Source organism: Bacillus rossius, chromosome 12 (assembly GCF_032445375.1).
Source record: "Bacillus rossius redtenbacheri isolate Brsri chromosome 12, Brsri_v3, whole genome shotgun sequence".
Classification (NCBI taxonomy): Eukaryota; Metazoa; Arthropoda; class Insecta; order Phasmatodea; family Bacillidae; genus Bacillus; species Bacillus rossius.
In genome coordinates, this window is record NC_086339.1 from 12,846,863 (window position 1) to 13,824,312 (window position 977,450).

Below are 977,450 nucleotides of genomic sequence, written 5' to 3' on the forward strand. Positions count from 1 at the left end.
AGCGCTAGCAAATATCAACAGTTGAGCTTCGTGCAACGGAGCTTTGAGTCAAAGGCTGGGTTACACATGTGCTAAAAACCAACCTGTTGCTTTTTTCAGAGCGGTTAATTGAAAACTTTCGCAAACTCTACTTAGTTCATAGTTTCTCCCTTGCATTTATCTCTCATTTATTTGGCATTATTAACTTCCACATAGACATAATCAAATAATTGCTCTTATCTTCGCATCAATCAAGCATCACTGCAAAGAAAATATATAAATATATTATATTTGAGTTCTTACTTAAATAAACACACACAGTAAAAACAAATAATAAATTTAATCTAGCATGAATTTTTTGCATTATAGGCTTTTTATAATAAGAACACTTTTGATATAACTTACCGTTAAGTTTAAAAGTTTAGTAGGCCTATACCATGTCACGATGCAATGTTTAAATTTTTCAAAAAGGTGTTTGTGATGTGGGGGCCGACAGTTTAATAATGATGACGATCTAGCAGTTTCTGGAGAAACAATTAACCTATTTTAAGTTCCTAGACGTCAGAATGTTTAAAATGAAAAAACTCGTTTTGGGAAAATACATTTCATGGAGTTTTATAACATCAACATATATGAAAGTTAAAATTAATTATCTTACCTAATGCGCAGTTTTGTTTTAATAGCATTTGTATTGACATTTGGACAGCAAAGTTCTATAACATCTCGCAACTAAACAATGAGTTAAATGCGTAGGTACTTTTTATCGTGTGTTGTTGACAATTATTTTAGTAAACAAGCCTCTCAATACAACAACGGGACCAAAATTTGTTATCTGTGCTCTCTATTCCACACCAACACTTCGAATAATAATGATGACTCACACATTTGTCATTTCACGTTTCCTTTTTTTTTAAAAAAGGCTTACGTGACGCTATTATTTTTGTTGAATTATCAATCAAAGATCATTTTCACGTTCTTATTAATCTTAGTTTCCTTGCTTGTGGGGTAGTGGCTAGTGGCGCCTCCAGATCGGAATAACAAAGGGACAAGGATGATTTTTCTACATCTCCCCACAATCACTGCCCAAATCAAAATCATCAAAGAGAAAAAAATTGCAACAAAAAAAGGCAAAGTTGATAGCATAAATTATTATACAATACACCTTCTATAATAGTTCATACTTTATTTACTCTATGGTTCATATCTGGCATTTAAGTTGGTCGCATCAGAGATTAGGCTCTGGATTGCATCAATGCAGTTTTTATACTATTTTAAACAAATATCAAGCCTTCTGAGGTGCTATGTTATGTGGTGCGTTGAGCTATTTTCCTACATTAGCATTGCATTTTTTTAGTATGAGGCTGTGTACAATGTTCTTATACTCTACAAGGAGAAGATGAATCCATTCCCACACTTAGGTTTTTCTAAATTAAATAGGCTATATTTCTGTGTAATAACATTGCTCTCAACCATGATGTATGTATAATAAAGATTATTTTAGGTAGATTTGGAAGAAATACTACCTATTGTAGCCGTTACCATGGTGCGACTTCAGGAAAGTGTTTGTATAGTTTTTCGTTTCATGGTCCATACACCCCAAAACCATCGTCTAGTCAAAAGTTTGTGTGTGTGTAGGTATACACACACACACACACCATCCATCGAAAGTTAAAGCTTGGCAAGGTTTTGATGGACTGATGTCACGTGATCGACGGACGGACGGGTGACGGATGAGTCAGGCTTCTCGTTGGGTGAAGGTGGTGGGGTCGATTTCAACAGCGCTCTGTTGACACTCGTATTCACGAGCGCCCAGTCGGTCACCAAGTGGAGGTTCCGTCGTCCCCTTTGTGCATAGCTGTGCGACGTAAAACCCTATCATAAATAATACCTTGGCTTTTGGCGCTCCGTTTTGCGGCCCGTGGACATCCCGGACATACGTAACTCACGCCGACATTAAACACGGGGCAAAGGCCCGTCTACGACAGTCCGGACCTGTGAAGTCCATGTCCTTATCCTGATGTGAATGTCGTATGCCCTGTCTGCAGTTGAATGTCCGGCGTTCGACTCATGAGTGTTCTTCTTCTGCGCTAGCAAAGTACGCAGATTGGGACAAAAATTTCAAGTTGACTAATGTATTCGGACCAGGAAGATTAGGACCACCGCCCACACCACCCATGACATCAGAGAACGGCAAGAACGTAGAAAAAGAACAAAAAATTAGCGCCATCTTGTCTTCTCACAGCAGTGGTGGATCCAAGACACCAAGAGGAGCTTGAAGGGATTTCTCTTTCTGATCACAGCTAAAAAAAAAAAAATAACATAACGTTTTGGAAAACTGTTTCTGTACATAAAACTCTTCTTTTTTTTTTTTCATGATATTCTAGAATTCTAGATCTATCACTGGCTTTGTGGTATTTTCCACGCCAACCTTGAGATTCTAGAACCACGCAGAACACTTCACATTTCGCGTGGCATATTACCGGTGGACAAGGCTTCAAATAACTTTCTTATCTTTCAATTACTCTGTTGTGTGGTTGGCCTATCTTTAATTTGGCACGTCGCATTAACACTCTTGACTAAATGGAAAACATCCAGTGCTCTCGAGAGGCCGATTAATTGAGCCGATTCAAGATGGCAGCCACAAAGCTACAAACAGAACATTCAGCAAGTGTATTGGCAGAGACTGGAAGAATAAATTGCAGACTCTAATGGCCATTGGTGTGTTGAAGTAGAAAGTGGATGAAACGTGTTAAAACGATCCAGAAAAAACTGCTAATCAGTAATAAAAATGAAACTCTGTAGAAACCTGTTGAGAGCTAGTAAGCTATGTACTCGCTACCATGCGGTTTTTCTCAACGGCGTTTATCCAAAGATCTCGTCTGAAGTATAGTTGCCCCTTTGTCTACTTTCATTCTCCTCGCTCGTGGCCGCGACACTTGGTTTTATTTGACTTCGCCCGGGCTTAACTTCTAGTCGACAGCGAGGACATTAGAGACGGCAGACACTCTAAATATGAAAACGTTAAAATAAAAACCACTGTGAAAACACTAGAATTTCTCTGGAAAACTTTCGAAACTTTTGAATCTGAATCAGATTTAATTTTTTCAGTGCCATTTCACTACTTTTCAGTAGCCTTTACCATTTTTTAAGTGACATGTCACATTTTATCGGTAGCTTTAAGAGTTTTTCAGTGACATTCTACTGATTAGCGGGAGTTTTAAACGTTTTTAGGAGCTTTTAACTGATTCGTAGTATTTTTAACAGTTTTTAAGTGATATTGTTATGAGTCGCAGTAATTTTTAAAGTTTTTTTTAGTGAGATCCCACTGATTTCCCTATATTTAACATTATTCAGTAACATTATACTGATTTGTAGTAACAGCATTTCAGTGCCATTGCACTGACTCGCAGTAATTAAAACAGTTTTACAGAATCATTTCACTGATTTTCAGTAGGTTTAACAGTAATTCTGTGATATTCCATTGATTCTCAGGATCTTTATCAGTATTTCAGTGACGTTTCACTGATTTGAAATAGGTTTTACAGTTTTTCAGTGACATTTCCCCTGATTCGCAGTAATTTGTAAGTTTTTTTTCTCAGTAAAATTATGCTGATTCACAGTAGTTTTAACAGTATTTCAGTGACATTCCTCAGATTGGCAGTTAACTTAATGGTTGTTCAGTGACAGTACACTGATTCGCAAAAGTTTTAACAGTTTTTCAGTCATTTCCCCTGATTTTCAGTAATTAAAAAAAATTAGTGAAATTCTGCTGAATCGCAATAGTTTTAACAGTTTAATATTCATTTCGGGGTGGATAGAAACTCTTTGTCCACTGATCTCTTTAAAATTATTTCCTTTTGCTGGTGAGCAGGGGCGCAACAACAGGGAGGGGGGGGGAAGGGCATTTTGCTCCCCCTCTGAAACCTTGAAGTGGGGGCAAACGGGGGCAAAGAAAGTGCTGTGTAATCAATTTTTAGATGATAAAACTGCTTAAATAGCACCATTTTCCACCTTGAAATACAAATTTTTCCCGGGGGAGGACCCCCGGACCCCCCGCTTCAATAGGGGGGATTTATGATTCTTTATAAATATAAATATTGCCCCCCCCCCCCCTTCTGGAAATTTAGTTGTTGCGCCCCTGCTGTTGGGAATGATGTATTCGGTAGTATTTCGGACGGGTGCGTATCGCAGCAGCACTTGCCTGTGGCCACATCGCGGGGGGACTGCGGCGGTCGAACCAGGTCCGGCGACCCACGACGGCGCTGTCGTGGGGCGACACGGAACCGCCGAGTCGACCTCGAGGGGGCCTCGCCCCGGCGCGGCCACGCCCCTGTCCGCCTTGGCGCCTTCATTCCCCCGGCCCGGGGACAACTGGCACGGCGCGAGCCACGGGGCAGACTTCTCGCTCATTGTACGCATTACATAGTTAGTTCTCTTTGGCTCAGGTCGCCGATCTATGTACATGCAAGTATGAGAGAGCAAAATTATTGTATTGCGCAAGTATGCGAATGTGAATGTATACGAGTATGCTGGTAGTAGATTAACAAGTATGCAAGTATACTAGTGTACAAGTATTCAAGTGCGCAAGTATGTAACTGATGGGATGTCCGGAACATGTACTTGATCATGCCGGAAGAGTGGCTAGATAATTTCAAATATAGTACCCATATTATCATTAACGAACACCGGGCACATTGTCCACCATAACGGAAAAACTCTATATCTAAAAAAAATTATTACAATTTTTAAAATTTAGAGGCATTATGCCCCCCCCCCCCCTTTTTTTTTTTCTTCGCACATTTTCCACCATAACCCGACCTATTGGATCAGAAACACTCCAAACCAAAAAAAAAAAAGGAAAAAAATTTTTTTTAAATTTTCTAAATTTAGGTTTTTCAATTTATCCCCCCCCCCCTCCCCCGCAACCCACCAATTGGGGCACATTCGATCCCGGGAAATATTCCCACCATACCTCGACCTCATGGATACTCAAAACGTGTTTTTTTTTTTTTTTGACCCTATGACACCCCCACTAAGGTCTTAAGTTATAAAAATATTGTAATGTCAGAGGTTCTTTATGTGTTGTATGCAAAATTTCAACACATTCGAATTTTGAAAAGTGGGTAAAAATTGAATGGAAAGATTTTTATTGCATTGTCCATTCATTCATAGATACAGGTGAAGCAAATAAAAAAGGTGTCCTGAAATGAAATTAGACCACTCGCTGCCCACTAAGAAGATTCGGATTCGAGATTCCGGGCGAGTTCAGGCCCGGATTTCCTGCAAGTGGGAAACGTGGCGGACCTGGTCGCCGGCCTTTGGGGTTTCTCACCCATCCACAACCCGTCCTATAAACAAGGAAAGTGCTGTATGAACTTAAGCCATCCAGCTTTAACGCCGAAATACATTAACCCCGAAAAATTTCATTGCAGGACTGCAACAAAGGTTAGGTTAGGTAAGGTTAGCACACAAATTCATGCAGTTGTTTTTCATTTTGCTCCTGTGGGCCCCCTCCCCGCAGTAACATTTTTCGGCGTTACTGTATTTCGGCGTTGTGGTACAAAGCAGTTTTCTAGCTGTCGGCGTTGCGGTCAATTTGGCATTCGGCGTTATTGTACGTTCGGCGTTGTGGTATTTCGGCGTTGTGGTAACGACCCCGTCAAAACCATACAAATTACATTTGCTAACTTTATTTGAAAATGATGAAAGTTTACAACGTGACAGGGGCTTTATTTAGTATACGCTTAATTTGGTCATTTCCTTAATTTAATTTTTTTTTGGTTAAGACTGTATTCATAAATAATGAAAATTATACAAATCTAACTTAACATTATAGTGGTAGTTAATTGCTCAAAAGACAGAGCTCAGGATTGGAGGTAAATGCAACCTAACTTCTTGAGTTTTGAAGGCAAGTTACGGTCAAAAATGTAATACAGCATGACCATCGAAAAAAAAAAAAAAACTCATTGAAGCCTTGTTACCTTAAGGGGCCTCCCTAGTAGCATCAGAAGTTAGCGGAACACTATGTTTTTAAAATAATGATGGGACTTTATTAATCGACACTACGAATCTGAAAATTTTTCACCCACGAGAAGATAATACACGAATTGTCTGTATGATTTTACATTTTTGTTTTTTTCTATCAAAATATGAAATAAAAAATCACCAACTTGTCCAACTTTGGGGCCATTTTATACTGCTTAGGAGAATGACAGAAAAAAAGTACAAGTCTAGAAAAAAAGATAATTTTTTTCTGAAGAAATTCATGTATTTAAAACATATAGTCATCGCTTTGAATTCCGAGATATCTTTTCCACAATTTCCGCAAATCCTGAAAGTTTTCCACCGTCTCGTGCTGCCGCTCGGCGAAGCCAGCTCGCAGGCCACACAGCTCAGGTAGCCGGGTGGAGGAACACGTGGCCGGAGGGGAGGCAGGCTACCTGTGTGTGCGTGCGTGCGTGAGAGGGAGACAACCCACAACCGGCACCGGTAAAAGATAATCCCGTGACCGAAAGAAATTCTCAGAATTGCTTTTAATGTGCCTCGCCACAGTACCATGTGCTCGACTTACTCTGTGACTATATTCGTGTATCTCTAAAACATTGCTTTTGTTTAAACTACAAATATCCTAAAGCTTACCATACTAGATCATGTATTACGAAATAAAGTATTGAAACTAATCAATCAACACATTGAAAGTTGTCCTACAAACTATTTATTGGTGGCTTTACAGTCTCGCTAGCTAATTCGACAAAATTTATATTTAATTTTTAACATGAAAATACACTTCATTGTTTTTCCTTTTATTTTTAATAAAAATTCAAGAAACAATTATTATACCACCCAATATTTTTTTAAATTATTTTAGTTTTCCAAAATAATTTTACACATCTTACAATGCCGGGGAAAAATTTTATACTGGTATTAACCAAATTAATTATTTACAAAAGTTTTGATACTTAAAAATGTAGGTTTTATATAAAATGTATTTTAAATTAAAAGAAAAATCGTATTTTGAAAACTAAATGTCATTTTGCTATGCTTTATGGTTAGATAGATATCTGATTGCCTGCACTGTTTTAAAAATGTTCATGGGATGATATATAAAAAAATAAAAACTAGGGAAGTTCTATATTAAATAAGCTAGTCAGAATTATGTAAATGTTCCTCCTGGCGCAGGAATCACGAGGAGGATTGAAGATGAGGTCAGTGACCGATCGCTCACATATGTAGTTATGGATGGTACGTTATTAATTACAAAATTCAAAAACAATTTTGAAGTTAAAAAGTATAATTAGTGGCAATGTTTAATAAAGATGACGTAAATTTTCAGATAAACTTATTTCTACAGCTCAATTAATTAATAAGGGCAGGAAATAAATTTTTTACAGCAATTATACAAAATTATTAAAAAAATTTAAACCACAATTAATTTATCCAAAAACCAAAATTAAGTAAATATTGCCCACACATTACAACATCCACGAAAGAACCTTGCAAATTATTTTTGTTATATGCATTATTTTGCATTCAAGTTCTTTATTTTTTTATACTTCACCTACTTATAATTGTTACATATTTGGCACATGGTCCGTCACGCCCAATTAAAGGGCCTGAATAAGTAGAACGCGTTTCTGATCAAATTGCACGCCTGTTACTTTACCTGCAACCCGGAGCGGTGTGAAATAAATTATTGTACATTCGTGACGTTGGCAATCAACTTAAATATTTATGAGTTAAAACCAAACATAACTATAACGGATAATCAAAGAAATTTTGAAATTTTGAAAGCTTGTTATGTTTTTATATAGTACACAAAGCAGTTAAACCATAAATTATTTGTTGTTGAAAAAAAATAATCCTTAATCTTTCATGCTTTTTTCATTTATTTTTATTACCAGATATTTCCGTTTAAGTAATACTTATATATATAACAATATAGCAATCTAGAAAAAAATTAAGGTAGCCTTATTCCAAATATAGACGTTAGTTAACTAAGAATATAAATTCGCTTTACAACCACAGCTTGTACACAAGTAAAAAAAACATGGTTTTACTTACAGGCCGTATTGAACGTAGGGTAGGTTTATGACAAATACAACAGCAATAAACATATGGCTGAGTCTGCTTTCATGTACACTTTTTTTTTAAGTTATCACTTTTAAAGCGGGTAAAGGGTACCTATCAAGTAGCTTAGCATTACCCAAAGTGAATGTCGTGCTCCAGAAAATGTTCGAACTATGTAATATTTGTATCACTGTTGCGTTACAGACCTGCAACTTTTTTCAGTGCGCGATGTCACTCTCATGTAAAAATATGCCGTGTTTAGCGCAAACGTGTTCGAATGAATCCACATGGAGCTGCCAAAGAATACCTATCGATGTCGGCAACATACATAAGTATACAAACCAACGTTTACAAGTGTATTCATACGTAAGTATAAAACTGGCGGCGGGCCATGATGCAGTTGGTTCTTCGCGTACAGTCCACTGACGGGATTAGAAGCGTCAAAGATCTTATATGGCTATTCTGTAAACTTGTATGTCATTTCACTGCCTGCTTTAGACAAACAACATCCATTACTTTTAGCTTTGGCTTGAAAAGAATTACTCCGGCCTGCTTTCTTATATTACTTATTTCAGCTCCTCGTGCGACCAGTGTGTATACCTAATTTGTCCGCGGCCTTATCTTTGGGTGAAAGTTATTTGTAAGGGAAGTTGTATCGGTAATGTTCATGTATTACATAACAATTCGACTTAGATACGCACATGTGTTTTTAAAATATATGTTTAATAACTTGCAATACAAAGTATGTGTTGAATTTCATGTATTGAATTTTTTTTTACATTATGTACGAACATAATAATCACAATATTTCATGAGAAATTTTTAAAACATTTTACAAAGTAATCTCTAATTTCTTCCACACCTCATGGTTAACCTTACTATTTTATTTCATGTTTCAGTTGATTTAAACTGTTTGGAATCATAATATGACGGACAATGAAGAATATTAGTTTCAGTAAATTTTATGAGATGATTTACTTATTACATTAAATATACCTCAATTTTTACCTCAAAGGAAAATAGTTGCATATAATTAAATGATAAATATTTGTTTCCCATTAATATAGTTTATGAACATAACTTATTGTTATAATACCTACATTAGTTAAATTGTGTTTTTGTAATGCTCTCCTATTTCAGTAAAATTTTGGGCAAATTGAATAGCATATAGTCGATCTTTAACATAAGCTTTTGGAATACATAAATATAATAAATTATGTTCTCGTGATTTTAACAATTAAATATTTCTTCGCATGAAAAAATTAATTAACTAAAAAATATTTCAGTAATTTATACTTAAGGACTAAAAAAATTTATTTTTATAATATAATAATATTGTATGTATGTATACTTTTCTGAAAAAAGTAGATTCAAGAAAACAAATTTTCTTTTTTTTAATTTTGTTCTTGAACTTACTTGACAAGCGATATTGAACTTCAACTTTATACTTTCGGTATAGTACTTTTCGATTTATTTTCTCCAAACGGGAATTAAAAGTAAAGAATAAATAACATTTTCCTCTATAATTATTGCAGCCGTATACTGAAAAGTTTAACTTTCCTTTATTTGCATGACGCGGAGCTCCTAACTACACAAAATTTTTGTTATTTATTTTGAACGTTGTATTTATGTTTCCTTACAAACTTAAATGAACCTCTTAACATTTAATTTCATCAAAAGTTATACAATATAAGTATCAAGTTAAAATATTTTTAAGTGTAGTTGTGGCTATTTTGTTGTTGAAAATGACACTCTTAAGTTTGAATGAAAGTGAGATATGATAAAATTATATTTGTAGTTAAAAACAGATAATTCATTTCAAATTCAATCTTTTGTTACATGCATATTTCCAAATAAATTTGACAATATATTAAATTCTATGCATTTGAATCTATTCGTATATTCTGCAGCATTAATTCCTATAAGCAAATACTTATTACGTACAATGTACTTTTAGTCCTGTCGTATAGTTATGCAAAAAATTGTATCAAAAGTATTGTTTCTTCTATGCGGTTATGGTTTAAAAACAAAAAAAGTAATTTAATTTATTTTTAAATTCGGTTGTCAGTAAGAACACGTATTTAGTGTAATACGACATATATTATTCTGTTTATTAAAACATTACTATCGATAACTCCATTTTAGATTTATCTGTCTGTGTTATATTTCAAATTGATTCTTTTTCTTCGGCTTATGACAGCAGCAAATTTTGTTTTATCGCATATGTAATGTTTTTATGTTTTGCATATTATAATTAATGAGTTAGTATTGTTGGCGGGTGAGGCTTTTTCACAAATGGACGCGTTCTTGGCGGCTAGCAGGTAGGACGCGTGTATTACGCAGGCTGGATAGGGAAGTACGACTGCGGGCGAGCTCCATGATAGAAGCAACGGGAGTAGTATCACTCGGCTATTTGTATAGGTTGGGATAGCTGTGCGAATGGTAGAACAGACCACGGGACTATGGTGAGGAAAAAGGTCCCAAGCTCGACATCCCGACGATGAGACCGTTTACGAACTGTCGATGGATCATCAGGAAAGTTAACAACTTCTTCAGAAACTTGAGTCCCTCTTTCAAAATTCAGTTTAATACCTGGAGATGACTATATTCGGTGTTCTACCAAGCGAAGCATACTCTTAATTCATTACTAGTTGATGTTTAATATTTTGACGCAAAATAAAATTGTGAATCAGCTTACTTTGCTCATGCCAGGTTTTACAAGTTTTGTCAAAGTTAATTAAATGAATAAAAATTGTGTCCCTTTGTTACTGGCTACCCGCAAGAAATTATCATGGTGAATAATAATAATTTTAAGTCGACATGTAATATTTTGATTTTTATGGGATTGTGTTTTGGTAATGGTGTGTGTAACTGTCTTGTGTATTTTATTACATTCACTTCACGTAACGAATTGTCTGAACGTAATGTTATTGTTTGTTTGTTTTAATATTTCGTTTTATTGAACAAAGATACATAGTTTGCCACTTCGAGCGACTACAGAAATGACAATACAATTAGTTTACAGTGTTCCAAACATTTTAGTTTCCTCTACTGTACATGGGGGGAATATTTTTATGTTATGTTTACTGAAACCATTTTACGCGCTAAGTGAGATGTTGCGATTGAGTAGAAGGGAAAATATGTCATAAAACCCTGCGTAATGTTATGAATTCCATTCATTCGTTTACTCTGTGATCCGGAGGGTCTAATGTTAAGACTGAATACATGTGCACTTCCTCTATGTAGAGTGGCTTCATTGAGATGAAAGCAAAGCTCACGTTGATGAAATACTTATTAATTAAAAAATTAAAATGTTGTTTTATGCTTCAATTTCTGTTAGTGTCGTACACAGATTAAAAATGTAATGCAGAGTTCCTCAGTTTTATGTATATTGAAATTTGCTCATGTGTAGAGTAGTTATTAAAAGCATAAAAAACATATATGACGAATTGTTGTGTATTATTTCCATTAGGCGTGACCATGAAAATAGATAAGATTTTATCATTATGTGAAATCTACATTTTAAATGTTGGCGTTTAAATATTTATGAAAGCGTGTGATCTTAAAGCACTATTTATCTATTAAGGAAGTAGGTAGTTTCTTTGATTTTAGAAGGGTTTTTTAAACAAACAACTAAATTAATTCAAAAATTTGAACTACTGCAAGCAAAAAATACTTTATTCCATTTTTATTTTAAAATTAGCCATTGTATTCTACCTTGCTTACACTCTATTATCGAAAAATATATTTTTTTGACAGAGATGAATACCGTAAATTAATACACAAAACATACATGTTTTCGTATGATACAATAATAGATAGTGACAGTGACGAAACCAAAATTATTTTGATAGTTTGTATAGAAAATCCCCAACAGTAGTGGTGGTATATTTAGGGATTTATTTGTAGATGGGTAAGTACTATTCCACAATAAAAAGGAGTTATCGTCAATTATCAAAGCAGCCATATTTCGTATCTTCTTTGACAGCCTAAATACAGCACCAAATGACGTACTTGGCTAAAAATTAATTCCAGCTGCATGCGTAGATTCCGGGAGGAGGGGAGAATCTCAGGGTGGCCCGAACCTCCCTGAAATAAAAAAGTCCGTCTGAGGGGGCCCCGCTTGCATTTGCAAAATCTTCACGTTATCCCGTGGGCCTCATGGGAATCCTACAAATTTTCGCCCGTGATTCCAGCTATACATTTCACTGACACCTTGAGCACAACAGTCAGTGCACACTGAGTTCTTCCATACCACCCGCACTTGTCTTCGATAAAATCTGAACTCAGGTGGATTCAGCGTGACTGACTAAGCCTGCAGTCTGAATCCACCTGTAGGCCGCTGTTGCAACAGCTAAGAAATTAACACTGCTCGTAGTGAACAGTCTGTATGTAACTCGAAACGTGATTCCAGTTCATTCGTGTATACTTATTCATCATATTATGCAACGTTAAAGTCATTAAAAAAATATGCAAAAATAAAATAAAATGCTAAACGTGTAATAAGAGCCAGAAAATAATAATATGCAGTAATATTTAGTGTAACTAAATACGACGTGAACCCTAGAATACAAAGTTGACGATGTGTCGTTGGTGGGAACACTTGTTTGTTCCTGACATTTTTTTTCTTTACAGAATTTAAAAGTAAGTTTGACATGCACTTTTTATTCAGGAAGTAAGTTAAAAATTTATTTGTCGTTATTGCGATTTAAAAAGTTGATTTGTGTCTAAGATTAAAAATAATTAATATTATTTTCATCATTTTATTCCCAGTTTTATTACTCAATTATTAGTAGGACGTGATTTCTCGTCGCGGTGCGGAATACTTTTATGAATGAAAGCATAACTGTTCGTGCAAAACCATTCATCACACAAATGTCAGTTCGAAAGTATAATGTTGGAAATTTTTTTAATGATATAATTTTTGCATTTTTCCCCCCTGAAAACACAAGCTAACACATCGATTGTTGGTGACAGCATTTTTTGTAATGTATGTAAATCTCTTAATTATGTAGAACGTTAATTAAAATAAAAATACCTGTTTTAAACAGAATTGACGATTGTTTGCATTTCATGGATATGGACTGGATCGCAACACTAATTTAATGTTTCAAGTTAATAAACACTGTCAGGAAGCAAGCAAGGCAATATGAGAACATTATCTTTTGGTTGAATGTAGCGAAAGGGAAAAACAGTCATCTTTCTTGCCACGATCTTGTTCGCAGATAACGCAGGTATAAGTAGCAAATGGACTCCACACAATGACAACCCTCCCATTATTCCGCCCCCCCCCTCGCTGAAACGCCCTCTCCCCCCTCCACCTCGGCGCAGGCGACAGTCTCAGGTATATCGCCCCGCCCAACCACTGGCCGTAGCACGTGGCCAGTGGCCCACCGCGCTAAACATTTTTACTAGGGAGGTCCCTTAAAGGGTTGGTCGTGAAGGGTAGCATAATTCCCTCGAAACGAACTCTTTGGACACTATCGTACAAGAAAAATAATGGAATATAAATTACTAATGACTTATCGGAGAGCCTGTTTGACAAGAGAATTAATCACGAGTTATTCGGATGTTCAGGTAGGTGGCGCCAAAAGAGCGTCAGCAATACAGCGACAGACATTGTAACTAATTAAAAATAATTTAATATATTGAGTTCCTAAGCATGGATCTCTTTCGATTAGACGTGGAAGTCGTATTGGGTATTTAAATGTATGCTGTTACAAGGCAAATTTCATCACCCAACGGATTAACTGACGTTGATTGAATATTGTTATTATTTTACATCGTTTAGTTTCTAAAGATAAATAGCTGCTTCCTTTGTAGATACATTATTAAGAATAACACCAGTCTTTAAACGTTTCATTAAACCAAACATGTTCATAATGTCTTTGTCGTCAAATTTTAAATACTTATAAAAATAAATTGTAAAAATATTTATTCCTTCTTTAGATAAGTTCAAGAACGAAATCCACGGATTAAGTTGCACTTGATTGGTTGCGGACGGCCGTGACGGATGTTTTCCGCACGACCAGTAGCGCAGCTAAGCGATAAGATAGCGGGCGTCACCTTTTGCCCTCCCTGGACGCAGTGAGTGAGGATAATCAATGTCACCAGCTGTCACTGCTGAGACTGACACGACGTTTGCAGACCGCGTGGGTTTGATTTTCTATTAATTTCCCATCCTTATCTGCCAATGGAGTTGGGCCGTTGGCACATTTCATTCTAGCTTGGCAATCAAAACACTTCATGATAAAAACAATCTAGAAAAAAATCTGGACAAATAAATAAAATTAACGTGATTTTAAAAATATGACATGTGATATGTTTATTCCTGTTAGCAGATCTGACGATAAAATAATTTTAATAACTACTGTGTGTGTGCCAATAAACGTAAAGTAGGTACCATTTTACACAATATTTGTTTCAGTCAGTTAGTGATTAAAGGATTCCTCTGAACGGCTTGGGCTTGACGTAAAACCGAAATTTTGGTTTGTAGGCAAATTTTAATGTAACTCTAAAGTATATTAACTGACCATCTTTTTCATCTAAATAACTTGCATGCAAGGCCATATCCAGCTCAAAAGGGAAGAGATAGAGGGGGGTTGTCATTTTTTTCAACTCTAAATATTTCATTGGTCGTCATTCTAATGACAGATGACGCAGAGTCCAAATTAAGCACGATAAATCAAAATAAAGCCAAAAGTGTTATAAATAGTTAACTTTTCTGTAGCATTAAAACCAAATAAATAAAATGTTTATACAATAACTTCATGCTTGTAAGCACACACATATTTTAACTAAATACACTTTCTTAATATCTACAATTAATTAAAATAACTTTAACATCGTCAGTGCAAGCTCTTACATATATTTTTACTAGTCTATATTTCTATATAATTATAGTACAGCGGGATTGTAAGTTAGTTTGCAGGGAAAAAAAAAACTAAAAAATTGCCAGACTAGTTACACAAATTATGTCACTGTTATGAAATTACATAATTCATGCTGAACGAAAAACATAAGAACACATACATTTGTTCTTTACCGAGGTTAGATGTTACTGCACATGTTAATGACAAACGAAACTACAGTAAACTCGTGGAATAACATCATGTCCGTGTTAAGAAGACTGCAAGTATCCGCTCTACCACTCTGGTTCTGGGGTAGAGCGCCTGCCTTGTGACTTGTAGGACCCGGGTTCGCGCCCCGGCTCCTCCAAGGCGGATTGCCCAGACAAAATGGTGGCATTTTCTCTGGTACGAATACAATCCCTTGTAACAAGTCAGGCTACCAAAGAAACGGTGGGTGGAACAGAAAAAAACCTTCCAGGTGGCTTCCAAATGGGGAGCCCGTTTCTTTTCTTGGGCTCCCCATGCGGTGGCCATTCCGGGGGTTTCTCCGGGGGAACGGAGTTTTGCAAAAATATTTTTTGTAGTTTTGTAGTGTTTTAGTTTTTAGTAACTGTAGCATTATCATTCCAACATGTTACAAATAAAGCTCAAACATTAAAATTAAGTGGTTGTATACCAATGTTGAGTGTTCAATTATTTATCGGTATGTATTTTATTGAAGAATTATTGGCTTGTTATGTACTATTTTAGAAGTTTTCGACGAAAAAATATTTATACGCACATGAACTTTATTTCTGAAAAACTACATCGTTTTCAATCAGGAATATCGTCTTTAAAACACACACACACACACGTATATATATATAAATACATATATCATATTACTTGGCTGTCAAAATCGTAACAAATTTGAGAATTTTGGAATGCCAGGTAAAATTAATTAATATTTTCTGAAAGAAATTGAAACCATTTCTTGAAGTAGCCAGTGGCATTGCAGTTAAACCTGAAGAGTTTCAGTTTTGCAATAAATTTAATTCTCCTTATTTTTACAACCCAAAAACGTTAAAAATGTAACTTTGGCAGCTAATTGTGCAAAAAGTATGCGCAGTAAATATTTTTCATTTCGTGAAAGCTAAACAATTCAAAAAGTCTACAAGTTTATTTGTAATTAATGTAAATATAAAATCTTGACCTGAAATGGGAGGCACCCCCTTAATGAAATCGCAGTTTTCGTTTGCCTCTGCACATCACTGGGCAGGGACGTCGGAACGTTTTCATGAGTGGGGAGGCGAAAAGATGTATCACACTTACCTCAGCGGGGGGTCCGGAAAAATTTGGAATTTTAGATGCAAAATTGTGCTATTTAATGAGTTTCCGAACCAAAATATTAAATATACCATTCCAAGAATTTGATGACGTAGTATTTATTAAATACTACTCTGACAGTAGATGTAGTACAATTTAAATAAAATACCATCTAGGAATTTGCTATAATTTTATAGTATATTGATAATCATAAATTTGAGTTTTCTATTCAATGTGATCACCAATGCAACGTTTGTAACTACTGGTTGAGAAAAATACTACTAGGACCAAACATTTATTCTGGAAAAAGAAGGGGGGCGAAATGCTACTCTCGGCCCCCCCCCCCCCCCCCCAATTCATAACAGCACGGGGGCGACTCGCCCCTGCTGCCCCCCCCCCCCCCCCTGTTCGGACGTCCCTGTCACTGGGGCGTTTCGTTAGGAAACTCAACGGATGCTCCGTGGGAAATGATGTAACTTGAAAATACACATTCTTGTGACACGGTAGACGTTTCTTGATTCAAATATTAAAAAGAACCTTTGGATTTTTTTTTATAAATATTTGTCCACGTCAGTGGAGGTACTTGTGCGTGTTAACGAGTCGAGTGCTGTCACGAAGATTCAGTAAACAGCTGATAACATCGCGCTGATCGCAATTTCTGGGAATTCCAACCTTTCCTCAAGTCGCAGGAGGGACAGCTGATGTACGAGTATTATGTTTTGTCAACTGGGTTAAGTTTCAAAGAGTACGCACAGTTGTTGCAATTTTTACTGATGAGTCAAAAATAACGTAAGGGCAAAATCTCACTTTCGATCTTACCGCAAATTTTTTTTTACGTAATCTGTAAATTAAAATTTGGCAAAACAGTAGTTATTTAACTTCAAAAGCTTCTAAATTTGCAAGTGGATTCTGTCATGACAACATGACATATCCCTCCCTACATAAATATAATAAACGAGTTAGAAAGAAAGCTTAAATTTAATTTGTTTAGTATAAAATAAATAATAATTGATAATTTTCATCTCATTTTCTAATTTCAAACTTCATGTACAAAATTATTTGAAAATAAAGTTATCCTACATGATTAAGAGAAGTGTTTTTAAAACTTTCCTTTTCGTTGAACTATATGCAATTTTTTATTTTTTATTGTTACGAGTAGGAAATACAGGTCCGGAAGGGAGAGAGTTTTATTTATGAGCCAATATTTACACTAGTAGTTATATTATAACAATCTAAATGTCAATTTCCGTTGAGTCCACTTTTCACTCTCTCTCTCTCTGTATTGTTCGTCTCTTAACCGCAAACCTCTGTATCCAACATGCTCCCGTACAATACTCGCTCGTCTGCCCCGCCAAGACGCCGTCAAAAATGCTTCACCGATGATCCGACATTCGCACAGAAAGCCCGTCGCTTATCGCTCACCAAGGGGTCACTTCACTGCCCTCTCGATTCATCCTCCTATTTTATATGCCTAGTGGAGAGGGCTCAGTAGCCCTCCGAAGTGTTGCGTCATCAGAATCACTGACTCAACACTCGAAGCTGCAAGAACAATAACGTCCTAGTTACGCCAATCCACGCAGAGGTGGCTCTGGGAACGTGTCGAACACTCGCGAGAGGCGGAGAGCCACAGCTGCTAACCGAATTGGAGCAGCGGACGCTTCCTGCATCGCGCCCCTCGTTCTATCTGGCGCGCGGGCTGTCGGGCCCGCCTCGTCGCTAGCATCTTCGTAACAATATTTATTTAGGCTCACTAATGCTGACGTCATGTATTTTTAAATTTTTATTTAGATTTTTAATAGCAAAAATGAGGAATAAACAGGCGGGAAAAATAATATGCAAAGGATTACGTTCACCTCCTAATTTTTTTTTCAAGCGATCCTATAGTGGACTTTAAAATCAAAAACAAAATTCTTCGCAGATCTGCCATTAATGTTTGTTTCCTTAAGATTCATATTTCAACAATTTTGAGGTATCAAAGAGTTGAGTAAACTATTAAGAACTTTTTTTAAAAGCTATTTTTTGTTAAGGGAATGTCTTTTTTGAAACATAACCTAGAGGTTAAAAGAAAATCCATGAAATGATAAAAACCACGCGTATTGTTCGCGAGTAAAATAAAAGTCTTTCTTGGTATACTGTCATCTCGCATTTCGCTAAAGTATTATCTCAGGAAACTATAAACGTAAGCGAATAATAGCTACACCGAGTCCGGGAAATGGAAAATAACAAAACCTCTCTCGTATCTTATGTAACCGCAGATTTCTCGACACAGCGAATCGTGCAACAATATTTTTTTTAAAGGTATATTGTAAAAAAAAGACATTTAATGCCGATCTCTCCATTGTGGTATTCAGCGCAATGATTCTGTTATGCAAACGGGTAGTACCTTCTAGGAAGAAGCGGACAATAACACTACATTTGTTAACTAAGTTAATTGTTTGCTTAATAGTTCAGTTGTAGTCGTCTGTATTATCAGAGTGCATTGTAAGCTAGATATAGGATTCCAGTATCGTGACGTCATGCGACCTTTAACACGAGCATCGTTCAAAATAATAACTTAAATTGTGTACGTATACACATTATGTAATCAGGAAGGATGAGTTGTTAGTGGGGGGGGGGGGGGGGGGGGAGCTACTTAGAGTAATGCAGCTTATCGTCCCCAACTCTAAATTACAGTTTTGTGATAAAATTTACTCTCAGGGTAACATCAAAACGAATTTCAATAAATTTGTGTAATATAACATCTCCAATTCAGACGTAGATCCAGAAGGAAAGGGGAGGGTTTTCACAGGCATCATGACACCCTACTTCCTTCCCCCCGGGCAAAATCCGTCAGCATCCTGAAAACCTGAGTTCGTTGTCAATTTTGACGTGACAACGTCTAATAAATCGATGAACGCCGGCTGCACGCACGAAAATGTGTCCCGTTACACACATTGTCCCGTTATGCTGTGTCCCGTTACGTATATTGTACGCTTGCGCCGCACCGACAGAAGTGCAAACTTAAAACTTTGTTTATAAATGTGTAATATGAAATAATTTCTACGTCAAATGTACGTAAGAAAATGAATCTGATTACTAGTATAATTTCAAGTATTCATTCTTTTATTATTAAAAATGTTGCATCTGTCGGCGAGTGCAGTAAGAATAGGTTATGTTAGATATTTGATTACACTTTATTTATATGAAAACTTGTTCATAATTATATTTAAACTTTATAGCTAAACGCCAGTTTTTAAAATTAATTACAAGGCATCTACACGTGAACTGTTTCGTCGACTGTTTATAAAGTGAAGTGAAATTTAATGTGGTTTTCATTGCTTATTACAACAACAATTTCGGCAATAAAAGGTTAATTATTCTTGCATTTTAAAAATCTGATTACTAGTATAATTTCAAGTATTTATTATTTTATTATTAAAATAAAAATTATTCAATTGTATTCATGAAAGTATGCAATAATTTCATTAATGTTTTGTTATGACGTTGTCACGTTAAACTATCGTCCGTAAACCGACTTTACAGACAACCAATTTTTTCCTGGTATTTAGTTGTTTTAAATTTAAATTATATAAGTATGATCTGATATACTGCACTGATAATTTTTTTAGAACTATGATATTAGTAGCCTATTAAAAAAGTTATATCACAAATCCATAACCAAGCCAATGGAAAGTTAATGATACTATTAAATACAGAAGTTGCCCCCACCCCCACCACCTTTCCAAGACAAAAGTCTGATCCGCCCTTGCAGCTCCTGACGAATAAGGTATTCTCTGGAAATGCCGTCTCATTTGCCAGAAGTTTTTATTGTCTTTCTCAAGTTGAAACTCTTACTAACCAGGAAAAAAAAATCCTCTACAACCCGAACCAACTCGGTGTAAAAATAATACACCTCGCGCCGGAGAATGTTTGCGAACCATTTATAACGTTTTCGCGGGGAAATTACACTTCATGTACATGGACAGCGCTTGTGCCTTGTGGGAAATAGATAGGAAAGGAAAGACGTCATATTGGTTTCAACAATTTTTGGGCAATAAATTTTTTTTATAGTTTAATATTGCAAATTTGCCTTCCTTAAGGTAGAGATCTTTCGTCAGGATGTATCCAAATATTTTTACAGAGTGTCTAGTGCTAGTATTTCTATAGTTGTAATCATCCCCAAAAATTGAATCCTACTAATATTATAAAAGCGAAAGTTTGTAACTATGAATGGATGGATGTTTGTTACTCTTTCACGTAAAAACTACTGAATGGATTTGAATGAAATTTGGCCTACATCTAGCTTATAACCTGGATTAACACATAGACCCCATATTAATATGAAATTCCACCCCTAAGGGAGTGAAAAAGTGATAATTTCATTTTATAACAGAAAAAAATCATAGGTCATAGACATACAAATAGTGAGTGAGTGTCATTTCTCTATGTCTGACACACGATCATACACATAGTAAGGTCTGGCAAATTAATATTTTTCTCCTTGGTGAGACCAGTCCGCTTAGTGGAGCTCGCAGCGGCTAGCAAAATAAAGACGCTAATAACAGTTTTGTTCTTAACTTCGTCAATAGATTGAGTTGCCTTGAATTTTAAACGCACCATCGTTTGATTCGTTTGTCATGTCTTTAATTTTCGTTAGTTTGTCACTTATGCTTTCCTATACCATTCATCCGATTGCGATGAAATTTTAGTGATTTGTAATGCGCATGCCCATGAAGGTTACTGACACGGTATAACTATTTTTCAATAGTTTGAGCACATATCGTGTCAAAAAATGTGTTTATTTAATTTTATATAGCGACACTTCATCTGTTTTTGTTGTATAAGTGCGCACGCATGACACAATTTATTTAAATATAAAAGAGACAGAGATAGAGTGATATATATATATATATATATATATATATATATATATATATATAGAGAGAGAGAGAGAGAGAGAGAGAGGCAGAGACAGAGTGATAAGTTGAGATAGAGCGAGGTATAGAGAATGAAATGGGTTAGATACAGAGATATACCTATAGATGTATAGAGCTATATAGAGACTTATATAATGGAAGATATAGAGATAGTGTATATGTAGATATAAAGAGATAAATAGAGAGATACATAGATGTATATAGATGTAGATAGAGATAAATATATAGAGAGAGATGGATAGATGATTTGTATATGTGGAACTACTTCAAACATATTACAAAACAAAACTGAATGAGGCATTGCAATGCAGGCCGAGCATTAGCTAGATAATGGAATCTTTGCAATATTAGTAATCTCTTATTTTTCAGCTTTTTTCTATATTGCTTTATAAAATCTAAATTACATACAGACCAGGTAAATAACTATAAACTGGCAGAACAACGTCTGTCGGGATCTGAAAGTGATATAAATTAATTTTCACATTTGACATTCAAATTAAGAAGACAATTACTAACTACACCATGTGTTCAGCCCGGGCAACGCCGGGTATTGCAGCTAGTTTAATAATAAACGCCAATGTCTTCACAGAGAAAACTACTTGTAGCTATCAACTTCATACATTCTACTAAATTATATACTGTACTTTAACGAAGCCAAATTTTGACAATTAAACAATAGAAGGTAGTAATGACCTAAAAACTGTTGAAACCTATATGGCACTTTTCAGTTCCTCTCTCCCACTTATGATCTTTCTCAAAGTCCTTTACTCGGAATTCAGAGACCAGCTCACCTTCGTCCAAGTATGAAATTATATTTTTGGGCCTGATTCCGAAGCTGCACAAGACTGCAGGTAAACTTTGAGCATCCTGTTTTCAAGAGCATTGTTACACACCTACTCTGTTTCTGATGATTCCGTGTAATCAGCCCGATTTGTTTTTATCAAACAGAGCGTAAAGTGCGCATCTTATCTAACATAATCTCTGTTGTGTTGCAAGCTGACACTATCCAACAATCTCGTGTTTGACTGGCATCCAGCGGTGCTGAAAATCCGTATCGTATTTTTTGCACTCGGGGATTCCCATTCATGCAGGAAAAGGGGTATATTTTAAATGCTACCTTATTTTATTTAGTTTTCGAAAGTGAACTTATCTAACTTGATCAGTACTGTTTGTTTCCGACCGACGGAAACACACATTTTTGCGATGTGCTTAGAATTAATTTATTAGCATTTACTTTTGCATTAAAGAATAAATGATAATTATTGAACTCCCCTCAACTTTCAGAAGTTAAATGAATATGCAATAACTCAACTGCCTACTCATTTATAGTGCATGAAAACTGTAAGCAAAAATAATATATCGAATAACATCTTTTTTGGCTCTTTATATTTACTGCGCTCTGGTAACTACTTTAGGAAACATTAGATTCGGACATTGGACATCGCATTTCAAAAACTTTCCCGCCATTCCAGACTCTTTTTTTACTTGAAATTTAGGACGCCTTCAAGAAGGGATCATGAAGTAGGGTTCTTGCAGGGTAGTTAAGGGTACCTTTTTTGGTTTTCGACAGCGTAAAAGAAAAAGGGAGATATGTAACTTGTTTCGAATTAGAAAGTGCTCAAAAGAATTACCAGTGGTAGCCATTTCCCAACTGTAACTTTTGTAAAGGATCGCATGATGTTTTTTTACGAACACTGACAACCTCCTGAAGTCATTTACCAACAATGATGATAGGACATAACAAAGGTGGCAGAATTTTCGTAGACCATTGTTAATAATTTTTGAGAACTGCCGAATTTGATACAAGTTACGTGACGCAGTTACGGGTTTATTTTACATCAAACAATTTTCTAATACTTTTAAGTCGTGGAACTGCTTTTCTTGATCTGCTGCCAACTTGACAGGGTGTGGTGAGCGTAGCTACTCTCGCGGCGCTGACCCACGTGCAGCAACGAGCAGTATGAAATTTCTTACGCCCCGCAACACGTCACGAGTTCTCCAGCTCGTGTCGAGTGCAACTCGCACGTTTCTGGCCGCGGGTCGTGACGAAGTGGTTTACGTTTGTTCGCGTCCCCAGGTACGTTTGAGATTGCGCCATGCTCGTCAACTGCACGACCACCTCCCTTTTTCCTTTCCAATGTTGCACGCTTGGAGTAGGGAACTGTCAGGAGACGGCATGCTGTGGCGCAGTTCAAGTCACACCACGTTTTACATCACCATCACCATATTGTCCCGCCCAAAACATTTCCAAGTGGTATTTGACCATGTTTCATGATCGTCAGTAAGAATTGATAAGAATCTCCGTCGTAAAAATATAGTCACTACCATAAAGTACAGTCATTTAAAACTGTTTCCACAAAGCAAGCACTACAATTCAGCCAATGTTTTGGGCGTCTAAACATGGCGCAGACCATGAGCTACTGGTTTCCATGTAATCGTGCAGACGTGGCAACTCCTGATTGCACGACTAAAAGTTCTCCCCTTTTTCAGAGGGAGGGGGTGGCGCCTCGTTTCCAGTCACACACTTATTTAGCAATTTTTTTTTTTAAATTTTTGATATCAGTGCTTGTAAAATAGGAATGAACACAGCAGCTTATTACGTTGTCAGCACTCTAGAAACATTTCCACGAATTGCCATCTTGTGCAAAATTCTACGTTTTGATTGGGAGTCAACAATATTTAGTCATTTCTTTTCTGTTTAAGAACACATTTTTGAAACGAGAACACGTAACTGCAAAAGTCACGAGCTTTATTCTTCCATAATGCAACCAAAGGACATAGATTGTGATTATATGTATGTATGTTCAAGTTGACCAATATTTTCAAATCGGAGATTCGGACCACTGGTCACACCATCCATGACATCAGAGGGTAACGTGGTCCAACCAACGATCAGCGTCAGTTGGACAGAATAAGGGACATTGCTAGTATTCATTTATTTATTATCGTCTTTATTGGTTGTGAAGTTAAGGCGATACGCCTTTCCTTACATCTAACCACATTTTCTGTTATTACATCATACATTGAAATTATACAAAGAAGAAACTTAACATAAACATAATAGATAGTAAAGTAGGCAACAAGATAGAAAACAGAATTAACATTTAACTAAATGTTCAAAGATAAGAGGTAACCATCACAAATATTTAAACAAAAAGCTAATTTACAGATATCTAAAAATTAAGCACAGGCATACACGTGCTGGAAACTAATTAACACATAAAATCCGGTGTTGGCAAAACAAGAATATAAGTAGTAGATTTTAGATTAAAACCAGTCACCCACACGTTCACACACAGATTAAAGTAGTAGGTAAGCCGCTTTACTGTTATTTTTCCAATTGTGAAGGCGTAATTACAAAAGCCCGTCGCCTCCGTCCGTCAACGCCTCGCAACTAGCCAAGTGATTTACATGACTTCACCCGTTCGTAAAAATATTTTCCCAAGGTAAGTGCTGCCAAAAACCAGTGTTTTTCCCCTCAGATAATTATTTCGGTGTTCTTTACTATACATGTCGGGTTTTTGTACGTAAACTGTATTAGTATGTCCTAGGAAAAATTAAGAATCTTGATTAAAATGGTTTAGATATGAGTTAAGAACAGCAAAACATCTGAACGACCTAATACAAACACCACAGGCTTGTGTTCTGGTAACAATTGACTGCCCACCCGGGCACACACACGGTGCGCAGAGTTTCAGGAAAAACAACGCGATTTCAAAACTACTCAAGACATCCTTGTAGGGTCTGCTTACGAAACTGAGGGCCGAGAAGTACTTTTGATATCGGATTAAGTTTTTAAACTGTATTTTTAGAAGAGTTAAAATGGCTAAAAGGCGTGTTTTCAGAGTAATTGTTAGGCGTAAAACAACCAGTACAGATTCTTGGAAGCAATCAAGGGACTTGCATTACACCTTTATCTTCATTTCTCGGCCATATATTGTTACGGTCACCGCTCAAATGTCACAGTTAACCTGTGACGACGAGAAGACTGCGCGCCAGTCCAGAGTTGACACCGCGCTAGAAGCTCAGACTGTTTGCTTATCAGACAACACTGCGACACAGTGTGCCGCAAACTTTATCATCCCGCCTCACTGACACACATACACACCCCTGACGAGGCGGTCCAGCCGTCCGTCAAACGTGTGTTTGCCAGACTCTTGACAGGCCGACGGATGAAAGGTGCTGCAGGCAGGGGCGTAACCAGGGGGGGGGGGGGGGGGTTAGAGGTTCAACCCCCCCCCCCTAGCACCAAATCTTTAATTAATTTCTTATTCATCACTCAAACAAATTTCATATTAAAATTAATAAAATTTTTACCATCACAATATTTAAATTTAAGTACCGAAAACTGCTAAAATTTCAATATTTTACACCTTAAAATTCAAATTTTCCCGGGGGAGGACCCCCGGACCCCCCGCTTTAATACGGAGGGGGGGGGGCATGCTTCTTAACACCCCACATACACAAATCCTGGCTACGCCACTGGCTGCAGGTCACGTGACGGACGGAGGCGATGCCCAGCGCGACGCGTGGCTGTCGTGGCTTCCTTGCGGACGTGGACTACGTCGCCCGGGTGGGGGAAGGTCAGCGCGGGCACGCACAAACAAAGGGCATATCTCCCCGTGACGGCAGCGACCTTCGCCCCGCGATAACAGGTGGTGTCCTCCCGCCGCGCCGGGGGACAAATGGTTCTTGAAGTTGTGTAAGGTTGATTTACACTTCTTTAGGCGCGTTGTGGACAAAATGACAAGATGCGCGCGCACCATGCGACGAAGCATTCACAGAACGGGGGGAAAAAAACCTACTTCATGTACAAATAAAAATTATAGATGTGCTTTTAAACCTCATACTTTAGTGATAAATATTGAATACTGGTTAATATCATATATATATATATCTAATATATAAAATTCTCGTGTCACAGTTTTCGTTGCCATACTCCTCCGAAACGGCTTGACCGATTTTGATGAAATTTTTTGTGCTTATCCGGTATCTATGAGAATCGGACAACATCTATTTTTCATCCCCCTAAATGTTAGGGGTAGTCCACCCCTAATTTTTTTTTTATTTCCAGTTTTTGGTAGGAAATCACCATGGCAACGGCTGTTGCTTTGTTGATGCTTCATTCGTCTCTATGGCAACGGCTATTTCATTGTTAGTGCAGTCCTCATCACCGTTGAAATTTTGCAAGTACTTTAAATATCAAAAATTGCCCTTTTTTTTCAAGTATATATATTTTACAGACTTGAAACTTCACAGTAATGTTCCTTATGTTACGCAGGATGACATTTTCCGAAAATTAGATCCCATAGCATAGGTGGTTAAAACCAGGCAACAGTGGGTACTTTGTCTGCATGAGAACAGTATTTTTCATTGTTCATGCCTTCTGCGTCTCCATGGCAACAGGCATCGCGCGGCAGTGGCGTACCCACAACGAGGGGCATGTATAATGAGCGGCGCAAGAGTGATCTGCCTGTAGACTGCCGTAGCGAAGTACGGGTACATCAGTTTTATGTTGCGTGCACGAGTCGGGAAACCATCGGTACATTATACAGCATTGTAATAAATTTTCACGGAATTTTTTATTATTTACTATTACTGTAAATGGGAGATGTGGCATAATTCTTTTTCCATTAGTATAGCCGTGCGAAGCCGGGTCGGGCAGCTAGTATATATATATATATATATATATATATATATATATATATATATATATATAGTGAACATTAGTGATTGAAACTGTTTTTATAAACTTTGTCGAAGTGTATTTATAGAAGTGAGGTTAGGTTGTACTTTTTTTAGGCGCGTTATGAAAAAAAGGCGATGAGATGAATTTTTACGACGCCCGCGCAGAATGGAACAAAAATTGACAGGATCAAAAAAGGATACATGCGAATAAAAATTATATTTTAAACGATAGGTATACTTTAATTATTGATAATGAATAGTGGTCCATTAAGTTAATTTTTTTTGATTGTGAATATTAGTTACATAACTTGAGTTTATAAACTTTTTCAAGTGTATTTAAGTAAAGTTATATTCCCGTATGTATAATTTTAACCTCATAAATGATAAATTTTGACATTATTATTTAATAAATAATTAAACTCAATAAATTAGAAAAAAAAATATTCAGTACATTCAAGCCGAGAACAGTTGATGGCCAAGTAATCACGAAAATTTAAAAAAGTGTTGGAGTTTCAAAAAGGTTTTAAATCCCCATACGGTTCAAAATTTTTATATGATGTGACTAAAAATTCTTGCTACGCAATCATTAACAAGCCTACTATTGATAACAATTCAAAGTAAAATCTAACATGGGAAACTTGGGGAGGGGGGGGGGGAGAGAGAGAGAGAGAGAGAGAGAGAGAGAGAGAGAGAGAGAGAGAGAGAGAGAGAGAGAGATTTTTTGCACGATTTATGCAGCAACAATTTTAAATCGGGTAAATTTGACAGAAAAAATTTTTTTTTGCTTACTTAGCAAATTATTTGCTTTAATTAGCCATCTTTTCAAATAACTTGCCAAGTTAGCAAAATAATTTTTATATAGCATGATAAATAAAATTTACCGGATTTTTTTTTGGCCGCATAAGTGTTCCAAATAATTCTTTCCCCTTAAGTGTATAGCATGTTTGATGTTATTATCAATTGTTATCAACAATAGTGTTATTTATGATTGAATAAAAAAAATGTTAGGTCACAATATCTAATTATCTGGTACATGGCAGGTACTTAAAAAAAAAAAATCATAAATACCTTTAACTAGGGACAGGAAAAATTCGCGGGTTCAATGACCTGCAGTAGTTCTACGTACGCTCGGTCAAATGTCACCCACTCATTGCCTGCTGTCTTGTGAGACGTCCCAACGTAGCAGCCTGTGATTCGATAAAGCTTTGGTCGGGCGTTTCTCATTGGCCCAGAGTCATCTAGGTGAGTTGTGAGCCAATAGCAGAGGCAGCACTGAGGTATAACTATTTGTATTTTAGCCTATCGCGAAATGAATTCGCGAATTTTTCCGGTCTCAACCTATAACTCGAAAACTGCAACACGTTTTGAATTTAGGTTGTTTTTTTTTTTTTTTTTTGATTCAGAACGGTAAATGACTGGCCTAAGGTGTTCTGGGCTGGACGTCGGGTTACGGACAACTCCGTGCATCCTTGCAACGACACTTGCGTGGAGTCTTCCATCGCCCTAAAGTGCGGTCCTGGTGGGTGCAGGGATGGAAAGGGGAAGGGGGGGGAAGGAGGGACCGGTGCAGCCGCCGCGCCGGTGTGTTGTTGGCCAACTGCGCCGCACCGCCCACGACGCGGGGGGGAACTTTCACCGCTGGAATGGTCTCCCGCCACCCGCCGCCGTCGTGAACTTTACTTCGTCTTGAGGCCCCCCCCCCCCCCGGCCCGAAAGGACTGTTGCCCCAACCTACCCGTCCCGTCGGCGCGCACGTACGCCTGTCCGGGCCGACAGTCGCCGCCGCCCGTCAGACGTGCGCCGCGATGCGCGCGAGAAGATGCCTGACACCTCGGCGGCAGTGGCGTAGCCAGGATTTGTGTATGGGGGGTGTTATGAAGCATTGCCCCCCCCCCCCCCCCCCCGTATTAAAGCGGATGGTCCGGGGGTCCTCCCCCGGAAAAATTTGGATTTTAAGGTGTAAAATAGTGCTATTTTAGCAGTTTTCGGTACTTAAATTTAAATATTGTAATGGTAAAAATTTTATTAATTTTTAATATGAAATTTGTTTGAGTGATGAATAAGAAATTTAATGAAATATTTGGTGCTAAGGGTGGGGGTTTGAACCCCTAACCCCCCCTCCCCCCCCCCCCCCCTCATGGCTACGCCCCTGGCTCGGCGGCAGTTTGCGTTTGTTCTCGAGCGAGGAAGACAAACCAATCTCCAAAGCATTTCGAGAGCGAATATATTTGTATATTTGAAAAGTAAACAAACGCCTTTGCCCCGGACACACTGCGTTTAGCTGTATTAACATCCCTTACCAAGCATAAAAATATTCGATGTGTAAAACATCTTAGTTTTCGGGTGAAAATGGAATGGGAGTCGACGAAAGGAAATGTGCAAACAAGTACTCAAAAGCCCATCAGGTGCTTATGTAGGAGTGATGTTCTGAACTAACTTTGTCCAGCTAGTTTAGGTTGGATGAGAAAGGCCCCCGGAACACGTTCAGACTTTGCGCAACCGCGTGCGATAGTTGGACATGTGTACCTGGGGTAGTTCAGAGTGACGTGTGACATGCACCCTCAGCCGCTAGTGTGTTTGGCGGTGTAGTCGGAGCCCGACAATGGCGGCTTCAGGATGACTTTTCGGGAGGGGCTATCGCTCAAAGAAAGGTCGTAGTTTCAAAAAATGAAAGTGGTCAGATATTGGCCTTGGAACATTATTTACAAACTACAGGTTTCAAATACAGAACCTTAGTAGCTCCATGCAACTTTTGATGAGATAAAAGTTTAACATATGAAATTAATTATTTAAGTAAACATAAATATACACTAATCAATAGGGATAGGAAAAATTCGCGGGTTCATTTCGCGACAGGCTAAAATACAAATAGTTACACCTCGGTGCTGCCTCTGCTATTGGCTCACAACTCACCTGGATGACTCTGGGCCAATTAGAAACACCCGACCAAAGCTTTATCGTATCACAGCCTGCTACGTTGGGACGTCTCACAAGACGGCAGCCAATGGGTGGGTGGCATTTGACCGATTGTACGTAGAACTATGGAGTTCATCCTGCAGGTCATTGAACCCGCGAATTTTTCCTATCCCTACTAATCAATAAAATTGTTCTCGGGAGGGGCTATCACCCCCACCGCCCCCCTTCTGGAGCCCGACCGAGGCGACCGGCACTGGACGTCCAGGCGGTGGGAAGAGATCCTTCCAGGAACTCGCAGCTCCGACCCTTGGCGAGGCGTCGGTCGGACGGATCACACACTCCTCGGTAACACCTTCCCGGAAGAGCGCCTCGCACCATTCCCTGAGCACGACCCAGCTGAACACCTCCCGCTACACATCTGGGAACCTCTCCTGAGTTACAATAGTCCGTCCGTCGTCCGTCCGTCGCTCCCGTGACCCGCGGCGGGAACCACACATGACTTAGAAACACACAACTTAGAACAGTCATAACTTAGAAACCTCGAAAAAATCCACGTAACTTAGAACTGTCATAAGTTAGAACGATCATAACTTAGAAACACAATGTAGAAACACACTAGAAACTTTATAACTTAGAAAGTCATAACTTAGAACCATCAAAACTTAGAAACACACAACTTAGAAACACGTAACGCAGAACCACACAACTTAGAACAGGCTGCCAGAAGAGTTACATCCATCCGTCCGTCCGACAAAAGCTTGGTAACTTCATGCCTTTGGAAATTATAACCTCCAACTGACTGCAAGGGTTTTGCGTGTAAAATGTCATTATATCATAAGTTTTTTAAAGTTTGTTTGGTCTTCAGATGCTTACATAATTATTTATTTTATCATGGTTGAACACATTTTAAAGTTTGTGTTTTGAAACAAAAAACCCTCCAATTTAATGCAAATCTGTAATGAGCACACAACATTTATTCATAATATAGCATACACTGAGGACGGTGATGCTTATTGGACAGTAATTTTGTCGTTTCCTAGAATGATGACTTGGATTCTATGATGGTTCGCCCTCGAGACCAGTTCTGTAAACACAAAATATTAGAATAGAGGAATAGAGTTAGAAAAGGAAACAGCAATAGCAAGGGCCTTAACCAGTTTTTGTTATTTTTATTTTATTTTTAAAAGCAAGGTCCAGAACAGCAAGATTGATAGACGACACAACTCAGCGATCTCGCACTGTTGCGTGAACTCTTGTGTGCCTTGCCACACAAAAAAAAAAACATATACCAAACTGCTGGGCTAAACCACTCAAACTAAGCTGTTGCTATTAAAGGTAGTGTTATTCAGCAACGTAAGAACACAATGTCCGATAAAATTACCCCAATCTGAGTAAAATTTTAAATAATTATGCCCTGAAGGCTGCATCAATATATATATATATATATATATATATATATATATATATATATAATCGGAGGCCTGAATAATTGCAGAATACCCAGCAAAGAATAAATTGAAAATATGGGCTCTAATTAAAAAAAGAGAATACAAACAAGTGAGCGTCCAAAATGCGTCTGCCCAAACGAAAGTCCATTTAATAATAAATGTTTATATTGACATTCAAAGATTTACAAAGTTTGCTCAAAATGAAGGTGACAGCCAAAGTGCGGGGCACTCAACTCATGGGAAATGAGGTTTCTGGACACCTGGACGACGGCCGGAACATGCGGTGTCCGACCAAGTCCGTGCTCGCCGGTGTCCGACCAAGTCCGTGCTAGCCGGTGTCCGACCAAGTCCGTGCTCGCCGGTGTCCGACCAAGTCCGTGCTCGCCGGGGTCCGACCAAGTCCATGCTAGCCGGTGTCCGACCAAGTCCGTGCTCGCCGGGGTCCGACCAAGTCCGTGCTCGCCGGGGTCCGACCAAGTCCGTGCTCGCCGGTGTCCGACCAAGTCCGTGCTCGCCGGTGTCCGACCAAGTCCGTGCTCGCCGGGGTCCGACCAAGTCCGTGCTCGCCGGTGTCCGACCAAGTCCGTGCTAGCCGGTGTCCGACCAAGTCCGTGCTCGCCGGTGTCCGACCAAGTCCGTGCTAGCCGGGGTCCGACCAAGTCCGTGCTCGCCGGTGTCCGACCAAGTCCGTGCTCGCCGGGGTCCGACCAAGTCCGTGCTCGCCGGGGTCCGACCAAGTCCGTGCTAGTCGGTGTCCGACCAAGTCCGTGCTCGCCGGTGTCCGACCAAGTCCGTGCTAGCCGGTGTCCGACCAAGTCCGTGCTCGCCGGTGTCCGACCAAGTCCGTGCTCGCCGGGGTCCGACCAAGTCCGTGCTCGCCGGTGTCCGACCAAGTCCGTGCTCGCCGGGGTCCGACCAAGTCCGTGCTAGCCGGTGTCCGACCAAGTCCGTGCTCGCCGGTGTCCGACCAAGTCCGTGCTCGCCGGGGTCCGACCAAGTCCGTGCTAGCCGGTGTCCGACCAAGTCCGTGCTCGCCGGGGTCCGACCAAGTCCGTGCTCGCCGGGGTCCGACCAAGTCCGTGCTCGCCGGTGTCCGACCAAGTCCGTGCTCGCCGGTGTCCGACCAAGTCCGTGCTCGCCGGTGTCCGACCAAGTCCGTGCTCGCCGGGGTCCGACCAAGTCCGTGCTCGCCGGTGTCCGACCAAGTCCGTGCTAGCCGGTGTCCGACCAAGTCCGTGCTCGCCGGTGTCCGACCAAGTCCGTGCTAGCCGGGGTCCGACCAAGTCCGTGCTCGCCGGTGTCCGACCAAGTCCGTGCTCGCCGGGGTCCGACCAAGTCCGTGCTCGCCGGGGTCCGACCAAGTCCGTGCTAGTCGGTGTCCGACCAAGTCCGTGCTCGCCGGTGTCCGACCAAGTCCGTGCTAGCCGGTGTCCGACCAAGTCCGTGCTCGCCGGTGTCCGACCAAGTCCGTGCTCGCCGGTGTCCGACCAAGTCCGTGCTCGCCGGTGTCCGACCAAGTCCGTGCTCGCCGGTGTCCGACCAAGTCCGTGCTCGCCGGGGTCCGACCAAGTCCGTGCTCGCCGGTGTCCGACCAAGTCCGTGCTCGCCGGGGTCCGACCAAGTCCGTGCTCGCCGGGGTCCGACCAAGTCCGTGCTCGCCGGTGTCCGACCAAGTCCGTGCTCGCCGGGGTCCGACCAAGTCCGTGCTCGCCGGGGTCCGACCAAGTCCGTGCTCGCCGGTGTCCGACCAAGTCCGTGCTCGCCGGTGTCCGACCAAGTCCGTGCTCGCCGGTGTCCGACCAAGTCCGTGCTCGCCGGTGTCCGACCAAGTCCGTGCTCGCCGGGGTCCGACCAAGTCCGTGCTCGCCGGTGTCCGACCAAGTCCGTGCTCGCCGGTGTCCGACCAAGTCCGTGCTCGCCGGTGTCCGACCAAGTCCGTGCTCGCCGGGGTCCGACCAAGTCCGTGATCGCCGGGGTCCGACCAAGTCCGTGCTCGCCGGTGTCCGACCAAGTCCGTGCTCGCCGGGGTCCGACAAAGTCCGTGCTAGCCGGTGTCCGACCAAGTCCGTGCTCGCCGGTGTCCGACCAAGTCCGTGCTAGCCGGTGTCCGACCAAGTCCGTGCTCGCCGGGGTCCGACCAAGTCCGTGCTAGCCGGTGTCCGACCAAGTCCGTGCTCGCCGGTGTCCGACCAAGTCCGTGCTAGCCGGGGTCCGACCAAGTCCGTGCTCGCCGGGGTCCGACCAAGTCCGTGCTCGCCGGGGTCCGACCAAGTCCGTGCTAGTCGGTGTCCGACCAAGTCCGTGCTCGCCGGTGTCCGACCAAGTCCGTGCTCGCCGGGGTCCGACCAAGTCCGTGCTCGCCGGTGTCCGACCAAGTCCGTGCTCGCCGGGGTCCGACCAAGTCCGTGCTCGCCGGTGTCCGACCAAGTCCGTGCTCGCCGGGGTCCGACCAAGTCCGTGCTCGCCGGTGTCCGACCAAGTCCGTGCTCGCCGGGGTCCGACCAAGTCCGTGCTCGCCGGTGTCCGACCAAGTCCGTGCTCGCCGGGGTCCGACCAAGTCCGTGCTAGTCGGTGTCCGACCAAGTCCGTGCTCGCCGGGGTCCGACCAAGTCCGTGCTCGCCGGTGTCCGACCAAGTCCGTGCTCGCCGGGGTCCGACCAAGTCCGTGCTCGCCGGTGTCCGACCAAGTCCGTGCTCGCCGGTGTCCGACCAAGTCCGTGCTCGCCGGGGTCCGACCAAGTCCGTGCTCGCCGGTGTCCGACCAAGTCCGTGCTCGCCGGGGTCCGACCAAGTCCGTGCTAGTCGGTGTCCGACCAAGTCCGTGCTCGCCGGTGTCCGACCAAGTCCGTGCTCGCCGGGGTCCGACCAAGTCCGTGCTCGCCGGTGTCCGACCAAGTCCGTGCTCGCCGGGGTCCGACCAAGTCCGTGCTCGCCGGGGTCCGACCAAGTCCGTGCTCGCCGGTGTCCGACCATGTTCTCTTAGGAATCATGTTAGTCTGCGCTATCATTGTTGTGGTTTTCAAAATATCTGTTTTTTCACTCAACTTATGCTTACGGTGTTTGTCTGTGCTGTCATCACTGTTTCTTCACATAGCTGGGTTCACCTGTGCATCTCTGTATAACCGGTTTTTTTTTTTTTTTTTTAATATTTATCTGTTAAGTTTCATCGTTCATTTATTCTGTTTGCCGTTGTGCACCGTAAATTATCTTCGTAAAAGGAAAAGAAATATTCATGTAACCTTAAATTTGTTAATTTGTTCATTTACATGAAAATAACTGTATCACTACAAAATAGTGTTACCATTTATGCTTCGTGTTGCCCCAGTACCTCCAAAATTTAGTTATTTGAGAACAGTTGTTTGAATAGCTTTCCAGGGATTAAAACAAAATAAAGCCAAAAGTAATATAAATAGGGTAACATTTCTGTAGCTTTAAAACCAAATAAATAAAATGTTTATACAATAACTTATGCTTGTAAGAACTCGCATATTTTAACTAAACACACTCTTTTAATATCTAACATTTATTTCAAAATAACTTTACCCTCGACAGTGCAAGCTCTTACATATGTTTCTACTAGTCTATATTTCTATATAATTATAGTACAGCGGGATTGTAAGTTAGTTTGCAGGAAAAAAAAACTAAAAAATTGCCAGACTAGTTACATAAATTATATGCCACTGTTATGAAATTACATAATTCATGCTGAACGAAAAACATAAGAACACATCAATTTATTCGTTACCGAGGTTAGATGATACTGCACGTGTTAATGACAAACGAAACTACAGTAAACTCGTGGAATAACATAATGTCAGTGTTAAGAAGACTGCAAGTATCCGCTCTACCACTCTGGTTCTGGGGTAGAGCGCCTGCCTTGTGACTTGTAGGACCCGGTTTCGCGCCCCGGCTCCTCCAAGGCGGATTGCCCAGACAAAATGGTGGCATTTTCTCTGGTACGAATACAATCCCTTGTAACAAGTCAGGCTACCAAAGAAACGGTGGGTGGAACAGAAAAAAACCTACCAAGTGGCTTCCAAATGGGGAGCCCGTTTCTTTTCTTGGGCTCCCCATGCGGTGGCCATTACGGGGGTTTCTCCGGGGGAACGGAGTTTTGCAAAAATTATTTTGTAGTTTTGTAGCGTTTTAGTTTTTAGTAACTGTAGCAATATAATTCCACAATGTTGTAAATAAAGCTCCAACAAACATTTAAAACATTAAAAAAAATGCTTTTGTACAAAAATATTTTAATTAAGAGTGCATCAGTCAGTGAGTGGTTGTGTGTTCAACCATTTATCGGTACATATTTTCTTGAAGGATTATTGACGGTTAAATTCTAGTCTTGTTTTGTAGTATTTTAGCAATTTGTGACGACAAAATATTTATAGGTACATGAATTTATTCCTAAAAAATATTATTTTTAATTCACGCGTTATTTATATATATGTGTGTGTGTGTGTGTGTGTGTGTGTGTGTGTGTGTGTGTGTGTACCAGTATAATTCCAGATGCAAATAAAATATTATATATATTTCAACATGAGCAAAGCCTTTTATACTTTCCAACATAATCTTGTGATTAAAAAATTGTTAATTTTAGGCCTCGTCAAGCAATGCGTGGTATATATGTTTTAATTATCTTACAAATGAAATTTCATGGTACTAGGTGTTCCGCAAAGTAGTAGTTTATCTCAATTAATATTTAATCAATGATAGTCCAACTGTAATCAAAATTGATCAAGAAAAGATGCTGAAAAAAATTGGTTGTCTGTAAAGTCGGTTTACGGACGATAGTTTAACGTGACAACGTCATAACAAAACATTGATGAAATGATTGCATACTTTTATTAATAAAATTGAATCATTTTTATTGAATTATCACTATTTTGTATGGATACAAATAAGGAGTGAAATGAAATCTACAATTTAATTGATAAATGTACTTTTAATTGTACTCATTAATTCAAGTATGTTTATTACTTTAACGAAGAGATTATTTTAACTTTAACTTTTATAGATGTTTACTATTTAACTTCTTTCAATCTGTGTTATTCTGTTAAGGATAGGACGATGATAGGAAAAGTTGGAAACGAATGGGAGTGTTTCAAGTTTAATGTGCCTCGAAATGTCAAATCGATGGTTGTTCCAATCGAGTGGAAGAGAGATAGATGCGGCGCAAGCGTACAATGAGCGTAACGGGACACTTTTTCGTGCGTGCAGCCGGCGTTCATCGATTTATTAGACGTTGTCACGTCAAAAAATATAATTGGGAAATATGTTAGTGAAAACGATTCAACAAGATATTTCAGCTGTCCGGATATGATTTTCAAGTTAACAAATGTCTCTGAATTACGATAGCGTTTATTGTATAACCTTTAGTCAAAAAAACTAATTTAATCAATCAGAAGCTTTTTTTCACCAACATGTAGATAATACTATTAGCAAAACATGAAGATCTTTAGGTCTTATTAGATCTAAAACTTTCTTTGCATCAAAAGATTTTAATTAGAAAATAATTGAAAGTATGCAGAAAAATTTCTTAAATTAATGTTTAAAATTTTCAGTTATTTAAATTATTTTGAATTTGCTACATTCCTATATAACCTATTTGCATTTTCTATTTATTAGACGTGCGATCAGTGATGCACTTTTTATTATAAACATTTTATTACCTATCTTTTTTGTTAGGTTCAGACATAATGACTCGGCTTGGATTAAGATTTCCAACTTGCAATTACAGAATTAGTGACACTTTTAAAACCATTTTAACTATAAAATGTGTTAAAAATTATAACTCCTTTTGAATAATCTACAAATATTCATTGGTAAAACTTTTGTAATCTACATATCTAAGATTTTTGTGAAACCAAAGTAACCGATTGGTTAATTGAACTTTATCTATCTCTGTGTTGTGTTTTGTTGCATTGATGTGTATATATTGTGTTAATGTGTTTTTGTTGTTATTTTATGTCATAATTCGTTTATAGTTGCCGTAAGGCACAAAAACTGAATTTCAATTAGATCTTACAGTTTTAATGAAGTAGAATAATATGCTACCATAGTAATATTTTTTTTTCTAATATAATAAATACTTAAATTTCAGGAGAGTTTATTTTTGAAAGACTGCAAGCCTGTGCAAAACCCATCAACATTCGATGTACGAGCTTATGTCTCCCCTAGAGCGCCTACACCACACACAAATATTTCCCTCGCATTTCAGCATCTTAAAAAAACATTTTGTAGACTGTAAATAATTTATTATAGACATTAAAAACCTTAACATCTGAGTTTTTTGTGTTCAGTCACAGAAAACGTTACATAAGAAAATCCTTGAATATTTGTGTTGGATTTGCACTCATTAAATAATGATCTACTATTACTTCAATTATTCCAGTGTGCAAAAATGTAAATTCTATGAAGCTAGTTACATTACAATTTTTGCGAGTAAGGCCGTTTTCCTCATTCCGTAGAATGTATAAGAAATTTTGGCAGAATGGAATACTAGGTACCACATATATATCTTTTTAATCGTCGTAAGAAGAATACAGTGCTACCTATATAACATTTTTAGAAACATTTCTTTCTTCTCGTCCGCGATATGGATATGATTTGTTATTGCAACTATCACCGTCTGAAGCGCTATCTCTTCCATGGAGGGTGTAAGAAAATATGGCAGAATTCCGTCTCGTCCTTTTGACTTATGGCATATTTCCGTTATGGTACTTTTCCGCCTTTTTCGAAGAGGCCAGGCGGAATACTGTCATTATGGTAGTCTTCCGATATGGTAGTCTTCCGTCGCCCCGGAGAGGTTTGTGGCTACCACAAGAAAATATCTTTTTTTTCTAAGATATGTGTTTTTACGGCAGAAGAAATGATTTCACAGTTTCGATAAGTGACTTATTAATGACAGCAAAAATTTTTCGTCACTATAAAATGGTTTGTATTGAGATTACAAAAATTATTTGGTTGTCCCACAAAATGTCTGGTAGTGTGTACGTTGACAACATATTTTAAATATTTTGTGTGGTAGCTACAAACCGGTTAGTTTCTCCCAGTGCATTTCTCGTAAAAAAAAAGGCTTACATTTAAACTCTGTGTTGAAACGAATAGTTGATGAAGGGTGGTAATTAGTTTGTTGACTAAATATCAGGTTAAATCTATGTTTGGTTTTGCATCGTAAGGAATGTGTAATTAAGAGTCGAGTGGGGATTTCCTGTGACCCGAATCCTCGCTTTATGTTTATGACGATTTAAAGCTTCGGATGTGGAAACAGACATTATTGCCGAACACACAACGAAGATAACAGCTCTTCGCTTTTCTCATCCCATTTTAGATAACGAGCTTGAAGTATTCTGCGTCTTTGACTGCGCTGTAATAATAACAGATAGTTGTCATTCCCCCCACCCTCTGGGTTGTAGTCTGCATAGCTATAGATCGCAATCAGTAGCTAGCGGTTGTAACTGTAGCTAGCGGCACGAGTGAGAGGTTAGGGGAAGTCATAAATGCTACGCTCACTTGTGCACTGTGCATTTATTTTTGTAAACCGAACATAATTATTCACGTAAGATTCCAGATCTTTGTAAATTTGTACATTTACATAAAAATTGTGTTCACAGTAATACTGTATTCGGATTCTTACCCGGACATTTAATGCTTTGTGTAGTCCCAGTATCTCCAATAATTAAAGCTATTTGTAAACCGTTCCCTGAATAGTTTTCCAGTATTAACTGCACATAATAAAACATATTAAACGCTTAATTATTGAATATTCGATTATCTTTTCCATTGTTTAAAAAAATTATGCTTGAATGCCATGTGTTGTACAAATTGACTATATCTCTCTTGTAGATTTGCAAATTATTTCTTCGCAACTTGTTTTTCCAGAGGAATCTTTTTGTAAAAGTAAAGAATTTTTTTTCTGTGCAGAATTTCATTTCTTGGGGTTGTGGGTAGAACCACATTCCTTTCGTTGGTGGGAATAATAGATTTTTATAGAATTTTTTTTTAGGATTTCGCGGGGGGGGGGGGGCAAACCAGCCCATCCCTCCCCTACTCACCAATCCATACGTTCTCCTTTGTTTGACGACTAGTTATATTAATAATTAGAGGTCTGCGTACCCTCGTGAAAACATGTATAGTGTTCCTTTTTGTTTTAGTCATGTTGTGTATGCAGTCTCTGCAGTCTCTGAGCGGCCGCGACGCCAGCGCGCTTGGCGAACATGCCTCCAAGCACGACGCACGTGCGAGACAGCGCGCGCAGGTGCGAGGCAAAGTTGGCACACCTGTGTCCACGGGGCCCGCCTCCACAGCCTCTGCTACCGCCGTGGGCTGGCGGTGCGGCGCAGACAAGACGCCGACACCAGGCGCGTCGTTTGAAGAGACAGCTGTCAAAATCATCTGATGTAATCAGCCATGCACGCGTGCGAACCTATTCTATCATTAGAGCCACGATTATTTGGCGCGTTCATCGGGTAGAAAAGTAGACTCGGAAGCACACAGGCATCTGCTTGGCGTTGATTGGACCACAGCACTCTCGACACGTCATTGATGATCACGGGCCTTTTCTGATCCATTCACTTGTAACCCGCCAAAGTATGTGACCTCGTTATCGACCAATGAGCATTCTAAAATAGGCTTGATTGTGTATTTGCAAATTGATTCCATTCTGGAGCGAAAAGAATCCACGGAATAATCGTGGCTCTATCTGTAAATAGACGTCCCCATCATTTCGCGGTATATTTGATGACCAGGCTAGACTCAAACGGTAAAATGTTCTTTTGGCCGGAGCCACGAGGAATCCGCACGCCCGACGGCTACATGTTAACCATCGGCTAAAGGTCTTCTAAAACGAAACGTACAGGTTTTTTGAAAGGCCGGGTGGTGATACATGCCGCGGAACGGCAAGGTCTCCGGCTACTGCAGAAGAACTGTTTCCGCTCTCTTCTAACACCGCAGTCTCCACCAACACAGCTGAGACACGTGAAGCCAGCTGACAACCTTTGGCGCCTGGCTCACAGGGCGCAGGGCAGACAGCTTCCACTGGTCTCGAAGTGTCAACAATCACCTATGTTCTCCCGCCATGCTTTTGAAATCGCCTTCAGCGCAGTGCGGGTTTGAGTCCTCATTATCCAACTCACACACACACGCCTCAGGGTCACCAGATATCCGTTATTTACATCGCCATTAGAACCTAACGGTTGTCCTCACAAGCAGAGGCGGCGGCCGGCAATCCGCAGCGCAGTCGCAGCTCCTGCGGCAGTGTGGGAAGCCTACAACTCATGTAGTTTCGGTTCCCTGCAAGAATTTCCGAAGATTTCCGAAGTTTCGCGTTTTGGTATGAACGCCACTTCAGCCGCTAAATCAGAAGTTTCCAATGAAAACAAGCATGTTGTGACTGACTTAACCTAACCTAACCCTTCGATTTTTTTAATTTAAATTTCTGAGAGGAATCCGAAGTTGCACGAACGTGGTAGGGAACCGAAACTACATGAGTTGTAGGCTTCCCGCGGCAGTGTTGCCTGGTTGTGCCCAGTGCGAAGAAGACAGAGGGGGGAGAAGGGAACTGGCAACGGGGAGTGTCCTCAGCGCTCCCCGCGCGGTAAAGGTCAAGGCGAGTGGACAGGTCGCCGCGGCGGCGCGGGGCGTGGCGTGGCGGCGAGGCGCCCAAGGTCGGCCCCCGGGTTGCTCGCACCGTTACCCGGGGACCCGTCGCTGCAAAGGTCACCTTCAGGCGGGTCCTCCAAGGACTACCGCGAGCCGGCCCGGCTGAGAGGCCGCCACCCCCTGCACCCGTGGCAACAGCCGCCACCGCCAGGGACTGGTCCAACCACGTCCAACCACGTCCAACGCCAGTCTCTGGCCACACCAACACTACACAATAACAGACAGGCATTTGTATATTTACACGAAAACAACTGTATCACTACAAACTAGTATTCGCAGTGATACTGGGTTCGGATTCTTACCCGGGGAATTCATGCTTTGTGTTGTCCCAGTACCTACAATAAGTAAAGTTATTTGTAAACCTTTCCCTGGATAGCTTTGCAGTATTGACTGCGTACATTAATAAGCATAATAAAACAAAATAAAATCAACAAATTATGCTTGAATGAAACATGAATTAAAATATAAAATTACGCGCCAATTTTCGTAGGAAATGCTCAGTATTATAACGAAAAAAGTATTTAATATACGCAAAAATAATCACACCCATGTTTTGTATAAAGTTACAATTTCTTTCTTGTAGTATTACAAACTATTTCTTGGCAGCAGTTGTCCAAAGAAATCATTTTTAAAAAGTACGGCGAATTATATTTTATGTTTTATGTTTTAATACATGAGTCTATTGCACCTCGCATGATGGTGTTCCGTGTGCTTATATACCTCGAGCAAACTCAGCCTGTTATAGTCTAGAGTTAAAAGGGTGGTATCCTTAATCAATTTTTTTTAATGTTTTGTACATTATTTTTAATAAATTCATAATATAACTATATTTAAATGTTTATGAAATATTTTTCTTCTAATCAAGTCCTTTTTTTAAATGTATTTAAAGGCAATTCTTATGTCAGTCCTAGAATTGACTGAAAGTAGGAAATCATGTGGTATACATTTTGAATGAACCGTTCATATGTAGCATTCTTCTTCAAATAGTTTATTGTTAGAATATCGTACATTTACTCAATAATAATTCGTCTTCCCATAACCATAAAAACCTGAGTGTTTCAGGGTTTTGAAAAACTAAATTTTATTGGTTAATGAATCTTATACTAAAGAGAAAAAAAAACCGTGTTCGAAGGCGAAGGCTACATGATTTCATGTTTTCAGTACATGCTAGGACCTACATAAATATGCATTTGCCTTTAAATTCATAAGGAAGAACATTATATAAGGACATTTTAATAGAAAAAATCTTTCATAAACAACTAAACATGGTTATAATATGAATTCATTTAAAAATCATGCGCAAACACACCAAAATTTGCAAGCAAAATAATTAAAGATACTACCCCCTCCAGATAGAAGAGTTAGTCATGGCGTCAATCCTCACTGAGCACATGATGCATGCTAACCTTCCTGCATGGTTGAAGCCCTGCATGATTTAGGCGTATAGGCTTCGGCCTCAAACTCTGATCTCCGTCAATCCTTTACATTCAGTTTGAGTTGAGGTTCCAGGTGTGTAGAACACGAGCCAGATTTGAGCTTTCTATGGTAGGCCCTTACAAGCTCTTTGAGTAGTCCAGTTACGAGAGTTATGCGAACTCAACTGTTGTTTTTGAAGTCCAGCGTAAGTTATCCTAGCTCATGTAATAATAATAATAATAATAATAATAATAATAATAATAATAATATGTTTATTACACTTTGTTAACAATATTCACTTAATTAACCAGGAAATTTAGCACTCACGAAAGCAAGCTTGTATGCGAGTGCATCTAGTCACTTCAAATTACACACGGTAATTTGACGATTGTAAACATTTGTAAATGTATAATAACTGAGAAATAAATATATAAAATATAACCTAAGAAACTTTACATTATTTATATAAAGATGAAAGTTAAAAAGAGCAATTTATTAATATTCAATATTATGTATAAACAAAAAAACGTATAAATTATTATAAATTATAACACTGTTACATGACTAAATGAAAATATAATCAAATAAAAATTACAGGGCATAAACCGTATTTTTAGTCCGTGTAAATACTTGGAAAAATATAATCTTTCTGGTTTTTTTAAAAAAAAAAAAACACTTTACGCTATCTTAAAAATGCGCATGATTACGTATGCTAACTTATTTATTTTTTTCCGAACGTAACCTTGATCGTCGCTGGTGGAATATGGACTGATCGATATTGTAATTTTTTTTTTTGCTTGGAAGTAGAAGATAATGTGCACGCATAGCCACTCTGTTGTTGTTCAACGACTGTGACTGCGTTCCCTTTCCTGCCGACAGCTGTGTTCACTGACGAGCGATCCTCTGGATCTCGATGCTGGACTGGAGGCCACATCTCGTGCTGAAGCTACACTGTAATTTATACATTTACACGAAAACAACTAACTGTATCATTACATCACTACAAAATAGTATTCGCAGTAATACTGGGTTCGGATTCTTACCCGGGCATTTATGCTGTGTGTTGTCCCAGTACCTCCAATAGTTAAAAGTTATTTGTAAACCGTTACCTGAATAGATTTCCAGTTTTAACTGCGCACATCAATAAGCATTACACCATAAAATAAAGTCAAATTGTTGAATATTCGATTACCTATCTTTTTCCATGGCTTAAAAAAAATGCTTGAATGAAACTTTAATTAAAATATCACATTTGCTCCAATTTTCGTAATAAATATTCAGTATTTATTATCTCTAAAAACGTATAGCAATGTTCTGTACAAAGTTACAATATATTTATTGTAGTATTAAAAACTATTTCTTGGCAACTGGTTTTGAAAGCAATCTTTTGTAAAAGTACAGAATTTTTTTTTTCCTGAGTAGATTGTTAAGTCTACTACAAACGCATTCATCTTATTTCCATCCACACGAATTTTTACCGTGTTTACAACTGAACCCAGAACTCGGAAGTCCAAACCCAACATTGTTCCTGCGAAGATGTAGCTAGTTATTCGAAACTAAGGAGACACATTCGTTTCCGCGAATAATTCTGAAATTATTTGTGGTCGTAAAGGGTTAGAAATGGATTGGGGGGGGGGGGGGGGGGGGGGAGAGGAGCGGAAGGGTGTGTGTTTTGATAAATATCAGTGAAGGCAGAATTAGTTATTTTTGGGTAATGCAAGGTGAGCTGTTTCTGCGTCGCCTACAGCTGCTTCTGTACGCCCATATGTCAGTGTGCTAGTGTCAATGGTAATAATGTTCTCAGGCTTTTCACGGCCCTTGTCTGAAGTAGCTTGGCTTCTGGGTTGTAGCCGTGTCGCCAAGGACACGGCTACAACCCAGAAGCCAAGCTACTGTCAACTGTAATGTAATTTTTTTGAATAAACGTGTTCAAGTTTTAAATTTTTATACTTTTTTTTCAAACTCCTCCTCTCCCCTCCCCCTTCACAATCCTCTACCGCCACCACCCAACCATACCCATTTCGAAAAAATTCCTAGAACCCGTCGTTGACTGTAATTTATAACAGTTGGTGTTGCTGTGAATCGTAGTTCCCAGAAGGTTAGCACGGTCAGTAACCTCAGCGCTGCCAGCAGAAAAAGGAATGCGGCGCATGTAGTTGGCAGCAGCAGAATGTGCTTTCCCGTCGCGTGCGGTAGAATTTTTTTTTTTTTTACTGGCCGCGCCTCCGGCGAAAGTACACTCGAGTCTTCTGGCCACGCTTCGCCGTCAGCGGGAACACGGCTGTCGCGGAACAGCGTCAGCGCTAGCGCTGGAACAACAACAACACAGCGCAGTATCGCGTTACGTATTATTAACATGCGGCTCTCACCCGAGCGACGAACCAACAAAAAAAATTAAATATAAAAGCTTTCTTGCCATTACACACTCAACAAACATGCAATAGCGATCAAAGCTTCCAACGTTTTTTTTTTTTTATCGAAGTGTTTGAAATTTTAGTTAAAATTTACACATTAAAATGAAAAAAAAAATATCTTAATGTAAAACAATTACAGGAATAATAATCTTATTAACAATACACCAGTCAAACCAACGTTCGAACACCAAATTCTCATGCTCATTTCAGTAACATCACGCGCGTGACACGCTGGCAATAGAAGTTTAAAAAAAAAAAAAAAAAAAACTTATCGGGAAGTTTGTCGCATCAGCCATTTTTGACACGCTGACGTCCCAGATGTTGTCGAACGTGATCGGTCGTTTTAATTGCGTCGCGTCGCGCTGTCGCGATCCCAGCATCGCACCAGCGCGCACAGCCGCCGTTCCGTTCCCCGGGGAAAAACTGCAGCCCGCGCGAACGACCTCCCAAGCGTGCGTAACGCACGCGCCTGCCCCCGGTGTAAGTAGGGGGGGGGGGGGAGGGGGCAGTAGTTTTCCACGACGCGCCGCGTCGCAGCAAGGCGCGGCTTATCGCGTCGCGCGCGTCGGTTCTGGCGCCCGCACGCGCGCGAAATTCGCCTTATCGCGCTCCGTCAGCTGCGCGCTATCTCAAGTCTCTCCCGCGCCACGACCTCATTTCTGACGTAGCCCTTGCGCGACTCGCGTTTACTGATTCATTTACTATCCGTGTTTCATTATGCATGCCGCGCCTGAAATTAAAAAAACAAACTAAATTGAATTTTGAAACCTACCTATGAAACAAAATGTTCGTTAGAACTAATATAACTGGGAGGAAAAAAACAAACAAAGACGCCATTTTGGATTAAACAGTTTTCAAGGGCCTTCAAATTCGCATTTATTTAATCAACAATACCGTGTTAGTATGATGGCAAAGATGATTACAGAACTAATTGTATTAAGATCCGAAATTGAATGAGGCATCAACAATGCAGTAGCCATTGTCAGGAGACGGTGAAAGCACGTTTTATGTGCGATTTTTTCCATTAATGATTTTATGCTAAGTGAATATCTGTTGAAAGTATTTGTGACAGATCACCAAATGCAAGGGAGATATCGTGCTTAAATGTTAAGAAACAGCCCTTAAATAAAAGTAATTACGAAAAAAAAATTAACATGTAGTTTGAAACCAAACCTTAAAGCCTAATCCGTTCAAAATAATTTAAAAATTAACGGTTGTTTCGCGCTGCTATCTGCGCGTAATGGTGGCAAGCAACGTTTACGACTCAGTCAGAGAGTTCTAGCGGCGGACGCAGGAAGTACGTGCGTGATTCGCGTCCAGAAATTTCGGTATTTGAAAAATATATATATATATTTTTTTCTATCAGTATATTTATCACGTTCGGCATTATTTTAAATCATTTATACGTTGCATTTCGTGTCCGAGTTTGGTGTGATGAGTTTATTTGAAACGCGAGCAACGTGAGAACATGTTATTCCGCTCGACGTGCAACGGTCCGCGCAGCTCGCCGGCTCGGGATGGAGGCGGTACCGGAGCCGCAACAAGCCGCTGGTCGGCCTTCAGGAACGGTACCTCCGCTAGCGGCCTTGGCGTTCCGCGCCCCTGTGCCGTCAAGAACACCTAACCGTTCAGCGTGATTCACGCGCGCAGACAGTCCTGATCGCAGTGGCGACCCTCAGTTATTTAATTTTTGCGAGGCCCTAATATTTTGAAGAGCGTCTTTACCGATTGATCGGGTGGTAGGGAGTTCTAGGGTTTGGAATAGCTCCTTCCCACCAGGGGCATAAATCTGTAGGTTTCGCAAGGAAAAGGGGGAGGGGCGGTAATTTCCAGCGGGGCCCGCGCGACCCGAGAGTTTTGCACGTGGGTGATTAACCGACACGTCATCTCTGTCTGAATACGGTGCCTGTATGTTGTATACTGCCCATATTTTGGCCTACATGCAATAAGCATCAAGTTTTCCATAAGATACACCCTTTTCACAATCACGCCTTTTGCAAGTGCTGTCAACCCCCCCCCCCCCCCCCCTCGAGTGAGGGGCTTCTTAAATTCCAGGTGGCAGGACCCTTGTGCCCCCCCCCCCTTCCCCTGGGATTTACGGCCATGGCTCCCAGAGAGGTCTTCTGTTCGTCCTTCTGAGTGTCACTCGATTTGGACACACTTTCTTTGGTGTTCATGTGACTAGTTCAGGATCCTACGAGGCGTTAGGCGTGCCACAAGAGCTAATCACAAAATAAACAAAACAAACATAGGTGTTTCTGGTACTCTGTCAACAGTAAAGTATTCAAAGGTAAAAGAGTAATATTTGTTTATAATCCTTTTTTTGTTTAGTAATAATGGCTGCATTACGACAATCCACGAAACCGACTGAGACATGCTTCCGAATGGGTGAAATTCATCTCTGAGGCGAGGAAGAAAGTGATATAAAACGAGAAGACGACGAAAGAATCTAAAAAAAGTTTATCACTGACCATGAATCTGAATCAGAAAGTGATGCTGAAGACATACATAGGTGCAACGCAAACTAAGTAAGATACAAAAAATAATGTATTTCAATACATTGAAGAGACAGAAATCTGCATTCAGATGAAGAATAGGAAATAAATCTGGTACCACCTATAAAGAAAAGAAAAGAATGCATAGTAAAAAGTAAATTCAAATGATCAAAGAATTGGAAACGCAAAAATAACATTTTTATGCATCTTCTGGAATCATTGGGCAAGATAAACACTTTGGAGCCATGAACTCGCACAGTGTTTAGTGACGAGATGCTCAATGAAAAAATCTTACGCACAATTGGTATCTAATAATGCTACTTAAAAACAATTAACTTCCAATTTAGCAATTCCATCTCAATAGGGAGGACAAGAAAAATCGTTTATCCATTTTTTTTTTTTTTGTTGTTGTCAGGTGTAGATATTGAGACTGCCTCCTCTCACTTCTCGCAAAAGGTACACCAGCTTCAGTACACCAGCACAGGAGACAGAATTTAAGGTCACACGCCACTTGCCCCGTTATTGGCCGGCAGGTTCGGTGAAAGAGGGAATACTTTCTGGCAACCAAGGTGGCGGTAAAAAAAAAAAAACGGAACACTGCCACTCAGTGACGGTCATAGACTTTGCGGGGACCTGGACTACTTACCTTTATGGAGGTCCTTCCCCGGAACGTCTGAAAAATTAACTCTTCCAAACAAATGACCGCACCTAAATTAAATTCAACCAGACAGTCCCAAGTTCAGTTGGAATCGTTGGGGAAAAAAAATGGCTGACTGTGTAATTGAGCTCTTTTACTCTTTCACGCGTGGTTGTCAAGGAACAAGTTGGGGGAATCGAGCAGTTTTTTTTTTAAGTGAAACTTCTTTTCCGAGGGGGCTACAATTTCTAGCGTTACAAAAATTCCGATCGCTGGAAGGGAATAGTTATGTAGGTGGTGGGGGAACCGGTAGAGGAGGAGAGTGCGTCAGCGGCGACGCCACTCCCAACTCATGTACAAGCGGTCGGAGGGGAAGACGGCAAAAAAAAAAAAAGTGAGTGAATAGGTACGTAGCGTAGCATGCTATATGCTAGTTGTAACAGCCGGAAGGGAAGTCGGCAGGGGAGAGCGAGGTAGAAATGACGCGGCATCATGACGCTGCGTCATTCTTGTAACGCTGCCTGTGTTTGTTTGCTCAGTATTTTTTTCCAGCTGATATCATACCATACATCCTTACTATTTGTAATTATTATTTCTTGTTCAGTAACAAATACCAATACTTTATCTCTATCTATAGCTAATAAGCAAAAAGGTTTCGTTTCTGTTGCGCATGGACTCCATGCACACACTTAAAAAAAAAAGACTACAGCATTTTCGCTTTGCATGCAAGTGAGTAGGCCCACTGCAGTGTTAGTAAGCAGGGCTTCTAGAATTGTTCATTGTTTATAACGGTTGGAAATACGGTTTGCTGCGGAGGGGATGGCTGTGTCCAAGGTTAAACAGTCCCCGGCAAAAGTGACTGTCCTTCCCTGGCCACTCCCTCAAGGCGCCGCGGACAGTCCGCTAGTTGCAAAGGTAGCTTAGCGGAAGAAAACGCCTTTAAACTGGCAGCGGAATGGGGGCGACGGAAGACCACCATAATGACAGTATTCCGCCTGGCCTCTTCGAAAAAGGCGGACAAGTACCATAACGGAAATCTGCCACAAGTCCAAAGGACGAGGCGGAATTCTGCCATATTTTCTTACACCCTCCGTGGAATGAGTACAGCAGCATTGTCCTCGAAGTAGTGATTAGAATATTCGGTAGGTAGCGCTGTCAACCCTCTAGCTGTTTCTCAGGTGAACAGATAGCGCTTCAGACGGTGATAGTTGCAATAAATAATCATATACAGATCGCGGACGAGAAGAAAGAAATGGTATGTATGTAGCACTGTATTCTTATAACGATTTAAAAAAAAATACATGTGGTACCTAGTATTCCATTCTGCCAAAATTTCTTATACATTCTACGGAATGAGGAAAACGGCCTTACTCGAAAAATTGTAATGTTACTAGCTTCATAGAATTTACATTTTTGCACACTGGAATATTTAATGAGTGCAAATCCAACACAAATATTCAATGATTTTCTTATGTAACGTTTTCTGTGACTAAGCACAAAAAACTCAGATATTAAGGTTTTTAATGTCTATAATAAATTTTTTGAAGTCTACAAATTGTGTTTTTAAGATGCTGAAATGCGAGGGAAATATTATTGTGTATTGTAGGCGCTCTAGGGGATACATAGGCTCGTACATCGAATGTTGGTGGGCTTTGCACAGGCTTGCAGTCTTTCAAAAATAAACTCTCCTGAAATTTAAGTATATTTTATATTAGAAAAAAATATTACAATGCGTAGGTTATATTCCTGCTTCATTAAAACTGTCAAATCTAATTTAAATCCAGTTTTTGTGCTTTACGGCAACTATAAACGCATTATGACATAAAATAACAACAAAAACACAAGATATACACTGATACACATCAATGCAACAAAACACGAAACAATACAACACACAGATAGATTAAGGTTTTCACAAAAATTTTAAAAAGAAAATAAAACGGTCTATACAAAATAAATATGTAGATTACAAAAGTTTTACCAATGAATATTTGTAGATTATTGAAAAGGAGTTATAATTTTTACACATTTTATAGTTACTAATGGTTTTAAAAGTATTACTAATTCTGTAATTGCAAGTTGGAATTCTTAATCCAAACCGACCGAATCATTATGTCTGAACCAACAAAAATAGTAATAAAATGTTTATCACTGATCGAACGTCTAATAAATAGAAAATTCAAATATGTTATATAGGAATGTAGCATAATCAAAATAATTTAAATGCCTGAAATTATTAAAGATTAATTTAAGAACTTTTTCTGCATCCTTTAATTCTTTTCTAATTAAAATCTTTTGATGCAGAGAAAGTTTTAAATTTAATAAAGATCTTCATGTGTTGCTAATAGTATTACCTATGTACATGTTGGTGAAAAAAAGCTTGGCATCAATATAACTCGAAGGTCTTAAAAGAGGACACCTCGTTTAATGTCATTACTTACTATGTGATAATTCTGATTAATTAAAATAGTTTTTTTGACAATAAATGCTATCGTAATTCAAAGACGTTTGTTAACTTAAAATTCAGATCCTGACAGATTAAATATCTTGCTGAATAGTTTCACTAACATATTTCCCAATTATATTTTTTTCTTCATCAGCATGTTTTCTTTATCAATTCTGACTACAGTTGGAATATCATTGATTAAATAGTAATTGAGATAAACTACCTACTACTTTGCGGAACACCTAAAACGATGAAATTGCATTTGCAAATTTAATGCAAAACGTCTATTTGTAAGATAATTAAAACCTATATGCCACGCATTGCTTGACGAGGCCTAAAATTGACAATTTTTTAAATCATAAGATTATGTTGGAAAGTATCAAAGGCTTTGCTTATGTTGAAATAAATAACATATTTTATTTACATCTGGATTTATACTGGTGTGTGTGTAACTGTGTACCATATAAAATATATTTTATATGTGTGTATTATATAAAGCGTTTGTTAAAGACGTTATTCCTGATCGAAATCTATGTGGTTTTACAGAAATAATATTTTTAGGAATAAAATCATGTGCCAATAAATATTTTTTTCGTCAAAACTGCTAAAATACTACAAAACAAAGGTTTCCGACTAGAATTTAACCGTCAATAATACTTCAAGAAAATATATACCTATAAATAGTTGAACACACAACCATTCACTGACTGATGCACACTTAATTAAAATATTTTTGTACAAGCAATTTTTTTTTTAATTTTTGAAATGTTTGTTGGAGCTTTAATTATAACATTGTGCAATGATAATGCTACAGTTACTAAAACGCAACAAAAAAAAATTGCAAAACTCCGTTCCCCCGGAGAAACCCCCGGAATGGCCACCGCATGGGGAGCCCAAGAAAAGAAACGGGCTCCCCACTTGGAAGCCAACTGGAAGGTTTTTTTCTGTTCCACCCACCGTTTCTTTGGTAGCCTGACTTGTTACAAGGGATTGTATTCCTACCAGAGAAAATGCCACCATTTAAGCTGGGCAATCCGCCTTGGAGGAGCCGGGGCGCGAACCCGGGTCCTACAAGTCACAAGGCAGGCGCTCTACCCCAGAACCAGAGTGGTAGAGCGGACACTTGCAGTCTTCTTAACACTGACATTATGTTATTCCACGAGTTTACTGTAGTTTCGTTTGTCATTAACACGTGCAGTATCATCTAACCTCGGTAACGAACAAATTGATGTGTTCTTATGTTGTTCGTTCAGCATGAATTATATAATTTCATAACAGTGACATATAATTTGTGTAACTAGTCTCGCAATTTTTTAGTTACTTTCCTGCAAACAAACTTACAATCCCGCTGTAGAATTATTATATAGAAATATAGACTAGTAAAAACATATGTACAGTAAGAGCTGTCGATGGTAAAGTTATTTTGAAATAAATGTTGGATATTAAAAGAGTGTGTTTAGTTAAAATATGCTTGTGCTTACAAGCATGAAGTTATTGTATAAACATTTTATTTATTTGGTTTTAAAGCCACAGAAAAGTTACCCATTTTTATATTACTTTTGGATTTCTTTTGTTTTACCGTGATTAACATACACAGCTAATCCCTGGAAAGCTATTCAAACAACTGTTTGGAAATAACTAAATATTGGAGGTACTGGGGCAACACGAAGCATAAATGGTAACAAATTAACAAATAGTTAAAGTTACATGAATATTTCTGTTCCATTTACAAAGAAAATTTACGGTGCACAACGGCAAACAGTTTGTACGTCTTAGTAGAATTTTGGAGGATTTTCTTTTTTTTTTTACCCAAATGTATTGGAAGAGTCCAGATGAAGCCCGCAGTGTCAGCGAAAGTGAAACCAAAGTGGACTGTTGCCAGGCAAGGACCGGCGGATTATTCTCTTCCCAATATGGTCATAGGATGCATTCAATGCTTTCTTGTGGACAAAAAAAAGGCGCATATAGCTTCATCCTCCTCCCCTTGACTTGAACCCCCCCCCCCACCCTTCATTCTCTTTCCTCGTCATTAATTCGGTTTCATGCTCCTCCCGTGTTTTGGACCCAATTCAGACGAGGCGACTGGTTGATTCCGACGGGTGTCGAGGAGTGTAGCGAAGTAGCGAACCCCTTCAACTCGTAGTCAGCTCGTCCAATCTGGCTGGTGGCCAGTAGGCACCTATGCGTTTTTGTTCTCATCCCCACCTATAAGACTCAGCACAAGAGACAACTCGGCATTCGTCCATCACACTGGTCGCCTAGTCCGAGGTCGTTCCACCTGTCGGTTTCAATGTGGTAGTCCCGCGGTATGGGGATATGAGGCGTGAGGAACACCAGCGATACAATCAAAAGGAGTGGAGCCTGGAGGTAAGTGGCACGAAGATGCTATGCCGATCCTTTTTTGCTTCTCTTCTTGCAGGAGAGCAAACTCAAGAAGTGCTGCTGCTACCTCGGGTTCCAACATCGTGCTGAAGAGGAGTTGGTTCCGCAAGTAGCCTGGTGTGTCCACAAGGATCAGCCAAGTCGCCTCGTCTGGAAGGGGCCCGAACAGGGTGTCCACAAGGAAAAAAAATATTTCGTACCAATTTAGGCGAGAAAAAAAGTACTAGATTTGAAAAAAAAAAATTACTAAATTATAATTTGTTATGGTTTTAACAATTTAGGAATCTATTATGACATTGCAACGCTCTAACTTAAATATCACACCACACACACATACATTCCATGGTTTTTAAAAATAATCACGCTAAATAATAAAACATATTGGAGTTACCGTAATATTATTATATTACAGAAAAAAAAAGTACTAGATCTGAGCGTAAATGTACTAGACCACTAAAAAAACTTATAAAAGTACTAGATCTAGTACTAAAGTACTAACTGTGGACACCCTGGGCCCGAAGCCACGCGAGGCGGGCTCGGCGCTTGGCAACACCGGTCCGGGGTCCGGTGAGGGCGACCTTCGCGCGCGACTCGAACGCCAAGTGGCCGTGTGGCGGGCACCGTGCGTGAGTCACGTGCAGCCGCGCAGGAAGGAACACGTGCCCGACGTGCCCACCACACATGGCGCTCCAGAGTTTGCATCGGTTACAACTTCCTTTCAACAAGCGTATGGGCCTACATTTTCTTATCACGACAGCGAAGTACGATATTCCGAACTTACAAAAAAAAAATATCATGTTTAGAGCCACGCCTATTCAACATGCCTGTACAGGCTGTTCGGAAATTTCTAGCCATAAATTTGACGGGTGGCAGTGAATGTCGAAACCCGCAATTATTGTTAAAAAAAAAAAAAAATCTCCTGGGACGTTACGTAGCGCGCACATTTACTCCACTGGCATCGCCTGGACGTTCAAATAGTCCGCGGGCGGCAGGCGAAGAGCCTGGTCACACGCAGTAGCAACAGTTAGTTCCGTGTACAGCACAGCAGATGGTTGGTTGCGGTGTGTTTGCATTTTTTCGGACGATTAGAAGAGTGTTGAAGGTTTAGTGGGTGCGGTACTGCAGTTACAGATCCGACTCACATCAACGGTACGGCCGACTTTACATTCATAGAGACCGCCGATGCACGCATGGTGTACGGGGAGGCTGAAAGGAATCGCGTCATAAGCAGAGCGAATTTTCCAAGGACCTTTCCACAATATACGCGTACCAGTTAGGAAAACCTTCATACAGCTTAACCAGGAACTGCCACAAACCGACAGTTTCACACCACGAAGGTTGCAGCACACCAAACTACTGGCTGCTAGCATTGAGGCAGCTCCAAACGTATGCTCCCAGCTCCTCAACTGCCTCCCGCGGAGCGTTTGAATGTCACGGCGCTGCGATCGCGCGTCCTCTCAGCCATTGGAGTAGCGTTAAATGCGCGCCAAATTCAAATTTGCTCGCTACTGTTCGCGCCTGTAACTTTGCAGACGCTTGCGGACATTTGTTCTTTAACCAAAAAAAAAAAAAAAATCGTTTGTTTTGGTATTCTCTGCCACCCGTAGTTTCCAGTAGTTTCTGTTTATAGTCAAGCATTTTCCGAATGCGGATTGGTCGATAACAAGGTCACATCATTTGGCGGGTTACACAGGATTGGGTAACCTTTTCTCCTCCTCGTGTACAACTGGCTCATGTTCCTCCAGGGCGTTTCAAGAGCAATGCAGGCCCATCACCAACGTGAAGCAGATGTAGAAGGGTATCTAGTCGCTTTGCTACCAAACGAATCTGCGAAACTATCGCGGCTTTACTTACATCATGAATAGAGATCTGCCAAAAACTTTTTTTTTATTATTTTAATTTTATGGCGGTAATTCAATTTTGTTAAATTCACATCAAACTACAGGTAAGTTTCGCGCGAGACTCCTTACAGCGGAGGCGTTGTTATCATCTGTGTTCGGATCAAGCTCCATGGTTCGGATGGATGTTCTGCGCGGAAAGTCTGTGAGAAGGGAGAGGGGATGTTCGCTCGCATGCTGCAGCGGACGACGCACTGATTGAAGTCCTCACGCCACGCCAGTTAGTTACAAGAGATAATGAAACCGTGCAGTAAAGGGGTTTCTCTCGCTGGGGATGGTTGGAGGGGTGTGGGAGCCCTTCCCCACTCATCCTAGCAGTGGCTTGCTGCGCGCCATCCTAGGGCCTCGGGGAAGCGAACGAAACCTTACGCAGTCCGTCTTCTGACAGTTCCTCACTCCTCGGCATTGTTGGAACTGAATCGCTAGGAAGAATTTCAAATCGTATCTTAAAGAAACATTTTATAACGCATCGTAAATGAACTAATTTTAAACATCATTATATTCAAAAAAATTGTTTTGCTGTCAAGATTTGGAAGGGGGTTGGTGTTTGGTTCTCATTTTTTGACTTAAATGTTATTAACATGGCAAAGGTTGCACGCAACTACTTTCTAACGTCTTGAATCCATAAGACAAACTGATGGTGGCACTGATGGGTCCATAGTGCAGCGGAACCTAGTTTAGTTACAACCAATGATTTGATCCAGAAGTAAAGCTATTATTAGCAGTACATTGAAATTGGACCTAATATGTTCATATAAAATAAAACAACATTTAAGTTGTAAATGAATAAGCAGTTTCATTTTGTCTCATAAATTAATTTTTTGCTGTTACTATAACTCTTTTTCTTCTCATTGTCAAACATTGTTTTACTATAGAAGTAAATTTTATTTTAAACAAAATGTTAGTTATAGCATTACTTTTTTATAAATAGTTTCATGGTAAAATGTCGCCCTGAAAAGAATAAGGTGAAACTATCAGGTTTTATTGAGTAAATAGATTTAAGATTTTAAAAATATCGTGTTCCCTCTACTTACAAATAAGCAGGGTAGAGGGCAGCACCAACAGGGGATGATCTGAGAGTTGAGGATGTGTCAGCCGGAGATATATTTTGTTAGGCTGGCAACATTTGTTTGAAATCAAGCTCTATCCTTTGAATATCTATACCAAATATGTTTTCTTGTTTTAGACACTCCAATCTTGAAGACTTTTGAAGACTAGATAGTCTACTAAAATATTTTTTGCTGTCTCTCTACAAGAAAAACGATATTATACATTATAACATCTTTTTTTACGGAATGTATGAAATTTAATGTTTCATGCGAAGAAGTAGGCTAAGTTATATATATTCCTAATTAATTTTTAAGTCTTCCACGGCGATGCTTTGGTAAATGTGGTTGCATTTGAAATCAAGTGTTTTTTATATGAATATCACAATCTCCTTTGTTTCTGCCTGTCGATCACGCTTATCACCTGTCCCTGGGCTGATAACGCCTGCAGCTTATCGGATAAGGCGCTCCCCAGGTCCCATTCGCTCGTCGCATGTCGCCGAGCGTGATTGCGGATTCCCATTCTTCGGTTTTCCCTCTCCCACCAACTTGTTTCCCCTCCTTTTTCGTACGACGGAATATTTTTAAAATATGTGTAAATAAGTTATAAGTTTTATGCGTTACCCAGAAATAAAAATAAAAAAAAACACAGATGGCTAAAAGCCTTAGCTTGATCATAAAATCGGTAGTTATAAATGATCTTCTAGCGAGTTATCTTAGCGAAATAAATCAAACAATTGTTTATGATTGATGTGGTTGATTTTCCCTCAAAACGGCAGGTTGCGTGAAGCATAAAACTGTGAAAATATTTGACACAAAACCCATTATGCAATGAAACTGACAGATAGAGGGATAATACATTTTTAGCGTACACAATTCTTTGAAACACAATAGAATTATACGTCGAATATAAATCTTCATCCACTACTGTCCATGTCTTCAGTGGAATCTAAGAATTAAATAGTGGGGTTAAGAGACAATTATTTATCGTTTCCAGCGTAGCGAAAAACTCAGCACTGTAGCACACCTCACTAGCGCTTGTCCACCCAGCTCTGCCATCGAGCGCCCCACTCCTGAGTGTTGTACTTTTCGTTACGCCTTACTGTCTGTAGGACTGGCGCGCAGTCTTCTCGTCGTCACAGGATAACTGTGAAATTTGAGCGATGACCGTAACATTATATGGCCGAGAAATGAAGATAAAGATGTAATGCAAGTCCCTTAAGTGCTTTCAAGAATCTGCACTGGTTGTTTTACGCCTAAGTATTACTCTGAAAACACGCGTTTTAGCCATTTTAACTCTTATATAAATACAGTTTAAAAACTTAATCCGAAATCAAAAGTACTTTTCGGCCCACGACGAACTCTTAAATGCTTTTCGTAATCAGACCCCACTCGGATGTCTTGGGTAGTTTTGAAATCGCGTTTTTTTTTTTCCTGAAGCTCTGCACACCGCGTGTGTGCCCGGGTAGCTGGAGTCAATTGTTACCAGAACACAAGCCTGTGGTGTTTGTATTAGGTCGTTCAGATGTTTTGCATAACATTGCGGTTCTTAAAACTCCTTCACGCAAACACCACAAAGGACCGGCGAGGGCATGAATCTTATCTCGTCGATGCTGACAGGATGTCGCAGTCCGCGCACATGATAATGGCAAGCAGACTCGGCGCGTGATTGTGATAGCGTGGGTGCCTGTCCGCGCTGCAGAAACGTTACGTTTATTCCACTGGAACCTCCCCTCCTTTGTTATGGCGTCGACAGGGGATGTTGTTAGCACTCGTGTCGTGTTCAGGCGATAAAATAATGAAAATTGAAACATCATGATCGCACGAAAATTTATGATGGGCTGAAGCTGCACCAAAACTACCTTAAGGAACCCTCCTGGTGAAGGGTATATGTTTTAAGCGAGGTGGAGTGATAAGTGTGATTCTCGCTGGTGCTTCTAGGGCCGTATCGTTTCTTAGAGCAACACTGTGGACTGGCGTTCAGTCTTCCTCGTCGTGCATATGGAGATGAGATTTCAGCTGTGATCATAACATTATACGGCGTATGAACAAATATTAACGTGTATTGCTAGTTCCTGTTATTGAAATATCATGTATTCAATCAATTTTTTTTAAATGAAAATCAGATGTAGGCAGTAATTCTCTTCAAGTGTGCAAGATGTTATCAAGTTGTATCATTGCTATACTCTAAATGGTGGGAAAGGTAGAAGAGGGTGATTTTTCAAAATTTCATATCGATAATTTGATGTGGGTAAATTTTTAATTAAATGTAGACAGTTAATTTTATCTGAACTTGAACGTCGAGTTCGCAAAATTTCATCAAGAAGTTCCATAATACTGTTTAAGGGGAATTAGGGGTGTTTTAAGACATATCATGAAAACAGGAGATAAATAGGAGATTTTTTTAATCCTCTTAAATTTATATTTCTCTTAATTTTACCGCCAAGTGTGCCAAACTGCATAAATAAATACCAATATACTGTTTTAAGGGATGGGAAAGGGGTACGCTGTGGTTTCTGAAACCTCGTGTGGCCAGGAAGATGGGGTTGGCTATTTTGAAATTAGATAAACTAGTCAATTTCCTCTAATTTTTAAAATTAATTGTTTTTAGTTTTATTTATATGTACCTTTAAGGGATAAAAAAAATTTGAACGGGGTGGTTTTTCAATACCTTATGTAGGCAAGTGACCTTACACTTTTTTATAAATTATATAATGAACACTAATTTTCTTCTTATTTTGAATGTCATGTGTGCAACATCAGGAAGTACCAAATTCTGTTGGGAATGGGGGATGGGGGTAGTTTGTAGACATTCCCTTTTTTTATAAATCAGTTGAAGACAGTAATATCCCCCTTAATTTAAACGCAAAGCGTTCTGAATTTCATCAAAAAATATAAAAAAATTATGTTTTTAGGGGCCGGAAAGGCGGATTGTTTTTAATTTCATGTAGACAGTGACCTGCATCTTTTTATCACACTTTTATTAGCTTGACCTATATGTATGAATGAATGGGCTATGTAATAAAATCGTTCCATTCAATTTTCACCCACTTTTCGACGTCCGAGTGTTGAAATTTTGCATACATATAAAGAAACTCTGACAATAAAATATTTTGTTAAGGGGGTCAGAGGGTCGGAAAACCATTATTTACGAGCTATTTGTAACAAGGCTTTTCGTGTATCCATGAGGTCAGGGCATTATGGGAATTTGCCCCGGGGTCGACTGTTACTCTGGGGGTGGGGGTTAAAGACCCAAAATTTCGAACGTTTTAAAACTCAATGCTTTTTTTTTTATTTGGAGTGTTTCCGATTCAAAAGCACGGATTATGGTGGAAAATGTGCCCGGGTAAGAGGGGTGGGGCGTAATGCCCTAAATTATTTTTTTTTTTTGATTTAGAGTGTTTCCGAGGTCGGGTTATGATGGAAAATGTGTCCGGGGTTCGACTTTCTCCCTCTCGGTAAAAAAAAAAGGGGGGGGGGGGTAATGCCCCTAAGTTTCGAAAATTTCAAAAATATGCTATTTTTTATTTAGAGTGTTTCCGAGGTCGGGTTACGGTGGAAAATGTGCCCGGTGTTCGCTAATGGCAATATGGGTACTGTATCTGAAATTATCTGGCCACTCTTCCAGCGTGATCAATTGTATTATTTGGACATTCCATCAGTCCGTGTTGATTTCAGCACAGGAGGTGTACATATACCTAATTAAACCAATAGCCATTCAGTTTCCAGCTAAGTACGACTATGGTACTGCTGAAAGGCGAATGTTGCCATTAATAATGAGTTGGCCATCTACCGTGCATAAAATGCAAGGCTGCACTGTAGATTATGCAGTTGTTCATTTGGGATCGCGCCTCTTTGCTGCCGGACAGGCTTATGTAGCTCTTCGTCGCGTAAAGTCACTGGATGGTCTCCAAGTAGAATAACTTTATTACTCTAAGATAACAAGGAAAGTTCCATGTAATTTTGACACATTAGCTGAAATGACTAGATTACGTGAACATCAATGACTAATTTTATGTTCATTGTAAAAAATAAATACTTTAATCACTCTTATTTAGTATTTTTAATTTGTCTCAATTACTCAAATTCAATATTATTATTTTCTTTTGTGACTAAGAAGAATAAAATAAACGCATAGTTTAAAAAAACTAAAATAAAGCTCGCTTTTATCGTTGAATTAAATAAAAAAAAAAAACACATAAAATTCAAATTTAATTTTTTGGTCCAACAGCCAAATAATGCACCACAACTATGTATAACTAAAAGCGTGAGTTGCTCTTTTATTTTCGTAATGACAACATACTAAAATAAGTAATGGAAAATTTAAGAAAAATGATATCAAGCACCCTCTGGGCGTAGATCCGAGGAGGTAGGGGGGAAGGGGGGCCCGGCCTTTCCTGGAACTAAGAAGCCCTTCACTAAGGAGGGAAGGGGGGGGGGGGGGGGGGGGTTTCTGCCTGCACTTGCAAAAGCGTGGCTGTGAAACGTGATTGATTTCAAAACTATGTCTTATGGAAAACTTTCTGTATATTTTAAGTTTTTTTTCTTATTGCATACATGTAGGCCAAAATACGGGCAGTGTACAGCATACAGGCAGCGCATCCAGATATGACGTGTCGGTTAACCCCGCGTGCAAAATTCTCGGGCCGCGTGGCCACGCTCCCTGTAAATTTCCGCGGGCCCACCTTGGGAATCCTACAGATTTGCGCCCCTGAAGCACCCCATTACTAATTTTAATTTCATTTATTCATTTTCGTAATGACTATATCCTAAAATTATCGAAATGTCTATATCCTAATATTTTCGTATTGACTATATCCTAAAATTAGTGTTATTACTGATAGAAAGTTTAAGACAAATGACATCAAGCACTCCACTTTTTTAGTTACACCCAGTTGTTGTGCATTGTTTGGCTATTGGACAAAAAACTTAGATTTAAATTTTGTTTTAATTTTAAATTAATTTAACGATAAAAGCGTTTTTAATGTTTTTTCAACTATAAACTTATTTAGAAATAATTAATTATATACGTACAGTAATTTTCCCCTTATTTTGAATGTCAAGTGAACGAAATTTCATCGAGAATTATTGTCAAAGTTCTTTTTTAAGGAGTAGGAATGGGGATGGGGGTTGTTTTTCAAAATTCCATGGAGACAGTGACCTTTGTCGTGTTTCGGTTAGTGTGCAAGTTTTAACTCGCTCGGGCAAACGATGCGCGAACGCATACAATAGAAAACAAACAAACACACCAGACCACGCACACACATATAAAGATTATTATATGGCAGCATCGACTCTCGTCCCCCATGAAAGAAATTTATCTCCAAAATAATTTCCTCCTCCCGCTCTGAATTAAATAAAATAAAAGGTCCTTCCTTTTGTTTTAAGCTGAATAGGTACGCATTTGTAGTAAAACGATATACACATAATTCCTTGTGCTTTATTTGCTGTTCGCTATAACCTTGACTCTTAAATGCAGTCATGCCGTAAAAACTGCTATTATATTGGAAAATACGACTATGTATGCTAAGTTTTAAGACAAGCAAAAAACTATAGGCACCTACAACTTTTAATTTTTTGAAATATTCGCACTAGGCTTTTGCTATTTACGTCGCATTCTAACAAAAAAAAAATGTTCGTAACAAATCTATTTTATAAAAATATTTGTCAATTATAAATTATATTATTACATTTAAAAATAAAATTACAATGATAAATGGTTGCAACCCTATTAATATTAAAGAAAATGTGACAACAGAACACGGCCATTTGGACTGCACGTTCATTTTGACTATCGTAGTCACTATCGATTCATACATCGAGGAGGCCGTGTTCGAAGTGGAACACAGCGCTGCTCAGCGGACGTGGCGCGAACCAGCGGACAGGTTCTGTGTTGTTTACTATTGGCCTGAAAGTTGAAGTGACGGGCGAGGGGCGACGGCCAGAAGGTGGGAGGAGATCTGGTGTGATGTTGTTAAGTGTGGGAGCGGAGTGGGACGATAAACAGTGCACCTCAGACCTCGCTACGTGGCAGGAGCCCAGCGCACCTCGCGCACACGTAACTTTTCCCCTGACAGCGACATGTTGGACGCGGAGCTGCTGAAGAAGGAGCTGGCGCCTCACGGCCAGGAGCACCTGGTGCGCTTCTGGGGCGAGCTGTCCGAGGCGGAGCGCGAGCAGCTATGCGCCGACGTGCGCGCCGTCGACGTGGCGGAGGTGGTGGAGTACTTCCGGCGCACGCAGGAGACGTCGCGGACCGACCAGCAGAAGCTCGACGACCGCATGAAGCCCATCCCGCCGCACATCCACGGCTCGGCCGTGCGCAGCGGGCCCCGCGAGATCGCCGCCTACGAGGCGGAGGGGCTGCTGCAGGTGTCGCGCGGCAAGGTGGGCGTGCTGCTGATGGCCGGGGGCCAGGGCACGCGCCTGGGGGTCACCTACCCCAAAGGCATGTACGACGTGGGGTTGCCTTCGCACAAGACCCTGTACCAGCTGCAGGCTGAGCGCATCCTCCGACTGGAAGAGCTGGCCTACAGCCGCACGGGCCGGCGGGGGTCTGTAGCGTGGTACATCATGACCAGCGAGGCCACGATGGAGCCCACCCTCCGCTTCTTCGAGCAGCACGCCTACTTCGGTCTCGACCGCAGGAACGTCGTGGTGTTCGAGCAGGGGCTCCTGCCGTGCTTCACCTTTGACGGTAAGATAATCCTCGATGGCAAGAACAGGCTGTCTAAAGCCCCAGATGGCAACGGGGGACTCTACCGGGCTCTCCGGGAGGAGAAGGTTCTCGATGACATGGAGCGGAGGGGCATCGAGTACCTGCATGCACATGCCGTAGACAACATCTTGGTTAAAGTTGCGGACCCGGTGTTCATTGGCTATTGCATCAAGAAGGGGGCGGACTGTGGGGCGAAAGTAGTCGAGAAGACGAACCCCACAGAGGCTGTAGGGGTGGTGTGTGAGGTGGACGGGAGGTTTCAAGTGGTGGAGTACAGCGAAATCACTCCGATGACCGCAGAGCGATGCAACAACGATGGTCGCCTGACATTCAGCGCGGGCAGCATCTGCAACCACTTCTTCACGCGGCAGTTCCTCCGGCATGTCGCCGACCGTCACGAGAGGAAGCTGCGGCTGCACGTTGCCAAGAAGAAGATCCCGTACGTGGATGCGAGCGGCCATCGAGTCGTCCCGGATAAGCCCAATGGCATCAAGATGGAGAAGTTCGTATTTGATGTGTTCCCGTTCTCCGAGCGCTTCGTGACGTGGGAAGTGGACCGCACTGAGGAGTTCAGCCCGGTCAAGAATGCAGACTCCACAGGGAAGGATTGTCCGGCGACCGCTCGGAACGATCTGTTTGCCCTCCACCGACGGTACCTGGAGTTGGCCGGTGGGATGGTCACAGAAACGGAGGAAGACTTTGTGTGTGAGATTTCGCCGCTGGTGTCGTATGCCGGGGAGAATCTCGAAGGTAGTGTTGCAGATGCTAAGTTGCGGTCGCCGATCGTCATTTGGGCAGAAGGGGAAGTCCCAGCGAGCAACGGCACTGTGAACGGCACTGCTGGTTACATCAATGAAATTCACGCTTATGCTTGAATATTTTCGTCGAAAAGTTTCTGTGTGATTTTGGCAATCTTTGGAGAGCAGCTACTCAATCAGCTATTATAAAATTCCAGTGTTTTAAGACAGTTGGTTGCTGTATAAATTTTTAGTGTTATATACAGATGTGCTGGATTTATCGAAGGAACACTGCTGTTAGGTATGGCATTGTGGACCAACGAGTAGTGTAGAGTGGTTGGCCTCTGCATTATGCCTCCAAGGCTGTGCCGGCTGGGAAGTGAAAGCTGTGAGCCGCCGGCATCTCGTAATGGCACGGCATGCTGCCGACTCTTGCACAACCACGCCCGCCCGGCCCACACTTTTACTTTTATTCCCCATGCCCGACTGCCTTGGATCAGCGCTGACTTTGTTACCACATCCTCGCCATGTGGTCTGCAGACCACGCTCAACAAACAGTATTTCTTTCATTTCAGACATGAATATTTGCTGTCATTCTGGTGGGGGATGGGTTTGCTTTCTTCAATTGCATCTGTCTTTTAATTAATAAGCCTATAATGATATATTTATTTAGACAAATCATGTGGTGCAAGTGTACAGACCTTAAAATTTTATTTTTTTAACTGTCAGATAATTTTGATGTCATATTTTATATAATGGTTTATGTATGTACCTGCTTTTTATTATTGTTATGATTTTATAAAATATTGTTTCATTGTTTGCTGATAAATATTCATGATGTCCTTGTAGTTTATCAAATTGTAAACAAGTTTCTTGTTAAAGTGCTGTGATATCACTGGAAGAGAAACTACTTTCTAATGTGGTTAGAAAGTTTGGTCACCAACTGGAACACCATACTTTCTGTCTCTAAAGTCATAACATTTGGCCTTCAGAAAATTTTTGTTTTTATTTATTTTTTAAAAAGATTTATTAGACAAATTTACTAGTTAAAATGTTTTAGAATGCATAAGAATTATTAGATATTTGTTGATGCAATGTCATATTATATTACTGATACTAATTGTTTTTATCATTGATCTAGAATTTATTTGTTGTTGGCTTTGTACTTAAATTATTATGAATCATATTTAAATGTTATGTAAATAAATCCCAGTTTAGGTCCTTCTTGCCTGTACCCATTTCCTAGAGATTACCCCATATGTGTTATAGTATTGCCCTTGTGTCCATGTTTTAGGTACTATTATTAACTAGGGTTTTTATAATAAAGTTCATATCATTATTGCAAGTGTTTTAATGAATAGCAATCCTTGATTGGTAAAAAAAACTTAATGTCAGTGAACATTTTGACTCTGTATTTATTGCGCAATGGTTCACTGAACTATGAAATGATCTGTAACATGATCTGATAACACTTACAGTGGTTCATTTTTAATAAAAAAATATGTGATTTAAAGTGATATCAAAAATTTAAATTTCTGATCTTTTTAGATTCACAATATTTTTTTTTTAAATCCATCATATTCTGGTTTAAGATAATAGGTTAATTTGATATGAATTAATTTTAAAAATATATATATATTTATGTGAACATTTTTTTTATAAATTATATTTATTTAGTACCATTTTCCTGAAATAAAATTTGGAATTTTTAAAATGGATCAGGATGGTTCTTCAAATATTTCAAATGCATTGTTCTCAAAGTATTGATTTTTTATTAATTATATTTATTTAGTACCATTTTCCTGAAATAAAATTTGGGAATTTTAAAATGGATCAGGATGGTTCTTCAAATATTTCAAATGCATTGTTCTCAAAGTATTAATATTCTAGTATATGAAATTTTTTTCTTTATATACAACATACATAAACTTGTAACATATGTTTGCAGATTATTTTTTGTATAAAAATTTTTGTAACTTTTTTATATTGTAAAAAATGGTAAAATTTTAAATAAAAAGAAAATTTATTGTAAATGTATTGCATAACCATACGTGGATCAATATTGACAAGTTCTCTGCAAAACTTCTGTTGATGAAGGAAGTGTTGGTTCACATGTTCGAGAAGATAAAGCATGCGAGCATACATGGTGACTCTTGCACACACATTAGACGACTCTTCCTCTAAGTGCGAGGCAAAGAACTGGTCGCTGGCATTGTGCTTCTGCAAGTCTTTAAGAAGGAAACCTTTAATTATTATCAGGGAAGTAAAGATATACTGAATACCACTACAAAATTTTGGACATTTTGTGCAACAGGGCAACCCAGGACAAACAACAGATTGATTTTAAGTCGTGATCAAAGGTTCGCAACCATATTTACAAAAACTGGGTAGTTTATGTATATTAATGTTACTCGTAATATCTCGCCGTATTTGTAGAGCACATGCGAGCACATTCGCGTCACTTGGTGGCCAGCTAACGGTTCTATAGGTCCCACTCATTGTGGCTTCTAGCTTTTAGCCATGTAGCTGCTTAAGTGAAAACCAATAGCAGTTTATTAGTACTGTGAGTAAATAAATTGGTTATACAAGTTAATAAATATACTTTAGCTCACGGGGCCTTTGATAACCAGGTCCAGCACCCTCTGGCAATTATCTACCCCCCTCCCCCCCTTCTCAATTCACCACCTCAGTCCTCTGGGGAATTCACACACCTGAAAACAAAAGTGACAGTTTCATTATCAGCTATTTTTACAGTCGAAAAAATAATCTTCACAGCAGAAATAAAGTCGTACAGATGCGACAATTTCCTTAAATGATATTCACAACAAAAAAAAATATTTGGATGTTTATAAATGGCTCATACTTAGGATAGTTAGTAAAAGTATCTAACTTTGATTAAATTTGATTAAAGTTAGTGCCTGTTGAGCTAAACTTACAAAATTTAAAAGATAATTAATGCAAAAACTTAATAATTACTGTCACTGTCAGTGTTAAGGAGCCAGGTTTGATTCCTGGGATCAGTACTGGGTGGTGTGATATATAGTAATTGTTCCTTATTGCATATCAAGTTTATATTAAAGTTTTATAATTTTTTTTTTTTCACAATTAACTGTTCAGTTTATTTTAATATTTTACGTTAAAATGCAATTGGATACCTTACACAAAACAATTGCTTCCAGAGACAATGTTCGTTACAGTGTATTCAGTCTATATCAAAGCTGTATATTGTGTATCAAAATCAAAAATATTTTGGTAATATAACAAGTTAAAATTACAAAAACATTCAACTTCTTACTTAATTTCAATTTTTTTTACGTTGAAATACAATTGGATACATTAATATGTTATATAGAACAATTATTGCTCCTGGGAACAATACGTATTCCTCCAAATTTATTAATTTTTGGTAATATTACAGCTTTTTGCATTACAAACTTCTTTCTTTATTTTAATATTTTATTTTAAAATTCAACTGGATAGGTACACAATAGGGAAATATTACCCTCTTGCATATGAGAACATGTTGAAATATTTTTACGACCTATGTGGGGAGAACTGGGTTCGTAAGGGATAGCTCAATTAAGTTTTATTACAGTTTTATTTATTACTAATATTTACATTAAACACAAATCACTGGCACTTAAAAATGTTTATCTAGTCACTCAATGTCTGTCAAGTTCCGCAGTTCGCTCTACTCCCTCAAACTAGGCTCAACAGTGTCCACACACATAGTCTTGCGCCACTCAGTTGCACTCTCGATCCCGTCGCTCCGCGTCACCCACTCTCAGAGGGAGGTCTTTCACCCTCTTCGCCGATGCCACACTTCCCTTCACTCGGAATCCGCTTCGAACTCCGTGGAGGCTGGTGTTGCGGCTTAAGTACTCGGGCGCCCTTCTCGAACCAACGACAGCATTTGTGACGAGTCGCGTCATCCCGGGCCGACCTGACGCCGGAACAGTCGAGAAGGGTGGCGTCGCTTGCTCATGCGTCGGCCCGCGGAATTCTCTAGGCCGCTCAGCGATAGATAACGGCGCCGAGATAGGACAATGTGCGGGGAGCGGAGGGGGGAGGGGGGTAGTGACAACCCTTGTAATCCGGTCAGGCGCACGTGGCATGGCTTATGTCAGCGGGCCTCACGTGGCCGCCGTACAGGGCCACCAGCCAGCTACGAACTTCGCATCGCGGTCTGTCTCTCGCGTTCGTAACAATATGTTGAATTTTAAATAATTATTCAAACATTATGAGCCTGGGAATATGAATAAATGAATTGATGTCCTAACGTCTCTTCGACATTGTGGTTATTAGACAAGACAAGGAGTGAAGTGTTGATGGAGTGTGGATGCAATGTTGTGGAATACAGACCACCACGTAAAAACCCACAGGCTCACAGCAACTGCCGTCACGTTTCTCACCTGCAAAAATTGGTAGAGTATTGCTGGGAGGCAAATAATCTGACCATTCAGCCACTGTTTCTCACCTGATGGGAATCCACAATTAAAAGGGTTTGCTTCAAACAAACCTTTTAAAGGCAAGGCAGCACAAACTCCAGTGTTAAATCTCTTCACTTAGTATTCTAGTTAAGAAATTAAAAACAAAATAAAATCTGTTAATAATGTTAGCTATCTTCTGTGATCACTTATTCAATACAAATTTCCCAATTTGTATGTGCTAATTAAAACACATTTCAAAGGAAAGAGTGGTAGTGGTAACAATTTACAAGGGCAATTGGGATAAGACAACCCGGCGAACTATAGACCAGTCAGCCTGACATCGTGGGTAGGAAAAGTACCTAATGGAGAGGCTGGTGGGCAGTAGTTATATGGTGGGAGTAATGAATGACCTAGGTTGGGTGGACAAGAGACAGCAAGGATTCAGGAGAGTGTTTTCAAGTGAAACACAGATGGCAGGGTTGCTGGAGTTCTGGTGGAAGTGGTGGACAGGGGGAAGCATGCAATTTTCATAGACTTTGAAAAGGCATTTGATAGAGTACCTCGCAAGAGGCTAATGGAGAAGGTAGAGATGTTGGTGAATGATGAGAGGGTGGTTAGTTGGGTAGGAGACTTCCTGAGGAATAGAAGGCAAAGGGTGAGGGTGGGCGAGGAAATGTCTGAAGAGGGGGAAGTGACGTCAGGAGTTCCGTAAGGGAGTGTGTTGGGGCCCCTGCTGTTCATGATTATGATGAATGATATTGAAGAGGGAATAGAAGCCAAGATGAGAGTATTTGCGAATGATTGCGTAGTGTATGAGGTGGTGGGGGAAGGGGTTCATCTGCAAGGTGACTTGAGCAGACTGGAACAGAAGACGAAGCAGAATGGAATGTTGCTGAATGTTGAAAAGACGAAGGTGGTCAGATTCATGAGGAAGAGAAAGGTAACGAGGGAAGTATGTATGTGGAAGGGGCAGGAGACAAAGGAGGCCGAAGAGTATAAGTACCTGGGGGTGACCCTTCAAAATAACTTGGGATGGGCAAAACAAGTTCAGCAGGTGGTGAGTAAGGGTGGGAGGGCGTTGGGGCTGCTTGGCAGGACCCTGCAGGGAGTAGGGAGAAGGCATACTCCACATTGGTCAGGCCAGTGATGGAGTATGGGGCTGTGATCTGAGACCCCTACCTAACTAAGGTAATGGAGCTGGAGAAGGTGCAGCTTGGAGCAGCGAGGTGGGTGATTGGTATGTGGACGAGAAGGGAAGGGCAAGAGGGGGATATGCTTTATCCGACTGAGATTATTAAGGAGCTAGGGTGGGAAGCATGACAAGGAAGGAGAAGAGTGGAGAAGTTAGTCAGACTGTATAAGATGATAAAGGATGAAAAAAAGGGGGGGGGGGGGGCCCTTGGAGCAGCTGGGGACTAGGATACACAGGGGTGGTTATAAAGGGCGAAGAGATCACAGATGTAAGCTCCATAGGGACTGGAGGTGAACGGAAAGGGGAAGGAAAACATTTTTCTCGGCAGGACAGGAAGGAAGTGTAATGGGTTGGATGAAGACATGGTAGGGGTGCAAGCTGCAAAGGCTCTTGGGAGAATGCATAAAAGAGAGGAGGGGGGGGAAGTGAGTAAAAATAGAGGACTCATTGTGACCGGGTGAAAGCCCAATTGCAAGAATGATAATAATAGTTAGGATTGTTGATTTTTAATTTTTTCGTAACAAAAGCTAATTTCATATGGGTCCTACATTTTACACCCACACCCTAAATTTTCATTTAGCCGGCACAGCTAAACATGCATGTACATTTCTCTTACGCATTCACAGGAGCATGCAGTTATGTGGTGCAGAATAAGACCTTGAAATAGGTGAGAATTGACGGAAATTATGAATTTAATATTATGAACTATTTTTCATAGTGTAATATTTTTAGGTTATGCAGAGCAAAAAAATATATTAAAAAGTAAAGAAGTAAAATTAATTAAAATTTATAACATCTATGGGGAAATATAAATGTAACAAATTGAAATAGAAATAATTAAATTAGAAAACGATGTTAAATATTTACGTAATTTTTAAAATATAAGTTTTTTTAACTTAATTTTGAAATACATATATTTCATTATTAAAATGTTTCACATAAAATTACTTTACATCTCATTATTTAAAAAAATAAATATTTTAATTGTTAATAATACCCATGCATTCACATATTTCCCTCTTACAATACACCTATTTGTACTCGCATAAAATAAAAAGTGCAGACCGTAGGTGGATTGGATAATCTTCGGTGCAGACCATACGAACAATGGATGATTATATTTTGTGCGGTATTTTGGGATTCCGCATAACTTGTACGATAAACTAAAAAATCAGTATCCTTTTCCAAATATTTGTGTTTTTTCAATATTTGGACTACGCTAAAAAATAGCTTATTTGACAAGATAATTTCGTTAGCGAGCCCTGTGAGTAGTCGCCGAGTGTTGTTTTGACGTAACTATGTAGATGGTTATGAAAGTAGATCACGTTATTTACAGTTTTTACAGCCTCCCACCAACGTCTATAGAAAACTACATACATATTTTTATTTTTGAAAGCCTTTATGAATTAAATTGCACGTAGTAACACATGTTAATTACTTCCCCAAATTGGCTGTTAATAATTTTCTGTTTGTTTTTACATGAAAGATCACGTAAAAGAAGTATCATCTCTATGTTACACAAGTTTAAAGGATTTGTGACCATTAAAACTCTACAAGTTAGATGTATGAGAAGTTTTACATATTCTTGTAAATGAAAGAGGCTTGTGTATTTGGCTTAACTAAAGAAAGACAATTATAATAGCATTTTTAACTATATTGCAGATAAACCCTCTGCATTTGTATCATAGTTGACAAGATGTAACCTCCAAAAAGCAGTCTGTGATAGAAACAGATCCAGAGGTTGGAATAAAAAAAATAGAGGGAAGGGCAGTGGGATTGCCAGGGAGAACTTTGCAGGGAACAGGAAGGAAGGTGAAGAAAAGGCGTACTACATGTTGGTGATATCGATTTTGGAGTATGCGGCAGAAATTTGGGACCTGTATCTGGTAACGGACATTAAAGATCTGTAGAAGGTACAGTGCAGGGCAGTGATATGGTTACCTAATGAGTATGCGAAAGAGAAGGGAAGGGGAGGAATGGGAGACTCCTTAAGACTGTCAGTGGTGATCAAGGAGCTGGGGTGGGAAACACTACAAAGGAGGATGTGGGTAGAAAGGCTCCTAAGACTGTACAAGGAAATTGCTAAAAATTAATCCAAACACTTGTTATTGCTTGTCCTGAACACAATTTCTTATCTTGTACATAAATTCAAAAAATCAACATTATTATTTTTATTATTAAATTCAGTTTAATGGTGTGTAATGATGGTATATAGTATTTTTCACATCATCACATTTGCAGGTATACAGTGAAGACATTGAAGAAAGTGATCTTCTTGGCCCAGGATAATGGATGTGCAAGGAGAGAATCAGAAAGGTTGGAAGTTTTCAAAAATCTTTGTGCTGGCATTGTTGTTTTGGCATCTGATTTGGAGTTTTTTTGATTTTAAAAATTTATTTTAAAACATACATGTTCGTCTGGTTGATAATAATATATATATTTTTAAAGAAAAAGGTCATTGTTTATGGCAACTTCTAGTTCTTTATTTGTACTGAAACAATTTTAGGTATGGATTGAGATAGATTATGTTTTGATGGTAAATATCTTACTTCACGACTTTTCTGCAAAGTAAAAATAAAATTACGAAAATACCATTTTGCAACACTGGAGACTTTCCTGACCTGCCTATCTCATACTATGGTAAAACTATTGATAGAAATTACAAATTATAAATACTTGAATTATAAACTGTTGCCGAATAAATACTTAAATTATCTGTTGGGTAGAATCAAAGATGATAATAAAAATGAACGTAAGAAATAAGCCACTGAAGACAAATTGGAAGAGTTAATGAATTAAAAATAAATACTTAAAATACAGAAACAAATTTAATGAGCAACAAAATTTGCTTGGATACAGTATTAAAAAAAAAAGGTTCTGTGTATAGATTCAAAACATTGATTATTTTAAGCTTACAATAGTGTTTTTAGAAAATACATATTAACGTAGCACTGGCATAATGATGTGGCATGTGTTTGTGAATTTGTCTCGGTGGAAATATGAGATGCTCCAGTCCATTCCATTGCATCAGTGTAATCAAGTTTACTCATGGAGTGACAGCATTGCTCTCTGGAGTTGCTCACGTTAATTAATGCCTTGGTTCGACTAACCAGCCGTCGTGCGCGTGTTCCAGACGCTAAGCGCAGTGCCGATGATGCAGAGGTGTCCGAGCCCAAGAGGCAGCACACACTGTCTGCTGAGCTGCCCTCTGCCGACAGCAGCGAGGTCACGAAGAAGGCACAGCCTCATTCTCGCTGGGACGTGCCACCTGGCGAAGGTGGTGAAAAACCACCGCCCGAGAAGTCATTGATCGAGGAAACCGAGTATGGGAAGTTCTTGATCTTGGAATTATGGGGGGACAACCATAAAACCATCTTGAAGAGGTCGTTGCAGGTGTGCGACCTTCACTATGACATTATTGTAAAGCAATTGAATGAAGACTCAAAGTGGTAAGTTTTTCAAGAACGTTTTATTATTTTACTTTGATTGTTAATTTTTACAAAATTTCATGTAGTTCTGAACATTACTTTTGAACTTTTTGGGGGTCACGTAGGAAATCTGAGTCCTATTCCTCGAGTTTTTGCAAGTGCAAAATGATTGCAGTTAGCCAGTGGGTTACTCTGTACACCATCTTACAGTTTTACCCCTTTCCATCTCTAATTGATGTCATAGAAACATTAAACCATAATAATTAACCTATTAATTTGTTGGTGGTTTGGCTGGTAGCTCTGCCTCCTTACCGCAGAAACAATACCATGGACACGTGTCTTATCTGGAGCAGGGTCACCGTTAACACTGAGGCTGGTCTTACTTGTTCATTATAGTTTTCTTCTCAAATCTTTCTGTGTTATCTCCAACTCCAATAATGGATGTTCGTGTCTTAAAAAGTTCAGAAAATACACTGAAAATTGAAATGGATCCAAAATAACTACCTACATGTACTGACATGAAGTTGTGTTGATCTATACATTTATTAACCTACAAATATTAATAATTAAATCATTCATAAAATCATCCATAAACATTAGAACTGTCAAAATATTAACTGAAAGTTTTGACGTGGCATCGTCTAATAAATCGATGAACGCCGGCTGCACGCACGAAAAAGTGTCCCGTAACGCACATTGTCCCACTACGATGTGTCCCGTTACGCTTATTGTACGCTTGCGCCGCATCTATCTCTCTTCCACTCGATTGGAACAACCATAGATTTGACTCATGTTTTCGTCGTTTGAATTATTAATATTATTTAATTTAACGATCGTCCACCGATTTTCAGCACAATCGGTACGGTTATTTAAAAGTAATGTTGAATTTTCAAATACGTTTTTGTACGAACAATGGTGTTTTACAGTTACACATAATAATTCAAATTACACCGGGGATCTTTTGCACAATGTTTTAAAAAATATTGTAACACATTATAAATAAGTTTGGTGTATTTGGGATGCGTATTTGTTATAAAATCGTATTATAAAAACGAAATAATATTATTCCCCTACGGTGCTTCCATCTACGGTGACGGACGCAAACCGAATAAATTGCTTTATCTACCCGCTTCCACTGCAACCAGGCACTCGTTAATACATATTTTCCTTTGTTTATCGCAAGAGGCGTTATTATTAATGAATTATAAATAAAATTTCATGCCCGGGGCCTCAATTGCATATCATTTTGAGCATTGGAAGACATAAAAACGTAAAATATTCTCGACGAATTTTAATCTCTGCCCCAGCACACCACGAGCGTCTGGGTTGGTGATTAAAGCCGAAATTATTTCTTAAACTTACTAATACTTTTTTATTAACTGCAAGGACATTTTTATTAAATTCTACGTTTAATTTCACGACGAACAAACTTCGTCGTTAAATGTGTAATTGCGAAAAAGTGTAAAACATTCTCGACGATCTTGAAGTTAAATAGCAAACATGTATAAAAGTTATAGTTAAAATAATCTCTTCATTAAAGTAATAAACATATTTGAATTAATGAGTGCAAATAAAAGTAAATTTATCAATTAAATTGTATATTTCATTTCACTCCTTCTTTGTATCCATACAAAATAGTGATAATTCAATAAAAATGATTCAATTTTATTCATAAAAGTATGCAATCATTTCATCAATGTTTTGTTATGACGTCACGTTAAACTATCATCCGTAAACTGACTTTACAACCATTTTTTTTTATCATACATTAAAAACCCAATTTAACAACCTAAAAACAAATGTTTTCCAAACGTCACTATTAAAAATACAAGAAATTGTGTGGGTACCTATTTAAATCAGTAAACTAATTAATGAACTATTAGTGGTCTATAAAAAAAAGTAATGAATTATTATTTTTGTATTTTATCAAACTTTGTTGCTTTGGTAATGTGTAGTGTATGTGTGTGTCAAGGTGTTCATTTGGATCTTGGTTCGTAGAGAAACTTTAAAATGTTTTACTCACTCCAGGAAAGCTACGTTGTTTATCAAGGACAAACCAGTAGCACATGGTGAGGGTGTGAAGCCTAAGAAAGCTAAACAGGCAGCAATCATGAACGCAGTGGAGAAACTGAAGGAGACTTGCTACACTTTAAAGGTGTGTGACTGTACAAGCTGCTGTTTATGTAGTCTGTTTGCAGCCATTTTGTAGAAAGCTGTTGTCAGCATGACAGGTATACTAATGGAAGGTGTGCCATAAAAAAATAATTGGAATTAATGAATCACTAATTTAACTATGTATCTATTCCAACTATCATTTAAGCAGCATTTCGATGATAATGTAAAATATGACTGAGTAAAAGACAACCTCAAGTATATAATAGATTTCAATGTACGCCAACATAAGTTGGCAAAGTTTTCTAATGTTTTAGACATGCAGCAACTACAAATGCTTTGAGTTCAGTGTTTTCCATTATGGTATGCTAAATACCTTTGTGAAAAGTTTAAGTACCTTCTCTTAATTCCATGTACTTAGTAGTTATTATTAAACTTTCCCTGGTATACATCTAGTTAATGTTTAATTAAATATATAAATCATACTTTTTTTTGACACTTAATTTTGCACCAATAATTTTTGAGCACCATCAAAAATAAAAACTTATGATTGCAACCCTTTGCTGTCATGAGATGAACATTAATTAAACGAATATTACTGTCTAAAGGTAATATTTACTTGTTAATGAGCTGAAATATTTATACCTGAGCGTCTTTCAGTTCACATGGTCTGGGAATCAGCCAAATTACTCCTTTTAAGTTTGAGAATCTGCTTTGTTCATTCAAAAGTTGTGTTTTAAGCCATAGTTTTACTATATTTTGATTATACTGTGTATATAGTTCAGTGAATTTGGATTATAATGTGTAAAACCAGTTAAAATAAATTATAAACTATTTAGTTGGCAGAGTTTATTCATGGCAATAAGCAATAACTAAAAGGGCTGCATTTATTTTTTCTGTGAGAGTATCTTCACTAAGTGATGAGAAATAATTTTTAAGTAGTAGAGATGTCTTTCTTAAAAATTATGCAATTTAATTAAAATATAAATAATTTCCCCCCACCCCCCACCCAAATGGATACCATTAGAAATAGCCAATAGGGCTCTGAATACTAATGTTTATGCTGTTCTTAACTATTGTATTTGTAAATTTGTTTGTTTGCAAAACATAATGAGTAGTTTCAGTTTTGCAGTTTGGTTGGTAAAGTTTTTTCTACTGATAGTTTTTTTTTTTTTTTTTTTAAATTTCTTTTGATTCACATGCTGCAATGTTTGCGTGTTGATACAGATTGGAAACTTGCGGTGAGTAGCGCACGTGAGCGCCGGTGTGTTGTCGCAGGAGAGGCAGCGGGAGGTGACGGGGATCGTCGTGACCAAGGCCCTGCTGCAGGAGCTGGCTCAGCTGCCCCACGGAGACGCGGGCAGCGCCCTCGAGCGCCTGCTGGGGCGGCCGGACCTGCGGCAGTGCGACATGCAGGGGGCGGGGCCCGGCTCCAAGAGGGGCAAGCCCATCAAGGTCATGTCCACGATCGAGTTCCGCCAGGTGGCCGAGCGCCTGCTGCAGGAGTACATCGCCCTGGACACCTGGGACGACCTGGTGCTCAGCAACGAGTTCGTGGACGAAGAGAAGCAGATCCTGCGCGAGTGAGTAGTTCTCAGCACACATTACATACTTGTGATTATTAGTGAGTTTGCCAAGAATTTTTAAAATAATTTATTAAAAATAATCTAGTTACTATTCACAGTGACTTAAACTGTTTTAAATAAACAAGCAGCAGTTGAAAGAATAGGTACCGTGTTTTCTCGCATAATCGTCGCAGATTTTATTCTAAAATCATGTTTGAAAAGTAGGGGTGCGACCATTGTGCGGAAAAAATTTTTTTGTTAGGTAAAGTTATTCATAAAAACAAATCCCGTTCATGGAAAGTACGTTTAATTAAAAAAAGGCGGAGTATACAAGAGCAAGCCAAACAATCTATATTAATAATTCCTTAAACAAAAACCTTTCTTCAACTTAAAATAGAAAAACCAAAACTCTAACGCGAACGCGTGAACTAACGTGTCGTAGTGTACACACTTGCCACGAAAGAATGCGGGCTACCAAATGTAGTTAACTCGGCACCTGACAGAGAGCGTGCGCGCGCGTTGGATCCAATCGGCGAGATATCGATATTCGACTACGTGCGCGCGCTCTATACGGGAAGCAACATAACCAAACATGAATGATGCGCTGGCTACATTTTTATAAGCGGTACGCCGCGGTAACGCAGACAATCAGATAAAGGAAATACCGTTTAAAAACGTCTTTAAAAGAACATTTACACGTCAGACAACTTTGTATTTCCGTTAATTAAATAAATAAGTGGTAATGACCGAAATTAAATTTTATATTATACCTACACCGCGGCGACGCAGACGATCAGATAAAGGAAATAACTTTTAAAAACGTCTTTGTAAGAAAATTTACACGCCAAACAACGCCGTATTTTTCCGTTAATTTATTAAGTAGTGGTAATGAACGAATAAATATTAAATTTCTACTTTAAAATACATCGTTTTATATGGAAAAGATACCTACACAAAGCGTTCGGCATACACTAGCGGGACCAAAAACATCATGCGACGTTTACGCGAGAAGTTTTTTTATCCCAATTTTGACAGCCAAAAATATGGTTGCGACGATTACGCGCGTGTGACGATTCTGTGATAAAACACAGTATTTCGCTTGCAGTTCGAGCTCAAAAGCCGCCGTTCACAAGCGCACAGAAAATTCTCTAGTTATATTCGTACACTCGTCTAGCAGTACGTAACTTTCCGCTGATTCTACTAAAAAAAATTAATTACGCTTTTACACTTGCGTTGCTCTCTTAACTTAGGAAATAACTGCAGGAACATGTTTAAACAGAAGTTTACAAGTCCTGCCGGACAAGCAGATTTTCTACTTATAATATTTCTTCTGCCTCCATCTGTACGTACTAATTATGGAAAAAGATTTCACAAACCCACTCTCCAATTTCTTACCTCCATGATTTGATGTTATGCGAGGCTGCTGAATTGAGTGTGGTGGTGCCTGGCAGTGCAATGTATGAAACATCTCTCATACATACTTTCCAGACCTTTTTTGCATTATGTAAACTTTTTTTTGTGAACTCTGTAAGGCAGAATACGGAACTTGCACAAAATTAATATTGGTTTTTATAGAAATATTACATGTTTTGGTCAGAGAAAAATTCTGTAAAAATCCTGGTCAGGAAAAGACAGGGAATTATGTTTGTGGGTTTTGCTTGACAGTCTGTAGATATTGGCGATATGTCTCGTGTACTTCACCATAAATGACTTTTTTTTTTCCCCCAGGTATGCTGAGAAAATGGATTTGAAGAATAAAGTGTTCTACAGGTCCAAGAAGATCAAATACATGACTATTTTAAAGAAGGTGTCGTTTTGGAACAAGGCCAACAGGATCATGTCCGGGTGGGTGAGCTCGAGGTTCGAGTTGATCCCGCCTCACGTTGCGAACTAGTCGTGGCCAGCGGCTGCGGTTCTTGCTGCAGAGCCGGCCGTCTTCCTTGCCAGCCCGCAGACCGCGGTAGCGTGCAGAGTTTGCTGACCCCCCAGTCTGTCGAGACTACGGCTGGACAGCCATCTGGCTAGCCATTACAACAGTTTTCACAATTGCTCTGTGTATATGTGAGAGGGTTAGTGTGGTGCAAACTCTGCTTTTTTTTCCCTTGGGATTCATGAAACATTTTACATTTGACTCCCGAATTTACGACCCCGGGGAATAAATACCCTCTCGAAGTAAGGGATCGTCCATTAATCATAATCACGTGAGGCTCGAAAGGGGGGGGGGGGGGGGGGGGGTTTCCGGAAAAATCACGAAATATCACAAGGGGGGAGGAGGTTTGTAGAGAGATATCATGTGTATTTATTTTTTCACGCGATTTCTACTAAACCGAAAAGCGACGCGTGACCTTGACTTGCCGTAGCCCGGCAACAATATCCCCGCCCAGCTCGGCTTGCCAGTCGCCAGTAAGACTGTGATTTTGGCGCCGAATATACATGCTGTGCTTAATTTTCCAGAATTAAATTAGATTATACCTATATTTAAAGATAATATTCTGAAATTTTTAAAAATATTTTGTACCGAAAAATTACACGTGATTTATTGGGGGGGGGGGTTAGTCTAAAACATCACCACAAATCACTAGGGGGGAGGGGGGGTTAAAAATTTGCTAAAAAAACATCACGTGATTAATGGACGACCCCTAACAACCCATTTTTGCTAACGAATTCAAAAAATTTAAGGCAGAAAAATTAACTATGCTCATTTATTTTGGGCTGTATGCTTTGTGATTCTCTTCTTGAAAACTTTTTATTTCCCAGCTATGTGTGCATTGTGTACGAAGGTCATCATCATTCACTGTTCCTGTTATCACCCAAGAGATCCTGTAGCTCTTGCATCCTCATGTTGCCAACCTGACTTGGTTGTATGTCTGTGAGACTGGTAATAGCCCGGTCAAGCCAGACATGCAAGGTTACAAAAAATTGTCGTAGAGCTGAAATTTTGTACGAATGTTCGGAACACCATTGTAAATGAAATGTGAAACGTCCCCATCGATGCGACTAAGAATAGCACAGGACAAACTGCGTGCAAAGACGACACCGCACCACGACTCATAGTTAGAGGAACAAAGCCAGCACCAAACATACATGTTTAAATTTTTCAAGATTATATTTTATTCCACCAGCTAAAAATATTGCCTTTATTGTGTTGGGGAATAGTTTTACGCAGCATCGTTGTTATTCAAAGTGCATATATATTGGTAAACCTACAAAATTTTGCCGTTCGTAACTGTTTACTTCAATCTTTTGTGAATTACTGGCCCCAAAGCCTACGAGTGCTTGGTGCTGTTGTAACTTTCACTTTGCTGCATCCTAACGAAAAAGATCCCATCGTCGCAATAAAGCTGGACATGAAGAAGCTGCAATAAAATAAATCACGTGTGAGATACGTAATGTGTATGTGGTGAATTGCGATAAAAATGAAATAAACCGAAAAGCATCTCGAAAAACAGCATTACACAGAAATGAAATTTAATACGTATATGTACCATATAGCACCAAAATGAAGTATTATTTAACGTAAACTTAATTTAAATAAATAAAAAAAAGTAATTGTGTAATGTTTCAAATTCAAGTAATGTCCGTTCCAGACAGAATATTTTTACCAAAGTGCACATAAAAAAAATTAATTTTAATATTTTTATGGACTTAGGTGCATCTCTTATTGAATCACTTTCAAACTTCAAATGCTCACTAATTTATTTTTATTTCTCTGATTGCATAGGTTACCTATTATGAATTATTCTATAGTAACAATACAGCATTAATTTAGACCACTATTTTGGTGGAGTAACTATTACTAAACAGCTTTTATAAACACAGAAATCTTATGTTTTAAAAATGAAATTGGACTAATAATGAAACCATTAATTCTTGTCTCTAGTAACATGGCATGAAGAATGCACCACATATAAATACTGTATTTACCCGCATATGGGTAGCATATTTTGTTTTAAAATTGATCCTACCTTATAAAACATTGTATATGTGACCACTCTTTTTTATATTATTCTATAAATTTTTAAGCAATTTTCATGCAACATCTACAATCTGGGATGTGCATGTATTTTGATTTTTTTGGCAATAGACATCTGCTAGAGCATGAAACCCATGATGTGCAACAGTGAACTTCTGCATTGTCCCAAGGAACGTGCTGATTTTTATGTTAGAAAGTCATATTTTCAGAGATCATTTTCATTTTATTTCTTATGCAAGTATTTTCACTGTTATCTGCATCCCTTCAACAATGAACAAGAAACAATTTCATTATTTACGAAAAGACAATCAAAACTTTATTTTTCATTGTTGAAATTCAGAAATTTAACAAGGTCAATGGAAAGAAGCAGTAAAATTTTTGTTGGCATACATGCCACGTGTCACTAACGTGCTTGGTACTGACAGAGACAACTTTCCTTCTAAAAAAAAATCATTGAATAAAGATAAGTGCAACAAAAATGGCCAGTAACTAGTAACTTTTGTAGTAAAATTATTGAAGATAAGTATAATGTAAAAAATTAAAAAATATTGCCAAAGCCAAATTTAAATTACAGTAACTGAAACACTTTAGTAAGAGAGTAAACCATTTTTTTTTTGTAACTTATACATTTGACTCTAAATAGGTTGCATGTCCGTGTATTTATGTCTGTTAGCTATCCTTTAGGAAAATGTATCAAGAGGTACCTAGTTACTTATGGCAGAGACAATGATACCATCTGTTGTGGCTGTAGTTCTCAAACCCAGGGTTCAGGGTTCATGACCCAAATAAGTCACAGCTGGTTCTTGAGAACAAAATTTAACAAAATTTTAATCAATACTATATATTCTGCCACGTGCTTTTTTTTTTTTTTAAATTTAAATTTTTATTCTGTACGTGTGAGTGAAGAATTCTTGTAAAATGTTTGGAATAAGTGTTTGTACTTTCACACTTAACAAGTGCAAGAGTAAAGAGAGTACTCTGTTTTGCTAAAATTTCAAATAAACATTTTTCAGATGTACATATGTCCTTAAAACTTGATACATATATGATTTACAAAAATAACATTCAAATTTTTTTTTTTTTTGCTGACCAAAAATATGGAGCCTTAATTTTAATCCCAGCAGTTGAGTTAATTTAATGAATCAATGTTCTGAAAAATAGCCTGTTTCACTTGTAAAACATCCACTAAATAAATATATCTTTGATTATCAAATTAAGAATATAAATTAAAATATTTTTATCCTATTTTAATAAATATGTATCTAGACAATTATCGATAAATGAAGAAAACCTCTTATGTAAGATAATCTTGCAATTACATGTGTCATAAAATATTAATTTTAAAAGAATGTACAAATACTTCTTTAGTGCTATGAGATGGATTTACAATAAAATGACAAATTCTAAATTTTCTTTTTATTTTAATCCCTTTGACCTTCGACAAATGTGAGCTAAGGGTTCTTGCTGCTCTAATATAATAAAGCATGCAAGTACCTAGTGCTCAGCTACCCTCAATTCAAATGAATAAAACCTGAGACTTCCAAGAATCAATAGTTAAACAAATAGTAGAACTGACCAGATTTTTTTTTACCCTAAGCAAGGGAAATAGGTAGAATACAATCCTGTGTCTGGATGCAAAAGTTCTATCTTTTTAAACACAGTACATAAACACAAACAGGTAAACATTTTTGATACATCAGTTTTTTCTAAAAAAAAATCTTAATCATTACTATGATTAGCAAATATACATCAATTATAATTATATATTTATAAAATCATGTTCCCATAAGCTTGATGAGAAGTTGTACACCAAACTAAAGCTATTCTACATTAAACATGACCAAAGGCTTTTTTTTATTTTTATTTAGTGTGTGTGGGGGGGAGGGGGGAAGTAAAAATAGACAGTAGTATTGAATAAACTCTTACTTTGATCACTGTACACTTTTGGATTTTTTAAACATGTTTACTAAACCTGTTAACCTGAAGTAGTGTGGTGTTCCATGTTTCAAATTTGGAAATACAGAATAATGGCTGTCAGGCATTCTTAGTATTAAAGAATTGTACAGAACTGGAATAAGAACCACAGTGTATTCAAGAGTTTTTTTAATCTGAGCTGGCAAAAATCACAAAAAAAAACTATCACTGAGTGACAAATTTCAATGGAAAGTCTCTGTGAACAGCACAGCATGCCTGCTGACCAAGCAATTGAAAAAAAAAATACCTATGTATGTATTCAGCACTTCTGTAGGGCACTAATTCTCAATAGTAGACAACATAGTTAAACACTTGCAACACAAACTTAGTCTAATCACCAAGTAAATTCAAAAAGTCTTCCAGTCCCTATCAAAAACTAGAAGCTTTCAACAACAATAACCACCGTTGAATATACAATGCTGCTACCAGGGGCGCAACAACTAAATTTCTGAAGGGGGGGGCAATATACCTTTTTATAAAGAATCATCAATCCCCCCTATTGAAGCGGGGGGTCCGGGGGTCCTCCCCCGGGAAAATTTGTATTTCAAGGTGGAAAATGATGCTATTTAAGCAGTTTTATTATCTAAAAATTGATTACACAGCACTTTCTTTGCCCCCGTATGCCCCCACTTCAAGGTTTCAGAGGGGGGGCAAAATACCCTTCCCCCCCCCCCCCCCCTGTTGCGCCCCGGGCTGCTACAAGCGACAAAATAAATAACAGGATTGGTTTTAATCGCATTAGCTAGCAACTATTCTTATTTACATAAATCAATAATAATTTTAATGCAAACACACCAGAAATGTTGTGCTTTCACCTATTACACTCTTTTATCAAACCTTTATTTTCACTGTTTATTTTGAAGAATGACCAACATTGCATTTATAACCATGGCACCATTCATGGAAAATTTATACTTTGTAGACCCTTAAAACCATCATTAGACTATTATGAATCCAATTTTTTTTTTTTTTAATTTTATTGAATATCAAAAAATGTATAGATGTTTAATATTTTTCTAACCAAATTTATACATACAGTAAATCTTATTCCCCCAAAATTTCACAAGAATAATTAATGCAAAATACAGTAAAATGTATTTTCTTAAACCAGCACTGTTTTATTTAGAAAACAGTTTTGTTCATCCAACTGATTATAAATATAAGAATAGAGTATTTTTTAAATCACATTCCCATATTATTTGTTACAAATTAAATATGTGTATTAACTATGTTGCAGAAAATAAATCCAAATTAAAAATAAATTCTTGGCTTCATACATGTTATATTATTTTTATTAAAATTTTTTGTGATTGAGTTCCACTTGCTGTATATAGTAGTTAACGATAGATAAAAAAAAATTCAATTTGAAATGTTGAATTGAATATGAAATCACTCATGAATACCATTATCAAACTCCTAACCATCATGAAGTAATTATCATGGTAAAGAGAATGGTTTCTAGGTCCAGCATTTCCTACAGACAGAAAACTGCCCCTTTCTGCTCCACGTAAAGGTCAAGGACAGATATTCCTCTGATCCCCCCCCCCCCCCCCCCCCAAATCAACATTATTCCTTACAGAGTAGTGGCCTAGCTTGTGTAAGTTCAGTGCTGATAACATTCTAGAAGTTAGGAGACAATCTTCAAAAGATGTTATCAGGGATATGGCATGTTCTGCTGTCTCTGGTTACTTGCTAAAGAGTATCTCAGAGGGACTTCCGAATCATTACCAAAAGATGGGCCTGAACGAAGAATCCAGCAAACGTCCAAAACAAAGTACATTTCCAATGGCTCATTGTAAAAATTTAGAAGTCTTACAAAGAAAACATAAATTAAGTTTTTTAGTGACATGTCTTACATACAAAATTTCCCCAAAAATGGGAGTATATTACGCTTTATTATCAAAAAAAAAGTCTTCATTTTTGCCACTAAGTCAGTTTTTCATGGCTTCTTACAATAATTATCAAGAATATTTTACAGATGATATATATTTTTGTATAAGAAGATAGACCACTTGGGAAAAATGTTTTACCACAAAAGAGCAAACTAAAACATTACATACATATAAAAAATAAGCATAAACACCGAGCTGTGTCGAACCACCGTCAGCGTGCCTCAGTGTCGTTTCTTGCCTCTCTAATAACCTTGTGTGTGAGAAAGGAGAGACAAGTGAGACCAGCCAGTAAGACTGCCAACAGCCGGGTCTCTGTACTGGCACTGGGAGGAAAGGGTAGAGTGTAGAGCAAAGAAGTGCATTGTGCCGGAAGTCTGCTGCCTTCTGGACGAGTAGTTACGCCGTAGTTGTTCTACACAGCTGTGACTGCAGATTTTACATTGATGTTTATTTCCAATCCAATTTATGGGGTGTATAATTTAAGGGTAGCAACAATACAGCCATTATTAATTACGCTTTTTCAATTTGCCACTGTACATTATTTTTGTTATGACAGTAAAAGTGATAAAGAGTCAATGACCAAAATTACAAAAGAATTAATTACACAATTATTAATACCTTGATAGTACATTTTAAAAAAAATTTAGGAAAGATACCAAAACAAAATTAAATATGAGTATGGACAGTTTTGTTATTAATAAAAATAGATTACTTTCGTTCTCAGCACAAAACAATATTTTGAGCTACATTTGAAGATGAAACAAAACACTGCACACTTTTCTGACACATTGCAGGAGGGTGCAGGATCATTGCACAAAATACGAATTCTCCTATGACTTAGTATTGGACAAACTGTTAAAAGTAATGAAATCTGTATTTATTTATGTTTTGGTCACAAGTATTTCCATCAGCACGATGGAAACAAGAGTTGGGGCCCGCTGTAATGTGACCTCTCATTACAAGTCTGTGACCACCTGCCTCCCTCACTTCCAGTAGGATGACGTAGGCGTTGATGTCAAGCCACCTATGATGGAGTTTGTAGCAGCCGGTCGGGGCTAGAGCGAGACGACTGGCGGGATCAGCTCATACCTGTCGCTGGAGCCCCCGGACGCAAGCAACTTCTTCGCCTCGTCCCAGAACGATATCCTCTTCGACACTACCAAGTAACGATCTATATCCTTCTTGCCGATACTCTTGGTCTTCAACTTCATGTTATGAGCTAGACTGGACACAAGAGAACAGCAAAAGTTTCTTTAACTCTTGTAAAACCACAAGTTTGTCCTAATTAAGTCTTTAACATAAAAACATACCTACTCTGTTATTTAAAAAAAAACTACGTGAAAACCATTACAGAACAAAACCCTGGGCCCATTAACTACGTACTACTACCGTCAACCACCAACTTGAACAACATGAAACTTTCGTAAAACTGCTGATCTCTATTTGCACACAGCACTAAGAAAAGAAAAGAAAGCTGCTTTATTTAAACTAAAGTTGTAATCCAGTAGAGAGTTTAAGTGCTTGCATCAATTACATCATGAAAAAGTTCTTCTTACACCTGTTATAATTTGGCAAAGTTAAATAACAAACAAATTACTATCAAAGTTCACTTAATGAGTTATTAATTGGAACATTTGTACTAAAAATTAGGATCAACTTAAAATTCTCTAAAATTGAACATGTAGCAAAAAAAAATTTAATAAGTTCATGACAATTCACGATCGTGATACAAGCACACTGTTCTAGTCTGCCTGTCAGCACTTACATGCTATACAAGCAGCAACTCTACCAATAAGCGTTCACGCAAGACCACTCACGTGTGCAGGACCTTCCTCTCGTCGGTGGTGAACTCGCTGGTGAAGACCAGGTCGTGATCCGTGTCCCGATCGGCGTAGTCCCGCAGCAGGGCGCCGGCCTGCCTCCGGAAGTGGGGGGCGTCGAAGACGTTCCCCTGGGTCAGGCCCAGGCCGGCCCGCCCCACCCGCTCCTGCTGGGCGCTGATCGGCTCGGAGATGCCCTGGGCGCTGCGGCCCAGGCCTCCGCCCGACCACCCCATCAGGCGCAGCAGCTTGCTGCCCACGTTGTCGTCGGAGAGGGGCGTGTCCTCGCTCGCGGCCCTCGTCGCCGGTGGGCCTTCCAGCCCTTCTTTCAGCGACCTGTCCACCACCGAGTCTCCCCACACCTTGTGCTTTATCTGCAACACCAGTGGATCCAGCTCCTTACAACAGGCTGTGGCATTACACAACTGCCCTGCCCTTCCCGACTACGCAAGGACATGAGAACCTAGTGTTTCATTCGTATTCTATCGACATGAATATTTTTGTAACAATTTCTGATACAATTATTTTTATCTAGAAAAGCCATTTCATTATAATTTTAATGATTTTGACTTTGTTTGCCAGTTTAGTATTTGTTGAAATGCATTTTTCAGCATTTTTATTTACTGTCAATGTTGTTTTTATGCCTATATATTTCATTTGTTTTCATTTAGAAGCTATAATTATTGTTCCAAAACGTTGTGCAATGTTATGTGAAAAGGTAGGATGAAGAGACAGGTGCGTGGCATGGCGGTGCCAATTTTCTACACAGTATTAGACTTGGATGTATTCCTAGTACTATATCCGTCAAGACTTAAAATAAGCCAAGCCAAATTATATATGTCCTTCCTCCATAATGGTAGAAGAGCATTCCTTTTAATCTCTACCTCTTGGTTCACTATCACATATGTTTTAAAACAATTCCAGCCAATAACATGAGTTAACATACCACTTGAATCGTGCGCCTAACAAACTGACAACCAATCCGGTTGCTTAACTTAACTGGAGGCTAAAACGGTTTTCCATATCACAGCTGGCACAATATCATCACCAACATACAAATTACTGCAATTTTACACGTACCAAGATGGTGTAGCACGATTCTTTCAGCTTCTGCAAACCCAACTTGGCTGCGTTTTCTCTGGCCACTTTGGTATTCAAACCTTCTGCTTCACACACCAGCTCATTGTTGACATATAGCCGGACTCGCCTGGGGACAAGAGAAGGTGCACCAACATCAGAGAAGCTGCACGCAGCCAGCGCAAACAAGCGAGTGGTTACTCTGTTCAAGACACGGTGAGTCACTTTCGACAAGTGCCTCCAACCAACATGTAGTCTTTGGCAGCTCAATACTGGGACTAATAAATAAAACCAACACATTCACATAACACCAGACTAGCTGATCTTGTATCAACACAGTAGAATGCTGTTAATAATTTTCTGAAGGTACTGAGAAAACTTACGGGCAAAATTGTTGTGTTTGTATTTATAAGTGAAGTAAAATCTGCGGGAAATTTTATTAAGTACAATTTTTTAAAGAGGGTTTTACTGTATTTATTTTGGTAATTTTATAAGAATATTCTGCTGCCATAGTCTGCAAACCACTGAAGCACCTGTCAAATCAAAAAAGCCTTTTCATATCTCTTAGGAAAGCCTTTAGTTGGGCCCCAGCTCACCTATGTAAATGCTCCCAACCAACCTACACATACCACAGCCAGATTAAAGGTATCTAATATTTGTTACCATTCCTGTTCTTCAGGTACCAAAAAGTATAATTTTTTGATTTGATTTACAATTATATGAATATATACCAATGCTCAAGGTGAAAGTATTTTCAAGATTATAGAGGGCTCCATACACTTGGCTACTGCACCAACGGGGACCCAGCCATTACATGCGTGCGTACCTATGAACAACATTCCAGAAAAGAGTGTCGTGTGTTCGTATCAGTATGGCTAGTAAAACTTTCTTAGGTGACAATAGTGAACAAAGGTACAAAGTGTAACATTGCTAACACTACTGTCCAAAAACTGCCTGTCCAAAGCAAATTTAAATTTATTATTTACTTATTTCTATTAAATGTATACCACCAGAAAATTTATAAACTCTTTTTTATTTTTTTGGTTTTACTGCAAAAACAATCTGCAGGCAATAGCCTTCACGTAGTTCGACTTACAGAAGAGACTATCAAGAAGTTGATCAGCACGTAACCTGGCCTTACATCACCTCACTTCCTCCGGCGAGAAACATGTGGATGCTGCTCTGTTTACTAACACAGATTAAATGAGGTGGCACAACCCCAAAATTCAGGCCTCTCATTCAGGAGAAGTAATGTTCAAATCTTTGTTCAACCGCCCTACCCTAAATTTGGTTTCCGTGGTTTTCCAAAATAACTGCAAGCAATTATTACCAATTCCCCTAACTTGTTGCACACATGCCCGTTTCCAATGACCTCGTCGAAAAGACACAAAATAACAAATAATGAAATTGTTTACTTACATTTTCCCTTGTGCCAAGAACTTTTCCTCGAAGGAGAATTGGATATTACACACGTTCATGGACCGCTGGATAATATCGTAAGGACTCATTTCCTTGCTCTCCACCAGCACCAGTTTCCCAAAGCGACCTATCTTCAGCTCCAAGGGCTCCTTGGTGATGTGGTAGGTGCGCACGCCCCCATAGCGAGACGACAAAAGTGGGACTTTTTCCGACACGAGGCTGTGGATCTCCGGACCGTACAAGACCTGTGGCTTCCTCGGCGACGGGTCGTCCGTCAAGTCCACCAAGACCGGCGAGCTCTGCTCCATCGATGCCTTAGCTTGCTTCACAGGAACAGGAGAAGGTGTTGCTTCTGTTGAGGGGCGCTTCAAGCCTGCAATAATAAACTAAACACATTAGCTTTAAAATTTTGGTGTTGTACTGGAGGTGGCCATACCTGCTTCACTCAACACATGATTATACTTATTATCAAACACCCATGTTAAAGTCAAGCAGTTTAGTTTCTCTTATGTTCTTTACTCAAATGAAGCAGGAAAAAATTACCCTTAACTGGCTAACTGTACGGAAGATGAACTCTACAATACAGCTGTAACTAACTACAGATAGGCCCTAAATATATACCAAGTCCTTTTTGGTGACATGCCAACTGTTTTAAACAAGATAAATTACATCTGTTACTTATTGAACAAGCCTGACTGTGGCATTTGATAAAGCTAAGGACCAGCCTTTATGGGGAGTTAGGATCCTATTGTTACAACAATATTCTGTAGTTCATTATTTCATTTTTGAATATGTTAAGGCATCATATCACTAAAGACTTGAAGTGGAAAATGGTTGGCCATAAATAATTTTTTTCTTTGGGAAATCATTACAATATTACAATTAAAAAAATTATGATTCAATTTGAAGGATTACAAATCTACAAATAATTATCATTATCTCTCTTATACAGTGAGTTATATAAAATATAAATACATACATATATTAACTTTCTGCCACAATGGAGGCAGATATTAAATAACGAACAATAAAATATTTGCACAACCAAAAATTGCTGAACGACAGACTGACATATTTTGGTCTACAACACTCCCCTTCAAACTGCATTACTTTGAATGAAATTCACCTCCAGCTAGATGATTCACTTCACCATCGTAAAGAGTACAAACAGGCCGGACACAAGCCTTGGTACGAAAGCCACGATCACGAAATTCACTTGAAAATACCAAAATTTAGGAAAACATGTGTTTTTCCCCCGAGATGTAACTACTACCTTTCGCTTTGGCGCCCGCTGCGTCTGACGCTGCCACAAACGTCCTCTGCAGCCGGCCCTTCTGCTTCTCCCTGTACTCGTCCACGACCCCCTGGGCGAGCTGGGCCACCTTCTGCATCGTCTTCTCCGGGTACCTGCACGCACGTCAACACTGTCCGTCACACCTCCACACTGCCCACCACAGGTGCACTTCAATACACCTTAATAATCTCATAAATATCACCTGACTTTATGTTTCGGAAGTATTCGAGACTAGGCCCGTAAACTACACTTATTATTGTTGTGGAATAATTTTACCAAAACTTAGTTCCAACCACTCTAAAGGTTCCCTCACAGAATGAATGGCTGGGAAAAAACCAGAAATACAAAAAATTATGACACAATCCAGGTATATTTACAGAAAATAGTTCCATATGTAATTTAATGGGTCTTATCATGATAGAAACTTTAAAGACTAACTAATTATGGTTGAGTGTACATTTAACACAGCCGCTGTCAGTGCTTGTTATAGTGACGTAAATATATGTTGGGATTTAACAGCGCAGCCAAGACTGTTTTCCAGGAGAGATTCTGTTGTCACTGCCTTACTGTATGTGATCCTAGCTGGAACCTAGTCCTGTGGTTCTCAAGAGATATTTTGTAATACAGCGTAGCCCAGACTGTTTTCCACACTAATTGTGCCAAATTAGTACGGAAAACTAATTAGGGGTGGAAAAGTCTTGGCCCTGGACATTAAAGATTCCTGTCTTTTTGATAACAGTGTTGGATACGCTATATTCAAAGGAATTTCTGGAGAACCAAAGGATCATTTTACAGCTAGCAAAAAGTAAACAGCAGGGCAGTGACAGTAGGAATTGGGATATTTCTCGTGGAATACCAATTCGGCTGCGCACAACATAACGGCGGCTGCGTCACTGCATCGGATACACCTTTTCATCTATAACCAGAATTTCTCAAAATCCAGTATGAAGTTTCAAACACTGTTTTAGGGTTAAATATAAGTACGTCTATAGTGTTCGAAAACATAATTTTCGGAATTTTATTATTTTATTTAAGGAAAAGCCGCTACACTAGAATGTTAACTTAAAATTTTACTACGTTCACAAAATGTGAAAAATGCTGATTTGATCCCGCCGGGAATGTTGTGATCTCTCAACCACAAGTTCTCTCGCACGTACCTGCATCCTAAAAATTCTATGTTGGTAAAGGTCTGTGCCAAACAAACTAACTCATCTTCAGAAAATTTGTCACGATGGGCTATTAGGAATTTTCTTCTAAGTTCCCAGTGTTCGTCGCACTCAAACTCTGTCCTATATTTGTCAACATTCAATTTTGCACTTCTCATTTCAATCAAGCTCTTGTTAACAATGCGTATCAAAATTTCCTAACAAAACATTAGCATAGCAGTTCAAATAATAATTTGATATCACACTAAAATGCAAATACATAAAAAGTAAACAAATAAAAATATTGTGCATAGATATCTTTTCCGTGACTCCCAACATGAAGAGACGTAGGGATATTTCCATGGAGTTACAAAGCCTTCGCATGTATCGTCAGCTTAGTGAAACTCGCGGCGGCTAGCGAACTAACAAAGAAATAAGTAGTGGAACCCATTAATAACATCGTGTTAAATGGGAGTTTGTATTTAACAATATATTAGTCCTAATTCCGTATCAATTTTTTAAATTTTTTCCCTGAATATTAACTTTTCATATGTTTGGGTGTTTTAAATGCCTAATCTATAACAATGCCTTAAAATTGTTTTCAATTTGTCAGTTACGTTGAAGTGGTGAAAGAAAATACCTCGCTCTAGTATTGCGCCTGGTTTCAATTAAGGTTATGACCATGTGCCATTTTTTTTCTCACCATGCCGCAAATTAAAGTCTTTGTCTGGCCGCAGTCAGGAATGGACAAGGTCAATAGGACTCCCTCATCACTTTGACGCCGACCGCCAATGCTCCTCTATGTCGCATAGACCGCTATGCCTCATCAACGTCTCCTAGAAGCGTGTGCACCGAACGCGCCCGTGCGCGCAGCTAAGTGTAGTGCGTGCGTCGAGGCGATCGCCGTGCAACGAGTGCTGCGCCGGCGGAAGGATCCGGCCGGGTGTGGCATATCCATCCGCCGCACTACAACAAATTGTTATAATTATGTTTTTCCACAGGATTTTATTAAACATTATTTTTCATTAATTAATAATTCAGTCTTTGCAAAACCATGTTTCACCGTGCGATTTGTCCCGAACCTGGCCGGTTCAGTTTCCCGCGAAATTCACACGTTTCCGCGGGAGGGCTGGCGGGGGAGGGGGGTCGTGCGCGGCGACACCTGCAGTGTCCTTCGAGAGCTCAACCAGGCCGGCAGCCTGCGCGCAACGCGGAACCTTCAACCTTTGCATTCACCGACATGTAGTTTTCCATAGTGTAATTTCTTTTCAACCTTTTGTATAGTTCCGCGGTCGGCCTAAATTTACCATGAGGTACTTAACTTAATTCAATCAGTGCTCCGAGATGAGTGTTTTACGTCATACGTAAGTACTGTGGGGAGAGTATGTGTTTGTACGTCGGCGCTTCACGCCCAACCTAGCCTACAGGCTACTTAGTTTTGGCCCGCACGGGGCAGCCAGCAGGCAACACGTGCCATCCAACTTAATAACGATTCAGTCCCTGGGACACACCTAGTCACCACGTAGAGTCGCCGGAGACACGGGCCTACGTGTTGCTAGCCCAGTTTATCCAGAGCTAGGTATTAGTGTAGTGTATTGTGCTTCAAAATATCGTGTGCCATGTCAGTGTCTTTTGTAACTTTCGCGTCACGTATACGAGTCTGCCCCTCACGCGCATAAGAATCGTGAGCCGCCACTGAGGAAGTGAGCTGCACGTGTGACTAGTCGCGTCGGGCAAACCGTTACGGCCAGAACGGGCAGCACCATGTATTGGGCTGTGCCGTATTAAATTCACCAACTATCTGAAGAGGTTTTGTGTTATTATTCAGGCGTCCCGAGTGGCCTCAACAGCTCGGGGGGCCCTACTGCGTTGACCCCTACCTCTAGCCACAAGGCCGAACCTTCCCTGAGAACACGAACCTAACAAAATCACGTCTATATAATCTGAGGTAGCGGGGACGGCGTCAACGTACAGGGGAAGGACAGAGGTCATCGACCGAATCCAGACGATGCATAAGTATAATTAGCGTGACTAGTGCATGTAATGCGGACTCGAGTAAGCAGGTCTTAAAAGCTGTGTCTGCGCTAAAGGCCAAGGCTTTGTTAGATCAAAAGTAAGTAATGTTACCCATGACTCACTTCAAAAAGAAACTCTCTCATGACACAATATTCTCTCTCTTGGATCAGGTCGTACGATCCAAAGCCTGCCAGACAATTCCAGTGTCGTCATCCTAAGGCACATCAATAGTGACAATAACCCCGATGTCTGGAAACAAGCATGTCACTGTACCACCAACACTTCAAGACGAATAGACAAAAACCATGTCTTTTCTACAAGGCTTTCCACCTCAGGACTGCTCTTAGGCCATATGAAACCCTGCATATTATAAAATTACAGAAGATGCACACCTAATGCCATATCTCACAACCAAACGAAGATCTCTGGAGCAATCCAGGACACACCACCCTGGCATGACTACTATCACTTTGACGACAGTCGTCGTACCCTCCCAGATACAGAGGCCGTACCTGGCCACCGACGCGGGCCTGAGGGGGCCTATTTTCCCCCCCAGTGAACCCCAGTGTGTGCGACGGCCAGGGACGCACCCGCGTGCGCCCTAGCATGCCAACGAGTGTTTTTTCTATGTGACTTTATCTTTTATTTCAGTGTGTATATATTTGTAAACGATTAAGGGATTTGAATGTGTGTAATTAACTTATTTTATTTATTATTCATTGTGCAAGTTCGCTGTGTAATTAATGTCTCGTGTATGTCTTTGTAAATAATTCAATAACTTTTTCTGAAGTGTTTCGCCGTAGTATGTAATTGCAGCCTGGCGCGCCGCGGGACGGAGCTCTCTCCCACGCCGGCCGATTTTCCCCTCCCTCCCCGCCACCCGCGGGCGCCGGCCCGCGGGCGAGCGGGGAGAGGCAGTCGCGTCCTGGTCTCGAGCGGAGACAGACGTGTTCGTTGCTCCGCGAGCCGCGCACGTTGCGCTCGGGATTGAACGTTCGCTCAGTCCGCAGTCGGTCACGGCAGCTGAGCTGCCACCGCGAATCAGCTTAGCATTGTTAACTTACGAGTCATCGGGAGACGTGTCTAGCGGGCAGTTTCTACAACGCGAACGTGGTGCTACGAGTCTCTGAACTTTTCGCCGTCCACGGAACATTACGTAACGGGCCGCGTATGTACAGCGTTCCGTCTTCGGGCCCTTTCTCACTGGGTCAGCCTAGCATTAATAAACTTTACGATTCGCGCCGAAACGTATTTGAGAACCGCCCCGTCATCAGGGAGTCCGTGTCGCCGTGGTAGGGCACTTGTTCCGCGACGGTTCCGCCAGGCTGCGGCAGGACTTTATAAGCGTTAATAAAAGACGGCTCGTGAAATTCGTTAATGCCGTGTTCTGCTTGCGACAACCTACCAACATTCCTCGCAATCACTTCACTCTCCCTCCAGGTCCCGCCTTTCCCGGTCCCGGCCACGTTGGCCTGGACCCACACCTCTCCGACGAGGGCAGTACGGGCATAACAGGACATTTATTTCAACGGGAAAACGGGGACCTGAAGCCGAGGGACGTCATTTGGCGCCCAACGTGGGGCCGTAAGCATACGCAAGCGCACGCAAGCGCACGCAAGCGCACGCAAGCGCGCAGGTGCAGGACAGAACGGAAGCAGGTGCGGCTGCGCGGCGTGGGAGCGGCTCGAATTCGAGACGTCGCGCCGGCGCGCCGGCGGGAGATAACGCAGCGCGGGAACGGCGCGAACACGAGACGTTTCGGCGAGAGATAGCGCGTCGTGGGGGACAGAAATACAAGACGGCGGTGCAGCGGTATCCCGGACTGAAGATAACGCGCTGGGGAGGATCGTATTGTATTACTGGGGGAGATTGTGTTCACGATCCGCGGATCAGTAGCACAGGAGGACAGGATGGCGTGGAAACAGGCGGGACAAGAAAGATACGATCTAATCAGTTTCGAAACGGACTTGTGTGAGGAGGGAGACTCCGCGAAAATGGACGTAAAAAACGAGGTTTGCGGGTCCGGCGGCGCGGCCGAGGGCGCAAACAGCACGGACAGCACAGTTGAGGACAGTAAACGGGAACAGGGGGACAGGCACGCGGACGCAGATGGGCCGGTAGTGCGGTACGTGAGCACGCAGTTTGAGTTGCCAGAGTTTGCGGGGAAAGACAACGAGGACCCGCGGGAGTTTTTGCGGGAGTGTGAACACCTCCTAAAACTGTACGAAGTGCGACGGGCGGAGTGGACGCCGCGAGTGGCGGGACAGCTCCGCGGCGAGGCAAGGAACTGGTGGTCAATGGCCGGGAGTTTTGATACCGAGTGGGGACATTTTGTGCGCCAAGTCAAAACTAGGTTTGATAACGATCAGGCGCGGGCAATGTGTTTGCGGACATTTTATTGCCGAAACCAGGAGGAGGACGAGAGTGCAGAGCAGTTCATTTACGAGAAGTTACGCATGTTCCGCCGATTGGGGACAAGTGGGGACGTGAGTGCGGCGTTGCCAACCATTGTCGAACAATTGCTGCCAGAGTTTCGCCCCTTCATGAGGACGGCTGCTGGTCGTGACACGGAGGAGTTCGTGGCCCTCGCCCGCGTGATCGAACGTGACATGTCGCAGTGGAGGACGGCACTCAGGGGCGCGAGAGCTCCCCGTGCTCGCTCGGGGCCGCGAGGGGTCACCGTCACAGAGGTCACGGACAGTGACTTGACCGTGGTGAGCTACGCCGGCGGCGCGGGACCGCGCAGGACAACAGACCGCGGTGGCACCAGGGAACGCCCGGAACCAGCTGCGACAGGAGGAGGACGTCACGAGCGGACAGATACGAGAGAGAGGGACGAACGTCCGCCGCGATGCCGTTTTTGCCCGGACGCGTACCATTGGCATCGCCTCTGCCCCACCAGAGCCGCGTGGGAGGAGGCGCGCGAAGGCAACACGTCGCAGGCGGGAAACGCAGGACCGGGGGCGGAGGGACAACTGGGTGCCGCTCCCCGGCCCGCCAGCCACCGGCAGTCCCAGTAACTGACAGAACACGTCGACCACCACCGGCGCCTACCGCACTAACGTCCTGTATGCCGCCGGGAAGCAGGGGACAACGGGACTACTCCTCATCAGCTGTCCCCATGCCGAGGCAACTGCGGGGACAGCTGACTGCCGGCGCCACCACCGCGGCCCTGAGGCCGGGTATACCAGGGCCGGACCAGCCGCCTCGTCGACACGCCGTCGACGGGGTGGACAATCAGAGCATCAGCGCAGGCGTCCCGCCGGCCATCTCCGGGCAGGGACAGCTGACTGCCGGCGCCACCACCGCGGCCCTGAGGCCGGGTATACCAGGGCCGGACCAGCCGCCTCGTCGACACGCCGTCGACGGGGTGGACAACCAGAGCGTCAGCGCAGGCATCCCGCCGGCCATCTCCGTGCAGGGACAGCTGACTGCCGGCGCCACCACCGCGGCCCTGAGGCCGGTTATACCAGGGCCGGACCAGCCGCCTCGTCGACACGCCGTCGACGGGGTGGACAATCAGAGCATCAGCGCAGGCGTCCCGCCGGCCATCTCCGGGCAGGGACAGCTGACTGCCGGCGCCACCGCCGCGGCCCTGAGGCCGGTTATACCAGGGCCGGACCAGCCGCCTCGTCGACCTGTCGTCGACGAGGTGGACCACCGGAACGTCAACACGTCGGCGCCGGAGCGAGCCGCGGACCTCGCCGCGAGTTCCCCACGCCCGGACGGCCAGGTGGTCGGGGGCGGTGGGGGACAGACGACTGCACAGCTGGGGCAGGTCGGCCCCGAGGAGCCGGAGCTGCTGCGAATTCCTGTCCGCGCTAACGGGCGGGAGATGCTGGCCCTGGTGGACACCGCCGCCAGCCGAACCTACATCGCGGCCCACCTGGTGGGAGCGGAGGCAGTGACACCGCGGAGGGAGCTGGTGCAGCTGGCCACCAGGGATGCCGTCGTTGCAGCAGGGGGCATCACTCAGGTAACAATGAGCATCGTTGGTCACGTTAGCCACGTCGAGGCCTGGGTGGTCCCCGAGCTCCGCGAGGGGCTGATTCTGGGGGTCCCATGGCTGCACGAGGTCGACGCCACCGTGGAAGTACGAGCTGGCCGGATGCACTTCGGCACCCAGGGGCGCTGGACGGTGTACGGCGTGCACCAGGTTCCCCCCAGTCCCCCTCAGTCAGTCATTCGCCTAGAAGACCTTCAGCACGGTGTTCCAGAGGAGTACGTCGATGTCATCAACCATGTCCTCACCTCTCAGGCACAGGTATTTGCGGCCGCGGACCGGCTACGACGGACAAACGTGACGGAGCACCGGATACCGATGGTACCGCACCGCCCTCCCTTTGAGAAGGTATACGGATTTGGCATCCGGGAACGGGAGGCCATACAGACTCAAATTGACGAGATGTTACGTGACGGGGTAGTGGAACCCAGCACCTCCCCGTATAACTCACGGGTGGTGCTGGCCACCAAGAAAGACGGAAGTCTACGCTTTTGCGTAAACTTCAAGGCGATAAACAAACTGACCATTCCCGCCCCGCCCCCGCAGATCAATATCACAGACGCACTGGCAGGACTGGGGGACGCCACTATTTTCACGACACTAGACTTAAAATCAGGCTACTGGCAGGTGCCGGTATGTCTGGAGGACCGCCCTAAGACGGCATTTACGGCACCAGACGGTCGACGTTACCAGTTCTGCGCCATGCCGTTTGGTCTCATGGACGCCCCTGCCACGTTCCAGGCCCTGATGGTACGTGTTCTGGATGGGTACATTGGTGAGTTCGCCAGTGCCTATCTGGACGACGTTATCATCTGGTCCAGGACGTGGGAGGAACACGCGCACCATCTGGCATTGGTGCTAGAACGTATGGCCAGACACGGACTGACGTGCGCCCCAAAGAAATGCCACATTGGGGCCACGGAAATAGAGTTCCTAGGACACATAGTGACGGCGGAGGGGTGCCGCCCCCGACCTGAGCAGTTGGAGCTAATAGAGGGAAAGGGGGCACCGAAGACCAGGAAGCAGCTCCAGAAGCTGCTGGGGCTGCTCAACTGGCTGCGGTCCTTCGTCCCCGACTTCGCCACGGTGACGGCCCCGATGACGGACCTACTGTCGCCGAAGACTAAGTTCCGGTGGACCCCCGCCGCGGACGAGGCCTTGCGACAGGTGAAGCGCCGGTTCAGGAACTGTCACACGCTCTCACGCCTGGTGCCCAGCCGCCCCATCTTCATCCAGACGGATGCGAGTCAGGAGGGGATGGGGGCGGTGTTGTACCAGATGGATGACCGGGGCGAGAGGCGCGTGATCGAGTACGCCAGCGCCAAGTTTGGGCAGGCTGAGCGGAAGTATCACGTGAATGAGCAAGAGTGCCTTGCGGTGGTCTGGGCCCTACAGAGGTACCGTCACCACGTCGAGGGCCGCTCATTCACGCTGAGAACCGACAGCCAATGCCTCCGCTGGTTGGACTCCGCTCAGGGCCGGAAGTCTAAGTTCACTCGGTGGGCCATGCTGATCCAGGAATTCTCGTTCACGGTCGAGCACATTCCTGGACGTGAAAATCAGTTGGCCGACGAGTTGTCCCGGAATCCGGACCCTGAGAATGAGTTCCACGACGACCAGGGCTGGGAGGAAGTGCTCCTCCCTGAGCGTGAGCGCGGGGTAGAGGACTCGGTGCCGCGACCGCGCGCGTTGTACGCGCTGACAAGCCCCACTGCTCCTGCACCTGACGCGCGACCCGAGACTATGACTGACCTGCTGGCGTGGGTCCACGCGGCGCAACTCCGGGACCCCGACACCCGGACCCGACTGACAGAGTGTGGGGAGGGGGTGATACCGGGCTGCCGGAGCCTGAACGGGGTGCTCCAGACCAGGGGGGCTCACAGGTCGAGCGGGTGGCGGACCCACGTGCCGCCCGAGGCCAGGCGCTGGGTCCTGAGCTACCTGCATGACCACCCCCTGGCGGGACACCCGGGCGCGGAGCAGACGCTGCGTGAGGTCAGACGGACGTTCCGCTGGCCTGGCGACGCGGCAGAAGTAAGACGCTACGTGCGGGCCTGCCTGCGTTGCCAGGAGCGGAAGTCCAGGCGACCCGACGGCAGGGAGCAGCAGGTCCCACGACGGCCCCGGAATCCCTTCCACACTGTGGCGGTGGATATTATGGGGCCGTATCCTCGCACGTCCCGTGGTCGGCGATTCATTGTTGTGGTCACGGATGTCTTCACCCGCTGGGCGGAGGCGTTCGCAGTACCAAACGTGAAGGCCGGCACCGTGATTGCCCTGCTCGAGCGCGAGTTCTTCCCGCGATACGGGTACCCCGCGGTCCTGCTGACGGACAACGGGGTGCAGTTCACGGGGAGAAGCTGGCGAGTGTCCTGCGCGGGTTGGGGGGTGGAGCATCACACGACGCCCACCTACCATCCGCGCGCGAATCCGACCGAAAGGCGGAATCAGGACATTAAAACTCAGCTGCGCATCCGGTTGGACGAGGACCACACCAAGTGGGACCTGCACCTGCCGACGCTGCTGTTTTGCCTGCGCCGTCGGACGAACGCGGTCACGGGCCATTCCCCCGCTGAACTGGTGCAGGGCCGGAACCTCGCCCTGCCCGGGGAAGCGCGCGCAACCCCCGACTTGCACAACATGACCACGGACGATCTGCGCGAAGACGCCCGACGTCGCCAAGCTGACTACCTGACTAGACGTACGCCGCAGACGCACCAGCCCCCAGCACGACTAGAGCCTGGCCAGCAGGTGTTTGTTAAGTGTCATCACCTGTCGGCTGGCGAGCGGGGCTTTTGCGCCAGTCTGGCTCCTAAGTGGGCGGGGCCACAGGAGATCGTAGACAGACTGGGCACCACCTCGTACCTCGTGCGTCGCGCCGACGGACGGACAACTAAGGTGCACAGGGACGACATTCGACTGATAGGCGACCCGCACGACGAGTACGACCACGACGACAGCGGACCAGTGGACGGTGACGAGGCCGAGGATGACGTCACCGAAGGTGTACTGGCCGACCTCGGCGCCCCTGTGGTGGTACCGCCGGAGCCGGACCTGGGACGTCGACGGGGACACGCCCACCCCAGGTCACTGCGGGGGGTTGGCAGGGACGTTGACAGGGACGACGACACACGGGACGGGACCGATGACAACGTCGCAGTAGGAGTCCTGGTCGACCTCGATGACCCCGTGGTGACGCCACCGGAACCGGATCAGGGACGTCGACGGGGACACGCCTACCCCGGGTCACGGCGAGTGGCAGGCGAGAACGCTGACGGGGACGGTGACACACGGGACGGGACCGATGACAACGTCGCAGTAGGAGTCCTGGTCGACCTCGATGACCCCGTGGTGACGCCACCGGAACCGGATCAGGGACGTCGACGGGGACACGCCTACCCCGGGTCACGGCGAGTGGCAGGCGAGAACGCTGACGGGGACGGTGACACACGGGACAGGACCGATGACAACGTCGCAGTAGGAGTCCTGGTCGACCTCGGTGACCCCGGGGTGACGCCACCGGAGCCGGATCAGGGACGTCGACGAGGACACGCCCACCCCAAGTCACTGCGGGGGGTTGGCAGGAATGTTGACAGGGACGACGACACCTGGGGCACGACACATGGACGGGCCCCCACGACGACACCGACTCAGCCTCCTACGGGGGGACAGCAAAAGGGGAACGGTGGTTGGCAACTGGCAAGAGGGGGCGGGGAACGGACGCCCGTCAGAAGGGGCGGAAGGGGTCCGCGTGGCGCAAGCATGGCAGAGCTGGAGCGCTTTGTGGACCGGGTGCTCCCGCCTGATGACGTCAGCGCCTACGCCAACGACACTGATGGACCGCTCATCGAGGACGTAACACATGACAACACTGCTCAGGGCGACCTGGTCGACCTGAGTGAACCAGTGGTGACGTTGCCGGAGCCTACCCAGAGACGTGGACGGAGGTACGTCCACTCCTGGGAACGGCGGGTGACGGGGACGGACGTGAGCAAGGACGTGACAGACGGGGTAACGGTCCGGCTCCTCAGTGGGGAGGGCGATGTCGACAGGGCCCAGCAGGTGGTCCTGGACTTGCCTTCCGGGGAGCCGAGGATGACCGCTCACGCGGGGAGGGGACCGGCGTTGCGCCGGTCCACGCGTGAGAAGACGGCCCCCCACTACCTCCGGGACTACGAGTGGGGGAGTCAGCGCAAACCCCGCGACGTAAGACAAACGACCGACGGGGGGTTACGCTGCAGCGTGATGCAGCTCCTGCCCCAGTTTGCCCGACCCGGACGGAATGACGTGACGAGCTCCGACGACCAGACAAGTGGCCGGACGCGGACGCGGCTGCCGGTCTAGGTCGGCGTCGGGGGCCAGGACGGCCTCGGGAGAGGGGGGGCATATGACGACAGTCGTCGTACCCTCCCAGATACAGAGGCCGTACCTGGCCACCGACGCGGGCCTGAGGGGGCCTATTTTCCCCCCCAGTGAACCCCAGTGTGTGCGACGGCCAGGGACGCACCCGCGTGCGCCCTAGCATGCCAACGAGTGTTTTTTCTATGTGACTTTATCTTTTATTTCAGTGTGTATATATTTGTAAACGATTAAGGGATTTGAATGTGTGTAATTAACTTATTTTATTTATTATTCATTGTGCAAGTTCGCTGTGTAATTAATGTCTCGTGTATGTCTTTGTAAATAATTCAATAACTTTTTCTGAAGTGTTTCGCCGTAGTATGTAATTGCAGCCTGGCGCGCCGCGGGACGGAGCTCTCTCCCACGCCGGCCGATTTTCCCCTCCCTCCCCGCCACCCGCGGGCGCCGGCCCGCGGGCGAGCGGGGAGAGGCAGTCGCGTCCTGGTCTCGAGCGGAGACAGACGTGTTCGTTGCTCCGCGAGCCGCGCACGTTGCGCTCGGGATTGAACGTTCGCTCAGTCCGCAGTCGGTCACGGCAGCTGAGCTGCCACCGCGAATCAGCTTAGCATTGTTAACTTACGAGTCATCGGGAGACGTGTCTAGCGGGCAGTTTCTACAACGCGAACGTGGTGCTACGAGTCTCTGAACTTTTCGCCGTCCACGGAACATTACGTAACGGGCCGCGTATGTACAGCGTTCCGTCTTCGGGCCCTTTCTCACTGGGTCAGCCTAGCATTAATAAACTTTACGATTCGCGCCGAAACGTATTTGAGAACCGCCCCGTCATCAGGGAGTCCGTGTCGCCGTGGTAGGGCACTTGTTCCGCGACGGTTCCGCCAGGCTGCGGCAGGACTTTATAAGCGTTAATAAAAGACGGCTCGTGAAATTCGTTAATGCCGTGTTCTGCTTGCGACAACCTACCAACATTCCTCGCAATCACTTCACTCTCCCTCCAGGTCCCGCCTTTCCCGGTCCCGGCCACGTTGGCCTGGACCCACACCTCTCCGACGAGGGCAGTACGGGCATAACAGGACATTTATTTCAACGGGAAAACGGGGACCTGAAGCCGAGGGACGTCAACTTCATATCCAACACTGTCAAATCAACAGAAGTTGGCCCTTCCACCCAGACACCACCAGGACTTCCATCGTGAAATTTAGCGCCAGATATCCCTCGAACTGACACTAATCCCACCGATATTGGTCTTCCTGACATCGGGAATCACACAAGGGACGATGCCTTTTGGGCGGACAAATCCAGTCGTTTCTCGGGTAGCAGATACAACACACTCTACGACAATGACGACGGCGGTTCATTTATGGAATCTGCCTCAAAATGGGTTTCAGGTACTTCTAAACATATGCCTAGTTAAGAGACCCAAGGGCATTGAAGCAATAGGGAACAGACCAACTCTACGAAAAACCGCGCCCCGAAGACACTAATCACAAGCACACATCTTAGGCATATATGCTATCCAAGCAAAGCAATAACTTCCTGTTACCTCAACAAACCACTCCGAGAACAATACACTCCTCACAGAGAAACAGTACCATAAAATTTTCGCCAAAACATTAAAATTCCCTCAATCTACTGCAGGGGTAACATTAGCGAAAAGCCATAAGTGCCCTTGCAAAAACAGCAGGACCCATGAAGGTAATGCAACAGGGTAATGAAATTCGTTACGATCCATCCAGCCGGGAAGTTCACCAGAAAAATTGAAATACCCAATTGACAAAGACGTTCACAAAAAATATTTTAATTTCCAAAAGACTGCAATGCACTGCCGTCACCCGGCCTCTGTAAAAGGCCCGGGAAGTACATGAAGGGCCCTACGGACATCGCGGTGCTGTTATTTTCCGGATTTAGGGGAAGGGGGGGGGGGGGCCGCCCAGCTAGTGGGACACTAGGCCGTTAGTGATGAGTCGCGGGTACTCTGCCCCCGCATGCCCCGCCAGGTACGCGGCTGGGAATCTACCCTGAGACTCCCTCCTTGGCTGTGAGGCCACTCGGCCGTGTGGAAGACGGAATGGTACAGAATAATCGTAGACGACACAGTTTATATTAAATTGGCTTTTAATCCATAGACTTCACCGGTGGTATGCATGGGTACGCTGTACTCCCTACACATACACTACATGGTGGCAGAACCGCTACAAAAGCTATAATAATGCGCTAGGCGGTGTCTAAGCTGATGTACAATAACACTAACACACGCTGATTACAAAACAAAACACGAACCTAACATAACACAGTGAATTTGCCGCGGCAGTCTCGCGGGGACGTGATTACTGTTCGCCGGAGACGGCCAGTGCCGAAAGTTAATTGTCTTAGGAGGGCTCAATGAGTGTGACCCTAAATTCTAGTCTACACTTACGTGAAGTTGAAGCCGGCAGGCGTATGCGCGGCGGTCTTATCAAAAACGTGTTGGCTGGAGTCGGCCAGTGTTGCAAATTGCGTGGTCTGCTATGCGGTGCGGAATCTCAGAGGAAAAGGTCGAGATAAGCCTGGTCCGCGAAATACAAGCTGAGTCTACGTGAGCAGCAATGAAGTAAAAAGGTTTGGTTATTAAATCAAGTGTAAAGTGAACGATCGGTGGAACAAAGTTGAAGGCTGCTCACGGACACATGTCTTGACCTGGCGCGGAGTGGTTGGAGACTGCTGAACATGGCCGCTTCGCAAGGGAGGGAAACTTTCACCTCCTTTGTGAGTAAGTGCCAAAAACTTATATCAATCTAATTTGCTCTATTATAAGCTAAAAACACTTTCCAGGTGCTCAATTAAAAGGTAGCGCCTGGTAATTGGGTGCTTAAGGCTTAAAAACTGTTTTATAGTATTTAATTATTTGAATTGTGGCATCAAGTTGGCGACTGTAAATTTAGTAACATCTTATCTTACTGTGAACTGTTCTAGTTGGATTTCTCCTAATCTTACTCGATCATTGTCACTGGCATTTTAATTAAGGCCAGTGGCCGCGGTGACTGGTAATGAGGTTCGTTGTGTACTCCGTGCATGCGGTGCTCGCACCAAGTAGCTAAGATGCACTTGTTTAATGCCTGTGAATTAATAATTGTGTCCTAATGTCTTGTTCCATAATTGTTTTATGAGGTAGAGCCCCCGGGGTTTCGTGCCCTTAAGTTTATTTGAGTCTAGTGGGGTCCGCCTGAGGTGCTCACCTGACTCACCTGACTCATTCCCGCCGGGCTAGGGGTGCGCTCCGAAAATGGGATCTTGTAGTAGCGGTGCGGAGCACGGGCTTAGAGGCCATGGTTGGGACGACGTCAGCACTTAGTTTTTGATCAAACTTCCGTCTGATATCACTCCTGAAGAAATAGCTGAATATGATTAGAACTTATGGGATTAGCAGTGTCCTATTAATTTCTTGCAAGGAACATTTTTAACTACTGTATCGTGTTATTTTCAATATGGAAACCAATAATTCAAAATATCAGTACTGGCCACATATGTATAATGCTATGTGTTAGTAAAATATCTCATCATACAATTCCATTATCTTTTCTTTTTCAAGTTTTCCTACAATAAATTACACAGAAATCGGTGTAATATATAGTATAAGGATTGCAACATTATACATGTAACTTATATTTTTTTATTAATCTATTGTATGTCAACTTAAAAAGCAAGACTGTGGCTGACGACCTAGGACCACGTTTACTTTTATTGAATTTTTATATTCACTTAAAACTAAATATTATTTTATTTTGTTAATTGTTTTACCATAATGAAAATAGAACGCAAAAGAACATTATTACTATTAATATTTTTTTTAATTGTAAGACGTTAATTTTTATATTTCTATTATAATACATTTTATATGAACTAATTTCAATATGTCTGTATTCTAATATTGTTGACTAACGAAAATTAGTAAGTAAAGTATTGGTCGTCTTTAGAAATGGAACATTTAAAGGATATTTTTGTTTTTTATGTTGGTGTTTAGTTTTTGTAAATTACAATCAATTCAAATAAGTTTATGGCAACGACCATATACATTGGTAACGGTCAAATAAAAGTGTTGGTTAATTCGAGAAAATTTATAGAATTCTAATGTTTTATTACTGACATGTTGTGAAATATGATTTGTATACTCACGTTTCTTTATTGAGTGTGTAATACTGTATAACTGGAATTCAGAGTTGTAATATTTTGATACTTTGTTTTGATGCCGGGTTTGAAAAATTGTAATTGAATTCTGAATTTAAAGAGTGTTTTGTAGATGTGAGCCGTCTAGAAGATCTAGCAGAACAGAAAACCCTGTAGTTTTGATTACATTATGTTATGAGAAAATATTAAATCGACATCAGGTTCATATTATTTTAAGGTAGGTTTGTTTTTTGTGAAGTATTTTTTGCCAAAAAACTGATAAACTTCTTAAATTAAATATTTTAATAAATATTAAGCAAAATTGTATTTAAAGATAAATTACTTATGTCTTTTCTTTTTTATCATGATAATTTACTTGTCATTTTGATTAATTTGGCCTTTGGTTTCCTAGCATTTGTAAGTACAAGTTAGCATGCTGGGATTAGTCATTAATCAAACAACAATTTACTTCCTGAAATGTTTTCTAATCATGTTCTATAGTCTTGGCCACAATCAACATTATATTAACACTTAATACAATTTCTTGGACATAATGCTTTTACATTTTTTCCTTGATTGTCACGGGAAAAATTTACTAAAGCAAAATAATTAATAAACGTGAACATAAAACCACAGAAAACAAGTCTAAATCAGCTGGTGTCAAACAGATAAACCCAATGATGAATCTAAACAGGTATTATGGACAACATGATGACAGCACAGATGAACACATTCAAACTTAAATATCAGACAGCACAAGAATTCGGTGGATGAAATTTAGTCATGAAAAAAATGTAACAGCACTGACTAACACAGTGGTCTTACAATGGCAAGACTGTTTCGATAATAACTTAAAATTCATAGACAACAAAACCTGGACAATGCAGCAAATATACGAACACAGAGATGAAGATAAACATTTTATGGACAACACAATGACAACACTATAGCTTTCCTATGACAAAACAGCTCCAACATTTTGGGAACTGTCATCTGTTTCTATCAGGCATTAACAGACTGATTAGCCATTCTTACATAAAAAAATACCACATTACAAAACAGTCAAATTTTCTTCGAATGTCTGTAAATATCTGCTCCGAACAAATTGATGCTTTCACTTAGCAACAACACACCAAATTATGAGTGAAGAAGGAATTAAAAATTTTTCAGGACTTAAATATTTACCAAATCAGAATATTCTGGTGTGGGAAATGTGGCAAATTATTCTGGTGGCATTGAGTACTTTTTCTTAAGGGCTATTGTTTTTCCAACATGTGTATTTTGTTGCTGCTCTATTGAAGAGCTTCATTCTAGTCAGTATTGTGTGTAGATGATCATGGACCATGTGTACAACTCTGCTGCTTGGTGTGCAAGGTTTATCTTTTGGATGTGTCATCACTCTGGTGTGTTTGTCTTTCTTTGTAGATGAATGACAACAGCGCGTTCAACTTTAGCTCAAACATTTCTTACCTTTATCCGAGGGAGCCTAGTTTGCGGCCTGGCGAACGGCCCGGGCTCAGGCAGTGTTCCCGGCCTCAGAAGCTTCTGTTTCAGTTTGGCGAGGCCAACAAGGAGACTGAAGATGCCGTTAAAGTATACTTGAGGATCAAGCCTAGCGATGAAGGCATGGTATGTTTCCTTTTATTTGGCTACGTATGGTTCATAGTTTTTAGGAAACAGTTTATTGAACTGTAGTGGAATGTGTGAGTTGTAGAATTTCAGTGATTTACAATTGCACATTAAATTCTAGTAGGTTTTTATAGTATAGTAGTAAGGAAAGGCATGCAGCTATTGGGGTAAGGAATGTTTTTGATTTGACTCTTGCTACAAAGTCTGCATATTCTTAAATGCTTTTCTTAAATGGACCCCACTCTGATATCTTGAGCAATTTTAAAATTACATGTTTTTTTTTTCTGAATCTCTGCACATCTTACGTGTGCCAAGGTAGGCTGGCCCTTAACAATAAATCACTACGGAGACAATGAACATAATTTTTACAAACTGCCAGAGTGAAGTTTTGTTGATCTTTAAACTACACTGTCTGTGGATCTATATTTATTGGTATTGTGTTTTGTTCTTGCATGAAGTGGAAGCTAAAATGTGTAGTAATCTCATTCCGACATATTATTGCAGGGTAAGCTGTTCAGTGCAATTGATGACCGAAAGTTGTTTGTTGACCACTCGAGGGACTCCACCATATCTCATAAAAGTGACCAGGCCAGACGCCACAGTGAACAGTAAGTACTTTTTTTCTATAATTGCCAACTCTGGATTCTGTTATCTGTCTCATTTTCCTGGAAGAGGTTTTTTATTTTCCAGGGGTTATTAATTTAATTTGACGGAATTTGACACATCTAATACCCTATACTCGAAACTTGCATAAGTTAAAGCCTAGTTTTCTCTCGCACAAAAATTACATGCAGGTACAGTACTATTGTTATAGCAATTTATATTGGTAACAAGAAGTCTTTTTAAAAAGTAATAGAGTGGAAGTTCATGTAGGACCTTCCTGATGCAGCAAAAATCAAATGTTGCTAAGCATTGGTAGGCAACCTTAGGTATATGTATACTTGCTGTTTGCTGACAGGACAGTTTGACAAAGAGAATCACTATTAGAACATTAGAAGCAACTAAAATAAGCACTTTTCTGCTTTAGATTTGTAACATTTTAACAACAAAATGGTTAAAGTTAAAATAAAAGGTTCCTTACTTCAAAAGGATTGCTATTCCAAGATTTTCAGAAAATTAAATCACTGTTTTCCCTAGGTGGCTTTTAAGTTATTACTCTGGGGATTTAAAAAAATGTATATTTAGGTACATAGGAGATATACCTAGGTATTTTGTTGCTGTGCAGGTTTGTTTTCACGAAGATTCTGAGAGAGAGCATAGACCAGTCGCAGGTATTCAGGGAGTGTGCCCTGCAGCCCTTGAAGAACTTCATCCAGGGTGACAACTGCCTAGTGTTCGCGTATGGCACGACTAATGCAGGGAAGACTTTCACAATCCGAGGTGAGTGGGTGTATTTCTGTGGCTTAATAAAAACAAACATTTATTTATTTGTTTGTCTTTAGATAATATTAGACAGTCAATTTTTTTCATGATTTTTGGAAGCCATTGACAGGATGCATCAAGTGTAGACATACAGTAGACTCCAGACAATCAGGGTGTGAATTATCCAGTTTGTGGGTTAACCGTGGCATATTTCACTTCCATAAAACATAAAAACAATTTTTACTTTTTAATTTTTTATTTCCGTGCGCACATAATGGTAATGACATTTGTGTAACACATTAAATCCAGTGCAGTTAATTAGTAATGCAATGACTTAATAATGTGACGAAACATGAAACAAAATTTACTCTTTCCTCAATAGCTATTTGTTTCCTTCATTGCATATTTATTTCCGCTGACGTCTTGAGTTTCAGCCAACGTTTATATTCCGCCATCCCACATGTCAGGCATGTCAGCAGGGACTGGAGCGAGAAACTGGAAGCTTTTAGGGCTAGTTTACCTCGCACCTCCTAGGATGCGCTAGTTGAAAATCATGGCACAAACACATTTAGTAAATAACAGTGTTAGGAATTATCTTAACAGGTTAAATAATTTTTGTAATAATAGAAAATGTTAATTTTAAGCTTTTTAAAATCTTAATACAACTGATATATCTCCTATATCAAAAAAATTATTATTTATGTATTTTGTAACGTGGAAATATTGGTAGCACCTATATAGGAACGTTATGCCCAAGCCTTATTATGTAAACGATGCCGTACGTAAATTATTAAATAAATAAATTTTAAATGGTTTAATCTCAAAATGTTATTTAATATTTATTTAAATGTACAGATTTTGTATTTAGACTTATATTAGCACTGAATAATAATTTTAGCGGAAGTACTGTCTTCATTAAAATTGTAGTAAGCAAGCACACTAACCTGATTGGAAAATAAATTACTTTGATTAAAATACTCTCTTGCTGGAAAAAAAAAAAACGAATTTTATTTTCTTTTGACAACCTGCATTTGTTTTTTTGTCATTCCCACGGGAATAACTGAGGTTTATGATTAAACTATTAAAGGATATCACATAGTTTTTTCTTGTGAAAGATATTAATTGTTTTGTCTTGTGAAGAAATATTACTTCTTTTGTCTTGTGGAATCAATGTACATGGTACTACAGGTGTCTACAAGTCGCATAAGTCCCTAATGTCACAAAGAAGTCCCTAAACAAGAAGCTGCCAAAAGTTACGAAACTTTAATTTCTTGCATCCTTTTGGTAACTTAAATTTTGTTTTTTTGATGCCTCACTTCATTTTATAGTCGTGTGTTGTAATTATCTCTGAAAATGATTAAGCGTTTTTAGGTCTTAAAAATTCTGTACACGTCTGTGAGTTGTAGAAAATTTTTTGTATTGCATTTGCTCATGTTTTGGTTTTAGTTACGATTGTAAATTTAAAAAAATCGCCCTTTGATAAAAAAAATTGTAAAAAAAAATTTTTAAAAGATTTTTGAGACATTCCAAAGATTGGTTCACTAAGTATGTATTTGTGAGTGATAAAGTGGTGGTTGTCTTGCCGCAGGTGACGCCAGGAATCCCGGGATCATCCCGCGGGCCCTGGAGTACGTGTTCTCGAGCCTGGGGCCGCGGGTGCTGGACGAGCCGAGCCTCATGCTGGTGCACAGCTCCCACCTGGAGCAGCTCAGCGAGGCCGGCACCACCGTGCTGCTCAACTACAAGCGCCTCATGCTCGACACCTGCCTGGAGCAGTACAAGGTGCGTCCCGCTCTCCTCGAGAGACCGAGTGTGTGATAGGCATGTCATCACACACTGTTATCTTTCAAACACTTCCCAACGTAATCTCATGCTTAGATTTGCGCAGTTTCGTTTAAGTTCAGTTAATTTTTACATTATTACACTGCCCAAAAAAAATAAAACTTTTTTTTTTTTTCTGTATTTATGTTTCAAAACGCTGGAAACAAAACCATTTTGAAATGGTATACTGTACGTCAGAAATTTGTAATACAGCAGACAAACTATTAAAATAATATATTTTAATAGTTCATTTTTACATTTTTTTATACTACAGCAGCAATCTCACAAAAGTGTTACACAAATATAACTTTATCTTTGATTATTTAGTAAAATGGCTGACGTCTAATTTATATCAGTGGGTGGAGGTAATTGTTTTTGTTTACATCACGAGCTGTTACATATTTCACATGTACATAGTTAAATTCCATTTTTAAATAATTTGTGACTTGATGTTAGAAAGTACTATGTATTGCTTTATTGAAATTAGGACATTAGTTTCTAAACAGAAAATGGCAGAAGAAAAGGAAGCTACTACAGAGTTCTGTTTGTGTACATTTTTCGTTTTGGTAAGGTTATAATTTATGCACATTGAATGAAATTAAAAAAAAAAAACATGAGTAAATAGAAAATTTTTGAAGGAAAAAAAATGTTATTTTCTAATTTATACATACATTTCCAATTTTAATAAACTTGACATTTCATTTTATCATATTTTGATCATACTTTTAATTAACCTTTTGCCATTAGTCGTCAGTTATGCACTTATTGTCTTTCTAATTTTTATTCACTTTAGTTCTTTAATATTATATTTTTTGATATTCAACATAGGTACCTACTTAGTTTTATGTTCATATAAGTATTTTTGGTATTTAGAAATAAGCAATAACATCATCTGAGTATGTTCTGCCTGCTATTGTACAGACAATAGTAGTCCATACCTTCGCAGTGATTACTATGTATTTGTCCTTACGTGTTGTGCCCACCATTAAAAAGTCTTTTGACTTGGTGGGCATGTTACAAATTTAAAAATTAAAATAATAAAATGACAAAATTAAAAAATAATCATATTCAAGAAAAACAAGTTGCTAGATTATGCTTAAAATGGAAATTTTTTTGAAACCAACTTTTTTTAAAAAATGAACTTTATATTTAAGGGAGATAATCTTGAATAAAAGTCATAAATTTAAAATTACCATTTTTTATTACATAATCTTTGCACATTGTATGCTGAAATAAAGTTTTAAATGTAGGGGTGCATGCAACATATTGGGTACTACTGCTGTTAGGCTAGCCTTGAGAAACAAATAGTACCATCTTTCTTGTCAAACAGAATTATAGTTAGAATTTTAAAGGGAGGTGGGGGGGAATTATATATTTAAAATGCTTTGCACTTTTTTTAAAGAATTCAATGTTAAATTTCGTGCCAAAGTTCTGTACATGATAAGTTTATTATTTGCAACATGAGAAAACACACAAATTTCCTTACTGAGGTTAGATGAGTACAAATCACTGGTGAGTACTGAAAGATTAGTTCACAATTTTTTTTTACTTTTCACTAATGTTTTAGACTTTTAACACACCAAATTATGGTACTTATTGAAATTTTATTTTTTTACTTCTCTCTGTATTTGGATACTTATCAATTACCGTTACTCTGCACATAGGCTTCAAGTATTTTATGTACTCAGGAAATAAACTTGTGGCTAAAAGGTTGCAGATGCAATAAATCATGTTTTTAGGCTTGCTTGTCTGAATTGATGTTGTGACAGTAAAATTCCAACTGCTGATAAAATAATTCAAAACATCTGAAATAATGTGGCAAAATAATTAACTGTTTTCATGTAATAACTAATTATTGAAGCTGAAAGTACTAACTTTTTTTTCCAGCCTTCTGATCGCAAGTTGACCAGTACCTTGTCTCTGCATTCAGATACGTCTTCTGGTGAGTAATGAAAAGTTATTCTTTGTAATTGTGCTTAAGTATAGACCACCTGCTGTTTATTTTACATAATATTTATTCAAAACTATTTTATGGTATATTTTATTTTCTGTTTGACTTTTTGTTGTATTAGTTGGGAATTTGAGTTGATTTTGGTCACATACTTTATGTTTAGATGTGACAATTCCGTGCTCTACCTGTGTGTGCCTAATACTGGGGATGAAAAATATGTTTGAATTCCAGTTGACTGTGTTACACACTAGCAGTAAAGTTTTCAAAATTTAATTAGTATAAATCAAATTGTTAATAGCTTATGTTTATGATGATGTTGCTTGGCCATGCTGTTTTACCAAATTTTGTTCAATGTTAGGCTGAGTGAATTTACTGTGAAGCTGTGCTCTGACCTTAACTAGCAGCCATTAACAATGGAAAAGGTGTGAATAACTAGGTTTAAATATGTAACTATGAGCTCTTTTAATCTAAACTATGGCCATCCTAAATAGTTTAAAAATTAAATTTTGTTTTTTGATGACTTTTCAGTTTATAGTCTCACATTTAATGTAAATATTGGGAGACTTTAACTCTCACTATGAGGAAATTATCTCTGAAAACATATTAGCATTCCATCATAGAAATATTCATGATTGTGAAAATAGTTGTAGATGTATTACATATAATATTTTTTTTTTGCTTATTATATATCTATAAAAATAAATCTGTCTTGTAAAAATATTAATTTTTTTTTTTTGTAATATTTGAAATATGATCACATATTTGTAGACATCCTGACAGTGCAGTAATAATTACATGTAATGGTGTGTAAATGACTTGATGACACAGTAGTTTCTGTCACGGTTAGTCGTATTGTTGATGTGTTGTCGTGTTGTCTTAAAGTGTTGTCCGTGTGTGCCCAGACGTGTCGGCCATGTTCCAAGACATGGAGGCCCACATCCGGCAGGACCTGTTGTCGGACACGATCCCGTCGAAGCTGGACGAGGATGCGCAGTACCTCGTGTACGTGTCCTTCGCAGAGATCTACAACGAGAACATCTACGACCTTCTGCAGCTGTCGAACCCGCGCCAGGCCTACAGCTGGCGCCGGACGCCTCTGCAGCTGGGGCTGGACTCTTTTGGGAACACCTACATCAAAGGTACTCAGTGGTAAAATAACACGTACAATTAGGATTAGGCACATTGAAATCAAAAGCAATCAAATCTTTACTATTTGTAAGATTTGATTTTTGACAAAAGAGATTTGGAGGAAATGTTATTAATTTCTACAGGTTGGGGTAGGATGCAGTCCTTAGTTCGATAAATTAACTGGAGGGGTTCCAGATTAGGTAGAGGGGTGGGACAGGTGCCGTTAGGTTGGATGATAACATGTTTTAGTAGTCACCATGCGGTGGACAGGTAAACAGTGGGACTTTGTTTTGGATACCATTTTTAAGAACGAGGAAAGTGTAATGGCAATGCAGGAGCCCTTTCACAGGCTGTTCAATTTATATCATAACGACAGTGTTCCTGACACTAATTCGGAAATGGATCAGTAATGTAAGGACAACTGGATCTGCAGTTCCTTAAAAAAACCAGCTGGGCGACCTAAAATTGTGAACTCGTGAAAACATAGAGGCAGTTAGGGCGTCTACTTGAACTACCTCCAGTATTTTCTACATGGAAACACATCGCTGCTCTTGAAATATTGTCCAGAAAAATACGATGAATTTTACACACATACCTTTGGTTACATGCACAAACAAGGGTGGCGGAGGGAGGTTTTTTTTTTTTTACATGTACATAATACATACATGTACAATTACCTGTAGGTATCAGGGGTCTTCAACAATAAGGTGTAAATAAAATAAATTTGGTTTGAATGTCTAAAATTATTGTCAGATAACTTTCTGTGAAGGAGTTGGGGTTCCGCCAAAAGAAAGTCGATCATTTAGGGTTCCCTGGCCGAAACAAACTGGTAACCGCTGGGGTACACGGCTGCCAACATTAAACAACATGCTTTCTGCCGCCATGCTGGCGTTTGGCAAGAGGGAAAATCTATAAATAAACCAGCCAGTGAGTGAGAAAGTGGTGTGTGTGTGCATGCGTGGCCATGCAGCAGTGTTTATGGCTCTCTCTCCCTCTAAATGTCGGTGAACTGGCACCGTACACAATCACCACTTGTCTTTCCTCAAAAGGTTTTTGTAATGCGACTTGTGTCCAAACGTATTTTTTTTTTTTTAATTTGTGAGAAATAGTTTTGGTGTGGTGGTGTTCCCAGACCTGCAGCACTTCCAGGTAACTTCTGGATACGAGGCATACTGCATAATGCTGTTCGGGCAGCATAACCTTCGCATCGCTGGCACAGAGCTGAACAGCGTTTCCAGTCGGTCGCACTGCATCTTCGACGTAAAGCTTGTAAAGTGCACAGGCAACTTCAGTCGCCATAAGATTAGCACGTAAGTGTGCAACCTTTACTACAAACTAATGATATTTTATTTAAAGTTTTGTCTCTAACGCACAGGCGCTGAGGGTAACAGGTGACCACACAGCAGCTGTAAGACGTGCTTGTAAAAGGGGATGAGGGATGGTAGTCGGTCGCTGTGCACGTCACAAATCATGTTTTACAGTAGAAAATCATTTTTACGTACGTGGGATTTTCGAATTCCTGTGGTTAATGTATTTTTCCCCATAGTATTATTGCATTACTTTCTCGGTTTATACAAAAGCATTTTCCCCAATTTACGTTGCAACAGTATTGTATGTTATAGCAAACCATTAGAAAAATTTAGATGCAACAATAATAGCTGAAAGTGAATAGAATAAAGATGATTTATTTTATGTTACTGTGTGTACATGTGGTCACGACAGCTTCGTTTGCCGTTGTAAAACACCTACATTTTCTTTTGTGTCACGTGCCACGGTAAACCCTACGACCATGAACCAAAACTGGTGACATGAACACGAAAATTAAGTTCTGTTTGATATCTCTCTCCTTATAACTTTAATTTATTATGCATGAAAATAAAAGTTGTATATGTGGTTTGATATAAACAGTGGATTACTGTGCCTTTATTAAAGTAAGTTTTAAAACAACTTATGAAATTTGTGTAAATATGGCATATTTGTACATGTTTGGCGATGCCAATTTAACCACATTAGAATTATTTTGGAAAGTCGGTTGGCAGCACTAAATTTTCAAACATTGTAACGGAAACATTTTTAACTTTTTTGGTTCCTAAATGTAAACAATAATTTTGAAAGAAGCGTGTTCATTTAATAGAATTATTCCCTATAAAAAATCTACTTACTGTGAGAGTGGATGGAATTATTGTTTTCTCCATGTAAGATGAAAGTTTTAGTTATTTATAAAATCGTAACCATCCAACATTTTTTTTAGTGTGGTGTATACTTTTGTATTGTTTCTATTATAGTGAGACAGTAAAGAAAATTTTAATACTTCCCTACTACCCTCTTTTATCGTATAATGGTCGCACTCGTGTGATCGTCGCACCCATATTTTAGGACGTCAAAATTTGGATCAAAAAAACTTCTCGCGTAAGGGTTACATAATGTTTTTGGTCCTGCTATTAGATTCCGAGCGCTTTGTGTGGGTATTTTTTCAGTATAAAACAATGTTTTTTAAAATAGAAATCCAATATTTATTCAGACATTACCACTTATTTAATTAACGGAAATACAAAGTTGTCTGACGTGTAAATTATCTTTTAAAGACTTTTTAAACGTTTTAACCTTCATCTGTTTGTCAGCGTCGTCGCGGTGTACCGCGTACAAAACTGTAGCCAGCTCACGTTGCAATCATTAATGTGTTAATGTGTGGTTATGTTGCATTCCGTATAGCGCATGCACACATAGCAGAATATCGATATCTCGCCGAGTGCATGCAACGCATGCTCTCTATTTGGTTGTGTCGCTTCCTGTATAGTGCGCACACACGTAGCTGAATATCGATATCTCGCCGATTGCATACAACGCGTGCACTTTATCAGCTGCTGAGTTAACTACATTTGATAGCCCGCATTCTTTCGTGTTGTGTACTACGGTAGTTACGCGTTCATTCGGCTTACATTTGGATCACAGATGTTTTTCTATTTAAAGTTGAAGAAAGATTTTTGTTGTTATGACTTATTAATTTAAATTGTTTGGCGTGCTCTTTTATACTTCCCTTTTTAAATAAACTTACCAAAAAAAAATTTTCCCGCATAATCATCGCACCCCTACTTTTCAAACTTGATTTTAGAATAAAATTGGCGACGATTATTTGAGATAACACGGTACTTTTATGTTTTCCTGGTTTTTCATATTTTGGTCCTGGTCCCTTGAAATGTGTAAAAATGAGAATATGCTTTATATTCTTGAATATCAAATATTTGTTGGTTGTAATATTGTGTTAGACTCAACTACTTCTGCTACACAAAAATTAAACTGTGACAGTTTTCCACTGTGTACATTTTGCATGATTGGAATTAGTTATTAGATTTGCCTGTTATTTAGTTAGTTAGTTAGTTTTGGTGTTGTATTTTTTTTTATGAATTATTTATTTATGAAGATACAATTTTATAGATCAAATACAATAGTTGAATTTTTTTATGATACTTATGTTACCAAAACAGTGTTATTGTGCACTATTAGTAAATAATTATTTGTAATAAGCTTATCTAGGAGACAATTACTCAAAACATTAAAAATAAATCTTAAAGTATTTATTTGTTTGAAAAATATACCTACATTGTAATGTAAAAATTAGCAAGTTGTAAAATTTAATTTTTGACATGTTTTACAAAATTTGTCAATGATATTACTTGATTCCAGAAGTTATTTGTTCAGCTGTGAGTTTATTACTTGAAGGTGTATCATTTTGGAGATTCATTTTCTCTTTGCAGGTTTTCATTCTGCGATTTGGCAGGCAGCGAGCGTGCTAAAAAGACTCTTAACTGTGGAGAAAGAATGAAAGAGTCTCAAAACATTAACACATCTCTTTTGGTGCTTGGGAGATGTCTTACTAGTATAAGGTAAAGAAAACTTTGTTGAGGTACATATTTGTACATCTTGCCTTTCCATACCAACTCTGTCAAAACTGCCTTCTTATTGGCTAAAATTATTATTCTTACAACTATTCTGTGATTTCCCGGTCAAAGAGCTTTCCCATGGTTTTGGCTAACGCCTGTGTGTGTGTGTAACACTGGATGCATTAAAATATATTCAAACACTTTGACGCCACAGCGTCTGGCAATATACTAAGTTCTGTAAAGTAACAAAAATACTGTGATTTTAAATATAAAATGAACATTTAAATCAAATGAAACAAAACATTGAATATCACATTTACATTAACACTAACATAGCCAAAAAAGTTAAAAAGTTAAAAAATATTGTTGAAACGCTTTTGTAAATAAAATAATTGAATATCAAAATGAATTACAAGAATATTCGAAACATTTAATATAATTGCGAAACTAGGTCCTTACTCCTTGTGATCTTGAACTTAAATACATAACCAGATGATCTCTCTGAATGACAAATCATTCATCTAAAAAAATACTCATACTCAATGAAAAAATTAGTTACTAATAATAGTTGTAATATAAAAAAAACCAACACAATATTTATTCATCTAAAATATACATACTCATAAAAGCTGGTTATTGCAGGGTCTGGCAAAGTTAAAGCCTCTATCACTGTATAATGACTAGATTTGGGCCTATACAATAAATAGGACAACATTTTTCCTTTGAAATAATAGGTCTATATTTGAAATTTATTACGTCAAATAATTCCCAATCCCATCCAGTTTCCTGGTTATTTTTTTTCCTGCCTGAAAATTTCCTGAACCAAAATTCACTATCCTGTCCAGCTCTACCTGAAAGTGAAGCCATGCCCATTTTCTTATCAATGTAAACATCATGTATATTTACATGTAACAGAAATGCAAAACTTTTCTCATCATTCTGAAACAATCAATATGTCATTCACAGAAGAGGGCATAGCTTTTACTGTGTACACATTTAATTTTTATCTATGGCCATGGTTTCAAAGTTCCAAATAAACAATGCTTCAATAATGAAACAAGGGTGAAAATGACTGTCTTGCGAAAATTTGCTTGTTAGTGATATTATCGAGCCATGTCACCAATAAACCTTTTTATCACATTTATTCACAGCTATATCACGTAAACGATTTTCCATCATCTTTAATAATAATTTATTCTTTTTAATTTTTGTGTCTGTTATAAGCATTATTTAATTAATTTTCACCCTTCACAAACATTAAGTGAATGGTACAAAATTCTCATCAACCACACAAGATCTTGTGCACAGGGTTATGGATGTAGGAATAGGTAACCCTGCAACTGATGCGAAAATGTAATGGGTGTCCAGAGCCAACCAGCAGCTGAAAGAGAAGCTGCCAGTTCCGTTCAGGGACTCCAAACTGACCCGGCTGTTCAAAGAGCCACTTCAGAGGAAGGGCTGTGTGTCGATCATCGTCAACGTCAACTTGGACCCGTACCTGTATGACGAGACCATGAATGTCCTCAAGTTCTCTGCCATTGCAAGAGAGGTAATATACTGTATAAAAACATACCGTATTCACTCGCGTAATGTCCGCCCTCGCATAATGTCCGCACCCTTTATTTATATACCCTTAAAAGAAAAAATTAAAAATTCGCATAATGTCCGCACCAGTCGTCTACGGCGGGCAACACAACTTTGGCCACCCCTAAAGGACGCAGTACGAATGGAAAGTTGACGACTCTGTAAACAAAGTCGTGACCTTGAGCTGTCCTTTCTCTCCTGTTCTGAAAGGGTGGGGAAATTCGTTGAACTGAACAAAGCACGGTCAAAGGCCCCGCCCGTGTAAACATTTTTGAGAAAAATTTAAAAACGTGTTTATCTGAGGGCAGGGCAGCTTGGCATGCATCAAACAACAAGCCATGTATTGTGAGCGGCGGGAGGTGATTTTGTAAGTGTCCGTTCTCAGTAGGACCGTCGTGAGGCATGCCAGACGTAAGCAGTTAGTCCTATCTCAAACGACATAAAGATAAAGAAAGCTGAACTCGTGCGCTGCCGTGTTGATGTGGAGTGTTGTCGGCGAAGAAGAGGGGAAGTGAAGGAGGAAGGGAAGTGGGTCAAGGATTCTAAGGCCCGAATTCAGAGTTGACCTTCGAAAGCGCATCCAACTCTCATTCATCTGGCAGACTCCACCTCTCATACTTCAAAAACGCCTTTCGAATGACTGCCAGCTGACAGCTTGTTCCCATCCACTTTCAGTGAAGATCTGGCAACATGGCACAAAAATTTTCTTAGATCAAGTACTTGGAGTGTGTGTGGAAAAGCGCCCTATTTCATTTCGATTGTCTTTTGTTTCCTCTCCCGCTGAAAATAATATTTTGTTTGGATTGGACACGAGGTTAGGGTTACCAGACACTGATAATAAAAAAGGACGACATTCATCTCGCAAAAGGAGGACAATATATATATTTTTTAAAAAAGTCATGAATTAATTACAATGGAGTACGATATTTTACAATGTTTTGGCATTTAATACAGTTTCAGTATAAAGAATCAAACAAACTACGCATATACAGCATATTAAAAACACGTGCTTCTGCCTGTGCTGCTACCTGTCAAGCTGTCATAGTACTACTTACTAGTGGGATGACTCTGCGGACAGCGCGCGCTTTGCCCATAGTGTAACTGCAGGAATTATCTCACTTTATAAAAAAGCCGGAAATTTTGGAGCATTAAGGAAAATCCGGCCGGACGCAAAAAAATACGTAAAAAGGAGGACATGTCCTCCTTTTGCTGGACGTCTGGTAACCCTACACGAGGTTGAGAAATTTTCTTAAGATTGGATACGTTGCCTAAAATTATAGTGTTTTCTCCAGATGAAAAAGTGATTATTTTTGATCTCGTGAGAAAGCACAAAACCATAATCGAAAACAAAACAAAAAAAAACAGATGCAGTTTCTTACAGAGAAAAAAAATTGTGTTTCGAACTCTTGATCCCGACAAAAATCAAACGAATCTGCTAAATTTCTTATATACCTTCGCGGAACTGGATTTTCATTTTTAAGATCATCAAAAAATTCAAAAACCTCGTCAATGTGATTTGGAAATTCATCCAAATCTTCTGCCATCGCTACAAAACACGTGTCTGATGCACACTTTGCGGGCGAAACTATTTTTTTGAAAACGCATATTTAATTCCAAAATATATTTTACATATCTGCCATATGACAAAAATGTTTTAAACAATTACAAACATACATGAGAACACGTTTTTATGTGGGAATTATATATTAAAACCATCAACTGCTCCGCCGATTTTTCAACTGAACAGGCATTCGAATGAGCTTCAGACCACATTCACTTTCAAGTGGTTGGCTCTCCTTATCCAGCAGTCAACCAACCACTGAAAAACGTCTGCCGAGCAGCTTCAATGGAAAAGCCTTTCGGTGTGTGGATGACCGTCGAAATAGCTCTCTGAATTCGGCCCTAACACTCCTTTGTCTGGTTGGCTGGATAGCTGGCAGGATGGAGGTTAAGCCACGCCTCTGCCTCTCTCCGCTCCTGCCACAGCGCTGCCCCTGCCTCACCCCCCTGCGGAGTCGTTGCCCCTCTCTTCCTTCTGCCGCGTCGCTGCCTCCCCCGCCTTCATCATTAGAACAAAGATGCACGACTTGAATAGAACACAAAATTTTGTATTTTTGTATTTTTCCTCGCATAATGTCCGCACCCCATTTTTTTGGCCAAAAATGTGGTCAAATTACTGCGGACATTACGCGAGCGATTACGGTAAACAAGTTTCGGTTTTCTGCCTTTCAGTGGAATCAGTTCATACCATGTTCCTATTTGCAATGATAAACAGACAGAATAAAAAAAAATGTTACTGACACCTAAATACTAATACTTAGAGGCAAGATTTTATGGTTTATATTTGGGTAAATTTTGTTTTTAAAAAAGGAGATTTATTCATAAAGATAGCACCATTTTCAACAAAAGTGACACTTAATTGTTCAATGATACTTTCTTTACCAAAAAAGTGTCATTTTGACTGATACATGATGGACTTTTATTATATAATAATTTGTAATAAGTGTGTCAAAGAAAGTATATGTGCCTTGGAAAAATGTTCCACTGTCATAATGTAAAAAATAATTACTAATAACAGTTGCAATATAAAAAAAGTAAATTTTTTTCCAATATTTAGTACCCTACATACATTTTGGTACTAACTCTGTGCTAAATAATTTACATTCATTGAATTCAGTATAGGTATTAAAAGATTTAAATTTTTTAATCTTATTTGAGTTATGATTAAATATGATGATTAATTTAATGATTTTTTGTTGCATTTTGATGCTTTATGGTGAATTAACTTGCATTTCGTTGTTTGTTATATGGTGTTTTGACTTGATTTTCGGTGTTATTTCAGCTTTATCGCAATTAACAATATAATCTTGTCCCTACTAATATTAATACACTGTTCGGGGTTACCTAAGTGATCACCAATGTTTCACCAAGGTGATTTGAGCTTGATTTTGACTTTGGTCAAGTCCAGATTTTGCATTATTAGGGAGCATGATTAGATGTTGCTGTGAGGCAAGTTTTTAAGTTTGGTTGCATATTATGATAATGTAGTGTTCATGTGAACAGCACACGTCATGGCAAAACATGCCACAGAGTGGCAAGGGGAGTGATGAATAGACTTGTGGACTCAACAGAAAAAAAAAACTGCCAGAATCTCTCTATGTTTTGCTCAGGTGCACGGAGGCTTCCTTGAGGATTTACTCTTACAAAAGCAGCCTGGTTCTTGAAATTGCTTGTGCCTCTGTAGAATGCTGTGAGCGATAGGAGGTACACTATAGTGATGTCAACAAAAATCACTATGAACAATGTAACTGAAACACATTAGTTAAAGCTAAGAATGCAAAATGCTTTTTGTTAACGATGTGTTGAATCCTCGGCTTATACTGAACAAGCACGCTAGCAGTAACCAACTGTCGTGGCGTCAGGGCAACACCTCCAGAGCTTACCAACCAAACAGGTTGCACTCATCTGCCATAAAATTAGTACATGACTTTTTAAGAATTAATCATTGCTAAAATCTATTGTGTTATTTGAAGAATTTTTAAGTTTTTTTAATATATTATACATTATTTTTCCAGGTTGTACTTCCTCGGAAAAAGCCTAGAAAACGTATGACTTTGTTTGGCCAGCACTTGCAGAAACGCAAACAATGTAAGTATTGCACACTTTTTATGTCATTTTAGTTCTCTCTTTTTTCTTCTTTCTCCTCCCCTTTTATTCCGCTCTATTCCTCTTCCCCTTCCTTTTCCCTCCCCGTTTGTCCGTTACTAACATTCCCCCTCCACATACCTTCTGATTTGCATTCTCTGCCTTACTCTGAGTCTTCTCCTAAGCCCCTCCCTCTTTCTTTTTCCCATTATCTTTCTGTCCCTCCCACTCACTCTCCCTCTCCCTCTCTCCTCTCACCCTGTATCCTTCCCCCTCCCTCTTTCACTTCAACCATTTTCCTCTCACCATCTTTTCCCTGCTTGTTTCTTCCTACACTTAACCTCCCTTCTTCCTCCTTTATCCTTTTCTCTCCTTTCCACCCACTTATCAACCTTCTCTATTTGTTACTATTACTTCTTATCTTCTGCTCACCCTCTTCCCTTGTCTCTTCCCCTCTTACTTTGTCTCTTCCCCTCTTACTTTGTCTCTTCCCATTCTTCCTTTGTCGCTCCCCCTTACCACATCTTTCCCTCTTTATTCCTCCTCTCCCTCTCTCCCCCCCTTCACCATACTCATCCCCTCCTCCTTGACACTCTCCCCCTCTTCTTTCTCTGTGTGTGTTTGTATAGGTGTTTGTCTTGTGTTAGCTCTGAGGGTGCTTGTTACAGCGATGATGGTGGGCAGTACCGATGGTTCCGTTATCAGTGCTACAGACAGCAAGGACGCCTCTGCCTGTGGTGCCGAGGTGAGGAAAACGGTTTCGTCTTTCCACAAATAGAATGTAATTAAAAGGCAGTGTGAGACGTCTTACACAGTTCTGAAATCTCGGTTTACAATGCTACTTAATTGTTCCCTACTTGCGGCACGGCGGTCTGCAGAGCGACTGTAAAACTGCTAGACATTTGCTGTATGTTACCACTGGTGTATTCACGTTGTGGCGGCAGTGCTCTCGGAGTGACAGGGACGGTGTGTCTGCAGCCCCTCCTGAAGCTCATAGAGAAGCTGCAGGAAGAGCTGAGGCGGGAGCAGGCCGGCAGCGCGAAACTGGCGCAGCAGCTGCGCAGCAAGGAGCGCGAGTGCGCCGCGAAGGACCGCGACTTTGCCGTGCGCGAGGACCAGCTGCGCAGCGAGCTGGTGCACGACTTCCAAGACAGCCTCCAGCAGCTGGTCGCACGCGGCGAGTGAGTTGCGCACGTTCTCAATTGCAAGGGTGGTGTTAAAGCTGTGAAGGTGCTAGTTCGTGACTGTATCACAGTTTTAAACACAGGTTTTTTTTTTTTTGGCCTCTGAATACTACCGGTATCCATGAGAACTTTTACTAATAAGGATAGCTTCCAAAATGTGAATTGTGTAATGATTACAACGTACACACATACATTTTGGATTGCAAGGTAGTATTAAGCTTGTAAAGGTGCTAGTTTGTGATTGTATAACAGTTTTAAACATAGGGTTTTTTTTTTTGGCCTCTGACAACTACTGGTATCCATGAGAACTATTACTAATAAGGATAGCTTCCAAAATGTGAATTGTGTCGCGATTAACATGCTGATGAGCAGAAACAATCACAAATAAAACATGTTGGGAAGGAACCCTTGTGTGCTAAAGGACATAAAAAAAAAGGAACACATTACAGTGGTTCTATTCTTCCTTTCCCATTTCTTTTACAACCTACGCCACAGGAAGGACATCAAAGACTACTGCTCTGGCGTTAGTTTATCACAGCAGGATTAGTAACATTGTTTTGGCAGATTAGTCTTGTCAAACTGTCTAATTCAACTGATGATAAAATACTATAATTTATTAAGTTGTAAGAAATAAATTATGTTGGATGCAGGAGAAAATAAAAAAACTTAAGAGCATAAATTATATACTGCATTATGTACCGTATTTACTTGTGTATAGTGCGCACCACGATTTTTGCAACAAATTCCAAAAAAAAAAAATTTCCCCAAAAAATAAATTTTACTAACATTTTGTGGTACCTGTTAAGTAATTACTTATGAAACAAATGATTATTTACATTGATGTGTGGTGATGTGTCAGGAAAATACTTAAATTCAGTACTCTTCCACCTGACAGCAAAACTTTTGTGGCATACTGTACCATCTGAAACGACCGCGCAAGCTAAACTCTGCTGTGTAGACGGAAGATAATGAAGCGCTGTATCGTCACAACTGGTACAAGCACGAGAGGGAGGGAGGCAGGCAGGAACCTGACTATGCCATCAAGTAACCTTGACAGTTGACAGGGACTAAACACCACCACTCCCGTCACCGTTGCTAAGCTGGCGCGGAGGACTAGATGACTCACCTCGCACGTGTGTGTGTGTGTGTGTGTGAAAGAAAGAGAGGCCTTGTTGCTTGTGCGTATGTGTGGGGTCACCCATCACCCGGCAGTTAACGACTAACACTCCTCCTCCTCCCCCCCCCCCCCCCCCCCCCCAAAAATTTTTTTTTTTCGTGTATAGCGTGCATCCTTGATTTTTTTCCTTTACTTGAGGGAAAAAAGGGCGCGCTATACACAAGTATATACGGTATTAGCATTACATGTGACTAGAAAAAAGGATGAAAAAATTCTGGAAATGTCATGAAAGCATTATTAATGTAGTTAGTTTTTTTTTTTTAAGTTAAAAGTTATTTCCAGCTAGAGAGGTAGTCCAGTGATAACAGCATTTTACCTATTTTTGGGACAACCCTGACAGAGACATAACAATTTTAGTGTTCAATAGCATTATAACAAGGTATTGCTAAGTTGATTCCTTCTTAAAAGGCATAGCCAATTTTTTCTCCAATTCATCTTAGTATTAGTCATGTAAGTCTTAGTCACTGTATTAAAGAAATGAACAGAAAAGTTTTCTAATGAATTTTATCAGTTAATGTTTTCACAAATGTAGCGACTCTGTGTTCTAACATTAATCACGTAAAGTAGGAAAATATTTAAATGTAAAGTTTTTTTTTTTTTGTGATAAATCAAAACTAAACTAGAGATCTCAATGGCCACATACCTAAACTCTTGAACTTCAATAAAAAAAAGACATAGCCTTTTTCTAATTAGCTGTCAGGGTAACTGTCAAAGTTAATTTTCAATTAAATGTTCGTTCAATGGTACAGGAATTATTTTTTGTATTATTAAATTATTATTTTAGTTTATTGGAACTGAAAAATACTGAAATAATAGATTAAAAACTTTTATTCTATTTGCTATTTTGGGTTGTGGCTATGCTATATTTCAGAGCTACACGGGAATCTTTGGAGTACCGCATGGAAGAAATGGCTGATTTTCGCATACGACTGGCAGAAAAGAAATATGCTCAAAAGTTGAGCAAACTGCAAAGGCAACTGAAGAAACGAAAGATTCAGGATGTTGAAGATATAGAGGTACAAACATTTTTCTTATTAAATTATTGTAATTAGTTTTACTTTATTAACAGCTCTTTAATCTTTACCTCTAGGTGAGGTAGATTTGTATGTGGTTGTGGTCAGCTATAAACACATTTATTTGCAAAGGAATAAAGCTGTCAGTAGGGATCAACTGTGGATGATTGTGCCAATCATTTTTGCATTCGGTGGTGGTTTCCAGCCAGGACTTTTGATTTGCACTGTGTAATGAGCAGGGAGAGCATTAATTTTTTTGGCATCAATGTACTAGTGTTTTATTAGTACTAAATCAGATCAGATGGCTATGATGGTGACAATTTTATTTAAATTTTGATTAAAGTTATCATTCAGGTTTCACGTAAACTACTTGTATTATTGCCTTACTATCTGAAGATCTGAACAATTACCACCATGAGCCCATCTCATTCAATCCATGGGCTTACATGTCATTGAAAATAATGTATCATGTACTGCAGTCCACTAAGGTTTATCTGAACTCTTTTGTCATCAACCATTGAGAATAATTGCAGCCAGTAAACTGCTTGTGCTCTCGTATACATCCAATTATGCACGAAATTATAACTTAGTCCGGGCTCTCGAAAATCGTATGGTAGGTAAGAAACGTCTGCAAGTGGCAGAAATTTGAACAAGTAAATTTTCTGTCAAAACGACCAGAAAGGAATATGCTCTATAGTTCTTGACTGCTTTCAGATACAAAATACTAGGCACTGAACTATCTTTCGGAAGAACTGGGGAAAAATTCGTATTCGGTTCTCCAGATTTTGATTTTATTTGTTTCACATAACTCCAGGCAAGTGTTTTCTATTGCTTTTTTTCATTTATACGTAGGAATCCCAAAATTAAACATTTTCAGGTGGCGAAGGAGTAGACGTTCTCACTCTTAATGTTGTCATCATGAATCGTGAGACCATTTTACAAAAAATGTGGCAGTGTATCTTTAACCCTTAAATTGACAGTGTATCCTGTAAGATACACCTCAAATGAAAAAAATCATGTTCCTACAAGATGGCTTCCTTCGTCTTCCTTTATGCACTGTTGTGTGCCATTATGTGTGTAGTGTGGTTTCTGATTAGTGCTGCCATCTAGCGAGTGTTACTGTAACTTGAAAAGCCTGCAGTGTCAACATGGCCGCTAGGAGCTTTGTTGTTAGTGAAAATAAGGTAAGAAATCTAGCTGTTTTGTTATGAAAAAAAATTGTTGCATGTTTATATGCACAAAATTGGTTTTTGTAATGATTATGAGTTCGTTATCTGGTATTACGAATTAGAATAATTGTGCCAATGGTTTTATACGACTGTAAAATTTTTATGTATCTCAAAAGATACACTGCCAATACCCCTAAAAGAATAGATTTTTGGCATGTGTATCCTCTAAGATACAATGCCAAGTACTCACAAATTTGAATTTTCTTACATATGTATCTTACTAGACACAATGCCAATTTCTCTCAAATATGATTTCTCTGAATTTTCAGTTGTAACATGCAGTTGGTACAGAAGAAAGTGTCCCAGTCAACAACTTCACAATTACAGTAAATGTTCAGACACCAGTGCACTATTTTTTGTCTTTCTTCAGTGATGATTTGATAACTACTATAGTAGAAAATACCAATTCATATTCTACACAAGTCACCGGCAAAAGTGTCAACACAACTCACAATGAAATTAAAGATTTCTTAGCAATATTGCTAAGAATGGGTATTGTGGACATGCCTGCATACACAGACTACTGGTCTGAAGCTATGAGCTTTGAACATGTATCAAGTGTGATGCCCCTGAAACAATTTCAGGCTCTAAGACGATACCTGTATTTCGCAAACAATGAAGAAATGAACGACGATAGTTTCTATAAAGTGCAGCCTGTCTTGGAAATTATTCGTCAGAACTGTATCAGACTGGAAAGTGAGAAGAGGCACTCCATAGACGAAATGATGATACCCTACAAGGGTACCAAAGCTGGCTCCTGACGACAATACGTAAAAAACAAGCCCAAGAAATGGGGTTACAAGATGTTTGTTCGGTCAGGTGTTTCAGGAATTGTATATGATTTTTTGATGTATGGTGGGGAGGATACATTCCGTGGGTATTCATTTACCACAGAGGAAGAACAACTTGGAATGAGTGGGAAAGTGGTTGTAGCATTGTACAAATCAATTCGAAATCCACAGTGTCAAATAGTTTACTTTGATAACTTTTTCTGCTCACTTGAACTGATTCTGTGGCTCAGAGATGAGTATGGCATATTTAGTTTGGGTACTTTGCGGGCAAACCGTTTACGGGGGTACCCACTGAAAGCTGATAAACAGCTTGCTAAATCTGGCCGTGGTTCGTATGATCAGAAAGTAGAAGATGACAAGAAAATTGCTATTATCAGATGGTAAGACAACAGGGCAGTAGTCTTGGCAAGTTCATATGTGGCATCTGAGCCTGTAACCACAATCAAGCGGTACAGCAAAGCAGAGAAGAAGAGAGTAGATGTATGTTGTTCTGAAATCGTAAAACACTAAACACACATATGGGTGGCGTAGACTTATCAGATATGCTAGTAGCTCTATACAGGACTGGGATAAAAACACGTCGATGGTACATGGGAATCTTCTCCCAAATTTTAGACATCTGTGTAAATAATGCGTGGTTACTATATGGAAGAGAATGCACACTAAAGAACACTCCTTCAGATCTCACCCTGAAACAGTTTCGACTACGAGTAGCTGATGGATTACAACTTCATGGGAAACTTAGGCGAGGACGACCAAGCAGTCAAGAGTTAGGAGAACAGCAGCCTAAAAAAATTCGTAAACCTGTTACTATACGACCAGGAGAAGACATCAGATATGACATGGTTGGTCACTTTCCTGTGTTCACAAGTAAAGGGAGGTGCAAACTTTGCATGAAAGGCCAGACAAGTGTTATTTGTCATAAGTGCAATCAGAGACTATGTTTTGTCGAACATCGTAACTGCTTTCTGGAATTTCATTTTTAAAAAGTGAGTTTTTTTATCTCTATAAAACTTTACAACATTTGTGCTTTGGATGGATGACATTTTTCAGACTATTAAATTATGAACAGTTTTCAAGACAAGAAGTGATATGGTTTCGTTGCAGGTACATTACTTAGTACTTGAATGGATGTGACATTTTTGAGAATTGCATAAACAGTAGTTTCAGGATAATGAATCTGACATGTGTAAAATATCACAACATATTTTATTTGTACAACATGAATGGTTCATAGAATAAGGTGATTTGAAAAATATGGATGAGACATTATTGTGTCAAAAAAAGTTGTACCTGCATAAAAATAGTAATAGTATTGTGTTTCTTTGTTTTTTTTTCTGAATTTTTCTACATCAGGTAACATATACACTTCAGTAATAAATTACGTCCTGCAAGTTGTTACCTGTTATGTATGCTGATAATGTTTCCAGCAAGTTGGCATTGTTTCTTTGTGGATACAGCCCTTCAAAAACTTAAATTGTTAGCAAACTGGCAATGTATCTTGACAGATACAACTAAAATCCAATTACTCCTGAAGATCAATATTTTTTCTATTATTTTTTAACATCACCTGATGATAGTGTTCATCCATTAAAGTAGCAAAAAAATTTTTTTCATAACATTTTTTTCCTTGCCAATTTAAGGGTTAAAGACAAACAAAATTTAACCAGGGAACAAGACGAAGTTGAAAAATTGTTGGCTTGTTTCAGAAAGTTCATGTATCAAGTATATAATCTTTGGTTTTAACATTTAAGTTTTTTACATAGCTTGGTGAGTCCATTGGTACAAAGCTCGAACATTGTCAAGTGCTAAATTGAGATTTCCTGCTTATAACGTTTTCCTGCTTGTAATGTTTTTTTTCTTGTGCTCCCTTGAAAAATCATTATAACAGGGTTCTACTGTAGTTTTAATGTAAAGCGCTGCGCTTGCCGCCTGTTGCGAACAAGTCCCGGGAGATTTAGAGTCGGGTGTGCAGGAGGAGCCCGAGGACGCCCCCGAGGAGCGGCTGCGGGACTGCGAGAAGCGCCTGGCCGGGATGCAGCAGGAGGCCCTGAGCGTGCGGACTGAGCGGGACGCCCTGCGAGCCACCGTCGCGCTGCAGACCCAGCGGGCCAACGGCCTGCAGGAGCGCGTCAGCCGGCTGGAGCTGCAGCTCGAGGTGGCCACCGTCGCCACCGAGGTGAGGGTCCTCCCTGCTCCCCCGGGGGACACTGCGAGACAGCCCCGTTCTCGAGCAGTGATCAGTTTCATAACATCTCATGCAATTTTTGTTCCATGTAAAAAAATATGAAAGGTTCACCTTTCCTCAAGATGCACATGTGACTTAACTTTAACAGTGAACGTTGGGAAAAAAAGCTCACAAGCTATGTTATATAAAATATTCATAAGGAAATGAATACAGTGAAACCTCATTAATACAAACCTGAAGGGGAGTAAAATATTTCAGTTCGTAATAACGAGGTTCATATTAATGAGGTTCTTGAGCCAATAGGTAGAATAAGAACTCAATAAGAAATATTGAATTCCTACATGTCGGAGCAATAAAAATGTGGAATATTATTATTGTAATAGAAGCCAGATATTGACATGCACTCTAACAAAATACACTTAGAATGAATTTTAATAGTTTTAATAAAATATACTATAACAGACTGATAATTAGTATACATATACATATGTATGTATTCTTATTTAATATGTTTCCAAAGTTTTGACAAAAATGATTAACATTTACCGTACAGTTAATTGCCGTTGAGTGTATAGCAATTCTTATGCAAAGTATGCAAGATATATTTACATAGGTTTAAAAAAATCATTAATTTTTTTCTGGACACACTTATCTCTGTAAATATCATTTACAGCAGAACATATCTTCTCAAATCCTGCAATCAAGTCAATTGGCACATCACTTGCAGCAAGTACATTTTCCAGTGTACGCAAAGCACTGATTGTGTCACTTTTGCTTGGAAGTTTATGCACTACCTCACCATTGTCGTCATCACCATCATTATCCTGACTTGTACCACCCTCACAAAGTGACTGTACAGCGTCAGCCCTTGGTGTTTCCTGTAATCCTCGTGAACCAACAAGATCTTCTGCAGTTAATCTTGCACTGGTGTACACACTGTCATCAATATGAACAAACTCATTGAAGTCATTATCAATTTGCACATGTTCTTTTAACTCTTGCCAATCCTCTAAAGGTTGATCACAGTCAGGTTCTTCAACAGTTTGCTGGCCAAAACCACTTTTTGCAAAGCAATGCACAATTGTCTTTTGGCTGATGGCTATACTGTGGATAGCATCCAAAACTGACCATCTAGGAAGCTCAGTCTTTCCTTTTTCACACTGCCTGATAAGGTATTTCACCAAGCGCTGTCTGTAGTTTCTTTTGAAGCACTGTATTATACCTTGGTCGAGTGGTTGTGTCACACTTGTATTTGGTAGCAAGAAGAGTAAGGTAATGTTTTCCAACTTCATACCATGAGCAGTATGTGCAGCACAGTTGTCCAACAATAACAAAATTTTGCGATTTAGAGTCGCCATTTTCCTGTCCAATTTTAACAACCACAAGTGGAAAATTTTTGTGGTGACCCAAGCCTTACTGTTTGCCTCGTAATCTACTGGCAGGTTTTTTGCTGCAACATCTTTGAAACATCTTGGCTTGGCAGACTTGCCAATAACCAAGGGTCGAAGTTTAGTACTGCCATCTTGATTACAACATAGTAAAACTGTAAGACGAACTTTACTGTGTTTACCGCCATGGCAGTTTTCACCTTTTACAGTTAGAGTTTTATTGGGCAACAGATTGTAAAAAAGCCCTGTTTCATCCATATTAAACACATCTTGTGGTGCAAATTTACTTACGATGGTCTGTACTGACTGAAGCCAGTCACTCGTTGCTGTTTGGTCGACAGCTGCAGATTCGCCACAAATGGTTTTTGTGGCCAAATTATGCCTATCTTTGAAGCGTTGAAGCCATCCGTTGCTGCAATGGAAATCATCAATTCTGAGTCGCAGTGCCAGCTGATCAGCCTTTTCTTGGATAATAGGCCCGGAAATTGGAACACTGGCGGCGCGCATCTGATGAAACCACTCCAGCAGTTTGGCCTCTAATTCGGAATGTTTACCGACGCGCATCCTTTTCTTAGTTTGATTACTACCTTTCCTGACCGCTTCTTCTATTTTATCTGCTTGCTTTAGAATTGTACTTAAGGTTGATTTTGATATACCAAACTCTTCAGAAAGTTCTGTTTTCATTTTTTCACCCTGACAAACTGAATTTATCATCTTAATTTTCGTCTTCAATGCAATTTCCTTGCGTTTACGTTTTGCCTCCATTTTTATGTGTGTACGTACAAATTCTAAAGTTTAATAAAATTCTCACGAGATAATTCACTTAAACTTTCATTACAACGTACACAAATATTAAACGGGTTAGGCGTAATATATATTTTGATTTTATTGGTCCGGCACAGATTCATGTATACAAAGGAAGTAAAAATTGAACGTAAATACAATCCCACGTGAAGTTCGATATATCGAATATTGTACAAACGCGAGTGATTTCTGAACATTTTGAACACACGAACGAGTGATTTTGAAAACATAAGAGTTAAAAACACACTTCGGACACTCAGGTGGGGCCGTATCTTTGTGGTAATCTTTGGTTCGTATTAAACGGTAAACACGACTGTTTGTTTATACGGAAGGGAATTGTTATTGTTCGCTATACATAATAACGAGAATTTCGTATTAACCAAACAAATCTTCATTGTGTTTAATGGGCATATTTCACGGGGAAATAGTAATAGGTAATATTAACGAGTCGTTCGTAATAAGCGGGATAATATTAACGAGGTTTCACTGTATTTGTTATTTCAAGGTGTTAATATTCGAGGTGGGAGTGGGACATAGGTTAACCTCTCGTTACTAACCTTGGTTTTTGCGAACCCTTAAAATGTTTGACTGTAAGACACCATCTATTGTAATTCTTATTCTTATTTTCCAAAAAAAGTAACAGAAATTGTAGTTCTTAGAATTAAGAACATTCGTAATTGTGTCCTAGGATGGAGACGCCTCTGTGCATGCCACCATGGTGTCGTGTCTGCGAAAGCAGCTTGAGGAGGTTACCGCACAGAAATCAGCACTAGAGGAACAGATCAAGGTGAGCCTACGTGAAGCCTGCACTTCGAGCTCATTCTCTCGCACTTGTCATTTCGCTATTTTCACTTATGATTAATATTAACACAGGGGATGTATGCATATATGTCTGATTATGTCAGGCTTGTTAATATATTTTAACTGAGTACATGCATGTTTATATTGTTCAAAAATGACTCAATCTCAATGATGTTAGTTACACTTGGTTATATGCAACTTCAGTAGACTTTGAATACACTCAAATATTTATTTCAAAATGTAACTACAAGATACATATCTGAAGCCTTAGGGGATAGTGTAACAAAAACTTGCGGACAATGCTAATTTTAATGTATCAGATTTAACATTTTATTTATAAAAACAATTTAATTTTATGAAATAAGCATTAAGAAACTGTTAGGAGCTCTGTATTCTGCTGACCAGTTGCTGACCGCAACTATTGACTCTGCAACTGAAGATCACGAGGAAATATTGGAAGAAAAGAACGTCTTGGAGGAAAAATGCTACTCGCTGGAGAAGAGGTTAGCTGAGAAGGTTAGTGTTTATCTGAATAAATGGGATAAAAAAAAATGTGTTGCCTAGGAGTATGTAGCTTGTTCCTAGATAAGGTTTAAATAGTATAATACCACATGTCCATAAACAAAATCTATTTTTAGCTTTGTAGTACCTTCTTTTAATCTCCAAACCTTACTTTCAGTGGTATTCTATGTTTCTGTAAATTTTTAACTCATCTCAAGTAAAGCTGAAATTTTTGGGTTCCTGAGGGTTGAGAGACCAGTGGACCACATATTTTAAATCCACTACCTACTTCAGGGGAAGCGTTTGTGTGAAGCAATACGACACGTGCGTGCATTGTGTGAATTAAGTTTCTCTGTTTTTCAGGAACTGGAAAATGAAGACCTGAACAGTAGATTAGTAATCTACCAGAAGACCTTTGATAAACAAACTCAGACATTGGAACTTCTCAAGAAGCTCGCTGATGATCGGTTGGAAGCTCTCGAAGAGGTAAATGGTAACATAGATTATCTAAGCTTGTGTGTCGGGCTGCTTTTGTAAACGTACTGGAAATCATGACTGCATCAATATTTGTTGTCTCCTTTTTTTTCTTCTTTTTTTTTTAATTTTTGAATGTTTGTAAATATTTACAGCTCACTCAGCGCCTGAGTCAGTACACATATTTCTTTGTTTATTATTATTATTATGTTTGTACAGAACTTTTAATTCTGTTACGATTTACCGGGTTCGTAAAGGATAGCCCAATTAAAGATTTTATCACACTACACATTTTATTGATGGCCACTACATATGTCACTTACAAATAATCCTCTAAAATGGCAAATAATCAATTGCACTAAAAAAAAATGTTTCTTCCCCAGTCACTCGTTTCTTACAATCCACACACCTCGCTGGGTCGCACCTCTGGCGCAACTCTCGCCGTAGCACCCCACGTGGGTCTCCGCCGCGGGACTCCGTTGCCGCAGACGCACTTGCCTTCGCCGAGGATCCGCTCCATGCCTCGCTCGGGACTCCGCCGCGCCCGCGACACTATCGCCCAGAACTGAACTCTCTGCCCTGGAACCTTCGCCCAAGGACTTCGCCACTCTGGCGCACGCGCGGCACTATTGCCCCGGAAACTCCGCCGCGGGAGAACTCGCGACTGAACTCCTCTGAACTCTCATCCTCGGCTTTTATATGTCAGCCCGGGCGCTTTACAGAAATCACGAGTGTGGCTGGGGCCAGTCGCGTCATTTCGCGCCGACCTGATGGCAGAAATCTCTCAAAACACGCGTCGGCAGCTACCAGGTGGCGCGCGGGACTCCTTAGCTGTGAGGTGTCTTATCAGCGCCGCGCGGGGTGGGAGGGTAGGGGGGAAAGCGGCGCTCCTTGTAATCTACCGCGCGTCTCATGTTGCGGCGGCCACATGAGATGTTAGCCAGCTGTGCACTTGCACGTGTCGCGGCCTTACTCACGTTCGTAACAATACATTAAACAATATGGAAAGGGAATGAGTTAAAGCAAATAGTAGTTTGGAAGTTACTACACAATTAATTATTTTTTTAGTATTTATAAGTGTTGTGCATATACAGTAGAACCCTGTTATAACGAATCTGAAGGGAGTAGTTTATATGTTCACTATAGAGGGGAAACTTTATATCTGGGAAAACTTTTATATTGGCAATACATACTCAAAAGCAAAATCTTAACTACACATAGGCCTAAGCCATGAAAAGAATGAATGAAAATACTCAAAGCAACAGTTTTATGAGCAAATGCAGATAATATTTTTAATGAACTACACTTTCTATTACCTAATGGTTCTTGGAAATTGGCGTATTATCCGTTTTTTGGGCATTTAATACTCTGTGACGTTATCGCAGCTTGAGAAAGAAGATTGTTCAGCTTGTTTAATATTGTACTTAATGTGGATGTTGCAATTCCCAGTTCCTTTGCTATTAACACGTGCGGGACAGTGGGGTTGGAGTCTCCCTTTTCAATAATGTTCAGTTTATCTCGCACAGATAATGCCTTACGTTTTTTAACACGTTTTTCACCTTTTTTATGTACGTATTTCTTATTGAAGCACATTTGCAGCTTAATAACACGTAGGTAATTATTTTTACCGTCAAAAGTAAATAAACGAAAAATAACGAGTCTGGTGCATCAAAGATTACAACGTATCATTTAGTATCGCAGTTGCTAAAGCTGGAACGAAATTTTCTCACTTTCTATGGAAAAATTTTGTCCACAGAGTTCTATCTAGTGGTAGTCTTACGAACCTTACCTGATCAAAATGTCCGAAACGTGAACAATAAAATTGAGACGTAAAAATATTGAATTTGCTGCTATAATGTACATACGTATTTGTGTGGCGGTAATTTATTTATAATTTTGATAACATAATAAATGTACACGTGTTCGCCCATTCTTTAACTATGCAGGGAAAACTATTTTTTATTTTCACCAAACTGATCACCATTTTTGGCTACACGTAGCCTACCGAGGCCACTCGAATATGACTTGTTTATAATATGAACAGTGGACAATCGAGTAGCGTATTGCTGAGAAAAACTTCAATGTGATCCAGAAGAGACGTTTTATGAAAAAACTTTTAATTATATGAAAATATTTGAGATAAATGTGCATTATGTCGGCAAAATTTGTTCGTGGTACACGGGAAAACGTATCAACATTGACAAAAGTTTTGCGCTATATCCAATAAATTAATACATAACCTCAAATCATTTTGCCGGGACTGAGACGGAAATTTACAATAAACGGGAATTCATTATAGGCGGGTTCACTATAAACTGGTTCTACTGTACTTCGTATGTGAGGTTATGTTTGCATTACTTTCTAATACTTTTGTGAAAGGGGGGGGGGGGGGGAAATAGAGAGTTAGCCTGCAAGTCTTTGCTCAATGATGTGTGGTTATTATGCCCAACACTGATGGCAGCTACAGTGTATGATTTGATATACTTTCAAATGCTTCTGCGAACATTTGCATACTTTTGCAACTTGTAATTTGCAAATCTAAACTCTGTTTTATGTCTACCGACTAAGGTATTGAAAAATTGGTTTGTTCCAGAAAGCTGACTACATCCATAAACTGGAACTGAGGATTGAAAATCTCAGTTCGTCTGATGAGGTAAGTATGGAGAACAGACTTACTTCATAACTGTGATTTCATGATAATGTTGATGAATGTGCTGGGAATGGTAGGTATGATACATTCAAGAAATTGTACAAATTAAATATTTATTCGAACATTTAATTTGACCTCTTGCAATTTTTTAGAGGATTGTAATAGGTAAATACAGTTTTAAATATGAAATACCACAAAACAAATTATATTTTTTAAAATATGTATTACAAATATTTAGGTACAGAGTGTTAGGTCCAAAGTATGTTATTACTTTATATATTATTATATATTTATAATAGAGATTTTTTTTTTAGTTTGTGAAATAGTTGCAACTCTATGTTATACACAGTATAGTAATTTTTTTTTACAGAACTTATTATTACTTTGTTTCAAGCAAGCAAGATAGAAAACTTCTATATTTGCACAAATATGTAGCCTGACTTCATATAGGCATAGTGATCAAAGAAATTGTTATGTTTGCAGAAGATAGGAACAAATCAAGAGGTTGCTGACCTTATTGACTTGACGATTGAGGAATCCAACGAGATTGGAGAAAAAACTTTTTTTAAAGGTTTGTGTGGCATATGTTTGAAGATTTTCTATTGAATTTTTTACAAAAAAAATTTAATTGCCTATTTTTTGATATTTTTGTGTCGTTAGTAAAAATTAGTGATGTCTGTTCTACTTTTTTCCTGGCTCAGTTCTTAAAACTCTCCTCCTCCTCCTCCTCCTCCTCCTCCTCCTCCTCCTCCTCATCCTCCTCCTCCTCCTCCTCCTCCTCCTCCTCCTCCTCCTCCTCCTCCTCCTCCTCCTCCTCCTCCTCCTCCTCCTCCTCCTCCTCCTCCTCCTCCTCCTCCTCCTCCTCCTCCTCCTCCTCCTCCTCCTCCTCCTCCTCCTCCTCCTCCTCCTCCTCCTCCTCCTCCTCCTCCTCCTCCTCCTCCTCCTCCTCCTCCTCCTCCTCCTCCTCCTCCTCCTCCTCCTCCTCCTCCTCCTCCTCCTCCTCCTCCTCCTCCTCCTCCTCCTCCTCCTCCTCCTCCTCCTCCTCCTCCTCCTCCTCCTCCTCCTCCTCCTCCTCCTCCTCCTCCTCCTCCTCCTCCTCCTCCTCCTCCTCCTCCTCCTCCTCCTCCTCCTCCTCCTCCTCCTCCTCCTCCTCCTCCTCCTCCTCCTCCTCCTCCTCCTCCTCCTCCTCCTCCTCCTCCTCCTCCTCCTCCTCCTCCTCCTCCTCCTCCTCCTCCTCCTCCTCCTCCTCCTCCTCCTCCTCCTCCTCCTCCTCCTCCCCCCCCCCCCCCCCCCCGCCGAGCAGAGGGGGAGCATTGTCGGTGTTGCCTGCAATTTTCAAATATTTACGAACCATTCATTTGTCACATGGAGCTTGAAGGGACGCTGTTATGCTTTATGTAGTAACGGCTGGTACTGACATATTTATGGTTCTCAGTGCCGGTTAATTTGCTGAGAACCATAGGAACCGAGAACCGGGACCCACCCATCCCCAGTAATAAAATAGTATAAATTTATTTGAATGACTTGTTTGTAAATTTTGATTAGTGTGTTGGTTAATTGGTTACATGTATACAATTGCTTATTTACTGTTGAAGGAAGGGTCATTCATTCGGTCTTTAACTCTTTATTACTTATTACTATAGACTATGGATAAAAAAAATTGTAAACTTAGTTTGGAATTAAGACAATGTCTGTTCTACCAAAATAATGTTACTTAATTAGCACTTTAAACTCATCCACAGCTATTTTATTTTGACATATGTAATTATATGCCTAGGACTTATTAAGTTTTCTAATATATATATATTTTTTCCTTCCGTAGAAAATGAGTTGCTGGTGAAAATACAGTCTTTGGAGAAATCACTGGGTGAAAAAGATAAGGATTTGAAGAGTTTGCAACAGAACTTGGAAACTAAAAGTTCTGCAGAATGGTAAGGTTTTTTTAACTAAAAAATTGTGTTAAAAGTGTTTGGCAGTGATTTTAGTAACATTGGGTATCCTTGTTATAAAAAGATGTAGTAATTAGTTATGTGAATTATTAGGAAATACAAAGAAGAAGCCACAGAACTGAAAAAGAAGTTGGAAATATTAAACAAGCAATACTTGAATGAGATAGAATTCAAGCATTCAGAAATAAAGAAACGTTCAGATGAGCTACAGACAGAAAATGAAGAACTTAAAGCATCATTTGCACAGCAGGTAAGACTTTTGTTCTGAAAATTGGTTTTTCGTAATGAAGTTTCAATTATTATATTGGTGTAAGCAAAAAACATTAGGATCACGTACATTTGCATTGGTAAGGTAAATTCCATGGGTCAAATCATATACTTTTGGAGAGTTGAGAATTTCTTACTACACAATTTGCATTCATGACATGTTATTTCTTTCTTATGTTTAATGTTGATAATGACATAGCTATAACATAGATTGTACAGTGGCAATGGTGCCTATTAAAAAAAATTACCTTTTAAGTTATGGCTTGTGTTTGCGAGTGGGTTTCTGAGCGGTCATGCTGTACACCTTGCCCACTATTAACCAATTCCTCATTACAGAGTAGTTGACAATGATAAAATGTTGGACTTAAATTTCTGAAGGACGAGGGTTTGAATTTCAGTCCATCCTGATTTTTGTTTCAAGTGGTTTCCTGAAATCATTTCAGGTGAATGCAGGGGCAGATTCCTTCTCTAATCTCCCTGTCTCATATGCTATATGCACGTCTAATAATCCTTTTGTGACTAGAATTAAACTGAAATTAATTATAAATGAATAAGAACTAAATTATCAATGAAGGCTGGCTTTGACACCCTATTTTAAAATTATTTTAGTATTCCTCTAAACTGGTTGGCAGCTGGGCGTTACATTGCATGATCATCGCCTTTTTCAGTAGGTTCTTCACCACTGGCTGTAGTAGTGTCCGGTGAGTTTCGCATTCATATAGGTTTCTGTGAATTGGCTTTTAGATGGGACTAGCGGCTCCCAACGTGTGATCAATTATCAGTATTTATTATACCAGACAGAGGCTTGGTCATAGAGTTGTCTCCATACCTACACCAAATGAGCATTCTGAAAGTTCCTAGCACTTAAACTCAACACTTCCAAAAATGTTTGATTTATACTACAAGTGCACCATCCTTTATCCGAAATTCCAAAATCCGAACAGCTCTAAAATCCGAATTTTTTTCCGAAACTTCAACGTCCGCGCTATTGTTCGCAGTTGTGTGGCAAACTTAAGTCGCGATCGCGTGACTAGTGCGAGCGAGTGACTTGGCAGCACTGCGTCAGCAAGGCAGCATGCAATTTGGCAACGCCGAGGCACTGTGTTTACCGTTTGTCCGGCAAACTAGCGCCAGTTACAGCAAATACTGTAGAGGGAGAATACAGGACAGCTCGCTCGTTTTCGCGAGAAACCGACGGTGCTGCGCTCTCGCGGCTCGGCGTGATGACTACCCCTAGCTGCCGCGACCACGGCCGCGCCATACGAAAACCTCTGAAACTAAACTCGCTGAAGTACAAAGATTAACCGTCAGAATTGAAAGGAATTATTATTAAATATTTTTTTAAAAATTCTATTGCCTTATAGAATGTAAAAATTTTCTCCAAGTCAAAATATTTCTCTTAGAAAAACATACTATCGTGAGTTGTAATATTTCCCCCTTCCCGCATCTGTGAAGCGCACAAATAGAGAGAGGGAAATTTCTACTGAAAGAATAGAAAACCCTAAAAAGCCTATTCAGTTGTTGTCGACAAGAATATATGCGATTGTTGATGAATGTTTTGTGAATATTTTGAATATTTCTTGCAGGAATGTCAAATTAAAAACGATTAGATTGATTGAGAAACCCACTGAAATCGAAATGTGTGACGAATGCTTCAAAATTTTTGTTAACAAATATTTTAATGTCATAATCAATTGTTTTATAAAATATGTAAGCGATGAATGTGGGAGAACCCGGAGTAAAGAAAACAAAAAAGCAAAAAAAGTCATGCACATGTAAATTGTATGGAATATCTGGCATAGCAGTGGTTATAAGATATAAGGTATGATCGGGGAAAATAAACTTCTTGCTACCTATTTAGGTACAGCTGGATAAAATTTTACAAGCATATTTGTCTCTTGTATATTATTTGCCTTTTTCATTTACAATGGAAGTGAATCTTGTAAAACTTGTTCTAGCTCTGGTACCATTGTAATAATGCATTTATTTAAATATTATTATTTTTAAGTAACGAGGTATTAATACATATTTAATATTTATGGTAGCTTAAGATGGTGCAATTTTAAGTTCTAATTTAAGGATTATATTGTTTATTTACTTTGTGTCAATCGCTATGTACTTCTACATATTTATGTCATACCTACTGAAATTATGTATTTTTTCATCTCCCTTTAATTTTCAATATTATTTAAATGTCCATGTTATTTAATTTCATAATATCGTGCTCAAATCTCTGTTAACTGTACATATAATTATTATATACGTATTATACACTATATGAACAACTGTACTCATTATATTGCACATATTCATAAAAAAAGTTTTAACTAATAGGCTGTTGAACGATAGCAAATCAATAGTATTTAGTGGCTAAAAAATTTGGATAATTTAATTAATTCATTAGATAATTCCCTAAATGAACGATGATTAGCAATAGAATGCTTTGAAAATTTTTACTTCAATTTTCCTTGAAAATATGCTGTTCATTGTTAACTATTTTTTACATTGAAAGCAACTAACTTTTCAGCAAATAAATTTACATCTGCATGGCCGCAAAGAATACGAGGGTCAACACAATTTTTTTCAAAAGAATCTGTTGATTAGTCTAGGTGCAATGACGAGTTGAATTTAATACATTTTAGGCTTGGAATGCATGGCCGTGGGTGCTGTTATCACGCCGAGCCGCTAGGTAGCAGCGCTGACGCTCTTCGCCCGCGCGGCTGTGCTATTAGTATAGAGCTGTCCTGTATTCTCCCTCTACAGTATTTGGTTACAGCTTGTTGCTTGGCTACGATAGTAGTAGTTTTATCGCGTTTAGTAGTTAACCGTGTTGTTACGCGAACGTGTTGCCATATTTGAAGACGGCAATGGCAAAAAGGCATTCCGATATGAAGATGGGTGGTAGTGAAAAAAAACGAAAACACTTAACATTATCAATAACTCAGAAGGTGGAATTATTGCGGAAACTTGATCGCGGCGTGCCTGTACGACAACTAACAGAAGAATACGGTGTTGGAACTACAACTGTGTACGATTTGAAGAAACAAAAAGACAAATTGTTTACGTTTTTTAGTGAAAGTGACGACAGAAAAGCAATGGAATGTAGGAAAACAATGCATAGGGCACAAAATGAAGATGTTGACCGTGTGTTGATGGAATGGATTCGGCAACGGCGAAGTGAAGGCGTGCCATTGAATGGCCTAATGATAATGACGCAAGCGAAAAAATTTCACGAAGAACTAGAAATTCAAGGCGTGTGTCAGTACTCAGAAGGCTGGCTGCAAAAATTCAAGAAACGTCACAGCATCAAATATTTGAAAATATGTGGCGAAAAAGCTTCAGCAGACCACGAGGCAGCCGAAAATTACATAGATGAATTTGCCAGGATTGTTGCAGATGGAAACCTCAGCCCTGAACAGATCTACAATGCTGATGAAACGGCTTTGTACTGGCGCTATGTACCCAGGAAAACACTGGCGCCGGCTGATGAGAATGCGCCGTCTGGATATAAAGATGCTAAGGATAGATTAACTATTCTTGCTTGTGCTAATGCAGCAGGTACACACAAGGTGAAGTTGGCAGTTATAGGTAAAAGCCAGCATCCTAGGTGCTTAAAAGGTGTGCATAATTTACCAGTGAATTACTACGCGAACAAAAAAGCGTGGGTCACTCGTGAGTTGTTCACCGACTGGTTTAACAACCATTTTGTCCCATCAGCACGAGCTCATTGCGGTGAAGTAGGATTGGATGATAACTGTCCTGTTGTGTTGTTCCTAGACAACTGCTCTGCACATCCACCGGCAGAACTTCTAGTTAAAAACAATGTTTCTTGTGTGTACCTACCGCCCAATGTGACGTCTTTATTACAGCCTTGTGATCAAGGAATTTTGCGCTCCATGAAATGCAAGTATAAAAACAACTTCATGACGTGCATGCTAGCTGCTGTAAATAGAGGAGAGGGAATTATAGAATTCCTGAAGCATTTCAGTATCAAAGACGCGCTGTATGCTATCGCGAATGCGTGGAATCTAATCGAAAAATCAACATTAACAAATGCTTGGAATAGGCTTTGGCCTAAAACGGTTTTTGACTGCGAAGAAGACGATGACGATGACTTTGTTGGATTTTCAACCTGTACTGATGAGCGATTTATTGTGACAAGCCTCGTTTCCTATGCAAAAAACGTACCAGACAGTAGCATCAGTCAACTTGAGGCAGCAGACATTGAAGAAATGTTAAATGTTGACGAGGATGTACCTGTTGTGCATTCATTGAGCGACTCCGAAATTGCAGGAATGGTTTTAAACCCTGACAAGAATGCAGATGACAGTGACGACGACGTAGAAGAAAAATGTGAAAAGATCTCAACTGACGACATGGTTACACTGTGCGATAAGTTAATTGCAGGACTCGAGCAACGTTCATTTGTAAGTGCGCAAGAAGTAATGTCTGTGTATGCGATTAAAGAAAAATTGCTTAGTCAGAAGCCTAAACCAAAACAAGTGACACTTCAAGAGGCATTTAAAAATGCCATCATTCGTGCTGCTTCATCTCAGAAGGAAAATCCTGCTCCCGGCCGATCACGAGACGTACGAGTTGACGGCGACATCGGCGGCGATGACGACGCACCATAAACATTCTCCAGATGTTTTACAGTATCAGTATAAATTTTTAAAAACAAATTATTTTGGCGATTGTTTCAGGTATTTATTAATGCTGCAGTGTTTATTTACGTTATGTTCTTTGTTGTTTTTTGTACTATGTTGCTTGAAATCCTTAATACATCTGACATAACCTAACTTGGCTTTACTAGGCCTCCTGTATTAAAATTCCGAAATCCGAAAAATTCCGAAATTCGGAATGCTGCTGGTCCCGACCATTTCGGATAAAGGATTGTGCTCCTGTAAATGCTTTTTGTGGTTTTATTTTATTTTTTCACATTTTTTTCCCCATCAGATCTGTACTGTATTTTTTTCATTATACTAAGCTGCAGACCTTTTTCTATTTGTTTTATTTAACTGGTTTGTTTTGGGAGCAACATTACACATTTACGAATGTTTTGTTCTGTCAGATGCTCTGTTCCACAGGATCTGGATGTTAGAGAACTGACAAACAGGCTGGTGGATTACCAGACTGCTTACAGTGAACAATCTCAGGAGCTAGAACTTCTCCAGAAGCTTGCTGACGACCGCATGGAAGCTCTGAACGAGGTAAGTGTCTGAAACAAGCCCGAAATGCCAGCGCAACAGCGCACTACGTCCACCCAGAACTCCGGCCCAGCCATCACTGTCTGAACTGCCGCGGTCAGCCGCCACTGATGTCACACCCTCTAACGGCCACTGGCAAAATCAAAGTTCTAGGTCCAATTAATATCTTACAACATTCCTAAACTTTTAAGCCCTTATAAATATGTAGCACAAATTTACAAAATAAAAGTTACTACAAAAAACTAAAAATTATTTGCCAACATTTTATATATTACAAGCTTTTATTTGACTCAAATTTCTAGAAGTGGTGGCCTTCAGCCACAGCCTATCGGCCAACCAGGAATAAAAATTGTAATAAACCACATAAAAAAATTTAAATAGATACAACAGGACTTAAACTATTCTTTAACCAAAAAATCAAAACAAAAAAAATTATGATCGTCTTAAAAATATAGTGGAATCGTCACTCTCTCCCCCTCCCTATCTCCCTCTCCTATCTCAAACCTCTCTTCCTCACTCTCCCTTTCTCTCTCCTCCCTTTCTCTCTCCTCCCTTTCTCTCCTCCCTTTCTCTCTCCTCCCTTTCTCTCTCCTCCCTTTCTCTCTCCTCCCTTTCTCTCTCCTCCCTTTCTCTCCGAAACCTTCCTCCTGCTTTCTTCATTACTCCCTCTCCCATCCTTCTTCTTTCCCATATTTCTTCCCTCCCATCCTTCTTTCCTCTCATCCTTCTTCCCTCTCCCATCCTTCTTCCCTCTATCCCTCCCTCTCCCCCTCCTGCCCACCCTCTCCCCCTCCTGCCCACCCGCTACCCCTCCTGCCCACCCGCTCCCCCTCCTGCCCACCCGCTCCCCCTCCTGCCCACCCTCTCCCCCTCCTGCCCACCCTCTCCCCCCTGTCCTCCCTCTCCCCTCCTGTCCTCCCTCTCCCCTCCTGTCCTCCCTCTCCCCTCCTGTCCTCCCTCTCCCCTCCTGTCCTCTCCCTCCCGTCCTCTCCCTCCTATCCTCCCTCTCCCTCCTGTACTCCCTCTCCCCTCCTGTCCTCCCCTTCCTTTCCTCCTCCCCTTTTCCTCCTATCCCCCTCCCTTCACCATACTTCCCTTCCTCCCCTCCTTTCCTCCCTTCATACCCCTTCATTCACCTACTCCCCCTCCCTTCCTCTCCCCCTACCATCCTCCCTCTTCCTCTATCATCAGATCCCTCTCCATTTCCCCCTCCCTTCTTCCCCTATCATCATACCCCCTCCCTTCCTCCCTCTTCACCTATCTCCTCCTCCCTTTATCCCTCTTCATCTATATCATCCTCGCTTCGTCTCTCTCCCTATTATTCTCCCTTTCCCTCCTTCCTGCTTTCTCTTTTCACTGCAAATCAAAGTGTTACTCTGTGTCATCTATCACCATTGTTTAGTTTCTCAACTGAAATATCCACACAGCATTTGTCAAAAGTGGTGCAAGTAAATTAGTTCAAATGCAGAGTATATACAGTTTTTTCAACTAAACTGTTCCCATGCAGTTTAAATGTCTGGGAGTGGGTGTTAAGACTACAGGTGCACAATAGGTTTGATGTGTAGGTTGGTCAGTACAATTAAAATTGTTAGATAAACTAAAAATTTAGTACAGACATTTTTGTTCATTAGGAAATTTGTAAGAATTTTGTAATGTGTAATTTTTTTCTGTACAATGCACCATTTTGGATATATACCATGAAGTTTACACCTTTTGTGGAAGCATTGGGAATCTAATTGGGAACTTAATTTTTTTTTATAACCATTCAGTTTTTGCGAGCTCTTGTGCTCGTAGAAACAATAGCTTCTGCCATTACCAGTTGTGAGAGTTTCAAGGTTCCACTGTATTTAATGAAGTTTGAAAATATTAATGCCAAAAGTGTTAAAATAAAAATGTTGAAGAAAAATCTGTTTTCTGCCAGTTACACTCTAAAAATACAAAATAGTAAAACCAATCCTTTAAGCTTTAACTTTGAGTTAATAAATGAAATAGTTTGTAAATTAATATGACCCAGGCCTAACACCAGGTTGTGTACAGATTATGTTTAAGTCCCAAAATAATCAGTGTCTGTGTGCTGGAAGACAAGAATCTTTAATTCCCACTACCCTTTTGTTAGCTTGCATGTTGGTTTTCTTATGTTTCACTTCAGTTTGTACTTGCACATTAAACATAAATAGTTTGAAATTGTTTACTTGAATCATGTGGAAATTATTTCTGAAAAGGTTTTATTTTCGGGACATAAAAATTGTCACGTTTCTGCTAATATTAGATATGTTTTATCTATGCTTAGTTTTTCATAATATATACAAATGGCTCTGTGATGTAAGAATATCGTAAGAAGATTTTATTATAAGGTTTATGAAAAAATTCTGAAATTTGTTCACCACTGTGTTCCTGAACACAATCCACAATCACTTAGGCTTGGTCACTAAAATATAAATAATATAAAACTAATACCTTAATATTTAAACTAACTCAATAGGCTCTGGCCTAGCCTTAAAGACAAACATATCTGCCATTCACAGGGCTCTGTGCTGCACAAGGATGTTGTGTGATGATGTGTCTGGCTCTTGGAGTGAATTTGGCTCTCTGTTACAGATCTGGCAGTAAAAATTACATGCCCTTATGTCCAGACTCAAGGAAATAACTTTTCTACGTATGCTATAATTTATTTGTACGTACAGGTGTTGGTAGATAACGTCTGTACATACAAAATATGTAGTAACAATATGTAAGTGGGTATCCATTTAATCATGAACATTTTATGTTTCAGAAAGACAAGTATATTCATGAACTTGAATTGAGAATAGAAGAACTGAATGTGGGTCTAGAGGTAAGTACCAACAAACATGCTTTACATAAATAGTTTGGTTTTAAGTTTTAGATATACTGTAATACGCAATGGAGTTGGAAATACATTATTTGGCCAACCAGTATAAAAGTTCTTTAATTTGGTTTATTGTATAGTGTATAGTGTGCATGACAGTTTGTAGAGTTTTGCGAATATTAACGAAAGGAAACAATAGCTAGAGAACAGCCATTTAAATGAAACAGAAACTAACATTATTCAGTAAGGTTCACCTTTAAAAAAAAAATAATAATAATTTCCAGAAAAATTTTGTGAATTTTAAAAGTTGTTTTGAACATAAACGAAGTAATATGTAAGTATTTTTAAATTTAATTTAGATTTGCTACTTAATTAAAAAATTTAATATTAAATAGAAAATGAAATAGTATTTTTTAAATCAAATTCTATGACCAATAATTAAAATAATAAGCTAATAAAACAAAAGTGAAGTAAAAAGTATTCTTTCATGTAATGAGCTTGACTTAAGCAAAACTGCCTTACATTTTAATTACCTTTTTGTTAAGGTTATCTTACAGTCAAGTTAGCAATACATACTTTCTAATGTTTCCTGAAATTGAGGTCACGCCATGAAATTAATTCTTAACCTAAAATGTCCACACTCATGTGTGAATTTTATTTTTATGAAAAGAAGTTTTAAAACATAGAATGTTCAAAATTTATCTGCTATAATAAGTTTTTATTAAATTAATTTGTGTATTGTTTCGCCATTTCCCGTACATAATCTCTTGAAGTGTTTTTTTCCTCTCTCTTACAGAATGAGAAGTGCTTGCTTCAACAGCTGTCCGATGACAACAACGACAAGGCTGAGCAGCTGACCCGAGCTGACGAGCTCAGGACCGTTGAAGCAGAAAGCTTGCAAAAAGGTTTTTGTCTCATGTTTATTGTATCCCTGGCATAAATTAAATTATCACTCTCTACTCTTTGTGGGGATGTAAGCTGTGACGTATATCACACCATATATTGGGCATGGATCAGGACATGTAGTTTAGCTGATTTTGAACAATGACTCACTGTGTACAGAATCTCATGTTGTGCTAAGCTGGGGGGCTAGCCTGGTACAACTTTTGTCATAGTTAAATTAGTGATATTTTGATGACTATATTTGCACTGTCAAAAAAAAAGACCCTTTTTTTTACTTTGTGTTAGATTTTTGTCAATCATGGTACTAATTAATAGGTGGTGTGTATGCGACATCACATCTTACAATCACATTTAGATACACATACGACCATCTATTATTTTTTATGTAGTATTATTGTCTAATTAATTAATTTTGTTGAGGTAAAAATTTTCAAAAATGAAAATATTTGTTGCATTGCATCATCAATGATTGCATACTAGCTGTGTCTCAAATTTGTTTGCAAAAAATTGTGAAATTCCTTTGAATAGGTATAAGGCGATGTTTACTTGAACGAAGGTGTATGTTCTGTGGAAATAATGTAACTAGCATGTTAAAAATGTTCTATACAATTCATTGGACAGTTTTGGCATGATAGTGTAAGAAATATGGTTGTTACTGTGTATAAACTTATTAGTACAGTATGTGTTACTGTTTTGAAAATTGTATACGTATTTTGTATACAAACATGGCTCTGTTATAACTTTGTTATCTTTATGACTTATTATAATTTCTTATAGCAATAATTCTTTACCTATTATCATTTCGTTGAGTGAGTTTCTGTTTTTGTTTTATTTCTAGAAATCAAGATGTTGTTGCAGCGCATCTGTAAATTGGAGGAGTCTATAGGCGAGAAAGATGCTGATTTGGAAAGATTACAAAAGAATTTGAAAGCTGAAATATTAACTGAAGTGTATGTCTTTGAATATGTATTGTATTGTTTGTGTTTTTTCCTCAGCATTTTGTTTCTCAATTCTATCATTGCATTTTAAGACAAAATTATGTGACCGATTTGTGGACTGTTTACTTAAATATATTCAAATATGTAATTCAAAAATTTATTTTGAATAGGTCTACACTAACTTTAAAAAATTTGACTATTGATAGAATTGGAAGAAAGCTTTTATTTACACCATGATTACTTAATATTTGTATCTGTGTATTTTTTAAATCTGATTCTGCTTTATAATTTTAGAAAAAAATCACTTAATTTTTATTGATGGTACATGAGAGAAAGATTTCTGTAAAAAAAAATTTCCCGTAAGTAATTAGGTTCACGTTATAGATTTAGCTGTGCTTGTGAAATTTATTTGTGGTGTTAAATGCCAAAATTTCTTTTAAAAGCTTAGCAGTATTAAATTTCTTGCTGGATGCTTATTTAATATAATTACTGAGCTTGTTTTACTGCTAAGTGTTTTCTTAAAAGAGAAAAGTAAATTACAAGAATTTTTAAATTGTGTGGTTACTGATTGATTTGTGTGTGAATGTGCAGGGATTTAAAGAAAGAAATAGAAGCATTAACAGACCAAATTGGCAAGCAGAAGAGGGAATATCATCAGGATGTCACAGTTAAGGAAGCAGTTATGAAAGATAGAATTGAACAACTTCGTATCGAGAACGCCGAGCTAAGAAATTCACTTGAACAGCTTGTAAGTTCACTTTTATTAATTTTGTAGCTTTCCTGTTTAAGTCTTATTCTTTGTAGATTTCTTCACTTGCTGCTGTTCTGATTTAGCAGTTTACGTGCTCAAAGTGTGTTGTACTGTTTCTTAGGTACAGATGCTAGCTGAATCTATTCTTTTATTATTTATTTCAACTGCATAGAGATAAGGAACACATTTTCTTTAGTGTCATGTTTTGCAGTCTATTATCTGTGTGTTTTTTTAGCATCTGTGTGTCCATTGTTATAACAGGGTGTCTACAAGTCACGAAAGTCCCGAAGGTAACCAAAAAGTAACGAATTTTGATGCGAGGTCACAAAGTCACTAAAAAGTCACGGAATTCAATACAAGCTCACGAAAAAACTTTTCTATTGACGTATTTTCACGTGTATTTATTGGACACTAAGTGACTGTGTAATTGGCACAGTCGTATTTTTCTTTCTTTAGTATGTTTGGCCTGCTATAGAAGAACAAAGTGCTGAAATAAGATACCATGAAACGCAGTGGCGAAATTCAATGCTATGTCAAGCTGATTGTCGTGCTATGTTCGTTTTAATGTTTCGTTTTTTAGGACACAGGCCGTACGAGTCTAGCATTGCCTGACGTATGAAGTCTCGTATTTGTACGAGGATTCAGAGGTTTTCAAACCATAGATGTTACAGTATACTAGTATGTACAACTTGTTACTATAACAATGCTTTCCGCCTCCGCGTCCATATAAGTATAGTAAATACACAATCTCTCATTAGCAGAGCTGCCAACCATTACGGATTTAACACCGAATTACGGAACATCGCTGTTTTATTACGGAAACGAGACTTTGTGCTGCATGGTAACGGAGAAAATTCCGTTTCTGCTGTGCGTGTTTCGTGAACGCAGTTTGAATACATCGCTTGGTTGCGCAAATAACGGAACTAGTAAGTGTGTGCATGTACTGTCGAAATAAGTGGATTAATTCTCGTGTTTTGAAATAATAATGGCATGGCATTACGTCCGTTGTACGATACAACTAGTACATATTCTCAAACTTTTCGTTTGAAGGCTACTTACATCACGATAATTTTTTTACGGTACTTTGGCTAACCTGTGTTGTTTTAATTTATTGCTTGAAAGCCATTTTTTTCATCATAGTGTTTTTGTCGTGTATACAGACGTGAAATTTTTTTGTTTTTCGATAGTGTTGTGTTCTTCAGTGCCGGTTGTAGAAATGAATCGCGTGACAGAAAAATGTGTATCTGGGGGGGAAAAACACGCAATTCTTCAGAACTTTCGACTTAAATATTCAAAAGAATGGCCATGCTTGTTGTCTTCAAATGTTTGGAACGCCATGCGTTTTGTAATGTATGCACGTGTGACTTTTCGATTGCACATGGTAGAAGGGATGACTGTAGACGGCATATTGAATCAAAGAAACATGCGGGTCATTTTATAGCCATGATGAGCAATAAATCTATATCGTCCTTTTTTCGCTACATCTGAAGAAACGAAAGTAACGAACGCAGGGTTATTGTTTACAAGTCCTTGTGTTTGTCTTTTGTTGTTTGTTTAGATGACAGTTCTTATCCAATTAGGATAAAAGAAGCAAATAAGACAGTTTTTCTAAAGTTTGTCTTTGAATACTTTTAATTGAAGATTCAAAATTTCCAGTAAAATTGACATTTCTTACATATTCAGTTGGTATTGTTCAAAAAGTTTTTTTTTTATTCATTAATTTGCATTATATTCATATACATAGGCCTATATTTTTCTTTTTTCTTTTGCTTATTAAAGTCCTTGTTATATTTTGTGAGTGTGTCATAATGCCTCAGGAAAAATTTATTGTGCATGATTTACGTGTACTTTTTTCATATAATTGTAATTACTGATGGGTGTGATTTGAGGTAGGCAGCTCGGCATTAGGATAACATGTCCTTTTAAATTTTGGTGGTCATTGGTAGTTTTTAGGCTTAACTGTTAAGCCTAATGTGTATTTTTTTTTTGTAAAAGTGTCAATTAGTTTAGTCAGTAGTACAAAGTAAAAAAAAAAATCAGAAAAAAATATTGCCATTTAGGTCAGTAAAGGTCACTAAAAAGTCACTAAAATTGATTTTGTCACTTTTGTAGACATCCTGTATAATCAAAATTGCAGTCATCTGTATGTTAGAGATGATATTGTGCTAACTGTGAAATGGAAAACCTTTTAACCTCCAATCAAGTTAATCAACCAGATTGGTTTGGCAGCTTGTTTGGCACAGTATTCAAATGGTGTGTTAACTCATGTTATAGGCTGGCATTGTTTGAAACATTATATGATGTTGAACTATGAGGTAGAGTTTATAAAGAGACTCTTCTACCATGATGTAGGAAGGATGTTTATTATTTGGCTTGGCCTATTTTAAGTTCTAAAGGGTATACTAGGCGTATATCCAAGTTGAAGACTGATTAAGGTTAAAGCCAAATAAGCCGAAAAGTATTACTGATGTTAAGTTTGGGCGTCGGAATTATTTCTTGGAAGATATTGGAGTATAAGATCGGTGATTGAATTATGCAGATGAGAAAATACAGTAGATTCTTGACTAACCAAACTTCTATTAACCGAGTGACTGTATTATCAGGTCCAAACTAAATTGCAGTTTCTGACGAAAGACTGTTGAAACATATTCTGGAGGACCTTGAAGCCTACAAATAAATTAACCTTAAAGATATCCTTTACATACTGGTTTCCGAATTGTGGAGGGGCGTGAAAGAATATACTCTGAATAAAAGCCGGAAAAAACATCGCCCAAAAAAATTATACCACTGGGCCTACTGATGACCAAGAATGTTTTGTTACCCAACCCAACCCAACCCAATCCAATCCAACCTAACCCAATCCAACCTAATCCAATCCAACCTAATCCAATCCAACCTAACCCAAACCAACCTAACACAATCCAACCGAATCCAATCCAACCTAATCCAATCCAACCTAACCCAATCCAACCCATACCAATCCAACCTAACCTAACCCAGTCAAACCCAACCTAACCCTATCAACCCAATCCAACCTAACCCAATTCAACCCAATTCAATCCAACCCAACCCCATGAAATGCGGTGTTACCTGAGATGATGGGTGTAAGCGGGGCCCTGTGTGCAGGAGCTGGACATGGCGAAGCAGCGCAGCCAGCACGAGACCTTGTTCAAGTGGTACGAGGACCACCTGAAGCAGAAGGCCGAGGAGATGGAGCGGTACAAGCGGGACGCCCAGCACTGCCAGGAGCTCTTGTACAAGAACACCCCCACCCCCAACAAGGAGACGCAGGTGCCAAGGCTCTACGGTCATTCACTCTCTCTCCATTATTTTTATTCCAAGGGCTATTCCTGTTTACGAATATCAGTGTTGTTTGGTTGCACAATTTGTCACAAGGTACTAATTTCAGTATTAAACATTATTTGCAAGCTGTAAAATATCATGCAAGGGGAGGATGATCAAGATGATGATTGTGATAAAGAATATTGGGGCTTTTTACTACTGTTCAGTTACTCTAAGTACTGATGACAAAATTCGTAACAATTGCAAGAAAGCTGTTGCGATAAATTTTCCAGAAAGTCCTTAAATACATAGCAACTACAAAAAAAATGGAATGACAAAAATGACCTTCAGGGCCGTGCCTTAAGATGAAATTGAAATAAGGGATGTAATATATAAATTTCAATGAGAAGTAAGCGAACCCAGACCGGCCGGCTGCTAGGCAAGAGACTTACCAACTAGGCTAGGCTGACTCGCCTGGCGCGACGGAAAATGTACCGGTGTAAAACGTTCATGTAAATCTTTAAACACCATTTTCGCAAAAACTAAGGCGCATTGGACAAAACCCTTTTAGCTTAGTACTCTGGGAGCCTCCCTCCACAACATATATAAGACCCATTAAAATCAGTTTGTACCATACTTGGTGGTCCCATTGTTAGTTGGGAAAATGTCTTAAGCCATGTCATTTTAAACAGGTTTTAGTGTACTTAATTCCATGATATAACTTGCATTTCGGTGGTGCATAGTGTATAACATGCTTTTTTATGTTATTATTGTTTATTGCAATTCACCACATAATCTTGTCTCTAATAATGAGGTAATAATGTGTGACATGATGCATGTCTATGTTGGTTGCCCTTGTTGTGAACGTAAGACCTGAAAAAAATAAAACTAATATTTTTTTTCTTCTTCCAAGGAATTAATCAAAGGTCTGCGAAACGAGCTGCATAAAAAAGACACACAAATGGAGAAACTAGAACGCCAGGCAAGTAGCGAGTGAGATGTTTTCTTTCTTAGTGTGTAGTGCTTCTCTTCCTGCACTTGCATAGAACTAATTCGTAGCTTGTGTGTGCTTCTCATAGGTGGAACAAATGAAAATTCGCAATGTAGGGAACGAAGAAAAAAAGGTGAGAATTTTCACATAGCACGTTTCGCATGACAGAAATTGTATGACATGTTTTGGAGAAGATATTTTTATTGTGCGGAAGCCTTTATTTTGTGTTTTCCGCAACCTGGCTAAAATATAATTATGATAAAAATTGGCCAATGTTTTTTGTTTCTTTTAGCAATTTGTAAATCTAACACAGCCTATAATTATACTTTAACTAAACATATTCAAAATAAACATTACTTAATATTTACACTACTAGGGGTGTTTATAGCTTTGATAAAGTTGAATTTGGAGAAGTCTAATCGAAGCTTCGAGAAAGTCTGTTGAAATGAAATTTGTTGAATTTGACTTCAAGAATTTTCTTTGAAGTATGTAATCATTGATTTCTGAAATGATGCTGACTTTGATTGCTAATTAGGTCTAATTCTTAAGCTACGTTACTCAAAAATACATTTACTTATACTGTATTTACCAGAACTGCTGAACCCAAAAGTGAGGGTCACACTATAATCGCTAACTTGTATCTTGCCGGCTAGAAGATGTGAACAGCTCAGTTGAAAAACCGCCCACTCTACCTCATAACTGCATCACTGAAAGCCACTTTAGATACTCTTAATTACGTACTCCTGAACCTCTGCATAGTTGAAAAACCAGCTCAGTCTGCCTGTGAAACACGTCACTTTAGTCTGCTTTTGTTTACTGCTTTCTGAACCTGTAGCTTGGAAGTGGGGATATCAGCAGGCATGACAGATGAGACAAGATAACACTTTGAAATGCCTTGAAAGGAAGGGGGAGTCGGTTAATTGTGGCTGCCAGCCAGGACAAACCACCTGCCCCCCCTCCATCTCTGTCACCCTCCCAGAGGACCCATATATAACGCAGCAGCAATCTTTGCTTTCTGACACATGGCTTTTGAACTACAGCCACCATATTTTTTTTTTTTATTGCTGCTTGCTGTTTCAAAAAAGACAGTGCAAATCACTCTACTGACAGAAAGTGGCACCAGATAAGCTGTTAGTAAATATGTTATAAATACTAATTTAAATAATTTTTAATTTTTGTGTGTGTGAATTGTGATTTTCACCCCATAAAGTATTTCTCATAAACTCATAATCCAAAAGTTTGGGGTCCAATTATATTGAGAGTCTCATTAATACGATAATTGCTGCTGCAGTTTTCTGCTAACATAACTAGGCCTGTGCGAATATTTGAATTTTTGAAAATGGATGATGAACTTTGTATTTGATACAACCTCAAATTCTAACACTGGAATAAGGAATATTCGTTGGCTTACAACAACTTGACATAGCATGTTTTCATTGCATTTGTCTCTGACGCGCAAACATATTTATAGCCAATGCAATTAATCACACTTAAATGGCATGTAAGTTACTGCCCAGGAATGTGTGAGTTGGCAGCACTACGAAGGAATATCCTTGGCTGTTGGGTTTTCAATATGTATGTCCGATCTATTCACTACCCGAGACCTAAAATGCAAGGTAAAGTCCAAGTTCGTTGATCTGAAGCTTGTAAAGTGTTCCTGTTTCCTTTGCCAATACATTTCATTATTGCCTATGCATTATGGTCTCCTCATTAAGTCAAAATTATTGGCCATCTCAGTAGTGTGTGTTCATTTATCTGAAAAATTCAAATGTCTGCGAAAAATTTTAAATTTATGATTATTTAATTTATTGGTAAAATAAATATTAATATAATAAAATACTGGTACTGGACTGGTCCATCATAATTTAAACTTTATTTCATAAACCAAGAGGAAATTCTTAAAATTTAAAGTTCTTGATTCCAAGATTTTATGCAAAGGAAATTCGCCACCCCATGTTATTTTTTTTTTTTGCGTAGTTTAAATAAATTGAGTATTTAAGCTATTATACTCAAATAATTTTTATATTGCATCTTGCATGCGCTAAGGTATAATATTGTTATAATGGTGATTGTTTAAATAGCTGTGTGTGATTGCATGAGGTATATATTCTCACTTAGTTTTCTCATTGTTTACTGCATTTGACATTTCTTCAACAATTTGTTTGTAAAATCCTTTCAGGACATTTTTATTTAGACCTTAAATTACAAGTTGATAAATGAGTTACCTATGATTTTACGTACCTGAACCTGGAAAAACTGAAATTTTCGACTAATTAATTAATTGTATCCAAAATTAATGGTTGATACTTAAATAATACTAAAATTAAAAAAAAAAATGGCCAACAGTAATTAACCTCAGTAAACAAAACTAGCTCATTTAAAATAACACTATGACTAATTAAACAAAATTTGTCAGGACTTCTGAGGGAGCATACTAAATTTATCAGGAATAGTTGTGCAATATAAGTTAATCAAAGTTAAATTTAAATTACGGAATTTATACAAACTTTAACAGAAATCAATGATAATATGAACAATTTTGGATACAACTAACCTATTTCTCAATATTAATCTATTACTAACTAAACACGCATATACCTGAAGCAACAACACATCATCACCATACATATAATTTTAGAAATATCCAATCAATACCAAAACTTCAAAATATTAATTTCTGTAGACTTTCCTTACAGAAGTGTTAAATTCACATTCTTCAATCTTGATCCGTAGATATTCCTTTGAATTCAGTGTAGGACTTTAATTAATAAACTATACTATCACATTAAAAATGGCTGTCCTTTTCAGCCTTCTAAATTCAATATATGTTCCAAAACTCAATGTTCTTAATAATCACTTCCATTTCTTTTTCCCTGCTCTTGTTTTAAAACTAACATTTGATTACAAAGAGTATTTAAAATACAAGTTTCCACAGAGATTTTATGCACAAGCATAATTTATAATAAAAGAGTATAGCTTGTGTTATCAAAAAAAAATTACACTTTTTAAATTGTCTATTGACAAAATACAGTACAATTTCATTACACTGTGTTGTAGAAACTGCTCGAATGAATTGTATTTCATTTGCTGGGAAGATGACAAGTCATTAATTGTATTATTGCCCCAACATCCTTTGACTATCTGTCGTCCCACACACTGGAAAGGAAATGTAAACGTGAAAGGCAACAGATTATAGGCTGTCTGAGGCTCTGCATCTGAATATAAGAACTACACAAAAATGAAAATATCCTTTACGTTATTGAGAGTATTTATAATTCAGCAACTCGTGTTTTTTTTTTCCCCAATGTATAAATTTTTTCACATTACTATTAAATTATTTGTCATTTCAGTTTGGCTGGTTAGTGTGAAATTCTTAAAATATCCAAAAGATTAATCTCAAATAAACTAAACTTTTGTACTGCATCATTTTATTGTTACCTTTTTCTGCAACAATTGGTACAGGTGAATTAATTTCCTAGGAATCTGTTTGAATATTTAATGTTTTCACTTAATTCCTAAACTGTATAAAAATTAAAGTGACAATTTAGCTAGCCCTAAAGTTACGATTGTATTATATTTAATAAGGCAACTTAAGTGTACTTGCAAGGATGCTTGAGAAGTATGGATATTTGTTTACTAGCATACCTACCTGCTTCTTGCAATTGAAGTTTGGACACGCCTTATTATGTTGCTTCTGAAGACAAGTACAGTACATTTAAAATTCACTGTATAAAGTATTTACTTCAGAAGAATTCAGGCACTGCATCAGTAGTAAAGGTGTTTGTTCAGCCATGCTGCTGTGCATAACTACCCAATCCACTGTTTCCTAATGAGATTGTTTCCCATTGAGCGAGGAGGTGTATTTGTCAGACCAACGTTCATGATTTCAGAAGACCTGGGTTCCATTCCCTGATTTATTTTTACTATGGATTCCCAAAACCAGTCTGCAATGTCCCAGTTGTCAATAAGATGCTAAGCCCAAATAAAAAAAGGTTTCTCAGCATGAGACTTTTTTCTTTCTTTGTTTCTTTCCTGGCTGGATAACATTTCCTCAATCCTACCTTTCATTACTATCCACACTATTTTACAGAATTTATTCATCATGTTTACCTTTTTTTTTTATATATACTTTTAAAATTTTCTCAAACATTTTAAATTTTGTGCATGTATGTGTGTGAGCGGGATTATGCAGGTGTGCGTGCATGTGTGTGGATGTATACACTTGCAGATGTGGACATACCAAACTTTTTTGTATATTTATACAAAAGTTGCTTGTGGAGTTGGAGGGTTATTTTTATTCCTAGTATAATTTTGCAACCACTAACTGTGAGCTTCCTTTTCAGACTATGTCGCCTGAACATTTAGCACAAACTCCTTTCAAGGATCATTTTGAAGAGAACATACGACCTTCAAAATCAACTTCCAGGTATGTGTCTGGGTTTTTGCCCCCTCTGTGTTCCATGAGAACCTTTATTTTCATGGTTTTTTTAAACTATCGTCTAGCATTAACTGGTACACTAGTGACGTGCTTCAACTCAACTTGTGAGGGTTCAAACTCAGGATTTGTGTTGATGCACAAACTACCATTACCATTACTACTGTACTGTTAGTAGGCAGCATAGACCTCAACATTTTCTTATTTTTCATAGCTACAGCATATAAAATTTATTTACTTCATTTTTGTAAAGGTGAGACATATTTACAAGATGTTATGTATCATTATAATTTTCTTATTTTATTCCATTAAAATCATGTTAGCAACACAGCATAATTGTGTTATATTTAAGATATTTACAACCTTGCTTTAAATGAAATTGTCATTTTCATGTATTTTGTTGTCAGATATTCTTTTCAGTCAATAGCGGACAAATTATTTTTTCATTGTTAAATTTTCATCTATAGAACTTCCACAGTAATAGTCGATGACTATTTTTCTTAGCATTGCTTCTCCTTGGTTGAATAGCCATTTAAACATAGAATTTTACAATAACTAAGCTTTCTTGTTGGGGCATCACATTGATGATGAATGGGGCAGTCCAAAGGTCTGTGGGATCCTGCACAGGAGTTAAGAAAACTCGTTTGCTTGCGATATTAGTTGTTTAGATACAAATATAGTACAGTCAGGATTTCTGCCTTTAAGTAGTGCAGAACTAGGGAGTAACTAGGATAAGCTGTGTGAACTTCTGTATCGACTGAATATGTCTTTGTGTGAACTTGTAATAATAATTTATCATTGTGTTATGATAAGTATTAAATGCTTCATTTGTGCAAGAACCAAAATTTTCTTTTTGCTATTTTTTTTTACTTTATTCTGCATTTAATGTGTGATTGTTAATGATAAGTTTGTTCATTCATATCCTCTCATCATATTTATGTACTAACTTTTATATGTATAACTTCATTTTGTCACAGAAAATGAATACATTTCATTTATGTCAATTGTAGTATTAACAGTGTAGTGCCAAGTTGGGCCATAATATCACAACAGTTCACAGTAGTTTAATTGTTTTTATGAGTTATTGTAGTCTGATTTTCTTATTCTGTTTTAGGAAACAAGCTGCGAAAACTCCTAAAACTTCATCATCTAAAGGTAATTATGATAGAGATAGACTGTTCTAGGTGCCTTAAGTTTTCATTGTAGTACCAGTTGTTGGTTGGTGCATTCTGAGGATATACAGTTAGAGATTTGTTAAGTATTTTTATCCATTCAGTTATTAATTTAAGAATAAATAGGGTCCAGCCAACCAAAATTTGGTTAGCTGTGTGTTGCAAAACAAGTAGAGAAGCAAATACATTTGAGGGAGTTATTCAGTACTTGCCAGAGATGTGTAACATCTAACCTTGGTAATGAGCAAATTCATGTGTTCTCGTGTTGCAAATACACTTATGATATGAAACTCGAGACACAAAATTTTATGTAGAATTTTTTCAATAAATATAGAGTTTGAGAAATATATTCTACAGACATGCATGTGCTTAGCAATGGCGTATGTCCAAAAGCTTACAAGTCATGCACTCACATTGCACAAATCGTTCAAAGATAATAAATATATTTAAATTATGTTTACAACTACATTTCTGGATGCGAATCACGCCCACTGTTGTTTATCACATCATCGTAGCACATTTTATATTAAATTCAAGTTTGAAAAGTATAGGTGTGATTTTTATGCGGAAAAAAGCTTTTTTTGTTAGGTGAAGTTATTCATTAAAAAAAAACATATTCATGGAAAGTACGTAAATTTAACAAGTAGAGTATACAAAAGCATGCCAAAAACTTTAAATTGATAATTCATGCAACAAAAACATTTTGTACAACTTAAAATAGAAAAATGAAAATGGTGACCCGAACATGAGTCATAACTAACTGATAACTATCAACGCAGTACATACTTACCACAAATGATTGTTGGCTATCAAATGTAGTTAGCTCGGCACTAGATAGTGTGTGTGCGTTGCATGCAACTGGCAAATTATTGATATGTACTGATATTTGACTGTGTGCGCACTCTCTATACGGGAATCAACAACCAAACATGAATGATGCCAACTACCACTGCCTACATTTAATAAGCATTAGACCGGCGACAATGATGAACAGATAAGGTTATAACGTTTCAAAGCGTCTTTAAAAGGAAATTTACACATCGGACAATTTTGTGTTTTTGTTAATTAAATGAGTAAGCCGTAATATCCTAATGAACATTAGATTTAAACTAAAAAATGCATTGTTTTATACAGAAAAACTGTGGTAAATGATGGTACAGGTTCATAGTAATTTAGCGTAGGCATATTGCCTTTCAATAGCAAGTATTCAGTAACAGTTCAATTCTCAATTTTTCATTTTCACAAAAACATGCACATCGACTCACGTAATTGATTGTTAAAAAAACAGTTGCACACCAAAATGGCTGAAATTTCAGATATTACATTCCAAAGCATAAGCAAACACATTCCCCTATTTTTGTTGAGGAGTGCTGCCATCTTCATATTGAGGTCAGAAACTTTTCAGACAACCCTTGTAATTAATGTTTAATAATTTTTTTAGGCTTATGTTTGTTCACTGTAACTTCTAATTATTATTTTTACTTTGTTTACCTTTGCACTTATGAGCTAAAAATTTAACTGGAAACAAAAAAAAAACTTATTTTTATTTTTTTCCAGTACGAAGTACTTGTAAACCTATCAGTTTGGAATCTACAGCAGATTCACTTCTTGCTAAAGCAAAACAGAAGACAAAGAAACAACTGTTCAAAGTGGACAATGACAGCTTTGTTGATGTTGGTGAAGAAGCTTCTGCTTTGCTCTCAAAGGTGAGAGATATGCTTCAATCTTTATTAATTGTTAACAGGTGTTTAGTTTGGTGATGGTGGTGGTGCTGGGGTTGATCATAAATCTCTGTTTATGATAGAGATTGGCAGAGACTTGAAAACTTGAGCGGAGTTGAGGGAGTAGCTTCAGCTCATTTGGCTCAAAAGTCAAGTTCATTTTACTCTAAGAGATGAGACTTGGTAATATCTAATCTTAAATTTTGATAAATATTTGACATTTTAAAAATGAGTAAAATTGCAAGCCACTTTTTTACAAATACTTTACAGTAAAACCTCATTAGTAGTTATGTTATTATTATTGTTTACCTGCATTATACACAATTTTCTTGAAGTGTAATATATTTTACTTAAACTGCTCGGGGGGGGGGGGGAGATATGTGTGTGTGTGTGTGTATAGTACAATTATTATGTATTATACACACACACACACACACACACACACACACACATATATATATAGAGAGAGAGAGAGCAGGGGGAGGGAGAGGGAGGGATAGGAGGGGGGGGCACGCCATTTTAGAATGGTAGACCCACAGTATACCATATATTTGTAACACAGCAAAAAATCTTCAAAAAAGTTATATTTCAATGTCTCCACTGTAATTTTTTTCCCCTACTACAGTGTCAATTGAAGTGATGATTTTCAACACGAATGTAGCAAAACCGAAAGTAATTGTTTTTTTATAACTTTTATTGTGTTTTCAAAATGTAGGATGGCTTTATTAAAATAAATTTTAGAAATCAATGTAATAAAACATCTAACAACTAGCTGGTGAGAATTAGTATTGCATGAGAGAAAAGTTTTTATGTTCAAATATGCAAATTGCTTCCTAGGTTTTTATAGTTAATCCTCTGATCTTTATTTGTGTTCTCCAGCTTTATATATATATATATATATATATATATATATATTTTTTTTTCAGCTTATGTTTGGCCTAGACAGTTACTATTTTCATTCCCATACTTGATCAAATCTACCTAACCGTAACAATTTAACAATCACATTTTACTTTTGCTAAATGTGAACATGTATTTGGAGTAATTATTCTGGTTTTTTTGCAGGCAAAGGAAACAAAAAAGAAGATAAAGTCCCCAAACACAATACTGAAGAGAAGTCTTCGATCGAAGCCATAATGGTTCATGTGTCAACGTAGGTGGTATAGAACTAGACATCACATCTGCCCCAAGATGCTTGGATCTGTCTTAGTTATAAAATTTTCTACCTTTTTGTTTGTACTTTGTTTATTTAATGGTTTAGTGATTTATAGCTAATGTGAACTATTGATGTAAAAATGTCTCGTGACTTTCTGTGTCAGTCATCACTTGTGTACAGAAATAATAATTTTTTTACTGCCAATTATTTTTTTATTCAAGTTTTTAACTTCAATAAAATGTTAATATCTTATTGGTTTTTGATGTTTCTATCTACCTCACCCTTTTCAATCTGTTTTCCAAAACCCATGCAAATTAAAATTCAGGCACTCAACGTTTGTTAAAATTATTCCCAGATTCAGAAATCTTTGCAGTTCCGGTAATAGTCTTGTGAATTAACTTCACTTAGTTCATGCTGTGGAAATGCATATTTTTTAAGTAATTCACTTGTTGATTTATTTTAATTAGTAACATTGAATACATCAGATATAAGAACTGTAATATGGAAGATATATTGAACCTCGTTCACCATCAAAGGAAACATAAGCACCCAGCAAAACCTTCTTACCACTATACAAGCAGGCACCAAAAAGAGTGAAAGAAAGGATACATATTTGTTGTGGAAGCTGTTATAAGCCTAGATACCCTCAACTCTAGTTTTGTGGGTCATAAATCAATGATTTCCTGAGGAAAATATAGATTTACCAGTTATGCACAGAATCTGTATGGAGTATGGGTAATTAAATAATGTTATGTTAGTCAGAATAGTATTTTTTATATATTTTACATTTTACAACAGAAAAAAAAGTGTAAATAATCAGTATTTGCACACATTTTTGACAGCACCTCATTAGGTACAGCTGCAAATATTTTAGTAAAAATACAATAACAAACTTAATGTTAATGTTTCTTGTAAAACATATCAGTCTGAAATTGTAGCCAAAAAGTATTATGAATTGTGGAATTTTTTAAAATTGTTAGTGTTAACTGTTGTATGTTGATAGCAGTCTGCTAAAAACTTCTGCTAGCAGTTAAGCCTAGGTAAGACCAGTCATGGTGAAACGGTGGCTAGCAAGTTCAATTGAGTTTTCTGCCATAACATTTTAATTAATTTTGAAAATGTATGTAAACTTGACCAAATTGGCTCACTTAATATTTTACAATGCCAACAACTCGTAAATTAGCAATGTTGCACTGAAGTAAAACACAAAAACTTAGTATTTTTATTTCAAACAAAATATTGTTTGTGACGTAGTCAACTCAAAAGTACAGAACTCGAATTACAGACAAAAACTTTTAAAACCAGCAGAGAAAAGGAATTTTTTTTCTCTCCACATTCAATAATTGTAAATGGATCAAAATGGATGTAGGTATATCTGGAGTCAATTGAAGTGCATTTCAATCTCGAGATCGGTCTACTGTATTACGGATTTATGTGCATAGATGATGAAAACCCTAAAACATGTTTGCAATACTTTGTGTGAAAAACTATTTGAATTATGCAGAAAGAACATATCTAGTACTTGTAAAATAACAAAAAACAATCTATAAATACCATGTCTCAAAATTCTAAACACCGAAAATTTTCATAGTTCTCATGTTATGAGACAAAACGTAAAATCAATTCTCTTAAACACATAAATTTTATACGTTGGAAAGACACATGCGGTGCAATTTAAATTAAATGCAGTAAACTGCTTGTTAACCTTCAAACATTGTGCCCGGGTCTGAGAGACCCTAGCAATTCTTTTTTTGTAGTGCCACCTTTTTATTATTTCGAACTGCTGGCTTGCAACCCTGCTACCTTTATATTATTAGAGAGGGAGTGGGATAGTATAGAGCTGTCAGTCGATTGGAAAATTTCGTTCAGTAAACACTATTTTGGGTCTGTGAGTCCCAGGTCTGGTAAACTTGTCTGGCATTTATTCACACTATAGAAAATTTGTCTTGACTGCGGCAATAAGTATGTGTTAATAATTCTAACCTTGAAAAAACAGTTTCTCTGTAGTTGGAACAAATTGGTAGTAATGTCGGCAGTCTTTTAATGATTAGTTTTCTCAAGACTTCACAATTGAAAGTGTTCATCTGTTGTGGGAGCTAAGCGTCCCCCCAACGAAACGGTCCCACTTGAAGACGTGACTGAGGAGCGGTCACGTGACTGATCACATGACCTCCCTCCCCTTCAGTCGTCCAGACCGAAGTAGCAGTAACCACGAGGTTCTGATGGTCGAAGAACATAGAAAGGCGACCTGAGGGGTATATAAACCCCCGAATTCAGCGGTTAAAGTGCAGAACATAGGCGACCAGCGGAAGTGCTGCACTGCCGCCGCCATGCCTGGACCATCAAGAAGACCATCACTGCCTGAACAAACACCAAAGTCCGGTATTGGACTTAGCCTCTGCGAAGGGTAGGCTGGACTTAGTTATTTCTGTCGTCATTTAGACTTAGCTCAATTCGCAAGGAGCAATGCCGGAGCATGGAAAAATAGTCAGCAAATAAGTGCCAAAGGTATTCAACAACGAGTAGAGTGTTGACTGTGTGGCGACCAAAAGACTCGTTGGGAAAGTTTTTTTTTGGGGGGTTGGGGGGGGGGGGGGGGGGGGCTCTTTGTATCTGCGTGTCCGAGACAAAGTCGGACTATAACAGTGAGCAACAATACGGGCAAGTACATGTATGTGACAGTGTGGTCAGACAGAGAAACATTTGGCCGTAGCTTAATACACGTCTGTTCGAAACGTGGACAAATTTTACTGTATAAAATGTTTTGAATTTATGGGTCCCTCAGACCCATGGTCAGTAGAAATGTCAAAAAAATTAGTGGTTAATAAACCAACACAAACTATATAAAGTATGATTTATTTTCTGTGGACTATAAACCTAGCAAAAATATATCACTTAATTTTAATATACTTATGTCACATTGTTTTATATGCACATTTAAATGGTTCATCCAATTGATTGTTTAAAATTCACTTAAAATACCTGTATTTACATCTAAAAACATGATCGAAAATGTGCAAGCATTTACAAGTTTCAACAGCATGATTAGATCCATTATCTGATCATATTTGATTGGCAAAGGTTTTCGCATAATGCTTGCTGTAACTGCTTCAATATAGACACATTTTCACCGCTTTTCAAAACAATAATTAAAACATCTCAATGTCTCCAAAACATTTACGGTTTTTAAAAATAGGGGCACATTTTCACTTTACTCTGATAAAACTTCCATCTTATACGAAACCTTCCACAGAAATATAAATATGGTCGATTACAGAAACTTCCATCTTGTGACAAGGCCTTTATTGTCCATTGACCATGCTGCTAGCTAAACAAGCCATTTTAATGCAAGGAATGTAGGTGCCTGGTCTCATGCTCGGTTCCACCGACACCCTCATAGTTTATTATCAAGAAATGTCATAGAGAAAAAGCGAAGAATAGAGCTGGCAAGAGTCTGGTATGAAGCAAAGGAAGCTAGCTGAGCAGAGTAGTCTAAAATCAAGGAAAGACATCTTGCTGATCAGTATTATATAAATGTTTGGCGGATGAAGTCTGAATATGGTTCCGGAACCGATGTCTGTCATCTAGGATTGTGACGTCTAGGTGGCCATCTTGTGTGAATTTGACCTTGACCTTCAAAATTTGCAAATATTTGCCAAAATTTTCAGATTTTAGGGTTTGGGGGGCATATAAAAAAATTACTTTTTTGGAGTGATCCTGCAGAACGACTTGGGGTGGGGAAAGCAGGTCAAGAAGGTGGTGAAGAAGGGCAGAATGGGGTTAGAGCTGCTTAGCAGGACACTGAAAGGGACAGGTAAGAATGTAAAGGAAAAGGCGTACGCGACATTGGTACGGCCAGTGTTGGAGTATGCCGCGGCGGTGTGGGACCCCTATGTGGAGAAGGAAATTGAGGAGTTGGAGAGGGTGCAGCGCAAGGCAGTGAGATGGGTGACGAATACGTGGTGGAGAAGGGAAGACGAAGGCAGGATGGGAGGAATCTCACAGACCATCGGTGATGATGAAGGAGCTGGGGTGGGACACGCTGCAAGAAAGGAGGAAGGTGGAAAGGCTGGTGAGAATGAATAAGGTAATTCGTGGGGGGGGAGGGAGGCTGGGGAAAGCTGGGAGCTAGGTTGCACAGAGGGCTGTTTCGAGGAAGGAGGGATCATGAGTGGAAGATTCAGAGGGAATGGAGGCGGACAGAGAGAGGAAGACAGGTATTCCTTGTGAGGATGGGGCGAGAGTGGAACGAGCTTGAGGGGAGGACATTGGATCTGGGAGGAGGGAAGGACTTACGAAGGAGGCTCCAGAGGGGGGAGGAGTGATGGTAGTCGGGGGGTGGAAACTCCTTGCTACCGGGCGGAAGCCCAATTGCAGGTGTAAAAATTGTTATTGAAAAAATTATTATAATACCATACAAAAAGTCAAAAATTTTAATTTAGAAATTACAAAAATTATTTTTGTCTTTAAAAGAACGATAATTCCTCAAAGAGGCTTAAATTGCTCATCTACAAGCCTTCAAAAAGCTGTGGATGATATTTGATGTCTTTTTTTTTTAGACTGCAGAGGTCGCCATCTTGAATTATGACATCTGTCATCATGTTTTCGTCAGATGGAGGCAACCATTTTAATTATCAGTACTTATTACAAGGAGTGCTATGTCATGTAGTGCTCGCATTTATGCTAGAGAGTGCTGCTGCCATCTTATTTTCAGTACTTCTAAGAGTGCTAGTAAACACTTTGCCAAATTGCAATGCCACCATTTTGTTTGAATTTTTAATAACTAGAATGCAAGAGTATTTATTACCTTGACATTTACCAATTTTTCGCCCGACTTGGTCGTTATCTTAAAAATCTGTAATTATTTGGCTAAAAATTAAAGAAAAATCAAAAATTCATAAAAAAATCTCTCATTAATTTAATGATTTATTTGATCAATGCTAAAATAAAGTTTTTGGTTAAAAAAAAAAACACTTATTTATTAAAACATGGTGAAAATCCTAATAGCGGCTTAAATTCCTTATCTACCATCCTCTAGAAAGCACATGAAACATTAATCGCTATCTTAAAAATTTAAAATTATTGTGAAAAAAAATCTGAATAATTACAAAAATCATAAACAGAAACCCTTGACTAGATCGACTCCTGTCCTAGTTCCGATCTTTGATAAATGCAAAAAAGGTAGGTAACTTATGCTCTTAACTATTTATGTAATCGTTAATTGCCAGACATTTCGACCAAGTAATGTATAATTTTGGACTGATAGGCTAAGTTGCCGTCGTCCGCGGTCTCGTGTTCGAGTCCGGGCGCGAGTTCTAGCGGGGTGGCTGGTCTGACTAACGTTTTATGTTCCGGGAGGGCGCCAGGCTAGCTCGGTGTCTAACCAATGAGGGTTCGTGGTTCGTTGCCCCAGCGTGGTCCGCTAGAACCGTCGGCGGTCTTGCCTGGGAATTTACGTTAAAGAAGAATGCGTGGGATTGCCGTAGTAGCGACGTGCCTTTATTCAAGGGGTTGACGTCACACCATACAATTACTGAGTACAGACATGCCCCTGAGGGCTACTTGTCCGTTGCGGGGTGCAGGCCGATACATGTTCAATGTTTCGTGGCACTGGTTTCTCGGGTAACAGTATGCAGGCCAAGTACACTTGATGCAAGAGAGGCGCGCACAGATGACGTGGCGCAAAGTTACATTAACAAAGTACACTTAATGAAAATTAGGCGCGTACAAATGACGTGGCGCAAAGTTACGTTAACAAGTACACTTAATGAAAATTAGGCGCGCACAAATGACGTGGCGCAAAGTTACGTTAACAAAGTACACTTAATGAAAATTAGGCGCGCACAAATAACATGGCGCAAAGTTACGTTAACAAAGTACACTTAATGAAAATTAGGCGCGCACAATTGACGTGGCACACAGAGTTTGTGGGTGACTGGAGTCGGCCAGTCCCGTAAGCGATTGTTTCTACGCTGGTGCCGTGCCCACTGGGGTGGTACACGCACCGCCACTAAACTTGGCGAAGTTTTCCTTGCGGGTTTGTGGTCAGCGCGAAGGCGCGTGGCCTTAAGAAAAGTTCTGTGGTTTGCGGGAGACGGCCCGTGCCGTATGCTGAAGAGCGACCTTGCGCACCAGGTGTGGTGCGGGACGTCTTTACGTTTACGCGGTCGGATTAGGTCCTGAACCGTAAAAAACGGACCGGGCACGCACGGAGAGGTGAATAGAAAAAGGTTTGGTTTATGCTAAATGACTATATTTACCGGACGTTACTTGCGATGAAGACAATGGTTGTGGTCTCTCCGTGGGACGTAGGTCCGTCCCGGTCCGCGAGTCGAGTAGAACTGCGGAACTGGCATGGCGTCCGGTGGCGCGTCGGCCCCTGCCGCGCCAAGCTTGACCTCATTACGTTAAAAACTAAATGACTGCGTCTAGAAGAGACTTTAAGGTCGCAAAATTCATAATTAATTGTTTGAGGGGGAATGGGTGTGGTTCGTCTCTAGTCCACTCGGATTTAGTGTGCTTTATAATAATAATGTCTGGTTTGGCCGTTCGGCTCGGTGGCTCGCTCGACTCGGGTGGGCCACGGCCAGGGGTGCGTTCCGTTAGCGGGAGAGTATACTGGCGGGTGCAGGTCGGGCTTAGGGATGGTCGTCGGTCGGACGACGTCAAAGTTATGGCAGCAGTGATTTCAAAATTTGAGATGGCCAGCTCCAGCAGATGAAAAAATGATTACAGCTGTTTTGTCATAATCTAAGATGGCGGCCTTCTACAGACGAAAACAATATGGCGGACTTGACACCATGCTAGCTTCCATAGTATATTACTTAATATTAGTGGTGGGACGGTGGGAGGTTAGTCCCTCCCTCTCTTTTCTATGGTCTGCTGGTAGCCTGTGTGGAGGATTCATCTGTCATTTGTTTTTGCTCTTACCGGGTTGGAACCGAGGACCCCATGACGTAGGTGCAATTTTTATTAGAGTTTTGTTAAAATTGTTGACGTCGACCCAAGTGTCTCCTCGGCTCCTTCAGGCCGTTATGCCTCGTCAACGTCCTCCCTTGCGTTACGAGTGCACCATCTGTGTAGTGCGATGGGCAGGGACGCACGCGCGTGCGCCCTAGCATGCCAGTGGGCTCTTTTAGTGTTACAAATAATTCTGCTTTACGTATTTTTCAAATGGTCGCGAGCCTCAATAAGTGTGTAAATACTGTAATCGTAATTTATTAATTTTGTGTAAATTTGTTTTTGATTAATGTCTCGCAAAGTTGTGTAAATAATCTAACTTTTCTCAAATGTTTTGCAGTGCTAGTATGTAATCGCAGCCTGGTGCGTCGCGAGGTGGGGCCTCTTCCACGCCGGCCGATTTCTCCTCCCCTCCTCCGCGGCCCGCGGGCCTCGGCCCGCTGGCGGGCGGGGAAGGGCAGTGTTGCTCAGGGTTCGATCAGGGACAGACGTGCACGACGCTCCGCGCTGCTCGCGAGGCGCGTCTTCCGAGCTCGTGGTCCGACGACAGTGTAACTGCACGGGTTGTCGCGGCAGCTGAGCTGCATCCGCCGAGTCGCTCACCCTGTTGAGTTTACGAGTTACGAGTTACGTCACCAGTCGAACATCCTAGAACGCGTAATCGTAGTTACGAACCGCCGAACCTTCACCGTCATTACGAGACTTTTACGTAACGGACCGCGCACGTGTCACGCATCTTTGTGGAGCGACTTTAATCGGGGACATTTTTACGTGGGAGAATTTCCAGTTTGTGTCGGGTCGTGTTAATGGACGGGACGGTCTTCCGGGAGTCCGGGTCGTCGTGGGAAGGGCACTCGTTCTGCGACGGATCCGCCAGGCTGCGGCAGGCTCTCAAAACTACAATAAAAGTGGCTCGTGGAACTGTTAACATCGAGTTATCCTTGGAACCGCCTACCATTCTTCCTCCTCACCTCACTACCCTCCAGGTCCCGTATTTCCTGGTCCCGGCCACGTTGGCCTGGACCCACACCTCACCGACGAGAGCAGAACGGGCACAACAGGACAATTACGTAAACGGGGAATCAGGGACCAGAAGCCGAGGGACGTCATTGTATTAAATATATATATATTTTTCTATTTTTTAAACATGGTCTATTTAACTGTGGTGAGGGACAGCTCCCACGTGAGCCACATCCACAAAGTGCTAATAAATGTTTTAAGTAAAATTTAATGTCTAAACATATTACAATTTACTTAGTAAATTATCAACATGGGAAACTACTGACATAAGGTATCTTGATTCTTGCGGCCTTAATTTGAGGGTGTTTTCCGCCAGCGGGGATTGGTACTGACAGGGAGGAGATGGGCTTTACTATCATTGGTGGTACGACGTATTTGTCTGTGTGTAGTCTGAAACAATTTGATTTATATAACCAAGTACTTTGGGTTTCTATGCGGTGGCTTCAAAAGAAATATTTTATTTGACTTTATTTACTTTTAGTCTTAGGAATATTTAACTATCACTTTTTCATCCAATGTTTCCAATATACCTTAGGCGATTTTCATGTAATTCCTTGTGTTTTATCTATGGTGTAAATATTGAATTTGTTATCCATTAAATGATTTGTTTGTTTTTATTTAATAATAGGTGTATTTTTTTAGTATTGAGTCTAAACGTTGTTCTAAATGGAAGATGCTGATAGTGCAGAAGTTCCAAGAATCGAACAAGTTTGTTCAATATTTAAAGCAGCGATTAAACTCCTTGAGGGTGACACTGACGAGATAGAGGAAGATTTCGTGACAGATAATGCTGAATACTTGGGACAATCGGCCGGTTCCCTGTTGATGCAAGAATCCGTCGCTCAAGGTACAGTATTGTTCAGAGTTGTTTTGGAGTGAAAGGGCTTTCCTGAAAAAAGAAAAATATATATATATAGTTTCATTTTGAGGTTAAGTTATATTCGAATCAGAAATACCGACGCAACGGTAAATGAAAGCACTATATCTTCTAAGAGGATCACTAAGGCGAAAATTAATATTTGAGATTTTGAGCAACATTTAAAAATAATATCAATAAAAAAAGGATCATTAAACATGGCAGTCCTGAAACATTAATTTGGGTGATTATCATTAAGAAAGAGTATTAAATTAACTAGTGCTGTAACGGGAGATAGTTATAGTCAGTCGGCGGGTTGTCTTGCCCACCCAGGTGTGACCTTCAACTCTAGTCTCATATTTTTCCACAAACTTTCCAAGCCATCCTTTAGTGGCAGTGAAACTGATGTTACTGTCCAGATATTTACATTTTAATTTTTCAAAAATTTAAGTGATTATTTGTGTATCACTGCTTGGTTCACATCAATCCTGTCAGGCCCTTGATTTTTTTTCCTTGCACTATTTATTCAACAACCTTTTCCATGTGAATCATCTGTTCATTTCTGTTCTAGTATGTAAAGTCAAATATATTCCCGCTAGTACAACCAACAGCATAAGACATATATAAATGTTTATATGGTCTTTATTTTGTACATTCCCTTTATTTGGCATTGATTTGCGAAAAAGTGTGTCTCCCAGAAAACTAACATATTTTCCTACCATAAGATAAAACGACAGCTATCATTTTGCACAGAGAAGCTCTGAAACAATAGTTTCTTTGTAATAAAAATAAACATTAAATTGTTTAATAGACAATGTTTTGTGGAAGATTATAGGAGGGTAGGTAGATTTAATATAATTCAAATTTAATGCAGGTAGTCATATTGCTTGTCTCCACCAAAGTGATCTAGTCCTGAATGTTTCATAATTTAAATGTGGTAGACTTTGCCTTGAATCAGTGGGTTTTCTTTTATAACTGCAATTTCCTTGACCATTGCATTCAAGTGACCTGAACGTCAATATTGTGAGTTAATCGGCTCACATGGTCCACTCTATTTCTTGCATGTATGCATTTACTGACGTTGGTTTTTTATTTTATTGTACATAGTTTATTCTCACTTTTGTGCTCAGGAGAGATGCTCACGTGTAAGATATTTTGCAAATATTTGCATAATCTTTTGAGTTACAAGACTTAGTAATGTGTGTGTATTTGTTTGTCAGATTCCTGTAACTTTATCCAAAAGTTTGTGTGGCCGCATGAAGGCGTACTTCTGCTGTTGGAGGAGTACAGAAGGGTGGAGTATGAATTTAATTCGAGGAGAAAGCGACATGGCACAATCTGGGAAGAAATGGCTGCGGCCATCCGTGGGCGAAGCGACCTAAATGTGACGGGACTCCAGTGTCAACAGAAAATAAGCAGCTTGAAACGAACTTACGCAAACATAAAAGAGAATTTTTCGAGCTACGAGGCTGATGAATGGCCATATTTTGCAGTAAGTAACAGTCATCAATAAAAACTTAACTGCCTATATCTATTAGGCCTATAGCTTGTGTGTCATCCTTAGATAGCAGTGTGTGTTTCAATGGGCATTTACGCTCTTTGTCCAATGCAAATTTCGGTCGTTAGCACTGTCCTTGTTTTGGTGTACACTGTTGCCAGATGGACACCAGAGAACACAAACGTTTTAGATATGGCTTTGTAACGTAATGGAAATTTTTTTTTAGTGTATCTTAAACATATTTTGTAAAGTAAAATTTGAAAACAGAATTTTGGAAATATATTTTGTTGATGTATTTCATCAAGAGCATCATCTGATAATCAAGGCCATTCATTTTTTTGTGAAAAGATTTCCAGACCATCTGTGTTTTAAAAATTTCATAGCATTGTCTGTGTTTTATGATTGGCTGGGTTTATTTCAGGCATAGGTCTACTGTACAATGCGGAAGCAAATGTGTCCTAAACTGTACCTGGTGGTAGTTTGTATTAAAGTAGCAATGTTTTATTTGAACCGAGCCGTGTCTGACAAGTGATTGTTTGCCATGCAGGCAGTGGAGGAGCTATTTGGAAACAAAGATCGGGCAATACCTACAGTCGTCCCCCACTACACAGGCATCGAAGGACCGTACAGTGATGAGGATGGCAGTAACAATCCAGACACAGGTAGATATTATGTTGAATTTAGTTTTTTTTCTAACAAAATACAATAAAATTATGTACACACACTGCAATGTACAGGCCACATTGAAACATGTTCAAATATTTTTTTTTTGCACAAAAGTAAACTGTTTTAAAAAGGATTTGTGGTATTGGCGGTACTAACCAATATGCTTTTCGTTTGTGAAATCAGGCTGCTGTCATTATGTGTACTTGTGAGGTTTTACTATTTGGTTATTGTTATATTGTTGTGAATGAACGTAAAATAAGTTTGTGGACTTGCTACTATATTAAACCTAATAGCGCAAGATGCATGGCACCCAGACTAAGCAAAAATTATTTATTGAGACGTACTTCTGGACATTTTAAGAAAAAAAAATTTTTTTTGACATTAATACTGCTTGTTAACAATGTTTCTATAATATTCAGATGTATAAATTTCGAATGGCTTATTTAATAGTGTTTGCTTTACAAAATTTCATGATGAATGAATGGCCTTTTTCAGTTTGTCTATTGATAGTGCATTCAAAGTGTGGTTTTTCAAAAATGTCCTAGGATTATACTGTAAACTGATTATACCATTTAAATTTTTTTCATATGGTGTTTGCTGAACGTTGAAAGTAAAAACTTTGTGTAAATTTTTTTGTTGACTTAATTACTATCATTCTTGATTACAGGTGCAAGTGATGGGGATAAAAAACTTTTTTTCGTGTGGCCCCACGAAGGGGTTCTGTCCCTCTTGCAGCGCTATAAAGAGGTGGAATACGAGTTTTACGTGGGGAGGAAACGGCACAACAAAATCTGGGACGAGATTGCGGAAGCTATACACACTGATCACAGGCACATCAGGGTGACCGGCATCCAGTGTCAGCAGAAGATAAGTGGCATGAAGCGCACGTACTGGGGCATTAAAGAAACTCATCCTTGCCCCAGTCCTGAAACTGTCCCCTGGCCGTATTACTTCGTGAGTAAGCTATAACTACTTTGGAGCAGGATCATACGCTAAATTTTCCTTCATGTTCTTGGATCACTAAGCATGTTCTTGGATCGCTAAGGTTTCCAACAAATTGTTAGAGAAAATGATCATCAATTGCAAGTGGTTTGCATGCTACGCGCTGTAATCTCGAAGATACTGTCATGCTTTGTCATCATGTAAATAATTGTGCAATGTAAACCTTTTAATGAGTGATATAAATTTAATCATGTAGCTCTATTGATTTTTCCTATTTATTGTACTGCAACATGTTTGTTTTGACAGTTTAATTATTTATTATTATTTACGATTTATTTTATTTTTGTTTGCTCTATGTATAATATCATTTATTTTCAGAAACGGCAATATTTGGTTATGTATGTCTATGGAAAAGTGATTCTTTGGATTTTTACCGGACTATTTGAACGAGGTATTGTTGATACCCCTCTAAGGACTAATGGACTTGAAAACTGTAAACGGTAAAATTAACGCCGTAATTTTATTATGTAAATTATTAATTTTAATATTTATGTATTTGAATTTTAAGTGAAATTTTGTTATCCGCGCAATTGTTGCGTTCGGAGTTTACGTTTTCGGTAAGAAATTAGGTAACTGAAACGGTCCTTTTGGCCAATCACGGGCCACCATTTAAAAGTGAGTCTTACTGGTTATTTTGAGGAAACTAGTAAGAAAGAGAGTTCTACAATGGCCAGCTGAATGAGCGGCAACTTCGTGACGTCGGCGAATTTAAATCCTGAAAATTAGCTATCTAGCATCAGGCATCCCGGATAGTGGATGATAATTATGAACCATTAGGGAGTTCAGAACATTTAAATAGGATTTATCTAAAAAGATAAATATCATAGGAGTGATTAACGTGAGTAATAAAAGTGCCCAGATTTTTTGTGCCCTAATCTTATGCACGAATCACGAAACTCCCGTTTTTACGTCACATCGTCGCCGAAACTTATTATAAACATTGATTTCATGAATTAAATTGACTTTATAGAGGATTTAAATAATACTTGGACATAAATTTTACGAATTTACACATTAATTAACAGACTCAGTGGTCCTATAGATGAGAGGCTCTGAGCTCTGCCGATGATTTTGAACCTATCTAGCCGAGGTAAATTGATTTAAGTTCCCTAAAAAAAAAAAAACATTAATTAAAAACTGTGTAGTGTCAACGAACCCGAATTAAGACTTTTGAAAATATTTAAATGTGCGCAACATAACTCCTGGTAATTGAACTTTTATTGAATTACTATGATGTCACCGTTAAGTTAGGTTGTTGTTTTGGATATGAATAATAATTAAATATATTAATAAGATTGAAATCTTTTAAATCGTTTTTACATTGGAAATAAAATAATTCTATATTTAATATTCACAGTGTTGTGTTGTGTTATTTGTAATTCCACCTACTCCAGTGTGTATTTATGTATGTTCCATATCAATCAAATAACACCTAACTGTGACTTACCTTATGTCAACATTACCAGTGAAGAGTCACACAATTTAAGAAATCTAATTTATTACACAGTTTTATTCAGCCCAACGTTTAAGTGTGTGTGTGGAGCCTACTAAGCAGCACGAAAGTAGCTCTACATATTTAATTGGCTACCCTAGCGGGGCCTAAACAACTAAGAAGGTTCCCGCACATATTTATTTGGCACTCCAAGTGGGGCCTATACATATATCAACATAGCAAGTGTGTGCGTGAGGGAAAAGAGCTGCACATATTTATTTGGAGCCCATACGGTGGGGCCGATTTTGAGGTTAAGGGACACCTCAACAATTTTTTTGTGTAAATTCTGTACCATCCGAGTACTGTGTGCAAGTGCACTATTTGTGTAACGCATTATTTTTTTCAATTACTTCCTTGCACACCACTATGGCCGACGAACAAAACAAATACTTTCTTAGAGAAAGATCACGAAGTGTAGGGGAGGAGTATGCTACTGCACAAACCTCAAGCAGTGAGTCGAATCCTTCATCATCTGCAGGGAATTCGCCTGTAGTCACCTGTGAGGAAAGGTTAGGGCGGCTCACATCTCCCCTAATCATGGAGCAGGAAAACATAAATGACACTGTCCTACACACAATTGCACCCCAGGATAGCACTCCTACTCCACCACCAGTGACACTAGAGTCACTGATGCAGATCTTGCTGCAGACAAATGCTCAGATGAAGCAGAACGACTCTAAATTGGAAAAAAACAACACCGTTCTCACTGAAAAACTAGAGCAAAACAACACTGCTCTCACTGAAAAACTAGAGCAAAATAACATCAATCTCACGGCTGAGTTGAGGGCTGGATTGGAACAGACCAATGCTGCCATGGAACAGAACAATGCCAGCCTAAGGAATCTCGAGCACAGCATCGAGGTTAGACTCTTGCAACAACATGAGGAGATTCAGCAGATAGCCGAACAGGTCTCCCAATACAACAGCAGGGTAGATGGGTTGGAATCCCACGTCACGTCCCTGAGGAACATGATGGCCAACGAGCATCGAGGACAGGCCAACGCCAGGGAAGAGGTGCGTGAGCACATCCAGCACCTGGAGAGTAGGCTTGGTGACATCGAGGTGGCCACAGCTACGCTGAGGGACAGGTTTGAAAATCTATCTGTCCAACCGAGCCCTACAGCTGCATCAGCTGGTAGTATAGGCCAGGCCCAGGCAAGCGAGTGCCATGGACCTACTGTTCCAACACTGCCCACCACAAGCAAGCAACAGGGCGGCACCGAGTGCTACACTGAGCACCTGCCCCAGGAACCGTCACGTGTCACCCCCATCACTCATCGGCCAAGTAGCAGGACGTTTGTAAACACGTCGAGTATGGACCCTGCTACTCTGATCCACCACCCGGCCAAGCATTGGGCAGAGGCCATGCCCACGTTTTCAGGAAGGGTTACCGAGAACCCTATACGGTTCTTGAAGCGCTTTGAGGAATATGCGGCCACGTTCAATCTCAGCGAGGCTGAGGTACTAAAATGCCTCAACAGTGCGTTGAAAGGGCAGGCTTTCTACTGGTGGGAAATGCTGAGTGCAACCACCAGTAGCTACAATCACTTCCAGGCCATGTTCCGCCAGCAGTATTGGAGTCTGCGCATTCAGAGCAATCTGCGTGCCCAGCTCCATACTGAGAGGTATGACCCCAGGAAGGGCACAACGCTGGAAGCCCACCTCTCAACAATGTTTGAGAAAACTAGATACCTCGACTTGCCCATGACGGACGAGGAGTTCGTAGCGGCAATACTCACTCAGTTGCCGCTGCGCTACCAAAAGCAGTTGTCCGGCCTGACGTACCGAGACGTCACAGAGTTCAGAGAGAGGCTCCTGAACTACGACAAGCTGGAGAAAATGGACAGGACGCCAGCACCCAAGGAGGACCACGAGAGGGTACCCCAGCAGAACCGCCAGCCACCCCTGAATAACTATTGGCAAAACAGGGACAACAAGCCAAGGGACAACCGTCAGGCAGCTGTCCACACTATGACGTGGCAACCCAAGGGCAGAGAGCAAAGCTCATATGGCCGGTACGCTATGAGCCAACGCAAAGGCCCCTACAACAAGAGGAAGACCTGGTGGTCAAATACGAGGAACTATCATAGCGACGAAGAGATGTACCAGCGCAAGAGGAAGGACGACCGCAACGACAACCGCCGCCGCTCCTACTCGCCTGAAGTACGGCCTCCCAGGGAGTCCCGTGACCGACGCCCAAGATCCTCGTCTGAAGACGAGAGAGAGTACGCGAGGAAGTACCGCAAGACGGAGGAACCTCGATACCAGGGCCGGCACGAAGAAACCCGAATGCCACCCCACCATTATTCCCCCCAGACGACAGAGAATCATGGCGGCCAAGCCCATAATAGCCAGTTCTCTGGAAACAAGCAACGCTACCAGAACGCGACATTTCCACCACCATTCCAGGCGCAGCATCCAGGACATCAAGCTGCATACTACCAGAGAGGGGAAGTGAACCCGGTAGCAGCCGAGTTCAAGGCTGCAGTGTCCAGCGTCGCAGGACCAAGTAATTGGAACCACAAAGAACAACAACAACGTGTTCCAGGTGGACGTGCCAACCAGGGCACGTTAAACTAGAACGGGTTTCAGTTGGATCGCCCCGAACAGAAACCCACTATTCAGGCTCAGGGGTACATAACGACAAAACTCCAATTTACAGCTGCATCAGCTACGATAAATTTATATGCACTGTTATGCTAAGAGAAAGTGAAAGGGACTTTCTCTATAATGAAAATGATGAAAATAGGGTTCATCAAGTTTGTACAGTTTGTCCACATGTGACATTAAAAATTGAAGAATGCAACGTGGATGCATTAATTGACAGTGGCGCTGAAGTCACGTGTATCAGTGAGGAGTTGGTGAACTACCTCGAGCATCAGGGCATCATACTACCCAAGATACCAGTACCAGCACTCAAGATAATTGGAGTGACATCAAGGGCAAGCCCTATTGTAAACAGACAGGTACTGATAACAGTACACGGCCTAGGCAGACCGAAAGACATGACTGCACTAGTTGTGAAAGGCCTAGCAAAACCGCTAATAATAGGCACCGACTTTCTATCACAATTTGGTGTAGTGATAGATTTTAAACTATGTAAAATTCATTCAAATGACTGTGAAACTCCAGTCACACTCACAGGCAAGTGGCATGTGAGGGAAAGTTTTGTGGGAATATTGTACAGTGAACCTATACATAGGCACATATACAATGCACAGGCAAGTGTATTGGCCTAACATGTCACGCTATGTAAGTAAGGTCACAAGTGCCTGTGACCTATGTCAGAAGGTGAAACCATCTGGACAACACCTGCATGGAGAGTTGCAGCCCATCATTCCAACAGCACCATTGGAATTATTATCAGTTGATTTATTTGGCCCCCTACCACAGTCAAAGGGAGGTGTTAAGTATGTTTTTGTGATGCAAGATGTTTTCACAAAATTCACCAAATTATATGCAATTGTGAACCCAACTGCAAAAGCAGTTATGCAAAAATTAAAAACTTTCGTTGAAGAAATTGGTTTACCTAAAGTGGTATTGTCAGACAGAGGTACCCAGTTTACCAGTGATTTGTGGCAAACAGGAGTCAGGAAATTAGGTGCAATACCTACAACCATCAGTGTACGGCATCCACAAAGTAACCCTGTGGAAAGACTCATGAAGTCAATAGGGAGTCTGTTACGTACGCTATGCCATAACTCGCAGCAATCATGGCGAGATAAGTTGCCATATGTAGAGTGCATTATTAACCATACTGTACATGGGTCTATTGGAGTTACCCCTGGAGAAGCCATGAGCCTGAATAGATCGGCGGCGATCAACCCGAAGTATTTACCCCGATGTGAACAAACCCCTAATGAAGAAAAACTACCTACAGGAGAAGAGGTAGAAGCTCTAGTGAAGAGGAAGTTGACAGCAGAAGCTGACATCAGACGCAGGAGGAAACCAGCATCAAAATTGGCAAAATTTAAAATTGGAGACCAGGTACTGAAGAAAACAACTCCAGTAAGCAAGGCCTGGGAACATGTAACCAAGAAATTGTTTTTGTTATTTGAAGGTCCTTATGTCATCACAGACATAGTACAAGAGAATTGCTATGCACTAGCAGAGCCAGCAACAGGCCGACCAGTAGGCCGTTATAATATAACGCAGCTAAGGGAATACAAGAGCCCTACTACTATGTAAGCAGTACCGACCTAAGCTGCGAATGCCTCGTGATGGTACAAGGTGTAGTACCATAAACAGCTGAGAGCAGTCTAAGTGTAAGTTTCAGACCAAGGATCTGAACTGTACAGAGGAGTAAGTGTATGTCACTGTGATTATGTGATCTAGTACGCCATGTGAGGCGTAGTGCAGCCACTGTAATTTGTAATGTTAAGCGGAGGTGTAATTCCCGCTTGTTTCTGTGTAAAGGTGAAGTAAAATGCCACCTATGCAGATATTTACCCTGTGGTTATGCGGAAGTGTAATTCCCGCTATATTGCTGTATTTGAGGTGAAGTGAAATGCCACCCATACAGATGTTATTGTAGCCTGTGAAGCTACCTGTGTACAATGTGTATTGTATTTATGTATCAGTTGGCTTGCACAATTCCTCGTATGAGTATGAACTCAAATGTCACTAAGACATATATATACAACATTAGACTAGCCTATACCTATGTGAAGCTGTATGTACTGTGTACTAACAAACGAGAAGAAATTAAGCTTATTTAGTGTCGATGTAACTAGGTGGTATGATACCCCATCCTGCTGTGTAGACATATATAAACACTGGCATGCAAAGCATCTCTAAAAGCACATAACCCTTTGCAACTACAAGCAGAGTAATATTATGCAGGTTACCTTGATTTAATGATGATGCTGAGTAATCCAATAGGCGTCGTTATGTTGATGATGAAAAATAGAAAATCACTAAATTTTCTAATATTTATAGAAGAACTCACTAAGATTTTAAAACTTCACTATTTTATTACCATTTCTGGGATGAATTTAGGGAAAAGAATGATCTTTAGGATTGCATTCTACCCAGAATGCAGGTTAGAAAAGTATGCACTCATTTCGCATACAAATCCAATCAGATTTAGCTGAAATATTTAGTTTATTAAACTTTGGATGTCAAGGCATTGATATTTTATGAAATGAAAACACTGAAATTTGAAATCGATGATTTTTAAGAATTTATTGGGAGAAGCCCCTATACGAGAAAATTACGTCGTCTCAACACTATTCACTCGCATCACTGTCATAGTTGCTTGAATAGTATTCTTCGAATGATGTGAAGAATAGCGAAGAATGTGGATCTGAAAAACTCAGGATCTAAGCCCTTTGTCACGAGAAGTGAAGATACTCCGGCAAACAAGTGTCCACAAGCAACTTCGCCTAACAGAAGTTATAAAATTGAAGAAGCAAGAAAATTTTCTTAAAAAGAAATGAAAAAGATATTGAACATGTGATACCCTATGTTGAAAGCTATCCTGATACAGCATGTTTGTGAAACAGCTGATTTGTAAAAGGAACCTTAGCTACACTGAAGCCAGGAGCCTCAGTAGATTACAAGACTCATGTGTTACTGATAGTAACCAAGATGAGATGAAATGTGAACATTATTCAACCCAGCGAGACCGCTACGGGATGAAAACACAGTAATGGAAGATGAGAGGAGGAAGATAAAGCCTCTACAGCTGTTGAGCTGAGCACAGCAGACTGAAATTGAAAAAGTTACTAAGTTGGTAATTGTGTAAACCAACGACTTCTCTGTATAGGAGAAGATAATGTAAACAATGTGTAAAAATGCTATGAAATTTTGATTGTATAACTTGTAAACATAATGAAAGGTTAATGGTATGTTATGTAAATGTTATTATATATATATAGTTATATATAAATGTTATATTATATGATCAATTGCTAGTATGTACTATGTAAACATAACAATGAACTATTAATTGTCAGTATGTACATGATATGATATATATTCTTGGATGAAATGTTAACAAGTGTGATGAAATGCAAATGTAAATTGCAAGCTAAATATACTATAGTTAAATGCAAATATTTTTAATAATGAAATGTAAACATGTAAGTTACAAACATTGAGTAATGAATATAAATTATGTTAGCTATCAATATGTTATAATGAAAAGCAAAACATGTGATGTTTGATATTCAATAATGATACGCTATAATGAAATGTTGTGGTGAAATGTATGAAATCTCATGAAATGAGAACACAAACAAGCAAATGCACTGTGATGCATACTAATCAAGTACGAACTAACAATGTGATATGTTAGTAGCAAGCAAAGTGCTAATATTGAATTTAATGGATATTGATAACCAGGCATTGTTATGCAAGAATTGAGATTTAATAATTAATAGTATTTATTTTTTTTTTTTCTAACAATGATGTTAATAATGAGAATGTTATATGTTAAGCTAGGAATTTTAAGGTTAATTTAAGATTTTTTTGTTTTAACGGTGACGTCATAGTGTTCCGCGACAAGTACACAAGTTGTATTGCCTGCAGACACTTGTATTTGCAAGAGTACAAGTACGCACATAGTGATTAAGTTATTCGGTTAAGACCCGGACACCTATACTTAAGTCAGGTGCGAAGGTTACACCAGAGTGAGCTAGACATAGTGCGGTTCGCAACGATTGTGTACCTAACAGTGATGGGAATAGACGAGTGCTTCCTTGTGGGAAGTGGTGACCTCGCCCCACGCAATCAGCACCGCAGACGCCACGACGCCGTCTCGCGCGTAGTCGTGAGGCAGGGCGGCTGGATGCTGCCACATCAGCAGTTGATGACGTCAGCTGCAGTGCCAGATGCCGTGCTGTCTGGTACAGCATCATCGCCCCACGCCAGACCCCGTCGACGCGTGGTGAACCAGGCCAGGTTTGTTGGTCGTTTTGAGGACAGGCGCCGTCTCGACGCCGCTGTCCGCTGCAGGAAGGAGGAGTCGCAGCCAGGATGCAGTCATCACCGCAGGTGGACGTTGACCCACTGCCGTGACGTGACCTGGAGAACGTCCTATTGTTGACTCACGTGTACATTGCACCCCTTCGAATCCCTTTAGTGAATCATACTCACAGTAAGTAAGTCCTCCCGAGTCCTTCTCAACAGGAGCGGCTCAAGGCAGAAGCTGTCGGAGAGCAGCAGCAGTTCCAGCCTTCGAAGATTTTGCACTGCAAAATCCGTGAACTTCTTCGCGCAGGTCTGTTAGCAGCGACGACCCGATAAAAAGTGTTTAAAAAGGCGCGATTTTCAGGCGCGCAACGGTAAAAAACGAATCGAGGAGAGGTAGTCTCTCTCAAGTTGTTTTTTTTGTTTGTCGTTTGGCGCGCGCGTTGCTAGGCAACGAAGAGTGTTGTGTATTGTGCGACGGAGAAAGAGAAGTGCCAATCACATTGCACCGTTTTGAACAGGTCAAAGAGCACTGTTCAATGTAATTGACAAGGGCGGCAAAATCTGTACTGCAACATGTTTGTTTTGACAGTTTAATTATTTATTATTATTTACGATTTATTTTATTTTTGTTTGCTCTATGTATAATATCATTTATTTTCAGAAACGGCAATATTTGGTTATGTATGTCTATGGAAAAGTGATTCTTTGGATTTTTACCGGACTATTTGAACGAGGTATTGTTGATACCCCTCTAAGGACTAATGGACTTGAAAACTGTAAACGGTAAAATTAACGCCGTAATTTTATTATGTAAATTATTAATTTTAATATTTATGTATTTGAATTTTAAGTGAAATTTTGTTATCCGCGCAATTGTTGCGTTCGGAGTTTACGTTTTCGGTAAGAAATTAGGTAACTGAAACGGTCCTTTTGGCCAATCACGGGCCACCATTTAAAAGTGAGTCTTACTGGTTATTTTGAGGAAACTAGTAAGAAAGAGAGTTCTACAATGGCCAGCTGAATGAGCGGCAACTTCGTGACGTCGGCGAATTTAAATCCTGAAAATTAGCTATCTAGCATCAGGCATCCCGGATAGTGGATGATAATTATGAACCATTAGGGAGTTCAGAACATTTAAATAGGATTTATCTAAAAAGATAAATATCATAGGAGTGATTAACGTGAGTAATAAAAGTGCCCAGATTTTTTGTGCCCTAATCTTATGCACGAATCACGAAACTCCCGTTTTTACGTCACATCGTCGCCGAAACTTATTATAAACATTGATTTCATGAATTAAATTGACTTTATAGAGGATTTAAATAATACTTGGACATAAATTTTACGAATTTACACATTAATTAACAGACTCAGTGGTCCTATAGATGAGAGGCTCTGAGCTCTGCCGATGATTTTGAACCTATCTAGCCGAGGTAAATTGATTTAAGTTCCCTAAAAAAAAAAAAACATTAATTAAAAACTGTGTAGTGTCAACGAACCCGAATTAAGACTTTTGAAAATATTTAAATGTGCGCAACATAACTCCTGGTAATTGAACTTTTATTGAATTACTATGATGTCACCGTTAAGTTAGGTTGTTGTTTTGGATATGAATAATAATTAAATATATTAATAAGATTGAAATCTTTTAAATCGTTTTTACATTGGAAATAAAATAATTCTATATTTAATATTCACAGTGTTGTGTTGTGTTATTTGTAATTCCACCTACTCCAGTGTGTATTTATGTATGTTCCATATCAATCAAATAACACCTAACTGTGACTTACCTTATGTCAACATTACCAGTGAAGAGTCACACAATTTAAGAAATCTAATTTATTACACAGTTTTATTCAGCCCAACGTTTAAGTGTGTGTGTGGAGCCTACTAAGCAGCACGAAAGTAGCTCTACATATTTAATTGGCTACCCTAGCGGGGCCTAAACAACTAAGAAGGTTCCCGCACATATTTATTTGGCACTCCAAGTGGGGCCTATACATATATCAACATAGCAAGTGTGTGCGTGAGGGAAAAGAGCTGCACATTATTAAACCTGGTTTATGCTTGAGTAGTGAAATTGGTTAACCAAAATCTCAAATAATACAAACTTGTGTCCGCTGTATTAGAATCACACACTAAACAAAATATTTGCAAAGTAAATCATGGTCAATACCATGTAGACCTACTCAGCAGAGCGAAACTTCCCAATAATGGAAATCTCTGGTTGGTAAAAAAATATTTTAGTTGAGAAGTGTCTGCTATCAAAACTATATTCAAGCTCAGAATTCGACTTGTTCTACTATTTATGCCACCTATCTGTTATAAAGGCATTTGCATATATACACTGGCAAGCGCTCTTCCCAAATTGTTTCAATAATGGTTTCAATGGAATCTAGACATCTATGCTAGACGATAGACAGACACTTGCTACTGGATTTTAATGTGCTGAGAAGGGTAAGGTGGCTTAATTGCTGACAGTGATGTAGCCTGATTGCATTGCATCCCTGATTGGGAGGGATGATTTGTGTCTGTTATTTATAGTAAGTACGTGTTCATTTCTTAGAGTGTCTGTCGATGGGAGGTTATTTCCCCATTTGAGCCAATGTTATTCTGGCGGTAAATTAAAAAAAAAAGTGTCCAGAGAATTTCATGATTTAAGTTTAATAACGTAAAACAGTTTTTGTAAAATTTTGTTGTGCATATTTTTGTAGGCTTGTCATGATCATTAGTATATGTGTATGCTGATGCCTTCATTATCTCTCCTACCTTCTCGGTCATGGACACTTTTTTTTATTGGGAATAGTTGGTGGTGTCCAGAAACTGTTACAGTGTATGTATTAAATGGTTTATTTTGAGAGCATATCAGTGGGAGAACTTGTTTGCATGGAATTTTTCACGTGATGTAACAAACATTTCTTCTAGTTGGCATGCATTTAGAGTGGTCATCTGCTCCACTCAAGCAGTGTAACTGCCGTTGGTGTTCAGCATTGGGAATGAATGATTTAGTGGGGCTGGAAACAGAAGGGACTAACGTGTGATGGAGTTTTGTGCTTCGTAGGCTGCTGATGAAATATTCAACAGAAAAACACCCATCGTCATTCCGGCTGCCGTGCGAAGCCCGGGCCCCGCACCATTCAGGAAACAGAAAGAGACCAGTTCGTCTTCACCTCTGGGCATTGAGGTCAATTCAGGCATGTGTAAGTTGTTGCTCTTAATGTTTGCCATTTTCATGTGGAGTGAATTGCCAGCTTCTCAGTTTGTGGTATTACGCACCTCAAAGTTTATAGGTAACCTAAAAAATTATTACTACACATTCTACTTTCATTCATTTACAATGTCATGATTAATTGATTATTCTAGTATGTCTAGGTAATCTCTGGGCTTGATTTATGTTTATCTTGTTAGATTTTTAATGCATTATAACAGTATGAAAGATAATGTTAGGTAAGAATGAATAAAGACAATAGGGGTAATGAGATAAGAATGGTGCACAGACAGTACGTGGATGTGAGGTAATGGGAGTTCCCCGAGAAACCGACTGTCTCATTGCAATGTCCATCACATTGGCTCCACTATGATTCGAACCCAGGTCCCTTTGGTGGGAGACGAGAGATCTGACCACTCAACCACTGTGGCCTCCCGTATTCCTAACGTATTATATTTTTGACAGTGCTACTGTATGGTGTGTTGTAGTATATTATTATAGGAGGTAAGCAAAGAAATGATCAGTTAAGTACCAGTTTTGGGTGAATTTTATTCGGAAAGTGCTCCACGTAGTATAATGATGTTATAATCTGTTTGTGCCTGATGATGGGAAAAGATGCTAGTTCTTGAAACATCGCAAACGTTTTGTCATAGGAAACGTACTGTGTTCGTTGGTGGTGGTGTCGTTGTTTTGTCATAATATCTGTTTATCTTCATCGTTGTGTTCATATATTTTCTGTGTTGTCCAGGTTTTTGCATTTACTGTTATTGTTGAACCTGTCTTGTTGTTAGCCCACTGTGTTCGTTTGTGCTCTTATTATTTTCTTTTTGACTAAATTCCTTCCACAGAATTTTTTTTAGTCTGATATTTAAGTTTAAATGTGTTCGTGTATGCTGTTGTCCATAATACCTGTTTAGGCTCATCGTTGGATTTATCGGTTTATCGTTGGTTTATGTTTTCATTTTTATTTCATAATTTGCATTCTTGATTTTTTCCATGACAAACTGTACAAAACTGCAATTGTGTATGTCCAAGAAATTTTATAAATTAAAATTTCCCATTGCATGAACCATTTAAACTCTGTAGGTATCTTATAAGAATTATATACTTTTTTCCCCCCAATTTTAAGGTATAATCAAGTTTTCTTTTTATTGATAGATACAAATGAGCCAAACAAAAAAAATGTGTTTTCCTGGCCCTACGATGGAGTGTTCATCCTGCTGGAGCAGTACAGGCAGATGGAACATCAGTTCTACACAACGAAGAAACGGCACAACAAGATTTGGGACGAGATTGCGGAAGCGGTGCAAGCAGCCGATTGTAACCTGAGGCCGACCGGTCTGCAGTGCCAGCAGAAGATAAGTGGCTTGAAGCGGACGTACATGACCATCAAGGAGAACCACCCGTGCCCCAATGCGGAGACTGTGACCTGGCCGTACTATACAGTGAGTATGTCAGCTGTGCTCTGATTAGGAGGAGGCGGGGATGGGAATGGTTGTGTGGTTTCAAACCTTTTTGCTTCTCGACAAGGTGTTCTTGGGGGGATTTCGACTTAAGGTACTTTTGAGGTTGATGGGTTGAAATGTGTTAGCTTTTGTTATGATTTGGAGGTTTTTTATTTCTGGTTAATGATTTCCTCTCCACCTTTATTTTGATATTTAAAATTTAAACTCATTATTTAATATGCATCATTGTAAGCCGTACTTCTTTATTAGTCCAGTAAATTGAGGCCGAGAAGTGGGTCGACAGCCTACAAATTCATAACGAGGTACAGTTTTCAGGATTCGCTTCTAGATACGTGTGGAACGAATCCTGAAAAAAGTCTCCTAAATTTTGATGTAAGATTCTATCCATAATGGCAGATCAACAGTGGCTGCTAAATAATTGTGCCTTTTTTTTTGTTGTTTTCCCTCATGTTGCTGTCAAAAGTGAACATTTTTCACTTCTGGGAAGACAATGTACGCAGCAAGGATGCCTGTTTGGATTAGTTGTGTAGGTTTCCGTAAAGAAAAAATAATAAATGCTCAGTGAAGTGATTTATTTGATGTCAAAATGGAACATTTTCATTGTTGTTTGATCCTCCTGTCCTATGGGGTTTCTACCTGTATATTTTCTTTGTTGATTGGTTCCTCTTTAGAACAAAGAAGGCAGATAAGAATATTAATTAGAAGGGTCGCCCCTGGTATGAATCTATAATTTGGGTCATAAAAATCAACATTTGCTGCTCTTCAACAAGAATAAGCTCCATGCTGAAGGCTTGAAAATTAGGCAAATGTAAACAAGCGTGTGACAACCCAAGTGTCCTAGAGCAGCCGGGCTCAGGCTGAGAGTGGTGGGGATGGCCTTGAGTGGACAAACCGATGTGGCACCTCTCCCCGTCACCTCCAGACATTTATACAAACTTTCTGGACAATCACGCAAAATGTTGTATTTTCTTGAATAAGCCTCGCACTCCTAATATTGAGACCATAAACAAAAGTATGAGTTGTTAAAAATAAGCCTCTTACCAAAAAAATGTTTCAAAACAGATCTCATAAATTTTGTTTTAATTTTTTATTAAAGTTGTATTTGAAATTGTTCATTATTATCTTCAATGTTTTATAATAAAGATAGCATTTTTGTCTCGGTATTGACATCTGTCAACACATTTTCTTGCAACAAGAACACTGTGTACATATGTGTATATGAGTATTTCTAAATTTCTATTAATCATTATGTAAATGGATGTACCAGATCGCAGACTGTAAAAATTTTATTCATGGAAACATTGTGTGTGTTACCATTTAAGGCTAAAGTGCCGTGAATGTAAAGTGTCTGCGACTGCAGTTGTTTCATTTTCTGCAGCGTACACAGACTCAACCCTGTGCGGCACGTCCATCGTCCGATAAATAAGAAATAACACTTTCATCTTGGAGCTTACTGGAACTTGTAATATGCCTTGATGCCAAGTTTATTGTAGACTGCATACCATGCTTTTCCAGCACACGGATCATGAATAACTGTGCGTGGCTTATTTGGATGAATGCAGTATGTAATTAATTTGATATGTAGTATATAAGAGTTGCATGTGTGTGTTATGTGATTCTGCTTTGCAGGCCATTGATGAAATATTCGGCCACAATGCCCAAGACAGTGATGATGGTATCAGTCTGAGACCATGTAAGTATTTGCTTTAGCTGGTCATTGTCTTTTTTTTTTTTTTTTTTTTAATAAATTGTTTTGTAACCAAACTCAAGTGATTAAAAGATCTGTATATCTAGTAATAACGAACTAAGTATTATCTATTTAATTTAGTTGATGTTTAACAAACAGGAATTTTGGCTCACCATTCAGAAGCTGTAACTACGGAGTCAACAGTTTGGACTTTGTTGCTTAAGGTTACCCAATAGTTGAGTGAAGGTGGGTATAAAACGATTGTTCATTGTAATGTCAATGTCGACGCACTTGCTTGCCGGGCAGACACCAGCGCGACCTCGAGGAGAAGTGCGTTTGCGTGGCCCCACGAGGGGGTGCGCCTCCTCCTGCAGAAGTTCAAGGAGGCCCAGCCGGAGTTCTTCTCGGGGGAGAAACGGCACTGCAAGATCTGGAAGAGCATCGCAGCAGCGATCCAAGCCAGCAGCGCCCTGAAGCCGACTGGCATGCAGTGCCAGCAGAAGATCAACAGCTTGAAGAGGACCTACGTTGCCGTGAAAGAGAATCGTTCGGGCACTGATGTATCCTGGCCGTACTTTCCGGTAAGTAAGTAAGTGAATATTGCCGTTGAAATAATAAAAATTTATTCATTCTTCATCTACAGGTTAATTTATACATCCTACTCTTAAGTTTTACCACATAATTTTAGCCCTATCAAAAAATATACATATTGATCTCAATTTTTATAGACGTATTGAGACAATAGTATATGTATATGTATTGAATTTATGGCCAGTTAAAATTTTTAAATTCACATCTATACAATAACACCTTAATTCAAAACTTATTTATTGTTTATAGTGTTAAATGGCTAAACTTTATGCTGAATATTTGATAAAATGTAACTTTGTCGTTGGAGAAGATTGTTTTATTTCCCATGTATTTTTAACTTTATACTTAAATAAAATAGTTTTTTTTTTCATAATTATTATAAAAAATTGCTGAAATTAATGGTAAGAAAATAATGATTAGACAACTGTGTTTTTTTTTTTTTTATGTTAATATTAATCACACTGAATTATTCAGAAATATTGCAAGCTTTCATTGTGTAACATGAGTTTTACTATTACTTACCACTGGGCTTAGTAGTTAGGTTACTGATCTGCTTTTCAGATTTTGGATGAGATATTTGGTGGCAAGACCAGTATGCCCGTTCTGGCTACCATTGCTTGCAGTGCAGGTCCTGAACTGCATAATAAAAGACATAACCATTCATCATCCAGCGATGATGGGAATAATGCAGAGACTGGTATGTATTTGTTCACGAGTCGTTATGTTTACTTACTTTATTAATGACTTTTGAGAGGATTTTATATGTGGTGTGGAAACATTATCTCAGCTCGCCAGGAATCTCTTTACATTCGTTTGTTAGCTGTAATATAATTTTTTTTAAAAGTGTGAGTACTTATGTACATATGTTTAAAACTATATTTATTTTGATTAAATACATGGAACAATTTTAAAATTGTTACAAACATGTTGTGAAGATAGCAAGGATAATGGGACTCTTCGGTAAATAGCACAAAGACTTATTAACCTCACCATCTATGAAACAAGTGTGTGGATTTCGTTTACTTTTAAAGTTTATTTGTGTACAGCATGATTAGCGTGATTACTGGCCAGTAATGGTAATATTCTAATGCAGTTTTCTTATAACAATTTAAACTCATATTTGTTGGGTGAAAGTTCTAATTTAATAAAGATAATTTCAAAATTGTTTTTTCCTTTTTTAGAAAAAAATGATAAAACGTATTATCTGAAAAAAGTGCTGAAATTAGTGTTTATCTTATGCCAATGAGGCATTAAGGGCTCCGCCTACCCGGGCACACATACAGTGCGCAGAGCTTCAGGAAAAACGTGATTACAAAACTACTCGAGACATCAGAGCGGGGTCTGCTTACGAAAAGCATTTAAGAGTTCGCTGAGGGCCAAAAAGTACTTTTGATTTCGGATTAAGTTTTTAAACTGTATTTATAGAAGAGTGAAAATGTCTAAAACGTGTATTTTCAGAGTAATTTTTAGACGTAAAACAACCATTACAGATTCTTGAAAGCACTTAAGGGACTTGCATTACACATTTATCTTCATTTCTCCGCAATATAATGTTACAGTCACCGCTCAAATTCTATAGTTGTCTTATGCACGACGAGAAGACTGCGTGCCAGTCCAGAGGCGACACCGCGCCAGAAGCACTTGCGAGCGTCGCGCTTATCATCCCGCCTCACTAACACACACACACCCCTGACGAGGCGGGCCCCTTAAGCATTAATGTATTAATATTGTGTGCACAGGTGCAGAGGACATGTACGAACGGCCGGTGTTCTACTGGTCCCCGGAAGGGGTGCTGGAGCTGCTGAAGCAGTACAAGGAGGTGGAGCAGGAGTTCCTGGCCGGCAACAAGCTGCACACGAAGCTGTGGGACCACGTCGCCGCGGCCGTGCGCGCACGCACCAGCCTGACCACCGTCACGGGCGTGCAGTGCCTGCAGAAGCTGTGCCGGCTCAAGAGGATATACAAGACCGTGCAGGAGAACAACCCCTGCGCCAGCGTCGCGACGGTCAGCTGGCCGTACTTCGCCGTGAGTGAACCAGCGTCCGCGTGGGCTCGTCACGTTCCCCGGTACCGTCGACCAGGCCCCTCCAACTCGAATAGGGCAACGATTTCCTTACTGAATAATTCCGAGGATTCGGTCTAACATGCTGCAAACGTTGTAATATAAAAAAATGACCATTATTTTAATAAAAATGTACTACAAAAAGTAAGCAAATGGTGTAATATTAATTAAAACCTGTACAACTTTGTTTAATTATTGTATTTTAATATAATTTAATAAAAAAAAATATCATGATGGTGGCAGCGATGACAAATCAATTTTTATTTATTTAGTGTGTTTAGCAGTTGGCACAATTGGGGTCCGTACTTCGGGTATGTTCGGCAAACAAATGAGCTCGATAAGATTCGCTCGTAATAACATTGAGTTACAACTCTTATCCTTTATATACTCTTTGCTGTTAATCGACACATTGTATTCTGCTACTTTGTTGGACTGGTTCTTTGGAAAATTCATAAAAAGCTATAGTATCATCAAATATCAAATTAAATGTTTATTATGTAACTAAAAGTGTGCATTAAATGATAAAATTTGATAAAAAAAAATTAAAAATTATTATTTAAAGCTATTGTTTGTTAAACGTGTGTTTTTCCATGGTATAATGCGTTACCTTCTGATTGCTTTTTATGGTAACTGAGGAAAATGAAATTAGCAGGTGTAATTTAGTCCATTATTTAATGGGTGAACACATTTCAAGAGAGAAAGGACACATTATTACTTTATTACTGCTGCTTCAGATGACAAATTATGTGAAACAGCATACTGTTTCGTTGGATTATGCCTGATTTACATTTAAATAAAATAGTTAATCATGACTACTATAAGTTTAATATGTACTGTAATGATAGCATACGAGATGCAAATTTTGAATTTGTGTTGGGTAGGTTATGGAAGAAATGTTTGGTGCAAAGTCCGAGTCTGCGGTTCCAGCGTTGGCTTCGAGTTCGGGCCCTGAACTCCCACACAATCTTATAAACGTAAATTACTCTGACACTGATGTCATCAACAGTTTGGCAAATTGTAAGCTCCTTTAAACTGACATGAGAAGTGCATGATAATTGATTTTAATTTTTTATCTAAACTATATATACAACAGTTAAAACATAATTTATTTTCATTTTCATATGCTCATGATTGTAGCCATTATTTTTACATTTTTTACATCCTATGTAACTGCACATATAGCACATCCCAAAAGTAGTAAAGCCATTTTATTTCTCTAAAAGGTAAAACATAGGCAGTTACGCAGCTAATTTAAAAAGAAAAAAAAAAAGAAAAAGAAGATAGTAGTACAAATGCCAGTCTAGGTATTAGGTACTAGGCTGACATTTGTGGAAAGCTACACTCAGAATAATTATATAGTTTTGTTAAGTTCATTTCTAGTCCATAATTATCTTATAATAGTAGTCTTTGGCTTTTTTTCTTTTATGTGCTTTATCCTTAATTTGGTATTTCTCTATTTATTCATTAAAAAGAATTAATTTTTAGTATGTATTATTATTTTTATTGCAAATGATTTACCAAACACATATTTACAGAAGCAAGCAAGCCATTCCTAAGTCGTAGGCAGCTTAAGGTTGAATTTCCTTACATTTTATTGATTCAAAAGTTTTTCTTTAGGTTCTGACTGCGGATACTTGCAGAGCAAAAATTTTAAATGTTGAGAAGTTATCTTTTTAATTCAAACATTTTGTATTTCGTGTTTTTTTTTTTTAAATATAAAAATGTAAAACAAAATTTGCTAGAGCAGTTTTCATATAAATAATGAAAAGTGTTCGCAATGCAATATTAATAGTTTTTTTTTTGTTTAGGTTTTAAAGCTGCTCAAAAACATTTGAATGGTTGTGTTTATTAAGTGTGGGACCTTAACCACTTAACAATTGTTCTTACAAAAAAATTTAATAAGTTGTAGTTGCCAATGTCATGACAGAACGTTTCTGCAGGATTTATAATGAATGTAATTATAATTATTGCTTTTCAGCTCATGTGTTTCACGTACTTTGATTTTGAATGCTATTTATTTAATTGACAGGTGCCAGTATAGAAAAGAAGAAAAACTCGTTCTCCTGGCCGTACAAAGCCACACTCCTGCTGTTGAAGCAGTACAACAAAGTAAAACACGAGTTTGTGTTGGGGAGGAAGCGTCACAATCAGATATGGGACGAGGTTGCCGTGGCAATACGTGCCGCCAGCACCTACAAAGTTACTGGTGTTCAGTGCCAGACAAAGTTTTGTGGCTTGAAGCGGACCTACATGACCATCAAAGAAAATCGCACCAACTTCAGTGCAGAGTGTGTTCCCTGGCCGTTCTTCTCGGTACGTGAATCCTCATGTCTGTATTTTATTACCATTGTGTGAGGAAACTTTCAGTGCTCCGTAAGGTTCATACGTAGTGTTAGATGCGGTAGTCCGATGGACTGAGTGCGGGTGTATCTTGCAGAAACACATGTTTATTTATCAAAGCATACATTTTCAATACTGTAATTAATACAGCGGCACCATGATGTTGCAGGAAAACTTCTGCTGTGCAAGTTGCTTGAAAGTTTTTGTCTTTTTGACTAACACCTTTCTGTTATAACTTATAAGTTATAAGTAACTCAAATATTAAAATTGACCACGTCATATGCATTGTCATAATATATGCTGGAAACTACAGTAAATTGATCCAAACACAGAGCATAATATCTTAAGAGGCTAGTCAAGGTTTTATTAAAGTCAGGAAAACTCAAGTTTATTTCTATTATTTTTCTGAAATTTAGGTACATGTTTTTCGTTCAGAAAATGAATTTGAACTAAACTTTTAGGCTGCTAACTTTCTGGCAGTTAACTTGATGCAAGCCAAATTTACTTAACCACACATAGAAAAAAAGGTATTTATTTTTGTGTTGTCTGATTGTGTTTCTTTGCAGGCCATGGATGATATATTTGGCAGCAAAGTTCAGTCAGGAGAAACAGACTATTCACTCAAATCGGGTTATTCTCTGCTGAGGAAACGAAAAAATTTCAGTTCATCACCTTCTAGTAATGATGATGAAGACGACGACGTTGGAAGCAATCCACGAGAATGTAAAATTTTTTAAATTGAATTTGATTATAAGAATTTGATTATAATGTATTGGTAGTATTTTAAGACAGACTGTAATTACTGCATTGGCGTGCGGAGAGGAAACTTTTGTGCTACCCATTTGTAGATAGAAAGCGTAAAACCATTTATATTGAACATTTAATCATTTTGGCAGCTTGATTGCATTTGGCAACAGCTGTCAGAGTACACATGTTGTTTTTAATGACTGGCTCAATCTCAGGGTAGTCACTGATGAGGAAAGAGAAGTATGGAGAGGTGGTTTGCCCTCAGTGAGCATACACCTCATCCTTGAATTTTATTTTTATATTTTTATTTCATTACGCCTGCTATTTTGGTACTGGTACTGTTTTGTACAGTTTGTGTTGGGCGTGAGAAGTAACTTGCAAATACGTTAGCACAGGTATGAAATTCAAGATTAAATAACCATACATAAATTGTAACTGCCCACCTCCAAAATTTGACTTTAGAGCTGTTTATTTATTTTAAAATTTACACTTTTTACCAATTTACAAATCAGACAAATTATTAAATTGGTAATTAGAAAAAAGGAAATTGTTTTGTTACAATTAATATAAATTTTTAAACTGACATAATGTGTAAAATGCTTGCAGTTTCAGTATGGTAGTATTTTATGTGATTCCAATACCTACAACCTATTATTTATAAGCATATCAATGTTGGCTTCTGGATTCAGCTCATAGCCCAAATTTCTTTAATCTTATGTTCTAATGGTTGTGTCTAGTTTTCTAGACTTACATGATTTTAATCAACTTTATTTGCTAAGACTCCGATACTGCACTAGTTCATACATAAATTATTTTATTTATTATGTGCTGTAGTATTGCATCAGACAGTTGAAACCTTGTTTTGTCTTTGTGTAGTGTTGTAATGTTATCTTGTAAGCTTTCTTTATGAGCCTTATTGCTCAAATTTATTTATTCCTTTAGCGTTGGTTTGTTTTGCAGTTGACCTTAATAGAAACATACCATTTTTGTAAAAATATGCTATTATAGCATGATTACTTTAGCATTTATGATCCCAGTTATAATTTTTTCTATATGAATATGATACATTAGAATAATATAAAAAGGTTTTCGCATGTATGCTACCAATTTAATCTACTCACTCCTTTTTTTTTTTTTAATATTTCCAGCACTTACAAAGAAAATAAAGGTACGTTTGCAACACACTGCAAAGGAAGATACTCCAGAAAATATGGAGTTGTTGAGGCGGGAACAAGAGCGGAATCGGCAGAAAAGGGAAGAAAGGAAGCATGAAATGGAAAAGATGAAAATGAAGCAGATACGTGCAATGCACGAAGAAAAAATTAACTTGCAAAGAGCAGCATTAGACATTTTAAAAGAAATACTTTCGAAGCAATAAGATAATATTTCTTAATTATTGTTTGTATATAGTTTTTTTACTAATAAATTTTGTTTCTGTAAAGTAAAATTTTTAGTATTTACTCATTGTATTAACCCAGTTTATTTCCATGGTAATCTTAGTATGCTCTCTTATCAGGAAAAGCTGAGCTCTTAAACAAACGGAATTGCATTTTTATTTTGTTGAAAAAAGGGAGGTTATTTTATTTTTATGTGCACTTTTATTTGACAGTTTGTAATTTAAAAAAAAAAATTAAACCATAATCTAATGCTTGCAAATAATTTCACAGAAATTCTATTTCATAATTGTTTTATCTTATTACATTTAAAACTAAAGGTTCATAAACATTCAAACTGTAAGTGTTAAATTTAGTCATCAAAAGATCGCATAGGGTACTGTCTGTGATGACCAAGTTGTAGTGACCAAGTAACTGTTCACCGTCATGTTTGTTTGTAGGTGTACAAACAGCACACAGGACTGCTAGTGCAAACTGATCGTAATTTATTCTCAGATACTTTCAACATATCTATGAGCTTTTCTGTCTCGCAAATCAATTGCACATCATCTTTAAGGGCTTCTTAACCCTTGAAAAGTTTGGTGTGGGAATAATTTTCACTAGTGAAATAACATCTGACTTATTAAGAATGATGTTCTTTGGGTTGAAACACCTATTTTAAAGTCCTGAATGCTGATGCAGTATTTTTGCACTAGAATATTTTTGCCTGGTGTTAACATATTTTGTCACTTTTTACCTTCTTAGCTATGGGGTGGCATATATAGGCGAAAGAGAAGGGAGAAGTGGGCTGCCTTCATAGATTGAACAAAGAGAGGGTAGGAAGGGAGAAGGATCCTGCGACAACCCTATTAGCGGGCGCTCTCCCCCTTCCCCTTTCTAGGAAATTCTGAAGTGTTATCGCTAATCTGTCACAGGAGACATTTCAAAGGGAGTAAAATAAAAAAAGCTGTCAAAACAGATATACTAAACGCTGTTTAGATGCAGAGTGTGGAGTTTTTCAACTAAGCTTGTCCAGCCCTCAGCCAACATTTCATAAGCCATAAGAAAAATATCATCTGTCAAAACAAGCATAAGTAACGCAGTTTAGTTTCAGAGCGTCTAGCTCTGGACCTGATATGCGACTATGCTGTGATGGTTCTTGGTGTGTTGTAGAGATGAGGTACAAAAAAACAAGCATAGTAGGAAATTTAACGTTAGTGTGAAAAATACAGGAAAAATCAGAAAATCACTTTCAATTTCAAAGTTATTTTTCAGGTCCCTAGCCATAAGCTTAAGTGTTTAAAAAAAAGGATTCCTCAATTCCTTCCAAGTTTAGACCATATCCCAACATACCAAATAATATTCCAGTTCAAAGTTTTACATTGGCAATTAACCATTGTCGTTCACCACCTGTTCTAGGTACACACACTTGTCTTATTCTTCCGTTCATCTATCTATCTTTCTTGGGGAGGTGACTAAACATCGCACAAAGAGGAGAACAAAAACGAGCCCAGCAACGAGGGAAGTTCACACAATAACATACACTGATTCGGTTTTGCACTGTCGTAAACACGTCGCGCACTGAGTATGCGGAGTGGACGTTTAAGTGGTTTGAACAGTTACACTTGCAGTTTACATTTACACGATGCATATTGAATTACCCTACGAAATTACACTAAATTGACATGGGCGCTCTGACGCGCCGTCACTAATCTTAAACCCTCACGCCAGTCGAGATTGAGGGGGAGTCCGATTGGAGGCGGCCAATCCCGTAAATTGCAAAAGCGGCGATACCCTGGTCGACCACGGCTCGCAATTAAATTAATTACAAGTCTTATACGTCGTTGTTGCCGGTGTCTGTGCACTCGACGATTATCCAAAAGTCATTGGTGGCGGGAGTCGGCCCGTGCCGTATGCTGAACTGCCCCACGTAATGCTTTGTGCGGGGAGTTTATATTTAAGCGGCTGGGTTAGGCCCTACACCGTAAAAATGACCGGGTATGCGCGGGGAGTTAAGCAACGAAAAAGATTTGAATTAGTGACTATAGTTACCAGTAGTGAATTTTAGTGGAGACAAAGGATGAATACTCCCCGTGGGACGCACGTCCGCCCCGGTCCGCGAGTCGCTCGGTACTGGCGTTTGCCCTTGGCGCGAGGGATGGGCTCAGCGTTCTCTCGCGCCAAAGTTTCTTAAGTTCCGTTATTCGGAAATTATTTAGTTAACAAGAGATAGAAAGTGGCTCTAAATTTATACATTAAATAATATAGATTAACCTAATTTGCAGATACTCTCTAAGAATTAGATTTAACATGTTTAATTAAATTATGTTTAAATAATACGAGTCACACCAGAGACTGTTCATCACTTGTTGACTGCTCCAGTGGCGAGTTAAACACAAAAAATGGGGTCGTCATAATTACGTTACACAATACTCTAATTAATTTAGGCTGAAGGCCGCAAGGGGAGCACTCACAAATGTATTCACGTAATTTCACACGTGTGACCGGGGCACTCCTACGTCGCACGTTCCTTGGGCGGGGTCTAATAAAAAGTGGCGTTACTATTAATTTGTGTCTGATTTCTATTGAACTGGGGTCGAGGTGGCTGATTAATTAGGGCATGGTATTCTATCTGTTCCTCCGGTGCCCGCCTGACTCGGGTGGGCCATGGCTAGGGGATTGTTCCGTTAGCGGGGTCGGATACTGGTGGTTGCAGGTCGGGCTTTAGGGTGGCCTTCGGGCGGATAACGTCAGTACTATAAAGTAATATGGGCCTTTTAACAATGTTGACAGCATCATGTCCAAAACTGTTTCTTCAAACCAACCGTGCAGAAGGTTTTTTTTTGTTAATGCCATGATTGAAATCAGGAAACAGCCTGTGGCCTAACCAACTAGTGTTAATACAGTATGTCTTAAGATAACCCTAAATATATCTAAGAGCTCATTGACCTCTTATATATTCGTTTTAATTTTTCACCTACAATTTTATGCTGTTAGCACTCTTATGATGAAACCCCAAAAAAGTTTTAATAACAATGGCTGCTGAAGCAGTCATATTGCAGTTCTGTTACAATATTTGGTTCCATAATCAAGATGAACCAGAAATGCTACATCATGACTACCTTAAGGGCCTAGTTCACCATCTACATTGTCAGTTAGTGCTTACATAGGCTGCACTCCATTGAAGGGTTAAATTCATGCTCGGCCTATAGAGAATAGAAAAAGGGAAGACCTTTATGTTATAAATGTTATTCTTCAGAGTATTACATGTGCCAGGAATATTAAAAATACACAAAATCACACAAAAAAAATTTAAAAAAAAAACTACAGAAATTTAGGTCATTGCTGAGCGTCTTGAACGCATTCGATTATATGTACGGAAAAAAATTCGAAAGAAGTCATTATCGTTCCTGAACTAATATGTTTAGTTTTTTCTCTGAGTAATATTGTTTCTATTATTTTTCAAGTCAAAAGTTAACACTCGTTCTCATTCGAGTTCACAGGTGGACAGCCTAAGTTTCACCCCCATAGATCGACATGCCCTTCGGGCTGGTTCGTACATGTTCGGTTTTATTTTCTTTTTCTTTTTTTATCTGTACGTTCAAAACAAACATTGCAATATTGATCAAAAAATTGTTGACTAATGTTATTTTATATTTTTTTAAGAGTAAAACACATGTACACAAATATTTCCTTTTACTAATTATGAGATTTTCAGGTAAGTTATTGAGCTATTTCTGTTTGATTTGTTAGGAGATTAGTTTTGTCCGTTTACAAGTTAACATTGCTTGTGTTATTCTTGGCAAGTAATCATTTCTTATATAAATTTTTGTACACTATAGGCTTATCTTTTTAAATTTTAGGTAGCGTGTGGAGATTTCATCTTATGTTCATGAGCGCACAACGTATAAAATATAAAATCATAAGAAATGTTTTCTGGTGGTGTGTAGCAGTTAACCGCATTTAAGTAAAAATATTTTAAAATGATTGTTACCAGAGCTGAATTACATTGAGGTGAGTGCACTTAATATAATTTGGGGTATTGCAGGAAAAATTATAAATTCCTAAAGTGTTTTTTACTTCCTGACATGTTTAAAATTATTATTCTCTATGAGGGTTGTTTGATACTGCAAGTAGTTTATCATGTTTAACATGTGGATAGGTTAGGATTATTTATTACAAATCTGTAATATTGAGATACTGCCCTTGGGTTAGCTGGATTAAAAATACAGTGAAATTTGTTAGGTTAGTAACATTATACGTACAGTGATTCTAAGTACAGTGGAATTTACATTTGGTTAGCTTGGGATAGCACCAATTAAAAATTCTGTAAAATCAATTGAACGGTTGGATGTTACTAACCTAATCTAACCAACCAATATACATTTTACAGTGATTTTTTAGGTTATTATCTCACGTTGCTGCTTTTTGTATGCAAAATAAACTTTGGACACTTTTTTTTTAACTTTAAATATGTACCTGTATTTACTCTGAAAAAAGTTTTTTCTAAATTCAGACTGGTTTTTGAGAAATCACTGTTTATAGGTTACATTACATTACCTGTGCAGTAAAGGGCCTGTCACCATGTTGTTCTTTAATTGAGTTGCAGATCTTGTTGTTTTTCATACACAAATTGTCTATTTTTTATTTGGATATTGCAATGCAGTAACATAAATTAACACATTAAAAAAGTTATGTGACTCCTTATTGTGCATTCCAAACCCAAAGCATCAGTCCTTGAGAGCGATATTTTTTAGCAGTTTATAGGTGCAAAATTCTGATTTTTTACGTGAGACAACACATAACCTGACATATAAAATAAATTTTCATTTTGTAACAAATGATTCCTTTTATACGTCAGGTTACGTGCTATTGCAGGTAACTAATCTGCGCTTTGCGCCTCCATACTGCTATAAAAAATCCCTGTCAAGGGTTGGCGTTTTGGTTTGGATACACATTAGAGACTCGTAACTTTTTTTAAAACTATTATTTACGTTTCATTAGGTTATAATATTCAAATAAAAAATATATACATTCTTATATATATGGAAAACCACAGGATCTGCTATGCAATTAGAGGGGAAAATGGTAACAGCTGCTTCACTGCATAAGCTATCTAGCGTGACCTGCAAAATGTGATTTCTTGAAAACCAGTAGGAATTAAGAAAAGCTGTTTACAGTTTTAATAGATGAAGGTTTTTAGTGTCTGAAGCGGTATTTTCAAAATTTTATAATTTAATTTATGGATAAGCAGCAACAAAAGAAAATTACTTTTTTTAAATTTAGCTAACCAACCATTCACATGATTTTATAAATTTTGTATTGATTATACTTACCTACTTTAACATTAAACTACTGTTAAACAATTTATTTCAATTTTTTAAAAATATATTTGGGAATTAGCGCAGTATAATCGAAGACGTTTACTGTATTGATGATTGATTTACTTTATTGATGCACAATGAAGTTGTATAATTGTTGGATTGGTTAAGCAAATTCAAGCATCAAGGGTACTGATCAATGGTTTTTAACATTATATTTTCTTAATGAATCCATTGGTAAAACGTTAAAACACTGGAATGGCTAAATTTCCATCGACTGCTTATGTTTTTTTCCGCATGCTCACTTGAAAACAATTACAGGGTTATACTGTAGTTCACAGTTGCAATACTTGGTTAGGTTAGTTACATAAGTGCTGTTAAATCATGAAAATGGTTAGGGAAAGGTAACTTCTTCATAACTACTGTAAAATGGTGTAAGCAATTATTCTTTAGGTAAGTTTACCTAGACTTTAAAAATAATTTATTTGGCGAAGTACATAGTACTAAGAATTACTATTTATCAAATTTGGTTTGTGTGGAAAAGTTGTTACTCTAGGAAATTTCTGAATCCATCTTTGTAGGAATATAAACTAATATTATTAGAAACAAAAAAAGAACAATGTGTGGTATATTTTAATTTTCTAACACGCTCTGAACTCTGCAGTTATGCGATTACCGATAATATTGTAAATCATTGCAATATACATCCGACACATTTTGTAGTGATTTCACTACTGTACTATGAAGTAATGCCATCGACTGCTGCAAAATAACATGCTGACATCTATTCTTGTGTAGGCATTTTGTTGATACGACTAAAATATGAACATATAGGATATATATAGAATCTTACAAATTTTGGTAACCTACCTACTAATACTCTCCCCGAAGACTTTGGTTAGATACTTAAAAAAAAAAAAAAAAAAAAATTAACTGCTTATGTGACATGCATTACGTGAAATTAATTCAACTTGTAAACATTTTGCTTGAGTCAAAGCTTAGATTTGCTTAAGCTAATAACAAGCAATTACATCACTTGAGGCCCTGAGAATCAAACTTCTAAAATTGTGTAGTTACTTGGATTGTTAAATACCTAGTTTTTCTGCAATAATGGGCACAAGAGCAATAGAATTATGTTTTTCATATAATTTTTTTTCACATAAATGAGTTTTTGTCAAAAAGTATTTGGAAAAAATATATATTTGAAAGGACAAAGAAAAATGTTAATTGTAGTACATAAATGAGAATTTACCAAAATATTTAATGTATCAAATTTCTAACTAAAATGGTTTTGAAATTAATTTATCATTCTGGTATGCATAACTTTTTTCTTTGATACATTTATTTATCAGTTTCATTTCTCTTTAGTACAATATAAATCATTTAACTTTGATTTCTTTTTTGTTTCAGGCTTGTGGAGAACAGCTTTTTTTTAATCTACTCTTTGGCTGGCGAATGTAAATAAGCAATGATTTCGTGAATGCAGCGAGAGAGTTTATTTAATGTATTTTAAAATCACTGATAATATTTATTGATGTATTTTAAAATCACTGATAATATTTATTGATGTATTTTAAAATCACTGATAATATTTGTTTTGTGGCTGGAAGATGGTAACCATGGTGACTTGTGAATTTTTATGAAGATTAATAAAAAGCAGTAAAAATTATTAATGGTTGTCAGAAGGAATTTTTTTTTCAATAATCAATCAAACATCTACACTCTACAGTAACAATTTTCCTTAACTCAAATAATATTTCAATACATATCTTATAAAGTATTCATATATGTACAATACAGACCAATTTTGAGCTAGTCTGATATCAGTATATTAGTTATTATGAACATATACTATCAGAACTACCATTTGCATATAGTGCACATACATACATAACACTAGCCAACAACCATTAAAAAAAAAACACTACTATATACACTTACATAAAAAACAAACAAATCATAGACAAGTACAGATTACGTATTCACTATTATATTCTAGAGCCAATTCCAATAAGTGTATTATCAATAAAAGAAAATAATTTTTTTTAAATAACAATATTTCAATATGAAGGAAAATCTGTATTCTGAAGTTCTTGTATATGTTTGGTATCAATCAATGTAAATTAATCAATCTTTGATAAAAAAAAAATCCGAAAATGATTAATAAATTAAAAAAATTATTGCCTACCAGCTCTGGGTTTTGCATGAGGGTTCAACTTCTCTGACTTCTGAGATTACAGACAAGATTTTAATTAATAATACTATTGGCTTCATTACTAGATTATCTTTAAACCTATAATTTTTTATTTGAATCAGTTCATTGAACTGAAATATTTGCAGCAATTTCTTTAAATGTTTATGAACTTGGATTATTTAAAATACAAATGTAGGTAGGCTTACTAGACCTTTAATGCCATAAGATTGTAATCACATAGGCCTAATTTCACATTTACAACTTAAGTCTTGGAGCTGATTTACATTAATATTTGTGCTAGACTTTGTAATTCTTAAAATTTTATTTTCTGCAATGTTCCAAAGAGCATTGCTCTATTTTGGAACAAAACAATTTAATCTGACAGTTTGTTACAACACTATTCTTCATAAAACAATGCATGTTAGCCTGTATAATATGAATTAGATCTAACATAAGAACTACAAACTGCACATTTGCACTTAAAATATTCATCAAACAGTTAGGCAAAGAGATTAAACATAACATTTAACTCTTAAATCGTCATACTTCATTTTAGTTATCACACTTATGCCTGTATGTGAATGGGATCAGAAATTAGCACTGCAAATGCACTTTTAACACTAATAATTAATTATATGAAACACAAATGATATCAGTAACATCATACTTCATTTTTGGTGTTACAGTAAGCTTCCATAAATGTTTCTTTTTCTCAGAACATACATCAGAAAACTTTTCTTGAATTTAAAAATTACAATAAATTTTTAAATACCTAATGATTTGTTAGATAGCAAACCTTCAAAATATGATTTACTTCCAATTTTTGGATTAACGGCATTGAAGTTTTGTATTGTTTGCCATGGAAAACAATGGAAATAAATAATTAAAAATATAAAGACACAACTGAATCAGCTGTAGTTGAACATACAGAACCAGCGAGGAGAATAAAAATATAATAAAATATAATATGTTATTATGTTCACTAAAGGTATGCAATGGATGGAGGATGCCCTACATTAATAATAATTAGTAACAGAGAACAAAGCAAATTTGTAGAGAAGAGACTTTTAACAGTAGTAGAATAATAAAATTCCGAAAAGGGCTGTTTCAAAAATTGCAAACATTTCTACACATAAGAAGCCCTTAATCTCAAAGACTTCATTCAGTACACTGGTCATTACCTGCTGCTCACGATCTGTAAAGGTAAGGTAATTAAATTAATGGTGGAAAAGGTAATAAGCATTAGGTTTGTGGTCTTATAAATGTGGTCATTAGAGGCAAACATTAGGTCTCTGTGTTTAAGTGCTCTGGGTTTGATTCTCAGCAGGGTCATTAATGGATCTTTTGATAGTGGGGAACACAGCAAACATTGCAGTGGTTAGTTGGTTTTCTCAGAGTTCTTACGTTACCTCACCCACCCATTCTGTCATATCATTAGCATTTTATAGCCCTTCATTTTTTTGTAATGATCTAGAGGTCACCAAGCTGAAAGCTAAATTAATTTCCTTTATTGACAGATATAAGGGTTGAGGATTTGAAGCAAGCAAGATAAACATTTTAATGTTGCTTGCTTCGTCTTCTACAGAAAATTGAATCTAATATTTTGAATTGCTCCTGTGCTGCACTACTTCTGACTGAGAACGAGTAACCTGCACTTTTTAAGGCATCAAATAAATTGTTATAACCGATTTCACTGTCTACATATCCCGGAATAGTGTTATCTTTACCACTTTTGGTACAATTTTGCAATTTATCTCTTGCTAGATCAAAAAACGATATCATTGTTCACGTTCAAAAGCTGTAGCTATAGCCCGCGCTTTTCTACTACCGAAGTTACCCGATCGAGCGACGTACTTCGGAACTGTTCGTGCATGTCGATCTATGGGGGTGAAACTTAGGCTGTCCTTCACAGGTCGGTTATTTTTACTATGAATGGTAATATAACACTGGTTTTAAAAAGAACGATCGACTCACCAATCTCTATCGATGGATCGACCTGAAAGAAAAGGAAGGCAGCCACTATTTATTATTTTTCTATAGTAATACAAAAGAATGGCGGACAAACCGTCAAGGAAAGAATGGCATTATTTTTTTAATAACATGGTTGTGTTGATTCGAGCAATTGAAGGATTGTATACTGTTATTGACTTAAGAAATGAAGCTTGTGTTTCTGGTAAAATTGATCATGTGGACGGGTAAGCAATATTTATTTAGGGGTATCTGGTTAAGACCTGGACACAATCAACATTGTATTAACACATGGGCTGTATCCGAATACCTAGGGATGCATCCATTAAGTTTACGTCCCTACATCCCTAAACAAATGCACCCACAATTTAAAGGATTCATTTTAAAGTATGTACGATATCCGAATAGTAATACAGCTAGAACTGCCTGTTGGTTTGTCATTGTACTAATGTGGATTGGCCTTTTATATTCATGCCATCTAAAGGTGGTCAAGTGAAACGTAAATGAACATTCAAATTTTTAAACATTTTCGGATGATTTAAATTATTGTTAGGAATTGAAATATGGAAGAAAAATTGAATCGGGCACTTGTTGTTCCTACAAATCAAATTAATTTATTGTTTATGTGAATTATGTAAACATATACTTATAGTATAAGTATTTATAAATAGGCTACCATAGTTACATTTTACGTATTTATCTTTAAGTTCAAAATCCATTTTGATTAACTATCTCGTATGACACTCTTGTTTTTAAAGGGTTATGTTCACAACAAAGCTAAGGGATGTATGGACGTATCAGTGGATGTGAGAGTCGCGTCCCTTAAAATCTCGAACTAGTGGATGCATGAGAGGATGCATCGACGTCCCTTGTGAGAATTTGGATACAACTCAAAGATGGCCGCGTCCATTACGTTTCACTATCTATGGATCCCTTAGGCCACTATTCGGATACAGCTATGGATAATTATAGCGACAAGCACTTACACAACACAAAAACTAGAACAGTTCGGCTTGGCTAGTAACGGACATAAAAATAACCCCACTAAATTTGTTTACTTTTTCGTTTTAGCTGCAAAAAATGAATGCTGCTGTAATTGGTGGTGTTTAAGGTAAATATTTACTTGGGCGGTATTTCCGAAAAAAAATGTTAAAAATCAGAAAATACCTTTATTTTATGCTCTTCAACTTCCTCTTTTCATTAAAAGTGGCGGAGGTAAGAAATTCCAAATACTTTAGGAGATATCGAATTTTTAAATTTCATCATATGTAGTTGAGCGGTATTTCCGAAAATAAATGTTAAAAATCCGAAAATACCTGTATCATATGCTCTTCAACTTCCTCTTTTCATTAAAAGCGGCGGAGATAAGAAATTCCAAATACTTTAGGAGATATCGAATTTTTTAATTTTGCAATACAAGACCTGTGGAACCATTCCAGCGGCGCCATTTTTGTTATTTTGCCGTGTGTTCGTGAATACGTGAATCGTGAATGCGTAATTAATAAAATGGTTGATTAGGTCAGGTCAGTTACATTATTAATACTTTCAAACTAAGCCGACATTAAAAATTATTTTGTGAATTAATTTTAATGGCTGTTTAGTTTTAAAATATTTATAATGTAACTGACCTGACCTAACAAACCCGGACAGAGGGTGAACAGTAAACTAAAATGGTCGATTAGGTCAGGTCAGTTACATTATAAATACTTTCAAACTAAGGTGATATTAAAAATAATGTGAATTAATTTTAATTATTCTTTAGTTTTAAATTATTTATAATGTAACTGACCTTACCTAACAAACCCGTAACAAAGGATGTACAGTAACAACTCACGTAAATTTTTTTGTTACTTGTTACTTGCGCAACAATATCAAAATAACAAATAAGACTTTAAAATTAGAAACGTTAAAAACTCACCTAAGTTGGAGGCGGTAATTAAACACCGTTTTAAACAATAATTGAACTAAATAATCACGTATTAGTTCATTTGAATTCTGGCCTATCACGAACAATCACGTGACATCATTATCCAATAAAAAAAAATAGATACTCGTACGTAAACAAGAAACACTGGTGCACGCACGCCACAGGAATGCGCTTGTTTTGTGCTGAAATTTAAAAATTCGATATCTCCTAAAGTATTTGGAATTTCTAATATCCGCCGCTTTTAATGAAAAGAGGAATTTGAAGAGCATATATTAAAGGTATTTTCGGATTTTTAACATTTTTTTTCGCAAATACCGCTCAACTACATATGAAGAAATTTAAAAATTCGATATCTCCTAAAGTATTTGGAATTTCTAATCTCCGCCGATTTTAATGAAAAGAGGAAGTTGAAGAGCATAAAATAAAGGTATTTTCGGATTTTTAACATTTTTTTTCGGAAATACCGCCCAAGTAAATATTTACCGTGTTTAATTACAAGGCTAAAATTAATATTTGCATAATAAAATCCATAATAGCACAGAAATTACATAATTAAATGTAGAAATTAATCATTTTCTCCTTTGTAACTTAGGAAATTGGGCAGTGATGGTAGCTTAATTTGATTGTGTGAACATAATAAACAAAATTTATTTTTTGACACAATCGGTAAATATGTAGTTGGGCGGTATTTGCGAAAAAAAATGCTAAAAATCAGAAAATACTTTTATTCTATGCTCTTTCACTTCCTCTTTTCAAAACAACCAGCGGAGATAAGAAATTCCAAATACTTTAGGAGATATAGAATTTTTTAATTTTGCAATACAAGACCTGTGCAACCATTCGACCGTCGCAATTTTTGTTATTTTGCCTTGTGTTCGTGAATGCGTAATTAATGAAATGGTTGATTAGGTCTGGTCAGTTACATTATCAATACTTTCAAACTAAGCCGACACTAAAAATAATGTGAATTAATTTTAATGGCTGTTTAGTTTTAAAATATTTATAATGTAACTGACCTGACCAAACAAACCGGGACAGAGGATGAACAGTAAACTAAAATGGTCAATTAGGTCAGGTCAGTTACATTATAAATACTTTCAAACTAAGGTGATATTAAAAATAATGTGAATTAATTTTGATTATTCTTTAGTTTTAAATTATTTATAATGTAACTGACCTGACCTAACCAACCGGGACAAAGGATGGACAGTAGGAACTCACGTAATTTTTTTTTACTTATTACTTGCACAACAATATTCAAATAACAAATAAGACTTTAAAATTAGAAACGTTAAAAACTCACCTAAGTTGGAGGTGGTAATTAAACACTGTTTTAATCAATAAATTAACTAAATAATCACGTATTGGTTCATTTGAATTCTGGCCTATCACGAACAATCACGTGACATCATTATCCAATAAAAAAATAGATACTCGTACGTAATCAAGAAACAATGGTGATAGCCACATGAATGCACTGGTATTGTGATGAAATTTAAAAATTCGATATCTCCTAAAGTATTTGGAATTTCTTATCTCCGCCGCTTTTAATGAAAAGAGGAAGTTGAAGAGCATATAATAAAGGTATTTTCGGATTTTTAACATTTTTTTTTTTTTTGCAAATACCGCTGAACTACATATTTACCCACAATCTAGTTAATACACACATTTTCTTATTTAATAAATAAAGTTCTCAAATTATGATGTAGTTTATCTATAGTGTTTAATTGCTAAAAAACTTATAATTTTAATAATATTAAGCAAGATTTAAACCTTGATACTAATACCGGGCTTTTGTAAATGTTTGTCACAATGTACGATTCTGTCTTGTCAGATTGAATTACTTGGAGTTAAACGGTTATGTGCAATAATGTGTTTTCCTTGTAAAAATTGTATATTTATTGTGACCGGGTCATTAGGAAACTTTAAATCATCCTTTTTTTTTTGTGCATTGGTGGTTTTTAGTTATACGTATATTTATTTTATCAAAAATTTTTATTTTGTATAAATTTAGATCACCATAGATTATGTAAACAGATATATTAAGTATATAGATACTCAGAATTATTTTTAGCTTCACCAGGTACTAGCATTATTTTTAGCTTGACCTCATAAAACCAATTGGGTTCTACAAAATTATAGCTTAGCTGATTGCCATTCTCAAAATTAATTGTGTAAAGACACTTGGCTACTTTATTTCCATGAAAATTACATTGCTGTCCGCTGTTGTGATGTTACCATACTGCTGTTATTTCATGCAAATGGCAAAAATGGCCGCTTCAATCGCTATACTCGCACTTCGAGAAACAAAGTGTTGCAGATTTGTGATAATACTGTGAACATTTTGTTCCATGTAAAATGTCGTGATTAAATTCCATTCTTTTCATAGGTAGTGTTTTGTAGACAGGTATATTTATTGCATTTTAAGAATTTTTATGGAATTACTGACTGGGTTTTAGTTTATCAACCTTCATTCAATTTTCCTTGATTTTCATAGTCCTTCACCACTAGGTAGTGGGTTTTTTGTAATTCAGTAAAAATAAACTTTTCCAAAACTTTCATTAAATTAATAATGTGTTTAACGTGACTTAATAAAACTTTATGTTAAGCTGTGTGATTACTTACACATGATGTTATCTAGGCTTTGCATGAGAAACATGCAACTGGAAAGGGAAATAAAATATCACTAATACAAGGAGAACAAACACAAAGTAATCATAATTACAGAGACTATAAGTATATATAAATTATTATCAGCAAGCTTATGAAAACTACAATAAAAAACACAAATTGCATTTCCAGAAACCATATGATAATTTCCTTAATCATAAGCATTTGATTGAAATATTGACCTTGGGTAGAAAGGGAACAGTTAGTATTTACAGAGATTCTTTCACACGCTTGAATATTCTCAATAAAAACCCTCTAAGTTTTAGCAAAATAGGTTGGATTAAAATAGGAAAATAAAAATATGTGTGTGTGAAATTTTTGCACGAAATGACAATGCTTTAAATTTGATAATTTGTAGAAACAAGTATCATGAATTTCAGAATAGTAACTAAAATTCGTGCTAGCCAGATGGTAGCATGTGCACTTTGAACTCTGGTTCACATAGGGCAAAGATAACAACTATATGGTATTGTATGTAAAAATTAAGAATTCAAACAGGCATTAATATCTGAAATATATAAGTTTAGTGGTTAACACCTACATATTATATCACAACACCCTGAAGGAAAATGAAGAATTATCTGTAAATTCTGAAGAAAATAAATTCATTAATTCAAACTTTTTAAAGAGCCACTCAACCACAATATATAATGTAAAGAAGAAATAGCATCAATATGTAAGTTTTAATCAACTTGTATTATGAATTGTTTAAGGTTTTATCTCACGTGCAGAGTTTGATATTTCATTTTATTGTATTTATTATTAATCAAGGGATTTTCCTATAAATATTTCCTGATAGCTCTCTTCCATTTGATTTATGTTTTGCAAATTTTGTCACAGATATTTACAAAATGTTGTTTTTGAGCTCTAAAAGGTCAGGCAAGTGATTACAATCGTGATTTCTTATAGTGTAAAAAAAAACTGAGGTGAAAAATAAAATTAAAAGGAGCTATTGTGATGATTTTACAGGAAAATATTTTAATTAAAGTAATGAAAAATAAAATAAAATAACAGCATGATGGGTGAGACAGAGCCTTAAAGCTTCTTCAACATTTAGGTTAAACAAATAAATAAGTTACCAAAATTCTGAGAAAACTTACAAATTGGAACAGTTATGGAAATAATTATTTTCGTCACAAAAACCAGGAGGTGTTAAAATAGTAAATAAGTACAGAATGAATCGTTCATGAGACATACATATGACTATTGGCACTGGACTTGGATCCATACAACATGTCACGTACAGTTGTGGTGTGAGTGCTAGAGTGGCTAAGCTGGGGTCCACGGGGGGACCTTTCCTTCGTGTTGAGCAGTTGTGACGATGGAAACCTACAGCTGGTGGTTTATTTACTCACTACTGCCGTCGGGTATTGGACTTGCCTTCAACTAGAGTGGTGTCGTCGGTTTATTATTTTCTCTGAAGTGACTGCTTATCTCTTTTCACTCGAGAGTTATATCTACGACTGGCAGCGGAGCACTGTCACGCAGCTGTTTGTGCGGCAGTTGTGTTTGATAAGAATCCTCCGTTATTTGCCGTGGCGTGGTGGACGTTGAATCTGTGCCTTTTTTATCTCGTCAGATTCCATCCTGACCCCAGAATAGGCGGGTCATTTTTTGGGCAGATGTTGCAAGTGTGTAGCTACTTCATGACGCTCTTCTTTCAGAATGTTTTTGTGACTTACTTGTTTCAAGTCTTTTTATTCACTGTGCAAACAAGGAGTATATTGAGAGTGAGTTTGTGTATTTGTAGTCATGTTTGTTTTATTCTTTACATGTTCATGCAGCCATTTACATGTTATATTGTAGGTAAATGTTTTGTAGAAATTTTTTTATATCATCAAAAGAGAACTATAGTTTGCAGCTTGTTAGAAAATTAACAGTAGTCAGTTAACATTTTTGGAGCATAGATGCTAGTCACTAGGCACTCAACAGTGCTAATCTAGAAATTCAGCTTTGGAGGGGGGTGGGGGGATATAATGTTGGAGTGCCAGGAAATCTGTTTGCATCAAACTTCAGGTGACCAACTCAGAGAAATTGTTGGGTTGGAACCATAGCTAGGCTGATATCCTTAACTAACTTAACAACTTGCACTCTTGTGACTCAAGTTTAAAGTTAAACTTCTTGCACATTTTATACTCACTAATTATTGTCTTTAACTCACATAATAAAATTGTAGGATTTTTTTTTTGCTTTAAAAGGTTTTATATTTTTATTAGATATGGTTAAATTTTTATGTAGGTATATATTAATTAATATAATAATATTTAAATATAAGTAATATAATAATGATAGATTTGAGCCATTGAGTTCATTATTTCTGCATACAATTTTTAAGTTCCAGCCTCATATTTAGCTTTTGTTCAAATAACTTAAAACTTTTTTTGAAGTTGTGCAGAATGGGTTTATTTTAACTTTTACGATTTTTTTAAAAAAAATTTGTAATTGTAATCCTTATAAGGCAAATTATTGTTAATGAAAATCACATAGCATGCCGGTTTATTTGATCTAAAATAATGGAATAAAATGGCCAAAAAGGTTTGGTGGGAGGGGGGGGGGGGGGGAGTTAAAAAAAACATATGCATATAATTTGTATGTTAGTGTTAATATAATGTTCAAAATTTATTATTCTTGTAGTTGAATGTGTTATGCATCAGTTAGGAGCTAAACATGTTTTTACTTTGTAATTTGTAAAAATATAAAATATATATTAAGGGATTAAAAGAACACCTCTATCTTTCAGCAATATGATTAGAGACTTTAATGAGCTCTTAACTTATATTCACGTGTTGCACGTGTATAGTTCTGGTCAGGATGTTACTACGTCTTGTCGCCAGCTGCATCTCCCGGAGCTGGGTTGCGACACCCCAGTTCTATAAGTTGCAGCAAAATTTGCGTCTGAGATATCTGAGAACCAATGAAAATAATTTTTAATGGCTTCATCAGGATACAGGATAGTGCTGCTTAGTTGTTGTATACTTAAAGTTTACTTGATTGCAAGTATGTACTACATATTTACAAGCCATTATAGTGCTGCAATTAAAGTGCATGTATTAATTGTTTCATTGTAGATGCTGTTGATCCCAATGTTTATTTGTGTTAATCCTTTACTAACTTACCATAATTTTTCAGTAGTGGTACTTTGTATATCTGATATTTTATTTGTATGTTGAAATCACATTGCATCTAATGTTTGAATGGACAGAATACACTAAAGGCTAAAAAAAAATTGATTATTCAGTTTTTTTTTAGAAGTATCTATTTTGTTATGAATGATATTACAGATAACATTAAGATGCGTACATAGTATTAACTGACCTTGTTTTCTTAATATATTTTTTTAATTCTTTGAATAATGAATAAGTCTATTGCTGTGTTAAGTGTCTGTTGTCTGTTATATGGTTTTCATTCATATACATTAACTGTTTACTTTAATTATTATGATATGCTTTTGACATGGGTATTTTTTTTGTGCAGGTTCATGAATGTTAGCATGTCGGACGTGATATTCATGGACCCGAGAGGAGACGAACACGTGATGGATATGTTTTACATCCCAGGCCGCATGATCCGTTACGTTCACATCCCGGATGAGGTATGTGCTTATTGATTCCGCCAGTCTTGCAGTCACATATCAACTGAGTCTTCCTTGTCTGTCTCGCACGTCCGCTCCAGAGATGACGGAACCATCGGGCAAAGCTCGCGACGACTGCAGCATCTACCTTCAGCTGTGCTCGAGGCTGCACGACAGCAGCAGCGCGAAACTGCAGACGAAGGTGAACAGTTTCCTCGTGGAGAACACTCACGCAGCTGCCGTCTTCTTGGTGTTCCTCTTGCCGGAGAACGAGGAGGCCGTGGTGCAGGTCGTCGGGGGTCACGTCCTGGAGCAGGACATCAGGTTCCCCGCAAACGTCTCCATGTTCAGTCCAGACGGCCAGATCTCCCATCACTGTGCGGTGCAAGACCTGGCCCCTGACCTAGCAGCTGGAGTCAGAACCATTGCCGGGACCGATGTTGCTACTTTCGTCAGCGTACCCGTGTGTCGACCGGGCACCGAGCAGGTGGCCATGTTTGCCTGCCTGGTTGGTTGCCCTGAAGGCTGGGTCCTTTCGGCCTCTAGGATTGTCTACGAGTGTTTCTCGTACTGCTCTGGAACTTTGTTGAACACATTTGCATACGAGGAAGAAATGAGACTGAAGGTACAGTGTCAGTCTTTGCTCGCCGTTGCAAGGAACCTGTTTGCGCACCTGGGTGATGTGTCCAACTTGCTGCGTGAAATAATGATGGAGGCTCGCAAACTTACCAATGCAGAAAGGTGCTCCCTGTTCCTCTTCGACTCGAGCCACCAGGAGCTTGTTGCAAAGGTTTTCGATGGAGATTCCTCGAAGCGAGAGGTGCGGATAGCCAAGGACCAGGGCATCGCGGGACACGTCGCCATGTCCGGCAAACTATTGAACATCGAGGATGCCTACAAACACCCCTTATTCTTTAAAGGAATGGATGAGGTTACCGGCTTTCGAACCAGGAGCATTCTCTGCTTCCCCATCCGTGACGAAAATGGAATAATTGGCATTGCCCAGCTCTGCAATAAGAAGAACGGACACCGTTTTAATAAATTCGATGAGGAAGCAGCAATGGCCTTCAGTATTTACTGTGGCATCAGCATCATGCACAGCTTGGTGTACCAGAAGATCCGCGATGCTCAAGCGCGAAGTAAAATCTCGAACGAGCTGCTCATGTACCACATGAATGTTTGCGAGGACGACTTGAAGCGGTTGCTGCATTGTGAAGAGCTCGATGAGCCGAGGGACTACACCAGCTTCAGCTTCTCTCCGCGCTCCATCAGCAGCGAAGTCACGCCAAAGTTCATTTTCAAGATGTTCGACGATTTGGGCCTGATAAGAACCTTCCACATCAACCGCGAGACGCTCGCGAGGTTCATCCTGTTCGTTAAGAAAGGCTACCGTGACGTTCCGTATCACAACTGGATGCATGCCTTCTCCGTCGCTCATTTTGCGTACATCTCGATCAAGAACCTGGAGCTGATCGAGGACGGGTACCTGTCGCAGCTAGACGTACTGGCCTTCCTGGTGTCGTGCCTGTGCCACGATCTGGACCACCGGGGCACCACCAGCAGCTTCCAGATGAAGTCCGGCACGGCGCTGGCCTGTCTCTACAGCTCGGAGGGCTCCGTGATGGAGCGCCACCACCTGTCCCAGGCCATGTGCATCCTCAACACGGAGGGCTGCAACATCCTGGAGGGCCTCACCGAGGACGAGTACTCGCGGTGCCTGGACCTGGTGCGGGACATCATCCTGGCCACCGACCTGGCCAGCCACTTCCGCCTGTTCTCGGAGCAGCAGGCACTGGCCTCCGGGGGCCTGCCCCGCGGAGACCCTCGCCACAAGAACCTCCTGCTCTCCCTGCTGATGACGGCGAGCGACCTCAGCGACCAGACCAAGGACTGGCGCACCTCCAAGCACATTGCGGAGCTGGTGTACAAGGAGTTCTTCGCGCAGGGGGACTTGGAGAAGACCATGGGCGTGCTCCCGCTGCACATGATGGACCGCGAGAAGGCCTGCATCCCGGAGCTGCAGATCCAGTTCCTGTCGGACGTCGTCGTGCCGTTGTTTGACCTGCTGCGACGCGTGTTTCCCGAGGCCGCGTGCCTGTTGCGCGCCGCTGAGACCAACAGGGAGTGCTGGTTGAGGGCGAAGGAGTACTTTGCGCGACGTCTGCGTGAAGGTCGCTCCTCTAGCAGCATTCTGGGAGAGGCAGATCTGGAGTCCCTGGTGCTGTCGCTCTCACCCGCCAGTTGTGATTGACCTACCTTATCCGTGTGTGTTTGTTTTTGCAAATCACAGGCTGCGTGTTTAATGGTGCTTTATCAGTATTAATACCATTAATTTATAAAAAAAATGTTCCATTTTTTGTGGCAGTAGTAATAAAAATTTAGTGCTGGGCTACTTATTAAAGTACAAATTTTTGTAAAATTAGAATATATTTGTTATACACATATCAACCCAGTGTATACTAAATATTGTGTGATATGATATATTTTAACCTGAATGATAATTATATAGGCCTATATTTAGTAAAGAAATGTTATTAAGTGCTCTAATTATATTTTTTAAATGGGCATTGTTTTATTTGCAGCAGATGCTTGTATGTTAGCTGTTTATTATAAATTTATATAGTCCTAGTTAAAGTTTGTATGATTACCAGCAGCAATAAATCAGTGTATCAGTGTTTTATGCAATATACAAGTTAGTTACAAGTTATGTAATGCAGTATAAGCATGGCTTTGTAGTTGTCTGTGTTCCTACCGTACCTCCGTCAATAGGGCACATGAGAAAATGAACTTGCATAAAAGTAGTTACAGTGTATATAACTTTTGGTATATTTTAATCATAACTATACATACTATATGTTTAAACCAGCTCAACCAAGATGATTTTATTTATATATATTTTCCTTATAAATTAATTTATGTCAAAGTAAGCCTTAAGATGTAGTGTTTGTATTTGCAGGATTGTTTCTTGAGAAACCAGGAGGTGGAGGCGGGAGTTTGCTAGAGGGAAACACAATCACTAGAGGGGGCAATAAGTACAAATGAGAGAGCATTAAAGCGAGATAAGGAAGGAAATCATCGGGAAGGGGAAGTATAAGGTAAGATGAGAGAAATCTGAGTGTGTCAGAGGAAAGGGTATTAGATCAGGGGAGGAAGAAGTGAGAAAATGATAGAAGAAAATAAGTGGGGAAAGTAGAAAAGATATTACGTGAGAAAGAAATGAAATAGTGTGAGATGTAAATTAGGAATGGTGCAAATTTATTTGGATAAAAAAATAACCATTGTCAGTTGTCTATTTTTCAGAAACCCAGTGGGGAAAAACAACTGACAAAATGTTTACTGTGAATGTTATTTTTTCTCTGAAACATGTCAGTCATACTTTTGCATTAAAATCTTGCCAAGGTTCAAAAATTACATTAAAGTTAAATAATTAATCCCTTTGAAATGGGTGCCCCTTTGTGTCTGCCTCTTTGTGTCTGAGTCCATTAAGTGACAGCCAATACCAATTACTTGCTAGAAGCTCAGAACTGGCGAGCACAGTAAAACAAAGTAGCTTACAACGCCATCATTGTATAGGATGACCATATACTGTGTCTGAATTAAGCTGTAATGTAAACTGTTACTGTGCGTTATCTTCACAGTGTAATAAGAGTTAGGCCTGGGATGTATAACCTGCAGGATGATTGACCACACAGTTGTTGGTATAATCTGCAACCATTTTTTTAATAACACCATAATAATAACAAAAGTTTTAGGTTCATGTAATACACCATTTTTGTTCTAAGATATAAAACTATACCAAAGAGTAAATGCCATTTTGTTCATTGCATCATTTGTAACAGCATGCTTTCTCAGTGTTACCATCCAACCCACCACTTGCAAAATATGTAATGAGGTTATGCTGTGTGGCACCAGATAATGTAGCATTTTTTATGAATATACGACTTCAGCGTTACAGAAGGACCAATATAGATAATGTAGAAAAATACAGTTTTGGTCTTTTCGCACCTAAACAGGAAGTGCAAATCTCACTTCGTGTACAGGACATCAAAGTGTGTATCATGTGCTCCCAATTTAAGGCATTGGTAACTCTTGACGTAGTTTATTTCTGTCAGTCAAGCACTTTTTAAAGTTTTTTTCTTCTCATGGGCAGTTTATAAAAAGCAGCATCATAGCATACACTGCTATAATGGGTGTTTTCAGATTCCTCGCGAGAGATGCAGCTATACAGCCTCACATGCATCCACCATCAAAATTAAGAGGAATTAGACCCTCCCTTCCACTGATTCGGACACAGCGTACTGTTATTTGTTTGCATGCTGCAAAAAAAAATTTTTCTTATAAAGTTTTGATACAATATTTGGTCACATGCGTGGAAATTTTTTATAATTGAAATAAGAGATAATTCAATGAAAAATGTGAAACTTATGAACATAAATTTTGCAGATGTGCATATACTTTGCAGATGTGCATATACAGCATGTTTCAGAAAGATGTGTATAAACTTGGTCCAGTGGTATTCCTGAACGTGAAAATAGGAAGATTGAGATACAATATCGAGGGTCAATCTCAAACAGGAAGGACTGTGGCAGTCCTGTGCAGCAAAAAATATAATCTGTGAGGTATTATGACATATACCGGAAGTATAATAACAGATGTTTGTATACATATCAACTAAAACAATAATGTCAGAAAAAAATTGAGATAGTGTAAAAAAACAAAAATCCTTTTTTTATCCTTGAATTTGTTGTAAAATGTCTCCAACAAATAATTTTGTGTGATTGCGGACTATAAACATTTAGGACTAATTAAGAAAAAAAATGTTTATCTTTGCAACTCTCTAATTTTTAAATAGATTAAAGCTTTTGCATCCAAATATGATCAACTATTTTGACTTTCAGTGTTGAGCAGCGTTGCAGTGGTATTATGTACTGACGTTTCGCTCTCAAGCCTGAAGATGTTTTCTGAGAAGCAGAGTGAAATGATTATACACTCCAGCGCCAAAGCTAAGATAGTATATCTCAACAGTTCTTGTGTAAAGAGCCACTGACTGACTGGTGCTCTGCAGGCCGGGTCTATAAGATATGAAACTTTATTTTAATAAATTGCAGCCATCTTGAACTGGGGCATAGTTGGCAGTGTCAAGTAACTAAGAAACAAAGGTAGAATCACAAAGTGAAGTGCCATAAAGTCGTTTGACACTAAGGAAATGCTAAATATTACTTATTTCAGTTAAACACTGTTCAAAAGCAAATCTGGAAAATTTAAAACTCCTCATAGCCTAATGAACTTCCTTATCAGTATAATTTATTACAATGATAAAAAAATGTGTGCATGGAGTCTATGCACGACAAGTAAAACTTCTTGCTAATTAGGCACAGATAGAGATAAATTATTTGTATTTTTTTTTATTGAACAGAATATAATAATTGAGAATAGTAAGAATGCATATATGATCTCAAATGAAAAAAGAAATAAAAGAAATATGGTAGCGTCAATCATTAGCCGTTACGAAAACTGAGTAGTAGACAAACACAAGCAGCATTACCACTGCTGTGTCGTTTCTATCTCTCCCCTGCCGTCTCCCCTTCCTGCCATTACAACTAGCATATAACATGCTACGCTACGTACCTATACCCCTTCCTTTTTGCCTTTTTTTCTTTCTACCTCTAGTGCAGCGTTCCTCAAAGGTGTACAGGGTACAGGGGTCAGTCTATTGTGCAAGTGTGAGAGCGCGCGGAACCCGATTACATAAAAGACGATTCTGAGTAAACTGCTGTATCCACCAACAATTACTAAATGTCTTTTTGATGTTTGATCCTTACTGCAAATATTGCATGCTTACACTACCTTTCTGGTGTCGTCTGGAAAGAAATATCCTTCGATAACTAATATTGTTCCAAATTATCTGCCAAACCTTAAAAACACAGTGTGGCGTGTTGTTATTGAACATTACAACGTGCACATAATTAGGTATCAGGGGTCATTAACAATAAGTTGTAAATAAAACTAAATGTGGTTTGACAATTATTGTCAAAAAATTTTCTTTGAAGGAGTTGGGGTTCCACCAAAATAAAGTCGATCATAGGGTTCCCTGGCCAAAAAAAATTGGGAACCACTGCTCTAGTGCATGCATTGGAGTGGCGTCGCACTCTCCTCCTGTACCGGTTCCCCCACTACGTACTTAACTATTACCCTCATGCGATCAGCATTTTCTTAACGCTCGAAAATTGTACCCCTCTCAGTAAAGAATCTTGACGAGCACAAAAAATTCAACATTAATGTTAAATGCTCAGTAGGACGGAACAATTCAGACACAGTCCTATCTCAAATATATTCTGGTACCTCCCTTCGGCCCCTTCCCACCCACCCTCTTAATCTTGATCATAGTCAGCTTACCGAGATGCAGACTGAACTATCAACCTTGTATGTATATACGTATATATAGAGTTACGTTACAGGCTTGGGATATTTTCCCCCGTAGGGTATTTTCATTAATGTTTGGATTGGTGTAGATTCACCTCACTCTTACCGTACCGGCATACCTGTTCTAAGGTAAGAGGTTTTCATGTAGCATCATTGTGGTTTTGAAACCTGTATATAAAGTTGCAAATTTGGCTGTAAGTTTATTGTATGGGTTTTTTATACTTTGAAAATTGTTAAATTTTATAACATCAATTCTATATACCTACTATAATTATTTCTTAATGTGATAAAATATGATATTATATTATTAAAGTACTGTTTGTATGAATTTTTGTTTGTTTATTTATACAACTCAAATTTGTAATAAAAAGAAAGTAGCATTAAATGTTTTGCATGAAAATATGCAAAGTAAAACAGACTTTTTTTGTGATTTTTACTGTACACAAGATCACTTTCAACAAATTTTGGTGATAAATGTGGTCTGTGTGTATGTACTTATGTAGTTAAAGGATAACTGATGTTCATGTAGGAATTTCTATTATGTGCCGAAGCACTTACAGAGGGCCAAGTAGTGGGTAATTAATGCTAGTCACTTGAATTAGCTTATTAAAGACTGTTTGGTGCTGTCTTGCCACTCACGTACCAAAAGGTAAATGTGAGTGGAGTGAAATAAAAATGTTATGATCATGTTATTGAAGGTTTCATTATGTATTTGCTGAGATTTTTTTTTTTGCTTAAAACCAGGCGTATGTTACCTATTTATAATGATAAAATTTTTCTTAATACATTATAAGTCAAATGTTATTTTTTTTATGTCAGTGTTGAATCTCTTAATTTTAGGGCATAAAACATAGGTAATTTAGCATAGTTCATAATTATTATCTTAATGTTCACTTTGTTTGTAAAAAGGACACAACTACTTGTGGTATCTATCATATATTTTAAAGTAATTGCTAACAGAATGTTGAAAATATTGGAAAATATACTGTGGTCAAAAATTATTCAGGAAAGGTATATTTATGATGTCCTGTGTAATATACATTATTTAAATTAATGATACATCTAAAGAATGTATATTATTCCTGAGACTTTTTGACAGAGTTATCTTTTGAATGATAATTTAACCAAAATATTGGAAATTGATTAATTTTTCTTCAAAGATGCACGTTATTTACTTTTCTAAAACTTAGCAGTAGTATTTCTGTTGCATTTCTGCAGAATGTATTCAGCAACAGTGCTCAGATAAATAGCAGCCTTTTTTAAAGACATAAAAAAATTCACAGTAATTAAGAAATGTATTGTGACATTAAATTATTACATTTAAGTTCTATATGGCCAGTTTTTAAATAATGTATTTCAAATTTTTGGTGTTACTTAAGAAACTAAATAATATTATTATGGTGTTTGATATTGGAGTACATTCATACATACAAGGCTACAAGATTGACAATGTTTGTAAATCCTGATGTATAAAATTTATTTTTAGACCACATAATGTCAAGTACATTTTCACATACGATAAAAAAAATTAGTTTTGCATTTATTTAAAACTTTTTTATTTTCAAATATATACAATTTATTTGTGTAAACCCTGTAAAATATGTAGGTAAGCCAATACATTTTTTTATATTACCAGTACCTATTTGGTTATTAGAAATATTTTCATTTTACATTATTATAGTTGAAAAGTTAGTTAATAGTAGGTTTGAGCATTTACTGCAGGGGTTTAGGAAAATATGTAAGTGAGGGGAAAAAAAGGGGGGGGGGGGGGGGGGTTCCATTGGGTTCCATCCTTCCCTGCCTGTCAAAGTAGGAATTTAACGTATAACATGAAATTCATTAAAAATTGACATCTTGGAGATTGTAGTATGGAGTACATTATTTATTAATTCCAATGAATATGATATTAAATTTTTGTTAGTAATATGTACATGTGTTAATACATCACCCTGTGAAAATCATTTCAGGATACACTCCTGTGTGATTGCACTGAACAGAGTGCTAAGGAATGAGTAGTTTGTGAAGGTAGATGCTAGCAACTTACTGTATTGATACTACATCAAGCCAAGTAAGCTTGAAATTACTGTGAAATTCTATGTCTATGTGACAGTTCAAGAGCATAGTTTTTAAACTTTTCATTTGCTCAAGGGACTCGTTCAGTTGATGTGTAACTGCAACTCAAGCCTTTTTTCCTTGTTATCCTCAAAGATGTTGTTGCCAAATATTGTAATGAGGGAGAGAAGTTTCCTTCCTTCGGACTGTTTCCTCGAGAGAGTACCTGTGCTTAAATAACTTTTGTGGCTTTAGTAGGGATATGTCGTAGATCAGTTGATAGCAATAACATGATGGCCCTAATAGTGCAGGAAATAAGTGTGTGCTGTGTTTTAGTGACTTGCAGATTATGTACTTGTGCAGATGTAAGCAGCAGAAGTGCTTTAAAGTTTTTCAGCGCAATAAATCCTTATGAATAATAAGACTGCAGAGTTGTAAAATTCATATTTATACCTTTTTAGCTGTTTGGGACAAACAATCATGGTACCGTAGTTTGCAGACATCTTCAGTTCGACATGCATATGTGCTTATCCATAGAAATTTAATAGATGAAGTAATCTTGCCATGGAATATTTTTCACAGGACTGAACATTGTTGAGCCTGTACAAAAATTGAGCCTGTGTTTTGAAAATTTTCTGAATATTTCCAACACCAGGTAATCTGTTAAACATGCAGTTTGGTTCCAATTTGTCATTTTGGATATCTGGATGTAGCAAAATAAACCATTCATACAAGGTGACACAGAAAAACTGGAACTTTTGGCAAACAAATAAATATAGAATACATGCGACAACATAAAATTTTATTGACAGTAATTGAACCATTATAACTTGCCTTTTAAGGAACAGTAATCCAAACTATCAATTTGATTTATCGGTTTGTGATTTTTTTTTCTTTGTGGGGGCTGCCTCAAGAGTCAGGTCCACACGACTCAGCCAAGGTCACTGGATGAATTGAAACAAAGAATTGAAGACGCGATTCGTGGCATGACAGCTGAGATATTGCAGCAATCAATGGGGAACCTGAACAACAGATTAGAAGAATGTATACATAGACGAGGACGCCATCTGCAGGACGTAATTTAGATTGGTTGTTCCTTAAAAGACAAGTTGTAATGATTCAATTTCTGTCAATAAAATTTTGTGTTCTTGCATGTATTCTATTTTTTTTCCCCAAAAGTTTCCGTTTTTCTGTGTCACCTTGTATTTACAGACGTGGTTCATACTGTTGCAGCATGGTACAAAGTAATCTTTATGTTTGTCACAAGTTGAAAGAAACATAGGGAATAAAATAAAGAGCAAGTTTGAAATTAAGTTACTACAGTAAAATTGTTGTAATTGGACATGTTCTGTCTGGATCGCGGCTATGTGTCGGTTTAGCCATTTTTTCAGATTATTGAACGTCAAACGGTTTAAATGGGTTTACAGAAGAAAAATTAATATTCAGTACACTGATATTTAAAATAAGTAATTCCAGAAACGAGTAGTCTGGTGTACAGGTCACACTTCATTGTATGAAACTCCCAGTTTCAAGCAGTTGATGGGTAAGCTGTATGAAGGTCTTCCTATTTGGTACATGTCTGTCGTGAAAGTATCCTTCGTAAATGCACACTGTTTCTGCTATATTTCCTTTCGCCTTCCCTTTACTGGCCATCTCTGCAAACGTAAAGTCTACTATGTTATCGCTGTTTGTCATATCTGTAATTTATTTATTTATAGTTGTAACAGAACTACCTACAGCAAGAATGCTTAAGATGGTAGGCAGAAAAATATACAGATACAATCACAATAAAAAGAGTAACACAAATAGACAACACATAAACAGAAAACAAGACAATCTACAATGTAATCACAAATTGATTTAACCATGGATTATGTATAATAAACTAAATAAGGGAATTAAGCTATTGAATTGAAGTTTTGAACAATAGGTACTATATAAAATATAATTTCATATCATAAAATCACAGCATATTAATCACTTAAATGTTAACGCTCATCACCCAAGCCAAAAATCTAAACAAACCATACTATGCTGTACACTACACTGCTGTGCTAGTGCCTTTAGCTAACTCTAAACGCCTGCCCCCAACTCGACACCCTGCTCCATGGAGTATTTGGACGTCACAGTGCTGCGATTGCGCGTCCTCTTAGCCAATGGAGTAGTGCCTAATGCATGCCAAATTCAATTATACGTGCGACTGTTTGCGCCTGTAACTTTTCAGGGTTGCATTTCTTGACATTTGTTTGTTAATTTTTTAAAATTTTAGTATTGACTTGGTTATGTACCTTAGAATTCACTTAAGAATAATACATATATGATGATAAACATATTTTTATAGTTATTAAGATGTTTTAGCACTATGTACTTAAGTGCAAAAAACTGATGTGTAAATAGTACTTAAAAATGTTAAAACTGCACTGCGACAAATATTTTATTAACTAGTAATTGCTAGAAATACTAAGAAACAAAAAACACAAAATATCAAGCATAATAGCTGGGCGTTCCATTAATTCTTGTGACGAATCCCTCTCCTGTCAACCCCATTCAGCTATATGCAAGTTTAAATGATGGATATAAAATATCTATTCTATCAAATGCCATGTTATGGATGCGCTGGAAACATAATTTTTATTTGGGGTTCACACATGCTAGGTGATGCTGAGTAGTGCTCAACCAGCCAGCCCTGATTAGTTTTGTTTACATACTTGCAGAGCTCCCTCCAATAATTGTTTTGACTGACGGATGATTTTTTTTTTGCTGAGTTGACACTGAATAAGTTTTAAGGTACTTTGATTCTGCATATTTTTATTCTTGGTTAAAAATTTTGATCACATACAATATTTATGTCTTGTATACCTTACTCTTTTCTATGCTATAAAGTTCGAGATTCAAAAATCATCTCTATCCATAGACTGCAAACTTCCTCGTTCTAGGCCTGTTTAACAGTGACATGGAAACGGTATCATGTAAATGAAGACACATCTCATGGACCGGAGTATCTACAATGGCACACATGTGGACGTGGACCTGCTCATTAGCTAGGCCATGCTCAGCTCATCCATGCGACTAATAGCAGCAGAGTAGCCATGTTTGTTTTCGTTGAAAATAAGTTATTTTTTCAAGTACAAGAATATCTAGTGTTCTCTCATTACTTTGTAGTTAATTTTTATTATATATATAAATCCTGACTTTTGTTTTTTTACCCAAAAATTTTTTCAATTAAATTAATTTTTCTTAAACATAGGTCACATTAGTTACATGCCCCCCCCCCCCCCCCCCCCCCCACACACACACACACACACACACACACACACACACTTTTTTTTACTTTGTGGCATATTTTTCAATTTTAGTAGTGAAACATATAAAGGTAGACGAAATGATCGCATGCTATAAATTATAATAAAACATTTTATATTTAATATAGAATTTGCACTTTCAAATTACGCGCATTTGGCGGTGAAGTTGACACACTTCGGGCGCTCCATACAGTTCCATTTAATAATATGAAAGAGTTTGTTCCATACTATGTCTCTTCTATGGCAAGTGCATTTCTAATCATTTACATTAGCTCTTTTTGACTTTGAAAACAATATTAACCACAATAATTATCAATTATAATTAAAACGTAGTTCCATGGACAAAAAGAAATAGGAAAAGCCTGAAATCGTTATTCAACTTTCACTAACGCTATTTCTATTGCGGTATACCAACTGTGTAACGAAGCTAGGTGGAAAAGAGGGTATTTGACATCTTTGCATAGTTGTGGCCTTTACTTACTCTATGGTTGTGACATGTAAGTTCTTGGCGAATTGACTGGTGAAACGTCAAACATAGTAACAAAGGCTAATTAATTAATGAAACAAACAGAGCGCTAGTTTATATTTCACAATGGCCAGGACTCCGCAGTTGGCAAACATGAACTCACAAAATAAAATGACTGCTGTTTAATGGCGAACAGCTGGTGCGAAGATGACTGTTTTGTTTTGAATCTGAATTTTATCCAAATATGTTAGGAAGAGAATGTTATTTCATTAAAATAAATTGCTATTGCTGAAGTTTTTCCGTGTCATTCAATTGTCACCTTCGATCATACATCTGCGGCCACACATTGCAGCTGTTTTTGGGATGCTGCATTGTTTATTAAACAAGTTTCACATAGCAGTGAGGACGAACGCGATTTGTAAATTACCGCACGTTAGTAGCGGATACGCGCGCCGCTCGGCGAGGTTGTCGGTCTCGTGGGCGAGGGGGCAGCGCGCCAGCAGAATGTTCCGGCTCTGCGACTATGACTGCGTGGGCTTCGACCTGGACAACACACTGCTGCGCTACAAGATAGGGGAGCTGGTGGCGCTGGAGTACGAGGTGATGGCGAGGTTCCTGGTGGAGAGGGGCTACGACGCGGGGTACCTGCTGCGGCCGCTGGGCGCGGACGTGGACTTCCTGCAGAAAGGGCTGGTGCTGGACTTCGAGCGCGGCAACGTGCTGCAGCTGGCGCGCGGCGGCGCCGTGGCGAAGGCGAGCCACGGAACGCGCCCCATGACGGACGCCGACGTGCGCGCGTGCTACGGCGAGCAGCGGCGCTGGGACGTGGCCGACATGTTCCACCGCGACCCGCTCAGCACGTGGAACGGCCCGCTGGAGCGGCGCATGCGCTCGCTGCTCGACTACTTCGACGCGCCCGCCTCGCTCGTGTTCGGACGCATCGTGGACTCGCTGGACGCGCGGGAGGGCCGCGCCCTGCCTCGCTACGACGTGTGGCCCGACGTGCTGGACGCCCTGTGCCACATGTTCGGCCGCGAGCAGTTCGCGGCCAACGGCGGGGACTACTTCCCGGCCCTCAAGAGGAGCCCCGACAAGTTCATCCGCAAGTGCAGCCGGCAGGTGGTGGACTGGCTGCGGGAGCTCAAGCGCTCCAAGGTGGTGTTCCTGGTGACCGGCTCGAACGTGGACTTTGCGTCGTTCACGGCGCGCAACTGCCTGGGGGAGGACTGGCGCGACTTGTTCGACGTGGTGGTGTGCTATGCCCGCAAGCCGGGGTTCTTCACCGGCAACCGACCCTTCCTCCGGCTGGAGGGCATCCGGGAGACGGAGGAGCTGACTGCGGACCGGCTGGAGTTCGGGAACATGTACAGTCAAGGCAACTGGCAGGACCTCTTCAGCCTGTTTGAAGCAAAGACAGGGAAACAGCAACCTAAGTGTGTGTACTTTGGAGACAACTTGATCCAGGACGTGTACACGCCAAACAAGTCTCAGCTGTGCGACGTGGTGGCGGTGGTGGAGGAGCTTCTTGTGGAGTCCCCGGGAGAACTCCGCCACCCGGACGAGGCGGTGCTCACTTCGAAGTTGTGGGGCCCGTACTTGCAGCGTGCCTCCCCATCCTCCACCCTGTGGAGCGAGTTTGTGCACAAGTACGCCAAGCTGTGCGTCTCGGACCTAGACGTGCTGGCGCGGAACCCCCTTACCTTCCCGTTCAGTTGTATCGACCCTCTAGACCCTTGCTCGTCCCTTGGGTACCACATTAGTGAACATCCCGTGGACTGTTAGCTAGGTCTCCCTGCATTAGTTGACATTAGAACTGTTGGATGTAAAATTATGTTTTCTGTTTCTTATTTAGTGTTTGACACTATAATATATCATAGCAAACACTTTTTGTAGTTTTATATTTTTACCTAACAAATGTTTTTATGAAATTATATATTAAAGATCATCCTTCCTAGTTTATGAATTACGGTTACTTGCAGTATAGTAATGTTGTTATTGTACCTGATGTAGACTGACAAATTTTCAAAATGTATTGTCGTAAGATGTTCATTAAATGTGTAACTCTACACTTTTATGTGCTGTTCATTTAATAGATGCAATGTAGCAAACCATTAGCTACATTGATTTTAACCCAGTTAATGTGCAACTTAGCAGTAGATTATTTCATTCAAATCACAAGTATGTAGCACCTTGCTTTAAAAAGAAATCCAGATATTACGTTTTTGAACAAGTATTTCCCAAAATAATGCTCTTAAATTCCATCTGCACGTGACAGAAGTTAGTGTTGCGGTGGCCTGTGACGAAGACGAGAGCAGGCATGTGCTGTGTGTGTGTGCAGACTGCCCGTGCTGCTTGCAGGTGGCCATCGTGCCAGCGATCACCAGCCAGCTGCAGGCCATGAAGCGCAAGCCCGCGAAGCAAGCGCAGCTCAAGGACACGTGGCGAGGCAGGAAGCTGATGAAGAAGCAGGCGGAGACACTCTCGCTCGTCGAGCAGATGAAGAAACATCGCAGCAAAAGCGATTCTGATGACGATCAATAGTTGGCACACCAACTGCCCTTGTTTTTCACAAAGTAACTGCGGTTATTTAAAAACTGTTCCGATTTCCTTTGGTTTTTTTAATGCTCTATGATGTACAAGTGTTTTGAACTCTGCAGTTGAGTAAAAAGTTCTCAAGCAAAGTGTATATATATATATATATATATATATATATATATATATATATATATATATATATATATATATATATATATATATATATATATATATATATATATATATATATATATATATATATATATATATATATATATATATATATATATATATATATATATATATATATATATATATATATATATATATATAAATATAAATATAAAATTTCATTTGAAAACACATCCATAATCATACATATTTTTTAAGAGGTTAGGTATGGGCCTAATACAAATTCTGGTTTCTATATTTTTAGTTTTGCTGGTAAATTTTTTTTTCCCTGTTGAAAGTTAGTTGTGGCATTAAAACATAATATATCACATGCTATCAATCCTTTATAAACACTGGAGGTGAACTCTACAGCAATTCTCACATCATGACCATCTTTAGGACAGGTGAATGAAACTGAACGACATGTATTGAAATGTTATACCGGAAGGAAATTCCTGGTTCAGATTATGGATTATTTTTTTTACTCTTGTCTGTTCATGTATCATATGGCCCACACTTTCGTACCTATGTCAATGAGACTACTTTGCGGCGATTTCTTTTAAGTTTAATAGGGTTGAAGATTTAAAAAAAAATGTAAGGTAGCCTTTCAATACTCACAAGTAATGTGTAAACATGAGCAAATTCACATGTTTTTATGTTGTTAAAGTTGCAAATAAACTTATAATACGAAACTGACACAAAATTAAAAGTAGAATTTTTTTAAATATTGCAATAAATACCAGATTTTCTGGCTGCAAATTAAACACATACTTTCTGCATCCAACACTAGAATTCGCTGCCTAAATCGTAAACGTTGACATCACGTGCAGATATCAGCACAAAACAGACGGAAATTTTAAACTATCAGAAATGGCCACTTTTGTGTATAAATATTCTACGCATTCAAGCCAGAGGCCATATATTGTTCTGGTAGATGATGATTCATATGAATATTAACCGTTAAGATGATGATGATGATTATTATTATTATTATTATTATTATTATTATTATTATTATTATTATTATTATTAAATCATGCTATTGCTGTTCTAATCTAGCGCTGTCTTTATTCTTGTTTTTCTTAAAATTACTTGATGCCTTGATGGCCTGTATACTTGTATTAGAACAAGTCACCTATTGTCTCTTGTTTGTCGGGATCTGTGGGGTCCTGGGAGGTTTAATTTTTTTTAACGTAAAACTTCTAGACCCAACATTTTACCCATTCCTCATAATTCTTATTTTGAATGAAAAACAAGTGCCTGAAGTGTTGTAGTCAATTGCAATTTAAATAACTAGTTTTAAAAATATGACTCAAATTTGAGACTGTTGCTTGCAGTGAGACGTCTTAGTTGTATTTGTGAATACACAATAGCCTTAGTTATATCTAATGTAGCTATTTAAGACTTCATACCTTGTGTAATTTAGTAAAACAACTTGTACAATATTTTTTATTCTTATATTATAATTTTAAGAAAGTGTTTTTGTGTTAAAATAAAAAGATTTACTACTTAAGTATAAAAACAATAGGCCATAGAGTATGACAGTATGTCTCATTAATTATGAAAGATTTTAATATCTGTTCTTTCAACATTACTTATGACAAAGGCTGAAATGACTTTGGTGGACCGTTGTCATGTTATTCTTAGGGAATTAATAGATTAAGAGTTAACTTCAATTAAAATAGCTATACCCTGGAAGATAGTTATGTTTTATTCTTTTCTAAATTGTTACAGTATTTTCAATATTTAAAAAATAAAGAAACAGATAATTATTTCTTGGATTAATTTTACATAATTTACTTTCAATCAAAACTTTATGTACTTCTTTATATAGATTTTAATGAACATATATTATTTTAAGAAATAGGGCACCTTAACAATGATTGTTATACTTGCAAAACAAATACATTTTAGATTTAAAAATTCTTTCTTCTAATACGGCCATTTAGATTTATGTGTCTTTTAGATGATTTATCATAATAAAAAGATGTGTCTCAGTATCTGTGGTTGTAATTACTGCAGGCCAGTAGCTGATTAAGCTGGACGCGCAAGCGGAAATTTGGGGAGACGTGTCCATCAAAACACGATCTGACGGCAGATGCTGAAGCCAGAAGATTGAAGTGGTACAGATAGGGAGAAGTTGGCATCCACTACACAATAAACTAAGAAGAGTTGAGTGCAAAAAAAAAAAACTATATGCAGGCAATTTTTGAGGTGAACAGAAAATGGAAATTTACAAATCATAGCCTCAATAGGAACCTTGAGGCCTCAAGACCTTTGATTGGGGGGGAAGGGAAACAATATGGCGGATGACACTGAAGCATGGAGAGCGGAATCATGTCAACGTCGTGACGAAATATTAGGGCGGTGGGGGGGCAGGGGGGGATGCTGGCTATGCTGGAAACAGTGCTTACGCAGACTGGATGCACAGTGCCGCCTTGTGTGTCTGGCGCGACAGGAATGGGAGCCCAGATGTAACGAAAGACGCAGCACCTGCACTGGGCGCATGAGATCGTACGTGAGATACGGCAGCGTGGGTGGTGTGATGCATCTGGCCGCAGTGACCTGACCAACTGGTAAAACTTTATTAAAGTTTAATTTGTAAGGACTTCATGGGATACATAAATGAAAGGTAATTAAAAATGAGCGTCTTGATGCTCATCAAAAATCTGAATAAATAAAAAGTGTAAAAGTTTGCAAAGGAAATCCCTAATTTTCAGCCCAGCAGTAACCACTCCATTTATTATTATAGGGCTGTCTTGATATTATTTGATATTCTCAGATGATGTATGAAAAAAATTAGGCCCAAGGCCACGAGGGAATCAAGGATTATCATTAAGCATGGTGCCCTTAACGTCACAATTTTCCTTGTGGGTATTATTGTGGTGATATTAATTTACTTACGTATTTTTCAAATTAATTGGTTGATAACTTATAAAGGGGTAATTACACACAGCACTGCTATGATATTTGTGTATTGGCCCTGTATTGTAATTGACTCATGCTGGCTGGATGAGAAGGTGCATTCCACCAGCAGGGACTGGTACTGACACGGTGGGGACTCAGCCAACCGGATAATATAACCCCCCAACCCCACACCCCCCCAAAAAAAAAAAAAACAGAGAGAGAGAGAGAGAGAGAAAAAACCTGGTCTTAACCATTGCGATCAATTTCAAGCAGTATGGCTGCACCCTCAGTGCTGGCAACAGGCTGGAGGCGACTGCGGGGCTTCAGCTGTTAGTGCCCGTATTCTGCTCTCAGGTCATTTCGCGGTGTGTACCAATGGGCGATGGCATCGAATAACGCCCAGAGCTTTTCCCGTGTGGTATGCCGCCAGGTACCCGGACGTCAACACACTTGTTATGGACCTGGTGGGACAGTCCCCTGCTCCACCCCTAGGTGGTGAGGGTCGGCATTTGTGGTAGGTGTGTACATCCTATCTTCAATGGCATCGGGTAATGATTGTAGCTGGCAGGGTCTACTCTTTCACTCGGGGATACTGGGCGAGATGTCTGTCAGTGTGGTTTCATATGCACAGTTTATCGATGGTTTCCCATCTCATAGTCGCCGAGGCGATGTGGGTATCGTGACTGACGGCGTGCTTTCTCCCTTGGCTCATCTACAGGCTCGTTCATTCGACCTTGAAGGTAATGTTCGCGAGGGACATAAGATAGTCCCAAGTACTGCTTCTCGGTGAATTAAGCATTTAGGGGTACCTACTGGTCATGAGTGGTGGCGAATCTGGTGTGTCGTCCATGTCGGATTCGACTTCGCCTATGGTGCTATTGGTCTTTTCTAGTCTCGTGTCGGCTTGTCCTTGTATAGATACAGGGGCTCTGACTCCTGTCCATTTCTAGCACGGGTCCCTTGGGGGCCAGTCCTACAAAATATTTTATACTGGGTACAGCCGACAGTGGGTGCACCCGCACAAACATCTTGTCTCTCACCTACCCGGGGAGGAGGGTGGGATGTTACGGGTGTGATTTCTTGCTTGATTCCCTCTGCTGTGGTGCGATGCTGGTTCTGTTATTCGTTCCCCTCTGCCGGGTGTGGAAACTTAGTATGGCCTCCCAGGCTTCGGGTTGTATGTAGGTCTTTCATTTCATGTTATATGTGGGCACACAGTTCAATACTGTCCCATGTCGAACAAATCAGGTATTCTGCAGCCCTGTGGCTGTCCTCTGGTACTGCCGATTGGCTTCCAGTGAAACCCTCTGTGCATCATCTGTTCTGCGGGTGCATGTCGAGGCTGGTGTTTGTTCATTAGTCTTGGTGTCTGGGGGCAGAATGTATTCCCAGTCCTTGCTCTCGACTAGCTCTCTTTGCTGGTCTAACTCGTGGGACAGTAGGTCGGGCAATTGGTTTTCTGTCCTGCGAACATGTTCCTTTTCGAAATGATATTGTACCTTACTTTACTCGTGTGGGCTGGATGAGAGGGTGTGTTCCGTCAGCAGGGACTGCTACTGATGGGTTGGGGACTTGGCTGTAGTGCCACAATGTCACATTCTGTACATCAATTTACAAATCTCACTTAAAGTCTATAATACAGCAATGGTTTGGAGGTCCCACATCAAGAATAACTCTGATTCATCTTATTTTATTTATGTATACAGGCTAAAACAATTCGGTTTTAAACCACGTGATTAGTCAGAGTTCATTGTGTGTATTGGAACTGGCCATGTATGACCATATCTGCTAACTTGATGTCATGCTGCCCTGACATTGCGCCACCTATCAGGTGTTTCATCTGCATGCTAGGCCACAGAACAAGAGACTCTCTTCCCTTGGCTGTTATGTTGTCAGTGGCAAGCATGTGGTAGGTGATGTTGCAGATAAAATACCCCAGAGGTTTTTAGCCTCGCAGGATACTATATACTGATGAAGAAATGGGATGTCACTGGCAAGAGGTGTTTCATGTTACTTGTTGGTGTTCCCATCACGACCATGGCCTGTCCCGATCAGAACTGGGGCTCATCATTATACTTTACGAAGGGTACACATGTTGTTTTCTTATGGAATTAGTTGTACCACTGGCGAGTGAAGAAAACTTAAGAGACAGAAAATTGAGTTTCTCTACTATTATATGTGATCTCTAAGATGTGGATAGGTTTTGGTTGACCCAAATATTAATGTAGCTATGCAAATATGTGTATATTACCCTATAAGTTTGACGTCCCTCAGCCTATGGTCCCTAATTCCCTGTGGTGAACTGTTCTGATTTGCCCGTGTAGCTCTCGTCGGTGAGGGAGTGAGTTCAGGCCAACGTGGCCTGGACCTAAAAGTAAGGGACCAGGAGGGAACTTTGCGTATGTGGAAGGAATTGTAGATGGTAACAAGGATAATACGATGCTGTCCGTTTTCACGAGCTCCTTTATTCCGTGAAGACTCCTGTCGCAGCCTGGCCGGCACGTCGCGAAACGAGCGTCCTCCTCTGCCGCGACCCGGACTCCCGGAAACAAACACTTGGAGACAAATGAGAACTGGCGTAACAGCGAATGCGGTCCCATAGCGAATCGTACCGGTTACGAAAATTTCAGCGATGCTTTGTAGCACGTACGCGACTTGTGACGTATGCGTAGACGACTCTATAACGATATATACAGATTAAGAGAGTAGGAAGGTCCAGACATGCATGGCGTGCATCTCGAGTGGAGTGAGTTTCGAAGTTACGAAGACGCGATCTCGTTAACGAGGTTTATCGCGAGGAATCCTGTTACAGCCTGGACGACCACGTCGGTAGACGAAGTTTCATCCACGCTGCGACCCTGACCCTGTGCTACATCTCGCGGAGCGGAGCGAAGCAGGTTCGCCCCGTGCGACTCCCAGTAGGCAACTGACTGACACTCCGCGCTCCGTCACTCGTCCGCGCGGGCTGCGGAGGGAAGGAAAGGGGAAACGGGCCGGCGGGGAAGACGCGACTCGCGCGGCGGGCCAGGCTTGCCGATCTACATGATGACACAGCACTTGAATGAGTTAAAAATTATTACAACGACAAGAAAAGTAATTAATTAATGAAACGCAAACACACATGAATTAATTAATAAGTTACAAAATGTGCATACAAAACATAACTATTTAAAACATCCTGACGTCCGCTGACATACCAGGGCGCACGCGGGTGCGTCCCTGATTGTAGCACTGCACTTAGGTTGCACTAGTAATGCAAGAGAGGACGTTGACGAGGCATAACAGCCTGAAGGAGCCGAGGAGACACTTGGGTCGACGTCAAGTTATAAAGGAAACACTTAATAACCACGAGGCTGAGGTCATATCCTATGCCAAGTGGGCTGAGAAGCTGCACACATGTTTTTTTGCAACATTGAATTAATGGTAATATTTTTTAATTGGTTGTCAGTGGATAACATCCCCTGCAAGGTTGAAACTGCAATACACGATGGTGTCCATCAATGGTTAAGTGAAGCCCGAGACATAATTCATATTTTCTCTCGGGCAGCGATTTCTTAAGTCTGAATCCAGAAAAATCCTTAAGGAGACAATCTTATAATGAAATGGCCAGGACCTGAAACTGGCCGAGAGAGTTTTTAAGAACTATTTTAGCGATGAACGATTTATTACAAAGGATGACTGAAACTGCGAGCAACTCACATCTAGTTTTGAAGCTGATTGTAACGGAACTGGATGTGCCACTAGCGGAATTAGCTCCTTCTGACATCATGTTGTCTCTTATTTATAATTCCTAAACACTCTAATTTTCCTATAGCATGCAGCTATCCTTTTCTGAATTAGGTACTGACGCCGTCCCCGCTGCCTGTCCTGAAATTACGTTAATTAAAATAATATAAAAGAAATTTGGTCTCAAGGGCGCGGTTCCTGGCCTCGTGGCTGCAGGCAGGGACGCGTCGACAAAGGGCCCCCCGGGCTTTTATGGCCTCCCAGGACGCCGTATTAGTGAAATACACACGTGACTTTGATTGTTTTATTACGGCAGCACATGTTACAGAACGTCACACAAGGCACTGGCACGCGACTGGCTGTATCGTCGTCAACCTTCACTCCGCCTACACGACCCTCGAATGGCGGCACTGATAACGTCACACGGTGCTCCGAAGACTACCCCAACGAGGGGTGCAGGCTAACCTGAGTTACGGTGGTGGCGGCTCGTGGCGCGGCAAGTCTGGTGACTAGCACGTGATAGTCTGTGATACGCTTACTACGTGAATCTGCTACTATCTGTGCGGGTTTACAATTACTACTGACTTATACATGGAGGTGATGATGACGACACACACTAATCTTAACACGGCAATTAACACTAACTAATTATGAGTACGTCCCGGACTCGCAGTGGATTCGGCTCCTGGACTTCTAATGATCACGTGATGCGAGACTGGTTCTCGCAGTGGCGTGTGCCACGATTAAACTGGGAACGGGCGCGACGGGACCCAGTGTGGTCTCTCGTTCACGTCCGTTGCACGTCCCAGGGAATGAGGCGTTCGTACAATGGTGGTACGCGTTTGGCGCAATGCCGCCCTGCGCGGGCAAAGTCCTAACTCCCAGTGGGGAGATCTTAAAGCGTGAGGTGCAGGCACCACGGCGGGCTGCCTTGATACATGGTAAATACGTAGTACGTTAAAAGATCGTAGTCGGATCGCACACTTTAACTAAGGACCGCACGACATTTCGTACGGCCGAATTAGGGCCGACCGGGGAGCTGTAGATAGATGATTCTGAGATAATTACCTATTGATGCTTAACGTGGATATTGGCGCAAAAGTTGGATGCTCCCCGTGCGCGGGGCTGCCGGCCCTGGCGAGTGCTGGATGGTTACTCACGACTCTCCCTGGCAACCGGGCCAGGGAGGGGAGAAAAACCCGCGGGAAAAACGACGGAGCGCGGGAAGGCGGTGGCGGCCAGTTTTGTGAGCGGAAATATTTGACACAACCATTAATTAATTAAAGACAATTTTTATACTTATTAAAAGTTTTAGTTTCTGTTTGTTAAATTATTTACATGTGCACTAGATACTTGATGCGCATTGCCACACCCGGCCGGGCGCTTTGAGCATTTAGATGGCCGTGACTGACGTCACGCCGTTCGAGGCGCTGCACTAAGACACACGTGTGGGCGTGTTCGTAGCACTAGCACTGGCTCAGGTGTTGAGGACACATAGCGGCCTGTGCTCTCAGAGGGAGCACCGACGTCGGCGTCAGTACCTTACAAACACTAATGTGAGGTGGACCAATCTTTAAATCGTAGGTTTGCCTTATACCTTCACTACCTCCTTGATAATATTCTCTTCCAGTGGTTGCATAAAAAGTGTCCTCTATTTACTTTTTTTTTTGCTTTTTAAATTGACTTGGCCGTTCCCAACATCATCTGGTCCAACTGACTTTTTTTCAGTTGGCCTTCCAACTTCTCTCGTTACCTGTACCACTTCAATTCCATTAAGTACCTTATTTAGGCAACACTTTTTCGCTTCAAAAACATTACAATAAAAAACAAGAATTTGTGCTCTTTTCTTATATTATACTTACTTTATGGGCCATCTCTTCACTTTGACGTCGTACCTCCGTGCCTCGGCGTTAAAGCCCGGATCACAGCCCTGTCCGCAGCGTGCCGCGGCTTTGGGAATGACGTCACTTCCGCTCCGTGTGCGCGAAAGCAGTGTGCCGGCGTCCTGGTATCCAATCCCGTGCGAGGCACCTTCGAGGCTAGATGCGGTCGCCAGACGCTCCATAAACTCGCAGCTATTATCGCTTTTGTTTTCTGTACTTTAGTGTGTTATAATCTCTTATATCGTTTTCTTTACTGTGTGCGTGAGTGTTGTTTTGTATCTGGCGTGTCCGCGGGCCAAAACACGTGGACTAACACAACTAGCCTGCACCGCACATTTCTCCAGCGCGCGAGACGTCCCTCGGCAGCTACACGGGCCAGACGGTCCACCCCTGCCTCCCCGCAGGAGGCTGCTCTACGCGAGAGAGCTGGCGCCGGGCAATACAAGAAAACGGCCGAGAGACGTCCGCCACGTCTCCACGTATTCTACGGAGATGGGTACGCGATAACTTGTTACTGGCAGTCAATCTATTCATTGAAGGTGACATGGTACCTCTGGGGGCAGTGAAACCCGGTCTCCACCCCGCCCATAGCAACCCCACTGGCATAAAGCACCCCTTTGCTTACCCAACACCCAAGTAAATGTCAGTGCTGTGTATGTTAGCATTTTCTTAGAGTAGCTCTTAGTGCCAATGTACTGCTTAAAAAATTTTTTATTAGTAAATATAGTAGAAACATAGAAGAACCGAACTTTCGCCATTTTAATTCATACTCGTTGCACTCACTCCACAATACCTACCCTCTCTAGCAGAGTCTGCCACCGGAACTAATTCAGAGATTTCACCACCAGTGTAGAATAATATGTATTGTATCATTTCAATGGTTTTTTTATTCTGTCCACACACTATATTCATACAGTCCAACTCGTGCCGCGTGTGAAGTAAAAGTGCCATTCTCAAGACGTTATACTATTGTTTACTGATCTCTTTGGAAGCATTTTAGATAGGTTACAGCACAATTAGCTAAGCAAGGAGTGCACTACAAGGTATTAGCTTGTAAGGCAAAAGTGCAGTAGCAGCCACTGAGATTAGTAGGCTACTCTGGGGCCGACGACCTACCCCACAGCAGTGGTTAGTTTGCTGGCTAGCCTGGAACCCTCTTGGACAAAACACAACTTGGAACCCTCCCCAGCAACCACTAAGCTCCCTCGGGATGGCAAAGGTAGGAACAGTATTTCCTTATTATCAGTAAATTAATAATGAATTTACTCAAAATTATCTAAAAATAGTAAAAAAACTTTAAAATATTATACCTTTATTAAACTTTTAATATTTATTTTTATATGTTCTTGTAAATGTTTTTTCAATTTTTTTTAGGGAATTTATAAGCATTTATTTACCTTTACGGATGTCAAATATACCGTACTATGTGAAATTTACCTCCGTTCATCTGTTCTGTGTTGTTATTTTTTTATTTACACATCAACAAGTTCTTAAAGTGTCATTTAAACGAAAGATTATTTAGACCATAATAAATTTAAAATACTAAATATATTCTCGCGTAAAATTATGTACGTTTATTAAACACTGTGGATTAAAACTTAAAACTCATCTTTACAAAAGTGAGACCAAAAATTCACAAGTAATTTTGAAATGAATTTGTTAACATTAATCTGTGGGTAGTGGTCGTGTGGGTTCATAAAGATTGTTTTACTTGCAGAATGATCTTAGTCAATGAAATATTCCAGCATTAATATGGCATCAAAAAAAGACATATATCACTTGTGGGTACAATATACAACTAAGGTAAATATTATCTGCTGCTGAACTAAGTGGGTGTGTTACACTGCAAATTTTGTGAATAAAATAAAGTGTTTATAATTTTATAAACTAATTTTATACTAAAAAAGTAGCGATATGTGAACGTTTAGCCTCTCATAATTTATATATTTTTAACAGTGAACTGATTGGCTTTAAGCAATGTAAACCTACATGAAACCCTTAGGTATCAGAAATCATGCACTTAAATATTAAAATCTCAAGTGAAAGAAACGAACTAAAACTTATATGAAATTGCAGGATCTGTATGTGGACTGCTAGTGGTAGAGAAATTAATCAAATTACTATTCATCTAGAATTAGCTGTTTAGATTTAAGAAATATAATTCCCCACAACACCTCACAAGTTGTTTTCTAGATTGTAAACTTGTACATATTTTACTTCCCCAACAGTTTTTGGCATAAAACCAATTTACTCAGGCTGTAATAAGGCCGCCTGATAAGTGGGGCCTTCACTTTGGTGCATGAAGTATTTCAGGACAGAATACAAAACAAAAATCATCAGAACATTAACCAGCAGAACTAATACAATCTTAAACAATAGAATTTTAGAGTTGGATATCTATTAGATTAAGTTATTAATCTGGATAACTAAATTATATAATATATTTAGTTATTTATTTATCTTATATTTTATTTATTTTTTATCCAGTATATCAAGTTTATCAGGATTATTATAGTTAGACATGAATCTAAAAATTAAATAATTTCTCATGTAAGGTGTGCACAAAGTAGAAGTTAATCAACTATTGGGACTCTTAGTCTTATACTATCCAGTATATACTTACATTTAAGTTTTGAGCTATACAATTTGTTTAGAACAGATTCTATTTTTAAACTATCAGAGGAGTTAATTAAATTCTAGATTACTGAAAAATACTGTAATTTGGGCATGATTAATGATAAAAATAAAGCGAAATGATAGAATCAAGATTAGTAGCATGATAAGTGATCAAAGCTAGAGTTTCTTTTGAATAGGTGGTTAAGTAGTTACATGCAAAAGAAAATATAATTTAGAGTCAAGAATAATTGTCAGATATTTGAGAGAAAGGGTTTTTTGGAATTAGAGTATGATCCAGTTTGTAATTAAAGATAAAAAAAAAAAAAAGACATAAATAACCTCAAATTTTTAAGCAAGAAACTTAAGTTAAATATGATTATTAAATTGTGTTTTTAACAAAATAAAGAATGTGCGAAAGGAAAGTGAACTTCTGCTTATGTTTCCTTTAAACAAATGATGCATTCATTATTTTTATGAAGACATTTTTCAAATTTACTTTTATGTAAGTTAATGGTTTGAAAATAAATAATTACATATTCTAAATTTTAATTAAATATTTTGGTTTTTGGTTGTGATAAAAGTTATATATAACCATTTACACTTGTTAATGTGGCTAATAAATAGAATGGGTCCTTGCAATACTGATAAATAATTTACTAACCCATAATTAAGAAGTAAAAATTGTATGTCTATAATGTTACAAAACCAATGGAAAGGAAATAAAGATAGCCACATTAACAAGTGCAGGTGGGAAGACAGCAGGGTGTATTGTGGGAGTATTGTGAAAGATAAGGGCAAGAATCTTTCGAGGTCCAGAGCATCAAGTAATTTTGGTTGCACTGAAAGGGATGCAACTAGTAATGTAGGTAGCCAGTCAAGGTGTAACGGAGGATAAATTTTAAAAGAATGAAAAACTTAAGTTTATTTTTAAGTTCTGGTCAACATCTTAGGGCCAAAAACAGTTCAACTAAGGGCCTCACCGATGTGTTCAGGCTACTTACCTCACATAGCCTCTATTGGCAGCATTTCGCATCTGGAGAAAACAGTTGACATTTTTGGGGGGATTGTGTTTTTAGTAAAAACTGATACCTCCACCCAGGGCTGTTAGTTTTATTGGGCCCCTCTCTAGGAGCATACACAGAATATTTAATTGAGGGGGGGGGGAGGGGGGGTTTATAGAACTACTTTTCCTCCCACTGTTTGCTTTTAAAATCTTTCTATTCGTTGGTGGAAATGATGATTAGGGGGAGGGGGGTGGATATATCTATCTCCCTCCCTGCATATGCCTACTTACTGCAGCTTAATTTAAAACTTTTCAAACACAACACCACCCCCCCCCCCCCCCATCCAAAGTTAAAAAAAATCTAAAGACAATAAATATTACTATGGCCATAATGGTAAACTTGATCTGCACAAACTGAATAACATGAAATCCAATAGATTTGTAATTTTCATCTCAGTATTAAGGTGAACTTCTTGAAACTCACTTCCACCCCCCCCCCCCTCCCCCGCCCGTTCCCTCCCCATGTAATTAGCAACTGTCACGAGTTACTTGCAGGAATATTTTTGTAAGTTTTAAGAACTCTATGGGAATTTAAAAGAGTTTTTAAAACTTTAAAATCTAAAATAACAATTCTTTTAGAAATATTTTAATTATCCTGTCATTTTTAATTTTTGTTTAGTTTGTAAGTTATTAAGTTAAGAGATATTTATTTTTATAATTTTTGTTAAGTTATTAAATACCTATGAGTGTGGGATATTCAGGAAACTTAAGGTTTAGGTTGGTAATTACAGTCAAAGGAAAGTACCAAAATGTTTGATATAAAACTTTCAAGAAGTTATTATTTTAGTTTGGTAAAAAAAGTTTTGAAAGTGTTGTAAATTACTGAGTTTTTGCAAATGGATGGGGGTTTGCCAATTTTCTATGAGTGTCCATGTTTCAAGTAAATCTCGACCACCCGTAAACTTTCCCCTGTGAGAATGTTGAAGTGAAGCAATGATATTCGCCCCATTTGACTAGGATTAGGTGCCAAGTTACGTTTTTTAGTAAATGTCTCCTGTAAAAGGCCTTGATGCATTTTGGACTTGAATAATTGGTTTACCTGAAACTATTATCTGCGTGGATTGATAAAGAAACTCCCCCTCAAAAGTCTCATTAACTAACATGGACAGTTTCATGAAATGGTTGAGAAATGATCCAGGTCTAGTTTAGTGTAGGACTAATTTAAAGTATTTTTAATTTTTTGTATAAATCATGATATTATTTTAACTTAATATTTAGGTGATAAACATGAAATTTATGATTGCAGGTTACTATAGTAATGTTGGATTGTATGGTCTTTTTTAATTTTCATTTTGTAAAAATGTTATATAAAGGGAAATTATTATGTTATGTCCTATATTTGCCTGGCCGTTAAGTACGATTTATCTGCAGGTAGTCTCATCATGCTTTCAATTGTATGCTTATCAATGAAAAAGTTGAAGTAAATAAAAAACTGAGAATCTCGATAAAAATTGTTTCAACTAACTCATCTCCCACATTTATTCTTCCTGCTAAATTTTGTTTCGGGAACATCCAGCGAGATTGGGAACAGCAGGTTAAGTACCGTGTGTAATTGGTGAAAATTCAGTGAATCTGTGTGGGTACTTATAAGCGCTGGGTGTTCGCGTTGTGGTCAAGGCCCATAAGGTCTTGCTTCGGCTGCATCTCCTCCTCGACAAGTACCCGGGTCCATAACCCTACCTTCGCCTACACGTTCTGGTATCCCATTCTGTATCATCCTTTATGGTCTGTACCCCCGATGCAGATGGACTGGAAAATTAATAAGTGTTCCACTTGATGGGTAATCTACTTCCAGATTCTTTCTGTTTTCCCTATGTCACTATGATATTACAACACCCATTTGTTGCATATTTCAAGGGATGGAGGAAAATAGTGGAAATAAGAGTAAACTACATAAATGAAAACAAAACAAACACATGATTTTTTTTAAAGCCATTTCATGCTCACAAACATATTAAACACTACCTTTTAAAAACTCTTTTAGGCCTAAATCTGTTAGCTTTGAAAACAAAGCAATTCCTTGGGCAAAGACAGTAACTTATTACATCCTATATCATAATGGGAGTAACTGTTTTGTTTATGATTTTTAGACCTCTACAATAAGTTTCATCACATAAAAGTTGCTACTTAAGGCATTGTTTAAAATAACAATACATGACTACATAAAAAATTAATTACAACACTTGATGAGAGTTTTTTTCCATAACAAAAATATTGTTTCAGCCCAATGAAAATAATTTCAAAATATAGCCAATGCATAGTTCAAGATGTAACATATATTATATAATAAATTGTTCTTCAATGTTACAACAAAATGTTTCCCATTCAACACTGGCAAAGGGTGGTTTTCTTATCAATAGAAGAAAATATACCAAAAACAGGCAGAATAAAAGTGTTAATCAGAGAAAGTCATTTTTTTTCCGGAGGCATAAATAATAGGAATGAAATGCATTCTAATTATAAGAGAGTTATTCTGGGAACAAATTTGTTAGTTTAATCAAGGAAAAAGAGTGCAATTGAGTTGAATTTAAATTATACTCTACTATAGGTACAGTTATAGCTCTTAAATCTGGTGCATTCAGAATCCCGGCTTTGTCAGATTAGTGATTTTACAGGATTATCGAGCGACAGTACAGTTTTAACAGGTATGTCAAAAAAATTAATTAATAAGCTGCTCCATGACAGTAAAAAAAAACATGATAATTTATGTTCAAAAAGTAGTCGCTGAAACATTTCACGTTTGGTGCTGTTGTGGAAGGGGGGGGGCAAACACACATTTAACCTCTGTTTTCCCGTGATCACTATTAGTCTGCTTGTCCTTAAGAAGATGGGAACAGGTCTCAGCTCCTGAAACGTTGCAACTGTAGGGAGCGTTCAAGTATTACGTAACACAATTTTTGAAGATTTTTGACCCTCCCTCCCCCCCATGTAACGCACAGTAATATTTTTCTGTACCCCCTGCCCTCCTTAAACGTTACGTAACACCCAAGTGACCATTTTTACCTAAAAGTCATAATTATGTTGCGCAAAGTACCGGAAAATCGCTAAAATACCTTTGTTGTTGTTTTAATCGCGTTTGCGGTAATAATACATAAAACAAGAAATTTCTAACTCGCAATGCATGCGTATATTGTTTATTTTATTTATTTATATTGTTATTAAATAAAAAAATGACGTACAATATAATCGAGGGATTCCCCGTAAAACATAAACGAAAAGGGTTGCAAACTTGGGATATTTTAATTGCCTAGTTTTTTTATTTAAATAAAAAAAAACATTATGTAACGCATTATTCGAACCCCCCCTTCCGCCCTTGTAACGCATCGTAACATTTTACAAGACCCCCCCCCCCCCCCCTTCCCCCAAATTGCGTTACGTAATACTTGAACGCCCCCTTAGGAAGCTTACTGTGTGCCTGTGTTGTCATCATTGTGTTGTCATGATACCTGTTAATTTCATTGGTGGGTTCGGACGTGCGTTGCTGTACTGTCATTATGCTGTCCAGAATATCTGTTTAGTATCATCACTGGGTTCCTCTGTCGGCGTGTTGTCTAGTCATTGTTTGTCGGTATTTACTTTTGTTGTTGCAACTGTCTCGTCGTCAGCCAACTGTGTTCATGTGTGCTGTGATATTATTCTAATTCCTTCCACAGAATGCTCTGTACTGTCCATACATTTAACATTTTGACACTGGCTGATTTTGGCTTGTTTTCTGTGTGTTTGTGATTTCATCTTTCTTTGGCCATTCTTTGGGTTTCCTTTATGACATACAGTGCAAGGTAGCAATGGCATGTGTCAAAAACTATGATTTAAAAAAATTTTCCTCATTGCAAGAATCATTTAAAGAATGTATTTCACGTTGCGTCAGTCATGCGGATGGCTATTTTAAAAAAAAATTACATAAAATAAACACTGAGCAAACTAAAAATGTTGGCAGTGTGATGGTGTGATCTGACGATCCAGGTCAAGAAACATTCAAATCTGGCCGAAAAAAATCGTGAGGTGAGCAGCTTTGTTGGTGCCCGAATACAGAATCTGCCAAACCGAATAATTCTGAATTAAAGATTGTCGACTGTGTCAGGGTTATTGTAACTGGGCAGCACTTTGGTGGATAGGAGCTGGGTGCGTGTGTTTGAGAACTGCACATAATGGTGAACCATGTAATGGGAAAACAACCCCAAGGACAGGGTTGATAGGGTTCCTGCTGATAGGGAGAATTGGGAAAAACAGGGAGAAACTCAGGGAATCGAAAAAGGGTTTTTCTAAACCTGGGAAAACACAAGGAAATTTACAGGTATTGGTAGGGACACCTGTATTTCGCGAATACATTTCGTGTCAAGGTATTTCACAAAATACTGTAGCTTTTCTCCTGTGGTTATTGGCTGAGGTCGGTGAGAGGTGTCGTCCCGCTCTTGACGGGGCCAATGAGAATGTGGTCACCGTACTGCTGCACCCTCACAATTGGCCATGACTCTTAGAAAAAGCTACAGTGTGTTGTGAAATACCTTGACATGAAACGAAATCGCGAAATACAGGTGTCTCTAGGTATTGGTTTCCAGACTGAATTAGTAATTTTGAATTTTACCTCTATTGTCTTAAAACCTGCCTGTATTTTTTATCAGAAATTCACGTTTAGTTGAAAACAACATGTTTTCTAAAGTAATTTAATGTTAGATAAACATAAATGAAACAAGTTTGTTATTGATTTAATGATTTGAAGCATGATAAAATTTCAACAGTCATTCACATGCTAACAATCAACAATGTAGTGTGTCAGTGTTTGATCAAATTTAGTGGTTGAATGTTATAGCCTGGCAGCGTTGATTGCGTAACATTGATGGAAAGGATAACAGTGCAAACTGTTTATTAAGATTTTATTATTAGTTTGACATGTCCTGTGAGATTGAAATGTGTGTACATATGTATATGTAGTTTAATAAATTTATGTTTCCTTGAAATATTGATAAATGAGTCAGAAATAATGCTTGGTTGGACAGGAAAAACTGAGGAAATTTCGTAGATGAGTATGGAAACCAATGGGCTTCAAGTATGACATTCTAACATGCTTTGAATTATTAATAGGCCTGCAAACTGCATGAAGGTGCAATCCTTGCCTTGTGAGCAAGATGCATTTACTATCATGGCTTCCTAGAACCTGCCATTGCTAAGAAAGGTTCATATTAAGTATATTTTGATGTCACCATCATCATCATCATCATCATCAACTGCTTCCAGCCAGCGGCTGGGTCAGAAAAGTAAAATCCCTCCATCCTCGTTACTATTCCTCCTCCTTCACTCTGTTCTGTTCTTCTCCCCTCTCCATCCTCTTGACCACCTGCTCTTCCCACCTCTTTCCTGGTCTTCCTTGGAGCCTTCTTTCTGTATACTTCAACTCCATCATTTTCCTGGGCAGCCTCTCTTTTCCCATTCTCTGCACACGTCCATACCATTTAGTTCTTGCATTTTCCACAATCTCATTCAAGTCCTGTACTTCTGCTTTTGTTTGCACCTTCCAATTCCCGGTCCGTTTCCTCATAACTACCAACATACTCCGCATAACTTCATACCTATTGCTCTGATCATCTGATGTTGTTAGTACAATTTAAAGTATTTAAAAAAGTTAACTATTGATCAGTAACTTTAAAACTAACTTAATTACAAAATTTACACTTTTCTCAGCAAAGTTAAACATTTCTTCTGTATTTGCAGAATATTAGTAAAGGTAATTGTGTACAATTGTAACTGTATTGAAAGAAAGTGAATTAACTGACAAAATTAATTTTTTTTCAAGTAATTTATGGGACTTTGCACAAGGCCAACACTTGGTTTATTCTCTCCCAGAACGAGGAGGTCTACTTCCGCAAGTTTGTGGAAGGCTTCGTATCGATATGGGAGTCCCAGCTGGAGCTGGACTGGACGCAACCGCCCGATTGGTCGACGGTGAAGCACGACTCGGGACCGCACCTGTCGAGGCTGCCCGAGGAACTCCTGCCTGCCATCAGCAAGTTCGTGTACATTGCCAAGGAGCGTGCAGAGAAAGTAAGTTTTTCTGGCTGGTTTTATAGCTATTTGTATTTGATAGTCGGATGCAAAAAAGAATGGGTGATTTTTTTTTACCAACATCAGCAAGTTTAATGATTATGGAGGTGCTTTTAAGGGTATTTTGTCTTGCAGTTAAAGCTTGTGGTTTATTAGACTTAAATTAATATTTTTTCCCCGTTTTAATAATAATATGAAAACCATATTTAAGAAAAAAGTCCATTATGTTTTTTAAGTACCAAACTTATTTATGTTGCAAGAGATGTACATAAAATAGGCATTGTCTGGGGAAGAGGGTTTGTGCAGGAAAATGATATTCAGAAAAAGTTTGAAATGAAAATAGCTAATTTTATTCCATAGGAATTAAAGCCAGTTTAACTTCATAAATTTGTTATTCAGCCTGTCTTCCATACAACATTTTAAATACTAAAAGTTCACATGTAGGATGTTAGCGAATCTGTAGTATTTTTTCATAAAAAAATAATTTCCAATATTTATTCTTATTAATTAAAATTTAAGATTATAGATTTACTGTACGTATTTTCTTATGTGCACAAAGTTAATTCCACCATGAGACGTAAACATTCGTAGCTGTTGTTGTTGTTGTTTGTTCATGGATTGTGTTGTTTGCAGGGGAAGCTCACCGACCAGTCGCTCGAAGAAATAGCGATGCTATTGCGGTGCTTGGTCGTGATCTGCCGTAACTTTGACAACATTCCTTTCATTGCATCCTGTGATTACGTCGGCAGTGTAGTCACCATCTGTGCGACTCTCATTCAGCAGGTGTGGCCGAGCTGTATTTATTCACACTTACAGGAATTTATTTTAGTACGATTTTGGGGGGAAAAAATTGTAAGAATTTTTTTTGGTCAAAAAACTTACGTCAACAAGGGGTTTGATGGATGGTTGCATTATCATTCTCAACACCCACAACTGCCTTTGTGGTTTGTGATTCCAGATGTTGCAACAGCTCACCTTGAATCACTCAAAATAACATACTGCCTTCACCAAGATCTAGCGTATTGTTTCACAACTTAAGGGGGAGATGTATCCTCCCTTGACTTGATGTAAGTTTTTGGACATACGCCATTGCTTAGCAGTGGCGTAAGTCCAAAAACTGACATCAAGTAGTGCACTCCCATTGCACAAATCTTTCAAAGATAATATGTATCCTCCCTTATCCTCCCCCCTCCACTGCACATGTATTTAGATCTATTTGTTGTGAATGTGTTCAGTATAGCTTTTGGTTTTTAGTATACCTATATAAAAAAATTTACATTGAACACTAAATTGTACAATGTTCTAGCATCTTACCTACTTGTTTTCTGGATAAGTGGACAAATGAACAGACAGCATTAAAAAGGTATTGATAATAAAGTATAAAAAAATTCAGGTACTTTTATTTATTGTTTTGCAGAGGACAGCCACCAAACCCAATTATTCGAAAGTCCATAATATTCACTGTAAACGCAGGCGTGTGTTTTCTTAAATAAATAACATTTATATGTGGTTTCCTATCTAAACATCCGAGGCTCATGAAACCCAGCAATGTATTGATGCTGTTAGCTCACTGATCCACCAGTGATGTTAGACAGTTTGTTCTGATGGCCAGGACTCCTAGCTGGGAGGGACCAGAGGTCCTGGGTTCGATTCCTAGTTAGTGTGTTGTCCCTTTACCTGCAAAGGCAATGAAAAACTTCCGAAAAATCATGCCACAACGAGAACCCTCGGTGCACCACCTGCGGTGTACTGTTTCCATTACCGCACCACTGCATGGTATCACCGTGCTGAGAGTTGAGCAGAAAAAGGATTCAACATGATCTACCAGTGGTATAATCTGGATTTGATTCCTATTAGGAGTTCCCCTCAGATAATTTTGTGCGTGAAACGTGTTGGGCCTTGCTCCCCTGTTTTGTTTCATCACTGCCCTAATTTTAGTGCTTCACTCCACGTCACCTTTCACGAAAGCAGATGCCCAAGAGCCCCTCTTCAGAAGTCTGTCCTTGGTGGATGATGACCTGCACTCTGGTTTTGCCACCCGTGTTTATCATTACTGCTCTGCAAGTAGTCACACTGGCAGTTCTCGGACGATGGCTCATAGCTTCTTCATTGCTTGTTTTTATTGGGGTTTGATGTCAGTCAGACAGTGAGGTCATTTGAGACGGTAAAACCCAATGATATTAACCTGTAAAGGAATCCGTAGGAACGGTTAAGGAACAATCCAACTTCTGCCCGGGAAGTGATCTTGAGAAACCACTTTAAGAATGGGTTTTTGGACCCCGAGTCCTCCGGAGTCAGATTCTCTACTCACCACCTCCTCTTGTCCACATCACGGCTCATGTGCAGCAGCTGGTGGACGAGGAGGAGGAGGAAGGGGTGGCCGGCCAAGTGCTCCGGCAGTTCTGCCGTCTCCTGGAGTGCCTGTACGACCCCTACTTCACCTGGCGGCACCTGCTGCTGGGCCGGCCCGCCGACGCCGCCCGCCTGCCTCTGCAGCCGGCGCTGCTGCACGTGGAGGTCGTCCCGTTCGTGTACGGTGAGCGCCCGGGACTCTCTTTGCCCCCTCTCCTCTGGGATCAGCTCTGGCTGATGAGTAGAGACCGGCAAATTCGCGAATTCATTTCGCGATAGCCTAAAATACAAATAGTTATATCTCAGTGCTGCCTCTGCTGTTGGCTCACATCTCACCTGGATGACTCTGGGCCAATGACCAAAGCTTTATCGAATCACAGGCTGCTACGTTGGGACATCTCACAAGACAGCAGCCAATGAGCGGGTGACGTTTGACCGAGTGTACGTAGAACTATGGAGTTCATCCTGCAGGTCATTGAACTCGCGAATTTTTCCGGTCCCTAGTGATGAGGTATGATTTGAAGAACATGGAAGGACGGGCTAAGTGTAACTGTGATACCCCGAGAAAACCCCCATCTGCTCACCTGGGGGGAGGCGAGCGATCTGACCTATCGGTCGCTGACATTTCTTTCTTCTCTTCTCACCCCTGCCACCTGGTTTCTCCCGGACAGGGATGTTTGTGCGATCGTCGGGCTTTTGCTGAGGCAAAAGGTCATTGAAGCTCTGGGTCAGTACCCTTTTTTAACTTGGAGCTCCCCTTGTCTCAAGCATTCTGTACATGACTGTGCAATTCAAAACTTTCCTTTAACTGAAAAATATAATTTAGAATAAGAGGATGTACTTACCAATGAAGTACAGAAAGTATGTATATGTATGGTAAAAATAAAATACAGACATTTAAATAGATAGGACAAGAAATAAATAATAAAAAAAAGCAAAAATCACTTAAATTTTTGATCAAGTAGGGAAACACTATTTTTTTGTTACAATTCTGCCTGTTTTAATTCGGATCAAACATAGATTTTTCACTAGTGAGAAACATCGTGGAATTTACAGTGGGATGGTGGGTTTTCTCAGGGTTACTCCAGTTTCCCCACCATTCTTGCCACCCATGCACCATTTTTATTCAACACCTTTCATGGTCTCTAATGACCTTGGTTACCTTCAGTCATTCATTCAAACATTCATTTTTCCTTAGTCTTTCGTAGTCTGTAACTGGAAACATTTATTCCAATTTTCTTGCAATTCATCATGGTGTCCATCACCATTACAGTTGCTGTTAACGTAAATGTGGAAGAATGAAGAATTATTATTCTTTTAAAATCTTTTTGTAAGGTTAGATGAAATAAATGTCAAACACATCCTTTTGAAGATAACATTAAATCATTCTTAAGATATAGGGGCCTAAGTTAAAAGTTAGGTTCACAGTTATTTAAAAAATATTATCATTGTATGTTCTATATAATATTGGGAATACTGCTTTAATTTTTTTTTTAAATATAGAGATCTCTTTGACAAATGTGGCAGCAAGTACAATATTAATGAAAAAGCAGAGGTAATATTGTTTTTGCTACCATATACATTGTTTCCACATACACGAAGCAAGTCATGAGAATGAGATTGTCTTTTCCAGAGTGTTTCCAGACGGCACTCCTAGAGAAGCGTCCCCAGCTCAGCACGGAACTGTTGCACGTTTTGGGAGCCGTGATCTCGGGAGCGCAGGTAATCTCTGGTCCGTGTTGTTGGTGCTTGTGTGACCCTCCACCCGGTTCAACACTCCAGGGTAGTAATGTTAGCAGGCTTTTACGGCCATTGTCTGAAGTAGCTTGGCTTCTGGGTTGTAGCTGTGTCCTTGGCGAATAATTCACCACTTGGTGAATTATTCGCCAAGTACACGGCTACAACCCAGAAGCCAAGCTACTTCTTTACTCAAGGGTAGTGTTTGCAGTCAGTTTACAGATAATGATAATAGCAGTTACACTGTCTTTGTAGCAAAGCCCTGATGTCTTCCAGTTACCCAACTGTTGGTGTCATTTTGTCATTTACATTTCATTTAAACCTTGTATGTTAAATACCCTTCCATCTTTATTAGTCACTTCAGCAGGTACATTTTTTAAATGACGCCACCTTGTCCTCAATGTTCTATTTCAATTACTAATGAAATTAAATATATATCATTTGTGCTGAAGGTGCTTATCAAAAAAATTGTATAATTTTGTGGGACATGAATCTGTGACTAAATTTAAAAAAAATTAATAACCTATTTAGAAATACTATTAGGGTATTTAAAATTAATTTTACATAGAGAAATATCTTTATTGATACAGTTTTATGGTTTTCTCATATATACGTTGTGAAGCGCATACACATTGTGGATGCATGTTGTGACTGGGGTGCTAGTGAGTGATTAAATACTTGACATGACAGTTTGTTTAGTAAATAACATGTCTATGTCTTGTGGCTGGGAGCGTATGTGGACTAACATTTTTGCCAGTGGTGTCTGCTACTCTTTAGTGTTGTATCTGTTTAATGTGCTAGTACTGAACTCTAGTTTTGTGTCCTGAAGTTTGATTTGCTGACTGCTGCATCCTTTGAAATGTTTTTTCAGAGTATGATATTAAGGTTCGTAAGTGGTCGAAGGAAAAGTGTAGATAACACTACGCATTGTTTGAATGAGGGGGTGAGTTCTTAAAAAAAAGGTGTTGCATGGTAGTGTTAACCGTAGCTTGGTCGAGTTGTGTAGCTGGTGTCTTGGGGCTATGAAGGTCTTTCCTGTTTGACCCTTAGCTTAGTTGACATCCTTTACATGTCTTGCAATGTTGAATGCTAGTCGTCGTATGATGTTGCCAATAAACATACCTTCTCAGTGAAGTAAATAAAGTCTGAAATTTAAATTAAGCAAATGTAGCAAAGCATGATATGGTTTAAATTTGGAATTGGGCATGTGGTAAAAGCAGTCTAATTTTGAGCTTATAAAGATGTAGACTTATAAAGATGTAGATCTAGTATGTATTCTTAAATTATTTATAAGCTTTTTGAATTAGTAGTTTATCATTTAACTCTCATTCAGTGTATTTTATTGAAATTACTTAAATAAACAATATAGCTATATTTAAAATAAGAGTAAATTTTCCCAGTGGAGTATATTTTTCTAGTCTTTGTCTACTTCTGTAGGTTTTATCTTCATTTTTTTAATCAAATATTTATTTTAAAAACTTTGAATGCCTTAAAATATTTCCTACTGGCCTTGCATCAAACATCCCAGCAAATATTTAGACTTCAATAGATGACAAGTAGAGATTTGTTTGTACCCATGCCAGTTTTTAATTCTTCATTGCTTTTATTTAGTTATAAAGTGGTGGATATAATATTAAAAAAATATTATTTTTTAAATGTATTTGTAATTATTGTTTTAGACGTAAGGCTGAATTTTTCAGTCTTCATATTACAGTTCAAGCAACAGAATTACACCTGAAGTTTTCTACACCCTACACTTAAAGTACAAGCTGTCCAGTTGTGGAATGGAATCAAGGATTGCAATCTTGCATAGAGTATTACGAGGGAGTGGGGATATTGGAATAAGTACGTGTAGAATACTTAAATGAGTGCAGAAGTCATAGCACAATACCAATATTTTTGTTGCTACCTCCTCTTAGTTCATATATGTGAATCAGAATTAAAATCAATTTAGAATTCAGCCTACATATTTAGATAGCATTAGCCCACATGTGTTTTCAATAAAAACCTGTTTGTCGATGGTCATGCATGACATTTTGCGGTGAAAGGCTGAACTCACAGGGCAAGTTATTTTGATGAGCTGTGTGCATAGGTTATTTTTAAAGTTTTAATTTAAGTAAAACAAAATGCTGTATATGTATGATAAAGTTTTGCCACATTTTCATTCAGATCCTTTGATTATACTTTGTTCAGTGTAGTGCATTATTATGTGGGTTTCGTAAGGTAAAAAAAGATACTGTTTTAAATTTAAATTTTTAAAATTACAATCTTTTAGCAAATTATTCCTTAACATTGTGTACAGTATTCTTCTTTCCTGCTAAGTGGTTCATGGTGTGGCCCCTGGGGTATTCAAATTATAACTAAAGACTGAAAGGCCCAAAATGACAGCCAAATTCAAACTATATTCAACATCTGTAAAAGCAAAAGCATCAACCCTAAGTGACTGGTTGGAAAATCTTCTTATAATACATTTACTCAAAATCTCAGATTCTTAATTGATCCCAGAAAGAGAGTAGGTAGAGGATTAGAAATGAAACGGGTATGTAGTGCAAAATAATCGCACACAAAAGATTACTAAAGGGCACATATGCAAATGACAAAGTAAATACAAAGCTTTTTCATGAGTTGGTATAAATGCTGAAGTACCTACATATATATTTACTAACTTCAACAAACATACATGACTTCATATAAAAAGAACAGCCATCATTTTTTTACATTAGTCAGATTACCAACAAACTTATTGAGCAATGAATTAAAATGGCATGCAATATAGCATCAATGATCATGTAGTGAATCATAATTAAATGTCCTAATAATTTCTGATACCAATATTCTTTTAGCCTTAATTGCCTGTGATTTAAAGACACAAAATACAAGTATCAAAAATACATTTTAAAATCAGGCATAAACACATGTATCAAAGTTCATTCAGAATTTAATCTTTGGCACTTGGCCGCCTGGCTGTGTTCAAAGTTTGTTACACATTTTGAAAAGAACAAAAACGGTAAAGTTGATTCAGTGCTTACAACGTGTGATTTGTCTCATGTTAGCAGCAAACATAAAATTGTAAATACAACTTGAACAGCATAAATGTCAATCGCCAAGTCTCTAACAGCAGACGTCAAACGAAGAAGCTAGCAACGTCTTTAACCATGTTGAGTGCTTACGTGTTTCTTATCAAAGTTGTAAGGCCTGTCGGAAAAAACGTGATTCTTTAAAGTTCACAAGGACGGGACCGAAAAACCAACTGGTTAATCATTTAACACCGTCAGATGATTAGCCTGAAGCATAAACTTTGCACTACAAAAATATAAAGTGCTGGTTTCATAAATATGCCCTTAACCTAACAGTCTACTTATGTTTACACTCGTACGTTGCTTCACTCGTAAAGTTCAAGGTCAAGACGAGTTAACAGCTGAGCGAGTGCAAAGTAGCTGTATGGCAGTCAAATTACCTACCACAGTTACCGATCAAATTGCGGGTTCTGTCCTGCGGGAAATGTAAAGGAAAATTTTTTCAATGCCTTGATTTTCTTTAAACACTGGCATCAAAATGTCACGTTTCACTGCAGTAACGTCTAAAAATAAACGCAACAAAATTGCACAAACTTCAGTCTTGCCAAGGAGGGTGGGTGGTCAAAAAATATACATCTAAAAAAATTAGAGCACATACGACTCACAAGTTGATACGATGAGTACTGAATCCACCCAGAATTCCTCGCGCGTGCAGTCCACACTCCACAGGCGTTGGTCGCGCGACGAGTCAGACAGACTATAAAGTTCTCACGCCGGGGCCGCGCCACTGCAGCGCGATCCTGCGGCGATCGTGCGAAACAAAACCCCACGACGGCGACCGAAAGTGGTCGAAAGCTAACACTACGCAAAGCTATTTAGCAGTAAATGAAAACGAAACAAGACAGAAAAAAAACTTTTAAGTAATTAACTTACATTAAAAGAAAATGACTGAATAACTAAAACTTTATAATTAGAGACGTAAATAAATCGACCAAACAATAAAATCATGCAAAGAGAATGCAATAATCATGACTCCAAGAATATATAGCCAACTGAAAAAATTAAAAAGATTAAGTATATTTAATAAAAACGAAAGAGTAATTATAAAGTTGAGGTAAAGAGACCAAACCATGTTAAAGTCCTCAGTGGTAAAAATAATTTTAAGAATGCCTGAAAAAGTTTGGTTTGAGGCCGTTATTTATTATTATTTTTCGACTATAATTTTATGTTGATAATTTTTTTAATGGTGTTACAGTATTGTGTAAACAAAGTTGTTTACATTAGAACCCCGATTTTAAGTATGCTCACGGTTCCACGGATTGCATCCGTAAAATCGCCTCCTTCGTACAATCGAGGGGTGTGTGTATTTGGTCATAATAAATAAAAAACCATTAAATAATAAACACTTTTAATGCAACGAAAAAAAAAAAAAAAACCTCCAACCGCAGCGTGTGAACGTGAAATGCGCCGTGGCCCTTCTCGCTAGCCCACTCTGAGCTGCGACCCGTCTTAGTTGCTTGGATTTGACAACTGCGTTACCTGATTACTTAATTTTACCGAGAAGAGTAAAAATAGACTACAACTGTCAGAAAACTGATAAAAGCTTTAAGCATGTCCAAAAAACAAAACAGGACACAGTATTGACCGGTGGTTGTTTTCGTTCAAAACGTGGCCAAGGAAGTTGTATGGATCAGGTAGTAAACATCCGGCCATAAAAGATGATAGAAGAACCTTTTTTATCCTGAAATTCTACGGCATATTTTTTTATCGAGCAGATATATACACACTCAGCACTGACCGGAAGCATGCCCGCCCCTTCGTGTTTCAACTGCTGCCGGCGATGTTCATCTTGACAGCTCGAGCAATTATATTTTCCCGTGGGTTGACAAAAAAAAAAAAAGGTCGCGTCACAGCTCAAAAAAAAAAAATACATACACACTTTTTTCCAAGCAGGGAAAACACCGGCGGCCGTCTGACCTCCCGTGCATTCCCCTCCATCATACATCCCAACCTACCACGCTCGCGTGATCGTACGAGCGATTACGAAGGGATGTCACAGCTGTTAACCACACGTGCACCACGCATCGTGCCGGTTTTTATGCTTTGTTCGGGGACAGCAGTTTGTCCAATATGCTTTAATGCTTTACTACTAGCTCGCTGTAGGAAAGGTTTTGATGGAGATTAAAAACTTACTAAAACTATCTTCTACTGCGCAGCTTAGGTTCCCCCCTCCCCTTCTTTGCGACAGAGAGTTTCCGTCACTCGCCTCTCTGTCGCAAAGAAGGAAGATGGGAACCTAAGCTGCGCAGTAGAAGATAGTTTTAGTAAGTTTTTAATCTCCATCAAAACCTTTCCTACAGCGAGCCAGTGGTACTTAGGTATCTGCCCTTTTCGGAAGACGTCTGCTATTAAAATAAAATTTCTAGTTGAGTTTGAAAACTTGTCAATTCCTTGTCAGAGACGACTGAACACGGGCTTGGCGTGAAAAGAAAATAGCATATTTTGACGTAAGGAATCGTGATGGGAAGCGGGGATCGAAATTTTTATTACGGGACACCCCCTCCCCCCCCTTAACATCCAATGAAACGTGAGTCGTAAAAACGAGATGTTGTTTGGTTTTACTTTATTTTAACTCCGTCAGTATCCAATATTACGGGAGAGGCGTGTCCGGAAATTAAGTACCGTTTGGTTAGTAAATAAAAATAAACCCATGGAAAAAAAAGAAAGGTTTTATTGAAATTGCATAGAAGTTCGCCGCCTGGAAATTAAAACAGTTGACAATCGTAATTTTTTACATTTTTTTTTTTTTTGAGATTATTGACTCACTCTTCATTAAATCAACCAAAATGAAGCCCTTCTCGTTCCAAAAAATGGTAGCCATCATATTTAGACTCGAGTAAGGAGATTGCTTAAACTTTTTTTTCGGAGATATTTACTAAGCGCCTGTGCTTAGGCTACACGCATTGCGATTGGAAGTCCGTGATGCCTATGGCTGAGGCGTCCGTTTCATTCCAAGGCGAGCTTCTATGCAGAGAGGTTAAATAAACTGGTAGAGCGTTGCGAAAAGTGCTTGGAACTGAATGGCGACTATGCGAAAATATTATGTTGATATGTATTCAATGAAACCTCTTTTTTTTCACGAGTTTATTTTTTATTTATTTTTAATGACCAAACGGTACTTATGTACTTACTTCTGGACACAACTCGTAAAACAGAGTGAAAAGAGTATCAGGAATACTACTGGTTAGACAAGATTTGCCTAGGGCCTGGTTGATAAGCGGAAATAATTACCCGCCTTTCATTTCTACGCCTTATCGGCTTTATAAGATAATATTCAACAGCTCGCCGTTAAAAATGTTAACGAACAATTGATGACCAGAATCGAGGGGCACAAGTACATAGTTCAGTGTACACCTATACGGTTTCATAAAAGTGATCGTAGGTGTTTGTGGTTAAGAAAAACACTGCGCTGTTATGACAAACACATTCATTAAAACACCGGGAGATTTTAGTGTGAAGAATTCGTAAATTTTTTTTGTCACCGGGAGTTTCTTGTTTACTTGGCAAATTGAAAAGAGCTTAGTTGAAAAATTGCCTGTCGTGCCTACAAACAGCGACACTTATACCATTTTTGAGTACTGTTTCCTGGCAAACCTCCCCTGCGGATGTGAGAGATTCTTCATGCCTAGGGGTTGTCGGCGATTAGTCGTAGGAGGAGGAAGTGGCTACTCAATTTCTTCTCTTTGACGTCAACACCTGTCCAGAAGCGTGTGCGACGAACGCGCCCGTGCGCACAGCGGAGTGCAGGTGCGAGCAGTGCGCGAACACGCTACAAAAGATGGCGCCGCTACCGGCCACGTTGGCAATAATCACTCCGCCGGGTGTGGCAAGAAGCTTCCGCCGAACTATAGGCAAAAAAGGAATTATGTATTTCTTTTCAGGGACAGACTAAAACTTGTAACAGCCTTCAATTACTTTTTCCCGATAAACACAAATTGTTCAACGTGCGACTACGTGAAACTGGCCGCTTCTGTTTTTCCCGCGCTCTGCGTTTTTTGGCGGGAGTTAGCGTCTCCCTCCGGCCCGGCGCTGGGGAGACAGTCAGTTACCGTCGGGAGCTCACAGAGGCCGACAGCTTCCGCGCCACGCGGAAACAGTTCTTTTCGCGCGCAAACGAGCATGTAGTGGAGACGTCCTTGCATGTCGGCATAGTACTCTGCACATCACGCGCACGGTCTGCACGACGACATCTGCGTCTTAAGTGAAGTGTCGGGAGTTTCACGTATGTACGTTAGTATTAGCTTTAGAGACTTTGTTAAACGCGGGAACGTCCGCAGTGTCACTCGTCGGGAAGAGACCTTCACTAGCAACGTAATCAGTGCCGCCACTGGAAGGAGCCGCGTTAGTGCAAAGACGTCTATCTTCTAACAGAACCGGCCAGGAGTACGATAGCTCCGTGTACCTCGTGCCATTGCTAATAAACCACTATAATTTGTCCGTTTAACACGGCGTCCTGGGTAGCCTGAACAACCCAGGGAGTCCTCTGCTTCGGAATCGAACCCTGGGACCCACCTACTTTCCGTACAGACTCAAATCTCTACAGGGAGGCAGACGGACCGGTGTGTCATCTTTCATTCTCTCACGTAGCACACGTTGCAGTTTCCGTTCCACGCGCCGCAAATAATTGGAATGCGAAGGGAAAGGCTGAGTATAGTTCATTCGCGACGAAATAAATATTTTTTTTACGGCCTTGCTAAATTTTTCCACCCAAGAAATTTCGAAGTTCGTGATTTTTTAGTAGAAATACTGCTGCTTGACTACCTGGTTCATGTTTTTGTAATATATATATATATGCCTATTTATACATATATATAATGTATTTTACTGTAACATTATATGTTTCCCGCCCAGATTACATAATTATTTATATTAATTGATATTTATTTGCTCTATGAAATTAATTTTATTACTTGAAAACTGTTTATTTTTATTTAATGTGTATATCTATGTAATTGGTACTCTATGGACAGAAATGAACGTTGAAACGATCAATTACAAAGACCCCTCTAAGGAGCTATTGTCAATTTAACGGTAAACTGTTAATTTAACACCGTTGTTGTTTAATGAAAAATGTTATTCCAATATATATTTATTTGAATTTAATGAGAAATTTTGTGTTCCGCGCTATTGTTGCGCGCGGATTTAATGTGTTTGACTTTAAATAATGTAACTGTTTTTAGTTCTCGGCCAATCAGGAGCCGTAGTTTAAACTCTGTCACACATTGTTAAGAGGACTTAATTTAAGAAGGTTTAGAGAGAATGAAATGGCCTAATAATGAAGGAACTCCTACAAGACGTCGACGAATAATAAGCCTGAAATATAGCTAGAAAAAGATAGGCATCCGCACTAAAGGATGATAGAATTGCATTGTTAGGACGTAAATAAGTATTAATAGGGCTTTATCTAAAAAGATAAAGTTGATAGGAGTGAAAAATATACGTGAGTAAGAAACGTTAGAGTCGGGTACTCCATTTCGCTAGTAATCACGTACCTCATCTACACATCGTTATTTTTGCGGCCTAATTACAAAATAGTCATTGATGAACTGAACTATTGTAAATTTTTACGGCGAGAATATGATTTGATACTTTAATTTTACACACAACTGTCAAGGTGTGTACCTCAACAGTATGATGCCTTAATAACTTATACAGTATATATTAACGGCAAGTGGTTGTCACGGGAACCTAAAAGTAGTCATTTTAGACAGTGTGGTGTTATGTCACTAGCGGGAGGGGAATCTTGACAGTTACGTTTATCTTTGGGGAGGGAAGTTGGAATTTTTGTAGGGGGAAGACAAAAAGATGGTTTGTGTGTCTGGAAGGAAAATGTGAACAGCAGAGGAGGGAGGGGTAAGCCATATGACGTCATGATGCCGACGCGCCGGCACGCGCTAACCGGACGAGCTTCGCTCGTCTCTTAAGGCCCTGTCACACTGTCAAATTTTAGCTTCCAACACCTTCCAATATGTTGGATCCAATATCTTTGAGGGTTGTGACGTCATGTTAAACGTCACTATCGCAGCCATGTTTATTTGAGAGATTGAATGTCTAGAGTTTCCTTCAAATATTTTACGTATAGGACTGGTTCTAAAATATGTTGGATGTTGGATGGGATCAGCCAATCAGAGTTATCTAAAATAAAGCGGCCGCTTTTGTTTCCGTTTCTGAAGTGTAATAGTTTAAATATCAGCAATGGCGAATGGGAAATAAATGCAGTAATTGAATTAATACTATTTTATTTTCTGCTGGAATATGTAATTGTTATTGTATATTATCCTCCAATTGAATCTGTATGTACAGAAGTGCAGGTTAATATATTTGACTAAAAGAAGTTACTGTAGTTTTGGAATATTATGGTCCTTAAACCAGAAAACATCTTCTATTCAACTTACGATCATTATTTGACTGCTATACCAGTTTTGCTTATGTTCAGGTATTGTTGATACACTAAATTAAAACAGCAAGCATTGCGTACAAAATGTGCCATCAGGAATGAGGTATCAAAACTAGGATATGCATTTCGGAACTTTTACCTACAAATCCAAATTAATAACACCTAAAATAAATTTTAAAATATTTCAATTCAGAGACTTAATGTAACTAAAATTATTTTGGCTTACCCAATCAATCTTTCTTATAAGTCATTGTTCTCCTTATTTTACAATAGCTGCTACTCTGTAAGTATTGTCTGGAATTTTCTGGAATATAGACTCATAATTTCCTGACAATAGATGGTACTGACTTATGTTAAAGCAGCATCTCTGAGTAAGCAAGTAGCTCTGGTGATTTGCAAGAAAGGCCTAGAAATATTAAAATTCTGCCTACGTGTTCAATTATTATTATTTAAGTTTTGAAAGTAATACCATTTTTCGTGAATGTAAATATTTGTGTAGCAGATCCTTGTCAGTAAGCCTATACTTCCCAGGCTATACGAAACAAGCATACCTGGTCTAATATCTCGTTAAAAAATTATTTTAAAGAGATAATGTGAATGAGGTGAAGTTAGCTTAAAGGCTCAGGTTGAGGTTTGTAACAGTAAATACACTTAATTCAAAATAAAACAAAATTGCCAATTTCTAAACACAGCAAAAATTAACACATTCACTTTAAAGTATAGGAACAATTTTGATGAAATACAAGTGAAAGTGTCCATACAACAGCAGCTAGTTGGGTGAGAAAATAAGCGGGAATGAGAAGGGATATGCCTACTTGCAGATTTACATTTAATTATATGTTTTATTCTTACTAAACATACCTTTAAATATTGTTTTTGAAGAGCACTATAAATTGCACTACAAATTTCAGGTAAAAATTTTGAGATGGTGTTGTGTGGAATACTTGTAGAGAACATAAGGGACTTAAATGATTCCTCTGTCGCCAAAAATCTTAATGTAACTGCCAGCCTCTGCTTTGCTGGTATAGACTGGCACAAATGAGTATCCTTCTTTGCAATGCGAGACTCCACAATTGAAAGAAGAAGATCAAAACTTTCAGATCCATTATTACATAGTTCGGAAATGAATCGGCATCTTCGTATCGAAGTTCATGACAAAAAGGGGTAAAACACCATTTGTTTGCCGGGAAAGTATCCACTGTCTCGTCCACCATCTGCGTTTCCTTTTCTTAGATCTCTCTTCTAGTTTACTGAGACTTGCTACAATTGCAATTACAGCTACAGCTTTTGAAACACTTTGATGCTCTTAATGCAGGCATTCCAAACACCTGGAAAACGTAAATTTTAAACTGTGTATGATCACAATATACCTAAATTGGAATATAACCTACTTAAAAAAGCCCGCGTTCCTTGACCCAAAATTTGTTTTTGATTCTAAATACTGTCATTTACAGTTCTCTACAGAATGTTTGGTAAAACGAGCTCACTCAAAGAAAATTGATAGTGCGAAATGACTTCAAATATATTTTACATTGCTCGTCAAATAATATTGAATACAATATATTTGAAGACGTATTTCATCCAAAATTCACCCTTCAAATTTTGTTGTCCAATTTATTGGATACAATATATTTGACAGTGTGACAGGGCCTTAATATCTCGTTAAAAAAATATTTTAAAGAGATAATGTGACTGAGGTGAAGTTAGCTTAAAGGCTCATCAGGTTGAGGTTTGTAACAGTAAATACACTTAATTCAAAATAAAACAAAATTGCCAATTACTAAACACAGCAAAAATTAACACATTCACTTTAAAGTATAGGAACAATTTTGATGAAATACAAGTGAAAGTGTCCATACAACAGCAGCTAGTTGGGTGAGAAAATAAGCGGGAATGAGAAGGGATATGCCTACTTGCAGATTTACATTTAATTATATGTTTTATCCTTACAAAACATACCTTTAAATATAGTTTTTGAAGAGCACTATAAATTGCACTACAAATTTCAGGTAAACATTTTGAGATGGTGTTGTGTGGAATACTTGTAGAGAACTTAAATGATTCCCCTGTCGCCAAAAATCTTAATGAACTGCCAGCCTCTGCTTTGCTGGTATAGACTGGCACAAATGAGTATCCTTCTTTGCAATGCGAGACTCCACAATTGAATGAAGAAGATCAAAACTTTCAGAATCCATTATTACATAGTTCGGAAATGAATCGGCATCTTCGTATCGAAGTTCGTGACAAAAAGGGGTAAAACACCATTTGTTTGCCGGGAAAGTATCCACTGTCTCGTCCACCATCTGCGTTTCCTTTTCTTAGATTTCTCTTCTAGTTTACTGAGACTTGCTACAATTGCAATTACAGCTACAGCTTTTGAAACACTTTGATGCTCTTAATGCAGGCATTGCAAACAACTGGAAAACGTAAATTTTAAACTGTGTATGATCACAATATACCTAAATTGGAATATAACCTACTTAAAAAAGCCCGTGTTCCTTGACCCAAAATTTGTTTTTGATTCTAAATACTGTCATTTACAGTTCTCTACAGAATGTTTGGTAAAACGAGCTCACTCAAAGAAAATTGATAGTGTGAAATGACTTCAAATATATTTTACATTGCTCGTCAAATAATATTGAATACAATATATTTGAAGAAGTATTTCATCCATAATCACCCTTCAAATTTTGTTGTCCAATTTATTGGATACAATATATTTGACAGTGTGACAGGGCCTTTACGTCGCAGAAGCTGCTGCCACATTTTCAAACGGAATTTCCCACTTTTTTTTTCTTATAGGAGATATTTTGTTCTTCTTATATGAACTTAACCGAGAGCATTAAAGCCCATAAAAAAAATACTCTGTGCGTTAATAAATAACGTACATATCAGCTTTCATTGCGATTTTTTTTTTTTTTTGTATTTTGGTGTCAGAATTGTCAAATTTTCGACGGTTACGGAGGAATTCGAAATCTCTGCTTCATCAAATCCGGAGTTCTAGGGTATATTGTTTAGATTTGGCTATAGTTATGATGCTTGCGAATGTAGAGGCTTGTGGAATGTGGTAAATAAGGTTGCATGCGAGCTGAACATAATTAACTTTTTTTTTATATTTGTGAAGTGAGAGAAATAATGCTACCAGTAAAAGCATAAATGCAACACTAACTGTGGTTTTACAATATTTGTGTTTTTACCTTACTATGACATGATTTTTTTTTTTGCTTTGGTGGATTGTGCAGTTTTCCAATAATTTTTATTGAGTCATTAGTTTTTCGATAGACTACTTTTTTTGTTCTTGTACTCTAAAGAGGAAGATTTTAAATATCTCTAACCGTTATAGGGTACGGGAGTTTCCCCCAATGTTCTAACGGTTTTTAACCAGTGCATAGAAGTTTGTGTCTCTGTTTGGGCGTGTGGATATGTGCTCGTCAGTACTGTAAAAAGATAATACATCTATGACGAGTTTACCTGTGCGTGTGGGGTGAAGGGGGGGGGGGACAGATGGTGATATCCCCCTCCCCCCCCCAAAAAAATCTTATCATTCCCACCAAAAAAAAACAAACAGCAGGCAAATAGATTCTATCTCCTTCTCCTCACCCCAACAAAATGAAATTTCGTTCCTCAATGTGACCGTTTTGTCTCAAAATGTAAAATTAATTTCAAAATGAATAATTACGAATGGTTTATTCCTAAACGGTAAACATTTCAATTGGTAGCACAGAAAAAATAATACTTTAACTATGGCACAACTTAAAGCCACGATGGTAGAACCAAAACCACCGCTTCTTCGCTGGTAGTGTTTGTAACTGCGAGCCGGTAAGCGAGGGAAGACCACGCGCAAGTGCTAACGGCGACATGTCCCTCGGTGCAGCACAACGCCCTGCGGGCCATCTGCCCCGCGACGGTGAACATAGTGATGGGCGTGATCTCGCACCCGGGCGCCGCCGACGAGGCGCGGCAGACGGCGGTGCAGTGCTTCGTGGTGATGGCGCGCGTGCTGAGCCGCTGCTCCGCGGACCAGGTGCGTCCCCGCTCTCCCCGCTCCCCCCGCTTCCCGGTTCACCCGTCTCCACCCCCCGTGCGTCCTTCCAGTGTCCCGTTCCCATCTCAGTGACACGACCCCAGCGCCACTCATTTCCATCCAGGAGAGATGTCACCTGTTCAAGTTGCATTTATTTTCCCCTTTCATAACTAAATTTGAGTTTTTTTGCTTTAATTTTTTGGTAATGAAAAAATTTGGTACTTCATATTTTAAGTGGTAAATTAAAAAAGGTTCTTGTATAGATTACCCCCCCCCCCCCCCATAGAAATTCATTGCAGAACTAAAACTCTGTACAGATGCCCAGTGCCGGTTCAGACCTCCCGTCTCCACCATCCGTGCGTCCTGTCAGTGCTCCATTCCCACCTCAATGACGACCCCGGCGTCACTCATTTCCATCCAGGAACTGCTCAGCTATTCAGGAGAGATGTCACCTGTTCAAAGTTCCATTTGTTTTTTCCTTTCATGACTAAAATTGAGTTTTTTTTGCAGTAATTTTTTGGTAATGAAAAATTTGGTACTTCATATTTTAAGTGGTAAATTAAAAAGGATCTCGTATAGAGACCCCCATAGAAATCCATTGCAGACTAAAACTCTGTACAGATGTCCAGTGCCTTGTACGTAAATGTAAAGTGACGCATGCCAGTGTAGATCTAGCACAGCTGTGGTTGTGTGGGGTCGTGTGATGAGGGATCCCTATAAATAAAAGTGAAGATGAATCCAAAGAGTGTGAGTTAAAGAAATTTTTGATTAGCTTTCTGTTTCTTAATTTTATTTTTAAAGATATTTTCTGGATAATGCATTTTTTAATATAAGATTGCCAACATCAATTGAACAATTTATAAAATAAATATATGGTTTACAACTGGAATCATTTCTTCACTGGACATGCACATCCAGATACCTTCCATTCAATGCTGCTTTCATTAATTTTGTTTTCTTTGAAATCATCTTTTTTTATATCTCAGGATTCTCGGGAGGAATATCACTACCTCTGGAATGTTAATTTAAATTATTTTGGAAGAATGTCATAAGGTCCCATAAGCTACAGTTTCTCAGACTATCCAGTAAAATGTTTATGTTGTAATTAAGAAGTTTTTTTTGAGTGTTTTATGTAATATTGTTTACATTATTGATACCTGTTATTTATGGTAAGAACATTTAATGCAGCAATGTAAATGTCTTTTTTATTTATACTTAGTATTTAATCTTATATTTTCTTAATTTTTCAAGAATAGTCATGTAGGGCGAGTTAAAATGTAATTGTGAATACTTTATTTAAGCACCAGCAATACCGAGTTAAAGGAAAAGACCTGAATTCGAGATGTTCTAAACAAAGTCGATTGACATCTAACAGTATTTTCCATTGCATAAGATGGGACTTCCATTCTTATTGTTATTAGTGTAACTATAATTTTTGCATTTCTAAAATAATTGTTGGTCGTACACGGTTCTCTTTGTAGACTGTAAAGCATGCAATGTTTAGAAAGACTGTGCTTGCTAGTGTTTGTGAATTAGTTCTCTCTGGTGGTCCTGGTAACTGATAGTAAAGTCAACAGCACAGCTCATGAGACAGTGTTACGGTTCACGTGTGTGTGCGGGCTGATCCGCCGAGCGCGGTGGCTTTACAGTAAAATTGTTCAGTGCATCCAGCATAAAAAAAAAGGAAAACCTGGAATAATCAAGAAATTTCATATTTCTGGAAAAATAAAGAAATAGTCACGGAAATGTAATTTAGGTTGGTCAGGGAATTAAAATGAAATGGTTGGACATAGTCTTGTGCTGTATTGCTAACGCATTAACTGTGTCATGTAAATTTATTTATGTTCAGCTTCTCTATGTTGCAATTATACTGGTATGCCAAGTATTTTTGAGTAAAGTTGTACGTTTTTGCCATGTGAGGTTGAGTGCAGTTTGTCATGGTACCTCGGAGTGTGATTTTTTTTTACTGTGTTAAATTTTCACAAAATTGAAGTATCCATAAGTACGTTGTGACTATGGCAGTTGTTACAAAGTAACGTGTAAAATTTACAATGGTTTTACTTATATGGCAATATTACTTTTTTTTGTCAGTGAAAAAATTATAAAAGATCTGGAGAAGTCAGGGAAAAAGTTAGGCAATTCTGTTTGTAGTTTTTGCTGGACACCCTGAATGTTAAACTTGCATTCAGGGGGACCTGGGTTTAAATCTTGGGGTATTCGTCCTGATTATAGTTTTACACATCTGCTGTGGTAATTGCTGAGACACTTCCTTACCGTTCAGCTGTGGCCAGTTCCTTTCCCAGTCTCCACGTATCGTGTAGTGTGTTTGTTCGTCTGTAGTGACCCTTGTTGATGAGACGTGTTACCAAACACTAAATAACTGTAACGTGTGCTGCTGCAGCGGCAGATAGAGGTGGGCACCATCCTGCAGTTCTACCAGGACTCGCTGGTGGAGGCGGTCTCGGGGGAGTGGCGGGAAGGCTCCGCCCAGGCGGTGGCCGGTGTGGTGGGCGCCCTGGGGCTGCTCCTGGCCGAGGGCTCGGCCGGCTGCCAGGACATCCGCGACGCCATGGTGGACGGCCAGCTGCTCGATACCGTCGTCACCGTGGTGGAGCAGAGCTCGGTGAGCCGTTCCTGTTCTCAGCACTCTCGCGCTTGTGATCACAGTCTCGTTCCGCACATCTCCGACAGCAGCGCGGCGAAAATTGTGGACGTGACAGACCTCCCGATCAGAAATATTTCCTATTTGCATCGCGTCCTCTACATGACATTTCTGATGTCCGTTCAGAATTTTATATTTTATAAAAAAATGTTTAAAATGTTGCATTGGATATTATGTTATTATTCTTGTATTTTAAAGGTTTTCTTAACTAAATTATTCTTTAAAATCTTTGAAATGTGTTTACGCGCAGTGAGTTTTACAATTAAATGCTAAACAAATTTTTCGTAAACTTATCAAAAATACCTGCAAGCGTTGGTGGCTGTGGTATGTTCGGTGTTAATTGGTTGTTGTGTAGGTTCACTTTAATACGATATTTTGCTGTCGTGCTGTGCCATTGTGATTTCCAGCATTACAGCGTGCGTGGGTTTGGGTTTCATCCCAGCCCTTTGACATGATTCATTATATGATCTCTGAGTCAGCCCACAAGCGGGGCATTTGAGCTGGACAGTTTCAGAGATGAGTTTTGATCCCGCGTGTACACCGTGCAGAAATAGCTTGTCACTGAAAATTCAGTTTGGGAAAGCTTAAAGGAACTACCTATCTCAATGCAATATGTTTTCATTAAATTTGTTGAAAAGAATTTTCATAGATACTTACTGGGATTTGAAAAAGTAAACTTGCTTGAGGCATGGCTTACAGGGTGTAAGTGTTGAGTGGAGCTGGCTGCCATGCTCGGACAGTTTTGTCTTTGTCTTCGTCTGGACGCACGTGTGAGAGAAGCTACCTGAATCGAACATGGGGGAGAGATGGGAAAACCCAGAAGTGCTTGCCACAGTGCTCACTGCTCTAGTTGCTACAACAAATCCAAATTTGAGTACAAATTATGCTTGTAATAATTTTATTTTCCTGTTGTTAGAAATCATTTTAATGTTAAAAACTGTTTGATGATTGCAGAGGTGTTCATCGGAGAGACAGATGCTTGCCACTACATGTGTCAAAACCATTACCTCAATTTTGAGTGGTTCATCTAGGGGAAAGGTAATAAATGTTTGCATATGCTTATAGACTTTATACTTTAAATGTGAATTAATTTTAGAATAGTCAGAGGAGACTTTGTAAATTTTTTTTAAAATTAGATCTTGTGTAATTGATTTTACCTGCAATTTTTGTTCTGTAAATGTAATTTATAGTCTTCTTTACAAGGATTTTAGAACTTATTGTAAGAAGTAAGGAGCCTTCTCAGCATTTGGATTGGTTTCAGGATACCATAGAAAACTAAGATGAGTATGGATCAGGACTTGAACCAGGTCCCAGTCTTTGTGGGGCCCTAGGCCATTTAATTTTATGGGGACATAATATTTTGAAGAAGGGACTAATTTTTTTGGAGAGGGGGGGAATTGACTTTGGAATAACCCCCAGGCCCCCTTCCCAAGAAAATTTGAAAAATATCTTCTTTCAAATTACATTTTTAAGCAAATCTGGGACTTCAGTTCAACTTTGGTTTTGCTAATTTATCTTAAAAAATTGTGATATAGTATAGGATAATAAACTATCCTCTGGTTAGTTTTACGAATTCTTATGATCAAATTCTGGTAAAATCGTGGCATTATAGAAGGCAATAAAATATTTGGAAGTTTTTCTAATTTGCTAATTTATCTTAAAAAATTGTGATATAATATAGGATAATAAATTATCCTCTAGTTAGTTTTATAAATTCTTATGATCAAATTCTGGTAAAATCGCGGCATTATAGGAGGCAATAAAATATTTGGAAGTATTTCTAATTCAATATTATGAATTCAAATAGGTATTGAGCAGCGTTTTAAATGATGCATACTGACAACAATTTAATTTTTTTCTTTTCCCATTAATGACTATTTTTTTTAACAGAACGATAGAAAAACAGGGGAAACAAAAAGGAAATCAGCCAGTGTGGGGCCCAATAGTAGCGAGGCCCTGACCTGCCAGGCCCTGGAGCCACCCCTAACCATTACTTAACCATTGGGTTACATCTCTTTGGTGGAAAATTATAAAAAGTTTCCTTAAAAAACTTCTGTGTTTGATTAATAAACTGAGAATGCATTTTATAAGAGATTCTCTGTGTCGTAGGAGAGGATGGCAAAGACTGATGCATACGAGAGACTGTTTGTCGCCCTGAAGACTCTGGGCGCGCCCTCCAGGGACCTGTTGACCGCTGTCCTCAGTTTGGCGACGGAGGACGATGAAAGCCATACGTTGCAGGTGCGTCAAAACGCTGCTACCGGTGTGTTCGTGCGTACAGTGGACGGCTATGTGAAGTAAACTTTTTCAGGGGAAAGATAATTTAAAAATAAAACTGTAATTTCCCTTGTGTCATGCTCATATATGTTCCAAACTCAGCTGTGATCGTGGTGCGTGTTGTATGTTGTTTTTCATATTACCTGACTTGAGAGAGTAGTTAACAAATCTCTCTGCAGTAGGTTTGTTCAATGCAAGCAAAACGGTGAAACGTTTGCTTGCCATTTTGTGGCAGTAGCTGAAAGCTTTATCTGCAGCATAAAATTACATTAAATTACTAACTCGTGTTTGTATGCATCAATTTTTTTAAAAGTACCTCAAGTATATATTAACCCAAACTATCTTACGGAAAATGTAAACAACATTTATAATTTATGTTACCTTTTGTGCCAGTAGCTCAAAGCTTTATCGGCAGCAGAAAAATCACATTATGTAACTTACTAATTTGAGTTTATATGTATCAATTTGTTTGCAAGTAAAAATGTAGAAGTCCATTTACATTTTCATTTCCATTTATGTTATCCCACATTCTCTTGGTGACATTGCTGTCCGACTTAATCCAGTCAAGTGAAAACTATAGACTTCTGTAGCTACGAAACGGGAGGCTTTTACCATACCCTGAAAACATTTAAAATATACATTAAATATATAAAGCAGTAGAGTCATAGCATTGTACGATACCTGGGGTGTGATGGAAAAATTCAGTCTGAAGTTAAATTTATGTTTGTATGTATCTTTTAATACAAAATTATGCATTATCATGAAATATAACTCATAATATATGACATAGTAAAGTAAGAGGCCCCATATGATTTAAAGTTACATGCATTTTACAATTACATACTCTTAAAAAAAAAAAACTAATAAAATACTACAGTCTTTGAATAGTATGTAAGGTGCAGATTAACAAATGTTAGCCAGTTCCCAGTTCTTGCCTGAGTTTAATATGGTGAACCATTCACTCCAAGAAGTTTTGATCACGCTCGTTGCTTCCACGCTTGTTGCCAACATCAATGATTATTATAATTAAATAAATTTAACAGGCATTATTAAAGGACACTGTTCAAGTGGGGTACATACAGATGCTTAATGCCCTAGCCTGCCGCTTGAATGTAGATTACTGTCAAACTGTAGAAGGAGGTCAGTCAAGGAACATTTACTTGGTTTATCTGTAATCATATTAGTAGCTGGTTTGCTGTACTGCAAACCATGGAATCACCACCAGGCAGTCGTTATTTTCCTCTGTAGTTACCGTTACCAAGCAGAAGCACTCAACATCTTGCAACCCTCACTGAATCCTTCTTTGCACTGCACAAACATTATAAGTGGTGCTGTGATCCACTAGACTCAATCATCACTGTCAGCACAGTTATGCCATCCAGCTATCTCATTCTCTGCCGTGACCATTAAACTGTAGAAAACTCTTGGCTGGAGCCACCAATCAACTTACAGTTTGGTTTACCTTGTTCATTTGTCCTTGGCAGTAAATTCTTGGAGTTCGTGGTCAGTAGAAGACTGGTACTGGTCTTCGCGTCTCCTACTCGAGAGCAGGTCAAGTAGTTTCCAAGCTTGCGCGTATCCTCCACGGTGTGTGCTCGGTGCAGGATGTGTACTAAAGAAGTGTTGATGGACGTCTGTGTTTGTGCGTAGATAGCAGAGGTGTTGCTGCCGCTGTCGCACTGGTTGGTCGACTTGGAGGCGGAGGACCAGGCGTGGCTGGCCGCGTCCCTGTTTCGCCTCTGCACCACCAACCTTCCCAGGTGCGACGCCTTAGAGCTCTCCGATTGAAGTTTGTGCAGTTTCTGTGGCTTTGCTAGTGAAGTCTGGAATGTCAGTGGGACAAAGGCATTTGTTAAAGGCACACACAGAATATGTAGTGCTTCAATAGAACTCACATTATTAAAATATTTCTCATTACATTCAAGTGGTGTCTGTTTACAAAAAGATTTTGAGAATGTATTGAAGTCAAAATGGGAGTTCTGTGTCTGAGTTTAGGTTCTAAACAGTATATTGTTGGATTGAAGATGGCTTAAACTGTTATTTTCAGAAAACCGGCAAAGGGCCTTGGCTGGTGATAGATAGATGACAGAATAGAGTGAGAGTAAAGGGACAGAAAGACGTAAATACAGTGGTGGGTGTTAATTTCAATACAAAATACACCTGCCTCCCTCTGGTTAGCCTTCAAGGTTTGCCCTAAAGTGCCCTAAACTGGTCCTACACAAGACTGGCGATAATTGTCGGCGGCAGCATCTGGAGGTGGTTTCCGAGTGTTAGGCATCTGGCAGTGTCGGTAGGTGGTGTGGGTGAGCACAGCAGGGTGTTGTGGGAACACTAGGCGTTTACAGCCAGAGAGTGCCCTTTTAAACCGTTATGGTCAGGAGGGTGGTGTACGTGAGTATGGTGAGCTGCGGCTGAAGAGGGATGAAAGGCTTCGGCAGTGGTCAACGCCCCTCGGGTAGGCTCGGCTCACCCCTCTTTCCAAGGCTCTGAAGGGGCGGGTTGCCAGCCTCCAGGCACTGGCAAGGTTCCAAGCGGATGTAGGGCGCTACGGTGGGGGAACTTTTGCCGATTCCCTTTGTTACTGGCGTGGGCATGCAACAAGTCTCATAGTGGCCCTACATAATGCGAAGACTGCACACCATTTAAGAGCCTTACACTTAAGAGGCAATATGGATACTGCATTAGCTGTTCCTGCTAGCTATGCACTTATCATTCCACCTCACTAACAGCTCTGACACAAATACACCCTTAGATAGGCAGACCTCTTAACGATGAGTCTCTTCCCAGTCGGTTAATGGTACTTAAACACAAATATGTATATATGTGTTTAAATGTGTATATGTGTATGCACATAACCACATACCGTATTTACTCGTGTATAGCGCGCCCTCGTGTATAGCGCGCACCACGATTTTTGCAACAAATTCCAAAGAAAAAAAAATTGAAATTTTTTTTCCCATAAGTAAATTTTACTAACATTTTGTGGTACCTGATTATTTAAATTAATGTGTGGTGATGCGTCAGGAAAATACTTAAACTCTGCTGTGTAGACGGAAGATAATGAAGCGCTGTATCGTCACAACTGGCACATGGGAGGGAGGGAGGGAGGCGTGCCGCGCTACGTTGCTAAGCTGGCGCGGAGAACTAGATGACTCACCGGTCGCTGCTGAGACGAGGAATGGAGGAAGCGAAGAAATTGGACAGGGGGGTGGGGAAACTTTTTTTACTAGCTTCTGAGCTGGCTTTCTGTAAAGGGGGGAGGTCTAAAAATAAACAAGAGACCATGATGTGCGAGCTTGCGCGCACACGTGTGTGTGTGCTGTGAGCGTGTGTGTGCGAGAGACCAGGTTGTGTGTGTGTGTGTGAGAGAGAGGCCTTGTTGCTTGTGCGTATGTGTGGGGGCTGGCCAGAAACGTCACCCGTCACCCGGCAGTTAACGACTTCCACTCTTCCCCGCCCCCCCGCCCCCCCCCCACACTTTTTTTTTACGTGTATAGCGCGCATCCTTATTTTTTTCCTTTACTTGAGGGGAAAAAAGGGCGCGCTATACACGAGTATATACGGTATATACACATATACACACAATTCACTTATAAGTGCATATATGCATATATTTATGCATTTATACATGTATTCACATATGCGCATATACACATTTGTTACAGCAAATCACTGTTGAATGCCCACACTGCAGTCAAGTGGCACTGAAGAGAATTCGTTATCGTGTAGGCAGGCATAAAGGTGGGTCTACACTGTATAACAAAACAAGTTATAAAATGTTATATTACAAAGTTATACAACATGTTACAAAATGAAAAGAATGAAAATTATATTACAAGTTATACAACAAAGTTATATAACTTGTTATGAAAACGTGAAGAAAAATGTTATATAACACCATGTTTTATAGCAAAATAAGTGTTATAAAACAAGTTATATGTTTCCCATGCAGTGTCGGTAAAGATCAAAGGAAGTTAAATAACTTGTTGTATAGCATGTTGGCCGTTTGTCCACACTAGTATACATATTTAAAAACATGTAACATGTTATGAAACAAGTTGTATTACTTGTTATATAACTTATTATTTAACTTGTTATGTAACATGTTATGAAACAAGATGTATAACTTGTTGTATAACATGTTACAAATATAACATGTTTTTGTTATATAGTGTAGACCCACCTTAAGGCTAAGTGAAGTGGTTGGCGTAACCTGTGACTTCATGTGCTCGCCGCTGAGCTGGCGTGTGCGTGTCCCCAGCAAGGCGCTGGCGTGCCGGAAGGGCATGGTGCACACGCTGTGCGAGGTGCTGTCGGAGCACTCCCGCTTGTCCCAGAAGACGGCCGCAGAGCTGGTGAAACTGCTGGAGGCTCTCGTCTCGCATTCCGTCTCCCCGTTCGAGCTGAAGCAAATTTTCCTTTTGCTGCGGGAGGACGGGAAAGAAACGGTAAATGTTTGGTTTAATATTTGTCTACAAAGTAACAACCAGGTGGCTTTGTTAAAAATAACATATCTAGACAGCTAGTTTTTGTAAAACAATTTTTATTGTTAATAGTTATACAATGAATTGCAATAAAACCGATTTGCTACCACAAAAAAAAGTCAATACAACACATAGCACCAAAATACAAGTTCATACACCATTTAGTACCAAAATGTAATCAAAAAATTAAATTGAAGTCAATCGGCAATCAACAAAGTTTAACGCAAATTACAAAAATTTATTTTTATCATGGTAAATTCATTAAATTTAATTTATTTAGCATGAATTTTGTACCAGAATTTATGAACAAATGGATAGGTAAAAGATAAATATTATATTGTTCGATAAACATTTCTTACACTAGTAACACATTTTTACATAAATGACAGTACATGTTTCAAACACACAAAAATTTGCAAATTTATTTTTATTTTCTGAATAGTTCAGTTCTATGCATGCTTATTACTAATGATTTTACTGTATAAGTGCATCAGGTGGCAATCAAAATAAGAATATTTTGGTAAAATAAATATTCAGAAAGATAAGTTTTCCATATTTGTTTAAAAATACAATTCTTTTTTAAAAAATAAATTAAGGCAATATATAAAAATTAAAACAATTGCACCAAATCTAAAAATAAAACCATAAAATCTTGTCCTTATTAATAGTTTACAACTAAGATTGATGCTTGAACACTGCTCAAATGACAGCTTACCTTGCAGTTGTACCATTATGTAAAAAATTTTAATAGTTGTGCATAATGTATTCAATGTTCATTTTAAATTTTACATTCAAAAAAACTTTTATTGACTTCTGAAAATGTGGGTATTTGTGATCTTCCACAAATAACAGTATTATTTAGCACTAGGAGGCTATTTTCTGTATTTAATATCCAAAGTGTTCATTTCAATTCAATCATGGTAGAATGAAAATATATAGTATATTTTCCAGCGAAAGAGAAAGGATGCCCCTTAAATTAATGTGTCATGTGTTTTTTTTTTGGGGAGGGGGGGGGGGGGGGAGAGAAAAAAAAGTGGCCACTTACCCCTGGTAGTGTTTCAGCACTAGCAGGTGTGACGCACATGGTCATTGGTCCCTGGTTGGAGTTCCACACATTCAAAAGCAATTATTTTTAATTGAACGAGAAAGCATTCATAATTTCAAAAATTCGCGAGAGTAATGGTACGAAAGAAAACATGACGAACTAGAAACAGCTGAGTAAATACTGAAGTGAAGAGGAAGCACAGAATTGAGTGTAAGAAATACTGCTACCAATAAATACTACTAGCATTAAAGTGCTAGCAATAAAAAAAACTAAAGGATTATAAATTTGAACGAGAGATTACTATAAAATTTTATGAACAAAAAATGCATGAGGTTAAATCATTACTTTTATCTGCCAAAAGTTTGGACTGCCAAAATAAATTAAAACTTACAATAAAAATATAATATGTATGTATTATTAATTAGAGAAGTATTTTACTTAGAAATAATGACCAAAATATTTTGGCCTGACTCTTAACCACGAAAGAAGTGTCAATTTACAGTATTAACACTGATACAAATTTTTATGTATTGAAACTATCATTTTAATGAGAGCCTGAAAGTAAGATAATACTGTTAACTCTGGCATTTTGGGAAGAGGGTTTTTCTCTTTAATTCACTAACAATATTTGTCGGTGTTGCAGTTTCCATACAGAGTCCAGCTGGTTCGTGCTATTTCCACAGTCGCAAGGAAAGAAGATTGTTTCGAATGTAGTTGCTATTTTGATATCCAGAAGAATACAGGTAGAATATTTCGCTCAGTTTTGAATTTTGTCAAAACACTAACAAAATGATGTTGCATCATACTTGATGTGGTTATCTATGCTTTATACTTTTAGTAAGCACTTATGTTATAAATAGTATTGTCACGTTTTCTAAGAAATGGTGTTAAACAATCTTCAAATATATGTATACATTTTTCTCATCTTCATATACGAGCCATATTTTTATATTATTTCATTAGTCCATAAGTCCATACTTATGCATGTGAGATGACCTACCAACCAAGAATTATTCGTGGGTGATTATCTTCCTTCAATATTCCTGAACCTGGAGTATAAACAGAGTAACATGAAGTAAGAATAAAGCTAGATATCAGCACCATTTTGATAATTTAATTTTCTTGTCATTTCTATTATTTAATGGTTTGTCCTGCAAATGTTATCATGATAGCTCTTCTTGCATTTGTCATTTGTTTGAGAATTTAATCATCAAATACTTACAAAACAGTTTTTGCGAGCTGTTAAACGTCACGCAAGTGGTCACAATAACGAACTTTTGTGTGACTTTTGACTACTATTTGATAACATTTAATAAAGTTCTAGTGATAAAATGTGCAGTAGGCTTTTGTGATAAATTTACGGCCCAGCCCTCAATGAACAAGACGGTGTGTGAGATGGAGCCTCGAGTGTGATCTACTGTATGTCTGTGTGTATGTGTGTGGACAGACGGCATCAGCGTGCCGGGCATCAGGAAGTGGCCCGGGGCCGGCTACGGCTTCAGCTTCCACTGCTGGGTACGTCTGGACAGCCTGGCCACGCCCACCTCCTCCAGTCCCACCAACTACAGGCGGCAGCTGTTCAAGTGAGTTGGCTAACACACGTTCCAGGCGTTTAGACTTATACAGTAGAACTAGCGAGATACTGAAACTGATTTATAGGTCCACTGGGCCCTTGGGTTCTCACAATGGTCGTGACATATTTCAGCCAATTTGGAATGAACATATATTAAAAACCAGTTCATCCCTGGTTAAAACCGTGAACTCCCAGAGGAGCAAGTTTGGCGTGGTGGCTGAGCGGCTTGCTGCACAGGGGGTGTGTGTGCGTGTGTGTGTGTCGCCAGCCTTCTGACGAACGGCGGCACGGGACTGCAGGCGTTCCTGAAGGCGGACGGCACGCTCGTGGTGGGCATGAACACGCGCAAGGAGTTCCTCGCGGCCTCCGTGCCGGACTACCCGCTGCTGGACGGCCAGTGGCACTGCGTCAGCGTGTGTCACATCGCCGCCAGGTTAGCAGTAGCCTCCCAGTTAGTTAGGCATTTGCAAATATTTGAAGTCTCGAATAACAAATTTATAGTTTATTATTCGTATTTGATTCGACTTGGAATACTAGCACTTTGATATAACAAATATTCAATTGGTTTAGGGATATTTGACATAGCGTACCTTGTGAGCTTGTATACCAACCTTCACTAGTGAGGTTAAGTCATTTGAGTGCGATATAATAATACCTATTTTAAATAGTGCAATGGGAGTTCATGAGCGTTACTCAGAAGTTTTAACGTGCAACAAGTATTCAAAGTTACTGTCAGTAGTAGAAAAAGTAGCGTGGATGATTCAGCATAAATTCTTGTAACATATAAAAAATGATACATAACATTAATTCATTGAAAGAGTTCACTATCACAATTTTCACAGGATTTTTTTCATCAATTGGTAGGTAAACTATTGCAACTTCTTCTGTAGACATAAAGAAAAATTTACAATTCTATAAAATGTGATTATCAAGTTAATATATTAACAAAGCGTAAATGTTTTCATAAAATAATATGCTAACTGTTGCACATAAACTAACATAACTAATATTAAAAATTTAATATAGAAATTTTAACTGGTTCTTGAAAATAAATTGTGCCTGATTTTAAGTGAGATTCGTTCTTAGTATTGAGGTTTATTTAACTGTTGTAAATATAAACTTTGTTACTAAATAAATAACCATACCACATAAACTATATTTCTCATTCTGTAATTTGTATTTAGTTTAAGAAATATGCATTTTTTTCTCTCATAATTTTAAGTACTTTTAAGTATTATTAGGGTGCTATAATTTTTGATTTGTTTCTACTAGGAGGCCGTTTGGTCAAAACCAGATAATCATTTACATCGATGGAGTGCAGCGAATGGGAGCCAGCATCAAGTCACCTTCTATGACTGACGTGAGTTCACATGAGTTGTATCAGTCATGAGTCTGCTGCAAAATAGAACAAGGAAATTTACTGCACTTGCCTGATTGCCTTAACTAGTTTATTTTTTGCAACTGTTTAGATGCAGTGGGAGTTCTGTGTGTTGTTTCTTCATTTTTACTTTCTCACATTCCAATCAATTACATTAGTTCCTGATAACATATGAAACTTTAATTCTTAATTTCATACCTTTGCCTCTGATTTAGTGTTAGCTCCATATAAACTACATACTTCACTACTTTACAGTTGTCATTTATGGATTTGTATTTCATGTATTTGTATGAGATTATTTGTCCTGTCAAAATGTTACAGTTAGCCTATTTTCTTTCATATAATTGTAAGTATATTCTTTTGTTACCATTCAGCTAGACATTTTTTTATAAACTTATTGGGCATTTTATATGCATTCCCAAAACTTCTGAAGTTTTTAAAGTTTGCTTTAAGTCTACTCACTAGGGAGGAATAATTAATAGTTTCATGTGGGTGACTACAAATGTGATTTACAGGTAAACAGAATTTTATGTCTGAAAGTTCCCGAATCTGTGTGCCATGTCGAGTCTCGTATTCATGAGAGCAGTATTATTGTTGTCGTATGCATGACATTGTAGAGGGTTCTGTAAAATTCATTAAATATGCAGCTTTGTTCAAATGGTGTTTTTGGGGACAGCCGTTCACGTTTTGCTCTGTGGGGTCTGCGCTGCCTCGGACGTTCAACGGCTCCAACGTGTCTGCCAGCGACGGCAGGAAGCTGAGCAGTGGCGAGCGGGGCTTGTTCCCGGGGGTGGTCATGGACCGAGGGCTTCTCCCCAGCTTCATCAACCAGGTGTGCTACTGTGTCTGTCTCTGGTAGTGTCTGTTTGGTGCGATGTTCCCTTTTTTAAAATTCAATATGAGGAGTTCTATGAAAAGAAAATCCTGGTTTGAGAAAATTAGCTATAAAGATTTTGGACTTTGCATGCTTTTATATATATATATATATATATATATTGTAAAATGTGGAATTTCATTAAAAAATTTTAAATTGGGGTTGAAATTTCATAATTTTGTTTTATAAAGACTATAAGCATGCAAAGTCCAAAATCTTTATAGCTAATTTTCTCAAACCAGGATTTACACACACACATACACATATGTGACGTGCCTACATGTTTGTGGTGCCTACTTTATAGGCAGTGCCCTCCTCCTGTATAGTCCTTTATATTGTTGTAGCGCTCTGTGTGTGTGTGTGTGTGTGTGTGTGTGTGTGTGTGTGTGTGTGTGTGTGTGTGTGTGTGTGTGTGTGTGTGTGTGTGTGTGTGTGTGTGTGTGTGTGTGTGTGTGTGTGTGTGTGTGTGTGTGTGTGTGTGTGTGTGTGTGTGTGTGTGTGTGTGTGTGTGTGTGTGTGTGTGTGTGTGTGTGTGTGTGTGTGTGTGTGTGTGTGTGTGTGTGTGTGTGTGTGTGTGTGTGTGTGTGTGTGTGTGTGTGTGTGTGTGTGTGTGTGTGTGTGTGTGTGTGTGTGTGTGTGTGTGTGTGTGTGTGTGTGTGTGTGTGTGTGTGTGTGTGTGTGTGTGTGTGTGTGTGTGTGTGTGTGTGTGTGTGTGTGTGTGTGTGTGTGTGTGTGTGTGTGTGTGTGTGTGTGTGTGTGTGTGTGTGTGTGTGTGTGTGTGTGTGTGTGTGTGTGTGTGTGTGTGTGTGTGTGTGTGTGTGTGTGTGTGTGTGTGTGTGTGTGTGTGTGTGTGTGTGTGTGTGTGTGTGTGTGTGTGTGTGTGTGTGTGTGTGTGTGTGTGTGTGTGTGTGTGTGTGTGTGTGTGTGTGTGTGTGTGTGTGTGTGTGTGTGTGTGTGTGTGTGTGTGTGTGTGTGTGTGTGTGTGTGTGTGTATATATATATATGTAGGCACGTCACACAAGGCAGGCACTACATCCATGCAGGCAACACCCACTCTGAAACCTACCAAATGATGAAACAGACACTACATGTTAAAGTCATGACTAGAACAAGCACAAAATAACACATAAGCACAAAATACATAAACGATTAGATGAAAATGATAAGGAATAATTATGATAATAATAATAATAATAATAATAATAATAATAAAATTTAATGAATGTTCAGATTTAAAATTATTTATCAAATTAAGTGCCAAGAAAATGCATACATTTATGTATCCTGTTTGTTAAATTTGGAAATAAATGTATTAAAATATGTCATTTTTATTACTGAGATTACATAATGATTATTAGATTGTTAGTGACGGTAACTTACAACGACACAGACTTGACATAATGGAAATGGAATCGGCCACAGTCTATAGCAAGGAACAGCCACAGCTTTTGCCTGGAGCGATTTTCGGAAAGGGAAACTGCGGAAATCATAAATGGCTGCACCGGGATTTGAACCCAGGTTCTCTGGAATGTGAGTCCTGTCTTGTGGAACCATGTGTGGATTTAATAATCCGAGTTATTAGATATGTAGGGAAGTAAGAAAATTTTAAAAATTATAAAACATACTTGTAAGATTTGGTTTAATTATCTAAATTTTACTACTGTTGGGGTTCAAAACGGCAACGTCTCAATTTCGAGAGAAGACTGGAAATTCTTCTCTCGTGTGAGAGGGTAGTTTGCTGGGGGTGTGAGAGTTACGTGGGGCGGCAGGTGCCGAACTACTTCACTCTGCCGCTGCGCTCGTCCGTGCCGCTGGACCCCAGCATCAAGAGCTTCCCGGCCGGGATGCAGGACACGGTGTGGGGCACGCCGACCAGCCTGCGCGGCCAGGTGGCCCTGGTGTGTCTCTTCCATGAGGCGCTCACCAGCCAGCAGGCCAAGATCCTCTACGAGGGCGGTGAGTCCGGCCGTCGGCCCATCGCCAAGTTCAGCTACCGAAAAAAAACCAAAAAATACCGTAAACTTGTAAATATGCTTCTTTTGAGCGGCAATGTCACCATCAGAGCATAACAAAAATGTAACACTAAGAGCAGGGCCGGCGCTTCCATGCAGGCGAACCAGGCGACCGCCCAGGGCGCCGAGTAGCCGGGGGCGGCGCAGCACGACACATGACAGCTGATATAACACGTTGAACGATTATTGAAACTAGATGAAAATTGGATTTTTGTAACAGTTTGGAATGTGTTTATATTGATATAAGTAATTATTTAAAGTCCATGGTGACCTGTTTATGATTTGTAATAAGTAAAAAAGTAAAAAAAAAAACACAAGCCTGTTTACATTTGATTGTTGACAAGTGTTGTTAAGTGATGTATTTTGAGGCAAGGAAATTTTTTTTTTGTGTTGTCCGGTGGGTAGGAGGGTAGGGGGAATTAAGTATTTTCGCCTAGGGCGCCAATTTACCTTGCACCGGCCCTGACTAAGAGGGCAACAAAAAGTGCAACGTTCAGGAGTGGGACACTTGATTGAATGTTTGCATTATAGTACACTTGCATATGTAGGCACTAGCATACATATTATGCTTTTCTATCCTGGCACACGCACATACTTGATCCCTTACATACTTGCTCACTCCCATACTTCATTCTTACTGCATTCTTATAATGCTATTTATGAAGTTGCACTTCTAACATACATGGTAGCCACACACCCGTGTGTTTTTTTTTATTTAAAAAAATTAATTCTATTGTGTGTAATATTTCTTCAAAACTTAAATTTATTTATTTTTTCTCTAATATTATTATTTTTCCCAACAACTCTGGACATAATCTATTCTGATATGAAACAGGAATTTGTGAGAAAGAGAATCTGTCTGACCCACCGCTGGTTATATAACTACTGTGTTATTTCAAGTGCGTGTATGGGCATCGGTTGATTTCAGAAGTGTTGAGAGACGATCGTGAGGACGTTCCGTTTGTACTGTGTCGTGTGCACCAGGTCCTAACTGCGAGCTGCTGTTCTCCGCGGAGGAGCACGCGGAGTACGCGGAGCTGAACAGCAAGCTGGTGTTCTGCTTCTCGCCGCTGGCCTTCTGGGACACCACCTGCATCGACCTGGCCCCGGGGAACAAGTACGACGGCTGCGTGGTTGCTTCCCACTGCCACACCACCACCATCAAGGTGACTGCGCTCTGGAGTCGCTCCCGTTGCTCCCATTGCTGTGATACTGTTGCTTTTTTAGAGATTATCTAAGGTTTTCATTAAGGTAGGCAAAGCTTTGAAAATACAGAATGGAGTAAAATTTTTTAAATATTTAACTTTGTTTCGGGCTTTGAAACAAAACAATTTAATTTTTAGGTAGTTTAATCTACTGGTAATTAAGTTACAAATAACTTCTGTGGTGTATGCATCATGTGTGCTTTAGGTAGGGGTGTGCGAATATTCGTAAACACGAATAGTTGCGAATAGTAACTGACGAACTATTCGCATTCGTAAGTCGAATAGAAAAATTTAAAATTGCGAATACCGTATGCCCGAATATAAGGCGACCTGCAGTTTCAGGAGGCCAAACAAATGTAAAAATAATTTTGGTAGAAATCAATGTGAAAATTCATTAGACATACATTTTGTGTTGATAAATCCTTTTTGCATTTATGTATACCGCATTTAACTTTCCGTTTCACAGCTACGTATTACTATTTAGTAGTGTGTTAAACGTAACAAAGCAAACAAAGAATGCAGCTTGCCGGAACAAAACAAGTGGCTAGCTGCCATGGTGAATCATACGGCCATGAATAACTTCGGTGACGTGACCGCGAATATTTTTCCATATTACTCTCTGACAGAGAGTCTCTGTCTTATGAATTTTAAAGAATAATCTAAGATAATTATGTTGTTTGAGAGGTTTTTACATAAATAAAGAGTGGATTACTGTGAAATTATTAAAATAGCTTTTGAAGCAACGTACCAAATTCCTGTAAATATGGCGTCTTCGTGCGTGTTCGGCAATGTTCGTTTTACAACAAAAAAATATTGTGGAAAGACAGTTGGCAGCCATGAATTTCCAAACATTACTTCCGAAATGTTTTGTAAACGTAAACAATCGTTCTGAAAATAGCTGTGATATTTTAGTACAAAATTTCCGTTAAAAATCTGAAATTAAATTAACGTAAATGTTAACACGCGATTGTACACAAAGTACAAATATGATATGTGTAATAAAATGTTTCCATTTTGAGATGCTTCAACATTCATATTTTACTTAAGAACAAATATTTTAATTTTCAACGTTAAACAATTGTGAATTACTGCAATATTGGGTGGATTTATCGTTTTCCCCGTGTGAGCTAACGAAGTTTTTGTTAATATAAAAATCGTGAACATTTTGTTTAAAAATGTTTCTACTGTAGCTTTCAGCTTGGAACTAATGTTTGCGGTGCTGACGTCTTGGGTGCGAAAATAAGGCGACTTCCAATTTTCTCATTTCTCGTTTATGTAAAAATGGTCGCCTTATATTCGGACCAATATTTGCATCAAATATAAAATAGATAACAATTATTAAATATTATTATATATGAAATAAAAATTCATGTCCTCAATAACTCTTAAAAATACTAAGTGAACTTTTTTTTTTGTGGTTTCATTCACAGAAAATATCTTGTATAAACTAAATATATAAAAACCCGCCATTGTTCAGTGTAGTAACATAATATATATATATTACAACTATTCGACTTCGAAACTATTCGCATTCTATTCGAAAATTTTACTATTCGATTCGAAATTATTCGACCATCAAAATCCACTATTCGCACACCCCTAGCTTTAGGAAACGTAAAATTATTTTGTCTGAGGACTCTTACACACAGGCAAATTTCTGTCACAGCGACTGTTTCGACGCTGCTACTTGCAACAGAAATGGAGCAGGTTGTGTCTTTTAAGTTGCAATGTTAAAAACGTCACTCGTATGCACACATCAATTACAAAGCATTGGTTTCATTATGAACGACTTTTTTAGTAGCAGCGACAGAATGTAGCCATTGTTGGTTTTGCCAGTGACGTGAGTGCTAGTTTTTATCATGGAAGTAACTGACAAAGAGTAGCTTGCCGCCTCTATTCTCTTCGTGGCTAAGGGTTAGGTAAAAGTATTAAAAAATGCAATAGATGAAAGGGAAACAAGGGTATAAAAAATAGCAGTCTTTCCTTTGTCTTTTTGTTAGGTATTTGGAGGGGTAGTAAAATTTTGGGGTGGGTTCATTTGCATCCACAGAACCCAAGTCAAGACAGATATGTGGTGTGATCCTAACGGTGAAAATTTAGAGTTTTATGCCCAAAATTAAAGGTGCTCGTAGATGTATTATACAGATAGCAAAGAACATGTTAATGTGGTCTTGATTGTAGCAATTCTTGTAGGGGCTATATTATTTAGTTGGTACTTGGCTTTGAAGATCTGTTTAGGATGACTGTGTCCGTGGCAGCAGTAAGTGTGACTAAGTTTTGGTTGCACTCTTAGTTTTATTTTGGGTTTTAAATCAGCTGCACCAACAAAGGAAGGACTTTCCTTTCAAGGATTGTTTTTCATAAGTGTTTAGATTAACATTTATATGGCTATATGTGTATATGAATATGAATACTATTAGTGTATATTTGCAGCCTTCCAAGGAGGTATTTAGAGCTGATAGCTAGATGCCCATTTGTTATCTGTGATTTGTCCACTTGACATCATCACAGCAGATGTCAAGAGTGTCATTAAAATATTTTACATTTTAAATTTGAAATTCTACCATTCAGACTCATCCTGTTATGCTACAGTGGTCTAAAGTCATTGTTTTTTGTTTCCAGAAAGCGATAAATGGAATCGGAGGCGTTCATGTGCTGTTCCCAATTTTGGAAAACGCTTCAAAGACTGAAGACACGGTGGACCTAAGCTTTGTGTCCCCAGCGATAGAGAACGAATGCAAGCTTCTGGAAGGTCGCGAAGGCTCCGTAGACTCTGATGAGTGGGAGATACTCCCATCTAGCTCGTATTCAGGTGCGCTTGGTTTATGTTAGTCTTCTGCCAAACCTGATTTTTTATTAATATCAAAGTTCTAATCAAAATTCAAATTATTCATAAATGCAGAATATTTTTTGAATCGAATTTAAACACACATTGAAACCTTTTTTCTATACTTTATACAGGAGTCTATCAAGTAATCTATACGTAATGTATAATTATTATATATTAATTTAATCATTAATTAAATGTGTTTATAAAGCAAGGGAATGTTGATACATTATACAAAGTCAAATACCTAAATGGTTGGCTGTGTTATTCAACAGAAATTCAAGTTTTGATATGTTCCGGCCATCTGATGCTTGAAAGACCAAGTGGATTGCATGAGTATTGGATTATTTAAAATGATTTGGCAATCTCAAAACAACATTATGAAAGCTCCAGTGGAGTTTGAAGAATCGTTTTGTTTTCTCTCAGACTGGAAGCTGGAGCAGAATCCGGTGTCTGGCTTCCTCAGCCTGCTGAAGAACATCGTAGCGGGCAGCTCCGTCAACCAGGAGCAGCTGATGAAGAGGAAAGGACTGGCGATAATCGGAGTTCTTCTGTCCAGGGTACGTACAACCTGTACCAATCTTTAGTCCTTCTCAAGTTTTTTTTTTCTCTCTTGGACTGTGTAGATTATATCCTTAGTATTAGGTTTCTGCAAATACTGTTTTTGTTACTTGAATCGAATTTCGAATCAAATATCTAATGTTTTTGAAATAAAATTTTAACATGTAGTGAAATATTTTTTACACACTTCACAGGAGTTTCAAGAAAAGAATGTTCCAAAAACAGTAAAATGAAAAGAAAAAAAGAGAAATACCGTATTAACCCGAAAATTTTGTGACTCTGAATATAATGCGACCCCAAACTTTTTGATTATGAGTTTATGAAAAATACTTTATGGGGTAAAAAATTACAATTCAAAAACACAGAAATTTAAAATAATTTAAATAATTTATATAAACCAAGATTGTGAAGATTGCTATATGGAAATTCAGTTATGACGAGTGAATTTGGAAATTACCAATTTTAAGTTTTGCAGTAATCAATGGAGCTTACAAGTTGCTTAATCTTTATCTATTTTTCACATTTTTTTTGTAATTTTTTCCCAATAGTTCCAGCTACTGCCACTGAGTTTTTAGTCCTTCCTAATAAATTTGATTGAATTTTAATTTTAATCTTTAGAGGTATTGAAATAATACAGATTGAACTTCGTTAAATAGATTCCATTGGATTATATTTGAAGTCATTGTCCGTAATCACTGAATTTATTTGAATTCTATTCTTGTAAAGTGAATCATACGTAAGTTGTACTAAAATAATGCTCTACGAATTTAATTGGAAGTTACTAAACTTTATGACCAAAATAAGATGTTCATATGTCACAAAATCTATTGAAAATATAGTTAAATTTTAATAGTTTAACTGGATATTAATTTTATACTTTATTTATTTTAAAGAATTACATTTAAGTGATTTGGGTTATATTAGATTTGGATTCTGTTATATTTCATAAATGAACTTGGATTTCTATGTTTTTTTTTATAAATATTTCTGTCTTCCACACACTTTACTTCCCATCACATCTAAGGGCATTATTTCATGTTTCTTGCAGGTTCCACTTCACAAACGCAGTTCCCATACATTATTTTTTTAGTGCTAAACAAGTTATCCAGGGGTTGCTTTAGCATATCTCATTTTTCTCTCTTTTCAATTCTCTGTTACCACTGGCCTTGTTTTGGTGTGATCTGTTACCGGATATACCTACACCATAAGCTGCCAAATTTTTAAACACAACTTAATGACATACTAATGATAATATTTTTTTATGTATCTGAAACATTGTAGTTTTGTAAAAGAAAATTTGGAAATAAATTTTCTTGTTGTAGGTATTTCATGAAGGTCATCATCTGATAATATAAAATTTTAATTTTAATGCGACCTAACATAAAGAAAGGTGCCATCTTGGTTTCAACTGTTTTTGTTGACCAATTTTTTTTTATTTTATGTAATTTGATATTAAATTTTTTAAACTCTGTTTGAGCATAGCACATACGTATTCAATGGCATGCCTTTTTTTATTAGTATAGTGAAAAACTGCTACAAATAGTTTCTTTCATGAAATAATCTATAATTGGTGTTTAGCATTGAATAGTTATTATTATTATTATTATTTTAGAATGTCTAAAACTAATAATACTGTCGATAGACACAATTGTATCGTGTTAGAAAAAATCAACAAATACTACAGTTGTAAAAAAACAATAAAACTTGTTACAGTTAATTATGGTATACAAAGCAATATTTCAACATTTATTTTTTATTTTTTTTATTTTTGATTTGTAACATGCTACACCAACAGCGCAAGGCTCCAACGGTGGGCACAACATGTAAGACAAGTAAAAAAACAAATACAGTAACAGAACAAAAATAGAAGCTGTGACAGTAGTGGGCGCCCCTGTGCGCTGCAGAGTCAGAGCGAGACGCGATGCGGTGAGTACACACGCCCGTGTGCGCAGGCCAAGCCACACCTGATAGACGTGAACGTGCTGATGGCAGCACAGCTGCTCGTGGAGATGAGCCGAGACGCCGCTACGCCCAACCCGGCGCTGCTGCGCTCCTTGTACCAGCACGTCCTCTTCAACTTCAGCATCTGGGCACGCAGCCAGTTCCACATCATCATCGGTGCGTGCCCGGGCGGGCCTCAGTTCACCCTCGTGACACCGCCGTCACCGCGGTCCTTCGCGCAGACGGACAAAACGTTCATTCCCACTTGTTTCCCCACGGCATTTCTCGAACTCGTGGGTAGGGCTGCCTGCGAAGCTTCCACCAAGCAAATCACTTCAAAGCTCTTTTTAATATTCGATTTGACTTCGCCAGGAAATATGCGATTTATTTTATTTGAAGCTTCGCATCTGATTTAAAGCTTCACGTTTGTGGTGAAGCTCAGCTCTGCTTTTTATGAATGCTCAAAATTAATTTCATGCATGGTTTTTTTTTATGATTTATTGAATGGTTTTAAATACAGGGTCGAAATGATTTTGTAATGAGTACAAATATTTCAAATGTGTAAATGTTATTTTTTTTTTCCTTCATTCCATTATTTTGTAAATGAAGTATAATACAGAGATACAGATACAGAAAACAATATTCACATTTTGATTTGACTTTGCAAATAATCTAAACATTCATTTTGATATCAGTTTCGCTTTGAAATGCTGGTATTCACACAGGCGTACATGTAGGTACCATACACATTCTCTCCTGGTGAGGATAATCATTTTCATTTAGTATTTTCTTTCAAATTCATGCTAAAATTCACTTTGAAATTTTATATTTATATTGGTGGTATTAATAATTTAATTTCATGAATGGTATGTTGTGAGGTAAAGTTTGAATGTTCTCTTCCATTATCTGGTATAACTTAAAATTTATGGGCATAGAGTTTGAATGCAAGTAGTTTTATAGAAGTTTATGATCTCCAAAGTTCCATCACCACAAACAGTGTTATATTTTGTTTTCTGGTTTCCAAAAGTGTATAAAATTATTATATTACTCTAAAAGGGATGGTTAAGATGCATAAATGTGTCATTGAGGTGGTTTCTGAACTAGCTAACTCTCTGCCATCAGAGCCCATGCAAGAGGTTTGTTATGATTTTGCGTTCACACGGTGACATTGCGCTCCCTTCGTGGTTTGCAGGACACGTGCAGTACATTTCGACTGTGATCAGGGATGACCGGAAGTTCTTCCGCAAGCGGTACGGGGTTCAGTTCCTGCTGGACGTCATCCGGCAGCACTACGCCGGCTCGGAGGTGCTCACGCCGGAGGACACCGCGACGATACGCGTCTCGCTGCTGGCCCTCGTCAGGTACTACCTGCAGAAGGAGCTCAGCGTCAAGGACGTGTCCGCTGTCCTCAGCTTCCTGAGCTGCGTCAAGAAGGAGGTCCTGGTGAGCAATTTTTTTGACGTGACAACGTCTAATAAATCGATCAACGCCGGCTGCACGCACAAAAAAGTGTCCCGTTACGCTGTGTCCCGTTACGCTCATTGTACGCTTGCGCCGCATCTATCTCTCTTCCACTCGATTGGAACAACTATCGATTTGACTTTTTCGAGGCACATTAAACTTGAAACACTCCCATTCGTTTCCTACTTTTCCTATCATCATCCTATCCTTAACAGAATAACACAGATTGGAAGAAGTTAAATAGCAAACATGTATAAAAGTTAGGTATAGTTAAAATAATCTGTTCGTTAAAGTAATAAACATATTTGAATTAATGAGTGTATCCATACAAAATAGTGATAATTCAATAAAAATGATTCAATTTTATTCATAAAAGTATGCAATCATTTCATCAATGTTTTGTTATGACGTCACGTTAAACTATCGTCCGTAAACCGACTTTACAGAAAACCAATTTATTTTATGATTTGAATTAATTTTTGGTCAAATGCTACTTAGTTCCATTATTTTGGTGCTATATGGTGTGTTAACTTACATTTTGGTGTTATGCTGTGTTTTGACATGCTTTATTTCGGGGTTATTTTGATTTTATCGCAATTCACCATATCTTGTCCCTAATTTGTCCCTACAACGAAAAAGTGCTGGCCGGAATGCACAGTTAGCAAAACATGAGTGCCCTGAGAAAACGCACTGGCTAGCGACATCTGCCACATTTAAAATCAGGAATGTAACTCTTTTGCACATTACATCAAAGGTTTCTGGGGTGTCTTTCAGGATGTTTGGAGTTGAAATGTGTGCATTTACAGGTTATGATTTCGTTCAGAATGTGGTTTCAATATCATTTGGATAAGCGTGACTGCACCACATGTCGAGAATGGGTTGTGTGTGTGTGTGTGTGGGTGGGGGGGGGGGGGGGGGGGGTTATAGGGGGAAAAATGAAAAATCCCTGGGGCCTGAACACTTGTTGAGTTCTGAAATATTTTTAATGCTTGTGTTTGCCCTGATAGTAAGACAAATATTAGAATTATTTTGCTAATATAATTAATTGGAAACCTTACAAGTTATGGAAATTTTTTCAGATCACATTTACAGTGGCCAATTAACTTTCAATCTTTAGATTTTTTTAAATTGTGGATATTTAAAAGTGTACATTAAGTAATAAGGAGGGGGGGGGGGGGGGTTCAACAAAATTATTTGCCCCCAGGCACTTAGTTTCTGTCGACGGCCCTCAGGAGACGTGTCGATTGGTGTTGCGGTTGACGGGGAGTACATAAGTGTGCAGCGTGTTCTCGGCAGTTGGCAGAAGTGCTGGACATGCTGACCGCCCTGATGGAGGGCAAGAGCTGCAGCGACCAGCTGTTCCTCCTCATGTACGAGCCCCACTCGGCCGAGAGCGTCTACTGCCTTCTGCTGGAGAAGAGCCTTTCCATGGAGCTCAAGCAGAAAGTCCTCAAGGTTGGTGGCTCTGTACCTCCAGCACCCGAGGAGGTACACTTGGACTGTATTTCACACGAAACAGTAATGAATTTTGTTAATAGCATCTCGATAGTTCCAGCGATATCACTGAAATTGAACGTTTCAGAATTAAATTGTTTTTCAATCATATTGTAAATATGTGTAAGATGAGTGATTATCTGTAACTTCAGTTTTTGTATTTCTATATGAATAGAATAGAATAGAATAACAGAATTTATTCTGAGTTTTCTTTATTATTTTAAATTATTTTCCGAACTACTTAAAAGTGAGGTTTGTATTAAAAAAAAAAAAAAGATCATTCTGATTTATAATGTGCTATTTATACAAAATGTTATTTTAATCATTAGCATACTCTTAGTTTTAACATCTAAGGTATGAAACATTTTATTTCCATTAGTCACCTGAAAGATAACATGTTGTGGTCTGATTTTAAATTCAGCTTGACTCATATTTTCAAAAATTGCTTGGTACAAAAGTTGGAAAGGTCCGTCAGCTGACTGTCTAAACACACCTGTGGTGTTTAAAGGTGTTGTATTAAATTTGCAGCAGTTCCTTCAGTACAGTACTTTTACCACAAATTCAGTATCATATGATGTCAACGTGTGCGATGCAGTTTGCTCATACAGAGTATATCTGAAGGTAGAGGTTTGCGTGCGTGTGCTGGCAGTTCCTGAGCGTTCTGCTGCGATCGGAGCGAGTGTACGACCGCTACAAGGCCCGCCTGCGGCTGCAGGACTCGTCCATGCTCGGGCCGACGACCGCCGGCATGTACCCGGGCCTCGTCTCCGCCATGCTCGACCAGGAGCTCTCCGCCACCTTCGTCGCCTTGCTCATGGACCAGATACTCTTGACAGGTGCGCTTCGTCTGCATTCTTTCTGCACATGCTTTCTGCGTTGCGTTTGTCGTATTTTCTATTCGTGTTTACATACAGTGTTTATTTATTGTTTGGCCTGAATAACGTGCAGGTTTTTGTGCACTTGTGCTATGTTGCATTATTAGGTTTTATTTTCGGGTTGTTTTACGTGTGCTGTGTTTTTAAAAGTCTTTTTGTGTTTTGCATGTTTGTATGAAAAGTTTAGCTCTAGTACACCCACCCCTTGAAGTATCGCCCAAATTCTTTCCAGGAAAACAGAACGATAATCAAGACAGTGCTAATCAAATACATTTTTTTTTCTCTCCATAAGAGTCTGTATTAATCAAAACAATTATTTTTCCAATCAGAAGTGTGCTTGCTGAAAAATATTTAATCAAGACACTACTCCCATTAAAATCAATTTGCAGTACTAATGTGTGTCTAAATATATTTTAAGTACATAAAAAAAAAAAATGTTGAGTAACATATTGAGGTTAAACACCCTAAAATTAAATACAAAGTACAGTGACAGTGTTTTTTTAAAATGATAGCAGGCTAAGAGGCTCTAATGGCATTTTTGAGTTACAAAATAATAATATGTAGTATTAACATAGGTGGTATATTTCAGTTCTAATAAGATTTAAAAAAAATCATAAACTTAACATTTCCTATTAGTACAAAAGATATTTAACCTGTTAACGTAATCCCTACTCTGTTGTTTATTAAATGTGTGTCTTCCATGATTTTTCACTAGCACATTCTAGTAGGCAAGAGGTAAACTAACCCTAAAAGCTTCTGGTTTTTATCTGCAGAGCTGCTGCTTACGGGATGGTATAATATAAATGTTGGCTTAACACTTATTTGGCGGGGGGGGGGGGGGGGGGGGGGGGGGGGTGTTTGTCCGGAGATAAATACGCAATGGAATGAAGGAAGTGAATAGCTGTTTAGGAGAAAAGAGCAAATTATTGTTTGTTGATTCATCACATTATTAATTGATTACATTGTATTTACTATGCTACACAAGTGATGGCATTGCTTGCAAACGAAAATAAAAATGAGTAAAACATAGTGCTACTCCAAAGTATGACAGACTACTATAAATAATGCCATAATTTATTGGCATCATTACTTAAAAAATACGTAAATCAAACACTGTTACTTCGAGGGGTGGGTGAATATCAAAATTAGCTGAAAAATTAAAATTAAAACAGAAATAATTTTACCTTATCTGATCTAAATAAAAATTTGTGTAAAATATTTTAACATTTTTAGATAGTCACTAAACAAAAATCCACAAAAATCAAATACTAGCAATACTATTTTTTTAAAAAAATTAATTACCAAAACAAGAATAATTAAAAACATTACAGAACTAAAACAATGACTTACTACCCTACTAATTATTATTGGATACGTGCAACATTCTTATCAATGAAAAACGTTATAGAAAGTGAAGGAAGATTGAACAAGTCTTCTATAAACATTTCAATAATAACTTCAATGTTAAACAATAATATAGAACTAAATAAATGTACAATAACAGTTTTTTTTTCCATGAGAAGATACGTGTATATGACATCCTTCATGACATTTAAAGACCACGACTCCAAAAACATTTATGACATTTAAAAAAGAATATTGAATATGAAGATAGCTTGTGGGTGTAAAGTTTGTTAATGATTGCATGTAGTGTGGAGTGTGCAACATGCAGCAGGGCTGTAAGACTACGTGGAACTGAGCACAGGCTGTGTTCTGTGTTTGTGAGCAGAGACGAGCGGGGGCTATGCCGGGGCCTTGTCCCTTCTCCACGCGTTGTCCGAGGCTCCGCTGGAACTGAAACTCGAGGCTGTTCGCAAGATTCTCACCGCCACCTTCATGAAACCCAATGCTGCAAACTTGCTGGCTAAACAGGTCACTCTAGACATTGGTTATATTTGAAATATTTTTTTGTAACTTGTTGCTTTGTATGTTTAGTATGTTGGAGTAAATTATGCCTTTGTTTTTCGTGAAATTGATTTTATAGTGAATATCTTAAAATTTTAAAACGACATATTTGGCACCAGTTTGCAGTTAGATCAGTTTAGGTGAATTATTTATTTTTTAATATTAATTTTTCTGCTAAAGTTATACAATCAATAATATTCTTGTTGGTTTTGTTCATTATTATTTTATAAACAATGTTTAATTAGAACCAACTTAATTAACTCTAGCTTTTTATGTCAATTTTCACTAAACTGTTAAGCTAAAAATATAATGGTTAATGATTTATTAATCAGTAGAATGAATATAATGATTAATGATGAGCGAATGACAATTAATTAACATTAATATAATGATTGTTGTAAGTTTACAGTTTTAAAATAGTTTCAGTTTGATATATGGTAGTAGTTTATTTTTTCTTGAGCATCTACTTTTCTTCATGTAAGAAACCTCTTAGTTTGAAATGTTTAAATAGGTACATGTTTTAGAAGAAAATAGTGAAAGTCAGTCAAAATTGAAGGGTTCATATCAGAAACCTGAATTTTTCAGGGAGGGATGGGGGGAGTGGAGAACACTCCCTCAAGATCATTGATTTTGGATTCATTTTTTGTAATCATCATCTGTGCTTACATGCACTAATATTAATACATTCCGCCAAGTTTTAATGCATCCTTTGATTCCACAGTACACTATGAGTAAGGGTTTTTTTTTTTTTTTTTTTTGGTAGAAACCGCTTTGACAAGGGTGGGTATTGACACGAACCCCTTCAGTTGCGCTGCCACGACAGTGTTGTTGTGTGTGCGAAGGTGGGCTGGCAGGACTGCATCACGCGCCTGCTGGTCAAGAGGCCCATCATGACTGCGTCGGTGTCCCGGTCGGAGTCCCTGCCCGACCTGATGAGCTTCGACGAGGAGCAGATGGAGCTGGACGGGTACAGCGACTCCCCGCTCACCGTCTCCCGGCTGTCGTCCCAGGTCACGGACGCCGCCCTCGTCATCGAGAACGAGATGAAAGGTACTGCCAGTCCCTCTGTCCACTCCTACAGTGGAATAGCTTTGAGGTAAGCTACAATGTTCGGGACGATGCCCTTTGCCAAACCATCAAACATCATTAGTTATAGTTTTAACCGGGATACCTAAGAAAATTTAATATACACTACATAAGTATTTTAAACAAGTTTTAATAAGCCATTTTTATGGGTAAAAACATGTGAGCAAGTATTTCAGTACTCGCTAATGCTTGCAGTTTACTTTTCTACTGAATGATTGAAGCAAAAACCCTTACCCCTGGTCATTAATAACTCATCAAAGATTCCAAATAATTATAATGGTTGGACAATTTTCGTTTTTTTCAGATACTCTGAGAATACCACATTAGACATTACATCATCTTATTGTACATACTCTTCAGGAACAATGGGTCTGTCTCTTGGATACTACAGCCGGCTTTACTTAGGATAAAATAGCATCATACCATCCATGTTATAGGGGCCATGGTTGTTGAGTGATCAGATCACTTGCCTTTCACCAGTGCAGTCTGAGTTGGATTCCCGGTGGGGTCGAACCCATATTCAACCCAAGGGGGAAATGTAGTGGACGTTGCAGTTAGCCGATCGATTTTCTCTGGGCTCTCCCATTTCTTCCACCCATTCATTCCATCAATGCTTCGTTCTCATCTCATCACAAATCACCATCTCTAATGACCTCAGTGTCGATGAGACTGTAGAGCCCCGAGCGGCCAAAGCTTTATTTATCTCCTATAAATGAATTTTACTATATTTAAAATAAACACAAGTTTATTATACAAATAAGAAAAGCAAGCAATAATAATTAGTAATTACAATATGGTTGGTAACTCACTTGCTGAGAAGGCGATCTAACAGCACCCTATCACTAACAAGACTATCGCGAAAAGCATCTCAGTTATGACTGCTAACCTTGCTGGAGTCAGAGCTGGATCTCGGCGACCAAGGGTGTCTCTTCAGGCTCGTAGGCGGTCTGCAGCGATGTCTTCGGACAGCAGGTATAGAGAAAGTGACGTTCGGACTGCCGAGCAGAGGTACATGTACACCTCGACAAAGGAGTGAGAGAGACCGGTTAGAACCGACTTAGGGCGTAGCCCGGGGTCACGTGGTGTGTCACGAGGCAGTGACGTGAGACGAGTCACGTAGGCAACGCACTGACGATCGTGTAGAACCAAGCAGACTGGCGTGGGGCCAGAGGGTATCGCCAGGCTAGACGTGTTCGAGGTCAGCGGTAGTGGTGACAAGATAGGCAATATGCCGGTCGCAGCGCGCAATGATGATTGCCAGCGTGAGGCGCCTTGCAGGCTTCTCTTGACAGAAATATTCACAGTAAGCAACATGCTTACAGAAACGTACAAAAATTTCCAAATATGAGGGGATAACCATGTCTGTGGCACTACAAGACGTTAAGCCTATTTATTTGTTCGTTCATTTATTCTATCATTCATATATCAATCATTCCCATCCATGTTGGTAACAGCATTCAGTGCACAACATGTGAACTTAATAAGCACCGTGAAAAACTTGTTAAATAAAAATGTGTTTGTATGTTATATTTAAGATCACAGTTCATTTATTTAGTCTTGGTAGAATTTAATAGTATATAACAGCACTTACTAGAAAAAAAAATGGAATTCAACTTAAAAATTGATATGGCTTTTTGATGCTTTTTGTAAACCATTACTTAGCCAGGCATGTTTTTTACATGATCTTACAAAGTCACAAATTCATGTAAATTATAGCTCTTTGTTTTTTGTACTTTACATTGTGTTTGTCACTGTACTTGCAATTGAAACGTGTTTCATATGAATTGGAATTGTTACTGAAAATCATTTTCATAGAGGATGTATGTACTTTGGATTGCAGTATTTTGTATTTTAGTGTATCTCTAGGGAAAGAATTACACAACAGTTTTTACATTTTTATTTGAGTAATAATTATTACACTGCAGTTATTTATCTAAGATAGTTTTTCCATGAACTGCTAGTTTTAGGTAAGTTTTGCAGCCACATTGCTCTGGGATTGCAGAAGTTGCTGAAACTGTTACAAACGTCACCAGTGCAGTTGCGGACAACATTCACTATGCAGCTGATAACATCTCATCTGCAGTGGCGTCTGCGTATTCCGTGTTCCGGCAGAAAACTGTTGAAATGCAGGTAAAATGCAATGTTTAGTCACTTTCGAATCATTGTGATACCATAACCAAATTGAAGGTGTCCTCACAGCTGTGCAATCAAGAAAGCATGGGAAAAATTAATTTCCTTACTGATGTAAATAAAATAAGAAACAGTTACATGTGGCATAAAATTCAATGTTATACTTCTGTAACAGAATCTAGTCCTTTGTGGACATAATCACTAAGGCATCATTCTGATAGCGCTATGTAATAGTCAGTGGTTTAATTTCAACCCCCAACATGATTTTATATGTATATGTATAAAATTAATTTTTATGAGTCCTGAGCTGGCATTGAAGTGGCTAGGAGCCTATTTTAATTTTAGCTGTCCCATTGTGTTTATAAATTGGTCTAAAACAGAAAAATAAAAATAAATAAGCTAGCATTTGTGTTTTAAAAAGTGATTCAATAAGAGGTGCACAATAAAACTAATTAAATTAATTTTTCTGATCCATGCTCTTTGGTTAAATTTTTTTTGATTGGAATTGTGTTATGGTTAAATGCTAAATAATTTCATTATATAAATTGCATTTCCATGCTGCATGGTGTATTTCGGTGTTATGCGGTGTTTCGACTTTTTCTTTGGTGTTATTTTGGTTTTATCGCAATGCACCATATAATCTTTTACCTAGTCATCAAGTAATTTGTAAATGTTTGGGCTCCACTGGACTGCACTGTGGCGTGACGTGTGCTGTGCGTGTGTGTCAGGAGAGCCTAGAGGAGCTGGGGGAGTCTGCGGTGTCTCGGCTGAAGAAGCGACGCAGCCTGTTGTCACTGTACGAGGAGCACGAGGAGCCGGCGTCCCCTCTGCCCCCGGCCTCCCTCGCCCTCGACTTGGACTCCCTCAGCATCGGCAACAGGTGCGCTGTACGCCTTCCGTCAGTCGTTCCAGAGTTCACTTTCCATCCGAACGTATTAATTACAAGTTTGCGGTTCTTCAAAATAGTTTCAGTAGAATGTAATTTGATTTAGTTTTTTTCTCTCTCATTGATTTGTAGTTGCTGCAGTGGTATTGGTATTGTGTTGTTAAATATTTAGATTGTTTCTTATATATCTTTATTTTTGTGTCTTTCAAAGTGTGTCATGTCACATAACAGCCTCCTGTATTTACAGCGGAATCAGCACTATTACTTAAGTTGCAGGTTATCATTGGGTTTCAAGGAGTACTCCTGTTCATCTCATCACAGCAGTCCTTTGTATCTTCTTCGTAATGTTTCATTTCTTGTGACATTTTTGGATTTCGGTTACCTTTGAGTCCTGGTGATCGCAGTGGCAAGTTAGCGTAGGCATTACCTTCCCACTGAGCTTGGGTTAAAATCCCAAGTAAGCCATAAGTTGTTTTTATACCTAGTTTTTGGAAGCAATTTTATCCTCATTGCAAATGTAAAACCTTGTATGTAAATTTGGGTGATTTTTCAATCCCAACATACAAAAATCAGCAGAAATTTCCTGCACCAAATGCAGCAAACATGTGTGACAACTTTTTTATCAAATAAGTCCAAGTAATAATTTTCCTTGCAAAATTAGGTGTTAGATGAAGTTTCTTCAACGCCCCTGAAAACATACAATTTTGAGTTATGAGGTTGCGCGTCTGTAGAGGTGTTGTGTTGTTTTAGCTCCTAAGCACACCCACAGGTGATAATCATTCCAGTAAAGTATATAACATGGTGTCATTGTTTTACTGCAGGTCTCAGTCGAGCAGCAGCACAGAGGACCTTTCCTCGCCGAACCAGTTTGAGAGCTTCACGGTGTCGGCGCGGGACAACCTCAGCATCTCGTCTGCCCAGAGCATCCCGGCGGGCGGCGCGGATGAAGGAGACACGGAGGCGTCCAAGCAGCAGGCCATGAACGAGGAGAAGGTCGTCTTCGAAGCCCTTAAGTAAATATGTACCACCTAACATTACTGGCAGCCATTCACGATGGTTCATATGGTCCTCTTTGTTAACTTTTCACTGGGTGTCATTTTGATAGTGCTCAATACATGCTGAAAGGTACTAAGAATTGCTTTATGTGGTAATATTCATTTTTTTTTACCTCAAATGTGCACAAAAGCCTAACTGGGAAACACAAACAATTTTTCAAATCAAGGGAAAGGTATGACTTAAGGAACTTGGTGAGTATGAAGTATGGGTCCTATCACTTAACATTAAAAAAATCCTCTTTAAGACTGTACTTTTATAATTAATTGGTAATATAGTAAAAACTTTAAAAGAGGTGAGCCGGGTGAGCGAATCTCGACAAACTGCTTGTACAAGTAAACAACTAAGGAGTTACAATGATGGGGACTCCAGATATTTATCTTCATTGTGGTAGTGTTGGACAAATAAGGTCTTGTAACGATGTGTGTTCTGAAAAAATACAAGTTTTGATGCCAACAATTGTTATTAGTATGCTTAAATACAAAATAAAATAGGATAACATTAAATATTACGTATTTTAAGTTAACCGACATTAGATAAAAAAAATAAATAAAATAACTGAAATAATTGAAATAATTTATACGTTTCTAATGATTGATTGTAATGAGATAAAATATTGTGAAACAGTTAATTATTTTTTACATTCTTTATTGCCGTATCAAAAAGTGTTGTAATGGAAACATAAACTTGAACATGAACTCGCTCTGCACACGACTGTCGCGTGGCAGTGGACCCTGGGTCGCTCGCGAGGAGACTGACGTGTGGCCTGTGTGGTGCGTGCAGACAGTGGCAGCAGCTGGACGAGGAGAAGATGCTGGACCAGGAGGAGGAGCTCTGTTATCTCGTGGTGCACATCCTCTTCACAGTCATGTGGAGGGGGGTGGATGGCGCCAGCAAGGAGTCCTGGAAGGTATTGTGTGCCTTTTTTTTTTTAGTTCAAAGGACTATGTTTTATTTAATATTCTACTTGTAGAAGAATTATGATTATTGTGTTAAGTAACGTACAGAAGTGGCTTAAGTAAAGTTATATTAATTGTTTGTAGAAAGTGATGGCAAGTATTATGCATTATTTTCAACTGACCGCATGTTTCTTTCTTTGTTATGTTACCAAACTTATCGGAATAAATTAATTTAGCTTGGCTAGCAACGATACACACTTAAGACTTGGTGCTACACATGATGTCGGTTAATTTATTTTCATCTCATTAATTATAATATCTGGATCACCAAGCTTTGCTTGGAAGTCTAATTTATTATGCATAGGGACAGCTCGTGTTATATTAATTTTTTTTCTTTGGTATTCCCGTTGAAACTATATATGTACATTGATGTTGGTTAATCTGGCGAAACCACTAACCCGGCATTGTGCCGTGTCAAAGACTTGCGAGCGCGTTGGCCCAACGCGGTTGTGTCGCGGCAGGAGCGGGGGCAGGTGATGGCCTGCATCAACCTGCTGGCGCTCAACAACGAGCTGCTCTGCTCGCACCTGCTGGTCAAGCTGCGGCTGCTGGAGATGGCAGTGCAGGCGCAGCTGGCGGACCTGCGCGACCCGGGACAGAGCCTGGCGCTGTCCGTGCACGCCGAGAACACGGCCCAGCTGCTGCGCTGGACCTACGACCTGGCCGTGCTCGACCCCTGCGAGGACATGCGCAAGAAGGCCTCCGTCAAGGTGCGGGCTCCGTCCCCGGTCGCGGGGTGCACCGGCGTCGCTGCTCCTAGCGCAAGGCTCTGAATATATATATACTGTATAGAAGTCGCCAGCCCAGGTTAAAATTTCTAATACGGTTTTGAGGTAGTTGGTTAATTCACCGCCGCAATCGCCATCTCCAGGGCATCGACTTGTGGTGGTCCCTAGCGGACAAGTGTCGAACTCTTCAAACACCCCTTCCCCCTCCCGTTGAACGACCTTGAGCTGCAGTGAATGAAAGGTGGGGGGTGCGGGGGAATGACAGCGGGTGACAGTGCTGCGCTCTAACGTGTAAATAACAACTACAATGATACAGGGCGTTACGGCAGCTCCCTGCAGCGGTGAAGTTCCCAAGCTGCTCATCATACGCTTCTGAAAAACGTAGAGTAAATCCTATCCACTCGCGACTTCTATACAGTATATATATTCAAAGGCGCAAGGCTCTGAACTGGCACGCAGTCTTCTCGTCGTGCATAGAACAACTGCGAAATTTGGGAGGTAACCATAACCTTAGATGGTGGAGAAATGAAGATAAGTGTTGCAAGACACTTGGGTGCTTTCAAGAATCTGTACCGGGCATTTCAGGTCTAAAAATTATTTTGAAAACACCCGTTTAAGCTCTTTTCACTCTTCATAAAATGCAATTTAAAAAAACAAAATACAGAAACAGAACTTGTCATTGCCGCCTCAGCGCATTCTTAAATGCTTTTCGTAAACATACCCCACTCAGATGTATTGAGTAGTGCTGTGTCGAACCCATTTTTATCTCTCGAACCGAACTCGAACATATTGAATAACAGTTTCTCCAAATCCGAACTTGAACCGAACCTTTAACATTCATCACGAACCGAATTCGAACCGAACACTAGTCCAATTCATCGAACTCAAACCGAACTCGAACCGAACTCTGAAATACAGTAGTTAGACGTTTTAGAGAATAGAATGAAGTTATTTTCGGATTTTTTAGACTTTTCTTTCTGATTGGCCGCTCAAATACATATTTACCTTATGTTGAAATAATGCAATTTTTGCACACATAATTGATGTACGAAAATGTTGCGCTCCCTTTGTTGTGCAGTTCTTTATTGCGCCCACTTTCCTAATAAATGAAATACACCCAACAATAATTGCCATGCAGCCAATAAATATCAAGACTTTTCGTTTATCCATTCTATTTTCGTAGGGGAAGTATTTCTGAATGGAGCAGAATGACAAATCACCTGTTTGTGTTTACTTAATTACGTCTATATTTATTTCACGTGAGCCAATGTCGCGACCCTCATAACATGCAAATATATCGAGCGAATCGAAGTCGTTTTCAATTGGATCAAAATAATGCATGGAAACGAGTATTGTACACAAACTAAATTAGATACCCGAAACGTTTTAAACCCGACATGGAAACGTGGTAAATACTATCTGGACAAAAAAAAAGTATCAGCAATTATTTTTCTCGTTTTGGTGGATCCTGAATACGATCCGATACACAAAAATATCGGCAATATCGGTACCTGCCAATCCAGATCGGCACAGCTCTAGTTAATATAAAGAAACACAATTTTACTGTGGGAAGCTACTTAAAAATACACTTACCTGTAGGTACACAATGAAAACGTAACAACACAATATTTTTGTAAGGAAATAAAAAATAAATAACACAGTTTTGAATGTCGGACTGTTGAGAATAAAAAATAAACGTAGTCCTTTTACAAAGCAATTTCTTAATTCCAGCATGCACCATGCACCAACCATGAGCAAAACGCAAAACAAACAACGAAGTTAAAGAAACAGATGAACGAAAGATAATGTACGTATGTTCCGACGATTACAACTAAATAACTACGCGTGCTGTGTTAAAGAATCTATGACATCCGCATGAAATCTTTACATGCAAAGATGACAGACGACGCCATTTTTTTTTCTGCTTACAACTATCGATAAATAATCAATTTTAACCGTAATCATTATGTGACCGATGTTGGCAACAGTAGTTCACCTTCTGTTTTACCAAACAAATACGAGTTGTGGATGTAAGATATTTTTTGTGTGGGTTCGCTTTAAAGTTCGTTAATTACGTTCAATTTCGAACCGAATACGAACTCTTTGTCAGTATTTCGAACTGAACTCGAACTGAACATTTGTTATGAAATTTTATCCGAACCGAACCGAACCTAACTCTAAAGTTCGGGTTCGGTTCGAAATTCGAACGTTCGACCCAGCACTAGTATTGAGCAGTTTTCAAGTTGTGTGGTTTCTTCTGAAGCCTTGCACAGAGTATGTATGCCCAGGTAGGCGGGGCCCTAAAGGAAGTGCTAAGGGTGATGCTGGCCCGTGTATCTCACACATCCTCGCCCCTATGAGCTAGGCACTGAACTGACGTGCAGTCTTGGTGTCGTTAACACATCTGTGTGGGATTGAACGGTGGCCCTAGCCTACGTAGAATACTGTGTGCCAAACTTCTCATACCTAAATACAACAGCGCAAACTCTCCTTTTAACCTTTTTTTGCCACGAAGCCACGAACAAAACTCCCATAAAAAAGGCCAATGGCTATTACATTCTTAATCAGACACCTTTAGTAAATCTTGACTGTGTTTGTAAATGGTATTAACACCAGGAGGTCTGTGCACCAGTATCCAGGTGGCTACCTTAAGGCTAGCAAAGTGGTTTGTAGCCTCTTGTAATATTATAATTATATAACCTCAATATTTTATTTGTGAACTTGTGTTAATTTTTGCCTACAAAATATGTAACATCTAAAATTTTAGTACATGTTTACGTACAGCTATCATTTCAAAACGTTTGGCATGAATGTAGAATGATACAACGAATGCTCCTGTCTTTCAACATTGAAAATATTAGTTTTTTTTTCCCATCTTTCACTATTTTACAGGTAATTTAGTTGAAATCTTATGTATTTTACATTTATCTTTGGTAAATTGTCTTTCCCGCAGCTTCTTGATGGTGTGCTGGGGTTGCTGGATGTCCTGATGGTGTTTCAAGAAGGGCCAGGTGACGAGTGGACGGAAATGGCGCAGCTGGCTTTTGGTAAAGAATATCTGATTTTAAAAAAATGTTATGGTTTAGATTTATATTTACATTTTTCCTTAAAAAAAATATTTAGTCATGTCTAAATTTTGTCACTTAAGAAATTTTGACAGTCATTTGTTTGCATGCACAGTCTATTAAAGTCTGTGTCGTGTTATTCATGGTGTTTAATGCCACTCTGACAATATAGTTATGGTTAGAGCTAAGATTTTATGGTATTATAAAAGCATACCTATTTGATCATTAAAAATAGTGGATTTCAAATTTATTGTCAGTAAAAAATTAAAACACATGTATTAATAAGTACATGTCAAACACAATCACATTGATCAACTCCTTCAACAATTTGTGATAAGACACTTCAATTGTGTACATTAAACAATACTACTACATATATTGATGAGTGTGAGTTAAACGAAAATCTTTAATTAAAAAATTCAATGATCAATCTTAAAAGCCCATAAACATTCTACATGAAAATTTTCTAGTAATATTTCTCTATAGGCTTTAATCCATAATTGTATGGTATCAACTATAGACTTGCTTTTTTTTACTTTACTTTGAAAAACCATAGATAGAATATAAATAATTTTTTATTTATTTTGTTAATATAATTTTAGGTTTTTTTAAAATAAAAATCTAAATTTAAGATTTATTAAATAAATTGTTTATTTTAATTGCTATAATGGGTAATTGAGGTTAATTTCACTGCATTTTGTTGTTATGTGGTGTTATTGACTTCCATTTCGGTGTTTGGCTATGTATGTATTAACTTAATTTAACTGTTATTTGGGTTTTATCGCTATTCACCATATAATCTTGCCTCTAGTTATGATTACATAGCTACTAATATATTAACTAATGGTTTTGCTGTTACTGAATTTCAACCTTGTATCTAGTAGTTCAACATCATTTACATTGTTACGTTGTATGTTTTTGCCCGGCTAAGCACACATAGAAACGTAACAAAACAAACAATGTTCTTGAGGAATTTTTCATTACTATGGTTCTACGTTATTTGGAAATAAAAGAGTTTATTAAATTATCTTTGTTTATTTCTTTAAAAAAAAATGTTTTTTTTTCTCATTGTTACATGGCCTCAATACACAATTTTACAAATGAATTTAATTAGAAAAACTTCGTTACTTGTACAGTTTTTTTCTTTTCTTATACGAATTTTAACGATATCTTTGAATTTTGATAGGATGAGGTCCAAATACATACCACAGCACCATACATATTGCCGTTGATGGTCGAGGAGTCTTGTCACTCGCCGATGAAAAAAAAAACTTAGTAATGTCCCTTGGTTAATTACCTAACTCAAGGTACCGTTGATCGCGGACCGAAATCACACGAAGTAGGGCCGATGCCGACGCCTAGGGCCTAAATTTCTAGTTACATAGTCCGAAAAAAAAAATGAACTTAGGTTAAAAAACTACGGCGTGGCCCCAGCCCCTAGGCGTTAAATTGTCCCTTAATAATTTTTCATTTGTCTGGCGACTTGCCGACGACGCGACCGAGTTCGGCGACGATCGAGCAACAAGTGACTTGGTCGACGAGATTACCTTCCCTTGTAAAGGTGAAAACAAGGGAGGCAACCCCGTGGGCCAACTGACCAATCAGCGCACATAATTCCAAAACATGACCATATAAGGAAATTTGTACGGGCACATCACTTGACGCCAGGGCTTGCCCTGATTGGCTGGCTAGTGGTAGCCTCCAGAGAACCTTCCAGACCATCGCGAAAGCTATGCGTCCACGTGACGCGTAAATCCCCAACAACGCATTTACAAAGTGAAAAATAGCTTTCTGGCGCCAGAGTGTCGCGCCTGTCCGCTCTTCCTTCTGTACCTTCCAGACTATTCTCAAAATATTACACTAGCAATATCCAATAGAATATAAAATTACCCAAAAAATTCAAATACAATGTTAAAAATTTAGTAAACAAAGTTGAAATTCATACCATATTAGAAACTTTTGTTTAAAAATGATGTCCTGTAAAATTATAATCTATATACTGCTTTAAACAAAACAATTACTGACATTAATTATCAAATATCAAAATTAATTATTACGAACTGGAGTTAACCCTCAAATTAATAATTAAGTATCTCAAGGAAATAAGTATTTTAAGACTTTACATGAAATTTAAAAAGAGTAATTAATAACAATTTTTAACCTATCTGAACCGTTCTCTATATCAACAAAAAAAAATATCCTTCACCTCAAACTTATTCTTAATATTCTTATGACCCATTTTGCAATGCTACAACATTTATTTGAATTACTCTAACCAGCGTATTGTAAGTACGTACTTCAATCCTAGTTTCTGGTTGAGGCTCTTGTAAAGTCCCAAATTTTTACAAAACCAGATATTCAAACACATATTAAAAGTTAAGACTTCTGATCTTATTTGGGTAACGTTGGAGACCATTAAATATAGTAATGTGTTATCTTTATCAAAAGAAACTGTGTGTGTGTGTATATACACGCGCGCATGCATACACACACACACACAAACAAAAAAAAAAAAACAATTGAGGCACTGCTGACTTTTTTGCTTACTTGCTATTAAGATTTTGCCACATTTTACAAAAGAAAAAAATATATTTTCATATAAATTAGTACATCTGTAGTAAAGTTAAAAGTACAGTCAAACCTCTCTGAAACGACTCCTCACGGTTACCAGGAATTGGGTCGTAATATGTAGATGTTTTCCGAAATTTTCAGTTGATTTCAACCCCCCCTCCCAAACCGCTACTCGCTATGGAACCAGCCGTACAATGGCAGGATGCTGTCACTCACAATGCTAGACGGCTTTGCTTTAAACCCACCTCAACCTTAATGACAAGTCCATCGCCCTACAGGCCACCTCTAATGAAAATATGTCAAATGACAGTTTATTTTTACTGGTTAGTTTACATGTACGTTTTCTGCTTGCCGTAGTTAAATACACTAGAACCCCGATGTCACGAACCCCGGATTTAAGGAATACATTCTCGGGAACCGTCAAAAAATTGAACATTTTGACCAAAATGTGAAATTCAGAAAAAAACGAAATAAAGATCATTAAAATCTGTTAATTTTAACACACAGCGTATTTTTGTGTCTGCTTTAATACTTCCAATAATGTTCATGTAAGAATAACAAAAAAATAATGGGACATTTCCTGTAAAAATATGGCAGCTGTAGGTTCTGCAACGCGAGTGGGTGCACAATAAGCTCGCCCGGCTGGCTGGCGGCAGCGGCTTCATGACGCATAAGCTCACCCCTCCCTCCCCTTGTTAACATTCGTCAAGGCTAGCTCATCCCTCCCAGACACACAAACCATCCAGTGTCCTCCCTTATAACACCCCAACCTCGCTTCCTTTGAAAAACCTTAGGTTAGAAAATGCTCATTTCACCCTCCCTTCTTCCGTAAAATTGGGCTTTTATGAATGTGGTACTAAAGCGGTGAGGGAGGGGTCAAAATATGTATCTTTTCACACCAAGTTCGAGTTCAGTCATCTCTGGCAAGGAATTTACAAGCTTTCAAACTTAAATATAAATGTATTTTAATAGCAAGGGTCCTATGAAAAGGAATATACTGAATAAAATCAAGCTGCTGTCACCAAACAAAGCATAAAACGGCCCAATGCGTGGTCGCTTCGTTATTGCTCGCGCGAGTGGGGAGACTTGGAATGTTAGAAGAAAGATAAATGCGGGGGAGACAGACGGCAGCCAGTGTGTTTCCTGCGTGGGGAATAAGTGGCGTAGCCTTTTTTTTTTTTTATGCTGGGTGAAGCGACCTTTTTCTATCAACCCACGGGAAAATATAATTGCTTGAGCTGTCAAAATAAACATTGCTGCGGCAGTTGAAACAAGTCGAGGCGGGCGTGCATCCAGTCGGTCGCTGGGTAAACACGTTGCCACAAAAACCTTTAGTCGGAAGACGTGCCTGGAAGGTACTCCGGAAGTTGTCGCCGGCTGGTTGGCTGCTGCGAATGGGGCGGGTGGTTCCCGGGGGCGTGCGCAGGCATCCTGCTGAGCTGCGCGGCCAGCAGCGACCTGGACCTGTGCGCCGTGGCGACGGCCAAGCTGCACGGCCTCGTGCAGACGCGCGTCACGAGGGACCCCCAGGAGGCGGCCTACATGCTCTACGTCCTGCACGTCATCCTCCGCAAGACCATAGACGGTGAGCGCTGTGCGAGGTTCTTTGCCTCTTTTCAATCCTCGCTCGGGGCGGTTAAACATTTTGCAAACTACATCAGAGCTTCTTTGAGGCCCAAACCCAAGACTTATAATTCGAGGGCATCATACCAGAAGGGCGTATCAACACTTTTTGCAATATCGAGATAAATTTAATATAACCCAATTAGGTTCATAAACACTTATTCAGAGCTTCTGAAAAACATAACCATGAATCGAATGATAATACCATGTTATGTAGACAAAGGAAGAGAAAAACAGCCAAACTTTAAATGACTCCCCTGTAAACTTGCATTTTTGTTGATACGCCCTTTTGGTATGATGCTCTCATGTTTTCTCTGTAAGAGAGTCATTTTAATTGTGGTACAGACTGCATTTTAAATAAAAATGGTTCATAATATGCACGTCTAAGCTACGAAAATTAATTCAGATACAATTGTGTGTATTCAAAGTAGGTACATATCAGAATCTGTAAGAAAATATGTAAGCAATAAGAGGTAGTGAATTTTCAACACCATAGATGGTTTTTTTCATTTCTTGAACAGTATTTCATTATCGACCCCTTGACACCTAGTTTCGGATTTGGGAGGTAAATTCGAGGTATTGTTTGGTAGTCTTGATTCGAGATTCTGATTTCGAGAAAATTTGGTATTCGACCCAGCACTGCACGGAACCCTGTGAAAACGAGCGGTCGGCTGGGCGACGCGTGTTGCAGCGGACAACCAGGAGCACTACTCGTTCCTGATCCCGGTGGTGAAGGCGCTCCTGGACAAGCTGGGGCCGAGCCTCGGCCTCCGCTCACACCTCCCCGACCTGCCGGCCACGCAGTCGGGCCCCGCCTTCTTCGACGACTTCCAGCGCTACTGCTTGCAGCCCCAGTGGACCTCCTTCATGGAGAAGAAGGTCAGTGCGTCCGCCCTTTCCTGCCAGTGCACGGTCCTCGGGTCTCAGGAAGTCCCAGTGGTGATGGGATGTAATTTTTGAGCTTCTGCAAATCCTGTTTTTTTTTTTTTTTAAATTTTAATACAATTTTTAAAATAATTTTTTTTTCATAAATAATGATTATTTTTTGAATCCAATGTAAATATACAGAAAAATATTTTTATTTACATTTACTGGAGTCCAAAAAAAATTGATGTAAAATACAGTAAAGACTGTTTGCTTTCACGTGAAACGTGTAATGCATGTGTTTTTTTTATCTTTTTATAGCAGAGATTGGTGGTCGTAACGTCAAATATGAATGATCGTTGTGATATGACTTTGAAATGGAGAATGTCGATAAATGGAGTGGTGTATGTATGGCATTATGTAATTACATCAACAGTTGAGGACTTATGGGGGATGTTATAGACAGCTGTGAAAACTGATAATTCTATATTTCTGTAGGCTATTGTAGTATTTGTTTGTAAAAAAATAATAAAAAAATCATTGAATCAATTTTGAAATGTTAGGTTCAGCATCAAATATTTCAATCAAATTAAAAATTTTTGAATATTCGTAGATGCCTATTAATTTTTTTCCTTTGGGAATAGATTCAAGGAAAAACTTTCTGTAAGGAAGTAATTTTTTCTGTTCATGAAATTTTTTTTTATACAGTGGAACCTCATTACGAAGTACCTCTAATTAAACTAATTCTCACTTTGAAATATTTATTTTCATTTCCCTAACATATATTTTGCATTCAGTAACAGTTCAGTATAAAGTAATTTCAATAATAAGCAGAAAATTCATGGGGTTTTTGAGGTATTTTGCAATGAGACTCCACTGTATTATTAGTCGCTCTACAATTACATTTTAGTACAATCTAATTCACTTAAATGTATGTACATATATGTTTGGAGTGCTTCAGAAAGGTGTGAAAAAAGAATGTGGCTAGTGTATTAGAATTTGTGCTCATTTGAAATGAATATCATTAGGTTCATTTATTTTCAAAAACATTGGTTTATACAGCACACATTAATACTGTTAAAATATTCTTTATAAGTAGAAAATAATAATAATAAATTAACACATTAAACAGATGTAATCTGTTAACAAATTTTAAGATTCCAATAAAAAACATTATTGCCATTACTTTCTAGCCTGGGGAAGTGCATTTTTTAAATATGAAATAAACTTTTAATATAAATATCAAAATACCCTTGAATATATATATGGAAATTCAATAAGAGTCAGAAAAAATGTAAATATCAAAACAATTATTTTTTGATACAATATATAGTTTAAATGTCACATTTTTAAATTCACATTTTTAAATTCACTTGTACATGCAACAGCAAAGGATATTTAAAGTTTCAGGTAAGAAATACCAGAAAATAAATAAAAAAAGACATAACTATCTGAGTTTGTGGGGGTTATTGAGTTTTTTTAACTGGTTATTATTCATGTTTTTGTAACTTATCAGAAAATCACCATATAGTAGATAGTTCCATAATCCATTCTACCATTCTCTCAGCATATGTGAATGGTTATATGTGACCCAATAGTATATTAAAATTCTATGAGGTACAAAATTGACTCAACTTCAGAATCAGTACTCACACAAGTTTATATACAAAAGATTAAGAACACTTAGACAAAAAACATAATATTCACTATTTACAAGTGTGTTTAAGTATTTGAAATAAAATGAAATATTTATAAAAATATTGGTCTTGCTATTTTGAATTTTGAATAGTACTTTCCTAAAACCATGTATATTTACTGTACGTATATGAAGTGGAGTATGCTTAACATAACATTAAGTATTCCATTAGGTACAGCAATGAAATTAATAATTTATTTGCCAGTAACTATGGTTTAGACTCTGAAAATTTGTACTTTAGCCTTATTCTTTACTGTGTTGAGAATAAGCTAATCAAATTAATCAAATTATCAATTTTATTTTAATTCTATTAACTGAATGACTCATCTTCTACATCTCTATTCTCTACCTTTTCTGTGTTTGCTTTTTTGATACATTAGAGTAGTTCCAGACTTGTTGACAGACCACACACTTTTTTTTATCGCAAAGTAATGTATGTGAGTTTTATTTTCTGAGAAGTTATTTATCCTTATTTATTTTCACTGCACTGTTCACTGGCCTTCTATATCTGATTCACCAACTTAAAATTTTTAAATAAGGGTTCATCTAAATAATTACAATTTGTATATGCTTTGATGACATCATCAGCAATATAGTTCTAATAAACTCTAGTATTATCTCATAACTTAGTTCTTCAGAAAGTGCCACAACACATTCATTGTGAAAATAAGACGTTACAGATAAAGAGATGAGATTGTCATGTTCAGAATTTATCAGTATACATTTTGTCGAAATGTGTATAGGAATATAATCTCCACATGGTATTGATGATTAAATTATACATCAAGTCATAAAATGGTCAAATAGCAAATGTGTTTGTTATAAATGCAGCTACAATATTAAAAAATTGTTTGCATTTTTTTCGTTAAATCTTACCTTTTATCTTTTTATGCTATTTGTTCTTGTGTAGTCTCTGGCATGGTTGTTTGTTGGTGTCACCTATCAATGAGCTGTAAATGTCTGTTTTGAAAACCTGAAATTGCTTTCCATTGTTCCGATCTCCTGTCTCTTTCATCTGGGAACCTGATTATGTGGCTGACATCGCCGCGAGAGAGCACTTGTGATGAAGAAGTCTGCGGCTGATGGGTTTCAAGCTCCTTTTTTATCTTGTTCCCGAAAATGGAGATGTAGGGATCGTTGTAATGTGATGACGTGTCAGCCCCGTCTGCATTTTGTTGTTCAAATTTAGGTATTGTAGATCCCGCATAGTAGTCTGATGATATGGAGGCTGTTATTGAAACTTCGGGGTCACTTGATTCTGCTTTGTCCCTGTGATTCACAGCATTGTTTTCTGAAAATGCATTGGCTTGCTCCCTTTCATCACTGGAACTGCTGATGCTCTGTTGGTCTGATGTTGCAGCATGGGAATCTGTGCTTTGATGACTGCTGTGATGACTTGTTGCCAGTCCGTATGAATCCACCGAGATGGGTGTGCCATAGGAGTCAGTTAAAGATGGTTTTTCAAAGGAACTGGGAGCTGTGTATGATGTTGAAAAAACATGTACTGCACTGATTGGTTCTTCGTAAGATGTTGATGGTGCTTCGTAAGATCCAGAAGGGGCACCATAGGAGCTGGATGGTGCTTCATATGAATTAGAGGGTGCTCCATAGGAGCTGGATGGTGCTTCATATGAATTAGAGGGAGCTCCATAGGAACTGGATGGTGTTCCATAGGAACTAGATGGTGCTCCATAGGAACTAGATGGTGCTTCATATGAATTTGAAGGTGCACCGTATGAACTTGATGGTGCGCTGTATGAACTTGATGGTGCTCCATATGAACTGGAAGGTGTGCCATAGCTGCTAGAGGGTGCTCCGTATGAGTTGGAAGGATCATCAAAGAACGATACAGATACTGAATGTTGTTTAGTTGATGGAGCCCCATATGAGCCTGAAGGAGGAGCACCATAAGAGCTCGAAGGTGGTGCACCATAGGAGCCTGAAGGTTTACTGGGTGCTCCATAAGAGCTTGATGGTGCACCATAAGAACTGGATGGTGATGCATCATAGGAACTTGAAGGTGGTGCACCATAGGAACTGGATGGTGGTGCACCATAAGAAATAGAAGGTGGTGCACCATAGGAACTAGAAGGTGGTGCACCGTATGAACTGGATGGTGGTGCACCATATGAACTGGATGGTGGTGCACCATAAGAAATAGAAGGCGGTGCACCATAAGAACTAGATGGTGGTGCACCATATGAACTTGATGGTGGTGCACCATAAGAAATAGAAGGTGGTGCACCATAAGAACTAGAGGGTGGTGCACCATATGAACTGGATGGTGGTGCACCATAAGAAATAGAAGGTGGGGCACCATATGAACTGGATGGTGGTGCACCATAAGAAACAGAAGGTGGTGCACCATATGAACTGGATGGTGGTGCACCGTAAGAAATAGAAGGTGGTGCACCATAGGAACTCGAAGGTGGTCCGTAGACTGGTTTTGGAGGTCCATATTTTGGTTTAGTTGGCCTGTAACTTGATTTTGGAGGGCCATAACTTGATTTTGGTGGTCCATATTTTGGTCTTGGTGGTCGATAGCTTGCTTTTGGTGGCCCATAGCTTGCCTTAGGTGGCCCATAGCTTGCCTTTGGTGGTCCATATTTTATTTTTGGTGGCCCATAGCTTGGTCGTGGTCGCGGTCGTGGTTTTGGTCGATGTCGTGGTGGCGGATGGTAGCTGCTTGGAGGTTCCCTTTTAACTCTTGTCTCTGAAGTTTGGTATGCTTGGCACACGCAAAGTAGGAATACTCCAAGGAAAATCTGTAAAATAAAATTAAACTGGGTTATAATTTTACTCTGAATAATTTTTAGTTTTTGCTATTAAAAAAATTAAAATTTTTGACATGACATAGAAAATAATTCAAACCTGTATGAAGTACCACATTAATAATAGAAAAGGAAATCATGGAAATCAGTAATATGTACCTATTTACATTTGATAGGAATATGCTATTTAGTAAATATCTTATATATTTTCTCTAGCATTTAAAATTGCAACTATGCACATGAAATAATATTTTTCAAATAAATTATTGCAATTATTTAGTTCCTGTATATATTATTTAATAAACAGTTTTGATGATTGCTAATTTTTAGTTACATGTAACTTATAGAATTTTATGAGCATAAAAAGTTAATATTCATATATCTACTATGAAGTAAATTTAAACATTTTTGTATCTTTTTTTTATGCTTCCAATTCTAAATTTTAATTATTTTCTCCTTAATTTCCTTTCAGTAAAAATGTGTTTTATATTAAGTTTTGGGTTGATTTCCAAGCACTAATTATCAAAGTAGGATTGGAGCCAAGCCTCAAATTTAGCCTCAATTGGGATAACTTGGAGGTTATTTTTAACTTGGTTAGTAATATTTTTTAAAAAATTTCAAAAAAGTGTTAGTTTGATAAATCAGTACATTTCTGCTTTTAAAATTTTTTTAATAGAAATTTTTTTAGAACAATGAAAATAATAATAAAAAAATTGAACTGTTCACTGATAAATCTCACTATACTATAGCTTTTGTAGAACAAGTACAAGGTAAAAGTAAGGGTGTTACAGCACACAAAGATGTACAGAGAGGCATAAGTGTGTCAGGGTTTGTGGCCATATTGTATTAACAAGACCAAGAGGCTTCCCAGAAGGTGGGAGCAGCCACTCTGGAGTCTGGATGAAGTAGATCAGTAATGGCCGGCCAACTTCACTCTTTTTGAGGGCCATTTATCATTTTGGAAACTAATCTGAGTGTCTGGCACAGGCGCACATGAATTAATATCATATTTCTTACATTTTGTTAATTTCATAATATTCTGTAGAATAACCTATAAATATACTATGTAGCATGTAATGAAGAAACAAAATTAAATAGTATTTTCAAAAAAAAAAAAAAATTTCAGTGAGTGATGTGTATACATCTAACCTCGGTAATGAGCAAATTCGTGTGTTTTTATGCTACACTTACAATACGAAACTCGGACACAACAGTTAACGTAGAATTATTTTAAATAATGTCAAGCATGATAATTATAGGCAAATTGTGTTTTCAACTACATTTCTGAACGTGAATCACACATAGTTTCCGCACCCACCGCTAGAATTTGCTGCCAGAGCAGCTACGTCAACTATCAAATCATTCCATTGACAGACAGAAATTTTAAACTATTTAATGAAATTGCTTCGATGAAAGCAAAAAAGACTTGAAAAAAATACTAAAACTGACATTGCACCTGATTTTTTTACAAAGAAAATTATTAAAATACATATTTCCCTAGTTATAATTAATTAAATAATTAATATCATAATGTTTCCCTTTGGCTTTCTGATGTTCGTTTTGTGACATATATAGATAATAGTACTATCTGTTACACATTTCCGTTCCTTTACTTCCGTCGCATTCACAAAATTTCTCCATCCAAATGCAGTATAGGGAGCGTTCAAGTATTACGTAACGCAATTTTTTGATATTTTTGACCCCCCCTCCCCCCATGTAACGTGTCGTAACGTTTTTCTGTAAACCCCCCCCCCCCTCCCCCCTAGTAAAACGTTACGTAACCCCAAGTGACCATTTTTACCTAAAAGTTACAATTATGTGGCGTAACGTACCGGAATAAGTCACTAAAATACCTTTGTTATTGTTTTAATCGCGTTAATGTTATTTATTAACATTTGAAATGTCTTGTTTTTAAAAGCAAGAGCTTTCTAATGTTTTTTTGTCCTAATAAATTTTTAATACTCAATCATACATTTAGCAATCATACATTTAATTACGTCATTTTCCTGACTTGGTTCTGTCCTTACACACATTTTGGTTTATCCGCCATTGTTCTTCTCATGCATTCTCCTATTTTAGCGTTTTACTAATAAAGCTATTACAATAAAATAACAAATTTTATTTATAATAATTATTTTTACCTTTGGCAATGCAATTTCAAACATAAAACTAACTGAAATAAAATATATTTGTCAAAATATAATCGTATTTAAGAATACGATCGAACGAAAACAAAAAACATTTAAAATAAAATTAGCCATAATTAAAATAAGTAGATTGTAAAAAAAAACAATTCAATTGGAGTTTTACTGCTCCTCTGTCCGTGGGTTTGTCAGCCACTCAGATTCTTTCATTACGGGCATCCGGAGAGCAGACGAAGAGGGTTCCGGAATTGTTAACCCGCTTGCATCAACTTCGTCTTTGTCGAGTCAATCGGCATCCTCAGACGATGTTTCACAGCGATGCACAATGCAGAGAAGCTCATTTGCCCTTCTTTCAGCAAGTCGCTGTGGCCGTACTCGACTTTCACGAAGGTCTTGGGCAGTCTTGCCATGCATGAAACGATTGTGCATTTGCACACTCTTGTGGGATGTAAAATAAATCCCACAGGTGGAACATACTCGATTCTTTAGGTCGGATTGTACTGATGGGCAAAAGAAATCGTAAGGCATCTGCTAAACCCTTCTAGAGGCGGCGACAGATCAACAGACAACCTCACAAGAAGTGGCGAAAACTTGCATGATCCTTTGTCTATCTGACTAGGTACCACGAGCTTGTTTGCGGTTTAAGGATTGGGCAGGTTGGCGGCAGGAAAGTTTCTGGAAAGACAGATTTTAATGCACTCCTCAAGTGGGAACAGCAGGATTCATCCGCGCATTTAATAACTTGCAAGAAATATTGCGATTCACGGACGTGAGCGCTATACCACGCCATATTAGGTTCTGCTGGATCCTGCAAGCTATCTTCAGGGTTTCTATATTCCGCCGAAACATCGTAGTTGTCAATTTTCATACAGTCGGTCGAGTGCTTGGAGCACATAAACGAAAAGGGTTGCCATCTTGGGAGAACAAAATACGAACAATTCAATCGGGAATACCCTGTAAAAAATAAATGAAAAGGGTTGCCAACTTGAGAGATTTTAATTCACTAGTTTTTTTATTAACCCTTCAGACCAATCGTCTTTCGTACCACAACATTACTGTTGTGATGAGAGAAAATCTCACACATAGAAAACAGCGTATTTTGAATATCAATACCTATATAATTTCTAATATGGCGATTGGAGTCTACGTTGACAACCGAAGTATAACGAAGCCATCCGAATAGCGGTATATTTTTTGTTTTAACTACCTTACTGGAGTGACGAGAAAAACTATCACAGCTGTTGATATATATATATATATATATATATATATATATATATATATATATATATATATATATATATATATATATAGAGCTTTACATTTGGAGTTAAAAAAAAACATTATTCACTAGTCCTGTAAAGCAAGCAGAAGCAATTTTGTGAAGGTAAAAAAAAAATTAAGTTATCATGCCATTTGACATTTTGAGAAAAAAAAGTTTTAAAAAATGTGTGAAAGGTTAAAAAAAAAAACAATGTGACATAACGCGTAGGTCAAACCCTCCTCCCTCCCCTGTAACACATCGTAACGTTTTACAAGACCCCCCTCCCCCCAAATTCGTTACGTAATACTTGAATGCTCCCATACCGAGATCTATGATGTTACACATCAAAAACTTAAAATCTGAGAAGAATTACCATGAAACAGTATATAGCTTACAAAAAAATAAATATTTGTTTTCAATACATCTGTGAAAATGTTATTGCTTCATAAAAATGTCTGCTGACATCTTATTCTACAAATGCATATTCAAATGAGGATGCCTAACACTTGGCAGTTTACCTGATATTTCTTTGTTGAAAGGGCCCTACACAATGCGGTTAGCCATCACTGAAGTAAATGATGTTGGAATATATCTAGAGATGAACATACTACAGTAAAATATTAAGGAAAGAATGAGACTTACAAGATTGTAGTTGGCTCTGAACTATGTGGATATTGACTCGGTGCTCATTGGTTGAGTACTGTTGGTGGTTGGAATCAAACCCACGACCACTCACCGCATGAGCGCATCACCTCAGTGACACCTGCCTTTGCGGGACAAGCGGAAAAGTTCAGTGTTTGTACGGAAATTCACGGGGTGTTCTTACCACAGCATACCCTCAATGACAGCATCGAGTCTGAGCAGTCAAGTCAATTTAGGGACCAAAAACTGGATCTATGGGAAAACTTCTAAAATAATTCACGACTTCTCTTAAGTACATTGGACGCCCTTTAATTTGACTTTCGCAGGCTCGGCACATTCTGTAATCCGGCATGGATTGAACTGCTCGAGTTTTTTTTTTGTGGGTTTGTTTGTGTTTGTTGACCTCGAACTCCAGGATGCGCCACTGCGCTGCCCGTATCTTTAGTGCGCCATAGAGTAGTTAAAAATATCATTGTACTGTTGTAACGAGGTGCACGCCTGTTACGTCTCCGCCCGAGTCGTAAGCGAGTCATCAGACGGTAGGTCAGTGAAGGCTCCCGAGACGTCGTGTATTGTTGTAACGGGGCGTCCGCCCGTTACCTCTCCGCCCGAGTCGTAAGCGAGTCATCAGACGGTAGGTCAGTGAAGGCTCCCGAGACGTCGTGTATTGTTGTAACGGGGCGTCCGCCCGTTACCTCTCCGCCCGAGTCGTAAGCGAGTCATCAGACGGTAGGTCAGTGAAGGCTCCCGAGACGTCGTGTATTGTTGTAACGGGGCGTCCGCCCGTTACCTCTCCGCCCGAGTCGTAAGCGAGTCATCAGACGGTAGGTCAGTGAAGGCTCCCGAGACCTCGTGTATTGTTGTAACGGGGCGTCCGCCCGTTACCTCTCGGCCCGAGTCGTAAGCGAGTCATCAGACTGTAGTTCAGTGAAGGCTCCCGAGACCTCGTGTATTGTTGTAACGGGGCGTCCGCCCGTTACGTCTCGGCCCGAGACGTAAGCGAGTCATCAGACTGTAGTTCAGTGAAGGCTCCCGAGACCTCGTGTATTGTTGTAACGGGGCGTCCGCCCGTTACGTCTCGGCCCGAGTCGTAAGTGAGTCATCAGACTGTAGTTCAGTGAAGGCTCCCGAGACCTCGTGTATTGTTGTAACGGGGCGTCCGCCCGTTACGTCTCGGCCCGAGACGTAAGCGAGTCATCAGACTGTAGTTCAGTGAAGGCTCCCGAGACCTCGTGTATTGTTGTAACGGGGCGTCCGCCCGTTACGTCTCGGCCCGAGACGTAAGCGAGTCATCAGACTGTAGTTCAGTGAAGGCTCCCGAGACCTCGTGTATTGTTGTAACGGGGCGTCCGCCCGTTACGTCTCGGCCCGAGACGTAAGCGAGTCATCAGACTGTAGTTCAGTGAAGGCTCCCGAGACCTCGTGTATTGTTGTAACGGGGCGTCCGCCCGTTACGTCTCGGCCCGAGTCGTAAGCGAGTCATCAGATTGTAGTTCAGTGAAGGCTCCCGAGACCTCGTGTATTGTTGTAACGGGGCGTCCGCCCGTTACGTCTCGGCCCGAGTCGTAAGTGAGTCATCAGACTGTAGTTCAGTGAAGGCTCCCGAGACCTCGTGTATTGTTGTAACGGGGTGCACGCCCGTTACGTCTCCTCCAGCGTCGTAAGCAAGTCATCAGACTGTAGTTCAGTGAAGTCTCCCAAGAGCTCGTGTGACGCGACGAAAACGGATCCAGCGTCGAAGAATAAAGTGGTTCCCGCGGCTGTTCTAGAAGGTTTCGGTCTTCGCGACCGTTACACCCAGGGAGCGAGCAAAGTCAGCTGGGACCAGCCCGACGCCACCATGGATTAGGGCTGGAGGATGCTGGTTGGCTTGACCGTTGACATGCGAAGACATATTCGCGTGGCGAGCGAGTGACACGTAACTTCACCGAGGAGGTGGCGAGAAACACGACGACGTGGGACTCGACTTCGATTCCTCCACCCGCGAGTGACTACTCGCAGGGCGAGTCGAGGTAGCCCGCTCCACTCAGCTGATACGACAGCAAGGAAGAGGCTTAAAGGGGTTGCTGGCTGGAGTCCAGCTCGCTGAGCGAGCAAGACGGGCGGTGCTCAGTCTTGGAGGCCGCCCGCCAGCAGAGACTGCGAGAGATAAGGCGAGTATCATCGTCAGCATTAAGCCGCATCATTCGGCGGCGCTTACAGACCTCCCACACTCGCCTTGTATTTTGAAAAGTAATATCCATGTTATCTACAGACTTTTTCGATACAGAACCTAGGAAAGCTTTGCATGATCAATATAAGTTTTGCTTTGAAGAAATGTTTCATATTGTAATCCTGCCTGTCGATTAACTATGGCGAATTTATTTCTAACATTATTTTTTGATAAGTATTTTAAAGTACTGTGCTAAACAGAGTAAAGTGTCTTTGTAAGGGACCAGGAATATTATTTTTCCAAGTTATGTTAAACCAAAATTCTGTTTGCAGCCATTCGAAATATCTGGTCTTGAAATCCCGCCTTACGAAGCCAGCACAGTATTCAACTGATTGATTACCCTTTACTTAGAGTATATTGTTTGGTATAGATTATAATAAACAAATAAATAGGACCTTGTTCACAACACTATTAATTCTGCTTTGTTATTCTCGTTGAAACTATATTGACGTTCTGTAATTCGGCAAAATCGTTAACCCGGCAAGTCCGTGTTCCCGAACCCATCAGATCAAGGAGCTTTCACGTCTAGGAGAGTCGTTATATGTTATTGGTGGGCCTATAACGAACCTAGCTTGGTGAAGGTGGCCTGCGGTTTGGACACACGTGGGTATGACGAATCGTTGAAGGGGTGAAGAGGAATGGAAAGTGAGCGCCCAATAATCACCGCAAAGCGTGAAGAAAACGGGTTGTTAGCCTACATAGAGGAAGATGAGGGGAAAAACAAGGCCGAGAAACACGTGGTTATCAACACAGAGAAAACAGAAACAGTTACCACTCTCCTTTATTCTCGTCCGAAGCAAGCTTACGGTGATTTAAACGGTGCTGCTTTTGATGCTAATCGCTGGCTTCTTTTATCGTTCTCCTAGAACGACTAATGTTGAACTCTTTTTGAGCAGTGCTACATACCAAAAATATAAAAAGACACCAGCGTTCGGAAAAATTGCTCATTCGGAAGAGAAAAAAATCCACTGTGCGTGAACACGTTTCAAAGATTTCACAGATAATTCAAATAAATAACGATGGTTTCCCAGTCCAACCAATCGTTCGAAAACAATATCCCGAAACGTATTCCAATAACGTCGCGCCTGCGACGCTATGGAGATAGGAAATATTTCTAATCGGAAAGTCTTTCACTTCCGCGAATTTTGTCGCGCTGTCGCGGATGTGTCGAGCGTGACATTCTAGGAAATTATTTTACTGGCGTCGCGCTATTTTGATTCCAGCATGATGTGTCCCGGCAGACGTTCTCAGCGGGATACAGAGGAGGGTAGATCCCGGATGTTAACACGAAGATTTAAAGGTTTATAGGAAGGTTCATTAGCGGACTGTAGCCGATTGCTTTTGCGAGTCCAGCCTGATTGCCTGAAGGACAACGAATCCTGTGACGTACGGAAGGGAGGGGGAAGGATGGAAAAGTGGTTCAATATCCTCCCCATTATCCCCCCTCAAATGAAAATTCGCTTACGTCCTTGATTGAACCCGAGAGAATGTTCGGGTTCCTGGCAATTACTTATTGTTAATGACCTGCGAAGTTCGCGTCACAGCATTATACTATAAGTCATGTTTTATACGGTAGTTATAAGCCGAATAAAACTGAAACAATATATTAAATTTAAATAAGAAAAAAACAGACAGCCTATGTCTTTGAAAACCATTAGTATTTAGTTGCAGAATGTTATGATTTAAAACTGATTATCAATAATATTTGATTATTACATTTTATAATTGGGGGGGGGGGGGGGATAAATATTATGTGCCCTGAGTGTTATCTACTTGAAATCGTGGCCTGTGTTCAGGAACCTTCACTTCGGTACTGCAGCCACTCTGTCTCTACCTAGTCACGTGATGAACGACCGTCTGTGCGTGGCGATGGTTGGAGGGGTGCATCTGTGGTATAGTGACGCTCGCCGGTGCTTCTAGCGCGGTATCGCCTTCTAAGCGCAAGGCTGTGTGAACTGGCGCGCAGTCTTCTCATCGTGCATTTGAGCGGCGACCTTAACATTACATGGCCGGGAAACGAAGATAGAGGTATAATGAAAGTCCCTTGCGTGCTTTCAAGAGTCTCTACCGGGAGTTCAGCGACTAAAAAATTATTCCCAAATCACACACGTTTTAGCCATTTTTCACTCCTCTAAAAATAAAATTTCAAAAACGAAATACGGAAGCAGAACTACCCAGCGTATTCTTAAATGTTTTTCGTTAATAGACACCGCTCTGAGAGGTTATTAAATAACATGCCCCCCCCCCCCCCCCACCTCTTCCCCGGAAACTCTGCACACACCGAGTGTTTTCTCATGTCTTTCACGCCGTTATTGTCATTGCTGTTTATTGGTGGGGTTTCTTGTAAATTTCGCGTCATTTCTTACCGGATAATTTACTTAACATTAGTTACTTAACATTATTTACTTAACATTAACATAATTTACTTAACACTATCCGGTGAGAAATGACGCGAAATTTACAAGAAACCCCACCAATAAACAGCAATGACAATAACGGCGTGAAAGACATGAGAACACACTCGGTGTGTGCAGAGTTTCCGGGGTGTGTGTGTGGGGGGGAAACACGCGATTTAAAAACCTCTCAGAGCGGTGTCTATTAACGAAAAACATTTAAGAATACGCTGGGTAGTTCTGCTTCCGTATTTCGTTTTTTGAAATTTTATTTTTAGAGGAGTGATAAATGGCTAAAACGTGTGATTTGAGAATAATGTTTAGTCGCTGAAATCCCGGTAGAGACACTTGAAAGCATGCAAGGGACTTTCATTATACCTCTTATCTTCGTTTCCCGGCCATGTAATGTCACGGTCGCCGCTCAAATGCACGATGAGAAGACTGCGCGCCAGTTCACGCTGGTCACCACAGTGTGGGAGTGGCCCTCGTGTAACAGTAGTGGCTTGGCGGAGAGGACTCACCAGTGTCGGCCTCATGGCTGTGAGGTCGCCGGCTGGCGGGCTGGCGGGCTGGTGGCTGGTGCTGCTGTCGACGGCCGAGCGCGGGCGGCTACTGACCGGCCTCCCCCTGGCCGCCGCGGGGACGTCTTCGCCGGGCGACCCACTTCCCGCCGCTCTCACTCCTCCTTCTGCTCCTCTCCTCCACTCTTCCTCGTTTCCCCGCATTACCTCGCTCTTCTGCCTCGGCCGCTGCACCTTTCCGCGTCTTCCTCGTCATTCACCGCGCCGGCGGTGGCCAACCTGTCTCTTTGTCACGGCCGGATATCCTTTCGGAACAGACCCGAGTTCTGTTCATATGTGGGAGGCATGTGATGAAGTCAAAGAAAATAAGTCTTTTAAAAATAGTGTTTACGAAAAAAATATTATCAATGACCTATATATACTTCAGAGTCTTATACATATAGCCTGCGTGAACTTCAGAGTCTATGTTTGAAATAACAGACCTGGAAGGATAGCTCAATTAATTAAATATATTTTATTTATTAGCTAATAATTACATTATTTCTGACATTACAGAAATCTAAATCAATTACCCCTTCTTAAGTTCAGTTTTCAATGTTCCCACCGGAGCTCATCTCGACAGTGGCTCGCTCAATTGCTTGTCTCACCGCTCATCTCTGCAACAACGCCATGAATGTTGCGATTCCCGCTATCGCTCGCCAAGGGGTTCACGCGCCCTCTTCACTTCATTGCTCCATCCCCTCCCGAGGACACGCGCGCCGGTGACGTCACAACTCGTGGCTTCTTTTATTACATCATTATTTTATTACAAACAATTTTCAAGAATCAATTACTGAAAGCTTATAGGTATGGGGAAAAAATTATAAATACCTATATTTCTTCGCCACCACATATGATCGCTCATTTGTTCTACAGTGGTTTGTGCGTCGTTAATTAATCGATTGCTTATCAAAGTTTATTTGAAACTTAACTTCGTTTACAATTTTATGGTGGATATATATACATACACACATAAGCCGAAAGACGCCATCTTGGTTTCAACAGTTTTTATTCCATACGAATTTTCTGTCGTTATATTTCTAAATCCGGTTTCGTTACAGCATATATATAATTTTATTAAATGCCTGAAGTTAATAGTGATTGGCTGCTACAAATAGTTTATTCTGTGAATGGAACGGAAGTTGAATGAACGGAAATGTTTAACCACGGTGCCGAAGTCGGCAAAATGGCGGACCCACGTGTACCAAATAAACCCGTACATAGTCACTTTCGTAAACATTAGGGGACATACCGAACGTAATGGTGTGCGAAATTAAATTTTATGATAGTGAAACTACCTTGGAATATTTTTTGGTAAGCTAAAATAGTCATAGTAAAAAGTAAAATCAAGTTTTGAAATACGTAAGAAAACTGGAATTAAATGGTTGTCATACATATTCGCCTTGCAACAGTCCAGTTAGCACAGCGGTAGAGCGCGTGCTTGTAAAGCTCAAGGGTAAATTTTTAGACGTGATTCAAACCACGTCACTGGAAGAAAATACACATTTTTAATAAATTAATAATATAATATAATTATATAATAATGTTGAATCAGCTCAATAAAGTTGAAGTTTGTTTGTAGGAATTATTTACAGACTGATTTCAGTCGTTAAACAAAAAAACATTTACATACATATACTTAGTGTTATCATGTGTATTGTAAATTGTTTCCTGTTTATATTTTTTGTAATTTCATAGAAGTATAACTTCTAACGTGCGTGGAAACTTTATAGTATTAACTGTTCAGTGAAATTTTTTAACAAGATGGGCAGTATTTTAATGATATTCCTTGTCGGAAATCAGGTGTAAAGCCGGGGTTTAGGATTTTTTTTTCAAGTCTTTTTCGCTTTTATCGGAGTCGTTTCTGATAGTTTAAAATTTTCTGTGTGTTTCGTGCATCATGTGCTATGAGGGGGATTGGCGCCGTGACTATTCCAGACTAGAACTAGGTAAGTCGGGCCCGCGAGGTGTAGGGCGTCACCCTCCAGTAGTACCCGCCGCCGCGCACAGATGTCGCAGCGGTCCCGGGCGCTGACAGGGGGAGCGCCAGCCAGCGGAGCGTGTCGCACGCGCTGTTCCCCCGCCCGCTACCTGTCGCGTCGCGGGGGAAAGCGAGGTGCCGGGACCACAGCGGCGCGACAAGATATGCACACGTCGCGAATAACTATTCCCCCTTGCCTATGACACTGCCGACGCATCTGCGGGCGCGACAGGCAAGGGCTTGTTTACAAACTTTACCCGTGAAATAATTAAAGTTTTTGCCCGCGCAAAGTGATTTCTCTGAATGAACTTTAAATTCGTATTTCTTTGAAGTATTTAGATTTTAAAAAAAAATCCCCGTAATAAACACTGTGTGGTGCATGTATAACCCGTTTGTTCAAAACAACGCAATTTTTTTTTTTTTGCTGTCGCATCGCGTCCTTCGCGCATTTGTCGGACACGGATCATCTGCCGCTAACCGCATCGCAGTCCTCCTGCCCCCTCCTCTTCTCCTCCCTCACGAATCCCGAGCGAGATTCCGATGTGTACGACGTTTTTAATACGAAGGCCCGTTCTACAGTGGCACGGAAATGGAGACGGATTTCCCGGAAAATTTCACTATCGCGTCTGCTGCTTACCACAGTGGTAACGTAACAAATGGCATCCAATGAAATTGCATTTAAAAGTTACGAAATAATAATTTAATAAAAATATATTATATGTTTAGAGATTATAGCACGGGCAGAATTTACATTTATAATAAAAAAAATAAACCACGAAGTAATAATTGAACACTGGATATTCTTGTACTTGAAACAGTTCGTAACATATTTAGAACATAAACAAGCATGGCTACCACCGCGGCCAAGTAAAGTAACTCAGCTGCTATTGGTCGCACGGAGTAACATAAATGGAAAAGCTCAGCATTGCCGAGCTAATCGTACTGGACCGTCTCCGTCAGCGTGCTATTGTAGAAACTCTTTTCCGTTGAGATCGGTTTCCGTCTCCGTTTCAATGTCACTTTAGAACGCCACGACGTTTCTTTACGATACATTAAGACAATGACAATTATATTATAAAACCTTTATTTAAAATAGTAAGCTGCTTTATTTAAGGGGAAGAGATATGAAGTGAAATACGCCATCTTGGTTTCAACTGTTTTTTAGGCCATAACAGTTTTCTATCGTTTGGATTTTAAAATTTGTCCTTGTTAAAGTTTAGGGTATAATTTCTTTGAACGTCTGAAGTTAATCATTACTGACTGAAACAAATATTTGATCCTGTAAAGTCATTAGAATTTAATTAATACCACTGTAATAGGTTATGTTAGGTTAGTGGTGTGGTCTTTTTATATCTCTTAATGTGGATTTATGCCTTAACGAAGGCAAATCGTCAATACTGAAGTGAATCCTATATAGTTCACAAAATGGAGTTAGGAATTGTCAGTAGACGACATGTTATGACGTAGTTGAAGTTCACTTTTTAACCACACCATCGCTATTATCCCGCCCAGAACATTGCGGAAATTGTTTGTGGTGATGTCAGATGACGGTAAATATGTAAGTATAAATTAGAATCCCCGTTGTTAAAAATAGTCATTTAAAACTGTTTTCACAACGGAAACACTACACTTCAGCCAATGTTTTGGACGTCTAACAAATATGGCACAACAACTAGCTGAAGAAGAAAAACGTCTTCACTCACCAAGCAGACGTGGCCGCTTTAACGAGTGAGCGAACCTCTTCCCGGTTTATTTAGAAAACAGTTGAGAAGTGGGTCGGGCTGGAAAATGTAAGAGACTTGACCCTCGTGTGCGCTTTGAACAGCCCAATTGTCTGCACGGATCGATTCCACGCCGAGAGAGAAAGGCCCGAATCGTCAGGCACGAAGCCAAGATGGCGCTGGCGGTCCCAACCGACGCCGGTGTCGCCGGGAACTGGGACGTGTGGGGGGGAGGGGGGAGGCCACGTGACGGGGCGGGGGGGTCGATTGTGAGCACTTGTTCGTGACCCGGCCGTGGCCTCTCGGCGGGGATATTGCTGCGCCCGTGGTGGAGTTTGTATGGTCTAGACGTTTTTATTGGCTGTAAAGCTTCTTGGCTTGGCTTTCACCGGCCTTTTGGTTGACATTGCAGTTGCCATCGCCAGGGTAGCATCCTACCAAGGAGATTTAAAAAAAAAAAAAAAAATAAAAATAAATAAATAAGCGAAAGCCAGCAAGCAAGAGGATGATAGCGACTGAAATTTCGACCGAAACGTCGACGCGGCTTTATCCCGCAAGCCAAGAAACTTCAGACAGTGACCGCGAAAGCCTTCGATCTTTATTAATTCACTAGCTCTTGTGCTGTTTATTATTTGGCAATTCACAACATATAAATAGTAATTTAAATAAAATAGCAGTTAAAAGTGAAATTTGTAGAAAGAATGTACCTGAGACCAAGATGTTTTTTTCTTTAAAAATATAATTTAGCCTTTAGTTTTATTTGTCATCTGTATTTTGTGATGTTTTTTTAATCCCTGTTTACAACACAAACTTTCTTTAAAGATTCCGTGCCGTTTATGAAAAACTGAATTTTATCAACAATATTGCGATATTCGGACATTTCTATGAAACACCTAGTCAACAGTGTAAAGTGATGTAGCAGTCGAATAGTAATACTTTACTTCTTACTGGTTTTACGCGTATAAAAGATCTGACGGCAGGCCTTATTTATTTATTTATTTATTTATTTATTTATTTTTAACACTTCGCTGTGTTTCGGTTCGATCCTATTCATTTAAACTGTATTGCTCACAAGCGTGTTACACATCGCGGTCATGCCTTATAATTCAGTCCACGATTAGTTAACTGAACCCGCGAGGTATCCTCGTGAGCGCGATTTGACGCTATGTTTTTTCCAACGCAATTTTTGTGGCTAGTAAATTTTAGTTATTTTTAAAGTTGCAATGATATATTTTGACTATTTTAAAGAGTTATGCATTAAATTTCGTGTTCGAGTGACGTATTATAAGTTTATTTGCAACATATATGAGAACCCATGAATTGCCTCGTTACAGAGGTACTGAAAGACACGCTCACATTTTTTGTGTGGTTCCTAAACATTTAGTGGAAAGTATAAACATTTACAATTTTTTGGGAAATTTTAGTACACTTACATGTATGATACATTTACTATGTATTTTAGTATTCCCTAAACAATTTTTGGATATACACAATTGGTTCACGGGAAATTTCACACACAGTTAAGGTTAATAACTTCCGTTGTATGTTTAGGAACGTTGACAAGAATTTTCTCTGAGAGTGCGATTTGAAAGTATACTATCAACCATTTAACACACGAAATAGTAAAGAATCACTATCGTTAATCAAGACAAGCAAGATCATCTGATAAAAGATGTAAACAAACGATTCCTGGTAACATTACACAGATAATCATTTGAATTTTTTAACATTTTCAGCCACACGCAGCACAGTACTGAACCATTTTTTTTCTTTTCATAACGCTTATGATGGTATTAATTACGTGAAGCCGTATTCAACTGTTCAAATTTGACCTCAAACTCCAGAGTTGGCAGCTTAGAAAAAAAAAACTTGCGTGTATGATATACACGTCTTAACTGCGAGTACTAATACAGGACGTGAAGATAAGGCAGAACTGCCAACGGTCATAGCCATTGTTCCGAAAATGCTTCCGTTTACAGATAGAGCCGCTACCGTGTTACGACGAGATACACAGTTTGCCTATTATGTGGAATGCCGTATCGGTAAGATACCACAACCGGCGGTGTTACACTTTGCTGTTGAACCGGAGCCGTGCCAGTTTCTACTCTGTGATTTCTTCTGGATCACTTGTTAACGTGGTCGATTTCGGTCAATTTAGTTGATAAATTCTTGAGAGACCTGTATTTGCAAACCAAGCAAATGTGCTCGAAAGATTATTCAGCCATAAAGCGCTGCATCAGTCATAGCCGCAGCGGCCTACCGCGCGAACAGATTGAACACGTGCGCGCGTTCTCCGATAAGGCACTCCACACAACAGGGCTCTAGCGATGAACGGAGGCATTTCCGCACCTACGGCCATGCTCCTCCTCCAGATCTCCCACCAAGCGTGGGCCACCTACAGTTTTGACGCGTGTCTCGGGTTATTCCGGACACGCAGCATCACGCACACTAGGCGGCCTGAGAGTGCGTGTCAGCAGCTGTAAGAGCGCACACTCGGCCGGCTGGACGCCTAGTGTGCGCGAGCCGTCACCCCGTGCGTCACAACAGGAAGAGCTTGCTGTCCGCGTCTCATAATACTTTCTCCCGGCGACGAGAGTCGTTAATTACCCCCCCGGCTGTGGTCGCCTTGTCTTTTCTTCTCCGCGTCCGCGGAACACACGGCGGTCTTTGTTTGTCTGTGTCTCTGCGTCCTGGCCGCCTCTCAACCCATAGCGTCTTCCTCATGCTGTGTCCTCGTGCGTGCAGTGGGCTAGCCCGTCACCAGTGGGCGTTGCCGGACTTCCTCGTGCTGTGTCCTCGCGTTTTATACAGTCTTTTTTTTTGACGTGATAACGTCTTACAAATCGATGAACGCCGGCTGCACGCACGAAAAATTGTCACGTTCCGCCTGAGCCGAGCGTGCAAGAACCGGCCAACCACCGTGCGAGAAAATCTTCTATAATATCAAATAGGTTAAGGCGGGATTTTTAACTAATTGTTCGTGATTATATTGAAACAAATTATTTAAACTAAATTTGCAATAACTGTAAATAATATTTGAAAATTAAAGAATATGCAATTTTTCATCAATGTTTTCTTATGACGTTATCACGTAAACTTATCGTCCGTAAACCGACTTTACAGACAACAAAAAAATTAACGTGCGATAGGACAGCACGGATTTGTCCTGTCGTACATTGTTTTTTCCTCTCGAATCATGCTAGGCAGTGGATAACATCCGTTTCTATTTTAATTTTGATAGCACATCGTTATTGCCATTCAATTTAAAAGATAAAATTCGTATCTTAAAGCTTGGTTTCACACGTCATATTGATTTTTTTTTTTTTTTTTTTTAATTTTCTTGTCTTTCCTTTCTGTTAAGGGTTATTTCTGCGAATTTAACAGCAACTGTTTATTTTGTCACAAATATATTTCAGCATATATTCAAAAAATGTAATATAATGTGTATAAAATGTCGCATAACTAATAGTAATCACAAACTCTTGAAGTAACATTTTACACCGATTATATTATACTTAGAAAATGTCTGATGAAATTATTTGTGACTGAACAATAAATGCAAGGGAGGGATAGTGTTAAATTAACATAAATCGTCCGTAAATACTAGTAATGACGCAAAAATGAAGAAAAACATCAAGACGTGTGAAACCCAGTCTTCAAAGTCATATAAGGGAATTTTGTCTGTTAGTGAAGTTAATAAATAACCTTAGGAACGGCACCAAAACATTTAGTACAGTATATACGTTATCTAGCGTCATTATTTAAGCCGTGTTATTAGTAAAATCACGAGGACGCAACAAGGATCAGATAACTGGCTCGGCCAGTAAAAGCGAGGAGGAAAGTGTGCTGGTTGTGTAGCCGTGGGGAACATCCCTGCCCAGCCGGGTTGTGTTGACTACGGGTTGTTACAGGAGTGTGTCTGAGGGGAAGCCTATGTACATCAAGTTCTGTCCCTGCCCGAACACGCCCGAATATTCACCTTCGGCCAACCTCGGGTTTATTTATATATATTTATATTTCTCTGTTTATTTTAATGTAGCTATACTAACCTAACTAACCGTCCATAGTGTTTTAAAGTGTTTTAATGTGGATAACCCAACCGACCACTTTTAATATTTGAATTCATTTTTCCGGCGCAAAAATAAAACAAATCCCGAGGTTGGCCGAAGGTGAATGTTCGGGCGTGTTCGGGCAGGGACAGAACTTGATGTACATCTTAGGCTTCTCGTGTCTGAGATGCACCTTAGAACAAGGAGTGAGCTATCGAATTGGGACTTTCACAGTGGAAAATTAAACCATGTTTTGCGCGTCATGTGATGCTATCTGTTTGGTGGGTCCATAACTAGTAGCAAAAAATAAAAAAATCTCGAACGGCAGGTTCAAATTCAAAGTGTTAGGTTTACAATTTTTATTTAAGTACTTGTCTCGACATATTGCTTAGTAGCAGAGATTCAAAACGTGGATAGTAACAAGCCACATAAATATTTCAAAAATAAAGGTGTTAGTTAGTATAGATGTTTTCAACTTTTTTCTTCGGGAGAACCTGCAACAGAATTTGTCGGTCGAGTTCAGACTCAATTTGTGTGTGTAATTCTTCTTTTTACTGCAAAAAAAATGACTAAGTAAAAAGTGTAAAAATTAAATAAGTTAACTTTATCAATTTTTTATAAACGATTTTTTTTAGCTATTGAGACTTAGAATAGAATAATTTCAATTCCTTATCTACTGATTGAAATTACTGACTTTAAGCATTTTTCGAGGTATACTTCTGCCCTTTATTAGGCATATTTAATATCATTTTTGATCCTTTTTAAATTTTTAAATTTTGGCAACATACCGACTATGAACACACACACACACACACACCCACACACACGCACACGCACACACACGCTGCTAGCCGGAAGGCAGAAAATACAATTCTGGACTGGCATTTGCTGTCCTTATTGGTTGGTGGTTGCCATGTTCTATGGTACCTAGCCTAAGCTCTTGACGGGGTTGGTATAGGGTTCAATGCACCACAGCCTTTCAGCTATTTTTTTTTATTTGCACGCAAAGACGTGAGATCGGCCTGGAAAAGAAACGTGATTGACGGGGCTCGCGGAAGAGAAGAAGGGAGCTGGTAAAAGTGTGCCGTGTGTACGACGGCGAGCGCCGGCAGCGGCTCACGAGGCGCGATGACGCGGCGGAACGTTTCTTGTCGGGCTAGAAAGAGGTCGCGTTCGCCCGGCAAATTGGGAACTGGCACAGGCCGTTCTAATGCTGACCTTGAAAGTACAGATTTGGGTTCAAGGACATCCCACAAAAATAAGGTGTAGATAGAACGCAGCTTTTTCTTTCTACCGTAGCGACACTCACCATTCACTGTATTTTTTTTGTTACTTTTACATGGATAGTCCTTTGAAATTGAAATTCGGTTGCCGAAGATATCAATTGTAAAATTGCAAGGCTGACCTTTGTACCATTTGCAAATTGACTCTGCATTGCAGAGACTTGCAAGTGATAATCGTTGGCAACTGGGTTCCCAATGATTTTCCTTGTGAAAAATACAGAATTTTTTTTTAGTGTTGAGAATTTTTGTATGTTTGCGGTCACCCATTAAATCCATCCTGTACTGCGTTATTTTTTTCCCCCAGTGTTTTCATTGTTACCTGCAGACGTGATACGAACAAAACTTTAAGTTCGATTACAATGGGCATTTAACGTACCTACTCTATCTTTCTAATGTACGGTTTCTGCCATTAGCGCTGTCCTTATTTCGTTGCATTCTTTTGCCAGACACACGCTTTAGAGCGCCAAAGTTTTAGACACAACATTATAATGCAATGAAAATGTTCTGATATGTATCTGAAATATTGTATTTGGTAAAGAAAAATTTCTGGAAGAAAATTTCAGAAATACATTTTCTTGCCGTACTTCATCGAAAACCTAATATGATAATATTCCAATCTTACTTCTAAGGAGACGTATTATTATCACATATTATTTTATATCATTTGATACTAAATTTTTTGGCTCTCTCTGAGAACAGCGCCTATTTGAATGAAATGTCTTTTTTTTAGTAAATAGTGTCTGACTGCTAAAAAAAATAGTTTTCCTGTGTAATAATAATGTTTTCTTTCTGTTAATACATAATGGTTTTAGAAAAATAAAAAATAGTGAAATAAATAAAACTTAAAACATATGATGGTAGTTAAGATAAGATAATAATGCAGATGATGTAGATTATAATGCGGGGTATAAACGTGGCAGTAGCAGACGCCGTTTGCTCTGTGTTGCTAACTAAGAGTGAGTCACCGTACGGACCAGGAATGTAGGACGCAGGAACCTGAGAAGAGCAGGTCGTGCAGACCCATTAATGACGCTGTTTTAATTCCGCCGGGTCAGACGAGCGACGCGGACTTTCTAACTCTCCCGCGGTGGCGAGCTCGTGTCCGCCGCGCCGGGGGCCGCGTCCAGACGCCCGGCGTCGGGGAGGGTTCGACGCCCGCAGCTCTCGGGCGATGGCGTCAGCCGGGAGACGAACGACCAACGACGGAACACGAAAGACGAAAGAAGAAAGACTCCGTCCTGACCCCGTTCCCCGTATTTAAAACATCGGGCAGGGTGTGTAGCCCGCGATAAGCCTAAAGTTTTGCCAGCAACACAGTAGCTGCATTGCCCCAGGAAGACTCTCTCACAAAGAAAGTCTGCAGTTGCCAAACTTGTCGTTAAATAAGTCAGAGATTGGCTTGGGAATTATTTTACAAATTTATGGTCTCAAACATTGAACGATAATAGTTTCATATAACTTTCGATGAAAGAAATGTTAAAACACGTGAATTTAAGTATCTTAAGTTAACACATGTACACACTAGCACTTCCTCACTGGAGCCGCGCTTATACTGCGTTGTACTGATTCATCGCGACACAAATTCCTGAGGGTCCTTCGCACTTTCATACTGAATCGTATCTTCAAGCTTCTCGTAATACGTGGGTATGAATCATCCAGGGATACGAATTATCCAGAGATACGGATACCTTCGTGAAGTTCACAAGTATTGAGCAACTAATTTTGAACACGTACTCACAATAACCAGCTTGGAGGATAGTAACAAAACTTTCGAAAATTTGTGGTCAACAGAGAGAAGAAAATAAAATCACTTTTCCCGCCGACATGCATGTTTGCCACGTGTGTAACGGCACACACCGAACACGGAACTGGGAGGTTATAGAACACGATGTAGTTTGCCATGGAAGATCGGCGTTGTCTGTACGAATAACTGAGGTGAATGTCTGTCGGGAAAGTCACGTTACTGTGCTGAACGGTACAACTGGCACCTTGATCTGATGGTTACCACTCCCGTGCAGTGGCGTAGCCAGTATTTGTGTATGGGGGGGTGTTAAGAAGCATGGCCCCCCTGTATTAAAGCGGGGGGTCCGGGGGGTCCTCCCCCGGGAAAATTTGGATTTTAAGGTGTAAAATAGTGCTATTTTAGCAGTTTTCGGTTCTTAAATTTAAATATTGTAATGGTAAAAAATTTATTAATTTTAACATGAAATTTGTTTGAGTGATGAATAAGAAATTAATTAAATATTTGGTGCTAAGGGGTGTGGGGGGGGGGGGGGGGTTGAACCCCTGGCTACGCCCCTGCTCCCGTGCTGGAAGTCAAAGTGTGTTGACCTGCAGGGTCATCGCTGTTCGTGTGTTGGTGTGACCCCGAGGCGGGCTGACGGAGTGACTTCGCTGTTGCAGGTGAGGCCTCTGCACGACTGCCACCAGGCCGCGCTGTCCGCCCAGCTCACCGAGCTCATGAACACCTTCTGGGCCGAGTGCTACGAGGCCTCCAAGGTCGCCGTCCACCGCCGCAGCAAGGAGGTGGCCGACAGCAGGCGGCGCTTCGAGGTGACACCTCTTCACGAGACACGGAACATTCTTGTTCATACCCCGTACATTTGTGTGAAAAAACAATGCATTTGCAATCGAAACAAGCTTTTTTTTTTTTTTTTCAATCTAAAACCTATATTGACTTAAATATCGTGGAAAAATGACCTAAATTTAAACATGATGACAAAAAGAGCAATTATATCACAACTTTTAACAATGAAACACAGGTACCTACTTGACTTTAAAACTGAATTTTTGTAAATCGTTTATTTCATAAATAATTCCATGAAACACTATGGAATAGTTTTATCTCCTAGAATAGGTGCTCATCTCAAGGGGGAAAAAAAAAATCTGAAAAATTGTACTTTAAAGAACTATTGTCACGAAAAACTACGTTAAAATGTTTATAATGTCACCAACGTAAACTAACCAACCATTTACAACAATGTACATGATTTTAAATGTAGTTAACATAACTTTTATCAACTGTTCAGAACAGTGTACTATTGGTAAACTACTTGAAATATGGCAACATTACTTGTCAGTCATCATATTTTTATAAGATCACATATGCTAGAAAAATACAATTTAAATATTTAGAAAAATGCTTTTAAAACAAATATAACAAAAATATTTAAAATCATAAATGTGGCAGATAAGTAACTTGCAGTTGTGCAAAATTTCACCAGTAAGTGCTAAAATTACGAATTAAGGGGTGGAAAAGGGAAATGGGCTTGTTTTTAGCAATCTTATGTAGACAGTGACATTTTAATTATTTCGAAGGTCAGGCGTGTAAAATTTCTTCAAGTTCGGAATAAAACTATACGTTTGTATAAAAAAAATGCAAAGAAACAAACATAAACTCTTCTTTATATGTACGTACATATACATATTTGCATATACAAATAAATCATTTCGATTACTTCTATAAGATTTAGTTTCATTGTGAGTATAAAATAAATGTTTTATGCCTACCTAGTGTAATATAACCAAACCAACGGGCTAGACTCTACATGTAAAGTTATTATTATAACACTTTCTTAAACAATAACAAGTAATTTTCTTTAACTGTAGTGTTACAATTTAATGATGAGTCATAAAGAAACTGTCAAATTATAAAGTTGAAATGCATGAGATTTGACTTCAAGTACTTGCATACATCAATCACACACAATAAATACCACTGTGCTAAATACATTTATCACAAGTATAGGAAAAATTTTATTATTCAATGTAGAGTCCCAAAATTATTTCATATTTTAAAGTTGTGAATCTTAATGTTTATAAAATATATTTCAGAACATTTTTGCTATCACAGAGATTTATTTGACACTCCAATAAGATTAATATGTTCCCCAGTGATCATATATGATAACAATTCCGCAACACCCAGACGACTTCGGCACCAATGCACGCAAGGAATTTTATCTTCAAAAAAGACTTTGAGCAGTTAGCAACATCGCAGGAACTTTTCCAGCCTTAATAAATAATCATAACAAAAAAAAAATTGGAAATAACGTACATTCTAAACGACCAAAACACCCTTATCACACATAAGCGATAACTGCGTAGGATCAGGCCTGCTGCTAGAATGCACTGTGTCCCGGTTTTTTAATGACTTTCCTATATTGTTCTACTGCAATATTTGATTAAATATAAACATCTCTGTTAAGTCTTAAGTCATTGTATGGTTCACACACGACCCGTCAAGATTTCTAAACGGCAATCATAAACCGTTCCACTAGTATACATAGAGGCATATGTTAAGTACACGGCTAATTCTTAATTCAGATTGTAGACCCACCTGTATTCTTGACGCGATGTGAGCGGAGGGAGGCGTGTGTGTGTCGCAGAAGCAGGTGGTGCTGCCTTGCGAGGCACGGCAGGTGGAGGAAGCGGCGCGCTACGGCGCCGTGCTGAGCCAGCGGCGCCAGCACGACCTGCAGGCGCGCCGCCGGTGGCGCCACATCAAGCAGTTCCTCAGCGGGCCGCGCGGAGCGTGGCAGTCAAGGTAAGGCTCATGTCGCATGCTTCACGGGAGGCCTTAAGATTCACTGATCCCCTATCCCATCAGCCCTGAAGTAGCTCTTTCGCTGTTGAATTATTAAAATTTAAAAAAACAAGTTTTCTAAGAATTCATTTGTTTTCAATATTGTAAACTATTTTAAATGTCCCTAACATAACCTTACCAACCTTTCATTTTAGTTACGATTATGCAGAAAATTTGCCCTACTAGGATGGAAGAAAATAAAGAAGAAATTATAACAAGAATTTGAATACTTTATCACAGTTTTTTAAAATTGGATTTATGTATCAGATCTTACAAAAAAAAAACTTTCATTTTAGTTACAATCACATACACATGTGAAAACCTACCCTCATGGACAATATTAAGAAATGAATTTTTGCAAGAATTTGAATATTTCAACAAAGTTTATAGTTATTATTTATGTAATTCATATATCAAACGTTTTAGTAATGATCACCTAGACGTGCAAAAAGCCATCCCTGGAAAAATGAGTGCGAATTTAAGTGAAACACTACACTCCAATAAAACCTTTGCAGGGCCGGTGCAAGGTAAATTGGCGCCCTAGGCGAAAAACATTAATGCCCCCCCCCCCCCCTCGCCGGACACCTCAAAAAAAATTTTCCTTGCCTCAAAATACATCACGTAAGCCTAAGATTTTGTCAAAAATCAAATGTAAGCAGGCTTTTTTTTTTTTTTTACTTATTACAAATCATAAACAGGTCCCCGTGGACTTTTAATAATTACTTATATCAATATAAACATTCCAAACTGTTACAAAAATCCATTTTCATCTAGTTTCAATAATCATTAAAACATGTTGTATCAGCTGTTATGTGTCGTGCTGCGCCGCCCCCAGCTACTTGGCGCCCTAGGCGGTCGCCTGGTTCGTCTATATGGACGGCCCTGAACCTTTGAATAATGAAACAAAATATGCAGTAATTCACATTAACAATAAAACTAGACAACAAAGTACACAATAACATAATATAATGTGTAGGAAATGTGCAGCCGGGACACTGCCGGAGTATGACTGCCACCGTGTTTCCAGTGGGATGTGTCCACGAGTAGTGGTGGGCAGCAGGACCAGTGTGGCAGCATTGTTCTAACGAAAAAAAAAAAAAAAGCAGCACTGTACCGTATTTCACGAACGCTTGCCCGTCTATATATTCCCTCTTTCCCTCTTTGCCATTTAGCACCCCACTCCTGAGCATTGCACACATAATGCTCTGATGAGTCATCACCTTGATATACTCTGTTGGCTGCGAAAAAATTTCACTCAAAAAATAAAAACATTTTTTGCAAGAATTTTATATTTGAAAAAGACCCAGTTAACCTTTTTACAGCAACAAAAAGAAAAAATAAATCTGCAAATGCACATGCAAGGATTATTCAGGCGTGAGACTCGGAGCCAGTGAATATTAGGTTTCTGTTTGCTTCGCTTCTCATTGTCTTTCACCTTACACCCAGTGCACACAGGGACGTAACTAGACTATTTTCCACCCGGGGCAAGAACTCATCTTGGCGCCCTGCCCCCCCCCCCCCCTTTTTTTTTTCCAAGTCAACAATATCATAACCTTTCCAGAAAATACTTCAGATCACCACCACATATTAATTACACTGTTCAAATTATTTTTGATTCAACTCAAGTAGTAAATATGTATACTTATTTCCAGTAGTTTCATTTTTAATTCATCACAAATTGGAGAGAATGCGAAAAATGTCAGATTTTAAAAATTTGCTATGTACGTATCTTTCAATACAAATAATCCTGTTTATCTGCCGTTCAAAATACATTTCTTTTTGTGTGTTCTAACACTAAGATATTCAAGTAAATATATATAGTAAAAATTACTCTGTCATTTTAGCACCCTTCCCCCCACCCAAATGTGGCATCTGGGACACAAGCCCTGTCTGCCCCCCTCTAGTTACGTCCTTGAGTGCACATCCTCATCAGGGTTGTTAGGCATATCCTTAGCATAATACTTGTTCCAGTTTTGAGGGTTGTCTGTCATGCAACATAGTGAAGCCATCAAGGTAAGCAATTAATTATATAGTTATTTGACCTTGTCAACTTTATATTTTCATGCAATATTTTACTTAATTTTTCATAATGCATAAACAAAAGAAATTTCTATTTAAGTTTAAATTTTAGTTGTTTTAGACACTAGGATGGTAATTTAACCTTTTAACTTGTATTAAATAATATTTTGAAAGTTTCTTAAAATTCACATTTATTTTTTACCAGTGCACCATTATTTTGCATGACTGATACCATGGTACGATGCTGATTACCTAACAATCCTGGTTCCTGGCCTGCACGTGAAACTGCTTGGCTGCAGCTTGCTTGGTTCAGGGGCAGAGCAGTGGAGTGGTTCTTTGCTAGGGATTTATGAGTCAATGATTTAAAATAATATATTAGTTTATTTTATGAGTTTTTTTTTTTAAACTAAATTCAATCATAGCAATCATAAGAACACCAAAGTAACTTTAATGGTGAATATACATACATGTCTTGTTAGAATATTATAACTGATATCTTTTATGAACATACTATCATATAAAGTATAGAAATACTGCAAACTGTAGTTTTGTTTTTCTTCTGCATCCTTGAGGACAGATTATTAGCAGGATATACTATAACCCCCTTTCCTGATCCTCTGGAGAATCCAGCCATTTTATGAGAAAGCACCAATTTATATTCAGTTCTCTTACAAGTTATGTCATAGTTTTTGTTTAGTAATTTGCTAACATGGAAAATGCAATGCAGCAATATTAACTTAATTAGTCACTAATGAGATAATGTTTGACAAACGTACATGCTCACCTCTCTATCAGAGCTTAAAGCTGGAGGATCTAGACCAGGTGGGCTTGCTCCTAGGTATGTGGATATGTGTTTTATATCGCATTCCGTATGTAACTAGGTCTTCATTCATCTTGTTCTGGTTAGGAATATGTGCGTTTGACTTGTAGAAGTCCACAGTGATAATGCACTGCATGTTGATACTGTTTATACTATAATCGAGGTCAGCATCTAAAAGATGACGTTTCAAACACATAGTCTCAAGTGTGAAATCTTGGAAAATGGACTAAGGTTGACATCAGTATATCAATATTATCCTAGAGGTTGATGTAAAATGCTTTGCCAGACATATTGAAACTAAAGTCTGACTCTCTTGTAATTATTTTTATGAAATAAAAATTTAACACATTAAATTTATGTACAGTAGACTCCTGGTTATCCGGGTATGGGTTATCTGGTTTACAGATTAACCGTGCTATATTTCAATTTCATAAACCATAAAAACAAAAATATTTTTTACTTATTTCTGTGCGCGCACAATAGCAATGGCACTTGTGTAGCATTAAATACAATGCAATGAATTAGTAACGCAACAAATTAATAATTTGACTAATCAACAAACAATAATTTGCTTTTCCTCAATAGCTTTTTCTTGCTTCCTTCATTGCATAATTTTTTTCTGATGAGGTCCAAGTGTTCAGCAAACGTTTACATTCCTCCATCCTGCATGTCAACAACAGCTCTGGAGAGAAAAGCCAGAAGCTTTCAGGGCTAGTTTACCTTGCACTACTGGGATGCACTAGTGGCAAATCATGGCAGACACACATTTAGTAAACAACAGAATCAGGAATTAACGTTAGCTGGTTAAATAATTTTTTAATAACAGAAAACATTAAGTTTATGCTTTTTAAATTCTTATTTAGAACTGAACTATATCTCCTATATCAATAACATTATTATTTTGTAACTCAGAAATGTTGGTAGTGCCTACATATAAAAAAAAAAATGTTATGCCCAAGCCCTGTTATGTAAACAATGCAGTACATGAATTTTTAAATTTAATTTTAGGATGTTTAGTCTCTAAATTTTATTCAATATTTATTTAAATGTACTTCCAAGGTATTTAGATACATATTTGAACTGTAAATTGATTTTAACGGGAGTAGTATCTTGATTAAAATGATAGTCAGCAATCACACTTAAACCTATTTGGAAAACTAATTATTGTGATTAAAATACTCTCTTATGGAAGAAATGTATGTGACTAGCGCTGTTTTGATTAGCGCGCTCTGTTTTACTGGAACAAATTAGGGTGTACTTTGAGGGACATATGTTACAGTGTTTGTCTAGATAGATGAGATAAAAAATTAAGTTTTTTTTACTTTGCATTAACTATGGTTTTTGGGTTTCCGTGGACCTTTTGCCAGTCATTACCCTAGATGATCTGGAGTCTATTGTATTTAAGTTATTATAATTATTCCCTACAAAATAAATTAAAATGTGGCCTCTCCTGAAGCTACACTTGATGGTAGACATACCAAGAGTCCTTTCATTAAATTAACATCGTGCCTGATTGATTCAAATACGTTACATACAAAGTAATAAGAAGTTATGGTACGATGGACCATATTAGTTTGGTCAGTTTGTGTAGACATGTCAGAGTACTGTTTGTCTCCATTATTTAATTATTTACTGGTTCACGTGTAACATATTTATGGCTACTACAGAATGATGCCGTAGGTTTCTGTTGCACCCAAGTGGTGTCATCGGTTGCCGGTTGGTAGTTCTTAAAAGATAAACGAACCCAGCCTGCAAACACACCTGCTGCTAGGATATACACCCTGTCTCACATACCCACAAGGTTTGAGAGACAGCACACAACACATTGTGCTCATGAAGGACAGTGGATGGATCCCAGTTATTACCAGTTATTTATATTTATTAAATTTATGTACAACAATTGTAATTGGTCCAGATCGCTTTATATTGCATATGCTTAAAACTCTGAAAATGTTTATGAAATCCTTTAAAAAATGTTTTATATTTAAATAAAGATGCAGATATTATAAGTCTGGTGTAACTTAAGTCATACAGATGAGGTAGTTTGCACTTGGAAAAAGAGAAACTATAAAGCAGTTCCTATTGTTAGTCCTTACAAAATTTATTTGCATGTTTAAATGAATTATAGTTTTTATTTAAATATATTAAAAAATTAGTTCTTTTGTAGTTGCAACTATCATGAGTATCCTTGAAAAGAAAGTGTAAAGTGATATATTAATAACAGAAATGCAAAATAGAATTATCTGGAAAATAAATTCTTCAGTTTATTTCTTAGTTTAGGTCAGTATGGGAGATAAATATGTACCTCAAATAATAAAATAATATTTATGATATCTCGGAACTTGTGAAATATTATATTACAAATTTTGTGTAAATCTGTTTGGAAATTATGGGTACAGATAATGGAAATATTTCTTGAAACATTTGAAGTAATTTGGGAAGATGTCATGGTGGATGAATGAATAACATACTGTAAGTGTTTTATTATGTTTGCATTTAAGGGAAAAGTGTAAAATCTTAAATATAAAAAATATATATTTCCTAACAATGCTTCTTAAAGTGTGATTTATCATGAAGAAATTTTAATACACACGGCTATACTGTTAATTTTTTAAACTGAGCAAGATATATTATTTTCTTGTCTGTTGATCTAAAATCTGAATAACATAATCACAAAATGATTACATGAATAGTATACTTGAAAGAAGACCAAGCATGAGCATTACCTAAATTATTGTGTTCGGTGGTGGGTTCTATTCAGCAGATCTTTAGTGTTTTTAAAATGTGCTTCCTTTGCTATTCAATATTTGTAGCAAAAGATAATGTGTTATTAAAGGTAAGTGTTAGATACATAATTTTTTGGCTTATTTTTATTTACAATTGGTTGAAATTAATTTATATGGTTACATAGTATTTACTATTTAAATATATATAGTATTAGTTACTAAATTTTGTGATATTAATCTAACATTTATGATGTTGAAAGTATGTTGTAACTTACTTTACCAAAACCAAATATCTCAAGAAATTTGTAGTCATACCTGGTAAGTTTTGGTTTCCTTTTTTATTTAAAATTCCAGTTTTCAATGCTTTTTATTATCTTTCATACAAAAAAATAGCATTAATTCATCTCCACAAAATAGATGGTTTGTTTAGGATTCAAGAAAAAACTAAATCATTTCTCATCAGTTCAATTGCTATTCCAAGATCTCAGTTAGTCCACTTAGGTTTTAAAATTGGTATACTTACATCAAATTTAAACCCAATCGACTGTTTTAATATTAAAGATATAATTGTGAGTAGTTGATAATTTAGGAATCATAACAAGGAAAAAAAGAATATTTTCGCCATAAGAGTGCATCATTGTTTATAAACATTTGTGTTTTTTTTATCTCTGGCATTATAAATAATATAATGCCTGGGAGCAAGTTTTGTCAATAATCTTGATAATCATGTAAAATAAAAAAAATATTTTTGCAGCAGTTTTAAAATCTATTAATTATATACTTTGAACCATCTATTTAATTTTTAGTGAAATTAATTAACCTTACCACCTCACACTAACAAAAACAAAAAATACTAAAACAAGTCTCACAGTTTTAAGGAACCAGAATCCTTACCTTAAAATTTAGGAGACAAGCTTGGAAATTAATGTAAAAAATGAACTTCTTACTACAGATTCTTTGAGGTTACATCTTTTTATTGAATTAGTTATGAACATAAAATACAAATCTTGTATACATACTTAATATTTTTACATACAGCATGTGTGTCTGTTCCCCTGCAAGTAGGCAGACTTTCTACCTGCCTGTGTGATGGGTTGCATAGAAACAGGTGCTGAGAAGCTGCTGAGAAACAGCATCGTGTTTGGACTTGATCCTTGACTTCACTTGTGTGAGACAGTTATATTTCGAATTACAATATCATGCTATAACCGGCGTAAGGACATAGTTTGGTACAGATAACTTGTTTTTGTTTGCTGTTACCATTATAATGCGAATATTGTTGTCTTCATTCAAACTTAATTTTTATATTGTATTGTCCTTTCTAGTACCAATTTATAGAAATGAACTATATTTGTTTTAGTTCTGGCTACAGTGATTTTGATAAGTGTATCCCAGAAATGCCATATTTTTTATTAAGTAATGGTTCGTCTCTAAATACTTCTGCATCGCTGAGTAAACTTTTATGTCCCCAGGAAAGAAGTGCAAGTCTTATTAACATTATTAAAGTTATACCATTAGGTTACCTAATTTATTACCACATTAGGTACACTTTTTACAGCCTGACCTGAATTTGATGCTTACTTGTCTTGTCTGCAGAAATACCAAGGGGGGAAAAATAATTATTTTAGGAGGTAAGTTAGTGGGTATATGGAGGCCAGCTTTAAACAATCTTTAACATTTTTTGCAAGTATTAAACCTATATAATGTTCACTACACACCTTCGATACACCGTTATAAAATCTGAGCAACTTAGGCACAAACATTGCAAGAATATGTTTGTAAGCAGGTTTGATTACATGAACGTGCTTGAATCACGTTCAGGTGGTGGTAAGTTTGATTTCGGCCAGCTGGTGTTGAAGTGTGGTTTTTTCTAAGTGGTGTTTCAAATCCTATCCCAATATTTTAAGATGCACCTTTCCAGCAACTGTTCGAAAGCTGTGTTGATTAGTTTTCTGAAACTAAATTAAAGAATAAATAAATCGCAAATTATAAGAATGCATTACCTAATTTCTTACTCTTATTTTATGAAATAAAGAAAAAAACGGAATGTCGTTTGTAAGACTAAGATAATATAGTTATGAATTGTAATGTGCATTATAATAAAGGTTTATTTTGATATATCATGTGAAGTTAGTGACAATGATAATGAATTTCTTAATTAAATGGCTTTTTCAAAATGCCTAATATAAGTATTTAAAAATGATGAAACAACAAAGATAAACAAAAACTTAACAGGACAGAAAACTTTAGGAATCGACAGAGATTCTAGTAGTCAAGTAGCCATCGTAAAAATGTCAGAATTTAACACAAAAAAAAAACTCAGCTTCATTAACGAGAAACATAGAATAGGATGATCAATTGTAGATTTATAAAATAGCATTAAATGATGTAAAAACAATTGAAGAGGGAATAGTAAAAAAAAAGCACAGCAAGAGTAACCCAAGGGTAATCCGAAATGATGACATAGTGAAAATTAACATTGAAGTGAAACGACTGAAGCAACAAGACTCAACCACGCCTCAGGGTCTGGAATCTGTCTTCAGGGCGAGGCACTGGATACGAGAGAGAGTCATGGAAGATAACTCGTTTTGGCCAGCCTAATGTACTTTTTCATGGTTTTCTGAAATAATTCTGGAAAATCTGGATTAGTTGTGTGAAAATACCACAGTCATTTGTTTCCACAAGTCCCTCAGTTTTTATTTTATTTTAGGGTGTGTTTGTGTTTACTTAATTGTTACTCCTTGTTTATTAACTTTTATTTTCTTAAGAGCGGGAATGACGTGAAACTAGCGGACCATCCACTTTCCGTATTATTCGGTTTGCTGTCCCCTGCCTTGAAAACAGTGCTTGCTGTTGGGGGGCGACGTAAGACTGCCACAACGGAAAACTACCATGATGAAAGAATTCCGCCTGGCGTCTTCGAAAAAGGTGGAAAAGTACCATAACGGAAAACTGCCATAACGAGACGGAATTCTGCCATATTTATTTATACACTCCATGGAATGAGTACAAATGCTTTGCTCTCGAAGTAGCGTATAGAATACGTCGCTAGGTAGCGTTGTTAACCCCCTAGCTGTTTCTTAGGTTAACTTAAAAGGCTACAGATAGCACTTCTGGCGGTGATTTTCTGTAGTTCGTCATAAATCAACTCAACAGATCGCGCACTAGTAGAAACAATTGTTTCCAAAAATTGCTTATAGGAAGCAGCACTATATGTTTTGAAACACGATCTTTAAATAAATATGGCAATTTTCCATTATGGCACTATTCCTCCTGTTTTGATGGGGGGCGACGGAAGACTGTTATACTGGAAAATTATCATAATAACAGAATTACGCCTGGGGGCGACAGAAAAGTGCCATAATGGAAAACTACCATAAGTTAAAATGCAACCATACAGTCCTAATAATCAAACGACATGAGTAAATTACGTATGTTATTTTAAAAAGAATTTGTAGAAATAAGCAGCCTAGAAAATCTTGTGATTCTAATTCATGTGTTAACTCCAGGTCACTGGTTGAAATGAAATGCAAATATAGTGACCGAAAATCACAATTCCCTGACAACCGACGGTTAAGTAAGTAAAACATTGCATGATTTATATCATATGTTTTAAATGCCACGACAGGTTGTCACCATCAGGTGTATAGCCATCTATAGTACTGATGTGGCAATTCAATTGATTTTATTTTACGTTCATGTATATCAAAAAAACGATTAAATAAACTTAAGCATTAATGATTTCACAGAAAAATATTTTTACGTTACTACATCATTAATAATACGCAGATAATGTTTATGGTGGGCTGTTGGGGTTCAATTTCCGTGGACTGACTTCACTACGACCTTACTTAATGGCTGTGGTGTTTTTTTTTTGCCGTGTCGGGGCTGTCACAGGGTATTGTGATTCCAGCATTATGTTTTTAGCATGTGCTGAGAAAACCACTATAAGAGTATTTTAAAATGGGAGACCTAAGATGCACATAAAGTTCTGCCATTCCCGATTACACCCGAACAATTCACCTTCGGCCAACTTTGGGATTTGTTTTATTTTTGCGCAGGAAAAATGAATTCAATTATTAAAAGTGGTCGGTTAGGTTAGCTATATTAAAACACTATGGACGGTTAGTTAGGTTAGTGTAGCTACATTAAAATAAACAGAGAAATATAAATATATACAAATAAACCCGAGGTTGGCCGAAGGTGAATATTCGGGTGTGTTCGGGCAGGCACAGAACTTGATGGACATCTAGATCTAAAGAAAAACAATTGCCTTACGAATAGATAAAAACAATCACAACATTTACATCCTGAGAACTGTGAATACGGAATATTTGTTATACTTAACTTGAGAACAATTCAAAATATCGTGTAGTATGTATGGAGTATTAAATTCATAGCGAAATTATTATATCTACTTAAGTTGTTAAACTGAAGGAAACGTTCGAACATAATTTAAAATAAAATTATAACAAAAGTGAAATCTGTTGAAGGATATTTTACTTTGTACATAATATTTTTTTGGACGGAAAAAAACATACACAACCATTAAATGGACTTTTGATACTGTAACAGTTAAAAAATAATACATTTTTTATACTATTACAGTAGAAATATTACACAACCAAAATATTTAAAACACCGTATTCCAACTGTTACAATTAAAATTACAAATAATTAAATAGCGATGTCACTGCGATGTGCACAAATATTAAAAAAAAAATTTTTTTTGGTGGTTGTTTACTCAAAGAAATTCATGTTTAATAATTCCGATAATTTAATTAAGTTTCTGAGGGGTTCATTGTATGAAATAAAACATTTATGCTCCTGCTAAACTCCGATTTATGTATACTCCTGAGGTAAGCTATTACCAATAATTCTGTACTCAGGAGTACTGAAAGTTCCAATAAAATATAGTTGTATTCAAATAATGTGAATATTTCTAAATAAGTAAGCAAATCTCACAAAACTAGTGTTATCTAAATTCTTAGTCTTCACAAAATGATCGATTTAAGGTTAGTACTATCATTACCTGAAATTCCGGTGATGTCAGTATGAATGTGTATCTTTTAAGTTGACATCTCCAACACTTAATTTAAGATTTTTAAAACGCCTATTTGCAAATCGTTGTTTAAATAGCTTCCCAGTATTAGCTGCGCATATTAAGCACGGCAAAACAAAAGGAAGCCAAAAGTGATATAAATAAATAATAGTTTAAGAAAACTAAAAAACACGCTTTTATAGAAAATCCAACTAAAAAATAGAAAATAAATTTTAATAAATTTTAATTAAAAATAGTGTAAAAAAATGTATTTTATTTAAAAAAAAGCGTGGGGTGCATGGTGTCAATAGTTGTAATAATTATTTTGACAGATATGAGTAGAAGGATTATCATTTTGATAATATATTAAAAAGCACCCCACGCTTTTTTTTAAAAATAAAATACGTTTTTTTTTATTTTCACTATTTTTAATTCAAATTTATTTTCTATTTTTAGTTGGATTTTCTATAAAAGCGTGTTTTTTAGTTTTTTTAACTATTATTTATTTTCTACTTTTTAGTTTAATTTATTTATAAAAGCGTGTTTTTTTTTAATTTTTAAACTGTTATTTGTTCTAATCTTCTATTAATTCCGTGATAACTATAAGTAACTAATTATTTTCCAAATTATTAATGTGTGCAGCTGTATTGATAGTCAAATCTCGATTTTAGAAGCCATTCAAAGATTTTAACGTTATCAATATATACAGTGAGATTTAATGGTATAAGGTTATTGACGAACAAGTGATATCGACCAGTCTTACATACTGTACGAAATTAATGCTGTGAAGCAGGAAATGATGGGAGTTACGTATTAATTATTACGTGAAGCGTTCCACATTTACGTAACAGGAATTTGGGGAAGGATAAGGATTGAGAAAGGATGAGGAAAGGACCTTCTCAATGAGAGTGTATAGAAAATGTGAGAAAATTTCGGATAGCCCAGACTGGGATTCGAACCCAGAGCCTTCCGATGACATGTCGGCTGCTCTACCATCGGGCGCTCGATGTACGATAAATATGGAACAAAGCGCCGCACGCTTTTTTAACAATAATACTAGTATTTTTCATTCATTATTGTTTTAAGCTTATTTTAAAGATTATTTTTCACTTTTTAGTTCGATGTGCTTTAAAAGCGTGTTTATAATTTTTTTAAAACTATATTTATTTTTCACTTCTTAGTTTGAATAGAAGGATTGGCGAAGTCCCAGACGAATTACAGTTGGCACCAATCCCAAAATTTGTTGAAAAGAAAACAAATATTTTTTTTCAGCCGGGGACAGGATTAGAACCCACGACCAGTGATTCAGTGGGTTGACGTCATCGAAGACCCGCGCCTTAATCCGCTCGGCCAACAAATCGGCTGTTGAGGATATATTGTAATCATTAATTAATAATACCACTAGTGCTCGAGCTGGAAAGTAGGTAGACGGTACGCATGCGCCAACTGCACGGTTGTCTCACTTGCTCTCACACAGAGGCTGGGTAAGGAAATTATTTAATCCTGTCGAACTTAATCAGGATAATGAGATAAACTTATTAAATTAGTGTATTGTTACCGGTCCTCGATAAGTGTACGAAGTTTAGATTAAATCTGTCCGTTTGAAGTGGGTCAATATCGAATGCAAAGGAGACGGTTACAAACATACAAACAAACATACAGGTGAAGCTAATATAATGCGTGTAAAAAGTTAACTTTTCTGTGGCTTTAAAACCAAATAAATAAATTGTTTATACAATAACTTAATGCTTGTAAGCATACACTTATTTTAACTTAGCACACTCTTTTAATATCTAACATTTATTTCAAAATAACTTTACCATCGACAGTGCAAGCTCTTAAATTTTTTTTTACTAGTCTATATTTCTATATAATTATTGTACAGCTGGACTGTAAGTTTGTTTGCAGGAAAACAACTAAAAAATTGTCAGACTAGTTATACAAATTATATTTTACTGTTATGAAATTACACAATTCATACTGAACGAACAACATAAGAACACATAAATTTGTTCGTTACCGAGTTTAGATGTTACTACACGTACTGCACGTGTTAGTGACACACGGAACTACAGTAAACTCGTGTAATAACATAATGTCATTGTTCAGAAGACTGCATGTATCCGCTTTACCACTCTGGTTCTGGGGGTAGAGCGCCTGCCTTGTGACTTGTAGGACCCGGGTTCGCGCCCCGGCTCCTCCAAGGCGGATTGCCCAGACAAAATGGTGGCATTTTCTCTGGTAGGAATACAATCCCTTGTAACAAGTCAGGCTACCAAAGAAACGGTGGGTGGAACAGAAAAAAACCTTCCAGGTGGCTTCCAAATGGGGAGCCCGTTTCTTTTCTTGGGCTCCCCATGCGGTGGCCATTCCGGGGGTTTCTCCGGGGGAACGGAGTTTTGAAATTTTTTGTTTTATTTTGTAGCGTTTTAGTTTTTAGTAACTGTTATAAATAATGCTCAAACAAACATTAAGAATTGTTTTGCGTTTGTTCATAAAATATTTGAATTAAGTGTGTATCAGGCAGTGAGTGGTTGTATACGGATGTTGTCTGTTCAACCATTTATCATTATATATTTTCTTGACAGCTCGAACGTAGTGAAAAATTTATAAGTTTCTCGCTCATTCAAGCTAGGCCAATTGATGTAAAAAAAATCTACTTCAACTTTTCAGAATTATTATTTCAGTAAATATTTTGGCAAATAAAAACATTATTTCGCTGAAAGGATACTGACATCACAAACACAGGGAGGCCAATTGTGAAATTTAACCCAGGCCTTTTCCGTACAACTACCACTTTCAATTCTCTAAAAAATAAAGCTTTTCGATTACAGTTCAATATAATTTTTAAATTATATATTTTGTTTTCATCATAACATGTTTTTCAACATAAATCATTATATAAATGACTTACATATAATATTTTTTATATTTATTTACAGACATAAAAGCTATTATAATAAACTTTAAACTACCGTATGCTTTGCTTACATACACTAAAATTCGCACTTTGCCTTTTCACCATTGGTTCGGGGTTTCATATTGAAAATTATTTATAATTAATAACCACACTAATTTACTTGAAAATATGGAATAATGGAAAGATGTGATTACAATATGTATAGTTAATAGTGTTCGATAAAATAGCCTACTGCCCCTCCTTTTTCACTGGGTGGCAGCAGCTGATTACATTAGCTAATTTTCACTTTAATCTAAGATGTGTCTTGTGTTCATTAATATTTTTAATTTGTATGCATTTATTTAATATTCTAATATTTCGGATTAGGATTCAGGCAGTAATAAGCTGTGCCATAATTTTCTACGATATTCCAGCTACCACTTCATTTAAATAATGGTTGTGTACCAATGTATATATTGACAAAATTTAGTCACAAACTATTGACCAATATCTTTGTTATGTAGCATTTAAGAATTTTTCAAGAAAAAATATTTATAGGCACATGAATTTCATTCCTTAATAATGTTATTTCTTAAAAACCCCATCGTTTTCAACCAGGAAGATCATCTTTAACAGACACACGTATTATATATATATATATATATATATATATATATATATATATATATGATTTGTGTACCAAATATAATTAAAATCTTACGATTAAAAAATTATCAATTTTAGGCTTCGTCAATCAATAAGTGTTATATGTATATATGTTTTAATTATCTTACAAATAGATGCTTTTAAGTCAAATTTGCAAGTGCATTTTCATTGTATTCGGTGTTCCGCAAAGTAGTAGTTTATATCCACTATTTAATATTCAATAAATGATATTCCAACTGTAATCAAGAATTTATCAAGAAAGATGCTGATGAAAAAATATATAATTGGGAAATTTGTTTGTGAAACTATTCAGCAAGATATTTCAGCTGTCCGGATCTGATTTTCAAGTTAACAAACGTCTCTGAATTACGTTAGCATTTATTGTATAACGTTGAGTAAAAAAACTAATTCAATTAATTAGAGTTATCACATAGTAAGAAATAACATTAAACGTGGTGTCTACTTTTAATACCTTCGAATTATATTGGATGCCAAGTTTTTCTTTTCACCAACATGTAGATAATACTATTAGTTGCACTTGAAGATCTACTTAGGTCTTATTAAATTTATAACTTTCTCTGCATAAATACCTGATTATATACGTTGTTATTTAATTTTATTAGCTATACAGTAGGATATTGTGTCGTAATTTGGAATTAAATAACTAATTTTGATTGTAATAGAATTGAAAGTATGCAGAAAAAAATCTTAAATTAATATTTTTAAATTTCAGGCTTTTAAGTTCTTTTTTTAATATACTACATGCCTATATAAATTTAATTTGCATTTTATATTTATTAGACGTTCAATCAGTGCACATTTTATTATATACGTTTTATTACTATGTTTGATGCTTCGGACATACCTCGGTTTGGATTAAGAATTTTAACTTGCATTTTTAGAATTAGTGACACTTTTAAAACCATTATAACTATAAAATTTGTTAAAAATTACAACTCTTTTTGAATAATCTAGAAACATCCATTGGTAAAAAACTTAAGCAAAAAGTTATTTAAAACTTTTATAATCTACATAATTATTTTGTATACACTATTTTAGTTTCTGTTTAAGATTTTTGTGAAAACCAAAGTAACCAATTAGTTAATATGAACTTTATCAATCTTTATCTATCCGTGTATTGTGTTGTTTCGTAAAGTATCAGTGTAAGTATTGTGTTATTGGGCTTATATCGTACCTATTTTTTTAATGTATGTGTCATATTTCGTTTATAAGTGTCGTAAGGCACAAAAAACCAAATCTCAACTTGATCTGACAGTTTTAAAGAAGCAGAATAATATGATACGCATAGTAATATAAAAACGCATAGTTATAGAAAAATTACTTAAATTTTAGCAGAGTTTATTTTTGAAAGACTGCAAACTTGTGCATAGCCCATCAACATTCGACGTACGAGCCTATGTATCCCCTAGAGCGCCTGTGCAGCTTGACCTGTGGTAGCAAACTACACTAGACATAAATATTTCCCTCGAATTTCAGCATCTTAAAAATACATTTTGTAGACTTTAAATAATTTAATATGGATATTAAAAACCTTAATATAAGAGTATTTTGTGTTCTATCACCCTAATAATGAAAACATTACATAAGAAAACCCTTGAATATTTGCGTTGGACTTGCAATTATTAAATAATGATCTACAATTACTTCAATTATTTCAGTGTGCAAAAATGTAAATTCTGTGAAGCTAGTTACATTACGATTTTACGAGTAAGGCAGTTTTCCTCATTCCGTGGAATGTATAAGAAATGTTGGCAGAATTCCCCTTCATGACAGTCTTCCATTATGGTACTTTTCCGTCGCCTCCGTCAAAGCAGGAGAAAAAATGCCATAAGGAAAACTACCATATATATTTTTTTAAAGTCGTCGTAATAAGAATACAGTGCTGCATTTTTGGAAACATTTCTTTCTTCTCGTCCGCGATCTGGAAGTGATTTGTTATTGCAACTATCACCGTCTGAAGCGCTATCTGAAATCTTTAAAGTTAACCTGAGAAACAGAGGGTTGACAGCGCTACCTACCGATTATTCTATGCACTACTTCGAGAGCACTCTTTCCGTGGAGTGTATAAGGAAATATGGCAGAATTCTGTCACGTCCTTTGCAACTATGGCAGTTTTCTACCTTTTTCGAAGAGGACAGGTGGAATACTGTCATTATAGTAGATTTACAGTATGGTAGTCTTCCGTGCCCCCGCTGTTGGGAGGGAGTTGAATTAATATCTTAGCGTTCATTCATATTTTAGTACTGTCAGTTTTTTAAAAAAAATTATTTTACGACAGTAGGCCTGTGCGAATATTAAAATTTTTGAATACGAATACAAATAATAAACTTCATATTCTATTCGACATTGAATAGCTACTAACACTTCTAAATAACGAATATTCGTTTGCTTACGAATAATTGACACAGCATGCCTCGTGAATTTGTCATATAGGCCTACCGACGTTCACTGCTGAGTTTAAGTCATTTGTGCGATATAAATAGCCTTTTTTTGGGTTTATAATGGTACTTTATAATAAAAAACATGAACAATAAGCGACGTTTTAGAAATGAAAATATTAAAATTTAAAATGTAGATATAACTTAATATCATTAACGATGGTATACAAAATGAAATTTTTAGTGTCGAAAGCCTGATAGTATCGATCTGGCAACAGTGTTGGCCATTTACTCTGTACCGCAAACTAAACGTGTGACAGACTGTGGGACACTTTAGTCATTGATAAACTAAGTTTTAAATCTGGTAGAAATAGGAAAAAAAAACTGTTTGGATGAATGATTGATTAAACAGCCGTCACGGTAGTTCATAGTCGATGACGAGTGCGTTTTAGGGATGTTAGCGGGAAGGAACTAGAGGGTGGGTGGAGAGGATGTTTGGTTGCATCTACACTCTGTGTCGTCCTGTTCGGAGCTAGCGCATGCACGTAGCTTCGCTGGCGCCGAAGACGTGACTCGCGGCACTCGGTGAGCGGCGGCGAGGAGGCGCAGGGATGAGGCAAGCGTCCCGCCCACGGAGAGAGACGGGAGAGGCTGCGGTGGTTCATCTGGACCAAGGACTCCTCCGCCCCGCCGGGGGGAAGACGCTCCCCCGCGTCTCTGGGGAGCGCATCTTCAGTCGGCCTCCCGCGCTCGGCGGAGCGAGGCCTCCCGCGGCCGTCGGTCCGTCTACCGCAGCGTCGTCCTCGCGCTCTGTTGGGGGGGGGGGGGGGGGGGGGGGGAATTGTCATCATGGTTGTGCGTTATACCTCACCGATAGCTGTCGTGCATATGTTCTATGTTCTTGGGTCACAAGTATGCACATTTGCGTCGCCTTTTATAGTTATTAAATTAATTTAGTAAATATCAGTTGAAAATATTCGAAACGAATTTAAAAGTGCAAAAGAAGCCATCGTGATTAATGTACAGGAAATTCCGTCGAAAAATAGCAGTGTCAAAATAATAAATTAACCAACATGTTTTGGAGTTTTTTTGTAGTTTATTTTCCATTTTATTTTAATTATTTTTTTCTAAAGATAACAATTTGAGGAAAACTTAATACGATGGTCATAATGGTGGACCAAATGACAGCGTTGTGATCTGCGCGTGTGAAAATGTATTGAGTGCCGATTACACTTGGGTTATTTCGACGCAAGCGGCTTATCTTGGGCCTTTTTTTTTTTTTTTGAACCGGCGTACCTTCGAGAATGTTTTTTTAGTAACTTTGGGAAGAAAAACAAAACCGAGAAGACCCAAGACAACGTGTGACACGAGTGCGGTAGACGGGTGGATCAGAGATGAGGACCGAGACCGCCGCCGTAGCAGCAGGCGGAGTTTACCGCTGGAGTGGTCGCCTGGACGCCGGCTCAGCGCGGGAAGTGGATGCCGCGGGTCGTCAGTTGGCGACCCTGGGCGGTTCCAAGCGCGCCGCCGGGGAGATGGACTTGGTGCTGCGCTCGCCGGCCTGGCCTCACCACCACCACCACCTCCTCCTAGAACTGAACCCGTCAGGGTGTACTAGGAGCACTACTTTGTTCTTGTAAAACCACCCACACACACCCCAAATCGGAGTGAGCCATGGATGGTATTTTGGCCTTTGATGTTCCATGTTTCCAAGAATTGGTACATCATACCATTCAGAGGGACTTTACCAGAAAATAACTTAACCATTCCGACAACTCGAGGAGCTCCTTCGACGACGCCCTGTTGGCTTCGCGACTTGGGGGTCGACGTCGGAATGCGACGGCCGGTGAAAGGAGGCCGCTGGAAAGCGAGAAGAGGAGGACCCGCCCACAGATCTAGTAGAGGGGAAGAAAAAAAGAAAGAATCAACGGGCACTGACTTGGGCGGCTGGTTTTTTCCCGGTCAAGGACGTCTGCTGTGGACCGGTTTCGCCGATGTACAAAAGAGAAAAAAAGAGCTGGTTGGAAATAGTGTAACACGCTACAGGCACTTTTTTTTTTGTTCGTCAAAAGGAGTTAGCACATAATTTTTTTAAGTGCGGGCAATTTATTTGCGCGCGAGCAAGAGTGCGCACTTAGCAACTGTGGGATGTACGAATAACAGTGCTGCCAAGTGTCACGGATTTCCCCTAATTATCACTGTCTTAGACGTCGAGCTATGGAATAATGAACTGTTATTCTCTTACGGAATAATCGAGTGTTATTTACTTAACGATTTGTCTGAAATATTTTGTGTATCAGCGTTTCGTACGACAAGTCTCGCTCAGGTAGATTACGTAGCTCATGTAGTATGTTGGTAAAAAAATTTTCAAGTGCTCAACATAAATATAAATCCTGAAACATATGTTAGCTTTTTAAACATCAGTTGATTTCCTAACTTTTGAGGTTTTAGAACTATTTAATGGACGCAGTAGTGAGAGTTATATAATTTTTTTTTTTAAATCTAGTATTTGGCGTAAAATTTCGCATTATTTTCGCGTGTTTTATTGCGTGCCTAAATTGTATTACTAATGAATAGAGTCCCGGAAATTTCGCGGATTCCTCTGGCCTCAGGATAGAATTCAAAGATATAGGTGTGCTCGACCCATGTTTACTTTCCCATTGGTTGATTTCTTAGCGAGAACATTTTATCCTTGTTATTTGGCACTACCTGATTCGCTTACTTCTCTCCTAGCTGGACATCGTTGGCTCACGGTCGTAGAGGGGCGTGTCCAGATAACTGCGGTCCAATCATGAACACAGTGCGATAGTGTAGAGGTTTGCATTCTAGCTTGCGACTAAATGAATGCGCGAAAATTCCGAGGCTCTACTAATTAATGAGCCTAGACGTAGGATAAGGCTATGGATACTCCACATGAAATGACTGCTCAGATATCTGCTCGTAACTCCCGAGTTCTGCCGATGAATGAAGATGCGCCACACTGTCTTACGTGTGATTCATGTCGTCTATTGAGTCAGCTGATAACGCTTTCGATCCTGTTCACTAATTTATGAACAATTTTTTTTTTTTTGTTCGTCTCGGGATAACACGCCAGGATAATTTTTTCATTTTCTTCGTCATTACTATTATTTAATGGCTAAAACTGAAATTTTAACACGATACTTTCCTTGAATTTGTTTTTGTCTCATAAATACTTTCAACAGATATTCAATAAGTGTAATGTAATGGGTGTAAAAAGTCGTGAAGTGTTTGTAATTTTAATATCTTACGCGACTTTTTACATACATTACTTTACACTAGTGAATATGTGTTAAAATATTTGTTAATGAACAACAAGTGAAACGGAGGTATCGTGTTAAAATTTTATAGAAATATATTTTAAAACATGGCATGCGAGACTGGATCTTAAGTGACTGGGTCTTTGTGGAAACATTTTCCAATTTCGGTGGTCACCAGTTCAGGTAGGCCCTATAGGTAGAGAGGATTTGCTCGCAGGTCTGCAATCAGTTGTACAAAAAGACTTATTGACATGTCCTATAGGAAATGTAAGATAAGGTAATCTAAATGTAATACGTTGTTTGCAATTACATTATTAACATCACACTTAAATTTAAGTTATGGAACATGTATTTTCTCACGGACGTTCAGTGAAGATGATGAACAGTTCGATGCTACAGGATGACGCAAACACACTTAGTTCACGGGAATAATTTAATTACAGATAAATTCAGTTAGCTATGTCCGTTCGTAAACAATATACAATCAAGCTAAATTAAATTTAAAGAATTAGTTTTATGAGAGAAAAAAAATTGTCTTTTTTAGGTCTTTTGAACTAAAACAGTTCAAAACAAACTTTAATTTAAGTGCGTTATTTTTTTCCCCTTGCACAAAAATATTCTTAAAATAATTTTTGCAACAATAACTGATCAAAACGCTTTGTAATTTATGAAATAGTAATTATCTTCCCTTCCCTGCTGAGAGTGATAGCTAATTTTTATTTAGTATTTTAGTTTCATTTACGTTTAAAACAATATTGTTAGAAAACACTACATGGAGTTCAATTATACATTTCAAATTGTTTTTTTTGTACGTCTTTCCTTAATCTCTGTGAGTGTCTATTTATACGAATATACAGGTCGAATTAATCTCGCTTACGAATTGATTTGAAGTTTTTCGCTAGAGTTTTTTTTTTTAAATTAATGTAACGGTGTTATTATCACTTTTCTCCAAATCAATTTCGTTTTTAAACTGTCACTCGAGTGAACTGACGAGGCAGGGCGTGTGTTCTGCCGGTAGTCGGATAACTCGCGGGCGAGTGGCTGTACGAAAGGTTCTTTTTAAAAAAAAAATCTGTATCGCGAAGGCGATCACGCGGGAGGGCCGTGGCTTATAACGGCGCGGCGTTGGGCAACGCGCGCGGCTGGGTCCTCCCCCCCTGCCCCTTGTCCCTCGAGAGGGAGGGGGGGTGGGTTGCGCCTCGTGTCGGCGCGTGTCGCAAACGTCTCCCTGCCTCCCTGCCTCCCTGCCTCCCTGCTGCTGGAGGCCAGCCGCCCGCTGGAACTGGAGCGAGTGTTTCGTCAGGCTTGCAGCTCGCCCTCCTGACCAGGCAGCCCGCACCCCCCCTCCCCCTCCTAGCGAGCCAGCTCATTTGGACGCTTCTGATTCCGTGCGAAACATATCTTGTTTCTTAGTCAAACACGTCTCGCACGCAATTTTGGTTTTTTCATTTTGAGGTTAGACCATGGCCCCCATAAGGATGGGGCTGGGTGTACCCCTGGGTCCAGGGCCCGGGCCCAGCCCTGTTTATTTGTAAATTTTTGACTATTATAATTTTTTACGAACTAGAAACAAAACATATTGAATATTTTTTTTAAAAATAAAGCTTAGATTGGACTTACAAAATAGTCTCCATAATAATTATACACTGCATTTTCAGGTTAAATAACATTCTAAAAAGAGTGTAGGTAAGAAATAACCATGCAATTATAATATAGCACGTGATTTTAAAATTAGGACGGGGTCTCCGATCCTGGGTTCAGGGCCCGTAATCGAATGTGGGGGCCATGGGTTAGACGCCCAAAACATTGGCTGACATGTAATGTTTGCATTCTAAAAACCGCTTTTAATGACTTTATTTTATGAAAGTGACTGTTTGACGACGGAGATTCTAATTCATTCTTACTAACCGTCATCAGACATTATGACGACTGACTTCAACTACGTCACGGCATGCCGTCTCCTGGCAAATCTTGTATCCAGGGTTAGAATATATTCTTGATCCACGAGTTAGTGCGGATCTCGGCCACTCGAATGAGCAGATCTCGGGTAAAGCAGGTATAATAAGAAAACCGTCTTGGTTTTCAATCGTCCCACTGGTAAATTTTTTTTTCTGGTTGACGTTCTTCCAGCTCTTCTTCAGTGTGGTATCTTTCGTGTCACTCCATGATTCGCTCAACTAGTGAATGGTACTTTCGTGGTTAATTTTCTTTAGGCCGTCGACAACAGTTATATATTTGGATAGGTTCTCAAACAAATGCTTGCTGGTGATGAAGTTTTAGGTCGGCTCGGATAATAGGCAACCTCTGTTATTCTAAGTTCGGTTAGTCGAGACTCTACAGTGCCATTTGAGGGATATTCCTTTGAATTTATTTATTATTTATTATTCGGCACACCATTTTTTTACCTTGATATTTATTTGTTTTTTTGTTATTTGAGATCTGTAAAAGACCATTAAAGTAATTTTTATAATGATCATTTGTGCGCCTTATGGTACTGCTATTATCTACCACGTGGTGAATATCTAGTAACAACGCTTGTGATGAACCACAAAACGTGAGAGAGCTTTCGAGTTCAATTCACAGGAATTTTCACAGCTATATCTTTCGTTTCAAGTCATAATCAGAAACCTGCCTACAAAGTCATGGACGGTGTGGATGTATGCGTATTGCTGTCTACACCAGTAGTCGTTTTTGCAGGTTATTCGTTATAACAATTGCGGGATCTTGCAGGCTTTCTTATTTCCTTGTGAAAGTCTCACCATCATGAACGGCGTTTGATTGTGTGCCGTACAACTAAACGTGCACACATTGGACATGTGTACATACCATTGAAACTGGGACATTATTTTATGGACATCTTGTATTTTAATCTTGATCTTAGACTTACGTGGACAGATTTTTTTTTTAATTAACTACTTGTTGGCTTTTGAGTTGAAGCCTCGTCCGAGGATTCAATGGCGTGCCTGGTGTTTCTGGCCTCTGTATAGGCAGAAGATAGTTGCTGATTCCAGACGACAAGATAAACTGAGATTCGTTTCAGTAGACTCCTGATTGGCAAGACCACGTTGTTGCTTAATGTTTGAGTATAGATAGATACATGCGTGTGTGTGTGTGTATATATATATATATATGTACAAACGCACACATATATTTTTTATATGTAAAAGAAGCAGTGGCGTAGCCAGGATTTGTGTATGGGGGGTGTTAAGAAGCATGGTCCCCCCGTATTAAAGCGGGGGTCCGGGGGTCCTCCCCCGGGAAAATTTGGATTTTAAGGTGTAAAATAGTGCTATTTTAGCAGTTTTTGGTACCTAAATTTAAATATTGTAATGGTAAAAATTTTATTAATTTTAATATGAAATTTGTTTGAGTGATGAATAAGAAATTAATTAAAGATTTGGTGCTAAGGGGGGGGGGGGGTTAACCCCTAAACCCCCCCCCCCTGGCTACGCCCCTGAGAGAAGAGAATAATTAATATCCGAGTGGCAGGTTTTAAAGTCGTAAATTAAGAAACGAGTTGTGGTTTTTGGGATCACTAGGAGGAACTAGCTGGTGACTTGGCGGGGGACCAGGCGCGTGGCGGGGGGGAGGAGGGGGGAGAGGTAGGTGCAAGGCGGGCGTCTTGCGCAAGAGAGCGCGCGCGCCCTCAAGGTGAGGCGAGGCGAACCCAGGGTTCGGGGCGCGCGCGCCGTGTCGCAAGCGGGGCCGAGGTAACGAGCTCGCCGGCCGACCTGGTTTCCCCCGCCCGGGCCAGTCACCCCGCCGGGCGGGCGGGCCCACCCCCTTTAACCCGCGGGAGTTGCGCAACCCTCCTGGGGTAGGTCGTGCACCAGACGCGGCATGGCCGGGGCGCGAAGTCACATGCCTGTACGCTGCTGTATTTCACTGTGACATCTTTAGCACTTGTTCGACACTCGCATATTGACGTGACAACGTCTAATAAATCAATGAACGCCGGCTGCACGCACGAAAAAAGTGTCCCGTTGCGCACATTGTCCCGTTACGTTGTGTCCCGTTACGCTCATTGTACGCTTGCGCCGCTACTATCTCTCTCCCACTCGATTGGAACAACCATCGATTTGACTTTTTCGAGGCACATTAAACTTGAAACACTCCCATTCGTTTCCTACTTTACCTATCATCGTCCTATCCTTAACAGAATAACACAGATTGGAAGAAGTTAAATAGCAAACATGTATAAAAGTTATAGTTAAAATAATCTCTTCGTTAAAGTAATAAACATATTTGAATTAATGAGTACAAATAAAAGTATATTTATCAATTAAATTGTAGATTACATTTCACTCTTTCTTTGTATCCATACAAAATAGTGATAATTCAATAAAAATGATTCAATTTTATTCATAAAAGTATGCAATGATTTCATCAATGTTTTGTTATGACGTCACGTTAAACTATCGTCCGTAAACCGACTTTACAGACAAACAATTTTTTTTATGTCCTTACACGGCGAAACAAACATTTTGTTCACCTAACAAAATGCACTTGAGTTAACTAAAATCATTTTGTTAGCCCAACGTTCGTTTTTTTTCTTCAAACACCAATAAAATAATGTCCCAGTTATAACATTTTAATAGCGTCAACTGTTAGCGTTGTAGTGTTGGTTCAAGGTTACAATTCAAGTGTAATTCAAACAGTTTTCGATTAGCGCATGCGTGTTTGCTCGCTTGCAGCGCGAAGGAATGCATCTTTTTCCCAATTAGTAGATGGTGAACATGTAAACTTGATTTGGCAACAGGTTGGAGTCCCTCCCCATTGGAATCTCTTTGTACGTGAGTGGTTGAAAGTTGAAGTCCCTGACCGTTGGATTAGTCGTAATGGTCCAGACGATAGAGGAATTTTCGCTGACCTCAACGTTCACCTGACATAACGTCATGCGATTTTTTTTCCTTTTGGGGCTTTATAAAATATCGTGTCTACGTTCCGCCGCTACCTAATGATTTTCCAGAGTTGAGACACAGAATTGAAGATGCTGTTACTTCCATTACTCTGGATGTATTAACCAAAGTGTGGGGAGAATTGGTCTTTATGTTAGATGTGTGCCGTATAACTAAATGTGCACATATTGGACATTTGTGAAATATTTGAATACATATATACACACACAAAAAGCAATTCAAAATTAGCTGATGTCAAATGTTAAATTCATAGACAGATCAGAGAATTCAGTGTAAGGCCGACGACGACGAGACAGTAGCAACAAAAACAGTAAATACAGACCAGAAACAACTTTGGACAGTACACCTACAAACATGCGACGATACTAAACAGAACAACACATCGACGCACAAGCGAACCCATCGATGAAACTAAACACACGTTCTGGACGACACAATGACGACAGCAGGCTTCCTGTGTCAAAACAGATGCGACGTTTCGGGAACTGACATCTGCTCTCGTCATCAGGCACAAACAGCCCGCTGTGTTCGTCTGTGCTGTGAAATTGTTCTGACTAATGCCGTTTAACATTTGACATCAGCTAATTTTTTCTTGTTTTCTTTGTGATTGTGCATTCATTTGGAAAATCCATTCTTGAGCTTTCTCTACGTTATACAGTGTAAACCACTCATGGCATGTGTACACAATAATGTTTTAATTCATTCTTTTCCATTGAAATGATTTCTTAAAAGATTAATTGTGAGATAAGGATTAGTATAGTTCGTAAATTGCCTCCTGATTAAGTTATCGACATAAAAAAAACTCCAACAAAAAACAATCTGTAAAAAAACCTACAACACGAAGGTGCCGCCAAGTTAAAAGTGGGGACTGGTAACAAATTGGGTGCCGACCCGGTGCTGATTGGTGGTCAGTCGTGTTCGATGTCGCCTGTGTGTCAACACAACTTGGTTTCGACAGTTTTTATGCAATTAAATGATGGCAATGTTCAAGAGTGAATTACATCTGTAATGTTACAATTATTCGAATAAAAGTATTTTATGGGAGTAGGCTACTGTTCGATTATCTACTTTTTTTTTTTTTTTTAAGTTTAACATTGAAAATTTTATTTTCATTAAAGCAGAGACTACAAAGACTACAAGATATTTACAGAGACTGTAAAAAATTGTTTATTGACTGTATCATTACAGTTGTAGTCATTTCTAAAAATTAATTCACTTCTAAACGCCACTGACGTGTCAGGGTAAACTATTTGTAGCATGCGGTCAGTAGGTATTATCTTCAGCCATCCTACTAAATTATATATTATGCTTGGAAAAAGCCAAAAGTTGAAAATTAAAATTTTATAAAAGATTTTAAGGCGCAAAAACTGTTTGAAATAAAGATGGCGTTTTCGGTTCTGATCTCTCTGTGCGCCACTAGAAAGAACGTCGAACCGGGGTCAAGATAATGGTTAAAAGTGCATTTTGCCCAAAAGTAGGTACATGAATAATTATATATACATATTTCATTATAATAATAATATTCATGATAATAATTTACTTTAATAAAACAATAAAAAATTAAAATAAACGAACTAGAAAAAATTAATCAAGAAAAAATCTGAAATTATCTTTGAAAGATTTGTGCAATGGGAGTGCATGACTTGATGATTGTGCTGAATTTTTTTGGGTTCAATATTTCTGTGCTGTCATCATTAGTGGTTTTTTTTTTCTTTCTCTTCTGTTTTTGGAAAACTATTGTGTTTGTTTCGTCTTTTCGTTTTGCTGTGTTTTTGTCTCGTTTCAACTGTTGTGCTGAATTTTTTGGGTTCGGTATTTTTGTGCTGAAATCATTTGTGGGGGTTTTTTCGTTTTCTTAGTCCATTTTTCTTTGCTTGTTGACCATATTACTGTTGTGGAGTATTGTGTGGTGTTTATATCCTGACAACAGCAATTTTTTGCTTAATTTGTTTTTTTTTTTGTAGTTTTCTTCTACAGACATACATGAGCATAGCAATGGCGTATGTCCAAAAGCCTACATCAAGTCAAAAAATCTGAAATTGATAACAAATCTATTTGCGATTTTTGAATATATATATATATGTGTGTGTCTTGTATATATATAGGTATATATATAATGAGAAATCAACGACCTCACCGATGCGAGCCAGACTTCATACCGCGTGACCAATGGTGCTCAGTCAGAAACACACGCTCGACATTTACAGTGCCCACGGGAAACTCTACAAGAGTATAAGATCTGATTGTTCCGCTACAATTACGAGTTTATTTGATTACATACCTACTCATTAGTCACACATGTTCAACGGTCAGCTGCATGTGTATGCATGTATGTTCTGTATGTGGATGTAATTTACCTACGTTTTAAATAATTTCTGTAAAATTCGTGGTAGATATTTTGTTTCGTATTTTTAGTTAATTGTAATAGTAAACAAATTTAATGATATATTTCTGCATTCATTACCTACTATTCGTGTTTATTTTATTCTAAGTAACCCTGTAAATGAATCTTAAGAAATAAGCCTATTTCTTTTTGGTTTCACTTAACTGTAACTTAAAAATTGTACTATTAACGTTCTTTATGTTAATTTATTTAGTAAATACTTTTCGTAGGGTGATATTTAAACAACATTATTTACAATAAATTATTCCATATTATTTATATTGATTGTGTAATAAACCAAACTTAAAAAAATAAAATTTTATGTAAAATTAGAACATAAATTAATTCGTTTTAATCTAATCCTTAAATTTTTTATCATTAGCAAAGGTAATTGATATGTTTATAATACTTCAATATGGATTCGTTAAAACTGCCTGTGAAGTCCCAAAGAAGAATTGAATTACGAGGCAAACTCAATTTTTGCTTTAGCGATTTGTGAATATCTTGATTATTGTGCTAACTAGACTTCAGTCATATCCTCAGAAGTTTGGTAAAACATCTTGGTACAGTGGTGTGACTTTATGTTTCTGTGGAAATAACCCGTAAAAGCCAAGCCTCCAATTTGAAAACGTTTGTTAAGTATTCAGCATAATTGTTGAGTTACATCCAAAGACTTATTTACAGACTATAATTTAAAATTGTCCTTTTTCAGCACTGAGGTTCGAGCTGTATAATACAAATTATTGGAATGATTAAAATAATATTATTGTACAATTACTTGATTGATAAATGCAAACTAGTTTTTTTTTTTAAATTTTGTATGAGAGGCTTACGGATTTTTTTTTATTATTATTTCGTAGAATTATTCTTAAAAATAATACCATACCATGCATTAGCGGTATTTCTGTATTGGAATATATAAACTAACAATTTTGAGTCACTGTACCACGTGTCATTGTATAATTCAAGTTTATACCTTTAGATTCATGTGTTAATGTGTATTTGGAGGTTAAAATCCAATATGAGTTTCTCAATTAGGTGTGACTAAATTTTACAGATGGGAAAGTTGGTTAGCAAATGAAAAAAAAATTTCTTTCAACATATAAAAATTTATTTGACACAAATAATAAAACATACAACATGCAAATAGATGCACACACGACGCAGAAAAATTAAATTAAAAGCATAGTTTGTACAGCAAAGCGAAGTTACGAGAGTAGTCGTAATCGTCGATTTTCAGGTGGTGACTCGATTCGTGAGGGGTGGTTGGACTGTTTAACCCAGGAGAGCCTTGCCGTAGCCCAGAGCGGGGGCAGCGGCGTAGCCCAGGGGCGCGCCGTAGCCCAGGGGGGCGGCGACCTTGGCGACGGCGGGGGCGGCGTAGCCCAGGGGGGCGGCGACCTTGGCGACACCCAGGGGCTCCTTGTGCACGACGGCGTTGAAGCCGTTGACGGGGTCGGCGGTGTACTCGACGGTGCGGCGGGTGCCGTCAGGCTCGGTGAGGCTGTAGCTGCCCTGGACGACGTCTCCTTGACGGCTCTCCTGCTGGTTCTTGGAGTCGCCGGTCAGAGCGTCCTGGATGTCGTAGGCGTAGTTGTAGGACGGGTTGGGGTCGAAGTCGGTGTCGACGGCCAGGGGGGCGGCGACCTTAGCCACGGCGGGGGCGGCGTAGGCCAGGGGGCGGGCGGCCAGGGCGGGGGCGGCGTAGCCCAGGGGGGCGGCGTAGCCCAGGGGGCGGGCGGCGTAGCCCACAGGCGCGCCGGGGGCCACCACGGCGGGGGCTCCCACGATGCCGGCGCTGGCGGCGGCCACGAGGGCGGACAGGACCAGCAGCTGGAAAGAAAATTGTCCTCGTTGAGAAACAACGACTACAATTTGCGTGTTGACTAATGCTCTGTTTCAACTCTTCATATCATTCTGCTCCCATTTATACCTTGAGTCCGATACTAAAGTTTTCAAGGTTTTACATCTCCAGCGAGGATTGTAACAGAAATATAAAAAAAAAAACCTTGTTAATCAATGCAACGTAGGTTTGTAAGTTTGCAACAGATTACGTCAAATATATTTATTTGGTAGAGTTTTGATTGAAGGAATATTTTAAGAAAACTTCTGTGAAGAAAACGAAAAAAATCGCTATACATGTTAACCCTGAAAATATTTACTCGCTATATAAACCATAATATTTGTTCATAAATAAACAGTTTCGGAATCATATAATATTGTTCTCCGATACTCTCATTATGAAAGCAAATCTAAATTCGTTTATGGTTTGTAAATTTGTGGTGAAATAAGGCATCTGTGGTGAGTTATATTCCCTTTTATATCGTGGTACAGTCCCAGTTTAAAAAATAGGGTTTTCTGCATTTTAGAAAGATTTATTAAGCCTTCATTGACCGACTAAACAAAGCGGGGTTTTCAAATGATTTATTACTGAAGGATTGGTCTAGCATTGGCACTTTTGTGCATGGCCATTAACACTTTAACCTTTGATTATGTATTTTTTTTGCTTATTCGTTGAGTAAAAATAATAATAGTAAATTTTTGGCATAATTTTATCGCATGAGATATTTCGCAGCGTGAGTTGGTGGCTTTCGTTTGTGATAGATATGGAACAATGGAACTTCATTTAAATTTGGCTAAACTACCATACAATCCCGATCGAAAAAAGATGAGTAACTTTAGGATATCACTTGATCAGACCACGCAATGTATTAAAGGCATAGAAGCCCACAGTTGTGGTCAAAATACTGTACAATCTCGAATCTGACTGTCGAAGCTAAAACATAGTTAGAATTTGCCTTCCTCTCTTTATTTTTACTTAAGATAATAACTGATACATTTCTTATTGAATTATTATTGTGTAATAATTAAATAATTATTTTTTTATAATAATGAAGCCATTAACTATGAAAAGCGGAAGATAAACCTAAAATAGTTTTACTATAATTAAGATCGCAGGCTTTCGCGGCCATTGTCTGAAGTTACTTGGCTTCTTGGTTGTAGCCGCGTCCAAGGCGAATATATCACCGGTGTTTCGGTCGACATTGCAGACGCCATCATCAGGGTATAATTACCTGTTTGTTACCAGGGTAACTCTACCCTGATGATGGCGACTGCAATGTCGACCGAAACGAGTCGGTGATATAGTTTTACTATATTTTTTTATGCAATAGTATAAAGAATTATTTCGCGACTTATGATGCCTGTTAGGATTTTAATATACTTTGTTAATGGTGCCATAATATTTACTATGAACACCCTGGAAATGTTTTTTGTGGTTGTGGTAATGGGTCATATATGAAGTTGACTATTTTTTCCCCCCTTGCGGAAGTTGATGCCGCGGAAAGCCTCTTAGATTACTAAGCCATCGACTTATCTAGTACCTAATAGTTCTTTTTCATAGAAGATACGAAAGGTTTGGTCCGTTGTGACGTCCTAGATTTCCCCCCCCCCCCCCAAAAAAAAGGTCGTTTCGTTGAACTTTTAAAGAATTAAAATATGTCTTGAATTCTAGTGCCTCACTGCCTTAGTTTTATTTACTGTATGTTTGCCTTTAAGAAGTCTTTTAGAAGGATGGCAAGTTACCAAAACTAGAAAATAGAGCTAGTGGAAAGTTCTGGATAATTTTTTTTTATTTTTTTTTAAATAATTTCAATTTTGAATTATTCTATTGGCATTTTTGGCTTGGCGGTTCAGTATAAACAATGTATTTTAAGGAAATTTATGTACTGTCCGTAGCTGTAGACCATAGGTTTTCGTGGTCAGAGTCACCAACTATTTCTCGGCTTCTGGATCGGGACCACGCGTGTATGATTGACGGTGTGCCCGACGTGCCTTGCGGCAGACATCTTCAATAGGTTTTGTAACGTCGCCATTGAAGATGGTTGCAACCGGGCACGCCTGGAAACATCGACGGCACAGACGCAGACGTGACCCTCAGCCAAGAAGCGAAGAAGCAGTCAGTCAGCCCTTTAAGCTGAGCGTCTACTCCGGGAGCCGTAACGGTCATACGAGCTGCTGAAAGCCTCAGAGGCACGTAAGAGCTACTACACCCAGGCTGGACCGGCGGGCGATAGTTACCTTGAACGCCATGGTTGTGCTGTGTTGATCTTCTGCGGTGAGTGATGCTGACGGCGGCGCGGGCCGCGGGTTATATACCCGCGTCCCGGCGATGGCCGATAACGGGGGGGGGGGGGGGGGGGGTCGTTGTCGCTCCCCCCCTGAGGGGGTCGCCGGGCGAGAAGCGGGTCGCCACGCCCTCATCGGGTGACCCCTTGGGCGATCGCGGGCCGGGCCCCGCCTTGTCCCCCAGACACTCCGCCGGCGGCTGTCCCGCTGCGCCGAGTCGAGTCGAGTCGAGTCGCCCTTTCTGCCCGGAGCTTCACACGACGTTTGGCTTTCCGCGGACCTTTCTTCCTCCTGCTGGAAGGAGGTGATCGTTATTCAAGTTTTTCAAGGGAGTTGGCAAATTTTTTTTTTCGTCGTTCAACCCCTGTTATATTCCACCCCTTTTGCAGTAATGGTTGGTCATATAAAAAAAAATTATTTCGGACTAAAGTTGTAGGTGATATTTTTAGGTTTTAAAATAAAAAAATTAATGTTTTTTATAGTGTCAAAAAACGGTTTTATGAATTTTTTTTTTTTTTTAAACCCTTTTGCTGCAATGGCTTTGTCTTATCAGAAAAATTGTTCGGGACAAAAAAAGGTTTAGATTAAAATCATACGATTTGCAAACAGTTCGAACGGAGTTGATAGCGGTCAGGGGTGTTAGGCCCCGCCAGCTTGGATCAGATCTCCCAGACCTTCTGTACCTTGTTACAACCACACATTTACTAACAGACTCTAGCCTGTAAGCGCCGCGAGGAGACAACTTGTTACTTCACGCGGACGACCACAACTACCAATGATAATGATTATAATCACACCAGTTCACAAATGTTGACTTAAAAAAGTAGTCAAAAATAAATCCTAGGCCGTGTCGACTATATATATATATATATATATATATATATATATATATATAGCACGGAAGCTTTATTACAAACAGTATCGACTTATTTGAAATTGCATGATGCGGTCACATACAATTTGATCCATCATGTTCACTGAATAATCTGCTCCTCTTCGAGAACCTGTTTATGCTTAAACACGATAGCGAATGCCCGAAATTTTTTGGCAAATTAGTTTTTTTGTGGTTACGTCCTTTTGAATTTCTATACTATTTTCTTATTTTGTGGTCACTTAATTTCTCGCTGCTTAAATTATCGGTGAATAGCATATATATATATATGTAATTTTTTGTCAAATAATTTTTTATAATTTCATATTTATATCAGAAATAATTTTCATTTGCACGATATTAAAATAATTTTTTAAAATAAAAAACTTCGTGTATATTAAATTTAAGTGTTTGTTGTATTTGTCATTTTTCAACGGGTGCCTTAGGCGCCTTACAATCCCTTATTCTTCAATATTACACACTAAAATTATGGGGTAACCGCTTAAAGTCTCATAGAGGTTGCATTACCGACGCGAAGTTCGCACGCCAGTTCTGTGCCTGGCGCGTAGGGGCGAAGAGGCGTGTGATGCGCGAGCTAGTGTCGCCCTTAGCGCCCCCGCGCCTTTGGAGCTCCTGCACATGGCACCACCATAATAAACTAAATGTTTAACTCATTAGATGTAAACCTTTCGATTTGTGGTGAGTAACGGATTTTATTTTGCGAGTTTGAGTTTGGTAAATGGGGGGGGGGGGGGGGGGGTGAATTTTTATCTCGTGTAAGGAATTTGGCGGAACTACATTTCCCTTCTCTAAAAAAAAAATAACCCACAGAGTCTGGATCAGCAAGCATTCGAACCCCGACGGCCATAGCGAATGGTTTGGCCTTTACAACACCATTTGTTCCCATACTCTCTGGAAGTGACTAATGTTAGTAGTGTTTATAATAATTATTCTTGGCCCCTTAGGTCCTGGTTCGAGCTTAGGCCTTCAGAATGACTCTTAAGGTTCCACTTCATTCGCCATGTATATATATATATTACTTATTGGAAGAATTTTGTGAATAAATATTTCGAAAATTATATTATAGAATAACTTTCCATGAGTGTTACCCAGATCAGATGAAGAAATCCAGAAAATGAACTTCTCGTAAGTGGTCACGATGTATTTGTTCAGGCAAAGATTTTAAATTGTGAAGATATTGCAAGTAGCATTCATCCAACGACTTTACTACAGAACACAAAATACACTGTTTGTATAGTGAAACATAGGCTGCTATCGATGATTACTGATGAAAGTAGCCCTGTGATCTTTAAACGATCCAAGACGACAAGGTTCATATTTCAAATTCCCATTTTGTATAGGGCAAGTATGCGACGCTACAATTACCACGGGCGCTGTCGTTAGTTATTGCTTTCGGGTGAATCGCGTCCATTTCTCACGTGTCGAACGAGTTTCACAACTCCCAACAGGCTTGAGGATGACGTGTTTCAGTATTAGATTGCATCAGCCTTCGCCCTGGTTGATGTGGACAGCAATGCCCATATATTCGGTGGGCTTTAGCTTTTATTTGAGCGATTTCGTGTATCGCAGTGTGGAGGTGTTCACATTGAGGATATGTTTATTAAATTATGTGATTTAAAGTAATTGTATGTCTTCGGACATACTAAGAAATTGTTGTAAAAATGAAAACTACCTGAAGCGTAGTATTGAACTGAATGTGACAGCACCTTCTGGGTTTGTAACCTCTTTTGATACTGTCATTGTTATCGTAAACGTGAAATCTCGCTTGCTGTTTTACCAGGATCATTGCTAGTTCTGTCCTCTTTACACGTAAATATGACTCCATTGTGACCATACAGTTTTTTTTCTAAGTGAACTTGTAAGCTTAGGCGCTGCACTTATTTGCCAAAATCGGTATCATGGACAGTTGAAGCTAAAACTTCGCTATGATTTCATAATTCATGAACACTTAGACGGTAACCATGTGGTCTGTAGCTCACTACATCTTCAGTTTGTTCATTACCATATTATATGATGTCTAATTGTGATTTAGCGTAGATGAATATATCAGCAAATGCTTGCATAGTAGGAGAATTGAACGTTGATTAAAAAACCTTAGTAAATAAAAAAATCCCATTCCGAATTGCATACAGGCTGAAGTAGATAGAAGTAACTATTTATTCTGAAAAGTTCTAGAAATTTGTGGAACATTCTTGAAACTTCTGGAACGTTTTGAGAAATCATTGAACATAACTTCTTATATGTTTTTTCAATCTTCCAAACTTATCGATAGAGACCTGCAAAATTTGCGGATTCATTCGGTGATAGGCTAGAATTCAAACACAAATACCTCTTAGATAATTTTGCTATTGGCTTGCTGTTCATCTGGACGAATCTCAATCAGTTATAAACCCTCAACCAAAGAAGGATCGAATCACAGACAAACCAGCTGAGACGACTTACAAGTCGGCAGCCAATGAACTTGCGTTAAATGCCCGAGTGTATAGGGGTATGTGCAGTCTATACTGAAGACCATCGAAACCGCGGAGTTTGCAGGTCTCTACTTATCGATTAAGCATTTTCAAATATTTCATGCAGCAAAACGTTTAAAATGTTTTTAATTTGATGCATTCACCATTGAATAACTTAAAACGAATTGCATACTATGCCTACTAAGGTAGTTATTAATTGTTTTACCTTCAAACACTATATTTTATCCCTTGAAATAAAAATAGGTGGCCTTTTAATTTGTTTTACTGGACTAAGACTTAAAATGATCTTTAGAAAGTTTACAATAAGTTCTAACGAATTTGATAGTATATAAAGTAAGGAGGTTTTTTTTTCTTCATTTCAACCCCTAGTGTTGCAGCCCCTTTGCGCAGGAAATCTCACCATTTGCGGTGGGTAGCACTGAGTATAAAGCATAACTGGGTGACGGTGAACAACTCCCGAAAAAAATCATACAATCTTGAATAATAGAATAAGCTAACATTTGGCTACTACATGTTTAAAAATAAGGAGAGAAGGGGGATCACATTGCCCTATAACGCGACTACATGCCGTACAGACAATTCCCGACCAAACTTCCGACCAAAAAAAAAACATATGGAGAGTTAGGTCCGGTCGGACTCAAGCACCAAAAAAGACAGCTGTCGAGGGATAGTCGCCACGCATAGCTAAAGTGGCTCTTATCTTAGGGGCAGAAAAAAGAGCTTAAAGTGAAGGTACCATGGGTAGGCCTGAAAGGGGATAAAAAAAAAGGGGGGGGGTTATTAAGTGGCGCTGCATGGCGTTTTAGGCACTAGAGGGTGCTCAAAAAACTTAAGTTTTCGAAAGTGCTGATATGGCGCCCAGAGCTCAGAAGTAGGTATAGGTCTGGAGAAGGTGTAGTTCAAAAATTAAATTAGCAAGATAGCATCGGGAGACCCTGCTTTGTGGGAAGGGGACTCGAAACAGGGGCGTAAATTAGTTGACAAAGAGTCCAGCAGGTGTCGTGGCGCTGCAGAGATGTGGGAGAGAGCCCTTGACCCCTTGACCAGGGGCTCTTCGTGAACTTAAAACAAAAAGGGGGGGGGGGGGGGGGGGGTGATTCTCGCTACGAGAGTCCTAGGAAGAGTTAAAAAAATGGCGGGGGTGGGGGAGGGTGAGAAGCTGGCGCAGGGCTACTGCGGCGGCACGCTCAGGCACGAAGCCGTGTCGGAATGCACGCCGGCGCCAGGCACGGAGCACGATGGCGTGTCTGGAGGCTCGGGACAGCTGGTGCCGCGGTGTGGCAAGGCGGGCCGTGGATTCAGTAACCAGAAATTTTTAAAATGTATGCCCCTAAAAAGCATAACTTAATACTCATCAAAATGTAATAAATATAGTTTAAAAAACTAAAAAAACATGCTTTTAAAGATTATAAAACTAAAAAGTAAAAAATAATTTTAAAATTTCATTTATGACAATAGTATATAAGCAATACTAGTATAAATGAGAAAAAAGCTTGAGGCGCTTTGTGCCATATTTTTTGTATATTAAGCGCCCCATGCTTTTTTCTCATTTATACTAGTATTGCTTATATACTATTGTCATAAATGAAATTTTAAAATTATATTTTACTTTTTAGTTTGATAATCTTTAAAAGCATGTTTTTTTAGTTTTTTAAACTATATTTATTTTTAACTTTTTAGTTTGATATTCTTTAAAAGCATGTTTTTTTTAGTTTTTTAAACTATATTTATGTATAATTATCATAGGGAAATGAGTTACCGACACTACCTATTACCATCTGAGATAACTATTTGGAGTTGCAACGTCACAAAGAAATGGTAAAGTCTCTCCGAATCATTTACAGTTAGATGTATGGATATAATCTTAGAATTTACCGGAAAAAAAAATTTTTTTATTCGGCGTGGCCGGGAGTAGAACCCACGATCGCTGAATCCGAAAGCTGACGTCACAGAAGTCGCGCGCCTTAGACCGCTCGGCTAACGAACGTAATGAAATGGGTGGGACATTTTACAGTGATGAGGCACTCACTCTTAGTCGAAAGAGTTAAAGACGGACAGACAGAGTTACAGACGGACAGACAAACATACAGGTGAAGCTAATATAAAGCATGTAATAAAAAAAATTGGTTGTCTGTAAAGTCGGTTTACGGACGATAGTTTAACGTGACAACGTCATAACAAAGCATTGATGAAATTATTGCATACTTTTATGAATAAAATTGAATCATTTTTATTTTAATAATAAAAGAATAAATACTTGAAATTATACTAGTAATCAGATTTTTAAAATGCAAGAATAATTAACCTTTATTGCCGAAATTGTTGTTGTAATAAGCAATGAAAACCACATTAACTTTTCACTTCACTTTATAAACAGTCGAGTGGAAGAGAGATAAATGCGGCGCAAGCGTACAATGAGCGTAACGGGACACAGCATAATGAAACAATGTGCGTAACGGGACGCAGCGTAACGGCACAATGTGCGTACCGGGACACGTTTTCGTGCGTGCAGCCGGCGTTCATCGATTTATTAGACGTTGTCACGTCAAAAATACTTTTAGGTGTGCCGAGAAAATCCCTTATGTATGCCTGATTCTCGCCTCCGTCACGATTCAAATTTACGAGCACGGATTAACGGTGCCCAGGCGGTGCGGAGACGACTGTATTCTTGGAGGTCCCCTTCACATCAATCCCCTGTGCACAGTCGTGCGACGTGAAACTGTAAACTGCTTCTGTTGGTTTACGGTGTGACTTCATGTGTCGCAACACAGTGCTGTTCTACAGCCGATACTGGCAATTTGTTTGTGGAAATGCAAACAACTACTAGTCTTTGCGCCAGCTTGGTGGATACGTACTCTGGGAGGAATTGCTAACGCAGGGGATTTTGATGATCTTATGGCCTTAACACTTTCCGTCAACACACTCGGCACTGGTGCGATAATTTTTAGACGATATCATAAAATAAAATAACGCTTTCTTTCTGGTTGGACACAATTATTTTGTTTCTGTTTTTAGAGTGAAACTTTTTTATAGCCGTTAGAGTAAAATCAAAATCACGGGGTGACTGAAGAGAGTAGGTAATGGAGTTAACGTGGCTAGCGTATGTAACGAATATTGCTAAATCATTAAAAACAATTGTTTTGAATTGAATTTTTTTTTACAGCCATTTACAGATGGCAGCAGCGTGGCAAGAATTTGTATACTTTCCAATAATTTTGGAAACATTTACATACTTTTGCATACTTTACCACTCGTTAGTTTGCATACTTTCGCAACTCGTAATTCGCTGTTCTAAACTCTCAACTCTGAAATTGTATCCTGTGTTAGCATTAGAATTGTGACAATTTGTATTGACATATCCAATAGGTTTTTTTTATCACATTTAAGCAATCATGAACCCACTAATTCGTTCTTAGATTCAATTAAAGACGTGAACAGACACTATTGTATGCATTTTTTCAATGGGTGACTACGCGTGTTTCAAATACTAAGGTCCCCTAAATATTTTCTCTCTCTCTTTTGTCTGTGAACTTTCACTTCAAACGTGCGTGGTGGCCTCGCACTCGTATTTTTATTTAATATAGTTTGTAATTGTATGCGCGATGGCTTTTTGACTGATTCATAGGTAAATCCGATTTGTTTGCAGTGTTTGAGTGTATATATATATGTATATATATTTATTTTTAAAATATTGAAGTGTGATGTAGTCGCTGAAGGATGGTGCTCAGGCGACAAGGCATACGTTCGATTTTACTGTCTGCGTTACTCATACTCCGAGATAATGAGCCCCTAGTTGGTTGTTTGGCGTACACTGTAACTTGGGACGCCGTGGTACATAAAAAACCAACCTTTACCTACGTATTCGCTGACTGGCTGAGTACCCCTGATAGCTGTGACATCTCACCTCGCCTCTGTAACATTTTGCTTTAGAGAAAGAAACTGACTGAGAAGTGGGGGTGAAGGGCTTCCCATCGGCCTTACGGCGGGTGCCGATGGGAAGTGCCCCGAATTCCCCAGCACAGTTTTTTGTTTTTTGTTTCCTGTGACCCTCTCGTCAGCGAAGAAAGCATTCGAGTCCGTACGGATTCCGGATCTCTGCGCGACGTTCGCCGACTACACATCTGAGACTAGTAGGCGGCTGTCGCGGAATTCCTCCACTTCGACCAATAACACGGTAGCTTTTGTTGAGTCACCTAAGCAGCAGTAGGAGTACCGTTAGGGAAAAGACTATAAAAAATTAAGGGTATTAGATTATGCAGTGGGCATCCGACATTAGTGATGAAATCTTTCTGGTTAGTGGGACGGAGTGGGTGTCTGTGCGTATAAATATAATTGATTTAACCTTTTGACGTGACAACGTCTAATAAATCGATGAACGCCGGCTGCACGCACGAAAAAGGATGACTCATTGTCTCGTTACGCTCATTGTACGCTTGCGCCGCATCTATCTCTCTTCCACTCGATTGGAACAACCATCGATTTGACTTTTTCGAGGCACATTAAACTTGAAACACTCCCATTCGTTTCCTACTTTTCCTATCATCGTCCTATCCTTAACAGAATAACACAGATTGAAAGAAGTTAAATAGCAAACATGTATAAAAAATATAATTAAAATAATCTCTTCGTTAAAGTAATAAACATATTTGAATTAATGAGTGCAAATAAAAGTAAATTTATCAATTAAATTGTAGATTACATTTCACTGCTTCTTTGCATCCATACAAAATAGTGATAATTCAATAAAAATGATTAAATTTTATTCATAAAAGTATGCAATCATTTCATAAATGTTTTGTTATGACGTTGTTACGTTAAACTATATTCCGTAAACCGACTTTACAGACAACCAATTTTTTTTAAATGTCTTATTAAACTGACATTTTTGTTTTAAAAATTAATATGTTACATTAGCATTATAATGTATGATGCGTATACTCCTCACAATACTATCGATATACAAACATGTAACATTTAGGGTTCCAAGTTGCTCTTATTTACTTGATGCAAACCTATGCATGAAACTAAGTGATGTATTATTAGGATGGATTCTCGTATTTCACCTCGGTAATGCTCATATTAAAATAAATTATATATGTTGCTTCCATTTATTAAACGATAGGCTAAATAGTATCTTAGGAAATAGGGAGTGATTAAAATAATTCAGTAATTCAACATATACAACTTTAATTTATCAACACACACACAACATACAAATAGATACACACACGACGCAATTATATTACAAGCTTAGTTTGTACAGCGAGATAAAGACGACAAGTCTCGTCTTGATCGTTGACTTACAGGTGGTGACTCGATTCGTGAGGGGTGGTTGGACTGTTTAACCCAGGAGAGCCTTGCCGTAGCCCAGAGCGGGGGCGGCGGCGTAGCCCAGGGGCGCGGCGTAGCCCAGAGGGGCGGCGACCTTGGCGACGGCGGGGGCGGCGTAGCCCAGGGGGGCGGCGACCTTGGCGACACCCAGGGGCTCCTTGTGCACGACGGCGTTGAAGCCGTTGACGGGGTCGGCGGTGTACTCGACGGTGCGGCGGGTGCCGTCAGGCTCGGTGAGGCTGTAGCTGCCCTGGACCACGTCTCCTTGACGGCTCTCCTGCTGGTTCTTGGAGTCGCCGGTCAGAGCGTCCTGGATGTCGTAGGCGTAGTTGTAGGACGGGTTGGGGTCGTAGTCGGTGTCGATGGCGGCGGGGGCGGCGGCGTAGGCCAGGGGGCGGGCGGCGTATGCGGGGGCGGCGTAGCCCAGGGGGCGGGCGGCGTAGCCCACAGGGGCGCCAGGGGCCACCACGGCGGGGGCTCCCAGGTAGCCGGCGCTGGCGGCGGCCACGAGGGCGGACAGGACGACGAACTGAAAATAAAAAATTATTTTAGTGATAATCGGTGGCGATGTACACAGTCATAAATCGACTCAATAAATGCTTTTGGTAAGCGTATGAGCTTTTCTTACGAATATCTTCTCTTAGTTATTAAAATTAATCGGAAATAAATTTTACTGGTCAATGAATAAATTAGCTTACGTAAACAGTGAAATTAAGTTTTAGAAACACTGAAGTGACATTCTTATACACAAGAATTTAGGGGAAAGGGGAATAAAAATGGTGGAAGTAGTTTGTTAGCCATAGAAAAAAACAAAAAGTTCGATAAAACTTTGAAACGGTTGTCTTGGTAACTGTATTTCAGTTTCTCTTGATTTTAATCCAGGTGAGAGAGGATATATAGTTGTGTACTATTCTATCAGTTAAATATTGATAAAAATTATATAAAAAACTCTCAATTCTTATGTATTTGATGTTTTTGTTGAAGTAATTTTTCTATTAAATAGTTTTTTTTTTTTTTAAATATAAATTTTGCAGGCTTCAGATTAACCTATATAGCAAGTGAATTCATTGTATGTGTGAAAACAAATTTCTTCAAATATTAAGCCTTAAGTAAGTTTACACCACAGATTTGTACACGTATATATTTTTAATCGTGGAATTTTAAACGTGGAATCGGTATTACCTTAAAATAAGTTATTGGTAATAAAAGTTTTTAACGGTATAAAGCCTTTTGCAAACGTCATTTAAACACAGATGTCCGAAATTGTCTCGAACTCATGAATCACTACCGAGGCAGGTTGGTGCTAAAAAAAAAATCTTAAAAGAATCAAATTTGCTAGTATTCAGCTAACGTAAAAATTTTCTGATAGTGCACATTAACAAAAGTATAATTAATTGGTACCTTAACGCCAAATTAGAATTACAGACTAAAAAAACTTAAAACAATTTGTGTTATTTACTGTCTATAAATTAAAATAATTATTGACATGCGTTACTTAATGAAACCTTCTTTAAGAGGTTCTTCCAATGTGTAAGATTGATTTAATTATTTTTGGACATACGGAATTACTGGTTACACTGTCTGTCATAAGAAACCCCAATAAGTGGGAAAAAGGCGTATGTCAAAAAAAAAAACACCTTCAATCAGTTACGTAATGAAGCTTTTAACGGATTTAGTATTTTACTTGCTTGACTTAACCAAGCAAAAATCGACTTTAATTTTATATGCAAGTATACCTCCGGAAAAGGTGCCCTTTTTAAAATAGAATCGGAACCGTTAGTAAAATATAGTTACCTTGAGTGCCATGTTGTGTGTGTTGATCGTCTGCTGAGAGTGATGTCGACTGGGGTGTGCGCCCCGAGTTATATACCCGGTTCAGGTGTGCCCGCGGTACCCCTTTAGAAGTGTCCGCGGGGGGGGGGGGGGCATTGGAAGGGAGTCGCCACTCCCTCAGCACGCGGGCCCCCTTCACCCCCTCGCCCAGCAGCCAGGCTGACCAACCTTCAGCTCGCAAACAGCCGGGGTCCCACGCCCAAAAACGTCTGGCTCTACGCGCGATCGGTTCTGCCCGAAGTTAAGACAGACTTGAAAGAAAAAAAAAATTTCTTTCCCCCGGCTTACGTAAGGTTTAAAGTGGGTTTAAGTTTGAAAAAAAAAAGTTAAGAACCATGAACTTAACATGTATGTCGTAGATCACGTGGTTAAGTAATACTGCGGATTTTCAGTTTATGATCGAACTAGCGGCCAATAGAAACGGGCCATTAGCGTTTTTTAAAATTATTTATTGATATCGTCCGCATTTTGAATTTCTTTTCGGTTTGGTATCGTTGTCGATTGATGATTTGTCGCTTAATGTAGAATTTTTATCCATGATGACATTGCTATTTACATACTTGAAATACCAGAAATAGGCCTTGCAACATTTCAACTAGTTACCTGTAATTCGTACACAAATCGTGAAATAAATTCGTACAATATAAATACGTATTATTCCATGTAATGCTAATATCATATTAATCGAGCCAACATAAATACCTGTAATGCTGAAAAAAATATATTCATGAATTGTGAATACACTTTTATAGAAAAAAATAACTAGAAACACATAATAGTTTCCGAAATCATAAAACAAAATTAAGATTCCGAAAACAACCATTTAAAAAAAAAATTGTTGTGATTTTCTTCTAAGTATCTTATCCTTTCTTGGCGGTATGCTAATAATTTCTTATTTCCAACTCATTTCGTACTATATCCTTACTTGCTTTCCCCGAGAAAACATTATTTTACGTCATCAACACATTCTGTTGTGCACTGATAGGTGCTTCCCATAATTTATAACGAAAAATATTTAATGTAACTGTAACCAGTTTTGTTAATTTCTAAGTTGACGCCTGATTCGCACAGGACCCGTCATGGAACCTATACATAAATTGTCAACCACTCTCTTTATTGACATAGAATCATATCTTAAGCGTACGAATAATTAGTAACTATTTTTTTTTCAATCGTAAACCGTCGTTTACAAGATTGATGAGCGTTGTGGCCCTCAGATAAATCCGTGGCATGGTTAGCCGTCATGGCAGGGTGATCCCGCGGTGGATTGCCACTGCCTTCCGTAGTATGGACGTAAAGGGACAACACACCACCCTTTCATTAACCCAAGGGAGGGAAATATTTCACGAGTGGAAAATCCGCGACCTAGTCATAAGTAGAATTCGAGAATTTTGGTTCAACAGCCCGAAGCTTTTAAGGCCCCCTCCTATCCAGTTACACACACGGTGTGTAGACCTTCAGAAGAAACCACGCAATTAAAAAGAAAAATGGTTGTCTGTAAAGTCGGTTTACGGACGATAGTTTAAAGTGACGTCATAACAAAACATTGATGAACTTATTGCATACTTTTATGAATAAAATTGAATCATTTTTATTGAATTATCACTATTTTGTATGGATACAAAGAAGGAGTGAAATGAAATCTACAATTTAATTGATATATTTACTTTTATTTGCACTCATTAATTCAAATATGTTTATTACTTTAACGAAGAGATTATTTTAACTATAACTTTTATACATGTTTGCTATTTAACTTCTTCCAATCTGTGTTATTCTGTTAAGGATAGGACGATGATAGGAAAAGTAGGAAACGAATGGGAGTGTTTCAAGTTTAATGTGCTTCGAAAAAGTCAAATAGCCTAGTGGTTTCTGTTTACGAAATACGCTGAGAACGGATGGGTAGTCTTGTTTCCGTATTTTGGTTTAAACTGTTTTTTTTGGAAGAGTGAAAATGGTTGAAACTTCATATTTGTTAGGCATAAATCGTCCAGTAAAGATTCTTGAAAGCACTCGAGAGACTTGCATTACGCCTTCATCTTATTTTATCCGCCATATAATTTTATGGTTACCGCTTAAATCTCATAGTTTCCCGCATGCAACGACGAGAAGACTGCGCGCCAGTCCAGAGCTTTGCACTTAGAGGCGATTCCGCGCTGGAAGCACCAGCGAGCGTCGCACTTATCATCCCGCCTCACCAACACATTATAGTCCCCCTATTAGGTGGGAACTTAACCACTGAGCATACAAGATTATAGCAGGCTCCAGATCATTCAGAAACAAATTGCAGTGTTAGGGACCTGCAAATTTCGCATTTTCATTTGGCGGTTGTCTCGTACCTCTCGAAAAACTCTTGTATTTGGATAATAAGTTGTTTGACACATCCTGAAGAACTAGAAACCCGTTACGAGGCGTCTTTTTTTAAAAGTAAGTACCGCATTGAAGTAGAAAGTAGACTTTGCTATCAGTTTTATTTTTACATGAAAACCTGTACCTTAATACAACTTTATTCATAATTTCCTCCAATATTACAGGCAGTTATCGTATCGTACAACCAGCTTCTGAATACCGTCTCCATAGAAGTCTCTGATTCAAAAACCTCAGCAGCACCGCCGTTTTCAACAGAGAACGGCAAAATCGTGAAACGTCTGTTCTCTTTTCACGTCTTCGTCGACTTTTTCTGCACCAAATGTTCAGTAGGCCTAATGACGGAAGGTCGTCCAGTTCGTTCCTGATCATGAACATTCGTGCGGGCAACTTTAAAATATCCAACCCATTTCCGTACCATTCCATCGGTCATTTTTTTCCCTCCATACACTTCATTGATATGACGACGAATTCAGCCGCTTTAACGCTTTTGGAACCGAGAAAACGAAACCACTGCGTGTATTCCACAATCGGTGGGATTCTCAATCGACGGAGGCATTTTAAATGCTCACAAACAAACGTTAAAACGGCCGAGTGTTCCCGTAATGGCGTATGTGGCTTTTCCAACAGTTGTAGGCACACGGCCCGCTTGCGCGGAATGCCGACTCCAGCGCTGCAGCGGCCGAATTTCAAAACGGTACTTACGTAAGGAACGCCCCTCGTGACAGTGACGCCTGACCCGGGGTGAATTTGAGACGTGAACACGTGACATCGACTTGATGCGCACGCACATAGAGTCTGATCCGGCACGAGAAAATAACGCGAGTTTCGCAGGGGGATGGGTTCGCTCTTGTGACCTTGGCTTCTCTACGCGAGGGCAGCAAGGCTCCTGGAACCTCGGCGAGCGTACACTTGGGTGTGGACGGGTGTAAGGGTTGAAATCGCGGTCCTCGCTTTAAAAAAAAGGGCAGTTACCTTAATTATTTTGCTACTAATATTTCATGTCGCTGCACGTTATTTTAAATTAGTGCTTAATCTAACCACGTCTAATTCTATATAAAACTTTTTTTCTATTAAAAAATGCCTTATTTAATGTTTTTTTTTTAAATTTGAAGGCAAATATTTAATGTTAAGTCCTGTATTCAGTTATGGTTTAACCTTTCGTAGTAGCCTTCCTCTTAAAACTTTATTTTCAGCATATCATACATTAAATCATTAAAAATCAAGTTTTCCAAAACATTTCTGGGAAAATAATTTTTAATGATTTATTAATGATATACATAAAATAAAAAAGTTATGAGATGAAAGTTCCATTCGAACGTTTCATGCTTTCAGTCCATGTTAGGACTGGCGTTTAAAGTTTCCTTTAAGTTCATAAAAAAACATAAACTAAGTCTTTTTTCATACAAAAAAGCCAGCCATAAATATTCTAAAGTAGTTATATTAAAAATTTTTTAATTATGTGCAAAAAAAAACAAAAAATATCGGAAGCAAAATAAATTCAGGAAACTACCCCGTTAAGGGGAGCGAGTACCTTTTTTTATTGAAAAAATCAAAATTTCAAATTTATTTTATAAAAAAACTTAATTTCCTGCTGTTTTAAATGATGTATAACACTTAACATTTTGATATATATTTTTAGACCATAAATGTATTTGAAACATTGTGATGTTTCCATTTTTTGAGATACTGAAGGCCTGGAACCTTACAATGTTTGTTTTATGGTTTTATTTATTCACTGACAATTTTTATCACTATATTTATGTCTGCATTATTTCTAATTCCTATTACAAAGTTGGCAGCACATTCCTCAATATTATCCTAAGTTGGCAACACTTCAAAATTTGTTTTCTTTTGTTTGGGTAAACAACTAACCCATTCATTGTTGTGTTTATTTGTGTTGGTGTTGGTTCATTTTATGATTATCTTGTGCTAACTGGTTAGTAGGACTACATTGTGTATTATTGTATCTGGTTACAATCATGGCAAGGATAAGGAAATTCAATCCAAAACGGACTTTCAGAGGTAATCAACATACAAAGGAACATAATTCTAAAAGTAGGTGTTCAGCATCAACATATACAGATTCTGTGCAAATAAGTCCAAAGAAGTCTTCTAGATCGCAAAAACTGAAACATTCCAAACTTCAAAAAGATTTTGATGAAGAGACTGGTGTGAATGTCATTGTTGATTTAGAACTTATTTCTAGGTTAGTACAGTCTTCAGCAAAGTGTAAATATTGTGGTAGTGAAAATAGCCTTGTGGTGACTCTCGATGAACAGTTCAAATGTGGTTTGGCTCATAGAATTGTAATAAAATGTAGTATTTGCGACGAAAATGGACAAGGAATGAGTTCAAAGTGCATTAGAAATATGTATGAAATAAATCTGAGATATGCATATGCACTTCGTTCCATTGGCAGAGGTAAAGCATCTGGGAAGATTTTTTCAGCTGTAATGAATTTGTCAGCACCAAACACAAAATTTGAAAAATACAATACAAAGCTTCTTGCAGCTGTTACTGAAGTTTGTGACGCATCTATGAGAAATGCAGAAAAAGAGGTTGTTATGGAAAATGAAGGAAAATCAGATGTGGCTGCTGCTTTTGATGGTACATGGCAAAAGCGGGGGCACACATCTATGAATGGAGTGGTGACTGTAACCTCTTTTGACACAGGCAAAGTGTTAGATTTTGAATGTTTCTCTAAATTTTGTACTGGCTGTGTTCACAAAACAAATGTACAAAATCCAGAGAACATGGAGGAGCACAAAAAGGCATGTGCGGCAAATTACGAGGGCTCAAGTGGAGGTATGGAGGTTGCTGGAGCCACTACTCTATGTGCTCGATCTGAAAATAAACTTGGCCTGCGTTATGTTCAGTACTTAGGAGATGGAGATTCTAAAGGATTTGCTGCTGTTCTAGGAAACAAGCCTTATGGAAATCATATTGAGATTACCAAGCTTGAATGTGTTGGGCATGTACAGAAACGTGTTGGCACCCGACTAAGACGGCTGAAACGTGATATGAAAGGACAAAAACTTAGTGATGGTAAAGGGGTTGGGGGAAAAGGAAGACTCACTGATGCTGAAATAGACCAGTTGCAGCGTTATTATGGCCAGGCCATAAGGAAAAATCTAACTGATACAGAAGATATGAGGAAAGCTATTTGGGCAACTTATTTTCATAAGAAATCAACAGATGCAAACCCTCAGCATTTCCTTTGTCCATCTGGTGCAAATTCTTGGTGCAAATTCAATAGTGCTAAAGCAAAAAATCAAGAAAATGAATACAGACACCAGAACTCACTGCCAGAAGCAGTTATGGATGCTATAAAACCAGTTTTCAAAGACTTATCCAAAATAGACCTCTTGAAGCGGTGTCTCCACGGGAAAACTCAAAATCCCAACGAGAGTTTCAACAGCACAATATGGCAAAGGCTTCCAAAAACAGTCTACATTGGGCTCCAGACCATGAAACTTGGGGTCGCTGATGCAGTGATTTGTTTCAATGAGGGTTCTGTTGCCAAAGCCAATGTTCTGGAGAGATTGAACATCAAAGCTGGGAAATTTATGATGAATGGTCTCAAGGAAATAGATGCAGAAAGAAGAAAAAAGGCTGACAAAGAAGTTGTAGAAGAAAATAAAAAGAAAAGAGTGAAAAGAAGGCTGGGAAAAAGGAAGAGGGAAGACAGCGAATGTTATTGTCCAGGAGGGTTTTGAAATGAAAAGGTGCACCTTCATCTTAAAACTTGATTTTCCGAAAGTGTTGTTTTTTCATGTTAAGGTACATGTTTCTCAAAAACTATTTGAGCTACAGACTTCAAACTTGGCACAAATATTTCTTTTTGCTATATAAGGCTATGTTACCAATCTGATAAAAATTAGTGTTATTTTACTATTTAAAAAAATTGATTTCTCATTTTAAAAAATAATAATAATTACTCTAAAATTTAAGATTTTTTTTTCTTGTGAACTAAAGGTGCTAATTTTACTATTCTGGTAGGGAAGTTGTAATGATGTTTGCTAAATAATTAGTAAAAATCGCAAGTTGGTAGGACCGGTGTAATTCAAAATAACTGTACCTAATTAAGGGTGGTTTTCCCATTTAAAATACATGTGAACCAAAAAAGGTACTCGCTCCCCTTAAGGGCGTGACGCGCTAGACATCGTCTCTGCTCGGGAAGGGAATAGCACGACATATTTGACGCACTGCTCGGCGCTCGTGCCGTAGGACGCGTGTCACATGAGCGTGGCGGTGTCTCGTGAGGCTGTGTACTGTTCACACTCCTTCGCTCAGTGTTTTGTGTGTACTCTGTTGTATTTAAATGGCTTCCTTGCCCGTTTCTGTGTATAGAATCCACCTTAAAAAAACTATGGTCTACGTAGTGAATTGAGCAGAGAATTGGCGGGGAAAAAATAAGTCCATATCGTTATTTATTTGTTTAATAGTACATTTAATAATGGACGCCGAATATTCAACAACATTGAAAATTATTCACTTGAAATGGAAAACAAATTAGGGTTGAAAACAGTTTCGGCTCCGGCCGTAAAATAATAAAATTAAAATTGTTTTGCTATTAAAGAATAACATAAATGTACGTCACTATATTATCATTACAAGTAAAATTACCATCGGGAAAAAAAATTAAACGGAATTATGCAAACCTGCTCGACCACTGTACTCTTTTTTATACTTAGTTCTTTAAATTATTAAATATATTTTAATTTAAAAAAAAATAGTATCTTACTAGTTGCTACAATTGGCCACTCAATGTGTGATTCATTTTTGGACGTGATATAAAACTAAATTTGTAATTATGGCGATTCTCACGTATTAAAGATAAACGATCACTCGAAAATTCAAACGGTCACAAGTAAAAAAAAAAAACACTTGTCATATTTCACTTCCTTTTACAGTAATCAAGATAGTATTGTTTTAAAATGTAATTATAAGCTGTGTCGTATTTTTAGAACCGTTAGGTTAAAAAAGTAGTAATATTTGACATTCGCTTTTTTAAAAAAAAGTCAAGTGAGCTATCGAAATAAATGTACAGGAAATCAACCCTTTAAATAATAGTAATGAGTAGGAGCAGGTAGTTTTCGCGAATAAATCTGAACGCCTATTAGACACTGCAACAAGGTATACCCGCACCTGTGGTTTCTTCCTTGTGATTGGCGGCCGTCTGCGAGAGAAGTCGTTTTACCCTTTTTGACCGAGCCGCTCAGGATGTGTTTGCTTCCTCACTGAATCACTGTGATTGGTGTTGTAACAATCGACCTGCGCCTGAAAGAATTGCACGCAATCACGAAACACAGACGACGCTACAGTGTTTTAACTTTCAGCTGGTCTCAGAATCTTTTCGCGAAATATGCATGGCCCTAGCTAATGAGAAGAAGATGATGTAATGTAACCGACTTGGCGTGTGAGCACGAGCCTTACAAAAGTTCGCTCGAAGGCGAGCGAACTAACTCCACATTTGCAGCGCCGTGCTGTTGGCTGCACGTGCTGTGAACGTGTTCTGCCCGCCAGCTGCCGCTGGGTCCGCGGCCTCGCCTGCAGTTGTGTTGAAATATTTGGGCCAGCCTGTAGGAAAAGTGGTTCTCGACGTTGCTATTTACGACACCAACACTTGCAGCGAACACACGAATTGCTTGCGGATCTGATTCCCCCTACTACTTTTAAGCTTTGTTTATTATTTTATTTTAGTCCAGAAAAAAAATGAAAATGATAATTTTACCTACGCTGTTATGAGGTGTTTGAATAAATGCTACTTGTTTTTTTAATTTTTTTATATAGTTTTTCGATTCATATTCCATAGACCCCAAAACCATCGTCAACTCAAGAGTGTATATGCATGCATGTATGTATATATAACTATATATAACCACAATTTTTTAGACACGATAACTGTAGCAATTATTCACAAATCACTTCCAAACTGATACATAAAATATAGTAGTGGAGAATCTCGGTCGTGTTAATTTATTAGCATCCGACCAACCGTAACTACAAAGGTTAAAAAAAAAGGTTCGAGGACAAAAAAAATCATAACTCCATTCGTAGTAAAAACATCAGTTTCGTTTAAGTTATGTATTAATCTCATAATTTTTATCTGAAACTTTTGTCTGAAAACAATTTTTGATTAAAAGAACAATTGCTGTAAGGGGTTGAAAAAAGAAGGGTAGAAAAATAAATCGTAACTCTCTTACAAGGTTACACTATTAAATCCAAATATTATAATTTTTATATAAAACTTTTGCTGGAAACAATTTTTGATAAGATTAACCATTGTTGCAGGATTGAAGAAATAAAGGGGTAGAATATAAAAAATCATAATTTCCATACCATGTACACTTTTAGATCCGTTATGTTTTATTGTACAACCTTGAATTATTATCTACAACTTTAGTCTGAAATAATTTTTTATACGTCCAACCATTACTGCAAGGGGTGGAATAAACAGGGGTTGAATGACAAAAATAATTCATAAATCCCTTCGTAGGCACACCATCATATTCGTTCGAATTGTTTGTAAATATTATAATCTTTATCTAAAACTTTTGTCTGAAACAATTTTTGATAATACAAAACTTTACAAAAAGTGTTGAATAAACCTGGGATTGAAATAAGAAAATAATATTCCATACAAGGGTAGAAAGACAAAATGTTATTAATTTTTTAATAAATATACTATCAAATCCATTATAATTTATTCTAAAACTTATAAACTTTATCTAAAACCTTTGGCTGAAACCGTAAGAAAATATAAAACTTTTATTTTTTAGTATCAAATTCGTTGGAATTTATTAGTAACCTTCTTAATATTAACTTAAAAAAATTTCTAAAGAACATTTTACACGACCCGTTTTATTGCAAGGAATGTAAAATAGTTTTTGGAGGTCAACGTAATTGCATTCGTTAAGATATTTAATTCTGGATGCATTAAGTTAAAAAAGAGTCAAAATATTTTTGCTGTATGGAATATGAGAAAATGTAATTTTTTTTTAATATTGGCTAACATATATGATGTATTGTAGGCTACATTCAGTTCCTAAAAAGTTCCAGGAGTTTATAGAATATTCCAAAATATTTCCTGAAGAAATATGTACCTACTTCGAAATCTTCCTAACCTGTAGGATGTGACGAAAGGGATTTTTGTTTATTTGTAACATCTAAGCTCTCGGTATACGGCATTTTGCAGGAGTAATTTCGTGAATGGAACATAAGTGTCTAACCACATTGCTGCTATCTGTGGCGGATGGCTCGAATCAAAGTTCACAAAACCAAAGAAAGGGAAACTATGTAGTATTAACTGTTTATGAAATACTTGTTGAAAACCAGGTACAAAGCCGGGGTTTAGTAATCTTTACAAGGTTTTTTTTTTTTTTTTTCACTTTTATCGGGGCCTTTTTTTTATATAGTTTAACCTATAGCTCTGCAAATCTGATTCCATAGTCGACTTAGCTGCTCCGGCAGTGAATTATAGCCGATGGAATCGGAAACTACGTGTGATTCGTGTCAAGAAATGTTGTTGGAAACACGTATATTTATCACGCTTGGCATCATTTTAAACAATACTATGTTAAAGTTCGTGTCTGAGTATTGTATGTTCTTCATGTGGTATGAGAATTTGATGGGTTCGGTCACACCATCCAACCACCATCTCAACTAAGTGCAGCTTCCCCCCCCCCCTCTCTTACCTCCTACTACCTCCTACTACCTCGTGGCATCATAGTTAGCAGTGTGCATTTGAATGGGCACGTAGGTACTCTGTATTTCCAATGCAAGGTATCTGCTACTGGCCCTGGCATTGTTTCTGCCCGCTCTATTTGCTAGATGTACCCAAAAAAAAAAAAAAGCACAAAGTTCTAACAACTTTATAATTCGGTGAACATTTTTTAAAAATTCTACAGTAAATGTTTATTTCTAAACGAAAAATTTGGAAAAAGAGATATTTGTAAATACACTTTCTTGTTGTGTTTCATCAAGATCATCATGTGATAATATTTCATTCTTGCTTTTGAGAAAACGCAAATGAAAGACCCTTTCTTAATTTCAACAGTTTTTTTGCCTTCGAAATTGTTACATTATTTATTCGTAATATATAATGTCTTTAATAATTTTTTATGATATAATAATTGGTGTTTAGAATTTAGTTTTTTTCTCTCTTTCAAAATGTGTACGTCTGTAATAATACTGTCAGTCAAAAATCTCTAATTTATGGTGTTAGAAAATACAAAAAAAAAAAAAAAAAGGGGGTGGGGTTGTCTGTAAAGTCGGTCATAAGCAAAACATTGATAACAAATTGCATACAAACCACATATACTTTTCACTTCACTTTATAAACTGTTGACAAAAACAGTTCACGTGTAGTTTGTGTGCTGCCGTTGTCTCTCTTCTACTCGGACGCATCGGCCGATGGGGGTGGAAGAGAGAGAGATAGATGCGTCACAAGCCTATCGTGCCTCTCTATCGCTTGTTCCGCGCTCTCGCTTGCACGCTCGGCTCAGGCGGAACGTGACAATGAATCATGCTTTTTTCGTGCGTGCAGCCGGCGTTCATCGATTTATAAGACATTATAACGTCAAAAAAAATATTAAAATTACAAAAATGTAAAAAATAAATTGGTTGTCTGTAAAGTTGGTTTACGGACGATAGCTTCACGTGACGTCATAACAAAACATTGATGAAATGATTGCATACTTTTATGAATAAAATTGAATCATTTTTATTGAATTATCACTATTTTGTATGGATACAAAGATGGAGTGAAATGAAATCTACAATTTAATTGATAAATTTACTTTTATTTGCACTCATTGATTCAAATATGTTTATTACTTTAACGAAGAGATTATTATAACTATAACTTTTATACATGTTTGCTATTTAACTTCTTCCAATCTGTGTTATTCTGTTAAGGATAGGACAATGGTAGGAAAAGTAGGAAACGAATGGGAGTGTTTCAAGTTTAATGTGCCTCGAAAAGGTCAAATGGATGGTTGTTCCAATCGAGTGGAAGAGAGATAGATGCGGCGCAAGCGTACAATGAGCGTAACGGGACACTTTTTCGTGCGTGCAGCCGGCGTTCATCGATTTATTAGACGTTGTCACGTCAAAAAAAAAAAAAAAAACTTTGTGTGCTTGTCGCTCGTGAAGGAAGTAGTAATGAGAATGCCGAGAGGCCAGGTGGTATCTAGCTCGCGGCAGTTGGGAGCCGGGCAGGAATGCGCGCGGCTGCTCTGTTACGCCACCGGCCGGGAGTCGCTGCCTCTACCGCGGCGGGCCGCTGGCAGGTTGGAGCGCGGCTGACCCACATCCCGCCTACAGGCGTCCAGCCCGCCGACCTTCCAGGGGCCCGCCACACACAGACGAGAGAGCCAATACCCGAAGTTCCCCGAAGTTCACGCTCGACTTTTCTTTTTCCCCTATCTCTAATGTAGCTATCCTAACCAAATCAACCGTCCACAATGTTTTAAAGTATTTATAATGTAGATAACCTAACCTAATTGACCATTAGTATCCTTTTATCAACACATTTACAATGAACAAAAAAAAAAAAAACCCGAAGATGCACGATCGGGCGTTTGGCTCTCTCGTCTGTGAAAATAAGGTTTCCCGCCACCCACACACACACACACGTTGTTTCACCCCGCACTCATCTAGCTCTCGGTGAACATAACCGTTGCACTTTTCGCTACGGCCGCCAACTTGCAAATCCGTAACTTTTATGGTAGAAAATCGGGGATAATAATTGCTAATTTTCATAAGTATCCATGTAGTGAAGTAGAAAACTGCAGGTAAATAATTTTTATTTTATTATTTACTAGCTGTAGCTGGCCACTTGTTGCTGTGGCTCAGTCTGGTTAAATGGACAAGAAAGAAAAGGGAGATCACAACACTATTTTTGTAATTTGTTTGAAGTAGATATGCATAGCGAATTCCAGCGGCGGGCGTGGGAACTGCGTGCGATTCGCGTCAAGAAATGCAGTTTGAAAGCAAAAATTTTGCGTATATTCAGCACGTTCGGCATTATAATAATAATAATTATTATTATTATAAGTGCATTTGCAACATGGGAACACTTGGGTTTTGCTCTTTACCGAGGTCGGATATCGCACATCCCTGATGAATATCGAAAGATTTGATGTTAGATTGTACTTATTGTTATTGCAGTAGTAACTGAAAGAGCTCGGATTCCTTCTTCACTTTTGACTTTCAGAAGCCATAGCTTGTTGTTTGGCGTGGGCAGAGCAGCGTGCATATTTCCCCTCTGTGGCCGGCGCGTTGTCAGAGCGGCGACAGAGCTTCGTCGCCCCGACACTTGGCGCGCCACCGCCCAGAGCGGCCGTCGTCTTGGCAGTTTCCGAACTCGGCGGTCATGCCTGCGCCTTTGTTCCCTTGCGGCCCGGGGGTCGCGGCTTCTGGTTGGTCAGCCGCGGGGTCCCGTGATACAGGCCCGGCCCAGTTGGGACTTCTTCGCCTGTTTGAGGTCTCCTTCCCCTGTTGGAGGTCTCCTTCCCCTTAGTCCAGGAAACCAAGACTTAAAAAGGCACAAACCTGTGAAAAATTTGTCCAAAGCTGAATTTTTGCACAGTTGTAGATTTGACTATGCTTAATAACATACCGAAAGTTTACCGCTGTAGACCTTGTGCGTATCACCGAAAATTTGCATTTATGTCCTAGATGACAGCGACTTACATCAGTCCATTAAAATGCTACCCATTTGTACAGTTTTTAATTTAGACTGTCCATAAAACTACCAAAATAATCTTGAGACTCTAATGCAGCCATTAATGTTGTAAAAAGCATAAATTGTTAATATTAAAGATTTGATATTAAGCGATTAATTCATGACATATTATTTTTTATTTTTGCCACTTAGATAAAAATACTATTTACAACAATTTGAAGAGTCCAATGCGAAAAATGTCCAAATAAATGTTTTTGGTTATACCTTTAGCTTTAAGACGGTATATTTATAAAGAGTCTAACGTAATTAGTTGGCTCATTAAAGCGGCCCGAGCGTTGCAGTGTACTGCGGCCGTACTGATCTCTCACGGCCACCGCCGTTCCAGCGCGGCATTGCGACACACTGCGTACTGCGACACTCATTCAACTGGGTCTTATTTAGGGATTACTTAAAACATAGTTAAATCATATGAGAGGGTGTATGTTACATGTAATGAGATATGCATTTTTTTCTTATATGAATGTTTTTTGACACAATAAAATTAACAATAAACGATTTCAGCTTGGAACTTGTAAATGAAAAACTCTAGAGGACCTCTGGTTTTATATCTGCATGGATTTATTCTGTTTCAAAATTTTTATTATTAAAAATAATTTTTTTAGCAACAATTTGTTTTTATTTCTGATACATCGTTTTATTTTCGATTAGAACAATGCAAAATTTTAACGTAGCCTGTATTCGACAAAATGAAAAATTATATATTTACTTCTTTAAAATCAGTTTACTACATAAAAATTGAATAAAACGATACATCGTAAATGTAAATGTTTTTTTTCTTTCACTTTTACAACATAATTCCTATAATAATAGGGTTTTTGTTCCAGAAAATAAATAAAACACGAGTTGTGTTGTAAAACGTATAGGTAGCATTACATATTCAGTTTTTGTTGGATTGCTAGTGGCAAAGAGCGGTGGTGGATGTTTTTGCAAGAGTTTGACCGTATTTTATGTCCCTACCTGTGAGAGGGTGTTCGTACCAGAAATCCTAACGGTTAAGGAAACTATCCATTCTCTGTAGTCACGGACGGGTGTGCTACTCGCGCAATATCGTCAAATATCACAACTTTCCGGGACGTTCGGTCATTTCTCGGTTAGCTCTGGTTTCACCATAGTAAACGGAACAAAATCTTGTCTGTAGTGATTTCATATTCCTATTACCGTAGTAGTATGGCGTTTGAGGACAAACCAAGTTTGCTGTATACTGGGAGCCTACTTAAAAAAAGTATTTATAGAGTTATTAAATTACTTACGAAACACAATTTTGTGGATCGTTTGGGAAATTATCATTTAGGACTTAACTGCTCGTTATTGGTGTGATCACAAGGGATCATCGGTAAACTTTTGACATGTTACTAAGAAACGTTTATTCTACAACTGTACAAAGTTTCTGCTTTAGGATAGTTTTCCATGTTTCTTAACAGCGAAATTCGTCCCTTCCCCAAGCCGACTTCGGCAACCTCACAGTAGTACACACTACACGGCTCGGATAGCTTCAGGGGTCAAACAAATTGTATGAGACCCTTAACAAATATACCCATTTAAAGAAGAATAAATATGCAACAAAGTTTATTGAAAGCGATTTTCACGTAGGGCTCTTTATATTTATGTAAGATGTATTAACTTTTCCGTAAAATTGAATGAAAATGAATTTCTCAACTTAAATGATTTAAATTGTCTATTTTATATAAAGATATTAAAACTGTGTACTTTTTATTACTATCCTCAGATACGACAATGTTTCTAGATTATTTTGGGTTCCATACTGTCAGTCTACTCCATAAACTGCATTTGCAATATCCATTATTGTGGATCGTTGCAAAAAATTGACATTTTGGGCTTAACTGCTCGTTTTTGGCGTGACGCACAAGGTTTGCATCGGTAAACTTTTGATATGTTACTAAGAAACGTTCATTCTACAACTGTACAAAGTTTCTTCTTTGGGATAATTTTCCATGTATTAAAAACCTTTGTTTCTTTACAGCGAAATTCGTCCCGACCCGAGCCTACTTCGACAACATCGCAGTAGTATACACTACGCGGCTCGGATCGCTTCAGCGGTCAGACTAATTGTATGAGACACTTAAAAAATATACCAATTTAAAGATGAATAAATATGCAACAACGTTTACTCTAAGCGATATCCATGTTGGGCTCTTTAAGTTTATGAAAAAAGGATTTATATTTTCTAAAAATTGAATGAAAGTGAATTCGTTAACTTTAATGATTTAAATTGTCTATTTTAGAGAAAGATGTTTAAACTTTGTACTTTTATCACTATTCCCAGATAGGGCAATGTTTCTAGATTATTTTGGGTTCCATACTGTCAGTCTACTCCATAAACTGCATTTGCAATATTCATTATTGTGGATCGTTGCAAAAAATTGACATTTTGGGCTTAACTGCTCGGTTTAGGCGTGACGCACAAGATTTGCATCAGTAAACTTTTGATATGTTACTAAGAAACGTTCATTCTACAACTGTACAAAGTTTCTTCTTTGGGATAATTTTCCATGTATTAAAAACCTTTGTTTCTTTACAGCGAAATTCGTCCCGACCCGAGCCTACTTCGACAACATCGCAGTAGTATACACTACGCGGCTCGGATCGCTTCAGCGGTCAGACTAATTGTATGAGACCCTTAAAAAATATACCAATTTAAAGATGAATAAATATGCAACAACGTTTCTTCTAAGCGATTTCCATGTTGGGCTCTTTAAGTTTATGTAAAATGTATTTATATTTCCAAAAATTGAATGAAAGTGAATTCGTTAACTTTAATGATTTAAATTGTCTATTTTATAGAAAGATGTTTAAACTTTGTACTTTTTATCACTATCCGCAGATAGGGCAATGATTCTGGATTATTTTGGGTTCCATACTGTCAGTCTACTCCATAAACAGCATTTGCAATATCCATTATTGTGGATCGTTGCAAAAAATTGACATTTTGGGCTTAACTGCTCGTTTTTGGCGTGACGCACAAGGTTTGCATCGGTAAACTTTTGTTATGTTACTAAGAAACGTTCATTCTACAACTGTACAAAGTTTTTTCTTTGGGATAATTCTCCATGTATTAAAAACCTTTGTTTCTTTACAGCGAAATTCGTCCCGACCCGAGCCTACTTCGACAACATCGCAGTAGTATACACTACGCGGCTCGGATCGCTTCAGCGGTCAGACTAATTGTATGAGACACTTAAAAAATATACCAATTTAAAGATGAATAAATATGCAACAACGTTTACTCTAAGCGATATCCATGTTGGGCTCTTTAAGTTAATGTAAAATGTATTTATATTTCCTAAAAATTGAATGAAAGTGAATTCGTTAACTTTAATGATTTAAATTGTCTATTTTAGAGAAAGATGTTTAAACTTTGTACTTTTTATCACTATCCCCAGATAGGGCAATGTTTCTAGATTATTTTGGGTTCCATACTGTCAGTCTACTCCATAAACTGCATTTGAAATATTCATTATTGTGGATCGTTGCAAAAAATTGACATTTTGGGCTTAACTGCTCGGTTTTGGCGTGACGCACAAGGTTTGCATCGGTAAACTTTTGTTATGTTACTAAGAAACGTTCATTCTACAACTGTACAAAGTTTCTTCTTTGGGATAATTTTCCATGTATTAAAAACCTTTGTTTCTTTACAGCGAAATTCGTCCCGACCCGAGCCTACTTCGACAACATCGCAGTAGTATACACTACGCGGCTCGGATCGCTTCAGCGGTCAGACTAATTGTATGAGACCCTTAAAAAATATACCAATTTAAAGATGAATAAATATGCAACAACGTTTACTCTAAGCGATTTCCATGTTGGGCTCTTTAAGTTTATGTAAAATGTATTTATATTTCCTAAAAATTGAATGAAAGTGAATTCGTTAACTTTAATGATTTAAATTGTCTATTTTATAGAAAGATGTTTAAACTTTGTACTTTTTATCACTATCCGCAGATAGGGCAATGATTCTGGATTATTTTGGGTTCCATACTGTCAGTCTACTCCATAAACTGCATTTGCAATATCCATTATTGTGGATCGTTGCAAAAAATTGACATTTTGGGTTTAACTGCTCGGTTTTGGCGTGACGCACAAGGTTTGCATCGGTAAACTTTTGATATGTTACTAAGAAACGTTCATTCTACAACTGTACAAAGTTTCTTCTTTGGGATAATTTTCCATGTATTAAAAACCTTTGTTTCTTTACAGCGAAATTCGTCCCGACCCGAGCCTACTTCGACAACATCGAAGTAGTATACACTACGCGGCTCGGATCGCTTCAGCGGTCAGACTAATTGTATGAGACCCTTAAAAAATATACCAATTTAAAGATGAATAAATATGCAACAACGTTTACTCTAAGCGATTTCCATGTTGGTCTCTTTAAGTTTATGTAAAATGTATTTATATTTCCTAAAAATTGAATGAAAGTGAATTCGTTAACTTTAATGATTTAAATTGTCTATTTTATAGAAAGATGTTTAAATTTTGTACTTTTTATCACTATCCGCAGATAGGGCAATGATTCTGGATTATTTTGGGTTCCATACTGTCAGTCTACTCCATAAACTGCATTTGCAATATCCATGATTGTGGATCGTTGCAAAAAATTGACATTTTGGGCTTAACTTCTCGTTTTTGGCGTGACGCACAAGGTTTGCATCGGTAAACTTTTGATATGTTACTAACAAACGTTCATTCTGAAATTGTACAAAGTTTTTTCTTTGGGATAATTTTCCATGTATTAAAAACCTTTGTTTCTTTACGGCGAATTTCGTCCCGACCCGAGCCTACTTCGACAACCTCGCAGTAGTATACACTACGCGGCTCGGATCGCTTTAGCGGTCAGACACATTGTACCAAGCTCTCAACAAATAAACTAATTTAAAGTTTAAGAACTTTGCAACTACTTTTATTTAATGTTTTCACATCGGGCTCTACGTGTTTTTGTAATACGTATTTTCATTTGTGCCCTTTTTTCCAGAACACCTCTCTTCTAATATTATTGACTAAATATCATATTTAGTCAAACGTAGTGAAAGATTTTTAAATTTAATCATTGAGAATAATGTTTTGAGTAAGTTTTGGTTTGCTATTCTGAAAGTATACTATAGTTATTACGTTATAGTGCCATATTGTTGAGTGGTCAATAAAGTATTATTTAGGACTTAACTTCTCGTTTTCGGTGTTCCGCGCAAGGTTTGCGAAGGTAAACATTTCAAATGTTGCTAGAAAACTTGAATGTTACCACTGTTTTAAATTTCAGTTAGGAGCAAATTTTACAAAGATTAAAAATCTTCGATTTCGTGGGAGAGAGTGGCCACAGCGCTTGCGGCTGTGGCTCTGTCGCAGTGCGTAGACGACATTGATAAGCTCGGGAGTCTCTAGTGATCCTATAAATTAAGCTAGACTTTTGAGAGATATGTCCCTGTAAAGCTTAAGAACTATACAACAACTTTTGTTAAAGAAATATTTGCGTAAGACCCTTTATGTAAGTGAATTGTCTTTTTATTGCCTTCACTGATGTAAAAAAACTTATTTCATTAATTTAACATTTTTTTTCTTACCTTTAATATTAACTTTTAGAACTTTATTCATTATAAATGTGAGTAGTAGTGCTTTAAGAGTATTTTCATACAGCTATCGAGAGTCTACGGTAAAAAGTGCGAAAATGGGAAGCATTTTAATGAACTGCTGCAAGTCGCTGTCATCTAGGACTTAACTGCAAATTTTCAGTGATACGCACAAGGTCTACAGCGGTAAACTTTCGGTATGTTATTAAGCATAGTCGACTCTACCACTGTGCAAAAATTCAGCTTTGGACAAATTTTTCACAGGTTGAAACCTTTGTTTCCTGGGCTACCTGTTTGAGGTCTCCTTCCCCTGTTTGAGGTCTCCTTCCCATGTTGGAGGTCTCATTCCCGGCTTCTGGCAGCCGGCCATCCATCCAGCCATCACAACGCAAAGTTTACTCGACAGTGTCGAGAGTAAGATAACTGTATTCCAAGTAGGGAATCTTTTAGACTCTACGGAAGCTAGAGTAACTTCGGCTTCGTTTCTTTTTTACCCTCCTCCTCACAAAGAATCGAGACCGGGAACAACGTATCAGCGGCAACGTAACGTATTAAAAATAACTGATACATTTCTTGAGTTGTATAAAAAAAGATGCCGTCTTTGAAACAAAAAATGGTTCACGTTAAAGTATGTAGCGGTTTTCAGAAATATAATTATAATGGTTTCTTGAACAAAAAAAATTGTAATAAACTCTGTGGGCCACACATTTTTGTGATGAAAAATAAAAGTTTATAACTGTGGCGACACTGAAAAAGTGTGTATTTGTTGTTTATGATTATTATAACCTTTACGACGTGAGCGAGGAAACTATGATACTGAAAATGAATTAAAAAGTAAATTAAATCCTGGGTTTTACTTCCGCGCCTCGGAAGGCAATGAAAAACCATTGCAGTATCAACTCGCTTAGTACGTCCCAGTCACGCCTTTGTAATGGGAATTCAAACCAGCTTGCGTGCCGATAAAACATCGTCGTCGTCATCATCATCATAATTTTTTAGGAGGCGTTGTATAGATTGGATTTTGTTTTCGCAGCAAAACACTCCTTATAGCTTCCGTCTAAATAACATGTTCAATCTTCCCCTTTTTTTAAATTTCATGTTACTTGCCTTGAGTGTTCTGTGTTGCTGAAAGTTTTAAAAACCATCTTCAACATTAAAGTCCCTTCGTTAAAAACAATTCGATAAAGCGAATTTCATTATAATACTAATTGGATGTAATAAAATTTTTTTCAAGAATGTAGCACCAGATTGTAGTCAAATCAACGGCCTAAACTTGCGTTGTGGTTAATCCTGTCAACGGTATAGCTGTGGAGAAGTAGCCCTGAATACCAATCGAAGGAATTTCGCAACTCATGAAGCACATCCCTTTACATTTGAACGTCCACATTTGTATTGCGTACATAATTTTGTAGAGCCGTGGAAGCGGATAATTGTCCGGCGTCAAACCCGCATGCATCTCAAGTTCAATGCGGCCAACCTTCAAAGCCGGTGAAAGTGGTGCAGGCGTGTAGCGGCCACTGCAGTATATAAGCCAGCCGGCCGCAAGTCCCAGCACAGTTCTCCAACATGGCCTGCAAGGTGAGTTTACCGCCCACTGCTCCGTCAGTCCACACTGCACACTCCTCACTCCACACTCCTCACTCCACACTCCACACTCCACACTCCACACTCCACACTCCTGACCACGTGACCGGGCCTCATGCCGTGTGTTTCTGTGTTGCAGCTGATCGTCCTGTCCGCCCTCGTGGCCGCCGCCAGCGCCGGCTACCTGGGAGCCCCCGCCGTGGTGGCCCCCGGCGCGCCTGTGGGCTACGCCGCCCGCCCCCTGGGCTACGCCGCCCCTCTGGGCTACGCCGCCCGCCCCCTGGCCTACGCCGCCCCCGCCGTCGCCAAGGTCGCCGCCATCGACACCGACTTCGACCCCAACCCGTCCTACAACTACGCCTACGACATCCAGGACGCTCTGACCGGCGACTCCAAGAACCAGCAGGAGAGCCGTCAAGGAGACGTGGTCCAGGGCAGCTACAGCCTCACCGAGCCTGACGGCACCCGCCGCACCGTCGAGTACACCGCCGACCCCGTCAACGGCTTCAACGCCGTCGTGCACAAGGAGCCCCTGGGTGTCGCCAAGGTCGCCGCCCCCCTGGGCTACGCCGCCCCCGCCGTCGCCAAGGTCGCCGCCCCTCTGGGCTACGGCGCGCCCCTGGGCTACGCCGCCGCCCCCGCTCTGGGCTACGGCAAGGCTCTCCTTGGTTAACTGCCTGAACACCCTTTATTCCTCCATGTCCCCTTTAATTATTTATGTATTATTATCACATATTGTGAATAAATAATATTTTTATATTTTCACTCATCCTGTGTTTTTATAATTCAGGTTTTTCTCGGAAAATTTAGAAAGCTAATCCTTGTTTTGGGCTAGGTATCGGTAATGCTATAGTTCTCAGAGGGAAATTGTGTTAGCTATAGTACCAATTTTACCAAAAGAAAAAATCGTAAAAATTCATATAAAGTGTGCTTGCAAAATGAAATCATTTGGTAATGCAGCAGGAAGATTGTCAACTGTGTCAAGTAAGGTGATAGTAAAACGAAAAGAAAAATTTGATACGCTTGCTACAATAAGACAGGAATTTAACTGTCGGTTATATAAAATCGTAGTGTGTAAAAGCCTCTATTTAATAAGTAATTAGGACGAAATGAAAAGTCTAATTAAAGAATTTAACTTAGATAACGAGAATTGCAAACACATTAACCATAAGCTTTTTTTTTTGTGGAAAAAATACTTGTAACAATATTAGAAAGCTGCCTGTTCCATACACGTATTCTAATAATTTAAACTTTTGTAAATCATTCTCTGATATTTAAGTCTGATTGCAACAATAACCTGCATTAAGTCCGTACAAATTCCGAATTATCTGTACGCGCTATGTATATCAGAGATCATCTTAATTAATGAACCACCAGATCGCTCAGTCCATCCCGAAGTTACCAATTATCTTCGTCCGGCGCACAGAAATCGGTGGTGCAACACAATGTGATCGAACCATGATCAACTCCCCAAGTTTCAGATTTATAACTCAGAACTTATTCTTAGAAACATTAAATAACATATCCATGGACAAATATGACTTTCGTGTTACTTTCAATGTAGTTTCACTGTTCACCGAGTCCCAGTTCCAGGAAATCTTATATCTGGTTGAACATTGCTTGAAATCTACATTCTTCTCGTACAGTAACAAAATTTTCATCCAAAAAGAAGAGGTCGTTATTGTCACCACTACTAGCGAACACATTCATGACATACTTGTACAGATATGTGGATGGTACATTTGTTGTACGGAGAAGTGGCGAGAATAATCTAACCGACTTCTTATAGCACCTGTGAAATTGGAAAAAAAAGGAAAACTATCTTTCCTGTATGTGCTGGTCTCCAAAATACCTGATGGATACGTGAACCTCAGTAATGTGTCGTAAAACAACTCGCACACAGACCAGTATACAAACAGTAAATCTCACCATCATCCAGTGGCGAAGAAAGCAGTCGTATCCACACTGGTCACCGTAGCCAAATAAATCAGCAAAGAGTCAAACCTATGTAAGGAATTCAAACATCCTATTACAGCACTGCTGGTGAATGAATACAAAAGGAAATGTACACAACAAGCCGTAAACAAAAAGTACTTAGCAACAAAGCGGTGTTACCGTATGTGCAATGAGTAGCCACCGAACTAGACCGACTTTGAAAGAAAGTACACACAATCCAAAAGCCTTAAGGGAAAACTACAAACCTGTCTGCCCTAAGTTTAGGATAAAACTCCAGGCGAACAACTTGCAGGGATCCACCATGCTTCTGTGGCCTGGTTTACATAAAAACAGACAGGAAGAAGTCTTTGTACGATGATCAAAGAACACGTCAAAGAAAGTGAGGCCAGCATGACTGTGATGCTGTATAAACGGTGAAAGTTTCTTGTGCGTTACTCAATACTGAATAAGCCAACCATCAGCTTTCTGCGTTTTTCAGTCGGCTAATTGCTTTGATCTGAGGAATTAACTTCTAGCAGTGCCACTATACTGCTGGAATCACAATAGTGTGACAGACGGGATGCAAGCTAAGCGATGTGACAGAAAAATCGTCATATTATTGTGAACGTGTGGGTTTTGACCATGTGCAAAACAGAAAAAGAAATTAACAATATATAAAATGGTTCCTGCAATTGCATTCGCAGTACATACTCCGTTTGTTTTAATAGACCTATTTGATGAGTTATTTAAATTCAAAATTTAATATTTATTTTTGAAAAAAATAATCATGCATAATATAAATCACAAACTAATTTAAAAAGAACGCCAGGTCAATGGAAAGAAAAATATTTTATTCGCATCGCATACATGGCGTATCTCTATTATTTATCATAGTTCTCGCAAATTATATAAATATGAAAACTTTAAATTGTTAATGACAATATTGCTTCAGTGTCCATTTCTTATCTCACAAGCCCGATCTTCATTTTAAGTGGATTTAGAATAAAAACTACATATTGCAGTTTTTACCATGGTATGACTAACGGAAAATATTACTTCTTTTGAGATGAAGATGGGTTTAGTGGTTATGGGTGGGGAAAAAAAGGTTCATAAATGATAGTCCAGTTAATTAAGTACAGTTGTTACTAACAAATATGTACACTATTAATTAAATTAAAACACTTAAATTGTCTGTCGGCAACATACTCTCCTCACCGGAGCCAGATTCGACAGTGGCTCTCCCTGCTGTTCGTCTCATGCCGCGCGCCTCTCACTCGTCCGTCGCACACACGACACAGTCACGGATGCTTAGGTCCCCGATGCGCCTATCTTCGCACACATCTTCCACTGTCGCTCGCCATAGGGGTCACTCTCCCTCTTCACTTCGCTGTCCTTCGCCGTTTATGTACCTCCCAGCTCGGTTCTGGAAAGTTCCCGCAGCCCTTCGGAGTGTCGCGTCATCGCGGTCCACTTGGCACCCGAAGCATCGAGAAACATTGGCGGCCTAGTTACGCCAGTTCACGTAGACGGGGGGTTCTGGAAACGTGCGTATTCTTGGAAGGGGAACGACAGGCGCCGCTCTAATCGGATTATCGCGTTGCGGGCTGACGTGCGCTATCTTACCGGGAGATGAGGCTTACCCTAGACCCCCACTGGTCGGCGGGTCTGTCTCGTTGCCTCGCCTCTAGTATCGTTGTGCATTGTATATATGTCACAGAACTCTATGTCTATACGAGAACAGTTGATAGACCAATAATATATGGTTTTAATTGAAAAAAAAATCAAAGTGTCGTATTTTTTAGATATAGTTTTTTTTTTTTTTAAAGTTTGAATTCTCCAATCTTCTCTCTATTTTTTATAGATACTGTGACTACAAATTTCAGTCACGCAATTCTGTGTAACCCTACTACGATACTACACACTGTAAAAATTTACTAAGCTAACTTAGCAAGTTATATGCATAAATGAATCATATTTTCAAATAAATTGTTAAGTTGTCATAACATGTATGAATAGACAAAGATACCTGATTTAACATTTATGCCGCAGAAGTCGTGCAAAGAATTGTTTTCCTCTATAAGATAGTAATTTTTAATTTTATTTTTAATTGTTATCAATTGTAGGGTTATTCAGGACTGCATAACAAAAATTTTTAGTTACTGTATCTAGTAATTTAGTGCAGGGAGGGGTTTGCAACAGTTTAAAAAAAAAATGCTCATATAACTACGACACTTTTTGAAACTTTAGTTACAACACATCAATAATATCAATCGTATCAGCTGTTTTTGGCTACTTTGAGTTTTAGGACATTCTCTCTCTCTCTCTCTCTCTCTCTCTCTCTCTCTCTCTCACTGTCTCTGTGTGTAGAGAGAGAGGGGGGGATTATATTTTATTAACGCGATAACGGCCGTAATTCTGCACAAATCACTTCAAGACATATAAATAAAATAAAGATTTGAAAATCTCAGACGAGTTCTTGAATGGGAATAATCGGACCAAGGAGCTAGAAACGGGGAAAGTTTTTTTTATAAACTCAAATCATCTAATCTCCCTTAATATGGGGAAAAAAATATTACAACCTTTTGAAGTTGTACTTCGTAAGAGTAAAACCAAAAACTTTTGTTTGAATCAAATTTTTATACGTTCAACTTTAACTGCAAGGGATAGAAATAATAGGGGTTGAAAGAAAACTTTCATTATTTCCGTAGTAGGCACTCTATCAAATCCGTTCTAATTTTTTTTAACCCTTTAAATTCTTTCTAAAACGTTTTTTTACACAAGCAACCATTGCTGCAAGGAGTGGAAATAAAAGGTTTCGAAGGTCACCTAAACTCATAATTTCCTTACATTGTTGCCTATTTAATCCATTGTTAATTGTTGTAAACCCTCTCAATATAATGCAAAACATTTGTTAGAAACAATTTGTAATCCGACAAGGGGTGGAAAAACAGGCACTGTATGGAATTCGTTTTAAGTTATTGGAAACCTTATCATTACATGCCTACATACCGCAAACCAAGTAAGGTCATTTTATTCCTATAATAAATATAATAATACATATATCAAAGAATATCCTAAAAACTGTACAAAAATGGTGGATACATCGAATATAAATTGTTCTAAACATTTTCGTTGCATGGAACATGAGATGATATTTAATCGATTGGAAAACATGTAGGCTGTTGTAAAAATTAAGTTTTCAAAATGTTCCATAATTTCTAGAATATTTCAAAATAAATAAGCGCGACTAAATCTAACTACAACTGTCGTTGTGCTAAAATCGATATATATATATATATGTTGTTTCTATGTTCAATGATAGACTCTGACCCTTATTGTTGACATTTAAACATTAACATTTTAATTTCCTTACATTTTATTTAAGCATTTATTAGTACATTGCCAAATTGTGTTTTGTCCCCCTCTTAAAGCATGGTTTACATAACAAAACAGTTATCTTTATAGTATTTTTTTTATTTCAGAGAAAATTAAGGTTATCGTGTTATGCGTATTGGTTTAGTTTGGGGGGGGGGGGAGAGGCCCCCCATCATATGTTAAAACTTACTAGTTCTTTACATATACTTGCACGAAAATGTCTTAAAGCAGAGATCATGCGATTGGAAGACCCGTGCGCACACCACTATCGAGGCTGCCTGTTAAAACTTAAACCCTTAGGTGTATTGATTATTAAATAATAGTTATTAAGTACAGAGGTTGTAATTTTTTCGTACAGAATTTAAAAGATTGAAAAAGAATAACAACAATTTATGTTAGCGTTATACAGAGATTAATCACTAACAAAACACACAAAAAATGTATTTTACAAAATTGAAATTTGCAGAATATAATTATTACTGGTTAACAACTTTACGTTTATGCCCGACGACTAATCGAAAAGTCTCCAAACGAAAAAAATATACAAAATTGGTTAAAATCATACATATATCTTATTCACCCTCGATTTGAGCTTTACAGAAGTCAGCTCATATATGCATAGTGTTTCTTCCATTTTTTTTCAAAATACAACATATGTTTGATTTTCCACTTCTTTTTGTTTTCTATCTTCTTAATATATATAAATCTCGTGTCACAATGTTTGTCCTCAATGGACTCCTAAACCACTTAACCGATTATAATAAAATTCGCACACCATGTGCAGTTCGATCCAACTTGAGAGATAGGATAGTTTTTATTTCGATTAATGGTCTTAATAATTTATAATTAATAATAAACTGATTATCAATGTTGATTGGTGTTTAAGCCCGGGAAACAATGGGTACTTCGTCTCCATGACAACGTTGCGTGCTCGAGAGTCGGGAAACCATCGGTGCTATTCGTTTTTTCTTTGGTACATTACAAAGCAATGTATTAAGTTTTTGTCAAAATTAATTAATTTTCATTTTATTTCATTTATTATAACTGTAAATAAGAGATTTGGTCTCATTTCCTCCCCCATTAATACAACCGTGCGAAGCCGGGTCGGGCAGCTAGTATGTTCTATAGTTTATTACAATCGTCTGTAATAAGCTACAAGATTGTAATAAACTCATATAAAATTAAATCATCGTAGTTACAATTAAGGTGAGTTTAAATAAAATGTGTATTAGGGACAGAAAGATTTATTTATTCACAATATATGACAACCATTAATAAATAACAACAGCAAACATGGGCAATGCAACAGGATTCAGGGGAAATTAACCAAGGAGGGCCTTGCCGTAGCCGAGAGACGCGCCGTAGCCCAGAGGGGCGGCGTAGCCCAGGGGGGCGGCGACCTTAGCGACGGGGGCGGCGTAGGCCAGAGGAGCGGCCACCTTGGCGACGGCGGGGCCAACAGCCAGGGGCGTCTTGTGCACGACGGCGTTGAAGCCGTTGACGGGGTCGGCGGTGTACTCGACGGTGCGGCGGGTGCCGTCAGGCTCGGTGAGGCTGTAGCTGCCCTGGACGACGTCTCCTTGACGGCTCTCCTGCTGGTTCTTGGAGTCGCCGGTCAGAGCGTCCTGGATGTCGTAGGCGTAGTTGTAGGACGGGTTGGGGTCGTAGTCGGTGTCGATGGCCAGGGGGGCGGCGACCTTAGCCACGGCGGGGGCGGCGTAGGCCAGGGGGCGGGCGGCGTAGCCCAGAGGGGCGTGCGCGAGGGCGGGGGCGGCGTAGCCCAGAGGGGCGGCGTAGCCCAGGGGGCGGGCGGCGTAGCCCACGGGGGCGCCGGGGGCCACCACGGCGGGGGCTCCCAGGTAGCCGGCGCTGGCGGCGGCCACGAGGGCGGACAGGACGATCAGCTGTAACACAGAAACACACGGCATGAGGCCCGGTCACGTGGTCAGGAGGAGTGTGGAGTGAGGAGTGTGGAGTGTGGAGTGAGGAGTGTGGAGTGAGGAGTGTGCAGTGTGGACTGACGGAGCAGTGGACGGTCAACTCACCTTGCAGGCCATGTTGGAGAACTGTGCTGGGACTTGTGGCCGGCTGGCTTATATACTGCAGTGGCCGCTACACGCCTGCACCACTTTCACCAGCTGCAAGGTTGGCCGCATTGAACTTGAGTTGCATGCGAGGGTGGGCCGCCGGACCGCCTTCCACATCTACTGCTTTTGCTCCGTTAATGCGGCGGCGTCTCTTTTAGAACAAATGAGCTCTAAGACTTTGCGACGCGTTTGTGAGGATGGTCTTTACGAATATTTCCGTGTGCCGTTCAGTGAGCTATGTATTATTTTAGTGTTCTCTTGCACAGGAAGCGCCGTGAATAATTTCCGTTTTCTTGACTGGTTCTTTCAATGTAAATCATCATTGCTGAAAGGTTACTTTATGTAAAGTGTAATATTTCTATTTATAGTTAAGTCTAATTCTTCTGCATGCTCCAATGAATTGAGACACTGTGCATGATTATGTAATATCTGAATATTATTTTTCTTACCTCCACATATAGATTCCTGATTTTTTAAAAAGCCCTTTTAATACGAATGAAAGGTTTTGTTGATAAATAACATGAAAAAAATTCATCCACTATAATGCTGGAATCAAAATAGCATGACAGATACAATGTGAACCACACAATGCGACAGATAAATCTTCGCATTATTATTGACGTGTGGTTTTTAACCATGTACCAAACAGAATAAATGGAACGATATATATAAAATTGTCTTGCCATAACATTCGCACTAAATAATCAGTTTGTTTGAGGGATTGATTTAGTTTAAAACTAAATAATTATTTGCAAAAACATCATACGTAATTGTATTGTAAGTATTGACAAAGTAATTAGAAGAAACAAACTCTTGGGGTAATTGGATAGAAAATTAGTTTATTCCGTGGCATCCGTCCTGGCACCCAAAGGTATTATTTATCATCTCTCTCGCAAATAATAAAAGATGACTTCCTTACGTTTTCAGTGACAATATTGGTTAATTGATTTCATAGAAGCGCGATATTCATTTTAAGTGGATTTAGAAGAAAAACTACCTTTTGCAGTTTTTACCATGCATGGTGTGACATGATTTGCGGAAAATTTTACTTGGTTCTTTTGAGATGACGATGGGTTTAGTGGTTATGAACTTTGAAACTTCATGTGTGTATATATAATTATGATTGGGGAAAAACTAATTAAATACAGTTTTATTTATTACCTCATATTTACACTATTAGTTAAATTACAACACTTAAATTGTCTGTCTTCAAATTAATCATTATTTTATCAAGTCCACAACATACCCTCTCTGGAGCAAGATTCGACAGTGGCTCTCCATGCTGTTCGTCTGCCACCGCGCACCGTCGCACACGCGACACAGCCATTGATGCCACGGACCCCGATGCGCCTATCTTCTCACACGTAGCCTGTCGCTCGTCATCCACTTCACTTCACTGTCCTCGCAGGTCTACCTCGCCACTTATGTACCTCTCAGCTCGGTTCTGGAAAGTTCCCGCAGCCCTTCGGAGTGTCGCGTCATCGCGGTCGACTTGGCACTCAAGAACATTGGCGTACTAGTTACGCCAGTTCACGTAGACGGGGTTCTGTAAACGTGCCGACTCTTTGAGGGGAAGGACAGGCGCCGCTCTAATCGGATTATCGCGTCGCGGGCTGACGTGCGCTCTCTTACCGGGAGTAGATGCCTTCTGGGTGTCCCTTCGCTATATATATATATATATATATATATATATATATATATATATATATATATATATATATATATGATGTACCAGAACTCAACGTAAAAACCGAAAACAGTTTTAGGACAATTAATTACTGTTTAAATTAAAAATATTAAAAAAAAATTCAAATGTTTTTATCAAATACATTTTTCAAAAGTTTTATAATATTCAATATGCGCTTTTTTTTTTTTAAGATTTTTGACTACAAATTTTAGCTATTCACTCTAAAAATTGTAAAAAATATTACTATGCTAACTTAGCAAGTTGTAACCACCCGTTAAAATAACTTGTTAAGTTGTCATAGCATGTGTTTGTGTGTATGTGTTTGTGTGTGTGTGTGACTTCAAATGGCAGAACATTTACCATCGGGTTTTAAGTTACAATTTAGTGAACATTTAAGCAATTTCAAGTAGCAATCTTGGCAGCAAAACGGTGTGTGTAAGATTCTATAAACTATGTTATATCGTTAGTTTAACATACGTTAAATGAAAAACAACGAATTAGTAATCATCATCGGGATTTGACTTCGCGATCAAAATATAAAGTCTCAGGATATGTTTCGATGTGTAAAGTTAACAACTTCGCAACTGTCTTATCTGTTACTGACCTCAACGTAACAAAACTGTACCAAAGGTGATGAGTCTCATCCAGCGATGTGTCACCAGCGAAGACGAGCAGTGACTGGATGGACTGTGGAATGAGCGATGCTGGTAACGTCCTTCTTTTCTTCGGGAAAGACGTCTCGGCTCGCGAAATGGTAAGCTGTCGACTTGGGACTCCGCTATGTTTGTAACGTTCTTCCTTGGTTCAGGGGAAATAATCGTGGCTCTCAAAATGATCAGCTGGTGACTCGAGATCTGTATTTATTCCTATTTCCATTGTTGGTTTCAGCAGTTGGTAGTACATTCCAACTCGAGCCGCATCTTTATTACAATTGCCGACGTCTTAGCGGCTCAGTCCAAAATGTTAAAATCTCAAAATAATTTTTTCGACGTCACTGTCACCTTCGATGTAACTTGGTATCAGTCGTCAATAAAATCTTTCTTCTTGAGCATTTTACTGCCGCGAAATTGTACCTTAAATTCAAAGTTTCTTATTCACAGCTAGTCGATACAAAAACAAAAACTTTCCAGAACGTTTTCTTGTTTTTTTCTTTCCGAGTGACGATCAAATTTTGTCTCTTAGAACATCTGCTAGTCTAACCGACTTAGAGATGTTACCAAACTTACTTATTCGTGTGGGTTCGGTAATTTAGCATGTATAATTTAAATGCAACATTAACAAACTGATATAAACATAAAATTTACACACATAAACTTGATCGCATATTTTCGAAAGTTTACCACTTGATATAGTACTTAAATAAATTATCGACTTTTTACATACAAACACTAATTTTACAACACTTTCTATTGGCATTGAATACATTACATTTTTCCGGCATGGATTTAATATTACTCGTCGAAAGTATGGCGCATAGAGAACATAATTACTTGGTTTTAGAATAACACATTTCCAGGACAAAACAAAGTAGCACATGTAGTTACTTCTCTAAAAGGTGCTCAATTACTCTTCATTGTGTGGATTTTAAAAGTTGCCCATAACTTAAACACTACGACACATTTATATTTTGGTTTCATTATTCAGAAACATATCAATAATATCACTATCAATAATATCAATCGTATCAGCTGTTCTCGGCTTGACGTTGAGTTCTAAGCCATTCTGTATTTGTGTGTGTGTGTATGTATATATGTATATATATATAATTTTCTGAACACGATAACGGCCGTAATTTTGCACAAATCACTTCAAGACTGATATAAAATAAAGAGATGGATAATCTCGGTTTATTTATTGGGCAAAATCAGTCCAAGGAGCTAGAAATGGGGAAAGGTTTTGGACAAACTATAGGTAAACACTAAACTTCCTTAACATGAAAAATAATATTACATCCTTTAATTTATTGTACTTTGGAAAAAAACTATACCGAATACTTTTGTTTGATTAAATTTTTGATACGAACAACCTTAACTGCATGGTTTTGAAGGACAAAAATTCCATAACCTCCTTAGTAGGTATTCTTTCAAATCCGTTATCACTTTTATTAACATTTTAAATAATTTCTGTATCGTTTGCCTTAATTTTTTATACAAGCAACCATAGGTGCATGGGGTGAAAATGAAAGGGGTCAAAGGACACCTAGGCTGGTATTTATAGTCGCATCTTGAGCAATGTCTTGAGACTGTCTTGACGAAGACGGTCTTTTTTCTCAAGGCAGCGATTTAAATCGCCATGTTTCATAGTCCGCGAACAAGACGAGCTTCATGAAGACTGCATGCTCAAGCAAAAGCTTGTTTGCCGTACTTACGGCTTGACGAAGCACTTACTTGAGACAGCCGAAAAGAGACGAGCATACACGAACTTTGCCGATTGAACTGTTTTCGTTAAATATTCTGGTACTATTCACACCCAGCACTGAAACCCCAGAATTTGAGGCTATTTATAGTAACAAGATTTAGTGAGTACATATCACTACATTCGAAGTGCATTTGTACGTTGATGTGAGGAATTCGTTTATTTTTTTAATACTCTTGAATCACACATGGAAAAATTGATGTTTTGCGACCACAAATATGCACACCTTCTAGTACATCTCAACTTGTGTCACTTGAGATGAATGAAATTAAGAACTTTATAGACTTTTGTCTTTCCTGTGTAAGTTTAACATTAAGAAATTATGTATCTAACTATTTAATAATACCCTTTGAAAAACTAATAAAATTAAGTTAGCATCTTCAGAACTGTTAATACTGAATTACTACTTCGCCGCCTGAGTATTGGAGTGTTCTATGTCCACTTTTTAGGTTTTTTATGCTATGGACACGAAATTAATATTAGTATTCATTTGTACTATATCCACACACGTCTACGCACATAAAAATGTTTGTTCTTAATTTAAGACCAATATTATTTTGTTCTATGTCATGCTATTCATAGCTATTTGAACTTTCAAATGCTTATATCTCAGTTCCTACTTCAATGGACATAGAACACTCCAATTCTCAGGCGACGACTTGTTTAAAAGCTACTTGTCTTTACAGAATTATCAAAAAATATTTCAGGTAGTGATGATTTTTTTTTTGATAATGTTATTCTGATTCAGCTTCAGGATAAGGTAAAGTAAATGTTAGTTTAATAAAAATATCAGATTTAACTACACAGTAAAAGAAACTTTTTGATTTAAGTAAAAAAAATGTATGTTTAGAATTATTATAACAATAAGTTTGAACGAATCTGATAAGGGTACATAGTGAGGAACTTAAAATTTTTGTAAAACCCTTTATAAAATGTTTGTTTGTTCATCAATAATATAAGACATTAATTTCCTCATATAATAGGTTATTTTTTCTTGTTCAAGTTACTTGTGATTCTATAATTTAATCGTATTATAAGTAAAATATATAGACTACAGTATGTCTCAAAGCCTACTGCATATGAAATAACCAAAATCAATGAAATGAGCTATGTAGGGGAAGGGGGGGCAAGATGGGGACGCTAAGAAGAAATTGCCTTAAAAAAATAATGGTTGTTGCTAATATGGCGACAAATATTTCTACAGGTGCACAAAATGTCAGGCTATCTTTGTAAACTAAAATGATAGTTACAGATTACTCACTGAAAACAATGGCAAAACATTTACGATCTCACGATAACACCCCATCTTGCCCCATACATGGGGCAAGATGGGGCATAACTTGGGGCAAGATGGGGTACCATTATTCACACATGTCACATACATAAGCAGTGTCTTCGTCCTCATCGTCTTCTCCAGCACATGCACAGTGAGCCCACCCTTGACATTCTATACACTTAACCCACGCTTCCGTTGATTCAGAAAACAAATGACCACAAAAAATACACTTAGCATCGTCAGTTTCTTTCACTTCAGAACCTTTGTCCTTTTTCTCTTTGGGTGGGCCTACTCTTCTTTGTTGTCATCATTCTGTGCTCTAGGTTCAGCTTGTTTTTGCAAGAAACAGCACGTTTCCCAGTTTGAGCTTTCAGGTCATTTATATATGGCGATTCAGTTAAAATAGCAGTTTTCCCACGGCGCCGATCACTATAATTGTTCCTTTCTTTGCCGAAATGGGGAAACGGCATTGTATCTTTTGGGGATACTCGACTCAATGTACCAGTGTTATTTTGTACAGTGGAGAACGAACAGCTAGGAAATATGCAATTCTTGTTTACTACAGGATTCGAGGACTCTGGTATGCTATCTTTTTCAGTGACATTATCAGGCATCATTCTGTCAGTAGTTTTGGACGAACAACTAGGAACAGAATTATCCTTCCATACTTGAGAACCCGAAGATTCTGGTATGCTGGCTCCTTCAACGACACTAGGCGCTGGTCTGTCAGTTGTTTCGGAAGGCAAGAAATCACTATCCTGAAAGACCTCAGGGTGTATTGGCCATATTCCCGTGGTTTTGAAACCATTGATGGCTGTCGTCATTGTGGCTTCTCGTAGAATAGCACTTCCAAACAAGCTGGCTATCTGATACATTGTGACAACACGCCCTGGGTGGCATCGCAACCAATGGTTACTGCAACTTCATAATATGTGCTGAGTGGCTTCATGAATGTAACGTCCAGTGGCTGGAAACGATGTGTGCAGTGCGGCGGGAAACAGAGGAGGATAACCCCGTTTACTCTTGCTAGATCAATTAGTTCAAGATTTTTTGTTTGTGTAGAATGGCCGTCAAACAGTAATAAAACACGATTATTTTTGGAGGCGTTAGTAAATTGCATAAACCGCTTGAACCACCTTACAAAAATGTCGGACTGCATCCAGCCTGATGGATGACATTCGGCCCAAGTTCCAGGTGCAGACCCATCCAACAGTTCGTCTTTCATTCTCTGTCGAGGAAATATCATCGGTGGCATGTAAACGCCTGGTGCACGGACATAAAGTTCTACAGTTACTGTTTGTCCTCTCTCTGCCGATTTTAGAGCTCCAACTTGTTTTCTTCCTTTCGAAGAGATGGTTTTCGATCTTCACTTTGGCACTGATGACACACTTGTTTCATCGCAGTTGTACACTCTGTCTGGAGTAATTTGGTATTGGTCATACAGCTGTCCTAATAGTTAAAAAAATTGGTTTTTACTAGACTATTACAAACGAGCAGGTATGGTTTTTAAACCTATAATATAACTACAACTTATCAAAAGCATTACTCTTGGCATGACAATATTTAGGAGCTTTTAAGGAGCAAGATGGGAGCAATGTTAAGGGGCAAGATGGGGACGTCCCCATCTTGCCTCAACTGTAGCATAATACTTAAAAGAAGTATAATAACTTTACAGCTTTTTTAGTCAGTTCCGCGGTTACAGTATTAAATACCTCAAACACAATGTTATTCAATACAAGCCAAGAAATATAACATTTTAAATCGTGGCTTACCTGTTGGCCTTGCCAAAACCAATTAAAATAAGATCAAAACAGTGAGATACAATAAAATGGCCACCGAACACAACTAAATACTCCAAGCTTACTAAAATCTTGTACGCCGAGCCAGCGTGACTTGCTCTTCGATATTAAATCCTTTCCCGTAAGATGGCAGCACCATGCAGACAAATAAACACCTGCCCCATCTTGCCTCACGACCCCATCTTGCCCCCCCTTCCCCTATTTAAATATATTATAACAATTAGATTTTAAAAAATTAATCTAATAAAATTTCTCTTAAGGCTATATTGTCATTTTTCATTAACTGTAACTGTAACTATAAAAAAAGTACTGTCAGTGCCAGGATTTGAACCACACTCGTCTCGTTTTCTCTATTCATAGACATGAAACCCAACTCTCTAACCATTACTCTACCAAACTTCTAACGAATATTAACGGAAAATTATTTCATATCAATATTGTAATGCCACTTTTTCTTAAATTATTTTTAATGTATTCTGGGTGTCACGAATGTGGAATTAAATCGTCTGATTGTGATATGTACCATGAACCATCATTAAACGCATCGTTTTCCACATCCATTGTACTCGTTCTGTGATCGATATGTAAATAAACGTGTCTGTTTAGTACCTGAAAATGTAACCACTGATCACAAACAAACACTAAACTCATTTAAAATACATATGAAATTGCTTCAACACTTCATACAGGATTTATTTAAGTTTAAAAATACGAGGTTCACGAGAATCCGCCATTTTCTACATTGCGATCAGAACAAAAATTGCTTGAAACATGTCTGCAGTGGTCTTGGCAAAGACGATCTTATTCGTGTTCTTAAGCACGGTCTCAGCGACTATGAAACATGCTTCTACGATGGTGTTCTCAAGCAAAGACTATGAGACAGGAGAATGCCCTCTCAAAAATAAGAAATATGGGACTATCATAAGATGGTCTTCATCAAGATTGTCTTGTTTGCGATCACTTGAGATCATCTCAAGCAACCTCTATGACACACAAATGTTAAATAAGAATGCATATAAGAATTTCTTGACGAAGGAATTGCTCAAGACGTGAATATAAATACCACCCCTAAACTCATAATTTCCGTACTTTGTTTCCTATTTAATCCATTTTTATTTGTAGTAAACCTTCTAAATTTTATGTAAAAATTTGTCTGAAATTTTTTTAATACGACCAACAATTACTACAGGGGTGGAAAGATAGGCATAGTATGAAATTCGTTTTAAGTTATTGGAAACATTATTACATGCTTACATGCCACAGACCAAGTGAAGGCCATTTAATTCTTACCTAGAATATTCTAAAAATGTTAACGTAAATGGTGGCTACTTCGCATAGAAAACGTTCTAAATTTTTTCGTTACATGAAACATTAAATATACATTTAATCGATCTTTATAGAATTTTGGAGAACGTGTAGGTTTTTGTTTACATTATAATTTTTTCTAAATGTTCCATAATGTCTAGAATGTTTCAATATAAATTGGAGTGTGTAAATCTACCTACTACTGCATCTGTGTTGAAAGCGGTTTTTTTTTGTTAGTTTCAGTGCTCAATGGAAGTTCCTTACCGTTATTGACGGCATTTATACATGCACATTTTTATTTCTGCGTTTGTTCGTTGGTAACTTGTCAAAATTGTCTTTGGTAATAAAACGATTATCGTTGCAGTTGTTTATTTTAATTTAAATTTATTTCAGAAGACATAACGTTCGAGAGTATGCCTGGTGGATAAGCGGGGACAAGGTCTCATATAATAAACTTACTAGTGTTTCACACACTCCTGCACAAGAGGGGTGTTTAAAGCAGTGATCATACGATTGAAAAACACGCACGATGACAACTATCGAGACGGCCTTTTATATAACGTTAGGTGTATTAGTTGTTAAATAATAGTTATTATAAAACCCAGAGACTGTATTTTTCGTACATAATTCATAGGACTTCATAAGAATAACGGAAATTTCTGTTAGCATTATTCAAAGCGTAACTGCTAACAAACAATGAAAATTATGTATTTCAGAAAGTAAATTTTATAGGTTAATAACTTAACGTTTATGCCCGTCGGCTAATTGAAATTGTCTTCAAAAGGCAAATAGGTAAGATTATTTAAAATTGTACATGAATCGTATCCAGCCTTTTTTTTTTAGCCTTTCCGTAAATACGCCACTACAGTAGTCAGCTCATACAGGTAAATTGTTATTTACATTTTTTGCAATGCGAATTCTTGATTTACGTTCTTTTTTTGGAGGTTATAGAGTTAATTACTGTGGCCTGTTGTAAGCTACAGCTAATAACTTTACTGGAAACATTCGAATATGAATATCAGTTGTATCAGTTGTGAGTGACATATAGCATTTATCATTCTCAGTCAGACGAATCACGCTGCAAGTCACTATCGCTCTTAGCATGGCTGTGATCTCACAATTACATTAGGCTACTAACAATTTATTTTCGTTGCATTGTTATCAGTGTGAAAGATTATATTACTGTGCAAGTTGCAATATTATCGGTCATATAAAACACGAGATATTAATATATGTGTATATACACATATGTATGGACATTTTGGAATATAAAAGTTTTACTAAAGTAATTTATATATCAGTTTTTCCTTACATATAAGCTTCTTTGTTTCATTTCCGTTCAAAAAAATTGTAATAATTCATTTTCCATTAGGATATTTGTACCTACACATAAAGAACATGTATTCGTTACGCAGTGCTAAATAAGCTCTTGGAAAATAAACTTAATTAAATAATTGTAGTTATACGTGAGGTGAGTTTAAATAAAATGTGTATTAGGGGCAAAAATATTTATTTTTCACAATATGTGACATTGATTAATAAATAACAACAGCAGACATGGGCAGTGCAACAGCTTTCAGGAAGTTAACCAAGGAGGGCCTTGCCGTAGCCGAGAGACGCACCGTAGCCCAGAGGGGCGGCGTAGCCCAGGGGGGCGGCGACCTTAGCGACGGGGGCGGCGTAGGCCAGAGGAGCAGCCACCTTGGCGACGGCGGCGACACCCAGGGGCGTCTTGTGCACGACGGCGTTGAAGCCGTTGACGGGGTCGGCGGTGTACTCGACGGTGCGGCGGGTGCCGTCAGGCTCGGTGAGGCTGTAGCTGCCCTGGACGACGTCTCCTTGACGGCTCTCCTGCTGGTTCTTGGAGTCGCCGGTCAGAGCGTCCTGGATGTCGTAGGCGTAGTTGTAGGACGGGTTGGGGTCGTAGTCGGTGTCGATGGCCAGGGGGGCGGCGACCTTAGCCACGGCGGGGGCGGCGTAGGCCAGAGGGCGGGCAGCGTAGGCGGGAGCTGCAGCGTAGGCCAGGGGACGGGCGGCGTAGCCCAGAGGGGCGGCGTAGCCCAGGGGGCGGGCGGCGTAGCCCACAGGCGCGCCGGGGGCCACCACGGCGGGGGCTCCCAGGTAGCCGGCGCTGGCGGCGGCCACGAGGGCGGACAGGACGATCAGCTGCAACACAGAAACACACGGCATGAGGCCCGGTCACGTGGTCAGGAGGAGTGTGGAGTGAGGAGTGTGGAGTGTGGAGTGTGGAGTGTGGAGTGTGGAGTCAGGAGTGTGGAGTCAGGAGTGTGGAGTGAGGAGTGTGGAGTGTGGAGTGTGGAGTCAGGAGTGTGGAGTGAGGAGTGTGGAGTGTGGAGTGTGGAGTGAGGAGTGTGGAGTGTGGAGTGAGGAGTGTGGACTGACGGAGCAGTGGACGGTCAACTCACCTTGCAGGCCATATTGGAGACACTGTGCTGGGACTTGCGGCCGGCTGGCTTATATACTGCGGTGGTCGCTACACGCCTGCACCACTTTCACTGGCTGCAAGGTTGGCCGCATTGAACTTGAGTTGCATGCGAGGGTGGGCCGCCGGACCGCCCTCCACATCTACTGCTCCTGCTCTGTTAATGCGGCGGCGTCTCTTTTGGAACAAATGAGCGCTAAGACTTTGTGACGCGTTTGTTAGAATGCACTTTACGAATATTTACGTGTGCCATCCAGTGAGTTACGTATTGAAAGGTGACTTCATGCAAAGTGTTATATATATATATATATATATATATATATATGAATGTGTGTGTAATATAATTAAAGCTAGTTCTAATTCTTCTGTATGCTCCAATGTAATAAGTCACTGTGCTGGGATATGTCATGCCTGTTTACTCCTGATATAAAAACAAAAAAAAAGTATTTTATAATACGAGGGTTAAAGAATTATTTTTTTATGAACGTCCTGAAGGGTTATCTGTGACCGTTATCACACGCTCAAAGAGCTAACCAAAGGAGTTACGAGGTATGCTATTTTTCAACCAGTATTATGATTGGATTTACAACCTTCTTTTCTTTCTCTCCTGTTTGTCTCTAGTGAGTTTTGAGGTTATTTAGTTATACCGAAGAAATTTCCTATTTACTGAAAAAAAATTAGGTTTGCTGATACACGTTTATTTGATTGATAGTTCCCTATATTGGATTTATCACGCAATTATTTCTATTTTTGTCATTGTAAAGCTTATTATTTTGTTTTCCAGCCTAACTTTTTACGTTACTCTGGTCTGGTTTTAATTAACAAGCTCCAGCGTGTAATCGCCGGCTGGGGCGTACGCAGGGTAAAATTGTGTGTTTGTTCGTGTGTGTGTGAGGGGATATACCCCTCCCCTTTCCCCATCATTCCCACCAACAGAAGGAAAGCATTTGAAAGCAGACAGCGGGAAAAGTTGTTGCATTTCCCTGCCCTCCCACCAATTAAAATTTTACGTAAGCTCCTGAACCGCAGGGATGAATTAACTTAATTATTGTGTGATACTGCTGATGACGTCACCGTTACACTAGGCAAATAATGATGCTTCAACAAGTGTACAGAGATTGATCTTTGGTTTGCGGAGTCATGAAATGAAGTTAGTAGTTTTGTACTGAGAGCTGCGGATGCATTAAAAAAAAAATAAACATACATACATAACATACATGCTCAAGATGGCACGGTTTGATCACCTCTCTTTGCTACCGAGGGAGGTAGCGGCATGGTAAAAATATGGGTATGCTTTCTAGAAAACCAGGTGTGACTGCCGGCCCCGGATCTTTGATTGGCGTTTTCCTTGACTTTCCTAAACCCCTGCGACAGGAGTTGTCTAACCTTTTTTAAACCTGGCGGCATCCCCAACACCAATAAATATGAGGTTCTTCCCCCCCCCCCCCAATAGTTTAAACAAATTTTATTGCACAAACACACAAATATAATGTGTGAATCGATTGTTTGAAAAAAAATTGAAATTTTTAATTAGAATTTAACTGACAGTTTAACTAAGCTAGTTGATGAATAAATAAAATATGGAGATTTGAAGGAAGAGGTGTAGAAACTAACTTGCGGAAACGGTAGGTATTACGGGGAAGTACTCTCTCGTGGCCAGTCACGAACTACTTGTTGGCTTCTGGGCTGAGCCCAGTGCCCGAGTCTCCGGCATGCCGTGTTGCAGCTGTTATCTTTGGGGGGTAAAGGGGGTTAGGCCCCGCCAGCGAATATTATTCTTTTCTTTTTGCCATAATTCTAATTTATAACTACTTATTACAGTTGGCATGTCAAGGCATAAATCATATCTCCGAAACCTTTTGTACCTCGTTGCAATCAAGTATTTACAAACATGCTCTAGTCTGTGAGCGCCGCAAGGAAGTAACTTATTATTTCACCTGAGCGACTACAACTATCATAAAAATCACACCAGTTCACAAAAGGATGTTTCAATAAGTTGTTAGAGCTACTATGACTAGAGACCGGAAAATTAGCGGGTTCAATGACCTCCAGGATAGACTCGACTACACTCTATACATTCGGGCAAATGCCACCTGTTCATTGGCTGCTGACTTGTGAGTCGTCTCGACCGAGTGTCTGTGATTCGACACTTCTATGAGAGAGGGTCTCCAATTGGCCCTCATTGCTCCAGATTAACAGTGAATCAATTGCAAAAGCAGCACTAAGGCATGATTATTTGAATTGTAGCATATCACGAAATGAATCCGCGAATTTTTCATGTCTCTAACTATGACTTGTCAAGTAAAAAAAAAAAATTAGTACGGGAGCTTTATTGCAAGCGGTATCAAAATATCTGGAATTGCAAGATGACGAGACCTAATCCCCCTCAACAAGTGAGTCCTGGCGTTCTGGCGCAGTATTTATAAAATTTCCGATCGCAAGGGGCCTCTGAGACCAATCGCAGCACAGCTGAGATCGGCCACTTTGTAAATACGGAGCCAGAAGCACCAGGCCTCAGTTGTCGGTCGCTCTTGTTAGCGGCTGCGATGACAGGCACATCATCGTGCACGAGCAGGGCCGGCGCGTCCATACAGGCGAACTAGGCAACCGCCCAGGGCGCCAAGTAGCTGGGGGCGGCGCAGCACGACACATAACAGCTCATATAACATGTTTAACGATTATTGAAACTAGATGAAAATGGATTTTTGTAACAGTTTGGAATGTTTATATTGTCACGTGGCACCTAGCCGGTGCCACCACCATTTCTGTCACGATTCACCTTCAGAGGGGGGGGGGGCGAGAATCGTAGCTCTTTACATAGAAACAACTCGCTTGGCATCAACTAGTCTTAACTTCATAAAATACTTTACTGTACCTAGGATCATAGGTTCGTCATCCCGTACAGGATGTCTGGTGAGAGCTGAACTAAGGAGATTTTGCAAAATAACATAATACTTAATTAAAATTATTTTATTCTTAAAGTCAAATACTCAACATCATTTTAAAGAACATTTAAATAGCGGGATTACAATTTAAAACAATAATCTCTTTACTTCCTTAACGATTGAACGACCTTACAAGAGAGAGAATGAGAGAACTTCACTAAACACTTCCCTAGTCCTTCCGAATACCTCAAATCATAATTAATACTTAAAATTAAAACAAAGATAAGTCCATACTCACATTTTCCGAAAAGCCTTTCTTGATCGATTACTTTAAAAAAATAACGTAGGGGCCTCTCCTGCCCTTGAAATCCCGAACGAACATTACATTTTAAAAACTATGACGCGTGACCCCTGACGAGGGCCATAGCCTCCGCCCGAAAGCTTGACGACTACATTATGACCTAACTTAAATTAAACGACTCGTGGCCTCTGGCGTCGACCATAGCTTCCGCCCGAAAGCTTGAATTCCTACATCACGAACGAACTAACAACTCGTGACCACAGGTGAGACGCATAGCCTCCGCCTGAGTGAGCCTGAATTCCTACATCACGAACGAACTAACAACTCGTGACCACAGGTGAGACGCATAGCCTCCGCCTGAGTGAGCCCCGAGTCACCAATCACTTGCGCTTAAATTCGCGCGCCCTGCCGCGCCTAGCATAACAAAAGCTCGTTATTGAAGTCAAATTTACTAAACAACTAACTAGAACATCTGGGAAGACTACCCCCCCTCTACCCCAATGTGCAGGCCACACCGCGCGGCTTGTTACGACAGCGCGCCCCAGTAACTGCGGCCAGTGGCTGCGCCAGCGCGCGGCCAAACAAACAAACAAAATTCTGCAAGCCCGCAGCGCGCCGCGCCGGCCCCGTGCCCCAATTACATGGTCACGCCACTTGCGCTGACGAGTGAACAGAGCAGCCAGCCCAGAGTCCCGTCAGTAAAGTCCCTAAATTTGATTTCAACAACCCTGCAAAATTTCAACCCGCGACATAACCCTCCCCTCACAGAGCTCGAGCCCCATCGAGCTACCTCAAAATTACAAATTGTCTTTTTCCATTAAACCATAACTATAAATTCCTCATTTCACAAAAATAATAATTTTCTTAGTTCCTTGCTGTCTGAACATACATCTAGATTCTGCATAAGATTTATTTTAAAACAACAAGTATTCATAAAATTAAATGTAAAACTTTTATCTGGTTTGTTCTCACAGGAACCTTCAGAGGCTCGAGTTCTCAATTCTAAAAAAATTGTTCTGTTAGTGAAGCTCTCTTTACAAATTAAATTACTGTTCTTAGTTTCTCAGTATTCGTTAAACAATGTGCAAATTCTTGATAATTATTATTTTTTTTTTTTCAGTTTCCGTTTATTACCATACTTCTTTCGTTCTTCAAAAAAAATTAAGTGTCCTTACAGTGTTTCAATTAATTAAACTCTTATCTCGTGAAGGTTGGTGCAACTCCTCGAAGTCAGTGTTGTCGAGAAGAGTAGCTCCCTGGGCTGGCCATCAGCAAACACCACTCAACTCCAACAGCTACTGGACTGGCTTCCAGGGCAGCTCACAACTTCTCCCCACATCTGCTTCGGAGTTGTGCCATCCTCATCACGAACAGATTACAATTCTGAAACATCATCAACAGGCATTACCATCACGCCTGACAAATACAAAACTAACTACTAAACTGCAATCGATGGGCAAGGATGCAAACACACAAAAAAATAAAATTAATTAATTCAACTGCTAACATAAAGTATCCCACCCTTAGCATAATCTAATCAGGCAAATAATTTGATAGGAAAAACTTAAGGAAGGGAAACATGACCTCCAATAATTTTCCCTAACTCTTGAGTCTTGATCTTCTCTATACAGCAAATAGTCCCCACGAAGTAACTGGGTTGAAGGTCAGTTCACATGACCCACCCATAACCTCTTCTACTCTTCTTTTCTTCTGGGGGCAACCACAATGCCCACCAATCTCTCTCCATGGTGCCGAACCAGCTATCCCATGAGAGTAAACAACGTAGTCAATAGAAGCGCAGAGGGGAAACACCAATCTCTGGCTTGTCGAGTCATAAAACTGCTTTATCTTCTTCTTCTTCTGAGTAAAAATATCTGACTAACCTTGCTTCTATTCTTCCAAACAGTAAAAGTTCATCAGGTATCTTCATGAAAGAAACATTCTAACTAATAATTCTTCATTTTTCTTCTTCTTTATTTCTGTTAGTTGTAATAGAAGGCCATGTTAGGGAGGTTATAGGGAAAAAGAGTGGCCAATTCCCACCCCATCACCCACCTAGATCATGACTAATTAACTTTTAAACTTTCTATTTCAAACAAATAAAAAAAAAACATTTTTTTTATTCAAACTTTTAAACTATAATTACTTTTACTTCATAACCTCAAAAGCTAATCAATAATTCTAAATGAAATTGTGATTTACTGCATCCTTGTTCCATCCGATCTGTTTGTTTATAACCTTTCTTGTAAAGTATAAAATTTTCAAACATTACTAATTCAAAAAAAAAATTAAATTCTGGTGTCCTTTGAGTTACAATTAAATTTACTATTTCTTAGCTTGAAATAATTTAAGTTTTCAAAACTATTTCATTGTCTAATTCACAACACCTAAAAATCAACTCAAAACAACAAATCATCAAAATCAATAAGATCATCTGACCTACCTATCAGTACTGTGAACTTGAACTGTTCGTACACATTTATAATAAGCTATTGTATTTAAATTCCAACCTAAATAAGGTTTAAAAAAAACTACTAATCCCTCTGTAAATTAAGAAAATTAACTTTAAAAATTAAACTTAATGTATTAGTTCTTTTTGACAGCTACCACAACTCACTAGTTCCATTACATTACTATAACCTAAAAAGTTCTGTAAATAATGTTTATAACAAAAAAAAACTCCAGTTACTGTCTTCCATAAAAAAAAATAAAACTTTACATGACCTTATTAATCTCCACTTGTAAGTCCATGGCTGCCAGCTTTCTCTTCTCTTGAATCTTCAGTCTTGGCTCTTGTTTCAGTGATCTTGTATCTTGTCTCTCGAACTCTTGTCATCTTGTAAACTGGACTGCTGCTCAGCTCATCTTAAGGAATCTGTAACAGTTTCAAAAATACATGTTAATTTAAATTACATAATTCCTGTTCTTTGGTCCTAAAAAAAAATTGTATTATTAGTACACATTACCCTGAAACAACATTATTATTCATTGTTTATTACTTAAAAAAAAAATGCTTTACCATAAAATCCTTTTTTGTTCTTTTCATTAGGCCTATTTATTTTCCTTCTTCTTAATTAAATTCTGCTTCAAATGTTAATCCTAACTTAAGACCTACCATCTATTTATTATTCATTACCTACATTATTTATGTTACCCTAAAATTCCCATAAGTTTCTAATACTTCCTATCAAAGACATTCTCTCTAAAAAAAAATTTACTTGTGACTCTTAACTTAACAAACTTAAAAAAAACTTTTACACTAGACTTAACTTATTATTCATTCTTAGTTACTAAATTTCTATATGTAAACTTTAGTACTTACAAACAAAAACTGCCTATTTCTCTCTACCTCTTAATCTCTTTCAATTATTACAATAATAATGTTACCTTGCATCTTTAAACTTTCTTCTTTTCAATTAAATTAGACATCTCATAACAATAAAAATTCTGCCTATACTCTTCTTATGGGTGTCCAACCCAACAACAAAATTTCAAATTCTCAAGTTTCCTTATATTTAAATTATGCAATACAAATAACCTCTGTGGTGCCTGTACCCTTTTATGCCTACCACCTTCTCCTCTCACATCATGACAACTCTTATTCCTCGGGGTCTGTATTCACTGTTACAAATCAAATATCTCAAAAAAATTAAAAACAAATTTATTATTTTAAGAAAACAAAAATTTACATTGACTTTACTATGGAGCCTGGAAATCTTAATGTCTCACAGCAGCTAACATGACTAAATCCCATGGAACCCCAGGTTTACATAACCTGTGCCCAAAAATTTAAGCATACCAGGCTTTCTCTGCACTGGTTTTACAGCATCACACACTATTTAGGGCCCCTGATCTGCCATCAGTCCCAAGGAGTTTTCCCACAACCCCTCTCTACACAAGCGCCTACCGCATTCCTCTCAATTGGCTATCGGTTTTACGGCATTCTTTTGGGATCCGACCATCAAGTTAGGGCTAATCGAACACTAAACCTCCATACTTCCAAACTAATGTAAATCAATTAAATTTTCTCTGTAAATTCTAAAAATCAAAAAAAATTATTCCAACATGCCAAAGAAACTTCCAAAAAAAATTCATAATCTTATCTTCAAACCATTAAAATAAAAATAAATAGATTACTCTGTTTTCTCCTTAATAACTGTAAACTGTCAACAAATATCATGTCGTAAATTTTAACTATGCTTACTGACTCTTAATCATAAAATCTCATTTGTCCTAATTAATAAACAACCGATTTCCTTAAAATCTCACTGTATCTCTCACACTCAAACTTCACTGGTTGAATATCTCAATAAATTCAAAAACAATTATCTAAACTCTTAAAGAAACTCCTCCCCAATTATTCAAATTACTTCACCTTATTTTATTTCATTACTTAAAACACCTTACTCAAAAAAATTAATTAATTATCTAGCTATCTTCCATTATTATTTATTTACCGAACAAAACTTTCTCCTAAATTAATTTAGTAAAATTCAATTTCACATTAGGCAAGTACACTAACTCTCTACAGCAATGTTTCTCATTTCCCTCCTTCCTAACTGAATCCAATCTTACTTAACCTCCAGGGAATTTACCTCACAAAATAACCAAAAATTTCACTGTAGTGCCTATCTGCTATAGGCCCACTACACAGCAAGGGACTCTAACCCCACCAACAAACTTCATTGAAATGGTACCCTATCCCATACAGGATAGCCACTTCGGTACTACCATGGGGAACTCCTGCCCCAAACTACTCACAACTCTCAGGATTCTCCTGACCCTTAATTCCGTAGTCAGCCCATCTCCTATGGTCTGCGCTACAATTCCCTTTCTTCCCAGGGACACAACACCTCACCTTAGGGTCCCTCGCCCTAATGAAAACATTAATTTTGTCTCTCTGTTCTTTTGGAGTAAATTCCCTCTACACACAAAATCTAGCCTTCCCAGTTTTCTCAATGCTTATCGATTTTATAGTGTACCTCCTTAATAATGTTTACAAATCCCAAAAAAATATTTTTAAAACCGAGGTAGAATTTAACTAACAAAAACATAAACAACTTACAACGAAACACTTCTAGCCTATACATCATACACTTCTTAAATTAAATTACTTACATACTGAAAGTTCCTCTTCTCCTAAAACACACTTAAATTTAAATTTATTTAACCAATAGTCTATTTTCTTATCGCTAAGTTACCGTACAGCTGATCAAAACAAGGTCACGGCCTGTCCACGTCTCCGTATGAGCCCGTGACGTCACCGAATTCCATCAGGTGCGCCAACCCTCGCTTGCGGTTCCTCCGTTCTCCGCTAGGTCTCAGCACCTCCCAGTCACGTGTTCACTCTGCCACGTCCACTGACGTGTCGTTCTGAAACAACTCTCAACATTTTTCTAATTAAAACAAAACATCACTATAAATTCTATAACTCTCTTTTACATAAACTCTCGTTTTCTCTTTAATTCCTTTCTAACGTTTATCCTTCCCTCGACTGATTTAATTCGTACGTCTCGTCTCCTACGCGCACGAAAACAAAACAAACTTCTCTTGAAAATAATTCCTATTTACGACAAAAAACTTTATTTTAAATTATAATTCTCTTAACCTACAATCTTAAAATGAACTTCAATTAAATTAAACCACTTGCATTATCTCTAATAAGCATTTAACTTATAACGTATTCTCCTCACGTAATAATCCCCGATATAAATCTACAATAAATTCAACGACTTAAAACAACTTATCACTATAAACTTTATCCTTACAAGTATCCTCAAATAAACATCTGTTACGTCAAAAAAAAAATCTCAAAGACTTCCTCCACTATAGACTAAAATTCCGTAATCCTCTCCTCAAGTAAACTCTTAATAACCTGCTATCAGAAGCTGAAACTAACTTAATAATAAACATAAAAATCTACCTCTCTCTCTCTCCAGAAATAGAACCTACCCGGCGCCTCCACCATTTCTGTCACGTGGCACCTAGCCGGTGCCACCACCATTTCTGTCACGATTCACCTTCAGAGGGGGGGGGGCGAGAATCGTAGCTCTTTACATAGAAACAACTCGCTTGGCATCAACTAGTCTTAACTTCATAAAATACTTTACTGTACCTAGGATCATAGGTTCGTCATCCCGTACAGGATGTCTGGTGAGAGCTGAACTAAGGAGATTTTGCAAAATAACATAATACTTAATTAAAATTATTTTATTCTTAAAGTCAAATACTCAACATCATTTTAAAGAACATTTAAATAGCGGGATTACAATTTAAAACAATAATCTCTTTACTTCCTTAACGATTGAACGACCTTACAAGAGAGAGAATGAGAGAACTTCACTAAACACTTCCCTAGTCCTTCCGAATACCTCAAATCATAATTAATACTTAAAATTAAAACAAAGATAAGTCCATACTCACATTTTCCGAAAAGCCTTTCTTGATCGATTACTTTAAAAAAATAACGTAGGGGCCTCTCCTGCCCTTGAAATCCCGAACGAACATTACATTTTAAAAACTATGACGCGTGACCCCTGACGAGGGCCATAGCCTCCGCCCGAAAGCTTGACGACTACATTATGACCTAACTTAAATTAAACGACTCGTGGCCTCTGGCGTCGACCATAGCTTCCGCCCGAAAGCTTGAATTCCTACATCACGAACGAACTAACAACTCGTGACCACAGGTGAGACGCATAGCCTCCGCCTGAGTGAGCCTGAATTCCTACATCACGAACGAACTAACAACTCGTGACCACAGGTGAGACGCATAGCCTCCGCCTGAGTGAGCCCCGAGTCACCAATCACTTGCGCTTAAATTCGCGCGCCCTGCCGCGCCTAGCATAACAAAAGCTCGTTATTGAAGTCAAATTTACTAAACAACTAACTAGAACATCTGGGAAGACTACCCCCCCTCTACCCCAATGTGCAGGCCACACCGCGCGGCTTGTTACGACAGCGCGCCCCAGTAACTGCGGCCAGTGGCTGCGCCAGCGCGCGGCCAAACAAACAAACAAAATTCTGCAAGCCCGCAGCGCGCCGCGCCGGCCCCGTGCCCCAATTACATGGTCACGCCACTTGCGCTGACGAGTGAACAGAGCAGCCAGCCCAGAGTCCCGTCAGTAAAGTCCCTAAATTTGATTTCAACAACCCTGCAAAATTTCAACCCGCGACAATATTGATATAAGTAATTATTTAAAGTCCACGGGGACCTGTTTATGATTTGTAATAAGTAAAAAAGTAAAAAAAAAAACACAAGCCTGCTTACATTTGATTTTTGACAAAATCTTAGGCTTACGTGATGTATTTTGAGGAAAGGAAAATTTTTTTTGAGGTGTCCGGCCCGGGGGGGGGGGGAATTAAGGTTTTTCGCCTAGGGCGCCAATTTACCTTGCACCGGCCCTGTGCACAAGGACACTGCCTCAGCCCAGAAGCCAAGCAGTGGTGTGCACAAGTGAAGAATGTGTCGTCAGGGAATGTACAGTTAGTTCAAAATTAATGATGACCCAATCATCTCCTCAAATACCATCGAAGGCTTCTAAGTTTTCAGAAAAAAAAAAGATTCGAAGAAAAATATTGGAGAAAATAAAGTATATTAAAACATTCAACAGTGATAACCTCTGAAACTTACTGGGTCAATTTTGTTTCTTCACACATCCTGTTATCATTGTGCAGTAAAACTGCATGTTTTGAAGTAGCTTGAATTCTGGGTTGTAGCCGTGTCATTGGAAAATAATTCACCAACGTTTCGGTCGATATTGCAGTCGCCATCATCAGGGAGCAGTTACCTACTGAGGTTCTTACCAGTTGTCCTGCCGTTATAATTCTCTTGCCTGAGGGTAAGGTGCTTCCTGATTGGCTGGTTTGAGAACTGTGTGAATTTCATGCTTCCTAAGAATTCTTTCCACTTGGTCAGAAATTCCTTTGACCTAAGGAATGAAGGCTTTATTAGGAAGATGTTCGCAGGTTTTTAAGTGTTACACAAGTTAATTTAATTTCTTTATAAACATATCAATTCTCTAGAACTATCATTCATATATTTTATATTGAATTAATTCCAAAGATAAAGCACAAAAAATATATGTGGAATCATTGCAATAACTAAAAAAAAGCTAAAATACATTTTACGGTGACTGATTGGTCATTAACAAAACAAACAAAAAACGTAGGTAAGCATAGTTTTGTGTCTGCCACACAACTGTGCTGTGGCACAAACCAGAGACAAACACCCTTTAACTCCCCTTAAAAAAAAAGTGATCCTAAACATCTAACATCGGTACCGAGAAAATTAATGAGTTCTCATGTTGCAATTTAACTATAATACGAAACTCAGGCAGGAAATTTAACGTAGAATTCTTGAAAATAATGCCCAGCGCGATAAATTATATGCAAATTGTGTTTTCCTCTATATCTCTGGACGTGAACCACACGTAGTTTCCGCACCCGCCGCTAGGATTTGCTACGTCGACAATAGCATTGTGTGATTAGCAGACCGAAATGTTAAACTGTATAATGAAACGGTTCCAATAAAATTGAAAAAAGACTTGAAGAAATACTAAAGCCCGGCTTAGGACCTGATTTTTGACAAGAAATTTTATTCAAATACAGGCCAGCTTGTTGAAAATTCATCGAACAGTTAATACCATGAAGTCTCCCTGTGTCTTTGTGAACTTTGATTCGCGTCATCCGGCACAGATGGTAGCACCGTGGTTGCACATTTCCGTTCTATTCAACGAAATCACTCCTACCAACTGTCGCGTACAGATATAATTTTTTTACAACTTGAATAAACTCTGATCCGTCTTGGAATCTAACCCGAGATCACCGATACTTCAGTTAACGCTCCTTGCTACAAAATAAAATAATTTTCGCCGACAGCAATACAGAAATAAAAATTATTTCCGGAATTAGTTTTTTTTTTGAAGTTTCTTAGGTTAGCTAGAGTTAAAAAAAATTTCAGCGTCAAACATTCGTGATGTTTAAAATTTACAATTTAAAAACTTATTTTAAATGTAGGGATGATAAAAAAAATTACGCACCAATCCAAGAAACATGTAAACTTTTAAGAGTTGCAACTTTTTAGGGCTACATGAAATTGTATGTATTGAAGTAAACATAAGTTAAATTATGTGATTCATAATTATCGCAAAAGGCATGGACGTAAAATAAATTTAACCAATTCCTCTACCTCATAACAATTTCTGAGTCGCCAGAGTCGAGCTCACGTGGCGAGGGTCCCTAGTTCGATCCCAACATTCCATGGCTGATGTTCATGAGCCATGAGACGGTGCTCCATTGGTTGGGAGCCCTCTTCAGACCTCTAAGGCCCCGTCACATCGAGGTTATTTTATTTAACTGCCACTACTATTGATTCGGTCAGTTTCCTGTAAACGTTTTCCGATGTCACTTGCAATTTTTTTTGGGACCACAAATTTTTCTCACCGGATATTTACTAAACGTTGTTATCAAGGTGTAAAAGGTCACAAAAGTTAACATAACTTTAAACATTTACGTGACCTTTCTACCGATACAAATGGGTGTTTATGTAATTATTACATATTGTTAATTATAAGTATTATTATAGTATTATTTGTTAATTAATGCAGTATTAGTATAGTATATAGTATTAGTTAAGTATTTAAGTAATCTATTGAGGAAATCTGAGTAGAAATATAAACTGCAAAATAAGTAACTGATAAATATAGTCCTCAAATTATAATGGCACTACAATGATATAATATTGGGCTTGTGAGCCCCTAGACGTAAGACTAAGCACGACCGTGTGACGAAAAGAACCGCGACATAGTCTGCGAGGACCAGCAAAGAGCGGGAAACTAGCGGAGATACGCTGATAAGGCGTTATGCGCGGACACGTAACAAACATGCAACCGTCGGGCGGCACTGCGTCAGCCTGACCGACACGGCCCGTTTCGAAAACGCCGCCGACGGGAGTGGTGCAGGCGCGAGGAATAAGTTGTCCGCCGAGGCGTGGTCAGTGATGCAAGGCTCCAGCAGCCGCCGCTCCAGTGCCCCACATTCCAGCTGGCGGCGCGTCAAGTGGCGTGGGAGCGGCCCTGTCCGCGCGCGGCGGCGGCGGGGGACGCCCCACGCCCTCGGGCAAGTCGGGGGAGGAGCATCTTCCCCGTGCGGCGGGAAGCGCCCCGTCAGCGCATCCTTGCGCGGACGACCCGGCGTGGAAGACGTTTAACCGCGTGCTGGAGGACGGTCCAGCGGCCCACCCTCGCACGCAACTCAAGTTCAATGCGGCCAACCTTGAAGCCGGTGAAAGTGCTGCAGGCGTGTAGCGGCCACTGCAGTATATAAGCCAGCCGGCCGCAAGTCCCAGCACAGTTCTCCAACATGGCCTGCAAGGTGAGTTGACCGCCCACTGCTCCGTCAGTCCACACTCCACACTCCACACTCCACACTCCTCCTGACCACGTGACCGGGCCTCATGCCGTGTGTTTCTGTGTTGCAGCTGATCGTCCTGTCCGCCCTCGTGGCCGCCGCCAGCGCCGGCTACCTGGGAGCCCCCGCCGTGGTGGCCCCCGGCGCCCCCGTGGGCTACGCCGCCCGCCCCCTGGGCTACGCCGCCCCTCTGGGCTACGCTGCCCGCCCCCTTGCCTACGCTGCCGCTCCCGCCTACGCTGCCCGCCCCCTGGCCTACGCCGCCCCCGCCGTGGCTAAGGTCGCCGCCCCTCTGGCCATCGACACCGACTACGACCCCAACCCGTCCTACAACTACGCCTACGACATCCAGGACGCTCTGACCGGCGACTCCAAGAACCAGCAGGAGAGCCGTCAAGGAGACGTGGTCCAGGGCAGCTACAGCCTCACCGAGCCTGACGGCACCCGCCGCACCGTCGAGTACACCGCCGACCCCGTCAACGGCTTCAACGCCGTCGTGCACAAGACGCCCCTGGGTGTCGCCGCCGTCGCCAAGGTGGCCGCTCCTCTGGCCTACGCCGCCCCCGTCGCCAAGGTCGCCGCTCCCCTGGGCTACGCCGCCCCTCTGGGCTACGGCGCGTCTCTCGGCTACGGCAAGGCCCTCCTTGGTTAATTTCCCCTGAATTATCCCGCTTCGTTATTTATGTACTGGTTCACACATTGTGAATAAATATTTTTCATCTTCCTCAAAGTTTGGTGTTTTTTTTTCCTTTATATGTTTGACTCCATATTGAAGATGATGTTTCTATGTAAATTTTTATCAAATTTTGAAAAGGCTTACTTATGATTCCGACCTGACTATGCAACTTTGTTATAGTTTTAATATAACTATATTAATGTGGTTAGTGGATTAGTTTATTGGTTTTTTATAAAATGTTGATTATTTTGGGTAAATAGAATATGTAAATGTTAGGTCTGATCTTTTTTCTTGCGATTAGTCTACGTAAGTCTGCAGAAAGAATCACTCGCAGTGCTCATAATCCACGAATTGCGTGAAATATCGTTTCTTATGCTGCTCTATGTCCTACGATGAGCTTATGATAGCTTTTTTTTTTAAAACCCTTTTTCGTATAAATATATAGTGATCAGTCCGTGGATGAGTTGGTCTTTTGCTTCGTAGTTAGCCTATCTAATTAGACTTAGTGATTAATGTTAACATGATCTGTAGTCCTACTTCCATACCAGATTCCATTTATGAGTTCACCCAAAATATTTGACGTTCAGAGATTACCGTGTACTATATAACAAGATGGGATGAGAGAGGAATCTTAGTAAAATAGTTTTAAAATTCACTAAAAATCTCAAGCTTAGGTAGAAATACGAAACCAACTTCATGTTACTCACGCCGTAAGGTCTACATAATGACATAAAGAATGTCACTTTAAGATGTTGATAATTGAAAATAATTAGGAAATAGTTTTTGGTGTCGATCGATCAGAATAAAGTATTAATAATTGTACCCTAAATTTACAGAACTGTCCATATTTATTTTTGCTTCAGAGGCCGAGGTTGCGCAAAGCAATTTTTGGTCGATGAATCCCCGAATAGTTTGGCTCCAGTTGCACCTGTTACTCGAAGTAATAAAAAATGCCTCTAACAAACAAAAATAGAAGAAAACTCTTGAATCTCTTCGAAATGACAATAACACAAATATTTTAAAACGTTTTTACTAACGAACTTTCTTGTCTGTCGGTTTGTCTTTTCGGTAGAAATTTTGCAAAACTAACTCCCCGATGAGCTAGAGATTTGAAACTTTGAACGTAGCTCAGAACTGGATGAAAATGCAACATTAACTCGATTTATTTTCAGTTTGATTGTTTGTTTGTTCGTTACAAATTTGTTTGCTTTTGTTTGGCATTACCCTACGAGCAGAACAGTACAGTGGTGCGGGATGCATAACGCAGCACTCGCAGGCGGTGCCTATATCACGCATACAGGACTAGGAGAAATGTCCGCCACTTGGTCGTATAGTAAGGTCTGGCAACTTCCTATCCGTCTCCTTGGCGAACTCTTCCGCTTAGCAAAGTTCACGGTGACCAGCGAAATAAACGGCGCTGATAAAGTTTAGTTCAGAACTTCATCAATAGATGGTATTGCATTGAATTTGACACGCACTGTCGTTTGGTACGTCCGTTACGACTTGTCTAATTAATATTGTTATGAACGCGGGAGACAAGACCGCGATGCGCGCCAGGTTCTGAGTGGGCTGGCGGCCTCGCACGGCCACTGACGTCACGCGGTGTCCATTGACTTGAGTCGTGCCACGTGTGCCTGGCCGGATTACAAGGGTCCTCGCTACCCATTCCCCTCCCGCTCCCCGCTCATCGCCCCGCCTCGGACTATTGTCACTGACACTTTAAGTGGCCTGGGAATTCTGCGGGTTTCCCGAGGCCGCCGCGCGAAGTGGCGCGAATAAACGCCGCCTTTCTGGACCTTTCGGGCGTCGGGTCGGCCCGGGTTGACGCGACACGTCACAGCCGCTCTCGTCCGTTCGAGAAGGACGCCACGGTTATTTAAGCGACGACGTAAAAATTTATAACCTCATACAGATTGTCCTAAAAATGTGTGATTGTTGATTTTAAACACCTATGAATTAACTTGTAAAATTTAAAACTAAAACGTGGGGCGCAAGCAGTAGATAATTGATGCACTAATAGTTCACCAACAATTTCGGTGCACTGCAAATTATATGAAATTTTGGTTGAGTTTTTCAACGACAGTTACTTCCTCCACTTCTTACTATTAATGATTGCATGCGCCCCACGTTTTTCGTTCTAAATCTTACAAGATAATCCATAGGTGTGAAAAATAATCACAAATTATTAGGATACCTATGAGGATATAAATTTCTGGGGCTAAGAGAAATTATTTTATACTGTTTAGTTTGTTTTAAAAAGTTTTAAGAAAATATTTTTATTTAATTATTATTTCATATTGTCTTTTGCATTAGTTCCAACTTTTCACCACATTTGTAGAGTATCTAACAACCAGCGTAATTTAATTATCGTTTCTAAATTAAAAAATTTTTAAACCCGGAAACAATAAAATAATATATTTAATTAACTGATAATTAAGAAAATTCTCGAAATTTCTTTTGAAAACTTACTTATGTCAGTGAAGGAATATCTTTACAAACACTTTTGTGTAAATTTATGGAATTTATTGAAGTGAAACTTCGTCACAGCAGTGGGGAAACTCGAGGCGATGGCTCATCATAGAGTAACGAAAAGTACAACGCCCAGGAGTAGGATGCGCGATGGCTAGAGATAAGGGAAGGGGGAGGAGGAATAACAAATAAAGTAAGAGTCAGGCAAATTTAAAGGCCCCCACACACGATCAGTCCAGCTTCCAGTTCGGACTGCTCGGCTCGAACTGACAGTTTGGACTGAACTGAGGCCATCTGCATACACGATCAGTAGAGACCAGGAAATATCGCTGATTCGTCTAACCTCAGGGTAGAATTCAAAGTCATATGTGTGCTCAACCCATATTTACTTTCCTGTTGGGTGATCTATTACATGAAATATTTTTTTCCTTTTTTTAATTGGCACTACCTGATTCGCTTACTTCTCTGCTAGCTGGGCATCGTTAGCTCACGGTTGCAGAGGGGGCGTGTCCAAATAACTGCTGTCCAATTATGAACACATTGCTAGTGTGTAATGGTTTGCATTCTAACTTGAGACTGAATGAATGCTCGAAATTTCCGTATCCCTAACGATCAGTCTTGTGGTTACTGTTGCTGTTGAACATATTGTTTCATCGTGGAATATGGAAGAAATTTTTGTATGTTGCAATTTAAGTTGTGCTTTTAGTTCGAAAAAAGGAAGAAAAAATATAATAGTAGCAAAACAACCAAAGAGTATAAACATAGATGTCTGCGACGACACTCGGCTGTTGGACTTACAGTTTGGACTGGCGAGACGCTGTGCCCTCCACACGCGGCAGTTCGGACCGAGGGTTCTCGAGCCACCAGTTCGTCAGTCCACCAGTTCCCACTTATCAGTCCACGGTCCTTGCACACACACACACACACACACACACACACACACACAAACACACAAACACACACACGACAGTTCTGACTGTTAAGTTCCAACTGATCTGAAGTTTCACTTCTGACGCGTGTTGCGACTACGCGTCCGTGATTTTTTTTTACAGTGTATGGGAGCCGTGCGTCAGGGGCCGGGCTGACACCGAGCAGGAAGTGCAGCGAGGCCAGCGCAGTGCGAAGACAGTCGTTTGTCTCGCGGACGGGGAAGGGTTTTGCGGTTGACTTGAAAAGGGGGGGGGGGGGGGGGGGGCGCTTGGCTGGCAGATGTCCCTGGAGGCGCGGTCGAGCAGAGGCGCAGTGCACGCGCAGAAAACAGTTCGCACGACGCGGTGACGAAACGTCGCTGTTGCGCCAAATATACACCGCTCTCTTTCTCGCGGTCTTACACTGTGAAAAAAAAATAACATTCAAGCACGATAAATGGTCCGTTTGCTAGAAAATAAAATGTCTCACGGAGAGATGTGAAGGGGAGAATTTTCTGGAAAAATGTAACCACATATTTATCAGGATTTTTTTTCCTTTACCAACATAGATTTACATACGTTATACAATAATTTATTTTGTCCTCCAAGGTCCTCCTCAATTAGGTGAAGTATCCGGCGTTCCCCGGGCTTCAAAACCTGGTTTCAAGTCTGTAGGACATACACTTGAAAAAAAAAGAAGGGAAATTTTGATCGTAAAGTCCCAATGATTGCACAATTTCGGAGTATCAATGCTACGCATCAGCAACACCGAGCTTCAGCTAATTTTTTTTTTTTTTTGGGAAAGTAGGTAACCCCTAGGTAAGATGTGACGGACGCATTAAACGATAGCGCGTTACAAATTCAAGACAACGTCATCTATTGAGACGAAGTTCTAAATTAACTGTTGTTAGCAGGCGCGATATTTTGACTAAGCGGATGGGTTTAGCAAAGGAGGAGGATAGGAATTCGTCAGAACGTGGTAAATGACCGCGTGGCGAACATATAGAAACGACACAATCTCACTGTTTTTTTGTGTCTATGATGATTTTTTTTATTATAAAACTGAATTTACCAATTTTTTCACTCTCTTAGGGATGGAATTTCATAATTACATGTAGTCTATGTTACTACTCTCCGGCTCATGAACTATCGACATGCGAAAATCCACGTGGATCTGTTGCTTCGTTGTTGCGAGGAAGAAGGACACACAGACGAACGCTTTTTTGGCATATCAGCAGGGATCGTCTGTGCCAGTGTGTCAGGAAGGAGCCAGGAGGTGCAGGGAGGGGGGTGTCGCTGGTTGACCGGAACGCGATGCAGCGTAACAAGGCGGTCAGTGTATCGCTGCGTCACTTTCTCCCGGCGCCGCGCCCCCTCAGCGAGCCAGCCGGGTTGCCTAACCTTGGCCCGGGCCGGCGCTGCAGCGCTGTGCGGGGTTGCATCACCCGCCCCTTTCCCCGCGAAGGCCGCGCGTCAGCTGTCGCAACAGCGGCGCGGCAGCAGGGCTCCTGTGCTTCTCGACATTACAACCGTGACATGAATCTCTTCCGGCTACCGGCTGTTTCGTGCCTTCAAAGGTTTACAGTCGTTTTCACTCTCCCTAAAAACACTTTTCAGAACCGAGATCCGGAGACACAACTACTCATCCGCCTTCAACTTTTTCTTAAATTCTTTTCGCGAACATGCACGCCACTCCGACACATTTTGAGCAGTTTTCAAATCGCGTGGTTTTGTTCTGAAGCTCTGCACACCGTGTGTGTTGTCAGGTGCAGTGCGGCAGACGCCAAGGGCTTTTTCAGGACTGGGTAATGAGGGGGGGGGGGGAGGTGCGTTTCTCCCTTGCGAAGTGGGGAAAAAATTAAAACAGTATATAAGTTTATACTATAAGACCAAATTTTGAAGAAAAAAAATAGTTAGAGGTCGACTGTTACTATGTTGGCACGAAGTAGAGACCCTGTGTCATCTGTGTGAAGTCTAAGAATTATATCCGTATGATTTCTTGTAGCTAATACTATTGCTAAAAAAATTTTCTCGATAAATTATGCTCTCTTGTTTGTTATTGTTTCTTATTATGGCACCACGGACCCCTTTCCCCCATGAAAGAGTTTAAAATTAAATAATAGATTCCATTAATGTTCATACGGAAGTTTTATTCTTTTATTATTATTTTAATTCCTAGATTTTTTCAACTCCTTATAGTAATGGGTCTTATTATCAAAAATTGTCTCAGACCAAGTTTTAGATAATTTGTAGAAGGTTTAAAACTAATTGTTATAAATTTTATGGATTAGTTAATAAGGAAGTTATGATTTTTTCCCTGTCATTTACCCCCTGTTGCCTGAGCAGCTCTTTCCAGTAATTGTTCGAACAATATATCATAGTATTTGAACGATTTTAAGCATATTTCGTTGGTTTTGTTGTGTTTTCTCGGACGATTAACCTACAGGATGTGCAGCCTAAGAGAGAACAGGGAAACTTGTGATCGTCGGGAAATTTCGAATTTCTTGAGGGATCAGGTGGAATAGTCTGGAACATATATGTGGTTAAGGGAATACAAAGGAACCAGGCGGAACCTTATTTATCTTTAACTGTGCCATGCATATTGTATTTGGGGGATTCAAAGCTGTCGTGCCTCGCGGTATGATGTAAGATCATCACTGTGTGTGTTAAGTCACTGTTGTGTGTCACTGTGTAAATATTTTGGTCATGACATTCACGAATCCTTTAAGTAGACGTGTATATGGAAGTGTTAAGAAGTTGATATGGAAAGATTGCATGCCTTTGTCAGATAAAAAATTATTAAAAAAATCGGGAGAATAAAGGGGAAAGCAGGATATTATTTTCATGGTATTTTCTGGACACCCTGACTTAGTTTCGACAATAAAGAAGGAAAGCGTGCGTGATGTAATAAAGCGGTGTGGGGCAGTGCTGTGACTTCATTGGGCGAAACGGCTTCCTAATATTTGAACGTTTTATCATAACATTTTAACGAAGATAAGTTTATTTCGTTGGTTTTATTGTGTTTGCCCGATCCAGCATTAGAGAAAACGGATTTTTTTTTTGTAATTGTCAGGGAATTAATTATTTCTGGCGTGCCTTCACCAGTGAGTTATTGTCTTGGGTACATGGATAAGCCTTTGGAATCAAATTTACATGCTGCAATTTTTTTTTTACCAAATGTGCTACCGCTGGACATGTGACCTAACAACTACGACGTCTAGTTGACAACCCACTTCTAATAGTAGATCGGTGGAATATGCACTTTTTTTTTTAATTTCGTGGCTTTCCAAATAATTATTTTGTGAAATTTTCTGTGGTCTTCGTGCCTCTAAATGTAGGTGATACAAAGATATAGAAAGGAAAACTTATAGCTGATTAGATAAGCCTGACCATCGATCATATTTTCTTGTCTGTTTACCAGCATTAAATATGTGGGAGCAACTACATCATTCAGGATACCTGATGTGCAGCTTTATTGGCAACACTGCGACGCTTTCTCTTGAGGATCTATATCACACGTCACGTTGAATTTTTAATTTTCTTGTCATTACCATTATTCAGGAGCTAAAACTTAAATTATAACACTATACCTCCCATTGTATCTGTTGTTCCCTCACCAACATGTACAGCATATATTCACTAAGTGTGATATCTGTTGAAAATATATGTCACACAGCAATAAGTTGAAGGGGTGTATCCTGTTAACATTTTATAAATATCCCATAAGTAATAGAAATGACGCGAAAACGTGAGTGCTGCAGTCATGACTAGACCTGTAAATTTTTTTAACTTCCTTATTCACTTCTGTAATTTCTGGGTGCATTTGTGATCGCTTCATTTCGTCTAGTAAGCATTTTTTTTTCATTATGGATGTTGGACAAAATAGCACTAGCTCTAAGAATTAATTGTTACTTGGTTTTGTTTTTTAACTTAGCCTTAACCGGCAAACATCAACGATACACACCTTTTTGAAGTAATTTGGAAGCATCTGGGAAGGGGTCCATGTTGGGCTGTTGACAGTTGAACACTTTTTATGTGGCTTGAATAGTTTTATTTTAAATATTTACAATTTTTTTTGAAGGAAAATAAATATTTTTTAATTAAGTCATAGTTGATCATTTTCGTTTTTTTTTCCGTGCTTAGACAGGCAGAGCATCGTGGAAGAGAATTTGGAGTAGTTAAGCACTGTCGTTCCTGCCTTAACTTGTCATTTGAGGGTTGGTTGCTTAACCGATGATCTTGGCGTGGGGAGCGCCGTACGCCAGGGCGGGGGCGGCGTATCCCAGAGCGGGGGCGGCGTATCCCAGAGCGGGGGCGGCGTAGCCCAGAGCGGGGGCGGCGTAGCCCAGAGGGGCGGCGACCTTGGCTACAGCGGGGGCGGCGTAAGCCAGGGGGGCGGCGACCTTGGCGACGGGGGCGGCGTAGGCCAGAGGAGCGGCGACCTTGGCGACGGCGGCGACGGCGGGCGTCTTGTGAACGACGGCGTTGAAGCCGTTGACGGGGTCGGCGGTGTACTCGACGGTGCGGCGGGTGCCGTCAGGCTCGGTGAGGCTGTAGCTGCCCTGGACGACGTCTCCTTGACGGCTCTCCTGCTGGTTCTTGGAGTCGCCGGTCAGAGCGTCCTGGATGTCGTAGGCGTAGTTGTAGGACGGGTTGGGGTCGTAGTCGGTGTCGATGGCCAGAGGGGCGGCGACCTTAGCCACGGCGGGGGCGGCGTAGGCCAGGGGGCGGGCGGCCAGGGCGGGGGCGGCGTAGCCCAGAGGGGCGGCGTAGCCCAGGGGACGGGCGGCGTAGCCCAGGGGGCGGGCGGCGTAGCCCACAGGCGCGCCGGGGGCCACCACGGCGGGGGCTCCCACGATGCCGGCGCTGGCGGCGGCCACGAGGGCGGACAGGACGACGAACTGCAACCAACGTTCCTCTTTTGTTAGTAAAAATTTTTTTAATGGGTTTGTTTATTTTTTTTTTTTTTTACAAATTGTTGGCTCTCAAAGAAAACAGTTACTATCCCCTATAGTACATTGGCTTCGATTTGGGTATTATTACTCATGGGGCACACTGAGAAATTGGAGGGGTTGTAACAGTTTCTATATGAAGATCTTAGCCTAGAACTTTGTTGGCGATCTTTAGACCGTCACGCTTAAGGTATTTCACTCTCCTGACTTGTCGTTTGGGAAGTAGGTGAGTGCAATTTAGAGCGCTTCTTTGCGACAGGTCGTGTCGCTGGCTACAGAAGCAGACTTTATGCAGCGCGTGTGTTTGAAAACATGTTAAAGGGCTTTCCAAAAATGCCTTTCTTTTCTGTCTTTAACTGACCAAACGTTTTTATCATTTTTCGCATCTTCTTTTCAATGATATCTTGCGCTACTTTAAAATTCACAAATACATGACGTTGAAAATGCACCATTTGCTTTAGATTTATTAATTTTTTTCAATTTCTCTTTACAAGTTAGCGCGTGATTTTCAGTAATTTTCTCACGTATGCCCTATACATGTACTTCAATTCTGACAGCAACATATTATCGAACAGAATCTTCATAATTTGTAGAAACTGTTGCAGTAATAATTGAAATAGTAACAGATATGTAAATATTATACTTTCATGAATAAAACCTCTAACAAACTGATTAGTGTATAAAGTATTGTGACGTTTGTAACAAACTTTATTCAGAATATTTCTTGCATATTGTAATGCATAGTGCACCCGAGATAGCTGAGTACGTTTGCGTGAAGCTTGCCATGGTAAAAATGAAAATTTTAAATTGTTCGTATCAAGCTAATAGTTCCACACGACAGGCCTATTGTATCTTGCCAGTGCAAACCTAAAAAAACTTACATCTAACTTTAATCATGATCGTCATGTAAAATTAAGTTAATAAACCTAAAATCCAAACGGATGGCTGCATTAGTAAATGCTAGTCTGCACTATCATGGGGTATATAAGGTGTGATAGCAGGTAACTTGAACGTTATGTAACAAGCTTCTTTAAAAGTAATTGAAAACTTTAAATTATGCTTAATCATGTTTCTCGAAAACGTTTACTGGAACGCGAAAGTAACGATATTCCTTAGCAAGAGTCCATTTTGCTGGGTAAACTTAGTGACGAGTCCTGTTGCTAGAAATTTTGGGGGTACGGTTGTGCTGAGGAAATTTTGAGAATCTTAACATTCACAGCTGTATTGTCTGTACTCACTTTTTTTTGGTTGCGTTTGTTTACTTATAATTTTAACGTTACACTTAAAGTAAATCGCATTTCAATTTTGTTACATTAAAGAATACAAATAAATTATTCTAGATCGTTCGTATGTTGTTAGATTCCAGTTTTAATCTACAGGATCCAGTGTAATGTCTCTTGAAGGAAATGATGAATATCATGGAGATAAATAGTTTCATACAATAGACCTCGACAGCTGACCGTTAGAATTTTTGAAAGCTATATTATACGTCCTGCTTGAAAATACAGACAAATGCCCATGGGACTCACGTACCCAGCGTTACGTACTGCTCGTTCCCTTTGCTCTTAACATGAAAACTGTTTTAGAGCTAATCGTTCTAGTTTTCTTTTTAATTATATGTCATATATCTAGCATTCCCTATTTTTTTTTACAGACACAGCGTAAAGGTTTAAAATTTAGACATTTAACGACCTCTCACATCCTACTTAATTGGAAACATAGTAGAGCTAGCTATTATTTACGAGCTTGAACAATATTACCCCAAATGCCTAAAGAGGTATATCTGTCTACCAATCCATTTTCAGCATGTTCTCAGATTGCGGGGCATAATTATAATGGGCGGCAGGATATGCAAAAAAAAAATAGCAATTTTGTTCAGAAACATGCGAGCGATCGCAGGGCCATGACGTTCAAACGCTCCGCGGGAAGCAGTCGAGGAACCAGGCTCAGACGTTTAGAGTTAGTCAAATGCACCAGCAACCAGCAGACTGGGGTACAGCAGAGTGCGTGGATGGTTGGTTGTAGTACGTTTAAACGTTTGAATTTGTGCGATTAGCGCAGTGTTGGCTGTAGTTACGTTCTGCGATTACAGTTTTGACTAACATGAATAGCACAGCAGACGTTAACATTCGCAGAGATAGTTGAGAGAGATCGCCAAGGGCGCTTCCACAACATACGTGCACCGAATAAAAAAGACCTTCGTGCGACTTGACCAGTGAAGTAGTCACTTGACGCTCGCTCAATTCAAATTCACGCGCTACTGTTCGTGCCTTAACTTACCAGGGTTAATTTTTCCTTTAGCAAAAATTACCTTTTTTTATTACATTACCTGTCACACATAAACTTGCGCCCTGCAACTTTTGAAAATTCTGTGTATCCATGTGAATTTTCAAATGTAAAAATATTATTCTGTAAAAAATCTAATATAATTATAAGTTTTGTGGCTCGTAGTAATTATAATTAATCTATAACTTTTTTTAACATTCCTGTCTTATCCAGTTTATAAGCTGCAGGCGTGTTGCAGACGGTCGCACGTAGCTGCCACCATGGCAGGGCCCTGTTTGGCGTACACAACGCTACCCTTCCTTCAGGTCCGCGCATGTCTCGAGCCGAGAGAAGAGGCGCAAGCACTCACCTGGTACATGCTGGCGACGGGTGCTTGACTGAGGTGCCGCCCTGGTCAGCCTCGGGCCCTTATATACCGCAATGCGCCGCCCCACCGCACAGCCCTGCCCCTCGACCGCAGGCGGCGCGGAACTACCCCACTACCCGCCCCTGCGCGACCCTGGCGGCCGCCGGACCGGCCCGGCGGGTCGCCGCCGCCCCCGCCCCCTGCCGGCAGTCTGACGAAACAAGACATCCAACAAGGACGAAGAGAGAACAGAAAATATCACAATTCTTAAGCTAGAAAAAGACCCGATGCACCAGTCTAAAGAAACACTCAATCATCGAGGTTGACTTATATAAAATATAGAAGACAGAACAAGACTTCTCGAAGAGCACCATTTGGCGAAAGGAGATCATCATGTGAAGCATATAAGAAGGTAGAAGAAGGAAATAGGGTGACACCCGTAAAGACAAACTGATGGTAGGATACAAAAATTCCAAGTTCGAGGAGAACTGACTCTGAGAAGATGAAAATGTAGAGTGACGCGATTGAAGTGAAGTATGTGTAGCCGAGGGAATACGGGTCATTTAGTGAAAGAATACACAATTAAAACTGTATTTTAGAAGCACAGGTATAATTAGCCGAAAACAGGGATGTTATTGAAAAAGCCAGAGTCCTGAAGAAAACTAGATAATAATTTTGAACTGGAGTAACGAGGAATGCATTTTTTTAAATATTTATATATCTACAACCTGTAGCATACACAATAGGGTTCATATTTAGTGGTGACAAGAAAAGCATGTCAATTAATCTGGAATCATCGGCCATGTGGAATTGGGACCCACTGCCGTATATTGCATCTCCGGTTGGAAAAGTTTAATTTAGGATCTTAATATCGCCCAGTTTTGAAAGAGGTTGTTCCTGCAAGATTGTAATTGGCTACGTAAGTGCTCATAAATTAAGTATTTTCGGAGATTTTAGTCGGACCCACTTCCCTCGACTCATGATCCTTCGCTATCAAGGCCACCAGGGAACTTCCTCATATTTCTTCCTCCTTCCCACCTGAGTTTTAGTTTAAAAAATGAATTCTTTACTGTAGTCATCCTCAGAAAATATAATGTATTCTAAAGTTTTTTAAGTGAAACTTCTTTACAGGTAATAGGATAAGTTGAGGTGTTGACTCATTAAAGTGCAACGAAAAGTACACTGTTCAGGATTGGGGAACTCGAAGGTGGAAAGGAGAAAGGCAATAATTAGTAAACTAGGTAGTCAAAACGTGTAGGCTGACTGGGCCGCAAAAGCTGTAAGCTCCAGGGAGCCGGAGATGGTGGTATAACTGAGGAGCTGGTCCTTCGGGTCTCCGGTTCCCGATTTTACAGTGTGGTCCGGATCGGGGCAGTTACCATCTTAGCTCAAGGGCTAACAGTCCCTATAAGCCCGCAAGTGCCATGAAATATCTGGTATTATAGCGGGGTGACCCTGTGCTGATACCAGGATCCCCCGCTGAAGTTCCTGCTACCACTTCTGGATAGTAGGGTGTTGGACTCGCTTTGGTAGTTTGTGGCTCTCATCAGTTAGAGCACGTCCTGAGAAGATCCCACTCCATTTATGGGCGAAAACGGGGAACAGTGACAAAGCTCCGTTACTATCCTGGACGGCTAGTAAAAGTTGGATGCACTTCGAACGGATCATGGTCTCTCTGGGTTTTCTGAGATGTCCCAGAGATGTGATAAACTTGGATAAGCACATTGTGTCACAGATTAGCTGAATGGGCTGAGGGGGCTGGGTGGCAACGATAGTGGAATTGGTCGCCCAGCCTTTCGCTGTAGCCCATTGTACTGCTGCTAAACTTGTTGGTGTATGCTTACTGCTGGCGCCAGTACCATTAATAGTACTCGTTGATTTATAAATAGACCCTTTTGTTGTGTGTGTGTTGTCGGGACGATATACACTGGCTGTCACTATTTTTTCAAAAAAAAAAAATATATATATACATATATATATGTCAATGGTACTGTTATACTCTTGTACTCTGACCCTTAGAAACATGCATAAAATGTTATCTATCATAAAACACACACTCTAGGACACAGGTAGCTAGGTAACATATATCAATACATAGGGATAGAATCCAGATTGTTATTAATAATAAAATTGCTATTCATCAGGGACAACTAACATAGGTGTAGAGATAAAAATCAATATTAATATAATTAGATAAAAATCACAGAAAAACAATCCTAACGATACTGAACATGACTCGTGGATATGCGCTTATGTAAATTAAAACATCAGGAAAATACGTAGCACACATGAATCGTTCACCAAAAGTTCGTTAGTGTAAGTTCAGAAAATAAAATCAAATGATGTTTTTACGGACGCATTCTTACATAACAGAAAAATGTTTGAAATCATAGCACAATTAATTAGTATGATTACTATTTATGTTTATATTTGGGTTCGTATTTGCCTTGGCTTAACTCAGTTTATATGGTAGAGACACGAAACTTGTACTCCCATTTCACCTCTGGGTATCACAAAATAAAAATAATAATTTAAATCTTGGAACTAACAATTCATGACGTAGTTCAGGATAATTGACACCTTTTACGTGAAAACAAATCAGTTTGTCGTCAAATCGGAGTTATTTACGACGAAATTACATACAGCTGGGTATGTCTATGGGCGATACAAAATGCAAGATCTTTACTTACAGATTTTCACTCCTAATAACATATCCGTCAGAATATGCCCTTATAATCTTACACATTATTTATTTATACGTCGTTTAAGCTCATCCTGAGTGTCGGATGGCATAATCTAGCTAGCTAACTTTCAAATTTAAAATAGGCCTCGCGCCTTTGCGTCGGCATCAGACGCCTTCATACAACCAAACTTTTTAATTAAGACGTTCTAGACGCCTCACATCTAAAACACGGCCTCTCATTGGCCGAAACCAAAATCGGTTAGCGTAATTTACAATATAAATACTGTAAATAACACTTATTAATACAATTGAAAACACAAAAATGCGGTAAATTTAAAACGAAAATTTCCAACAATGAAAATTTCTTTAAGTAATACCCCGAATAAAATCATCGTTAATTCGTTAAGTTCATTAGTCCTAAGAGGGGTATACTCAATTGACTGTCCATATAAGTCCATTTCAGGTCATAGAGCATAGCTCTCGTAGATGTACATAATTAATAAAAATATATTTAAATAACTTTTGCGGGCGAACAATATACAAATTAAATAATAAAATTTCATAATAATAATAATAACAATCAAAATAATAAGACTTTATAAATAATAGTATCATTAAAATAAGTCATAACTTTCTGTGCATTATGAAACTAGTAACAGCACACCATCCTGAAACACTTCCAAGTCGCAATGCGATGGTGTATCATTTTCTCTATGCTTTAGGAGGCCACACCAAGCCAGTTATGCGTAAAATGGGGAGCATACATTGTCCCACGTGAAATTACAACAGATGTGTATTAAATCCGCTCTTGGATGAGAGAGATATCTGTTGTTGTGGACTAGCTAGCTCTTCACCTTCAGCCTTTCGTGGACAGTGAAACAGCTCTCACCTCTCCACCAAGCCTCAGCCTGGTTAGTTCAGGCAATCCTCTGTTTGGTTGCACTACCTGCCAGTTATAAATTTCGTATAGTATTCACAACTATGCTGTATGAAATGCCCATAGACATATTTTTTATCCTTTAGAAGGCGATGGCAAAAGGTATGTTTCAATGTTAGTACTGATTTACTTATTTATTGTATAACGAAATTTTCCATTTCTGGTTTCGGGACTATGGCATTTCATGGTCACCTTAATGTTCGAACTTTTGGTACAGTGTTCAGATTGCCTGACTGGTGAATGAAAAGATTCCGGTTTCGATATCTGGCCTAGTCGGAAATTTGGCGTTCAATACTGGACTTATGCTCCTAAGTTGGGGGGGGGGGGGGGGGAAGTGAAAAACCACAGAAGGATATTGCTTGTAATGAACATCTTTGGGATGTAAATTTAGGCCTACAAATTACAGGTTTTGCATTTCACGTCAGGCAAATCCTCGACTGTATTTTGAGTCTCACATATGTTTAGGACTTAAATAGTAATGTACATTCAAATAAACACATAAGCCTAACAGGCCAATTTGTATGCAGGATAGTCTTCAAACATTTATGTCAGTTAATTTTGTTACTAGGCCATGGTTCTTATGAAACACACTCTATGAGTGAAATCCAGAGCAACCAGCTAATTTTGAACTGATGAAATCATGTACAACCCTATCAAATGTGCAAAGGTTTCCATCACTAATAAATCAGCCAAAGGAAAGCAAAATTTATTTTTGTCAGTCTGGCACTAAATTATTTCGCTCTGTATATACATTTACTTCTATCAAATTTCTTTTTAATTTACATAAGATGCACATAATTGAAAATTTATATCGTTCATGTCATTTTGCATTAATGGCACAATTTTGTAAATAGTTAATTAAATACTGGTGATTTTTCCAATTTTTGCTTCAATCACTTCAGAAAATTTTCGTTTTACTAAAATTTAAGGGCTTAAAATGGTAGCCCTTAAAATTAGTTGTTTTTTTTAGTTAATCATACATTAGAGAATGAATGACGAGTTAATAATAAAATATTTCAGTTTGTTTGAAGTTATCAGTTTTTACGTGGATTCCACAGTTCATGGCAGTGTTCGTTTTTGCTATGCAGCGGGAAAATACACAAAAGAGTTGACAGAAGAAATCAAGCAATTTTCTCCAAAATCTGCTCTTTCAATAGCATACCAGTTATTATGCAAGTGCCTAATAACTTGTTACGTGTACATAGTACTACTTGTTCTCGCAAGCTTGAAACAGCCGCCGACCCAGTGAGTAGACGACAGCGAGTGTAGGTGTTTGTAGATCAGTCGGCCCTGGCGGGGAACCGGTTCCCGAGCTGCCGTGCTATGCCGGTGTCGCAAGAGAGTTGCAGCCAGGGGGTGGTCACGTCTGCATGATCACGTGGCAACTGTGTGGAGCCGTTTTTTTCTTCCACCTCCAGCTAATCGTTGCACCATATTAGTTGGACAGTAGTATAGGATAGGGGCTCCTGGCACTGGGTCCTGGGTGTGGTGCCTGCGGTGCCGACCGCCATCTTGGATTGCGACGTCACGGCGGCCATATTGGGTGTCCGTGAAGTAGTATACGAATGTATGTTCTGGAACATGGCTTCTGGCTGTGGTGCTGTGTGTCCTTTCCGCCATCTTGGATTGTGACGTCACGGCGGCCATCTTAAACGAGCGTAACGGGACACAGCGTAACGGGACATAACATAACGGGACAAGTAGATCACGGCGGCCATCTTGGATCCGCCATCTTGGATCCGCCATTTTGGATGACGTCATTTTGTTTTCTCGAACATTCCGACATTTTGCTTTCCGCCATATTGGATGATGACGTCACCGTCGCAATTTTGGTTACGGCCGCCATCTTTAACTTTTTTATTTATTATCCGATTTTAATGAAATTTTTTAAAAAAATTATAAAAAAATTTAAATAATATAAATTTAATAAAATATTTATAAAAAACAAACATTATCGACACGGAGCTCGGAGTCCTCGGTTCGAACCCGACGGGTGCAAAAAAATTAAAAATGGCGACCGATCCTTCCCCCCACGGTGGGTGCTGGAATACTGACCCCCACCACTTTTTTCAAAGCATATAGATCGTCATCTAGTATGACGTCATGTCCGCCATCTTGTCTTTGATGCTGGAAGCCATCATCATTGTATCGGCAGCGAGAGTGCGCTCACGCCATGTTAGTTTAGTTCTTATCCGATAGAGTGCAGTAATCATTTATTACTGTGACACCCGCCATCTTTAAATCAGGCCGCCATCTTGAAAATCCGTAATTATTTAGCTAGAAATTCGGGAAAAGTTCCAAAATTCATTAAATAAATCACTCATTAATTTACATATTGATTCGATCGATTCACGTCCTCGGTTCGATACCTGATCGATGCAATAATGTTTAATTTTATGAAAAAATAATAATTTCAATAAACCATGTTAAACTTTCGTAAAGAGACTTTAAATCCTCTACTACCATCATCCTATCAGACGTCAAGACTACCATATTGGAAATTCGTAATTTTAATGCTAGAGATTCGGGAAAAAGTTCAAAATTCATTAAATAAATTTGTAATCAATATACTGATTGATTGGATCGACTAAGGTCCGTGGTTCGATCCCTTGTCGATACAAAACAACATTAATATTTTAAAAAAGTACCACTAAAGTGTAAGGTTTGAGAAAATAAAAAACACCGCAAGTTCTTTTAAAAAAACTTTTATTTCATACATACTACACTACTACAAGAACAAAAAAAAAAACACTGACAAATTACTAAAGTTTTGTGGATTTCTCGATTCAAACAGTCTTCTTATTGTACGGACTAAGCCTTTTACATGACTTTAAATGTCTATACGATCCGTTCATCACCACAGCCAGAGACGGACTGAAGTTCATATCACTTATATAGTCTCATTAGACGGTACAACACATGAGTCGAAACAATAACCATGTTCATTATACGTCTCGGAGCATTTTTTATAATGACGATGTAAGCTATCGAGACGTGAAATTAGTTTATTACATTTTATACACTGAAATTGTATTCTTTGAACATTATTAGAACAACCGCTCCTTTCATGTCTGCGCGCATTTGAAGTTCTAGTAAATGATGCGTCACAATATTTGCACTGATGCGATGCACGCTCTTCATGAATTGAAGTCTGGAATGCAGATGGTGAAACTTCAGCTGATGGTGGAACAGCACATATCGAAGTCTCCTCCAGCGTTGTCAGAGGCGTTGCCAACGGGATCTGCTCCAACATCGTCGGCGCCGACGTCATGGTTCTCGTAGTCGATGGTACATCCTCCATCGAGTACGACGTTAAAGTCGGTAAAAATGCCATCGAAGTCTCAAGAACAGGCAATTACGCGACTTATACACCAGAAGAAACAAACTAGGTGATCCGTACACCGTCAACGGCAGTAACAAACTAAGCGTCCTGCTGTATAGGACTCGTTTATATACATTAACCGGTTTGAATAATACGCTAGTCAAATCAAGAACAATTTACTAAAATACTAGAGTCAAAACAACATTAAAAAATAGAAGCACCATCAACAAAAAAGGAAGCACATTTGGAAGCACCTTCAAAAAAGGAAAAACAATAGGAAGCACCGACTACGAAAAAACAGCACATTTGGAAGCACCGACAACGAAAAGGCAGCACATTTGGAAGCACCGTCATCGAAAAGGCAGCACATTTGGAAGCACCAACTATCAAAAGGCAGCACATTTGTAAGCACCGACTACGAACAGACAGCACATTTGACAGCACCGACAACGAAAAGGCAGCACATTTGGAAGCACCGACTACGAAAAGGCAGCACATTTGACAGCACCGACAACGAAAAGGCAGCACATTTGGAAGCACCAACTACGAAAAGGCAGCACATTTGGAAGCACCGACAACGAAAAGGCAGCACATTTGACAGCACCAACAACGAAAAGGCAGCACATTTGGAAGCACCGACTACGAAAAGGCAGCACATTTGACAGCACCGACAACGAAAAGGCAGCACATTTGGAAGCACCGACTACGAAAAGGCAGCACATTTGGAAGCACCGACAACGAAAAGGCAGCACATTTGGAAGCACTGACTACGAAAAGGCAGCACATTTGGCAGCACCGACAACGAAAAGTCAGCACATTTGGAAGCACCGACTACGAAAAGGCAGCACATTTGGAAGCACCGACTACGAAAAGGCAGCACATTTAGCAGCACCGACAACGAAAAGGCAGCACATTTGGAAGCACCGACTACGAAAAGGCAGCACATTCTTAAGCACAGACTACGAAAAGGTAGCACATTTGGAAGCACCGACAACGAAAAGGCAGCACATTTGGAAGCACCGAAAACGAAAAGGCAGCACATTTGGTAGCACCGACAACGAAAAGGCAGCACATTTGGAAGCACCGACAACGAAAAGGCAGCTCATTTTGGATGCACTATCATAAAGGCAGCACATTTTGGAAGCACCATCGAATAAGGAAGCACATTTGGAAGCTCCATCAACAAAAAAAAAAAAACAAAAAAAAAAGGCAAAAGGATGCAAAATTTACGAGATCTAAGTCTTAGTTAGAAATCAGAATACAAGAAATAAAAACATTAAATTCTTATAATTTAAATTATTTATTTTATTTCTTTACATTATACAAATGCAAGTAAAACAAGCCATTATTGTATGTAGCCAGCTTCCCTCAGTTCCTTGAGTATGAAGGATATTTCTTTGATGCACGAATAGTTTCCTGCACAAAGATAACCATGTAGAAGTCTTAACCGGTCAACCAATATGTTTGGATCTTTCCATGATGTGTAATCATTCTCTTCTATCACCATCTTCCTTGCACCTTTATAATAAATATTATGGTCTCTGGTGTCTTCCGTTTTACCACCAACCTCAGGGTAACTTTCATGTTTGAGACGGTGATCATCACAAGCTTGATCAGATTTATTTAATATATCACGTCGTTTCCATCGTTTCGGTCTCAGGACACCGCCACATTCTTCGATCTTGGCAGCTTTAGGTGCTTCATCATAGGCTATGTCTTTGTCAGCAGCCTCAGAGTCACTGTAACAATCACCGTAGAAGGAATCGTCTTCACCCAATTTACCATAATAATTCGATGTTGATGATGTTGAAGTGTCTTCATCGTCTTCATGCTTCCTTTTTAGGAGTCCATCATTTTTACAAAGTAGGAAAGAACTACTTGAATTCGGCTGGAATATATTCTCACTTTTCACGTTAAGGATTCTTCCATTGTCTTCATTCTTCCGTAAATCATCATCCTCCTTCAATTTTAGTTCTTTGTCGAGATCGGAAGAGCCAAGAAAATTATTGTCGTAATGCAGATCACTCTTCCTTAGGCTAGTAGATTCAAGTTGTCCTCTAGCTTGTACGCAGGCTTGGCGCTACAAGTTCTGCTAGCTTGTAAACTTATCATTGTTGAGCAAAGATAGAGTTCTTGTACAAGCCAGAAATTTATGCATTTTTTTATTTTTTTTTTAAATTTATTTTTATTTTTAAATATTTTTTCCTGTAATTTTATGATATCAAGGAAAACATGTGGTGGTTTTCTCCGAGTACTTCTGATTAATCTGGTCAATATTATGATGGTTTTCTCCGTGTGCTCCTGATTATTCTTGCCAATATTATGATGGTTTTCTCCGTGTGCTCCTGATTATTAATGTCAATATTTTGATGGTTTTTCCCGTGTTCTTGCAATCATTCCTGTGGTTTCTTCAAGTGTTTCTGACTATTCTGAGGAACCGCTCTCTGCATGGATTTTTTTTTTGTCTAATGAGACATGTCATTTTAATTGGAGTTACATTTAATTCGATAATTTCTGCTACTAAATCAAAACTTGCAATTTTTTTTTATCAGGTGGAATTGACAAATATCATTACTCAGTCAAATTAATATTACGCCATGAGACATCTGTGGAGCACCAACATGCAAGACGAACTTCCTTTTCCTTGGAGTCTATCGAAGCCATCCTTATTTTGCGATCGTTAGTGAGCATCAGGCATCCCGCATAAAAGAACTAAATATTATTTACCTGCAAGCAACATGTGTCGACATCTGTTGTTGAAAAGCAGAACTACATGCATAAAGTACTTTTGCATGAGATATATTAATTATCGCTGATGAAATAATTAAAAAATTATATTTAAGTAATATATCTAATTTAAAACTCTTAGTTTGCATCTGACATTAGTCTCAGTAACTAATATGAATTCCGATTTGGGATCTGACGCTGTATCGAAAGAACATAGGTGTAAGTTTTGCAGTAAAGAGTTTATCTTGAGAAAGAATAAAAGACAACACGAGAAGAATGACTGTGTTAAAAATCCACTGCGCAATATGATAAGTTGTGTTCGATGTAGCAAGTCGTTTACGCGGAGAGAGAGCCTAAAAAGACATGGCAGAACTTGTAGCGCCAAGCCTGCGTACAAGCTAGAGGACAACGATGAATCTACTAGCCTAAGGAAGAGTGATCTGCATTACGACAATAATTTTCTTGGCTCTTCCGATCTCGACAAAGAACTAAAATTGAAGGAGGATGATGATTTACGGATGAATGAAGACAATGGAAGAATCCTTAACGTGAAAAGTGAGAATATATTCCAGCCGAATTCAAGTAGTTCTTTCCTACTTTGTAAAAATGATGGACTCCTAAAAAGGAAGCATGAAGACGATGAAGACACTTCAACATCATCAACATCGAATTATTATGGTAAATTGGGTGAAGACGATTCCTTCTACGGTGATTGTTACAGTGACTCTGAGGCTGCTGACAAAGACATAGCCTATGATGAAGCACCTAAAGCTGCCAAGATCGAAGAATGTGGCGGTGTCCTGAGACCGAAACGATGGAAACGACGTGATATATTAAATAAATCTGATCAAGCTTGTGATGATCACCGTCTCAAACATGAAAGTTACCCTGAGGTTGGTGGTAAAACGGAAGACACCAGAGACCATAATATTTATTATAAAGGTGCAAGGAAGATGGTGATAGAAGAGAATGATTACACATCATGGAAAGATCCAAACATATTGGTTGACCGGTTAAGACTTCTACATGGTTCGCTTTGTGCAGGAAACTATTCGTGCTACGTAAATTGCATGTATTGCGCGTACATTACGTACATTACGTATTGGAGCTGATGGAGCTGTTGGAGAACTTGCAGCTAATGGTCAATTGAAGCATAGGAGCAAAATGTAGATGGATCTGATGACGTGAATTGTAGCTCTTGGAGCCTGGCGTATATTGGAGAGATCGAATTTTTTTTCGATCAAATGATCCTCTTTTTTTAATTTGTAGATTTGACTCTAGAATTATTGTACATGGTTCTTGATTTGACTAGCGTATTATTCCATACGGTGCATGTATATAAGCGAGTCCTAGACAGCAGGACGCTCAGTTTGTTTCTGACGACGGCGGTGTAAGGATCACCTAGTTTGTTTCTTCTGGTGCATAAGTCGTGTCAATTAGCTGTTCTTGAGACCTCGATGGCATCTTTACCGTCTTTAACGTTGAACTCGGAGGTTGTACCATCGACTACGGGAACCTTGACGACAGCTACGACGGAGAAGGAGCAGATCCCGTGTGCACCGACGATGTCAACATTGGAGGAGATTTCAACAGACGTGATACCACCATCATCCGAAGTTTCATCGTCAGCAATGGATTCTTCAACTAATGAAGAGCGTACATTGCGTCAGTGCAATTACTGTGACGCATCATTTACTATCACCTCAAATGCTCGCAGACATGAAAGAAGCAGTTGTTCTAATAATGTTAAAAGAATACAATTTCAGTGCAATAAGTGCAAAAAACTAATTTCACGTCTTGATAGCTTACATCTTCATTATGTAAAATGCTCCGAGAAAGTTAAGTGTGAGTATAATGAACATGGTTCTTGTTTTGACTCATGTGTTGTACCGACTGATGAGTCTATATAAGTGAGACCCTGGTGATATGGACTTCAGTCCGTCTCTGGCTGAGGTAATGAACGGATCGGATAGACATTTAAAGTCATGTTAAAGGCTTAGTCCGTACAATAAGAAGACTGTTTGAAACGAGGAATCCAAAAGGCTTTGGTTTTTTGTCAATGTTTTTTTTTTGTACTTGTAGTAGTGTATTGAATTTATGTAATAAATTTTTTTAAAAGAACTTGTGGTGTTTTTATTTTCTCAAACCTGTCGCTTTTGTGGTATTTTTTAAAATTAAATTTTTTTTGTATCGGCCAGGGATCGAACCAAGGACCTTATTCGATCTAATCAATCAGTATATAGATTACAAATTTATTAAATGAATTTTGAATTTTTTCCCGAATCTCTAGCATTAAAATTACGAATTTCCAATATGGTGGTCTTGATGTCTGATAGGATGGTGGTCGTAGAGGATTTAGAGGTTCTTTAAATATATGATGAACATGGTTTATTGCAATTATTATTTTTTACATAAAATTAAACATTATTGCATCGATCGGGTATCGAACCAAGGACAGGAGCGGATCGAATCAATATGTAAATTAATGAGCTATTTATTTAATGAGTTTTGGAACTTTTCCCGAATTCCTAGCTAAATAATTACGGATTTCCAAGATGGTGGTCGAATTTCAAGATGGCAGGTGTCACAGTAATAAATGATTACTGCACTCTAGCGGATAAGAACTAAACTAACATGTTATCAGCGCACTCTCGCCGACGAATACAAGATGGTGGTCTCCAGCAACGAAGACAAGATGTCGGACATGACGTCATACTGGGTGACGATATATATGCTTTAAGAAAAGTGGTGGGAGTCAGTCTGCCAAAAGTCACCACGGGGGGAAGGATCGGTCACCATTTTTATTTTTTTTTGCGCTCGTCGGGTTCGAACCGAGGACTCCGAACTCCGTGTCGTAAATGTATGTTTTTTTTTAATATTTTATTAAAGTTTTATTATTTAATTTTTTTTATAATTTTTTAAATTTTTTTCATTAAAATCGGATAATAAATAAAAAAGTTAAAGATGGCGGCCGTAACGAAAATTGCAACGGTGACGTCATCATCCAATATGGCTGCCATGGCATCCTAATTTTCAAGGTCATGACCTCGACGGCTTAGAGCGGCTAGCTCTTAGGAGTTTTAAGCCGCTTTTAGGAATTTGGGTTCTTTCTAGGGTAAAACGACTTTTGAGGATTTTCGAAATCCTGATTTTTGAATTGTGGAATTTTTTGAGATTTTTTGGCGGAATTTTTTTCCACAGAAATGGAAATTTTGGCGAATTTTGAGGAATTTTGGACAATTTTTGCCCAATTTTGGCAAATTTTGGCGATTTTTGAGGATCAAATTCAAGGTCAAGGTCAAGGTCATCCAAGATGGCCGCCGTGACGTCACAATCCAAGATGGCGGACGTGCCCACACGCTCCACAGCCAGAAGCCATGTTCCAGAACATACATTCGTATACTACTCCGTGACCTTGACCTTTGACCTTGTCATTGAATTTGACCTTCAAAACTTACCAAAATTTGCCAAAATTTACTTAAAATTCCTCAAAATTCGCTCAAATGTCCATTTTTTTTTTTTAGAAAAAAAAATCCCTGCCGTGACGTCACAATCCAATATGGCGGTCGGCACCACAGGCACCACACACAGTACCCAGTGCCAGGAGCCCCTATCCTATACTACTTTGGATGCCCAAAACTTTTGCATTTGCGTCGTGGAAACAGTTTTAAGTGACTTTTTACGGATATTCTAATTCATACTCACTATCCACCATCGGACGTGATCAAGCACCATTTCCTCAATATTTCGATGGCGAGTTTGCCGGTCTACTGGAAGTTCCTAACTCCATGTTTGCAGCGCTCGTTCATGTTTTAAAATTTAACTGCATGCTTGGTTCACGGTTATTTGAAAACTACAAGAGATTCTGGGTTGTAGCCGCGTCCTTGGCGAATAATTCACCGACGTTTCGGTTGACATTGCAGTCGCCATCATCAGACGCCAAGCTACTTCAGACAATGGCCGTGAAAGCCTGCGAACATTATTACAAGAAATTCCCAAGTCTCTCCATCGTTCATCTTTCCTCTTCGTGTCGAAATAATTTTTGCCGTTGGCTTTTATTTGGCGAGATATCTCGCGAAAAACTATTGATACAACGCGTTCTTGCTCATTCTTACCGTTAACTATGATTTTACAATCGAGGAATGTTATCTCGTAATGTCTTTGTGCCGACAGCTTAAGCTGGCAATTTCGTGGATTCATCTGACGGCATTTCCAACTCCTTTTTTTTAAATTTTTTTTTTAATTTTACGACATCTATCAATTGGGGACAGTTTCTATACGCTTTAAGGTAGTTAAAACCATTAATAAACAAGCAGCGTTCAAGTAATTCAACACTGACAATTACTTCTGTTGAGTACAACAGCAAATGAACAAATGCGTTAAGGTTCGAGAGGACACAGAAACACTTTAAGTACAGCCTGCAGAGGTCATTTATCTCGCCAAACCTCCGCGATTGTCTGTCTGTAGTTTTTATTACTGCTTTGCTCTTGAGGTATCCGGTCAGGCGGGTCCGTCGATCCCTGCGCGGTGTGACGTCACGTCGACCGCGCAAGGCTGCCAACCTTGCTCGCAGGAGTGGAACTGACGTGCCGCGCTGGTCTTTGCACCCGGAGTCCCCGCGGGAATTCTCTTCCTCACCGCCGTGTCAAGAATGGTTTTGGTTTTATTTAGTCTTAAATCATAATTATATAATTGTTAGTTTGAGATGTCTAGTTGTTTTTAAAACAGTATTTGAGGAATAATCTGAATTTAACTTTCCCTCATCACGAATGAAACATTTGACGTTAAAGAAAAATGCGTTTCGTTGGAAAGACTATATATACAGTAAAGTATATCCTCTGTAAAACAATTTAGGGTTACCAGCCAGTGTTAACATTTGAGCAAGTATCATCTCAATAGCTATCGAACATCGCAGATATGGTGGCTTTTATTTTTGTCTCGCAGTTTGCCCTCGGTGTACGTAAGTGGCGAAGTATTCTTCATTGTGTAGCCATGTCATCTCCCTCATTTACAGTCATTTGCGAACCCTTAATTTGACTATCAGATTGTCACTATGAATGGAAATATTTTATCATATGGCTTATTTGCGTTAAAATTAAGTAAAATTATATGCCTTCTGACGGTTTTCAGGAAATCGTCATAAGATAAATTCAACCATGGAACCGAGCTATTGCAGGATGTTTTTTTTTCTTTCGCAAGAACTGCCACAGTTTTATAGTTACATAACGCATTAGTTATAACTTGCCCGAACGTTATAAAGAGGCAATAATAATGCAAACTTCATCGCCAGTCTGATAGATGGAAGGAGAATGAAAACGTTATTTATTGCGCACTCCATTTAATAGAACTTTTAACCTTCCAAAAATACGACCTTTATATCATATTCACAATTTAAGTTTGATATGTTTTACTGTGGTTCTTTTTGAATTGAAGACACGTAGTTGTTTTTTGAAGCATGACTATTAATAATTTTGCAAGAATCAAGCAGGGATACGAAATTACTCTTGGAAGTGACAAACCCTTCATATCATTTTTCTATTTATTCTATCCCTATTAATTTTTATTGGTAGCTGTGTTTAACTCTTTATCAGCTATAAGGTCACCAATCGGTCTGGAATTTGGAGATCTATTCGGCTCAAAGTGGTTAGTGTTTTCATGTAGGTTCAAGTCAATCTACGTTCGAGAAAGTGTTTTAGTTGTGTCACGGCCTGCCATACCAGGCGTATGATATAAACCACTACATGATACAGCAAGTTTTGATGATATTTTGTAAGTCTTTTTCATACTGTCTTAACGCATTCTGAAGTCACTACTGCACATCTGTAATTATTTTTTGTTTGCGCGTGTGTATTGAGAACATTAAACTTTCAATAAGAAAGTATGAGTTTTCATTTAATTTAGTTGGTACATTAAATTATATAAAAAATTGAAGTTCTTATTTTTTTACTATAGTTGCCATATAATCATTATTTTGCATATTTACCTTCTGAATTGTATTTGGTGTTAAAACATTATTGAATAAACTTAAATTCACTATCGTTATCATTAACGAAGAAATAAAGTTAGTAAATATATCTTGAGCGATAAATTAATGTCACTAAACAAGGATTTATTTCCTGGCAATATTATAACCGAATGATCACTTTTTTTGTTCGGAGGAGAGTAATTATGCTTGGGTTATTTTACTTTTTATTTTACAATTGCCGTACGTGACAATTAGCTAATTATTGCAGGTGGGATATCATTTCATAATTTATTCATAACTGTCCTCCATGCACGGCTAAGTCGCTATTAACATATGTAGGATCATTCAAAGATTTTTTCTTGAAGTTGCATATTTTAACATGAAAGCTGAAAATTATAATACTGTTAACCATTGTTCAAATGATTAAAATACATCCCATGTATGTGTATTATAAATATCTTTATTTTATTGGTTTTACAACATTTTGTACAAACAAGAGATGCAGTCGGTGAAGATGGCACTGGCGTGCTGTCTAGCCAACGATGGCCTTGGTGTGAAGAGGGGCAGCTCCATAAGCTAGCGCGGGGGCGGCGTAGCCCAGGTGTCCGGCGTAGCCCAGGGGGGAGGCGACCTTGGCGTAGGCGGGGGCGGCGTAGCCCAGGTGGCCGGCGGCGTAACCCAGAGGAGCGTGCGCCAGAGCGGGGGCGGCGTAGCCCAGAGCGGGGGCGGCAACCTTGGCGACACCCAGGGGCTCCTTGTGCACGACGGCGTTGAAGCCGTTGACGGGGTCGGCGGTGTACTCGACGGTGCGGCGGGTGCCGTCAGGCTCGGTGAGGCTGTAGCTGCCCTGGACCACGTCTCCGTCGCGGGTCTCGTGCTGGTTCTTGGAGTCGCCGGTCAGAGCGTCCTGGATGTCGTAGGCGTAGCTGTACTGGGGATGAGGGTCGAAGTCGGTGTCGACGGCGGTGGCGACCTTAGCGACGGCGGGGGCGGCGTAGCCCAGGTGGCCGGCGGCGTAGCCCAGAGGAGCGTGCGCGTAGGCGGGGGCGGCGTAGCCCAGGTGGCCGGCGGCGTAGCCCAGGGGGGCGTGCGCGTAGGCGGGGGCGGCGTAGCCCACAGCCGCGCCGGGGGCCACCACGGCGGGGGCTCCCAGGTAGCCGGCGCTGGCGGCGGCCACGAGGGCTGCGAGCAATATAAACTGGAAAAAAGAGAGTACTGTTAATAAATGCAACAATGACACATTTGATGATTTACATTGAAATAAAGTCTCCTTATATACTTGTAAGGCATTTATCATCCGACATGTTAAAGGTTAGCTAAAGAAATGTCTGTTAATGAGTCGTGCTCCGACTAATTGATCCCGAGTCCATGTGTAGTATTATGTCAAACCTCTGATACTGATAGTGTGGCGCGAAAATTTTTCGTCTGTAAACTGGAATTCAAAGACGCCTTGTGACGTTACAACATCGTTAGGCTTCGTCTTGTTAAAACCGCTAACGCCTGGTACTCAGGCAGCCCGCTGTGCATGCGAGTTCTGCATGCTGCCTGCCTCTCAGGTCGCCTGACTTAAATCCTCTCAAATCGTGATTTGATTTTCGTGAGCCTACATAGTTCCAAGCGTTACCCTGCTTGTGTGGAAAAACACAACACCCTGTTATGTAGTTTACACGAGGCGTTTTACGAGGCCATTATACATATTCGCTAGTCTGTAGATAACTTGGGAAACCTATTGAAAAAAAATCATCAAACCAATGGCTTAAACAAGCTGTTATTGTTTTGAGCTGTTAAATGTCTAATATTACAACTGCTAATAAGGTGGAGAATATGCAACGCGACTATGTTATGCTGTCTTCCCCCGTAGCATAAACCGGTAACTGAGAGTGAGCATGGACTTGACATGCAATTTTAACGTTAACTCGACCACAAGTGAAACGCTTCTTTGAAACCTTTAGATTTTAAACATTGTTTCCAACATTTTTTTAATGTTTTATTTTACTCTTGTATATAGTTAATATTTAGTGGATATCATACGTATTTAAGTACCCTGTCTTTTTTGTTTATGCTATGACTATACTTCCCAGAGCTGCGCACTCGCGAGAGCATGCCAGTTGGTTGATAATCGCCTGTAATTAGCGTGAGAACGGCCGGTTCTACCACCTGGTGAGCTGTGTCCCGAAAACAAGACGCTAATCACCTGTTATGTGGTGTTTGGTTACTGGTGTGGTGACTCTAGGTTATATCGTGGCGGAGTAAATAGTGAGGAACCTCCCACTTAAACGACGAGGTTCTCTCGACGAGACGATTCAGTGGTGTTATGGACGTTGAAATGTAATTTCAACACCTTGGGAGTACAACCCTGGGCCATCGACGATGCATCCTGTCCACTTTAACGTAGACTCGCCTTATTAACGGTTTGAAGATCTAATTATCTTAGTTGCAATGGCGTTAAAGTCCCAGTATACTTGGGAACACTTACAGTGTTTGCGAACATGACTTAAGTATGCTCTGGAGGCGATGGATACTTATGTTACCGTAATTCGTTTTTAAACTGACTTTTTAGGAGAGTGAAAAGAGCTAAAGCTCGTGTTTTAAGAAAATCTACACATGAAACCAAGGGATTTACATTACACATTCATCTTCATTTCTCCGCCATCTGTTGTCATGTTTACTGTTCTGATTTATTACTTGTCGTATGCACGACCAAAAGACTGAGCACCTTGAGCTTAGAGGCGACACCGCACTAGAAGCACCAGCGAGCGTCGCAATTATCATCCCGCCTCACCAACACAGATAACCCCCTGACTAGGCGGGCTCCTTAAGGGGAATAATATGATGGGGAAAAAAATGGGAGTTTTTAACGAATGTAAACAGGCGAAACATCAAGCAGTATTCTAAGCTACGAAACAGAAACTCTCTGGTTCTCAATCCATTTTCATTAACAATGAGTCTTGCAGGAGATTGGGCATAACCCTGCTTGGTTATAGCAAGCTTGGTCTGGTGTATTCGAAAATATGACGGCAGTAACATGGATAAAATATATAACTCCATTTTTAACCTTTTTTGTGGAAAGGAGTAGTATAAATGTTTGGCCATTTAGACCTCATTTATTATGTGCTCCAAACTAAGAATGGGTTAATAATAGGGTGATGTAATTTATTTTACATTTAAACGTGATTGATTCAGTGATACATGTTACTGAGCCTAATGAAAAATCAATTTATGCAGCATAAAAACATACAATCAAGAGAAACAATATTTTAAGAAGCAAAGCTTCAGAAGTGTTCTTTTAAAACGCTAAACTTGCCCCAGTATGGTTCTGTCCTCATGTCTGTCGTGTTGAAATTGCATTATCAGTCAAAATGTTTCATCCGCCTTGACGTCATCCTCCCCCGTTGCCCTCACAAACCAGTTTTTTTTCTCTAAAAAATTTTGCATTTCAAAACTGGTTACAATGCATTGTCCAAATTTTATTTTGTCTGTTTACAGTATAAGCCAAGCTATGCGCTCATTTATATATTGTAGATATTTATTGATGATTTCTTATTCTGTATTTTTTCTTCTGGGTAATGTTTATGACTAAAACTATGCGGTCTCACTTTCGCAAGATATTTTCTTGAAACATCTTCCTCTAATGACGAAACGTAAAATCTTTATTCATTCATCCATTCATTAAAAATTATTAACCAGCAAAAAAAAAACATAAATAAAATAGCTGAGGAGCTGGAAAGAACGCTAGGTAAATGATACAAATACATTTTAATTCACATAAATACATTTCAATTTTTAATTCACTAAAATTTGTTTTATCCGACTAACGGTCCACAGCCATTAATTGCATGAAGATAAATTTTTTTGGAGCTTAAGGCTAATTACATAATTATGAAAACAACATAACGTGGTGGCCCAATTAAATCTGGATCTGTTCTTGTACTCGCAGTGCGATCAAACGAACCCAATCACCCACGCCATAAAAATTTTAAATTAAGAATGGGTGCCCTCCACCTCCTTTTCACGTTGAAGAAATTTAATTTACGAGCTGTATTCTTGTTCGCCATTTGAGGCCCGTAATCAATTACGTGCGAAAATAACAGCAATTTGTGGAGCTGAAAAACGAGTTGAATCCCGAAATAGCTTGGCAAAATCATTTGCTGTTGTTTTATTTTCAGCCCGCCTTAATACGTATATAAAATTTCCCAATTGAGTTAGTAATAAAAAAACCTTCTACGTGTTATTAAGTATTCAACAGTTTTTTTTTAAATGTTTTTGTGATTCGTTGACTGAGTTACCAAAAAAAAAAATCAATATATTTAAGCCTTTAAGTTTCACCTCCATAACGTTAGTACTGCCAAGTGTCACTCGAGTTCACACACCTTAACATACCAAGATCTACACTTCCGGGGTTTTCTCGGAGGTCTTAGACACGGGAGATCACTATGGCGGTTGTTAGTCACGCTCCCAATCACGTAAATGACTCGGTGTACCACCACTGAAGGTCTCGTAGTCTTAAACCTCTGTGCACAGCAGTGTGGCGTAAAAACCCTCCATTTCGTTTACCCGAATGCCTGGTTGACGGATTCGACCCCGACCACGAACAATACCGCAGAGCTTCCCGGGGAGATATATTGATATTCGTCTCTTAGAACAGTTTGTAAGCGTAAAACACAACAGCCTAATATTATTTCTAAGACAGCAAAAAAAAAAAAAATACATTCAAACGTCATTTGTATCTACGATTCTCATATCCAAGGATCTAACCGACAAACAGTAAATATCTGCGATGGTGAGTCTACAATTTGGTGTTCTTTCGGTAACCCACCCGCGTTCCAAGAATCGTTTGAAAATTCCATCGTGTGGTTTTGTTCACGGCATATTTAACTACGTTTTAACTCACTTTGTATCCTTCCAAAGCTTCTTTTAAATCAACATTAGCGTGGTGCTATTGAATTTCGTCCAGTTGAAATCTAAGGCAGGCTGAATATGGGATTATTTATAGTACACTGCACAGCGGATCTTGTAGATCATTCAGTCAGCCATTGTATTTTGAATCAAGCGCCAAGATGTTTTTTTAGTTCGTCTCAGACGTAAAATTGTAGTTAAGTTCTCACGTTCTCGAGCAGGAATTTATTAAAGTTTGATCTCAAAGATCTCCGCGCGACGGCAACGGCGGAGCTGTAAGTCGCACGGCGCGCAGAGAGAGATAGAGAGAGAGAGAGAGAGAGAGAGAGAGAGAGAGAGGGAGAGGGACCAAAGAGGCGCGGCCTCCTAGTCGCGAGGAGAGTGGAACACTCGGCCACGACCCCGGCGCCCGCTGTTCCGAGTCACGTGGTGTGCCCGCGGTCCAAGCCCGCGACCCTCGACCTCTTGGCGGTTCCGCCGTCAGACCTTCACGAGTGTTTGGTGTTTGGGCTGCGCGGATACTGTGTAGTCAACTTTTTGCACTACATTTTCAATAAATTCGTGATATAACAGTGTTTAATTGTTTATGAAAGTTTGTTTCTACCAAACAACCCCTATATAATGTTTTTTTTTTTTTTTTAATGAACTTCATGGCAAATTTTTACCGTAGCATTTACTGAAAGCATGAAATCACGTGTCATAAAGTTTTGAATTAACCGTTCGTATTTGGCCTTTGTCTTCAAACTCTTTATTTTGGCTATATCATTCATTAGATTGATAACAGGTTCCCCCAAAAGTACATAAACCTTAGTATTTCATATATTTGAAAAAAAAAATCCGTTTATTATTTATTTGATGAATGATTTTCTAAAAATAGTTTAAAGACCTAGAATATGTGCGAGCGGTTAATCCAGATATACAAACCACATTGTTTCATGTAATCCGTACATGTTATGACTGACAAAAAAAACTTTAAATAGGGGATTGTTTAGTCAAAAAAAACCTTCTATAAACCATGATTATGGGTATTATATTAATTTATTCAAAACATGCTGTGAAAACACGAAATAATTTGAAGTCTCGTTCATATTCGGATAATTATAGACGATTGAAAGACTTAATTCGCGGGGAGACGGACGTACAAAAAAAAAACACCCACCCGCCGCGTTACGACAACGTCCGCCTAGTTTTCCCATTCGATGAAAATATCCGGGGTTCGACCCGCCGGGGAATCGAACCCAGACCCCCTTGTCTGGAGGCGAGGGACAATCACCGCGGCCCCGTAACGGCGCTAGGACCACTTTTTTTTTTTTTTTTTAAAGATGGGTGACACACAGGCAAGTCCTGACAGTCACCAGTGTTCTAATCATCCCCCCCCCCCCCTTAACGTTGTATTGATATGTCACCCCGAGTCATTGTGAAATTGGAATTGTGATTGTTGGCGTATTAAGACAACACAAATTAAATCTATGTCTTACCCGGGATTCGAACCCAGAGCCCCCGCACCGTAGCCCGGTGCGTTATCGACTGCGCCACGGAGGCCGACTGGACCACCACTCACCTTGTACGCCATTGTCGCTGTCGGTCGCCTATCCAGGTACAGAGCTGCCGGTCGTAGTCCGCGGACACCTTTATATACCCGCCGCCGCGGCGTCAAGTTGCCCAATTTTTCCGTCCCTCCGCCGCTGCCCCACATAGTGCGGCGTCCTGTCGAAAGGGCCACGCCCCGAGCCCACGTGGTGCCGAGGGACCCCCCCCCCCCAGCCTCCCCACGGGCACCTTGCACACTCCTAACCCCTTCCTCCAGGGCCATTGTATAATGGGACACCCCCCCCTCCCCTACCTGTGTTAGGTCGCCGAGAGCTCGCTGAACCGCGAGGTTAATCGCCCGCAGATTGGGATACATTCGTGGGTTCAGTGACCTCTGGGTCTAGGCTTAAAGCCCGAACCACTTTTCCAAAGAGGTTACCTTCAGGGGTAAAACACACGAAAATCTCGGCGGTAACCACTTAACAGCGTACCTCCTAGGAAAACAGCCAACCTTTTTTGTGACAGGGCCAATCAGCTTGCGGAGAACTCTTCGTGGCGAAGTAGTGGTGTCCAGAGGTCACGCAAGTTCTGAAAGTCACGGGAAAAGTAACGAAACTGAAGGGCTGGTCAAGAATTACGCGGGGAAAAAAATGTCCTTGTGTAAGTATAACTAGAGACCGGAAAAATTCGCGGTTTCAATAGCACGTTCCTGAGAATAGTACGTTTAATTAAGAATAACGTCAAGAGTATAAATAATGTGTTATAAAAGGTTGTGTGATGGTGCTGAAAGAGCCCTTAAATTGGTTTGCCAGGTATTTGTAGGTACCCTGTAAGTATAGCTTGTTTAGGTATAGAATATTAGGTAATTCATTTAAAATAAAGATTAAAATTTATTTTAGTTTGCAAGCTGCTCCTTGATCAGCCTAATGTGGTAAAAGCGAGATCGTTATTGAGTTAAATAATTTAAAAAAAAAAAAAAAACACCAAGAGTCTTATTTGGCAGGGCCGTTTTGCGAACACAAGCCCAGCCATCCAGATTTTCTGTTTTTCGTGATTTCCTGGACTCACTCCAGGCAGGTTCTGGGCTGGTGGTAACTGGTTCGTTACCTAAGTTCATGGCCGAAACCTCCCCCTAATTACCTCTATTATGTCGTATTTAAAGTCTCCGTTTCTAAATTATTTTACTGTCGTTGAAACGTGTAGTCAAGATGGACCAAGTTTTCTTCTCTGTTCTCTCCCTCTCCCCCTTTCGTAAACCCCCTTCATGAATGTTTTTCTTCAACAAGCCGTGTTTTAGGCACGAGCCTCTCAGCTCTCTTAAATTTTAACTCCTAATGAGTGCTGTAGAGGTTTTGGGGATCACGGAGTTTGTTTCAATACACACAATCGTTGTGTGTTCGTATTCATTGAACGGCTGTTACAGTCATGTGTTACCTCTGACACGTGTTCGATGGCTGCCTGAACTTTGGTTTCCACTGGGCTCATCGCTGTGTTGGACAGCGTGGTCATTAGAGACGAAAATAAAAAAAACAGAACAATAAATCAGGGATTTTTTGGGAAGAAAAAAAGAAAACAACACTGGGCTTAAGTTAGGAATCATCCAATCATCGTCTCGCAGGGATATTGTGTAACTGCGGGGAACCGAGATCAAGATGACCGGGAACGGGATTCGAACCCGGGTCTCGCTCGTTCCTGGTTGCGATCTCGGTGTTTGATCACCGTGTCACCGCAAGAAAGTCGACAGCAGTAAAGCCTTAGGCTGGGCTCAAACGCAGTCAGACAAGACGCGACGCGACACCACAAAATGCCTCGCTATGCTCAACACCGTATTTCCGTTACGTTATTTCTTCCCACATTCTTGAAATGAAATTGTTCTGATACTCCTTCAAAATGGATTATTAAAAAAAAAGTTTTTCCTGTACTAAACATATTGATCGATCTGTACCCATCTCAATATTGAGGAAAATTCAATTTTAATACTTTGCAAGTGAATATTTGCTTCAATTTAATTAACAGTGAAAACAACAGTCTCTCACTTTAGTCAGCAGTAGTCACTACGGCACCTCTTTTTTTTTGACAATTTTTTTTACTTGCACATGCGCAGAACACTGCGGAAGTCAACTACTATCAATACAGAATGTCGCGTCATGTATCGTGCCTCATTCTGTGTGCGCCCACTTTAATCTATATATATATATATATATATATATATATATATATAAATATGTGTGTGTATATATATATTTCTTATGAACTCCAAAACGGCTGGACCGGCAATCTTCAGATTATCCCAGCGAGTGATCCTGTGAAGTTTGGTAGCAATCAGATCAACATATATATATATATATATATATATATATATATATATATATATTTTGCAATTTTGTGTCATGTTTTCGATACAAATAAAAACAAAATTAGATTTTTCTATTAATTTTTTTTAGTTCTAGATGTTTTGAACGTTCACAATTAAAAGCTATAGGTATTAGGGTTGCTAATAGATAAATAAAAGTTTTATTTTAAATTGGTGGCCTCTTGGTTCGATGTGTTCAATTTTTTTTTTGCAGGTGGAATATTTGGTTTTTGTGTTTATTTTTTTTATTTTACGTATTTGTGTTTGAAATATAACTAACTTTGCAATGTAGGTACATTTTTTTTTCTTTCGAAATTATACATAGTAGGCGGGAAATCTAATTTTAAAATAGAATTTAAAAGCATTTAAATAATTGGTGCGTAACGTCTGATCTCCATCGAGGTCATTAGAGATGAAGAAAAGGCCGTTAAGGGGCCCGCCTCGTCAGGAGTGTATGTGTGTTAGTGAGGCGGGATGATAAGCGCGACGCTCGATGGTATTTCTAGCTCGGTATCGCCTCTAAGCTCAAGGCTCTGAACTGGCGCTGAGTCTTCTCGTCGTCAATTGATAACTGTGAAATTTGTGCGGTGACCGTATTTTTATATTACGGGGAAATGAAGATAAAGGTGTAATGCAAGCCCCTTAAGTGCTTTCAAGAACCTGTACCACTTGTTTTACACCTAAAAATTACTCTGAAAACATGCTTTTAAGCCATTTTAACTCTTCTAGAAATACAGTTTAAAAACATGATCCAAAATTAAAAGTACTTTTCGGGCCTCAGCGAACTCTTAAATGCTTTTCGTAAACACACCCCACTCGGATATCTTGAGTAGTTTTGAAATCGTGTTGTTTTTCCTGAAGCTCTGCACACCGTGTGTGTGACCAGGTAGGCGGGCCCCTTAAGATGAGATCGGAGAATGCGAGTTGGTGAGTAAATCGGGAGCACCTCGAGCAACTCCGCCGTCTCACATCAGCGTCTGGGCTCGACCCTGGATGGTATGGGAGACGAGTCGTCCTAACATCCCCCCCCCCCCCTCGTTTGAGTTTGTGGCCGCCCGACAGGAAACCCCTGGGCCACGAGGCGGACGGCTGAGTTACGAAAGTAGCGGCGCGGGGTAATCGGTGATCGCGTCGACTCACCCACCGGCCACTCGCAGCCACCGGACGAGAGCTTGCTCCACGGGAGACATTAATTACCATTTGATTGCATCCCCCCTGCCCGGGCCCCCAGCTGGCCGTTTCGGTAGGATATTGTGCAGCCCGTCGATTGCGTTCCCGGGAAGTTGCGTCCAGCCTCGCTGCGTCCTTAAATCACTCCCTGCGGGGCCGGATCGGGTCGCCGCGAACACGCCAAATGTCAAGACGCGTAGTTGATGCACGCCGGACGCGAAACTTTTTTAAGGTTTCCCGTCGTCTTCAGACAGATGTTTATATGGTTCAACGGGTTGCGTCATGGAAGTTGAATTACGCACACGCAGAACAGAGAGTTGAGGATGTTTTAAAAGGCAGAACACAGAAGTTGCTGAATCCGGAACCATTATAAATATCAACATTTATAAATATATCTGGCATGACACTATAACGCCAGAAACTCATATATTTTTGACGTGACAACATCTAATAAATCGATGAACGCCGGCTGCACGCACGAAAACAAGTCCCGTTACGCACAGTGTCCCGTTACGCTCATTGTACGCTTGCGCCGCATCTATCTCTCTTCCACTCGATTGGAACAACCATAGATTTGACTTTTTCGAGGCACATCAAACTTGAAACACTCCTATTCGTTTCCTACTTTTCCTATCATCGTTCTATCCTTAACAGAATAACACAGATTGGAAGAAGTTAAATAGCAAACATGTATAAAAGTTATAGTTAAAATAATCTCTTCGTTAAAGTAATACACATATTTGAATTAATGAGTGCAAATAAAAATAAATTTATCAATTAAATTGTAGATTTCATTTCACTCCTTCCTTGTATCCATACAAAATAGTGATAATTCAATAAAAATTATTCAATTTAATTCATAAAATTATGCAATCATTTCTTCATTTATTTTTTTTGTTATGACGTCACGTTAAACTATCGTCCGTAAACCGACTTTACAGACAACCATTTTTTTTAAATACTGTTTCTGAATGATTGTCGAACTCGGGGAACATGACACAAGCGAAGGAATTGAGAAGGAAAGCGCCTCAGTCCTGCTGGGAAGTGAACCAGAGACGTGCCTCACAAGTATGATCCCAGTAGTACTGCTCAGTGGAGAGTGCAGAACGGGAACAACGGCTGGTGAGGGTTTGTGCGGTGACCTCATCACCAGGAACCCGCTTGCCCGGGTATTGTCTCGGCGCAGACAGTCGTCGCTGATGCGGCGCGCGCGCGCCCCTCTGCGTGGGCGGGCAACTTCTCCCCCCTCGTCCTGCTCTGGGTCCCGTCGACACACCCGGCGAGACAGCTGGCCGCACGGGGGGAGAAACTGTAACCGCCGAAACTGAAGCAGGTTTGGGCCCGTCCGCTAAATGGTGGCTTTCATGATACATTGCCAACGTAGCTACATTGATCGCGAGAAGCAATGCATAAGCTATGTATCAGACATACAAACCAGTGAAAAATTAAATAAAATTAAATTCACTCCATTTCGGTAGCTACATATTTTGTGGGGGGCGTCGGAAGACTACCATATCGGAAAACTACCATAATGGAAGTATTCCGCTTGGCCTCTTCGAAAAAGGCGGAATAGTACCATAACGGAAATCTGCCATAAGTCAAAAGGACGAGACACCCTCCATGGAATGAGTACAGCAGCATTGTCCTCGAAGTAGTGTATAGAATACTCGGTAGGTAGCGCTGTCAACCCTCTAGCCGTTTCTCAGGTTAACTTTAAAGCGTACAGATAGCGCTTCAGACGGTGATAGTTGGAGTAACAAATCATATCCAGATCGCGGACGAGAAGAAAGAAATGTTTCCAAAAATGTTATATAGGTAGCATTGTATTCTTATTATGACGATTAAAAAAAAATACACGTGGTACCTAGTATTCCATTCTGCCAAAATTTCTTATACATTCTACGGAATGAGGAAAACGGCCTTACTCGTAAAATTTTAATTTAACTAGCTTTATTGAATTTTCAATTTTGCACACTGGAATGATTGAAGTAATTGTAGATAATTATTTAATGAGTGAAAATCTAACGCAAATATTCAAGAATTTTCTTATGTAATGTTTTCTGTGACTGCACGAAAGAACTCAGATGTTAAGGTTTTTATTGTCTAATAAATTATAATAAATTATTGAAAGTCTACAAAATGTGATTTTAAGATGCTGAAATGCGAGGCCAATATTTTTGTGTAGTGTTGTGTAGTTTGTTGGCACAGGGCAAGCTGCACAGGCGCTCTAGAGGAGACATAGGCTCGTACATTTCGAATGTTTATGGGCTTTGCACAGGCTTGCAGTCTATCCTGCTTCATTAAAACAGTCAGATCTAATTGAAATTCAGTTTTTGTGTTTTACAGCACCTATAAACGAATTATGACATAAAATAACAACAAAAACACATTAACACATGATATACCTACACTGATACACGACTGCGACAAAACACGAAACAACACAACACACAGATATATAAAGATTTATAAAGTTAAGTTAACCAATTGGTTACTTTGGTTTTCACAAAAATCTTAAACCGAAACTAAAATGGTGTATACAAAATAAATATGTAGATTACAAAAGTTTTACCAATGAATATTTGTAGATTATTCAAAAGTTGTAATTTTTTACACATTTTATAGTTACTAATGGTTTTAAAAGTGTCACTAATTCTGTAATTGAAATTTGGAATTCTTAATCCAAACCAAGTCATTATGTCTAAACCAACAAAAATGGTAATAAAATGTTTATAGTAAAAAGTGCATCACTAATCGAACGTCTAATAGAAAATGCAAATAAGTTATATAAAATGTAGCATATTCAAAATAATTTAAATGCGTGTGTTAAAGACGATATTTCATATTGAAAACTATGTGGTTTTACGGAAATAATATAAATATATATATAAAAGCGTGTGTTAAAGACTATATTCCATATGGACTACTATGTGGTTTTACGGAAATAATATTTTTAGGAATAAAATTCATGTGCCTATAAATATTTTTTCGTCATAAAACTGCTGAAATACTACAAATCAAAGGTTTCTGACTAGAATTTAACCGTCAATAATACTTCAAGAAAATATATCCCGATAAATGGTTGATCACACAACCACTCACTGACTGATGCACACTTAATTAAAATATTTTTGTACAAAAGCAAAATTATTTAAATGTTTGTTTGAGCTTTATTCATAACACGTTGGAATGATAGTGCTACAGTTACTAAAAACTAAAACGCTTCAAAACTACAAAAAAATATTTTTTCAAAACTCCGTTCCCCCGGAGAAACCCCCGGAATGGCCACCGCATGGGGAGCCCAAGTAAAGAAACGGGCTCCCCATTTGGAAGCCACCTGGAAGGTTTTTTTTCTGTTCCACCCACCGTTTCTTTGGTAGCCTGACTTGTTACAAGAGATTGTATTCCTACCAGAGTAAATGCCACCATTTTGTCTGGGCAATCCGCCTTGGAGGAGCCGGGGCGCGAACCCGGGTCCTACAAGTCACAAGGCAGGCGCTCTACCCCAGAACCAGAGTGGTAGAGCGGATACTTGCAGTCTTCTTAACACTGTCATGATTTTATTCCACGGGTTTACTGTAGTTTCCTGTGTCTTTAAAACGTGCAGTACGTGCAGTAACATCTAACCTCGGTAACGAACAAATTTATGTGTTCTTATGTTGTTCGTTCAGCATGAATTATGTAATTTCATAACAGTGAAATATAATTTGTGTAACTAGTCTGGCAATTTCTTAGTTGTTTTCCTGCAAACATCTAACCTCGGTTACGAACAAATTTATGTGTTCTTATGTTGTTCGTTCAGCATGAATTATGTAATTTCATAACAGTGAAATATAATTTGTGTAACTTGTCTGGCAATTTTTTAGTTGTTTTCCTGCAAAAAAATCTAACTACTGTAATTATATATAAATATAGACTAGTAAAAAAAAATATGTAGGCTATGATCTTGGACTGTCGATGGTAAAGTTATTTTGAAATAAATGTTAGATATTAAAATAGTGTGTTTAGTTAAAATATGTGTGTGCTTACAAGCATGAAGTTATTGTATAAACAATTTATTTATTTGGTTTTAAAGCCACAGAAAAGTTAAGTTTTTTATATTACTTTTGACTTTCTTTTGTTTTACCGTGCTTAACATGGGCAGCTAATCCCTGGAAAGCTATTCAAACAACTGTTTACAAATAACTAAGTATTGGAGGTTCTGGGGCAACATATGTATAATGTAGCGACAATGATAAAAATTAATGCTTCATTTTTTTCAAATACTTAAGACTCTGATTCAAATCAAATGCTGATGAGTTTATAGACAAACAAAGAATTGTGGTTATGTTTTTTTACAGCGCTTATTCAATTTCTATAACAAAATAATATTTCTGTCAACATCAGCAATCTAAATTGAACCCGTATAGAATCCTACATATCAATTTTATTGTTCATTATAGCCCGAACGGTAATTAATATTTTTTTTACTTGCATTATAACCACCCCGCAATCCCCTTCGTGGATGGAAATTCATAAAATTCGTTTTCAGTTGAACTCAAGATGACAAAAATAATAATTTCGCCAAATTAAAAATCTGTAGGAGCTATAGATTTAAAGTTATTTTTTTTTAAAACGCCCCCGCACAGCTTTTTGATGTGGAATTTCATAAAATTCGTTCTTGGTAAATTTTAACATGCCAAAAATAATATTCTGGCCAAGTTTTATACCTATAAGAGCTAAAGTTCGAAAATTTGGATTTTTTTTTTTTAATTAACGCCTCCGCAACCACCTCTACTCAGCGAAAGGAATATTCCTACCAAATTTCAAGTCTCTAGGCCTTATGGTTCCAGAGATATCGTAATGAGTCGGTAAATAGGTGGAGATCTCTTTTTATATACAGGATGTATCAATAAGAATCATCCGATCATGCACGTCTATATATCTGAAACTAATAAACATATACAATTAATTTTTTTTTTTTGCTGAAAGAGAAACTCAAAAAGTTTTTTTTCTTCAAAGGTGTTACAAACCTAGACAATACACTTATTCATATTAGTAAAGATTAGTATAAAACCATAATTTATGCACGTTTTTGAAGAAAGGGGCTTTGATAAGTACATCTTTGTCTTACATATCAAGCAAGCATCATTTCGAAATCTATATTAGTTATAAGCAAAATGAAAATAGCATTGAATCTTATGAGGTTAACGCGGGTTGCGTAGTGCCCCTGAAACACTGGAGTGGCCTCTTCAGTGTTCTTCGCGCAGTGGAAATCACTTGTACCAAATATTTAGTCGTCAAGTAGATAAATTGACATTACTAACATAAAACTTTGTGCTGGAACCTATATCCCGAGTTTTTTTGCTAGTAGTTATGGGCCCACCCAACATATAGCGCCACATGTCGCGCCAAACACGGTTTCAGTGTCCACTGTAAGAGTCGCACATCTATATCTCCCTCCTTGTTCTGTGGGCTGACGCCGCCAGCTCATCGGCTGGTCAGCGGTGCTGATCGCAGCTTGGTACTTGCTTCTCTCTGCGGGTTGGTCGTTGAATAAATGAATTATGGGTTAAGGCCCCCGCTTACTTGGGCACACACAGAGATTAGGAAAGGATACAGAAGGAGCATTAGCCGTCAGACGTGAAACCGTCCCCCCCCCCCCCCCCCCATTTATTTCTTCTGATTATCACATACCGGTATGGCAGACGTTTGTTTATAGTTATATAAGCTATTCTATCTGCTTTTATTAACGGTTGTAATTAAGCTGTTCGAAAGAAAATCAAATCAAAATATTACTTGTTTTTATGTTTTATAGCTATATATTGAAAGTCCAAAACGAATCTTCCTAATAAAAATTAAATGATATGAGTTGACATTTTTCTCCAATTTAATCTCCAGTACAGGTACATCTGTTAAATTTGTAAACAAACGATCGCCATATTGGTACGTGTAATACACTGAAATCCCCTTCCCCTTTTTGGCTTCACTCTCCTCGTGTAGAGTGCACTGAATGGGCCGCTAATCCGAACTTGCAACATTAGTGTAACGTCTGAGTGCCTACCATGTTCTAGGATGCAGGTGTATTCTCGTGATCTATGTGCTAAAGGCCATGTCCGAATTTGAGTACTCAGCTTTGTACTTGCGACCCTGATTGCTGTGGCGTACTGGATAGATAAACAAGTATTTAAAACTTTTTTCATAAATTTTGTCACAGAATGTTTTTGTGTAAAATTGTTAGTTTTTAATACTTAACTTCAAACTCTTGGATTTGCAGCGATCTATTTACGTTTCTGCGAATGTTTCTTTAGTTACGATCGATGTATGTGCAAATTTTTGTTAAAACGTTCTTATAAAACTGTTAAAATTATATTTTATTCGTTTAATATTTTAATCCTGGTATAATACATATATTTTATTACTAATATTTTATTTACGGAAGTGTTCAATTGAATATGACCTACAGAGTGCTTATCAAAATTGTTACGTGTCTTTACCTGCGAGAAGTACACAGTTTCTTTTTCGTGCATAGTGCATTCTTCACTTCCGGTTCGATATATGATAAATATGAATTCCACACGTATAACTTGTAAACAATCTTTTTTCTTTATAAGTAGGCGTTCATTTGCCGCACATTATCACTTACTCAAAAATATGCATTTGGTATACAAGTAATTAATAACTATAGTTTCGATATTCGAGTAATGGTGAAAGCGGACACAAATGGAAAGTTTTGAAATCTGGGCGGTTAGGAAAATAATGGGAATTTCATAAGAACTTGCTGAAATATGCAGGAAAAATAGCAAAAATTATTCAACACAAAAAAATACTATTAACTAAAAAAATGGTTTGAACGGCAGAGAAAGAAGCTGAAAGATGCTATCAAGGGCTAAACGGTTTTAAAACATTTATATTTTTTATTGTTTATTTTTTAAAAGTTACCATGTTTAGAGCAGTAGGAAACATGTAGGTATAGATAGTTTTTAAATAAATTATTTCCCACCCGCAAATGATTTCACAGTAGAAACGATATGTTACGCCAATATCTGTCAACTTCAGGCAGTCCATTAAATTATGTACTATGCCCTAACGAGGTCACATTTCAATAAATAAACTCAAATAAATTGTTGATACCACAGATATTATGAATCCAAGATGTCGTTTTTCGGCAAACATTTTCAGGGGAACACTGGAAGAATTTTAATTGAGGGTTAACCTTGCTACCGAGCTGATGCCAAATTGAAAAATTTAAAGCTTTCAAGATAGCACGCCAGGAGCACAACCATAGAATAGTACGAATCACAGATACATCTTCAACTTGGTACTTAGACGTGATTCTCCTGTAGCAATATATTGCCACTGGAGATCACAGTGCGTCATAAAAAAATTGTTAGTTGTATTTATTAACATTCTTATGCAGTGACTGTCACTATTATCAGGTTTAAGTGATGTGTTTTGATTTTTGTTAATGACAAACTCAAAATTTTGGTAACATGTTATTTATTTACATGGCAACTTCGCAATATGCGAAGTTCTGGTTTATAAATATAGTTACAAGGAAGAGTCAGTCGAAATAATTTCCAATAATAAGTGTGATGGATTGGTTGAATTAACCCAGGAGAGCCTTGCCGTAGCCCAGAGCGGGGGCGGCGGCGTAGCCCAGGGGCGCGCCGTAGCCCAGAGGGGCGGCGACCTTGGCGACGGCGGGGGCGGCGTAGCCCAGGGGGGCGGCGACCTTGGCGACACCCAGGGGCTCCTTGTGCACGACGGCGTTGAAGCCGTTGACGGGGTCGGCGGTGTACTCGACGGTGCGGCGGGTGCCGTCAGGCTCGGTGAGGCTGTAGCTGCCCTGGACCACGTCTCCTTGACGGCTCTCCTGCTGGTTCTTGGAGTCGCCGGTCAGAGCGTCCTGGATGTCGTAGCCGTAGTTGTAGGACGGGTTGGGGTCGTAGTCGGTGTCGATGGCAGCGGGGGCGGCGGCGTAGGCCAGGGGGCGGGCAGCGTAGGCGGGGGCGGCGTAGCCCAGGGGGCGGGCGGCGTAGGCGGCGGCCACGGGGGCGCCGGGGGCCACCACGGCGGGGGCTCCCAGGTAGCCGGCGCTGGCGGCGGCCACGAGGGCGGACAGGACGATCAGCTGCAACAAAATTAACGTTCAATTTGTTATTAACGTTAGGACTCTACTTATGCTAATAGTTTTGTAGTTACTACTTTCATTCCTGTGTTTATGTATAGTCATAATTTAATGATCAATCAGTTAAAATTTTTATTTACAACATGAAGCTTCTCCTGAAATCTTTTATTTTGCCTACCACTGATGGAGCAAGGAGGTATCTTGTATGGTGTCCCTTAATGGATATTAAATTTCCAACTTTTCTTACTAATGGATAATCTATGCCCTGAGTACAAGTTCTTTCGTCTTTCCGGCCTTGGATTATTATAATAATAATTAATTCTGCTAATTCCTTGATACGCTTGACTGGTCTTTGTTCATAGGCCATAAATTAGCTTCACGTGAACTTTCAATTTGATTTGTTACCTACAAACCTCTTATTTCTGTTTCGAACTTAGTCTTAAAATGTATTTTTAGAGGAGTGAAAACGGATAATTTACGGGTTTTCAGACTAATATTCAGGCATGAAACACCAGGTGAAGATTCTTGAAAGCTCGTCAGGGACTTGAATTTCACCTTTATCTTCATTCATCTGCCATGTAATGTCATGGTCACCGCTCAGATCTCATAGTTGCCATAGTCACGACGAGAAGATTGCGTGCCAGTTCAGAGACTAGAAGCATTAGCGAGTGTCGCAATTATCCCGCCTCACTAACATAAATACACCCCTGACTAGGCGGGCCTTTTAAGGTGTATAGATCTCCACCATATTGAAATTTGCCATTTTTTTTGCTCTAAGTGCGATATAAGTTATGTGTGGCGTTAATGGACATATGCAGTACCTTCGGAAGCTTCTATATCTTGTCAAAATCTGATGTTAATTAACAGTCTAGAACCGATGTCCATTGGAAGGCAATAGCTCGTTATTTCACGGCGGAAACTTTAATTAGTCCGAGAGCACAGACTTCAAGAAGATGATCCTCAACTTGGGAAGGAGCCACGGTAGTTGAATTCTCAGAACACTCGCCTACCACCAAAGCAAGGACACTTGATTTTGCTCTGAACAAAATGGAAACTACCTAAGTGGGGTGTTTTAGGTGGAACAGGTGCAAGAAAGGTCGTGTTGCAATAGAAATGCGCGCAGTCGTCCAACGGGAATGACTTGCCAAAAGTCGATTCCAAATTATTTAGGTTTCCTGGAATACACTATAGGCGGTCCGATGGGCTGTGTGGTTTCAGTTCCGGGGCTCTGGGTTAGAATCCTGGGTAAAGCACGGATGTAATTTGTGTTGTGCTAATCGTCTTCTTCTGGGAAAAAAGTCACGTAAGAGCCTGGCTGCTGAAACATAGGCCCCGAGTTCAATTCCCGGCTGGGATGTAGGTTTTCACATTATTATTATTATTATTATTCCGGAAATTGTTATCCTTGGTTTCAGGTAATAGTATCTTAATTATTTTTCTTCTAATATTTTGTGTTTTCGCACATTATTTTACGTTTATTTATAATTTAAAAATAATTTATGGTTAAATAAAGCTTTTATATCAAAGAAAACTATTTAATAGTTATTTTATAATCCAAAAGGCAACTTTTTCACTCCTGGCACGTTTCCGTTTAGCATTTGTCTTGAAACTCTTTAATTTTATAAGTAGATATCATTCATTAAATAGATAAAAAAATATATTTTCCAAAAACCCTGATAGACCCTGGTTTCTATAGATTTGGGAAACTGTTATGAATTATGTACTAAGAACTAAGAATTAAGAGTTAAGTTAATCCAAAACTCTATACCGCATGGTTTCATGCTGCACATGTTAGGGCTGGTATTAAAAGTTTATAGAAAAAAAAAGACAATAGAACCCATTGGTGAAGAACTTGTTTGGTAGAAAAAAAAACCTTTTTTATAAACAAATATGGTTCGATGATTATTTTATGATGTGCAAAAATAAACTAAATGGTAGAAGCAAGACGGTTTAAGATGTGGCCACGTTAAGGGGTGCCTCCCATTTCAGGTCAAGATTTTATATTTACAGTAATTACAGATAAACTTGTAGACATTTTCAATTGTTTAACTTTCACGAAACGAAAAATATATATACAGAGCATACTGTTTGCATGATTAGCTGCCAAAGTTACATTTTTAACGTTTTTGCGTTGTACAAATAAGGAGAATTTAATTTATTGCAGAACTGAAACATTTTTTAGGTTTGACTGCAATGCCACTGGCTACTTCAAGAAATGGTTTGAATTTCTTTCAGAAAATATTAATTAATTTTACCTGGCATTTCATAATTCTCAAATTTGTTACGATTTTGACAGCCAAGAAACATAAAATATTTTTTTTTTTTGTGATAGAAATGCAAACCATATCACGAAGTGGCTAGTTGCATTGCAGTTAAACCTAAAAAATTTCAATTCTGCAATAAATTAAATTCACCTTATTTGTACAGCGCAAAAAACATTATAAATGTAACTTTGGCAGCTAATTATACAAAAAGGGATGTGCTTTATATATTTTTGATTTCGTGAAAGTTAAACAATTGGTAAAGTCTAAAAGTGGATCAGTGATTAATATAAATATGAAATCATGACCTGAAATGGGAGGCATCTCGTAAAGAGACTTCGGGAGTGGTCACAGTCCACTCGGCAGGGCTTCGCTCACCTTGCAGGCCATGGCTGGAGGTCGTGCTGCGGTGCTGACCGCCGCCGACCGCCCGGTATATATACTCGGCGGGCGCGCGGTCTGTCGCAACGGCGGGCAAGAGACCTGCCAAGCGCGGGCAGCCACGCCTTCGGTCCGCTCGGTACTACCCCTCCACCCATGCACTACTTCTGCACTTTTTTTTTATTTTTAAATCGATGCTGCGATTATTTTAAAACTCGACTCTCTCGCTAAAATGTCAACAGGCCGGCCGCGAAGAACGAGTCGCGGCCGAAGGCGGACCCGTTTAACAGTCCGTAGCGCAGTCGGGCAGCTAGGCAGTCGGGCAGCTAGGAAGCTAGGCAGTTGGACAGCTAGGCAGTTGGACAGCTAGGCAGTCGGGCAGCTTGGCAGTCGGGCAGCTAGGCAGTCGGGCAGCTAGGCAGTCGGGCAGCTAGGCAGTTGGACAGTTGGGCAGTCGGGTGGCTGGACAGCTGGGCAGTCGGGCAGCTAGGCAGTTGGACATCTGGGTAGTCAGGCAGCTGGGTAGTCGGGCAGATAGGCAGTTGGACAGCTGGGTAGTCGGGCAGCTAGGCAGTTGGACAGCTAGGATGTTGGGCAGCTGGGGTTGTGGATGCGAAGGGGCTGAGCATCGCTCGGACGATAACGTCAAATAAAACTCGGAAAATATTAAAAAAAATACATATATAAAAACAGCAGGGGCACTTTTCAGGATGTCCGGTATCAGGGTAAAATAAGGAAAACCCTGGAATTGCAAAGGATTTTTGAATTTCTGGAAGAAGAAAAAATAAAGTCTGGATACAGTCACCCAATAACTGCGTTTGTTTGTTGGAATGCTGATGTGCCGTGTGTTTTTCGAGCAGGGTGGTATGTATATGTATGTGTATATGGGGTTGAATTCCATCTCCGATGATGCTTTGGAGGTGTGACGTCAGAAATATCACTCCGTGTTTAGTTTCCAGGAATTTTGTTACTGAGCAAACAGTTGGTCGCGACATTGAAGAATCCGCAAGTACGTTGTAACCATGGCAATGTTAAGAAGTAGGCCTACTGAAAAAAAATTATGTTGTTTTATTTTTTATGTGAATACCGGGAATATGATATTTTTCGGTAAGTAAAAATAATTTATAAAAGTTCAGAAGTCTAGGAAAATTCAGGAAATTGTGTTTTTTTTTGAGGGAGGAATCTTCTAAACTTATAATGCCTGAATACAGATTCTCCGAATTAGTTTATTGATAAACTCCCATTTTGTTTTAAGGAAGGATAACATTATGTGTTTTTTTTCCTGGTGAGTAAAAAAAAAAACCTTATCTTTAACGAAAATTCCGTTGTAGATACTTGGTACAGAATATTTGGTACCGTGTTGATATGCACTCTAAATTAATATTTTTATTCCACACTTAGAATGGGCCCGGTGCCTTTGTACGTCACTCATACAAGGGCCATTTCGACGAGTATTCAGATTTCGCCATGGATCTTCTGGATGCTAGCATTTTAACATATTGTTAAATTTACGTTACAGAAAGTCCAAACGCCCAAAAAACGTCCCATGTCATGACTCTAGTTTATGTTATTTTGATAAGTTATTTTATTTATTTTTTCCTGTGAAGTTGGCCTCGGCATTCTTGTGGTCTTCGTAGCAAACTTCTATGTTCTAATGTCGTGGTTCCGATCCCGATTTTGGTTATGGGTGTTCTTTAAGAACAGTTTTTGAGATGTTTTCACTCTAAGCCCTCCGACACAATGTGGGGAGCTTGATATCATTAAAAAAATATATTAATTGGGTTCCGTCCTTATATGTTCTCAATTTGGATGAATCATTGGACGCCATCCCACCTTTCAAAATTCGTGCTAAATGTAGTGTCAGCGAAAATCAGTGGACGCTTAGATTTTTGTTCAATCTTTTTAATGATATGTTTCTATAATGTAGATACTTATCTTAGTGTTCTTTAACTATGATTAGTACGTTTGTTGCAGTTCAATTTTATTTTAGACATTACTAATTTTTATTAGTTTTTACAATTATAGTTAATTCGCACTTACACAAACACTTGGGAAAGCTCTTGTTAAGATCGACTTTCACCTCATTTTGTATTCTTTCGCAACGTGCAAATGTTAACTTGCCGTGGGCGTGGTCACTTATATCCATACGTTGATGTAAAACTTTGGTATAGTTCGACAAATAGATGTGTAATAGTTGAGCATAGTGGTCACCAGTTGAAACATTACGTTTGTGATAAGATTACGTACCTTCTTTTAACTTTGATGTTAATTATTAATTATTGATTCGCTCAGATCCGCAGAATCTTTTTTTTTTCGAATGTTTATTTCAAACAATACTACACGTGAATTGTTTTTATGAATTGCTAATAAAACGATTATCCAGTTTTTTAACTAATTGGTAAATATTTTCATTACAGTTTTACTGATTGCTTTGATCCCCAGCCAAATTTTTATTTTAGTTTTAGCATTCTGCATATTGATGAATAATTTGGACTTTAACATAGTTACAACGTCGTGTTGTAAAAAAACATAAATATATGCAATAAGGGTGGCCAAAATGAAAATATTTTTTTTTTTTTTTCATTTTTGGTACATGTACATTAAACATTTATTTAAAACTTTTTTGTCTTCACTCTAACCTTTTTGTGTCAGTGGTTCAAATTGGAATTTTTGTGAGTTCGTTTTAGTTTTTAAGGATCATTTGACTGTGTTTATCGCCTGAATTTGAGTCTCTAGTTTTTAAGCCAAGTATGTTAAATTGTTTGGTCAACCTTTTGCATTGGAAAATTATTATTCTGCTACCAAATATTTTTTGTAAACACTTTAATATACCGTGAAAACACGTCAGAAATGTGTTTTTATAAGCTGTTCGCTTATTCACCAATACTAGAGCTTTACTATTAGTATTCATTTTTGTTTATAAAATAATAAAATCAGAATGTTTTTTTTTTTCCTGATCTTGATTTGTAAAATTTGTAATGCAAGAGTGAACTGGTTTCGGCCTGAGGTACAACCATGGCCAATTCCCGCGAACGGAAAGCAGTGATTTAGTAACACGCTTTGAAGATGCAGCAAAGGAACGGGGCCGTGGATAGGTTGAAAGCTTGCTGCACGCGGAAAACGGAGGGGTACTTGCTTAACGGCGATCGACCTTCGTACGGCCGCGTGGAAGGTTTACGTGAAACCGGCAGCTGCCATTACCCTTTTTCCCCCGGGGCAACACACGTCCCCCCTGAACGGGCCCGCAAAACAGGCCTGTGTTTGAATAATCACTTGGTCGGTGACCGGTAATACCACCTGTAGCCGCCCGAATACCACTGTATATTTTTTTTATTATCGTGAACTGATCCTCTTTCATAAAATGTGTGATGTTACGTAGGCCAACCACTTTCATAAGCCTCTTAGATCGTACGTTGTAGACCACTTGTGAGATGCGTTAAAACATTTTGTCTTAGGAGGATTTTAAAGGCCACATACTTACGTGAAAAACAATGTAAAGTAGGTAGGTTTGGTACGTTCTGGAACAGGGGCTGGGCGCTGGGGATTCAGGGATTCGCGGTGGCCATAGTAGATTAATCACGTAATCCACTTCAAGTTTGGAAAATAAAATCGTCATTTTTTTTCCAGGCGAAATGAAATTTTGTTAAATTTATCCAAATAATATGTTTACAAGCACATTCAATAGAAATCCCCCTCCCCCTACAAGCCGGAAAACGATCCCAGGATCCTTGTTTCACCAGCTAGAAGCTCTAGTCATTGAGCCCACAGGCCGAAATCTGAGATTTCATCACTTATTCTATCTTGACTTTGGCAGATGGTTTCGAGCAGCACATTATTCCATTCCTCTTTTCTAACTCGCAATCAACGATCCAATACAAAATATTTGTTAGTTTGGGTCGCACAGGAGAAGAGGATTTCAACCAACCCTTCTCCCATCTCGAGCTTCAGGAATCACATTATTTATTTTATTCTGCACCGGTAGATTCTGACTTATTGTTCGAATGTTTAAATAGTATTTTTTTCTTTATTTCGCACTCAGTGATAAAAAAAATATGTCCTGGAGCCTGTCTTGCTTGCTGGGAAGCACAAGGAAGATGTATCCTCTTTGAGACCGACGTCTGTCGCCGGCTGTATCTGCAAGTCCATGGGTTGAATGTTTAGTGCTAGGCCGGTGTTTTGCATTGGGAGCTGGCACCGTTGTTCACGACGTCTTCAAAGGTTCCGCAGATATCACTTTGGGATTATCTTGCCAGCTGGGAGGCTGCCACGCAGTATCCTTTACTACAAAGACAGTGCTTTTCCTGTTTTCTTGTAACTCTTTGACCTCGCGACACCTATTACATCACACAGTCTCTCAGCATTTTGCTAAGTCTGTACCCTTCATTGATACTGCCCATATTTTATTAGAATTTTTTTTTATCATTGGTTATTCAAAACGGAATGAACTACCCTCTTATATTTCGTTCTAGAAATGGGAAGCTACTTACTATATATGTATTAGTATTGTGTTGATGCAGCGCCTCAATACATCTCGCAGTATCAAAAAAATTGTAATTTTTCTTCTGTTTCACAGAAATAATCTAGAATCTGTGCTAATTTGTAAGATTGCTACCATTGATCTGGCATCTGTGCAGTGTGTATTGTGTGTTGGTTATTTTCTGATCTTCAACTCTGCATCTTGCTTTTACTGTATAGTCATAATGTAAGACAACCTCGATCATCGTTTCGAGTGAAATTGCAACAGTGTAACAGTGACGACGATAGAATCTTCCATTAGGATATACACATCACGCAATAATAATATTTTTATATTTACTGATATTATTACACCAAGGTACTGCTATCCCGTACCTTTAACCGCTTTTCTCGTTCAGATATTTTACATTATTCCAGCTACTGCTCCTCAAATTTCAGTCGCAACTACGTAAGCACATATGTAGTTCGTGTTCTGTGTATGCTGTAGGGAATTAGTTGTGTATATTGCTTGCGGTATATGATGATGAAGTATGCAGAAAGATAACTACATTTCGAACATACCAAAGGAAATTTTCCTAGTTTTTTACAATTCGGTACAATTCATGACCTCCATTTTTACACAACTGAATTGAGATTTTTAATTTATCTGCACGGCTCAGCTTTCTTAAATTAAAACCTATTTCTGATTATTCTGTTTGTTGACTATCTTTATGGTTTTTTCTTTCATTTAATTAATAGTTATGGAAGTTTAGCTGGTATTAAAACATACAAAAATCTTTAAAATAGTAGATTTATGTAAGCATATTGAAGTCGATTGATTGTGTGTAATATCACACCACCTTTGAACCTAAACAAAAACAAAATCTCACTCTCTCCTTGTTACCAGACTTTGTGTGTAAGATATTAACATTAACATAATAATGAATATGGTATTTTGGTTGCCATTACAATTTAAATTCATATATTAAACCATTTATGTTTAAATTATTATAGAGTTAATTGTGATTAAAATGAGCATTTGTAAATTACAATTCTGAACTACAAATACGAAACCAGTACCATTATTGGTCATTAAACATAAAATGACGAAAATATCTTCATAACATGCAAAACTATTCCGATTAATCATCAAAATAAATATTACATGAACATATATTAACATACTTGCCTATATGATGGACACATAAAGCATAAGTCCGACCTAAAACGAGATTACTAGTGTAAATCATCGATGAGTATGCAAAATTCTTATTAAAATAGTTTCATAAATTAATTTATGTTCATAAAAGTGAAATTTTACTTTAACCATCCTAAGCCGATAGAACCACCTCCGGGCAGTAATTGCTTTAATAGTGGTGCTTTAAGTGTTAATCTGGTATAAATTTTTAAGTTATATCAGAAATTAAATATAGTTACACAATATAATGTTTAAACATCCGTTCTTACAAGTCTATATTCTAAACATTAAAATTATGATCTAAAACTTGTATTCATCACTCATTCCTGCATGCAACATTCCCTTGAGAAATCCAACATGCACTATGAATATTGCCCTTTAGATTAAACTTCGATTTCCTATGTTCATAAAAAGTTGAAAACCAGAAGGTTTCTCATCACTTTAAATAAATGAAGTCGGTTATCGTAATTATCGGGCATCGCGGCTTTTTAGAAAGGAAAGAAAAATTCGGAAAACATTTTTATCATACACTACAGACGTCCCTAAATTTACCCTGAAGGGATGTTTTCTTAATTCCTACTAGTTCGTGAAAATAACAATGTAAAGCTTACATTACAATACGTTTTTTTTTCACACTGACGCAACCATTCATTGTTTACCTACGTTCGTGTATCTCTTTGTTTAGCACAACTTAAGCCAACTAAGGAGAATTAAAAGTACGCTAATTCTTCCGTTTTATATATTGAAGATCATCCCAGGATCCTGAAGGCTTGAACCTGTTGGCTTGATTTTGTGGTACATAATGCTTTCTGTTTTATTTCAGTTCATCGAAAGATCCTGATGGAATAATCATGTTGGCTTGATTCTGTGGTACATGATGCTTGCTGTTTTAATTCAGTACGTCGTAAGATCCTGTACATAAAAAAAAAATTGCCATATAATAATGAATTATGATCGTAAGTCGAATAAAAAAGGATTTTTTTCAACCTTCAGTCATAATTATTTCTCCTTTCATGTGCAACGGAACGACATGATTTATTGCATGTAAATAGTTTATGTACCGGAAAGTGACATAAACTGCATATAATTATGCATTTTCCATTAAATAAAGTGAGAAATGGGTAAATTAATTTTTATGATAGAAAATCATAGGAGGTAGGTCATATACACACAAACACCTCTTTCATATGATCGTGTGACCACTTTAAGTACGTATAGATTGTAAAATTGTCATTACTAATTATGGTCGTGATTATGTGTAATGACGTGAATACGATTATGTTCACTTGGAAAGTGCATGCTGTGTCTTCAAATACTTTACACTTGTTTTAGAAACTCACTCCAGCGTTTAAAAATGAAATGCGTCCTAATGGTAGTTTAATAAGACTGAATAGAAGAAATAAATAAAATAATGAAATTTCATGTTTTAGAGCTATATTATAAGGAAGGAGTAAATCTTCGTTATTCGACAAAATCTTTTTTTTAATTTGATTTATTTATTTACATAGTCACTTCACAATATGAGAAGTGTTATAAATAACAGTGAGTACATGCGTCAGTGAGAAGAGTTGTTGAATGAAGGATGGCTTGATACTCTGTCTGCTTAGCCGTAGATGGCCTTGCCGTAGCCCAGGGGGGCGGCGTGGGCGTATGCGGGGGCGGCGTACGCCAGGGGGGCGGCGACCTTGGCGACGGCGGGGCCAACAGCCAGGGGCGTCTTGTGCACGACGGCGTTGAAGCCGTTGACGGGGTCGGCGGTGTACTCGACGGTGCGGCGGGTGCCGTCAGGCTCGGTGAGGCTGTAGCTGCCCTGGACCACGTCTCCTTGACGGCTCTCCTGCTGGTTCTTGGAGTCGCCGGTCAGAGCGTCCTGGATGTCGTAGGCGTAGTTGTAGGACGGGTTGGGGTCGTAGTCGGTGTCGATGGCGGCGACCTTGGCGACGGCAGGGGCGGCGTAGGCCAGGGGGCGGGCAGCGTAGGCGGGGGCGGCGGCGTAAGCCAGGGGGCGGGCGGCGTAGCCCAGAGGGGCGTGCGCGTAGGCGGGGGCGGCGTAGCCCAGGGGGCGGGCGGCGTAGGCGGCGGCCACGGGCGCGCCGGGGGCCACCACGGCGGGGGCTCCCAGGTAGCCGGCGCTGGCGGCGGCCACGAGGGCGGACAGGACGATCAGCTGCAACACAGAAACACACTCATGAAACGTGCAGGCAAGCATGAGTCTTGGGACTTACGACGTCAGAAGCCAATCCGGACATTCGTGGTAAATATATAACAAGTACAGCCCGCGTGTAGTGAAGTGGCTTATAAAGCAAGTCATTTAGGCCAACTATGGAGACTTATATTTTATAAATGTCTTTAAGCTAGATCATTAAACACTTATATGAAGCGCTCAAAATTTTGACTGAACATCATATTTTCGTGGTTTGGCGAGTACATATTAGCACTAATGGAAGAACATAGGAACATAGGAACATGGTTTTATTCATCATGTGGTATAATTTTGTTGTGAATGCCCAACACGCAAATTTTTTTCAAATCTTGTATATGATATGAATCTTTGTAAATAGATGGTATCATCTTAGGTGTGTGATCGAAACTAGTTTAGTATATTTTTAATCCACATCATTTATTGAAATTTAGTCTTTAAAATCAGTTGACTGTTTTGCAGTTGCCCACATTTACCGTACATAGTAGCAACTAGGATTTAGACTGCGCGTGTTTCTAGCATTTGGATATCAAGTAGGCCATTAATCTCTTTGGGTATTTATTTAATATCGGTAATGAAATGTAAATATTGTTCTACTTTGTTTACCTTTTTTAGATATAGAATCAATTTTTTAATATTTCGCGTCACAATTTTTCACGTCGCCATGAACGGTGGTGCGGTGATTTTCACAGATATAATTCAAAAGAGTAGAAACTCTTTTAATTCTCATTAGCTGATTAGTTTAAAAGTAAACGTTGCCCGCTACCAGTTTGAAACAGTAGAAGTCATAATAGTTTTTTGCGTATGTATTTGAGTGAAATTTTGAATCCCCGTTTTGGATAGTCTTACATGTTTTAGTAAATTTATTCTCTAAGTTTTACATTGGTAGTCGTAGAAGAAACATTATCTTCCCCTTTTTTAATGTTTGCATGAATAGTACCTTTTGGTAGCAAAACTGTTGATATTTCCGCGAGTAAATTAATTTTCTGGCTAATAAAAAGGAATAATTTCACCGAACTTACAATTTTTGCTTAGGAAAAAAATTTCAGAAATAATGAGGCCCGCAAATTTCGTTTAGTATATATATTTTTGCATTTAAATATATTATCAATGCAGGACGGACTTATATGGTACATTAAATACCTTTTGTTTTGTTCAGTTTGTGGTAATTTATCACCTTTCAGATTTGACGCTATTACCAAAATGTTCTATAAGTAAAAATTCCGTTTCAAAGCTTTCACTGACTGGCGAACTACTTCAACCGATGAACTGAAGCAGTTCATTTACCACTGTATCAGCAGTGGTGTTATTGGCGCGGGGAGAACGCAACCGTGTGACCAGACATGCACACCTAGGATGGAGCGGTAGCGGAACGCATTTGGCGGGGAAGCGGGAATGCCTCGTGAAAACCATCCAGATACACCGAAAAGCTCCGCCGTGTTTTTCAACGCCCCTGGTTATCTAGTGGCCACATTTACTCGCTCGCCTCTTATCGAGGCGATCCGTGTTCAATTACCAGCGGGGCGAAAACACTTGATTTTTATATTTTCTCGCAAGCGGTGAGCGTTGTTGTGTGCTGGTTGGGTTTCTCAGGGTGCTCCCAATCGTTCCGTCTTTGCATTCCTTCGCTCCACTTCTCATCCGTCTTATCCGTCAACCCGGACCTACATACGGCGTACAGAGCTTCAAAAAAAAAAACTGCCCAAGATATCCGAGTGGGGTCTGTTTACGAGAAGCATTTAATAATGCACTGAGGGCGGACTAGTAGTTCGGTTTCCGTATTTCGTGTTTTAATTGTTATTTTAAGGCACGGAATATCCCATGTAGACATTTATCTGCCATGTGATGTTATGGTAACCGCTCGAATATCATAGTTGGCCTATGCACGACTAGAAGACTGCGCCAGTTCAGAGGCGATACCGCGCTATTGAAGCACCAGCGATGGTCACTAGCACAGTTACACCTCTGATCAGTCGACGCGCATTGGCTGTCGTGGTGGGTCGGCGGAGTGTGTGTGGAGGGGGGAGGTGCCGGGAGGTCCCGGAAGTGGAGGCTCGGACTCACCTTGCAGGCCATGGCTGTAGCTGTGGCGGACACTGACCACAGACGCGCCGCGCCGCGGTATATATAGCCGGCCCGGCTCCGGGTAGGGGGGGGGGGGGAGACTTTTGCAACGGCCGGGGCGGTCTGCTAGGGCCACGCCTCGCCGTCAGAGAGTGCCGCCAAGTCGCCGTCAGCGCCGGGGCCTTTCACGCCGGCCCGCTTGTGAAACACACACCTCCGGCGGCCCCTGCTGGGTCCAGTGGCGTCGTCTTCTGCTCCTTCACATTTCTTCTCACTAATTACTTCCATGCAACTCTCTGCCGGCTTATTTTCTGTTTTATTACAATTTATTGGACATAAGCCATAGCAATTTGGCACTGTTTTGTCACGGGGGAAAATAATAATTCATTAATTATCTGAATAAGCTTTAAATTATACCCACGTATATACTCCTCTGAAATTAGATTAGTGAATTGTAGTCAAAGTGTAAAAAAAAAGAGGAAATATATGTATAATTTAATATTTAATAATATGTTTGTATATTTATATTCGGTGGGGAAATCCCCGACTGTACTGTAAAACCCCGTTCTGTGGGTAACACCCTTTCTAAGGAGAATCCTTTTCCTGTGGGGAAATACCCCTTTGTGGTTAAGTCCTAGTCAGATGAATAGTTCTTTCTGAACTTCAGTTCTTTGATGTTATAACTTTTCTGGTTCAACATGAGTTGGCAGAAAGCGGGATGTTGTAGGGCTTTCATTTGTACATGCTGGGAACCAAAATAACTGATGTAATAAACCCACAGAAAACCAGCTTAGACCAGCTTGTCAGATAAACCAAACGATGAACCTATGGACAACACAACTACGACAGCACAGACTGACACAGTCAAACTTAAATATCAGACAGTACAAGATAAGTTTTCCCGTGTGCTTGAGTATTCATCTTTCGTGCCCAGTCTTGTGTTTTTTTTCTGGGACATACAGTGAAAACCAGCAATGCCTTAAGTCCATAAAAAATGTTTAGTAATCATCTTCCACATTGTAAGAATCGTTCAAAGAACATATATGTACCATTTAAGATCTAAAGCTTCAGCTGCGGAGCTGGCTTATTTAAATTGAAACACTGTGCGTCTGAATAGTGCTTAATGAAACAAATTTCTAAAACCACCACAAAAATTATAGTTGTCTCAAAATAAATTACTTGCGATGATCTGACTTTACACCATTATTTTACAACAATTAGACGTTCTGCAGTGGTTGTAGAACTTTCTTCAACTGAAAATTATCCTGTCGTTCATCTATAATACTTTTTCTGTTATTTTCAACTAACCAGTGGCTCAGCTGAAACTTCAAAGGCTTATACCAGCCTTGGGAAGCAATGGAGAAAATAAGTATTTTTTTTAATGTTTAGAAGTTTTTTTTTTTCGGTATGAACCTGTTGCTGAAGTTTGTCAGTTGAGTTCTGACTTGTGCTGTGTATACGTTGTGCAATACAACTACCCTGATCAGTTTATCAAAGAATGCTTAGTGTATTTTGATTTTCGGTCAAGAAGGTGTTTGAATGTGAAACTAGTAGTCCAACACTGTTGAACCAAATTTGGTAACGTTTCTCTGTATGATATGAAAAGTAACTTATTAACCTAAACTTTTTATGGGAAATGTACCATACTAGTGTAGGAAAGATAACATGAATCAGTGGGAAATATCTTTACCCGCAGTGTCCATTTTATGTTAAGGAAAGATACCATAAAAAATATACACCGTAGTATCTGTCAGTTGGGTCAGGGTTTTGAAGTGAAACATTTTTTTTTGAGAGGGCTGCAACTTACGAGGTATAATTTCTCTAAGGACCCTTGATTTCCTCCCATTTCTTATCCACTGGACCCTCTTAAATGCCCTTTGGGAACCATGTATGGTATACATGACTTGCAACATTTTTTTATTCCTAAAATTATGTTCTACAGTTAATGTAGAGTACGATTATTATTAGCTGAAAATTAATTGTGTAGTAGATATTTGTAAAAATTCACGAAATGATAACTTGTGTTATTTTTCCTTCACCAATATATTAACTTCTGGGATTCGATGGAACACTTAAAACGAAAGTTGAAAAACGATTATCCAGCGTTTTTATGTGCACAATATTTTACTTGTGTTTACGTGAACACGTAAAAATTCCGTGAGTTAGCGGAACACTCAGTAAACATTTTAATTATTACTAATCCTATTATTTTTGTTGAGAATATAATTTGAAGTTGTGTTATTTTTAAAATACTGAGTTAATATCCGTAAATTTACATACTTTTTATAATATTTCAGTAAGCCCTATAGGAATAGACCCGGAAATTTCGTGAATTCGTTTGGCGTCAGGCTAAATTTCAAAGGCTTAATGTTTGCTCCACCAGCGTTAGCTTTCCCATCGGCTGATTTCTAAGCGATAACCTTTTTTGACGTGATAACGTCTTATAAATCGATGAACGCCGGCTGCACGCACGAAAAATTGTCACGTTCCGCCTCAGCCGAGCGTGCAAGAACCGGCCAACCACCGTGTGAGAAAATATTATATAATATAAAACAGGTTATGGCGGGCTTTTTAACTAATTGTTCGTGATTATATTTAAACAATTTATTTAAATTAAATTTGCAAAAACTGTAAATAATATTTGAAAATTAAAAAAGTATGCAATTTTTCATAAATGTTTTCTTATGACGTTATCACGTAAAATATCGTCTGTAAACCGACTTTACAGACAACCCCCCCTAATTTTTGTTTTCTTTAATCGACTCTGCTTGATTCGTTTACATCCGGACGATCGTATAGGGGCGGACCAATCACGAACGCAGTGCAAGAGTATTTGCGACCAAATGAACACTCGAAATTGGCACACTGTTAGAAATTACAGTAAATTAACGGACTTTCCAACGAAGAATTTAACTCCAAACAAACGAAGAGTACTTCGTAATTTAAAAATAACTGAATCTTCTTAAAAATAAAAACTGCTCCTTATTTCGACTTCCGAGTTTTAGATCTTGTTCTAAACAAAGTTAAACACATACTTGGATAAGTTTTTTTTAAATGTTTTGTGGAGATTCATGTACAAAGTGAGTGAACTCAAGAGTTCGTAAATTCACAAAGACGGCCGTAAATTTACGAATGTCCCTGGATAATTTGTGACAGTGTGCCTCTCTACTTGTAGGTGATGCGATGGAAGGGATGTTGAATGACAGAGAGAGAGCAGCGGTTTGCGCAGTGAGGGATGGTTTATTCACAGACTCGGGCTTGTGAGGAGGGGGACGAGGGGGTCAGTAGTGGTAGTCGTTGGAGTACTGGTAGCCGACGTAGCCCGGGGGCGGGCCGGCGGCCGGGGGCGGCAGGCGGGCGTGGGCAGCGTGCGTGGAGGCGGCGGCGGCGGCGGCGGCGGCGGCGGGCTCGTGCCGCACGGAGGCGCGGAAGCCGTGCACGGGGTCGGCCACGTAGTCGACGACGCGGCGCGTGCCGTCGGCCTCCAGCAGGCTGTAGCTGCCGCGCACCACGCCGTGCTCGCGCGCCTCGCTGTGCGTCTTGGAATCGCCCGTCAGCGCGTCCTCCACGCCGTACGAGTAGGAGTAGGCGGGGTGCGGGTCCACTTCCAACTCCTCTGCGTGCTGCGGGGCCGCCGCCGCCATCTGCACCAGCGCCACCAGCAGAGCCGCCACCAGCGCCACCAGCGAGAGAACCTGCGCACATCACCCACCGTCCGTGTGCGCTTATAGGGCAGACGAGCGGTTCTCCTTCCGTATTGCATTTTCGTAGAAGAGTGAAAATTTATAAAATACGCGAAGTAGCTTGGCTTCTGGGTTTTAGCCGTGTCCTTGGCAAATAATTCACCGTCGTTTCGGTCGACATTGCTGTCGCCATCATCAGAGATCAGTTACCTGGGTAACTGCTCCCTGATATTTGCCAAGGACACGGCTACAACCCAGAAGCCAAGCTACTTCAGACAATGGCCGTGAAAGCCTGCGAACATTATTGATAAAATACGTGTTTTTATAAATAATTCTTAAGGAATGAAACACCAAGTACAGATTCTTTAAAGCACTCAACGGACTTGCAGTCATTTTTGGCTGAGTTGAACCACAATGGTTTAAACTAATTTTTTTTATAAAAATGTTTTTTATTAATTTTTTAATATAATGTATTTATATTTTTAAGTCTAATTCCACTCTAATAACAAGAATAGTTCTCATTGATGTTTTTAAATTATCTGAAGAAGTTTTAAATTGTACCCAGGTAAAAAGTCCTCTGAAATTAGATTAGTGAATTGTAGTCAAAGTGTAAAAAAAAAGAGGAAACAGATAATTTAATATTAAATAAATAAATATATTCTGTGGGGAAATATCCGACTGTACTGTAAAACCCCATTCTGTGGGTAACACATATTCTATGGAGAATCCTTTTCCTGTGGGGAAATACCCCTTTGTGGTTAAGTCTTAGATGTGCAGATTTTTCTGAACTTCAGTTCTTTGGTATAACTTTTCTGGTTCAACATGAGTGGCAGAAAACGGGATGTTGTATGGCTTTCATTTGTACATGCTTGGAACCAAAATAACTGACGCAATAAAAAATGCTGGGAACGAAAAAAAAAACCCTGTAGAAACAAAAAAAAAGTTAGTTTTGAAAAAAAATTTCCCAACCCTGCTTTCAGTACCATTATCTTCATTTCTCCGCCTGATAATGCTATGGTTACCTCTATGCACGACGAGAATTCTGCGCGCCAGTTCAGAGGCGACACCGCGCTAGAAGCACCAGCGAGCGTTTCTGACTGGTTGTATGGGCCACGGGGGGATGGCAATGGTTTGATTGTGGCATGCACTAGGCGAGATTATTGTGTGGTCGTTAGCCCTTGACGTCCGAACCCGGTGGGTGGGAATTTATTCACAAGTGATAAACCGCCAACTCGGCCGGTAATCGAAACAGCCAGAAGGTACATCCACTGAACCAACAGGCTAGGCTATACTTGTTCAAATATTTTGTGATGACGAATAAATTAGTTTTTAGTCCCAACAGAACCATTTATGAGCAACCGCAAATTGTTGCTATCGACAGTTGGTTCTCTGACAGAACAGTTGGAACGTTTCGGGAACAGATGTCAGTTCCCGGAACGTTGCAACTGTTTTGTCTTTGGAAGTCTTCTGCGTTCGTCTGTGCCGTCGTCGTGGCGTTGTCCGTAAACTATGTTTAGTTTCTCTGTGTGTCTTGTTATTTATCACTTTCTTGTTCATTTGTGGTTTCTCTGTGACGTACAGTCAGAACCAGCAGTGACGTATGTCCATAATTTTTTTTTTAATACTTAGTGGTCACTAAGTAGGGCCGATATTGTAAAAAAATTTTTTTTGGTGACCACAAAACCTATTTAAGTATAAAAAATGTTTATAATCTCGGACGTCCTGTTCAAACGTGTCTTAAGTAAGCAGCCAATGAAAGTTAACATTCGCCCGAGTATGTCCCAGGTGACATTGCTCGTGTGAAATTGCCCGGTGTTTACCGGTACCCTTCCCCTCCCACGACACACCACAGTCACACAAAAAAAAAAAGAGGTCGCAGTTTGTCGAGTCGCCATAGACTCGCCTCCCAGCAATGGCGATCCGGGTTCGATTCGCGGCGGGGAAGCGGGGAACGCAGCGGACGTTGCTGTGAGCCTGCGGGGGTTTCCTCGGGATGCTCTAAAGACGTCTCTAAAGACACCAGTATCGACGAACTTTAACAATTACGTTATTCATATTATTTTTTTTTTTTTTTTTGCTAAAGGGAAGATAAGTTGATCAACTTTTAGATCATATTGTCTTTAAAATCGTATATATGCTATACTATACATTTTAAAAAAGTAGCGCATGAAGTGATGCGCGGCTGGTACTCACCTTGGTTGCCATGTAGACGAGAGGGTGTTGCTTCGACGTGTGTCCGGGTCCGCCGCCGGACGGCTCCTATATACCCGGGTGCTCCCCGCGGGTGGGGAAACAGCGCGTGTGACGGCGGCTTTGTTGCCGCCCCGGGTTACGTCGTGCTCGTCTCGTTATCGGCGGCTGGGAACCAACCCCGCTCCACATCGCGTCCGGAAGCCACCCTCGTGGGAAACCGCGGCGGCGGCTGTTCAGTTCCGCCCTCCTCCCCCCCCCCCCCCCCGCCCCGGTTCTTCGTTCGTTCGTGAACATAAACACGAGATCATAGAGACCGAAAGACACCATCTTGGTTTCAAACGTTTACACGCTTTAACAGTTTTTATATCTCTTGTCGTTACGGTAAAAAACCCACAGTAAGATATTTTAAAACACCGTAACATAGCGTTACAGTGTGGCAGTCTTTTTTTTTTTCTTTAAGGAGGGCGGAGCAAGTTCTGTAGGTGGTGAAAAATTTAAATTCGACTTTTAAAGTCTATAACGCAATTGCCGCACAACATTCGAACTGAATAGAACTCAAAAGAACCATATTAGCTAGGATTAAGAAAGTGTTTGGATCGCCTGGAGCTCGGTAATACGGATCTGCCGTAATGACGGAGCGAGGTGGCGCCGCGGCCAGACAGTGGACCCACGCTCCTGAGTACCTGGTCTCGAACCCCGGTTCAGTTAGCTTTGATGGACATTTTCCACAGATTTCACCAAAAAAAAAAATTATTGTTTTCATTAATAATAGTTTTACACTTGAAAATTTTCAAACATATTCTCACCTTTGAACGGCAGTACGTGCGCATGTTATAATAGGAGAACTAGCAAAAGAACCTGCGCAGACACCAGTGTCAATTTCTGAAAAATGCTCTTTTGTTTCTTGTAGTACTATAGCTATGAGCTACGAATATATGAATACGTAAACTAGGTAAATATACGATATTTTTATTTATCGAAGTGATTTTTATTAGTTGCGTGATACTTTGACTAATTTCACAGTATTTTCATTTACATAAAATATTATTTATCACGTAAACTCGTCTATTGCATATTTGTTGATTTACAATTTAAAGCAATAAACTGTTTCATGTTGCCACACGCGGATCCGCCATTTTGATAAACTTTGGGTGTAGCATTGGCTCATTGGGTCGTGCAAACTAAACAGCGCACGGATGTGGCCTTGGTGACGTCACAGCTACTCTCGGCTAACGCTAAGAGGTTTCACTGAATTACTTTGGATGCGCAAGCGTGCAAATCACCGCCTGCACCCGACCCAAAACTCACGGGAGAGCACTCCAGGAAAATGTTGGGCTGGTTTCCTTACAATAGACCCATGCCGATTCCTTTCTCAGCATACCTAGATCGTTTCTTATGGGTGTTACCTTATATTGTGACCTCATTGACGTAATGTGAAGACAAACAAAGAAAAAATAACAATAATGCTTTTTGAAGATTATAAAAAAAATAATAATTTTCGGTACAACCTACAGGCGTAGTTAGATTTTGAAGTAGCTACTATTTTCTTCTAGAATATTTGGAAATTCTAGAAAATTATGTTACTTTATGTTCTCCGATATTTCAAAATGATTGATTAAACATTACCTAGTATTATATCCAGCGAAAAATGTTCTATTTTTTTTTTAATATTAATGCATACTTTGCCTACAAGGTAGTTATGATTTTTTTGGGCATTCAAACACAATATTTCATGTATAATAATTTTTTTGGACTAAGGTTTAAGATAATATTTATAATATTTGAAATAACTCTGAATGAATTTTAAATGTGTAGGTATAAAGGAAGTTTGTATTTTTTTTTTAAATTTAAACCACTGTGTGTTTTTTTTCTTCATTGCAGTAATATTTCATCACAACAAATATTGTTTCAGCCAAATGTTACAAATAATGTTTTGGATTTTAAGAATAAGTTATAACAGATTTCATAGAAACGTGGTAAAAGAATTATGATTTTATTTTGTCTTTCGACTCTTGTTATTTCTACCCCTGTCAGTTATGGTAGGTTACATAAAAATTTACATCAGCCATAATTTTAGATAATATTTATAAGTTTAAAAATATGAACGGATTCAATAGCGTACATTATACGGAAGTTATGATTTTTTATTTCAACTGTTGACTTTTTAACTCTTTGCGATGGATTGTCTTATCAAAAATAAATTCTGATCAAAAGTTTTAGATAATATTTAGAATATTTACAATAAATGTTACGGGTTTGATAGTTTATGTGTTCGTTTGTCCTTTAACCCTTTTTTTCCATCCTTTGTAGAAATTGTTGGTTGTATAAAAAAATTGTTTCAGACAAAACTTTAGATAATATTTATCTGATTTACAAGCAATCTGAGCTGATTCGATGGTAATGGAGTTGTGATTTTTTTTGTCCTCCAAAAACTGTTTTTTTTACTGTTTTTTTCTTCCCTTGCAGTTATGGTTGGTCGTATCAAAAACTAATTTTAAAAGGTTTTATGTATATTTCTTTGACAAAATTAATAAAATTCTTACGGATTCGATATGTGCCATATTAAGGAAGTTAGAGCATTTTGTGTTTTTCCAAAAAAACCTCCGTTTCTACCCGTTTGTTCGTTGACCAAGATTTTTCATTACTATATTCTGTGTATCGTTTTGGAAATGATTTGTGCAAAATTATACATATATTTAGGTTTCGCAAATTTCGGTGTTAAAGTGCTCTAATAAACGCGCATTGTTCCTACTGCATTTTTTTTTTTTTTTTTTTCGCCTGCTCGTACTCCAATAACATGTCGGCCATCTCCGTGAATGTTAAGTAAGTATATCCTACCGTGCTGTTTACCAAAGCTGTATTCTCAGCACTGTACTCACTAGCAGTCAACACTGCGCTAATCGCCCAGAGGCAAACTTGTAAACGTACCACAAGTAACCAGGTAATGACTGAAGACCGGACTGTAAATGTCTTGCGTCGGCTCGTCGCCTGCTTCCCCGAGGTTGCGTCTGAACGCCACTGCGCTGCCATCTCCAGTCCTCTCAGCCAGTGGAGTAGTTCCTTGAAGCCTCCACAATCAAATCTGCGAGCTACTGGTCGTGTCTGCAGCTTTGCAGGGTTTCGTTTTCGGATATATGTTCCTCAACAAAAAATTGCTTGTTTTGGCGTTCCTCGCAATTTGTGGACAGTCTTTATGTATGTATGTATATAAATGGCCTATTTGTATCTTGCATGGTCTTTTTTTTTTTTTGAAACAACAGAATATCTCTCACTACTCACGCATTTTCCCCCTTACTGTTTAAATGCATTTTATTTTTCCTTTGTGACTGTTCGAAGGTTAACTAAAAGCAACTGGGCATTTTAGTAAGCACAATCACAAATCCCATCTACGATACTAAAATTAATATACTTTACAACAACCACGTCCCGGATTCTGGGATGTGTCCTCGACCGTTGAAACGAAGGTTGTGCCGTGCTGCAGCCATCTTCAGTGCGGTGATTTAGCTAATGAAGGCATGCCGATACGTCGGGCACCCTATCGTGTAACTGATGCACGCCTGTATCAGGTACTGCAAACGAGTACACTATTCAAGTATCAAGTACTTTAGTATCAGTTTAGAATTCGCCTGGAGCAACACCACGGCCAATGTGCGCAGAACCCGATCGCAGATGACGGTCACTTGGGCGGAGCTTGTGAAAGGGGTGGGAGCGGCACGACGAATAAGGGATAAAGAAGGGAAAGAATGTAGGGGAGGAAGCGCAGGGGAAGGCGTTGAAGGAGAGGCGCAGAGCGAAATTGTTACGAGTCGTTTTGTTTATTGTCCCACATCAAAGTACGCTCAGTGCACAGTGCGTGCTTCTTGCGAAGACTCTAGCTAGTACGCTAATAGCGATACAAGACCAAGGACACTGGTTCTAGATCCATCATCCTTAGGTGATAGATATGTGGATCTACGATCTCGGGAGCTAAGCTAAAACACCGTCTCGTTCAATAATAAAAATAACGAAATTTTAATATTAAAAAGTACATTAATAAAATATATAATATTTATAAGATATGTGGATCTACGATCTAGGGAGCAAAGCTAAAACACCGTCTCGTTCAATAATAAAAATAATGAAATTTTAATATAAAAAAGTACATTAATAAAATATATATTTATATTTGTGCACCTAACAGCTATGAAAATGCAAATAAATTCTCAGTTGTCCCTAATAACAGATGTAATCAACATATGGACTTTCTTTTTTCGAAAACAATTAGTAACTAGTGTTTTCATACATTAAAAGATTACGATTTTATCAAAAATTAAAAATATAAAAAACAGATAGGTACATTAGTGAGCATACTATATCAATAGACATTTGAGTTACATCAGGCAGATAGCAGTGCCAATATCGATAAAAAAACAAACACTTTGCAAGTTCAGTCACTATTTAACAAATAAGTATTGCATTATTTTCTTAACTTACATGTTTAGTGTTCGGGAACATCGGTCAGACACAATAATTCCAGTTTTTGAGAACAATCGTTCACAAGGAACAGAGGTAGCAACTGTAGCAAACTTCTCTAGGACTACTCTCTTGAGATGTGGGTAGTTGTACGAGTGTCGAACATCGCTCCTACTTCTGGACAGTGATAGTGATGTTAAACTATCTTGATTCTGATCAGGTAACTATACAGTTCGATGTTTACGTTTCAAATGTTTCTTCAGATTAGTCGATGATGATTTATAACTCAGTTTTTGTTTACACAAATTACACTTAGCAAACTTATTATTTTCCGTGAAAAAATTCCACACAAATTAAGTCTTTTTCCTGCACTTATCCATTCCTTATTTCACTATAAAGATACTACTAACTACAAAGCATGCCAGCCCGCAACACGGCCAGGACGAACTGCAGTGAATGTTGAACTGATTGATACTGGCTGTATTAGGCGGGCATGAGCGTAACAGAGGTAGAGAATTACCAGGCGTGATACATAATGTATCAGATTCTCCTTACGGCCGCGCGGTCTGCGTACGCGAAGTTTTTTTTTTTTTTTTTTTTTACTGTTGGAGAGAAGTATGAACAGGGAGGGGAGGTTGGAAGAGAGTGAGAAATACTCCTTTAACGTCGGAAAGGGGGGAATGAAGTAAGACGAGGAGAAGGGGGGGGAGGCTGTAGATTACGAAAGGCGTGGAAAGAGAACACCGATACCTTTTTACGCTGGTGATGACGGCACGGACTACAGATGTGGTCTTAACGCAGAAGCCAAGAAGTAGCGACTGGCTATGACAGTCTACTATCTAGCTATATGTAATTTGCAATTTTACAATTTAAAGAACATGTTACCTATGTTGTTTGATTAAAATTTATTCAGTCCCCTTTTGGTGTGGCGGACCGCCATGCAATCCTTGGTAGGACTTAAGACTCGGACTATTTTGATTTTGAATTTTTCACGTCATTAATACCATTAGAGAACTATTTTTTTACATTTTTGACACGAATCCTCCCTTGAATTTGATGTTCAGTCCAAATATGTTAAACACATATTCATTAAGTGAAATATAGTGGGTGTAAACAGTAGCGTGATAATAATTAAGAATCGGTTGCGCGGCTTTTTACTCTTCCAAGTATCTGTTGAAAATATCATTAAAAAATAGCAAATATAAGATAGGAACATCTCTTAAATAATAGTAACGAAGAGAAAATGAAACAAAATAACATTAACTGTGTGACCGAGCCTTAACTGGCCTCTGAATTCGGTTTAGTTTCTTCGTACACCGCTTGGCAATGCCTGACACAGCTCTTGAACCGCGAGCTTACGTCATCAATCACCAGGACGACAGTAAAATATGTGATGCAGTGAAAGCCCGAACATCAGTTATGGACAGAGGTGCAAATCGGTAGGGTTCGCAAAAGGGGCCCGCGGAAATTTCCCGGTTTGCGTTGGCTGGGGGGGGGGGGGGGGGAGGGAGTGGGCCCGCAGCCGGAGAGTTTTGCGTGTGGGGTTAACCGACACGTCATCTCTGGATTCGGTGCTTGTATGTTGTATGATTCCCTTTTGTTGGCTTATATGCATGCAATAAGCAGAAAACTTTAAAATTGAAGAAATAAATAGTTTCGAAATCCAACCCGTTTCAAAGTCTTGCTTTTGCAAATGCAGGTACTCCCCTACCCTTTTGTTAATTCCAGGGTTGCCCCCCCCCTCCCCGGAGCTACACCCAGGGTTGTGTGTATTAATGAGTAGTCTAAACCGTGCTTGTTCATATGTCACTCTCAGACCACCGGGTTTTTGGTGTATCATGCAAATTGAGTGTATCAGCCATGGACGAAACAATCCGAAAACAATTATTTTAGAAATGAGTTCAGATGCTGATCCATGGAGTTAGAAATCGTCAGGAAATGGCCTTATGTGACGAAGTTTAAGTCTTTTTACCTCACCATCGCCATGTTGCAACATGTCAAAAACATTGCAGGAATGTTGCTTGGTCAATGCTGATGGTAAATTATAAGTTTGAATTAGAATCTCCGTCGTTGCTCTCAGTTTCTCCCATAAAATATAGTGCTGTTTCCACAATGCGAACAACACTCTTGATTCAATGTTTTGGGTGTCCCGCAAACATGGCGCTGACTATCAGCTGGAGTAAATGCGGCTTCATGCCGTATCCATGCAGTTCTGCATACGAGGCCCCTCTTTGGGCCACATATTTGCTGCTACCTTTATCTCGTGTTCTCGTTTAGCTTTGCCACTACGTGTTTTATGGCAACTACATCAAATAGAAATTACACAACCAAAAACATGTTTAAACGATATAAATCTGTATTAGGAATTACAGTTAATTGACTTCTTGTTTAGTTAAGATTAGTCATTGCAATTTAGTTAAATACATTTACAGCATCATTGTACACCATGTTTGCCGGCTGGAAAATTTTGGTTTTCGAGAATCAGCACTGTAATTTTGTTTTGTCATCAAAGTTGTTCTGCGAAATCTGATTCAGTAAGTAATGGCTGATTGCATTTTATAATTTGTTGGAAATCATTGGTTGTTAGTGTTAGTGAAAAGATAGGAAATCATTGGTTGTTAGTGTTAGTGAAAATATATGCTGAATGCTAGAGCACAAGCTAATGATCAAAAATCTTTCCAACCCACTTTTGGGGTCCACATGCAAGAAGCGCTGTACTAACTTTCGCTTGTTTTTAAACATAGCGAATGTATCAGTGCCTTCGATACAGCAAACACAACCTGTATTTACAGAAACTGGTCTGTTATAGTGGAATACAGTGTTAATTGGTCAATCGGCGCTGCTTTTCCCGAGTATGTTTATGATTTCCTGGAGAACTAAACGTCTCGGCCTGATTTTACAACTTTTGTCATGTAGCTCTGTCTTGTATAACCATATTGATCGGATAAATATTTAGTTTAAACTTACTTAAATCAACTGTTGGTGATGTCCTTTCCTACCATAAATCATCTCCGTACCATGTCCAAAGTACCATCACTCTTGTCAAGTATTAAATACTCATAGACCAAGTTGCTGGCGTATTGGCCCTGCAGCTTAAACCTCGTGGAACCAAGTTGGAACTGTGATCTATCTTATAAAACACTACACATTGTTGTAAGAATGCATATATTCGTTTAGTGGCAGATGAGAACCAAGATAATGAACAGCTACCATCTCCATTGTGTGAACCTAGTAGTCACCATGGCGAACCAGCACTTTTACATGGCGCGTACCTCCTTTGAGGACTAGGACTTAAATGTTAGTTTGCGTATTATTTAATTAAATATTTTTCATCAAAAATTAAGCTGTTCATGTACACTATCATTCAGCATTAATTCAGGCAATGCCATTTCAGTATTGTTACAGGAAATGTGTCTTAAAATTAAGTTATATTGTGAATATTTCAGCCAAAAGATTTAAAAAAAAATGTTCTTACTGAGTCCATCAGCTGTCAATTTTTTTATCTTAATATTTTCTAAAGACCTTTAAAATATGTAGGTTTTTAAAATTTTCTTTTAATATGTCGACGCATTCTTGCAACTGTGTATTGTTTCTAAACATGTTTCAGCCTTGCATTGTGTTAGTCGCTTAAATATATTTTTTTTTAGGTTGTACACATTTCCATTTCATAAGAATTCTTAGCCATAATAATAAACTTTTTTTATGAATAACATGTTTATTTATAAATGTATATAAAGCGTATGTAATAAGGACAATGCATTGACGTATTGAACATGCACACACAGTGGCATCTAATAATGTCGTGCTAGAAAGTAGCTCGTGGGTGGCTAGTAGTGCTTATAGGCGATAGCTGGGGTGGCGTGCGTGCCGTACGCGACCTTGGCGTAGCCGGGGCCGACCGGGGCGGCGTAGGCGAGAGGCGCGTGGACCTTGGCTACGGCGGGGGCGGCGTAGGCGGCGTAGGCAGCGGGGGCGGCGTAGGCACCATGGGCGGCGTAGGCAGCGGGAGCGGCGTAGGCACCATGGGCGGCGTACGCAGCGGGTGCGGCGTAGGCGACAGGTGCGGCGACCTTGGCGTAGGCAGGGGCGGCGTAGGCAGCGGGGGCGGCGTAGGCACCATGGGCGGCGTACGCAGCGGGAGCGGCGTAGGCGACAGGCGCGTGGATCTTGGCTACGGCGGGGGCGGCGTAGGCAGCGTAGGCGGCTGGGGCGGCGACCTTGTCGTAGGCGGGGGCGGCGTAGCCGACGGGGGCGGCCACCTTGGCGACGGCGTGGCCAGCCGGCTCCTTGTGCACGACGGCGTTGAAGCCGTTGACGGGGTCGGCGGTGTAGTCGACGGTGCGGCGGGTGCCGTCGGACTCTACGAGGCTGTAGCTGCCCTGGACTACGTCTCCGTCGCGGGACTCGTGCTGGGACTTGAAGTCGCCGGTCAGCGCGTCCTGGATGTCGTAGGCGTAGCTGTACTGGGGATGAGGGTCGAAGTCGGTGTCGACGGCGACGGGGGCGGCGACCTTGGCCACGGCGGGGGCGGCGTAGGCGACGGGGGCGTGGGCGTACGTGGCGACGGGGGCGTGGGCGTACGTGGCGACGGCGGGAGCGCCGATGACGCCGGCCCTAGCCACGGCCACGACGGCGGCGAACACGAAAATCTGCAAACAGAGACGCAAGTTCCTTTCACATCTATTTGGAGATGAAGACTTTTGTAACACAAAACACCCATGTTTTTTACGGTGTTTTTTAGTGTACCAATATGCGATAAAAGTATTTAGATTAAAAATAACTGAAAATTTTTGCATTAGAATAACTGATAGTGTGATAATTACGTCAGTGTTCTTAGACACAGATTTTTTGGAGTTCTAAATAAATTTATTTGGTTGCAGATATATTTTCTTAAACATCAGCATCGTAACTTTTTAGTAAATAGTAAATTCTTTGTGCAGCGAATTTTAAAAAAGATTAATTAATAAACCCATTATGATTTGTTTTATAAAACAAGGAGTATGGAGGAGCGAAATCATGATCAGATTTGCCTTGCCTTAAGATTTTTAATATTCAATAAGTCGTATATTTCTGGCAATTTTTATGTTTTCTTTTTATATCAAAAGAAACTGACAGAATTAACTAATTGTTTTAAGTATCAGTTTTTCAGTATTTGTATGCAGAAGATGATTGCTACAGATTACTTTATCTTATGACATCTTGTAGGAATAGTGACTTTTGATTAGTTATATTCTTGTGAAAAACTAAAGAAGGCCTTTCGTCTTTAATGCTCAACAGTGCTAGTTTTTTTTTTTTACTTAATATCACATGCCCTCTGTGCGGGAATGTTCATGTAAACACCTAAGGAAATAATAATAGTACTATAAATTGATGCATGAACTTTCTAGTGTCCATATCCTAAAAATTATAAACCCCTTTAATTATTATACGTATTTCCTAATATGGCCAGTATATTAATGTCAGAAGATACCTAGTAACGTATATATGTCCTAAATGCCATTTTAATGTGTGTTGAGACATTCGTGGCAGGTGACGGTTTTTATATAAACCTTATAACAGTATTTCAAAAATATTTTAAGTTTTTTTTATTTATTGTTCGTTTCGAGAGTAAGCTGCGAAATATGAGTTTTTGTGCCCTACTGTGCAGTACGCCATCGGGTTGCTCTTACTCATGCTGTAAGCCAGCATGTCGAGGGTGCTTATCCACTAGGCAAGGTAGTAGTGTTCAAGCTGCATTTTAAGTGCAAAGCAACACATTATGTTTGTTTACTAACCACGGACAACCACATGAGTTTTTTCACCAACACTAGTCCTCACAATGTTAACAATTTTCACCTTCAATTTACGACGAAACCCTATTACAAATTATCTGCGTCAATTTAAGGCCCCTTCCCGTCCCAATAGGCCGTCATCGGCTTAACTGTAAAACTCGTAGTAGATATCGCTTCACTCAGTAGTAAAAATTAAACGGTCAGCTAATGAAATCTAAGTATGTACTGAAAACAATGTTAACTTTTTCAGTGACCTAATCTTACAATGAGTCTTAAATGCTATTTGTCAATTCCACTGCCCTATACTTTGAATCATAATGCATTCACCTGATTTATTTGTCAACGGGAAATGTTCAAGGTCTTAAAACTTATTATTTCATTGGTTGAAATCAATGATTCATATATAGCAGTTCTTATCATTGAAATTGCACTTGAGGGTGGGGGATGATTTTTTTTTTCGTCCCTGCCGTCTCGGACATTTGGCTATTGTTTTTCAGACAATGTAATTCCGACATCTGAAGGCTTTCTGGCGTTTTGAATCTATATCGCTGTCGAATGTGTATTTTGGAGGCTGCTTTTTCGTTGGTACTGCTCTCTACGTCGTATACATCCGTCATAATGTTAGATACATGAATAAACAGTCATATCTGTCCAATAAAATAACCAATAGTAAGGTAAAGGCACCTATTATGGGACCCCTTTTAAATAAAATTCATATATTTTTATTAAGTGAACATAAATTAACATTTAACGTATGATAAATTACTTGATATGTTTAACTATAAAATGCAATACATACATATTGTTTAAAAATAATAAATTTATGTCCTCTGCAAAAAACGGATGACACTGCACTTTTCCAAAGGAAAAAAAAGGGTTCCTAATATGGGACACATTATTTCTTTATCCTCTTTTGGCAATGAGGACACACAAAGTGACTGTCAGTGGCACCACAATGTTCATGAGCCCAACGACAGCAGACAGTACACTGTATCCACTGTTCGCCATGTTTGTCATCTGAAAATATGCATCCACAGAAGAGGCATTCAGCATAGTTGTCTTCTTCACCAGAGCTATCTGATAAGATGTCGAAATCATCATCCGACTCGTCGCTGCTGGATTGTTCCATTAATCTTCTTGTACAACATCGTGATCTTGACTTTTGTGTGTTGGCAGAAGGTTTTTGTCAGGGTTTTATGACATTTCCCTGCAGCTTCTTTTTTTTATTTTTTGCTGTTGTAGCTCTTTCCAAACTCTTCAGGAGATCGGATTTGTAAGGCGATGAGGTTATTACAGATGCTTTGCCACATCTTCGGCTTTATAAATTTGCTGAAAGACTAGGAATTGGCTTAATGTCTTTAGGAGAGATAGGTGTGATGTCCATTGTTTGAGCAGGACTAGCATCAGAAGGCCCTGTGCCAAAAAAATGTGGGTGATCCATAGGCAGAACAGGGTGAGAATTAGATGGTCCTGCACCAGTTTATGTGTCATTCGAAGTGGCGATGATAGTTGCACTGGTATGAACATATCTATCAGGAATTTCGTGACAACTGTGAATTACAAAGTCACAATCACGAAACCCATCACTGTTGAATGGGTAAAATCCTGTTTAGCGGAATGCATTGACTGCTATTTCCATTGTTGCAGCTCGTTGATATGCTGCACTGAACAACTTTGCAACCAAGAGTGGTGTTACAATACGGTAAGGGTTGTTTCTTAAAGAAGCCTGTATTTCTGAGGCATAATAGGTTTTCAGTGGTTTCATGAAGCCTACATCCAGTGGCTGAATTTTGTGTGAACTGTGAGGAGGGATACAAAAGATTGATACGTGGTTCTCTCTAGCCAATCGTATCACATCAACATTTCTGGTGTGTGAGTAGTGGCCATCGAGAATAAGAACAGGGTCTTCAAGTGGTGGCTTTGTATATTCAAAAAATGATCAAACCACTTTGTGAACAAATCCCCCTGAATCCATCCAGAAGGGTGGCATCCCCAAATATAACCAGCTGGTGCCCCATCCATGAGTTCTATTTTCATATTATTCCTTGGCCACACTATCAATGGAGGGACAAAAGAACCAACTGCATTCATGCAAGTAACGACTGTTATGAGTGACCCTCTCTCAGCTGATGTCAGTGCAGCTACTTCTCGTTTTCCTTTCAGGGATATTACCTTCTCAGCTCTGTGCTGTACCACAGTTACCCCAGTCTCGTCAACATTGTACAACCTGTGAGGACGGCCTTTAATTTTGTCAAATTCAGTTACATAGAGCTCAAAAAATGTTTTCACATTTTCAGGACTGAAACCTTTTACTCTGGCGTGAAAAATGCCTTGGGGAACTCTTAATGACAACTGTGGATGACGCTTTAAGAAAGACCCCATTCACTTCTTACCAGCTGATTTATTTTTTCTGAGAATGGGTGTTTGATACCATTAGCAATGGCTAGTTGGAAGGCCATCCTTTTAATATCACATTTCCTCAACCCATAAAACCTTTTATCCATCTCAATGCAGTACGGTACGAGTTCATTTTCTAGTTTACAACTTAATGTAGGCCTTCTTCCTAATGGCACATTTACCAAATCATCAGTACGCAATTCAGTATTTTTCATATACCTTTCCGCTGTGCTTTTTGGTACCCCAAAATGTTTCGCTGCTGACTTGTAACCCATAGTACCTGTTTGTACAGCTTTGACAGCTAGGATCATCTGCTCCTTGTCCATTTCTTCCTTTTCGGATTTCGGCTAGGATCCCTCTAAAAGCAAAACATTAATATGAAAGGTAATAATAAAGTTAAATTCAATGTCATTTTAAGCAAAGAAAACTGTTAATCTATGCCTATGAATTAATATCCTAAGTCCAGCATTACTTATGAAATATGTCATTACAGTTTGTTAATAAAGAGAATTATATTGCTATACATTAGATATGAAGCAATTTAATTACATTATAACATAATAAATCATCATTCTGTTGTAACAAGGCGATAGTTAAATGATACTCTCATGTTTAAATGCATAACACTTTATTTAGCAGGAAGCTCTTAATATGAGACCCGGTTCCTAATATGAGATAGTATCCCATAAAAGGGTACTCTGTAGGTCTCATAATAGGAGCCATCAATACGCAACAAAAGTCTTTGTGTTGCAGATACAAAAAGTGCACGAAACACAATCTCACTAGCATGCACATAACCACTCATCTATATAGCAATCAGCATGTATGAATGTTATAACAAGTAACCTTACCTTGATTTATATGTAAGCCGTTTCTGTTATCTCGGTGGAAAACTCGATAGCTCGTAAAACACAAAATCGGTAACCACGCTTGTCTGCACATTCGCTCGCTAATGAAAACAATACACACGCAATAAAACGTTCCCTACACCGAGTTAGTGTATTGTCCGCTAGAGTTGAGGAGCTCCCGGCTGAGAAAGTGTAGGGTCTCATATTAGGAAAGGTCTCATAATAGGTGCTTTTACCTTAATCTCTCTCGTATCGGCAGTTTAGATTCTGCTGAAGACAGGATAACTGTAGTAATTCCCCCGAAATCACTTACGTCAATTTCATAGTTACCCGGCTGTTGAATAACATAAATCTACACTTTTAAAAATGACCACTATTAATTTATGAAGAAATTACAAATTATGCAGGGATCTTTGCAATTGTACTGCTTTCTTCGTAAATTTACGGACTTAAGAGTTAATTTACTTCGAACATTAATCCAAAAGAATACTCTTGGTATATAAACAAAACTTATAAAACGTGTTTAAGTCCGCGGTAGGAACTCTCTTATTTTGTCAATGTATGTAGTTTACGTTTGTTCAGAACGAAACCTAAAACTCGGAAGTCGAAATCGGACGATTTTATACGAAAATTCAGTTATTTGAAATAACGAAGAACTCTTCGTTTCTTTTAGTTAAATTCTTAGTGGAAAATTCTGTAAATTTATAGTAATTTTTAACGTGTGACCGGCGAAAACACGACAGCATCACGTCCACGAGAAAACAAAAATATAATATAATGCAAGGAGAGACCGCAGATTGCAGACGACACGTGACGGCTATTCCTCTCGCTACCTTCCACGTGCTACCTTCGCCGGCTTCCCTCACCGATGTCGCGATGGTCGAAGGTCTTTCTCCTGGACCACCATATTCGTCGGCCGACATTGAAATGACTCGCACACTTCTCCTCTCCAAAATCCTGCACCCGGCATCGATCACCCGGTCGTCTGGTGAGTGAGGAGTAGGCGTCATCGCAGCTGCCTGGTCGGGCGCACCAGCTCTGAAAGACCTGGCTAGTCGGTAGCACCAGCTCGACTTGTCGGGAGCACCAGCTCTTTAAGACCTGCCTGGTCGGGCGCACCAGCTCTGAAAGACCTGGCTAGTCGGTAGCACCAGCTCGACTTGTCGGGAGCACCAGCTCTTTAAGACCTGCCTGGTCGGGCGCACCAGCTCTGAAAGACCTGGCTAGTCGGTAGCACCAGCTCTTTAAGACGTGACTGGTCGGGAGCACCATCTCTTTAAGACCTGCCTGGTCGGACGCACCAGCTCTGAAAGACCTGCCTGGTCGGGCGCACCAGCTCTGAAAGACCTGGCTAGTCGGTAGCACCAGCTCTTTAAGACGTGACTGGTCGGGAGCACCATCTCTTTAAGACCTGCCTGGTCGGGCGCACCAGCTCTGAAAGACCGCACGCCTCATCGGGCGCACCAACTCTGAAAGACCGCACCTCTTCGTCGCTTCTGCGCGCCAGGCGTCGAACTGGCATGCAGTCTTTGCATCGGCAATGCGCCGCTTTGGGACTTTAAGCGTTAATCTATCATTTTATACTATAGTATTAAAGATAATGGCTCCCTGCACTTCCCCATACCATTTACAATTTTTTTTTTGTCATTTGTCCGTGAAAACACCCGTTTAAGGATTTTCCGCCGTCCATAAAATATACGTTAAAGACGGAACCATAAAACGAAACTTGTATATAGGAGTGCAATGGCTCTCAAATACTATTCGCAGTCGGACACTTTGTATGAATGTTGAACTGTTTGTAAATGGCGCGTTAACACCCGGATATCTGGACGCCGTTTGACGGCCTAGCCTGGTGGCCACGTTAATTATGCCACGGACCTAATCCCAGCCTACTTCCCCCAGCCTGGTCACGATGTCTCGCGGACCGGAAACGTTCATGATGTAGTTCCACGATTTATCATCAACTGCAAGATGGAGGGCAGGACTCGCAGCTACTCTGGCCCATCTGGTTAGCCGGGTTGGTACCACGGTTGCCCTCACTTAATATTTTTTTTTTTTTTTGCAAACGGACCAAAAATATTCACGTTAAATTACATATAATTGTAAATATGACTTTAACATGAAAACAATTGTATCAGTACAAATTAGTGTTTGCAGTAATACTGGGTTCGGATTCTTACCCCGGAAATTATGTTTTTCGTTGTCCCAGTACCTCCGATAGTTAAAATGATTGGTAAACCGTTCCCTGAATGGCTTTCCGGTTTTAACTGCGCACATTAATAAGCCTTAATATTCTGTGGAAAACCCGCGGGGTGAAAAACGATTCACGTCCACCCGGCCGTTTACTTATCCGCGGATTTGTAGGTGGGTGTTTTGATTTGACGTTTCCGATCGATGAGGTCGCGAAGTTGCGGACGAATACTTGGTGGAACGAACCGGCCACGTCCTGTCCTGACAGGCGAAGTCAGGACTCGAACCAGGGTCGTTGTCCGCCGCAGCTGGAGGCCTGCCCCCGGCGGTCGGCACTCACCTGGAGGGCCATGTCGCTGTCCGGTCTGCTCGTCCGACTGCTGGATGGAGGTGGAGATTGTGTGTGCCTGTCCCGAGCCGGCCGCGCGCCGTATATATACCCGCGCCGGCGGGTGATGTAAGGAGATCCCCGACGGCGGTCCCTTCCATCCGCGGCCATTGTGCCCCGTGCGCAGCCAGCCCCCGCGGGTGTCCGCGCGCGTCTTACGTCACTCCGCGGCCGCCCTCCGTCGCCACACGTGTCATTGTCAAATTAAGGTCGCCCCCCTCCTCTTTGCTCCCGGAGAAAGTCCCAGCTCCAGGAATCGCCCCGCCGATTTTTCTGTTCCCGTCTAGTCACCCCCCTCCCCCCTTCCCACAACCCTGTCCGTGTTTGAACCTGAGGTTACAAGGTTTCGTGGTTTCCCACCTCCCCCCTCCTCCCGACGATATCCCCGTGGTTGCCGCGCCGACCTTGCATCAGATCTACCGTGTGATTGATCTGGTCACGGCGGTCTGCGCGGACTCCGCGTCTACCCGCCCGGCTGCCGAGGGGCTGTCGTCCTCTCGCCGTGCCCTTTGTCCGGCTCTGCGCCCCCATGACCCCTTCACTTCACCTTCACAAACGTTACCTACATGTTGGAGGATATGATTCCTGTTTTAGTGTGCTGCATTTAAGTTTATCATCTTCAAAATTTTTTATTGCCTAAAAAAGTTGAGTTTTTAAAAAATCACCACGTATTATTTCACCAATAGAAGTTAACGCTGAATATTTTAAATAACGCACGAGTCATTCAGTGATTACAGTAACGTATTTCGGTGAATAGGTGTGATGTCATCGAGCTCAGGCGACTGATAATGATTCGGTTCGTTTTAAGGATTTTTTAGGCTTCAAGTTTTAAGTAATCCTTCTGTTAATTTTTTATTGCTGGACGGATTTCTTCAGTTGCTCCAAAAAAAATTTTTTATTAAAGAAAGTGAAACCTTAGTAGTTAGTGTTTAATTTTTTCTTCCTGCTATAAAGAAGAAGAAAAAGTGTATTTATTGGTTAGTGATAGTTTTTCTGTTCACAAGCGTGTATGTCGTTGGAGTACATTGCGTCTTCTGGTATTTATAAAGTTGAGAAAAGTCACTGATATACATTCACACGTTTGAAACATTCAAGTTAAATTTAAATAATACATTTAAAAAAGTTATATGTTCTTCGCTATTTTTTAAAAATATTTTGTAAATTATTGTTGCGCGATATGGAAGAGGTTAGTCGTCTATGGTGCATTGAAGTCACCGTGATATGCTTTCTTCATTCAATTTTTAAAACGAACTAATTTTACAATCTTTGTTCGAAAGTATACCGAGGAATGTTTTCGGGCATTTTAATATTCGTAGAAATTCTGCCAAGTTGTTTTTAGTTTTTTTTTTATCAGCAGTGACATTTTTCGTTAATATCCAATGAAGTGAACGCACTTGACGTGTGTCTGAGTTCCGCGCAGTGTGACGACACCGCGGAGTGACGGCGGTGAAGAGAGTGTTCGAAGACGTGGAGGGGAGACGGGAGCACCCGGGGAAAACCCAGCGGCAGCAATAGCGAGGCAGCTCCGTGACACGTGCCACGTGCCACGTGTCACGTGCCCCGTGTGCCAACAGCACGGAACTGTAGCGACCCGGATCCTAACCCAGTTACACAGTGAACACTTACAATGTCTTTGCTCTTGTGCCTCTTAGACGAAGAAGGTAGTATCCTTAATTATTTTACTTCTAATATTTCGTATTATTTAACTTATATATTTTAATACATTCATAATATTATAATATTTAACTGTTTATAAACAAGATATATATATAATAAAAGTAATATCCTCCAAACAGCTTATTACGTAGTGATAGAATGATTTTTGTCACTACTGATTAGTTATGTTAAAGCTAAAAAATAAAAAAAAATTGTTGATGTCTCTAAATCTCTTTGGTTTTATGGTGACTAAAATATTTTTCGTTGGCTACAAAACTGTTTTTCTCCAGCTCAGGCAAATGCTAATCTGGATCATTTTCGTAAGTCGTTGTGTATAACGGCATACGCTTACGCTTTCATGTAAACAATTCAAAACATGCCAAACATGCGCCGATTCTATATGACTGCACAACAGTTTCTACCCAAAACTCTGCAATCTGTGATAAAGAGTTTGGCTTGTCGATATCGGAATAAATTTACAGGAAAATTCTTTAAATAACTGTTATGACAAGGAAATTAAAAAAAAAACCAACAAGGCGTGTGAGATAGATCCCTAAAGGCATGTATCAGATCAACATCTCTTTAGCAGAACTTAATACACGGCCATGGTACAGCCGCTCAAATGCCAAGGCGGCTCGTTCTGTATCACGTATGTGTCATCTAAGTGTGTCTTCAGTTCACCACCCACTATTTCTGTATCATAATTTGAGTGCTAGTTCCTGTGGTGACCTCGTCGCTCCAGCTGCAGTGGGCTGCCGCCAGCTGTATTTCATACATCGAGCATTGAGATGTAAGACGAAAATATGGTGGATGAATTTTTTTTTCAGCAGAGAAAGTCATGGAGGTTCAAGTTTAAATGATACTTAAGAAGTAGTTTTAGAAGCTCTTGGGCGTTTCGAAACACTAGCGCTATCTGCATGTGAACTACGCGAGTATGGAAGTGCGAAAGGAAACTACTTGAAGTGGTTCTGCGACTGCGCAGCTCTCGTGGCGATGATACAAAATGATGATCGGGAGACACCTCATCCACACTGTTGTGTATCATCAGTATCACTTGTCTTCCCTTTGACGTGACGACGAAAGACCGACTCCTGGCGGTGTCGTGTCCGATCCGTTCATTTTATCATCATTTTTAATGCGCGCGCTCGATACGGAACTCTCTCTTTTTTTTTTTCTTCACAGGTCGATCATGATGTAGGTGCGGTGATCTGAGACGAGTGTGGACGCGTCTTGACAGGTCGCTCATGCGGAGTTAGTGACCTTGAGCTTCCTTTTTTTTTTTCCTAACCTAAGTTAAAACTAAGTGTGTAAGGGAGGGATCTAGGTAGGGAAGACTCTAAGTGCGTCTCAGGGCAAGCCCTATACGCTCTAAACATGCGGGTTTTTAACCATGCAGAAAAGGTCACGTGCATCATGTGCTAGGAGGGGATTGGCCAGCCATGGCAGACGTTTTCGCCATGACTAACTCCCTCACTCTTAATTCTAGACTAAAACTAGATAAGTTGGGCCCAGGTAAAACCTCCATAGACAGAGGGAAAACCCTGGGCACATACATGCGGGATGCAAAGGTCATGCATTATTACAAGCAGATGGATTACAGGAATAGAAGGATGGTCCTGGAAGAAGAGTGGGGCGTGGTAGAAGTTCTACTATGCAAGGGGTGGGGCACTTGGACTTTTAGTCCGCATTGGTTTGGTCAGGTCTGGTCTTTTTGGGGGTGGCTTATGCCGTTTCCCGTCGTGCTGCCAGTTAGCACTTCCTTTCTTTCGTTCCGTCTCTGAGCGTGTTGAGGGGGGGGGGGGGGGGGTTCTAGGGAAGGGTCGGGGGTTGCAGGCAACTCGCCGTCTGGTGTTCCCCGGGAGGGCGAATACCTCTCTGCACTTTCACGCGAGCGGCCTCCCCCAAGGACACATCCGGCCGACGTCTAGCGAGCGACTTTCATCCTGTCTCTGTCGCCGAGGTTCATTAACAAGGCGTTTTGTCGTGGCGATTTTTTTTAAGCGGCTAAAAATAATAATTATTTGGCTGTGTAGACCTTGAACATTTTTCTGCAACAATTTTTAAGCCATTCTCTTGGTTTCTGACGATTAAAAGGTGTACTTAGAATGTACCTAATTTTTATTCGTAAATTAAAAATTGGCACATCCAACCAAAACTATTGGCTTGGAGTTCACGGAATATTTGCGTGCGTCACACAAAATTATTTCTTGCGTTGAGTCCTCAAACGTGTCACACTCATGTGACGAGGTTCTCGGGCATGACTCATCGCACGGTTCGAGCCCTCTGTGGTATGGCGAGTCTCCTCTGAGCATAACCGTGCGACGTAGAACTTTTTTTTTTTTTAATTTTTAGTTTAAGAACTGCACGATATGTTTTCTGCATTACACGATACGATACAGTCTGGTGTCAACTACGTAAATATTCTTTACGTGTAGTATGTCGTGTTTTTTGAAAGAAAAAAATAAAATAAAATAAAGCCAACACGTGGATGTTTAATTTGAGCAACATCGCCCGACGGTTGCGAAGTTTCTCGGCCTTATTGAGCAACGAACGAGGAACCGTCGCTTCGAAATACCAAAACGTAAAGGCTTCGGGAGAGCCATCAATAAAGCCGACGTGTCGTAAACGGGTTCGCCGCGGGACCGATGACGGAAACGCCGCCGTCGACCCGCCGACAAGCGGGGCGGGTTGCCCAAGAGAGCGCCCTGCTCCCACGCGCGCCGCGGCCCGCCGTGGAGGGGCGTAGCCCCCGCGCGACGTCCGTGCGCACAGCTCGGGATTTAGTTCGTAATGCGGGCGGAACAAGCCGAAAAATTTTTTTTATCATCATCCCTCGTTGGGCGCCGTCTCTGCTGGACAATGGTGCGTCTGGGCTCGCGGCGGCGGGGAGCTTCAGGGAAACGAAGGTAGGCTGCATCGTGGTGCTCCGGGACCCTCGCGGGGTCAGCGACCCCCGCGGTAACACGTTCCAGTCTCGTGATTCGACCATCTCAGTCTGCTGTTGGTTTTGTCGTTCGTTAGCTCGGACTGTCTTCCACGTTTACAAACACCTGTGACCGAGTTGAAGATGTCGTGAAGAACATACATACCATTGTTCGGATTTTAACCTGCCATCAAAGAAATACACGAAACTTCCTTATCTTCACCATTAACTTTACACGCGCACACTGCGGTGAATCCAGGAACTAATGTAGCACGTTTCCCCAGAAAAGTCATATGGACCCGTTGTAAGTAGTAATTATAAATCGAAAGGGAGAGGGGTTTTTTTTTTTTTTCGCGAAATTTCTCCTAACAAATACCGTATACAGAAGTATGTGATGTTACACTTCAAAAAATATATAAAAGGTGTTGAGCTTGGATTTATGTGTCGTACGGCGCCTTAACGTGTGAGTCACGTGATGTGGAAACTTGCCGTGCGTGGTTTGTGAGTGGATCCGCGGCCGTCTGGGCGGCGAGCGGAGGGAACTCCCCTGTGGCCATTGTGAAGACAGGCGTGTGTTCCCTGGGAGTGTGTGGGCCGATCGTGCTCGGAGTTAGGTGTTGGTTGTACAGGGACTGGTATGCTAACGTCTGCCCCCTGCGTCACCACCGAGGCCAGCCGCAAAGTTATGGTGCTCTGTAGTGGTTAGCTACGTGTGGAGTTTTATTTTTACCTATCAAAAAATTTTGGGTTTTTAAATTGACGTAAAATTTAAATTGGTTTGTGTTAAAAAATACATACAGTAAAACATCATTTAGCCATTACCGTCCGGACCAGTACATCTGTACAGCGCGCATATGTATGTACAATGACGTGATTTCACTGCGGGCTAGAGACTAAAATGAAATATATATACTTTTAAAGTAAATAATACATATTCTATTTTAATTTCACAAAACGATCAATATAAACTTTAATATGTAAGTAAACATATTAGTGACAGGTTTGTGACTCACCGTCGATTAGTCACATCCACCGTTATGTAGTCACTTCTAGCTTTTCACAGTAGAGTGGAAAAGTAATCACTGGACAGTTTTTAAATATGTTTGTTTGTTTTTTGATACACATTTTTTTTTTTAGACGATTGTGAATAACACGTGCTGGTTAAAAGTTTTACTGGTGATAAAAAAAAACTATGATGTTAATGTTTAGACCTAGCGTTATATAAAAAAAATTATGCAAGAGAAAATACTGAGGCTAGCTTGCACAGTCGTGACTTGAGGCAAAGTAAAGTATTTCTCTATTTGATTAACCTGGAAAGTTTTTTCTTGGATTATACTTCCCTGACTCTGAAAACGGCCCTTAGTGTGTTGTTAACAGCCTCCAGGTTATGACGGATCTGACTGGTGAAACTCGGGTCCTGGCTTCGATTCCCGGCCGGGTCGGAGAATTTGCGCTCGTGGAAAAATTTAACCTCGCGTGTTCGGGACTGCATGTTGTGTTCCGGCGCCACCGTACTGCGTACCATCTCTTAGTAAACTAGTCTAGCCTGTTAGAAATGGTGAGATGTAAATGTAAATTTTGGTAGGATATATGAATCATAATGTGTACACCTATATTATACAATAACATTTTCACCTAGAAAGTATTTGTACCTTGTAGGTATGTACGTACGTATATAGTTGATGTTTAACTTTCGACTAAGTATGCTCTCGTGAAAAAAAATTTAGATAAATTAAGATGGGATAGATGAATGTCATTGTCAACGCTACGGCTATATTCCCTTAGTGATGGCCTAGGATTCAACCATCCTCTGGGCCGATATACCCGCCATCATTATCATTACCAGCATCATTTTTGTTGTCATCATAGAAATGAATGTGAAGTTGTTTTTATAACATACCACCTCACCCCTAAGTGTGGCTTTTTTTCAAGCGGTCACATTTGATGCGTGTTCTGACGAAAAAGAGTTCGCCAGACTAGCTCAGATTGTTTCGTCATAAAAGTGGTTTCAGTACAGGCGTGTTCAGATAACAAGTTGCTTCTATCCACCAGCGAAGATGGAACCCATAGACGATTCGTATGCCCTTGAAAGTTTGATATTAAAGTACTTATTAATGAGTAATGAAAAAAACAACCGAAAATATTATAGAATTTTTGGCTGCAAGAGACGATACGGGAGAGTGCTCTGCCAAGAAAGCCGTCTGTTGTGGTCAATTTTTTTTTCTTGAATATCCCACATACACTTGTTTTCAAATACAAGATGAATTAGTTTTTCTACATCCACTGTCATGACCTATTTATAACCTACAAAATGTGAACGTCACAACTAAATGCGAATAATCAAACTGGTTTGAAAGACCAACTAGTTCTGACGTGTTCGTGCGTAATCTGCAGAGGCGGTTGCAGGCAGTGTAGACACCCACATTTAACTCGCATTTTAATTGTTATTGCTGCTATAACTAAAAGTGCTCCAGTTCCTTTTTCTGATTGAAATATAAAGGAATAATCATACTACATCTACAAAATGTCAATATCAAGCTGCTGCTTCGAATCCAACATGGTGATATTTTGAACTAGAGAAGAGACAGGAGTAGGAGCTGCTATTGCCGAAGGAAGTCGAGGTAAATTTCGGAAGTATTGTTTTGATTGTTCTGACGAGCTCGTCGGAACACGCATCAACTGCGACCGCAGCCTCAGGAGACCTGCTGAGGCGAGGACACAGGCACAGGAACGTCCTTTGGTGGGACGCGCGCGGTGAGTCGCCCAGTGTCCAGTTCTCCGGACAACGCAACTGCCCGCATTCCCGCGGGCATCGGTCACCCGCTTAAGGGGGGGGGGGGGGGGGGGCCGCCACGCAACTGCGTGCGTGACGACATGCTGCAACCCTCCCCCCTTCTTCTCAGGCTCTCTCCATCACACACACACTCTCTCTCTCTCTGTCTGGCCCACCGGAGGGTTTGTTTGTCCCACCGGGACTCGTGTCCGCGCTGTTGGCCCAGAGATCCTGGCCGCCGAACCTGAGGACTGCGTAAGGCAGCAGGAAACCTTCGTAGAATCGCCCTGCCACGCCGCGGCTTCCAACCTTCGCGGCCAAATCGAGCATCAGGACTTGTAGTAGCTAGGACCCTTTGGAAAAGTATCCTAAATTATTTTGTGTCTATTAGTTCAAGTTTTTGTACATGGATTTTTTTTTAGATAATTTATATTTAATTGTTTATAAAAGTTTTTTTTTTCTACTAAACAAGTCCCTTATTTATGGTTTTTACAAACGTAAAGGCAAATCTTTTTTGGTCACGCCTAGCATGTAATGTAAGTTCATACATTTTTGGATTAATCTTTCGTATGTAGCATTCGTCTTAAAACTTTTTAGTTTCGGTACATCATTCATAAATCAATAAAAAATTATTTCTAGAAACTTATAGAAACTTGAGTTATAATGTAAGAGCGAGTTTTCCAAAGTTTCCCGTGAAATTTCGGGATTTTGAAAATGACAAGTTACTCAAATGACTGGTTCCCTACGACCCCCTGTTTTATTTTCGGTCTTTTGCTATCTGCAGATATTTATGAAGAAAAATGTTTGTAGAATGACTGTATTAGAATTTACAATCCTATGTTTTTCCCAGCTGCAAAAAAAAAATTAAAAACAGGATCTATTTTAACTGGCAATGACGCAATAACTCAAACAATAATTTCCAAATAGCAAATGGCGTGAAGCATTATTTGGTGACAAAATTTGCTACAGAAAATAACATATAATGCTTGCATAGTGAACCAGTCGTATGAATTGTTCCTAAACGAAGTTAATGGCATGAGAATTCAAATCCCAACTTAAGGGGTGATGCTGAGTTGTAACGGTTACTCGCTGAAGGTATTAAAATTTTCGCAACGAACACAAATTTTGGTAATTTTCCCCCCTTAAGGAAAACATAAATGTCGTGCAACTAGGGTTGAGTTTTTTAAATGTATAAACAGCTGTTTTTTTTGACGTGATAACGTCTTATAAATCGATGAACGCCGGCTGCACGCACGTAAAAGCATGACTCATTGCCAGTAGTATATAATAGGGGCACCTGGGACAGGCGGCAGGCGGTGGATTGATGATTGTCGGTCCGTCATATTGGATTGTGACGTCACGGCGGCCATCTTGGATGCAGCGTAACGGGAAATAACGTAACGGGACATACCGTAACAGGACACAGCGTAACGGGACACATCGTAACGTGACAAGTAGATCACGGCAGCCATCTTGGATCCGCCATCTTGGATCCACCATTTTGGATGACGTCATTTTGTTTTCTAGAAAATTCCGGCATTGTGTTGTCCGCCATATTGGATGATGACGTCACCATTGCAATTATCGTTATGGTCGCCATCTTGAAATTTAGAAGCCATCTTGAAAATCCGCAATTTTTATGTTAGAAAATCGGGAAAAATTTTAAAAATCATTAAAAAAATTATTTAATCGAATAAATAATAATAATCTTAAAAACCACTGTTGCAGTTATCGTTACGGTCGCCATCTTGGATTATATAAATGTTGCATATTTCATTACACCCGCCATCTTGGTTGAGTTCTATACCATCGTTACACTTTATGTTACGACCACCATATTGGATCCTATTAATGTTGCAATTATCGTAATGGTCGCCATCTTAAAATTTAGATGCCATCTTGAAAATCCGTAATTTTAATGCTAGAGATTCGGGAAAAAATTTAAAAATCATTAAAAAAATTAACTAATCGAATTAAATAATAAAAAATCCTTAAAACCACCATTGCACTTTTTCGTGACGGCCGCCATCTTGAAATCACCCGCTGGAGGTCACCATCTCGTTTTCGTCCGCTAGAGTGTGCTGATACCATGTTGGTATAATTATCTGGTCACCATACCTTTGTCCTCAACTGTTGACATTGAACTTTGACCTTGACCTTGAACTTTGACCTTGAACTTTGACCTTGACATTGAACTTTGACCTTGAACCTTGACCTTTGACCTTGAGCTTGAGCTTGAACTTTGACCTTGACCTTGAAATTTGACCTTGACCTTGAAATTTGACATTGAAATTTGATTTGTCCTTGAAATTTGACTTTGTCCTTGTCGACCATCATGGATCCGACATTTTATGTTCAGTACATGCTACCAGGAGATACCACCTGCTGGAGTACACCATCTTGTGTGTGTACTCGTATTATAGAGTACATTTCCATCTGGATGATTTTATTCTAACCCGCTACAGTGCAGTAATCATTTATTACCGAGGTGCCCCCGCCATCTGGAAATTCGACCACCATCTTGAAATCATGTAATAATGTAGCTAGAAAAGCGGGAAAAAATCCAAAATTCATTAAATAAATCACTCATTAACTTACATATTGATTCGATTCGCTCCAGTCCTTGGTTCGATCCCTGAATGATGCATAACATTTAATTTTATATAAAAAATAATAATTTCAATAATCCATGTTCAAAATTCTTAAAGAGACTTTAAATCCTCTACTACCATCATCCTATCAGACATCAAGACCACCATATTGGAAATTCGTAATTCTAATGCTAGAGATTCGGGAAAAAGTTCAAAATTCATTAAATAAATTTGTAATCTATATACTGATTGATTAGATCGACTAAGGTCCTTGGTTCGATCCCTGGCCGATACAAAACAACTTTAATTTTAAAAAAGTACCAGAAAAGTGTAAGGTTCGAGAAATAAAACACATCAAAGTATTTTACAAACATAATATTTATTACACAATTTCTATCCTACTACAGAATCACTTGCGAAAGCCAGCAATCTTATAAACATTTAGCCCTGCATAGACGTGCAACGACTACTTCTTAGCTCCAAATGGCTCCAAATGCTCCAAACGGCCTTCAAATGGCTCCAACAGCTCCAACAACCTCCAAATGCTTGACAGCTCCAAATGACTCCAAATGCTTCAAAAGGCTCTAAATGCTCCAACAGCTCCAAAAAAAGGCTCCAAAAGCTCCAATAGCCTCCAAATGCTTAACACAGCTCCAAATGGCTCCAAACGGCCTCCAAATGCTTGACAGCCTCCAAATGCTTGACAGCTCCAAATGGCCCCTAATGCTCCAAACGGCTCCAAATGATCCAAATGTCTCCAAATGGCACCAAATGCTCCAAACGGTTCCAAATGCTCCAAATATCTCCAAAAGGCTCCAAATTCTTCATAAGGCTCCAAATGCTCCAACAGCTCCAAAAAAGGCTCCAAATGCTTGACAGCTCCAAATGGCTCCAAATGCTCCAAACAGCTCCAAATGCTCCAAATGGCTCCAAATGGCTCCAAATGCTCCAAAAGGCTCCAAAAGGCTCCAAATGCTTCAAAAGGCTCCAAATGCTACAACAGCTCCAAAAAAAGGCTCCAAATGCTTAACGCAGCTCCAAATGGCTCCAAATGCTCCAAACGGCCTCCAAATGGCTCCAACAGCTCCAAAAGGCTCCAAATGCTTCAAAAGGCTCCAATTGTTCCAAGAGCTCCATCTTCAATTGGTTCCAACTGATTCCAATTACTTTTCTTATCGAACTTGGCATGATTACTAACATGTCTTTATTAGTATACATTTTGACTGGCAGTGGTAACGTATTTTGCACCTTTAAGTTATAAGTTTTATTTAGAAATCAGATTTCGATAAATGGTAGATACCATTTGGAAAGAAAATATATTAATTTATCTTCAAGTTTATACACATACATTTAATTTAAGCCATTATTGTATGTAGCCAGCTTCCCTCAGTTCTTTGAGTATGAAGGATATTTCTTTAATGTTCGAATAGTTTCCTGCACAAAGCGATCCATGTAGTAGTCGTAGCCTGTCAACCAATATGTTAGGATCTTCCCATGAGGTATAATCAATCTCTTCTGCTGCGTTCATCATCCTTGCATGTTTATAATAAATATTATTATTTTTGGTGTCTTTCGTTTTAACACCAACCTCAAGGTCACTTTCGTCATCGTGCCAGTGATTATCACAAGCTTGATCAGGATAATTTATTTTATTACGACGTTTCCATCGTTTTGGTCTCAAACCACCATCACAGTCTTCGCTCTTGCATGCTTTTGGTGCTTCAGCACAGTACTCAATCATGTCAGCCTTAGATGTGTCAGCACAGTCTTCGTTCATGCCAGCTTCTAATGTGTCACCACAGTCTTCAATCATGTCAGCACCACAAACTTGATCAGGATAATTTATTTTATTACGTCGTTTCCATCGTTTCGGTCTCAGACCGCCATCACAATCTTCGATCTTGCCTGCTTTAGGTGCTTCAGTACAGTACTCAATCATGTCAGCCTCAGATGTGTCACCACAATCTTCAATCATGCCCGCTTCAGATGATTCATCAAAGTCTTCGACCTTGTAAGCTTCAGATGGTTCTCCATCTTTCTCATTTTCATGGAGACGACTAGATATTGGGGTAAATATATTTTCATTTCTAATGTGGTTACAACTTCCTTCGTTTGTTTTAAATTTTAAATTATTATCTTGATCTAGATCAGTAATTTTAGCATTAGCTTTTTCGCCTTTGTTCCTCTTCCGCGATGTTGTAGCCCAGTCTTCGTTATCTTTATTCATCTTAATTGTACAGGTCTTGTAATGTCTATCCAAGTAATATCTTCTACCAAAGGATTTCTGACACTGACTGCAATGAAATGGTTTTTGACAAGGACCCAAATTACACTCGCTTCTCTCATGTCGTTTAGCATTCTTTCTCAAGGTAAACACCTTGCTACAGTATCTACAGTGATGACGTTTCGATACAGCAACAAATTCCGTTTCAGGATTCATATTAGTTACTGAGACTAATGTCAGATACAAACTAAGAGTTTTAAATTAGATATATTACTTAAATAGAATTTTTTAATTATTTCATCAGCGAGAATTAATTTATCTCTTTCAAAGGTACTTGTTGCAAGTAGTTCTGCTTTTTAATAACAGATGTCGCCACATGTTACTTGCAGATAAATAATATTTAGTTCTTTTATGCGGGATGCGGGATGCTCACTAACGATCGCAATAGAACGATGGCTTCGCTAGACTCCAAGGAGAAGGAAGTTCGTCCATCCTGTTAGTGCTTCTTAGATTTCTCAGAGATTATTATTTGACTGAGTAATGATATATATATTTTTTTAAATTTCCACCTGATAAATATATTACAAGTGTTGATTAAGTTGCAGAATTCACTAATTATATGCAACCTTGAATAAAAAATGACATGCTTCATTAAGTAAAAAAATCCTTCATGCAGAGATAAATTCCTCATCAGTAACCAGAAGCACTCGGAGAAAACCATCAGATGTCTAGTCAGGAATAATCAGAAGCACCCAGAGAAAACCATCAAAATATTGTCAAGAATAATCAGGAGCACACGGAGAAATCCACCATAATACTGTCAAGAATAAACGGGAGCACACGGAGAAAACCGCCATAATATTGACAAGAATAATCGGAAGCACACGGAGAAAACCGCCACAAGTTTTCTTTGATATCATAAAATTTCAGGAAAAAATAATAATAAAAAATAAAAATAAATTAATGAAAATTTTTAAAAAATAAAATAAAATAATACATAAACAGATTCTGCTAGCTTGTGAACTTCTCATTGTTGAACAAAGATATAGTTCTAGTACAAGCCAGAATTTTATGTATTTTTTTATTTTATTTTTTAAATTTTTTATTAATTTATGGTGACGACACCGCCTTGTCGTACACTTAACGCAAGTTTAAAAAAAAATCAAAAAATTCAATTAAAAAAAATTATTGAAAAACAATGTAGTGATATTAAAAAAAGATTAATCTAAGAAAATAGCTCACACTTAAACATCAGAGAAAATGTCTAAATAATTAATTATTTTTCAATATGTGCTCTTAAACTTCCAGTGAATAAGTACGCATTATAAATATAAAAATGTAAAAAAAAATTAACAAAAACAAAAAAAAATATAATTTACAAAAAATACTTATATTTATAATTGCAAAGGTCGCTCGAGGAGAATGTGAGAGTAAACGCGGCAAGCATTCCAGGCAACCAGATCAGCCCGGGGGCAGGCGAGTGTTGGGTGCGCCCGGTGGCCCGGAGCTAAGTAGTGTAATTGACTCGCGCCGGGAGAGAAGGCGGGATTGCGACGTGGATGGCGTCATGCGGCGGCTCCTTGTATAATAACCATCATGCGTCAGTCGGACGTCTGGCTGCTGCGCCGATGCTGGGTCACCAGGTTCTCGCGAACTCACCTGACTCAGCTTTTCCAGCACAGCGCACATTCAACCAGAGAGATCAGGGGAATGTACCGATGAAGCATAAGGTCCGACTCTACACGAGTGGAGGGGTCTTTCAGTGTACCTATCCCTCAGTTAGCACGACTAATTTGTTCCTAAAAATTCTCGTGTTATTCGAAATCGCGTATTCTGAAGCATTAGTTTCCATAAATAGCAAGGCTGATTGATTTAATGTGTTCCAAAATTGTGTAGGATAATATACTTTACGTAATATAAATGCGTCGAATAACACTCAACTGTAAATATGTCACACCATTTATCTTTATATGCCTCCCATCGCACTATGTATGACAAATACGACACCGCGTAACGGGAGATACGTGGTTATGTACTTTATCGTCAGTCGGCTGGCTGACTTGCCCGCCCGGGCGTGACCTTCAACAAACGTCGCGTACCTTTCCAAACCACCCTTTACTGACAGTGAAACCGATATTACTGTCCGGATAATTACACTACACATACCAGTGTTGTGGCCGTTTGTTTACAAATGTATCAGCTGTACTTGTATTGGAGGTTAAGTAGGAGAAAAATGTCAACTCACATTATTACATTTGTGTTTTGAAGATTGTTTTGGATTTTTAATACATATATATATATATAAACATAGTAACCAGTAATATTTTGATATAATTTTCTTCCGAACAGCTAGACTACAGTCGTTAATAAAAGCAGGCTAGAACAGCTCATACAAATTTAAAAATACACATCCGCCATATTTGTATGTGAAAATCAGAAAAAAATAAATGGCCTCGTGTCTGACGGCTAATGCTCCATCTGAATCCTTTCCTAATCTCTGTATTCAACCACGTGATAAAGGCCGTGTCTCACTGCCAGACTTTCGTTTCCAACACCTTCCAGTATGTTAAGTCAAATAAAGTTGCAGGGTTATGACGTCACCGACAACTTCACTAGCTGAGCCATGTTTGTTTGACAAGTTGGACGACTTGAGTTTCCATCAAATATTTACATGTAGAAAGGACGGGTTCTAAAATATGTTGGATGTTATCGGCCAGTCAAAATCGTGCCAAGCGAAGAAGGAAATGACTTCCGTTTCCGTCACAACGATTCTTTAAAATGTTGAAGGACACAAAGAGATTATAAAAGTGAAATAATGAACTAATTTCAAAATTAATGCTGTATACTCAAAATCATCTTTGTGTAAACAGTAAATTATATTTGTATAACTTTGGAAATTCACAGAACATTTATTCATTGTATAACCATATTATTGTGAATTATTTTTATACCTGTTAAAAAAATTAAAATATTCGAATGGCATAACAAATTTAAAGAAACATCCAGCACTTTAGTGCATTATTTAATTTCAAAATCGATATTAAAATTGACACACTTGTGATAGTTGAGTCCAGAAATAAACTTTCATAGAAATTGTGACGTGATATAAAGTTATCTGCCCAAATTTATTTGCTGGAGAAAATTGGACGCAATTTTCCGTCCAATACTTTCCCTCCAACTCTATAGTCGAATACATTGGCAGACAAATATTTGACAGTGTGGCAGGGCCTTAAGGGCATGCCACGGCAGTCTGGGCTGGATCGCGCGTGGGAAAACCACGTGTGAATTTTTTTTCCCGTGGAGTTGGGTCTTCTTCCGCATTCACGTACACGTCCTTACTGTTCCGTTGTAAACTTTGATGGAATGCGGATACCCGTGGCGTCAGTAAAAATGTTTGCATTCGGCTAGTAACACCGTGGGAAATCGCCGACTGTACTGTGAATGCCCGATTCTGTGAAAAACGCCCATTCTATGGAGAATCCTCCTCATGTGGGAAAATACCCTTTCTGTGGTCAAGTCCCAGTCAGATGTGCAGATTTTTCCGGACTTCGGTTCTTTGGTGTTATAACTTTTCTGGTTCAACATGAGTGGCAGGAAGCAGGATGGTTGTATGGGTTTCACGGTGAGAAACAAAATAACTAACGTAATAAAGAAGCCTGGTTTAAGAAAACAGTTTTTTTTTTCCCACAACCCTGGAGCCCATGTAGCGACCAAGGAAGCCTACTTTTCACAGACGAGAGAGCCACAACCGAAGTTCCCCGAAGTTCATGCTCGCTTTTTCCCCCCCGTTTTATCTCATTATATAAACCGGTGCGGCATTAAATTTTGCTGTCGATTAGGATAGGTTAGCTACATTATAAATACTTAAAAACATTGTGGATGGTTGGTTATATTAGGTAAGTATAGCTACATTAAAAATACTGTAAAATCATTTTATGGTTGCTTAGAAAATAACTTTTTTAATATGTAGCTCTATCCAGGGCTAGGAAACCGTTTACATGATTTCACAGTATCTTTAATGTAGGTATCATAACCAAATCAACCGTCCACAATGTTTTAAAGGATTTTATAATGTAGCTAACCTAACATAATTGACCATTAGTTATCATGAGTTACGATGAACAAAAAAAAAAAAAAAAAACTCCGAAGATCCACGATCGGAGGTTTGGCTCTCTCGTCTGTGAAAAGAAGGCTTCCCGTAGCGACCGCCGTGGTCCGCGGCAGGGCGGAAGGGAGAGAGCGGCCCGGAATGCGACCTCGGGGGTTAGCGCGGGGCGGCGTGACGTGACGCAAGTCCGCGCCGCGACCCGCATGGTGGGGGAGGGGGCGGGTGCAAGGAGGTCAAGGCCGGACGGTCCAAGAGCGCGCGAACGCCCGGCCGCGGCGGCTGCCAGAGGGACGGTCGCTAAGCCCTGTTTCCCCCCGCTGTAGCCTGTTGTTGCACATGATTTTAAATAAATTTATAATATGACCACATTGAATTGCTTGTAAAATATTTATTATCTACTAAACCGGACCTTATTATAATGGTTTTAAGTAAATCGTAGCATGTACAGAAATCATGAAATAACGTGGTATACAGTTTTGGATTAAACCGTTCGTACGTAGCCTTCATATTAAAATTATTGATTTTTAGTTAAACTGTATTAAATCAATAAATATTAGGTCTTTTTTTTCAAAACCCTGAAAAACTCGAGTTTCTACGGATTTCAGCTAACGTATTGTTTATTGATTTAATTAATGGTATACTAAATATAAATTGTTCTGAGACAAAAGCTACAAACGAACGGTTAATCCAGAACTGTATACCACACGTTGTTATGCCTAGGTCGTCTTCTAGATCGTGGCCGGTTCTTTTGGGCCTGTCGCTCGCCAGCAGGGTCCCACCTTCAGCGCTGCGCCCTACACACAAACCATTGTCAGGCTCACGTTATCGTTAATTCTGTCATTCGGCGGAAGGATTTACGATTAGCCAGAAGTTCCAAAGTGTTAATTTCAACGGCATTATACTGTAGTTTGCACATATTGGGATATTGAAGTGAAACTCTTTACTGAGGGGGGCAACAATTTTCGAGCGTTACGAAAATTCCGATCGCATGAGGGGAACCGGTGGTGCAGGAGAGTGCGTCAATGGCGACGCCACTCCAAAGCATGAGCAAGCGGTCGAATGGGAAGACGGGTAATAAGGGGTGGGGTGATAGCGGAGCATGCTATATGCTAGTTGTATGGTTCGTGAGGGGGAGACGGCGAGGAAGAGGTAGAAATGACGCAGCAGTTATGCTATTGAATTCTCGTAACGCTGCTTGTGTTTGTCTTCTCAGTTTTCGTAACGGCTGACGATTGACGCTGCTATATTTCGTTTATTTTATTCAAAGAATCTACAATTTATTTATTCGTGTGGAAAAGACTTATTGATTTGTGCAATTGAGTTTATAATTATCATTCATTTTATGTGGATAGTTTGATCGAAAATGAAAATAATTTATCTCTATCTCTACCTAAAGGCAAGAAGTTTCACTTCTGTATTGCGTGAACTCGACACGCACAATTTTTTTTTGACATTGTCTCTTATTACTGCATGTCATTACTGATATTTTTTTTATTAATCCAACGATTATTAGTTTATCCAATTTATAATCTAATGTTTTATAAATTAAAATAAATGGTATGTAAGGAACTATTGAAGCAGTTTGCTTATTTTTTTGTATATTGTTCGTCAGACAGTTTTATAAATTACTTTAATATTAACTAGCAAATTGTGTGTTTTCTAAAAGATTTTTCGTACATATTATCTGCTGCTTGGGTGTCTTGTATGGTTGTTGAATGAACGGCGTTGGGAGAAACTTATACGATGGTAACAAATAAAATTTTGAACATTTGCACACATGTGGCTTTTCTATGATTGACCCATTGTAATCTTGAAATATTCTGGAGGTGTTTGTTCCTATGCCGAATGTTTAGTACTATACGGGATTTATTCCGTTAGGTCGAAAAATATAACATATGAACTTGTACCAAAGGAATTTATAAAAAGTGGTTTCAAAAAACGCATTATTTTACAATAATTAACTTAGTAGAAATTTTATGGCTGACTAATCACTAGCTTACTCTAGAAGTTTCTCTCTGGAACTCTCGGGAGAAGAATAATTAATTCAAGTAGCTGATACTAAGTGTATGGCCTGGTGGTAATATATACTTATATAATGTTATGTAACGATAGTATATTAATTAGAGTTAATTAATTACCTTTCTATTTTTTTCACCATTGCTTATTCGGCTGCAGTAAATCTTAAATAACTGACATTTGTTTACTTTTGTTGCAGGTAGGGTTTCTGCAGTTCTCGTAATTCGATTCCTGAACCTGTAAGTAGTTACATTGAGTTTTTCCAATGCATGTTGGGTGTTTTGTGTGCTTTATTATTGTCACAGGGTGGCTAGCGACAGGGAAAACAAGAAAACCTGGAAGAGTTTGGGGATTTTCAGCATGAGGGGAAAGTCACATTCTCATGGGCACGATAACTGCCGTAATTTTGCCCAAATCATTTCCAAACTAATAAAATAGAGTAATTTAAAATCTCGGTCGGGTTCGTTAATGGGCAAAATGCGACCAAAGAGTTACAGATGCGGAATTTTTTTTTGAAAAACCGAAAAATCGCTATAACTGTCGTAATATGACGTATGTCACATCCGTTTGAATGTATCATAACTCGTTGGAGTAATATCAAAAACATTTGTCTCAATTAAATTTTGATACAATTAACCAAAAATGCAAGGGGTGAAAAAATCAAGGGTTGGAGAACAAAAAATTTGTAACTTCCTTATTGGGCATCCCATCGAATCTTACCAAATTGTTTATAAAGCTAATAAATTTATCTAAAACTATTGTCTGAAACAATTTTTGATAGGACGAACCATTGTTGCAAAAAGTTGGAGAAAAAAAAAACAGGAGTAGAATAAAAAAATCATAATTTTTGTACCAAATCCACTATTAAATCCGTTCTTATTTATTGTAAAACCTTAAACAATTAGCTTAAACTTTCGTGTGGTAGTTTTTTACACGAACAACCATTACTGCAAGGGGTGGAAAAAACATTGCTACAAATGATGGAAATAATAAGGGTTGAAAGACAAATAATAAGATTAATTTTTTAGTAGTTACATAATCAAATCCGTTTAAATTTATTTTGACTGAAACAATTTTTACTAAAACAAATTGTTCCCGTGAAACAGGGGTTTAAAATACAAAAAAAAAAAATCAAAAATTCCTTACTTTCATATTTATTCGAATTTATTTTTAACCATCTTAATATTATATTAAACCTTTATGTAAATTAAATTTTTTATACGACCATATATTATTGCAAGGGATAAAAAATAGTGATTGAATGTCAAATAGATTCATAACTTCCTTATTAGACATAATATGAAATTCTTTCTAAGCTTTTCAATGTTGGATTGTTTGAGTTAAAAACTTTTGCTGCAAGGAATATGAGTAAATATTTTATCGATCATTTTCGAATTTTGGAGAATATATAGGATACCACGTACATTTAGTTCTTAAAATGTTTCATTAGTTCCAGAACATTTCTGAAAGAAATAGATACTTCGAATTATATCTACGCTTGTAGGCTGTACCGAAAGGGATTTTTTTTGTTCCGGTTCCACATACGCAGTTCCCTTTATAAGTTGTATTTTAGTATAAAAACGTTTTCTCCCGTTCCTTTTTGCTCGTAATTATACCAGGATTTCGACATTGCGCATTGACTGCTATGCTATCGACAGTAGTGCGATATAACAATTTATTGGTAGTCGCCTGTTCCAACAGTGATATGTTTATGCCTAAGAGTCGCGATTTTGATATATAATTTTTGATAGTTATTAGTGACTAACAAGGAATTTTTTTCTCTAGCCTGGAAAAGTTGGGGGAATTTTTTATCACAAGTTTGCTAGCCATCCTGTATCATGTGCCGTCGATATTCTTTGTCCGTGATCAGGAGTGTAGACGCCAGTGAAATAAACTATAGTATCTACTACACTCTTAGGCAGGCTTGCACAGTCGTGTCTTGGGGCAAAGCAAAGTATTTCTCCATTTGATTAACCTGCAAAGCCACCTGACTCTAAAATCGGCCCTTGATTCTGTATCAAGGTTTGTTTAGCGGTGTCCAAGATCGAACGAAAACCAAAATTATATGTTATTAATTTCAGAGATGATTTTTCATTAGTAGCTTATCACGTTTCTCAAATTTGCTAAGCGCTATTGATTTACCTTTTATTAAAGACATTTTTTTTCTTTTATAAAAACTGACTTAACTGTAAACAATTTATTTAAAGTCCAGAGCAAATTTTCTTCCTTGATCTTGAAGTTATGTTAAATATCGAGTCAGTTAAAGGCATGCAATTTTAGTCGTAAACTTTCTCCACAGAAATATGATTTTACGTGTTTTTATCTCGTTTCAGTCATTAGTACGACGTGTGTTTTTAATTTATGTATGTCTCGCCAGCTTTCAAGGAGAGTGGTTAAACAAACATGATTGCGATCAATTTTTTTTTTCGTTCATGTTGCCGAAATAAAATTGTCGTAACGAAGAGTGAGCATGTTTTGATGTCCATCGCCGCTTGCCAAGAAGAGAGAATATATTTTTGCAAGACCTTAAGAAATCTTCAACTGGTAAGTGCAATTCATTAAATTTGTTAGTTCCTTGGCTTCTGGGTTGATAGTAATTTCTGAAGACATCATAAACATTTTTATTAATCATAAATATTTTACATAGCTACCGACAGATATGAAATCGTTTTGCAAATGTATGTATATTATCACTGTGATAATTACTCAGGCTGTTCAAGTTGTACAGATTTCTGCTGTATTTACTGCTTCTGTACTGGATTTAATATGAACTTATCGATTATATAAAGATTTTCTCTCTCGCTATTAATAACACTTGGCTAAGTGTGCACAGATTAAATAAAATAATTTCTCTGTAATGCCTTTATAGGGTAGGGTTTGATTTGGCATGCAAATTCCACAATTACAACAAACATGAATAAGAATAGAAATGGCTAATAGTTATTATTAAAAAAATAAAACATTATTTAGACAGACAATAGGCCACTCCAACACTACTCAAAAATTAATAAAAAAAGTTAAAAAAAAAAAATATTTAAAGTTACGAAATATGTTGGAACCCTACAAATGTCACTATTGTTTTCAGTAATATTGTGACCGTTTCTTAAATATTTTCAGTCTTATTTCTCAGGGTATATTTTAAATTATAAGTTGGCCAACTCAGAGCAATAAAGCAATAAAATTCCGTTACTTGGATATCTGAACTCAGTCTGTTTATGAGATCGTTTTTTTAATTAGGCCGTGGAAAACAATGGAAAAGTGTGTAATTAAAGTTTCAGGTCTAGGCCTCACAACTATATAGTTTCACACAAACGCGGCTATGAAAATTGCCTGAAAACTGCGTGGCGTCAGTAAAATGTGCTGTAACGAATTTTTTTCAATATGGCGTACCTGGATGTAGGATACCTGGACCATATGCACTTTCACACGCAATATGTTTATATGCGCGGATCACGCGAAACTTTCACTGTCTCGCGTAAAACACAGACGTAAATTTCGCCCGCACTATGTTTTCAGTGGTTTCGTCAGGAGTCCAGACAGGAAGACGTATTTCACAATCTGGACCAAAACGTTCCATCAAATATCGTGATACGACAATATGGGAATCCGGCCAATTATCATTGGCGAAGCGAGAGCCAATTTACTGCATTGCTTTCAAGCTTTTTTCACTCCACGCAGCTAGATGTCATTACTCTGAAGCACATTGTTAAAAAAAATCGTAGTTACACTCCACGCCGCGAGGTTCGCTGACATCACTTGTCTCGTGTATTTCGTACGAGTTTCCTACATTGTCTCTTTTACAATATTTGGTTCCATTTCCTAGCGTTCTGGAGCCAGGCATTCAGTTTAAGGCGTCGCCAAAGCCTCGGCCAATCACAGGACGCAGGCCAGGAAATTAAAGAAAACTAGATTTAACAATCTTTAAAATATAAAATAAATAGTTTTTTTTTAAACAATCTGTCACTTGGCAACGTCTGTAAATGTGCCGGAAATAGTTTTCAAAACCTAAAGCAGTTTAATAAAGATTGTTTTTGTACCTGTAAACAAATCATATGGTTACGTCAAAATCTAAACAAAAGTTTAAATGCATAGTTTCAGCGCTCTGTACTACCGTTATAGTACAAGGCTCGTATTATATATTTGTTCTAGTTAACAGCTATGTACTCTGTGGTTCTGCTCGCTCGCCAAAGTTGCTCCAGGTTGCGTCATGTGCGCATGCGCGTGTCGCAAGAGTCAGGAATTCTTGCGCGCGCAACAGCGACGCAACTCTCACCCTACCGACCGCTCTCTCACAAGTAGTTCCGCCGGCCGCCACTAGATGCCACTGTGCAGTTACGTCGTGTGGTTTCACACTTGGCGCCAACAAGTATGAAAGTGGATGACGTAGGGAATTTATTCTCGTAGATATTAGGGAAGCACTCTGTTAAGTCATTTTGTGTTGACTTACTTATGTAGGAATCATTTTTAGCAAACTTTTTTACGTGATCATACAGTATATAAACTCCAACATCGATTCGAAAATTCAACAACACTCTGAAGTTACCTTGGCCTAAGAAATTTTTCAGTTTTAAAATACTGTTATACCTTTGTCCTCTTAATGGCGTGTTTTGCATCCCACATAATATAGTTTATTTTATAATGGATATAAGTTTTTTACGATTCTCTTCAATAATTTCATTTCCTGGGATTCCATGTGGACAACTGCGACCATTGATTTTCTCTTCATTACCACGAAAACATTTAAAGATGCTACAACGTTCGCTTTGTGATATTTCGTGCTCTCATGGTGTTTGACCGTGTTTAAATTTTTTTTTTTTTTCAATGGTTCCGACATCAACTTTCCCAGCTTCACATCATTTGTACCCGCCTCACGCAAACCGAAAAGAATGCTTTTTTTTACAGTCCGCCTCCAGCAATTTTGCTGTATGCTAAGCATCCATGTCCTTTTGACCAGCTCATTTGAAAAGTCAAGGTTTTTTCTCCCTCACGCACCAGTGGGAACTTACAGTCTGTTGTAGTAGGCCAAGTAGTTTCTTTTTAACCACTGCTATCTTTCGTCGTCTGTAAGAACTTAACTGTCCTGCTGGTTAATAAGTTTGTGATATAAAATATAAATATAAAAATTACAAGACTACATTAATTTCGAAAGAAAAAAACAGAAAGTTTATACATTTATAAGTTTTTAATGGCCGTAAATTTATGAATTTTAAAACCTCTTTTTAACAATAGGGTGGAATAATTTCGAACGCTTTGCCAAACGTTCCAACAGGAATTTGAAACATATCAATCATATCACTTCTATAATGTTATTGGATGGCTACCTTTGTAAAAAGGAATTGGAATTTTTTATATCTCCATCTATTCATTCAAATCCATGATTTTTGCACAGAAAATAGTTCCAGGAACGCAAAAAAAAAAAAGTTTTTCTTGGCAACTTATTTCTAAGGATCCGGGAAGGTTAAAAACAGGAGAATTTTTATCATATCACCCTTATGAGGTTCTTGGATGGGTCAGTTTGAAAAAAAGGAACCACAGTTTTTCTCCTCTGCATCTATTCGTTCAATTCCATAAGTATTGAACAGAAACAGAAACGTGAAAATATACTTAGTTTACACGGCAATTTATTTCCAGGGGGGAAGGTAAAACAACTGAATATTTTACACCATATCTCTGCATCTATTAGTTCAATTCCTTGATTTTTTTTCCCACAGAAAACAGTTCCAGGAACGTCAAAATAGACTTTGTTTACACGGAAATTTATTTCCAAGAGTCAGGGAAGGTAAAAGACTGAAGCTTTTCGACGTTATCTGTTCTATAAGTTTATTGGGTGAGTCACGTTAGAAAAAGGATCAGCAATTTTTTTATCGTAGCATTTATATCTCTGATTCCATGATTTTTGCACAGAAAACAGTACAAGGACCGCGAAAATTGACTTAGTTTACGCTGCGATCCATTTCCAAGGGCCCGGTACGGTAAAAGACAAAATAATTTTGACCCTTACACTCCTATAAGGTTTTTGTATGTGTCAGTTAGGAAAACGGAACCGCAGTTTTTCATCTCATCATCTATTCGTTCTATTTCATGATTTTCGCACATAAAAAAGTACCAGGAACGCAAAATTTTTCTTAGTTTACGCTGCGATTCATTTACAAGGTTCCAATCCGGTGAACGAAAAAATAATTTTAACCGTAACACCCCTATGGATATTTTGGATGGGTCACTTTAGAAAAAGGAACAGCAATTTTTTATATCTCCATATAATCGTTCAATTGCATGATTTTTGCATATAAAACAGTTCCAGGAACGTGAAAAAAGACTTTGTTTACACGGCAATTTATTTCTAACTGTCCGGGAAGGTAAATGACTAAAGAATTTCAACCATATTACTTTTATAATTTTATTGGATGGGTCACTTTGTAAAAAGGAACTGCAATTTTTTATCTCTGCATCTATTCATTCAAATCCATGATTTTTGCACAAAAAACAGTAACAGAAACGTGAAAATAGACTTAGTTTTTCTTGGCAACTTATTTCCAAGGATCCCGGAGGGTAAAAGACAGGAGAATTTGGAACATATCACCCTTATGAGGTTCTTGTATGGGTCAGTTTAAAAAAAGGAACCACAATTTTTCATCTCTGCATCTATTCGTTAAATTCCATGATTTATTTTACAGTAAACAGTTCCAGGAATGTGAAAATAGACTTAGTGTACACGGAAATTTATTTCCAGAGGGAAGGTACAAAAACTGAAGATTTTAAGACCATATCACTTCTATAAGGTTCTTGGATGTGTCAGTTTTGAAAACGAACCGCATGTTTTTATCTCTGCATCTATTTGTTCAATTCCACGATTTTTGCAAAAATAGTTACAGGAACGCGAAATTATACTTATTTTACGGGGCAGTTTATTTCCAAGTGTCCCGGAGGGTAAAATACAAAATAATTTCGACCATATCATACCTATGAGGTTCTTGGATGGGTCACTTTAGAAAAAAGAACTGCAATTTTTCATTTCTTCACCAATTCGTACAATACCAAAAATGTTTTACACATAAAATGGTCACAGAAACGCGAAAATTGACTTAGTTTAAGCGGTAATTTTTTTTCCAAGGGTCAGAGATGGTAAACGTTAAATCAATTTCGACCATATCACTTCTTTAAGGTTCTTGGATATGACAATGTGGAATAAGGAACCACAATTTTTTTTATCTCTGCATATATTCGTTCAATCCCATGGATTTTTGCACAGACGTATTCGCTTTAAAATCAGCACGTCTCTTCGAACAGTGGATCTAGTTCCTTTAGCGTCGCTCGTGTTCCGCGGTTGGCGAAGGGTTGGGGGCGTGGGGGGGGGGGGGGGGGGGGGGTGCGGGAGAGGGCGAGGCTGGAGTCGCGAGTGTGAAGTGTCTCCGACCTGCGGTGCGGTCCTCCGCGGTCGGCGCGGCGCCGTCGTGTGTGCGTGCGTGCGTGCGTGCGCCCCAGTTCGCGTCCGACATTGCGTCACGGAGAGCGCGCCCGTGCTCGCTTTCACCCGGCCGCGAGACGCCCGTCGGTGCAGGGAGGGGAGGGGAGGGGTATTGGATAATAACATCGCTTTCAAGATCACCGTATTCAGCCGTTGTCGGCGCCTCCCGAAGCCCGCAAGGTGTTCGAAAAGTACGCTTCATGCAATAAAAAAGAGAGAGAGATACGAAGTTCGGGTCCGCGCCGTAGGTTTTTTCGTCAAAACGTCGGGACGATATCATAACAAGTGTTTCGTATCAATGTGTAGTTAAATTATCATCGTGACAGTGGTTGCACAGAGTAGTATAATGGTTACGGAATATACGTCACAAGTTTTTTTAATTTCCTTTTTCGGCAGTGCCGTAGCTGTCGCATTCACTCGGAACTGGACTTGTTTTTAGGCTTTTTTGGATTCCTTTCGACGCGAGCTGTCCTCTGACTAACGCTTGCTATAACTCAGAGATTGTTTGCTGGTCATATGAGGCATATTCAGTGGCGGATCCAGGATTTTGGTTTGGGAGGGGCTTGACCCAGCTGAGGCTAGGCTTTATCAAGGCAAACACTAAAACAATAGTGGACCCAGATGCTTTTGGAGGGGGCTTGAGCCACTTAGCCCCCCCCCCCCCCCTTCTGGATCCGCTACTGGGCATATTTAGTTATTTTGTAATTTTCAATTTAATTCCGATTATCACTCATATTCCGGTGAATATTTTTTAATGTCTCGCGTTGTATACTAGTAGAGCTCCAAAAGCACTTTAACAGTTAAACCCGGGTCAATGTCCAAACGCAATTCCACGCTACACACATTTATAACTTTACACGAAGCTAAATCACAACAATCACTCATGCACCTACAGTGTTACGGTGACGTCACAGGCAGAACAAATACCACGCGACAAACACATGCAGACATGGTCTATCCGTTGCGGACATATAAAATGAACGCAGATTAATTAAAAAAAAAAACAGCTTCTCTACAAGCTCATTGTTTTTTATCGAGTCCTGAGACTTCCAGGCTGGAACCGACGTTTTGCCCCACATTCCGTTAGACATCTTCAAGGCGTGCTGCAGTGAACTGCGCAGAGCAGACTTAGCAGTCTTAGCAGACATAGCAGACGCGGGGCGACCGAGTGCCGCGCTCTTGAGGACTCGAGGGCCGCATTGTAAAACTCATTGATGATTTTGGCCCGTACTCTCATTATGGGACAATTTTCATACAATCCTGCAAATAGTACAGGGGTACCAGTATGGAATAATATGCATAGTCTAGAATAAATAACAGTTTAATCTTTGTAAGTGCCTACAATACAGTTATACAGTTACAAAATAGAGCGAAATAAAAAAATTTAAAAAAAGCTATCATAACCAGTACAATTGAACTCTGAATGTAATCATTCAACTATGAAAAATATTTCGTAAATTTTCTTCACAGTTTTTTTTAAATATTTTTTATACAAAACGCTTCCGCAGACCGCATGTTTGAAACCTTTTGTTTCTTCCAGCGGGTAGTTCTGATTTTTAGCCGAAAATAAAAGACGCTCAATTTTGCTGCAGCCAAAAAAAAAATGTTATTAATGACTTATTCACACATTTATAACGTGATTAATAAAATTTAAAATTTAAATACTTCAAACTGGAAAATATTTTTGACGTAATTGCCAATAATTCATTGAAAATGTTGAACCAAAGATGAGTACGAGTCAGCTCATTTACGCGCTATCGTACTGTCACACTGTAAATTTACAGACATTTCAACGAACAACGAACTTCAAATAAACGAAGTGTCCTGTGTGGCTCCACGTAACTGGATCTTTGTAGAAATTACACCGGGTTCCCAATGCCGAGCTTCGAGTTCCGTTGTAAGCACTTGAAAAAGTGGAGTGATCTTGGTCTAGACTTAAAAAAATATACATTAATATTTCAACTTGGTTCTTATTGGTCCAATTTCAGTGGCCGTAAATGTTTTGAATATATCAGTAAATTAACTGAGATGCCCCGATAATTTGTAAAGTATGTTCTTAGCAAATTTATAGGGACCCCCCCCCCCCCCCTCTCTCTCTCTTAAGGTTGAGGGAAGACAATTGCACGAGTACATGTCTGGCGTGCTGATAGGATCGCTCATCGGCCAGGCGATAGAGAAAAGGCGTGGCCTAAGTACATCGTGCATGGTCCGTGGTGGTTTCTGCACGAAGACCCCTGCGTAGTCAGGCAACGCGCCGGGCGAGTGTGAGTTGCGGGGAAGCCTACAGTGCCCCTGTGGGTAAACTAATATATCCTCGGCTGTTTGCTAATCTGATCTCTCATTAGACTGTAATAAGATATGACTCCGTTTGCGATTGTTCCCTTGTAATCGGTGTCATTCTGCAAGAGAAGACATTGCCCCATTTAACCCGTCCATTGAGGATACGTTTTCTTCCGCACTGGGTGGTTCAAGATATGTAAAACATATTTTTAATAGGGATAACAATTTTAATCTGAGAAATATTATACAAAGCGTAATATTTGTTCCTCCTTCGAAGAAGAAAAAAATAAAATTGAAGAAGATAAATAAAGCATAGCTTACAAAGAAAATTTTAATATAATAATTAACTTATTAAGATCCATGCGCTTTTCGCGAGTATATTTCCAGACACGCCGCGTGTTAAAACTTTGTAGCATTGTCTGTGTTTCGTGATCGGCTGGGTTTATTACAGGTGCGCGTGTACCGTGTCAGCCCACCAATCACAGACATCCAGTGCGGAAGCATACGCGTCCTGAATGGGCCGGCCGAACAGGGCTATGGTATATCTTGAAGACAACCGACAATAACAGAACAATCACTAGCGCGGGAATACCTTAGTGCAGTCTAAATGAGCACTTAGATTATTTCATGAAAAATACACGCCGTTATCTAAGATTGTAGAGCTGACAGTAGGAATGTATCTGACATAAACCCAGCCAACCACCAAACACAGGTATTGCTACGAATTTTTAACAAACAACTCGTCTGGAAACATTTTCGCAAAAAAAATATATACTTGGTCCTGCTTATAACGTAGGCATTGGAACCATTTTTCTCGCAAAAGCGAGACTTCTTGACTCACGTCATTCTTAAAAGAAACGTTAATTTATTTGTAGCTAAAACGCACATTTTTGTCAATTTATTTCTTAAATTTGTTAAGTGAATTACTCGTATTAACTCTGTTTCAGTTCTATTTAAGGCCCTCGCAATCTCCAGTTCTTTACTAGTCTTCTGGCACGAGAAAATTAACATCGGTAATCCAAATGAAGTAACTTTTGTTCAAAAAAGCTATGGAACAAAACAACTTTTGTAAATATATATAATAAATATAAAGTATATACATAAAGTTGGAATACATAGTTTTTAGTTTTTAAATTAATGCTGTGTAGTTTACATTAAGTTTTTTCCTTGTTTATTTCTCTTTTTTAATTTAATCTCTACTTTTTCTCTGTAAGACGAAAAGACCACCATTTAAGAGCTCATAGTAAAAAAAATAATAATTTAAAATTTTTTCCCGTAGTTTTAGTGCGAGCTGTTTTCTTAGTTTAGTCAATTTTTTAAAGTGATCGCGTCTTTCCTTTTCCATTTAATGTTTATTTATATTTGTAAATGGTTTTTTTATAATCTGTGGTTAAGTTCGTCACATTGAAAAATAAGACGAATAAATAAATGTGCCGAGCATGTTTAAAATCGCCATACTTATTCTGGGCCGCCAGTGTGGACGGGGCGTGTCCCGTCGGGCGCTAAACGAGGGGAGCGGCCGGGCGCCCGCCGCGCATGCGCGATGGGGCGCCCCGGCCGTCAGCACGCGCATGCGCGGCGGCGCGGGAGAAAGTAGCCAGACCGCGACTCTTCCCGCGCATTCCGCGCACGGCTCCGTCATTACCAACTTCTCGGAAGTAACAATCACTGCGCTCTGAAGCGGGAACTTATGGAAATGAGAGATCCACCGAATTTCGACTTTAAATATAGGTATCTAAAGCGGTTCTGTTGCAGACAGGTTTGGAGTAGTTTTAATAACTTTCCTCAGTGGAATACCACTGATTTTCAAGAGTTTTTTGACATTTTCATATTTCGAAAGTATAAAAATAAAACTTTTTTTCTTTCTTTGAAATCGCCCCCCTTCCCCCTTCCCTGTACAACCCCCCCCCCCCCCCCCCCCCCCGCCATATTTCAAAGTTCCACTTGAATAAAGCCTTGGGAAGCTATGTTCATCGAAAATACCTTCAACCAGGCGCGAGATTAATAGTTATTTTGAAAAATGTACGCGAAAGATAGATGTAATCTTGCCAAAAATTGGCTTTGCCTTCGTCTCGCAGCGGGGTCGCCAGTTTACCAGCGCGACCTTGTTCCCGTTTTGCTCCCCGTCCGCGCGGTCTGGCGGTCAAGCTCTGCGGTCACTCGGGACGACGTCCCGTTCGTCCGTACACTTGTCCGTTCATCCGTCTGGGCTTCGGTTCTTTTTTTTTTTTTAGTGAAACTTCTAACGCGTCTTCCAACAATGTTGCGTTAAACATTTAACGCTACCATGGAGGGGGTATGAAAGCACTGTTGCGTTAAATTTTCAACGCTCCTGGGGAAGGGGAATAGAAAGAGACAGAGCGAGAGTGAATGCGTGGCACTCGAACGCATGCGCGAGCGTTAGCAACGAGTAGCGTCCAATATTCCAACGGAAGAGGGAGAGAGAAAGAAAGATACACAAAGGTAGAAAGTAGGAGAGAGAAAGAGAGTGAGTCGGTAGATCCCAAGCACATGCGCGTGGTATTCTTGCTATGCATTGTAAGCAATGTTAATAAAGTTTGTCTTAAAGAAACAATATGATTTCACTAAAAATCAATTTCTACCCCTTCCTATTTTCATTTCCACATTACGAAGTTTCACTTATTCCGCGCGTAGGTACTCCACGCGCTATTTTTTCTCTCTCTCTCTCTCTCTCTCTCTCTCTCTCTCTCTCTCTCTCTCTCTCTCTCTCTCTCTTCCCTCTTCGTCAGTTCCAGAAAACCCATTGAAATTCCAGGGTGATTCTTCACCAAAGACATTGTGACCATTTCCTTCCCTAATTATTTTTAACTGTTCTGTGTGTTTCCGTTTATATTGACCCCACTGTCGACGATACGTAAGTACAGATACATATAATATATACATTTACAACCTAAATGTATTTTTTATATCCTTCCGTCATGCAATGACGCTTAACATAAAAATTGGCCGTATGACCTATCTGTCTGTATGACTTGATACGGCCGTTGCACCGGAAAATCGAGAATTTTTGGAAGCTATCGGGAATTATCTGTTTGACTGCAAGTTGAAAACAACCTAGTTGAAAAACTTCACGTTGTGCCTACAACCTGCGTCTCTTATAACACTTTTTGAACATCTGACGTTTATTACCTGATTCTCAGCATCAGACCACCGTAAGTGTCTCTTTTCTTTGATGTGTAACATCTTAGCTCTCGGTATAGGCATTTGGTGGGAGTAATTTCGTTAATGGAACGGAATTCAAGGAACGGAAATGTTTAACAACTACGGTGCTGTCATCTGTGATGGCTGATGTGAACCAATATGCATAAATAAAAAAAGGAAACTTTATAGTATTAATTGTTGAATGGATTTTAACAAATTGAACAATATTTTAATAAAATTCCTTGTTGAATATTAGGTCTAAAGCTGGTTTGAGGACTTTTTTTTCAAGTCTTTAAATTTTATTGTAGCAGTTTCATTATATAGGTAGTTTAAAATTTCACTGTGCAAATCGAATGATTCGATAGTCGACGTAGCTGCTCCGGCAGCGAATTCTGGCGGCTGGTGCGAAAACGTCGTTTGATTCGCGTCCAGATAAGTAGTTACACAAATAGCCTATATTTGTCATACGCTCGGTATTATTTTAAAGAATTCTACGTTAAATTTTTTGTCCGAGTTTCGTATTATAAGTGTATTTGTTGGTTACCGAGTTTAGAATGTTCCACATCTCTGGCAAGTACTGAAAGACTCTCTCGATTTATTTTTCTGCGTTTTTTTTTCCTCCGGTTCTCATTCACGGCAAAGACTGAAGTCTCAACATAATTATAAAAATACTTCCTAAGGTGATACTGATTTGACACGTAAAAACATGAAAAACTCATTGATGGAAGGCTCGTAAATAGTTATAGCCTACACGGGTGATACTACACTGTTAATTAAGGCCGAGATGATTTTTTTTCCCTCTTTTATATGAGTTGTATCTGCCAGATTTGAAGTCAGTCGTGAATTTAGCGAGACCTAACCTAAACACACACTAGAGAAAAGTCTCCCGTGTTCCCAGCAGGCCTGCAGTCTAGAAACCACACACCACTCTTTAGCAGTTGACTACAAAAAAAAGTTGTTCATCAAAGCAGAAGCAAGGTTTTTTTTTCTATTAGAGAAAATTATTCAGGAGGCTTAGTGGAAGATGACTTACAAACTAAATTTAAAAAATACCTGCGTTCAAGATGGATTTGAAACAGTGACCACATTGGGCTCTGGCCTGTATACCACACTTACTGGTTTTAGTTTGAACAGCCGCAAACTTGAAACGGTGAAAAGTTTAATTCAATTGATATACCACTTTGCTGTAAACCTACAGATATGCATGACTTTTTCCATAATTATTCTTTTGATTTATGTTTTCATGTTAAAGCACCATGGAAATTCTTCTAAATTGTTTCCAGGAGAAAAAACTTTATTATAATTTTTTTATTATTATCATATTATTTATTATAATTTATTTATTTATTATAAAATTTCAATATTGTAATTTATTTCTGTGACAAATTTCACGAACTAGGTTTTCTGTGATCTGAATATTCACTGAGGAGACTTTGAAAAACCTTGACAAACCCGGGGGAAACCTGGAAAGAAGAGTGGCCACTCGAAGCAGGCTTTCGTAGCCAGAGTATTTATTAACTTCTTTTATTTTGGCTTGAGGCAACGTCGTGTCCGTAGAAATAATAACCTCACCGATGTTTCGACATGTGTTGTTGGAGCCATCTTAAATGTTGTTTAAGAACAGAAGACGTGGTGTTTAACTTTGTAGGTGGCTGCTATAAGACGTGCCGAAACGTTGGTTTTATCATCATTTCCGCGAACGTGGCTTGGGGGAACTGATAAACTCATCCTGATTGGCCAAATATTCCTCCAATCATGGATGCCCGAGAGATTCGCTTGAAAAGAAGTCTGTATCTTAATTTAAAAAAATGAATATTTTAAACTTCTTTTTAGAACTATTAGTAATAAAAACGGCAATGCCAAAAACAATTTTTGACTGTTAAAAAAATGTTAATTTTTTCAATATGTTCGAAATGGGAAAGTTCATTTTGATTATACATGATAGGCTGGACTGAAACGAAGAAGCTTTAACTGTGGATGGTATCCTCTGCAGGTGTTATGTGATGTCGGAGCAGGTACCACTGAGATACTCGAGAAAACCGGTGTCGCTACCATCGAGCGGACGACTTTAAATATTCCACCGAGTTAGACATTAGAAGCGTTGATTCACTACAACATGTTAATTGTAAGTATCTGTCGCAGCGAAATGCTTGGTTTTGTGAATCGTCCTGTATAAATATTTTGTCAGAACACCAAGCCTTCAGCTTTTAATCGTCCTTTTCAGATGTCTTCACCACGTGGCCTTCTTCCAGAATCCAGTAAGTTCTTGTTGGTGGTGTACACCTGAAAGGAGCACGTTCCGTTCGTTTCCAATTTACCGGCCGTGACTTTTTTTCCCCACACCTGAACTGTATAAAAAGTTAGGCTAGGAGTGACTAGGCAGATAAAGTGTTCTGATTAGCGCGAACGCCTCACACCCCGCCACTCCATGTTGCGAAACGAATGTATTGAACTTGGATGTGAGGGCCTTTCGTGGCCGGAGTTATTACACATTCTGGGTCGAGGCCGTGTTTCTGCTGGTAACCGCGTCTCGGCGTCTCGACTGTGTTCCAGTGAATTGCTGAGAGCCCGAGAAACGTGTGTGCCGCGGGGAAACCCAATATTCACGACAATCTTTTCAACGCGCCCGTTATAACTTGGAATTTTAGGTGTTGTGATAACATAGCTCTCGGTATGCGGCGTTTGGTAGGAGTAATTTCGTGAATGGAACGTAAATTTGTAACCACGATGCTGCGATCTGTGGTGTATGACGCAAACCAAAGTTAACAAACACAAAGGTTAACGATGAAGTATTAACCGTTTCATGAAATTTAACAAGATGGGCAGTGTCTTTAATACGATTCCTTGTCAAAAAATCCATTTTAAAAGCCGGGGATTAGTATTTTTGAAGTGAAACTTCTTTTGGGCGCGATGGGAGTAAAATTTCAAAGCCATATTTTAATACAACGTTCTCGTGAAACATTATTCGCCAGGAAATGGCGTTCTCTCAAGTTCGTATAGTTCAATACATTAATAATATGGCGATGGCGAGGTGAAAAGTGACGTCTACTGCGTCACCGCATGCCGTCTTCTGACAATTCCCAACTCCATGGTCGGAGTTATGTTTTGTTCGTCGGTCGTGCGCCGTGTCGTGTGTTGCAGAATTATTGTTCGTCATCAGTCCCGCTACTGGCGAAGGGGAAGCCTTCCGTTCACAGACGAGAGAGCCAAACCCCGAAGTTCCCCGAAGTTTATGTTTTTTTTCAGTATCTTTAATGTAGCTATCCTAACCAAATCAACCGTCCACAATGTTTTTAAGTATTTATAATGTAGCTAACCTAACCTAATTGACCATTATTATCCTTTTATCAACACCGCCATATTTATTTACAATGAACTAAAAAAAAAACCGAAGATGCACGATTGGGCGTTTGGCTCTCTCGTCTGTGAAAAGAAGGCTTCCCCTGGCGAAGAGGCAGGCGCAGTTCGCTGTCTCGCGAGCGGCGTCACGGGCGCGGATGTGACGTAGTGTGTTTGCCCCGCGCGCGGCAGGTGAAAGCGGACCGCTCTGGAACTAACCCGTGGCCGCGCGGGCAGCGAGACTCGGCCCACGCGGGCCGGCGTGACGCCAGCAGGCCCGCCGGCCCCTTTTGACGTCCCTTCCCGTCCCTGCCCCCTCTCTGCCTCCCTTCCTCCACCACCCCTCCACTAGAGCTCGGTCGCGGGTCGCTGCGCGAGGTGCATCGTTCTTTAGCGAGTGCGCGCGCTGTTGAACACCTAAGGGGGGAGGGGGGGGGGGGTTGTTGGAATACATCACAATCCTCCAATTTATTATTATTATTTTTTTACTTATAACAAGATGACCCGTATTGTACCACCTAAAATTAACATGATTGTAACTCTTCATATGCGATCGTCAATCCTTATCAACCTTCCAACTCTTAATTCGTCGGGATCTAGAATTTTAGCCGCATCGTGTACGGTTTTTTTTTGTTTTCAAATGAAAATTATTGCTAACCTCAAACTTATTCCTCGCGTTTTGCTAAAAACGCATTTGAATTAATTTGTGGTTATGTTTATGCCTGCAAAGTCAATTTTCGTCAATAGAATGGCTGATCAAATAAGAGTTTACGCGAAAATGTAATTAAATTCGCTTTAACCAAATATATTCTCAAAATCCACTATTTTTTTACGAATTTTTTTTTTAAATGTAATAGATTTCACACAACCGCACGGAATGAAAAATACATAAAGGAAAAACATTTATGCATGGCGCAGCTGTCAAACGAAATGTTCACCACGTACGCCATCTATTGAATGTAATGGGAAGTGGCAGTTCCCATTCAAAATTACCATTTCGATTTTCTTCATTATTTCGGCTGTTTCTTGGGTTTTTTCCTAGTGTTCTTTTTTTCCTAAACCACCCCAGTATTGAGGCGAACAAAAAAAAATTATTATTCAAACCGGTATAGCCATTTTCGAGTTTTTGCGAGACTAACGCACTGCAATTGATTTTTATATATAGAGACCAACTAATGCTCGGCAGGCGTTGCAATGCCTCCTTAATTTCCCCCCCCCCCACATTCATTTGTAATAGTAGGTATACATAATAAGAGTTTGTATACGCGTGTCTCTATCCCGCTCTATCTTTACTTATACCTCTCTGTAACTGTCTATATATCTCTATCTGTAGAGCTCTCTACACCTAAATCTATCGCTTTTTATATCCCTCTCCCCTTCTACCTCCTTCTACCTATTTCTCACTCTCTACCTCCCTCTATCTTCTTCTGTCCCACCCTCACTCCTACCATTATTATTCGGACTATAGCAAAGAGAAAATACTATAAAATACTATAAAATCCATACGACTCGCGCGCCACCTTAAATTCTGCTTTAAGGATTGGTGTTTTCGTAATCTCACCTAGACAGTGACCTTCCTCGTGTTTTAAAGGTCAAGTGTGCAAAATTTCATCGATATCGGATCAGTGGTTTAGGAACGCATAGAGGACAAACATAAAAACATTCAAAAGTAATTCTAAGTGGCAATTCCCATACAATATTAACAAACTCGATTTTTTTCGATTTTTCGGCTCATCCTTTGAGTTTTTCCTAATGTTTTTTCCCCCCTAAACCATCCTTGTAATGAGGCGAACAAAACAAAAAAGAATCATTCAAATCAGTCGAGCCGTTTTCTAGTTTTAGCAAGACTAACGGACGGTAATTGATTTTTATGTATAGAGATTTTATTCCTCTCCTTTTTCTATATAATTTGACAATTTTGTGAGATTGGATCTAGTACCTTTAATCTACGTTCAGTATTATGGGTTAATGTAAACATTCAAAAAAATCAAATAAATAAAAAGATAAGCTAAGAAAAGTTACATTAATTTTTATAAAATTTAATTTTAAAAGAGCAGATGATTTGAATACAAGAATAAGTATCACATTGTTTCAGTAAAAATCTAATAAGAGTCAAAAATTAACATTAAAAGGAAAAAAAAGTACAAGTGCATAAGTTACAACAGAATATTGTCGCTGATTTAAAAGGATTATTTGATCAGCCACTGAGGACACAAGAAGTGAATGAAGGGGCCCGACTAGTCAGGCGTTATGTGTGTTGGTGAGGCGGGATGATAAGCGCGACGCTCGCTGGTGCTTCAAGTGCGGTATCGCCTCTAAGCGCAAGGCTTTGAACCGGCGCGCAGTCCTTTCGTCGTTCATGGGGAAAATGAGAGATTAGAGCGGTTCGTAACAATTACATGATATTTTGGGTGAATGAAGATAAAGGTGTAATGGTTTAAAAGTATGTTTTAAAAGTTGTAATGTTTGCATGGAATGTATTATTTTATTTGCTTTCCGTTTGATCAGCAGTCTTTTTTTTTGTTGTGATTTTATTTATGGGGCCGCTATCTAAACCTATGCGGACCAATGGTTGGTTACCATGACTTTAATTTTGTACCTTATGTATTAGCCTACGAATTGTCTAGTAGCAAGGATATCAGAGGCAAAATACATTCAGAATTATTAACCTGTCATATTCGTGACAACCTATTTTGCCCCTTGAGATTATCTCTTTTGATGCGAACAGGAATGAAGTTACAATTTAAGTGAAGAAATGTAAAGTTAGCTTCTCTTTTATTTTTTCGTGTTGTTCCTTACGTAAATAGCTTCTCTGTCAGCTGTATCTGCTTACGATAGAAACGTAGCTTTTCTAAAGTGGATGCTATTATGCGTCACGTGAAGGAGAAGAGGGGACGTGATAGTTAAGCGATCGCGTAACCCGGTAGTTAAAACGTTGCAATGGAGCGGCCGCCTTTCCTCGGAACGTGTTTCTCTCGGGACAGCTAGAACTGCACGCGGTGTTTACTGACCGGTATTTACTGCGGCTGCCCTACTTCCCCGCCCGGAGTAGTGGCCCTTCTAGAGCTGTACTCCGCGGCAACCGGTCCCCGATCCAGAGGCAGGGGCTCCGTAAGAGTTCCGCGAATTCCGCCAACTCGCTTGGCTCAACTCCAACAGCCCGAAAGGTATGGCCAGTCTTTAGTTGACTCGTGTTAAAAATGGCATTTTTGCACGCACGAAAAAGTATGACTCATTGTCACGTTCCGCCTGAGCCAAACGTGTAAGAACCTGCCAATCACCGCGCGAGAAAATCTTCTATAATATCAAACAGGTTAAGGCGGGATTTTTAAAAGCAGCATTTAAAAAAATTTAATATGAAGTTATCACGTAAAATTATCGACCGTAAACCGACTTTACAGACAAACCTTTTTTTTGGTGGGTTGGGGGGGGGGGGGGTCGTGGGGCAAATTTACCATATACATTTTCAGTTTTCTTACGCAACTTTTGTGCACAGCTTGAAGCTAGCTGAAACTGTTACTTGTTAGAAAAATAAAGTTGCCATCTCACAATTATTTTAAGTTTTATTTTGATGTAGGTCCTCCTGAAATGAGATTCATAAATTTCAAATAAATAATTTGTTAATGATGTACGTAATGTAGGATTAGTCAGAATCCCGCCGCCCAAACTTAGACTGCAGGTTCTTCGCATAAAAAAAACGTTTTAAATATATAACTGCTTGTGGTCACGTGAGATAATGTATTTATTAGTGGATCACTGAGCGGCAGGATGGTTTTTATTTGGAAAAAAAAAATTACAACCAGCAGAAAACTTGTCTCTGTGCTGAAATGCTTTCATTGCAAATACATCTAAAGTGGTATTACCCTCAAGTTCTACAGCAGCAAAGCGTTTCTAGGAATGTGTTATTTCCTTCAATTGATCTTTTATCTGGAGCTCTTGAGTGTTCCACCTTCGGTACTAGTTAAAACCGTTCAGCTTCAAATTCAAAGCGTCACATCCCATGCCTTGGAAGAGCACTTGAGACTCCTCGTGATGAACGTGCGCAGGCGATGTTTGTCTCGGCGCGACTGCGACCAGCGACTCGGCGCGGGAGTGTGTGTTCGGCCGCGCGTGCGACGGGGCGCCCCCTCCACCCCTCCCCCGCCAGGACAGCGGCCGGCCCGGGACGTGCTCGGGTTTGGCAGCGGGGCCGGGCTTGGCAGACGTGCCCGCGAGGGGACGCCGCTAGAAAGTGATCGCCTTCACTGACCTACTGGCGCTTCTTCCGGCGGCGTTGTCGTCTACGACCACGACGACGACGACGCTTTTCCCGTGGCCGTCTTTGGACGTCGTTATCGAGGAGGCCCCTCCGGGCAATTATCTTTGAAACATTTGTGCAATGGGAGTGCATGACTTGATGCAAGCTTTTGGACATACGCCATTGCTAAGCACATGTATGTCTGTAGAAGAAAACTACAAAAAACACAAAAACAAATTAAGCAAAAAATTCCTGTTGTCAACAGGATATAAACACCACATAATATTCCCTCCGGGCAACATCAACCTTTTTTGACGCGTAAAATTCTCAGATCTCTCGGGCGTACGGCATTTGGTAGGCGTAATTTCGTGAACGGAACGGAAATGTGTAACCACGGTGGCTGCCATCTGTGGCGGGTGGCGCGAGCCAAAGTTCAGGAAGCCAGAGAGACACTTCATAGTATTTAACTTAATAATGAATTTTAACTAGATGGGCAGCCATTTTATTGAAGTCCCGAGTCAAAAAAATCAGGTTCAAAGCCAGGGTTATGTATAGGTATTTTTTTTTCAACTGTCTTTCGTTTTTATCGGAGCCGTTTCATTATATAGTTTAAAATTTCGCTCTGCGGTTCGAATAGTTTCAGCGGCGGGTGCGGAAACTACGCGGGTTTCCCGCGAAGAAATTTCTGTATATATTTATTAGAAAGACTTTTTCGTTGGATTTGCTCGTTGCCGAGGTTAGATGTTACACATCTCTGACAAGTTCTGAAAGACTCGCTCAGGTGTTATTTTTTTGTTGGAAAGCCGGGAACACAGACAAACGCACAATGTAACTCTTAATTCGGAGAAGGACTCGGGCTGGGGTCAGGGGACTGAAAAAAATTCACGTTCAGTCACCTTCGGGATGGATATCGCAGTCCTCTGAATTCTCGGGCGATGTTACCTGCACGCCGGCTGCTTACACTGTCATTTTTTGACGTGACAACGTCTAATAAATCGATGAACGCCGGCCACACGCACGAAATAGTGTTCCGTAACCCACGTTGTCCCGTTACAATGTCCCGTTACGCTCATTGTACGCTTGCGCCGCATCTATCTCTCTTCCACTCGATTGGAACAACCATCGATTTGACTTTTTCGAAGCTCATTAAACTTGAAACACTCCCATTCGTTTCCTACTTTTCCTATCATCGTCCTATCCTTAACAGAATAACACAGATTGGAAGAAATTGAATAGCAAACATGTATATAAGTTATAGTTCAAATAATCTCTTCGTTAAAGTAATAAACATATTTGAATTAATGAGTGCAAATAAAAGTAAATTTATCAATTAAATTGTAGATTTCATTTCACCCCTTCTTTGTATTCATACAAAATAGTGATAATTCAATACAAATTATTCAATTTAATTCATAAAAGTATGCAATCATTTCATCAATGTTTTGTTATGACGTCACGTTAAACTATCGTCCGTAAACTGACTTTACAGACAACCATTTTTTTTAATGGGAAAGATTTGTTCATGTAAAATTGCAGATACCTGTAAACAACTGTATCACTACAAAATAGTGTTCGCAGTAACTGGGTTTGGATTCTTACCGGGGCATTTATACTGTGTGTTGTCCCAGTACCTACAATAGTTTAAGTTATTTGTCAACTGTTCCCTGATTAACTTTCCAATATTAACTGCTCACATAATAATGTCCAATTATTGAATATTCGATTATATATTACATGGTTTAAAAAATTGGTCAAACAAAGACCTTTTTAAATATAAAATTATGCGCCAATTTTCGTAAGAAATACTCAGAATTATCTCGAAAAACGTATGAAAAATAACCATAGCCATGTGTTCCACAAAGTTAGAGTATCTTTCTTGTAGTATTACAAACTATTTATTGGCAACTGGTTCCCAGTAGAATATTTTGTAAAAGTATAATTATTCTATTATATTAACAAAACATTCATAATATTGTTGAATATACAGTGAAAACCTTTTTTTTTCCCCTCCCACGCTTGTGTTTACCCTGATTAGTTCTTGAACATGTTTCGTGTTGGCCAAAAACTTGAGTTTTTTTCTCAATGTTGTATATTCAAATGGTAAAACTGCGATTATTTATTTAAAATTTTATCTTTGTCCTACTATCATATGATTACTGGGAAAAGCTGGTGACGAACCGAACCAGGTACGCGTATCTTTCTGTCGACAATGAGACCACTTTGTTCTTGCCATGATTTTTAAACGACTGAATATGCTTTTTACTTCGTTACGTATTCTGAACACGGAAATCGTTCTCTTCTTGGTTATTATAAAACACAAGATTTCATAAACTGGAATTACCAGCTTTTGCCAATAACCCTGCGGGATACGTATTGGCCACGGTTTAATTTCTCACTCGTCACGCCTTTTGCTCCTTAATGACGCGTGCCCGAGGATATCCGGGCGGGCACGGTTGCTTTTCGAGGTTTGCAAGCCTGTCCATTAACGTGTCTCCCCTCGCGGCTATGCGCGGAAAACTTAAACTGTACCTATGGTTATGAAGAAAATAGTATTTCTAATGGGCGAGTTTGATGTACGGAGAATTTCGTCCGGTAGGTGTTGTATTTACCACTCTGCGTGACATGTTTCCGGTACGTAAATCAGATAATCATGATGGAAATATACAAAATTAATAAGTTTACTAAAAATATTAATTTTTTGTATGTTTTTGTAATTGTGTTGCCATACACATTTTTTCTGCGCATATGGAATTTAAAAAAAAAAATAGTCATGTGATCTCCATAATTACCTATTTATTTAACGTGTTCTCAATCGCCATTGCAGGCTCTAAATCGAACAATTACGTGACCCAAGTTAAGGCCCTAAATAGTTAAATTTGGGGTCTGAATCACATGCATCGCTGATATGTGCGCACGAATTCAAATTCCGTAACAACAAAAACACATATCCTCTAGTTCTGTTTCGAACACGTCTTTAAACGTTAGTTTAAAGTTACAAACTTCTGTGGGGGGGGGGGGGGGAATTCAGCGGGATGTAAATTGATTATTTAACAATTAGGCTGTAGATAACTGTTTTGGTGTTGTAAATTTTTACAACTCCTAATAGGAAGATGATATATTATCGACAAACTATAAACACGCAAAAGACGCACAGCAACGAAAATAGATGACGAATGTCACACGAGCGTGAAAACCATCTTTGTTATCTGGCGCCGAAATCAGTTGAGTGTGTCAAATTTATAACATTGATCTCAACCTGTAGTATAATTAACTTTAGCCAACTCACGCGTTGCTACACCTTAGCACTGTCATGCAGTGGTGCCAATGGTGTAGTCAGGGAGAGGCCAAAGCCCTCCTATATAAATATTTTTTTTCAATAATGCAAATCATCAATCATGTTCAAATGAATGATGTTATGGTTCTATTCATGATCAATGAATATGAATAAAAATAATTAAGGTTTGAAATAATCACTTAAAGTTACTCAGATAGATTCAAATGTCTTTTCGGAGGATGACCCCCCTGCTTATCTTGGGGAATATTCCATACCACCCTTTTAGCGCCTCTCTCCCTTAAAGACTCCAGAAACCAGGCCTATCAAATATATATATTTTTATATCTTCCCTCGGCCCACCTCTTCCATAAATCCTAGCCACGCCCATGGGTGGCGCCTACATTCCAGAGCGAGATTGGGTTGCTGAAAATACATATATATATTTTTTTTAATGTAATGGGTGACTTTCCTTCGCGAAGGTGGCTGGAAAGATATCGTCCTGCAGAAATGGGTGACCGTGTGGAAGGAATTGTTGGGAAAGGGGGGGTGGGGGGGGGGTGGCAGTGAAAGCAGAGCGGGTGGCGGGTGCTGTAAACGTGAAGCAGTTGTCCTGCACCTGCTAATGACCGCCATGTGTCTTGTCCGAGGCGGTGTCTTCCTGTCCGGCAACACGATACCTCGAGAGAGCTACAGCCTGTGCCGAGAGACACGCTTGCTTAGAAGCTTCTCGAGCCATGGAGCCATTTATAAAAAACTCCCATGTTCCCCCCCCCCCCCCTCTTTTTGTCAATAATCAGTGGACGGGTGGAGGGGGAAAATGCTCACTAATACGTGGCTAGGTAAACTAGGGGCATGCATTGTTCGCGATAAAATTTCTAGACTAGCTGTTGTGGTAAAACATTGCTGCTTAGCAGGGTATTCGGAAACGTAGTTGATTTCCAGAACCGAACAATTTCAGTACTAGTCTTTGACGGAACCAAGAATTCCTGTTTCTTTCGGTACTAGTTGGTTTTTTTTTATTAATGGTGCGGCAGTTGGTGATTTAAGGAGTAATAGTTATTTTTCAACTATTAAATAAGTTGTTGTGACCTAAATTTAAAAATATAAACATTCGTGTTACAATGTTTTACTGCAAAAAGTATCAACTAAACGTGAACAAATCTTTTTAAAAAAAAAAAAAAAAAATTGAACAATTAATCGTTTTAACGCAATCAAAATCACAGAATTATTAACTTAAAATAACAACCCCATTGCTTAGTATGTGATTCGTGATTGGTCAAGTTTCTCGCATCCATTCAGTACGAAAGCAAGCGAGTAAGCGATCCTCAATGGCCATGCTTCGCCCGCAGAAGGCCACACCTCAAGAGCAGGAAGCTACTGGCGCGGACATGCTCTTTCGCAATCCACTGAGCGCTTGGAGCTTTCCGCGAGAAATAAATACCCCTTCTCATCTTTCTCGCGGTGTATTTTACCCCCTGGCTGCTCTGCAAATATTTTAAAAAAAAATGTGTTTTTTGGATGCACGAAACTCAACTTAGTTGCGGCGTTCAGTGGACTGTTTACTTTTTTTTTAAATGGTTCTTGCAAATGTCAAAAAAAAAAATCTTAAATTTTGTGATTTAGCATTATTAACTGTTAGTCCAATACTCCGCTGAAATAAGGGCATGTATATTTTTTTGCGGAAAAAAGAATTGTGATCGCTTATTCGACTGCAATAAGGCATGCCCGCGCTAGCGATTGTTACCTTGTGATTGGCGGCCGTCTGCAAGAGAAGACATTGCCTTCCCTATCTGGCCGGGCCATTCAGGACGCGTTTGCTTCCGCACTGGATGGCTGTGATTGGTGTGCTGAAAGTGGACATGCACCTGGAAAAAAAAACCAGCCGACCTCGAAACACGGAAAATGCTACAAAATTTATTTAGTACACAGATGGCCTGGAAATAATATTCGCGGAAAGTGCATGGGCCTACTTATGGGCGTGCGGAATCCAGTCGATTGTTAACTATTCTTCGAGTATCATTAGGTTGTGGATTCTAGCCTGGCAGTCAAATAAACTGCCAAGTCATAATGTATCTTATATTTCGATCTCTCCCGTGACATTTTGCAGCTGTGAATAACTTTGATTTAATATCTCATCACTCGGTCTCACAGCCATGTTAATCTTTTATCGTGTTTACGTTGTTATTATTTTTAAAATCTATTTCTAAAATTTGCCTTTGTTGTTATGCCAAAAATGTGTTAAAAACAGATATCCGCATAATGTGATATCATTCGTCTAAAAAGGTCGTTGAAGTGATGATAATTACGAACACATGCACGACGTTTCACAGCGATTATATTACACTTGGAAACTATCCGATGGAAATATTTGTGAAAAACAACATATTCAAGAGAGGCACAGTGTTATATTTACATAAATAGCCCTTAACTAACAACAAATATTTGTAGATTGCGAAAACTTGTTTCGATTGTGAATACTCTGCTTTCATACAAATGTGTTGAGTGTAAATCATTACTCTACAACAAGGTTTCTGTGCCGAGATCGCCCCCGTTGTAATACACGGGAATTTGAATTTCGCGGCCGTTCTTCAGGCTGAGCCGCTCGGATCGCTGCAGTCGGGTGTCGCCGGCGTTCGCCATGTTAAAAATGGCCTGAATTTCCTGTATTGGCCTACTAAAATATTTGTTTAATAGTAATGAAGGTGTGAAAACCAGCCAATCAGAGAATGCAAAACAGCTTCGGCGATAAGCTGACGAGGAGTCGGAAAGAACCAAGATGGCGGGGGCCGACGGACAGGCGACGTTGCGACAGCCGCTCTCTCCGCGGTGTCCGTGTCGGGGAGCATCCTCGCCGCCAGTTCCTGGTTGGCGCGGGCCACCCCTAACTGTCCAGCGGGGCAGGGGAGGAGGGGCAGGCGCCTCTCGGCGTATATAAGGCCCCGGGCGACAGCTCGGCGGCATCACTCCGAGTGGTGCACTCCGGCTACAAGCAACCCTCAAGCAGCGAGACATGGCTTTCAAGGTGAGCCCCGTGATCAGTCGTTACCGGCCCTTGGGGCGGAGGATTAAATCAGGGTTGGAGCGTCTCGGGAATCGAACCCTGATCACTTCGATGGGAGAACGAGAATTGCGATCACCAAAGAAACCCTCACGTCAGCGGCAAATCACTGGATTTATCCTTTACATCGGCAGAATCCCATCTGTAGGACGGTTAACTGGCATTTCATCGATCCAAACTTAGCCAGTTTCACGATCGAAATTTAATTGACAGGAAGCAATTTTCGTTCTTTTGAAGCGACGGTAATATTTAAAAGTCAGGGTTTTATGTTGCATGGCTGTGCAGAGAGGGCCTACGGGATTATAGCGAAATTCAACTCATATGGGTGCCAACTCATCGCTCATAGATTGGGAAGTCATGCCAGTGGTCGGTTTCGAAGCCGCGACCCTCGCCGCATGGGGCTGATGTATCAGCCGGCGGGCCGCCGAGATCCGCCGAGATACATCGAGCCGAGTCCACGGACTCACCTGACTCACTCGGACACGTCCTCTAGTGGATTGTCGATGGCAAGCCATCAGCGAGTGGCGAATAGTTTTCGTGCGGAGGCAAAACCTTTTTAACATTTGGATACACTCACAGCCAATCAGGTTACTGTTAAGATTTGTAGTGAAATTCGCGAAAAATGCGTCGAACTAATGATTCGATTCATTAACCTCGATTATAAGTCTTGTTACATTTGACTTATTCGGAACAGTATGAGCAAGGCGCTGCCTCGTTGTAATTTTGGTGACATTACACGTGGAAGGAAACTTGCTCCAACCACCTCAAGCCAGCAGCAGTGCGATGTCTTGGTGTCGAACCCAAGACCTCCGCGCCGGAATGTGCCACGCTTTCTTCCGCGTCCAAAAAGCTATAGCCCCGCTGGAGCTTTTACGACCGCGTTGTCGACCGATAAACTGTTACTGCGACCCGTTACGGAAGGCGTCGTAGGTAGCTCTACCCGAATGTGCAGTTTGCGTGTTCTTTAGACCATCAAAGCCCGAGGGATAAGCATTTAATTTTTGCAAGGAATATATTTAAAAATAATGCTATAATGATTTTTTAATATAAGTATTAAATGATCCGTAGGAAGTAATATTTTTAAATTATATATATTTAGTCCAAGAAATATTTATTACAATCAGTCAAAATTATTGGTCTGAAATATGGGATGAATTTCGAGTTGCGAAAATCTGGAAATTGTGTGTTTAGGGCCGAATACACACTTTTACAAGTTCTGTTAATTGCCTCCTTGCCTCATAAGTTGCATTGTATAGCATTCGTTTTTAGAGAATTTTAAAAGATATATTAGGAAGAAACTCCGGCCAGGCTTTGAACCCGCCATATTCTGTATCAGCGTCGCCACCAGTGCCCTGAGGGTTCCACGCTCCACCTCGCAGATTGATGAACTGCCTATTGTTTCTCTGCATGCACGAACTCGAAACGCTGCAGTTATTCGCCCCACGCCTCGAGACCTTTCATGACTGCTGTAATGGTCACGCGCGCCGGCACCAACCTACCGCCGCGCTCAGGTGGGAAGGACCACGCTCTTTTAAGCTGGGTCAAACACACAATTGGCTGTCGATTATTTGAACTTTTCCCCCCTAATATTCGTGTTGTAAAATGTCTTAGAAAACTCATAACTCAGCGGAGGATAATTATCACCACTGTAATGGACGTGTATTTTGCCACGCTGCTTTTTAAAAAAATGTTACATAACATAATTTATCAATGCCAAGGTTCGAAAATTGTATTTCGTCAAAATGAATTTCATTTTGTTTATTACATCTCCGATAGCAACTGAGCATATTGGGCTTAGGCCAAAAAATTAATTTTTTCAAACATCCGAAAATCAGTAAGCAGAGACACATCCTAATTAGTTACATCTTAGTTAGTTTGCAGTGTCATGTTGAGGTTCTTATCGCTTTATTTAAAGGATGTTTTCAGACCGTAAATATGTCACTCGTTAAAAAATATAGTTAGCAGGGAGCTAGCAGTTGGCGAATAACTTCCATGACACTGAGACCATTGACAACTCACAGCTAAAACTGTTGTGTATAGTTGGAAATCTTAGCTAAATCGGCGCTACTGAGTCTCCTTAACAATTATGAACAGTCGTTAGAATAGTTTTAAACAATGAGTTCGAATCTCTGTGCATAACATGACAATGTTAGAACACACGCCCCTCCTTCATGGACTTTCACTGGCTTGGTTTTTACTGATATTTCCTGTTTTTTCCCCCTTGTATTATGTGAAATTTACCCGAATTACGTGATCTTTGGACCAGCATTCTTGGTAGACCTCCATCCCCCGGGTTGCTGAAATGTTACGTCTGAATGACGAGTGTCGTGGTCCATATCTCGAACATGTAAACTTATGAAATTTCGGGTCAACATTCCAGATTAGTTAGAATTGGAATGTTAATAGGTACTGATTTATTTTATTTTAGGATTTGGTCTCGGTAATCTTCTTTTATTTTCTTCTCTCAAGGCTTTTGTACTAAGTCTTCGTTGTTCGAAATTTTCTCCTTTCTTATGTAATCAGAAGTACTACAATTCTTGACACAACTCTTGGAAATTTCTATGTGATCTGGTTAATTCATATATTTAAAGAAAATATTCTATTTTAAGGTGGCCGCCTGGCTAGTCGCCAAACGGTTTGTAGAGCTCCAAATGCTATCGCGCCATTTACAAACCGCTCAAGATTTAAAAACTTGTCTGATTACAAGTAGCATTTAAGAGCCACAATACCTGTATATAAAAGTCTGGTCTCATGGTTTCGTCTAAAACGTGTATTTTGTGAGCAATGAAAAAGGATAAAACGGGTGTTTTCACGGACTTATTTTTTTATCAACAATCTACACACATTACTTTGTAAATGGTATAAGGAAGTGTAAGTAGCCTTTATATTCAATATTACAGCATAAAATGATAGTCTCATAGAAGCGCGTTAACGACGGCAGACCGCACGCCAGTTCGGTGCCTGGCGCGTAGAGGCGAAGAGGCGCTTGATGTGCGAGCAAGTGTCGCCCTTAGCGCCCTCGCTCTTATAGAGCTCGTGAGCGAGGTTGCCGCCTTGCATGTGTTTCAAGGTGCTGCGTCCCATTAAAAAATAAAATAAGTCAGAGTGTTGTAGATCATTTTTAGAGTAGAAACTGCGATCATTCATGTTCCGACCCCTTATATAGGCAATTATAATATTCTTTGCACATACATCCTGTATATAAAAATGTTTCTTCATTATCTGTGATGAAGGCAGTCTGGTAGTCCTACACACCGACCCTACTATAGCCCGGAATGTTCTGGTGTTTTCTCAAACGAAGGTGCTGCGATGTTCCCACACACCGACCCTAGTATGTATTGGAACGTTCTCGAGTTTCCTCTGACGAGGGTACTGCAGTGGTCCCGCCAACCGACCCGCCTATGCACTGGAATATTCTCATACAAGATACAGCGGTGTCCCCACACACCGACCCTCCTATGCATTGGACTATTCTCATACAAGATACAGCGGTGTCCCCACACACCGACTCTACTATGTACTGGAACATTCTCGTAGTTTCTCTAATGGAGGTACTGCAGTGGTCCCGCCAACTGACCCTCTTATGCACTGGAATATTCTCATACAAGATACAGCTGTGGTTCTACACACCGACCCCACTATGTTCTGGAACGTTCTCGAGTTTTCTCTAATGGGGGTACTGAGGTGGTCCCGCCAATACAAGATACAGCGGTTGTCCCACACACCGACCCTAGTATGTACTGGAACGTTCTCGAGTTTCCTCTGACGAGGGTACTGCAGTGGTCCCGCCAACCGACCCGCCTATGCACTGGAATATTCTCATACAAGATACAGCTGTGGTTCTACACACCGACCCCACTATGTTCTGGATCGTTCTCGAGTTTTCTCTAATGGGGGTACTGAGGTGGTCCCGCCAATACAAGATACAGCGGTGGTCCCACACACCGACCCTAGTATGTACTGGAACGTTCTCGAGTTTCCTCTGACGAGGGTAATGCGGTGGTCCCGCCAACCGTCCTTCCGATGCACTGGAATATTCTCATACAAGATACAGCTGTGGTTCTACACACCGACCCGACTATGTTCTTGAACGTTCTCGAGTTTTCTCTAATGGGGGTACTGAGGTGGTCCCGCCAATACAAGATACAGCGGTGGTCCACACATCGACCCTAGTATGTACTGGAACGTTCTCGAGTTTCCTCTGACGAGGGTACTGCGGTGGTTCCGCCAACCGACTCTCCTATACACTGGAATATTCTCATACAAGATACAGCTGTGGTTCTACACACCGACCCCACTATGTTCTGGATCGTTCTCGAGTTTTCTCTAATGGGGGTACTGAGGTGGTCCCGCCAATACAAGATACAGCGGTGGTCCCACACACCGACCCTAGTATGTACTGGAACGTTCTCGAGTTTCCTCTGACGAGTGTACTGCAGTGGTCCCGCCAACCGACCCTCCTATGCACTGGAATACAGCGGTGGTTCTACGCACCGACCCCACTGTGTACTGGAACGTTCTCGGGTGTTCTCTGACGAGGGTACCGCCGGAGCCTGGCACGGAGCCTGTGTTGCAGAGCGTGCTGGTGGTCGCGGTGTGCGTGGTGGCGGCGGCGAGGGCCGGGGTCCTGCCCGTCGCGCGGGCGGCGCTGCCCCTGCCCGTGGCGGTCGACACGCACTACGACCCCAACCCGCAGTACACCTTCGCCTACAACATCCAGGACGCGCTGACCGGCGACCACAAGTCGCAGCAGGAGACGCGCAGCGGCGACGTGGTGCAGGGCAGCTACAGCCTCGTCGAGCCCGACGGCAACGTGAGGACCGTGCTGTACGCCGCGGACCCCATCAACGGCTTCAACGCCGTCGTGCAGAGAGGACCTCTAGTGCACGCCAAGGCCGTCAAAGTCTTCTAGGAAGATCGCCGCCACCGACCCGCTTCTTACTGCGGCATGCCTTTTTGCCATGTCTGTGCTACCACTCATATTACCCTCACCCTATAACTATTTATAATTTTTTATACAAAAGAAATAAAGTTTTTTAGTTTGATTAGTGTTTTTTTTATACTTTACCTTTGCACCAAACACCAACTGATGAAGTCCATCATTACAATGAAACTTTTTGATCAGCTTCGATATTCTTGTGAGACATATTAAGTCTAAATGAACGTTTTGGGTTGTATCTTTTTTTATCGAAGATTACCGAAAAAATTTTCTTTCCTACGAATACGTATTGTCTCAAGAATTAACTGGTTTTGACCTCGGCAATTAAGTATTGATATTATTGTATTCTTATTGTTCCATGGTTTAAAGTATGATACTAAAATTTTATTGATTTGCTGTTCAGTTTCTTTAATAGCAACACCACAAGTATTTTTGGACAATTTTTTTTTGGATCTATTTGCCAATATATTGGTGAAATTTTCCAGTAAGGAATTGCACATTGACCAGTGCATTGCTATTAAACATGACAATGACATGCCTTAATTTGATGCTTAGCGTAAATTTTTAGACTATTATACTTTTTTTTAATTTATGGTTTAATTTTATATAGTCTACATCAATTAATATAAAATTTACACAGTCTTATTATTAATAACTTTAAAGCTATATTTTGACAGCACATTTCCAAATAATTTGTTTAAATAATGTAAAAATTATTTGCTGACGTTTATATTTACTGCCCATTTTTAGGGCATGTTTTTTAAACACACTGAATTTATTATGTTTAAACCAATCTCAACGCACATAGTAACATTTTCTCTTAAAGTGGTAGCTACAATGGAAAACAAACTATTCGTCTCAAAAAAGACCTTTATGTAAAAAAAATACTATTCTTAAACTCTCTGGACATTGCTTTATTAAATTATTGTAGTCTGTAATACCTTATTTAATGAAAAGGAGTTCTATTTTAAATTTAAAAAAAAACGAATATGCAATTATAGTTTTTAAAAATCTCTTCTTTTAGGAAATAATCCGGCGGGGATGTCTTGTCCTAATACTGAAATCCAGTTTTGTCTTGACATTTTATACCTTTCCCTTCTTTTTTTTTCTGTGTCTGAATAATTTTTCATAAGTGGTTCTTGATTTGAGCTGACCTCCGAGTAGTAGGTGGTATCATGGCTGGCTTTCGTCTGAATACACTTACAGCAAGATGTACATCCGTAATCTCTGATGTGAAGACTGTGCAAACAGTCGAATAAATAATTTTAGAAAAAATGTTACGTAGCAAAAAAAAAAAAACTTTTAAACTAACGATAAAACATGTTGTTGGCAATAAGAACAATTCTCTGGTGACTGTTTCGTGCCTCCCTAAAAATAATAAATCAAACGTCGGTGGAGCAAACATTGTTTGAGTTATTTGGAAACCGTTCCCTGAATAGCAATCCAATATTAACTGCGCACATCAAAAGCATGATACGACAAAATATAGTTTAACGATTAAATATTCCATTATCGTTTCCGTGTTTTTTTTTAAATATGTTCGAATAAAACATTAATTCAAAAATAGAATTATGTTCCGATTTTCGCATGAAAATCCTGAGTGTTATGTGTTGTATGTACAAAGTTATAGTATCTTTCTTGAAGCACTACAGACTATTTCTTGGCAACTGGTCACCAAAGTGGGTGGTGGTTCAGGAGTCAGGGTCCACCAATCTTGTATTTTGACGTCCTGGCGCCGTCATTTGACGACGCGCACCCCGCTGCATGTATTCTCGTGGTGTCCATCCTGCGGTTTTATGACGGGACGTGAACTACCGGACGCCGGCCACTGGCGTGACAGTTTGGCTCGGACGCGGAGGGGGACGCACAACAACGCCGAAATACCACAACGCCGAATGCCAAATTGAACCCAAGCCGACAGCTAGAAAACTGCTGTGTACCACAACGCCGAAATAAATTAACGCCGAAAAATGTCATTGCAGGACTGCCACAAAGGTTAGGTTAGGTAAGGTCAGCACACAAATCCATTCAGTGGTTTTTCATTTTTCTCCTGTGGCCCCCCTTTCCACGCAGCAACATTTTTCGGCGTTACTGAATTTCGGCGTTGTGGTACACAGCAGTTTTCTAGCTGTCGGCGTTGCGGCGTTATGGTATTCGGCGTTATTGTACGTTCGGCGTTGTGGTAACGACCCGTCGCGTAGGTGCGCCGGCGAATGCACTTCCCGACTCTGCCCCGCCAGCGACGAGTGGCGAGGGACGCGCCGCACCGGTTCACTTTCATCCGCCCCCCGTCGCCCCGTCGTGCCAGGAAGGCTGCGGGGTTTATAAGGCGGGTGTCAACAGCCGCTCCGCACTTCCACACGACTGCCCGCTGCTGCTACAGAGGATGATCTGCAAGGTACTGCTCGCCCGCCCCCGCCTGTATCCTTTCCCTTTCAGCAGTTCCCGACCCGTAACAACAACATCTATTTCCTTACGTTTCAGGGCATTATTTTATTTTCACACGCCACACTGTTCAACTTGTGCCGAATTTTTGAGAGTGGCCGAACTTATATATATATATATATATTATATTTATCCATACTACACAAAAAAGTTAAAAATTCAATTTTGCCAACTAATTATGCAAAAAGGATTATATATAGCATCCTTTTTGCATAATTAGTTGGCAAAATTTAATTTTTAACATTTTTGTGCCGTGTGGATAAAGAGAACCAAATGTTATAAATAAATAAAAAAATATATATATATATGTTAAAGACAATCATAGTGGCTACTGCATGTTATGTTTTAAAATTCCTTAAGAAAATTTTTAAAAAAATATATATTTATTTGGATTGTTAAGATCACAACAGTTCTGGTTGAATTTAAAAAGTACGGGTAAAATTAAATCAATTTTCCTGAAAGAAATTTAACCATATCACATAGCAGCCAGTAAAATTGTCTTTCAACATAAAAAAAAGTTCCAGTTTTATATTCAGATTCATTCTCCTTATCCATACTGCACAAAAACATTAAAAATTAAATTTTGCAAGCTAGTTATGCAAAAAACAAAGTATGTGATTTACATATATATATATTTTTTTTTCGTGAAAGTTCAGCCATTAAAAAAAACGGCGAATTTAACCTTGTGGAACGTAAATATAAAATAATGACCTGGAACGGACATATACCCTTAAGGAAAAAAATCACACATAAGAAATAATACGATACCACAAAATAGTGCCTATTCACCGTATACTTCCAGTTGTAGTCACCATCACATATAAATTATATACAAAATATCTCTGACAGTCGTTTTAAACTTCAGGCAGTCCATTAAATTACTTAGTAAGCTTAAAAACGAAGTCTAATTATGAAAATCAACTCACGAAAAAGGTTATGGCCTAAAAACTTTTGCGTATTTGGGTTTATTTCTCTCTCCTATAACATCTTGCTGACAGGGGATTCATGAGAGATGATAAGTGATGAGACGTGAGTAGAGCATTGACAAAGAAGGGAGAAAAAAATACCAATAGAACCCACCAGACCACTGTAACGTCCGCCGCGTTTAGCAATTGCGAAAAAAAAATATTGTTTGGACCCTGCAATGGAGGTAGCTGCGCAGGGCCTTTCTTGCAGGATGTGGACTTTGCCACTGTAATCTGGAATCGTGCCAACACGGAAATGTGAGAATTTCTCCTTCTCGGGTCCGTACTGGCGATATCTAGGTCTTTCATCGCCCCACAGAAATTGCTACTTTAGTTGCGGAAAAATTCCGTGCCATCAAAGACTGGTTACTGTTTTGTATTTATTAAATTTATTTTTTAAATATGAAACCTTCGTTATAACCAATTAATCTCGACATTTTCGTCATTTAGTTCTTTTATTTTCCTGTCCCTGCTTTGCATAAAGTTTTGTAATTAGTAAGTTCCCCCTACCCCGACGTCACCAGGAACCTGCTGAGTGTCTGTACACTTTGCTCAAGAAAGTATGTTTCATATTGCTCTTTTTTTGTGACGAAGGAATTTTTTTTTTTCATTGACAACCACAGTTTAATGTTTGACACGCCGAAGGATGTTGTATCGTTTTACGGAGAATGTTAAGTCGACGACTCCGTTCGCAGCTGTTCCTCGTGTCCGTCGCCGTGGCTGCCGCGGGGGCGGGCTACCTGTCGCCCGGCCCGGCGCTGGGCTACCCGGTCCACGCCGCCCCCGCCGCCCCCGCTGTCGCCCTGGCGCGCGCCGAGCCCTACGACGCCCACCCGCGCTACAGCTTCCAGTACGCCGTGGACGACCCGCACACGGGCGACTCCAAGAACCAGCAGGAGACCCGCGACGGAGACGTCGTCCAGGGCAGCTACAGCCTCGTCGAGCCGGACGGCAGCGTGCGCACCGTCAAGTACACCGCCGACCCCGTCAGCGGCTTCAACGCCGTCGTGGAGAAGTCCGGGTACGCGGCGCACCCGGTCGCCGCGCCGCGCGCTCCCCTGCTGGCCTACAAGCACCGCTGAGCCGCCGGACCTTCACGCCTCGCCTCGGCCTCTCTCTTGTGTACTCATGCTGCCATCAATAAACCATCACTCTTCATGCTACACGCGTCTCTTTCAATCCCCCGCGTGCATCATCCCTCGCTAACAGTAGTACCACAGAGACCCGGTCGTGAGGTAGACTGCAAACACGTGCAGGCCTGCATTTGCGTTGCTTTGGTGATAGAAACACAATGGTTTTTTTTTTTTACTCTCCCCTCTACGACTGTCTGCTTAAGTGGCAGAATTACATCAATTCACCCCAATGTTACGATGGCTCTCCAATATTATGGACATCTCTTGTGGCTGATTTGGCAATTTATTTTTTTAGCGACAACAGATTTTTAAATACCTTGATTACGTAAACAATTTTTATTTCCTGTATTCACGTCAGCGTATTTGCGGTGCAAGTATGACTAAAATTTATCGTGATGCAATCTTTATTTATCGAAAGGAAAAAAAAAGAATCTGGCACGGGGCTATTACCTTGAAACTAAATTCATAGTTTTTACTCATTACTACAGTCTTCGCCGATTGGAGGATGTTACACTGCCGTAAACCCCCTCCTCCCCTTTTTTTTTCTTCAGTCACCATTTCTTCACTGTGTCCCACCGAATTCGACGCGCCGAAATTTCGGTGCTGCCCATCGAATATTTTGCAACCTCGCTCAGCTTTCTTCTTCAAACTTTTACAGCGTTATGTTCGTTCTCATTTCCGATTTGAACCGGTTTCTTTCAACCTGCGTTCTACTCGTTCTGCTTCTACTTTCGTTTAATGTACTGCGACATTAATTTGTTTTACTATACTGCTTGACAGTTTTCCTTTTTTTTTTTCTTCCTTCGAATCTAATAGTAACTTGTTCCAAATAGCCGTGAAAGGTCCGCAGTGCTGTATTCCGTGCAAAGCATCATTTATTCGTCCAAACGACGCTATAAACAATCACACCCGCTCTCTAAGACCGCGCGGCGCTCTCTGGGGACTAACACCGGACAGCTCTATACAAACAACACAGTAACCTAGTGGCAAGGGGCGCATCTACAAATATATTTTTACAGATAAATTGTCAAATTATATATATTATATGGTGTCAAACATTATTAACTTATTTAGAAATTTTTTTTTAAGAACTTGAGTTTCATATCTTCCATAAAACTGTATAACGACCAAAAAATAAAAAATCGGTGCGTGTACTTATGTACGCGCGTGAGAAGTTATACTTCTTTGGCGTCATTAAAAAATAGTTTTTAATTGTATGCAAATAATTAATTACTATAAAATAATAAAAGGGTTGGAAAAAGATAGTCAACACAGTCAATAAAGTTCAGTTTAAATTTAAAAAAATTAAATAAATATAATTTAGACTTTTTGTGGTACATCTATTTGTTATACCGCTCACAGAATCAAGGGAAAGATTGAAAGAAAAATACAAAAAGTTGTAGAAGAAAGAGGAAAATTAGGAATCATACTTCGATAATTTGTTTTATTGAGGTGTGTCCATAACATGGTGGAATTAAAGAGGTACAATTATCTTGTACAAAAAAAAATACTTTTTGCAAAACTCCGTTCCCCCGGAGAAACCCCCGGAATGGCTACCGCATGGGGAGCCCAAGAAAAGAAACGGGCTCCCCATTTGGAAGCCACCTGGAAGGTTTTTTTCTGTTCCACCCACCGTTTCTTTGGTAGCCTGACTTGTTACAAGGGATTGTATTCCTACCAGAGAAAATGCTACCATTTCATCTGGGCAATCCGCCTTGGAGGAGCCGGGGCGCGAACCCGGGTCCTACGAGTCACAAGGCAGGCGCTCTACCCCAGAACCAGAGTGGTAGAGCGGATACTTGCAGTCTTATTAACACATGTCTGCCATTTACCCATGCTAACTTTTGGTAATTGATTTGGAAATCAATCATGTATGTATGTGAGGCAATTGTAAACCAATGAAAGTTGTTTAAAAAAGTACGGAATTAAGCTAGTAAAACAAGACACGCACTGAAATTAACTAAAACATCAAGGACAAGTTAACATGTAAGATTTTGAAGTGTTTTTTTTTAAGTAATTGTATTGACTTTATACTATGTGATATTGTTTTTATTTATCTCACTATTAGTATTGTGTAGTAGTATGCTGTAACATGTTGAAAGTTAAATAAAGTTTGCTTATATATATATTTGCTTTGTTGAAACACGTCAAAAAAAATTAAGATATTCTTTTTACAATTGATAATTTAAAAAACTTACCGAAAGTATGAGGAATTTATTTGTTATTTTTTGAATGGTTTACTTACATAAGATAAGTTTTAAGTGTGTAAATTTTTTTCCTCGGTTATTCTAATTGTACCGTCGTATTGAATTTGTCTTCGTCCATAATTTTGGTCTTTTCAATTTTTCTCATAGCTTCTCGGTTATACCTCAGATAAGGATATAATTTTTTAAGTCAAGGGAAATTTTTTTAGGCTCTTTAAATCACGTAATGTTTGAAATATTTTATACACTTAACGTATATCTGTAGTCTTCCAACTCGGTTGGTCTCCACGTTTATAGTAATTACGACCTTTTGTCTTATCTCCATATATCCTTTAGAATAAAGTTATAAATTTAGTGTAAATTTTCACAAATTATTTTATGTTTTTTTAGTATTAGTTTAATTAATTTAGCTACCATACGAACGTGTAAAAAGTTACATTTCCATATAGTATTTAATACGTATGTTTTACGCTTCTAGAATAAGTTACAGTATTCAAACTAGCCGACCTTTTAGTTTGAAAATATCTACGCGTTTGTCCTTCGACATTTAGTAGAAACTTAGATTTAGCGAAACTTTTTCTAACATTGGTTTATAATTATCCATTCATTTTGGACAGCTATAATAATATAATTAGGAACGCTTGTGTGTGTTCGATGCGACTGCTCAATTTTATTATCCTAGCTGTCAAATAAGTATTTAAAAAAAATAATTCATTCATATATATATATATATATACATATATACCTCCATGTGGGAATTGGGAGTGTTTTGGTAGCGAAGCTTCCAGCATGTGGAACTTAGGGAGATAATTTTTTTCGAGGATATCTTCAGGGCAAAGCTTCCTATTTAGGGGGGGGGGGGGGGGGAAGCCTCCTCCATCCTCGCCGAAGTTAAATTTGAGCGCGAATTAAAAAAATCTGGTTGCGGGAAAAGATACTAACAAGTGGACGTTTTGGGGCGAAGTCCCCAGTGGTATCCTCGTCGGGGTCGAAGCCTCCAAAGAGCGGAACGTGTGTGTGTGTGTTCGACTTATTTAATGTGGCGAAGTTAAGGTGTTATCTTTTCCACCACCTAACCACAAAGAAGTATAATACAGACTAAATAAACAAACAAATTACTAGCTAGTCTAAGATAAATAATCAAAAAGTGAGATATTCTTTTAGTACTCGCAAGTGATTTGTAACATCTAAAGTCGATAAAGAGCTTATTCGTGTGTTCTCATGTTGCAAATTTATTTATAACACGAAATTCGGGTCTTGACGTTAAATTTAATGCGGTGCCGGAATCGCGCAGGCAAAGCAAGCAGCACGTTCACCACGTCGACTATCGAACCATTAAATTAGCACACAGAAATTTTAAACTATTGCTACGACTGGGAAAACAGGTTAGGAAAGGATTAGCCCGATTAGTTAAATAACAGTTGTATTTATTAACCACTATTTAGACTGTTTATTTAATTACAAACAATTAAGTTGTCTGTCCCCAAATTAACCACTCTTTCATTTAGTTCACTGGAGCTCGGATCGACAGTAGCTCTCCCTGCCGCTCCCCTCTTACCACGCACCTCTGTCCCAGAACACTGCCTCGCACCACTCGCTCGTCCGTCGCACACGGCACAGTCCCGATGCACCAGTCTCCGCACACGAGGCCCGTTGTTCGTCGTCCACCATCGCTCGCCAAGGGGGGGTCACTCGCCCTCCTCACTTAACTGCCTCGGAGGGCTGGCATCGCCATGGTCGCACCCCTCAGCCCCCTTTGTCGCCTCATCAGCGTCGACTTGACGCCTGAACCTCCCAGAACAATGGCGTTCTAGTTACGCCACTCCGCGCGGTGGCCTCTCGGAGCCCCCAGGACGGAAGTAGCGGGTGAAAAGGGGTGGGGGTAATGAGGCGCTGCCGTTAATCCTAAAGGAATGCGCCGCGTCAATTGGACGTCCCCCATGAGCCAACGGACCGCCTGATCGGCCAACCGCTAGGTGGCCTCCAGTATCTTCATAACACTGTTATGAAAAGACTGTAATAAAAGCGAAAAAATACCTGAAAAAAAAATACTAAACCCCGGCTTTGGACCTGATTTAAGACAAGGAATTCTATCAAAATAATGCCCACCTTGTTAAAATTCACTAAGCAGTTAATAATTCAACGTTTCCCTTTGTAACTTACTATCTTTGGTCCGCGCCGTCCGCCATAGGTAGCCGAACCGTCGACATCAACTTCCTGTTACACATTACCGTCGCGTTTCATGAAGTTACTCCCACCAAATGCCGAATACCAAGAGCTAAGATGTTACGCATCAAAAATATAAACTTGCATAGTAATATATATATATGATTTGGTGCATATAAAAAGAAAGATACACTTACACTGGACATTCATGTGCAATAAAAAATTGGAGATAAACATATTAAATAACAAACAAAACTTCCTATTACTAACATTGTGAATAAACACTAAACACGCACAAAGTTGCATGAAAGTTACGATAACATCCACTAACACATTTATTTTTACTATATATATATATATATATATATATATATATATATATATATATATATATATATATATATGTGTGTAACATCTTAGCTGTATTTAAACGATATTTACTTGGAGGTAATTTCGTGAATGTGATGGAAATGTGTAACAGGAATTAAAGCAACGGAAATATGTAACATTAAGTAGGAAGCGACGATGCTGCTAAGTCGGATCTATCTACTTTTTTTAAATATTTTTTTTATATTAGGTAAAATTTTATGGAACATAATTTTGTATTATTAATATAAGTTTCAATTTTTACCTCTCTCTCTCTCTATATATATATATATATATATATATATATATATATATATATATAAGTTTGTTGACTTTGTCAATTGTAATAAGCAGTGTGTGTTTAATGACGGTTACAATTATACAAAATCTAAAAATAAAGCTTCTACCTTTTTTTAGTAATAATCTGTTTACAAGCATGAGAATTTCTAAAACACTCATTAAATTTTCTTACGTAAATATTAAAGTGTTATTACACTATAATTTCGGATACACGATCTAACTGTAATGTACGTATATTCATAATAAATCATTAGTTTGAACTCAAGCACACACATTTATAAATCTCTCACTACAAAAGCCAATAATGGAACATATTTTACAGTGGTAAAGTTATTGGCAAAGAAGAACAAAAAATCACAGGGTAGTACTAATTACTAATTGCAAAGTAGTTATGTGTACGATTTGTACATTCTTTATAAATTAATATACTCAAAAATTAAGTTTTCCCAACGCATTTCATTTCCTTTTTAATTATATAATATTTGTGTTCTAAATTAGACCATGTCTTAATAAAAAAATCGTTTTACCCTCGTATGAATATGTGAAGTATTTTTAATTGTGATCAAGTGTGGTAGGTTGTGATATGATCGTAACAGATGAAAAAAAGAATTTTCATTTTGGTTTTATAGTTTCTTAACATGTAATTTTTAAGGTTTAGTTTAGCACATTCTTTATAACAGATTTTAAAACTTGGAATGTGTGGAAAGCTAAGTTTTCTTATAAGAACTGGTTTACATTATGTTCATGGGATGTTGTTTGTCATGGCATCTTTTTATCTTTCCTGAGATTTATTCTAAAATCAGTAGCTACTAAAAATATGACAAAACATCTCAAATAAAATACGAAATACACATGTCAGCTATATTCCATGCTTGTAATATTACATTATTTGACTGTTACAGCGTGATAAATTGAATAGTTGCGTGTAAAATATATATCACTTGCATAACTTAAACACATTTGTCTAGGTAAATCTTTATTATTTTTTAAATCTACAAAAGTTTAGTACTTATGTGTCTAAAAATGCCTGAAATAAAAAGTCCTTGAAATTTTTTCTATGTCAGGTTTGACGTCGACCCAAGTGTCGCCCTAATTTCCGCAGTCCGTTATGTTGTGCCAACGCCTTCTCCTGCCCGTGGCAGAGGCGTGTAGTGTAGCGCGAACAAAGTGCAGTGTCAGTGCAAGGTGCAACGCGACGATCGGCCGCGAGCCGGAAGTGCAATAGCCGCCCGCGGGGCTATTCTGTGAGAGTTATGGAATCAGTGTATTTTCCCCTCCTGGGACCAATTAGTTACGTGAAACTATTAATTATATTATATATTTAAAATACATTTTATAAACCATCCTTCCTGTAATGTTTGATAAGTCATTTTGTTTAATTCTTGTTGACCGCGCGACAAGGCCGCAGTTCGAGCCCAGACCGTCTGCCGCGCTCCGCACGGTTTTCGCGCGCGAAGTTCCGGCGGGGAGAGGGCAGTTCTCGGACGAGGCTCTTGGGGTTGGACGCGCCGCGCAACACGAGGCAATCATCCCTCAACCATTAAGGATCCGTCATTAACTACAGGTCAATTCGAACTCGTTCGCATTGTCGTTTAAATCCGCCCCGAATTTCAGTGATATAAAGTCTGCCGTGTAACGGAGTAGTGAAAGAGTTCACCGCGTCCGCGTGATCGGTGCGAGGGAGCGAAACTGTAAATATTCAGTGGCTTAGTGTATCTCTATGCGTAATCCGTGTCGACCACTGACTGGTCAGTAATTGTACTGTGTGATACGTGTTGTGTAGGCTAGTCTGTAAACACCTTTAAGTTCGTGCTCATGTAAAACGGGCGTCCCGCACCGGGAATACTATCGTCGTGTACCGGATCACCGATTGGTCAGTAAATGTACTGTGTGACTCGTGTTGTGTAGGCCAGACTGCAAACATCTGTGCGTTCGGAATCAACCAGAAAACGATCACTAATGTGTTAGAGCCGTGCCCATGAACTCGCAGACGGAAAGGGCTAGAATTGTGACAGCGCCATGTACTAAAGGGAAGGTGTAATTAAATCACAACAAAGTTAACTCATAAACTTTTCATTTCGTCGCCACTGTCTCCCACCACATGGCCAGGAACCCGTTCAGAGCTAGTCGGACCTAACAAACCATACAGGAGACAGTTCAGGTGACAACAGGTTATTTTAAAGAAGTCACCTTAGCGAGAACCATTCACATAAATATTTCGCATAGTGGCACATCAACTCCAATGCAAAACCTACGATGGACAATATGATACCAATCATAAGTAAAATAAAGAACGACTGCAAGTGTTTTATACTAAGAGGCATCAAAGCGTTATTGCCTTTCATCTTGAGTGAAAGAAGGTTCGCAAAATAGTCCTTGAAAAGTTTATCAATGATACCTGCCTCTCGTGCATACAAACCCATTTCCTCTAATTTGTTTCGTGCACCTACGTTTTCCTTAAAAATAACAGCTAAATTCATGTTAAAGACGTGTTCTTTAACTATGTGTAATAGAGGACGGCTTTCTGGAAAATTCTCTGGCTTGGTAACCTCAAGTTCAGCCACCACTGCGACATGCAGAATACTTAAGTTTCTGTAAGTTCTTGCATCATGCAAACCATTTTCCACATTGCCAATTACAACTAAATTATCCAATACCCATGACATAATTTTGTCGTCAGCATCATATTGTGAAATGAGATTAGTAAAATCAAAAATAGCATCTGAACCATATATGAAAGAAAACCCTAAGGGTAAGCCTTCATTTTTAACATCGGAAATCGTGTTCATGTCAGAATAGTATTGAGGCACTGAAAGATAGCTGGTGAAAGATCCTGTGTACGCGTTATTCAGTACAATATTACATATCATTACTGAAAGAAAGAACAGTCTGAAACCAATAGAAGTAACACGATGTTGTGACATCCCAAGGAAAAATAATCTGAATATTTCTAGACATGATAAAAAATATATCTTCTTCCCAGTAAACCGTGAGTAAAGTATCCCTATGAAAACCAAGATTATGTAAAAGCACCAATATGATAGCCACAGCTGGTAAGAAAATGGCAAGATTGCATTTCTCCATCCAGGCATCTGTAGAGCCTTTGGTACTATGATTACAAGGTTTTCAATGGTGTAGGGAAAAGCATACTTTAGATTGCTTTGTTGAAGAATTGCAAAAGGATGTAGTATATCGAAAGTTTTATTAAAGGTATACGGCAAGACCCATTTGGACAAATCTTTTAAGGATTGTGGGTCGCTGGTTACAGTAAAGTTTACCGACATTGAAATAATATTGACAGTATTTCCAACCATCCCATCCACTATTTTTAACCCATTTGGCTTAGTCACTTTAAACGAGAATGGGGGAAATTCATACGCCTTAAACGTTAACGGATACCCCATAGCATCGAATGGCAGTTTTTCGTACGTGTTGTCAGGGCTGGTCACATCTATTGTTTTCCCATTGGTCAGAAACGGGTTGAATCGTTTGGCCACTACATATGTTCCGGTCGTTGAAACCTCTGCAGCTCTACTTATCGCCAGTGCCTTCAGAGTTTCGTAAACTTTCCAGCTTTCTTTCATCAACGGATATGCAATGTCAGTGTGGTTCTCAGTCATATCAGTGTCGACGAATATCACCTCGAACCTCGTGTCCCACACAGAATGGCGGAAGAGTTTTTCCAAATATTCCATGAAGACACTAGCGTTGCCGCTGTCTGACATGATCACGTACGCGGTACTTTGCGAAGGCAAGCTGTCACTCCCCTGTGATTTATCGTTGAAGACACACACGGCCGCCGCCAATGAATGCAGCGAGCTCATTATTTGACCTTGGATGCCGGTAGAATCGTCAGCGTACACCACAACTGTCCGTGTGTTGTGCTCCACGTGTCTGTGGATAACGGTCGTTGCCTCCTTAACAAACTGAGGTGTGTTGTTTCGATAGTTGGTTCCTTGTAGTGTGATTAGTCTAGTCGAACTTCTCACTATCAGCGACAACAGCGTTAGCCACAGTGCTAACATCATAGATGTATCTAGAAAACAGAAAACAAGGTACTAATATCATTATTTTTTTATGTAGTTTGGTTTTAAGGATTGAGGGCTGACTGCTTTGTCTCCAAAGCAACATTTAATTTTTTGCACTAAATATATAATTTTTATTGCATATTTAATTTTTTTTTGCTTAATAAACAGGAAATTTTTGTTCATTGTGTTTGTCTGTATAATTTGAGGGAACTTATCGGTCTAGAAATAATGTCACAGAAAAAAGTAACTGTTGCAAGCAGCTTTATTGCATCTTTTGTGTATATGCACATATGTATATATAGAAGTGTATCTGAGTTATTGATGGTCAAACTATGGTAAAATATTTTTGATTAAAAAATAAAACTTTTGAAATTTTTTGAAATACTTTGTTTAAGAGATATTTTATATATTTTTTTGTTTCTCTTTTAACTACCATACCGTGCTTAAACGTAAGTAATTACATATATACTCAGACCACAACAAATGCGTTTGCACCATTCAAAAAGGCATTAGATTATACTGTCAGACAATCCTGTTTTCAGCGCAATGACTAATACATGTCCGTGCGTACAAATATATCGTAGGCAAGAGCAGAATATTACAAAACTTACTGCATATACTTGATGTGAATGATTATTATGGTCCTCTTTCAAAATATGTGTTGTCTTGAGCAACAAAATATCGCGATAAGTGAAACAAAAAGTTGACATTAGGCTAATAGTGTAATCACAGGAGAAGAAAATTATTTTCACCTCAGCGTTCTCTAATTCAATTAAAAAAAAAAAATTCAATCTTATAATATCAAATTCGGCCACCAAATTTAACGTAGAATCATATAAAATAATGCTGAGCGTGATAAATATACCTAAAGTATTCATTTTAAGTATAAACGGTAACAATTTTTCACCTTTTTAAAACATAACTATAATTCTATTTAACAAGGAGTACCGAATGCGTCGCATGAAAATGCCTCAACTTTGAACTTGTGACATTTCCCCCTAGACCGGAATTATCATCGCCCGCGTTTTTGAGGTTATACTTCTTTAGGCGTATTAGGGTGAGATTTTAGTTTGCTCCAGAAATTCAACAAAATAAGCGCTCATTACAACACGGAAATTTAACAAGTTGAAAAGTACAATGTGCACGCATTAAGAAACTGCTATAGCTACTAGCCGAAATCGTCAATATTTTGGACCCACGTTTGGCAGAATGCGCCCGTAGGCCCTATATATTAACTTTCGTAAAAAATAGGGGGGGGGGGTTACAAAGCGTATTGGTGAGCCAAAGTATACGTTATGGTAGTGAAACCATCGTGAAAGACATTTTGTAATCTCGAATAGTCATAACAAGATATAATCGACACTTTAAAAATACCTAAAATTTATCATCTAGAAAAACTCTGTTCAAAAATGATGGTGTCAAAGATTTTAAACATTTTGTTGGTTCTGTAAAGCATTACGAACGCGTTGGTATCTTTTAGGTGTTTTTCAAACTGTTAAAGATACATTAAAATAAAATTAACCTTATACATTTTAAAACATACACTAAAACACAAACTATATGTATGTTTATTTGTTTTTGCTTAAACTACAGAATTCAGTCTCTAAATACTTCCTTCAAACAAACCTTAACTTTGCTGAGCTGATTTAACAGACAAATTTAATCATGTAATTATTTTATTCAACATGGAGTCGAATATACGTAGTCTAACAATTTTGTTGTGTCTCTACAGTATAATGAACGCTGCGCTATTTCTACATTTCAATGTTAACTAAGGGTTGTCAAAAATATGTCTGCATTTTAACGTATTTTTTAAAGTTTTTATGACCATAAATTATAACACAAAGTATTAAAGGACCGTTGTAGTATCATAAAGTTTGCTTTGGCACACTAATAATCTTAGTACATCCACCGACGTTGCGAAAGTTAATATATACCGATTAATCATGCGGGCTCACTATATTTTCAAGATTTCTGAGACTTCCACAGATGGAACCAACGTGTTTACATATTTTCGTTCCACTTCACTTCCGTTTCATTCACGAAGTTTCTTCTGCAATATACTGAGAGTTAAGATGTTTACACACACACACACACCTACACACACACAAATATATATATATAATTGAACAAAATGTCAAAAACTTTTAGTTGCATACTTACCAATAATAAAGTTTTGTTGAGATGTGTATCTCTAAAGCTCCTAAGTATGTGCAACTATTGTACAGATATTTCATGTTACTCGAACAATGGCTTAGGTGCAATGCAACTGGCTCTAGCTGAAGGTAAAGTTATAAAAGTTGCAGTATCATGCGCGGTAATCGATCGCTAGGCCGGTATAGTTTGCATAACCTACTCTCGTTGAACGGAACTTCAGCAGCCTCGCCGCTGCATTATCAGCTATTAAACTATTGTAGTTTAATTATGTTTGCATGGCCTTTGCTTAGCGCTGGCCAGCGAACACACAGCATAACATTAGTGCTATCAAAGTGGTGCTACATTCCCATCATGTTGGATCAGGGAAAATTAAATCGTTGTTTGTCGCAAAAATGATTGCTCTGTAACAAAACTAGTTTAGAAATACATTTTTTCTACTCTAAAGATTATGCGTCTATCTTTTAAAAATATTTTATGAATTGTCACATGTCAAAAATATTTCTTTTTTCTAAATAAGAGCGGTAATCTATATTTTATACATTCTTTAAATGATTTTTGCATTGCAGAAAATTGATTTGAAAGCATTTTATGAACTTAAGCCATTTTTATTTTACTTTATGTCGGAGAAAAACCTTTTAATGCCATACAGTGTGAATGGGTGATGGCGCATGTAAATAAAATTGTTTAAAATTATTTTTTGTTCTTATTCTGTGAGTAAAGTCTAACGCTCAGAAAGTTTAATTTAATATTTACATTATAAATGATTGATTTAATTTATTTGTTTTATGTGGCCCTTACGTCTCGCCGTTAGCAAAGTCATCAGAGAGGGATAACACACTCCGCACAACATGGACATTGGAAAAACATAAAATTGGGGTAGGCTATCGGGACATGGCCACAAGGTTTTAACTTGATTACTTCGTGAAAATGGGATGATCAAAACCTTCAGAGGCATCAGCGCATTTGTTTGAATTATAATAAAGTTATTTTCAATTTATATTTTCTTTAAAATTATTGAATTGTATGTTTGCCACAAAACGAACCTAATATATGCATGTTCTACACGTTCAGGCATAAACAACCACCACGAAATATTTAGTTTGCACCTACCCATATCAAGAGCGGATTCCGCAAAGCTCATAAATTTACTTTAGTTACAAACAACAAATAAACAATACAATTAAAGAACAATGTCCAAGGGTCCGAGTACTTTACAAACTGCCATGTAAACCCACTTGGAAGTAAGTGAATCCCGTCCCGTTTTGAGGACTTTAATTATGTTACTCCACTCCTTGTCAATATCAGTGGCTTGGCAATATCAGGTATATTTATATGAACTCTAATACTAAAAAAAAAATTAGTTGTCTGTAAAGTAGGTTTACGGACGATAGTTTAACGTGAAAACGTCATAACAAAACATTGATGAAATTATAGCATATCTTTATGAATAAAATTGAATTATTTTTATTGAATTATCACTATGTTGTATGGATACAAAGAAGTAGTGAAATGAAATCTACAATTTAATTGATAAATTTACTTTTAGTTGCACTCATTAATTCAAATATGTGTATTACTTTAACGAAGAGATTATTTTAACTATAACTTTTATACATGTTTGCTATTTAACTTCTTCCAATCTGTGTTACTCTGTTAAGGATAGGACGATGATAGGAAAAGTAGGAAACGAATGGCAGTGTTTCAAGTTTAATGTGCCTCGAAAAAGTCAAATCGATGGTTGTTCCAATCGAGTGGAAGAGAGATAGATGCGGCGCAAGCATACAATGAGCGTAACGGGACAATGTGCGTAACGGGACAATGTGCGTAACGGGACAATGAGTCATCCTTTTTCGTGCGTGCAGCCGGCGTTCATCGATTTATTAGACGTCACGTCAAAAGCTTAACGTTACATAATATTTAAATAAAAGTAAGTATATCTGTAAAGACAAGGACTAATGGGAAAGTCCACTTAAAGAACTGTTACCAGAGTTCACCTTTAAAAGGGACCAGTGACGTGTGCACTCAGCTCAGGAAAGAGCTCGTGACCCACGAAAAGCTACTCAGGTACACCGAAGCAATGAATCGTGCCTGGAACATAAGCCACCGAGCGCGCGGTGTTGCTGTGTGCAATGCCTAACCATCAGGCTTCGCTATCTCATTCTACCGGCTAGCATGTAGTAGGAAAATGTGCTGTAGATTATATTGCAATTGTTATTTTCTGGAGAATAAGTTATTTGTTTCTTGTTAATGTAGTGAGAATTTGTTTCCCTTAAAATAAACAAGTGATTTTGTTAAAAAAAAAAGTTTTATCATAGATATTTGAATGTAACGGTAAGAAACATATTTGACCCCAGAATTGATGGAACGTTGCCTAAAATGGGCCAAGCAAATAAAAATTGTGTTCCAAAATAGCTTGGCCTTTTTTTTTTTTGTTCAGAAAATAGCTATGGACACTGGAGTTGCTTGGCTTCTGGGTAGATATCTTCGCCTTCGACGCGGCTACATCTCAGAAGCCAATCAACGCCAGACAATGGCCGCGAAATCCTGCTATCTGTATCCATGGACACCTTTTTTAAAATGCTATGAAATATTTACATTTTCCTCTCGAGTGAAACTTAAATTGTATTTCTGCGTGTTTTGTGTAAATTTCTGTAGTACTTTTTAATGTTTTCTGTTGTTTTCTACTCCAGGCAGTTCAAATATCACCTCAGGAACTTTTATAGAAAACATTTTGTACAGCTTGTTGAAGTCAAGAATTTTGACTTAAAAAAATATCTCTTCACCCGACGGCCGACGTCTGACTGAAAGGATGTCTTAGCGATCAAGGCCGAAAGGGAAACCACAATTTCAGCCTAGTCATTCGTTCCACAGTCGAATGACTTCTTTACGCCGCTAGCAATCAGGCGAATGGAGAATCGGCCGTTACGAATGGCGAATGCTTGCAATTGTCTTCAGCGACCTTGGGAGGTAATTGCTTTCCTTCGTGCGTCCTGCTAGCTTGGTTTTTTTTATACGGGTCTCACATTTTGCACGAAGGCGGTGGTCCTAAAGGCGAAAGTTAGTAACAAAATGACGCCTTATTGTTTTCAGCATTTTTTATGCTAATTTATTTTTTCAATTAAATTTCTCAAAATTGGCTTTGGCAAATAATAGTACGTAATTTATTGGAAAGCCTGAAGTCAATAGTGATTAGCTACTACAAATATTTTCCCTTGTGAAATCTTTGGTGTTAAGTATTGAATTAGTTTTTGGAATGACTATAATTGTAATAATATATTAATAGACTCTTTGTTGTGGTATTTGAAAATTCTTTGGAGTGTACCTAATCTCTAGCAAACATTAAAAGATTTTCATGCCATAAAATCTGTTGGAACCGATATGGCATATTTTGGTTTCTATTTTCCTCCTCCTCCACATTTTAAGAGGGATCTACTGTTTTATTCTTACCGTTACTATCACAAAATCACGGGAGAGATAGGTGTAACGATAAAAGTTCCTAAAATGTTGCATACTTTTATAATAAAAAAAAAGCCACTTAAATGTGTTTCAGTTTTACATTTTGTTGCGTTATACTCTTGATTTTCAAGAGACGGTTGTACAATAACTTTTTGCATACGATTCTTAATTTGAAATATAAGTTTCTAACGTATACAGCAACTGTGTGTGAAATTTACAAATTTTCATTACAATTGTACAAGTTGAAAACTTCCATATTCAGGGACATTACCAAATAAAAATTATAGAGTAGCAAAATGAGTTAAATTTTTGTATGGGTTGAACTTTTTTTAGTATATATTTAAAAGTATTAAAGTCTTTATTTGTAAAGAGTTTGATTTTTTGTTAAGTATGTGTTTTATTTGAAGCACTCCGTCATTTAGTGACGAAGGTAACACAGACAAGTGTATGTTTATGAGAGTGAAAATGGCTGAAACACGTGTTTTCACAATAATTGTTAGTCATGAAACTCCCGGTAAGGATTACTGAAAGCACCCAAGAGCATTTGCATTACACCTTAATTTTCAATTCTCCGCCATCCAATGTAATGGTAACCGCTCAAATCGCATCGTTGTCCCGTGCATGACGAGATGCTGTCACGTGCGTGGAAGGTACTTGGGCCACCCTAGTAGGGCCGAGAGCACCGTTTAACATTTTCAACCTTCAATTTACGAAGAATGCTGATTACGAATTATCCAGGAATCTTTGGAGTAATACGTCTATCTTCGTAAATTCATGGACCCTGAGTTCATTTAATTGGGACATAAATCCAAAAGAATACACTTGGTACATTAACAAAACTTATAAATACATGGTTGTTAAGTACGCAGAAAGAACACACTTATTATGTCCATGTGTTTGTTTACCTTTGTTTAGAACGAAACACAAGACTCGGAAGACGAAATCTGCGTTTTTTTTTTACGAATATTTATTTATTTGAAATTACCAAGAACTCTTCGTTAAAAAGTTCGTAAATTTACTGCATGAGTGTGCCCACACTCAACCACGCGCTTCCCGCCCAGGGCGGTTATACCTGTATTCGGGACCAAGTAATCCGGAGGTTTTCGCAGGTGGGCAACGTAAGCAGAATTTCATTTCGCCCGCTCTTGGCTTCCAGATTTTTTACCTTTGTTAATAGGAATGAATTATTTTTTTAGATTTTTGATGTGTTACACATCTTAGCTCTCGGTATACGGCTTGGTAGGATTGATTACGCGAATGGAACGGAAGTCGCACGGAACGGAAATGTGTAACCACGGTGCTGCCATCTGTGGCGGGTGGCGCCCACCATAGTTCACAAACACAAAGGGAAACGTAATAGTATTAACTGTTTAATGGATTTTTAACAAGATGGGCAGTACTTTAATAAAATTCCTTGCCGAAAATCAGGTCCATAACTAGTATTTATTTTTTATTTTTTCAAGTCTTTCTTACTTTTATCGGAGCCGCTTCATTTTATAGTTTAACCTTTTGCTTTGCAAATCGAATGATTCTATAGTCGACGTAGCTGCTCCGGCAGCGAATTCTAGCGGCGGGTAAGGTAGTGTGATTCGCGTCAAGAAATTTAATTGAAAAAAAAAAAAACTTTATGCATGTATTTAATACGCTTGGGATAATTTTATATAACTCTACGTTAAATTTCGTGTCCGAGTTTCGTATTATGAGTGTATTTGTAACATGAAAACACACGAGTTCGCTCGTTAGCGAGGTTGTATGTTTACACGTCACTGACGAGAACCGAAATACTTGCTGACAATTTTTCTTTATTTATGAAATCAAGGGGAAGGGGGAATTCCCTCATTTCCCTCCCCCTCCCCTCTTGTGGACGCCTCTGAACGAGACGGTTGTTTCCATGAGCGGGTGGGTTTCTCCGTGGTACTCCCGTTTCCACCCACTCATTCGTTCCGTCTGTGCTCCATTGCCATCTCACCATCCCTCGTCGTTTATGGTTACCCAGACGCCGAAGACATTGCGACCTGAAACGCTATAAATATTACGTGTAATGTAACGTGTCTCGAACCTAATAGTCCTCACTAGTAGGACCAGAAGCCTGCGTATTCTTCTGCCACTGTTGTTTTCTGTCAACAGTGTTTTCGAACAACTTCGTGTGTTCCTCGGTGTTGGTGAACAAACACCATGTGTTTCTTTGCAAGTGACAGTTAGTAAAAGGGTTACCACCCGGTACTGCTTTCGAGAACTGTCGATTTTGAGACGTGTCACGTGACAAACAGACTTCACCGTCACCTGTTCACCCGAGTGAGTTGCCTAAGGAGCTTGACAACAGAAGTGTAGACGCGCCTTGATTTCTTTCCCGAGCGTTAGTGGGGGGGGGGACTCCAGATTTGTCCTGCTTGTGGAGGGGAGGGGGAAACGCCTGTTGCTCCAGTGATCTGGTCGTGACGCGCGCTGGTTGGCACACAGGTCTTGTTTTCTTTTCTTTTTTTTCCCACCGGTCGGGGGTTTCGTGACTGTTTGATCTCCCTCCTTAGTTCAACCCCTCCTCTCCGCGCTGCTTCGCTTCGCACCTCGTGCGTGAAAGCAGCGACGCAACAACCGCCCGTTGCGCAATATGCAGAGCGCCGCCCGCCCTGGCGGTCCCCGCTCTTTCCGCGCGGGAGGGCGGGGAGGGAGAAACAGGACTGGTTTCCGATCACAAATAATCCGTGGCCGTGCAATTAAACGTTTCTCCAGTTGCCGTGGGCGGACTCCTGTGTTCGGCTCTTGGGTTCGAGTAGTCGCTTTTAGAAACCGGCTTACAGATAATTTTGTTTCAGTCCTGTACGTGCGTATATACAACCTACTACTTACTGGTTGGTTACGTTTGAATCCATCGCAGAGTTTCTTCTCAATGCATGCATGAATAATAATAATTCAACATCATTGACGACTTATTTTAAATTTTGGCACATCTGATACGACCCCGGGTGGTCTGGCACGTTGGTGGATTCTCTTCTGTTTCCCGAAGTTACTTTCGCACTGCTGCTACTGTGGTGCGTTTTTAGTCTTAACACTGTTGGTTGCAGTGTTTCGTGTGAGCGAAGGCCAGAAACCGAAGTTTCTGTAACTCGAGAAGCGCTTCCAATTCAGATGCCCTCTCCCCCACATACACACACACTTGTTCAAATTATATTATAAACTGGCAACTAATATTCGCAGTGTTCGCGAATATTAGTTGTCAGTTTATACATACACACATCACCCGGAAGTTGCCTTGAGAACCATCGAACAAGCGTGTGTATTGTAATGCTGATTTCCTCCAATACAGAGACTGTTCCAGCTATATACTTCAGTGAACTCAGAAATCCAATTCTATAAGGCCACAAATAACTAACAGTGCATAATTTCAGTGTCTTACGTCGGATGACTGAGCACAGAAATTTTTATAGCAACTGGACCACAATCATTTAAATACTCTCTGTATCATAAACGTTTAGAATTTTTTTTGTTACTAAAATTTTAAAACATTTTATAGGTTTTTTTTAGACAAATTAAAAACAAATGCATTCAGAAATAATGGTATGGATTGATTATTAATTTTATTCCGAGTTTCCTCTGAAAACCTACCCAGAAGTGGGGCCCTATTCAGGGACACGTATTAAGTTAACATGTAGTTTTAGTTAAGCATGAATTACTACAGGCTGGATCATAAGTCTTCATACAAACTGCCAAAAATTAACAGGAGAAACATTGTTAGAGTGACCCGTTCTTTTGTGTTGACATGGTAGGGAGAAATGTGGGTCATATCATGTAACTGCATCAAATGATAACAGTAGTACGATTAAAACAAACATTTATCACCGTTTTCGCCATTCTTACGGACATTTATGGACCAAAAAATTAAGGTCTTATCCACCCAGAATGGCATAGGCCATCCGTAAGAGAATTTCCTTCTCGCACAACTAACATATTTAACTGAACGCAACGGAGCTGCATTTGAAAAGTTTTTTTGCAGCAAGTAACATCACGAGGTATTTTACTGAGTACCTCTTTGCCTTAATGGCGGGCGTGTGCAAACTATCTGTGACAATGGAGTTTTATTTGTGTACTTTGCACAGAAAGTGAGGGTTGTTTTTACCAACCCAAAACTTTGAAATCGTAAAAATTGAACTGTAGAGGAAACACAATAAATATTATAGCGGAATGCTTTCTTCTATCTTTTAGGAACGATGCAATTCAGTAACATTTTTAGATATGTTAAGTGTTATTCAGTTAGTAAATTTGTTAGCTCTCACAAACTCTTGCATTTTCCCCCCATGATTTTGAAGGTTTGATAGACAAATTAATTTTTTATAATTTTTTCTCATTCTCAGTTCTTTTTCATTAAATTACTTAGTACACTTATTTTTCTTGTTTACATTTTTTTTCCGTTTGGAAACTACATTATTCTGTTACAATAACGGTTTTCTTTATAGATGTAAGTATAAGTAAATGATTATAGTACCTTACATTTTTATTTTACGTTTTTCTTAGGTGTTACGGTTTTATAATTTAATTTTTAATAATTTATCGTCATTAAAAAAACTTTTAACGTTCTGTTTTTAACCTTTTTCACACATAAGTATAAAAACTGAACGTAAACATTACGACTTGAAAATTGTTCATTTATGTTTATGCTATTTCATATATTGTATATAATGCTATAAAGTACCGAGATTTCGAGTTATTCAATCATGGTGTCTTTACTGAAAAATTTGTTTGTCTTAAAAATACATGTTATCATCTTGAATTTTAATCCCCAGGTAGTAACGAAAATTACTTGGAATATTGACGAAGATATATAGTTAAACTTGAGGAATTTTTGGTTGAATGACACACATAAACAAATGTTAGGTTTTTAAGCGTTTATTGGTTATATGGCCAGAGTATGCATACATAATGAGCACGATGAGGTCAGTCTGAAGTGATGGAAGTGACGTGAGGATGCGGTGTGAACTGTAGGCTGTAGGTTCACTCAGCCAATGATCTTGGAATGTGATCCATATCCAAGACCGCCTCCGTACGCTAGGGCGGGGGCGGCGTACGCTCGGGCGGCATATGCAGCGGGAGCGGCGTAAGACAGGGCGGGGGCGGCGTATGCAGCGGGGGCGGCGTAAGACAGGGCGGGGGCGGCGTATGCAGCGGGGGCGGCGTAAGACAAGGCAGGAGCGGCAGCGATGGCGGGGGCGGCGTATGCTCGGGCGGCATATGCCGCGGGGGCGGCGTAGGACAAAGCCGGTGCAGCTGCGATTGCGGGAGCAGCGATTGCTACGGGGGCAGCGACCTTGGCGACGGCGGGGCCAACGGCCAGGGGCGTCTTGTGCACGACGGCGTTGAAGCCGTTGACGGGGTCGGCGGTGTACTCGACGGTGCGGCGGGTGCCGTCAGGCTCGTTGAGGCTGTAGCTTCCCTGGACGACGTCTCCGTCGCGGGTCTCCTGCTGGTTCTTGGAGTCGCCGGTCAGAGCGTCCTGGATGTCGTAGGAGTAGCTGTACTGGGGATGAGGGTCGTAGTCGGTGTCGATGGCGGCGGCGACCTTAGCCACGGCGGGGGCGGCGGCGTAGGAAAGGGCAGGTGCGGCGTAGGCGGCGGGTGCGGCGTAGGACAGAGCGGGGGCGGCGTAAGACAAGGCAGGTGCAGCGGCGGCGTAAGACAAGGCGGGGGCGCCGTATGCTCTAGCGGCCACGGGGGCGCCGGGGGCCACCACGGCGGGGGCTCCCAGGTAGCCGGCGCTGGCGGCGGCCACGAGGGCGGACAGGAGCACAAACTGAAAGAAAAAAAAAACACATCCAGTCATAATCGACGAGATGACCCGAGACTCATCTTTCACTAACTCCAACCCTCTCACTAGTTATCCTCTTACTGTACACTGTTAGAAATTACAGTAAATTTACGGACTTTTCAAACGAAGAATCATCATCAATAAAACTGAAGAGTTCTTCGTAATTTCAAATATTTTAATCTTCTTATAAACTACGCTGTTTTTTTTTTTTATTTCCCGAGTTGTACGGTTCGTTCTAAAGAAAGATAAACTTATGCGCGGACAAAATAATACGGTTTCTTAACAAGTTTTAGAAAGGGTTATTAAGTAACCAATATTTTTTTCATTTTGGTTTCATGTTCAAAGTAAATTGTCTCAGTGTCCGTAATTTTTTACGAATATCCGTGGTTAAATTGATAACCAGTGTTCTAGGTGATAGCCTCACCTGGAGTGCCATCTTGCTGGTCGCAGCGGCTGTGTCTGGCTGCAGTGGTCGGACTGAAGTGCCCTCTGCAACCCTGGACCGCCTCTTTTATAGCGAACTGACCCTTTCTGGTCGCAAACTGCAACTGCCCTGCTCTCTCCGTCACGTGGTGGGCGGCCCGCGGATTACCGGTTTCCCCGCCCGGCGCAGCCCCTACGTGCGCGGTCGTTGCGCCAGTTTCTGCGGTCGCGGAAATATCTTTGCAGTTATTTATTGTTTTGTGTGTCGGTGGGGGGGGGGGGGGGGGGGGGGGGGGGCGGCGCGTAAGGCGAGAAGACGCCCGTTCCTGTTAGTGTGGTCAGCGTCTCGACGCAGTGCGGTCCGCCGGGCGAAATGTCAGTGGGTTACCGCTTCGCCGCCCCCCCCCCCTTCCTCCCTCCCCATACACCACGAGTCACCACCCCCTCGTGTGCCACGGCCTCGCTGCGATACGAGCGCTTTTTTTTTAAATTTAGTTTTATAACAACTCTGACAATAATTCCCCAAATTAAACAGGACATTTACCACTCACAAAAGCAAAGCTTGTTTGTGAGTGCACCTAATCACTTCAAATCTACGTGCGTTATTTGGATTAATCATAACATTTTAAAAAATAGTAACAGTTGACAAATAAATAAAAAAAATAACTTAAGAAAATTTACATTATATGATATAAAGTTTAAAGTTAAAATGAGCGGTAAGTTGAAGTACAAGATAAAGTATAACATTGTTTAAAAATAGATATCTATACATAAAAAGTAAAAATAATTTATACATTTAAAGGAAAATGTACAAGTAGGTACGTTACAACAGTATACCAAACATATACTAAAAGTTATATACCCCACACACTATTGCTAACATCAATTAACAATTGATAATAAATAAAAATAACTTAAGGAAACTTACATTAGTTTGTATAAATTTGAAAGTTTAAAAGAGTGATTAATTTAAATACAAATAAATTATACAATCTTGTTTAAAAATCTAAAATTAAAAAAGCAAAAATTTATATTAAAAGGAAAAAGTACATAAATTAGTTACAACAGTTGGTATATAAAACCTTACGAAGATATAGAAATATCTTCAAATCAGCCAAAAATTGACTTTTTTTTGGAGCAAAAATTTTAAAGATCTCTTGGAAATTGTTTTATGAAATAGAGGGTTATGTAAATTTATGTTCTGTGTATGCCCTGGCCAGCTAGTAGTTTACAACTGTTTAGTTCGGGTCGTGAAGGTGCGATATTATTTTGCTATGTGAATATTAAAAGTGGATTCTTACTGAAAATATGTAAAAAAAGTAATTTATTTTATGATTGTTTTTCTTTTTACAATGATTTTGGACAAAAACATTGCCGTGTATATTTTTAAGTACAATAAGAAAAAAAATGTTAATATTACTCTGGATGCCATCTTTCAAGGCTTTTCCCACTGTCGGGTAACGGTTTTTTTTTGCACGTGTTCGTTTTACATTGACACATTGTGTCACCGCTGTAAGTGCCACAGTCGCACGCAGCGCTAGGAGGCTGCGCTGAACCGTGAAGATGCCTGACGCCATTCAGAGCGAACCGTCAGTGCTTGGACGTGTCTTAGCCTTGGAAAAGTGTATTATGCAACAAATATGAAACTAAAATATTTGTTAGTACTTATTACACCAAAATAGTCTTATTTTGATTATTACCTGATAAAAATATACAATCAAATCATTTGTAATAATAAGCATATCAATTTCAGAACTTTTAAGATAAAGAAAAAGAAATCGAAAATTGTTGCGAATTTGAAACATGTGCCGTTATTAATTTAAAAAAAAGGTTACTAATGTAAACTATGTAAGATCAAAAAATATAATAATAATATATTTCCTAATTATTTAGGTTATACATTCTGGTAAAAAAATTCATGTTACATAAATTACATTCAATGAATTTACGATAAAAATATATTTTTTTTGTAACTGGACTTAAGTTTTGTCAAATAGCTGATTGATTCATGTTTTTAGTTACATGTCGGTGCTAAACGGTGTAATAACTCCCATTTCGGTGTTATATGTTGTAGTAACATGCATTGCGGTGTTTTTTCGGTTTTTTATCGCAATTCACGTTATACTATTGTCCCTATTTATTAGAAAAAGACGCCGAAAGCTTAAAACCCTTTTTTTTTTGGTCAGTCTTCGCTTGAGTGGAGAGCATGTCTCGTTGTAGTAACACCTACTGTCAGCCTGAATTTACGGCTGTAAAAGCGGGGCCTTGACCTGCCTTAGAGGGAGTCTAGTGGGTTTAGACTTGACACTTCGACTCAGCGACGTGGCTATGTACAAGCGCGGTCTCGTGTACCGGTGGTTGTGTGGGTGCTGTCGTTAGTTCATGGCCAAGCCCTGCAGGATTCTGTTTCCCAACTCACGGACTGTCCTGCAACATTGCAGAATCAACATTACCACTTTCCTGGTGGGGAATTCTCGGCCAAAGTGAAATAGCGATTGTTAAAACACAGTTGTTTCTAGATTCGTCAGTTAAAGTTTTTTTTTTTCGTTGGTCATCACTATAAACATTACTCATTTTACAAGACTTAAAGTAAATTTGATTGATATCGTTCAAACATATGTTTAGTTGAATTGGGTGCATTTAGAGACAGTGAATTTCAATAATGTCTTAATATAAACATCTGAAGCGGTCATCGTAAAATGATGTCATCCCTTATACGTCGTACAGTTAAACGAGTGCCGATATTCCATTATTTTTTTCCCGGTGACGAACACTTCTAAGCTCCACTCCACTCCACTCTTTGTTCCAGTTAAATTTCGTTTCCCCCGCATGTGCCAGCCACGTGAACAATGGGTGATTAAAGAAGGCCAAAAATAAGTTCACGTTAGTTATCTGCACTTTTAAAAGAATTCGTGAAATTACGTTTACAAAGGCTTTAGTAATATTACATATTTGTTGCGTTATTTAAAAAAAACTAGTACGGATTGTATTTTTACACATATATATAAAATATTTTCGGGTTTTTGTAAAAAGACGCGATGTAAACATGTTATTACGTTAACGTAAGTGTTAAATTACACATGTGCATTCATAAATAAAATTTCATATCAAGTGTAAAGATAATCATTGTCCTTTTTTTTTATCACTACATTTTACTTTTAGGCGCCCAAATATAGACTTGGGAAAGTGATAAATATTCATCGAGGTAATTTACAACTAGATACCAATGAACTGTAGAAAAAAACGTATGAGGTAGAATTCGATGAATTACTACCAATTGAAGTCCGTAATGTAGTACGACTTTCGGAAAGGTTTTGCATCAATTTTCGTTTCATGATCTTTATACACCAAAACCATTGTAATTCGCAAAATCCTATACAAACTATATTAAACTAGTTATTTCTAAGAATATTGTTGAAAAAATGATGAATATGACAAACTAGTTATTATAAGTATTATATAATAGCTTCTTCTGGTGCAGTGTTATTCTTATGAGACTACGATTTGGCGATGGCTTCTTGTGGCGGCTTGCCAATCGTAAGGATTCGGCCATGTTCGGTCGTTTCCGCCGCTAGCTAAGATTGGGACCTTGTCGACAATCTTCGCTAACATTCGTCTTTTTCATCCGCAGTCCAGCACATTGGTTGGCACTAATGTGCAAATATCGCCTAGAAAGCACAGTGTCGAACACTATTCATAATGTTAATTTCATCAGTGTTCCTTTTAATTAACCTTGGCATTTTTAATTATTTGGTCTTGAAATTTAAATGTTTAAATGTTTGAATGTCACCATGGTTGTTGTTTATTTATTATGGTTGGCTGTTGTAATGCCCAAACTGGCACTGTAGTTTCTCATATCAAAGTAATGAGGTGTACACTCCACGAAGCGGGTAAGAGCACACTGAATCGCACGAAACCAGAGGTTCCGGGTCTCCTGATGACGTCACTCCGATGTGATTGTGTGTGAAGCTTGAAGCCTAACGACCTGCATATTCAGTTTTGCTTTTCAATTAAACTGACTGCTTGTACTAGCAGATTAATGTTGATTGGGATTTTCGTGTTCCTCTTTTTCCGAACACGCAAAGGCAGTGTATTAAGATTTAACCTTTAAAAAAAACCTAATGTAGATCGAAGGTTTTCCCAGTTTTTGATGTTGACCCACGTATGTGTGGTCGATTGTACCGGCGTTTCGCTTCGCATTGCGACAGGCATCTGCAGGGTTGAGAAATTCTCTGTTGATTTTTTAACCCTAAAGATGCCTCCTGCGATACAGAGCGAAATGGCGTTACAATCGACCTCTTCGACGCCGCTCAACACTCTAAAGCAAAAGCAGTTATTTTCTTGTGAGAAAAACCTAGCTTTTGAAATAAAAAAAGTAAATCTTATATTAAACACTCTCCCAGTGTCTGGAGTTGTTCAGTGATCCCCGCACCTATGTTTTCAATTTTTATTTACGTTTGTCTGTCTAGTGTTTTGTTAAAAATATGGACATTAACGGTAAAAGGTAAATTATATTTTTATTATCTTGTAACATAATGTGCTGGTTCAAAACCCATTTCAATTCATGATTTCTTACTAGAAAAAAAATACTTTCAGAGATTTTATTGCCATAAATGTTGGGATTATACCGGAAATTCGATATTACGCAAATATAAAACCCGACCCGAGGATACATTTTCAGGGAAGAACATCAAAATACCGTAAGATAAATTTAGTAGAAATTTAGTTTTAGGTTGGATTAGAAATACTTTACAAGAGTGAATTGATCATATTTTCCGGAGGAGAGCCTTCGAAAAAGTATATAGCCCCGGACCCCGCGAAGTCTGGGCAGCCTCTGCCAATCAGCCACTAGCTCGTGGGCCATTAGCTGTTCGGTCACCAGCTGTTCGGTCACGAGCTGTTCGGTCACGAGCTGGTCGACCACCAACAGGTCGCCGTCAACCGGTCGAAATAATATTGAATTATAGTGCTTTGTCTTTGAGATGATAAGTGTTTTTTTGGTGGTAAAAATTTCACCCTTTAGAATTATTAGTTGAAGACTCTTCGAAAAACATACCAGACAAAGCACAAGATAAGTTTCCCTCAGAATATGAGTTCTTAGGAATTGGTGATATAGGACGGGTTAGTGATTGGGTTGGAAATCAGAGTAAGTAGTAAGTTTTTAAGCTTTTATTAGTTATATGACCTGAAAGAACATATATAATGAGCACAATGAAATCAGTCAGGAGCGGTGGAAGTGGAGTGAAGTCGTTGGTTGCTGGTAGGCTTAGCCGATGATCTTGGCGTGCGATCCGTATCCAAGCCCAGCACCGTATGCCAGACCGTGGGCGGCGTAGGCGGCAGGGGCGGCGTAAGACAGCGCGGGGGCGGCGTAGGCACGAGCAGCGTAAGCAGCGGGGGCGGCGTAGGCGGCAGGTGCGTAAGCTCGGGCGGCGTACGCAGCGGGGGCGCCGTAAGACAGCGCGGGGGCGGCGTATGCACGAGCAGCGTACGCAGCAGGGGCGGCGTAGGCGGCGGGAGCGTATGCTCGGGCGGCGTACGCAGAGGGGGCAGCGTACGACAGGGCCGGTGCGGCGGCGTAGGCGGGGGCAGCCACCTTGGCGACGGCGGGGCCAACAGCCAGGGGCGTCTTGTGCACGACGGCGTTGAAGCCGTTGACGGGGTCGGCGGTGTACTCGACGGTGCGGCGGGTGCCGTCAGGCTCGGTGAGGCTGTAGCTGCCCTGGACGACGTCTCCTTGACGGCTCTCCTGCTGGTTCTTGGAGTCGCCGGTCAGAGCGTCCTGGATGTCGTAGGCGTAGTTGTAGGACGGGTTGGGGTCGTAGTCGGTGTCGATGGCGGCGGCGACCTTAGCCACGGCGGGGGCGGCGGCGTAGGAAAGGGCAGGTGCGGCGTAGGCGGCGGGTGCGGCGTAAGCTCGGGCGGCGTACGCAGCGGGGGCGGCGTACGACAGAGCGGGGGCGGCGTAGGCACGGGCTGCGTACGCTGCGGGTGCGGCGTACGACAGGGCGGGGGCGCCGTATGCTGCAGCGGCAACAGGGGCGCCGGGGGCCACCACGGCGGGGGCGCCCAGGTAGCCGGCGCTGGCGGCGGCCACGAGAGCCGCGAGGACCGCAAACTGAAACAAGAGCACCTCCAGTTATCGAGGGCGATGTGACCTGACTCAGCTATCACAAGTTCGACCTAGTGGAGATGTAAGTCCGAGGGTTTCTCTCGGGGTTCTCCCAGTCATGGCCGTCTCGTGTCTGCAGGCCTTGCTGAGATGACGGCTGCTTGGTGCAGTTTGAAGCCTCACCTTAAGCGCCATCGTGCTGGTTGCTGTGGGTGTGTCTGGTCGGAGCTCCTGGACTGAAGTGCCTTCTCCTGCCCTGGGTGGCCTCTTTTATAGCGAACTGATTCCTTCAGGTAGCAAAATACGGGCTTGCACTCTCTCCGCGATACCTTTCAAGGGGGGCGGTTGTAGATTACCGGTTTCAGCAGCTCGGAACACACACACACAGCCACGTGGGCGTTACGCCAGTTTTGTTCTCCTGGTTTCATTCTTTTTAGCGATTAGTTTGTCTGTTCGGGAGTCCCCGGGCCTACGTGCGTGGTCTTTGGGTCAGTATATATATATAATTTTTATTGTATATAATGCAGTTATTTATTGTTTGTGTGTCGGGGAGCGGCGCGTAAGGCGAGAAGACGCCCGTTCATGAGAGTGTGGTCAGCGTCTCGACGTAGTTGGGTCCGCCGGGCGAAATGTCAGTGGGTTACCGCCGCGCCGCGCATGTCTGGTTGATACACTTACCTCCCTCCTCCTCCTGCTACCCCACGAGGGTTAGCTCCTCGTGTGCCACTGCCTCCGGCCACGGTCTCACTGCGATGAGTGCTTTTTTTAATTTAGTTTATTAACAACTTTGATAATAATTCCCTTAATTAAACAATTAATTTACTACTCACAAAAGCAAGCTTGTTTTCGAGTGCACCTAATCACTTTAAATCTACGTTCATTATTTGGACTAATCTTAACATGTTAAAAATAGTATCAGTTGACAAATAAATAAAATAATAACTTAAGAAAATTTACATTAGATTGTAGGCTCTATAAAGTTTAAAGTTAAAAAGAGCGGTTAATTTAAGTACACATAGTAACAATTAAAAAATAACTTAAGGAAACTTACATTAGTTTTTATAAATTTGAAAGTTTAGAAGAGCGATTAATTAAATGCAAATAAATTATACAACATTGTTTAAAAAAAGCAAAATTTTATATTTAAAGTAATAAGGACATAAGTTAGAACAGTATATAAAACCTTACGAAAATATTATAGAAATATCTTCAAATAAGCGAAAGATTTACTTTTTCGTTTCAATTTTTTAAAAAGAATAATTACTTTTTTTGTAGCAAAAATTCTAAAGATAACTGTGAAAATGTTTCATTAAATAGAGGAATAAGTAAATTTAATTTCTTTGTATGCCCTGGCCAGCTCTTATTCCACAACTAGTTCGGGTCGTGAACAACAGTATATAAAACCTTACGAAGATATAGAAATATCTTCCAATCAGCCAAAGATTGTGTTTTTTTTGGAGAAAAAATATTAAAGATCTATTGGAAATTGTTTTATGAAATAGAGGGTTATACAAATTTATGTTCTGTGTATGCCCTGGCCAGATCGTAGTTTACAACTGTTTAGTTCGGGTCGTGAAGGTGCGACATTATTTTGCTATGTGAATATTAAAAGTGGATTCATACTGAAAATATGTCAAAAAAGTAATTTATTTTATGATTGTTTTTATTTTTACAATGATTTTTGACAAAACCATTATCGTGATATAATATCTTTGTTTTTATTTAATTTTTTTCTAATAGTTGGAATTCAAGGAACTCTTCTATCTCTTTCGGAATTTCGTTGCCGTGTATATTTTTAAGTAAAAGAAGAAAAAAATGTTAATACTACTCTGGATTCCATCTTTCAAGGCTTTTCTCCCCGTCGAGTAACGGTTTTTTTTTTCACTTGTTGGTTTTACATTGACACACTGTGTCACCCCTGGAAGTGCCACAGTTACACATAGCGTGAAAAAAACTGTGCTGAACCGTGAAGATGCCTGACGCCATTCAGAGCGAACCGTCAGTGCTTCGACGCGTCTTAGCCTTTGGAAGTTGAAGAAATTTACTAGCAGGAACAAGATTTTATGGTTTTCTCTTTAGGATAATTTGTTTTTAAAACAGGAAATTTTGGTGTTATTGATTTTATTTTTACATAATTTCTTTAATTATTAAGAAAAAAATTATAATTCAACAAATATGAAACTAAAATATTTCTTAGTTCTTATTTCACAAAAATAGTCTAATTTGTAATTATCACCTGATATACAGTAAAATTATTAGTAATAAAAAAGCATGGGGAAATTTTCTAGACGGCTCAAGGAAGCGATTGTAATACCATTGCGTAAAGGGGGTAGCTTTGCATCCTCAAATTTTAGACCAATCTCTATATTAAGCAACATTTCAAAAATTATAGAAAAATGTGTTAAAAAAACAATTAATGTCATTTTTGGATAACAACAAAATGCTGTCTGTAAACCAGTTTGGGTTTAGAAAAGGCTTAAGTACAAATGATGCTCTAATTAAAGTAACAAACTTTGTGCACAAAGCAATACAACAAGATAAAAAATGGATTGCTGGAATGTTGGATCTTGCTAAGGCTTTTGATACAGTCTCACATAAAATACTTTGAGATAAACTGGATAAAGTAGGAATAAGAGGTTTGGCAAATACTTGGTTTAAAGGTTCTTTGGAGGGTAGATCTCAGAGAGTCAAAGTAAATAATACATTAGGAGACATCCTATATATAAATATAGGCGTCCCACAAGGCAGTGTTCTTGGGCCAATTTTGTTTCTGATATATATAAATGATCTATGTAACTTAGACATAACGGGGCAGATAGTTTCTTTTGCAGATGATACTGCAATTTTATATTCATCCGACAATTGGCCTTCGGTTTTTGAAACGGTAAATAACGAACTTAAAAAAGTCAAATAAATATTATATGATAGTTTTCTTTCTCTAAACATAAATAAAACCAAATTTATTACTTTTTCTGCCAACATTTTGGGTCAACCTATCGAACATAAACTAAAAATTAATGTATGTAACGAATTAAACGTTAACTGTGAAAAATATAGTGTAATAGAAAGAGTGTAGGATATAAAATACTTAGGTATAGTGCTCGTCTCTTTTCTAAAATGGGATAAATATGTTTCTTATCTTACGAACAAGATTCGATAAATTGTGTATAATTCGTTGAACTAAGAACAATATTATCTATTGAAGGTATTAAAATGGTATACTTTGCTATTTTTCAGTCTGTTATGCAATATGGCATTCTGGCTTGCGGAGGGATGAGTAAAACGTCAATTAAGCCACTTATAGCAATTCAAAAACTTATCTTACGAGTTATTTGATATTAAAAGTTTGTTTATTAGAGCTGCAATAATTAATATGTATCAAAGGGATAATCAGTTAAACTATATAGATCATAACTATCCTACACGGCATAAACAGAATATAAATTTACAAATCCCTCAATTTCATAAAACAATATCTCAGAGATCTTTAAAATTTTTTCTTCCAAAAATTGTTTTTTTCCTGCAAAACTATAAACTAAAAATAATTTACAAATGAAAAAAATATGTTAATATTTGGCTACATAATTTAACTGATGAAGAGATGGCTTTAGTATTTAAGTAAGTTTTATATATTGTTATAACTTTGTACCTGTACTTTACTTAAATACTAATTTTTATTTAATTATTTTTTCATTTATTCATGTAACAATGTTATAATTTATACGTTTTTTGTTTATACATAATATTGAATTTTAATAAATTGCTCTTTTTAACTTTTTATCTTTATATAACTAACATTAAGTTTCTTAGGTTATATTTTATATATTTATTTCTCATATATTATACATTTACAAATGTTTACAATCGTCAAAATACCGCTTGTAATTTGTAGTAACTAGATGCACACACATACAAGTTTGCTTTCGTGAGTGCTAAATTTCCTGTTAATTAAGTGAATATTGTTAACAAAGTGTAAAAAAGGGAAATAAATTTTTACATTATTATATTATATCATATCTAAATCAGAACTTCTAAAAAAAAAGAAACCGAAAGTTTTTGCTAGTTTCAAATATGTCCCGTCATTAATTAAAAAAAAATAGTTACTAATGTAAGAGATGAAAGAACAAACAATATATTAATTTATTTCCAATTTATTTAGGTAATTCAATCTGGTGCAACATTTGTTACATAAATTACATTCAATGAATTTACGATAATTTTTTTTTTGTAACTTGAGTTAAGTTTTGTCAAATAGCTGATTGATTCGTGTTTTAAGTTACATGTCGGTGCTAAACGGTGTAATAACCCTTTCATGGGCAAATATTTTTTAGTGGTAAAATATATTTTTCATGCTTATTAATATACTTTTTAAAGTTTTTGTTTATACTAAACATAGTTCGTATAATTTTAATTTGTTTAGGCTTTTCTCCACAGTATGTGGGAATATATCATCCCTTAACCCATTTGCATAGGTTAACTAATGGGAAACATACTTCCTACATTCAATTATTTGTTCTGCAATAGCTAAAGAAACTCTAATTTACATTATTTTGCACACATTTTCGAATTGGTATTTTTATGTTTACTAATGTTTATTGTGTATTTTTCTATAACTTTCGAATTTGTACTACAGGAAACACACATGCATATTTATATATACAATACAGAGATACACCATCAACATTCAAAAAATTCTGATATAAATTCAGTAATAAAATATTATAAATATTATTATGTACATATTGTTTTAGTAACTGGATGTACATCTATGAAATGTAGACTAACGTAGCACAACAAAGGTAAATTCCTGCAGACATACACAACCTTCAAATAATTATGACAATCAGATTATGTACAGACCTTGCTAAAACATGCTTATAAATATTTGCATAGGCATATCTAGGAGAAATTCAAACACTTCAGACTACATATAAACTGGTTTACATATTTGGCACCATAATTCTACATTTCATGGAAACGTCTGAAGCATGGGTCAAGACAGAGTGCAACATTGCAGAGCATACATTCAACTCTAGTCCTCTTCTCTTCTTTACATGTGCTACAGAGCCGGCAACGTCTGTATTTGACATTCTTCTTTGGAAGGTGTTCGCCAACATTCACGGTGCGAACTTCATGTGGTACTCCAATGCTTCCCTTCTTCTTGGCAATAAATACAGGTGGTCTGCCCCTTCTTTTTTTGGAAGTATAGCCAGAAATAAGCTGCCTTGCTAGATGAATTCGAAATGAGAGTTGGTCTATATCCCTCTTCATAGTTTTCATCAAGATAAACGAATTTACTATAGCCAGATCTAGCAGAAAGTAGAAGATCCGATGCCACCATTTGGTGACCTTCTTCCAACTGCATATCTTTCCCGTAGTTGATCAAATAGGCCAACTCCTCCCATCAAGGAATTGTACATACGAATGGCAGTTGGGCATGATATGGCAGTTGGGCATGATACAGCAGTTTTCGTTACATCTTTGTTCCTCCGTGTTACCTAAGTAGTGTCTTTGGGACTGTTTGCAGTGGATAGTACTGTAACTTGTTTAGAGTCTTGCCATTTCACAGCTGCAACAGGTCCTTTCACTGAAAACATAAACTCTCCTCGCTGCAACTTGTCTTTTGTTTTCATCATTTCCGGTAGACCTTTCCTATTCACTCTGACAGTACCAATCGCATAAATTCCATTTTCTAGCAGTGTCACCATCAATTTCTATGAAGTAAAGAAATTGTCAAAACCACAATAGTTTGTGAACCAGCCAGCTGACTGCACATATTCAAAACAACTCTTTCACCAAGCCCAAGGTCATTGGCACAGTCAGTTTTCCCACAATAAATGTCTAAGTTGAGAATGAAACCTGTAAGAGAGTCTGCTAGACAGCAGGATTTATAGCCTCTTTTGACAGGCTTCAAAGGCATATATTGTTTGAGCACCGATATACCTTTGAATGTAATCATTGACTCATCGACAGATAGTCTATTTGAGTGCTGATAGACTTTAGAAAAGTTTTCATTCTCCGACTTCAGAAATGGTCGCACCTTGTGAAGCTTGTCATATCCTGCCATGCCTTTAGGTTTCGCTTCCAATTTATCGTTGAGATGCAGTGCCTCAACCAGTTTCTTGAAAAGTTTTAGAGTCATTATTTTGGACACTGACTCTACACCAAGAATGGAATCAGAACTCCAGTAGTTACACAAGTGAGGCAGCTGATGTATTCCCGTTATAATGAGCATTACAAAAAATGCCTTTATTTATTCTGGTGTAGTATCCACCCAGTTTTGAATTTTTATAGGCTCTGGATTGTCATTCCCACGATGTTGACATTGTGTTGCATATACGTTTGTTTGTTTCACAATATGATAAATTATATTATCATCCATAATAACTGAGAAAAAATCTATTACCTTACTGGTTTTTGAAAATTTCTTCTTATATTGAGGTAAAACTTCAGGGATGACTTGATGACATGTCATTTGATTTGTAGACATATTCCACCCACTTGAATCAGGTACCACTACTGAGAGGCAGAGCTTTGGACATGCTAAAAGAGAAGGGTTTTTCATTTTCTGAAATCAAGAGCTGAAGCTTCAATACACATGTTGGAAGAATGTATTTTGTGTGTTTCATAATTAGAAATGCTACTCATATTGGTAGAAGTGGCAGAGCAGGATTCGGTTTCACAAGCATTTAAGTTTACTCTAATGTAATGGAATTTTGATGTTGAAGGAAAAATATTCAGTTCTGTAAAAAGTTCAGCAGAAGGTGGCAATGCAGTATTCAAAAATGTTGAAGCATTTTGAGGTGAAGATGGTGACAGTTCTTCTGTGTTTGATACTATCATTTCGGAAACAGCATTTTGCAGAACACTTTCTTCAAGCTCTTGATTGTCCAACAATGCACTTCTAGCATCAAATGCAGCAGAATGTAATGACAAATCATGAAAGTCATCACTGGCTTCTTCATCCAGTTCTTTTTCCGAGTCAGTTTCCTCATCAGGAATGAGAAAAAGTTATCCAGCATTTCATTCTCATCCCGAAACTGTTCCTGCAAATTATTACCTACTTTTACTAACAGATCAAGGTATGGCTAGTTTATACTAAACTGAATAAATATATTTAGAAAAATATGCTTAATTTGAAGCGGTAATGGTAATTTGTCAAACCGTGTAACAATGTGTGATTTTATTGTTGTAATTGTGAAACCTAATAAAAATAATTACATAGGTAATGAAATAAATGAAACTGTATTAAATAGATCTTATGGAACATCTATAAATTATGTAAATTCATAAAAAAATTTCAATGTGATATTAATAACCAGTCGCAAAATTATATCACTAAATTAATAAAAAATAAAAATATAAAAATACTATAAAATTAACGGTGACACAATTTTTTTAATTCATATTTATTTATTAATTTCTCCACATTAGATATGATTTGCAGAAAAAATAAATAATTTTTCTAATTCATTTCAGTAGTTCTGTACGAACACAACTAGGGATACAAATTTATGCAAGTATTCAGTTATTTTAAGGATTTTTGAACACAACATTGCGGAAAATATTACATGTGGTGTATCTATAAATTTTCTTCTCTAGAGGTACAATGCAACCAAACTTCTATTGTTTCTCTGTGATGCCGTACGATAATGTATTATGTGTGTATTTACATAAATGAAGGAATAATAACTCCCTTCAACATATCAAAGGACTCTACATTATTTGAAACCGACGAAATTGTTGGTGGAAATATATATTCCCACAACTTTACCAGAGATGTAACATAGACCATGGGAATTATTATTCCCACATATTCAAAGCTATTCAGAAAAGTTCTAATTTTACCAATGTTTACAATGACCCTTAAAATATATTGAAAACATTGATACATTAACAATTATGTGGGTTACAGTACTTACTTTTACCATTTTTAATTAAACATTACAAATATATCGACAATCTCTCGAAAAAACCCACTAAAATAGTAAAAAAAACCACACACACCCGAGCTGATGCGAAAAAGTAAATAGTCAGAAGCACCAATATAACCAACCTATATTTTTTTCTGTGTTTGGTATAGATGTAGCTAGATGGCAGCACATGTATCAAATGGGAATAACTGCTCCCTTGGGCCCTGGTTAAGAAAAATAAATGTGGGAATACATATTCCCCTCACCCATGAAAGGGATAACTCGCATTTCGGTGTTTTATGTTGTAGTGATATGCATTGCGGTGTTATTTCGGTTTTTATCGCAATTCACGTTATAATATTGTCCCTATTTATTAGACATTCTTCGCTAGAGTCCCACCAGCCGGTTGACCAACAGCCGGTCGACCATCAGCCGGTCGGCAATCATTCAGTTGACCACCAGCTGGTCGGCCACCAGCCTTTCTATTAGCCGGTCGACCACCAGCCTTTCGACCACCAGCCTTTCTCTGTCAGCCGGTTGACCAACAGCTGGTCGGCCACCAGCCAGTCTCTGTCAGCCGGTTTCTGTCAGCCGGTCGGCCACCAGTCGGTCGACTACCAGCTGATCGGCCACCAGCCGATTAACCACCAGCCTTTCTCTGTCAGCCGGTCGACCACCAGCCGGTCTCTGTCAGCCAGTCGACCACCAGACTGTCTTTGTCAGCCGTTCGATCACCAGCCGGTCTCTGTCTGCCGTTCGACCACTAGCCTTTCTCTGTCAGCTGGTCGACCACCAGCCGGTCGATCACCAGCCGGTCTCTGTCAGCCGGTCGACCACCAGCCGGTCGGTAATCATTCAGTCGACCACCAGCTGATCTGTCACCAGCCGGTCGACCCCCAGCCAGTCTGCCACCAGCTGGTCGCCCACCAGCCGGTCGACCACCAGCCGGTCTCTGTCAGCCGTTCGATCACCAGCCGGTTTCTGTCAGCTGTTCGATCACCAGCCGGTCTCTGTCAGCCGTTCGATTACCAGCCTTTCTCTGTCATCCGGTCGACCACCAGCCGGTCTGCCACCAGCCGGTCGGCAATCAGTCGGTCGGCAATCAGTCGGTCGGCCACCAGCTGGTTGACCACCAGCCTTTCTTTGTCAGCTGGTCGACCACCAGCCGGTTTCTGTCAGCCGGTCGGCCACCAGCCGGTCAACTACCAGCTGGTCGGCCACCAGCCGGTTAACCACCAGCCTTTCTCTGTCAGCCGGTCGACCACCAGCCGGTCTCTGTCAGCCGGTCAACCACCAGCTGGTAGTCCGAGGAGAGCGCCGAGGGGACGGAATGCCCGCGGTCGGCGCGCGCCGTCGCCTGCTTGGCGGATCCTCCCGCATCACAACTAAACGCTCGGCATGCGGGAAGAAGGAACCGGCGTCCCGAGAGAATGTTACGTCAGTGTTAGCGCTTTCTCCTTCTTCTTTACGTTCTGCGCCGTGAATCTGATTTGTTGATTTAAATATCTGAAATAAAAACAGCTGAAAATTGTGCCAACGAGTCGTTGATGATAATAAACAGTGACATTTGCAGTGAACCTGTAATTGTACTATAGGATGATTTCACTCCGAAGTAAGTGAAATATATTTGATAAAAACTGATGACTTCGGTCATAGAAATAAACTGTAGGAAATCAGTTGATTTGACGTATTTTCAAATAAATTCAACTCGACTGGCGCTTATTCCACCGTTTTTTGTCCTATCATACGTATTATTTACTGTGGCGTAGCTGATGTCATATCGTTACAGTACAAACTTGTGTGAAAACCAATAATTCGTTAATAATGTGTGATTTTTAGCCCTCAGCGTAAATGAATATAATTTTCGTGTGCATGTTGTTTATTCTTCAGTATTAAACTTTATTGTTTTTCTATAGGATACATGTTTTAAAGTTATACAACATTTGGTATTATATTTCATTACTCTATATAGCTTGCTTTATTATATTTCAGTATTCTATTTAGCTTGAATGGATTTAAAATTTTCAACATTCTAGAATTGATTTTTTTCATCCAAATGACTTAGAATGCTTTAATATTAAGATCCTAGTAATAGATAGTCTGTAAATAATCGTCGTATTCCGTAGGAATAGCACGTATTTCATAAATTAATTAAGTTATATCAAAAAACTGAAAAGTATTGAGTTTTATCTTGTCATTCTGTAGCAAAGAGAATTTTAGAATTATAGTGCTTAGTCTTTGAGATGATAAGAGTTTTTTTTTGTTGGTTAAAAAGTCACCCTTTAGAATTATTAGTTGAAGACTCTTCGAAAAACATACCAGACAAAGCACAAGATAAGTTTCCCTCAGAATATGAGTTCTTAGGAATTGGTGATATAGGACGGATTAGTGATTGGGTTGGAAATCAGAGTAAGTAGTAAGTTTTTAAGCTTTTATTAGTTATATGACCTGAAAGAACATATATAATTAGCACAATGAAATCAGTCAGGAGCGGTGGAAGTGGAGTGAAGTCGTTGGTTGCTGGTAGGCTCAGCCGATGATCTTGGCGTGCGATCCGTATCCAAGCCCAGCACCATATGCCAGACCGTGGGCGGCGTAGGCGGCGGGGGCGCCGTAAGACAGAGCGGGGGCGGCGTAGGCACGAGCAGCGTAAGCAGCGGGGGCGGCGTAGGCGGCGGGTGCGTAAGCTCGGGCGGCGTACGCAGCGGGGGCGGCGTAAGACAGCGCGGGGGCGGCGTATGCACGAGCAGCGTACGCAGCAGGGGCGGCGTAGGCGGCGGGAGCGTATGCTCGGGCGGCGTACGCAGCGGGGGCAGCGTACGACAGGGCCGGTGCGGCGGCGTAGGCGGGGGCAGCCACTTTGGCGACGGCGGGGCCAACAGCCAGGGGCGTCTTGTGCACGACGGCGTTGAAGCCGTTGACGGGGTCGGCGGTGTACTCGACGGTGCGGCGGGTGCCGTCAGGCTCGTTGAGGCTGTAGCTGCCCTGGACGACGTCTCCTTGACGGCTCTCCTGCTGGTTCTTGGAGTCGCCGGTCAGAGCGTCCTGGATGTCGTAGGCGTAGTTGTAGGACGGGTTGGGGTCGTAGTCGGTGTCGATGGCGGCGGCGACCTTAGCCACGGCGGGGGCGGCGGCGTAGGAAAGGGCAGGTGCGGCGTAGGCGGCGGGGGCGGCGTAAGCTCGGGCGGCGTACGCAGCGGGGGCGGCGTACGACAGAGCGGGGGCGGCGTAGGTACGGGCTGCGTACGCTGCGGGTGCGGCGTACGACAGGGCGGGGGCGCCGTATGCTGCAGCGGCAACAGGGGCGCCGGGGGCCACCACGGCGGGGGCGCCCAGGTAGCCGGCGCTGGCGGCGGCCACGAGAGCCGCGAGGACCGCAAACTGAAACAAGAGCACCTCCAGTTATCGAGGGCGATGTGACCTGACTCAGCTATCACAAGTTCGACCTAGTGGAGATGTAAGTCCGAGGGTTTCTCTCGGGGTTCTCCCAGTCATGGCCGTCTCGTGTCTGCAGGCCTTGCTGAGATGACGGCTGCTTGGTGCAGTTTGAAGCCTCACCTTAAGCGCCATCGTGCTGGTTGTTGTGGGTGTGTCTGGTCGGAGCTCCTGGACTGAAGTGCCTTCTCCTGCCCTGGGTGGCCTCTTTTATAGCGAACTGATTCCTTCAGGTAGCAAAATACGGGCTTGCACTCTCTCCGCGATACCTTTCAAGGGGGGCGGTTGTAGATTACCGGTTTCAGCAGCTCGGAACACACACACACAGCCACGTGGGCGTTACGCCAGTTTTGTTCTTTTGGTTTCCTTCTTTTTAGCGATTAGTGTGTCCGTTCGGGAGGCCCCGGTCTGGTGGGGCCGGGAGGGGGAGAGATTTCCTCGTGCCGGGATTGTGGTCAGCGTCCCAACCTTGGAGAGGGGCTCGTCGGGCGAAATGCCAGTGGGTTACCAGCGGCGCTGGCCTCGTTGTTACACTTCTGGTGTCTCCCTCCCTTGCCCCGCCTTCCCCGTAACGCCTTTCTACCGACGGCGTGACATCACCGGCGTCTGGGGATCTTCCAGCTCGCGGCTGCGCTTCCCGCCAGACAAATCGCGCAATTTCAAATTGTAATTCCAAATCCTGTACTTTTTAACACGTTTTTTATTAACTCGCTTTCTTGTATGTCTGTTTGTTTCTCTGTTCTTCCGTTCGGCACAAATGTTGCAATCGATTTTAAACTAACTTCCCGATGAGTAAGAGACTTGATACTTTAACCATAGCTCAGAACTGGATGACAATGCGCACACAAGACTAAAAAGAAATTAGAAAATATTTTTTTGATAATATAAACCATTACTATACCACGTTTTCAAAACGGACTAAAAATTAAAAAATAATTTCTCTTAGCCTCATACAGATTCCTATACCCATACAGACTGTCCGGAGGAAATTATTGATTGTGAACTGTTAATACCCAGTAAAATACTTGTAAGATTTCAAATGAAAACGTGGGACCAATGCAATAGTAAGAAGTGTCGGGAGTAGCTGTCGTTGAGAAAACTCACCAACAGTTCATATAATTTGCAGTGCAATATAATTTTTAAGTTGTTAGTGACTTAGGTAAACTATTCATGAATCAATTATATATTTATGCGCCGTGCGTATTTCTTTTTAAATCTCACAAGTATTCATAAATATTAAAAAAAAATCACTTTCACAAATTTTTAGAACAATTTGTACGTGGCTAAAAATCTGTTTTGAGTTATAAATAGATATATGTGGGGCTAGGATAAATTAGTTATCCTTTTTAGTCCGTTTTTAAAACGTAGTATATAATAACAAGATACTTTTTTTTAAAATAATTTTTGGTTCACCCATGTCATAAATCATCCCTATGAAATGAGAAGGCGTGCGTTCTGACTACGCTGTCTGGAAGAAAGTCTGCCGAAATTAGTTTGGATTCTGTGTAGTGGCTTAAGGTAATATTTCGTTTTAATGAAACTATTGTTCCTCATAATCAGATTTCCTTTCGCTATTTATTTCTGAAGTATGCATGGGCATAGTGTCTCAATATAGAAAGTCTGTAAACATGTGAAATAATGCACTAATATATATTATGTCTCCAACGGAACAGGTCATTAAATTATCTTGGCCGTTTTGTCCACTACAGTCTCCGCGGGAAATGTTGAGAAATTATTTGAACATGGGAACCACACTGCTATTGTAAGAGCGCTGATATCTGTGTGCATTATTTGAAGCTGTCACGGTGTGTCAGAGGGAATAATATGCCTGCAGTTTAAAGCCTTAATATTTTTCGATATTGGTTCAATTCGATATCAATTATCACGTTAAAATAAAGAGGAGTAAAATGTATTACGTCAAAATTGATTTAGCAATATTGATGTTGACCACGTAAGTGTGTGTGTATGTGTGTGTATGCCGAAATTTTATGGTGTTAGTTTAAATTCTAACACGTGAAAGATAAGCAATTTTTTTTTTAACCTAGACTCTTGAGTACCGTCCATTGCTCTTGGTATGTACAAGAAGTAATTTATGACTTTCTTTCGGGAGAGAACGTACAGTAATAAAATTTAGATGTCTTTATTCCGTAAGTCGTAACTTTGGTTTGGAAGGGATAGCGTAATGATTGGTTGGACGTTATTTTATAATACTACGACATACGGAAGCCAATGGCACCGTCTCCGACCAAATCTATGGTTTCGGAAGATACATTACACTGAGTAAAATACATTTAAGTTCGTTTAACACCAGCTAATCAGGATCCCATTCGTTACCTACACGGAAAGAAAAGGATAACTATTCATTGATATTGGGCACATATATGATATAATTGCGTTGGTAGGATGAAAAATAAATAAATTATATTATTTACCTGCTTACATGTGCCGGATCCCATTAAAAAATTTAATGGTACGTTCTAACATTACCTCCTTTGTTAGAATAAAATTAATAAAAGTATTCAAGGCAAAAATTGAGTAAACCATGTGGCTAACATAAATTTACAAAATTGTTTATGTCATTAGAATGAACTCCCCTTCCTTTTGCATTCCCCCCCCCCCCCCCCCCCCCTTCCACCTGATTGGTTGGTTCTACATCACTTCCATCTGTTTAAGCCAGGGTTTGCCACGTCTGCATGGTTACATGGTGACCAGGAAGAGTTTTTTTTTTCATCCCATGGCCCACGCCATGTTGGTAAGACGCTTAAAACATTGGCGTAAGTGTAGTGTTTGCATCGTGGAAACAAACAGTTTTGTGGTAGTGGCTGAGTTTGACGACGAGTATTCCAATTGATACTTAACTAAACCTTCATCAGACGTGGTCAAGCATCGTTTCCGCAATATTGAGGTGGTGTTGCAATATGGCTGATGGCAAGGGGGGGGGGGGGGGGATGAAGTGACTTCAGCTACGGCACAGCATACCGTCTCTCCTGACAATTCCTAACCGGTCGGTTGTTAGTTGTTATTCGTTACTTCTGGCGTCCACCGTTTATCGTCAGCTGTTAGCTACTTGGACGGGCCGGGCCTATCGACGTGACGTAAACCTCTGTGCCGGGGCGGAGGGACTCGATCCCACACCCCTCCGGCCCTGGGGCGATACACGGCGCGTCGCGGTTCACCGGTCCCTGAAGGGGGGGGGGGAGGGGGGCTCGTGCCCCCGCCTTTCACTCTCGGGCGTCGCTGTGGCCGGCCGGACAGCGGTCAAGCGACCACGCCGCCGCCGGGGGCGAAGCTAGGCCACTCGCGCCACCGCCGCCCCCAGCCGCCAGCGCACGGGCTGCTCCCGCCATTAGCATTGCTTTACGATTTCACGGTAGAACTCGAGGGGGTATAGATAATGACACGCGTGTTTCTTGAAAAAAAAAAAAAATGTTACTCAAACAGAAACGTCTTTTTTTTTTATATAGCATATCTTTACTTCGGAGGCATAATACACTATGTCACATTACCCATATTTTTCACGAGAGCAGTTCAGTAAATTTTAAAAATAGTTGAGTAAATAAGTGACGTACTATTTAAAAAATATATATACTTCCTTTAAGACAGAGATCACATATCAAAAGGATTTTAAAATGCCACGACAAAAACTATATTGTCATATTTTCACAGATGAAGTCATTCAAAAAATTATATTCATTGCTAAACTTCAGTGACTTCACAGGAGAAAAGTATATGTAGTAGCCAGTCACTTTGACCAGTGACGGAATTCTGCAACGTTCGTTAAGTTCCCCACGATTCATATACTATATATACTCTGTCGGAAATCGCGTCTTTCACATTCTTGCCGTGTGATACGTCGTTCTAGCCCCAACTGTACCGACTACTAACATATAGGTGGGAGGGATGCTGGTATTATAAGCGACAACGAGTCTACTGAGATGGAATAAAGATTTCAATTTGCGGTATTAAATGTAAACAGGAGCGCGCTTGGTGATCGGTGGAGGATCACATCTTCTGGAAACTAAAAATAATACACAGTTTAAATCTGAAATTAAAAAAAAAATAATGTGCTTGAAGTTTTTCGTAAGGCCCAGTCAACGAAGAGTGTTTTTTTTAAATATCATAATAGCATCATGTTGCCAAAATAACATCTTACAAGTTTATGATTTTGTAATGTTGGCATTAATAAAAACGTCCTTAAAGTATATCAAGCATGTATTTTTGTTTTTTACTTTAGCTGTACGTGAAGTGTGTCTAAGGTTTGATATTTAAGTGGGTACCTGACTCCGCCATATCAGTTTTTTTTTATAGATTTCTAAAACTCATAATATTTATCTGCAGTAATTCTGCCAAGTCTGTGTCCCTAATTAGAAACTTTTAGTTATGTTTATTTTATATTACACGAGGAATAATGGATGTTACTCAGTCCGTACCAGTACAAGGAACGGAAACGTAAAACGGAAGCGGATCCTGACATAAAATATATTTACGTTTCACTATCCGTACCTATGTCGCTTCTAAAATGCACGAAAAACGGCAACCAATATCACAGTTACACGGTTACAAAAAAAAATTACTTAAATTAAAAAAAAATAAATGTTGAGATCAGAGAAAAAATCTTATTCAGGATTTACATATACACTGAATATATAAAAAAAATTGATAACACAAGATATTCTTGGACTTGAAATAATTTTTTTACGTATTTAAATTGTAAATTAACATGGCTACCACCGTGACCAAATACTCAGATTGTATTGGTCACACAGAGTGCGGTAAACGGAAGAGCTGGGTTTTTCCGAGGTAATCCTTACTTTCCGCGTGCGTTAAATTGTGGATACTCCGTTCCGTGAAATTCCGCCTCCGTTTACGTGATCCGTCTCCGCTTCCGTGTCATTGTAGAACGGGTCTTAGATGATCATGTAGGATGTCGTGACGAGGTTAGGTTTTAAATAAATGAATTGTGGTTTAACAAAACGACACAAAAATACATCTCCATGATGGAGGTGAACCGTAAATCAGACCTTAAGAGCAGTTTCGGCTTGAGTATCGGCTCAAGGAGCGCGATAATTGGCCTGCTCTTCGATTAATTCGCCCGGCGGCGCGCCATCCTGTGAAAGGTGTTTACTTGGAGGCGGCTCCGCGGTGACCTTGGGAGAGCGAGTCCCCGCGACCTTCGCCGCTTCTCCGGAGAGGCCGCTGTTGTCGGGCCGGATGTCCTTCATCCGGACGGTGATACGCTGTATCAGCGCGCTGTACGCTTGCTTTGCCCTCTGACTTGTATGGCACCTGGCTGAGTCGCTAAGGGCTACACTGGCTCTCGCATCGCATGTCTCTTCACCTCTACGCGCCAGTTCTGTCTGAGCGTCGGTAACGCGTCTCGATGGGACCTTTAAGTTATGGCCGTATTATTTTATGGTGAAATATTAACGATAGAGGCGCCCTGCACTTTCCTATGCAATTTACAATATCTACTGTGTGTAGTATTTTTGATACCAAAAAAGGTTAATGAAAACACACGTTGCATGCACGTATGTATCGTCTGTGACATTTAACTTGTCTAAAATTTGACAGTTCTCTAAGTAGTAGAACTGTTTCCGAGGCTAGGTATTTACTGTCCAATACAAGGTTGTTTTTTTTTTTTTTCCCCCGTTTTCCGTGGAAGTGTTGTCGTGTTACACTTTTATGATTTCTATCCACCGTTTATCGCGCCAGGAAATTTTTTATAAATGTTAGCAAATTGTCTTGATGTTTAGATATCCGTTATCTCTACCAGAGAACACGTGTGTGACGGGACCCGGGCGCACGGTGTACGCAGGGGCAGTCAACGGAACGCGAGTGGGTGCTGTCACAACTTAGAAACACATAACTTAGAAACACACAAGATATAAAGTTATGCCTGTTCTAAGTTTTGTGTTTCTAAGTTATGATAGTTCTAAGTTATATGGTTCGGCGTTGTGTGTTTCGAAATTACGTGTTTCTAAGTTATGACAGTTCTAAGTTACGACATTTCTAAGTTGTGTGATTTTGCGTTGTGTGTTTCTAAGCTATGATCGTTCTAAATTATGACAGTTCTAAGTTACGTGGATTTTTTTTTCGAGGTTTTATAAGTAATGGCTGTTCTAAGTTGTGTGTTTCTAAGTCATGTGCGGTTCCCAACGCGGGGCCACTCCTCCGGACGCGGTTCTTGGAGCGAACGCCGAGCGGCGCGTGTGAGTCACGAGCGGGAACCGGTTCTGCCCGCGCGCCGTCTCGCACCAGCTCGCACCATCTCGCACCATCTCGCACCATCTCGCACCGCCTGGCGGGGCCGGTCCGCCCGGTGACGCGGTCGGCCGAGCCCCCCTGCCTGTTCGACCCGTGCTCTTTAGTTCCCGCTCCGCGTTCGACAGCAATCCTTCCATTTTTGACGTGACAACATCTAATAAATCGATGAACGCCGGCTGCACGCACGAAAAAGTGTCCCGTTACGCACATTGTCCCGTTACCCTGTTTCCCGTTACGCTCATTGTACGCTTGCGCCGCATCTATCTCTCTTCCACTCGATTGGCCTATGAATCTACTATTATATTAAATAGGTTAAGGCGGGCTATTCAAAAGTAGCTTTTAAATTTAGTACTTAAAATAAATTATCATTTCATCAATGTTTTGTTATGACGTCACGTTAAACTATCGTCCGTAAACCGACTTTACAGACAACCATTTTTTTTTAAATATACCGTCATCAAGGCACAACTAATAATGTGGCTTTCTTCCAAAATCCATCATAATATATCTTCAGATAGTTTTATAGCATCTGTAACCAAATCAATATAGGGGAAGGCGGGGTAACTGGACGCAGTGGGTAATGGTACGCAGGTCAGTATCTGGCTAAAGAAGAGGAGACGCACGCAGGTGTACTGGTACTACTATGCGGCGAAAGGAGTAACTTCGTTCTAGTCGAGTGGCGATGGCGCGCGGCTGAAGTTGTGTCGGATATTTGTATTTTTTTAAATCTGTGTTTTTTCCAATAAGATCCTGAATTCATTACATTCGATGCAAGGAAAAAACTGTGTACTTTTGTAGAATTTTAGATGTTTATAAGTAATTAGTGGGCTTGTACTTCATGATCGTTTCAACTGTGACTGTCAGTAAACTGATATGGTGGCGTTTGGGGTATTCGTACGCAGGCATGCGTACCAATTCCCCATCTGCGTTTTATTTACCCGTGCGAAATTTGGTAACTGTTATTTTTAAATAGATCATATCAATGGTTTTTTACATTGTAAAAATAACAGAAACAAATATGTATACTAATTTCTCCAGTTCCAAAACCGTCGACATCAAGAACTACAGGGACCAGGAAGCGTTGTGGTACACAGCAGTTTTCTACCTGTCGGCGTTGTGGTCAATTTTGACATTCGGCGTTATGGTATTTTGGCGTTGTGGTAATTCGGCGTTGTGGTACAGTCGGCGTTGAGGTCAATTTTGACATTCGACGTTATGGTATTTTGGCGTTGTGGTAACGACCCAAGTCAGTGAAGCAGCTGAGAATAGAGAGCCGAAGTAGCTGAGACTGGTCTTTTTTTGTATTCGTTTATTAGCAGCCTTGGTTGAATGTTCTTTAAGATTCCAAAATGTTATAAAATCTTCCAGAAGATTTGAGAATGATCAATTGAATTGCAAATGGAAAATTCTGGTTGATAGGGCTGGACGCAGCAACCGACGACGAAGCCTTTCCAGCGTGTAGTGCATATTTTTCAAACAAAGCCCAGAGATAGGCCACACATACAACGGCGTCCTTCTCGGAATTGGCCTGTGTGGTTTACGCGGCGTTTCTGCAGGTCGTGTTTAAAACCCAGCATCTTGTCCGTCCGTGTATTTTGACGTCTCAGCGAGTCACCCGTCGCTTGTCGTCATCCGAGATTTTTTTTTGTATTCGTTTATTAGCAGCCTTGGTTGTCTGCCCTGCAACCGCTATATGTGTACGGGAAGCCTTCATTTCACAGACGAGAGAGCCAAACCTGAAGTTCATGCTAGGAAACCGTTTACATGATTTCACAGTATTTTTAAGGTAGCTATCCTAACTAAATCAACCGTCCACAATATTTTAAAGAATTTATAATGTAGCTAACCTAACCTAATTGACCATTAGTTATCATGATTGACAATGAACAAAAAAAACCGAAGATGCACGATCGGGCGTTTGGCTCTCTCGTCTGTGAAAAGAAGGATTCCCATAGGTTTACGACCGTGTGTTAAGACTTCCGTAGTGGGGACTTCCACGCTGTAAAAAAAGTGTGACAATACACAACTTGTATGTGGCTGCGGTGTGACCCCGAAGTTAGTGTAATGTTACACCTACAAGTGTCACTTTACTTTTTACTATCTTTGAAGTAAAAAAAAATACTATCAAAAGTGTAGCAGTACAATTTCCATGGGTTGGTAAATATGTTATAGTTATTGGTGTATTTGTACTCTGTGATACATAAATTTGCATATGTATGCATGTGTATTTTGTACCACAACTTTCCGTTAATTTTACTGCTTCGTTGAGAAAATTTTTACTAACCGTAATTATGTTAATTTGTACTAGGTCTATTTGCAATTTTTTTAGTTTATAACTCTTAATAAGCAGTGTGTTTTCGAGCGATTTATTAATTTTATTACCTCTAATTTTTTAAGTAAACGCTTTTAACAATGTGAATGTGCGCACTTTGCAGTTCCTTGGTAGTAGTATATTAACTCCTACAGTGATTTTTCAATTTTACAATGATATGTGTGTACCTACAAGTATAGTCTTCCGAAGAAAAAAATCAGACATCTGATTTTTTTTAACCCTTTATGTATGTGTAATGTGTAATTTAACACTTTAGTTATTGTATATTAATACAAGATTATCGTTCGTGTATTTTTACTGAAGCTTAATTGGGTTTTCTAGAAACAATTGTACTTTTATTATTTTTTATTTTTTAAAAAAAATCACGATACAAAATGTAAAAAAATTGTATTTTTTTACTTTTTCCCCCCCAGTGCGCCCTACAGTATCGGACAGTTGTCAGACTGGAGAATTCCTCCCAGGTTTAAGGACGAGGTGCGTCTTTTTTTCCCTCAAAGTTCCTGTTTTTATTTTTTTTTATTTTTTATGAATTCGTGGGGGGAGAAGGGTAGTTGTCAGTATCACCTTCGTGGTCCCGCCTTGGGATCGTAGCGCGAACCTGCCTCCTTGCGACCTTGATATTAATAGTCACTTAATTCTCGTAACTCGTTGGTTGTGAGTCTTGCCGCAGATCGAATTGGAAGCACCTTGTTTTGACACGGGAAATTAATTCACTGCATATGCATTGCCGATGCGCTCACCCGTTTAGTTCGCAACTCAGCTGCGGGCACCAGCGTGTGGTGGCATACCGAACACCTTAACATTGAACATCTGGAAGAACACTGTCTTTGGCCGTAACCGCTAGTAGTGTGGCTTGAGACGCCCGCCTATCGAGGGTTGTATTTGTGACAGTGAGAAGCTCTGGTGCTTCTAGCGCGGTATCGCCCCTTAAGCCTAAGACTGTGAACTGGCACTCAGTCTTCACGTCGTGCGTAGGGCAACGTTATATGGCGGAGAAGTAAAGATAAAGGTGTAATGAAAAGTCCGTCGAGTGCTTTCAAGAATATGTGCCGGATGTTTAATGCCTTGAAAATATTCTGAAAACACGCGTGTTAACCATTTTCACTCTTCTAGAATTACAGTTTAAAAACGAAATAGGAAAAAGAACCACTCAACCGCCTTCAGTGTTAATGCCTTTCGTAAATAGACATCAATCTGATATCTTGAACCGTTCTGAATTCCGTGGTTTTTGCTGAAGCTTTGCCCACCTTATTTATGCCCAAGGAGGCTGGACCCTGTATTTTTTCAACGTCCTTTACTAAGATGGAAATTCATCCTCATTCGTGAATAGATCTGTTGCTTTTTTCTTTTCACGCAAAGATAACAGTTTTAGATTATATCGGACGATAAATTTGAAAACATCTTTTTCACGATCAACATAATTTCGAGTCCTTTAACATGGCCGAAGTAAGTAGCATTTTCAGATTGCCGTATGTACGAAGATACATTCGCTGAACACTTGCGGAATCTCGCGATGGCATCGCATCTCGCTACGAACTTGTCCACCTACAACGTAATGTCACCGCCGGAAGCTGAAGTCCCAGAAGAGCCCAGGGTCGACAGGGAACGGTAAGCCTACAACTCACGTAGTTTCGGTTCCCTGCAAGAATTTCCGATGATTTCCGAAGTTTTGCGTTTTGGTACTAACGCCACTTCAGCCGCTAAATCAGAAGTTTCCTATGAAAACAAGCATGTTGTGACTGACCTAATCTAACCTAACCCTTCGATTTTTTTAATTTCAATTTTTGAGAGAACTCCGAAGTTGCACGAACGTGGTAGGGAACCGAAACTATGTGAGCTGTAGGCTTCCCGACAGGAACACCGCACGCAAGTCCAGGGCGTATTGGCGAAACTGCATTTGATGCGTCAGCGCTTATATTCTTTTTTATTAACGTTATCAAAAACCAATTTTCGTGGCTAAAAGATTTTGGTTCGGGAAGGCATTTAGTTACATAATAAATTCATTTAAAAAATTATATGTTGGCTTATTTATAGTTAGAAAAAATAAATTAGTATTTTTTCCTTATTTTTTTTTAACATTCGAGTACGGTGAATTTCCTTATAATAATTTAAGTAATCCTAATTTAAAATAATTACATTGCTTTGTGATAAATTAATAAAATATAATTCTGTTTAAAATTGTAGATTTGGCGACCTAGGTAGCACCGTTGGATAAAATATCGCCTATTATTTGTGTACCTTCGTCCTGTAGATAACAGTTCGACAATATCAATGGTGGTTTTGAAAATTTTGACGTTGGTCCTAACGTGTCATGTAGCATCATGCACAATTATATTTTTAATATTTAAGTTGCAATATACGAAAACCCCTTTTTAGTGGTAAAAATGAAATTGTATTATTATTTTCTTTTGTTAGCTTATAGTAGTAATTTAAAATAAATTATATTTAGAAAATAAATATGACAACAGATTCAAAGTTTTAAACTCTACGTGTTAGTGTCGGCCCTGTGCTATGTAGGTGTCGACGTGCTATCGATATATGGTTCTCGACGTGGATGTTGAACTGAATTCTGAGTTAATATCGACCCATCGCCGTACCCACCACCTCGATCTAGACATCGCGTCGTACAGCCCTATCGGCCGTGAGGAGAGAGTGGTGGTGGGTGTGGCGACCAGCGGACACTAGACAGGGTCTCACCGCCCCTCCCCCACCCCTTTTTGAGTTGAGAATGGTCCCTGTCGCGTGACCTTCACGCTGCTACTCGCAGGCCATTCGCTTCTCGTGACCCCCGCGTCACCCCGCTTCACCCCGCAGTGACTCACGTTGGAGAGATTTACTTTTTTTTTGGTCCATTTGAACAGCCACTTTCGAATGCAAGTGGCTTAATGTACCGCCGATCCGTCATTAATTTTTTTTTTACCATTTGTTACGTAAGTGGATGAGTATAAAATGTGTCAGAATTAGTAAAATAAATTACTTTCACCGCAATAAAAATATATATATTTGTGGACGTAATACAAATTATTTGGTATTTGATATTATGAAAAAAAACATTTGTACATATAATACATATGAATGTTTTTTACTTCTTGCAAAACATTTGAGCCATCTTTAGTGTGCAAGACACCAGTGACCATAGTTTCTACAACTCGCCCTCACGTTGGCAGAGTCACGTGGACCAACGGATAGGGCGCGTGTCGTAGGGAAGCCTTATTTCACAGACGAGAGAGCCACACCCGAAGTTCATTCGCGCTTTTTTTTTTCCGTACCACAACAGGTGTATTTATTTGGGATGTAGCTTACTCATACGTCATACGCCGTTCTATCTCATTGTATAAACCGGTGTGGTATTAAATTTTGCGGTCGATTAGGATAGGTTAGCTACATTATAAATACTTTAAAACATTGTGGATGGTTGGTTATATTAGGGAAGTATAGCTACATTAAAAATACTGTAAAATAATTTTATGGTTTCTTAGCAAATAACTTTTTAATATGTAGCTATCCAGCGCTAGGAAACCGTTTACATGATTTAACAGTATCTTTAATGCAGCTATCCTAACCAAATCAACCGTCCACAATGTTTTAAAGTATTGATAATGTAGCTAACCTAACCTAATTGACCATTAGTTATCATTTGTCCAAAATAAACATTCACGGACACACGGCAAACGAAAAATATGGCGGCGTACAAATAAATACAGTTGCCTTGTTTATGGTCTTTCCTTTTATCAACACCGCCATATTTATTTACAATGAACCAAAAAAACAACCGAAGATGCACGATCGGGCGTTTGGCTCTCTCGTCTGTGAAAAGAAGGCTTCCCCGTGTCTTACGGCACACAGCATGCTTGTACGCTCTGGTTAGGGGGTACGCATTTTTCACGATAAGATTTCCGGACGAGCTGTGTGGTAAAAACATTCGTTGCTTCGGCGTGTTTCGTGATTGGTTGGGCTTCGTGCAGCCACGTGTCTGCTGCGGGGGGCACTCAGTGCGGAAGCAAAGGGTCCAGAACGGGCCGAGTCAAATGGGGCAGTGTCTTTACCTGCAGACGACAGCAGATCCGAGCAAAAAAACTGCTGCTGCGGACATGATTTTTAGGCAGTCTAATTATGTGTTTGCAAATAAAAAAAAATGGCCCTGACTATGGTGTATAGTGTGGTGGCCGAATGTGTGTTGCACAGTGTGATATAAAATGTGGTAATATATTGTCAAAATTATCATTCTCTAGTTGAGGCCAATGTGCCGTCTTCCAGAATTTTCTTGGATCCATTTGCTATATCCAGGGGGAGCGATCCAAATTACCGTCACTAGCTGTTCTATAAGCTTTTTTTTCAAGTTGGGACCACTGATCCCAATCAGATAATCCTGCACGATGTTCTCCGTTAGAATTCAGGAAAGTTCGTGTATGTTTGCGCTGCTGATGAGAATAAAGTAGCGCATTTTGATAGTGCAAAAAAAAAAAGCAGGCACACTATACACGGAATATAAATCAGAGTATAAATACATCAAACCAAATATAATAATAATTAAAATTTCTATCCAATTCAAGTTTTGAAATTTTGATTTCGCCGACAAGCAAGAATATTAATTAATTGGTGATAATGTTCTATTATTGCTTATGATAACAGATGAACCATTATTCGACTCAGTATTAATAAGCGTTGTCTTAAGGTGTTATGAAAAATTAATTAAAAACGTTTACATTATTGCAGGTTGGGAAAGAGATTCATCCCAGTGGCGCACGCCAATTATGCATCTTTGCACCGTATGGTTGCCTGGTTAAAGTTAATAGCTAAGTGTCGATCACATAGGACTGTCTAGTTGTCACTAACCTATTTTTAAAAATTATCGTGCAGTTTATTGCTTATTATATATATATATATATATATAGCGAGAGAGAGAGAGAGAGAGAGACACTGCATTGTCTCGCTTGTAATTTGTCTGCGTGTACACCAAGTAATGCACAGATTCATCAAGTTTTTGCTACTTCAGTGACTTTTTTCATAGGTCGAATTCCTAAGTGTTCAGGCTGGTGCCAAAGCGTTCAAGTTCATTTATTTTTGCTCACGATGAATCTTATGCAATCTACCCTATAAGTCGTCTTTCAATTTTTCATTTCCAAAATTAATTTTGTACCTGAGAATTTTTCTTTTGTATTATAAAACGAGTAAAAGAGTATTTCTAAACATACGTTAAACATTACTCTTAAGATTTTAATTTCCAATCATGTCTATAAAATAAAATTAAAAAAGTTACCTAATCTAGATAGATTTACGAAGTTAAGGAAATAACATTTATTTATTTTTTTTTTTTTCAGATTTGTGACTTGAATCCATACAACATATTATTCCAATTTCAGAGAAAAAATTGAAATAAAGTGTTTACCTAGCATTAAATAAATTGTCATATCAGCAATTTCATCAAAATATGATTTAAGCAATAACTATCTAATTACTTATGGGAAAGTTTAAAATTTGTTACTTGTAAAGTATGCGGTTAAATTCGTCTAAATTAAACTATTTAATGTTTAGTTGTAAATTAGTATGTGACGGGATGAGGTCTCGTCTATTCTCAATGCCCCGAAGCATAATAGATATTCGATATTCACGAATATATATATATATATATATATATATATATATATATATATGGGCAGTCTAAGCTTTGTCGTGTATAATACCCCGCCGCGGTGTTTTTCGAACAAATCAGTAAACCGTCGTGTTTGGAGACTCGCGATTAAATAAAGTCGCCGCGCTGTCTGTGACTGAGACACGCATTTCTCCGGCAGAAACCTGTTTGGTTGGTGACTCTGGTTTATGGCGACGTTATTATTTAACAGTCGGCTGAGAACCGATGCACGGAGATCCTGCTGCTTGCTACTCACTGGTTGGTGGGCTTCCAACAACTCTATTTAGGCCGGTTCACACTATGCGGTTGAATCGGAGCGCTCGCCAGTTCCAACTCTAGGTCAGTTGTTTAGATGTTCCGTTTTTTTTATAAATTTACTGAGTGCATTCTTGAGAGATCTACAATTGGCATGCGAAAGAAAGTAAAAAAAAAAAAAAAAACGCCACGGGAGATTTAGCTGTAGCGATTGAGTGAAACCGGCCTTATATCGCAGATCATTATTGGGGTCACGTAAAATGATACATGGAAAAATGCGAAATGGAAAAAGACTAAATACATCGTATTTTGTTGTAATAACGACATTCTCATAATATTTTACGACAAAATGAAGTGAAATATTCTGCCTAAAGGTGTATTCGGATTGACGGTTTTGTTGGGGGGGGGGGGGGGGGTAATTTCTGAAAGAAAAAAAAATACAACAGAAATAAAATACAAACAACATATTCCTACACAATTATTAGCATGCTGGTTGTTGGTATTTCATTTCAACACTTAAAAAAAAATCAGGAAGTAGAAACACGGGGTCATCTGTTACAAGTCATAGCTAATTAGAGCCTGTTGAATTTATCTTAAGATTACAACTGTTCGGAGACATGTCGTTTTGAACCTTTCTCCCTGCTATAATATTTTTTCAAATAATGTTCTACGCGCTTTATGCTTTCAATAGGAAGTGCGTTTTTTTTTTTCCTTCTTATGGTTGCGCTCACGCTAAAGGCTTTTTTTTCTTCTTCTTTCTTTTCAAGACAAGCTATATTAGACGAACATCCGCCGTACGATCTGGAATAAGCTTGAGCGTTGGAGCATATCGCTGATGCGGCCAGCCTTCTACAAGAGTCGGTGTGGGGACGCACCACAACGCCGAACGTACAATAACGCCGAAAACCATAAAGCCGAATGCCAAATTGACTACAACGCCGACAGCTAGAAAACTGCTGTGTACCACAACGCCGAATTACCAAAATGTTATTACAGGACTGCCACAAAGGTAAGGTTAGGTTAGGTTTTGCACACAAATTCATTCAGTTGTTTTTCATTTTGCTCCTGTGCCCCCCTCCCCCCCCCCCCCCCCCCCCCCCGCTGAAACATTTTTCGGCGTTACTGTATTTCGGCGTTGTGGTACACAGCAGTTTTCTAGCTGTCGGCGTTGCGGTCAATTTGGCATTCGGCGTTATGGTTTTCGGCTTTATTGTACGTTCGGCGTTGTGGTATTTCGGTGTTGGAGGTGTTCTGGTGGGTGGAGTCTCGGGGGGTCGGGGCACAGTCTGTCCCTGCCGCTGCCCAGGGACTGAGGTGTCGAGCAGCGGGTCACCAGCGCGGGCAGGAAGGCCTCGTTGCTTTCTTTTCATGGTGCTTCATCTACATGCTTCACTGCACGACAATTGCAAATCATTTGTTGGCGTTGATTTTTTTTGTGCTATGTGTATTCCACACGTTATTTTGTATTGTGAAAAAAAACCTGAAAGATTTGCTGTTGGAATTCAGTTTTTATTCTAATAATGAATTTATGGAAGCAAAACTATGCTAAAAAATGTATTATTATTATTATTATATGATGTACATTATTTGTTTTTTATTATTATTTTTGTTTATGTGTATATGATTGTACTTAAATGTGTATTCATAATGTTTAATATTCTTGACGAGTCCTATACTACATGTACAATATAATTGTATATTTTTGTAGTCGACTTGGACAATAAAACTACTATACTACTATACTATCAGGGAAATGATTACACGTAAAATGTTGTTTGCCTGACTGACCGCGTCATGTTCGCCCACCAGAAGTGGATTAATTTCCTGTCTTCCCACAGCTGGGGAAAAAAAAAACTGGACTCACAATCTTCCGTCAGTCACGCGACCTCAAGCAAAATCAGTAGGCCCGAAAAATTCCATCCGTCCGTCAAAAAAGCTTCCCAGGCTCAAACTTTCGACGGACTCACGGATGGAATTCTTACCTCCAAAATTTTGGTAAAGGTTTCGCCGGCAACCTGCACTATCTTAAAATGTTGTGGCGTTGTTTCATTTTCATTTTTGTTGTAAATATTTGACCGAGATAAAGAAGTCTAATTAATTACGTATGGTTCATATTGAAACTTTTAGTAATAGATAGATAGAGAGAAAGAGAGAAAGAAATAGTCATTATTATCTGCATATAGGTACAAGAGAAATGTTCAGCACTTGTTAAGCCTTCTGGTCGTGTGGCAGCATCTAAATGGGAAAGTGTTTGAAGGACATGCGTATCATTGTGAATCTCGCTTGGCTCGATTAACACGACTTCACTTCCACGGTCGTATCTTCTAAATAGTCCTCGATAGCGCGGAGTGGGCAGGTATCAACACCACACAAAACCGTCCAGTTGGTAGAAGGGAAGGCACAGAGGCACTCCCGCTTGTGACTGTCTCGGAAGGGCGTAGCCCCGCGACTACGTCGCTGACGGGGTGATGGGGGGTGGGGGGGTCACTGGAGCAGTGTCTCGGGCGAGGAGGGGCGCGGAGTGGCCCACATCGCCTGTCGCGGAAAAAGGCCGTGGCGAAATAATCGCGACCCTTGGCCGCTATAAAAGCCGCCGGCTCGGTCCAGGTGCGGTACAGTCGACTGGAAGTTCTTTCACCGACCAGCCATGGCGTTCAAGGTGAGCTGTCACTGCCGCGGCCTCTTGGGGCTCTCGCCTGCAGTCACGAGCCCTCCTGGACTCCTGGACGTGGCCAGAGGGTACTTGTGCCCCGGGCGCCGCCTAACCTGACTTCAACACCGCGGTGTTAGAACACGGAGGCCAGATAAACTTAATTATTTGTCTTTAAAGATGCATACATATATATATCGTCAAATATTTAAAATTCAGTATTTTTCGCGTACTTACCACCAACTTGAGACTTGTTGAAAATTAAATAATTGAAAATAAATACATATTTATTCACCATCTAAGTTTAATAAAGACATATTTGGAATAGTTTAGAGGGATTAATTTATGTGGTTGCAAATATGAGGTGTCGAGAAAGGTTTTTGGTTTGGTTGGTTTTTGAAAAGAAAAAAAAAGGGGGGGTGTCAGAATTAGTTCTTGCCCCGGGTGGAAACTAGTCTAGTTACGTCTTTGCCCCGGAGGCAAGGTCTGGCGCTCGGATACCAACTCAGTCCGCTTTGAATCCAACCTCATTCGCCCATTCGTCCGTGATAAGAGACTTGTGACGAAGGGCATTTTAGAAAGGGGCCAGAGAGGTGTAGTAAATAGTTTTTATAATTAATAAATAGTTTTTATAATCACTAGCTTTCAAATCAGGACATTTATAGGTCGCGCGTGTCACGATGAAGACCTAACAAAAACAGCAATGGTGGTGGAAGTCATGAAACTATAACTTTCAGCAGTCATTTTATAACTTGCATTTTGAAATTTTGACGCCTCACTTCAGGTTATAGTCACACATTAAATGTAAATAGTTATAGGCTGTCCACATAATTAATCACGCGGAAATTAACTCTATAAAGGTTTTAGTTTTCCTACTAATAGGACTATATTAATTTGTTTCATGTTTAATTTTACTTTTTATATAAATATATACTTTATATATAAGTGCCAATTAATATATTAAAATTGCTAAAAAAAATTAAATCATAAAATCAATCGTGACAAAATTTATTCTTTGCTTTTGGATGTAAGTGTTTATTTCTTTTTAGTAGTATGTGAAAAAAAAATTATTTAACTTAACCGCTATTAATCTGTTATTAAAAGTTGGATTGTGTCTACTAATATATTTTCTGATATCTTGGCTAACAAAGTACATTTTATTATTGTAAATTAAATATTTACGTAAATATTCGTTATAAACTTAACAAACTCTTGCGGTTCTAACATGTATCGTAGATTTAGTTGTCTTTGGAACGTATATTGATTAACAACTGTGATCATATAGGCCTACTAGGCCCATAGACCACTTACGAAACGAATAGTTTCTCGTTGTAATACAAGTTTGTCTTCGGCGGGAATAGAAACAAAGAGTCCCTGTCACAAGCCACCACTCGTTTGAGTGGTTGACTCGTCAAGTGAATCTATAACGATGTATTCGTCTTCCAGTTTGTCGTCCTCGCCGCCTTCGTGGCCGCCGCCAACGCCGGCTACCTGGGAGCCCCCGCCGTGGTGGCCCCCGGCGCGGCTGTGGGCTACGCCGCCCCCGCCTACGCGCACGCCCCCCTGGGCTACGCCGCCCCCGCCTACGCGCACGCCCCCCTGGCCTACGCCGCCCCCGCCGTGGCTAAGGTCGCCGCCGTCGACACCGACTTCGACCCTCATCCCCAGTACAACTACGCCTACGACATCCAGGACGCTCTGACCGGCGACTCCAAGAACCAGCAGGAGAGCCGCGACGGAGACGTCGTCCAGGGCAGCTACAGCCTCACCGAGCCTGACGGCACCCGCCGCACCGTCGAGTACACCGCCGACCCCGTCAACGGCTTCAACGCCGTCGTGCACAAGACGCCCGCCGTCGCCGCCGTCGCCAAGGTCGCCGCTCCTCTGGCCTACCACGCGCCCGCCGCCTACGCCGCCCCCCTGGCGTACCACGCCCCCGCTGCCTACGCCGCCCCCGCCCTGGCGTACGGCGCCCCCCACGCCAAGATCATCGGTTAAGTTGTGATGCTTCCTCCCGTACTCATCCTTCATGTTCATGTTGCCTCGTCTGCTCAGTTCCTCATCGGTAATAAATTATAAACATTAGTTGTGTGTTCTGATCTGGTTATTTGTGTGTACCCTAATACCCATCCCTCTGACGTGTAATTTTAAAACGAATGCGCTATACGTTCCGTACTTGTGATAAGAATTCTTATACATGCCTTAATGTTCACTGTACATTGTCAGTTACGTCTCTCTCTGCTAGGAATTTTTGTTTAACGTTACTTCCTCAGAGATTTCAAATGATTAGTTGCAGTTTAATTTTAGAATAATGAATACAAGAATACAACGAAAACAGCCACTGTTGTGATGTCTTAATTCACTCAAATATTGGCTATTTGATATTTTAATACACACCTTGATTTGCCTGGACTTTTGGAAAAGAATAGAAGTTTTGAGCAGATAGCTGAAAGTTGTATCCAGCATGGCATGATTAAAACATTTCAACCTTTAAAATGCTTATTTCGCAATTTATTTTTTCATGGAATTTGTTATGGTCTTGGTTTTCGTAGAGGGAATATAGAACAATGATCAGCAGATCTCTTGAGTAAGAACTAAACACATGAAGATGTAGAAAAAGGCAGATCGCTTCAAAACTTGCCGTATAGAGCAGCAAGTATACACAGAGTCCACTTCTTCGTATCTGTCAGCCTCGGTTCTATAGGTGAGCAAGTGATTAAAGAACTATATGATTTTATTGCTTTAGGGGTTGAGCCACATCGCAGTGGGACAATGTACAAACATAATGTTTCCCCGATCATCACCCCTGAAGATGCCTGCTGCAGTGCATAACGAAACGCCGGTACACGCCATCACTGCGACGCAACTCATCTTCGAAACAAACGATATTTCTGATAGCCTGCAAACTTCTTCATATAATTATTTTACTATACTGTTACGAATAATGAGGGGGAAACTGGGCTCGTAAGGTATAGCCCAATTAAGTTTTATTACAGTTTTAGTAATTACTAATATTTACATTACTAATAAATGGTTGTACTTAAAAGTGTCTGATCACCGATCACTTGCAATTAAAAATGTTTATTCGCCGGTCACTCAATGTGTCAAGTTCCACAGTTCGCACTCCTCACTGGAGCTAGGCTCGGCAGTGATTCGCCCTTTACTTCGCGCCTGTCCACACACACACACACACAGCCTTGCTACTCGTCGCGCCGCTCTCGATGGGGGTCTCTTACCCTCTGTGCCGATGTCGCACTTCCCTTCGCTCGCGGAACTCTCCGAACTCTCGGAACTCTCGCGAAGGCCGGCGTCGTCGCTTATACACCTGTGACGTCCTTCTCGAATGGACGAGAGCGGTTGTGACGTGATGCATCATCCCGGGCCGACCCGACGCCCGAAACATCCAGAACAGCGATGCTTATTCACGCCACTCCTCGCGGCGGCCTCTGTAAGCCTGAAATTCCCAGGCCGCTAAAGGTGACAATATCTGGGGTTAAAATGCTGTGGGTGGAGCGGAAGGGGGTGGGTATCGACGACCCTTGTAATCCGGCCAGGCACGCACGGCATGCCTTATATATTTCAGTGGCCGTTCGGGGCCGCCAGCCAGCTCCGTACCTGGCGTCCGTCGCGGTCCGTGTTCATAACAATACAATAAACTTCCTTAGTGGCCATTAAAATCCTTGTTTTAGAAACGCATACATTGCTAAACATTTTTAGGACCTTTAAATAGCCTTCACGAATATTTAAAAAAAATTTTGAGCTATAGTAAATAAATAGCCGCTCTCAAACCTTTTTTTTACCACAAAAGATTATTTGGGCGGGTGAATTTCTTTCAAAATACACAGCATACAAAGTGCAGAACATGTTTAAAATTAAGTAAATATCGATTACGATTTACTTAGTTACGAATAGTCATAACTGTGGTAGTTATTATAATGCAATATAACAGTAATTACATGTTCAAACAAAATATGTTTATTCGTTCTCATGGGAGGGGATTATTATATTGTTTTATTTATCTATTTTGACATGACAACGTCTAATAAATCGATGAACGCCGGCTGCACGCACGAAAAAGTGTCCCATAACGCACATTGTCCCACTAGGATGTGTCCTGTTACGCTCATTGTACGCTTGCGCCGCATCTATCTCTCTTCCACTCGATTAGAACAACCATCGATTTGACTTTTCAATCATGTTTTCGTCGTTTGAATTATTAATATTATGTAATTTAATGATCTTCCACCGATTTTCAGCACAATCGGTATGGTTATTTAAAAGTAATGTTGAATTTTCAAATACGTTTTTAACGAACAATGGTGTTTTACAGTTACACATAATAATTCAAATTACACCCGGGATCTTTTGCACAATGCTTTAAAAAATATTGTAACACATTATAAATAAGATTGGCGTATTTGGGATGCGTATTTGTTATAAAATCGTATTATAAAAACGAAATCATATTATTCCCCTACGGTGCGGTTATCTACGGTGACGGACGCGAACCGAACGAAACGCGCAATATATCCGCTTCCGCGTCAACCAGGCACTCGTTAATACATATTTTCCTTTGTTTGTCACGAGGGGCGTTATTATTAATGAATTATAAATAAAATTTCGTGCCCGGGGCCACAATTGCATATCATTTTGAGCACTGGAAGACTTAAAAACGTAAAATATTCTCGACGAATTTTAATCTCGGCCCCAGCGCACCACGAGCGTCTGGGTTGGAGATTAAAGCCGAAATTCTTTCTTAAACTTACTAATACTTATTTTATTAACTGAAAGGGCATTTTTATTAAATTCTACGTTTAATTTCACTACGAACAAACTTCGTCGTTAAATGTGTAATTGCGAAAAAGCTTAAAACATTCTTGACGATCTTGAAGTTAATAGCAAACATGTATAAAAGTAATAGTTAAAATAATCTCTTCGTTAAAGTAATAAACATATTTGAATTAATGAGTGCAAATAAAAGTAAATTTATCAATTAAATTGTAGATTTCATTTCACTCCTTCTTTGTATCCATACAAAATAGTGAAAATTCAATAAAAATTATTCAATTTTATTCATAAAAGTATGAAATCATTTCATCAATGTTTTGTTATGACGTCACGTTAAACTATCGTTCGTATACCGACTTTACAGACAACCAATTTTTTATATTGTTTTATTTATCTATTTATCTGCCGTTACATAGAGAGAGAGAAAATCGAATAATTTACAAACAGGTTGTATTCTGTAGGTGTTAGTCGGTGTGATAAAGAAACTGATAACAATTTTCACTATTTTCACTATAATTACATCAGTCCCTGAACATTGACACTATTCTTCCGTTATAGCCCGTGCCAGATATATCTGTTTTCTAAATTGAATTCGACGCTAAAAAGCAACCGATTTGACTCAATTGAAGGCATCCATAGGCATATGATATACAAACAAGATGATTTCCGGGTACGCTTCCAAAAGTGTAAACACCGCTGTACCCAGTGTGTTCAGTCTAGTAAGGGGTTACTTTGAAAGAGATCCATTGCAATAGCCTTTGTAAATAACAAGCCGAGTTTTTAAAACTTATCAGTTAAACCTCATAAGTAGAGACCTGCAAAATTCGCGGATTCATTGACCTCTAGGATAGACTCCACAGTCCTTTAAATACTCGCGGAAATGACACCTGTTCATTGGCTACTGACGCGTGAGAAGTCTCAACTAGGCTGTCCGTAATTCGGCACTTTCTTGGTTTAGTGTTTCCCATTGGTTCACAGTTCCCCGGATAAAATGTGGGCCAATCGCAGAAGCGGTACGAAGGTATAGTTGTTTTGATGCTAGCCTATCGCGAAATGAATCCGCGAATTTTGCATGTCTCTACTCATAAGTGCACAAAGCTATGTCATACGCCTTATCGAGATATTTGTAATTCTGAAACTGTACAAGAGCCACGGCTTCGTGTTTGTGAAATCAAGATTGCGGGACGTGATCCCTTAACCATATATGTTAAAGACTTATATGTAGAGACCGGAAAAATTCGCGAAATCATTTCGCGATAGGCTAAAATACAAATAGTTATACCTCAGTGCTGCCTCAGCCATTGGCTCACAACTCACCTGGATGACTCTGGGCCAATTAGAAACACCCGGCCAAAGCTGTATCGAATCACAGGCTGCTACGTTGGGACTTCTCAAAACACAGCAGCTAATGAGTGGGTGACATTTGACCGAGTGTACGTAGAACTATGGAGTTCATCCTGCATGTCATTGACCCGCGAATTTTTCCGGTCCCTATATATGTGACAGATCCAAGTTTTTTCTTGTGAAAACCTGGCGTAGAGCTGTTGGGTATTTGTGTTGGTGAGGCGGGATAAGTGCGTCGCTCGCTGGTGCTTCTGGCGCTGTGTCGCCTCTTCGTGCATGGGGACTATAAGGACTGAATGGTAACCATAACAATATATGGTGGAGAAATAAACTTAAAGGTGTAACGCAAGTCCCTTGAGTGTTTTCAAGAATCTTTACCGGGAGTTTCATGCCAAATTATTATTTTTTAAAACACACGTTTTAACCAGTTTCACTCTTCTGAAAGTACAGTTTAAAAACGAAATACGAAAACAGATTTACTTATCCTCCGTCAGCGTATTCTCGAATGCTTTTCGTAAACAGGCAGTACTCGGATATCTTCAGCAGTTTTCAAAAAGCGTGTTTTTTTTTTCTTCCGTGGGTGCGCCCGGGTAGGCGGCTACGAACCATCGATATCGCGGCGAGGAGAGGCCCGAGAACCTACAACAACAACGACGACGACGACGACGACGACGACGATGGATCGGGGAGGCGGGCCGCCCCATTAGCGGCTTTCTCCGCGGCCGAGAGCTGTTGTCTGCTCGGCCGCCTCGCGAGCACGCTTACAAAAAAAAAATTGTCCACGCGCGGCTCCGAACCAAATAACGACGTCGACACGTGACCCGAGCTCCGGAGAAAGGCGCGCGCCTGCCCCCCGCCCCGTGCGTGGACTGCGTCGCGGTTGAGCTCGTGGAGCCGGTGTCACACGATGCTCTTCTGCCGCCGCGGCTAAACTTCCGCGGAGATTCTTCTTTATGCTTGGTTACGATCACGGAGACGTGCAAAGACAATGGGAAATTTTGGGGGACGCACCACAACGTCGAACGTACAATAACGCCGAAAACCATAACGCCGAATGCCAAATTGACTACAACGCCGACAGCTAGAAAACTGCTGTGTACCACAACGCCGAAATACATTAACGTCGAAAAATGTTATTGCAGGACTGCCACAAAGGTTAGGTTAGGTAAGGTTAGCACACAAATTCATTCAGTTGTTTTTTCATTTTGCTCCTGTGCCCCCCCCCCCCCCCCCCCCCCCCCCCCCCGCAGCAACATTTTTCGGCGTTACTGTATTTCGGCGTTGTGGTACACAGCAGTTTTCTAGCTGTCGGCGTTGCGGTCAATTTGGCATTCGGCGTTATGGTATTCGGCGTTATTGTACGTTCGGCGTTGTGGTATTTCGGGGTTGTGGTAACGACCCGAAATTTTGCTAGGATTATATTAATGAAAAACATCTAAGCTAACTTACCTTTCGTTTACAACAGCAATAAAAAAAATAGAAGATACGTCTGACTCCATTTCATTGAATCTTGGTTTATTGTTTGCGGAGTTACGGCTTCATTTGAAATTTAATCGCAGAAGACTTCCGTCTTTTTGCCTACTTTTTAAAAAGTATAATTTACGGCTGCGTATTTTTGTACAAAGATTACTACAAACCAGTTGATATTCACGCTGATGGTATACGACTGCAGTAAAGATGTTTAAAGTAGGCCACTATCCGCAGTCCGACTTATTTTTAGTAGCTAATAATATGTATATTAGATATACACACGTTGTAGTTTCTGTGTTGCCTTGATATCCCGTTTCGTGTTTGACCATATTTATGTTGTTAAAGTTCAAGAAACTTTCGCAACAAGAACGCTACAAGGAGCCTTGAATCATAAATTGTGTTTAAAAATATCAAGGACGTGGCCTTTTTTCCCCCTAAAGTTCGGTTTGCATCACAGGCGCAACCTGTTAGAGCTGGCGAGGTTTTCTGTACATATCGCGTCACCTTGCTGTTTAACGGTGACTGATTTCTTTTTTTTACCAAGGTTGTGTGTGCAGTTATTAATTAAATTAAGGTGCGTATAGAATAATTTATAGTGTGTTAGCTTCCATCCTGGGGTTCCATGGTAAAATGAGAAAAGAAAGGTAGTGGGAAAGTCATCATTAGCAGAGCGGTCAGTAATATATATTTTAGTGTCATTAGTACTAATAAAGACAAAACAATAAATATTTAATTTAAATATACGTAATTTACTTTCTCTTAAGCAAGTACGTGGAAAGCAAAAAACATACACTCAGTGGTCTGTGCAGGGCGTACTGCATAATATAGAAACTGTTGTGTAAGTAAGACTATTGTTTGTAGGTGATATCTGGCGGCCGGCTAGGTGGTGATATCAGCCAACAGCCAACAAGGGCGCATGCGCAGCTTGTTACAATTCAAACCCAGTTTTGAAACAAAGTGGACTTAGGTCCGAGTGCCCAATCCGCATGGAATAATTTTTCCTACCCAAACCAAGTTTTATTTTGGACCATTCTACAATATTAGAACGAATAATTCACCTCTAATAATCGAATTTTTCTTCGTGATTTTAAGAAAATGGATCTTCGTGTAACCTACGCCGTATTTTGACTTTTTAATTATTTTTTTCGTAATAAACAAGGTATACACTCTCGTGAACCGGAAAAAAAATGTTTTTACGCAATTAAAAAATGCAACGGTATCGTCATAATTCAAAATGGCGGTTATGAAATCCTAATGGTCGAGGTCATATCTCAGCGGCTTAGTACGGCTTGCCGATAAGGAATTTAAGCCGCTTTTAGGAGTTTTCAAGCCTCTGGCATTTTTCTTGAGGACTAAAACGGGAAATTTTTCCTCGCAACGGTAATTTTTCACTCAAAAATAGGGGGGGGGGGGGGGGGAAATTATGATTTTTTTTTTTTAATTTTTGGCAGAATTTTTTCCCCAAAAAATTGGAAATTTTGGCAAAATGTAGAGGGTTTATTTTTTTATTGCAAATTCAGATTTGGTTGGTTATTGACTCCACCTTACAATTCACCCTTGAAGCCTATGACAGTAGCCCCTTTTATATACTTATATTCACATTAACAATTTTTTAGTTATTTAACTTGTTTAACCTCTTTAATCGGTCATGTGCTCTTTGCCATTTTAAAATATCGTTGAGACGGAAACCGGTGTTTTTTCAGTTTTCGCTAGACAGGATTTTGATTGGCCGATAGCATCCAACATATTTAAAACACTTACTATATGCTAAATATTTGTTGTAAATTCAAGTCGTCCGACTTGTCAGACAAATTTGGCTGCACTAGTGACGTCATTACCCTCCAACTAGTTTGACACGACGTATTGGAAGGTGTTGCAGGCGAGCATTGGACAGTGTGAGAGGGCGTTTGGGAACACCCGCGGCTGCAAAGGACTCGCGAGCTGGGGTGGCGCAGGCGCAGTTAGCGTGATGCAACTGCGCGGCTGGCTGGCGGCCAGCGAGTCCGCGAGCTGCGGGAGAGAGAGAGAGCTAGCTGTCTCTGCCCTGCCCTGCCCTGCCCTGCAGTCGTCGTAATCAGGGAGCTCCCTGATGATGGCGACTGCAATGTCGACCGAAATGTCGGCGAATTATTCGCCAAGGACACGGCTACAAGCCAGAAGCCAAGCTACTTCAGACAATGGCCGTGAAAAGCCTGCGAACATTATTAGGAATTCGTAATTATGTGTTGTTTTTTTTTTAATACGTAGAAGGAAAATACAAAATGTGGCAAGCCCAGCGCAGCCTGAACCATAACCGCCAAGCGGGAAGTGTTTGAGCGAGGGAGTCCCGCCTCAGCAGGGCGGGTACATGCGACCGGCTGACGTCACGTTGATCTCTCGTTCGCCCCGCCCCACTCATGCCTTGTGTAGTTGGGTGGTGGGGGGGGGGGGGGGGTTTCGAGCGAGAGGGAGAAGGGCCGTGGTCACCGGCGCCTGACGGCCCCCTCCCCCCCTCCGTTTCCTCATCTTCGTGTAGTCCATTGAAATGTTACATTTTTTAGGCCTTACCTTGCGTTTTTTAGAGGACGCAATTTTATTTTTTTGCTGTGTAGGGGGGGGGGGGGGTCCGTGTAAAGATAAAACCAAGTTTGTGGGGTCGCCACCCTTGTCCCACGGCCGCCATCTTGAAAATAGGGGTTGAAATGGGTTTTACGATATATCTCTTAAACTATTTATTTGATAAAAAAAATTTGTTAACATATTTTGTTGAAAATTTAATTCTCTACAACTTTGGTCCAGTAACGTTTTGTCGTAGAACTATAAATAAAAACGTTATAAGCGAAAATCTTCAGAAATTCGAGAAAAAAAATTATATTTTTCGATATAACTTTTTTTTATCATTTACGAAAAAATGATATCTGACCATTTTTGTAGATCGTTTTTTGAGGAACAACTTTTATTCGCATCATTTTTTCATTAAGTCAATAGATAAGGTTTTACAGCGCTCCGAAGTGAGTACTATTTTTCAGTACTCTTAACTATACTTACCTATATTATACGTGTGTACTAATAATATGTCATCAATTATTGTTTTTTTTTGTTATTATAAATTTTTTAATTACAAATTTTGCAATATTATTAATCATTAATTATTGACTCTTTTTCACTCCATAACAGGATTTAACAATTATTGATTTTTAAAATAATTATAAATCTGATGGCCGTTACCGAGAATACTGTTCAGGTAGAAAATACCCACGTGACCATGAGGGAACAAAAGAACAACTGCCTGCTATTGTTATTATTATATATAACTACAAAATACGTCAAATATGTACAAGAACACTTCGGGCTCTCTGCAAGTATTGTGTTTGACGGTTACTCAGACGACCCTGATGTCGCAGGAACAAAGTCTTGGGAACGTTTGCGCCGCACGAAAAAACACCAGTCGACAGAAGTAAAATTTGACAAGAACACCATACCGACATTATCACAAGAGAAATTTCTTGGTAATGAGAAGAACAAATCTAACTTTATTATACTTCTTAAAACTGTATTCTCGGAAATGGGTTTCACTGTTGACCAAGCAGAATCAGACGCAGACGCTCTTATCGTTCGCACTGCTCTTGCGCATCTCCATTATTTAATACCGTTATTATTGTAGCTGAAGATATTGACATACTGATATTGCTCACAGCACTTGGCAGAGAACAAGCAAATGTATTTTTTTTAAAACCATCAAAAGGACGAACAGCAGAACAATTATATTGTGCGTCAGGTTTTATGTACGGAAATGTCATTGCGGATAACTTGCTGTTTCTTCATGCTTTTTCCGGATGTGACACAACTTCAGCTCCTTACAATATCGGTAAAATTAAATTTGTGAAAAACCTGGAAAAACATTTAGAGTTTGCAAGTGGAACGGCTTTGTTTCTCAACAAGAGAGTTGACCCTGCTTTGCTCACTGTAATTGGTGAACGTTTTTTTATCTCTTTATACGGTGGTAATAAAGATGATAATTCTCTTGACAGGCTAAGATACAAACAATTCGCCAAGGCAGTGACAAAAAGTTCATTTAACTTATCTTCACTTCCTCCAACACAAGACACAGCTCGCTTTCATACTTTCCGAGTCTACCATCAGGTCCAGTCGTGGCTTGGTAATTATAATGATCCTGAAGACTGGGGCTGGAAAAAATGTGGAAAATTATTGATGCCAGTGCAGAACTCTAAACCTCCAGCACCCCCTGAGCTTCTAAAAATGATCTTTTGCAAATGCAAAGCAAACTGTGGAGCGATGTGTGGATGTCGAAAAGCAGGGCTGAAATGTTCTGCAGTGTGCTTCCATTGTTCTGGAGAGACTTGCAGCAACTTAATGGAACTCTCAGAATTAATAAATGAAAATGACTTTGATGATGAACCGCCGACATTAACACCCCTTCCTTCTCCAGTTCTCCCACTGGTATTTAATTCAGAAAGCCGATCAGATGCTGAGCCGCAGCCTGGTCCATCGAAACGACTGAGGACGGAGTAGTTCTAATTTAGAAAATCACCGTGGATTATGCCTATTGGGGATACCACGTAAAAAAAAAAACGCGCCTCTAGACAGACTCTACCTCGTGGGTGGTGGGGAAAAGAGTCAATAATTAATTATTAATAATATTGCAAAATAGGTAATTAAAAAAGTTATAATAACAAAATAAATAAAAAAAACAATAACTGATGACATATTATTAGTACACGCGTATAATATAGGTATAGTTAAGAGTACTGAAAAATAGTACTCACTTCGGAGCGCTGTAAAACCTTAGCTATTGACTTAATGAAAAAATGATGCGAATAAAAGTTGTTCCTCAAAAAACGATCTACAAAAATGGTCAGATATAATTTTTTCGTAAAATGATAAAAAAAAGTATTATCGAAAAATATAAATTTTTTTCTCGAATTTCTGAAGATTTTCGCTTATAACTTTTTTCGATTTTCTCACTGTGATTCTATACTATGTTGTCTTAAATACTAGTCTTAACTAGTCTTAAATAAAAGTAACCAAGCAAGTTTTTTTTTTAATAAATCCAACGCAATCAAGCGCAGATTCACGTATTTACATAATACGCATTTTGAAAAATCTCACGTTTGATTATGGTGAGGGTGTCGAGCCAAATCTCACGACATCTCTCGGAAAGGGGGTTTGGGAGGGGGGCGGGTCGAAAAATCGCCAAAATCGCCAAAATCGCCAAAATCGCCTTACGTAATTAATGGACGCCCCACTGAGGCACAGGCCGTGCGCTTGTGACCTTGCGCACTTCACTCGCGCAGCTAAACATCTGGAGACACAATGATTAGCTGAAATTAGTCATTTTTTAAACACTTAATGTCACACTAACGGAATTTTACGTTATTATTATAACTTTGTTTCGTAGTTAGGATAGGTATGTATGTATGTTGAATTTTTAATTGAATTTGTTGATACCTGAAATACATTAAGTGAAAATGATTTTACGAAATTTAAATTACTTACATGTTCGATGAGATACAACGTGTACATACATGACGACGTTTTCTCAACTCGAAGTACGCGAGAATCACACATATTCGTGTACTAGCTTGCATACTTGCTTATTTAACTCCCGGTTCGGACAGCCCACGTGATGTCACTTTCAAGGACAAGTACGTACAACTGCCGGCCAGTTCTGTCGTCTTGTTCGCGACGAGTAAAATGGAGTTGGCAGTGCCAATAGGTGGTTTTGATTGGAACTCTGAGCTCTGAGACTTTGGCGAGAATTTTCTGCTTGGTGAGTCGGTGAACTACTTCACTGAGAGCCCGTGTTTGCGGCAGTGAAATTCACTGAGAAACCAGTGTAAACCACAGGTAAACAACTAATTTTTAGTCACTGAACCATACTGTACAAATAGACAACGTAAAAACTGTTACTTCGGCACCGATAAATATTTTGACATTATAGTATAAGTATGTAACCAAAAAAAAATATTTTTTGTAGAAAATTTTTTATATCGCTAGTTTGGTACGAAGCTTATTGTCAAAATATTGTGTGGTAGCCAAAAAAAAACCTTTGTCAGTGCCGAGGAGGGTGTAAAAGGGGGGGGGGGGGGGAGAAAGAGAGAGTGTTTATAGGTGATTTGTTGAGAATTGTAATGTAACTGTTCAAACCCTAGCCAGCGTGAAAGTGTAAAGAATAAGTGAAAAATGAAAATCCACATGACCGTGGGGCAGGGTCCATCTACATGGATGGAATAGGGCTGACACTGCCCTACCCCAGCCAACCTGGATAATGCTGAGATGGGAAATGGAGCAGCGGTGGGGGAAACTAGAACAACGTCCGCCACGTTTCCCACTGGCCGGGATTCGATCTCCGGTCTACTTGCTGGAAGGCGAGTGTTATAACCACTCAACCACCGCGCCTCAAATGATAAGCATAGAAATATAAAATTCTTAATTGTAAATGTAATAAGATGGTTCGTATTGGCCAGCGGCGGGCGACTGCAGCGCCCGCTATATATAAGTGAAAGGCGGCGCCGGCCGTGTTATTGAACCCGTGGGCCGGGTCGCGCGGTGTTGCGGTGTTGCCACATCCCCGCCGCGGCACCGGGCGGCCTTGCCAGGTATTTGGGGCGGGCGTGGTCCACCAGTCCACCAGTCCACCACCTGCCCCGCGGAGCGCGCCCTGCGCCCCTTCTACGACTTTCCCACCTCTCCCCCTCCATGACCCCTGCTCTCTTCCCCTCTCTCGCTCCCCCCTCCCTTCTCACGCTAGGAAGTTGGTGGCGCGGCTGCGCGCAGTGCACAAGAGCGAGGAAGATAAGAGAGCGGCAACTTTTGCTATAACCCTCTTATTTTCTTTGGAAATACGAACATGAAAGTCGTTAACTTTTCCAAAGTAAATGTTGGCAACTGTGATTTTTTTTTGTGGTCGTTCTTTGCTGGGAATATTAACCTTATATTAGTTTGTTTAAGATTATATATATATATATATATATATATATATATATATATATACATACACATACATACAGTACGGAACAACCAAAACCACTATGTTTAAATGCGTTATCTTTTGTTACAAATATTGAAAATCGCATAGATTCAAAGTTTGAGCGCATAACCTCAGTTTCTATTGCAAAAAATTACACACGAGCAAATCACGCAAATTTTTCCTACGCTTTAAAAAAAACTTTGTTTATTTTAGAGGCTTTATTAACTTCAAAAGATCGCTAATTCACTGTAATTTATTACCATGGTATTAAACAGAATGTAAATATTTTTTTTTGCTTCATTATTTTAAGTTTTAACTTTTCATTTTGCATTAAACACATGGTATATCAGTTCGTAATATCTCGCGAACTTCGTGCATGTGGGTCAGGCGGCGATCCATGGTGAGATTGTGCTAAGCGTCGGGTAGCGACGTTCTTCTAAAGGTGTATTTCAGTAGTGATGACATCTTTGCGGGCGCGCGAACGTTGGTTTTCCAGCAAATCTGCAGAAATGTCGCACCCCTGGACACCGTTTGATTCTTCTGCTTCCCTTTTTCTTTTCTTTACCTACCTTCTCTTTCACACCACCCATTTCTCGCCCCGGGGAAAGCAATAGGTCACGCCAGATCACTCGCCTACTTTCCCCCCCCCCCCCCTCCGTGTGATCTTTCTAGCCTGCTATCGCTCGATGTTTGCTGGTTATTTTAGCACAATATCTCGGACCTACGCCATCGCTAGAATACCCTGGCATCACGTAATGTCACGTTCTTGGACGACACCGATGTTTCGTTGAAGGACTTTAGTCAGGAAAAATAACAGCGCAGACGAACACAGGCATCTGTTTGGTTTATTCCTGGGGGGTTTTCTGCGTCATCCATTGTTGTATCATACATGTCACGTTATATTTACTCCCCCATTACAAGAATCATTGAGATAACGTATCAACGTGGCATGCTGTCGGCTTAGAGCGTTTCGATACCGACATAAATTTGCACGCGAATTCGTCTTGTAGATTGTTATTACTGTGCCATGTAGTAGTTGACAGCAGTGACTTAACATCCTACTACGTTTCAATTGTTATCCATATAGTTCACCTTGTTGGTAGATCCACACAATGTCAAAAACTGAAAATGGCATGCTAACCCTGCAAAAATAAAATAAAATACGGATTATTTTTAACGGACATTACGTCACTCGATGGTCTAACCAGCAGTAAAGTGTTTAATTTTAATTTTTTTTAATAATGACGCCGATATACTGTGACACTGCAAATATATAAAATATATATATAAATAATTGCATTTCACAGCACAAACCCTTCATTTACCACACAAAAGACAGTATTAGACAGCGACCTTATCAGAATTACAAATTATAAATTCGATTCGCAATGTGCATAAAAAGATACTGATTTACCGTGGTGTACCCTGAAAGGCTCAATATTTTCCAAAAAAAAAAAAAATTAAGCAAAAATTACACCATTAAATACATATCAGACGCGCCATCGAAACCTCCCCAAAAGGGAAAAACAACAAATACCTCGTCCAATAAGCAACGACAGAAAACCTTAAGAGAATCAACAATTCTACAAAAAATATATATTATATAATTACGACAAAAAATTCCTTAGTATGTCTTGATAGAAATAGTAGTGCACCGAGCATGATGCGTATTGAAACTCGGCTATGTTTGTTTACCCTGGTCTGTACAAGGTAAGTGGTGCGAAATATAACCGTCTCCACATCAATGGCTAGCATTCTAGGTGGTCCTTCACACGATGCAAGTTCACCACAAGCAGAGACACGTGCAGGAATGCTTGTACTAGGAAGACGCCCGAGCGAAATTGGGCTCTAGTAGTCTCTCACTCATTTAGTTCACCGGGGTAAATGTTACTGATCTTCATAAGTTCTGTAAATATAGCACATAATTAAAATATCAGTTATGTTGAAATATCTGGTTTTGAATACTCATAGGTACAACTAGAAAGTAGTTGTAAATTTAATTTCGTAGGTATATTTACAAGCATTTAGTCTGTTTCGGTCGTACACTTACAGTTCCATGCCTTTTTTTTTTTTTAAATTTTAATTTTTGGTGGTAATTCATTAGCTTAATTTAACTTAACGTTACGTATACGAATAGCTAGGCCTTGATTAGCGCCTGTTGATATTTTGTTATTTACTCTGTTTACCCACGGTTTTTCCAGAGATCAATCGCTCCCGTTGAATTCGCCGTTGCAGCACAGACAAGAACATGAGCCAACGACGAGACGAAAAAAAAAAAAAAAAATTAAATTCAGTCTTCTTCCGTTGTTGCAAGAAACATGGAAAGATTCAGATTGTGAATTTTCGTCGTGCGAGAGGGTAAACTCGAGATGCGACGGAACGCTCTGGTGCCTGGGGCAGAGTGAGTCGACAAGAGCTCGAAGTGGCGGCCTGCGCCCGACTTGTTGCGTCACCGGTGGAAGGGTTGGAGGGGTTGGAGGGGAGGGCGGGTTGTCAAGGAGGGGGGACGGCGCGTGTGCCAACACGGTTGCGAAACGCAGCCAGGTATCTGCCCGCGCTGGACCGGGCGGGGAAGCCATCACTTATCGGGAACGGACACCAGCGCCTGCCGGCTGAAAGGCGACCGCGGCGACGTAACAAACGGCCCGTAGCGAGTACACCGTCAAGCATCTTCCACCTGTAACCTGAAGTCAGTAGGTATTTTTACGAATTCACGTTTTTTGACGTGATAACGTCTTATAAATCGATGAAAGCCGGATGCACGCACGAAAAAGCATGACTCATTGTCACGTTCCGCCTGAGCCGAGCGTGCTAGAACCGGCCAACCACCGTGCGAGAAAATCTTCTATAATATCAAACAGGTTAAGGCGGGCTTTTTAACCAATTGTTCGTGATTATATTTGAACAAATTATTTAAATTAAATTTGCAATAACTGTAATTAATATTTAAAAATTAAAAAAGTATGAAATTTTTCATCAATGTTTTCTTATGACGTTATCCCGTAAAATTATTGTCCGTAAACCGACTTTACAGACAAACACCCCCCCCCCCCCCCCCCCCCCCCACCCCTCACAATTTTTATGTCCAACGTCTTAGCTCTCGGAACACGACTTTCGGTAGGAGACGGAGGTCAAGGAACGGAAGTTTGTAACAAACCACGGTGCTGCCATCTGTGGTGGTGGATGGCGCGAACCAAAGTTCACAAAGCCAAAGGGAAACTTTGTGGTATTGGCTGTTTGATTAATTTTAACAAGATGTGCAGTATTTTAATAAAAAAAATACTTATCAAAAATCAGTTCTTAAGCCTGGGTTTAGCATTATTTAAGTCTTTTTATTTCGCTTTTATCAGAGCCGTTTTGTTATATGATTCAGTATTCGACTTAGCTGCTCCGGCAGCGAATTCTAGCGGCGAGTGCGGATACTACATTGATTCGCCTCAAGAAATGTCGTTGGAAACACATGTTCATATATTTATCACGCTCGGCATTATTAAAAAAAAAAAATTATACTTTAAATTTGTGTCCGAGTTTCGTATTCTAAGTGTATTCGCAACATGATGACACATTACTTCGCTCGATACCGAGGTCAGATGTTACACATCTATGGCGAGTACTGAAATTATTTTTATTTTTAATTGTAACTTTTTATGCAGCTGGTAGGGTAAGTTCAAGCGACGACTCATCAAAGCTAAACGCAAAAGTTCTTCACTTCTGAGTGGGGAATCGAATTTGGATAAGGGAAAAAGGGGCAGTATTTAATTAAGTAGAACGTCACACAGCTGTAAGACTTTAAAGGTTTTTAATTTTCATGTTTTTTTTTTTTTTTTTTTTAGAATTTTGATTTTATTTAAAATCTCTATCGTTCAATATTATGTTTAATCTTTCTTTCAAGTGGCTGATTTTAGTTTGGATTTTCACTCCCAACGCGAGTGGGGGCTACGCGCCAATTTTTGTATGTTTAAGTGAAGTGATTTTTATTTAATATGAGTATTTATAAGCTCACAATAATATTACATATGTGTATATATAACCTGCCGTACTCACTATTCTACAAGATCAGCAATTCTCGTATGAAAACCAATAGCAATGTTGAAGTTTCACTGCAAATCGTCATAGCGATGATAAACATTTTAGAATTCTCAGAAAGTATTGTAAAGTTTATAGGTGAATCATGAATACTGGCCAGACAATAGACATATCGCCCCCACCCCCCTCCACGGTTATATTTTGTGTGTTTAATCCTTACGTAAGTTACTGAACGCGTGAAATAAAACATAATAATCGTAGCTTATCATGTCATGTCACAATGCAAAGTTAGAACTGAAATTGGCCTCGTTAGTACTGTTAGTTTTCTTTTACCGCTGGAGAAAACATAAATAATGTATTTTATCACGCCAAACATATATATGTATATATGTGTGTATATATAAACATATATATGCATATATGTGTATATATAAACATATATATGGATATATATGTGTATATATATATATATATCCTTTTCGGTGACCAACAGATAAAACACTACACTATAATTAAATGACACGGAACTACTGTTTTCAGCTAGATGCCAAACTGAATTGGTGTTCCCTGGTTTATAAACACGTTGTTTAAAACTTAACGGCAAAGATTTTTTTTTCAAACGTTTTTTTAAAAATGTAGAGGGTAACACAAGCGCTTCGTAGACGAATTTCTGGCTGTTGCTCGGTTCTGCAGCTCAGTCCCAGCCGCGCTAGGGTATTAGAGATTTCACGCCGTTTTGCGTCTCGTGTTCTCTACGTCCCATTACCGCATCACCGTTATAATTCGATAAGCACGTGAATTATGCGTGGACTTTATTTAATGCCCGATCCGCGCTTCTGCGGCTGTGAGCAAATTTTCCGCGTCTTTCCGCGTTTGATTCCGTGAAACAGAAACAGGTTTGCAGAAACAAAGCAAATGAATTTTATGACGGTTGAAGTGGTCACAGAAAATAATCATATTTCTGTAGCTTGAAGGGGTGAGATAGTAACAGAAATATGCCATAATGATTTAACTTTTTTCTATAATATTTTTTTTTTTTAATTTTTATTGACATTTTGCTTTTGTTTAAGTAGATATAACACATTAAGAGATTTTAAAAGATAACTTGGATTATATTGCCAGATCTTTTACAGTTGTACTTAGTAATGTCCGACAATGGATTTTATACTAAACGCCAGTGACTTCGCAGGGAAGCTTTTTATGGACTTATAAACTTCATGCAATACACTTAATTACATTCTATACTTCAACTAAGCCAAACTCTTTTCGTTTGTAATATTGTTGTCCTATAGTAGTGAATTCGTACTCCATACAATTTGTATGAAAACAGTGTATTAATAATAGAAACAAGTTTTCATTATCTAAAAAATATATATATATATATATATATATTGACTTAAAGATCGTGAAAAATGATCTATGTATCTTTAAACATTATATTAAAAGGGCAATGATCATACAACTTTTAACAATGAAACATACTTAACTTAATTTTTTAAATCGTTTATTTCGTAAATAATTCCGTGAAACTTGATAAAACAGTTTATCTCTAGTATAGGTGCTTATATTAAAAAAAATAAAAAAAACGAAAAATGGTATTGTTGAATACTACAGTCTCGAGAAACTCTGTTAAGTGTTTATACTGTCGCTAACTTAAACTAACCAACCATTTACAACAATTTACAGTATTTTAACTGTAGCTAACATTACTTTATAAACTGTTTAAAACAGTGTGCTATTGGGAAACTACTTGAAATTTCGCAATGCTGCTTATCAGTCATCAAAAAGAATGAGAGGAACACAAAATTCAATTTTCAGACATTTATATTATATTTTTATAGGATCATATACTCTAGAAAATTATTATTTAAATATTTACAAAAATGTTTTAAAAACATTAAAAATATATAAAAATAATAAATATTTAAAAGCATATGTTGCAGATATGTAATTTCTATAATTTATACTGATTGAGATTTGTTTCCATAAACGTTGTAGGCACTTTTTTTTTTTACAATTCGATGAATAGGGTAATATTATTCTTATTTTAAATGGCAGTTGTGTAACATTTCACGAGTAAGTACCAAAATTACGCTTTAAGGGGCGGGAAAGGTAAATGGGGTGGTTTTTAGGAATCTTATGTAGACAGTAACATTTTAAGTATTTTGAAGGTCAGGTGTGAACAATTTCATCAAGTTCAGAATAAAACTATACGTTTGTATAAAAAACGGATTTGGCTGTGCATTTAAAGTTATTAATAACACTTAATTAAACAATATCAAGTAATTTTCTTTAACTATGGTGTTAAACAGTAATAATGAGTAATGCAAGAAATTATAAAAATACAATTTGGAACAGATGAGTTTCGATCATAAGTAATGTTGATTATCAGTCACGCGCAATGCCACGGTACTAAATACATGTATCGCGAATATGAGAAAAAAAATGTATCATAAATCTATAGTCCCAAAAATATAACGTATTTTTAAAGTTGTGACTATTTCTTTGTGTGACTCGTAAAGTTTATAAAATTAATTCAAGATCATTATTTTGCAATGACAGAGATTTATTTGACACACCGTTAAGCTTAATATGTCCCCCGGTGTTCATATAAGCGATAATATATAACCACAGGTTAACCCTGCAATACGAAGACGACTTCTGCACCAACGCGCCTAAGGAATTTTAACTTACAAAAAACGACTTCTTGCACTTCGCAACATCTTAATAGTTGCAACCAAACAATGCAGGAACTTTTCCAGCCATAATAAATAACCACAAGAGCAGAAAACTTGGGGGAAAAAATCGTTCTTTCTAAATGGCCAAAATACATTTACCACATGTGCTCTAATGATGTAGGATCAGGCCCTGCCGCTAGAATGCGCTGCATAACGTGTCTCTCCTTTTTTTTTACGACTTTTCAATTTGGTTTTTACGTTGCCGTACCGAGCTAATCCGTTCAGGTCTGTCCCCGTCTGCAATGGTATTGTATAAACACTGTTTCGAGAGATCTGCCTCCCTTTCCGTGTCATTGTAGAACGGGCCTAACGAAAAACCCACATAAATACGGTACAGAAATTGCAGCCCTTTTTTTGTGAATTTTTTATTTGTCACACCATATTTAAAACATTTCTTAATTGAATTGAAATAAATACTTGGTGATTTATAGCTAAGGTTTGCCGACCTTAGTAAAAACTCTTAATATATTTTTTAAAATAAATAGCTTCGTCATGTCCAGCGAATATACAGATGGAGCATAAGGTTCGATTCTAATAGAGGAAGGTGAAGTCAATAGGGGAGGCGAATTTCAGTGTACCACGCGTACCAATATGGCGGCCGTTTGTTTATAAATGTATCAGCTGCACCTGTATTGAAGATTAAATTGGAGAAAAATGTCAACTCATGTCATTGCATTTGTATTATGAAGATTCATTATGGTCTTTTAATATATAAACATACTAACCAGTAATATTTTGATCTGATTTTTTACCAATCAGCTTAACTACTGTCATTAATAAAAGCAGGCTAGATCAGCTGACAAAAATATAAACAAACGTCCGCCAAACTGGTATGTAAAAATCAGAAGAAAAAAATTAAAAAAAAAAAACTGCATCACGTCTGACGGCTAATGCTCCATCTGTATTCTTTCCTCATCTCTGATCAGAACCCGCGCTCTTTGTCCGGTGCTGCTACCTGGCGAGCACAGCGCGAACTTCTTGCAGTTCAGCACCGGTGGCTAGGCGGATTTTCCATCAGGGCCACCAGTAGTTTAATTTATTAAATAAAAATTTACATTTTTGTATTAAAATATATAGGTATGTGTGTTTATATGTTTAAATGTTTGTATTGTTTGTTTTATTCCAGCTTGGTAAATTTTTTTCACAATTCACCTTGGATCAAATTAATAGGAAAATCACTTTCTATCAGAAAAAAAATTACCCCTATCTCCTACATTAAAGCCTATTCTCAGTGCAATGCTCTTAATTCTTAAAATATATTTCACAAATAAATTTTAAAAAATTTTTTTTCCAAAGTCATAGATGTCTGGAATTTTGTAGATATTTTGAACGATTTTTATGATACATGAATGATATCTACTAAAAATAAGGTGTGAGTTAAAAACTCCTTTCTACCATATTTAATCTTCTAAATCCATGATAATACTGAACTATAAACAGCATTGAATTATTAACAAAAAGCTAAAAGTAACGAAGAAAAATAACTTTGGATTATATTCCTTTCAAAGGATAATTTCCTTAATTTTTTCTTCTATAAATTCTATTATTTTTATTCAGGATTTAAAATAAAAACACAATGAAACGGTTTGTGGATCTGCATAAATGATTTTATGAAGTTAATAAGCTCTTATTCAATAGTTTTTGAAGACCTTTTAATATTTCAAAGTATCGCCTTTGGAGACATTTCTTTGTGTTTTTCCCGCTTTTGTCGCTTTATCGACCATAGATTTTCTAAAACAGGGATAACAAAGAAAAATTAATACAGTACTGTTGTATTAAAAAAAATTGCAATAAACTGCTCTATTGGAAGAAAAATCACAGATGAGCGTTACTGTTTACTGAGTGTTACTGTTTACTGAGTGAACTAAAAATACTGGAAGGTTAGTGGTGAGACCTGGCTACCGGTGTCGGATTACAGAATGGGTCGAACCAATGTCGGATTATAAATAGCGGTGACTGTGTTACGAATTAAATTTAAATATTTGCTAAATAAAATATTAAAAAAGCATCATAATTTAGGCTACCTACCACATTGAGGTAAGAAGTGAGGGAGATGGTTTGTACAATCTAATTCACTAGGCGAATCCTATATGTTTGTGCCCCTGCATTAGGTAATACATTTGAATTTAAATTCAGAACCAATCCCGACCCACTTTTTTATTTCGATAGCCAAACATTTTTTAATTTCAATTGGAGACCCTGAAAAATTTGCGGATTTTTGTTTATCGCGAGGTAGACCATAAACACGAATACCTTTGCATTGCTTTTGATGATTGGATCACAATTTTTCCGCCACTCCCCTCTTCGAATGTGGGCCAGTCAGCTATCAGCTGGTGGCAGAGAGACCGAATCACATCGACCCGCTCCAAAGAAGAGGAGTTTATACTGTAACATTCCAGCCAATAGAACAAGCAGGCGTGAGTATAATATACTAAGGGGCCGTGAATTTCATCCACGCGCCAAATGAACCCGCGAAAATTTCTGCGTCGCTGTTTATAATGTAGTTGGACGCTGATTCCTTGCAGATGTGTTGGTAACGTCACTACGTGACGGCGGTTTTTTCACGATTCTTCCCAGCGAGTTCCTCTCAGACTTAGCACCGGCAAGTGACTTCAACCCGTGCTCCGCGGGGTTGTGTTGTGTTGTTTTGTGTGGGGGGGGGGGGGGGGACGAGGCCCGGCAGACGCCCCAGTGGGTCAGGCGGCGCAAGGTGGCCGCCGGCCGCAGTGAAAGCTCCTGCCGCAGTCGTTATTAACTGGTCTGGATCGCGCGGCCGTGCCCGGTTTTGGAAATGTCACCCGCCCTGGTATCGCCCCCCTCCCCACGCCTCGCTAGCTGAGTGGCCGCGGCGCAGCCGGGCCAAGGTGTTCCCCCGCCGCCGGGGACCCTCTTGTTTTTTTATTGTCCTCGCGTTTCGAAATAGCACGCCTCTTCGCACCTCGGGAGCCGCCGCTTGCCTGGAAGCCCCGCAGGATGTTTACCGGTCACGAAAAGGATTGGTATCGAAAGTCACGAAAAAGTAAAGAAACTGAAGGACTAGTCATGAAAGCCACGAAAAAAAGTATTGGAACTGAAGGACTGGTCACGAAAAGTAACGAAACTGAAGGTCTGGTCACGAAAGTCGCGAAAAAGTAAATAAACTGCAGGACTAGTCACGAAAGTCGCGAAAAAGTAACGAAACTGAAGGACTGGTCACGAAAAAGTATTGAAACTGCAGGACTAGTCACGAAAGTCGCGAAAAAGTATTGGAACTGAAGGACTGGTTACGAAAAAGAATTGGAACTGAAGGACTGGTCACGAAAAGTAACGAAACTTAAGGTCTGGTCATGAAAGCCACGAAAAAGTAAAGAAACTGAAGGACTAGTCATGAAAGCCACGAAAAAAAGTATTGGAACTGAAGGACTGGTCACGAAAAGTAACGAAACTGAAGGTCTGGTCACGAAAGCCGCGAAAAAGTAAATAAACTGAAGGACTGCTCACAAAAGTCACGAAAAAGTAACGCTCTATAACATTAAATATTTATTTTTAAAATGCTTGAAGTTTCATAACTGGTATGCTGAAAATACCAGCCTGGACAAGTTATTTTTGCATATATCAAATACGTTTTTGGAGATAATACTGAGCATTACTTACGAAAATTTACGCATGATTTTATATTTCAAGTTATATTTGATTCAATCATAATTTTTTTTTATTAAACCATGTAAAAGATAAATGAATATTCAAAAATTTAACTTTATATTTTTTGTTTCTTGGTTTTTATGTGCTTAGTTAATACTGGAAAGCTTTTTAGGGAACGGTTTACAAATAACTTTAACATCACAATCATAAATGTCGTGGTAATAACCTGTACCCAGTGTCACTGCGAACACAATTTTGTAGTGATTCAGTGTTGTCTTAGTGTAAATGTGCAGATGTAAAAATATGTTTAATGTTGCATGAATACTTCTGTTCTATTTACAAAAAAATATATATATAGTTCACTGTCGCCGACAACTTTCAGGGGTCGGCAGACGCAACACAGTCGTGGCTTGTGACACTCGTTCCATCCTTGGACCACGGTGTAGACAACTGTACAACTGTGTGGCCGCAACCGATCTGGTGATGAACTATGACTGTGGGTATCTGGTATGATTGTAGACATACGTGTTACACTCTTTTTTTTTTTGTAACACATCTGTTTTTCTCCTGCGTACCAAAGTCAACATAAGATAAATGGATTCAATTTCAATTTTAACATAAATTAAATATTTAATTTAGCTTTCGTGGGGAAAGAGGTAACCATTAATTTTTAATGACAGCATTGTATATACCTTTTTTTTTTTGGGTTCCGCATCATGAAAATATTAATGCCTATTATCACATCCAGACCTAGTGCTCGTACGTTGAAGCAAGACTGTGAATTAATTAATAAACACAATTAAATTTTAATGTTTCGTCGACATCGTGTGGGTTTTAGACACGAATGGTAGGTGGATAGGAGGAGGGAACATTCTTACTCCGATTAATATCGCGGTAACATCCGTCACGTTTCCCGATTCGGAAAGAAAAGTGGATTCTCTTTCGGCCCCGTCGCGAGTCGAATGTGGGCCGCTTCGGTTGGAGTTATCTTACCAGTTGGTGCGTAGTTAAAAGACGCAGGATTCGGGCCGTTTAGTTTTACCACGTGCGCACCTGTGCTAATGGCGCTCTTAAAGGCCATCCTGGGACGAACGAAAGGTTTTTTTTTTTTTTATGGCAGTTCGGTCCTGCCGGCCGGGTCAAGGCGTAGCCCACCATCGACACGCACCGGGTCGTCCTCGGGGTTTTACTGCCCCGGCTTGCCAAATATACGTCCGTCCACGCGACGGCGGGTTCGTCGACCGCCTGTCCCTCTTCGCGGAGGAGTCGGACCCGCGGCTGTCGAGGCGTCCCGCCGCATCGCCGTATCGGGCGGGGCCTTACCCTAACAAGTCTGCATACTCAGGCAGCATTAAGTTTATTGTGCAAAGATATTTACGAGGAAAAACAGGGGGTTGTCTGTAAAGTCGGTTTACGGACGATAAGTTTACGTGATAAACTTCGTAAGAAAACATTGATGAAAAATATTGCATACTTTTTTTAATTTTCAAATATTATTTACAATTTTTTTAAATTTAATTTAAATAATTTGTATAAAAATAATCACGAACAATTAGTTTAAAAAAGGCCCGCCTAAACCTGTTTGATATTATGGAAGATTTTCTCGCTCGGTGGTTGGCCGGTTCTTGCACGCTCGGCTCTCAGGCGTAACGTGACAATGTGTAATGCTTTTTCGTGCGTGCAGCATGCGTTCATCAATTTATAAGACGTTATCACGTCAAAAAGCTATGGCTGGCAGAGTTCTGTTTGACGGGTTCTCTTGTCCAAATGTCAAGTGACGCAGTGAGCGGTGATACAGCTACGGTACTAGCCTGGTCAGACGGGCCTCCACCGGACCACGGTCTCCCCGGGTGACTGAGGGGTCCCAGGAAGATGTAGTGGACTTGGGTAGGCGCCGGCAGAACTGATGACGTCATCGGGCTAAGGACACGGTCAACTGTCTGGTTGTCTGAGTGAGCTATGGGGATTCTGGTCGTGGTGGTGGTGGTGGTGGGATGGGTGCGCGTCATTTGACCTAAAATTCATATCTCCTAAACGTCATTTGACCTAAAATTCATATCTCCTAAACGCCATTTGACCTAAACTTTAAAATAATCCTTCAGTCATTTGACCTAAAAGTCATTTGACCTAAAAGTCATTTGCCCTAAAAGTCATATCTCCTAAACGTCACTTGACCTAAAAGTCACTTGGCCTAAAAGTCATTTGCACTAAAAGTCATATCTACTAAACGTCACTTGCCCTAAAAGTCAATTCGCCTAAAAGTCATTTGCCCTAAAAGTCATTTGCCCTAAAAGTCATTCCACCTAACAGGCATTCAGCCGAAATTCATTTTAGGTCGAATGACTTTAGGGCAAGTGGAGTGTACTCGCTGGGATGTGTAGCCTCAGCCTCTTACCATAGCCACGTCTTTAACGGCTTCCCTGATTCTGATGAAACGGCTTACCCTTTTTTGCGCCCATGAGGACGCCAGGGTGGCAAGGCCGTATACCTGAGAGTGCTTTGGTTGACAAAAAAAGTGTGTTAACACCTGATAGGTCTAGTAAATACGTAGCTATTTAATGATGAATCAGATGTTCAGCAGTACAGCAACCTCGTTTCCTACTGGCCTAGTTGAGTGCGGTAAATATAATATGGTGATCCCTTTACTCGGGAAGTGTCGCTCCAAGCGGGAGTTGTCAAAACCTCCTATCACTATGTGATGTTCAAGCACACTCACCAATATGTTACAGATTACAGAAAACTATACAGTTGCTGCTTGCTACTGCATTACTACATAGAAAAAATGTTTGGTTAGTCGTTAATAAAATATGTTAGGCAAAGGATAAAATTCACGATAAAATTGTTTTGCCGTTAGTCCGAAATAATTTTTAGTGAGGGAATATTTTCTAGTTATAAATAAAGCAAAATTTAAAATTGATTAACGCTTAAAATGATGCTTGACAATTTTATTTATATATTTGATTATCAAAATTTATTACGACACAAATAGTGATACAGTTGGTGAAACGAAGAAATTCATTAAAAATTAATCGCAATACCAATGTCATTTGCTTCAAAACATACCTGAAAAACATTCCGCCCTCTTCCTCTATTCTGAAATGGAAACATTTCCGGCCAAACACGAGGTTCGAATCCGCTTACACGTATTGTAACTTCCAGGTTGTAAAACTTGTCGCCAGCCATGTCTCTCTGGGGAAGCCCCGATCAGTCCCAAACACATCCCATGTTCGCCGCTTGCTCGTGGTTCAACTTTGCGGTCGAAATAAAAAAATACTATTATTTATTAATTTTCACGATTAGAGTATTTTAAATGTCATTCACATTAGTCACACACACACACACACACATATTTATATATAGTATACGGAATTAATTTTTGCAATATTTATGTTAAGTATATTAATAAAGATTTTACTTTTTTTTTGTAACTGACCTATCATAACCACTCTTCGTTTTAGTTACGATTATTTAGAAGTGCGAAACACCCACCCACCTCCTCAACCTCGCTATCATCGACCCGGAAATAAATAAACAAGCAACGGACTTTTGCGAGAATTTTATTAATGCAGCAGATCTAACCAAACTTACCTTTAAATTATACGACAGATAAAAAATTGTATGCGTGTACTTATGTATGCGAATTAGAAGTTAAACTTACTTGATATAAAAAAAACTAACTTTAATTTTTCATGCAAATAATTAATATAAATAAAATAAGTAAAGGTCTACGTTGGTATTATAAGTACAGTTGTTAAAATTCAATTCAATCAAATTTTTAATAATTACTTAGTATTCAGTGTTAAAGTAAACACGTGTATAAAATGAATTATTTAATGTTGTAAAATAATTGAGATAAATTAAATTAATAATGTCAATCAATAAATATGCAAATGTTTATATTTTACTAATTTTAATTATTTATTAAATAATAATGTAATAATTTATAGAGCAAATAAATAATTCGTAGGGGAAAAATATTATATAAATAAATTTTAAATTGCACCTAATTAAATTTATAAACATAATATTTATCACAATTATTCACAATAAATAAATATTTGGACCAGTTTTTAGTATTAATCACTAAAGTATATGATTTAAAAGCACTTATATAATTTTTATTTGTATGCTGTTTTTTTTTTTTTTTTCATTTTCTCATTTTTTGTTGCATTGTGCACGTGCAGTGTAAAAAATAATTCTAATATTTTGTTTTCATAACGCGCCTAAAGACGTATAACTACAAAAGTCCGAAGAGTCGCGTGTGTCTGACTCGGGCTCGGTGAATGCTTGGCTGCTCGCGTGTGTGCGGGACGGTCCCGGCGGCGCGCCGTGGGACGGCCTGATTCCGGCCCCTGATTGGCTGGCGACGCGCCGCGACACGCCCACTTCCTGCCCGCTGACGTGACCGGGTCAGCGACACCGGCGGGGTGCGGCCAGTAGCGTCACACCGGGGCGACATGGCAGCGGGCGCTTATCATACAAACAACCCGCTCCGTGTTTGCATAAGAATTCGGCATGTACCTCCCGGGCTGTTACTACCCGTGCGCAAAGCATCGGCCGGCTTTTCTGGTCTCGTCTGCAGCGCACACACGCATTTGTTAGTTTCACGAAGTCAGGGATTGTCAGGAGACGTAATGCCGTAACGTGGTTGAATTCACTTTTTGAAGTTAAACTTCTTAGGGCCGATGGGAGTAAAATTTCCAGGCCGAATTTTAATGCGTTTTCGTGAAACATTTTTGTGAAACGTTTTTGACACGATAAAGACAGAGAGTATGTAATAAGCCAAAGCTATATAAATATAGCACTGTGCTATATATACGTTTCTAGGCTCGTTTGCAATAATTCGTCCCCCAACCAAAAAAAAAAAACGAGAGTGATAGATGAACAAAATAATAAGACAGAGAGTGTGCGCGCATGCGCTTTTTTTTTTTCAGACAATAAATATATGTATCCTATACAGTCAGCTGTGAGAGCCTTGAATTTTACATTTGCTACCAGCGCACTCTCGTTCTTCCTTGTTCAACCAGCAGCGTAGAGAGCGATGTTGCGACAGTCCCTGCACTTCCCGTGTAGATTAGCGCAACCTGTTATGATTTCCATATTTCGTTCAGAGATTTGACGTGTTCCAAACGGCAGAATTGTTTGAAGAAACAGTAACACGCACAGTTTTTCTTTACGGTGTTGGTATTTCAACAGTGAGTAATATTTATTGTTAACTAATCATTATTTATAAAATTGTATTTCTCCGGTTTTACCCTTTACGATATACTTACGAGGCGGGGTTTGAATTGCCAAAGAATTTTCACTTATCACGTGTATTGAGTTTAACGCGATTTTTTTTTATCTAGCCATTGCCATATTGCCACGCCCGAAACCTTGCGGAAATGGGTCTGCACCACGTCTGATGGATGTTTAGTAGGTATGAATTAGAATCTGTTACGTTAAACACTGTCACTTCCATAAAACAGTCATTTAAAACTGTTTCCACGATACAAACACTACACTTCAACAAATGTTTTAGGTGTCTAACCAACATGGCGCAGATTACGAGCTAATACAAAGAAAAAAAATCTTCACACGGTTACCATGTAATGATGCAGACGTGGCTACCACCCGGCTAAGTTTTTTTCTTTCACTGTATGTCATAGAGGAGACCTGAAGACCGGACAAAGAAACACACAGAAAAATAAGACAAAATGAGCCGGTTGTCAAATGCAGAGACAGCTCAGGGAATTCTGTGTAAGGAATTATTCGGAACAATATCACAGCACATACAGGCAGAGTGAGCTGACAATGACGAGACAGTTCGAACAAGAACGGTAAATACAGACAAAAGAAAAACAACCTTGGGCAACACCACGACACGGGAACCCAACGATAATTCCAAACACATAACCATGTCAACGCAACGACAATACAGTGAGGCGGAGGCAAACCCAGCGATGAAATTAAACAGCTATTCTGGCAACACAACGAACACAGGAGGCTTTATAAGGCTAAAAATTTGCTGCTTTTCGGGAACTGATGTACACGTGTAGTGTGAGCCAGCAATGGCGTAGGTTTAAAATAATTTTTAAAATTAAATATTCTTATTGCAAGATTTATTCAAAAAATATGTATACATCTGTTTTGTATGAAAACGCAATAAAATTCCATTTCGCGTACATGCTTTGTTTCTATAGTTGCCCTTTTCGCATAACATTGAATTAAAGTGTGTGTTTACCTTTTCCGGAAAATAAAAGTAACAGAAACGTAGAAATATACTACCGTAACCGAAGCCCAGAAAATTCGATTATCCAAGAGCGTACGTAAAATTTCGGAAAGGTGGGGGGGGGGGGGGGGAATATAACTTTTTTTTCTCCTGTTGTTTATTTCCAGATCTCTCTCTCTCTCTCTCTCTCTCTCTCTCTCTCTCTCTCTCGCTCTCGCTCTCGCTCTCCCTCCTTCCTCCCTAGGGTAACAGTCGACCAAGGGGCAAATTCCCACCATGCCTCGACCTCATGGATACACTAAACGACTTGTTATTACCCATAGCTCGAAATTAGTGTTTTTTTGACCCTCTGATCTCCCTACTTATCCTTAACACTAAGGTGTTAAGTTATCAAAATATCGTATTGTTAGAGTTTCTTCATATGTATGCGAAATTTCAACTCATTCGGACATCAAAAATGGGTAAAAATTTAATGGAAAGATTTTTTTACATAGTCCATGAATATATACATACAGTTGAAGTTAATAAAAGCGTGGTAAAAAAAAGTTTAAAGCCGTATGCGTTATCAGACTAGATGCTTTAGTTATTATTTTTTTATTTAATTCAATTCTAATAAATTTGTATACATTTTTAACGCTGGAAGTTAAGTCCTTAGGACAGTACTTTCATTCACACTGTATGGTACATGCGAATTTGCTGCCTACGACAGAGAATTCTAAATGCGACGGTTAAAATTAGTGTTCTGGTCAGCAAACTGGTTTGACGCGACATTCCCTGCACTCGTATTCTGCGTATATCTCTCTACATCTCCCCATTACTAGCGCATCCCACGTGTTTTGTAATCTGCTTCACATTCCAGCCATCGTTCATCTATAAAGTTCTTACACCATACCTCCTCTTTTTTTAAGTTAATAAATTTCGCCATAAGCTTCTACCCTCCCGTGCACATTCCAGTTCATATTAACACCATACACCACATTAAGTACATGACAACCCCTTATTGGGTTTTAGATATGCGTTACGTTATTTCTTTATATTATTGTTTGAAAATATTACTTCGATGTGTATTTCTAAAGACATTTAAAATTTATTTTTAAATAAAAAAAATAAACTAGTGATTGAAATCTTTCAGCGAGCATGTGTTTTGTTCGTGTGGCATGTTGCGCACTTGTTGTAGTAATTTATGACCAGTGCGGCCCTAGTTTTTTCGGGGCTCTGGGCCATTTACGTTTTCAAGGCCGTAGTACTACCGTGAACTGTCTCACAGGGGGGCCTGGGTGGTGAAGACTAACTCCCTAATAAAAAGTCAGGAACATTAAAAAAAATTAACTCTTGAAAACTATGTTTTTTTTCATCTTAAATTTTGTTGTTATTTCACGGAATATTATTATATTAGATTTTTAATAATCCTAGCGATCAAATTCCGGTGAAGTCTCGTCATTATATGAGGCAAAAAAAACCTTTTAAAGGTTTTATTATAAGTATTTAAAAAAAAATCAAAACTGTTGAAATCGAAATGTAATTGATTTTTTAATCAGATGCGAATAGGAGATGCAGTATTTCTGGTATGCCACACCATACGTGGCTACCAAAATAAAGTGAACTCATTCTTCAGTGGTTTGCTTGCCCGATAATAGCTGATTCATTACTTCTCACAATCAATGTAGCTAGGTTATGAATATATTAGGAAAGTTGCTATCTAGCGGGTGGGCACCAAACTACTTCTGAAGCTAGGTCTCAGTCTCGGCAATTATAGTTTCTCCATCGTGCGTTCTTGTGTGTCTCTTCGTCGCGAGTGCTGGCATGGAGTCCATCCTCGTGTGTTCCTTAGCCCAGTTCCCTGACACTGAAATTGTTCCTGGTGAGACCGTGGATTATCATAATAAATGCGAACTCTAATGTAACTGACGAACATACTCGCGATATCAACCCAGTACCAGTCCCACAGTATGTGGATGTGTTGTGTGGGTTTTCAGTGGCCGGGGAGAGAGACGCTGTTTCGCGCGCAATGCACTGTATGTATGACTTGTGCTCATCGGCGGCGGAGCGGGTTCGCAAGCGGTCCACGGCCCTTTGGTTCGTGTGCCGCGGGCATCGACACTCTTCGCCTGGAGTCTTCCAGCTCCGAGCCAACTTCAGCACCAAGCATCCTTGTGAGGTCCCACGTACCGCTTATTATTGGGTGTTTGCGGTTTCTAATTCCGTGAAATGCGTGGATTTGCGTGGTCGCACGTTGCGTAAAGATATATCGTGGTTGTTGCTTGCCCATTGTATTCTAATTTATTCAAATTAAGTTAAGCTGTTTTATCTCCCGCCCCTTCTCCAAGAGTGGCCAGGACCACGGCGAATCGTCACACAAAGACTACCCACGTTCCATCTCGACGGCGTCAAGCGGGGAATATTTCGCAAGTGGGAGACGTGACGGACGTTTCCGTGAGACGATGTGTTTTCCCTGGGTCTCCTCCCCTTATAGTTCATTTTTTCGCTCCCATTTTCACATCGCTTCATCCCTTAAGGTGGGGGTCTCACATTTTATTGTCATTCTATTGGTTAAGGTCTGTTTCTGCAAATTTAACACTATACCTCTATTGTATGTGTTTGTTCTGTCGCAAATATTTCCAAGAGATACTAATTAGGTGTGTTGTAATTACCGTACAAAGACGATTGATAACAATTACAAATAATTGCGGGAATGTTTGCACCCATTATAGGCCTATGAATGCAGGGTAGGTTTAGAGTTTAATTGGCTATTAGTAATGACGAGAAAATGACCAAAAAAAATAACATGGCGAGTGAGACCCCGCCTTAACGTCTCTAATTACGAAATGTCGATCCCTGATTCGTTTGATCAACCTCCGTGTGACGTAGAACGCCCGTGAGAAATATGTCCGCGGTTCGTCGTCCCACCGGCGACGCGGGGGTCGCGCTCGCACGGGACGGACTGTACACCTGGGCGCGGGGTCGTACAGTCGGCGCCAGATTTCGCGCTCCGCGGTGACACAATTGGTCGTTAAAAAGTTCAGGCGGACCGAGGGCCTTGCCGTCCGCGGGGTCCGCCGCTCCTTTGGATTTATTTATTTGTTGTAATTTTTTTCGTGCGAGTCGCGGTGGGGCCATCTCCCCCCCCCCCCTCCTCGCAACCCCGCGGCGACGACGCGACCCCCCTGGACCAGTCGGCAAAAGGTCAGATCCTCCTCCGGGAAGAGACTAGCCCGGGCTTCAACAGGGGGGGAATCCGCGACGCTCGTCGTCGGCGAGTATATAAGGTGGCCGCGGCGGCAGTTGGGAGCAGTCGTCACCTCCGGGTCCTAGCTTCCTCCAGCAGCAGCAGCAGCAGCAGCGACCTCCGCACAGACCATGGAGCACCTGGTGAGTCCGGCTAGGGCGCGACCCGGCTCGCACGCCTCCTATCGCGTCCCGTAACAAAACAATTCTTTCGGGAAACCAGTTGCCAAGGAATAGTTTGTAATACCAGAATGGTATCGATCTTTTGAATAGTAACGAAATAAAGCAAAAAAAAAAAAATATACCTAACTCTTCATATCAAAGTGAAACAATCGATATAATCTGAAACGAAGCAAATGGTATATTATGTTTAGTTTTGAATATTTGACATACGTTTTCCGAGTTTAATACTGAGCATTTTTTTTACAACAAAAAAAAAACAAATATATAATTTTGTATTTTTATTGATGATTCATTCAAACATAATTTTTTTACACCATAGAAAAGATAATCGATTATTAAACAATGTGACTTTATTTTATTGTATCATGCATATTATTGTGCGCAGTTCATACTGGATAGCCATTCAGGGAATGGTTTTGCAAATAGCTTTAAATATTGTAGGTACTGGGACAACACAAAGCATACATGCCCGGGTAAGAACCCGAACCCAGTATTACTGCGAACACTATTTTGTAGCGATGCAGTTGTACATCTGAAATTGCACATAAGCATTTATGTTCCATTTTTAATCATTATTTTAGAGGTTACGTCTGTTTCTGAATCAATAATAAGTTTCTAAACGTTATTTTTCTCCATCGATGTTTTGTATCTACCGTTCGCAATTTAATAAACGTAAGAACTCTCCAATTTGTGAAAGATGCAACCATATGCGCTTAATTTTTTTCTTTATGCGCGAAAAGAACTTAAATGTGTAACGAATATTAAAACAAAATGCCTGTCGTGATTAACGTTAAGTCTTTATTTGATCACTTCATGTATATTTATCTGCAGTGTGCTAAATGTAAGCCTAAGTTTTGTTTTGTTCTATATATTTATGAATTGGAATATTTATATGGTATATATATATATATATATATATATAACTTGTATTTTGTCTCTTTTGTAATTATTGTTCAGATTAGTACAGTAAATTCCATGTAGTTCTTTTTCGGGTCTGTAGTGATGTATTAGATTTCATTTGAACACTGGAAACGAATATAAAACACAGACAGTAAATCGGGTACCATGCATTTAAAGCAGTTTTGACATGGGAAACCATTGTCCTCCTTTAGTTAAATTACCTGTCCTTTTACAATCACCACTAAAGCGTGTTTCATCCTTAGATTGCAGTGTACATTTTAATGGGCATTTACCCTCTCTTATCAATGCTATTCTGCTATTAGCGTTTTTCTCGTGTCATTGTGCTCTGTTTCCAGATATGTGCAAAGAGCACAAAAGTTTTGGACACAACTATATAATTAATAAAAGTTTTTAAACTTATTAAATAAATATTTTATTTTTAATAGTAAAATTTGGAATGAGATTTTTTTAAATACATACATTTTTATTTCATCAGAATCATCATCTAAGACAATTTATCTGAAAGACGGCATCTTGGTTCCATCAATTTTTGTCATCGATAATTTTAAATATCTTTCAATATTAGATATTTGAGCTCTGTTCGACCGTAGAAATTAATTAATGGAACGCCTTGTTATTAATAATGCTGTAAAATAACAATTGGTGTGTAGAATTGATTTTTTATTCATAGTAATGAAATATCAAATGGTCTTAAAAACCAACAAATTGGTAAAATTACAATATACTAGAACTTATAATTATCAATAGTGTACTGAATAACAGTTTATACTGTTAACAAAGCAAGGTAGTACCGATGTGGCAACAGTGGGTGCCATTCGCTCTGCACTGCAATCTAAGGTTGTGACAGCGCATACCGGCAATCAGCCACTTCCTGTACCTCCAGCCCACGATGTAGCGTACGTACACTTGACGAAAACGTGATTCGCATTACGAGACCTCGCACATAATAGACGCTGTCATTAATGCAGGAGGTGACTGCATTTTAAGCTACTTTTTTTTCCCCCCCTTCTCCTTTTTCTTCCGCGCTGCCTCTCGTACAATGGCTCGTTGCCAGGGCGTTCACGAACGTCTGTGGTTAGCAGTTCAACGTGCTGTGTAGTCTGGCGTTAACACTTCAATGGGCCGCCCCAATTCAATGGGCCGCGCCTCGCCTGCGCGATTGAAGTCGGTTACGTGCAGTCTTGCACATGGGGGGGGGGGGGGGGGGGGGCAAAAAAAAATTACAGTCGACTCTTGACGTAACTTTCATATCACTCACTAGCATCTTACTTCGCTCGAGTGGATAATCATTTTTTAACAGAGCATGTTTTCCTTTTTTAGAATTACTATAAAAAACTGATTTATAATTTTTTTTCAAATGTCCTACTTTTCGATACTCCATTAGATGGCTCGCATGTGAAACGCGTATATCGCTGTTCCTCGCTATGTCCTCTTGAACTGCCGCCATTGGACAGTCTGGTTTCAGAACGGTATTCCACTCACTGGGGTGAGAGTTTCATTGGTCGCTATCGTAGAGGTTTATTAAACTGTAAAAATTATCAAAATGTAAAAGGTCATAAACTCTTTACATTATTATTTGTGGGTAGTCTGTTGCAAATGTACAAAAGAATAAATCATATTTGTCATATTCGTGCAGTTATGATAGCAACATGTGCACCGCAGAAATTGAAATGATACAGTAGTACTTAAAATCAGTGAACTATCGACATATTTGAAGTTGGCACATGGTTGGTTACAGAAAATCAGTAAACTTTCAACATCTTTGAATTTAAACCAAAGTTTGCTCGTATGTTAATTTACGTACTATTTTCACGGGTAATTGAGCATAGACTTTTCTTTGTTGATTCTACATCATGTTATTCAATTAACATATAGGTAAAAGTCTTTATAATTTTACAATCATTTATATAATTCAAAAATTATTTTTCGACAGTTTTTTTGTTAATTTTTAGTTTAATACATCTATTTGATTTTTTGTGTGCCAAAATAGCACAAATATATTGTACAAGTCATTTTATACATAAATATACAGTAATAAAACTATAATGATTCATTATACCGTGAAATTAAATTAGTAAGACATTAACAACGAAATTTTCAAATGTTGAAAATTATTTTTACTATGTTAATGAATCCCTAGCGTAAATGAACATGTAAGTCCTTTTTGTCAAAGAATGTGACTATCTGTTAAAAGAATATAATTATCTGAAAATAATGGGAATTAAAGAACTCAGTTAACTTTATTTATTGCAGTCATGCCGTTATTTCTATTATATTTAATTAAATCCCTGTGTGTACGTATGTGTAGGGAAAAAAAAAGTAGTTGTTGGAAGACTATTTTGAATTTATAATGGATATAGATTTCTAAAATCCGGGTTTAGTGAAGGTAGGTTATTCTAAAAATCTGTAAATGTGTGTAAATGTTGGAAATCTGAAAAAAAGAACATCTTTCAAATCACCGCCTATAGTTAAACGCCAGAATTTCTTAGCACAAGTCTAGTAAAGTTAACAGCAATTTAAGAAATGCATTAGAACATCTCAGCTGTTAGTGCTGAATTGAATTTTGGTCATAATAGCACGGTTGTAACAAAATAGAAGCTTTATATTTGCCGTTAGGCTTATAATTAAAGTTAATTTCCATGTGTGTCAGAAAGATACTCGGGGAAATGCAAGCTGATTCTTGAATTCTGTTTGCCGTTTGTTTCCCGTGAACTACTTCAGAGAGACGGTTTGTTACTGCAGGCGAGTAGGTCTCCTGACAAGTGTTTAATACGAGGAAAGTAGTTCAATAACACGCTCACTATGTGATCTGCGTTCAGCGTCAGGTAGTGTGTTAATAGGACGTCTAAGAATGTAGAGGCCTGCGAACTACTTGGGTGCCGACTCGGTGTCTGCGCGGTGTTGGGATCGAACCTGGGATGGTCGGTGTGACGGCGTGCTTGTCCAGGTGATCCTCCTCGTGGCCCAGCTGCTCGCCCTGGGCGCCTCCGTCGACGTGCCGGCCCCCGGCGCCTACTACGCCCGCCCCGCACCGCTCCTCGCCGCCAAGGTGCCCGAGGACGCCAACTACGACCCTCACCCGCAGTACACCTTCGCCTACGACGTCAACGACGCGCTGACCGGCGACTCCAAGTCGCAGCAGGAGACCCGCGACGGAGACGTCGTCCAGGGCAGCTACAGCCTCGTCGAGCCCGACGGCACCCGCCGCACCGTCGAGTACACCGCCGACCCCGTCAACGGCTTCAACGCCGTCGTGCACAAGACGGCCGGCGCCGCGCCGCCGCCGCCCACGGTGCTGGCCGCGTCGCCCGCCCCCGCCTACTCCGCCGCCGCCTCCGTGCCTGTCGTCACCGTCGTCGGCAAGCCCGACGCCGCCGCCAAGTCCGACGTCGACGACGACGGCGCGGTCACGGCCAAGCCCGCGGTCGCATCGGCCGTCGTGCCCGCGGCCTCCTACGCGCTGGGCTCGCCCTACGCCTACCCCGGGTACGGCTACGCCGCCCACCCGGCCGCTTACCACTATGCCGCCCACCCGGCCGCCTACCCCTACGCCGCCCACCCGGCCACTTATCACTACGCCGCGCCAGCCTACGCCGCCGCCCCAGCCGCCTACCACTACGCCGCCCACCCGGCCGCCTACCCCTACGCCGCCCACCCGGCCACTTATCACTACGCCGCGCCAGCCTACGCCGCCGCCCCAGCCGCCTACCACTACGCCGCCGCTCCCGCCGCCTACCACTACGCCGCCCACCCCGCCTACCGCTACGGCACCCCTGCCGTCACCTCGCTGACGACGCCTCACGCACACTACGTGTACTGAGCCTGGGGGTGGCATCGCGCGCAGCGTGTCACGTAGCAGACCTGCTTTGTGTTGTAGCACTGTATCACATTTGTATATAGCACCTCACCTATGTTTATAATAAAGGATTTCCGACTGAGTACTGTCATTGAATATATATAACTTATAGAAGTCGCGAGGGGATAGGATTTATTATTCCAATTTTCGGATCCAAAACTGAGGTAGTTGTTAGCTCCGCCGCTAGACAGCTCTTCTTTCCACAAGAGGGTACTCGTAGTTACCAGCTTCCACGCCAGAGCGCTGTAGCGTCGCTTTTTTCAAGGTCGTGCGCGTAATTCTCTGTTTCACTCTATCGAGAGGCGGTGCCTTTTGTTGAAATCCGAGCGCTTAGATACCGGCGGGCGCAACTGAATTGGAGGAGTACGGCCACCGAAAAAAAAAAAAAAAAAAAGTGCGGTTAAAAGATGCCAACATCAAAAATTAAGTTTTAATAATAAGAAAACTACAGAAATTTCTTAAAGCGTATCAGATTGGAATGTACAGTATAGTGTACATTCCCACTGACATTCGTAGTTCAGAATTTATAAAATGTTGTGTTAACGGAGTGGCGCATTGAGTAAAATGGCAAAACATAATTTGGAATAATTCTTGACAACGTTGAATGATTTTGGTAGCTATGAAACAACTATGGCTGCGATGACTGTTCAAACGCGTGCACGTGTTGTTATTAGTAACAGAAACTAATGGTATGATGTCATACTTTGTGGCTATGCAGTTTATAATTTTTTTAACATAAGATGAAGCATTTTTACATAATGTTTTGGTTGTTTCGTTATTCAAAATAAATAATCTTAAACGTTATATGGTTAATATTCCCATTAGCGAATGACCACAAAAAAAATCAATTTTGCCAACATAGATCTGAAAAGTTAACGATTTACTATGTTAAGTTTGCTTATAAATAACGCACATTTCCCGGATCTCCAAAGAAAATAAGAGTGTTTGTTATAGCATTGAGTTCCCACTCTTTATATTCCTTGCTTTGAGGTTAGATACACAAGTTAAGCCCGGGCTACATTCGCAATAGCAAGCAAACAGCACAGACGCACAGAAGTTCAACATACACTATTAGATATGAGCTGCCACATTGGCAAATAGCACGCGCACAGAAAAATAGCACAGGATCGGCGCACAGAAAGTTCATCAACTTTTAACTTTTAGGTTATTTTCTGTGCGCGACCATGGTGGTAGCCAATCAGCAAACAGTTTAAGTACTACTCGAGTGGGCTTATAAAAGAACAATTGTCACGAAAGTATTGGTGCTCTTGACTTGAGTAGTTTGTTATTGTTTTCAAACACGCGATAACATAAAAATGGAAGGCACATTTGATAGCTTTTTGATAGCTGTAATAGAAAGTAAAAATATTTTGTATGACAGGGGATCCGCAGGATACAAAAATGAAGAAGCTAAATTAAATGCTTGGAAGTCTGTGTCTGAATGTGTTAAAGAAGCCGGATTTGAAATAAACAGTGATATATATAATTTTGAATGCTCATTGTGTTTTGTACGTAAACTTTGAAATATTTAAAATATTTCTGGGTTTAACGAAAACCGTACCACAATAACAACACACGAATCTAAACAAACGTCACGTATGCCAACTTCAGTGACCAAAATTGTGAACGGGAGTTTTACATTTAAAAAACTTTTTTGAATGCTTCCGGTATTATTTTGTGTTGTGTTGTGCGTGAATGTAGCATCAAGCTCTGTGCTATCTCTGTGCGTGTGTGCTATCTGTGTGCTGTTTGCGTGCTATTGCGAATGTATCCCGGCCTTTATGCTCGTAAAAACGATGCGCAAGTATTTTGAATACAAATATATTTTCTTTTAATAACCGAAAGGTAAATATTATTTCCATGAAATATAATACAATTCTTTAAACAGACAACATACAAGAGCTATTTTTTGTTTTGTTTATTATTCCATCTGGCGTGATAAATATTATATTTTAAAAACTGTTTGTGGATTTTTAATATAAAATAAATATTTATTTATGACATCAATTTAAGTTGTTCAAAAAATTCACTTTGGTATGAATTAAACCAAATTCATGTTATCCAGGGCACAAAATTAGAAACTACCAAAAAAGATTATTTACATTGCTGTTTTGTGTAAATCTGTGCACGGACTTAGTAAGTGACATATTTATAATTCCTCATTTTAGCAACCCATTTTAACACAAGAGAAAAATGATTTTATATTAAAAAATTATTATTTTAAACCATTAATTAGCAGGAAACATGTATGAATAATCTATTTAAATTTGCATTTGAACAGTGAATATTATTTTGCAATAATAAATATTTTTATCATCGTATATTACTGATGAAAAGTTTGTATTTCCATCTAATCAGAAGTATTATGACACAGTTAATTAAATTGCTTTACAAGTTTTTATTCACATGAAAATCATTAAAAATTGGTTGGAAAGTTATATAAATATACAAAAACAAATCATTATACATACAATTTTATTATCTTAGTGGATTTAAATTAATGGTGTCCCAGTGACTACTGCGAAGAAAAAAGTCTTGCGAAAGGTTTCCTCGTAATTGAAATTCCTCAAAAAAATCTATCTCTCATTTTTGGTGACATTTCTGACAAGTGGTACAATGAAATTTGAGACTGGCAAATGAATGTTGTGAAGCAATAAACAAAATATCACATTCGTGAACTACAAATGCATAATTGTTTTTATTTTATAATAAAAGTGTATCTAATTACCCGTGGCTTTGCTCACGTAATTTCCGGGTATTGCTGATATTCTACCATTTTAAGAAAATATGTATTACATTTCAAAGATTTTTGAAGAATTATACATAAAGAACTGTCAAGTATAGAACATATTTAATAAATAAAAATATTTTTATGACTTATTTTTAATTGGTTTAGCGTAAGTCTATTTTAACTTTTATTTAAAATTAAGTACCTACCTTATTTTCTATCTCCCGGTTTAGTGACTTTGAGAATATATTTTTCCTTGATGAAATCTTAACTCTTTTCCATCTGACGAAGAAGCCAATTAAAAAATAAACTAAGACTCGCGCACTTATTGTATGTTAAGACTGCCATCGTTTTAAATTACTGTAATTTTTTTAGTTATAGTCATGTTTAGTATAATAACATAATATGCCTTATTACGCATACATTTCAGTATTCATGAAACCAGTGCATTTTTATTTGAAATGTAGAGCAGTTACCAAATTTCTTATCTCGCATATTGATCTTTTGGTATGGCTAGTATTACCATTGAATATATATAACTTATAGAAGTCGCGAGGGGATAGGATTTATTATTCCAATTTTCGGATCCAAAACTGAGGTAGTTGTTAGCTCCGCCGCTAGACAGCTCTTCTTTCCACAAGAGGGTACTCGTAGTTACCAGCTTCCACGCCAGAGCGCTGTAGCGTCGCTTTTTTCAAGGTCGTGCGCGTAATTCTCTGTTTCACTCTATCGAGAGGCGGTGCCTTTTGTTGAAATCCGAGCGCTTAGATACCGGCGGGCGCAACTGAATTGGAGGAGTACGGCCACCGAAAAAAAAAAAAAAAAAAAGTGCGGTTAAAAGATGCCAACATCAAAAATTAAGTTTTAATAATAAGAAAACTACAGAAATTTCTTAAAGCGTATCAGATTGGAATGTACAGTATAGTGTACATTCCCACTGACATTCGTAGTTCAGAATTTATAAAATGTTGTGTTAACGGAGTGGCGCATTGAGTAAAATGGCAAAACATAATTTGGAATAATTCTTGACAACGTTGAATGATTTTGGTAGCTATGAAACAACTATGGCTGCGATGACTGTTCAAACGCGTGCACGTGTTGTTATTAGTAACAGAAACTAATGGTATGATGTCATACTTTGTGGCTATGCAGTTTATAATTTTTTTAACATAAGATGAAGCATTTTTACATAATGTTTTGGTTGTTTCGTTATTCAAAATAAATAATCTTAAACGTTATATGGTTAATATTCCCATTAGCGAATGACCACAAAAAAAATCAATTTTGCCAACATAGATCTGAAAAGTTAACGATTTACTATGTTAAGTTTGCTTATAAATAACGCACATTTCCCGGATCTCCAAAGAAAATAAGAGTGTTTGTTATAGCATTGAGTTCCCACTCTTTATATTCCTTGCTTTGAGGTTAGATACACAAGTTAAGCCCGGGCTACATTCGCAATAGCAAGCAAACAGCACAGACGCACAGAAGTTCAACATACACTATTAGATATGAGCTGCCACATTGGCAAATAGCACGCGCACAGAAAAATAGCACAGGATCGGCGCACAGAAAGTTCATCAACTTTTAACTTTTAGGTTATTTTCTGTGCGCGACCATGGTGGTAGCCAATCAGCAAACAGTTTAAGTACTACTCGAGTGGGCTTATAAAAGAACAATTGTCACGAAAGTATTGGTGCTCTTGACTTGAGTAGTTTGTTATTGTTTTCAAACACGCGATAACATAAAAATGGAAGGCACATTTGATAGCTTTTTGATAGCTGTAATAGAAAGTAAAAATATTTTGTATGACAGGGGATCCGCAGGATACAAAAATGAAGAAGCTAAATTAAATGCTTGGAAGTCTGTGTCTGAATGTGTTAAAGAAGCCGGATTTGAAATAAACAGTGATATATATAATTTTGAATGCTCATTGTGTTTTGTACGTAAACTTTGAAATATTTAAAATATTTCTGGGTTTAACGAAAACCGTACCACAATAACAACACACGAATCTAAACAAACGTCACGTATGCCAACTTCAGTGACCAAAATTGTGAACGGGAGTTTTACATTTAAAAAACTTTTTTGAATGCTTCCGGTATTATTTTGTGTTGTGTTGTGCGTGAATGTAGCATCAAGCTCTGTGCTATCTCTGTGCGTGTGTGCTATCTGTGTGCTGTTTGCGTGCTATTGCGAATGTATCCCGGCCTTTATGCTCGTAAAAACGATGCGCAAGTATTTTGAATACAAATATATTTTCTTTTAATAACCGAAAGGTAAATATTATTTCCATGAAATATAATACAATTCTTTAAACAGACAACATACAAGAGCTATTTTTTGTTTTGTTTATTATTCCATCTGGCGTGATAAATATTATATTTTAAAAACTGTTTGTGGATTTTTAATATAAAATAAATATTTATTTATGACATCAATTTAAGTTGTTCAAAAAATTCACTTTGGTATGAATTAAACCAAATTCATGTTATCCAGGGCACAAAATTAGAAACTACCAAAAAAGATTATTTACATTGCTGTTTTGTGTAAATCTGTGCACGGACTTAGTAAGTGACATATTTATAATTCCTCATTTTAGCAACCCATTTTAACACAAGAGAAAAATGATTTTATATTAAAAAATTATTATTTTAAACCATTAATTAGCAGGAAACATGTATGAATAATCTATTTAAATTTGCATTTGAACAGTGAATATTATTTTGCAATAATAAATATTTTTATCATCGTATATTACTGATGAAAAGTTTGTATTTCCATCTAATCAGAAGTATTATGACACAGTTAATTAAATTGCTTTACAAGTTTTTATTCACATGAAAATCATTAAAAATTGGTTGGAAAGTTATATAAATATACAAAAACAAATCATTATACATACAATTTTATTATCTTAGTGGATTTAAATTAATGGTGTCCCAGTGACTACTGCGAAGAAAAAATGTCTTGCGAAAGGTTTCCTCGTAATTGAAATTCCTCAAAAAAATCTATCTCTCATTTTTGGTGACATTTCTGACAAGTGGTACAATGAAATTTGAGACTGGCAAATGAATGTTGTGAAGCAATAAACAAAATATCACATTCGTGAACTACAAATGCATAATTGTTTTTATTTTATAATAAAAGTGTATCTAATTACCCGTGGCTTTGCTCACGTAATTTCCGGGTATTGCTGATATTCTACCATTTTAAGAAAATATGTATTACATTTCAAAGATTTTTGAAGAATTATACATAAAGAACTGTCAAGTATAGAACATATTTAATAAATAAAAATATTTTTATGACTTATTTTTAATTGGTTTAGCGTAAGTCTATTTTAACTTTTATTTAAAATTAAGTACCTACCTTATTTTCTATCTCCCGGTTTAGTGACTTTGAGAATATATTTTTCCTTGATGAAATCTTAACTCTTTTCCATCTGACGAAGAAGCCAATTAAAAAATAAACTAAGACTCGCGCACTTATTGTATGTTAAGACTGCCATCGTTTTAAATTACTGTAATTTTTTTAGTTATAGTCATGTTTAGTATAATAACATAATATGCCTTATTACGCATACATTTCAGTATTCATGAAACCAGTGCATTTTTATTTGAAATGTAGAGCAGTTACCAAATTTCTTATCTCGCATATTGATCTTTTGGTATGGCTAGTATTACTTAAACTAAATTTTTGAATTTTCACTGATGCACTGTTTTCCCTTTTCTATGCGATTTAGAAAATATAGCAATATACGTAAACCAATTAAACCAAAATCATCCTGAATTTTTATTACCGAAAAAAGTTAATTACAAAAAATTTTAATGTGCGTATTTTAATATTGAATTTATATATATCTTGCCAATACTGATTTAGTGGGTTACATTTTTTTATTTTTAAAAATAATATCTACCCCTTTTACTACTTAATAGATAACGTTGAATAAGAGAAGGTTGTTTAAGGTATGTTGATTTTCCTTGCCAATATCTAAAAGTAAATTTGTACAAACGCGAAATATAGTTTAAATAAGTATTTTACTTTTAAAATAAAACCATATTTTGAACGTAACACTGACTATTGGCCCAATACAAAGTTTTAATAGCTAATTTTCACTTCACTCGGGTACAGAATCCCATCATTCAGTGATTTCCGTGGCTAGCTTCTTTTGGGATTTCATCATTCTCAAACGACGGTAAGGGAAGCTCCTCTTCAAGGTCGCCTAACGATGTTGATAAGACCTGCCGGGTAATTTGAATCGTTGGTCTGGGATTTTCGAGGGGGGGGGGGGGGGTGAAGGATGATGTCACGACTGGGCTGGTTAACCTAGTTCTGCCAAATACCGCCAGGGGCGTATACAGCCGATACCCTGCGATGAAAGCGATCGCAGCGGCGGAGCTTGGAACTACAACAATTCTTCTAAGAAACCGGACAGAAAATTTAACCTGGGCTCGCGACTTCTATACATTATATATATTCAATGGTATTACTTAAACTAAATTTTTGAATTTTCACTGATGCACTGTTTTCCCTTTTCTATGCGATTTAGAAAATATAGCAATATACGTAAACCAATTAAACCAAAATCATCCTGAATTTTTATTACCGAAAAAAGTTAATTACAAAAAATTTTAATGTGCGTATTTTAATATTGAATTTATATATATCTTGCCAATACTGATTTAGTGGGTTACATTTTTTTATTTTTAAAAATAATATCTACCCCTTTTACTACTTAATAGATAACGTTGAATAAGAGAAGGTTGTTTAAGGTATGTTGATTTTCCTTGCCAATATCTAAAAGTAAATTTGTACAAACGCGAAATATAGTTTAAATAAGTATTTTACTTTTAAAATAAAACCATATTTTGAACGTAACACTGACTATTGGCCCAATACAAAGTTTTAATAGCTAATTTTCACTTCACTCGGGTACAGAATCCCATCATTCAGTGATTTCCGTGGCTAGCTTCTTTTGGGATTTCATCATTCTCAAACGACGGTAAGGGAAGCTCCTCTTCAAGGTCGCCTAACGATGTTGATAAGACCTGCCGGGTAATTTGAATCGTTGGTCTGGGATTTTCGAGGGGGGGGGGGGGGGTGAAGGATGATGTCACGACTGGGCTGGTTAACCTAGTTCTGCCAAATACCGCCAGGGGCGTATACAGCCGATACCCTGCGATGAAAGCGATCGCAGCGGCGGAGCTTGGAACTACAACAATTCTTCTAAGAAACCGGACAGAAAATTTAACCTGGGCTCGCGACTTCTATACATTATATATATTCAATGGTACTGTGAACCTTTTTATCCTGCTCCAGCAACACGTCTTCAGAACGAAATATTGAGCTCTTCTACCTTCTTGTACATGTTGGACTGCACCTGCGGAATTGTGGAATGGTAAATTGCTTATGAAGTATGTACTTTATTAAGTCACATATTTTTCTTAAATACATTTTTGTGCAAAGTTAATATTTTAACATTATACTCTCGAAAAAGAAAGACCAATATTGTTACAAGTAGGCGGATCCCTCTATGTTGTGTTATTACATTTTAGTGCCGTAATTTTATTTTTAGTACAAATTATTTCTTATATTCCACTATATCAGCATTGCATTTGTTGTTCTGTAGCGTATAAAAATTATTGTATTGTTATTTCTGAAATATTTAATTTTGGAAGTATTAAATTAGCAATAATAAATACCAAAAATTTGACTTTCCATGTGGACCCGAGCCTAAGCTACAAATATGAGGAACATGATCAGAAATAATCATTGATTTTCAAAAAAACTTATGGGCTCCAATACCTATCTCAAGAACACACGCAATGTTTGAATTTTCTTTGTTTGATATTATAACGCACAGTTACATTTTTTTTAACTGTGGTATGTATTAGAGTCTTTTCATAACAGATTCTTTAGCCAGGCCTTTTCAAGGGGCTTAAGATGAATGCCTATCCAAAACAAGATTATGTACGTATTTGTGTATAAACAACGAATTGATACGTATATTTAGTTAAGTAACATATATATATATATATATATATATATTTAAATACACGAAATCAAGAGGGACATATTTTTTGTAAAAACAAGTTTAAGAAGCTGGGACGTGATCAAGTTACCAAACGAGTGATCAAATAAAATTCCTGGGTTACGACATTGTTGCTAGTGTAAGACTGACGCAAGCGCAGCAGTTGGTTTCAATGCACAACGGGGAATCCAAGAAGGTTCTTTTGTTTTTTGTCGGTTTATAAAGAGACGTTACAATCAAATAGTTTGAAAGTCCCTACTAATATTTAAAATTCGAAAGTGTGTTAGTCTGTCTGTCCTTCTTTCATGCACATAGAAAAGAGAGGGAGGTGCAACGGATCGACCTAATTATTTTTTCATAGAGATAGTACGTTGGCCGGAGAGTGACATAGATTACCCATTATTATATAATGCCATCTCTAAGGGAGTGATAAATGGGTATATTCTTTTTTTTTTAATAGAAAATCATAGGATGTAGGACATAGACACACAAACATGGAGTTTGTGTCATTTCTCTATGTCCACCACAAGACCATGTAATAAGGTTTTGTTATGACGTTGTCACGTTAAACTATCGTCCGTAAACCGACTTCACAGACAACCAATTTTTTTAATTTTTCTATCTTTTGTATGATAAAATCTAACTCTGCATACTTTTATGAATAAAATTGAATCAATTTTATTGAATTATCACTATTTTGTATGAATACAAAGTAGTGAAATGAAATGTACAATTTAATTATTAAATTTACTTTTATTTGCATTCATTAATTCAAATATATTGATTACTTTTGAAATGTTGCGTGCGCCGTATTTATTTTTACAAGCACAAAAAAAATTCGCAGCTGCCGAGATTCGAACAAATTATCTTTGAATTGGCCACGAGACCATATTGAGAATTATTGTTTCAGATGGTATAAATTAATAATATTCCACGCACGATATTTGTTTGAATTTCTTTTAACTAGCATATTCTCTGTTGGACACGAAATATTTACACGCTCGTGGGCTCATAACTATAATACAGTGTGTGATTTAGTTGATCAAATAATAACTCATGACAAATAATTACCAATGTCAAACTAAAGCGTGAAAAGTATCATACCAGCAATAAATATTTAGTTACACAGCTAAAACAATACTCATACAACACTGTTTAAATATAATGATTTACACTAGTAATTAAAATAATACGTACTTGAAAGAACGCCATTACCGTTGTCACGTCAAAAAAATTTTTTCTTCCTCAAAGAATATAATATTTTTAATGCCTAAATGGTTTGGTTGCAAAAACCTATTACGGCTCAGTCTCAGGCCGAATATGATATTTTCTTTTCTTTTGGATCAATCATTTCATCAATGTTTTGTTATGACGTTGTCACGTTAAACTATCATCCGTAAATCGACTTTACAGACAACCAATTTTTTAAACTGTGAAATGACAAAATAATTTTCAGCTAGTGACCATTACGGAATCAAGCTGTTCAAAATAAATAATAAATTTTCGTAATTTCCAACGGAGACTTGCACCTGTAATAAACAAAGGGTTCTTCGTAGTTGTAGAAAACGGTATCCTCGTAATACTAAGTTGGCTCCCAACTTCTTAGTTGGATGTTTCGTTGTGTATAGTGTAAATAGGCAAGTAGAATCAAATTTTTTTTAATCTCAAAAAATGTGTTTTTGAGATTTTATGTTTATTATAAGTAAACTTGGCGGACGTTTCTGCAAGCTGGTGGGTTTTCTCAGCGCACTCTCGTTGACACCTCGTCTTTAATGTTTGTTATATGGCTGAAACATTAAGCCGTAGTTCAGCGGTCTACAGATGTTCTTTACTCAAGTGCCCATTCTTTTCTCATCCAAAGTGTTACGGGCCGCATTGTATCATACATTAACCATTTCAATAATGATTTTTTTCACGAGGAATTGTTTGTAAATCGACGAAGATCTCTGGAGAGTTTGTTACCGCTACTTTTCGTAAATTTAGCTAAAAACATTTTGAACAGAAGTCAATACGTTTTTATTATGAATATTTACCGGACTATTTTTCCTTTCCTTTTTTATTTTTTTTTTATTTCGCAGTTGGTGGATAACGTGCACCATATTATAATTTGCAGCATACAATTTGATACATATATAACGAAATATTCGTAGGACCTACGCTTCAATAAACAAATGACGTAAGAAAATGCGATATATCAACATGGCGGATGAATCCGAGTATTAATATTTTTTTGATTTTTCTAGGACAATTTTTTCCCCTAATATTCCATACATTGTGTAGGCATTGAATTATTTTGTTCCGTAACTAATTTTGTTGCTAGATATATTTTCCACATCTGCTTTTCGTAAAATGTGAGGCTAATATTTATAACTAAATAATTTTTCCTGAAACGTTTCGCCGTGGTCAATTAGGTGCATCCATCCGTCAAACGTCCGCCATTATATTTTTGACTAGGATGCTGCCAACTGACTAGATAGGCCTAAATAATTGAGAACATTTCTCTTTTGAAGGTTTATTAGTTGGGCGATCAAGTAAGCCGTTATCAATTACGATCATTAAACTATTTTTTTCCGCTCTAGTATTTATGTTAATACATCTTCAAGTTACTGTAAGTTATTAATTACACTTTTGTGTCTCTGTATATACTTGAAATCGTTAAAAAGTTAAAAATATAATAAGAAAATAGCAAAATAAATAAACAAACAAAAATATATATTATAATTTCATCCGCTCGTGAGTCGAAAGTTAAAGCTACGCAAAGTTTTGACGGGCGGATAGAATTTTCCGGATCATCTGATTGGCTGCAGGCCACTTGATTCACGGACGGATCATTGCGAGTTGGTTGAGTTTTTGTCAAGAAGTGTATTTCCTGAGATTCCTCAGCTGGATTTTTGGTGCAAACTCATTTTGTAAAAAAAAAAATATATCTCGGGCGGAGCAGGGCCTTAAGGTCGCGAGTCGCGTGCCCCGGCGAGGGTGTAGTCGCGGCTGCGACCGGTGTGGTGACCCACATCGCGCGCGGGCCCGCCGCGTATATAAGCGCTGCTGATGGCCGCACTCCTCACAACGGCCACTGTCCACCTGCAGGCATACCAACCCTCTCGCCATGGCCCTCCAGGTAAGGCGGTGTCGCGGGCTGAGACTGCCAAAATATATATACTTGATAATATTTTTTAACATGGTTAGGTAATGTTAGCAACCGGACGACGCCATCTTGGTCTCAACAGTTTTTAGACCATAACATTTTTTTCTTTCTATATTTGGATTAGTTAAAGAATAATTAATGTGTAATGTAGTGAAATGTCTGAAGTTAATAGTGACAGGTTATTTGTCGTTTGCATTTATTATTGAATATTATTTTAGGAATGACTACAATTGTAATAATACTGTTAGTGTACATACACTTTGTTTCTGACTTTTGAAAATCTCTGCTTTAACGAAGGCAATTTTTTTTTATTTTACGAAAAAAATAAATTGCCACGTATAATCGGTTTAACTTATTAGTGAAGGCTTGTTTCTTTTATCAAGAAGAGTTATATTATGTTTGTGTTAAAAACCGTGGGGGATGGGAGTAATACCAGATTACTTGAATTTGTAGTCGGCCAACTCGAACTATTAACAGTAAATGTTGTATTAAATTTAGTTTAAAGTATTTATGTTAGCTACTGCTAATTTACTAAGTGTATATATATTTTTTTATTGTTGTTGTAGGTAGTTTTAAGGATCAAAATACAGAAAATATAAATTCGAATGTGCTAGTTATAATATACGAAGATGGTTCTGTGTTGTATTATAACGCAACTTGTTTACTCAATTTTACGAGATAGGCTTACGTAATTAGTGCACTAGTTTTCCATGAATCTTGGAGATCGTTCTTCGCCGATTTTTTTTTTTTTTTTTTGGGAGGTGAAATGGTTTTCTTGATCAAACTGTAGCTACTAATGACTTTCGAATGACTTTCAACGGAAAGTAAACGTATTTAAGTGTGTAAACTTTTGTTTAGTTCGCTTTTTAAAATACAACTACTTGTACTGGTCCAGCCTTTTCCGTTCTTGTATCGTGGGTGCCCTACTTAACAGCAGCTTTGTATCGTGTCCACGTGTTTCAACATAATGTGGTAGACTGTAAACCTTTTTCCTTGTACAGTCATCAGTGTGGCATACTTAACAATACTATTTGCCATTAGCAGAAGTAGATACCGAAAGGTGCCTTCTTGGTTCAGACAGTTTACAGGTACTTTACATAAATTTTTACGTGCGATTTTAAAAATTTGCTTTTAAAACGTAGCATATAATTTAATTGAATGCTTGGAGTTAATACCAAATATCTGGCTTAAAATAGTGTACCATGCGAAGTTTTTAGCGTTTTGTATTTAGTAATAGTACTGTCAATATGCAGTTATGTTATGGGATCTTTATCAGAACTCTTAACGTGTGGTTTGTGTTTTAACGAAATAAAATTTCAAATACTAAGCTATAAACAAATTTATTGCTGGAAAATGTTAGAAACCGGTATGAAGTCTTTCGCAACCTATCTGGGGGTTGAAAGCCATCGAAGGGCCTTATGTACAGCGTGCGATTGGAGGACTGTCGTGGTCGTGTGATGGGATCGCTCACCTCCCGACAAAGCGGTTCCGTTCCCGGCGGTCACAAACGCGGATTCAGCGCGCGTGGCAAACGAAGCGGACGTTGTCGTGAGACAGCTGATTTCCACGGGGACTTTACCGTTTAACCACACCCATTAATTTCGTCAATACTACAACTATCCCTCGTCGTCCATACGTCCCCTACACTGTAAAATTGTTTTGTAAATAGAACATAAATATTCGTGTAAAATTGAGACATTTGCAAATTTGTACATTCACACGAAAACAACTGTATAACTACAAAATGATGTTCGCAGTAATACCGGCTTTGGATTCTTACCCGGGAATTTATGCTTTGTGTTGTCCCAGTACCACCGATATTTAAAGTAGTAAGTAAATCGTTCCCTGAATATCTCTCAGTATTAACTTAGCGCATAAAAAGGATGATACAACAAAGAAAATCAACTTGTAAATATTCGATTATCTTTTACATGGCCTTAAAAAAATATATTTGGATGAAAAATAAATTAAAGTATGCTCCAATTTACATAAGAAATACTCAGTATTATCTCGGGAAACGTATTTAATACATGAAAAGTTATAACATCTTTCTTGTAGTATCGCAAACTATTTCTTAGCAACTGGTTTCAAAAGTCTTCTTTTGTAAAAGTACAAAAAAAAAATTCTGCGAATGCTAGCAAAACGTTTCGCTCTAACTTGATTCCTTTAAGATTTCCTTTTTATTACCAGCGTCAATGTGGCTGTAAGAACCGGACCAGCTGTTTGTTGGTTTGTTTATTAGTTTGTAAGTTCTTCGAAGCACATCTTACCCAAGGGTTGTCCTCTAAGAGTATGTTTATCAGTGACTTTGCTACTTAAATACGATAACTCTTCATTCGTAGATTTACTAGTGCGAACATTCGAGTAGGAGTGCGGATAGCGGGTTTAGCACCATGATGGTCCATGCGTGCCAAGCATCTAAAAAGGCCAGTGCAAACAAGGAGCTATTGACCCCTGCCCGATCGTGGCCGAGTAAAGTTTTGGAAAGTCAGTTGCCTTGCTGAAAGAGAACCTCTTAAAAATTACATTGTGATAGTTTTATTTTAATTTTGACCTCTTTCAAAGATTTTGACTCGTTGATTTAAGGATCACTTGGTGGTTTTGACACGTCACAATCGATGTGGATAATCGAAGCTAACCCAATGTTTTACAGATTTTTGCAATGATATTTTGTTTTTACGCAATACTCTTGATATACTTCAAGAATTAAGACAGATTTGTGATGGTGTTTCTCTGAAATGTGCAGCGTTTAAGTATATCTGTTCCGACAGCTGATCGTCCTGTCCGCCCTCGTGGCCGCCGCCAGCGCCGGCTACCTGGGAGCCCCCGCCGTGGTGGCCCCCGGCGCGCCTGTGGGCTACGCCGCCCGCCCCCTGGGCTACGGCGCCCCCGCATACGCTGCCCGCCCCCTGGCCTACGCCGCCGCCCCCGCTGCCATCGACACCGACTACGACCCCAACCCGTCCTACAACTACGCCTACGACATCCAGGACGCTCTGACCGGCGACTCCAAGAACCAGCAGGAGAGCCGTCAAGGAGACGTCGTCCAGGGCAGCTACAGTCTCACCGAGCCTGACGGCACCCGCCGCACCGTCGAGTACACCGCCGACCCCGTCAACGGCTTCAACGCCGTCGTGCACAAGGAGCCCCTGGGTGTCGCCAAGGTCGCCGCCCCCCTGGGCTACGCCGCCCCCGCTCTGGGCTACGCCGCCCCCTCTCTGGGCTACAAGAAGGCCCTCATTGGTTAATTCAATAACCCAACGTACTTCGAACTTCTGACTGATACTCTACACAACTGTATTTATACCACTGCATTTCGCATATTGCGAAGTCATCATATAAATAAATAAAACTTTTCCCTAAATATTCAGCCTTTTTATTGAAAAAAAACCTACGTCTTTTACATTAAGTTTTTTTTCTTCCTTGCTACCAAAGCATGTACTGATCGTAAGTAGAAAAAATCTGCTATTGATAAACTAGTGAATATTTGTAACTTGAAATTTCTTACGAAAAGTTACTGTTTGCGCTTGCGTGTTTTTTCAAGGTAGATTTCAAAGAAATAGTACCTATTGAAGCCGTTACCATTGTGCGACTTCTGGAAAATATTTATGTAGTTTTTCGTTTCATAGTCCCTAGATCCTAACAATTATCGTCAACTCAAAAGTTTATAAATTTATATATATACTAGATAATGCCCGGCATGCGTTGCAATGCCTCAATCAATTTTTTAATTTATAAATAATGTAATTTTTTTAAACGTATACTAAGCATCTCTCTTTATCTCTCTAATTCTCTATATCTCTCTATATATATCTGTATCTCTCTATATATCTTTCTACATATATATCTCTATATATCTTTCTAGCGGACCCAACAGACATTGTCCTGCCCAAATGTACGCTGGACATTTTGTATCTTCTCATTATACATACCCCTCCTCTTGGGCACGCCACTGCCGTTACCAAAAACCTTTCCCATGGGTACGCAGAAGGCAACAACAATGCAAAAGCTCGTTGCCATGGAGGCTAATTATCAACAATGCTTAGTTTTTTTGCTTTTAAAGCGTATTTTTTTAGTTTTTTTCTTAACTCAGAATCGAGATAAAATATCCAATTGTGAATCCAAACCATCCTCGAATCCCCGTGAACTCACACAAAAAATTTCATTAAATCGGTCCAGCCGTCTAGGAGGAGTTCAGTGACATACACACGCACACAAGAAATATATATATATATAAAGATATATTATTTTTAGGAACACGATAACTGCGGTAATTTTTCAAAAATCACTTCCAAACTGATATATAATATATAATCATGGAAAATCTCGGTCGAATTCGTTAATGGGCAAAATCCGACCAAAGGGGTAGAAATGGGAAAGGTTTTTTGAAAAACAGAAATTTTGCTTTATATCTTATGAATATCACATCAGTTTGAACGTATTATAACTCGAATGGTAATACCAAAAACTTTTGTCTGAATACATTTTTAATACTACCAAATTCTGCAAGGGGTGGAAAGAACAAGGGTTTGAGGACAAAAAAATTAATAAATCTCTTAGTAAGCACACTATCGAATCCTTTACAATTATCTGTAAATGGTATAATTTTTATCTAAAATGTTTGTCTAAAACAATTTTTGATGAAATGAACCATTGGTCAAACGGGTTTAAAAAACAGGGATACAATTTAAAAAAAAAAACATAAATTCCGTACCACGTACACTATTAAATTCATTCTAAGTTATTATAGAACCATTAAATTATTATTTACAACTTTGATGTAAAATAATTTTTTATACGACCAACTATTACTGCAAGGAGTGAAAAATTACATGGGTTGAAGGACAAAAAAATTAATAACTACCTTATTAATTGCAAAATTAATCCGTTCAGATTGTTTTTCAATCTTAAAAATATTATCTAAAACTTTTATCTGGAACATTTTTTGAAAGTTGAGCCGCCATTGCTGTAGGGGGTTGAAAAAAAAACCAGGGGTAGAATTGAAAATTTATTCATAATTTGCGTACCATGCACACTATCAAATTCTTTCTAATTTATTGCAAAACTATTAATTATCTACAAATTTGGACTGAAATAAATATTATACGTCTTACCATTACCGCAAGGCGTAAAATAAACGGGTTGTATGACAAAAAAATTCATCTCCGTTAGTAGGCACACTATCAAATCCGTTCAAATTTTTTGCAAACCCTACAAATATTACCTAAAACATTTTTCTGAAACAATTTCTGATACAACCAACCACTGCAAAGGGTGGATAAAAATGGGTTGAAAACAAAATTAAAATTAATAACTCCCTTTCTAAGGCACACCATTAAATCCTTTCAAATTGTTTGTGAATCTTATAATTTTTAATAAAACCTTTTTCTGAAACAATTTTAGATAATACAAACAATTATTGCTAGGGGGTTAAAAATAAACGTGGGGTTGAAATATATGTTATGTACATTAAGTTCTACAAAATGTTCCAGAATTTTATAGAAGTTTCCAAAATATTTCCAGAAGAAATAAATATTTCGAAATATGCATAAGTAGTTTCAAAAGTAAATAAACATTGTAAAGTGGTGTAAAAAAACCTTTTTAATGGTATCCCAAAACCTGATATTTTATTTGACAAAATAAGTTTTAATCTCATCGTGTGTTGATTGCAACATACTGAAATTTTTTTTTTTACTATATTTAGGGTTATTTTGAAGAAAAATAGAAAGCCCACGGTAAAAATTTATCAACTTTAGGAATAACTCTTGACCCGTTGAACTCAATTTGAAACTTTTATCCCCCCTTTTGGCTCCCATATATAAACAACCCTTTGACACATTTTTCTCATTTACCTTGGAAATTATATTAACCCTACATGACTGCATACCAAATTTTATCAATATTCAATAAATTGTTCAGAAGTTATCGTCTGACAAAGTCGCATGAATACATACATACAAAATCCGATAAATTCAAGATTGACTTGGAGACCTCGCGTCGCCCGGTTCAGTTTTACTATAAAAAGGAAAATGTACATAAAATGCATATAAAATGAAACATCTGTATAAATTGTCTCACATTAAAAAATTTAATGGCATGTAAAATAAAAAATCTGACATGTTGAGATAAACAAGCCTTGTATCGTTACTATACTTACTTTTCCGGTTAAAACCACAGACTACTCTGTCATGAGCACAGCAATTTTACTCACGATTACAATATGTCGTATTATGATAGTAACTTGAAAATTTAGGGGCAAGTAAAGCAATCAAGTGTCTTTATAATAACTACAGATTTGTTTAGTTTATTGCCATTAAGTTTTAACACTTAGTAAGTACAACATCCACCCAATGTGGACATTTTAACACCAACAATCATAATATCTGTATTAAATTTTTTAAAGAATTTTAATATTTCAGTATATAATAAATCCCCGGAACATTTTTTAACTCAATGAGTTAGATGCATTGGTATTTCAGGCAGAAAGAAAATGTATGCTTAAATGAAGTACTATAAAATTACCAACCTTACACTAAAGTAAGTTTTACATAATGTAACGTAAAAATGTTTATTATTAAAATTATTTATTTGAAGTAAGAAGAAAAAATAATTACAAGGATATCTCAGTATATATTATAATATATGTAAAAAAATACAAAACTCTAATAAAATTAAATGTTCTTATTAAATAAATAATAATAATTTGAACTGTAATCTAAATGTTTTAATAGTTTTAGAGAAATTAAAGTGGTAGTTGTACGGAAAAGACCTGGGTTAAATTTCACAATTGACCTCCCTGTGTCCTTTCAGCGAAATAATGTTTTTATTTGCCAAAATATTTACTGAAATAATAATCCTGGAATGTTGAAGTAGATTTTTTTTACATCAATTGGCCTAGCTTGAATGAGCGAGAAACTTATTAATTTCTCACTACGTTCGAGCTGTCAAGAAAATATATACTGATAAATAGTTGAACAGACATCATCAGTATACAACCACTCACTGCTTGATACACAATAAATTCAAATATTTTATGAACAAACGCAAAAAAATTCTTAATGTTTGTTTGAGATTTATTTATAGCAGTAACTAAAAACGCTACAAAAATAAAAAAAAAGTTTTTTTTTTTTTTTTTTTTTTGCAAAACTCCGTTCCCCCGGAGAAACCCCCGGAATGGCCACCGCATGGGGAGCCCAAGAAAAGAAACGGGCTCCCCATTTGGAAGCCACCTGGAAGGTTTTTTTCTGTTCCACCCACCGTTTCTTTGGTAGCCTGACTTGTTACAAGGGATTGTATTCCTACCAGAGAAAATGCCACCATTTTGTCTGGGCAATCCGCCTTGGAGGAGCCGGGGCGCGAACCCGGGTCCTACAAGTCACAAGGCAGGCGCTCTACCCCAGAACCAGAGTGGTAGAGCGGATACTTGCAGTCTTCTTAACACTGACATGATGTTATTCCACGAGTTTGCTGTAGTTTCGTGTGTCACTAACACGTGCAGTACTTGCAGTAACACCTAAACTCGGTAACGTACAAATTTATGTGTTCTTATGTTGTTCGTTGAGTATGAATTATGTAATTTCATAACAGTAAAATATAATTTGTATAACTAGTCTGACAATTTTTTAGTTGTTTACCTGCAAACAAACTTACAATCCCTCTGTACAATAATTATATAGACTAGTAAAAAAAAATTGGTTTTCTGTAAAGTCGGTTTACGGACGACAGGTTAACGTGACAACGTCATAACAAAACATTAATGAAGTGATTGCATACTTTTATGAATAAAATTATATCATTTTATTGAATTATCACTATTTTGTATGGATACAAAGAAGGAGTGAAATGAAATCTACAATTTAATTGATAAATTTACTTTTATTTGCACTCATTAATTCAAATATGTTTATTACTTCAACGAAGAGATTATGTTAACTATATATTTTATACATGTTTGCTATTTAACTTCAAGATCGTCGAGAATGTTTTACGCTTTTTCGCAATTACACATTTAACGACGAAGTTTGTTCGTCGTGAAATTAAACGTAGAATTTAATAAAAATGCCCTTGCAGTTAACAAAATAAGTATTAGTAAGTTTAAGAAAGAATTTCGGCTTTAATCTCCAACCCAGACGCTCGTGGTGCGCTGGGGCCGAGATTAAAATTCTTCGATAATATTTTACGTTTTTATGTCTTCCAGTGCACAAAATGATATGCAATTGTGGCCCCGGGCACGAAATTTTATTTATAATTCATTAATAATAATAACGCCCCTCGCGATAAACAAAGGAACGAGTGCCTGGTTGCCGCGGAAGAATATAGATAGCGCGATTCGTTCGGTTTGTGTCCGTCACCGTAGATGGCAGCACCGTACGGGAATAATATTATTTTGTTTTTATAACAAATACGCATCCCAAATACACCAAACTTATTTATAATTTGTTACAATATTTTTTTAAAACATTGTGCAAAAGATCCCGGGTTTAATTTGAATTATTATGTGTAACTGTAAAACACCATTGTTCGTACAAAAACGTATTTGAAAATTCAACATTACTTTTAAATAACCGTACCGATTGTGCTGAAAATCGGTGGACGATCGTTAAATTACATAATATTAATAATTAAAACGACGAAAACATGATTGAAAAGTCAAATCGATGGTTGTTCCAATCGAGTGGAAGAGAGATGCGGCGCAAGCGTACAATGAGCGTAACGGGACACATCGTAGTGGGACAGTCTGCGTTATGGGACACTTTTTCGTGCGTGCAGCCGGCGTTCATCGATTTATTAGACGTTGTCACGTCAAAAAGAACATATCAGTTCAGTTCAGATATACTACGTCACCACTGACAACGGTCAGTAACCTGCGGTATAGGCAACACTCTCCCAAGTGTGTTGTGCGTGTTATCTACATCACAGAAAGCAGGCGTACCCGCCAAAGTTCGTCTTCTGGGGGCGAAGAATTTAAGACAAACATTTTGCAAGACCGCACAGAAGCCACACCAGAGTGTCCACACAAATCTGTAAAAAAAAATCCCTGATTTATTGCTGACTTTCCCTTACCAATATTTCAGTGACAATTTATGTTTAAGAATTTACCTACGTTGAAATTTTCTGAAATAAATTAAGAGAATCCAACCTCCACCATCCCCATGGATGGCCTATCTCACTCTGAATTTTATTTATTTCAAAGAACCTTGAGTATGCCAAATCATAGTACGAGGGATATTCGTAAAATAAGCTCCGTTTGGTCATTAAAAAAAATTAACTCGTGAGGAAAAGTTTTTATTGGCAGTTTTAGTGTACTACAGACATACTTCACATTTTATACTCGCTTCTAGCATATATGAAATGAGAATGATTGCTGGAGATGACCTTTATAAGCAGTTAAATATGAAGTATATTGTTTATTTTATTACGTTGGCATCAATTTGGAGACCCCAGTATTTTCACACGGCCAACTGTATGTGGTTTTGTCCGATCAAGAGTTGCAAATCAAGTGAAGGTGTATATTGAATTGAATCACAGAAAAACGATTATTGAATGACGAGAGACGATTAACACCCAACGTAGTTTTTCAAGAGGTTCTTCTTTAAAAAGAATTTTTCGTTAAATATGATATATATAATAAATAATTTTCATTTGATAATACTAAAATTAATTGAATTTTTAATAAATATTTTAATATATTAAATTAAAGTGTTATATTAATCATGTCACCTTAGGCGTCTTACACCTAACTAGCTACTGGATATACGTTGACACAATGTTTGCCGAATTACAACCTAAGAGTTTTGTATTTTGCTGTGAACATGCACTCGTAAAGAAGGGTGCGTGTTTTTTTTTTTTTTTTTTTTTTTTTTTGCTGTTTTTAACGAGTTCTTGAAGTGTTTGTTGATACTCCAAGATGAGCTGTTTCTTGTGGATTCATAGTCTAAGTAGGTGAAGTCAGTAGTTTCCCAGTGTGTTAGGAATATTTCCGTGAAATGACGGAAGATCCCTGGATATTTTGTAACCAGTGTTGTTCGTGAATTCTGCATGGCCCTTATGTTCTATAAGTAGCTTGCGACGCGAGCAAATGCAAGAAGGCCTGTTGGAAACGTCAGGGTGGTGCGAGGAAAAGACGCAAGTGTTTCGTACAGAGATTTTGCACGATTAATTTAGCGTCACGAGACATAAGACAGTTTGACATTGCGCGTAGTTACGTCCAACTTTTCTTCAACATTTTTTGTGAAACTTTTTAAAAATTAATTGGCTCTTTCTTGTTGTATTTAGCATGATAATTACGTTACGTATCAGTATTAACGTTAACGCTTACGTCAAAGTTGTAAGACTTTAATTGCCATGAGCTTGGAGCATGGGTTAGTGCAAATGGAGTTTGATTATCCAATCTTGAATGTTTTATATAAATTGGGTCATTCGGAGGTGCACCCCGGTTGAAAGCATAGATTACATCGTGTGATCACCCAGGCCATAATTATCATTTTGGATATTGTAATATCATTGTGTTTCAATTTTCGTAAAGAGAACAGTGAACAACATTTTAAGCCCTTTATTGTGTTTGTTCTCAAGTCAGAGTAAGATGATTATATGCTTAATTCAGGGTAACTCGAGCTTGTCTCTGACTATAAATTTTGTGTCCATCGACCGCATAAAAGCATCAAGTCTGCGACACTCTGCTAGTCAAGAGTCGCAGCCGCGTGGTCCCGTCTAATATTAAATACTCTTTGAGCACTGCTCGTTATAATTATGTCCTTGGGTGGAGTAAACGGAACATTCGACAGATTGTGGAGCACTGAATGAGGTCTTTGTGGGCCTTGAAGTGGGTGACTTATTTGTATAGGAGGACAATACAATTAATTGGCATGGAAGGTGTTGGGAAAATTAGCAGCACCTGTGCGGAGGAGCCCTTACGTTTACGCCTGGCGGCAGACAGTTTGGCTCGGGCAATTTTTTTTTTTTGCAATGAGGGCGAATTAATTAAGGGTTTGCTTTCGCGTTGCTCGGGGCCAGCACGTGAGGTCTGGCCAGGAAGTAGAGCGGGGACAGGTTTGGACCGAATGCAAAGAGGAACAGTGGAAAATGTTATGCCCTCGCAAAAATAAATAGAGAGAGGAGTCGATCAGAGAGCATGTTTATAGTTTTCAAGAGAAGTGGGAAAAAAATTTGAGCTTTGTGCACGATGTATTAGATCATGCGTATGCGTTAAATGTAGACATGCACGAGGATGAGGGCATTAATTTTTTTTATAGAAAATTTGCAACCCGAAGTCAGGCGTGAGTCTAGTTTTGTGTGTGTGGGGGGAAGGGGGGATAAACCAGGAATCTACCTATGTGACATTAGTGAATGGGCTGCATGCGTGGACAGTATTTGTTTTATTTCTCAGTCGTGTAATGAAAGGAGTGTAAGAGGTCAAGAATTGGGGCATCGTAAAAGCGCCAAGGATACAGGGGATCTTATATAGTTGCAGTCATCTAGTAATGAGGGACAAAATCGTGCGGAAAGGATTAGGGGTAAAATGAAGCAACGTAACCGTAATTTTCGCGAGAACGGAGATAAATGGGGGAGGAAATTCGATATCTTGGACAAAGGTCTCTTGCGCGGCAGGAAATTTATGATGAAGGTAGCATGTGGCTCAAGCAAAACACGAGCGGATATGTTTCTAAGGAAAACGTAAGGGGGAAAGTAGGTTGTTATTTCTGTGTAGAGGGTAACCACTAGGTGGTCAGCTGTCCCAAAAGGTGGGGTAATAACATGGGTGGGAATGTGCAGTGTGGTTTTTGTGGGAAAAGGGGTCACCGAGCGTACAGGTGTCATTTTAAAAAGGAGTTAAACAACTTGTGCTTTAGAAATAAACAACGCCTAGCGGAGATAAAAAGTGCTACAAATTTATATGTGGGGGGTTAAGCTGTATGATCAACACATATCTGCTTTAATGCATACCGGAGCTAGTAGTTCATCGTGCAACGAGAATTTTTTAGTGGTTAAGTCTAGTTTAGATTTGAACTTAAAATAAAACTGAGTGCTAAATCAATCTTGGATGTGAATTTAGCCGATGGTAAAACGTGTAGAGTAACGCTTGGCGTGGTGCTTCATTTTAAAATCGCTAATTACTCTTGCAGTAGTTGCTTTTAGGTCATGCCAAATTTGATGGAAAAAATTATACTGGGCTGAGACTTTATAAGAGACACACAGGCCATTGTGGATTGCAAGAACCAACACCTTAGTTTTGCTTTTGATAAGAATGAAAGAGAGGAGTTGTGTAAACCTAAATTGAAGGCCAGAGTGGTGTTCGAGGGTACCAACACAAAACGACGAAAGTACCGTAACTTTGTGCCTTACCAATGTTCACCACCCAAAATGCAGATGTTCCGGCAGCTTATTTACAATATAGAAAAACAAGACACCAACGAAGCCGCTAATTCAGCTTATGCCTCTCCTTTTTTTTTCTGGATCGTAAGAAAACTCCAGGGAAATTTCGGCTCGTTCTGATTATAGAATTCTTAACGACTGCATTAAACTATACGGTTTTCCTTTGCCCAGTATTGGTTAGGCACGAAAGTTATGGTACGATCCGTCACACAAACATGGTGCGCAAAACACAGAAGCTATGGCACGCGTACCAAAAAAGAGTCTCTAATCACTTCCTGCTAAAACTCTTATTCGTGGACACAGCCGTGTGTTCTACGTGAATACATGTACGTAACAGGTAATATTTTCTATACAAAATATAAAATATGCTATTTTATGTATGTTATAATCATGTTTTTCTTTTAATTTTAGCACCATATATATTCGCTGTATTTTACACTAATGTTTTATATGTGCAATGGATAGATTTTTACGAGAGCTGACGATTGGAACCCAAACGAACGTCGTAGCTTCTCCGAGTCGAAAGTTAAACTAAATGGAAATCTCGAAACGCAACAAAATGACCTCAAAATGGCGGCGCATCCCCTTCCATCGCGCGCGATGCGTCACAGTCCTCACTTAGCTTAACGAATTATTTGATCCTTTAGCTATCCAGTGGTGTAATTAAATTTTGGGTTGGAGATGATAGATATGTAGCTGCAACATCAAACTGTATCCCCCCGATTTTGTTATCATACGTTCTTTGACGTATTCGCGTGAAACGTGAGCTTGGGACGCAGGGCGTCTCGCTCGCTGCAGACCGGCGGTGACGCGGCGCGCCGTACCCGGGGCCTCGGTGGAGCAACGGACCACAGGTGCACTGGGCGTCAGCCGTCGCGAAAGGTCCCGGCCGGCCTACATCTGGGGGGTTGTCGCGGTATATAAGAGCCCCGCCCGGCCACTGTCGGCGTACTCAAGTCTCCTGCATCCAGCCGAAGACATGGCCTTCAAGGTAGGGTATCTCCTCTCGCCTTCGCGGCGTCAAGACTTCCTGTAGATGGTCGTCCCACGTCGTGATCTAACGTTGGTCATTCCTTTATTTTTTGCGTTTCGCCGAACTTTTGAATGTTTAACGCGCTCTCTTCTCACTAACCAAGATTTTGTTAGCGGTGTCTGATTACTGATGACATTGCAGAACCTTTTCACCTGCCTAAACATGTTTCGTTTTTAATACGTATTTTTGGGCACTTGGAAATATGGCACACAGTATCGTAAATAGTAAAGAGACGTGCAGTTAGTATTATTTTTAATATTTCGTTATCATAAAATAGGGTCAACAATTAAAGTTTCATAAAGGCGCGTTATCTACGCGAAGACTGCTCACCAGTTCAGTCTAGCGCGTAGAGGCGAAGATGCGTTTGATGCGCGAGCCAGTGTCGCCCTTAGCGCCCCGCGCTTTTAGAGCTCGTGCGCTTGGGCAGGTGGTCCCCTTACTGTTAGTATGCTAGGCATTTTTTATTCTGAGTTGATATTTTTAATTAGGAAGCGTTGTTTATTAGGTTCTCCGCTTAAATGTACACTTGTATTATACCTACTTAATATCGGCTGTCTTTTTTTGTGTAAACTTCCGCCTAGCGATTTTTATGCGTGCGTCGAACTAACGTGTAGTGGCACATGTGGATTGTAAATTATCAGTTGTCCATTGTCTCTAAGTTCTGTCCGTAGCAGCACGTCTTCCGACTTATTTAAATTAAACAAAAAAAAATTCCTTGGTTTTTACCTCTTGTGGAAATTTTTATTTCATAGCTAGTTCAATTAAGATTTTCGTCACTTTTTAATAAGCGCCACGTTCCCATACGGAACCACATTGCCGTAAAGATACTCTTTGTGTCCGTCCGACATATGATTCGACATAGAAAACTGGTTACGAAAAATATGTTATAAATATTCTGCGATTATAATTATATTTATATTTATTTGGTGGTCTGAAACTAATAATCGTGTATGATGTTATTGTTTACCTCTTTTATTTCTTTGATGGTAACTTTAATAACTTCATATAAATAGAGTTTTAAATATGTTATGCATAAGTATTCCCTTAAGTGGACCACGGCTGTTTTTAATTAAGTGTAACGGCGAGAGAATTCATCTTGGTTGCCTTTAACTTGACAGTTTTTCATGTGGCCTCCAATGGGAAATGGTGGTAGCCTGGAAAGCAAAAATTTATTTCCGATGTAAAAATAATATATTCGATATATTTAACAACAAGTACTAATAATACTTACATCGGAAATCGTATGCCATTTTTTTTTAAAAAGGAAGTAAGTTTTTGGGTGTTGTTCTGGAACCCTCGTTGTACGAGTCCATCCTGCACTTGTTCGGTTGGTCATACATCAAGTCAGTGCTGGCATCACAATAGCGAAATTATCTTTTTGTATTTTCTTGTGGTTCCACAGCTTTTAGTGTTCAGCGCGTGGCAACCTTAACGGCGAGCGCCTGACGGGAGACCTAAGATGCACATAAAGTTCTGTTATTCCCTATTACACCCGAACAATTCACCTTCGGCCAACTTCGGGATTTATTTTATTTTTGCGCAGGAAAAATGAATTCAATTATTAAAAGTGGTCGGTTATGTTAGCTACATTAAAACACTTTAAAACACTATGGGCGGTTAGCTAGGTTAGTATAGCTACATTTAAAAAAACAGAAATATATATATAAAACCGAGGTTGGCCGAAGGTGAATTGTTCGGGTGTAATCGGGAATGGCAGAACTTTATGTGCATCTTAGGTCTCCCGCGCCTGACCGGGCGTCTCTGTCGTTCTTACGGGCTCGCGTGCTTTCAGGGTGTGGCAGTGATCCCCAGAGCAACTGAGTTCCACGCGTGTTTCAAGCTTCGATCTCTATAGTCATACAATGCCTGTTGAACCTTACCTACATAAAATAATATATGTATTTTTATAATTATTTGGAGGATATAGATATTTAAAAAAAATCTTTAGCAAGGAATGACTTGGAAGAGGATAATTGAACTGCTATTTAGTGGATATGAAACCATTAAAATAAGCTGTTTTATCACAATGATAAATCCTGCTAATAGAATCCTTTGCATGCTTGAGCCTCAGCCAACTGTTTCTTACGAGCCGTAAATATCCCACAGCTGATGACCCTGCTAGTTCACATCGCGTTTATTTAATATGATGCCTGTACTGCGAAAGTCCCTTTGCACGCCCATAGAACAATAATGTGTCAGTCGTGGTTGCTAACATTTACTAAACGTATTTCCACCTTTAATTGACCGCGATGAATGTCGTTCTTCGGTTGACTGTTGTTTCCCGATGATTATGAGTTCTCCAAGGCGTGTCAAGTTAAATTATCGTCCAATCATTCAAGAGAAAGTTCTCTCCCTCTCTCGGACTGTTCAAAGTTCAGTGGGGCACATTAGCATAATGCGATACTAATTCAACGGGTGTTAAGTACGTGGTTTTCGTTCCACGTTACCTTGGAATTAACTCGTGTCAAATTGTTCTTTCTAGGTTTCATCTCTGTTGCATAGTTAAGTACAGGCTATGTCTGTAACGGACTGTCAGACGCTGACATTGCTAGTATGCCTCTAGGAGACGATATATCAGTGATAACATCTGCACATTATCCCTGTTATAAAATGTGCTCTCGTTTGTACAATTTGGTTGCTATGTAATATTTACAAACGGGTTATTTAAATGTTTGTAGAACAATAGTTTTGTGCTTATAACCGCTCAAGAGAGATATTTTAGTTTGATATTGTACTCGTATCAAAAGTTTCCAATTTTGGCAAAAACAACGTTTATAGTGTTAGTGTTTTTGGCTGTAAGATTTGTAACAGTTCTGACCACTTCATTTCTAGTCAAGGACTAGTTGGACGTGTTTTGGATGTCTCGGGCTCAAGTAGAAGTAAAGCTTTGCAATGCACAAGTTTTTATAGAGTGCTTCCTACCATTTTGGCTCAGTTGTTAGAGGTTAAAGCTGGTGAGCTATAGGTTTCAGGTTAGAGTCCCAGCTGAATTTAGGATCTTCAACTTGTAGAAATATTTCTTTCTTGGTTTCAAGACTAGATTTAGTATTCTTCCTTAAACTCTGTATTGCAGAAGGAAATGGCAGGATATAGTGTATTCATCTCGTCTGTTATGGCCTAATCACCCATTAACGATTGGGTTATAATCACCACAGTGTTGCAGTTTCCTTGAAGGCATACGCCAATGTGGCGTGTGTTATTTTTAATATTGGAGGTCACACACGACGACTGAACAAGATGGTGCGATCTAAATCTCTGACCTGAACTTATTAAGAGTAACTTGTCGCAGACGTGGATGGCTGTGTTGGTCTGTGTGTCTCACTGAGCTCGCGCTTGCAGCTGATCGTCCTGTCCGCCCTCGTGGCCGCCGCCAGCGCCGGCTACCTGGGAGCCCCCGCCGTGGTGGCCCCCGGCGCGCCTGTGGGCTACGCCGCCCGCCCCCTGGGCTACGCCGCCCCCGCCGCCGCCATCGACACCGACTACGACCCCAACCCGTCCTACAACTACGCCTACGACATCCAGGACGCTCTGACCGGCGACTCCAAGAACCAGCAGGAGAGCCGTCAAGGAGACGTCGTCCAGGGCAGCTACAGCCTCACCGAGCCTGACGGCACCCGCCGCACCGTCGAGTACACCGCCGACCCCGTCAACGGCTTCAACGCCGTCGTGCACAAGGAGCCCCTGGGTGTCGCCAAGGTCGCCGCCCCCGCTCTGGGCTACGCCGCCGGCCATCTGGGCTACGCCGCCCCCGCTCTGGGCTACGGCGCCCCCGCCCTGGGCTACGCCGCCCCCCACGCCAAGATCATCGGCTAAGCCGCCGCCACACTATCACAAAAACCTGCATCACCCATGATCCATTGTACAGTTTGCTCAGTTCATTCGTTCAATAATAATAATTTATACAAAAAAAAACTTTGTATTTTATTTTCACTGTTTTTTTGTGTGTATCTTTTGTGACTTACCTCTTCAATAATCTTGTCTACGACGCTTACTGGTAAGCTTAAAAACCCAGGTCAAATTTTTTCCACATTTAGAAGAGCTCATTGAGGTATTTGCAATTAATTTAAATATAATTTTATTAGTGTGAGATGAGGTTAGTTTCTTATTGTTCAGTACTTTTATATCAAACTTTAAATCATTTAATACTGTAATGATTACTACTTGATCGAATCGTGTAGGTAAAAGAATGTTTTTAATATATATTGCTTGATTATTTAATCATGGTTGGTGAAATTATTTTATATTTATTGAATTTTTTCATTTAATTATATGTATGTATCACATTTTTAGGACTACGATAACTGCTGTAATTTTTAACAGATTACTTCCAAACTGATGCATAAAATATAATCATGGAAAATCTCGGTCGAATTCATTAATGGGCAAAGCTGTCGAAAGGGGAGGGTTTTTTGATAAACAAAAAAAAATCGCTTTTACTCCCGTAATATATCACATCCATTTGAACGTATTTACTAGATGGGGTAGTATCAAAAATGTGTGTCTAAGTACATTTTTGATACGACCAAAATAACTGCAAGGGTTGGAAAAAAAACAAGGTTTGAGGGACAAAAAAATTAACTTCCTCTGTAGGCACACTTTGGAATCCGTTCAAATTATTTGTAAATGGCATAATCTTTATCTAAAATATTATTTTTTCTAATTTTTTTTTTTTGATGAAACGAACCATTGCAAAAACGAGATTCAACACACAGAGGTAATATTTGAGAAAAAAATTATAAATTCCGTTCCATGTACACTATTAAATTTATTCTGAATTATTCTAAAACCATAAATCATCTACAACTTACGTCTGCAATAATTTTTTATACCACAAACTATTACTGCAGGGGATGGCAATAACAGAGATTGAAGGACAAAACTATTAATTAATAACTCCCTTAGTAATTACAATATTAAATCCGTTAAAATTGTTCGTAAACTTATATTATCTAAAACTCTTATCTGAAAAATTTTTGATACAAATATACATTGTTGCAAAGAGTGGATAGAGAGTGGTTAAAATATAAATAATTTCATAACTTCTTTAGTAATCGCACCATCAAATCCGTTCAAACTGTTGTAAATATTATAATTTTTATATCAAACTTTTATCTAAAACAATTTTAGATAAATTAAACAGTGATTGTAAGGGGAAAGAAAAACCTGGGATTAAAATAAGAAAATAAATAAAACTTCACTACCATTTACACTATAAAATACGTTATTACGTATGTTTAAATTTTTTAAATGTTGTCTAAAACGTGTGTTAAAATAAATTGTTATATAAACAACCATTACTGCAAGGGGTTGAAGTAACAAGGTTTGAAAGTATACTATAAAATCCGTTATAATTTGTTGTATGAATCCTAAACTTTATCTAAAACTTTGTCTCAAACAATTTTTGATTAAACAAATCATTGCTTTAAAAAAAGGGGTTGAAATTTAAAAAAAAATCAAAACTTTCTTAGTGTCATATTCATTCGAATTTTTTTCAAACCATCATATTATCTTAAAAATTGTTGCAAAGAAAATTTTTATAGGACCACATTATTAGTGCGATAATGAAAATAGTTTTTGAAGGTGTTGGCATAATATGTAATTCTTTCTAAGCTATTCAATGTTGGATGCATTAAGTTAAAAACAATCGCAATATTTTCGCTGCATGGAAAATGAAAAAAAAAAATTAATCTATCATTTTGTATTATTGAAGAACATAAATATGTTAGTGTACAACAAGTTCTTAAAATGTTCCAAAATGTTATTGAAGTTTCCAAAATATTTCCAGAAGAATTAGTTGCTTCGAAATATACCTACGTATCTAGGCTGTGCCGAAAGGAATTTTTTTTCATTTGCAAAGCAATTTTTTTTTTTGCTGACAACTACTTGCTACTAAACGTACACATCGTCTTCCAACCAGCGATCAGTTGTTTGTTTAGTGTTGTTGGTAATACTTGGCTGTGAGCTAAACGTGGCGGGCAGACAGGTACATTACATTTTCTCATAACCAATACTGAGAAACGCCGAAAGGCGATGCCTCGAAGCAAATAAGCCTGACGTGATTGTTTGAATATCTTTTACTTTCAAACTGGCACCTAAACACGCGTTTATTGCATTTTTTTAGAAAAAAAAATGAATTAAATGTAATTTAATGAACAGTAGTTACAGCCACCGCGAAAATTGTTTCCTTCGGAACAATTCATGAAAAGAAATGTAGTCTGCTGTAATGTAATTATAAATTAAAAACTCCTTATAACTTAAGTATTCATCATATTAAACACTTAAAATACTTAATTCGGTACCAACTTTAATACTTTTCTCTATAAAGGGCAAATCTAATGAGCTATCAGCATTTAAATGGCTACAATAATTATTAAAAATTTGGTCATCTAATTTGGCTCTAAACATATTCATTTTCAAAAAAAATGGTAGGTTACTGACACATAAATATTTATAGTATGTTGTAAGGTAGACAACGTGCATAACGTGGAGTACTAGACGGCAGAAGCTGTTGTTAGTCGTGCCTAGTATTTGTAAATTTATTTCATATAGGGAATCAGTAGAAACTAAGAGACACCACTTTGGTTTCAAAATTTCATATGCCATATATATATATTTTCGTTTAATATAAAAAATGTATCCACGTTAAGGTAGAGATTACGCAGAGAGAGATTTTCAAAGACCATATAAATGTATAAAATGTATATTAACTATATTATTACATTTGCAATCGTTACTAATTGTGCAGGATAAATTTTTCGACTACCGACCAAGGTCACATTTCTACGTAAGGGACCTTCAAGGACCAAGAGGGTGCGTGTGAGTGACGCTAGCGAATCATCCTTTCCTCGAATGGATACGCCATTCAAGGCTAGAGGCAAGGGCCTAGTCAAGTCAGGGCCACGGCAAATATCTAGAGAAACTCATTAACCAGCTTAGAATAACGAATACACGGCTAAATTTATGGTTACTGAATACTAGAAATTATAGTCACGTTTTATTTTAAAAAATAATTAACTATTTGAAAAGAAAAAAAAAACACCCGAGGGTCATCAGAAGGCCAAAAATTTGTATTAAAGCATCATCTTCTTGTGTCAACGTTTCTAGAGAAGGAACACGGGATGTGAATTTTGCGGGGGAAAGTGAGGTGGAGGGGTAGAGTTATCCATAACACTCCCCTCGGACCCACGAAAACAGGCCTATCGAATATTTATTCGTGTTACAGCTCCCACCCATGGCTGGAAGCTCTCGGAAGCGGCATATGGGAGTGTATCCCGGCTCGGCAGTGTTGTTGTTTGTTTGTTGTTGTTGTTGTTGCTGGCGTGAGCGATGGCCCCCGCAGGAATGCGCGCCTCTAGGGGTCCACTTTCTCCGCCCCGCCCCGCCCAGAGCGCCGGTTGCGTCACGCTGCAGGCCGCCGAAACTGGGGCCGCCCGCCCCGGGTGCAGCGCCGACGGCCTTGCCTCGCTCTGCACGCCGAGCGCCGCGGCTTCCGCGTTCCGCGCCACAAGCAGTCGCCGCCAACAACGGGGCGTTGCGGTTCTCACCCTCGAACTAGGAAAAAAAAAAATTGTGAGCGAGTCTTTCACCACTCGCCAGAGATGTGAAACATCTTTATTAACCTAGGGTAACGAGCAAATCCATGTGTTCTCGTGATTTAAATACACTTATAATTCAGTGGTTTGGGGAAGGGGGGGGGGGGGCAGTTTTGGAAAACGCACGCGTGGAAAGAACGATATTGCGTGCGTCACGCATGCCTATGTGTGTGTGTGTGTGTGTGTGTGTGTATAGAACTTTCAGCCGTGTACGGAGGGCCCGCGTTACGAAACACACGGTCAGCACTGCTCCAGTATGTGGAATAACCCCTCCTTTTTTTTTTTTTTTTTGCTCTCCTTCTAACCGCTTGTTCACGGTAAAAAATAAAAATAAAAATTTTAAAACTTGCTTCCTGGCCCGGCGCCCGTTCGGGTTCGGTGCTAAGCGGTTGCCTTCCCGCGAAACGCCCACATTCACTTTCTACGTTGAGAAACAAGCAAGTGCTCTGATTTGTTGTATCAGTTTATTTTGTAGTGTGTATAGCTACCTCGCTTTTAAAATAAGTGTTTTGGGAGACTTTTTTCCTTCCTCGTGTTCATCTTGCCGCCTCGTAACTTATAACCAACGAGAAGTTCTCCAGGTCAAAACATTTTAAATTTAAGTTTTGACACCTAAGTAAAGCGAAGTGGATTTCTGTGAGAGAGAGAAAAGAAAACCTCTCAACTGTGTCGCGAAATGTAAACCTGAAAATTTCCAGTTCTGTAATCAATCAAGTTCTTATAAGTTCGTCCCCCAAAAGTTTAAAAATGCAAAAAAAAAAAAAAAAAAAAACATTTTTTTTTAAATTTCATGGAAGTCAATCGTTAAAACTGAGTAAATTGATCAGAGTTCCACATAAATATAAAATAGTAAGCTGAAAGAGAGACAGGAGATCCAATTAAGTTGTGGTTTTAAAACATGTAGGTATTGATAAGTCTATGGGGTGTGTAAGGTCTGTTCTAAAGTTTTAGTCAACTGTGTTATCCAGAATAAGGCTAATGCAAGACGTGTGCTTAGTAGCTTGAAAGGCACTCGCTAGGAAGAATCGTAAACATTCCATGTCGAAGTGAGTAATGTTAAACATAGGTGCTCACAACACATCAGTAGAGGCAAGATAATTTGTTGAATAGCAGTAAAATCGAAATAACAGCGAAATTGAAGTCAAATAAACCGCCAAACACTTAAATGAAAGTCAATACACAGAATAACACCGAAATGCAAGGCAAACACAAAATGCAGCGAAAGTCACGTCAATTATAAAATATTATTTTATGTCTTATTTAATATTAAAATTTTTTTCTAAGTTTACAAAATATTCAGTCTCTATGTGTAGTTATTAAAAAGTAAAGCATAGCGTTGTATAGCTAGTGCCCCACATTAATAGTTAAAGGGCTACTGTCATGGCCGGCACATTATGCCTAAACTACGGAATGACAAGTATGGGCATCAATTACAATGACATCCTTGTAGGCGAACAAATAATTATAGACCACGGAGGTAAGAAGTTAGGGAGTGAGATAGTACAACATTGGCCAATATCCCGTCCCTAATTCCTTGCTGATGTGTAGAGCCAAGATTTGGTGGTGTTTTAAAAAAGAATATTTCGTCATTATCTCATTAATCTTCAATAATAAGTACACGTTAGGAACAAAATTTCGATCAAATTAGTGGCACGACCCTTAAAATGTGTACACAGGACCACATTAGTACATGTTTTGATTATTTTGACCAGCGAGGGACTTTCTTCGGCGGAGAACGGGAAGCCTTCTTTTCACAGACGAGAGAGCCAAACGCCCGATCGTGCATCTTCGGTTTTTTTTTTTATCATTGTAACTCATGATAACTAATGGTCAATTAGGTTATGTTAGCTATATTATAAATACTTTAAAACATTGTGGACGGTTGATTTGGTTAGGAAGGCTACATTAAAGATACTGTGAAATCAAAAATCAAAAAAAGCGAGCATGAACTTCGGGGAACTTCGGGTGTGGCTCTCTCGTCTGTGAAATGAAGGCTTCCCGCGCAGAACCGCGTGTGGCGCTCGGACCCGCTGAGCCGGGGGTTGCCCTCTGCGGCGGGAAGCCTACAACTCACATAGTTTCGGTTCCCTACCACGTTCGTGCAACTTCGGATTTCTCTCTAAAATTGAAATTAAAATATCGAAGGGTTAGGTTAGGTTAGGTTAGGTCAGTCACAACATGCTTGTTTTCATTGATTTAGCGGCTGAAATGGCGTTAATACCAAAACGCAAAACTTCGGAAATCTTCGGAAATTCTTGCAGGGAACCGAAACTACGTGAGTTGTAGGCTTCCAGTCTGCGGCACAGGGAACCACCAGTGTCTCGATGCTGCAAGAGTGCGGGTGTGACCACAGGCATGTGCTGCTGTCCTATTCGGTCACCGCAGTCAGGTCGGGTCAGGTGGGTTTGGACTCGGGTGTGCGTGGTGTTATGTGATTGCAACACTTCTTGGGAGACCTTGTGGATGGCATCGGCCTCCAAGGACCTGCAGTGGCCAGAATAGACTGGCGCTGTGGTTTCTCGAGCCTTTGGGTCATTTTTCCGATCGACTGCTTACACGTCGTGGGATTACCTGACTGTTATTACAACCAAATTATTTGACGTCGGTCCTTCAATTGTTAGAAACCCGCGATATTCGCGCGAGAGGCTATATATAATGTTATGCCGTCATACATGTTACATGCGTTCTGATAGGATCGTGGTCACTTTTGACTCGTTGCGACTGCCAGTGGCGGCCTGGGACTTTGCGGGACCCGGGGCTGTTCACTTTAACGCAGGCCCTTCCCTGGAAATTTTGAAAAATGAAGTCTTTCGAACAAACTTTTTTCAGTCAACTTAAAACTTCATTTATTACGATGGTTTTGCTCATTTGTCTTAAAAAAATTTTAACAATATTTCCTGATAAATTACCCTCGGATCAGTTTTATAAATGCTTACGATCGAATTCCGGTGAAAGCCCGTAATTATCCATGGAAATAAACAATTTGAAATTTTGTTTTCCTAATTTGAAATCACGAAATTGAAATTGGTACTGACTGGTACTTTGATGTACGTGTGATTAAAATTTTAATTTTGATTTTCCCACTATTGTCCATATTTTTAACAGAACACTAGACAAACAAGTGTGCGAAATTGAAAACACGGTCGCGGGGCCCATATAGTTGTGGGACCGTGGGCGATTGTCCAGCTTGCCCTGCCTTGGAGCCGCCCCTTGATGAAGGGCAAACCAACAACAAAGTTACAATCTTCACATTACTCAATCACATGCAATCCGGCCGAAAGGTTAAATTGTGGCAGCGGCTAGAGGAAATATGGCACCGACTTATTGATGTAAAAATGCAAAGAATTAATCCTTCTACCAAAAAATAATGTTTTTTTTTTCAGACTGCATTGGGGCGTAACGAAATAACCATGGCACAATTAAAATACTCGCTAGATAGAAAAAATTCACGTTTCTGGATTTTAACTTGTTAAATGAATCCACCAAACTTCGGGGTATCAAATAACTCCTTGAAGTTCTGGTAGTATCTGGGTGGAGTAGGATGTGGGCAGTAGGTAGGTAGCCCATATTTCGTCCCCCAGTCGTATTTAGACCCTTACGAGCTCTCCGGAGTGTGTTCTTGTTCTAAAAATTTGGATGTTTACTTCACAACTATTCATGCATAAGAATATATTTCACAGAAAGAAAACAAAAGTATATTCACGTTGAAAAAAAATGTTGCAGTCGAAAAAAATTGAATTTGGGAAAAAGTGTTCTTAATTTCGTCCCTTTTATTTAAAAAAAAAAAACAAATAAAATAACGTACTTTAAAGGTTTTGTTTCTAAGAAAACTTAAAAATATTTTAACCCTTTTTTTCTTAAAAAAATATTTTTTTTTCTTCAAAAATTGGAGATGCTTATTTTCTGCACACCTTGTTTCGTTTTGCCACAGCAACTTCAGGAACAGACGGGACCATTTGCGACCAGCACATTTTTTTTTCAACTGAAAAAGGATGTTGAATTTTTTTGCGTATCGCAAGTTGAAACGCCATGCGACGAATGTCTTTTACAGTTAGGTCATAGTAATTGCTTTCCATGGTCGTGCAGTAATCCACCAATTCTTTCTCCAATGTTTCAGGCAAAATTGGTTTTTTGCCTATTTTTGTACATACTAATTCTAATAGTTTTCCAAAACAGAAACAAGCGACGTTTCGGGAACTGCTATCTGCTCCCGTCCTCAGGCAGAGACGCACATGGTACGAAAACACAAGTGTTTGTTTCGTCTTTTCGTTTTGTCTTGTTTTTGTCTCGTTTCAACTGTTGTGCTGAATTTTTTTGGGTTCAATATTTTTGTTCTGTCATCATTTGTGGGGTTTTTTCGTTCTTTTCTGTTTTGGAAAACTATTGTGTTTGTTTCGTCTTTTCGTTTTGTCGTGTTTTTGTCTCGTTTCAACTGTTGTGCTGAATTTTTTTGGGTTCAATATGTTTTTGTGCTGTCATCATTTGTGGGGGTTTTGTCGTTCTGTTAGTCCATTTTTCTTAGTTTTTCTTTGTTTATTGACCATATTCCTGTTATGGAATATTATGTGGTGTTTGTATCTTGTTGACAACAGCAAGTGTTTGCTTAATTTGTGTTTTAGGCTTTTGGTTTTTCGTAGTTTTCTTCTACAGACATACATGTGCTCAGCAATGGCGTATGTCCAAAAGCTTACATCAAGTCATGCACTCCCATTGCACAAATCTTTCAAAGATAATACCCCCCTTTTTTTATTTTATTTCGGCCGACTGATGGCCAGGCCGTGTAGGGTAGGTGCGTCTATAAATAGCAACCGCGGACTCGACCGCGGTCTGGCCGGCCGCGCGCGTGATTCGGGCGGGTGCGGTCAGGTGTGCGCGTGCGTGCGTGCGTGTGTGTGATGTCCGTCGCGTAACACGGGGCGGCCCGTGGTCCAGTTGCGAGGCGGCGGACAAGCTCCTCCGCGACCCACATCCAGGGCACTTCCTGGGCCCCCCGCGCTCTGCGGTGTATATAAGCCTCCTGGGGTCCCTCGCCGGTCACTCGTCCAAGTCAGTCCTCCGCCTCCAGAGTTGCAGCCGGGCCGACCAGACATGGCGCTCAAGGTACGCGTCTTAGCTGGCGGGAGGAACCTTCACAGCGCTTCCGCGTGCCGGGATTCGAACCCGGGTCGTCTCCATTGAGATTCACACTGCGTCATCTCGCACGTCGACAAATCGTGAACGTGACGGACGTTACCTGACCGTTAACCCTCCCTCGTCGCTGTTCCATTCGATCTCTTCAAACTTGTACCGTTTCCTAAAGTCATCCTGGGAGCCTCAGTGGTAAGTATGCCGTGAGTTTAGGTGAATTTACTTCTGAGGACACTCCCTTCGTCGGAGGAGTAGTAGTCACTGGTTCGAGTGAGGCAAACTGCGTGTGGGCTTCCTCGGACGCGATACGGGTTCGACGCCCGGACGGTACCTCCCGGAATTTTTCATACAAGTGTTGGACGTGTCGGTCTTTTTCCGGTGGTCGCTCCTGGATGTCTTCAGTTCAGAAGCGTGTCGTTGCATGTTGTGATGCCCCGCGGTTGAGCCCCTCCCTTCCACACGCCGCCACCGAGTGTTCGTTTTACAGCCTTCGTCAGTTTGTCAGCTCTTGTGACAAAAATGTCCGTGCTATTGATGGTTCACGCGGAACCTTAGACATTAAATATTGTTTACTGGGCCTAGTTTTCTGATTTTCGCGGGTAGGTTAGGTAATACGTAGATATCATCATCCGTTATGAAAACATAGTTTCTTAGGTAACATACATTCAATTACGCCGATAAGGATAACGCGCGGCGACATGGACCACAGAAGTGATAAAAAATAAATCGACCCAATGAATTCCGCAAGTTATGTTCCATACCGAGCCCACACAGAGGCCGGTGAAGTAACTGAACCCACTCTGTTAACCGCGCTGGTATTCACATGTTCGAAATATTATTTTATATTCATTCATCATATTTTATGGTCCAGTCATTTGGCTCATAGGTAAGAGCGTCTGCTTGGTGGTGCAGAGGTTTAAGTCCGGACCCTTGGAAGTAATTTTCCTTCCAGGTTTCAGGATTGGGTGTTGTGTTGATCTTTCGCCTTCATACCTCGGAATCACTGAAGGATCATTTTGTCCATGACCACCTCCCCCACAGATAATCAGCCGATCTTCGCATTTGAATATTATCTTTATAATAGTATAACTATCCTTTTATAAAGTTTTATAATTTATTGTCATATAATGTGTGCGGAAACTTTATAGTATTAACTGTTTAGAGATCTTAACAAGATGAGCAGTATTTTAATAAAATTCCTGTTTGAAAATCAGGACCAAAGCTGGTATTTAGTTGTTTTTTTTTTTTTTTTCACTTTTATCGGAGCCGTTTATAATAGTCTAAAATTTCCTTCTGTTTCGTGCTGTTTAGTGCTGGCATCTGCGCGTTTTTGCGTTTTTGTGTAATTTACGTTTATGATTCAGGCAGAGAATTCTAGCGGTGGATGGAGATAGTACGTACTTGAAAAGCGAATACTTATCACGCTCGGCATTAAACAGTGCGACGCATTGCCATGTGTTTTTTTCTGCCCAAAGATGTCTGCAAGTGCACGAGGGCAACCAGGATTGTCCTCGTGTAACCTGAGATCCCTGCTCGGCGTAAGCTGGGCAGGAGGAGGGGCGTGCTTTCAAGCAACACGGATCCTTGAGATGGGCAACAAGCTTGTGCCGAAGATTTTATAGGCCTATCCTAACAAGTCTATCAGCTGTTTCCTGATTCTACCTTTGTGGTGCAGGTACAGGGAGGGAGTTGTGGAAAGCTGGACATGTTCCGGAAAACATGTCTTATTAGATAGTTTATTACTATGGTAAAGATTTTAGAATGAATATATGCATTTATTACGCAAAATGATGTCATATTCTATTTAAAAGTAAATTTGTAGGTAATTTTTTGAGGAAATTTATTCCAAACACGTTTGAAACATGGTTTCACGACTTGAAATTTACGAACACTCGGGGAAAATTTTCACTGGCATGTAGGCGGACCTCTTTGGAAGCCCCAAACTCATATCTCGTGGTTGACTTAAAAACGCACTAAACGTGTTCGACTTTCACTCGCGTTCCCGTCGGCTGCTAATGGCACGAGCGGCGGTGGCGGCCCCTGAGAGGTTATGCAGCTCCTCTCGTGCCGTCGTCGTTCGGCGCTAACACGGCCTCGCACTCGGGGGCGCCAGGCGCCGACGTGTTGATATCTGTCGTCGTTCCCCCCCTCCCCTTTTTCCATTCTCGCCCGCTCGGTGAAAGTCCGGCTGCTTATGTCACGGCCTGGGTTCAAACTGATATCGCTTTCGTGATTCGAAGGAAAACGCCGACCGCTACTGCTGACAGTCGACGAGAGCTGCTGACGGCTTAAATTCTCCAACCCGCGTGCCGACAGTCAGGTCCGAGGTCTGCATTAGTTCAGGCTTTCGGTTGGCAGCCGCGTCGAGGTTGCGTAATTATTTTTACCTGAGTAGGTGACAGCATCCCTGAAGGTAGCGACTGAAGTTCTCACCGAAACTTTGGAGAAAAATTATTCAAACCTGATGATTCTATCTTATAAGCCTAGCTAAGCTACACTTAGTGGCTTTCTGGGCTTGCTGTCACGTTAAAGTCACCACAATTACGTGTCTTAACGTGATTCTATCTTACAAGCCTATCGAAGCTACACTTCGTGTCTTGCTGTCACGTTAAAGTCACCACAATTACGTGTCTAAACGTTCGTTAAAGTCACCACAATTACGTGTCTAAACGTTCGTTAAATTCACGACAATTACGTGTGTTAACGTGCGTTAAAGTCACCACAATTACGTGTCTTAACGTTCGTTAAAGTCACCACAATTACGTGTCTTACTGCACGATTACGTGTCTTACTGCACGATTACGTGTCTTACTGTCACGTTAAAGTCACCACCATTACGTGTCTTACTGTCCGCCATCATTACGTGTCTTATTGTAAAGTCACCTTGTTTACGTGTCTTACTGTCGATTTGAAGTCACCTCGTGTATGTGTCGTACTCTTGAATTGAAGTTACCTCGTGTACGTGTGTCTTAATATAACATTGAAGTCACCTCGCGCACGTTGAAATCATTTCGTGTTATCTTGCAAATCACCTCATTTCGTATTTTATTTTTACATTGAAGTAACCTCGTACAAAAATTGTTGTTACATCGAAGTAGCAGTATCATTTGTATCAGTGACTAAGCGTTAATCATCGTCAGGAGAACTCTTCATCTTCATAATTTTAGTGTTGTTTAACGTAGCGTCGGCGAGATAAAACTACTAGGAAATATCTTAATATAGGATTATGAGTAGTGTGTCTTGCGATGCAACTCGTGTACCCATTTACAGTCTGGGGGTAAAATAATGTATTTGTACTTGAAAGATTTTCTCCTATATCCCGGCAGACAAGTATGTGCTTTGAGTTTGATCTTATGTGTAGTGTAAATCTTTTAAGTTATTTTGTACTATCTTGTTATTCTGATAAGCTTGTACCTTTTCATTTCCAAGGTCTAAAACTCAGGTAACACAATCATCTTAATATTATATTTGACACCTATTGCATCAGACCTTTTAAACAAGAGGTCATAATATCTTCTGATGTTATCTTCATGCTGTTTCGTTTGTCTTACAGCTCGCTGTTCTTGCTGCCGTCTTGGCCATCTCTACTGCTGAGTACGCCGCCGCCGCCTACGGCACCCGTGCCTATGCTGCCCCAGCCTACGGCACGCACGCCTATGCCGCCCCCGCCTACGCCGCCCCCGCCTACGCCGCCCCCGCCTACGCCGCCGCGCCAGCCTATTCTACACACACCTATGCCGCCGCCCCAGCTATCGCTGCCGCCCCAGCTATCGCTGCCGCCCCAGCCTACTCTACACACACCTATGCCGCCGCCCCAGCTATCGCCGCCGCCCCAGCTTATGCTCCAGCATATGCCGCTACCTACGCTCCGACTTACGCCGCCCCCGCCGTCGCCAAAGTGGCGGCTCCCGTCGCTGTGGGCGCTGACTTCAACCCGCACCCCAGGTACAGCTACGCCTACAGCGTGCAGGACGCGTTGACGGGCGACAACAAGGCGCAGCAGGAGACCCGAGACGGAGACGTGGTGCAAGGAAGCTACACCCTCATCGAGCCTGACGGCACCCGCCGCACGGTCGATTACACCGCCGACCCCGTCAGCGGCTTCAACGCCGTCGTGCACAAGGAGCCCCTGGGTGTCGCCAAGGTCGCCGCCGCCGCCGCGGCTCCCGCCCTCGCGTACGCCGCCCCTGCCATCACCAAGGCGTACGCCGCCCCCGCACTTGCCTACGCAGCCGCCGCTCCGGCCATCTCGTACGCCGCCCCCGCCATTGCCAGGTACCCCGCGGCGCCTGCCCTGAGCTACGCCGCTCCCGCCTACGCCAGGTACCCCGCGGCGCCTGCCCCGAGCTACGCCGCCCCCATCACCAAGTACGCCGCGGCTCCAGCCGTCTCTTACGCGGCGCCGGCCCTTTCTTACGCCAGTTACGCCGCCGCTCCAGCCCTCAGCTACGCCGCCCCTTTGGCGAGGTACCCCGCCGCCCCCGCGCTGGCGTACGGCGCCCCGGCCGTGGCCAAGGTCGCCGCCCCAGCCATCACTAAGGCGTACGCCCCTGCCTACGCCGGCCCGGCCGCCTACTCCTTCCACGCGTCGTTCAGCTCGCCCTACGTCAGCTACGCGTACTGACGAGGCGCTCAGCCGTCGTGCCACCCCTCCTTCCCCCCCTTCTTCCAAGTGAGCCTGTGTTGTTGCTTGTCCTCGTGTTGATGTCTAGTGTGCCATTCATGCCATTTGCTTTTGTAAATATGTATTTACTTCGACTATGTTGATGTCGTGCTCAAATGATTGTACTTAGCTGTAGATAATAAAATATTTTCTTATTGTATTTTCTTATTATTTATTTTACCGTGTACCTAATTATTAGTTATTTCCTCTTCCCGTCTCGTCGACAGTGATCATCAGAGACTGCAACGAACGACGCAAACATCTAAAATATACTGGAAAAGGAATATACTATGAAGTACCACTCTTATAGCATTGCCCCACCCCCTTTTTTTTTTTTGTTCTTGATAGTGACACGGCATCACCGACATATTTCAGTAGGCTCGGGCCAATGTTAATTTTTTTCATGCGGATGGAAGCTGCACAATGTGTTGGAAAAAAACCATTTAAAGGGGACCAACTAAATATCTCCGCCCTCTCCTCCTGCTGAAAGGGAAGCCCTGATATTCACTTACTCTTGATCGATTACGAAAATAACCTGTTAGCCGCTTGCACGTGATATTTCGCGGTCGAAATAAAAAACCCACATTAAAATTATCTATTCATTTTCACGATTTTTAGAATATTAAATGTTGTTCACCTTACCCAATGGACCTTTCAATAAGCTACGGACGCCGGCACGCGTGAAAACCTACCATCCCGGGAAAATAAAAAAATAAGAAAGGAATTTCTGCGAGAATTTTATACTTAAACAATGATTTTACGTGCTGTGTATGTAACTGACATATAACCAATTTTTTTTTTTACTTACACCAACCACTTTAGACGAAAAATACCTATCATAAAAAAACTTATTTTTGCGAGAATATTAATGGTATAACAAATTTAACCTAACCTGCCTTTTACTTTTACAACAGAAATAAATACGAAGATGACCGAAGAAAGAATATTCTGGTGTCTGACTCATGATCTGTGAAACATAGGTTTCTTTCACGTAAAGATAAGTTATCCGGGGCAGCCGTTTTCGTTGGCTGCCAAATACATTTTGTACAGTTCGGTCAGTGACAGTAATACAGTTAATAGATTTTTTTTTAATTATTAAGCATTGTTTCTAGATTTTCTCACACGTTTATATGAAGATTAAATATGTAAAAGGTTATTTCAAATTAATGATTAAGCAATCCTCTAAACACGTTGATTAAAAAATAATCCAAAATTGAATGGTGTAATTATAAAAAAAGATAAAGGTTAGGAAATAATAATGCAAATTTTTTTTCCTTGCATTAAGTATGAAATTTTGGATAAACTTCCAATGTAAAATAAACTATTTTTACTGTTTTCAGACTTAATTTTAATTTTTCATTGTAATCGGCATCAGTTTGTATTGGAATTTGTGTTCCGTTCTCATTGAACACTAATGTTGTGATCTTAGTTACGTTACTGAATCCATATTACTTCAACATTGTTTCTAAAAGTAATCAAAGTTATTTTATATTATAATCATAATAATTAATACCTAGGTAATCAATGCAAATATAGCATTTTTAAACCTTTTAATTATATACGTTACAATTTTCTGTTTCGAAATGAATAGACGAGTTTATAGTGTAATACGTATAACTCTACAGGTGTTATTTTAATGTTTGTGTTTTTTTTTTAAATATTTAAGTATGAATTAGTAATAAAATATCACCAAAATTTTCATTTATAAGGAATGACTGTTATTGACGATTCAATTTTGATGCACCGTATCTTATGCGTTTAACATATATTAATTTAGTGTGTTAAAAACTAAATAGAATAAATTGGTAATTTGTTGTGAGTCATACTTCCGTTCTTATTAAATGTGTATGTAAAAATAAATCCCGTTAATTTATTGTGTACTTGTTTGACAACAGATGGCGTTGTGTTTGTTGCAGGTAAGTGGCGCTACCTATACGGAAGTTCTTGGAACTACTTGCTTCTCCGCCTCGTGACGCAACGTGAGTTCAGTTTATTTTATTATTCTGAACGCTAGGACTTCGCCAGGGTTGGCATGGACGTGTGTGCGTGTAACATGGTCACTACTCATAAACATTTGGCATATCTGCTTTTTTTTTAGGTTGTTTGAAACATCAAAATCGTAACTTTTTTCCTCCTCTCTGTAATGCGTTATGAAAGACGTCACCACAGAACACTACAACCGTAAATACACAACCCCTATATACGTTTATAACTATAGTAAAATGTTTTAATTTGTATAAAAAATAAAGAAACGATTAATTATTTAATATATATATATATGAACATATTTCGAAGCTGGTTTTCACTGTTCTTCGTAGGGAAACCACAAGAAAGGACAAGAAAAATGAGTACACAAACCCACGCAAATTCACAATCTTTCTTTCCCATTCTTGTACTGTCTCTATGACGTACAGTGAAAACCAGCATTGATATATGTTTTTAATCAATCGTCATTCAATGAACGATAAATTACTTATTTTACTGAATGAATAACTTAGCAGATATATTCATATAGGTCACACGGAATCTGGAAATATGTTCGTTTTGTTAAATTAATAGCATACCCAGCGTTCGTCCCCAAAAATTTCGTGATATATACATATATACATACATAATGTTTTTGTTGCATTCATTTTATGTTTGGATAACTTTGAAGCTCAACGATTTTCAAATAAATTAATGCTATGTAAAAGTCTTGCTACAATGGAAATACACGTTGCTACAGTCACACAACACCAAAACATTAAATAGTCACAGTATTACACTTAGCATATATTTTCTTGACCAGAAAACAGCCTTTGGTTCTGATTACGATTACTTCATTCGTAGCACAGTCAAGTTTTACACATAGTTAAAGCTCAGTTGCTGAAGTAAGTTATAACGAAAAACTTCGTAGTGTTAGTATGGTATTAAATATTTTTTTTATCCTGGACGCGGCTAAACTTAAACCCACAAGCCACGGCTATTTAGACACTGATTGTGGAAGCCTGTCAACTTTTCTAGCGCAAACGCAAGTTGTACCATAAAACTTTATATCAATCCCTGCGATTCATCTGCGATTTAAGTATGAAGCCGTAGAAGCGATAACGAAGATTTATTACAACTTAATTTTCTAGGTAAGTGATATTTATATTTTCTGTATGATTTCTGAGTTCCCGGAATTTTCATAAGTCCATATAACTAATGACAAAATTAGCTTCCGAATGTTATTATTCTCTTTCTTTTTTGTTTTTGTTTTGTTTTAATGGAACATATGATTACTGATCTGATTTTTCTACATAACGTCAACTTTAATAACTGTGGTGGCACAGTCAACTTTCAAAAAAATTTTGTACGTCAATACTTATTATTCAAATCGAGCTCAGTTTACCTAAAACGCCTTACAGCTGTAATACGTTTCACCCATAAAATACTTCGCACAAAATCAGTCGATTAATATAATGACGTCGGATAAAATATGAACGAAACTGTGAATTTTAAAGTTCTGGTTTTTACTTAACTGGCGTACTTTTCCTGATACATATTGAGATTGTTGTGCGTGAGGTTTTTTATTTTATTTTTTACTTCGAATACCTGAAGAGCACGTCAGAAAATCCTGGGCCTATTCAGAACAGAAGGACATTTCTTCTGCGTCTCTGTTTCGTATTTTTCTTCGACCCCACTATTTATTATCTGTAGGCCTGTTTTTTGTTGCGTGTTCGGAAATGCTGTTTCCTAATACAACCTTTAGAATACTCTTTAGCCTAAAGGATTCTTGAAACTTTCATCTTAAGGGATGTCGGTTTTTTTTCTATCCTTTCGAATAGTTGGAAGTATCCTTACAGAATCGGCGATGCAGACATTCGTGAAAGGACGAGATGCTGTCATCCTTTCGAGTATTCTTGTGGCCTCTGACGCTGTCTTTTAGTAAAAATGTAACAATGGTCTATTGCTTAGCCAGTCAACTGCTTTCCATTGGCGTAGATCCCGGTTGGGGGGGGGGGGGGGGGCAGGGGGTGGCCCGGGTACCCCCTCCCCCGTGAATTAATAAACCCCTAACTGAGGACCCGCTTACACTTGAAAAATCGTGACTATGAAACGGAGTTGATAGTCGTAAACGCCAAAACTATGTTTTATTACATGCATACATGCCAACATATGGATTGCCTGCAACATAAAGGCACCCTATTCGGAGACGACTTGTGTCGGTCAAAACCCGCGCGCAAAACTCTCATGCCACGTGACATACCCCCCCCCCCCCTCCCTGGTGAATGCCACAGATTCGCGCCCCTGCTGCTGCCTACACCGTTTAATGTGAACTGCAAAATGATCAACTAGAGCGTGTAAACATTGTCTGAAAATATTGTGCGAAAAAAAAATATATTGTTAGTCGCAAACAGTTCAGTGCTGAAAGAGTGTGTATTTTTAACTCCTTTAATAGCGTCACTTGTAACTAACGAACTTACGATTACGTGAACAAGTTTTGGAAGTCGATTTTAACCTACTTCTAATCGTATCGATTTGAAACTTTGCCAGTATATGTAATCCGGATGACAGTACAATAATTTGACACCATCGAACTGATCTGAAGATGGAGCCAGGAAGTGGGTAGTGGAATCTTTAATGGCTGCTAATAAACCCCTTACTTTTTTGGTCCGCCCCTGACAAAAGTGCTTATATTAAAACCATAATTTATTAACCATTTTTTAGTGTGTAACTGATAACAGAGTTTTTTTAATATAATATATTTTATACGCTAGGTTGCATATAGTAGCAAGAATTTGGATATTCTTTCGCGGCTAGTTTTCCACAGAGTGCAGCCTTGAAGTTGAAGGGCCCTCTCGGTTACGGCCGCATCGGCGAAAGACACATGCTCCCTATCTGTTCGGTGTTTCATGGAGCCGAAGAAAACTCTGCTAGGGATGGCGCTTGGGCGGTTTCTGCCCCGCGACCGCCGCTGCAGCTGCAGGTGCTCGGGGTAAACCGGCCTCGGTTGGGTTCGGGTTCAGTGCAGGCGGAGCTGGGGGGGGGAGGGGGGCTTTGGGCCGGCAGAGGAGAGGGGGAGAAAGTAAATGGTGCCCGTTTTCATTATGGTAATTGGATTGTTATGGGCACATTCGCCACCTTCCTCCGGGTCCAGGCGACGTGACGCAATTTCCCCCCCCCCCTTATCCTCATGTCCTTCTTACCCCTCCTTCCCTCAGAGTCCCCAACCGCAAGGGGCCGCGACTTTGCGGTCGAGTTGTGGTCGTCTTCCAGGCTGTTGTTGCGCGTGCAGTTGTTTCAGAGGGGGGAAGAGATACGATTTTTTTTTTCATGGTTAAGAGTTTTTTTTTAATTCCAAAGTACGAAGAATTCTGTCGTAAAAATATATTATGTGTTATGTAACAAATTTAAGATTGAACAGTTGTGAAAAGTAGTACAAGTGGTAAGGATTTCCTGAATTTACCTTGCAAAAACAAACATAATTACGAATACTTATAATCACGTGGAGTTGTTTAGTAGCATTGTTGACAGTGCAAAAGATGCGGAATGATACGTAGACCATTAGTCGGGATTATCGACAGAAACAAAGGGACCCGGGGGAAACTAACATTTTGTCGGGGCTATACCGTTTTATTTAAATAACAACTTTGTAACCCCGCAATTAAGAAGTTACAGCGGCCATAGCTGTAACGTGATCAGTGCGTATCACATTACTTGTCCAGGGTTCGGGCCCTGTTTTTTTTTGGTCAAAATTCCCCCCTCCCCCCCCCCCCTCAAAAAAAATAATACACACACACACATACACCTTGCTACTAGCTATTGACAGCCTGCAACTTCTACTAGTTTTTAAAACTGTTCCAAACAATTTACACGACATAGGCTATAGATGAGAACTATACAGGCTGTACCATAACTCAGCTTCAAGCCGAGAACAGTTGAATTGCCCCACCCTGCACCAAATTATTTCAATTTTTTATACATTGCGAATGTTAAAAGTTAACCGAATTTTTGCAGCATAAATCGTGCAAAGAATTCATTCGTCCAAAAAAATATAGCATGTATTATTTTGTTTTCAGTTGTTATCTATACATAGGGTGCTGCAAAATTTGTTTCTAACAATTTGGTGCAGGATGCGGATTTAAAAACATTTTAAAAGATGCTTGTAACTCTACAATTATGACAATTTGTGGTTTTTTTTTTTTTTTTTCGTTCTGTTAGTCCATTTTTCTTTGTTTTTTCCTTGTTCGTTGACCATATTCCTATTGTGGAATATTGTGTGGCGTTAAATCCTGACAACAGCAATTTTTGCTTAATTTGTGTTTTTGTCATTTGTATTTTTTTTGTAGTTTTCTTCTGCAGACATACATGTGCTAAGCAATGGCGTATGTCCAAAAGCCTACATCAAGTTATGCACTCCCATTGCACAAATCTTTCAAAGATAATACAATTTTTTTAATTATTATTTTTTATTCAGAACCGTTGTCATGTACTGGCGTTTAAGCTGTTCTGGGCTTGACCTTTAGAGGTATGGGACATTATGCATGACGAGCACCGACCAGTTTCCCAGCGCCGCGATAGGGGAGCTCCTGGATCCAGACGTGAGTGGCTTGACTTGCTCTGCCCGCGCGGGTCGGAGGTCAGTCCTCCCTCCCCACGCCCTTCTCCCGCCACGGGTCACCCAGGTCAAGGAGAGCGTCGCTGAACCGGAGCGCACGCTAACCCCGCCCCGCCCCGCGCGGCTGATCGGAACGAGAGCCTTTCATTCCTCCACTGCCCGTCGTGCGGAGCGCTGGGTCCCTCCCCTTGCCTTGTGCCGGGGAGGCCGCAGGATCCACGGTAAGCCTTATTTTCACAGACGAGAGAACCAAACGACCGATCGTGCATCTTCGGTTTTTTTTTTTTGTTCATTGTAACTCATGATAACTAATGGTCAATTAGGTTAGGTTAGCTACATTATAAATACTTTAAAACATTGTGGACGGTTGATTTGGTTAGGATAGCTACATTAAAGATACTGTGAAATCATGTAAACGGTTTCCTAGCCCTGGATAGCTACATATTAAAAAGTTAGTTGCTAAGCAACCATAAAATGATTTTACAGTATTTTTAATGTAGCTATACTTACCTAATATAACCAACCTTCCACAATGTTTTAAAGTATTTATAATGTAGCTAACCTATCCTAATCGACCGCAAAATTTAATGCCACACCGGTTTATATAATGAGATAGAACGGAGAAAAAAAAAGCAAGCATGAACTTCGGGGAACTTCGGGTGTGGCTCTCTCGTCTGTGAAATGAAGGCTTCTGCAGGATCCACACCCGTCAATCCCGAGACCCGAACATCTCCGAAGTTCACCGGAAGCTCGACGCCCGCCCGTGCAACTTCGGGCGGCACATAACACAGGATACCAACCAACCAATAAAATTGAAGGATCTTGGCTTCTGGGTTGTAGCCGTGTCCTTGGCGGATAATTCACCGACGTTTCGGTCGAAATTGCAGTCGCCATCATCAGGGAGCAGTTACCTACTTCTGTAGGTAACTGTTCCCTGATGATGGCGAAAGCAATTTCTACCGAAACGTCGGTGAATTATCCGCCAAAGATACGGCTACAACCCAGAAGTCAAACTACTTCAGACAATGGCCGTGAAAGCATGCGCACATTATTTACCAATAAAATTATTTTATAGTATTTTTCAATGTAGATAACCGTAACCGACCATTCTCGCAATATCACAAATTTGTAACATTTACACAGAACGTTAAAATAGTATACCACTATCATCTTGGAATTTTTAATTTTTAATTTTCAGAAATGTGGCTCTATTTCAAAATTTGCTATTTTTTAATCATTCAACATAAAACTTCTAACAAAATAAAGTATTACTGTAATCTAAAATGTAAATTCTCGACGTGTTGTTTTTAGATAAACAAAGAGAGTAAAGAACTTAACATGCACGAGTGAGGTCTCTGGTATGAATCTTAAGTTTTTCCCTGTTGTGCTCTCCGCCTCTCACCTTCCCACCCTTTCCCTGAAGTCGGCCATCTTGCTATTATCGGCGTCGGCCATTTTGTGGTTTAGCGTGGCGTGTGGGTGCTCGGATGAATCGGGGCGGTGCGTGGGTGCCGGGTGGGGAGGTGACACTTGCAGTCGGAGGCCCTGGGTCCATCCCGGCCTCGCGTCCTTGCGTGCAGGTCGGTGAAAGGCAGTCCTGCGTCGCCGAACCACCTCGGTGCCGACCCGGGGCCTGTGAATGTAGTGGTGCGTGGTGTGCCCACAACCTGCAGAGCGAGGCGGCGCAGTGGTAATGTGCTGGACCCACAAGCTGACCGTCCTGATTTCAGTTCTTCGTGGTTCCCTCTGCTCCAGGAAAAAAAAATAAAGATCTAGGACGGATCCCCAATACAATACAGTATCCTTATATCAGTTGTTCTTTTTTTTGTTCTTAATCACTTTATTGTTGACGAGTTGTCAAGCCCAATGAAATAAAAAAGGGGAAAAAATGCCTGGCCAAAATTATCTTTTGAAAATGAAACTGCAGCAGTTTATCATCGTATCACTGGTTAACTGTTTCCATGCCTCTCATTAATGCACGCACCGACATGATGTAGTAGCAGTAAGTGAAGTTAATTTGACCACGTGAATACATGACCTAGGTCTGACATCACTGGTAAGTCATAGCTAGGTAAAGAATTTTTACATACCACTGACATCTGTTGTGACCAAAAAATGATGTAAGGATAAATGATATCGTGCTGACATCGTACTGATATAATACCAAAATAATTTTCTTACGTACATTTGACGATGTCATATTACACATTTAAAAACAAAGTTTTAAGTTTTCACTTCTGTTGACTGTCCCCATGACTGGCTATTTTTGACGTGACAACGTCTAATAAATCGATGAACGCCGGCAGCACGCACGAAAAAGTGTCCCGTTACGCACATTATCACGTTTCACTGTGTCCCGTCACGCTCATTGTACGCTTGCGCCGCATCTATCTCTCTTCCACTCGATTGGAACAACCATCGATTTGACTTCTTCAAGGCACATTAAACTTGAAACACTCTTATTCGTTTCCTACTTTTCCTATCATCGTCCTATCCTTAACAGAATAACACATATTGGAAGAAGTTAGATAGCAAACATGTACAAAAGTTATAGTTAAAATAATCTCTTCGTTAAAGTAATAAACTTATTTGAATTAATGAGTGCAAATAAAAGTAAATTTATCAATTAAATTGTAGATTTCATTTCACTTCTTCTTTGTATCCATACAAAATAGTGATAATTCAATAAAAATGATTCAATTTTATTCATAAAAGTATGCAATCATTTCATCAATTTTGTTATGACGTTGTCACGTTAAACTATCGTCCGTAAACCGACTTTACAGACAACCAATTTTTTTTAATTTCCGTTCCATCCACGCAGTTACTCCCGTAAGCGCCGCCGCTCGGAGAGCTGAGGCGGGTGCGGGGGCCGCCCGCTGCCCCGGTGGAGGGGCGACGACGCGGAAGACCCCTCACCACGTGACATCGCCGGCGCCTCGCGGCCACGCGGAGGTCGCCTCGTCCCGGCGGAGCGGCAAGCTAATTGGCCCGGCCGTCGGGAGCAAGGTCGCCGCGAACGCAAACCTGGTTTTTATTGGCCGGTCGCGGATGGACCTGACTGTTGGGTCGTGGGAAAGGAGGGAGGGGAGTGGGGGAATATGTGTCTGGTGAACGGCAAATTGAAAAGAAAAAAAAAATGAAAGTTGTTCTCGTGACCTGATCTGACGTTTTGGAATCAACCTTCCTCCCTCCTCCTTTTTTTTTTTCTTCTTCTTCTCCACCCTACGAGAACAAGGAAAAGCGATCCCGTTCGAGATCAATCCAGTTGAAGGACGTGCTGCTTGCTGTACATTCGTTGGTTTATTTTTATATTTGTTTTGGACGCTTCTGAAAGGCTGAGGATCACAGTTCCCACGGTCTTCTTGCGAGATTGTGATTATATTTTATTCGCAAGTGTCCTTTTTTTTTAATTTCTATCTCGATTACCCACGGCAATGTATTTTGTTTGGATTCCCTAGTATGCCAAATCCAAACTCATCCTCCCGTTCTGGAAACAAATCTTACGTTGACATATACGTCGACCAGTTCCATATAAAATTAATGTTAATTATTGTATGCACATGAAGTCACGTAATCGTGTATTTTTAAAGTATGCACTTTTTTTCTGAAGTTTAAATGAAATCTGTCATATTCAATGATATTTCTTTTTTTTTTCAATCATCTCCCATCATTGATTCTGTGATTTGTGTCCAAGCCACCTGTACGAAGTCTACTGTCCGTTAGGAACCTTGCAAAGCGTAACGGGTGGTCATCAGACCAATCGTGAGGAACCAGCCCACTGTTTCGTTGCGCGCGACCTGTTACTGGACTTCAACCCTGCGATCACGGGTCCGCGCCCGCTGTGGACGTGATGCGAACCTCCCTGGAGTGAACGATCCAAACCCACATGTTGCAGTCTGGGGGAACTTGATGAACGGTGACGTTTGTGTGTGTGTCCGCGGGGGGGGGGGGGGGGGGGGGGGGGTAGTTCTGCGGGTGCACTTTTTTATTTATTTTTTACTATTTTTTATTGAATTGCATGGCTACACTTTTTTTGTTTACAGGAAATAAATAAAAAAACTTACCAAAGAGAGCTTGTGTATGTGTGCTATTAGTGTACTTTAATGTCTACGTGCACAGTTCTTACAATTAATGCCGTTAAATAAAATCACACAAAAAATGTTTTATATTATTTTAATGTTAGATGTTTGAAAAAAATCAGGGAATTGTTTTGTTAGATAAAAATAATACAATCATTCAAGAAAAATATATCCACACAATCTACTAGAGAAAATAAAACCCTACTTTAATACTACAAATGTCTATAATCATCAGCCAAATTATCCGGCCCATAGATTGATAGATTTTTTTTTCTTTGGACGAATAGCTATCATTAGCATTTCGCCCATTGCTTGATATCTGTTCATCACTTCATATTGTCATAAAAGTCGCGTAACTTCGCCCAAAATGTGTGCACAACGTGATTTTATATTTCCGGAACGTTGCAGAGTGAACGCCTGCGAGACGGCAACCCGCTACACGAACGACACTACAGAGTTGCAGGGGCGCAGGGGAAACGCTTCGTTGCCCGCAGTTACTGGTGGACCATAACCGTTTTGACTCGCCTTGTTGCAGGCATCTTCAAGGGTGATGTCGCGGCTCTTACCTCTGCCATCTCTGGTTTCAATGCCCGTCTGATACCAGTGGAGAATATTTGCGTACGTGTAGTGGACATCTCAGTCTAGTTTTAAAATTGAATATAGAAGTGAAGGTTTGACGTAGTGACAGTTTTTTGTTAGGGAATAGTAATAAAACTGTGTTTAAAAATTATCATTTTAAAAAACAGGTTTTTATAGCTAAATAAATAAAACGCTTACATGAACTGCAAGAAATACACATAGATACATACTACTAACGTAAAACTACACGCAGCTATGAAATAATTTTACCTATACACACCCGAATTTAGGACAGTCATAACATACTCATCAAATAGGGGCAGATAAATTACTTCAATATACTGTACATTTAACTGATTTGTTTTCAAAGGTTACCTTAACGATACTAAAAATAATATTAACATATTTTTTTTGTAAATAAACCTGTTTTAACTGTTGATTGAGTTAGTTCGGTAGTAGTTTGTTACGAAAGGCACCATTTTTTTACATAATTAAGTTGTTTTAATTGAAGATATGAAGTGAATTTGGCTTTTCTTTTTCACCACTAAATTGCTTCTAATAATGTAACATGGCCATTTGAAAATTAAGACATGGCTCTTACAAAAATTACTTAATATATAGGCAATTATGCATATTTATTTTTTTCTTTTTAACTACTAAGAACAGGTACAAACTGAATATACGAAGAAAAAAAATTGCATCACGGCAAAAATGAAAATAAAAAAATTGACATCAAGAAACTACCCAATTATAATCGCAAATGAAGATAGTTGTGTCTAATTGGCAGTACACATAAAACCTAATAGCTACAATAATTATAACTTAATACGTAAAATGTGATACGTTAAAACAGGCAGTTATTATTCCATGTTTGCTGTCAACTTAAAGTAGTGCAGAAAAATGTTTTTTGTTGATTTGCAGTTAAGAAATTATAGCTGAAGTTTTAATGAAACTGTGGTTAATTATTAGCGAGTGTTCACGACGTGCATTTATATATTTCTATTTTTAACATTTGGTGTTACGGTTTGATCAGCCTAACCCAAAATCTTACACACGCACGGTAATCTATCGGAGACGTTATCAAGTTGACAACTTAGTACCTATTCTCGGTCACGGGTGTGGTTGTGTCATCGCGAGCGTATGAAGTAGGCCTCGCTTAGAATCTGCCCGATAATTATTTTCCGCAGAATTGAGGTTAACATCCAAGTATGGCAACTTCCCCCTCCCGAGCGTTGAAGGTGAATCTTGTGATTATTTAGTTTTTTTTTTCTTTTCCTTCTCCCGGGTCCATTAGTTATATAATAAGATTGTATATGTTTCCCCCAGTAAAGGTCAGGACGCGCTTAACATTTCTGATTCGCTCGCCGATCAGCGCGATCCGTTTTATGGGGCAGCTGGCAATTACGCAAATTGGCCAGGTATTTGACTTTCACCGCGCGAGGCGCTCGGAGCCCGCTGGCCGCTGGCCGCTGGGAGCGGCTTCGGACACTCGCCGAGGGGGTCGTTCCTGCTGCCGTGACGTCCTCCCGTGTCTTCCCACCCCCTCCCCTCCGCTGCTTCGCTCTGCTGGGCGGCTCGAGGGCTGGTCGGGCTCTGAGGGCCGTATTCCAAGACACAAAAAAAAAGGGTTTAGGTGTTGACTATGCAATACCTGTACCCTAACCATATTCCAAGTGCACGATAGGACACGGCCAGTCCCTTATTTTTAGGGCACTGATTTTTTTGGTGTCCTATCTGTTGCCGATTTTATCCATAAATGTATATATATTTTTTTTCCTTTTTAAAGAACTTTAACTGAACTTTTACGATTACAATTTCCCCCCCCCTTAATATCTTAAAAAAATATCAAACATAAATACGGCCAAAAATTCATCGTTTATTCTGGTACAACCAAAATTGAATATTTTATTTCACATTATAATCTCATAGTTTTAAAAAATATATGCTAAAATTACGATGGATTCCACGAAGTACAACTGTTTATAGCCTCGCACAAGTCCTCGTTTATTAAAACGGCTGCCGATCTGATACCTTACAAGGGGTTCAGTTAGGACACGTTTTGTAATATGACCTGAGAGGGTACGGCAGTTGCCAAACAAAGCAGTGCATATTCGCTACCTTACTCAAATGTCTTGGTATACCGCCCTGAGCCCTTCGCCTGAGCAGGTTCTCGTTCAAGGCCACACACACACACACGTAGTGCGCGGAGCTCCAAGGGGAAAAACAACGCCATCTGAAAACCGCTCCAGACATCCCGAGCTGTGTGTCTGTCTGTCCACGTAAAACACTCAAGAATTCGCTGCAGGACGGAAAAGTTCGTTCTGGTTTTCGGATTTAAGTTTTTTCGAACTGAATTTTCAGAAGACTTAAAAAAAAAATGGCTTAAAAGGCGTAATACAACCGGTACATATATTTTCGGAAAGCACTTACGGAACTTGCAATGCACCTTCACCTTGATTTCTCCGCATATGTAATGTCGCAGATACCGCTGAAATTTCAATCCGCGAACGAGAAGACTGGCGCGCCAGTTCAGAGCCTTGCGCTTAGAGGCGATACCTCGCTGTGAACACCAGCGAGCGTCGCGCTTATCATCCCGCCTTACTAACACAAGACACAGTCCTGACGAGGCGCCACGTTCCAGGTCATTATTATTGTTTTTTATTTTTTACGTTTAACAGGGTTAAACGTGTAGACACGTTGAGTGGTCGAATTTCATTAAAATAAAACAACTAATAGTGCTTTTTTTTCATAATTAGCTGGTAAATTTGAATTTTTTAAATTTTTGTGCATTATGGATAAAGAGAACCAAATGGAAAAAATAACTGAAAATGTTTCGGTTCAAACGCAATGCTGGTCACTGCGTGGTATGGTTTCAATTCTTTCTTAAAATGTATTTAATTTTATTTAACTTTTTTTAAATTATAAAAATTCTGATGATTTTTCAAAGGAAAAAATTATATATATAATATATATATATATGTGTATGTATGTATATGTATAATGTGTACTCATGGTGCAAATACACTAATAATACAAAACTCGTACACAAAATTTAACGTATAATTCTTTAAAAGAGTGCCCAAATGTGGTAAATAATGCACGCAAATTGTGTTTCCAACTACATTTCTTGACGCCAATCACACGTAGTTTCCGCACCCACCGCTAGAATTCGCTGCCGGAGCAGCTACGTCGACTATTGAAATCATTTGGTTAGCAGACCGGATTTTTAAACTATATAATGAATCGGCTCCGATAAAAGAAAGCATTCGAAAAAAAAATAATATAAACCTTAGATTTTGACTTGAATTTTCGAAAATAAATGTAATGAAAATACTGGCCATCTTGTTTGAATTCGTTAAGTTTTGAACTTTTGGTTCGCGCCATCCGCCACGGAATGCCACGAGGCGCCGGGCCTTGGAGCCTGGCCGGCCGCCGCTCCAGTGACATTTGCGGACGTGCGGGGCGGGCCGAGACGGCCGAGTGTCCTTGGGCTCGTCCCTGCCTGCTCCAGCTCTCCAGTCGCTCCAGCGCGGCCTCCGTCCTGCAACTGGAACATCCGCCTGCTCCCCCCCCCCCCCCCCTTCTCATCTACTCCCCACCACCGGCCACCGGGCAGTGAAGCTTCACCGCGGGTTCCTCTTTCATTCCGTCGCGAGCATTTGACGCCGATACAGACACGCGCCGAGTTCACCGAAAAAGGCGTTGAAAATGATACTCCCAAGCGCTCGGTCGATATTCCGCTCTCTCTCTCTCGACGATGTTCGGGTCCGACGATTCTCACCTGGGCGTTCCAGACGAACAACACGGCGACACCGAGCAGTCGTTAAGGGGCCCGCCTCGTCAGGGGTGTACGTGTGTTAGTGAGGCGGCATGATAAGCGCGACGCTCGCTGGTATTTATAGCCTCAAGCGCAAGGCTCTGAACTGGCGCGCAGTCTTCTCGTCGTCTCAGGTTAACTGTGAAATTTGAGCGGTGACCGTAACATTATATGGCCGAGAAATGAAGATAAAGATGTAATGCAAGTACCTTAAGTGCTTTCAAAAATCTGCACTGGTTTGTTTTACAAGCCTAGAAATTACTCCGAAAACATGCGTTTTAGCAATTTTAACTCTTCCCAAAATACAGTTTTAAAACTTAATCCGAAATCAAAAAGTACTTTTCGGCCCTCAGCGAACACTTAAATGCTTTTCGTAAGCAAACCCCACTCGGATATCTTGAGTAGTTTAGATATCGCGTAATTTTTCCTGAAGCTCTGCGCACCGCGTGTGTGCCCGGGTAGGCGGGGCCCTAAAATATTCATCATTCATCACGAAATCCTAGATATTTATTTAAACTCTACGCTTGCAAGAATGGTCAGATACTTTTAAAAACGTGGGAAACAATGTTTTATTTCTTATGCAGTATCGCAGATGAAAGAATCATGATGTTATTCGTTTAGCACGAAACGAGGGAAATTTAGACTGAAATTTCCCGCTGTATGCCGATAAGTTATTCTATGTATCTTCACGTATGCATGTGGGTTAGAGAAAAATGGTATTCGTTTTACGAAATATTTTGCGCAGGTTATACAATTAATAGCTTACTAAATTAAATTTAAAACATTCACTTAGTTATTATTTTTTAATGTCTGAATGGTATTAAAGTAAAATAGTGTTTTGTGGCTACTAAGCCAATTCGTACATTAAACATTGAAACACACAAAAAAATTAGCTTTTAAATGTTTAAAATTAGAATACCGATTTCCCAACAATAAATACACGCTTATCCTCAAATATGGTATGCTTTTTTTTACATTAAGACTATTTAATTTAGTTTATAGCTTCTTAATTTATCATTGCAATCTCCTGTTCTCGCATTACAAAATAAACTCTTTTAGTTTAGTTATTTGAACAAAATTGAAATATTTTAAGCATAGTTTAAAACAAGAAGAAATATTTTAAAATGCAAATATTGAAAATATTAATTATAATATTAAATAAAAAATATAACACACTAAACACTATGTGGTTAGGCTAAAAATCTAGGCAAGACAAAGTTATGACTTGTTAATATTCTAGGTACCGTAAAAATTTATTAAGTCTCTAATTATTTGAACACAAATTAAATATACTTAAATTCCAAACAAAAAAAATGTTTTTAGAGAGAATTGAACTCAGAAAAATTTTATCATTTGGGTCTCAGCACCAACTCTCAACTCCGATAGTCCAACTAAGATGTAATTAAATGTTATTTAAGCATAATGTTAGTCGTACATAAGCAGTGAGTAAGTGAATGTAACTGTTGCCACCTACAAACCGTAGTTCCTGCACCCATCGCTAATATCCGCTGCCGGAACAAATATTTCGACCATCAAATCATTCGATTTGCAGACCGGAATTTTAAGCTATATAATAAAACGGCTCAGATAAAAGCTAAAGAAACTTGAAAAAAAAACCTTAACCACGTCTTTGGACCTGATTTCCGACAAGAAATTTTATTAAAACACTAGCCATCTTGTTCAAATTCACTAAACAATTAATACTATGAAGTTTGTCTTTGGATACGTGAACTTTGGTTTGCGCCATCCGCCACAGATAACAGCACCGACTGTTACACATTTCCGTTCCTCGACCTCCGTCGCTTTCGCGGAATTATTCCCCACCAAAAATTTTCAAGATGTCACACGTGAGAAATTTTTTTCCATTTAAATAATTTTTTTTTGTAAACATTGATGGCTGTCGTTTATGTGGTTATAATGCAAAGGCAAGAAACGTATTTAATGTGGTGGTTTGTTTCTGTTGGTCTCGCAAGTTGTTGAGAATGAAGCGGTGTTCGGCTGTCGTGTCGCGTGGGTGTCGCCCTGCCCACACGCAGTCGGGGCCGGCGGGTGACTCACTTCGTGTGGACTGCGCGCCGGTAGGCCTTGGAGCCGGGGCTCGCTCGCCCGTGCGCGATGTGCGACGCCGCGTCCTCCGTGCTTCTCCGTCGGGCCCGCGTGGGGTTCCGGGGCGTCTCGCCGCGTGCGTCGGCTCCGGGCCCCCCGCCCACGACGCCAGGCGTCGCCTCTGACCTTCCCGCGCCACGTGGCCGACCCACTCCTCGGGGACCGTCGACGGCTCTCTTTTGTGGCCGCCAGGCCACGTTTAACATTTTTATTTTGGCTATTCTGATTTTTCCTCAATTATTTCAATTTTAAATTACCGTTTTAATCTTTAAAAGTCTGTCGCAGTATTTTTTTTTAATTATTTAATTTTTGTGAATAGTTATTTTATTTATTATTCATTTATTTGGTTTGGTTCAGTTTCTTTAATACTGTATATCGATCGATTTTGGTTCTATGGCCGTTTGATAACATTTCCATATTTGGCTCGACACTTTGGGTGAATAGAGGGGTTGATCTTTTTGAGCTCTCAAAATATTTTTGGTATTCCATATTTTTAATTGTATTTACCCAGAGTGTGTCGGGGACGCAAACCCCCTTTCCATGTTGGACGGAAGGCGGGGTTACATCTTCTAGACGACCCGACGTCTTAACTCTTCTACAGCGCCGTGACCTCGGCCGTCTCCTGGTATCCTGATGCAGGGTGCCCAGCACAAATCTGCAGTAATATTTCCCTGATTTTTTCCCTGTCCAAAATTTAAGATATCCCTATTTTTTTAAAAATTAATTTGTGATTTTCCGAAATAAAACCAATATAGCCTCTACTTTTCCCGTACCTGCCCTACAATAACATAATTCAAACAGAACTTTGCATACGCCATTTTATAGTTTGCATGGCTGTGCTCTAAAAAAACTACCTGAAAAAAAAATTGGAGCGTGTAATTTTTTCCTTCAAATTACTACCACTATGCCAGGATTTTTTAAGTGAATTCCCTGACCAAACTCAAGTTCCCTGAATGTTTCCCTGACATTCCAGAATGTGGACACCCTGTGATGACCAAGCAAGGTCTAAGCTCTCGACACGCGCACTAACGCCAACACTTCTGCAAAGGTCGTTTTGAAAGAAATAGTTGTCTAGGCTCATTTATTAAAAAAAAACTTTTTTCTTACATGTCCATTCCAGCTTGAGGAAGAAATAAAAATTACAACGATTTTTTTATTTAACTGTCTTTGCGACGACCGACGTTTCGTTCTGAACGGATTTCATAGTGTACCTACTAAGGGAGTTATTATTATTTTTTTAATCCTACCCCTTATGTTTTCAATCCCTTGCAGTATGGTTGGTCGTATCAAAAATTTATTCAGACAAAAAGTTTTGGTATTACTCAATGGCGGATCCAGGATTTTGGTTTGGGAGGGGCTTGACCCTGCTGAGGCTAGGCTTTATCAAGGCAAACACTAAAACAATAGTGGACCCAGATGCTTTTGGAGGGGGCTTGAGCCCCTTAGCCCCCCCCCCCCTCTGGATCCGCTACTGGTATTACTCCTACGAATTAAAATACGTTTTAACAAAATGTGATATTTTCCATATTATGGGAATTACAGCGATTTTTTTTTTTTTTTTTTTTTTTTAACTTTTCCTATTTCTACCTTTTTGGTCGGATGTTGCGCATTTACGAACTCGGCCGAGATTTTCCACTACTGGTTTTTTTATTTGTATCATTTTGGAAGTGCTTTTTTTATAATTGCTTCAGTTTTTGTGTCCACAAAATTGTGAATATATATATGATTTGACGATGGTTTTGGTTTGATTTGACGATGATTTATTTGATGGTTGATTTGACGATTTTTGATTTGACAATGGTTCATGAAACAAAAAATATATATATAAATTTTCCGGGAATCGCTTGATGGTGGTAACAGCCACAATAGGCAGTAATAGTGGAACAGGGCACACGCCTAAGCGCGGGCAAGTGAAGCAACAGAGCGAGGTAGGAGTGACCCGGGCGGGCGGACGGGCGATGCTGTCTGCCTCGCCGCGCCACGGGCGGAGCGCGCCTCGCGTCCGGGCCGACAACCACGACCCGGGCAGCTCCGGAGGCTGGCTTCGCTCGGTGTGAGATCACTATCGCCGGCAGGGTAGCTTATGTTAAGTTAACCTTACCAAAATGAAACGTTGGTGAGGTCAGGTGGGCATTATCAAAAACTCTTTTTGACCGTAAAATATATAAACCCTTACAATGTCGGCAAACTTCGGAGAACTTCGGAAATGTTCGAGTGTGGCTCTCGTCCGTGTGGAAATGAAATAGTTTAGGATGCTGACTGGCAGTAGAGTGAGTATAGTCAGTGCAGCCACTCAAAACCAGGGCACGCGCGCCCCTGGTCATAAATCCAGCAATGGATGCAAAATATGAAAATATGTCCAACTTCCCAACTCTCCGCGCGGTAGATTCTTTTCCACTCTGTACAATTCTCTGTATGCTGTACACTCCTAAGCAATTAATGCACGCCCTCGCATCGCGTATGTCTGCACCCAGGGATATTGCCTGTGCCTATGCAGGTTTTACCTGGGCCCAACTTAGCACAGTTTCAAGAAGGTATTTTTTTTTTAATCTGTAATTTGTACAAAATATATTTTTCGGTCTACTGACAGCTACCCCTCGTTTTCATCCATGAGTTGTATTTTTTGCTTACTGAGGACACTATAATATATTTGGTATGCTTTACGTAGCAATGGAAACCTTGAAATCAACTTCTGCCGAGTTTTCGTTACTCAATCAGTCGAGCAAAAAAATATATATATATTTTGGGCTAATTTTTCGCCACAGGGTTGGAGTATCTCGTGGCCAAAACGGCGGGCCGTGCCTCGCGGCCCTGTGCAGAAGGTCGAGGAGCCGGCCGCCAGATGGCTCCGCGGTGTTTAGAAACTGTAGCAGCGAGGGGCGACTCCTTCGCCGTGGTGCTCTGTAGCGCTCGAAACCTCCCCCCACCCCTCCTACACTTTTCCTTTACTCTTTCCTTATCTCCCGGCGTGCCCGCAAATGTCACGTCTCTTGCAGCCAACTTTCTGACGTCACCCGTCCAAAACAATCGCTCCCCGGGAAAAAAAAACAAAAAAACACGTGTTCGCTGCTGGCACTCACCAAGGGAAAGGTTTGTCAGCCACGACTTGGTAGTGCCTTGTATTTTCTACGGGGGCAAAAAACAAAACACGTGAGTCCGTCAGTACGTAACATCTAACCTCGGTAACGAGCACAAATTATTGTGTTCTCATCTTGCAATCACACGTATAATTCGAAATTCGAGACACGAAATTTAACGTAGAATTCTTTTGAATGACGCCGAGCGTGCCCATTCGACTACATTTCTGGACGCGAATCACACTTAATTTCCGCACCCGCCGCTAGAATTCGCTGCCGGAGCAGCTACGTCGACTATCGGATCATTCGACTTACAAGAGCGAAATTTTTTAAACTCTATAATGAAACGGCTCCGATAAAAGTTGAAAGGAAAAAAAATCTTGGAAAATACTAAATCCCTGGCTGTGGGCCTGATTTTCGACAAGGTATTTTATGAAAATGCGGGGCCATCTTGTTAAATTTCATTAAACAGTTAAACCTATTAAGTTTCCCTTTGGCTTTGTGAACTTCGGTTCGCGCCATCCGCCACGGACGGATTCTTTATAGAAGACGTGGTTCGTGGAAACGTGTCCTGCCATACTCCTGTGCACCGAGGACACGGCATCACCTGCGCGTCCCACGGTTCGGCTTCAGCATTATTTATTTTTATTTGTTTACTAGCTAATGCCCGGCAGGCATTGCAATTCCCCAATCCATTTATTTTTATTTTTATTTGTTTGAAGTAGATACACCTATACAAAGCTCTCTCTATATCGCCATATCTATATCTTTATCTGTCACTCTATAGCAATTGAAATAAAAATGTATGTTTTAACTATATATGTTTTATCTATATTTTTACTTGTCAAAAATGTGGCATGTGTATATAAAAACACGCGCATATTCGAACGTAATGTTGAGTCAAAATTTCAAAGCAATCTGTGAAGAATTTTCGGAGATATAAGATTTTGAACGAAAGAACATTAAAATTTTTATTTATATAGATTCACGGCCGCATTCAATCTTCAGCCGTTTTTCGATTGGTACTTAATGAAATATTTGCACTGTGGTTACATTGTCTAGATTAACTAACAAAACAATAGATATTGAGTCAATTACATGCTAATACAATGCAATTTAAACATCAACAGAAAATTCTTATAAAAAATCATGAAAGCCCAGAACTTTAACATCGCCTAACTGGTTTTGCAGTTATATATGTACATAAAAAAATTATTTTAACAAAAAAAATTATTTGGTAACCAGTTGCCAATTATTAATTTGTAATACTACAAAAATATATTGTAAATTTGTACAATACATGGCTATAGTTATTTTTACATAATATGAAGTACGGTTTTCTAGATAAAACAGAGTATATTATGAAAATTGGTGCATAATTTTGTATTTTAATTGATGTTTCATTCAAATATATTTAAACCATGGAAAATGTAATCGAATATTTAATAATTGGACTTTTTTTTGTTATGCGTATGTAATGATGGAAATCTATTAAAGGAACGGTTTACAAATAACTTTTAACTATTGTAGTATTACTGCGAACACTATTTTGTAATGATACAGTTTTCATGTAAATGTAAATGAATATTTGTTACATTTGAAAAAAAAATATTGTAGTGTGTAATCTGAAAGGACAGAACGTTTCCTCACTCTGTTCCAAGGAAAAGGTGCGTCGCCACGGAGAGATTCTGCGCTTGCCAGTCACTAAGGCGTGAATGCGATCAGTGAAAGTGTGTTCGGTCGACCTTGTGGGCTTCCTCTCCGGTGCAAGGTCGCGCGGGACTATCACCAAGACGAGTATCGAAGTGTCCATCTCTTATATTCTAATTTTAAATCTTATATATTTTACCAAATTTTATACCTAAACCTATATTGGCGGGGAAAAAATGGGTCGTCCGACCTTACAAAATGGTTTAGTTTTAAAAACTACCGTTATTATTTTTTTTTTGTAATTCAAACAATTAGTGTATAGTAACATAGGTATTAATTTAGTGTTTAATTTGTTGCGATAACTTAAACGGTTAAAAAAATTTGATAATTAAGTAACAGACGTTTATGTTCCAAATATATCGTTTACAAGGGAGCTTCGCTGTAATTTTGCTAACTATAGAATACGTTTTAATAAACGATAAATGCCCATGTTTTTTTTTAAACTAAATTACTCGTGTGAGTTACCCTGTTTTCATGACGGCGTGAGCTCAGATAGTTAGCGCCAAAAACTAATATTCCATAGATAAGCAGAGTGTATAAAATGCTGGCTTATCATCTAGTATCCTAGAACCCACACAAACACGAGCGCGCGCTGTTGCAAGGCGTAACTGTTTCCTCAGAGCATTTGACGTTTACAGCAATTTGAGAGCACTGAGTCTGTAACCAGCGCCTAAAAGAGCTTCCTGTGTTCAACAATAGGACGTGAAACGTGACTGCGGCCGTTTTCAGAGCAGTGTGTGCCTCTTACTTTCCAAGGATCGCGTGGAAAGTTTCTTTTAAATTACGGTTTTACTTCTGGTCTAAACCAAGGTCATTACAAACAGCTACAACAACAACACGAGCGAGGGGATTGTAAAAGTAATCATCCGTGACCGTCGTCAATCATCCCAACATTTGCCTGGAATAATTTCCCAGGGAACACGCAGAGCGTATGTTAGTTTGACGACTTGGGTTCGAACCCGCAGCCCAACGAACACGAGTCCTGCGCTGAAATCTGAAACATTGTATTTCACCGTGAGCGTCATTTGATAATGTTCAATTTTTTGCTCCTAAAAAGTTGCGACTCAAAGATGACATCTTGGTTTCAACTGTCTGTGTCAGAAGATTTTTTTATATATCTTAATATTAGAAATTTTTGTTTCTGTTTGAGCATTGCTCGTAATTTAATTTAATTCCATTTTATTAATAGTGACTGCTTCAAATAGTTTCTCCTGTGAAATAATAATTAGTATTTAGCTTTAATTATTTTTTTTCTTTCAGAATGGCAATTGTAATAATACTTTCAATAGACACATTATCAAATAGTAAAATTTATGCATATGTAAACTTATTATAATTAATGATAGTCTACAATATTAAATCTTTAATGTTAACAAGCTGGATAGCATCAGTCTGGCAACAGTAAGCGCCATTTACTCTCTACCGCAGACTGAGCGTGAGAGACACTTTACAGTAGCAGTGGTTCGAACCAAACAACCCACGATACTAGCACATTTATTATTTGCGTCGACTCCATTCCTGCGCAGTTCTTAAGTTACCCGTCATGTTTTAAGTAACGTCTTCTCAGAGTTATTTCTTCTGTGGATCATGGCGCAACGTAAAATTACTCGCTTAAAGAGAAAAACAGATTCTTTGATTCGTTAGCTATCCAATGGATGGAGATGATAGATGGCTATGTAGCTGCAACACCAAACTGTATCCTCCGATTTTGCTATCATTCGTTTTTTTTTTTAATTGCCTCCCACTATGGAAGCAATTTTAAAGACGTATTCACCTAAAAAAAAAAAAAAAAAAAAAAAAAAAAAAAAAAAAAAAAAAAATCCCCGTTTGACGCTCCTGTCTGTGACCACATGCGTTGTCCGGTCGTCAAGAGTGTTGCGTGCATGTCAGGCGTTAGAACATTGCCTCCTCGCGTGGAAGATGGGTTTTTCACTAGTGTTTGGTGTTTTGCAACTTTACAAAGAAAAGTCCTTTATTTATTTATGTAAATGTTTCACTTCTTTTCTAAAATGCGTATACAATTACATTTTATGATATTATTGTTGTGTAAACATCATAGCTCTCGGTTTACGGCATTTGGTAGAAGAAATTTCGTGAAAATGGAACGTAAGTCAATGACGGAAATGTGGAACAATGGTGGCGGATCCACGTGTACCAACATAAACCCAATTATAGTAATTTTTGTAAAAAAAAAATAGGTTACATTCCAAAGGATTTGGTGTGCCAAATGAAATTAGCCAGGAATAAACGAGGGTCGTCCGAAAAGTTTCCGACCTCAACAGGAAGATGGCAGCACTCGTCAAGAAAAATTGGAGAATGTATTTGCGTTAGCTTTGTAGTATAATCTCTGAAATTTCAGCCATTTCGGACTCGCAGTTTTTTTGTTTGTTTTTTTACAATCGTTTGCACGAGTCTCTGCAAAATAGTTGTTTACGAAGGTTATGACCTCTTCCTTCGACAAAAATCTCTGTCCTCAGAGCGCAAATTTTACCATAGGGGGAAAAAAAAGTCAACTGGGTTTAGATCTTGTGACCAAGGAGGGTGGACAAGAAGTTCAAACAGCAATTCTTGTATTTGCGTCGTGGCAGCCGCTGAGGTGTGAACTGGTGCTTTGTCTTGGTGAAACCAAAAATTTCGTTTCTGCAAATGTGACCCTTTTCTGAAATTTCAGCCTTCAGCTTGTCAAGTAATTATGCGTAGTATGCTCCTGTCATGTTTTTTTTTTCCTTTTTCGAGTGACTACCAATTTCCTGGCCAAGTGAAAAGTCTTTGCCTTTTTTGGAGCTGACTCCCCCTTCTCAGTTTTTGGTGTTGCAAACGTTCATACTCAACCAAGCTGGTACGACCATGTTTGGATTCAGCTGCCCAAAATATCACTGAGGGTAAATGATAGAGCAGAGTCCCAGTACACAGCGTCCAACTCGTATTTAATTTGCTTAGGCGTATTGCTTTTCAAAAACAAATATTAACTGATAGCTCGATACTCAATTTTTTTCATTTACACAAAAAAAATGTGCATCGACGCGCGCATACGATTGTTAAAAAACAAATGCACGTTCAAAATGGGTGAAATTTCAGAGAATACTTTCCGAAGCATGCGCAAACACATTCTCCAATTTTTATTAACGAGTGCTGCCATCTTCATGTTGAGGTCTGTAACTTTTCAGACAACCCTCGTATTTATAATTATTGCGTGTTGAAGTTTTAGCTCGTTTGTTGTTGCCAATGATGCAGTTTTGTGTGTATACCAAGCTTTACAATATAGGCCTAATCTGCATTTAAACATATCCTTCCTTAATTCTTTGTTTGTGTCTTGAGTCAATTTTATTTACCTATTCTTTTAGACTCTGGCATTAATTGGCATGTTTTTATTTATTATTTCATACTTGTCAATTGATTGCATGAAAAATACTGCGGTTTCATAATTTTCGCTATAGAAATATTAATGATCTTTCTTTTGCAGACCATTAGGACATGTTTGAGTAGTGTGTCGCATGGCATGGAATAACATAATGAAGCCAACTTTGTCTAAACAACTTACCCACACCATGCGCACCAAAGCATTGTAGCTGTTCCGATATTACCTGTAGCGCATCAAGTGCACTAACTTATACTTTTTTGTTCTTTTAAGCCACCCTAAATACACCAGCGCACTAACTGCAACATAACTGTTCCGGAACTCCCCGAAGCGCATAAAATGAACCGACTTTAAGAAAAATTGTAGGGATGAATACAAATTAGCCTAACCTACCAAGATTGATTTGGGTTTTGTTAGTTTACGTTATTACCATCTTTTTGAATATAATTATAGTTAGGTTTTAAAAAGTGTTACCTTTTTTCCCTTTTGTGTACGTATCACGCTCCGCATTATTTCAAATATTTTTAAGTTACTTTTCGTTTCCGTATTACGTATTATAATATGCAACTTGATAGCACATAAATATACGTACAAAATTTCACAGTTCTGGTTCTTTTTTTGGCTCCGCGCTACGCAGACTACAGACAAACAAGCACACATGGTCTATGAGCATGTGTGATCCATCCCCGCCGGGGGACTGGAGGAATCGCGAGCTTGTCCGAGCGACGGACGCGAGCTTGTCCGGGCGGCGGACGCGAGCTTGTCCGGGCGACGGACGCGAGCTTGTCCGGGCGACGGACGCGAGCTTGTCCGGGTGACGGACGCGAGCTTGTCCGGGCGACGGACGCTAGCTTGTCCGGGCGACGGACGCGAGCTTGTCCGAGCGACGGACGCGAGCTTGTCCGGGCGACGGACGCGAGCTTGTCCGGGCGACGGACGCGAGCTTGTCCGAGCGACGGACGCGAGCTTGTCCGGGCGACGGACGCGAGCTTGTCCGGGCGGCGGACGCGAGCTTGTCCGGCGCGGCGGAGCGCGACCGGGAGACGGACGCGAGCTTGTCCGGGCGACGGACGCGAGCTTGTCCGGGCGGCGGACGCGAGCTTGTCCGGCGCGGCGGAGCGCGACCGGGAGACGGACGCGAGCTTGTCCGGGCGACGGACGCTAGCTTGTCCGGGCGGCGGACGCGAGCTTGTCCGGCGCGGCGGAGCGCGACCGGGAGACGGACGCGAGCTTGTCCGGGTGACGGACGCGAGCTTGTCCGGCGCGGCGGAGCGCGACCGGGAGACGGACGCGAGCTTGTCCGGGCGACGGACGCGAGCTTGTCCGGCGCGGCGGAGCGCGACCGGGAGACGGACGCGAGCTTGTCCGGGCGACGGACGCGAGCTTGTCCGGGCGACGGACGCGAGCTTGTCCGGCGCGGCGGAGCGCGACCGGGAGACGGACGCGAGCTTGTCCGGGCGACGGACGCGAGCTTGTCCGGGCGGCGGACGCGAGCTTGTCCGGGCGACGGACGCTAGCTTGTCCGGGCGGCGGACGCGAGCTTGTCCGGCGCGGCGGAGCGCGACCGGGAGACGGACGCGAGCTTGTCCGGGTGACGGACGCGAGCTTGTCCGGCGCGGCGGAGCGCGACCGGGAGACGGACGCGAGCTTGTCCGGGCGACGGACGCGAGCTTGTCCGGGCGACGGACGCGAGCTTGTCCGGGCGACGGACGCGAGCTTGTCCGGCGCGGCGGAGCGCGACCGGGAGACGGACGCGGTCCCCGGGCGAGGGCGGGCCCGCCCTCCGGGGGTCAGCGGTTGACGGCCGCGCGCCGGGCGAAAGGGACGCCCCTCGACGGCTCGGTGACTATAAGAGGGCGCGGTGCCTTCCCCGGCCACCGCACAGCGTCCAGCGCCTCTCCTCAAGTCCGCTCCGCGACCGACCACCATGTCTGTAAAGGTGAGGAACGACGGTTGCCCTGCATTTGCGGTCTGGGAGGAGAAATGTATTTTGAGATTAGGGACACGGCGGTAACAACCTCTCGGGATAGTAGAACACTATCGTTGTTATATTGGAGTTCAATGCTAATTCCTAGCTGATTTGTTTAGCAATACTCACTTCATGGTGACATTTTCAGGATTATTCATATCAAGTTCCTTTCGAGCTATCTGAACAAACCCCTCTATCTTTAGCCTTTACACAGCAATGGTGTTTTAAGCTAACCGATTGCTTATCAAAGTGACTTCAACTTTGGAACAAACACTCACTCCATGACTTGGTCTCCCTCACTGCATTACTTTTTTGTTTTGAGTTTTAACATTTTATGAAGAAACTTTTGAAAATGTGACTGTAGGAGTAAATCATCCAGATGTGAAGGAACATAAAATAAACTTATATGTAGCGACTATGGCGTGTTTAATGAAAGAATGTGAATTTTTGGTTTGACATTGCAAACGTTACTTATGATAATTGGCGACAAAATTTGCAAATGTGAAATGAAGTGAGAAATCCATTTAAAAAATTGCCCTAAAAAAAGTAATGACATGAAATAGCAATACATAACATAACATAAAATAGCCCGCGAGGCCGCGTTTTAAGTAGGAATAATAAAATCTGTAAGTCGATCTCGGATTCACTATTGTCGTAATTATTTTATTCATTACTGAATACCCGTGCACACAGGATGTGCAGAGCTTCAGAAGAATCCGTGCTATTTGACAACTTATAAAGATATCCGAGTGCTGCTTGTTTACGAAAATCATTTAAGAATACACTGAGGGAGGATAAGCAGTTCTGTTTCCGTATTTTGTTTTCAATATTTATTTAATTTTTTTTTTTTTTTTTTTTTTTTTAGAAGAATGAACATGGATAAAAGAGTTGTTTTCAGAATAGTTCTTAAACATGAAACGCCCGGTAAAGATTCTTGAAAGCAACCAAAGGCCTTGCATTACACCTTTATCTCCATTTCTCCTCTATAGAATGTTATGGTTCCCGTTCATATTTCGAAGAGAATATTGCGCGTCAGTTCACAGCATTGCGCTTAGAGGAGATACCGCGTTAGAAAGACCAGCGAGCGTCGCACTTATCATCCCGCCTCACCAACACAGATACACCTCTAACTATGCGGGCCTCTTACCACTGAGATCACTCATAATTTGGTATCCTGCAACTAAAAAGGTGACTTTACTCAGAAAAGTTAGATGCTTAGGCATTTTGCACGTTACAGTCATAAATCAATGTAGCATAGAATGCATCCAGTACTTAAAATTCATTCATTTTTTAAAATTTTTCATTGCTTAAATGAAGTCATACATAAGTAAAAAAAAGTATGAAAACTTTTAAATCGACCTAGTTAGTCGGCGGGTAAAACTTTGTGTTGGTGCGTATCTGCAGAACATTAGGATTATGAACCAATATCACGTTATCCTAGACAGCTTTTTCATCCTTCCTTCTAGCTTCTCTCTGGTCAGTCCAGTTCCTTTGTTCGCTGCTTTTTCGTGTTGTCTGTCACATTTCCACAGTATCAAACGTCCAACACACTACACCAGGAATGCACTAGCTAGTAGAAAATATAACTAACCTATTTGTGAAACATCACGTGAGTTATGGATAGTAAGGGAAGATCGTACATTTTAATTATTGATCCTATTTTTTATCAGAATTCTCAGGGAAAGGTTTCCTTAATTTACAAAATGTATGCAGTTGGAAGAATATAAGAAACATTGCCCACGTTCAGATAGGTTGCTACACTATTGTGTGTCGGCCGGACTATGCATTCTTAGGCATTCTCAATCAAGGTGCACAAATTCTATTTCTCTTTGTTGGCATTTTAACTTTTTTCTGTGCTCGTTTCCTGCTCTAGTCTCTCGTCCGTTAGTCATCCAATTTCGTTGTTAGACGTTTTTTCCGTGCATTTTAGTAGCCATACATTTAAGCTTGTTGCCTACTCGGGAAACTGCGGCGGCTTGCGAACCCTACTGCCGTGGATGGCGATGCCGTTTGTTCTCAGACAGATTGTTCCGACCTACGGCCGGCATTCTCACGTTCCCCTCCAACACGTGCGCCCTATCAGGGTCGGGTGGAAGAAATTTCCAGTTTCGATTCATTTACATTCCAGAGCATAATTTAAAACAGAACTGCTAGGGATCACTCCCTGTTGTTTGATCGGGAAGGTGTTAGAGCTTCGGCAATACCAGCGGCTGGGGCCACCAACCCAGCATGGTCACCGCCTCAGCCCCGTACCTCGTTCAGCTGACCAGACAGTTGGCTGTGTCCTGAGCCCTAAGACCTTATCAGCACTGCTGGCGCCTGCCCCGATCTCCCACGCCACACTGGGACCACTCAAAACCCCCCCAGTGAACCCGTGCTCAGACAGTGAGAGCGAACAGCACGGTAAGTTAACTGCGCCAGTGAGGTCGGTCGCGAACAGAAGCGACAGCGACAGCTGGTGTCCTCCCGGCCGAAGGCGTGCAGGCGACGTGTGTCCACAGCTGTGCCTGCTGGCGTGCTGCCTGGTGTCGGCCTCGGCGGGACTGCTGCCGGGCTACGGCTACGGCAACTCCCTGCTGCCCGCGGCCGCCCACGACCCCTACTACGACCCCAACCCGCAGTACAACTTCGCGTACAGCGTGCAGGACGCCGTCACGGGAGACTCCAAGTCGCAGCAGGAGAGCCGCCAGGGAGACGTCGTCCAGGGCAGCTACAGCCTCGTCGAGCCCGACGGCCACCTGCGTGTCGTCAAGTACACCGCCGACCCCGTCAACGGCTTCAACGCCGTGGTGGAGCGGACCGGCGCCGGGCTGGCCGCCTACCCGGGCGCCTCGCCCCTGGCGCGCCCCTACCACCGCTTCGGCGCCCACCACTACTGACCTGACCCCACCCCGGGCCTCCGACCACGCTCTGCTATATTTATTGCCTCCAGCCAATTGCTTCGCCGGCCAGAGTACCATTATGCTTAGTGCTGCATGACGTGCGTTACAAATAAACATACCTTGTTTCGCATCCACCGCTGTCTCTCATTCCTCCCGTTGTATTCCTCTTCCCCTGTGACGAAGATCACATGGTTGAGACGCGGCGTATGTGACAGAAAGCTGGCGTTAACACTGATTGAGGTAGCGGCACCTCTGATGGTAAGTGTACTTGGTTACGAACAACTTCATTCTGCTTATAAATTAATAACCATGCGAGAACCTCCATCTCAGAATTTGTGATTATTTACATTCTTTTGAGATTGCACCACGCTTTCCAGAGCTAGCTTTATATAGTGTTTTATAACTCCTGCAGCTGATGATGGAAACAACATAAAATATTAGCAGTTTCATCTATCATAACAGCGTATTACGTGACAGTTCCTCAACATACTGGTTTAGAATATTTTTTTTTGCACCACTTAAAAATAATAATAAATCTTTGGGCGTAGGAAATAGCCGTTCAGAAATTAAATATTCCATCTCACACATTATGTTCTTGCTTTTGAAGATTTTATTGTTTTTAAATATACATCTCGTTGAAAACGATGTCAATGGGAACGAATACACGCAGCATATTTATGTTTTCAACACTAATAATTTTATATATATGGACATTTTATATTTGAAAGAGAGTTAAAAAATGGATGCTTTTTAAAATTTTTCCCAAACTGATCATATTTCGTTGGAACTGAGTTCATTACAGTCGGTTAAAACTGAACTGCATTTTGAACAAAATTTAAAGTTATTTGGGAAAAACATTAGTACAAGCCGTTACCATACAAAGCCATTAAGTTCAAGGTAACAATTATTTATTTTAAAAATTTTCATTAATTTCTTTTTTGGTGATGCACATCAAGAGGCGAATTGTGTAAGGGTTCGTCCACACAGTTTTTCCCTTAAGGGCTCACGCCGTTTTATTTTCCAAGTATGATTCCAAAAGTACTAAAACGGCCACAAAAAATAATTTTTAGGTTTATTCTCAAAAACATATATAGTATAAGGTAGATGTTCGGCTTCTACGGACCGTTCCCTATTGCCATTACAAGTGTTACAGTCAAATGCAACCCACAATGCTCTCTTTTGTTTACTTCTGTGATTACAAATAACAATTCGCTGTTGTTTAAATAATAATAAATAAAAAAATTGGTTGTCTAAAAAGTCGGTTTACGGACGATAGTTTAACGTGACAACGTCATAACAAAACATTGATGAAATGATTGCATTTTTTTATGTATAAAATTGAATCATTTTTATGGAATTATCACTTTTTTATGTATAAAATTGAATCATTTTTATGGAATTATCACTATTTTGTATGGATACAAAGAAGGAGTGAAATTAAATCTACTATTTAATTGATACATTTACTTTTATTTGCACTCATTAATTAAAATAGGTTTATTACTTTAACGAATATATTATTTTAACTATAACTTTTGTACATGTTTTCTATTTAACTTCTTCCAATCTGTGTTATTCTGTTAAGGATAGGATGATGATAGGAAAGGTAGTAAACGAATGGGAGTGTTTCAAGTTTAATGTGCCTCGAAAAAGTCAAATCGATGGTTGTTCCAATCGAGTGGAAGAGAGATAGATGCGGCGCAAGCGTACAATGAGCGTAACGGGACACAGCGTAACGGGAAAATGTGCGTAACGGGACACTTTCTCGTGCGTGCAGCCGGCGTTCATCGATTTATTAGACGTTGTCACGTCAAAAATGTGAGCTTGTCTAATACTCACCAGTGTTGTGTAACGAGCAGACTCATGTGTTCTCATGATGTTTATGTTGCAAATAAAATTATAATACGAAACACAGACACGAAATTTAATTAGAATTCTGTAAAATAATCCCCGAGTGTGATAAATAAAATATTAAATAAAATATTTTCTTTTCAAAATACATTTCTAAATGCAAATATCACACATAGCCTACTTTCTGCGCCTACAGCTAGAATTCGCTGCCTGATTCGTAAACGTTGCTTGCCGCTATGAAACTCAGATAGAAATAAGCAGCTCGAAACAACCCGATATTTTAAACTATTGGCTTTGTACAAAATTTGTTAAAAAGAAAAAAATTAAAATACTGCCTATCTTTTTTAAAATTCACTAAATGTTCCCGCACACGTTAGAAGTTAAACTTCTATGGCATTATTAAAATATTAACATGAAACATTTAAAACACATATCACTTAGTATATGTTTTGTATATTTGTGTCTGCGTAAACGACTGAAATCCGTCTTTAAATACTTCTTGCAAACAAAAGTTGACCTTGTTGAGCTGATTCAACATTATCATATTTAAAAAGTTAAAAAAAAAAAAATCCCCAGTGACGAGATATTAACCACGTCCCTTGAGGTTAACATTCGCGTGCTCTATTTGCTGAATTCTAAGCTGATTGGGAAATTAGAAGAAGATTATGTATTATAATCATTATATTGCCAGATATCTTAGGTGTTTTAAAACTTGATTACTTTTTTACTGCGGCTATTTTAGTTTAGTTACCAAATATATATTTCAGGGTAGTTTCACTGTCGTAAAGTTTCTTTTGGCACACTAATACGTTTATTAAATGTTTACTAAAGTGACTTTATACGGGTTTATGTTGCTACACGTGGATCTGCCATAGTAGTATGTAAATGACGGAACTGGCACTGGAGCTGGCGTGGTTTGTGGTGGGGTCAATTCCCGACCGACCTCTGACGTCACGGCGGCCATCTCGGACTCAAAATTCCTCAAAAATGACTAGAAATTTCTAAAAAAATATACTCCCTATTTCGAGGGGGAAATTCCCTCAAAAATTCAAAAATTCGGAATGCCTTAAAAGACTTTTGCCTTTGAAGGAACCAAAATTCCTAAAAATGGCTTAAGACTCCTAAAATCAAGCCTGTACTAAGCCGCCGAGGTCACGATCTTGACCTTGACCTCGACCTTAAACTTTAAATCTTTAATTTTTGATCAAACAATTCAAAAATATGAACTGTCCCCATTGAGGCTTAAATTCCAATTAGCCTCTGGAGGGGAGCTTTGACCTTGACCTTGACCAACATATTTGCACTTTTCGTTACGGCCGTCATATTGAAAATCCGTAAATACTATCCGATTTTAACAGAATTTTTTTTTTAAATTTAAAATAATTTAATTAATAAAATTTAATAAAAACTTCCGCCTTCTTGGATTAAGACGTCACCGTTGCGCTTTTCGTTACTGTCACCATCTTTGATTCCAGAAACGTTTCACTTTTCGTTTCGCCCGTCATCTTGTATGTGTATGACGTCGTCGTTGCACTTTTTTGTTAAGACCGCCATCGTGGATTGTAGAAACGTTGTATTTTTCGTTACGCCCGCCATCTTTTGAAACTGTATTTTTATGCTAGAAATTTCGGGAAAATTTTTAAATTTAATAAAAAATTTAATTAATATAATTTTATTAAAAAAGTATTTGCACATAGAGTTCTCCGTTCGAATCCGACGAGATAATTCTATTAAAAATGGCGACGGATCCTTCCTTCAGGGAAGCTACCGGCAGGCTGACCTCACACCACTAATGCCAAGACAGATATTACGCCAGCCAGTATGACTTCATGGCAGCTGTCTTGGGTCTAATGTCGTCTCAGTCACTTTTGTTTTTTTTAGATATTCATGACAGGCACCTACATAATATTAAAAAGCATGATTAAAGAATATTTTCTTAACGTTATTGTTGAAAATTTAATTTATTTTATATAAAACATAGTTTTTCAATAAACTTCTGACCCAGACAATACGATAACGACAAAATCATTTACACAGAGTTTTCGATTTTTAATTACTTTTCGAAAGGCACGTTTGTTGCAGAGTTTTTTTTAACTGTATCCTATTTTTTCTATGTATTTTGCCATGAAAAATCATATAAAAACAAAACATCCACATGAATTCCGTGCACTGAATATAGATCCAGCCGCTGTCGTGCCCACTACAATGCCTTTAGCCATCCTGGGGACAAGTTCGTCTTCAGTATAGGCAAAAAAAAAGCAATTGATTATTACAGAATCGTTTGAAAGGAAATTGTTTTGGGACATAAATGACGCAAAAGCCAAGAGGTACCATTATTTAATAGCAGAAATGATTGCACTAGACAACGAGCCATTATCGGATTCACCATACTCCTAGAACAAGCTTTACTCCGCTACAAATTTCCAAACAACCTGTAGCAGCGTGTACAGCGAAAGATTTTTTTTTCTGAAGCTGGCTGTGTCTCTGAAGACAAGCGAAACCGTTTGTTGCCTCTTAATGCAGATAAATTGGTAATCATTCACCGTAATTTGCCTGCAGTGCAGTACGAGTACTATTTTTTTTTGTAAAATTAAAATATTGTGATCATATTTGTTTTGTTGATTAAATAAAATATTTAAATTTTATATTTCGTATTTTTTAAAAAAAATCCTGTATCCGGCCGGATAATAAATTTAGGCCGGATAGTTACCGGATATCCGTTTCATCACCAGTACATAGCTTGTGGTGCAGCTGGTGAAGAACGTTTTGAACCTTCCAACGTGTTCGTATACGATCACATGAACTAAATTTATCAGCAGTAATGCCCCCGAGATTCCCGCCTTCCGGCGCGGCAGTGCGTGGCCTCGGTCTGTTCCACTCGGCCATAAATAGTGGCCACCATCTTGTTCGCGCTCCGCATCCCACTCCCCCGGCGTATGCTTGGATTGTTGTTCGACAACACCTTCTAGGGGCGCTGGGAGCGACCAGGTTGTTCCAGTCTTCGCCGTGACCGTTTGTCCCATTAAAACATTTTTTAACGTTGCTCTCCGCTCCAGAACCTCGCGTGAAAATGTCGACGGAATTGTTGTCTTTGTCCGGCTCTTGCGGACGGCAGACCAGTTCCCGCCGCGCGTGGCCTCGGCGCTATCCCGCTCGGCCAGAGTAATTAATGGCCACCATCTTGCGTCCGCATCCTGCTCCTCCTCCCCGCTGACGGGAAAAGTTGAAGGCTGCTGGCGAAGGCTGATGCGCGGGAAGTATCGCGCGCTGAAACTCGTTGCGTGTTCCGCACTTGTCACGGTAACATACCAACCTCGGGGGCAGTTTCATTTTTTTTTATATACTTTCCTTTCATCTTGAGCTTTAATAGGGGACTGTCGGTATGATTGGAGCGAATCACTCTCCTTCGCTGTACCTTAGTTCCTCGCGAACTTTTACCTGATTGCAGACTGCTCTGTGCGTGTTCTGGTGTAGTTACGGTACTCATCGTGATCAGCACATCCCTTGACATATCACGTAGAGGGTTACGTTTAAATGAGATTTGACCTCGTCACCTTGAATGTTTCTATTTTTTTATACATAATTTAGATTCGGAGTTATTTGTTCAAAATTTAATGCATGACAATGCTTCTATATCTCTTTTCATTATGATGGGTACTGACAGGTTGCAGTCTGAAGCCGCTAGGGAGAAAACAGCTGATTACTTCACGGTAGAAACTGCAATTATTGTTATAGTTACTACCTCAGTCCACGTGGGTTGACGTGCTTAAAGCTGGGTTATACGCCGGGTCGTGCCATTAAATGTAATACACAACCTGTACTTCAAGCAGTGGATTAGTATTTGAAAAAAAATAATGGCGTGGCCTAAATTGAGCACACTGCGGTGTGCAGCGTTCAGGAAATAAAAAATCCCTTTTGGCACAGCCTATACAGGCAAAGTACCTGTTTCTTCTGGAAATGTTCTGGAAACTTATATAAACTCCTGGAACATTTTAAGAACTTAATGTACATAGCATTCTATATGTTCGCCAGTATTAAAAAAAAAGGATAGATTAAACATTTTCTCATATTTCATGTAACGAAAATATTTTGAATGTTTTTAACTCAATGAATCCGGATTATTATTTTTTTAATATAAACCCCTTGTTTTTACGGTAATAGTTCGTTTCATCGCAAGTTGTTTCAGTCAAAGGTTTTTGATAAAGTTTAGGAGTTTTACAATAAACTATAACGGCTTTGATGGTGTATGTATGTATATATATATATATATATGTATTAAAAAATGACTTTTTTTTCTACCCGTGTTATTTCCACCCCTTTCAGTGGTGTTTTGTTACATAAAATTACATTAAACAAAAGTTTTCAACAATATTTAAAAAAATTAATCAATAAAATCAATTCTGTAGAGTACATGGTAGAGAAGTTTTAGTTATTTCCTTATTTTAACGCCATGTTTTTTTCAACCCCTTGCAGTAATAGTCTGTATTATCATTGTTTCAGACAAAAGTTTTAGATAAAATTTATAAGATTTACAAACAATGTGAACGGATATGATGGTCTTAATACTAAGGGAATTATTTCTTTCTTTTTGTATGTTAACCTTTCTTTATCCATCCTTTGCAGTTATGATTTTTTGTTCTCTAGCCCTTGTTTTTGTAACCCTTGCACTTATGGTTGGTCGTATAGGTATATTTCTACCCGTTTAGTCGGATATTGCCCATAACGAACTCGACCGAGATTTCCCACTACCAGTTTGTATGTATCAGTTTTGAAGTGATTTGTGAAAAAATTGCGGTAGTAATCGTGTCCATAAAATTGTGATAGATATGAACTTTTGAGTTGACAATGGTTTTGGAGGCTATGGACCATATAACTAAAAACTATAAAAAAAAAATTTCCGGAAGTCGCACTATGGTAACGGCTGCAATAGGTAGTACTTCTTTGAAATCTACCTAAAACACACGCGATTTAAAAACTACTCAAGATATTCGAGTGGTGTCTGTTTACGAGAAGGATTTAAGGATACGCTGAGGGCGAATGAGTTAGTCTGTTTCCGGATTTCAATTTCAAACTGTATTGCTAGAAGAGTGAAAATGGTTAAAACGCGTGTTTTCAGAATAATATTTAGGCATGAACCTCATGGTACATATTCTTTAAAAACACTCAATGGACTTGCATTACGCATTTTATCTTCATTTCTCCGCCATGTATTGTAATGGTTACCTTTCTAATCTCATGTTACCCCATGCACGACGAGAAGTCTGCGCGCCAGTTCAGAGCCATGCGCTTAGAGGCGATACCGCGCTAGAAGTACCAGCGAACGTCGCACTTATCATCCTTCCTCATTAACAGTTACACCACTATTAAACGGACCCTTAACGACATTTAATTTTGTTTATAAAATATCTACTCGAGTTCCTGTAATTATTTATAATCATTTTTTTTTAAATTTCATTCTCAACAATACGTCGAACCAAACGCAACGTATTGTTCAAACAGTCTGTATCTGCTATTTTACATCTTCCGCTTGTAAATGCAGTATCCTGCGTTTTTGGAAGATGAGACCAAACTAAAATACTCATGCCTTGATGCCATTTTATAGCTACCTATGGTTTTTACATCTCAGAAAATCAAGGATTTTACATAAGGTCTTTTTTTTTTAAATTAATTAGTTGGTCTTATAGCGGCTAAAGGTTGAAATTAATTATTATGAAGAAAATTTATGATAACTGTTGTATGTTGGTTTTGTCTTGTAAGCAATTTAAGCAATGTGAAATCATGAATATCCCTGGGTACTAAACTTCTGTAGTGAAAAGAATTGAAAGTAAGGTCGGTAATTAGAGAATTTAATAGTAGGGGACGAAAATCCTTCAGAGTAGAATAAAATAGTTACTTCGGTGACTTAAGAAGATGAATTACGTTCTGTAGTTCTGTCATTGGTTTGGAATGCTTTTTACGGATGCTGAAGATGTCGCTTAGTCATTCACGAATTGCAGGTGCGGAGAGCTATTAAGGAGCCGTGATCTTCACAAAGCTAATTACTGCTGGTGATTATTCTTGATGATTTGTAAACTGAGTGTAACTATGATGACTATTGGATATGTATTCCAAATCAGAAGCCAAGGCTGAATTTATTTTACCCTTTTCTTTTTCTCAATAATCTTTACTTACTAAGAGATACTTATTTTAAAATAGCCGATGAGTCAGACAATAAAACATAGCTTTGAGTAGTTTCTTTTTTTTAGCATTTTCCTACCTCCAATTTTCATCTATAGTCTCTAATACAGTTTCTAATGCGTACTATATATTCCTTATAAATTTTTAATTCGATGTCTGTGCATATCGGTTGCATTTATACAGAATTAGTCTGAATTCTACTGATTAACTTCTGCTTAGGTTTATCACGACAGAATAAGTCAAAAACATATTACGATTTATATTCATGAGTGCTTTCCAAGGCTTTGAAGTTGGAGATGAACATATTTTTTATTGTAAATAATAAATTTAGTATTTAAAATAGAACAAGCATCTAGATTATTGACGTGATAACGTCTTATAAATCGATGATCGCCGGCTGCACGCACGAAAAAGCATGACTCATTGTCACGTTCCGCCTGAGCCTAGCGTGCAAGAACCGGCCAACCACCTTGCGAGAAAATCTTATATAATAACAAACAGGTTAAGGTATGCAATTTTCCATCAATGTTTTCTTATGACGTTATCACGTAAAATTATCGTCCATATCCCAACTTTACAGACAATCCCCTTTTTTAAAAAGAAATTTTAAAACGAGAATTTTGGAAATGCATTTTCTTGTATTTCATAAATAGCATCAGCTGATAATATTCAGTTATTTCAATTGAAAAAAGTTGTACAACCACAGCAAAACTTGTTCGGTGTAAAACAAATGTTTCATTAAAATAATTGGAGATATATATTTAATTTCCACATGTTTTTATTACGTGGTACTACCCTCAATTATTTCTATGAAATCATTTTTCGACGACGAAAAAATTCGCTGTGGTTGTTGAACTTCCTTGAACTAAACATAATCCAGACACTCAGATATTCATCTAGAATATTTTCTCTGTTATTTACGATAAAAAAAAATGTTGTTCGACTCCAACTTCAAAGACGTATACCAGAAGTCGTATACATGTTTTCAACTTAAGCAGCTTAAAGTTTGTCGGTAGAATTCTGACACACGCTGTATAACCTGTTGGTGGGCTTCCAAAGGCAAAAACGTGGGACATTAAGTCGCACTGTTATGGTCCAAAGCTTGAAGCAGCAGGTCTCGTGAGATTATTGCAGAATATGATACACGTCAACGGTTGAGATCGGACCGCCAATCCTCCATCACCTAACAGGGTCACAGCAGAGTCTTCGACGTCGCTACAAGTTGGAAACAGCTTCTCCGAACCTGTTAATTGCTGCCACCAATCTTTGAAGGGGGGAAAAATTGTGAGCGAGCCTTTCGGAGTTCGTCAGTGTGTGTAACATCTAACCTCGGTAACGAGCAAATTCGTGGGTTCTCATGTTGCAAATACACTTATAATACGACACTCCAGCACGAAATTTAACGTTGAATTTATTTTTGATAATTCCGAGCGTGATAAATACACACAAACAGTTTTTTTTCTTTCAACTACATTTATGGACGCAAATCACGCGTAGTTTATGCACCCGCCGCTAGAATTCGATGTTGCCGGAGAAGCCACGTCGACTATCGAATCGTTCGATTTGCAGACCGAAATTTTAAACTATATAATGAAACGGCTCCGATAAAAGCGAAAAAGACTTTATAAAAAAATACTGAACTCCGGGTTGAAAACCTGAATTTTGACAAGGAATTTTTTTTTTTAATTCATTTGACAGTTAGTACAATAAAGTTTTCCATTTTGGCTTTTTTGAACTTTGGTTCGCGCCATCCTCCACAGATAGCAGCACTTCCGTTCCAGTCACGAAGTCACGAAGTTTACTCCCTACCAGATGCCGCATACCTGAGGGCTGAGGTGCTCACGCGTCGGGAAGGGCCGATGTTGCATTGGCGTCCTCGAGAGAAAGGACTCGGAGTAAGATGGCGGCGGCGCCGGCGCCGGTCTTCGTGACTCGCCCGTCGGGCGGTCCGCAGGTAAAGGCCACCACCGGCGCGCGAAAATGAAGTCAACCAAGTCCGAAAGGTCGGGCGGACGGGACCGCCTGACGGATGGCGTGTTAGTTCTCCGATACACTGTCGCGCTCGGCGGGCAGGGGTCGTGCGAAGCCACTCGCGACGTCTGTTTGGCGGTTCGCTCGGTCTCCGCGTTCTACGGTGAACCGCGTATTTGTTTATTTTGACGTGTAACATCTGTATCTCTAGGCACACGGCATTTGCTGGGAGTGATTTCGTGAACGCGACGGAATTGCAGGAACGGAAATGTCTAACAGACGGTGCTGATATCTATCGCGAACAGCGCAAACCGAAGTTCACAAAGACAAAGGAAAACTGATAAGTGAATCTTAACAAGATGGGCAATATTTTAATAAAACTCCTTGTCGAAAATCAGGTCTAAAGTCTTTTTAGCTTTTATGGAAGCCGTTTCATTATATAGTTTGAAATTTCGGTCTTCAAATCGAATGATTCGATAGTCCAAGTAGCTGCTCCGGCAGCGAATTCTAGCGGAGGGTGCGGAAACTACGTGTGATTCGCGTCCAGAAATGTAATTGAAAAAAAAGTTTTTGTGTATGTTTTTCACGCTTGGCATTATTAATAACAAAATTTCTACGTTAAATTTTGTGTCCTAGTGTTGCATAAGTGTATTTGCAATATGAGAACACTTGTATGTACTTCCGAGGTTAGATGTTACACATTACTGGCGAGAACTGAAAGACTCGCCCACATTGTTTTTAATTTTTTCGTCGTTATTCAAGTTGTGTCCAGTTTATTTTGTGCAATATCAGGGGAAAATTAACAATGAGATGTCTTAGTGAAATGTACGATTTTGCTGTATGTTATTTAAAGTTTTCTTGCATAATACGTAGTTTATTAAGGTGGAGAAATTTCATTATCAAATGCAGAGTTGCTGTTGCAAACACTTCTGGCGAAGCAGCACTCAGTATTCCTTAGCAGCTGTTATAGTTGTATTAGAAATACCTTTATTTTCTGCTATGTAGATATTTTGTTTGGTTTGTGATTTTCTAGTATTTTCAGGATAATGGGTTTTCAGCGAGGTTAAGAAAAAGAATTTATCTATCAATGAATTTCTACTTTCTTTGTTTTTTATGTCTCACATCAGTCGTTTGTTTTGTGTAGCATATTACTAAATCCTATTACGAAATAGAAAATGTAACCGCGGGACATTAAACATTTTTCTGTAGTTTTTTATGGATATCATATGTTTATGGATACGTTTGTTCCGTCTGTATTTTTAAAATATATCCAAATATTATCGTAATTATTTATTTATTACTATAGAAATATTTTGTTTCAAGAAAAAAATTGTGATTCTGCTATCAGTATTAGTTGTTTGCTCGTAACTCGAGAACGCCTGCTGCTTTTTGACGTAGTTTTTTTTTTTAATTTAATATATACCACGCGTTTTTCCTAAACATACCTACATCTAAAGTAAGTTACACTACAGGTGCTGAGATATCTGCCGATCAGATATCGGATTGGTTTTAACTTTTTTTAATATCTTAACTGTTTCCAGGTGTTAGTAAAAAGGCAAAACTCAAAAATCGTACAGTGATGCTAAACACCGTTGTTCAGTCTGCTAGTCCTTCGAGATAACTCAGTCGGAAGAAACGCGTTGTTTGGGTTTAATCCCATTCGCCGTCAAGCAACTACTGCCTCTTGGTCGCCGTGTTCGTCCCGAACAAGTTTCAGGGGAAGACCCGGCCATATCTCCTACGCGTGGACCATAACGTAGCGACGGAGCGATGGATGCGACCCGTGATGCGTGAAATGTTGTAACATTTGCATACGAGTTCCGGGAGTGTTTCCTGTGGGCGGGGGGGGCCTCAGGACTACCCTTTCCTGCGCAATGCCAAGGCCAGAGAAACCAGTTAGATGCCCGTCTAGTCAGGAGGTTTTTTTTGTGTTAATCGATAAGTGTGACTATCGCTGGTGCTTCTGGCGCGGTATCGCCTCTAAGTGAAAGACTTAACTGACGCGCAGTCTTCTCTTCGTGCGTGGGGCAGCTGTGAGATTTGAGCGATAACCATAACATTATGTGGGGGAGAAATAGAGAATAAGGGCGGTATTCCAAAACTCTCGGATAAGGTAGCGAATAAGTACTGCCTTGTTGGGATAAAACCGTAACCTAAATCGCGGGCCGTATTCCAGAACGTGTCCAAACCGAATTCTAGTAAGGAAACTAATCGGAAACCGTTTTAATTAATGGTGCTCTGTGCGAGGCTAGAAACTGGCTTCAACGCATTCTAGTGGACGTTTCATCACCATCGATACAATTGCTACTGAAAAAAAAAAATACTAGAGAACATCACCATTGCACAAAAAATGGAACTGCCTTTCTAATTTTCTCAAGTACTTTTCAAGTTGCGATTATTTATTGTTATGACCATTCAAATGTACAAAATGTATTCCAGGATAGTTTCGCTATCATACAGTTCCATGTGGCTCACCAACACGCTTGGTACGTCCCCCAATGATCACAAAAGTGACTACGTACGAGTTAATGGCGCCATCTGGAGGAAATCAACGAAAATAGTGATCTCTGCGCATGCGCGCAGTTCATGCAACAGATTGGCAACGAATAAGACACCAAAATAAATTCCCTAAAATCAAGGTACTGGCCGTGTCCTATCGTGCACTATGAATACATCCAGGGATCAGGTGTAGTATGTTCAACACCTAACTAAACCCTTATTTTTGTTTCAAAGTGTATCGCAAGTACCTCGAGTGCTTTCAAGAATCCCTACCGGATGAAGTATGCCTAAAAATTATTCCGGAAAGACGCGTTATAGCCATTTTCAATCTTCTAAATGTACAGGTTCAAAACGAAATACGAAAACAGGACTTATTCAACCGCCCTCGGAGTATTTTTATATTATTTTCGTAAACAGACACCAATAGGATATGACGAGCAGTTTTCAAACCGCGTGGTTTCTTGTGACGCCCTGCACACCGTGTGTGTTCCCGGGCAGGCGAGGCGCCGTAAGTTAAAGAAGTTGAAGATTCGTCCTCGCATTCCGTGGCACGGGCACAACTGCGCGGGCGGAAACGCCTTCGACCTGTGACCTTTTCCCGGCCGGGGTTTGTGGACCTGTTTGCGCCGTTCTGCGATGCCCCGTGGAAAAAATAAATAATTAATAAATGGCACAGAAGGTGGGGTCGGCCAAGGTAGCTTGCTTGACTTACTTGCTTGGCTCCCAGCGGAAGCCTTTTCGATAACTCATCCGCGGCGAGGCGCGCAAACAAGTTCGGAGTCACGGCGCCTAACGACCCTTCCCTCGCATTCCTAGCATCCTCGCGTTTCTTTTGTTCTTCGAGAATCGCTCGCGCCACGTCGTCACGCTGGCGTGTTAGAACCACGCTTGTGACCGGCCTCGTTCACTGAGCATCGATGATGTTACCAAGGAGGGGGCATTGTTAAATATTACTTTGCTCCTAATGTTTCGTATTTTTGCACGTGATTTTAAATATATTCATAAAATAAACCCATTTTAATTATTTATAAAATAATTTTTCTCTACCAAACAAGTCTTAATTTAATGGTTTTTATGAACTTAAATGCAAATTTTTATGTCAGTCATATCAAATACTATGGTATACAGTTTTGGATTGAACGTTCGTTATTGTCTGCAACTTAAAACTCTTTTTTTTTAGTACATCATTTATAAATGGGTAAGAATTAGAATTTTACAAAATCCTGAAGAACTCAGGAGTCTATGGTTTTGGGAAAACCTAATTTACTGCTTTATGAATGATACACTAAAAATAAAGCCTAGTTACGGATGGTTAATCGATAACATTATTTTATGCTTTTAGTTCACGCTAGGAATGACATAAAATTACCATTTTATTTTATAAAAATCATTATATAAGGACTTATTTGGTAGAAAAAACATGTTCTAAATAATTAAATGTGGTTATATTTTGATATTTTAAAATAATGCGAAAAGGAGAAATTTTAGAAGCCAAAGCGTTTAAGATACGATAAATTGTTTGTAGCTGGTATTCGAAACTATAAATAAATAATGCAGCTGCATTGCATGGACTTTTCGTGAATTATTAAATAGTACAGCCGACTATTTTATATATGTAACCCCTTTTGTTATTCTGTCCGTACAAAATCAAAATCTCAATTATTCACTTATATTTTTATCTAAATCATAAACTAATGTTCACAAATATGGTTTCGTGTTTCAACTATAGATTGGTAGAAACTAGTATTATTTATTGTACTTGTTTTCGAAATTAGTTTTACGATTTCGTTATTCTCGTAACAAATGTCAAGATTTTTTTTTAACCAATTTAAATTATTGGTACATCATTGGGTTTCAAGTAACAAAACTGAAGCAATCAGAATTCGCCTTTTCTGATGCATGCCACTGGCTTACTTCGTGAGCTGTTCGTTGTCCGTGCGCGCCGCCAGGGAACCGATAGTTCATACGATCATAGTTCATAGTTCAACGATAGTTCACGCCTTTCCTGCGCCACGACTCGTGACCATAAACTAAATATTTGAATCAAACCGAGTCTCGTCTTCTGCGCGTGAGGCAATCATTGGCTCACGATTTGTCAACGGAAATGGAAGAACAAATCAGATGTCGTAAACATTGACACGGCCGTTTATTTACAAATAATATTTCAACAGTTTGTTTAAATTATTTAGTACGCAGTGTAATCATACACAGAAAATATGAAAATGCAGCAGTAATGAAATGTCAAGCACTAACTGTACTGGAGCTTGGGGGGAAAAATACGAGATAAGAGATAAGACACGTAGTTTTGACGGGGACTCACTTAAGAGGCCACTCCAGTGTTTCAGGGGCACTACGCAACCCGCGTTAACCTCATAAGATTCAATGCTATTTTCATTTTGCTTGTAACTAACTAATATAGATTTCGAAATGATGTTCGCTTTATATGTAAGACAACGATGCTCTTATCAAAGCCCATTTCTTCAAAAACGTGCATAAATTATGGTTCAAACCTAGACAGTACACTTATTCATATTAGTAAAGATTAGTATAACACAATAATTTATGCACGTTTTTGAAGAAAGGGGCTTTGATAAGAGCATCGTTGTCTTACATATCAAGCAAGCATCATTTCGAAATCTATATTAGTTAATTAGTTATAAGCAAAATGAAAATAGCATTGAATCTTATGAGGTTAACGCGGGTTGCGTAGTGCCCCTGAAACACTGGAGTGGCCTCTTAAAGACAAGAAACTCAAAGTTGTTGATGTGAAAACATCTTATCTCTCGGCATACAGCAGTTGTTAGGCGGAATTTCGTGAATGTAACGGAAGTCTATTGGAGCGGAAATGTGTAAACACGATGCTGCCATCTGTGGAAGTCCCATAAATCTAGAAAATATGGCGTACCCACGTGATTCATCCGTATATATTGCTTTCGTGAACATTGCAGAGTTTACATCGCACATAGGTATTAAAAAATAAAACTTTATAATCAACTATCCTTTATTATTTGATGTTAAAATGTATGATAGTAAAAGTAAATAACGACAACTTAAATAATACACATTATAATTTTTACAATCCTTAGTTAACTTTGAAATGTAGAGAGATAGCGCAGTTTTCGTCATACTGTAGATAGACAAGATTTTGTTAGCCTACATACTATATTCGACGCCATGGTGAATAAAATAATTTCGTGACATAATTTTTCCTGTTAAATCTTAAATGTTGAATCATCTTTATAAGATTAAGTTTAGTTTGTAGGCCGCGTTCGTAATGTTATTGAGAACCAACCAAATGTATCATATCTTTGACGTATGGCTGTCCCAGAACCATTTTTCCTGGCTAATAAATAATGAGCAAAAAAATTTCCACTAATATTTTGCTAAAATTAATCATTTTCGTATATTCAACACGCTCAGCATTGTTTAAAAAAAATGATACGATAATTTTTGTGTACGAGTTTCGTTTTATAAGTTTATTTAAAAATTTAAAAAAAAAAAAGAATTTTCTCGTTAGCGAGGTTAAATGTTTACACATCACTAGCGAGTACTGAAAGTCTCGCACAAATTTTTTTTTTCGTGTCTTTATATAATCGTCGGTTACACTGCTATGTATGAATCTACAAATGTGGTAACGTGATCGAAAGTGCGTGATAATAGAATGTATCGAAAAACATTTGATTATCAACGTGTTTCGAGCTCGAACGGAAGCATTAGATTTATCGCGTAGTGCAAAAGTAATAATAATAATATTAATAATCACTCAAAGACTGGTATACTGCACAATTCTTTCTCGATACAATTATATTATGCTGAAAGTGTTCCTTCTATGATGCAAATTATTAATAAAACATCGGTGTTTTTACAATTACCATAGAAGCGATCAGGTGGTAATGCATTACCGCGAAGATCCTATGTGTAACAATAATATTAATTTTTTTTTTTTTTTAAGTTTTAGTATATGTCATTAGTTACATACATTTAGTTCCGTAGTAAATATTTCAGTTGATTTTTGATCATGAATATCATCGCTTTATATGAATTAGTAAAATAAGTAGTTCACTACGGTGGTGCTTTCCATCTTGTCGATTTGAAACACTAGCTGTGTACAAACGGGCTATTTGAGTAGCCGCTTTCAGCGTCCTGGGCATATGGGCAAGCGGTCTACATCTACATTTAGTCTACGCTATATATTTTGTTTGTAAACTAATTATAACTAAGTGTATTTTGTAGGAGGGGTCCGGGTTAAGGAGGGACCTAGGTGTGTCAAGTAAGTGTACAAGAAGTTCAAAATAGACTTATATTTATTATATAGTTCGTCAGCAAGCGAACAGAAAAAAAAAATGTAAACGAGAAGTGTAATTAATTGCTGCTTGGCTTTTGGTATTCCCAAGAGTTTTTTTTCCAGCTTTATCATTGCTTAAATTGAGAATAATTTCACATATAAAACCTGAAAGCTAGATATTCTATAAGTGTACCGCAAAGTTTGCAATATTCTCCTGTTATTGCTGGTCTGAAAGCGAATCCCATTTGCAAAGAGCAGTCACGTGACTGTTATAGCTTTCAGGACTCACCCAGTACACTTTGCTGGAAAACGCTATGAGTTATTGCGGTTACATCACTTTTCAATTGTAAAAGTCAATAATCACTTTCTACCGCGCACTTATCAATCCTTCATGCGCTGAAAGTATGATAGAAACTCCGGCAGTGTTTTTGTATCCATATCATAACTAGTGACAAGATTATATGGTGAATTGCGATAAAACCGAAATAACACCGAAAATACACCACAAAGCACCGAAATGCAACTAAAATAATAAAATATCAGCATTTTAAAATTAAATTTCTAATTTAAATCAAAATAATATAATCTTTTAAATTATAAAATTTATCATGAAGTTTGTATCAAATTGTACGTATTAAATTTATTGGATGATTTTTATTTTCTTGTATTTGCAACTGTTATTATTATAGTAACTCATTTTTCATTGCAACGTTTGTAAATTTATCGAACAGATGCCGATTTAATTTTTACCATTCCGATTAGACATGCTTATTACAAGTTTATTATATTATAATTAATGTAAAAGTTCATCATGCATCAGTCAAAGTGACACTGTTTTAGTGAAATAAGTATAAATAAACATTTAGTGTAATGTTTGTGGAATAATATGCTATCTTTATGATCAAAAATGAAAAAAAATAACACCGAAATCTCCTGCTTTAAAAACGAAATTGACCTTTTAAAAAACCACGTAACCGTGTCTCTAATTATTGCACACACTTTTGCGCGATGTCTCCTTATTAAAAAAGAAAGAGTAATTGAATTATCACTATCAATCTTTTCAGCAAGGCTTGAAACTAAATAATTATAACTTTTCTCACAATACTAAACACAGTAGACTGGTCTTGTATCCTACAAATGTGTGTAATTGTGCAGTAGCGTTGGTTGGAGTTTTAGCTGATCGCATCGCACGGCTGATTGTCGCATGAAGAATCTGTATTAGGGCATTAGTCCTTTAATTTTCACATAGTTGGCCCCACCTGCAGCACAGCTTTTGCAGTGCATTTTATTGCTTTAGGCACTTGTTGAAGTTGCAGTCGTCCTCATGGTCACGGCCTGGAGGCTGGTCGTAAATATGATGATGTAACCTGGTTTGAAAGATTAGGAAATTATAAACTTAGATCTGTGCAATATCATGCCAAATTTTATGTTTGAATAACTCAAGACTGGAATTAAACCAGAAAAAAAATTCTAGAAGTTAACATCCTGTGCATATCCGATATGATACATCTGTAGTTAACGATAAAGAAATGTTTCATTAAAGGTTTTTGGTTTAAAATGAAACTTATATTAGGTCAAACCTAATATTAACTAACAATATAACTGCACATATTTTTTCTTCTTTAAAGCAATAGAATGTTACTTCGTTGTTAAAAAAAAAAAGTTGCTCTATTTTCATGATTCTGCATGCTTGCTTTTTCCGTTAATATAAAAGTGCAACAAAAAATTATCTTTGCAGCATCTCAACCTAGCAGCGGCTCGTATTGAAACCAAATATTTTTGTCGCAGCAAATCATTTAAGAGTTTTAACAACAAAATGGTGCATTGAATGATGCCTCTTATTTGGATATGTGTAATGTTTTATGTGAAAAGAATTATTTTTTTTATTTGTCCGTAGTCTGCAGTGTTCGGCATGATTCTGGAAGAATTTTCCTTTAGAAATGGTAGTAATGCGTTCCCTGCCTCTTATTTAAAGGCACACAGACGTGATGCTGTGTCTGTCGGAGATTCGCAAGGCGATCGACTACCGACCTTCGCCCTGGAGAGATGATCTGGCACGTCACCAAGGGAGGGGATGTGTAGTGGTTTGTGAGGGGTGTAGGGGGGAGGTGGTAGATTGTGGACCCTCGCCCCACATGGCAGCGTGTCGCAACTCCCATCCCGAGCTGGGGCGTCAGCGGGATTCGCTCCAGGGGGGCGGGGCGACGCTTCTTCGCCCGCCGAGAAGGTCACTAGTCGCGGCTCCGCGTGCCCTCCAGGGCCGCCGGAGCAGGAGGGGGGGGGAACCCCGCGGGCCTGCGTGGTCAGCTCGGCTTAAATAGCGGGCACACTGCCCCAGTCGGCAGCAGATCGCACCCAGCGTCTCCTCTGCCTGGACCACTTCTAGCGATGGCTTCTCCCAAGGTAACACTCGGCCGTGCGCATCTGCCTCGACTCTTGCCGCTGTTGCTCAACATTTCTATGTCACAGACATATGTGTAATATTCACAGGCCTATCCGCCGTCAATTAATTCAGGATTGGCTCTTTTATTTTTTCTCTTTCCGCACTTAGGTTTTCTTTAACAAATACTCTACCGTGGATAAGGCATAGGGGAAGGGGGGGGGTGCTCACTGTGAAAGTATTCGTAACTGTTAAACGGGGATGATAACCGTGATAATGACGCCAAAACTATGTTCTAAGGGAAACCTTTCGATGCATTTAGGCCTAGACCGCTTAGTAAGATGCCTCGTGTCTGTTAACCCAATGCGCAAAACCTTTGTGACTCAGATTCCGCGGGCTTATTTGCGAGTATTGCGCATTCACGACCTCGGGCGTAGTGGTACGCATGCCTTGGTGTCTCATGTTGTCCTGTAAAAATAGTAGATATTCTTATATCAACCAGTCAACATGCGAAGGTATATAAAATATGTAGTGTGATTCCCTTCCAGTTAGTGCCGTGGGACCAACAAGTAGTGTGCGCCCCGTGTTCGGGGGTACAGACGTGCAAGCCCACCTCGTTAAACCTCCTCAGTAGTCTAGTGACACTTCTGTTGTAGAGGCTTTGAAAAATTACCGTCGTTTGAGACAGTTTAATTCTTATGGTTACTCATGCAAGCGTTCAGCTGTCTTGCAGAGCTTCGCCATTCGCTGGTCCCCCAGCTGGAAAACCGCGGGTTCGATCCCCCGAGTTTACTCCTGCGGGAAACTTTGCTCCCGTTTTCTCAGCACAACTTCGTCTTAGTATCGCACCTCACATAAGTTCACACTCGCCGTGCGCTTATGTCGTTGCGTATCTGGCTCGTTTGAATACTCATCTCAACGTAAATTCTCCATACTTAGATGCAAATCATAGCTTACGGGGACTGTGAAAAAGGTTTGAAAGGTTTTTTTTTTTTTTTTTTTTTTAATGTCTCGATCTTTCCACGTTTGATTTGCAATTATGTATAATGTAATACGACGGTAACTTTATTTTCGTATCGAGCTTAGAGACTATACGTCGCGGAAAAATGTGACTGGTTATCAGCCTTCAACACGCTTTATTCCATATTTGCATAATTTCGTTTTTTTTATTGGCGCTGATCGGTGAAAGAATTTCGTCCCTCATTTAACCAATGAGGGAAAACCGGCAGTACTACAAAACGGCCTTTGATTCACTCAGAAACAATCATGCCATGTAAAAAAAAGAGTTTTGCCAACCATGTTAGTAAGAAGAACTACCACTAGAGTGCAAACTAGCTTGGCATTCCGAGATAGCTCATTTTACATTCGTGAGCCATGAGCCATGAGCGAGGCTTTGAAACCTTTTTGGCCAGCAGGGAACAGCGTTCTGAGTAAACTGTTCTTGTGAAGACTTTTGAGACTTCACTTTCACTTGTCGGATTGGAAAAAAAAAATTACATATGAAATACTTGGCGCTTCACATTTATGGTTACATTTTTAAGCATTCGGCTTTAATTATTTGTAAACCCATACGCTTATCGTGGTGTGGCTGCCTATGGGTTTTCACAACTCTCAAACTCAAATTTACAACTTCATTTCAAGTGATTTTGTATAGGCGAGTACCCTCGGTGGCTGTGTACTGTAAGGCGTGACCCTCGTGCTGTAAGGGCGAAGAACCGTAAATGTATTGCGCCAGAACAATTGATAATTCATGAGCTTGTTCTTTTAGCGTTGGCCCGATTACGATTATGTGGTATTGACGGTTGTGTTAAAATTTATTGTATACTTAACACGTTGCCGTGTGAATTCACAGTTCAGGCATGTAGGGAAAACAACCATCCTCGCATTTGCCTACCACGATTCTGGACAAACCAATGAAAACTGTGATAAGGGTAGCTGGACTAGGATTCGAACCCGGCTCCCAGTAGCGATACTTTGCGCCGTTTAGGAAAGGTCGCATCGTGCATGAACAACGAGAATACGAAAACAATTATACAATCTGAACATCGTAGCAGATTTCGATGGGGTTTGTTTTGTCGGCTAGACATTTTCATTGCGGGGACTTTAATGTACAGAACTAGTCAATACAGGATATAGATTTTTTTAAAAAAATTGCAAACTGTTAACATTATTTTCACAGTTTAAATGTATGTATAGTAGCTTCAATTTTAGCCTCTATTAGTTATTATTCAGTAAATACGTGTTGAGAATATTCTAAACGAAGCTAATAAAGCAAAAGATCCATCGTAAAATTTGACAGGAATAGCTCTTACACAATGGCATTAATGGCAGTTAAATGAAATAACAAACACGTTTGTGAGACCCATCTTCAAATTCAACGGGCGTGTACGGATTATAGTCAATTCTGGTTTCAACTTGTTCGAATAGTCGACAAGCTAGCACATCGAAGCTTCATCGCCGTTGATACCCGAACGCGCTCGTCCCAATTTGCAGTAGAGATGTCCAAGCCATTTTCGCACGCGCCTTCGAGCATGAAGTACGTGGCTTGGAAAGTGTGGAGAATCCCCCAGGTCTCGCGGCGGTGTCGACTGTCGACTGACGCGCGGTGACTGTTGCAGTGCGCGCTGCTGCTGCTGCTGCTGGCGGCTGCCGTCTCGGCGCAGGACCCGCAGTACGACCCCAACCCGCACTACTCCTACTCGTACGCCGTCGCCGACCCCGTCACGGGAGACACCAAGAACCAGCAGGAGGCGCGCGACGGCGACGTGGTGCGCGGCAGCTACAGCGTCGTCGAGCCCGACGGCAACCTGCGCGTCGTCGACTACGCCGCCGACCCCGTCAGCGGGTTCACCGCCTCCGTGCGCCGGGGCCCCGCCGGGTCCGTGGCCGCCCCCGCCAGGGTGGCGCCCGTCGTCGCCCCTGTGGCCCCCGTCGTGGCCCCTGTGGCCCCCGTGATCCCCGCGCCCGGCCAGATCTACAACCCCTACTACAGCCGCTCGCCGTACAACCGCGGCGCCCTGGGCTACCCCGGGTACTCCGGCTACCCCGGCTACACCGGGTACACCGGCTACCGCGGCTACCCCGGCTACACCGGCTACCCCGGCGTCGCCTACTGACCGCCCGCGACTCTGTATCCGCTGCTCCGCTGATGTCTAATAAACTGCTCTCTCACCCCCTCTAGCGCTCTTGTTTCATTGGCAACCTTCCGTGACGCCGTAGCGCCGTCGGCTGCAGCCTTCCTCTGTCTTCCCTGCGATCCCTCCCTTGCCGCTCTCCCCTCTGCCTGTGGAGGATGTCTGCTGTCTTCTGGAGCGGCAGAGTCAAGCTGGGGTGAAAACGTGGTGTGCCTAGTACTCCGCTGTTGCGGTGAATAGTAGTTGGATTGATATCCTTGCAAGGTTTGGTAAAAAAACACAGGGTATGCACGATAAACATTTATTAAGGAGTCGAGAACTACCGGACCTTGTGTGCATCAGCGACCATGCCTTGTTTACCACTAACTCTCCGTAGCAAGTACCTCTTCCAAGCGAAGCGGGGTTGTCGCGTCGACCTCTCGAGTCGCGACACAGTTCAGGTCGCAAGAACCACGAGAGTCATCGGCGGGAAGCTTCGAGGGGTACTCGAGGCAGGCTCCGGAGGGCTTCGGACCAGCGGACGGGCCGTGGTGAGGGGCGGATCTCGGGCCCCACGCGGATAGCATCCGTGGTTACAACTCTTATGACGTGCTGAGCGGACTCTGCGGCTGTCGTCGTCGTCGAAAGGAAAGTTACTTCCTTCCAGTTGCGAGATCCAAACTCTCGTGACCTGACCTCCAACGGACGGAATGGGGAGAACAGCATCTCCCAGGTGCACCCTCCTTGGACCAGGCACTGGGGTTCCGATGTCTGGATGCATTATAGCCACCAGCGGTCAAGATGGCAGAAAATATGTCTTCACTTATGTCCCGTGCTTTCCTTTACCTCTTTGCATTTTATCTTCCTAGGCCTATCCTAGTATTCTTGCAGTTTTGAAGGCTAACATTTGTTTGTCTTTTCATTCCATTGTGGTGCTTTTACTTTACTTACTCTTCGTTCTCTCGCTATCTCCGTAACAGGACGTACTGTCTGAGATATCGACAAGTATTCAGAGTGAAGAGGCAGAGGTGGACAACGTGCACCATTTTAAAGTTATAGAACGTCTCTTCTCCGTACCTCTCCAAATTGTATATTTTATTTCTATGATCAGGCCATAACATGATAATGCTCCAAATAATAAGTGTAATTATTGAACGATATTTCTACAATAGGAGTTCGTACATCAAGTCGGGCGTGTCTTCAAACCATAATTCCCCGCATACGAATTTCTCCTACGAATAAAAATGTATTGTTGCTTCGCTTGTGCTGAAAATTATTACTTGCAACGTTTTTCAAACCTTTAGTCATTCATTTATTTAAAAATATTTTTATCGTGTACATTTTTAATATTATACGTATTGTGATGATACCATCCACCTATTTTATTTTGACATAGCAGAAATGGATCTCCGCGAAGCTGTGACGTTTTTGACAGTTACTGTCCACCTAGTTGGGTTCTGGGTCACCTAATCTAACCGATTTTATACGGTTTTGTGACCGTAAAACGACGAGACTTTGTTTTTGGTCGTGGGCTCTTGTACTATTTTCTTCCGGAAATCACAATTATACCGTTCCGTGTATCAAAACACATAAGCTTCCTCTGAGGAGACACGCGTTATTCATACGTCATTCATAAACTTTTGTAGCCTATATTTTCCTTGGTAGCCACCTAAATACTGTATGTGCATTATGAGTTTGGAGTGAGAAATCTTTTCTCCCGTATTTGTTCTTACTGTTACGCCTGGTGTTAAAGAGGTAGGTGACCGGCTGTACATAGACGCTGTGCAAGTGCGTGTTGTAATATTTTCAGGCGCACCTAGTGGCGAGGCAGTTCGTTTTTCTTTATCGTCTTGACTTACTTTTTTGTCCTGCGCGCCCCTGAAATTACATGACAGTTCAACAGAGTTTCTGTAGCGGTTCACTCTGGTTGTTCCAAATACATTAGGTACAAATACCATACAACACAGGTGGGCGTGGACAAATAAATTATTGGAATGACGTAACACTTCAATATTTGTTATTGGTTAATAGTTAAATAAAATGTTTATGTATCTGATGACAAACCTTTTTTTGCATGTACGTATTAGGACTTTTTTTAATACTGTAGGTTTATTTTGGCAACATTTTGCTCAATAATTTTTTTATAAGAGAGAAGAAAGTTCTTTCTATCACAAATTTTAATAAATTTCAAACAAATAACTTTAATAGTACACACATATTCTGCCATATATTGGCCCAGGTTTGTTGCACACAAATCTTGAAGCTGTCCTATGTTCGTTCAAGTGCAATTGCTTCTTCATTAAAAACTCTTCCTCATACAGAAACTCTTTCGTAAACAAATAAACTGTTCCTACAACAGTTGCACAATTGCAAGTGTAAAAAATACAGATAATTTTGGTGTTAGCACAAAAGCTTGGATGCTGCCACATTCAAGACTGATTACAGAACTGAGGTTGTCTAAGGAAAATAGTCATAGATTTCTGTTGGACCCTTCTCCCAAGAATGTGTCAAATGAATCTTTTGAGGGTAGGTATTATAATTGTGAAACCAAAATTATTTAGATATTTCAACACAAGGAAAAATATCATGAATTTTTCCTCTGCAATATGCAGTTATGTATTTTTTAAAAAAGTAGGTAAAGGAGGTAGGACTATAGAAACCGAAAGAAACCATCGTTTTCAAACAGATTTTAGGCCATAACTCTTTTCCACCGCTTAACTTTTAAAATTTGGCTTTGTTAAACCATAGTTTATAATTTATTGGAATGCCTGAAGTTAATAGTGACTGGCTGCTCGTAAGCGTTTAGTTTTGGGAATGACTACAATTGTAATAATAGTGTCCATAGACACTATATAATGGTTCTGGAAAACCCCTTAAATTTTGGTCTCTGTCTCATCGAAGACCAATTGTCCGTATTAAAATGTTATAAAATTGTAATGCTATAAAAACTGTTTATATGAATAAGGTATGCCATTCATTGGCGCTAGTCACCTTTTTTAGCATCGATTTTTGTTTAGCTAAATTTTATTACTTTTTTTTCGGGGAATATTTTAATTTTCATAGGACCTTGGATTTTTGAAGTTATACTGAAGTTATATGAAAAAATGATGAGAGTGAAATTTTAAGACGCGCGGGCACCATGTAACGACATTTTCATAGGAAGATGGCGGACCCACGTGTATGAACATAAACCCACATTAGGGGACATACCAAACGTATTGGTGTGCCAAATGAAACTTTATGATAGTGAAATTACCATGGAATTTATTTTGGTAAACTAAAAAAGTCATAGTAAAGATTAAATTCCAATGTTAAAAAAAAACACATTATTACGGGATCACATCACTTATAATACACATTTTCCTCGTAACCTTTTGTCAGAACAGTGGTTATACTGCGCGGTCAATATGCTGAAGGGCCGTGGTTGAAAACTCGGCGGTAGGTTTTTTTTTTTTTTTTTTTTTTAACTTTTTTGAAGTTATACTTCTTTAGGCGCGTTATGAAAAAATGATGAGAGTGAAATTTTAAGATACGCGCGCATCACTGTAACACAAAATTAACAGGTTGAAGCTGCCCGCTAAATCGCTCATTAAGTCTCGAAAAAAAGGCTACCAATAAAATAGAAATTGAACCTCTATTAGTCGAGCATGTTGGCACGCTCTCGCCTCTGATAACTGTTTTCATATTTATAATATTTATCCACATCTTTCTAGTTTCTACATTCACAACACGTGTTTTAGTTTCATACAAGTGTGAATTATATATGTGTTAATAAATTATATTCAGTAGTGATTTAAATATAATATTTTGATTAATATTATTTACTATTCGTAAATATTAGTAAAAAAAGGTGCTTATATAATTTCTCAAGTGCTCCAATATAATGAGGTTAACTATTCGTGTGTATTATTTATTGATATAAATTAAAATATAATTTAATATAATTAATACTAAATATTATTTATGTTAAATATTTATTAATTGTTATTTAATATTTACAAAATAAAGAAATAATTTTTATAAAACATTTAATAAAAATTTTGTGATAAAAATTAAAATCGAACATCAAATTAAAATAATATTTTTTAATATTTATTATTAAATTGAATAAATAATAAATATGTAAAAAAATAAATGAACAAAATTAATGAACACTTTTTGATACAAATTATAAGTGAATATTAATTTAAGAAAATAATAAATATTTAAAAAATGAATAATTTTAAATTAAATTTTTGAATTTATTATTATATTTATTTACTTTCTTATAAAATATTAAATTATCAATAATAAATATTTAAAATTATTAATCTTATAATATTTAGTACAAATTATGTCATACATATTTATTATTCTCTAATTTTTATTTATTTAATTTTTCAAATTTAAACTGAACTTTATTGACTATTTTGACTATCTTTTTCCAGCCCTTTTATTATTTTATAGTAATTAATTATTTGCATGCAATTAAAAACTATTTTTTAATGATGCCAAAGAAGTATAACTTCTTCAGCGCGTACATAAGTACACGCACCCATTATTATTGTTTTTTTTTTTTTAATCGTGGCTACCAGCCCAACAGTTCCAGAACCACACGCTGGCGCTCAGCAGCCGCGCGCCTTATTCCCGTGCTGAGCCGAGCAGCGCATCACAGTCGCCTGCGCCTCCTGGCTCGTACAGACGTGACACCGACCCCCCCTCCCCCTCATCAACTCAGTACAACTGTGAACACTGTTTTGTAGTGATACAGTCGTGTTCATGTAAATGTACATATTTACAAATACGTGTAATTTATCATAAATATTTCTGTTCTGTTTACAAAAGAAAAGTGTAGAATATATTTAACCTGCGAAAAAATTCGTCCTTGCATTGTAACAGTCTCGACAATTTTTTTCCCCCCTAACCTAACTAAAACTAAGTGTATTTTTTTTTGGGAGGACTCTACGTTAGGGGAGACTCTAGATGCGTCCCAGGCCTTCACGCCTAATCGTGCTGGGTTTCAGCCACGCAGAAAGGGTTAGCACGGCATCGTGTGCTTTGTTCGGGCTTCGGCCAGCCACGGCAGCGACTGGTCTCCCCTGTCTTAAACTAGTTGAGTTGCCGCCCAGGTGAAACATGACATGCATGGACACGGGGTAAACCCCTGGGCTCATCCATGCGGGGTCAAGTAGTGCAAGGCACTAATCAGGCAGGTTCAGTACAGGACAGGAAGGATGGTGCTGAGGAAGAGTTGATCCGCGGGCAGACAGGTCCAGCCATGCTGGGGTCGGGAGCTTGGGCCTTGCGGTCCTGTTTGGTCTTTGCGTGCGTGTGGAACAGTGAGTCCCGACCATGCACTGCGCGCCTAGCAGCCAGAAGATGCTGTAGACATTAGGGGCACTAGCTAGGCGGTGGTTATTTCTTTAGCCAAAACGGGGTTCTCTGTAAAGTCGGTTAACGGACGATAATTTTACGTGATAACGCCATAAGAAAACATTGGATGAAAAATTGCATACTTTTTTAATTTTCAAATATTTTTTACAGTTTTTTTTAAATGTAATTTAAATAAATTGTTTAAATGTAATCACGAACAATTGGTTAAAAATACCACCTTAACCTGTTTGATATTATAGAAGATTTTCTCGCACGGTGGCTGGCCGGTTCTTGCACGCTCGACTCAGGCGGAACGTGACAATGAGTCGTGCTTTTTCGTGCGTGCAGCCGGCGTTCATCGATTTATAAGACGTTATACACGTCAAAAAGAAAGATTTTTGGTGTTCTGCCATAATTTTTTTTTATTCAGCTTGTTACGCCTGTACATGGTTGCTACCGGGTGACATGGCCATTATCCCATCTGGAGCCTAACCTGACATGGCATGTCCTTACGTTCGCTGATTAGCGATGCGAGGTGAAGTTAAGCATTTATGTTTATGTGTCTGTTATTCGTTAGTGGTCCTTCTGGGAAGTGGAGCTGCTGTCGCTCCGTGTCTCCCCTGAGGCGATTGTGGCAGCGGCCAGGGGAGTCCTTGACCCGCGCGGGGGGGGGGGGGGGGGGAAAGCTCTCTAGTCGGTCACGACAGCGGCCGGCATTGTGTTTCGGCGAGTCAGCGTGTCGCGTTCCATTTCACCACTCGCAGTCCAGGAAACAAACCTTTTTTTTTTTTCCTTTCTTAAGGGCGTATGTGTGTTAGTAAGCCGGGATGATAAGTGCGTCTAGCGAGCTATTTGCCCCTGAACTGGCGCGCAGTCTTCTCGTCGTGCAACTGTGAAATATTAACGGTAGCCATAAGATTAAATTATGGAGACATGTAGATAAAGGTGTATAGCAATACCTTTTGAGTCCGTTTAGGTATCTTTAACGGAGTTTTCCGAGTCGGAAAAGTGGAAAAAGTATTTACGTTTCGGTATTTCGTTTTTAAACTTTTATTTTTTAAATTAAAACTCCCGGTAGAGTTTCTTAATGGTTTCGAGGGACTTGCATTGCATATTTATCTTCATTTCTCCGCCATGAAGGTTACTGCTCAAATATCATAGCCGTCCTGTGCGTAACGAGGGCCCTGCGCTCACAGGCGATACCAGGGAGGGGCGCACTTGTTATCCCACGTCACTGGCACGAATACACCCTGACTATTCGGGCCTCTCAACGACGTACATTGTAATTAATAGGTTTTCGGGTGTCTCAACATGGTGGTGGTGGGGTCCTCCCCCCACTTGCTGCCTGTCCGTCCAGTCATTAGCACCATGCCGTGTTTGAATAGCGTATCTATCATTCCAGACCCTCGCGGACCCATGGTAGGTGTCGGGTACTCGTACCTCCACCTGCCGTGTAAAATATCCGTCAACACCTCATTTGTAGAGACTTGCAAAATTCGCGGATTCATTTCGCGATAGGCTAGCATCAAAACAACTATACCTTCGTACCGCATCTGCGATTGGCCCACATTTTATCCGGGTAACTGTGAGCCAATGGGAAACACTAAACCAAGAAAGTGCCGAATTACGGACAGCCTAGTTGAGACGTCTCACGCGTCAGTAGCCAATGAACAGGTGTCATTTCCGCGAATATTTAAAGGACTGTGGAATCTATCCTAGAGGTCAATGAATCCGCGAATTTTGCAGGTCTCTACTCATTGGATTAAGCCCACAGGGGATCAGATACCGTGAGTTTGACAAGTAGACTGAGAAAACGTGTCTCCTTTTGGGATTGTCCCCGCTGAGGGTTCCTCACGGAGCCCAGGTCGCCAGGAGACGGACTCGCCCTGGTAGTTGGTCGCTCCAGCCTTGAGAGCCAAGCCCTCGGGAGTCGACACTCCGGAACGGGCGGTCAGGTGAGCAGCGTCACACAGCCCCGACACTGGCCTGGACAGCTGGGTTGTCCGAGGAGTCCCTCGGTGCTCGAAGGAGGGGCTTACGTTGCTTGTGGTGGTGTCGAGGCTGAGATGGATTCCCTCAGCCTTTCGTCAGAGTCCTCCGACACCTCTGAGCCGCGCCGAAGTGGCGTGTGCGTTCTCGCCACGTGGGGCCACGCCGAGTTGGCAGGGGCCCTGGACGGGTGGGAAGCCTACGATTCACTCGTCCTTATGGACATACCCGAATACTCACGTTGGCAAGCCTTTCTTTTCACAGACGAGAGAGCCAAACCCGAAGTTCCCCGAAGTTCATGCTCGCTTTTTTTTCCCCCGTACCACAACAGTTGTATTTATTTGGGGTAAACCGTTTACATGATTTCACAGTCTCTTTAATGTAGCTATCCTAACCAAATCAACCGTCCACAATGTTTTAAAGTATTTATAATGTAGCTAACCTAACCTTATTGACCATTAGTTATCATGAGTTGTATATTTATTTACAATGAACCAAAAAAAAAAACCGAAGATGCGCACGATCGGACGTTCGGCTCTCTCGTCTGTTGAAAGAAGGCTTGCCAACGTGAGTATCTGGGTACGTCCAGAAGGACGAGTGAATCGTAGGCTTCCCTCGACGGGTGTCTCGGGAGTGCGGCAGACATGCGCGAGTTGTTGCGGGATAGCTGCCGCCGGTCGCACGCGCCGCGATGTCGCGCGCGGGAAGCCCCGCGTGGGAGAGGGTGCACGGCGGAGGGTGCTTGCGCAACCTCGCCGCGCGTCGCGGGTTCGCACGCTCCGATAAGGCATCTTCCCGCCGCTCCTGCCCCGCCACGGGCGGCTCCTGCAGCTGCCTACAACTGACACCGTGCTTCCGCGCGGCACGTGACGCCGTCTGTCGGGCGGGCCCGCCTTGGAACATGTTTCTGGCAAACTTCAATAGTCATAGTAAAAAGAAATCTCAAGTTTTAAATTATCCAACACGTATTTTCCTTGAACTGTGTCAGCGGGCTCGATAGCTGCTACGGTGCGGGGGCTCTGGGTTCGAATCCCGGGTAAGACATGGATGTAATTTGTGTTGTCTTAATATGCCATCAATCACAACTACAATTTCACAATGACTCGGGTTGACATAACAATACAATGTTAAGGGGGGGAGATGATTGGCACACTGGTGACTGTCAAGACTTGCCTGTGTGCCACCCATCTTTATTTTTTTTTTTTTTTTTATTTTTTTTTTTTTTTTTTTTTTTAAGGTAGCACGGAGGTAGAGCGCTCGCTTGTTAAGTGCAAGGGCCATGATGGTTCAAGTCTCGTCTCTAAAAAAGATAGTTTTTTTTTTTTAATTTTTTACATTCGAATATAATATATAATAATAAATTTTAATTTTTCTTTTATCGGAGCCGTTTCATCACATACTTTGAAAATTTCGTATTCTAATAAAATTATTTAATAGTCGACGTAGTTCCTCCGGCAGCGAATTCTAGCGGCGGGTAAGAAAACTACGTGTGATTAGCGTCAAGAAATGTTGTTTGAAACGTAATTTTCTTTTATTTATCACGCTCGTCATTATTTTAAAGAGTTCTACGTTTACGCGTGAATTCTATCGTTTTCGAGGTTATATGTTCACACATCACTGGCGAGTAATGAAAGACTCGCTTTCAAATTAAATTTTTTTAAAATTTCTTTGTCGTTATTACGTGTTACTTACGTACTTGTTTTGTAAATATTTCTCTGGTATATTTTGGTTGATCAGGAATTTTTTTTTAACCAGAGCTGCAAAGTGCCACGCAGGTAATCATAATTACTAGGAGTTAGTATCTTTCGTGAAAAAAAAAATGAAATAAAATATAACATAATGTAAGAGAAGCCATGGCCCTAATATGCTGGGCCGTCGAGCACTCGCTTGCTTCCTCACCGGATGGCTGTGAGTCCTGAGCCCGAAGCGAGTCACAGACGCTGCTGCGCGGTGTTTTTAACGCGCAGACAGTCTCGAAGTTCAGTATAAGATGGTCCTGATGATCGCAAACAAGCTTGCTTTCGTGAGTGCTAAATTTCCTGGTTAATTAATTGCATATTGTTAAAAAAAAAGGTGTAAAAAGGGAAATAAATTATTATTACATTAAAAACACTTAAAAGGTTGTTTTTTTCGTAACACAAGTATACACAAATATTTTCGGAGTTTTAATTTTTTTCAGTTGAGCCCCTATTCAAGGAGATAAACTGTTTTATAATGTTTACCGGAATTATTTACGAAAAACAAACACTCGCGTGACCTGCGGTGCGTGACGTTCTCCGCGACGTGTCTCGGGAGGAGAGCGTTCGAGGGCGCGTGTTCTCCGTGTCGGCGGCTGCTGTTCACTGCCTCCGGGGCGTGTTCACTGCCTCTGCGGCGTGTTCACTGCCTCCGGGGCCGTGTTCACTGCCTCTGCGGCGTGTTCACTGCCTCTGCGGCGTGTTCACTGCCTCCGGGGCGTGCTCACTGCCTCCGCGGCCCTGGGCGCCTCCGGGCCCCGCTTTCCACGGACGTCCGGCCCGCCTCCCGCCGAATTCCGGTGCCGCAGGGCTTCACAACAACCACGCCGTTCCTGAACTGCTCAACATAATCCCAGCGGGATCTGTTTACGGAAAGCATTTAAGAATACGCTGAGGTGCCGTTAAGCAGTTCTGCTTCCGTACTTCGTTTTCACACTTTGTTTTTATGAGAGTGGGATGGGTTAAAACACGTGTTTTCGGAAACACAGTACTGTGTGTGTCACCAGTTGCCAGCACCTTTTCAGCTTCTCAGAACAGATATAGAAAGAGGTGTTAAAGCCAGATTGAAGGAAATTTGTTGTTTTTTTTTTACAATATTAAAAATATTTGAAAAGTGTGTCCATTACAATGGACACTGGGACTGAAAGGGTTAAGACATGAAACGCCCGGTAGAGATTATTGAAAAGCGCCCAAGGGACTTCGTGTTGCACCTTTATCTTCGTTTCTCTGTCTTCGTGTGCACGAAGAGAACACTGCGCGCCAGTTCATAGTCTTATAGCAACTATGCATATTGCATTACAATAGAAACAAATCAAACCCATCATAGTCAAATTATAGATTATGATACTAATGGTAACTATTAGGATATTTACAATAAATTACTGCTGTTACTGGTACTGCTACTCCATGTATTGCTGCTACTGCTGCTTGTTATGCTGCTACTACTGCTACCGGTACTTCTATTCCCGATACTGCTCTACTGCTGCTGGTTCTGCCACTGCTGCTTGTTATGCTGCCACTACTGCTACTGCTGCTGCTACCGGTACTGCTATTCTCGGTACTGCTGGTACTGCTACTGCTGATATTGTTACTGCTGCTACTGCTGATGCTACTGGTACTCCCGGTACTTCTGCTACTGCTGCTGCTACTGGTACTGCTATTCCCGGTACTGCTGGTACAGCTACTGCTGATATTGTTACTGCTACTACTGATGCTGCTGCTGGTACTGCTACTACTGATGCTGCTACTGCCGCTGGTACTGCCGGTACTGAACCACCCCAGCACCAGCCTGTAAGGAAACAGGACGAGGGTGGGAACGGGCTCCGGAGGACCGCAGTCTTGCACAAGGCGCGGACACAGGGGCGCGGGCCTACCTGGCCGCATGACGCAGCTAAACGCCGCTACTCTGCTGCCTCCCTGGTTGCCTCACGCGCGCCCCGCGGCGGCTGTCGACTGTCCGGCCGCTGTCCGCAAATGTCACGCGCCGGCCGCCGTCCGAGCCCAGTGGCTGTTCCTCGAACCCCGCGTCTCACCACCACATTCGGACCAATGGGACATTTTAAAGAGCTGCTGAGTCCAGTCCCGCCTGGATCCAACACTCACTACAAGCAAAACTCTTTTTACCAAAAAAATGAATCATCACTCAATGTAACATCAACAGTTACATTAATTTGGATTTTATTTTTTATCTTACTTGTAGGCAAAAAATAATCAAAGTTGCAAAAATGTAATTTCATTTATCTGTATTGATACAGGAGAGAGTTTTGTTTGTCTGCCTGCAGCTCGCATAGCGCAGACACAGCGAGGCCTAGAGCCATGAATGTTTGGCACGCAGATTCTCCAGTGGTGCTCCATTTGTACCTCGAAGAGATTTTTTTCGAAATTCGTCAGTTATTATTGAATGTTTTTTTTTATAGCGATTTGGACCACGTTTTTACGATGATTTCCATAGCAACGGCGTGCAATGCATTATTGATGATGCTTTCTTCGTCTCCGTGGCGACGAGTATCGCAGTGTTGATGCCTCATTTGCTTGCGGATCGTAATCCAGTCTTTCCGTTATTATTATATTTTTCAGTCTTTCCGTAGTTATTATCTTTAATGTAATATCGACACGGCAGTGGCTAAATAAACGCGAATTCGAAGGCCCTTAAAAAAAGATATGCCATCTTGGATTATTATTTCTTCCCATTCATCTTAGTTTTAATGATTTTTTTCCCCCTGAGTTGATTTCCAAAATTATATTCAGTTTATTTTTTTCATTCGAGACGCGACAGTGGCGTACTCGCAATGTGGGGCATGTATAGGGCCACATGAGCATTGTATTAGCGTTCTGCCTGCAGACCTCCGAAGCGAAACGCGGGTACATCTACTAGTGTACCTACTAAATCCACTGAAACACGGTACGTTACTGTAATTGGGTAGAATAAGTGAAATTGAATACCTTTGCTTAGTGTCCATTGTGTACACAATACAAATTAGCAGAAATTTATGCTACGAGTTGGTTTTCAATAATGATTGTCTTAAAATTTTTTGGGGGAGCTGTTCTGGACCACACTTGACGTAGGTTCCGCCCCACAAAAGTAATCGTCGATTCCAGGGCAACCGCCGTTGATGAACGGAGCTGTCACGTGCGAAGCAAGTGTGTCACGTCGACTCGGCGTCTGTGTATTCCTGACCTCCGGAGGCGCGCCGGTATTTTCTCCCCGCGGGCCGCAAAGCCTGCATTGCTCGGGCGACTTTCCTTCCGTTGCGCAACGCCGCTGGAAAATATTCAACACATGTTAACTGGCCTTTGTGCAGTTGCGCCAACCTGCTCGCCCGAGAACACTGGAGGGGTAATTACCAAGACACAGGCTCTTGTAGTCCACGAACCCTACTTCAATCCTCGGTGTGGCCCAACCGTCGGCAGACTTTCAAGAGAGACGAGCCAAATATTAAGTAAACGGATTCTCCATTTATTTTTAAAGATTTGCAATATGTGTTTTCTCTGTATCTTCATGTAATTCTAAGACGATATAAAAAAACTACATAAAGTCAAAATATTGTATTCGCAAAGTCAACAAAATGTCTGGAAAAAACACGTAAATGCAAAAAAAACATGGTAGTCATTAGAAGAGCTCTACTGATAAAACAAGAAAATCTTAAATATTTTTATTAATATGTTATTGAAATTTTAAAAAAACTGGGCAGTGTGACGTAAGTTGAGAGCGAAGTTTGAGAACAGGCGCTGTGATTGGGCAGTTTGATTTTATTCAGAATTCTTTTATTTTTACGCCAACGACACGTTCGGCTCGTCGAGCCAGTCATTATGCTCGTCTGCTGTTGAAGGTTAAAAAAAAGCAAAGGCAAGTAAAGTATGCGAGGTCACAAGGACGCAGCTGAGTGCTGCCCAGAGCCAAAAAATGTTCTATACTTTTACAAAATTATTCTTTGTAAACCAGTTGCCAAGAAATAGTTTGTAATATCCTACAAGAAGGATATTGTAACTTCGTTAAACACATGGCTGTGGTAATTTTTTACATATATGAAATACTTTTTTTTTCGTGTCAAGAAAGTATTTCTTACGAAAGTTGGGGCATGATTTTATATTTTATGTTTCATTCAAGCATAATTTATTCAAACCATGGAAAAGATAATCGAATTTTCATAAATTTTACTTTTTTTTTGTTGTATCATACTTATTTTGTGCGCAGTTAATACTGGAAAGCTGTTTCGATGAACGTTTTACAAACAAAGCGTGAATTCCCGGGTAAGAATCCGAACCCAGTATTGCTGCGAACACTGTGTTGTAGTGATGCAGTTGTTTTCATGTAAATCTACTACTTTTACATGAGTATATAGAATTGTTCCATTAAAAAAAAAACACGGCGTTGGACCCCGCGCGGCGCAAGAGCGTCGGCGCAAAAAGAACGCGTCATTCAATTGTCCTCGCACAATGAGGGGCGCTTCTCTCGGCGGCCCGCAGTTGTAGCCCAGGAAACAAAGGTTTCAACCTGTGAAAAATTTGTCCAAAGCTGAATTTTTGCACAGTGGTAGAGTCGACTATGCTTAATAACATACCGAAAGTTTACCGCTGTAGACCTTGTGCGTATCACTAAAAATTTGCAGTTAAGTCCTAGATGACAGCGACTTGCAGCAGTTCATTAAAATGCTTCCAATTTTCGCACTTTTTACCGTAGACTCTCGATAGCTATATGAAAATAATCTTAAAGCACTACTACTCACATTTATGATTAATAAAGTTCTAAAAGTTAATATTAAAGGTAAGAAAAAAAATGTTAAATTAATGAAAAAAGTTTTTTTACATCAGTCAAGGCAATAAAAAGACAATTCACGTAAAAATAAAGGGTCTTACGCAAATATTTCTTTAACAAACGTTGTTGTTTAGTTCTTAATCTTTACAGAGACATATCTCTCAAAAGTCTAGCTTAATTTATAGGATCACTAGAGACTCCAGAGCTTATCAATGTTGTCTACGCACTGCGACAGAGCCACAGCCGCAAGCGCTGTGGCCACTCTCACTCCCACGAAATCGAAGATTTTTAATCTTTCTAAAATTTGCTCCTAACTGAAATTTAAAACAGTGGTAACATTCAAGTTTTCTAGCAACATTTGAAATGTTTACCTCCGCAAACCTTGCGCGGAACACCGAAAGCGAGAAGTTAAGTCCTAAATAATACTTTATTGACCACTCAAAAATATGACACTATAACGTAATTACAATAGTATACTTTCAGAATAGCAAACCAAAACTTACTCAAAACATTATTCTCAATGATTAAATTTAAAAATCTTTCACTGCGGTTTACTAAATATATTTATTCAACAATATTAGAAGAGTGGTGTTCTGAAAAAAAGGGCACAAATGAAAATACGTATTACAAAAACACGTAGAGCCCGATGTGAAAACATTAAATAAAAGTAGTTGCAAAGTTCTTAAACTTTAAATTAGTTTGTTTGTTGAGAGCTTGGTACAATGTGTCTGACCGCTAAAGCGATCCGAGCCGCGTAGTGTATACTACTGCGAGGTTGTCGAAGTAGGCTCGGGTCGGGACGAATTTCGCCGTAAAGAAACAAAGGTTTTTAATACAGGGAAAATTATCCCAAAGAAAAAACCTTGTACAATTGCAGAATGAACGTTTCTTAGTAACATATCAAAAGTTTACCGATGCAAACCTTGTGCGTCACACCAAAAACGAGCAGTTAAGCCCAAAATGTCAATTTTTTGCAACGATCCACAATAATGGATATTGCAAATGGAGTTTATGGGGTAGACTAACAGTATGGAACCCAAAATAATCTAGAAACTTTGCCCTATCTGAGGATAGTGATAACAAGTACAAAGTTTAAACATATTTCAATAAAATAGACAATTTAAATCATTAAAGTTAACGAATTCACTTTCATTCAATTTTTAGGAAATATAAATACATTTTACATAATCTTAAAGAGCCCAAAATGGAAATCGCTTAGAGTAAACGTTGTTGCATATTTATTCTTCTTTAAATTGGTATATTTTTTAAGTGTCTCATACAATTAGTCTGACCGCTGAAGCGATCCGAGCCGCGTAGTGTATACTACTGCGATGTTGTCGAAGTAGGCTCGGGTCGGGACGAATTTCGCTGTAAAGAAACAAAGGTTTTTAATACAGGGAAAATTATCCCAAAGAAGAAACATTGTACAGTTGTAGAGTGAACGTTTCTTAGTAACATATCAAAAGTTTACCGATGCAAACCTTGTGCGTCACACCAAAAACGAGCAGTTAAGCCCAAAATGTCAATTTTTTGCAACGATCCACAATAATGTATATTGCAAATGCAGTTTATGGAGTAAACTAACAGTATGGAACCCAAAATAATCTAAAAACTTTTCCCTATCTGAGGATAGTGATAAAAAGTACAAAGTTTAAACATCTTTCTATAAAATAGACAATTTAAATCATTAAAGTTAACTAATTCACTTTCATTCAATTTTAGGAAATATAAATACATTTTACATAATCTTAAAGAGCCCAAAATGGAAATCGCTTTCAGTAAACGTTGTTGCATATTTATTTATCTTTAAATTGGTATATTTTTTAAGTGTCTCATACAATTAGTCTGACCGCTGAAGCGATCCGAGCCGCGTAGTGTATAGGCTACTACTGCGATGTCGAAGTAGGCTCGGGTCGGGACGAATTTCGCTGTAAAGAAACAAAGGTTTTTAATACATGGAAAATTATCCCAAAGAAGAAACTTTGTACAGTTGTAGAAAGAACGTTTCTTAGTAACATATCAAAAGTTTACCGATGCAAACCTTGTGCGTCACGCCAAAAACGAGCAGTTAAGCCCAAAATGTCAATTTTTTGCAACGATCCACAATAATGGATATTGCAAATGCAGTTTATGGAGTAGACTGACAGTATGGAACCCAAAATAATCTAGAAACATTGCCCTATCTGAGGATAGTGATAACAAGTACAAAGTTTAAACATCTTTCTATAAAATAGACAATTTAAATCATTAAAGTTAACGAATTCACTTTCATTCAATTTTTAGGAAATATAAATACATTTTACATAATCTTAAAGAGCCCAAAATGGAAATCGCTTAGAGTAAACGTTGTTGCATATTTATTCTTCTTTAAATTGGTATATTTTTTAAGTGTCTCATACAATTAGTCTGACCGCTGAAGCGATCCGAGCCGCGTAGTGTATACTACTGCGATGTTGTCGAAGTAGGCTCGGGTCGGGACGAATTTCGCTGTAAAGAAACAAAGGTTTTTAATACATGGAAAATTATTCCAAAGAAGAAACTTTGTACAGTTGTAGAGTGAACGTTTCTTAGTAACATATCAAAAGTTTACCGATGCAAACCTTGTGCGTCACGCCAAAAACGAGCAGTTAAGCCCAAAATGTCAATTTTTTGAAACGATCCACAATAATGGATATTGCAAATGCAGTTTATGGATTAGACTGACAGTATGGAACCCAAAATAATCTAGAAACATTGCCCTATCTGAGGATAGTAATAAAAAGTACACAGTTTTAACATCTTTAAATAAAATAGACAATTTAAATCATTAAAGTTGAGAAATTCATTTTCATTCAATTTTACGGAAAAGTTAATACATCTTACAAAAATATAAAGAGCCCTACGTGAAAATCGCTTTCAATAAACGTTGTTGCATATTTATTCTTCTTTAAATGGGTATATTTGTTAAGGGTCTCATACAATTTGTTTGACCCCTGAAGCTATCCGAGCCGTGTAGTGTGTACTACTGTGAGGTTGCCGAAGTCGGCTTGGGGTCGGGACGAATTTCGCTGTTAAGAATCATGGAAAATTATCCCAAAGCAGAAACTTTGTACAGTTGTAGAATAAAAGTTTCTTAGTAACATGTCAAAAGTTTACCGATGATCCCTTGTGATCACACCAATAACGAGCAGTTAAGTCCTAAATGATAATTTACCAAACGATCCACAAAATTGTGTTTCGTAAATAATTTAATAACTCTATAAATACTTTTTTTAAGTAGGCTCCCAGTATACAGCAAACTTGGTTTGTCCTCAAACGCCATATTACTACGGTAATAGGAATATGAAATCACTACAGACAAGATTTTGTTCCGTTTACTATGGTGAAACCAGAGCTAACCGAGAAATGACCGAACGTCCCGGAAAGTTGTGATATTTGACGATATTGCGCGAGTAGCACACCCGTACGTGACTACAGAGAATGAATAGTTTCCTTAACTGTTAGGATTTCTGGTACGAACACCCTCTCACAGGTAGGGTCATAAAATACGGTCAAACTCTTGCAAAAACATTTACCACCGCTATTTGCCACTAGCAATACAACGACGTCAGCTAGGCGCAGCACTCAAATACATTAACTTATTAAAAAAAACTCAATATGTAATGCTACCTATACGTTTTACAACACAACTCGTGTTTTATTTATTTTCTGAAAAATAAACCTATTATTATAGGAATTATGTTGTAAAAGTGAAAAAAAAACTCAGAGTACATTTACGATGTATCGTTTTATTCGATTTTTATGTGGTAAACTGATTTTAAAGAAGTAAATATATAATTATTCATTTTGTCGAATACAGGCTACATTAAAATTTTGCATTGTTCTGATCTAAAATAAAACGATGTATCAGAAATAAGAAAAAAAATTTGTTGCTAAAAAAATAATTTTTAATAATAAAATTTTTGAAACATAATAAATCCATGCAGATATAAAACCAGAGGTCCTCTAGAGTTTTTCATTTACAAGTTCCAAGCAGAAATCGTTTATTGTTAATTTTATTGTGTCAAAAAACATTCATATAAGAAAAAAAACATATCTCATTACATGTAACATACACCCTCTCATAATAATTAGCTATGTTTTAAGTAATCCCTAAATAAGACCCAGTTGAATGAGTGTCGCAGTACGCAGTGTGTCGCAATGCCGCGCTGGAACGGCGCGGCGGTGGCCGTGAGAGATCAGTACGGCCGCATACACTGCAACGCTCGGGCCGCTTTAATAAGCTAACTAATTACGTTAGACTCTTTATAAATATACTGTCTTAAAGCTAAAGGTATAACCAAAAACATTTATTTGGACATTTTTCGCATTGGACTCTTCAAATTGGTGTAAATAGTATTTTTATCTGAGTGGCAAAGATAAAAAATAATATGTCATGAATTAATCGCTTAATATCACATCTTTAATATTAACAATTTATGCTTTTTACAACATTAAAGGCTGTATTAGAGTCTCAAGATTATTTTGGTAGTTTTATGGACAGTCTAAATTAAAAACTGTACAAATGGGTTGGTAGCATTTTAATGGACTGATGTAAGTCGCTGTCATCTAGGACTTAAATGCAAATTTTCGGTGATACGCACAAGGTCTACAGCGGTAAACTTTCGGTATGTTATTAAGCATAGTCAAATCTACAACTGTGCAAAAATTCAGCTTTGGACAAATTTTTCACAGGTTTGTGCCTTTTTAAGTCTTGGTTTCCTGGACTATTGGCAGCACCTGGGCGGCGCGTGGGTAGGTCTCCGCCCTGTGGGGCGCAGGGAAGCCTTCATTTCACAGACGAGAGAGCCACGCCCGAAGTTCCCCGAAGTTCATGCTCGCTTTTTTTTCCCCGTACCACAGCAGGTGTATTTATTTGGGGAAAACCGTTTACATGATTTCACAGCATCTTTAATGTAGCTATCTTAACCAAATCAACCGTCCACAATGTTTTAAAGTATTTATAATGTAGCTAACCTAACCTAATTGACCATTAGTTATCATGAGTTGTATATTTATTTACAATGAACCAAAAAAAAACCGAAGATGCACGATCGGGCGTTTGGCTCTCTCGTCTGTGAAAAGAAGGCTTCCCGTGGGGCGTAGTCCGTGGCTTCTCCGCCCGAGGGACCCAGCGTAGCGGCTAGACACGCGCTCAGATCTATTGCTACCGGGGGTGCCTCCTGTTTCAGGTCAAGATTTTATATTTACAGTAATTACAGATAAACTTGTAGACTTTTCTAATTGTTTAACTTTCACTAAATGAAATATATATATACCGCGCATACTTGTTGTATGATTAGCTGCCTAAGTTACATTTGTAACGTTTTTGGGTTGTACAAATAAGGAGAATTTAATGTATTGAAAAAATTAAACTTTGCCATTGGCTACTTCAAGAAATGGTTTGAATTTATTTCAGAAAATAATAATTAATTTTACTTGGAATTTCAAAATTCTCAAATTTGCTAGGATTTTGACAGCCAAGGAACATGACATGAGTTTGTGTGATAGAAATGCAAACCATATCATGAAGTAACCAGTGGCATTGCAGTTAAACCTAAAAAGTTTCAGTTCAGCAATAAATTAAATTCTCCTTATTTGTACAACCCAAGAACGTTTAAAATGTAACTTTGGCAGCTAATTATGCAAAAAAAGGGATGTGCTGTATAATTTTTTTCATTTCGTGAAAGTTAAACATTTGAAAAAGTCTAAAAGTTGATCAGTTATTAATAGAGACCTGAAAAATTCGCGGATTCATTTCGTGATAGTCTAGAATCCAAAAAAGTTTTCCCTTTTTACTTCATCAGTGATTGGGCCAGAGTTTATCTGAATGATACTACTCGGCCAATGAAAAACCTTAAACTAAAGAAGTATCGAATCACTAGCGTCCCAGTTAACAGGTGTCACGAGTCAGTAGCCAAAGAGCAGATGTAATTTTCCCGAGTGCACAGAGGATCATGGAGTATATCGTACAGGTCATTGAAATCGCGAATTTTTCCGGCCTCTAGTGATTAATATAAATATAAAATCATGACTTGAAATGGGAGGCACGCCCTTAATGAAGCAACCCCCCACAGCCATTGCTGATTGACCGACAGGGATATCATCATCGCCAGTAGCGGACCCAGGGGCCGAGCACCCGAGGCCCGCGAGGAGTCCCAGGTCGCGGACTGCGACCCCTAACCTTCTGTTTAGTACCTATAAAAAAAATGTTATGACGGTATTGTAAACATTATTATGCCGTGCAAGGAGTTCCCCCCCCCCCCCCTGTTTTCTTTTTTGACCCAGCGCTCTTAGCCTATCGGCCCTACCGCCCTGGGGCCCTCATGGGCTTGGATGCGGATCACGCCGCATACGCAACCGGGAAGGGCGTTTAGAGCTTTGGCTATACACAGAGGCTGAGGCTACCCATCTCAGCGTATGTACCACCTTCGGCCCCCTACCCCACTCAGCTGACCAGAAAGTTGGATGCTCCCTTAGCCCTCCGGAGTTGTCATCACTTCTGGCGCCTGCCCCAGTCTCCCGCATCACACTGGGACTCCTCAATCACCCAGCGAACCCGCGGTCCGGTGGAGGCCTACCCAACCTCTTCCAGCTGTCCAGGCTGATGAGGTATTGTAAACAACAGACTTTGAAATTTTTGCTGCGAGGCATAGATGACAAAAAAATGGCCAATTAAATTAAACTTAATTTCGCCTGGACATGTTTACTGCCACGGGGGGAGAAACTCCAACTGCCGAGACTCAGACCTGGTATTTTTTTTGAAGTAGTTTCGGGCCCACCCGCTAGATAGTAGCGTTCATAATACATTACTGGCATAGCTACATTTATTGTGAGAAGTACGTCATAGCTATTATCAGGCAAACAAACCAGTGGGAATTAATTCACTTTATTTTGGTGGCCACATATTTTGTGGTGTGGCATAAATACAAATTTTGCATATACTACTAAAGAAAGATATTGTAATTTTGTGCAACACATGGTTATGGTTATTTTGCATGCATAAATTACGTTTTTCGAGATTTTTTTTTTTTTCAAAACATGGAAAAAGATAGTCGGATATTCAATAACTTGACTTTTTTTCCGGGTTTATTGGTGTACGCAGTCAATACTGGAAAGCTATTCGGGGAAAGGCTTACAAATAAGTCTTAACTGTTGGAGTTACAGGGACGACAGGAAGCATAAATACCCGGGTAAGAATCCGAACCCAGTATTATGGAAAACACTATTTGGTATTGATACAAATGTTTTTATGTAAATGTACAAATATACAAATATCTGTAATCTGTAAATTACAATTTATTGAATTGTCCACAGTTAGTATTCGAACAACCCCAAAAGTAAAGTGTTGATTCGAACGAGGTCGTTTGGTCCAGTGGTTACAGCTTCTGGCTGGTGGATCACAGGTTCGACTCTGGGTCGAGGTCAGAAATTTTCTACCCGTGTTCAGAACTGAATGTTATGTAGTACCATCACCTACATACTGCGGAAGGCAGCGGTAGTCCACCGCTGAATCACTACTTCGAGAGTCTGGGGTGCATCACGGGCTCCTACGCCGCGGCGTTTATCTGGGAAGTAGAGCGATAGGCTTCTGCGAATCCGATTTTTTATTCGAATTGAACTTCGAACAAATTGTCAAATTATTAACGAATATCAAACATTTTACGAATCGAACTTTAAAATACAGTAACACCTTTTTAATTACATTTCACAAGTGCAAAATACAATTATATTATATACATTTCACAAAAGGATAGTTTAAAATGAAATAAATTAAAAAAAAAACGGCATTGCAATTTCTTAAACGGGATTTTTTTTATTTTTAATAATGATTTTGTCGATTGACTGATTACGCACATAAAAATAGTATTTTTTTTACTTTTTTTTATCATAATTACATATATTTTGTTACACATATTATTTTGCAGAAAGAAAATACAAATTTCTTAATAAATCATATTGGGTTCATACACGTTACCCATTTTCATTTAAATTTTACGCTATTTCCACTTGCTGTAGTTTATGATAACCAATAAAAATAAATTTTTTATCTGAAATGTTGAATTTATTGAATATCAAGTTATCCACAAATGCCGAATATTTTTCGAATAATTTACACTCTTTCTTATTTCTTTAATTAATTTAGATAATACAGTATATGTAAGTCATTCACGGTGATGCTTGGTAAATTTCATGTCATAATTTTTTTAAGATGATAATTAGGGGGGGGGGGGGAATAGTTTTAGGGAAATGCAATCAACGCTTATGCCCACGGCTGTATGCAGTTGTTATTGTGGTTGTTGTTGTTGTTGTTCCCGCACGAAGTCACGTGACAAAATAAGCGACAGCGACGAGAGCGTGTCTCGTGATTATGACGACGTGGTCGTTAACCAAAAGGTTCATAAACTTGAATGTTCATTTGCGTTAAACTTTTATGGGCTTAACGATGTGACGTAACTTTTAATGCCGACATTAAAGCTGGCAGCTAAAGTAGGCCCAGCTAGGGCGTGTTTGTGTGATTTTTCACCGTCAGTCACGTTGGTAGTGTTCTTGCCCTACTCACGGTAGTGTTTTGACCTTGAACCGTTGAAAAGCATGAATATATGCTGAATATGCCATGACAGTATATCCTTACGTAAGAAAATGAGCGTGTTCTTTCAAAACTCTTAATTGTATGGACTAAAATTGAAATCATGGGCTAATATTATTTTAACATGTCAAAACTGATGAGCTAATATAGATTTTTTTAAAAATTTGATCCTATGTTTGTATGTTTTTTGAGTATCTACGGCATCGTCTAGATATATGTTTTTTTTGTCAACATGCCAGGTCTTTGCAAGTCTACCTTTTCCATACCTATTCCTCCCGAAGGTAGGCAGAAACTAGACAGTATTAATTTGATCAAAGTTATTAGAAAACTAGCATAGCCCCGCGGTGTGAAGCCCGTTAAATTCTAAATGTAGTTTTTCAAGGATAGGATATACTGCATCTATAATATTCGACGTAGTGTCTCATTTAGTACGATTTCAGCACCGTTAGTGTTCAAGTTTGAAGAATAAAATGCTCCTTCTCCAAGGTTGAGTAGTTGTTGTGGGAAATCATTACCTGTGTTTCCTGTTTGATTTCATGCTTGTTCAGTCTTTGAATGGAACTCCATAAGCGAGATGATATTAAGCAAGATTTAATGATGTCTGTACATGTCCCTTTTGTAACGACGTGATGTTTCTGCCGAAAATCACCAGCAAACACAAAATTAACCCCACCCAGGACGGCATCAAAACGTTCGGTCAACATTTTCAACATGGGCTCTATGACTCATGGCACATTTGTCCCATATTATCAATCATGTATCCTGAAACAATTTGCCTAGGGGCCTACGTTCGGTGCTGGTCTCCTAGCACGAGCTTGGGAAATGTGATCTCTGTGACTCGAGAGACGCTGCGTAGTTTCAGAAGAAGACTCTTACGTTCGGCGTAACTTTGCTGCTCCCGTCTGAGATTTCAATCTTGAGAGTGGCTATTTTCTTTTAGGCATGTTGTCGTTACTATAAAGTTTCAGTAACCATAAATTTACACAAAACTTGGTACAACACTTATACCGAAAACGTTTCACAAAACTTCAATAAGGTAAAAGTTAGAACCTAATCTAAATGAGTTTTCAAATTAAAATAATGTAAATGCCATAGATGTACTCGCCCAAGCACTCTAAACTGATTAAACTATTCATAGAGTTATACGTAGAGAATACATTTAAAACCTCATCTTGTAAAATTTCTTGGACCTTTAACATAAAAACAGTCTATGTGGCTGGAATAATAAACTTAGATAAATTGTATCTCGGACTTCTTTGTAAAGATAATAAATTTCAATATTTTTTATATTAGTTTTATTTAATATGCTATACATTTTATTTGTTTATTTCAAAACTTAAGGCAGCGCACGCCGATACATCAACCAGACAGTTAGGTTTTTCTGACTTCAATTACAGTTATTGTGATTTCTAACTGAAAACACGTCTTCATCAGAATAATAAATAGCCTATAGCACTCAGAGATAATGTAACTTCATACTAGTGAAAGAATTGTCAGAATATAATCAGTAGTTTCAGAGATTACATCTATATCCAAACTTACAAATTTACAAACAAACGTTACCCCTATATAACTTACTATAGATGATTCGATATAAAAATTACATACTTGGCCAATCGAATTATTTTAATTGGTTCGCTGCTACGAAAATGTAAATGTTTGAAGGGTTATTACTTCCTGCTAGAAAAAATGTGACGTATTTATTTTATATTTAAGGTACTTGAAGGCCGTAATCATTAACATTGCAGCATAGGTCATGGTTTCTATCCTAATTATCTATCATGACTCAGAACTTTTAAGCCCCGACTCGAAAAGTGTTTATTTTTGCCTAGGTATTAAATAAAAAACTATGTATTACCAGGGAAAAATAAAAAGAATGTCGACAGAGCTCACTGCTTTAACATTAATTTTAATTCTAGTCATACATCGTAAAGAGCTGTTGATTTCTTACAAGCATGGTTTTATTTGCTGATTAGGTATTGACGACAATGCAAAATTCAGCGAATGAATTTACTTATTACGTTCTAGCCTCTGTAGTCACTTAAATACACAGTTGTAGTTTTCATTACTCCATTATTAATCCTTGCTTTGTGTATGTTGGCTAACCTGCTGGAGACGATAAGTAAGGGCGCCGCATACACTCGTGCATTATCTGGGGATTTGAACACAGGAATTTACATTCAACTACGCAAAATACAGTAAAGTTATTGGTGTTCTGTGTTAATTGATGCCAATCTTTCATTTTAAAAAAAGTTTTTTTTTTACGGGAAATTCAACGTATCTGATGTGCACATGAAAGACACGTGCTGCACCGGACTGTTATCCATTGTCATAAGTGTATATTAATTGTCCAACACGTCCCCACTTATGTACACAGAGACAGAAGTAGTTAAAGACCTCCTGAATAACTAGGTAGTAAGTCCATAATGATGAGAACACCAACGACAGCGACAGCTTAGTCACAATGTAAAGACGGTAAGTACAGCATTAAATGATCCGAGTTGGGGGGGGGGGTTGTCTCTTATTAATAATTAGGACCCGATACTGGTCCCTGAAGATACGGCTACGTTTTTAAACAAAGATCCTTGAGTAGCGACGGACGGCGGAGTGGTACAGTGGCGTGGACCTATCTAAGTGCGGGATCACGACGCCGCGATTGGCCAACGTCTCGGCCCCTCTGTCAGGAAGTGGCCGCCCATTTCCTTGCACCGGCGCGGCTATATAAGCGCTCGTCTGGAGGGGGACCGCCACAGTTGCATCGCCACCTTCCCAGCCTCGACATGACTCTCTCCACGGTGAGTATGCGGCCGTCGGCGGCACTTCTGCCCGCTGAGAGTGCCAGGCTCGGGTTGAAACGCGAGGGATTTCAACTAACGTGTTGAACGAGAGAGACTTCAATTCACCACATAGAACGAGAGAGACATAAATGTACGCATGGAACGAGAGAGACATCAATGTACTCATAGAACGCGAGAGATACTTCTATGACCGTACGATGAGAGAGACTTCAATGAAACCTCTAATGTCCCTACGACGTGAGGAGACTTTAATAAACGCGTGGAACGAGAGAGACTTTAATTTACGCGTAGATCGAGAGAGACTTTAATTCACGCGTAGGACAAGAGAGACTTTAATTCACGCGTAGGACGGAGAGACTTTAATGCACGCGTAGAACGAGAGAGACTTCAATTTACGCGTCGGATGAGAGTGACTTCAATGTGCGTAGAACGAGAGAGACTTCAATGTGCGTAGAACGAGAGAGACTTCAATGTGCGTAGAACGAGAGAGACTTCAATGTGCGTAGAACGAGAGAGACTTCAATGTGCGTAGAACGAGAGAGACTTTACTGCACGCGTAGGACGAGAGAGACTTTACTGCACGCGTAGGACGAGAGAGACTTTAATGCACGCGTAGAACGAGAGAGACTTCAATTTACGCGTCGGATGAGAGTGACTTCAAAACACGCGTAGAACGAGAGAGACTTTAATTTACGCGTAGGATGAAACTTTAATGCACGCGTAGGATGAGAGAGACTTTAATTCACGCGTATGATGAGAGAGACTTTAATTCAAGATTAGGACGAGAGTTACTTCACTGGATATGTATGATATGATAGGCTTCAGTGTGTATCGTACAATACAGGTATGTAAATTAACTTATTGGACACGAAAAACGTCAATTCCTATACGGGACTAGCAGAATAAAAAAGAACTCAGTTATAAAGTTGGACACGAGAGACTTTTATTTGTTTTTTTATATATAATTTGGGTGCGCAAGTGATTCACAATATTTTTTATTATGTTTGAGTATATTTACTTTATTTATGTTGAAAAATTTTAAATGAAATTTCAATAAATAGTATTATGAGAACTAAACAAAATTATAAGTAATTTACTTTATTTTGGCTTTAAAAAACTTTAAGTGCGTAGTAAATTATATGAAGTTAATTTTGGCAATTTTTCCCAATCACATACAATTTTTTTTTTCATTCATTACCAATACCAACACGGTTTCTGTTCTACGAACGTGTTTATATTATTTTGAATTATATTTTTTTTATATCTACAGATATCAAAAATAGTTTGTAATTGATTATTGTTTCGTTTCGTAATTTAAAGCGTAAATATTGTTATTTAACTTTTTATATAATTTAAAGTTCATGTTGGAAAATATATAATTCCTCTGGCTCCGCGTGATCGTTGTAATACAGTACGACTGTATGCATAACGCACTTGACCATAATGCGACACGGCCTCCTTACAGAAGATTATAAAGTACCAATAACCACCCATACCTTCTCCGCGACTCGAACCCGGAGCGCCTCAGTCTGTGGCTCAGCAACTGTGCGGTCGGTTCTAATAGTGTCTGAGTTTTTAGATTAACGTTACTTTATTGGCCACCAAAAGAGAACTGTTATTAGAGAAAATTAGTGTTGCTTATAGCATCCATGTTTCTGTAACAGGTCCCTAACTTGAGCTGTGAGTGCCGTATTTTAGTTACATTTTTTTGGGGGAAATTGATTTCATTCTGGTTTGTTGTACTTACGCTCCTCAATTAATTATTTACTAAATAAATTACAATACCTATAAGGATGACTACAGGCAAACGAGTTTTTTTTTTAAATATACCTAACCTTTTATTCACTCATCATTCACTGACACTACGTATTGTGAACTTTTTGTTTGTTTGTTTATTTAGTATAGGGCGAAAACTCAGAAAGGTCGCGGTTTCGACACATAACAAAAGGTGTACCGTCTTTATGCGAATCATTCAACTGACTTGCTATCTTGTAAATTCGACATAATTTCCCCATACCGTTTCAGTGAATGAGATTGTGGGAAGTACCTACATTATGACTTAAGTCGTAAAGAGTTTTCAACTTATTTTTTCGTGACGAACCTTCAGCTGAATATTTCAGGTATAATACAGACTCCTGTATATTAATGATTCCGTGGAAGTTATCCTGACGAGAATGTTTTTCTGCGGCGCAGGTAGGTAGGTAGGTATACATTGACGGTATCGCCACAGACGTGACTCGAATATAAATTATTTTCAGCTTGTCACGCTTGTCTCTATGACGTCCGGACGAGGGAAAAAAACCTCGCTCACACGTGACAGGGTTCCAGAAAAGGGAAATGTAGTTTTGTTATGTTCACGAAGCGCGCGACGAGACTGAGAAAGTTGGTAAACGTGTCAGTTGTTCACGAGACAGTTCAGGCCTTGTTTTCGATGTTTGTCCGCGGAAGTAGGCGACGAGTTGCAGTGCTTTCTCTCCGCCGCGAGCAGTTAGGACCTGGAACTCACAGTGTAACGGTTTTACACATTTAGTACTTGGCCTATAACTGTTTCCACTAAACAAACACGGTAGCTAATAATGTTCGCAGACTTTCACGGCCATTGTCTGAAGTAGCTTCATCCCTGATGATGGCGACTGCAATGTCGACCGAAACGTTGGTGAATTATTCGCCAAGGAAACGGCTATAACCCAGAACCCAAGCTACTTCAAACACGGTAGCTGTGCTACATGTTTGCTGACTTCCATGACGTACTTTTTTTTTTTGTAGATTTCGAACCTTTTTCATTCATTACCAACCATAGTGCACCTATTTTTTTCGTTTCCTGGTTCCAAATACCCCAAAACCATTGTCAATTTCAGAAGTGTTTACACGTATCACTTATTTATTGCCACCATGACTGCCGTAACTTTACATACATTAAAAAGGTAAAAATTAACGGTCCTGTTCGTTAATAGACAAACCAAATGTTTTTTTAACTGTAAACTTACTACAACTACCTTAATATGAATTATATTGCATCCGTTTGAAGTTATAATACCTCAAAGAGTTGTGCCAGAAACAATTTTTGATACAGCAACTAGTGACAAAAATTAAATCGTAAAATAAATAAATGTATTACTCCCTTAGTAAACACATTATCGAGATCGTTCCAAATTTTAAGATTTTCTTATTATTACAGTAATATTTTATGTGATAAATTTATATTATATTATTATGAAAGGTCGCGTCGTGCACGAATGACGAGAAAATAAAAACAATAATAGAATCTGGACGACTTGACAGAATTAGATGGGGTTGGTTTTGCCGGCTATATGTTCTCATTTCGGAGACCTGAAATTACAGAACTAGTCAATACAGTGTAGAGTTTAAAAAAAAAAAGTCAAACCCTTTTTTTCATAAAATAAGGGCTTTAAACCAAAAAATAAACAAAAGTGAAAAATATTGGCTAAAATTATTAAAATCACATGATAAAACCCTCTAATTAATCATATCTTAGAACGAAATACATTTAAGTGATTTTATTTTACAATTGCATGCTATAATGTTTAAATAAGTTAAAATTAGACTAAAAAAATTTTTATTGTAATAATTTAATTTTACAGACAGTATTTTTCACTATCAATTTTTTTCTTGTTTCAAACCCCTAATGTTATAAAAAAAAAGCCGTTAGCATTATTTTACTGTACACTGTACTGACTATTTATGTGCATTCAGGTCTCCGTAATGAAAAATATCCAGCCGACAAAACCGATCTAATCGAATTCTGTCCAGTCCGTTCGGATTAAATCATTGTCTTTATATTCTCGTTGTTCGTGCCTTTTCTATCCTCTATATTTTGTCGACAACAATAGATGCGGTAACACGTGAGGGATCTTGAGGGATGAAGAGATCTTGTGATTCTAACCTGTGTCGAAAGGGTTGAAGCCTGCGCAGCGAGGGTGTAGAAAATTTATGTTCAGATTATTTTAGGACTTAAAGGCTTCCCCATGCTTTATCCAGGCGGGTCGAGAGGACCACTACTCAAGTACAACGTACTTACTAAACTTTATCCAACCCGGATATGGAATTGTACTTCTCTCTGAATGTCGGTCAACAGGGCGTGCGCCTTGATGCGGCGGTAACACGAGCGATAGGTTGTCTAATTCGGCTACCAATGGACTCATTTTAATTTCTCTGAAAGGATCGATCATTGCCCACCTTTTCAAATCAACGTGAACTGTAAATAAGTAAGGTGTTTGTGTGATATTTTTTTTTTGTTACATTTCGTCGACAACGAAGTCATCAGGGACACTGGCACACACTATTCATTCAGAGTTTTATTTGTGTTAGTGCAGGCGGGATGATAAGTACGATGCTCGCCTGTGTTTCTGGCGCGGTGTCGCCTCTAAGCGCATGGCTCTGAACTGGCGCACAATCTTCTCGTCGTGAATAGGGCAGCTGTGATGTTTGGGCGTTGACCGTAACATTACATCGCGGGGGAATTATGATAAAGGTGTAATTGGGAGTTCATTGAGTGCTTTCGAGAATCTTTACCGGGTCTTTCATGCCAAAAAAAAATTCTTAAAACAAGTGTTTTTAGCCATTTGCTTTCTTCTATAAATACAGTTGAAAAACGAAATACGGGTTGCTAAAGGCAACTGGTCCGCCCGTTGCGTATTCTTAAATGTTCATCGGAAACAGACACCACTAGGATATATGAAACCGTTTTAAAAGTGTGTGGTTTCAATGAAACACGGTAGCACAGCGGACGCCACCTTGATTGCGGTCAGGGTGCGCTGTGGCATGCATGGATGACTCCGGTAACATCGCGCTTCCCGGGCCGTGCGTGCTCGTTACCCAACGACTGTGTGCCGAGTTGCGCAACCACGGCACTCGCGCGCCTCGCCTCGGCTGCGTGGAGTGACCGTCACTCATGCTCGGTGCGCCCTCGAGTACACACGAGTTAGTGCACCCTCAAGTACTCACGAGTTAGTGCGTCCTCGGGTATACAAGAGTTAGTGTTCCCTCGAGTTCACGAGTTAGTGCGACCTAGAGTACACACTACTTGTTGCGATTTCGAGTACACACTAGTTATTGTGTCTTTGAGTACACGAGTTAGAGCGTCCTCGATTACACACTAGTTATTACGCCTTCGAGTACGTGAGTTAGTGTTCCCTCGAGTACACGAGTTAGTGCACCCTCAAGTACTCATGAGTTAGTGCGACCTCGAGAATACGCTAGTTAATACGCTGTCCAGTGCACACGAGTTAATGCGCCCTCGAGTACACGTGTTAAAGCGCCCTCGAGTACACACGAGTTTTGCGCTTCCGAGTACACACGAGTTATTGCGCCCTCGAGTACACGAGTTAGTGTACCTTCAAGTACTCACGAGTTAGTGTTCCCTCGAGTACACGCGAGTTAATGCGTTCTGGAGTCAGAATGGCTTATTCTAAGTGTATGGTTACCTTCATCTCGTCATGACATCGATACAACTCTATCACGAGATGTCTCGATTGAGAAAAAGATAAACTTACAATTAGAATAAGTCCTTGATAAGTAGTACGCTACAGTCGCGCGGGGAGGTTCGGATTAGCACTCCTTCCCTCTCCTATCTGAGACTCGAGAGTGGTGTTAACATTACAGTAGAAACTTTCCGTACAAAATTCGAATTTATATCCAACATATCAAATGAAAATAAAATGCTTTATATGTTTCGGTTACCCTCTCGTTCATAAAACCATATCCTTGTATTGTTTCCGACGTATTAACGTCTCGAAAAAAATTTAGGATACGAAACTTTTGTGGATAAACTTTTTATAGTTAAAGTCACATTTGATCTTTTCGATCTTTTTTTTTAATAGTACCCCAGGGTCCGCCTTCTTAATCATTAAAAAATTGTATGTAGTATGGAAAGAAAAATGAATTAATTGGTATAATAATTGAAGAAAGGGATATGTGATTCACAGAGGAGAATTTCCAAACAAGGGTTGATCTGTGAGCATAGTAATAACAACAAAAATAAAATTATTGAAAATAACTTAAATTCAAGTTTTATTGTTACATTATTCAGGCGTTTTTAGTCGTGTGTTCTTAGCAATACATTTTAATTGTTTACATTATTTTCCAAATCCTAGTTCCGCGACCTTTTAAAGGCTCAGTCCAACCCTTAGTTATCCATTAAAACTTTTTTTTAATACTTTTCAGTATTTCCGTTCTTTGATAAAATGAACCATCATCTGTATTCGAGGTGAATTATGTTATTGAGGATATAGCATATTCGTAAATTCGTTTGTAGATGTTGGAATGCCTCGGGGTGGTTAAAAAAATGTTTTTACTGAATCGGCAAATCATGGTGTTTTATTTAACTGCTGAAAATAAATTTTTGCAATTTTTTTATTACCTAACATTGCTAGAGAGTATAAATATGTGTGTTTAAGACTTGAAGCTGTAATTTACTATGACGTTACTATACATTTTGATTGTGGTGTTACCATAATGTGGAGATCATCCCACTGATTTTGTTGACTTAAAATTTTTGTAGCTACTTCGTTGTGAAAGCGTAGGCGTTTTTTACTCTAACATTCGTGCTTTAAAAACATTTGGCAAGCTTAACGTGGAGTTTACGATATTAAAAAAGAAAACTTAATTTTGCTTAAATCGTCCGAGATTCGAACCCAAAACCTCTTTCAATGCAACCTCTTAACGTGCTGACCACAAACGTCTCTTGTTTGATTTGTGAGCTGCGATGATAAAGTGCATTTCAGCTTATCTGAAGACTCCTGTAGTATTTGCTAGGTGTTTTCTTTCAGTAAAAAAAAATTAACAATTACTGGTCCTAGTAAGTGTTCAGCTGAATCAGATATATGACAAGCAATGTTAATGTTAAGTTGTTGCCAGACGTCGTTGATGTTGAATTAGGACATCGAAATCGTTACAGACGATGAGAGACGGTGAATTGACGACGGATCATGGACGAAATGCAAGGACGAGGAAAACGAAGGCATCCCGGAAAAAATTTACCGACGACGGTCTCGTTAAACTCGTTCCCTACTTGAGAAATCCTGGCCGCTGCCATTATTTGAGTCCAAAATGTCCCGAGTGGCCAGAATGCAGAATGTTTCTACCCTAAAAATGTGTAAGAATGATTATTTAAAAAATAAAAATTTATTCTTTAGAATGCCCTTTAAATATTAAGTTTGTGTGTTTGTGTTTTTTTACCAAGTATTATTGTATTACTGACTCTTGATAACTAGATTTTGCATCGTGGCAATATTTTCAGAATCGAATTCGATATTCGGATTTGATATAAAGTTGAGTCGACCCATCGCTGGTGTATTCAAGAAGAGTTGGGGATACATTATTTTGCATCATGCGATCTTACGTTCTCAGAATAAAGTTTATCAGTTGTCGGTATTTCACTTAGCGAGATGGCGCGCATGTAAAACATTGCCAATAGTTTTCCTTAAAATTATGGTATGGTCGCTTACAATAGCTCATAATCGATTCCTTCCTCCGAATTCCAATTATTGTGTTGGTTTTAACTTATCGATCTCAAACGATTTCTCGGATGATTTATTTGTCGAGTAGTGTGCGCTCGAATTATGTTTGTTATTGGCACCGTTTCGCCGACCGTTTCTCAAGTCCTGCCGCGGTGCAATTAGGCACATTTCAATCCGGGGAGCCCACTGCGGTGGTCGTGCGGACACGACGAAGCTCTTGCGTCGGCAGGAATTATTGCCTCGCTCCAGTTGGCATCTCGCAACTGTCCCGTGACGACATCCCCCCATCAATCAGGTTGGCGGCCCTGCGGCGGCCCGGACAACCCCTCATTGGGACGCAGTTCTGTTCCGGGGCGTCGTTTTCCCTCCGCCTGTTCGCCGGCCCGGCGTTGCGCAAGGCGTCCGTTCCGCTGTCCGCGGGCGATCCGTGACGTTGGACGGACTGCATGACGCGCGTGACACGGACACTTCCCGGCCATGTGCCGACGGAACTGTAGTACATCAGCGGGTGTGCTAGCGAGGGGGGGTTTGATTAGTGCTTCTAGCGCGGTGTCTCCTCTGAACCGGCGCCGCAGTCTTGTCGTCGCGCGCATGGGGCAGCTATGAGATCTAAGCGGTAACCATGACGTTACATGGCGGAGAAATTAAGATAAAGGTGTAATGCTCGAGTGCTTTCAAGAATATTTACCTGGAGTTTCAAGCTAAAAATTATTCTGAAAACACGAGTTTTTAGCTATTTTTACTCTTTGAGTACACAATTTAAAAAAGAAATACAGAAAAAAAAATCTACTCATCTGCTCTCGGTGTGTTCTTGAATGGTTTTCGTAAACAGACCCCATTCCGATATCCTGACCAGTTTTTAAATAGCATGTTTTTTTTTCTGAAGCAATGGACACCGTATGTATGCCCAGGTAGCCGGGACCCCTAAGCTAGCTTGGATTTCACGGTTGTGTTGCGTCGCAGTTGTACCATTAACCGACGTTTCGCTTTGCATTGCAGCAGACATATTCAGGGTTGAGAATCCACTGAGAAATTGGAGGTGTTAAGACTCTATGTATACTCGCCAAGGGTCTTCAGGTAGCCAATTACGACACGAAACCCAAGGCAAGTATATATGTATAGAATCCTACCACCTGCCAGCTCTCAGTTGATTCTCATCTCTTAAGATTCCTGCTGCAGCGCAGAACGAAACGTCGGTAAACACTACCACTGCGACGCTTCTAAACCTCCAAATAAAAAATAGGTTTTTTGGACAACGGTCTTGAAAGCTCGCAAACTGCTTTAATTGCATGTGTGTTTTGTTTACATTCTGGAATTAACTCGCGCGTGTTTCACAAACTTTAAAGTATCTTTTTGGTGCAGTGTACTTTTTTTTACTTAGGAAACTTCAAACACATTCTGCTTTGTAACTCCGACATGAAGAGTAAAAAAAATATTAAATTGAAATTTATGCCAATAGTCCATCCCAACAAGTAGTGTTTTTTCTTTGACGATTTTATGTTAGGTATTAAGCTGTGATTTTACACGAATTATTCAATTAAATAGATAAAGTTATTTGTTTTCCAAATAAATAGCTATAGCCAACCATTTACCAATATTTCTCTCAAAAATGGTGGATTAATATTCAGCTGTCGAACTGAAAAACTTAGTGAAGTCACCTGTCAGAACCTTTCACTCGCTCGTTTAATAAACTGTACTGCGTGCGTCCTATGAAAATTTTTTTTCATAGTTATTTTGGCATATAAGCCGTTAAGTGTAGTTTGGAGCCACAAATGTGGCAATGTGCATCATGTGCGTCTAAAAGCGGTGATCATAAGACGAGATCATTAGATATCAATATGTACAGCAGCTCAACTGAGCGATTTTGTAGAAGGCATCGGTCAGTAACTTTTGGTAGGCACCATTCCTGCATTTGTCCGGAAGCCATTCCGGGAAAATCTACGGAAACCGAAGTTTTAACACTTCCAAATCCAAGTCCAGTGTTTTACCACAGCGCCATCTCGCTTGGTTCCAATCCTGATTCATTTTTAAATATATATTTATTTAAGTGTGTTTCTAAAATCATTTGTAAAATAACTACACCTGTTATAAAATAGTAAGGAAGGCCTAATGTAAACTAACTCAAGACCAGCTTAAGAAAATAATATCACAAGGATGATAATAACACATTATGTCCATAAAATAATTTCCCAGTTATAAATTTTAATAGTATCAACTTCAAGCGTTGTAGAGTTTTGGTTGAAGGTAACAATTAAAGAGTAACTCAAACAGTTAGGCTAAACGAGGGGTTGCAGTGTATCAGACAGTGAAGGTTGCAACCGTTAAACGTTTAGGGAGAGTTTATATTTATATATATATTTAATTTTGTCTCCCACTGTTAATTAACTGGGTTATTCAAGAGTGCTGCAAGGGTAAGAAGCTGTGCATTATTTTTTTGGAGAGGATCTGGGAATGTATCCCGATGATTTCCCGAAGAGATTGTAGGCGTATGCTGGGATGGATTGTTTGGCTGCTTGTGCAGTCAATGAGCTCGTCGAGTCGAGGAGACGTGCTGACAGGGCAGTCGCGCGGGGAGTTGAGACGCGCCGCGCTGTCGCCCGCAGGTGTTGCTGCTGTGCGGCCTGGTGGCCGCCGCGCGCGCGGGCTACGCCGCCTACCACCAGGCGTCGCCCGACTACCCGGACAGCTACCCGCAGTACGCCTTCTCCTACGCCGTCCAGGACCCGCACACGGGCGACTCCAAGTCGCAGCACGAGACCCGCGACGGAGACGTCGTCCAGGGCAGCTACAGCCTCGTCGAGCCGGACGGCAGCGTGCGCACCGTCAAGTACACCGCCGACCCCGTCAACGGCTTCAACGCCGTCGTGGAGAAGTCGGGCGTGGCGGCCAAGCCCGTGCTGGCGCCCGCCCCCGCCCCCGTCTACGCGCCGGCGCCGGTGTACGCCGCCGCCCCCGCCTACGCGCCGGCGCCGGTGTACGCCGCCGCCCCCGCCGCCTACGCCCCTGAACCCGCGTACGCCTACGCCAAGGCGCCCGCCTACTACGGCCACTACTGAGCTCTCCGTCCCCGTCCACCCTCGGTCCTTGTCTTTCCGTCGACGACTGCACGGTCCCGGTCGTCACCTAGATCTAGTCTCCTACCCTTGACGGCTACTCTTCGTCTTTATCATCCTCATCCTTGTCTTTCAGACGATGACTCTATGTCGCCCACGCAAACACCCACGTCACTTTCACACCTTCCCTTCCCCCCTCGTCGCTCCATCTGCACCGCCTGTCGTCTAGCTTCCTAGGACCTCTCGTTAGGTCGTCCTGTCTTCTTCGACAGCTCCCCTCGTGGTAACTCGTGTGCCGATTTTCCGCGTTACTCTCTGCCTTTGGTGATTGTTGTTCGTCTCTTCATTATAATCTATCGTGTATCTTGACAGTTATTGAAAGTGGGTACCACAAGTACCCGTGTCCCAAATGTCACTTGCAAATAAACACATGATTTTTTTTTCGAACACTGACAATCATATCAAGTAGGAATAACACGGGTAGAAGATTGCGTAAACCATTGGTACTACTTTTAAAAACTCGAATTTGAGACGTGACGTGACGTAGGTCTTCTGTCTTTCGGAAGTGTTTTCAAATGGAAATACTATATTTGGTTCCCCGGAAACATTGTGCTAAATTTCTTTTTATTTATAAAAAAATTGAATATTACCTCATAGTGTGTGAAAAATTTGTTTCTTTTAAACGTGTTTTACTCAAGGACATATTTTTGCCCAATAAATTCTACTATTTTGTAATACTTGCTCCACGCCACGGGATGTGTCGTGTTTGGCAGTTGGTTTTATGAGTTTCAACAGAGGTTTGGATGCTTTGCTACGCTTTGAATAAAATATATTGTGTCGTTCTCTCGTAAATTCGTTTCGTGTTCTCTCCGCTTTATTCGTACCAAGAGTGGGGGAAAAAAATATGTTTTTTTTTTTTTCCCCACCAGCCAGCCAGTGAAGAATCTTTCGAGCGTGGTTGCATTGCTCTTTTCCCAGCATCCTCCAGTCTTCGCGTGTCTGAACAACTTCATTACGATGTGACGGCACCCAAAACGTCTTCAGTATTTCTTCTTGGGCTGTCACCCTTGTCACGCCCAAAGACTATTTGGTCTGTCATCAGCATTTCGTGGTCTTGATGTCATTCTTCACAAGTAACCATGCAGACGCATCAGTGCCTTACACGGCGTTCACCACGCTATCCACTTATCGCTGTGTCCCAGCGTTGAAATAGCTCATCTCATTTCTCTCGTGCTATTTTTGTACATTATTTTTGTACACATGCTTTGCTCTAGTGTATAATTTTTTTTACCCATTGTGTCGCATCAATTTTTTTGTATTTATATTGTATATTTGAATTAAATCAATTTAAAAAAAAATTCGTTTACACTTTTTGTAACGCTTTTTTACTTCGATCTTACATGTTTTATTTATATACCTACTTTTTTAACTGTTGACTATGTGAAACATTTTTAATGAATTATGTTTTTGCTGGTTCAGATAAGATATTATTTAACAGATTTTAAATTCACAAGTTATTTATTTTTGTAACTTCTAAAAAGGAAAGTTTTTTTTTTGTGAATTGTGCATTTCGAATATTAGATCGAATAATAATTACTTATTTTTAATGCTTCATTTGCCTTGTGTTTACTCACATTTAAATAACTTGTTTGACAACGTTTAAAGTTATTTACAAAAGTAAAATATAGTAAATTTAACAAGGAAAATACTGATATTTAAATGTTGTAAAAGTATGTATATTAAGGCTAAAACGGGTCACATAAATATTTGAGTTTTAATGTTATTGCAATTTAGAATTGTGGTTTGCCTTTTATTTTTATGGGAAGAGTTTACGTATGTTATAAAAATATTTTGGTAACTTGTTTCCGAAGAATTATTGTTTGTTAATCTTACAAAGAGTTTTTTAATGGGTTTATAGGCAGACTGTATCATAGTTTTTGAGCTGGTCTAAAACACATGGAAAAACTTTGTTGAAACTAATTAAATAAACGCACAGATAAAAAAAGTGCGACTGAAAGAAATCCGAGCATATAGTGTTATTATTAAGTTACTATGCTGCACATGAAGACGTGTTTTGTTTGGTGGAATTGTTACTCCACATGGTTATGCACAGATGCCATTAGGCAACAGACTTCCAAGATCATGCACAGAAAAAAAATTATGTACTTTTACAAGAGATTCCTTTGGAAACCAGTTGACGAAAAAAGTTTTTAATACAACAGAAATAAAATATTGGAACTTTGTACAACACATGGCTATGATTATTTTTGAATATATGAAATACTGTTTTCGATATATTACTGAGTATTTATTACGAAAATTGGGGCATTACTTTATTTTTTATTGATGTTTCATTCAATCATTTTAAGCCATAAAAAAGATAATCGAATATTAAATAATTTGAATTTTGTTTTATTATGCGTATTAAGGGGGTGCCTCCCATTTCAGGACTTCATTTTATATTTATATTAATCACTGATCACCTTTTAGACGTTTTCAATTGTTTACCTTTCACGAAATGAAAAATATATACAGCGCATACTTTTTGCATAATTATCTGCCAAAGTTACATTTTTAACGTTTCTGGGTTGAATAAATAAGGAGAATTTAATTTATTGCAGAACTGAAACTTTTTAAGTTTAACTGCATTGCCACTGGCTATTTCATGATATGGTTTGCATTTCTATCACAAAAAACTAATTTCAAGTTTCTTGGCTGTTAAAATCGTAACAAATTTGAGAATTTTGAAATTCCAAGTAAAATTAATTATTATTTTCGGAAATAAATTCAAACTATTTCTTGAAGTAGCCGGTGGTATTGCAGTTAAACCTAAAAAGTTTTAGTTAAGCAATAAATTAAATTCTCCTTATTTGTACAACCCAAAAACGTTAAAAATGTAACTTTGACAGCTAATTATGCAAAAAGTATGCGCTGCATATATTTTTCATTTCGTGAGAGTTAAACAATTGGAAAAGTCTACAAGTTTATCTGTAATTACTGTAAATATAACATCTTGACTTGAAATGGGAGGCACCCCCTTAATGTGCGCAGTTAATATTGGAAAGCTATTCGGGGAACGGTTTCAGATAACTTTTACTGTTGGAGGTACTGGGGCAACCCAAAGCATGAATCCGATCCCAGCATTCCTGCCAACATTATCTTTTAGCAGTTGTTTTCATGTAAATGTACAAATATTTAATATCTGTAATTTTGCATGAACATTTATGTTCCATTTACAAAAAAAAAGGTCTGTAAAGTCGGTTTACGGACGATAGTTTAACGTGACGTCATAACAAAACATTGATGAAATATGAATAAAATTGAATCATTTTTATTGAATTATCACTATTTTGTATGGATACAAAGAAGGAGTGGAATGAAATCTACAATTTAATTGATAAATTTACTTTTATTTGCACTCATTAATTCAAATACGTTTATTACTTTAACGAACAGATTATTTTAACTATAACTTTTATACATGTTTGCTATTTAACTTCTTCCAATGTGTGTTAAGTATTCTGTTAAGGATAGGACGATGATAGGAAAATTAGGAAACGAATGGGAGTGTTTCAAGTTTAATGTGCCTCGAAAAAGTCAAATCGATGGTTGTTCCAATCGAGTGGAAGAGAGATAGATGCGGCGCAAGCGTACAATGAGCGTAACGGGACAATGTGCGTAACGGGACAATGAGTAATCCTTTTTCGTGCGTGCAGCCGGCGTTAATCGATTTATTAGACGTTATCACGTCAAAAAAAAATAATAATGTCGGGTCTCACTCAAGAAGGGAAAGAGCGTGTGACTAGATGTCTTGCACATCAGAAGTCGTGGAAGCCGTGTCTTTTTGAGCGGGGCGGGGGAGACCAGAAGTTGGTCGGGAATCGGCAGTCGTGGTTCCCACATCAAAGCCTTGGCTTCGTTAAAACACCTTTACGACCCCTTTTCCGGGCCCCCCCCCCCCCCCCCCCGACTGCCTTTTGTGTGGAAATTATTATCCCACATCCTTCCAGACGCGTCCTGTCTTCGCATGCATTGTCCTCCGTGACCCCGGGCATTGTTGCAGGCAAGAGGCTTGCGTGCGGACGGGGAGTTTCACTCTCGCGTGCGTTCGAGTTTGGCAACACTGCCTTGCGATGGAAAATAAAATGGTGGTGCGAAAACAGGCGGCTGGGGGGGGGGGGGGTTGTGAGAACTCCCGTACGGGGCGTTGCGACAGTGCATTGTTCCCTTCTCGGCAACGGATTTCTCTCGTTTGAATACGTCCGACGCGCTCGTCGATCGCCCAATAAGACTGCAGTGAGGCGCTGCCAGCGCTGGCTATTGTTCCCTCGTAATCGGCGACCGTCCGCAAGAGAAGCCATCTGCCCCGTTGTCGCGTGGGTTTTTCGAGACGATGCCGTTTGGTGATTGGCCGTCGACCTCTTGAGCAGTATCGTGTTAATGATAACTGTGTTGCATTGGATTCGTTCTTCCTGTTTCCACAGGCTTAAGAGTTGCCCGTAGTTCCCCAGGGAGTTTAAATTTGCATTTGGTAAAAATTTTGGAGGTTTTACGTACGTGTAAGAGTTAGGAATCTAGTCTAAACAGAAAACTATTTCATATGTTACTCAGAATTGGCGTACACTCCTGCTGGAACGTTAAAATGTTAAAAGTCATTAGTTGCCAATATATGCTAATATGGGATAGTATTTCATTAATACCATTCACTCGCACATTCACACACACACACATTATCACAGTAGATAAGCCCCGAAGTGATCACACTGAGTAGGTGGTCCAGAGATGTTTCTTCAGCCTGTTCGAAGGTAGCTAGGTTATTAGGAGCTGTCTCGCATGTTTTATGATGTACCAGTACCTATTAATAGTTAAATTTATTTGTAAACTGTTCCCAGATAGCATTTCAGTGTTAACTGCGCATATTAATAAGCATAGTAAAAACCAAAATGTATTCCAAATATTGAATATTCAATTATTTTAGTTTCTATGGTTTTATAAATCTGTGCTTGTATAAAACATCAACAAAAATTTACAATTGTATGCCTATTTCCGTAAGCACAAGAAATATTTATTATTGTTTTCAAAAAGTATTCCATAAGTGCAAAAATAATCACAGCAATGTGTTGCACAAATTAACAGTATATTTCTTGTAGTATTACAGACTATGTCTCGGCTACTGGTTTCCAAAGGAATCTTTTCTAAAAGTACAAAAATAAAAAGAACAGAGAAGCGGGGACATGCAAGTGTGTGACGACCTGTGTGCGAGGCTCTGGCTGTGTGCGCTGACCTGTAGCCGCGCCGTCCGCAGCTACACTTCGCACTCGCGCCGCGCGGACCGTTAGCGCGCGGTGCATGCCGGGAATGGCGATCCCCCCCCCCCCCCCTCCCGCGCCGCGGCTCTAGGTCAATGCCGGACGTAACCGGGGCTGCTTTCGGCATCCCGCCATTGTTTGGCGAAGAGGGCGTCCCTGCGTGACGTCACACCGAGTCGCCGCTTGCGAGAGCGCGTGTGGTGGCGTCGCGCGCAAGCACCCCGAGGAAACCTACTTTCCACCGACTCAAGAGTCAGAAGACCAAACTATCGGCGTTCGTTAATCCTCGAATTTTTTAAAAAAAAAAATAAAAACTGTGTTTCGTTAGGTCGAGCACATAAATTATCGGAAAAAACTCGACTTTGTTATTTTTTTTTTTTTGGGAGGATATATTTCTATATGTATAACTGAAGAGAAAGGTTGATGGAGCAAGGTCAGCAAAATTTAAAAAAAACTCTTCAATCGTGAAAATTTGTTTTTATTCCGACCGCAAAGTTGCTCGGGCGAGCTCTGATCTTCGACCATGGTCGGGATTGATCAGGAGTACTTAACACTAAACACCAGGGACGTAGATAGAAGATTATTTCAGAGTTTGATGTAATGGTTCGTGTTACGTTGGCGAGCGTGTTCGGTCCATAGACTAATGATGGCACAGACCGATTCTCGCATTCTGAGCACGGCTCCAACGTTTTCTTACGATTTTCCAATAGAGCTGTTGAAATCAGCAGACGTAAACAATGTCTCGCTCGTTTATTAACAAATAGTACTTACTTCAATTGTCACAACATTTTGTTCACATCACTGAATGTATTTTTACAATTAGAATTTTAGTTTTATAATGACGAAATGTGAATCACTAACTACGTTAAAACTAAGATACGCCTTGTGACATCAGATGCTATACGCTCAATAATGTAAATCTGGATCGTAAGCTTTCGTGGCTAAAGTCACTGACTACTTCTCTGCATCTGGAAGTTGAGACCACGTCCGTGGGAATATTTTCGTGCCTGACGTTTCGGTATGGATTGTTGAGCCGTCTTAAATAGCGAATCAAGGACTTCAGACGTGATTCCTTAAAAATTTCTGAACCTAACTTAATTCAAGAGTGGTGTTGTTGTTGTTTGTTGTTTAGGAGGCGTCCGTGTTTGGAAAGGACGTAAAGCGTCTCTTAAGCTACTGCCTGTACACTTTAACACGCTGGAAGCACGTGCATCATGTGCTTTACTTGAGCTTTCTGGTCAGCCGTGTCTGCGAATGGCGTCATTACTGACACCCCTTTCTACGTCCCAACCAAAGCTCCCTAATGAGGCCCAGGTAAACCTGCGTAGGTATAGGGAAATTCCTGGGAGAAGTCGTGCGGGGTTCAGTTGGCATGCATGAAAAACGAGCAGGAAATTACTACTGGAATGGAGGGAAGGTCCTGGTAAGAATATTTTGTTGTGTTATCAGGGTATTGTGGGGGAGGGGTCCCCCCAAACTTCAAATAGTCGGTTTTAGGCACGCCACTTGTGACTACCATCGTGCCCGACGATGGTTACAACTGAATGGTGGCCTAATAATAGTATTCCTTGCGGACACGTACTCTATTTTATTCTTTTTTTTAAATGGTGAATATAAATAACACCACAAGGGCAAACATTAAACAACGGTTGGCACGACTATAGTGCAGATGAAGAAACTATGAAAATAACAATAACGAGTATTACGATAAAGGGTAACACTGGGGTAAGACTCATTATCTTAATTATACTAAACAAAAAAAGGAAACAGTTTTTTAACATGAATAATGTTGTTAGAGTAAATTTGCACATCTTAAACGAAAATCAAACATCCTATAAAACATCAATAATGAAGAAACATGCAAAAACCATTATGAAAAACACATACTATGAAAATTTCCATTAGGAAAGATAGCAATAAATTTACGTGTAGTGCATAGCGACGCGCAGAGAATATCTTATACAGGGATCAACTCTAACACAACTACTATTGAAATAGCACATTATTTTACAATTGACACAATTAGGTAAATGATCGCGCAAAACCAGCGCAGTGAGAGACAGTCATATAAATCAAAATATAAAATAAATCTTTATATATACATATATATATATTTCTTGTGTGCGTGTGTATGTCACTGAACTCCTCCTAGACGGCTGGACCGATTTTGATGAAATTTTTTGTGTGAGTTCACGGGGATTCGAGGATGGTTAAGATTCACAATTGGATATTTTATCTCGATTCTGAGTTAAGAAAAAACTAAAAAAACACGCTTTAAAAGCAAAAAAACTAAGCATTGTTGATAATTAGCCTCCATGGCAACGGGATTTTGCATTGTTGTTGCCTTCTGCGTAAACATGGGATAGGTTTTTGGTAACGGCAGTGGCGTGCCCAAGAGGAGGGGTATGTATAATGAGAAGATACAAAATGTCCAGCGTAGAAATACTTACCGCCATATGTACATTTGGGCAGGACAATGTCTGTCGGGTCCGCTAGAAAGATATATAGAGATATATATGTAGAAAGATGTATAGAGATAGAGATATAAATAGAAAGATATAGAGAGTTATAGAGATATACATAGAGAGATAGAGAATTAAAGAGATAAAGAGAAATGCTTAGTATACGTTTAAAAAATTACAAAAAAAAATTGATTGAGGCATTGCAACGCATGCCGGGCATTATCTAGTATAATATAAATATGAAATATTTATCATGCATGGCATTTAAGCCGTGAGCACAAAATTATGGAGTTGATCCATGTGAAAGTAACAGCTGGTTCAATTCACAGTGTGCCAGGCAAGTCAAAACGGGTGGGCAGTCATAAGTCACCATCAGAATGCTCGAAAAAAGCTCTAAAATTACACGATGCTAAATCGTGAGCTGAAAAGCAAACGAAGGCTAACATGTGCTAATTATACAAAACTCATTGGGTGTCACGAACTTCAATAATACATACATGCATTGCTGGAAGGCACAAGAGAAGAAGACTAAACGGCCCTGAGCGGGCAGACCAAGATTCGTGACAACCGCGACGTTAAATAAGCCGAAGTAGACCACAAGTTTAAAAATAAGGAAAAATTCAACAAACCTGACCGGCGTACGAGACACGGCCCCGTTCAGCGTGGGTTTTTTCTTTCTTTTTAACATTACTCATTTGGAGACACCAATGCAATCCATTAAGGTACAACTAATTTTGATGACAGCTGCCTGAAAAAAATACTAATTTATGCACTGACATGCGCGTTATTTCAAATGGCGTTGCTGTTATACACCTGAAAGCACGGCAGAACAGTAAAGGAATTCAAATAAATTACGAACCACGCTTGAATGCCGCTCTCGTCGCCCGAATGGGAGAAATTCCAAGGCGGCCAAGTGACAACTACATCGCGAGAGAGAATTCACAGGCCGGAGCTTCCCGCCCTATTGACGAGGCGTGGGTAAGCCTGACTGAACATAAGTAAATATTTGAACAATTTGTTTCCTAACCTACCTTAAAGCTGTGAGTGTGTAGAGGTCTGGGTAGGGAAGAATATACGCTCTAATCATGCAGGGTTTTAGCCATGCAGAAGAGGTACCATGCATCATGTGCTAGGAGGGGATTGGCCAGCCATGGTTGCGTTTGGCGCCATGACTAACTCCCCTCACTGACAATCCTTATTTTTAAACTTGTGGTCTACTTCGGCTTATTTAACGTCGCGGTTGTCACGAATTTTGGTCTGCCCGCTCAGGGCCGTTTAGACTTATTCTCTTGTGCCTTCCAGCAATGCATGATTGTATTATTGAAGTTCGTGACACCCAACCTATTATGAGTTTTGTATAATTAGCACATGTAAGCCTTTGTTTGCTTTTCAGCTCACGATTTAGCATCGTGTAATTTTAGAGCTGTTTTCGAGCATTCTGATGGTGACTAGATAAGTTGGGCCCAGGTAAAACCTGCATAGACAGAGGGAAAATCCTGGACTCATTCATGCGGGGTGCAAAAGTCATGCATTGTGCGTGCGGGTTGGTTACGGGAAACAGAAGGATGGATCTGGATGAAGAGTTGGTCAGAGTAGAAATGTAAACAGAACCCAGACAGCCCTTATAAAGCGCACGACTCAAACCAGTGAGAAGGGGAACTCGTAAAAACAAAGTGGAAGTGGAAAGGGAAGGAGGGGAAACAGCGGGGTGACGGACGTGGACTCGCGCGCGGACTGATGCAAATTTGAATTTGCGCTGCAAAGTAATATATTTTGAATTGAATACGTCTTTAAAATTGCTTCCATAGTGGAAGGCAATTCATAAAATGAATGATAACAAAATCTCTGGATACAGTTTGGTGTTGCAGCTACATATCTATCATCTCAATCCAAAATTTGATTACACCACTGGATAGCTAAAGCATCAAAGAATGCGTTACGCTAAGTGAGGACTGAGACGCATCGCGCGCGGTGGAGGGGGAAGCGCCGCCATTTTGAGATCAATTTTTCTGCGTTTCGAGATTTCCATTTAGTATAACTTTTTATTCGGAAAAGCTAAGGCGTTCGTTTGAGTTCCAATCGTCAGCTCTCGTCAAAATCTATCTATTGCATATATAAAATATTGGTGTAAAATAGTTACAGTGAAAAAATAGATATATATGGTGTTAAAATAAAATTAAAATATAATCAAAAATATATAATGTCGGCCTATACGCAACTTCTTAGTGTTCAAACATGATTATAACATACATAAAATAGTGTATTTTGTATAGAAAATATTATCTGTTGCGTACACGTATTCACGTACAACACACGGCCGTGTCCATGACACAGCCACACTCCTTTTTTTTTTATCTGTGGCAAAGTGTAAGACAAGGCGGTGTCCACCCACGCCTTAACTTCGCCACATGTAAAAATAAGATGAATAAATGAATACATTAAAAAAATTAGTTGTCTGTAAAGTCGGTTTACGGACGATAGTTTAACGTGACAACGTCATAACAAATCATTGATGAAATGATTGCTTACTTTTATGAATAAAATTGAATCATTTTTATTGAATTATCACAATTTTGTATGGATACAAAGAAGGAGTGAAATGAAATCTACAATTTAATTGATAAATTTACTTTTATTTGCACTCATTAAATTAAGAATGTTTATTACATTAACGAAGAGATTATTTTAACTATAACTCTTATACATGTTTGCTATTTAACTTCTTCCAATCTGTGTTATTCTGTTAAGGATAGTACGATGATAGGAAAAGTAGGAAACGAATGGGATTGTTTCAAGTTGAATGTGCCTCGAAAAAGTCAAATCGATGGTTGTTCCAATCGAGTGGAAGAGAGATAGATGCGGCGCAAGCGTACAATGAGCTTGACGGGACACAGCGTAACGGAACAATGTGCGTAACGGGACACTTTTTCGTGCGTGCAGCCGGCGTTCATCGATTTATTAGAAGTTGTCACGTCAAAAATTTTGAGACAAGAGCTTCGTGGTCCCTGTCTCGTGTCAACCCCCTGATTGACCATTGTCCTCTTGACCGGTCCGGCCCAACGGGGCGCGGCTGAAAGGACGGAATATGGCCACCAAAAAAAGCTGTGCGGTTGAGAAATGCCAAAATCAAAAATTAAGTTTTAAGTTCAAAGAAAACATATAATTTTCTTCAACATAATAACTTAAATTTAAAAAAAAAAAAGTAATTTTACAAACATTCTTAGTAGAGATTTTATGGAATGCTGTATTAACGGAGTTACGTATTGGGTAGGGCTATAGTTCCAAAATAATATATCTTGGAATATTTTTGACAATGTTGAATTATCTTTGGTGGCAATGGAATAAGCATGGCTGCCATGTGCTGTGCGCATGCGCAGACTGGTTCGCTGAGGTTGTGATTTTCAACACTCACCCTTGGCGGCTATGCAGTTTTTTAATTAAAAATAAATAAATAAAGTATTTTAACATAGTATGTTTTGGTTGTTCCGTATTGCAAACCAGATAGATGATCTTAAACATATATGGTGAGTATTTCCCGCAACGAACGAACCACAAAAAAAAATATTTTAAGGTTGTTATGTTATTTATAAATACCGCGCAGTTCGCTGATTTCCAAAGGAAATAAGAGCGTTAGTTAAAAACACAGAGTTGCTACTCCTTTATCTTCGTTTCTCTGTGGTCCTGCCCGCTCTGCCCGGTAGCTACCACTGATCCCTGTGTGTTCTGTCGGGGTTGTGGTTGGAGAGGGTGGAGGGGGAGGGGGAGAAGATCGCCGGCGGACACCTGCCGGTCAGTTGCGCCAATCCCGCCCGTTGGCCAAGCGCGGTCTGGCGGTGACACAGTTGGCGACGGAGCGCAGTGTCGCCATGTCGCCACGGCGTCGCAGCGACCACACGGCGCATCGCAGGCGGAGGAGTCGCTCCAGAGGACCCCTTGAAGGGGGTAGCCGCTGTCTTCAGTCATTGCTTCTGATGTGCCCGTGAAACAATTCGAAACGATTTTCTTTGCTATCTGTGGACGGGATAGCCTATGGGACATGCGAGGGTGTTTAGTTGCCGAAACACAAAAAAAAATGGTTGTCTGTAAAGTCGGTTTACGGACGATAGTTTAACGTGACGTCATAAAAAAACATTGATGAAATGATTGCATACTTTTATGAATAAAATTGAATCATTTTTATTTTAGTAATAAAAGAATAAATACTTGAAATTACACTAGAAATCAGATTTTTAAAATGCAAGAATAATTAACATTTATTACCGAAATTGTAGTTGTAATAAGCAATGAAAACCACATTAACTTTTCACTTCACTTTATAAACAGTCGAGTGGAAGAGAGATAGATGCGGCGCAAGCGTACAATGAGTGCAACGGGACACAGCGTAACGGAACAATGTGCGTAACGGGACACTTTTTCGTGCGTGCAGCCGGCGTTCATCGATTTATTAGACGTTGTCACGTCAAAAAAAAAAGTTCAAACATTATGGACATAGACCACTCGATGACACGTTGTACCTAATACAAATCATCAGCTTTAATTAAGAATACGAAATACTCGTGCGTTGTGGACTTTCCGCACTAACGCCGTCCTCCACTGTTCATCAGCTGTGAACACAAAGATTTTGGAAATAAGCAATACGCGTTAAAAATATCTGCAACGCCCACACAATAGAAACAATTTTTGAAACACGTAACTGTGGAGCTTATTCTCACTGGGCATTACTGCAGTCTTACCCACAGGCGAGATGAGTTGCCCTCGCGCTGGGGAGTGCAGCTGGTTGTGTCCTTTCAGGGGTGCGACGAAACTCACCTCGTACGTCGCTGTGGAAAAGCTGACGGGTTTGAGAACACCCTTACACATTCATTATATAGCCACATTTAATTGTTTATCAAAATAGTTTTTTTTTGATAAGCGAGTCATTAAATGGTTTTTATGAACCTTAAAAGGAATTTTTTTTTGTCAGTCCTAGCTTGCAGACTATTGAAGCAATAAATAATTATGTTACACAGTTTTGGATATCGTATCGTATGTAACCTTCGTATTAAACTTTTATTTTTAGTATATCACTCATAAATGAGTTAAAATCAAGTTTTATCTAAACCATTGAAACCTGATTGTTTCAGGGATTTTGGAAAACCTAATTTTTGTCGTGACAACGTATAATTAATCGATGAACGCCGGCTGCACGCACGAAAAAGGATGACTAATTTTCCCGTTACGCACATTGTCCCATTACGCTCATTGAACGCTTGCGCCGCATCTATCTCTCTTCCACTCGATTGGAACAACCTTCGATTTGACTTTTTCGAGGCACATTAAACTTGAAACACTCCCATTCGTTTCCTACTTTTCCTATCATCGTCCTATCCTTAACAGAATAACACAGATTGGAAGAAGTTAAATAGCAAACATGTATAAAAGTTATAGTTAAGATAATCTGTTCGTTTAAGTAATAAACGTATTTGAATTAATGAGTGCAAATAAAAGTAAATTTATATATTAAATTGTAGATTTCATTTCACTCCTTCTTTGTATCCAAACAAAATAGTGATAATTCAATAAAAATGATTCAATTTTATTCATAAAAGTATGCAATCATTTCATCAATGTTTTGTTATGACGTTGTCACGTTAAACTATCGTCCGTAAACCGACTTTACAGACAACCATTTTTTTAAAATTGATTTATGAACAATATACGTAAAAAAAAAAGAGTTCGCGAAAACGTAGGCTACATACGAACTGTTAATCCAAAACCGTATAACCTATTTATTGCTTCAATGCATGCTAGGAATGACAAAAAACAAGTTGCTTTTAAGTTCATAAAATCCATTAAATAAGGACTTTTAACTAGAAAAAAACTTTTATAAACAATTATATGTGGTTATATTATAAAATTATTTAAAATCATGTGCAAGAACACGGAATATTAGAAGCAAAATAATTTTGAATGCTATCCCCTTTATGCGTTGCGATCTCCACCTCTGCAAGCATATGAATACTCGGCTTCCCTTTTCCCTCATTTTATTCGTTTGGTACTACTGTCACCTAATGGAAAGGATTTACTACTAGACAATTCTAGTGAACTAAATTTGTACTACATCCACATCTACGCGAAAATCTGCGATTTTCTTGATTTTCTTAATTTCATTTTTTTTTTTTTTTTGGATCACAAATCTCCTAGTCCATGAAAATTTCCACTTCAGAAATTAAAAACTAACTGTGGCGCAAACATTAAATATTTAACTTTTATCTGAGATACCCGTATTTTCATCGGGCACAGGAAACAGTCAAATATGTCATTTACATTGCAGACAATACAGAGTAAAATTTGGTAGTATTTTTTTTTAATATGAAATAAACACTCATTCGTTAATTATTCATGAAGCATTTTTTCTTTGGTGTGCTGTATGAAGTTATCAACCAAAAATAATAGTTTTTTTTTCTTTCGTGTTACTTTAGAAAACCTTTGCTTTTCGTACATGTACCTAAACGTAATCTAATTCCTTTGTTGTTGTTGTTGTTGTTGTTGTTGTTGTTGTTGTTATTATTAACTAGCTGACCCGGCAGACTTCGTACTGCCTAATTAAATTGCAATAAAGTCCTGTCAAAATGATTTGTAATGTGACATTTTTTTGTTCCTACATATTTTATAGTCGGGGCAAAAAATTCTCCTGAACAGAACCGTCACCCTGGTGATAGGGTGTTGTGAATAAGAAATATAATTAAATAAAACATATAAATAAAAATATAAATAAAAAAGTAATCTCTTTATTGTTAATCATGTGAAACATAATAATTTTTATTGTCATTGTAGTGCATGATTAGATCGGTAATTAGCTTGGTTTGTAGCATTTCGGGTTCTTCTACATAAATTGATTCGTCTAATAGGAGTCATATCTATATTATAGATTATTTTGTCACATGCAATAATTAGCGATTATAGGTAAATAAACACTGCACAAAACACTATATAGGTAATAATTTGTTTCGTGTATAAGTTAACAAAAGCAAACTCATTAGGGTAGGTAACGTAAAATCCAAGAAAAAAAACCACTGACATTGACAGTTTGTTATTGTTTCAACTTTTTTTTAAATTTGATATGACTTGGAGTCAAATCCTTCAAGCCATATTTAAAAACTTAAACTTATGAAATACCTTTGGTAATGCTGGTTTTGTTTGACTGATGTAATGACTTGAAAACTGATGCATTTTAAAGTAAAACAAATGAAATAATATCGCGAAGCCGACCAAATTGAACTATTCTATTTCGTTTTTTTTTTTTTTTTGTTTATCTGTGCTCCAACGCACACTGTTTTGATAGATATGATTGAACTTTGTACAGAGGTAATAAAGTGCAAATTGACTCTTTGACGTTAGGAACATACCTACATTGTTTAAACTACAATGAGTGCTCGTTTTAGTTAGAAAACGTTTGTATGGTAAAAAGAAAAGGGCTGGTTTTAGGGTTTTTCCGGCAATTATTCAAATTTTTCTCGCCGTAAAAACCATCTTTGAACTTCAATGAACATTTAAAAAAAAATTGGCCAAATTGGTCCAGGCGTTGTTGAGTTATGCGCTTACCAACACATTTTGCAATTCATTTTTATATTATAGAAGATAATCCTGCTGAAGTTGGAAATCTGAAATCATAGAGAGAAAAAAATTACTAGTGACAGAATATAATCAATAATAGTTTAGTATTTTCGCAATTAAATGCATAAATAAATTTGCCCCTTTCGGAATGCGCGCCGTGATATTTATAAGTAACTTCATGGTGCCCACACAAAAAAATAAAATTCCACAGTATAGTCAGCACCATGGGCGTAGACTCTGGAGAGGGGGGGTTGGTCCTAAAAAATTAGGAGGCCCATCCCTCAAGGGGTCCGCTTGCTCTGAAAACGGGGTTGATAAACGTAAACGTCAGAAATATGTTTTATGGAAAATTTCTGTATGTTTTTAAGTTTTCTGCTTATTTCGTGCATTTAGGCCAACATATGGGCAGTATACAACATACAAGCAGCCTACACTGAGATGACTCGTGTTGGTTAAAACCCACACGCAAAATTTTGGGCATCATTACCCCCCCCCCCCCCCCCCCTTTCTCAATGTGAATTTCCCGCGGGCCCCCATGCGAATCCTACAGATTTTCGCCCCTGGCCAACAAACACATTTTCTTACATTTTAAATAAATTTATCAAATGACAATGTAGTACGACGTTCAGAGCTTCTGGTTGGCCAAAAAAAAAACGGTAACACGGTTTTAGCAATAACGCAGTATTAAGCGAACTTATGCCGTGTTTGTGTAAATGTACATCGCAGTGGACGTTCGCTAGTCGGATTGAAGCAAGCTATGTTCAAATGTTGCGTGCTGTGTTGATTTTGTCCTGGTCTTAACTCTCCTGAAGTAATCGAGGCTGTAGCACGAAGATGTAGTGGTATTTCGTTTAAAAAAAAAAAAAATGTGTCGTGACAAGTTAATTGATAGAATAGTTTTTTTTAACGCGGCAAAGTTATTTTCATGTGAATTACAAACTTTTATTAACTGTACCGAAAATGTATTCTCGTTGGAGCTTTCAAGTGCGCAGTCAGCTTCCTCGCTGGCCCAGCCGAGTGCTTGGAGAGCTGCTCTCGCCGCTCGTATAAACATGGACGCAGCGTATTCCTGTGCTCTATATCTGACGCTAACAGTAGTAAACAAAACCTTGGAAGAATGTCTGTCGAAAATTTTTATATGCATATTTTTAAATACTTGTTAGACCAAAGCTAATGCGTGAAATTTTGTAATGGGTGGAGAGTAAATCTTAAATAATTTTTTTCTATGTTTTTTCCCCCTCCACATAATTGTAAATAAAATCGTAACATAATAATGATTAATTGTTTATAAAATTTATTTTCTGCATATTGTCCTTTTTTAAATTTATTTGTGAACTTAAATGCATATTTTTTACAGTCCTAACATGTAATGAAAGCAAAAACATGTGGTATACAGTTTGGATTAACCGTCTCTGTAGTCTTCGTCTTAAAACTCTTTATTTATAGCATATCATTCATCAATTAATAAACATTAGTTTTTCCTAAAGGCACTGATTGTGTATTCGTATTTGCGGTGTTTATAGTTACCACGTAGATAAAGCCAATTTGTGAGTATTGCATTAGATGGCAATTTATGTAAATTAATAGAGCGATTTTAGGAGCTAAGGTTGGTTATGAATTATTGTTGAAACAACTAGTTTAAACTAACATTATTTAAGCCATCAATGAACACTACCTTCAGTCTCTAATAAAGTCGTATGAAAATCCTTAAAAAAAATTTCATGAACTTCGAGACACGTAAATACAAATTAGATGGTATTTTATTAAAATATAAATTTATTTAAACGTATATACGTATTGACGAGACACAGAGCCTGAACCCGAAAAAACTTGGGGGGGGGGGGGGGAAGTAGATCTTGATGTTATTCTGAACAAAATTTAATTTCTTTGGTTTTATTCTGTTTAGTTGGTAGTGGCGGAATCGTCAAAAACCGATTTCAGAAAGAAAAAAAGCATGTGTAACTCAGTAGCCTACATGTGATTGAAGTGAAACTTCTTTAGCAATTCAAACGTCGACTCGTAAGTGCTCTCTTTATATCTTTTTGGCGTCAGAAACGTTTCGAAACAAAATGTTGCATTAAAATTAGAACCTTGAAATTGAAATTGAAATTTTACTGTCATCGCGCCCAACAATTCTCATATAACACTGTGTAACAATACTTATTCACACAAGTAATTAAAATAATACGTGCTTGAAAGAACGTCCTTTTCTTGCGAAGATGGCTAGTGGCGCGGTGCACAATAACCTCAAACCCCGTTGTGTTTGCCCTAGGCCCAAGTCTGGGTGGCGTCAGGCGCAGGCGGGTCCCTACCGCCGCGACCCGCCTATCCCTGCAGCATGGCGGGGTTCAACCTCAGCCGCACGCCACCACGAAGGGGGGTGGGGGGACGAGTTCTCTGCACCGTCCGCAACCTATTGGCGTCAGAAATCTTTCCATGACAAAGATGCATTTCTACTCAGACCAACTCTTCATCCAGACCATCCTCTGTCTCCTGTACTTTCCTACATTTAATGCATGCAAACTTGCATCCCGCATGAAAGTGCCCAGGGTTTTCCCTGTGTCTGTGCAGGTTTTACCTGGGCCCAACTTAACTAGTAGTTTGCACTAGAGATAAGAGTGAGGGGATTTAGTCATGGCAACAATCGCTGCCATGGCTGGCCAATCCCCTCCTAGCACATGATGCATGCGACCCTCTCCCTGCATGGCTAATCCCAGCATGACTAAGGCGTGATAGGCTTCGGCCTGAGACGCACTTAGGTCCCTCCCTAACCCAGACCCCTCCCAAACACACTTAGTTTTTAGTTAGGTTAGAAAAAAAAACAATCAAAGATGCATTAAAATTCGGCCTTGAAATTCCACTCCCATCGCGCCCGAAGAAGTGTCAGTTGAAAAACAAGGACTCGTGTTTAGCACGGGAGCGAAGTGTGCGGTGAGGCAGGCGAGCCAAGGTCGCGGCGGGAGAAACGCCCCTGCGTGCCCCGACTGCGCGATGGCCCTAGGGGGGCGGGGGGTGTTGCACCAGCCCCGGCGGGCTGCCAGCGCCCTCGCGGCTCTGCTTTGCGACACCCTCGCCCCCCGGGGGGGTATATAGCGGCCGCGGGCTGCCCCTCGACAGTCACTCCTCCCAGCAGACCACCTTCCGACAGTGCTTAGCCATGGGTCTCGTCGCGGTGAGTAGCTCTCCGCCCTTCGCCCTCCGCCTTCGCGTCTTCGTCACGTCTTCGTCACGTCTTCGTCACGTCTTCGACACTTCTGTGCTGTTGAAGTCTAGTCGAGTGGCCACCACGCAGTTAGTCAGGCAAACTTTTTTAATTCTTTCCTCTTCGCCCTTCGCCCTCCGCCTTCACGTATTCATCACGTCTTCGACACTTCTGTGCTATGACTGACTGTAGTAACCCAGCTTGTTAAAGTCTAGTTGAGTGACCACGCAATTAGTCAGGCAAACGTTTTTTCAATTGTAATATTTGTTTGGCTTTTATTTTTGAAACTCACAGATAAGACGTAAAGTTTATCTGACGTAGGCATATCTATCAGCAATGCTCATAGAGTGAAACACCGCTAATATTTGCAATAAAATTGAAATAATGCGATAAATTACCATGGAGGACTAAGTCCGGCCGTACGGTGAGGTCAAATACTTGGCTTTGGTAGGATACTCAAGGGTCCGTCTATCGTTCGGAAACAGCTTTTAGACCAGTGAAGTAGTTTTGGTTTCATCATAACGAGTCGGCTTATTTATTAGCTGACGCGAAACTTTTCTTGCACTGATAATATTTTTTTAGGCTTCAAAATTGTTTTGTTACCAACACAAAATATTTGGCGGGGTTTATTTTGTCAAAGACCACGGAACTACGTTCGATAGCGCAGCGAAGGACCAATGTTACCTCTAAATCATGTTGCGAGGACGCGTGTGGTACTGATGTGTCGTTCGTGAACGATTCGTTCAGAATGAACCAACCTTTGAGCAAATCGAAAGCATAGTATTATTCGTTCGCTACATGTGTAAAGAATCTGTTCTCTGAGAGTCGATTACTCAAAAGCTGAACGCGATTCCGGAGAATATAAGACGCAGAGGGAAGGAGACGTCGGAACGAGAGAAGTGATGCGTTCGTTAAATGACTCGTCACATCGGCGGTCAGTAATCAGTGATCGCAGCGTGCACACGAGTAAACGATAACTTAGCAAAGAAAAAAGGGTCGCAAGAAATCTCAACAAGAATCGCGTTACAATGATTATTCGTGATTGTCTAGGTTTCGCTTACTAAATTTTATCTGCGAGAGCCTTGGAATATGTTCACGCATGTCCGAGCCGACTAGACGTAACATACTCGAATGGGCGAACGAGTTATGATTCTGGATGTTTGCCGGATTACGTTGTAGGTGGTCAGAACTAAAATAAATAAAAAAATAAGGTTTCACGTGGCCTCCTCCTGCTTAAAACCGCAATAGACAATTGAAGACATGGGCGGATGAAGGTTATATATAACACTTTGTTTTAATTTTTATTTTATGGCATAACAAATGTTTGCGTCGACATAAGCATGATGTGCCATTAAAATCACGTGTATTAGGCTCAAATAGAAAATTACAAACGAACGAAGGTGTCAGTTCCGGTCAAAGAAGCATTTAAAAAAATAATGGAAGCATTATGAGCACATGTTCCATGTGACCTTCATCCACTCATATCTTCAATTATTAATTTGTATTGCTGCAATTCTTGATTCAATAGACTATAAAGAAACACGGAATGAATGACCATGCGACGCGAGGCCCCGGAGAGGCGTGACCGGTGTGTGTGTGTGCCGCAGGTGTTGTTCGTGGTGGCGGCGGCGGCGGCGGCGAGCGGCGGCGTGGTGCCCGTGGCCGCCCCGGCGGCGGCGCTGGTGCGGGCCGAGTACCCAGACGCCCGCCCGCAGTACCAGTTCGCGTACAGCGTGGAGGACGCGCTGACGGGCGACTCCAAGGCGCAGGAGGAGACGCGCGACGGCGGCGTGGTGCGCGGCAGCTACAGCCTCATCGAGCCGGACGGCGCGCGCCGCACGGTCGCCTACTACGCCGACCCCGTGAACGGCTTCAACGCCGTGGTGCAGCGCGACCTGCCCGTCGCCGTGCCGGCCAAGGTCGTGGCCCCCGTGGTGGCCCCTGTGGTAGCCCCGGCGCCGGCCAGGATCCTGGCGGCCGGCCCGGCGCGCCTCATCGCCGTCTAGGTCCCTGGTCTATCTCCCTCCCGAGGCGAGCTCAGGGCTTCATTCCCCGGCACTTCGATCTCAGAGCTCCCCCTTCACCAGTGGACACCAACCTCCCACACTCCGCAGCCGTTTCCTCGTCAACCTTTATCCAACCAGTGTAACCAAGTTAGTTAAACTGTAAAAACAAGTTGTTTTTTTTACTCCTCCTGCATAAATTTTAAGAAAACTTAATCAACGTTGTGAAAAATTTTTTAGACGAACGAGCATGGCAGTTTTTAGAAACTCGCGACGTAATTTTCAAACCGAGAACGTTCTTTCTTGAGTTGTTTTAGAACCTCGGACGTGGCCTACACATTACGGCTCCATTCATGGTACTCAGTTCGTGAAGGAAATAATTCGAACGTTGCGAAATTATCTTGTTAGTTAGGTCTGCAGTGATGGAAAAAAATAAAAATTAATGTTAACTCTTCTCGTTAGAAAAAAAAATCGATTGCATGTTTCCATATCCCTCGCGTTTCGGCGTTCTCGTGCGGTGCCTTCGCAGAGAAAAGGAACGCATGTGAGTTCCGTCGTGCTGGCCGTTCTGCCGTGCTCGTAGTAAGGTCTCGACACAGCCTGCCATGTGTGACTTCTAGTCAGCGGCCCATGTCTCGTCACAGCCCCGGGGTCCGGTACTGCTCTGCCTCTGCTGCACAGGTTCGCGTTCCGAAGTCATGGAGTTACTGAACTGTCGGGAGAGGGCATTGCTGCGGCGTGGTTGAAGTCATTTTCCTCCTCGTCACCGCCATGCTGCAGCGCGTGAAACATCGCGTTCGATGACGGTTAAAAAGCAGCCCATTAATCATAAATTCCTTTCGTTAAACACAGATACTTCCTTTAAAACAGTTTCCACAATGTAAACACTAACACTTCAGCCAGTTTTTTTTTTTTTGGGTCTCCCGCGAACATGAGCTGGACAAAATGCGGCTTCACGCCGTATCCATGAGTGCAATGCATGCATAGACACTCCTTGGTTATAATGACCACTAAGCTTTAGTTCTACAATAGTTCGATATGGCCGCTCGTCATTTAGAACTTAACAATGCCTTGGGCTATGTTTCTTACACTCAGTCTTCTGGCAAGTGTCAAAACAGTCTTAGTCCAGATGTTAGTTAAACTGTCGCTAAATTAATTGGGGAATTACTCTGAATTTTTTTTTGCTGATCAGGTCGTTTAAATTTTTTTAACAGCATGCAGAAGTGCCAAATAATCCCCGTTGTCCGGGCAAAAGCTTTGGAGATTTATTTCTTCCCAAATATTTAGTACATCAGTGTCAACCGCCGGTGAATCACATTTAAAAAAAAAAAGGTTGACTCACTCGTTCAGACACGGTGCGTGTCTCTGGTGTTCTGCTAGACTGTAGTCGTGATCCACATGAACTGGATGGTGTTTATTCCCCGCTGTGATCTTGAACAGATGGCTGGCCCTAGTAGTATCTGACGGCGCGTTCACCGAGACTTACGCAAAACAGTTCTGGAAATAACTCAGCACAGTCAGTCCACTTGGCGTAATGTCCGCTGACCAATATCACGGGCGCAGATGTGGAACTGACAAATGCCTAAAATCAAATAAAACAAAAGTAATAAACTGAATTCCCTCCCGCCGAAACATAATACTAATAATAATAGCTTATATTCACACGCACCAAAGAAAATGCCTTATTGCGTGTTAGGAGCGTTGATTGAACATGGTTCCCATACGTTCTAAGCTTAATTGTTCTACCGGAAATTTGTATCTTTCGCTTGTTCTCTAGTGTTTAATTCACGATATTACATTTGGTTATTATAGTCAAGTTAATATAAACGCCCGTGTACCAGATTCGTTGTAAGCAACGGAATTTTTTATCGCACTCACGGAAAACCTGTCATGCAGTTTTCGCGTATATCTCTATTTGTAAAATAAAAATTTTATTCAGGTACTTTCGTGTTATGTATTTGTTGGTAGGCTGTGCCGAGAGTGTTCAACATAGTTAAATCTTCTAGTAGAAAAGTTTTCACAAACCGGATCGTATTTAACCAATGATGGGGGGTTTTAATCCTGAACCAAGTGACCCTGAGATTTGCAAACCCATGACATTATTCGTGTCGTCTGGACTCTGATCTCTCCTCGGCCATGCCTTGATGTTGCTCAACTTGATCGCCACATGTTTCCCAGTATTCTTTTACGAAATAAGTGTTTTGTGCATTATCGACCAATGTTCTTTTTGTACTGTTAGTGTAATACCTCTATATATTTCTTGTACTATTTTGTATCCATCTGTATGGTTTTAGTGTAATTTTTGTACTGCTGTTGCAATATTTTTGTAAATATGTTCTTTTTTATATCATAGCAATAAACTACAATTCGAATTTGAAGTTTTGTATTTTTTCTCAACGTCACTGGAAAATTTATGTTGATGGTAATAAAGTGTTTTGAATGATTTATTTTTTAATGGACGAGTAAAGTTGTTGGAGGAGATAATTTGTTCAGTTTTAAGAACTTTCGCCTATAGGAAGCGTACCTATATAGTCTGTGACACGTAACTTGTCTCAAATTTGACGGTTCTCAAAATTGTGCAAACTGTATTCCAGGATAGTTTCGCTATGTGTTTTGGAGTGGTTCGGGTACGGGTGTAGCATACTCAACATCTGAACCCTTATTTTTATGTCTTGGATTACCGGCATTAGTGTCTTGTTCAAGTAAAGCCTGGAATACCATGAATACTGTGATCTTTAAGGTTTGTGTCATACCACGCCTTTCAGCCTCTGAGGCTAGAACTTCCGCAGCGGGGAAGTTTATATTCTGTGAATATTCTTTCTACCGCTTTCTTTAGTGTGCACAGTACAGGTCCCTCAAACATGAACCAAGTAAATTTAAATATTTTTTTATAAAAATATAATAAATAAAAACTAAATGATAGTAAACAAATATTTAAAATTAATAATTTTATCAAGTGAATATTCTTTTGAGCGCTTTCTTTATGGTGCGCAATGCATATCTATCATAAATGAACTAAGTAAATTTATGAAAATAGAAGCTGTGAACAATTGATCTAGGAGAAACCGCCTAGTACAGAAACCGCCTAGTATAAACTGGCAACCGCCCCGGTTCAACTGCACGACGTGACACCGGCCCAAGGAAGCAGTGTATTGTTGGACCTGGCGTTGTCGCACGTGGGTGCTTCAGTAAAAGAAACTCCCTCCAATGCCCGCCTTACACTGTTTTTTTTTTTTTTTTTTTAATGGTACAGAAATGTTCATGTAAAATTACAGATGTTTGCAAATTTACATGAAAACATTTGTATCACTACAAAATAATGTTCGCATTAATACTGGGTTCGGATTCTCACCCGGCCATTTATGCTGTGTGTTGACCCAGTACCTTCAATAATCAAAATTATTTGTAAACTATTCCTTGGATAGCTTTCCAGTATTAACTGCGCACATTAATAAGCACAATAAAACTAAAATAAAGTCAAAGTATTGAATTATAATTTATCTTTTCAATGGTTAAAAAAAAATGCGTGAATGAAAAGTCAATTTAAATATCAAATTATGCGTCAATTTTCTTCTGAAATACTCAGTGTTATGTCGATAAACCTATTTCATAGATTCCCGGCGGGGTCAAACCCTGATTTTTTCGCCAGTTGGAAACATGGCGGATGTTACTGGTATCCCCTACAAATAACTTCCACCCCCGCTCCATCGCATCATATCTAATGAGTTTGATGTTGACGAGACATTAACCTTAACCCTTAAATTAATTAACTAAATTTTTTTTTGAACACATGCCATTGCTTGTTTGCACTGTATGTTCGGACAAAGATATCAGTATGGTTGTGTCTGATGACTGGAACATATCCCAGTTCCCGAAACGTTGCAACTTTTTTTTTTGTCTAAGGAAGCCTGCTTGCTGTGTTCGTATGCGCTGTCGTCGTTGAGGTGCTAGAATACCGGTTTAAATTCACCGCTGGATTCGCTGGATTCCTCTCGTTTTTCAGCCCACTTTGTTCGACTGTGCTGTATGATAAGTGTTCTGACTTATTCCTTTCAAGGAATTTCCTGTGCTGTCTTTAAATTTAACATTTCACGTGATTTTGACTTATGTGTGCGTATTCATGTTTCTTTGTCCGTTCTTCGGGGTTATCTATGGCATACAGTGCAGACTTGCTATGGCGTACAACCAATTTTTTTTTAGTTTAAATCAATCTTCTCCATTGCAAAAAAAAAGAGCCAAAGAACTTTTAATTAGTGTAATATCATTCCGTGGTGATTGCCATGCGCTGTGTCGGTGTGCTGGTAAGCGCAGTGCGCAGGATGAAACTGATGTCTGTGGTCCCGACTGTCGCAGGAGCCCGGCGCAGGTGCACTGGAAGCTGTCGCACCACGAGAACTTCTCGCGCATGCGCCTGAAGCTGGTGCCCACGGCGGCCTTCAACCCACACACCGACGCCAGCAACCTGCGCGACAACTCAGGTAGCCCTGAGTAGTTTCGAACCCACCCGCCAGATAGCAGCATTCGTAATGTATTGTTTGTGAGGCAAACAAACCACTTTATCGTGGTAGCCACATTATTTTGTGGTGTGGCATACCAGACAATTTTGCATCTCCTACTAATTTATATAGAACATGATTTTTTATTACAAAAAAAAAAGCATTGAGTGTTTATCGCACACTTTAAATCTCTGTAATTAGTCAAGTAATTAAATTAACATTATAAACGTAGCACTTTGGAATTGAATCTCCTGTCTTGAGTTTTACTTTTTAAGTAGTTATGGGCCCAACTATCATTCGGTCTCCGCCGATATATCCAGTTATGCATAACAGTATTTATGCTTTATGGTGTTGCATTCATTTCCTAATAATCATGTGTTCGCAGTATTTAGTGTGTGCACTTAAATTTAGTATTTTTAAGGATAAAAATTTACAGTGCTATGTGTTCTTAGTTAAGATGAAAAATAAATTATATTTGATTCTAAATGACGTAAAGTTGTCACAGCACAATATGTAATCAAAGTTATAGTTATTTTTCATTTTTGTTTATGCAGCAAACTCGAAAGGTGCTCCTAGTATAGGTGAGTACCTCTCTCTCTGGCTACAAAATAACTGTAAAAAAAGTTTCATATTAATTAATAAAAGTCAGAAAAATTATTGTTAGGTTAAATTGCGATATTTCCTGTGCGTATAGGATGATCATAATAAATTTCTCATTGCATAAAGAAGTGAGGCACTGGAAAGTGTTGCGTGCAGTAATATCACGTGGTCCAGTGGCTGCACACAGCACGTCTGCTCTTCAGTCGAGTGCCTTGCGTATAGAGGTGACAGGGCACTTGATATGCATGCTGGGGTAACCCTTATCGCTCCCCCCGCTCGAGAACAGCTTCCGGGCGTGTATAGGAGTTCCTTATATAACGTAGGTGAGCACTAACAAAGAATTTTTTGGGATAAACGTTTGTATGGAAGTGTGTCGTTTTTGAAGTTAGAAATATGGAAATTGGTGTTTAGGCTTATGTTTGTAAATAAAGGCGTTTTTGTTAATTCATCAAAAATTGGTATCAAATACTTTCCTATCGGCCACACGACTAGTTGCTAAATAAATTTCAATCAATTCGGACGAACATGTTATTTCAAAGTTTCAATTTTTGTTGATATTACTTTTTAGTCATGGGCTGCTCCTGGAAAAGAGTGCAGTTGCAAAATGTCAGAGATTAGCCTTGGAATATTTACAAACTCAAAGTCTCAAATATTGCACTTTAATAGCTTCACACAACGTTTTGATGAAATACAATTTTAACACGCGAATTTAAGTATCTGTGTACGTATAGTATATTAAAAATAATTTAAAATTTGCTCTCGGTAGGGGCTATTGCCCCTACCACCACACCATCCCTCATCCTTTTCATCTTCCCCTATATCAGAGCAATTTTTTTTCACTTGCTGTACATGATAACGTGATTTTACTGATTTCATTACGTTCTCTCACAAACAGAAATTGCATGATATTACACGGTACACATACAAGATGTCCATAAAAGAATGTTTCAGTTTCCATGGTATATTATAACAGTTTATTTTTTTCTTACAAATTTTCAATATGGACACCTTTAGTTAAACCGCACACATCCAACCTAAGTTCCAATTCTTCCCACACTTTGTTTAATACGAATGGAGTAATGGAAGCAATAGCCTCTTCAATTTTTTGTTTAAAATCTGGCAGTTCATTAGGTAGCGGCGGAACGTAGACGCAATCTGTTATAAAGTCCCAAAGGCATGGACGTTATGTCAGGTGAACATGGAGGCCAGCGAAAAAAGAGCTCTGTCGTCTCGACCATTGCGACCAATCCAACGGTCAGGGACTTCGACGTTCAACCACTCTCGTACAAAGATATTCTAATGGGGAGGGTGTCCATATTGTTGCCAAATGAAGTTTACAGGTTCACCCTCTACTAGTCGGGGAAAGAGCCATTCCTTACGCCCTGCAAGCGAGAAAAACAACAAAGCAATTCTCGCGCATGGGCGTATCTAAAAATGTTTGAATTTTTCTTTAATTGTGACCTTGAACCAACACTTGGCAACGCTTACAGTTGATACTATAACGTTTTGTAACTGGGACATTCTTCTATGGATGTGCCATGTGCTGTATGCAGTGGCGTAGCCAGGATTTGTGTATGGGGGGGTGTTAAGAAGCATGCCCCCCCCCCCCGCCGCCGTATTAAAGCGGGGGTTCCGGGGGTCTTCCCCCGGGAAAATTTGGATTTTAAGGTGTAAAATAGTGCTATTTTAGCAGTTTTCAGTACTTAAATTCAAATGTTGTAATTATTAATTTTAATATGAAATTTGTTTGAGTGATGAATAAGAAATTAATGAAAGATTTGGTGCTGGGGGGGGGGGGGTTGAACCCCTAAACCTTCCCTCCTTGGCTACGCCCCTGGATGTATGTTGGCCCGCGAGATTTCCAAAAGGTGGACTGGACTACTGAAAGGTATCTCGAGGTCGGAGCGACAGGCGCCGGAGGTGTTGTGCGGCTAGGACGAGCCGCGAGGGCGGGGCCGTGTTGCAGGCTGGCTGAGCCGCATGCAGTCCGAGGACATCCCGCTGTCGCTGAACCTCTCGAGCGCCGCCGTGCGGGGGGAGGCGGAGCCCGACAGCCTGGTGGAGGAGGAGCTGCGACTCGTCTCCGAGGCCGAGTGAGTGGTTCCCCGGTGCTGCCATCTATGCAAAGTTATATCTAGTATTAACTGTCTAATGAATTATAACAATCGGGTCCAAAAGTCGGGGTTTTGTATTCTTTCAAGGGTTTTTTTTTTATCGATTTTATCGGAGCTTTTTCATTATAGTTTAAAATTTTGCACTGCGAATTCTAGCGGCGGGTTTGGAAACCACGAGTGATTCGCGTCGAGAAATGTAGTTTGCGTGTGTATATTTTTCACTCTTGGCGACGTTAAATGTTTCGTGTGCGAGTTTCGTATTTCAATTATCGTGTTCGCAAAATGAGGTTATGTTTGTTACACATCACGGGCGAGTGCTGAAGGACTGGTTCGTTCCCGTGTCTGTTTCGCACAGGAACGAGGGAGTGGAGGAGTCGGGCAAGGAGAAGATGATCATCTCGCAAGAGTGCGAGCTGGTGACCTTGATGTCGGTGGTTAAAGGTCGCTTGGACCTCACCACCAGCCACGTGCACTTCTGCGACCTCAGCCCCGTGAAGGACGACGTGGAGAGGCAGGACTTCAAGGTGAGGACCTCACGTCGCCGCCCCCAGAAGCAGTGTCTCATGTGCAGGGGCGTAGCCAGGGGGGGGGGGGGTTAGGGGTTCAACCCCCCCCCCCCCCCCCCCTTTTGCACCAAATCTTTAATTAATTTCTTATTCATCACTGAAACAAATTTCATATTAAAATTAATAAAATTTTTGCCATTACAATATTTAAATTTAAATACCGAAAACTGCTAAAATAGCACTATTTTACACCTTAAAATCCAAATTTTCCCGGGGGTGGACCCCCGGCCCCCCCACTTTAATACGGGGGGGCCATGCTTCTTAACACCCCCCATACACAAATCCTGGCTACGCCACTGATGTGCTACGGGGGAAAATGAATTGGCCGTGTACCAGCAATGGCCCTTTTCTTTCTCTGGGGTTCCTGGAGTAATGTCTGGATACTTAAGTGCGAGCGGTAGCTACTCTGCGACACAACTTTCTAGGCCTTATTTTTAAAATTTAATTGGTTCTTTACTTGTTGTCGACAGCGAGGTTATTTAAGACAGTACCGTAACTCACAAAAACTCGGACCATGGCTTTTTGAGATGGTTACCGGGGTCTGGGTCAATGTCATGATCTTAGATGGGGCGTTTTGAGGATACATGCTCCACCATGAGGAATGTGGCCCCTCTCTGAGGAATATTAAGCCTCTGAGGAAATATATCCGTTACGAAATGGGAATTTTTTTCCCTCAAATAAGGAAAATGTTTAGTCATTTTAAAAATTTTTAAGTAAATTTTCCCTAAAAGTCCAAGATGGTGGTCGGTCATTGGCCTACACCACAGCACCACTCCCTGGATCCTGTCCCAGTTCTGGTATAGCCCCACTACCAACAGTCCTGCCTGGCCTATAGTTAGGTTCCATCCCAGCATTCGCTTGGAGTGATTTCAGAAAACCACGGAAAACCAAAACCCGGGTTTTGAACCTAGTTTCTCTGGAATGTGAGTCTAGTGTCTGACCACTGCACCATCTCTCGTCATCTCTGTAGAGGCGACATGCTCACATAGTGAGGACCAGACCAGTGCTGGACGGCAGGGTGGTCTGAGGCACTTCACCACAGGGGCAGCTCCAGGGCCCCGCTATGGCCCATTTCATTTTCCTTCTTTGTCTAGTGTTCTGTTAAAAGTATGGACAATGAGGGGAAAAGAATTAAATTATTACCAGCTTGTGATTTTAATTACTGGCCAATACCTATTTCACATATCGCAAGAATTTATGAAGCTAACCGGAGGATAATTTATCAAGAAAGACTATCAAAATCTCTTAAAATAAACTAGCCAAACCATTCTCGATATTGATTTGATAGATTCGCTTAAAAAGTTGATCTATAGAATTAATTTGCTGTATTTTCCGGACGAAAGACTTGAGGGCCATGCCATACCCTCCAGGCCCCTGATAGCCAAAGGCCCTGCAGAGTGTGGGACCACCACTGCCTCATCATGTGTGCATTAGCCAATTGGGGATATGTATCAGGGTTGTTGCCCATGTGATAATGCACCGACTAAATCTTGCGAGCTCAGGAAGGGATCCAGGATGTTTGTAATGGAGGGGGGCATGTTCATCCCAGGCATCGGGTTGAATAGAACGCAGGATAAGCAGATCATTTTTTGACAACAAAGCATTTGAAATAAAAGGTGAATATAAAAAAGAATTATACAATATGTACTAATATTTGGATTTTACTCATTACCAATAATCATGTATTAAATGGTTATCATTAATACTTAGTTTCTAGTTATATTGAGCGGCATGCATGGATCTAGGCCGTGAAATTAAACGTAAGTACACTTAAACATAGCATGGGTTTTTAAAACTTTTACTTAGAATTTTACATATAAAGTACATGATGCAAAACAAAAATTTAGCCTGGAACATTTAGTGTGTGTGTGTGTGTGTGTGTTTTTTGCAATGGTTTGATGGTGGGGGGGGGGGGGGGGGGGGGGGTGATCACAATTTTTGCCCCAGAAGAATTAGAGCCTAGATTCATTCATGTGCAGGCATGCATTTATTTGCATACCATTAGATTGTACGACATTGAACCCCAATTTTAACTCATTGGGTCAGATTTTAATTTGGAAAGGGGAGGGCGCGCCCCCACCGCCCATTTTATACAATGCACATTTGAACGCGTTCCATAAACTTACCCAGAAAGACTTCATTATTATAGATAAAAACTAAATGTTGTATTTATTATCCTGGAAACAGTTTGAATAAAGTTTTCTTAAGCTTTTATTGTGACTTGTTGATTTGTTTTTACAACCATAGCTCAAGATGTCAATTTAGAACCACCCTTGCTCCATGAGATTTTTCTGTTTCCACCACTGACCCTTACTGCCTTACTTTCCTATATTTAGTTCCTTAAGCTGGTATGGACTTCAATAAAATGTTTAAAATTAAATTTGTAGCACTAGCAAACAATTATTATTTTTTTTGTAGTGGGCCTTGACGTGTCTGAGGGAAGTTCACTTGAGACGGTACAACCTGAGAAGAAGTGCACTCGAGTTCTTCCTCATCGACCAGACAAACTACTTCCTTAACTTCTCAACAAAGGTATTTAACATTTATTAACATTATAGGGTTTACCCATTTTTTAAGTAATATGAATACAGAACAAAGATATTAAATATTTAGTGCAAGTCTAAACAAATGGCTCATTATTTTACTTCTGGGTATTTGTGTACAATAACAATTAAATATGTACCATCAAAAAGGATCTCGTGATAAAAATGTTTGCGAGTGATTCCTTTGTATTACAACAGAAGTCATAAGTCCTGCAATAAATTCTGCTTCTCTAAAGTTATTAATTTTTTCAGACCATTTTTTATAATAACAAAGATAATACTTATTAGCAATTTGAATTTGGCAGGATTACTTTTTACTTAATTTGTTCAAATAAATTATTATACTAAGAGGTGTAGATACTTTATACTTACGTGTAGATAGCTAAAAGGTTATATGCTTGATTAAAAGATTCATTACCTGCCTATAATATCACCAGAAAATTCAGAACATGTAGTCTTAAGCCTTTCTGTGCACAGAAATGTCACCTTTAATAATTTTAAAGCAATGAGTGTCTTATTCCTGGCCAAACAATAACATGTTGCTAAAGTGATTTTTCAATTATTATAAAGTTTGTCGTTAAAATTTTATTAAGTTGCAGGCAGTGTGATTTTTCAAAGGTTCATTTAGGAAGTATGCATTATGATTATTATGGATTAACTACATATAATCTCTAAGGTTCTGTTGTGGCAGATCCAGGATCTACATGAGGGGCATGGGGGGGGGGGGGGGGGGGGAGGAATCCTCGGATCCAAGACACCTGGTCGAGTATTGTGTCATTTTATATGCACAAGTTTACCTTGATAGCTGTGAGAAATAACATTTTTATTACTAATAGATAATACAGTTCACATTTACAGTTATGGCAATTGTAATGTTTTTTTTTTTAATTGTGGGATTGAAAAAATTGTTAATTTAGTAATAGTGAGGGGTTTCAACCGAATGATTTGCCACCAGGTGCTCAGGTTCTCTCGACTTTGTGATTGATCACTTGTGTTTGCTGGAAGTCCTAGTTGTGACTTATTTTTTTGGGAAATGGTGTTTGCGAGCAGACCAGGAACAAGGTGTTCACCCGCATCCTGAGCCTGCGGCCCCCCAGCCTGGTGCAGTACAGCAGCCGCTCCCCGGCCGACCTGCTCCGCTCGTCCGGGCTCACCCAGAAGTGGGTCAACCGGGAGCTGTCCAACTTCGACTACCTCATGCAGGTGGGCGGCTGTGGCCCGGGGTGGGGGGACACAGGAGGTTCATTGGAGGGGCTTGGATCACATCATCTTAATTTAAAAAAAAAAAAAAAAATAGGTAACATCTTCAGTAAAAAAAAATATTTTTTAACCTTTTCATTTTATTTTTCCACTGAAGAGGACAATTTTTATGATACATGGAGTTCATCAGACTTTGTATGTGTGAGTCATTGGGTATATTCTAGTCAACACCATACTTTATGGAAATGGGAGGGGGAGGGAAAAAAATTTTTCTCTTGAATTAATTTTTTTAATGAACAAACAAAGCTTGCCGTACTTAAGTCGTGTAGGTGTTGCTGACGGTAATGATCGTGTCTTGCAGCTGAACACGCTGGCCGGGCGGACGTACAACGACCTGTCGCAGTACCCCGTCTTCCCCTGGGTGCTGGCGGACTACACCTCCCAGCACCTGGACCTGGACGACCCGGGCTCCTTCCGCGACCTCTCCCGGCCCATCGGCGTAGTCAACCCCAAGAACGTGGCCGAGGTCAAGGCCAAGTACGACAGCTTCGAGGACCCTTCAGGTGCTGCCACTCTCTTGTCAAGACGACTTCCAGCTACTGGTTTGCCTGTGGACTCTCTGGTCACAACTTGCAAGTTGGCTGGTTTGCCTGTGGAATCTCTGGTCACGACTTCAAGTTGGCTGGTTTGCCTGTGGATTCTCTTGGTCATGACTTGCAAATTGCTGGTGTACCTGTGGACTCTCTTGAACTCGAAACTCAACCAGGCTCCGGGGTTAAGGCCCCCCTCCTTGCCCCTCCCTCTCGACTGACCTTCTGACTGGTCTGTAGTCTGGCTACAGCAGCGGGTGATGACGACTGAACGTGCCGTGCGTGTTGCAGGGACGGTGGCCAAGTTCCACTACGGCACGCACTACTCCAACTCCGCGGGCGTGCTGCACTACTTGGTGCGCGTCGAGCCCTTCACCTCGCTGCACGTCGAGCTGCAGAGCGGCAGGTGAGCCCTCTGGGGTCCGTGTGGCCTCGTAGCTCCAGCCCTGTTGGCTTCTTGAGGCTGCTCTTGTGCGGCGGGGCAGGGACTGTGGTTCATTCTCTCCTCCGTGTGACACTGTGTTTGTGAATATCTGTTGAAAATATTTATGTTTGAACAACAGATTCAAGGGAGGCATCGAGTTAAAATTTTAGAAATAGCCTTTAAAAAAAGCAATGACGAAAAAATGAAGAAATCAACATGGCATGTGAGATTGAATATTTTTAAGTCGAGGAACTACTTTTTCTTGATGTGAGGCCAACTTTACGGAGTGTTCACCAGAGCGCGAACACGTTCCATCATTCCCAGTTCATGGGCAATGATAGTTTGTTAATGTTTCTTTTCGAGAGTGTTCAGACAAGCCTAAAGTGTAGCATGTAGAAAGAAGCACCCCCTTCGCGCGAGGCGCGGTGCGTGGTAGCGTGCATGTCGCAGGTTCGACGTGGCGGACCGGCAGTTCCACTCGATACCACAGACGTGGAAGCTGCTAATGGACAACCCCAACGACGTGAAGGAGCTGATCCCGGAGTTCTTCTACTTCCCAGAGTTCCTCAAGAACATGAACAAGTAAGAGCCTCTTCTGTGCTGCTGTGGGCTCGAATGCTCTGCTATTTTTACATAGATTCTATTTGCAGGAGGATAGGTAGAGTTTTCTTTTCTAAGTGGTTTGGGTATTTGAGAGGGGAGGGGGAAGTTAAACCAATTTTCCTGCTGTTATGATAATTTTTTTTAGAATTTCGGAGGAAGGATATCCCCTCCCCCAGCTCTTTCCTCTGTGTACGCCTTGTCTATTAATCTATATATATAAAAATTTAGCTTCCGTATGTATTTGGCCGCAAAACTCGGAAAGTATACGATGGTTTGGATTGAAATTTTTACAGAACATTGCATCTTAACAGAAGAGTGTTTATATGAAATAAAAGTTTGGGAAAATCCACCGGAAAAGTCGGAAAAAAAAGTTTCTATAACTAAATATCATGGTCACCCAACTTAGTTGTGACCACGCTCGATGATGCTGTACCATATTGTCGAAGTTCAAGCACTCGACCATTGTGCCTTGACGACTATAATTTACACAAATATGTATATATATATATATATATATATATATTTCAAGAAAGAATAAAAAAACTTTATTTAATTTGAAAGTATATTCTTTCGACTCTATTGATAAAAATACGTTTAAATTAAAAAATATTCAAATTTTTGGAGCACAGTAAAAAAAATGCATTTAACCACGAATATGCGAGTTAAACTTCAGAACGATCCAACAGCAGTCATATTTTCAAGACAATTAATTGAAGTTGGTAACGGCACTGTACCTACAAATCCAGAAACAGGAAAAATCAGCTTATCATCTGATTTATGCAACATCGTAGATTCAAAAGAGGAATTAGTAGACAAGGTATTCCAAAACATCGAAACAAAATTCAAAAATCATGCATGGTTGAGCGAAAGAGCCATTCTAGCGGCTAAAAATGTTGACGTACACGATATGAACAATAGTATTATAAACAGAATCGAAGGTGAAACAATGACATACAAATCTATTGATTCAGTAGTGCACCAAAATGAAGCAGTGAACTTTCCAACGGAATTTCTCAATTCACTCGATGTTCCAGGATTACCACCACATATTTTGAATTTGAAAATTGGTGTGCCAATTATATTGCTTCGAAATATCTGTCAGCCTAAATTATGTAATGGTACACGATTAGTAGTTAAAAAATTAATGGATAATCTTATTGAAGCAACAATTTTGATTGGACTTCATAAAGGTGAAGACGTATTACTTCCACGAATGCCACTTATTCCGACAGATATGGCGTTCGAGTTCAAACGACTTCAATTTCCAATACGCAATGCGTTCGCTATGACCATCAATAAAGCACAAGGACAATCTTTGCAAGTGTGCGGTTTGAATTTAGAAAATGAATGCTTCTCTCATGGACAGTTATATGTCGGGTGCTCCAGAGTCGGTAAACCATCTGATCTATATGTTTATGCAAAAAATGGGAAAACAAGGAATGTAGTCCTTCCATTAGCTTTACAATAAAAATATTTAAGCTAAACACATTTTTATTTCTTCTATTACATTCCACAGCCATGCACAGTAAAATATTAAATTAAACAATGAATTAATATTAAACTGTGCCACAGCAAAGCGTGGCCGGGTTTAGCTAGTCAGAATATAAAACAATAGTGTATTCCAATTTGTGTATCTGAATAATTTTCATGTTATTTCATCTACATTTAGAATTTGATCTAAAAGTGTTTGCATGTGTAGTAGTAAAAGTGATACCTACTTAAATTACACATGTCCTGGATGAATATCTTTTTTTAAATTACTTTTTTTTTTACTGCCTAGTATTATTACTTTAAATGTTAAGTACCTTTAAACAGCATAAAACTGTACACAGCTTAATGTCCAAATGCAGACAAAATCAACTGATATTTAACATCTATTATTAAAGTATTAATTAGCTGGAATGTTACCTAGTTCCATTTATAACTATTATCTTTTCATTCCCAGTAAAGTTTCATGCCACCAAATAAGCTTTTGGAAGTTACAAATACATGGTTTATGGTGAAACTAGTTTTCTGAACTATTCACTAAATTGATGTAACTGTGCATTATTTTTTGGAGTGTACGGTTCTGTAAGTGTTTTGAATCTCTGCAGGTTCGACCTGGGACTGTTGCAAAGCACCAAAGAGCGGGTGAATGACGTCATTCTTCCTAAATGGGCAAGCAGTCCTGAAGACTTCATTTACAAGCACAGGAAAGCTTTGGTGAGGATTCAGGAGCAGCTGATATGTTGCTTATATGAGCACACAGCAAAGTAACATTATTGAAACATTTTTAAAGTAAAATAATGTTATCATCATTTTGTATCATTAGTTATGATAAAATTTAAAAAAAAATTGGCACTTTAAATTGATTTCATACTTTCCAGTATCTAATAAATTATCACATATTGTGTCACTCACAAAACTAGCTTGCTGCAAATCCTATCACTTCATCTTCACGAAAGCTACTATAATAAGTAATTTTTAAATAGTTTTGATGACATCACATAGTAAACATTTACTTTTTCTTTGATGTAGGAATTTCAAAGTTCTTTAACAGAGTGACTAATAATGTGGTTTCATTATTATACATTATTATACCCTATTTGCATGAGTGTCATTGAGCACTGTGAATGTAGATATTCTGAGCATCTTTGATGTGTTGTCTACACAGGAAAGCGAGTATGTGTCCGCCCACCTCCACGAGTGGATAGATCTCATATTCGGCTACAAGCAGAAGGGTCCGAGAGCAGTCGAAGCATTTAATGTCTTTTATTACTGCAGGTAGGTCGTTCAATGCACATGAGTACATTCTGAGCTACTTTTGTTTTCTGTTCCCGTTTCTTAGTGCATGACAAGTGTTGACCTTAGTTTTCATAAAGCATTATATTGGTACTGTTTGTGACAAAATATTATTAAAAATATTATTTAAAATATTCTTAAGTCTAACAATTTTAACACATCTTTAACACCATTGTATTAAAAATAGGAGAGAAAAATAAAATACCTGATTGTTTTTACCAGTTACTTTATTCTTGATTAATACCTACAATTTTTTTTAGGCAACTGATAGATCAATATATTTTTCACATTTGGCAACAGTTGTAAGTTTCCCTCCAAATTGTGTAAGTTCACCACAGAAACATAAAATAACACTGGAAACAGGATTTAAAAGCATGTGCACTGCAAGCGTACACTTAAACAATTTGAAGGGAAACTGACAACTGTGAAAAATACATTGATCTGTGAGTTGCCTGGAAGGGAAATTTGTTATTATCAATCAAGAATGAGGTAATCAGTAAGAAAAAAAAGGTATTAAATTTTTTTTCATATTAAAAAAAACACACAGTCTGATAATGTAAACACTTTATTTAACTTTATCTAAGCAAACTTTATTTAAGCAAAAAATTTACAAGACAAATAAACTAAATATTTTAATGACCACATCTTAGACTATCAATGTTTTAAAGCTTTGCAACAAATGTGAAGCTTCACATAAGATGTGAAATTTTTTATCACAACTGATGCTTCAAATAAAACAAATATAGCAGATTTCCTGGCGAAGTCAGATCGAATATTGAAAAGAGCTTGCGTTTCATTCGCGTCGTCAAAACTTCGCACAGGCCTAACTGTGTAGCCTGAGACTGTTCATGTGATGGCTACTGTGAAATGAAGTGAATAGGATCAGAGGGGTGGATAGGATCAAACGTTTGTATAAAAAATATTTTGAAACATAATATAGCAGAAAAAATTATGAATTGTTCTAATAGTTCTAAGTATAATTCTTTCTGCTAAATTGTGTTTCAAAATGTAATGTTACAAACTTGTGACCCTATTCACCCCATTTTACGGTACTGCTCGTGTGTGGACGCGCAGCTACGAGGGGGCAGTGGACCTGGACGCCATCGCCAACCCGGTGGAGCGGGAGGCGGTCGAGGGCATGATCAACAACTTCGGGCAGACGCCCAGCCAGCTGCTGAGGGACCCCCACCCTCACCGCCTGGCGCTGGGCGAGTTCGTGGCCCGGGTGCTGCGTCTGGAGCTCAAGAAGGGGGACTTCAGCCTCTTCCTGGACCACCTGCGGCCGGTGTCCGTCGAGGTGGGTCTCCCGTCTTCCGTCCTCCGCGGCAGTGGTGGGCAGTTCACTTGTTAACTAGCTGCATTGCCCGGGCTTCACACAGAGTGTAGCGGGATATGGGGAAAGTGTTTTAAGAATCTTAGGTAGACAGTATGTTTACCGTCGAACGGTACTGCTCCCTTGTTCTCATAGGTTGAAAGTTGAATCCATGCTTTCACCGGAGGACCACGCAAGTAATTACGACTGATATAAGTCCACGGAATTGTCCATACACATGTCACCACACTGTTCTACATCCCACAACACGTATTGTGTGCACGGCACACCCATTGTTCCCAGTAATCTTCAACCAACCACCGAAGTTACTCCAAAGTTCCGCACATAACTAACTCTCTAGAAACATGAACCGAACAGTCAAAAAATGGCGCCTGGTAACGGTATTCTTCCACAGTCAGTGTCACCAACAACTCAAAGTTAACTTACCTCCTAACATCATTTATAGACTATTTTATACGAAACACAGTAATTATTTTCTCATTGAACAACAGTGTGCAAAATTAAATCAAGAAGTACCAAAAATTTAACTTAATAGGTGACCAGTAACATTTTTTTATTTTTTTTATTTTTTTGTGTTTGTAAGACCAAGTATGTTAAATTTTCACGAAGCTTTGCGTAAAACGGTAGATATTTATTTTTAACAAACCTGCAGACATCCAGAACTTGACAAAATTTTACATGCTTGACCTTACAAACATAAACAAAAAAATAAAGTCTGTCTATGTAAGATTTTGAAGAAAGACACCCATATGACCCAATTTTCACCCTACTCAACAGAATTTTCACACAACTCACACTATCATTGGAGACATACATACCTATAGGCTATACTCATAAACTACAAACATGTGATGTACAAATTTTGGTGATACCCTCCTCCTTAAAGAAATGTCGAGATCTGTTCCTGCCGCCCTCAAGTCACATTTTCTTTACTGCGAGAGACTGCTTTCATTTATTTGTAGGGTAGTCTGCAAAGTTGATGAATTAAATCATTGAGAACTGTGCATATTCATTCGGTTGCAGAATAGACTTATACATCTGCTTTAATTAAATGAATGGACCACAGTTCTCTTGACACATCCTAGAGGCATCCCTGAGCCAGTAGTAAAGAAGTAGCATCAGGTTTGTCTCAGTAACGTGCAACCCAGTCCTGAGGGCGGTAGGTCACAGACCGTAGTGTTGTTTGTGGCCCTTGATTTATTTCGGGTATCAGCGAATTGGAAGTTTTTCGGTCGGTTGGTTTTGTGTCTGTTGCATTGTGGGTTGAGTCCACCCTTTGGCTCAATGGGTTAATGACTGATATTGGCTAAAAATTTTCCTTTCGCGAATTAGGCCAACATTGACTTTTGATTTCCCAACAGAACTGTCAAATTCAGCTGTTGTAAATAAGGCCAAATGAGTTTGTCTACAAAGTGTAAACTTGTTAAAAAGTACCTCACATTAAAGGATTTATCACTTTATAGTTAGAGTGAATATATATTCTGATATCTATATAATATTTATAAACAGTTCATAAAGTACTTTAATTACTAATTAAAAATTTTGTGTGTTTTTTTAGGTACGTTGTAATTGAATTTTTGTGGTTTACTTAAAAACTTTGTTTTATGTTAAAAAAAAAACTATTAAATGTAAATTACATTAGAGTCTTCATTTATCGAGTGAATGTGGACCACATCTACCTCCAGTAAGCAGAATCTTGGATAACACAGAAATAATAGGAAAACCATCTTGGTTTTTTGGTTGGCCCATTGGTATCATTTTTATGGGAGTGATGTTTATCCATGATTCGCCTAACCAGTAAATTATATTTTTGAGGTAAATATTTATATTAGGCTCCCAGCAATGGTTTGATAATTTTCTAGGTCCTCAAATAAATGTTTCAACAGTTTTTGCCGTTAATAGTGCTTTAGGTCAACTCGGATAGTCGGAACCTTGAGGAGTCAGAGTTTGGTTAATTGAGACTTTACTGTAGTAAATTGAATCTGAACAGTTTTAAATGCACAGTAATGAAATATAATACCTTTATTTGATTGAAACCTACACATACGAAGTGCTATAGCGTTTAAGAACCTCACCATCGTACTAGCTGCATTTGCAGTGACACACACTTTGTACTGTGTAGTGGCAGGGGCGTAGCCAAAGGGGGGGTGGGGGGGTTTAGTGGTTCAAACCCCTCCCCCCCTTAGCACCAAATCTTTAATTAATTTCTTATTCATCACTCAAACAAATTTCATATTAAAATTAATAAAATTTTTACCATTACAATATTTAAATTTAAGAACAGAAAACTGCTAAAATATCACTATTTTTCACCTTAAAATCCAAATTTTCCTGGGGGAGGACCCCCGGACCCCCCGCTTTAATACGGTGGGGGGGGAGGGGTGGCCATGCTTCTTAACACCCCCCCCCTCCCCCCCCCCCCCCCTGTATTCACCCTGGAGAGCTGAGCCCGTGCTTGCAGGTGTCGACAGACAAGGACCCCCTGGTGTTCCTGAGCGTGCCCCGCTCGCCACCGCGCGGCTTCCTGCAGACGGGCATGGCGGACACCGTGGTCAGCGTGTCGAGGGGCGGCTCAGTGGGCGCGCACGCGTGGCAGCCCTTCGACCGCCACTCCAACAAGGGCTTCAGCCTTGAGGTCGACTCCTCCCTCGGCAACGCCAAGTACGGAGTCCACGCCGCCTGTCGTTTCTCGTAGTAGCGTGTACTACATCTTCTTGAGTTGCCTGAAATAAGTGGTGCACCATTCTAAATTCTCATAATGATCCATTAGTAGAAACATGTTTTGATTTTTTTTCATTCCAATGATGTTTTTAAAACAGAACATTTTTGTGTTGTTTTTTTTAAAATTGCATTTTGTTATATATATTTCACCAAAATAGCATAATGCAAACATCGTGCATTTTATACTATTCGTTTACAGCATTGTAAACAGTATTTTTATTCCCTGCTCTGTATGGTATGATAATGGGTAAATTGTAAGAGTCGCTGCTTTTCCAAAAAAAAAAAATTAGGAAATTCGACACTACAGATTTTTCTTTATTTACCATGAAAACAGCGCCTGACAATATTCATACCAGTTTCTGAGAAACTGCTGTTTATAGTTTCTAATTAGGTAGCCTTTGCAGTGATTTCAAGTGAATATCGGAGAATATTGTACAATATTGAAAAATATTCACTTGAAATGGAAAACCAATTAAGTTGGAATGCAGTCTTGGGCTTGGCCATAACATACAGACATTAAAAATCCCTGTCGATTTTAAAACACTCTCGGCTATACTATATTCCTGAGGATCCCTGGAGAACCACACGATCATTTTGCAGCTGGTATCAAGAAAACAGTAGTGTGGGACAACAGGATCACGGATATCTCATGTTGTATACAGTCTTGCTACGTTATTAAAGTACAACATTGCAGCAACATGGCAAATCACTGCACAGGCTACCTAATTGAACCTATAACATATAGTTTCTCAAAATTCAGTTGGAATTTACAAACGCTGTTTTCACGGTAAATAGAAAAAAATCATTAGTGTTCAGAAACACAATTTTTGGAATTATGTAATTTTTTTACGGAAAAGATGTGAGACGTTTTAAATTTACGTAGTAATGCTTCTGAGTGTCTAAAAAAAACTACGGATCGAGGTTTTAATGTGTGCCAATGGTGGACTGTCCTGTACCGGAATTATGTAAATTTTTTATGGACAAGACGTGAGATGTTTTAAATTTACGTAGTAATGTTTCTGAGAGTCTACAAAACTACGGATCGAGGCGTGAATGTGTGCCAATGGTGGACTGTCATGCACCGCGCTCCCCACAGGACCAGGAAGCGCCTGAGCGGGCCGTTCCACCCGAGCCTGCCGCTCGGCAGCCAGCTGTTCGTGGTGTCCCACGACGCGCGCTTCCTGTTCAGCGGCGGCCACTGGGACAGCAGCCTGCGCGTCTACAGCCTGGTCAAGAACAAGACCGTCGCTTCCGTCCGACACCACTTCGGTGAGGGTCACTTCGTCGAGCCTGTTTCGCTTGCTAGGCCTGTGCAAATACAAGATTTTTAATGCAAAGCGAACATCAAATCAAAAATTTAAAATACTCGTGAAATCGAATCAAATTGCGAATATTGTTTTCGGCGAAGCTGTGTTTCACTTATTTTATTAAATCCGGTTGCACAGAAACTATTATGTAAATTAGGCTGTTAAATAAAAAAAAATTGGTCAATCTTAGCTAGGTAAGTGGAAAGAAAAATTAATTGAGAAATAAAAATTTGTATTGTTAAGAAATACTAAACGTATTTGATTGAACTTGATATTTATTTGGGAAGCACTCAGGGCCGGTGCGTCTATACAGGCGAACCAGGCAACCGCCTAGGGCGCCAAGTACATGAGGGCGGCGCAGCTTGACACATAACAGCTGATACAACATGTTTAACGATTATTGAAACTAGATGAAAATGGATTTTTGTAACAGTTTGGAATATGTTTATATATGGATATAAGTAATTATTTAAAGTCCATGGTGACCTGTTTATGATTTGTAATAAGTAAAAAAGTAAAAAAAAAAACACAAGCCTGCTTACATTTGATTGTTGACAAAATATTAGGCTTACGTGATGTGTTTTGAGGCAAGGGAAAACATTTTTTTGGGGTGTCCGGCCGTGGAGGGGGCGGGGGTGGGGGGCATTGAGGTTTTTCGCCTAGGGCGCCAATTTACCTTGCACCGGCCCTGTGAGCACCATCACCGCAAGGGTTTGCTCGGCGGTGTGTGGTGGCAGACCTGGTGACGTGCGTGGCGCTGGACCGGTGCGGCCTGCACCTGGCGACGGGCTCGCGCGACACCACGTGCGTGGTGTGGGACGTGGCCGGCGGCGCGACTTCCCCCCGCCCCCTGCACACCCTGCACGGACACGACCGGCCCGTCAGCTGCGTCGCAGTCGCCACGGAGCTGGACATGGTGGTCTCCGGCTCCCAGGTACCGCCCGTCCGCCCCTAACAGACAAGCATCATGTCGTGTGTGAAGTGTCACGTGCGGGAAATCAGGGTTTTAGCCGTGGAAGGGGGGGGGGGGGTTAGGGGTTCAAACCGCCAAGCCCCCCTCCCCCTCCCTACTTAGCACCAAATCTTTTATTAATTTCTTATTCATCACTCAAACAAATTTCATATTAAAAACTAAATAAAATTTTTTATCATTACAATATTTAAATTTAACTGCTAAAATAGCACTATTTTACACCTACCTTAAAATCCAAAATTTTGCCCGGGGGGAGGACCACCCCGGGTCCCGCTTTAATACTTGGGTGGTTGGGGGGGGGGGGGGGCGGCATACTTCTTAACAACCCCCCTTCCCCCCCATACACAAATCCTGGCTACACCACTGCAGGAAATAGACTAGAAGCTAAAGTTTCTCGCTAAGACTGAGTAAATATTGAGTAAGTAATAACATCTTTTATTAAATTTAATTTTTTTTTTCACTGCATTTACCTGAAAATATGTAATGTGATTCTGAATATAATGCGACCCCGAAACTATTTTATTTTGAGTGTATTTAAAAAAAATTTTTTTGGACTGGGAATCTCAATTCAAGTACATAGCGCTTAAAAATTAATCAAATTATTAAATTTATTCCATATTTACTAAGGCCCTTTCTGGTGCCACTTTTGTCAGTAGAGTGATTTGCATGGCCTCTTTTGAAACACTTAGCCCCAGTTAGAAAAAAAAATATTGTGTTTTATGACTGCAGTTCAAAAGCCGTGGCTGTTCAGAAAGCGGAGAATGTGGGGATGTACGGTGGTTGGCTGGGAGGGTAAAAGGAGAGGGGGTGGGGTGCCTTCCACAGCAGCCACAGTGAAGAGAAGCAGAAAGAACCCTATGACAAACTCCATTTTCACCCCTTCTTCATCCTGCATCTCAACTGTCACGCCTGTGCAGAGGTTCAGGAAGACCCCGGACTGAAGTGGCATAAGTGACGCCGTTTACAGGCAGAGCGTGTAGTTTTCCAACTAAGCGGAGGCAGACACAAACTGTGGTTTAACGTGGTGCAAGTGATGCATTTAAGAGGCAGAGCCTGTAGCTTTTTTTAACTAAGCTGTTCCCAATGGCAAGATACAGGTTTGTGATTGTAATGCGACCCCCACTTTAAAAGTTTCCACAGTTTTGGTAAAAGTCATAGTTATAAGTGTTCTGAAGATTTTAAAACCCAGAATAAAAAAAAATATTAATGGGTATAAATAGTTTTTGCTGATTTATGTTTAGGGTTGAGAAACACTGTTGTACGGGATGTTTGCGCTCATATTAACACTTTGAAATTAACCTCCCAACAAATGGAAAAGTCCACTGTCTGGTATTCACCAACTCTATGGAGCGAGGTGCTGTGGTAGTAAGACACCGGACCTGCAATTAAGGGAATGCGGTTTTGAAATCTGGTCTAGGTTAACTGATTTCAGTTTTCCTGTGACTTCCTCAGACATTATAGACTAATTATTCTGAAACGGTTTCAGACTCTATGCCAGGGATGGGCAGACCGTGGCTTACGAGCCGAATGTGGCTCTTTTCATAGGATTTTATGGCCCTACAACTCACTTTACTGCAAAAAAAAATGCTTAAAATAGAGCAAATCATATTTGACACGTGGAATAGTCTTCCTTAAACTTACTACACAACAAATAAACTAGCATTTGCTATTTTAACAATCTTTGGCTCCATCTATTCATGTGAACAAAGATTATCTTCAATGAATCAAATAAAAATTAATTAAGACGTAAATCAACCGATGACAACTTACAATCATGCCTAAAATTGGAAATTAGTTACGGTACTTGCCAGAAAGCTAAGCTTTCGAAAGTGATATACGTATAAGGTCACAGTTCCAACTAAGCAATAAATTTTACAAAGACCAGGTGCTTATTTTTATTTTAATAATTAATTAATAAAAATAATTTAGGTTTTCTTGTTTTATCAGTAGCTCTACTAATGACTGCATTATTTTTTTTACATTTACGTGATTATTTTTCCTAAGAAGCCTTTATGTTGAATTTGTGAATAAAATATTTTGATTTTAACTTGTTTTTTTTTATTATCTTGAAATGCCAGGTAAATACAGAGAAAAGACATGTAAATACATCTCTCCAAAAAATTGGAGGATCTGCTTACATAATATTTGGCTCATCTCACTCGAAAGTCTGCTGACCCCTGGCCTAGAATGTTGCAGGGTCCAGTCTCAATATCACTGATCTTTGTCATCGTGTTTTACCATCTGTAATGACCTCGTATTTGACGTGACCTTAAGCTCCAACAGTTAAAGTTTATTCATCCATCTAGGTAAAGAGTGAGCTAGAAAGTACTATTACTATGTGTATATTCACAGTTTATTGTAAAATAAAACATTTGCCTGTTAAAAAATTCTGTAATTCTTTTTAACTTTTAGAAGTGTGCATTGATGTGTTTTGCTTGTGGACAGTGATAAAAATCACAGTTATTTGTTTGTTCAGAAATATTTTGCAGTTTACTATGTAGTTGGTATAAAACATAATGCAAAGTGCCGAAATTTTGGTTCCTCCGTGGTTTATATTAAGGGGCCCGCCTAGTCAGGGGTGTATTTGTGTTAGTGAGGAGAGGTGATAAGTGTGATGCTTACTGGTGCTTTTAGTGTGGAATCACCTCTAAGCTCAGGGCTGTAGACTGACGTGCATTCTTCTCGTCGTGAATGGAGCAACTATGAAATTTTATGACGTATAAATGAAATGAAGCTAAAGGTGTAGTGCTAGTCCTTTACGTGCTTTCAAGAATCTGTACCAGATGTTTCATGCCTAAAGCTTTTCAGCCATTTTTCAGTTCTCCTAAAAATACAGTATAAAAAGCAAATCCTGAAACAGAACAATTCATTCGCCGTCAGTGTATTCTTAAATGCTTTTTTGCTAACAGACTTCATTCAGATGTCGTGAGAATTTTTTTTTTTTTTAATCTATGGTTTCTTCTGAATCTCGGCACCCAGGCAGGCGGGGCCCGTAATGAGGTTTAACTTTAGTCTTAACTGAATCCAGTTTACGGAATCACCACCGCAGCAGGATCGCAGGGTGCTGCAGCGATGACGATGTGCAGGACGGGACGGTGAACGTCCACACGATCCAGGAGGGGCAGTACCTCCGGACTGTGGAGCCGGTCGGCTGCCAAGGCCTCCGCGCCGAGATCACATTCCTGGCCCTCTCATCCCAAGGCCACGTGGCGTTCGCCGCTGCCAGCCACGTGAGTGACTCGCCTGCAGAGTCGGAGCCCTCCCCCCCCCCCTCTTTCACTCACAAGGGTAAACAGGCACTGGAATTAAATTACCTACGTCTGAAGGAAATTTTTGGGCTACTTTTTAAGTTATACTTCCTTAGGTACATTATGACAGAATGATGAGTTAAGTTTCATGATGCGCGTGCTCCATGCAGCAAAATTTTCACAGGAAAATCGTGGACTCACATTAATGAACATGAACCCTTATGTTGTTACTTTCATAAAAATTAGGGGCTTTACCAAACGTGTAGGTGTGGAAAATTAAACTTATTGATAGTGAAACTACCCTGGAATATATTTGGTAAACTGAAGTAGTCATAGTAAAGAGTAATTTCAAGTTTTAAATAGCATAAGGATTTTAGTATTACAACAATATTATAATACATATGAAAATTATGCTTTTAAAATAAGGCTCGTTATCATGGTTTTATATTTAGTACAATTGTGTTTTTAAAATAAGATTGTGGTGTTGTTTTATTTGTTATTAATTCTGTTTATTCATAAAGGTAGCATATTATAACTGAACAAAATTGACACATAAATGTTTCATGATACTTATTTCACCAAAATAACGTCTGTTTGACTGATTCTTGATGCACTTTTACAATGTAATAATTTTTAATAAGTACTCAAGGACAGAACTACTCGGAACAATAAAAATATATTGGCAAATAGTACATATTTGTTTGAAAAAAAGTTACAGCACTATTATGAAAATAATGACTTACTAATAATAGTTGCAAGATCAATAAAAGAAAATAGGTTTTTTTTTTTTTTTTTTCCCCATACATTTTGGTACAAATTTCAAGTTGAATAAATTAAATTCACTTAATATATTAAATTCAAACTCAAATTACAAAAAAAAAGGAATCTTTTAATGTTATAAATTCAAATATTTTTTTGTGAGTTAATTTTTTTATTAAAAATCATGATTATTTCAGTATTTTAGTTGCAGTTTGGTGCTAATATAGTGTATTAACTTGCATTTAGCTGATCTATGGTGTATTGAATTGCTTTTCTGTGTTATTCCAGGTTTATCATAATTCACTGTGTAATCTTGTCCCTAAAAATTTTACATTGCAACATTATCTACCTACAATTACAAAAATTTATATTTTTTTTATAGCTCATAGTAAAATTTTATTTGAAGCTGACGTCTAGAGTTTACTGTGTATTTTCGAAGTTTACGCACTCTGACAGTATGTACCTGTGACACTAAGCAAGCAAAGAGACAGCATGGAGACAGCATGTGACGTAGTTAAAGTCACCATTTTTACTATGCCATTACACCATGTTGTCTCACCCAGAATGTTAGGAAAATGGTGCCTAACCTTGTCTCATACAGTTGTTTTGAAACTATTTCCGCAATGAAAACATTGCACTTCAGCCAATGTTTTTGGGACTCCAACCAACATATTGCAGACTATAAACGGGGGAGGGGGAAAAATAGATTAATTTGTTAAAAGTGTAATTATGCAGACGTGTCGACAAGGATGTTGATGTAAGTGACGCGGTGCGGCCCGTCGCGTGCGCAGGTGACCCACTCGCTGCACGTGTTCTCCGTGAACGGGGAGAGCCTGGGCTCCAAGCTGGTGTCGGGGCAGGTGACTGGCCTGGCGGTGGCCGGCGACCACCTGGTGGTGGTGGACGACGCGGGGGACCTCACCGTCAGCAGGCTGCTGGGGTAACGTACAGAGCCGACGGGCGTGTGTTCCGCGGGGGTGTGTGCTTGCGAGAGGGTCAGGGGCCCGTGCGACTCGAGAGCTTTGCACGCCCGGGGCTAACCGACACGTCGTCTCCGGACACTGTGCTTGCATATTGTACACTGTCCGTGTTTTGGGTCTACATGCGTGCGATAAGCAGAAAACTTTAAAACATACACAGAAAGTTTCCCGTAAGACATAGTTTTGACATCAAACCCGTTTTCACAGTTTATGCTTTTGCAACTGCAGGCAGGGGTCCTCGCCTCAGTGAGGGGCTTCTTAATTCTATTAGGGGAGGGGGGTGGGCCCCTCTGCCCCCCCCCCATCCCCCGGCCTTCCCGAGAATTATGCCCGTGGTGTATTGTATACCGACAATGGAGACAGCATGATGTGACGTGTAGTTGAAGTCGCCTGTTTTTACCTCGCCATCACCATTTTGTCTCCCCCCAGAACGTTAGAAAAATGGTGCTTGACCTTGTCTCATACAGTCATTTAAAACTTTTCAGCCAGTGTTTTGGGTGTCTAACCAACATAGTACAAACCATAAACTTGGGGAGGGGGGGGGGGGGGGAATGGATTCACCCACTTACAGTGTAATTATGCAGACGTGTCGACAAGGATGTCTTAACAAGAGTGGCCTGTGCTTGTTTCACAGGGATACTGCATTTACTCAAATGCAAGACGCCATCAAATCTAAGATGCATTCTTCTTTTGATTCCCAAGTTTCTCTAAAAGAAAAAAAAAAGTTTTACCTACAAACAAAAAATGAACTAGTATTATACTTATTTGTAACAAGTTCTTATAAGTAGTTTACTAATCCCAAAGCACTGCCCAGCAGGTTTTGTGCAGGCTGTACTGAACAACTTTATTTAGCGTTTATTTAGCAGCTTCAACCAAAAGTGAAGTGCGGTTGTTCTTTGGCTGTCAAATGCCTGTTTTCTTTTTGAAATTAGAAATAGCCTCACTTACATGGTGTGCCTGTGATTATCACATTTTAATTTTCCGTGACAGTTGACTATCCCCTCCTGTTTACTGTTTATAATCCTGAATTAAAATCTTGCTAAATAAACTGCTCTAGTCATACTTATTTCAAGTGTTGTTGAGTTCACCTGCCAATGTAGGCAGTTATCAGTGTTGTAAGTAGCACTTTTTTTTCTTTTAATCTCTAAAACTTATTAAAAAGATGTCCTAAAATCCAGTAATGATGAATGTAAGATGCCATAATTTTTAAGATGTATACCATTTTCTCAGCTCTGTCTTAGAATTGAATTAATTAATTTTTTTTTGATCATGTACGTAGTGGTTGGGTTTTTTTCCCTCCCCAGAAAGTGTCTTTAAGATGGCAAGTTTTTTCTTCAGAATTGTTTTTGTAAAAAAAATGTGTGATATTTATGAGATGATGATTGTGTTGACTCCCTTTCATGGATATTTGTGAAATAATGTGCTGTATGTGTTCTAATGTGCATTTAACATGTATTGTTAGTTTTTCATGTTGCAAAGGAACAAGGGCATATCCAAGTTAAAACGGAAGAGAGAGAGCATTTTTCGGACTTCAGTCACTTACATGAGGGAGGAGGGTCCGTTCAATTAATAAAAATATTTTGAACAATACCGTAGTTTATGAGGGTTGGTTACACATTTTCTAGCAACAGATTGTTTGATTTCTTTTTTCCACTTTGGAAGGGTACACAGCTAGCCCCTCCCTGCATATGCCTTTGCAAAAGAATGTGTTTATGAAATGGTGTTTTACGTTCCACGGGAAATGCGTGGTATTGGAACGTGCTGCAAAAGTGATGTACATGTCTGCAGGCTGCACCCGGTGTACGACCTGCCACTCCATGTTCCTATCCAGTCGGTGGTGGTCACCGCCGGCAACACTCACCTCCTCCTCCCGCTCAGGGACGGCAAAGTGGTGGTCCTCACTGTGGTCGGCAGCTAGGGTGCCGGTACGTATTCCCGCGTTCCTCGGCGGCGGGCCCAGGTTCGAACCTTCGAGAGAACTGACTCGAGTTGTTGTCTTTGAAAGATTTGTGCAAGGGGAGTGCATGACTTGATGCAAGCTTTTGGACATACGCCATTGCTATGCACGTGTATGTCTGTAGAAGAAAACTACAAAAAAAACACAAATGACAAAAACACAAATTAAGCAAAAAATTGCTGTTGTCAGGATCTAAACACCACACAATACTCCACAACAGGAATATGGTCAACAAACAAAGAAAAACAAAGAAAAATGGACTAACAAAATGAAAAAAAAAAACCACAAATGATGACAGCACAAAAATACCGAACCCAAAAAATTCAGCACAATAGTTGAAACGAGGCAAAAAACACAGCAAAACGAAAAGATGAAACAAACACAATTGTTCTTCTGAAAAGGCCATTTTAATCCATTTCTGACATCTAAAAAGTTAATAATCTTAATTAACACTTATTTTAAAAAAAAAAATTACTTACGTGTAGTAGTACTACTATAATATTGTTTCAAGCAGGGAAAAAATTTCTGGAAAGGCTAGCCAAAGTATGTAATTAAGGACAGTGTTATTTATTTACAAAATTAATCATTACAATTTAATTATCCATCCGCAACTTAATCTCTCTTTCATTAAGTCCACTATTCACTCTCCCCGCTGGAGTTTGGCACGACAGTGGCTCTCTCTACTGCTCATCTCTTCCCACACACCTCAGTCCCAGCACACTGCCTCGCGCTGCTCACTTCGGTCCCCGACGCACGAAGCCCGTCACTCACCGTCTGCTGTCGCTCACCGAGTGGTCACTCACCCTCATCACTCCACCGCCTCGCGGGCCGACCTCGCCGTTCGTGCACCTCTCAGCTCCGCCCTGGGAAGGTCTCGTTGCCCTTCGAAGTGTCGCGTCATCAGAATCCCAGACTTAACGTTCGTAGCTCCGAGGACAGTGGTGTCCCAGTTACGCCACTTCACGGGGACACTGCTGTGGAAACTTACCTGGGGCCTCCCCCCCTGGACCCCCAACTGGCCAGCGTGCCTCGCTGACTGGCCTCTAATATCCTCATTATAATATGTTAAATAATACATTTCATTTTGAAAAAAAATTGAACCTACTTCATAGGCAAGGTGCCGATTGAAGATTATTTTTTGTAATGTCTCCCGTTTATTTTAGATTTAAATGGGTTGGGGGGGAATGGGTTTTCCCCATCATCCTTGGCACTCCTGCAGGAAACACATACAAAATAACCTTGTTTCAGCGGGTGTTAAATTAAAATCCTATGTGCAAAATAGGGGTGTACCATTTCAGATGTGTATTTACTTGAGTGTGCCAATTTTACTACATGGGTAAATAATCTGTGTCAGCTAAATGTCTGCAAGTGATATGTTTACAATAAATATTAAATTATGTTGATTTGAGGATCCAAATATAAAATATAACTATTACTTGCTGTAACAAACATTTTGAACAAGCCTTTTAATTTTTTAATTTTTATTTTTTCCAGCAGAAGCCAAAGTTCACTGAAGAAAATCAGCTTGTACAGTTTTCTAAAATAATGAGTGCAATGCTAGTTCTGGAACTCAGTCCCAGCCATCGCGCAGCGATTGTTTCCTCGATTCTGTCTATTATGAGCCATATTGAATCCAATAAATTAACTTGTAATTGTAAATCATCTCGAACCAGTAGAAGAAGAAGAAGGTTGTTAAATCATAAGTATTTAAACTTTGAGAATTATTTTGAGCTATCATTTTAACCCTAACATTACATTTATTCTAGAAAGTTGCATCTACTAATTTATAATGGCCTCATTTAAATATCATAAATTTTCACAATTTTGAAATAGCTGGTTCATAGGTAACAATATGTTTTTGAACCTGAGAACAAATAAGATTTTCAAATATAAGAAGTAGCTTACAGAAAAGTAGTTGTACCTGAAAATCAGACATGTCAGTACAGTAAAAGGTTGAACTGAACATTTAATTGAATTTAGAAAATGTCTGCTGATTTGTGAGTCATGCTGTGCCTCATAAAATCCTAGTGAATTACAACATACAAACGCTCACGTAACTTAAAGTAGCTGTGCTATTGTTCAGGTTGTTGGTAAGATAAGATCTTTTAATTTTTTTTGTGTGAAAATTTTTTTTTTTTTTTCTACTTTGTATAAATAATTGAGCAACATTTTGAATTTCAGTCATTTTTTGCTTTGAAAGAGCACAACATTTTTTTTTTGTAGTTAAGTTTACCTTTTTAAAGTATATATTCTGTTTTATAGATATGTACATATGCTGTATTTCACATTTATTTTGTAATGTGTATTTTGTGAAAGCCTTGAACATTTAAAAAAAAATTGGAATTTTGTATGTTCAGTTACAAAATGGTGACCTATAATTATTTAAACAGCTTACTTCAAAGTACTGTATTTAGCCGAATTCAAGGCACTCAAATGCAAGAGGAGGCCTACTTTTCAAGCTCTAAGCTTTGGAAAAATCCTAGTCCATAATTTTGGTAAATACAGTATTTTCATGTGTAATGACTAATGATTTATGGGATTGTTGAAAAATAATAGCAATTTTTTTTTGTTAATGATGGTATGTTACCACAGTTTTTGTATGCTTGTCTGGTTTATGTTTGGTATTTCAGTAGGTACATATTTGTGTCTTGTTAGTGACTGACAAATTCAAAAGTTAAGGGACACTGAATTTCATGTTCATATGTGAATGAGTAATTGCATGTTCATCACGGAGTGAATAGACTACTAATTCACTTTGATAACTAGTCTGTAAATGCCTCGCTATTAGAACATGGTTCAGTGTGCTCTAAACTTTCAATTCACTTAAAATTAGTTTTTTGATTGATATGCTATAATATACACAGTGGCATCTTTAGTGAACAAGGTGCAAAACCCATGTTGAGTACTCCAACAAAATTATCTTAGCTTTTGTGATTTTAAGTTGGCTCTATTTTCTGTGTTTGTATTTTAGTATTTGTTTTCATTTTCATGATTATGCTAGTTGGTTTCAGTTTTTGCCAAGACACAAGTAATATTAATGTACACATTTAATGTGTATGTCACATTTCTTTCTGTTTTGGCATTACCTGAGATTTTCTGCAAACAATTTCCATTGAAGCAAGAAAGTTATTGAAATGTTACTTGAAATTTTATAATAAAGTTCAAGTTATTAAAACATCAGACTTCCTGCTAAAAATAGTAATACCAAAATAATATTGTGTGTTTTACCATACACTGTTTTTTCTAGCATGATTTGATTGCTAGATTATATATCAAGTGTTCACATTCATCTTTATGCTCAAGAAAGATGTCTGTGTGTACTAAGCATTAAAGTAAACACATTTATGTAATTTATTTTATCATCAGCTATGTTTATTTAAAAATTTTAGAGCATTTAAAAGCATACATAATAATTTTATTTATTAGTAACTATTTTTGTTACAGAGTAATACTTTTAATTATACGTGTAATTATGGTGTGCATGTGTTTATTTTAAGTTAAATCTTATATACTGTTGTAATATAATCACATTAGAAAATGCATTATTTTGGTTTTAAATAAGGGTTTGGTAGATGTAGGGAGGTTACGAAGCTCATTTACACTTGATTTTGCTTGTCTACAAACACTAAATATGTATCCTGCTGATGTTAATAGTCTGAAAAACAATTTTTAAAAACTCATCTAAGCTCTTAATGAGCGATTCTGACGGCGACCCAACCAGTTGTAACTAATATTGGCAACCTTTGTTTATGCCTGAGATCGTAAAGTATTACCTTATGCATTCAATATACCTAACTATTCTGTGTATATAATTGTACCATTTTACTAAGAATTATACATCAAAGGTTGTGCTAATGCAGGAATGTACTGCGAAGAGTCAAATACTATGTGATGAAAGTTAATTTGTACTTTGTATGTTTACAAGACATGTTTTCAGTTATGATGCATGTCATTAATTTGTGTTTTGTTGTGTTATGTCATGTCTTATGTTTAAACCATTCCAAAACAGTTTGTGTGTAGAAATATTCTAAGTGCATTTTTAGTCGTATCAAAAAAATTTTTTTCTGCATATGCCATCTTTGAAGAAAATAGTGTTTTCTTCTGGATTATTAAAATGTTCTGTTCTTTTGACTGGGCAGCAGTTCTATTGCATCGCTGTAATTATAGATAAAACAATTACTCACTGCGAACACTTGTGTACAACATGTTGCATATCACTAATTGTTATGAAATAAAGAAAATATACATTCTAATAATAAAATTCAAACATCCTCTTTTTTTCTTACAAATTTTGAGCTTTTAATTTTGATATCAGTCTTTTAGCGACAATATTCTGTCTTCTGAGTAATGTCTCTACGGTACACAATATCTTCTTGACACTGAACTGTGTTATATGTAGTTTTATCACCGGAAGCTCACACCAACAACCTTCGAAAGCTCAGCTACGTGCTGAACACCCACTAGGTCAGTTTATGGCTGTTGATTGGTTAATATCGGGAGGGAGGTGAAATGTGGTCTCCACGGGGTCCCTCGGTGAGCAAGTCCGCTGCAGACCACTGATGTTTAGGTTTGGTCACAGCTCGAATTTGTGCAAGTGGTGAATGTAACCAGGGTCCATACAGTCCAATTTTTTTTTACAACTTCCAAAATTATAGTACAAACAGTTTTGCGATGTGTGTCACAAAAATGGACTAACAAACAGGAAGTAAATATATGGCAAGCTAATACCAGAATTATGTCTGTCGAGGGGCTCATCTAGGTACACTTGTTCTTTTCTACATGTAAGGCCGTGCACGGGCGTACAGTCTTTTCATCATGTTGCGTGTACCTGCGAGACTTCTAGTGGTGACCTTATGATTTTATTTTTATTAAATGTGAAACACAGTTCAGGACATGTCTCCGGTGGTTTCAGTTCCAAAGGTTTTTTAATACAGCAGCGGCCAAAAGGTCAATTCTGGCCATGAAAAAAGGCTTCAAATAAATAATTACTAATTACCAAACACTTGAAAGTAGATACACTGCATAGTCTAATTTTTTTTTTCCCCTTTCAATGAGAAAAGGGATTGCGAACATGGATTCAGTAGTATGTTATAAAAAATATTTTTTCTTCTTTTTTTTTATAGTTTAAAAGTAATATTTTGACGCAAACAAATACTTGTACATTGTTTTTTGTACAACTGCAATAGATATATCACATTTGTGAAATTAGTATGTTTTCTAATTATATATTGTGGGTTCCTCAGCCTTATGAACTCAACATATGTTCACGGAAGACATGTTTGAATAAAGTATGGCTAGTTATATCCAGTCCATTTGTACATTTAAAACTTGTACTTTGTGTTTACATTTTTTTACACAACAGTTATAACTTTAACCTCAATGTTGAAAGTTACACAAACACTAAAAGATGTGCTATAACTTCACTACACTGACACTTGTTCATTATTTCGAAGATTATGTGTTTGAAATTGAATCAAATAGCAACAATAAATTATTTCCTTTCATACTTGAAATTTTCAATATTCGCACAAGCACTATAATTATGGCAAACTGGAAAAAAAATATATATATGTTAGCATGTATGGATAACATCATAGTATAATAATTTTAATAAGAATTGGCATCACTTTTTAAAAATTTATATTTATGAACAATGTTTCAACAAACTTAAATTTTTAAAATCTTTGCTGCAGAAAGAAAAATTGGCATAATGTACTGAATTTTATCATGAAATTATGAAATTATTAATGGCCTTTTAAATACACACTTAGTCTAGGATCTCTGATACAATTTGAAGAGACATGGGTACTAGTGTACTAGGGTTCCTCTAGTGTGGCCAGACTGAGTGTGATGTAAGCCAGGCTGTAGGCTTATGAATATAATGTACGAAACATGTAATTTTATGTCCGCACTGCCTGACTTCACTCTACTCACACGTCAGACAACTTTGTATTTCCGTTGTAAGTGGTAATGTCCGAATAAATGTTAGATTTATTCTTTAAAATACATTGTTTTATAAGGTAAAGGTATCTACACCGGTACACCTCGGCGACGTAGACGATCAGATAAAGATAATAACGTTTTAATTGTCTTTAAAAGAAAATTTACACTTCAGACAACTTCGTATTTTCGTTAATTAAATGGGTAAGTGGTAATTTCCCAATAAATATTAGATTTCTACTTTAAAATACATCATTTTATACGGAAAAGATACCTACACAAGTGCTCGGCATCTAATAGCGGGACCAAAGACATCATTGGACATTTAAACGAGAAGTTTTTTTATCCCAATTTTGACGGCCAAAAATATAGGTGCAACGATTACGCGCATGCAACGATTATGCGATAAAAGAGGGTATTATTTATTCAACCATAAGGGTTGGTGTAGAGCGTATGAAGGCGCAATAGCATTTTCCTGGAATTGGAGGATGGGGAAAGGAGGTTAACACTAATTTATTTCTCGTAGGTTGTTCATCATTATACAGCAGCTGTAGTCCTGTTACTAGAAAACAACATTAAAAGAAGCAGCTTTTGAAATTTTATAACATATTGGATGATTCGATGCCACCATAATCCATATTATAACTATTCATTGGAAATAAATAAATATATCATCTGCAAACTGTTTCAAATTGATGAGTTCCAAGCGTAACAGACAGACAATTATGCTAAGCCTTGGAGGTAGGCAGTGTGTGTGTGTGTATGTGTGTGACTTGTAAAAAATATGTGAAACACATTAAAATGAACCAGTAAATTATTTTCCTTCAATAATAACTACAAGTAGAAGATATGTTCCTCAAAATTAACGAACACATCAGACACACAGTTTCCTTGTTTCAAGATGTTTAACAACCACTTTACTGTAAAGGCTACTTGCTACGACTGTAAGACTACTTCTACCTTAAGACAACCTTTAATGAAAAATTATCTCAAATATTATACAAAACTATAATTTAAGACCACTACCTTGAATATAATACTACATTAAACATAAAATTGTTTAATATAGAACTTAATGAAACACTTATTATGGATGGTATAACTAATTCCAAAAATAAAATAAAACTCAGAAATTTGAAAATACTAATCCTGAGAATTTTGGCTACAAGAAAATGTTAACTTTCAATGGCTGTTAACAGACATCACAAATTTTTCTTGAATTATAAATAAAAGGTCAATTCAAAACTAAAGTAAATCTGTTCATGCTGGTATTGAATAAACCCAAGTTAATAAAACAGCATTATTTGCTTATTTAAATGTTAGAATTTTTTTTTTTAATACTTAAGAATATCAGCATACTAAAAAAAAAATATGTATCTCAATTTTTTTATCAATAAATAAGTGGTACTGTTACTTTCTGTTATCCTTGTTATTTTTTTTTCAAAACAATTAGATATGTGTATGCATGTAAGTGCTACAATTTTAAAGTTTTAAGCTGTTCCATGTATTAATACACTTTATGAGTAGAAATAACGTAAATGTAGTACTGTAACTCAACAATTCTATTGAAAATTACTATCAAAATGATCACATAGCAAACTAATGTAATAGCATAACTTTGTCATTCAGCATTATAAGAGTAAAGTCAATCATTCAGCAATACTGTGGGTAGTGTAAAATGACAGTTCTGTGAAGGGGCATGTGACCATGTCTGGTCGCGCTGTCCGGCGCACTTGCTAATGATTCAGTATTAATTCAAACGAGTGCCTCTGCTTGACCTCTTGCCGAGGCATGTTCGCGAGGGACAGACGTGCGGAACTGATGTAAATATCCACGGGCGAAAGGTTTAAAATATAGTGAGAATTTATACAACATATTTTTATATAGTGCATAGGCTAATTTATTTAATGTATTTAACTGTTGATGTGGTGTTGTTTAAGTGCTCTGTGATCATGTTGTACGTGTCCTTGCTTTAAAAATATGGTGAGTTTGTTAAGTATTCGTAAATACTGAAGGTGCAATGTTCAGTGTGTGTTCCTGTTAGTTGCTAAGGCAACCGTTAGGATGTACCAGTTTTAAGATATAATTCATGGCAAAGAGCATTTGTTGATAATTCTTACATATGTATTTCAGATATGGTGTCATTAATACGTAACTGTTCTGTTGGTAAATTACAGAAGAAATGAAGTTAGAAAACATTCTCATTAAAATAGTTATCAAAGTGTAAATTTACATAGGTACCTTGCATGATGCAGTTTGAATGTTTGTAAAAAAAGTTTTCAGTAGTTCTGAATCATAATTGTTACCATTCTAAATCAATAACTGATAGAGGTTGTACGAAATAAAACATCCAACCACGAACAAATGGTGGTTAAGCCAGAGAGAGCAAACCATATGGGGAAAAATAAAATTGAGAATGTATTGTTATTGTACTAATATTTAATTATGTGACAGTGAATGAAATCAATGGCAAACTGTAGTGATCATAAAACTGTGTGCCACAAATCTGTAATAAAATTTCTGACTTCGTTCTGACCAAAATTTCCCTGACTTATTTTTTTTTAAATATTTACTGATTTTGCAATTTTCAAAAATATAGTAAATAAATTTAAATCCAGCATCCACATCAATAATCATACTTAATTTGAAACTTGAACTATACAACAAAAAATGTAAATAATCGAAATAGAACCTTGCATACGCCATTTCATTGTGTGTTTATACATGCACTAAAACACAATCTGAAGAAACAATGCTTTCACAGTCTGAGTTATGGCAACTGGATCACATTTTCCCCTCAAATTGCTATCACTGAGGAATTTCCATGACTTTTCCAGAACTTGAAGTGAATTACTTTTACTTTACTTGACCAAATACAACTTTCCCTGATTTTAAAAAATGTTGACTGCATGAAAAAATTGGTAAACATCTCAAATTTATCACAATTTACTGCTTGACCTTAAAAAAGTATATTTTTTTTGTATAATATCTATGAGGGGCTTGAGATATTTTTTCAGGGTGTTTACAATTCACACACACGAACAAGGGTTTGCAAAGTATTTTCATGAAATCTGGAAAAACAAATTCAAAATAAAATAAAACACCAACACACAAAGATTTGCATTCATAAGTACAATCTGACCACTATGATAAAAACTGCAATCTAAAAGTGACTGTTGTTGCTTGTATATAAATTCATGTAACAAAACTTTTATTTTATTTTTGTTTGCAGAAAAATCTTTATAAATTTCTTTGTTATTAAGGAACCAATATGCATTTATTGCACTGGATTTTGTCCACTTCCAAGTGTTAAGTAGTAAACCCATGTTTCATACTGTGTGATTATACATTTTTTGAATAAGCAATGTACTATGCTCCATTTCGTTCAAGTGATACGAAGAATAGCCAATCACTGAGTAACTAAATCTGTAAGTTATGTGAGGTTTATATAAATGAATAAATATAAATATAAATTGGAGGCTTACTTAATGAGCACCAATTTGGTACCTTTATAAAAATTTTAATCATTTTCAAACCAAATTTCTAGATTTATCAAGAAATTAGAATACTTTAGGTATTCATACAGCATATTTTCTAGCACCTAATGTACTCTTTCATGCAATGCGTGCCTCAATAGTCATTACTTCAAAACAAATCTGTAGAGTTTTTGTAATTAATCGGTATAACAATTTTATTTTCAACACATTTTGACATTCATCACTTTGTCAATTGGTTATTGTTGCATCACTTAAACAACAAGAAATCACATAACCAGTTCCAAGTTTTTTTTTAAGGGTTTGTACATTCTTAGCCAACGATACCTTTATTCTTGTTTATTCCAGTGGAATTTGTCGCTGGGGCTATATACATGATGTGGTGTGTATTTGGAAAGAAATAACACGGTTCTTAGTTTGAACGGAGCGTGGCACCATATTTTCTTGAGGAGATATTTTGCTGCACACTCATTCGTCCACCTCAAGTGGCCACCTTGGTCAGGGAAATAGACAAAATTTTATTTGGGGATGGGAAAGGGAAAAAGGGGGGTAGATCTAGATGACCTCCCCCCCCCCCCCCCCCCCCCCCCTTGGTTAGCCCTTAAGCTCAATCATCTGACTTAAAACCACTTTGGTCTTTCCTACAGCCTCATCTCGTTCACTTCACGTCAAGTAGAAAAGGCGTTTAGAATACAATTTCAATGTGCACCACAAGTTTGTACATTCCAGTTCTACGTGGAACGTCTCAATGCACATTTCCAACTCTAACAATAATAATAATTATAATTTGTGAGAATGTTTCTAATTTTAAAGGTGGTTAGCTCTATAACTGTTCTCCTCTTTCAATTTTATGTACTGTCTTGTCAGAAAATGTCATGTGTGATCATTCTATGTGATGGATACATGAATTCATGTGATAAAGCTGTAGGTATGTTGTAAAATTTTAAAATTTGTTAATATTTGAAAAATGTAATTCAATACAGAATTTTAAAATGTGTTCAATGTAAAATAACCAATAATTATATCATTAAAAAAAAATATTTACAGAAATTGTTTGTGATGAATTTTTTTTTCTCCTATAGTACCTACCTACCTATGATGCTATGATGGTAGCCACGCTGACCAAATTGCTGAACTACAAACTTTCTCTGAGTATCTTTGCTTCCTTTGCATGTTAGTGAGCTTTTTTCAAGGATGGAGACCACAACCATTTATTGTTAGTGTGTTCTTGAAACCTCTTATGTGTAAAAACCGATAACAATAAATTTAATATTTTTCGTGGATAATTAACATTTTTCATGTCAAACATATGCATGCATACATACATACACAACATTTATCTAGAGATTAAAATGTCCCCATTGTTGAACTTGCCCAATACAATAATCAATTTAACTTCTTACCTGTAGTAGAATAAACATGAATCCAGGTAATGTTTTAAAATCTGCTTACATATAACATAATGTGCTGGAAATATTAAGGCATTTATTTCCATTTAAGATGCATATTTTTTTTTAATTTTTATGCTAAACTACATTTAAAATACTGTAAACCAGTTTCAACTTATTGACTGGTGAAAAACAAATCTCAGAAACACACAAATACAGTAAAGCTCTTGAAATGCTTGAAAAATTCATACGTGCTAATGTAAACACTGTAGAACTTGAAATAAACTCTATGAAGTACATTAACAAATGCTATATTTCATTATCTCTAACTATTGATAGAATTCCCATTGTTGAAATTTTTAACATTTGCCTATGATGATTAATATCCAGGAATGGTATAATAGAACAAAAACAGATAAATACTCTTGTGGGTGTTTGGGAGGCTAAGCTCCCAAGGAGACGATTGATATGTGAACGAATGGTAATATGTATGAAAACGTGGCTTGAACTGTTGGTAGTTAGTACCTTAGTTACAGCCAACTTCTTAAATCCAGGGTAATTTTAAAATTTTTTCAAATATTTTCATACTTAACTTACAGTTGCCGTATAGAAATTAATGATTTCTATAATTTCTGTCCCATTACAATTTATCGTAGCATAAAAAGTTAAAAGTAAAAATTTAGTTTTTTTTTTTTTTTAGCCTATTTAATCATGCTTATGTGGCACCTTAAACATCAAAATTAGCATATTTTGAGCAGTTGGAAGTGCCAAATATAATTACTCCATCTTAATTACAAATGTATAAATAAAAAATTATTTATATTTAAAAAATACCTATGTAAAACACACACTATACATGTTCCCCCCCCCCCCCCAAACCCCCTAAATATTCAGTTGCTTAAAGCAAGCAACTTCATCTTCATTTGACCAGGCATTTATAAATAAATGTAAAAGAGTAATTATAAATTAGCCTTGAATGCAGGCAAACAAGCAAGCAAAGCACATGCCAAAAAATAGCATTTATTCAGCCATTTCATTTTCATTCTACCAGGGAGTTAGAAACGAGAAAGAGGTGTTTCGTAGTTCAACAGTGCTCAACAGATGGCAGCACATGCCAAAAATAGTAGCATTTATCCAGCCATTTTATTTTCATTCTACCAGGGAGTTAGAAACGAGAAAGAGGTGTTCCGTAGTTCAACAGTGCTCAACAGATGGCAGCACATGTCAAAAATAGCAGCATTTATCCAGCTATTTTATTTTCATTCTACCAGGGAGTTAGAAACGATAAAGAGATGTTTCATAGTTCAACAGTGCTCAACAGATGGCAGCACATGTCAAAAATAGCAGCATTTATCCAGTCATTTTATTTTCATTCTACCAGGGAGTTAGAAACGAGAAAGAGGTGTTTCGTAGTTCAACAGCGCTCAACAGATGGCAGCACATGTCAAAAATAGCAGCATTTATCCAGTCATTTTATTTTCATTCTACCAGGGAGTTAGAAACGATAAAGAGGTGTTTCGTAGTTCAACAATGCTCAACAGATGGCAGCACATGCCAAAAATAACAGCATTTATCCTGCTATTTTATTTTCATCTTACTAGGGAGTCATATGCTGAGTAGTAGTTTAGAAATTAATTTGTTATACAATAAAAATTGGTACTTACCAAACACACATGTAGCGATATCAGGTGGTAACTTGCCTGAACAGGTTTTCAGCCCTAAAATCTTCTAGTGTATTTTAAATATGGACAGAATATGATTTACGTGCCTCCTGGATTTAACGTCATGGAAGCTGTAGTCAAGGGCACGGAGACCCTACTGTCATCTCAGGGCAAGACTCGTGCATGAAGCCTTTAATCTAGCTTGGGCATCATTAAGTTCTGCTTCGACTATCATTGATGCCCCACACGCGTGCAGCCAGGCGAGCTTCCATTGCACTGGTGGTCCTGCCTCGAGCGTATGCAGTATTTCATTTCTGGGGAGGGGGGAAATTGAACCACTTTTCCCACTGTTTGCTTTCCAATTCTTTCCTTTTGTTGGTGGGAGTTTTTTTTTGGGATTTTGGGAGGAAGTGGGGATATATCTTTCCCCCCTTCTCACCCTTGGTCCTGGCTACTGCATGGGCTTGCTGACGAAACCTTTTGCGTGGTCTGTGTTGTTACCACGCTCAGCGAACCATGTAATTGGCCCCAACTGATGACGTGGAGCCAAATCCTCGGTCATAGTGCAGGTAGCCATGACTCAGTGGGTGAAATACTGAGTAGGGATAATGAAACATGGTGCCCAATAAGTTAATTATATCTTACTTGTGTAATTTTGTCTCCTCATAGTTCAGGTAAAAAATTATAAAAGATAAATTTTAAAATTTATTGCTACAAGTAAGAGATTAGTTTCTGGTGCAGAGTAAAATGCACTTTTCTTTATAACACTAGAAAATTCAGCAGCAAAAATAAATAATAAAAATAGATTCCACACATTTCATTGTACAGTGATAACTTTTTAAATTGGAAACATGTGAATTGAAGAACTTTTACTTTATCTCGTTTCCAGTTCATTCAACTTTAATCACTTTGATGTCAAAATATCCCCAGCATCAGTTATGACGTGGTAGAATTCCTCTTGTGGAGGAAATAGCGGTGCCTCGAAAGACTATTTTAAGAACTTGAGTGTCTGCCAGCTTGCAATAATTCTGTGCTCTACTGAATTTCTCGTAGACAAGCAACTCACAGAAGAAATCCTGGAACTTGAAAGTTCTCGTTACTCTTTCAGTTATAAACTCTATTCAAAGTTGTATGACTTAGAGAATAACTTCTTGTTGATAAGCAGGGGGATTTTTTGAAACAAAACATCTGCTGGCCTTTCAAAAATAGTTTCAGCTGTCAAGCAAAGTCAGATGAAAGGCAAATTGAAGAACTTGGGAATGAAGTCTCTCACCAAGGTACAAAACCTCAGGAAAAAAAGTGCTAAAGAGTTTTTAGCGCTGTTGGGGAAATTGCTGCTCGGAACATTGTAAGCAATAATGCTGATGAGAAGCTGTTCACAACTGCCAACCATCTTTCTCTCAGCAACACTGTTGCAAAATGAACACAGCAACTTTGTGTCACAAACTTTTGCGGTGCTGTGGATACCGGTTTCAAATGTGGACAGTAAGTGAACATTTTCGTCACATGGTGACATATTTTCTTATCTTGTACTGGTTTAAAAATCAGCAACATTGAAATTATGATGGCTCGATATGTCAATAGAAATATCGAGCCAGCATTTTTAATGTGTTTTGAGATCCAAATGAACAAGTGTAAACAGTTTAAATCCTGTAACAGCAGGCTAATGATACAGGCCAAACATTTCAGGCATACTAAAGAACATTGTACATATAAAATAGATTATCAACATAATTTTGTTCCATGTGCATTAGTGACTTGAATATAAACATTTTATACCACATTTTATTTTATTAATTGATTATGCTATTCTAAAGTTAATAGTGTATAAATACATATTTGTATACGAAATTCAATGTAAAGTAATTATAAAAAATAAATCTAATTTTTTTTGCCAGAAATTTGTTACGATTAACACTGCTAGACAGTTTTTTTTTTACAAAATTTTATACTGCTTTTATCTATTTATAATGATGAATCCTCAGTTTTATTTACCACTATCAGGTGGCCCGTAACCATGGGTGATTTCATCGCTATTCAAATGGAACAGTTTAATAAATAATTACCTGAAGGGCTTCAGTATACTGCTAACCGATCGTAGAATGTTTTGAAAGTAGGCATTCACCCTAGTTAAAATATTCTGCAGGGTGATTTTGTGACAGTATTAGGAAGTAAATGGAAGTCTGCAGCATGCTTTATGTCATTTACATGAAGTATGTGCAGATGCAAACTTAAAACAATAAAAAAATTAACACACAATGATATATATGTAATAAAATTTTGTTTTAAATAGAGTCTCACACTTTGTATTAGATACATATTTACATATTTTAAAAAAATTTCATATAGTAAGACCTTAAGGGCTTTACAAAATAAAACATCTAAACATATTACCACTACTAACACAAACCATTTTAGATCAAGACAAACATGAGAAGTACACGAAATAACAGCAAAGTTTTTTTTCCTTCAACAAATACATTCAATGTAAGCGTTGCACTGCATCAAGTATGAATCACACCGTTCTTTGCCTGCGGTGTGGTCGCCGAGTGTCCCGTCACACTTTCAACAGTTCCATGACACGAACTGAAATGTTGCATGCGTCCACAGCGATTAAAAAAACTTGGCTAGAAATAAACCCACTGTACAGCAAGTTGCTACCACTCCGTTGTCGCCCATCAACACGGCACAAATTTTTTTTTTCTTTTACAAACTATGATTGTTCTTGTGATGTGTACTAAGTGGAGTGAAAGAAAAAATATTATGAAAGATACTGCCTGCCAACGAAAACATATCTACAATGAAAATTTCTTATTTTGTGACAGCAAAATTAAGAAAAAAAAATCTTCAGATGCAAAAGTATGGAACACTAGTTGTATCATTAGGACTTCAAATGTGAATTTGCTTTATATATAAAAAAAATCAACTTTCATAAAAAAATTATTTCTATTTTTAAAGAGAACTACACATTTAAATCATGGAAACATAAATCACTCAAGAACCAAAATTTTCAAATTTTACTTACTAAAAATCAATCCAAACAATCATGTGATTCTTCACCTGGCAAAAATAATTTTAATACATTTGCAAACAAAATCCAAATTAACTTCAGAGAATACATATACTAACTGTAAAATCATATAATTCCCACACAAACATTATTGTCTTGGTTTAGCAACAAACTTAAAAAAAAAAGTATAATCAACTGAAAATATTTTAAAATATGGATTAATTTTTGCAGTATAAATGACAAACATCATTTTTCAATATTGACATTTATAGAGTTGCAGATTCAGCATTACAAAGCATTGTAGTTAACACTTGTCAATTCTAATACATATGAAACTTGCAAAACAAAAAACAGCTACAGTAGTACCAACACTGCAAAATTGATTTCTTTCTCCAACTCGCACACGGGTCCACTGGGCTGAGATCATGCAGCTAATTCCTGTACCATCTACCCTACTTTATACATCCAGTTCAGTAACTGTGTAGCTGTGCCTCTTACTGAGTTGTGTGCATACCTACTTTCAAACGCAAGCAGAGTTTATCAAACTAGAATATGATATACCACAAATCATCTATCAAAAAATATAAGAAAAAAAGACAAAATATATCAGTAAATAAATATAATACATTTTAAGTTTAAGGTCAGGAGACTACCTAACTCTAGTATTTAGCAAAGCAATCAATTCAGTTATCATAAAAATAATAATTTTTAACAAAGTCATGGAAATATTTCAAAGATGTCAAGCCTACAAAAATGAACATTTAAAATTGATAAGTATTGAACATATGAAGGAAATGACAAAAAAAAAAAAAAATTAAAGGCAGAGTTAAATTTTTTTGATTACTCTCTAGTTTTGATTGTATATAAAGGCCAAAATGTTTAAAACTGCCTGGAAGAGAGAAAGTGCATGCAGAAAGATTATATGTATATGAAAACAGAGTGCAGCTACTTACTATCTTATGCATGCACACACTACATGTTATTCCTTTTTCAATTTACGCAGGTTGTGAATTCAGCTTAATTTTCTTAATGTGAGCTACAGGTGCTCTTGCACATGATCGAGGCAAAAATTATGAGAGTTACGGCTCTGAATTAAATAGCTTTCCACTTGCTCACAGCTTTATTTCAAGTTGAACAAAATCATCAGTAAAGCATTTCAGGCAACACAAAAAAAAATTCTAAATAAAACATTTGGATATATAAAGTGATAATTTTTTTTTTTTTAAAAGTATTATGTCTGTTTTCTTGATGATTTGCAGTACAGAGAAAATAATAAAACAAGCAAAGCAATATCCTACTCACAAACAAGCACAAAACCACATATTCCTTCCAAACAAAATTGTGTTGTCTTGCATTTGTGAATCTATACAGAATCTGCAAGTACTCCTGTATAAATAGACAAAAGAATTGCCCAACTTTGTAGTTTGTGATTTCACTGTTGGCAGTTAAATTAATGTAAAGGTTTACTTCATGTACAGTGGTAGCAACTTATTTCACACAAATTTCATCACATAAAGTTACTTTGTAACACAGAGTATTCAGATTTAAATAAAAAAGTCTTTGCAAAATAATCAGGGTTTAATATAAACAAACTATAATAAATAAAATGCAATATATTAAATCTGAAATATTAGTAAAAATTGTACAAAGGACTGTATGTACTATAAAATTTTCATACACACAAAATGTTTAAATGCTTTAGCATTTACCACTGTTTTCCTAAGATTGGGAAATACTGAAGTTTGACATTGCAACTCACAATACTTAAGTAATTTATCAAATAACCAAATACAAAATAAAGTTTATAAACAAATTTAAAGCAACAAATAAATGACCCAATGGATAGGGGGAGGATTATTATACACTCAATGAAAATCATTTAAAAACATGTATGCAATCACAATAACATAGAATTCCTTTACTTAACTTGGCATGTTGCAATTACATTTTCAAGCACATTAATTTTTACAACATACTTATTATGTCCGTTGAATAATCGAGGCATGAAGAGCAGAAACCTGATAACATTTTTGTTTCACATTCCAGAAATTATCCGCAAAATTCAGAAACAACTAAATGCTTCCATACTCAACGGATCACGTGATGCGATATTGCCAAGCTCCAATTGTAGACAGCATTACAAATAGAAAACTCTATCCCTGTGTCCAGTTCGTCCATGGATTAATCAATGTGTCACTAACGTCCAAAACAGCAAGAAAAAGTATAACTGTACATCACGGGATCTGGCTGCCCGTTTGTCGAATAAAAAGGATCAGAAATGCAAAGAAACGCTTGACAAATGAAACTACTGCTACTACATTATAAAAGGTACAATGTTTATGGTGAAACAAACATGTTCTAAAAAAAACAGAACACTGTGAGAAAAAATAATATTTGTTAAATAGCAATATTCAACTGAATGGCATACTTGGGGGAAAGTTTTAGTCTTGAAACTGGCTGCTAATTGTATTCCAACCAAAGTGTCTCAGCGCAACATCTGCCCCACACATGCAAACCAAACAGTTATGCACCTTCTCTGTATCACCTTGGGCTCACTACAGCAAGAAAACTAACGTTGCAGCGAATGGCTTCTCGTCCCATAACCACGACTACAACACTGCTGTTGAACTGGTGGCTTACTTGGAAGCAAGATTCCGCTGTTATGAGGCAAGTTTCATTAGAAAGCTGTCAATGTCCTACTGACGTTCCCAAAGGGATTGTGTAAAATACCCTACGTGTAGCTTACCATGGGGAAAGGAAAGAGATTGTAGAATTACGAATTTAAAGTGAATTAATAAAAATAAAAAATGGAACAGACTGGTGTTTGCAGGTAGATATTTTCACACAATCCTGCATGGACACGCAATAGCAAGACTTCGCTGAATGAAGCAGCTTTTTCAGGCGGCAAGACAAAAGCACAGTAACTCTGCTTACAAGTAAACCAACTAAACTGGTTTTGGTTTGGACAACACAGGAGAAAAAAAGACAGTAGGATGTATCGAGTGCCTCTCGGGACCAGCGTAGGTACGTAGAGAATGTGTGCTCAGATATCTGCAGTGCATTGCTGCGCGGGTCGTTGCCTTGGTCCAACCCACTCTGCGTCGCAGCAGTACCGGCCAGTCTCATGTGCCGAGAGGCTGCAAGCAGGACGACAGCTCTGCTTCGCACTCCACGGATTTCTGGTTTCTGGCCGATACAGGTAATCTACCTTAATATGCACGAGAATCTCTTCCTTTAACACATTCTGAGAAATTTAAACCCACAATTAGGGTCTTTAACCACATCAATATTTCAGGTGTTAGCTTCACGACAGAAGTGACATTGAAATTCTATAAACGTTGCTGCTCTGTAGTACACAAAACAAGGGCACAGAACGAGTCCTACTAAATTTTTACATCAAAAGCCAACTAAGAAAATATACATACAATTGGTTTGAGCCGGTAAAATCTCAGCAATACAAAACCATTAAAATATTTAACTTGTTTATTCAAACAGAATGCCTGGTGAACCAATTTCAGAACTTCTTCAGGACTTTTAATAAAATTTTCTTTTAAGTTATTTTTTTTTAACAAAGCAAGATTTTTTAAATATATACATCCAAAATTAAACATGATCAAATATAATCCAAAATTGTCTACAAGTTGCACAAACTTACAGATTTTTACTATTTTTAGGTTACAAAAAATTAAACCTTTTCCAGATAATTTTCACATGATTTAAGTAGAGAGGCATCAAATGTAGGTAAGCAAAAATTCTGCTGGAAATTAAAGTTTTGTGACTTCCAGCAACACTGCTGTTTATTGAGGATCCTTTTTGTGACTTTTGTCACTAGTCCTTCAGTTTCTTTACTGTTTTGTGACTTTCAGGAATTTTGTGACCTCTAGACACACTGTAAAAGTAATTACAGTCTCACAAAATTAGGCAAAACTTCTCTCTCTGTCTGTGTGTGTGTATATGTATATGTAAATTTCATTTTAATTTAGTCATATAAGTGTGCAAACTGAGTTAAGATGTGATCCAAGTGTGATTTTTAAATATTTATAACTAAAATTAAACATGAGCAAATATTATACTAAACTGTCTACAATTTGCAAGAACATACTGATAGCGAAACAAACAAACTTAGAGTTTCTTATCTAAATATCTGGTACAAGAAACTCAAGCAATTTAGAGTTAAGTACTATACAAACTTTGTTTAAATTGTTGGTATCTGAGGGCAAGTTTAACACTTATGCACCATGAAGTATGACTAGACATGTCTAGACAAAGTTATTAAGGTATAAACCTCCTCTAATGTTTGTTTAGTGGTAAAAAAAACTAAAGAAGTTACACATTGAAATGAGGTTTGTCTAACAAAATGCAAGGCAATATTATTTAGTTTTCAGATACTGTAACAATTTCTCCTACCACCTTCAGCAGTTTAATTTTTTAATTAAAAAAGGTCTAAAATACGTGCAAATTTGAAACCACACTGTGCTGATTCCAAGTGATCATAGAATTAAAACCATAATACACAACGTAAGTTATTTCACATACTGGAGTAAACGTTTAATAGAACTTGTTTCTATATTTTCCAAATCCTTACTTTGATGGCAGCCAGATCCAGGACGTCTACTGTGACCTTTTCCTTCGAAATACAAACACTATGGGTGAGATATTGAAAAGCAAAAACAGAAAAATGGCCTCAAAAAATAAGTGGAAGGGAACTTGTCACAAATAATTTCAGCAATAAACAAAGAACTGTTGGGTGCATTGATTACAATCGACGACAAGTTCTGCAGTGCATGCCGATTACATTATTTTATTTTAAAAATAAACTGTACATGTTTTGAACTACACAGTTTGATTACTAACGTTCTTCAAGACACAACTTCAAAAACATCATACTTTAATTTCCGATTTCCGCTTCATGCTGAACAATTCATTTGTATTTACAGATAAATTTTTTTTTTTTACAAAATTCATACATTTTTTTGTACTGAATAATAAATAATTTGCAAAATAAAATTAACTTCAAATTATTTACTATATCAGATGTTATTCTTAGCCAAGTAAGTGACAAATGTTTTACTAAACTAAGTGTACCAGCTACATTCTTAAAAATAAGTGTATGTATGTACCATTCAGCCGGCAGTTTATTAAAGTTGTTCCACCAAAAAACAACATGGCCTCAAACCTCTAAAGAATGCATTATCCTGAACAAATTCCATATGTACATTGATAAAAATTATATACAAAACTGATGTCTTTATTGTATAATAAATATTCCATAATAAATTATCCACAAACTGTCAGTGGGTTAATCCATGTGTTAGAGTATTAGCTTACATTATTCACAAAAAGAAAAAAAAAACACTTTGTTCGCCTAATTTAATTGTGCACGTTCGTCAGAATTTTCTGACAGCAAACTGTGTCGTTATTAGCCTGACACATAACGAAAAAATTTGTACGCTCACAAACACTCGGGTCGAATATGTCTCGCTCTTCGCATTGCACGCGTGGGCTGAAGGCAGTCTCCAGACTGCCCCACGTGGTGGTCGTCACAGCGTGCAGTGGGACTGGCGTAGCGGCTGTGCTCCCCATCACCGGGCCTGACGTGGTGTGGACTCGTAACCAATCAAAACAAGTCCCAGCGCGCAACCAGCCGTCCCGTACGCCACTCCCACATTGCCGCACCCCACCGTTGCTCACCCTCTCAAAAGTTACATCGGCCTCACGTTAACACGAGTCCCAGCGGGCTTGCAGAGGCGAGAGCAGCGGGTCGACGCACGCTAACATACTTCTCGACGATAAAAAAATAAGAATTCACAAGAGAAAGTCAGGGTCGCTGAACTCGTTTTCAGTATCGTCCTCGTCACTGCCGTAGTGTCGCTTCCGCTTCTTTTTATGTCTGTGCTTTTTGTGTTTCTCGAGTTTGTGCGATTTGTGCGAACGATGGTGTTTAGTGTCTTTTCCGTCGGGTGGTCGTGGGGGAACTATTGTTAGCTTGGGAATTTTCTGAGGAGGATCCTGTGAAACAAGTAAAAAAAACAGTTGAAACTTATTGCATAATCCTAAACAATCATTAAACAAAACATAAATAAAAGAATGAAACTGAATTTAGGAATGTGCAAATATTCAATGATGGTATAAACATTGAAGAATTCAAAACACTATTTTTAACTTTGATAAAAAAAAGATTTACATATTAGTAAAAGTCATTAAAAAGAAAATTTTAATATTTAATGAGTTAAATGAGTACAATAAAATATCATTAATTCTGAACATTTGGGACCACACTCGTGCCCGATTATTAATTTTACCAGATTATCAAATGTCAATATGTGTATATATTTTTAATTTTAATTTTAAAGAGAAAAAATAATATACAGTTCACATTTATAACAAGTTATAAACAGCTACTCTGTGGCTGGACACTGTTAATACATAACAGTAATATCCAGCAAACGTGATACATAGAACATACTGTACTAACAAAAAAAATTGAAATATGGGCAGCTTTGATCGGTGCCAGATTACAAACCAGATACGAATCAAATTAAAGAGCTCCAACTATACCTAAAACACATTAATCTAATTAAAAATTATGTCACAAAAAGGGCATAAATAATATTCTTACCCAAGAAGAATACTAAATATATAACTACAGTAAAACCTTTTTGTTGCGACCCCATTTATTGCGACCACCTCTCTATTACAACCCGATTTCGAGGAACCGTGAAAAAATTGCCGAAAATCCGAAGATAAACAGACAGAAAATAAGTTTCTTGTGGTGAGTAACGTGTTGCTGCGTTTCTCTTGCCGAGTGCTTCCTGTCGACCGCTGTCAGCGCTTAACAACCCCCATTCCACGTCCCTTTGTCGGCAGGGTGCAGATAAAGGTTTTTGTGGCAACGTGTTTACGTTTAGCTTATTGCGAGTGTCTAGTGTGGTACGCAGTTAAGGCAAAGCTACCTGCTGGATTTCTCTTGATTTTGATTACTATCGGTTGACAATACACAGCGACCGACTGGATGCACGCCCGCCTCGACTTGTTTTAACTGCCGCAGCGATGTTTATTTTGACAGCTCAAGCAATTAATTTTTCCCGTGGGTTGATAGAAAAAGGTCGCTTCACCCAGCATAAAAAAAAAGGCTACGCCACTTATTCCCCGCGCAGGAAACACACTGGCTGCCGTCTGTCTACCCCGCATTTATCTTTCTTCTAACATTCCACGTTCTCCTCTCGCGCGAGCAATAACTAGGGCCACGATTATATGGTGAATCGCGAAATCGCGAAATTTTCCGCGAATTTATATGGAAAATGCGAAAAAAAGCGATTTTTAAGAAAAACCGCTAAATAACACCGAAATTACACAATACAAGTCTCTTATATTTTAATGTGAAAAGCTTAATAGTCAAGACTTGCCCGGGTCCTGGTTGATAAGCTGGAAAAATTTCCTGCCTTGCATTTCTACATGCTTCCTCTAATCAGCTTTAGGGCGCCGTCTGGTCAGCGTGTGTGTTAGTGAAGCGGGATGATAAGATCGACGCTCAATGGTAGTTCTAGCGCGGTAAAACCTCTAAGTGCAAGGCTTCTGAACTGGCGCGCAGTCATCTCGTTCCCGTCAGATAACAGTGAAATTTGAGCGGTGACCATAACATTATATGGCGGAAAAATAAAGATAAAGGTGTAATGCATTTCCCTATGATACTTTCAAGAAATTTGTAACGGGTTTTTTACACCTAAAACTTCGAAAACATGTCTTTTAGCCATTTTATCTCAAAAGAACCATTAACAAATTCTTAAATGCTTTTCGTAAACAGACTCCAGTCGGATATATAGTATAGTTTGGAAATTGCGTAGGTTTTTCGTGGCTGTGCGCGGCACACGACTGTAGTTGCCATGCGTCACGCGCCGAGAATGTTGTCCGGCAGGAAGGGCGAGTATAGTTCATTTGCGGCAAAAATGAATACTTTTACGGCCCTGCTAAATTTTTCCATTAAATAAATTTTGAAGTTTCAGTGATTTTCCTTCAGAAATAATGTTGTGTAACTAACAAACAATTTGTATCAAAACAATTAACGGTAAATGGCTGTCGCGGGGGCCCTTAAAAATTTTTCATTTTACCAGAACTGGACTATACAAACCTGGCTTTAGTCGCACACAGTTTGGTGAAGGTGAGGAAGGATGTTGACAGTTTCACATGCCAAAGGACGTTGAAGTAGGAGGGGGAGAGAGACACGATGGTTTGTATGCCTGGGAGGGATGAACCTTGAAGTCTAGACAAGGGAAGGAGAGGTAAGCCGTATGACGTCATGCATCCGCCGCCTGTGCTGCCGCCAGCCTGTCTAGACGATATTCCCGCGCTCCCACTTACGTTGCACAAGCTACTGCTGCCGTATTTTTAAAGGAAATGTCCCATTATTTTTTTGTTATTCTCACATGAACATTATTGGAAATATTAAAGCCGACACAAAAAATACGCTGTGTGTTAAAGTTAACAGATTTTAATAATCTTTCATTTTGTTTTGTTTTAAATTTTTTTTCTTCTGATTTTCACATTTTGGTCAAAATGTCCAATTTTTTGACGGTTCTCGAGAATGTATTCGTAAAATCACTGCTTCGTTAAATCCGGGGTTCGTGACATCGGGGTTCTAGTGTATTTAACTACGGCAAGCAAGAAATCGTACATGTAATCTAACCAGTAAAAATAAACTGTCTATTGACATATTTTCTTTAGAGGTGGCCTGTAGGGCGACGGACTTGTCATGAAGGTTTAAAGCACAGCCGTCTAGCATTGTGAGTGACAGCATCCTGCCATTGTATGGCTGGTTTCTTAGCGAATAGCGGTTTGGGAAAAGGGGTTGGGGGGGGGGGGGGGGGGGGGTTGAAATCAACTGAAAATTTCGGAAAACATCTATTACGACCCCCCCTCTATTCCGACCCTATTCCTGGGAACCGTGAGGGGTCGTTTCAGAGAGGTTTGACTGTACTAATGTCAAATCTTAAAAGTATCTACCGCATCAGAATTTTCCCAACAATTTGCCCACCTATTCCTAGGTTTGAGGGTAGCTTAAAAGTGGGTACTTTAAAAAATTAAATTTTCGGAAAATGTGGAATTTGTACTCCACTTTTCGCATACAATTTGGACATGACTATGGTTTTGAAATACTACTCATGTTATGAAGTAGTTTTTGTTTATTGATCTATACGTCAATAACAACTTCTTCAGTTGTCCAATGTAACTAAACGTTAGTTCACAAATACTGTAAACCGATGATCCAGAATGGGAATTGAGTCAAGAATCGAGATACGAAACGACAAGAGGATCGAAACACATAAATTTCTTAATTCTGACATCCCTAGATTTTTTTTTAGTAATTTTGTCACACCATTATCAAGACGAGAATAATACAAATTTTTTTTTTTAAGAATAGTCCCTCTTTCGATCGGACCCTCAAGTGTGCGTGTATTGCGGACGTCTGCCTCGGTCCCAAGCGGGGGCGACGGTGACAACAGGAATGACAGTCGGTAAACAGCAGGTGTACCTTGGCCCCCGGGTGCGAGGTGACGTGTCGCAGCGACGGCTGGTGGTGGTGGTGGTGATGGTGGTGGTGAGGCGGGTGGTGCGGTGGCGCCAGGTGCACCTGCAGGGTCAGGGGGGGCACGGTGGGCGGGTGAGCGGTCTTGTCCCCCTCCTCCGGCGCCCCCGCCTCCTCCCCGCCCCTCCTGGCCGCTGCCGCCGCCGCCGCCTTGGGCGCCGGCTCGTCGTCGTCCGCGTCGTCCGGGTCGAACTTCAGCATCAGCTGCTTGAACTGGAACATCCGCACGTAGGTGCTTGGCTTCACTTGTCGTCAGACAACACGTTACCGTGAATCGCACGCAATAAACCCGAAATAACACCGAAAAGCATGTCCTTTACACTACAACACCAAAATACACCATACAAAAGTAACACTAAAATATTTTAAAAACCAAAGAACATAATCACCACAATGTAATATTTTCATAAATTACATTCAAACTAGTAACATTGATACATTTTTTCATAAAGACACACAAGCCAGTGATTTACATTATACTATTCAATAAGTATCAAAACTATAAATAATCAGGTTTCTAATCAAATGCAACTGTATCATACTCATCACATACATCCATAAAATAGTTTTTAATATGGCTTGGTGGGGTAATTCCCTAAAGGTGAAAACAGGACTTACAATAAATTCCTCAGCCAGTATGGACTGCAGATTGTGCTTAGTTGTGATGTGCGTCTTCTATGGCATAGCTGGCATAGTAAGCGTATGATACATTTTAAGATTTCCCTGTACGCGGTGTACCGCGGGCCTGTCACATGATGTTTTTATAAATGCACAAAGTATGCATTTAATCGAGCATCTCTGATTACAGTTAAAAAAAAAAAAGACAAACACAACACCAAAACAGATAAATATGCAATAGGAAGACAAATAAATGAATAAGGTTTTATATTTTCGTTTGTAGGGACCAAAGCAAGAGAAAGATTATCCTAACACACACACTGAATTGTTTGCATTAAATCTAAAAAAAACTATTCAGCCCACACATACATCTAAGTACTGTTCCACAAGCGCCTTCCGGTAGGTGTCATCCAGAACACTTGTAGGCGATCCTTGCTTCAGTTTCTGGATGGTAGCCTTCGGATCAAAGAGGGAGGTATTCCTCCTGGTCACAGCTTTCTCGTACACCTTGGCCGACTCCGATGGAGAGTACTGTGTGATTTTCCTGTACAACAATAAACCATTTAAATAACCTGCCACTAAGATCCAGTCAATTTTAAGTTTGAAAATTGTATTGCTGATCCAACTGATAATTATTTCCGAATACCAAATATTTTTTGAATACTCGCAGATGCCTGGTTAACGACTGGGGAGTACAATGCTACCCGCTCTTTTGTCGCATATCTTGTCTAGGAGGAGGAGTAATGGGGAACGAGCACTGTGCAGATTGGCAGTGCATGTTGAGCTTGCAGTGAAAAGGAAGGAAACAGGCGTGTCTTCCTCCCTCGTCAGATGGTTGTGAAGTTTGGCACACACAAACAGTTAATGGCGTAAACAAAACCATCCCTTCATCACAACTGTGGTCACAAAGTTTAATTTTCATCTTACCTATGTAAACAATTTTTTTTGAACACACATAACTATTCGACAGATAACATAAACTAAAACAAAATGCAACGTACTTATCAGTCAACAACATTTTAAATAACTTTTTATGTCAGTTTGTGATAGCAAAATGATGAATACATTATAAATCAGCATCCTCGAAGTAACGCCCTAACTCAATGCAGGAAAAAAGAGTGTTAATAAAAACTGTGCTAATCAAATAGATTTCTTTATAAAAAATTGTTAATCAAAAAATTTTGTTTCCTAACCTGTCAAGTACGTTTGTTGACTACAATTGGACGTAGTTATGCAAAAAGGAACCGACCCACAATTTTGTTACACTTTATTTGAAAATTAAATTAAAATAGTACAAGGTTGATCGTACCCTCTTTTGTATTATTACATCAGTAATTATACCAGACCATTAAAATTATACCCACATTATATTATCAATAGAAGAATTACAATTTATAATTAACTTTTACTTCAAATACTCAGAATAATTTGCATGTGGGTTGGTTCCTTTTCGCATGACTACGTCCAATTTTAATCAAGATACTACTCCCATTAAAACCAATCACAGTATTTAATTTTATACCTAAAAAAAATATTTTTTTATAAATTTTGATTTAATTTTGAGAATGAACAATTTAAAAGAAGTATAGCCAGGCGGGCGGCAGGCACTCACGCATCACTGAAGCTGTACAGCTCCTTGAGGTGGTCCTTCAGCACGAGCAGCAAGAGGCAGCCCTGCGACGCGGTGATGCAGTCCTGGAGCACGCTCGTGTCCTCCGGCAGGCGAGCCAACAGGGCCTCCGTGTCCTCGTCCTCCTCCTCCTCCTCCAGGTAGCGCTGCTGGGGCGGGGGCTCCCCCGGCCGTACCGCCACCGCCCCGGGCGTCTCCGCCGCCGCCGCCGTCTCCGCCGGCGGGTTCTGTGGCCCGTTGGGGATCAGCCCCTGCGACATCGCCCCCCGCCCGCCGGTCAGCGCCTCAACCCGCCTGATATTACCATCCAAATCGCGGGGCCGTGCGAAATTCCACTTTTCATAAAATCCTTTTAAATAACACTGACTGCAGCAAACCAAAGCAATTTTCAAAGACCATTGCTGTTAACTCTCGTTCACGTAAGGAACCAAAAGGCAAGTCCCCCCCATGGCTGGGATCCGAGTTCGCAAGGGACTAACACTGCATACTTCAGGAGCAGTGCCGCAAACAAAAGGGTCCGTCGCAGCCGGCCGTCAAACACACACAGTCCGGGCAATCAGCTGGGAGCGGAATCACACTTGTCCCATCGCCTGACGTCACGCCCGCTCCCTCCTCTCTACCACCCCTCACTCCGCTAGATAGTTCTCGTTAATTCTTGTAAGTACCGCTCCACAGTAAGTATAATTAACGTAAAATAAACAAAGTATAATAAAATATTACAATGAATAAATAATACAATACACCACTAAATAATATAAGTACACTCGTAAAAATTCTGATACCAATGAAAAATATTTTTAAGTTTAGAGTTTGCACACTACCGCACTCTATATTATGGCGGCCAAGTTTATTAAAGAAAAGCTAGATGTGCTTATAAAAACGTATTTAAAAATTAATATACACATAATAATGAAACAGTGTAATAAAAAAAATAAATCAACTTAGAATAAACTTTATACAATATAAAAATAATTAAATCCAGGGAGACTGAGGCCGCGCAAGTGGCCTCACCTGCGAGCTACTTACAAGAGATCCACGTAACATTCACTTTAGAAAAAATTTTTAATAAACAAACCTCCATCGAGAAAATAATAATTGTTTCGGACAAAATCATACAAAATCTCTATGAACGTTCGGCATCACTGTCCAGTTATACAACCTTTAAATCAATTTTTTGTTTAGCAATGAGCTTTTTTTTTTTAAAGAATAAAATATATATAACTAATAGATATTGTTATATTTACGTACATAACATCGCAGAAATTTTATTTGAATATCACTTCCTCCACAAAACTATTATGTTATAGAGGGTTTTCTACTTAGTTTCACAGTAATAACATGGTGTAAGCATAGCTTATCGAGAAAAACCGCCCCACTCTCTTATCAGCCTCGTATCTCACTGTACGAATCAAGGCTAGCTAGCGTCCAGCGGGAAAAAACACCAGGACTTCCAATTACCTCACGAAAGGACTGGAGGAGGTTGGTTCCCGTCACGGATATCATGATGTCGATGTGGTGGATTATGAACAACGGCTCGTCCTGCACTTGGTAGGGGAAGTAAGCCAAGTTGTCCGCCAGGTACAGCATGTGTGACAAGCTGATCTTCTGCAAAACAATCACGCCTCTCTCTGCGACTTCGAAACCACAAACATAATCAACTCATTGCAACCAAATTAACTCAAATTTAACTTTAGTCTGGAAAATTTTAAAATATTGAATTAGCAATTCCTTTATTATTTAAAGAAGAATACTCCTTACACCAACGACGAATACACACAAATAACTAGGATTTAAATATGTAAATATGAGCTCATTTAATCACTAATTTGGGAATAAAATAGGGATGGGGCGACCGAATCCAATATCCGCCGAATCCGCCGAATCCTAGGGATTCGAAGGTTCGGCGGGTCTGATACAGGATTCGTCAAAGGATTCGGTTTTTACTATTTACGGGGAAAAAATACAGTAAAACTCGCTTACGAGGTCCCGCATGGTAGGTTTTTCCGTATAAAGCGTTTAAATCGCTCGAGGTCTCGTCATTTACGCCATTAAATGTGTGATATAATGTCCGTTAAAATTTTTTCTGAAACTTCTTGTCTCAAATAATGGCACACGTAAATATGAAGAAAAGACAAATGAACAACAACATACGAAGAAATATGGATGATGTACCATAACTACAGTACAAACCCAATAGTTATTTTAAGATAATTACCATAAAAAGAACTAAAGATTCTTTGTAGAATACCATAATTACTACAGAAGCATGATAGCTACCATATTTGCACTATAGTTACCGTAACAACTGAGATGTATATTTACCGTGATAGTAATGTATTATTTATTTATGACATATTAAATTAAAGAACATTGTTAAAAAAAAAAAAAAAAAAAAAAAAAAAGATGTTAAACTTTGATAAATACGGTTGGCACATGTTGCTAAGAAATAATGCGATCTGAAAGAATGCAGTACTACTACGAAAAGTGAAAATGGTACTCGTGGATTTTTAGGTTATGGCAGTCTCTTTCGTTTTTCAGTAATATCTGCCGAAAATAAACGAGCGTACTGTATCGGAAGTCGGCAGAAATGCCGATTCAACTAAATATTGGCAAAATCGGCTTCTTCAATACAGCTCTACATTTAATGACATGAGTAAACATATTTCAGACTTCAGGATATTGAAAAAGACTTTAATTTCCATGTAGGTTTATTGTGTGAATGTTTCTTTTGCAAGTGTAAATTGAATGAAGTAAAATGTTTTTATTTTTATTACTTTCAATTGATTAAACTTTAATGACCAGTTACAGATATTTATGACACTAATTTTGAGGTTAAGCAATTTTACTAAAGCATTCCAGCCAAGCAGGTTGCCAGCGAGAGACACTTCTCTTTTGCTGGAAACACTATCTCCAATCGTAGAGCTAATTTAACACCTGAACATGCAGAACAAATTATTGTTCTTAATGATAGATTAAAGAATAGAATTTAATACTCTGTGACAATCTCTCTCAGAATTATTGTGCTGAAAAGTGGAAATGTTGAAACAATGTGAATGTACTTTTCAAACAACATGATTTTTGTTGCTAAGTTTGTTGAAGCTCAGTAAGGACTCCAGAAAAATTGACAAGGGTGAAATGTTTCCAAAGATATGTTACATTTACAAAAACATATACTTGGTTATGTTAGTTGGATGATATCAGTTACTAATGAACCAATGGAAACAGGTAAGATTCAATGTTAAAAAATGTTATTTTTTTTCTAGCAGTGCAAAATGTAAACACACTCTGTAAATAGTTACCCAAAATTAATAAGCCCACTTCATTTTAATACTTTATTCAAACATGATATTAAGTTTAAGATAAAAATAATTTCCCAAAAGTGTAACTGTACCACAAAAGCTCGAGCTCGCCTGGAAGTAAAATTCTTAGGCTCGCAGACCTCTAGCTTATTTATAGAAAAAATCCTAACCACTAATCTGTACTAAAACTGAAATTTCTCAAGAAAAAATTGTTGTCTTTATATACACTTATACCAGAAATGTACCAATCTACATGTGATAAAGTCAAGGGACTTTTAGTGCAAGCAGAATACATCTCACTTACATTAGATATGTGGACATCATCTATTAAAAGATTCGGGTTTGGGTTCGAGATTCGGCAATTCCAGTCGAGGATTCGAGTTAGGATTCGGATTCGAGGAAATCAGGATTCGCCCCATCCCTAGAATAAAACATTTTAAATTTTTCAATGGATTGGATTTCATGGTATTTTGCAGTTCACAAAAATGATCTGGATCAATGTGTAATGTGTGTTCTGGAAAATAAGGCAAATAGTAACTGAAATGAAAGGATGGTTGATTGGTTAGGTTAGATTAACTTCATTAAAACAAAAAAATTTTCTTTAAAAATTTAATAAATTTAACAAACAGCTTATGTCTTATTATTGTAGCTGACCAAACCTATCCAACCTTTCACTTAAGTATTATTTGTACAATTTACCATAAACCATTACACTTTACATTTACTTTTGTTTTCCTTATGTACTTGTTACATGATGTGAAAAAAATTTTTCATGGGATTCTAATTCTCATTCTTACTTCTCTAATACAATACTAATCGTATTTGGTAATAATTTGAACTAAAAAAAATTATATTTGTACAGGCTGACTGATAATGAATTAGTTACCTGTATGAACATCTGTCCTGTTTACAATTTCCACCAATAAAATATTGATAATAAAAATCTTTCTGTGCTTTAATAATTGAATGTATTGCTTACTTAAAGAGAGCAATGTCCCCTGCAAAGCATTGGGACATAATCCACTCTTGTGGAAAAAGGTACTACAAAGTCACCAATTCAAAAAAAAAAAAGTTTTACAATTTTTTGAATTTTATTTACTAACCAGTTGTCAAAGTCAAATACCAAAATATTGTTTCCAAATTTAAAAAAAAAAAGATTTGTTACTCCAACTAGGTAATCACAGTCCACAGTCATAACAAAATAAATATTTAAATTATCCAATGCAAAATGACCATAACCATTAATTTTTAACTAGTTTCACTAGCAGGGGCGTAGGAACAAGGAGGAGGGGGGGGGGGGGGGGGTAACAGGGGGGACGTGTCCCCCTGAACATTTTGGGTGGAGGGGACTGTCCCCCCCCCCAACTTTCTAGACAGTGATGTTTTTTTTATTTTATAATATTATTCTGCCCAACTTTATTTGTAATTTCTTCACTCATCAAATTTTATCTTAAGGAAACAATAATAATTTTAACATTGATGTATCCAATGGTTAGACACAAAAACTGCTTAAAAAGTGCTATTTTGCACTTTTAAAATCAAAATTTTCCGGTGGAGGACCCCCGGACCCCCCTGTCTTAGTAAGAGGGGAATGGGTTTACTTGACATCAAAATCATTATTCGTCCCGCCCCCAACTTTATGAACACAGCTACGCCAATGTTCACTAGTTTTAACCGGAGCCATCCTGCCTTGTGACCCTGGGTCCTACGCTAGTCGCAGGTCACTCTCGGCCCGGCCCCAGCCGGCAGGCGGACACAGACTCACCCCCTGGTCGTCGAACTGCTTGAGGATGGACAGCACCAGCGCCCGCCGCTGCTGCTTGGTGCTGCGCAGGATGGAGTAGAGGAAGCCGTTGAGCGCTCCCGGGGTCTCCCCCTCCTTGACGCGGAACCCCCGCGCCGCCCCCGGCCCCTCCGCCTGCTGCAGGATGCGCTGCAGCTTGTACGACAGCCGGATGCCCGACGAGCTCTTCATGTGGATGAAGCCCGGGTACTTCTTCTCGATGTCCTGGAGCTGGCGGTCGGCGCTGTGGCTGATGGCCTTCTCCATGTCCGTGCTCATGCAGATCAGGTACGGCACGATCTGCGCAAACACGCGCACACCGTGGGGAGATACTCTCCCAGCTGCACTCCATGAAATCATTATACTAATTACATCATTATTAAAAATAATAAAAAAAAATTAATATTTAAATTCAAATAAATAATTAAAATGAAATCAAAAAATCAAAAAATATTAAATTATAAGATACTAAATAATAATAATGGCTATTATTAAGCCTATATGACATATAAAAACAAGATATATGAAAATAAATAAGAAGCTAATCCCCCTTACTCTCATCTTAAAGAAATTTAAAAAAATTAAAATTACAACATAAAATCAAAAAGACTGAATTAAATTTCAATTATAAGAAAACTAGATATATTAAATTACGAATAGCATTTCACAACTAAAGAATAATAATAAATAAATTTACAACTTTAAACAACATAACGATAATGATTTAATTAGGGAAAAAAATTGGTCTAAAAATATTACAGAGTTCAAGCAAATGGGGCTGATATGACAAATTTCAAACTAAGGGCAATAGATAAAAAACCGAAAGTCATCTCGGTTTCAATCATTTTCAGTCCATAAAAATTTTCTTTCCACCATTCAATTTTTAAAATTAACTTCATTGAAGCACAGTAAATGATTGGATGGATTGGCTGAATTTAATAGGGGAATAGTAGTTGCTAAAAGTAGTTTAACCTATAGTATTTAACTCATTTTTTGGGAATGGCTACAACTGTAATAATGCTGTCAAAAGACACTATTTTATGCTTTTTAATCTGTTGCGTGTGAACTATGCCTTAATAAAGACATATACTCAGTGAAATGAAAGTCACCATAACTTGCAAACTCTGCACCGCAACGCAACCACGTTAAATAGACGGGGCCATACCTGGACGGGGTGCACCAAGCCTTGCTGCAATATCAGCTGGATCACTTTAAGTGCTGCGTGCCTAACTCCGACATTAGGGTGGAGAAACGATTCAAGAATCTCCTTCAGGTACAGTTGAATGACGGTGCTAGCCATGCCCGAAGAAACATCGCCCATTTCTTTCAGGTTTTCTTGTTTCGACAACTTGGCCCCTGCAAAAAAAAATAATGACTTACCAAAATAAAATATTAAGTACCTCATTCATAATGTATTTTGTAGCTCACAAATTTATTGAGGACAAAAAAAAAGAAACAAAATAAATTGTACTCACATTCCTGATCTTGTTTTATCATTCGCCTCTCCTCTTCCTGCAAGTACATTTCTATATTGTTCAAAACCTGAAACAAAACAAATGAAATTGTTGCTAATTTTTAATTTATTTTGAAAATTTCCATAAATTTTCATTAATTCAATAAAAACCAATCAAATAGAGAGAGGCTGTTGCCTGCCTTGAGAAACACGACTGAAAATCTGGAATAATATGCAGATATTTCATAAATAAATACTTAAATACATTGTTTGTAATTTTTTAAATACTGTGTGATAGTTATAATTAGTTTAAAAAACACACAACACAAATTAACTTTGCTTGGACTGATGTTAAGAGGCAAAATGTTACATTAATTTAAAATAGCTTTCCCAAAGGCACTTTAAGGTTATTGAAGCTGTTACAAAGGAGGTGGACATGTATTGTGTTAATAACAAGACAATTTCAATAGGGACGGAAATGGAGATGTTCAGAGATGGAAATATTTTCCCTGCACAATGATACTAAAGTAAATAGAGCTGGGCCGATGCCGATCCCCGATCGTAGTAATCGGCCGATTTTGTTAATTTTGCCGATCATAATGATCGGCAAAACGTAGCCGATTATTTGAGCCGATCATTGGTCTCCTACTGCAAACTTATAACATTGAATAATTACCTATACCTAACAACTTTCCATGTTTGTTTACGGTACTTTTCGGGAAGAAAATTTGATTATTCATTGAAAAATAATAGGATTTAATAATTTAAAACTAACCACACACGAAAAAAAATATACCAATAAAGTAAACAAATACCGTAAGTTTTATAAACATTGAACAGTTACATACCTAAGTATCAATTTCCACGTATATTTACGGTACTTTCGGTAAAATAATTTTCCATTATACTAATTGCAAAGTTATTTATCATTTACGAACCGAAAACTATGTATTTGTTTACCATTTACGGTTAATATTACCGGAATGGCGAATGGCGACTGTTGTTTAGGTTGGTTAAGTGACGCCAGAGATTAGAGTGACGCGCGTCGCGCGACGGAATTAGTACGGATTATTGGCGCTAGTAGTCTCGTGGTTAGTAAACAACTACTCTTCGGGAATTCATCTATTTAGTTTTTTCTCGCTAAATATGGCCTATTGAAAGTTTTTTTTAGAGAAATTAATATTCTTATCCTGTTTAGCGGGAAATAGAGCTTAACTTTCTTTTGTATAAAAACCTGGTTGATGAAAAGTTTTGTTTCCCACAGTAGAACATCGTTAATCCGTGACGCGCTAATACGGGAATCGGATAATACGGGAATCGGATAATCCGGGACGATTTAAAAGTGCAGAAAAAAAAGAGAAGCAAAATTGTCAGCGCTTAAAATTAACGTCACGCGGGCCGGCGGCCTGCAAACACTGCAACGCTGTTTGTACCGACCCTTTGTGTCGCCCCCCTTTCAGCTGTCACATTTGTCACTCTTTAAACGTGAGGGGGATGTCCTGACTTCTGCTTCCCGTTTTCCGTTTGTTTGAATGTTGTTTCACGTGCTGCAGAGTTACTTTCCGCCCGCCAACGCACGGCAGGCGCCTGGCGAGTGACGTGTCTGTCTGGCATTCGGTTGATCGAAGGGGAGGAGGGGGGTGGGGAGCTACCCAAAATTTATGTGTACAAGGTCAGCACGATCTTATCTTTCTCTCTTCGGCTGTTGTAAATGACCGTGAACTAATGGCTAGGCAGTGCCGTATTTTTTTAAGCCGAGACAACAATTCGAAGGCGGCCCTTACCGTTAACCGATTATCCGGGTTTATTATTTTTTTTTTTTTTTTTACAGAATTTCAATTATCCGGGCATCGGCGGGTCCCAATGAACACGTATAATTGGGAGTTTACTATTTTTATCCATCTGCTGCGAAGGCGCAGTAAGCCTCGGGAGATGTTACGTCACATGACCTTGGCCTTAACCCAGCTGCACGCTGGTGTCTGAGAAGCTTGACAAGACCTTCCGGGCTTACCTGTATAATTGCTAGTCCGTGAAATTTATGATGTCGTGATTTTTAAGTAATCATGTCAATGAAAAGTAGTTTTGTCTGGGAATATTTCACCGTTTATAGTGATCAGTCAAAAGCAACGTGTAATCAGAGGTACTTGAAAGGCTCTAATCGGCTCAGAAGATCGGCAAGATCGGCAGCAGACGATCGGCATCGGCATGATCGGCAAAATAGGTGATCGGCCCAGCTCTAAAAGTAAATGCGTAAATTTAGCTTCAACTTCAAGACAAGGGTAACATCTTGTTTGCATGACTTTAAGAAAGGCAGCTTCCCAAACATCACTATGACTTAAAATATCACCTGGAGATTACAAAACCCTCCTTAAAACATGGCAGATATTATAAGATAAAAATTTTAAAGATTTTAGTTTTTTATAAATATACTTGGAACAACAAAATATGAAGATATGCAATCAGAAAAAATACACAGTAAAGTGAAATCTCATTACAACGTAACTGAAAAAACCCATCTCTTTAGTACTTAATAATGAAAGTAATTTATATTAAAAAATTACTAAATGTAATACACCTTATTGGGCCCTGAAAATACCTATATATTTAAGGTGACAAATCCTTTATAGTGAGGTACTTTATGATAAAAGTTTTACTGTACAGACAAAAATATAACTGGTCACATCACGTGCGGTGAACAAAAACAATAATACCTATGCTACAAGGAAGAGGGGAAAAATAGTTTTATTTTATATTTTTATTTTACTCTGTACTATTTACCTATTCACAGTAAGATTTTTAGATAATTGGGTCTTCAAAATTATAGTAGACTACGAGCCACATGGGAACTAATAAGTTCCATGGAAGCGCGGAGAACACTAATGTAATGTGACTTAGCACATGCAATCAGTAAATACCCAAATGGAGGTGACTTGCAGGAAGGAAATCACAAACACACAACGGAGTCTCAAACAAGCGTAACATGCCTGAGTTCGCATCTGAAGAGGGGCGTCATCCTCCGTCAAGAGGCTGTGGTACAGTTTCTTCAGCTCGTTCCCCAACATGAACTCGTAGTGCCGAATACACAGAGAGCCTATCGCTTTCAGCGTGTACGTCTGGATGTCTTCGTTTTGTTGGTTCACGAAAAACAGCAGTGTGTCGAACACCTGGTCTTTGATGTCTTTCTGCAATCAAGATGAAACCGCACGACGTTTACTTTTAAGTAGCATGCAGTTAATTTTTCTCACTGAAAGTCGTACACAAAAAGGGATATTTTCCTCACCTCACCCCCCACCAAGTAAAAAACTAAAAAATTCTATCATTCTAACCAACAAAAGGATGGAATATGAAAGCAAGCAGCAATCAAAGAGATTCTATCCCTCCCCCCCTCCCCCTTAAAAATCCCCTGGACAAAAAATTCTGAAAATTTTTTTGACACCTTTATTAGCTCTGTGTTTAAAGCAAAATTTTTCCCACTGTCTACCAAGCTTTAAAAAAAATATATATATTTTACTTATGAAACCTTAAGTTTATTGAAATACAGAAAACACAAACTCATTTTATTCTTAGGACAAGAAACAAAAGAACAGCCAACAGTATGATAGCCATGGATGTTAAGCTACAATTCTATATGATAAAACACAATTTCTCTAATTTCTCTACGATCTAAGAAAAAATGCAGTAAATAGCACAGTAAAAAATTTGGAACTTAGTAAAAAAAAAAAAAAACGTGTTCTAAATACGTACATAGGTACTAATAATTTTGTCAAAATAACAGTTTTAACTATATATTTATAAAATAAATATTGAGTTAGACAATTAGACTAGATTAGATTAATTCAGACCAAAAAATTATTTTCTAAATCAAAGTACTAGATATTTCCACCACAGCAAGTATTTTTACTTCAGTTTCAATCATAAATCTATGTCTCAAGACAGTTTGCAAATATTTAACCAGCAGTTATATAACACATTAACACTGTAAATTTTAATAGCATTTTAAATTTAGACACATTACTAAGAAAGATTTTTACAGGCATTAAATCATATTTTGTTTTAAATTAATTGAAAAAAACTGATTAACTGTGAACTTTGAAAGTAAGTTTCTGTCTATAGATAAAAACAGCTAAAAAAAATTATATTAATTTTTAATATGATTTTACTTTACAAAACCACATAAAGTTTTGCTCTATTAATTAATTAATTAATTGTTAAAAAATTCTATACAACAAGCTATTTTAAATACTACAAATCAAAGATAGCAACAATTAATGCATCAACCATCTTCAGATCACAAAACCTAATAATGCTTGAACATACGTAATGTAATGCTGATGGGTACTTACGGGCAAGCCTTTGATCACATCTTTGTCCATGAAATCAAAATGCCTGAGGAGGAGTCCCACAGTAAACAATGCTCTTCTGAAAAATGGACGGCACTTCACCAGCCATGGGTGTGCAGGCTCATTCATGTAGATCTTTTTGTAATCCGTCAAGTGGCCTGCACAATATACAATACAGAGTTAGAATACTGATCTGACTCTCTTGTGTAAAATACAGAGAGATTAACATAAAACACTTGCTGTAATTACTAATGTAATCAGGTAATGACTTATGCAAAAAAAAAAAATTTGCTGGTGAAGACATGCAGGTGCCTACCATCACTGCAAAACTACACAATTTTGCCAGACAAGATTAAAGAAAACAAAGGGAAGGAAATATACTGGCATATAAACATTAGCTACTTTATCACTAGAGCCTGGTAAAATTTGCGGTATCAATGACCTCTATGATAGACTCCATGTACCCCTACATACTTGGGCGAATGCCAAATGCTCATTGGCTACTTACTGACTTCTGAGACCTGTATTTGGAATGCTTACGATTAAATACTTCTTGGTTGAAGGTTTTTTTTTATTATCTCTAGCTCAAAATCTTTCAGATAAACAGTGAGCCAAGCACAGAAGCAATTTGAAGTGTTCGGATTCTAGCATAACACAAAATAAATCTGCAAATTTTTCCTGTCTCTACTAATCACTAATGAGGCTTTCCCCCATTAATTCCCTACTTTATCCCCTCCCTCGCTTCTTACAGACAGTTTCAGCTTTTACTGAACAGCAAAAGCAGTTAATTTCATGACCTGTAAACATTGGAGATTTTTTTTTTTTTTTTTTAAATAATACTAAGGAATAGAGCATCCTGTAGTGGGGCGGGGGGGGGGGGGGGGGGGGGGATAGATTGTCCAATATTTTTAAGGCTAGAAAAATATTCAGTGGTGGTATATAAAACTAGCTAAACATTTAGAAGATTCATTTTAAATTACAAATTGGAATCCTCCTAATGAAATACAATGAAGAAAAAAAAATCTCTGAAGTTTCTGTTCTGAGATAAACAATAATGTTGTCCTTTTCAACTGCACAGGTTCTAGTGTTTGAATTGAATTTCTAGAGTCCTCATCAATCATTTTTCGCATATTTAAGATTTTATGATATTTGAGGTGTGGCCTACTTCCCTTATACCGGGGTAGCGGCACACGTCCGCACTCCCCACGCCAGTCCCGCGTACGCGTCACCACTGACATACTGATAATGAGAGTGTAAAGAAATTAAGTTCAACAGACGCGCATCGACTGGTCTAACATTTGGCAAGTGCGCAAAAAAATATATTATTAGCATACTAAATTTTCCGACAGTCCAGCAAACTCTATCATGATAGGTATAATAATTAGAGACATGCAGTTTTGGGGTTTATTTTATAGCAAAATTCGTTGTTATTTACCCTTAAAAGTGGTGTTATCATACATCAAAAGCGGTGTTATTTTTTAAATAGTTTTAGCACTATAAATTAAAAAAATTAAGCTAAGCATACCTTGAAATTTTGGACACATTCTTGCATTGTACAGTTGCACTAGCAGCAGTAATTTACAATCTAATTTACACATCACTTTTTACATACAGTAATTGAAAATATTTTAGTACCTAAACCAGCAAGAATAAATATGAAGTCTCTAAAATAGTGACATAAACACATGGGACAAAATCCTCAAACTTTAGCTCTCGAAAGCAAAAGTAGCCATGATACACAAATTAGCCTCACTTAAATTTGTCCTGCGGTCTGTTAAGACTGTGTTATATGAGGACAAAAATCGTTCACAGTCAACGTTTGCAGAAGGCATCCAGATGGCTTCAAGGCAGCTGGAAGCAAACAATGGCTGTGACAGCTTTACTACATTCAATGACTTCACTACGTCCACTGAATTGTCTGTTTCCATTTGTTTTGTAACAATGTCCTGAAGCTGACCAAAACCAGCTGTTAATTCTTCAGTGCTTATGGAGTAGAGACTATGGACAGTTTTCAGTTTCTGCACCATTTCTGGGTTTAATTTAGCAAGCAACAAACTTTCCTGACTAAAAATTTGAATTGCTTCAAATCTCTTTCTACTTGGGTCAGTTGTCATGAGAGAGTTCAGTTTGGAAAGGGCTTGTGTTGCTGTTCTTGTGATGGACACTTTAGCTTCAGCAGCTTTAGCGGGGGGCATGTTGGACAAAGCTCTACTGGTTGCCTCAAAATAAATGCCACGAGTGATGTTTTCAAATTTTTTTTTTTATATCTTGCAAGTCCCCATATAGTGAATGGCAGTTGGATACAAAGAACCTTCAAGTTTCTGTATTAGCTCTACAAGGCTCTTGGCATGCTCTTTCACAAAGACAGCTTGACAAAGAATGAGAGAAATGTCATTTTCTGTGAGTGAACACAGAAACTCAACCCCTGAATTTTGTGTTGCCTTTAGTTCATCTGTTTTGCAGAAATCAACAATGTCATGTAATGTAGTCTGCTACATAAAAAACGCTGTTGAACCAGGAATTCCATCTAGTAACAACAGGAAGTGGGAACACTGGACGTTTCTCTCCATGCTTTTCTTCAAGAAAGCTAGCATACAGGTGCCTTCTTTTCCTGGTGTTGTTGAACACATTTTTTATTTTGCTCATAGCATTGTTCAACTCAGGCAACTCTTTCACCCAGACATTGCCAACAAGATTTAACTTATGTGCCCAGCACTGGACATGCGTTAACTGGTCTCCAAGGATTACTTCGAGAGTACTAACAGCCTTGGTCATATAACGAGCAGCATCGGTTACTACTGAGAGCACATCACCATACTGTACATTGTACATTTTGAGTGAATCTAAAATTGCCCTCACACAGTTTGTGGCATTAGCAGCTTCAAGAAAGTGAACTCCTGCAACAAATATTTCTGGTTTATCCTGTTGAAGATTCAGAATTCTAAATAAAACAACAAATACACACCTACCCATTTTATCTGTTGTTTTGTCGCACAGTATGTCAATTTTTTTGTCCTTTAATGCAGTTTTGGCATCTTCAATTCTGCATTTGGCTATGTCCCCTACATATTTCTCATGGACTGTTCTCGCAAGTGGCATGTCTCCAGCACCTTCGATGTATTTGTTCAGCCATGCCCTGATATTAGGATCATCAAGCTTTTCAAGGGGTATATTTGCCTTTATAAAGGTCTCTGTTGTTTCCTTTATAAATTCCAACTTTTTGTCTTTTTGGACATTATTTTTTGCTGTCTGAAACGCTGAAGATATTGACGACTGGCGTTCAGACGCACTAGATGAGCCTTGCAATGAAGAGAGACGCTTCTTGTGTTTTTCACTGCCTACATGTTTTTCACATGAGTCTTTCCTATCCCAAGAGACGGTGACATTACAGTGACGACAAAAAAGTGTGGTTGAATCACTAGCATAAAGTCCGTGTTGAGAAAATTCAGAGGCTCGCTGTTTTGCAGTTACCGGCACTTTAGGCATTTTAATAGGCCTAATGTTTTAGCCGACCTTTAAATTGTACACCTTTAATTTATTTCACAGACGTTGAAAACTATCTGTAACAAAATTCGACCCGTTAAACTTTAACTTGCGCACAACAGAATGTTACGAATCGTCACCGTGTTTGCATTTTAAATTTGGTATTTGGTTAATAAAAATGGACGCAATGGACAAACAACGCTAAAGACTATATAAGAGAACAACGCTTCGAGAAACAACCTGCTGTAAACACCGTGATAATCGACTGTCCAGGCGAGCCGAATATCAAAATACAGCAAAACCCCTTATTTGCACTTTTCATGGGGACAAAGTAAAAAAGTGGGAAAGTGTAAATAAAGGGAAAAGTAAGAAATACGTTAAAGTTAATTAAAATACAGTCGCATCCTGCAGCGTTCAGAACAAATACGGGCTACATTACACAGTAAAAATAAATAAAAAAGGGGCGCAAATTGATGAAAATTTACCGTCAATTGCGCGCCTTGCGCGGAGAAAGGTCATTGTACTCGATCATCTGTTGTTACAGTGCGGCGTCTGTTCTCTGAGCTGCGCATGCACAGTATAACTCATTCAATGCTCCGCCCAGACTCGTGACCTTCCATCAGCCAGCCAGCCAGCCAGCCAATAGAAGCGAGCTTAGCGGAAAAAAATATAAGCTCCACCTCCCGTGTACCAGTTTTGTCCAGTTCTAATACCAGTTTATTGGTATACGCACCCGCTTACTCGCTGCCGTAACATGTTCAAGTTTACGTTCATCTTGATGTCTTGATACCAATAATTAATTATTTACGATCCCCACAAATAAATGGTTAGTTTAAAAAATATGCGTCAACAGTATAATACTTCCGAAATTATATAATACGTATAAAACAGTTACCAAGATTCCACTCATTTTATCTTGTGAAGTTCATGTCTCGTACCAGTATTTCGGCTAAGTTGTGACATAAATACAGTATCAGCACTTACAATGTTACGATTAGCCACGTAATATTTACGACATTTCCGTTACGTTTCTATATTCGTGAGTTTACGTTTTTCCCTAGTACATTTTAGATTGTCTCCTGCTGTAATTACTCGGACTTTTACACGCCTAGGCTTAAATTGTTACATGTTTAGAAATAAAAGCAACTTTTCATGTTATAAAATACACTGTGTGGGTAGTTATCTTTGGTTTTTTTGTTGTTTCACGTTTGTTACTGTATTTACAAATTGAATTGCCGTGTTCGAATGAGGAAAATGTTCTGACTGTTCGCCGAAAATTCAAGGATTTCGCGTTATTATCCAAAATGTGAGAAATTCGCGTTATTCTTAAAAATGTACTCAAATTCGCGTAAAAATTCGTTTTATCGCAATCGCGAAATATGCATGTCTCTAATAATAATGAATTACCAAAAAAAGATGCTCAAACTTAAATACCGTAAAAAGGCAAAGGGACTTAAAAGGTAAATTCTAGGTATCATTTAAATTGGTATAATTACATTCACAGTGTAACGACATTGGTTTACAGACCCTCTTGCAGTATAATTAATTCTAATCCAAAGTCCCAAAAATGTCTATTACGGAGGAGGGGGGAGGAACCGAAATTATGACGTTCTTTAGTCTATATAATCCAACCACTAAATCCCGTCGCCGCACTCTGTTTTCAATACATATCTTCTGTAAATCGTACCAGCCGGGAAAATAAAGTACTAAAATCCAGTTCTCACACTTACTTGGTACTGAAGCATACCTCTGAAGCCGGTGACTCCCGGGGTTGGGCGTAAACCCCAATCACTATTTGCGCCTCTAGCAGCGCAATGCTTCTGTGGCCCGTACACTCGCCCCACACCATCGCGCGCTCGTGTACCACCACGTTTTTCGCTTTGCCAAACGTGCCATGGCATTACTGTCATATTGCCGTTAATTCTTGTTCACGTAACGTAACACAACTTCCCCATGGCTGGGATGCGATTCCTCTATCCACGAGCAGTTCCGCGGCCGGCGGTCAAAAACACACTCCTCACAAAACAGCTGGCAGCCGCCTCCCACTCGTCACGTCAGCTGACGTCACCCCCCCCCCCCCTCCTCTACCACCCCTCACTCCGCTAGATCGTTCTCGTTACTTCCCGTACGTCCCACTACAGAGTAAGAGTACTTAACGTAAAATAAACCAAGTATGTATACTATTAATAAGTTACAATAAATAAATCTTAAAATACACCATTAAATAATATAAGGACATAAATAGTGTTATAAAAATTAAATCATCTTAGAATAAACTTTACGCAAAATAAATATTATAATAATATCCAAGACGACTGAAGCCGCCACAAGTGGCCTCAGAGGATATGAGGATAGCAAAATCCTTAGGAGTGTGCGACTATTCGAAAAAAAAAAAAAATTGATGTTCATGAATAATTTGATATTTGATTTGAATACATGAAACAGGATCGGCACTGACCGTAGTACTTCTGGAAGCAGTCGCGGATGAGCTTGAAGTTGCTGGTGACGCTGTTGACGACGGAGCCCAGGCAGGACAGGCAGCTGGCCACCACAGTGCGGTCGTGCAGCAGGATCAGCTTCACCGAGTCCTCCTCCAGCTGGGCGAGGAACGTCTCGCTGGGGTGCTCCATCAGGGGCACCACCAGCTCCAGCGTCCGTGCCACGCTGCTGATGATCTGGTAGTCACCTTGCGTCTGCGGGGCCGAACGGAACAATCTTTTTTCTTCCCCCCCTCGTGAAACTTATTTTCAGACACACGCAAGACGATAATCAATCGTTAGAGACCAGAAAAATTCGCGGATTCATTTATTGATATGCTACAATCTCAAATAATTATACTTCAGCACTGCTCCTACCACTGGTTCACTGTTAATCTGGAGTAATGAGGGCCAATTAGATACCCTCGCTCGAAGAAGTGTCGAATCACAGACACTCAGTCGAGACGACTTCACAAGTCGGCAGCCAATGAACAGGTGGCATTTTCCCTGAGTGTGTGAAGTGTAGTAGAGTCTATCCTGGAGGTCATTGAACCCGCGAATTTTTCCGGTCTCTATCAATGGTGCAATTGAACATTAATGCAACAAAACAAAGTCACAATTAAAAAAAAAAGTAACATTCTAATAAAAAAAAAACCATGGTACGGAAAATATTATCTTTGATGGTAAACCTAAGTTTCCCCTTGCCCACAGCTCAGGAGGAAGCGCAAACCGAGGTGACCACCGGAGGTACAGCTCACCTGGCACTTCAGGCTGAGGTACGGCTGGAGCGTGATGGCGTGGTCCAGCAACAGCTGCGGCCTGATCTTCGCAAACAGGTACAGCGTCGTCAAACACGCGACCAGCCGCTGGGACGAGCCCTTGCTACCCTGGTCGTCGACGAAGCTTGTTTCCTCCAGGCGGAGAACGTTTTCGATAAGGCAATCGACTATCTGCTTGCAGGCGGTGAGCAATGCTTTCGGCGGTTCGACGTTCAAGTTGGTGGAGTCCTCTTTGTCTTCCTTTGGCTTAAACAACTGAAAAAAATTTTACACAGAAATAAATCGAGATAACTCACAAATTTACGTACAACATGTTAACACATTCATTAATTTCCCACTTAGTACAAAGCCTTCTACTAAAGACAGTGACCACAAAACAGCAATACATATTAATATTTCACAAAAATGAACACACCAAGGTAAATGTCTGAAGTTAGAGTGATTAGATTTAACACAATTTATCAATGTAAAAACATTCAGAAATAAAGACATCATTGATAAAATGATAAATGAGTTAAGTGCCAGTCCAATATTTAATATTTTCAAAACATTTACTGAAGAAAAAAACCCATTATGTACTAAACAAGTGTAGCTTTTATATTTACAGTTTTCAGTAAGAATGGTTAACATTTTAGAACTTAATCCCAAATAAATAAATAAAAATTCAATTTTTTTTTTGTAATTTACGAACTAGATTTTCTTGATTCTAGGAAGAATTTATGCTAAAAGTTTTTTAGCTCTGAAAATTAGGTGTGTATAAATTTGATTGTGTCCTACATTCATTCATTGCAACATCTTTTTCACACACACACTCACAAACCACGTGCAATGTGACCGTCCTACAATTAGCAATAGCAAGTTAAGTTGGAGCTTGACTAAACCTCGGTACGCAGTGTTTCCGTGTGGCGTTGACAAGTTTTAAATAAGCCACGCAACGTTTTTTCAGCACACATTCTAACGAAAAATCATGCTCTGCTTATTCAATTAACAGTACTATAGAGAATGGACGGACTACCAACGGTTAAACTCCTTTAATGTGCTGTCTAAGAATAAATACTAGACAGCTGTTTGGAGAACTTACACTTATCAACAACTGCTCAAACCACTCCAGCCCCATATCACGAGATGCTGCGACAACATCGGTGATGTTCATAACTTTGCGCAGCAGCGCCGTTGAATCTAGCGTCGGCCTTTCCCGGACCGGCGTGAACCACATGTTCTGAAATACTTCCATCACAAGCTTCCTGATACCTAAAAGAAAAAGAAAAAAAAAAAACAAATATTTAATCACCATGCAATGATTTTATATTAAAACTTTCCAAATGATTTTACGGTAACCATTCAAAACTTGGTATGCTGAAAAACTTTCTTACCTTCCTCATCATTTACTCTGCGAATCATCTTGACACATATTTCCGGAATTTTCGGGAAATCAGGACATTCCATGCAAATGTCCTTCAGTATCTTGATGACTCGTTTTCTGACGCTAACTCCCGTATCCTTTTGTGAACAATAAAAACATTAAAAACAATCACAACTAAAAAAAAGAGGAACATAATAAATTTAAAACGAAAATAACATTAAAAAAGAATTTTCAAAAATATAAAAAATAACAATGAGAGCCTATAGAGTATTTTTTTTAACAATTTTAAATCGTAATCACTAATTATTTGTTACAAATTAAAAGTATGTACTATGTGGCATAAAACAAATCCAAATTTCTCAATGAATCTTTTATTTTTCTTGAATATTTTTTGCGCATGAGTCTCAATTGCCATTATATGGTGCATAGTGTTATATGGTGTATTGACATGATAATCTGTATTACTTCAATTTTACCACAATTCACCATATAATCTTTTCCGGATGTATTACTAAAAAAAGGAATTATTTTAATTGAAATGTTGAATAAAATACACAATATGTAGAGACCTGAAAAATTCGCGATTTCAAATCCCTAAAGCATAGACTCCATGATCCTCTACGCACTCGTGCAAATTACATCTGCCGATTGGTTACCGACTCGTAACACCTGTTGACTGGTATGATCGTGATTCGCTAATACATCTGTTAAAGGATTTTTCCATTGGCCCAGAGTCCTTCAGATAAACTGTGGTCCAATCACTGAAGCGAAATATTGTCAAAAGTATTTGGACTCCATCCTACAGCGAAATGAATCCGCGAATTTGACAGGTCTCTAACAATGTGCGATACTCGTGGTACGCTCCCGGACCCGTACCAGAATCCTGGCGGACAGCATGTCGTAGTACTTGTCGATGAGCTCCGGCCGGCTCAGCACGAACTTGCCCACCAGGTCGACGGCCGCCTCCCGCACCGAGGTCGAGTGGTCCAGGAACGAGTGGCGCACGCCGCGCTGCATGTCCACCCGGCCCAGCACGCCGGGGTCCGCCTCCACGATCATCGTCAGGCACTTCATCGCCTTCGTGCGCACCGCGATGGAGTTCTCCGCCAGCACCAGCAGTATCTGCCGGCGAGCACGGGCGAACGAATCAAGTTAGCGCCCAACGTCCCCTCGAAATCCGGGTCGTCGCACGGATGAGAGCGAGGCACTGGCGGAACGAGCGGCGGGGGGGGAAAAACCGGATCAAGCGTTCTGAGAAAGCCCGCTCGCTCACTGCGACATCCTTCTCATTATTACCCACTTACAAAGAATATGGCGTGACCTCGGTGATGATCGAACCCGGCAAGTGCAAACGTACCTGCAGTGCCCACATAAATACCGTTTCATTAAATAAGATTTACATTTATTTTCTTCAAACTTTTATTGTCCTGTCCAAACATTTCTGAAGGTTTAGTATTAAACGCAGTGCTGCTGCAACTTAAGTTGCGGGAAATTCTTTCGCTTAAAGCGGGAAAGTAGGTAATGCATTTATACTGTAGGGAAAATGGCGGTGCAAGCAAATAAATACGTTAAACACAGGAATTCGTAAATCCCAGTTAGGTAAAACTGACGTTCTAATGTAGCTTAAGAATTATATGTACGTCCAATTTCTTTATATTTTCTTACGTTGCGTATGAAATGTATTTTGCAAACTTACAAAAACAATAAAAGAATCAGTCAAGGTAGATTCCAAAACCATTGTATTCTGAATCCCATGATTGTGGAATCAATGGAACCGACCAACTCCGCATTCTGAATGGAACCATCACTACTATCAATATTTTCTCATTATTTAATTCACTAAACACCCAATTTTTCTTGACTTAAAAAGCTTTCACAGCGAGTTTTCCAAAATCCAATGGCAAAAAAAATAATAAAGAACATACAATTATTCTCGGCTGGCTGGACTGGAAGCTATTATTACTAAGCTCTGCTCGGCTGGACTCAATTCGACCCAAAAATCTGCAGTCTAGTTCATCTATAGTAATTATATACGTAGCTATCCTAATGTAATCTAACCTAACCAACCTTTCACTTTAGTTTTTATTTGCCTTATTTTAAAGAACCAGCTACTCAACATGTTGATGCAGAAATGGTTGTGCATTTTATAAAATTTTACATTAGAAATTATTTCACAGGAATTTATATAGTTTAAACACATTGTGCTTGTGTCAAGGAACCGTGTGCACACAACAGAACAACACGCTGGGTAAACTTTTGTTAAGAGCGACACTGTGGAGAGCCGAGAGCCGGAGCGTTACCTGCTTGAGGTAGACGTCGAAGCTGCGGGAGAAGGGCCTCTTGGAGGCGAGGAAGCGGCAGATGAGCTCCGCGCTGTCATAGTCTATGTACGTCTGCAGCACCTTGTCCGTGAGCTGGCTGCGGCGGCCGTTCGTGAACGGCTGGATCTTCGAGATGAGGAACTGCTTGCGCATCTCCAGCAGCTTGTAGGAGCCGACCGTCGTCTCCACCGCCTGGCAGTGGTTCTTTGCGTCCTCCTCGTCGAAGTCCGTCCCCAAGCTCGACTCCTCCTCGCTGGTCTCGTCTGCCCAGCAAAAAAAAAAAAACACAGTTACACACTAAACTCATGGTTCCCATACTCTTAATATAGACCATTCCACTGAGAATTCCCGTTTTCACTGGCAAACCTCACATCTTTTCTGTCTCTTTAATATATTTTGCAAGATAAAGTAAATATCTTGAATACAAATACCATAAAAACCTCTTACAAAAATATTGGAAAACCTAAAAAAATGTGCATCTGAAGCGGCGAACGTAAAATGAGTGCAACAGTGGTTTTTAAGTAGTATTTTATCAAATTTTTATTATTCAATTCGATTGATTATTTTTTTAAATGATTTGTAAAATTTTTCCCAATTTTCTAACGGATTTTCAAGATGGCGGACATGTCATACTAGGTGACAATATATATACTTTGACATAAGTGGTGGGAGGAGTCAGTCTGCCAGCGGCTTCCTTGGAAGAAGGTTCGGTCAACATTTTAATTTTTTTTTGCCCTCACTGGGTTCGAACCAAAGGACTCCGAGTTCAATGTCGGAAAAGTATGTTTATAAATATTTTTATTAAAATTTTATTAATTTAATATTATTTATAAAGTTTAAATTTTTTTTCATTAAAATCGGATAATAAATAAAGATTTTCAAGATGGCGGACGTAACGGAAATTGCAACGGTGACGTCATAAGCCATGATGACATAATCCATCATGACGTCAGAGGCTTATCGGAGGCTGCAGACATGGATGCTTAAAACTCTATATGGACAAGGTGTTCTTTCTAAGGCAAAATGACTTTTGAGGTTTTTCGAAATCATAATTTTTTAATTTTTGAGGAAGAAAACGAGAAATTTTTCCTCAAAACAGAAATTTTTGAGTCATTTTGAGTCATTTTTGAGGAATTTTGAGGAATTTTTGAGTCAAAGATGGCCGCAGTGACGTCAGCGCAATCGGCAGGCTCCACGGCACACAGCACCACCGCCTGGCGCAGGACCGTCATTTACATACCGGCCACGCGGCCAGCCATATTCGTTTCTCGGATTCGATCGTAAAATGAATCATGGCGTCAGGAGTCAGAGTAATCAGTCATTGCTGCACGAGAGTCCGTGTACAGAAGAGCAAATGATGCTCGATAAGATAAGAGTAACATGAAAAGTATCTACACCTGATAATGTAGAAGTCAGTGTGTAGATCACAAGCACAGTGCAAACTTTGGAAGTAAAAAAAAAAAAACTAACAAACCATGCGAACTTGAAATAACAGGGAAAAGTAACGATGAAACACGTCAAAAGTCCTGCTACGCAAATAGCACAAAAAAATGCTCCTAACCTTTGCGCTTTTTTCTGGCCTTTTTCTTCTTCTTGACCACGGAGTTCTTCCCGCCGGAGGAGACCTTGTTGCGGTCGGTGGTGGTGTCCTTGTACCACTGGGCGAGGTAGAAGTGCCGCGCGTACGTGAGTGCCGCGTCGTTCTGCCCGCTCACCGCCAGGTAGTCCAGCAGCACCCTCTGCAGGAACTGCGTCCGCTCTTCCTCCGGGTCCAGGTCCGGATCCGACTTTTCCTGGGGGACGTTCGGCCAGTTCAGCGAAACCAGCAGAGAAAACTCATCTTCCTGCTGCTCAAAGATTAGGCCACTGATACATGTGTGTAACCAAGAAGAGGGTCAGAAAAAGTATTTCGAAGATTTACAAATATTCTTTAGTCATTTACCAAAGAGATTATTACAGATTCAAAGAACAAAAATAACATTTATTTTATGATTATTAAACATTAACTCTTCTATGTTTAAAAAAAATTCCAAATATAAAATCGACACAATTATTAAAAAAAGATTAACATTTCTAATTGAACTAAATCTTGACGACAAAATTTTAGTGTCATATGTTCAATAATACTGAGCTGGACAGCTGTTGAAAAAAAAAAGTTGCTGAAAGAATATTACTACCCAACTACCATAACTACCATAACATAAATAAAAATGACGATTGTTGTTTATACTTAACATATAAAAAACTAGTTTTTGTGTTGTGATTTCATAAATAAATTATTTATTTTAGAATTTCTGAATCATTTCACGATCAAAGATAATGGAAAAATTCTCCCTCCAGGATTTGAACTGATGTTTCGACTAGACAATGTTTCTTACATACGATAACCAACGGAACTTGAAGTTTTAAGTTAAAAGCAAAAAACAACTTTTATGAGTGTGGTCTAAGCTGGAAACTTCTAAACATTCTCACATCCCTAGGAACTATCACACTGGGCGGAAGGTGGAATGCAAAGTTACCACGCGCGCTGACTTCTTATCGGCACCGAGCTCCTCCCACTCCCGATCCTCCTCGGCCTTGATCTCCTGGATGATCTGGTCGATGGTGCTGAGCCGGCTCTGCGACACAACGGCGTCCTTGCGGAGGCGTGCCGCCACCACCCCCAGGTAGTCCAGGGACGCCACCCTCAGCGACATGTCGGTGCCCTTGTTCACGAAGTTGTTCACCTGCAACCAGACGCACGCGTGTAACACTCTCCGTCACCTACAGCCCAGCAACGCAATGTTTCCCGTCAAGCAGGTTTTGCGAATGTTCAGCAGTATGTTTAAAGTGGAGGTGAACACGTCTGCAAATTTATGGGCTGGGTCGAGTCAAGTCAAGTTAAGTACTAATACCTTCGGGTAGAGTCGACGCTAGTCCACACTTAATAAAATTTAATTTCAGTCTTGTTGAGTCGAGTTCTTCAAAATTGAGTCGTCTTGAGCAGTTGCAGAAATTTTAGAAAATAATTTTATGTGACTGGTGTTTATGTTTAATTTACCAATTAGCATTATATTAAAGTTCATATATGTCTTCAACAAGTTAAGTCATTTGGGTCAAGTGTGCCACTGAACAACGTGCAGAGATTGGCGGGTTAAGTCAGTTAAAATGAACACTGCAAGGCACTCACCAACAACTTCCCCAACAAGCTCAAGATCAGTTCCGTGGCCGGCCACTCCGGCTTGTTCACGGTCGTCAGGAGGTCCTGCACAAAGTTCTCGAACAGCGGCCTGTAGTCTATGTCCTCCGACTTACTCCCGCACTTGCTGAGGAACACAGTGAGGAAGTTCCCGGCTGTTCTCGTTGCCGTCTCGTACTTGCTCACAATGAACACATCCCTGTCGACCTGAAAACATGGGAACACCAGTTGTACTGCCTCCCATTCGAGCAGCATACCACTACAACACACAGAAATAACCAAATGCATAGCTTTGACGTAATTTTCGTATTCAGGAGGTACAACTGGGTCAAAAGATGACTGCACTGTTCCATGACTTGGAAAATGCCTCAATAACATATCTATGTTTAACAGAATAGCGTCGCTTCCAGAGCAGTCAGTCTGAAAACTGCATGGCTTCTAAGCCACATGTTGCTATGATCAAAGTTGGCTCATTCTTCACCTATAACATTACACAATGTGTATTAATATTGATACCAAAGTTGATTTCTCAATAAACTTGCATGAAATTTCTGTTTGATTTATCAAGGTGTATTCAAATGAAGTTGGGTTTTTCTCGATCAAATCAAGATTACATCAGCTTTATTGAGTATCTGTCCAATTAATTGAGGATCAGTCCAATTTTTTGAGGTAATCTGATTAATAAGTGTTCTATCCTGTTAATTAGGGTCACGGTGTTGGGAAATTGCCAGGATACGGCATGCTGTGATATAGGTGAAGTCACTTTTTAACCTCGCCATATTGCTGAAATGGTGCTTGAAAACGTCTGATGGTTAGTACGTATGAATTAGAATCACCATCGTTAAAAACAGTCACTTTCATTTTTAAAAAAAGTCATTTATTGCTGTTTCCACACATCAGCCAATGTATTGGGCGTTTAACCAATATAGATTAACAATTAGTTGAAAAAAAAATTGCTTGTCTGTAAAGTCTGTGTACGGACGATACTTTAACGTGAAGTCATAACAAAAAATTGATGAAATGATTGCATACTTTTATGAATAAAATTGAATCATTTTTATTGAATTATCACTATTTTGTATGGATACAAAGAAGGAGTGAAATGAAATCTACAATTTAATTGATAAATTTACTTTTATTTGCACTCATTAATTCAAATATGTTTATTACTTTAACATAAGAGATTATTTTAGCTATAACTTTTATACATGTTTGCTATTTTACTTCTTCCAATCTGTGTTATTCTGTTAAGGATAGGACGATCATAGGAAAAGTAGGAAACGAATGGGAGTGTTTCAAGTTTAATGTGCCTCGAAAAAGTCAAATCGACGGTTGTTCCAATAGAGTGGAAGAGAGATAGATGCGGCGCAAGCGTACAATGGGCATAACGGGACACAGCGTAACGGGACACTTTTTCATGCATGCAGCCTGCGTTCATTGATTTATTAGACGTCTCGGCAAAAAAAAAAATGGCTTCACGCAGCTAGCATGACCACCCGCTGATCAGGGTAGTGTTGGGACTAATCTGGGTTCTCACTGACCAACCAGCGACGATCCAGCCAAGTCACAACTCACGCTGACAGACTTCTCCTTGGGGCCCTCGTCGGGATCCTCCTTGATGCGGTCCTTGACTTCCAGCTGCAGGTGGTCGGGCAGGTACACCACGCACTGTATCAGCTGCAGCACCAGCGCCGTCAGCATCTGGATGTGCTCCTCCGAGCTGAGCCTGTAGGTGCGCAGGCTGCGCTTGCTGCTGGGCAGGCGCGCGATCGACGCCAAGATGTCGTCCAGCAGCAGCCGGCGGTGCTTCTCGTACTTGGTGAATATCTGGCGGGAACATCCACCGTCACCAACGGCACAAACGATAAACCCACAAGCGGCGAGAGTCAGATACACTTTTTCCTCGAAAATTCCGTTTTAATAACAGAGTGCCACAAATTTGAATCTAATATCTCAAGAGAAACAAAAAAAAAAAAAAAAAGACCAAAAACATGTTTTGGAGAGAAATTTGAACCTACTAAATTTATACTTTCTTTGTAAAAATTTTGTACAGTTACATGTTTAGGACATAAGCAATTTCTTCCTGTGTGGAAATTTTTTCTGATGTAGAGATTGACGAGTCTGAAAATTTTTGGGTGGAGCCGAGCCAAGCTGAGTTCAGTCATAATACCTTCGATTCGAGTCGAATCGAATCCACACTTAATAATGTTTTAGGCGAGTTGTCAAAAAAACTTAAAAAAACGGGTCAAGCTTGAGTAGTTGCAGAAATTTAAAAAAGAAATTTATTTTCTTGTTTATGTTAATATACCATTTGCATTATATTAAAGTTTATATGTCTTCAACGAGTTAGTCATTTGTTTAAGTGAATAAGTAAAATATAAATATCACTTACAGTATTTATGCCTATTTTTTAGTTTTTAAAAATGTACTGCGAATCTTATGCAAGCTTTTTATGTTGGTTACAAAAAAATAAAATTTTACAACTGTAGTGGGATGGTGAGTATGTGTATAAATAACTCTCCTGTGTTGGTTTATAATACATATAAGATTACGAGTAATTAAAAGTTATGTGTAAAATAAATAACTATTGTTGTAGACCAAAATAAAGTCGACCGCCATTTTTAATACGTCGTTCCAAACCAAAACTACAATAGGAAAAAATAATAAAAATAAGAAAAATGATGTGAAACTAAACTTTTATTTAGCATGGAATACTGTTAGACACCAATATTTATAATTATGATATTGAATGTATGAGTGCTTTTCTAGGAGGGCTAGAGCATTTAAAGACGATACAACACGTCTACCAACCATCTTGCACCATGATAATTTGGTGTGCTGTCACGAACACAAAATCTGACGGACCAAATTAAAAACTTACCGTTGTGACCAGCTTGAGTGACGAAAGCTGGAGCTCATTCACGTTCTCTACGAAGAACGGGGCGACGCCCATCGAGGACGCATGGAGTACCGCGTTGTCCGTGAGGATCTGGATGTTCAGAAGTTCCGAGAACAGTCCGACCTGCTCGTGCAGCTTGTTGTACAGGGTCAAAATACTTTTCTCCCGCACTTCTTTTGCATGGGCCCTCTTCTTCTTCGCACTGCCGATGTACGACTCTGCAAGACAAGCATGCAGTTCACGACTGTCCCATCTGTAATTCAACTTCTTTGCAAGATAGTACAAATTTTGAGAGGAAATTACAAGTTTAATTAAATTCTCGAACTATCAATATTCACAATTTTATGATTTTTAAAGAGAAATAAAAAAATCTACAATATTATTATTTTACAAATTTGATCAAAATAATGACACAAATTACGGTGAAACATATGGGAAAAAGGTACCACTTTCTATATTCCAGTATGAATGAATATTATGTTTGTTAAATAGGGAAGTATTATAAGTTTAAAAATAAATAAACTTTCAATTCACATGAAGATCAATTTAAATATTTTAAGAAAGTATTACCAAATAATCTTAAAAAATAATAAGAAACATGGCATAACTACAGAATGGACAAATTAATATATCATTACTTAAAAACCATCATGAGATACTATGTACAGTGTGTACTTCAGTGTCACTATTTCCCGATAGTTAGGCTTAAAAGTAAAAGGCAAAAAAAAAGTTATACTGGCTACTTGACTCAAAAATACTATATGTTTTTCATTAATAAAGTCAACATTAAAGTATGCTACTCATGCACCCCCTACTATTAATCTTTTTTCGACTTTTTTTTTTTGCAATTCATTAATAACAGTTTATTGCTAACACCTTTGACTTTAGAGTTGACCCTGTAGACGGGGTCGAATGAAGGGTATATGGTGTTCTGCAGCTGGTACTTGGTGAACACCACTATCCTGTCGATGATGTCCTCGAGGTATATCTTCTTGGGCATGTTGGGCGAGGTCATGATGTAAAGGGCGGTGAGGGAGGCGTCGGCCGCCCGCATCACCCTCTCCATCGTCAGCTCCAGCCACAGCTTGCTCTCGTCCTCGTCGTCGTCCTGCCAACCCCGACAACCCGACATGCACGCTGGGTCCACCCCAACACGGGGCAACGTCGCAAAACCATGCGCATGATGGTGCACGTCGCCTGGTTGCTCACAGAAATATAACATGGCAGCTGTTCATCCAAGATTACAGAAAAGCTCCAAATTAACTTGGGACGTAAGACTGTGCCCAGGAGCGTACAGAGAATTTCTTTTCGGCGGGGGAAGGAAGGGGGAGAATCACTTTTCCCTTTACTTACTTCCAAATTATTTCCTTTCGTTGGTGGATATAATAGACTTTGCTAGAGTTTTTAGTTTCCACCCCTGCATACACCCATGTCTATGCCCATTTTTCTTAGGGCAGAGGTTTCGTGACACAATTTCATGAATCAAATTAGGGTTGAAAGGGTTGCAGTCCGGTACTTGGGTGGCAAGAATGTAATTAATAGCGCTAGTATAAGACTATTACAATGCCATGTGGAGGAATCACCTAGAGTCATTAGGCCACGGAAGTTTAGGGACCACTTGGTACCAACAGCACAGGAACGTGACCCATGTAGGTGATGAACCGGGCACACACGGGAACACTGCAGCCGGGGAAACTCACCGGGTCGGCTATGGGCGACACCCTCGTCCCGTCGCGGATGTTCTTCTCGAGGATGTTCAAGAGCCTCACGAGGCGATCGGAGGGGATGGACTCCATCACGCAGAGCGTCTTCAGCTTGGCGGCCTCGCTGCACAGCTCCTGCAGCTGGTACTTGGGTATCAGAGCCTCCGGAGGCACATCCGCATCTTCGTCTGGCACGGGACAATCACGACAATCAACACACACCATCCCTCCACAAGTACGATGCATCCACGCACCCATGAAGCTTTATAACTCAACTTTACAGTAAAGAGTAATCCTGGTTTCTAACACACTGCATTCTTTCTAATACCACAGTACGTGTATGCAATACAAAAATTAATCAATAGTTTAAAAATGTAAAACAAATATACAGTTAAGCCAAAATTCAGTATTGGTGATACCAATATCATAAAATTTGGAACATTAATTTTTAATTTGAATAAAAAAATTTATTTTAGTGAAATTCTATGGGAAAAAAAAAATTTTGAGTAAAAAGTATATTTGAATGCTTACTGAAGATTTATTTAGTTAAAATTAAATTTAAAAACTAATTGTGAATTATTTGTCCACTTATATATGAAAATAATTTTATTATACTTCAATTGTTGATTTCAATTCTTAAATGTTAAGCATCATATCCACAGGATTACTTGAATATAAGATGCTCCTGAGTTTACAATGCTTTAAAACAATAAGCAATGCAATGCAATTGATTTAAATCATTTTAAGATAAAAGGATCCATTCACAATGAAGGCCCACCTTACTGAGAACTTCCTAATTTAAGAATTATAATGAAGGATAATGCACTTATTCAAAACTAGTACTAATATATATAAGTACACACTACTTCAAGCGCCAAACTACAAAATCTATTACCAAAAATAATCAATAAATACATAGTCAGTAAAAAGCATAAAAACCATTTAAAGCATATAATCATTAAGTTACAGAGTAATCATGCCCTCTCATACCCAGTTCTATGCTCAGGTCCAGATCTTCAGTGTTGTCAAAGAGTGTTTCAATGGAGCGATTAAACCTGAGATATGTATTGGTCTCCATAAGCTCTTCAGGGCTGAGTTTCTCTATCACAGGAATTAATTTACGCTCTACTTTGCGCAGTTTTGTTCTGGGCGTTGGAACATCTGGAAAAAAAAAGTAGTAAATATTAACTTTCTTTCACTATAAAACATAAAGCGAAAACCTCTTGTAACATTTAAAGGTTGCAATGAGAAAGACACACTAACTCAGTATTGTATCATGTATAAATATGGCTTAAAGCCATTTAAGAGTGAGCTAAGTAACTATCGGCATTGGTTCGGCTAATCTATTTCATCTCTCACTTAAGTGCATGCATATCCCATGTAACCACAAGTGTTTGATAATTTTTTAACAAATGTGCATAACTATCACCTTGAGCATTTTATTAGCATTGGAGGAATTAATTAAACACAAAATACAGAGAATATTAAACAAGGTCTCAGAAACACACAGTAAACTTATTTAGCAACCCACAACCTCCAAAAAACACGCACCTTCACAATTCTCCGCTAGTGCAGCACCGTCGCAGTGGCTCGCACCCATCCTGTGATTGGGGAAGCTACGCTTTCTTCTCTTTATCCTCTCGCCGTGCACGCCGACATTCGTGTCGTCTCCGTGAAAAATCTTTTTCTGTTCTTTATCTGGAATCCAACATAGGCCCCGGACATTGAAAATGTGCTTACAACTAATGCTGGATCGAAATGCTGATTCTGATTCCAATTATTATACAACTGGGAATCAATTCTTCGATTATGATTTCTTGAGATTCCACATTTTTCAAAAAGGTGTTAATCAAACACATGACTACTAAAACCTGACTATTTAAAAAACATATTATGATGCTCATTCATTTACAATCACAAAAAATAATACACAGCTTATAAAGATATCAGTATAATTTCAGTTAGGTACTGGAGAGGCCTAAATAAAATTACAGTAAATTCCTGTTATAAGTTTTCTCATGATTTATTAAAATGGTACAATTTTATGGTACAATTGTATTAAAATTTTTAGGTCCAGAACTATTTATCAATTACATGTTTTATCACATACCATAAACTTTGCACGCGCATAATCATTGCACCATTAAAGGACATCCAAATTTGGAGAAAAATTCTCACATAAACATTGTATGATGATTTTAGTCCCGGTGTTAGATTTCGAGCGCTTTGTGTAGGTAGTTTTACAGTATAAAACAATGTATTTTAAAGTTGAAAAGTTGAAATCTAATATTCATTCAGATATTGCTGCTTACTTTTTTATTTAACAGAAATACAAGTTGTCTGATGTGTAAATTTTCTTTAAAAGATGTTTTCAAACGTTTTAACATTATCTGTCATCATAAACGCCCACCTCTAGAAGTAATGCCCTAACTTGTTCCAGGAAAACAGAGAACTAATTAAAACAACGCTCAATAAATGTATTTTCCATACAAAAGTATGTACTATATTAATAACAATAATTTGCTTTTAAATAACTGATGTGTCTGTTGACTCTTACTTCAATAAAACACTGCACCTGTTAAAATCAATATACAATATTAATTATAAGTCTAAAATATAATTATATAAACATCTGAATTAGATTTAGATAAAAAACCATCCTAAATAAAATAACGTAAAAAAATTCCAAAGGCAATTATTAACATAAAAAGCCTTACATATTGATTATTTTAAATTCATATCAATAGTATTGTAATAATGAAACAGTAAAAAAAGACAAAATTCAAATTCGTAACTAAGTCATGACCATAAGGGAGTAAAGATAAGCAGTCAATCTGAAATAATATTTTTTTACTACTGGCCGATGCTAAATTTTATGTTAAATAACTCCAATAACATAGGGATATTGTTATTACCTTTAGATACATGCAAGGTGATATATGCCAAATTTGAGTAATAAACATCACTCGTAAAAAAAATACAAATGGAATCTGTGAAACCAGAAAAACAGTGGCTCAAACCACTAAGTGTTTCTTCCACTGGAGAAGCCACCCACTAACCGCCGCGAGACAAAACTCAATCCCAACTCGAAGGTGCTGAACGGATGACATAGCACGTCCGCCGACCCACCTTTCTGGCGCTGGAGCTCGCGCTCCTTTTCCCTGGCCTTGAAGTACTTGGACTTGTTCCTCGGCTCGTCCTCGTCGGAGCCGGAGCCCAGCGCTTTCAGGTCGGCGTCCGAGCCGGGGGCCACCCGGTGGTTGCTCGTCAGGCCCAGCTTGCTGGCCAGCTGCGGCGACTTCTCCGCAAACTCCTTCAGGCTCTTCTGCATCAGCACCTGGTCCTGTGCGGGAAGGCGGACTCGTGACGGCCACGTGCCGTTACAAGTGAAACTTCACGGACAGAGGGACAGGAAATTTTGTAGGGTACTCCAATATAATAAAACACGTGATAAATAAAAACACACAAACACTACCGCAAATGTCTATACAAATTTTTACATTCTAATTTAATTTTATAAAAATTTTTAAAGAGAAACTTTTTTTTTTGGCACTTGACATGAGTGAGGAGTAGGGTACTCAATATTCCCCCCTTCATTAAGTGCCCCGCTCGTAAAGATTGCACTTTTCATTACGCTCTGATGAGTCATTGCACGAACTAACCATTACGGCTGTAAAGTTCCAAGTTAAAAAATAAATTCTCTTTAGTTTCACGTGTTACGAACATTGTTACTGATGGCACAAGCAGGTGTACATAAAAATTACTCTATGAACAAGGCTATAAAAAATTTTAATACGAAAAATGTACAAAAAATTTAAGATTAAAATTGTAAGGCCTTTTAACTAACATAAAATATTCTTTTATACAAAGTTTTTTCACAGTTATATAAAATCAAGCAGAACTAAAAAAAGATTATGTAATTAGACATTTTCATATATCAATGTTTTATGTTTAATCGTGTGTGCAGCTTAGTGATTATTAGAGATGGAAAAGTCTGCAAATTTTTGGGTTGGAGTCAAGTTCAGTAACAACATCTTTGAGTCGAGCTGAGTTGAGTCAACAATTCATTATTTTTAAGTCGAGTCCAAAGCTTGAAAATTTTTAAGTCGATTTGAGTCCTTAAAAAATCAAGCCAAGCTTGAGTAAATGTAAAAAAATTAACTCATCCAAATAACTTCTGAAATTTCACGATCACAACTTTAAACATTTCCATATAGTATCTAAATAAGACAGGTAAAACGAAGATTTTTCAACCCGACTTTTCAATCCAGAGGTTTTTAAAAGAATCAAAAAATTAGCAAATTGTAGCTGGTAAAAGCCTTGCCCCATAATCCAACACACATATTGATATTACACATGACATAGAAAAAATTAACTACATATCACTACACTTACCTCCACTGATAATCTACTAAGTTTCACAACCGGTTTCTTCATTATCGGGGAAGCAGGCTCTGCCTTTGTACTATTTGTGGAAGGTGGCGTTGCTTCCCCGCCTTGCGGCTGGGGCAACGGCAGTGGCCTGGGGGCAGGCGCTGGGGACTCTGCACAGCCCACCAGGACACCGTCCACTGTTCACAATCAATCAACAATTTCAAAATACGTTCACAGCTACGTCTCCGCACCATGGGCTAATGATGCACGAGGCCGTACCATAAATTATGGATCGGCCCACGCGACTATCAAATTCAGCTGACGTACAGAGTACCATGTGCATCAACACAAATTTGTGAGCAAACATGATCTTTCTTAATCTCATACAAAAAAAAAAAAACCTCCCACACAACTTCTCACAATTTCTAATTCTCTTTTACATAAACACAATCATATTTGGACACCTTATGGTCTATTTCAAAACTACATACTTTCCAATGTTGTTACAATAACTATACATGGTAAAAGATATTTGAAACATGATCAATACAAGCTGTAACTTACCACCATTAAGACCCTTACGGATTCTTGAAACACTCGCATCGACTACGTTCTGCCCGAAAGTCACCGAACTCTCCCGGCTCGAGGCGGACGAATTGTTGGGAAAGCTAGCTATCTGTTTCTCTTGAACACTGGCCACGGAGCTCTTCCCAGAGTCACCACCGCCGCCACTTCCGCCGGCGAAGACACCACTCCCGCCCACCTGCTCGCCGATACCATCCGCCTGGCCGGCTCCAGTCCGAGAGTCCACGAGGCACGTCGTCAGCGGCCCGTTGCTGTGGGCGTTGGCGTCGAAGGCGGCAGGGGCGTCCGGCCCGGCATCGCGGGGGAGGGGGAGGGGCTCCGCCGGGCGAGGCTCCGCGATGACCGACACCCGCTGCTCGGGCTGCAAGGCTGCCACCGGCGCGGGGGGAGGCGGGGCCGCCGCCCTCGCCGGGGCCGGGGGAGGGGCCGGGCTGCCGTGAGGGGTGTGCCTCGAGCTGCAAGGGCTGGCGTACGCCGGGCTGGGCTGGCCGTAGCTCGCGGGGGAGGCCTTGCTGCCGTTGGGGGCGAGGGGAAGAGCGGCGCCCGGGTCCGCCCAGGGGCCCTGTCGCGGGGAGTTGGCTACAACAGCCACGAGCAAACACACGTTTCACACACTGCTCCACATCACATAACAACAAAGGCATTCACAAAATAATTGTAACACAGCCATCAATCAAAATACAGTAAAACGTCTTTATCAGGCATGTTAAGGACAATAGCCTTAAAAGATTAGCGATTATTCCAGAAAATTGAACGTCAAAATAGTTTTAATAGGAATACCGAGTGTAAATTAGTGTAATGTAACCTGCCAGAAAACAGAAAAAACCATAATGGAATGAAAACCAACAGTAGTGATACACTCAGTGAATTAAAAATGTGGGCAGTGCAGAAATGTGATCTGCCAACCAAGGAAAACAGCTCGAAAACACCCGAAAATATCTGATCATGATTGATTGGCTTTATTTGTGCGGATTACAGTATGTGTCGAACCAACTGTCTTCCGAAAAAAGACAGAAGTGTTCCAGACTACAGCTTCTCACTTAAGTCATAGTGGTAGATCCTTTCCTAGCTTCGTTCCAGGGACAGATCCAGAGGTCCTGAACTCCAAGAATTTTCTGTTCTACACCTTCAAGAGTGTAAAGGAGTAAAATTTGGTTTTCAGATGCCTACCTCTTGGTCCCTTGAAGACACTTGGGTTTCTCTGCAGAATCGCCTTCAGCAGCTCCGGGACATTCTGCTGCTGCTGGTCGACCAATTGCTCCGCTCCGGCGTAGTGATCCTTAAGTTCGCTGGAAACCACAATTAAATGTGAACAGGGAGACACACACCTTCACACTTATCTTTTCTCTAGTTCATTTACAGATATGAACCTGAGAACTTGTTTTATTTATTCCTGAAAGAAAATAAGCACCTAGACCTATCTTCTGAAGTAGACAACTCATTTAAGCTTTCCAGCCACTATTAGAATTCATTATTAACTAAACAATATTGCTACAATGAGACGTGTTTGTAAAAATGTATATTTTAAATATGATAGTATAACAAAAACACAACAAATTTATTTTCGATCACAACCATACTCACATTCTTGGGTCAGTTCAGTTCAAATTCTTAAAATTTCATCCAGAACTAGTCAAAAATATATATATTTTTCCTTAAAAAATTATCAACTTGAAAATACAATGTTTTTTTGCTTAGATTAAACTTATACTTAACATTTCTTTAACTACTACAATGTATACGTAACATGCATCCAGTTCTCTCACGAGTGTGTGAATTGTTTCTACGAGAGTCACGCTCCACACAACAAAAAACATAAACCTATGAGCAGCGAAGAGACATAATTCACGCACATGTGCTCGGCGCACGTCTGGGAGAGGTTCTGTATCAGCTGGGGCACCAGCGCTTCGTCTCGCAGGCTCAGCAGGATCTGCGCCTCCTCCGCGACCCGGGGGTGGAACAAGAGGGACTTGTTGCTGAGAGTCTGCGGCAGCGGGGACGGCAGTGGCATCTCAGGCAACACTGCAAACAGCAACACCTTGTTTCAGGCATCGGCTGGAATCCACACTTGCAACAGTTTTTTCCCCCGCCCTCGCTGCTGTTAAAGTTGGGATTCACGTCCCGCCGAGGCCATTAGAGACTTCGCTTAGTGGCACGAATCAGAGAACGGAATGGATCAAGTTTTGTGTATCATCGACGTTGGGAACATCAGACGACGACGAACGGTAACGAGCTGAAACGGGACGAGTGGGGAAACAGGGGAGTACCCTGAGCAAAGCTCGCCGGCGCAAGGCAGCGTCCTCCACGCCTCCCACTTGCAAAAAAATCTGGATTCGGCCCCGCCAGGATTGACTTGGTGAAAGGCGAATGACTTGACCACTTGACCGCCAAAATCCCTCTCCCGCCTTCCCATCAACAAATTCCAGCGACATTGGGGGGGGAAGGAATCAGGCACTGTCTAAAGAACCGTCCAACCCTTTGCCTGGCATGATTTGCGTACAAAACCCGAAAATCAAAATCGGGATGACTTGAGCCTGGGAATCAAACACTGGTCTTCTGGAATGACTGTGCGCCATTTTACTCTGTAATACACAAAAGTGTGACACTGCAAGGATAACTCGAGACAAAAGCATGTTGGCAGTGATGCAATCAATGCAGTCAGCTTGTAGTTGAACATTTTCCTACATGTTTCCTCAGGACAAAAGGAAAGTGGTCTGACAAGTTTTGTGCACACATTTTTTTTTTGCAAACGTGGAAGATGTTACAAATAATATTTGAGTATTTAAGCTTATTTATACATGAATAGGTAAATATAAAAAGCACTGAATTTTTAACAAAAAGCTATTTCATCTGACCGTATTTCTAACACTGGAACTATCAAGTTTGTATGAAAAACAAACCACAGCATGGCTCGAACCCTCTTGATCAATCAAAAATTAAGGAGTTTTTAGTGACCCCTTAACTTTATCACTTTCATCACTATCAAGAGGTAGAAAACCATTAGTAATATCACAAAAGCACATCAAGGAAATAGCAATGTTAAATATGTATAAATAGTTAATGCAAAAAAAATTTAGCTGATTAGTTCAACTCTTACAGATCCTCCAAAATTATGCCTGAAACACAACGAAGCAATGTCTTCATGAATTTTACACCTGTACCATTTAATGTGATCACTAATTATATTTACTTTATAAGTTCAAAATAAGACAAATAACACAACTTTTTTAGTTTTAAGGTGGGATACAAACTATGAAAAACAAATAAAAAGGTTTTTTTATATATAAAAGCTAATCCCATAGCCCGAAATTCTCCAATGCACATGAACAAAGCTTTGTGGTGAATTGCAATAACACCAAAAAGCATGTCAACGCAACTAAAATCATGAAATTAAGTAGAGTTCTAACAAAACTCAACTGAAATAAAAAAAATAAAAAAGAATGTACTCTCTTAATTAAAGTCAATGAATATAATTTATTAAGCACTATGTTTAAACCAAAATATATAATCTTAATGAATTGGAAAAAATTTAATTTTATTTGAATTAAGGAGCTTACATATCATATTAGTTAATCATTTCTACATTCCTGATGTTTCTACATTTTTCAAACACACAAACAGTTGGCAATTTATTATTCCAAAACGTTCGGGCCTAGTAACAATTATTACAAATTATTTATTGTAAAATTATTGTGTGTGTCAGCCAAAAGACATTATTTTAATGAATAAAGTGTCAAGAAAAACATGTTTTACAAGAATAAACAGAATAAAAAAAGTAAATAAAAACCTTAATGATGACATCACATGTTTTAAAAACAAAATTGGCTTAGAAATAAAACTCTAAAATATTGTCTTTAGTTATGTCTTCAAAGTCTTGTTAATTCTCTGTGTGCCAACCACAAACACTAATAGCAATGACTATTTTGGAAAATGAGATATGTGGGGCACTTATACCAAGGGGTAATCATGCATGAATTACCATACAGATACTGCGTGAAGCTGCTTTTTGTCTAGCAGATAGTCTGAGCTATGCTTGCTGTGGAACGCCCGAAAAAGTGGTCAAAATGTGGTGTTAATGCATTGTGGAAACAGTTTTAAACTACTGTATTTTACGACAGTGAATGAGTTCAACGATTTAATCATAATTCACACTTTTACTAGCCAACAAAAGGTATTGTTAAACAACATTTCCTTAATGTTTTTGGTGTTAAAACATGGCGATGGTGAGGTAGAAAGTCAATTTTAACTGTGTCACAACATGCCATCTCTTGACGATTTCCTCTAATACTTTTAACGATAGCTTGCATTTTCATCTCAAACTTTCGTTATACATAGTACTAATGTTGTTAAGTTGATCTGATCAACACACAGTAATTTGTTTGCAAATGAGCAGAAATAATATTTGCAAACTCAATGAAACTGTCTTAAATTAAAACAGATGTGGCAGGTACAGTATGAGACTATGTAGCTACTTACAGTCGGTAAGACTTGAAATGCCAGCCAATGTAGTGACTGGAACGCTAGGTATTTCACCATTCATTTTGACGTCTTGGTATTACTACCAGCCATATTTCCTTCTTCGCATGGCGTCGTCAAATATCCATTCAAATATCTGCATTCTTCTATTTAACTGTTGGGGGGAAAAAATACAGTAAAATAAAAGAGAATAAAAAGAATACTTAATTATCAATAATCTGCTACAGAAAAAAAAAGGTTCACATTTGAACATATTATAAAAATGCATATAGATGTATATATACAACATATTTTGCACTTTTTAAAATGAAAACTTCAAGTAATTAATTTTAAATACTATTTCCTACCATTATGCATAAATTTTAAATAAGAGTTTTAAATTTGAAATGCACACATATTTAATTATTGACAATGGAATTAAAAATGTTCGTACAAAATTTTGAATATTATTTGTTAAAAACAAAAATTATGACCTAAGGAAACAAGTTTAACTTATAAATTTACATTGTGAGTTGTTGCCATCCTTACAAATATATAACTGTATCTACCTGACTGTTACAAATAAAACTATAAAAACTAACTGATAAAATTGTAACAATTTAACACTTTTGGAAAAATGTTGTATAGGGCTTGTTATGCGTTTCATGTTAGATACACACTCAGTATATGACATGATATTAAACCAACCAAATATTATTATTAATGACTGACTAAATAAATTAATGCCATATGAAAAAAACTAGAAGCTGAAAAGTGACAAACGATTATTAGGTTCTAATAGGCTTGAAAATCTTAAAGAGGAATCAAATGTACAGAATGAGAATGAAGATGCCTGATGCAATGCAGAGCGAAAAATCAACAGAACCTACCACTGCCCTAGGTGTATCGTGCATAATTCCATTCCTGTTATTCATACTACAATAAAATGTAACATACTATAATTAACAATTTTCTTCCACTAGTTTCTTATATATTTTATTTGGTGCTTAGAAAATCACCCTTTACCAGTGTTGAAACAGACAGTTTGTTTAGTCACATTACATAAAAATTCACTGCCTGTTCATTGTCACACCCCAAATTAAGCATTAATAAATATCTATGCACATTTATCATTAATTTTATCAAATAAGTTTTGCTTTTAATGTTTCAACCAATAATCTGTATGTACTGCAGAGGTATACTTCAATGACATTGACAATTTTACTATGTAAATAGTGGCAAAGGTAATAATTTAAAAAAAAATTATCATACAGGAGTTATTACTGAAATTAAAACCAATTTCTGATTTGTTTTCAAATAAACTGATTTTCAAATAATGCAGCAAAAGTTCAAAAAGGTGTGTATTGTAGTGTTCGTAAGATGTATGAAAGTAAATAACATGAAATTCCTGTATCCTTAAATTGAGCCCTACCCTTATTTTCCCTAGTACTTCTCTGTCCCTCGACAAGCGTAAAAGAAGGGTTCTACCATAGCTGAGTCTGGCAAGAGAAAGTTCTTTGTCCGTTTAAGATGACAAGTGTGGGCACAGCTACGGCATGAATACATGGGGTATCCAGCGAATTATAACGCAGAACGGTGGGATGTCTAGGAATCACGCATGAGCCATGTGAGAGATTGATGAACTTGTATTATTCCGAGGCAGGGGCGCAACAACACTCACATAAAACATGATAGCACGAAGTTGGAGCACAGACGCTGCCCCTCGACTTTCCTCTGCCGAAAAGAAACAGCAGTCGGACAACTGCAAACGTTTAAAAAGGAATATTCTTCAGCCGCAGCCCTGTGCCAGCCTCAACATTTTTTGTATTCTCTAGCGCTGCAACAGACAAAATCATACCGTTCAGCAAGCACACCAATATAGACACAGTGAAAGAACAGGCTCTGAACCATTCTTGTTCCTTTAAATATGTATTTTTTATAAATCTCCTCTCACTTTCATTCCTGTTGATTTTACTCTCTCAATTTTTATAAGTCTCTACTTTATTCATCCATGCCTTCCATCCATTCCCTTCCTTCTGTAACAGAATTCGTCCTTTCTTTCCGTTTTGCCTGCATTTGCCCCTCACTATCTCAATCTCAATTCTCCATTCTCTCATTCCTGGCAACTTTCTCTTTTTTTTCTTTTCTAAATCCATACCTCTAAATTGCACATGTCACACTGAAACCCTTTATAATTGGCAAGTCGCATACATTCGCATACATTCAAAACACATCTGCATGCTCGTACAAGAAAACACTTATACAGAGAAAAAAATATCCCCTCCAAAGTGTACATAAACATAAACTGGCCTGGAGGAATCATTGATTGTCATATATATATATATATATATATATATGTGTGTGTGTGTGTGTGTGTGTGTGTGTGTGTGTGTGTGTATGTATGTGCATGGACATAAGTGCCTAAGACTCATTGCCTACAAACTAGGAAAGCACACTATCTGCAGCGAACGTTACACGAACAAGCCGGCCACACGTAGCCAATGGAATCATGACGTTAGATCAGTCATGAATCACATTCAATAAGCAAGCAAGCTCGAATGCACACTTCTTCTCATTTTAACTAATGAATCAGGGGTTTAAGGGGAGAGATAGGAAAAGAAAGACATCTTGGTTTTCGACAGTTTTTAAGCCATCTTTAATTTACAGAATTTGGCTTCATTTAAGCATAGTATGTAATTAAATGGAATATCTAAAGTTAAAAGTGACTGGCTGCTACAAATAGTTTAGTATTGAATTTTTTTTTTTTGTAAAAGACTAAAAATATAACAATACTGTCACTAGATCCTATGTTACTGTCTTTAAAAATCTCTAGATGATTTCAATTTTTAGAGATAGAAAACAGACATGTCATTAAAACTGTTAAAACCAATATTCCATATTTCGGTTACTATCCCTTCCCCTCAATGTATCATTTACAATGTGATCATTAGAGATGGTAATTGATTATTTCATTTAGTTGTCACAGTCGAGGACTCGTGAGATGGGCACGACACGTACAGACCAAAGACAATGTGGTCACTACAATTATGTGGAAACTCCCCACAGACGACACCAAGAGCAGCCAAGCTCAACCTGAGAGGAAGAACTACAGAAGGTAGACACTTCCGCAATTGGCCAATAAACAGGGGAGCGTACCACGTACATGAAATGAGAATTGGGGGAAAAAGGAAATACGACGAAAGGGAATACTATCAGGAAACCCACTGGCTCACTGCAACATTCCACAATTCCCACTCACAAAGAAAACGGGGTCTGACGCTGCTGGTAATCGAATCCAGATTGCCTCAATGTGAAATAAGTGATACAAAGACTCAACCACAGTGGCCCTTTTGGGACTTTAACGTAGCATACTTTTCATACTAACAACAACATCCTAGTGATCAGATCTAAGGCCAAGTCCACATTTACTGGGCAAGAGAGACCAGTGTTTGTTGGAGTTACTGTGATTAGAGTACCTGCTTTCACCTTGACGGTACCAGTTTTGGATGCTTTTATACCTGCATTCCCAAAACGTTTTCAAAACGCAATCTTAGTTTTTAAAAATAATCAAATACTCATATGGAGATTTTATACATATTGAAATTATACATGTATAAATATAATTTTTTTTTTAAATCAACTACATTATTTTCATTAACAGCTGCAACAGTTTTTACAGTCTATTGCACAATGACTACTTGTCAATGAATGGTGTGATTTTTGTGCTGCTGTAGTAATAATGTTATTGTGTACCAAATCTGTTTATCTGAACTTTTTTTTATCAGTGAACTCATTCTCGTATCTTTCTAACTTGCTTCTTTGGACAACTTTAAAATATTTTCCAAGTTTAGTAGTGCCCATGCTTGTAGGAATGCAAATGTAGAGATAAAACACAGCATAATAAGCATTTATATGAAACAATTTAATTAATTTAACTTCTCTCATTTCAACTAATACACCAACTGACTTGGAATTTTTTTATCTGAATAAGTTAGAAACATAACTTCTATTTTATTGCCATGATACAATCAATAAAACATCAATTTTTGATACGTAAACTTTTCAGTATTTATTTTACTAGGTACAACAATATACTGAGTACCTATAAAATATCTGCAAAGAAATTTTAAGAAAAATACAAACATTCGTAGAAATTAACATGGAAATTAAATACTGAATTTTGCTAATTAGGTTCAGACTATACGTATTTTCATTGGAGAAACACATGGGTATGGAATAAGACTTCCTAAAATCAGAAATACAAAGAATAAGAGGAGAAAAGAATGTTGGCAGACGTTAATGAACGAACATTATTGCAAATATTATAATAGCTTATTGTTGTCAGTAATTTATTGTTGCCTTTTAACAGCTGCCAGTATTCTACCCTTAGAAATAATGATTTCTGAATAAAATAAATAAACTAACAACCAAGCAATAATTACCAATTAATGAGTGTCCTAAATTTTTAAGTTTCAAAATTCGGTTACCTTGACTAATGCCCAAGAGGCACAGATAGTGGCCAGCCGGTCAAAGCCTTCCTCTTCATTCGGCTTCAAATCATGGAGAATAGAGACTTAAATGATTCTCCGCGAGCGGGAAATGTGGTTGGCATCGTCGTGAGCACTTCCCTAACAAGAATACATTATTTGTTATTATGCTGGGAAAAATTAAATAATGACAGAGATGAAAAGACACAAAAAATAATCTAAAAAAAAAAACTAACAATTTTACTTTCATCAGGCTTTGTAACTATGTACATTCAGAGCACTCACACACTTTTTGCACATAGCACAACTGAGATAAAACTAATACTTAAACTTAGAGATGTTAATTTTCCCAAAAAGTATTTTTGAGGAAACTATCCAGTAATTTAGTAGAAAATTTTCTTAGAAACATGTTATTCTTTCACAGAAACACAAAAAAAAATTTTCAACTTTTTTATACAAATAAAGCATACATTCTTTGCCATTTGAGAGTTGGTGTAGGACCTATGCTACACTCTACGAACTAATAGAAACAAAAAAATGTTGTTTAAACAGTGCCTACCATTGACAGGAAATAAATTATACACCTATCTTAAATTATGTAAATTAATGTTAATATTAGGAAAAAAAATTTTACAGAAAAATATACGCTGCTGTAGTAATATTTTGATTGTGTATCAAAATGGTTTGTCCACACTTTTTCTTCTTCCTAACTCAGTATCAGTGGACATATTCTCACATCATTCTGACTTTCTTCTTTAGAAAATTTTAAAATATTTTCTGAAAATGTTTCAACTTGCATCTCTACTAAAGTTACTTACTGTGGCATATCACTGCACATTAAACTGATAGTAAAACAAAAGTCTATCCTGACTTAACTTGGAGGCTAGTACTTTTTTGATTTGTAAACATTTTAACTCTCTGTATAGTGCATTTGATGGGAGTAATTTCGTGAAAATGAAATGGAAGTCAATGAACGTAAATGTGACACAAAAGTGCAGGACCCATGTAAGGCAACATAAACCTGTATATAGTCACCACACGTATTGGTGTGCCAAATGAAACTACGATAGTGAAACTACCCTGGAATATATTTCGTAAACGATCACAAGTTTTGAAATACCTAATAAAAATGCCACTGCAATGATTATAATACATATTTTCCTTATAAATTCCCAAGAGGATTAGTAGCACAGCAGTAGAGCACGCACTTGGTAACCTTAAAGGGCATCTCATCACGAGGATTTTTTTTCTTTAACTTTTTAATAACATTATAACATAATAATGTTGAATCAGCTAAAATTGGTTAAGGTACTTACAGAATGATTTCAGTTTTCAAACTGCTTTACAGTGTGAGGGTTCCTATCTTAAATAAAAGTTAAGATGGAGCACAGTGCTACAGTACTGCAACACTGGATTTACGTTCAACGATACACGGGTTCAAAAACAAGTCACGACCATCCTGATTTCCGTTTCTCGTGGTGTTCTGAAATTACATGATGAGATGAATCCTTACAATCAGTAACTATAAGATTTTAGGATTTTACAATTTTAACCCATTTTCATTTTTAAAACAGGAGATTTCAATGGTTTTGTTTTGAAAAGATGGTGTATTATTCAACAAATATGACATTAATATAATACATATTTCACCCTAATAGGGCAATTGTGACTCAAACAATGATGCATTTTAACAATAAAATAATAATTACTGTATTTTCCTGAATGTAAGTCAGTATTTTTCCTTAAATTTGTAAAAAATAAAATGTACACCCAGACTTATATGCAGGCATTTCATAAATTTCAAGTATATGTCATATTTTAGTAAATGTAAGGTATAACACTAGCTTGTAAAATAATTGATGTACAATGTTTGAAGAAGTGTGTAATCATGTGACTAGTAGGTTCCTAATTACCATAGATTTTTTGTAAGAAAGTAATTTTTATTTTTAATCAAATAAATGTGCAAGCCATTTGGAACTAACTATATGATAATATGCATGATCATGTCTACTTCAAAATTACTAAGGACAATAAAAATGAATCAATACGTATCCGTGTCTTTGAAAAATGTATTGATTAGGTAAAACTTAGTAAATAAGTAATAAGAAATGCAAAATGAAAGGTTTTTTTCTCTTTGAAGCCTATATATTTTGATGCAAACTTCATGCTAATTAAATGAGATTAATTTAATATCTTACACGACCAAATTTTAGTGATTAGTTTCACGATTAAAGTTGTATTTTAGTTCAATATAATTTATTAACTGGTGTTTCCTATTTACATGGACATATGGTGTAATACCATATAATTCAGTGTTATTTTGGTTTTATCGCAATTTACCGAAAAATATTTTCCCTAGCAATAGGTAATCACCAATTCCTTCCCCAACAATCCAATTGTGTGTCGTGTTTACCAACTCTTAATGACCTCACTGTCAACTAGTGAAAACTAAAAACTTAATTAAATGGTAGTTCACCCCGAAATGAGACCTTGCAATGTACCGTTTTAAGTGACTTCGTAAATTTTAAACCCACTACTAATAACTAATATTTGAAATGTAACTGACAACCCAACAACTAAATAATACAAAACGTACATGATTGTGCAAATTTTTTTAAAAGCTAACGCAACTAATACATTCTTACTGAGATACTAGCCATGTGCCCAAAGAGAAAGTATTTGATCCACTGTTTTGACGAATCACAAAAAACACTGATACAACTGACTTAATTATGAACAGAAATCTAAACACCAATTTCCTTATTTCTAACTTCAAAAATGACAAACTTCCATTTCCAATTTAACCCCTTAAGTAGGGTTACCAGACACTGATAACAAAAAAGGAGGACATTCACCTTGCAAAAGGAGGACATTTCACTAAAAAGGAGGACAATATTTTTTTTTTTAAAGCCATGAATTAATTAACATGGAGTACGGTATTTTACAATGTATTGGCATTTAATACAGTTTCAGTATAAAGAATCAAACTACGCATATACAGCATATTAAAAACACGTTCTTCTGCATGTGCTGCTACCTGTCAAGCTATCATAGAACTACTTACTAGTGGGGTGACTGCGGACAGCGAATTAGCACGCACCGCGCGCTTTACTCAGAGTGTAACTGCAGGAATTATCTCACTTTATAAAAAAGCCGGACATTTTGAAGCATTAAGGAAAATCTGGCCGGACGCAAAAAAAATACATAAAAAGGAGGACATGTCCTCCTTTTGCCGGACGTCTGGTAACCCTACCCTTAAGGGATGAATTTTCAAAAATCCTCTCTTAGTGCTCACCTACATTATATTAGAAATTTCCTATGCAAAATGTCATGCTTATAGATCCACCGGTTCAAACTATATGTTGTCAGTCAGTGTAGAGTTTTATGAACACTTACATTTAATTACTTGTTATTTTCTTTGGTTCACTTTGAGGCAGCAGTATCATGATCTTTATGGATATCATCCCCTTTGGATTCCAAGCCAAAAATTAAAGTAATGCATCTGATTTTGAAAGCTTTATGTGTAACTATTCAATGTATCAAAAACCCCTTGACCATTTACCCTCATACACCAACATTTAAAAAAATTCCATTGGCCATACCTACTTACGTACTAAATTTCATGACAATCCAATAAATAGTTTAAAACTTATCATTGGACAAATTCACATACAAACATACACACATACAAATAAAAATTGCTTTAATTGTTATGGAGACCTCGCTTCACTCTTTCGACTTTCGATTGATTAATAAACGTTAAGACATTAAACTTACTATTTTTCATTTGAAGCCACCTTACCCGGGTGCATACTTGAGAATATTTCACATTAAATTATATACATTTTGAGATAGCAATTTGCAAAATAAAAATGGTGCTAATTGTGAAGGAGTCACAGACAACTATTGAAACTGAATGTGTGAAAATAAGATTCATCTGTTAATACATACATGACACCTATCAACATTCTTAACAATGCTCTTTTTAAGTTCAACATACTTCTAGGTAACCCACACATTCTTCCAACAAACTTAAACACTGCCATGTGACTCTATTATGGCTGTACTGCAATCTAGTTCAAGACTGTCATTTCTTATGATTACTAGTGTCCATTAATAAAATAGAAGTGTATTACAATTTTTTTTTCATAGTATGTATTAATAATTTTGCCTTAAAATATGTTTCATGAATAAATACACACTATGGCAAAGATGAAGCTGCTCAGCTACACATGCATAAGGTTCAAATAACAAATTATGATTAAACTCAAGTATACTCACTTAAGCCACATGCAATGACAAGTGTTTTATTGAATACTACATGAAATAATAGTTAAGTAACATTTTTCAAATGAAATATTCACCACTAAAATACCACTTTTATAACAATTACAATTTAATAATGACAATTAAATAAATCCTAAAACTAATATTTTATCAGTAAATATGTCTTATTCTATAAAAAAAAATAATACAGTAATACTATCTCAGCATTTCATTTTATCAATGAAACATTCACCACTAAAATATCATGTTTTTAACAATTTCAATTTATTAATGACTATTAAATATCTCTTAAAACTAATATTGTTTTATTAGTAAAAAGTATTTACTCAATTAAAATTTTTTTCAGTAATTTAATGTAAATAGTATATACCTACCTTGAATATATAAATTAGTATTATTTATAATATTTTATTAAACATTTAAATACCACGAAAACAGTGAAAAAAATAATTATATTCTCTCCTATCCACATTACAAGGCTCAATCAACATGAGAAAAAAAACAGCCAATCAGCATGTTTTGCAGTAGTGCCGAAAGCACACTGTAGCAATGTGGGGCACAAATCTACTCCGCACACTGGCAGCTCTTCGTGGCAATCTACCACAGACACTTCGCTGCAGTCTCAGTCCAAAAATTAGCACTGTATCGACCATTCAGGCACATACAACCAATGTTTGTCAAAATATTTTAGCTAAATGTGAAGTTGATTGATGGCAATGGACGAATTAATAAAATAATTTAGGTTCAACAATGTGTCGACATAAGAGATAAATGGAGACGGGTAGAGATCTGTAGCAGAATGCAGTGGTAGGAATAAATGGCAGTACGTAGCCCAAATAAAAAAAGGTACCAAACAGGCTCCCTGTAATATCCACATTTTCCACTCACCGACAATTCTGGTTTGCCCCGTCAGGAATCAAACTCAAATGGCCTTGGTGTGAGGCCATTTTTGATAAATATGACTAATTATGTTAGGTATTAAGTGTTACTTAATTATGATCTGATAGTACTTCAATACAAAATAAGACTAGGTTATAAATAAAATAAACAATACAAGCAATAACATTCTCTCACCACACAAAATGTTCTCAGTACTAACAATCACTTCTGTTCACCAGATAATTAAATCCCTGCGCTACAAAATTTATCCCCTGATCACCAAATAGTATGAACAGCTAGGCAGCATACACATCTTCGGTCAATTTCAACTCCTACGCATGTCTACACACACTGTACTTTTATCCAAGGACTACCTATTTATTTTTTATTGCTATGGTTCTTTCCTCAGCTAAAATTTGGTACACTGATACCCTACTGAAACTCTGACTTAAATTTTTTTATATTGATTGTTTTTTGAGTAGGTTAACTTCTAAAAAAAATTACTAAATCTTAAAATTGTATTTTTTAATTCCTGACATATTTGATGATGCTGTAATACAGCATTGTGATACTTCAAGTAGTTTACCATTTTTAACAGTTGGTTAGGTTTGGTTTAGCTATATTTAAAATACTGTAAACTAGTGTGAACAGTTGGTTAGGTTAATGACACATTTAAATTACCTAGCTACATTTTCTTGGGAAAAGTAGTACTTAAAAACACAATTTTCAGAATTTTATTTTATTGTCTGGATAAGCACCTACTCTACAAAATTATCTTAAATATGTAAATATAAAAAAATGTATATACTCACCTGGATAACAAATAAATCTACAACCTTAACTAACAATGGCAATGGAATCTGTCGCAATTCATAAAAAGGAGTCTCATCCAAGACTTCCCATACATCTTCAGCTTTAGCCTGCAAAAGTAAAAGAAAAACATTAGCTTCCATAAAGAGAGCGCTGACTCTACTCAATCACCAGCTAATCTACCCGCCTTAAAAGTCTGAAGACTTAATTCTATACTCCCCTGTAATTCGAAAATTTCTAAAATAGTATTCAAATTGAATAGCCTCAAGCACATTTGTAACGTTACATGTCTATCTTATCTTATTTACAGTACAACTCAAATACCAAAATGAATGTTTCTAACTATAATACAATAATTATTGTATTACAACATTCCCACATACAGTTTATTAACAACAATGTCAATCTAAGCAAGCCAGGAATGATTTCATGACAATTTTTTTTTCCTTTCCACCATACATAGCCTACTTTTTTTACTTACCAATTTCCACAAATCCTTTCATTCTTCCTTTACTAAATATCAAGTATGACCACAGCAGAGTATTTTACACCAAAGAAATAACCTATCTCAAAATACTGAAAACTACTTTCAACACAAAAAGGCGGGAATTATGTAATTCAACTACAGGGAAAAAATTTCACCTAAATCAAATCCCCTGCCTGTAATATCATTATGCCCTATTTGCACAGAAATTATAGTGGCTTGGTAATTGAATTATTAAACTAAACACAGTAATACTATATTGTACATATGCAACTACAAAACATCACAAACCAATATCCAGAACTAAAACAAATGGTTTTTACAATAATGACTTAGTGTTTGTGAAGTATGATTTTATTTGGTTGTTTGGCTAAGCACCTACCCAAATTAGTGCCTCTCACAAGCAAACATATGAAAATATCCAAATAATAACATAATTTCTACAAAGATTTAAAATTTAAACATTACAATTCAACTTACTAGTAAAATTATGTCATAATTTAATTCTATTTTTGTGTATGTTTCAGTCCTATATCATATTTACATCAACAAAATAATATACTTTCAACTTAAGTCAATGAAGATTTAGTGTGATATTGGCTAACCTAAACTAGATTTTTTTTACTCATAAACAACTTTTTTCCCGTTGTACATCAGAAATAGGGCATATTCAGTGCTCACATCGAGTCTAAACTGAGAGCTGAATCTAATATTCATTCCAGCTTATTGACACAACCTACATAAACCAAACACAACAAGCTTGAATCGATTATGCAATTAAATTTTGCACATAAATGTTTACCGCCTCAGTCATTAAGTTACCAGGGCATTTATTTGTTTTCTATAACTATTGTAGTAACGAACGACAAGGCAAACACCTAACCTCTACCCTCTATGTAGAATAACAGAAAACACATTACGGTCCTATAACGATAGTAAACTATATATAACATATAATGCACTAATTAAATATATTAAACTTAAGTATGCTACAAGTATTTCCCAGCACAGTCCAATATTTTTAGTGTATTGTTTTTGTCCCTTGGCCGTTGACATCATAGCACCATTTCTGTTAGTCACTAATGTAAATATTACCAAAAAGCTACTCACTTCAATCACGTGCATAAACGATAAGCAGTTTAAATTTTAATACATGAAACATACATTTCAATACATAACCAAAATTGAGTTCAATTCTCAAGAATCTATCAGATTTTCTAAACAAAAATGGCCAAACAGGAGGCCCATAGTACAAGCTGGCCAACACAACAAACAATACAAACGGTACTACCGACCTATTAAACATTGCCTAGAGGGAAAAATTTAACTATTTCAGATATAGTAAAACCAAAAACATTTTCGCGTTAAAAATATAACAATAGGTCGAAAATATATCGATTTAAATTTTAATACATACAGTTATCAGAAATAATTTCATAATAAATTTTAAATATCAATTTTATCTAGTCATGTACTTCGTAATATTGGCAAGAATAAAATAAGCATTATGAAAGAAATAAGATTTAAAATAACGGAAACTAATCCTGTTTTTTAGACAAACAAAAAGAAAATACTATAATTATGTAATGTAATGTGTTAAATCAAATTATACAGCTATAAAACCAAACAAAGAAGTATAAAAATATTTAAAGAATCCTGATAAAAGGCGATTAACCATCCTTTGGTTACGACTAACATGAAGGGTTCCGGAGAGAAGGCTTGGAATCAATGCCATCAACTCGAAATAATAAGACTGTGTTTAATCGCTTGGCGGATGACAAAGCAAAAGGAGAGGGGAAGGAAAGAGAATTTTCAACACAGACCCAGAACTGATAGTTTAAATAATTTATTGCAGCTACGCCCAACACAGGGCATTCCACCTTGTCGAGAGACGCGCCACGACAGCAACTCAATGACAGAGGTGAGAGAGCACTAAAATGGAGTGATAGCGAGGTAGTTAGGCTTTCTCTTAATTATATGTGCTAGGGTACTAATTAGACAGGTGATGACTACAGACTCAGGTCTTCGCTGTAGTCAAAACCTGGCAGTAAAGTTAATGTTAATACTTTCCTAGTTTTTTAATTCCCTTGAGAACCCAGTAGGATGAAGATGACAAGGACAGCCAAGGATAAAGGATAAGGTAGAAACATAATTAGAATCACAGCTTGATTGACATTGTCGTTTATAGCTTGCCGTCGTCCGGGGTCTCGGGCTCGAGTCCCGGTGTGGCTCCTAGTGGGAAAAGGCGGCTCTTGATGTGTATTGTCCAGGTGGGCGCCAGACTAGCTCGGTTCTAGTCGTGAATTTGGGGTCGTGGGTGTATGTGCCCCTGCGTGGCCCACTAGGGCCGGCGGCGGTGTTGCGTGAGATGGTGTTTAAATAAGAGACGTGGAGTTGAGGTGGCGGTGTCGTACCTTTTATTCATAGGAGCGAGTCGTACACAATACAACACTCTACAGAGGTCCCCGGGGGGGTTTTACTCGTTATTCCGTGGCGCCGTATTGTTTGTGTTCCGCGTTACGTGGGCCTCGGACGTTGTTACGTCTCATACGTCTCACTGGTTACGCGGGTAACGTAATTTCGTAACACAAAGGCGGGACACAAAATACACTGAATTAAGGGGGCGCGCACAAGTTACGTGGGACTCGTTACTCGGGTAACGTAAGTTAGTAATACAAAATACGGGACACAAAAATACACTGAATTAAGGGGGCGCGCACAAGTTACGTGGCACTCGTTACTCGGGTAACGTAAGTTAGTAATACAAAATACGGGACACAAAAATACACTGAATTAAGGGGGCGGACGGTTGGAGACGGCCAATCCCGTATACAAATGTCTCTGTGCGGGTGTTGTGCCCACTGTGGTGAAACACGCACCGCAATTAAGTTTGTCCAAGTTCCCTTGCGGGTTTGTGGTCAGCGCCGTGCGCGTGACCTTAAGTAAAGTTCTGTAAGTTGCGGGAGGCGGCCCGTGCCGTATACTGAAGATCAGCCCCGCTGACCAAGTGTGGTGCGGGGTGTCTTTAAACTGATGCGGTCGGATTAGGTCCTGGACCGAAAAAAGGGACCGGGTACTCACGGAGAGGTTAAGTAAAAAAAGGGGTTCTGTTAATTAGTGACTATATTTACCGGACGTTACTTTCGATGAAGACAAAGGCTGTTGCCTCTCCGTGGGACGTAGGTCCGCCCCGGTCCATGAGCTGCGGTGAACTGCCGAACTGGCATGGTGTCCGAGGGAGGCTCGGCCTCTCTCACGCCAGGCTTGACCTCATTACGCTAGACTCCAAACGGGTGTGTCTGGAAGAGACTTTACTGTCGCTAAAATCCTAATTTAATGTTCCAGGAGGAATGGGTACGGTTCTTCTCTTGTCTACTCAGGTTTTCGCGGTTTTGCCTTTAATCGCTGTTCGGCTCGCCTGACTCGGGTGGGCCATGGCCAGGGGTGTGTTCCGTTAGCGGGAGCGTATACTGGCGGGTGCAGGTCGGGCTCTGGGGTGGTCGTCGGCCGGACGACGTCAAGCTTTCTTTTAACCATTTTGCCCACTCATTATAGCTCACTCTAAAGCAGACCCAGAACCCTATGCCTTATTATCTTCACTATATTTTCACTAAATTACCCCATCCTAGATACGTCCATAGTGAAACCTTTAAAGATAGGTTCACCCCTCAACCTCTAAATCCATTCCACCCATATAATGTCCTTGCCACATTTTATGTTCTTTTTAAACCTTGCAAGTTTTTTTATTACATATATCATTATTTGTTACCAAGTTTCCATTGTTCTAGCCTGTCCAAGCAGTTCTACAAGTGATATCCCTCCTCTACCGGCTAGTACACTACTACACACCTGTCCATTAATATCATCATCATGTCCTCAATTTCAACACCCTGATTCCAAGCTTGAAACTAAGGGAAATTGAGGTTCCTGCATCTACTTTCTAGCTAGCTTATTCTAAGGCCGTTCTATGCTGCTCGTGAATGCTTTAAACAATCTGACATTATGTGACAGAAGGCCTTACAGTCGTCAGACTCAACCCGGTAGAACCATTGGTTGAGGATAGTGACTGACTTGCATGAAGAGCCAGTCAGTTGGCAAAGTATGACACTGTCGTGGAAATGGGATCCGCCAGCATTAATGGTGAACAGGCCGAGAGATTCACTCTGTTTGCCATGGGACAAGTCCCCACTCCAACAGGCAAAGTTTTATTCCTGAACAACCTCGGTCATAACATCCCCACAGTGTTCCAAAGTAACATAAATAAAGTGCAGCAGGTAAAACAAGATGTGTTCTCGGTAACCGACCACTTAAGGCCCACTACAGAAGACGAACACCACGATCCCACCACTACTTACCAGCCCATCCATGAGCCTAGGCGAGGTTGTGGATTCCACAAGCAGTGCATAATTTGCTAAAAAGTGACAAAAATGCTGCAGGATGAGGTGATCTAACCCTTTAACAACCTGTACAAAACCTGTATAGTTCTTGCTTCCAAGAAGGACTCTCGACTGTTGAATGCTGCCATCATCAATTCCCCACCCCGTTCAGATTAGCAATGAGGTAGTTTTAGCCATACTATGCAAAGACCTCATGTTAATTAACACACTAGATTGAAATCTTGGTACCTACCAAATCCCCTTAATCTTATCAGATGTGATAGTATAAGTTAACCAGAGTCGTAGTTAAAATTAAGTGGAATAGTTTACATTAGTTTACCACATCTAAGAATACGAATATGAAAATGTGCTACAAGAAGGCACAAGAAATTTAAATATTCAGTTTCTCAAGGTGGTGATTAGCCTGTTTGAGTTCGGATAATCGGCACTTTTGCACAAATCTGTTATACGTAAACTAACCTCGTGCAGGAGAATCAATAAGTACAAAGTAGTCGTCACCAACGACTGTGGATTAGCGATTACCAGCAAGACCTCATGTATCTGGCTCTCGTTCGTCATTCTTTCTAAGTATGGGAACATTCTGGTAGGTACTCGATGTCTGAGAATAACGGAACTGCAACGATGCCCGCCACCTGTGCCGTGATCTCCAGGAATTGTGACTTCTCAACTGGTAGATGTACTTCCTTTGGTTTAAGTCATGTTTCAAACTATATCTATGTCTCAAATTTGTCTCTTTACAATCCTTAAAATATTATGGTTGAAACTTAAGCTTTCCTATGTAACAAATTATGCAGTATACTTACTTTGTTTTATTGTAACGATGTTCGTAACACCTTAGGGTATAAGACTAGTCTTCATTATCACGACACATTGAATTTAATAATTTTTATATTGTAAAATTATATGTTATAAAAATGCGTTTATAAATAATCAAAAGCAAAGACTGAGAAATTACTATACATGAATGTCTTAACAGTTGAACTTAAAGAATAAACATACTTATCTATGATCAAATGTGGCAAAGAGTAATTAATATCACGAATTTGGGTTAACTAAACTATAGTTACTAAAAAAGGTGTAACTCTTTAATTCATACTCTTACACTTCTAGGCCACTAAAACACAGTTTTATATTGATTAATGCTTAACTAGCTACACAGTTATGCCAGACACAGCATAGCATCATTTTTCAGATGATACAATATAGACACAGGCCTTTTTGTAATTTTTTTTTAATTCACCCTTAAATCAAGCTTACTGTTAACAATTATGATGTGGTGACATCATTATAAAACTAAATCCAACAATGAAAAAATACAAAAATTGTTAGACAAATAAAGTTAGTACAATCACAAATTTTAATTTATTGTTACGATCGCGCTTGGCTGCAGTGCTTGACATCGCCGCGCTCGTTCGGCCTGTCTGCGCCCGCTTCCACCCGCATCCTCTCCCTGGTATCTCGTGTCATACTATTTCGCGACATCCTGCCCTTCGCAGCACGCACATGCCTCAAATCGAGTTACATAAAAGAGGCCGTACTGCGGCATAAAAGGACTCAGACATGTTTATCGGCGCGTTTTGTGGGAACCCGATGCTTGTTGCGTTTATCGGCGTTCTTTGAGCAGCCACCGCGACCTTCGAGGACTCACGACGCGTTTCTGGGCATTTCGACGGCGAAGGTCGCGCGATATCTCTGAGACATGCCCGATTGTTCTGGACGGGAATCCAAGGGCTATATAAGGAGGTTGGGCCGACCTTCGAGTTGAGTTCAGTGGGGAGTTCTCCCGCGGCAGAGTTTCCGGGCGATAGTGCCGCGGGTGCGGCAGAGTGGCGAAGTCCTTGGACGAAGATTCCAGGGCAGAGAGTCTGAGTGAGTGAGTGGAGTCGGGAGTTCTCCCGCGGCGGAGTTTCCGGGCGATAGTGCAGCGGGTGCGGCAGAGTGGCGAAGTCCTTGGACGAAGGTTCCAGGGCAAGGAGTGAGTGAGTTCAGTGGAGTCGGGAATTTCCGGGCGATAGAGTCGCGGGCGCGGCGGAGTCCCGAGTGAAGTTGCGAGCGAGTAGTCATGTGGGATCTCGGCGAAGGGTGTGACGGCGGCGGCGGAGTGCGGTGACGGAGTCCCGCGGCGGAGACCCACGAGGGGTGCTGCGGCGATAGTTGCGCCGGAAGTGCGGCCCAGCGAGGTGTGTGAAACGAGTGTCTGGGGAATTGACATTTCTTTATGTGTAATTAATTATCTGCCAATTTAGAAGATGAATTGTAAGTGACAAGTAGTGGTAATAAATAAAACTGTGTGTGTGATAAAAATCTTTAATTGGGCTATCCTTTACGAACCCGCGGTAATTCGTAACATTATGTTTTATGGCATATTAAAATGTTGTATAAAATGTTTAAATATGTTAATGTGAATGCAACCATACTTAAATAGCATATATCACAGCAACCAACATGTCTCAGTTCAAAGTTTATGTTATCATTTCAGGTTTAAAATGCTTAAATACTATTATTATAATTCAAGTAAAGGTTAGTGGTGGAAGTTACGCCCTAGTTTCGGTCGACTCTGTGTGACTATATAGCACACACTTCCGATAGAAGAAATTAACACCCTACATAATGAAATAATTCCGAGTGGAAGAAGATTCCGTGTTCAAGCTTAGTTGGAAAATTATTTGGTCTTGGAGCTTTACATCGCACCCACGATTTAAATAAATTATTTTGACATAGAATACACACGAATCCTTTAAAAGTACACCAACATGACTTTCTTGCATCGTTAGCCTGCTAATAAGATGGGGTGTTTAACATTCCTTCGCCCGTCATCAACACTATTAAAATAGAACCGTGAAAGAAGCTATAATTACTTTTACTTCTACACAATGAGGCATTCTGAAGCTTAAAATAACACAATACGCTCCACGCAACTGTATATAATACATCGATAATGTGACAAGGTCACAATATTACATTAATATCCTAATTGCAAATTATTTGAAATTTAATACTTGTTCTATACTTCATAAGCCCACCGCTAAACAAATACAGATGATGCAGCGAATGGCAGTAGTCTTACAGCCGACGCGATCAAAGCATCGAACTAAATGTTTTTGAAATTTCTTTTGAGTAGCATTTCTATAATGGGTGCGTCCATGGACGTCTATTTTGAATTTATTTTGGCAACAGGTCACATGTAAAATAAAAATAACGTTTCGACTAAAACAGAAATATTTTGAAAGAAAGTAGGATATTCTTTTATTCAAATTTGAATTTCAAATGTGGTTTTCATTTTGTAGTTAAAATAGACATTCTAGTTTTTAGCATTGTGTCAAGATTATAAATTGTTAAAAGAGTATTCGCTTGCATAAATTCGGAAATATGATTTTAAGTAGTTGATAAAGTTAAAAAATATATATATATTAAATGCCCTGTAAAATTGTGAAATCAAAAGTGGCTATTAATTTGTACATTACACACCTGTAGTAGTTGTAAGATAGGCGGGTCAGGGTTGTTGATTGTTAAGATTTCTGGCCTTCCATTCAGAGGGCTTGATTTCGATCCCCAGCGGTGTAAACAAAAAATTTTTTGTAAGTAGGAAACGTGGCTGCCGTTTTCATGAGCTTTTTTTTTTTTGGGGTACCTACTCACTTTTTTCTTGCCAGTGCATTTAGTCAATGTTCCATTCTTATCCTAATGCAGTCATTTATAGTGCATGATTATTTGTCTACTAACCGAGGAGTTGAAAAAAAAATTATTTATTATTATTGTTTTTAGTTTTATTGTATTGGCACAAATTGTTATGTTTTATGGAATTCCATGGTAATTTGTAATTTTTAATTAATTTAAGGTTTCTGGGAAGAATCACTAAGATTAAGTGCATAAGTATTTTCATTTTATGCAAGTGAAAAATATTTTCATGTTTTTTTTTAATCCAGTGCAAAAAACCCAAGTTCCAAAGAAAATTAAGTATTGAAAGTAAAATTATTGTAAGAAAATGTACAAGAAAACATTGTGCAGGGTCTATCCATAGGTCTTCTTACTTCTTGCTCTCAAGTTCTGCATGGCATTCTGTTCTCTGTTGTCAGCACATTCCCAAACCAGTTCGATAATTTTCGGCCTGTTATATTGTCTGCAGATACTTGATTATTAATATTTTGAGGGAACTATGAGGCGTTAGTACTTTGTAACTTATGTACAAACATGCAGTATAAAGCTTCAGATAAAATTCATTTTTGAACATGCTGAGCTGGGCTTGGGGTTATAATTTGTACATGTGCTAGGTCGATTCTCTTAGTAAAATCTTATAACCTTGTAATAAATTCTATAATTGTTTAGTTTAGATAACTATTTTTAGCTTTGAGATAGTAACTATTCAAATGGTTTACATATATGTAGGAGCTATTTTTAATTTGAGCCTTATTGTGGTGTTGTTGATAACCACACTGACAGACTGATTTTTAGAAGTGTTCTGCCGGCTGTTGCGATCTTGTCGAATGGGTTTTGTCCCCAGACTCAGATGTTGGTGAGGAGGGTGCTGGCCACACTGTCAAAGCAGCCCCACAAGCCGTACATCAACTCGTGTGAGGTTCTCTCACATGTTCGAGCCATGGCGTCAGCGGGAGGCACAAAGAAAGTCATCGCAGTTGCGCAGATGACCAGCACCAACAACAAAGCCGAGAACTTTGCAGTTTGCAAAACGCTCGTCGAGACAGCCAAGAGTCGGAATGCCGTGGTGCGTGTATTCTAGTCAGCGTGGTTGGTGCTATGTTTTCAAGAAGTTAAGTCATGCACAGGGTTGTCAAGTGGGAAGGGCAAAATCACCGGGGCTTGTGCACCAGAAGGGCTTAGTTGAGTTATCAAGATTATTGTTAATGCTTTGACTTACCCTTTTATGCCAAACATTACAAGTGTTTTGCTAATAGAATTCATAGGAAACTTACTAGAAATGCACTATGTGTAGATCACGTTTACAGTTACAGCCCAGGTAACATTTACAGTTTTTTTTTTTTTAATTGTTGAGTTTGCGAAGTATGTTTGGTAATAATGGGGATAGAGGGCCTGACAAATTCATGTGTCCCCAGGCTCTTAGTTTCTTTCGATGGCCCTCCTGCACTAACACATGTCACACTTATTTGGGAGATTGTGGGTTCTGTGTCAGGCTGCTCGGCTGATATAAATATTATACTTATTATTGGCGCTTTGCGAATGAGTAATGACTTGACTACTGATCAATATTAGGGTTATTATTTATTTAATACTTATTAGTTTCTTACATGCCTACCAACATTGTAATATCACAAAACGACACAACACAAAAGGGACTAAGGACAGCATACATAGGCAGCCAATGTGTACATGGTAGACACCACATACAATGCAGGCATCACATACAGGAAGGAACAGTACAACACTACAAAACAAGGTGACGCACACAAACACAAATCACATTAACACAAAAACCAGAAAAATACTGGCAGCAAAGAACGGATATCAGTACAAATGACTGATTAACAAGTATAAGTTAAAATATTGATGTTTGACAATGAGGGGTGAATTCATGTGAGTGAAACAGTGGCAAAAGTCATTGCTGATTGGAGGGGAAGTACCCTGAAAAAACCCACTAGCTCACTACAACACAAGCCGCATTTCCCAACTTAATGAATCCAAATTTGATGTCGGGGAATCGAACTCAGATCGCCTCGGTGGAAGGTCACCCTCCCCTTGGAAGTGGAGATGAACCAGGAGTGCCTCTAGCAACCCCTTTTTTTATTTATTCAAGTCGAATTTAGAATAAATTTATCAAGTTCATCATGCATATTGAATACTTTTCGAATAGAATTAAAACATGCAGTGAAACTTTCTTCGGCACACTTCCAATGTGTTTAAGAAAAATTGTTGCAAAATAAAGTAAATAAAAAAAGAGAGAGAGATAAATATATGTGAAATCGTTTTAGAGTAGTGTAAAATAAAGACAATAAAAAACCTGGCAACACATTTTCTTGAACCAGTAAAATTTCAAGTTTTAGAAAATTGTTTTGTTGATCCAACCTATATAAAACTTAAAAGAATGTATGCATAATGTTTCAGAAAAAAAAATCTCAAATTTATCATTTAAACCTTCTTAGCTTCATGAATAATCAAAAACATTATGGGATTTGAAATATTGAATCGATCATCTTATTCACGAATAGAATCAAATATTTTTTTCATATACTTGTAGACCCTTATCATTATAAGTTAAATTTTGTATAGTGGGGACAGATGAGAGCAGCCACCATGGGCCCATGTTTAAGACCTAATTACAATTTATTTTAAATCTTAACTGCAACATGCATTTGCTTCACTAGAAATGCAGGCTTGTGGACGTTGATTGGACCGGTGCGTGTTCCCACGTAGATGCTGTTCCTCCCGGAAGCATGCGACTACGTGGGGGAGAGCATCCCAGAGATGCTGTCGATGGCGGAGACGCTGGACGGTCCGCTGGTGCGGCAGTTCTGCGACCTGGCGCGGCAGACCGGCATGTGGCTCTCTCTCGGAGGGATCCACAGGAAGGTGGAGTGTGTTCAGAGTCGCTCTCGGCTCACAATTGCATTGTAGTATGTTCCTGCTTGTCTGAATGACTTTACCACCACCCTGCACTTCTAGTGCTGGCATCTCCAACTTCGTAATATTTGCCATGTCATCTCTGGTCCCGGCTCAGTCAATCCTCCCACCTCGAAATTGCATTGTTTCAAGTATGCTTCCTCTATGTATGAGACACTTTTTTTTATTCTGCATTCAAGTAAAGATCAATTATTCACTTTTATAGGCTATCTCTTCTATGTCATTCGTTGAACATTTGCATACCATTATACATCTCCATTCATTAATCATTCCACACAAAAAATTATTCTTTTCGAGGTAACGCTGTTAGTTTGTACAAAGGCCATAGAATGTTAGAGACAAAGTCCATATTCCAAGACATAAAAAATAAGGGTTTAGGTGTTGAATATGCTATGCAAGTTTGTGATAAATATTGGACCCCCACTTTTAGTTCCAGCAGTTTTGGTATAAAACATCACATTATTTTTGGGTAGATACTATATACTTTACTGAAATGCTTAATAATTGTAACAAATTGTTGAAAGTTGATAACACACTGTGTTTTTACGTATCTGTAGGACATTTATTTGCATCAATTACAATGAGAGTTTAAGAGGCATGGTGGTCAATTATCAAACACTCGCCTCCCACCAAGACAATCGGAGTTCAATTCCTGGCGGGGTCGAACCTGAATTTTCGAAAGTGGGAAACGTGCCGTGGCCTGTGGGTTTTCTGGTGGTGCTCCCGTTTCCTCCGCCAACTCGTTTGCTGCTCCATTCCCTATTCATCTCATCTCACGCATTCTCCAGGCTGGCTGGAACGACAAGTTTTTTTTTCCCCTTGGGTAGGAGAGCCGGCTGCTATGAGTGTCAGCACATTCCATCCTTGCAGACCCTGCTTCAGGTTGGAAACTATGTGTCGAAGCTGTGTCGAGGCCGGGTCTGGTGCCTCCGTGTTCACAGATGCCCAACGACAAATTGGCCAACTGCCACGTGCTGATAGACGACGAGGGACGCGTGGCCGCCACGTACCACAAGGTGCACCTGTTCGACGCGGAGGTCCCAGAGAGGGGCATCAGGCTGAAGGAGTCGAGCTACGTTGAGCCTGGGCGGGAGGTGGTTCCCCCGGTGAGGACGCCGGCAGGGGACGTGGGGCTCATGATCGTATCCTTCCACGCGGTCGCTCCTTTGGAATCCCGGAAAGCTGTTCGGCAGAACTTGGAGCCAATGGAAATTATTCTCGACCATATTGTCTGCAGGTGATAAAAAAAGCAACTAAACTGAAGGGTTGGTCCCAAAAAATTCACAAAAAAAATCACGAAATAGACAGTAATGGTGCTTGTTTTCACAAAATTTTCATTTCAACAATCATTTTCAAACCTGCATTTTTTTTTTTTTATTTCAATGCTTCACTTTGGTTCATTGTCTGCCTAAAACATGTGAAAAATACCTGTGAAAAGATTACCTTTTTAACACAAATATATTGTAGTGAAATGTAGGGATACGTAGGGTTAATCATTAAATATGTAGGTAGTCAGAACTGGAATTTGCCCGGTAGCTATCCATGTTGTGACTTAGTACTTGAGGAAGAAGTTAGTCAGAGTTTTTTTGTCCTCAATGTATATTATCTTTCATTTGCTGACTATTAATAACATTGTTCTAAAATTTGGTGTTAAATATTCTTTTAGAGAAAATTTATTTTTGATAAAGATATATCAAAATAATCTGAATGACAAGATATTCAAACTAAAAGTTAAATGTGTGGTGTAAAGAATTTTGAATCACGATGGGTTCATTCTCAATCCTGTCAGTAAAGGATACTACTGAAAGGAAAGGCGCTATAATCGCAAATCTGCACTTGTACGTCGTGTTCCCCGAGAGCAATAATGATCGTAGCTTCCTTGACGGACTGGGGTGGCAGTGCTACGACATGAGGTTCCCGGAGGTGAGCACCGCGCTGAGGATGATGGGGGCCGACATCCTCACCTTCCCCTCGGCCTTCACCTTCGCCACAGGCTCCGCGCACTGGGAGGTGCTCCTGCGCGCCCGCGCCATCGAGAACCAGTGCTACGTGGTGGCGGCCGCGCAGACGGGAGCCCACAGCAAGAAGAGGTCCTCCTGGGGGCACGCCATGGTGCGCTTACACTTGTTGCTATTCCAGGGTGGCCAGCCAACCGGGAAATCGGGAAGTGCGGGAAATAGCCAGGATTTCTTTGAAAAACCAGGAATACCTGGAATCAACCAGGAATTTTTATTAGAACCGGGAATTTTTTTTATGAAGTATTTAATTTTTAAGCCTATAGTTAAGTTGTCTATTGTTTAACGCCAATAAAACATCATATTGTGTGTTCTTTGTGTAACAAAAATGCAAATTGTATGCAAATATTGATAAAAACCACCCTAAAAAAACCTGGGAAAAACCAGGAATTTTATTATCCCAGAAGAGTGGCCATCCTGTATTCAGATCTCACCAGCTAACTGTGAACCAAACTGCACAGTTCCTGAAAACACTTGTATGATTACTGTACGCGACAAAAATATTCAGGTTATGTTGCTGGCCGACGAAAAGATGTTTTGCAAACAGTTGATAATTTACCGTCCATTTAAAAATTATTAACGTTCATACCACTGCATTACAAAATATTGCACAAGAAGTTCACTGTTCTGGAGATTACTTCTTAATTGCTGAAAGACTCATGGTATGACTGTGAAATAAAAGGCAAAGATTAATTTTTAATCGCTGAATGACATGTGGTATGGCCTTGAAATGAAAGGCAAGCTTGACCCGTCCACCCACACAAGATGGAGGTAAACAGCCAATAAGAACGCCACTTTATTAAAATGTGACCAATTACATTAGCAGTTACAATGCATGAAAAGTTTCTACAAACATATGGCAGGGGACTCCCCAGACAAAAAATGTTATTTATTTTTTATTTTTTTTCTATTTTCTGCAGGTATGTACTCATGAGAAAACATTTTGAAATTCCACAGAACAAACTTATTCCCCATGATTAAGGGGGATTAGGCCCCGTTATCCTGTATTTTTCCAAATTTTTTTAATAAATTCTAATTTTGAACTAACTATCCCGATTTTTGGCATGAAAAGGCATAAATCATATCTCTCAAACTTACTACATCTTGTTGCGAGGAAACAACTTATTATTTCACATGGACGACTACAACTATCACTATCATGATATGACGTCGTACCGCCTGTGACAGTGAAGCCTGGTCTCCACCCCGCCAGTACCTTACCCCGCTGCGAGACCGCACCCCTAGCCTAGCCTATGCAGGCTGACGCTGCCCCCCCCCCCCCCTCCTAGGCCGGCCGCGGTCAATGGGGCAGTCGACAACGGGTCTTCAACTAGGACAGACGTGCCGTTTCCCGCGTTTCCCATCCGTTCAAAAACCGTCAGGTAATTACGTGCGTGTGTTCATTGTGTTCAGCCACCATATAGCCTAGGAGCTTAGTAGTGCACGCTGGGGCCGACGACCCACCACAACGGCTAGACGCTTTAAGACTAGCCTGGCGCCCTCCCGGAGAACAAACACCTCAACAGAAACACCAGCAACTACTAGGCTCACCCCGGGTATCGAGTTCAAGACCCCGGGTGATGGCAGATAAAAATAACACACCAGTTCATAAGTGTTAACTTCAACAAGTAGCCAAAGCTAAGTCCTATGCCATGTAAAGTCAAACAACAATTTAGCTTAGAAGCTTAATTGCAAGCAGTATCAAAATATTTTAAATGCAAGATGGAAAGGCCTAAACCTCTTTAGGGCTTTTGCCTTTGTCTCGTTCATACCCTGGGTGATTTAATAGTGCTGTCTATCATTCCAGTTGTGTATCAGACAAAAAATAGATTACAGCTTATACTGCTACCAAAATTTCTTAGAAGCCAAGAGTTTTTTATAAAGAAAATTATTTTTTGTATGTTTATGCTGTAAATAAAATATTGGTTAGTTATTTTAATGATGATCATTGATCATGAGTTTTCTTCATCAAATATTGTAGCCAAAAATTTTTATTAGTACAAACTACTATTTAGGTGTATGTATGTAACCTTTTTTACTTTAACCTTATTTTTGTAAACTTAAAATTGTGCAGCCATAAATTTTTTTTATGTATTTAGTTGTGATAAAAAACTGTAGTTTCTGACATAAGACTATACAGCAGCAAATAAGATGTCAGCTTTTCAGTAATGACTTACCTTTTAACTACCTTGATTTTAAGCTCTTTAGCACATCATATAGTTAAGCATGACAAATACAGAACATCCATACGTGGAACTATCCAATTCATTCTTAAGACAGTTCTTCATCCTGTGCTGATTGTGCAGACTATGCACCAGAATAAGTATTGTCAAATAACACTAACTGCCATGTAATGGGATGGCAGCTTTATTCTTTTAAAACTCCTGTAAAGTATTTGTTTTATATGACAAATAGTTTAGTAACATGAACATCAGTTACTTCTACATCATAGTGCTAGCCTCGTCTTGTTCTATTTTGTTGTTGTCTACTACGACGGTTACATATCTGTGGCTTCCATACATATTAATGGTACAGTAAGACCGGAAATTTTGGAAAATATTTTTATGTTGAATAAAAATTATGTGAAACATACGTCATATGTTAACTAATTCTCGTTGCATGGCTTGACTCATGGTATCATCGTGTATAGTATAGTCTCAGGAAATTCATGCTGCTCAGTGTAAAGTGTAGTTATGGTTGTGCCCACAGATGATACCAATAACTCTGCCCGGTAATTCTCTCACAGAGAGCATTTTCATGTTTTAAACTACATATCTATATATACTTCTGGCTCTTTCTGATTGCTGTGCTTGACTTCATATTTTTGTTTGTTTTTTCCTTCTAAATTGATCCAGATTATGTGAAGATTGGAGTTAAAAGGGGATTGACTTAATAAGTTTTTGAGATATCTTTACCATAAGCAGGAAAATATCATTATCTAGGCACTGCTAGACTATCGCAATATTATATTTACTTTTACGAGTCTTATGGCAAATAATGTAGTGTTTCACTTTGGAAAACATTATAAAAGAATATTTGCAAGACTATGGTATCTGAGTTGTGATAGTATTGCACTGATTTTGAGTTACGATAGTCTTGTACTCAGGGTGCGAATATGTGGTTGTGTGTGTGTGTGTGTGTGTGTGTGTATATATATATATATATAAATAACCAACTCGTGCATTTTCCCTTGAGCAGATAGTCGACCCGTGGGGCATCGTGGTGGCCCAGTGCTCGGAGGGGACAGGCGTGGCCACGGCGGAGCTGGACCCCTCGCTGCTGGCCGGCGTCCGTGCGGGCATGCCCGTGCTCCAGCACCGCAGGCACGACCTCTACCCCCGGCTGGCCACCTCCGCGCCCCCGCCCACCGCCCTGGGTGAGGAGGAGGAGGGGGCGTCATCGTACCGCTTTGGCCAGGTGTCCGTCCCGGCCGGGGCCGTCTTTTACCGCACCCCGCTCAGCATCGCCTTCACCAACAAGAAGTGTGCCGTGCATGGCCGTATCCTTTTGGTCCCCGCTTACCGCCCTTTCTTACTTCTGTTTTAGTGTGAACGCTTGCTAAATCAAACTTTTTAGAAAGTGCTCCTGCTTTCATGATTTTAAAATTGTCTGGTCCATCCCTATCCAAGCTGAAAGCGAATCACAATAATTATTGTAATACAATAATTTGCAATGAAAAGTTTTATTCTAGAGTTGGTACACTCGGAAATTTGTTTGATTTTCTTAATGAAGAGATGAAGAATGAAATGAACAGTTGCCGGGAGGATATGAAGAACAAAATGAAGAGTCAAATAAGAAATAAACCAAGAAGATGTAAAGAATGCCATGAAGAGTGAAATTGAAGAAGTGAAGAAGAGCCAAGAAGAAATCTAACAAGCAAATAAGATATGCGGAATGAGCTAATGGCGGCGCAAGAGGAAATGAAGAAGATGTAAGAATCCAGTATTCAGCTCGAAGGCAAGGTGCAGTGTTTGGAGCAACATCTAGCAGAACATGAAGAAGTAGTGGCACAACAGCTGGCTCAACTGAAGCAGGCCACCGAACAGTGAGTAGCAGCTGTACCTGAAGAATGCTGATCAAGGAAGCTACAGATGGCTACGAAACGGAGGATTTCTTCTTGGGAAGAAAAGGTGGAAGGCGTGGCAACAAGCCACCCACCTTTGATGGCTAATCATCGCGGGCTGTCTACAGGTGACAGTTCAAGGCAGCTGCTGAAGTGAATGACTGGCGAGAAAGAGAAGGCTACAGCACTTGTCCTGGCCCTGCAAGGATCTCCGCTCGATCTGTTCCGGAGCAGAAGGACTATTCTGTACTAGTAGAAGCTCTTGAGCTGAGGTGTGGCGACTGCTACATGGGCAAGGTGTATAAAATGGCCCTCAAGACACGTCAACAGCGATCTTGGGAAACATTCCAGGAATTCGAAGCCTACTCCGAAGCACCAACAGAGTTCGGACATCAACTAGCTATTAGTGCATTTATAGATGGGGTTCAACAGACTCTTTGTATGGCCAGCCACAAAAATATCCGTGATGCCCTGTAAATTGAAGGCCCCTACATTGCCTCAAGAAACATGAGCATCAGGGTGAGGCAGGCTGTGATAGAACCGTACCACAAAGTGGATTGCAACTCGAGAACTAACAAAGAGATTATCCTCTGGTCATTAAGAAAGCTGTTGAACAGTTCACAGTTTCGAAGAACAAGAGAACGCCTGCGGTGCTTTGTCTGCAAAGAAGTATAACACATCCAGTACGACTGCCGCAATCAGGGTAGGAAATCCAAGAGAGAAGGACAATGCTGTGATCATGTGAGGAACCAAAGGAAGAAGGACAGCGATGTGACAATGGGATTAAGGAGGGTGACAATTCACAGGTTCAAGGAGCAGGAAGTCGCCTACGGTGTTCTGCCTGCCAAGGAAAAGGGCTAGTTCAGTGGAGATACCTGGAACGGAAATGTGCCCAGCGGGGCTGCCTGATGGAAAGGGAGACGCCACAAAAGCAAGTGCAGAAGAGTGGGGACCACAGTAATCGCAAAGCAGACCTATGGCCCCGAAGAGTTGGAGGACAGCCGCAGTGTTACATCTTCCAAGAAGTGGGCCATATCCAGTATAATTGCTAGATGGCGACCCCACACGGCCACTGACATCATGCGTGCATGCTTTCAAGGGATTATAGCGGCCTGGTCTCGTCACCCCTCCCCCTTGTCACCATATCCTCCTTCCTCGGCTCTGTTATATATCCCTTGGCGGCCTGGGAGTTCCGCGTGGAGTGTCTTGAATAAGCTCCATTATTCTGGATGCTTCGCGCGTCGAGTCGGCCCAGGATGACGCGGCACGTCACAACCACTCCAGTCGGTTCCAGAAAGACTGGCAAGGGTATAAAAGCAGCGACGTTGGGGCCTCCGCGGGAGCACCAGCAGGTGAGTGGAGTGAAGTGCAAGCTCGGCGAGGAGGACGAGAGACCCCCATTTGCGAGTGGCGCAGTGCGGAGCGACACGACCATGCGTGTGTGACCGAGTGGTGCAAGACTGTGTGTGTGGACAGGTGCGAGGTAAGAGGCGAATCACTGTTGAGCCTAGCTCCAGTGAGGAGTGCGAACTGTGGACCTGACAGATATTTAGTGATTTATGAACAGACATTTTTAAGTGCGAGTGATTTTGATATTACCTAAGTGTTGTGATTCAGTTAGTAATGTAAATATTAGTAATAAATAAAACTGTATAAAAATTATTTGGGCTATCCTTACGAACCCATTTTCCCCACTCGTAATAATATTCATGATCCATTGGCCACCAACTCACAACTTATTGTCATCGCTCAAAAATGTTACATCTTTCAGTGTACTCCTTTTTGCGGGGTACCAGGCTGTCATTACTTTGCTACTGTTTGTTTCAGCTTGAATTGGTAGTTATTGTGTGAGTTGGTGCAATAGGAAAACATTTGACTCCCATTCAGTTGGACCTGGCTTTGAATCAGTTTTCTATAGGTTTCCTGAAATAATTTGAAATGAATGTTGGCATGGTTCCTTACTATGGGCCACGACCGATCCCTTAGTTAATTTGTTAACTAAGTTAACTTGTTAAGTTAAGCTGACTTGTGTAGTGTTTGCCATTCTCTTATATGATCTCATCAAAAAAATTTTTTTTATATATAAATAAAAAAATTAAAAGTTTTGTTTTAGTATTTTGCTAGCTTTGTACTTTCTTTTCCATGTGTTATAGTTAGGGACAAGATTATATGGTAAATTGCGATAAAACCTAAGTAAAACTAAAAATCAAAACACCGAAACGCAAGTTAATATATCATATAGCACTGAAATGGAAGATATATCATGGAATTAAGCAGCATTTAACCATGTCTTAATGAAACTCATTAAAAAAAAAGTAGTATTTTAATGTTTGAAATTCAAGAAATGTGGTTATTTCTGGACAAAAAAAAATTGTACCCAAAGTGCGCGGATCTGAAAAATTAATTTAATTGATTTTTATTGTAATCTCTTATTCAATCACTTTTAAACCACAAATGCTCAGTAATTTATTTTTATTCTGAATGCATCTGTTTTTTAGACAAATTTATTACAAATTATTTCATTGTGTAAATGCAGCATGTAAATTTTATCACCATCCAGTTGAAGCGGGCGCCTTAGTTTGATTAGCGCGCGCCCGTCGGAATAGCAACCCTTCCCCTCGTTCCCGCTCCTTCTTCCCCTCCAGCACCACCACGATCACAGCGCCATCTGCGCCGTATTTATCGCCGGTGCACGAACTCGGCCTAGGCCACTACTGCCCAGTCCTTAGTCTTATAAGCATGTTAGGGTGTGGCCTGCGGAGCCCGACAGCTTCGAAGTAAGGTGGTAATCGTTCGATTGTCTGTATGTGCACGGAGGTGGCCGTGCGTTCGGCTTCACTGCGGTAAATATTACAAAACAGCTTTCGTAAAAAATTAAAACCGTAAAAATCTCGTATTCAGTTGTCGTTGGACGGTGGTGAAGGAACACAGAAGTGTTGCGATGAGCTTCCCTTGACGGGGGTACGCGGCAGACGTGCTGGTGGCGCCCCTGAGGTGCGTGCCCCACATGAAGCAGCTGGCGGCGGAGGAGGTGGCGGACCTGTTCCGCGCCGCCCAGAGGGTGGGGCAGGTGCTGGAGCGGGTCCACGGCACCTCGGACTTCTCCTTCGTGGTCCAGGACGGCCGCGACGCCGGCCAGACCATCCAGGTACAGCGGGGTTTGCAGGTGCTGACGCGAGCACGGGATGTTGCAAGCAGTGGCGTAGCCAGTATTTGTGTATGGGAGGGGGGGGCGTTGTTAAGAAGAATGCCCCCCTCTCCCCCCTCCCCTCCCCTGTATTAAAGCGGCGGGTCCGGGGGTCCTCTCCTGGGAAAATTTTGGATTTTAAGGTGTAAAATAGTGCCATTTTAGCAGTTTTCGGTATACTTAAATTTTAAATATTGTGATTGTAAAAATTTTTATTAATTTTAATATGAAATTTGTTTGAGTGATGAATAAGAAATTAATTAAAGATTTGGTGCTAAGGGGGAGGGGGGGTTTCTGAACCTCTAAACCCCCCCCCCCCCCCCCCCCTGGCTAGCCCCTGGTTACAAGACGTCCGGAGCCTGTCTGACTGCAAAAAATTTTTTTTTAACAAAAATGTAACAAAATGATAGTAGAAAATATTTTTAACTAAATGAGACTGAAACAATTAATAGAGAAGTTTGTAAAAAACGAAACTAAAAGTAATATGCTAAAATTAAGCTTCAATCAACTCCAAATGTAAATAGAGAAGAGATTAAATTTTTTCTTGTGAAAATTTAAAAAAAAAAAAAAAAAAAAAAGAGCAAATAATGTCATTTTGCTCAAATACAGAATATTTCTTTGCGTGGAAAAGCGATTTAAATTCTTGTAGATGAATCTGTGTGGAAAATTGTTAAAGTAAATAGCATTTCTCCCACCCCTCCACATTTGACTAAGATACCTACGAGGGGTTGGGAGAGGTGGAGGTTGTGCCTGGACTAGAGGTGGGTTGTTACAGCAATTTTCGGTATCTGTTCCAACCTGTTACTGATACAGTAATGTACTAGTTACAAGTAGCTGATACTTCTGTATCAGCTACAGCAGTAGGGGTCCCAGGAAGCAACAAGGTATCAGCATTCTCGTTACAGGTTACACATCCTCCGTGCCGTCATCACCAGCGTAAAAAGGTATCAGTTTTCTCTTTCCACGTTCTTCGTAAAAAGGTATCAGTTTTCTCAATCTACATTCTTCGTAGTCGAAAAAAGGTATCTGTGTTCTCTTTCCACGCCTTTCGTAATCGGAGTCTTTTATCTTTGCAAGGAGCGTACTGTGATGAGAAGCCTAAGATGTACATCAAGCTCATTCCCTGCCTGAAAACGCCTGAATATTCACCTTCGGCCAACCTTGGGATTTGTTTTATTATTGCGCAGGAAAAATGAATTCAAATATTAAAAGTGGTTGGTTAGGTTAGCTACATTAAAACACTATGGACGGTTAGTATAGCTACATTAAAATAAACAGAGAAATATAAATATATATAAATAAACCCGAGGTTGGCCGAAGGTGAATATTCGGGCGTGTTCGGGCAGGGACAGAACTTGATGTACATCTTAGGCTTCCCCTCCTTCAACGCCTTCCCCTGCGCTTCCACCCCTACATTCTTCCCCTTTTTTATCCCTTATTCGTCGTGCCGCTCCCTCCCCTTTCACAAGCTCCGCCCAAGTGACCGTCATCTTGCGATCGGGTTCTGCGTACATTGGCCGTGGTGTTGTTCCAGGCGAATTAAAAACTGATACAAAAGTACTTGATACTTGAATAGTGTATTCATTTGCAGTACTTGATACAGCTGTGTATCAGTTACAAAGTAGCAGGTTGTTACTCTGCAACCCACCTCTAGCCTGGACTAACTGGATCTGTTTGTGTCGATTTTAAATGATCCAGATACAGCTCGCTCCCCCTACTTGAACAGACTGTAGTTCCTCTCTGTTGCGTGTCTGGCAGCAGCATGTCCACGTGCACGTCCTGCCGCGGCGGCCGGGGGACTTCCCCGTCAACGACGACGTCTACCGGGAGCTGGAGAGGTCCGTCAGGGGAGAGGACGACGACCGCGGGACCTGGCGCTCCGAGGAGGAGATGGTCGCCGAGGCGTCGCAGCTGCGGGAGCACTTTTGAGGAGTGGGAGGGGCTGCAGTGGCAGGTCCAAGGGGCGGAGGGCCAATGGGACGGAAGCAGCTTCCTTCTGATCGCGTCTCACGGTGGATGAAATGACACCAGCGGGGAAAAATTAGTTTCTGGATCCAAGAAGTAGTGATGGGCTAACCGATGCAAAAAAAAAAATGTTGATGCGTCAATTTGTGAAGTTAATTAATTTTTTTTATCCTTTCCCTCATTCGCATGGTAATTGTCTCGCATGCTGCCAAATTATGAATCGATAGAAAGGATAACTTGCAAGTACTTTGAAGGTCGAAAGCCATCGTAATTATTACAGATGACCCAATTGTGCTAAAAGATTGAACCTAACACCTGAGCAGCGTTTTCATGGGATTTTTTAGTTACGAAAGACTGCACACAGTATTGTAAGTAGGATAGGTACATGCAGGAAGTCTTTATCGTTAATATGTTCCAACATGAAATGATGGGGTCAATGCTAAAGGTTTCATAGACAAGTGAAGACTGTTGCTAAAGTGTTCCAGCAACATTATGAGCTTGTGTGTCCAGCCAGGCAGTCCTCTTAAACCACTTATGTCTATTATACGTTGTTGAAGTGGACATCAGTTCCACCAGTGCTGCTTTGCAACTGGAGACAAACAAAAATTTTAAGAGGTCTTGTCGTAGTTTGGCGGTTTAGATAAAATATTTGTGAATCACATGTTATTTGTTCACAAGATAATACGGTGTATTTTCGTGTATGGATAACACCTTTGTAGCTTCAGGGAAACATGAATTCTTCAGTTCTACACCTCTTAAAATACAACCAGTTGAAACTGTATGTGTCTGGTATTTGGCCATATGCAATTTTTAATATTTTGTTAAGTTTCAGAATGGTATTTGGCCTGTAAACATGAATTACTGAACATTGTCGTTATTTACAGTGGTTTAAAGAATTTTTTAGTTGAATAGTACTTCTGAGCCTTTACTCACTGCCATTTTACTTGGGTTATCATAGCAACAACATTTAAACAGCATAGAAACAAATAGTTTGCCTCCAATATGGCTGAGCACATGTGTAAATATACATCTGTAAATACATAAGGGAGAGATGTGTGATGATGAAAAAAAATTCTTGTTGGCAGCTTTTCAGAGAAAATACATTGTACCAATGTTAATGCAGTTGAACTGAAGTGTAAAATAAAGGCTTGGGTAAATATGTTAATAATGTAATTTTTTATCTCTTAAGTAATACATATATTTTGAGTTATAAATAAATATTTGTATAATTAGTTGGAAAAATTTATTTGTACAATACACACATTTACATATGCACCATATTCATGAAGGCCAGATGTCTACTGTATAGGGAGACAGTTTCTTCAATGATGTGAAATCTTATGTTTTATAATAGCCAGGTTTTTATTCTAGGGGCAAAGGGTAAATATTTTTTAGCATTGTCTGGCAAAGTTATGTGTTTTTTAGGGCCTTTCAGAAAAAAATCAACTAAAATTGCATTTAAAAAGTAGAACCACTATCCTGTGGAACTTAATGGGTTATGCACCAGTATAAAAAAATATTTTTGTATAGGTGGTACAGATGTGTTTGGTACAGGTAGTGATAGGTATAGAGCTGTTGTCAAAGAGCAATAATTAACTTAATACTAATGAGTACTCATTAGTAACTGCATACCAATAGCAATCAGCAGATGTGTATGCATTTTGTGTTTCCATTATGACAATGCTTTATTTATAGTATTCACTAGTGTATGCTGCAGATTATGTAGTTCTTTGTCTTCTGTTGACACACAAAGTTGGTACTAGTTGCACTGGAGAAAATTGAGTCGAACGGCCGCAAATTGTTGTGAACACAACGGCTACGGCACATTTCCGGCATTCCTCCAATTGGCCTGCGGATTGCGGGGCGTCTTCCCACTGCCCAGGGATGTGTTACTCGTCTTCTCAGATTCGCTGCTTTTCATAGAACTGCTGTAAAAAAAAAATAAGTTGCAGATATTTGTGTGGTGTAACAGCATTTTGGAAAGAATCCTTGCAGCTAAAGGAAGAAAGACAGTTTTTCTAATCCTGTCTCTCACATGCCGAGTTGATTGTATAATTTTCTTGTCATTACTGATTAAAGGAGGTAAGGTTTTATAGTTTCATTTTAGGTTCAATTTCGTTTTTAAAACAGAAGATATCGGTGTTATTATTTTTATAAATTACTTTTTTGGTATACTTACTCCACCAAACAAATACATAGTTTATTTGTATGCTGCATTTTTACGATGAAATGATATGTAATAAATTGATGTAAAACAGATACATTCAGATCAATACAAATAAATTGGCAAGCATTTATGGTTTAAAAGTGATTAAATAATAGATGCATAATAAAACAAATTAAATTAATTTTTCTGATATATGCACATTGGTACAATTTTTGTTCAGAAATAATGACGTTCCTTGTATTTTAAACATTAAAAGATTACTTTTTTTATGATTTGAATCAAGTTTTGGTTAAATGCTGCTTAGTTCCAGAATATAATTTCCATATTTGTGGTATTATGGTGTATATTGATATGCTTTATGTTGGTTTTTTTTTATCACTTGTAGAACATAATCTTCTTTCTCATTACTATTAATTAAGGAAATTCGCCAAATTTTTCATCAGATATTTACTAGATATTATTTTTGAACAGTAAAAGGTCTGCAAAATATAATGGATTTTTTCTTTCTCAGTCATGAAACAAGCCTTTTTTAAATATAAAATAAAAATATTTACATGAAAATGATATTAAAAATATTAAGCAATTAATAAAATACCCTCCTTGAAAGGTTTTTCCAAATTTGTTTTGTCACAGTAGATAAGTTATAATAGAATCCTAATAAAACTCAATAACCTTTATCTTTGTAATAATTGTAATATATTCTAACAAATTTAATAAAGTTATAATAAAATGAATCATTTCAATACATGATGACTACTGGATTGCAAAGTTACTTAAGTCCCCCAAAAAGTCACAAAAGTCACTAAAATCCCGAGTTGGGCGACAGATCGGCAACTGGACTGGCCGGGTCCCATCGTGCACTAGGAATACGGTCAGGGTACAGGTGCAGCATATTAAACACTTAAACCTTTATTTTTTGTGTCTTGGAATACCGGCCTTAAACCTGCAATTCAGTAGACACCCTGAAAAAAAATGAAACACCGAGTCTGATTGTAGGACTTGGGTAGCTCACAGAACTTGCCCCTTGTACATGGTGTAGCCCCTCTTGGACAGCTCCTCGTCCGGCTGGATGCCCTCGTTGAAGAAGCAGTGCTTCTGGGGTGTCGTCGTCTTCTCCAGCCTGCACAGTTCACATGCTCGGGTAATGTCTGGGCGGGCCTGTTCGGCCCATCCGACCACGCTGGCGCTAGGAAATAATAGGTTATATGCAGTGGCGTGGCCAGCATTTGTGTATATGGGGGGGTGTTAAGAAGCATGGGGCTCCCTCCCCCCCCCCCCTGTATTAAAGCGGGGGGTCCGGGGGTCCTCCCCCGGGAAAATATGTATTTCAAGGTGTAAAATAGTGCTATTTTAGCAGTTTTCGGTACTTAAATTTAAATATTGTAATGGTAAAAATTTTATTAATTTTAATATGAAATTTGCTTGAGTGATGAATAAGAAATTAATTAAAGATTTGGTGCTAAGGTGGGGGGGGGGGGGGGGGGGGGGGTTGAACCCCTAACCCCCCCCCCCCCCCGGATACGCCCTGGTTATATGACTGCTGCATTATTATTTATTTATTTTGAAAATTGCAAATAATTACAAAAAAAATTCTATAATGGGACTTGGCCCTGTTAACCGGGCCAAATTTTTAAATCATGAATTCTTGTCTGGCTTTTTAATAAATAGCTGATAACAGGTACGTACTGCAAAAACTAACCACAAAAAAAAGAATAGTAATTTTCTATGTTTGTATAGTGAAATGTGATATGCAAAGATATCGCATTTAGAGTTACGGCTATAGTAATGTTAACAGTCAAGATTTTTTTTCTTTTTTAACTGTGGGGTTTGAAAATTTATTTCATTAGATAAAAGGAGGGGGCTAAGTTTCTCTCGATTTCCCTTCCTCCGAATCAACTTAGATACAATTTGAATTCAACATAAGCATGCTGTGTTTGGTTGCAAGCATCTGAAGGTAATGTGGACACGACCAAGGAGTGTGGAAACTTGTTTTAATTTAGCTTTGCGTTGTTATAGTGGTGAAAATCATCTTTGATTCGAGCTCACTCAATGCTATCATTTTAGACTTGGTGAAACTAGAGTTAAGTCAGATGTGATAGTGTTTAACTTATTACAGATAATATTTGACAAACTCGAGGTATGTGAAATTGTGGTCGGTGCAAGAGCTCGCGTGCATGTGTCTATGCACCACCACTGTTTGAGATTTTTTTGAGTTTTGCGATAAGGGGGCACGTAAGCAGAGGTCAGACCTCTGTGTGTGTGTTAATTTGAATGAAGTTCTAAAGTCTTGAAAAGTCCTTATCAAAACTATTTTATTTTAGAATAGGCCTACTAAGTTTATTAAAAAAAATTCCACCTTAGTGCAGTAGCATTAAAAATGAAATAATAAAATACACAAAAAAATTTGACCTGACTTCAAAAGTCAGATGCAGACTAGAGAAGACTACCTACCTTAAGTTATCAGTACAGTTTTTTTTCTAAGTTATAGGAGGGGTTATGGGAGTGAAGGGAATGGGGGCGTATGTGCGGTAGCTCCCGCTGTATCTCCTAACAGAGCCGTCACTGCATGCGGTAGGCCAACCCTTGTGTGTCCCGTGCCGCAACAACTGTTTTCTTCCCGCGTTGGCATGGGGGTGGGCGGGGGAGGTGAAAGTGGTCTGTTGACCCAGCCGTCCATGCCCATTGGGGTAGCTAGCTTGGGGGTGTTATGTAAGGGAGACTACCAGCAGCTGAATGCAGATTTCTCTCCAGCTACCCCGTTATCTACAACGCAAGAAATAAGGGAGGGGGGGGGGGGGGCGCATGAATCCATTCATGCCCCGGGTGCCAGAGACTCTAGTTGCGGCCCTGATCACACACATTACATATTAACTGATAATACTATCGTGCAATGGAAGCAAATAACGATGTTAAAACAATTTATTGAAAAGTTCCCACGTTTTTGTAAAAAATAAAAAAATTGGTTGTCTGTAAAGTCCGTTTACGGACGATAGTTTAAAGTGACAACGTCAAAAAAATATTGATGAAATGATTGCATACTTTAATTAATAAAATGGAATCGTTTTTATTGAATTATCACTTTCGTATGGATACAAAGAAGGAGTGAAATGAAATCTACAATTTAATTGATAAATTTACTTTTATTTGCACTCATTAATTCAAATATTTTTATTACTTTAACAAAGAGATTATTTTAACTATAACTTTTATACATGTTTGCTATTTAACTTCTTCCAATCTGTTATTCTGTTAAGGATAGGACGATGATAGGAAAAGTAGGAAACGAATGGGAGTGTTTCAAGTTTAATGTGCCTCGAAAAAGTCAAATCGATGGTTGTTCTAATCGAGTGGAAGAGAGATAGATGCGGCGCAAGCGTACAATGAGCATAACGGGACACATCGTAACGGGACAATGTGCGTTACGAGACACTTTTTCGTGCGTGCAGTCGGCGTTCATCGATTTATTAGACTTTGTCACGTCAAAAATAAAAATGCAAGATGAATTTTTTTTCTATAGTTTCATAGTTTCCAAGTTGTAGGGAAGGAGATGTCTTGCGCCTTACAAATAATAAATCTATACTCTAAGCAGTAGCCATTTTTTTTAATCTAAAAAAATTGTGTCAGCAACTGCACTGATTAAGTCCGAACTGATCGTATGTTTGGGACCTTTTGGTTACCTGTTCAGTCTAATCAGCAGGTAGACGACCAAAGCGCAGAGAATTATCATCACCAGGAGACAGACGCCAGTCACCGTGAACGTGAAGATGGAAAGGGCAGCCAGATCCTGAAAAAATAAAATCGCGCCAGGGTTTGGACATGTTCTACAATAAACAAGGAAGCGGAGATAGATTCTCACGCAGTCAGGGGACCTAGACTTGGCGAAACCCTTAGCTATTTACTTTTTCAGGGCCGCATATATTTTGGAGAGGGGGCTTATCGTAGGGCGTGGTAGGTAGGAATGGAATAGCCATTCCCCGGAAAATTTGAAGAATAAACCATTTACAACAACATTTTACACAAACTTTGAACTTGAATTTCGGAAAATGTTTTGGTCAATTGTCTTAAGACATTTTGATGTTCTTTCGTAATAAATTATACTCGAGTTATTTTTATAAATGCTAACGAGCGAATTCCTGTGAAGTCGCTTCGTTTCACCGGATGATAATTTTCTTTAACGATTTTATAGTAGGAAATCATGAATACGCAATTATAATCTAAAGCCTAGTACACACTAGTAGACATGTTGCGCGATTTTTGTCTCTGAGACATGTCTAGAGTTGTCTATGTAGGCATGTCTATAGACCAATCGCCGTCTACGAGTCTGTTGCGAGACAAAAAATCACAGGTCTATGGTCTCCCGATTGGAATGGGAGACCATAGACTGAGTACGACTGATTGAAAAGATTTGTATCAAGTATAACAAATTTTTTTGTTCAACTAGTGTACTAAGAGCATTCTGTAGTCTATAAATAGGTTCAAAAAAGAGCATAAGTATCGTAAAACTGGATAATGGCCTCGCAGACCACTGGTACCTTTTGCGATATTGCCTGCTTAGAGATTCTGAAGGTGTACATGAGGCTTGTGAAAGAGGAAACGCAGGGTGACAGCCAGTCGAAGAGAAGCTGGAATAGTTTCTCTAAATTTTGTATCTTTCTTCATTATTAGTCCTCCAACCCTCAGAAGCAAATCTTCAAAATCAGCAGATGTCAGCCGGGTAAAATTTCGAAAACCCATAGCGTCTTCCAGTCTTAATTTATTTAATAACGTATTACCGAACCTAGGTCCTTCTGCGAACACTTCACGCGTCCACCAACGTTTACGTTTTCGCGTTCTTTCGCTTGCAATTAGTACTAAGCAGGTACTCTTTCCGCACAAAACAGTGTCCTCCATGATGGACTGACGGAGACGAGACGAGAAATTCAAATTGTAGTGTGGACGCTAGACGAGACGAAGGACGGTGCCCATAGACGGTCTATAGACCATATCTCTAGACCGTCTATATACGGTCTGTAGACAAAACGCGCAACATGGTCTATTAGTGTGTACTAGGCTTAAAAGGTATCGACCAGCACTTTGAATTACACGCTAAACTATTCAAGTTTCTTCCCTGGGCTTAGTTTTAAAAATTAATTTGTTTTGAAAGTGTTATTTTATTTTACTGTACGAAAGTTAAACAGGTGAAAATGTGATGTAGTTAATAAAATTTAGATCGTTGCCTTCTATGAACATAACGTCTGCGTCTGTAATTGTATGTGGAACACTTCACTCCAAATATGGAAGGCGGAATCCAAGCCGAAACACGGGAAATTGAAAGTTGGCCAATGCTCAGCATTGCGTTTTTGCGTCGTGCATAGTTTATAAACGGCTATTTGCAAACGCCGTTGTTGAACTTTTTGCTTCTTGCGTTTCATTCGTCCTGGCCTCATAGGTATAGAAGGCTACGTTTTCTTTTTATTAAATACACCACGTTTTCTCTTATTAGACTTTCGCTCAGTGAACGCAAATGTAAACTTTGAATTAAATTTTTTGAGAAATCTATACTTTTTACTGTAAACATCACATGAATTATCGAGAGAAAAAATCCCTGGGGAGATTTTCAACATTACTATAATTTCAAATTGTAGTGTTGGTGAAGTCTTGCGATTTACGTGATTTTAAAAATACTGTGGTTTTCTTGCGTTAGGTAATTGCGTGATGCGTGTTATTGAGTTTTTTTTGTTTCTTGTGTAGTTTATAAACTCGGCGTACGATCTCCGTTATTATAAACATAAAATGACTGATTATTGCTCTCTTACCAGCAAATATTTAATATTTTTTTTCCAGTAATGTGAAATTATATTTTAAGGTCGTATGCAATAAAACACAAAATATTGTTTTAAAGTGCTTAATTTAGCGGTAGGCTCTCTCCGTGGGCTATTGACAAATGTAGGCATGGTGTTCCGTGACTGTTTATTTTTTTTAAAACATGAATAGGTCAAACAACATCAGTGCGCACGAATTTATATTCCCACAAACATTATCTACACATTATCTTTGATACCATAACATAAAAAAAAGTGAGGTCGCCTTATCATACGACGTTTATTTCTTTGAGACCACACATACCTCATAAATGAAGAAACTGTTTGGGCATTTCAGTGAAAATTTGTACGATGTGAATGTCAAAGTTTATTATACCGTCATCCTTTCCATCTATTTTCCAAGTACAAAGAAATTGCCCTTAAAATTCAGAAAAAAAATATTTTTGTTACATGCCATAGCAACAACGGAAATACAAAAATAACTATGGAACGGGAAGTTGTATCAAGTTAGAAAAAAAAAATTATGGAAGATTTGCTTCTATGCCGCCATCAACCCACGAATCCCCTGATAATTGCCAACCAATTCACATTACAAACATCACGTCAGTTGACTACTGTTTTACCATTCCTCTGCAAACTTAAAAGTAAGAGAATCTGTTTTCCAACTATAGGTTTGAACATGGGCGTCGCAACCGGGGGGGACGGGGGGGAATAATAAAAGTCTTCCATTTCGTCCCCTCCAATAATATATTTAGTTTCGTAGTTACATTATTAATATGATTTCTGTGATATAACCCATATGTTGCGCATGGTGCATTTAGTCCAATCGTGGTATGTGAGCACTGTGTTTTTACAAATTTGTTCTCTGAAAATATTTTTTATGAAAAATAAATTATATATTGCAACCAACTATAATTAGAATATTTAGGAAAGAAAAATGCCTAAAAACCACCTTTTTGCACCTTCAAACCCCAAATTTTCCCGGGGGAGGACCCCCGGACCCCCCGCTTTTTTCCCAGGGGATGGATATTCCTCAACAACTAAATCAATTGCAGTCCCCCCCAAAAAAGATATCCTTGTGAGGCCATGGGTTTGAACGTTAGTTTAATTGTCTAGAGTACTTACACTCTTACAATTTCCCTGATTATTCCTTGTATTCTCCGTCTCACCTAACATTTCCTCTGTCCCATAGACCTAGCTTGCAAAATAACATATATTACAACACAAAATATTTTCAAAAATAAATACCAGGTACTATTGGCTAATTATAAAATGTTCTCCTGCACAATATACAGCCTACACTATGTACTATTTTTTTTAGCATAGTCAAATATGTATAGTTTTCCGCCTGATTACAAACTTTAATTGCATGCTTACCCTACATATTGGTTAAGTTAAATTAATTATAATGATGCGGATTAAAAACGTCACACGAATAAATTAATAAAATAGATACCGGTTTTAAGACTAAGTTCCGTATTTAGAAAATTTCTGATACTTTCCAGTCACCAAGATATTTTCAATTCCCCTACGTTGTCTATGTTTTGAAGAAACAGATCAAATTTCCCGAGTTTTACAGATTTTTTTCCTTTCTGAGGGGATCCGGATTTCATTTTCTAACAGTAAACCCGCACCAGAGTATTTAGGACAACACACGTACTCACCATGTTGATGTCAAAAACAACGAAACACGCCGAAAGAATGAAAATTAGTCACTGAACGCTCCCACGACATGGCCTTGCCGTCACCGCTGCTTTATCCGAACTGGATTAACCCGAGAATCCCAACTATGCGATAGCGGTTTCAAACACAAAAGAAGGCGTGCTAAGAAAAGGTCATGGTGGAAGAACCATTCAGTATGAATCGTTTCAATTTTTTTTCTTCTTGATAATCAGTACCACTTGTACTTTTATGGTCGTGTCTGTTGTAACACGAGTGTGGAGCGTGTCGGTTGGCACGCCCGCCGATGCGGTCCGAGTTCCATCACCGGCAGGGGCGCAACAACTAAATTTCCAAAGGGGGGGCTATATACCTTATTATAAAGAATCATCGATCCCCCTATTGAAGTGGGGGGTCCGGGGGTCCTCCCCCGGGAAAATTTGTATTTCAAGGTGGAAAATGGTGCTATTTAAGCAGTTTTATTATCTAAACATTGATTACACAGTACTTTCTTTGACCCCGTTTGCCCCCTCTTCAAGATTTCAGAAGGGGGGGGGGGCAAAATACCCTTGGCCCCCCCCCCTGTTGTTGCGCCCCTGCACCGGGGACTCCTTCCTTGAACTGGGAAACAAGACTGACATTGCTACGATTTAATAATGTTGTGGGAAGAAATGTGTTCGTAAGAGATAGATCTAATAAAGTTTTTTTTTTGACGTGACGTCTAATAAATCGATGAACGCCGGCTGCACGCACGAAAAAGTGTCCCGTTACGCACATTGTCCCGTTATGCTCATTGTACGCTTGCGCCGCATCCATCTCTCTTCCACTCGATTGGAACCACCATCGATTTGACTGTTTCGAGGCACATTAAACTTGAAAAAACTCCCATTCGTTTCCTACTTTCCCTATCATCGTCCTATCCTTAACAGAATAACACAGATTGGTAGAAGTTAAATAGCAAACATGTATACAAGTTATCGTTAAAATAATCTGTTCGTTAAAGTAATAAACATATTTGAATTAATGAGTGCAAATAAAAGTAAATTTATCAATTAAATTGTAGATTTCATTTCACTCCTCCTTTGTATCCATACAAAATAGTGATAATTCATTAAAATTGATTCAATTTTATTCATAAAAGTATGCAATCATTTCATCAATGTTTTGTTATGACATTGTCACGTTAAACTATCGTCCGTAAACCGACTTTACAGACAACCAATTTTTTTCCACAGTTTTATTGATTACTAATATTCGCATTAATATAATAAATAATCTTACTTAAAAATGCCTAATCACCAATTACACACACCTAATAAGAAATTTTTATTCTCAAGTCACACAGTGTCTTGTCAAGTTCCACAGTCCACACTCCTCACTGGGCCACACCCAGGGGCGTAGCCAGGGGGGGGTTTTAGGGGTTCAAACCCCCCCCTTAGCAGCAAATTTTAATTAAATTTCTTATTCATCACTCAAACAAATTTCATATTAACAATTAATAAAAATTTACCATTACAATATTTAAATTTAAGTACCGAAAACAGCTAAATACCACTATTTTACACCTTAAAATCCAAATTTTCCCGGGGGGGGGGGGGTTGCAGGCTTCTTAACACCCCCCATACACAAATCCTGGCTACGCCATTGGCCACACCAAGGGCGTAGCCTGGGGGGGGGGGGGGGTTAGGTGTTCAACCCCCCCCCCTCCTTAGCACCAAATCTTTAGCCTAATTAATTTCTTATTCATCACTCAAAAAATTTAATATTAAAATTAATAAAATTTTTACCATTACAATATTTAAATTTAAGAACCTAAAATTGTTAAAATAGCACTATTTTATACCTTAAAATCCAAAATTTCCCGAGGGAGGACCTCCGGAGCCCCGCTTTAATACGGGGGGGGGGGGGGCATGCTTCTTAACACCCCCCATACACAAATCCTGGCTACGCCACTGGGCCACACTCCTCGCGGAACTCTGCCGCCAAAAACTTGTCGCCGAACTTACCGTTGAACTCCGTCACGGGACTCCGTCGCCGAAAACTGCCTCAAAGGCCGGTGTCGCTGCCTAAGTAGTCTGTGGCTCCAGCCGCTTGATCATTACCACGGACATCTGGGGTGAATACAGCATTGACTTCTGGGAGGGAGTTTGAAATATATCTGCACCCAATAAAACTGAGGCGGGGGAAGTAGAGAAGGTATACATCAATTTGTGGTAAGTATTTAAAATAACAAATAGCACAAAAATTTACTACAGAAGTCATTTTATCCAGTACATACTTTACCCAAGTTTCCCCTTTCTGGATGCGCCTCTGCCGTCCATCACCATTCTGCAAACTATTTTAACTGTACGGCCTATATCATTACCCCGGTTGAGGCGTCAAATGTCCGTATCATAGCAAGAACTACACTTCGCAGGGGCCCTTTTTTTTAAAAAAACTTAAATAACTTTTTAAAACTAAATAAAGCTACTTTAGATATAGGAATCTAAAACGAACAACATAAAACTATCCTCCCCTCTCCCCTCCCTGGCCCAGTCCCTATCCTGGTCGCAGCTGATAGCGCGGAGAAGCGTCGAGCAAGGAGGACGCGGCAGTTTTCAAGAAAGCGCACGCGTGCTGGTTCTTGCACTCAGGTCGCGCAGCTGAGATAACAATGACGCGAGACAGGTGATAAGGCGGTGACGCCCGCACTCGCGTACCGCGCATCGCGCCATATCGCTCTCGTCTAACCCGCGCCGTCGAAAAAAAAATAAAACATTGACGCGTGATTTTCTAACCTAGGGATCTACCCCGGGGAACGGAAAAAAAGAACGATACAAGGGTTGTTCAAAGAGCCGAGGTAGGGAAGTACGCAGAAAAGGGGAAAGTGGAAAATAGGGGCTGTATTCTCCGCCCCCCCCCTCCCCAAAAATAATCCTAAAAAACTATCAGAACCTTATTTCCACAAAAAAAAAAAAAAAAAAATTAAATTAAATTCTGCACAAACTCCTGCAACGCTTCGTAAAAACAGGGTGTTCCGGTGCTGACTCGGTGCTAATAAATTAAGTCATCAAGTCACCTGTTAGGAATAAAAATGCTTTGCTTGGCCACAACATTTAAAATCCCTTGAATTAAACGTTACCAACTATACCAGCCCTTATTAACGAAATTCCAAGAAAACAAAAGCCTCCAATTTTTCTCATCCATGAGGTACAAGTTTTGCTTCTCGCCGACCGTTTGTTCGTACCCAGCCACACATTTTTGCTGTCACTCCAGTTCTTCCACTTTCTCCCGGTCAAACTTAACATCTGGCCATGCATCAATTGCGGCTTGATTTTTCTGCAGTCCATCTCAAATGTTGCATCTGATTACAATAATCCATCAAATAGAAAATTCACAGGTTCAAGGACCTGCAGAACGGACTGAACAGTACCCATGAACACCCAGCCAAATGTAACTTGTTCATTGGCTGCTGACCTCTCGCGAGTCTCCACTGGGTAGCTGTACCGCACACGGTACAATATTTTCTACTAGTTTGCTTACTAGAATGCTTACTGGTATCTGTACTGTGTAGGCAACATGCTGAAACACTAGGTGCGCTACAAGTTTCTGCTGCACACGATTCTAGCTGCCTTACTAGTTTTGTTACGAGAATATTCTTCACAACAAATTTTTATTATGATGATTCACATTTTTTTACTGCATACAAACAAGGCTCTTCTTTGTATGCATTTATTAAAACGAGGAGTTAGTCACTATTCCACTTCTTTCCGTCCATGTTTATCACGACATGCGCGCTTAAAAGTGTAAACAACCCCTCATGCTGTTTTCGCGAGTTCTGATTGGCCACTCCTTAAATATTGGAACACACCAAGCAACGAAAATAGGACGCAGTCTATTACGCAAAACCAGTAGCCCAGCTCGAACAGCTACTAGTATCCAGTTTGAATTCGAGTGAAGAAACTAGTAGTAGAGCCAGTACGACTCCTAGCTTACACTATTGTAAGGAATATTGTACCGTGTGCAGCGGGCTTTAGTGCTTCATTTGGTTCCTGTTTTTTCTTTCCTTTTTTTTTTAAAAAAAACCTCACATTGTTGTGAGGCAAAGTAGACACCTCTATTATGAACTTCGCACGCGCGGGCCACGGAAGGCGACGCATGGTCAGCAGAAATCCTGGGGGCAGTGCTGGAATGCCCCCCGTGCCTGACAGCCGCACGCCGCACAGGGAAATGACAGCGGAAGCAACTTTCCCGGGCGCGTCCCGAAGTTCATAAATGCAGGACACGCCAGTGGAAACAAGGTTCTTGTGCTGTGGCAAGGGCCTCCTCACCTGTCCGTGTCATCAAGCTCCATCACCTCTCTCTCTCTCTCTCTCTCTCTCTCTCTCGCTCTCTCTCTATATATATATATATACATATACATATATATATACATATATATATATACACATACATACACACACATACACACACACACACATACTTACATATAAAAAAACAAAGTATGCAAGTGCTAAATAATAATGTTATTGTACAAATATGCAAGTCTGGAAGTGTGTGGTAATATGCAAGTATGCAAGTGTGCAAATATGTTGCAGTATCATTTCTACCTCTCCCCTGCCATCTTCTACTCTACCGGTTCCCCCACCACATACCTACCTAACTAATCCCCTCACACAATTGGAATTTTCATAATGCTAGAACTATGTAGCCCCCTCAAGCAAAGAAGTTTCACTTAAAAAAAATATATACGAATGTGAACTTATTACACTTTCAACTTTACAATATTATTGTCAATCGAGTAAGGCATTAATAGTTATTGGATTCTTTTTTAGACTTTCATTAACATTCAATCAGCCATTAAATAATTCTAATGCTGTTCTACATAAAACAATAGTTCTTTATGACACATTAGTATCACGGGGGTAGCACAAGGTCGTGCAATGGATGAGGGGTATGACGCCAGGAAGGGGGGGGGGGGGGAGGGAGAATCAGCTGGAACTGTCCGGCCGCCATATTGGTAGATTCCACTTTCCGAAAAACATACAACACACATAAGATTGCATTGGGCAGGTGGTGGTGTTGAACTTCAAAATTGGTGTAAATGTGTATTTAATGGATTAAAACTAACATTTCATGAATATAGTATTGATATAAAAAAGTGTACATGATCCGCTACCTTTATTATTTCATGTTACTAGATGTGGGATTAACAAAAATGACTTGTGTAGCATTCGGCTGTAGTAACCGAACTGGACGAAAATTTAATTTTCAACTGGAGAAAGAAAGTATTAGTAAAATCACTTTTCACAGGTATTTATAGATTAAATTATTATTAGTTACTGATCTATGTATTGTTTGAAGCCTGTTTTTTCTGTTTATGTGCTTGTTAAAGTATCACCAGTGAGTTATTTCTACTTTTAGGTTATATTAGTTAAATTTAAATTGGCATGCACTCGTAATACTACACTGAACACTAAATAAATATGAATATGTTCAGAATGTGTGAATGGTTATGCCTATTGTACAGTATCTGATGGCAACCTAATGACCAAACAAGCAGATAAACATATTTTTATGTAGGACCAAGCTACTGTGTTAATTTTTTCAGATTGTAAAACTTGTTTATATTTCTGCCTCATTGGCTGTGGCGATCTTTCCAACCACAAATTAACCCATCTTAGATAACTTAGAAAATATCAACAGTTTGCATGGGTACTTGTGCCACTTCTTGTAACCTTGTTTAGTCCTACCTGAGTCCTACACCTATTTTTAAGTGCATGCGTGGTGTAGTGTATTTTTTAAATATATGTTTAACAGTTATGAATAAAATTATATTCTAGTAATTCAAAACCATGTTGTTGCGTATCAAAACACGTAGCACCAATGCAATGTTTTGGTTCTCAATGTGGGCGTGGCTCGGCAGAATGTAAATACGGCCGCCATATTGGTACATTCCACGTCAAAGTTTGTTTGGTTACACATTCACAGCCATGAACTCTATCTGGTTACTTCTTATATCTGTGGTTAGTATACATACACAAAATATTATAAATAGCTTGTCAAATAAATTTTAATAGACAACATAAAATATACACTTTTGGTATTACTACATTCAATTTGTTTAATTAAATTAAAAATAAGATTATTAATGAGAGAGGGCAAGAGGGGTTTCTTGCATTGCCATCAACAGTGTAAAGTTTAAACTGGTGAGTTTTCATTAGATTGAAGCCAATCAAAATTTTGGCAACATCTCATATTGATGCTGATCCACATGATAATGAAAAACTTTTTCTGACAAATCTTGCATACAAAATTACCTATACAAATACAAATATAATTATTATTCCCCATCTTTCATATAATATAGCTCACACACCTAACATTAAAGAATGGACACATTTATATTGGTTTTCAAAAATTTAATAAGTTAAAAACTACACAAAAAATAACATGCAGTAGTAATACTTTTAGTACTTATAAAAATATTTTCATATCATAAACAAATCTGATGGTTAGACAACTTCATACTGACATTTTATTGAGCTTATCTTATAAAATACAAAAATAATGAAGAAATAGACAGTAACATAATACTTAACCATGAAAAAGTAGAATAGATATTATTTAAGTAGGAGTTAACTTCTATTCCTTTATTTGAACATAAAATTTCTTTGAACCAGTCAATAATTTAATATTCTATTCAAGAAAAGAAAAAAAAAACTAAAAATCTTTTTTAAATATTTAAAGCCCATAAAAACTATAATATATCTTAATCATATAATATTATATGATCAACATTGAAGCAAGTATAATAAATGTGAAAGTTAAATTATATTCTGATTGGTAATTAAAAATACACTGTATCAAACTATTACACTAATATTTATTTTAACAACATAAGAAATCAGATAGCCATTTACAATTCTGGAATGGAGAAATTGAAATGAAACTAAATCTTACATTCAGGACCTTCTCTTTGATAATAGCTCTAATGAGAAAGAAAAAATCTACAGTGCTACCTCATTACAAAGCACCTTAAAAAGTTTGAAGGACTTTCCACTTTGAAACAGGATATTTTCAGATACCTGCAAGATGTACAATATTTAGTAACATTTCAGTGCAAAGTATATTCTTTCAATATTAGGTACCAATATTGTACTTTTTTTTTTTAGAAATGTAATGAGATTTCCCTGTACTCCCTTCCTGAAATTTTGAAGTCTGAGATTACCTAGCTGCCTTCTGTTTGTGCCAGAGGACGGAAACAGATCTCAATTCCCAAAACGTCGAAACTATTGTCTTAGGAAGCCAGCTGTGTTCATCTGTGCTGTAGTGTGGTGTCTAGAATATCTGTTTTCTGTTTTGTCACACTGCTGGGTTCACCTGTGCGTCTCTGATTTGTCATTGTGTTGTCAACATTATCAGTTTAGCATGGGCGTCGCAAGGATATATTTTTTGGGGGGGACTGCAATTCATTTAGTTGTTGAGGAATATCCATCCCCTGGAAAAAAAGCGGGGGGTCCACGGGCCCTCCCCCGGGAAAATTTGGGGTTTGAAGGTGCCAAAAGGTAGTTTTTAGACATTTTTCTTTCCTAAATATTCTAATTATAGTGGGTTGCAATATATAATTAATTTTTTATAAAAAATATTTTCAGAGAACAAATTTGTAAAAAAACAGTGCTCACATTACTATGATTGGACTAAATGCACCATGCGCAACATATGGGTTATATCACAAAAATTATATTTTTAATATAACTAAGAAACTAAATATATTATTGGAGGGGACGAAATTGAAGACTTTTATTATTGGGGGGGACGTGTCCCCCCCGGTTGCGACGCCCATGCAGTTTAGTATCATTGTTGGGTTTGTCTGTTTGTCACTGTATTGTCCAAGGTCGTTTCTGTCTTTAATTACTGTTCTTGTTGCTACTGTCTCATCGTTTTAGCCCACTGTCAGTCTGTGCTGTAACAATATTGTGACTAGTTCCTTCCATGGAAAGTTTTGTGTATTTGCATTATCATCGTTTTTGTAATTTTCATCTTCATTTTTCTTTTCATTATATCTTTAAAGTTTACATTTGAATGTCAGTGTAACCAGCAAAGGCATATGTCCAAATTAACATCTTGAATTGAAAGTTTACCTTTTTATGTTTTCCAGATGCTTTCTAAGTTTTATATTTGTTAAAATTTTAATATTTAATGTTTACCAAACACTTTTTTTAAGACATGAATTATGTTTCCTACATTTGGTAAGACAAAACTCTGTTTTGGTCATCACATTAAGAACACTCTTTTTATTGTTGTGAATAATTTTAGTTCTAAGCTCCCATTAACTATGCTTTAAATAAATTTGTCCAATTAATACCGATACAATATGATTATTTTATGAACATGATTTACACGAAATGGCCACATTTTCACAAACAAGATCTAAAATGTTCTTGGGTGAGAACCTCCAAAACCCCTTCCCCCCAGACAAATCTCATTTCACTTCCCGCAACCAATGGTGGCTTCTGATTAGGTAAATAATCTGTAACTGCAGTTCATAATCAATTCTTTTTGTTATCAGTCCACCCACCTATACCTGATATGTTTATATTATCAGGCATGCTTAGTCTTTTGGTATATAAATAGACATATTTCATGAAAATAATACTGGAATGATAAACTTCTAACTATGGTACATAAAACATATTTTGGTAAGCAATACATATACACGTACCAAGCCTAAACACACCAATGCACAAGCAGTAACAATGCTAAACACAAAAAAGGAATGCTGTTATTTATAAATTGACAATTATACAAAAACTTACACCAAACATAAATTTATAAAAATACATACACTGAGAAAAAATACTGTTCTACCAAACATAAGAGAGAAATTGTGCATAGTAAGTACTGTTTCTAAGGCAAAGAAGTTTTGAGGCACAGGGCAGAACCAATACATACAACTGATATTTTATATTGTATACTTTAAAGAAAATAAACATGAAAAACAGGGAAATCTATGTTGCACAACTGTTAAAAAAATTTTTTTTTGTTTGGCAAGTAAGGAGTTGTGCATTTGAAGGGACAGAGCTTATGGTCAAACAAGTAGAATTATTATTATTATTATTATTATTATTATTATTATTATTATTTTTCATTTTTAATATGTTATATTCATAAAATCAAAATTTTAATTGAAAAAAATTATTTAATTTTTTGAATATTTGCTTGCTAAAAGAGATAAAATTCACAGCAAAATTTATTAAAATTAATTCACAAAAGGAAAAAATTATTGTTTAAGCCTTGATCGTTCAAGCATTTGTTTCGGTGAAGGATGAAAGATTCAATCCCAAGCCGCCACAAAACCAGAATGATTACTATTACTAATTTATGAGTGCTGAGTCAGTACGTAAGTGGTTCAAAGTCTGCTATAATCCTTGAGATCCCATTAACTTTAGCTTTTCTCTGCCTGACTATGTGGTGTAGAAACCTTCCTTTATGGCCAACGGATATGACAGAAGAGAACAGAGCTTCCCTAGCATTCCGGCCAGGGTTGAGCGTCCACAAGGGAAGACGGCGCAGCGTGCTCTGAGCTGTGCCTCGAGACTCGCGTGCGCACGCTCAGACACGCTCCACGCAGAGGGCAATGCCCATGCCGCCGCCCACGCAGAGGGACGCCACGCCCTTGCGGCCGCCCGTCCGCTCCAGAGCGTACAGTAGCGTCACCAGGATGCGAGCGCCTGGCGACAGTCACACCGTCCAGTCTCAAACCGTGCTGATATCTAGTAAATCTACTGTTTACTTGGATTAAATCATAATGCAGGCCACTGTCAAGGTAAGTCAACAACATGCTGGCAAATAAGTAGACAAATACATTATCTTTGAAAGATTTGTGCAATGGGAGTGCATGGCTTGATGTAAGCTTTTGGACATACGCCATTGCTGAGCACTTTTTCTGTAGAAGAAAACTAAAAAATACCCAAAAGACAAAAACGTTCTCTTCTGTTTTTGGAAAACTATTGTGTTTGTTTCGTCTTTTCGTTTTGTCGTGTTTTTGTCTCGTTTTAACTGTTGTGCTGAATTTTTTTGGGTTCAATATTTTTGTGCTGTCATCATTTGTGGTTTTTTTTTGTTCTCTTAGTCCATTTTTCTTTGTTTTTCTTTGTTTGTTGAACATATTCCTGTCATGGAATATTATGTGGTGTTTATATTAGGGATGGGAAATTTTCAAAATTTTCGATTCGATACCGATTATCGAGTCTTGTTGCGATCATCGATTCTTATCGATTATCGATTCCAATCAATTAGGTTAAGTTATAGATTCTCATTTTCGGGATTGAAGTATAAGTTACAATGGAATCAGTAAACATACTTATTGAATACACTAAAAAAGCATTTTTCAAAATAATAAATAAATACTATTAAATTTAACACATAAAACAAAACTTTACATTACTTGAAATAAAGAAATTGAAATTACTATTCTGTAATGTGTAATGTGTAGGGCAAGCATTATTTTTTATGTGGATTATGTTTAATCCAGTTGAATATGTAATTTTGAAAAGAGAATACGTAATTTAGTAATAGGTCAGTAGTACTAATAAAAAGTGAATTGTCGTAAAGTCATCAAAATACTAACAATTTCATTGGAATACAATTTAATAAATAGTATATTAATTACTAAATGTACAATCATTAACATTTATCAATCAAACTTTAAATAGCCACAAAAAGTTGTGATTATTAAAAATATTGTAAAAAACCAGAAACTACCAAATTCAATCTTTATACCTTTGAAATAAATGACAACATAGTGAAATATCATAAAAACAACACTTTTGACAAAATAAAATTGAAAGTTCTTAAAATAATAAATGAAAACTGGCAAAGCATCTTATTAGATCACAAAGTCTTATTAGATCCTAAATTCTTATTAGATCACAAATTCTTATTTAAAAAAACCAACATTTTGACTCGTTCAGGATCTAAACGGTTCCGTTTCTGATCAACAATCAGTCCTGCAGTGCTGAATAATCGCTCGGAATGTACAGTTGAAGGTGGAATGCAAAGAAATTTCTTTGACAGTTTTTTTAAACATGGGTACTTGGTATTTTCTTTCCAATACTGGAAAACGTTGGTACTTGAATTTTGAATAGGTTCTTCCAAGTAAACATTAATCTCATCTTCAACTGATGCGATGTGGCTTACACTTGGGGCAGTCTTCATTATGTTTGAGTAAAATGTCCACATACCATGGCTTTCCATTGCTTGGCTGGATGTTTGCGGCACAGACTGAGAGAAAAGCAACAAAATTTTCAAAATTAAAAATTAAAAATGAACAAACAAATGTGTCAACATAAAACAGCAGAAGTAGACAAATAAGAATACACTTAATGAATTACAAGGAAATTAGCACCTAACTTACCTCAGTTTCAGGTTGTTTCAAACAGATAGTTTTTCTTGCTTCTTCAATCAAAAAAACTTTCGCTTTTGTGACATTACCGTCCTGCACAAAAACATGGTGTTTAAATCGTGGGTCCAGTAATGTTGCAACTGCGTACAACATATTCTCTTCAACATCAGAATACTTCAAAGTTATGGCAGCAAGCATATCATTTTTGATGCCCTGTACACCTGATCCAGTAGGTGCTGGTTTCCTTAGCTCTTCAGTAGAACTGTTGATTATAGGTATGACTTCTGAGGCTGTCACACACTGAGTACTTACAGCCAATGTTGCATGGTTGAAAATACTTAAAAGGTTTACTACATTTGTCATCAGGTTCCATTCTGCTGATGAAAAAGTCACAGGTAACTGCAGAGTTGCTGATGCTAAAGAAACAGACTGTTTTTGCTCAAGTAAGCGCTGTAGCATATGGAGAGATGAATTCCAACGCGTTGGTTCATCCTGGATAAGTTTATGTTTTTTCATTTTCAGCATGGCTTGAGCCTTCTTTAACTCTTTTGTCGCCTTACAAGAATGTTTGAAATGGCCAACTATGCGACGACCGTTGGCAATCAGATTATTTACATTCTTGTTGTTCAGTAGCCCTTCCTTTACAACAAGCTGCAGGGTATGTGCTAGGCATGGCAGATGTTCATATTCGGATGATTCTAGGCCAGCAGTTATGTTCCTGGCATTGTCTCTTACAATGGCAACAACTTTAGATTGCAGCTTCCATTCTTCAAGTGTTTCTGTGATAAAATTGCACAAATTGTTCCCTGTGTGAGATAATTCAGGAAAGGGAATAACCCCAATGTTGAGGTGTTGCAAGACAAAATTGGAATCAACAAAATGCACAGTTAGACCAAGATAATCGTCATTGGCTGTTGAAGTCCACATATCTGTTGTAAGACTCACATGTTCAGCTTCGTCCAACTTTTTGTTCACATTTTCCCTACATTCTTGGTACATGTGTGGTACAACAGTATTTGAAAAATGTTTTCTGCTGGGCAAAACATACCTAGGCTCAAGGAATTTGACAAATTCTGTGAATCCTCTGTCTTCAACCATGCTAAAAGGACGATTGTCTAAGCACATCATTCTACCTATGTGCTGAGTTATTGATTTTGCACGAGGATCAGTGGACTTGAATTGTGCAGTTTTATCAATAAATGATTGTAATGTAGGCTGGTATTGACTTTTAGGAGTTAGCCTATACTGGTTTGGTGTTCTTGATGAAATATTCGTTTGGCCAACTTTCTCAGCATGCCTCGGGGACACTGAACCGCTGCCTCTCGATGAATCAGTAGCAGTAGGCCTAACATCTGAATTTGATGACAATGGCAAGGTTGTCTCTGAAGAACAATTTTGTGCTGAACTATCATCTATTTCATTTTCTTCAATCTCGCTCAATTCCGATGAATGTAGCCTTTGTTTCTTCGTCTCATGAACGTAACTCCCATGCTTGTTTTCGAGATGTTTTTTCATGTTTGTTGTAGTTTTAGATTTACCGCCACGTGAGATTGTACATTTACAGATTTGACATATTGCGTAGCCAGAATTTTGTCGGTCGATGACAAAGTATTTCCACACTTCACTAGACATCACGTAAATAAAAATGTTATTTTACTATTCGTATTGCGCTAACATTACCCAACATTCAAACAAAGAAGCATCACTGGAAACAAAAGCATGTAAGAAAATTTCTACAGTTGCCGTACTGGTAACTTACTGGAATGAAAACGTGTTTCAAAAACATCCATTGAAATTTTATGTTTAAGTTGCGTAATTAACTGGTGATTTAATGTTTACTGTTATTAAATAAATTACGGAAAATACGTAACTCGTAAAATGTTACGGGCTATGGCCACATTATTCTTGCATTTTATCGTTAAGTAATTGAGAATAAGATCTGTACCGGAAGTTGGCAAACCTGTGAAAGTTCATGTATAGACAAATGCTGGTTAACAAAAAAAATCATTGACGAAAATAAATATGCAACAACGCAAGTGAATAAATATACTAGAAACGTAGAAAACGTGGCACACTTCTCAGTAGAATCTTGAAATTTTGTGCACATGGCTACCAATGTGGGTGTATTCAGCAAGTAAAAGTTGGGCTACAATTTCTTTATACGATAACACTGCGTTAATAAATAAATAACCCTAAATGCACAGTACGAAATCGCCAACCTCCGTTCCCGCTTACGGGATTGTGGCAACTGAGCTGTGGTAAGCTATGTTATATTTCATTTATTATTTATTATATCGTTTATGGTTATTTATTTAGTTGTAAAACTGACTAAAATTACTGCAACGACAGCGATGAACCGCTGCTAGGCAGCACTTTACGTCTACATCCTGCAGAATTTTAATAATCGGTGATTTTCGCCGATCCTCGATTATCGATTATGTATCAAAAAATCGGGGTATCGAAGAATCGACGGATCGACTTTCCCATCCCTAGTTTATATCCTGTTGACAACAGCAATTTTTTGCCTTATTTGTGTTTTTGTCTGTTGGGTATTTTTTAGTTTTCTTCTACAGAAAAAGTGCTTAGCAATGGCGTATGTCCAAAAGCTTACATCAAGTTAGACAAAAACAGTGAAAGGTCTTTGGTACAGCGGTTCTACGGTTCAGTATTTTCTGCACTCCGACACCAATCAAGCCACGCGCACTCAGGTTTTCTTCGGGTGGGTTCCAGCTGTTGTCTTTGGCTGCCGAGTAGCATTACTGCGCTCCTGTATTTTTAGTTCGCTCAGAGTTTATCGTCACTGCCGGTTTTCATTTCAGTACCGTGTTTCCTATTTTCTAGCGGGTTGCATTTAACATTTCATAGTTTCTATGATTGGTATTTCTGTTAAAACTATATTAAAGTTCGATAATCTGACAAGCTCATGGTTACAAATGTACCAGTTTAAGACCTTCATAATACATAGAGACCACTACTATTCACTTTGGGGGGAAAAATTTTACACTTTGATAACATACCTTACAACATGTTTTAGATAAACAGAAAAACCTTAAAGGAAAATATATTGCAACTCTAAAGAAACTTAAAAGTTGAATTATTATACGGTAGTTTGTTGTGCAAGTGTGCGTGCGTGTGTTCGCATCGTCAGCTCTGAATTTGTCGCCTTGGCCTTCCACCACATGAGGTGTGTTTTGCAAGTCGGCACCTAGAGCTAGTTTTTGAGTACAGCTTACTACTACCCAGACTAAAGCAAATCCTTAACTGACTAGTTCAAGGTCGAGAGATCTGAAATCCGTCCACTACGGTCCTGACCTCTTCCTAGTGTTTACTCTGGTGGTGTCAGAAATAAGAACCAAAGACCCATCCACAGTACACCATTACAAAAATTGTCATTACATCAACTTTCAATAATTACTAAAGTCCTGAATATAAATTAAACAGTAACTTGAAATATATTCTGTTTTAAAAGTTTGGTGTGAGGCTTATTCTAAATAATAAATATTTTTGGTCATGGTTAAAATATTAAGGTCATGAAGAATAATGAAAAAAAAAAAAAAAGTGAGAGTAGGAAGAATATTTATAAAAAATAACACATTTTTGGTTTACCCATGACTTAACCTACAACAACAATCATGATTTAAAATTCAACAAATCCCTGTTACGAAGTTTCTCAAGGTACTTAGAAATTCAGATTTTTAACAGGAAAAACTTATTAAAAGGGTACAATTGTATGTATTAGGGTAATAGGGCAAGTGCTACATTTTTTTCAACTTATTATGGAGGCAATTTTCTTAAAGATGGTTTTACTATAGTTACTTAGCAGCCTCCAGAATAAAGTAAACCCTAAAAGTTAGTTTCCATCACACACCTGATGCACCAATGGGGTGACCTAGAGATATCGCTCCTCCATTGACGTTGACCTTGGCCGGGTTCACCCCCAGTCCCCTGACAACGGCCAAGGCTTGTGCCGCAAATGCCTCGTTCAGTTCGAACAAGTCTACGTCATCCTTGTCCCAGCCGGCTCTCTGCAACTGTGGGTACGCACACACACACACACACACACACGCCCAGTGAGCAAATGTTACAACAAGGCTCCAACAAACATGGGCTGAAGCGTACTCCTGATTAATTCCGAACTCCCTTCACAACCAACCAACAATTCATGTTTCGAGAGAGGAGGGTACCGCGATGAACAAAAAATTATCGTCATGTCATTCAAGTTCTAACTATTTGCAAAACAGCAAGATAAATATGCTTCCAGCCAATTTCAATTCTACACATTTAAATCCAAAGTGCAACTCACATTGCTTTTTATTTAAGTATAAAAATTACGGTAAACCTTAAATTAAGTCATAAAATGAAAGTAAAAAAAGAGGGAATTACATTTACGTGCCTAGACTATGTTTGTCCGAATCACAGAACAAGCTTTCTCTCAAAACAGCCTTGTGTTTCTATGAAAAAAAAAAAGTATAAGTAGTAACAGCATGAACTTTTCATAGTATTAACGAAATGTAATGCCGATTATGCCTTCTGGTTAGACATATCTAGTTCACGTAATCATATTACTTTTACTATTTTTATTATAATTTGTTCGTGATGAAATCATGTGTCCAGCAAAAATAATTTAAACCATACAGAAGGAATAAATCATGAAAGAGATCTCCACGGCAAACACGAATACTTTCGTAGTCAACGACATGGCGTAACTATCTGCAGTGGCGTAGCCAGGATTTGTGTATGTGTGTGTGTGTGTGTGTGTGTGTGTTAAGAAGCATGCCCCCCTCCCCCTCCGTATTAAAGCGGGTGGTCCGGAGGTCCTCCCCCGGGAAAATTTGGATTTTAAGGTGTAAAATAGTGTTATTTTAGCAGTTTTTGTTTCTTAGATTTAAATATTGTAATGGTAAAAATTTTATTAATTATAATATGAAAATTGTTTGAGTGATGAATAAGAAATTAATTAAAGATTTGGGGCTAAGGGGGGGGGGAGGGGTTGGAACCCCTAACCCCCCCCCCCCCCTGGCTACACCTCTGACTATCTAATATGTACCTCCATGTGTGAATGAGAAAGGACGGGAGCTACTCACGGCTGCGGTGACTGCAGGGATGGGGCCGGTGCCCATGATGGTGGGGTCGACCCCCACCTGCGCAGAGGACACTATCCTCGCGAGGGGCGCCAGTCCCCTGGAGCGGGCCGCTCCCTCCGTCATCAGCACCAGGGCCGCCGCCCCGTCGTTTATGCCGGACGCGTTGCCCGCTGTCACCGTCCCCCCGTTCTAGAACAAGCCGGTGCCAACCAGACATAACTTTGAGACACTTGTTACCATTCATCATCTACACATTGAAATCATTTACTAACAGAAACTACTTGTAGTGAAGAGAAGGGGGGAGGAAGTAATTAAGGGGCAGCGCAAAACAAATTGCGGGTATTAAAGTGACGTCTTACATAACATCCCCCCCCCCCCCCCCCATAATTACCAACAGTGATTTTAACACTATTATACCACCTTGCATTATTGTTGTTCTGTCACAAATCTGTGTTTGTTGCATAAAGGGGGTTTAGTCACAAATGGTTAATACATAGTGATATTGAATCATTTAGTTTTAAAATTGATAAGGGAGATAAAGACATTATTTTTTTTAAAAAATTAATGAGTTGTAAAGCAGTTAATAAAGCTAAAAAAAAGTGACTTCAAGAAACCTGATAATTTTCAATCGCGATTATCTCAAAACTATGATTTTGGACTTAACTACTTTTACGCAACAAGCACAGAAATATTTTCAACAGTGTTTACAATCATTTCCACTTGCGTGACTTTTTACTATTGATTTATATGCCATTAAAACTACAACAATTGCTTCTCTAAATGCCCATTTCAATGGAGTGTCCATGTTTTGTGGTGTTGGCAGTCCATGGTAGTTGATATTTGATTTTTTTTTCCTGCTTCTGGTGTGTGTGATGAAAAGAATACTAATAATGTTTTGTTGTTTGAAATGACAACTATGCAGTGTTTTGAATTGTTTATATGTTTTTTTTTTACGTTACTGTTTAGCGAGACAGCAGCAAGGGGAAAAAAAACTTTGACTATTTGTTGTATGTTTAAAATATTGCTTTTTGTTCATGTTTTTGATAATGAAGTTCCATTAAACATAAAAAAAAAGTATTTTATTACACAAATGACTTACAGTGGATGTTGGAAAATGACAAACTTACAAGGTATTCGTAAGCAAACTAATATTCGTTATTTCGAAGTGTAAGTATTCGAGGTTGAATCGAATAAGAAAAGTTTATTATTCGTATTCGAAAATTATAATATTCACACAGGCTTAGCTACGATCATTGGATCAAGGATTTTTTAAACAAAAAAAAAATGATGCAGATAAAGTATGTTGAACATAAAAGACACTCAAAAGAAAATGATGTCAAATGAAAGTCGTAAGGTGACGGCTGACAAAGAATGTTGAAAAGTAAAGTCTGTCACATGACAGCACCTTGAGGAAGGCTGGTCTCAGCTTGCCCAGGTCTTCCAGAGTGGAGTTGGGCCGTGGGAACTCGTCGCGGTCCACCACTGCCGTTTCCTTCCTCACTTTCGTCGTGACGGGGATCATCTCCTTCGCGAAGCGACTCTCGTCCTGCGCCCGCTTGGTCCTGGCCTGGGACTCGAGCGCGTATCTGTCCTGCTCCTCGCGTGAGATGTTGAACTGCTTCGCTATGTTCTCAGCTGTAACAAGCGAGCACAAGGCTCTGTTGTCGTTTTTTTTTTCCTTCCTGTGAAGTAATAGTGGGTGTTTAGAATTAATATTTTATCTTTCAGGATGTATACAACTGTGATAATCCTGTCAAAAGACACTGTCAACAAACAGTACAATTGAAAAAAAATATAAAAACTTATAATTATTGATCACATATAAAATAAGAGTTTTAATGTTAACAAGTTAAGTAGTACATATCAATCCTTCAATGGTGGGTGCCATCTTCTCTGTACTGCAAACTGCTCTAGACAAACTATACCACCTCCACTCAATGCACCTGAAAAGTTATGTAGACACTATACAAACGTGACTAGATTTTATTTTTTTAAGAACTAATTAAAGATTTTCATGAAGAAACAATTTTAAAAATGAGATTATAAAAGAAATTTTCTTTGGAAACACAGAAAATTGACTTTTAGTGAGGGAAAATGATGCAATTGGTCAAACAAAATGTTTTAATCATACATACCTCCTTTTATGTAAACAGCAGTTAATGTGTAGCATGCATCCAGTAACAAAATTTGCCACAAAACATAACATGTGATGCTTATACAGGCTGTTCGAATTCTGCAGACAAACTTTGGCTGCTGGTTCATCATGACAAAATAAGTTAATAACCTCTATACGACTTCCCTTGTACTCAATTTGTTGCACTGAGAATATCCAGTCAATACACATTTTCTGACACTTTTTAATGTATAACTTTCTAGCATTAATGGTTTAATGCATTTTAACAAGATGGGCAGTATTTTATTTAGACTTTTTGGCTTTTATCAGAGCCGTTTCATCATATAGATTATAATTTTGGTCTGCAAATTGAATGATTTGATAGTCTAGGTAGCTGCTACGGCAACAAATTTTAGCGGCAGGTGTGGAAACTATGTGTGATTTGCCTCAAGAAATGCATTATTTTAAATAATTGTACATTGAATCTTGCATTTGAGTTTCATATTATAAGTGTATTTGCAACATGAGAAAACATGAATTTGCTCATTACCGAAGTTGGATGTTACACATCTCTGGTGTGTACTGAAAGTTTTTTGTACATGATATCTTCAGTAACCATCAATATTAATCCCGTCAGGATCACTGTGTTACCATGGATATCCTTGGCTCGGTCTTACCCAGATTTTTCGCAAGTGGGAAATGCGGAGCTCACGTTTCTCCCACCCGTTCAACGTTCCATTCCCATCTCAGCAACGCTCGTAGTCTCTATAACCATCTGGACGTCGACACGGAATCGAGTTTGATCCACTCCAACTCCATCACCACACCAGCACGCACCGGTCTCGCCCATGTGGATGTTGTTGAAGGCGTCGGTGAGGCCGTCCACGGTGATGGTGTCGGTGAAGAGGGCGTCTCCGAGCTTCACGCCGCTGCGCAGGTGCATCGAGTGGTGCGCCTGGCTCATGGACTCCTGGCCTCCGCACACCACCACCTCCGACTCCCGGCTCTTGATCGCCTGGCATCCCAGCTGCACCGCCCTGGAACACAAGCACGGGTGTCCACAAGGGGGAAAAAAAAAAAAATTCGTTCCAACTCAGGCGAGAAAAAAAGTACTGGATTTGGAAAAGAAAAAAAAGTACTAAATTATAATTTGTTACGGTTTTAACAATTTAGGAAGTTATAACGAAATTGCAATGCTCCAACTTAAATATCATACGAGACACACACATACATTCCATAGTTTTTAAAAATAATTACGCTTAATAATAAAACATATTGGGAGTTACTGTAATATTATTATATAAAGGAAAAAAGTACTAGATCTGAGCGTAAATGTACTAGACCACTAAAAAAACTTATAAAAGTACTAGATCTAGTACGAAAGTACTAACTGTGGACACCCTGCCTGGAATACAAGCATGAGTGTCTCCTCCTACCCACCACACAGAAACCAGGAGGTAGATCACGGATCTTCTCTTTGTCCTATCGTAGTAAATATTTAAAAAGTTATTTACTGCAAAAATGTTTATGAATACAATTATAAAATATTCCAATATCGTCACATGATTACCAGATGTCTGTGCTCCAAGGTTAATGTGATTGCCACGGGTTATTGTACAAATGTTTAAATACATTAAATTAAGATAGCATTTTAACTGTAATTTTATAACAATGTACAACAGGAATAAATATTCATATTTATAAACAAAGTATACACTAATAGTGAATAATCGGGCATTAAAATATTTACATCTTGTTGACTTATCCTCATAAATGCTTTACATCCTAATAATTTTGTCACTGTGGGTTAATTCATCATAAATGATTAAAAATTGTTTATGAATTACTATCCCTTGTTTTCCCTTTCCCTTCATCCAAAATTATAGATTTTGGTGAGTCTTCAAAATAATTCTTACAAAAAATCAGATGAAAACAGTATACCATACGAAACTATCTTTAGAATTTTCTTCCATAATTAAACAGAAAGGCTGCTTGAAAACAATCCATTATTTACAAAATCTAAATTACAGTTAAGAAAAACCCTATACCCAGACTCAGTAATTTAATAGTCTGAACATATCACAAGGAACTAAAATAAACCTAAACATACTGAATAACTAAGTATTCTTGGGTGAACTTATGGGCTAAACATTTAATTAGGATTGGTTAATGATTCACAAGAAATATGCTCTCATTCACAAGAAATATAATACACATACTTAAGATAGGATCACAACAGGGTAATTTGGTAGAGAGCCGGCTTCTGGGAAATAAGGCTAATGATGGCTAATAATTTAAGTAGTAAACATTTTGTTGGTTAAAGTCAGATACATTAATAGGTAAATATTAATAATACAATATAGTATTATTTAAAATTATTTATAATATTAATAATATTTATATGTAATTACTATAGCTAACCCAACCAAATGTTTCACTTTAGTTGATTTTGCCTTATTTCCCAGAAGCTGCTTCTATGTAAATTTTCCTTAAAACATTATGATGTGGCATTTGAAATATTTGAAAAAGGATTAATTTTAAATGCATACTGATGTGAATTCCTTATTCATTATAAATACATATGAAAATGTACACATACTCTACTTCGGTTTAAGAATTTATCCGATATGAAAAGGAAAATAGACATTTTTTTGTAGACAAGTATTTAAAAACAGCTTCATTAAAACAAATGTTGTGTAGTTCGAGGAAAAGTACTAAATATTTATGCACTGTTTATGTTTACGCATTTGCACTATATCAAAACTGGATATGTTACGATGATTATGATTACAAATCATTACAATTCAAAAAATCAGTATTTTACAATTTGCGATCAACGGTCTGGTGTGCTGCCATGCTATCTAGAGCACAAGCTTCCAAGAGACAACAAAATTTACGCATCAGAAACTTCTGCACATCATTTGAGGTTGTATCGTCATAGTTAAGATGCCCTACGTAAGACGCAACACTTAAGATAAGGAGAAATGCAATCACTTTTTTTTGCTACCCGTCATAAAACGATTGTCATGACAATAACATGTCATAGTTATGATGCCTTAGGCTGTAAGATCTTAATCAACCAGCAGCGAGACAAACAATTCCCCTACAAACCACACGGCACCAGCAACTCCAATACTCCCCTGACAACCTCCTTACCACTGTGGGAGGGATGGGAAAGAGCAGGGGAGGGGGAAATTGTTTAGTGGTTTAGCGGGAAAAAATGTTCAGGACGGAAAATGACACAAGCAATTAACGATTAGCAACATGTCTTGTCAAAAGTGGCAATAATTTATACATAAACATCGTCCTGTGTGGCGATTGTAACTGTTAAATTAAATTTTAAAAAAAATTTTGAGCAGAAGGAAGACAATTTTGCATAATAACTGTAATCAGAATACTAGGAAGGAGGGAAAAGGATTTTTAGACGGGAGAGGACAATACCTCTCCTGGCCTCTCCCGACTATGACCGTGCGCAGGTGACACTGCGTCCCAGCAAACCACATAGTACGAATCAATGACAATGAATACAGCTTAACGTTCTCATCAACATCAGGGTCATTAGAAAGAAAAGATGCGGGTTGATGAGAGTTCAGAGTGGAGCTTTGATCTGGTGAATGGACGGGGCAAACAGGAGCACCCCTGAGAAAAAACACCGGCTCACTGCAACTTATGCCACATTTACCATTCAGAAAAAAGGTGGGTTCCACCCTTAACACCCCCCCCCCCCCCCCCCAACGACCCACCAGGAATTGAACCCGGACCCACCTCGGTAGGAGGTCAACTGATCTGACCACTCAACAGACAGTGGCCCTTAAACCACCTTGTACACCACAGACACTGATGTTCTACAATGCCTGAAAACAGCGATGCTAACACACATACTGCACACATATCAAAGTTTCATATTAGTTTCTCCTTGTTTAGGCCAGGTTAAAACTATTTTTATCACCACAAACATTTACAACTGAAACAAATACTTCCTGGGCACAAGCCAAAAGTCAATAATTTTTTTGGTGAGAATATAATAAAATATGAGCATGTCCATCTAACAAGCATTGCAGTACGTGTGAACACTTAGTACATTATACGATTAAATATTATCGAAGGAACAAAGTACACTTTTTTGTTACATTTATGCAAGGCATTACACTGTCATTCAACATAAGTTTAAAATGAAAATTCTTTACAGACATTAGGTTAAGTGGAGGCAATTAAAAGTGTGGAAGGAGCTCAGCATGTTTCCATTAGAGTGCACTTACATACTTGAATACTTTCTCACACACACACATGTTAACTTGAACACTCGTTCACTCACACACTTTCACACTTGTTCACTTTCACTTTCTCTTATACATTTTCATACCTCTATCTTGTGAATTTTCACTTCTATCGTGTGTGGCTGCCACACACCCATGTACTTTTTTATATTATTTAAAATTAAGTAAGCTTAATGTTAAATTAAATTTAAATTTAAAATTAAGTAAGCTTAATGTGTTATCCACAGAACTATGCTAGCCAAACATGTACCAGAACGTATTTTCCTCACAAATGATGGAACAATATTCAGCTGATAAAGGAAAAAAAAATTGATAAAAATGTCAGAAACTTGCACTTGTTTGTGGAATATGCTACATTTTAATTTTTCTGATTTTTTACCTTTGTACATTGTTCTTGAAACATACTAACTCTGGCTTTAAGCCAAATCAATCCAATGATTACAGATGTCTCATTTATTTGTCAACAAACATAGATTGAATTGGGCCCACGTGAAACAAACCGTACCATGATCCCCTCACTTTCTACCTGGTCCCCTCTCAACCCCACCTGGAGGTCAGTCAGAAACGGCAACGACCCAGTTTCCGGCCAACTGGAACCTGACCCGGTGTCTTGCTGATCAAGTTTCAAACCAGATGTGAAACTGATACTCATCACAACACCTTGAAATCTTTTCTCCATCTTAAAATCAAATTTTTTCACTCTTCAGAAAAGTACAACTTGTATATAATTATTCTTTTCAAGATATCAAATTTTAATGTTGAAATTAACTTTATTGGTGTGTATGTATACACCACAATTTTTTTTTTAATTTATTACCAAAAAAGTATTAAGCACCAGTATACAAAACATTGGCCAAAACAGAATACCAGCACATTTTGAGATAATCAGCAAAAAGCAAATTGAAATTTTTATTTCACTGAACCACTGTCTGGTGAATGCTTGTACTCTATAACAGGTTGACTGTAAGACTACTTTAAATTTGGAGAACAGTATTTATGCAGTAAAATAGGTTCTTTTGTTAATACATTCATGTTTTAGGATGCCACTGAATAAATCTCAAGACAAAAATGCTTCATGTTTCAGTTATAATTTTTTTTTTTTTTTTTTTTTTTTTTTTTAAATCCTAAAAGGCATTTCCTCAGAAACTGACGCATGAAGTTGATTACGGGCAAAGTTTTCTGCAATTAAAGTTTAATGGAGGTAGAAAGAATGAAAGATATTCACAATGAATGCAATTTGTTTTTTAAGGCAATACCATCTCATTTGCTCCTACAGTTTTTGTGTCCATAGCTGTAAAGACTTGTCTTATCAGCCTAAGAGCATGCTGTAATAGAGGCTTGCTCCAAAACTGTTTCATGAAAGGAAACATTGCTTTTGGAGAAGAGGGGTTCAGTACTGCAAGCAATTTCAAAGACTAAGGCTTCCTTAGTTAAGCTATTTCCTTCGACATATGTTTCTTAAAACCAACCTGCTAGTTTATGCCGAGTCTCGCGACCAAGCATGGATTACATATGTAAACTAAGGAACACCGAAAAGAAACTACATTAGTACACTATGAGGGAGGGAGCAGAAGATGTGTTCTAAGTATTTTTTTAAAAAAAGAAAACCATGAATGTGAACAATGCGATTAAGGAAGTTTTGGTTAATTCGCAACTCAATTTGATTTAGAAAATATTTTGAACATTCACTTCGATATTCGCTTCGCATCATAAAAATAGTATTCGCAGAGGCCTACCGGCATTTTAAGCTAAAATATAAAGCTTCACATCTGGTAGTTAAGTCCACAACCAACAGTAACCTTCTCCATTTTATTGTACGCCGTGTACTCCCTTCATGAAGGCCCTTCCAAGTTTGCAGTTAAACGCAGGCATTGCTCCGTACCCCACACCAAGAGTATGGAATTCTCTCAGAATGAAAAGTTAATTGTTCCGAGGTTTCGGCCAGCTCTTCGGGTGTGTGGTCCCGCCGTGGGGCGGAGCCACCGTGCCACACTCACTTGAGTCCCGAGCCGCACAGCATGTTGACGAGGTAGGCAGGGATGGTGTACGGGATGCCCGCCATTATGGCAGCCTGCCTTGCTGGGTTCTGGCCCTGCCCGGCCGTCAGCACCTGCACACACGAGAAGTCTACAGTTCACAGGGATTAAAGCTACGCCCAAACTTTTCCAAAGTTCTCTGAAGTTTGCAGATCGCTAAAAAAAAAAAAAAACCTATCGCAAGGATTTATATATTTTATAGCCGCATAGTATTTTGAATAACACTAACCTAAACCAACATTTTATTTTAGTTATGTTAAACCCCCAGGAAAAAAAAATAAAGACCTATTATTTATTACAGTGACCGAACCTAACCAAACTTCTACTTCTGTAAACAATGGAACTGTTTGTGTTGTGGCTGTGGCTTTCATCTCTGTAAACTGTAGGCTATCCTGCACACACATGCATCAATATCACAGAGACCTTTAGGGTTAATCCAAACCAAGAGGCCTTAAACATGAGCTACTTAAAAAGACGCTTGTCCATCTTTGCAACCATTATCGTAATATGTTGGAATATAAAAATTTCCGTACAGTAGAATCGCGATTAACCTCGGATAAGCCAAAACTCTTATGACATGGATGGGATAATAAAATTGTTTGATGTTTAGTTGGCCCCTTGGAGTTAAGAAGTTAGGGAGTGTGTATGTGTAATATTCACAGTGTACATAAACATTTTAGGGTAAAACGAGAACGACCACACCCCCCCTCTTGAGAGCAAAACATTACAGACTACAACATAGTTAAATGCAGAATGCTCAATTTTTATTGTCCGATATTGGAAGAAAATTATGAGTATGTGCCAGTTTATTTTTCAGGTTGGACGAAATGAAACTTAAATGTTGTCCTACCATATCCTTTTCCTTCTTGACTTATTTCATGGTAAGAAGTATTTTATTATAGTGATTTTAAGTACTTTTCTATTTACATAGTTAATTGTTTTTAATAATTTTCATCCTGCTAATTTCCCAGGTATTCTTAATAACTTCCTCAGTTCCAAGTTTCTTGAGATGCCAGTCATAATTGTAAAATACTCCTTTACAGGATCATCTAGTTGAAATGAAAAATACAAATAGAAATGAATGATTGTATTAAGAAATAAGTTGAGAAAATTTAAAACGGAGCAAAATCATGGGAAAAGTCAACAGGAAAACAGGAAGTACTTAAGAAACAGCAATTATTAATTTACACAAACTAACATTTTAGGGACATTTCTATAAAACTGCAAGTACGAAAAACAATTTAGTACATTGTGATATACCAGAAAAATACTCTATACATAATATAATATTGAACTTATGTGTCAAATATAATTCCAGTCTGTTTTTAGATAACCCGTTTGTGTAATCATAAACCCAACTTGACATTTTTATGATTCCTATACATTTTTTCTCTCTTAAAAATCATTATACAAAGGTTGTAACCACAGTTTATTTACATCATCTTGATGTGTGTGTCCCAAAATGGAAAAGACCAACATCCATTCCAGACAACTACTCCCTAGCTTCCTAAACTCCCTGGTTGACCCAGTGGTGTCAAATTTCGGGGTGAATATTTTTTCCAGCTATTCTTCGGCGTAGATTCTTTCATGCCACTCCATGTTTCGCCCAACCAGATAAAGGCATTTTTGAGATTTCTTTAGGCTTCTGACAACAGATAAATAATTTTCTAGGTCCTCAAGGTAAATGTCTGGACAGTCTTTGTTGATAATGGCACTTTACGTTGGCTCGGATAATGCAAAAACTCAGTTAATCGAGACTCTACTGTTATTTTAATTTATTGCAGCTGCTTTTCGAATGTGCCATAGGACTGTTTGTTTTACAGAATGGGAACTGTTTTTACATCTTAAAGGGTTTATAGACAGCAGGAATATCTCAGCCCCTACTTGCCTAATTGACAAGAGACTAAAACCAATTTGTTCAGAAATAAATGGTCTACAAGCATGGATGTAGCCAGGATTAGTGGCATGATATATTTTGGATATAACTGTTCGTTGGGGTCTGGGGGTTAGGAAATACCTCCTTCCTTCCTTAATAATTGAGAACTCATTTCTAGGCTATCTGATGACCCTTCAGTGCTTCTTAAAAATGTAAAATTCTTTGATAAAAATTTTCACTTATAAAAGTTAGAACCGTACACTAACACTGCTCATGATTTTATAACCTAATACATGTTTAAAAAAGATGAATACTCTCTAATTTTGCATATTCAGTGGCCAAAAACTTAGCCAAACTTTTATTATTTTTGGCTGGTAAATAAATCACATTATCACTGGGAAAAAAGTAGCTCTAGACTTAACTCTGCTCTTATCTACAAAATTAAATATTTTCACTTTTCAGCAAAATACAATCTTGAAGAGTGAAATTTCTTTCCTTATCTAGAACCCTTATTAAAAAACTTAAAAAGAAATTTTGCAAGCAGGGAAATAATAATTAGTAAACTATTTGTTTCAAAAGAGGTAGCTGATAGTTATTTTTTCTTAACAAAATTTCAATCCTGAACACAACTTTTTTTTTAATCCTCAAACATTAGAAAATTTAAGAACATTATAATTTTCAAAATTAAATATCGCTTGTGACAAATAACAAGAAGGGGGAGGGACTACAATTTCGAAAATTGTATGTTTGTTATTTGTGCCTTATGCATTCCTAAACCATTAATCTATTATGGAGTGGATGTCTGTTCGGAAGTTGAAGTCGTTTGGTTAGCAATTGGATAGCAAAACCAAATGCAGCTGTATAAAGGCTAATAATCTATACATGTAAAAATGAATGTTTGTTCCGTATGCGTTCCTATACCATTAATCCGATTATGATAAAACTTAAGAGAGTTTTTTGCGAATAACCACAAAGGTTTCTGAATTAGTACAACACTTTACAATAGGTAGCATGCAAATCGTTTCAACAAATGTATTTCCTATATTTTAGTGGCACTTTGTGTGTTTTTGGTGTATTAGAGTGCATGCATTACAGAATTGAAATGAATTAAATACAGATAGAGAGATAGAGGTAGAGAGGTGTATATAGGTATGTATGTATGTATGTATGTACGTACGTACACACACACACACACACACACACACACACACACAAGGAGATGGTTTGTTTATGTGTACCTACATCAAACAAATAAAAAAAAATTGAATGAGACACTGCGATGCATGCCTAGCATTAGCTTGTTTAACCATAAAATGGTAAAGTACACATAAAACAGTGTGAGCAATATTTTTTTTACTGCAAGAAGAGATACTGCAATCTCCAAATATTCCCATTATCTCCAGTGAAGTCACGGTCTTCATTAACAACTAGACCACCCAGTCTACCTGTCCGAGGATGACTTCGGAAACCTCCTCCGGCTGCACCCGGGCCCTCGCCAGGGCCTCTTTGATGACGATACTGCCCAGAGTGTGCGCCTTCAGGCTGGACAGCGTGCCACAGCACGACCCTGCAAGCCAAGAGCGCAATCCTGAGACACAGTCAGGGGGTTTTATGATGTCAGGGGCATATTTAAGGAAGGTTGACAAGAGTCCTATTCCCAATAGACAGTGAAAAAAATGCGAGCGAGACTTTCAGTATGTACTTGCCAGTGATGTGTAAACTTCTAACCTTCGTAACAAGCACATTCATGTGTTCTCTCGTTGGAAATAAACTTATAATATGAAACTCTGACACAAAATTGAACACAGAATTCTTTAAAATAATGCAGAGCGTGAAAAATATACACAAATTGTGTTTTCAAATACATTTCTGAACGCCAATCACAGGTAGGTAGTTTCCGCTCCTGCCATTGGAATTTGCTGCTGGAGCAATTTGGGGACATTTGTAGAGTGAAAATTTAAATTATATATTGAAATGGCTTCAATAAAAGTAAAAAAGACTTGAATCCTAAAAACTGGCTTTGGACCTCATTTTAGACAATAAATTTTATTAAAATACTGCCCATCTTGTTCAAATTCATTGAACAGTTAATACTATAAAGTTTCCCTTTGGATTTATGAACTTTGATTTGCGCCATCAGCCTTGGATGGCAGCACTGTGGTTACACATTTCTGTTCCATGCGATTTCCATTCCATTCATGAAATTACTCCTATTAAATGCTGTATACAGAGAGCTAAAATGTTTACAGTTTAAAAAAAAAAGTAAGCTGTATGCCAGGGTATCCTCAGAAATTTGTAATAATATTTCCATGATTTTTCCCTGACTTCCTTTGACCAAAATTACAAATTTAATTGTTTTTAATAACATACCTAAGATTTTTTTTAATTGAAGGTTTTAAAAATTGTACATTAAATAATAAGAAGGGGACAAACAAAATTATTTGCCCCCGGGCCAGTGGTTTCTCTCGATGGCCCCGATTGTTAGGATTTACCAGTCAAAGTGATTTTGGGAAAACCATGTAAAAACTTAAATCGGATGGCTTGACCATGAATCGAACCCTAGCTCTCCCGATTAGTCCAACGTTTTACAGTTTCGCCACAGTGCTGGCCATAGATTTTGCAAGGCCTGATCCATTTACTTTTGCAGCGCTATAATATTCTGGATGGGAGCCTTACCAAGGAATCTGTGGGTTCTTCTGGAACAGCCTCGAAAGAAGAGAATGGTTTGGGGACACTCCCTCAGAAAATTTGGAAACTAAAATCTTTGAGAAATTTTCAAGCCAAACAAGAATTTTCGTTATGACAATGGTTTTGCTAATTTATGTATTCGTTAAAATTTTTATTAAATTAATAATGAGAACAATAAAAAGATGTAGCATTATTTAAGTTGGAGTAACTTACCATTAGGTTATAAAAGAGAATACGATTCAACGATTTAATGACAAAAATTTACATCGGTCTGTCGGGAATAAAAGGTCGGTGCAGGACACCTCTAGGGCTGTTTCCCCGGACATGAAGCCACTTTTGCGTGCAAAAAATCAACTTCTTACAATATTGTACACAACAGGTACATCGCGAACTCCAGTTAAATTGCTTGCAGCAGTTGGAATTGAAAAATGGGTGCAACGTGTAGACAGCATTGAAGATGGTTCACCCTGCAACAGACTGGACGAGCCAGATGGCAGAAAGTCTACACAATGAGAGGTTCAACTAGATTGTGTTTTGTGATTGTATTTACTCTGTAGCTGTGACATATGATAAATAACTTATAATTCATACCATGTCAACCACTACTACCCCCTCCCTTTATGTTAATAACCACCAGTGGTGACAGCACGACAGCATAC

At 39.0% G+C, this 977,450-nt stretch overlaps 28 protein-coding genes across 44 annotated transcripts in view; 16 read left to right on the forward strand and 12 right to left on the reverse strand.

Moving 5' to 3' along the window:
• Positions 1–61,383: 61,383 nt before the first annotated feature.
• Positions 61,384–64,359, forward strand: LOC134537547 (UDP-N-acetylhexosamine pyrophosphorylase). Its single transcript, XM_063378105.1, has one exon. The coding sequence runs from the start codon at positions 61,646–61,648 to the stop codon at positions 63,155–63,157; it is 1,512 nt and encodes a 503-aa protein (XP_063234175.1). The 5' UTR covers positions 61,384–61,645; the 3' UTR covers positions 63,158–64,359.
• A 5,340-nt stretch (positions 64,360–69,699) lies between these two features.
• LOC134537548 (uncharacterized) lies at positions 69,700–77,946 on the forward strand. Of its 2 annotated transcripts, none has more exons than XM_063378106.1 (6): positions 69,700–69,905; positions 70,883–70,957; positions 71,775–72,090; positions 74,098–74,224; positions 75,460–75,764; positions 77,475–77,946. In XM_063378106.1, exons 2-6 carry the CDS (start codon positions 70,930–70,932, stop codon positions 77,638–77,640), a joined length of 942 nt encoding a protein of 313 aa, XP_063234176.1. In that variant the 5' UTR covers positions 69,700–69,905; positions 70,883–70,929; the 3' UTR covers positions 77,641–77,946. The 2 variants fall into 2 exon arrangements, with proteins under 2 accessions (XP_063234176.1, XP_063234177.1); XM_063378107.1 differs by having other exon boundaries at positions 69,705–69,815.
• Positions 77,947–84,018: 6,072 nt separating this feature from the next.
• Positions 84,019–90,676, reverse strand: LOC134537549 (uncharacterized). The gene is made up of 6 exons (XM_063378109.1): positions 90,353–90,676; positions 89,175–89,308; positions 87,902–88,274; positions 86,486–86,612; positions 85,403–85,779; positions 84,019–84,809 (listed from the first exon to the last, which is right to left on the reverse strand). The coding sequence occupies exons 1-6, from the start codon at positions 90,517–90,519 to the stop codon at positions 84,641–84,643; spliced, it is 1,347 nt and encodes a 448-aa protein (XP_063234179.1). The 5' UTR covers positions 90,520–90,676; the 3' UTR covers positions 84,019–84,640.
• A 14,040-nt stretch (positions 90,677–104,716) lies between these two features.
• Positions 104,717–161,913, forward strand: LOC134537550 (kinesin-like protein KIF20A). 2 transcript variants are annotated; one of them, XM_063378110.1, is made up of 34 exons: positions 104,730–105,099; positions 106,287–106,490; positions 106,995–107,098; positions 107,716–107,870; positions 109,441–109,634; positions 111,561–111,615; positions 112,527–112,763; positions 113,885–114,062; positions 116,508–116,636; positions 118,002–118,182; positions 121,793–121,865; positions 122,531–122,607; positions 122,841–123,043; positions 125,095–125,239; positions 129,232–129,435; positions 132,325–132,423; positions 132,843–132,953; positions 133,302–133,424; positions 136,006–136,065; positions 136,546–136,633; positions 137,885–137,993; positions 138,105–138,261; positions 143,366–143,488; positions 146,259–146,318; positions 147,109–147,217; positions 148,054–148,165; positions 148,745–148,901; positions 152,031–152,195; positions 153,100–153,168; positions 153,266–153,310; positions 157,521–157,603; positions 158,727–158,767; positions 160,342–160,490; positions 161,571–161,913. In XM_063378110.1, exons 2-34 carry the CDS (start codon positions 106,287–106,289, stop codon positions 161,640–161,642), a joined length of 4,071 nt encoding a protein of 1,356 aa, XP_063234180.1. In that variant the 5' UTR covers positions 104,730–105,099; the 3' UTR covers positions 161,643–161,913. The 2 variants fall into 2 exon arrangements, with proteins under 2 accessions (XP_063234181.1, XP_063234180.1); XM_063378111.1 differs by lacking the exon at positions 153,266–153,310 and having other exon boundaries at positions 104,717–105,099.
• Positions 161,914–170,012: 8,099 nt separating this feature from the next.
• On the forward strand, positions 170,013–195,618 carry LOC134537551 (uncharacterized). Of its 2 annotated transcripts, none has more exons than XM_063378113.1 (14): positions 170,013–170,488; positions 171,718–171,989; positions 172,543–172,657; positions 173,329–173,615; positions 185,132–185,270; positions 186,437–186,723; positions 188,374–188,437; positions 188,738–189,012; positions 189,584–189,719; positions 190,762–191,048; positions 191,966–192,101; positions 193,114–193,397; positions 193,991–194,147; positions 195,320–195,618. In XM_063378113.1, the coding sequence occupies exons 1-14, from the start codon at positions 170,308–170,310 to the stop codon at positions 195,547–195,549; spliced, it is 2,850 nt and encodes a 949-aa protein (XP_063234183.1). In that variant the 5' UTR covers positions 170,013–170,307; the 3' UTR covers positions 195,550–195,618. The 2 variants fall into 2 exon arrangements, with proteins under 2 accessions (XP_063234183.1, XP_063234182.1); XM_063378112.1 differs by having other exon boundaries at positions 170,183–170,488; positions 185,132–185,264.
• Positions 195,619–205,263: 9,645 nt separating this feature from the next.
• Positions 205,264–222,092, forward strand: LOC134537552 (cGMP-dependent 3',5'-cyclic phosphodiesterase-like). Of its 2 annotated transcripts, none has more exons than XM_063378115.1 (2): positions 205,264–210,300; positions 213,099–222,092. In XM_063378115.1, exon 2 carries the CDS (start codon positions 213,212–213,214, stop codon positions 215,444–215,446), a length of 2,235 nt encoding a protein of 744 aa, XP_063234185.1. In that variant the 5' UTR covers positions 205,264–210,300; positions 213,099–213,211; the 3' UTR covers positions 215,447–222,092. The 2 variants fall into 2 exon arrangements, with proteins under 2 accessions (XP_063234185.1, XP_063234184.1); XM_063378114.1 differs by lacking the exon at positions 205,264–210,300 and adding an exon at positions 210,353–211,354.
• Positions 222,093–225,075: 2,983 nt separating this feature from the next.
• Positions 225,076–227,506, forward strand: LOC134537553 (5'-nucleotidase domain-containing protein 1). The gene has a single exon (XM_063378117.1). The coding sequence runs from the start codon at positions 225,802–225,804 to the stop codon at positions 227,218–227,220; it is 1,419 nt and encodes a 472-aa protein (XP_063234187.1). The 5' UTR covers positions 225,076–225,801; the 3' UTR covers positions 227,221–227,506.
• Positions 227,507–238,123: 10,617 nt separating this feature from the next.
• On the forward strand, positions 238,124–849,204 carry LOC134537554 (neurobeachin-like protein 1). 3 transcript variants are annotated; one of them, XM_063378118.1, is made up of 55 exons: positions 238,132–238,463; positions 246,181–246,378; positions 247,012–247,161; positions 248,725–248,914; positions 250,364–250,452; positions 251,339–251,410; positions 263,816–263,965; positions 266,367–266,588; positions 267,582–267,665; positions 268,737–268,868; positions 270,555–270,664; positions 273,166–273,352; positions 275,077–275,176; positions 275,881–276,016; positions 276,275–276,439; positions 277,279–277,366; positions 278,061–278,216; positions 280,028–280,214; positions 281,255–281,436; positions 284,098–284,287; positions 284,729–284,862; positions 286,816–286,981; positions 287,997–288,247; positions 289,562–289,720; positions 290,409–290,595; positions 292,364–292,506; positions 293,382–293,589; positions 295,628–295,755; positions 296,484–296,635; positions 297,463–297,654; positions 298,478–298,604; positions 299,115–299,363; positions 302,335–302,428; positions 306,444–306,602; positions 307,332–307,519; positions 332,624–332,773; positions 334,609–334,766; positions 813,879–814,003; positions 816,588–816,714; positions 817,091–817,259; positions 819,720–819,833; positions 820,895–821,047; positions 821,406–821,607; positions 821,926–822,040; positions 822,509–822,640; positions 824,755–824,863; positions 825,315–825,424; positions 826,517–826,739; positions 829,237–829,436; positions 830,593–830,765; positions 831,541–831,737; positions 834,863–835,006; positions 836,575–836,723; positions 838,552–838,688; positions 840,215–849,204. In XM_063378118.1, exons 1-54 carry the CDS (start codon positions 238,392–238,394, stop codon positions 838,679–838,681), a joined length of 8,277 nt encoding a protein of 2,758 aa, XP_063234188.1. In that variant the 5' UTR covers positions 238,132–238,391; the 3' UTR covers positions 838,682–838,688; positions 840,215–849,204. The 3 variants fall into 3 exon arrangements, with proteins under 3 accessions (XP_063234190.1, XP_063234188.1, XP_063234189.1); XM_063378120.1 differs by lacking the exon at positions 251,339–251,410 and having other exon boundaries at positions 238,124–238,463; positions 248,728–248,914; XM_063378119.1 differs by lacking the exon at positions 251,339–251,410.
• On the reverse strand, positions 363,051–367,822 carry LOC134537165 (cuticle protein 21-like). The gene is made up of 3 exons (XM_063377424.1): positions 367,784–367,822; positions 366,189–366,324; positions 363,051–363,805 (listed from the first exon to the last, which is right to left on the reverse strand). The coding sequence occupies exons 1-3, from the start codon at positions 367,820–367,822 to the stop codon at positions 363,231–363,233; spliced, it is 750 nt and encodes a 249-aa protein (XP_063233494.1). The 3' UTR covers positions 363,051–363,230.
• LOC134537220 (cuticle protein 21-like) lies at positions 374,788–376,583 on the reverse strand. The gene is made up of 2 exons (XM_063377484.1): positions 376,572–376,583; positions 374,788–375,306 (listed from the first exon to the last, which is right to left on the reverse strand). Exons 1-2 carry the CDS (start codon positions 376,581–376,583, stop codon positions 374,788–374,790), a joined length of 531 nt encoding a protein of 176 aa, XP_063233554.1.
• On the reverse strand, positions 403,526–427,684 carry LOC134537221 (uncharacterized). Its single transcript, XM_063377486.1, has 5 exons — positions 427,629–427,684; positions 418,854–419,079; positions 417,294–417,308; positions 414,362–414,788; positions 403,526–404,142 (listed from the first exon to the last, which is right to left on the reverse strand). Exons 1-5 carry the CDS (start codon positions 427,682–427,684, stop codon positions 403,526–403,528), a joined length of 1,341 nt encoding a protein of 446 aa, XP_063233556.1.
• LOC134537558 (cuticle protein 21-like) lies at positions 500,724–508,637 on the reverse strand. The gene is made up of 2 exons (XM_063378124.1): positions 508,575–508,637; positions 500,724–501,677 (listed from the first exon to the last, which is right to left on the reverse strand). Exons 1-2 carry the CDS (start codon positions 508,584–508,586, stop codon positions 500,856–500,858), a joined length of 834 nt encoding a protein of 277 aa, XP_063234194.1. The 5' UTR covers positions 508,587–508,637; the 3' UTR covers positions 500,724–500,855.
• Positions 553,636–558,773, forward strand: LOC134537566 (cuticle protein 19.8-like). The gene is made up of 2 exons (XM_063378131.1): positions 553,636–553,692; positions 558,305–558,773. The coding sequence occupies exons 1-2, from the start codon at positions 553,681–553,683 to the stop codon at positions 558,638–558,640; spliced, it is 348 nt and encodes a 115-aa protein (XP_063234201.1). The 5' UTR covers positions 553,636–553,680; the 3' UTR covers positions 558,641–558,773.
• Positions 582,753–584,232, reverse strand: LOC134537560 (cuticle protein 21-like). The gene is made up of 2 exons (XM_063378125.1): positions 584,109–584,232; positions 582,753–583,669 (listed from the first exon to the last, which is right to left on the reverse strand). Exons 1-2 carry the CDS (start codon positions 584,118–584,120, stop codon positions 582,878–582,880), a joined length of 804 nt encoding a protein of 267 aa, XP_063234195.1. The 5' UTR covers positions 584,121–584,232; the 3' UTR covers positions 582,753–582,877.
• Positions 589,262–590,458, reverse strand: LOC134537557 (cuticle protein 21-like). The gene is made up of 2 exons (XM_063378123.1): positions 590,403–590,458; positions 589,262–590,225 (listed from the first exon to the last, which is right to left on the reverse strand). The coding sequence occupies exons 1-2, from the start codon at positions 590,412–590,414 to the stop codon at positions 589,374–589,376; spliced, it is 864 nt and encodes a 287-aa protein (XP_063234193.1). The 5' UTR covers positions 590,415–590,458; the 3' UTR covers positions 589,262–589,373.
• LOC134537556 (cuticle protein 21-like) lies at positions 600,550–601,776 on the reverse strand. The gene is made up of 2 exons (XM_063378122.1): positions 601,691–601,776; positions 600,550–601,513 (listed from the first exon to the last, which is right to left on the reverse strand). Exons 1-2 carry the CDS (start codon positions 601,700–601,702, stop codon positions 600,662–600,664), a joined length of 864 nt encoding a protein of 287 aa, XP_063234192.1. The 5' UTR covers positions 601,703–601,776; the 3' UTR covers positions 600,550–600,661.
• On the forward strand, positions 618,670–620,785 carry LOC134537561 (larval cuticle protein A3A-like). The gene is made up of 2 exons (XM_063378126.1): positions 618,670–618,709; positions 620,147–620,785. Exons 1-2 carry the CDS (start codon positions 618,698–618,700, stop codon positions 620,696–620,698), a joined length of 564 nt encoding a protein of 187 aa, XP_063234196.1. The 5' UTR covers positions 618,670–618,697; the 3' UTR covers positions 620,699–620,785.
• On the forward strand, positions 683,287–687,277 carry LOC134537563 (larval cuticle protein A3A-like). Its single transcript, XM_063378128.1, has 2 exons — positions 683,287–683,323; positions 686,705–687,277. The coding sequence occupies exons 1-2, from the start codon at positions 683,312–683,314 to the stop codon at positions 687,176–687,178; spliced, it is 486 nt and encodes a 161-aa protein (XP_063234198.1). The 5' UTR covers positions 683,287–683,311; the 3' UTR covers positions 687,179–687,277.
• LOC134537555 (cuticle protein-like) lies at positions 695,999–700,907 on the forward strand. Its single transcript, XM_063378121.1, has 2 exons — positions 695,999–696,057; positions 699,638–700,907. The coding sequence occupies exons 1-2, from the start codon at positions 696,046–696,048 to the stop codon at positions 700,706–700,708; spliced, it is 1,083 nt and encodes a 360-aa protein (XP_063234191.1). The 5' UTR covers positions 695,999–696,045; the 3' UTR covers positions 700,709–700,907.
• On the forward strand, positions 727,939–731,037 carry LOC134537565 (larval cuticle protein A2B-like). Its single transcript, XM_063378130.1, has 2 exons — positions 727,939–727,995; positions 730,527–731,037. Exons 1-2 carry the CDS (start codon positions 727,984–727,986, stop codon positions 730,902–730,904), a joined length of 390 nt encoding a protein of 129 aa, XP_063234200.1. The 5' UTR covers positions 727,939–727,983; the 3' UTR covers positions 730,905–731,037.
• On the forward strand, positions 750,039–755,237 carry LOC134537562 (larval cuticle protein A2B-like). The gene is made up of 2 exons (XM_063378127.1): positions 750,039–750,093; positions 752,689–755,237. Exons 1-2 carry the CDS (start codon positions 750,079–750,081, stop codon positions 753,184–753,186), a joined length of 513 nt encoding a protein of 170 aa, XP_063234197.1. The 5' UTR covers positions 750,039–750,078; the 3' UTR covers positions 753,187–755,237.
• LOC134537564 (cuticle protein 7-like) lies at positions 778,389–791,244 on the forward strand. Its single transcript, XM_063378129.1, has 2 exons — positions 778,389–778,419; positions 788,504–791,244. Exons 1-2 carry the CDS (start codon positions 778,405–778,407, stop codon positions 788,954–788,956), a joined length of 468 nt encoding a protein of 155 aa, XP_063234199.1. The 5' UTR covers positions 778,389–778,404; the 3' UTR covers positions 788,957–791,244.
• On the forward strand, positions 807,478–811,903 carry LOC134537222 (cuticle protein 21-like). The gene is made up of 2 exons (XM_063377487.1): positions 807,478–807,492; positions 809,130–811,903. Exons 1-2 carry the CDS (start codon positions 807,478–807,480, stop codon positions 809,526–809,528), a joined length of 414 nt encoding a protein of 137 aa, XP_063233557.1. The 3' UTR covers positions 809,529–811,903.
• A 2,243-nt stretch (positions 849,205–851,447) lies between the features above and the next one.
• On the reverse strand, positions 851,448–916,747 carry LOC134537568 (nipped-B-like protein). 3 transcript variants are annotated; one of them, XM_063378134.1, is made up of 35 exons: positions 916,594–916,747; positions 915,002–915,109; positions 909,024–909,164; positions 906,218–906,373; positions 904,558–904,711; positions 901,935–902,103; positions 901,252–901,370; positions 900,061–900,660; positions 899,518–899,666; positions 898,252–898,465; positions 896,674–896,820; positions 896,113–896,283; positions 895,120–895,310; positions 894,296–894,527; positions 893,402–893,637; positions 892,096–892,347; positions 890,512–890,727; positions 889,862–890,068; positions 888,904–889,135; positions 887,322–887,605; positions 885,898–886,143; positions 885,032–885,158; positions 884,740–884,909; positions 883,638–883,913; positions 882,861–883,095; positions 876,923–877,077; positions 875,564–875,761; positions 872,602–872,668; positions 872,292–872,482; positions 871,109–871,426; positions 867,503–867,649; positions 866,027–866,295; positions 864,784–864,958; positions 863,743–864,009; positions 851,448–860,222 (listed from the first exon to the last, which is right to left on the reverse strand). In XM_063378134.1, exons 5-35 carry the CDS (start codon positions 904,619–904,621, stop codon positions 860,019–860,021), a joined length of 6,528 nt encoding a protein of 2,175 aa, XP_063234204.1. In that variant the 5' UTR covers positions 904,622–904,711; positions 906,218–906,373; positions 909,024–909,164; positions 915,002–915,109; positions 916,594–916,747; the 3' UTR covers positions 851,448–860,018. The 3 variants fall into 3 exon arrangements, with proteins under 3 accessions (XP_063234204.1, XP_063234202.1, XP_063234203.1); XM_063378132.1 differs by having other exon boundaries at positions 851,449–860,222; positions 899,518–899,693; XM_063378133.1 differs by lacking the exon at positions 906,218–906,373 and having other exon boundaries at positions 851,449–860,222; positions 899,518–899,693.
• Positions 916,748–922,941: 6,194 nt separating this feature from the next.
• On the forward strand, positions 922,942–938,934 carry LOC134537570 (deaminated glutathione amidase). 5 transcript variants are annotated; one of them, XM_063378139.1, is made up of 8 exons: positions 922,942–923,015; positions 924,382–924,603; positions 926,268–926,423; positions 927,416–927,616; positions 928,374–928,586; positions 931,688–931,988; positions 935,525–935,700; positions 937,498–938,934. In XM_063378139.1, exons 2-8 carry the CDS (start codon positions 924,388–924,390, stop codon positions 937,666–937,668), a joined length of 1,434 nt encoding a protein of 477 aa, XP_063234209.1. In that variant the 5' UTR covers positions 922,942–923,015; positions 924,382–924,387; the 3' UTR covers positions 937,669–938,934. The 5 variants fall into 5 exon arrangements, with proteins under 5 accessions (XP_063234209.1, XP_063234211.1, XP_063234208.1 ...); XM_063378141.1 differs by having other exon boundaries at positions 922,979–923,113; positions 937,501–938,934; XM_063378138.1 differs by having other exon boundaries at positions 922,991–923,113.
• Positions 938,934–949,579, reverse strand: LOC134537571 (uncharacterized). 5 transcript variants are annotated; one of them, XM_063378146.1, is made up of 4 exons: positions 949,338–949,579; positions 943,549–943,655; positions 940,884–940,991; positions 938,934–939,632 (listed from the first exon to the last, which is right to left on the reverse strand). In XM_063378146.1, the coding sequence occupies exons 2-4, from the start codon at positions 943,596–943,598 to the stop codon at positions 939,521–939,523; spliced, it is 270 nt and encodes an 89-aa protein (XP_063234216.1). In that variant the 5' UTR covers positions 943,599–943,655; positions 949,338–949,579; the 3' UTR covers positions 938,934–939,520. The 5 variants fall into 5 exon arrangements, with proteins under 5 accessions (XP_063234216.1, XP_063234214.1, XP_063234215.1 ...); XM_063378144.1 differs by lacking the exon at positions 949,338–949,579 and adding an exon at positions 947,337–947,531 and having other exon boundaries at positions 940,893–940,991; XM_063378145.1 differs by lacking the exon at positions 949,338–949,579 and adding an exon at positions 947,337–947,492 and having other exon boundaries at positions 938,934–939,629; positions 940,893–940,991.
• A 3,786-nt stretch (positions 949,580–953,365) lies between these two features.
• Positions 953,366–977,450, reverse strand: part of LOC134537251 (acetyl-CoA acetyltransferase, cytosolic) — a 54,492-nt gene continuing 30,407 nt past the window's right edge. Inside the window, exons 2-8 of the mRNA XM_063377520.1 lie at positions 975,549–975,791; positions 972,189–972,301; positions 966,752–966,951; positions 965,207–965,436; positions 963,802–963,990; positions 962,586–962,748; positions 953,366–957,044 (exon numbers count right to left, since the gene is read on the reverse strand). Of these exons, the coding sequence (XP_063233590.1) occupies positions 956,926–957,044; positions 962,586–962,748; positions 963,802–963,990; positions 965,207–965,436; positions 966,752–966,951; positions 972,189–972,301; positions 975,549–975,791 (1,257 nt within the window). The 3' untranslated portion in view covers positions 953,366–956,925. The remainder of the gene's footprint in view (positions 957,045–962,585; positions 962,749–963,801; positions 963,991–965,206; positions 965,437–966,751; positions 966,952–972,188; positions 972,302–975,548; positions 975,792–977,450) is intronic.
• Positions 957,087–961,230, reverse strand: LOC134537569 (zinc finger BED domain-containing protein 4-like). Its single transcript, XM_063378136.1, has 2 exons — positions 958,730–961,230; positions 957,087–958,596 (listed from the first exon to the last, which is right to left on the reverse strand). The coding sequence occupies exons 1-2, from the start codon at positions 960,347–960,349 to the stop codon at positions 958,243–958,245; spliced, it is 1,974 nt and encodes a 657-aa protein (XP_063234206.1). The 5' UTR covers positions 960,350–961,230; the 3' UTR covers positions 957,087–958,242.

What these genes read in the sequence shown, in the direction of transcription:
- LOC134537569 (XM_063378136.1), bottom strand. Translation starts at nt 960,349, where the DNA reads ATGTCTAGTGAAGTGTGGAAATACTTTGTCATCGACCGACAAAATTCT. An exon ending in TGAAACAACCTGAAACTGAG is followed by an intron (nt 958,597 to 958,729) that starts GTAAGTTAGGTG and finishes CTTTTCTCTCAG; the next exon opens with TCTGTGCCGCAAACATCCAG.
- LOC134537552 (XM_063378115.1), top strand. Translation starts at nt 213,212, where the DNA reads ATGAGGTATGTGCTTATTGATTCCGCCAGTCTTGCAGTCACATATCAA.
- LOC134537571 (XM_063378142.1), bottom strand. An exon ending in CTGCTGATTAGACTGAACAG is followed by an intron (nt 940,992 to 943,548) that starts GTAACCAAAAGG and finishes TGAACTGTGCAG; the next exon opens with GCTGGAGAAGACGACGACAC. An exon ending in ATGTACAAGGGGCAAGTTCT is followed by an intron (nt 939,633 to 940,883) that starts GTGAGCTACCCA and finishes TTTTTTTTACAG; the next exon opens with CAGTTCTATGAAAAGCAGCG.
- LOC134537548 (XM_063378106.1), top strand. Translation starts at nt 70,930, where the DNA reads ATGGATGTGCAAGGAGAGAATCAGAAAG. An exon ending in TTGAATGAAGACTCAAAGTG is followed by an intron (nt 72,091 to 74,097) that starts GTAAGTTTTTCA and finishes TACTCACTCCAG; the next exon opens with GAAAGCTACGTTGTTTATCA. An exon ending in AGACTTGCTACACTTTAAAG is followed by an intron (nt 74,225 to 75,459) that starts GTGTGTGACTGT and finishes GTGTTGTCGCAG; the next exon opens with GAGAGGCAGCGGGAGGTGAC.
- LOC134537221 (XM_063377486.1), bottom strand. Translation starts at nt 427,684, where the DNA reads ATGGCTCATGAACATCAGCCATGGAATGTTGGGATCGAACTAGGGACC. An exon ending in GAACTAGGGACCCTCGCCAC is followed by an intron (nt 419,080 to 427,628) that starts GTGAGCTCGACT and finishes CTCTGGGCTGGC; the next exon opens with TGCTCTGTTCACTCGTCAGC. An exon ending in CTACGGCAAGGCCCTCCTTG is followed by an intron (nt 404,143 to 414,361) that starts GTTAACTTCCTG and finishes TCCTGACCACGT; the next exon opens with GACCGGGCCTCATGCCGTGT.
- LOC134537547 (XM_063378105.1), top strand. Translation starts at nt 61,646, where the DNA reads ATGTTGGACGCGGAGCTGCTGAAGAAGGAGCTGGCGCCTCACGGCCAG.
- LOC134537165 (XM_063377424.1), bottom strand. Translation starts at nt 367,822, where the DNA reads ATGGCCGTCGGGGTTCGAATGCTTGCTGATCCAGACTCT. An exon ending in TGCTTGCTGATCCAGACTCT is followed by an intron (nt 366,325 to 367,783) that starts GTGGGTTATTTT and finishes AGCTCCGGGCAG; the next exon opens with AAAGGGCGACTCGACTCGAC. An exon ending in GGCGACCCGCTTCTCGCCCG is followed by an intron (nt 363,806 to 366,188) that starts GCGACCCCCTCA and finishes TTTCTCAACGAG; the next exon opens with GACAATTTTCTTTCCAGCTG.
- LOC134537550 (XM_063378110.1), top strand. Translation starts at nt 106,287, where the DNA reads ATGAATGACAACAGCGCGTTCAACTTTAGCTCAAACATTTCTTACCTT. An exon ending in AGCCTAGCGATGAAGGCATG is followed by an intron (nt 106,491 to 106,994) that starts GTATGTTTCCTT and finishes ATATTATTGCAG; the next exon opens with GGTAAGCTGTTCAGTGCAAT. An exon ending in AAGCATCATTTGCACAGCAG is followed by an intron (nt 138,262 to 143,365) that starts GTAAGACTTTTG and finishes TCTGTTCCACAG; the next exon opens with GATCTGGATGTTAGAGAACT.
- LOC134537554 (XM_063378118.1), top strand. Translation starts at nt 238,392, where the DNA reads ATGAAATATTCCAGCATTAATATGGCATCAAAAAAAGACATATATCAC. An exon ending in CAAGATCCTCTACGAGGGCG is followed by an intron (nt 280,215 to 281,254) that starts GTGAGTCCGGCC and finishes CGTGTGCACCAG; the next exon opens with GTCCTAACTGCGAGCTGCTG. An exon ending in GCCACACCACCACCATCAAG is followed by an intron (nt 281,437 to 284,097) that starts GTGACTGCGCTC and finishes TTTTGTTTCCAG; the next exon opens with AAAGCGATAAATGGAATCGG.
- LOC134537549 (XM_063378109.1), bottom strand. Translation starts at nt 90,519, where the DNA reads ATGAGAAGTGCAAAATTGAATGTTGACAAATATAGGACAGAGTTTGAG. An exon ending in ATAGAATTTTTAGGATGCAG is followed by an intron (nt 89,309 to 90,352) that starts GTACGTGCGAGA and finishes ACGTGCGTGCAG; the next exon opens with GTACCCGGAGAAGACGATGC. An exon ending in GAGAGGAAGGTCCTGCACAC is followed by an intron (nt 84,810 to 85,402) that starts GTGAGTGGTCTT and finishes TCTTGTGTCCAG; the next exon opens with TCTAGCTCATAACATGAAGT.
- LOC134537568 (XM_063378133.1), bottom strand. Translation starts at nt 904,621, where the DNA reads ATGAATGGTGAAATACCTAGCGTTCCAGTCACTACATTGGCTGGCATT. An exon ending in CCGTAAGGGTCTTAATGGTG is followed by an intron (nt 899,694 to 900,060) that starts GTAAGTTACAGC and finishes GATTGTGAACAG; the next exon opens with TGGACGGTGTCCTGGTGGGC. An exon ending in CAGAGTAAATGATGAGGAAG is followed by an intron (nt 884,910 to 885,031) that starts GTAAGAAAGTTT and finishes TTTTTCTTTTAG; the next exon opens with GTATCAGGAAGCTTGTGATG.
- LOC134537570 (XM_063378139.1), top strand. Translation starts at nt 924,388, where the DNA reads ATGTTGGTGAGGAGGGTGCTGGCCACACTGTCAAAGCAGCCCCACAAG. An exon ending in GGGACGTGGGGCTCATGATC is followed by an intron (nt 927,617 to 928,373) that starts GTATCCTTCCAC and finishes CTGGGGTGGCAG; the next exon opens with TGCTACGACATGAGGTTCCC. An exon ending in GAAGTGTGCCGTGCATGGCC is followed by an intron (nt 931,989 to 935,524) that starts GTATCCTTTTGG and finishes GGTACGCGGCAG; the next exon opens with ACGTGCTGGTGGCGCCCCTG.
- LOC134537551 (XM_063378113.1), top strand. Translation starts at nt 170,308, where the DNA reads ATGGAAGATGCTGATAGTGCAGAAGTTCCAAGAATCGAACAAGTTTGT. An exon ending in TCCCCTGGCCGTATTACTTC is followed by an intron (nt 173,616 to 185,131) that starts GTGAGTAAGCTA and finishes TGTGCTTCGTAG; the next exon opens with GCTGCTGATGAAATATTCAA. An exon ending in CATCAACAGTTTGGCAAATT is followed by an intron (nt 192,102 to 193,113) that starts GTAAGCTCCTTT and finishes TTTAATTGACAG; the next exon opens with GTGCCAGTATAGAAAAGAAG.
- LOC134537553 (XM_063378117.1), top strand. Translation starts at nt 225,802, where the DNA reads ATGCTGCATTGTTTATTAAACAAGTTTCACATAGCAGTGAGGACGAAC.